General features: G+C 40.5%; 27 protein-coding genes and 1 long non-coding RNA gene across 100 annotated transcripts; 17 read left to right on the top strand and 11 right to left on the bottom strand.

The window, feature by feature from the left end:
* The first annotated feature begins 18,992 nt into the window (after positions 1 to 18,992).
* Positions 18,993 to 69,712, top strand: PAPLN (papilin, proteoglycan like sulfated glycoprotein). 11 transcript variants are annotated; one of them, XR_015701968.1, is made up of 29 exons: positions 19,804 to 19,892; positions 30,083 to 30,145; positions 41,645 to 41,760; positions 43,063 to 43,123; positions 43,410 to 43,512; positions 44,433 to 44,563; positions 44,909 to 45,032; positions 45,806 to 45,886; positions 47,116 to 47,288; positions 47,837 to 47,960; positions 49,068 to 49,194; positions 49,902 to 49,967; positions 52,059 to 52,266; positions 54,047 to 54,223; positions 55,537 to 55,693; positions 56,330 to 56,416; positions 56,945 to 57,248; positions 57,379 to 57,496; positions 58,188 to 58,317; positions 59,862 to 60,513; positions 61,270 to 61,407; positions 62,253 to 62,377; positions 63,307 to 63,445; positions 64,858 to 64,995; positions 65,660 to 65,787; positions 66,380 to 66,488; positions 67,840 to 68,075; positions 68,555 to 68,891; positions 68,976 to 69,712. XR_015701968.1 is itself a non-coding variant. In XM_087746362.1 (29 exons), the coding sequence occupies exons 1-28, from the start codon at positions 19,884 to 19,886 to the stop codon at positions 68,728 to 68,730; spliced, it is 4,200 nt and encodes a 1,399-aa protein (XP_087602488.1). In that variant the 5' UTR covers positions 19,804 to 19,883; the 3' UTR covers positions 68,731 to 68,761; positions 68,981 to 69,712. The 11 variants fall into 11 exon arrangements, 10 of the variants coding, with proteins under 10 accessions (XP_087602489.1, XP_087602488.1, XP_087602494.1 ...); XM_087746362.1 differs by having other exon boundaries at positions 68,555 to 68,761; positions 68,981 to 69,712; XM_087746363.1 differs by lacking the exon at positions 19,804 to 19,892 and adding an exon at positions 18,993 to 19,113 and having other exon boundaries at positions 68,555 to 69,712.
* A 2,685-nt stretch (positions 69,713 to 72,397) lies between these two features.
* Positions 72,398 to 172,552, bottom strand: NUMB (NUMB endocytic adaptor protein). 14 transcript variants are annotated; one of them, XM_087746371.1, is made up of 11 exons: positions 172,453 to 172,552; positions 110,706 to 110,849; positions 96,419 to 96,493; positions 91,029 to 91,106; positions 85,351 to 85,425; positions 83,378 to 83,518; positions 81,666 to 81,867; positions 79,088 to 79,390; positions 77,119 to 77,268; positions 76,120 to 76,263; positions 72,398 to 74,372 (listed from the first exon to the last, which is right to left on the bottom strand). In XM_087746371.1, exons 2-11 carry the CDS (start codon positions 110,829 to 110,831, stop codon positions 73,663 to 73,665), a joined length of 2,004 nt encoding a protein of 667 aa, XP_087602497.1. In that variant the 5' UTR covers positions 110,832 to 110,849; positions 172,453 to 172,552; the 3' UTR covers positions 72,398 to 73,662. The 14 variants fall into 14 exon arrangements, with proteins under 14 accessions (XP_087602497.1, XP_087602502.1, XP_087602503.1 ...); XM_087746376.1 differs by having other exon boundaries at positions 79,088 to 79,387; XM_087746377.1 differs by having other exon boundaries at positions 91,029 to 91,061.
* Positions 172,553 to 177,916: 5,364 nt separating this feature from the next.
* Positions 177,917 to 182,086, top strand: RIOX1 (ribosomal oxygenase 1). The gene has a single exon (XM_087746793.1). It carries the CDS (start codon positions 180,284 to 180,286, stop codon positions 182,048 to 182,050), a length of 1,767 nt encoding a protein of 588 aa, XP_087602919.1. The 5' UTR covers positions 177,917 to 180,283; the 3' UTR covers positions 182,051 to 182,086.
* A 10,064-nt stretch (positions 182,087 to 192,150) lies between these two features.
* LOC104020333 (acyl-coenzyme A thioesterase 1) lies at positions 192,151 to 198,451 on the top strand. The gene is made up of 3 exons (XM_087746359.1): positions 192,151 to 192,841; positions 194,523 to 194,725; positions 196,480 to 198,451. The coding sequence occupies exons 1-3, from the start codon at positions 192,229 to 192,231 to the stop codon at positions 197,083 to 197,085; spliced, it is 1,422 nt and encodes a 473-aa protein (XP_087602485.1). The 5' UTR covers positions 192,151 to 192,228; the 3' UTR covers positions 197,086 to 198,451.
* A 160-nt stretch (positions 198,452 to 198,611) lies between these two features.
* Positions 198,612 to 205,882, top strand: LOC104020431 (acyl-coenzyme A thioesterase 1-like). Its single transcript, XM_009473862.2, has 3 exons — positions 198,612 to 199,221; positions 202,121 to 202,323; positions 203,148 to 205,882. Exons 1-3 carry the CDS (start codon positions 198,678 to 198,680, stop codon positions 203,721 to 203,723), a joined length of 1,323 nt encoding a protein of 440 aa, XP_009472137.2. The 5' UTR covers positions 198,612 to 198,677; the 3' UTR covers positions 203,724 to 205,882.
* Positions 204,713 to 217,611, bottom strand: LOC148057142 (uncharacterized). Its single transcript, XR_015701967.1, has 2 exons — positions 217,480 to 217,611; positions 204,713 to 208,122 (listed from the first exon to the last, which is right to left on the bottom strand). It is a non-coding gene; the product is annotated as an uncharacterized LOC148057142 (long non-coding RNA).
* On the top strand, positions 206,557 to 234,467 carry DNAL1 (dynein axonemal light chain 1). Of its 6 annotated transcripts, XM_087746354.1 has the most exons (9): positions 206,738 to 206,875; positions 209,731 to 209,769; positions 212,640 to 212,745; positions 213,426 to 213,481; positions 216,234 to 216,289; positions 217,504 to 217,630; positions 218,031 to 218,177; positions 220,697 to 220,760; positions 234,339 to 234,467. In XM_087746354.1, exons 1-8 carry the CDS (start codon positions 206,818 to 206,820, stop codon positions 220,741 to 220,743), a joined length of 636 nt encoding a protein of 211 aa, XP_087602480.1. In that variant the 5' UTR covers positions 206,738 to 206,817; the 3' UTR covers positions 220,744 to 220,760; positions 234,339 to 234,467. The 6 variants fall into 6 exon arrangements, with proteins under 6 accessions (XP_087602484.1, XP_087602480.1, XP_087602483.1 ...); XM_087746358.1 differs by lacking the exon at positions 234,339 to 234,467 and having other exon boundaries at positions 206,557 to 206,761; positions 212,636 to 212,745; positions 220,697 to 224,733; XM_087746357.1 differs by lacking the exon at positions 234,339 to 234,467 and having other exon boundaries at positions 218,085 to 218,177; positions 220,697 to 224,733.
* Positions 234,468 to 236,222: 1,755 nt separating this feature from the next.
* Positions 236,223 to 303,180, bottom strand: MIDEAS (mitotic deacetylase associated SANT domain protein). 6 transcript variants are annotated; one of them, XM_087746348.1, is made up of 17 exons: positions 300,972 to 301,043; positions 299,478 to 299,532; positions 295,468 to 295,536; positions 293,231 to 293,350; positions 259,875 to 260,011; positions 257,617 to 259,303; positions 251,137 to 251,457; positions 249,809 to 250,154; positions 249,280 to 249,346; positions 243,844 to 243,986; positions 242,868 to 242,971; positions 241,411 to 241,486; positions 240,134 to 240,222; positions 238,837 to 238,986; positions 238,455 to 238,631; positions 237,859 to 238,058; positions 236,223 to 236,451 (listed from the first exon to the last, which is right to left on the bottom strand). In XM_087746348.1, exons 6-17 carry the CDS (start codon positions 259,066 to 259,068, stop codon positions 236,238 to 236,240), a joined length of 3,339 nt encoding a protein of 1,112 aa, XP_087602474.1. In that variant the 5' UTR covers positions 259,069 to 259,303; positions 259,875 to 260,011; positions 293,231 to 293,350; positions 295,468 to 295,536; positions 299,478 to 299,532; positions 300,972 to 301,043; the 3' UTR covers positions 236,223 to 236,237. The 6 variants fall into 6 exon arrangements, with proteins under 6 accessions (XP_087602474.1, XP_087602476.1, XP_087602475.1 ...); XM_087746350.1 differs by lacking the exons at positions 299,478 to 299,532; positions 300,972 to 301,043 and adding an exon at positions 303,140 to 303,180; XM_087746349.1 differs by lacking the exons at positions 259,875 to 260,011; positions 293,231 to 293,350; positions 295,468 to 295,536; positions 299,478 to 299,532; positions 300,972 to 301,043 and adding exons at positions 288,187 to 288,467; positions 289,777 to 289,792.
* Positions 303,181 to 306,841: 3,661 nt separating this feature from the next.
* PTGR2 (prostaglandin reductase 2) lies at positions 306,842 to 322,640 on the top strand. Its single transcript, XM_087746345.1, has 10 exons — positions 306,842 to 306,902; positions 312,649 to 312,717; positions 314,174 to 314,292; positions 315,527 to 315,718; positions 316,654 to 316,824; positions 317,959 to 318,168; positions 318,971 to 319,092; positions 320,321 to 320,408; positions 321,148 to 321,187; positions 322,395 to 322,640. The coding sequence occupies exons 2-10, from the start codon at positions 312,681 to 312,683 to the stop codon at positions 322,457 to 322,459; spliced, it is 1,044 nt and encodes a 347-aa protein (XP_087602471.1). The 5' UTR covers positions 306,842 to 306,902; positions 312,649 to 312,680; the 3' UTR covers positions 322,460 to 322,640.
* Positions 322,641 to 328,668: 6,028 nt separating this feature from the next.
* On the bottom strand, positions 328,669 to 352,871 carry TMEM62 (transmembrane protein 62). The gene is made up of 14 exons (XM_087746343.1): positions 352,569 to 352,871; positions 348,917 to 349,028; positions 347,646 to 347,783; positions 346,484 to 346,529; positions 342,765 to 342,906; positions 340,543 to 340,667; positions 340,272 to 340,394; positions 339,272 to 339,427; positions 337,594 to 337,753; positions 335,793 to 335,906; positions 334,741 to 334,825; positions 333,093 to 333,197; positions 332,090 to 332,208; positions 328,669 to 331,167 (listed from the first exon to the last, which is right to left on the bottom strand). The coding sequence occupies exons 1-14, from the start codon at positions 352,725 to 352,727 to the stop codon at positions 330,841 to 330,843; spliced, it is 1,911 nt and encodes a 636-aa protein (XP_087602469.1). The 5' UTR covers positions 352,728 to 352,871; the 3' UTR covers positions 328,669 to 330,840.
* A 2,998-nt stretch (positions 352,872 to 355,869) lies between these two features.
* Positions 355,870 to 431,167, top strand: UBR1 (ubiquitin protein ligase E3 component n-recognin 1). 5 transcript variants are annotated; one of them, XM_087746340.1, is made up of 47 exons: positions 355,870 to 356,060; positions 368,116 to 368,372; positions 370,516 to 370,594; positions 372,777 to 372,887; positions 378,583 to 378,713; positions 383,811 to 383,949; positions 385,565 to 385,627; positions 385,936 to 386,059; positions 388,449 to 388,556; positions 389,016 to 389,104; positions 389,900 to 389,998; positions 390,663 to 390,820; positions 391,429 to 391,528; positions 391,840 to 391,968; positions 392,805 to 392,985; positions 393,980 to 394,041; positions 394,272 to 394,382; positions 395,293 to 395,358; positions 395,526 to 395,627; positions 396,231 to 396,294; positions 396,712 to 396,836; positions 397,793 to 397,845; positions 398,872 to 398,974; positions 399,496 to 399,544; positions 401,633 to 401,787; positions 402,772 to 402,871; positions 404,614 to 404,723; positions 406,044 to 406,133; positions 407,761 to 407,942; positions 408,904 to 409,109; positions 412,435 to 412,528; positions 414,743 to 414,895; positions 415,291 to 415,388; positions 416,085 to 416,178; positions 417,502 to 417,650; positions 420,064 to 420,119; positions 420,419 to 420,515; positions 421,265 to 421,332; positions 422,242 to 422,392; positions 423,154 to 423,241; positions 424,831 to 424,964; positions 426,206 to 426,314; positions 428,112 to 428,168; positions 428,659 to 428,736; positions 429,385 to 429,555; positions 429,746 to 429,847; positions 430,334 to 431,167. In XM_087746340.1, the coding sequence occupies exons 1-47, from the start codon at positions 355,977 to 355,979 to the stop codon at positions 430,473 to 430,475; spliced, it is 5,271 nt and encodes a 1,756-aa protein (XP_087602466.1). In that variant the 5' UTR covers positions 355,870 to 355,976; the 3' UTR covers positions 430,476 to 431,167. The 5 variants fall into 5 exon arrangements, with proteins under 5 accessions (XP_087602466.1, XP_087602463.1, XP_087602464.1 ...); XM_087746337.1 differs by having other exon boundaries at positions 407,755 to 407,942; XM_087746338.1 differs by having other exon boundaries at positions 383,808 to 383,949.
* A 1,961-nt stretch (positions 431,168 to 433,128) lies between these two features.
* LOC104020338 (photoreceptor outer segment membrane glycoprotein 2) lies at positions 433,129 to 461,475 on the bottom strand. Its single transcript, XM_087746342.1, has 4 exons — positions 461,397 to 461,475; positions 446,427 to 447,095; positions 441,868 to 442,114; positions 433,129 to 440,412 (listed from the first exon to the last, which is right to left on the bottom strand). The coding sequence occupies exons 2-4, from the start codon at positions 447,005 to 447,007 to the stop codon at positions 440,146 to 440,148; spliced, it is 1,095 nt and encodes a 364-aa protein (XP_087602468.1). The 5' UTR covers positions 447,008 to 447,095; positions 461,397 to 461,475; the 3' UTR covers positions 433,129 to 440,145.
* Positions 461,476 to 461,709: 234 nt separating this feature from the next.
* On the top strand, positions 461,710 to 567,780 carry TTBK2 (tau tubulin kinase 2). Of its 3 annotated transcripts, XM_087746335.1 has the most exons (17): positions 461,710 to 462,044; positions 488,956 to 489,115; positions 494,195 to 494,342; positions 500,028 to 500,101; positions 501,149 to 501,289; positions 503,675 to 503,779; positions 505,294 to 505,368; positions 527,205 to 527,270; positions 527,853 to 527,945; positions 528,950 to 529,075; positions 532,150 to 532,307; positions 533,906 to 534,122; positions 535,492 to 535,703; positions 536,892 to 537,495; positions 542,607 to 542,855; positions 557,893 to 559,166; positions 560,205 to 567,780. In XM_087746335.1, exons 2-17 carry the CDS (start codon positions 489,047 to 489,049, stop codon positions 560,671 to 560,673), a joined length of 4,080 nt encoding a protein of 1,359 aa, XP_087602461.1. In that variant the 5' UTR covers positions 461,710 to 462,044; positions 488,956 to 489,046; the 3' UTR covers positions 560,674 to 567,780. The 3 variants fall into 3 exon arrangements, with proteins under 3 accessions (XP_087602461.1, XP_087602458.1, XP_087602460.1); XM_087746332.1 differs by lacking the exon at positions 505,294 to 505,368; XM_087746334.1 differs by lacking the exons at positions 505,294 to 505,368; positions 542,607 to 542,855.
* Positions 567,781 to 570,984: 3,204 nt separating this feature from the next.
* On the bottom strand, positions 570,985 to 573,995 carry LOC148057141 (uncharacterized). Its single transcript, XM_087746792.1, has 2 exons — positions 573,295 to 573,995; positions 570,985 to 572,425 (listed from the first exon to the last, which is right to left on the bottom strand). Exons 1-2 carry the CDS (start codon positions 573,767 to 573,769, stop codon positions 571,767 to 571,769), a joined length of 1,134 nt encoding a protein of 377 aa, XP_087602918.1. The 5' UTR covers positions 573,770 to 573,995; the 3' UTR covers positions 570,985 to 571,766.
* A 115-nt stretch (positions 573,996 to 574,110) lies between these two features.
* Positions 574,111 to 611,853, top strand: CDAN1 (codanin 1). 12 transcript variants are annotated; one of them, XR_015701959.1, is made up of 32 exons: positions 574,111 to 574,310; positions 577,124 to 577,824; positions 579,420 to 579,644; positions 581,945 to 582,138; positions 582,568 to 582,681; positions 583,596 to 583,674; positions 584,067 to 584,187; positions 585,230 to 585,339; positions 586,064 to 586,153; positions 587,194 to 587,269; positions 589,434 to 589,642; positions 590,432 to 590,546; positions 591,379 to 591,522; positions 592,181 to 592,347; positions 592,941 to 593,022; positions 593,713 to 593,802; positions 595,010 to 595,064; positions 596,071 to 596,204; positions 596,921 to 597,024; positions 598,545 to 598,694; positions 599,149 to 599,212; positions 599,704 to 599,782; positions 600,772 to 600,929; positions 602,495 to 602,602; positions 602,980 to 603,043; positions 604,278 to 604,480; positions 605,212 to 605,319; positions 606,072 to 606,174; positions 608,231 to 608,324; positions 609,872 to 610,070; positions 610,603 to 610,693; positions 611,723 to 611,853. XR_015701959.1 is itself a non-coding variant. In XM_087746330.1 (29 exons), exons 1-28 carry the CDS (start codon positions 574,215 to 574,217, stop codon positions 606,195 to 606,197), a joined length of 3,966 nt encoding a protein of 1,321 aa, XP_087602456.1. In that variant the 5' UTR covers positions 574,111 to 574,214; the 3' UTR covers positions 606,198 to 606,244; positions 608,231 to 608,324. The 12 variants fall into 12 exon arrangements, 4 of the variants coding, with proteins under 4 accessions (XP_087602456.1, XP_087602457.1, XP_087602455.1 ...); XR_015701958.1 differs by lacking the exon at positions 611,723 to 611,853 and having other exon boundaries at positions 610,603 to 610,738; XR_015701961.1 differs by lacking the exons at positions 610,603 to 610,693; positions 611,723 to 611,853 and adding an exon at positions 608,462 to 608,960 and having other exon boundaries at positions 609,872 to 609,942.
* Positions 611,721 to 725,270, bottom strand: STARD9 (StAR related lipid transfer domain containing 9). Its single transcript, XM_087746326.1, has 34 exons — positions 725,163 to 725,270; positions 709,480 to 709,549; positions 706,440 to 706,556; positions 671,940 to 672,056; positions 670,525 to 670,557; positions 670,378 to 670,439; positions 669,672 to 669,784; positions 664,162 to 664,231; positions 660,940 to 661,012; positions 659,965 to 660,032; positions 658,926 to 659,023; positions 658,508 to 658,708; positions 658,001 to 658,098; positions 655,841 to 655,918; positions 655,275 to 655,349; positions 654,383 to 654,562; positions 650,435 to 650,486; positions 649,370 to 649,507; positions 648,402 to 648,484; positions 647,297 to 647,400; positions 645,401 to 645,448; positions 636,910 to 637,100; positions 632,035 to 632,518; positions 619,940 to 631,156; positions 618,937 to 619,134; positions 617,957 to 618,140; positions 616,477 to 616,623; positions 615,721 to 615,826; positions 614,966 to 615,108; positions 614,265 to 614,329; positions 613,971 to 614,176; positions 613,478 to 613,557; positions 612,934 to 613,092; positions 611,721 to 611,856 (listed from the first exon to the last, which is right to left on the bottom strand). The coding sequence occupies exons 1-34, from the start codon at positions 725,207 to 725,209 to the stop codon at positions 611,755 to 611,757; spliced, it is 15,207 nt and encodes a 5,068-aa protein (XP_087602452.1). The 5' UTR covers positions 725,210 to 725,270; the 3' UTR covers positions 611,721 to 611,754.
* Positions 725,271 to 728,015: 2,745 nt separating this feature from the next.
* HAUS2 (HAUS augmin like complex subunit 2) lies at positions 728,016 to 733,032 on the bottom strand. 2 transcript variants are annotated; one of them, XM_087746322.1, is made up of 6 exons: positions 732,710 to 733,032; positions 731,830 to 731,922; positions 730,418 to 730,487; positions 729,482 to 729,614; positions 728,703 to 728,811; positions 728,016 to 728,611 (listed from the first exon to the last, which is right to left on the bottom strand). In XM_087746322.1, the coding sequence occupies exons 1-6, from the start codon at positions 732,998 to 733,000 to the stop codon at positions 728,465 to 728,467; spliced, it is 843 nt and encodes a 280-aa protein (XP_087602448.1). In that variant the 5' UTR covers positions 733,001 to 733,032; the 3' UTR covers positions 728,016 to 728,464. The 2 variants fall into 2 exon arrangements, with proteins under 2 accessions (XP_087602448.1, XP_087602447.1); XM_087746321.1 differs by having other exon boundaries at positions 728,016 to 728,565; positions 732,710 to 733,028.
* Positions 732,922 to 738,981, top strand: LRRC57 (leucine rich repeat containing 57). 3 transcript variants are annotated; one of them, XM_087746325.1, is made up of 6 exons: positions 732,922 to 733,055; positions 733,901 to 734,079; positions 735,314 to 735,449; positions 736,476 to 736,744; positions 737,227 to 737,412; positions 738,025 to 738,981. In XM_087746325.1, exons 2-6 carry the CDS (start codon positions 733,996 to 733,998, stop codon positions 738,064 to 738,066), a joined length of 717 nt encoding a protein of 238 aa, XP_087602451.1. In that variant the 5' UTR covers positions 732,922 to 733,055; positions 733,901 to 733,995; the 3' UTR covers positions 738,067 to 738,981. The 3 variants fall into 3 exon arrangements, with proteins under 3 accessions (XP_087602451.1, XP_087602450.1, XP_087602449.1); XM_087746324.1 differs by lacking the exon at positions 732,922 to 733,055 and adding an exon at positions 733,072 to 733,147; XM_087746323.1 differs by lacking the exon at positions 732,922 to 733,055 and adding an exon at positions 733,281 to 733,677.
* Positions 738,982 to 741,681: 2,700 nt separating this feature from the next.
* Positions 741,682 to 764,607, bottom strand: SNAP23 (synaptosome associated protein 23). 4 transcript variants are annotated; one of them, XM_087746318.1, is made up of 9 exons: positions 764,469 to 764,603; positions 759,693 to 759,772; positions 754,016 to 754,115; positions 753,400 to 753,441; positions 751,959 to 752,007; positions 751,341 to 751,458; positions 747,711 to 747,863; positions 746,985 to 747,129; positions 741,682 to 744,437 (listed from the first exon to the last, which is right to left on the bottom strand). In XM_087746318.1, the coding sequence occupies exons 3-9, from the start codon at positions 754,070 to 754,072 to the stop codon at positions 744,372 to 744,374; spliced, it is 630 nt and encodes a 209-aa protein (XP_087602444.1). In that variant the 5' UTR covers positions 754,073 to 754,115; positions 759,693 to 759,772; positions 764,469 to 764,603; the 3' UTR covers positions 741,682 to 744,371. The 4 variants fall into 4 exon arrangements, with proteins under 4 accessions (XP_087602444.1, XP_087602443.1, XP_087602446.1 ...); XM_087746317.1 differs by lacking the exon at positions 764,469 to 764,603 and adding an exon at positions 764,034 to 764,189; XM_087746320.1 differs by lacking the exon at positions 759,693 to 759,772 and having other exon boundaries at positions 764,469 to 764,607.
* A 288-nt stretch (positions 764,608 to 764,895) lies between these two features.
* On the top strand, positions 764,896 to 810,253 carry ZNF106 (zinc finger protein 106). Of its 3 annotated transcripts, none has more exons than XM_087746305.1 (22): positions 764,896 to 765,032; positions 773,859 to 773,944; positions 775,261 to 775,322; positions 780,841 to 781,038; positions 783,252 to 785,342; positions 786,160 to 786,784; positions 787,635 to 787,704; positions 789,313 to 789,467; positions 789,562 to 789,622; positions 789,951 to 790,292; positions 793,998 to 794,775; positions 795,151 to 795,206; positions 795,705 to 795,850; positions 796,157 to 796,291; positions 798,300 to 798,416; positions 799,259 to 799,450; positions 800,542 to 800,604; positions 801,607 to 801,726; positions 802,196 to 802,267; positions 803,787 to 803,858; positions 804,497 to 804,643; positions 805,702 to 810,253. In XM_087746305.1, the coding sequence occupies exons 2-22, from the start codon at positions 773,891 to 773,893 to the stop codon at positions 805,756 to 805,758; spliced, it is 5,613 nt and encodes a 1,870-aa protein (XP_087602431.1). In that variant the 5' UTR covers positions 764,896 to 765,032; positions 773,859 to 773,890; the 3' UTR covers positions 805,759 to 810,253. The 3 variants fall into 3 exon arrangements, with proteins under 3 accessions (XP_087602431.1, XP_087602432.1, XP_087602430.1); XM_087746304.1 differs by lacking the exon at positions 764,896 to 765,032 and adding an exon at positions 765,324 to 765,484; XM_087746306.1 differs by lacking the exons at positions 764,896 to 765,032; positions 800,542 to 800,604; positions 801,607 to 801,726; ... (2 more) ...; positions 804,497 to 804,643; positions 805,702 to 810,253 and adding an exon at positions 765,322 to 765,484 and having other exon boundaries at positions 799,237 to 799,409.
* CAPN3 (calpain 3) lies at positions 808,899 to 850,129 on the bottom strand. Of its 3 annotated transcripts, XM_009473760.2 has the most exons (25): positions 850,029 to 850,129; positions 843,916 to 844,257; positions 837,552 to 837,621; positions 835,585 to 835,703; positions 834,808 to 834,941; positions 834,193 to 834,361; positions 833,393 to 833,533; positions 830,740 to 830,823; positions 830,246 to 830,331; positions 829,423 to 829,500; positions 828,802 to 828,962; positions 828,084 to 828,253; positions 827,430 to 827,441; positions 825,431 to 825,639; positions 824,679 to 824,715; positions 823,678 to 823,695; positions 822,462 to 822,563; positions 820,631 to 820,708; positions 819,907 to 819,964; positions 819,233 to 819,297; positions 818,117 to 818,185; positions 817,465 to 817,543; positions 815,762 to 815,878; positions 815,362 to 815,420; positions 808,899 to 812,382 (listed from the first exon to the last, which is right to left on the bottom strand). In XM_009473760.2, exons 2-25 carry the CDS (start codon positions 844,207 to 844,209, stop codon positions 812,356 to 812,358), a joined length of 2,436 nt encoding a protein of 811 aa, XP_009472035.1. In that variant the 5' UTR covers positions 844,210 to 844,257; positions 850,029 to 850,129; the 3' UTR covers positions 808,899 to 812,355. The 3 variants fall into 3 exon arrangements, with proteins under 3 accessions (XP_009472035.1, XP_087602440.1, XP_087602441.1); XM_087746314.1 differs by lacking the exons at positions 822,462 to 822,563; positions 828,802 to 828,962; positions 829,423 to 829,500; ... (7 more) ...; positions 843,916 to 844,257; positions 850,029 to 850,129 and having other exon boundaries at positions 827,359 to 827,441; positions 828,084 to 828,139; XM_087746315.1 differs by lacking the exons at positions 822,462 to 822,563; positions 823,678 to 823,695; positions 828,802 to 828,962; ... (8 more) ...; positions 843,916 to 844,257; positions 850,029 to 850,129 and having other exon boundaries at positions 827,359 to 827,441; positions 828,084 to 828,139.
* On the bottom strand, positions 846,942 to 876,766 carry GANC (glucosidase alpha, neutral C). Of its 5 annotated transcripts, XM_087746307.1 has the most exons (24): positions 876,496 to 876,759; positions 875,262 to 875,324; positions 873,591 to 873,699; positions 871,924 to 872,051; positions 871,206 to 871,388; positions 870,285 to 870,330; positions 868,799 to 868,865; positions 867,301 to 867,397; positions 866,536 to 866,716; positions 865,494 to 865,647; positions 864,119 to 864,354; positions 862,838 to 862,964; positions 861,944 to 862,023; positions 860,909 to 861,052; positions 860,433 to 860,529; positions 859,953 to 860,054; positions 859,211 to 859,454; positions 857,456 to 857,520; positions 856,262 to 856,338; positions 854,944 to 855,018; positions 852,931 to 853,044; positions 851,707 to 851,819; positions 850,029 to 850,132; positions 846,942 to 849,139 (listed from the first exon to the last, which is right to left on the bottom strand). In XM_087746307.1, the coding sequence occupies exons 1-24, from the start codon at positions 876,522 to 876,524 to the stop codon at positions 849,030 to 849,032; spliced, it is 2,745 nt and encodes a 914-aa protein (XP_087602433.1). In that variant the 5' UTR covers positions 876,525 to 876,759; the 3' UTR covers positions 846,942 to 849,029. The 5 variants fall into 5 exon arrangements, 3 of the variants coding, with proteins under 3 accessions (XP_087602433.1, XP_087602434.1, XP_087602435.1); XR_015701956.1 differs by lacking the exon at positions 851,707 to 851,819 and having other exon boundaries at positions 849,095 to 849,139; positions 876,496 to 876,762; XR_015701957.1 differs by lacking the exons at positions 851,707 to 851,819; positions 854,944 to 855,018 and having other exon boundaries at positions 849,095 to 849,139; positions 876,496 to 876,765.
* A 59-nt stretch (positions 876,767 to 876,825) lies between these two features.
* On the top strand, positions 876,826 to 902,585 carry TMEM87A (transmembrane protein 87A). Of its 3 annotated transcripts, none has more exons than XM_087746312.1 (20): positions 876,829 to 877,022; positions 878,132 to 878,189; positions 882,400 to 882,497; positions 883,398 to 883,514; positions 885,193 to 885,246; positions 885,341 to 885,397; positions 887,056 to 887,200; positions 887,949 to 888,010; positions 889,920 to 890,103; positions 890,945 to 891,044; positions 891,809 to 891,902; positions 893,067 to 893,139; positions 894,205 to 894,309; positions 895,508 to 895,566; positions 895,828 to 895,931; positions 896,285 to 896,358; positions 897,683 to 897,744; positions 898,962 to 899,017; positions 900,303 to 900,333; positions 900,685 to 902,585. In XM_087746312.1, the coding sequence occupies exons 1-20, from the start codon at positions 876,891 to 876,893 to the stop codon at positions 900,724 to 900,726; spliced, it is 1,707 nt and encodes a 568-aa protein (XP_087602438.1). In that variant the 5' UTR covers positions 876,829 to 876,890; the 3' UTR covers positions 900,727 to 902,585. The 3 variants fall into 3 exon arrangements, with proteins under 3 accessions (XP_087602439.1, XP_087602438.1, XP_087602437.1); XM_087746311.1 differs by lacking the exon at positions 893,067 to 893,139 and adding an exon at positions 892,444 to 892,519; XM_087746313.1 differs by lacking the exons at positions 893,067 to 893,139; positions 900,303 to 900,333 and adding an exon at positions 892,444 to 892,519 and having other exon boundaries at positions 876,826 to 877,022.
* Positions 902,586 to 905,469: 2,884 nt separating this feature from the next.
* VPS39 (VPS39 subunit of HOPS complex) lies at positions 905,470 to 931,485 on the top strand. 3 transcript variants are annotated; one of them, XM_087746297.1, is made up of 26 exons: positions 905,470 to 905,739; positions 907,424 to 907,489; positions 908,815 to 908,879; positions 909,722 to 909,764; positions 910,335 to 910,385; positions 910,816 to 910,910; positions 912,142 to 912,240; positions 912,868 to 912,960; positions 914,523 to 914,706; positions 915,244 to 915,364; positions 915,736 to 915,856; positions 916,415 to 916,544; positions 917,704 to 917,846; positions 918,705 to 918,848; positions 919,417 to 919,558; positions 919,842 to 919,928; positions 923,263 to 923,336; positions 923,741 to 923,839; positions 924,098 to 924,215; positions 924,693 to 924,821; positions 925,295 to 925,397; positions 926,341 to 926,386; positions 926,999 to 927,148; positions 927,311 to 927,445; positions 928,053 to 928,144; positions 929,290 to 931,485. In XM_087746297.1, the coding sequence occupies exons 1-26, from the start codon at positions 905,667 to 905,669 to the stop codon at positions 929,363 to 929,365; spliced, it is 2,679 nt and encodes an 892-aa protein (XP_087602423.1). In that variant the 5' UTR covers positions 905,470 to 905,666; the 3' UTR covers positions 929,366 to 931,485. The 3 variants fall into 3 exon arrangements, with proteins under 3 accessions (XP_087602423.1, XP_087602424.1, XP_087602425.1); XM_087746298.1 differs by lacking the exon at positions 910,335 to 910,385 and adding an exon at positions 908,329 to 908,355; XM_087746299.1 differs by lacking the exon at positions 910,335 to 910,385.
* Positions 931,486 to 931,638: 153 nt separating this feature from the next.
* PLA2G4F (phospholipase A2 group IVF) lies at positions 931,639 to 962,042 on the top strand. 4 transcript variants are annotated; one of them, XM_087746303.1, is made up of 20 exons: positions 931,639 to 932,676; positions 938,357 to 938,429; positions 942,883 to 943,019; positions 944,378 to 944,506; positions 945,952 to 945,992; positions 946,602 to 946,644; positions 947,856 to 947,922; positions 948,222 to 948,391; positions 950,492 to 950,605; positions 951,136 to 951,173; positions 952,123 to 952,258; positions 952,993 to 953,129; positions 953,934 to 954,165; positions 954,753 to 954,867; positions 956,034 to 956,171; positions 956,659 to 956,766; positions 957,675 to 957,869; positions 958,203 to 958,369; positions 959,012 to 959,198; positions 960,467 to 962,042. In XM_087746303.1, the coding sequence occupies exons 4-20, from the start codon at positions 944,459 to 944,461 to the stop codon at positions 960,694 to 960,696; spliced, it is 2,166 nt and encodes a 721-aa protein (XP_087602429.1). In that variant the 5' UTR covers positions 931,639 to 932,676; positions 938,357 to 938,429; positions 942,883 to 943,019; positions 944,378 to 944,458; the 3' UTR covers positions 960,697 to 962,042. The 4 variants fall into 4 exon arrangements, with proteins under 4 accessions (XP_087602429.1, XP_009472145.1, XP_087602426.1 ...); XM_009473870.2 differs by lacking the exon at positions 931,639 to 932,676 and adding an exon at positions 933,817 to 934,245 and having other exon boundaries at positions 953,943 to 954,165; XM_087746300.1 differs by lacking the exon at positions 931,639 to 932,676 and adding an exon at positions 933,817 to 934,245.
* A 19,623-nt stretch (positions 962,043 to 981,665) lies between these two features.
* On the top strand, positions 981,666 to 1,001,644 carry LOC104020441 (cytosolic phospholipase A2 epsilon). The gene is made up of 20 exons (XM_087746791.1): positions 981,666 to 981,809; positions 982,392 to 982,464; positions 983,288 to 983,424; positions 984,691 to 984,822; positions 987,833 to 987,873; positions 988,321 to 988,363; positions 989,129 to 989,192; positions 989,771 to 989,937; positions 990,078 to 990,170; positions 990,539 to 990,576; positions 991,750 to 991,885; positions 993,355 to 993,491; positions 995,130 to 995,352; positions 996,025 to 996,139; positions 997,151 to 997,288; positions 997,768 to 997,875; positions 998,340 to 998,531; positions 999,065 to 999,231; positions 1,000,069 to 1,000,249; positions 1,001,406 to 1,001,644. The coding sequence occupies exons 1-20, from the start codon at positions 981,666 to 981,668 to the stop codon at positions 1,001,642 to 1,001,644; spliced, it is 2,568 nt and encodes an 855-aa protein (XP_087602917.1).
* A 7,669-nt stretch (positions 1,001,645 to 1,009,313) lies between these two features.
* Positions 1,009,314 to 1,042,412, top strand: LOC104020345 (cytosolic phospholipase A2 epsilon). Of its 2 annotated transcripts, none has more exons than XM_087746788.1 (21): positions 1,009,314 to 1,009,391; positions 1,009,846 to 1,009,881; positions 1,015,318 to 1,015,390; positions 1,019,655 to 1,019,791; positions 1,020,491 to 1,020,622; positions 1,021,242 to 1,021,282; positions 1,027,899 to 1,027,941; positions 1,028,553 to 1,028,616; positions 1,029,645 to 1,029,787; positions 1,029,944 to 1,030,033; positions 1,030,762 to 1,030,799; positions 1,032,513 to 1,032,648; positions 1,034,564 to 1,034,700; positions 1,035,931 to 1,036,153; positions 1,037,079 to 1,037,193; positions 1,037,947 to 1,038,084; positions 1,038,364 to 1,038,471; positions 1,039,286 to 1,039,477; positions 1,039,965 to 1,040,134; positions 1,041,151 to 1,041,337; positions 1,042,204 to 1,042,412. In XM_087746788.1, the coding sequence occupies exons 1-21, from the start codon at positions 1,009,365 to 1,009,367 to the stop codon at positions 1,042,410 to 1,042,412; spliced, it is 2,439 nt and encodes an 812-aa protein (XP_087602914.1). In that variant the 5' UTR covers positions 1,009,314 to 1,009,364. The 2 variants fall into 2 exon arrangements, with proteins under 2 accessions (XP_087602914.1, XP_087602915.1); XM_087746789.1 differs by having other exon boundaries at positions 1,028,553 to 1,028,621; positions 1,029,650 to 1,029,787.
* Positions 1,042,413 to 1,045,587: 3,175 nt separating this feature from the next.
* On the top strand, positions 1,045,588 to 1,071,633 carry LOC104020346 (cytosolic phospholipase A2 epsilon). Its single transcript, XM_009473762.2, has 20 exons — positions 1,045,588 to 1,045,614; positions 1,047,234 to 1,047,306; positions 1,055,737 to 1,055,873; positions 1,056,207 to 1,056,338; positions 1,057,555 to 1,057,595; positions 1,058,539 to 1,058,581; positions 1,059,180 to 1,059,243; positions 1,060,605 to 1,060,765; positions 1,060,975 to 1,061,067; positions 1,061,730 to 1,061,767; positions 1,062,445 to 1,062,601; positions 1,063,083 to 1,063,219; positions 1,063,723 to 1,063,945; positions 1,065,147 to 1,065,261; positions 1,065,884 to 1,066,021; positions 1,066,711 to 1,066,818; positions 1,067,959 to 1,068,150; positions 1,068,627 to 1,068,793; positions 1,070,341 to 1,070,524; positions 1,071,395 to 1,071,633. The coding sequence occupies exons 1-20, from the start codon at positions 1,045,588 to 1,045,590 to the stop codon at positions 1,071,631 to 1,071,633; spliced, it is 2,469 nt and encodes an 822-aa protein (XP_009472037.2).
* Positions 1,071,634 to 1,073,117: the final 1,484 nt, after the last annotated feature.

Raw genomic sequence — 1,073,117 nt, 5'->3', positions numbered from 1 at the left:
GGCTCAATACTGGGGTCAATACTGTTCAACTTCCTCATTAATGATCTGGATGATGGAACGGAGTGCACCCTCAGCAGGTTTGCAGATGATACAAAAATGGAAGGAGTGGCTGATAGACCAGAGGATTGTGCAGCCATTTAGAGGAACCTCAACAGGCTGGACAACTGGGCAGAAAGGAATGTCATTAAGTTTAACAAGGGGAAACACAAAGCCCTGCATCTGGGGAGGAGTCACCCCGGTACATGCTGGGGTCTGACCAGCTGGAAGGCAGCCCTTCAGAGAAGGACCTCAGGGTCCTGGTGGACAGCAAGCTGACCACGAGCCAGCAGTGCACCCTCACAGCAAAGGAGGCCAGCAGCATCCTGGGCTGCATCAGGAGGAGAGTTGCCAGCAGGTTAAGGGAGGTGGTCCTCCCTCTCTGCTCCACACTGGTTAGGCCACATCTGAAGTGCTGTCTTTAATTCTGGGCTCCCCAGTACAAGGAAAATGGGACTTACTGGAGCGAGTTCAGTGCAGGGCTACAAAACTGTGCCAGAATATATGGATTTCTTAATTCTGATCTAGTTCTGAGGTGTGATATGATGAAATGTTTCAGGAATAGAAATAGTTTTTGGAACTAGGAGCTAAAACCTCCTCTAAAAGCGAGACTTGGGACCTAATTTGGTTTCCATCTTAGTACTATTTTATCTTACTGAGGTTAAATACTGAACTTGGAGATATGATTCTAATATGCTAATTTAATTACCCATTTGTTTTCTTACTTCATTCTGGCTCCAATGTAATCTCTTGGGGATAGGTAGATAAGTTTCTTTTATTGACAGCATCAGCTCTCATGGAGAATTTGGCTTGGTCTGTAGCTGTCACTGCTAGGTATTTTTAAATTACCGAGAAATCTCGATTAAAGGTATGTTTAAGGCCAAATTCTGGTCTGCAAATGTCAGGAATTTGTGAAGTCTATAGAGAAAAGAACCAGCCTGCATTGACAGGAGCTAACAGAACTGGGGTTTGGGTAAGGAAACAATCAATTGCTTCCTGGGTTTTACACCCTGAATTTGGTTCTGTTCTTTTTAAAGCCCGATTTGCTGCAAGAAGGTGATTTCAGCTTGGCATCAGGAGACGCTGATGGGTAGTACCAGTGTAATTGGATTAGATTTGCTTTTTCTTTGTTTTGAAATGTGCTTTTAATCTAAACTGACTGGAGTAATGAATAGACTTCTGTGTTCATATTAATTTTCTGATTTCGGTAGTTTTAGATAAGGATTACCCGCTTTGATCTGGGTAGTGCTGCTGTCAGAATTAAGCGTTGTACTTCTTACTGGTTTTGTTGTACAAGTCAGCATGAACGTACTTGGAGAATGCCTCAGAGCACAGCTGGATGTTCATCAAATGTAGTAGCTTCATATTCAATTGAATCAGTTGTTTATTTAGCCATTCTCAACAATAAAGTACTAATCACTGATACAATAGCATACTCAAATGAAGAATGTCCTGCTACCATCTAGTTCTTGGCAGACTTAGGCCCTGGGCACAAACTTAACTGATACTCTTTGGTAATGAACTGTGTGACAAATTCTACTTCCAGTTGTTACTTATGAGGAACGAATTAATTCAGACTTTGATGCAACAGAATACCCGCGGGTGTCAAGGGGGAGATTTGGAAGACGGGAAATGGCTGGTGTCTGGCAGCACAGAGCAGCCAGAGGGCTGGTTAGTGCCCAGCGTGCCCCGTTGCGGCAAGGGGGCCGATTACTGTCTGGGGGCGAGAAACAAACGCTGCCTTGGAGCAGAAGTGAGAGCGCAGTGCCTGTCCTGGCGTCTGCAGCCAGCTCCCAGCAATAATCGCTTCTAAAACTGTAATCACAGCCACATGGCAGCACTGTGCCTTTTTTACTGCTTTCTGTTCTTAGTGCTCGTAACAAGGGATTAAAGGGCATGATAAAAATATACGCTGAAAAAAAGTAGACTGTTACAAAATATGATTTCCTTTTGAAGGGCTGTATTTAGTACATGATGAATCCTGTAGGGGAGGCATGTATGCATTTCCAGTCAGTGCTAAGGTTTCAAAACTATTTTAAGAACAGCAGAACCTGGCTGTCGTCATAGTAGCAATAAACCTTTTAATCCCGCTTCCTGTGGAGGTGAAGCTGTTGTGTACTTAATCTGCTTAAAGATCGTCAAGGCTGTTTATGTGACAGGGAACTAGGGGTACAGCACCAAGCAGATGCTACTTGTTGCCCCCAGAAAGTTTAGTGCTTTTTGTCTGCTTTGATAGTGTTTGACTGGGATTTGCCGAGAGACAGATTTTATGACAAGCTAGTAGGAGAACAGTCACCTGGGAAGCTAGCGTTGCATTTATACCAGAGTTTTGGCATTGACAACTTGTTGTCATGGTTAAATGAAACTGTTTCTAGGTAGTTCTGGGCAAGAGCTTGCCACTACCATGGATCTCCCGTAGTTTAAAAGCATCCTTTTTGAGGAAGTCCTTCCATCCTCAGTGCTTCCAGTCGTTGGAGTCTTTGAGCCTTCCCAAACAGCGTTGGGTTGTATTTATATATTGCTGTAAAGTCTGTAGTCCCCGAAAAGTTAACGCAATTAAAAATGCCTTGAAGTATTTGGATAATGCAGGGTGACTTATTCCTAAATGTACAATAGGTAGTCAAGAGAAATCCACAGAAAATGGATAGGCTCTTCAACTGTTTTTTGGAGATCAGATTAGCTGAGTAGGGAGAATTTTAAATGTCATGTCAAAATAATCATTATAATAGAATTTGGCTTCCTGAACCAAAAATGACATGAACATTTATTCATGTGTATCTAGAACTAAAAGAGACCTTCCTCCTCACCAGATCAGATTTCTCAGTAATTACTGACATCTGTGCCACTGCCAATTTGTTTGGTGTAGTCTGGTTACAGTACCGGATTACGTAACCTTATGTCCTGAAAATAAGCAAAATGCATCTTTTCTTTGAACCAGTATTTTGATTCATATGTACTGAATAATAGCAACAGTTTGGGGATTTTTATTTGTTTATTTTCCTGAAGTCTGCGTGTTCTGGCTGGATGGACACTCAGTCTTTAGGACAAATCACACGACAGAGTAAATGAAAGAATGTTTCCACGGTTAGTTATTTATTTGCAAGTTTAAAAAAAATATATATTTGATTTCCCCTCTCTAAAGTTTTGATCATGGGTAATGGGGTTTTTTTCCTCCTTCCCCTCCTTTCCAGCAGCCTTTAGTTCAACATGACATGGAAAGATTTGTTAGACAGACCGTTGACTATTATTCCTGTCCCTCTGTCTGTGGATGAGTTCCTGGTATTAGAGGGGAGCTGGCCGGTTACTGCAAAAATTCTGCAGCGCTCTCTTGACTGAAATGCCATAGCAGTTTTAGCAGTTTTGAATAACTAACTACCCCTTTAGTGACTTTTGTTTGATGCCTGGTGCTACCACTAAACATTTTCATCAGATCTAATTACACCTCAGGGTGCCTTGCTCACTGGGTGACCCGGACCATCATTTGAGTCCTGTGCATTTGATCTGCCCTTGCAGGCTTTGGAGATGCTGGCTGACCTCCATCCGCACTGAGGGATGGGGGAAGGTGATTTTCTTCCTCTTTCCCCTTGCTTTTCACAGTGTTGGCTTCAGGCACTGTGGGGAGGGAGCAGTGAACACCCCCGAGACAGGGCACAGGCCAAGGACCCCACTGTGGGGATGAAGTCCCCTCAGCCTGTCCCATGTGGTCCCCAGGAGGTGTCCTGTATAGGGTCCTTACCAGAAGACTGGTTAGGTGGGATGGAGGATGTCTTCCCAGCAGAACTGTTTGTGTTGCTGTTTGGAGGGGCTTTGGAAACTTTCCAATTTGACACTCTGAACAAAACAAAGTTATTATTTTAAAACAGCTTCTGTTTTGAAATATTCTTAACATTTAAAATTAGTAATTCAGATTTTTCAGTGTTTTGTTTAATCTGAAGGTTTCAACACTTTGCCCCACTTTGGAAGTTTTTTCACCACAAATCTTCTGTAATTTTATGGCATAAGAAGACAACTGTTTCTTTCCTCTTCTTAGATGGTAAAAATGCCAGTAGAAGAGTTTTATTCAGGTTTTTTGTATTTTTTAGCAAGAAATCAAACCAGTTTGGGGATAACTCTGTTAAAGGTATAAATTTTTATTTGCTGAGCTGTATTATACTAAATTAATTCTTAAATGTTTTGATTTGACTGGTGAGTAGATGGAGGCCGAACAGAAAAAAAGTACCTCTATATTCATTAATACCTCTGTAGACACTTACAATATTGAGGCATATTATTTTAATTTTTGTCAAGGATTTTGATCTTAATTTTAGGTGGGTATCCTTTCGGTGCAGTTTTTTAGATAAAACCCTGTACATCATGTAGTTTTACGTCCAGCTCAAGTTCTGCCAAATTGCCTAAGTTACGATTAATACTTAGAATAGTAGCTAAAATTAAATTTCATGTTTTAATAAGAAAGCAGATTTGATCAATAGTCTCTTAAGCTCTGCAGGGTGAGATCATCATTATGTCAATGTCTTACACAGTGCTGAGTATTTTGACACGCATAGTAATGGTGTTTTTCTTTTATTAGAAACAAATTGAACAGCTGGGTACAAACATCTCCCACTCTCTGTAACAGGAATGGTCAGTGCCTCCAGGTGCTGCTTGGTCTTCAGTGTTTGTTTTTTTTTTCCAAATGGTTTTACTATAATTATAGAGATGAGAGCTCTTTATGCTTAATCTTGTAATGAGTTTGTTTGTGTAATGCATTTACCCAAGTGGACTTCCGAGATGGTGAAGCACAGAGCTTGCGCAGGCTGCGCTGGCTGCTAGACATGCTGCTGGGGATAAACCTGGGATAAGTGAAAAGGCTTCGTGAGAACAGTGTGGAAAGCTCTAACTCTATCACTAGAGTTAGTGTCACACTGAATGTTTTAAAGAATAGTGTTAAAATAGTGACCATTGCTAGCTGGGGATGATAACCTTAAAGTAGCTGCTGTGAGACGGTAAAGTGCTGCCTCGCACTGCAGTTCTCTGAATGTTGCATTGGGTATTGGTGTCTGCGGCTGATAACACTAGAAATAGATATAGCATTGTAAACGCGTGCCTGAGAAGATGAGGTGTGTGTTTTGTAACTTTACTTCTTATTCCGCAGGGTTTATACTGAGTGGTTTGCTTTGTCAGCCTGAGCAGTTATTTAGAAGCCATTCTTGTTGGAGTTTGCAGTTTTTTCTTCCCATTTAAAAATCTAGGCTAGTGAATTGTCCCCATTGTGTTGCTGAGAAAAGCCCCGAGAAAGTGAGGTAGCTTACTGATTTATTCCACAAGTGTTCCCAGGACCGCTTTGAAATAAGCTAGAAACTGTAATGCCTGTGGTCTGCTTTCAAAGGGGTACTTAAAGGGTATGATTTTTGCGTCTCCTCCTCAGACTCTCAGAGGTAGGCACATGATAGGAAACCTGCATTTCTGGCTTGTGTGTGTCTCGGTGAGAGGAGCAGTTGATTCTCTTTGGCTCGGAGACCTGTGAAGAAGATATGTCTCACAAGAACCATCCTCAGCTTGGCAGCCTCATACTGTCATTTGCTTCTAGTGCTAAAACCAGCATAGTTGAGTATGGTATTGCAGTCAGGTGTGGTAGCTGCCAGCCGTAATGGGAAAGCACCAGAAGTTTCACTTCCACCTGTGCCACTTTCTACAATTTTCCTGCCATCCACAAAAGCAGGAGTGGGTGTTCCCAGTGTTCGCTCCCCTGTTTTGTCCTCAATTAGCTCTGCCTTTCCTGCTTTCATGTATCTCAAATCCATGTGCATGAGGGAAAGGTGGAACAGAGGAAGAACACACAGGAGGGGGCTGATAGATTTAGCAATGGTGTCTCTCAATGAAGTGTGTAGTGTAGTGAGAGGTTTAACACCAAGTTTTCCTGATTTAACATGGGTATGAAATGACCAGACAGGCACCATTTGGCTGAGTGCATAGAAATCACTGGTGTTTTCAAAATGACGATTGCACAGTCAGGCCCTTAATGATTACAGAACCATTCTTCCAGCTGAGCTTTCTTCCCTAGAATGTGCAGAGGACCTGGGCATGACTGCAAAACAGTCCGAGAAATATCTTGTCATGCAGTTTTCAATCCTTCTTCCTAAAACCAGTTGCTAGAGTCTGCATTTTTTGAAATCAGCATCTTCTCGGGACACTTGTCTAAGTTTCAAACTTTTTTTGGCCCCTTTATAACAGGATGTCCAGAATGAAACACTACATTTCACCTCCAGTGGGGTGGAGGGAGGGAGGGAGAAGCTGAAGGTACTTCATCCCCCCATGGTGCAATGCATCTATGTAATACAGTCTAGCAGTGCTTTATTATTTTCCCCTGCTATGTTGTGTCACAAATTTCTGTCTAACATGCTATTTCCCCAACACTCCTGTTTGCTGTGTGTCCTTGTGCACTGAATTCTTGTGGTTTGAATTGTTTTTCTCAGGTATGCTGTTCTGCATTTTTCCCAGATGAATTCACTCTTGTTGGTGTTTGCCTCTGCCTCTGCTTCTTCTGCAACAGTAGAGTCCAGCATTGAATAAAGGTAACAAACTACAGTTCACGTTAGAGCCTCATTGCTGTATTTCTCTAGCTCTAGTGATTTTTGCATCGTTCTTCCACGGCAATTTTCATGAGCATGTTTTTAATTCCTACTTCCTACTTCATCAAAGAATATTTTGAATCAAGCCAACCCTAGTAATGGTTCCCATCTTTCTTTGTTAGAAACTCCTCTCATGCTACTCCGTTTTCATTTTACATTGTTATTTCAGTAGTGTCTCTTACACAGTTTCTGTTGCCAAGATTCTGTCTGTATCCAAGGCAACTTAAATAATTTTGAGAGTAAGATAGTGAGAGGTGATGTATCAATTACTAATATCCAAGTGAATGACCTCTGTGGCACTCCCTTTATGCATCATTGTAACTCTGCTCAATTTAAAATGTTTGGGTGCCGTGTGTACAGTTGTGGAGACAGGGAAGATTCCTCACTAATGAAGACCTGCTGTTTTGTAATGCTGCAGCGTGTTCCAGCCTATTCCAGTGCCATGTGCATCACGTGGGATCTGGGCTGCCAGCCAGCGCAAATGTTTCTTCAAGGACTTTAGGACATATTCTAATTATGTTTAGATTCTCCCACTCTCTTTTCATCTGAAGGATGTCACTCTCTCTGCTCATTTCAAAGTGCGGTGCAAAGCGCTCCATCTGCCAGCATGCGAGGGGCCCACTGGTGCACTTGCGTGAGAGGCAGTAGGATGGCTGGCTTTGTGAGTGACTCTTTAACCTCCAGCTGTGAGAAGTCCCAGGCCTTTGAACACTGTCAGAGCTTGGCCAGTGTCCAGCAGTGTTTTCATCCAGTGCTGGAGGAGATGTAAAATTCCCTGGAAGAAAGAGCTTCATTTCTCTGAGCCTAGCAGGGGAAAAGGGAGAATGAGTTGTGGGATGAAGCATCTGAAACTCTCCATAGCTGAAAAAAAGCCATGTTTTGTGGAGGAAAATGGAGGAAAAATGTATTAGTGGGAGCTATGCATGTGAATACATCTATTCTCTCTCAACCTGGTATTGAATGTGTGTGATGGAACTACAGGATCTTACCTAGGTGTCTTTTTTAAGGGAACTGGAATTGCAAGACAGCGTGCAAGAATAAAGGCCATTACGCAACACTATGCACTGGAACGTAATTCTGTGAGGTGAATACAGTGTGGACATGTGATATATGGCAAATGAGAATGTGCATTTCTGTGGGTGTGTAGAACAGGGTGAGGGCTTTTGAAAAGGTGCAGACTCGGCCTGGAGGAAATGTTCCTGACGTGGGGAGGAAGGAGAGAGACACTCTTTTCTGTCCTTACTTAGCAAGTTATCTGAGGCTAGCCTGTATTCTTGTCTCTGCTGTGGTCTATGCACTCTGACCAGTTAATCAGTGCTAAATTGCATGGGTTTTTTTCCTGGAGAGCCACATGCAATAACACCTTCTTTTCAGCCAAATTAATTTCTCAAGGGCGATATTGTTACATCAGATCCCTGGCTAATTAATGATTCTTATTGTCTAGGCAAGTGCATTAATTAACTGGATACATAAGAAAGTCTGGGTCAAACTTCAGAAAGTCGGCCAGACTCTCTCAATCCCTCTGGCTGCTGGGATCATCCAGCTGCCTGGTGTGACCTGAGTAATCAGTGTACTGTCAGACTGGCATGTCTCAGTCCTGATTCTCACAGGTTCATGGTAGTGTTCAGCAGCAGTTCGAGACTCTGTTGTGGGTGGCATGTGTGTCCAGGAAGAAGTTTTTGTGTAACTTCTGGGGCCAATGTTACTGATAAAGCAGAAGTGACTTCAGGAGGGGAATGGGACCAGGGTTTAAAATCTCTAGCCTGCATTTCTCTAACAGAACACAAGCCACCTTCAAGTGGTACGTGGCCCAGTAACTGTGGTTGCCACTGATCGTTATAACCATTGTGAACGCCTTCAATAGAAGATGGGGTACAGACTGTTGTGGAGTTAGTTGTTGGATAGAGCTTCTCCTGAAAAAAAAAAGGAAGAGGTGTTCCTTCCATCTTGCCCAAACATAAGATTAGGGGAGAGGAAGAGAAACTGAGGCTAATTCTCCTCTTTGCCTATAGTTGACTTACATTGCTGTAAGCTTGATTACCTCAATATCTGTAAGCTGAAAGTGAGGCTGTGCTCTTGGGACCGGGTGCGCAAGACTAGGCGTCTGGCTTGAAGAGGTTTCTTTGTACTTTAATGGGCACTGCAAGGGGTTCCCAAGAGAATTCTTTGGATGAAAGCTGTTTTTCTCTGGGCAGGCTGCATAGAGTCTCATTATTGCTCTGGCTTTTGCTGCACAGCACATATGTTACTGCGGAGTTGTCAGCCCTTCAGTAGATTTCTACAGCGCAATAAAAATAAGTAGATTAACCAAGCAAAGAAGATTAGAGACACTTTGGGGAAGGAAAGGGAAGGGAGGAGGATGAGCAGGAGGGAGTATAAAAAGAGACCATAAGACTGTGAGTGCCAGGCTTCCTGGTGCATGTTACACAGGGTGGCTTTCTTTGTCCCTTTTGGGTTTGGGTTAGGCAGACTGAATAGAACTGATCCTGACGCCATGTCCAAAGAGAAACTGGAGTCACTGGTCAAGAACATGGAGATCATGCTCTCTGAGGTAGAGCAGCTGAAGATCCACTGCACCAAGCAGACGGAAGAGGTGAACCAGGTGGTACAGGAGCTGCGCCGAGAGAACAGGGAGCTGACAGAGAAGTACGAACACATCTGTCAGGACCTGAAGGAGGCCAAGGAGGCCATTGCCCAGCTGCAGGACACCAAGTTTGCCTTTGAGGCAAAGGAGCGACAAGCACAGAAGCTCAACCGGCAGCTGTGAAGCGGCGGGAAAGAAAAGCAAGAGATTTCTTAACCTGATCTAAGAGTAAACGGAAACCTTCAACTGCTGCAACCGAAAATCCCTGGATCGATATTTTAAAGCAACCCTTTCCCTTCCTTCTCAGATTAAACCTGTGTGCTGGAAAAAAAGGTCTCTTTGTGGAGGCAAGATCTCAGGCGCAGCTGGAATTCTGCCCCAGAAGGCTCCTTTGTTAATGACTAAATACCTCATTATGCTGGGAGGGAAATCTCATTCCAGAATCCCTGTCAGAGATCTGAGCCATAGGCATACAGCAACGGCTGCCAGGATCTGGGCACCTTCTCATGCCCTGTGGGGGCTGCACAAGGACAGAACCCGGGAAAAGAACTGTCTCTGCCTTGAGCTGCTGGAGAGAGCTGTGCCGCGAGAGTCTGCCGAGATGGAGAGAAGGACCATCGTCTTGACAGCCCCTGTTGCTCTGTTTCATTGCTAACTTTTCTCTGTTGCACAGCGAGGCTGTGATGCTGTCCTTAGTAGGGTGTCAGCATCCTTGCTGCCTGACGCTGGAAGACATCAGCAAGAGCTTACGTCGTGCCTCATGCTTCCAAGTACTTGCTATCAAGGGCATGTTGGTCCAGAGGATCTTTTAATGCTATTACAGTCGGTGTTGTCCTCTTCCAATTCCAAAGTGAAGCATAAGAACTGGAAAGGTTTCTGTCTCGATTTCCATTTCAATAGCATTAAACTGTAATGACTCCATGTTTAGTATGCTAGAGTTAAACCTCTGCTGAATATAACACTTTTTTAACCGGAGAGCTATGTTTTGGCACTGGATTTACTTTTCTTAAGCAGAAGTAATGTGTATAAATGGACCAGGAATTAGGAGGGATAAAAGTATGTGGGGCGTGGGGCTGAGAATTGCTTGTCAGAGGTTTTGCTTTCAAGTCTTCTCTCTTCTCCTGTCTCTCCTAAGCAGCATTTGGGGTAGTCAGTGCCAAGCCCAGCTAAGAGCAGGTGACTTTTGACTCCACAGTGAATAGCGGTAGATCTCTGGAGGGAGTATGGAGAGAGTGCCGAGAGAAAAATCCTGAATGTTTAAATGGAGAAAAAGCCTGAATGTTTAAATGGAGAATAGCTGGAATAGTTCCAGGAGGATCTTCATGTTGTCTGTGATGTAGCCAGCTTCCTTCTTCCCTCCCAAGCCTTGCTGTATTGTTATCTCTGCCCGGCAAGCTTCCCCTTCCCAGTGAGGGCTGACGTTTGGGAGAAGCAGGGAAGCTGTTTCCATCCCTGACGGGCTCGGGGTCTGTGTGGCACCAGGAGCCCAGGCACACTGTGTGGGGATGGAGGGGACTAACCACATGGAGAGCGGGGAGTCAGCCCAGGGGGAAAGGGAAACCTGGCTGCTTTGGTTTCCCCACAGAGATTCAGGCAGGGGCAGAACAGTTCAGCAAGACCTTCTCTTAGGACTCAGTCCAGCACTAGTGAAAATAATTGTAGTTTTGTCATTGATTATAAAAATACTGAGATCAGGCCTAGAATTAGCTAGTTATTGTTCCTTCTCTGCCCTCCCCTCTGCCACACCAGTCTAGGCCTGATCCAAAGCCTCTGGAAATTAAAATCTTCCCATTAATTTGACTGAGCTCTGGGACAGACCTTCTGAGCAGGGGGCTGCTGTTTGTGTGGCAAACAAAGCACTGGGACATCCATGGGGAACAGCTTTTTCTGTGAATCGCTCTAAGTGGGAGCTGTGACAACATGTTTTGTTAAATTTGTGTGATCTAAATTTTTATTTTTTGCTATTTTGGGTAGAGCAGATTGGAATATCTGGAAAACATTTGGGAGATCAGAGACTGTCCGTTATGTTTTCAAATGTAATCTGAATACTAATGACCAGCCTTGACCCTTTGCTCCTTGCTCACCAGTGACAGCTTGGGGAGCACAAAAATCAACATTAATCACTATATTTGTTTGTATAAAAACTAAAAATATTTTCTCTTGAAATTAATTCTCTAGCTCAAATCTGCTTACCACCTGTGATTTCTTCTACTTTTTATATATCACTAAAATGTAAAACCAACAATAAAAGAAAAACAAAGAGCTGAGTGAGTGTCTGCTGTGGATAAGGCATGTACATGTAATGCATGTACATGTTATTTTTTGAGTGTGTGTGTGTATGCTTGCCAAATATAATTATTCCTGTTTCAATCCTGTGCAGCAAGGAATGGACTAATTGAGACCCTCCAGATCTCTCTGTGTTCCCGGGTTAATCTCTCTAAATGAGATTCTCTGTGTGGCTGCCAAGTTTACCCTACGCAATATTTAAATCCATGATACAGAAAAAGAAAATGGGATTGCAGTGTCCTTATGATCAGTTTCTTAATAATTAGCAGGATTGAAAGTGTCTAATTTTAAGGAAAGCTGTGAGAATGATTTCGTGTAAATATCCTAAGATTTGGGGTGGGGCATTCAAAAAACTGGATGCGTTATCCAATGCTAGTGTACTGGGTTTGCATGGCAAGGTTTTGGCAGTGGGGGGCTACAGAGGAGGCTTCTGTGAGAAGCTGCTAGAAGCATCCCCTATGTCTGACAGAGCCAGTGCCAGCCAGCTCCAAGATGGACCCACCACTGGCCAAAGCCGAGCCCATCAGCGATGGTGGTAACACCTCTGGGATAACATATTTAAGAAGGGGGGAAAAAAACCTGTGCAACTGCAGCCAGAGAGAGGAGTGAGAATATGCGAGAGGAACAACTCTGCAGACACCAAGGTCAGTGAAGAAGGAGGGGAGGAGGTGCTCCAGGCACCGGAGCAGAGATTCCCCTGCAGCCCCTGGTGAAGACCATGGCGAGGCAGGCTGTCCCCCTGCAGCCCATGGAGGTTAATGGCGGAGCAGATACCCACCTGCAGCCCATGGAGGACCCCACGCTGGAGCAGGTGGATGCGCCTGAAGGAGGTTGTGACCCTGTGGGAAGCCCATGCTGGAGCAGACTCCTGGCAGGACCTGTGGACCCATGGAGACAGAGGAGCCCACGCTGGAGCAGGTTTCCTGGCAGGACGTGTGACCCCACGGGGGACCCACACTGGAGCAGTCTGTTCCTGAAGGACTGCACCCCGTGGAAGGGACCCACACTGGAGCAGTTCGCGAAGAACTGCAGCCCATGGGAAGGACTCACGTCGGAGAAGTTCGTGGAGGACTGTCTCCTGTGGGAGGGACCCCATGCTGGAGCAAGGGAAGAGTGTGAGGAGTCCTCGTCCTGAGGAGGAAGGAGGGGCAGAGACAACGTGTGATGAACTGACCACAACCCCCATTGACCGCAACCTCCATTCCCCGTCCCCCTGTGCTGCTCAGGGGGAAGAGGCAGAGAAATCGGGAATAAAGTTGAGCCCAGGAAGAAGGGGGTGGGGTGGGGGAAGTGTTTTTAAGATTTGGTTTTATTTCTCATTATCCTACTCTGATTTGATTGGTAATAAATTAAGCTAATTTCCCCAAGTCAAGTCTGTTTTGCCCATGATGGTAATTGGCGAGTGATCTCTCCCTGTCCTTATCTTGACCCATGAGCTTTTTATTATATTTTCTCTCCCCTGTCCTGCTGAGGAGGGGACTGACAGAGTGGTTTTGGTGGGCACCTGGCATCCAGCCAGGGTCAGACCACCACAGTTAGAAAAAAATGAGTAAAACACCCGTTCCCTTCCAATAGACTCAGTTGTGTCCTGGTTTTGCTTACACAGGTTAAACTTGGGAGTAGTTGGGCTTGTGTAAAATTGATGTGCATTCCATTACATGTAGGTCCTCTGTTTTCTGTATGCAAATCTTTGTGTATCCAAGTATAGTCTTACCAATAGATTAGTGCCTTCACTTGTATCCTGAGGTGCAGTGTCCTGGAGTGCCTTTCACAACAAAGTTTGCATGGAATTAGTCACAGCACTTTGAAGTTGGTTTTGCTTTTTGAACACTGACATTATCAGTGCATGCTGCTTTTCTTCTTTAAATGGCCTAAGGATGAAGAGCTGAAACTTGTGTGTAGTGTCATCAGCTTGTTCCGAAAGCTGGCCTGAATAAAAGTCTCGCCTGATTTGGGTGAGAATCAAAATAAATATGAAGTGATCGGCTTACCATTTTACTCATCTCGGAAAGGGATGAAGAGAGGTATCTAATTCTTTGAATACAAAAAGTCAATTTATTTGAAGGCTCTCTTGGAGAGCACAGCACAATTGGCTCAGTTGTCAAGAAGAGACTAAGAGAAGAGGACCCAGTTGGACCAAGTCCCTGTGAGTTGGTCTGTTCCTGGAGTAGATTATAGCAAAATACTGATGATTGCATTGGTTTTCACTGTTCTGGGCTGCATTATATGGAAGTGTGCAAGAAGGATGACTGGATGGGAATGAAGCTGATATCTCTCTTTCTCTGACATTCAGCAAGAATGTGCTTGGGTGAGGTGGGGGGAGAGGGGGAGGGAGTTTAATGATGCATATGAGCTGATGGATGGGCTAGTAGCTCGCAATGGACAAGAAACCATGTTGGTGAATCAGAAGTAGAAGATAGAGGTATCTTGGGATTCGTAAGGAGTGTAAGTGAAGAGAAGCACAAATTTGTTTGGGAGTACTCGCTCATTGAACAATCGAAAGTGGGCTGCTTCTCTGCAGCCAGGAAAACGTAAGGAAAACCTCCCCAAAGTGGACTAAAGATCCCCAAAACTTCATGAAAGCATGGCTCTAAGGCCCCTGCATGGAAGAGGTGAGAGAGCCCTATGTGATACTTATTTCATTACCTATCACTGCTCATGAAAACCTGCCTTTGGAAAGATCTCCAGATTTTAGAAATACAGTGTCTCCAGGAGAACTTGTGAATGGAGTTTGATCCTCTAGACTAAAAATCATGTGGAAATGTGAATACAATGTAGAAGGTGATTGTTTCAGAAGTCTGGTCTAGGTCTGTATGTGCCTAGTTCTCTATAGGGTAGTTTTGCAGTCCTCAAAGCCCTGGCTTAGGGCACCTTGAGTTATGTCCCAATAACCCTATCAATACTGGAGTCTGTTCTCCATATATCTTACTCCAGTTTGCTCTCTTGCATTGCTGAGTTCAGTGGCTGCATGCTAGCAAACCACAATAAAATTGTCTCTGCTAGCAGCAGGATCTGTGCAAAAGTTGTACAGGGTCAGCTCCTCTGCAACAGTCCTCAGCACTTGAAAGAGTTCCTGGGTGGTAAGGTCTCTGGAGCAGATATAGACCAGTGTAAGAGTTACTGCAAGAGGATAACACGCTCTGATGCAGTTAAGTTGTACAGCAGAGCTCATCGGTGTGTAATGTGCTTTCCACCTTTTCTCTAAGGACTTTGCAATGTCTCCTGGACATGAAATTGAGCTTCTTTTCCTGAAGGATTGGCAAGGGTTCATTCTATATAGTGAGAGGCTGTGATTCAGAGGGCTAAAGGACATGCCTATCCTATGATAGTGAGTGAGAGTCTGGGAAGAATGGAGTTATTGGTGCACTATTCAAGTTTGAAAAAAGGTCAGTTCAGATTGAATCAAATTTTACTTTTCTGCCTTTTTGTAAAAAATAAGACAAAATTCAGTATGTCAAAAGATGCATTCTTTTCTGAGTGAGCTGAAGCTTCCCATTTTCAGACCCTTGTGCAGCAGATGGAAGGAGTGATATGCTGTAGTGTCCCCAGTAGCAGTGGACTTGGTTTGACATCCCAGAGACCCTTATTTCTTCACCTTGTCATTCAGTCATCAGCACACTTACCTGGGATGTCAGATTACTGTTCAGTGTTATCCTGTGCTCAGAAGAACTTGAGCATATCCCCTGAATAAAATGCCCGAAGTAGTAAGCTAAAATATGTGAATGGCTGTCCTTTTCCCTTGATTAGGCTACTGCACGTATCTAAGAAACTGGATATTAATCTGAAAGCAAAGCAAGGCAAACATCCCATTTTTAAGCATGTGACCCAACCATAACCATAAAATCACAGATCCTTGCTCTTTGGCTGAATGACTAAGGGAGTGATCAAGAACACCAGTTTGTAATGTGTTTCTACACCATGGTTTCCTGATCACAATAATCTCCTGGGAGGTTCAGATGTCCTAAACAAACTGAACTCAGATCCTTCACTTCCTTAGGTGAATGCTCAAGCCACTGAGACCAGCTTCTCTTCTGGAGGCTTTGTGAGTCTTGTCTGAATTTCTTGGATGCCACTCAGGGGGAGGGGAGAGAAGGTAAAAGAGTTAGGAGTGAAGTTCCCCCGTGGGAAGAAGGAGGGGTGGGGAGAAGGTATTTTTAGTTTTGTTCTTATTTCTCACTAATTAATTTCCCTGAAGTCAAGTCTGTTTTGCCCATGACAGTAACTGGTGAGTGATCTCCCTGTCTTTGTCGCGACTGATAGGCTTTTCCATCATATTTTCTTCCTCTGTCCTGTTGAGGATGAGGAGTGATAGAGCAGCTTGGTGGGCATCTGGTGACCAGCCAAGGTCGACCCACCACAATGCTATAAGTGTTAGACAGCCATAACTAGTTAGACTGGAGCTGTGTCCAGTAAAGCATGCAAATCTTTAGACAGTCTTTGAAAACAGCCTCTGGCATTAAGAAATCCTGGTGGTTTGTTTCCATGAAAGGTACTTCTGGAGTATAAGAAAAGATAAAGCAGAAGTCTTACTACTGACCTCTGGCCATATAACTGTTGAAATCCCAGTATCACAGCTCCTATAGAGGTTGCTTCTTGCCAAAAGCACTTCACTGATGGGTTTAGAGGGGGTATCTTGTCCAGCAGTATCCATTTACTATGCATTCACCTCAACTGTTTCTTCTTGATGATCACATCTGTGACACACAGATGCCGTTGTCTCCAGGCTAGCCACTGGATAGAGCTAGTGGCAAGAGGCAAACGCCTGTGGTCCTGACTGTATTCACTCCATAGTGAACTGTGAATGTCTTATCAAGGGATGAGAATGGTCTTGAATCAGTGGATTATCTTACTTTCGCTAAATAGTAGATGTTGAAAACAATTTCAACACAGAGATCATGTCCTTTCTCCCAGAGAACACGTACACAGGCAAAACTTTCTGTGGAACTACAGGGCAAAGGTTTACTTCATATTTGCATTGTGTTTTTCATGGTAAGGACTGGCCTCGAGTTCAAATCCCACACTAATAGCCTCTGATTTTGTAATGTCTCTACTGGAACCAGGAAGAAGTATCAGCGGATTTTTCTTTCCTTGTGTTAATAAAAGGAGTGTCGTCAATGTTTCAGGTTGCTTAGTTGTGGTGAAAGTCTGATCACTTCTTGTTTTATTTCAGCATCTCAGGAGGTTATCCATTAAGTCTTTATGGGGTTAAAAATGAATCCAGATGTGTTTACGCAGTATCTGCTTTAATGCAGTAGGCACAGCTGTTTTTCGGATGTATCCTGGCTAGATTCCAACATGAGCAGTCACATTTTCCCTGTCTCTGACCTCCCTTGTAGTTTTAACTATCAACAAGAACAGAAGAACCACAAGAACATTACTAAGCTTGGTATTTCCAAAAAAAACATTCATTGAGAGTCCCGCTGCTGTGAGAAGAAATTTTAAGAATCAGGTATTTATAAACTCATCTGGAGTTGTGGTTTTTTTGCCTACTAGCTTTTGAACCTTTGGGATTGGATTTCGAGCCTTTTCTTGCCAATGATACAGGCTGAAAGCTTTAAACTGATCTGAAAGTGTGGTTTATTCATATAAGGCCAAGGGTTCAGGTTGTGGTTTGATCAAATATCATGAAGCTTAGGATGTAACTGTGACAGCTGGCAGGATGGCAGTAGCCAATGGCCAATTGAGACTACAGGGGGATAAAAAAAAAAGCATGTGCTGATGTAACTTCTTTCTGATGAAAAAGGAGGGCCCTCAGCTTGGCCCAAGGCTGGAATTTATTTTCTTAAAGGAAAATTTGAATCTAAAGGGGCAAGACCATAATCTCTATATTCTTAATTAGGCATTAACAATGTCCAATTGTGGTCTCTCCTGACAAGGGGAACGTAGGTAGCCATGCATCAGCACCACCATTAGATATTCTTCTGGGGTGTGTTCTATCTTTCAGCCTTTTGGGGTTCCCCTGCTTCTTGGTGGAGGTGTTGCCTTGTTTATTGTGGCAGAGTTAGCTTGGACAGAAAAGTACAGGATTGCTTTTGCATGTGGAAAAGATGTGACTTTTATTTGAACTCTGTCCTCTGTGGGATGTGTAATGGTAGGATTTGAGCATGTGTACCTTTCATGGCTAGTTGCTAGATGGGAATTGACCAGCGGGGATGAAAAGACCTGTAGCCCTAGAATAAAATTGCTTCTGTGTCACCTGGTGCATTTAGGAGGCTGCTAGAAACTTTCTTTTCCGTTTGGAGCTGTGTGTGTCTGGGCTTGTCAACAGTTGCCAAGGATATTGTCTCTATCATCTAAAGCAGTAACGTGGCCAAGAAGAGAGTAGTGATACCAGTTCTAGAGATTTCATTGCACATCTTGATGTCTTCCTTGGAAGATCCAGCACATGGAGTTACCTGAAGGCAGAAGCTTCATCTTTCCTTTTGAAAGCAAGGTTCTGTTTCTCATGGTTTCAGATGAACTACTGATAAAAAAGGACTCTAAAACTGGAAGGCAAACAAAAAGACCAACCCAAACTTAAGACTGTAAAGCTATTTTCATAATCTTTGAGACCTCGGTCATAATATTAAGTCGGGTTGAAGTACTGGTAGCTGTTATAATTGCTGGACCAGAATCTATTTTTATAGACTAGTGGTCTCTGTATTTCAATATTTATTTGTTTTATACTAAGCAGAGGACAAAATCAATGGGGGAGGAGGGAATTATCTGTTTTCAAGATAAAACAACAACAGCAACACATAAGTTGTTATGCAATGATTTCTCTAGTATCCAAGTGATTAACAGCACAAGTTTTTCCTTGTAATGCATCCAACTAGATTCCTTTTCCCTTAACAGTTTTTCTATTGCTAAATTGTTCCTTCATGGGATTTTTCAGAGCGCTTCTGAATTGCATGGCATTTGTTACAGGAAAAAATAGAGAAACCTGAGCTGCCATTGTCTTTGGTTAAATTCAGGTCTGTATCCAAAGTGCTGGTATTTTCAGACCTTAGGGATCTGCTTAACTCTGCCTAGAGCCAGATCTAGCTGTGAATTGCATTTAAGTTCAAACTTTCTTTGGTCAAAAGCATATTTGTGAACTGTGATTCAGGCTTTAGTTTTAAAGTAAATGTTAAGCTAAATAATTTTTTTTTTAGAGTTAGGAACTTACTGAAAATGAATACTGAAGGCATCTGTGGATAACTGTCTCTCTTTTGATATGCCGCCTACAGCTAAAATAAAACTAGTTACAAAGGGCCCCACCCCTGCAATAACTTAAGGCACAGTTTAGAGCTAATGTGTGTGCTCACACACAGACTACAGGAGCTGGAAACAATTCCAAAGCGTGCGTGCGTTCATGCTTACGACTCTGGCTTTCCCAAGCAAAAGCGAAAACTCTTGTGAAGAAACTTAGAGGCTGAAGGGGTTAAATGAAATACAACTCTCCTTTTCCTGTGCAGTAAGGATTAACCAAACAGTAACCAAACAGAAGCTGGAGAGTAGAGCACTTAAGAGCCACTGTTTGAACCAGAAAGATTAGGAAAGTGGTTTTTGGAGCTTGGCTGCAGAGTGGTGTAAGTGTCTCCAACTTTTGCACTGACCTTTCACAGGTACACACAGAAGGTAAGAGCTGACTTTGTGTTCTGGGCTGTCTCCTGATCCCTCTACCTGGATATCTATTTTCTATTAGTCTTTTCAGTGCTGTTTGTGCTTTTAAAACTGTTTTTTATTTCCCACCATTTTTTTCTTTCAATTAAAAGAGTACAGGGGAGAGGAGAGACCAGAGTCCTTATGACTGCAAAATTTTATTTCCTAGGAGGGAAGGAAGAAGACACTCTATGTGTTTGGTGAACATTAATGCCTTTCACTCGCAGTTAATTACACTGAGACTTAATGCAATCAAAACTGCTGTTCCTGATGGTGTGGTTGGGGGGAGCAGGGGAGTGGAAGGGGAAGGTACCAGTTTGATAGGATGCTGGATGAGCCTGCTGGGATCAGACTTATGTCCTCTGCCTGCCAGAAAGAATGCAGAAAGCGAGAGAAATTTAGCAGGGATATTGACTGGAGAAACATACTTTTTGCTGATAGGAATAAAAGCCTGCCTAGGTGCTAAGACTCTTGTACCCCCTAATTATCGCCCCTGGAGGGCTCAGCTGCTTCTGTTCATGTGCTAGCAGGTGCTGAGGGGAGGGAGTGTCTCCTAATCAGCCTTGCATTGCTTTCAGCTGTGTGAGACAGGATCCGTTTTGGAGGCTCTCCCCAGCCAAATGATGTTGTCAGAGTCAACGGACCTGTTTGTGCGAGGGGAGGTTCGCAGGACTGGATCTCTCATCCCTGAGGAAGTCTGATGTGTGGGGCAGGCCAAGAAGGCAGCTTCAGGGACCCGTCCTGGCATGGAGATGGTAATGGGCCAGTAGCAATGTGGCAGGGCGGTGGATTTGCCTGATGCCCTGGTGTTCCTTGTGGGTGGTCAGGTGGAGACAGAGGAGCAGTTGATTTAAAAATGGAGTTTCAAAGCTTTGATGAAGGTAATGTCAGCCTTGAATGGAGTTCCTAGGACTGGGAATAACTGGTGTTAGTACAGGAGGCTAGGGATATGGTATGTCTCTTTAGGTCTGTCTTTAGAGACCATAAAGAGGGTTTGTAAACACTTTTGCTTATTACTTTTGGAAGTATCTTCACAACACTTGGAGTTTGTTTTATTCCTTCTGCATTGCACTTATGAGGGCCCTTCAACAGCTTCTCTGTAAGCTGGCTTCTCACTTAAATATTTCTCTTCTGGCTTCTTAGAGATGTACCGCCCTCTGTAATGCCAGAGCATTTCCCAGTCTGTGTAGATAGAGCAGCTGTGAAAAACTATTCTTGCTGATGTGTAGCGTGTTGGTGAGCTGACATGCTACGCAGACACATGTGTGTTGGACAACCTCATTCTGGACTTTCAGGACAAATGCTCTGCTGCTACAGGGAGCAAAGGGAGGTGTTTGTGATGTGCAACACAGGTAGGTAGGACCATGTATCTTTGGCATGGCACTAGCTTAAACTAATATTTGTTAATGTTAGTAAATGCCAAGATTAATAAAGTGCAAAAAAAAAAAACCCAAACCATAGAGCAAATTTGCTGTCTCTGGAAGTTTTGCTTTTAGCATGTTTTCCTTTCTCACACTTTATCTCCAGTGCGAGATAATTGAGACTTCTTTTTCAAGCATATTTTCAGGTTCTCGCATGCTGTGGAGCATCCTGACACCTCAGAGGTGTTTGTTTTTAAAATATTTTGCCTCATGAGTGTAAATGCTTGATGGCTTCACAGAAATGCTGGAGTTGGGGTAGTCAGTGTAGTATTTGCATATTCCGAATCTGTCTACTAGTAAACAGTCCACTCATTTGAGAAAAGTCCACGCATTTGAGAAAAGGTGTGTGGCAAATGATTTGAGGTGATTTTCAAGCAAGGGCGTAGGTTTTTGTTTGCTGGTCTCTCTCTGCATATACATAAAAATAGTGTTATGTATAAAACAAACTAGGTTGTCTTAATTTCAAAGGGGAAGTAGTAATCGTTATGGTACTATAATGCTATAGAGAAGTTGGAGAATTGGTGATCTCAAATGTTGCTGTTTAGTAAGTGCAGTACTTTTTGATGCAGATCTGTATCTCTGTTTTTGGGTTGGGCTCTCTCTCAGATCCAGCTACTTACCTGCTTGGTAAAAGAGAATGCCGGTAAAGCTCATCTAATCTAGTTGCTTAAGGGATTACTTGCCTCACAAATTAGGCACCAAGATTCAGTTGGAGTCTGTGTGAACGGCTGTGCCCTAACTTGCTGAAAGGATTTAGGAAATGGGAAAGCAGTTATGTTGTTGCAACTGGTTTTCCTGGTGGTACTTGAGTTTGAGTTAAAAGAGCAAATTTTATTCTAAAGAAACACAGATGTTCTGTTAAAATGGGGAACCTGGGGAAAAAAACTCTCTGATCTTGACTGAGGGCTCCTTCTTCTGAATGCAATGTAAATAAGGCAAAATACTGTTCTGTGCCTCAGAACAGGTAGGGCTTAGGCTGCCAGAAGGCTTTCCCTTTGTTCAGAGGGGGGCTTTAAACATTAATAAAATGTTAACCATTTTATTGGATCATGTATGTACCTTGTGAGTCATCAACACACAGCAAACAAATAGCTTTTTTTATAAGAGGATAAGAGCTGTTGTTTTGTATAAGAACAGCACCTAGAATACATAAGATGCAATTACAGTAGTCCTCGCAATTCATGTTATAGGCTTGTCATTAACTGAGCGAAGGGGCAAATGTTATCGTAGTGGCATGTTGATGCTCAGTAAACTACAGAAGAAATAAGTTACTTCACTTTTAGGTCTGTGGGAAGGATTATACAAAACTCATGATAAACCCCTCGGTGTACCTAGCTACTGAGCCTGGACAGTGATGGATGATTGCTCTGATGCAGTACAGTCATTTGCAGTTATGCCCATGGTACGATGGACTTGTCAAAAGAACTTATTTCACTGGAAACGATACGCTGCTGGATACAGTTTCACTGTCTCGTTTTTTAACACTCTTGGATCTGAAATGTGATTTGTTGTGGTCCAGTCTTGTCTTGGACTATGAATAATAACCGTTACTAGATGTTTGAGAAGGGACTTTTATATTAAAGGATTTGAGTGGGTACCTACTCATATGCATAGTCTATGTACAAACCGCTTGTTTATGCTTTCTTGCACAGCAATAAGCTCGCCTTCTTGACATGCAGTCATGATGTATAGAAAACAAGTACCATCCACGGCTTGTTTATTTCTCTGCCTAGCCCTTAAAGCAGTAATTGGAGGCTCTGGTTTAGGCATCTGTGGGAGAAACCAGCTTCAGAGCAAAGAAACAATTTATTTTTAGATCACACTGTTGTCTTTTTGCTGTGATCACACAGTCGAGCATGTGCTTCCTTTGAGATCTCTCCAGGCACTGCAGTGCGATCACACCCTCCTAAGATCATTTTTATGAAGTTAATTTTTAGTGACAGATGAAAGATGCTAGGGCTGGTATCCTTAGAGACTGCAGCCCTAATTCCGCTAGCACATGTTCTGCCTCTTAAGTTTGTTAGTCAAAAGTTCTGTGTTTTGTTTTGGTTTTTCTCCCCCTTTTAATTTCTTTTAGTTCTCCTCATGTTAGTCATCTTTCCCTTGCAGAGTAATGTGAGTAAGCCCACTGACTTCTCTGGGGGAATTCCTGCTTCATACCACTGAAGGTATGTCTGCATCACAGTCAGTAAGGGTGATTCCTTAGGGAAGAGATGTACTCATGCAAGTGTGGCATGCTTGGCATGTTTATATATATATATATATATAGTTAAAACTGAGTTAGCTAAAAAAAAAAAAAAGTATCTTAGGTTCCAGAAACAACATAGAGGCAGCAGCAATCAAAACCCACATGAGGTTCAGGGTAAATACTCTCATGTTTTCCTGTCTATGTTGTTAGTCCCCAAGCAAATTTGTTTAAAGGTAACACAGGTGTTCCCTATGTATACTACAAGCATACTGTTGAATGTAGTGCTAACATCCTCTCGGTGAACAGAGATGTAGATCTTGCAAAGGGAGGCAGAAAACAATTTGCATCATTTTAAAATTTCCTTTTGAGATAACGCTCATTTTTTTTATTTTTATTTTTTAACCCCTTGCACAGCACAGAAGATTGCCATTTTTATATTTAGGATGGAATGAAGTTAAATAAAATTGGAAGTAATTTTCCAGCATTGAAATCCTTTATTTTCCTAAAGAATTCTCCAAAATTTGAATCGGAAGGAATTAGTCTCAGCTGGCTAACGCGCTTGTAAACAGCAACAGTGCTCAGTGTCGGGTAATATTTCAGATCAGGCTAAATAACTCATACAAGTGAAGCCTGAGCTGTGACAGGACAGTAGTAAATGTAAAAGGTTGTTAGCCATTCCTCTTCAATTATGTTAGTGTTTGGGATATTATATCCTTGTCATGTATTTTCCATAGGCAGCGTGTGGCTTCCTGTTGCAATGTTAACTGTCTAAATTAGTCTGTGTGCACTTGTTGTTATCCCTACATGCTCCCAGATTTAATTAACAGCTAAGCACAGTGAGACTACCAAAATAGAAAGCAGAATCCTATCTTTACTCCTTATAATAAATCTCTAGCTGCAAACCTAATAGTAGAAGGCTAGTTGCAGAAAATTGAATCTCAGCTAATATTAATAGGTAGACAGAAAGTTGTCCTCATGAAATACTGTATTAGCTCCTGTAAAGGGCTGGTATAGTGACCACGTTTACTTGGCAGATGCTGCTTCACTGACCTAAACCTTAGATACTTCATTGTGGATTGTGGAGAGTGGGAAAGAAGCAGATCTGCTTCTTCGCCTACCCCCCTTTAGGGTATGGCGTGAGGTCTTACTAGAACTTCTGTGTGCTTCATAGTCTGGTCTTGCTCTTGCACCTGATGATTTTTCAGCTACAGTTTTGTGTGATTTTGGCATTCAGATTAAAACTGTTTGACAGAGGCTGCTGTAGCTTCCCCAGGTGTTGCTGAACTTGGCATTGCTGTAGAAGTGTTCTGTAAAAACATTGTCAGTCTGAGTCAGCCACATTAAGCGATGGCCCGGTGCAGATTTATGTGCCTGTTACGAATCAGGCTGAAGGCTGAGATGAAAGCCTATTGATAGAGCAGTCTAGAAAATGCTTTACTATAGAAGATATGTTACCACTACTCAGTTCTCCAGCCAGCTGGTGCTCTGCTCTTCTCATTAGTGAGTTTTTGTAACTTTTTTTCATTTAACAAGGTGAATTTCAAAGTTATTCTAGCTGAAAGTTTATCTTTCATAATATGCATGATATGGCTGAAAGTATATCTCAGCAGGATTACTTTCTTGATGAGGATTCTTCAACTCCTAGCGTGTATTTAGAGTGAATTAATAAATCTGGATACCAATGGTAAAGATATCTCCATTAAAATTTTACTCGGACAACTTGTGTCTTGTTTTTCTTTATTCTTTCTCCTTTTCCACTAAGCCCTTTCAACCAGTCTTGTATTTAAACATGTTTATAAACATTTATCCCTTGCTTTGTATATAAACAGCTCTTTATGAATGTGGCTCATCGTGTGGTCAAGGCAAAGGAAATTCAGCATCCTCCTACTTTAACGTGCGCATGCACATTAATTGGCTTACCTACCCTAGCCCAGAGGGCATCAGGCCCAGGATTTTGTTTGGAAAAATGCCGAACAAAAGATGGTTTACTATAGTTGGGGAAGAAAACAGGCATATTAAGAAGTATGTTGAATGTGATACCCTCTGCCTAAAGGGATTGTTGGTTTCTTGGTTCCTCTGGACTGGGTGATGTGGTCCTCGTGCTCTCCCAGCTCTGCTCCCAGCCTAAGTAAAAGGAGCTTTTTCCCTACCCTTGATCCCTGCTCCAAGGAGCCTCTTTCTCTCCCCGCCTTCATCTCATCTTTTTGCTGTATGTGTATATTTTCCCTTTTTAACTCTTCCACCAAAAACTTAAAAGGTGCTTCTCAGTAGACAAGGCAAAAAAAAGCAAGCTGGAACCAAGGTATGCTAGATGTTTTGAGAGCAAAACAAAAATCATTGTCTTTAGAAAATGTAATGAGTCTAAAAGCTAAAAGACTTTGCTCTGAGTCAATGGCTAAAAAAATTTATGCCAGTGGATAATTGGGCAACAAATCATCATCCTTTCTGACTTCCCACCTCCTCAACCAAACTTCTAAAAGTATAACAACTGAGTGAGATATGATGTGTTAAAGGGGGGTGGAGTTGGGAGTGAAGGAAAGGGAAGGAAATTCTGAAAAGGCGCAAGTAGCAGGATCGCAGCAGCAACTTCTGCTTTAGTGCTGGATGTGCTAAACTTTACAATAACCAATTTCTATCTATATTGCAACAGGCAAATATTTATTGCAGGGGTGGCCAACCTGTGGCTCGCAAGCTGTGCAAAGGCAGCTTCTGTGTCAGGGCTACCTCAGATGGGAATAATAGGTCCACACAGGGTAATTCAAATCCCCAGCTGGGAGATGAAATGAGCTGCAAGGACCTGCTGAAGCTAGTATTGATGGGTGGCTTTGCCACTTACCTGCGTGCCCAGCTAAATCTTGTCTGGCAATAGAAAAGTGGGAACCCCAAACGGGACTTTTTATCTTCTGCTTATGAACCACTCACAGAACAGTCCCTGACCCATGTATGTGGTATGTGTCTTTGGCCAAAGGATGATTTAGAAATGTGGTTCACAGGCAAAAGAAGGCTGGTCTGTCTTATGTGCTAAACAGAGAAGAACCACGTAGTGCTGACTGTCCAATTAATTTCAAAATGAATAGAGAAGAACCCAGACCGATAAATCTGTGAGCAATGGAACTCATGAAACTTGTTTTATTCTGTGATCTGATTCTGTAGTGTCTAAACAGCTTAAGCTCTTGTTTAAGCAAGACTGAGTTACCTGTAACATCTCTTTCAAGTTTGGATTCCCTCCTGTTGAAAAGAAAAAGTCATCATCTAAATGGGTTAAAAGTCCAATATGTCTCTTCATCCCGGCCCAGTTTCCCTCAAACAAAAGATAACTTTATGCTTTTGAAACCCTGTAATTAGCCAGCTGATTCAAAGTTATTTTTACATATATATACAGGCAATGTAGGTCTTGTTTCCCTAGGAACATGGATGTTGAGAGGTTATTTGGAAAAGAGGCAAAGTTTAAGTAAGCAATCTTGAACCTTGTTTGTGCATTGGAAGGCAGCATTTGCACACAAAAAGTAAATATAGGAGTCATTAAAACTATCCTTGATTCTGAAACATACTACTGGTCTTAGTGAAGATTTGACTGATCTTGCTAAGCCTGTGTGACCCTGGATAAGAGTTTGTAACTAAATAAAATATTTTTACAGCGGTTCACTGCTGGCTCCACTATGGAGAAATCTCCAAGGCTGCCCATCTGTCTTTTCTAAACTTTCTATTTGTTAAGGCAAAAGCTTCTTTTCTGAGTGTGTTCAGTGTTAAGCCCTGAAATAAGGGTGCTTATCCTGCTTGCCAGTTGTACTGGAGCTCTTGCATTCTGTCCAGAGTTATGAAATTCCAGCCATCTCCTTTGTGGCCCTCTGACCCTCCTGTCCACAGTGCCAGGGAGAAGCAGGTGCTGTGGAGGCAGTTCAGAGAGGGCACCAGAACATCCTTTCAGAAGTTTCTGAAATTTCCACAAAATATTATTTGATCCATACTGTTTTGGAATAGAAGTAAGGGTCCTGAGCTGCTAAAGTCAAGTTTGAACTTCTCCAGTGTTCAGAGGAGCTTGGGTCAGCGTCTCTTAGAGAAAACAGTTTCATAGTTCAGGTCTGGACTGACTCTTTTTGATCAAGCTCACAGATGGCTGGAACTGGTCACCACTTCAACCCTTCTGTTCATCTAACCTGAGGAGTTAATGCCAGATGTGGTTGGGTAGACAATTTGAATCTCTTCTCATGTATGAAATGAAGGTTTTAGCTGGGTGTACCTCTAGTTCTGGTTGAAGATTCTGCTTGTTCCTTACTTACCATGAACTGATTCTTACAATCCTTCTCACTGAGATAACTTCATATTTTAGCACTATGGCAGGAATTCCTCCATGCGAGCTTTCCACCAGCTGTTCCATATCTTGAGCATAAAGTCGCTACTTCCCCTCAGGCCCTACTGCTGTTTTGGGGTGGAGAGGGCTGGAAATGCTGTTCTAGCACACAGTGAGAAAAGGGAGCTGGGGAGGGTTGAAGAGAACTGAAGAAGGGCAGGAGGCCCAGGGAGCAGCAGCTGGTGCTGTTACAAGTGAAAGCACCGCAAAACACTGTCCCTTTCGCTCCTTCCCCCGCGTACCCAGCCTTCAGTAAGAAGAATGGCAAACAAGTAGAATAAACATATGCTGCTGTATCCCAGGTCCTACAAAGAGTGAAAGAGCTGTTAAATATGGAAAGAGAACTTGACCTTTTTTCCAAGGTTTCAGACAGATTCCCCAGTCCCATCTGTGTTGTTTCTGGATGAAAATAAGGCAAAAGGGATCTATGCTGAATACTACATGAGGAAGCTTTTAAAAATAACAAGTTTGTTGAAGCTCAGAGAATCAGACACAAGCTTTGTTTTGCAGTGGGGGATTTAATAGGATACAGAAGGCCCTGTTCTTCCTTCTGACTATACTTCCTGGAATCTGTTGACTACTTTAATAGGGCTGGATGGTCTAAACTTTTTAATGCTAAATTTGGGACATACGACAGCGATTCCCATGCAAGTGCAATGGCACAAAAATACAAGCAAGCACCAGAGCTGTAACCTCTTGGTGCTTTGATGCATGGGATTTTCCTAAACATTGGGTGCTGTCTCTAGTTGTCTCCCCACAGTATCTTTTTATCTTATCTGACTAAAAACCTACAAGGTACTACCTGGGGAATGGGAGCACTGCTAGCCCTGGTCAGCTGCTTCTCTAGCCTCTTCTCCAGGAGCCTCGTGGTTTGGGCCCAGCTCCCTGTCTGCCTCTTGGCTCAGATGCCAGAAGGAGCTGAGCAGGCAGTCCATTAGCAGCAGAGCAAGGCTGCTGGAGCAAGGGATGTGACTTCCACAGCCATCTCTGTGAACCTGAGAGGTGCCTGGAATGGAAGATGTGAGAGAGGAGTGCTGGGGAAGAGAGATTTTTTTTTTCTCTGGGCAATAGGAGAGGAGCTGATCAATCTCAAAGATTTACCTCTGTTTGACACCAACACCATTCAAGGAAGATGCTGTTCTTACAGTGCCCTTTGCTAGTGCTGTGAGGACGTTATAAGCTGCTTCAGGAAGGCTTTGCTGTTTGTGTGCGTGGAACTTGTAGTGAAAGGGTCTCTCCTGGATGTCCTTCCCCTCTGAAAGGACTTGTCAGTTGGACAGGGTTGTGACACAGATCTAGCCTATGTTTTGGCTGTTGGCCTCTGCAGCATAGAGTGTACTTGACCTCTTGTGGAGGGCATCTCCAGGTTGTTTCTTCCTTGACTTGAATGGGAAGAGTAGTAGCATGTGTGGGTGATATAGGGTACATAGTCTTCCTTCAATTTCCTAAGAAGGACTAATCCAAAATTAATGAAAGTCTATTCATATAAAAAGCTCCTATAGCTTCATTTTCTTATGAATCATATGATTGGCACTCAGTGTATAGGGAGAGAAGCTTATGAGCGCTTGTTTTCCCAATTACGTTTTCCCTGTTCGTTGCTATTTTGCGCACAGAACTTCATGCAACTGGATTTTCGGCACTTTAGTAGTTTTTATATCCAAAAAGAAAAACATTAAAGAACAACTTTTTATCCCCAGCACTATGAGTGTTGGGAGTGTCAAAATCCATGGTATATATGGACTTACAGAGTTGTAATGAGCTGTGATTCAGTGAGGCCTAGCACTATGAGAAAAATGGTTGCCCATCATAAAGTAACCTGAAATATGCAAATGCTAGATCAAGCAGGTTTCATTCTGGGTATATTTTGTTTCTGATTTGATATTCTCATGCAACAATGATTTTATATCAATATCATAATTGTTAATGGTGATACATGTTCTATATTTTATCTGGATTTAATAGGTCACACTAAAGGAGCTATATATGAAGTTTTAATATTAAAACAGATGTTGTTACAATGACTGATGAGATAAACATTTCTTCCATGATGCTTTTATGCACTGTGAAAGGAAGATTTCTCTATCATTCCTTTTCCCTTTCCTTTCCCAAGTTAGAAAGAAGCTTAGACTAGATAAAACTATGGTAGGAATATCTAGTCCATCTCTTCTTTCTGGGCTCAGTCAACTGGTCATGAGGTCACGAGAAAATGGTCATGAGAAACAGGCAGTCTCTAGTGGCTGAAGTGTCTGTGGTCACAGCTGTAAACATTGGTGAGTGGTGATTGGCATGGGCTTGGTTGCTGCAACTCGAAAGAGGAAGGATAAAGTAGCAACAGGCAATGCACCAATGAAGTATTATGGTCCCAAATGTGCATAATGCCCTGATTTTCAGGAACTGTTGTATCCTGTTGTATGCTGCCATACCAGTCTGTGTGGCCTGATCTCCTTTCTAGCTCTGCAGAAGGGATATAAGTACTGATGGTTGAATCTAACTATAGCTGTCCATGATGAAGCGTTGGATTTTAAACAAGCAAGATCACACAAAGACAGACATGAAGCTTCACCAAGTCACACGGGATTAATATAGGGTACAGAAATGTTAACTGTGGAATTTCTTACCTTGGGTTGGTTGAAGTCATTGCAATCTTCAAGTATTTTATCATGCGTATATGTAAAAGGGTGGGAGGACAGACATGCAACAGCATGCATCTTCCACTGTGCCCGGGGATGATGTTCTCATAATACCAGAGGAAAGTTCAGGGAAATATTTGCACTCAGTAATTACATTCTGGCTTTCTGTGCAGGGTAATTTCAGTCTTTGCAGTTGCCTTCATGTATCCAGGGAGTGTAGTGATAAAACTCTTTTTCTTCTCTTACCTTGATTTTAGTTCCACCTCCATTTTTACTGTATAGTATCTTAGCTTTTCTGCCATACAAGCAGCAAAGAAGCAAACAATTCTGATCAATAATCTTTCTGTTCCCACAGGCAGAGATGAAGAACTTTTTACTTCTGCTCATGCTAGCAATGATGCCACCTTCTGCATTTTCAGTAAGTAAAAGCTTTTGTGAACACTGTTACGAGAAATGAAAGATATTTCTGTTAAGGACTGTCAAGATCTCTAACTCAAGTATTTCGCAGAAAGTATTCCTGAAAGAGCGAAGGGGTTCAGGTCGTCAGGCCTACTGTGGTACATGTTATGAAAAGTCTAACATGGCAATTAAATAACAAAATTCTGGTAGTGCCTTTGGCTCTAGGGGTGTTATCTGCAAAGCAGTAATTGCTATCTTCTACTTCAAAGCTACAGAGAGTTGTCATTTGAAGTAAAAAGAATGACCCTTTGGTTAGCTGGTCTTTCTCTTTTCTTTGGTTTTAGTGGTCTAAGCCATATGGTTTAGCTGTACTGGGGGAGGTAATCTTTATGTTAAGCCAATTTGATATTGTCAGAAAAAGAACACGGCCAGTAGGAACTGGGATTCCTCTTCCTTTCTGAGAGAGAAGTAGGATCTTTCTGAAGTAAATGCAGTTTGAGAACAGTTCCTCTGACTTTTACTTCAATTATATTAATGAGTTGGACATCTGAGGTAAAAGGTGACATGCTGAATAGAGTGGAAGCGTTAGCAAAGGAAGACGTAATATGTTTGTTAGGTGTAAAGGAACAGAGAGGGGGGAAAAAAGAGGTAATTAGCACCTGGAGTAAGTGTTTTGTGGCAGTAGTGAGGAATTATAAATATGCCATTAAAATTAATGAGTCCATAACTTTTAATCTTTAGTACAATTATGTATTTCTGTTCCCAAATTCAGTATTTGCAAATGCTTTCTAGGCCTTCTTTGAAGATCAGGGATGAGAGGCCAGAAATCAGGCAGAGTTTGTTAGTCGCCATAGATTTCCTATCTTACAGATGGAAATATGCTTAAAGGAAATCTTGCTATCTCACATCTAATAGAAGATGGTACTGTATGTTAAAAGAACCAGAATATACTATACTCAGTTCATCTATTCACCTGCCTATCTCCAGCCTGGTGATTTTTTGGAAGGGAAATGAATGAAACACCCTGAACTGTGAAGACTGACATTTCTCTGTAGCATTAGACTCTGTCCACCACATGCAATCAGTAGCTCCTCTTGAAGGCATGCTGAATGAAGGGAGAAGGTTTTGCTTGGCCACCACTTAATTTCAGTTTCCCTGACATGCTGGATCTGTCCAAGCCATGAGGAAGCAGGAAGATCCAGCAGCACTGAGGCACTCTGCTGTGGTAATTCTCCATTTTTTTTTCTGGGGTGGAAGAGAGAAATGGTGTTTGTTTCTGTCATGCTTTAACCTCAGCCGGCAACTAAGCACCACACAGCCACTTGCTTACTCCCCCCCAGTGGGGCAGGGAGAAGAATCAGAAGAGTAAAAGTGAGAAAACTCATGGGTTGAGACAAAGACAGTTTAATAGGTAAAGCAGAAGACACGCATGCAAGCAAAGCAAAACAAGGAATTCATTCACTGCTTCCCCTCAGCAGGCAGGTGTTCAGCCATCTCCAGGAAAGCAGAGCTCCATCACGTGTAACAGTTACTTGGGAAGACAAACGCCATCACTCCGAACGTCCCACCTTCCCTTCTTCTTCCCCCAGATTTATATGCTGAGCATGACGTCATATGGTATGGGATATCCCTTTGGTCAGTTGGGGTCAGCTGTCCCAGCCGTGTCCCCTCCCAGCTTCTTGTGCACCCCCAGCCTGCTCGCTGGTGGGGTGGGGTGAGGAGCAGAAAAGGCCTTGACTCTGTGTAAGCACTGCTCAGCAGTAACAAAAGCATCCCTGTATTATCAACACTGTTTTCAGCACAAATCCAAAACGTAGCCCCATACTAGCTACTACGAAGAAAATTAACTCTATCCCAGCCAAAACCAGCAAAGTTTCCTATGGGCTATTCCCTACCAGATGCTAATGCAAGTAGGCTGAACCATAGCAAGAGACGGTCAGCTTGTGAGAGCTGGAGCTGGCAGGGCTGATTGCAGTGATGGCAACTCAAGTCTGTGCTAGATCAGGCTATGCACCAAAAAGTAGTGGAGCTGCCTGAACTCCCACAGGTGGGACAGCTCTGGAAAAGCAGTGCCTGCATGCCTCTGTTTCCCTGCTGCAGAAGAGGAGTGGTAGCCCTGCTGGTATCAATGCAAATTTTGTACATATGTGGTGGGAGAAAGGAAGGGAAGGAGAGGGTGAGACTGAAAACTGAGGCAGGGAATACTGCATGGTGGGAAAGTAAGTTGGAGAATTGCTGACTGTTCTACACCATTCTCCAGTCCTTTAGGGCTTCACCTGAGATGACAGGCTTCTTGAAAAATAACTTTAATCCATGTCATATAGCATTGAAAAGGTCTCTTCCCTGTCCTGTTCTTTTGTAATTCCCAGTGGCAGAGGTATAAGAGATTGTCAGGTGGCACGGTGCGTTTCCCCACACTGAAGGAGAAACACTTCCTTTCATGAATGGTGGCATATTGCTAAGAAATTGAGGCTCTGTCACTTTAACTGTGCTAAATATTAGATCCAGAGCAGCCTTGCAGCTGAGACAGCAGCAATTGGTTTGATTTTGGTATCAAATGAGCTGTCAGTATAGCAGCACATGGGTAGAAAGGTGGGTCACCTCCAGCTATACAGTGAATAGTATACACCTGAGGAAGAAGAGGGTGGTGCTGGTAGAACTAAAAACAGCAAAAAAGGCACAGACTAGCACACGTGGGTTTTATTCCAGAAGGAACTGCTTACCTCTTAGATCCATCCTGTCCACTGATGCAAACAATGATTGGACACCTTTTGTCCCAGAAGCAGGAAAGCATGAACTTGAAAACACACAGACTGGTAGTGCTAATGGGAGTACAGCTATAAACGTGTGAACTGCAGGCTTACACAAGGATGGAGATGGGTCTACAGGGATTCATGTCTGCTTGTGATTAAAGGGTGTAGATTGATGCCTGCTGTTTTTCATCTCTTCTCCTACTTTTGAAGTGGAGTAGCTGAACTTGGTTTTACTGTATTGATTGTTACGCTAGGGAAAGCAGCAAGCAGAATAAGGGCAGAAACGTTGACCAGGCCGAGACTTTAAGAGCAGCTGAGAGTATTGCCTACATCTTCTCTCTGCTCGCAGTCTGAGAGCAGCTGGTTTATCTGCCAGACATGGCAGGCAGCATTAAGGAGCAAGAGAAGGAATCCTGCTTGTCAAAGCCACTGGCTGCTGAGAATTTCCTGCATCCCATCCTCGGTGGGACCCACTAGACTCTTCTTCCCTTCTTTCTTGCTAGAACATGGAGAGGGTCTTACCATGCAGCATCTGCGGTGTCTGTCCCTTTTCACCAGGCTTTGAAGGATCTGGAAAAGGAGGTCACCCATTACTTGCAGCTCCTTTATTGTTTGCACTGTGATAGTACTAGAAACTACAGCTGGATGATCAGGAGTTGTTGTGTTTAGGGGCTATACAAACAGAAAACAAAGATGTCTCTCCATCTTATGTATGGATGTCTCTCCATCTTATACCCTAGCTGTTAATGCAGAACTGAGACAGAAGAGTCTAGTGCAACTTCAGGCCATCCTGTCATTACTTCTAGGAAGGTGGTGAACAGTGGCAATAATAGAAAATGCCAGGTTCCAGTGGTTTTTTCATGATTCTTCCTGTGTTTTCAGGGAAGGATGAAATGATGTAAAACTGCCTGAGCCCTGTCCATTAGTGCTACTGCTGACAGAACGCGGCTTCTGGTGATTTAGAGAAAATAAAACCTGAAGGTTTTCCATGCGAATAACTTCTGTTATTGTTGCATGCATGTATTTGGCATGATTATGTGTATGTATTGTATGCTTTGGGGTTGCCTTATGTTTAGTAAACATGACATTGGTCAGATTTCTCTCTGCCTCAATTTCTCTTCTACAAGTGTGATTTCATGTTGGCCATTTTTTGCACTTGGAATTCCTTCTTTCCAAACTGGAAATGTCTTATCTGCCCATACCATGGGACAAGGAAAAGCTATTCATCAGGGGAAGAGTCTAACTTAATCTTTTATGATCTGTAGGCATTAGCTGATAGTTAGATCATATCCAATACTTATATTTGCTCCTAGATTGTACTGCAGGTGTGTTTAAAATGAAGGCTGGTCTGAGGCTTGGCTGAAAATCATATTCAAATACATTTCATCTGGACAGTATTGCTTTCTATGGGTCTGCATTTCTAGGTTAAAATGCTGGTTTTAATTTCTTCTAAAGAAATGAACATTGTTATTGTTGAAACACAATCTATTGACTAAACTTCTAAACCCCTTAACCAGATCTGACAGAAAGGGCAGAAGGTGCAGAAGGACCTCAAAGTTAAGGTCAGACAGAAACAGTGAAAATTACTGTGAGGAGGGAGAAAGAGAAGGAGATTTTATCAATGTTCCTTTTGAGGGAAAGGTAGAAAAAGTGCACAAGAATAACTGAACTGGGAAGGACCAGTTCATTTTGCCCTATATCCTTTCTCCAGCTATGTCACAAATGCATGTCTAGAAAAAAACTATAAAAAGATTGGTAAGTAAGTACAATTTCCCCCAATACACTTCCAGTCTCCAGTCATTTGTAGTTTATGAACCCTTTGAGCTGCAGACATCTCTGTTTCTCTTCCCTGAATTTGGTCAGCATCTCCTTGAAGGCATGTAGACTTCTAGCATCACAGCATTTCTATCATAACACCAAGATCCTGCTCTTGAGTGGTAAAGATCAGCTCATATGTCATAATTTTATTTGTTAGGATAGGATTTGTGTTTTCTCCTGTGCATCGCTTAAGTTACCTACATGAAATCTCAACTGTCATTTTAGTGACAAGTCACTTATGCTATAATGTCCTTCCATAGTTCTTTGCAGTCTTTCTCATTGGCTGCCTTCATTACTTTTTTGGTTTTGGTGTAGCTTATAAATGTGTTGAGCAGTTCAGGTTCCTTACAGAATTCTGCTGCAAATATCAGTTCTTGCAGCGGATGGAGATTTCACTCCTACCTTTGTTTTTGTCTTTGGGCCACCTGCTCATCATCCATGCAAGGACTTTCCTTCTGGCTGCTTAGCTTCTTTCAAAGCTTTAGGTGAAGGATTTTGTTGAAAGCTTTTCTGAAATCTGAGTGTATCTGACAGGTTACCCTTGTTGACATGTTTGTGAATCTCTCAAAGAACTGCAATAGTCTTAGAAGGATTTGCATTGTTGACTTTTTCCCAAATATACTGTATTTATGCAGGTGCCTGCTAATTCTGTTCTTTGTTGTCATTTCCATTAATTTATCAGTAGATGTCATTTTTACGCTATGTGGGTGTACAGTTCCTTAGGTTCCCCTGGGATCCTTTTGTAAACTGGTGTCAGATTTTCCACTTTCCAATAATCAGATGCCAAAGTGGTTTTAGCTGAGGGTTGTCTGCTAGTATGTAACAGTTTATCCATTTCAGCCTTGAGTTCCTGTTAGATCCCTTGGATAAACAACTTCTGGTGACTTCATACTGTGTGTTTTGTCCACTTTTCCAAATAAGTTTGGGGTCATAAAGTTTTCTCACAATCCCCCTCTTTGTGGAGTTTTCTGAATGTCCGCAGTTTCTTCCACAAGGATTCCAAGAATTCCATTGACTTCTCTGCAATGGCTGTATCTTTAGAGAGCTCTTTCTATACCCTAGTCAGCTCCAGGCCACCCAGCGTTTCTGGAAGGCTTTCCATTTCTGAAAAGTAACTTACCTGCTCTGCCCGCTAGGCAGCAAGCCAGCAGAGTCCCGTGGGGCGGCACGTACCTCGTTCTGCAGTAGGTGAGGCATGCACTGCGTCCTGCCCAGCTGACAGGAAAGCAGGGGATGTGGAAGGAGCGGGGTATATGGTGGGGCAGCCCATAAAGAGGCAGAAAAGTGAGGAGTGATGGGGGGAGGTGAACAAAGGGAACGTGGAAAAGAGTTGGGAACAACGGGTTAAGTGATGTAGGGAGAACCTGAAGTGTTTTGGGGAGCTGAAGATGTCAGGGAAATGATGGATTTTAGTGGGTTTGTTAGCCATGCTAACAAGCCATGGCTAGGGTGGTAGAGGGGAATGAAAGGAGATATAGACAGTGAGTGTAAAAACCACAAGCCATTAAAACTAATGAAGCCTTGGGTTTTTTTCTTGTCTTTGTGAAGCAGTTTGTCTTAATAAGATACTCTCCTCTTCTGCACCATTTTGTATTTCGCTTCCTGCTGTCACCATCTTGTTCACTTTCATTCTTGTTTTTCTAGTTTTGCTCAAATGCAATTCTTTGATTGCTTATTCATTATTCATAAAAATGGTACTCGGCATTCTTCACCTTCAAAGCTCTTTGCAAGCCTGCTGTGTCTCAGCCAAGATCAATGGTTAAGACAGAATTATAAAAAATGCTTTCCTGATGTGGGTCTGATTCATTCGCTTATTTTTTTGTTGCATTTTTGGCTAATAGCATAGCCGGTTGCAGATGGATTTATCTTGAAAATGCATCTATTGGAATAGTAGCATCTATCTACATTATAGATGTTTGAGATACACTGAATGTTTTCAACTCCCTTTCAATTAAGTGTGAGTGTTGAATGCCATATGTCTTGCAGGGCTTAGCTATATGGAAACATTATAGGTGATCATCATTGTAGTACTGGGTAGGTCTTCTGGATATAGAAAGGAGAAGGAAATGGTTCATGTCCTGAAAAGCACAGAGTCTAAGAATACACTCCACATGGGTTGTTTTTGTCAGGGTCCTGACAGCACTGCTAGGCTTTACTGGCCTTGACTGGCCTCACCCGACCATGCCCAAAGCTCAGGACCCCGTTGCAGCTGCCCCGGGGCCATCAGCCCCTGCCCCAGCGATGCTGCAGCAGGGCTGGTCTCCAGCTCCCCACAGCCCTGCCCGGCCTAGCCATGGGCCCTGAGGAGCCAGGCCCACCTGCAGTCCCATGTCCTGGCCTGGCTTTGGTCAGAGGTGCCCAATTCCCAGGGCTGGGGCTGTCGCCCAGCCTGCCCCGCTCCCTGGCTTTCCCTGTCACCCTGGAAGAGCCCCGTGCTACTGGCCCCCAGCCCACAGGGAGCAGCCAGCCCTCAGGGCACCTTGACAGTTTTCTTTTTTTTTCCCACTCCCTTATTAACTTTTCTCTAAGCAATTAACTTTTCTTAAGCAATTATAATTCAAACTTAGCAAAGCTGCATTTTTCACTGAAGACTTCTTACTTGCCAAGATTTTGGCAATGAAACCATTATGGAATAAATGACTGTGGTGATAAGTTTCTTCTGTAAAGTGTTTGGTTTTCACCCTTCTTTCATACATGTTTCATCAATGGGGCTACAGTTCAGGGGTGTGTCAAAATAAAAATTAACCTTATGTCAGAAACTGTAAACCCCAGAAAGCAGATATTTATCAAATAAAAGAAGGTAGTGTTATTTGAGAAATACTAAGAAAGAGAGAGTCTGATTTTTACTATAGTTTTAAGACATGAAAATGCTGCACAAAATAACAGTGACACCTGGGGAATCAACCTCACATTACTCATCATTGACAGCTATATCTATTTTTGGTGGGTAACAATTGTATAGGGCTTTGTAGTCAACTTCCAATGTCAAGGATTTCCCACCATGTCCTCAGTGTTGGCACCAAGATTTGTATCAGATCTGAATGGAGTCTAGTAACTATGTGATGCAGCTCAAGAAATCACAGTAAAAACTTTTCAGTGTCCAAAAAGATGCTTCAATTGCAGCTCAATGGACCAAAGCTATGTGACCTGCTGAGCTAAAAGCAAGCACTAGCATTGTCCAAAACCTCTCGGGCATAGCGTGGATATCAGTAACCATGTGCTTTGAGCAACGACTGTTGGAGTGGTGTAACATGACGTTTTGTTGCTGCTTGTCAGTCTGGAAAGGCAGCACAAAGAATCGCAGAATAATTCAGATTGACTATCCCTAGGCCCTCAAAGGTGCCCAAGAAGTAAGGGAAACCCTAGGGCTAAGAACTTGGCTGGCATTTAGGTTGTTTGGACCTGTGACTGCAGACCTTCACTGCTCACTTTGGACTGTATAGTAAATTGATGTTTGCTTTGATAGCTTGCTAGTATTTGAGTTGCATTTGAGTTGCAACAAGGCACTAGGAAATTATTCATGCTGAATTGCTAGTCCACATTTGGTTATATGAACTTGGTGGATCACTGCATGCCTGCAATGCATCTGTCTGGGAAGCACAATCCTCTTTCCATGCATAGTTTCCTATCCGTCTCATCAGACTGACTGAGAAGTCTTTCAAGGACCCTTTTTAAAGTGTTCCTACATATTGCCAACATTTTCTTTCTGAGTTGAGTCCCATTCATAACTACTTTTCCAGTGCATGTTTCATATATAAAAATAAATATTATATGGTATATATTACACTATCTAGGGCCCTTTTCCAGAATTCTTTAGTTTGTGTCTGCTGCGTACTGGAATTGTCTTTAAAGGCAAAGTCTGGAGCTCTAGTGACTCAGAGGCATAGCTTTTTTACTTGCCAATTATATCGGATACAGTTGGCCTGATAACGGCAGATGCTGCAGCTACATCAGCAATGCATCTGTCTAGGAATTGATGAAAGCAATGCAGTGTTCATAAAAATGAAATCACTGGCCTTCTAAACTTTCATACCACAGCAGCCTGTTTACTACTGAGCACTGAGAGCACGTGGTGCCAGGGTCACGTGCATCATCAATATCCCCAGAAGGTATGCACTTCTGTTGTCTTAACAGGCAATAAAACTAGACAGAGCAGTTAGGCATTAACTGACTGTCCATTCTGGAGTTTTTAGAAGACAAGATGGTTGTATGCGTTCTCTGGCTTTTCCTGAAATATTAAAATAGATACCTATTGCAGATAAAGGAACTGTGTTCTTGTATGTGTGCTAGGTTGAAGCAAGGGGGGAATGGAGCCGAATGAATTGGTAAGTGATGAAGTTTGTAGATTTTTAGTTCTGGGGTCCAGGAGGGACTGGGATTTAGTCGTCCTGGCTGACAACCGACAAAAGCCTTCCAGAGCCTGAAGAGAGCAGAAGGAGGCTTTTGGAACAGAAACTAGCTGATAGCATCTAAAAACATCTTGTTATCAGCTTATGTGATAATAGATTGCTTATTTGTTATAAATATGGAGCTTTATATTTGCCTGCGTACACATGCATGCAGTTACTGAAGTAACGAGGACTGTGCACAGATTTCTGAATGCTGGAGTTTGGCCCCTATTAAAATGTTTCTCTAACACTGTACAGCTTTGGGACGATTCTTCTGGCTGATGCTCCTTTTGGGGTATACATAAATGGAGTGATACTGAGAAAATGATTGTTCCTGCACTCTGCGGATGCATAAACCTTATGACAGAGTCCCTGCAGATTTTGCTCTCTATAGAAGGAATAAAGAATGCTACTTCTGTAGGAGGGATATTGGAATATTTATCAGGTTGGTGTGTGTGTCAGGGAAGGGCTTTCTATCCTAATTGCCTTCCAGTAATCTGACTTTCAGATGCTCTTCCTTTGGATTTTTATTGACATGTTTTCTCCCTTATGCTGACTGAAAGGTCCCTTGTTTCCAGGGTGAGCTAATCCTGTTCCTAAACCAGTTGGTTGATATAGAGGAATAAGACTGCAGAGAAACTGAGTGGTAGCATGTTTCATTCTTTTGAGAGTAAGGGAGGAAGGATTACAGGGAGAGGAATTAGGTGTCTGAAAGAAAAACTTGGGAAAATAAGATGCCTTGCTGGAAGCTAAAACTCTATTGATGGGATTACTCCCGGAAAGGCAAATGAGAATGCAGAAGACAAACACTGAGCTCAATATCTGGAATGAAAGAATGGGAAAAGGGTTTGGCAAGGGGTCAGGGAGATGTTGACTTGGCAGAGAGAAGGTATGTAGAAGTGGCTGTAACCTGGGTAGTGCCATTGAGTGAGCAGGGCGAAAGCAAACAGAGTTAGTCTGAACCAGGAAACCTGTCCTGAAGGAGTTTGCTTGCAGAGCTATTAGAAAGAGTTGCACAAAACTTGTGGGAAGAAATCAAATAGCATGGGCCAGGAAGAAGGTGTTTCACATTAGAGCAATATAGATAATAGGCAGGAAGAATTTGGGGTGACTCTGCAGCTAGATAGTTGTGGGTAATTTGGTAGTAAGTGCATAAATATGATCGGCTAATATCTCTGACTGTTGCTCTGCCAGCAGGGGTAGGGTAACCCTACTCTGCTGAGTAGGGTTAATATCCCTGCTATGGTGAAATTCTCTATTTCTAGGATGTTCCTCCACTCCAGCAGAAAACCCTTACCATGGCACTTAGTAACTGGGTGATCATCAGGGAGTAGCTTACACGAGGATGCAGGAGGAACAACAGGAAGGAATGGAAAGAGAGCACGAGCAGAGAAACGTGGAGGATGGGAACGTAGGGTGCTGTGTTCAAGTCAAAAGCGGCTGCGTGAAACTAGAGGATGAACTGGGACCCAGACCCAGGGGTTATGTAGATTTGGTGGGATACTGTGTGTGTTGAAAGGAATTAGATGACATCTCAATAATCTTTTACCTTTTGTTTCTCTGCCTGACCACTCTTCACTACCCCACATGTCTAAGTGCCCACATGGTACACATTACCTCCTCAGTTGTATAATATATACATGAACTGCCCTACAGGTGCAGCTGCAGAGCAAACCCTGTTTTTACAGCATCACTCTCTGTGTAACCCTGCATTTACCTTCTTTTCCCAAGCTGAATTAATCCTGTTGCATCTTGCAATTATTCTTTTTTCTCGAGATATTGCTGTTCCTTCTGCTAAACCCCCATGTCCTGCTGTGTGTGGATCCCATCAGCTGCAGTAGGCCCTTTTTTCCTGAAAATATGTTATTTCATGTGCTTCTAAGACAGTGTATTTTGTTTGGTTCCATTGGACTTGTAACTTCTTGTCTATATTATCATGCTTATTTCTCTTAATGTCAGTATCCATTCAGACTTTCTGAACACAATATTAATTAAGGTTGTAGCTAATGACGGCCCAGACCTTGACCTCATCACTGGACACAGTTGGGTAGGGGGGAAAAAAGGTCCATGTATGGAATTTTGTTGCAGTAAAAAGTGTGTTCCGAGGGTTTCCTTACTGCTTCCTTTATTTCTCTTAAGTATCTGGCTTGGAGCCAAGGATTTGGGATTAAGTGGCTCTGTTGATCTGGTGTGGAGTGACAGTGCTCATAGTCCCTGAAGTCCCTGATTTGCCTTTGCTGCCTTGCTGAGAGGGAGATGTTATCCTCTTTCAGATGGTTATTCAAAAGTGCTGAGATTCCGTGAATAGACAAACAATAACAGTTTAAGGGAGATTATAAAGCTGGATGTGCTATATGGCTTCAGGAAGCTAATACTCCTCGATATTAGAGGCTTGACATTTCTGATGTATTATTCTCTGCCACTTTTCATGCTAGGAATACAGCCCAGCAAGACAGTCTCTTTTGCAAGAGAACACATAGGAGCTCTGCTTCATTTTCATTGTTTTATTCCTGTGTTGCCATGTCCATTTGATATGTCTGTGGGGTTTTTTATTCACAGGGCCACCGGATGAAACGGCAGATTGATGTCTGGGGGAGCTGGGGTGAATGGGGCAAGTGCAGTCGGAGCTGTGGTGGCGGAGTCAGCTTTCGGCAACGGCGCTGCTATTCCCAAAGGTGAGGGCTAACCTCCTTTTTCTTCCTTTAAATGTACTTTCTGTTACTGAGCTCCTGCACTTATGTTCCAATATACATCCAGAACAAAAACAACCTAGTGTTTGATTCCAGGGGAATCAGTCACCTGAGTCCACTCTGAGATGATCCTCAGCCTCAGTCTCATCACTGCTGTTTTGAATAGCTCTCTCTTCAATACATCCTTGCTTTGGTTCCTTCGCTAGAGCACAGTGGTGTCTGTGAGATCTGAGGCTGTGCAATCAGGTGATTGGTATGGCAGCAACTGTTCAATCAGGTCTAGCGTGGCAGGCCTGGGGGAGAGGGAGAACAGTCCAGAGCCGTAGGTTTCTCTCCCGAGAGCCAGTGACTGTGCCAAGATTTTCTCAGGCTTGTGATTCCCGGGAAGGTAAATTGCCCCAGAAGAAACAGAAGAGTGGAGTTGGCTCAAGCAGCAATAGTGCTGTGCCATCTCATTTACATCTGGGTTAGATGCAGCGAGGGCGATGACAGGGACGGCACCTATTGGGAATGATGGACCTGAGAGATCCTGCTGTGGATAAAAACAAAGAAAAGGGAAAAAAAAGCCAGACTCTCAATAATATTCTGAAAAAAACCAGCCTCTTTACGTTTAGAGAAATGAGAGGGGTTTTTTTAATAGAAGAATCCAGAGTTATGGAGCACTGTTTCTTCCCACCCAGAATAAAGAAAGGCCTCTTTTGAAGGCTGCCCATTATGATATACACCTGTGTGTTATGGTAGACACCTGCCAGAATCCCTGGGTGCCTGTCTCTCCATTTTAGGAATGCTGAGATATTAGACATTTGACTGGAATGAGGGTGTTGCACACTTTCCATAGGCATGTTTAGCTCTTCCTGCTAATGGGCTTAGTGCGCACGTAAACAGCATGATAGATGATGTGCATACCTATTCTGAATTGGCCACTACCCTCCTGCTGCTCATAACGTGGTTCTGGTTCTGGTATGGACACCTCGACTGTTTGCTGGTGAACAAAGGACTAAAAGCTCTGCTTCCATTATTTAGTTGAAACATGACCCTGAAGAGCTATACTGCAATCATTCATGGTGTGTGTCACATTCATGCCAGAAGGCAAACCATAGGAGAAAATGGCACTAGAAGATGCCAGCTTGCTTTAGTGGAAAAGAAGTGCATTTTAGTTATTTTCCTGTTTCAGGAAACTGTGTGAGGGTGATATGCTCGATGTGAAGGTGATGTGTAATGTCTGCCATGAGATGATTTTTTGCGTGTGTATTCTTCAGAGCTTCATGTTGGTTTTCTGTCTTTCAGGACAGAAGGTACTTCCAGTTGTGTTGGACCAACTCGAAGCTATCGGTCATGCAACGTTCAGGTACAGTGCTCTGTTTGTTCTCCATTTTTTGTTTTTGCTTCCTTATTGCTCCTTTTCTCCAGACAAACATCTTTCTTGTTCAGAAGTAATATGTCATTATTAGTTTCTCTTTCTCTGGCATTACTGGTGAATGCGGTTCATCAACAGTACCCCTTCAAAACCATATTGAATTTATGCCCCTGATTTTATATGGGAGCAATAACAAATAAAAACCAATTTTTTGTTGTACACTTAATTTTCTTCCTTTTTATAATGGCCCAATACAAACATCTTCTCCTCCAAACAGAGCTGCCCAGAAGGCTCCCAGGATTTCCGGGCAGAGCAATGTGCAGAGTTCGATGGGACAGAATTCCAAGGAAAGAAATACAAGTGGCTTCCATATTATGGAGGTAATGATAACCATGTAGGGTTAGACTTCGTCCCTATCAACAGTATGTTTTGAAGTGACTGTAAGGTTTTTGACATCCTCGCAGGGTACTTCCTTAGCTGGAGTGGAGGGGCAGGGGGTGGCATAGAAAAAATATTTTTGCCAGCAGTATAGCATTGCTCTCATGAAGACAGTGGATGCATGGGCCAAGAGACAGCTGCCATTGCAGAAATACATAGTTGTCTCTTTTAACAGCCATTCTTTCTGAAACATTGCTCCAGAAAGCTGGAACTGGTTGCAGCTAGGTCCTAAAGTATTAGAGAAACAGAAGCTCTGCTGTGTTTTACAATATTGGCAAAAGAATATTAGCAGGGCACAGAAGAAACAAATGCATGTAATTAATGAGCGCTTCGGAAAATATGACATCTCTTTCACTTGGCCCATGCTTTCTTGAGGAACCAGCTCAGAAGGCAGGTGTAGGAACCAGATATCCTTGCTCTGAGCTTTGATATGTTATCATTCACAGTGGTTTAACAAATTACAAGGGATTTCAAGATGGATTTAAAGTTTTGTTTGTTGGCTGTTAAGATAACAGCTCCCCTGTGTTCTGTACCAGGACTTGTTCTCATTCTAGAAAGCCTTGTACTCCAAGGGTGCATAAGAACAGTCTTACTAAGGAATAACCAAATATCCACCTGGCCCAACGTCCCCCCTCTACCACTGGCCAGCCAAGGTACCTGAGGAAATGGTTGCGTGCAGTGAGGCTTTACCAGGGTATTTTCCCAGCCCCCAGCAGTCTGTTACCCAGAAATTTCTTCAATATCTGCTACTTATTATCAGTCCACCCCTCTGTTTCTGCTCCTGTGATCTAAAACCAGGCTTCTGATGCATTATCAAGCTATTAGCCATACTATATAATGTTCGTTTTTTCTCTCCTACCAGCACCTAATAAGTGTGAGTTAAACTGTATTCCCAAGGGAGAAAACTTCTACTACAGGCACAAGGAAGCAGTGGTAGATGGGACTACCTGTGAACCTGGCAAGCGGGACATCTGTGTAGAGGGAGCTTGTCAGGTTAGTCATCTTGTTGCTTCCTTCATTTACTATCATGACTGTCAGTCTTTCTGTTGCTTCCCTTTGTTCTACTTGGTCTGTCATAATAGCACCAGAAAAGGAGAGTCATTCAGTTTGCAAGGTGCTGAGGAGCACATGGACAGCATTTATCTCTCTGTCTCTGAATGTTAAATAGAAGATGCCAACTCTGTCTTTTCTCTGACAACTCCTTCCCTGCCCTGTCCTGACTTCCCAGACTCCCTAGATTCAGGCTTTCTCATTAGATGAGTCCAGCATTTGGCCATTGTTTCATTCTTTCCTCTGTCGTTATGGTTTATTCGTATCAATGCTCCTGTGCTCTGACAGGCCGTTGGCTGTGATAACATGCTGGAGTCTGCCAAGAAGGAGGACAAGTGCCTGCAGTGTGGAGGAGATGGCAGCACCTGCTATGGTGTGAAGGGCACTTTTGATGTGCGCGGCCTCCCCAAAGGTACAAATGATCTAGGTTGTTTGGGCAGGTGCGAAGGGGAGAGTTAAACCTAAACTCAAGCTCCTACAAGGGCTGGTGGAGACACCTGCTCACGTGATTGTTGTAGGCAGGCTTCGATGTTCACTTCAAATGTCTGTATGGCATGTGGCTCTTTAGCTGCTTTAGCATCAGAATATGTATTGTATCGATGGCCTTATCCTGGGAATCACTTCCTTAGTCTCAGTATAGACGGACGTACTTGGCATGCTGCTGGTCTTTTCCCTGCTCAGTCTCCAGCAGGTGCTGTAAATGTACCATACGAATGTAGTTATATACCTCCTTTATAAGACTGTGCCCTGTCCAGTGTCTTGACAGCCCCACTAGGATTGGTGCAAGGCTAGAAATGGGACTGCATCTTCTGCATTTGGCCAGTTCTGCGTCATTTCAAGATAACAACTGCACTTGTGGTCAAATCTCCCTGTGTTGAGCTCCAATATGATACTTGCTGAAATTCCAAAGATTTTAAAATTTAAAAAATGGACATTGCACTGACCCCCGTGCTTACTTTTCTGAGGTGTAGTTGGAACTCTTTACACACGGACTGACCTGTGGATGGTTTTGGGTGAAGCTATTCAGAATGCAGGTAAAGTGATGGCTGAAATGCTTCAAGCCGCCGTCAAAAAGCTCATCCAGTTGTTCAAGCACCAATAAAACCAGGAGCATCTTTGGCACAGAAGAGTGACCGTGTGGCACCCACAGACAGATATTGAATAATCCCCTTCCTTTTTTTTCAGGGTACAATCAAATCTTTATCATCCCCGTGGGAGCCACAAGCATCCGAATTAAGGAGGTTATGCCCAGCAGGAACTTTCTGGGTAAGACTGATGTCAGAACCTGTGTTTCAGTCCATTTGGGTTCCAGCCATTGCTTTAAAATTTGGTTTTCAGGTATGCTGGGCTTTGGGATGTTTACCTTGAGGGCATGATATGGCAGAGGGAAAAACTCTCTGAAAATCAGGATCTGAATATTGAGTATCCTTGAAGTGTTAGTGATGCTCAACTCTGGCCTTCAGGCTTGCCTCATTTTCTCTCCTGTGGTGATCTTGCTGTTGGGTGGGGAATAAAAAGATCCAAACCATGTTCAGACTTCCTTCCTGGAACTTACATGGAATTTAGTTGATATAGCAAAATTTGGCTATGAGTTCTGCTGTTTGCTTGGTGGATGTAAACCCTAACTCCTCCTGTCACCCGGAAGTTTGGGATGGGCTTCTTTTCCCCGTAGGTATCTTTTGGTTGTTTGTCTGTAGAACATCAAACTCTGGTCATGCTGCAGAGGGCAAAAAGGAGGAAATGTCCTCACCTAGCTTTCTGGGCAGGGCTGAGGAAATTCCAGTGGAGAAAGCAAATACTCTTCTGCTTTCTGACTCTTCCATTGCCCAATGCTTCGGACACATCAGTCTGATGGTTTTCCTTTGTAGAAAAGAGAATGCAGCACCAAAGTCTTTGTCTTCTGAATAGAATACCTGATGAACAGGATAGTGGTGTAGAGGCAATGGGGTGTTAATCCCACATCTTAACGGCAAGCGGGACATAGGCTGACGTAGGCTGTGCCTCAGTGACTAACAGTGGGGAATGCAGAGACAGGGCTGGAATATACTGGAGGCATTTGGTTGTGCAGCAAAAAAGTGCTTGGTCTGCTGCAAAGCTGGAAAGAAGCACTGTCTGAATGTGGAGCAGATTCTGGCAAGAGAGCATTACGGGGGGACAGCACTATTGGAGGATGATGGTCTCATTTTTTGCCACATCTGCGATGCAGCATTGTGTGGAAACAGGAGCATCCCTGTTGAGTTCTTACAGTCCTCTTTCGATGTGTGAATTTATGCCGTGTTGGTAGATGCTGCCATAATAGATTGTCACCACACTTAAAAGGTTACAATATTGATGTAAAGGAGCTGGGGTTCAAATGGTGGAGCTGAGAGCTCTGTGGATTGCCAATACCCTGAAAGTCTAGAGCAGGCCCTGTCTTGTGGTATCTGGACCCAGGTGTCAGGTTACAGGTGTGTTAATTTACTGCTTTTTCTTCTCTGGCGCATGGGTTTGTCCAGCTGTCAAGAACGTGCGAGGGGAGTACTATCTGAACGGGCATTGGACGATTGACTTCAGCCGAGCGCTGCATGTAGCTAGCACGGTTATGCACTACGACCGTGGCTCGGAGGGTGATCTGGCCCCAGAGCTGCTCCACGCCCGGGGCCCCACCACAGAACCCCTCGTCATTGAGGTAAGCGGCTCTGCCTGCCCCCCGCTGATGCTCTTGCTCTCTCATTTTGTGCAGCAGCCCTCGCTTTGTGCAGTGGGAACGCATTGGTGGGGACTACATGGGGAAGACTGGAGAAGTGACGGGTCCCACAGGGGGCTCTGGTTCTGTTGCCCAGAAAGGAGCAAGGCAAGGCTTGATGTTGCCTTCCTGCTTGTTCCCTTGGGCTCTGACTTTAAGGGAGAGTCGAGTCAGCACCAAATGGGGTTGGGGCAAGGACAGGCTCTAGGGCACTGCTTGTTATAGCGTGCTGCAGGCCAGGCAAGGGTACTTACTGGTATAGGAGCAGCTGGATCTTCTGTCTCTGAGAGGGATGAATGCACCCTTCTTTGAAAAATAATGCTCTCTAGAGTAGCATAGAAAGCAAGGAGAAAACACAGCATAGAGAATAAGTGCTTCTTGAACAGGAGGGAAGCAGGTCAGCTTGAACCCTCAGACATGGTGGGGAAATGCTGCAAAGGGGAGAAGTGCTGCTGTTGTTATTTCCCTGACTTTATCCCATGCTTTCACAGCTCATCAGCCAGGAGCCAAACCCAGGAGTACTGTATGAGTACTACCTGCCTGTCCAAGGACAGGCCTCGGGCTACAGCTGGAGCTATGGCTCCTGGAGTGAGTGCAGCGCTGAGTGTGGAGGAGGTAAGGGGACAGGACCTGGTGTCTGGGCTGGTGTGGGGTTTATATCCACACCCTGAAGACAGTGTGACTGTGTGCTGCCCTCTGCAGCTGCATCCCAGCAGTCTCCTGCTGGAAGGCAGCACAGGTATCTACAGGGGGCAGCTAAGGTTCTGTCGAGGGACCGTCACACATGGAGTCACAACAGGACTGTGTCCCATGCCTTGTCCTGTCTCGTTTTCCATGTCCTAGTCCTCAGACTTGTTACTAGGATCTGTTGAGGCTCTTCATAGGTAGCCTTTGTTTTATGTTGTTCTGCTTCAGTTTTTTATGTCCTTCTCAGGCCTTTTCAACCACTTGAGAGATCCTCTCCAAGCTGACCTGGCCTACATAACTGCGTTGCATCATTCCCCTCTACCATAGCCTGGAAGATTCCCTCTCTGCAGGGGGACTGTCAGATCTCCTGGGGTGTCACATCATATTCAGTTTACAAATTCTTCCATGAGCAAAGTTATGGTTTTTAAGCTAAAAAAAAAAACCAAAACAGAAAACCCCTATTAAATAAATAAAATCCTCCAGCTGATAGTATGTAGAATATCTATCAGCCTCTTCTGGTCTTCGGTGCTGATGGCCATTTCAATAGCTTTTGCCTTATTGTGTTGTTGGAGCTGATATTGTCTTTGCTGAGCACTCTTATCCTGCAGGAAGCATGAAGAGCTGCAAGTTTTTTCTCCAGTGCCCAGTCTTCACAAGACTGACCTTCTGGGTCTAACAGGAGGCCGCCAGCTCCGCTGCTGTATACTGCACACACCATGCAGGGTTCCTTGATGAGCAATATATGGATATGGCACTTCCCTTGTGAGTCACAGTCCACTCACATAACAGGAAAATGCCCCTCAGCTCCACGGGACTGTTCTGTGTCTCTTGCTCTTCCAGTGGACTCGTACTGTGGGGAGGCACCATTCACACATATAGTGACAGACCAAGAACTGCACTTGACTTTTCCAGCTTGGCTGGGGCAGGTGTGGATTCTGCATGACTTTAGAAACTTGTCTTGCCAACACCAGTGCATTTCAAACCTAGTCCTGGGTGGCTTGCATTGACCAAGATACTCTCTTGCTTCTCCTTTAGGTTTCCAATCCCGCTTGGTGTTTTGTACCATAGACAATGAAATTTATCCAGACTATCTGTGCAGGAATAAACCACAGCCAGACAATAATCGGACATGTGGCCATCAGGCTTGTCCCCAGACAAAACGGTAAGATTTCCTTTCCTCTTCTGGACTCTGACTTCTTCCTTAGGTGCTTTTGGAGCCAGGAAAAAGAATGACTCTCTCACTGCTCCTTTCTGCCAGCTTGATGCTCTCCAAGGAAATGTTTCACTTCTTAGAGAAAGCCCAAGACAAAGGATGGTGATAACACCGTGATGAGCATTTCTGTGTGCGCAAGGCTTTATATGTCCTATGTTCATTTTATAGACCAATTAAACTTGCTTTTCAGTATGTGATTGTGGAACATGGTCTTCTAGCCCATGTAGGAGATAGGAAACAGATTATTTGGGTTTTGTTCTCTTCAACTGGAGCCAGCAAAAACGGAGGAGTAGGTCAGAGCTGGTGTCAGTTTATGTCATTTCTGCATTCCCAGTGTCCTTGCTCTTAAAAAGGGCTGAATCCTGGAATCTTTTTGTTTTCCAGCATTTTCAAACCCCTTTACCCAGCCATTTTCACTCTGTCCCTTGCTGACATAGCCTTGCAGTTGGCTTCACTTGGCTTTTATGTGGGCATCCAGAGCTGTAACCAGAGCCTTAACTGTGTATCTCACTGTGTGTCTGGTGGGTGCAGTGGAGGCCTGTGAGAGTGCTGTTGTGAGTGAGAGGGCACTTGGAAACCTGTGAGTGTTTCTGAATACACGGTAGCCTGTAGCTACTTGCTTTAAGTTCTTTAAATCCTTTGTTCTGTGTATAAAGGACTTCTTACGTCTATCTGCCGCAAGCCTGGAGTCACAGTGGAGCACGGAGCTCTCAGACGAAGAGGTAATGAGGAGAAGGAGGTTACAGAAAGCACAGGAAGGCACCTGCTCTCTTCTGCTCTCCACCTAGTTGCCCACTGAAGTCTGTGGGGATGTGGGAGCTTTCCTCTTTGGTGCTGGTGGTAGCAGTGGGTGGTGCTTTGCTTTTGATTCTTGCCAATGAAAATGATGGTGGAGGGTGCTGGCTGGCAGCTTTGCTTAGGTGGTTGTGCATGCTTCTGGCGACTTGGCTCTTATGGGACTGAGAAGGGGACATGTTTTTTCATAGCTTTTGGCTGCTTATCGTGATAATTGTTTTTCCTCTGGAATCAGGGTAGAGAGGTGATGGTATGTTCTAGATTTTTGTTTGGTCTATCAAGATGAATAAAAGAACAGAAAGGAAAAGAAGCACGATGGATTGGGAGATTGAAACATTGGCCAGGATTGCCGAGTGCCATAGCAAAAGCCTCAGAGTTCCTCAAAAGATCTTCTTTCTTTGGCATGGGCCCTACAGCGGGCAGAAAAGTGCCTATGTACTGTGACGAGTACAAGGATGTGACAGATACAATACTTACACTGTACACTGAGGTATGAGAAGTAAAAAAGATCAAAACCAAAACAGTTGTCCTTCAGCAAACTGCCAACAGTTTAAGACTTGCAATGCTTTGCCGTCTGATGAGGATCCCAGCCTTATGGTTGACCTTTTCTTACACAGGAAATGAAACAAGTGTCAGGCAGGGTGTCTTGACTCACAATTGAAGGAGGCTGTAGGTGAGCCCATTCAGTTGATACAGCCTTTCTAGAACTGTACATTTGCTTTACAGTAAGCAGAATACAGTTTGGGTTTTTTTTTTTTTATCCCCACTGGAGCTTCTGAAAAATCTTGATGAAGGAATTTGTTTTGAACCCTGCAAACACATCGCTCTAAGTGGCTTCTACTTGCTGTAGTTGTTTCTTTTCCAAAGGGAACATCTTATTTTATAGCAAAGGCCATTTAGTTTTGGGCTGATATTTGTACCTTTAATAGGAAAGAAGGGTATCTTAAGGAGACGAACATGTCTTCTCTTGGCTGAGTCTGCTGTGGAGTTTCTGGTAGGGTGTGAATGTGAATTGGCCGGCTGAAACTCAGTTTAGGGGTGGTGAGGGCAGACCAGGGAAGCAGCTGGAAGGCTAAGGGAGAAAACATGAACTGCCTTCACGCCCTGGCTGGGGCTTACCTGACTGCAAGGGGAGGTAGCAGCTGGCAAGCAGATCACCATGATGCTCCCCCTGCACCATCAGTGCCATTAGACTGCACAGCATGCTGGAGTCAGGAATGAAACATCATGTTGCCCCTGAAGCCAGGCCATGTAGGCTGTGCTCCCAGCTACCTGGGCAGCTCTGAGACATGGGAGTGGACGAGGGCAGGGATTTTAGCATCCAAACAGTCAGGTTGTTTTGTGGACATTCCCCCTTCCATTAGCAAGGGTGTATCATTTCTGTGACAGCTTCAGCAACCAAACACAGGGCGAAATCTATTTAAAGTTTTTGGGGCTTTTTTGTGTGTGCTGCTGTTAGAGAATTTGGCCAAAGGGAGGAGGAAACCAGCTTTCTACTGGCTGTCAGCGAAAAGTTCACAAGCACTTCTGAGAGTGGCATGGTTTGCAGGCAGAGTGAGGTCTTGGCTTGGTTTTACTGTTTCTGATAATGGCTGGAGTGTAACGGGTGGTTAGGCTGGTGTGAGTTGCTTTTAGCTGATCTGGGTGGTTTTCTTTTTTTTCTTCTTTTTTTTTTTTTTCCTGTCTTTTTTTCCTTGGTGTTCCATTCAAGCATGACATTTTTGCAGACATCAAGAGACCAAAAGCCATGGAGAAAAATCTTCCCCCTCTGGGAGAGCCTCTGCACTTCCAGAGAAACAAGTGTTTTGTGGTTGGGGATTTGTCTCTGGAGTGGGACTCATGCGCATTGCCATTTAAGCTGGGCAGCACTTGGTCAAACGGGAACTCACCTCTGACTCTGTTCTGCAAAGGGACATTTTCCCTGTCTGATGACAACAGGCATGAGGCACTGACCTCCCCTGCACCTCTGGGCAGTTTAGCTGGGCTTACATGTGTTTGCTTGATTCTGTGACCTGCAGGTGGAAAACGGGGGAGTGGGGATCCTGCTCAGCTACCTGTGGTGGGGGCACCCAGACTCGCTCCGTTTACTGTGTTGCATTTGATGGTCAGAGCTCCCAAGGGGTGGTGGATAACGCTGAGTGCATGGCCTTCGCACAGCAGCCTCGCAGCAGTCAGCCCTGCAACATGAGACAGTGCGCGACCTGGAGCACAGGGCCCTGGTCAGAGGTGAGTTTGTGTGGGGGAGGCAATTGCCTCTTGGCACATATTGAAGAAGGATCTGCCAAAGCTTGGGGATAAAAAGCCAGGCTCCTTTTCAGGGACTGTAAAAGTTGTGTCCCTGGATAGGTGGCGTGCAGAGGTATAGGACTTGTCCCTGCAGTCCTCCAAACAAGTTCTCCACCTAGCTAGCAGCTATGCACTCCTATAAACACATCCCTGTTCCTCAAAACTGTGCGTGCCCCTGCACCCCTCCTCCTCTCATTGCATGTTCTCTCTTCTCTGGGCTCCCAGTCCTTTCCCCACTCCTGTATTTTTATCAGATCCGCCAGACCTGGCACTGGCTGAGTTTCTGAGTCAGGCCTGGTGAAGGCAGAGGGCAGGCATGAGAGCTGCTGTCCATCAGCTGATGATGTGCAGTAACACTCCCTCCTCTGCAAAACAGGAGCTCACAGCTCCGGCCTGTGCTGTTTATTTCCATGCATATTGCTGCCTCAGCGTTACTAGCCCTGGACAGCAGTACTAAAATTGCAACGGTCGGTAAGCAAGATACTCTTGAAACACTGGTGACATGCCGCTTGCTATGCGTCAGTGTAGGGCTTCTCTGAACACAGCTGTGTGGTGCATTTTTGATGCCCGTGTGCATTTATATCTCCAGGAGAGATATAACTGTTCAAACTGTATGTGCTCAGTGCTGCCAGCCAGGCATTTAGAAGGCATCTTACGTTCCAAGGGCTTAGAAAGTAAAGGTAGTGTCTACTCGGTCCCTAAAGCACAAGTGAATTTTCCTCTGTTAAAAGAAGTACATGCGTGCTTGCAACATTTGACTTACGATCTTGTGGTGGTACTTTGTCTGAGTGATGCGGCAGCGTAAAACGCAACTTTGAGGCATCATAACCTAGACTGTAAAGTCCACTTTTTTTTTTTCTTTTTTTTTTCCCCTCTTGTGAGATGTGAGGTGTGAATACTGAGATGACTTCAGGGTTGTGGAGTAAGAGCACTGTTTGGGGAAGGCACCAAGTGTCATGTTCTTACAAACTGATTCCTAAGTGATTCATTCCGGGGTTCTCAAAAGCGACTGTGTTTCATGTACTCTCAGAGATAAAAGGTCACTCTAGTAAATGAGTGGCTGAAACTCAGCTGGGAAGCTTATCTAAAGTAATTCAGACTGTCCCCAAGTTAATGCTCTCTGTAAGAGACCTTGGTAATTCACAGAGAAGCAGGCTGGATTCCAGGAAACACCACTGTGAATTTAAGAAGGCGTTGAAAATGTCACAAACCAGTTACTAGTATAGAAGTTGTGTCACAGCTCCACACCATAAAAATGGAGCACAAGGTCTTCAGGCAGAAGACATGAGCAATACAAGAACCTAATCTTTTTATCTTCCCTTGAATTCTTTACCTTGAGCTGATTTTAATCAGGAGTAAATAACGTGAGGTTCCAGGCATTTTCTGCCATTTATTGTCCCCAATGTATTCCGCAGTATTGATATTTTTCCAAAATCATTCTCCCTGTCTTCTTTGATAGAGATGAAGAGAAATGATATGACTAGGCCAAAATCATCCAGTGAGCTCCAGATCTCCCAGACCCTACCCACCATGCCTTATTGGCTCTTCTACAGCATAAACAACTTCTCTGCTAACTCCCATCCCAGAAGATTATTTTAATGATGGTTGGTTGTTTTAGGTAATCTCAAAATGGTGCTCTGCCCCAACGTTAGGGAGCACATCCTGGAACTGCAAGAGGAAACCAGGTGCTTCCTTGTAATTGTTGGCCCCCTTTCTGCAGTGCTCAGCCAGCTGTGGGGAAGGGGTCCAGACCCGGACCGTCACCTGCAGAACGCAGCAGGGCTCTCAGGCTCAGGACTTCGCATGCCTAATGGAGCCAAAGCCGTCGGCCACCCAGCCCTGCCTTAAGGAGAACTGCATCCAGGAAATTGGCTGGCATGTTGGAGACTGGGGCCTGGTGAGCATCACACTTTCATGGTTCAGAAAGAACTGATTATATTGCTGTGCTCCTCGCAGACAAGCTTTGATCCGTGCAGTCTGCACGTTGGCTGAGGCTGGGAGCATGTACTGCTTCATTTCCAGTCCCTTGGCTCACAGTTGTGTTGTAACTGGCACTAGTAATGCTCCAGTTAATCTGCTGCCTGCTTTGTATGCAGCTGCTACAAAAATAAATCCTTCTGAGGGGAGGATTATAGTTTCAGTGACAGTGGCGCAAAATGCAGCCAATAAGCTGAAACAATCCACTCTTGCTGCTTATTCCCAATTCTTCGCTCCATCTCTGTGAATAGCAAGAACAGCTCTCTGGCTGATTATGGCTTAGAGCTCCAGGCTTCAGGACTGGTCATTGCGTTTGGTGATATTGTTTAAAGTACATTTTTGTAATTGTTCAGATAAACTGTGCTTCAGCTGGATTAGTCTTGTCTTTGTGGAGAGAGCCAGACTGTGTTCAACCTGGGAAAAGTGCAGGGGGAAGGAGAGATAAGGATAGATCCAATGCCAGCTTGTGACTTCCAAACACGCTTTTTCCCTTCTGTGCTAGCCAGACCAGCATGTTCCCAGTTAAAACATGTTACATCTGGTTCTTTGTGAGATGTGGGCCAAGTTTTAGAAACAGCTAAAGAAGTTGCATACCTTAATCTGATCTTTCCTGGCCCCTGGCTTTCCGATATCAGAAGGGCTCCTACCTGCACCTGAATAAGAGAGAGAAATACTCTCTCCGTGTTTGTAGAGCTTGCCCCGAGCAGATGGGTTACACAGATACCTCATCCTCTCCCCTCCCTTGAGCTGCTGCTCATTGCTCCCTCTTCATCCACAGCTTCCAGTTAGAGGAACTCTAGTTAGCTGCTTACAAGAAAGCCACCAGTTTTCTTTCCTGTTGTAAACTGTTGTTCTTGAATGTGCAGTTCAAAACTGACCCTCACAGCTGGTGGATCCCCAGAGTATTGAGATGCCTTCGGGTCAGGCTGAAACAATTCACTCCAGCTCCCTGCCATGCCACTCTGGGTGACAGCAGCTCATCTGGATGTTGCAGGCTGAGCACGGCTCAGAGCCTAATGCTTCAGGGCTGGGTGCGACATTTGGTAAAATGGTTTAAAGTATGGTTTTCTAATTGTTCAGATGAATCCAGCTGAAGTATTGCTTGCTTTGTCTTGGTGGAGGAAGCTGTGCTCAGCCTGCAGCTAATCATGCAGCTGTTCCACACTTCTGGTCTGTGGGGTTTCTGCATTTGGCCTCTGCTGCCTGCTCACTTGCCTTGTCTCTGTGCCCAAGTGTTCGAAGAGCTGCAATTCAGGCATCCGGACGCGCCAAGTCATCTGCGCTGACGGCGACTCCAAATTCTACAGTCCTGAGACATGCAAGGCCATCCAGCCACAGAAACCAGCCACCCTGGGTAGCTGCAACATGCAGCCCTGCTACCTGCCACAGCGTGAGTGGTATTGCTGCACACGTAGCTTTTCCTAAAATGCTTTTGTTTAGGAGTAGAAATTCCCAGCCCTGCATCAGCTTATGTTCTCAGCTTCTTGCCAGCCTGTCTCCATCCTATGCGTTTATGTTTTGTGCACATAACGACGGCATCTTCAGAGTCCCAGTACCTGTGCTGTTTGAAATGTATGTAGCAGGCTTGAGAACAACATTGGTGTGTGTCCATTTTGAATTCAGTGTTCTGTGATGGCTCTGTCCCAGTGTGTGCTGCAGACTCACCCCAGGACTCCTAGTCAAGAAGGATGGCAACCCGGGCAGGCTCAGTAGCTAAAAACTATAGCCAACTCTCATCCCTCTGTGGACCAGCTATAAAGGAGGCACAACTGCTCAGAAGATTTTGCTTGCTGTCTGTGTCTAGTCTCCATGCCAGAGCTGAAATGCTGACTTTTGTCAGCCTTCCCATCGCAGGTCACTGTCCTAACAATCCAATCGAATCCAGTTGCTGCTCAGCAGCTGTTCCAAAAGAAGAGAAACATTTCCATCAACTTTACTCTCCTGTTGGCTCTTGGATGCATTTGCAATTATTAGAACATAGGAGCTGGACTAACTGCACTTATTTTGTGTATGTCTCTTTTTGCAGAGGTCCCCAGTATGCAGGACACTATGGGATACGACGTGACTCGCCAGTCCTCACTGACACGTTACAGCCCAAACAGCCCTGCCACAGGTTTGGAAGAATTTTGTTAGTTTGGGTTTTTGGTGATGGTGGACTTGAAACAGGGTGTGGTAAGCGAAAGGTTCCTCCTTTTCTTCATTTCTCTTGTTCATTTCATGGGCTTCTAGGGATCTGTGGAGCCAGGGACAAAGCGTAGATTCTTTTATATGAATAGCGAGCAGTGTCTGAATCTGTCCATGCAGAAGAGACTGTACAGTATATAGATCCCAGGCTCTGGCAGCATGACTTAAGTGCTGGCTGAGAGAAATGCTGCCCAAAACACATCATAGGAAGAAGAAAGGATCATGTGAGGGGACCACAGAAATGTGGCAGGTGGTTTCTCATGGGACAACAGGAAGAATGGTCAGGGCAGTGAGCAAAAGAACCTCAGGACAACCAAATCCAGAAGAGTAGGCCAGAAGACACATATTCAGGTGAAATCCTGGTATGGAAAAGCCTGCCGTGTAGCCTTGAGCAGGGGAAGGAGAGCAGAGATGAGGAAAACTGACCAGATTTTGAAGCTCACCTGCATGCTTTAAGGAGTTCTCTCCTCAGATTCTGGTGATGAAAGGATGCTCCCTGGGAGCTCCACGATCCATAGTACCTCTGGGAATCACCACGTCCTATCCACCAAGGACCATGGCATCAACTTGTTGCCTGTTCGCTGGGAACCCCAGTCACGCTCTTCAGGTTCCCATCAGCTCAGCTTCTCCCAGGACCCCACTGCAGGGACCAGCTCTCAGGACTGTCATCGGAGCCCACATGGCTGCTGTTCAGACGGGCACACCCCGGCTTCAGGCCCTTTGGGGAGAGGTTGCCCCTTCAGCACTTGTCACCGAAACAGGTAGCTGGAAGTAGATAGGCCTGAGCAGGGAGGCATTGCCTTTCCTGGGGGCTTACTGAAATTTACAGCCTGTGCCTGTTGAGCTGGGCCGTTCAGGTGTTGCTGCAGCCCTTCTGCCTTCTGCCTGTAGGTATGGATGCTGTCCTGATGGAGTATCAGCTGCCCAGGGTCCAAACAACATGGGATGCCCACAATATTCCCGTGATGTTCAAGTGAGCAGAAATCGGCCCACTGCGGTTGCTCCAACAGTAAGTACAAAACCCCTTTGCATTTTAGCTGTCCATCAGATACAAAGATTCAGATTTGACCCCGGGGACTCCGACTGTGAGTTTCTGTTGTGCTTCATCTCAGCCAGTAATGCTGGAGAACCAATACTCCAGGCATGGCATCAAGCCCTTTGGCCCACTTCGCTCCTGTTCATCATGGGGCATCCACCTGTGATCCCCTGTAAGCAGGGACAGAGTGGGTGGTTGGGAGATGTCCGAGAAATAGACGACCGTCTTGTGTAGAACTGATTGAATAATCGTGAGTAATCAAATTTCTGTTGGTCAGAAACTTGGCATCTAATTTCTAGGAGAAAAAATGGGAAGAACATGGCCACTAATAATTGCCTTTGTCAACTCTGCAGATTAACTGAGGGCGAAATAGTCAGGGAGGTAACTCCCCTCATAGCTTGGGGTGCTTGGTGGGGCCAGCTGAAAAAGATGGCCTGCTGCTGGGCTGGTTAGGTCTGTCTTGCAGAGAGGTGCAGCCCTGGCTCCATGGCTGACAGCCAAGTTTCCCACCTCATCCCAGCATGAAAGCCTCTAGGAGGCAAACAAATAGTGGTTCCTCTAACAGCTGGCCTTCTACAGCCAACAGCTTGGACACGGTGCCTTGCATGTGCTACTGTCCTCATGTATGCATGATAACTTTTGGCTTTCAATTCCTGTCTCTAAGGCAAGCCAAGCCTTGTCCCAGCAGCACCCCTTGGGCGAGTGCCGCAGTTCCGTGTACGGCTGCTGTTTTGACAATGTCGCTTCAGCTTCAGGTCCTCAAGGTGAAGGATGTCTCAATAGGCCCAACTACCGTAAGTGATGCTTTGGCTTCTTGGTTTAGAAACATAGGGAGAGTCCTACAGAATCCAGTAGCATATGGAAGCTTCCTGTGTAGAGGTTCTGCTCTCTGTAAAATGTAGTAAATTATCTCTTTGAAAAGAAATTCTGCCTGGTGGCTGGGGCAGGGGAAGCTTGGAGGCAGTGTAGAAGAGTAGCCAGATGGTTCAGTTCTGTCAGCCACTGCAGACATTCTTGTTGTCCTCTGCTGATAGTTGGACAGAAGTGTGTTTGTGTGATCTCTGTCAGTCTGTAGGATTTCTGGGGAGCTGTTTACCCCTGAGAAGACAATATGATGCAGCCTGGAGTGCTCCAAATTAATTACCTGGGTTTAGGAGAAGTAGGGCCTCTCTGAGGAATCAAGTCCATGCTCAGCATTCAGACAGCCTATGGACAGGGGTGGAATGAGACCTACAGCTGAGGATGGAGATGTTGCTCAGGGCTGCATGGATGTTTTCAGCCAGCAGAGTTCAATACAGTGCCTCCTGTACTATGAGGGCACTAGAGCTGTTGGGCAAAAGCATCTCTGTTCCTTTAGTTCCCAGCTGTATCCTCTACAGGCACATTGGACTTTTTACAAGGATATGTAGTGATAGGACAAGTGGTAATGGCTTTAAACTGAAAGAGGGTAGATTTAGATTAGATATAAGGAAGAAATCCTTCACTATGAGGGTGGTGAGGCAGTGGAACAGGCTGTCCAGAGAAGTTGTGGATGCCCTGTCCCTGGAAGTGTTCAAGGCCAGGCTGGGGCTTTGAGCAACCTGGTCGAGTGGAAGGTGTCCCTGCCCGTGGCAGGGGGGTTGGGACTAGATGACCTTTAAGGTCCCTTCCAGCCCAAACCATTGTATGTTTCTATGATTGCTGCTGCATTGCCTTTCCCTTTTGCCACAGCACAGAGATTGCTTGGTGGCGAGCCCTTTGGGGCTGCCCTGGGGAAAGGGAAAGCTCTCTGGATCCTCTCTGGTCAACCACAGCTTGGCAAAGGACCCCTCAGTCGGAGCCCTGCATCCAGTGTTTGTCAGCATGTGGCTGTGATACCTGTGACTCAGAGCACAGGGCTTGGTTTGTAGACACGTTGGGCTGTGCTCCTCTTTATATCAGTGTGTGAAGGGGTATTCTGTAATGCATGAGGCTTCACAACTGGGTCTAATCCACTTGCTTTGTGGGCTGGAAATGTGCAAACGACAGCCACATGCCCCTTGCAGGAGAGGAAGCCCCAGAGCCACCCTTGCAGCTGCACAATTCCTTGAGAAGGGCTGTTAAGCATCCATCTAGTATCTAGATTCAGAAATTTCTGAGGTTGATTCTCCTTCCACCAGTGGCAAAACTGGGGCAGAAAGAAACATGTGAGCAGCTGCCCAATTTCAAAGCAGAGCTGGGTGAAAAACTCAGGTGTCCTACTTTCCCACCTGCCCTCTGCCCACAAGACCCATCAGATCATCTAGATAGGTGGCTTGAAGCACCCGGACCTTTGTGCTTCATGCCCTCACATCTCCCTCTGTTCCGCTCTTTTTGGTAGCGTATCCTGTCATATGCCTGCTGCCCAGTGCCCACGGCCCCTGCACAAACTGGACCACTCGCTGGTACTTTGTGACTGTTGTTGGCAAGTGCAACCGGTTTTGGTATGGCGGCTGTCATGGCAATAAAAACAGCTTTGCCTCGGAGGAGGAGTGCATGAGAGCGTGCCACAACTCTGTGGGGGTCAGTCCTCTGGAGCACCAGCCCTCTTCTGGCACAGGAGCCCTGCAACGCCAGCATACTGGCTCCCGCTCTCGTACAGGGGATGCTCGGGGTCAGCAGCAGCCACCCCAGAGAGAGTCTGCAAGTCGCAGCCAAGAAGGAAGAGTCTATGGGGCTTCACACCCCACGCAAGGCAGCCACAGACAGGACAGCTGGAGAACTGAGGTGCTGCCAGAGTCTTTGCCAAGGACCGGTGTGCTGGAGAGCCAGCGCTGGGGCACCCAGCAAAGCAGATTGGACAGCCTGAGCCAGCTGCACTTGTGGGAGGCAGCAGAGCCTGGGCCCTCAGAGAGGCAGAGTAGCAGTGGCCAGCAGATGCTGCCTCATGAAGGCAAGCAGTGGCATAAGGCTTTCGGAGCAGATGTTTCCATGACGGAGGGATTTGGGCACCAGGTGTCTGCAGACTTGTTCCCAACGCGGGCTCTGCACAGGTGAGGAATTTTTTTTTTTTTTTTTCTGTTCTGCCAGCTCATAGTGAAGCATCAGTGCAGCTTCCCCTGGAGTGAAAGTGTTGCCCCAGCCGGGACCAGCTAACTGGGAATACTGCGCAATGGATTGGTCATACTTGTGGCCCTTTGGTAAATCAGGTTCTTCAGGCCCTGGAGTTATCTGCTGTCTCTTTCCTTGCACTGTCCCTGCTCTCTTACAGCACTGGAAGTATGGTGTGTGAAAAGACTGCAGGATCCTGGGGTCTTTGTCTGGGAGGCATTCTTACACTGTCAATGAAAATCCATAGGTGGTTTTCTTGTTCTGACCAACAAATTTAGCTGACTTTCTGACTTCAGAGCCTTTATGCCAGCACTGCGTGGAGCAGCAGTGGGTTGTTCTAGGGAAGACTTTTAAGCTGCAGAGTTTGGGTCAGGATCCAGACAGTGTCACCCTGAAAATCAGGAATGCATAGAGCTAGATCTAAATGTGTATGCACTGGATCTGTGTCTGTCTGCTGAGCTGAACCTAGTTCTTTCAGAAGAGAGGGGTTGCTACAATACCTCTCTCTTCCTGGAGGTATTGTAGCATTCAGTCTGTCCAGAGCACCCTTTGCCATGCAGGACAGGCCATCTGCTCAAGAGCTGAATGGGCAGCCGGTCCTACTTTGCCCTATGGTTGTGACTCATCCAGAGTCACATTAGAGGACCCAGAGGAGAGGAGGGCAGCAGAGATGCTAGTGGAATCGCTTTCTCTTTCAGAGCCATCTTGGAGGAAGCCAAGCCCTCCCTTCTGACAGCAGCTGTGGGACAAAACATCCAGCTGGTCTGCAGGACCGGCATGTCGTCCTTCTCCAGAGTGGAGTGGATGAAGGATGGCCGACCGGTCTCCTCTGACAGGTGAGCTCAGCTCCCTTCATTGTAGAGCAGATAGGCTCCTTGCTGGGCCGAGTGCCAAATGTGCTTGCCTGCTTTCTTTGTAATCTTACTGTTAACGTTCTTAAAAAAAAAAAAAAGGAGGATGAATAAATAAACGAGCCCAGGTATTGACCTAAGAGCATGAACTGTCCGCCTGGTCTGCGCACAGCAGAAACAGATACAGCCTGCAATAGTACTGAGGCATTGGCTGGTGTTATGGGGCAGAACAGGTGCTGTCCCGTAACAAGGCACTGGTGGAAGCTGACATGTGGGTAGTGATACAAAAAAATATTGTCTTTGTTGGATTCATCTTGGGGCAGCACTAAGTCAGTAGTCCAGGGTGAAGCTTGTAGCCAAATAACTCAGAGTTCCTCTGGCTGGAAGTTTCTGGCACTCCCATCTAAGATACGATTTTTTTAAAAACTACTTTTAAAGCCTGTTTGTCCTGGGAAGTCTGTTTCCAGCAGCAGTTTGGAGCCAGACAGTCACTTTGTGTTATGAAAATCACAGTTAAGAAAAGCCCGGTTCTGCTTTTCTGTTTGCAGATGACTGCTGGGGCTCAAGCTCCTGCCTGGAAGGGCAGTTTTGCCTCCTCGTGGGAGAGGGTTGCTGAAAGCCGTTCCCTGTTTTCCCATCTCGGTTTCCTCTCTTGACCTCCTTTCTGCTGCAGTTATTTCCCCTGCCTGTGACCCCTCTGTAGTCAACAGAGTTTTGTTTTTTTCTAAGCCGGGGAGGGTTTATGTAACGTCAGCACGACGGCCTGCTCTGCCTTGGCCAGTTGCTCTCCGTGGCCAGGCAGAGGCAGTTAATCCTTGCTCCTGTTGCAGGCACACCTACCAGTCTGACAGCTCCTTAGTGATCAGCCACGTCAAGCCGGAGGACACCGGGACTTACACATGCCTCATTTCTGACGGGAGGACAGAGAGCCGACAGATTCAGTTACAGATCATAGGTGACTTACCATCCACTTAAGACCAAAGAGGTAGATCCAGGCTCCTCATTAATGGTTATTGACAACAGGAGCAATAAAGCCAGCTGCAGGAGCAGACTTCCTCCGCTGCCGCACTGTGCTAGCAGCGTTGCCTTCACTCCATGGCAGCAGTGTCCCAAGAGCTAGTCAAAGCAGTTGGTCTCCTCCGCTGTAGGGGGTGCCAAGCAGGAGCGTGGAGGCAGCAAGCCTTCTTTTGGTGTTGCCTCATGATAAAGCCTTAGCCCAAAAGCGCTTCCTCCCCTGCAGTGCCACCCCATAACCGGAGTTGTGGCTTGCCTGTAACCTGCCCCATTTCCAGCACAGCGAGCATGTCTTCCTCCCTGAGAGCCATCAGCTGCCTCCTGATGCCAGAAAGGAGGCTCCAGAAGAGGGGTTTTCTGCAGCCTTGGGTCCTCCATCTCACACTATAATGTGAGCAGTCTGACATAACTGTCTGTGCTGGTGCATTTGTGTTTTGCCCAAACAGGTCCTGCTGGGTAACAAACGATTCCCTGTTCTGAAAAAATGTGCCTTATTTGAGAAACAAAAGCAAAAAAATGTGAAAGACTAGTCTCAAAAGATGGGCTAGCAAGGCACCCTGTAGCCTTCAAGCTCTGAAGTGTACTTTGTCACAGCAATGGCACGTGGGGCAGAAGGCATTGTGGCCTAAGGGATGCTGCAACACGTTCACTGACAGAGGAGAGAAAGGAATCTAAAATTGCCTGCCTGCAGGTCTGTGACTCCCATTAGTAGACAGTGCAGGCTTACTGCACTAGTCAGCCAGAAAACAGATGGCTGAAGGGCTCTCTGGCTCCAGTTCAGCAAGCTCTCCCAAGCTCATAGAAACCCTACGCAAGAGGTCACAGTAAGAAGGGTCCCTTTATTCACATATGGCATTTTATTTTGAATAGAGTACCAGAGCGCTGTTCTGGCAGAGGGTGAGAGAGGTCAGGTCCTTCACAAGGAAAATCAGCAGCATCGAGAGCTGTCCAGAAGCAGGAAGGTTGTACAGGCAGCCGGTTCCTCTGTGCATCAGCAATTCACATACAGGTAAGTTCACATACAGCAACAGTTTGTCCGCCCTGCCCAGCTGATGAACCATATGGCATCTCGTCATGTAGAAAAGCTGAAGATTGGAAAGGTCCTGGATCAGCTGTTCTGAGGCACGGTTGGGAAGCAAGCAGTACTGAACTGCTGACAACAGGGATGGGCGAAGATCCCAGGCACAAGCTGTCTTCTGTCCTCCCCGAGGGTCTCTTGAAAGAAGCGTATTCTGAGCAAAGACGCGCAGGGAGGCTGACAGCAAAGGAGCTAAGTTCAAATGAAAGTAGAAATATCAGGGGCAGCATCCTTAGCTGTTCAAGTTAGTGTAGGCAGAAAGAGAAACCTGTTCTGGAAAAAAGCAAAGCAAATAGGAACTGCTTAACTAGTGCAGAATAGACGTATTCATATTGAAGCTCCAGTTACTTTAGCCCCCACCCATTTATTTTAAATATTTTGTGAACTAACCAGTTTGTCTCAAAACTATCTCCTCACGTACTGGGTGGCATATTTTGTAGCTTCTTGCATATTTCTTCGGTGCTTCTAGGCCCCACAGAAATAAAAGGGTACAAATTATTTTTGCCTTAAATGCAGCATGTTGGGGCTCCAGCTGAAACAGGACCATGACCTGATCCCTCCCTTCTTTTGAGTTTACAACCTAAAACCCAGCCAATCTGCTGAACTCCCCAGCAACCTCCTTAGCTGCTTCTGCCTAAAAGCAAAAAGAAGAGATTCATTGAATTAAGAGCATTGAACTAAGGCTCTTTGGTTTTGTTTTTTGAGATCAAGAATTCAGGTCAGAGAATGGGGGTGGGGGAGATGTTGTTTTATTTGACTCTGGGAACATCATGGTTTAGTTCCCTTCTAAAATGGTGTTTAGCTGCAGTTATAAGAGAGCAAAGAGCACGAGGAGATGAGTGGTGTGAGAGCCTGACCTCAACCTTTCTGCCGCATGAAGCGGATGGGCAGCTCCTGGGCCTCGCGAGCAGTCAGGTGATTGCAATGGGCTCTTCACACCCAAAAAAAAAAAAATCTGCTCATTTTTGTGTGCCAGACAAGCACTTTGGGGGAAACTTGCTTGGTGCCCTGTTCAGGACTTTGTACCATTTGCCATGTGCTTATGTTGTTAACGCTTCCTAGGCTGTTATCCAGAGGCATGCCATAAGAAACAGGGTTGCTGTCTCTAACGGGTTAAGCTGGCTGGCAGCAGTGCAGCACCAAGTGTGCTGAACTGGAGCAGGATTGGATGGAGGGTGCTCTTTTCTGAATGTTTGAGTGAATGTTGGTAATGGGAGTGCAGAGACTGCCCTTTCCCATTGGAGGCAAAAAATAAGGCTTGTGGTTAAAAAAGCCTTGTGCTGAAGGTCAAATGCTGAACGAGGAATTTTCTGCATCTTTTGCTGTCCTTGTGGACTTTGCAGATTGAGAATGGATAAGAGCGAGCCCTCAGTAGTGGAGGCCAACGTCGGGGAGAGAGTCAGACTGCCCTGCACAGTGGAAGCATCGCCGGCTCTCACCGTTGAGTGGCAGAAAGATGGGCAGCCCCTCTCCTCTCCCAGGTGAGCTCCCAGGCAGCTCCACCATACCCACAGGCAGGTTCCTGTGGAGGTGAGCTTCTTCCTTGCCTTGCCATCCCTGTCTCCTCCCTGAGAGAATGGAGCTGCTGGCCATGCAGCTAGGGCCTGTCCCGCTTTATGCTGGCCAGCTTCTTCCATCAGGGCCAGACCGTACTGCCTGACTGCCCTAGCCTCACTCACAGATCAAAGTCTGAACATTGAACCCTCTAGTGAACAGCTATGACACAGGGTCTACAAGTGAGCTGAAGCTGAAATTTGTTCATCTACAAGATTAGCAGAAAGAGGACACATGGCAAGCAAATTTGCCAAAAAACAGCTGGTCTGTGAGCCAGGGCAGAGGTTCACAGCAAGAGAGAGATCAGTGTGCCTGCAGTGAACTTCCATAGCTACTAGTGCTGCTCTCCTGCAGCTCCCCTCACCCTCTGCTCCCAGAAGCCTGCTCGAGCAGTGAGCTTTTCCAGAGCCTACAGCGCTAGTGCTGGGATTTGAGGACCAGGGCTTGTGTTACAGGTTGAACTGAGCTGCTGCTAAGCCTTTGCTCAGTGTTACTACAGAGTTGTGCATGAGGCTCAGCTTCAACTCTGGTGGCTGGAGTCCCAACCTGATGCAAGCACAGGCTGAGGGGCTTTCTGGTTTTGTTCCTCAGACACAGACAACAGTCCGATGGGGCCCTGGTGATCAGCCGGGTCAGCTCTGAAGATGTCGGCTTCTTTACCTGCATTGCCTCGAATGGACGTGACCAGGACCAGCGCCAGGTCCTGTTCCGACCTCTAGGTACTAGATGGATGGAGGCATGCATGGCATGTCTGTACACACACGCGTGTGTGCACACAAGCGGGAAACGGGGACGGCTGGGCAGTGTGGGTTTCTTGGCTGGCCATGCCTCTTGACTTCACACCTGACGTTTAACAGGCAGCTTGAGGACAAGGGAAGAGTGAGTTGTTTTACCCAATGGTAATCTGCATGTGTCTAGTAGACCGTGGTGCTCCAGGCAGCTGGGAAGAAGGACTAATAGCACAGTAAGAGTGACACTCAAGGCCTTGTTTCTGGGACACTGGTGTGGAATGGGTATAGGAACAAGAGGAACTAAGGAGATGGTTCTTCTGTGCATGTGATGTGCTTGTGTCGAGCTGAGGGAAAAAGCTCTTCGAGGCCTCTGCTACTTGCCCTTGCTTGGGCCAAAGCCCTTAGGAAATCCACATTCCCCACAGCAACAGCATCATAGCTCCAAAGATGCTGTTTCAAGGCCTGGGGGCTCATAGCTCATCATAGCGTACGTTGGACTTTTCCCATGAGGGAATGCTCCTGATACCAGGGCAAGCATGGCATTGTATTCCTGCTAGTAATGATTTCCCTTCTGGTTTAGGAGAGCTGAGGATCACTGGTCTTCTGCCAAGCATCACGGTACCTGAGGGAGGGACTGCTCAGCTTCATTGTACAGTGACTGGCAACAATGTGAATATAAGATGGTCAAGGTGAGCAAAAATGAGACAGAACTTCCCTTTCCTTCTCTTCCTGAACCTCCTCGCTTACCCTCCAAATAACAATGCAGGATGCCTGCCAGGTAAAGAGAGAGACCCACAGTTCTCAGCCCCAGCTAGCATCACCTATGCTTTTCTAATCAATGCGCCTGTTACCCTAAAAATCCTGGGCAAGATCCCTGTGGGGTGTAGGGGTCACCAAGTTCATGTTTCAGCCAAATGAGGCAGAAAGCAGACTTTAAGCTAAGATTTCATGGAGTTCAGGAGGGCTTCATGCTGGAAAGCTAGTGACATTACAAGAGCAAAAACTAAAAGTGAGTAACCGGAGCAAGACCTTTAGTTGATCTTTATAAAACTTTCCCTAGCAAACATTTTAGCCCCTACAATAACGACGGCTCTTCTCCCAGCTTCCTGCTACGACAGTTCTCTCCCTCTGCTGTCAAGTGGGAGCAAAGGAGAATTTAAAGTGTTTTAATAAAGGTAAAGAAAAAGCTGTGTCCTCTTCTCGTGATGATTTATAGTGAAACTCTGAATTTGTGCAAGTCTTTGGTGGTGGTGTTTTTGTTTTTGTTTTTTCCTATTTGAAAATAATCAGTTCTGTTTTGGAGCCTTCTTGTAAAGGATCCAGAGAGATGGACTGGTAATTGTTTCAATCCCTCTACTCCAAGGGGTAGGACTGAAGCGGGCCATCTCACAAAGAGAGCTTTTCTTCCATATGTAAGTTTGGTATTTGAGTTAGCAAAATGATGCAAGTTTCAGAGTCTGAATGAAACCCTTTTCAGTGAAACAAATTTCATTTCCTTGGTAACTAGGAGTTCATAATTCAGGCAGTTTTCCTGTTAGGCACAGAGTATTCCAGGAGGAACAGAACAGACATAATCTTGCTGGTATTTTAAACATTTTTTTCAACAAACTTTCAAGGGAGAGGAAAGAGGGCGCATTGCTCACTACCCCATATGTTCCTCAAGCAATATGCGCTGCTATCAATGCCAGCCAAACAAGCGCTGCCAGACCACAACCTGGAGAGAGGGAACGGCACCCTGGATTTTCGCTTAGTTCCTCAAACCTCAAAACTGTGTAACAGCAGAAAGGGCAATGTCTTTCTACGGAGCACACAGCTAGCTACCTCCCACGCAGACAATGGGCTGGCGGATGCAGACTCGCTCGGGCTCCTGTTACTACCCAATTGCAGAGCCAAGGCATGGCAAAAGGAGATTTCTTCTTCCTTCCTGCTGAATTTGTAAAAAATGCCCCCCTTTCACAGAACATCAGTTCCTAGAGAGCACAGAGAGCTCCTTTAGCCCCCATGGGTGGGAATACTGACATAAACTGGTTTTTGCCACAGGAACGGGGTCCCCATGCGGGCAGATGGCCACCACATCCACCTCTCCCGGGATGGAAGCCTGATCATAAGCAACGTTCAAGAGGCTGATGAGGGATCCTACACATGCAGTGCCTACAGCAGCAGCAACTCCGTCAGTGCCAGCACGGAGGTGAAGGTGCTGAGGAGCCGGCCTAGCAGTGAGTACAACCTGTCCTCCCTGCCTCTCCCGGCACAGCACCTGCCTCTTGGCCACTATTGTAAGTCTGCCCATTGCACGTGCCCATCCACCACTGACTGGGCTTTGGGGAGCAGCAGGAGCCCCTGCGTTGTGCTACCTGAGGAGCCGTGCTTTCCCTGGGCAGAAAAGCAGGACTCACACCCACACCCACCCTCCAGGGCACTGGGAGCCTAATTAACTTCCCAAGGCCAAAATGCCATAGTTGGTTGACCAAATAGTTGGCTGTAAGATTCGGACACCATCCAGCTGGCTCTACACGGGTGTAGAATGGTGTCTCCTTAGGAGATTAGCCCCAGAAACTGCATTCTCCTCCTGTATCTCACCAGAGATACCAGTTTCTCTCTCATCCTTGATGTTGGACTATATTTAAAAACATCCCCTTAGAACTGGCAGGGTGGAGAAAGCAGGAAATTGCTGTGTCTTTTGGGAGGGAAACAAAAGCTGAGGATAAGCCCTGGCAGTGTATTTACAGCTGCTTCAACTTTTGCTTGGCTGCAGCTACTGTGAATCACGTCGTGGACCTGAGCAGAGAGTGCGTGGACCAGCCGCACCTCGCCAACTGCGACCTGATCCTGCAGGCCCAGCTCTGCAGTAACGAGTACTACTCCAGCTTCTGCTGCGCTAGCTGCTCTCGCTACCAGCCGCCGGCCAGCCCTCCCCGTCACCGCGGGTGACAGACGCCTCCACGGCCACGTGAAACTACAGGTGACCGATTACAAGGCTGGAAGTCTGAACTCTGTCCTTTTGCTGCATGAAACTGTTCCGGGAGCTCTGCCCTGCTGGAAAGCTCAAGAGGGTGAATTGAACAGAGTGTAGTGGGTGTAACTGCTCAAAGGTGGGAGACCCACCACCCTCGAGTTTATTGCAAACTTTTCTCCCCCGTATGCCTTGCTGTAGCTAATCCATCTCTTTGCTTAAGGGTAGTTGCTGTCATTCACGGAACAAGATGACACTGGGAACGTAAGGATGCTGTGACTTTAGAGAAGGCAGATAACCATCATGAAAGAGGGAGAGACCAATTCTTCATACAAGCATGAGAGAGAAGTGCTCTTAAAAAAAAAAAAATCTCTGAAGTGTTTGAAGATGGGCCTGAACTGGCTTAACCAAAGCACTAATAAGCGATGAACGTTTGTAATCCTGGGGAGCACTTTCCATCTAAATGCAAAGGACTCTGGCCGTGAGAAAGAGCTTGATGCATATAAAATCAGCGTTCAGGCCCTATGAGATTACTAGCTCTAGGGGTGCAGCTGTATCATGTCACGATACTGTAGCTGTTTTATTCCAGTAGACCTTAGACAAATTTCTGGCTGGGTCAGTTTGGTTTCTACTTGACTGTAATGAGCTTTGGAGTGAAATGCAGAAACAAGGCTTCATAGAAAGCTGAAGACAAAATACAAGGATACTTTTAGCCCTTCCTGAATGTTAGGGGTAATTTAGATTAATATACCAACACTGTTATCGGGTCTGAGATATCACTGGCTCTGGGAAGGCTCAGCAGATCATTGTATTTTTTCTTCTGAGCCAGAACCGTGCTGTTGAATTTATTGCAAAGCTGGGCTCTGTGGTAGCGTTGCGCTGTATACACATATAATACTACACACATAGAAATATGTGCAGGGGCATTTGACTTGCCGGAATAAACCTCCCAATGATCTACTCTAGTCTCAGTTAACTCCGGGAAAGCCTGGCTCTGCATGTGGCCTGGGCTGATTCCCGCTGCTACGGGCCAAGGGAGGCCTTCCAGATGCGGAGCAGCTATAGCTGAAAAGCATCCTTCAGTTCAAGACTAAGAGTGAGTGGCAGCGAGCGTGCATATGAGGCTCTAAAAGAGCAATGTTCAGGCATTAAGGGAGGTGGGAGGAGGTGAGATTATGTAATGATTAGTTAAACCTGGAAAGGGTCTCGGGTGTCTTCAGTATCTCAAAAAAACCCCAGAATTATAACTTCTGAGCAAAAGCATTTTTTTTACAGCCTCCACAGTATTGTTGTACCCTAGCATCAGCCCTAACAGCCCCCCCCCTTCCTCATTCCAAACTCCCTGCTGAGACTTGGACAGGTTAACCATATTGAGTAGCACCATCACCCACTGATTATTTGCATAGATGTAGCTATAAACTAGTAGGCTGGTGTGTAGAGTTGATGTTTTGGTTGGGGGGGTGGAGGAGGGGCTTCCCCCCCCCCCCCCTTCTGTTACTTTAAGGCTTCTAAAGCAGGCAGCTAATTCAGGACTGTGCTCATACCACTCTCCTCTCCGCTGGTCCAGACTCAGTACTCAGGGCAGCAGTAATACATAGGTGCAAATCCCCAGGCTTGACAGCCTAAAGCTGGTTTGGATTCTAAATCCAGTAAATCAGTTCAGCTGCACCTAAAAATAAGACTCTCTAACCTAATGGTTGCACTCTCTTCAGCACAGGTATGGCTTCAAGACTGGACACACTGCTTTAAGATGTGAACAAACTGAAAAGTCTAGAAGCAATCCAGTAAAGGAGTGAGAGGTGACAGTTACCAGCTATTTGGGGGTGGATCTTTCTGTGCTCTGATGGATTCTGCTTGCTAGAAAAGACAAAAATACTTATTTTTTGCCCTTAAGATGCTGTAATTCGATTAGGGAAAACTTCCTCTGCTGTCAGTCATGGTAGGCGTTACAGTGTAAGGTTTGAATGTTGACATCATTGGGGATTTAAGAACGATGAGATGGTCCTGAGAACTTCTCATTGTGTTTGTACGTGATTTTGCATTTAACAAACATCTCAGCCCAGCATCTTTTTTTTTGTGCGTGTGTATAGGATATTAGGATTTTAGTATACAGTATGACTTTGCCTTTTGAGACCAGGGACGAATCACAGACTGTGTAAATTCCAGCGTTAGTGAAGACCTCTCAGTTCACACGTAGCAGGCATAGCGGGTTGTCAAGATCTGTGGACCAGCTCAGAAGTACGGTAGAAGTTGATTGTGACTGTATCAGACCCTTTTGTTCCAGAATAAGCAGTCAGTTCTGTAATATCCCTTTCTCTAGGTCAGAGGCTCTATTTTTAGAATATTTAAATACTCTGTGTGGTCAGCTCTCATTTAAGCTGTGGGGTTATACAAGACGTGGCCAGGGAGCGCTTTCTCGAGCCTCACGAGGGCTGTAACAGCCACCTGTAGTCTGACGGGCAGGACTGCAGCACTGAAGGCGCTTCAGTTGGGCGAGGGTTTATTCGCCGACCTTCTTTCAGCTGCATAACCACGGTAGTAAGGGCGGTAGTTGAAGGCACGCAGCTCACTGCTTTAAATGTCATCGCTGCAATAGTTAACTAAAGGGTCTTTTTACATTTCTTCTGTTTGGCAAGCTGAGCTTTCCCCTCTATATAGTGCCACTTCGCTGCCGAACTGAATGTTAACTTTTTTTTTTGATTTGAGGATCAAGATGTTCGTTTTCTTCCCTAAACAACGGATTGCAGGAAGGCCATATCGCCTTTACTGGTATCTCCAGGGCAGGGGAAGGGTGTAGCTACACTGGGCTCTTTTCAGCTGATCTTAGGGCGCTGCTGTGAGAGATACAGAACTAACAGGAAAGCAAGCATGTATAGCTTATTCTAGTGTAAACGTCTACAACTATTTACTTACTTTTTGAAAGCTGAAAAAAGCATTGGTACCAACTCAAATAGCATAGGGAATGTTGGCCATTGCTATTCGTATCATACTGAAAACAGGTAAGAATCTGTAAAGAACAGCAGCCCCGGTTTTCTAGACCATATCACTGTGAGGCTGTACTTGCCTGGAAATGGAAACTGCTGGGAAATAGGGCCAAACAAAGGGAGCATTTCTTCCCATCCAGCTTACAGTCTGACTTTTCCTTATGTCTAAAACAATGTGGCGCACATAAGAATGCAGTAAAGAAACAGTCGTACTAACAGGGTAGGTATCAACTTACTGGGGGAACAGAAAAGGAGTGAAAATACAGTCTTATCATGTGGCTCTTAGGATCTTCACTCCTTTTAGTAGCAGGGGAAAGAAAACCAAAGTGAGCTTTCCTTTTCGAATGCTAGTGTCTTCATATTTGTCTGCATGTAAATATTCAATGTTAGAAAACAGTGATGCAAACCCAGAATCTGATGTTTTCAGTCAAGCCCTCCACTTGTTATGGGTCACAAGGAGATCTGCAAGTTCAGTCTTAAAGTTCAAGGTAACCTAACCTGGTGTACCAAATGCAAAGTGTTAAGATACCATTACAAAGCTTCTAGGTTGGCAAGCAGGGCTCACCCCCGTTCACCTAATAACACAGAAGACGATACCCAGAAGGGCAAATCCTGAAAACTGCACGGGGCGGAGGTGAAATAAAGTTTTCACAGACAGCACTTCTACCACCAACATTTATTTCTGTTAAAGCAGATTATAAATCATCAGTACAAATATATATAACTTACATTTGCTTGTAAGGCCAAAGTTTAAAAGTAAAGTTAAAATGAGATGGTTTTCACAAGTCACCAGAGGCAGAACCTGGACCAGCTGCAGCCTTAACCACAAGGTTTCACAAATCAGTGGAAAAAAATAAAACCAAAGTTAAAAACCTCTTAAGATCTATCGACAGACAAACATAAAATGGTTTCCCAGGTAGCCCCAGGATGTAGATATGATTACAGTAAGTTGTCACAGTAGTGTTAGAACCAATAGATTAAGACAAAGAAACTGCAGCAATACATGAAAGGAAAAAAACCCATACTATATATAATATGTAGCTTGATTCCAATAAAAAACAAAACAAAACAAAACAAACCCAAAAAAACCCAGTACATTTTCCCCATGGTTTTCAAACCATGACAATACTGTTCTTTAATTTTCTTTATTTAAAACTACAATATAATGACTTATTGGTTGTGATTGTTGTTGCAATATGCTACTTACAATGAACAGATACAAGAACAAGCTAGAGCCCCTTTTTCCACCCCCCCCCCCATATTACTTACAATAAGAATCAGAGATAAATCAATCTTATGTACAATTTCTTACATCCAACCCCCTTTTTTTTTAACCTTTGGCAAGATTACTTACAACTCATACAGCTTTTAATATCCAACTATTTAAAATATTCTAAATGCATAAAAATAAAGATTTTGGCTTTACTTTATTCTTTACATATAATATTCACTTTGTTACTCAAAATGGAAGCTCAACTTTTTCCACAGACCTAGCTTTTGTTAAGCAGGTGACAGTCTCCCGCCCATATCCACCCCCCACCCCATTTTTTTCCCTGAGGGGGAACGTCCAGGACTCGCAGGGCACCAGAAGGACACGGGTACAAAATCTGCCTTCCTTTCTGTGAGATAATTGATGTTTCTGCAGAACAGGCGTCGGGACTGGGTGCCTTTCTCTGCTCTGTTCAACTTCCAGCTTTCCAAGTGAGGAGGGAACGCAGACTGGGGTGGCTCCAGGATTCCTTTTAAGAACTGCACATTAAATTCTCTGTACGTTTATGTCCTCCCCATAATTGCTCCCTCTTTCTAACTCATTTTGGTTTGAAGGGACCTTTGGGATTATCAAAGCAAACTGATCAGAAACAGTCCCCTCTGCTCCCTTTATCCCTCTATTCTAATGTACAATTTATCCACCCCCCATGGGACTGCCTAAAGTTCAATCTCAAATGTCTTCTGTAAATCACTTGAGAAGGGGTTAGTTGGAGAGGGATTAGTGCGCTGCTTTGTCTTGCTCTCGAGTGCTGCCCACTGTGCTTCAAATGGGTCTACCTGCGGAGCAGCTGCGGGAGGCTGCGAATGCTTGTCCTCTGCAGTCCATTTGCCACCGTCAACTCCATTGAAAGCTGCAGAGCCGTTGTGCTGCGCGGGTGGACTGAAGAAAGGGCTGGTCGTAGCACTGTTGCTTTCATACTGAGGGAACGTCTGCTGTTTGACAAGACTGGGTGACTGATGCGGATGGGCTGCTGGAGTGTGGCTTGCGGTGCCAAAGACGTTGGCCACCATCTGGGAAGGTGTGATTCCAACCACAGGTACGCTTGGGGCTGCATAGGTCATCCCATTTGCTACAGCATAGGGCTGAGCTGGAATAAATGCTGGCTGCATGGACGGTACCACACCCACCGGCACAGGCTGAGGCGCAATGAAGGTGCTGACTGGGAAGGCTGGTGCTGACTGGGAAGCTGCTGGAGGAGGCTGTAGTAGTGGCTGTGGGGCTGGGGCTGGGGTTGGCTGCTGTTGGGCTCTGACAGTCTTTGAGACCTCTTCCAACCAGCGGTCTGCCTCTGAGGGAGTACGTCTGTGGTTTCCTTGGAAGAGACTTGGTGAGGCCGCACCTGAGGAGGTGCTGCTCCATTCAGTGCCTGGGAAGGAACGCATAGGGAAGTCATTAATATTTCCACTCCTCACCTTTTTATCAGTTAGAAAGGCTGGAGGATGTACACAAGAACAGACAGGCTGCCTCCCTCCACAGCTGAAAGACTGCTACCAACACTGGAAACATCTTTATGCATCCACTGTACTGCTCTGTTATAGGAAGACATTGGTCAAGAAGGGGTAGAGAAGAGTTTCTTCACTAAAATGCAGATTTCTTTCTTTGTTTTTCTTCATAGCAGACATCTGAGACTTTAGGGCATGCAGGAGAGCTGCTGCCTGCACTCATAACTTAGTGGCAATGATCTAGTCCATAACCACTAATTCCTCTGACTGGGGAGTATCAGTTTCCGAACATACAGCTCAGGACTGGTGGACAGTTAGAACACAAAGCTGTAAGAAACTGTTTTTAAGACTCATTTGCTGTTTCCTAAATTAAGGCCTTACCCTCTAAAGGACAGTAACGTAATGGTACTGGGAGGTCAAGACAACATTCATTTTTCTGTCCCATACACATTGAAGTGTGAGTACTCACTACAATATACATGAACATTTAAGGCAATATATCTAATTGAATTATTATATGATATGTAAACTGGACTTACTATGCCTCCTTTATATTCTTCCTCCATCTCCACTCACTCTTCCCTTACTCTTTTCATATATAATTCAGGCTGTTAACCTCTCAAACTCTTTTGCAATGTTCAACATTTAGCATTTTAGACTTTTCTACAAAACCAGCTCTGATTTTAACTCATTTATCTTCAATGATTGGGGGGCGGGGGGGGGGGGGAAATCACCTTCAATCATCTCCATTCCACCCACAGTTTCAGAACTATCTCCCACCAGCTGAATTCTGGTTTTCCTTCTCCCTACAGTTTCAAATTCTCTTTCCTCCCATAGGGCTTTGCCAGGTTTCCAATGTGATGAGAAAAGCAACCAGGAATGCCAGAGATAGCTCTGCGATTCATGTGTTATTTGGTGTTTTGGAGAAGTGGAAAGCCATTACTTCTCAGTAGTCTTCATTCAGCCTGATCTAGTTAAACACCGCCTAAAGATCAGTTTACTGGTGTTTTTACAGTGGGAACTGTTGGACACAGGGCTTAGGGACTCTCTCTTATGGGGGAAGACTTACTGAAAACAGGTCTGGTACTCTTACGAGGCCAAGTAGAACCTACTATTTCACTAGCAAAGTTTCTCTTTCTGAGCTGAGCTTACACCAGGAAATGATGTTAGTTTGATTGTAGCCTTCTCGCGTACATGCCCACATGGGTGACAGCCATTTGAAGTACCACCTTACTTTGTATGTAACTATAGACAAGGACTGAAGGGACAGACTAAACTCATTAAACAGAAGAAACGAACCTCTGAAGGCTTTAAGCAACCAACTTAATCTCTCCTTACGTACATCAGTGGGAAGAACGCCCAAAAATTATCTTGGCTACACATACAGATTCTTTCCCCTTCATCCCCAAACACACACTATTTCATTACTTCCTTTTTAAGCACTGGATTTTCTAAAATGCTGCTGAAACACAAATCAGTCCGGCTTATAGACCCAGAACCAGCGAGTTCATCGCTTCCCTCCATCCACTTCTGCAAAAGGCTACTACTTCCAGCTTTTGTTAGCGTTCCTTCCACTTGTCATTAAGCGGCATTGAGAATTGTCTCAAGGGCTCAATTATCCTTTTGATCCAAGTTCTCATAGCAATGTACCGGATCTACTTCCAATCTTACCAGCGACCATGGCTGCAGCTCCAGTATTAGCAGCAGGAGCATGAGCCCAAGGATTGGTTTCACGAACTGGCATAGCTGTGGACACTACAGCAGCTTGGGATGGTTTAGCAGCAAGCACACAGAAGGCAGAGGCAGTGCCATTAACTAAAATGGGAGCAGACAACATCAGTGCAATTAATTCATGCAAGGCATGCACGTGACTGGAATATTAGTGGGCCATGTCATACCTATCAACATACAACAACTTTAGACACTTCCACATGACAGCAGTTTGTGTAAGTTAGACAAATTGGACTGACAGTTGATAAAGCTAGTAAATTCCATTTCACCAAGCCAACGCTTGTTAACAGAACTGTGGGATGGTGGATTTTTATCTATTTGATGAGACCTTGAGTTCTGATGACCAACCGAAGTTAAATTTGTTGGTTTTATAGAGAAGAGATATGGCTCACCAGAAGTTACTGTATGATTAATTTTAGATTCAAAAGAAGGACAGATTTTAGATGCAAAGTAACAATAACTACATTTAACAAAGAGAGGTTCTTTTTTCACACAACTTTTATAAAAGCATATCAGGGAAACAAAGATTAGAGGCTGCTATGAGTTCTATAGTTGGCACCTCTCCACAACTTATCTAAGAGTTTGTGTGAAAAACAGTAATCGTGGTGGCACAAAATCTCTTCCGTTGTGGAATTTGGTTCCTGCGACACACAGTTGGTAAGGTTTTTGCAGTTCAGGAGGCAGAATGTTAGAATAGCCACTACCTCAAAGCCAGTCCCTTTTGCAGGTAACTATCGTGTGGTAGGTGCATGAACTTTTTGTTAAAAACAAAAACACAGAAAAACTAAACAGACAAGATGAATAAAGCAGGATGCATTCGCCCAAAATACTGATAACAGGACTTGCACAAGAAATTTAGACTGTGTGTTACTGGAAAGCAACATTATGTGCATTCAAGCCTCATCCAGCATGACTACAGCACGCAAAGAAATCACAAACCTTGAAAGGCAGGAGACTGTGGTGCGACTGCTGTCACTGGTTTTGTCATGGGGGCTGAAGAGAAAGGATCTTCTGATGGTGTGCTGAAAGCACTGGTGATCTGAGAGCACAGGGCACTAATGCTGTCCGTTTCCCCTTCTACCTCAGGGACTAAAATGTAAACAAAATTCATTAAATTGGAAGTTTAAAGGATACAGAAACAATCTACAAATACCAATGTGAAATTGAAATATATTTAGTTCCCTTATGTCCTAGATGTTCCTGCTACTGATTTGCATGACAGCTTTTTTTAAAATTAGTGTTGAAGACCTGACCTGAAATAGGACACCACATTAGTGTATTTTGTGACTAAGTCCAGAGGGTAAGGAGATCAGCATTCCAGATTTAAAGTCAGTTATTCCTGCTTCTCTGTGTTAACGCAAGAGGATGTTCATTTCAGAAAATAAAAGGGCTTTCTATAGCTTTAGTAGAGATCTAAATCTTTCAGTATTAAAGTGCTAAACCTATCAAGGATTTGGCACTAAGATCTGGCACTCTGTGAAATGAAAATACTTATGATAGATTTAAGTATTCCAACAACATACTTCCACAGTAACTAGATGAATTTTAAATGTGCTGACAGCAATGCACAGTGGCAAGTTAAGTCTAGAGTTAGAGTGTTGATTGCTCCAGTTCAGCAGTAGCTGAAATCCCTAGCTCCTGTGGCAGAATTATGAAAAGCAAAAGCTGAATGCTCAAATAAAATGGACACTCGGTTTATAACCAAGTATCAGCATAACGTGGATAATGTAACATCTGGAGTAAAACTGCCGACTTACCAGATGTTCTCATTATTACTAATTGCACTGCTTTTCAAAAGTACTGATCATCAGTCCTTCATTGCACAGAAGTGACATGAGCAGGCATAATTAAGCACACACAGTATAAAAAACATAAGAGGTCTGGACACAACATGCACCATATCTAAAATTCAGGGGGAGGCATGCCCAAAAATTGATTTTTTTGAGGGATATTCCAATACAGTGCATGTGGTGTGACAGTAAGCAGCACTGGCAGTGGCAGACATGGGAACATGCATCAGAAATGTTCTGAATGATGGAAAAACTCAGATTGTAGCGTGCTCAGTGAGTATCACTAGCCAGCAGTGCGCTATTACTGTAAAACTGATAAACTCAGTGCCGGTCTTAAAGCACAGGTCACCAAATAAGAATTATAAGAGAAGTCAGACTAGATATTTTTCTTGGGTTTTGCCTTTGCCACAGTGATTGTTACTTTAAAGCTTAGAACCCTAAAACTAGCTCTGTGGCCAAGTGAGAGTACAGCTGGCCTGCAGGATAACTTGGCTAAGGGGATTCTAGGACATTATGCAAGGTACTGAGCACCCCAGGTGTTTATGTTGGGATGACTCTAGAAAACCCCACTACCATCATTTGAAAACGGTACCATGCGTTACTGACACAGCCAGCTGTACCACCTAAACAGTAAAGTTTTTTTTAATGCAAGATGAAAAGACATTTCATTGCTCTCAAAAAGAAGAATTCAGACAGGCAGAAGGACAGACTGCAGAAAAGCATCACGTGATCCCATGACAACTGGTTAAGGCCTCGAAGGGATTTGTCTCTCAAGATGCCCTGGCATTAAGTGGAGGAACTGGTTCAGTGACTCAGGGGGAAGAGCCAGCACCTACTGTTTCACCAACACCCATTCCTGGAGCACTTCAAGCTGTGGTCCAATATTTCAGATAGTGATTAGAACTGTTTGTCTTCTGCATGGGAACACTGCATTTGAAATTCTTGCCTGTTCTCAAAGAAGAATTTTTCTGACGTGGTGATGTTTGTTCATGAGGAATGATCCACATGAGGCAGGAAGAAGGATTTACTAGAAAATAAGGAGTTATTTGAAGCCACAGAGAAGGAAAGGAGGAAGAGACGATTTAAGATAATGTTTCACTGGAACCATTTGTTTTTACCTGAGTTTTTCACGGGGAAATCGGTCTTCCTTTGCACTGTTGAAGGCAGCTCATTTATTCGTAAAGACAACTGGCGTTTAAAAGGAGACATCTTTTGGCTAAGGGCAGGGAAGCCCCTGAAAGACCCTTGCCTGGCAAGCTGTTCTATAGGGGCATGCCTCCGTGGAATAGCGTGGGGATTGCTCATTTCTTTATCCAGAGAGGCAGCAACTTCAGCAGTAGGAGAGGTTGGTGAGCCAGAAGAGGGGGCAGTATTGTTTGGTGCAGCACCTGGTGCTACTGTTTTCACTTCTGTTTCAACTGCTGGAGGAAATAGGGTGAGGTTAGAAGAGTAAAGCAAAGTAGCGTTCAACTGCCTGCCCCTATTCCCATTTGTTTTGAAAAGAGAAATTGTAGGAATCTGCATAACTAGTACTCTTCCAAACGAGTTTCTAATACCACAGCAGAAAAATAATTTCTGTATAGCTTCATTGTCTTCACTACGTCACTTTACATACATCCAGCCTCCAAAGCAAAGTGTACTAAGGCTAGCCATTTCATAGAAATGTTGGCCTGATATATGTATTCTTTCTAGCTATTCCTGAGACCCCAGCTCTAGAAATACTTGCAATTCATTTATGATTAAGACTGAGAAAGTGTGTTGCGTGTTTGAGACCTTTACTTTGCCTCACACAGAACTACGGCCAAAATATTACTACAAACTGTATTAAGTGACTTAGGGTGGCATAGCTCAGCAGCAGCAGGGAACAGAACCCAGCTCTAGGACTTTCTTTTAACAGCCACCCTTCTAGACCTGCAGAATCGGCAGCAGTAGCCAAACACACTGCACAAGCTTCAGCAGGCCAAAGGTAGCAGGAGCATTTAACAGGTTAGGCTGCATTCAGTGCTCAGGCTGCAGCTCCCCAGCTCCTCCTGGAAATACATTAGAGAGAGATGGGAGTGTGCTGCAAGGCAGATCCAGCCTCCAAGCCGACAGGCCTTGCTAACGCCCGGCACGTTGACAGTGAATTCCTGTGTCACTTCTTTAACTGAATGTAGCCGTAATGTTACCACCCAATCACTAGTTAGTTGCACTGGAAGCTCCTCCAACTTAAAGTCAGCTGCTTCATTGTGCAGGATTTTGCATAGCACCACAATGCTTCTGTCAACCAGGCCTAATGGTAGAAATATAGGATTAAGCCTAGTTTAAATCATGACACTTATGATTAGAATAGCAATGGGGATTTTTGCATCTCTAGGAAAACTCTCTCTCTCACGTGATCAGTGAATTGGCTTTGGGGGCAATAAACACAGCTCATCAACACAGCAGGAGAACGGGAAATCTCACTATCCTGGTGTGAATATTTTACCTATATTGCTTTCAAAATATTTTAGGAAAAACAATGACTTTTTTGTTGACACATCAACAGCATAACTAGAAGGCTGGTAGAGAGAGGAGTCACACTAGAGATTTCTGAGGAGCTGGAATGGTAGGAGGAACTAATTATGTTGTCTTGCAAGCTTCAGTACCCATGAGTTGCAGCTGCTCGTTCAAGTGAAACTTTTCTAATCAGTCTTTCTTGGAAAGGATTTCACACACCTTCATTGAGTCAAGACTTTGACTCATGCCCTCAAGTAACAAAGGCCTTGTGTTTAAGCTTCATTGAGCACATTCTAAAACTAACGTATGGGAACAAGCAGATGGATGATGAAAACTAAGATTAAAGTTTTGCAATCAAGTTGCAGCATAAAACTTGCTGTGGAACCCTCTGAAACAAAAGTTCAGCTCCACTGTAAAGGCGGCTATGAACAATATTTATAATACTTTTTTGTTGTTGTTAGCTGTAGAACTCCACTACTTGTAATAAAACCCAAGTAAGTTGTTCTACTTTCACTTGAATTTCAGAACACTTTAAATGGCCTTTTAAATGGCTAAAAAGTAAAAACTAAAACCCAACTCCTCTCAAATCAGTTAGCTACTAGTTTTTAATGTAATTAGCAGTGCAACGGTTGTGATTTATGAGGAGGGGGTTGTTCTTTTGGTTTTGGGTTTTTTTGGTTTTGTTTTGTTTTGTTTTTTAGAAAGCATGCTGTGATTGATCTGTTCTTCCCTCATGCAACATAACTCTATACATACACTTTGTAACCTGCCTTAAAAATAAAGATACATTATTTTCTAAGAAAAACGCATATTATTTTCTGTTCATTTACCATAAGCTTTAGACAACAAAAAGGACTACTTCATGTCTGGCAAATCTGTTCTATTTTTATAACATTTTTCTAACAAGGCCTTTTAGTATGGTACCTATGGTGTTCTTTGCCATAAAGCAGGCTGACAAAACAAAGCAGGAGCAGCTTTCACATATGAAGCCACTTGTACTTTTTCTAGAGAAGATGCAGGAAGATGTGTTACGAGCAAATCTGGGAGCACTTTTCATCTTGTGAAGTGACAAGTGTCTGGGAATATGATTTGTACATAATAAGGTTCAAGAGAGGGAATGGTGCAGGGACGTTAAGCCTCAATCCTTGCACAGGCTCCAATTCACCTCAGTGCTGCTTTTGCTCGTTGTGGATGATTGTTTAAAGTTGCAGCCCGTACCTTTAGCATCCGGCATCTGTCTCATAATTTCCTCTCTCTCCGCTTGTTCAGTAGCTGTAGTGACCCTGAATGACCCCTCTCTAGTGAATGTGGTTCTGCTGGCATCAAAGGTGGCAGTCACTCCACACTCCTTCTCTCGCTTCTGCTTTCGCTCCAGGCATGCTGCAAATGCACAGCCCACGGCATGACTCAACCTTTCCCCCTGCACAAGACAACATTGCATCATACAGTAACTGGAACAGAAACATACATGTGCTTCAAGCATCGCAAAGTGATAACCTGCCTTTACAAGAGGAATCTAATTAAGGTATTAAAGAGAACTACTGTAACTGGCCACCTTTTGTATGGCTCTAAAATTAAACCTGGTATATAAAGACTCCCAACTACTAATGCACAAGCTGCCTTCAAGAAGGCCACCCAGAAATGAAAGAGATTGTTGGATAATCTGTTTAGTTCAACTGCTGCTAAGATGCTAGTGCGATAACGTGCCTGTGCTGATCCCTTGCCTCTGGATACATTTGTGCACAAAGAAACTCTTGTGAAGCCATCTGAAGCAGGTGTAAGTCCTGAGGGACAGGTAAGTGCTATTCTCAGACGGAGAAAGTTTACAGAGGGCTCAGGGAGACACTACCATTGTATGTAAGCGTGAAAATTAAGTACAATGGTGACTACTTACACCTCTTAATGGCCCCAACCAAAAGCACAAGTTAGTATTAAGAGTGCCTTCTGAAAAGCACTTCCGTTATTAACCAGTGAGGTCAAAAGGATCCACTATCCAATAACTGCGATAAGGAAGGGAAATCCAAGCCAGAGGAAGCCCAACAGTCCAGCTGATATGGCGGCTGCAGCCGAGTCAGAGGCCCTATTACTACCAGTAGCTCAACTCATCTGTTATAATCAGTAAGTGAATTGACCTGTTATTCACAGAGGAAAATAGAAATGCTTCAGCTCTAACATAAGTTTAACTGGGAATTTCTAACTTTATTGTTTCTCTTTGAGGAAAAATGATAAATTGTCAAGTACAATTGCTTGTACATGCAGCTATGTGGAGCTCACGCAATGAATTTACATGAGGTTTCAAGCGCTTTGTATAATATAGGCAGGATTCAACAAAAAGCAGAAAGAGGAAAAAGCCAGATCAGGGAGTTAAATAACTTAAGTCTACACAGCAAGAAACTGATAGAGGTAACTTACTTTCAAACCTTCTACTGGAAAAATCTCCATCAGTTAGAAGCAAACAGGATGCTAATTTAATTCAGTTTAGCTCCATCCCTTAACATTCAGATGACTTTCCATTCACGATAACATTCGCATACAAGAGGCTGCATTCGTGACCAGTCTGTATTTACTCACTATGATTTTATCCTAGAAAAAACTGTCATTGCTGTTTTGGTTTTTGGCTGTGTACATTTGTAGATGAGAATATCTTCTGTCTATTTTTAGAAGAGTAGCTCCCTTCTGCTAGAGATATCTGATGCTGACTGCATTCCTTTTATACACATACTGGGCACCGTTTCTCTCCACAAGATGACACCACAGAGGGACGGCAAATAATTCAGATATAAAGAATTAGAACTAAAATAATTTTCAAGGACTAAGTACTATTTTAGCTGAAGTCAAAACACATTGCAGTATTCTAGGTAGTTAATTTTTCTGAGCATAACTTCCAGCTAGAAGCTGGAAGAGTTGGACACACACCATATTAAACTTACCGTGTCCTTTACAGCCATAAAGCAGTGGCATATCCAGCGTCTCGTCGTGCCATCTCGACAGATGTATGAGAACGCCCGGTCAAAGTTCCTGTCTGGTGCGCAGAAAGAAACCTTCTCTATTGTCTGATCAACTATAAGATCCTAGAGGGAAAAAAATCCCCCCCACAATAAAAGAAATGTGAGGAAATATGGAGAAACACTTGAACAAGTCATTTTCAGTGTTAACTGCAAGAAGAGGAGTGATACTAAAAAGAAGATAACCTGATGTGGCTACAATTCTGTCAATGAATCCACCATTCAGAATCTATTCCCAGTATGAAACAAAAAGGACAGATGACATTTTCCACCAGCCACCTTTGGCAGAAGTGTGCCAAGGCACCGTTTAAGAATTTAGGGACCCAAACAATTCCTAAGATTTCTCCTCTAGACTATGGAGCTCACATTTCTGTTTTATTTTATTTTTACAACAGCTCCGGTAGTCTTGCAATCAAAAAATCTTTAGTGTTATTAAAATACAATGCTGAAACTTATGAGAGAGGTCTGCAAGTGTGAAAAGGTCCAGCAGCTGCTACATGAAAAGCAAAAGCCAATCTGCCAATTAGCTAAGCAGGGATGCAATGGAAAAGCACCAGCAGCACTGGTAGTTTCAAACACCCCTGATTTGTTACCACAGATTGATGGGAGAAGTGTTTCATGGGAGAAGTGTTTCTAAAAAGGAGATAGTATAGTTTAAGAACTATGCCATCTTCATAAAAAAACCTTTTTTCAACATTTTTTTTCCAAAATTGTTTCTTTCGGTTGGTGGTTAGTACTTGGCACCTGTGCTAATGTATTCAACCACCAGGAGGCAATAGTATATTCTCTTTTTAAGTCCTATACTTTTAATCACCTCCAGGGTCTGCACAACTTATTAAAATTCAATTTTAAAAGACTAGGTATATGCAGTTACATTTCTAAAAATAATACGTGTATTATTATTTTTAAATGAGGCAATCAGTAGACTGAATTCACCTCCATCATTATGTTTGTATTAGAAACTGAATTCTTATGAGACAGTAACTTTAGTGCTGATGAACCATACCATAACAGCAGCCCTGGAGAAGTCTAGCCACAGAGCAGGTATTTGACAGGCAGTCATACTGCAGAGAGATATCAATTATCTCTACCTGCTTCTCAGTGTTGTCTTGCAGAAATCATCTTCTGGTTGAGACTAAAATTTTTCCGATAGCCATGCCATCTTTTAAAATACTAGTATGCTTATAGAGGCAAGCCTAAAGCTTTTATGTCTAATTGCCTACATCTAGATAAAACCAAGCTGTTACTTGCACACAGGCGCCTTGGTGGTACATACTGTGCTATTTCACAATTAAAAAAAAAAATAAAATAAAACAAGCTACATTAGTCTTCCATTTCAGACCAACAGCTTAGAATTAGAAATTATTGAATTTGATACTCAGTTACTATTTAGCTTGAGTCTGAATGCACAACCCCCCTATTTCATTTATTCTCTTCATTGCATTTTTAGAAGCTAGCTCTTGTTCATTCCGACCCATTCTAGGATTTGGATGCACTGAAAAATATTATTGATTAACATGACTTTGCTCATGTATTACTATAGCAGCCTTCTGCAGTCGTGCAGAACAAAGTCAAGGGACTCTGCAAGTTCACTGTCAACAGAACTTAATCAGGAAAAAAATCATTCTTCTGGTAAATGCAACAAAAGATAGTCCAAGCTTGTGCTACCTGCCACATTTTATGAAATGTGTCTTGAGAGTAGTGTGGAATTAACTGGGGGGGGGGGGGGGAAATAGCAGGCACACATATGTGTACAAAGCAAGAAATTATTAAACTAATTATACATTTCAGTCTTCCTTTCAAATACCAACATTTGCATTAAGATTGATGTCCATTTAAAGTTATAGCACATACGTTATTATAGAGAGATTTAAAATTTTTGTCCAGGGAAATCTAACCTTTGTTTTCTCATCTACAACTCTGAGTCCATCCGCCGAAACCCACAGGACTGCTTTAACGGCTTTCTTCCCAGACTTTCAAAGAAAAAAAAAAAAGAAAAAAAAAAAAGAAAGAAAAGAACCAGTTTTATGCCAACAGCATCAGACTGCCACCCGCTTCCCCTTTCCAAGAACCGTAACGTTAAGTGTAGATGAAGTCCACGGTCAGTAGGGTGCCCAAAGCCAGATATTCAATCCAAGTTGCAAAACATTCAGAGAACCAAGCCAAAGCCAGTATTTCCGAAACAGCACGTTGTGGGGATGGGGAGAGGGCACAGGACAGGTGGAGGCAAAAATAGGGTGTACGCCCACTGACAGTAAAGAATTCAAGACTGACCAAGTGGGTGAAGAATTCCACTAAAGAGTCAGAAAACACTAATTCATAAGGAGTTACACCACAGGTAGCTTCTTTAGCACAAGTTTAAACATAGGAAAAATCTTACCTGATATTTCCACCAGCCCCACCCTCTGCCCCAATAGTCGCATGGCAGAATCATGGCATCACCTTAAACCAGTGTTAAAAGCACCCAAAAATCATCAGTTACTGTGTTATGAGCTTAATGCTAAGATCAATCATCCAAACATGTTTCACTAATTTATTAAAAGCTAAATGTCACATGTCAGAAGAGGAGTAAAAAAAAAATATGATTTCTTAACCATTTGGTGTGTATCTTGACAAAGCAATGGTGTGTGGCAGGCTGACACAGCGGTGGAGCGGTCTGGCTTTTATCCAAGATCTGACTGTGGGAACTTTCAGCAGCTGCAAGCTGAGGGTAAGTAAAAGTGGGAAACACAGGAAGGCTTCAGAAGCCATTTAAACTACAGAATCTTTCTAGACTGTTTACTTTTTAAGGGAAAGTTACAGAAAACAGTATAAACACTTAACACAATATTCTTCTGAAACTAATTCACTGAACAGAAAATAGGTACGTCAAGATAATTTTACTGGTTGTTACAGAGAAGTACTACTAGAAAAATAATATTTATTTTTTCTTAAATATGTTACTTTAATTCACAAGCGCTATACTTTAAGCCAGCTAATAAACTATTCTCCCTATAACTTTTTTTGAAGCACTGGCTTTACATAGTTTGCGGCTGCTAATGGCACCCACCACAGACCACTGCAGGGATTGAAGAGAGCAACAACAACAAAAAAAAAGATGAGGGGGTATCAGCTACTGGCTTAATGCAAGAATTGAAAAAATTTTTTTAATAGTTCATTGCAGATGTATATAACTTATATTTATACGGCAAGTAATGGAGCAAGGACACATTTTGGCATAAGCTACCACATGTTCCAAGTCTGCAACACTGATTTTAACACTGTAAGGATGAAATATCTTGGAGTGAAAAGTCTCCTGTTAGATCACATTGGTTTAATTCTCAGAGAAAGCAGCAAGTCTGAAGAAAACAGACCTGGCAGGACTTCTGTTTGGCTTTAGGGAGGAACTATCTGTCCCAATTTCAGAAGCAGCAATGACAACCCAAGCATTTTCAAAAAGCTTGGTGAGAACAGAGAATGGCACTGACTTGTACAGAAGAGTGATTAAAAGAGAAAAGAGAGGAAAATAAGCACAGCATGAAAAGCAAGCTACGGAGAAGTGCTTGCAGAAGCAAGTTTCTAAACGTCCATCCAGCCTGCTGGATACCCCAGAGAAGGTTTAAAGTAAAACTGCCAGATTTTGGAATGCCTAATGGAAAGAGTATAATGTACTTAAATTTACTATCATAGTGTTAAAAAAAAAAAATATTGCAGCATTTAAAAGTCACTTCTAATATTTGGTCTTAAAAGGCAGTAAATATTGATACCCACAAAATATAGTCTATATTTGCAATGCTCAGCTAGCTTCCATAGCCTAAGAGTCCCTATTAATCCCCAAACCAAATGGTTTGTAGAGGTCTGTCTCCTTGAACTGTTTTAAGAAGGAGTACCCTTTTCTTATGAGCCGTTAATAGTCTTAAAATCTTTATTTCAAGCAAATGTGAATAATCAAGAGAAGACAATGCCTGAAGGTAAGGGTTTGGTTTAGATTACCATCATTAGAAACTGAGATACATGTCTTTCCCCAGCAAACAATAAAACCCTTGTTTCTGCAGAAGTAGCACACAGTTCCTGAAGTTTGTATTTAAAAAGTCAAGTTTAATTGAGCTGGGTACTTCATAAAGCAGTACTGATCTTCAGCAGAGCTACTCCTCACTTGCTATTTTACTCAATGAGGATTTAGAAATAGCTAGGACACGGAACTTCATGTTTCTCAGAATAAAATGAAAAGCCTAAAGGGCTGTCTAAGTCCTCCTCTCCCACTGGAAACATAAGGTTCCTCATGCAAGATAACCAAACATGGGTTTGCTACGCTAAGAGAAGAAAAACCACACTTTTATCTCCCAGTTCCTTCTTCTAGATTTATGGTGGATGCAGCACGTAGAAGGGGTAAGTCCTTACAGTCTGTATCCCAAACCCAAAGCTACTACTGTTGGGCAACATGATTTTCCCATCTACTGAATCCTCAGCTTATCTGGGCCTACAAGTAATGTATAAAGGAACATACTTCTCCAAATCAATTTATATTGGCTATACAAATCAAAGTACTACTCTATTATGGGTGGGATATTGCCAAATGTATCGTGATTAGAAAGTAGATATGAGCGTTTGCATTCCTGGCACACACTGGACAAAGATCAGACCAGATGCAAGATACTGCGTGGGAAGTGAACTCCAACACAGAATTGCACCCTGTGTAATAAACACTGAAAGGTACAGGTGACTCCAAACAAAAGTATTTAAAGCAAACGGCCAATACCCACTGGAACAGTGTGGTCTTAAATGCTGCTACCAAGGGACTCATCTAGACATCCATATCAGCAGCTTGTCTTCATATTCAAGAGCTTCTGGATGACAGCACTGCTGGAGAAGAGCCACACGTGGCACTGACTCCCAGGAGCCTGATTTGTCAGTGCTGAGTCAGCCCTGATAGAAACCTCGCCGCTCAACACTTCTTAGGAGGTCAGTAATCTGCTCCAATACAAGATTCGTTATCTGGACTAATTTCAGAGTCCTCAGAGGTCTCCAGGAGGGAGGGTGACACGTTCGTCCTAACAGATGATGAGGCCCGAAGACAAAGCAGGATCACTGCAGGCTGGGCACAAGGGAAACCTCTCCAACAGATTTGGGCATCCACCAAAAAAAAAAACCAAAAAAAAAAAAGTGGACTATGTCTTAAATGCACATTTCCTGATGAGCAGTGCTGGTCATGACAATTTAACTGTTAGAAGTGATAGGAATATGGAGATAAGTAGCAGCTATGTTGTAAGCTGGAAAATAAAGTTTTAAGGATACCAGAGCAGAATTCAAGTTGCCCCATAATGCATTTTTTAAATATTTCTAAATCGTTTCTAGTCTTTCTGCCTATTTTATTCTGTCCTGGCACTTACAAACAGCTGTAAGATATATCTGGAGCCTGAGGTATATAAAAAAAGAAATTTTTTCATTTCAGACTCCGTATAAAACATTGCATGATGAGAGATACACGCACTCAGTGGAAGCAAAACATGAGAAAGATCACTGAATCTGTACAACTATTTATTACAACAGAAAAGCTTTAGTTCTAAAATACAAAGAGCTGCCCCAAAAGGCAGTTGATTCGGTTATGTTGTGTATGCTACACAAAATAAAACTGTAGAAGCCTAACCTGGCGCTATCACCAGACACTCATTTTTATTTAAAGCTGAAAAGAGAGTATTTTTCAATACTAAACACTTGAACATTTCTGGACACAAATCCATCAGATTTACCTTTTAGGGGGAGAAAATATGGACAGGGAAAGAAGCAAACCTGTCTAGATTGACTTTTTAAAAGCTGGTAGGGCGTTTTAAGCAGCTCTGCAGTTTGGAATATTATATTAATCCCAATGCAAGGTATCTGCAGAGAATTTATAGACGAGACAGCCAAAAGATATTGAAGTTATTAGTATTTCTCAAATATTAATAAGAGAACAGCTGTCCCTTTTTTTGCAGTTTTCCCCCTAGATTTGGCCTACTGTTGCAGGCCAAAGCTGTAATAAAGGCACTGCCATATTGACACTGTGGGGATATCTAAACACTATGGATTTAAGTGGTTTCAGTGCTAACTAATGAACCTTCACAGGCTGAAGTAGAAGTAGATCCCTCTTTGGCAAAATATTATAATAAAAGGCAAAGCAAGTCTACAAGGCTGTGGCAAAGTACTGGACTTCATAAAAAAGCCACCAAGTTGTAATAGGGAAGCTGGCATATTTAATAGATAACTAAAAAAGTCAGAGATTTAAGTGCTATGCAAAGCTCTGTCCTTTTACATCTTTACTTTCTTATGTATCCTAACATAAGTTAATATCAGCAAGCAGAAAGAAATCTAACATATCTGATCAGGTTGAGGTGTGTGGGGGTTCTGTTTGTTTTAAACAAATTGTAAGCAGTAGTTTCGATTGTAAAGCAAACAGCATGTTTTCACTCCAGTCTTTGTAGATTCCAGCTCTTAAATTTTGTTAGCACGTAGAAGTGATCTGATTAATCTGACAGATCTCCTACCTATGGTATTTTGGGCCTTGACTATCACTACACTTTAGATGTGTGCTTTCCCAGATCATAGGAAGAAATCTGAATTGGGGAAACAGCTGTTCCTCTGTGACATGCATCGCTATCTGAGCAAAAGGTGAAAAAGGAGCAGCTGGAAAAAAAAAAAAAGCTTTATTTACTCCCTAAGCAAAGCCAAAACAAATTTGTTACCAGAGAATAATCTGCTCCAACCTATTTTTGTATGTATGGAAGTTACAAACCTGTTACTTTCTATTTGAGCCAAGATTCACTTTATAACAAGATACTTCAGAAGCCATATCTTAGATTAACTCCATATGAAAACTAAATTAAAATGTTTTTCAGGAATTTTAAACGCAGAGGTATGGAAGAGATGAGAGGTAAAAGAGAGAGAGCTCTTTCAGAGGTCTACAGGCACTGCTTTGCAGAGGTGTAGACAGCAGGAATAAAACCACCCAGCTGCCAGTACAGCACATTCTTAATAAGGACAAACAGTTGCTTCACTTCGCGCCTAAGACACTGTCCTCATGAAAACAAGAGCAATGATAGAAACAGTAAGTTTTTCAGTTATACAGTTGAGTTGCAAATAGAAAAACATAGTAGATAAATGCCTGGTCTCATCTTCACATACCTTTGAATTAGAACTGTGCCCAAAAAAGAAAAGTTTAAGAGATAGTATGCATAGGCACACTAGCATTTGGGTCAACTCATGGTGCCAGGCAGCCGATCACGAAGCACTTACAAGGCACAGACCCCACCTGCTCTGTAGATATTTGCCCAGGTGATGTAGGCCAGCACAAGTTTAAGTGTTTAAAAGGACAAATCACATTTTTTTCAGGAAGACCAAATCACTTCAGAACACTGGATTTCCGATACACTCCGCACAGATTTAAGTTTCAGATTGTTGATCAAACAACGAATATGGTTAAAAAAAGCATATTTCCAAGTCTGTTTTAGAAGCAAATATTCTGAAATGGATTAGTGGACTCTCAACACCCTGATTTTATGGCAGTGCTATACCAGGGATGTAACTCCTTATAGTGCAAGCACAAATGAGGCATTAAACTTACTTTTCCAAAGAAGCCTTTGAAGAACTTCCTTTCCTGGAGGAACAGGGGGGACAAGTCGAGCGCTATTACTGTAGGTAGCTAAAATGTCCCAGGGTTTCAAACCAACAAGCACACACAAGAATAGGGTTTGGAAGGAAAGGAAGGGGTTTTTAGAGTTATCCATGAGAAGGTGCGACAGGCAAATGTGAAAATAATCCCATGAAAACGCAGATCAAAGGGCACGCACACAATTCTAACAAGCTATTGCCCTGAAATTGGTGGAAAGAAGAGAACCTCAGCCCCAATTTCATGCAAAGTGGTTACTTTATTTTCACTCTCCCTTGTTTAGTCCCTTTTAGTTAGATTATAAATCAAACTTGGCAGCAGACATGGTGGTTAAACAACCAAAATACTGTGCAGGTTCTTGTGAAATGCAAAGTTCTGTCTTCAGAATTACAGTCAAGTTTGCTCTGTATTGATCACTCTTTCCCAAAGCAAATGCTTTGTAAGCTAGAGAAGCATGTGTGGCTGGTATAAAGCAGGGTTAAACACTGCTTCATTTTATTCCGTTTATTTGTTGCTTTGGTTTACATGCTACTCTTACACTTCACATCTTATGCAGTCTTCTCTGAAGAGTGAGGAATTTCATCTTACCTTGTGGTACAACTAAACCACAAATGACATCCCTTCCTCTTTCACTCTCTCTGAGGCCTTCCAAGGCTTTATACAATATTGACACAAATACTAGATATTCATTCTACAGCTCTGAATTGATAGGTTGAACAAGACCCCTTTAAAGTCATCTCAGACAGGGCTGGACAGTTAGGCAAGCGCAAAGATACCAAGAGCTGAAGTACAACTTCCTAAATTTCTTCAGCCTGGAAGCAATTACACTGATTGCCCAATTCACATTAAGAAAAAGGCAGCACATGATTTTAAGCATATTTGCGTGCAGTTTAGTTTACTGGCTGTATTTTGTTACCAGACTGTGAAAAGAAAACTGCAAGATCTGAACTGCTCTCCTGAGGGAACACTTCACCAGGCCTGGTGCTCTGTGAGCGCAGCCACATGCTGCTCCACAGTTGAGGGACACTGGCACGAAGCGTATCACTGTTCCTGCTATCTTTCCAAATTGTTTCGCTTGTAAGAAAAAAACCTGTGGTATAGCAGTAACGGGGAGGAGGTGGAGAATTGCAGATGAGACAGCGAGCATCTTTGTGACTGTCCCCGACCCCAAATTAACACTGTGCAATTCCAACATGTTGATCACAGATAACAATACTATATTAAAAATATTATTACAAATATCCTGAGGCAGTGTCTCAAGAATTGATTGATAAACAAGGTTGTATTTAAAACAAAGCTATGGTTCTGACGCAGGCCAACAAAAGCCAGGAAACACAAAGTTAAGAAGGGAGTGTCAATCTCGACTTTGCATTTCCTGATTTCTGCTGCTGTGCGCCTCCCTGCCCGACGTCCTTCCACAGAGCTTTTTACCGAGTATCTGTAACATATTTATGTCAACTCAGATGCTGTATAAAAGAACATCTCTAAGTTCAGTCAGCTGAAAAGCTTAACAATTTTTAGAGGCAGGAACGGTTATGTATTTGGACAGGATATGCTGAACACTAGGAGGGGAACTAATGGATTAATCACAGTGTTGTGTACATAATGAGAAGGGGTTGGATGCTGCTGCCAAGTTGAGCAATGACTATTGCATTACACTAAATAACAGCTTTTTAAAGATAGCAAAAGCTAAAGAGATTCACCAGAAGCTACCTCATTTTTAGGTGATGGTTAATTTTGCTCTCAGCAAAATGCTTGTTAAACAAGGTTATTTTTTTAACAAACTAGGAAAGGTTAATGGAAAAGGCATCATGCAAAACGGGTTTTAAACAACACTAAGTTAATGTAGTTTAGAAATAACTAATGCATGTTTTAAAATATTAAATTATGCCTCTTTACCTGCTAAAACAAGAACATATATTAAAACAAATGCATCATTTAAAACAAAAAGTGGCAAGTTAGAAACCAATACTACACGCTAAAGCTGATTTAAAATCAAAACATGACATGAGAGAGTATACTTTTGTCTTTATATGATATTCCCGTACGTGAATCAAATACACTTACAGGGCCCTTACAAAGTTTTTTCCAGTTTGCGCTAAATATTTTAGCTTCAGTGAAATGGTTCTGAAGAAGCCATTTAGTGCTTAGTGTCCAAATACAAGGATCCTACCAGATACAAAGTGTATACACAGTTAGTAATATATCCCTATTAAGGGAAAAAATGTAAGCTACATTGGTAATATCCTACTAAGGGAAAAATGCAAGCTCCATTGGTAATATAAACCCATGTTAATAATAGACTGATAGCTGAATACCTGGGTTTCTGATCTATTCATGAGACTGTGGTGCCATTTCATCAGACAGAAAACAGGGACATAACTCAAGTTTGTCTTCATTCATTCTAGACAATATTATAACCTGCACATTATAGCATTGTTGGTGTGCAATTTCAGAGCTATAAAGCTATAACAACAGAATACAGTATGGATGAGGGATTCTCTAGCTAAAAGTGGCTTCTTTTACTCAGTTGTCAATTAAACAATACCTGAATAAAATGCTCGCCATCATCTGGTTTCAAGTTCTGCAAGATGCAGAGCTCAAAAACAATTACGCCACATTAAACGAGCAGGTAATAAAAAAAACCCTGAAAGGTTATTTCCCACAATAAAGAGAAAGATTTGTTTGCATCTTTTCTTTTAAAAAGCAAAGCAGAAATTAAGCTATTCCTAAACCAAGATTAACACTGCTCTATATTCTTCTTGACAAATCCCATAAAGTGTTTTAAAATCCATTAGTCAACCCTAAAAAAGAACAGACTTCAGTTCCCCAAATGAATTGCCAACTGTTGGAGAACAAGAATTAAGAGAAGAAAAATATATCTACGAAAAATAAGGAAAGACAGACAGAACTTCATTTTTAGAAGCTACAAGATACAAGTATTCAACAATTCTGTCTAAGAGAACAGAACTATTATTTATTGACTGGATTTATAAAACCTACACATTACCTGCAAAGAAAACTGTAAAGATTAAAATAGGCCACATACATTTTGATGTGGTTTAACCATATGAAAAGTGAAGTCCCATTTCCCTTAAGCTAGTCTTTCAGTTTGAGCACTGCAGCTCAAACTTGTAATTCTTTCAAGATCAAGAGAAAGCCCATCAAAATAACCACGCACTGTGGAAGCAAGAGACTACCAAAAGAACAAACTGTTTTCTTATCATTCCTTGAATGCTGAAACATCATCCAGCAGTTTGGCTTTTGCTAATTAAGAGAGCATATTGTACAGAAAAGAGCTTTCAGTAACAGTAGAGTCCTAAAGCAATGCCCCCAGTTTAAAGCCTACAGGCTCGGGGTGGGGGGGCAGGGGTTGAATTGCAGTGAGCAGCTCCGAATGAACCTTGGATCTGATGGAGTCTATCAACTAAAGCCTACAAAGTACTTTCAGTAATCTGAATCTTTCTTTTGGGGCCCAATGAGAATTTCACCCCTGCTTCTCAACTTCCAACACTGACAAAGGAGACAATGCAAATAGCAATCTTAAGCGACATGTGCTTGTGTGTAATTTTTATATAGACGTCAAAAACTTCAAACAGCAGAAGAAATCAAAATTATCTGAAGAAAAATGTTGAATTTATGAGAACGGGTAAATTGATGCCGTTCACAATTTAGAACAATGACATAGCACAGAATAGAGAAATGAAATTATTTACTTCCAGAGAATGCATTGTAAAAGTTAGGTATCCAAGTCTGATATTTGAGTCAATAATTCAGGTGATCAAGAATCACAATCCCGGAATTATCCAGATTCCAGCAGAAACTGGGCACTGTGCTTTTACTGGGTCTCATTATTTATAAGCTTAGCTACACTTAACTGGCTTGTGGGCTTCAAGTTTATAAAAAAAACTAGAGAACAAATACTTCACAGCATAGCTCCCCAGAGAAGAGAATGAGAGAAGTTGCATAAAATAGATACTGCAAGGTTATTTGGTGTGCTAATAGAAAGTATTCTGATAGCACAAAAACCAGAACGAAACAAAAACGGATGCAATTCATTATGTGGTCAGTACTTGCACTTTTAGCTACGTAAACTAAATCCATAGAACAAAGAAACTCATTTATATTTTGTGTGGCCCTTTTTAATAAAAATCAATCACCAATCACTGTTGGACTGAACGGGAACAGATGGGATGCAGCTTTAACAGGTTGCTATACTGAGAGAGAAAAGAATGAAAAGACTTCATTTTAATCAGAGCGCTAAACCAATTCAGAAACTTTACAGCACAACAGAAGGAAGAAAGGTTAACCTATAATCCTCTGTTTGTGCTAGGAAGAAGGGAAGAACCGGTTTAGTTGCGAGCCATTTGAGCTCTCACATTTGGTGAGGAAAAAAACCTATGTCCAGTAGCAGATAACTTAAGTTAGCAAAGGTGCAGTAGAAGTGTTTGATGTACTTTCAGTAATTTTGTTGAGCTACAAGGATACAAGAGTTTCTTCCACTAGAGGCATCACTGAAGAATGTGTACAGCTAAAACACATAAAGAGAAGTGATGAAAAGGACTGCAGTTCTCTGTCTCCGTTCAGACTTCAAATTTAAATGTCCTTTCTCCTTCTGTTCTCTTCAATGCTGTTTTAGCCTCAGTTCCTTGACAGACTGATCACTGCCTTTCTGGAGTTTGCTATTTCCACAGGATTTTGTGATATTACTATTGCAGGAAAGAGAGGACAAGACCTCTTCAAATGAGCCACAGAAATAGAAAGAGCTTTGAACGAGTGCCATTTACAGGAGCAAACGTTCACAGAAGCCAAACTAAGAGCAGCCCACTTCATGACACATCAGAATTAGGCAGCCTTCAGGCCACTTTGAGCAGATGCAAGCCAGATTATTTCATGCGTGACTACAATGTTGCAGTGCATTAGAAAAAAGCAGCCTACATCAAGTAATATTTTGTATAATAATGGTGGATTAAGTCACTATTAAAGTGGCAGGCAACAGAGGGAGAGAGAGAGGGAGAGGAAAAGAGAGAGGGGAAAAGAACTGTTAAAAAACAATGGCTGAAGTCCCATGTGGGTACCAACTTAGTCTCAAGGGTCACAGAGGATTTTTACACATTTGTTTTGCAAATAGTTTCTGCAAGGAGAAAGAACAGTTGTAACTCTCTCCCTCTCATCATCAGATTAGCATGTCCCCCTAACCACAGCAGCGCTCTCAAACCGGCCAACTGTTCTCCTAGCATGGGTCAAAAGTTCAGTCTTTAGTTGGGGCACTGCTGCCGAATGGACATTTTCCAGTAATGCTCACAGCCCCAAAGCCAACTTTTTTATGAAACAAATATACGTACAGATTTCAGTCTCTTCACAGCATCTTCACAGATATGCATTCCTCTGGATTCATCCACTTCGACATGTCCCAAGTACTGCAGGAAAGAGAATACAGGGAGGAAAGCTTAATAGCTGCTCCTTAAAAGTCCCGAGGTTTAAAAAATCTGATCTCTGAATTCATCTCAGTACAGCTGAGATGACAGACAGTAAGAGCACTTTGCTAGCCTTCGTTTGAAACCTGTATTTGGAGGCTGGATTTTGTATTTATATGGGGCATCAGAATCAGTAGAAAAGCATAATACATCTAGAAATTTGGAGGGAAAGACAGACTTTCCTTACTCACGTGAAAAAAAGAAATTGAAAAGTAGAACTGTATTTCACTACTTATTCAGCATGAGCTTTAGTCACTTTTTTTTTACCAGCATAGCATGAAAACCTTAAGTCAATATAGAGATAACTGTAAATAAATTATTTTTGAATAATGATAAATATATTCAGGATCAAAAACTGAATTATACTACATAGTAAGATTACCAAATATATTTGAATGCTCATGTTCAAACCCAAGAAATTTCAATGTTGCAAACAGAAAACATCCTTCTTCCCCCCCCTCCCCCTTTTTTTCAAAATTGTAAACCGAAATTGTTTATCTTCATTACAACACCAGGCTCTTATGTGGACACTGAAATATTCATCATTCTCACAAAAAGTTTTTTAAATATATCAGTTTTCTGTATAGTCATCTGATCAAGCACTACTTAAAAAAAAAAAACAGCAAAACAACAGTGAATAGAAACTGCAAGTTTCAAAGCTTTTAAATTAATAACCCAGAATAATATTAGTCTATAGAGAAAGCAATTTCAAGAAATACACCGGAGTGTAGTGCTCGAGGTACTGTCGATAGATTCATTTTACATTTGGGGGGGAGGAAGTTCTAAGTTTTCCAATTTCTCCCTACCTTATCCAACAGCAGCTCTTTTTGATAGGGGAAGAAAATGTTCTCTCAGAAACTTTCATATCCTTATTCAAAGTACTTAACTCGAAGAAAACCATAGAAACTATTAAATAAAAGCTTTCTGAAGTTTTGTAATAAGAAGTATAGGTCAAAGAAACCCCAATTTACGTGGCATTGTAAGAATTGCATGCAATTCAGCATTTATATTCTAGACTAGCTAGAGAGTGAAGAAATGGTTTTAAAATATCAGAATCAATACTTGTGCCACTTAATGCAGTGGTAAACCTATAAACTCAATAGATTATTAAACCTATTTTCTCTATTGAGAAGTCCCACTCTATCACAAATATTCTGTCATGAGTTATCCGAAATCTCCCAGTTTTTGTTTCATTAATTAGGATACCACACTTAACTAGATGGACAAAAAGAGATTTCACTCCTTAGCACCATATTGAAGCGTTCTATCAGAATAACAATAGATTCAACTAAATGGACAAACTCAGACTGTTTTAAAGATTTAATAGAAATTTGAAAGTTGAGGGTTTTTTCATACAAGGCAAGATGCTCCAAAAGAGGAGACTCTACATATCACCCTACATATCATTAAACTGCTGAAAGATTTAAAAGATCTTAAGTGACAGAGGGCTTTAACATTAAATCTCACTATGTGGCATTTTTAAAACAGAGTAAATCTGGATGGAACAATTCTGCAAGAATTTCATTTAAACCAGCCCTCACAGCTGGAGAACAGCTTGAAAAATAAATTGCATAGAAACTACAAGGTAAATAAAAGAGATCTGACACTTTAGAGCTTTTCCAAAATGAGCTCTGTGAGGCTGAAGCCTCATAATTGAATGCTGGAGCTGCCAAAACAGCAACTGTACTCCCTCAGCTGGGCCTGCTGAACACTTGCGCAAGATCTTCATTTCTCCAGAACACACACTAACTAGAAAATTTTAATCCTAAAAATACACAAATAGTAACAACTAAAGATGCATTTACTATGTGTCTGGAAGTAAATATTTATATCAACAGCTACTGTAGATGGATCTTTGGTTCTACCATGACTCCTCTGGAAGTTCCAGAGGTGCAGAAATTCTGTGGTTGTTTATATTTGTCATAGGAAAGTTTTGGGTTTAGTAACTTAAGAAAGTTTGTCAACTTCTCTTTAAAAAGGGAGGGATACAGACAGGAACAAAGCTGAGGTTTATAGAGGACAGATAAAAAGATATATGCATGGAATGAGCCATCTAGTTTGCATGACCATTAAGTAAAGTAGTATACAAATAGAGGACAACTTTCGGATTTCCTGAGCTATCTGCACATCTCATTTACCCCAGTGTAGGCAAAATGTTTCCAACTGGAGATCCAAACCATTCAGTCCCTGTACTTGGCAACCTGCCTTTTGCTTGGAAAAGGGAGAAACAGAGCCGGGTAAATATTGCCTCATGTCACACTCCAAAACAGACAACCATTTTCCCCTGTGTTGCCAAACCTCTATTGAAGTTCCATGCTCCAACTTTCAGCAATCAGTCATGCCACTGCTGCTAGAGACAGCAAATTTAGCTGCAGTTTTCAATACGACTTCCACTCCAGTGAATGGGGACATTATTGCACATATCAAGTGCATCTACCCACACCGAAAGGGTACAATCCACAGACTTCATTGAGCATCAATCAATTCTGAATTATAAAAGAAATTACACTGCCACACAATACTTCTTTATGATATAGAGGACAAAAGGTGCTGTGTTTGCACTTACACTTTAAGCCCTTCATCAAAAAAAAAAAAACAACTTGTTCTTCCCATTGCACCATTTTTGCAGAAGCCAGCAGCTCGTTGCTATCAGTACCAATGGCCTTGTACATTTTACAGGCAGTTTCAAAACTCTTCCTGGGTTTTCTTCTGGGGTGGGGTGGTGGTGTGTTAACTCCTTATAGATACCAATATATTTTAAAGTTTCTTTCTTGTGAAACTAACTTTCAACTGTATAATCAGAATGCTGTAGTCCTCTTCTTTTTTTAGCCAAGTCTCCCTTAAGCAGCAGGTCCCCTTCCAAGTCTCCTGGCTTATTTCTAAAAAACTTTTTTCCCCACCAGGCTTAGAGTAGATGTACATGGCTCCTGTATTTAACCAGTGCTACAATAGCTGTCTGACTTTTAACGGGTAGTAATCAAAGACGTAAATATTTCTTCAGGAAACTTGGCAAACAGCTCTGCTGCAGACTGAAACCTTTTCTAGTAGCCTTACATTTTAACCAGAAGTGTTAAATTGTAATTATATCACTACCTAACCTCAAATTTGAAATATTAGCTTAACTTATTAGTGCAACAGCATTTTAATGAATGACATTTCAAAATTTAATAGGACAAAGAAAATACAGCTGCTAGTTAGAGTAAGACATGGTCTGCTCCTTACAGCCTGAAACGGAAGTCAAACAGCAGAATCCAGGACTTAACAAAAATAAACCATCACCGAACTCTGTTGTCCTGCCACAGGAAAGAGATTGCATGGAAACCACTTTAAAAAGCAGATACACAAATCCCACACTTCTATACACAACCTTTCAGGATCTCTGAAAGGAACTTCCCTTTCAAACTAAAGGAGAAGAAACATACTGTGAAGTGCCTGGGCAGTGACTTCTCCTATATAAGTAAAATCTCATGCAAATCCATCATGGCACATTACCACAATCAAGGACTGGACACATAATTACGGAGTGCACAAAATCGATGTGAACTGCATAAACCATACCAGGGTGCCTGATGACTTTGCACAACAGTAAGGAAGGGTGTACCCCGGACATACTTGCAAAGAGCACTCCTTGTCACAAGGATCACTGCAGCTAGCATTCCTGGAAAAAGCGAGCACTTTTCCATCATGAAAGTGCACATAGTAGGAATGCAGTATTAATATTGAATGCATTCCTACTTAATTTCCATAGCAACCAATGAATGATAGTCATGACATCAGCAATTCCCAACCATAAGGTGTTCTGTAAGAGATTTAATCCTTATACCAGAAATTAACCACCAATGCTTTTATAGAAAGCTAAAATCCTCGTGGGCAGAGTCCACATACAAAGTAACATAAAATAAAAGCTCTAATCCAAATAAAATACTTTCAGGAGCTTTTGGAGAACCCCTTAGCACAAACATTTTTAAATAGAAGTATTGCTTATATTAAAATTTTCAGAAAAAAAAAGATTATAGGATGGTACAGCAAGTAATAAAAAAAACCCAACAACTTTCCGTCTTCGCCTCTGGGCTTTATGTTCTCTTTCACAGATGACGGTGTTCAGTATCAACCTCAAGTCAAACAGAAAGCAATGAACACAGGAACAAGTTAAACTGGCACGTATCAAAACACCCTTAGAACTTGAAAAGTGCTTGAGAAACTTTATTCTTTTTCAACATTTTAAACTTTTTCCAACTTCATCTAAAAAGGAACAACTTAAGTTACATATCAAGTGTTTTTGGTGAAGCTCTCCTACTACCTTTCCCCAAATACAAGCTATTGCAATTGCTGCTAAAGCGAGGCCACACCTCGAGTGCTGTGTTCAGTTCTGGGCCCCTCACTACAAGAAGGACATCAAGGTGCTGGAGCGTGTCCAGAGAAGGGCAACAAAGCTGGTGAAGGGTCTAGAGCACAAGTCTTATGAGGAGCAGCTGAGGGAGCTGGGGTTGTTTAGCCTGGAGAAGAGGAGGCTGAGGGGAGACCTTATTGCTCTCTACAACTACCTGAAAGGAGGCTGTAGTGAGGTGGGGGTCGGTCTCTTCTGCTAAGTGACAAGCAATAGGACAAGAGGAAACGGCCTCAAGTTGCACCAGGGGAGGTTTAGGTTGGATATTAGGAAAAATTTCTTGACTGAGAGGGTGGTCAGGCACTGGAACAGGCTGCCCAGGGAAGTGGTAGAGTCCCCATCCCTGGAGGTATTTAAAAGAAGCGTAGATGTGGTGCTTATGGACATGGTTTAGTGGTGGACTTGGCAGTGCTAGGTTAACGCTTGGACTTGATGATCTTAAAGGTCTTTTCCAACCTAAACGATTCTATGATTCTATGATCAAGGGCTGATCTATCAGGTCAGAAACATTGCTGGTCAGAAACAAACCAGATCTACCATCTGTGTCCTAGTACAAAAAATACTGACCTGATCTTCTTTCTCTGTTTTCATTTCTTTCTTAAATATTTGGCTGACTCAGTTTCCAAAATTTCAAAGTTCGACAATAATAGCTGGCAAAAAGAAAGATCCTTCACCAGAACTCCTTCCACTGGGACAACTCACTCAGGCCAGTTTTGTTTGTTCAAGCCTGGTAATATGCTATTACAGACTTCCTTCCAAACAGGCAAAGCTACACAAATCATTGAAGTTCCCTCTGTATCAGCAGATGTCAGCCTCACCTCTGTGCCTGGGAAGGTCATGGAAGAGATCCTCCTAGAAGCTATGTGAAGGCATATGGAGGACAGGGAGGTGATCTGAGACAGCCAATATGGCTTCACCAAGGGCAAGTCCTGCCTGACCAACCCACTGGCCTTCTATGATGGAGTGACTGCATCAGTGGACAAGGGAAGAGCTATGGATGTTGTCTGTCTGGACTTGTGTAAGGCCTTCGACATGGTCCCTCACAACATCCTGCTCTCTAAATTGGAGAGATATGGATTTAATGGGTGGACTGTTCCGTGGATGAGGAATTGGTTGGATGATCGCATCCAGAGGGTAGCAGTTGACGGGTCAATGTCCGGATGGAGATTGGTGACGAGTGGTGTCCCTCAGGGGTCTGTACTGGGACCAGTGCTGTTTAATATCTTCATCAATGACAGACAGTGGGATCAAGTGCAGCCTTAGCAAGTTTGCAGATGACACCAAGCTGAGTGGTGCAGCTGACATGCCTGAGGGACAGGATGCCATCCAGAGGGACCTGAACAGGCTTGACAAGCAGGCCCATGTGAACCTCATGAGGTTCAACAAGGACAAGTGCAGGGTCCTGTACCTGGGTCAGGGCAACCCTGGGTATCAATACAGGGTGGGGGATGAAGGGATTGAGAGCAGCCCTGCCGAGGAGGACTTGGGGGTACTGGTGGATGAAAAGCTGGATGTGAGCCAGCAATGTGCACTCACAGCCCGGAAGGCCAACCATATCCTGGGCTGCATCAAAAGAAGCATGGCCAGCAGGCTGAGGGAGGCAACTCTGCCCCTCTACTCCGCTCTGGTGAGATCCCATCTGGAGTACTGCATTCAGCTCTGGAGCCCTCAAGCACAGGACAGACATGGACCTGTTGGAGAGGATCCAGAAGAGAGCCACAGAAATGATAAACAGGGATGGAACACCTCTCCTATGAGGAAAGGCTGAGAGAGTTGGGGTTATTCAGCTTAGAGAAGGCTCCAGGGAGACCTTACTGCGGCCTTTCAGTACTTAAAAGGGGGCTTATAAGAAAGATGGGGACAGACTTTTTAGTAGGACCTGTTGCAATAGGACAAGGGGTAACGGTTTTAAACTAAAAGAGGGTAGATTCAGACTAGATATAAGGAAGACATTTTTTACAATGTGGGTGGTGAAACACTGGAACAGGTTGCCCAGAGAGGCGGTAGATGCCCCATCCCTGGAAACATTCAAGGTCAGGCTGGACGGGGCTCTGAGCAACTTGACCTAGTTGAAGATGTCCCTGCTCATTGCAGGGAGGTTGGACTAGATGACCTTTAAAGGTCCCTTCCAACCCAAACTATTCTATGATTCTATGTTCACATGCACTGCTTTATTTGCAATAACAGATAGGTTTTTCAGATTACCTTTGAAACTAGACAGCTACAGGCAATGCGCTTACTGTAAGTCTTGGCCAAGGTGTCCCATGCTAGGGAACTAGTTGCCATAGAGAAAAGCACACCACCATTTCCTTGGTGTTTTTTGTAGAGGCAGCAACATTCCTCTTTCTTCCTCTGTGTCAGTGCTATTCTCTCTACAGCTGGGGTATTATTTGTAACAGTAAGACTGCTTGGCATCTGCATGTGTAGATATGCTTCTGGAATTAGTATTGCTCAAGAATTAAAGCCTGAGCTCCACAGTTTCACAGTGAAATGCTGTCTTGCAACTAGACATAAGCTTAAATCCAGAAAGCCTGGGTACATCTTAAAGCTGAGCTACTTTTCCACTGACTTGTGTAAGATTTACACCCCAGTGTTCAATACTTTATTTCTCTACTCTCACACCAATGCTCCTGCTTTTTTAATGTATCAGTTTGAAACAGATGTTTGCTTAGACAGATCTGTAGAAGCATAGACAACAGAAACTCCATGATTAAGCATCAAACAAACAAACTAAGCTTTATTCTGCTTAGTCAAAGCTACAGGTTAGTTATGACGCTACACATGTCCTTAGGGTCCAACGTCTCCCGCCTCCCTAAGTCACCAGAAATGAAAATGTCTCATCAACTTATTAAAGCCCCCAAAACAGAAGCTGTAACAGCCTATGACTGCTACATGTCTCTGAATAGCATGGGTCAAAAGAACCTAACTCTAAAAACAAAGCGGTATCTATACCAGTACTTCTCCATGTCCCTTCACATCACACCCACCTAAGAGGCATACTGTGCATTTCACTTACTGATTCTCCTATCATATTTATCAGTGTGAACAGAAACAACACTGTGAGGGAATAACAAACATTTCCAGTTAGGACTGGAAGAATGAAGTAGCAAAGCTCAATACAGGATACACAAATGCTATATTCTTCGTATTCTCACAAACCCCTAAAGCAAGGCAGAGAAGGAACTCAGGAGGTTATGTAGGACAGCACTTGCCTCAAGGCAGGATCTACTTCCACACCTACATCAGAGAAGTCAGCCTGGAAGTATTATGACATTTCTGTAACTGGAGATCAACAGGGTAGACCTTACAATCGGCAGCTTACATGCCTCACTGTTAGAAAGGGAGGTGGTTTTGCTGAGTTGTTGTTGTTAATGCCTATCCTAAATTTCCCTTGATGAGGCTTAAACCCACTATTTCTCCTAGCCCCTTTACAGCTTCACGTACGTACTGTCAGACTTAGGTTTTCAATTGTCCACTCTGATGCGCAATTCCTACTTTTCCAGGAGTTCAGTGTTAGTAAACAAATTTAAAATTTTCTTGAAAAAAGAAAAGAAAAACAAGTGTTGATAGCACAAAGTTTTATGAACACACTGCACAGGTGCACCTTTTCTTCAAGTCCTGCAAAAAATTCAGCTTCTATTTATAACACTGGAAATCCCCTAGTTTCAAAAAACAAAACACACAGAATTTAAAAGTATAACCCAATGAAAACCTTTTGATTTCCAACACCTAAATTACATTTAAAAGAAATATTTCAGCAAGGACATCCAAACTATTTTTATGGCTCTAAACATTAATAGTCATATCTTTAAAACAATTTGAAGTTTACTAAACAATTTAAGAATTTGACCTCGGCCAAAGACAGGAGGGTTTTAAAACTGAGTAAGAATCTTCATTTAAAGCTTCTTGTTTGCAATGTTATTCAAACAAAACTAAGGCTTGGACACACGTGCGAACAGTTTAAAGATTAGGGATTGCCTTACATTCCTTTTAATCGTGACAAAAATGTATTGGAATATATTGGAGGCAAGTCTCACACCTTCTGTTATAATTACCATTCTTTTATAATTAGCTGTCTTCAAGCTTTTTTTCCTGTGATCTTAAATGCTGCAGGATTTTAAAAATGTACCTTTCGTTGCTGCTGGGTTAGCATTCAATAGGAATGGTTATTTTTCATTGCTGACATCAGTTCATGCCTTAATAGGTAGGGATTTGTAGTGTTTAATGTGTAAGGCTGTGCATCATTTCAGAAATCAGCAGATTTGTCACATTAACTTCTTAAAAATACTTAACATAGTTTCCAAAGACTATTCAAGCATCTCAAGCTTTCACAGTCAAAAATATCATGCCTAACTTAAAGGCACTTCAGCATCAACATGCTGGTAAACGCTTTCACAGCTTCTATTATTTCCAACTAGAAGTGCATTTAAGACGTAAAAGCCACAGTTACCTGTGCTGAGTAGCAGTTTTTCTGATCTGGAGGAACAGAATGGCATTCAAGCTGTATTTATAAACTGATTAAAAATAAGAAGTTATTTTTAATATGAGATTTATAAATTTGACATGAAGCAATAAAGGTCAATACATCAATTCCAAAACTGAAGAGGACAACTGGGCCGATACTAGTGGTGCAAGAGCACACAGCAAAGTGACAGAAATGGTCTATTTCCTATTGATAGCGGTTTCAGCAGGGCCATGTATGGCCTAACGACATAACACGCTGCCGGGTCACAGGGACCGCAGGGATGAGAACTGACACTCACAGGTTCCACTGAGGATACTCTACAGGGCTCAGCCCTTTTCTTCTGTCTCTGCTTCAATACAGAGTGATACGGTGTCCTCCAAACATCTCCCACCAAAGCAAGGGCTAGATAGGAAACAGTTGTAGAGTATTTACTCTGAAAAGTCAATTCTTTTATGTGTGAATGTACAACTGTATCCATACAATTTTTATTTGTCAACACTAACACAGAAATCAAGATTCAGTGGAAAGGCTAACTCACATGATACCAGGCACTCAGCAGCAAATCCTGGACTTCAAATTCAAAAATACAAATGCAGTTTGTTGCTCTTCCACATGGACTTTCACTGATATCTTTTAGTCTCCCAGTTGGAATAAACAGAATAAAATACACAGGTACACTTGCAGGCTACAGGCAACAGTAGCCTTAGATGCATTAAGGTCAAAAGAGACTGACCACCAAAACCATGAAAGTAACAGAATAAAACTAATTTAATTAATCCAAGATAAATGTGACTGTTGCATCTTCTAGAATCACAGGTAGGAATCAGCTGTTAATATTCTGTTTAACACATCCGGTTGGTTAGAACCGCCAAAAACATACAAATGTTTGGTTTGTTTAGTTCTGTTAAGTAGAGGGAAATGACCTAATTTTTCCAATATAAGTTTCACAGGGCAGTTACTCTAAAGTGCATTTGTATGAATAAAAACTACTTACCCAGAGGGACATTCGAAAAGGCATTTCAGACAAAAGAAGCCCTAGTGTCAAATATTTTAGTCATTAAAACATAGAACAGCTGCATGTTCTCAGTGAGGTAGCGTCTGGAGCAAGAAAGCAAGTTTGAAAATGTGTATGTCAATGAACTTCATTTTTTGCAATTATGATGTATAAAGATTGTGTAAAGATAAATTATAGCACTGATAAGTGCGGCTGTAATGTCTGTTAGAATAATCTACTTCTGAATAGTTTTAAATACAATGTCTTCGTCTAAGTCTCTTACACATCACATGTATCTGGCACCGTTTTTCTCTCAGAGGGAGGATTCACTACTAAAACACGGTAGTTACTTTTTAGTCTGTTGATAATACACTTCTGCACAGATTTTCCAGCAGCTGTAACAGTGCCACATTTAATAACAGGGCAACTCTGAGTACATCTATAAAAGCTGCAATGTATCATGCCTCCACACCACAAAAGTTAGGAGAGCAATACCATTACGTCCCCAATGGAATAGCAAAAGTCTGCAAGTCACGCTTGTCTAAACACAAGTTTAACATCCTTTTCATACCTTTGCTGACAGACAGGCACCTGTCTCTCTGCTGATTCAGTAGGGTGCAAAAACAAACATTCAGTGGTACACTGCAGCATCCTGGCTCTTCTTGCAATACAACTTTAGCAGATTCACAGCAGTTTATGAAGAGGAGCACTGCAGGAAAGTCAGTAGCCATTCCAAGGCTCTATTTTGTATGTGTCAGATTACCACCTCAAGCGTGGTTAGATTTCCAACACAGTGAAGAGCTACCTGTAAATACATCCTACACACACTAAGATGACTGAGAAAATATGATCAGTAGCTGGTTACATATAACACAGCCACTCCATGTAGTGGCAAAACAGAGACTGTTAAACAAAAAACAAAAACAAAGTGTTATTGCCTAAAAGTAACAGTATGCACCCAGGATTATCACCACCTCCAAATTTATGAGCACAGCACTGGAGAGAACCAACTGTGCATCAAATCCACTTCCCTGAATTTTAAAGCAACAATGTAATAGGAATTTTGCCAATACTTTCCACAGAGCATCTTCTCTACCAAAATGAAGACAGTCCATAGATGCATCGGATTTGCTCAAAATCCAACAGCACCCTTATGGACTTCAACTAACAATAAGGATCAGCTGCAGATGTAGCACAGGAAGAGCTTCAAGAACTGTGCCAACGTAGAAAACCTTTCGATAACATTAAATCTGTTTGCAGTACAGCATCCTCAAAGCACAATGAATGAGCAGCTACTGGAGCCCCTGTCCAACACTAACAGAACGAAGCCTGGAGGCAGGATGAAATCCTATTTGCAACATGACTTTCAAAGTGCTTCCACATGTTCCGTAATATCTAAAAAAGGATAAATCTGAGCTAGCACTCTACAAACACCCCAACTCTGTGCACAATGCCCAACGGCAAGAAGTTAACACACACACAAACTTAACATTACTTTAAGAGAGTGACATATATCTTTCACTGATCAAACTTTCATGATCTTTCTCTTTTACAAGAGAAACCGTGAGCAAACGTTCCCTACTCTGCATTCGCACTAGTCTCCCCTCTCAAAAAAAAAAGAATGTTAGAGTCTTACCTAAATAAAATAGCAGGCATTAGAAGAAACAAAGCCCTCAACATGACTGCTACTACATTAGTTTCACGTATTTTACTTTCATACAGAAAACCTTAAAGACAGCCGTAGAGATATTTGTTAACAATTCTCAGGTCTTCACCTGCTATACAGGTAAAATCTTCATCATCCCTGCAAAAGCCAGACTCCAGTCTTTCTACTCAGCTATGCTTTGAGCTCCAAAGAACTACGGCTGATGACTTCTGGAGAGTGGGCAAGACAGACCATAAAGAATAAGAACAGACTAACATCCCCTCCCTCCCCCGCAACATATTAAACTGTGGTTGAGCAGCTCTACTACAGGCAACGGGCCACTCTGGAATTCCCATTTAGGAACTTTAAGAAAATGAAGATATTTTCACCATGTTTCAGACTTGAATGCATTCCTATTCACTAACCATTTTTTCCCCAAATATCTCAGTCTATTCTGCTCCACTGAGGAGCATCAAGAAGAAAAGTCACCTCATCAGATATTTAAGGACATCGGCGACAGCATACTTTTCCTGGAATGTATGAATTTCCGAATAATACCCAAGAACAACGTGACAGGATACTCTCCTTTAATAGCACAAAGTTCTATTCTTTTTGTGAGCAAAATAGAGTACCACCCACTAAACCGATGACTCTACATCTGGTTTATCTCGTTCAGTCACAATGGTATGCTTCCTGTCTGTATCTATTAAACACCAGTTAACACCCACTTTGCATCCCAAGCCTAATAAAAATTTCCACTACTGCCCATCTCAAGGCACAGTATTTTCTAATCGAGTAAGCTAAAACACCTCTTAATGTCACATTGTTCTGATTTTAAGTTTTCATCTAATTGCAAATCTTTAAAATATTAATAGTCTACCATTCTGACCAAATCAAGAAATGTATGTAAAGAAGCATTTACTTCAGAGTATTTTTTCCAGTGAACAAATTAAATTAATTCAGTGAATTCCAATATAAAGAGGGCAAATAAGGGTAAACAAGTGCCATTACAATAGCAGGATGCAAAGACTCATCCATTTCTATGCCTCTTCAGCACAGAATAGCCCAAAACGTTTTTTGACTTTGGGTACATGTGCCCAGAATAGATGAATGCTTCATTTAAATACAGGAAGCATTTGTCATTGTAAGTGCAAGTCCTGACTGAGAGTTAAAAAAAGTCAGTCTTTACACAGCAAGAAGTGGTTCACAGACTGTGTTCAGTAAAGGACTGAAAAAGTTGGGAGTAAAACTAAATGTCTAGAAATCGAACATTTTGCTTTTCGTCCTGTGTAATGACTAAATTATTAAAAAATAACAATCCTTAAACTAATAGCTCCGTTTTCTCCTAGACGGTGTTAAACCTTAATCTAAGTTTGAGCTTCCACAGAGCAGTTACTCACTTTCAAAGCTCTGGCAAAATACCATCTCAGTTTAGCATTGGATTACAGTTCCTTCCTTCTAAGTAGAAAACTAACACAAGACAAATAAGCAAGCAACCATAACAAACTAGAAACGTTATATACACTTGAGTATATGTAAAAGCACAGATAAGGAACTATAGCAGGGTAAAATAGTGCATGAACCTAGTGTGAAAGTTATCTCAAATTTATCGTATATCTGCACGTACCCACAGCATTACAAAAATACGTAACAGCCTGTTTCAAGAGTTCCACCTAGCAACATTGCATGTTTAACTATTGGACAGAATCACTTTAAGTATAATACAGATAAAAACTAATAAAACGGCCTTAGGTGTCGGAACCATAGACTGTTTTCCTTGCGCATAGATATTTAATTCCTTAGCTTTCCATAAGTGTCATCTGTTTACAATCTATTGTAGAGTTAGTATTAGTGTGCTTTGAGGAAGAAAGCTTTTGATTACAAGGCAGCATATGCAAGAAGACACCTTAAATTTTGCATTTATTTTTATTATTATATTTCTTAAGTGTTAATATTAAATATTATTCTAAAATATTAAAATAATAGTGTTTCTTAAATAAAGGGGAAGGAGAAATGGTGACACAAAAGAAAATACCTATTTATAATACTCTGATAATCTGGAATGAGTTCTCAGAATTCAAAAAGGTAATTTCAGTTTCACATGCATTAATAGTCTGTAATATACACACACACACAAAATTGTAGCACAGAAGACACTCTCAGAAGTTAGCAAGTGCTTATAACCTCAAGCACTGGAAGGAAAGCCAGGTGTTACTTTGCAATGTTTTCAATTATCAAAAGGGAGGAAGGATTCCTTTCCAAGCACAACCCATCACTTACCTTACAAGTCAAACTGTAACCGTAACTCCACTTTTAACAGAGAACACAGAGTACCTTTCCATGCAATCCAAGAGGTCTATCATTTCTGCTCTTCCAGAAAAATGACGACAGATATTGTATTACTCCTCTGCCTAGCTACATGATTTATTTCAACTAGATAATAATGTAGAATATCTCAGACAGTGATTTTCCAAGGCATTTGTTACATGAGTCATCTGGCTTTAAAAAAAAAAAGCCACATCCTTTGCAATGAGAGCTGACTGTAAAATAGGTCAGTGTATAATGAAGCATGCCGCTGGCTTATGCTTGCCAAAGAAAACCCCAAATAATAATTCATGGCAAGAGTACCTCATGGATATCCAAAAGAAAGGCAGAAACTCTTACCTTAACAGGAAAGCTGCACTTGCCAGTACGAACGCCTTCTTCATCAGTCTGCCATTGATGAGGCCTACTGGCCTCCGGCACATAGACATCTTTCTTTCTCCTAAAGCTTTGCCGTAATTTGTTCATTTCTCAGATTTTCACGTCCTAGAAGGAGAAAAAAAAGAATATTGCTAATAGGCACCAAACCACACATTTAGCCACTTTGGGTCAACCACTACCATGACAAATGCCCCCGTGAAACATCTGAGCTTCTGCAAATATGAATGGAGGTCCCTGCAAAAGGAAAAATAGTTTTGGACATAGATTCAGAGAAAGATAGATATTCACTTCAAAGTGGAAAACACAGATCCACTTTACTTCTTTAATATCTTTCCACAGCAACTGAAGCATTAGACCCAGGAATAACTATTACTCTGAGCATAAGGTTACCTAAAATAGCTGACAGAGAAGCTCCGAAGAGTGATGCGCATGAAATCCTGCCTCCACGAATTTAAACACCTACCTAGAGCAACCAAGCAGGACACCAGTAGCACAAGCTTCCAAGGCACCCATGCAAGGCAAGGATTCATAGCCCCAAGACTGCTCCTAAAATTAGGTGCTTGTGCTGTTCTTTAAGTCCAAGTGACAGGTTCATGCTTTTACTGAGAGGCAGAGTCCAGTCCTTGCTTAGTCTGCTGGTAGAAGTTCATACGTTTAAATGAGAAATGCACTGAATTGACTTCCACGTCCTGGGTAAATCTCTAAAAAATTACGTACTCTTACCTATTTGGAAGGGGAAGACAGTTCTGTAATTACACTTCCAAAGCCCATAATTAGATGCTTTTTATACACTATTCTCTTATGTATTGCTTTCTATATACTACCTAAACTGCTCTTTAGACATGCTCAGTTTTACTAGATTCAAACTGCAATTAGCCAAGAAGCTATTAGAGAAAGTACTGCTAATAAAAAGACTCAATATTCAGCTACAGAAGTAAAATAATATGGGATACAATGTTGGGAGTATAGAAAATATTCTGAAAGGCTTCTTGAGATATTGCTCCTCTTTCCTGAAAAAGAAACCTGCTTACAAACATGCCATCTCATTTTGATAGGAAAAAAAGACACTGGAGAATGCAAGACAATAAAATCTAACTGCATTATGTATGCTTATTTCCCATTAGATTAACAAAGCTACAGAATATGGATGTTTATGGGTGCCAACAGGCAGCCTTTGAATGAAAGCAGCTTTAAAAGCAGTTTGAACATTATTTTAAACCCTGAAAAACACCAGTGTTTTCCAGTTAAAACTATTTGACATAGGTGAGAAAAATCAACACATTCATGTTTGTGGTATCATTTAAGAAGCTTAAATTCAAAATGCAACCATTTCAAAGCTGAACAAAAGTCAGAAATCAAAAGCATTACAGAAAATCACTACCCACTACTACTTCTGATCAGCCAAATTAAAAATATTGGTTTATATCTCTTGATGCACTTTAGCCACTCCAAGTAACAAAAAGGTGTGAGTTTTGTTACCGACTCCCCAAACCCTCCTTCAACAACTGTTACTTTCCTCCTCAAGCTGTAAATCATTAGGTCCCACTGTATCTTATGGGCATGGCATTGGCTCATTTCTCTAGAATCTTCCATCGTTCCATAATCTATTAAAAGCAATACTGTAAAATAAGTAATAATTTACAGATATACCCATGGATAAAGAAAACACCACTATATCACTAGAACCGGGAAATTTAAGTGTGGTGATGTTAATACTTGTTGAAGTGCAAATAAGCATGCTATTCACGTGCACGAGTTCAGTGACAAACGAATGCAACGCTGCCTGGTCTTGTAGCATTGCAGGGCATTCTTTCAGCATAAGGGATAATTCCTCAAGTATTTCTATGTAAGCAAACAACCAGACCAACCTCCACTTTTGCAGCAAACACCTGCGCTCAGAGCTACTTGATGAGCATTTGAAAGCAATAAGGTGTGGCACTCCAAGCAATCCAAATCTCTCTTGCAAATTAAGTGAAGCGTTTAGATGTACAGCAAAGGCTAGATGACTGCCCCTGGGAGGGAGCGTGTACCTAGAATAGCCGTGAGCTCTAACAAATAGCATAAGAGCAGGCATAGGAAGTTGCTCTGGGATTCTCAGTCACAATTACCTAGTTATAAAGCAGTGTTAGCTTCATTCCTTCATAGCTGCAAAATGCCTGACATAACTAATAACATATTTTCCTGAATTACTTGGTAGGATTTAGAGATTAGAACACGTGCAAAATAAAAAGACATGCACATTTCTCACCACTAAACAAGCTGAAGTCGCTCCTCTGCACACAGTTTCTTTATTTTACAAGCTAAAAGCCATTTAAAAATCTTTGAATGTGCAAAAGCAATCCTGGAAGTTTTAAGAGGAAGTGCAAGGCTTCTATTCTCCATTAAGGCTTAGAGATGCATTAGAGAAGTATTAGTTATGTATTTTGCTTTACAAACTGCAGGTAGAGGAGCCTACACAATACTGAGTCTAAAGTAACTACAATTTCAAGGGGGGGCATTCAAGCACCTCGGACAGGTGATTTTTATTTTTTTTTTCTTTTGCTGTACTGCAGCAAACGGACACACAGCACCTCAGCTCACGAGGACAGACACCCACTCTTGTCCCTGCTGAAGACTGTCAGTGCCACAGCACAACGAGCAAAACCGCCGCTCCAGCTGCTTTGGTGCAAAGCTCAGGAGTCTGGTCAGCGCGTAGCTTGAAGCCCAGCTGCCCAACCTTGCAGTTGGGTGACTGAGAAATGGGCGCAGATACTCCATCCTACCAAAAAGGACAGCAGACTCAAACTGCTACAAATAGGTACAGTAAGGCTCACGTGCCAGTATTCCCAGTATGACCGATTAAAAAAGACTTTGTAGAAATTTCAAATCTACAAATGTGTAAAAGCAACCTGTGGAACACTTTTCAAGGTAACTCTGAATCCCAAAAGCTTCAGTAAGTAACAAAACAAGAACCGAGAACAGCACGCGGCCACTGTACCACTTGTGAAATCGCAGTCTAATTGCTTTATCCTAATATTTGCTTATGTGAGCATTTCCTTGGACTTCTCCCAGGAAGCATTGCTTTTGCCCATGAGACTGGTACCTTATCAGAGATTTATTCCAATCAGGAATCTCAATCCACAGGGGAGGATGATAATAAAAAGTTCCTCAACTACACTTCCTATGAGAAGCTGAAGTGGCATTTTGCCCAAAAGTACTTCTTTTTCACTGAAAACAAAACCCATTTTCCTACATGTTCTAATTTTAAGGTCATGTTAGCAACAAGCAGTTTAAAAATAGCTTATTCTACTTAATAGAAATGCTGACAAATAGCAAGATTAATTTCTGGTCAGGCAACCAGAGAGTTTTCTCCAACTGTCACACACGGATTTTCTGAGATGTCAGACTGTTTCAAGTAGGTTGCAAAATAGTTTGCCTTATAAACACCTAATTTGCTGGTAACATGCATGTCAGCCCAATATAACTAGAACTGGCATCTGATGGGAAAGCGTTAAGTAAAACAATTTACACAGGCTGCGTATTTGAGGATTCGAACGAGAAGTACATGAATTGCTGCAATTAAGTGCTGAAATTTCTACTAATTTTGTCTGGAGCTCAAAATCCCTGCGCAGGAGCTCTAGAGGAAAACAAGTGAGCATTTTCTACTTGGATTCTTTGCAGTGCACTTCAGATTTCCATACAAGCATAGCATGCCTGCCAACATGAGAGACACCAACCTAGGCTGCAACAAGCTAGCAGGGTATTTTCTACTAAACTGACAGCATCAATGATACTGTAAAGAGCTTTATACTCTGTCTTGGGATTATGTTGGCTGAAAGTTGTCTGTCCCTGATTTTTCTATATTTAGCAACTGATTTTTGTCCTGTAATTAAAAGTATTTTAAAAACTCCCAAGAAACAACAAACCAAACCACCAAAGACACTATTTCTGTTTCACTTTTTGAACCGCAAATTCAGCTTGGGCCCAGAGAGAGGACAAAGGAGAAACAGTATTTGAAGATAAACCTGGTGAAAAGCCAAGATAGGAAACTCAAAATCTAATTAATTCACAAAATACAGCGTTGTATCAGAGACAAACTGGTAACCAAGGCCGAAAGCACCAAGATCTTCTGTAGAAAAGAGGAAACAGGGCCACTTTGGGTTCTGTTATATTTCAAGGTTATCTCTATCAGAAAGCTAACTGCAGACAGCTCGACATCTGAATGGTCATGCCCACTGGAGAAAAAAAAAAAAAAAAGAAAAAAAAAAGCCAAAAAAACAAACCTCCACCACTTTTGCAATCCAAGAGATTACAACATTAGACTAAACATTAGACCAGTTCCCAAACCACCCAACAAGCATCTACAAAAGGCATGGAAAAGACAGAAGTTATTCATGTAGTGAGTTTATAAATTTATGTTGCCATTATTTTTATGCAAATTGATATATTTTGGATATTTTGAAAACACAGCTCCAAAGCCAATTTAAGGAGAGCTTTGGCACTGCTATTCTTCTGACCACCTGAAAAGGTATTGTTTTAACCCATATCAGTTCACTGACAACTGAGGGGCAGCAGAGACAGAAACAACGCTGTCATGGAGAAAAGTGCATGTTGAAGCACTCTTGTCTTCATTGCCTTATGCATCATCAGGTTATGGCTGCAGAACAAATTACTGCAAGATAAACTAGCATGTTAATTCATGTCGTGTTAGCTGCTCTGCTATAAGAATGTGTTCACTTTTACCCTTCAGCGAGCACAAGCCAGCAATTTATCCTTCAGTGAGAGACGGGTAAGCTTTCACATTAACTGAAGTTAGATGAGGTGGGAGCTGCTGCTGATGCAAATTTGGAGCTTAGCTTGCCTTGCAGGAGTTTACACATGCACCGATACCTTCGGATAAGCAGTTCATTTCCATGTGGCATAAGTGTTTCTTGCATAGCAGTTGCTGCTACAAGGTGATCCAAACCACAGAATCTGCAGGGCAGAAGGACAGTATTGGTACCTGAATCACCTTCACAAATTTAAGTGGTTAGATTTTAGGCTAGGGGTACTACAAATTTCACACTTCTAAGCAACAACTTACAGTTTCAACACTGAGGACAAAAAAAACAGCACAAACCCATTTTTGTCTTTCTTCTGAACTCTAGCCTTCACAAAGGTTATTTAATCTGCATTCAGTTATGTGGTATCTTTTTTGTTTTGAAAAGGATAAAAATTGATTTTAAGTCTTCAGTTCAGCCACTTTTTGAAAAACATTCAGAGGGATTGGGATTACTTTCTGTTGTCTCTCAGATTTGAATATGGGTTCCTACTTACTTTACCAATTTAGAAAAAAGAAAGTCATGGGTCAAGTAAGGGCAAAGTACTCTCTGCAGCCTGCAACAAATACAGAGCAGCCAGGGCACGGGGGGGGGCGGGAACACCCCCCGGCGCCATCCTCCTGCTTTGCAGCACAAGAACTCCTGCAAGCGTGAACCATCAGGAGTAGACCAAACTGACATATCAATAAAATTCCTAGAAGTATGCATTTCAAACAGCAGGGAAATCTAGGTTTATGAACAATGTGTTATAGGGATCATTCTAAGATTTACAAGCCTGCACATAAAACCAATTCAATTAAGATGTTACAACCAGACTAAGTAATTTTAAAAAAAAAAAAAAAAGTCTCATTCATACCTCTGTTGCCTGCTGGCCACACACAGGTGAGGTAGGAGCAGCTGCACAGCTATCAGCTCCTACGTGCTCTTTGCCAGTGAAATGCACCTAATATTGCTAATAAAAAAAGGACCAAGCCAAACAGAGCCCCAAACCCAGAGCAACAGGTTCATCCATCTTCAATATGTTTTTTTGCCTAAGAAATACCAGGCATTTCTTGACATCAAAGCTTTCTGAATAAGGATGTGTTTTTCCTGCCAAAGTTACCTGATACTTCAGACCTAAGAGGACATGCAAATTATCTTAATCTCATTGAAAAAAAAAAAAAAAAAATGTGTTTGCCTAACCTACTTACTAGGAAAACACTCCAGAAACATTCCTCGGCATGGCTGTGAAGATCAGTATTTTAAGTAGACTCCGTGGCTTTGAGTTCTTGTGCAATTACAACCTGGTCACACCTGTCCAAAGGCTCATGTCTAACAGCTATCTTTTTAGCGTTATCAAAACTTGAATTTTATTATGAAATCCACAAGGGTCCACACCAAGAAATGCAAACAGCCCGCACTTCCATATTTCAGAAGAGTATTCCACGGTTTTTCCTATAACACTCAGTTCACTGCTGACACTTCAACATTATTGTAAGTCTTGGCTATAACCAGGATACTAGGACATCAGTGAGGAAATATGCTTGTTTCAAGGCATTTTCTTGGGACGAGATTTGGTTTTGGCAGGCTTACCTGCAGTACAAGTGCAAATATAAAGAAGTGGTTCAAAACATTTAGATCGATTTTTGCTTTCTAATGCAGAGTTTGAATGTCTGAATTTAAGATGACAAGGTAAGAACACTTCATTTATAAGAAAGAGGCAAGCTAGGAAAGCAAGTTGATTGCCGCCAAGGTAAATAGTCCGTCCCTGTCTATTACGCAGCTGCCAGAATGGAGTTTTACTTCTCTGAAAAATCCTTATTGAGCATTGCTGCAAAACAAACCGTCTCGCCTCCTCTCCCACTTACACAGTACAAAACCATGTAATGCCCAATCTCTCCAAGCCTACCGTAAAGGTTAGCCAAAACTTGCTGCAATTGCCTTGCAACAGCTCCTCTGCAATTTTTCACCAGCACAAGAACAGAAAGTACCCTTATCTTCTAAGGAAGAAAAGGTCACCCCACGTATCAGATTTTGAATACAGAACTTTGAGCCTTTTTTTAAGTTTAGATCCCATAAAATCTAATTAAATCCAGCCCTGTCACACCGAAGCAAATGGAGGCATGTAACCATATGAGCATTCTCACTAAAAACGTTAACAGTCCTGCTTACGCAATACAGTATGACTAACCACATTATTCACCACATGGCTTTCCAACCCATTTACCCTTTCATTACCCAATTAAGATCTAATAATACAATACTACAAGTAAGCATTCTAAGACATCAAAATACACATAAAGGTGAAGCATGAGTTCATTTATTGAGCCAGTAAATACATTTTGTTGCTGTTATTATTTATAGAATTCAGATTAAGGGGATTTTCCTTGTCGCAATAAAGTGTTGGATATGTAATAAAAAGACTACTGAAACAAGCATATCAGCTGCAGAAAACTCACCTTCCAGCAGTGAAAGTAATATTTACATCATAATCTGAAAATACAGCAGAAATAGCAAGCTTAAACTCTTTGTGTAAGACTAAAGAGGTCAGAGCTGTAACGACAATATAAGTTTATCTGACAGCGTTCTTAGAAATTGTGATAAACTGTCATCATAAGATGTGAGGTACTAGCCATCCTCTCAAATCCGTCAGATTTCTTGCTGTCTCATACCTGAGCTAAGGTTGCTGATCATGTGAGCACTCCACGCTGTTTCCAGAGCACTTGACAATTCTATTTGTACCATGGATGAGAGTGGAAGAAGGGGGGGGGGGAAATGTTATGACAGCAACATCTAACAGAGTTAAACAAAAATTGCAGATAGCTTATGAAATATCAAGAAATGAAATAATGAAATGTACCTCCAATACACTGTTAACAATTGTGTGGCTAAAACATTCAGCTACCAGAAGCCCTGTCCAAAAGCTTAGAATTGTGTAAAATACACCAGACTCTTCAAACATAAATATCCCCAGACTGCAGCAATTAAATACAGTATTCAGTATTCCACAGTAGTACGTAACAGAAGTACCAGCACAGCAACCACACTCAGACTCTTAAACTGTCAGAAAAATAAAGTTTGATCATTGCAAGGCAGAAGTTATCCCTAAAGATATGCAATGCTCTTTCTAGCAGTCATAAGAGAAATCACTTGCCTCTCCCACACCTGTGAAGTTCAGCAAATAAAAGAAAGCAGGCCTCACTTTCTCCATCAATACCTACTCTAAAGCAAATGTCCGAATTCATCAGACTCCACAACGACTGCAAACTCTTGACTACAGTCCTATACAATATGCTAAAATGTTTAAGTGCAGAGATATAAGGCAGTAATTCCCTTGTTTTGTAGGCTCACTCTACAAATACCCTGCAATGACTGTCAGCCACTAGTGAAAAGCAGGTCTCCTAAACACTCGATGTGATACAAAGTGAGCTGAATTATACTACCTATAATAACTGAAAATAAGCAAAAGTTTTCTAAAGAAACACTAGCTGTGCCTTCTGGAAAGCAGTTCAAGCAATTCTGCTTTGCAGCTCATCTGCGCGCATGTGAAGAATTTTAACTAACCAAGTCATGACATTTCCAAGTGAATCATTTACATTTAGGGCAGCTAAATCTCGGACGACTAAACAGTTTTCAAATGTGAACACCTTGGGTTTAAAAGGTATCTTTACAAATACGTGCTGAATTTAGAAAAGAAATTAGGTATTAAAGAAAGAACAGAAAGGGCTCAAACAGTGGAAAAAGATTTCCTTTAATCACCCAAATCCAAGAACCAAAGTGTGAAGTTAAATGTCAAATCTCACAAAAATGAATGCATTTTCAAAATTAAAATAACAAGTAAAATAAGCATATTTTATCGGTAAATCAGTCACAAATCTAAGCTTTTTACACTGGAGTTACTTCAGTAGGACCTGTGAGTGTTTTATAACCAAATAATCAGTGTTTGAACAGACAAGGAATCGTATCCAGTACAGCAAACATCTGCTGCTTAGAAGTAGAAAAGGTCAAACATAAATCAATCAATGAATCATGCCTTTATGCTATTGACTTGATCATTACCTACTTACTCTGAGTTCAGACACATATGAACACACACTGTATTTTTGGTTCTAGATCTTAAGTGAGAGCAGAAACAGCAGACAAACAAGCTATGGATCTAGAGCACGCGTTTCAGGAACCAACATGCACTCTAAACCAGATTACTGGGAGGATCCGTTTCAGCAAGATTAAAAAAACGTATTCATAGTGAAGCTTTACACAGTGTTTCATATACGATGGTCAGGCTCAACACAAAAGTGAAAGCCATAGCATTTTGGACAACTAAGCCATCAACAGTGCTCTGCACCAGCACACAGCAGCCTTAAAAGTCCAGTCCACCAGCCCACGTGGCTCACGTCCTGGAAATATTTGGAACAACAAACTACAAATCTGTATCAGCTTTATGAGAAGTCTTCAGTGGGAATGGATAGTAGTGCTGCCAAGTCTGTCAGCAAGCAGGATTCAGGTACAGAGAAACTAGGTGAATCACACTGGGTAAATTCACAAGAACAACAGCATGCTCAGACACAGATCAGGGAGTTACACAGGGTTCTCCGCTGGAAACAACGATTTTTATTTTATTCATATATGCTCTCAAAAGCAAATAGTTAAGTGCCTGTTTACAGCTGATGCAAAGTGTTCTGGAGTAGATTAAATTAAACTGATTTTAGAGATACAAGAGGATCTCACAAGAAGAAATGATTCTGTGATAAAAACAGCAGAGAAAAGCACATGGAGGTATGATGAATATGAATTCAGCTACTACTATTGTTTAGGAAAGTTCATAACTCAGATGTTTAGTCCTCTAAAAATATAACTGTCAAATAAGCAAACAGTAGCAAGAATTATTATCAAAGCAGCCGAGCGAAACCAGTAAGATGCTACAACATAAGACTAGACTGCGCTCAGCTTCAATACCACATAGTTCTTGTAGTTAACATACCCTTTCTGAAATGAAAGGCAAGGGTGCAGAAGGGTAATAAGGATAATTAAGACTACATCACGGCTTCTGTTCAAGGACAGATTAGATACGTCAAAGGTCTTTACCTCAGGAAAGCAATTTGCTGGTGGGGAGAGCTACAGAAATTATAGTACCACAAGTGTCAAAAAATGAATACGAAATGATGATTTTCCAATTCTTACGTTGTAGAAATTGGGGAGAAACAATGGAATTCTCTAGCAGTCCAGCTTTCAAAATAAAAGAGTATTTCTCATATGATATGCAATCAACTTGCACAATTCCTTGCCCCGGGATATTCTGCAAACGAAAAATATAATTAAACTTCTTTTTTTATTTTATTTTTTATTTGATCAAAATTTCCAAAGGGCATTAGAAATTACAGTGGAGGTGCAGCCTCCCATTCAGGAAACCACCCAGTCCAATCTGACCAGCTGGGAAGGCCTATTTCATGTCTGCCTTAACCTTATGTTCTTCCCCGGGACTCAACACTGATCGTATCGGAGAGAATTACTGTGCCACGGAGCCCTTGCTGCGAACCAGCGTAACTCACAGGCTGGTCCCCCTTCACCACCAAGTCAGCTGGCCAAAACCCCATCTTACAGCCGTCACAGCAGAGTTGTGAGCACCCAGCTACACCAGGCTCGCTACATGTAGTAAGGATCTCCCTTTCCCAAGCACACAGCAGCAGAAGTTTCTATAGCTCAAGACATTTAAATGAAAACCAGCACATGGATTTGTATATTCCCGATAGCTGACAAAATTTGAATTACTGTGGCAACAAGCCATGTGTGCACTAGTCAATCTCAATTAGAAAATGAAAGTTAGCTTAAGCTGCCATAAAGTAAGTGTGAGGAAAAATTAGCTCATACATTCACAAGATAACAGATGACTCCTTGTTATACCATTACTGCAGTAGGCCCAAGCACTTCAGTCAGTCACTGCTTGGCAGCTGTTATGTGGCAGTTCAAGACACTTCACTCACTCCCATCCTCCAACAGTTAGATAAATGTAATTAAGGTCCTTTTATCTGTGCATTTTCTTCAGCTTGTTCACACTAAATCTGCCACACTTTTGACTGCAGCCAATGCAAAGAGTAGGGTGAGTGTCACAAAAGACATTTTTAATATTAGTTTATAACTCACAACGTGAAATTGTGAAGGCTTTGCATCAAGCTTTTCTGAAAATGGCAGGTTTTGATAGTGAAAATGAGCCTAGAGAAAAGATACAGTAACTTTTTCTGGCTGTCAGAATATCACAAAGTCATTTGATCATCCCTCAACAAGCCTAGGAACACAAAAAAGTTCACTTTCACATAAAAGATGGGCAGAATCTTCTGAGAGAACTCGCTCTGGTGTCCAGCATAGCAAATATGGTTGAATTCCAAGAATACAAATTTTTCTTCACAGAAATATTCTTATTTATTATATTAGGAATTAATGCTAAGATTTGTACACCTGTCCAGCGCAAGGTTTGAGCTGTTCCATAACTCTTTTCTCATAATAGCTCTATGCAAAACATTACCAGGAACTAACAGGATTAAGTCCCAAATCTTTTTGCTTTACATAAATGTAATCAAATCAGAAGCTAGCTTAACAAAGTCAGATACAAACTACAAACTCTTTTAAGCACACAGGATGCAATGTTTTCTGAATTCCCCCACCAGTTAAATACCTTTTAAAATACTCTGCATCCTCTCTAGTCTAATACAAGCCATATGTTTCATCACTCGCAGAAGAACTCACAAGATGTTTACGGAATCTGTCACCATAGTCCCTACGAGAGGTGTCTAAACAGGGTACTCGAACACAATTCCAGCTTTCTGGTACAATTTTGTATATACACAACTAGTATTCCTTATGATTACACAGCACATAAAGCCTCATTTTGTGCCTAACATTTCCCATGTCTGCTTACTGCGAAGCCTTAAGAAGATCCAAGCACAACTTCAGTGGCACGCTTACTCAGTGTTTTTTTCCTCAGGTTCTGGAATAGTACTTTTCTTAAAAATCCCTTACTTAAAATCCCTCTCTCTTGAAGCTATAACCTTGGCTCCGTGGATATACAAAAAAAAATATGGACCTATGGGCTAAAAAAAAAAAAAAAAAAAAAAAAAAGATTTCACCTGAGAACTTATGTCCTTTCCTCCCTGTAGCTCAAAAGCCAATGGATTTTTAGATTATTTCGAGTGCTTCTTTTAAAGAACAACCCCACAATCTGAAATCGTTACACCATTATACCAACTTGCCACAACTCCAGTCAAGGCTGGATTTTCCTTTGTTCATGGCAACAGACCCGAAGCTCCTCAGACCTATGCCAAAACCTTTTATCTTACTAATTTCAATGTTTGTATATTATCAGTTGGGGGTGACAGCAGGGAGGGTGAATCTCAATGGACTTGGGGAGGATTTGGGGTGGGGGATTTTTCTGGTCCAAAAAAATTAAGGGATAAAAAGACAAATCAATCAGACTGCATTTAAGGTTTGGGGTTTTTTTGGAAGAACTCCAAGTCAAGTTTTTCAGAGCAGCTCTTATAAACAGATGCATACTTCCCTCCCTACTCCCTCTTCCTATCGCTCAGCATTTAAAGCCTTTTGCTTGCAAGGATAGTAATGTTTGTCTTTATGGAGGCAGTAGATAGGAATTTAACTGCTATTGCTACAAAATCTCACAGGCCCTATTTTTTGAAATGCTGATAGTAATCTCTCAGACGTTTCCTTTCACAGAAGTTACCACGTTTCATCATGATCACTAAAATTAGTAACACAATATTGCTGATCAGCAATAATATACTATGAATCCACAATTACATGTTTAGTACAAATTATCACATACAATTTGAGATGTCTATAAATCCAGGGGCCCACATCCAAACTGGTTATTTACACTCCCATTAGACTCAGTGGAAAGAAAAAACAGTTCAGTTACACAAACCTACTTTAAGTATACCTAACAATGAAAACATATTTCTGTAAACAAATAACACGGACATCCAAACGGATGGTTTTCATCCTTTTTGCCTAATATCAAATTAATAATTACAAAATTCCTCCATGATAATGAAGATTTTTTTTTTAAGAAAACATTAGTCAAGAAAAAGCAGTATGTTCAATTCTCTAACAATATAGTCAAAATACGTGGTCTTTCCAGCACCACAATGAGATCTTAATTCCAGCCTGTAGGCAACATTTAAACCAGTTAGTCCAATATAACATCCTCTAGTATAGAGGGAAAAAAAAAAAAAAAAAAAAATCTCATTTCATTACCTGAGACAGACTGTTCCAAACTAGTAAAACTGCTTTACCTACTAACTGCACTGCAAGAACTCACATCAGCATTTCAGCTTCTAGTCAAAATTAAATCTATGGTAATGTAGCGCAAAAGCCACATCTTTGGCTTAGAATATAATGGATTCAGCCTTACTGTACCACCTTCCTGGTCATAAAATATTGGGATCTTAATTCAACTTTTTTCTGCTAGCTTTCTCTTCCCCATATTAATTCCAACTGTTATCATACAGGTTTTATTATCTCTTTCAAGATCAGCATGGACTTTCTACTACAATACAGACAAGTACTACAAACAAACATGCATTAAAAGCCAGAACAAGCCTTGGCATGTATGTTTTCTTACAAGTTGTACTCACATCTCAAAATGGATTTTAAGAGAAGGCCACAATGCGCATCCTAATACCAACAGTTTAAAATAACCTTCACATAATAATAAACAACCTCCACTGGAACTGTCTATAGAATCTAGAAATTAAGATCAAAAGTGTTCCCATGCTCTTAGTCCAGCAAGACACAGAACACTTGCTAGTAAGACAAAGTTTAACCAACACCAATTTAACAGTTGATCAATCATATATTCAAAAGACAAACTTAAAGATATGCATCTCAAAATGCTCGTGCTGCCTTTCAGGGTCCCAGTTTATCTATACAGGGAGCTAAGACTATCACCTTCTTCCATGAATACCGAAATCCCATAAATACTCACATTCATAAACCTCCTGTTTCGCCATTACTCATGAACAGCTCTCCCACCCAAGAGATTCTAAACTACTGTGTTTATTTTAGCCCTGATCTGCAAATAAATGGTCAATTTAAGAAAAACAGCAGAAGAGCATGAACAAGTGCCTTCTATTTCATCAAAAGCTTCAAATGAAAGGATAATTACAAGCAATATCTGCTGAATTAAGTCAGAAATATCTCAAGCCATCAGTAAAGCAGTTTTTGTCAGCTAGTCAGCTAGTCAGGTAAGAGCTACAGAAATATTGCATATTGTACTGCAATTAAGCATCTCTTAACTTCATTTAAAATAAGCTGCCAGCTGAGACATGAACAAAAAGACGAAGACATTCATTATTCGAACACATTGAACTCTTGGCTTGGTTGTTCAAATCCAGGAAGAAAGTCCAATATTAACATCACGCTGAACTGCAGAGGTAAGTACAGAGAATACAGATCCCTAAAGCTGTCCTCACATTAGTTATGTTACTGGTATAGACATCGCCTCCCTCACTCCTGCCATGACCTTAAACAAAATAGGATCCCGTTTATCATACATGGGATCACGCTTCCATCTCCTTCAGATGGTTAAATGGATCCCACAGCCACGTAGTAGGTTATGTTCTCCTAGAGGGAGATCAGGCCGCCTATGAGTCAGTACGGGAGTACGGGCAGGGTTGCCGGGAACAGTGACAATTCAGCAGCCCCGCTGATGCCAGCGGCCCTCACGAGCACACCAGTCTTGACTGAATGACCTCGGCCAGGCTGGAACAGTGAATTCCACAGATGTCTGTCACCTTTCTACATCAGCTGTTGTTCACTACGGCAAAGCAGCTACAACAAACTACTGCAACACAGAGTTCGGTGGCAGAGAGTGAAAAAAGCGCGTTGCCCAGAAGTAACACATGCTGGAAAACCACGTGGCTGCAGTAGCCTCTTACTCATGTACTAGCTGTCATCTTCCCAACTTAGAACTGCTTGGCAAAGGAACAAGAACAGTCAAACAGGAAACAACCAGGAAAACTGTCTTCATTCTCCCTGTTCATCAGAGCCATCAATGAAGCTTCAAGCTCAGCACAGACAGAAATATCACCCGACGACCCTGAAATCCTGCACACGCCAGCAGCCTTTCCACATCTGCAGCACAGCGCACTGCTACCAGTCACTCCTCAAAACCAGACACAGCACAGAGCAAGCGGCAGATCAAAGTAACCAAGTCATCACTTGCAGGAGTTTCCTCTGAATAACATATTCAGATTCTACCATTGCCATATTGTGCGTTGCCTGCCGATGGATGACCACAGTGGCAAGCAACAAATTTCACTCCTGGTATGAATGAGTTTGACATAGAAGCAGTATGAGCTCTACATCCTGGTCAAGTAGGAAATCATGCTATTGCTGCCGCCGCCCAGGCGGGTAGATGAAACGACGTGCTTTGTTCTCCGTACCAAGATGGCAACACATCACTTTACTTCCACAAAAGACAGCTGCTTCCTGGGGTGCCAACTGAGCTTGGAGGGAGAAGACAGGGTGAAGAGAAAAGCAGTCTAAAAATGCCTGCAATGTAACAGCTGGCATCTAGCAGCTGGGCAAGCATGATAGGGACTCGGTGCAAAGATTACCGCATATTGTGCTGCCAGATTCACACAACCATAAAAGTCACAACAGTGTTATCTTCACCAGTGACTAGTCACAGGGTCCACTGATTCAAGCAGCACCTTGAATAAACTCAGTTATTCTGGCAGGTGACTGTAGCGGAACTACTCCATTCATAGATCACCATTTTTAACAGTGCCCTCTGCCTTCCCTTTCTAAGTCCAGAAACCATTAAAAAAAAAAAATAGTCTATTCCCTACAGAATGTGCAGTTGTCCCTTATATAATAGGCAGTATATAGCACATTGATAATATGGATACCACCATTTAGAATGCCATTAAAATTATGCGGGAGACAACACCACCTTCCTTCACAGGGAGTCAATTATACATTCCTCAATTATCCTACAATTCCTCTGTGTACATTAAACTTCACCTTATTTACTACATTCACAGGAATGGAACTTATGACGCAAATAGTGTCTGTGACATAGGTACTGAATTGAGATAGAAAGCCAGCTTACTGCACTCTAGGAAAACCAGATCTCCTAAGAAGTTGGCATAATCCCTTCTTGCTGGCAAGTTCCACAAGAATGGATCTTGACCACAGCCCCTGGGGGACCAAGCACCATCTCACGTCCCTCTGAGATTACCAAAGCCACATGTTTCACTTGGCCAGAACACATTAGTGCACATGGCAGAACTTAGAAAGTCCACTCAAACTGCACTGTTGTTCCAACAGCCTTAGCAATCTTCACCCATGGTTAACTGATGGCGACTAGTGTCTTGCAAACATACATCAACAAAGCACTAACAAACCAAAGGGAGTCTACATCAGAATGGGTAGGGTCTCCCTCTGTGCGTTTTCTAGCTCTTGCTGGGTGCAAATACCTCACATTACTTCTTAAAGGACAGATTTCATTTCAAAGGCTGGTTGTCCATCATGTGCCACTTACCTATATTACAGTGCCATCCTTCTACTCTGCTTATGGTTTGTTCTGTATCTTCCCAGCTCAAACTACACCTCTCCTGAGATCATCTACACAGCAGCATCTTACCTGCAGCTTTCTGGAGCTGCACACATCACACCAAACAGCTACCACTATTAAAGGCAGTGGTCTCCTCCAGCAGTATTATTTTCTGGAAAAGGAAAGGGTTCTCAGACAAGAACTACAGAACTCCTCATCTATCTGTAAGAGGTTTCTTTTGACATTTGTAGCAGCCTAGCTTACCACTGTAGATAGAGATGCTGAAAGCATTTCTATAAAGCCTTCCCTTCTAAATACAAGCATTTTATCACACAGTTTTCCCAGCATTGAGATTTGAGAAGATGGATTCCTACTCAGAAAGAGCAGCACCACAGAACTTGTATAAATTAGGAGGAGAAAAAGCCAAGTAGCTATTACATATGTTTCTCTGGCCAATTTAGCCTCATGACAGTAAAATTATCTAAGTGTCTGCAGGCATTTGAATTACATGCCTCAAAAAGTACTGTTGAAAGCCACAAACCACCTTTCCTCAAATTTTACACCAAGCTATTTAAGAGTTATGCCAAATTGATTTTTTCCAGTGGTTAGGCTAAGTTGATAAACTCACAAATATTACCCAAAAAGATCAATCATCTATGCAATAACATGTTCTTCAGTTATTTACACTCAATGTTTTACATAAATAAGGCTTCTTCAATGAAATTTATGAAGTTGCAAAAGTAGTAACATAAGAATTTGCAAGGGCAGCCTAGTTTAGTCACTCAATCTTTCCTGTTAAGGAGAGCTGAAGTATTTAAATAAGTTCAGAGTTCTTAATGAGTTTTATATTCTTATCGTTCCCTCACTGTCTATGAGAAAACACTCTATAAAGAAAGAGGTCACATCTGCAAAAAATCAGGTTCTCCTTTACCACCTCTCTCTATTGTGAAATACAGCCACTGGAAGTTGACCTCCAGCACTGTTTATATAGGGATTATATGGAAACATTTCTATAAAGTACACAGTGTCTGACTATACAAATCGACAGAACTTTCTTGGCCTTTCCAACTCGAGTCCTGAGTTTGAGCCAACACTATTAAGTGATAACAGTTTCCAGTACACTCATATTCACGTTGCCTGTTGGGAGTTCCTTGTCACGAGAAGGGGCTGCAGTCCATGCATCATGTCTGACAGCTACTATGGGTTTTCTTTTATCGTGTTCAGGCCTCATTATCTTTCCTGTACTTAGTCCTTCTGTGTTCAACCTTAACTCACACCTGAGTCCTGTCTTGGTCAGTCAACCTGCATTTTAGAAGCTTCTCAAGATTAAACATCACAGTTATGTTGGCTGGAAGTAGATTTACTAGCATTACAAGATGAAGCCTCCTTAACCCTGAATCTATAGCAGAAAGAATAGGATGAAATTCAGCATACCCAGGATTCTAAACCCCAAAGCTGAAAAGCAACCACAACTACAGAAATTTTTATTCCCATGACTCACAATATTTTTTTTAAATGTGTTGAGTTTGTGAACTATATGAGGCCTTTCTTATTACTCATGTAACTTCTCTCTCCCTCAAATCTTACAAAATAAGAACTAAAGATGAAGGTGACAAAATAGCCGCACAGTCTGGAATGAAATGCTTTTCATAGCCTCTAACGTGAACCTCTGAACTGCGACAGGCTGCTGTAACAAAGCCAAGATAACCGAGGCTATCTTGGATTGTCCTACAACCACACCCAGGAATGCAACACATGCCAAAACTCAACAGTTGGTCACTGACATAGGCACAGGAGGAATCACAGTGTGCACTGAATCAGTTTCTCACCGCTGGAATAATACATTTAGGTGGGTTTGCTACAAATATCTGGTTCTGTAGATACAGGAGGGGATTGAAGCCATGTGTAAGAGACCCAAATACTAATTACACACTGAGTAAAGTTTCAGCAATATAAAACTAAGAGGAGGAGATTCAGGGAGGGGCCTACGGCCTGCACGCTCTGAACTCTCATGAGAACAGAGCAACCAAGACATAAGGCTGTGGAAGAAATCAGGGGTTTGGGCTACAGACAAATTCCCCTGTGTATTATATACTGATGCATACAATCCCGTTACCGCATTTACCTTTTCTAGGTAAAGCAAATAAAATTTGTGTGAAAAAAATGCATTAACTGGTAGCAGACTGCCTTGTAACACAAGACATAATGTTGAAGACAAAACACAAGTGTTTGACATACTGCTAGGCTAGGCTAAGGAGCATCGGCAGCCTCCCTGGAGGGCCAAGTTTTGTACTGCAAACCCAACTCTGCAACAAGAGGCATTTCCATGTTTTCTGTCTCAGAGCTGGGCAGTTGCTTGCAGTTGCTCCGCCTCATTCCTATCCTGCTTCTGTAGTGAAAAATCATAATACAGGTTACCAACTTGACAACGCGCTCAGACTGAACACATGTTTTATTAAAATGAACCTCTATAATTCCTGATCAAATAGTAATTTCCAGAATAATTAAGATTAATCTTCAAAAGTTTCAGTATTTCAAACAGCACGAGTTAAAACTTGGACACCAGTGCTGAGCAGATAAGCCAATTCCATCCATCCTTCCTTATTATCTAATAAGGCAAAAGACCCAGAAAGATTTGAATGACTAGGTAAATCAACTTCACAGAACATACCTAAAATCTGCCCATGCTTAAGATCATATTCATAGATGAACATACATATGATCTGCTCCAGTTTTTGCAGTTTAGTTGTTTTTACTCCAGGATTTGTTTGTTTAATTGTTGGGGGGGGGGGGGGGGGGGGGAAGTTGTTCTACTAAGAATATTTCTACTTTTCAAAATATTCTCTGTAATTAAGTGACTTTTCTTCTAAGAAGGATTTTTGTAAATCTTGTTACTGTTAAGGCCCTCTTCTGGAAGTCACCCTAGACTTACGAAACAATTAAAATCTGAATAGATTAAAAAAATAATCTTATATTTCACAACAGTCATAACATCTAAAGCAAACCTGTAAGTTTTTTTCCTGATTTCCCTGATGCTGGAAAGAAGGTTAGAAAGCATTCCTAAAATATTGGATAGCCTTGAGGTTCACAGTAGGAGGCTGTATTTCCTGCTGGATAATAATATTACGTTACACACAAACAGTTATGTTGGTAAAATTAAAATAGATACAACATATGAAGCTCTCAGTAGAGCTCCCCTGCTCTCTGAAGGGAGGCTCTGGAAAGGACTAAGGGAATTGCAAAACACCAGCAAGACAGATGACCGAACACCTCTGTAAAACGTAGGCATCCCAGGTTGATGCACAGGTTGATCCCAGGCTGATGTAAAGTTAATCCATGCTCACCCCGGTGCAAAATCAGAATCAACTCCTCTGGCTCTAATTCTCCTTCATACAATCGTTTTGGGAATGGGGAAGGAAAGAAACAATGTGCTTTTTGAAGACATAGTTACCCACAAATACGGGAGCAGGCAGTGTGTCCCCGTATTACTGACTATGCATTATGTCCTAAGCCTGAGGAGGAAAAAATTAAGGAAATAAGGACTAAAACATGAGTAAAAAAAAATTACTTCATCATTAGCACAGCTATTGCTAAGTGGCACCTTGTCTAGCTTTTTAAGGTGGCTAATATTGACAGCCATCACAGAAAAAAAAAATAGATTTTGAGTAGAAATCTGAATATTAATAGCATTATGGATCAGCTTACTGAGTATGACGTTTAAAAGCAAATCCAAGTAAGGCTCAAGTCTTGAAAGAGAGAAACATTCAAATTTATCTACTAAATACAAAGTAACCCCCCCCCAGTGTTTATTCAATACATTTCAAAGGTTCAAACTGTTTCAACATATGAGTAACTAGTAACTAATTTTCTGACTCTATTGTAAGTGGTTAAAGATGCCCACTATGAGTACAATCACAAATATTATTTAAAGATCTCACTAAATTTAAAGAGTTTGGTAGAGATGAGTTCAGAGAACTTGAAAAGCACTTCGACACAATGTTCTCAGCTATATTAGGATGCACATTTAAAAAAGGAATAAAATTCCTGAGGATGCCTCACAATTCATTTACAATCTTTCACAGAATCTCTCAAATTTTAAAACTCGCAAAAACTTAAGGTAAAAAGATGCGGTATTGAGTTTTTAAGAAATGAAGGGGAAGTTCACAAGCTTAGTTCAGGGAATAAACACATTACTCAAGTGGTCAAAGAAAGCAGAACTAACTGAGGGTACACTGTTGTACCTAATTCAATCAGAAGGGCTAACAAGTACCTCCTTTAATAATTTGAATCCAGCCCACCCAGGATTTGAAAAGAAAAGCCTCCTATGAAACACTCACTTTTACCTATAGAATTAAGTTGTTGGTTTCCATAGTACTCAACTTAGCATTTGAAGAAAAAAAAAAAAAGTCTGTTGTTTTAAGAAGTCCACCGATTACTACCCAACACAGACTTGGCCAGTTACACTACACATAAATAAATCCAGATGATATCATTCTCCAAAATTCAGAGCATGAAAAGGTAAAGCTCTGCAAGAGAGAGAGCGTAAGACAAGAACGCGGCTGTGACACAGGCTTCATGGGAGAGGCTGCCCCGAGACACTCCCTGCAAATTCTCTTCACCGCCCACGTCCCCTTGCGCTAGGTACGCGGACATGACACGCAACAGGAGGGGCCTGGGCAGCCTTCGTTCTGGGTCAGGTGCGCTGAAACGCTTCTGGGAAACCTAAACAAACTGGACATGGCCTTGGGTCAAAATAAAGGCTACATCCGAGGTGCCTAACTTGGATCTGTAAGACACTGCGGTGCACACAAGCCGAAGCCATCTTTAGCTGTCTGGTTTTGCACGGGTTTTGGTAGCACCCACATCAGTTCTGAGACACCACACTCCCAAGCAAACGTTTTGTAAGAAACTACTACAATCATAACACATTAGGACATCTCTATTAGAAGCAGTAGCTATATCCTGCTATAGGAACTAGCGCAGCTTACCGTGACTGCCATTTATTACATTCCATCAGAAGCAGCACCGACACTGTCTACTTGAAGTTAAAAATAAAATCTACTAAACTCCTTTTTTTTTGTTTGTTTTTTTTTTGTTTGTTTGTTTTTGTTCTGCAGTTAACGTGCTCATAAACTCCATCCTTCCATGACAGAGAATGGGAAACCAGTGGTTTTTAGCAGGCAATAACAGTCCTGTTCTTGGATGCTACAACGTAAGTGAGACCTTCGATGACACCAAAACTTTTCTGCAAAGCCTGAGCAGCTGCACCAGTGGGACAGGCCACTGCCGGTTCCTTGCTCTCTGCAGGAGATGCCTCATTTCCCTCTGCATCTTCAAGGCATGTGCAAGGCTTAGTCAGCTCCAGCTGTGCTCACTGATAACCTAAGAAAACTTGCAAAAACAACCGGCAAGGAGCAGGGTAACATCCAGAGTGGAACATTTTAAATCGCCTCTCGTGTAGGTAAACCACGTAGGATATTTAGTTCTATAAATTGAATTGAGTGTTATTTGTGAATCCTGCTTTCACCTGTGGTGTCCAAGCCTGTCATATGACTGATAGAGCTACTTTACTCTTCAGCGTGCTCCTATAAAAATAACTGTGCAGAAGAAAAGATCGCTAGGTGTACTAATAAGACAGTTACAAGCCTAGACAGCAGGAAGTTTCAGCCTATTTCAAAGGAGCGTAATACTTAATGGAAGCAGAGAGGCCTACAATTACACAGTTAAGTCCCAATATACATTTTTACAAGATTGCAGCTGGAAAAATTCACCTGTCCCAAGAAGGAAAGAAGCCAGGAGGCAGAAGAGATATTGAGGCAGTCATGAAAACGTTCTCAGAACTACTCACATCAGCCTTGAATTACAACAGTCACTGCCGGTTTTTGTGCCTCCTCAAAATATTCAGTCAACATGGTCTACCTAGACAGTAAAGACTGGAGCAAATATCTGGACTAAGTATCTCTGGAAAAGAGGTCTGCAAATACTTACAAATACTTTTTTTTTTTTAATGTCAGAAAACAAAAAACAATTTTTGGTTGTAACTACCAGCATTCTTTGATATTGGCATATGCCAGCCTCTGCATTTTTGTCCAGTTTTCTTAAATAAACTTACTTATTCCACCACGCTAGGTACAAACTAAGGCTTGTACACTGGATTAAAAAGCACAGTAGAACGCTGTATGAGCTGTTACTGGGTTTAGAGAGATCAAGTAATAAGATGCACATGTCCTAGAAGAGTAGGGACTGATTATCCATCTGAAAATTAGAGAGCACCCAGCTGCAAAGAGCCTGCTTCACCAAAGAGAGCAGAAGAGTGAGGATTCCCAGGCAGCAGCTCTGTTACTGTAGGAAGTAACACACTGCTGCCCTCCACAAAGATGCACCACCCTTACTGAAACATGTTGTTGCATGACAAAAAAGTTCACTATAATATACACACCGCTTTTTCTAGATATTTTCTGTAAAATATCCCGTCCCCTTCCAACTGCACGTGCAATTATTTCGTAAGAGCACTTCTCTGGATTACTACTTCTCTTCTCACATTAAGGCATTAAGCAGCCCCAAATCAGCAGAACAGTATAGCTATAACTGGAGAAGTGATTTTGCCTCGTAATTGTATCAAATCTAATCTTTTGTGAGAAGCTTTAAATTCAATACCTCAATCTTATTTTAAGATGAAGATTCAGAGTCCAATCTTAACATTGAACAATGAATTTTTGCCAACATATGTTTTGTTTGTCTTTTGGGGTTTTTTGTTTTGGTTGGTTGGTTGGTTGGTTTTTTTTTTTAAATGTAGCAAGATAAATGTTGAGCAGGATTTTTTTTGGTGTTTTTTGTTTGTTAGGTGGTTTTGGTTTTGTTTTGTTTTTTTTAAACTAGGAAAAGGATTTTACAGGTTCCAAATTCTGACTACCTAACCACAGAAGAGGAACATTGTGATGAATTTATACCCCCACACAAAAAACTGGGGAAGTGCTTTCAAATACCATTACATGAGGTGATAAATTACATCTGGAATTTCAGGCCCTTGAGAGAGCTCTCAATATTGAAAAAACAGCACAGAAAAAATGCACAAGCTATACAGTAGCAAAATACCATTTATTATGTAGGAGCTCATCAGCAATTTGCGGGTTGTTTTGGGGTTTGGTTTTGTTTTTGTTTTTGTTTTTTTACATCTCCAAAGCTATTAAGATCATTATGCACCATCTACCGTATACTCTGCATCTAGTTTATTTGACCAGTTCAGTTTACTGGCTGGTACAAAAGGCTTTATCATATCTGCACCCTTTTCTGCAAGGAGGAGGCACATCTTTATCTAAACCCAGCTAAGCAGGATGAATGAGATTAAAAAGGAAACATTACTCAGCTTTACTGGTATTTTATCTCTCAGTATCTCTTAAATACTGATCTGAAGTTTATCATGGCATCTGCTTAACCCTATGAAAAGACTGGTAATTCACCTTGAAAGAAAGTTTGATGAGCTACTGTGAAAATCCAACACAAGTCTGAAATGCTTTTTGCTGTAGTAGAAAAGAGTATAATAAGCAAAACAAGACCCTCCTTAAATATGTATAAAGGTTGTGGAGGCAGGGAAGGGGAGAGAATAAAATACCACTTTCCTCTGATATCAGCACTTTAACTTTCTGTCAATTGCATGGAAAAAGTACATACATGCACCAAGTCAATCTGTGAACTGAAGGACATAGGTTGATGTACACATCATTGGGGAATAAAACAATCTGTAAGACTCTTGAGGGAAAAGTGCTTCCTGAGGATTGACAAAATTATCACTCCCATTCAGAAAGTGGAAGGGAACCTGATCAACCTGAAAAGATGCAGTTTTAATCCCAAACTAAAGTATACTCTAAAACTTACATAGAATTGCAATTGTGGTTGCGGGGGAGGGCAGAAATAGCAAATATTATTTAATTTGAGAGTCCAAAAGTAATTCTTACAGTTACAGAGCTTGAGTCGAGTTGTAGACAACACCATCCGACCACTTCCCAAAAGCTGGGGCAGCAAAGGCAGTGACTCCAAGATGACATATTTATCAGCACACAGAACCCACGTACCACTACTTATTCTATAATTAAGCACCAAAACAAGATGCTATTATGAACACAATGTCTGTGACAATGTACCACATTCAGATGGAGACTGAAATATCTTTTAGATAACTGAACTTGATCTAATCTGGAGTTGGTATTTCCTGGCCAATGATGACTAACTCCTCTAAACCATCATTAAGTATCAGGAAATACCCACCCCCAACATCAATTACTATTTAAACATATACCAGTGTTAGGTTTTGAACACATTCACTCATAACAAAATATCCTGTAGGCAAATGTGAGGGGGAAAATAAGCTTTCCACCAGACTTGAGGTAACCAAAGTACAAAATCAAGTCCTAATATTAATAGCAAAAAGTAAATTAGGGCCAGACTTCCAGCTTGCTTAAATTTTAAAGTTTCGCTGCAGAATAATGCTGGGCTTTTACACAGTCTAATCTCATTCCCTTCATCCACACACAAAAGCGCTTCCTGAATTAAATCAATCCCAAGCATAGCAGTGATTTGGATTATGGGTTAAAGAAGAGCTTGGGCCAGTACTGTACGTACTTTGCACAGGAAGGACAAAGGTCTTCAGAGAGCCTGGCACCGCTCCACCGTGCCCTTCCGTCACAGCTTCCCAGGTGGACTGCCCCGCTGCCCCTACCGATTCCAATCCTCAGCAACCCACGCAAAGAAGAGAGACAGACGAAAGCGCCTCTGCAAACTCTGGCCTCAAGGAGAATTCGTGCCTTTTCATCTCCATTTTCCATTGCATTAAAAACAGCAGAGGAAAGAAAGCACTTCTCCGTTAAAAAAAGAAGAAAAAAAAAAAAAAAAAAAGAAAACCACACCACAAAAACTCACAAGCCACAGTATCAATCCAGTCAGTGAAAGGCAACATCACATTTATATTCAGGAAGGCTCAGGACTGGACAATTGTCCTCTTCATTTCTGTACAAACCAAAATTAAAGACTCTCAGTAGGAAAGTCACAGCTATAATCCCCTCTTCCCCATCTCCCTGAAGGTACTAATAGAAAGTTTTCATCACGGTAGCCAATACACCACTATGTTGTGCATATTAAATCTAATCCAAATAGCCTACCCACCCTGCCTCCCGTGGTTTCCTCTCCTATCCTTTTCCCATCTTTTTCTTCCCTTTAAAGGGGAAGAACTCATGCTTTACAGCTGCCACGAGTGCACCAAAATTATGTCTAGTTTACTTAGAATTACAAAATAATTACAATAATTATAATCCCTGATGAAATTTCTAGGTGCTATTAATTACTGTATCATTTTTCTATTAGAATTCTACATATTTAGCTTAAGTTGGCATGTGGCTTTCTGCAAGTCAGCGACTTCTTAATTAAATCCTAAATTCCTAGCAAGTATCAGTACTTAAAACTTCTACCTTGAAGCAAGTCTACAGCTTTGTATCAACAATGATTTTGTTTCAAAGGACATTCTGGTCAGTAAAGTCTACTACCTGAATAGAGTAGGAAAAAAATCAAACATCTTATGAAAATTCATATTCATTTCCAACCCTCCTCCCAAAAGAGCTAACCACTTACCAAACCATTGCATTAGATCTTCTGGCAGCTCTTTTAGTTGTAACCAGATTTATATTCGGATCTTGGGGAAAAAAAACAGTAACAACACAGCATGACACACATCCCCCTTCACAATTTCATTTTAATTTACAAAGACAGCTCCTTTGCACTCATCTGAAAGCGTGTTATATGTCATCAGTAAAATGGGATCCGGCTTTTTTGGAGAACACTTTCAGGACAAATTTTCTAGACCAGCACCCCCATAAGCAGAGTGCTACACCTGGGAAAACACATTAAACCGCTGGTTCAGAATTTAGTGTGCAGGCCAGTAAATAAACCCAAATCTTCATTAGCTGACATGATACCTCCTGCATTCCTTGTGTCAAGTAGTTTTTGCAATGTTACATCCATGCCACTGAAATTAAACCAGTGACACTCCTTCAAAATTGGGAAACCTACATAATGAGCAGCAGTAATCCAAGTAATCCTGAAGCAGCACTCGCCTAACAAAAACTCACAGCCCCATAAGGACAGAAGGGAGGTGGCTCCACAGAAGAAAGTTCACAAGGAAACTTCCAGTAGAAAACACAGCTTTAAAAACAAACCAAAAAAATCCCCACCAACCCAGCCCTCTAATTCTACTATAAAGTTGTTTACTAGTCAGTCTATATAGATGTCAAGGATGTAAATTAAGAGTCGGGGGGGGGAGAAAAAAGGAAAAAACCTAACAAACAAAAAACACCCAAAAAATCCTGCTCAACATTTATCTTGCTACATTTAAAACGGCTGTGTCACATGGAGTAAAACAACCTGCTAAACTATATCTACAAAGCAAGGGTAGAGTTCTAAACTGATCAGTACAAAGGTCTTCAAGAAATTCAGCTTTCATAAATTACAGCTTTGCACACACTCCAGTTTATAACATGGACTTTGTAAAGATTTGAGACTTGCGTAGTGACGTGTTTCTGAGCACACAACAATATGAGGAAGTGGTGTAGCTGATACCCCTCTTCTCTGCAGACAATCACATATCAAAGGTGCATCATTGTTTAAAATGGCTCCAGTTCTTAAGGATGAAGATCTATTCCCTGTCCTGCCTTGACCTCAAGGGAGGGACACGCTGTCCTCCAAAACATCCTGTCAGGAAAGCAGTAACAAGCGTGCAAATTTGGAGATTAGGATAATAAATACAGTTGTGCTAGTTACTTATTTCAGCTTCCAAAAAAATGATTGTCTAAGAACATCGAGGCTTTTCTAACCAAGTCTTGTCCACTTCAGAAATCCTGGTGAACATGTCCACTTCTGCAGCTGCAGGGAACTACGAACAACGTATTTGTTAAGCTCCGTATGTGGCGGTCTTGTGTGAAAGCTTTCATTTTTTACGTCCATTCTGTTTTGAAGTTACATGTTTCCTGAAATTGGTTTAGCGGAACAAAATATTTATTTGCTATTTCTTCCAATATAGAGATTTGGAATTTATCAAAATATAGTCCACGTCTGTTCACTAAGGAAACTGTGTTCATCTGTTTAGGAAAGATGGGATGTTTTCTGCTTTTGTGGCTTTTTCTGTATTTCCTTTTTTAGGACTACATCCCCAAACTTGCAAGGAGATGCTCATGACATAAGGAACAAGGTCAACAAGTATTTTGATAAGGCTCCTTTTCCCTGTTTCTTTGTACTGGCACCAAGTCCTTACAGAACAAGCTGTTTAGGTCAATAATAAACTGCAGGGCTCCTAAATGAACTGGTAATGTTTTACCAATTTCCCTCCTAAGTAAAATTACTGCTTTACTGGTCAAAAAGTCTTATCTGCTCAAGTAAACAACTAATAAAGAGACTGACCCAGACCATTTGAATGACTACTTCAAATGTGATTTTTACTGTGTTTTTAATATTAGACCTTTATATTCAGTTACCATTTCTCCCCAAGATGGAGCACTGGTCTCTGCATTTTTCTTGAAGTTTGTGCAAATAGAGAGCATTGAGCAAATAAGCAACAGTATTTCAATCTTTTTTTAGTAAAATGTCTACTGAAAACTACATAAAAGCTTCATTCAGTGAGGTTTGGTTTAGTGCTATAAACCCTTAAAAATGTTTCCTGGAGTGAGACAGTCGGATGGGCTTGCTCTCATAGTTAGTTCAGTTACCAAGTGTCAGCACTCAGTTTGCATTTCTGGATATTTACATTTGAAACTGAGGTGGGCAAGAAAAAAAGGTGGCAGATGAGATCTCAAACAGTATTTTTTTCCAGTTCAAGCTCTTAATATGCTAGATAAAAAGCATTACCTTAGTTTTTAATATCAGATTAAAATAACAGCTAAGAGTTTTTGAGGGACAGAATGTCATTTTATCAAATAGCAAAGAGAATTGCGCAAGCGACACATAGCAAAACACAGAGCCAAGTCACAGAGTCAAAATTTGAACTTGTGTATATTAAATCCTAGTTCAAACAGTGAAGCACACTGACATACTGTACTTTTTACACAACGACAAAACATACCGCATAATCCAGACTGAATAAACCAGATGTCAAGATTTACAGATTCCGGTTACATTCCTTACAATATATACACACCCTTTCCTATAAAGCAAAGCAAGATTGAGATCTCTGTTTTTCAGGAACTAAAAGTATTGCTAAATTCACAAATGTTATTTTAAATAGCGATAAATTATGTTAGTAGATAGAAAAGATTCATAAAGATAAATTTTTAGAAAGCACAGCTATATTATGAGCTGCTACTTGGGCTTTGCACAAACTTGCAGCAAAAAAAAAATTCACTTCTTCAAAGAGTTGTTACAAAACTGTTTTGCTTTCACTGTATTTTTAGGGTTCAGCTTAAATTGCACTGAGCAAGATCTAAGTGCAAAAGTTAGCTCTTGAGGTCCAATTTCAGATTGAGCAAAGTTTATCAAAAAACCTTGGCTGATTTTTTATCACCTCCTAGACTGCCTACTTGCTTGTAATGCTACGGTTCACATATTACACTGTGCCATAATTACTCCTCATTTAAATAAGAAACCACCTCCGTTAAAACACTTCTTAACTGTATTGCCACTTCAGAATCTTCAGCAAACTACATAGTAGTCACTCTACTGCACATATGGGGGAGCTGACTGACTACTACCCCTTTAAAAAGAAAATCAACCCCATTTAATTCCTGCTTGGATCTAGACATCTGGAATCAAGTATATACATGAGGAAGAACCATACAGCTGCAACTGTATAAATATTTTTCTTATCAATTCCTTGCCAAGAGCATCTCAAAATTCTAAGATCAATTTCATAGACAAGAAATAAACCTAAGGTCACACAGGCAGCCAGGCTTCTAGAATCTGCATACCCACATTTGGGGTAAGTGAGAGGTATTCCAGGGCCAACACACAGTCTCATCTCAGATCAAATCTTCCAGATTTTGTTTCCTATGAACTTCTGGGGTGGAGCTGGTGTCTGCTTAAATTGGCATAATGATTATCACCGATTTTATCATAAGAATTTCTGGCATCCACTTCAAATAACAATCCAGCAGACAACACACATTCCAGCTTGCATTATTAGGATTAAAACAGGAACCTTTTCCCATTGACATATCCCTTCCAACAAGGATTATCTAAGCAATTGACAAACTGATTGCAATTGATTGCAGTAGGACGATGCATAGGCACTTAGGTACATTTGTCAACAGAAAATGCTGCAGCAAATTTAAGTCTTCAGACCCATGAGTTTTCTCACTTTTACTCTTCCAATTCACTCCCCCATCCCACCGGGGGGGAGCGAGCGAGCGGCTGTGTGGTGCTTAGTTGCCGGCTGGGGTTAAACCACGACACCTACCTTCTCATACAAACTTGCGATACTTGCGCAACTTCATTATCTAAATGAATACACGTGGACATACATGTGTGCCTGGGAAGATCATGGAAGAGATCCTCCTGGAATCTATGCTAAGGCACATGGAGGACAAGGAAGTGATTCGGGACAGTCAGCACGGCTTCACCAAGGGCAAGTCCTGCCTGACCAACCCACTGGCCTTCTATGATGGAGTGACTGCATCGGTGGACAAGGGAAGAGCTATGGATGTTGTCTGTCTGGACTTCTGTAAGGCCTTTGACATGGTCCCCCACAATATCATCCTCTCTAAATTGGAAGGATACGGATTTGATGGGTGGACTGTTCGGTGGATAAGGAACTGGCTGGCTGGTCGCATCCAGAGGGTAATGGTCAATGGCTCGATGTCCAGATGGAGAACAGTGACGAGTGGTGTCCCTCAGGGATCTGTTCTAGGGCCAGTGCTGTTCAATATCTGCATCAATCACACAGACAGCGGGATCAAGTGCACCCTCAGCAAGTTTGCAGATGACACCAAGCTGAGTGGTGCAGCTGACGCGCCTGAGGGACGGGATGCCATCCAGAGGGACCTGAACAGGCTTGACAAGCAGGCCCATGTGAACCTCATGAGGGTCAACAAGGACAAGTGCAGGGTCCTGCACCTGGGTCGGGGTAATCCCTGGTATCAGTACAGGCTGGGGTATGAAGGGATTGTGTGCAGCCCTGCTGAGAAGGACTTGGGGGTACTGATAGACAAAAAGCTGGACATGAGCCAGCAATGTGCTCTCGCAGCCCAGAAGGCCAACCATATCCTGGGCTGCATCAAAAGAAGTGTGGCCAGCAGACCGAGGGAGGTGATTCTGCCCCTCTACTCTGCTCTGGTGAGACCCAACCTGGAGTACTGCATCCACCTCTGGAGTCCTCAGCACAGGAAAGACATCGACCTGTTGGAGAGGGTCCAGAGGAAGGCCACAAAAATGATCAGAGAGCTGGAACACCTCTGCTACAAGGAAAGGCTGAAAGAACTGGGGTTGTTCAGCCTGGAGAAGAGAAGGCTGTGGGGAGACCTTATTGTGGCCTTTCAGTACTTAAAAGGGGGATTGTAAGAAAGATGGGGACAGACTTTTTAGTAGGACCTGTTGCAATAGGACAAGGGGTAACGGTTTTAAACTAAAAGAGGGTAGATTCAGACTGGATATAAGGAAGAAAGTTTTTACAATGAGGGTAGTGAAACACTGGAACAGGTTGCCCAGAGAGGTGGTAGATACCACATCCTTGGAAACATTCAAGGCCAGGCTGGATGGGGCTCTGAGCAACCTGATCTAGTTGGAGATGTCCCTGCCAATTGCAGGGGGGATGGACTAGATGACCTTTAAAGGTCTCTTCCATCCCAAAGCATTCTATGATTCTGTGAACTATCACTGATGCACTAATAAAATCCACGCTTAGCTGTGCCAAATCTGCCAAGCCAACATTAGTAAAAAGATAACCACAGAAGCCCGTGAAGGCGTTGTGTATAAACATCTGAGTCAAGTATTAGTGGCACCAAGTTAAATTTTTTTCTTTGCATAATCACATTAATCAAGATATATTTTTTTTATTTTGGCTTAACTATGTTGATGAGAAACTCCATTCCAGAGATTACCTATAATTTAGAAGCTTGTGATGGCTTTTTCAGTCATACACCACCATTCATGAAGGAACAAAGCCATGGAAGGATGTCACAGTTTCAGACCATGATAAAAAATGTACTGCGACAGACCAGCACAAAACCCTAAATAACAAATTGATACACTGGGCTTTTTAGCAGGTAAGAGCATCATTTGTAGCATATAGCTATTCCAAGTTTTTCTCCTGAAGCTTGTGAACTATTACCTGCTTCTAAGATCAGATGCAGCACTGATGCTACAGAACTGTTGCTTCTCCCTCCCTCAAGCAACCGTAGTCACATTAGAATTTTGCTTTATAAGGTTTATGAAAACCGTCCAGAGTTCACACAACCTCTGCTTACTGTGCAAGTTTGGGCGTGACAACCAATCCAGGTCATCTTCAAGTCCTTCTTTTGGACTCCAATTTCTTGTATCAAATGCTTTGTATGGCTACATACAAGATGCTTAACATACACCCCAACAGTTCTATTAAAGCTATTTGGGGGTTACCCATAAACACAGACAACTTCAGGAGTCTGTTCCTAGCACTCTTCTTAGCCTTCATACTCAAAGGCTTTGTCTCTTCACAATCTACTTTTTGTGCGACCATTAACTCCAGCTAAAACAATTCTAAAGATGAGAACTGCAAGCCAAGACTATACAAACATCTGAAATCTTGAAAAAGATGTGCTTAAGGAAACAATAACATGAAGTGGCAGCACTAGTTCTGAGGACTTAAAGACAGCTGGACAAGATGTTGCACTTTCACGAAGAAATAACTTACAAACTGCATGCAACTTGTGGCAGCAGGGCTGACTGTACCAAGCATAACAGACCGTGGGTTCAGCAACACAGGGCTAGACAGCAGCGACCCTGTAAGTTTTCAAGGGGCAAATCATTACATAAGCTGTGATTAAAACCACTTTCACATTCCTTGCTTCATTGAACTCTGACATCAAATAACATTTAAATAATGGTCCAGAACTGTGAAAATCACCTCCTCGACGCTTCAAGTACCCTTAAAATAAATGTTTTAGTTTTGTTATCACATTCTTCTCCAGGACTTTGATAGCTCTCTCCAAACAGGTTTGCATATTTTTAGTCTAATCACCACACTTAAATGGCGGTATGCTGCCCAAGCCTGAGTACAAGCAGTCTGCCAACAGCTGGCAATGGTACAAACAGTGAAGTACAGGGATGACGATGCTGGAATGCAGACACCCTTCTAGCGGATTTGCTCGCTGAACGTTTTTGAACATGAGATTCCTGTCAGCCCATTTCTTCAGCTTGTCAAGGTCCCTCTGAATGGCAGCACAACCATCTGTTGTGTCATCCACTCCTCCCAATTTTGTATCATCTGCAAACTTGCTGAGAGTGCATTCTGTCCCATCATTCAGGTCATTAATGAAGATGTTAAACAGCCCAGGCCCTACTATCAACCCCTAGGGTTCACCACTAGTAATTGGCCTCCAGCTGGACTTTGTGCTACCGCTCACAACCCTTTGAGCCCAGCATTTCAGACAGTTTGCAATCCACCTCACTGTCTACTTATCCAGCCTGTGTGTCATCAGTTAGATTGTCAATGAGGGTGTTACGGAAGAAAAATGACAAAAGCACTGTTAAAGTCAAACAATATCAACTGCTCTTCTCTCATCCACCAACCTAGTCATTTCGTTACAGAAGGCTCCCAAGTTGGTCAAGCATGATTTCCTCTTCATGAATCCATGATGACTATTGCTAATCACCTTCTTGTCCTTCATATGTTTGGAAATGGCTTCACAGGAGAATTTGCTCCATTATCTTCCCAGGGATCAAGGTGAGGCGAATCAGTCTGTAAATCCCCAGACTCTCTTGCCCTTCTTGGAGGCAAGTGACATCTGCTTTCTTCCAGTCCTCAGGAATCTTCTTCTATTGTCATGGTCTTTCAAAAATAATTGAGAGTGGCTTTGCTACGACATCAGCTCCCTCAGTGCTCAAAGGTCCATTCTGTCTGCTACCATGGACTCCCTTATAGCAAATTTGTTTAAATGTTCCCTTACCTGGTCCTTCCCTATCAAGGCTAGGTCTTCATTGCTCCAGACTTTCCCACTAGTCTCCGAGGCCTAGGACTCCAGAAAGCAAATCTTACCAAAGACCAAGGCAAAAAAGGCATCAAGTACCTCAGCTTTTTCCATGTTTTCCCTAGTCTTCCTTTGGCTGCTGACATACTTGCAGAAGCCCTTCATGTCCCTGAACACTTACCTGAAAACTGAGGTCCAAAGCCACTCCCAGTTCTATCTTTTCTACATTCCATTACTGTCATTCCTGCCACACACACAAGCAGGAGGTGCAGTTAAGTTCAGATTCAAAAAAAAGCACAAAATAAGGGAAAAGGTACTTCTTGAAAAACTTCTTGTTGGGCGTACTCCAACTTAACCATTTTAACAGAATACAAACAAATCAAGAAAACCTTAACCAACTGGTTAGAATTCTCTCCAAATTGCCTCTCTACCCTGCCTAACCTTACAACACAAGTATCATGCTAATGATGGCTAAGTTTGCTCCTACAGTCAAAAATAGAGTGCCTGATTGACAGATGTGATATGCACTGTGATTAGGTAGGGAGACAGCTGTCCCCTCAACAGCAGCACAACTTCCCTGTTTATAATCGTGATGAAAGTGAATTGTTACTTTCAGGAAACTGAAATGATGTCTCCCCATGGTTATATATTCTGGTGTTTTAGAACATACAGCTCTTTCATCTTACGTGTCAACCCATACCTTACAGCCTGCCCTGCATTTCTAGGGCACAGCACTGTCATACATATGTCAAGAGGTGAAGCGTTAGAACAAATAATTTAAACCACTCACTAGGTCTGGATAGCATGCATTAAAGAGCTCTGACTGTACACAGCAAATGACTCGGCTACTAATATGCACATACTGAAGCCAGCTTTTATGCCGCAGGATAGTAAATGTTGCACTCACATTTAAAGGGTGCTAGGAGCAGTTCTGAGAATTAGTTACAAACAGTACTTTAGGGTGATAAGCTGGTTTAAACAAAATGTCCCAAACAAACAGCAGCAGTGAAAGCTCCAGAGAAGCATAGAATAGCTGATACTAAACAGCTTGACATCTGTCAAGACAGATGAAAATGAGATCATCTTTACGCTTATAAAAAACAATGTGTTCCCAAACTTTAGCCTGTCTCAAAATAATAAATTATTTCAAGCCTCCTAAGCGTGACAAACAAAAGCAAATTGTGTAGAAATCCAGATATACTTTAGCTGTCCATCAAAATTCTTGTCAACTACATTTAGCTGGGTTGTTTAAAGATGAAAAACGTTATGTGGATTTTCAAAAAGCATCTGACAGGGGCTGGTAAGAAGTGTTATTTATCAGAAACTAATTCTCAGGGTAACAAAAGCGGCTATAGGACTCCACACCAGCATCCTCCCTCCCTCAAGCTCACAAGTGATTAGCCTACACACAAGTGCGTACATGGCTTTCACTAATATAATACAGACTGAATGTTCCTTTCCTACCACTCCTCTTCCTCCTATACGTAGGTAACACGGCGTGCCACCCTGTTGCTGTTCTTTCAGAGAATCCTCTCCAGCTGGAGGCATCCCAGCCACCCTGCCACTGTGTGACATAAGGCACAAGGAGTCTGAACAACTGTAGAACCAGCAACAAAAAAAGAGAGAGAAACAACAGTACATCCGTAACCAGTTCCCTACAAATCAGTGCTCCCAAACTGATTTAACAGGTTTACCAAAAAAGCCTTTGAACAAAACTTTAATTAAGTCTATTCCAAAACAAGCACCCATTTTGGGTCAGTGCTCTAGGTAAAACTCCAGTGCATTTACAAGTATAATCAGTGCAGCGCAGTCCTCCCTCTTTCCAACATAAGTACTGCTATTTTTGTTTGACCCCAAACCACGCTAAAACTCAAACAGCCAGCTTGCAGCTGTTTCATCGACTTCTACTAATTTCCACAACCAGATCAACAAAAGTAGAATGAGAGATGAAGAAACATTGGGAGTGGTACCTTCAGAAACATGTTAGTGAGGGGTTTTTGTGTCTAAGTGAAAACAACGTTCTGCTTGAGCAAGTATTTTTACTAGTGAAAAATGCATCTCATCTGCACAAAACAATGGTTTTTTTAACCCATCAGATTCAAAACTCCATGGAACAGGTACCAAAATAAATGAATAAAGGAGAATAATAAAGTTCTACAAAAATTAGTATTGCTTATTTAAATTGTATTCATGTACTAGTTTACTGTTAAATTCCACGCATTCAAAAAGGAAAATTGTGTTAGTTCTCAATACAAAAGTTAAATCTGTGTATTAACGTGACAGCCGTGACCACTCAAGCCTCCCTAAAGGCCAGCACACCCAAAGCTGTGTCCACATCAACACAAACCTGACCAAGTGTTTGGAAACCCAACTTGAAACACCGCTATGGGTCACACCACTCAGCATTTCTTATATCTAAATTGGCATCTGAGCACGGAAAGCAGAGACTGCTTTGTACCTCTCCAAGTTCTTTCTGCACACATGCAAGGAAAAAGTGTGATCAACTAACAAGAAGCACTTTTATTAAAAAATTTTAAAAGAACCGTTTTTCTCCAGAAACTGGTAGCACTCAGTAATTAGCAGATACACAGCTCTACTAAAGTTGCAGTATTTAGTTTCTTAGCAAAACATGCACTCGGAAAAAGCATCAGCACAGTGCAGCAGGAAGTTCTTACTGGTGAACCACAGGTCAGACAGCTCATCAGACGACTCTTCTACCTGGTCTTTTACTACTTCGCCTTCTAAAGAAATGGAATTTAGTTTACAAAACAGAGAAACTTAAATTAAGTAGTATAAATGATCATTTCCATGCTGTAGACCATTTCATAGTATTACTTCTCTTTCCCAAAGAGAATTTCTGCGTTTGTTACTACATCTCACCCTAATTAATGGCCGCTGCTAACAATCATCAACCAAAACATAAAATCTGTTGTACCACATATCTGTTTATGCTACATGAGTCTGGAAGAAAAAAAAATTACGAAAAAAAAAAAAATCAAAGTACCTTTAGTATGGGGAATGGCTTTCCTGCTACTTGTTTTCTATTACAGCACACCTAAAACCCAAAATGGAACTCAACAGCTGAAAGCCCTAGCAATAGTTTCTTATTCTTATTTTATCTTACAGATTTCACTATATATAAGGAAAAGAAACATATCCTTAATAATGAGTTTCTTTCCAGGGCTAGAAATATCATAGATCAGTCTTCAATATGAAAGCTAGCAACAAGCTCATCACAGCTTTCCCGAGCACTAACTGGGAGCACTAGTAGTGAGCTCTGCTAGGCCAAATTTCTCAAAGGACTTGCTTACGGACACTCTGTTTTCAGAAACATCGATATGACCAGGACAATGCTACTAAATATTACAATTTAAGTCCCCACCAGGTCACCTGTCTGCATTAAATTGCACATAAGCATACTGTGACTTATGCACATAACTGACGAGTAAACAACCAGCAGAAGACATTCATAAAGAGGAAAAAACAAAAGGTCTTCAGGTGCTAAATAATGGAATTTTCTGCTAGCTTTCCTGAAGCATATTGCTGGTTTCATTGCAGTTTTACCGTTTGAAATGTCAAGATTGATACAAGCAGCACAGAAAAACTTAAAACAATCCCCCCAAAATACTAGATTACAAACGAAATGAAGAAACTACAACCCAAATACACATATTTTATATTACGCAGGTTACCACTGAACGAGAAAAACTGGTTTGCCCACATGGACAAAAGAAAAGTATTAGTCGTCCAACCAGTGTTTCCCCAACTCAACTTTACTAAAATGAACATGACATTTGGCCTATTATTGAGGAAAACCCAATGAGTGCATAGATTAAAATATTTCAAGTGGTCTACAGTTTCCCTTTCTGAATATGCGAAGGGCAGAAAATGGCAACAGTGGTTAGCCAGCGCAGACTAAGACGACAGATGAGAGAGGAAAAAAAACCGTAATGCCAGCATATCACTAAGGATTTGAACTTAACACAGCTGAAAGGCATGCAATAGTTGAATATCTGAAAACCTTTGACATCACCAACAGTTTTGAGAATAACAAGAGCTGTCAAGATGCAACACTTCACTAGTAAAGTTGAACCCCACCTTCTTAAGCCTCTCTGAACTTTCATGACAATCTGCTAGAGAAGATACTTAGATACTCCTCCTGCCTTTTTTTTTTTTTTTTTTTAAAAGTATCTGCCATCACTTGAAAACCTTTGTCTGGAAGTATCCAGGTGTCTTCCATCATCAAATTATTAGCGATTCTGCTTTTTCAGAAAATTTTGTAACTCAGGATAACAGTTATAACTGTAAAAGCATTATGGATGAGAATTTCTAGTGACTAAGAGAACAGTGACAGCCAGAAACCTTGTTCCAAGGAGATATATACGATCTATGGAATTAGAGATTTTTTTTTTTTAAACTCTGGGTTTTTGGGGGGTTTTTTGTTTGTTTTGTTTTTTCTTTTAAAGAAAAACAACCACCTAGTTTACTCAGTTTGAAAATAATTGTTTCTAAGATTCAATGCTACTCTGTACACATAGGCCCAAGACCTGCAGGATACTGTTACGGAACATTTTTCTATCCTCCCTTAAGACCACAGCACATTATAAAATTTGAGAAACTGCAACATTCAGAAAAGAACGAGCCACCTCTCCACGTTTCATGCAGAAGATTTTCAGTTTTCTCCTAACAAGGATTAGACCTACTTTCTGTTGTTAGTATTGCATACAATCTGAAGAGGACATAAAAAGGAAAATCAGTATTACTATTTATGCCCCATTTTTAGACATCCTTGGCTATGAAAATTCAACTTCCTCCCCCCCCCATTTCTCTGTTCTCAGGGACATAATTCTTCAGCCTTAGATATTAAACACCATAGGGAAATATCTTCAAAGTAAAATATTACTAGCTTTATAAAAACGCTTGCTTAAATATTAGTCCTAAACTATTTTAATACTAATTTAAAGGAGAACTTTACTTTTTACAGACTTTTTAAAATTAAAATAAAGAAAACGAATAAATAAAAAGCAGCCTGAAGATGAATCAAGCTTTTTTTTTTTTTTTAAAACTCATCTGTGTCTATATATAAACAGAGGGAGAGGGGAAGAGTTACTATCTGTTTGTTTTAGAAACAACCACACACGTAGCATTCCAAGGCTGTTCATAAAAGATCTGTGCGTGCAGCGCGTGGAGCCACCTTTGGACCTTGCTAACGCGGTTTTGCGTACAACAGGCTTAAAAGAATCCTCCAAAGCATCAGCTCATGGCACGTAACTATTTTCAGCTACATTACATGGGGCATCCAATAGGTTTGACAATGAAAATTTAAGTTCTTACCATACTAACAAACAAATTACAGGTTCTGCTGTTCTTCCACACAAACTCATCCAATAGAGACTAAGATTTCTGAGTAAGACCACGGACAAAGTTAATATTTGCTAAAAACAGAGCGTGACAATAGCTTGCATCATACTATCATACACTTCTTGTGTTGATACGACAAGTGTTGGTTTTTTCTTATATTTATTTAACTCACTGTCATCTCTCATAATAGCCTTCTCTCAATGGAGAAAAGATGATACACGAACATGTGGAACAGGCATGATTAACTCACACAGTAGATGCTTCTCAGCTCTGCCAAGTATTAGTTACAAAAGCCTGGGCAGTTAACTTCCTACTGCCCGATTCTACAGTTTAACTATGTTTAGTTTTACTTAAATAAGAGAACAGAGCTTTTTAATTTTGCGTATTTCTGTAGTCTGAATTTATGGTAACAATTTAGCTTTACGTCAAATCCAAACCCAAGTTACAGTTTCAGAGGTCTTTATGCACACCGCATTTCTCTCTTCAAAAAGCAGATGGAGAAAGACAAAAGCTCTTGAGTGGGAGGAAGCAACAGTGAAAGGGAGGAATGTACCAGCCTGCCAAAAATGTGCCACAGTCTCTACCGTACACTGCTAATAATTCTGCCTAATGCAAATGCAATAAAGGTCAGCATTTTATATCCAGAGTCAATCCCTTTTCCTATTACTGGACAAAAACCGCTATAGACTTTTTTTTTTTTTTTTTAGAATGACTCATTTTACTATTCCTTTAAATTGAAGGGTGCCATCTGAGGTTTCTAACAACATTTTTCATAAACTGCTTTCAGATGTATGGAATGAAATATTATTTTAAAGACTCTGGTTTGCTGTTTCTGGCTTTATTTCCAGAAGTTTGGACAACATTTTGCACTAAAAAAAGCAGTGAAGTAGAATAGGTTTTTCAACTTCTTTGGAAAAATGAACATAATGCAATGCTAAACTCCATCTTCCTGAGAGCCACTTTAAGGGAAGTTCATCTAAACAACTTAAAATAGACTAATTTGAAGCATATCCTATGTGCTATTTGGAGTACATATAAATCAGTTCATATCTGGTAGAGAGGAAAGGACAGGTTTTTGAATTGCACAATTCAGCCATAACCACACTGTAGAAATATTTCATTTTACACCCTGCTTTTTCGAATGTAAGATCTATTATGTTCAGAAAATAAAATACTTTTAGAAGGAACACTCCACAGATTCTAATGTTTGCTTCACATCTTGGGAGCTCTTGCAACAGCCATACCAGCTATTCAGCAAATAAAGGAAGTACTTCTAAGCTCATTTGTAATGCATCGTTTCTTACATTACTAATTTGAGAATGAATCAGATCATATTGTAATACAGTAATGAAATCTTTCTTTTCTCTCTACTCAGAAGTCTCCAGACCTCCATAATACAAATATTTAACAAATAAAGAATGAAGCGCAATCTCACTATTTCTCTCATAAGCGCCGAACTTCTGTCACAAGAATCGCCATAATCACGAACTAACCTCTATTATCATGATTTCACAGAGTTAAATAAAGGCATATAAACCCCATAAAATTTAGCTGCATAATCTTAAATTCAAGTGGGTTAAATGTTTACCTTTGTGATCAATTAAATCGGATTAACAGGTAAATAGGAGCCCACCAGGGAAAGGAAAAGAAGGTGCTTCTATTTGTGTCCAGCAGAGATTAGCGTTAGGCTTAATACTGCTTGTATTGTACTTATGCCTGGGAAGAAGAATATTTAACAGTAAAATCTGCCAATATCAGAAACTGACAAATTCAGAGGTAACAACAAAGGACTAGTTATGGTGACAGGTTCCTTCTCACAGTGAATTTATTCCAATATGGATTATGACAAGTCAAACATAAGATCATGTATACACAAAAAGTAATGTAAGACTAAATTTCCATCATAGGGACTATCCTGGATTCTAGTTATGCCAATAAGAAAGTGAGGGCTAGGTGAATACTTGATGCTGCAAGAGACAGCAGAAATTACCCCAGAACGCATAGGCAGGGGAAGTGCCACTGGCACTCCACTCACCATGTCTCCTTCATGTTTATCACTGAAGTATTGCCTACAGTTCAGGTGCCCACATTTTAAGAGAAGCTTTGTAATATCAGGTCCCCATCCCACACACACACATGAAAACTGAGTTCTTATACTCAGGTTAATTGACTTCTGAAATATCTAACAGAAAATTAAGCAACAACTAGATCATAATCTAAATGACAAAGACTTCAAACTTCTTTTCATCTTTTGCTTTTTCCTGCTAGATCAAGTAGCTGGCATTTGATACTAGACTAATATTTGTAGATTACTTTTAGCCACTGGAATAATTTGCCAAGGCATATGAGGAGTCTCCAACATCTGAAGTTTAAGAAAAGTACGGAGAGCGTGATTTACAGCATAAGATATAGTTCAAACAAAACAGGGCTTTGCTGCTTTAGGTCTACTTTGTTTTGCTTTTACCACAGATGGTCAACCAAAAGAAACCGTATTGCATCTAATTTCTAACTACAAAATAGGTTGACCTAGTAAAAGATTTGCAACTAGACTACATCGGTTTAGTTCAAAATGGTGCCCCTAGGAAGGGACACAAAATGAGGCAAAGACACACTCAACATAAGCCCTATCTAAACACTGAGAAACTAAATGTGGAGACAGGAGTGGATGTCTGCACGCCAGAGATGAGATCACTTGCATTTTAAAGCTGTCACTTTTCTCCCTTAAAAAAAAAAAAAAAAAAAAGAGCTGCTGGTGTGGTGAGGGCAAGGGGAGGCCCAGGCCCAGATACCAGGTGCCCAGTCCCTAACACCACTAGGCTGAATGAGCTCACCATTCCGCACGGTAAGCCTTTATATAAGCTAACACACATTGTCTAATTCTTTTCTTTTCTCTAAGCGCTTCTTAAGAAGCATCCTTCTCTTGAGACAAAAATTTCAGTACTACTACTGGCCAAGTTCATTAATGACATCTGCCCAAACACACCTGGACCTCCTGGATAAGCCCACATACTCAGTACGGTATCAGAGTCCTTAACCCAGACAAAGAGGGAACTCCATACCTTATTATGTTGATAGGGAATTTCATAAAGACCAACACTTGGGGGGTGCTCGGCAAACATGTAGCTAGCTCAATACCTGTATCCTAACCTGAATTACAAAACTATACGGGAAGGGGTCAGTTATATAAAATGTTGATACATTAGCACTCCAGATCCCACAAAACTTTCATTTAAACAGAACTTTGCCTGTGACTCAAACCCTGGACTAACACATACTTCACTAAAAGTCTAAGCATTTGTCTTTGCTGTTGTTTTGTTTTTAAAAAGTTTTAGTTACTCGGAGTATACTAGGAACAGAGCAGTTTACTTGTAGACATGGTAAAATACATATTCCACACCACGGAGCTTTATAGAGCTATGGGAATGAATGTTATGCTCTGCTGTTAAAGAAATATTACTCCTTTTAACTCTATCAGGATGAAGAAGAGATACCACAAGGCAAAGTTCGCTGTTGTTTTTTTTTTTTTTCTCCAGAGAGAGGGAAAAAAGTTATAGCAGCTGCATTATCCAAGAGTGGACAGCTCTCAACTTGGGACCCACTTTTGCACAGCACACTGTTTGCAGGCTGAATCAATACACAGAGACAGACTCTCCTTATCTAGGATAAAGGCAGGCTAAGCTATAGTGTACATATTGTCCCCTGCAACAAAGCCTGGGACCCACCCAAGCAGAGTCAGCCCAGGTCCGCTGCTCATAAAGCCAAGGAGCTACGGAGCTACCTTACCTCACAACCTCCATATTTCTTGGGGGAGCCAGCCCGGGTGTAGCACCAGCCCCATGCCGACTCCCCGCCACTGGAACCACCCTGGGAAACGCAGGGCTAGTAGGGGCCCAGCACAGCTCTCCCCTGGGCAGCCCCTCTCACTTCCCCTAACAACTGCAAAAGCAGATTGGGAAGCCCAGTGAAAAGGCACAGCCAGAGCAGCTCTACAAAAGGCAGCATCTCCGAGAAACACCCAGCACTGTGCAGCAGCTACAGAGGACCAGAGCAGTACTGTGGCACAGAGGTCTGCTCAGTACAGAACCAGCTGGTCGTGGAAATTGTAATTCTGCATAGAGCTTGAGAGAGCAGCAGCTGTGCTGCTTCCTCAGTCCAGCTGGGACCTGACAACACTGCTGGTTCGGATGCACAGTAATAAGCACTAGCCAATAAACCTTGCAGGATCTGAGTTGACTTTGCATCTACGCATCTATTACTCAGCAATCCAGAGAAAATCCCAAAACAAAAGCAAGTATTGACTATACTTAGGCATTACAAAAGGTCAGAAACAAAATAAAACAAACAAACAACAAAAAAAAAAATCAGTCTTAAAGGCTGGATTTGGACCCTAAGCTGACAGCAGGCTATCTTTGATACAGCCAGCAGGCTTTGAAGTATAGCAGCCACTAATAGCTCAACATATCAGGATTGAGCTAATAGCAACTTACAGTTGGTCTTTTCAGAAAGTACAGAGGATAACCTACAACCTGCAAGTTCAGGCTTTTACTCCATCTGCACCAACAACATCCCTGGTACTGTATAAAAAAAAAAAAAATCTGGGTTTTTGCAATTTTTCAGAGTTGAGAAAATCTGTTCCGCTTGGAACTTCATGGTTAACTATAATTAAGGCACTGTAACACAAAGCATTGAGAAGAGGTAAACTGCAATTTTGCCAATCCTAAGAATTGTTTCAGTAGACCTATATAAACTACCGGGAGTCAAATGTTAAGTACTAAATTAAGTCTGTCTTCACTTTTCTAGTTTCTGACTACTAACATCAATAGTATTTCCTAATACCGGTAGTTTTTCTACCAGGTAGACTTCACAGGCTAAATTTAAAAACACATTACACCGATTACTATAAACTGCATTTCACAATTTCTTTTGGACTTTGGCAACATTCCCCCCCAGTTATTAAAGCAAACCTTCGAAAGACCAACCATTATACTGAGAGTTCAAAGTAACTGATATCTGCCTTCATTAAGATAATTAAGGAAGAAAAGCAGAAAAGACTGCTTTAATATGGATTTAAGCAAATACTCGTATGTAACTGGAACTTCGTACTTTTTATTGTGTTATTAACAATTACTAGACCTTATCCTAGTCCTGCTTCATTTGAATACATTTCAAGAATGCCCAGCTTAAAGCAAAGGAAACCTGCAAGAAATTCAGCCTTTTCTGTTCTTGACACCTAAATTGCCTTCAAGTTTAAGAGCACAACAGAAGAGATGATGAATAAATACAAGTAGTTTTGCACCTTACCTGTGAAGTATGTCTCAGCTACTTTTACAGATTATCCTTCTGTGAAGAACAATCTGTCTCCACAACCAGTTACTCCAAAAGGAGATCCTCCACTGCAAGTCTGCATGTTTTAGACTCCAATTCTACTGATAAATTTACCTTTTGCAGAATTTCTTTTGCCAACAGTGCTAGATGTAAGGATAGCAAATACCAAACTGCTTCGGTACCAGCACATTACCCAATTTCCAGACATATATATTCTCTTCACTATTACTATTATTTTTAAGTTCTATTTTGTGACTGAAAACTGTACGAAGAATAGTACAGAAGACTAATACAAAGCTTATCTAGAGATGGAGACTTCATGTTTGTTTGGTAGCAGTATTAAGACAAATAATGATCTTTAAAATCATCTTACTCATCCAAAAAGCAAGCCCTTTTCCTAAAAGTCAACACTCTCAGTTGTTAACAAGTTAACTCTTTCTCAATGCTGCTAATACTCTTTTTTGGGAGTATCAGCTTGCATCCAGCCTTCTATAGTCAGAATTTAAAAATTACCACATACCTTTTGAGCATTGTAGATTGGCACTTGTGGTTAACACTGCCACAGTCCCCGTAGAGTTGAGACTCAGGAGAGAAACTGGAAATGGCCATTTTTCCATCTCTACTGCCACCAACCCACCCAAGATTCCCTTAGCAATAAGGCTGAAATTGCCTTTAGAGGAAGGATTCCTACAGACAAGGCTTCATATTTTAAGTCCTGTTAGTTGAAAAACATTAACTGTTTTTAGTCATTGTTATTTTCCAGCTTACCTAGCATTTAAGAATCACGTTGTCTGCTTCAGCGGATATATCTTCACTCTCAGCAAAGCCCATTACAGGGGATTTTTTGGTGTTTAAAGTCTATGCATTTTAACACAAATTTTAATTGTTAAATTGATCATGAACACTACTAAATTTATGACCCTGAAAAGCTTCAGTTGGCATAACTGAACTAATTGCAAAATGAAGTTACAGACTTGTGACTTATCATAATTGTGAGATCCTTCCCTAACTTCTGTATCCAGAATTGATTTTAAAAGCATTATGGTAGACCTTGTGGCTCCAGTATCCCTAAAGAAAAAAAGCACACAAGCTTTGCAAGTCACCTCTATTTAAATAGATAGTCCTCACTGTGTACTTACAACTTCTAATTACTTGATTTATTGTATTTTTTTTCCTCTCCTTGAAGTGTCTTTTGAACACACCCTTTTGTCTTCAGGAACTAATGTATTTTTTTAACCCCTGAAAACAAGAAAAAAAAAAAAAGATCAAACTTAAAGTAAGACCGTGGGAGGAAGAAGCTTGTCTTACACTTGCCTACTCCAGGATCACCGCTTACATTAACCTAGCGTGGGACCCAAGAGCCACAAGGTAGAAGATTTTTAAAGAACAGTTTTAAAGCAACACATTCCTCCACTCATGTTGCTCATACCTCTTTGGTGCAGACACCATTATCCCTGTGCTAATAAAACAAATCACTTCACTGGAAAACAACCACGCACCGAGTCCTCCAGTGCTTTTGCAGGAAGATTTTCACCTGCACAATTTAGTCAGAGGCCTCCAGAGCCTGTAGGTCAGCAATCGCTGTGAAACCAGCACCTGGTCTTTGACCTACAGCAGCGGCAGGCAGCAAGTCCTCCTGAAAGCACTTGTGGGATTGAAAGGAAGGGTCCTGATGTAAAGGGACAAGAGCTGGAAACCATATCCAGGTAAAAGCTTCCTCTTAAGCTTGCCTGTTCTGAGCAAGCATTCCTCACTGAGGAAGAAGCAGGACATGTTGTTTCATCTACTCAGTATGAAAACGGACCTTTCCAGGATAAGATCTGCCCTTTTAAGTCTTCTAAAAGTTTTAAGCTTTTAAGCTTTCTCACTTGGAGAAGAATGGAAAACTGGGTTTGACAAGAGGAAAATTAATTTTATTCATGATCAAGTTTTATGACACGAGGAGAAGAGAAGGAAAAAAAAAAAAAAAACCACTCTCAATATCAGCTTTAAAAAGGTGGACTTCATCCAGATTATTTCAGAATCAAACAAAAAAGGGCTCTCTCTCCAAAAGCCTCACACAATGTTTCTGCTAATACGCATTCTCACTTTGAAGACTCTCGGCTTTTTTCCTAGTTCAATTTCTATTAAACTCTTCCCTTTGAAACTAACCTGTTCACATTCATAGTGAAGAGCTTTTCTGAGAGAAGTCGCATCAGAACAGTTGCCAAGTCAGAATCTGAAATAACTGCTATGAGAATTAAACAAGTTGGATAAACCTAGCTGGACTGAAGGCAAGTCACCAAATTCATTCTCCCTATAATTTAAGAAAGTTAAATGAGTTACATAAGTAATCATTTCAGGAGGGAGGATGTCAGAAAATAACTTGGATTATCAATCGCTTTCGTTACCCTAACACCTCCTTTGCATTAAACAGTGCTCAAAGGCATCCATTTTTATAGCTTTCCCCAGGGTCAGACTTCTCTGCAGCTGTCTTAAGGTATAGCTGTAGGACTATCTCCATGCCTAAACACAAGTCTCACGCTTCACTTTGAGGCAGCCCATTCTGACACCCATCAGCAGAACCCCTGTGCCCATGTACAAGCTATTTCACAGGGATGAAGGCATCAAGGAATTAAAAAAAAAAAAAGTTTCACAAAACAATGCAAGAGTTACTTGCCAAATTCAGAAAGAATTTTGATCTTAGTCTCCAGCAAAACAGGGATGGGTTATCTGATATTGCTTTGCTTGGAATAGATAAAGCCTCTGACTTTAAAAATCTGAATGCCTGTCCATACATAGAGATTTAGAAATTACTAGAACAACTGGTAGATCTTTTCTAGAAACACCAGAACACCCACTTTTGAAGGCACCATCATAAGAATAACCCCTCATTACTTTAGGCATAAAAATAAGATTTACCCAACACACACATACAGCTTATTTGATCACCTTTACAACATTAACACACAGACCTGACAACTCCACTCAGCAAAAAGACCGAAATCACAGCTGTGCCACAGCAAATAAGCTCTCCATTTGGTGTCAACACATCAGAATGAGGTGGGTAGGGAGAAAAGTACACACTCATTTCTCAAAATTGACCACTCCTAGTAGAACTCAAGCCCAAATAACATCCTATCAGTGAATTACTAATACTAACAAATTTAGAGGCTTTTAAAGCAAAGAGTAGGAATAGATTACAGTGTTTAAATGGCAAAAGCACCTGGACTTTATAATGGCACACACAGTTCTGCATCCACAATAAAACTGAACCTACAACAGTTATACTGGGAAGTTTTGGGCAAAACCAGAGTCCTTTTAATAAAATCAAAGCATACACAATCCCATTCAGATTTTTCTAGATCAGCTGTCCTCATCACAGAGCTAAACAAACTGGGAAACCACCTATTTCAACTCTGCTGTTTACTGCCTATTTAAAGTCAGACTTGCACACAGCAATGGTCAATCACCACATTTTAAAGAAAAAGAGACTGCAAACTAACAGAGCCAGAAAATTCCAAAGAAATGTTAAGGATAAAAGTACTAAGGTATAGCTGAATAAACACAGCAAGCATCTTTACCAGGAAAACAGATCAAAGTCTACTTAATATTCAGTTTCTTCTCCCAAGTTATACGTAACACACAAGTTTACTTCAAAATAACTTTTAAAAACAGTGATTACTTGGCATTTAGCATCACAGGGTATTACAGAAAAGTTGGCTGGAGCAGACTGAAATTAAACACTCCCTCCTACCCAAATAAATTTTACTGAGTCTATAATCATACAGCATTTCTTTCATGGCTAAAATTCTTTAGCTCTTCCATAAATACAAGGTGTTTACCGCACTAATAACTGGTCCACGTGATGAATTTTCAAACTTAATTGAGCTCAGCTATACTTTAGCTTTCCTTGCACAGGCTGTTTAAAGTTAACAATGGTTTTTTGGTTTTTTTCCAGAAATTCTGTGCTCTTAGCAGACCTTGTTTAGGGACTACCAGGCTGATAATCAGCTACGTTACCAGTCCAGATTTGGGTAGCTGGTACTGCTACACCCTTTTGCTAGAAAGGTAAGTGGTAGTTAACATTAAAAGGTACTGACATGATGCTTCAGTAACACAGAACACAGTAAGAGACTGACCATGTCACAGCTATAGCATGTAACGGGTTAGATACAATGAAGCAATGGTTCCACATCTTTAACAAGCAAAATACAGACTTTTACAGATTGTACCGAACAGTTAGGGCAAGTGGCTGCACCTGCACATGCTGCTGCCTCAGGGTTTCAAGCAGAGAAATACAAATTCTGCTATGTTTGATGCAGCCTTTCTGAAAGCAAGAGCTGATTAAATGAAGAAATTTGAGAAACTAACATATAAATCCTTATTTCCATTACAGCATCTGTCTCAAAAAAAAAAGAAAAAAAAAAAATCAATGCTCACTGAGCTCTCTGTATTGTAAGAGGCAGCTCCTGAAATAAATAAGGTTTCCTAGGCAGACAAGAGGGCCGTCCTCCTCCTTCCCCCAAGAGGCAGGGAGAAGAGCAGTCAACAATGCCGTGAGATGAAAACGGACATTAAGGACCGACCCACAAGCAATAACCTCCTTCCTCTCACAGCCTAAGTTTTGCCATTGCTCAAGCTTTTGCGTAAGTGAAGTTCCCTAACGCACCTGTTCCCACGCGAGCCCAGCACTTGCTCCCTCTAGTCATGGCTACACAGCTCAGGCACCCGAGAGATCTCCTCAAAGCTGGTCCTCCCCCACCACCACCCACCTAACACTAACCTACCTGTCATAGGACCAAGGAGCCCTCATTCACGTACCAAGTAACAGTGTTACATGTTACATCCATACACTAAAGAGGGGAAAAAAAAAAAGCGCGCCCCACAGCCCCCAAGTCAGTCACCACAACTTCCACCGCCCTCTCCTCCCTCAGAAGGGGGCCCTGACAACTGGCCTTGAAGGTCATGCTTGCCCTTGGCCCACCTCTCCAGCCCAGTGCATCTTTTATTACTTTTTTTGGATTGAGGAACATCTTCAAAGTGATGACGTACAACACTTCCCCCTCAGAAAAAGCTGAAACACTACTTTTTCAAGAGCAACTCCTTTTTGTTTACTAGTTTGTGCAACTTCCCCCCACCCCCAAACGCACAACCTTCCTTTCTGCTCTCCTGCCTCCCCAAAAATCATCAGCATGCTACTTCCACATGGAAATCCAAGCTAGGTTTAACTAGCTGCAAATGACCTCTATTCCTTGCACTGGAGAACCTAAACTGATGTAAACGACGATCCCTTCACATTTAAGACCAGCTTGCAGGAGGTGGCTGTACCAATCCAACTGCCCACTGCTCCCCCTAGTTCCCTTTCTCCCTTACACCAGCATTTGCCAGACGACTCGGAGACAATCCAGCTCATCACAGCAGCAGAAAGTACTCACTTTTTGCTGGTTTCATTGAACAGCTATGGTTTATGAAGGAGTCAAACACAAAAGACGCAGCAGAAGCACACGATGGGCAACGAGACCACTTCTTCCAGTGGCAGCAAACAGTCAGGTTAAGAATTCACGAGGTACCCAGGGCTACCCTTAGACATCCTCAGCAGTGTCGTTGCCAGGATCAAAAATACTTGTTGGTGAACAGGACTTGCTTGGGAAATACATTTTTGAGCTTACAGCTCACACCCTGGGCTGTTTCTCTGAATGTCATAACACTGCCTAGAGGCACATCTACCACCTCCTTCAGTGGTATTTTAGAAGGAATGACCCATGAACCACAGAAATGTTTTAAACTTCAAAAGAGGTTTACAACTATAAACCCCAAGGGTTATAAGCATCTTGCAGCTTAGAGTGTGGCACCTTACCCCTAGGAAGTAAGAGGACTCGAGTCTCATCTCTGTGTTTTATTTGCTACGCTGAGCAGTAAATACTCTTTCTTTTCAATGACATTCTCACATTCCTAACTTTCCACTGTGCACCACACAGAAGAACCAAAATATGATTCACAGCCCTGAGTCTAGCACGTCAAGAACCTAAACGTTAAGGTTGCAAAATTGAAGTCTTCTGGATTTAACCCCAAATAACCGATTAGCAAATAGATCTGTAGAACAAAATTAAAATTAAGCCAGATCTCAAAAGTTTGTCTTTCACTAAAAGAATCTGCACCTTTCTCCTTGAAGTTTCTATGGGAGAAGGTTAAGGAAAATAAGAAGAAGGAGGAAAAAAAAAAAAAAAAAAAAAAAAAAAAGAGAGAGGATCCATCAACCAGCTTCCTCTTCAACAAACCTGTGCCACACTGTGGAACATTTTAGTTTGCAAAATCAGCAAAGAATTTGCAATTTTCGTCAACATCCTTTACTTTCTGTGTACCACAAGAATTCTATTTTGAATGAGTCCTACATATTGGATTTATTTCACTGACTGAACACAATTATACAATCTGCTACTGTCCTGCCTCTCCCCCTTCCTGTTAACCTGAATTTCTGATATTCAAATGTTCCATTAGTCACAGCTAAAGAAACGTTCTGCTACCTGCTTAAAGACCACTACACAATGATACCGACTTACTACAAAATAAAGGAGAATTTTAAGCACGTTAAACTATTCTGATCGCCTTTCAGATAAACTGTAAGCTATATTTCTATTCCCAGAAAGATGAGTAATAAAAACCTTAAATAGATGTGAAGAACTTCCCTAATTTTGCCTTGGACAAGACAGAGTAATAAAATATGTTACAATATAAACAGCAACCACCTCACACATTTTCCACGTGTCTGAACTTAAATGATCCCAACTCCATTAGGAAATTATAACTGTAAGAAAATAATATACATTAATGACAGTTCTCTTGGTTAAGTCCTTTACAAATGTTATTGGGACTAAAGACTTGTGAGAGGGGTATAAGGAACATGAATTCCTATCTTCAGGAAAATAAAAACAACTTCTAAAATGCATGAAAAGGAAGAATTAGCATTAAACCCCAGGAACTTCTGTAACCCAGTTCCAAACTTAAAACAGCAAATGAAGTCCCCAAAGCAAACATAAAATTATGCAATATCTAATTTAATAATGCGGCTTGCTTTAGCACCTAAGCATAAACGAGATTGATGTTCGTACGCTCCATACCAGGATTACCTGGGGAACATTACTTTTTTTTTTTTTTTAACAGCCTGTTGAAGCTAAATAAGTACTCATTAATGACACCTGACATGGCAACTACTATTTGTTTGTTTTTGAAAGATGAAAACACTTAATGTGGTGCTTCTGAGAAAAAAAAAACTAAACAAAAAAAAGTAAAAACCAGGACCATCCTTGCTATTTCCCTAAACTAATAATTGTCTTCAATCATTCTGACGTGCCTAAAAGAAGCAAGAGCTAAGAATTACCAGGATTCAACAAACTACTTTGCTTAGACCTTAAGAGCTATTAAGTTCTGAGTGGAAGGGCTATTCACAGTTCCCTGTAAACAGCCGTTGAGAGAAGCAATTCCCAGCTATTTCTTTGCATTGGCACCATTCCCCAGTTTCTGAAAACAGAATGTCCCAAGAATTAGGCCTGCAGCTTTAAGCCAGTATTGTTTAGAGCCCTGCCAGCTATACGTGCCTCAAAAATGCTGCACCACATGGTAAACCAAGAAAAGTGCAGTGTAAAAACACAATTTTCTGCCATGAACTGCTGGTAATATCCACAAATGCCACAAAGTGTATCTGAAGGCAAGTCCTGGAAAATGGAATTAATTCTAATCTGAATTTCAAAATACTACGGCTATAGCCATTTTACACCTACCACAGAATAGCAGTCCTCAGGATTTGAGGGTGATATGATGCAAGACTGGCAGATGCCAGTCCCTTTCCACAGAAGAAACTGGGACAGCAATTCACAGTAGATTGATCTAGCATCTCTGCACAGAACTAGACCGGACATAATGACATCTCAAATAGATGAGTCAACAAATCATTAGCTATTTCATGAAGGTACAGGCAAACGTAGTTGCAACTAATCAGTTTTTATACATCTGATATGTCTCTCAGCAGAAAGACGCATATGAGAAACTTAAAAGACCATCTTTGAAAGATGAAAGGAAGCTTATGCAGAATTTACCTAGACCAAACACTGAGGCAGTAAACTGAACAATAAGCAATCATTTATGTAAAATCCACATTAAGATGACTGGAGTAAGCATATTTGTACATTTTCAGATGTAACTGGAGCCAGAGACAATGTGTAAAAAGGAACAAAAAACCCAACCCCATAACCTAGCTCCACAAAAGTAGTAGTTTTCCAGTCTTTGTAGAAAATCTGAAGGAAGGAAGATTTTGGGACTACTTTTTTTTTTTTCCCCCCGTAGGGTAACATTATCATTAGCAAGATAAACTGTATCTTCACAATCACCTCATTAACCATTTTAGCATTTGCCTACATTTTGCCCACACCAGTTGATTCCATTTCCCACTTGATCTAATGCTGTAAAAAGCAAGACATCCATTCAATTACTACTATTTACCTGTGGTTAGGGGGCTGCGCAGCCTTTACTTGAAGAAACCCCTAGTTCTAGGGCTATTATGTGAAGGGACAGAACTAACTCTGGCCACTGGATTGTGATACCCTGTATGTGGAGCAAGGGCTAAGGCAACGAGCAGAACCCAGTTGGTTCATATAACATCTTGCCATCTACTAGAAGCAGACACCAAGACAATGTGGTCGTAGTGAGGACATCTACCCTCACTGATGGATTTGAGATGCGTTCTCGTCTCTGAAACCTACATCCTATGGCAAGACAATCAGCAGTTGGCTGCTCACACAGCCAGAGCTACAGATGCCTCTCTACTGAAGAGGCACGGAGCCATTGTTACCTGTGCCACGTTATTGGCGGCCTCTCTCCTATGCAGAGATCACTTATGCCTCTAGAAGAAACTCCAGGGAAAGAGCTCCTGAATGCATAATCTTCAGCTCAGGTGGGACCTTTTGAGGGCGAGGGAGGCAGGCAGGACCACTTCCAAAATGTACTAGCTCACAGTATCATTACCCACATGCACCGGATCCGTGTCACTTCCTTTGAGCAACAGCGCAGCCCCTCTGCTCTTTCTCCCCCACCCAAAGCTCCAGTGCTAGCGCTTGCACAAGTGGAAACAGGGAAATGGTCCTGTTGAAAACAAACTTGGAAAAAAGAAATCATTTTTATCATTTATTCATTTCAAGAAAGGAATATACAATCAAACAGTCCCGGGATGCTAACCTGCAATTCAGAAGTGCAAGAAGTTTACCCATCATCAGGCAAGCCTCGAGATAAGTCACGATCCAGCATCTCAGACGATTCCAGGATACATCACATTTCCAAAAAGTTTTACCTCTGAATATCTATTTTTTCAGAAATGCAGGAGATGAAAGAGAGTAATAACCTGTCAAATCAATCAAATTCCTGCAGGTGCAAGACAATATCCAAGAGGAGAAGGCAAGCCATTTTGTGGAAAACTGTTTTTTTCCAACCAAGTGACCATACTCATTCACAGCAAAGCACTGCAGTACATTAACAAGAAATTAAGACAGTAAATTGAGGAATAAGGAAATTAAGACAGACTCAGATAAATTTTCATCCTGGATTTCCTCAAAAAGAATTATTTTGATCAACTTCTTTATCATCCTTAGGACTTTCAAAACAAGTAGAACACCTCCACAATTCACAGGACCTCACTGTATTTGGTGTATCTATATTTCTACTTCAGCACTGCCTGCCTCAGAAGAAAGGAAGAACTAAATCTACAGTACTAGAACAGCAATTTAACAGTTGTTAAATTAGTATGTGTTAAGAGATTAATGCTTTTTTTTTTTTTTTCCACTTGAATGATGAATATTGTTTTCTCTGTAAGATTTGCAGAATTGGGTCCTTAGCTTAAAGTCAACAAATACTGTAGGCAGAAAAACCATGTTGACTTTTTCTAGTTCCCGTTATGTTCCCAGTTTGTGCAGGGGCCAAGATACTAAACACTCTGGATATGACTACCTTGAGAACAAACTCTTGCACACAAAGTAAATGCTGTCCAAAGTAAGAGTTAATTACACAGAAAATAACTGATTACAACTGAAAATAAAACTGAAGTACAGGACCATGTCTGAAATGTGAGGTAATGGACATGAAACTGTATTATGTCTGTATCACCAGCTAACTAAGATTGTGCATTTAAGCCATAAAGGGTCATTTCTGAGGCACAAATTCTGTACTTCTAAGAGTGAGGAAAACTTTCAGATAGTACTATGCATACACGTCTTTAAAGGGATGTGCCCTACTTTGCTAGACAGCAGAGAAATATTTATATATTTTGGCTGTTCAAGTTTGTGCCAAGTCAATCTTACAAGCTTTCTTTTAATGCCTTTGAACAATTATGAACATTTATATTGCAGTATTGAAGAAAAAAATAACAGTGACCTTATTTGGAGGATAACACTCACAGACACTGAGTACTCCTTATGAAAATCCAAGGCATGAAGTATCCAGGTTGGTAAAAGGCTAAGAGAAAACCTAAAAATTATCTTAATTAACTGTGCTATTCCTGGAGGCAGCACAGAAATTAGTTAACTTAGTTACCATCCCATTCATTATTCTGGTGGAGGAGTGTCTAGGCCATCTAAGCTAGCAGGTCAGAATTTGCCCAGACAAAATAAAACCTGAAGAAAAAAAAAAAATTCTGCCACATAATGCCATTACAGACATTTAAATGAAATGATAAACAATCCATATTCCAATAGTAGCATGACACACCTAACCATAACACAGCCAGAGAGTTCAACTGAGCATTCAGTGACTCTCTTCTATTTGCCAGTTGCACACAGTAAATCCAAGACACAGCTTAGATGAAAAAAATATATAATCAACTATGAAAAGGCTGTTACAAAAACAACTGTTTTATAGAATCTCTTGGTAAATATCCTGGCAAAAAGATACAGGCCGATTGAATCGCAGTCCTTCATTTCCTTGCACGAGGCTGGCTTTCTGCTACCGAGCTAAGAGAAATACACAGGGCTGCCAGTTGCTCAAAGACTGAGTGGCTTTTTACAGGCTACTTTCTTTACATATGAAAATCCATGCATGGTAGGGTTGAGAGGCACTTTGAACAAACAAATTGCCTCTGAAAAACGAATTCATGTCATTTAAAAAAGAGCAAGTAATCCTAATGTGTAAATAAATATGTATACAAATGTCATGACACTCTTTCAAAGCCACCCCATAGCAAATCCAGTTAAAGAAAGAGCACGTTACGTAAGAGATGTTTTTCACGTACACGCTGTAACCTATGTGGAAACACCAAAATTTATAGACACACACAAAATTGAACACTTAATATTAAATTAACCTCTGATAACGTTCAAGGCCTGTTAATACAAGAGTGTACAATTAATTCTAACTATTAACTAGACTACCGATAATTCACTGGGGGGGGGGGGAGTGGAAGGAAAGAAACCCCAAAATGCCATTATATCAGTAAATATCTGCTAAAATATGAAAAGCAAAACCAATATTACAACCACTGAATCCTATAAAGCCTGGTCTACGTAAGACCTTTAACCAGACACTCTAATTCTCATGTATGATATTTTTCAGGCTCGGTTAGGGAATTTGACACAAAGGTGATAAACGTTTCAACCTGAAAGGCAATGACTCGACATAAACACAGAGTCTGCATCAATCGGGACTAGAGGAAGAACCGGCACAGGAACCCTGGCCCAGCACAAAGCACTAAACCTTGACTAGTACCACCTTAAGGACAGGTAAATTCTTTCTCAGGCTTTTTACACCAGATTAAGCCTCACAGGCTTTTTGGAAATAGCATCACATCCCATTCCTGTAAATGAAAAATAGTCAGCAGAAAGATCACGTTAAGCAGACTTTGACAACAAAATAGCCAGCCTTAAAAAAAAAAAGTATATACTTTATAAAGGCATATTAGTAAAGCAGTGGAAAAAGCTGCAAAATTCATCTATCCCACTGCTGAGGCATGAGCCAGCCACAACTCCCAGAGCACAGCCAGTATGGCTCTGTAGCCCTGCAGTTACAGCGACCTATACAAATCAAATGAGTATCGACTGTCTTTTTATGAGAAGAGGTACCCACTGATTATCTTCCACAGAAATTAGGTTATTATTTTGAGTAAGAAACAAATATTAGAGCAAAAAGCCAAGCCAGGAATTAATTTTCTTGGGACTATGGTATTTGGCTATTTGCTTCACATAAACTGGTCTAGTGCTACCAAGATTTTTTTTTTTCCTAGAACTAAGAACAAAATTAGAAGATTACTTTTAAACACATTTAGAAGGAACATACTTGCTTTTCCTTCATAGTGTGCATATAAAGTAAAAATACAAATCCAACACTTTTACCATTAGTTACTAAACAAAAGTTAGACCCAGCCTATATCAATTGTGAACCAAGTTCCTATTTGTTTCATTCCTCCATACAGGGAACAAATTCCCTTGTCTCCACAGATTTTTACTTCAGCAGTTGATGAATTAATGCCTTTGAAAGCAGACTATCCTCACTCAAAAATCTTAAATCGACACACAAAGATACCAGCTAACTGAAGACCCAAGCATTCAACAGCCACTAAGCATTCACTTGCAAGGCAAACTGAGTAACTAGGAGAGTTCAGTGGTGCCCATCAGCAAACCTGCACAGCCTTGGAAAAGCCAAGGTATCTCCAGTCCTGGTGGATTACGGAAACGAGCTTCTTTAACAGTGTAAAATCAGTTCACTGCTGAGAGTGGAGCCTCGACACAGGCTTGAACTGCATTAATCAAGTTTAAACAACATTAAAAGTAGAAGGAAAGAGACCCTTATGGTTTGCAGTTTTTTCCCTACAAAAATAATTGATTAAAAGTGATCACATCCAGATTAAGAACAGTTAGCATACAGTAAGAGTGGTTCTGGCCAAGTGCACCAGTGTATGTTTTTTCTTAATAGCCTCAGTAGTACTTGTAGCTCCTAGATCTGTGCCCTGTGAAGAAGCCCAGGCCAATGATCAGAAAGCAGCTCTGATTAATAAACTCTCTTGGTATACATAAAGATTAAAGAGTACCATTTACAATCCAATTCACCAGGAAGTTCCACACTGTTGTTTCCTAGAAATGGAAAGGTAACCAGAAAAAATTCCAAATAGGTTGGTCCAAATCTTCATAGACTGTATTTGAAACCACTGTTTCACTTACAAGGCTAATAACTTTGGTTCTGGCTTCAGTATCAAAACCCACCAGCAAAATCTCATATATCTTACAGATTCAGCACTCAAAGAAGCCAAGAGCTTGTTTCTGACCCCCAAACTCTGAAATGAACAGCTTCGCATTTTCCTCAAGAGCACCTTTACATTTTGGCATCCATATTCCTCTTTCAGCCAATTTCTCACACACAAATCATTTGTCCTGACACACTTTCAGTCACAACTCTGCAGAAAGAGAAGACACATAAATTACCACCCAGAAACCTCTTTAAGCTATCACATCCAATAACTACAGAACACCAGGACTCTACAAAGAATTACTCTGTAAGGACAAATGCTGAACAAAGCAAATCAAGTTTTCACAGAGGTACCTCCTACAACACACTGAAAAGGATTCTGGATGAACGTGTAACTGCAGCTACACACGACACAATGCCATTTACACTTCTAGACTGATGGCAGCCTATTAATGCTTGTGAGTCTCGGTCAATAAAAATGACAAGGGAAAAAAAAAAAACCCACTGCCTCCTGCACAGTGGAATAGTCTTCCTGATCGTGCTTGTTATGAAGGTTTTCTTCTTTCTGATGCAACCTCTGCTTTAACTGTACACTGTATTCAAAATGGGTATTTGATGGATCCCACAATTAAGATGAGAACAAATCCTCTTCCAGACACAGCTGTGTCAGTCTGAGGTTACTGCGCTTAGCCCATCCCTAGCTCCTCATCCTCCACTCGCTGCAGTTACCACCCACATCAATGTGTCAGCTGAGACAAAACGGCAGAACACTCTCCAATTTACTTGAGGTTTTATCAGCCAAGCCAGCGTAAAACAGTTTGCTATAGGTCTTTGTTAACCCAGGTCACATTGACGGAAAGGTACGGTTCCAGAAAAGCTCAGGGAAATTTAAATCAGAGCTACTATGGCCGGATCTCCCACCCCCTATCTCATTCACTTCAACGGGAAGTCCCATTCCCACCCCCTGACCTGGATGGTCAGCCAGTTCAGAAACATGATCCAGCCAAAATCCAACAAAGCAAAAAAGCAATTCATTACCAGCCTGATTAACTCCCTGACTTTGCTTAACTCGCAGCCACAAAGGCTTCCATGACAGCAGGGGAAGATGCACAGTCGAGAAGGAAGCAGGACCACCACAGCCCCCGTTTAAGCTGCCAAGTTTCTTCACAAGCTTAGGCAAAACTAAAATAGAGCTGCTTCAGAAAAGAGTGGTCACAGCCTCCTCGTCCTCTTATGTGAGCAGTAACATTTGCATAGCCATGAAATCAGCCAGTTTAGGCAGTTGATCCAACTGAAGCTCAACATTTTTCTGTACTGCTGTTTTCAGCTGGATCAGCAAAGAAGGACTGACAGAAAAATAGCTCCTTTTGGTGAAAGCACTGCCAGAGAAATCAAAGCCGCTCTGGTGGTAATGGAGTAACATGACTGGAGAGAACACATTAAGTCGCAGCTTGATTAAGTTTACGCTTCGTATTCTGTAGAAAAAGCAAAGCAATATGCTCTAATGTCACTTATTAAAATTAAGACTCCTGGACTGTGCAAGTAATCTATAATTGTAATACATATTCACTAACGAACATAAACTCCAAAAGCAAGACTAAGGCCATGATTTCACGTTAGTTTAAAGCAAGCTTGCTTGATAAGCTGGCAAAATAAATAAGAATATAAATAACCTTTGACCCCTCCCCAAAAACAAGAACAAGGTCAGCAGAGTGGAATAGGTAGGATAGGACCCCGAAGTCAGCAATTACACCAGCTTAGGCTGCCATGAGAATCTCTCACCTGAGAGATTCTGGAAAACATCTTTTCTAGAGTGCAGAAGATTTACTTTTCTATACCATCAGGGCAATTTAATTTTTTTCCAATGTTACGCAGCTCCGCCAATGTTACTAGTGGAATGAAAACAGCTATAAGTGGAATTCAAGAATCCTGTACGGTGCCGTAACAAGCTCTTACCAACACGGGATAAAAACTCTACAACAGTATGTTTTCCTGATAGCCCCTGTTCCTGGGGAGGCAAGCACTTTTGCAAGGATTTCCAGTGTCATTTCAGAAAGTTTTTATCCCACCATGCTCATTATGGTAGGAAAGAAAAGTACTTACAGATCATTCTGACACCAAGCAGCTGTATCAAACTACAAAATGTAATAGTTAGAAGCCTTGCGAGTTTTAAGAGCCCAGTGTGCCTTGTTGGTTTGTTTTTTGTTTTGGGGCTTTTTTTGTGTGTGTTTTTGTTTGTTTGTTTTTCTGTCCTAAACACATAATGCTGTCAGCTACTAATACAAAATCAGAGGGTGTCACAATGCCAGGGTAAGAAGATAAACAAACTTGTCTACTGTCTAGTTTACATGCACCTTCAGTTTCCACACATTTAAGAGAAGTAATAAATGCATGAAAGTAACTCCCAGGCTGAAAAATAAATTTTCTGCTAATAAGGGTTTAAATAGCTGATTTGAATTGCATTTCATATGTATACTTTATGAAAAAAATTCTTTGATGTGTTATGTTTAGGGTTCTGCAAATCAGAGTTTTCACTAAGGCTTAAAACCAACACCTTATTCAATTACAGATTAAGAAGAGTTTACTGTAAGATAACTCAGGCTATCAAAAGAGTTTAAGAATCACAGGCAAGGATGAACACATCTCAAATTCATTTTTTTGGACTTTGCTCACATTATTTTTTATTTCTTCCGTAAGATTTTTGCTAAGGGGAAAAAAAAAAGCAGCATTTCCACAGAGAATTGCCAAGAGATGAAGAAATGGAAAACACACACTGATGAACAGAAAAACAATACTGTTTCTCTATGGTAACTATTAACTTCTGCATAATCATAAAGACCGTTTTAGCGGTAACCATAGATCAATAAGTCAAATAGAACTGATGAGTCAGAAATCCATTTAAATATTTACACTTTTTGCTACAAGCCATACCTCGAGTAAGACTGTAGCCAAACAGAATGACTGTGCCTTCCATTTTACCCACTCTCCTCATAAGGGAGCCTATCTGGAAAGGCAGGAAGATCAAAAATACAAAACAACAAGACAGCAAAGCAAAACAAAACCCCTTAGACGGTACAGACAGACGCTGTTAACAGTTACAAGCATCTCCTATGCCGGACAGCTGAATTAAGAAACACTGACAACCACCTTGAAAACACAGTAGCACGCAGAAACCAACCCCAAAAGCTCCCTTATCATTTCATAAGCCATTAAGGAGCAGGTTACATAAATCTACTGGACCCAAAGGGTCGCAGAGCGGAGCTGCTGCAAGGCATCAACTCTCCTCTGAGGGATGCATCATTTCGTTCTTGAAGACTGTGCACCTCCATAAGTGCAAAAAAAGGAGTTACGCGCATTCCAAACAGAAGCTGCGCTTTAACCCTTCATTACCCAGTGGAGACGGAGCGAGGCGATGCTCGCCGGTGGCCAGCGCTGGCCCGGGCACCCGGCAGCCCTCCGCCTAGCACGCTGTTGCTCATCAACCCCTCCTGCGCGTCGCGGGACGAGCTGAGCCCGGCCGCCCGGTCCTTTGTGCGGCCCGGCGGGCGGCGGCGCAGGCAGAAAGGCACCGGCGGAGCCACGGACCGGCTGAGACGCGGGGAGTTCCGCTGCCCGCGGGGGCCCGGTCCCCCGTAGCTCCCGCTGCGAGACCGGGTCGTCAGCGCCCCCGCCTCGGAGCCTCGTCCCGACGCCTCCCGAACTTCACAGCGCCCCAGCGCCGGCCGAGACGAGGCGCAGGATTCAGGGGAAGCCCAAACTTCCCGGAGCCCCGGCGCCTCCCGCTCGCTCCCGCGGCCGCAGGCAGGGGCGGGAGGCGATACAAAGCGCCGCGCACGGCGACAGCCGGCCCGGGAGCGGCCGCGCCGGAGGGACCCTCTGACGGAAACCTGGCCGGGATTCAAGGCCTAGGAGAGACCGCAGGCACCGGCGGCCCCAGGAGAGCGAGACCAGGAAGCGGCAGCGCCCCGGGGGTCGCTCCCCCGGGCCGGCGGCTCGGTGCTCCCGCAGGGCCTTCGCCCCCGCGGCCGCCCCCCGCCGGCTCCACCTGCGCCGGGCCCCCGCCCCGCCCCACCCCGGGGATCGCGCCGGGGCCCACCCCACCGCTCTCCCGGGGCGGGGACCGGAGGGCGCCCCTGCCTCTCCCCCGGCCCCCGCACGCACTTTCCCGGGGCACCACCGCCCCCCGCCCCCGCCGGCCCCCTCAGGCTTCCTCCGCCCCCCCCCGCGCCCGGACCACCCCGCGCCCCGCGGGTCTCGCACGCCCCCGCCACACCCGCCCAGGGCTCCGGCCCCCGCCTGCCGCGACGAAGGCCCTGCCCCGCACCGCCGCCCGGCCCGGCCGCGCTCACCTGCTGCCCGCAGCCTCCTCCCTCCAGCGCCTCCTCAGCCGCCCGTCGCCACCGAGCAGCGCCGCCGCCGCCGCTCCCCCCCCGCCCCACCGGCAAGTACTCCCGCCCCCGCCGCCCGCCACGCCCATCCCGGCGGCCCATTGGCCGCCCGCCCCATCGTCCGGCCTTTGGATTCCTGCGAGGAGCTGCTCGTCAAACCCCCGGCCCCGCCTCTCCCCGCCCACGGGTCCCGGGTGTTTTATTCACGCCGGGGCTTTGGCGCCCCCACTCTTTTGCTGCCGCTCCTGATTGGCTGAAGCGGTCGGAGCAGCGCGCTAGGATAGGTTGCCAGAGGTGCCAGCTGCGGCGATGGACCCGTCTCCCCACTCGGTGTTAGGCTGCGTTGGCGCGGCGAAGAGTTGGGTTGCGCGGCGGGAAGGCGGGCGGTCGCCGCCCCTCCCCAGGGGGTGAGGGCAGCATCGCGGCCGGCTCCCGGGGGCCCCCGGCCGGCCTCCCGCGGGGCGCTGAGCGGGATCTGCACAGCGGTTCACCGCCTGTCTCCGGTTCGGCTCTGCCGTGGGCCTCCTTCCCTCCCAGCAGGGTGGCGGCTTCTGGGCGGGCAGGGCCGCAGGGCAGAGCCACCCCGCTTCGGGGCTTCCATTCTCCGGAGCTCTGGAGCGCGGGGGGCTGGGCGGCCGGCCCCCTCCAGCAGAGCGGGCCGCGGGCCGCGGGCCCCGCGCCACGGCCTGCCCTGGGGAGAGCTCAGGGGCAGGCGCCTGCCCGAAACGTGTCGCCGTGGAGGCTTCTCCCCCAGCGGGGAGACCCCGTGGCAGCTCGGGGAGAGCCCCTCGCAGGAGGGGCAGCCGCCCCGGCGTGGGCTGGCGGCACTGGCCGTAGGAGGAGGAGGCGGCCGAGGAGCATGGCTCCGGCAGGCCCAGCCGCGGGGCCCAGCGCCACCTCGGCTTCCCCCCAATAAGCCGTGTGTGATAACCGTCGCCTTCCCCGGGGCTGCGGGGAAACGTGCTGCTGATGCCCGTTCTCCACAAATAGCGCACGTAACGTCCTCCATCAGCTAGAGGCTGGGTTTGCAGGGGAAACGTGAGCGGGCTCCTGCCTGCCGCGCGTTGCCCTCCATGACTGGGACTTTCGGAGATCCAAACTCTCGGGTTTCCTCCCTTCGGCCCAAGAAGCACAAGCGTGCCTCCATATCCCAAGCGGGGGCAGTACCCGGTGCTGGATTCAGCCCGGAGGCTGCGCTTCAGAGGGAAGTTACCCAGGGGAGTCCTCCCTGCGCAGCACCCGCCTGACGGCGTGAACGGGGCTTGGCCCCAGCGCCTTACCCACGACGCGTACTTCCAACAGCTGCCTCCTCTCACCAGACTTTCAAGCAGCTACTTCATCCAAAATGCAAGCCAGAACAGTTCCCAGAGCATTCAGCTGCAAAAAACAAAACAAAACCTCAGGAAATTGAAATGCAAAGATTACATGAGGTTTCTCTGCATCATTATCTTCTCCCTGCATGCACCATCCCCCTTATTCCTCTTTGTTTCTGAATCAAGCAAAGAAACAGAGCAACAAAGAACATGGGCCTTAATGTTAACTGGCAAACATCCAGAAAATAAAGCAACTGAAATCAGTGCGGATTTCAGAACATCGTGTGCAAAAATCATTCACCAAGTTCACATAGGAGGTGCTCAGGCAGAAGTATGAGCGTGACACTGACTGAGTTTCAGACTGATGCTCTGACTGCCAAATCATCCCTTGTTCACAAATTAAATTAAGAAGATACCTTCCCCCCCCCCCCCCCCTTACATCTTTTTGCATATCCCTCTGCTTGGAAAGCAAAACCAAAGCAGAGAGCTGCCTTCCCTCTCACAGTTGCTTCTCAATTACTTTCAGACTGCTGCTCTCAGCCAGCAGCACGACACAGCTATGTTTGAGCCAAACATGTTCCAAACCGACTAGACAGAGGAGACATTTCTACCAGTCCTGAGTTGTCTTCTGATTTTATGAAAACATTCCTGACCTGGCATAGCTCTTAAAATGTTGCATTCCCAGTAGCTTTGGGGTAACTCTTCATCTTATTCACAGTCTGTGGATTTCTGACACAAATTTTTATAAAACATGGTGCCCTAAACCTTACTTTCTAAGGAACAGTTCCCCTATTACATAGATGCTCTACTTCCAAATGAAAAGTATTTGAGGGCTGGCAAGGAAAAGGCTGGGACAGGCTATTGTAAATAAAGTTCTAATGTATGCTTCAGCTACATATACTTTTACAAATATTTATTACAGTTAAATTGATTTGTTGCCATTACTGGTTCTGCACTCGGCTGTTTGTATCTCTCCCTAACTTGACCTGCCCATACAGTCATTGGCGACCGAAGGGAAAGGGGGCTGTGGTGGGAAAGGAAAGGAAGATGACCCTAGAGGTCACCTAGCTGGACAAGCTGAGCATCTAAGGGAGCAACTGCACATTCGCAGTGCTGCGCTGCGGGTCCCAGTCACGTTCTGCGTAGTCAGTCCTCCCACAGAGAGTTTCCATGCGAGGGGGGAAGTTAATTCTCCAAGGCCCGATACTGGAAGGAAGGCTTCAAGGTGCTTTAATCCTTATGGATAACAAAGAATTGGGAGAGACTTCATAGCATTCCCAAGAAATCCAACCCAATTTCCTCTTTTCTTTAAGATTGAGAGCAGCCTTCTGTGGGTAATATGCAGGATTAATATGGACTTGGCTGTTCCTGGCATGCCCACTTACTGCTGTCAGCGGTGCCTTTCTAGCCGAGATCGCTCCCGGTCTCGGTGGGACGGCAGGGTAGTACGCTATCCCCTAAGGACCTGAGAGTATATTACACACACGCTCGTGATAATGCAAACTCCATATCCTCATTGCAGATACCCGGAGGCTTAACATCATTCTCCCCTATTGGCTATCTAAAACAATGTCAGTGATTAAATCTCCCTTCTCGAATCACACCGTAATATTATCCCTTCTAGGAACAAGCCATACCGGTATAAATACTACAACATAAGCATAACTGTGCTCGCCCAAGAGGAATTCCATCTTTTTGACAATATAGGTAAAAGAGTGGGAGCCTGTGTGTGTGGATGAGCACTGAAAATGTTCAAAAATACTTCTAGAAGGTGCCATATTGTCTAGTAGCAACACAAATCTGCCACAGGAAACAAATACCCAAGTACTACGTGGGCTTTCTCCTGCCATGCTCTGAGCAGACCTGAACAATATGGTTGCTAAACCCAGACATCCTGTTTGCACGATATTTCCATCTTGGTAGCGCTGCATCAGAGGTGAGCGAGCCATTTCAGAGTGCTTCAGAAAAACTTCAGTATAGGCAGCTTTTACGGGAAATGAAAGGTAAAGTCTTTTTGCAAGGCTTCTGAAAAGGAGAAACTTACAGAAGAAGCAAATGTTGAGCGGTGCTGCTCTATGTTAGCACGGCTGTTATGTTCATTTTGAAATAGTGGGCATAAATATATTTATTTATGTATATGCAAAGCTATGCAGTTGCCATCATTAATACAGAAAGGATGTGAATAGCAAGAATCCTTTCAAATCTTTCTTCCATGGAAAAGCATCACCCAAACAGCTTGTCAAGAGCCACGGTCTGGACAAAAGAATATTCTCTAGCACAAGATACGCGATGCGTGCAGGAAGAGCTTGACTATACCTTCTGTCTCGATTGTCTAGATGTGATTAATCCTACAGGGCAAATACTTCATTCAGGTTCTCTTTGCTTTCATTTTAGGATGGGGATTTTCCCCTCATGGCCATTCACTTCTCTCCTTCTGCTGAAAAGCAACAAAACCGGAGCCTTGGACTCTGCAGCTTTCTGTTTAGTCACTGCCTACGGAGTCACTGCAGATGGCATCTGCTCAATGCTACCAAATGCTAGATGGCATCTATTAAGAGCACAAAAACCCTCATAAAATTATTTCAAAATCCTTTCAAAGTATGCATGCCCCATCAAGGGGGTAAGCTCAGTCGAGGGTCCTACTCAAATACGTTATGTCAATTCAGCTTTAACTTACAAAGTATGTATTTTAGTGTCACACAGGACAAGAGAAAATGTCTGTGCTTCCAAATCCCTCCAAAAAGATAATTTAATAGGGAGGACTGGACCTTGTAATTATTATTTTTATAAGTTTGTTTTAATTGGACTGTTCCATGCCAGGGAAGGCTTCTTTTCTCAGTGGGGCTGTGTACGAGATAACCAGGATTAAAGACCACAACCAGCCACTGAATAAGAAAATCCCTGAGAAGAGAGAAACAGCTGGAGAGCGGCCAAAATCTCTGCCAAGAGATGCTTCAGTGAGTGAGTGCATTCACTCTGATGAGGGGGGCCAGCGGATAGCTCTTGAGAAACAGTTCCTGAATTAGCTTTTAGTCTTGTTATCTGGCAGTGCACTTTATGGCTTTCACAACGAGGAGCGGGCTTCACAATCCAGCCCAGTGTCCTTCCAGCGATGACATACTGGATGTCACTAGGCTGTATGAGATTGTCAGGGCTCTAGCTAAGGAAACCCGCTAGGGAAGGCTCGAAGTGCCCTTTTTCCTTACTGGGTATTGCTTTTGGCATGAGAACAAAACTGACAGTGCAAAAGGAAGGTTGCCAGCAAAGTAATAATGAGAAAAAGGATTAAACTGAGTTTAACTTTCTAAAAGTGACTGGTTTACATTAACGGTTTGCCGGGAACACAGAGAAAGTACTGGGCCGTTTGCATGGCGGTGAACAACTGAGTATCCAATACGCAGAGAATTGTGAAGGATTTTGTCCTTTCCACTCATTAGTGAAGACTGCTCATAGCTTTGCAGGATCAGGCCTTATCCAAACTGCTCTTTAAACTCGAGATTTCCATTATTTGCACAGGGAATGGCATAAGGTTAAAATATCAAATGAACTCTACATCTCTTTGACGTGCCGTTTACTTACTTCTTTTGAAGTCACTTGTGGCTCTTTAATAAGTTGTACTCACCACATTTTTTATGTCCTCTTAAATAAAATGTGTGTGGCTCTTGGCAATGCAGCTTATATGCTCATAAAATCTGAGTAACTTTGTGCTAAATTCTAATTAAGAAATTTAATTGAGCCTCCAGTTGCTACTCTGTCTATGTGAGCAGCAGCTGGGGACCACCTAATCATTCAGAGATCTGTGCTACTTTCCTTTTGTTTATTTAATAAGCTGTACGTGACACTGTTCTTTCTTCACGACAAATTCCCTTGAAATATTAGACAATGAATGAAAACAGCATGTAGACCTTGTGGCTATTCCTAGACAACCATCCGAGTACTCTGTAAGTGATACTGAAGCTCTCTCTTTTTGCCTTGGGTCAAAACCCTTTCTTGTGTCGCGCAGGAAAATAGCAACATTCTTTAATCTTGAAAGCATTTACTATTAGAAAGGCTAAATTGTCAAAAGAAACATTTTATTGTTACAGAGATTTCACCACCATTATTTTCCACCGTGTCCTTCACTCTGAGACTTTGTTATACATCAAAAAAAAAAAAAAATCCAGTGTCGATCCTGTGTCTCTCGGCTGTAGAAAGTGACATCCGTACAAAGATCAGAGCCCTCGAATGAGACTTTGAACCTGGCGTACCGGTAAACATCCAGGATACCTTTGCTGCAGTCATTACCGATATTCTGGTGTAACTCAGGTCAGGCTCTGCGTACAGTGCCCAGCTGCTTCTGAGAAGAATCAGTTGCACTCGGGTAAATTAAACAGTAGCACAAATAACAACCCAGACGACCAGGTTTTTCAAAGGTCTTTCCCCCCCAAGCCTATTTAGCCATGCTTATGTATAATTAAAGCATACAATAGCCTAACTTCTACCATATTTCAAAGCCCCTGCATCTCGTTTTTTTTAAGGGCCCAGTTCTGTTGAAACGGTTTCAGCTGATAAGATTATTCTGGTAAGCAGGGCTTAACCTTGGGAAAACAAAGAATGGCTTGAAATACAGAGTTCACCCTTTCCTTCTCTTCCAGTCTACACACGCAGGCACAGGCTGCTTGCCCTTCCTTCTCCTTTTAAACCCCATCCACGCCAGTCATCTTGCCAGGAAAACGCGGTAGGTCCCCTTCCACGCGTGTTTCCCAGCGCAGGGGTGCGGAGCGCTGGTCGGCCTCTGCCACCTGCTGGCAAAGCCGAAAACGTTCAAGGCCTTAAACCGGAGGCAAAAGGGGTGCCTACGCCCCCCTAAAATCCGGCTCCTTTAGCCAAAACCATCGTGGTACAAACAGGACGATTTTCTGCTGCTGCCGCTCTTCCCACAGCTTTGGCTGCAAAGGCTGTACCGGCAGAAGCCCATCAGCAAAACACCTCCAAAACAAAAATAGTTGTTATTGCATATGTACAAAATGGGTCTTGGCCGCTTACAGCACAGTGACGGGACGTGAGGCTGATTTGTGAGGTCTTTTTAAGGCAATCCAACGATTCTTAAACCTTTAGGATGCTGCATCTCTTCTAGAATTCAGACTTAACAGCTGACCTCATCCTCATTAGGCCTAACTAATGATTTCTGCTCCTGAATTCTGGCAAAATTGAAATGTAGATCTGGGTTGAAACCCTGGCAATGGGAAAGTTAAGAGAGGTTGAAATTCACTTTTCAGCTGTGTATCCTAGGCCTGGTGCGCTAAGTGCCCCACGCAACAGATCTGCACACGCCTTGTGGAGGTTAGCTGCTTGTTTAATGTCTTGTGTGAAGCCTGTACTCCTACCTGTGAGGGGCTGATAACACCCTTGTGAACCAGAGGGTGCCTGGCACCCTCGGGTAATTGCTCCAATTACATGCTTTAGACTCACAGCAGCCTCTGCAGATGAAATTCTCATGCAAAATCCATTCCCGTCAATTATCGGAGTCCATCAAAGATTTTTCTCACAGAAGTACTCCATAGTGCATTTCTTGTACTCAAGCTTGTTCTTGACCATTAAAACGTCAGCACGGCCTGATGATACAAACCCCTACAGGTCTTCACATTTGCCAGGAGCTGAGCCTTGCTGCTCTGTCCTCTCCCCTCCAGCAAAGCTTTCTGTGGGGAAGCTGCAGGCTCTGGAAGCGCAGAGCAGCCCTCGGGCTGCCCGGGTACCTGCAGCGCCACTGACGGCCTCCTCCTGGGAAGCTTCAGGCCGAGGAGGGAGACAGGGAGAGAACGCCGGCCTGCCCGCGTTATTCGGCAGTTGGTGGATTTGGCAAAAAACAAAACACCCACTACATGACATGACAGCCTTTTGGGTTTCGGGATCCTTCGAGAGGACACAGCCTTTCACCGGCCATCTCCGTCGGAAGCACAAGAAAGGGGAGGGATGGCACGCCAGAACTAGGCTCCGTCCCGCCTGGATTTCTATTCCTTGCGCAACGGAACCTTATGAAATAGGTCTCACCTCATCTCACCTCATTAGGCTGCACAGTAATTGCATGCCGTCCTTTTAAAAGCATGTCCTTACGGTACGCCTTCGGGAAAAAAATCTTTTCTGCAGGTGCTCGGGGCGCACTTGGAGCACGACGCCCTCCAGGCAGGGCGCAGACAGACCCGCATTCGCTCCTAGCGGGGCGGCCTCACCTCTCCTGTTGCGGGGCGGGGGACAGGCAGCAAGCCCGGTACACTGTAGGTGGGCACGATGACGAAGCGGGAGGCGCTCCGGCCTGCGCAGCACCACAAGCACACGTTTAACGCTTCCTCCCGCGGGCGGACGTGGGGGCTTTCCACCCGCGGCCCACCTCCCCGCGGACCCGGCGCCCGGGCCGCTCCCGGCTGCCCCCGCACGCCAAGGCCCCGGCGGAAGCGGCGCGGCGCGGCGCGGAGCGGCCCGGCGGGGCGGGGCGGGCGGCCATGGCGGCGGGCGGCGCGGAGGAGCAGCAGCGGCGGCGGCTGGGGCGGCTCTCGGCGCTCTCGGTGTACCGGCGGGCGGCGGGGGCCGGGCGGCTGGAGCGGCGCCGCCGGGGGACGCCGCTGCCGGCGGGAGGCAAGCGGGCCAGAGCGCGGCCGAGGCGCGGCGGGGCGGGAAGCGGCGGCCCGGAGCCGGAGGCCCCGCCGCCGCCGCCAAGCGCCGCCGCGACCCCCGGCCGCGTGGAGCGGGCCAAGGCGCCGGCCGGCGGCCCCGAAGCGAAGCGGCCCGGCGGCCCCGAAGCGAAGCGGCCCGTCGACCCCGAAGCGAAGAGGCCCGTCGACCCCGAAGAGAGGCCGGGCGGCCCGCGGCCGGCGGGAGAGGGCGGCGGCGGCGGCGTGGCGGGGCTGCTGCGGCGGCTGGGGCGGGTGGAGGACAGCCGGCAGCGGGCGGCCGAGCTGTTCCGCTGGCTGGTGGCGCCGGTGGCGCCGGGGGAGTTCCTGGGGCGGCACTGGGAGCGGGCCCCGCTGCTGGTGCGGCGGGGCGACCCCGGCTACTACGCGGGGCTCTTCTCCACCGCCGACTTCGACGCCGCCCTGCGAGGCGGCGAGGTGCACTTCGGGACCCACCTGGACGTGACCAGCTACGCCGAGGGCGTGCGGGAGACGCACAACCCATCCGGCCGGGCCCTGCCTGCCGTCGTCTGGGACTTCTACCAGAACGGCTGCTCCCTGCGGCTCCTCAGCCCCCAGGCCTTCTCCCCCACCGTCTGGCAGCTGCTCTCCATCCTGCAGGAGCACTTCGGCAGCATGGCGGGGGCCAACACGTACCTCACGCCACCTGGGACGCAGGGCTTCGCCCCCCACTACGATGACATCGAGGCCTTCGTGCTGCAGCTGGAGGGGAAGAAGCACTGGCGCGTCTACAGCCCCCGGACGGATGCCGAGGTGCTGCCCCAGTTCTCCAGTGCAAACCTCACGCAGGCTGAGCTCGGCGAGCCCGTGCTGGAGACGGTGCTGGAGGCCGGGGACCTGCTGTACTTCCCCCGCGGCTTTATCCACCAGGGCGACTGTCTCCCTGACGCGCACTCGCTCCACATCACGGTGTCTTCCTATCAGAGGAACTCCTGGGGGGACCTCCTGGAGAAGCTCCTCCCGGCTGCCCTGCAGATGGCCCTGGAGGAGGACGTGGAGTACCGGCAAGGGCTTCCCATGGACTACCTACAGTACATGGGGGTCGCCAACTCGGACGCAGTCGACGCTCGCCGAACGGCGTTTATGGAGAAGGTGCAGAGCCTGATAAGGAAACTTGTCAACTATGCACCCATTGATGCTGCTGTGGATCAGAGAGCCAAGTCGTTTCTTCATGACTGTCTCCCCCCAGTGCTTACGCAAAGTGAAAAGGCGCAGAGTATGTATGGCTTCCCGGCCCGGTGGCAAGATGGAGGCCCCCGCAACGTCGATATACTGATAACAAAAGACACAGAAGTACGTCTCCTCCGCCATGGCATCGTTAGATTGTGTAATGAAGAAGCAGGTGTGATGCTGTATTACACGACAGAAAACTCAAGAGTGTATCACAAGGAAGAACCCAAGTTCCTTGAGATAGATCCCGAGTATACAGACAGTATCGAATTTCTCCTGTCTTCCTATCCAAACCACGTCCGTGTGGATACCCTTCCATGTGAAACCCTGGAGGACAAGATTTCTCTAGCCACGCTCCTGTTTGAGAAGGGCATTCTGACTACGAAGAAGCCTCTGGTGCAAGTGTAACTCTTATTTTTGAAACAAAATAAACATACATTTGTTTAGAAAGTGTTCTGTCTTGTTCTCGCCTTAGCCCTGCTAGCTGTGAATCAGCAGTCCAGATCATGGTATCTCGTCTGGGGGCAGAAGGGCTTTGGAGTGGGTAGAGAAATCAAATGTTCTGATTAAAAAGGGTGTCCACTCTAGGAGCGATTCTGCATGGCTGAGTGACCAGAGAAAGGAAGTGCTTAATTTTTTATTTTTTCCTTTCACCAGCCATATTACTACACCCTAGGTAACTTCAGGAAGCTAGTGAACTTTCTTGCAGTCTGTAAATCATCTGTGTGTTCACACGGTTTTTAAAGCAGCCTGCCTTACTGTGGGAAGTCCCCTCACTACTCACAGGCAAATTTGGTGATGGTCAGCGTTCCTTGTGCTTGTGCTGTGCTGTGCTGCACATACCGCGTGGCCTTCAGGCCTGCGCTGTGCTGCACAGATGCCTTGGCCACAGGAAAAACTCAGCCAACCCTCCCTAACAGGGGAGCCCACGGGCAGCTCCCGCTCAGTGCCAGTGATTACGCCACCTGCATGGCCCTGGCCTTATCGAACAGCGCAGCAAGACGTTCTCATGCAAACGTGAGCTGCTGCATTTGAAATGCTTCAGGGTCTGTCTCTTTCAGTCTGATAATTGCAAGCTGTCTTAGTGATAGAATAACCTCCCCCACTGGTTTTCCCACAGCAGCCCCTAGCGAGGAAATTATTGGTCCTTTCATGGCAAACGGGGCACCCTGTAATACGGGCATTTTCATGCTGGGTGCAAAAAGTTCCATACCAACACCTAGCAACTCACCTGAATACACGCTCGGCCGTGTGGCCAGTTCCCGTAAATACTGACAAGCCTCAGATACCTTTGCCACAATGCGCCGTGGTCTTCTCTTCAGCATCGCTGCACTGACTTCCACTGAGAAAAACGGTGAGGTGCCTAAATGTGCTGGAGGATTTCAGACCTCGTGACAAACTGATCTCTCAGTTTCAGAATAAGAAAGCAATTTATCGGCTCCGTGCTTTGTTCCCTATATAAAAATAGGAATGCATTTTCCATACATGTTTGAATTTGTAATAATAATAATGGAATATGGAATGCATAATAATGCACTCGCAATAGCAATACTTCATCCTTCTCTAATGTCCTCCAGCACTGAAGATCTCTGTATTTCTTAAGTATCAATACTTTTCAGTTTGCAGCCCAAGGCAAGGTAAAAAACTATGATTGATTACCCTTATTTTACAGACAATGGCTAGCAAGGAAAACTATGTAGCTTGGCCAAAAGCAGATGGCATCTTTTGCAAAATTTAGAAAAGAAAGCCATTTGCATTAAATTAACGACACAGACATTGCTTTCATGGTCTCTGTAGTATGTGTGCAATCAAGTACAAAGAGATGGGTCAAAACTAAGTTCACCCAATTCCCTTGATTTCTGAGGTGTCTTAAATTAGAGTGCTTATATGGAGCATATATATTCTATGGCTTTTTATAATATTGGATCCAAAGGCACCCTTCTTGGGTACTGATGATTTTATAGTGCAATGGTGCTGATAAAGAGAAAACAGGCAATTGCTTGATTTCATAATGTTTCATAGCAGTCAGAATTTCCCATACCCACACACAGATCAGCAGCCTCCAAGCAGGGGCTTCTCCCATCGAACTCCTGAGGGTTGGTGTCCAGCCCATGTTGCTCCACCGTGCCAGAAGCACAAGCTACGATAGCCTTGAGCCTACTGATAACGTGTACACTTGTGAGAGGCCTCATTAAACCTTCTGATGTCACACATTATCACTGGGGATCTGGCATCGGAGAGGAAAACATGTTCGGACAACTGGCATTGTGATCTTCCCCATACTTCTGACATATGGAAGATCTCTCTGGGATATATTCACCAGGGGAAACAGAGGAGACTTTCATCACTCCCACAGCTGCCCTTTGTTTTCTGTTTCCCTGCTCTAGAGATGGCATCTCCATGTGACCTAAAGCGGTTCAGTCAGAAATGGGCTTCCAAAATGACCTCATGGTGGTGAAGAGGTTTGCAGAAGGTGAGTGGAACTATGAAGCTGTCGTGCCCACAGCAGGAAATGCTCTTTGCAAATTCACCTGGCATTCCAGCTGAAAACTTCTCATCCAAAGGCTAGCTAAAACTATTCTCAGGCCTTACTGTTGATATTCCTCCACTGGGAGGAAACAGGAAAAATGCAAGAAAACACTTGTATGACAATCTATCTGTGGGTGAGACAGCTCTGCTCCTTTAAGTGCTCATACATTATCTGCCACAGGGCACTTCCTCTGTGCAGTTTTCCTCTCATCACATATTGGACCTCACCCCTCATGATAACCCCACACAGCAATATCTGATAAATGGCATGAGGATGACTGCCAGAAGGAAAGGAATGGCTGATACATTGGAATCAGCGCTTGATCAAACAGTCCGTCTGTCAGAAACCTGGGTATACCCTCAGTACTCCTAGTGCTAAGCACTAGTACTTAGATCTACTAAGTGTCTGGACTCACAGTATTCACCACACGTAGGTGATCTCCAGTATATTTTTTTAAACACCTAAACTGTTGTTGCCAATTCCCCACATGTATGAATTCAGGGAAAGGGGCAACCTTTTCCCAAGGGAACCTGCAGCTTTGCCGAGTTCGGGAGAGAAGCCTGCGTACGGGGCTGTGGCTGCGCCTTCCCCTGGGTCCACTCCTGCAAGCGTAATCACCAGCAGGCCTGAGGGCAGATTGCTCCCAAGATCCTGCCCTGTGCTTGCACTTGCCATTTGGAAACTGCCCCTGTGGCAGCTGGCCTGACTCACCAAATAGCCAGAGCCTGTCTGCCCCATCAGGCAATGGGGTAGATATGAGGTGCTGTTGCCCCAGCTGCACCTGGCACAAGCCCTCTGTCAGCTCTGGTCTGATGGACCTGGGGAAGTATCTCATCCTCCAGAGGGCCACACCATGCCTACTGGAGGGGAATGCTCCACATACTGTAAGGCAAGGCAAGGCAAGGCTTGCTTGGGCTATATCCCTGGCATATATCCAGGGGATGCCTGCTACACGTGCCTGTTCCTCCAGGAGCACTTGTGCCTGAAGTGCTGGAGTGGAGCAATGCAGGACCGGAGGGACAGGGACGCGTATGGAGGTGGCCGAGAGGCTGTGGGTCCCTCTCTTTCCCTTTGAGGCCAGGAGAAGTCTAGATAACGGTCTGGATAGATGAGTAACTCTTAGAAGCTGAGGTTAGGCTTGTTGAGTCCCAACTTGGTAATGGCCCATCTGTATTTGCTATGCTGTGAGTGCACTGGGGACCATTATCTCTGGGATGGTGTGGTACGAACAGTAACAGAATCTGACAACATATTAGAAAATAAAGCTTTGTAGAGGTAGTAGGAAAGATGAGCAGCTATGCGCCCATATGACGACTCACTCAATCACTGATAGCAAACACAGGATCGTAAGCGATGCCATAGGTCTGGTGGACTGCCAGGGACATTTGGTGTCTGGGTCATCTGGCAGCAAGAGCCAATCGTGCAAATGCCTTTCGAATGCGGGTAAGAGTCGTGCCACCCCTTGGCTCCAGCAATGGCAGTCTGATTTGAGAGAATCATTCCTTACACTAATAACGTGGGCAGCATCCTGCCTATGCTGCCAGTGTTGGTCAGGGGGCAGGGTGTCAGACAGGACATGGGAGGTGGGGCATACCTGGAGCTAATGCAGCAGAAACCCTGGTGGCTGCCATCACCCCTATGTACTCTGTACCATCTCTCAGCATACCTGAATGTCCCCACCAGTTACCTTCAGCTGCAGCCCAGCTAAGAAGTTGTGCTGGCATTTTCCTTGGGTGATATTCAGTTGGGCATTAGTCGACTGACTGAGTCTTGAACATAGCCTTTGAAGTGTCGAGGAAACCTCTCTTCTTGACAGGCACTTCCTCTTCATCACTGGGCAGGCAGATCATTTCTGCAAAGGCAAGCGTTTTGTGAATCAAACCAGAAAAATGTTTGCAATCTCAAAGAAAGTAAATGCTAGACATGCTGTCCTCCCCTTTCGATCCTTCACCAAAAGCAAGGAGTCCATTTTGAACCAGCTGGCCATCTAAGATGGGGGACGAGGGAGCATAAGCCTCATTCAGAGGACCAGGATGATGCTTGGCAAGAAACCTAGGCTTTATTCTACCCCACCAGCAAGCATGCCCAGGTCTGAAGGACCTGAGCTGACAGATGCTTTTTCGTTTATTGAATTAATGTTGTTCACACCTGCACCAGTATAACCCTGATAACATGGTTTGATATACCGACAGCTGTGAGTAGAATTGGGTTCACATTTTCTGTCATTTCCCTGATCTTTTTTGATCAGGCATTGAGAAAAGGGATAGCATTTGAATTGATGTCGATTGAACAGATCATATGCAATATGCTTATTTATCTCGCTGGTGGCCTGTGAACTTTAAATAAATTTCTGTACTCTCCACATAACTGTGGTCTCCCCATGTGTATACCATCTTCGGCCCTTACTTTAAAGCAGCCTCCACCATATGCAGCTTTTGGTGCAGACATTTCACCACATGTACAGTGAACGTCTCATCACAAATGGAAACATCTCTGATTGCTGAACTGCAGAAACTGTACAATATGGGGCGTTAGGAAAAGTAGTGGCGCTGGTGTCTTTGGTTAAGAGCTCTCAGGCTGCTGTGAGAGAGATCTCTCTGGAAGAGCTGTGTCTTCTGTGCCTTGGGTTCACCTCTCCTCTAGAAGGACATGCTCTGGCTGGTAACTTCCACTTCTGGCCCCAGTATGATCTGGTCACCTGAGAAGCTGTTCTGCAATCTTCTCTCAAAGGATGTACACCTGCTGGATTGCAAAAATTTATATAAGAGATCAGAACTGATAAAAGAGAATTAGCAGCAAATGAAACTCCCAGGCCCTTCCCTACCCAGGATATTTTGTAATCCATGCTCCCAACCAGCCCAGCCAAAACCTGTGGGCCTGCCGTAGGGCGGGTAAGGCACTCTGGGCATGGGCAAGAGCAGGTGGCAGAGCAGGAGGGAGGGCGTGACGGGAGCCTTGGGGCAGCCTGTGGCCACACCAGGTGCCATCATTTGATGAGAAGTGCAAGACTGCAAAGTCCCAGGAGATGCGAGGAGAATGGCGCTGGGCTCACGGGACTGCCTCTCCCGAGATGCTCCCAGGCCGCGTCCCCATGCGCCCACCCCAGCACAGGGTGGCACCAGCCTCTCCTGGGATGCCCCCACTGCGTGAGGTGGGCTCCCAGCCCATATGAGCTTCTGCAGAACATCTTCCCCCTGGGAGAAGATGGGACTCAAGCCCCAAACATGCTCCCTCACTGGGCTTCTGGGGCAGGGGGGCCAGAAGGAGCTGGGGCAGAGGGGAGTGGAGAGGGGCTCTGTGCCATGCCGCCCCATGACTGTCCCCATGCCTGCAGCTGGCCCCACATGGAGCAAGTCGCAGGCCCCTAGGCTGGGGACAAGTGGGAGCTTCCCTTTGCTCCAGCACAGCACTGGCTCCATGATGGTGATGCCCTGCTGTATGTCAGATCATGTCCTCTGGGTGAGCTGTCTGAGCTGTCCAGGAGAATCAGTCCGTCCCAAAGTGCTCCCAGACTGTGTGGAAAATTCCCCCCAGGTCTGCATGCAGCAAAGGGGCAAGCCTTTCCAAAGGGAGCCTGCAGCCTGGGAGAGGGAAGGGAGAGTCTGTGAGAGAAGCCCAGATACAGGGAGGAGGGCTGCAGCTGTGCCTTCCCCTGGGTCCACTCCTGCAAGGGTAATCACCACCAGGCCTGAGGGCAGATTGCTCCCAAAATCCTGCCCTGTGCTTGCACTTGCCATTTGGAAACTGCCCCCGTGGCAGCTGGCCTGACAGCAGGCACAGCCTGCGCAGCCGTGGGGCAGCGGGGCCTGGGCACAGCTGCTGCCTTTGGAGATGCTCCTGTGGTGCCAGGGGCCTGGCTGTGCCGAGCCTGCCCTGCCTTTAGCACTGCCAGGGCTGCCTCGACGTCTCCTACCACATCATGTGCCACTACTGTATGACCTGTCCAGAACTGGGTTTTCATACCTATAAACAAGAGAAAAAAAGAGTTTCTTTCTTTGCTTAGTATCTTCAGCTCATATATTAAAACACCCCCTCAGAAATGCATATTTCAGTGTCGGGATTTCACCGGGTTTACCCTAAATGCCTCACCATAAACGGAAAAGTCATAAAGCTCATGGAGCTGCAGGAAGGATACGATATGGGATGTTATAACTGGGATGCCAGGGTCTCTGGCTGAGAGCTCTCAGGCTGCTGGGAACCAGTTCTTGCTGGATGAGGTGTTTGTCTTCTGTGCCTTGGGTTCGTCTCCCCTTCAAAAGGATGTGCTCTGACTGGGGGCTGCTTCTTTTTAACCAAGATGCCTTGGTCATCCTACAAGCTCTTCTGCTTGATGTATAGTCAGTACAATCTTCTTTCTGAAGAATGCAGTAGCTTTTTGCTTTGGAATTATGGGGAGAAAACGGGATCAGAATTCGTTGCAATTAGCTGAGTTTTTGTTGGGAGCAGGTATTTTTCTTTGGACCACACAAGGTGAAATTGCTATTTGAGGGAGGATGGATGCTGGACTGCACATATAAATCCCAGATAAGAAAGCACATGACACTTGCAGAGGGAGAGAAAAAGCCGTCTTCATGGGCAAGGAAAATCTGCTGAGAGTCTGCCCAATGCCTCTGACTTTGGTATTACAAAATAGGACCATGCTGAGAGTTCCCTCACGTGCTTCCAGGCAGTGCAGATACACAAATGTAGCTTCAGGGAGCACATCCACCAATTTTTCCCAGAGGAGCTGTGCAAGACAGGAGAGCTGTGAGAGATCAGGGCTTTATTTGCCCTCATTATCAGTTATGCCATCCTGGGTTCGGCTGAACTGAAACCCAGTTCAGCAGGGCGGTGGGGGACAGTGCCCATGAGGGAGGTGGGAGCCCTCCAGGACCACAGGAATGATGACCCCTGGCAGGGTGGAGGAGGACAAAGCAGTCGGGGGTGCTGGTGGGAGTTCGTCACACGTGAGTGACTTGGGCTGAGTGTGGCTGCTCTGCCGAGGTGGGGCAGGAGGCCCCCGGAGCCTTTCCACTCACAGGGTCCCTGCTCCACCCTGGGGTGAGAGGGTGGTCGAGATGCAAAGATCCCTGCTTTTAACCAAAGCACAGCAGATCACTCAATGGCTTTCAAATCTCCGTCTCTCTATTACAATTCTCACCCTAATAACAAAGCTGAAAAGGTTCCATCCACATCACGTGGGAGAACATCACAATGGCTGTACGTTCAGCAGAATGGCTTTTTGCACGCCGTCTTGGGGCCAGAAGTATCCACGAGCCAGAGCACTTCCTTCTGAAGGGAAGATGGAAAGAAGGCACAGAGGGCAAACAACCCTTCCCGAGGGTTAACCAGAGACACCCCGGCATCCCGGCTATAGCATCCATTCTTACACACTTCCAGCAGCACAGAGCTCAGAGGCATTCCCATTTGTGATGAGACATTCACCATGAGAGTGGTGAAATCCCTGCTGCAAAATTAGCATTTGAGAGGTGTTGCTTTAAAGTATGAGCAGTGAGGACAGCTTATGCATGTAGAGACTGCAGTGGTATGCAAAGTACCGCCAAGCATTAGAAGAACGGAAAGCGCCTGAGAAATGGAACTGCGCATTTTGCACGTGACCGGTTTTATCAAGGGCTAATGCAAATCTATTTGCCATTCCTTTTCTTGACACTTGAGCAAAAAAGTTCAGAGAAAACCAGAAAAGGCAAACCCAGTTCTTTTCTGAATTATGGATGTGCAAAGTCATGGGAGACACTGTAGCTGTACTGGTACAGCTTTGAACAGGGTTTGGCCTGATAAGTATGAAAACGTCTGTCAAGTTAGGTCATTTAAAGCTGTGTCTTTCTTGCACATTAGTTGTCATGTAAATATTTGCTGAAAAAAGCCTGGATCTGTGGCCAAGCATGAACCTGAGCTTTAGCATAGTCCTGAGCTCCCCACCCCAAATTGCCCAGTTGTGAAAAAAGAGATGCTTTCCTACAGGGTACAAAGGGAAAAAGGGAGGGTCAAGGCAGTGCCCGGTTCCAGGGTAAGACAGAATCTGAGCATTTTCCTTCCCTTGAGCCTGCAAATCCTTGCAGGCTTCAGTAGCATGCTACTCAGATTTAATAACGTGATCATCTTGTCCAACGATGAACAGTAACTGTGCCTCAGCTTTCTCTAGTGGGATTGGGCTTTGGTTGCCAGGGGCTTGAAAGGGGTCAGTACCAACGCCAGAACAGTCCAGAATATTGGAAGCTGTCCTCACTGCTCATACTTTAAAGCAACACCTCTCAAATGCTAATTTTGCAGCAGGGATTTCACCACTCTCATGGTGAATGTCTCATCACAAATGGGAATGCCTCTGAGCTCTGTGCTGCTGGAAGTGTGTAAGAATGGATGCTATAGCCGGGATGCCGGGGTGTCTCTGGTTAACCCTCGGGAAGGGTTGTTTGCCCTCTGTGCCTTCTTTCCATCTTCCCTTCAGAAGGAAGTGCTCTGGCTCGTGGATACTTCTGGCCCCAAGACGGCGTGCAAAAAGCCATTCTGCTGAACGTACAGCCATTGTGATGTTCTCCCACGTGATGTGGATGGAACCTTTTCAGCTTTGTTATTAGGGTGAGAATTGTAATAGAGAGACGGAGATTTGAAAGCCATTGAGTGATCTGCTGTGCTTTGGTTAAAAGCAGGGATCTTTGCATCTCGACCACCCTCTCACCCCAGGGTGGAACTTGCAGGAGCTTAGGAGCAAGGGCTGCCCAGGTGGGGAGAGGAGACCAGAGAATACTGACACGTAGCCCCATTACCTTCACTCTTCCACTGCTCTTGGGGCACCAAATGTGGAGAAGAAGTGTTGCTTTAGCCTTCAGGGCCCTTTCCCTTAGCATCTGCTCCAGCATATGGTCAACCTGGTGATCAAATCCAGCACTGCAAGCCAAGGACTGTTGTTCTCAACAACAGGAAAAGTTGCCACACATTGAGGGCTCGACACCAGGTAACATAGCCAAAGCACCTCACCTGCTTAGGAGAGACAGGGCAATCTCCACGGGGAACGAAAGACTGCTGAAACTGCCCAATACCTCTGACCACTTAGTACTTCAAAATAGGACAATGCTGAGGATTCCCTTAGTTGTTTCCACTTGTTTCACACCACTAAGTCAGACATGGGGAGCTCTGAGAGGCACCTGTACCTGCATCTCCCAGGAGGAGTCAGGGAGCCTGAGGAGAAGCTCTCGCTTTGCAGTTCCCTTTGGAGCAAAAGATCCAGCTCTGGGTAAGACAGATTGAATGTCCTTCTTTTTAAACCCTTGCACAATCCATTACTGGAAGAGCCAGGCGTTTCCTCACCTGCTTAAAGAGTCTGTGAAAGGACCCCTCCCTCCCTCATCCCTCCTGCACCCCTGACCACCCTGGCCATCCTTCCCGATTCATCTGGATGGGCAGGTGCCAGGGCTGGGCAGAGCCTGGTGGAGACATAACCCGCTTGCCCAGGCCTTGGGGTGACCAACACGGAGGAAGAGGTGGCAAGAAGACATGAAGCAATGCCGGGCTGGCGCCGGTTTGGCTTCTCCCCGCCTCGCCTGGGGCTGGGCCGCGCTCCCGTCCCTCGGCGGAGCTGCAGGCCCGGCACGGCCCCGCTCAGGGTCCATGGCGGGCGGGAGCCCCTGCGCCGCCCGGGCTGCCCCACCTCTGTGCGCTCGGTCGCACGCAGGCCCTTCCCTGTCCTGACAGTGAATCCCGACTACGATTCTGCTCAGTGGGTCGTCAACACCTCTGCCCGCCCTGCCCCGCACGTCCCCTCGCCCACAGCCACCGCCCGGCCCTGGGGAGCTCGGGGGGCAGCGAGGAGGAGACCCGGGGCCACGACGGCCCTCGGGCCGCAGAGCCCTTGGCAGAGACCCCTCCCGCAGCCGGGGAGGGGAGGGAAGGCAGGGGAGGAGGCGGGCAGGCGGGCGCGGGGAGGGACCTGCCGTGCCGCTCCTCCCCGCCGGGCCGTGCCGTGCCAGCGGCGCGGCCGGAATCTCCCGCCCGAGCCCGGCCCCAGTCCCGCGGGGACCTGGCCCGGAATCCGCCCCCGCGGCGGAAGCGATCCGGGCCCATGTGGCAGGTCGCTGCCCGCTCCCTGCGCCGGGCCGGCTCCCGCGGCTGGCGGAGGCGGCTGCTGTCCGGCCCCGGCCCCGCGCCTGCAGCCCCACAGCGCCGCAGCCCCGCGCCGAGCCCCGGGACGGCCTCTGCCCGCGGCCTCTCCTCCATGGCCGCCTCCGTCCGCCTCTCGCCCGCCGCCCGCAGCCTCTTCGATGAGCCGCTGGCCATCGCCGTGCAGGGCCTCGGCCCGCGGCAGCAGGTCACGCTGCGGACGTCCTTGCAGGACGAGACGGGCGAGCTCTTCCAGGCCTGCGCCCGCTACCAGGCGGGGGACGACGGGGAGCTGGACCTCGCCCGCTGCCCCGCGCTGCCGGGAGGCAGCTTCTCCGGCCTGGAGCCCATGGGGCTGCTCTGGGCTCTGCAGCCCCAGAAGCCCTTCAGGCGGCTGGTGAAGCGGGACGTGCAGAGCCCCTTCCTCCTGCAGCTGGAGGTGTTCGAGGGCCACGGGGACCCGCCCGGGCGGCTCCTGGCCCAGGCGCAGCACGAGCGGGCCTTCCTGCGGGACGGGGTGCGGAGAGTCCCGGTGCGAGAGGGGAGGATCCGGGCGACGCTCTTCCTGCCCCCCGGTGAGTACCGGCCGTGCCGGGCTCCTTCCCCCGCGGGTGCTGCCTCCGCTCTCGGCCCCGTGCTCCCGGGCCCAGAGCCAGGCCCCTCCGGACTCCCCTTGAGCCCGGTACCAGGCAGAGGACACGGAGGGGGAGCTGGACTCACCGGCTGGCGCTGGGCACTCTTCAGGGAGCGGCCTGATCAGCCTGACCAGCGCTGATCTGCTGGCCACACTCCTCATGTAGCGCAGCTACGTGGGCTAAAACACACGTGGGTGTGTTTTGTTGGCTAGTATTGGGCATGAAGGCATTGATCACGGTGCCCTTTTTGTTTCCAAATGCCGTGGGAGGTGGCGTCAGCCAGTCTTCAAAGTACCTTTCCTCTACTTGGCGGTTTTCCTCCAAGGGAATTCAGCTAGTAATTCTTTGAGTAAGCTGAAGGTTGCTCTCCAAAAGTCTCGAGTCCTAAGCCTGCTGCTTCCCTTCCCAGCCTCTCCACAGATCCTGAACTTGGTAATGTCGTAGTTGCTGCAGCCCACGCTGCCTTTTGCTGCCACATTTGTTCCCAGTTCTTCCCCGTTTGTGAGCAGAAGATCAAGCAGTAGGCAGGTTTGCCCTTACGGTATTTTTGTCGGAAAATAATCATTGGGAGGGTCTGTGAGGTTTTCAGATTGCCTGACAAATGCTGTGTTGTCTTCCCAGCAGCTGTCCACACGTCTGCTACTTGCCTGTAGGAAGCCTCATCTCTTGCCTCCTCTTGGTTGAGTGGTCTGTAGCAGCCACACCACCACCACATCCCACCTCTCCTTCCCCCTGTGACCCAGAGGCTTTCACCAAGCATGTCTCTGGAACCCCATGTTCTCAAGGAGCTCCTCTACGTAGCACGTGCCTTCCGCTCTCCCCCTTCTTCCCTGTCTCTCCCTGGTAACTCCTCCATGATAGCGCCAAAACCATACGTGCTGTCCCAGCCAGTGTCCCGCACTCTCATTGCGTCGTAGCCCTGTCGCCAGAGGTGAATTTCCAGTTCTTCTTGTTTGTTGCCCAAGTTCTTCGTGTTAGTCTGCAGACACCTGAGGGAAGCCTCACTCTCCTTTCTGAGCAGAAATGGGAGTCTCCCTCTTGGCCTCCTCCTTCCCGTACATTATCAGTTTGCAACCCCTCTCAGCTCTGGACTTCAGTCCCTGTCCCTGATGAACCTAATGTAAAGCTTCCTCCACCAGGTTAGCAAGGCTGGTTGCAAATACTTTCTTCTTTTAATCCCAGAATAAGTGGCTATAGTACATTTGCACTGAAACGGAGAAGCTGGAACCATCAGAAGGTGAGATTTTTTGGATCAGTCTTCTGAGAAATGCACTGGGGAGAGACCTCCTGGGTATTTTTGAAGCAGAGCTTGATACCTTTGCAGTGGATTTATAGGGTATAGAGAACTAGTTGTGACTGTCAAGGGATGCCTTCCCTTCCAGCTATGTGTTCCCTGATGTTATCCAAGAGATTAGCAGGCCTGCTATTTTATGCCATCTCGTTTAATCTTGAAGCAATGTAGCCATTTGCTGAAAACTGGCAGAGTAATTTAGGACCCTCAGTACCATTCTGTTGCTCTATGTTTTTTTCTTTTCTAAAAAGACAGATTCCCAGGCCTATGAATTTGGAATATAAATTAAAAATTGTGGGTTAATGTGCCCTGTTATGTGGTCTCTTGCAGGAAATGGCCCTTTTCCAGGAATTATTGACTTGTATGGAACGGGAGGAGGACTCCCTGAATACAGGGCATGCCTGCTGGCAAACTATGGCTTTGCTGTGCTGGCTCTGGCTTTCTATGGCTATGAAGATCTCCCCAAAGAGATGAAGGAATTCCACCTGGAATATTTTGAAGAAGCTGTAAACTATATGTTACAACACAGCCAGGTTGGTTTGTTCATTGACGCTCTCTCACTGGAGGGAGCACTCATTAGTCAGGTCCTGTCAGACTGCAGATGGGGCAGAGCTGCTGTACTTAAAATAGCATCTCCATTCAAGTTGGCTGCAATTAATTTGTTTTATACCTTTAACTCCTATTGCAATGGTTCTCTGGCAGGTTATTCCAGTTCTTCCTTTTGAACTGGCCGGGTGACACAGTGACACATAGGTCACATACTGGTAATTTCTGCTCCATTCAACCCAGTGTCATAACTAGGGTACTAGTTGCCTGGAGTCTTACTGAACTCCCAGCGGGGCTTTTAGGGTTATGCTCTGTAGAATGTCCTTCAGAACTAAATGCCCTTTTCAGCCATGGACGACATGATAATCTTCTGTGATGCAGGCCTCAAGGAAGTCCACCAGTACACATTTGTTGCTGTGTGTTGTGTAAGCTGTTAAAATCACTCCAAATGTTGGTATTTGGTGAGTATGGGTTTTAGTAGCTAGTTGTGAACTTGGGGATCCTTCTAAGTCGACACCTCTTGGAAGAGAAACCTGCTCAGTTCTGCATCTGCTTCGAAGTAGTTGTGCATGACAATAACTAGAATTGCACAAGGCAACACTTGGTTTCTCTGCAGAACTCAAAATAAATACCTTCCTCAACCTCAGAGAGATGAGTAGTTGTTAAAGGTCTTGGTTGCTTTTCAGTCGCCCTAACCCTAACTGCTCGTGACACCTCTCTGCCCCAAAACCTCTGAAAATGGCTTCTCCCCTGCCTTTTTTTCCCCTGCGAGCAGTACCATAGCCTCCCATTAACACCTCCACTGATACCCTCACCATGTTTTTAACATGTTGCGAAGTTTCAGCCATAGTTTCTAATTTCCCCCTTTCCATGCTTCAAAGTCAATGGGTTTTGAGCCTATTGCACTGGTGATAAGGTACAAAAGGTATTAAATTTTGATGCTGTCTCAGAGCCTTTTTACCCTGAGGGTCTTTGGATATTGGAGCAGTTGTGATATTAGCTGACCTTCTTCCAGTAACTGCAGAGGATTTCAGCACCCTGTAAGATCATTTAGCTTTCCTATTCTAGTTAATTTGCCCGTGTAACAGAAAATGAAGGTAACCTATTCTAGATTGACTCCAGAGGACTGTACAATTCGCTTAGAAAAATGGTTTTAATAGGTTATTTTTTTAAGAGTAAGCTACTTCAGAATACTTCCTTTTCACTGTGAGTTAGACACCAAGCATACTAGAGAAACGGGAGAGCAGCTAATGTGGAGTCTGCTACCCCATGTTAGCTTCTTAACAGGGGAATCGAAGACAGTGGTTGAATATAAGAAATACGTTATCATAACTGATGACAGTATCATAGTCGTTGCTGACTTTGAGCATTTTGCACTGAAAGGAAGCATTTGTAGAAGAGGCCTCCCCTGCCCCTTCCCTCTTCTTCCCTGAACTGCCTTATAAGCAAAGTGAATCTGGGGCTGCGCATCTGCATGCTTCTTGCGAGCACAGCTGTACCCGCTGCATGTGCTTCAGCACTGAGCCTTGTAGCTTTGTGAGGATGATGCAGGGCTTATGATCATAAATCAAGCACGGAAGGGTGCCCCAGGGTCGCTCAAACGTGGGCCCTGCACACAGGACCTTAGATGCCTGTGCCTGGGGTCCAGATTCGGGAGAGACACTGCTGCGAACACAGCAACATTTTAAAGAAGTGGTGTGCTATGGTTCATTGCTTGTGGTTTCTCTTCTCTCCCCTCCAGGTTAAAGGTCCGGGGATTGGTTTGCTTGGAATCTCAAAGGGGGGTGACCTGTGCATCTCCATGGCCTCCTTCCTAAAGGGCATCACGGCCACCGCCCTTATCAATGGCTCAGTGGCAAATGTGGGCGCAGTGCTCCGCTACAAGGACATCACCATTCCACCCCTTGGTGTCAATGCAAAACGCATCAAGGTCAACGAGTCCGGGATTGCTGATATTGTCGATGTACTGAACAACCCGCTAGAAGGGCCTGACCGCCAAAGCTTTATCCCTTTGGAGAAGGCCGAGTGTCACTTCTTGTTCATTGTGGGCCAAGATGATCGCAACTGGAAAAGCGAATTCTTTGCAGTTGAGGGGAGCAAACGTTTGCAAGCTCACGGGAAGGAAAAGCCTGAGGTATTCTGTTATCCTGGAGCAGGGCATTACATTGAACCCCCCTTTTTCCCGATGTGTGCAGCCTCAATGCACCTGCTAGTTGGCAAGCCTGTGGTGTGGGGAGGGGAGCCCAAGGCACACTGCGAGGCACAGATAGATGCTTGGCAGCAGATCCAAGCTTTCTTCCGCAAACACCTCACGGGCAAGCCGTCTGGAACATCCAATAAGCTGTGATATGAGTTAGGTTACTTTACAGATGAAGATGCTGGTGTTTGAAGTTTGTTTTGTTAAATGGCTCTGAATGAGAACAAAGAACATCAGAGAATAAGCTATTGGGTTTCTTGGAGGATGATAGTGGGCGAGAGCATGAGAGCTGCTTCCTTTTAACACCCTCCTCTAACCTCGGTTAGAGGTCTTGGCCTCCTGTTGTGTGTCGTATGGGATTACAAGCTGTGGAAGAATGATGGTGGTAAGGCTGGGTCTGCTTTCAATGTGAATTTAAGTGGAAGGTACCTCATCCAAGCTGAGAACTGGGATGACAGTTTGCCTTGGCTTTCTCCGAGGAAACACGTTGTATGCCATTGCCCTTACCAGAGCCAGCTTCGTGCTCTAGTTTTTCTGGAAGCAGCTGTTCTCTCTTCCTGCCTTCAGTAATCTTTCTGTTCTCCCTGTGCCCTTCCCTCTCCTTTGTTGCTCCTTCCTCTTCTCCCACATCACTGAAATGCATCTGCCTTAACACTTAATATCTAATACTTCACTTACCAAAAGCACCAACACTGTGCCTGCATCCTCAGATGACACATCTCCCATTTATAGACAACAACAGCCCGTAGCCTGACGTGACGTTCTGGGCACACGCAATAGAAATGAGACATTTGTATGGTTTTGGAAAGTTTGTAAGCATGGAGAAACAACAGAATTGGACCTGTTGGTAGTCATGCCTGGAACTGCTCATGGGCATCTCCTCAGCAGGGCTGGATATCCCTGTGTAGGTCCACAGCACTGTTGGAGGGCAGTTTCTCCCTGCATGTACGTTCCCTTAATGCCTCCACAGCTGCCTGCTTGGAAGCGCTGCTATTTTTAAATAGCAAGGCTGTGAAGCTGGCACGGCAGCTCCTTCAGGCATCTTTGCCTTGGCACCCAGTGCTATGCCGGCAGGTTTGTAGGAGCTGCCGTCGTGTGCGGGGAGGCAGGCTGGACGGGGCGGTGAGGGGCTAGCTTCGCTGTGGCGGGGACTGGTTTCTCTCCCGCCGGGCCCTGCAGCCTCCCGCCTCCCTTTCTGGTTCTCTCTGAGGAGCCGGGGCAGCAGGGTGCTCCCCCGCCCCGGGACTGTCAGTAACGGCTGGCGCCCAGGTACGGGTTTGAAAGGAAAAGCACTGGATATTGCTCGTGGGGCGCTGGGATGTATTGTATAAATGCAAAAATAGCGCATGCACTATTGTATAAAAATAAGTTTTCAACACGTCGGTGCCTTACAACCGCAAGCTGAGTGGATACAGTCTAAGTTGCTGTTCGTGTTTTATGTGCGTTCTGTTGGCGCGCTTATGCCTCTTGCGTTCGCTGTATGGTTTAATGGATTAAAACGAAACGTTAGCCTCTGCCAACGGCTCGCTGCTCCAGATGGTGCGGGGGCGGGCGGGGGAAGCGCGAGGCGGCGCCGAGGCGGGCGGCCTTTCCCGCCCGGGCCCTGCGCTGTCTCGGTAGCAACGCGCCGCCCGGGCCGGGGGAGCGGGGCTCTGGTATCGATTGGGGCTGCCTGGAGGGGGCGGCGGCCGCGCTACCGTTATTGCCGTTGGCGCAGCGGCTCTCGCCCATCTGTCGCCGTCATGTGGAGAGCGGTCGCCGCCGCCGCCTCGGCCCCGGCGCGGACCCTGTGCCGCGTCCCGCCGCCGCCGCGGCGGGCTGTAAGCGTGGCCGTGACCCCCCCCGCCGGCCTGGCGGACGAGCGGGTGGAGACGCGGGTGGCGGGGCTGGGCCCGGGGCAGCCGGTGACCCTGCGGGCGGTGGCGGCCGATGAGCGCGGCTGCCTCTTCCAGTCGTGCGCGCACTACCGGGCGGACGGCCGCGGCGAGCTGCACCTGGGCACGGACGCCTCGCACGGCGGGGACTACACCGGCGTGGAGCCCATGGGGCTCTTCTGGAGCCTCGCCCCCGCCGGCATGGAGAGGCCGTACCAGCGGCTCGTTCCCCGCAGCACCGGCACCCCGATGAAGGTGGAGATGTTGGTCCACCAGGGCCACAGCCAGTCCAGTGCCATCCCAGGGCCGGTGGTGGCCAAGGCCGAGGTGGAGAGGTGGTTCACGGCCCCGGGCGTGCGGAGGATCCGGCTGAAGGAGGGAGGCGTACGGGGCTCCCTCTTCCTGCCGCCGGGTGAGTGCCCCGGCCGGAGACCTTCGCCCTGGGGCTGGCGGGACCCCCCGGCTTCTCTGTCCAGAGCAAGGAAAGTCTCTTTTAAAAGAAAAACGTACAGGGGATATCACCCGGGAAATCCAGATTCCGTAACAGATCCGAACGCTGCCCTGCAGAGAGGTGGCAGGTTTTTTTTGCCTTGAAATCTTAGGGAGACCCTCCCAAAGGTTTGTCTGGACGTGGCCCCGCTTGTGCGTGGCCACACTGCCTGGTCCTTATCGGCAGCACCGGCCCGGGCAGCACGGGCAGGTGGCTCCTGCGAGACAGGCGGAAGCTAAATGAGGATAGCGGTGGTGGAGTTTACTGTGTTGCTGCTCTCAGCCTACGTTTTTTCAGTAGGTGTGGTGTTTGCTCTGGACTACCAGAATCTGTAACATTCAGAAAAGCTGATAAGCTTCATCATGTGAGCCTGTGCTAAATCTCCCAAGGATTTTACCCTGAGTAGGACTGAATCGAGAAGGCATTTTTCTTCCCTGTGAAACACATGCCAGTAAGCAGAGCAGCGGAAGGGATTCTAGAAAATACAGGTATTCCCCCTCTGCTACACCAGAGCCAAAGCTAAGTTAATAGTTGAGTTAGTTACTTCGGTTGTTCTATGGTGTAAAGGCAAAATAGATTTCTGAGCAAGTTCTGCCTGTTCTGCTTGTGGGATGATTGTGCTTTATGAGGTGTGCTATTCTGATGGACTGCTAGTGGCATTGGAAAATGAAACCTTACACCGATGATGGTGTTTCTACACTTGAGCCGTGATTTAAACTTCTTGTATTTCCCTGAGTGTTCTGCTACTAGAACTGCCCTCCATGTTACCTCTACTTTATAACAGCTCGGTTCAGCAAATCCTCTAAGTACCACTACAGTTATTAGGGATTTAAGTATTTTCAGTGAATGATTTCCAAACCAATAATTTTTTCATCCATTTAGATACGGATCCAAAGTCCACTGAAGAAAAAACAACAGAGATTGAACTTTGAATTTTGGATCAATTGTTTAGTCAGCATTCTGGATTTTCCATCCCTGAGACGTGGTTGTTGTTTTGATACATCCTGCCTTAGACGATGAGCTGGATTTCTGCTGAGCTTAGTGGGAATCCAGAGATCTTCAAGGTGGAACTACATCTTTCCCTTTAGAAAGTCTGGCATTGTAATAGTGTGGGAAAGTCTGGGATCACTGCTTAAATGATACTGGCATCCTTCTTGATGGAGGATCCAGTTACAGCATTGCTACCATACCTTTCTTTGCTCTAGGGATGGACAAATGTTAATATTAAGATAAAAATCTTAAATGTGAACTGTTCTTAGTAAAAGTGAGATGACAGGAGTGGGCTTACGCTGTAATTTTAATATGAAACAGATTTCTCAATTCAGGCGTAAGAGTTACAGGTGTGGGGTTTTTTTGATTGTTTTTAAGCAGTAATAAAGTTATCTAGCCCATTTTATCCTGCTTTTTAGTGAGCTATGCAGAAACTGTATACCTGGGCATATGTAGGCACCCAGGAAGGCAGTCCAGGATCCTTGCATAAGTTCAAGGTTGTCTTCATGAGAGAGAAACACATTCATGCTTGACTGTGTTCTGATCACATGCTCTTGCTAGGAAGCTTTCCAGGTAGGGGTGATAAATGAATGAATACTTTTTTTTTTTTTCTAGCCATCTAGGCTGACTCTTGTTAACTAAAGGCTACTGTTGATCAGGGCATTATGATAAATTTATCCAGACATATTTTCTCTCAAGGAGAATACTGAACTTCTATGAAAAATTTCACAACTGAAAGAAAAAGAACCTAAAAGCATGCTTCAGTCCTTTTCTGACTTCCTAATGCTTTAAGTTAGGAGGTTTCCACCATCTAGTATGTCTTGTCCAAAATTTCCTTTTCTCAAGCACCTTGAAATGCCAGAGGTCTTTTCTTTATCACATATAGGTAATGTCAGAGCATTAATGCACTCTTGCACAAGCAGGTACTTTTTCTGCTGAGATAGTTGTAGTGAGCTGGATCCCAATACACCAGTGGTGACATCTGGTGGCCAGGGAAAAAAAAAAAAAAGTCAAAAAAGAAACTGCCTGCCTGGGGTCTTTATAGTCCAAGAGGTAGTATCCTTAGCCCTTTAACCCAAGATCTGCTGGCATGGCGTACAGTAATATCACAACATGACCTTGGCTGCAAAAGCATGCTCGTTTAAAATTGTCGTTCTGATTATTTCTGTAGTTTTGTGGGACTGATTGTATACATGTACCTGCATGTTTATCTATAGATCAGTCACGCACACATAACCGCACCCATATAGCTCTCAATTATACCCTCTGTCTCTTCACATCTGCAGCAGCAGTTCTGCTGCCAAGTGTTACAGTGCTGATGTTGAGATAGAGCTAGTAAGTCCAGCTGATTTCATCTAGCAATGGGTGTCTCTTTGCTGTGCTTTGCTTAATGCATCTTATTCCAGAGTTTGCGTAAGTTTTCTAGAATTTACTTCCAGGGCTCAGTGCTCTTGCCTTATTAGGAATGAGCTTGCACTCTGCTAATTAAGGTATGACTTCTTTGTGCGGAAAATAGCTGATTTAGAGTATGATTATTCTGAGGGTGGGAGGCTAAGACCATTGAAAAATACATTTAGAACAGTATTTTTTTTAAAAAAAACACGTTTTAACTGTTCACATATTTTTACAGGACAGTAAGGACCTATTCTTAGTTTGAAATAGCTGAAGTGGGATACAGCGCTGGTTCTCTAATCTCTGCTGGGCAAATGGAAAAGTAATGAGTATTAATAGAAAATGTCATAAGCCATCTATATTCTGTTGTTCACTCTTCAGATAGTTTTTAGTGTCCTGTTTGATAACTTGTCCTCTGTACCTCTTCTTTTTGATATAGGGGATGGCCCTTTTCCAGGAGTGATTGACATGTACGGTGATGAAGGAGGTTTGATTGAATTTAGATCCAGTCTCCTGGCTACCCGTGGTTTTGCTGCACTTTCTCTGCCATATTTTGACTTTGAAGATCTGCCTAAGGTCATGAAAGAATTCAAACTCGAGTACTTTGAGGAGGCAGCTAGATTCCTACAGCGTCACCCGAAGGTGAGTGTAATGAGAGATCTCTCAGAACAAGGGAGGATTCGGCAGTTGTGCCCAAGTGGTGGTGGTGATTTTTTTGGAGTATCGGTTTCTGCTAGGCAGGTTTAGGCCCAATAACGGAAAAAGCACAGGTCCTGCATAGGCAGCTATGCATATGACTGTGGAGAGTGAATTTTTTCCAGCACAAGCTGTCTTTTAAATAAATTCATGCTGGAAAGTAGAAGATTCCTGATCATTAGAACAGTGAGGTGCTGGAATATCCTCCAAATAGGAGCAGTGGTGATAAAGATGAGGTTTTTTTTAAAAATGAAAGCAGTTAATTTAAGAGAGGATGATACAAAACTGCTCAGTAGTCAGCAAAGGAATGGATTAGATGGCTTGGGATGTTGCTTTCCATTTTACTTTCCAGGCTAGAAAAGGCCAAGACTAAATACTGCTTATCTAATCCTCCAAACGTCATTTGTGAGGTTACTTTATTTGCCTGAGACACATACAGCAATTGACTGTGCTTGAATTTCCTGCTACCTGTTTTAGGAAAAAGAGAAAATATTTGCATCAAAATATGCAGCAGAGACTAGATGAGGTCCAAGTGATGGTACTTCTTTGTTATTTTGCGGGGTTTGACAGCTCTCTGAAAAATAAGACACTAAACAGAGGGAGGAGCCTGGGTCCAGGCTGTAGCTTTCCAACAGGTCACATCAATAATTAACCTAACCTTTTTTTTTTAATAGCACAACTCCAAAGGCATTTAATGGCTAATCCCATTATAATGCATACTTCCTTTATTCCTTTCTTCCTCTCTTCCCCACCCCCTATCTTATCTGAAGGTGAAGGGACCAGGAGTTGGAGTGATTGGGACTGGGAAAGGGGCAGAATTAGCACTCTCCATGATCACCTTCCTGCCAGAAGTAGTGGCTGCTGTCAGTATCTCCGGCTGTAGTTCAAACACAGTAGCAGACCTCCATTATGGCGAGATGACTCTGCCTGGGCTGCGTTTTGATATGAATAAGGTCAGTGTTTCTGACGCTGGTGTATTTGACACTTTTGAAGCTCTGGATGACCCAACGAATCCTGCTAATTCTCCTTCCACGATCCCCATTGAAAAAGCAGAAGGTCACTTTCTCTTAGTGGTAGGGGAAGATGATCGTATGTGGAAGAGCTCCTTATATGCTGAGCTGGCAATCGGGCGTCTGCGCCAGCACGGGAAAGAAAACTTTGAACTCTTGAGTTACCCAGGAGCAGGTCACAGAATTGATCCTCCTTCTACTCCATTCTGTCAGGTAGCTATGGATCGTGTTCTGGGGGTGCCTGTTCTTGGGGGTGGAGAGAGCAAAGCACATGCCCATGCACAGGAACACTCCTGGGGAAAGATTCAGGAGTTTCTGCACTTGCATTTGGGATGAACACTTAAGCACCTGCAAGCTGTTGCAGAACTGCAGAGGACTGAGCTTGAGCCACCAAAATGACTGGTGAATTGGAGGGACCGACTGAGAAAAGCTTTGAAATATGAAATAACCAAATGACTACTTAGCTACAAGTATAAATCCAAAAAGAAAGGGGCTTAGTTGGACTAGCCTAAGTTATTTCAACTAGGAACACAGAGGAGAAGTGAAACAATGATAAGTAGGCTGCATTTGACAGCCTGAATTGGTCATGATATCAAGAAACAAGTATCTGAAGAGAGTAGTAGGTACCTTCTTGCTTGCAGTATTTATAACTCGGAGAATTTAACAGCTGGCCTGCACCCTCAGCAATGACAGACTGGATCGCACCTGGCGAATGATGGCAACCCATGGATGATAAACTTTGACATCAAAATGATGAATGATTCTGGCTTTGGGTCTTAAGTTACCTTAGCCCAGAACTCTCAGATTTACAGCCATATACACTTGGGAAATGTTTTCTATTTACATGAAGCTGGGGATATCTATTTGTAACAAGGCTCGTATACCTTGACCTTAGGTAGTGGTCACACTGGTGATGCAGTCTGTTTCTTTCCAACAAAAACTACCTGTAGAGTGGGAAAATGAAGAGTATTTCTCCTGTCACCCAGGGAGAATGGCTGCGCTAGCATTGTCTTGTGTTAGGGATGTAGCCATATGTTCCTATAATGTCTTGGATTGGCATTTGACACTCAGGGTATTAAAATTCTGTTGGATAGGTTAAAGCATGGTTAAATGCAGTTATGCTATGTGCAAGTCTTACTTCTCTCTTCATTGCTTGTTTTAAACTAATAACACCTGCCATTTAGTTAGGGATTAATGACTTGTGGAACTCTTTTGTAATGATGTCAACAGATGCTGACAGCTGTTCTTAGGGAGAAAGTGGAAAAGAAAACCTAGCCAGCAGAAGATTAAGACTGACTGTAGAAAGCTGTCACCTTATAGCGATGATTAACTTAGAATCATAATACTTAAAAAAAAAAAACCCACAACCCCCCCAAAAAAAACCAAACAAAAAAACCCCCCAAACACCTGCCACCCCCCCACCCAAAAAAAACCAACCCACAACCAAATCTAGGATATCTTTTCCATGACTGCCTGAGATTGTTGGGGTTTTTTTTCATCCTAATTAATTTTTGGCTAGTGCCTTATTTTTCTCTACCATTCAGGTAGAAAGAAACAACTTCTTCCCAAATGAGTTATCTCTCGAGAGGGTCATGCTGGAACGGTGCCTGTGGTGAAAGCCTGTTTAGCAAGAGCCTCTATCAGTACAATTTCTTGTTCCAAGGTCATTTTGTCAGACCAGTTTGAGAGCTGCCCAGGAGGATACAAAACCTTCGTTTATGGCACTCAATTGTGCTTTGCTCTCAGGGATCTCTTCTCTCCAGTTAACTGTCATTATGCTGCTGCTCAGGTCTCATTAGCCTTCTGCAGCTCTTATTACTCCTTATCATTTGATTGAAGTCACGTGTTCTCCACATGCCATCACTGCCAACTGAACAATTTATCCATCCACTCCTTACAAGAGAAGCTCCATCCTGCTCACTCCACGCCAAACGCCTTCACACCTGGTCTCTCTGAACTCCCTCACTGGCTGAAGAGGCCTTTGCAGAGTCGTATCTGGTGCTTTGAACCTCCACCAAAACCAGCAGCCCCAGAAGTCCAGGACCACAGCCTGCTGCGATGTGCATGTTGCTGTCACCCACGCTTAGTTTTTCCAAACTCACTCCAAGCTGCAACCATAGAGGAAAGGGTTGTCTGAAGGCTTCCGTTTGTTTTGTCTGCCTCATCATGTGCATCTTTAGAAGTTGGAGCTGTGTAGCTGCGGTAGAGCAGGGCCTCCCCTAACCCCGCTTGGTTACCCTCCCAGTACTGATCCCTGGGTCTCACGCTGCACTCCTACCTCAGCATATCCATTGCCATGCCAGATGGCAAGCTGGAGGTTCAGGAAGTAAATGTTAAGTTGTAAGTAAAACAAAAACCAGGTAGCTTAAAGTCCTCAGACTTCATTTCTAAAGCACAAGCCTTTAAAATAATTCAGTGTTACGTGTTGTCAGATACATGCAATTTTAAAGATAAGTAAAGCACTTCCTTTATTAAAAAGCAAGCCTGTATAAGAACTTGATGTTACATTTTTGTTTCTGAATAGTTCATTTGTTTGGAAAGCTGAATGATATTTTTAAGCGAAGAAAGGAGGAAAAAAGTCAAAATAATATAATTTTACTGTGATGATCCTTTTGTGAACAGGTCAGGGTATTCCTGGACAAAATAATTCACAGAAGGGCCTGTACAAAACCAGCCAACTTTTGCAATGGTATTTTGTATATTTACAATGCTACTTGGAGACCAAGGATACATTGCAGGCACTCCACAGATAACGTAGCCATGTCCTGAAGCGTACATTAAACCGAGTGCCCGATCGCGGCCTCAGCTCAAGCCGCGTTACTCCTATCGTTTCGCGTTCCTTACCTGGCCGAGCTCCCACAGCGCTTCACTGAGAGGGGTGCGGGGATGGCGGGCCTGGCCTCGCCAGCTGCATCGCGGGGGCCGGAGGCACAGCGAACCCCGGGCTCCCCGAGCACCCGCGCTGGGGTCTGGCACGGCCCGGGCGGCTGCTCCGGCGGCGTGGAGGCCCCGGCGGCGGGGAGGCCCCGCGCGGGCAAGGGGGCGGCGCGGGGAGCGGCTGTGGGCAGCAGCCGGCGGCCCCCCGTCACCTGAGGCGCCGCACCTTTGCGCGTCCGCTGCTGGCGCTGTCTGTGACTTGCAAATTGCTTTAACTTTTGTCACGGGTCGGCTTCAATAAAAGGTGTCCGGTGGCGCTCGCGGGCCGTCAGGCTGGTGTTCGTACCGTTACCGTCAGCGCCGGGCCGGGGGGGGTAGCGCCCCGCGGGAGGACCACCGCCACCCGCCGCCACGTCCCACAATGCGTCGCGGGCCGCCCCCTACGCGACTTCCGGGATGGGACTTTCTCCGTGGCCGCGCATCTCTATGATCGCCAGGTGCGGTTGCCTTCGTGCTCGCCCCCCCCCAGCCCGACGTGCCCGTGGCGCTGCGCATGCGCGGGAGGCGGCCGTGCCATAGCAACCGGAGCGTTAACGGTAGCAACGGCAATGGTGGGTGCCTTCGGTGCCGGCGCGGGCGCGCCGCGCCTGGCGGGGAGAGCGCTGGGCCTGCGGGGGTGGTGGCCGGCCTAGCGGCTGCTGCGGAGCCCGCCGGCTTGGCGAGAGGCTGAGCCGCGGCGTCCCCGGGAGCTGGCAGCGGCGGCGGCTGGGCGGGACACACGATGACGGGGGCCTGCTGCGGGATGAGGGGGGCCGGTGCCGCTCTCCTGGCGCGGTGGGGCGGAAGGGGCCGGGGGGCGGCGGTGTGAGCGGCGTCCCCTCAGGGCTGCCCCCGAGCGGTCCCCCGGGGCCGGCTGTGGCAGTGCCGCCGCCCCGGTGCTGCGTGAGCGGCAGCGCGGAGCCCAGCCCTTCGAGGCCGGGGCTCCTCCGGGCTGGTCTCTGGCGCCGAGCAGCCCGGGCACGGCGTAAGCTGGCCAGCAGGCAGCCCAGAGCTCGGGGCGTCGGCTAAGGCGGGGGAGTTGTGGCCTGTTACTGTGCCTTGGAAAAGGGGGATTTCAGGGATAGATCCAAGTAGTGGGGAGTCTGGGGTGCCATCCTATAAAAAACGGAGTTAGTACGTGTTTTTAAGGCAGCAGCCTCTGCCATTACTGCAGCGATTAGCCTGGTATCTGTTGCTGTGCAATTCTGATTTGCTCTATTTAACATGTAAATGTTTACAAATGAAGGCGAAGTGTCACTGTTTCGCTTTTTCTTGGGGGTCTGAATTTTGTAAATACTCTGTGTGCAACAGCCACGTCTTGGGGGAAAAGTATTTTCTTCTGTTACAACTTTTATATGTACAGGGATGGGGTTTTTTTTCCCCTTAGGGTATAATGTTTCTTGTTTCTGCCATGTTGATGATGACTCTTCAGGGTGACAATTTCAGCTACTGATCACTTGGCATTTTGAATATTTTAAGTAAGATGACTTCTCTTTAGTCTAAATACCCGCAGGAGGTTGTTCAATATGCAGGTAGAGGAACTCTGAAAATAGGCTTCTCGGAGGGAGGTTTCCCTTAAGTAACTTCCCTTGGCAGAAGATACTATGCTTTGTCTACAGAAACTTCAAGGGCACTTCAAAGAACAAAACGAAATCCCCGGTACGTGTTCTCTTGATAGCCCACTATGCTGATTTTCATATTTCCACCAGATCGGATATTACAACAGGAGAAACAAATCAGCAGAGGTCAGGGAAGAAGCTGCTCCTTGTGCTCACATGGCTCACTAGCTTCAAAGTCCAATCTGGTTTTAGGTGTGAGTCTGAAACAGAAGTAGGCACTGGTCATATAAATCTGTTTCTGTCTTTAGCATGAGTGACTGAGACCACGTACCCAAATACCGTAACGATTGGCTACCATAATTATGAAAAATGCAATGAAGTACCTGTCCAAAAAACTGATTAACTGGAAGCCAGTTGTTTTTGCTGGCACACTGGTAGCTGTTAATTGGGCTTCATGAGGCTGTTGGAGCGGGAGCTAGGGACGTGATCTTCTGAACAGCAGGAGGTCATGTGAGTGTTTATCTGCAGCAGACACCAAGGAGATACTGCCATGGCACAAGGCTGCCAGGTCATCTTCAATGGGACCCAGAGTAGCTGTCACATGGTATAGACAGGATTAAAATGAATGCCCGTCAGAGGGCAGAAGCACTGGAACATCTGAGGATGCTCAGTGATACATGTCTAAATGAAGGTATATATTGATAGTTGAGATGCGTGCTCAGGCTCCTTGGTATTGCTGGCTGTTCAGTGGCTGTAGCCGTTCCTTTATGTGCAGCTGCCTCAACTGTTGGCTTTCACCGTTGGGTCCAGAGTTTCCAGCGGTCTAGAGTAAAATACCCAACACTAAAGCTCTGTGACCAAGGTGGTTGCCTGTAAGAGTTTGGGTGGAAGTTAGTTTGTTGGGTTTAGCTTTTACAGTCCTTGTTTTGATAGTGGATTACCTAAAAGGCTGCTTCTATCCAGATAGGGTAGTGCTACACTGAAGAGCAACAGAGATGCCCAAACTAGAGTCCTCTTGTTCAACAGCCTCCTTTCTACAAAAACAGTTTTTGTGAAAGATTGGTCTCTGGAACCTTTTTAATCTGAAAGACATCTTGGAATATGTTTAATGTTTAGGATGTATCAGAGTTTCTCTATATACTACTGTTTTGGATATCATCATGTGGTTTTGATAAGACTCTGATGTGAGGCAGAAAAGTTGGAGTTAGTGACAACAGAAAGTTGGTCAGTGGGTGAGTCCTTAAAAAGCCTTGTACAGCAGCTCTCAGGTTTTTCCTAACTGAATAATACATGTTTTCACATCACATGATGTGACTCGACATAAAACAATTGGAGAAAAACAAATATAAACAATCCAGATTGCTCTTGATTTTTGGCAAGATGTACCTTATTTTCCTCGGTGAATCTTAAGAGGCGGTATCATTCTGTCTGCTCACAGGCTTGCTTTCAGACAGGAAGTTGCTAATGCACAATAACAGAAAGTGTGGGGTTTTAAGAGCATTAGACCACATTTTTCAGTGCAGTAACTTCTTATGTCTTTGAATTGAATTTCACCATCAAAGCTAACAAGCGGTGTCCCAAACCCGTGCTCCACGTGGGGCAGAGAGTAAGGTCAGGAAGATAACGTCCTCGCATGAAGCCCATTGGTTGCTTCTGAAAATGCTACCAAGTACCCCAGAAAATAAAATTGCAGGATGCTGAGGGGTTCCAGCTTCTTAGACTCAGCTGGAGGAAGATAGTAGAGGAAAGGGGTAGAAGGGAGTAGACAAGCAGGGTAGGGAGAGAGAAGGGAGGGAAGCTAGGTTTGCAGTGAACGAGCCAACTAAAAATTTGCAATGAATATTCATTTAAATTTGTTTCATTTTTAGGCAAAAGCAACAACTATCAAAGAAGCTCTAGCCAAATGGGTAAGTACTAGAACAGCATCTAGCTGCTTTGCAGTACTCCATGGCATGGGTTTAGACTGTATTCAGCTAAATTTCTTTTTCAAACTTATCCTAAGAAATATGTTGGCTTGAAACATCTGCTATAAGAAGTTTTACAAAGTAAAAATTTTGTTATTATTATTGAAGTGTAATGCGTTCTGTTGGACTTCCTGTGTGTTCTTGTTAAATTGATATGGCTGGTAAAGATGAGTCTGTTTAGCTCTCCTGCCTTGTTCTGCTGAATGTGCATTGATAGGCGGCCTGAAGCTACAGAGAGATTTAAAGTTGGGGATGTCTTATGTTTTAATTATTATTGTCCCTCATATTGTGCAAAGCTTAACTCAGAATGAGTTTCTTGCTTGTTTTTCTTCTTAAAGTACTGTGTTAATACAGAGAACCATTTGGGGCGGTGACTGACCTGGTCTTGGAGCCTTCTAGAAAGCTGTTTGTTGGCAAGGATGGAGATGTAATTTCAAATGATGTTATAGGATGCTCTGGGGTCCGGTGCACAGTCCAGTAAAACCAGTGAGAATCTTTCCCCAGTCTCAGTGAATTTTAGATTAGGACACAGATGTGCTGTTCAGTATACATGCACTCTCCTGCTAATTCTGGCCAGCTGCTAGAGCAAGAATTTATAACTGTTTTGGTCTCTAGAAGATCTGGATGTGAGGCAGTGTGGGCAGGTGTAGTTGAAAGCCAGAAGATCTGTACCGTCAGCTCAAGGTACTGGTCTGTAATTGAAGACTACTTCCTTTTTGAAATTTATCATTGTTTAGTACCTTCAGTATCTCAGGGATTTTTTCAGTTATGTTGGTATATCCCACAAACTTCACTCCTGCTCCTCTAATAAAAACTAGAATGCAACAATTTGCAGACATTAGCATTACCAGAAGTGTGAACTGAGTATTAAAAAATTTTGCTTTTCGTCCCTCATTCTTTCTGCCCTCCAAAACTGCAACTCCATGTTTCTTATTAAAGATTTATTTTCCATTTGCTCCTCTGTCACGTGTCCCTCAGAGATAATAGACCTGTGTCAGTGAGTTTCCATAAATGTTAGGCATGAAGTGCTGAATTTGCTTTTCTGTTCGTGTTATTGGGGGTGGGTCTAAATCTTCCCTTTAGTACTCCTAAGCTGGGTCCACGTGACTTGTAAAATTGGATCTGATGTTGTGTTGCATTCTGGATGTTTTTCTTCCTTTTGACATAAAGGTTTACCTATGCCCTATGGTCAGGGTAACATTAGTTAAATCAAAGCAACTTTAACTTAGGAAACGCGTAACCTGTTCTTAAAAAACGTGTCTGTCCTACCTGTGGTTTCTCTGTGGCTTATTGTGATCGTTCAGCTGACCTTTCTTCCAGAAGTGCGCAACAATCAGGATTAATTTTTTTCCTGCAAGTGCTCACTGCTGGCCACAGTCTGTATTGGAAGCTCTCTCTCTTTCATGTTTTTAAGAAAAAATGTATTTTTATTTGTTGGAATAAACGGATAGATTATAAGCTGAGTATAAATGCAAATAGATACAGTGTTGTTCTTAGAAAAGAAAATGGAAGTTTCACATTTATGTAGTGACTTAGTTTGAACACATTCACCATATTCTAGCAAAACATCTGACATGCTTATTTGCTAAATCGCTAATTATGAGTAGGAATATTATCACACTGAATTCGGACAGAAACTAGAATATAAGTAAATGCACAAAGCAACATGCTAATTTTTTATTAAATTAAGTTGCCTGAAGTATGTTGGGCACATAAGAGAGAAAATAATGTTATCAAAACCTGATCTTGTGCTGCGGAATTCTTAAAGACTTCTGGGATGCAATTCATTTCATTACAAAGTAGCCATATAAACCAGGCCACACCTCAGCTATCTCACTTTTCAGTAGCTGCATAAAAATGGGGGAGAAAACAAGAGTCCTTGTTTTGAAAGTGCCTGAGTAGATTTCTCCTTTGTTAATGGACCTCCAGTCCTCCCACTGAACACTGAGTGAATTGACAAAGTGCTTCCTTTGTGCTGTCAGGGAGGAGGCAGCTGTAAAAACTGGTGGTACTACCTAAATAGATGCTTGTTCCAAGTGTCTAGTCGATAACTGCCATCACTTCAGAATTTTAAAAGATTTAATAGACTACATTTTTTAATAAACCCAAATGCTGAAGTTATGACCATTTTTCTAAAGCTCTGAACTTTTAATCTTGAAGCATTTAATCTAGAAAATTATCAACCTAGACTGTAAATAGGAAATTTGTCTTTTGCTGTATTCTCTAAAGTGTGAAATCTTCCCACCGTTCTTTTTTAATGGCTAATTAGAAAGTTTGGGTGTTTTGTTTTGTTTTTTTTTTTAGATTCTTAACTCTGTGAATCTGTTGAGGTTCTCCCTCAAAGTGCAGTCCCCCGTGTTCAGTTTGTGTTGTGAGTTCTGAGTTTTCTGGGAGGAGCGGGAAGGAGATTTTTCTGTCAGAGCTTTTAAGAATCGGCTTCTGCTACAGACTGGCCCTAGTTGAGGCTCCTATATGTCAGTCTCCATGGAAGTACCTTCATTCCGAATTTTAAGCCTCCATTTATTCTCCATTTCTTTATGGCAGAGGACCCCTTAATTAAATTGATCAAGTGTAACACAACTTTTAAAAAAGCATATGTAATATATGAATTCTTTTAGTATCAAAATAAGCTAGCCTTCCCCTCTTTATGCTACACCAGCAGGAATCTTGATAAACAGTATTCAAAATGCTTTCTCTTTTCAGTAATATCCTTTTATATTGGAATTACTTCTATAGTAATTACTTTTATAGTAATTTTTAGTAATTGCATGTAGCAGTGGGCATCTTCTTCACCTTCTCTTTTCTTTAGGAAGAAAAAAATGGCCAGAAGGCTTCAGAGGCAAAGGAGGTGAAACTGTACGGTCAGATTCCTCCTGTAGAGAGGATGGATGAATCTCTTTCCACGCTTGTTAACTGCGAGTAAGTTCAGTTAAAAACAGATTGGAAACCAAACATTCTCTTCACTTTTTATTAATTTTCATTTTTTCTGCTGTCCACTGTGCAAATATGTATTTACTGTGTTTAAGTGTGCCCTTCAAAGCAGCAGCTTTCTCTTTTTCTCAGCTAAGCTTCTTTTTCCGCACACAGTTCCACTTTTTAATTCTAACATCCCTGTCACTTAACTGAGAAGATGTTAGGGTAGATTCTGTATTGATATTTGTCCCCAGAAAACTGGTATCTTGTTTATTGGTATGTAATTACAGGTCCATGTTTGGAGTCTATCAGCTAACTGGCACATTTATGATCCATTCCAAAATTTATGAAAAAAAAAAAAAAAAAAAGGAGACGTAAGCAGGACTTTCAGAAAATAATTCGAACCATTTCAGAAATAAATGTCCATGCATTTGTTAAGGCTAGGCGTGAAAAAGATAGTCCAATATGCCATGTAAGTAACTTGTGGTACTTTCCCAGAAGCTAAATAAAGTTGCAGAAGTCTTGATGGTTTGAGGATATTTTGAGTCTGTTTACACATCCAGTTAGTTTACCATCTAATGAGAGAAGAAAGACAATTATTTCTAATGCAATGGTGTTTGGACGTTGAACTCTTCTGATATAGTGATCCCTTGTATACTGTGAATTGATTATTCTTGCTTTTAAAGGAAACTGTCGCTGTCTACAAACTGCATTGAAAGAATCGCCAACTTGAACAGCCTAAGTAAGTGACAAGCCAGTGATTGATTATGTTTTTTTCTACTTGCTTGGATAGGACATACACCATAATGTTATATGTGTCCAGCTTTATACCTTTTCTTATCCTTTTTAATTCCTTCCTCTTAGAAAATTACAAGTGACCTTTAAAATTATCAGTCTTGCTGGAGAATGCATGTTTAGCAATAATGGTGTATTAAAGCATGTATTGCTGTGCACTGGCCTTTGCAGTTTTCTTACTGTGCAAGTTTAAAAAAAAAAAATCCATTCAGAAAGCACCTTTGTAACTTCCAGTGGGCCTGAGTTGCGATATTCAAAACCTAATCAGTTCTAGAGTGATTTCATGACCAATTTCTGTGCTCATGACGGAGACAGTCTGCAGTTAAACAACTCTGTAATTGTGGTATTGGTTGGAGTGAGGTTGGAGTGTTGTAGATCTGGATGGGAAAACAGCATTCCACTTTACAGAGGATTTGGATGTACTTGGTTTGATTTTGTTCTTACTTGAAAAGGGCATGCCATCTGTCTAGAAGTGGAACTGAACTTTTATTTCGTGGGCAGCTGCCTGACACCTTGAAGCTCATTGGCTTACTGACTTTAGGGCAGAAGTCTTAATGGTCTGTCCTCAAGACTTTGACTCTGTGGGATGGGGCTGGCAAAGAGCTGCAGGTTTTGGGCTGGAGCTTCCAGGCTTTTCTGTCCCCGTCAAATTGCCAGGTGGACAAACAAGGAACCTTGACTTCCATCCTCTCCAACTACACGGCAGTGGGGCTGTCAAGGAGCTTGATGAACTTACTTGTTTTCATAATATGCGCAGACTTCAACAAATTTGAAAATAGTAATCGGGGGAAAAATATTCCGGTAGTCTTTCCAAATAACTGTACTGTAGTATTTCAATTTGAGTAACTCTTACTATGAGCAAAAAATAATTAGGCAGTTGTATATAAAAGTGAAACCAATGAAATTTTTTAGTGGGATAAAACATTAAAAGCCTTTAAAGCATCTTAAATATTTACATTAATAAAATGTAGAATCAAAACATCTAATCTGTACCAAATGTTGGATCCTAAAGCCAGACAAACTAGAACTACATGATCTGTCTCTTAAAGGTACAGAATATGAGGAACTCACCATCTCTATTGACTTCTGCAAAAGAGAGAGAAACCAGTGCTTATAGCTATGAAAAACAAGCCAGTAATTATTACGTATTTGCTTTTGCCTGTTGCAGAGAGGAAGCTGAGAAATCTTTTTAAGCATGTACACTCTTTTCAGATGGAAAAGATTAGTATTAATGTATATACCTGATATTGTAGTTATGTCGAGTAGCTAATTCTGTGTAAAGGATCACACCCCTGTATCTGTACCTGTGAGGAAGATGTTTTAGATGACAGCAACAGGTGTTGGTTTTGTGTTTTAGAGAGTGTAAATGTTCCACGAGGGAGATCTTTCTTCCTTTAAAATACAGAATATCTCAGAACAAGAGTAATAAAAGACAGTAACAGCAGTTAGAAACAATGTTAAGGCATGGCTTTTTAAGCAATCTGTCATTTTTGTATTTGTAAGAAATGAAAGGATACTTACAAATTTCAAAAGTTACTGCAAACTTATGATTTATAAATGTGAGTTACAGAGAGAATACCTGGCTAGACCAAAAGGCCATCTCCCAGCGCTCTCCCCTGTGGATGGGGATCCTGAGGGATATTCTGGAGAACATTAGCTGTAGTAGGCTTTAGCCTTACTGATTATGATTCTTCATTTTTTGAGCATGGTCATGTATTAAGCTGTTGTGTTTGAAAAGAAAAAGAATTCTCATTGTACCTCAACTTTCTAATGAAGGCTAATCTTCCTGTTTTGGAATATTTGCCAGCTATGGTTTTATCAGGTGTGGTTTCATCCCTGCATTTCTTGAGACAGAACGTACAGCTACCTATTCTAGATCAGCCTTGAATCTTCATCCGTAGCAACCTCTAGCCACTACACGTGCTGTCTGTGGAGTATCTCTTGCTACTTGGCTGGAACTTTCATTGGTCTTGCCGTTAATTATTGTACCATGTATTTTCAATCATTATGCATACAAGAGCAAAACAAGATCATTAAGTATTTCATCCTTAAACATGTGTTAAAACATTCATGAAAGGTATAGATCCAAAGTTAACCCAGCTACATGCTGCAACTCAGTTTGCTTACTGACACCTGCAAGAAAGCTTGCCTGAAAAATGAAAATGAGTTAGACAAAAAGACTGCTATTTTGTTGTAGCTTTGAGTAACGCTAGTATTACACTAAACCCCAGCAAGAACAGCTCACTTGGAAAGGAGTTTCGTCTGGGTGCTAGACTAAGTTGAAATGTCTCTCATTAGACTTCTGTAAGGCAGCTTTATATGCTGCCTCTGTTATAGAAGTCAAATCTGCTACCTTAAAATAAGATTGGGAGCAAGTTAGCAGTTAGCGGTCAGGTGCAAGGTGAAATAATAATTTTTATTCAGTATTTATCTGCACTGAATTTCAACTAGGTAACCTACACTTGAGCAGCTTTGTATTCATGAGTGTGTTTCTGCGCTGTCCACTGCATCCATTCCTGACGATCTGTGTAAGTCAGGAGGTTTTGTTTCTGTTACATCATTCTTTAAGACAGCCTGTGCAGAGTGCAGTTTGTTTGTAAGTAGAATATGGTGTTTTACCTGACTTACAGCATCTTCTTATATTTAAAAACAAACAAACAAACTTTTATTAACAAGAAACTTTCTTTTATCTCTTACAGAAAATTTGAGGATTCTGTCTTTGGGAAGAAATAACATAAAGAACTTGAATGGATTGGTATGCGCTTCTTAGTATCAATTCTTTGCTAACAAAATGGAGTGCTGTCTGGAATGTGGGATAATTCCCCTATGTTCATAAAAGTCTTTGCTGAATTTATGTTATTGCCTAACTATTTATTTTCTCCTTTCACTATGATCTGTTCTCATTGCTTCTGAATTTTCAGATAGTCTTTCTTTCTTTAACACTCTTCATATTTGGAGATTCTTCAGGGCTAATTTACTATGTAAAAGGATTTTAGACAGAGGGATTTCACTGTCTTTGACAAAGATGAGCAGAACTTCTATTTGAAAACTGCTGTCTTTCTGTAAAGCCCTTTAAATTCCACTGGCTTTACATGAAAATAATTCCTACAGACTTTCTGCATGAGGAATTTTCTACCTGAAGATACTTAAGCTATGCTGCTTTACTACAAATATTGGCAGTCCTGTGAACACACACTTCATGAGAGTCTGTCCTTTTTATGTTAACTGGCACCCGCAGCAATATGGCTTTAGGGAAGAAGATGGTGGCAGGACTAAGTCTACCAGGTAGGGGAAAATTTGTTGAGGAAAAAATTGGATCAATTTTTTTACATTTGAATTAAGGGCAGAAGAACTTTTTTTTCTATCAGCTTTTTAAAATGAGTATAGAAATTCTTTTCTTCCTCAAGAGATACTGTACGTTTCTCCTGCAGAATATTTCTCTTCAAAGCTATTCCCACCTTCAGAGATGCCATATCTCTTAAGTATGAAATGCAGAGTCAGTGTGTAATGGCTGGTTTAAAAAATCCTCTCTCTTGAGAGAATTATGAAAGCAACTTGTGGCTGACAGATACAAACATACATGCACCTGAAATGAATCATTCCCTCATATTGTATAAACCCTCCTCGAAAGTAGTTGTTGAATTGCATTCACTTCATATATACTTGCAGTGCAGAAGCAGCCAAATTTGTCTCCTGTGCCCCTATGCCTTAAGAACAACTACTCCAGCCAGCTACTCCTTGTCTTATTCTAATATTGTGATTCCTGTCCTCCTAAATACATTTCAGATCCTTTGCTCTTAATTCCCCTGAGTATTTGTCATGTATAATTAGGGACCTGCTTAAAAGGAAACGAGGACCGATATACCTTAGTATTTTCTCACATGAGGTGACCTGTAGGGGGTGAAGAGAGAATCTGAAGAATAAGGAAGATATACTTCCGCTTACCTGAGTAGCCCTGTCATTTTCCAGGAGGCAGTTGCAGATACTTTAGAGGAGCTGTGGATCTCGTACAACTTCATTGAGAAACTGAGGGGTATCCGTGTAATGAAGAAGCTGAAGGTTCTTTATATGTCAAATAATTTGGTGAAGGACTGGGGTAAGCCATGCCTCTCTGTTGTGTAACTTCTCCTGTAGTATGGTGAATGCATGAGTTAAGTCACCAAGTCAAAAATAGTTCTGTGTGTTACAGGGGTTTAAGTCTCACTGATAAGCCTGCAGACATGTGCTGCATCCCTAAATATCCACTTACGCAAGAGAGTAAAAATAGTTAGAATATTGAATTCAACTTCTAAGCCCAATGGAGTTTTTGTTCTTCGAATCATCTTTCTCAGACTTCTTTTAAAATGCAAACCTGATACCAGTTCAAGCCCAAGCAATCACTGTCCTGTTGTATCCCATGCTATTTATGTTTGCACTGAGTTTGAAAGGAAGGTTTGGTGCAGATGTACTTTCCGTGTTCCACAATCTGGTTGGTGTTTTCACCTTTGTGGTTGCAGCAGAGTTTGTGAGACTGGCAGAGCTGCCATTACTAGAGGATCTGGTGTTTGTAGGCAATCCACTACAAGAGAAATACGCCTCTGATCAGAAGAACAATTGGATTGAAGAAGCAACCAAACGGGTACCCAAGCTGAAAAAGCTGGATGGTGAGTTTGCGGCATGAGGCAATTGGTGTGAGTTAACAGCTTAATACAAAGACAGCCACCGGGAAATGAATCACAACCTCAGAAATTCATCTGTGTGCCCATGTAATATTCCTCCCTCCTCTCTTTGGAGTTATTCAGAAGTAGGCTGACTTCTGGCAGCTGAATTTTGCAGCCCTGGCTGCAGGATCTTCTGAAAGTGATGGGTTTTGGAGCGTTAAGTGGTCTTGCAGCCCGCAGTTGGGCTTTACTCTTGAAGTTATCCAGTCGAATAGTTTTAGCACATAACTAATGGGGAACTGAAGCATACTGGTTTGAAGTTCTCTTGTGGAGTTCACATGTTGCCTTGTGTAACTATATAGTTAAGTGTTTAGCATTAAGTAAGTTACAAGGCTTTCATCTGCCACGTTGAATTACAGTTTTCCCAGCAGATTTGATTTACGGTTTTCCCCAACAAAAGAAGGTGACATGGGGGAATGGGGATAGACAGGGATATGTTCTGTTTTGCTTCTGGTGCAGGGGCAAGATTTCAGAACTTCATGCAAGTTTCCTAAATGCCTGAATATCCCCCTCTTGTCACCGCACTAAGCCCCAGTTTATAAGCTCTCCTCTCTTTTTTGTCACTGATATGAAAATATATTAAAGCATGTCCTGGTTAGTGACTGAAAGTGAGATAATTTTTAAATCTGTTTTTAAAGATGTTAACTTCTGTTAACGGAGGTGTTAGCTGTTCACTGTTACCTGCTGTTTACTAAAGCAATGAAGAGGAGAGCAGGACTGGTAACACTAATAAAGAGTCAGAGTAGCAGCAGGGAAGGTACGAGTGTAGGGATGGCGACAAGAGGCCAGCATCAGTACGGGGAGCAATGGATGGGAAATCAAAGCCAGATCAACTGAAGTAGTAAGAATTCTTGGGAAGGGGAAGCCTGGCGAGAGAAGCGTGCTGCTGTGAAGGATGGCCTGCAGTAGTCCATTTGTTGTTGTAGTAGAAAACATTTTGAGAGTGAAACAAAAAATGGAATAGGGCAAGTATCTACGGGCAAAGGGTAACCTTGTTAGTGTAAGATTAGACCCTTAGTTTCTTAAGCATTCCTGCAGCTGGGAGCAATGGACAGCTCTGAATTAGGCAGGTGCATTTCCTATGCAATGTAGAAAGAGAGGATGATATTTAAGAATGGAAACCACAAAAACTAGACTGTTGAGCAAGAGAGAAGTCAGAAATGCTGTGACTGGCCGTAAGGTTCTTGCTGTTACTGTCCCAGGGTCCTGTTATGCTTATGTAGTGTATGTGAGATGACTAATATAGGGACCTCAAAATTATTGAAATGCTTGAAGATCTTCTGGACAAAAATAAGCACTGAAGGTCTCTTTCAGCAGGTAGGTGTCTCCTTTCTGTTAGTTCCTGTGCCAAGAACCCTGCTCAGCAGTTAGGTGCCTAAAGCACAACAGAAACCAGGCTCTGGTGGTTTTATTTTTTGTTTCCTACCTGTGAAAAAAGAAACACAGCACCCCAATCTTAGAATAAGTAAAGGGCTCTCACCAAAAAGCCTCACAATAGTTGTCTCTGCCTCAAGCTGAGCAAAGCATCAGTATGACACAGTTCCCATTACCCAGGTGACAGCACAGGTGAATGAACTTATATCTTCACACCCTTGCTGTTCCTGTGCTAGTTATTTAGGCATGGATTTGATTGTGCTATTGCAGCATGCTGTGAGCTTACCTGTACTATTGGGTTTTGCTGCTGTGGGGCAAATGTGTAACTTGATAAATCTTTTTTTGGGCTATTAGCATTTCTGCTTATTTTAAATTCATGAACGCATCACTATGAGGTGGTGCGAACCCTGCAGACTGCCACAGTCTGAGGTGCCATTGCTCAACATGGCAGTTAGTTAAAAAGTGGTTGGTTTGTTTGTTCATTTGTGGTTTTTTTTCAGTACCCAAGGAGTGGGTATAGACTATCACTCTACTGTGCAATGCAGCTTTATTCCATGACATCCAAGTTATCCCTAAGGGATGTGACCCTATTGCTTCTTGGAGCCACATTAGTATACTTGTATTTTGTAGCCTGGACATCCAAGTTGGGTATCATTGAGGAGGTATCCTATACTAACTTGGTCATGTATGTCGTGGAAACGGCAGCACAAAGTAGGGGCCCAGCAAGAGAAGGGTGATATGCGAGTTGGTGGTTAGTTGAACCGACATGGTGCATCTCCCGGTGACCAAGTTAGGCTGATCTTTGCAGGTCCTGCTTTAGTACCTTTTTTATTCCCTGTTACCTAAGAAGTTGGAAAAACATCCAACAAAAGATCTCATCAGTCAGAGGCTTTTCTAGTTAAGAGCAGTCCAGGTATGTTCCTGTCGGTTAGAAGCAGTGGCAGGAAATATAACTCTTTCCTCTTTCTGCTAGTCTGACTCTTTCCCGCAGTCCAGACTAGCTTTCAGGTGTATCAGCATTAACTGTGTTTTTCTCTGCATAATCTATTTGTAAATCCTTGCAGATTTTTCTCTCTTTTTTCTCTTAGGTATCCTAGTTATTAAAGAAGAAGAAGATGAAGAAGGAGCAAACTGATGACACTTTCTTGTTGGGTATTTAATTATTTAAGTAACTCCAGATAGCTCAGCACATAGAACTTTTATAAAAAATGTTTGTTTTGAAGAAAATCTTTGGGCAATTTTTAAAAGACCAGCTTATTTCCACAGTCTGTCACCCAAAGAGTTAGTTACCAAAATTCAGGCACACCAATTTTGTCAAGCTTACGACACCTTCTCTACAGTGGAGCTGAGTTTATCTGCTGTTTGGCTAGCAAGAGATCTTTACCTAAACTAATGCATAGCTATTTTTAATCCCTGATTAGTGGTGCTTGTTATTCACTCTTAGGTTACAATAGAACCATCTGAGCTTCTTAGGTGCAGCTGGCCAACATTATCATTGGAAACACTGAGGCCAAAAGAACAGTGTTGTCATTTAGAGCCACGTTACAGGCTTTGTTGGGTTTCATTTTGTCATGGGAATCCCTCGATATTTTTAATATGTGAGTTTGCCTTTTCATCCCCTTAACTGTTATGCCAAACAGGCCCAGTAGTTGTGGACCTATGCAGAAAAAAGGTATTGATCTGATGATTGCTTGTTACTGGCCTGAAGTTTTGAATTGGGCTTCTCGCGTTGGAACTCGACTGCATTGCTTAGAAGGCCATGTATAACTTATATATTTATTTATTTTAAAGAGGCAATGGGAATTCTTTGCATGGTTTCAGTGAGACTAATATATCTGCTAGTGCTTTTTTTTTTTTTTTTTTTGTCTCTTAGCAAGAAATTATTTTCGCTTGGACTATGTGGCCTATTAACCTACAGCTGGTTCCTAGTTTTGGTTTGGGTCACTGGTGGACATAATCCTTTTCAGCTCTGGAATTGTCCTGTAACTAAGTAGGCTGACACTAATGCAGAAACAAACAGTGAACAAAAGACGTGGGTTTGAGGGCAGAAAATCTTGGGTTTGGGGATACTCATTTTTTTATGAAAGCACAGATGTAAGCAGTGAGAGAAAGCGTATGTAGTTAGTGGGGAAGGTGAGATGAGCTGGAAAGTGAGCATTGGAAAAAAAAAGTATTGAAGACGTACTAAATGTGCTATACTGCAGGGTAACCAGTTTTAGTAAAGCCCCCTTATATGACAGGTAGCTATTTTTAGTGAAAAGCGTTAAACAATGGTGAAGACATACCCGATTGCACTGTTGGATGCCAGTAGTGGTTTTTTTCTTCTTCTCTTGAGAGTAGATCAAGTCCCCTGAGTAGATTTTTCTGCAGCTTGCTTTTGTTAAAAGCTTTTCTTCTAATTCATGGTACCATCGTTGTTTAAATTAAAATGGCAACAAGCATACCTGCTGGTTCCAGACCAGGCATCGAAGGGCTGGAGGCACAACGCCACTCAATTATTTTGTTTGTGAAGGTGTGGCAGGAGTTGAAATCTTGGAAGTCATGGTCAGAGATAAAAAGGAGGTAGAATTGGCCCAGACAACAGTGCTATTGATCTCAACTCCAGGTGTAATTGTAGTAGAAGATAATTCTCTCTCTAATCAATTTCTAGGTGAACAGTGTGAAGTAGAAGATTACAAGACAATCGCAGTTTAGTTTCAATATATTGCTGGTTATTCTATGACTGTTAGAGGAATTCTTAAGCATTCCCATTTAAATTGGCAATTGCTGATAAGGCTTGAGTTTGATTTAGATTCATTACTTAAAATAAGGTCAAGAGAGCAATGGCAAAAACTGTGGACGTTATTCCCCTAGCACAAAGTGCTTCCAGGCAGCTGTTCTCTTGACCAGAAAGCAGTTTCTTAGTTACCTAGCTCACTGGATTTATCTTACAGACAACTTTATATTGGTATGTAATTTCTTTTTAGAATTATTCTCCTAGCTTTATCATCGGTAAAGGCACCCTTGACCAAGAAGCACAGTGGGAGAGAGGGTATACAGCCAACAGCCATTTCAGATTGGCTTCTTTTAAAACTAAGCCATTGAGTTCAGGTGGAGCCAGTGACTTTCGGCAAGTGGCTGTGCTTGGGCAGTGTGCAGCCTGCTGGCCCCATCTGCTGCGGTGGGGCAACAGGGGATTGCCTTCTGCCCTTGGCGACTGTAATTAAAGTGTGTTTAATGTGAGCGGGGCAAAACTTGACTTACGAATACTACCAACAAACAGAAATGCCTGTTTAATCTGTGTTTGGGGACATCTTCAGCATAGACCATGCAGTGCTCTTATAGCGCTTGGCCACACAGCAAAGCGAGCTTCTGCAGCTGGTCTCTCCTCGCACATCGTCTACAAGCGTGGTACGTATGGCTAAGTTAGCGCCTCCAATGGAAGGCAACAGGAGAGCGAGCGAGTGATGAGCACGCAGTCCCATGCCAAGTAATCCTGCTGGTTAACTTTTTTTTTTTAATATCTAAATATGGTCTAAGTCTACATTTCTGAAGGTTATGTTAGATACAGCAAATACTCTGGCTATTTTGAGACATTCTGAGAGCAGAATAGAAACTTAAGTGTTCTGACTGTGTGGTGACAGTTGGAACGAAACACAGCTCCATTCCATTGACAAGACGTGAGGGATAAGAGCAGTTCCTGGCTCTTGTCAGTGACCAGTACAGGCTGTATGTACGGGAATCAGTCCAAGACCTATTGCAGTTTTTGGTAGAGCTGCGTGTGTTGTGTGGCTCACTGTCATCAGCTCTTTTCACAGATTAACAGCACAAATTCTCCATCTCTTTTTTGGGGGCTGCATTGCAAACACCACCAAAAAAGAAAAAAAAAACATCATTGAAGGAACGGGGCATCCAGCCAGTCTCAGCACAATTATAACAGCAGCAAGGGACGCTCACAAGCTTTCCCTTGCCTTTCACCCTTCACGCTGTGATAAATTAGCATATACTTTAAAACCCTCCTGATAAGAACTGTATGTCAATCTCAATGAAACAATACAGTAAGAAAAGAATAACCTGTGGCTCTCATTTGTCAGGGGATGCTTCAGCTCAAAGCTGGGTGGAAGGTTCAGCTTAATGTTCCTTTGCCTGATCTATCATGATTACACTCAAGAACAAATCAACCCCCCAACCTTCTTCTCCTCTAAAATAAGTGAACTTTTCCTAAATTTTAAAATTTGCACTTTAAAAATACGCACTGGATGTGGTGGAAGACATACTATACAGGTGGTAGAATTAAAGCAGCTGATTTGCATATTGATGATGGTGCTACACCATGTCATGTATAAGCTAAGAGCAAAGCTCAGCCTGCACGCCCATAGGGAGCGGCTGAGTAAAAAAAGGCTTGTCTTTCTGCATTACTCTTTGCTCTTCCCTATCTCACCACATCCAATAACGTAGTAAGCACATTATTATTCATGGATGAAAAGAGCACCCATGTAAAACTTGCAAGCCATGTGGAATTCTGCTTTCCCCAGTGAAACTATGGAGGATTAGCATCCACTTTATTCCTTAGAGAAATATCCTAAAATTAAATTAGCGATAGGAAATAGCTAGGTTTTTTACTTGCTTGTTAGCACATTGACCTCTCTTCAAAGAGCTGATGTATGCAGTGATTATATTGAGAACTGCTGGAAAAATGTGAGAAGAGACCCGAGAACCAGCAGATTACTCAGGTTACACTAGAAGTAGACTCATCTAGAAGAATCTTCACACAAGAGAGCACTTTTAACATCCCCTTTGGCTATCTTTTGTATCCAGTAATTTTGTAGCATGACCAAACTGTTAAATTTGCTGTGTTTAAGTTATTTAGGCTTATGTTTATAAATGTTCTTCTGTGAAACTTGTTTAAAAATAATATAATGTTATTTTATACAAACGTCTTTGGCTGTTGTGTAACGAAATAGTTCAGAAATTAAATTTTGTTCTCATTAAACTTTCCTAGCTGCTCAGGGAGCAATGTATTTATATAGTATGTAAATGCTGTTCCTTATTGCCTCTATATTTTAGAATAGAATATGACTTAGACTTTAAAAATGCTGATATATTGTGATTTTTGTCATCTGATACATAAATATTTTTCAATCTTTTAAGACAGTGGTTGTCAGACTTTGTTCTTAGGTCTGAAGAGAGAAGTCTACTACTGCTATACGGGGAAAAAAAAAAATCCAAATAAGTCAATGGCTAGTCTTTCTTCCGTACAAAATTACTAATTCACTTTGAATTTAAGTCCTGTTAACAGCAATATACTATCAGTTCCATTAAACCAGGCCAAGAGAAGGTTAACTGATTAATGAACTTCTGTAATAGAAACTTTAGCCTTTAACAGACAGTGTCACTGAAATGTAATTTCAAAACTCCGATACAAAGAAGCAGCTCTCTGCCCCACAGTCCACAGCAGCTGGTCTCGATAATGACACAAATAGCATCCTGCAATGATGGCTGTAGTGCTGCTTAAAAAACATATAGGGAATTACTGCAGCATTCCTCGCACTACCACTAACTCAAAGTTGACTAATCACTGAAATGCTTTAGAAGGTCTCTTTCAGTAGTTCAAGTAATTTCCAGTAGCTTGGGCTTGGATCAACCCGTTAAAAAAAGATGAAAACCCAAATGCCCAAAACTTGTGACTTTTTTGATCAGCCAAAGTTTGTTTGCATGGCTTCCCAGTTTTAGTACAAAGTAGTCAACCTTTAGCACTTCTGCCAGTTGGCTTTGGCAGGGAGGCAAATACATTATTTAAAGCCTTAAACAAACTCGTGGTCTCCTATCTGAAGTGAAGGCTTCGGTGTTCCCTCTCTTTTGCCCACCAAGCAAAACGCCACTTACTTCTCCAAATGCTATTGCTGATCAACAGCCACGTCCACCGGAGTAAATTAAAGCAAGGGCTTCTACACTGAGCTGATAAAAAGAGCATTTTAATGTCTTGGGCTGAGTCTTTCTCCTGCCAGCTTTGCCAAGAATATTGAAAGAAAACTGGTGTGCCGCCTTAGATTCGAACTGAAACCTAGCAGGAGGCCAGTCAGACACCGATACACATTTCTACCATCTGCTTTCTGTAGTGAAACATCTGCAGCTTTTAAAGACTTCACACCCATCGGCGTGAGAAACAGTAGCCTAGTTAACTAAAACCAGTTAACTACCACAACAGAAGGAACCTTTGTTTTGAAGATGGATGGAAACTTATTAATATTTGAAATCCACAGCAAGAGATCCAGCTACTGCCAGGGGAAATTAGATTAGCGCTGTATAACAAAATATGTTTAAAAAACCCCTTAGATTCAGGTAACAGACAAGTGCCTTTAAGACTATTTACTAAAACTTTTTTTAAACTCTACCCTTGAAAAATACGATGCGATATGATTTACAGCTGGAGTCATCATTTCTACAGCCAGCAGATTCAACTACTAAACAGCAGGAAAACGTTAACTCTTTCCAGCAGCTCGAGATTTACTTCAGTCAGGTAGCGTCAGAATCCAGCTGGCCTTATTTACAGCGCAGAAGCAGACCTAGAACTATTCCCCCTGAATTTCTAACACATTATCAAGGTTGTTACTGGCGTTCTGAGAAGGTGCTTGGCTCGGAGCGGGAGACACGCACGCAATCAACACTTCCATAAAGCAATGGAGCTGCATCTGCCAGTTATTTTCTTGGATAGAAGACATAAAACACATCGCAGGCTGGTGTCTTCGGGGAGAAGTTTACATTGAGAAACAGCCTCGAGAATTGCTGTGGAAAAGAGAGAGGTGGGCACAATGAGAGACCAGACCAGCTAAAAGAGCTCACAACGGCGTCCTTCGCATGAACGCATCGCAGTCACTGCCACCCCGACCCCCGACTGCCACTCCCTCATACCATCAAAAAACTCGGCTATGGAACCTTTTTTAAACCTCATTTAATAAAAGGTTTTTTAGATATATAGAGGATATCAAGTAAATAAGTTACATAGTACATTACAATCACATCAGCAAGATTTCCTTTAGTGTATTAATATTTTATAAAAAAGCACACAAAAAATAAATTCAGTCCAGTCTATCACAACTGTACAGCAACAGGTAAATATATTTATATATGTACATTTTTAACATGTAACAGTCTTTTAAAAGGTGCCCTAGGCAGCAAACACACAAAAGGAAGTGTCTGCTCACTTGTTAAAATAAAAGTAATATACTTTATTATAAAGCATTTATACAGTAATTACAAAGGCTGACTGCTCCTGTACAGTACACCAAAGCTTTGACTACAAATTTAAAAACAGAACATAAAAAGAATGAACACAAAAAAGTTTATATCAAATCTGAACTACAAGGGGAAAAATACATGTGGAGAAGCTGCAGGAAACTGGTTTTTAAAATATACAATTACATTTCTAGAAAAATATATGTTGTCTTCTAATCTGGAGACGTTAGGGGTTTTTTTCAGGCTCAGCTGTCAGTGGAATCCTAGTCTTGGAAAGAAAAGTCCTTAGACAGCTGGGGATTCAGAGTTTGTGTCTTCCTAACATTTGACACAGGAGAGAATGAGGGCGAGTAAAGCAGCTGAACCCAAGTGACGAATTTACATAGAAACTCACCCCCACAAAAATCACACACGATTTGTAGACGCTGCTTCTCTGTCTCTTTAAAGCTTTATGAACTTTCAGACATACATCAGAAGATAAAACGGGAGAAAGTTTGTGTGGGAAAATGTCGTTTAGAACAAGGTTTCTGGCAGAGGTAATCATGGGACTAGAAGTGCCATTGTATGAAAGCAGACAAGACTTCTATGGCGACAGTCCTCCCTACTCCCATTTCTTTTAAAATAGGATAGGTATAGATAAGGACTTTCTAGTCCACTGCCTGAAAGAGAATTAAGAAGCGTGTAATTGCTGAGAGTGAGAAAGGTCACTCTTTGTGGTTTAGGAAACATTTTTTTTTAATGTTGATTTTAACCTAAGCTTGTTGCAATGGTAAAAATGACCGAAAGCCTCAGCCTGATAAATCAGAGGGTAGTTTTAGCTAATTTGGACTTCACATTACATCTTTAGTATGGGATTAATAGATGAGTTACCTCGAAGCTTTAGAATTTCTGTCTTTGCCCTGCCTTTAAACAGCTGTATTCCTACCTGCTCCTAGCTAGCAAAATGCCAAGGTCCTGCACAGCCGATTGAAATTCTCTAGGCCTTCACCTTACAGAGTTGAGTTCTCTCAGATACCGTTACCTGTATCAGTAAATGGAAAAACATCAAATAAATTAAAATGCAGAAGAGTTGTTCTTGCAGCTGGACTGCAAAACACCTGTAGCTATATCACATATGCATCACAAGGGCATGCATATATCTCGTAATTATATACACGCACAGAGTCTTACAAAACTGAGATGCTATCCCATGCAGATGACAAACCTGAAAGACTGAATCTAGCCGTAAAGGGCAAACACAGGCAGAAAGGCAGAAGTACGCGATCGGGGCAAAACGTGATCTATCGCTGCATCTCCGCAACGCCCAACGCTGGCATCAAGACTCAAATAGGTAATGGTTTTGAAATACAGCCACCCGACTACTGGGTACATGACCACCCGAAGCCTGATCTCGCACTGTAAAAGGCAAATCTATCAGTATCCATTCACAGAATCGCAGTCTGTAAATCTTGTTTTTGTTCCCATAGCAAAGACAGCTAAAGCAAAGAGACGCCTTGTTCAAACTCAAGTCAATGACTGAGCATATACTGCCTTTTTTCTGAATTATCAGCAAACCCTTATACTAATTGGGGATCAGTAAACAGGCCTTTAAACGATGGAAAATAATGAGCATAGGGTTGTAAAACAGACAGATCAACAGAACATAGAGAAGAGTTGTTTTTTTCTTTTTAATCATGACTGGAACACCACAGCCTTAAATTAACACTGTGCTGCAGTAGGGAGCCACTCAAATAATTTTTTCACCCCCTAAGAGAGTAACAGAATTCATTCCAGATTAGACCAGCTCAGTTCAAATGCTGTGTAATTCAGGGTTGGCTGGTTGGTTTGTTTTATTAAGATAATTCTCTGCCAACTTTTGCTAGTAGGCAGGATCTAATTCAGATGTAGGATCAATTCCAAACTGCTACCGTAAGCAAGTGGGCAGCAGGTTTGGTTTTGCTCATTTGTTTTTAAACAAACCACTCAGAGGAGCATTTTTACTCATTACCATGACAGAAAAGAGGTCTTCTGGTGGCTACTAGCAATATGTAAACATGCCGAGAAGCATTTCTGTTTGATGCCACTGACTTGGAACATTTACCTGATTTTGGTCAGCTCTGCTAACCCACAGTTGTTAGAGGTTATCCTCAGAAAAAGTCCTTTTCTGATTTTCTTCCAGTGACAGACCTCACTCTATCACATCTTCCTGTTCTCTTCTACTGCAGCAGGGCGTTGGAGAGAAACAACAGTACTGGATTCAGTGTGTAACACACCATTTTTGTGCAATTAAAGAAAATCTCTGATTTGTTCTTATCAGCACCTCAATGGCTTATCCCTGATAAGAGGAAAAATTAGTCTTATGTCAATTTCCTAAAATAGCAAGAATCAGTGAAAGATCTGGTCTTTGGAAGACTATAATAATGCTTTCATTCAAGCATCATCATATCTGAAAGATTAAATCGTTACTTAAAGCAATCCTACGATTTACTCCCTAAATCTTGTACTTCATTTCATCTGATCAGTTGTTTGTCACCATAATTTGCTATGCCATATCTAAAACTACTTCAAGCTTGAAAACTCCTGAGGGCCATAACTAAAGGTTTGCTCATTATCACCCAGGCATACTTCCAGACACCAAAAATACCAGAGTAAACGCAGGTGATACACAGAGCAGAAGAGTAAAAGGCAGAGAGATGTCCTGATGTTCTGCCCGTAAGGAGAACAGTACATTTCAGTACAAACCTCTGTGCAGATTTGCCTTACCTGAGAACACACGTAAGTTTAGTTTAGCATCCTATTTTCTAGCTAGAACTACACCCGCCGGTCCATGCTGTCCCTCGCTTTTTCCTAAGCATCTGCTCCTGATCACTGACAGAAACAAGACCTGGGGCTAGACAGAGCTTTGGTTTGTCCCAATATGAACAGCCTCTGTTTTTTCCTAAAGGACTGCATAACCGATTGGTTTTGCACTGTTTGAGCAAGGACAGTGAAAGCATTTTCCTAAGACAGTTTGATTAACCTCATTTCAGTTCTCAAGTTTAGTCAAGATCTCCTCTCCAATCTAAAAAAACCAACAAACCCACTTCATTTTTGCCATATTTCTCAATGTCTGCCAGTTCCACCTCTATCTCCCTTGCTTTGTTATGTGTTTCTAGGCCTTCCCAGTCTCTGTTAAGTAACCGTAGACTGTTCTGCTGCTGCGACACTGGTACTCCAGGCAAACGCATTCATTACAACAGTATCTACATTACTTTAAATCCCTTTTTAGATATACTCTTGAGCCCTGCTTGTTTCTGAACTGTTGCCCTGCCCTGCAGTTCTCAATATCTGGAAGCTATTGGCAACTTCCCAGAAACACACTTCAGAATTTTAAGTTTAATTGCATCATTGCTTTTTACTGGAGTTAATCCCAGTACTACAAGTGGACCATGACGTCCAGCTGCTTCACCTACTGTCTGTCCTGGCACAGTGCGCTAAAGCTTCTCTTCTCTCTGAGGGTCCTAGGATAATGGTAGACAAGTATTTTCTCTAATTTACAAAAGGAAAAAGATAACAATCAACACTGAAACTCTTAATAAGACTAATTTGCTTAAGCTTCTTTTTAAAGATTAGTAGCTTTTAGTTCTTTGCAGTTTTTGAATGATTTTAACAGTTCATGACATGCCATCTGCTTCCACAGCCTAGTTAGTCAAAAAGACCTGTGCTTATAGGGACACAGAACAGTCATCCAAATGTTGAAAGGAAGCCTAATTTTGTTAGGAACAAAAAATACAACCTTGGCAGAAAATTGAACACTTAAAGGCAAAAGTGTCAGCATTGAAAAAAGTGCAGTCCTTAATGATACTCCTACTTATTTTTTAAGAGCAGTAACTGTTTCTGCTATTCAGATACAGGATTCTATCCAAAGGCATATATATGTCAAAGCAAACATGGTACAATACCCAGCCTCCCAGACTTGGAGAGTGAAGCAATCATGGTTGCATAGCACCACGGGGCAGGAAGAGTTCGCCAGATGGCACGCCAGGATTAGAGCCGCTCACCCCTAGGGGCCACGGCCCCATCCTCACCACTGCCATCAACGCCTATCCTGGGTTCGAGTATCGCCCTGCCACCGGAGGGCACGCCAACGAAGGTCCCGGGCGAAAATCCATCGTGCCCACGTTGTGGGAACGGGATAGGAAAGACGTTGGGACTGACTGAACATCTGAAGAGAGCACATGGAAAGAGAAAGATCTTGTTTCAGTGTGCCCGCTGTGGGAAAAAGAACGTAAAACATCACAGTATTGCCTGCCATTTTCCAAAGTGCAAGGGGGGCTATGGAATCTGCCCCGGTGGAGGGCTTGAGCTGTGGGGAATGTGGAAGAGTATTCAAATCAAAAATCGGCCTGGGACAGCATAAACACTTGGCCCATCCAGCTGTCACAAATATTGAGCAGATCATCGCCTCCCACCCAAAAGAAAGTACTGAAAGAGGGGTACGTTGGCAGTGTTGGACGGAGGAAGAGGTGGAGTTATTGCACGAGTTGGATAAGCAGTACGAGGGGAGCAAGAACATCAATAAGTTGATTGCGGAATATATTCCATCGAAAACAACTAAGCAGATAAGCAATAAGAGAAGAGGGCTTAATAAAAGTCCTGGGAAAAGGGAAAGAGATCTGGAATGGAGGAAACATCTAGAAAAAGGAGAACATCCTGTGGACATTGGGTCGCGAGTAGAAGGGGGACTGAAGTCCCATTATCAGAGAGTGATTTCTGACTGGTTGACATCTGAGGAACTGCCCATTCTTCAGGGGACTTTTGAAAAGGTGATCGAAGGGAAGGAAGATCCATCAACACTGATTGATGATGCCATCGAGGACCAGTACTCATGCCTGTTTATGAAGTCCACCGGGTTGAAAGCAAGCCAACATCAGAAGCAACAATCAGCATGCAGGGCTGCTCCTTCTGAACTGACAAAGGAGTGGACGAGAAGAGGGCCTAGAAGCAGGGGCATCTCCTACAATTCCAGTGGCTGTTCTCCCTGGATTGAGGGAAACTGGCTGGTATCCTGGATGATGTGGGATCCCTGAGGTGCGGTATTCCCACTGGATGAAGTACACAAGGTGTTCAAGTTGAGACGGAAATCACTGGGAACATTCAAGGGCCTAGGTGCTGTCAGAACCGTTGGCCAGGCAGACAACTCGTCGAAAGAAATCTCGAAAAACATCAAGGAGATGAGTAAGAACGCGGCGCCAGGACCGGATGGGCTTAGTTTGAGAGAACTCGTTAAGATCGATCCTCACTATGCCCAGCTGACGGAACTTTTCAGTCTATGGCTGGTGTCAGGGATAATACCGGACGTGGTGAGAGAACGTAGGACTGTGCTAATATAAAAATTTGCCTCGCCAGAGCGCCAAAATGACATCAACAACTGGTGGCCAATCACCATCGGATCAACCATTCTCAGGTTGTTCTCAACGATTTTGATGGCAAGGCTGACGAGGGCATGACTCATTAATCCTTAACAAAGGGGGTTCATTAAGTCATTGGGGTGTGCAGAAAATCTTAAATTATTACAGCTATTAATCTGTAACGCTAAAAAGGAACATCGACCCCTGGGGGTAGTCTTTATCAATCTTGCAAAAGCCTCTGACACCATATTATCTCAGCTCTTACGCAAAAGGGCACGGACGATCATATAATCACCCTGATTAAAAAATCTGTATTATAACATCAATACATGTATTGACCTGAAGAATGACAGTCGGATCCTACTGGGATTCAGATTGGGGTTAAACAAGGTGATCCAATGTCCCCGGTCCTGTTTAACTTACCTGTGGACCCTCTGCTGTCTTAAGTTGGAAGAGGCAGGAAGTGGTTTCCAACACTGCTAGAAAAGTATAACAACTATGGCTTTTGCTGACAACCTGGTACTGTTCAGTGGATCATGGGATGGGATGCAGAAAAGCAATGGAATTTTGCAGGTCTTCTGTGATCTAACGGGCCTCAAAATGCAAGGCGAGAAGTGCCACGGCTTTTACATCCAACCGACAAAAGCCTCGTATATGATCAACAACTGTCCTCCATGGATGATCAACGGCACCCCCGTCAATACGATTGAACCCAGTAGTTCTGAAAAGTACCTGGGTCTATGTATCGATGCACGGACCGGTATATTGAAACCAGAACTACTGTTCCCTGATAGACAGATAACAGAACGGCTATATCGGATTGGAAAGCCTGCATTAGAGCTGCTTCAGAAGGTTGACATCTTGAAAGGGTATACCGTCCTGCGACTGATGTACTTGGCAGAACAGGCAGACGTGAAAGCTACATAGCTGGAAACCCTTGACTTGGCGATTCGAATGGCCGTCAAGGAGTGGTTACATGTCCCAGTAAGTACTTGTGATGCCATCCTGTATTCCAGCACTTGGGATGGTGGACTAGGTATTACCAGGCTCTCAGGTTTGATACCCAGCGTGCAAGCCTGAAGACTGCACAGAATTGCTCAGTCTTTGGATAAGACGAGAAGAGCCATCGTGTGAGAGGAAGGAATTGAAAAAGAATTTGAAAGACTACGGATTGCAGCTGGAGGGGATAAGGACAAGGTTCCATCTATTTGGGACCCAACAGCAGTTATGGTAGTATCAGAGGAACTTGGTAGCGAGGAACCAGTCTTGGAATGGGAGATGTCTGCGCCAAAAGTCATCTTTCCAAGACCCTGTAACTGGAGGAAACAAGAATTCATTAATTGGACCAAGCTAGTATCCCAGGGCTGTGGAATTTCCAACTTTTGAGATGGACAAGATCAGCAACAACTGGATAGAATTTTATAGGGGCATTCCCCACAGGAAGCTCATCACAGTGTTACAGCTGAGGGCAAACATCTACCCCATGAGGGAATTTCTAGCAAGGGGAAGACAGGAAACCCAAATTAAATCATTCCGACATTGCAGCGCAGAAAACGAGACCTCCTCACTTATTATTGGATACTGCCCAGCGGTGCAGGAGGGAAGGATTAAAAGACATAACCATCTGTGCGAATTATTGGCAAATGAGGCAAAAAAGAAGGACTGGGTAGTATTCCAGGAGCCACTGTTGAAAGACTATCATAATGAATTATACAAACCAAACCTAGTCTTCGTTAAAGGAGAGCAGGCTCTGGTGGTAGATATTACGGTCAGATACGAGAGTAAGTTAACATCTCTGGTAGATGTGGCTGCAGAGAAGATCAAGAAATATCAATACCTGAAAGAACAAATTCAAGAACTAACAAATGCTAACATCACTAAATTCATGGGGTTTCTGTTAGGTGCACGTGGAAAATGGTACCAAGGCAACTATGAACTGTTGAAAGAACTGGGACTCTCTGGTCCCTGACAGGAAAGCGTTGCCCTTCGTCTATCAAATCGGGCACTATTCTCATCTGTAGATATTGTGCATATTCTTACAAGTCAGGCACGGGCTATTGTAAGATCATAATGTATTAATGAATTGTAATTGTATTGATTGATTGACTGACTATTAATAAACTGATTTCTTCTCTCTCTATCGCAGCAGGAACTGGACCCTGAACTGGATACAGGCCTGTGGCAACAAAAGCTTGTGTGGAAGGGCAACTCAATAGTTAGGGTACAATAGTATGTAGGGATATATGGGGATTGGATCATGACACATTACCTAAATTCCTGTTTAAGACATTAATTTACCAGCCTTTGCCAAGGTGGATGGGCCACCTTTACTTAACCCAGAAAAGGAAAATGTATAATTTAGTATATGTTCGATAGATAACCTGGAATTTATCTAGCAGCTTGAAGGTCAAGATTTTAAAAAAATCAGCCAGTCAGGAACACTCTGTAGTTCACGTACAGCAACCCCGCCTTGGATCCCTGCTTGGGAACGCAGGAGCGATCAGCTCCTTTGGTATCGCACCACTGAAGCAGCACACACGCGATGCGACGCAGTGCCGGCACCCAGGAAGGTGAGGGACCAGCGCTGCTTCTGAGCGCTGGCTGGAGGGAGGCAGCTGGGGTACGGGGCTGGGACTGACTGCCCGTGAAGCACAAGGAAGTGATCCAATTCTTTACATCTTTATGAAATAATGATAAATGTGGTCTATAAAGATGTAAAGAACAATCCTGTGCAACTCTAACATCTGTGTCACTTGGACCGCTTTACTTTTTAACTCTCTTTCACCAGCAGGCTTTTGGTGGCTAGACTTTTTGGGCTATTAAGGCATGTGTCAGTTCTGAAGGAAGAGTTAGCCTTTCGGCAAAGAGCAAGGCTCACAGCAGGGCAACCCAGCATGCAGGGCTGTCCAGCCGCTGCTCTGGAAATAAGTGACAAGCTCCTCCTGCACGTACATACTGCCTGACGGGAAGTATTTGGGAAACTAGGGCCCCACCATACAAGCTCTTGATGATGGCAATTTCAAGGAATAAATGAGGGCTGCCACAAGAAAGAAATGGATGTGTTGAGAGGTAAAAGCCATTCACAGGGGGATTTAAGGAGAATGCTGGAGATGAGAGTCCATTCCTCCCATCTCTGAGGTGCACACAATCCAGCGCACGAGAACATCTTGGTTCATTTTCACTAAACAAACTTGCTCCCATTTATGCAAAGTCAAAACCAGCAGTTTTCATTTCAAATTGCACTTGTGAATCCCAGACTACTTTCCATTAAGTTAATCAAAGGCAGACTATTTTGTTTTCCAAGATGAGACAACCCGCAAGGCCTGTGGCTACTCTAATCCCTCAGGATATTTTTATATCCACTGCTGCATTCTTAATGGCATAAAAGAAACCACCTCAGGCTTCCTTTTGAAAAATAAAACCTCCTCTCAAAAGGAAGAAGAGTGTCTTGCTCATCCCACTTTTCATTTTTGTGAAGCAGAGGCCAAAAGTGCACACCATCTTTCCACAAAATTTGTTGGTTGCCTGAAGAAATGCTCAGAAAGAAAGGCAGGAAAGTGTAACAGGAAGGAGAACTTGCTGAGAAAGGAAACATCTAGAAATCACCAGTGTCACAGTAGCTGGATACACTTAGCTCAGAGCAGAGCATCATTTCCTTGCTCCGGTCTGGAAACCTTTATATCCAAGAGTCCTGTTATCATGATTCCTGACAAGCACAAAAAGAAAGGTCCGACTGACCCAAGAGAGAACTTGCTTCCACTGCAGGTGACATTGTTCTATTATGTACCTCAGGTATCATTATAAATAGAATAGAAATCTTATTTGTTTAAAAAAAAAAAAAATCCAAGTTGAAACAAATCTTTTCATCCACCATTCCGGCTTGGTCAGTACTGGCAAGGTGAAGTGGAATATGTGGCATGAGGAAACGGCAGCACTGAAACTGAGACCTGATGGTTCAGGTAAGAAAAGTGCAAGCAAAAAAAGTGAGACCACCAAGAGGGAGGTTGGGTCCAGCCTTGCTACTCCCTCCACTTCTGATCTGCTGCTATATTTCTCCATCTTCATCCGAGCTCACACCGCTGCTTCCACTGCTGCTGCTCCCGCTCTCACTGCTCTCTTCCTGCTGGGCCTGGCTGTGGGCTGCTGCTGCTGCCGCCGCTGCCGCCTCTCTCTCTTGCTGCTTCAGCGCAGCCGCCTTCTTTTCCTGCTCCGCGTGGCTTTTCATGTGAGCACTGCGGCTCTTCACCTTGTAGAACACCCTGAGGAAGCACACATGTATGTTAGCACTGGTCTCTCCTACAGGCTCCTTCATTAATTCTCCAAAAGAGCTTCTGCTGCTCCAGCCTCAAGTTTGTGAGTTTTGGCACAGGACCTCATGTTGGCATTGCAATACAGCATCTATAGCAAACACCGCTTCTGACTCGTTGTGTGCCAGCACTAGGTGAAGTGCTAGCAGGAGATCCTGAGCACCCTCAAACCATTAGCTTCATTTCTTAATACAACCATTTCCTCTTCTCTCTCATTCAGCTCTTAAATTTTCTAAATTCTGAGAGGTAGCACTGGTATCTGAAATACGCACGTGCTGCTTAACACAACAGGGCCCTGGTTTTTGGCAATCCCCCTATGCTGCAAAAATACAATAAACATGGAGGTGAACAACGGCCAAATGCCACTCTTGAGCCCTGTCCACACAGCTAGAAACACTTGAGCTATTTCCTCCTAACTTTGTACTTCTGCGATCTGTTCCTCCGTCTTTCGCCATTAACTATTTGGATTCGGCACCAAATGTCACAAGACAAGTTTAGACACCATTAAGGATCCTTGCCTGCTTCTCCTTTGTCAGTGGCCAGGATGAAATCCCAACTGCCTGACTTCGCACAGCACTGCTCTTTCCAATGCCCCATGCTCCCCGAGGGCACACACACAGGGCACCTTGGCAGGACCAGCTAGGTCCCAGCCACAACAGGAATCTGTCAACACCCCTGGTGATGTAACTAGACAGAGATCCCCCTTTTTTAAATAAAGGGATAACCACTGAACTCTCTATTGTTTTAAGGGTAAGCAATTTATGTAGGGAACTGAATTTTCTTGACATTTATGAATCTGCTGGCAACAAACCGAAAAAAATACTAGAACCGTGTGGGGAAAAGACAAATATATTTTAGACACAAAAGGTGGGTGCAGGTTTAACCAGATGAATTGTGTACCCACTGGCCTAATACCTGCTGCTATAACAATGGTAGTGTCTTGTATTTCTATACCACTGTTCATAAGTAAGTCTATGCCATGTTCTTAATATGTGACCCAGCTAACATATAGAAATCGCTTGTTACAAAAACGTAGGCAGTACAGAGGGGCAATACAGCAGCTGTTTGAAAGTGTAACTTAACACCAAATACTGCACACAGTTGAAATGCAGGTGGTGTCTCATTCCATTTGAGGAAAAACAGTCAGCAGCAGGTAATTATCCAAGTAGTAGTATCTTAATATCAATATATGTAAAAGCCCCTAATCGGCAAATATTAGTGGGGTAAATAAGTCATTAAAATGATTGCCAGTGTCTCTAGCCCAAATAGACAGAAGGAAAGCTCGTTAGAGAATAAGCTTCCACAGGAGATGCCCTACTGCAATTCTGTGACTATTGCTGGAAGCAGAGTTGCTCTTACCTGCCACATTTTTTACATGGAAATGTGTTTTCTGTGTTCTGAGTTTTACTGGTAGCATCTGATTTTATCTTTTGTTTCCGCCTCCTCCTCTGCACTGGAGTAGTAATCGGCTTTCGAGGCTTCACTGTTGTCTCCCTTGGCTTCCTTCCAATTCTGCCTGTGACAGTTGCTTCTTGACTCCTGATATTGGCATCATTGGCCTTTGGAGAGAGGGGAACAGTTAAAGCAAACTGAAACTTAAACCCACCATCAGAAAGAAAACAATGGTTGAGCTCCTGTGCCTCATTTATTCCAGATTAAGGTTTCATTTAACAGGAAAGTCTTCAGGATATTTTCAGGACATTTCTCACCATGGTCCTATGTGTGCACCAACCACAAAGAATTATACTGCATTTTTTTCCCCTTACTCATCCCAGTTCTCCCACCACATTACTGGTTGCTAGTAATACTCTAAGCTACCTCAGCCCAGTCTCTTGCTCTGGGAGAAGTTACAGGTGGGAACTTTTTACATCTGGAACTGTCCACCTAGTATTTTCTAAACTAGTTGCAGAGTGAAGGTGGCATACAAAGCACAACATGCACAATGCAGCACTTACTATTAGACCGTCTTGTAGTGTCTGTTCATCTTTGAGAGGAACTGTGCTCTTCTTTCTGTTATCCAATCCTTCCTCTGCCTCCTCTTCTTCCTCCTCTTCCTCCTCCTCCACATGCCCCTGTTCTTCACTGTAAATGTCCCTTCTGGGAGGAAGAACGCGTGCAAACCTATGGGAACTCTTCACCAGAAGATAAAGGAACTGTTAATTTTGGTGTCTGTAAGTAAATGTCATTATGTGACACAGGACACAAGTTTGTGAATCTGAACTCCTCCACACTGACCAGATTGCTTCTACTTTTGATTTTACCAGCAAATGAGACAACAGACAAAAATCAGACTTCACACCACAGCCCAAAAGAGGTGAGAGAAATTTAGGAAGTTACCTTGATGTCAACTTCAGCTTCATCTTTCATAGACTTCTCATTAGCAACATCAATGTCCCCAAAGATCAAGGTCCCATTCCGACCAATTTTCACCTGTTTCTTGTATGTGTAGTAGAATTCCACACACTGAGCCACTGTTTTGGTTTTTATCTGGTGTTTAAAAAACATGAAAGTCCAATGGATTACATGATTTTAAGAAGGCTTAAAAATAATTACTAAAGGTGTAATAAACACACACTTTGTATTTTTCTTTCCCCATTCCACAACAAGTGCTGTTAAAGCCTTCTTTTCTGTGTCATATTCACCTGTATGCCCTGTCCCGCAGCCCATCCCCTATTGCCACTGTTACTCACCGAGAACTACAGGACCAACTTTCCAAAGAAAAGCTGGTCAATGTAAAGGTGACAGAACCTGGCACTTTGTAAGCTTAATGCACCTCTTAGCCTCCAAAACAGTCTAACTGAGCTGTCAGGCTTGAGAGCAGCCTTTCAGTTTTATGGGGGAGCTTTATTTTCCAGCAGCACTTCAGAGAAGACCAGACCAGAATACCGATCCAAAAATGGAAAAGAAGGTTTGCGGCCCTTTCCCATTTTGGCCACATGCATTTCATCCACACATGGTGGTAGGCAATTATCAGTACAGACCTGTGATCGTACATATTCTCTATCAGTGATTTTCCTGGAAGTTTTGGAATATATTCTTAGCTTATAGGCTTTTGCAACTTAAATGCCTTTTGGGAATTTATTCAGGAAATACGCAGCTCCTGGTTTTGCACTCTTCTTCAGTGATTTCCCCCCCACTGAAGTGTCATACCTCATGAAGATAGGTGGGTATGATCATTTTTATTATCACTGTCAGAGAAAACTAGAAAGAGAGATCCTAAAGGATGCATCATTCACATATCCTTCTTTGGTCCTTTTAATCAGCAGCAAGGGTGTGTTTCTATTTAGTTTTATAAGCAAGCCGTTTAAGCCATACTGAAACATTACCAGCACTCTATAAATACACCCTGTAGAAGTGATATCTGCAGTGTGGACTAATGGAAGTAATGCAGTAAGTACAAGGGTTAAGTAAACAACAACAGCAAAACAAACACTATTGTTCTAGCTATCTAGTGAGATTTTATGCTGTGCTGGATGATAAAATTTCTCTGAAATCTTTTGAGTGCAGGACAATGCTGAATACTGAGGTTTCAGAAAAATCAAGATTGAGCTCTCTGTATTAAATGCTCAAACATGTAAGAATGTATCATTGCTGTCATTAAAAAAAAAAAAAAAAAAAAGAAAAAGTAACTTACAAGCTTTTGGACCAAGAAAAAGTCTTTCTTGTAGATTGCAATGCCTTTGTTGAAAAGTTTTTTTTCAGCAACTTTCCACTTGTCTGATCCTGTAGATAAAAAAAGTTGTAACTGAAACCCTTGCAATTTCAAATGTTTACTCTTCCATGTACGTTTTCTTCACATTCACCTTAAATAAGACCAATACACACATTTAACGGTGCAGCCTCACATTGCACCTAATCCAGCATAACTGCAGACTGCTGTTAAACCCTCCCCTACTGCTCCACTTCAGCCCTCCTCTCATCTCTTCCTTTGTGTTAGATCTAGTACTCATCACACCACAGGTTAACTCAGTTCAGCGTGCAAAAAACAGTCAATTAGGAGAACTAAGATGTTTTCCAACAAAACAGCAAGGTGAATTGACACTTTGTGGTGGCCCAGTCATTAAATTTTATACAAGGGAACTGGTGGGGCAGGAGAACAGGACCTTCTCTTTCAGCAGCAATCCACTGTACTTGAAGATTTATTACATCCCAAATATTCCTACTATCCTAACACCCTTGCCTCTAATAATAAACACATTTTGGAATCTCCTTCTGCCTTATAGATACTACTCAAGTAATATTTCCCAACCGTTATAGTAGGAGCGTGTAATAATGAAGAAATATAATTTCTATGCTTTGTGGCGCCAGCTATTAGATGTCTCTCTACCACCTTACATCAGGTCTTTCAGGTGGCTAGGGTCACTCTAGATCACTGAGGTTAGTGTCATACAGCTGACTATTTTCTAATTAGGTACAAGACTACAAAGGCAGTTTACGGTATTTAAATTTTGCAGAAACATTGACAGGCATCAATAGTTGGCTAAGCTTTCTTTGGCAAGCTTGAAAACTCTTCCCATAAAACCCCCTCTTAACTCCACCCTGGAAATTCATGCCAAAGAGGCTGTGGTTCTGAGGTTACCACGCTCTTTCTTGCATGTACTAGCTATCTTTCTGCATTCTCTGTGGCTTAGTGTAAGGGATCGTGTTCCGTCTTCCCCATAAAGGAAATCAGAACACACGGACATGCAGATACACACATGCACATATTCTGAGAGACACGGTGTTTCTTACATCGTAAGTGTCATAATTTGCACAGGCAAAATTCCCAACAAGCCAGCATTTGATTTACCAGAGATAAGAGTGGTCTTTTAATCTTATTGTAATGTTACAGAGTTCCTCAAAAGAGCAGGAAAGGACAGAAAAATTCCTTTATGATAGACAGGCAGCACAGAGTTATTCTGGTTAACGAACCTGTGTAGTGATAATCTGCCAAAGGGTGGGTAGGCGGTCGTAGTGGCCTCTTCAATAGCAGTTTGGTCAAAGCTCCCTAAGATAAACACAAATAAAATAACTAATTTAATGTTTGGCATATTTAAAATGAAGATCAGGCAATTGTTAATCCTCTCCTTTCTGGCAAGCTAACTGAAAAGAATCATAGCACAGTTTAACATTTGGGACAACTTTAAAATCACATTCTTGACTATCCACTGAGTCTTGGGTACCATAGGCAAGCAGCAAGCTCTCAGCACCTCTTCATGTCTCTGCGAATTGACACTTTCCAACACAACCACCACAGTATTGGGAGAGAGTTAATTCCATAGGCAGAGACCGTGCAGCAGTTTCCTCTCATTTACTGAAGGCCTAAGTTACATACTCACATCCAAAAACGCTGCCCTAAATGATGTCTGTCTTAAACATCCAAGTCATTGTGATCTTGCCTCATTTAACTATGCAATATTTCAAAATAAAACAGAGTAGTCATGTGACTGAAAGATTCCACACAAAAAAACACCCTCTCAAGCTGCTTTTTACTTTCCATTTAAACTGGAAGTGCTTTCAAAGTTAGCAAGGAGAATGGAGTCATGCTTTCATTAGCAGTTTAAACCACCTTAACAGTGAGCTCCTGCTGCCAGGGGCAGTCCTGCTCCTCCCTAATGCCAGCAACAGGATTCACAACAGTGGGCTGGTTCCGGGAACCTACCTAGCAGAAACCTAACACGTACACACAAAAACTACTTTTTATTTGTTCTCTTCTCCAATGCAGGTCAATACAGTCTCACAAGGTTCAGTGCTGGTGCACTACAGGGGATGGGAAACAAGCAGCCAGGCAAAAGTGTGGGATATTCCTGACCACAGGGCTGATTTATGCCAGGTTAAATCAATCATAGAACTATAAAAGGATGACAACCCTGTGCCGTATGCTCTGCTCTTAGATATTACCTCGCAGGGGTGTCAGAGGGCATTTATGAAAGTGTATCATGTCTTACAATACTGATATAAAATTAGCAGCACAGCCATTCTATAGACATGCTCAGAAAAGTTAAATGGATCTGCCAAAAGTAAGAGAAGCAAGATACAGTACTTTATGTCTCAGCTTCAGTCCCAGCCTCTGATTTTTCCTTCCAACATGGTCACCTTCCCAGGAGTACAACATTTAACATCCATTTAGCAATCTCAGCTCACTCACCCTGGTAGACTGTTTGTTATAAAGCCAAACATGTCAAAGTTGGAAATATGCAAGACAGTAAGCGAACATGGCACTGTACATCAGGCAGAACTCACTTTAGGGACATCCAAGGGACACTAAACAGTGGGAGACAGATGCATAGGAAGGAGTTTGCAAGGCTCTCCTCTCATCAAGTGACAGGTTACCTGGCCTTCATTAACATCCTTTGACCACATCAAGGTGAAAAGCTGGGAAGACTCACCAGAATGCTTCCCTTTGCTTCATGTAAGAAATGCAGCGCCAGCTCCTGGTTGGTTCCAGCCCCAGGAAAAATGCTTGAACAGGCAGCAGCTAGCAGGTTTTCCACTGTTTCCACAGAGGTACCAAAAAAATTCAGATAAGATTAAAATGGAGTTTCCTACAGGATTCGCATCATTAATTAGCTCTTTTGAAGCAGGGCTAGACATAACAGGAAGTAAAACTCTCAGAGAAGTTGAATGTCCTTGCAAATTTATCTGGATCAAATTTGGACACAAGAACTCCTTAGACAGCAAGGTCACACAACACTACTCTGCATGCAGCATTATTTACACATGGAGTTTCTTGAAAATCTCCTCCCTCCTATAATATCTTTCCATCTCACTTCACCTCAGAGATTTCCTGAATCCCCCCCTTATATGGTGAATTTCCATTTCACTGTACCCTTTTTTCTCTCTCATCAGAAAGATTTCTTCCAAGCCTGCCCACTTCCTCTTCCCTTCAGGATTTACACATGCCACAACCACCCATGTGCACCAACAGCAGACAGCTCCCCAAGTCTGCTACTAGCTGCCACAACTCTTGCTTCCTCATCCTGACTATTGTCTACAACGTGACTTTTCCAAAATACTATTATGTCTAGAACATCCCTTGAAAATGCAGAAGTTGAGGGCATGTGGCATACAAATGTTAACAAAGACAAGGAAGCTTCACTGAGCAAAATGCTGCTCTTTGCCTGACCAGTAACAAATGGTCCCATTTTATCTCAATGAAAAAAACCAATCCTATCAACCTCCCCCCTGCCACACACAAACTGATGAACCAAAGTTTTACTCCTAAGACTGTTTTCAAGACCACTCAAACATGTCACTTGACTGGCAACTTTGAGAGATTTTAAATTATGCCTACAGTAGATATGTGGTTATCCCTACTACAACCGTGACAATTCAGTCCCATTTACCAGCCTTCCACATTCTTACCATTCTCCTGGGTGACTTTGTTGGTTTCCAGGTCACCCCACGGCTGCCACACCAGCTCTGCTTTATGTTCATCAACTGCTGCCAGAGATCTGTCTTGGAGTGATGGGATTTCTGCTTGAAAGCGAGTTCCTACATTTATTCTCCTGCAGAAGAGGTAACAAGTAAACGTCAGGACCCCTTTACAATATCCAGGAAGTCTCTATCTCTGCTAAAAGCACTAATTATGAAGAAACTGAAATGCAGCAGGCTCCTGCATATAACCTGAACAGCTTTCAGGTGTTGTAGGTTACATTAATGACTCAAAAGGTGAGAGGTTTTACGTCCGTTACCAGTTTCCATTGTCTTATCAGCAATGGTTGAAATTGTACTTAAATTAGGATCCCCTAATAACTGCTCAAAGAACAGTTATTAGCTTTCAATAATCATCACTTTTTGAGAGGCTGTCACATGGACTTCTCTTCCGGCGAGCTTGCTTCTCATGCATAAGATAGGTGAGCCTTTTTTAGTATTAACGTTTTGCCAGCCATAACTACAGAATTACAGCATCATTTAGTCTCCAGAAGTCCTTTTCAACCTATCTGGTCCAACTCCCCATTCAAAGCAGGATCAAATTCAAAGCTTGGTCCTTTATGATCTTGACACAAGCTAGTATCTTCTAGAAACTATTTCTAACAACTGAAACCAAAAATAAAAAACAATGAAAGCTGTATTGCTCATTCTGTATCAAAAGCAAATCCCATTCTTTTAGCAACAATCCCATACTTTTAGATTCTGAATTGGCAGACAGATTTTTTTACAACATGCAATCCACAGAGAACTATACTTGCTTTAAGTCAAGTGACCATCCACAGAGATTCTACTCTGTACCAGCAAACAGGATTTTGTGCATGGAGATAGAGAAGAACCACCACTGAAAGACTGCTCTACCAGACTTGGAGGCCTAGAGGTCTACACCAATAGCACAGCAAGCAGCGAGAGCACGGATGTCCTTTGTCATTATTCTACATCTCTTACTCAGTGGCAAAATACACAGACAGACAGCAGTAGCTACACAAACTCAGTGTACAATATATTGGATAAGTCCAAGGACAACTTTCTAAGTAATATAGCAACTATATATGCAATTCAGAGGTCCAGAAGAGAGAACAAAAGAAATGTCCAAACTAAGCTAGCAAGAAGACCCTTCAGAAAACCTAGATATTAGAAAACCAAGATATTTGAGAACAGCTGCTGCTCAGACCACTCAGAATATAACGAAAATCTCTTATTCTGAAATAAGATAGCTATGCTTAATGCAAAAATGTTCCTCTTTCAGATGTCAGTCAACTAGCACCATACTGGTAGCTCCTGAAATAGTAAAGGATGGAGAAATAAGCTGAGAGAGAGAGAGAGAGAGAGAGAGAGAGAGAGAGAGAGAGAGAGAGAGAGAGAGAATAGATCAGACAGTGCCCACAAGTTGATTAAACTCGAGTTGCTTCATTAGAAAAAAAAAAAAAAAAAAGCAAAACTCCCTGCCCAGGGCAAGGTTTGCTATAATTCTCAAGTCTTGGCTTGGTTCCCCAGCACGAGGGGAAACACAGTTACCCGAGAAAAAAGGATCATCTAGTACAATAAGGAATAGTAACAAAAACATCTGAGAAATGTCAGCCTCCAGACTTATCTGGTCCTTTGCTGTTCTGAAATGACACATGCATGTCTATTAGGAAAGCAAGAGCCTGGAAAACGTGTGGGTAGGCCTTGAAACAACACATATAACCCATTAAAAAAACCCCAGACAGATAATAGCAAATGTTCGAATAGGATGTTTTGAAGTCCTAGAAGGCTATGGTGTCAAAGGGAAGGAAGAGGGTATCATTTTCTATTATGGAAAGGGAAGAAGGAAACACATTCATTCCCTTTTTTCTGCCTAATACATCACTTTGCTATTGTCAGTATCTGCATCATGAGATGTCATGAGTTGGAAAAGCCTGCATTCAAAACAAATAGCTGACTTCGAACACACATAAAAAGAGATTTTACAAACGATTTCTTTTGCATCTATAGCAGATCCAGATCTACTTCCTCACACTTGCGGGGAATGGTTTACAATTCATGTGTGTATAAACAAAGAGATGCAGAAGATAACTACCCTACACACTTGTTTCAACTTCAACCACTCATTCAGCAGCAGCTCAACACTGATGGGGTGGGATTCCTACATGGACAAGCAGAATCTGCTAGATGCACAGACTGATGCTAACTTCCTTCCAGTAGGTGATGACAAGACGACATCCAGCATGATAGATGTAGCAGGAAAGTTTTAGGCTGCCATATACTCATTTTCCCAAAAACACCGTCTCCAATACCTGTCGAAGGTAAAGCGACAGAGACATTGCATATCTCACACCGTGGCTGTGGGCAGGGGAGAACTAAGGCAGTTGAAAATGTCCCATCTCTGATGCTCATCATTGTAGCTGTTTCACGATCTGCTTCTCAAAAGTAATTCAATTTCAAATGCACACTAAAAATGGAGCCTGCATGGAGAATTAAGAACTCCAAGGAAACCTCAAAGTTTAAAGTGTTTTACAGGTACAGAAGCCTATTAAAACTATAACGCTATATAGTTTTCCATTTTTCCTTCACCTGTCTTGATTATCTTGGACAGAAACAGCACAATCCAGACCAAAAATAAAAAGCAAGAGATTTCACGCAAGATTGAGAAGACCTTGTTAAAAACAAACACCCTGATAAGTCCTCCTTTCAGCACATTGTGAGGGACTGAAGAATGATGTTAATGTGGAGTATTCTGCTCACTGTGATTAGTCTCGCTTATCATTACGGCATGCAGTTTCACAGTGGAGGAAACAGTAATGGATTCTGATCCACCCTAGAAGGGATGACTGACAGAAACTGACATTTTGCTGTCAACTGGCAACAGATAAAGCGGCTGTTACTCCATTGGAAAAATTAGGAGATTTTGTGTCCCAAGACAGACTCCTCAGCCTCACCTGTGAGAGGAAGAGAGGAAATTGGAAAAGCTGGAGGGAAAGAATGTGGGCTTGAAGGGCTATCAGAAGTTACTTTTAATCTTGAAACTAAACTTAGAATGTGGCATCCCTAGGCTAGAAAAGCCTAGGAATTAGACCTTGTACCTGCAATGTCTAACTAAAACCAGATTTCCACTGCAAGAGTTGACCTGAGTAACCTGATCTAATTTGGCCTGTTCTGAGCAAGGGCTTGGACCAGATGACCTCCAGAGGTCCATTCAAGCTACATTATACCATGATTCCTTTAGTGATGAAGCCTAGATTTCAGTACAGCAAAAGCTCTTGCCTGTAAGGACCGGCGGTGCTCCTGGGATGCCCCGCTATACAGCTGAGTGTGGTAACATCCAGAATTGAGGCTGTAAATTGGGAAGGCAATTCACAGCTGATGCACCACAGCTATACTTGAGGCTGGCTAGCTGAGGGGTGACTTTAAGACTTTGAAGCAACTGAACTGCAAAACCGATAGGACACAAAGATCGGTGACACCAGCTGCCTATTGAACTACTTCACATATAGAAGAATTAAGCTTCATTATCACATTTCCTATTCCAAATCTCTGCAATGAAATGACCTTTTGAGAAGCATTAGCAGAAGGTCTGGCAAAGCACAAGCAATTAAGAACACAGTATCAGGTAATCACAAGTTATAGTCAACTTCTGACTGAGTCAAGACTACCAAATCAAATTAAATATTTTTTTCTTAAAAAAAGTGCTTCCTATCGTATTTCCGTTATAGAAGATATGTCTACATAACTGACCACAACAGTGCTGCAAAACACTTCAGAGCAGCAAACTGATTACTTTGACAACACAGAATGACACCGGTTTGTTAATTTATCTTGGTTAAAAGTTAAACCTATCTACTTGCATAAGCATCTGTTCAGTAAGACTTAAGATGATAGCAAGACAACTCTTTGCACATAACTCCCTTTTGGCAACAGGAAACGAACTTGTATTACTAAGTTACTATGGTTTGAAATTGCCAGCAACAAATTTGAAAATTTTCACACACAACTAAAATTGCAGCTAACTTTATGTCATTAACTTCAGCAATTTAAACCAACAGACATAACAGCCAAAGACAATTGCATCATAGAGAGGCCAAAGATCAAGACCTGGAAGGAACCAAAAAATATCTGTCCAAGAAGAGGTTCCCCTGGATCAGTGTGCAATGAACCAACAAGAAAAAGATTAATTAAGGCATTTTCAAAACAGATTTAAAAAACACCAAATGTGGTTATTTCCATGAATGGGCTGAGCCTGGAAGGGATTTGCAAAGGTGACAAGAATAATCATGGTTCATTCACAATTGCAACATTTGCTCAGGATAGCCTGTTGCCAAAAGTGCAGAAAACTCAGCTTCAAACAGGAAGGCAGAATGGAAAAAGGGCAAGGAAAAAAAAAAATTGACAGCAAATGCTCCAGTTAATTTTTAAAATAGACGCCATTTTGGAAGAAAAAGTAAAAGCAGCTTGGTATTTATTTGGGAAGAGTTTGAGTTAAACATCTCAAACGTTACAGGATACGCTGCAGAGTTAGAGCCGAGATTCCTGACTGCACAGTCAGCAATGCAGTGCCACGTGGGTGTTTTTATGGCATACAGGTGTTTCCATGCCATGCACCCCCACGTTTAGATTTCGCAAGAGTTCATTAACCTAGGTATAATAATGAATTGGAACAACCTTGCACTGAACTCGAGCTGATAACTCTCCCAGAGGGTTTGCAAGGGCTGTGAGATACATTTGCTACTCTGCTTTTTTTGCTACTTTGCTCAGCTTTAGCACCAAGCCTAAGCTCCTAACTCCAGCTTCAGTATCTCCAAAACTGTGTTCCCTAGTGCTGCTGGGTCCACATATGTCTGAGCTTTCCCAGCACACAGCCAACTAAAAAGACTAATGAGGCTTATTAGCTCAACCGGCTGTAGTGCTTTCAGACTGAGCTAGCCCAGGTGGGAGTGAAGTCATGTTCACAGTTGCGCTGCAGCTAACCTGCAGTCTGACCAGTGCATGTGAGAGCTAACGACATTTTTCCATACTATGTTTTGGCCTTCCTCTAAAGGAGCATTATTTCCCCACTCTAAACCAAACATACAGCATACAAAGAAGTGTTTGTACAAAACAAAAAACAGGACAGATACACCTTTAGCTAACCAACAGTATTTCAGCATGGAAGCAGATGAGCAGTAACAGAAAGCAGTTAACCACCAGAATTGCAAGGTGCATTTGCCCAAACAAACATTATTTATCACATGGAGTAACTTTTAATAAAGACAATTTATGTTTTGAGTCACTAATAGGAATAGCTTTAATGTTTTTAAGAGAGACATCAACTGTACAGGGAGCAGCTTGAAGGCTTAGGAGGAAGAAAAGAAGCACATTTACTACCAGGCTAAGAATATACTGGGTACTTACGGTTCAATGCTGACCGGGGTGGCTTCCCCCACTACCGTAAGAACAGGAGGGGTAACTTCTGAACTATCTGCAAGGAAAAGAAATAACTGCTCAGACAGCTCATCTTTGCGTTTGAGATATATTCTTCACACAGCATCTATCAGAGCTATCCATCTCTCAAAAAAGGCACCCATATGCTAAAGGAGTTTAAGATGACCAAGAACTTACCTTCCAGTCACCATCTACATCTTAGTACTAACTATTTACTGTCCACTCCGTTCAAGATAATGACAATCTGTTAGAGGAAGAACTGACTTTTCCATTCCTAAGAATGTCAGTAGGGGGTGTTGCAGATTACTTGTGAATGTATCTTAACATGCATGCCCAGATGGAAGCAACATTGCATTTCCTTCATCCTAGCTCCCCAGACTATCGCGAAGAAGTCCCAGTTCCACATAACCACACCTCCTAAAGTAATGATCTTCCTCCTGTTACGCCACAGTTCCTAATCATAAATTAGCCAAGGAAGGAAGGATAAAGTGAAACTTACTTGATCTAAGCAGAGTTCTGTGAGCACTTTTAGGAGTCATTGGAGGTGGAACCGAATGGCCAGTTGAAGAGAGGATAGCATTAAAATATAGCCCAGAACCTTCTCTCACTGGACTAAGAATTGGCGGAGGAGTGTAAGGAGGTAGCTCAAAGTTCCTATCCGAAGGATGATCTGCCAGACGGACAGGTGACCGCAAGTGGCTCTGATATGGAGTAATGTTAGAATAAACAGGTGGTGCAATAAAGGTGCCAGCTTTTGGTGGTATAAAGAGTGGCTCAGGTCTTGGCCGCTGCTTTGGTTTCCGGGCAAAGCCCTCTGCTTCATCCTTTGGAACAGCATCTTCATGCTATTAGGGGAAGAAAAAAAAAAAAAAAATCACATACTTAATTTCATTTTAAAACCTCAGGTCATTTGAAAAACTTCAGTGAGATGACAACATTCTTTCATGGCAGCTCAAAATTTGCATAGGGCAGTTGGAGGGCGTCTCAACAATTAGCACAAAGGGAAAGAGGGAGGAAGATGGAGAATGGAATGGACACAGGGACTAGTAGGTATCAACACTAGCTCTGAGTGCTTATGAAGTTATACTTTACAAGAACTACACATATGGCTGGTCCAGCCTTTGGTTGGAAAGATAATGACCCCATGGTAACTTTAAAAGAGGGCATAAAAGTATAGCAGAACCTTGGTACAGATACATGGTGACACCAAACAGCGATAAGAGAACAGAAGACAATATAACAATAGCGTCTTAGATTGTCAAGCTTTTAAATGCAGAGAAACCTTCCTAGATGCCTGCGATTTCTGTGGTATCTGAGCATTCTACTGTACTTCTGAATAGAAGAGAAAAAAAATCAAACCCAAAACCCCACTGAACAGCACCACACTGAAGGAGAACACTCAAGTATCAGCCTTCAGTACCTCTGTAAGAGATTTCAGTTCCATGAGAATAAATCTTCACCTTGTCTTTTATTCATATACAAAGATATGTGCACTACTCATAATTTATTATTATCTACGTGCATATGGAGAAAGCATTCTTTACTCAGACTATTTATTCTAGTGTTATTGACCATCTGACTTTAGTCACTGTTTAGTAGTGCAGCTTTGCTTGGCTGTACTAGTATTAGCTGTAGGTCACGAAAAGCCAGTAATGCCCAAATATATGGCAATATTATGATGAAAAAAAATCCACAGTCCACAGAGTACATCCATTCTGAGCCCAAGCCTTGAGATCAAACTGCTTTAATGGAAAAGTTTATGGATAAAAACTATGTAATTAGATCGAACAGATTTGGCTCATCTTTGGTTTCTTAGTCTATCCATACCTGATTGGAGGTTTCCATGTTAGTATTACGATTAGATCGCCTCCGAGTCACTATCACAGAAGGCTTGCGTTCACAAGGAGCTCGATCATTTGTCTGGCCTCTCTGGAGCTTTCCATCCTCAGATTTTTCCTTTCCAAGGCTCTGCAAGTCAATTTTTCTCACTGGCACAGACACAGGAATGATAAGAGGCACGAGGCTGTTATCCTCCCGGGCTCTTTTCGGAGCTGGTGAAGAACTGGCGAATTCCACAACACTTTTTGCAGCTGTAGGTCCTGGAGCTGCTATCAGCACACTCTTCTTCTCTTCCGAAGTATCCAGTTCCTGAGAAGAAAACCAGATTCCTTAAAAGTTCTGCAGTACTTACCTAATAAATCAGATGATATCTCACTTTCAGTGTATATCAAGTTTCTCAATGAAATTTGCAAGCTGAAATGGATCTGGAAAAGTGTTACTGGAGGAAAAAGAATACTTCATAAAAGTGTTACCAAAATTTCTCAAAATTACTTGAGGATTGCCTGAAGTCTCATCTACTAGAATATTTGTATACATCATTCTTAAGTATCATTTCACTACCTACAGTGTGACATTTTATTTTCCAGATGAATTTGTGCCCTGCCATATAACTTCCAACAAAGGTTCTTCAGTTTTAGTAATGATCATAAGCTGCAGGTTATTAATTTCAAATATTGGACTTTTGTTCCAGGAAAGACTGAACAATGATAATCTTAATTAAATCTCTCATACAAAAAACAGAGCTAGCTTTTTGCTCCATTTTTTCTGAGTTACATGACAGAGACAACTAACTTTTTTATAACTGGAGCCTTTGAGGTTTGTTGTCTAACCAGGCTTGAGCCTGAAGGACTTTTACTCAGCAGAATCAACAAGGCATAACTGCAAGACGGCACTTTTTGCATTGGTATTACAGCTTCCATGTCTCTGCTTTCTTTTACTCATGGAAACCGTAGAAAATTGAGCTCCAAGGAGATGGGAATGGAGGATGAGTTACTGAATTAAACACACGGATACTGTAACACCAAATGGCTTCAGGTACTGTTGCATTTCTAGTCCTTCAAATGACTAGCCACATGTTCATTCCACTCTCAATTCAAAAGCAGTTGCCAGCTCACTTAGAAGCCAGATGTTAAAGTACAACTTTCAAAAACACCTCTCTTCAGGGATGTCAAAGGCCTTCTTTAGCTCTGATGAAGTGCAATCTAGAAGCTGTAGAAGATGCTCCTTTTGGCATTTCAGAACTTCTCTCTAACTTAGAGCTCTGTTTGGAAAGCCTTTGGATAGGACTAGGTATGCAAACTCGTCCTTCGTCAGAGCCACAATCTACTGAGGAATCTACCTGAACAGCTGTGTTTTGTAGGTGGAAACTAAGGCACGTTATCTCTCAGGTATGACAAGAGGTCTCCAACCTGGACTTCCAAAATTTTGCGGAGATTTACTGAAGTTCTCAAAAAGAATCTATTGCTTGCCATCAAGAATACATAATCCTGATTAAAGAGCTAGTATAAGCAGCTTCTGTCATAAGGATTCAGATGCCCCCCCAGTCATTTCATTGTGGTCACAGATCATGAAAGCCGGCTTCACTGATGAGCGAGAGAACATGCTCCAGCTGGCCCATGAAGAGTCAACCCACGATAGCTAGAAGGACACTAGACTGAAGTCCCACTTTGATACTATATTTATATTGAGGGAAGCGCAACTGTGTTGTCACAAGATGCATCAGTCAGAGCCTGGAGTTAGTGCTCTGGCCTCTCTCCAAATGAGAGTTCTGGTAATTTTTGTTGCTTTTAAGAGCAAACAAGTCCACTCTGAAACAGTAAGCCTTCAAAAAAAGCCAGGTGCCAAGCTTGAGCAAATAAAATCAATCATATCGGGAAGATTAGGACTGCCTCCCTCCAAGACCTTTTATTAGAGTAAGGCTAACTGTGCACAGAAGGGTTTATCCCACAAGTGACACTGCAGTTTAGAAGTCTGCCTGCTTCGTCAAGAGACTGGAGATATCTGCCCCCATCCCGCAATGATGAAACACACAACTGAAAAGTCACAACTGGCATCAGCTGCCCCAGGCTGCGCTGCAAGAGGAATTCATGAGCTCTGAGGTCCTCCCTTCACTCCAGGCTGGTGATATGCACCTGTACTTTCCCATAAGACCACCAACTTTGGATTTGGAGTGCATTCATCATGATGACAGATATGTCACTAGGGACCACTACCTCTAGATAGTAAGGAGCGCTTGTAAATTTTTGTAGTCTCTCTCCACTACTTCAGGAAAGAGAGACTAACAAAGATGCCTTTTTAAACATATAAACAGGTCATCTACTGGAAACAGATGCCTACTTCCACTAGTCCTGCCCATACCTGAAGAAGCAGCTCACATATGCATTCATGCTGCTATTCGTGGGCCTCCATTCATCAGGGAAATTTATGCTGTTATCACCTTATTACTGAAGCCTAGTTAAACATCTGGGGTCTTCTTCTGGCAGTGAGGATCCACAGTAGATAGTTTTGCACCACTGTTTAGAGCGGTGCATTCATACTACCTTCTTTAGCCTGCTGCCAAGAAAAGTCTTGGTTTTAATCAGATATTTTTTTTTTTCCCCTCCTGAGGTACCTGTTACTAGTGTAACACTCTAGCATACTTTCTGGGTACCTGAGAGAATAACAGCAATCAAACACGTCATGGTAACATGAATATGTGAACGAGCACCAATTCTGACCAATCTACAAACCTCAGATACTTCCTGTCTGCTACACAGATCTCTGTAGGTCAAGAGACATGAACTAATTTCCTGACTACAAGGAGGAAATTATGGCCGCTAGTCACACAAAAGATGTCACATTTCTTTGGCTGTATGATCAGTTAATCATGCTCCTTTTATTTTCAAGATTGGGAGGTAACCAGCAAAGGACTCTCTGCCTTGATGATGGGAGAGATGACCTCTTTGACAGAAAAGAGGAAGGAGGAGACCTGAACAGTAGTAGAGATAGAAAGAAGGCCCCACTGGCAACTTAATATAAACAGCTGAGACATCCTTAAAGATGCTCTGGTCCACACCAAGATCACACATATCTAAGGTTTACTAACAGGGGAGATGACTGATTTTGGAATCAAGCTATTTGTTTCAGATCCCTAAATAGTTTCTCAACTGTTTGATTATGCTCAGAGGTAAACAGAAAGGAGTCATTGAATAAGGGACAGGACCTTCACTTGTAGAACTGCTAGGGGATTTTCAGCTAGCTCAGCATCTCTGTTGCAAAATTTAGGGCAGGAAAGCTGCTGGATAATTCAAGCAAGTACAACTTGTTGCACTTCCATTTAGACTCTTGCATAAATATTGAGGGATGAGCTAGTGATCTAGAGTCCACCCACAGGAACCCATCAGTCATTTTGGCATTGATCCTGTCTATCCCTCAAATGCTTTCTAAAAAATACAGAATTCACAGACCAAACTTGATTGCGATAGCTGGAAGAACTGTTCCAAGGACACTGCTGAGATCAGACAAGACACCACACCAGCTTTTTAGAAACACCTGCTCGTACAGTGCTTTCTGCCATCATTCTGCATCATCTTGCTAACAGTAAAGGCAGCTTCTCTCTGTGGTCAAACTGAAGCTTCTCCATGAAGGAGGTGAGTCCGGAACTGCAATTCCACAAATGGATTTTTTTGTTTTGTATGTGACAGCTGGTGCCCTGCCCTGTGCCAGGGGAAAGAGGCCAGGTAACCAAAACCTCTGTCTCCCTTCCATAAAGGAATATTTAAATCCAGTCACCCTTAAGAAGACTATTTTGGATCTGAGAAAAGTTTTTTGCACTATTAAAGAAAACAAATTACATCGCCTTTTGGCATGTAACAGTTTTATGCTAAATGAAAACATAAAACTAAGAGTTGAGAATTTGCTGCAGCCTGTAAGGAGCAATAAGCTTGCACCACCTGAAAACGGCAGGCACAGTATGATGGGCAGCTCTGCTGCAAAGCACCAGTTTTGACACTACACGTAGACAGATATTGCTGTCCAAAATAATGTTTCTGTATAAGGTACACACACTTACATTGGAATGTTCAAACAACTGGTTCAAATTATGAATGTATCTTCTCTCATCAATAATTTAATCCTATGGCCTTGTTTCATGCTTTTCACAAAACCTATGCTAGAGAAGGCTTCTAGGTTGCTTAAAACAGAAAGACACTGATAAGAGGAGACCACTCTCCTCCCATAAACATTTTTTCTTTTTCTCCCTCACATGATATCCAGCCCCCTTAAAGATGTAAAATCCATCAGACCTCAGATAAGAATTTTAACGTCTTTCAAAACCTCATCCTGAAAGCCTGAAGAGATCTAAACATAAAGAGTTCTTCTGATAGTGCCATCATGGGAGCAAACAAGCTGCTTGCATAACTGCAAAGAACAAAAGAGCATATGTCAAAACACTTCTCTGTTCGGGCTTTACATTACGAATCAAGCTGCAAGCAGACATGCCTTCAAACAGTCAATTTCTCACTTCGCCTCTCAGGGCCTTTTCCTAGATGCTCTGTTAGCTTTTTTTGCCACTATGCTGGTGATCAGACTGCAATGTGAATTGTAGGCCTTTCTACAATATAAACATACAATGGCTGGGAGAGTATGAGCAAATAGCTCACGCTGCTAACTACTACTAGTTTTTTATCAAATCTGCTTGTTCAACTGGAGTTAGAGCAAAAAGGATTGAAAAACAGCATCAACAGTCACTGGTTCCTGTCAGCTGTGCAAGAGATGGAGTAGGCTATGGATATTTGCCTCATTGTTTATTAGTTCAGTTCTTTCACTCAAACAGCACATCCCTCCAAGGAAGACATTGGAAAAATGGCCACAGACAGACTAGGAAGAAAATGATGACGAGAACAAGAGAGGGAATAAAATTCCCTTCCCTTTGTTGTCTGACAGGGCAGCAACCCAAGTGGCAAAACTGTAGGTAAAAGTAGCTCATGCTCTAACGTCCGTATCTCATCAGCTTAGGGCAACAAAGCTCCCAAAGAAAAGTGTAGCTTTACTTCTCATGAGAGGCACTCAATGAAAGATTAGTCAAACCACAACTGAAAGAAAACCTCCAAAAAAAACCCTCAAAAAACCCCCACCCAACTCCAAAATCCCATCACTTGCCTCCTCTAGGCTAGTTAATTTTGAACCCTGTCATCTTGCCATATGGAATACATACTGTACAGTTTAGACTGATAGGACACCAAAAGGATAAGCGTAGTGAACTACCTCATCAGCCAACACTAAATTTCTTCCCCACCAAGCCCTACAGAAGGTCTACAGGCAGACTTTCTCCGCAGGTTATCCATTTCTAAACATCCACTGCAGGCCATTCTCAGAAACAGGATACTGCATCAGACAGATCTTTCTTATGCCTGGTATAAGTTCTTCATATAAGTGAGGCTTCCTCAGGCTTTTAATATTTGGGAAATATTGAACATGTAAATTGCATTAGGTCATTTTTAGATAGCACAATTTAGAAACAATTCAACTGCTAAAACTGAAAAACTGGCAGGTAAGCAGCAGTCTTTTAACATAAAAGGAAGAGGAATGTTAAACCAGTAAAAAGACACCAAGTGAACTGCTTATACTTGTCTCTCTAAACTCCTGATCAGCTTGAGGCCTAAGCTGAAAACATCCATATTTTGAAGCCCTGGGCTAAACTCACATTCAGTATTAGTGAAATAAAACTGTCCTTAGGTGGTTTCACTGCACTAGGAGACCTCTATTCTCCCGCATCTATGAATTACAGTAGCTGAACTTACGTGCCACCACTCCAGAGCTGCCCTTGCTGTACTACTGTCGGGGTTTAACCCCAGTCGGCAACTAAGCACCACACAGCCACTCGCTCACCCTCCCGGCCTCCAGTGGGATGGGGGAGAGAATCAGAAAAAAAGTAAAACCCGCGGATTGAGATAAAGACAGTTTAATAGGACAGCAAAGGAAGAAATAATAACAACAGAAGAATATACAAAGCAAGTGATGCACAATGCAATTGCTCACCACCTGCTGATGCATGGCCAGCCCGTCCCCGAGCAGCGATCACTGCCCTCTGGCCAACTCCCCCAGTTTATATACTGAGCAGGATGTCATACGGTATGGCATAGCCCTTTGGCCAGTCTGGGCCAGCTGTCCTGGCCGTGCCCCCTCCCAGCTTCTTGTGCACCGGGCAGAGCACGGGAAGCTGAAAAGTCCTTGACTAGTGTAAGCACTATGTAGTTACAACTAAAACATCACTGTGTTATCGAACATTATTCTCATACTAAATCCAAAATACAGCACCATACCAGCTACTAGGAAGAAAATTGACTCTATCCCAGCCAAAACCAGGACAACTACAACACTTCTTGCATCAAGATACCATCCTATCCTGCATATGTACATAAATTCCTTTCATTTCAGTCCTATTTTGTAGTCTAAAACATGCTATATTGGTTAGGATGTATACCTTACCTTTACATTCTGAAGAGAAGCCAGCTCAACAGCTTTTTGGGCCAAAGTTAGCAAATTGGCTTCTTGAGAAACACGCCGTCTCCGTCGTGTACTCTGGATTACACCACCTCTGACACCCTGAAAATCATTAGTTCTCTGAGTGTTTTCTTCAGCTGCTGCTGCCTGTTTCTCCCCTTCTCTACCATTCTGGGCTGCGGCTTGCCTGTCTGTTTCCATCTGGCACAGCTCACTATTGACCAGGACATCCTTCTGCCCCAGATCCATTCTCTTGGGGTGCGAATAGCTACTTTTGTTGTGGGCCAGCGATTCAGGCAGCTGCTGTAAGGGGACCTCTTGCTGATGCGTTTGCCAGTGATGCAGAAATAAATTGCTAGGTTGTTCTTCTGTCTGTTTGGAAGCCAACACTTCCCCTGCAGATGTCAGCACGGCACCTTCTTTGGAGAGTCTCCGTGACCTTCTTGGAAAGGGAATCTGGGTCTGAGGTAGCACAGTCTGTTGGTTCTGCTCTGTTAGAGCCTTGAATAGTTCCTGGTTCCTCTCTGTTTGCTGGAACTGGTGTGCCATCATGTGATGTTGAGGTGCTGCAGCCGCCACATGAGGCTGTGCTATGGAAGTAGTTTGCTGCAGACTGAAGGCTTGTGTGGCAGCCTGTTGCTGCTGCTGAGGATAGAAATTTTCAAACAGTTGTAGCTGGGGAAGAGCTTGCTGTTTTTGTTGAGCAGTAAATGCTGGACTGGAAGAAGCTGGGGCTTCTTGAAAGACATGTAACAATTCAGGAAGACCCTGCTTTTGGCCTTGGTGACCAAATGCAAGTTGGAAAGGCTGTAATGGCAGACTTTGATTCTGCTGCTGCTGTTTCTGCATCTGATGAAAAGAATTCATTTGAGCTTGCTGTCTAACCAGGGCTTGCTGTTCCAGCTGAGCCTTCTGGGACATCATCTGCTGGACAGCATCTCCATACAAGTCCAGCTGTGACACGAACACTCCTTTCTCTTGATTTCTTTTAAGGGCTTCGGGGTGGCCATAGAAGCCCGGGGCACCAGCATTGGGGTGGGGTCCTTTTGGGTTGCCCCCAAAAACCATACTGTGGTTCCACATCGAAGGTGGAGACTGCCAGTGGCTGTCACCCCTCTCTGGCAACCGGTTGCCCATCAGTGAATTCTGCCATTTGACAGCTGTTACCGTCTGGGACATCATCATTGATTCTCCCCTATCTTGATTGTAAACAGAGTTCATCAAAGCAACGTTGTTGGGGGCACTTGTTAATCCTCCTGTGTGAGAAATCTCCACAGTTTGGGAGACCGGTATATTCCCTCCATGACCATAGTACTGACCTTCCTTAAGCTGCTGCTGTGGTTCTTTTGATGACACAGCTACTTCCTGCTCATTAAAATAGGCAATTCGCTTCCCAGTCCTTTTGCTTGAAGACTTTTGCTGAGCCTGAAGGTTCATGGTTCAGTCTATTCTCCCAGCTGTACACACCGTATTTACAATCCACCCATCCCTGAGGCTGGGGGAGGAAAGGCACGGAAGTCTCTCTTTTCCATTCAGTTTTAGTAATAAAGGGCAGGAAAGAAGTCCCGATGAAAGTGCATCCACTTCCTTTTTCTTTGTGTGCTTCTCCCACTTCTTTTCACTCTTATCCTCTGTGGTTCAGAGGTCAGTAGAGTCCACTTAGTTACAGGTCCTGAAATAGAGAAGCAGTTGCAATGAATCATCAACAGACATAACTGGCATATAAACCCTCACACGATAAGCAACAACGTGTATGTCTGTCCCATATCCCACGGAAACGAAGATCAGGGTAATACGTGTAAGAAATAATAGATCTGACCTGCTAGAAGAACGTAAAACAAAACAACTTAATTTCACAAAACAGATATCACACTGTATTTGCATGATGCAACTCCCAATTGCACACAGACTTCTGACTAATCACTCAAGCTCATCCTGAAGGTTTTTCTCTTAAACTCCCTCTCATCTGGCCAATTACTTCTATGTCTTCCTGTAGCCAGAATAATCTGGTTTTAATCTGAACTCAAAAACACAAAACAAAAAAACCCTCATGACTCGCCAAAAGAAAAATAACATCAGGCGACATTTCCCAAAGGCATTTAAAACACACACATGTACACGAAGGTTGCAACCAAACACGCAGCAAGATGCTCAGTTTTGAAGGAAAGGATCAGGCGACAGCCCATCATTCACTGCCCCCCCCCCCCATCATTACAGTTGCTTTCCAGTGAAGAACTGCCCACCAAGCGTCCAAGCGCTGAAGACCGGGCCTGCTCAACCTGTTGCCCTCTCAGAAGCTTTCTCCAACAGCTGAAAGTAACTGCTCCTGCTCAGGTCACACTCACAGAAAAGTAGTTCAGGCAGATTGTTACAGCTGCTCCTGCACACCAGCAAATATGCGTTAGTGTAAAGCTATAAACATAATAGGAGAAAGCCTTTCTGGAACGTGCAGTCTAGGACAATTCTACCCTCCTCTTCCACAGAAAAAAGCTATCCACAAACTTAGGCTTTAAAAGCTTAGTTTGCAGGATTAAGGTCTAATGTGTTAACACGTACACCAGTATTTCTAGTAGGACACCTAAAACGTTTTAAGAAGTCTAGTTTTAAATTTAATTAAATTCTTAAACTACTAACACTCAAGTAATTAAGTGCAAGTCTCTGTTACTGTCTCTTTTCAGTATGCACTCTGTTCCACTTCAAATCACACTGCCAATATATTTCAGAAAGATTTTAATGAATTGTTAAAAACCTATTCTTATTGCATCCCTTCTGCTGTAAAATAAAGTCTCTCCCGAGTGGAGCAGATAAGACTAACACACACATCCCCTCCAGTGAAACCTGCAATCCATTTCTCTCTCTCTATAAAATGAAAAATAATAAAATATAAATAAGCATACAGCACACTGAAGTCCTGTAACTTGAGTTTACTCTAAATGGATATGGCTGCAGTGCAGATTTTAATACCGGGGTGGGGTTGGGAGCATGATGAGGAGGAAAAGACAAAGACTTTAAATTACCTTACGCAACTTCCACCTCGGAGGCCAAGCTTGGCTTCAATGCTACTGGAACCATGAGCCTGTGTTTCAGAGCGAAGTGACTCACTTCCTCAGGCTGTTACATAGCTGCTCCCCCCACGCTCCCTCCCGCTTCGCCCTGGCTACAAACCATGGACCTCTGCCACCCCGTATCACGGAGCCAGGGCGTTCCTCCCTCCTCTAAGCACAACGTCTCGGCTCGTTTTCCAGTCCTCTTTCAACAGGACAAAAATAACTCTAGGAGAAATTACGGACACGTGAGATGGAAAATTCTCTCTAAACTGCAACTAGTATACAAATGAGGATTTCATACAGTAAGTTTTTCCTATTTCAAAACTTCATTAGGAGAGGAAAAAACATCCTACAGCAGGAAACTGGATCCCTGGTAGCAAAAAAGTAGAGGTGGAAAGGTTGCTATATACCTCTCAGGAGCATTAATGTTATTCTCTCTCCTTGCTTTTTGCAGCACTGCTACAAATGTAACAGAGCTAACAGCTAAACCACAATACCTGAGGTAATACTCCTAAGTGGTTTCTGACACTATCTTACTTTCTGAAATCATAGCAAGCTATTTTTCTCTCCAAACTAGACAACCTTGTAAGAGTTTTCCTTCCACTGATGCTTCTGTGTGCTTTTGTATTGATCAGTCACATAATTCAGATAAAAAGAATGCAAGTTTTTCTGTATATCAGAAGACATTACCACTAGATCAAATTTAAACCTGCCGGACAACCTTTAGAAGCTCTGCTGCAGATTTTCTACACTTTGAGGAAGAACACAAAGATAACTGCCCAAAAGCTGGCATACAATTTCAAGGGTCCTTGTTTTTAACCCTTCGAAAAAAGAAAAAAAAAAAAAAAAAGAAAAGAAAAAAACTAAACAGCTGATGCTGTTCTTAATAGTGGTGGCTGGGATTTGCAACTAGCACACACACCCCAGTATCCAGAAGACCTTTAGAAAGAGGGCTCTCAGGTTCGTGAGAAAGCATTGCATTAGCACAGCTCTCCAAGCCTCCACTTGTGTGGACTTTGGCTCTGTTTTTTCCATTACTACACAAGAAGCCACCAGCATTGCAAAGCCTAACTCAGACCCGTTCAGAAATGTACCTATCTAGGAAAGAGATGAAACAAAAGTATTAAGATACAAAGTTTACAAAAAAAAAAAAAGTTCAGAGATAACTTAAAGGAGGGAAAGGAATATGTACTTCTGTGTTCCATAAAAGGAGTCCTAAAAAAATATTATATGCCTCTTAGGGAAGTTACCTTGTCACTTGAGAAGACCATAGTGATTGAAGAACAACTGAAGTTAAGATATCACAAAACCCAGGATAGTGAAAATGACATTACCAGGGAGGAAAGAGATTTAAGGTACTTTGAACAAAACGCGCTTATTGAACATCTCAGCTCTCCCAGCTGCATGCAAAAATAAATAAATCATAACTAAGAGATCACCAAGAAAAAAAGAGGATTTGGTGCATCCAGTATTAGATGGTAAAAGAAAACATCACAAAATTAGCTTTTTAGGATTTCTTTCTATATAGAAAAACTGCAGAAACCTTGTAGGTCATCCTAATAATAATAGTCCATAGTTTCAGATGTTCAAGCTGCAGCATGACTATGCTCCAGGAAAGCTCACGCTTGGCAGCTTCACTGGCTGAGCACTGCTGGCTCTATGACTAAGCAGGCTTCCCTCCCTGAGGCTGAGGGATGAGCTCACATTATCATCATCCAGCTTTGGGGTTTTTTTGTTTTGTTTTATTTTAATTTCAGCACAAGAGTCAGCCTGCAGTAGCGCAGTAAAATGGCAACACACTTCCAGGTGTGCTTTGCAGCAGTATGCCCCTGACCATTTCTTACCTTTGAATAAAGCACAGAGCCAGTTCTGACACCCTAATTCCCAGAAGATACTGTGTCTTGCCTCCAAATATACTGAAGTGTTATGATACCTTGCATTGCTTTTAGACTGCACGGAGAAAAAGCAGAACTCAGCATCAGTATATTTTGTTTTAATAACTCTAAGATTTGGCATGGAACATCATCAGTTATTTTCACTTCCAGGAACTTCTAGCATGCAAGAACATCTCTCGACCTTTCTTCAGATGAATATGAACTGTAAGTCACCACCTTTAATACTGTAAATATTTTCAGATTTCTAAGGAATTTTTCATGTTGCAAGGCTTTCTCTTCTAGACCTAAAAAGAATCTCAAATTAGATACACATATACCCAATGCGCACTTAAGCAGTATTTTCTGGAATAAAAAAAAAAACCCAAAACCAAACATACCCACAAGCAAAGTAACCTATGGCACCTTACTGAAAGAAGTTAGGGTTAGCATTTTTAGGTAAACCTTCTCCAGGGTATCTGCACTAGAGCATTAAAGAAAATCATAAACACATATAAAACACCATGTAGGCTAGATTTAGGCAAAGTCTCCTGAAGGATTTACTTAAGTATACAACAGGACTAAGGAGGAGTCTCTGCCTGCATCTAGGATGCTGTTCTCAAACTAATGAAGTCCTTTCAAAGCAGAGATATCTGAGGAATGCAGGGCACAGGCACTCAGAGCCACTCACTAGGCTGGTACCAGCCCTGAGAACCTCTTAGCAGATTTTACTCAACCCAAAGTAGGTTCTGCAAAATTCTTTAGACATCCCTATCTGTTGCAACCATCTTGTCCCAGTTTATCATCAGCCTGAAGGGTTTTCTATAAAACCTTTTTAATGTATTTTTTTAATTAAAGTTAAAAGGTTATTTGATTTAGAGAATAAATTAAAAACACTCCATTGCAATCATTTAATATAAAATATCTTTATCTCCCTTTAAAACTTTTTGCCTGTGTATTTAATAACCATCCACCATTTTCCATTTCTTTAAATATTCTCTTCACTAAGTACGCGCATTTTCGTACAATTTCACATATCAAGTTCATGACCTCACACACTGTAGTAACCTTAAACCCTACTCTTCAGCCCAGCTGTTGAGGGCTGTGCTGTCCTGTACTTTGCTGAGTTCGTTTGCTACACCACCTATATTTGGCATGATAAGCAAGTTTAAATCCTGCACATTCCTAATCTCCTTTGAGATCATTTGCACACAATTCTCTGACAGAATGCTGCAGAAATGACTCAGGAAAGACTCTGACTTCTCCTCAAACCTTCGCAAAATTAAGGATGCAGAAAATAATAACAAGGGGTCGCAGACCATCTTCTATTTCACCACTTTAATCTTAGCTTTTAAACACTTCTATTTTAGTTTTTTTCATGTGGGGAGAAAAAAAAAAAAGCGTACCTGGGTTCTAGCTAATGTACATTCTCAGCCTTGACTGCAACAATGCTGCCACAGGTCCTTACAGGAAATCTGTCAGAGCAGTGAGAGTCATTCTCACTAAATCCTCCTGCTGCCAGCAACTCAAATTACTGATCTCCCCTGTAAGAAGCTCAACCACTTTTAATGATGACGAACAGGTTCCAAGAACAATTTTTACATTTAAGTCAAACGCAGCAAGCTAGTCAGTGTCCTTCTGAGACAGAGCAATTGAGCCTTCCTTCTCCAATTTGCTCATTATTACGGTCAAATCCCACATTTATGAAACAGGTAAAGAATCATGACACACATTTTGCTAATGAGGAAAAAAACCAGAGGAACTACCTCACTTCTAAGATCACACAACAAACTGGGTAAAAAAAAAAATCAAGAACAGAATATAGGATACTAGCTACCACTTCCGCTTCAATCCTGCAAGAAAACATGGGGTTTAATCTGTGTGCAAAAGATAAAAATCGGGTACGCTATTTACGTATGGGCAGAAAGGGCAAAGAAAATTTAACTCCTCCAGTGCAACAGCAGGACAGAGGTAGTTCAATAGGTTAGGTTTTGTTTCTGGTTTTGGTGGTTTGTTTTTTTAAAATAACTGGAGACTTACAGGGCATCACAAACAAGAAACTTGTGCCAGCTAACAGAAATTTGCCCCTATGAAACCACCACCTATTGCAACAGCCTTGAGTAAGAACCAAGAAAGCAATGAAAACAGGGGACGGTTTTTGTGTTTGGTAGATTTGCAAAGCTTATTGCACAGCTTATCCATACCCTATTCTTACCCTGCTGTATATGAAAACAGCTTCAACCTCTCCCTCAAAAGCCTCTCCTGCACACTCACTTTGTCACATTTTCTTCCAGACAGTTAGCTACATCAAAATTCCTGCAGATTGTTTGCAACCTCCCACTCACCACCTTCAGACACCTTGAACAGGAAGGATAACAGCACAGCTTTCCTACATGTCGCCCCGGAAGGGAACAAGAAAAAACAGAAAACAGACCGTGTTTGTAAATTCTATACAGCAAAGCACAGCAATCTGTCTTCTGAAGAAAGGCAGGTGAAAGCTCAAAGCAACCAAGAAACACAACATTGGACAAGAAAGCCAAAAATGTAAATGGAGGATGATTGTTTTATGTCCCTGTCACCTTATCCCAAATGGTAGGGCATTTTCCACAGTTACCTAGAAAGCCTGTCTCTACAGTGAAAGGTGCATTTTCCAGGAGTCTAGCACCACAGAAGAGCAGCAACTGAAGTCCCAAGTGAACAACCAGAAACAACCAACTGAACAGTCCGCAGTTCAAAAGAAGCCCACTACAAAAGAATGTAAGTAGGTAACAATCATCCCCCCCAGCAACTCCAAGTAAGAAACTAACATAGGGAACCATATCAGATGAAAGTCCTAGAATCAGTAAAGCCTACGAAATGGGGAAGGCTTATTTGTTTGAGTAACATTGCATAGCAAAAAAGGAACTCTTTACAGCCCGCCCACAATCCGGGCAAAGAGATCGAAGGAAAGCTGCTTCGCAGACAGACAACAACAAAAGGGAACACACAGCATCCAGGAAGCCTGACAGCTTCCACTGTCGCCTGAAGGTGCCTGCCTGGGGCTAGCAAACGCACACCTAAACAAGCAGCACACATCGAAGACGTTTATGGCCTACCCAAATTTTCACCTGACTGGCCCATTTCTATTGCGGAGAAAGACTGAAGCTATGACTGACTCCAAGGGCGCCTCTGCCCTGAGGACAGCATGGTTAAAATTACTCTGCTACCACTTTCATTTTCCCATTTTCAGAGGATAGGAATTGATAAAGCTGTATTAAACCATTGTACTAACCAGAGATCCAAAAGTGAAATCCCTTAGCTCTATGATAGGAAGCAGGGGAGACAACGGTCATGCTGAAGGACTACGTGCCAGCAAAATCAGGTAGCTTGTATTGCACCACCAGATGTGACAGACTACTGCTCCATTCTAGACCATTCCTGACATTCAGCATCATGGTTGTCTTCCTCAATTCAAGCTGTAAACTCGGTACAAGTATTGGAGGTTCACTTTTCAAAATGCAGCTGGGATTTTCCACATAATTTTGCTTTAAAGGGATGAGAAAGACATAAAAAGTTGTTGCAAAGAAAATGCCCGCTAAGTGCTGATTAGTCTTGTCCTTACAAAAAACAAGCCAGGCAAAACCTGGCTTACACAAACAGCTCCACCAGAACAAAATCAGCATGGATGAGGAAGAAAAACTATTAAAAAGACAGACTGGAATTTTAAAACTTAGTAGATTATTAAACAAACAACAAAAGGAAAAAAAACCCACCACCCTGATTTATTTTTAAAGGAGCTGACAATGTTGTTTCTACCAGCTATTGAAAAGGTACCACAGCAAATACAGTTAGATCCTCAATTTAATTTATCCTCAAGCAAAACTTTGAGTGGTATTTCCAAAATAATTGAAATTTCGCCCAAACCTCATCTCATGAAAACAAAAGATTCACGATTTACACCAGACTCATCTTTCATCTTGCACAGCAACGACATGCAGTTCTTAGAGAGAACTATGAGAAAGAGACAGCTACGTAAACTGGACTTCTGTAAACAAATATGCAGGGAAGTCCATCTTTACAAATGGCTTTGCAACACGGTGCAGGCTTACCCTTTAACAAAATAGGTATGGAGTAAATTTCTTAAATTAGTTAATGTTTATAAACTGTACTGAAGTTAGGAATATTAGTTATTACAATCTGTCATCGTGATAAATACCATGATCTGAGAGGCTTGGGCAGCCTTAGAGCCCAGAAAGAGCACAGCAATTAAGGAGTACGAAACGCTGCTTTCAGGCTTTGTAAAGTTACCCTAACATACTATTCTTTCCCACTGGACACGGGTTAACAGTTCTTCTAATTGTAAGCACTTAGATAGCTATTTTAAGCTTTTTTGTTTGGAGGTGTCAGGGAAGGCAGTTGCTAGCAACAGAGAGACCAGTACTCCAACATGCAGGACTCGCAGCAGGCTCTAAAGTCAGAATGGCAAAGAGCAGGCCAAAAGCTCCTCCCTGCCCTCGCATTCACATAGCTGACATAACCACAACGTGTCCTTCGCTCCGAATGCCTCTCCCGCCACAAACACACCAGCTGCAGAATTGCACGGATACACCGCAGGGACAGACCAAATCTCTCTGCGCTTCAGCTCTGAGAAGAAAACACATCAGAATGCACTGAGCTGCAACAGGAAAGATTGCTGCAGGTTCAGGTGTTTCCATCTTGACCACCCCAGCACTCCATCACAAAACCAGACATACGTAGGTGTGCAGTGTATGGAATACCACAGTCTGAGCTCTTCACAGATTCCTTCAAGGTTTTGCAAGAGCTAATGGCCTACAAATAAGGGAAGAGAAAGGGAAAGGTTCATAGAGATTATGATACTTTCCATTCCCAGAGGTTTCTTCATGAGATACATAAATGTACGCAATACCTAGACCAGAGCTCTTGGCAGAGACACTGCTGACACCATCAAGCAGACAACATCACTCACCCAAGCCTGGCTGGAGAATAGCCGGGCCTAAAAGCACAGGCAGAACCTCAGAGGATCTGGGATGAATTTCCAGCTCTGCTACAGACATGCATCTTAAGCAAGCCACTTCAGATCAGTTCATAAAATGAGAATGATACCTGAAACCCAAAACACTGATATTCATGAAGTAGTTTGAGGTCATAAAAGCCATATTATCTTTAACAGTACCCACTAACAGGCTAGACAGGGATTCTTCCACAAAGAGCTTAAAAATCTAATTTGAGACATGATGCAACAGGGTAGCAATAACCAAAGAAGAGGGAGAGGGCCAAAAACCGAAGGAAAAAGGACACACAAATAATAACATAGTTGTTCTTTTGTCATATGCCTCTCTCTGCCTCACTCGACCCAGAAATATCTTTTTGTTTTTCAGCAGTTATATAAGCTGAAGCAGCGCTGATCTTGGTTTGCCCACATCCACACACTTGCAGCCAGACAGATGCCAGCACTGACTGAGCTAATCTATTATAAAACTACTCGAGTAGTCAGTCTTTAACAGCACTGACAGGACTTTAGTTCAAATTTCTAAAATTAAGTCTTTTGAGAAGTCTTGTGGTCACTGTTGAATGTAAAAGGGTCTTTTTATTGTGCTGGTCCGTTACAAGGTACAGTAAGCTCTTGGCCATGACTGGGGCTGTCAGACATTACAACAGTGCAGTTAAGCAAACGCACACTAGTTAATACTGGGGGTAGGAACACTGAAAGACATGGGCAAGCACAACCATCACACGGTGGAAACCAGCAAGGTTTAAAGAATCCAGGGGCCCAGAGAGCACTCCAATTTCTTAATCTTTAATTAAAGAATCAGAGCACTCTCCAGGCCCCTGGATTCAGACCTCCCTGCCAGTTACCTGCCAGACACCTGCCCAGTCTCCTCCTTTTAGCCATAGGGATTTCTGTGGAGGAAGGTAAGAGCAGTAAGGTTGGCACAAATACTGGATCAAATACAAAGCCAGCCTCTTCCATTTCTGTAGCGGCTTATCTGTATCCTTACTAACATTATAAAGCACTTCCACAGTTAGGCATAAGTGACATCAGACTCGCACTTATGAGAGCAAAGTCAGAAGCTTCCTAAAGATTCAGCTCAACAAGCCTACCTGAAACCAAACCAACCACCCATCCTGCACTTGATAACTAGAAAGGAAATATGTCATTCAGTAACAGCATGAGGAAAAGTGCCCTCTATTAAGAACCCTTACAAAGCTATTTTAAATTGAGCAAAAGACTCGGTAAAACACAAAAGTAAGGTCACAATGATCAAGTTCAATATTACAGAAAAACTAAAGTTTATGCATTAATCCACCTGCACATGGAATTTTGTGAGCGTTAAGCAAATCAGAAGCATAACATGCTTTTACATTTCCTCCTGCACTTACATAGTTTGCTCTGCAAGTCCTGGAACAATATAAATACATTCTAATTGAAATCATAACATTTTGGGTCAATAATCCCACATTACACTTTAAATAGCTGTATTTGCCAAAGATACAAACCACGTAATTGCTATTAACAGGAACAGTAAGTCCTTCCCAAGTGTGAAAAAACGGGCCATAAATAATTGGAAAGTCACACAGCAACTTACTAGAAAAGCCAGTAAGAGGATCAGTGCTAAACACTTGCCCATCTCCAAAAGAAATCACTAAGCATTAAAAAAATAAAATCCCTTACATAATATAGTTTTTGCTCTCAGAATGAAAGTCTAATGAACTAATCCCTTCAGGTGTATGGATTCCATTAACCTGACCCTCTCGCATCGAAGAAAATGAAATTCTGAGATTGATGCTCCTTTACAATCCGTAACACATTTAGTGGAGTCAAAGGGATTTTTCCACACCAGCTGGATAGCACTTTCTTATTTTGAATAGTTTACTGGTTCAACTTATGTCCCACAGCCTCTGATGACTTTACTATTTTCAACAAATCTCCAAACCGTAAGGACAAACGTCCAGTCTCCCATCAGGAGGCTGACATTCATTACACAATTCTCCCCCATTTGGCAGAGGTCTACAAATCAGGCAAGGCAGGAAAACATTCTACTAGTTGCTACACTGAAGACAAATTTTGTTTGGGGAAAGTAGTTGAAGGAACTTGCCCACAAACAAACTTGATGTTACTGGAATACTTAACATATATGTAACGCTTTGCAACAATTAAAGCAATACATTAACACCAATGCATCCAACCTCACAACATGTGTCATGTGCAACATTCTGTATTTTTAACAGGTAAATAAAGAGAGACAAAGCGGCCTGTTTGCACTAAAGAGCAAACAGGTAGCCAACAAGAGATTATTCCTCTGGAATTCCTTGACTTCAGTTTTATCCACTGTTCACTCCTTTATACTGTGCAGATACAGACTGCATTTGCAAGATGTCAGGTAAAGCATCTTCATTTTGAACAGATGCACTAAAATTCAGAAACTAGTATAGAACACTACTTAAAATACCCTGTAGAACTCCCCCCACCCTGATGTAAATGTTAAGGCTATTCTGATATAAAAATCACGTCTTCTACAGCACATAAAAGTTCACCCACCCATATCTGTAAAAGAGCTCTAACATTAATATATATATATATCAGTGTCATACTAGAGATCTCTAACCAATACTCCACAGACGCAGCGTTCTACAATGCCTTTGTATGGTCCATGAGCTCTGCCTGGAGCTGTGGGCTAAAGGGAAGGGCTCTTCCACTTGCAAGAACTGTACTGGTTGGGTTTTTTGTTTGTTTGGTTGGTTGGTTGGTTGTTTTTTTTAAGAAAATCACAACACTAGCCAGGCGTACTCCTCTTATTGTCCTCCTCTTGCACTGTAGTACAGAAACTGAATTACAGCAATTTCTATTTTACAGTTGCTACTATATACTCTTTAATGCACTTACTCTGGCAATGCCTCTTTAAGGAAGGGAACTACTGCTATTCCCTTTTTATGGAAGGGGACTAAGTCAGAGAGAGAGACGATGAAGTGACTTGCCTGAGGAGGTCTGTGACAGAGCAGGGAACCCAACTCAGTGTCAAGCTAGTGCCCTACCCTTGCAACCATCTTTAGTCTCTTACTGTGTTTGAAATCCCATCCTAAGGATGGCTGAAGTGCAAATGAAACCTCCCTGAAACATTTCTTCCTATTTCAGCCTGCCCATGAGACTGTACGCCATGCATAATAACAAACTCGAGATAAGCATACAGCAGTCAATGCAGGTTTATTGCGGATCTAAAAACATTTTTCTCGCTTTTATTAGAGTTGCCACCTATAAGGCATATATGCATAGTAACACACTAGCCTTGGCTGCACTAGTGTCCAGGGGACACCCAGAGCAATTCAGGAATACTAGACAGACCTATTCAGGTGCAAACATGACGTTGTTATTAATTTTGTCTAGGGATTAGGTAACAATGCTGAGTAACCTCATCAAATCCTTTCCCTGCGTGCAATTACAAATTCAAATGAAGAAAGAAGGGAAGCAATATACTAATTTATAGCTATACGTAGATTAGCTTTGACACATATTTTCATCTGTTTACATCACCTATGACCACCGTAAGCATAAAAGCATACTTTGGAATCAGAGAACAAAAAAAGGAAGGGGAGCTCTTAAATGCTGTAAGACAGTGTTTTTGGCAACTACTGTGACACGTATATTCCTCCCATCTTTGCAACCTCCTTCCCGACAACCGCTCCAAGGGAAAAGAATTTTTGTTCTTTTCCCACAACTGCAACATCTGAGGCGCCACAAATCAGAAACAGCTTTCAGGCCCACAAGAAACGGATGTGCCGGAGTCGTTCGTGTTCAGAGCCCACCCGTGCAGGGAGAAGCTTCCACCCCTTGAACCCTCTAACTGAATCTTCTGTTTAACTCTGTCTCCAGCCAAGTTAAGAGCAAAACTCGTACTGATTTTTTAGCAAGAACATGGCAGAGATCACAGCAGTCGGTCTGCAGGAACAAGGACTCTTTCAGTAGACCGCGGAAGGGGCTCTGCCACAGCCACCACTCGCCCTTTTGAGGCCCTGGAGGTGAGGGGGCACCATGGTCCTTGGCCCCGGTTTTGCCTCGGATTTCTGTCATTTAAGGGGGGAGAGGGGGAAGGGAGGGGCAGAATCATCACACATTTAGTTGTGAAATATAATAAAGTGTCATGGAAAAAATAAAATAGGAGCAGAGTTTTTTAAATGCAAATACTAGAGATGAAATTGCAAGTCTTGGTTTCCCCCTTGCCATAAAAAGCTATGTATTTATAGCAGCTGCTTACAAAAAAAAAAAAAAAGCCTTGAGAGTTATGCATGAGAAATGCTAAGTCACAGTATTACTTGGAAAGAAAGAACAAGTACTAATTTGCACAAAACTGTGATGAAATTCACCTATTACACCAGATGAAGTTAAGTCAATTCTGTTCCTAAATTTCCCACCACTTACATCTGTAGCTTTGTTCTCTCTGTTCCTTACTAAGAATCTTGACAACTCAGCACAAAAGGTTCCCTTGCAGACAAAATCTGCCAAATCAGAGTCACGAAAGTACTGTCAGAGCTGCAAAACTGAACAAAAAAGCAGAAGAAAATCCACACTCATTGCTACCTGCACATAAGACCATCAGGAAAAAAAGTTCAGCTAATAGAACTGCTTCTACACGTACATAGTTCCCACACGTAGCAAGCCAAGTTTGTATTATTGGAGTGTATTGGGTTTGCACAGCGAGGTGTTGGTAGTGGGGGGCTACAGGGGTGGCTTCTGTGAGAAGCTGCTAGAAGCTTTCCCTAAGTCCAATAGAGCCAATGCCAGCCAGCTCCAAAGACGGACCCGCCACTGGCCAAGGCTGAGCCCATCAGCGATAGTGGTCACACCTCTGGGATAACATATTTAAGAAGGGGAAAGAAAAAAACTGCACATTTTGCAGCTGGAGAGATGACTAAGAATATGCAAGAGGAACAACTTTGCAGGCACCAAGGTCAGTGAAGAAGGAGGGGGAGGAGGTGCTCCAGGCAATGGAGCAGGGATTCCCCTGCAGCCTGTGGGGAAGACCATGGTGAGGCAGGCTGTGCCCCTGCAGCCCATGGAGGACCCCCATGCCGGAGCAGATGGATGCCCGAAGGAGGTTGTGACCCTGTGGGAAGCCCATGCTGGAGCAGACTCCTGGCAGGACCTGTGAACCCGTGGAGAGAGGAGCCCACGCTGGAGCAGGTTTGCTGGCAGGACTTGTGACCCCACGGGGGACCCACACTGGAGCAGTCTGTTCCTGAAGAACTGCACCCCGTGGAAGGGACCAACGCTGGAGCAGTTTGTGAAGAACTGCAGCCCGTGGGAAGGACTCACATAGAAGTTCATGGAGGACTGTCTCCCATGGGAGGGACCCCATGCTGGAGCAAGGGAAGAGTGTGAGGAGTCCTCGTCCTGAGGAGGAAGGAGCGGCAGAGACAACGCGTGATGAACTGACCGCAACCCCCATTCCCCATCCCCCTGTGCTGCTCAGGGGTAGGAGGCAAAGAAATCAGGAATAAAGTTGAGCCCAGGAAGAAGGGAGGGGTGGGGGGAAGGCGTTTTAAGATTTCATTATTATTTTCTCATTAGCTTACTCTGATTTGATCAGTAATAAATTAATTTCCCCAAGTTGAGTCTGTTTTGCCCGTGACGTTAACTGGTGAGTGATCTCTCCCTGTCTTTATCTCAGCCCACGAGCCTTTCATTATATTTTCTCTCCCCTGTCCAGTCGAGGAAGGGGACTGGCAGAGCGGCTTTGGTGGGCACCTGGCATCCAGCCAGGGTCAACCCACCACATGTAGTCATTTCTAAACTTACAGCTTTGCTTAAGCAAGGTTTCCACATTCTTCAGGTATCTTCAGCCCACCTTCTGCAACATGTGTGACCCTGGTGTTGGCATAGAGCTTCACAGTAGCATCTGCACAGAGACGGGGATTCCCCCGCGCAGCAGTTTCAGAGGCCCAGAGCTGAAGAATTTACCACTTTCAATTTTAGATTGAGGTCAAGTACAATGGTTGGTTTCCATTCATGTTGCAACATGCAGGAAGCTAACATGTGAGAAAAAGGTGAGACGATGAAAAAACTAGCAGGAAGAAGAAAATACCTCCCTTCTGAAACCAGAAGTGTATCGGTCCCTGCAGATGCGCTTCCTCTTGCACCTACGTTCCCAGTACATTTTGTCAATTTTCTAGAACACGATGCCTTCCAGTTAAATATACTTAGTTCCACAAAGATAGCATGGCAGGACAAACTGTTTCAAAAGACATTAACTACCCATCCGATTAAGCAACTGTAATAACTTCTTAGTGTGCCCTTTTTATTTTTTTTTTAAAGTAGCTTCTCACAATTGGTAATTTCTTTAATATATTTTTTTTTACTTCTACCTTATCTGAAAGTAATAGGACAGATTTGGACATAAAAAAGCTACAACCGATAAAAAGCTGATTACCATTTTAGTTATGCTTCTCAGCTCCCTTCCTTGAAGAAATAAAAGGTTATCCCAAACATTTCACTTGTTAATATAAATATTTTTATTTTATGCACAGATATGTGCATGGTGAAGAGGAATTAACACTTCTTTTTTTGGATATGGAAAGAATATTGTGTGCCAAATTTCTCAATATCATTGGAGGAACTGCTGATAGTTTGAAAGATTGTGAATTCTCAAAAATCAATTGAAAAATTTCATACACATACCTTCCCCTAACATTCAGTAGACACTGGATTTAAGGGTTCAGGTTTTTAACGGCAGCAGTTGGAAAAAAACCCACCTGTCAGTTGCTCAACTCCCAGTATCACTTCACTAGCTCTCTAGTCAAATTCTAAAATAAGCAGATCTGCAAGCCTAATGTTAAAAAAGGAAATTGCTTACCACACTCCAACTTTTCAAGCTCTTTATACCTTAAGCAAGTAAAACGACGCTTCTAGTAGTCTTTGAATAAACAGTTTAAAATAAAGGCCATAGCAATAAAGATACTTTACTTGCCTAGCTGCAATAGTAAAAATTTCCTCAGCCGAATATGGATGCATTGTTTTCGGGTTCATTGTGGAGAACTAACTCTTCAGTAACAATATCCATATCATTCTGGGGAGGAGTGAGGGGAGATGTATACTTGTAAACGGTTAATGCTCTCCCCACTCTCCCTCCAAGGAAATTGCACACACAGGCAAAAAGGCAAGGGAAATAATTAACCTTCCAACTCCTTAATTTTGGCTTCAATTCCCTAAAGTAGCTTCATGCACAAAACTGACATGTGGAAAGAATAATCAGTGGTGACCAATTTGCTGAGGGTTGTGGAAAACTGGGCTGTGGAGCACAGCAAGCTCTCGTCAGAGAGACCTAAGCGAACGTGCACCGCAAAAGCAGCACCATGTCCTTCTCAGGCATTCTGGAAAACCTCAGTGTTTAAAAGCAATCACTGACCACCTCTTCCCTCTCACGCTAAAGCTTAACCACCTCTTTTCTTTTTTTTTAAAGGAAAAAAAGACAGACATCCAATTGCAAACGTATGCACTAAATTAAAGTAACTTTTTAGTCTTTAAGGCATGCAACTCCATCACATGGCCCTAAGGCCTCCTCTGGATACCGGCACCATTCCTGTCAGGAGATACAGTCCATTTAGACACAGAAGGGTGTTGTTTTAATCTACAAGTTTGCTTTCAGTTTGAAGCTGCCTTTTTAAAGCAAAATCCCTCTTCATTAAAGTATCTTAGTATTTGAAGATGAAGCGATGAACAATACTTCATTAAAGTCTTCATTAAAGAACTCTCTCATTCATTAAAGAAAAAAAAAATCCTGGAATGATCTTATGCCAAATCCACTATTTTAGCATCATTAATTCCTTCCTGAAGAAGCAGCAGCTCTCCTAAGTGCTGTCTGCATATAATTTTAGCTCTGTACTTTGCTCTACTTATTATCAAATATTTTAGGCAGTATATCTGTAATTACTAAATACCTTCCAATTTTGCATTCTTAAAAAAAACAAAACAAAAAAACAAAAAAAAAACCCTCTTATTTTTCTATCCAAAATGAAATCTGTATTTTGTAGATGGCAAGACACTGGGTTTCCCCCCCGCAGGGGAAGGCTATCCTCCCCTGCTCTCTTTGAGCATACTGACATCCAGTATGTTAGCACCTCTGGCACATGCACCTCTGTTATCCAGGTCCACTCACACTGCTGTAAAAGAACTGCTCCCAGATACTTTTGCAGGCATCTGGGGACCAATAAATTTTAATGTACATTGATGTTGTAGCTCATGGCCTGTGTCTCCCTAGCTCCTTTAGTTTTTCAAACTCCCTAAGATGCCTGCCTCCCTCCTCCTAGGCAGGAGTCGTGTTCTCCAATCGCTGCTGCAAGAAGCTAGTACAAGCACAAATTTCCATTTATAGCTCTCTACTAAAAAGTTTTTTTCTCTTGTTGAGGCAGACACTGGCCTCAGTATGATTACAATCCATCTGTGCATATATCTGGTAGAAAAGTTATTTCCTCTTACAGAGGGTTGTATTTATTTAGCCGTAGTACAGCTGCTCCAAAGCCACTTGGAGTCTAAAAGCGTGCTTTTCTGAGGCTGCATTTCCCAATGAAACGCATCAGCTGCTGAGCAAGAACCCAAGTGACAGCCTGAAGAAACAGTATCCCTCAAAGAGTTTGTGTCCACCCTGCAGCTGAGCTCACCGGTCTCAAGAGTCATGAAGCACAGGCTGCCCTCAGCCCCAGGCACCTGGCAGCTCCCGCCGCCCTGGCAGGCAGCCTGGCACGCTGCTCCATTAATTCAGGGCCCCCCCAGGCTCAGCCAGGCACTGAGCACCCCTGCAAAGACGGGTGAGGCGATAGGCATTTGCAGCACAAGCATGGAGTCCTGCACCCTGTCTAGCAGTGCACATAAAGGCATCCTGGAATACATTCATTTCATTTAGGTCTTGGATAAGGATTTTTTTTTTTTTTAAATATACAGCCTCTTCTGTTGTTTATACTACTTGTTCTGCATTTCCACAAGCAATGAATATTCACAGCTTCTTTTTCAACTTCTGCACTAGAAGGAAAGCAAGCCCCCTAAAATGATAAATTAGATTAAAAAGACCCTAGCTACACCAGCGTTCAGACTTCGCTAACAGGGAAGGGTTTTTTTTGTTTTGAATATTAGAAAACACACACCACTACCCATAACCCTCAAGAAAAACCCTAAAACAAAGTATCTCTCAATTACTTTAAGCCTCAACTTCCAAGAGATGCAATGCTGGCAATGAAATTAAGGCCTTAACATATTTGCAGCCTGGTCAAAGGTGGTGTTCTCCCTTATACTAGCATCCAATTTATATTTGGATATTTTGTTTGGCAAGAAGAGGAGAGGAATGCTACTTGCAATGCACATTTTGTTTGAAGTCACAACAATAAGCAACACCTGTGATCATTAATCAGCTGTATTCTATCTTGGCTATACATTATACCTATACCGTATGTATACGTGCATACATTTACATGACTACATACACTGCAGGTAAGAACCAATTTAAATGGAAGAAATTCTTCATAAGTAGTTTACTTAAATAATTTTTTCTTAAAATGATGCTTTATCCCCATAAACAAACAAGCACTACACAAACAATCTGATTAAATTATGAAGGCTCCAGCATATTAATAATGTCTTTGCAGTCATCCAGGAATTGTAAAAACACTCCCTTGTTTAAATTTTGAAATAAAAACAGTTATTTTGCTTTCAAGAACTTCTTGTAAGAGATGCACCAAGGACTTCAGAGTTTTTGCACCTCCAAAAATTCAATTTGTTTGAGAACCTTCTCAGTTATCAACAAACTACTAAGCAACATGAAAGTACAGCTATGTATTTTTTCATGTTTAACCAACAAGGTGTTTTTAATCATTAAACCTATATTTAAGGTGATCTACAAAGGGAAAGAAAAAAAAAAAAAAGGATTTTTCAGCTGGAAACATTTTAATTTTCAAAACTTACTGTGATGGAGGAAGCTTTTATTCTCAGAAGTAGGAACAGCTAATCTAAAATGCTAGACAAATGACCCAGTTATAGATTGATTAAAATGAAGTTGAAAATTAGCACTGAGGGTACTGAAAAGAAAAAAGAACTCATACTGTTTGAAACTAATATCTAATATACACTTCAGAAAAAAAAAAAAATCTTCAAAAATAAATTAACATCCCTGCCTTCAATTAAGATGTGAGACCCAAGACAACTTTTTCCAGCAATTGTATTTAATAATAGTAAGGGACTGTTACTGAACAGATAAGCTGACAGTTGACATTGTTCCAGACACATGAGTTTTCCAGATCTTCCTTATTAAAAAAAAAAAATCACTTCTATTTAAGAAAAAAAGGCATGGGGGGGGAGGTCACCTTTAAAGCAGAATGGTCTCCATGGTTCAGTCAGCATGCCAAGTATTAACCTTGGCTTTATTTCTTCATCTGTCGGCATTTTTTAAATTTTGTTTGTATAACACACAAAAATCAAATCAGTGGTTCTTTCCCTTCAAAGTGACCAGTAAGTCATGTGTTCTCAAAATTCAGCATTTGTAAGAAACCCTGCAATGCTAGTGTGAGACTACAAAGTGAATTGTGTGAATGAATAAAGGCACATGGAAAGATTAAGAGTAATGAACACAGCTTTAACTTTTCAGTAAGACAACTGCAAGTAACACCAAGTAAAATGCTTTGAAGTAACTTATTTCCAGCAATTAAATAGTTTTCAACTAAACTGACAACGCAGTTGAGAATTCCTGATGGTGTAAGCATACAGAATATTGAAAGCCAGAAGAAAAGCAACTTTCTTCCAGAATAAACTCCCCAGTTACTCCATGCAACCTTGCATCAGGCTCTCCAAACCAGGACTGTAGTAGTAGCTACAAAGAACACGCTACAAAAGAAAGCTTTCTTGTTCTTACTTTACTTTCTTATGCACTCTGCTAAGTGGTAATAGTTTTGTGTAAATCAGTCACATGCAGAAAACTTATAATAGGAAGGGGAAAGTTTCCCCAAGACTTTGCAGTTGTTACTGTCAGTTTTTGACCCTGTTTGCTGGGTCTGTCTACCCACATAGTGCAAAAGCAATACCAGTGTCATGTAAAATACAGCTGTGCTGCTGCGCATAAATACAACTTCTGTCAGCTCCTTACTTGTTCACCATCCAACACTACCTGTGTGCAAGACAGCTCTGTCTTTTCTACGTTGCAGCATTTTGTGCCCAGGACCAATTCTGAATTCAAGCTATAGCTATTCCAAATGAAGGGTATAACATTAAAAAGGGTTGTTTGTAATCTACGACCAATTTTCTTCCCCTTTTTCTAACAAGAAAACCTCATGCTCTTCAAATCCGTCGTATGATGCATGAAGCAATTTTGTGTTGACAGAGTAGTGCTGGATTTTCGTTAATATATATCAACACTATGCAAAAATGTTCAGTGGGAAAGCAAAGGGTTAAAATCACCATTATAGTCGCCGCAAAGAAATAGTAGCAAGTAACTTGACAAAATATTCACTAAGTTTCCTGCACTCAAAGTCATTACACTTTTCCCTTTCAGACAGGGTCACTGTGTCCTGCCAATTCATGAGCTCCCAAAAATAAACTAGTTGAGTAACTGAAGATGTCCATAGATTTTCACATTCCCTCCATGCACCCAAACTGTACGGCTCAGATGGTTACTTGTAAACAGCCAGGCATGCTACACTTGATCTAGAGCACTTTCCCAAGCAAATTCTCTCACTTACAGTAACTCAGTTATAGCTGTCACTAAACACTGAACACCCTTCCCCCTCCAAACTATACTTCTCTCTCATAAATCAAGTCACTCAGAAAGAACTGTCATCTTAAAATACTTTTTAGCACACAGCAAAATTGAGTAGTGCTGTTCATCTTCACAATAAAAAAAAACAAAGCACAGCAGCTGAGATATGTATAACCACCTGGGAAAAATGCCCTGGAACCATGCTCCAAGGGAGAAAGTTGATCTACCGCTTTGGTTTCTTCCATCTTCGACCTTTTCGATGACACTGCCAAAGTTACCCAACTGAGAAACAGTAAAGTATGAAATAACTCTGCCTAAGAGCCAGACTGAAATCACCTAAGTGCACAGAACCACGGAGACAATAATTCTGTTCACTGACAACCTGATTTAAAGCCAAGTAACCCGGGTAGGGAAACTCTACTCAATCCGCTCCATACAGCAATTGGTGCCTCATTTCTAGAATGCAAGCCAGAGGCCTCAGTTCCACATCTCAGGTTTCTAGAACAAACATGAAGAGATTAAGCATTTTGCAGAGAACCAAAAGTCAGCCTTTTAATCAGAATGTCCAGGAAAAAGCCAGTCAAAAGGGCCCATAGAGGATGCATCACATCGGCAAACAGGCATCTGCATCTGAATGAAAAGTTGCTATTCCACCTGAGGCTTAAGTGCCTCTATCTACTGGAGGTCCACCCCACGGGCTCTTCTTTTTAAAGAGGGTGCCAATAACTATTTCTGAACAACAAAGCCAGCTCCATCTCAAACACAGTAGGTGTGAGAGGGTGTGACCCCCTGTACAAAGCCTGCTGACAAAACACTCGCCCAGCCGTGGAGATGGGAGTTCAGACTCAGGTATCACACCTTCCCCTAAGCCCCATCAATCAGCTCCCCTGGGTGGGGCAAAGCCTCCATTCCTACTCTTGACTTTGTGCCACCACTTGGTAGATCAGGACGCTTCCTCCCTGTGCAGCGTTCTGTTGCCTTCTCTTTCAAGTCTGTCTGTCTTTCGGTCTTAGCTGCCCCACAGTTGTCTAACAGTTTGTAAATGTAAGTGTAGACTCATATATTAGATGCAGGAAATTCCGTGACTGGAAGACCTAATGGTCTGTGGGTCAGGGCACAGAGCAAGACTTCCTCTAAGCTCTAGGTACATGCTCCTTGTTGCTGACCATTTCAGTTTCAGTATAAGCAGCTTGTTGCGTCTACCTATGAATAAAAGGCTGAACGAAGTCATAAATACAAACGGTCCCCCCCTCCCCCCGAATATTAACACCAGTTAGCTCGGAGATAGAACACTAGAAGCACTTCAGGCTAATAAAAGAGATTAACAGCAAGATTTTACTTAAGATTTTTAAAGGCTAAAGAAAGCCATTGACCTCTTGGTAAGAGTATGGATGTGACTTCTTAAATATTTTAGCCCAACTAATATGTTAGAAAGCTCCCCCTAACTTCAGTTTCCAGGCTGTATTCCTGAAACAGACTTCCACAGGAACTGCTGGTACAGACCCAGTCACAGCACTGCAACCTCCACTAGCAAATCAGACCCTCAAATTTGCTTTTGACGGAAGGGACACCTGTCAATCACTTAGATGTCTAAGTGTAGCCTGCACCTTTGTTACATGTAATTCAAACTAAAATGGTAAAAACCTGCAGTAAAACCATATTGGCTCAGAATATGAAAGAAACAGAGTAAAACTGTAGACTTACCTATACCATGTAACCTGAGAATTACAGAGCGGGTGCAGTCTTTTTTATTAACGCTCATGATGTGAAGAGCAGAAGCAAACCATCTTACGTAGATTTGAATTATTCTCACAAACCCTCTTCAGTAGATTTCTGCTCAAATTTTTTACACGAGAACATAGAAAACTGCAATTTTTTTGTTCCTTGAGGAATTATCTTTCTGTATTAGACACCACAGAGTTGCTGCAAACATCAGTGCCATCTCTGCTCTTTAGCTGAGTAATGTGTGAACCAGTTCAAATACTGAGGTTTCTTGTTTGCTTTTTGTCATGCGTGAAGCATGCTATTATGGTAGTAGACAGACTGAAGCGAGTGTTTACAATTTGAGATCCAAATCCAAGTATAGTCTAAATAGCAATACCTTTCATGAAGGAAGCATTAAAAGCTTCTAAATCTAAGTATCTTCCTACCTTGGCACTTCTTTATTTTGTGTGTACATGAGAACGTTTGTTTGGGGATTGTCTTTTAAAAACAGTAAGTTTTGCCCTTTCATCTAAAACTCATTCTTCCACAAACATCAACAGTAGCTTTGCAGTACTGTAACAACGGAATATTGCTGGTCAGGATTAGAACAGATTATTGATTTAGATTTATCACCACTGGGGAACAAAAGCAAAACAAAACACTTTTGTTTAAAAAAAAGCAAAAGCCAAGTCAACGCCACCCAAGTATATAGTCAGCACAAAAGAAGCATCTTGCCAACACGGCTGTTTTAACATCAACTCCAAATCTCAAACGCACTGTCCCTTTAACTAAATATCCAAGTAAACGTGGTCAAGCAATTGTTGATATTGACAAGTATTTGGGCCACTGCCTTTGGTCTCATACTTGCCTAAAGATACCTCTGACAGGTGCCTTGTAGAGAAATCCATAAACTTGTTAAAAAGCAGCAGTGCAACCTGAAGTCCAGTGAAAGGTCTCTAACCTTGGTCTATCGCCTCTGTGTTGGAGAGATGCCTTGCTTCTTTATGACCAGTCTGCCCAAGTTTCTTCTGTCTCCTGTGCTTTACAATTTAGCAAATATATGCTTACGTCATTCTTAGACAAACAAAAACCTGCATCTTGGCTTACATGCGTGCACAGGCAGGCTAGCTCATTTTAAAATGCCAGGAGAGGTTACCTGAATGAGGAAACTGAATCTTCCAGTGTGCAATTTATATCAATAATAATTATTACTATTTAAGAGCTCTTCCAGCTGTAGAGAAAAACTTTACAAATCAAGGATTCAAATCTGCATTTTATTTCTTTTGCTAACAAAGCTCTCTGTATTTTGATTTCCTCTGTAAAAGCAAGGTACACTAGATTTATATTGCAAATGAAAAACCTCAAATAGCCTTTGTTCATTTTTTAAAGAAAAAATATCACCATTGACTTCAACAAAGCTTCTTGCAAGGCAGCCCATTATTCACCGTTAACAAGTGTAAAACCTAAGCACAATATTATGTATACCAAACTTCCTAGGCTTTTAATACCTCACTACTTCGAATGTTTATTCTTTGCATCTCAAATTCAAAATTAAAATGAATTGTTTATAAGGAGTTCCACATTCTTCTTTTCATATTCTTAGGCAATAAAAGAGCACTTTTATTACAGATCAAATTTTTCCACAGAAAAAGTGGTAGTACATTTTGTAGCAAAAGACGCGGTGGTAATAGCAAAATACGTCAGCTAGTACCATACCTGAAATATTTCACTTTTGTCAAAGAAAAGAAGAGCATTAAAACAAAAGAAAACCAAGGAGGAGCCAAAGTAATTCTCGTACTTCAATAGGAAAGAAGAAATGTCTTGAATATATTTTGCATTCTTCCATGTATTTAGAAAGTCATGGTAACAAAGCTTACTTCAATACTGAAATTATATCGGAAAAAATGAAGCCCATAATCATATGCAACATTGTGCACAATTATTTACTTGCAGCAACATCCTTTATGTGCAAAATATTTCCAAATACTTGAGGAGGGCAGCTTAAACTCTTAGTAAGAAGAATGCCCAATGGTACAGTAATAGCTTTTAATTCCTAGCTTTCATTTATAGTATATTCATTCACTTCTCCCCATGCATCTCAACATCACTTAAAACATCTTCATTTAAACAAATACTTTTGTAGAAAGACTACATGATTTACTCTTGATATATACTTGAAAAAATATTTATATTTTCTAAAAATTTGAAAAGATAATAGCTTTCCAATAAAAATGCAAATAAATTTATAATTTTAATTCAACACAGTAAAGATTATATTATAAATATTCCCAATATTTAGCATGTCTCACACAGGACAACATCTAGAGCTTGTCAAAAAAGATTTTAAGAGAATAATTCAACTGAGAATTTTCTAAGTCACAAAATCAAACTAAACCATGGGGCAGTCAGATTTCTCTGCCAGCTTCACATACATGAGTATTTGGCATCCTAAATTGTAATCACTGGAATCTCCTAAAGCAATCAGAACGCCTTACAGCTGTGGCTCTCTCGCCTCTCACCAGGAATTTGGCAGTGCTGGGATTTTGTTCTCAAATGGTATGAAACCAAATTCAAAATAGGAAAATACTTTGCTAAATTCTTCTCCACCCAAGTGTAGTAGTTTCCCACAAACACAGCAAACTCTCAGGAAGTGCTTGAAAGAATGAACAATACATTATGTAGGAACAAATGAAGCCTGAAAATAAGACAGTTTAATGGCAAACAATCCAGTAAAATCCCAAGCGTATTTTTAACGTACGGCACTTCGTTTGACTTTAGTTTTCAATGTGTCTAAAGTATCAAGAATCTGACCAGTTCAGGATATTATGAAACTGCAAGAATAGTTGACTTGCATTACTATAAAACTCTAAACAATAATGTAATTTATGACAGATTACTAAGAGATAGATGCCGGAGTTCAAAAGGAGATGCTCAAGGAATCATAAGAGTACGGACGTAGCAGATAAGGCGGCACCTAAGCATACATGATTAAGACGAGTTTGAAATCACGCAACATCCTCAAGCAACCTGGGATCCAAACAGAAATGCACTTTTACCTTCGGAAGTATACCATAACAAGGCAACCTGGAGATTATTCATAATTCTGGAACTAGTTTCAACTTCAGACTTTATTGCAATGCACACCACACACAAGGTGGCAAGCATTTCTGCAGACCTACTGCCCCACAACACGTAGCTTCAGAGAACAGATTCTATTTTACCCATGCTGAAGGGTTGCAGCTGATCTGGTAGCTGGAAATGAACCACACAGCACTGTACCACAACCAGACTGCAAAGCCAAACCAGTATTTCAACAAGTCTTCTCAGTTAAAAGCCCTTGATAAGAAAAAACAAGAACAATCCTTGCAGTCACAATTCATGCATGTTTTGGTCACTATAGCTCTAGAAATACCAAAAGCAACATTATTAAAAACAATAAATTAAGATAAAACCTAAAATCTAGCATGATATTCAAGCTTGAAATAATAGTACAAACAGGCAAACAAAGAAACTTGGAAAAGGTTTTTAAAAAATAAAAACTTCACAAACGGTACTCTAGCATCACAAGAAAAAGAAACATTTGTTCTCAGGGAAATTGAGTTATAATATGAGAAACTTAAAGGCATATAACAGAACGGTGTGTGTACACATACACACACATTTAATTTGTCTTCCCAAAATAAGAGACAAGAGGATATATCAATATATATTATTATACTATAACCTCTCCTATTAGTAAGCTGTAACAGGGAAAGCCAAGCAACTGAGAACCAATTTTCATGTGAGAAGATAATATACATCAAAGAAATAAAATTCGAATAATGACTTGATTCCACTTCCTATCTCTTTACATCCCAACACTGAACATGTCATGAATCAGTAACAAATTTAGTAAAAAACGATATCAGAACTGCTTCTCAGTTTACTACTTCAGTCATTAATAGCATTTAACTTGTTTCAATCTTTACCAATACTTAAGTCCAACTATACAGAACAACTTTAAAATTAACTTTCAAAAACTAAAGACTAAAAAAGAAAGCGTTATTCCCTGTTTTGCTGTAGGCTTTTCAAGATGCTCTTAAAAAAAAAAAAAGAAAAAACAAACAACCCCACTGAACACTTTGCCACCCCCTCCAAATCTAGCTTTTCCCAGTTTTTAATTTCTTGATCAACACCAGCTGTCAATGCAACAGAAGGCATTCATGTAATATACTTGTACATAAAAAGAACATTCATTTTTGAGAGATGTAAATTCCAAAGAATACCTGTATATCTTCCATACTACATACAGATTAATGAATTACATTAATTCAGGCCTGGTGATCAGGCGGCTGTCAGTTGCAGCAGACATGAGAAAAAGCATCAACACAGCCAGAAAAGCGAAGAATTAATTACCAAGATTTATCTCTGCATCCCCATTTGATCGTTTTCTCCTGAATACCTGAATTTGGCTGCATTCAAAACGCATACATTTATGTTTTTCCCAGTGTGAAGAGTATAGCTTTTTGTCATAACATTCTGCGTATTTTTCAGCCACTAGAGCTGATCAGCAGAGCACTCGAGAAGGGCTGCAGAAACAGAAGTTATGCAAAATGTTGTGAAGTGCGTATTGAGCAGCCTCATGCTGGAAACACATGCCATTTGTGCACTGGGAGCTGCTGTAGCTGCCAAGGAGCTTCCACGCGGAATGCAAGTTGCTGGCATGCAGCTACAAAAATTTAAATTATTACTTGAGCAACCACCTCCTTCAGGGACCTACGTATCACACGAGAAGGATTTCTTGGTTTCAATGCTCAAATCATACTAAAGGGAACATGCGATTCAAAGTACAAACAACTCCCGTCTCACAGATAGCTCTGTGCCACAGTATTCCAATTATTAGGGGAGGTCCTCACGATGATATTTCCTTGAATTAGCAATACATCTCTCCTATTTACAAATTGCTCAGTGACAAGTATTCCATTTGGAGCTGACTCATGAGCCTTGGCTTGCCTGTGCCAGAATGTGCTAGCTTTTTGGAGATGTGTTGCAAAACCTCACCACCAGAGCTCCTGCCTCCCTCCCCCCATTTTTTCATATGATGAACACTCAGAGAGAAGTGGTTTATTTCTCCCGTTCTGTCACTTAGAATATAACTAACTGCACTGGAGACAATATGCATATTTCCTACATGTCATTTTAGCATAAACTGTAATTTACTGCAACCAACACTAAAATTTTATGCAATGCCTCAGAAAAAGAATAAAAAAAAAAAATCAGGGTTTTTTTTTTGAGAAAAGGTGAAACAACAAAAACATATCAGCTCTTATCCCTAATAGAAGTCCCTTCAACATCCTCATTCCATTATTTGATCAGTAGGCTAAAATAGCAGCTGCTAAATGCTTACCCGAGCTCGAGGGAAAACTAGGTAAGTTTCTGGAGCAGAAGCTCCTCAAGAATTGCTAATCGTGTAGAAAACATATCCACCTTTGGAAACAGGACCTCGGGCTAGAGAGACTCCCATTCTGATTCATGGCAGTCACTCTTGTCTCCTTACATGCCTGAACAGGCACCCCCCCAACACACACACATACACGCTGCTGTCACCGAGGTGGCCATTTCCAAAGAAAGGCTGCGGGTCCTCCATCAGGGGCAACTGAAGGGACTGCCTGGCAGCTTGACAGAAGAGGGTCACGGGAGGGATGCCAAGCTTGGAAACGTCTGCAGTTCTGCAGCTACCACTGACGGGTGACAATAAGAGTGAAAATGCAAAAGCATAAATTAACCTCTGGAACGAGTATGCAGGCCCTCGAAAGGTTTGCACCCCGCTACAGCCCTCATCGGTTCGTACCACCCCTACGCTCACGCACCTGGATGGGTTACAGGCTAGCAAGGCTACGCCTCCCTTTTGCTAACATGCACACAAACGTACGTCTATGACTAATTCCACTGAGGAGCACAGGACAACTCACAGACATTAAAGTTACCGACTCCTTTGTATACAAGCCCGAAGAATCCTGGCCTAAAACATTTTCTCCCACCACGCAGGCTGTGAAAAGCAAAAGAGTTGGCATAAGGAATAACTATATTGTATCACTACCACAAATGATTCAAGGAATTTTAAGCACTGTTTCTGTTTTTCCCCAGAAGTAATTCTGACATTAAAACACCCAGTATAACATAGATTTACAAGTCAGTCAAGACATGAAGAACGATTCAAAGAAAAATCTACAAATAAAACATCCTAATAATGCACAGATTGATGCATCTTTGCTTATTTTGTATTAAAATAAAATGCTCCTTACAAAAGGATCACTATGAAAGTATGTTTGTCAAGTGACAGGCCTAGTGTTGTGGCTAATTAGCCACTTGCTAAAAACAAACAAACAAACGTAAACTTCTTCAGCACATCACTACATTCTTCATTAACAAAGCTATGTACATTTTACATGAAGCATTTAGTTGACAACCTGAGGAAACTACCAGTAATAAGATGATCAGTGTGTTCAACTAAAATAATATGTTCTAGTTGAACACCAAGAAATTTTAAAATCGCTTTCCATTTTTATAGTACTTTCCATCACAGTTCTCAAAACACTTTCCAAGCCTTCGCAGCATTTATTGAGACATGATCGATGACAGCTAAAGATAACATTTCTAGAAAATTGTCTCTAATCTTAAAAAGGCCAGTTTCTGAGTACCGGATCTGAAATCTTTTGGATCTGATATTTCATGAATTCCAAGTAATTCCGAAACTAAACTGGTAAAAATTACAGGTAAGCAGCATCCCTGAAAAACAAACCTTAGGTACCTTAAGTTGTATTTGGCATAATTCTGATGGTCTTTCAAAGTCTAAGTTAAAAGACTTGCTAATATATCATCAGCGGCACACTCTCAATTCCTTGTCCTATGCCTCAGCCAACACCGTCTGCAGGATCAGCGAGCAAGACGCAACGCTTCAGCTAAAGTTTAAACAGCGCGTTTAAACCGTATGTCTAATCCAGCATTCCTTTCAGCCCCTTATTTTTTGTTGCCTGACACAGAAACTCTCCCCAATGCTCTTCTCTCCAAGCAAGCTAGCTGAACCGCAGTTGCTTACTGTAACATAGGCGTTTTTCCCACCCAAGCAATTAAACCAGAGCAAGAATTACACCAAACCTGCAGGACTGTCAGCAAACCCGACTGATTTTCACCTGCTGCATGACCGCTTTGGAAACGTGAACTCACAGTTTCAACGAGCTTTCCGTTTCTTCTGTGATTTCAGAGACGACTGGTGGTGTTTCTGCTGAGTATTTCAGGTGTGTGACTTCCATGGTCAGCCTCGCTCCACTTCTCCCCCCCCCTTCTAATTCTTCGGTGAAGTCAAAGAGGAATGTAGCAGTTCAACGCAGAATACATTCTCTTTTTAGCATTTACAGTGCAAAACTAGGTTTTGTTCGGCACAGGAATGTTGCACAATAGCCTGTGTATACGTATTCGTTCCAACAACGCTGTCCTATGCAATCACTCTGTAATTACAAATAGTCATAAAGCTGCTGCTGTTGCTGCTTGGAACTGCAGTCTCGCCCTCTAGAACCACCTAATACCAGTCCCCGCAGTAGGACGTTTCTGTTCTCTCTTCCCCTCCCTTAACTGCTTACTGCTTGCTCCAGTAGAGACGGCCTTTACACTGCACTCAAAACACGTCGTCAGGATGAAATCGCATTATTTCGGGTATTACGAAAAAGAAGCTATCTGTTTTAAAGAGGATGCCAGGTAAATAGCTGTTGAGCAAAGAGAATTTTTCTTTAATTCTGCAGGCTGCAACCACCCAAGACTTTACCAACCAAAAATAAATCCTGCTTACGCCTGTTAAAAAAAAAAACGTATTATATAAGACTCTCACATACGCGCGTGGGTGTATTGTCAGCTTTTACTGGTAAACTGCAAAGAATCAGTCCTTTGCAGCTGCTGCCAGAGAAAGAGCCGCACATTTGAGAGCATGGGATCTTCAGAAATTATCTAATAAATTCCTCCCCGCCCCCCTCCACTGCGTAAATCCCAGCGGAGAAACCCAGCCCCCGCCAGCCGAGGCTCGCTGCGCGCTAAGGAGCGGCGGGAGCGCGGCGGGAGCGCGGCGGGAGCGCGGCGGGAGCGCGGCGGGAGCGCGGCGGGAGCGCGGCGGGAGCGCGGCGGGAGCGCGGCGGGAGCGCGGCGGGAGCGCGGCGGGAGCGCGGCGGGCTCCCCCGCAGCGCCCGGGGGCCGCGGCACCGGCGGAGCTGCCCCGGCACCAAGCAGCGAAAAGCAAAAAAAAAAAAAAAAAACACCAAAAAAAACCAAACAAACCAAAACCAAAAAATCGCAAAAGCAACAAACCCAAACCCAACCAACCCCCCCAAACACCATCCGCAGGCAGCTCACCCGCACGCAGACACATCCTTAACGCGCTGCTGCAGCCAGGCAGCGGCGGAGTAACCCCGCCGCAGCCCTCGCAACGATTCACGGAAAAGCAGGAGGAAATAGCTCAGCAGCCGAGCCTGGCCCCCCGCAGCAGGCGGGCCGGGAGAGCCGCTGCCCCGGCCCCGGCCCCGGCCCCGGCCCCGCAGGGCTGCGCGGCCCAGGCGCGGAGCCAGCCGCCCCCGTCACCTCCACAGGTACTTCTCATCCTGCACCCAGCACCCACAAACAAAGCACCCCCCCCCCAAAAAAAAAAAAGCCCCAGGAAAGACACCCCCTCTCCAAAATGGCAGGAAAACGGAAGCAAATCGTGCGGGAAAAAAAAAAAAAAATAAATAAACGCGCGGAAAACAGGAGAGGGAAGAAAACGTCCTTGCTCACCTGGGAAGCCAGGCACGGCTGCCGCGGCGGGCGCCCGCGGAGCGGCAATTAGCAAAGGGGGGCGGAAAGGAGAAGGAGGAGGAAAAAAAAAAAAAAACCACCCCAAACTTTGTTTCTTTCTCTCCGGGACTCAGGGAAAGCGTCACTTCCTAGTGCGGTAAGCGGGGAGGCTCCCGGGCCCGGGCTCCTCAACTCCTCCTCCTCCCGCCTTTCTCCTCCTCCTCCTCCCCCCGCCTCACCCGCAGCGGGCGGCCCCGCCGATCCTCGGCGTCTCCTCCTGGCACCGGCCTGGCCCCCCTGCCCTTCTTCGCAGATCTTGGCTTGACCTTCTATGCTTGGCTTTGGCTGCTGTTTGCAGGGAAGGAGGGGAAATCCCCAAGGAGTAAGGGGCGGGAAGAGAGTTTGCAGCACTGATTTGGAAGCCAAGCCCTGCAAAATACAGCCGCGTTCCACACCTGGCAAAACTCGCCCGTGTGATGCCCCGAGTTCAGCGCCAGCCTCTCGGGTGTGATCAGGCTTCGTGGCCCCTCTCTCTAAAGAAAACAAATTAAAAACAAAACTAAAAGCTTTTTGTTTTTAAGGGGCCACTTGTACCAGAGGAAAACATGGTTTTCCATTTTCCCCTTTTGGTCCCTTTTTTCACAGCTTTTTCTGAAGAAAAAGTGGAAAAACAGGGAAGGGAGAAAGGATTTGCATCTGATACAAATCCTCAGGTCATCTCTATACTGTTGGCTGGTTTACCAAACACCTGAAATTTACTTTCACAAGAAAACTGAAATTTACTTTCACAAGAAAACTGAAATTTACTTTCACAAGAACACATACTGCTGAGGTTTCTAAAAATGTTCAGCTCGTCTACTGGAATATGGCTTCCTCTGTTGCCTTGGTCTGAGAATAAGAAAACCCCAGCGTGCTGGCACATGCAGGCACGCTGCTCCTCTTAAGGCAGGAAATAAAGCAGCTGCTTCGTCATTGCTCCCCCTGTAGACTGCTCGGATACTCGAGTTCGTTCACCATCAACGAAACCTTCAGGATATAAAATAACATTTAGACAGCGTTCACAGATTAGACTCTCATGCAGTGAAACGTGGCAAGCAACACGAACATGCCAAACACTTCTCCCCAACGTGCACGTTGCCGTGCGTTTACCCGCATCCAGGCTTCGATCATTCAGTGCACGCGGGAGCACAGCTTCTTTTCAGACCAGCAGGGCAGCTTCCCTTCCAGCACGTGTTGCTTTATAGAGTGAAATATAGAAGTAATTTTTGCACTGCTCACTCTAGTTTGCACTTCTTTCACAATAGTTCCTGGCTTCTATGCAGAACTTTTTACCAGGGGAGCTCAAGATGCGTGGAAACAAGAGCCACTTACCCATGACTACAGAACATATCTGATGCATAACCAGGTTTCTCTGATGAGTCTCAGGTCAGTAGTCTAATTACCACACCCAATCTTTTCCTGTCATGGTGCAGAGAATAACAGAGACACACATGGAGGTGAAGAGCAAAATAGTAGCCACAGGTACTACTGGTAAAGTTTTTTTCGTTCCCAACCAAAGGTATCATTTGATGCAACACTGTCTCAATAGCGCATTAAAGGAAAACTCGTCTATACTACCATTAATACATTTGCTCTTCTAAACTCCTGAATAGACAGGAGCAATAGGTCAATAACTATGTAAATCAATACAGAAAGAATATTCACAGCCGTTCACAAATTAGCTAATATGTAAAGCAAACTTAAATAACTGAACATATAATGACTAAAACTGAAGTCAAAGGCATACAACCCATTAATTTGCCCTAATAAAGACTCAAAAGACAGATTCCATAAACGGGAGTTATTTCTTTCTCTGTTATAAGATGTTAGGCAATCAGTGCCTCCCATGAAGCACATCAGATATTGATAAGACTGAAATTGCTTATCTCAGCTTTCATTGCAAAGAAAAAACAAAACAAAACAAAACCAAAACCACACCACTCTTCTATGACTGTAAATCATGTTGTAACAGCTAAGTGTAGCTCTTCCTTCCAGCCAGAACAAACGTTGTACTTCACCTGTTTGGAGTTTAAGAAGCAAAATGATGAGCGGCGTCTCATGTTTCACAATACATAATCACGTAAAAGCAGCAGACAATGGCAGAAACGTCATCATCTGGCTACAGAAGCTAACATTGCGCAGACCGCAGAGTATGCTTTCTACTCTTGTCTAGGAGACATTTTAACATTGTTGGTTTTTGAGAGTTGCCTCCTAAATAATGTATAAGGTAGATAGGAATCCTTCTTTACTGAGCCAAAGACAACATAGTAACCACAAGGACAAAGCTGAAACACACTGTAAAGGTGGAAAATCTATAGGAAGGGATGGTACTTCTTCCTAAACATAGCAAATAGGATAAGAACAAAAACAGGCAAGCCTGTAGGTACAACAGCCAGTTTATAGATCTGAAATAGAAACAGCACACTTCAAAGACACCACGGCATGAGTGTTCATAGAGCCATAGCTACTGTTTATCTTACTGAGCAATAAACAGTTTTATGAAGTGTTTTGTAAAGATTTTGCCATTATGCACTCTTCAATTGTTTCTGTTCCTCATGTTATGCAGTCCTTACGTCTCCTCCAGAACCAGCCATCATAATTTTCTTCCTTGCAGTAGCAGCTTTTGCTATGCTTTTTGTAATTTTTTTTTGCTTTCTCCTTTTCTCAGCATATGCTGAGACTGCATGCAGGCTGCACTTGCCTCAGTTTTACAGTAACAAAATTTAATGCACATCTATTTCCTGTTATGTTGTTATTTTATTACTACATTGAAGAAGGAGGTTGGAACATTTCCTAGCTATCACCATATAAAAGCTTAGGTTTCTTTGGCTTGTACAGACACATCTTGTGCTGTAACAACACCGACTCATATCATTAATAAACTGGATTGCACTGAGTCAGAATTTGGATTAAAGACTATGCTTTGCATACTTAGGTTTGCAAAACTGGGACATACGCTCAGTAGGTGGCACTCTTTTCACCGAGTCAGAGCAGAGCCAATGCCCTGTCCTCTTTCCAGCCGTCACGAGTTGAACTAGTGCTCCAGCATTATGGGAGACAATATGGAGCTATTAGTTCTCCCTGAAATTAAGTATAAAATGAAGGTCTTAATCACTATAGCTAGTCAGAAAATAATTACACCCTTTGTAATAGAAGTTTCAGATTCCAATAAGCCTAAAACTTCCATCTCATAATCACACTGCAATCTCCTCTAAGATTTCCATTAGATGTGATATTTTCTTCAAAAATGAATGACAGCATAAAACGGTAATGAATAGCTGCAGTGTTTATCCCACAAATATATTCAACGCTTGAGGGCAGGGCTGCCTCTAGACAGGCTAGGGAATGGACTGGCAGGAACCATGTGAAGTTCAACACAGACTAATGCAAAGCCCTGCGCTTTGGCTCGACTAACCTTTTGCCATTGCACCGGCTGGGACCACCAGGCCACTCAGCACCACTGAATAAGATCCGGGGGCCCCGGTGGACAGCAGGGTAAACACCAGCCAGCAGTGAAGGCTAACGGCATCCTGGGCTGTATAAAGAAAAGCACAGCTAGGTCAAGGGAAATGATTATTCCTCTCTACTCATCATTTGTTAGTCTGCATCTGGAATACTGTGTCTGGCTTTGGGCACCCCAGTACAAGAAAAATGTTGATAAATCTGAGCCAGTAGAAAGCCAAGATGGTCAGGGGCTGGAACAGATGTCCTGCAAGAAGAGGCTGAGGGAAACTGGGCTTGTCTAGTGTGGAAAAGAGAACAGGTAGGAGAGACTTAATACCAGCCTTCCAGTAAATACAAGACTAGATTTTTACCTACAAGAGAAGGTAATGCCAGGCTCTTTACTGAGGTGCACAGTGGGAGAAAGACAATGGTCATAAATTGAAACAGTGGCTGTTCCAACCAGCTAGTGAGGATAGTGAAGCAATGCAACAGGTTGCCACAAGAGGCTGTGGAATTTCCTTTCTTGGAAGTTTCCAACAGCTGACTAAGAAAGCCCTGACTACCTGACAAAAAAAGCCCTGAGCAACGTGGTCCAAATTCAGTGTTGACCCTGCCTTGAGCAGGAGGCTGAACTGGTGACCTCCCAAAAGCCCCTCCAACCGGAGTGATTCCATAACTCAAGAAGCAAATCCCCTTATCTCACATAAGAGGAGGCTTATTTAAATGATAGTAAAATAGTTTGAAAAAATCTTGTAGGAAATACAAGTGATCGTATGTGTTTCAGGTTGGTTGGGCTTTAGTTTTGAGGTTATGAATTTAGAAGACCACCAGCATAAACACAAAGAAACCCATTCCCTTACAGCCATCAGTTTTTCAGCTGCATTATTACAGGAGAAAATGCTTATAAAAATGCTTTGTTCTCTTTTTATAGAAGATTAAGTACTCCTCACTACAGAGAAATTTAACTTCCCCCAATATCAATGTCTGTCTCCCATCTCTGTCAGAATTAAAATGAAACACTCAAGATGTTACATTTGAAGTATTATTCTAGGGTACAACTTCTCTTGGGAAACTTGATGCAGTCCGATAGAATGTTTGGAAAGAAGGAGCTTGCAATTTTAAAAAAGTTTGCAAAAAGAAAAAAAAAATCTTGCATATTTATTTTACTCTTTGTATCTGAGTTTAAAATTAAAACACTGAGTTTGCTTTACTAACTTAAGCAAGAATCAGCTTCTTTGATCAACTTTGGGAAAAATGCATGTGTTTGTTTATAGAGCATGCGTGTGTAAATACATATGTATACACACACACACACACAGTGTCATGAACTAGCTCCCTGAGAACCAGGATGAGACCTTGTTACATGAGGGAAAGGGCGGGACACTGTGGTTGAGAGAAGAAACCACATGTAAAGAAAAAGTTCTTCACATTGCTTAAACAATACTGAAAGAAGCTCAGACACCATGGTGAGAAAGACAGTGTAAGAATCTATGAAGTACTGAATTATATGGCATGCTGAAAACCAGGACTGCTGACACTTTCTTCCTAATTTTGCTAGGTTGTGTAGCCTTAAAAACACTTTGCAGTCCTTTCTGCATTTACTGTCACTTTTCCCAGAATCCCACATTCTTTCTTTCTTTGTTTTACAAACAATAGTCTGTGGTAACATTACTCACTGTTTACAGTTGAGAAAAAAACATTTGGAGAAGCTAAGTGGTGAGCTCAAGGCCACACGGAAATTCAATAGCTAAGCTTTGGTTAGCTCAAGTCCACATGTCAATTCATCTGTCACACTATACTTTCCCTGTATTTTAGGAGTTCAATCTACAGATTGTACTAAACTACAGTATGTCCGCTCATCTAAGTGTCACTAATCCACACATACAATTACAGGACATCAAAGGTTTCATGCTGCTCAATTGACTGAACAGTGGCACAAGTCCTTCTGAAAATTAGGTTCAAATTACCTTAAGCAGGATAATTAAAAAAAATAATTAAATAACACTTAAAATAAGACAATTTTCAAAAATCTGGCTGTAAACTGCCATTGATTATTTCTTAAATAGTACAGATGGTATTTTCTTATCTACTGTGTGAGAGGAACTGTTAGAAAAGGAACTAATGAATATATGTAGTATTCTATTTTAGGACTCTGAAAATGTAAAGCACTGTAAATTCATTAGCTCTATGAATTATTAATATACATACCTTGGAAAAAGTGCATAGACTAATAGCTCTCAACAAGATCAAGAAAACTTCAGATCAGCAGAAATACTCCTGAAAAACATGGTAGGCAAGAAGCATCAAGAACTGATGGGTGTATGCATGTTTTTAATTCTAATACATATTTTTAATGCTATAATCACTAAATAGTTTGATGGCCACATTTATAACAGATTTCAACAAACCCTCCTGGAATTTGCCTCTCATTATGCATTACAAGAGTACAACATCTTTAAAAGGAACACGCTCTACTACTGTGGGTGTGTATATATGTCATTTCCAAAACCTTGAAGTTTTGGAAGTTTGTAGACCTGCTTTCAGGAGCACTTATGTCAATTCCTGCACCATATTGGTTTCACAGTGAATGCTTTATAAAATATGAGAGTAGTTGTACAGTTTCTGTGAAATTCATATGTAAAACTGTCTAGAAATCCAATGGATGGATTTTCTTTTTGGTAATATATACTCTGATGACTGTCAGGGAGCACCAAGGGCTGGGGCTGCTCCCCAAGGGCGTGGGGTCAGGAGCCAAGGAGATTCTCAGGGTTGGCAGGGCAGGGTCTTCACCAGCTGGGGCTGGCCCCACTACCCGCAGTGAGGACGCAGGGCAGGCCAGGGAGGCAGCCCCAAACCCTGGGCATCAGGCACTCCCATGGGGATGAGGCAGGGCTGAAGTTAAGCTGGGAACACAGTTCACAGGTCATGGTCAGGATCAAGTGTTGGGCACGGGCACGGCTGCAATGTAGCTCAGGCAGGGCCACACGCAAGAGCCTCAGCTTAAAGCAGCTCCCAAGCAGATATGGCAGAAGCCCCCACTGAGGCTTGTTTTTTGCAGGTAACTTCCATCAAGGCTGCTTCTCTCTCTTCCCCCCCCGCCCCCCCAGGACAACCAGCTGTGCTTTCTTTAAGTTGGCTTTGAGCCCAGGCAGAGAAACCCCCTATAGAAGCACTCAGAGTCTCAACAACAAACCAACAAGAAACAGAAATATTGAGGGCATTTACTGCAGAGTAATATTCACAGCTTGATTGAATTTAGTGTAATAACAGAAATAAAGACTGGAATTCGAAATGATGACCTGGAATATTTTTCTGTCTTTATATAACATTAATGCTAATACTAGGAATTATTTTTACAGACGACAATCTAGGCTGTTCCTTTAATAGTCTGAGTAGACCACTTTCTTATTGAAGCAGAGAGTAGTTAATGAATTTGATCATTAGTCTATTTAATACCCTAAAGTGCTTTGGTTCAACTTGTATTTCGTTTTCACATATATTATATTCCTTACAGGTACACCAATACGAAGGCAATGCTCTCTCTTTCTCCTTTGTATGGAAAATACAGTCAACATGCAGCTCTAAAATTATTTATCCGGACTAAGGGATTCTCATTTATGCAGGAAGTCACAGGTTGTATACCACCTGAATAGTTCCTGCACTATCCAGCCCACTAACAGCAACTGTCAGATCAGAAGAAGAATGATTTAATATTTCCGTATGTCCTACTGTTTGTCCTGGCTACTGACTAGGACTAACGACAACTGGAATAAAACAGTAATCCTGAAGGTTCATGCTAAGAATATCTTTGCGCACATGCCTTCCCAGCAGCACTGAGTAGACAAAACAGAAATGCAGCTGAGTTTCAGGAGTCCTTAGTATCTCTGTTCTTTCAAATGTGTCATCTAAAATGTAATGCTTTTTCAAATTACACAACTGCTAATGCATTTGGAAATTTAAATTTTCAATGGTCTATGGTGGAAAAACAAAAGCTTTCAGTTCCTTACTGCATTTTTTTAAAAAGGCATTTCTGCTGTCAAGCATCATTAAAAATAGTATCCCTTGCTGAAAAATCTATTCAATCTATCCATTGCACACAACAAAAAATTCCCCAAATAATGAAGAAACTCAGGCAGAGATGATAATTTTCTAATAGGTTTACATAAATATAACAGTTCATGTCCACAAAAATAAGATTATTCGCCCTATTGATATCAAGACACTACTCATAACTAATGTTTCATGGTATATAAATATCTGGAGGATATGGAGCCTTGTTCAATATTTCTATTATGTATATTTTTATGTACAATTTGTATATATATCTATGTATATACGTACACATATAGAAGAGCATCCTTCGAGTCATCTCTTATGGAGAACATCAACTAGGAATCCCTTCTGAGCTTCAGTAGCCGATATATTACAAATAGCAATCTCAAAGTCCATTTCAAATCATTTGACACTGACAATCATTCAAGGAGCTTTCAGCCCAGAAAGGCTTTACTGACAATGACTCAGTACCATTGCAATTAAATTGAAACATACGCAGCATAAATCTGGGGGCAGGGGAGGAAGCAAAAAGCAAGCATTCGCTAACATCAGGCTCCACAGATAGCATATGGTACTCTGTGTCTCATGGGGACTCATTCCTATTCCATCCCATAAATAAATTATAGAAGGGGAGGGGGATAAAAATCAGCCACAATGGGAGACACCAACATGTATAAATAAGGTATATATGACAGGCACGTACCAAATACAAAGGACAATCTGGAACCACATAATTATGCACCTTGATGACCTCATCTGTACCTCTACTCCTTAATCCTTCTTTACTCTGACACTCCATGCTTGCCTGTGCTGGCAGTTTGCATTGCTGCAAACCAGGCTGTAGAGCTTTTTCTGTCATCACCATTACACTGCAGTGTAACTGGTGAATTGCTGTGCAGTTTTTATTCTTCTCGGATTCACGAGCAAGTTACATCATACTGATTTTCATGCCTGGACTCCAGAAGTATTTTGGCAGTCCTCCAAGCTGCCTTCCAGTGCCAATTTGTGTCCTATCCCAACCAGCTGGTCTGTTTATCTCTGTGATCTCTGAACGTTCCTTAATTCTGTTATAAAGTACATAGCATGCTCGATAATACAGAAAATTAATTCAGTTCCTCTCTGTATGTTTATCAGCACAAATCTCATTATGGAATTTCCCCTTCCTGTCCCCTTCTTTTTTTTTTTTTTTAGTAGAAATTTGGCAATTTTTTTTTCTCGTCAATGGGAACCTTAAAAAGGCTCACACTCAAAGTACAATGTACAACTAGAGCTATTTTGCAATATCTACATAGGGCACAAAATGCAATTTCAAAGCAATAGCCCTAGCTAGGATGTGGTATTCCAAGGCAGGAATGCTTCCCAAATATGGATGTGGTTATATTATTATATTGTCCCCTGAGCATTTGAATTACCAGAAATACGCTAATAATGCTCAACAGAAACACATACCTTCATGGCTGTCACACGATTGCTAGCCTGAAGAAAATGAGGATCAGCAATTCCAACAGGCAGCAATGATGTCTTTTATCAATGCAACTCAGACATTTTGCATGTACTCTTGAAACCCTTCCCTTCCTACAAACTAAGCAGGATCTTTCCTCCCTTGCAAACGCATGCTCCTCCCTTATCTCCCCCTCCCTGCTCCTGCAGAGTCTTCCATAGCTCCTTGAAGCCACAGTGGACCGAGAAAGCAAAGGAACTGAGCTGGAGGAGGCTAATGTAACTGAGACCTATAGCAGAACAGACACAGGAATACACGTGATCTGTGAAGGCAAGAACTGAAAAGGTATTCAAATACCAAGCAAGACCACTTACTCTACCGTTAGATATCTGCTGGATTTACCATAGCCTCTGTTTATAGGTACTTGTAAGTTAGTTTCTCTGCTCTCTCCTCACATGTATGAGAGGCATCCTCCAACATCACTGCTGCCTCACGCAATACAAAAGCAATCACTATCTTGGTCTCAGCAAGATCTCCTCCCCACAAGAAATGCTCTGAATATGCTTATGTTGTCTTCATGGTGCCACTCTAACAAGAAACAGCACAAATCCACCATACCCAAGGCAGGGAGTAGCAAATCCACTGTCCACTAGTAATCACTATGGAATCATGCCACTGGGTTTATAGATCAAAGTACATCAGAGAAAAGATGGAGAAAACTTACCACTTCTAGAGTCTCTCAAGAATGGGAAGTGGTTCAGGAAATTTGCACCCAAAAACTGCAGGGGGAAAACCAGCCCTATTAAAAAAAAAAAAACAACAACCAAACCAACAAACCAAACAAAACCAACCAAAACCAAACCAACAAACAACAAAACAAGACACAGACAACCCTCAAACCTCCTGTTATCACGAAACAAACTATGAAAGTAAGGAACAAGTTATCAAGATATAGTATAATCATTCTTAACATCTGCACTACTAAGAAAAAAAATGTTACTGCTGTTCAATATCAGGCAACTACAACAGTTATTTTTGGTTTTTTTTTCTCTTTTTGTGAAAGATTAGTGGAAGCTCTTGAAAGATGCAGATTGGCTAAGGAGCAGATGACATTATCAGAGGTTGAAAGCAACACAGAGGACAAGAAAGAGGACTTCCTAACAACAAAACACTGTCACAATTCACTGTGAAAGATCACTTCGTAACTGCAGGGTGGAGCTTTGCTGTGCTGAAGGCACACAGAGAAATCAACAGGGACATACAAAATTAGATAATGGAGTTAAACAGGAGCATATTTTTGGAGAGCATTTTCTGTAAAAATTGCAGCTCTCTCCTAGTGTATGCACTTCAGTCTTACAGTCATCAGCTGTGGTTCAAATATCACCAACAGACCCTCAGCCACAATTCATCCAGTCTGTTCCAGAGAACAGCATCCTGTGTTCATTTTTCTGACATCCAAACAAAACTCTGTCATGACATTTCAGCTTCCAAAAAGTGGTGCTGGGAACTGTGAGAAAAGACTAATTGTAGAAATTATGTAACACATTCACTTAGACAGCTCCTTGATTTGTAGACCTGATCTCTCAAATTAGTCATGTATTGCTAATAAAATTTATAATTAAAATATGCAACATGTTTGTCAGGACTGCGATATAGCCTATTTATTCCTGTTGTTCAGCATTCACCATTCTATTTAAAACTAACACAATTTGCAGCGTTTGCAAAGCCAGTACCCACTAAGTGACCTAGAGGACTATCCTGTTAGTACTATCTTGCACGGCACACCACAGAAAGCTGCACAAAGATCTAGGAAAGAATAGCATTCAAACAAGATCTCATTTCCTCAGTAGACGTACAAATGATCTCCTCAAAATGCCCTTAGAGGCTGTCATTTAGATAGCCTCATGTACAGCTCAGAAATGGCAGAAAGCCTCTTGACTACTGCCTACCAGCCACGTTGGGTAAACACAGTATGCAATTATAACCTGAAGCAGGTTTTGCTTAGTTGCCTCAGACTTTCCAGTTACCAATTGTTGATCAGCCTCTAAAAGACAACCCTTACTGTTATCCTGCAGTTGCTTAGCTGAGAGTCAAAACAGTTGTCATCCAAGTTTCATATGTCCAATAAAATACCTCATCACCCATACTAAAGGCAAGCACAGCCTCCTGGAATACAGTCACTGACACCATTAATTCCTTCCAGGCCAGCTGTGCTTACCCATCCCTCTTCTTTTCCTTAGAGGAAACAGGTGAAAGTCTTTGCAAATTCTCATTTCCAGGCCAGTGGAATACAACAGCTGATTTGCCGATACCAAAGTTGTTAATAATTGACTGATAACAACCAAGTGCTGTAAATCTCCAGAAGGGAATGTCCGCATGCTGAATAGATGAGAAGCATTCTACTAATATCCAGCAGCTCTGAAACAAGCCATGCACAGAGCTCCAAAAATATTCCTTTGGTTATCTTGAGACTTTGCAAGTCTACATAGTCCTCCTTCACAAACCAGTACTTGTTTTTCAGAAGCAGCACTGCATAAACATGATGCTAGCGCAAGAAAAGTGCCTTCTGAAGCAGCTTCCTTGTCATTCATTTTCCTCCTTGTTCACACTTGCCTTCATTCACTTTTTGTCAGCTTCCATCTTTCATCTACCTCCCAAATGTGTTCTTCCACAAACACGTAGGTTGAAACCCACAAGATGGGACTTCTTAATTCTATTTGATCAAGGATTAGCATACCAAGGAGTCTTACAAGGAAGCTATACTACGTATAACTTCACACAGTCCCAAATACAACCTGTTTCTCTTCATGCTTCTGTTTGCCATTAGCATTAGCTCTTCTAGCATTATGATGCGTAAATAAGAAAACAGGGCAGTTTTAAAATGCTTCTGAATTTCAAGTATGAAAAAGAAAAGAAACATGATGCAATATTCCATTAATATTAGGATTTCCCCATGCGGCACAGTCTATCACCCACTGCTGCCTCCTGCTCTGGTGCAGCAATTGGTAGCATTTTCAACAAATGGTGCTCATGTGTTTCCTGTTCTCAGTTCGGACAGAAACACTTGTCCTGACCATTTGCTGTCAGCAATTTTAAACCAAAGAAACATAACTTAGCATTACTGTAAGTATGATTGTGCAAAGATCATTTCACATTCTGAATAAGTAATTTGAGCCTTTGTGACCACATTTCTTCCTTCCGCCTATTTTTCAGGATGGTCTAATATCTTGGATACTCACATAATGCAGCTTAATTTACGATAGCCTCAGTTCTTTCTAAATTAAAAATTTTGTTTCCTTTTCGCTAAATGTTGCCAATTGCCATTCACACAAGCTGTGAAACAAGAAAAAATAAGGGATTGCTTACATTTAACAATTTTGATTCCAATCTCGCAGTATTTTTTTAGACAAAGTGGAGAAAATAGCAGTAAGAAGAAATACTTTCAAGGTTATCGGCATTCTTCATTTAAAAACTCTTCAATCTCTCCTGTTTTGAATTATAATTATGCATTACAAAGCACGTACAACAACTACAGGCCATGACAACAAAATTAAAATTTAAGCTTTTCAATCGTGTCTACAACAGATGAGGGGTGATGCTTTGTATTAAATTGGGAAAACTCAAGATATTTTTGTTCTGATACGGATACACATGACCGAATCTTGGAGTATGAAACATAACCCATACTTATGTTAGTACCTCACTGGTTGCAGATTTCTGAAGGAGTATCAATAGAACCATGTTTTTTTTTAATAACTCAAAGATATCATTAAATGGAAATGGCACACAGAGCAATACAGACAGACATTTCCTACACAGATGTGTATGCTTATCTAGCAGTGTGGTTCTAAAACAGAAGTTCCTCATTTCCTCGACTGTTCTGCAGTAAAAAATAAAAGATGTCATCCTGATATGATGCTGCATAGCAACAGGATAGTTTTCACCTACAATATGCTGAGGTCATTTATAAACATTAAATAAATAACTCTACCAAAATGTAACTTCACCACATTTAATAATATAAAAGTTACTAGAACATCACCTGACCCTTTTTGATTGGATTTAAGAAACCACCACTAACAAACTAAAGACAACAGGAAAACCAGTCTCTGCAGCGAGAACTTCAGTATTTCTTCTCTTAAGGATCAAAAAAAGGCACAGACAGAAAAGGAAGCAAAATTATGAGTAAAACTTTGTGATGATCAAACAGTAGTAAACACTATCAAATTAAAATGATAACATATTGTGCTCACTTTTCATGGATTTAAAAGGTTTTACAAAAGACTAAATTATGCAAAAGCCTTTTAACCCTGTCTTTTCCTTACAAAGTCAGATATCAAGGTGTTACTGACATATTTTACTTTACTAACAAAAAAAGGTTTTTACCTTAAAATGAACATGATTCTTCCAGATGTGCCCCACAGACAGTCTTCTGTGTGAACATATATCAAAACCAGTAGTTTTGACTAGCAAACTTTGTTTATAGAGCAAAGATTCCTTACCATCACAAAAATTGTAAGCGACAGAGCAAACCCAGATCCTACCCACACCCTTTGGCCAGTCAGAATCCAGATGAAAGTTTTAAAACAATGACAAAGAAAGGTAGGTCGGCACATTCCCAAGCATTAAACATAGGAAAAACAAGTTACCACAAAAGTAGCAATTGCTTCTTATCTGTATAGTTACCTGTACAGATGAAGCCCACTTTGTGATTAGCTAGCAATTAGCATCAGAAGGCATGAGTCTCATATGACAGCTAAGTGGCCACCTGCAAAACTTTCCCACAAATATCTTTGCCTCGAGCTAATGCTCAGTCCATCAGGGATACATTGTGGGGTTTGTTTCTTTTTACAAAACAGGACCCGCATGAATAAAAATTGCAAAAGCAGAGACAATTCAGAAGTGGATGGCATAACTTGAGTTGGGTGATAACTTGCTTACCCCAGCTGTCTACCCTTTCCAGCATTTGCAGCCAACAGGGAGCTGAACTGCTCACAAATCACCTTTAAATTGCACTCTACAGTGTGGTACAAGAACTCACTGAGTTCTTCCATAAGGCTGTTTTATCAATAGAGAAGGCACACCTTTGCTCAAGATGCCTTCAGCAAATATTTCATCGATTCTCTGAAGAATACTTCTAAAAGTGTTTCTCTAACTTTCTGTACCCTTAGAAAAATGCTTCCCCACAGCTGAAGATGACATCTTATTTTCCTATCATGTAAGAGACTCACTATATCAAAAAGAAAGACTTAAATCGTCTTGGATTTGAGTAATCTAATTGATCATTCCTATCCACAGAACCCATGAAGGATGTTTCTTGAGAGACCTCATAGACCGCTTTGTTCACTACACACACAGGCTAAAGAATCTGGTGTCCTTCAGAGCCCGTGCATACCCCAGAGGATTCTGATGGCCAAAACACAGCTGCACTTCAATTATGTAAGCAACATCTGTATTATTCATCTGTACAGATTTAAAAAGACTACTTATTATAGTGACATTAATTAAAAAATAACAAAGAAAGGGCACACATCTGCCAAGATTGTGAGTCACCTATGAACATGGAAATGTGTAAAAGCTGAATTATTATTACATACTCCCACCAATATGATCCATGAACCCAGCAAATCTTGGAAAATTAACAGGTTTACTTTGTACTTCAAAAACATTTAAGCCTCACAGTATAGACAGAATATATAAGGTTTATTGTTTTCATATTAAGGGTGGGTAAACAGGAACAAAAAGATGATTTGGAGTCAGCTAAACAGTCAATCTTAAAGCAAAAAAAAAAAAAGCAAGCCTCCAGAATTTGATTTTTGAGTTCTATTTTAACTATTGTTATTGGCTTCACTAAAATTGATGGCAATATGATTTTAACCACACTGAACCAGACAGCCGTTTCACTGTTACACTCAGTCCAGATTTACACATGATTCTGGGAGGTAATGACTTTGTATCCAAGATCCTCTTTTTTTTTTTTTTCTTTCTCTTTTTGTTCTAAAAAGATCATAGGGGACACAGTCATTTTAACCCCACCATGTGGCCAGAAATGTTTTTGCTTTCTCAAATTTGTCTGATGTTGGTCAGAGAAAGCTTTGAATTAGGGGGAGTACCTGTTCAGTGAAGCAAGGCCCAATTGAGTGGCAATCCCCATTTGGGTACACAGCAATGGCTTGTTGACAGCGACCACAACGATCTTCCAGCATAAACACTTCCCCCACTGCATCTCTGCCCTATCTCTGATTGACTTTAAAATGATGACACCCAGGTTGATTTAGCCTTGTTTATATGTGGTAACAACCCCTAATATCTGTTATGTAACAACTATTCCGCAATGGCCTGCTTGCGTGAACAGCTTTATTTCACATGAAGGGTGACTTTGTGTGGTTTAGCTTAGGCTAACGTGGATTAAGCTAAACCACAAAAAGGCATTCTTAGAGTAGAACATGTATCCACAAGGCAAGCCAGTGCAGAATAGCTACTGCATTTTAAATTCACACCTAAGTTTATTTCACAGTAGCTTCACTCAACAACAGAGACAATGGGGGGGGGCGTGTGAATATAAGGGTTAAAACACTAAACTGTAGATGATCCCTGTAACCACCTTGGAGGATAACCTTCTTTGTGGAAGAAACAAAGCCACCCTGTGGCAGGCAAGAGAAAGTGGGGTTGTACAGATTTGGAAAGCACATTTAATGTGTGGGTTTGGGGTTTTTTTGGTACTTCTATAAAATAACTGAAGTTGCATTGCCATTATATAATATACAGAAACAAAAATACACACACGTGCCCATATACAGCATATCTTTTCCCCACTTTTCTCTCAATTATTACTAGTCATTGAGATACACTACTTCTAAATGAACAGGGAGTTCTCCTTTAATACACTTCATAGTCTCTTCCTGTTTGCTCATATAATGAATATAATGACATGTAACATTAGTTTCTGAAATAATTATTTCTGTAATAATGGTGCTGCTCTTTTCTTGCACGAGCATGAGGCAAGTCAGTAGTCATTCATTTTAATGCAGGCCTTCTACATAAAAAATATACCCATTTGAAACTATGGAGACAACTTCAACCCTGAAGACTTACTTTCAGGGCATTACACTACTTTCATTAGATGAACTGATATGAGATGGGGAAAAAAAGTATGGAGGTATAAGTCTTCTTAAGATACTAATTTTTTTTTTTCCCCCCCTACACCATTCTGGTTCCAATTATGTTATTTCAACTAATGTGAAATGCAAAGTTTTGTATATTATGGTGGCACAAATATAAATCATTCACTTAGACCTATATTAAAGTGCTATGGGTAAAGCTACAATAGAAAGGCTTTGCCTGCCTTTATGTGAGAGGCAGAGTACAAAGTCATCAGGATCATTAGCCTGGAAGAGTTTTTCCAGTCTTTTAAGCGGTCAGTTTAAGCTCCGCAGTTTCCACCAACTCAGTGGCCACTTCACAGACCTGTTTGCCTTTCCAGCAGGGCGAGTACACAGAGCAATCAAGTCAGGCAGCACCAGCACCTCAGCCTCATCCCAGGAAAGCTCTGGCTCTTCAGTTACTCATCCTCCTACAGCCTGTTCTTTAAGTAAAGATGCCTCTTCATCCATATTCAAGCATGGCAAGCGTATGTGTACAGTAAATACAACATTACATTGTACACAACAGCAACTCTACTGGAATTTTATAATACAGCCTTATATCACATCAATGAATAAAATCTCATCTGCTGGAACACACAAGGAGCAAGCATCTCAAGGTCATCCTCCCTCTCAAAGAAAAACCCCTCACGGGCCGTAAGCGCCTTTCCCTAGCGCCTCAGGAGACCAGCCACCATCACCTCGCCCACGCAGGCGAGCCGGGCCCCAAGGCGGGAGACCCCGGCCCACAGAGAAATGGAGGGGAGCAAAATCGGGCACCTGCTGCCGACGGGAGGCCGCTGAGAGGCCGGGCCAGGGCCCGCCAGCCGCTGACCACCACAGCCCGTCGCAGCTCCCGAGAGCCAGGCCCGGGGCAGCACCGCTTTAAACACTGCGGCTCGGCCTTTCCCTCTTTAAGGCCTGTGCGCATGCGCACGGAGGGGCGGGGCGGGGCCGCCTCTCTCTCCCGTAGGGGAAGTGCCGGAGCGCTCGAGGCGCGCTTCAAGGTGAGTGCGAGCGCGAGTGCCTCGCGGTCGGTGCGCGGTGGTGTCACGGCGGCGGCACGCGGGGGGGCCCGGCCTCTAACCGTCCCCGCGCGGCCTCCCACGCGCGGGGGGCGTGGGGCGGGGAGGGGCGGCGGCGGCGCGGCCCTGACCGGGCAGAGCGGCGCGGCGGGGCCTCGGGGGTCTCAGGGGGCGGACCGGCGGCCGCCCGCTGTCCCCGTCGAGGTGAGCGTGCCCCGGTGCCCGGTGTAAAAGTGGCAGGGCCTGCGGCCTCGTTCCGCCTCGGGGGGAGCTTGGCAGCGCCCGCCGAGCCCTCCCTGACGGGGCAGGGCCGCTGCCCCCCTTCTCGGGAGTCGCTTCGTCAGGGGTTAGCGCCTCCGTGCAGGGTAGGTGGGGGCACAGGGTTGACGGTGGGAAGAGACCGTTGGGGTTGCGTGATCTCTGGAACAGGAGCGCGAATCTCGCTTTACTGAGCTCCCGGATCAAACCGTGGCCCGGGGCGGTGGAGGAATCCCAAAGGAAGAGTCCTCCTCGGCACCCAGATCAGGGCCACTGTGCAGCTTGGAAAACTGGACATCCTTCATTGCTTCTGACCTCTATCGGTTTCTCTCTCCTACGTTATTCTGTCTGCAGCTTCTGAAATGGATATTGAACCATCTGCAAGACAGTCTCCAGTGGCTCTTCCACCTTTGACAGCAGTGATTTCTAACTCGGTCGTTGTTCATACTTAGGAAAGTGAATAATCAGTACACTCTGGGATTGCTGTCATGTGGGAGCCTGCATACAGGCTTCTCAGAAAAACATCAGGTTGCTCCTGCCTTTCTGAGAGCAACTTGCATTCTTTTGTTAATTCTTGACTTGAAATTCTGCGATGAAAAAATAGACCTTGTTTGTTAGTATTTTTAAACAATTTTCAACAACTCCAATACAATGCAACTATTTATTAAAAAAAAATGCCCCAAATGTGGTACCTGACAGCTTTCAGCTTTTTTATCTGAAAAAGTAAAGTTTATACAATCCTGTTATGTGTAGGTATGAGTGTGTATACTTACTGGGACTTTTGCTCTGTATGTCAGTCAAATTTGATAAAAAGCTCAAAGATATTAGGTTTCTTGGAATATAAAAAAATGGATGGATCAAGATCTTACTATTATTGTAATTCTTTTTCACCAATTTCTTTCTTGAGGGAAAGACTGTAGCCTGCCCTCAACCCTTATAGTGTGTCAGAGAATCCACATGGAGAAAACACTGTGGGAGGAACTTAAGTCACACCAGAGAATTCAGTGATGAAGCGTTAGGAAATCGGTCTCTTTTCCCAGGTAACGAGATAGGACGAGAAGAAACGACCTCAAGTTGCGCCAGGGGAGGTTTAGATTGGATATTAGGAAAAACGTCTTTGCTGAAAAGGTAGTCAGGCGCTGGAACAGGGTGCCCAGGGCAGTGGTTGAGTCCCCGTCCCCAGAGGTATTTAAAAGACAGGTAGATGTGGTGCTTCGGGACATGGTTTAGTGGTGGCCTTGGCAGTGTTAGGTTTACGGTTGGACTCAATGATCTTAAAGGTCTTTTCCAACCTAAGTGATTCTATGAAATCTGGATTTATTAGTTCAGTTCATGAAAGTACTTATCTTTTTATGGCATGCGTTTTTCCCTGTTCATGACAGTCAGTATTGATTCTGGCTGCTACTTTTTGAAAACTTGAGTTTGCAATTAATTAAATTCTTTAAATGTAGAGCTCCTTCAGGGTGTGGTAGAGACTTTGGTGCCTAATCCATTACATTTGCTTTTCCATTTCCATTTTCCTCACCTTGCCAGTTACAGGTACCATTTTTTTATTTTTGCCCAGCCATTCCTGTCTCAGTTTCCTTGGTTCTGTCTCATTCATCGTTACCACTTTCTCCGGGTCTCTCTTCCCATTCTATTTCTCTCTTCCCTGCTTTACTGGCCTTCAAGTTGCTATTCTTGCCACGTTTCTCTGTTCTCACTGATTCCTAGTGCCAGTCCTTCCTGTCTTTCCTTCCTGCATGTTCCTCATTCAGAGTCATTCTTCCCTGAAATTCCTTTCTTTGAGTTTTCTCTGAGGATCCTTATTCCAGCCATTTTGACACCGCAGTTTCAGAAGACTTCCAGTCTTCCTTGTCCTCCATTTAGATTGACTGCCTTCATCCTCCATGCTGCCTGGGCTTGATAAAGGAGGGATAAACTGCCTGCTCTTCCTTTTTTCACTAGGCTGCACCTGGCATGGGCTCTAATAACTTGGAAGGAGGTGAATTGTTTTGGCAAAAGTATATGCAACTGAAAACAGTGCCTTATGGGCAATCTCAGAAACTGGAAGTTCTAGGAACCAAGCCCAGGACAAACTGGGGCATTTTAGTGCTGAGGAATTTATTTAACATTTTTAAAAGGAGTTGTCATGTGTCTCTGGAAAAGTGGGAAAAGAAAGGCAAGGGGAGAAGGGGATAAGAATAAAACTGGGCCAAAACATATCTGGGACTCCACTGATGGTACTGCTGTTGTGCTGCGTAATGCTCCGGTGGTACTCACAGGGTGGGTCAGGTGATCTTGGCATAGATGATGTTAAAACTTGAAATTAATTTTACTCCATTTGATTTAAAAAGTAAAACCAACTCAGATTATTTTTGTTTTGAGAAGCTAAAGTGGTAGTGCATCTTGCTTCCTGTTGGTCTTTTAAAAAAATAAAGAATCAAATATCCTTCACTTTGGCGTTACATGTATATTGAAAAGGATTATGTATACGATACAAGTCCATTTTATTTTGCTTTTAAAAAATCTGTTCTCTTTCTCCAAAAGCTTTCCTCAGTTTACAGTGCTAAAGGATCGTGCCTCTACTTCTTTTCTTTACTCACTTTCATAATGTTTGTAATGCAAGTAAAGTTTGATTGTTTCTTACTGTGTTACAATATTAGTGTGAAAGTTTGCTTGTGTAGTGGCATTATGGACTTCCACTGTAGAGTAAGTGAAGTCATATTTAGAAGTAAATGTCCATCTCCAGTGTTGTATTTGACTGTGACAGCTGTCGTGGAATGAGTGACAATTCAGTTGCCAGCCTCGCTTTCTGTGCACCCACTCACAGTATCTGGAAGATCTTCAGATTGAATCAGTACACAGGCTTCTCAACCAAAAGCTGTGAAAGTCACCTGGGAATCAGTAGCATTTTTGTTCCCTCAATATGTCAGGCATTCAAAGAAGTAATCTAAACTTACATTGTATACTTTTTCCAGTCTCATCGTTCTATGCTACTCTGTATTGCTTTTCCTTTCTTTTAATATGTTAATATCTGTGGCTTTTTTTTTTTAAACTGTATTTTTTCTTGGTACTGTAATAGAGAGCAGATATTTCAAGTATGCGTTAGGCACAATAAAAATGCTTTTCATCATCTCTTTTCTTGTTCAGATTGGTTTTTTGTGTTTGCATAATACAGGTATTTCTTATCAAGATTACAAAAATGGAGTCAGCAGTTTTGGCAGTGGGCCTTTCTGTAAGGCATGAGCTGCACAGCAATTCTGCCTACTCTGTGTGGTTTATAAACAGTGGATCAAACCCTTAACACCATGGATAGATTGGAACTGCATATGAATAGTATATAGAGCAATGATTTGCCCACATTTCATGTGAGCTGTCACTGTTGGTTTATATTCACTGCATTCTTCACTCATTATTTCTGCACAGAGCAGTTTCATTAGTGGTTGTAAACTTAAGCCAAGTTCTGCTAGAGTGTGGTTGTCCTTTTAAATTGCACTGGGCGCATCTGACAGTTGATGAAATACTCACTGAATTCACACAAATTCTCAGATGCTAAGACTATTGCTCTGGGGATAACAACTGTACCGCTTGAATGTAAGTTTGTTACGCAAACGTTATCAGCCAAGCTAGTGTAAAAGGATTCAGGTATTCAGCAATTCAAAATTCAAACATTTACACTCAAGTGCACTTAGGAATGACATGGAATATAAAGTTAAAATACGCAATTTGACGTTTTCATGCATTATAAAGACAGGAGAGGCCATTATGAGTATAGACCTGCTCGCTTCAAAGTTTTGAAGAGGAATTTGGAATTTTGTTTGGAGAAATATTTTATAAAAAAAAGTACAAAGTGACGTGCCCAAGATGACACAGGAATTCTGTAGCAGAGTACAATGCTGAACCCAAGATCTGCCAAAACTTATCTTAGGCCATCCTTCCTCTTAGGGTTTTACATGAGTATATTTATTCCAGAGATTGTCTCAGCTGTGTGGGAATAAAAATGGATTTTTATTTCTCTCTTTAACTGTAAACTCCTGTATTTTCAATGCTCGTGTTTTGTTTTTAAACAGTAACTAGTAACTTCATCAAAGTGTGGGCTTTTTTTCCTTTTGTTGTAGACTGATGTTCTACATTGTTCTGTCCAAAGAACTGTGCAGGTCACTTACTTTTCACTGATGGGATGCTGTAAAGACACATTTGAGATCCATTTCTTGTAGTTTTTCTTGTAGCACCCTTAGGTGTTGAAATACTGAAAAGAAACTAATTCTTGAACAATTTTTGCCTAATAAGTAGCTTTTCAAGTGCAGACACAATCAAATGTTAAACCTTTATCTGGTTTACGAACAAGGTATTTTTGGTTTGAGTCAGTTGTGGCTTTTAGAGGAGAGGGAAAGGCCAGGGGTATGCCCATTTTCTCTTGATAACTATTTTGTTGTTGTTATGTTTTTCAGCACTCCAAGCTGTAGTTCTTGATGGACTGTGAGTGCTGTAATGTAGGCACTGTAACAGTACAAACAGAACGTTCGGTGTTCTGCAGTGTTCAAAGAATAAAGATGTTGGATAAGTGGCGATGATGTACTCTTTCTAGGCTCATCTGTTTAGCTTCACTCCAATTTGCTGTTCTTGTCAGCAAAATAAAGATTATGACAAAGACATCAGCTATTATGCTTCATTCCTTAATGTCCTTGGTTCTTGTGGAGGTTGGTTATTTATGGCACTCAGCTGAGAATAGGAGTAAGAACATTTTTATTTTGTGTTATCTCTGAAAGCGTATGAGATCATGATTTTTCTCCTGTTAAATAGGGTTCGTTCCCTGTTAATCGCTTTGGCATCTCACGGTTGCAAGAACAAAAATTTACAGTCCTCTTTTAAACTGTTGAAATTTAAGGAGAAATTTTTCAGTAAAACAGATCAAATGGTGATCTAATTCTTTCTCATCTCTGGCCCAGACCGTTTCTTAGGAGAAAATGCCCTGCTAATAGGAAGACTTGCTATTTCATGTGAAACATCTGACACAACAATCTCCTTTTATCATATACTGCATAGTGCTATTACTGGTATGCGTACCTGCCTTTCATTGAGTTGCACCTGACTTACACATGCAAAGCTGCCCCAGTGTCTTTTAGGTGGGAACAGAGTGTTCTCGGTCAGCACAGGAAAGCAAACCAAACACGTCTCCTGCAGCCTCGTAGAGGGTGGTCATGATCCTACGAGGAGCATGGTACATTACAATTTTCAGTCTTTCCAGAAGGTGCTACTGTGACATTGCATAAAGTCATGGCTTTAACAAGGTAAACAGGGCAAGTCTTTACTCACATGCTTGTTTATTTTACATTTGAGCTTGTTTTATATGATTCCTGGGCATGGATGCTGAAGTTAGTGAGGCACGTATTTCATTCCCAGTTTCCAAGTTACTAACTACTTTGCCTCACATTATTTTTCAAGAAAATTTATGTTTCAGTCCTTCAAACAATGTTTTCCTTTGTAGGAATCCAGTGCGAAATTGCTGCAAAAGCAGGGATGATTATACAGAGGGTAGTGCTGAATTCACGCCCCGGTATGTATTTCTCTCCAATAAAGGAGCAATGTGTTTGTTATGGTTGCCTAATGCTCCAAAATGGTGAGGGTACAAACAGACACTAACTTAAGATATTGGCATTTATGTATCTTATATTGCATGCAGCAATAAATAAAGTTTATTGTGAAGTGTATTTATTTAGTCTGTATATACAGATTTCTAAACTCTTGGGTGAGAAAAAAAGGGTTAATGAATAATATATGAGAAAACCCAAAATATAGGGACTCAAAGTGAAGAAAGATTAGCAAGCATTGCTTTTTAGTTCTGACATTGGTTCTTTTTGCACTTTAGGAGATGACTAAAATAAAGTATTTTGTTACTGTTAATTTTTGTTTCCTTTTAGTAAATATTGAGTCTTTTCTTCCTCCCGTGTTTCAAAGTGTTTGTTTTTTAAATTTACGCTTCTGAGGATCTGTTTACTTCCTTGCTTACACATTTGCCTTGTTACGGATGTCAGCACAATTTTTTGAATAGTGAGTTTATAAATTTTCTGTTGTAGAAGACCCACATGTGCGCATTAAGTTTTTGGGGGGGGGGGGTATTGTATGCTGCTCGAGGCCAAAATAGTCCTAAGAAGTAAGAACTATTGTGTGACCTTCAAATAAGTCTTTTCTAATGCAAATCAAATGTTACAGCAGTAGCCTGCTGTAGTCACCCAGTCACTCTGACTTAAAACGTACATGGGGATCTGGCTCTCTCCTTTTGGTGCCGCTGGTTCCGGTTGTCAGTCTGATTGATCTGCTGCATGTGGTACCAACCTGAGGATGAAGCCTCCAGTTCTGGGGCTCTTGGCATACGTTTTATAGGTGTTTCTGCGAAGCTTTGATTTAAGGAGGTCTGTCTGTAGCTGCAAAGGGATGCTCTTTCAGCATACACATGCGCAGTGGCAATGGTCTGTGTTCCCCCAGTCTCACTGAGTCCACAGAGACTGAAAGGTGAGGGTTTAAAACTTCCCTGGTTAAAATTTATGGTTATTTGCTACTGGCAAAATAGTGCACTATGTTTTTGTTATGCGAGAGAAGTCCCAACGCATGTCTTGTTTTGAAAGTTCGGAGCTTTTCAGCACATAAGGTATATAGAACCATTTTTTGAGAATGGGAATAGCCCCTTTTTTTTTTAATTTGCTCTGATTGTTCATAAAAATTATGTGTAGCAAACATCGTGGAAATTGTCAGTCAGTGCAAGTGCCTGGTACTGGCCCAGGTGAGCGTAAGCTGACAGATCAGCAGGTCTTCACTTTGGATCGTGGCAGCGCCCCCATTTAAATCGTAGTCTGTGATACAAAATCTGAAAGTTGGTCGGTAGTTTTATACCTCGATAAAGCTACAGGCTAACTTATTTTAAAAAGGACTACCTTAAAAAAAGGCCTTCCCATATTGATTAAGGGAAGCTGTACATTGATTCATTTATTTATTTGATTTTAAAATAATTCTAGGTAAGAATGGAGTGCCAGTGGCCGAGAACTTCCGACTGGAACAAAGCACAATAGCAGATATGATCGAAGCAGGACAAGTGCGTGTTAGAACTCTTTATCTCTCTGTGGACCCTTACATGGTAGGTGATGGACCGAGAGCTAAGCCAGCATTTGTTTTTAAAATATCTTCATCTCTGTACCTGTCATGATGTCTAACGCCAAAGTTACCAATTACAGGACAAATATATCTCTAGTATAACTTAGTAATTCTATTCATTCTGATTGAGTTATATTGGGAAGGAACTTGGCATTAATGTGCCTGTGATATATGTAAGAATATGACTTTATAGGACCAGGAAGAGACTGTGAGCCCTGGTAAACCGTTACAGAATTGTTTGTATCTGCTTTTTCTGAACTTTGCCTTTTTTATATACATTTTTTAACTTTTTTTTTTGCCATGGAAGGAAGTAATAATTCAAGTAAATAGTTCAAGTTAAATGTTATTTAGCTATTATCAGTTTTGTTTACAAATGAAAGTCAGATTTTCTCCTTAAGTGGGGGATGGCAATAGAAAAATGTGTCAATACTTTGTAAACAATGGAAACAGAGAGAGGATTAGTGAATGAAGCCATAACCAGCACTTGCACCTAATTCTGCAAAACTGTAGAAATCATGTGGTTGGGAGAGTTGTGGGTTGAAATAGAAGTGAAGGTAGGAGGAGAACCAGACAGACCCAGTCTGCTAGTATGTAAAAGTTTGCTATAAAGAGAATTCTGATCATTTGTTCCCTACATAGATGGAGATAGTAGGAAAGAAACAGTCTTAATTTCAGGAAAGTACATTTAGCTTGGGAATTAAGGAAAAGTTTAAGAATCCTGTAGTACTAACTCAGGCTACAGGGGGAGATATAAAGGACAGACTTCAGATTTCAAGATGTTTCATTAAACAGATCTCTCTCAGGGATGGTCTAAATATACTTGACTGTTCTTCATGCATAGGCACGGACTAAATGACTTGTGGGTGTTTTTTTCAATCCTGCATTTCTATGATTCATCCAGTTAAGGAACAGCATTTATAGGATTCTCGTCAGATCCAAGCCACTCGTCTTTGGTTGCACGGCTGACTTTGAGGCAGCGTCTATAGAAGGTGTTGGTTTTAGTAACGCTGCTGGAGGAGACCAGAATGGTCCTTTTGTACTGAGCAAACAAGAGGGGAAAGAGGGATCTGAGAAAAGATGGTGAATATTTGGGGCTTATTGAGAGATTTTTGGGTAGCCCTTTGTGTTTGAAGTTTTAAACATACCTCATCCCAACTTGAGCTCATAAACAAACCATGTGTTCCACCAGGGCCTTTCATTAAAGCCTTGTCTTTCAGCGCTGCCGAATGAATGAGGATACTGGCTCAGATTACCTCCTGCCCTGGCAGCTGTCTGAAGTTGCTGACGGTGGGGGCATTGGGGTTGTGGAGGAGAGCAAGCACGATAACCTTGCTAAAGGGGACTTTGTAACATCCTTCAGTTGGCCCTGGCAGACAGTGGCCATTCTAGATGGAAGCTTGCTACAAAAGGTAATGTAAATGCAAGGCGCAGATTGTCGCTATTTTCTGTTCCTAAACCTTTTTTTTCTTTTTTTAAAATAGTGGCTAATGATACCATTTCTTAGTCAAAAACAAACCAATGTTATTGAAGCAACCAGTTCTCAAAAGGCAAATCAAAAAATCTGTATCAGTTTCTCTCTTTTCTTAATAAAGAAAAATAATGCTTTTTTTTGGTCACAGACATGCCAGTATTATTTCAATTGTTGGATTTTTAATAAATTTCCCTGAAGCTGCTTCTGTTAATTAATTCTGTTAATTATCCTAATTCTAGTTAGAAGTCCCAATCCATGAGAATGTAGTCATAAGACTTAAGTGTTTAGATATATTTAATTCAATATATTTCACTAACATGTCCTAGCAAAAGCTTGTACTTGAGATTTTACATCCACAGAAGAAAGGGTATTCAACATTAAGTTGAATGTGGAAAGGTAACAGTGCATTAGGTGTATTGTGTTCATCGTCCTCATGTAACACAGAAAATTATTGCAGTTTAAGAATGTACAATTTCAAATAAGCTTCTTCCTTTAGGACCCTTTGCCACTGATCTGCAATTGCAATATTTGATAAAACGGTGCTATTTTATCCTTTATGCTAACATAAGGATAGTTTACCATTGCTGGAAACTTCTTATCTCCCAACTGCTTTTTGACACTTCCATAATTAAAGCTCTTGCAAGTGACTTTGTGTAAAAACTTTTTCTAAAACTGTGGAAATATAATCTTTGTTTCATTTTCTATAAACTTGTTATTAAGGTAGACCTATTTTATAGCTAGCTTGTCCCTACCAGTTGTACCTTGCCTGGTAAATATCCTAAGTTAGTCTTCTACCCTCAGGCAATCAAATAGCAAACAGCAAAACCTCGCCTTAAAAAGAAATGAACACCACCACATGTTTCTGTTTTATAGCTTGTTCCACAACTTGTAAATGGACGCCTTTCCTACTTTCTCGGTGCAGCTGGCATCACAGGACTGACGGCTCTGTTAGGTGTAAAGGAGAAAGGACACGTGGCTGTGGGTGCAAATCAGACAATGGTGGTGAGCGGAGCAGCCGGTGCCTGCGGCTCTTTGGCCGGCCAGGTAGGCAGGCTTAAGACATACAAGCATACTCTGTTACCAAGTTTATCTTCTGAAACATGCTGGTTAGTAAACGTACAGATAAAATCATTGTAAATGTGAGCAGGTGTAACTCCATGGGAAGGGCCAGTTTCACAGATTTGGCTCACACTCTCACTGACAAAGATTTTAGGAGTGAAACTTAAATTTCCTGAAGCTGGGATAGGAGGTAAGCGGTCCGAGGTGATCACTTGTCACTAGCATAAATAAAATAGATGGTTTAAATACATGTTTTTACTATGTATTTATATAGTAGTCTGCCATTTGAACACAGTCTTTGAGTTAACTGGTGACTTTCATTTTTTAAATATTAAAAAATAGTCAGTAAAAAAAAAGTAGTAAACCCTTCTTTGTGTTGTGTTCCATGGCATCCTTTGTGTTTTGAGATTTACAACCCTTTTATCCCCCTCAGCTTTGCAGAACATGTTGTGGTGTGTTTGTGTGTGTGTATATGTGCTTATCTACAAATATACACACACACGTATATACACAAACACAAACAACAGTTATTAAGCAAGCTTAAGACTTACTGATAAAGAGGAGTTATGAGGAAACAATGCATAAGCAAATCTATGAATTATGTTCCAACCTTTTTGGCCTTTTATTAGCTATGTTACGGTACTTGGCAGATGGTGGTTTTATATTATATTTGGCTCTCCAGTACTGCCAGTCATTGGTGACTCCACCGACTAAACCTCCCGCTGTCAGTGAGTTTGGAAAGATGGCAGATTTTCATAGAATCATAGAATCTTTAAGGTTGGAAAAGACCCTTAAGATCGTCGAGTCCAACCGTTAAATAGACTTAATTTTAAAATTAAATTTTGGTTGTTAAATTTTGGTTGTACCTGCCCCTTCTCTATGTGTGAGGAGGGAATGACAAGAGGCAGTTGTGCCACGAGATGGGAGCGTGGGCTGAACTTTGCTGCCTGGCGTTTAGTGGGATGGGAGATAACTGTAACACCCCCTCAGGCCCCCTTCCTCCCCCTGGTATCTTTATGCCCTTCCTCCCCCTGGTATCTTTATGCAGATGAATGATCTAACTGCTCTTTATTGTTTGTTGTTCTGTTTTCTTTTTTTTTTTTAACTGTGCTCCTGCAGATTGGCCGTCTGGAGGGCTGCTCTAGAGTGGTGGGGATCGCTGGCACAGATGAAAAATGCTCCATTTTGGTCCAAGAAATGGGGTTTGATGCTGCTATCAATTACAAGAAGGGGAACGTGGCAGAGCAGCTACGTGAACTCTGCCCAGGCGGTGTGGATGTTTACTTTGACAATGTTGGTGGAGACATCAGTGATATAGTAATAAGTCAGGTGATTATACCAGCTGTTGGGTTTATTCTAGTCATTCTCCAATGTCTGCGTGCCCAGCTTTGAATTAATTCATACCAGAGACCAGCCTGCAATACAGCAGAGCAGGCTTTCCGCTTCATTGATCTAAACCACGAGCTGATCCTGGTCCTGAGGAGAAATCAGATATTTGAAATCGGTGTCTGTCATTTCGACTAGCCTGGCAGTATAGTAGTGGAAACACAATTTCCGCTTCTTGTTTCTCGCTTGTTTGGCCAGGAGACTTGGTAATATTCTAAAAACCTTGTCTGTCAGTGTTTTGTCAGCTTTGGTTTTCTGGCTTCAGAAAAGACCAGCTCTGCTAAGCCTCCATAAAGAGTCTTGACCAGCCCTCTTCATCGTTAATGTGAAACTACTCTGTCCCATGGCAGGGAGGCTTTGGTGGCAATGCCATCTTTGGGAGCTCTAAATCACAGCTGTATCCAACAGCTGTATCTAGCTTCTTGGTCCTATTACCCATCCTCCTGACAAAAAGGGCACATAGTAAGATAACCATTTCTTACATTCCTTGTATTTAATGCCTTTTAAAATTACACATAGGCCGTATAACATTTATTTTTCCACTATTGCCCTGTATTTATCTCTTTGAATACTGTCATAGGTTGAATGGAACTGCCGGCAATTCTCCCACTCTTTTGTAGAAAATGTGGCTCTAAATAAGGATACCCATGTGAAAATTTTGCAATGTAATCTATTGCATCTCTGGAAAATGCAGTTTCTGAGACCAAGAAATGTAATTTTTCTCACTTTGTGCTGTCCCAAACAGATGAATCAGAACAGCCATATCATCCTGTCTGGACAGATTTCTCAGTATAACAAAGATGTGCCTTATCCTCCTCCGCTGCCTCCTGACATAGAAAAAATACAAAAAGAAAGGAATATCACAAGGTACTTTTCTCCTCCAGAACTTGTGACCGGGTTCCAGGTAGATTGTACATGTGATGTTGTGACCCCGACGTTCGTAAGGTATTCTCTAGATCCACAGTAGGCACATGTAATTGGAACAGAACTTTGCCGTACTAAGCAAGGAAATTATAATCACAATGTCAGTAAATCCTTTCTCTTACATTTGTCTCTATCAGCATAAAAAATGGGAAAGGACGTTGTTACATGTTAACATGGTTGCTTGATTTAATCCTGGAGTCTCTGACAGATTCTTCAGTATGAGGGAAGGTGTTGCCATGGTTCTGTTCTCAGTTGTTTTGCAGAGTGCCTTCTCTCCAAGCGTAGTAGTTCAGGCAGAGAGAAAATAAAATATTTTTAAAGTAAGGATGCAGCTGATGCAGTGATGGTATTGAAATTACGTTTTTAGTATTTGGTTTTATTAAATAATGGGACTGTGGGTGTGACAGATATGTACAGGTAGAACAGTAATTTTTGTTATGACTCTGGGAATTGCTGAATCTCCTGTCAGGATTCAGGTGGAGCTAAGGCAGAGACTAGGAGCAAAGTCTTTGGAGATTTTCATTCATTGCATTGCAGAAAGTTGGGGAGGCTTTTGATTTCTGTGCAAACAGATTGACCTCTTCCAATTAAAATTCTTTTCTTGTCCCTGTTACTGTTGTCTGCACTTTTAAAAAATGGATAAAAATACTAAAATACACCATGCGTAATAGAAGGCAGTGGAAAATTTAGTCAGTACATTGCTACTAGTAATTACCGGTTTTGATGATCGTTTCAGTTTCTCTTGATTGCTATATGCAGCTGTGACAGCAGGATATGCAAAATTTTGGGGAGCCTGAAAGTTAATTTATACTCACCATCTAGTTGCAGGTCCTTTAATTATTCTCCCTACCACAAAAAAAAAAAGTAAAAAAGAATAGGAATTCACTCACATTTTATGGACATCTGCTTATTCTGGCGATACTACTTGATTTTTATTACTCTCTTCTCTGATACTTGAACAGAATTACTTGTCTAAGATGTATGTTACTGTCATGCTCCCACTGCAGGGAGCTGTCTCAACAAGCTGGCAAAGCTCTGAGCTGTGTCTCATTGTAATTAGTACTCATAATCCTTCAGTATCAATAATGCTGTTTCCTGAAAAGATTTGTAAAGATTTCAAAATATGCTTCCCAACCTTTCTTAAATCAAGGGTCATTCTTTTCTTTCACAGGGAAAGATTCTTAGTGTTGAACTACATGGACAAACAAGAAGCTAGTATATTACAACTCTGTCAGTGGATCCAAGAGGGTAAACTGAAGGTAGGAACTTTTAAATCTAATTTATGGCCTCTGATACTACCTCCTCAGATCATGGTCTGACTACAAGAAGTCCGATTTCTTTGTCTTTGGCTCTCTTACCATGCCTCAGAATTGAACAGATTTTCTTATGAATGTTGAAGTATACTTAAAAGCTTATTAGGTAGCACTGTTTCAGTAGATACCTGCTGAGGACGATGTGACTGTAGTACGACAAACTTCTCTAATTACATGCTGCTGATGTCTATATTTCTTTCAGTATAGAGTGCAAGTGCTTTTTTACTTGAGGGATCAGACCTTCAAAAATACTTACTTTCAAATTCCTGAGTAGTTAGTGGCCTGAATGCTTTAGGGGATCTTGTCTGAAATTTTGTTTCAAGCTTTATAATCACCATTTATTATTTTGTGATGGGTCGATGCTTTATCCATCCCTTCCCTGTAAGGTCTGTCAAAATTAGGTTTTGATTCTTCAGGTGATTTTCTCCTGGGAAAATCCCGAGACGTGAAATTTTGGCAGGGGCAGGGATGTTCCAGTTCTGATTGAAGCATTAAATTGCCTACAGGTTTATCAGAAAGTCTCCACTCCTCTCTTGATGAAAGAATCTGGCCCAAACAGAGCACTGTCCACCGTAGCAAGAGAATCCCTTAGATTTTGGTAGTTTCTGTGGCAGTTTCATGGCATATTTCTAAGAAATGTTAATCTTGTTTGAAGAAAGCTAAAAGGACTTGTTTGCATTGACAGGTCAGAGAGACCGTGGTAGAAGGCTTAGCAAACATTGGCGGTAAGATTTTTACACCATTTTCTAAGAATAATAGTCTCATTAAATACAATGACAGTAGAGGTTAACTACCTCCTTTGTTTCATTTGCCAAGTCAGATTTTTGTATTTTATCTGCAACATTTTTATGTTATAATAAAAAATATATTTTTTCACAAGGTATTAAAACGTTCTGTGAGATTATTTTATGTTAAAAAAACCCTATTGAATATAAATGTTGAGATTTTTTTTTGTTTGTTTTACTATTGGGGGGGGAATGAATTGTTGAACTGCTACCTTAGCAGCTGGTGGTAGTCACCCTGATCTTACAGATTTAAGGTGCTGCCCGTTTCTTAGAACTTGTGTGTAAGAAAATGGTATTTTGGAAACCTTGAACTTAGGCTTTAAAAAACCCAACCTCTAACAGTGCTTGTTATTGTATTTGCTAACAAATTGAGAAGTACACACAAGAAAGGGGAAAGCATATTAGAGAGTCCTAAACAAAGTAAAAAATAATTTCTTTTAAAGGAACAAAATAGCCTGTAGCCCGTTCAAAAAATCTGTAAGAAAATATAAAAATGAAGGGGGCCTTGTGACTCCAGTGAGACGAGAGCCAGGTGATTCAAGATGTGCTGTAAGAATGCTTCGCTTTCAAGTAAAAGGGAAGAGTATGATTTAGTCCATTTAGTCTTTAGTCCCACAACATTGGAAACCAGTAGAATTAAGCAATAGCCAAATCTTAGAGATTTAAATTTATTCTAGTCATTGCTACTTGCTGGTATACATATGTATTTTGAAGGAATTTGATCAAATATAGCAGTCATATTTCATACTTTGTTTACTCAAAGATTTATTTTGCACCAGCTTCTGGCATTTATTGCACTATGTAGAGTATTTATAAACTTTCTCCTTTCACAAAAGTTTGTGAAACCCACAGCATTTGTGGGCTCTCCCGTCCCGCCTTGTCTTTCTGTTTGGTATTTGTATGGCATATCACAAAAGCAGCAACTGTAATCATTAACTTGTATAGGCCTAAACAGTTGCTTACAAATCAGTTCGTTTAATTATTACACAAAACTGCCCTTAGCAGTTCATTACAGACTGGCTTTTTTTCCCCCTTCTTAATTTGGGGAGCTGTTTAATACATTTGCTTCTACCATTTTTTTTAATTTTTTGAAAGTTACGTGGCACATTTTGCTTGGCACTAACTTATTTCATCATTTCTCTTGAAGCTGCTTTCCAGTCCATGATGAATGGAGGCAATATTGGAAAACAGATCGTCTCAGTTTCTAAGTAAATGTTATTGCTTTGGGAAAAATAATTGGATTCTATCTCTAACAGTGAGCAAGTTTTTACATATACTAATTTCCATTTTCTTAAATAAACCATTACATTGTTCTGTTTGTACTGAAAGCAGAGATTCTGGGATGCTAAGGCAGAACCTATGCTAATAAACTAAATAGAACTGGAAACAGGAATGCAATCATTTATACTAGAAATGAGTAATACGTTCTTTGACATGATTTTGACGGTTGCCAGCTAGCACACTTGCATATATTTCATGGGTATGGTTTGGAAGTTAGAACATCCTAGGAACCATTTCCAATAAGCAATTTGTATGCAGCCACCTAGTTTTGGTTGTTAGAAGAATTTACTAGTGTTGATGTGCACCATTCCCATGCTAGTTTGTCTCAATGCCCCGGAACTTCTCTGGGAGTTTTTAGCTTACTAGTCTAAGTTTACCCTGACGGTCCAATCAATCTGGCTAATCGTTTTAGAATGCAACTGTTCTCATTTTTACAGATAATTGCAGTGAAAAATTCCATTTCTGGAATTCAAGGTCTCTAATAACAAAGGTATTTCCCCTTTGCCATCTGGAACAAATTTCGACGGATCTGTCTTGTGCCTTGCTCTGTATTGTATCATTATATCCCCTATTTTCAGAGCACTTGAAGCCTAATTCTTTTACAATTCCATCTGCATGCAGCCCGAGACTTTCGTCAGAGACAGGTTCAGGTGTAGGGTGAGCCTCCTGCTTAAGAGTTCATTTATTCGCTCTTCTCGATCTTTGCATTCCAGACTTAAGTGAAGTTTTCTTTCTAGAATTCCTTTTCTAAAATCGACTGTATCTTATTTTTATGACAATCTCCCCGATTTCACTAGTTTCTCTGGTTTGTACACCTCTCCAGGGTGACAGAGGATCTCAAAACATGCTGCCTGATGACAGAAGGTAACTTTGCAGACAATTGACCTTCTCTTCCCACAGTAACTTGTCTTGGCTCAGAATTTTTGGTCTAACAATGCTCTTTTACCATCTCAATGGGGAAACTTGAAAAAATGAGTCACCGTTTCCAAGTTTGACTAGCATAACCCCAAGCCAAATGAGACTGATGAGATTAAGTGTGTGTCTTCAAAAGCAAGAAACAGAAAAGGGAACAGATAATTATCTTAAAGACATTAGAATTCCACTACTGTGTACATTTAGAGACATTAACATGTGTTTATTTAGAGAATAGGATTGTTCATGACACATTCTGACTTACAGGCGATTGGTTTTGGTTTTAATTTGTTTGCCTTTAAGAGAAGTGCTTCCCAACAGCAGGGTCAGCTGAGCTGTCCAGAGAACGGATTCTCTAGGATCTGCCTGAGTCACTACCTAGGCTCAGACTAAATGGAATCCAAGGGCTAGGAAGGAAACACTATGCAAGAAATTTGGCATTATAAATCATTTTGCATGCTATGGAAAGTAAGACAATGGGTATCAAAATTGCCTGACATGGTTGTGAGCAATCTGAAAAACAGTCTTTTCATTTCCTAGTGCTGAAGCTAGCCCTGAAAGAAGGAAGCGTGCAGTGACAGATGCCATAAACTTTGAGGAAGAGAAAGACACCTGCAGTATAGCATTAGATGGTCTAACATCTTCCAGTAGGCACTTTTCAACTACAAAACTAGTGATTGGTTCACTTTCAGCTAGACTGTGAATCCAACATCAGCATAACCAACTCAAGCAGCATTAGAAACGGTGTCACACTGGGATAGAAGCCAAAATTGTTATGCAGTAAAATCAGTACGATCATAGTTGGCAAATGAAGACAGAAAGCAACAGGTGAGTGAAATTCTGTGAATTCCTGCGTATTGACTGTTTATAGATGGTAACTCACTTGTGAAGGTTAAGCAATGCAGGCTTGTAAGACTTGATAATTTGTGTGTATATTAAAACGAGAGGCAGGAGGAAATGCAGTGATCCTGAGCACTGTCTCTAGACTTTCTAGAATTGTCTCTAGAATTGTCTAGAATTGTCTCTAGACAATTGTCTCTAGAAATTGTCTCTAGACAAATTGTCTCTAGACAATTCCTGTCATGTCAGCTGGATTTAATGGGGAAGGAGCTGATGGGAATACAGCCTTTCTAAACAGCAGCTCTAATGAGTGTGCTGATGTGTCCATTGCCCCCTTTCCTTTCTTTCTTCCCTCCCACATGCCTATGCCTGATAGGAATATTCAGATTAAAACGGCATCACCATCACCCTATAGTTTTGTTACCCAATGTATTCTGCATTCTGCATTCAACTTCTGCCAGGCAGCAGGTTAGCCTTAATGCACTTTAACACACTTAATCTTTCTGAATAACCGTCCTCATCCTTACAGTTCATTCCTAAAGCAAACATCTAAACGCAAAGGAAAACAGCCCACTGCACACACACGACCAAGCTGATATTAACCTGAGACTCCATTGCTACTGCTCCTGAAAATTGTTATCGATGCAAGAGTATTTTTACAAATGAGAGTGTTAGTATTGCTGTTGCTGCTGAGTTGAAATAGTATCAGTTTTAATTAGGAACAGAAAGCCCTCCATTGAATTTGGGTTTTTTTTGTGTGTGTGTCTGTAATTGTACATAAATATATGGCACTTTTCGGGGCATGGCGTCACGATGGTGTTTTGTATTTTCTTCTACCCTTGAAGACTAAGCTCTTCCTACACACAAGTTTCAATGTACTGTAACTTGCATTCCCCTGTATTTGGCTTCCTCCAATCTATCAATTTTGTTTCAGTTTCAACAGCCTGTTTTAAGAAAAACGCCTTTTGTTCTTAAAGCTGAAGACCCTTCTGTTTTAATTCCAGCCTGCTTGGAAGGAAGTATATCTTAGGATAGTATCCAAAGCAAGCTAATACCCGGATATTTCAAAAGAGAGTTCACTGTGGTGAGTTTGTGTTGTATGAACGTAAGAAAGCAATCATAACAATAACCACTACTGAAAAGGCATGAAAATGTTTTCCTTTCCTATGTTATAGGTGAAGGCCTCAGTCTGACATATTTATGTTTCCAAAGTTACATTTGCTTGTCCAAAGTACAGATTTTGTACTTTTGAACAGCATTTGCTGAAGAGTTACTCCCGAGTGAGCTCATCTCTGGCACTGTGAGCTGACACACCTTCCAGGAATGACAGTCCTCTAGGAAGCTGTTTTTCACAACTGAAACAAAATACGATAAAATTATAAAATGCCCAGCACTATTATTTTTACAGCAATTGCTTAGTAATCCACAAAAGTCGTAAGAGCTGATGATATGAGGTATGATCCAGAGTGAGATCATGCTGAGATACTGATTCTTTACCGTACTAAAGGCAGCTTGATTGCAGCAGCATTCCTGTAGTGAGGTAAGCTCTCGAGGGCAATATAAGTTTTATCAGCATTGGTCAAATGGCTTTAGGGAAAAAAGAAAAAAAAAAAAGATGGGGACAGTTGAAGTCAACCTCATCCTGGTACCCCCAGTGTTTAGGGGGGGTACCCCCCTAAACCTTCCCGCAGTCCCTCCCTCTCTGCAAGAAGGAGCCTTCCTCACCCCAGCAGCCCCTGCTTGCTTTCTTTTGCCTCCCAGGCTGGGGAGTGTGGGAGGGGAAAGTAAAGGGCCAAGGAGCAGGCTCTGGTGGGGTGAATTCTGGACAGGAGCCAGCAGGGTTTAGGGGGGGTACCCCCTGAACGTCTCACAGAAGCATTTCTTTACTTGTGAATCCTGGCTCATGTTACCTCTTAAGAATAAATAAAAATCAAAGGGAGAAAATGCTTTAAACCAAGTGCCCACAGTTGTAAAAAATATTAATACATTTTTCACCTTGTCTTAATTTCTTAATTATTGTAATAGTGTGACTCTTCGGCAATCATATATTTTGCACTGTAGGAGAGGTCTCATTTAACAAAGGGTGACTAATAACTGGTAACAAAAATCCCAGACGCTTACGGTGTAGTAGATAGATAGTCACTGGCTGCAGAAGCCAGCATTCGTCCCATGAAGCTTTACCTTTACAAAGATGGTGAGTGATAGTTCTTAAGATCTTAAGCAAGGGCAAGCATGAATTCAGAGTAGGAGTTGCGTGACCACAGTAAGGTACTATAAGCTCAGCTATACAATCTTTATAAATAAGCATTGCTTGTTGCAAAGGGTAATAAATCTTAAACAGCATTGGGCAGAGAGACCTTTTTTTTTCCTTATTTTTCTTTGAGCCAATCTTCTGCTTGTTTGTATTGGTAAAGTTTTATGCACTCCCATTTCCATCCCTTCTCCCTTTGCACCTTGAACGATTGCTGTTGGCTGTCCTGTATTTCATTTTCTTCCCTTCTGCTTTCTTACTCTCCATTTTTTCCATTTTTTTCCCCCTTTTCCTTTTTTTTTTTTTTTTTTTAGTTCATCATGTTTCTTGTCCTCCTTGTTGTTGGCTTCTTCCTTGGTAACCAGAAAAACATGCTGTTTTTCATAGGAGCACTTATTAGTGGTTTAATGCTAGGCTGTGTAGTTTAGTGTCAGGATTTCATGGAAAACGTCAGTGATGCCATGAAAAGAGCTTGCCAGCCCTGACATAAACATCTTACTGCAGTTTATAGTAGCTGTTGTTACATAAGTGGAGAGAGCGAAGGCAGGTGCCTGTCAAATAGCTGCATCTCGTTTTATTCTATATGTTAATGCATTGATCGTGGAAGAAGCAGATGTAGGATTACTTACTTAGTCCTGTTGTTTGTAACATTGCTCTCCTCTCTTGCTACACTGCCTTTCTCTTTACTGGGTTGTCTTCACAGTGGGAAATGTTTATACAATCCATAAATAGACTGCCAGGGGATAAAAGAAGATCACAGGCAGATGGTATTATCCCTCAATAAGAAACAGTAACGGCAGCTGGAATAAGCTCCAAAACTAGAAAATATTTTGTGAGACACAGCTGGGAACTCTTTAGGAAAAGCGCAGAAAGAAGCAAAAATGAGTCAAGACTTTTCAACCACAGGAACACAGAAAAGATACCAGAAAGATACCTTGGATAGCAAAATTCAGTTTTGCTACAGCACTCTACTCTGGGTCGAGTGGTGGTGGTAAGAGGGTGGCTGAACAGGTCAGCAGTAGTGAAAGAAAACAAAGTATGAAGTAGCAAAGCAGTGTTCGTGCAAGAGAAGGGAGGTGCAGTTTATTTTTATAGGAGACTGAGGGCAAACAGTGAGAGAAGGCAGTAGGGTTTCATGGGGCTATGGGTCTGCCCTCCCCTGCTCCACCCTCTGCTTGGACTGGCTTCTCCTTATCTCCGAGACCTTCCCGCAGTCCCTTCCTCTCTGCAAGAAGGAGCCTTCCTCACCCCAGCAGCCCCTACTTGCTTTCTTTTGCCTCCCAGGCTGGGAAATGTGGGAAGGGAAAGTAAAGGGCCAAGGAGCAGGCTCTGGTGGGGTGAAGTCCGGACAGGAGCCAGCAAGGTTGGACTTTCTCCTGCTCCTGGGGCACCGGGGGGAGGGCAGGACGCTGTCTGCTGGTGCCTTTCCTGCTGGGATGGAGCTGCCTTTACATCTGACTCCCCCAGGGGAGTACCTACACCTCTCTCCGGGCAGTAACAATCCCAGTAGAAAGCTGCATGGGCAGCAAAGAGCATTTTAAACTGGCACAGCCTGTTGCGTGTCCTCGGGCCAGGCAGCCTGAGCGAGCCTCCCGAGCCCTGCAGGCAGCTGTCTCTCGCCTCTGCCTCAGCAGCTCCAGAAAGGGGTTCTTTCTCTCTGAACTTTTGGAACTGTTATGGGTGGGGTTTTTGTATTTTTATTTTGTTAGTATGCTGTAGAGATAGCGGGAAAAGCACATGGAAAAAGCCTCTTTCCCCCCCATCCTTGCATTTTCCACTACACTGAATGCCAAGATCTCTTTCTTGGGATCACTGGATTTGACAGGCCTTCACTGATGACAGTTATAGGAAATTATGCATGGCAATGGCATTCCCCTGGGAACTTCCCTCTGCAAGTTTTGCTCAGCCCGCAGTGCGCCGAGAGTAACGCACGTACAAGAATCTTCTCTCTTTTTCCGAGTTTATGTTACACATTTCACAGCATCTTGGATGTAATTCACCAATGAACACAAGAATTCCTTCATAAGCAAGTAGCAGCATGAAAAATTACACGTGCTTTTTCAGCCTGATGAGATACAAAGAATTAAAAAAAACTTTAAGAAGGCATTGGTAAATAAAGTCTTCCTGTGTTAAAATGTAGAGGTCAAGTAGGAAAGTTGATATTTTCCTCCTCGGGTTTTAGAATATTGGAAAACCGTTTAAGAAGGCGAAAATCTTAATTAATGTGAGACAAGGTAGGTTCTACTTGTCTGTTAGGCAACAAAAAGCTGCAAGAGCTGTGCCTGTGGAGCATGAGCTAAGAGGTGCTTCCTATGCAGGGAAGAGATCTAAGTTCCTACAGCGATACCAGGGCAGCAGGACAGTCCCTTTCTCTCAAAATTGATTACATCACTCCCACATACGTGTATAGTTCACACATCAGCCACGATTCAGAGCAGTGATTCTTATTTGAAGCCTTGGAGCCAGGGATAGCACATCTACAAATAACACATCTTTGCTGGCCACACTAAGAATAACGTTGAGAGATTCTGAACAGAATTCCATCCATCTACCGAACACATCCCATGGAGCCAAAAAGTAAATATTTGACAGACTGTAAGACACTTAAGTCCAGAGACATTTGATCACATTGCAATCAACTGCTACCACCACAACAAAAAATAAGTATCATTTCAGAACAGGGTCTTGATATGGAGTATTTTATTGCCACTTCTTTATGCTCCTTGATCACGTAGAAGTAATTTAATTCTGAAATGTCAATTTTATTATTAATTTTTCAGTAGTGTATCTCACAAGTAAATTTTGTGCCCTGCCTCTTTGATCTTCTAACAGCTTGGCAAAACAAACATATGTAGGAAGAAATGACATTCTGTATTCTCTTAACAGTGTATTTAAACTTACGCGAATGAGAGCTGCTGCTCTCTTTTTTCCTATTGTATCATCAATCATTGAGGAACAAGAATTAAGGAATAGGAAAACTGTCATCTTTTAGAAATAACAAAGTCTTAATTGTAATCAATATTTTCTTCCAATTAAATTTATTTTCCTGTATGTTCTACTACAGTCACTGCTGTTTTTTTCTAAAGTGCCATAAGTAAGTTACCCCTCCTTTTTCTTGAGGAGTCATAAATAAGTTACTGTAAAATTACCTAAAGTGTTTTAAATGTTCCACTCACAGCAGTCTTGTGAAGCAGGCCAGTGGCCTCCTTACTTTACAGATAAAGGCACCTCAGCTCTCTTGGCTCTGGATCATTACATTCCTCATAAAGGTAACTGTTCCATCATTTTTAGACTTAGAAAAACTGAAAACAAAGAAGTGAATTTTCCTCGGCCACTCTTTGGCACATTTGACTGAGACCCAGAAATACAGCCCTGACCCCCTCGCTTACAGAGCGAGATGGGCATCAGACCACACGATTCCTTCTGGCTCTCCCATCCTGAGGACACTGTCTCCATCCTTTGCTTTAAAGCTGAACTCCGACTACAGCTGGGAATTCCAGCAACAGCGATCATTCACTCTCCTTTCACTGGTCAAGTGTGGGAAAACTGACAACCTCAACGGTGGAAAACATAACTACTTCCTCCCAGAGAGAGAGCACGTTAATTAGCCAGCACTCCCAGGACAAGACCAATAGGCCATGGCTCAGGTAAACAGAAACACAAATACACATATACACCCCTAACAGCCTATAAACTGCTTGTATACAGCATTATGAGCTGAAAAAGTGTATAAGAACAGGACTCCTACTGTGAAGGCCACCACAGCACTTTTGCAATAACCATTACTTCATAAAGACATCTGGTCTGCTCTTGTAGTTAGTCTTGTAAAAAGATATGTAAACCTTGAAATAAAAAGCAAAGTTAAGCACAAATCCTGGAGCTCATTATCAAGATCTATGTTGATTTCTCCTAGCATGATAAAAATCGAGAATTTAATGAATTAAAAATATTTTTCCATTCACAGTAGTAATGAGCAAACGTTTCCATTTGTGATCCATACAGACATATCTATCTTCCGTACCACAAAAACCCCTATTATAGAGATTATTACACAGTTTACTGTATACTGTATTAATGTATAACTATTATATAACGTATTATACAGTATATTGTATATGTATAATACAATAAAAGTATATAGTAAATGTATAACAATATGTATTATTTAATACAGCTCTGTAGCTGTGCAGGTGCAGTTTCAGATCTTACCACCTAATGGCTGGGCTGTATGGAATTCCAGCATCACAGAATATATGTTGTGCCTTGACAGTTTTGAAGTCAAAAGAACGTTGAATACTTAGATTGTACTTCAGGAGCTCTGACAGTTTTTCATTTCTACTATGTAAGTTCTGAGCTCAGATGATTTCAGTGTCCAGGTTTTATAAATCAGAGCTGAGGTCAGCGCCACCAGCCACGTTCTCATCGGGGAGAGGAAGAAAGCCAAGGTCCCGTAGGTTCGCTGCAGGAAATAGCAGGAATAGACCTGCCAGGCCAGGAGGAGTGCCATTGCCAGGTGAACAAGCACAGCCACGAGGTGTCGGACATGATGGATGTGAGAATGGAAGCTGTGACCCTGGCATCGCAGAAACAGGCACCAGCACAGATAGGCCATTAATGGCAGGTTGAAAAACAACATCTGAAAAGAAGAGCAGAGAAAAATAAGACGATGAGCAAGCCAAGTGTTCTGGGTAACATACATGAGGGCACAGAAAGGTAAGAGCACATAAAACTGTCCCATTCTAAGGGCGCAGTACAATTCCCAGAGCTGGAACCTCAGAATGCACTTCCAAGACTCTGCAGCCAAGAGCTGTGGCTGCCTGTGCCTCAGCCCCAGGCCAAGCATTCCTGCCCACTCCCTTGCAGTGGGAGGCACTGACATGCATCTGACCTTCCTTGGAGCTGGTTCAGAGAGCTAGACTTGGCAAAACACTAGCACGGTAAAAAAGGAAGGTCCTTATGTCAGTTTAGCTCTCTGACCCAGCCCACTGCGGTGTCAGAGAAGTGTTAGCACTGGCATTAGGGAGGGACCATGAAGGAAGCAACAACTTGGTCTGGCTTAAGTCCCAAGGGACTACACCCTCTCTTTCAGACTAATGGCAGCTGGGAGAACCAGAGGGTACGCAGGGCAGACTGCTGGGAAAACTGGACTCCTGTACTTGGAGAGTGACACCTACTGATCTGAAGGTTATTCAGTGTGCAAGGGCTGCCCTGGCCATTCAGTTCCTTTTGCTTAATCACTGCAACCTGTGCATGAGCCAAGGACAAAACAAGAATTTAGAGTGGTAAATCTGTAGAGATGGCCCCGAATCCAGACATCCAGGGAGTCCAAAGCAACACCAAATAGAGGAAAAGAGAAGTTTGAGAAAATAATGCACAACCTCCTTCCTTTCTGCCCTTTAAATTTGCAGAAAGGTAAGAAAGAGCTGTTGTAGACAGGCATGGCCACTAATCTTCTCTGTCCTTCCAAGACTCCTTTCTTTATAAAACTATTTAAAAAAAATCAGAAAAAAATCCCAGAAGAAAGCAGTTTGTCAGCCTTAATTTTTATAAATATGTACCTGTAAAATCCCAACCACAAATGTCATGCCGCCCTGTAAGAAGGAACCACCAACGAACACCCCAAAGGAAAAACAGGCCCCCACCTGGCCATCTATCAGTTCACCTACAAACCAGGGTCCTGAAAGAGAGGAAACCAAACATACAGCACCATCAGAAAATACAATATAGACATGGCCCTTTTTCACATGGCCCTTTGTACTCCTGAGCACAGTGGTTAACTGGGGAAAATGACTTCTCTATTGCTTGTCTATAGTAATAAGCCTAATGTTTTCATCTTCAACGAACAGCAGTCTGATGAATGTTCCTGATGTGAAAGTACCATGGTAAACCAATGAGTTGTGGCATGCAATGAAAACGCTTTTGAGCTGGTTTCATCTCTGTGAAAGTTTTCACCACCACATATAACATTTTCCTTACGAGAGAAGTGAAAAGATGGATCCTTTCAAATGTTGGCCTTTTCCCAGAATTACAGTAAGACATATGAAAGACATGGTCGTAAACAATTCCAGCTTGGCTCAGCTTAGCAGTGAAAATGGGCAGGCTGCACTATGTTATGCATACTACACTGACTGTCAAGAAAGTAGCTATATTTTAGTAACGTTATCAGAGGAGAAATAAGCTAAAATTGTTAGCATCAGAGCAGAGATGTCTTCGTGACATGTCATGTGAAATGTACATCCCATATACTCATTTTACACCAAGGTACAACCAGATCCTACTCAAAGAATAAGTGAAAACCAAATAAAATTTAAAAACACTCACTTTGCTTTCAGAGTAATTTAATAATTTAAGTGTTTAATTAATTCTAGGCTTCTAAGTTAGGCTCTTACAAACAAGGCTTTAGTCTCTTTGGACATTAACTTTTCAAGTTCCACGTAGATTTTGTAACTTAACATAGATTTTCCCCGTTCTCCAAGATGTTAGAAATCTCATTTCTCATCAGGATCTGATGTGTAATTTATAAATACTAATTTATGTCCTCCAGTATTCTAGGTTACTTACCCAGAATGGTGTATAAATTCAGAACCAGAACTGAGTAATAGAAGGTGTTTGTTTTACTGAAGACATGAAGGGAATACGAGGTCAGAGTAAGTAATCCTGGCTTTTCTAAACAGAGACAACATTTAAGAAAAATACACCTGATCCAGGGTGCAACACACATGTACATATATATATATATATATAAAAAAATATTGGTCTTTCTGAAACAAATCTGCACATTATTTACTCATTCTATTAAATAAGAAATATAGAAATAATATTTGGTATGTCTACAGAACAAATGCAAGGGAATGCATTTCTACCATTACTGTGACAACTGGAAGTAAGGAACCGATAAATATAACAATCTATGTTAAAAACAGCAGAAGAAGCTACCGTTCTAAATGAGTACACTTGCTGTATGTAAATAAAACTGAATGACCATTCTATACCCAGAAAATGAAGTTAGCTAGAATGAAAAACATGGAGAAAGTTCATATTAAATGAAAAGTAAGAGACTCAAAACAGTAACTGTGCAAACCGAAACAGGCAAGTCAGCATGGACTAGATTAACTGGATTTTCTTCGATTAAATCTACTTAGTGAGATCTAATAGCAACTCAGATAAAATGAAGGCTAGGTGTTAAAATGGCAGCATTCTGACAAGTATGTGATGTTAGCAAAAAAAGGCAATATTCATTTTCTAACTGAAGCAGACAATTCATAGATTAAGATCAAGAGAGCTTTCCTATAAAAGCTAGCCTTTAGAGTTTCACCTATTACATGGCTGCCCTTCTCACAAAGCATTAACTCCCAGAGGACAAACTTGACCTTTGGAAATCAACAGCTCTAACAAATTTCTTCGCTAATTTGTAAAACACTTGTCACGGTCTACAGCTCTTTTCATTTTTAGCTGCTGAGTTCCATATAGGCAACTGAAAAATCTGTTCTTTTTCGGTGTAAGCAGTTGCTGTAGTTACCTCAGGATGCTACGTGATGATGAATATAAAGGAAGGGACATACACTGACATGAATAGGAAGGGAGGTGGCTTCCAGAAAAATCTCATTAGTAAGGTGTGGTTCAAACAATTGTTTAAGGGATAAACACCACGAGCTTAACAGTATTAATTTTCATTTACCCGATTTATCACAAGCAAAATACCAAGTTATGACAGAACTGATCTTAGTATTATTTTGAGAAAGACCCAAGCCTGTTCATGTTCTGTGCAAAGATTAACAGAAATTATTTTTGTAGATGGCAATCTGTTTCTCCACTCAGGTGACAGAGAATTCTGTGCCAGCTGTAGTGAAACAAGCACATACAGAACTAATACAAAATAAACACATTCCTTTCCCTATGCATTGGATTCTTCAGTGAGAAAATTAAAATGAAACCTTTAGACTTCAATTAATTGAATTTTCCTTTAAACAAAGATACCTGGTCAAGTTTTTAATTTACTTTATTTGATGTATCAGAGGTTTGCTGGGTCCCCTTAAAAGCAAAACAGCAGCCTCTGAGAACCCAATCAAACCCCACAGTACTAGATGCAAAATGCATACGGTGATTAACAGCGCAATTACTTATATACTGTTAGTATACAGATTAATAGTAAAAAAAGTTTACGGAAAATTAGATCCTCTAAAAACCACAGACAAACATTGGTTCATACCTTTGAGTGCTGGCTTTTGGAGGTATCGGAAAACAACAAGCAAGGCGATCTGAATCAGCACAATCAGTCCAAAGAGCACACGAGCCTGAAAAAAGAGTTTTAGCTCTAAGCCAGCCCTGGAGTAGTAGCTGCCTTTGAGCATGCCTTATGGGCACTGACAGAACGATACAGAGATTTCTAACTGAAACACACATTCAAAGCTTGATGGTGTCATTGAACTGAAGAGTAAAAAGAAACTTAAGAGTTTCTAAGTTATTGGACTTGCATCTTACAGACTTGAATTCAGCTGGATGGCTGAAAATGATATGCCTGAATCTTTCCAAAATGGGGTTTGTAAAACACATCCACTGAAAAAGTGTAAATACACTTCCTACGTAAAACATTTTCTGAGTGCTGTACTGAATAAACTGCAGTTCAAGACGTTGTAGAGAATATCGGTTCCTGATTAACAGAACTAATATAATAATTTTGAGCCAATTACAATACTATCTACGGTCACGTGGACTTCCCTGTGTTCTTCTATAAGTGCACCTTAACTATTATGACATGCCTTCTTCGCATGTACTGAGCTGTAACGCTTCTGCATATGACCTGGAACTTATTGAAGTCAATGGGAATTTTTCCTTCCTCTTTGCTAGAGCTCGCTATAATGTCAGCAGCTGATGCGAGACTTTTTCCAGCATTCTTGCTAGTACACATATTGCAACAGATCACAGTGAAGTTTTCTTTGATTTAATGTTTCCTTTTTCTGCTATCTCCAGCAGCTTCTTTTCTACTTCTTGCTTGCACAAAACGTGTGTATACCTATGCCCAAAAATTGACAATTGTAACTAAATCAAGGAAGTCAACACGTTTGCATGAACGATTGCTGCACATTCACGTTTGAAGCGTCCAACTTGAGAAAGGAAACTTGAAATATTTGTGAAATTCCAATGGAGTCATATCTGGAAAAAGCAAACTACATTCAAGTCTACCAGGGATTAGGGAAATGCCTCCTGCAGTCTCTGGGGAAACCAACATGGAATGACAGCTGTTTTGCTGAAAGTACTTACTAGAACATAGTGGTCAGCGAGAAGAATAACAGACGGCCAAAAGCCAAATCTAAGAGAGAGGTTTTCTTCCATAGCAAATATATGACCCCGCGTGCTAATTCTTCCTGAAGCATCCTAGATAGATATACAATAAGAGAGCAATTAGATACCAGTAGTGCACAAAATATCTAGTTAAAGTTGCTAATTATCATTGCAGCTTTTCTGGAAAGATCCAATTGACGCATGCATGTCTGGCATACTGCTGTATTAAATGCTTCTACCTACAAAGGATTACTTACTGTCAATTTTGTAGTTTCAAGTAAACTGGTGATTGTAAGATCATAATCTGAAAGTGCTACATTTGAAGGAAATCTTGTCAGAGATTCAGGAACTCGTGGAAGACAGTGACTATTTATTGGCCACCACCACCACTTGTTTTCTGAAAGCTCAATTCTAGATAATGATCCATCTTAAAATATTTTGAAGCTTTGTTGTGTTTCTTTTTTCTGGCGTATTTGCTAGAAACTGATATTGATAAACAATAACAGTGTTACATTTATTCAACAGTATGATATTTCTGCATGTGTAACACTAACACCTTATCTTCCAGTACCTAATAAATAGTTTATTTATAGTAAAGGATTCAGTATGTTTAGTGTGATTACAGCTGAGGCAATATTTGGACAGTCCCAGAAACAATGTACAGCATTTGAGTATTCCTATTTTCTCCAGGTACCTAACTCAAGTTAACGCTTCATCCTCCTCGCTTTCCCAAAACTATTCCATGGCTAGATGCAATAGTGATTTATGACTGGAGGGGAAAGGAAATCAATTGTTTAAAACTCCCCTTCAGTTATCTGATAACAAGCATGTATTTCCAAGCAAACTGTTGCTATGCAGGCCTGTATAACGCTCTTCAAATGTTACTCAGTTTTGTGCATATGTTTTCATCATCATTAAAAAAAAAGCAAAAACCAAACCACTTACAAAATGCAGCTTTCCCAAGTAAAGCATCACAGAAATCGGTTAACAACCGAGGAGGTAAACACTGGCAGTACAGAAAGGCCATTAAAAAAAAAAAAAAAAAAAAAAAAAAAAGCAGTATCACTCTTGTCCTGTGAGAAATGATGCCTAGCTGGATTCCACCAAGGAGGACAAAGCTGACTTTCCCGTTACTATTGTGGAAATGTGCAGAATGTTAGAACAGTCTGATCGAGTTCTTCAAAGGCCACTTGAAGGTACAAAGATAAAATATAGTTCCAAGAACAGAAGCATTCACTGAAAAAACATTTTTTTTCACCCAGTAATCTAATATCAGTTAAGTCTGATGTCCTGGGAAACAGAAATCGTACTCACTTGTCAGCCTGTAAGAGACCATGAAAAGAACTTCGAACAGATAATCAAAGACAGCATTCCAGTCTTCCAGATCCAGTTCCTTTGCCTTCCGAACTAACATGATGCTACTTCCTATTTTCCTTGATCAAGCCTGATTATTTTTTTCCCCAAGACAACCTTAAAAGTTAATTGTTGCGTTACTCAAAAAAATTTATTTTTGACCAATTACTTGCTCTTCTGTCATGTCTTACTACATTTTTCATGAAAAATAAGAATCCTTTCTTTTGTCCAGATTTTTTATGAATGTTTCAGTGCTCAGCATTCAGCGTTTTTCATTTAATAAATCCTTTGGTTTTTTGCAATCAGACAAATATGAACGGAAGTCTGTTATCATGTATTTTGTCCCTAGTTACGTGACGCAGAAGGGTGATGGAGCCAACAAGACAACATAAAAATTCAATACAAAGAATGCCAACAGGTACCTTACCTGGACAGCCACATCTATGTGATGGAACCCTTCGCTGTAGTTTTGCGGGCTCCACTTCAGTACATAGAGAGGGCCAGACACCTGACGTGCATTCCCTAAGTGAACTCCATCTATATAGACTTTGACGGCGATAATGACAGAAGGAGAGAAGGCCAGAATTCTAAGGAGTGAATAAACAGCAAAATAAACAGATTTGTTACGGGACTTGCAGATTTGTCATTACTTCCTGAAGAGAAGTCCCTAAAGATTATGCTACCTTGTACTTAAGAGTTCAAAAGAGTTAGAAATTAAAATGGTAACATGGTAGCTCTTTCCTACAGTTAAAAAGAGACGTTCTGTATGGTGTTGTGCAAAAGAATACGATAGAAAACTGAGCTGTGGAACAGATGAAAAAGTGGCAGAGATAAGGTCAGGTCAGAAATAATCAGGTCCTGGCAGAAATAATCTTGGAACTCTTGCTGTCAAAACATTTGCTAACACAAGTGGGATGCATCCTCCTGCACACATACAGACACAAAACCAAATACTTGTAGGCGTCTTCAATAAAAATTGCCAGTCTCTCTCTCTCTCTCTAATGTCCTTTGTTGTTGGGTGTGGGTGGTGGTGGTTTTGGGGGTTTTTGTGGTTTTGGGTTGGGCTCCCCCCCCCCCCCCCCTTTTTGCTAGTCAGAATATAACCTCTCAGTCTTTGTAATTAAATTTACGCGAAATAGAGTGGAATGCAAGACTGGTATTACAGATCTGAGATACCAACAAATGTAGCATCATTTGGCAGTGCTTATATTCAGAGAAACGGTGATACTAATATAGACTCAATATATTGCACATACAATTTCTTTCATTTCTGGTAATAAAAAAAGGCATTCCAGAGCATGTTTCAGTCAAATGAAGGAGTCTTATATAGTTATGCTGAACGATTCTACCGGTTCATATATTTAATATAATCATAAGAATGTTCAGCTAAGGTTCTAAATAGAAAAATGGAAAGTAGGTAGACTTAGTAGGATGCTTCTTCCTAACTGAAAAGTATGACAAACTTCTTTTGATTGTAATTCTGTGTATGCAGTATACCTATATATTTCATGCATATTGGTCTAACAGCAAACATAAGATGTTGGAAAGGGCTTAGAAATTTGAAATACAAATGAAAAAAATAAATAGAAAAGGTAGAAATGGAAAGATGGAGAGATTTAAAACAAATATGAAAATTGGCAAAGGCTTAAAATGTTTTAATATATAAGGGATGTAAAACTGAAAGCACAAGAGTCTAAGAAGTCCAAAGTGAATAGAGAAAACACTTAGAAAAATACATAGACAAAATCCTGAAATCAGCGGAGGCAATGTGAATATGTGAGATAGATTAATAACACTGATTATGTGTTAATCTAAGTCTACCAGCTTTGGTTACATAAGAAAGTTCAATTGACTTCAGGGGAAATAACTGCATAAATAAAACAAACATGAATTACTACTATATAATCTCCTTTTATCAGAGACACGATACCAAGCGAGCTCTCAGGAACAATCTTCCAGAGAAAAGTGAATTCTGAGAACAGTGGACACATGCATTTAAAAAAAAAAAGTTTTGTTATACAAATATAGGTGTACATGATAATCGAGAAAGACCGCAACTATTAAAATATAGTTAAATATTGTTCAACCAAGAGATTACAGGATACCTGATATGAGTGGAATAAAGAATTTTGACTAGTGGTTCATGAGCAGAACTGCTGTAAAGGAAGGATTTGGGATTGGTGATGAGAACTACAGGCCATTCTTCAAAGTTAAGATCTGCGAAGCTAAGGAGGTCATGATCAAACGCAAGGATCCGGTACCTATAATAAAAGGAAAAAAATTTTGTTGATACAAACTACTGCATGCACAGCTTCCCAAGTTTCTAAATGGAACTTGTTTGATTTATTTTCCATTTATTTTCTTCTGTAGTTGATGCTATATTAACCAACTCTGCTGTATTAACTGTACAGCTGGTTACCTCTGATCAGGTTCATTTTATTATAAATCACTGAAGCACCACTCAAAATTCCAAATGTCAAGATCTATTGAATTTTGCACATGAATCACATAGATGAACATTATGTTAAAGAATTAAAATATAATGTACATTACTACAGTGTCTGGGTAGGTAGTCTAGTTATGGACAAAGACCCCAGTGTGCTCTATTCCTGTACGCATACAAGTACCTTTCTTAGGATTACTGCAGAATAAAAGCTAATACACTACTAGACATTCCATGTAGCATTGGACTCTCTTTGATATGCTGCTAAAGTAACATTTCTCAGGTAGACTATTTTTGTCGCTAAAATTCTAACAGCTGGTGCAGAGCATGGATATTTTGAAGTAGTGATGCTGAATTTTATTACAATTTATTTTTCTACTTTGAATACTAAACACATACTAAATAGATATTTCAATGTCCTCTTTTAAATTTCTAAATATCAAGAATGAATTAAAAAATTACTTAATTTATCAGAACACTGTTGGTATAGGGAAAAAAAATCCAAAACTTGCAAACAGAGACATTTTTCAAAAGCATTAATAAATAGTAATAACCAGTCAAGCAGATCTAATGCTTCTTTAAAATTCTCCAACCAACATAAAAGGGAATCACAGTATAACCAGGTAGGCTCCATATAGTTTGCTCACGTAGGGTTTACTTACCTCCTATTATCCATCCAGTCTCCCAATTCAAGTTCCAGAGTGCCGCCACGGTGTTGACTGTGCAAGGCTGGCATCAGCCCACCCATTGTATGGAGATGTCCACATAAATAGGCTGTGGCAGAACTAATAAAAGAACATAAAAATTGTGATTATTTGGATGGGAAGGAAATACCACTGCAGAAAACTTGAAAAGAGACAGACAAGTATGTGAAAAGAGGCAAGAAATGTACTTCAGGCTGAACACATACAGGGAAAAAAAGAAAGATCTTACCTCATTAATGTTCGTATTCCTGGGGCTGGGGAGATGATTGTTGAGGTGGGAAAATGGCCAAACCAGATAGTATGATTGCTGTGCAGACTTTCCGTTGCCATCAAAGATAGCTCTTTCATTTGATTCTGAAACAGGCAGGTGTTTGAAAGACAACCAAACAAACCTGTTTAACATTCAGGCTATTTGGAAAGAATAGCAAAAGGAAAGCAGAAAGAAACTAATGAAGAACGCAATTCATCCTTTTTTTTTTTTAAAAACAAACAAACAAAAAAAAAAACCCAGAGAATACTCTCAGTTCCTCCTCAGGGACCTGTGCATGAACAAACCGTACTACTAGACATATCCCTAAAATCTGATGTTGGAAAAAGAAAGTGAATACAAGACACTCAACACCTTCCTTGCAACCAAACACAGGAAAAGTGCAATATAAACAAAGATTTTGGTAAACAATATTTCTATCCTTTCTACTGCTTATTTATATAGTCAAAGATGACACGCTTAAGTTGATTTTACAAACACCTTTACCTTACAATTATCATCCCTAATATCTCTTGAGTTGCTAGATGGCCTTTTATAGGCATGACAGACCACAGAAACTGTGCACCGTATGCTTCAGTCATTTAACTGGATGAACTATGATGCTGAATCTTGAAAATATTACTCAGCCATTGCTGTTAAAGTTAAGCAAAAGTAACACTTCACACAGCAGGTAAAATTTCTCTCCTTTACTTGTTTGACATCCAATATTAAAATCAACCACTTACTGTCCAGAGAGACTCCCAATACCAATAAGATCTCAAGGTCTAACAGAGGAGGCAGGAAAACTAAAACCAGAAAAGAACACAAATCCACTCTTTCACCATTTTGCAGATCATCTTTTAGGGTAACCCAGAGAATCACCAACATATTCTCTTCCCTCCTACCTGAAAAGAAACACTGAAGGGCGTGAATAAAGGAAACAGAAATAAAGGTATATTAAAAAAAGAATGGATTCAGTATACCATTCTGGGTTGATGTAATGGTCTTATTAAGTGAAATTATATTTCCTTTGCCTTTATGAATTTGGGCTTTAAGAATATTTTTACCTAAGCTATGCAATCAAATCACTGATACAAATCTAATTTTCTTTTTTCAAATTCCTGGCAGAGGTTTAATTGTTAGAAGTTACAGGTAGGTTTAATTGTTAGAAGTTACAGGTATCTACCTTTACTTTCAGTTTTGTGCAAAAATCCACAAACAATGCTCTCTGGACGCCTCCTGCTGGGTAATTAGCAAGCAAATGCTTGACTTACTGCAGCCAAAGACAGGAGCTCAACCGCATTTCTTAGCTCCTTGAGAGTTTGTCTGCAAATCTACTGCACCTACTATGGATTACAGTAAACAGTGAGAACAGTACTTGGCGCTCCTACATCACCTTTCATCTAAGTATCACCTAGCACTCTACGAACTCTTAATTAAATGTCGAGCCTCCTTTAGACAAGATTAGAGGGACAACGTTTTACTTTTCATTGAGACCGTTATCACAGGCAAAATATGACATCTGTTTACCAGAACCCAGTAACTCTCTGCCAACACTTCAGAAGAGTATCTCACAAACAATAGCATATCAACAAACTACAGAGAAAAATCAAAGGGAAGCAAAATGTTATCTAAACTGATATGTGATTTAAACACCAGGATTAATGTTATTCTTTCAAAACAATACCATGTAATTTTTATAGTCTCAGAAGATCAGACCTCACTTTCATAAGTGACACATTTCTTTATAGCATTATCTTTCACATTATTCCATTGATAAGTGCAACTCTCTCATCTGTAATATTAATATTAATTAAAAAAGGCATCTAACAAAGCAAAAAGGAGTAAAGTTAGAAAGTTTGGGTTTTGGTTTTTTAAAACTTTACAGCATATAAGGAAATAATTACTCAAGTCTAGCTAAATGCTAAGAAACTACTGACAGTGTCCTTAAAATGTCTAATTTGACATTTTTGTACTGGATTATTTCTTAAAGAGAGAAAACACAGATACAGTATATGTTAAGTGACACATTCATTTTTCTAAATAAATGTCCCACATGCATAATAACTTAAAAACATAAAGACTTTTTTAGATGAACACAAATCTTTCAGAGGATTCTTTTTTATAAAAACAAACAAAAACCCCAAACAAACTGCTATAGAAGTAAAACAGCCAGCAAAATGGAACACCAAGACATAAAATACCATGTTTAAAATTCCGAAGAAATTATAGGGTCTCTTAGGGCCTGGGCTGAGTGTGGCATCCACGCAGATGAATGAATAGTTCCCAAAAGAGGTGGTGTGGATGTAATGGAAAGAGCCATCTTTACGCCAGGCAGAGTATTTCCTGCCAAAATAAAATGGAAATATTGCTGTTAGGAAAGCTTGCAGCAATGACAAAAATGACCTGCGTAGTATAAATGCAAGATTTCTTGCATTAGATCTATCGCCATCTTGTTACTGGAGTAAAGTCTCTTCTTAAAAATCAATGGCATTGAAAAGTCTGTATTTCAAAGAAGATGCATTACATGGGTCACGTATTAAGCAGCAGGTTAGCACACAAACATTTAAAAAAAAAAAAGGTAGCATAAATACGCTTTCCCTGAACAACATGGTACTTTTTTATGGATAAAGGATAGGCCAGCAGCATAAACGATGCAAAACAAACAGGCAAGATAACAGGACAGCAGGATCTCGCACTACTTTAATTAAAGGAGATCTAAAAAGGATAAAGATTATTGCCTTGGGTTTATTGTTGGTACCTGAAAGAATTAAAAAAAAAAAAATTCCTTGCTTACCTAGAAATATCAGGGACATCAAGTCTTGTCTCCGCTATTTTGTTAGAGATCTCTTAAGTTACTCTGATGTAGAATGATCAGCTATTGGCTAATGGAATATGATTTTGAACCAAAGAAATACTGAACCTTTTCAGTTATTTTTCCAAAAGATCCAAACCAGAGACACTACGCTACATGAAATCTTATAAATAGCAAAGAAGGCAGCATTTCCTCTTGCTTATTACTCTTTTTTGTTTCTTACCAGTTCTCCTGTCACCTGTGGAATGTCATTAGAATTCTTCATTCAAAGAGTAAAAGGAGAGAGCAAAAAGGGTTTCTGCTCTTTTGCACGCTACCTGATGTTAATTGAGCTCTCGAATCTTAATCTTAAAATACTCTAAGATAAAACTGTAAACAGGGAAGGACTTAAGACATGTCAACTAATTCCACCTTTTTTTCCCCATGGTTTTATGCTAATAAAACTATATACAATAAATGCATGTAATAATGAATACATATGTTGCTTTCTCTTCTTCCATTAACAGATATTTTCAGTTTTTCTAACTTCTAAAATTGAAGTGCTTTTGATACTTTATGCTAGATGGTAATTGCACATATCTTCCACTGGCAAAGACATGTAACATTCCAACCAATCTACTAAATTGCTCAATTAAGATTAAATTCTGTAACTAAAATGATTGTGAGCAAATCTGAGATTAACTAAAGCTTGGGTTTAATTGCGGAGGGAATTTTTGTTTTCTTCTGAGTTTTTGGGTTGGTTTTGGTTTGTTTTTTAAACTCCCTGCATGATATGTGGAAGCTAAAACATCCCTGAGTTCAGATGATGAGTATAGTTTGAACACAGCCATCCAGAAAACAGTTCACATCACTATTCCTCCACCAATCGGAATAAACAATAGAATTGCCAGAAAGGTTGACCTGAACAGAATAAAAGCCAATATATTAAAAACAATTTTCAGATATAAATCAATACTTCCAATGTCATAAAGACCCTTTCACAATGTTTATTTTTTTGAAGTTAATGTTACCTTTATGAACATCACGAACTTCATTAAGAAAACTGGAAGCTCAGTATCATAATCCTAAGATTTCTGCCTTTAGTCCCACTTAAGAATGTGTGTGACAGTTGAGTCATCCTCTACTCATGCTGTGGACATAAAATAGGAACCCATGTTTTTGTGTAAAAATATTATTGTATTTCAAAAGAACTGCTGTTGCCTTTAATTTTAATACATAATGAACACCAGTGGTGTGGAATAACTGTTTTCCCTAGCCTCTGGTTTTATATCTGCAAGCTACAGCGCTCTAAGGTGTACAGCAAAGAATGAATTATTTGTTCAGGATCACATAAAGGCAAACACACGGTGCCTTACTGTAGCTCAGGAGAAGGTTAAAAAAAAAAAAAAAAAAAAAAAAAAGACATTGTCCTTTTGACTGTTTAACTTTACAGGGGTGGGGGAGAAGAAAAGGCTTCCACAAGACTCTGCTTCATTCCGCCATATCTTTTCTCTCTTCCTAGCGTGTGGCACATTTACTAAAAATTTTATTAATCTTTATATTTTATTAATGCATCAGATTAATAAAATTGTCCCTGTAAAGGTAGTCCTGCCTTTAGTGACACTTAATAGCTTTTGAGGACTCTTAGTGCCTTTCTTCAGTCTTAGAAAGTATGATACATCTCATTACAGTTTCTTTATTTTGCTATGATGACAGACTATAATGAAGCAAAAATCATTATGAGAACAGAGTTGTTTAGCAAGAGACTGTCAATTAATAAACAAAGACTTTTTCACCTGACTCAGAATTTCACTCAGAAATTCTTAAGTTGGTTAAATTGCTTTGAAATTTCACCCTAATCCTTTTCAATCCTTTTTGCTATCGGTGCATCTTCAGTGTGGACGAGAGGCAGGTCATCCATACATCTTTCCAAACAGTAAGCTTGTCCAGGCCAAACAACAATTCAGGGATGATACAGCAAATTCACTGGTGCTACACCTTCCCATGCGTGTCACTAGGACTTCTGATAGCAGCCTTAAACTAGAGTGGAAGACTGATACTAGATTGTCACGTAGCCACAACTGTGGCAAAAGATGTAGGCATATGCACTGCACTAGCACATCCAAAAGCCTTATTAGCACCACACATTCATCCCTTCGTGGTAAATCCACATGTGAATTCCATGTTCTCCTGCAAATGCAGCTGCTGTAGGATCCTATCCCACACAATTTATGGGAAAATGTATCTGCTCCTGCTAGGCCACACAGAACTGAAGCAAACTGAACTATCAGATGTTTAATATGTGTTCTTATTGCAAAGTGGATGGCTTAAGAGGCTAAATTAAAGTAGAATTTAGATTTCCAAGTCCTCCTCCAGTTCCAAAGAGTCAAAGCTGAAAGCACCACCAAAATTCTGAGACAAGATTTTGTGTTTAGATGTGAAGGGCAGGAGAAACTGAGAAGTTAAACACGAGTTACAACTGAGGCTACCTTTACAATGCACAAGCAAAATAACTAGCTGGAGAGGGGAAAGTTTCCTCGCCTATCTTCACATTTAAATTTCAAGCATGTTCCTCAAGAACATTTGTCCACCCATCATCATCTTCTGCCTTCTTGCTTCTCTACTTTCAGTTTTCTAAAATGCCTCAGATGTGAAGAAATGGCTCAGATAAAATTTAGACCCATATAACATGAAAAGCCCTTTTGGGCATGCAGAAAGAACATTTAAAAAGTGAAGTTTCCTCTTGCTTTCTTTTTCTTTTTTCTTCTATTTTAAGGAGGAAAAGCATTCTTTGGGAACGCTGGTTTTAGAGAAATATATCACATAACTGTTCTGAGGAAACTGAACACATACTGCACAGAACATTTCCTAGACACAGGCAGATTTACAATATATTCAATTACAAAACACAGAGGGGTAAGAGATAAGAAGTCTGTGCAAAGAATTCTCTATTTTCTCAATCTATTCTGCTCTACTAACTGGCAATAGAAAAGACAGCGGGAATAGCAAATATAATCGTGGACTATAGCAAAGTCAGTGAAAAAGCATATATGTGATAACTGAAAACAGAATATTGTTTAGTGAGTTTGACCTTGAATATAATGGCATCTGTATGGTAAATAAAAGTACCTGTAATAATTCTGAACGCTATCCAGGTATGGAATGTTGAATGAATCTGTAAGGGAGAGAAAAAGGAAATAAAGAAACTTTCAGATCAAACTGATCATTGACCTCTGTATTTTATTTCCTAATGTTGAGATAAAGCAGTCTCAGCAGGCACTGAAGAAGCTGTTTTTTTTTAAAATGCATCGTTGACAAGCAGACTGTCTAACTGTGCAGAAAAGACATTATATACTCGATGCAGTTGACATAAAAGTGGGAATAGTTTTCTCATTTAAGTTTCAATTCAAAGATAAAAGTTGTTGTGGGAGTGTAAATTGTCATTTAGTGGCTAAAAGCTAACCATGTGTCTCCACTTTGGCCATAAAGCTTTTCAGAAGCTTTTTGGATTGGGTGCATTCTCCATAAGTATGACCTAACTCATCCAAGGAAAATAAAGTAGCAATAGCATCAGAGAATAGCACGTGTAAAACAGACAGCAACTTGGGGACGCTTGTACTACAACTGGGGTCCACCTCTCCACTAAGGCTGGTAACAGAAGCCTAATAGGGAAATGGGACTAAAATGTCACATATGGGCTGCATTTGACAAAGCACGCACTTTTTTCCCCCAGCGCTAGGCTTTCTAGTTTTGTCCTTCCTGTAACAGCTGGCTTATATAGCCTACAAGATTGTTAGCTTGTGTTTGAATGCTTAGAATGTAGCGACAACTATGATGTGTACAAAATTCCATGAGTTCTTTCTATTCAAAAGAAACCCAATTTCCTTTAATTGCTGAATGTGTGATACTTTTTAAGTTAAACCTGTGGGGGGAGGTCCATGAAAAGTAAATTGAAACTATTCCTTCAGTTGGGTAAGGTTACAGTTTGCCCCTCCATTAAAAGATGGGGTATATAAACTAATGACCTGGAAACTAACATCTGAAGCGATGTTCTACCACTTGCCAGGCAAAAGCAATAAATGGAGACTCTTACTTCCCTGGTACTAAAACTCCAGCAAGTGCCTGTAAACAAAGCGTGCCCTCAGTAGAGCAGACATGTGGATGGCAAGCCCTTCTACTGACTCATAACCACCACTAACGTGCTAGTAAATACTAACACTTCACCTCTATAACTTGCCTAAGTCAGCTCTGTAATCACAGGAAAGAAAGAGATGTTTCGTTTCCTTCTTACCATGATTCCCTTTGATGTCTATCCACTTGGTTTTTTCCATGACCCTTGATCTCTTCAGGATTGACTGGTAAGTTTTCCATTCTGCTTCTACCTGCTCAGATCCCAGTTTATCTCTTGTCTTAGCATCTGTCAGGTCACCTGAAAGTGTACAAAGGTGAGATATAACTAGAGGCCTACACAGCTTACACAAATACTGTAACTAGGCAAGCATGCAATCCAAGGTTCCCAGTGTATGTGGCTGCAGGCCTCCTGTGTGCAATCTGGATGTTCCTGTCATTTGGTCCAAGAGGTTACTGTAAGGGTAAATGCCTTCTAAGGCAGATGCGGCAGCCTGTTCAAACATCTATCAACCACGTCACTGCAGCACTTTTACTAGTGCCATGCCAAAGTAAAGAAAATCGTTACGCATTCATTACACTTGAAGATTCTAGTCAGAGAAGCTTTGTTTAACTTCACACCTTCTGCAACCCCTCAAGCTCCAATTAAAGTTCGAACCATTCCCATTCCTGTTCATATAGTAATGCCTCCCTGCGTTGCTAGTTAAAAGATGAATGCTAACTATTTCTGAACTCTTAACTTAAAAAGCAAGCAGCAGATAAGTAACTCTCTGTAGAAACAAAAGTCCAGGTCTAGCATTAAGATTCTAAAGCCTTGCATATAATAACGGCTCAAAGTCTTTTCGAGTTGCTTGCCAAAACTTAATCCGTTTCAATAGCAATAGGAAGCTATCAAATGAAAGGACAAGGCTTATTTCACCTGTCTGGGTATGATATGTTCAAATGGAAACCAGCAATGAAATCTTACATCAGTTCACAGGTGAATTTCATACAAATGAGCAGGGATTGTTCTCAGAGAGAAACTGGCTCTTAATGACTAATCAGAGACACTGCTCACTTCTGTAATTTCAAATACAAAGAATGATGTAGAATCACTACCAGGAGGACAAGAAGAAAGGTAGCTGCTAGCAAGGACTAAGGTGTAGCGAGAAATATTGGGAAAACAATAGCTATATTGCATAATTATGTCTTTGTTATGTATAATACACACTAAACTCACCATCAGACTCAAGTCATTGAACAAAAACTAATTCTCTGGAGTTGAGAAGTTATTCTCTTCCGCTTCTAGCAGTCTATCTTCAGCTGCAGTTCCACTTCCATTGCTTAAGGTACCTTAAGGCTTTAAAGTTCTCTCTTGAGATCCTAGAATTTTGCTTATTTGCTCTTCCTTTGACAGCACACTCAACAGGGAATTCACACTTTTGAATTGCTTACCTGTTGCTAGAACAAGTGCTGGCTGAATTATGTCAATTGTTTCAGAACAGAATTTTTCAAAGTCAGGAGCTCGTCTGGGATCCCGAAATCTACTGATATGAATATCCGACACCTACAAAAGAGAAAAATGAAACACTGTCCCAAGCAGAGGGTTATTGCTGCCCAGGTTGTTCTGCAAAGCCAAGTACGTAACAATGCAACATAAGGGCAGTCATAGTGATTCATATCAGCGTAAGGGATACAGAAAGAGAAGTGGATGACTAGGGGAGAACAAAAGCAGAGCAAGCATATGATATTGCATCTCTAACCCCTAAAATCACATTTACATCAAGAAGATTTCCTTAAACCTAAGGGCATACAATAATATGGGGAAATACTTAGCTATCTACAGTAAGTTTTGATGGCTCTAAGTGGCCTGTTGACTTTCAAATTCTGTGACCTGGTGCAACACAGTGATCTTGCTGCAAGAGAGAATACTAAGTAGTTCTGCAAAGCAAGAATAGGTTAAAGTTACCTAGGACTTCAAGCATACTGATAACTAATTTGGTACCTGGTGTGACATTTCCAGTAGCTGGGTGGAAGGATTTCTAACATTCTACCCGTGCATTTTAATGGAGCTAATGAGTGTGTTTAGATCCCATTCCATGTGCCTTCATGAAGGCAAAGATTGCCCAAGAAATGATGATACCACTTGTACCTAACTGTAAAAGACGCAGTTCATTTCTGAACCAAACAGTCAAAGCCCTCCCATCAGAAGAGCCATATGGGGCAGGATGGGGAGAATAAGAAAAGTAAGATTTTTCTTTTTTTTAATATTGTGTCTTTTCAGGTCTGTCCAAAATAAATCTTGAGTGAATGCTTTCAATTCCACTTGCCATTCCACTTCAGTGGAATTAATAAATTATCCTCCTCAGTTTAGACAAATGGTATTTGACACTCAAAAAACAGTGAGCGTGTGCTCATGGCCATCTGACAATAACACTAACTGAGAATGAATGTAAAATTTAACGTTTTTCTATTCAATAAACCTGGCTCTTGTAAAGCTTTTTCCTTTTTGAAAAATCCAGATAAAATACCTTGGAGACAAAATACCTTAGCTTCTACTTATTCAGTCATTTGAACATGTAGAAAACATTGCCTGAATACAATATTTTAATTCTGCTTAGGAAAATTCCCCATTTGCTCACATGGCACTTTTGCCTAGATCAGAACTGGATGCTAAAAAAGGTAAACACTTTCAGACATAACCTTAACTTCATTTTTATTGATACACTCGAGCTAGTGTGAATCAAAGAGCAGAGTAAAACTACCTTGGTACATCAAACCTAAGGTAATCATTGACAAGGACACAACATCTTAACTTGCTTCTCCTCAGCCTGTGAATTCATCTATCTCAGCAAACAGAGAAAATAAAAACAACTATTTTTGCTGTCTCCAGATTCTTGAGCAAAAAGTCTTACAAGAAACCTTACTCCTGTTCTACCAAAAACTACTGAGAATGTAAATTTCCAACCTTTTAGCAGACAGTGGTTGGGAAGCCTGATTTTCCACAAGGATCTTCCCACTTTTTTCCCTACTATGATACGAGTTTAAGATTTACAAAAGGCTTTTCTTGCAAGTTCTAAGAGTTACGGTATTCTGAGACTTCTGAGAGCTGGGACTAAGTTTCTGTCATCACTAAAAGCCATGAAATATGAAGATCTTGGGAGTGGAGCTTCTCCCATTTTTTTTTTTTAATTAACTTCAAAAGATGTCCCAATAAAAGGGAAGTCAGTGGACAAGGGGAAAAGCTTACAATGCTCTTATTTAATTTCCCAAAATGTAGGTAAAAGCCCACTTGCTGCATTTCTCTCTTTCTCCTCCCTCTGACTGATATGGACACTTGGCCTCTCTCATTGCATCTTAGGCAGCAACTTCCATCAAAATGGGTTGGAAGAGTCTTAACGGTGAGGAGAAATCACCATCCACGCTCCTTATCTAGAGAAGATGTGGGTCAGGAAAGGCAGGCATTAACAAGGGAGAGTTACAAGGCCTACAGCAAAAGTAGAATGCATCCAGCTGACAGAAACAGTAGAAAAATCAGCTGTAAGCTTATCAAATATTGAACTAGAGTGCCTATTAGGCACTGGGTAAGAAAGGAAGTTCTGCTGTAAGAAAGGTGAAAGAGCCATTAATACAAGATTATAGTACAAAGATTGCAGTTTAGTTCAGTTTAAGAACAGACAGTCCTGTAGATGGGAGGAAAAACAAAGCAGGAACTGCTGGGGGCAGACCCGACCATCTTGAGCTCTATCCAGTGACCTATGCTAGACCTATGGAGTCACCAGGGAGCCTGAAGCCTGTTTCCCACAACATCATCAGGCACAATGCTACATTTAGTGCTGGATTTCCAAGTTAGGTCAATGATAAAGCAGCTGTTAAAGGGCACATCTGAAAGAGAACATAACCACTTGAAAGTAAAGCCAAGTCTCAAATTAGCTGTGCCATGACCTATCCTTGGGAGAACTCCACTGGAAGTAACACAACCAGAGACAACATGGCAAGAGAAGTATGGAGCTGTGCATGCTGCTTGTCAGTATAGCTCTGCAGCTGCTATATGCTGCTATAGTTGACTCTCTTCAAGATAGCAGCTCAAGATAGGGGCTTTATCTACATTAATTCAAGCATATCTCTCATCTGGAAATCTGTTCTGCCGTGGAGATAAGTCTTAAGTCACTCAAGGAAAAATTTCTGGAAAAACTGACTTTGAAAATACATAACAATTGGAGAGAACAAAAGCACTAATAATACGCCAGCTTATGCGCCAAGAGCACTGCCTACAGCTAATACATTCAGGCAAAGTGTCCTTGAATTTGAGAATAAAAGCAGCCTATTTGTTAGAAGGTTCGGCACGGCAACCCCCGTGACACCTCAGCCATCGATTACCTGCAAATATGTAAACAGCTCACGGTGAGTTATACACTAAGTGCTTCAGGAATGCTCTGGGGGGAAAGAGTCAGAAAAGAGGCCGCAGAAGCACCCAGACGTGACAGTTTACTCCCAAGACTACGCCAGGTTAATCTGGATTTTATGTTCAACCCAGAAGCAAAGCTGTGTACATTCAACCTAACGTACATCACTCGTGCTGGCCCAGTACCTTCTATTGCTAAAAGTTTGTGGAACTATTTTCTCAGCCATACAACTTTTCTGAGTTTTGGAAGGGGAAAGGGACAGGCAGAGCCTGCATTTCTCACTGGGATATTGGATAACACCATACCGGGTACTGATGCAATACATAGGATAGCATAATGATTAGGTGAGTTTTAATTACCCACTTCTACCACGCACACCTTATCTTTTGGGTGGTCTAGCAAACCGGCCAAACACCTGTAACTGAGGCTTGACTGCGAGCCTCCGGGACAGCGAAGGGGACGTTTACCGGGAGAAGGTGCCACAGCTGCCCACCCAGTGCGGGGGCACCGCCGCTGACGGCCCCTCGCTCGCCCCCCGCGCCCCGCCTCTCCACCTCCACCCAGCTCGGTGGGCTCGCACAGCGACCTCCGCCGCCACGGAGCCCCGAAAAGCGGGGGACGGCCGTACCTCAGCGCGGCGCCAACCGCCGCCGCTGGTGGCGGGCCGTTGCTCGGCCACGCCCCCGCCCCCCTCCACTCACCTGCACTACCCACAGCAGGTTGGCGGCCTCCGCCCCGGGAGCCGGCTGAGGGGCCCGCGGGCGCCGGCCCACCGGCAGCGGCGTCCCCGAAGGCGCGTAGCAATCCAACAGCAGGGCCACGGCGGCCGCTGTCAGCAGCCCCACAGCCAGCTTCAGCATCCTGCGCCGCGCTACCACCGTGCGCCCGCCCCGGGCGGCCCCCCGCCGCCGGGCAGCGCCGCTGGCTGCAGCACTTCCGCGTCGCGGCCCACCTCCTCGGCTGTCGGGCCGCCCCCGCCGCTCGCCTGTGGCTGGCTCGCAGGAGCGATACCAGCGCGGGCAGCGGGTGGGCGCGCCCCGCCTTTTGGCGGTTTTCTTTGGCGAGGGGTGGGATCCGCCCGAAGCTGCCCGGCCGCCCTCGCCCTGGCCAGGCAGCTGCCGGCGGCCCTGGGCCGCCCCCCTGCCCTGGGTTGTGAGCCCCAGCTGCAGGGGCGCCTGGAAACGCCGAGGCTGAAACGAACCAGGCCGAAACCTTGTCTGAAATCTGCCGTCGGCGTTGGTCCGTCAGCCGTTTTCGTGATCTGGGGGGGAGTGTGTACCGTAAGGAGGCCTCCGGCCATTTCTTCGGTCAACAACGGTCGGGACAAAAAAAGAGATCAGTGTCTCATCTTGCTTTCTTCCAAGTACGGCATATAAACATTCACTCTTTCAGTATTTATAATTCTACCTGCTCATAAATCTAGGTAATTGACTTTTTTTTTGCTCCTGACATACCTAAAAAGTCTTTTTATGGTCTTTTGAACATATTTTTTTTTCATATACACCACTTTAAACCTTACTATAGCAACTGTACAGTTTCATAATTGCTAAGTTATTTTTTGCTATCAACTCTCTGTGTTCCCAACTGCAGCCCACATTTACTGTTCAGGTTTTTTTCCTTACCATCTCAAGCATGAGTTTAGCTGAAAAAGCTCCTGTCACTTTACATCACTGTCTTCTTTGGTATTTAACGACGTATTCTCAAACAACTTTTCAGATAGTTAGACGTTTCTAATTCAATATTGCTTAATTGTCATTATCTTATATAATTTGTCATAGGACAAAGATTTAATTTTTAGCATTGATCAAGAAGACACTTTTCAGATCAGTTACACTTTATTACACCCTTTTTTCAGATGTTCTTGATAATTTACCTGTTCTTTTGTGGGACTTAAGGTGTGTTTGCTTCATTTTTTTCAGCTGCCTTCCATCTTGCTTCTCTGCTTCCTACTTGCCCCCAAAGAACCCCCCAAATAACTGCTTTTAAATCAACAGTTAGCAATCCGTAATCCTGGTAATCTTGGGGAGTAATCTTGAAAACTAGGGTTTGCTCAGTTTCTTCCTGGAGCTCTACCATTTTATTTAAGCACTAGCAGGACTGCCAAGCTTCAGCATTTTGTCTCTATTAAAATTTATCTGAATTCATTCTTCTTATTTCCTCTATTACTTTAGTATCCATGGATATCTTGGTGTTTTGTGCCATTTCTGCCTGGGTAGTGCTGCCAGCTTGTTTTTTCAGAGGTTTGCTGCCACTTGTTTTGCTGTCTCCGAGCATATGTGTGTTCCAAATCTTTCTTTTTTGTATTATTTTGTTTAATAAGTCTACAGTTTTGTTCAGCTAAAGCAGCTGGTTTACATTAGCATAACTTCTTCTAAAAGTCCTGCAGTAAAGTAAAACCATACTGATAGTTCAGCTAAAAGATACGGCCATGCAAGACACTCGTCTCACAGCAGAAGGGATTGCAGGCAGCCCTCCCGCTGCTTGAGCGCATTTGTTGCTGTCTTGGAATCACAGTCTTGCTTCTCTTGCTCGACTGCATCGGAGGCTGGATTATACAATTGCTACTGTTGATGCTAAAACATGAGGCGGACTCCAGTGATCACAGTCTAAACTTGGCTGTTGTGCAAACAACACTGCTGGCAAGTGGTCGGCCATGCTATCGAAAAGGATTGAGTACAGATTTGCAACACGTACAGGCAAAACTACATGAAGCTTCGAATTGATCGTTACGTGGCTCAGTGGCAAAATTCACTTTGTCTTTTTTTACGTCTCATGCCTAAACCTGTCTCAGTGACAATATCTACACAGTAATTTTAAGTGACAGATTTCAATAAGGTGAATAAGTCTGCAGTGACTTCTTAAAATGAAGATGAGTGGTGGCTACTACAGAAGAGCTACAGCCATATGTTCTGAAGACTTAAGAGAAGAACTTCGAGAGTACCTGTGGCCAGGTACAGTGAGAAAAATCTATTGAATATACCTGAAAAGGTCACCTGCAAACTTTATCCCATCCATACTGATAACTGAGGAACATGGAAAAGTTGCTTGGAGGCTTGAAACAGTAAACCTGCAATGCAAGGAGGCAGTCTTCTTCAAAACACAGACAGCAGACATTCGATAGGGGGTTACTATGTATGCCTGCAAGGTCCAAAGCTATGGCTATTTGCCTGTTTACCCAGCCCTAGAAAGGTACACACACAGGGAATTGCGCAACCGGACTGGTTTGCAACAATCTGGAAAACTTCCAGCAGCACTTAGGCCAGGTCTGTCACCCACCAGCCAAGTTCCTAAATGCCCTCATCTTCTGCGAGAATAGCAAACACAGAGTACCCAGAACAGTTATAATATGCTGTGGCAAGGAGGTGCGAAGGAAAAATTGTGACCTTGGAGACAGGCATGTCTTTAAAGCTACTGCTGCCTCCTACACGTGTACAAAGTCCATAAAATTTTGCCCTCTCTTAGACCAAATGGGAGACGTATGCCATGTCTGCTGAAGCAGTATCAATGTGCTACAGTGTATATGCAAATTACTTAAGCTACTGTTTTGCTATTAACGCAGGGCCCTCGGTGAACACCCACGCTGTGCAGTTTAAGAGCCCGCAGAGGACCTTCATCCATGTAACTCTGCAGGCAGGATCAACACAAGCTTCGCTTGCCGACCGTCCCGACAGATCCTGGGGAAGCGCTTTAGCTTCGGCCTCCCGTGGGGAGGCAGGAGGCGCTGCCGGACGGGTCCGGGCCTTCCCGGCGCCTCACAGCGCTCCTCAGCGGGCCTGGCCTGGCCGGGCCACGGCGATCGCGCTCGCCTCGCCGCGCCTCCCGGCCTTCAGCTGCCCGCCGTCTCCGGCCCTCAGCCATCAGCCTCCGCCGCCCCCAGGACAGGGCGCAGGGCCGGCGGCACCGCTGACCTCGGCCCGGCGCCCCTCAGCCCGGAGCGACCCGGCGGCACGGAGCATGCGCGCAGGGCGGGCGGCGCCTGCGCGGTGCAGCCGGGGCCGCGGCGGGGGGCGGGCTGCGGACGCGGCGCGGCGCAGCGGCCGGGTGACGACGGCGGCGGCGGCTCCTTCCGGGCGGTGGCGGCGTCGCCGGCCGCGTCCCTCGCTCTCAAAATGGCGGACGGAGCCGACAGAGGGCGTGGAGCGGCGGGAGCAGCGGGCGGCCGGGTCCCCGCGCAGCCCCAGGAGCGAGCCATGGTGAGGCTGCAGCCCGGCGCGGCGGCGCGGTTCCCCTGTCCCCGTTCGGGCGCAGACTGTGCCCTGACCGTGCTGCGACCCCGCCGCTCGGTCGAGCTTTTTCGGCCGCGGGGCGCCCCGCTGCCGGCCGCGGAGGGAGCCGGCGCCCCCCGCCCGAGGGGCGGCGCCGCGGGGGCTGCGTCCTCCGTGGCGGGGCTGCCGTGCGGCGCCGCGGAGGGGCGGGACGCGCCATTGTGCGCCCGCTGTCGCCGGCGGGTGGCGGCGGCACCTGCCGAGGCGCGACCGCGCAGCGGCCGCGGGCTGTGGGGCCGGAGCACGGGGCGAGCGGGGGAGGAGAGCGGGCGGCCCGCTGCCCCCCTGCGCCGCCGGCGGGGCGGGGGCGCCCACCCAGCCGCTGCCCGGCACGGCCCCGGCCCCCCGGCCTGGGCTGGCTGCGGCCCCGGCGGAGGCCGCCTCTGCCCCGAGGAGCCTGCCCTGGGCCCGGAGAGGCTCTGCCAGGCGGCCCAGAAGGGAGCGGTTTGTCGCCAGCTCCCCGCAGCATCTCCCACCCCCTGCCCCCTATCTTCATTTGACCTCTGCGTAATTAAATGAGATCAAACTTCAGAAAGCTTCAGAGACTATCCTGCATCCTTAAAACGTTGTAGCGTATACACGCGTCTTTTATCCTTTCTCTGACTTTACCTTTCTTAATTAAAGGTGACTTTACTGTGGAACAAAAAAGGCTGAGTAAGAGATTATTGTTCTGCAGAGTGTGAATGAAGCAACAAATAGTGAAGTTTAGATGTACATCTGTAGTGTAGATGGAGACATTTATTTGCTGAACAGCATTATCCTCTTTTTCTTTCCTGTGCATTACTTTAGTCGCCTGTGCATTTAATATTGCCTTACTGAACGCAACCTGGTGTTGAGTCTGTGTAGTGGTAGTAGGTAAGGGCCTTCTGTGCTTTCCTTCACAACCTTGTGAAGTGATTAGTGTGTTGCAAACACTTTTGCTAGAGGGGTTTAAAACCCAAAGGCTGTCGATTTAAGAAAGGGAGTCTGACTGTGTATCAGAAACCTTACATTTTATGTTACATTTTCCTGTAGCAAGCTGAATACATAATATGGTTTTGAAACTCTTGACTGTGGATGTTTAAAAGTGGGGCACTGGCAAGCCTGTAGAATAGCTACTTTTTACATGATGCTACACACCATTAATAAAATGAGGAAGATATAAATAGGGAGATGTTTATTCATGGAACTTCTTCTCTTGCAGGTGGCAGTGCTAAGCCAACAGCCATTATTCATTGTACCTTTCCTCTCAGAATTGTAAGGGTATCTGCAAATCATAAGGGTGCAGTCTGTGACTACAGAGCCGTTTTTAAAGTGAAGTATATTTCTGTGGTCATAACAGGCCTATGTGTGGATTTTTTTTTTCTGTATTGGTAACACTTTGATTTTAAACAAGTAAAAATGTAATTTGATTGCATTATAGCGTCAAAAAATGCAACCTGAATCAGGCAACTTCTCAAGCTTGAGGGCCATGTATACAGTAAGAGAGGTACTGAGGGTGATAGTTGCAATCAGCAGCAAAGCAATGCAATCAGCCTTTCATTATTCAGGGACATAAGAGGCTGAGTTAGCCCAGGCAACGTGTAAAACTGATAATACTGGTATTGTGGAAAACATGGGGAAAGATGTTGAAGAGATCCTCAGCTGCTAAAAGTCGATGCTGGTCCACTAAGTTGTCTTAATTTTTGTGTGGTTTCAGCCAATTGAGAGTCTCTGTGCCAGGATTACCATTATTCTAAGAGAGGTGGATGACCACCCAGGCTGTGTTGTCTGCCATATATCCAAGGAAACTGCAGGAATTTTGACAGGGAGTGTGGGGTGAGGTTATTATATTAAGGGAGAAGGGGAGCTAGGGATACGGACTTAGGTTGGGTCTGACAGTGTTCATGAAATTAGATTGCAAACCTGGCTATACTGATGCCGGAGACAGTTGTAATCTGGAAGCAATTTACACTCAATTTACTGCTGTACTAAAGATGGTACCAGTTAGGTGGAACTAATGTATCCTGACTGACTTGTGTTTTCCCTCTGCACAGCTGGTCTGAACGTCCTTTCACGGTGATGCTAGAATTGGGAAATTGAGGGAGGGTGAAGCAGAAACAACTGGCTGAATGGAGTGAGCTTCAGCCTTGTTGAACTTGTCAAATCTATCTCAATGTCAGCCCAGTCAGACTGACTCTTGCTCTCCTTTTTCACCTCTGGCTTTGGGTGGCACTGGTTGCAGTGCAGCACCACATCTGGCTGCATGACTAGTAAACCTTCCCAGAGCACTGGGTGCATGATGCAGGATTACCTGAGTGATTCTTCAGGAGCCAGCCTGATTCTGGAATGGATGGTGATGACTCAGGTAGTAAACTCTTCTGCACCCAGCCCTACTCGGTGGTTTCTCCTGTGCACTTAACTCCAACTCTTCGGGTTGGATGACTGTAGTTGGAAATACCTGAGTTGGCGTTTCATTGCATTAGTTGAAGTCAAGTCCCATCTCTGCCCTCTGCTTCTCTGTAGTGGCTGTATTGCTTCCTGAGCTGAGCTGCCCTGCCCTGAAAGAGAGGGCTGAATTTGGGCTGCGCTGGCACTGACCTAGTAGTAAACGCTGTCTTCCAAACTTAAGTTTCTTTTCTTTTCTTTCCCAATAGCATCCACAGTTTGCTTGGCTGACTGATGGGCTGGAATTGGCCTGTCTAGTAGTTGGCTAGCAGGCATTGCTGATGGCCTAATAAAAGCCTCCTTTGCAGGCTGGATCCAGCCCTTTGGTTGTTTGTCCATCTGTATTCTAAACAAATTCCAGTTTGACTCCTGCCTCCCTTGGCGGCTGCTATCTGGAATGTATGAGCATGGTTTAGATATTAAAATATTTCAAAGATTTTAATTTATACGAAATCTTCAAATTTTGATGTATGTGTACCTTCTCAGTAATATTTGTGAAGAAAAGGGATTTTTTTCAGAAGTCCCATCTTTTGTCATCAGTCAATACTCCTATACAAAAGTATAGATGTAAGTGAGGTAGTGGTGTACAAGAAGAGAAAAACTTTATTATTAGGATATTTCCTTTAAACACAGGAAAGTGACTGGATTTTGAATTTTAATTTCAGGAAGCAAAACATGATACAGGTACTTGTGCATTCTAAGTATTTCAGATCTTGTTTTATGTCATTCAATGCTATTATATAGTTGAGAAAATGCATATGAGGAGCCTTGCTTCTGTAGCTGTGTTGTGATCAAGTAGTAATGTGGAGGGGATAGTCATATGCAGGTTATTTCTTGAGATTAATGACATCTCAGTCGGGCGTCTTATTTTGGAATTGCAGTGACTTCTTCCAGTTTTAAATCTAACCTCTCCTAAGCTGAATTAACCAGCTTAGACCAGATGACATGTCCATATAATTTTACATCAGTTTACGTAAAGCTAAATTAGTTTAAATTTCATCTTTATGTAAACCAGCATATCCTTTTGTGTGAATAAGCCGTGAATTGCATATAGTCAAAGCTACTGTTTTTACAACAGTGCGGTGTATTAACGGAACAGTGTATACTGTACACTTGTATCGGTGTCCAAGAAGTAGAGTCCATGAAGTTGCAACAGGTAACTGGAGCACTGACAAGGTCCTGCATCCTTATACATTTAGTACTCTATTGGTGCTTTCATTTTGTTATGGCACTGAACAATGCTGTGGTTTTTCCTTCCTTGTCTGCTTTCATGTTTACTCGTACTTACTGGTAATTTTTATGGCTTTTGTTAGTGCAGGAGTGAACTGCGATTGTGAAGGTATCTGTCATCTTTCCCCAAATCCACATAAAGTGCACAAATTATGGTTGCTGTAATTCTGCAGTGATACTTGTGAGAGGTACGTGGCTCCAGGAGAACGTAGCTGCAAGTGGGTGTTCCTGATAGCATGCAACTGTTTAAGTGGCTTCTAGATCCCACAACAGTAGAGAAGCTAGGGGTAAACAGGTTGATTTTTGGTGTATAAGGGAAAGCATTTGGGAGATGCTGATGCTGGGTGAGTGCTAAACATAGATAGATTCACCTGATTTTTATTACACATTCATTCACTGCAGAATTAGACTACATACACAATGGATCTTAAAATTAATGATAATTGGAAAATTGGGTGGTTGTAAGGCAAGTTTGAGTACACAGGAATTAATACAAAAACCTAGCGAGTTATTTTGGGTTTTTTTTGTGTGGTTTCCCCCCACCCCCCCAACATAACTATACCAAATTAATTAATTACTACTTTATAAATATCCACTGTAGTTGACATTTTTGAAGTGCAGTCTGGTGCTAAAAAATTTGATAGATATTCTGTTCCTTCGAGGGTAAGAGACCATGGCATGGGTGTTAAGGATCAAACAAGGAAGGAATCAAAGTCTTTCCTCTGTTTCTCTAGAAACAAAATAAAAAGGATCTGTCAAATGAATAGCCAGAACTTAAAGAAAAAGCTTGATACTAAAGTCTCACAGAATACTACAAATAACTGTGCAAAGATAATAGTTTTGCTATTTTTCTAGGGAGAGTAACTTTTTTTCCTCAACATATGTATTTTGCACATTGTTTTGCTCTAATATATGATGCTGAATTTCTCTTTCCCCTAGCGTTGATGTGTTAATTGTACGTTGCTATCTACCTAATGTAGGTTTGACCAAAAAATTTGGAACATGAAAGGTTGTTTAGATTGCATGCCTCAAAGACTTGGGAGTTACTTCTAGAATTTCTGGCTACTTTGTTTTGCCTGTTGAACCTACTTAGTAGTATCCTGCTAATTTTGTAGCATATTTAAGTTAGAGTGTCCAGTTGGTAGGCAGTACGACAGAGATACCTACAGCGTGGCAGAGAGAGAACTGCAGGCCATGATTTCACTTCAGATGTCTCCTTGGGCACCCGTGTGCATTCAAGCGCTTACTCCGGTGAACGGAAGCTGCACTCTTGTGATTTTGGAGATGGGTATGATTTAAAGCTGACACCTGACCTGCACTTTCAAAGGGGTTGAACAGCCTGGATCTGTGCCTTCTTTACCCTGAAGATGACATTAGTTTCAGCTGTCCAGCAGCTGAACCAGTAACCAGTGGTGCTGGTGGTTACTTTTGCTTCTCTGGTTGTCACGGGTTTGCTCTGGTTCAGCTAAACGGGTAGTCATTGGGGACTACCAGAATCAAGGTAGATTCTACCACAGACAAAGCTTTAGTAGTCTATGCTGTTGTTACGAGTCTTATTCCCAGTGGGCAAACACCTGCATCATTAAAGCATCTTTTAACATTAATTGGCATCCTACTTTGGCTTAGGGGCCAAAGTTTAAATGAATATAGAGATCAAACAGTTCTTTTATGTCTTCAGTTCAGAGTTGGTGTTTTGTTAGGACAATGTTAGACAGTCTTGAATGTTACCCATGTTGTGCCAATAGAAGATAACTTTTGAAACCAAACTTGCTTCTTTCAGTGTAATTACTGATATCCAGAGCAGACCAAAGTTTGGCACCTGGCTGGTTCCCAGCTGTGTTATATAAAGGAGCCATGTGACTGATGTGTTAGAAGACAGGTATTTCATAACTGAGTTCTAAACACTCATTTTTTAAGCTTAGATTCTCTACTAAAACATTGGCTATGCTTTGTCAGAGAACGTGAAACACGTCATGAGCACAGTGCTTATGTGACAAAAAACTAGAGTAAGCTTCCATTTTAACTCCCTGAACTGTGCCCTTCATGAGCTAGTAGAATTTATGCTCCTAAAAAAATTCAGTTTGATTTAAGGCAGGGAAGAACAAATATGCTAATTAATTTCTAGTGCTTATTTTTGAAACCTTTTCTTTGGGGAATATATATTTTTGAGGTTGAAATAGATTGCCTTTTCTCCTTGTTGTTTTTATTAAAAATAGTGCCTAGGTGTTCTGTACTGCAGTTGGATCTTATTTTCACTGCATTAAAAACCTGATGATTTTAAACCAAAATAAACAGAAGGAAAAACTGAAGTAAAAATTTAAAAGCAGGACCTCATATGAAAATGTTAGTTCAAGAATCTTTTGAAGTTTGCTTCCTAAAGAAATTTTAAGTATTCTGCATACTTATCAAAGAACTTCTGCATGTTTATCCTTTTGAAATGTCTTTTATGGTTGCTCAGTTGGATAGATAATATCAGAACAAAAAGTTTTATGGGATCTGTTGTCCTGCTAATCTCTGTTTAACTAGTATCAACTGTTCTGCGCATTAAAGTAAAGCAGCCTTTTGCATTTGGTATTTATGTTGAATGTCACCTGCTTGAAATCAGTATGTCCCCAGCATTTTATATATTTACTTTTAAAATCCTGCTTCTACCAGCTGTTTTGACAGGCCATCTCATGCTTGACAGATTTATGTCATGCACAACCTAAGCTTTTTTTACTGCTCTTTTAAACCAGAATGTTGGACCAGGTACAGGTTTTAGTTTGTGCTGCTGGCAGTGTCTATTCTTTCATAATTTGTTATTTAATGTTTATAAATATTAATATACCTTCTTTTCACTGATTACATTAATGTATATACCTAAAAATATAGTCTTGATGTTTATGCAGTCACTTTTGCACTAAAAGATCAGTGTGTCAATCAGTGCAGTTAAAGTAGAGCTGCTTTTTGTAGTATTGCCTAATGCAAATTGTTAGTTTGAAAAGACTTTAGAATTCAAACAGAACTGTGCTTAGAATGTAAATCAAAAATTGTCATGGAAGTAATGGCTACTGAATTAATATATGTAATAAACCTCTTGCAATGAGAAAGAAATTCTGTCATAGTGGTGAGAAATCTCACATGATGCTTGATCTAGGGGTGAAAAGTGAATTGAGAGTTTAACTTTTTTCTCTTTTTCCTTGTATACTTACTTAGCTCTCATTCCTAATATTATTTTCAGTATTTACAAATGAATGCATTTGTGAATGACAAAATTGGATATGGTTATATTGGATATATCAATGACAGATATCTTTCTCTTTTTATAGCAATATTTGTAGGCAAATGTATTTCTTCATCCTCTGACCTTTTCTGACGTGATCCTTATTTTAAAGGGTTTGGGAAAAGCCTACAAACTGTCCTTTTAGATGTAGGAGAAATCGGCGTGTTTGGTTGGAATTGACTTCTGGGAAGATCTCTGTATGCTTACACATGGGAAGAAATATTAGTAGTCTGATCCCACAGAGGAGGACGTGTTTCCATGGAAGATAAGAGATTATCTCCTAACGATTCTTTCTCAAGTGGTATTCTGAGGTACTGCTTCTGTAGTCATATTCTTCTGAAGAGCCATTAAAGGCTACAGATTACTGCTTTTGTTATACAGAACAAATCAAATGTCGTGGACAAAATCGTTGCTGTTTCTGCTCTTTTGACAAAACTGCTTATGCTTGAGAAACATAGCTTTGCAACTCCTCCTGGTTCTCTTCGTCTCCCTTTTTCATGCAGTTTGAGAACGATTGTAATCTTAAAAAAGGAGAATGTGACAGGAGAGCGTGATTAAAGGAGGAAAAGAGATGGGGCTGGAGAAGGTTAGAGGTATAAAGTATAAAAGAAGAGATGGGAGACAACGCATGTCTTTGGCGCACGCTCTTCACTAGTGTCAGGTTCCCGAGTGTCACCTTTGCCTGCTGTTTTCAGTACCTGGGAATGCCCACCAGCATGGTGTGGATGTTACTGTCTCCGCAGGAAAGGTGGTGGTGTGCTGCTGCCGTGATTACTCCCTTAGCTTGTACTGGTCACTGTTTGTGGTGGTTTTATTTCTGGGCCATGCGTATGTCCGTATGGTCCATGTGATGGCATGGCTGTTTCTTCAGCTAACTTTTAATAAAAACGAGAAAATGACCAAAAAGCCCATCAAAAGAACTTTACTAAGGTTGCTAATAGATATTTAAAAGCTGAGGAATTTCATAATTAAAATTTGAGGTGAAGCCTTAATTTACGCCAAATGTACATGGAGGTGATTTTTTTTCTAAATTCAGTAATTTTCCCTTTGCAGCCCAAAAACAGTGGACAGTGGAACAGTGTCAACGGGAGTGGAGTGTATTCAGGCCTGCTTCCTCTGGGTTTTCCTCTGGTAGTTACAGACAGTGGGCCCCGGTGAGGAGGGTGTGAGTGCTGCAGGGCTGTGGAGAGCTGACCGATAGTGGTATTTTAGTTACATGATAATGTTTTTTTACCCTTATTGCATTATCTCATGACCTCTGCCTCTTTCAGTACACTATTTCAAATTTATTCTTGAGTAAAATTTGGAAAATAACTTTTCTGTAGGGCTTCCTTGTAGCAGAAATTGGAAGATTAATAGAGATTGAGAAAGAAATAAGATTTCTCCTGGTGAAGGCATTTGAATTACAGAATGGTTGAGGTTAGAAGGGACCTCTGGAGGTCATCCTGTCCGAACTCCCTGCTAAAGCAGGGTCACCTTGAACAGGTTGCCCAGGAACATGTCCAGCTGGCTTTTGAATATGTCCAAGAATGGCAACTGCACAACCCCTCAGGGCAGCCTGTGCCAGTGCTGGGCAGAAAGCTGCAGTGCAAGCCCCATCTCTGCTTGCAGCTGTCTTGCACAGGTCTTAGGCTTTTCTAGACTCCCAGCTCATCCTGTGTGTAGGATGGTTAGAACTTAATTGATGATGATACAGTATTTTTATTTCCTCTTCACTGGCCAGTATACGGTCAATAAAGAAAAACTAACTGTTTATTAATTTATATGGTTTTTGTAGCAACTGAGCACTTGACAGGTACGTGCTCAGGTAAAGGAATGAGCGAGCAGAAGGAAGGTGGGACTACTCAAAGCGTTGATCAAAGTATTCAAATCTGAATTTCAGTATGTGTGCACAAGGGGACCAAGCTAGCATTGGACAGTCAATCTTAACTTAGGAGTGTGCTTTATTTGGCAGCTTCTGTGTTTTTGATGGTTTTGTGTATAATTTTATACAGTTGAATATAGTACACTAAACAGATTTTGACACAAGGAATAAATTACTTCTCCTGGGAGACACAGAGGGTATGGGATAGGTTTGAAGTTTAGCCTCGTGCAGCTTTTAGAAATAAGAAAAAGAATATTCTTGTTTCTCTTGTGAATATAATGGGTATTTCCTGGGTTATGTATAGGTTGAGGGTATAATTTAGTGTGTTTACCAGAAGGCAGCCAGCCTGCTTAAGAGAGTTCTCTGTCTTCCCTTCTTCCCTCTCCTTCCCTACTTCCTATCCTCCCTTCTCTGGACAACATTTAAATAGAATTAAAAGCTTTGCACAGGAATGCTTGAAATGCTTGTGAGTTAGATTGTGTGAGAACCCATTCTATGCTTCTGGCAGATTTTCAGGAAAGCTCAGCCCTGTGTGAAGCTATGATGTGCTCTGTTCCAACAACACAGAAGCTAAACTTACACCATCTCTTGGGAACACAACTTATTAAGACAGAAGAGCTACAGGCTGGGATTCTCTTGTGCTTTGGAAAGAGAGCATGCCAAGGGGTCACATCCTGCCCCCCCACCCCCCCCTTTAAACAAATACAGTAGCCAAATTGGGAGGGGAACTTGCTAAAGCCATAGTGCAGTATAGGTAAGTTAAAACAAAAGCTAAAAACAAGTTACGGGAGGAAACATGCTTAAGGATGAACGTTGAATTATGGAGTTTAACTATGATAGGAATAACTTTCTTCCACTCATCTTAAATCAAACATATAAAAAATAGACATATGTGACCAAGGAATTCAGTTTTTCAGTTACCTTTTACAATTTGATATCTTTCTGAGAACCCCCAGCTAAGTGTGATATTTTTCTTTTTTAAGTGTTGTTATGCAAGTATTTGATAAATTTGGATTTAATTTTCAGTTGCTTTTTACAATTTGGTATCTTTATGCCCCAGGTAAGCATAATTTTTATTAAAAAAATTGTTGCTAGGTAGTTGAAAATTTTGAAGAACTTAATTAAAATAAAAGGACAGTCAGCTAATTTGTTTCCTTTTCCTTTTGTTCCTTAGCACTGTGAATATGTGAGAATAAATACGGACCTATATATTTGTGTGCATGTATGTATATGTATACAGAATGCATATGCATTACATATATGTGCATGCTAAAGTTTTTGTGACCGATAGGGTGATCACAGTGGTCCTTACTGCTCAAGTAATAAATATGTTCTTGATCTAGAATTTTTGTTAGAATTGGAATTTAAATAAGTGGTTCCCCTCATTTCATGGACGCATCTTCAGTTTCAGATATTTAAAGATGTGTTGAATGCTTTGCGATTCAAGAAGTCTGACTAGACTGGTCAACCTGTACTTATAAAATGAGGATATGACCCCCACTTGACCACGTTATCCATGGCTTCTCTTTTCCATCAGCGTCTGCCATGCATTTTCTTCCATAACTTTGAATTCATGGATCACCATGATAAATGAAGTAATTGACTACCTAAGGGTAATGCTAAGGAAGATTGATGGCCAAAATATCAGTAGAAGCCTCAAGTTAAAACTAAGCATATGAGAAGTATAGTGTGTCTTATTAAAGCCATAAAGCAAGTGTTTAGAGTGACTACAACATGGAACAAATCTCCTCTAACAGATTAGTTTTGGGTAATGGATGTTATTGTTAGTCTAGGCTGTTTCAACATGGTATCTCATTTCTATTTCTTCTGTTTGGATTTTGTATGTAGGCAGGTTTTTTTGTACTTGTCTGTATTAGGTAGACATACAGTTTTTCAGAAAACATGCAATTTTACATGATGTTTGCATATCTGGCTTTGAGTACTGGGATTGCAGCAATTCGGACTGCATGTGTTCTAGATTAATTTCTTTTTTCAGAGAACTGTTCTAATCTAGGTAGTAAACTAGGGAGGTGTAACCTTATAGATCTATTATTTAATCCCTTATCTCTGTCAATTTTGGGGGGCAATCTATTGATTTGGTTGATGTAGGTTTCATTTTAAGTCAGAAATCAAGATTATTTTTTTTTTTTTTTGCCTTTCACATAAGATGTTGTGCATTTTCATCCTTTAAAAAACTTGAATAGTCTACTTTTTTGAGCCTTCTCTCAATCCGAACTCTTTGGTAGTCGCTTTGCTCACTCTTTGCTTGCTGGCCTGGAGGAATCTCCCTTTAGAGCTATTGGTGAAGTTACTTTTTATTTTTGCAAGGAAAAAAAAAATTTTTTGGGCATAAATCAAGGTTGTGTATGAAAGGAGGTTGCCTTTAGGAGCCTTGATGGGTAAACTTGTTTTCTGATTTGCAATGGGGAAAAATGAAAGGTATTTCTAAATAATGGGAATAATGTGAAAGAATATTCAGACTTGAAGGACAGAAATAGAACAATTGGAGAGAACTGTTCAGAGAACTAGAGTAGTTGAAAGTAACATTAGGGACTTAAATCAAGAAAACCAAGAACCTCAAGTTAAAACACAAGTACTTTTATTAATTGTCTTATAAAAATGAAATTGCATTTTAGTTTGGTTTCCCAAGGACATTAAGCTCATATAATCAGTTGGGCTTCTTTCTCCCTCAGTAACTATTGAACCCTGATGACCAGTTTCAACAATATTTTATTGAAGAGTAACAATTTCAAAAACGATGGAGTTGCTGCACGTTTTATGACTATCAGCAGGCTAAGGAATGAATCCCAAACTTATTTCCCAGCTAAGACAGGGAAACCCGCTGCTGCTCTTTCCATTTGTCGGCAGCTGAACAGACATGAAGATTTGTGTATTGGCTGGCCTGTTGGCAAGCATGTAGTTGAAAATTAATTAGTGCATGGGTTGCCCTACAGTGGCATAGCACTTGCCAGCTCTTGCCTCAGAGTGTTTTAGTAGAAGACTTCAAGGTTCTTCAGGGTAACAGAGGTTACTGTGGTGGTTACTGAAAGGAAAATAGCAGAGAAATTCTTGGGAAACCATGGTTTCTTGGGTTTTATTGCTCGCAGAACTGACTTCTGATGTGGAAAAGAATTCTGGATTCACAGTAGAAGTGCTTAATCCTATTTTCTTTATATTTGTTTATTCATTTATGTTTATCCATGGGTGTACTTTTCTTGCAGTGGTGTGATGAAAGATTCAACTTCCAAGCTACCTTTTTACAGTGCTTGGCAAAACATGTGCCAAATATTTACTCAGCTGAAATGGACCCCTTGCTGGAGAAACAAGAAGAAATGGTCCAGGCAGCCATATTATACCCCCTGGAATGTTATTTGTTTGGGGAAGACCCAGATACATTCCTGGAGAAACTACAACAGAGTGGAACCTCCCAGCTCTGTGGGAAGGTGTTCAAAGGAGGGGAGACAACATACTCTTGCAGGTAAGAATGAAAGTATGTTATCATGAATGTTCCCATGTGACATAATGCAGCAAAGTGGTTTAATAAAATTAGTGGTGCTACTAACTAGTCATTGCTTGTGTCATGGTAGGTCTTTGCTTAACTGACGGTGGCATTTGCTTTGTATTTCAAACCACTTCAGAGTTAGGAAAATTGCATATGAAAAGCAGGCTCTGGCAGAGAAATGGGGAAGGAAATGGAAAGGATGCTAAAGGTACCGAAAGCCATTGGTTAAAAAGATTGGACGATAGGGTATGAGTGTGGGGTCTGTACCTGAATTGAGGGAGAACAGGCATAAAAATCTGTGCACTGTACAGTATTCACCCTTTCAAAGTCTGAAACAGAATCCAGCATTTCTGAGCATCATCAGTCCTTTGCTTAAGCAATAGCTGTGTGACCAATTGTCTCTTTTTAACCTTCTTTCTCATCCTGGAGTATATTAAAAATGGCACCCCATTGATTTGATGTAATTTATTTTATTAATTCATATTAATACACATTAATAAGAATAGTATGAATAATAATATATTAATATTAAAAAGCCAGAGGTCTTTGTGGTGGATGTAAAGATTGCAACTGTGCTGGCAATTCATTAGTATTAATATGATGCTATTGTCATAGTTTATTGTAGCTTTCAGTTTGTTTTTAAAAGCCTAGAAAATTTCATCAGAAATAGCAAAAGAATATTATTAAGGATGAAGTGTATTATTATGGCTAAAAAATCCAGCCCTTAGAATTTAGGAAATGTCAAAATGAAAGCTCGCTGTAAACTTTATGTTTATGAATCACACTGTAAGGTTTTAATCAATCACATGCTCTTCAGCTTTTTCTAGGAATAAGTTAGCGTTGTGTATGAAAGGAGAATGATCTTTGAAGAAGTTCTTCGGTGTTTGCTGGAAAGTGTATAGTGAATGCGACATTAGATTGTACGAAGGAAAAGGATGGTCAAGGCAGTTTAGTGCTGCTGTAACAGGAATAATTCTGTTCCTACCTCTGCAGAGTTCTTGTATGATAGCAGGCAAAAAAACAAAGCTATATTTCTCAGAGGTGGTCTATTTTTGTTATTTTTTTTGAGCTACTGTCTTGCAAATATGTGGTAGTATTTACGTAAAATATTGTACTTACTACTGCAACTGAAGCTAAATATACGCTATTTGCTTTAGGCGTCTAAAATGCTACAAATAATAGATACTCTGAAATATTAAAATCCGAATGTCTTGAATTGGGCATTCAAATCTAGCAGGAACTTCTGGCTTAATTTTTCTTTCTTTTAAATCACCTTGCAGTAGATTTATGGTAACAAATGTTAGTGAAGTATTAAATTATTGTACTGATGATTATCATCTAAAGGTTTGAAAGGAAATCCATTCTGTAACCAGAATTACCGTACTATTTTAGTTGTATTGTAAAGGAGGCTTGAATTAGATGTTGAACAATGGCATAAAATAAAAAACTTGGTATGTTGTCATTAAACACCTGTCATCCACATTTTGCACAGAATGAAACAGCATTTAAAGAAAAAAGAGTGATAATGTTTTAGGGAAAAAAGGCAATGTAAAAAAGGATATGTATGTAGAGCATAGAAAAAAATGGAAATAGATTGTCCATGAGTGTAATTCTGGATTTTCAGGTATTTTAGTGCATGACTGAAACTGTTGAAATTAGATTTCAAAATATATGTTCTTTGGCTCATGTCGTAAAGGAATTCTCTTTAGATTTTAGCTTCTAACTGTTTTAAAAGTTAGAAACATAACCTAGCAGAAGCATATCAAAAGTTTCATTAGCAAACTGGCCACAGTTGTTGGAAACAATAATAAAAGTTACTTCAGAGTCATCATAGTTTTTAAGCTATCCTTATCCTTAGCAAAAATGAAAATATGTTAGCAACAGGTTTTGAAAGTGGAAATCAGACATGTTTCTGATAGAATCTGATATAACATGTTTGAGTCCATGGTTCAAGCCTAAGAAGATTGGCTTTCATCTTCTTTCTGTGACGTGAAGTAGCCAGTGTTTTTATAATTTGAATCTGTTGTTAACCTCAGGTTTTTTTTTCAGAGCAGGATTTTCTTTTGTGCATGAAAATTCCATGTGTTTTAGAGTTTTCCCGTTACCATTTTTGTTGCAGAGACTGTGCAGTTGATCCAACTTGTGTACTCTGTATGGACTGCTTCCAGAACAGCATTCACAAGAACCACCGATATAAGGTGAAAAATTTTGTATTAAGAAATCGTACTTGTAGCTTTAGAGAAGATTTTTTGAGGATGTAATAAACTGCATATAAACCATTAGTAATTTTTATTTTAAAAAAACCCAAATCTGGCATTTACTAATTAGTTAATTATCTCTCTCTCATGTTTCTAACTATGTAAAGCCTCTTTTAAGAGCAGTAACGTTCTAATTCCAGAACCAAAGGGTAAGGGAATGTTTATGAATGCATACAATGTTATTCTCTTTGACAATGTCACAGAAATGTATGTCAGAGCAAAAAGCTGTGACTGAAAATGACAGTCTTGTCCTGAGTCCTAGTCAGTACTGTTTGGAAATTTAGAATGAGTGTGTGTATACAAGGGCCATTACTTCAGTGCTTATGTCACTGATGCAGTCTCTACATTTCCACTCTGTTCCTCCATTTAGATTTGCATTAAAGTGCTTTGTGCTTAGTGTAGACTGTGATAAGGTTAAAACATATGTGAAGCATCCATTTTTTATTGAGGAGATTGTTCTAGAACTGGATCATCTCTTTCTGATATCCTTTTGATTCTCTTTGCGCCAAATCTATATTATCTTTGAGAGATTCCTGTGTTTTAATTAAAAAAGGATCTTTTAAGTAATTCTTAGCTAATTCACTGCCTAAACTGTCACCTACTGTTTCCTTCCCAGGCCCACTTTTTTGTTTACCCTCTTTGGGGTAAAAAGAAATGGAAAACAAGTGTCATTTTTAAAGCTGGTCTAACTCTGCTGCAAGAGGCAAGAAAATGTACAGAAATGTTATGTATTCAATTTAATTATCTTTCATGACCAAAAAGTGGGCTAGATTTTTTTTTTTTTTTTTTTTTAGCTATTCCTTCTATTCATTGACATGACATCCATTGAAGAGATTTGTCTTAGTTGTATTATCAATTGGTCATAAATCAATTGGTATGTTTCAATGAGAGACAGTTTGGAAGAAGGTCCTAGCAATCTCAAAATTAACTGGGACTAAAATACAATATTCTGCTCCTCTGTGTAAGTCTCTGTATACTGATCTGAAAAGGTATTGTAAATATCGATTCAAAGATGTACAAAACTACTTAGATAATGCAAATATAACTTCCATATGTACACACACAGTTTACAGGGAGGTAAGATGAAAACCAGGGAAAATTAGACAATAGTGATTACAGAGCAATTTGGAATCACAGCTGGGCTGAGAAGCTGTTGTCCTTTCCCTGTTTTTCAGTAACTTTTTCAGGCAAAACACCAGCCAGGGAAGTAGGTAGTCAGATGGGAGCAGATTGGCTGCATTTCCATTTTAAAGATGCATTCTAAAGAATAAAGATTATCCTCTTTTAGATTCATAGAATAATTTAGGTTGGAAGGGACCTAAGGAGGTCACCTAGTCCAACCTTCTGCTTGAAGCACATCTAATTAGATCAGGTTATTTTAAAAAGTTTCAAGTAAATAACAAATTTTCTCATGTCTTTTTATTGGGTCATTTAGTGTTTTTATAATTTATTTTAGGATTGGGGATTTAGAGTAAGTGAAGGATAATTACTTTTGCCTGAGTTTTGTCTGAACTTTTTGCCAAAATGAAGGGTCAGAATCTGTACTTTTCTGAAAATGTATGCAAAGTTAAAGTTGCAAGAATTGTATTTAGATGCTGATTATATCTTATTTTCTTTTGGTTAGAAGCAGAGGTACTACTAAATGTCTGTTTAATATACACATATTCTTGTTTATATTATTTTCAAACTTTACCAAGTCACTTGTAAAGAAGACATTAAGCACCTTTGCTATAATTTTGCTAATAAAACCAAAAATTATTATTTTGCCATTTATGAAACTCTTATTCATCAGTCATAGGCTTTTTCACCTACTTTCTAGTTAAATTTAAGGCTTGCATACTTTTATACTTTTTTGCAGTGGCAGCTGTATTTCCTCCTTTATTTTCTGCTCAAAAAATTAACATTTTCGCCCCCCTGCTCCTCTGATAAGTCTCCTTTTATCTAAAAAAAAAAAAAAAAAAAAAAAAAAAAAAGGTTGTGGTAAGTCCATTGGTTATGCAGTGACTCCTGTATTTTGTAAGTAGGTATTTATACTTGTATTTGATTTAAATAATGCACATTTCTATTTTTCTCTTGCTTTTTATGTGCATATTTCATGATTGAAATACATGTTTTTTTACAGATGCATAGCTCCACTGGAGGCGGATTTTGTGACTGTGGGGATACAGAGGCGTGGAAGGCTGGACCGCTGTGTACTAAACATGAGCCTGGAGCATCAGGTTCTGCAAAAGAAGTAAGAATATTGCTTAAAGTGAAAGAATAAATATTGTAAATATTGCCTTTTTTTAAAAAAAAAGTGCTTATTCCTGTATATGAAAGTATGTATATTTTATAATTAATGTAGCAGGTCCAATCGAGTTGAATCAGGATTTCCTTAAGAAATAAGGTGAAGGTGCTTGTTGAGGTCAAATATATATTGGATGTCCTTTGTCTCCCAACAAAAGACAAAAATAACAGAAGTGTTTCATCTACCTGTCTTGTGCATTGCTGTCTTTGATTTGGAATTAAAATTGCAGTCTCTTGCTCTTTGCTATGTGTATTACTCGGTTCTTATTTATAAATAATTGGTTTCCCAGTGGTTAGTAGATGCTTAGATATAGTACTTGATTTTAATAATATTTTCTGTTTTCCACATTACTGCATTACTGAACAATTTTTTTTGTCAGTTACTTCTGCTGTGTGATCTGTCACTATGACTAAAATAAGTCCCTATGCTTTAAAACTAACCTCTTACGCTAGTATGTCTCCTGCTTATTGTACCTCATAAAGCAGCATATTAATGAGAAATATGTCATCTTATAAGTAGTTCTCAAAGAGAATGTAGGCAAACCAGTTGCTTCAGGTAAAATTGTTTTTCCAGAGTCCTACATTCTGAGATAATCAGGACAAAAAAACCTTAGCATTTGTCATTGCAAATAGACCCCTAATTCCTCCTGGTTTTGTTGCAAAAGTACTGTTCTTTATGATCTGGCAAAAAAATCAAATGGAAAAGGAATAAAGAGCACTCGGTGGTCTTACAGAAAAATGAGACAAAGTTTTTCCTTCACTTGTTCATCCTTCAAAAAATCATGAATCTTAATGGGTTTCAGAGACAAAAATAGTTGAAGCTCCAGGAAGGGGTCATCTAATTACCACTTAGAGCTTGTCACTGTAATGTTCACCTGCTTCTGTATCAGTAAAGCCTATTCTGCTCTACAGTATTTATCCCTGAGTACTGAGCCATCTGATATATGTGTGGCTGATACCTACATATTACTTATGAAAACCTATAATCAAAAGAGCCAAATTGTTTCCTCAAGGTTAGAATACCCAAAAGTAGCTACGGTATGGTTAATTTTACTGCTGTCAGCATTACTACATACGTGTTTAATACTTTTTTCCAGCACGTTCTAGAGGTGTTTCCAGAAAAAGAAACTAGCACAGCTTCTCTTTGGGAAGTGTTCATTTTTGTCCTTGTGTTCTTAAGGAAAATAGGATTTTTTTGCAATGCTAGATTCCTGGTACTGTTGATAAAGACATACAGGAAGGTAAAGAACTTGTGTCTACTGGCTTCAAAACCACCTTTGGATACTATGGAAAATTTATGTTACAAGATGCTCAGTATCAGATTTCTAGCTGATTGCTGAGAGGTCTTTGTCATACCACGAAGAGAATTTAGCAATGGTCTTAAGACAAAATGTTCAGGTCTCAGTTGAGAATTAAGTGTTCTTTCACTTCAAAATTAAGTGTTTCCAGCCAAAGCATCTCCATTGCTCCTAGATAAGTGATATTACTTATGCCTCAAGTGATCAGTTTGTCCAGTTTGTCTTACAGACAGTAGCTACCATAAATTATGGATTTCACCTGTGATGGCTCACAAAAAATCACACATACCTGGATGAATGTGGACCTGTGAGACACATTAAGAACTTGAGCAAAGAGATTCTAAACAAAATAGATTGTATCTCCCAGCTTTAAAATTTAGGTCTCTGTATGAGATCTTCTAACAGTTGGTTCAGCACTTTACTTTTGAGAATAATAGTATTTTTTTTTTGTTCCAATGACTCTGACGACAGTCCCTAAAATGGTTTACGAAATGTTTACTTCCTGCTGGGGAACCTGTTTCTCTGCAAGGTATAGATTTTGATCTTACAGATCTGGTATTTGCATCTGACAGCATATTCTGCTTTTTACCTCCCTTTCCTTTAGAACAGCTTTTTCATAACAATAAAATAATAAAAAAACTGTTAGGAAAAACACCAAAACCTTTATCAATTTTACCAAAAGGCTGTTTCACTCTTGTTAAAATCACTCTGTCCAAATTTTGTGGGCTTTTTTTCAAAACCATATTCAAACAAAGCTTGAGAGGAAACTGCATGCGTTCAGAGTCTGCAGCATTTTAATTCTGTTTGGATGAAGATAAGCTGCTCAGAATATTCTTCAGGCCATTTGTATCCAATGGAGATAAAGTTAAAGGATAGATCATATCAATAATGACAGCAGCTAACACAGTATCTCTTGGTTTTAAACTTTATTGAGAACTGTAGTCATACCTGTGATGATAAGGAAACAGGGAACCTCCCATGCTTCTTTGAGTAATATTTCTCTTCCAATCTCCAATAAGGTCTTTTGTTGGCTTGCAGTGAATTTGTTTGATCGTCACTTCTGTCTTGGAGTTGTGCAAGTCCAAAGCTGTGTTACAACTGCTGTCAAATAAACTGGAACATACTCCTACAGTGAGTGCTACCTGAGAGTTGTGAATGATAGAAAACATATAATTAGACAATTTGAAGCAGTAGAAAGTTACTTATAATAGTTCTTTATTGTCAATATATGTAGTTGTTATGCAGTCAGTATATGTAGACTCTCTAGTAAAAGGGCAGAAGTACAACCACTACAATAATGAAATGCATTGATATATTAATACATACTATATGTAACAATTTGATAGATGGCATTGCACGCCCATCTTCCTTTTTTAATAAAAGATTTGTCCGTCAGGGATATTTTATGATGAATAGGCTCGTGGATGTTTGGATTACCTCATAGTTTGTTCTCTGTTTTGAGAATCAAGGACATTCATAATGTAGGAATTTTCTTAGCATATAGTGCTTATTTAAAGAAATGAGTTGCAAAGCACATTTGGAACAGACATCTTGCATATTTCTTTTCCAGCATGTTTTCTGATAGTATAGAAGTTTATCACATGCTTGTCAAACAAAAAGCACTCTTTTCTGGACGATCCTGACCCGTATTCCTTTAATTACTCTAAGTGCAGAGGATATATCATGCTAGGGTGTTTATAAACTTACTCTGATCAGGTAGGAGCAAACAAGAAGAGAGATGTATTTGCAGTGTGTTTGTCTGCTATGCAGAATGTGGTAAAAACATGCTTGAGAACTGGCTGCTATTTTTAAAAGGTAGATTAAGTTTAGAGTTTCATCTACAGAATGACCTCCTTTTAAAAATGTGCCCTTAGTAGAGGCCAGGTTTCAATTTACAACATCAAAGCTACGCACCAGAGTTTTTAGTGTTTCTGAGACAATGAGGTGAGCATTGGTAAAATGCAGTATCCTTACAAAAGTCCTAATTAAACCTTAGTTTAAAACAAAAATAGTTTTACAATGAGGAGATATTTACAAAACTTGTTGGTATGTATGTAATATGAGAAAAGCAATCCTGCATTTTAGAATCACCGCTCCAGGCTTTTAGGAGTCATCTGTTCCCTATTGATTCCAAATTAATGTCTTCACTATGCCAGAAATATAAAAACTTTTTTGCTTTAATGTATCCTTAAAAACAGATAACTTTAAGAATTCATGTCTGCGGTAAGGTAAAAATACTTCCCAGGCACATTTGTTTAAAAAAAAAAAAAATTGCTTGTTAGTTATTTTTAAACTTTGATATCCGAATATACTTTGTTCTTTCTTCCACAATTTTGTTTTTTGAAGCTTTACCTGAAGCTTAAATAATTACACCTTTTTGGGCATAGTTCTGAGGCAATTTTATTTTTACCCTTTCAATTTACATTAGATGTATCTTAATTTCATTTTACTGTGACTTCTATTAATGTGGATAGCATTGGAGGTGGCATTGCATCATTTAACTTTTCACAATTTGTATGAGTGCAATCCCCACTTTTAATAGTTTATAAATCCTTTGATGTGATTTCCTTTGATTTCTTCTACAGACCAAAGGAGAGCAGCATGTCTTACTACAAGGTTCTTGTTTGCAGTATCTCTATGCACAGCTCTGTGTTTTCCTCCAGCTCTATCACTTTTGCTTAACATACGTTAATGCTTAAAAAGCCAAACTCTTAAGAAATGCTGGAAAAAAACGTAGTATATTTACAACTCAGTTCGATTAGATTATTCTTAGCACTATAGCTTTTTCATTCTGCTCCAAACTTTAAGGTGATGATAGCTCTGCTAGTCTGGGAAAAAAATAATTACCCCAGACATTTACCCTCTTAATTACCAAGACCTACCAGGAGCTTATCCAAAATTAAGTATGTACACACAGTGATATTTATAGACCATGATTTCATTGGCAGACATTTTAGATTGTATGTTTGACTCTAAATTATTCTTCTAATGCTTATCAGGTCAGAAAATTGTTGTTCAGAGCTTTGGAAGCAATTGGTTATGTTAACGCATTTTTGCTTCTCTTCCACTACATTTTTAGCTTTTCAGTCATATGGACAAAACATGATTTTACTTGTTTGTTTTTTAAAGCAATCTGCTTCATTTTTCCAACCTTAATGATTCATGATTCTATGTGACCATAGTTGATTTAAGAATTTTTCAAAAACATGATTCTTAGCTATATTAAACACATCGCTCTTTCTGTTCTTTTATATTTAACATATGTCAGATTGTATATTGCAGAGGTGAGTGTCCTTAGTACTTTGGGATTAAAAGTCACGTGTGAAAAGCTTTTATTCTTGGAAAGCATTTTTGTTTCTCATCTTTTCTTACTCTGGCAAACACATGCATACTCAGATTTTGTAGGCAGTTTGGGTGATCCTAAAATTATGGGAAACTGTGTAAATACTCTAGAAAATATCAGCCTCTGTTTCTGTGTCATATTTGTATGTGAAATTACTGGATTTGGCTGTGTTTAACATTAGTAACATTATATACCATTTATATATGCATATTCTGAAAGGAAGGTGGTGTGTGGAAAAGGTCATCAGGGCCTTTGGGTTAAAGGCCTCTTTTCACACAATGTTATTGCAGTGTGTCTATGTCTTGTACCTGAATATTGATTGCTTCATTCTTAAGTGCAGATTTGGTAATGATTTTCTTTGCTTATAACCTTGATTTCTCTCCTGCTTAAATGCTTATGGAAAGGATTAATAATGTTACATGATGTAGACAGTTCACTTAATGAGCGTTATCTGGGTGGATGGGAAATATGTCAGTTCATAGGGATATTTTGAATGATTTCTAGACCTGGGATGGGATATCTGAAAAGAACAGAGTTAGGTTTCCTTTCCTTCAAGGAGTATCATAAATGTTTGATAGAATACCCACACAGAAGAGCAAGCAATGCAGGGGAAGAATTTTGGTCTGGACTGCAAACTTCTAATATCTTCAGGTGTACAGAAAGCTGTTAACCAGCTTTTTTAAACTTAAGTTTAAACTTAAGTTTTAAACTTAAGTTTAAAAAAATTGAAGTTTCCCAACACATTTGGTGAGGCCTTTCGTAGTCTATTCCTAGATAAAAACTGGATGCATAAAAAAAGGCAGACGAAACTGTTGGAATACTACTGAGAGCCCTTGGGATGAAATAATTCTGAAGAGAAGAAGTTAGGTGAGATTAATTTGCTTGAAAATAACGAAAAGGCTAATTTCCTGAAACAAATACAGTAATAATGTATTCTACCAACCCTTTTTTCACTTTTTAAAAATTTCTTTTCCATACTAATGTTATTTCCTGTTTTACAGAATTCTGAGTGTCAGTTGAATGAAGAAATTATGGAGCACTCTAGGAGGGTGTTTCCCTCTGTGATAAAGTACATTGTAGATATGCTTATATGGGAAGAAGAGAAGGAACTGCCTCCGGAGCTCACAATTAGGTAGGGAGTATTTCCAACTTTTTCTTCAAGGCATTAGAAACTTTGATAATAATTTTGCCTGTGGTATTCTTACACTCATGCAAACATATTAGTGCCAAAATCCCTGTAAACAGCATTGTAGCATTTTTGACCTACAGTTATATAGAGAAAAGCTTTTGATACTTCATGGGAAAAGTAGCGCGTGACTGTGCTCCATCAGTTGCCAATGGGAGCTGCTCTGGAGCAGTCCTGATCCGCAGTGGAATGGCAGATCTTGGTGCGCAGTGGGTTTTCCTAAGGCAGGGAAACGCCAGGGCAGTGGAGAGACCCACCAGGAGCTGGCAGCTCTTGCAGGAGATGCTGATGAGGCCTGGGTGTTGCCAGAGCAACTGTGACCACTCCGTCGCCTATAAAAAGCAGCCTGGGAAGCGCTGGCCACCAGGAGTGCTGCCAGGAGAGCAGGCAGTGTGGCGTGTCATCTGGGGCATGGCGCGGCATTTTGTGTGGCAGGGCGTGCAGGAAGGGCGTAGTCACCCTGCGAGCTCAGGAGGTGAGTTCAGTTGGTGGTCATCACCCTCTCAGAAGGAGCTTAGCTGTGGTATCCACCTGGTGGAAAGCTGTGTTCTCTGCGCTTGCCAGAATGGATGTGGCAACCCAGGCAGAGCGCCCATGAAAACATGCAGCTGTCCAGGTTTCGGGCTGTAGAGAGTGCCAGAGCCTTTCACTGGTGATGGATGGCCGTAGGGAGAACAGCTGTGTGAGGTGTGACCAGGTAGATGATCTGCTCAGCCTGGTGGCAGAGCTACAAGAGGAAGTAGAAAGGTTAAGGAGCATCAAGGAGTCTGAGAAAGAGGGAGACTGGTGGAACCATGTGCTACCTTCCCTGAGACAGAAACAGGAATAGCTACCAGAAAAAAACCAAGATCAAGGGTCCTGCCCCTGCTAGACTGAAGGCAGTAGCTTAAAGGAAAAGAGTGAATGGAAGAAAGTCCACGCTCAGGGTGGCAGGTGGACCCCCCTCCTTGCCCACCTCGCCTTCCCAGGTGCCTCTGTACAATAGGTATGAGGCTCTGGATGTGGAAGGCCAGTCAATGGATCATATGGGTGACAGTCCATCTACACCAGAGGTGTTGCCAAGGTCAGAAACGCTTACCTCCTGTATCATGACCACCTCGATGAGGAAGAAAAGATGGGTTATAGTTGTAGGCAACCCTCTTCTGAGGGGAAGAGAGGGTCCAATATGCTGGACACACTCTCCTCTTAGGGAAGTTTGCTGCCTCTGTGAGGCCCAGGTTAAGGACATCACTAGGAAATGTCCTAGCCTGGTACAGTCCTCGGACTATTATCCATTACTGCTCTTCGATGTGGGTGGTGATGAAGCTGCAACATGTAGCCCAAGGGCGATCAAAAGAGACTTCAGGGCCTTGGGACAGTTGGTAAGGGAATCTGGAGCACAGGTATTTTTTTTTTTTCCTCTCTCCTTCCAGTTGTGGGCAGCAACATTGGATGAAACAGATGAGCCCAGTCTATTAATACACAGCTCCATGTCTGGTGTCACTGCCACAATTTTGGGTTTTTCGATAATGGGATGGCCTACACGGCACCAGGCTTGCTGGTGTCAGATGGGATTCACCTTTCTCAAAGGGGGAAGAGGATCTTTGTTCACGAGCTAGTAGGGCTCACTGTCAGAGCTTTAAACTAGACTTGAAGGGGGAGGGGGATAATATCAGGCTTGCCCATGACAAGCTGTGGGATGACACGCCAAAGTTAGAGGGATGGGGTGCTAGGGAGGACCCTCAGCCTGTTGCTCTGACATGTGCTGGCTACGCTGAAGCACACCTGAAGTCTTATGGAGGTGAGCCAAGGGCTCCTGAGGTAACAGGAGCCAACAGGGAAACACCAGTGAAATACCTCAAAGGAATTAAGGTGTGCTCCTCTAAGAAGGTGACACAGCCGACAGCCCAGCTGAAGTGCCTCTACAGCAGTGCACTTGGCATGGGCAACAAACAGGAGTTGGAAGCCACAGTGCTGCTAGGAAGCTATGACCTAGTTGCCATTGCTGAAACTTGGTGGGACAAATCCCATGACTGGAGTGTGGCTGTCGATGGCTACAGGCTGTTCAGAAGGAACAGGAGGGGCAGAGGCGTTGCCCTCTGCATCAAGAAATGGATAGAGCGTGAAGAGCTGTCTCTGAAGAATAACCACGAGCAGGTTGAAAGCTTATGGGTGAGAATCAGAGACCGAGGCAACAAAGGGAACCTTGTGGTTGGTGTCTACTACAGGCCACCTGACCAAGGGGAGCCTATTGGCGAAGTTGTCTTACTCCAGCTACAGGAGGCATCACACTCGCAGGCTGTCATCCTGCTGGGCAACGTCAACCACCCTGACATCTGCTGGAAAAGTAGTGTGGCGAGCTATAGGCAATCCAGGAGACTCCTGGAATGCATTGAGGATAACTTCTTAAGCCAGGTAATAGGCAGCCCTACCAGAGGGGATGCGATACTGGACCTGTTGGTCACCAACACAAGTGAGCTAATCAGTGATGTCAAGATTGGGGGCAGCCTGGGCTGCGGTGATCATGCACTGGTGGAGTTCACAGTCCTGAGGAATATGGGTCAGGCGAAGAGTAAAGTCAGGACCCTGAATTTTAGGAAAGTAACCTTCCGGCTCTTCAAGGAGTTAGTCAATAGGACCCCCTGCAAAACTGCACTTAGGGACAAGGGAGCAGAACAGAGCTGGCAGATCTTTAAGAACGCTTTCCATAAAGCGCAAGAGCTCTCAGTCCCCAGGTGTAAGAAATCAGGAAAGGAAGGCAAGAGACTGGTGTGGATGAGTCAAGACATGCTGGTCAAACTGAAAGGCAAGAAGGAAATGCACAGGCAGTGGAAACAGGGACAGGTATTCTGGGAAGAGTATAGGGACACTGCCTGGTTGTGTAGGGATGGGGTCAGGAAGGCCAAGGCACAGCTGCAGCTGAACTTGGCAAGGAATGCAAAGAATAGTAAGGGCTTCTACAGGTATGTCAGCCAGAAAAGGAAGGTCAAAGAAAGCATTACCCCCCTGACGAGCAAGACTGGCAAACTGGTAACAATGGATGAGGAGAAGGTTGAGGTACTCAACTTTTTTGCCTCAGTCTTGGCTGGCAGGCACTCTTTCTTCCCACACCTCCTGAGTGGATGGACCACAAGACAGGGACTGGGGGAGCAAAATCCCTCCCACTGTAAGAGAAGATCAGGTTCATGACCACCTGAGGAACTTGAACATACATAAGTCTATGGGACCTGATGAGATGCATCTCAGAGTCCTGAGGGAATTGGCTGATGTAGTTGCCAAGCCACTCTTAATGATACTTGAAAAGTCATGGCAGTCAGGTGAAGTCCCTCGTGACTGGAAAAAGGGAAACATTGCACCCATTTTTAAGAAGGGTAGAAAGGAGGACCCTGGGAACTACCGATTGTCAGGCTCGCCTCTGTGCCTGGGAAGATCATGGAAGAGATCCTCCTAGAAGCTATGCGAAGGCACGTGGAGGACAGGGAGGTGATTTGAGACAGCCAGCATGGCTTTACCAAGGGCAAATCCTGCCTGACCAACTCCTTCTGTGATGGAGTGACTGCACCAGTGGACAAGGGAAGAGCTATGGATGTTGTCTGTCTGGACTTGTGTAAGGCCTTCGGCAAGGTCCCCCACAACATCCTGCTCTCTGAATTGGAGAGATATGGATTTGATGGGTGGACTGTTCCGTGGATGAGGAATTGGTTGGATGGTCGCATCCAGAGGGTAGTGGTCAATGGCTCAATGTCCAGATGGAGATCGGTGACACATGGTGTCCCTCAGGGGTCTGTATTGGGACCAGTACTGCTTAATATCTTCATCAGTGACGTAGCGGGATCGAGTGCATCCTCAGCAAGTTTGCAGATGACACCAAGCCAAGTGGTGCAGTTGACATGCCTGAGGGACAGGATGCCATCCAGAGGGACCTGGATAAGTTCGACAAGTGGGCCCATGTGAACCTCATGAGGTTCAACAAGGCCAAGTGCAGGGTCCTGCACCTGGATTGGGGCAACCTCAGGTATCAATACAGGGTGGGAGATGAAGGGGTTGAGAGCAGCCCTGCCGAGGAGGACTTGGGGGTACTGGTGGATGAAAAGCTGGACGTGAGCCAGCAGTGTGTGCTCACAGCCCGGAAGGCCAACCGTATCCTGGGCTGCATCAAAACAAGTGTGGCCAGCAGGCTGAGGGAGGTGATTCTGCCCCTGTACTCTGCTCTGGTGAGACCCAACCTGGAGTACTGCGTTCAGCTCTGGAGCCCTCAGCACAGGAAAGACGTGGACCTGTTGGAGCGGATTCAGAGGAGAGCCACAGAAATGATAAACCGGGATGGAACACCTCTCCTATGAGGAAAGGCTGAGAGAGTTGGGGTTATTCAGCCTAGAGAAGAGAAGGCTTTGGGGAGACCTTACTGCAGCCTTTCAGTACTTAAAGGGGGCTTGTAAGAAAGATGGGGACAAACTTTTTAGTAGGACCTGTTGCAATAGGACAAGGGGTAATGGTTTGAAATTAAAAGAGGGTAGATTTAGACTAGGTATAAGGAAGAAATTTTTTTACAATGAGGGTAGTGAAACACTGGAATGGGTTGCCCAGGGAGGTGGTAGATGCCCCATCCTTGGAAACATTCCAGGTCAGGCTGGACGGGGCTCTGAGCAACCTGACCTAGTTGAAGATGTCCCTGCTCATTGTAGGGAAGTTGGACTAGATGACCTTTAAAGGTCCCTTCCAACCTAAACTATTCTATGATTCTATGAAAATGAAGAAGGACTCTTACATGTCATGTTAAAAAGACAAATGGGATCATAAAACAGCAGAGAGAGGAAATAATAATGGAATAATCAAATAACTTAAAATCTCTTTTGTACTTGGTACGTGGTTTCTGTGGCTTTTTCTGGTAGAGATGGTGGTGGGGTGTCTTTGACATGAAGAACATGCTTAATTTCTGTAATTTTTTTGTATTTGACATTTCTCTCAAGCTATCAAGTGAGCTGTTGCTTGTATTGAACAGGCCTCTATTTAGAATTTTATTTTTATTTGTATGATGATATGTTGTTTTTTTTTTTCTAGTAGAGAGAAGGTAGACAGCTACTACTGTGTCCTTTTCAATGATGAACATCATTCTTACGATCATGTCATCTATAGCCTGCAAAGGGCACTTGGCTGTGAACTTGGTGAAGCCCAGTTGCATACTACTGCCATAGATAAAGAGGTTAGTGCATTCTGGATATGGGAAAAAGTCACTTTTTAATCATTAAGAAGCGCTACTATAGTCTCTTGATTATAGAATCTTTGTTTCTTCGATGGTGGAGCTTGAGGAAAGAGAAAGGCATGTTGCAGAGTAAGTGTTAATCAGTACTTGCTTCAAGAAAGTTTTTAAACTGTACTAATTTTTTTCTTCAGGACAAAACCCCAGTTTCTTGAGAAAAGGAAGAGCTAACTTATCCAAATTTGCTCCTTTCATGTTTGGCATATTTTCTTACCTTTTTTTTTTTCTTCTCAGCCAAGATTAATGTATTATCTTAATAGTGTTTGTCTGAAAAATATGTAAGTCAGTAATATGCATATTCAGTTACATTTGATCAGAAATGTACCTTAGATTTTGCAAGAGTTAGTGCTTGTTCTGGCTCAAGCTTCATTTGAAAATCTTAAAATTAAGCAAATGAAACCAGGAAGAATCCATGAAGGAACGTGGATGAACCTGACAATTTTACTACTTCATTTTTCAAATTAGTGTCCTATGTAAAGACCTTACATTAGCGATGTAATTTTTTTTTTTCCACTGGGGAAGAAAAAAGCAAGTTCAGGGTTTGAATTATCTTAATTGCAACCATATTTTTTCCCCCCTCACAAAACCATGAAACCTACATGCTTGTACATGGAGAAACTTTGTCTATAGGTGTATATGTATTTGTTTTATATTTACAAATAAAACATTTTACTAATATTAAACCTCCCTTTTTAATCTGTAAAAACTGTGTTTTCTTTTTGTGTTTCTCTTTGTTCAGGTAATGAAAGTTTAGTAGTATTTAGTTAGTAGTGCCAGTCTTACGTAATTACAAGTCTTGTCCTGCAGTTGCAGGTTTTGTACAATATGTATATACATGCATGCTTATAGAGTAACTTTTAAAGGTTTCCATTATGAAGGTTCCTTTTGATTGAAACCTAAATTTTAGATCCACAGTTGATTGGACTTCTCATTTTACAAAGCACCTGCTATAGCACAGGGCTAGGTTATATTGTTTTAATTATAACGGTTCCACAACATACACCTACTTCCTCTCTTCTTGTGTGAAATTCTGCTATTTGGAGAACTTGTTTTGGAAGTCCGCACCCTGGATTTCCTTTGAGTGGAATTTGAGGTCTAAGCTGGACCTGTTCTTGGCTTTATTGAACAAGCTGTCAAACCCATGCCTGTAATACACCCTGCTATTTCATATACAAAAGTAAGAAATAGTAGGAGAGATTGTAGAAAAGCAATTCAAGATGAGTGTACTTCGTGCTAGGAAGAAAGTTGATGTGGTTCTTATTTAAAGTATTCTGCAGAAGTCCCTCTCGTCTGTTTTAATGTGTACGTGAATTTTCCTTATCTAATAATATTGAGACACCCAGACTTTACTGTGTTGTTCCATTGTTAATTTAATTAAAATAGCTTTTTTCTAAAGATAATTATGTTAATTTTGATTTGCTTCTAGATGTCTAAAAGCACCACGAGTCATGTTGGTCCCCATTTTTCTTTTACGTATAAAAAACATAGCAAGAATCAGGCTTGTGCCATTTTGGTTTTGTTTTATATTGGTCTCATGCTCAATATTTTCTTCAAACAGGGTCGTAGAGCTGTTAAGGCAGGACATTATGCCTCTTGTCAGGAAGCAAAAGAAGAAATCAAGGTAACTTCCTAAAATATTTTTCTCATTTAAAAAACAAACAAATCAACTTCATCATTATTAATACTGAAGACTTATTTGTCTCCTGTACAGTCTTTAACTTAGTACTTCCATGCTTTTATAACCTGCCTGTGAACTTTTTAAAATTGAATTTACGCCACCACATTTGGCATAGATAGATAGAGATCTTCAGAAATAAAACGTCAAACTGATTTCTTTTTTTGCTTGGGAGAGGTAATGGGTGGTGAAGACAAATATGAAAATTCATGTTAACTTTATTTTATGTCTACTAATATTTACCCGACTCCTAGAGGCATTCTGAAAACGTTTCTCAACGACCACTTCATGTGGAGGTTCTTCATGCTGATGTTATGGCTCACCAGAAGTTTGCCTTGCGCCTTGGTTCTTGGCTGAACAAACTCATGAGCTATTCAAGTAAGCATAATTGATTTTTGTTATGATAATGCCATGTCAGTATTTGAATGACCTAATTATCTCAAAAAATGTCTTTAGCAGTGTTATATATGATATTCCCTTATTAAAATACTTTCACATTCTTCCTAATTAGTAAATAAATAATACAGTAGTATGGGTGCTGATATACGTCAGTATGGTTATGAACAGCAGTGCTTTTCTGTTCCTTCTTGCTAGAATAAATGTCTTTCCCTGCTTGAGCTCTGTCTGTTCCTCTAGAATTTTTATTACCCTCAGTTTCAGCATCACATGCCCTATTTCTTTGCTTAAAAGCTGCTCTCCCCAGTGCTGGTGGAAAGCTTCAGAATGTCTCCATCAGTGAAAGCATACATCCTCTGGGGTTGTTGAGCCTGGAGGCGAGAAAGCTGCGGGGAGACCTTATTGCGGCCTTTCAGTACTTAAAGGGGGGGGTCTACAAGAAAGATGGGGATAGTCGTCTTAGCAAGGCCTGTTGCAACAGGACAAGGGGTAATGGTTTTAAACTAAAGGAGAGTAGATTTAGACTGAACACAAGGAAAAAAATTTTCACAATTAGGGTGGTGAAACACTGGAACAGGTTGCCCAGAGAGGTGGTAGATGCCCCACCCTTGGAAACATTCATGGTCAGGTTGGATGGGGCTCTGAGCAACCTGATCTAGTTGAAGATGTCTCTGCCCATTGCAGGGGGGTTGGACTAGGTGACCTTTAAAGGTCTGTTCCATCCCAAAGCATTCTATGATTCTCTGCTTGAATTAATTCCTGCTTCAGGTTTGATAGCTGTGATTAATTAGACAGTGTTAGTAAAAAAACCAACTAATCAAAGGTCTTAATTTAAAAATTTGTCCAGTAGTGGAAAGTCTATTTTAAGCTTTCAGACTTCGTTCTGGTGTTTGATGATGCTCATGGTTTTAAAGACTTCTGAATGAGTCTAATTTTGATTTCTGTTATTGGGTTTTGTCATACCTGTCTTTTGCTAAACTAAAGCTGTTATAAAATTTCTTTTCACTGTACAAACATGCACAGATTAATCTCCTTTCATTGCTTATGGTCCTTCTTGATAGGGTAAATCTGCTGGTCTGCTTTAGCCTCTTTTGTAAGCTTGAATAATAAAGTGAATTTCTTATCTTTTTTTCTGAACACTTACTTTCCAATCTTTCCCTTGAAATACATATATCAGAATTGTACCTTTTTGTAATTCTTTAAAATATTTTACAAATTTTAGCTTTCTGTTCTTTTCAACTTTATAGTTATTTCACTGATGGTATTTTCTTGCTGGTCTGAATGCCTCAGACAGTTTTAATCAGTACAAGTTTTGTACAATGTGGTTTATTTCAAGGGTTCTAGTGAAAGTTCAATTTTTATCCACATTTTTCTTCCTCGGTAGTTTTTCTTCTTATTTTCAATTTTATGAGATTGCTCTATTTAAAACACCAACTGACAGCTAATTATTCAGCTGTTACCATGTGAGTATAGACAAGTCAGTGTCAGTGCCCCAGCAAATCCCCAAAATTTTAGGTTTTTAAGCATTATGTTTTTAGCTAATAAGCTAAAACTAAAAAGGAGTCTCCCATGTTGGGTGTAGCATTTTGGGTTAGGAAATAGTTATAGGTTAACTGATATTTTAATATGTTTTATGAGAGTCTTCAAGCACAAAGACTGAAGTCTAACATTCCTGTCCTTGTCCTTCTGGATTATATACATAGAGCCTGATGTTCTGTACTCAGCTGGAACTTTTTGGTGGTCTGGTGGTTCCTGTTCTTTTCCTGGTTTTGCGTCAAGTGGTAGAACACAGATCAGGAAGCATTCAATGCTACTTATTTCCAGGTTGTGAGGAACTTGATTCATGACACTCTACTTTTCCTTTTGAAATTAGTAATGTAAGAGCTCATTTCTGAACATTAGTAATGCGTAGGTGACTCTGTCATGTTGATCCCCAAAACTGCTTCAGCAAGCACTGTATTTACTGATAGGTGCAAGAAAAAATAAAATTATGTTCTGAAATTCTACAAAAGACTGACTTTCGGGGCCCAAGGCAGGTATCAGTGTAGATTTGCCTAGCCTGTGCATTTCTGTGCTGACATAGTGAACTCTTCTTATGGATCTGCTTTGCAAAGCTGTCTAAATGCTTTTCAATTTAAAGTACTTTTCTGCATCACTGGATTTATTAAATAATGTAGTTAAGAATAATAGGAAGATTTAGTAAGGGGAGAGTATGTGGGAGTATGTTCACTGAGAAAAAACATTGTTAAAAAATAATCCATACTTAAGTGCCTTTTTTAAAAGAACAGAATTCTGTAATTTTCATTTTGTTGGCTCATATCATTTAATTATCAAAGCATTCTTGTACAAATGAATAGTTTTATCCCTATAGGTGACTTTCGCCAGATCTTTTGTCAAATATGTCTCAAAGAAGAAGCTGGATCTGAAAAGCCGTGCTTCATAAGCAAGTTGATGCTATGGGATGCAAAACTTCATAAAGGTTTGTGTATCTGTTGCTGTAAAGTGAAGAGGCAAATTAATTTTTCATGTGTGTAACAAATGTGTAAAAGTAAGTGCGTGCTATGCAGGTGGAGTTACATTTCTTTATAGTTTTTATGTTATGGTTTTTATACAGCCTTTATTTTTATGGCTGAGATAATTGATATTTTGGGTATATATTTGCCTCCTAAATTTTTCCTGCTTTATATATTTTGAAGAATCTTTTCACAAGATGTAGCCTGACTATGAGTGGCTTGATGCTTACCCCATGTTTTAAATATGTACCAATAAATGTTAAAAATGGAACAAAATATATTAATAACTTTGTTCATGTACTTTGTAAGCATTTCAAGGCTTTTAATGATTTTTTTAATTGTAATTCAACAATCTGTTGCTCTTTTCCACAAAAAGCTGCATCTTAGTCCAATAAAGTGACATGCATTGTGTTGGCTCTTCACAGGGGCAAGGAAGGTTCTTCATGAACTTATCTTCACGAGTTTTTTCATGGAAATGGAATACAAAAAACTTTTTGCTGTGGAATTTGTGAAGGTAAATGGTTATTTGGTTTTTATGCTATGAATTTTTACAAGCTTTGTTAAATTTCCCTCAAACCTGAAAATGGTTTCAATACTAAATTTTCAACAAGCAGAGCTTCAACAACTAGCTCAGCCTTTACAGAGTGTATAGAGCGACCAATGTAACTGATTTGTTCCTTATAATCATGTAGGTATATGTGCTCATTTTGAATGCAGTATTGTTAGCATCGTGCGTACTTTTTGAAATGGCAGATGAGCTCCAACTGAAACTGGTCTTTCTTTTTAAAAATTAGATACAATAGTTAAGAAATACACAAAACATAAGACTGAGAGTTTTTTGTTTTAGGGTGAGACTTTGTAATCCGGATAAAGGTGACTGACACTTCATGGTTTTCTCTGGACTGAAACAAAGCAAACAAAGACTTACATTACTACTTGCGCACATCTTTTATAGACAGCTATGGAATAACTATTCATGTAGTTCACTGCAGGAGGAAGACTTGTTTTATAATAAGTTTAATGTCTTTATTGATCCTTTAATTTCTTTTCTTGGGGAAGATTGTAGGAGAAAAAATATTTTTGGTTTCAATCTGGCAGAACAGTTAAATTTGTGCTTATCTTCAGTATTAAGGCAGTGGGGCACATATTTAATTGCTTTGGTGCATTGAGGACATTGTGCCGGTTTTGTTGTTTGAACTGCTTCAAGGAGGAAGGATATTGAGATGTAATTCTTGCAAATAAAAAAGTAAAACAAGTGTTAATCAAAAATGTTTATTTATTTAATTTCCCCAATATTCTCTTTTCCTAGTATTACAAGGCATTGCAAAAAGAATACATCAGTGATGATCATGACAGAGTTCTCTCTGTGACAGCGCTCTCAGTTCAGATGTTCACTGTACCTACTCTGGTATGTACAGCCTGTCTCCACTAGAAATGTAAAATAAATTTGAGAATTGCTAGCAATACCACCTTTGCAGACTGCTGTACTTGGCAGAGAGTCTTTATGCATTGCTGAGTTGAATGAGATTTGTTAAGGCCAATATGAAAGCAGAAGCTTGAGTTTAGGTGAAAATTCATTACAGAAGATAGAGGGAATGCAAATAAATAGAAGTTTTCGGCAGCGTCTTTCTCTGCATTAACTTTCTGTGTTCATTTACTGTTTACCTTCCTATGTAACTTTAAAAACTTGGGGGGAGGGGACAAAAAATGGTTATATGTCTTTTTGAGGGGGGTGAAATATGTTAAATCTTGTGGGGGTAAAAAGTATACCTGTAGGTTTTAAAGGTTATATGTTTCTTGCCTGAAATCCTAATGTAAAAGTCCTTTTCTATGTGATCTTTCTAGAAAAAATAGCATGTCTGTTACATTGAAGCTGTCAGAGTGAACAAACATGCAAAGTTGATAGAAATTGTGTTCATACATATTAAATACTATGAGAGTTTTGTAGCTTGGACCCTTTATAAATATTTAAAATAATTTCTAATCAAAAAGACTGGATTCAAATGAAAAATGATTTTGACAGTTCTCTTCAACAAAAATAGGAAGAAAAATTTTTAATTTTCTTCTTACAGGCCCGACATCTTATTGAAGAGCAAAATGTAATCACCACCATTACAGAGACGCTCCTAGAAGTGCTTCCAGAGTATCTAGACAAAAATGACAAGTTCAACTTCCAGGGTTACAGTCAGGACAAACTGAACCGGGTATATGCAGTAATATATGACCTCAGGTAAGTGTAAAGCTGAGAAGCTAGAGCAATTCTTAGAAAATTTGCATTAGGATGAGGTGTTTCAATTCAGGAATTTGATGATAAAACTGCTTTGAAAGCAAACCCAAACCCCTCAAAAACCATACATGAAACGGTAAAGTTTTATTTTTCAGTGGAAACTTAAAATTTTCAAATACCAAAATTATATTCTATAAAGACAATTTTTTATTATTTTCACATATATCATTCCATATAAGAATTGTGTTAATAAACAAAACATATCTACTGTAAAACAGTATGCAAAATTTGGCTTCTATTCATTATCATTCCGGGAAAGCTGCATAATCCTCATCTGCATACCATTTTCCACTCTTATATCTAATAAACTGAATAATGTAAAAGCAAACCACCCCAAATACCTTGGAATTAAAAGATCTGTTAATTTGAAATGATAGAGTTGCACCAAGCAACTCTAGTGTTTGGTGAAAATTTTAAGAGGAGATTGAGATGGGGAGAGTGATATAAAGTGATGATGCAGCTGATTATTTTAATACAAAGAACACCTTAAATACAAGCATAAGCAGAAGAGAAGTCTGAGCCAAAGGTGATAATGTTTTCTTTGGGGACAGGTATGTCTTAGTCAGCAAGCCTACAGTATGGACAGACCATCTGAGGGAGCGGTTTTTAGAAGGATTTGTTTCTTTCCTAAGGATTCTAACTTGCATGCAGGTACAACACATTTAAATAATTTCTTTCTAATATGCTGTTATAAAGATATTACAGCACTTTTTGTTTGCTCATCTCTTTGGCCATAGCAATATTGTGGATATAAACATGCAATTAAGATGGTAAATTCTTCAATCCCTGTCTTGGGTGGGTGAAAAAGTAGTATTTACTTTATAGAAGTAATATTCATCAATTTTAGCTACATGTATCTGAACAACCTGTATCTTGCCATTTGCTTATGGGATTTTGTGCTGTTTTTGTTCAGCCTGTGATCACTGATTTAGCTTGAGTATTTTGTGGCATCTCTGTTTCAGGGAATGGAGGAGATAAAAAGACAGATTGGTCAGCACATTGAGGTGGACCCTGACTGGGAAGCAGCTATTGCTATACAGATGCAGCTCAAGAACATTCTTTTGATGTTCCAGGAGTGGTGTGCCTGTGACGTAAGTATATCGGTTGTCCGGGATTCTTACATGCATGCCTTTTGTGAATATTCCTGAGTGCTTTTTAAAATAGCAGCTTTTTAAAAAAACTCACTATTGTTCAATACAGATCTCCACAAAAAATGAGTCTAAAAGAATTAATCTCTGGTGTGACAAAGAGAAGGGATCTCAGAAGAATATAATCTTCTAGCTGACAAAGCTGCACAGGGTGTCAGGCAAATCATAAAGAGAAAATACTTCTCATAATTCAAGATTTTTGAGAATTAGGTTCATGGTATCACTGTCAAGTTTTAAGGTTTTGAAGCACATGGTGTTCATTTTTAATTGCAAAAGTGGACTGCAGAAACTTTGTGCTAACTGTAAGTAGTCTTAATCAGTGCTGGAGCTCATCCCTTTGCTGGCAGAAGGGAGGAAATTGTACAATTCATTAACGTAAAGATATTTTGAAGTAGTGGTTTTTTTTTTTTTTGTGGTGGGGTGGGTATTTTTTTCTTTTCCCCACTAGGGAGAGAAAGGAGGACATTCAGCATTCAGGAACTTCTTGATCCAATTTGGGGTGTAAACTATGCAAAATATTAAAATATTGCAGCTTAAATAAGTGCACAGATTTTAAAGCATTCGACAGAGCAGCTTTTTTGAACAGAAACATATCCTCAGTTAGTTTTAGTGGATGCTCCACTACTCCAGTCCAGTACTTCTCAGTATTAAGAAACAGAGTAGTAATTATATTGTGGATTTTTATTAACTGTTTATGCCAACAGAAAAAACAAGTGAGGAATTTTAGTACATATATATGACTTTTAAATATAATGTTATGCATTTATTTTAAATTCTAGGAAGAACTGTTGCTCAGGGCCTACAGCGAATGTCATAAAGCTGTGATGAGGTGCAGCACAAATGGCCGCTCACGGGAAAAGACAGTGTTTCACTTGTGTGGCCATACTCTGGAGAGCAGACCTTACAGGGTGTCTGCAGATCCTGTCAGCATACACTTACCGCTGTCTAGGACTCTTGCTGGTAGGTGGTGTGTTTTGTTTTGAATGCTGTTTGAATTATATTTATCATCCATCTCTCTTTCTTTACTCTAGAAAGCATTTAGATTAAGTGTTTCACAGATCAGTTGCTCTCTGACTTTCTGACATTCTCGTGATCAGGCAACCCTGTTCCCCAGGTGTCCCACTAAGGGAAAGTTTTTCTCAAAAAAAAACAAAACAAAACAAAAAAAACCCACAAAACAAAACCCAAAACCATTTGCCATGAAGGTTGGGGTTGGAGGACTTTTTTTTTTAAACAGGGGAGAGATGAGAAAGTCAGGCGAGAAGGAAAAGTTTCATGTTTTAATGAGATCTTCAGTTTTCTCTGGACTATTTGAATTTATGTGGTTGTGTTTCTATTTCTACCTGTTTTGCCTGAATGAATGTTCGTTATTACTGTAGCTCAAATTTATTTTCCAGCCACATATATCTTAGGACTGTTTAAAATGCTCCTTCTAAAAGGCATGTTTGTAGCATGCCAGGAGAGGTTTCCAGTCAGAATACAAAGGACCACAGCAGTGGGTGATCACCACTTTCTCTAGAATACAAATGAAATCATATGCTATTATTAAGCTGTAGACTCTTTATCACATCATTTCATACCAAGACACCATCTGTTAAGCCTTGTAGTCTTGAAATTCAGTTATTAATGGCATATGATTTAAATGTGAAATTAAAATGTTGCTAATACTATTTAGCATCTCAATTTAAATGGTTTTAATGAATTAATTAAATGAATAGATTTATTAATAATGGATTATAAGATTAGTAAGAACTGTTGTGATAATGTAATAGATCTTCCATCTTAAAAAAAAAAAAAAGGGAAGAAAGTAACAAGTCTTTCCTCAATAAACTCGGACTTTTTTTCTGTAATTCTCTGAGTTGTAGATGATTTAGTTAACATTTAGAATGGGTTGGAGGAGAAACTTTACCAATTTTGATTTATTTTCTAATTTTTTTTCTTATTGGTTTTGTAGGTCTTCATGTACGATTAAGTAAGACTGGAGCCATCTCAAGATTGCATGAGTTTGTTCCTCCTGTAAGATTTTTATTCCCCCCCCCCCCCCCCCAAATGCTTCTTGTGATTTATACTCTGGGAAGGAAAAAGCCTAAAGTTATATCCTGTAACTTTCATGCTGCACACACAAGTTATTTTGCAGCTGTCAATGTATCTTTGTTCATTAGGACTTATGCTTTTAAAATCACTGACAGACTTATTCTTGCTTGATTTTTTTTTTCTTTTTTTTTTCTTCTTTTTTCAAATTCTAGGAAGAATTACAAGTGGAGCTGCTAGTAGAATATCCTTTGCGATGTCTTGTCTTGGTTGCTCAGGTTGCTGCAGAGATGTGGAGAAGGAATGGGCTCTCCCTGATAAGTCAGGTACTCCCTAGAATATTTAGTAGTGAGTTGGTCCTAATGGTGTATGCAAGTGTTTCTCACTAATGCTCCCCGTGGTGGTTTCATCCAGTGCAGAAAGATGTCATGGGGGTCATTCCTACACTAAATAGAAATGTTTCTAGGTGGGAATTTAGATGACTTGGTTTTATTTCCAGCTTGGAGTCAATGGCTTGCCTCCCTGTATTAGACAAATATTTTCATCTTTCTTAATACTATTTCACAGAGTCAGAAACAGTCATAATGTTACTGACGTCTACTGTAAACTACTTTCAGTTCTGATAAAGAAATCACTGTATAAATACTGTTAGTACTGTTGCTTATAAGTGTTAGAAGAATTTTAATCTCATACTAAACTTTTGAGGGCCATATAACTGGACATAACAAACATTTTATAATACTTGCGGGCTTTTTTGTTGCAAGAGTAAAGGTGAAAAGAAGAGTCTGCCCTTAAGTACTTGTGTTTTGCCTGGTTTGGCTTCACTTCCCCCCTCCCCCCCGACAACAGAAATTTTCTGTGTTTACCTTTTGCAGGACCCTTTGGTGAAATCAAAGTAAATATTGGTAGCCCCCTGTAGAATTGTCTGTCTGATAACTGGGGTAGGAGAAGGAGGATGTTTTGACTTTAATCAGTAGCAGCCATTAGAATTATGTTGTCTTGGAAGGGGGTATGAAGAAGTACAGCATAGACTTTCTCTGGATAGGTGAAAAAAAATTTTTCACTTCCATCAAAGTACGTTTGTTTCGAAGGAAACACGGGACTTTCCCTTACTCAGTAAAGGTGCTGTACAGTTTAAAAAAGCCTTAGACGTGAACTGGTGCGCATTTGATAGTGCATTACTTTGCATTACTTTACATTACTTCTCTACTTGAATTTTGTTTTCCTATTTCTCAGGTATTCTATTATCAAGATGTTAAATGCAGAGAAGAGATGTATGATAAAGACATCATCATGCTCCAGGTATAATGTTTTGAATCATTGTTTGCTTGACTTATAAAATTTTCATGGAATTTCTTTTAATTAAATTCATATGATTTTAAAACTTTTTCTTGGTAGAAGTATTTTTCATAATTAATGAAGACCTGTAATAGTAACTGATGTTCATATTAGCTTGGGTTTTTTGATAGATAGGTGCATCTCTTATGGATCCAAACCAGTTCCTCCTGCTGATACTGCAGAGATACGAGCTTGCTGATGCTTTCAAAAAGATCAAGCCCACCAAAGATCAGGTAGGTGGCAAGTATTTCTGTTGATTAATTTGTTTGCTTTGAGTTTATGGAACATGAATAAGAAAAACTAGCTACTGTTAATAACTGCATTTTTATGACCACACTAAAAGTCAGTCAACATAGGACCTAGTTGTTAAATAAATTATTTTGTATTTGGAATTTGTAGAGGCTTACTCAAAATCAACAAGCAGGTTTTGCCCTCTTTTACCTTTATTTCATAGGGCATCTACCAAAATCCACGTAAATGACTTCTCTATAGAGAACTTCTATGTCTTTTAAGCCATATTATGTGTTCTTATTTTGGCTGGAAGTTTCTTGGATTGTTGTGCCGCTTCTGGAGGCTTGAACTTTCATATAACCCTTCATTTGAGATACATTTTTAGCTGTTGTTTCTTGTCCTGCATGTGAATCTTGCACTTCAATTGCAGAATAACATTTCCTCTACAAGCGCAAGCATTTTTTCCAGCTTGTTAGATTGGAGGTTTCTTCTTACGGTACAGTGCTTCAGCGAAGCAGCGCATTTGAAGGCTGAGCTCAGTGTTATTTGACAGATTTTCCTGCCTTTTTTTTTTTTTTTTAAACTGCTTTCTCTAATTCTTGTAGGATTTGATCAAACAATGTAACGTGTTAATAGAAGAGATGCTACAGATTCTCATCTATATTGTGGGTAAGTTTCATTTCTGTCTGTTGTACTAATGAATTATTACAGTTTGACAAAACAGGCTTGATGACTTTCATAGATGGTATGGAGAGGATACTGGAGAATGCCTGTTTTAAATAGATGCTTCAGTAACACAAGTATTGTCAACTGGAAGCATTAGGGGTTGCATAGTGAAAAAAGCTGTTAGATAACTTCATAATTGGCTATTAAGTAGAATAGGAAGAGAAACTTTTATCTCAGCCCATTTTGTTAGGAAGCTAGGCTAAAAAACATTTTTCCTCTCAGACACTTGGGATAGGTTTCTGGCAAATGCAAACTTATCCTATGAAATATCCCAGCAGTAGCATCACCTATGTGCAAAATTCAGAATTGCTTTATAACTGTCATATTTGCCCTTCTTCTCCTTTTGATTCACTCTGGTAGGGGAAAGATACGTGCCTGGAGTGAGTAATGTGACAAAAGAAGATGTTATCATGAGAGAAATCATCCATCTGTTATGTATTGAACCAATGGCTCACAGTGCAATTACCAAGTCCTTGCCTGAAAATGTGAGTCCTGGTTTATTTACTTTTTTCCTTAATTTACCTTTTTCTTGTTTTATGTCTCTTTCTTCTTTAACTTCCATATCTTTATATGGAAGCATTTAATTTCTGATATAAAGCTCAAATGATGGTTTCAGAATTACAAAATAGCATGACAAAGGGACTTACAAACCTTACTGATGTAAAGGGTAAATGTCATGGGTTCAAGTATGGTCTAATCTGAAAAGGCTCATATGGGGATTGTGCTTTTTGATGAAGAGGTGGAATTTTTTAGAATATTCAGCTGTAGTTCTCCTAGATTCAAAAAGAAATGTTTTAAAATTATTTTTCTCTTTCGGCCCTGTAGGACCATGCAGCTGGATTCCATTTTGCCCTGTGTACTATCAATAAATTTGATCCTATAATTTTGATCACTTAAACCTGTGCAGATCCAGTGGAAGTCAAGTATTGTACAGGTCTATTCAAAAGCACGGATTTCCCTGCCATTTTATTCAAACTGTTGAAGAGTCAAGCAAAGGAGAGGGATGTGGATTAGATTTTATAGCCTATGCAAGTTTTCAGGGCTGGCACTCAATGCAAAAAAACTTCATTTTTATTGTAAATTAAATAGCATGGAATAGTATCAGAAACCAATAATGGGTGATCCGCAGTGACTATTTTAAGAGACTAAAACTCTGTTTTCTCCTCCATTGAGGTTGGGTAAGGCACTGCTCTGTTTCTGGAGATCAGCTCCATTACAAATAAAACTTTACATGATTAAATGAAAGTATTATTTGCCTTTGGTGCTTCCTCGTAACTTGTCAATTATGAGTATCTGCTTTCTGAATAACAGCGGGCAAAATATATTAATTCATGAATTAGGGAATTGATCTAAATCTGTATGTCTATTTTTGTTACACCTAGCCTAATACTGAAGATATTTGAATCATTATATATTTATCCCAAACTAAATTTTTTACCAGGAGAACAATGAAACTGGCTTGGAGAATGTAATTGATAAAGTGGCTACATTTAAGTAAGTTCTTAATATTGTTTTATAAGTAGCTTGAACGTGAAATAAGATCTCTTAGATTATATGGGTTAAACAAGCTGCACTGCACAGTCTCTGTTCAGCTAATATTTGGTGTCTTGAAATATATACACTTTCAAATATGCATAGGAAAGAAAAGTATATGGAATATCCGAAGCTGCCGCTTCTCTCCTTTTGGCCCCCTCTTTCTTCAAATTCAGTTTGAGAAGTCTCAGGAGTTTAGTAATCTCAAGTCTTAGTGGGAAAATCTTCAAAAGTTTTTATTTTATTTCAAAGATGGTTGGAAACCTTAACAACTCATTGTACCATTGACAATCACCACCTCATCATTGATTTAGATGTTATTTAGTTGCTAACTTCCTTTAACTTTGAGATGGGAGTTAACTTTTTTTAACATACATATATATATGTGTGTGTGTGTGCGCAAATATAGAACAATCAGTTGTAGAAGCTGAGAAAAACTAGCTCAAATGTCTGCTATTTTTGTCACAAAAATGTCTTGGAATTTTAATTATTTTAGTATACCTTATTTTAAATTTCATGTGGCTTGCTTGTTTATGTTTAATCAAGGGCAACTATAGGCGTACCTAGGAATTTTGCGTTGGGAATTATATAGGAGGTTCAAAAAATCTCACTGGCTAGAAAGTAGCTGTTTGTATTACTTGTTTTGTACCTTGGTTAAAGCAAGCGATGAATTTTATATAATAACATCCAATGTCTGAAATTCTAAACCATAAAGTTAAAACGAATTTACCTGTCAGAGGCTATATGGTGTGCTGTAGATGGTATAGACTAGAAATATTTTGCTGCTGGGTAGGATTTACAGTAGTAAACAGTCTTGAAAATTAAAGACTGATAACTGTACTCACTCTGTGCTCTTTACAAGTTAATGAAGCAACCATCACTATTCCACTTCTCATTAGCATTTCCTTAGAAAATAAATTGTGTTACTGGTTTGTTTACATTCAAAGATGTGTGTAATCTGTACGTCATGAAATATTTCTCTATAAGGAAACCGGGTGTGTCTGGCCATGGAGTTTATGAACTGAAAGATGAATGCTTGAAGGAGTTCAATATGTTCTTTTATCACTATACTAAGACACAGCACAGCAAGGTAAGCAGTGTAAGATTCACTCTCAAAGGTTAAAAAATAGTACATACTTATCGATGTCTAAAGAATTTTGCTGAATCAAAGGAATTAATGGAATCTGAAGAAACGGTTCAGTAAAGGGCATATGCAGCTAACTTAAAACCTAAACTTCTAATGAAGTTAAGATCGTTAATACAAATTGACATGGTATGATTTGCATTAGTATTTTCCCTGTGGCGACTTCTGTATTAGCTCTGTTAACTGTTTATGCTAAGAACAAAATATGATAAGAATTATCTTTGAACTGGAAAACCCCAAGCTTTGCTTTATAACTCTTACTGAGGAAGCAAGTATGTCCAATTATTTCTCTTTACTACAAATTGAAATGCAAAATACAATATTGTTAAACAGATTTCAGACAAGATTCTAGTTACATGACCAAGTATTGACTACGTATCTTGCCACATTTCTAGTTTAAGGTTTCTCATTGTTTCATTACGTGCTTCTGTAGAGATACTGATATAACAACACTGCTTTTTCTGTAGGCTGAACATACACAAAAGAAAAGAAGAAAACAAGAAAACAGAGATGAAGGTAAAAACTTGAAACTGAAGACTCAACAAATGTGATAATTCAGTAGTGTATGTAGTGCATATAAAATGAGCTTTGCGAGATGTCTTGTGACTTAATTGTGGATAGTTGAGTTCATATTAAATTTGTTGTGATTTGTAGTAATTGTAATTAACTAGCACCTGACGTTTCTTTTTGTTTTTTTCCTTTTTGTAACACAAAGGTAAGAGTTTTGGAATTGTTAGTTTAATTTCCATGTAGACAAATAAACATGGCATAGTACCCATTGACAAAATGAACAACTTAGAGTTTTTATGGCAGAGTAACTAGGAGACAAAAGGTTTTTTTGGTTTTGTTTTGGGGTTTTTGTTTTGGCTTTGTGAGTAGTTTATGTAGCACAACATTGAGACATAATAATGCTATGTAGAGAAGGCTGCCACGGGAACTAGTGCACATATCCGTTTTGTAAGGAGCTTGAGACTTAAGTTTTATAAATCAAAATTTTCTTCTTTACAAGCTGCAAATACATATAACAATAAAACCCCATGTTTCTATTGTAACACAAATGTTGTTATTTCCCTTTTGAGTTTACTTTTGCCCATTCAAGTCACGAGCATTAATTGAGTTGATTTGAGGAAGATTTTGTAAGCTGAACGAATAAGTACAATGAACAATTTAATACAATCAACTATCCACTTGCTTTTGTGAGTTGCAACAGATATAATTATTTTTCTCTTCCCAGATTGCCCTTCCAGTTGAATACCTTAATTGTTACTTCCTACTCGAAAGCATATTTTGATTTTTCTGTACAATCAGGGGCACTACAGCATTTCATACCTAAGATGGTTAAAATTCATTCTGAGTAGATTTTATTTGCTTTGGGTTCCTTTCAGTTGAAAAATTGTGGAACTGAAAAAGAGTACATTGGCATTGTCATTTAGGAGGGACACAGTTAAATTGGAAATCACATTCTCTTTGGAAAAAAAATGTGATTTCCTTCAGTTGCAAGTAGCTCAGAAGATTATGACAGCTGGAAAATAATGGGGAAAAAAAAAACTTTGGATTACTTTTGGTTTCTTCCTCCACCGCTTATTTTTTACAGTTGACAGACTTTCAATAGTACCTTCTTAATTTCTGCCACACGCACCCCTCCCCTCCCCCTCCCCATTTACTTTAGTAACTTAAAATGTTAGCAGGGACATTTATTTTGTAGAACTCTTTAAAAAAAATGCAGATATTTAGATGTAGTTGTCAGAAACTCACATTCATGTAATCGGACAATACAGTTCCAAAATACAAAGATAACTGTTCATGTTGATGTGTGTTCCCTTGAGGCTACCCATTTTGTTGTAAATACTTCATGCGTATGTTTTTATGTGGCTGTGTTGTCTGTTAGTAACTTTTTATAATTCATTCAGTCTAAATTGTCAAAAGATTGATGGTTTCAGAGACACTGCCTTCATAGAAGTGTTTTGAAAATAGGCATCCAGGTACCAAAGGAAGACTTAAGTCAATGCTTCCAGGTAGGGCAAGGCTGCAGTGTTAATTGAGCTGCTGTTAGTAGATGCCAAGATTCCAGGTGGCTTCTGGGTGAGACACCACATCACACAGTTTCAGTATCAGCTCAGAAAATGTATATAGCTAGAAATGATCAGAATGCCCCAGTAGCAGGAAGAATTTGGAGCGCCAGCCATATTAGGCATGGGACACTGTAATGGGAGACACCATACTCTGGGAGATCTGCTGCTCAATCTTGTTTAACTACTTGAAAACTTCATAGCTGATGCAAAACACAAACACTCTTATTAGTGATACCTAAATGATAAGGCAGTGCAAAGTATTAAAGATTTGCATTTATAGATACAACTAAGTACTTCTGATTGATTGTTTAGCTTAGTTTGCATGTGTTTTATGTAAGAACTTACTAAAAGTACTTAGTTTTGCTAAAGATAAAAGCTGACTTAAGTGAACAATTGTGTTTGAGAGTGGCTTTATTAATTTAAAGGTCCAGTTGTTCTTTCACTGGAATTACTATGTTTGCACTCTCTACTTTTTGCCTGCAATATTTGAGATGCCAGTTTGTTAATATATTTGCACATCTCCATTTTCTAGCATTACCACCACCTCCTCCTCCAGACTTCAGTCCTGCATTCAGCAATGTGGTGAGGATTCTGAACTGTGATGTTATGATGCACATACTGCGGACCATTCTTCAGAGAGCAGTAGAACTGGAAACCCACTTGTGGACTGAAGCTATGATCCAAATGGTATGGTTAGCTTTGGTCTTCTTCCTGTGGTCATTCCTGTGTTGACCATGTTAACTGCTTATTATAAGATCAAAATGTTTGAAGATAAACTTTATCTTTGAATGATAAGAATTTACTTTTTGTCCTCAAACCTGTTTTTATAAATCTTCCTGACAAAGAAAATATTTCTAATTATTTATCTCCACTGTAAAATAGGAATGTGAAACACAGTAGTATTAAATTGGGAATATTCTTCAGTTTTCTGGTTTGCTTTTCCCCCTGTGTTGCCTCATTACTGAAGCTGTTTCAATATGTAATTCTCCTTACCTCATCTTTTTCTTCAAACTTCATATGCAAATAAGTAACCCTTTGATCATCTTAATGAAATTGGAGTTGCTTCATCTTGTAAGCTGAAAGTCTCCAAATATGTAAATGTCTTTGGGGCCTCAGTCATGAAATAATATAATTTTGTAAGTATTTAAACATTTCATTTTACACAGTGACTTTATGCTTTTAAAAAAAGGAATTACTGACATTGTTGAAGGTTTGTTTTGTTTTGTTGTTTTTTTGCGTTTTTTGTGGTTTTGTTCTGTTTTAATATTTATATGATTAGGACCTCAATTTACAGACTGATTGATTTAATCAGTTTTGTTATTTAGAGTGCACAAATTATTTAATTGCCATGCCCTACCTGCTAATCTTTTGGATTATGGAATTAACCAAATATTCATAGACTTGGATCAGCAAAATGTCAAGATTCCTGTGTTACTAATGTAAAGTGTGTGCAAGTCTATTAATTTTAGTGCAAGTAATATGCAGGAAAACTATTTTATGCATTGTTATTTCACTTTCCCTGTATGATCTCTGCACTTTTTCTCATTTCGCTGTTTTATCATGGATATAATCAGCATATAGTACAGAACTGTATTAAACATCCTTATTTTATACGCCAGTTTTCCAGACCTCTAACAGTGGATGAGATTTACTATTTTTTTCTTTTTTTAGGTGCTTCATCTCCTTTCTTTAGGGTTACTAGAAGAGAGGCAGCAGTTACAGCAGTCTCCAGAAGAGGAAGTAACCTTTGATTTTTATCACAAAGCAACACGTATGTTTCATTTTCTTTAAAAGGGCAGAGTAAATTAGGCTAACTTTATTTTGTAAGGACAAAAATAAACTAGAAGAAAGTGTTCAGTGATTTCAGTCAGAAAGGATTTACTTTTTGCTATAGAATTAAAACCTGCTGAAATTTTTTTTGGTTTTTTTTTTTTACATAATCAAGAAATCAGATTTGGACTAGCTTCCTTTGTTCCCAGTTGCCAGATATGTTGAAGAGGAGATGTGCTTATCTTTCTGGGAAAGAAATGGAAAAGTAATACTAGCGTTAGATAACTGAAAATGGTTCATCCTTTGCAAGAACGTTATTGAAATGGAAACTAAGAACTCCTTAAAAAATTACAATGGATTTAAGTGAACTGTCTCCATCTTTTGTACTCCTGAGCTGTACAAATATTGATTTACCTGAAAGTTAAAGCCTTTTCCTAGTGATAATAGAAGCAAAACTTACTGGCTATGAAGTGCGCTTTTTTCTTTTTCTCTACTTTTCCAAATCTCTACAGAGCACTTCCTAATCTTACATTCAAGACTAGTGAATGGGAGTTGGAATCTACATTTTCTAAATAATCTTCCATCTTATCTAGAGTTTCTGCTTCACTGTGTAAGAATAAATTACAAAAAATTCTATTATCAAGCTAAACATAATTGTCACTTGAGAGATGACACAGAGATAAGAATTGTGAAGTAGAATCATAGAATCATTTACATTGGAAAAGACCTTTAAGATCATTGAGTCCAACTGTTAACCTAGCACTGCCAAGTCCACCACTAAACCATGTCCCTAAGCACCACATCTACACCTCTCGTAAATACCTCCTACATAAATAAATAATTACATACATAAAGCTACTGAACTGCCTTTATTTAGTTTTTAAAAAATATTGTGTAAAGAGGTGTTACTGAGTTTGAAAAAGAATTCCATTTCACTTTTTAAATTTTTTTTCTTATTGTTGAGCAAGAAGTATTATTACACTGAATGTATTTCTGTTTAAGAAGCTTCATGTCAACTACAAGAATACACTAAAAGTAATTACAATTGAGATGTTCGAGAATTCTTTGCCCGCTTTAGTTTTGCATAACCAGAAAAACTGACGCCCTATTTATACATAAGGGATGCAAAAATAATCCATGTTTTTGTAAGAAAACTCGTACTGAGAAGTGATTTTTTTTTTAAACAAATAAATAATTTTTCCCCCCTAATGTATTTGTCTCACTTCTAAAAATGTGCAAATTAATTTCAAATGGAAAGTGCTGCAAAAGAAATATAATCGAAGAGAATGTTGTCAATTTTAAAGCATGCTTTTGTTAGAGAGTGGCCTAGAATGGTATGAACTGTTACCAAGATGTGAGGAAGCAAATAATTATGGTAATTATAATAGTTTTTGTGATAGAAATAAACTTGTGCATATGGAGCTGTTAGCAAACTTAAGTAAGCTATAAGAGCTTTACTGCTTCTCCTTGAAGCGAAAGGCAATTCTGTTTTTGTCTGTACTTCTGCTCTTGGAAGTAGCAAAAATCATTGATCTACAAGGGGGAAAGATTATACTATGTTTAACTGGAATAAACAGATGAAATGAAAACAGAAATGTAACTACACAGGTTGTGTTCATGTGTGTGTGTTATTTAATTAGCAATATTTTAAGGTATGTCCATGGTTGTAAATACATTAAAATGTCGAGGGTGTGTTTTTCCCCGGAAGACCGATGCTTTTCTATTTTTCTCTCCTTTGTAAAGGAATGGGAAGCTCAGCCTTGAATGCTGTGAACGTGTTAATGCTTCTGGAAAAATTAAAGACAGTTCCTCAGTTAGAGTCACAGAAGGACACAGTCAATTGGATACTGCAGGTACACAAGGGGGAGAGAAGTATGATCTGATTTTAGTAATTTAGACAGCATTTATGAAAGATGTTATGATTCCTACGTGTAACCCAGTGTTTACAGCTGCAATGATTTCTTGAGAAGCTGTAATCTGTTTTAACATTTACTTCACTGCCCCAGATGAGATGGCTTCTTGAATACTGCGTTAACACAAGGCATTGTACTTGCTATTCCTACTTTGAAGTATTGGGTCAATTTTTGCTTAGCTAGTTCATTCCAGTAATGACACTTTTATACATCAACTTTATTCCTCATATTTCTGTTGCAAAATAACAGCAAGTGATAAGTAGAAGTTTATTAATGGGGAAATCATTTTAGAGGCTGCTTGTATTAAGACTTGAGTCATACAGATCTGACTAATGGCCACATTGTACATTTGACCTGTGGAATTTTTCCGTCCAACTCCCTGCCATTACCCAGTAAGAGATGGGAAAAACTTCTAGAGCTGTGACACCTTCTCTAACGTAGGAGGCTGCCGCTTCTGCTTAGCAGGAGTACTACTGTCCTGTTCCCTTTTGGGCTTCTTGATTTAGGTGGCCTCTTGGTTTAGGTGGCAAATGTAGAAGACAGTGCTTTTGGAAAAGAGGGTAAGAATCCATAGCAGGATTCCAAAACTATCCTCGGCTACTAAAATTGGACTATCCTGGTACACTATGGAGGCAAGTTTGAAAGATTTTTTTTGAGAAGTTATTCTTCTGAAATTCTAAAGGCAAAAGTAAAAATGTAATTTTAAAAGTATATTTAGCTTTTTAATGATACATATAGGAAATGTAGAATATTTAATATTATCAAAACTTCAAGATGCTTATTAAAGACAGCTGGAGAAAGTAGTAAATGAAAATTGAAAGCTCAGTTTTAACTGAGCATATGCTGGAAAGCTTTCTGTTCCAGATGTATAGGTTTTTGCATGGTTTTAGTGACTGTTTCCATGGGATGATCCACATCTCTCCTACTTGAAATAAGCTAGCAGTCTCTGTCCATTCTTCTGAAGTACAGATGCTTCAGCTGCTTAGCAGTATTAGTGCTAGAAGACTAGAAAATTTGGAAAAATTTTACTTCCCTTCTTACTAAGTAGTGCTCATCAGGTTTAGGATACAGACACAGGAGTGTTACAGGAGTGCACATACAGTCTCCATTAGATGTTTTTGTTATTGAGGAGTATGGCAGTTGGTTTCATATGAAAATCTGAAAATAACATGAAACTAAATATCAAGAGCTTTAATCCTGTCTGTATTGTAATAAGAGCCAAATCATGTTTTATTTTTAACATTTAATCTCTATTCCTAGATGTTTGACACAGTGAAAAGATTGAGAGAAAAATCTAGTTTGACAACAGTAGCAGCTACATCAGGCTCAGAAGCTACAAAAGGTGATGAGGTAATAATAATAAAAAATGTTCAATGGAAACCTTGTATTTAATGCTTTGAATGGCTGTTTTCAAAAAGGTGCCTAGATTTATCGTTACCTAAAATGATAATTTTTAAAATATTTCATTTCTGATATATTGCCTACAAAATAGGATTTAGGTTCCAAGATTAATATTTTTAATAAATGAAATTTATACCAAGCATGTTTCATGGAATTATCAGCAGCTAATGTGGTTTTGGTTGTACTTCCAAGTTAAGTGAAACAACCGAGGGGGGGGAAGAAGTAATTTGTGTTCATTTCTCCATTTCTTATCTTTATGATTTGACCACCTTTTCTATTATGTTGTCATTGTGCAATAATTAGAAATACAAATCCATTTAAAATGATGTCTTTTAATTTATGTGACCTACCAAGAGGTTAATCTGCTTTGCCTGGATTGTATAAAGACATCAGGCTTAGGTGATTATTCTGTCTGTGTATCAGTCTCTACCCCCTTTCCTCGAAATAACTTTTGAATCCAGTGGTCAAATGACACAGTGAAATGGAGATTTCAAAGATTACTGTGGTCCCATGAGCATTTTGTTTTGTTTTAAATTGGCAGTTGAATAGAAAAGAAGAATCCGATTACCCTTAGTGTGCAAAGACAGGCCAGTTTGCTCTTACACATTCTGTTTGGCAACAGCTTGCTGCCAAACAATCTCTTGGCTAGTCGTTGCATGCATAGCTCTAAACTTATCACAGCATATGCTGTGTTTCTTTTTTGAGAAAGCTGTTATATGATATCTGGTAAGGTAAAGGAACAAAATACAAAAGTCAGTAAGAAATGAGACTCTTACAGTTCCAGTACTTGTGGAGCAATTTGTTGTTATTGTTTCGTTTCCTCAGAAGTAATGGTATCGTGAATGGAAGCAATGTGTATAATGTTGAATTTGTGCCTTAATTAATTGAATAAGAGGAATTAGGTTCTATATGTTTTAAGTCTAGACGTGTTTTTTGAATTCTGCACTTCCAAAGCATACAAGTAGTTTGTTTATAGTTTTTGAAAACATGATAGGTGAGGAAATACTGGAAGAAGAATAGTTTTCCAGTCTACAATAAAGAAGAATAGGGGAAAAGACAATCCTCAGATGCATAAAATGCTGCTACAAAAATGTAGGAACTATCTGTTTGCTGTGTCGTCCATAGATAGTTCAAGATCAAATCTTCTTAAATTCCTGTAAGGTGGGTACTGAATACTCAGTAGAGGTTTCGTTTATGGGGAGAATAACAAAACACTGGAGGAGGCTTATGATGCTCACCTCAGTAAAGTTTCTTAAGAATAGACCGGCACCTAATTAAAATGGATCACATATTATTGATCCTGTCTTTGGACAAGGGATTGTACTAGTGACCTTTTGTGGACCCCTGAAAATCTCTTTCTTCTGACTAGGTTAATGAACCTAGTCAACATTTAAGATTTTAGTGTTACATTTTTCAGATCGCAGTTAACTTTTTTTTTTAATCATTAAAGTGTTGTCAGTTAAGGAATTTGATGTCAGTGGTTAGAATGCATATAGTTGGGGAAGGATTCTTCTCATTTTTTTTGATGTTCTCTGTTGCCTGTGATTTCTTTGTTCTATTTTATTGTAAGACACAGAGCACTCAGGATAAAGAGAAAGCTGAGCGGAAGAGAAAGGCAGAAGCAGCTAGGTTGCACCGTCAGAAGATAATGGCCCAGATGTCTGCACTGCAGAGGAATTTTATTGAAGCCCATAAGCTCCTGTATGAAAACACACTGGAGGCACAGGCAAAAGAAGATGCTATTATGGAGGAAGAAAGGTAAGAAAAAACAGACATCCAGAGTTCTGGTGGAAAGAGTTCATTACCTGCTACATAAGTTCATTATGCTACATAAAAATTTTGAAAGTACGTTCAAGGGACAGATTGCATCAAGCTGCTGAGTTGACAACGCTGTAATTTTGGAGGTGACTGTCTACCTTATATGAAAATTTAAGTATTTAATTTGGAAAGAATCTGAAAGCCAATATGCCTTAAGGTTAAGTTGCAATGAAGAAAATATGCTTCTTGTAGCTCAAGTCACTGATATTTCTGTTCATTAATTTTTAAAATCTAATTTCATACTGAAGATGTTTGGTTTATATTGGTTATAATTTTGTTGGTATGGATTGCTCCTGTTCTAGAGATGCTTCAAAAATATAGTATACCTAATACGACTCACGATTTTGGTCTAATAGGGGTTGCACAAAACTAATCAGGAAAATAGAGATATCTGCTGGAAAAAAGTGCACATCACTTCTGTATGCTTTGATCTTTAATAAATCATGTTCTATAAATCATTGTTGAACTCTGGAATAAGGAATATTTAAAAAAATATATGGAAGCTTATTGTGTCACAAAACATTGAATTAAGGTAGTGGCATTCATTTTCAGTATGTTTTCTTCAAGAATGCGAAACAATTTTAATGTGTGTGTAAGATTAAAATATATTTAATCCAATCTACATTGAATATAGCTTCCTGAATTTCCTGCTGTCTGAATCCATTTCATTGTGTTATTCTATGTTATCTGGCTTCCACTTTCTATTTTTAAAGAATACTGTATTTTAATGAGGATTGAGGTGTTTCTTCGTTGTTTGGTCATCTTTTGGTTTTGTAAAGCACTTTGGTATAAAACTAGAAATGTTAGCAATTTATGACATTTTTAGATGCCTAGAAGAATAAGTTTGTTTAGAAAAAGCCATCCGATTTATTTTATATCTGTATCACTTATGGTCTTACAGCATGTCCTCGGCAGTTGATTGCTCCAAAATTGCTTTGGGTCCCAAACGAGGTCCATCTGTTGCTGAAAAAGAAGTTCTGACCTGTATTCTTTGTCAGGAGGAACAGGAAGTAAAGTTGGAAAGTGCTGCCATGGTACTATCTGCCTGTGTCCAGAAATCAACTGCCTTAACTCAGAATAGGAGCAGAATTCTTGAACTCTCAGGGGGTATGTGATTTTTCTTCTTTTAGACTACAAGCAGTTCTGTACCTACAGCTCATAGCCTGTGAACCTAATGAAATCTGTATTCAGTCAGATTGCTAAAATGGCTTACCCTACTTAATAAAAAGACAGTAAAAATTAAGTTGTTCAAAAATCCATGCTTTAGAATTTAAAAATGAGAAGTGGATGAAGATTTTGATTTATCCCTGGAAAGTCAGAAGATGCTTTAATCTCACAAGATTTTAAAAACTTAGAGATTTAGTAGGAGTGGTCACGCTGAAAAAAATCAAGAATGTTAACAGTTCCTGTTTGTTCGAGTACAGCACCAAACTTTCCCAACATGGAGGAAATACGTGAACATTATCAGAGGCCAATATGGCAGCCTTAGGAGGGTTTGGTTTTTTTGGCATTTTGGTGTGTTGGTTTTTTGGTTGTTTGTTTTGTTTTTTTAATGTCCAGGAAGTAATAAACAGCAACATAAAAAAAAAAAGAGAAGTGTAAGCCAGGATCATATGATATCATCTGATGAATGGAAAAAAAAAATGAATGCAAGAGAGTAATACCAACACAAGAGTTAGAGTTGCATAATATCATATCGGTATCAGGAAACACAAAGACCAACCAGAATTTTTTGTAAGTGACAGTTGATTAAACATGAGGAAGGTTTTGCTCAGTTACTTAAGGGAAAGAAAGAAAATAAATAGAAGGAAAGGAAAAACTTAAGTACTCGCTGACTTTTTTTGCTCTCTTTGTGAAAAAGAAAAATAATAATAATTCAAGATCAGATGCCTGATGGCTCTTAATTTTAACAAAAGAGAAATACAGTCCAGAATAGGATAAGAAAAGTTGAAACAATATCTAGGTAACTTCAGTGTATTCACCTTGGCAATTATTAAAGTAATATTGAAAGTACTATCAGAACCATTGTCTTCAGTATAATTTTTAATTATTGTTTAAAATGCGTAGAAGATAGTTGAGATCTCAGAAGGCTAAGAAGGGTAAACAAGTATTTGTCTTTAAAAAAACACCGAAAAAAATGAAGTGAGAAGGTACTAAAAGTTTGAATATTCTAGCCAGCCTGGATGCCCAGAAATGTGTTGGATGATAGTAATTATTATGAGTTTATAAGACAATATAAAAAATAAAGACAGACAATAAAGCAGTAAGAAATGTCAAAAATGGATTTGTCAAGAAAGGAACTTAGTAGGCCACCCTAATTCTTTGACCAGGATGGCTAGTTTTGTGGGTAAGGAGAAGGTAACCTAATTTATTCTCATGTTTATTAGAATTTTTGGCTCTGTCCTGCTTGATATGCAACCTAGGCAAATGTTGTTTAGGTGAAATCACCCCAAGGTGAATATACATCTCACCATAAAACTACTAGTTTGATTCAAACACAATATAATATTAAATAATAATTAAAAGTGATAATTTTTTTCCCTGTAAATTGAACTACCTTTATTTTAACACAGAAAAAAATTAAATAGCTGTTATCTATTAAATTTTTATTAATCAATATACATTCTCTATGTATCTGCCCATATTTTATTATAAAGCTGAGTCAATCATTTTTTCAAATCCTGCTTACTCAAGCTAACTGAAATATAAGGAATAAGGATGCAGTGTTGAAAGATAATAAAATTTGAGGTCTGTAAGTGCTCTCAAGATGTTTTCTAGTTTGTTGCCTTTGCATAGCAAGGATGTTACAACTTGTAGTTTAAATTCCTACTTATTTTCAAATATGTGTTTTTCTGTTTTGTAACAGGGTATTGTTGATTTGTGGTCATCTCATAAAGCAAAATGAACCCTATGTCCTATTTTTTTAATGACACTACTGTCCAGCAAATAGATTTTAAATTCTGTGTTTGTGCAGTTCATTATTTCTGCTTTAGTTTAGAAGTACACTCTCGAATGTTATCAAAGAGAATTCTAAAGCAAAGGGAAGTTCAGCATTGTATCTTATTTCTCCAGGGTATTACCCTATTCTCTGTCACGCTTGCAAACCTTTACCAAGTTGATTTGCTTAATAAGATGTTTTGTGTTTCCTTCTCTGGGTCGTTAACAAATACTGAATAGTCCTAGACCCAGGACAGGCTCCTACAGTATCCTGTTTGATCCCTTTTTCTTTTTTAACAGCAAACTACTGAAAATGGCAATTTTGAGCCAGCTGTATAGAATTTTTATCTAGGCCATGTAATTGTGTTCATTTTTTTTTTTGCTCTCTTCTGTGGTACTCTGAAGTACAAATTAAGTCTTATGCTCCTGTAGTCAGATACACTTGTAAGCTTTCTGCAGTGGCATGTTGGGCTATTGAAACAATTGAAAAAAGAAGGGAATGAAGCTCCTTTTTCCTAAAGCCACTTCTGGTTATTATTTATAGCACTTACTCTGTACTACATGGTCCTCTGCAGCTCATCAGTTAGAAGTAGGCCTGTAAGAGCCGTTCTTTCTTTGAAGATCTAAATAAGTGGAAAAATGCTTTCTCCCACAGCAGAAGTGCAGATAGTGGCAAATCAGTGTTATACCAAGGTTCACTTTCATATTTCAGTTTCCATTTGATTTAGAGCAGCTTCAGCTGCTGTTGAATAGAATTATATTTTCAGTGCAATGTGGGTGCTAGGTTTTTTGTGGCGTTTTTGTCATTTCTTTTCTCTTTCATTTTGTCAAATTCAGGTGTATCCGTTCAAAATCATGAACAGTCTACCAGATAAGGTTTGGAGGACTGCGGTTGTTCAGTTCAGTATTATTCAGATATCTTTAAGGGAAAAATGGAATCTGCATATGCAGCACAAAGACACCATTACATTCTCATAACGTTTTTGGTGTTAAGGATTATGCAAGATTAGTAAAAGATAGACTTGACTTTGTTATTCAGCAGTGCCAGTGGTTTGAAAATATACGGGATTAGTTGGAGAAATGCCTAATCTTTCTTGTCCTTAGTAGTTTCATCTTTTTTCATTTAAAAATACAGTAACAAATACATTAAAAACTTCAGTGATAGCGAATCCAACCACAGAGCTATTCCAGTACTAAAGAACCCCTTTTTTTTTTTTTTTTTTTAACCAATTTCCTATTGCTTTTGGATTTTGTCATCTTTTTCTTCATAAGTAGTGGGAAGCCTTCAGTAGTTTAAGTGGGCTCTGTCTTGTGATTACTTTGCTGGTGTATTGGTCTGGCAAAGCTAGCCAAATGGGGTTGTAATGTGATTGTGAAGTGTGGGAAAATAGAATCTGAAGGCTTGTGTTCTGCGTATACTGTTGTTCGTTTCTGTTCATACTGATGGGAAGTTACGTTATTCTTTTAATAACTTCTTTCTGCTGTGTCTTTCTAGATACGCTAGATCCTCTCTTCATGCACCCTGACTTACCTTGTGGGACCCACACAGGGAGCTGTGGTCATGTGATGCATGCAGCCTGCTGGCAGAAGTAAGGATGTGTCTTTGCAGCCTTTTGATGTTTTTTTCTTATTAATCTATTTTCCAAAACATCTAAGTGCACACTGAAAACACAGTGCAGTAAGTGGATATTTAATTAAGGAGTCAAAATTATTTGTACTTATCTAAAAATGAAATATGGCACAAGAGAACTTTTGACCTGATGAAGAAAATCATCATCAAAAGTTTTTAGTGCCTTCTGTGACCCAAAGACGAATCTCTACGTAGTTACTAATTTATGCAAATAAAACCAATGGGGTAAAATTGGTCAAGAATAAGAAACCATATATAGTAGGTTTATTTTTAGCAATCCAATGAGAACCAGTAGGAATCTTCCAGGTGAGCGTTCTATAGCAACAGTGCTTTGACTCTGAAAGTCTGTCATCAGGTCAGTACTTAAAGGATGAAGCTGACTTATTTCAGTGAGTCTTTAGATGAGAATCTGGCATTTAGAATAGAATATGAATGGTTAAATCTACCAATATTTCTTCCCCACCCCTCCCCTATCGGTGAACAAACTCTTAATAAAAAGTAAGAGGGAAGAATTGATACAGTGCTTAAAAACTTTACTGGATTTCTGTTTTTTGGGGGAGCCTACAATTTAGACCAAGTGTGTTGGATTAGAATGCAACCTGAAATATTAAAAGACAATTTACTTAGCTTGCAGATTATAGTCATCCTGGTTGCAGCTACATTTGTAGGATTACAGGGAGCAAAACTAATGCTCTCTGCATTTGACTCCACATAGGTCTGGCAAGTCAAAACAAGATAAATAGTGTGAAGAAATAATAGAAGTAATCCCACTGAAGGATTATCAACAGATAAAGAGAGTCGGGTCATGCAATTGCAAGCTACTTTATATTGTTGTATGATATAAACAATCTCTTGAGGTTTGTTGTTTGTACTTGTGCCATTTTACTTTAAAAAATCTGAGTAAACTTCTAGTGCTTATCATTTACTCTTCTAGATGTGTGTGTGTGTGTATATATATATATATTTTTTTTTTTTTTTTTTACAATAAACCATTAGCACAGAATAAATAGGTGCACACACTTAAAATGATACGGAAGTATGTTCCTTGAGTATAATACATCTGCTCTTGGCAGATCCATCTACATCTGCGTAAATCTAAGTAGTGCAACACTGGAGCTCAGTTCCCTTGCTCTTTTTAAGAAAAGGTGACTTGCTGTATGGGTAAATGGGATTTAAATGGACAACAGGCTCTTCTCATACGGGATGGCACAGAAGGTTTGAGTATAGTCTTTTACTTATTACATAACAGACATTCTAACTTACTAATATTCCTCCAAACGATGCCTGCCACGCCTTTCTAGAGTATCTGTGCAGCCTAAAAATACTGCAAAATACTCTCTAAAACAGTATGAGTTCAAATGAATGGAATATCTTTGTAGTTGCCATGTATGAGAAAGGGGAGTTGCTTGCAAAAACATGTTTGAATGTGGGAAACTAAATGTATGTTTTTGTTGATTGACACAGAATACTTTCCTAAATATTCTGTAATCATTACAACTTCCGTAGATTGCCCCTGCACGCACATTTTCTCTTACTACAGAAATGGGATTTTATTTTCCCCCTTAAGATGTATGATTTAAAGCAAAAAAAAAAAAAAAAAAAAAAAAGCTGAAGTGCGATATTGTAATATAAATTGTCCTCTCTTCCTGTTAAAAGAAGGCTACAGTTTCATTGTCTAGTCATGAGTCTCAGTCATTGCTGTGAATAGCTGATTATTCATTCATGAAATGTTACCGGTAGTTTTTCCTAAAATTAAAGAAAGATATGTACAATCCCTGTTTCAGACTTACTGTAATAAGTTGCATGTGAGAGATATTAGATACAATGTTTCATTGCGTTGAAGATGTGAGAGAAGAGTAGAAAATTTAAGTACTGCTTGTCTGTAAAAATGTTAATGAAATTTAAAAGGATCTTAAAAGCAAGGAAAAGTTGCCGTCATTTTTGCAGGAGTGGTAGACCATGCATTTTTGCATGAGTTCATCTATGTGCTCAAAGGTTTTCTTTTATTTTCACATCCAAGCATGTGAGAGAGTTACAAATCAAAGGAAAAGACTTGTTTGTTGGATTGGATAGGTATTTGCTAGATAGTAACACTTTTAATTACTTGAACATTTGTTTTCATGTCATGTTTGAGCCTTTCCACTTTCTAGTAATTTCCTTTTCAATATTGTAGGTACTTTGAAGCCATGCAGCTGAACTTTCGACAGCGTCTACATGTTGAACAGATATTTGACTTGGAGAATGGAGAGTATCTTTGTCCACTTTGCAAATCTCTGTGCAATACTGTGATTCCTATTGTTCCATTGCAGGCTCAGAAAATAAACAGGTGAATTACCAGACTGCATAGCCTTTAATTAAAAAAAAAATAAAAAAAATAAAAAAATTACTTTGGGACTGGTTGGCTTTTCAAATTTTTGGAAGGAAAACTTAGGCTGACTTTCCTAGTCTGTATAAAAGACTGCATATCTCCTTATTGACTATTCAGCCAAATATGCTGCTTTTGGCAGTCAAATTTTTTTTTTTAAAAGCTGATGTCAGATGCTGATATCAAATGAGAAAGTACATAGATCTAGTATTTAGCCTAACGCTTCCTTTTGTACTGTTTGCTCAAAATTTACAAAGTCAGCAAAACTGTGCAAATCTCAGTGTGTCCTCTGTTTTTAAAGATAAGGTGAATCTTTGAGTCTTAAAATAAAACCTGCTTTCTATTCCTGTTTTCAGTGAGGATGCAGAGGCAGTAGCTCAAATTCTGTCCCTGGCTAGGTGGCTGGAGATTATCACAGTCAGGATATCAGGCTACAGTGTGAAAAACGCTAAAGGTTTGTTATCTTAATTTTGAAGCTATTCTGTGGGATATCTAATAATGCCACTACATGTTTTAACTAATACCAACAGAAAACTTCAAATAAAAAATACATTTTGCTATCGATCAAGACAGTATCAAATAAAGCTGGGGATAAAGTCATGGCCCTTTCTGAGCTGGTGTCTTGATTTCACAGTGCCCTCACCAATTTTCTGGTTTCTGTTAAATTCTTTCCATCCTCCCTGTAGGAGAAAATTATGTAGACTTGGAGAGGATATAGCCACCAACTAACACTCTGAGTTATTTAAACTTTTGTATTGACTGTGATGTAGTAAAAACGAGAGAAATTAAATTATAAAAGGACAAAATAAAAACATGTATGAGTGTGTAGAAAACAGAAGGTACAGAGAATCAACGTATTCCTTGCACTCTTACAATGCAGGACAGTTCTTTTTCCTTGCCAACAAAGCACTATTTTTAATCCTCATATTTCTGGGAATAGAGGAAAATGTTAATTAAGGAGGAGGGTTAGAAGACAGTCTGGCTGGTGAGGTCTGTTTAGAATTATTTTCAAACCAGTTTAAAATAAAAAGAAGTCTCACTTCTGTTAGACTGCTGTAAAAACTGTAACAACTCCTTTGGTTTTTAATGTGGATCTTTTCTTTTTTCTTTTTTTTTTTTTTTTTTTTTTTTTTTTTTTTTTTTCTGGAAGGAGAGAAACCAAATCTTCCAGCTTTTGCCAACAAGGGAATGGGGAACTCTGCTTTGGAATTCCATTCCATCCTTAGTTTTGGTGTTCAGTCCTCGTAAGTGTTACTGGAAGTGCTCTCTGCATTATGTTAATTCTCCCTAAAATAACCTAGGTATACTTGAGGATTTGTATTGAAGGAAAGGCATGTGATTTGTTTGGTCTGATTATGGGCTTACTTATACTTAAGCATTCACTGACTATCAGATCTATACAGAGCTAGATGGACCTCTTGGTCAAATCCAGTCTGCTAGTTATTATGTTCTTGGTACAAAGCTAGGAGTCTGGAATCTTCTAATCCATAATTCCAGTGATTTGGGTCACTTCCTGTGCTTCTAGGCAAGTTATTTAATGTCTGTCTGCCTTAATTTTCCTGCTATATGTCTGTTTCAGGGATAGATTTCACTTGGTTTTGCATGTGGTAATGTAATACAGATTACTCAAAGGAATAGGGCTGTGTTACCTGTTTCTATTCCAGTGGGCAGAAGTGCTCTCCCACTACAACAGAATGAATGGATAGATGCTTTTCAAGTGTACTCAGCTGTCTTGTCTTCTTTTTAGATCACACTATAAGTACTCTACTTCTGCTGCTTCTGACTGACATCATAGTTATGCAAAGTACTTATATGTATCTGCTATTTGTAAAAATGTCATCAGAGAGTTGAATCAAATTCTTTCTTGATAACTGATCTCCATGGGAAAGATTCTATGGTTTGGACTAAACAATGCGGTGTATAAGCCTGGCTAAACCCCAGACTTCATGGTACAATTGTTTTGGCTGTAGAGATTTGGAGAATTAATATGAATGTCATATATTTCTGTTACGAAATTCTGTGTATGACTCTGGAAAAAACACAAGCCATTAAAACTGTACATATTTTTGCCTAGGCACTTTTCTGCATATAACTGCATTTACATAAACTAACCCAATGTCAGTTGAAAGGCGCTTAAATGCTAAAAAATGTGTTCTAGAACACATTTGAAATGTCTTTCTTTCCATTTTTAGTGCCTTATGAGATGAGATACATTTTGACTCCAGCACTTATAATTACACTTGCTTACTCACATTTGTTTTTTTCATTGTATTTTAATTTGAATTAAATGTTTGCATTTTTTGAATGTGAATTATAATACAGTATACAGAAATAGACGCCTTCTAGCCTGGCAGCTCTTAATCTTTCAATTTATAGAGCCCGTTATGTCAAGGTACTTGTTCATGACTGGAAACTAGTAATATTTTTCTTCTCTGTACAAACAAAGGGCCTTTGTATTCAATAATTCTTTCATAAATAACTTAGACTTTGTTAGTGATTGATTTGACTGGTAAGTAATAAGCGCTATTAATAATCCAGACTGAAATTATCTTGGCTTGCTTTTGCAGAGCCAAATACTCAAGCAGTATCAAGGAGATGCTTATTCTCTTTGCCACCACCATTTATAGAGTCGGGCTAAAAGTTGCTCCAAATGAAGCTGATTACCGGATTCCTATGATGACCTGGAGCACATGTGCTTTTACCATCCAGTGTATAGGTAAAGCATAATTTGGGTTAATTCCTTCTCATGACTTGAAAATCTTAGTTGTTTGATTGTATAATTTTATACAATCTGATTGTATTAATAATAATAATAGTTCTACGTAAATAAGAGCAATATGTAACAGTATAACAATGTATATTATATGTAATTACATATATAATAATAGAATGATAATCTATAATCCAATATAAATAATAAGTTTTTGTTAGATGGTAGTTTATAAAATACGGTATGGAATGTCAACATTGAGTTTAATCTGAGAGAGCAGGGAGTGGTCATGTTCCGTGTTACTAACTGTAACATTAAGCATGTTCAATGAGTATCTTCAGGCTGCCAAAGGTCATTGACCTGCAGGCATCTTCTACACAGCTAAATATCCAACACCTATGAAATAGTACTCCCTCTCTCGTTATTTCTTTTTACCTCTATTCTTAAAGAATTCTCATGGAATTTGTAGAAGAAATACGGTCTTTTGTATTCTGAAATTGCTAAACAGATACCTGGTAGAAAAAAAACCCAAACAAACCAAAAAACCCCCAAACATTCTCTGGCATGAAGCTCTTTTTGAAGGCAAAATAATTACTGTAAAAATTATTGCCTTTTTTGGGATAATGTACCTGTTTAGCAGTCAGTCTCATTTCATTTCTGTACTATATACACAAAGAAGTTTGTGTTACAAACATGAAGGTGTAGATAAATCTGTAGTGGCTTCCAGGCAGGGAGAGAGGCAAGAGAAAAGTCTGAAATGCATGCTGAAGGGATTGAGAATGTAATTGTACATTTCCATAAATATGATTTGCCAAGTATGCTATTTTTTTCTTGATGAAGCTGTTGAGGTACAAGTGTAGTCTACCATAAATCTATGGTGGACTTGACCCAGCTGGAGTATCAAGAGTTCAAAAGGTTTTTAGGAGGATTGGGACTATTCTGATAAGGCAGGAATAGTCATGAGAACTGATTGCATCTTTTTAGTGTTGGATTTTATCAGAGTTTTCAAATGGGTTGAGAGGACTGGAAGCCACCCAGCTCTATTAACATTAATGCACTTAATGCTGAGCAGATTGTTTTCATTTGGTATCTAAAAAAAGACTTTGGTGGCTGTCAGGGATGAATTTGCCAGCAATAACTGTTATGCAATAACTGTTATCACAGATGTGTTATCGAAGGCATACGTCAGAAGTAGAAAATTCAGATTCCTTACCAGGCGAAGATTATAAAACCATAGGGACCGCTGTGACAGTCTGACCTACCCTAGGCCACGCCACTTGCTTGGGTTCATTTTTGTTTACAAATAGAGCAGGGTTCCGTGAAACTGTAAAGCAAAACTGCCTACATAGCTTCTAGTATGGTTTTGAATCTAGTCATAGGGCGCGTTATTAAAACCATTTAAAAGGCATGTAGCCAAGCTGGCTAGACAAGGAACCTTAGCTACTCGTATTAGTGGAGTCTCTAGAGGAGGTTCAAAGCATCATTGACCCAAGGGATGTGAATTGCTTTAATTGCATAAAGCCAGACACTTAAAAATACAAATCTGATTTTTCCCATGCTTCCTCAGCAACTCCACATGTTGTGTGTTAAACTGATGTACGAAAGTGCTAAGTTAAAACACTTTCATTTTTTGTTAGAGGTGCTTTAAAAAAAACCAAACAAACAAACAAACAAAAAACCCCAAAACCCCAACACCCCCCCAAAAAAACCCACAACCCCAAAAACTCCCAAAACCAGAACCATAACAACAAACAAAAACCTCCCAACCAAAAAACCCCCAACAAAAACAACAAAAAAAATTCCAAGATCTTGAAGTGTACTGATTCATCTCTGAAAAGTGACTAAAGCACAAAAGCATTTGAATTGATACCTTTTTACTCAATTGTGTTAATTTGGTTTCTTATTTTTGTTGGCTTGTTTTCTCTTTATTATCCCTTCAGAACCAATGCACTCAGGGAGGAAAGCTGAATTGTATTCCAGCTTGGGAATTTTGTTTTCAAAATATTTTTGTTAAACTACAGTCAAACGCGGTAGTGCAAATCTGAGGGTAAGATGGCAGTATAGCATCCCTGTAAACATACCTTGATGTTTTTGAGCATTGTATAAGGGTAATTGAAAATACAACTAAATCCATAGAATATCATCATTCATGTGAAACAGTGTTCCTTTAAATCCCTAGTTAGCAACATCTGAAAACCAAATGTTTTTAAAAAGCTTGTTACAACCGTTTCTCTGGGAAACATTCAGCACCATTTAAGATAGATTTTTCAAGAGAATTCTATCAGAATGAAGCTGAGCTTTAAAAAGAAGTGCATATACCAAGAATAAATTAATCTTGGACTAAGTGTATTCTAACAGAAATGTTATGTTAGTTCCTGTAGAACAAAGCAACTTAATTTTTTCTGTGTTTAATTTTAAGAAAACCTCTTGGAAACAGAGGGCAAGCCTTTATTTGGATCTCTACAAAATAGACAGGTATGGGCAAGTAAGATATGCAATACATTTTAACCAAAAAATTTTTATATATATAAATAACACACACATATATAAAAAACTGTTGAAATTGCTAACATCAAGATCATTCTCTGTTGAGGGATAGCTCCCAGTGTTTGGATTGATAACATAAAGAGCATTTTGGAATAATAATGTTTCTACTTTTACATGGAAGTTCATATTAAATTCGCTTATCAATGTGTTTGCTGTTTGTAGAAGTAGACATTTCACTATTATATCTTTCCTTTTTTCCTGTCCAACCATTTTCTCTTGCGCTCTAGCACAGTGGCCTTAAAGCATTAGTGCAGTTTGCAGCTGCTCAAAGAACAACGTCACCACAGGTCCTGATTCAGAAACATCTGATTCGTCTTCTAGGAGGTATTGTGTTCCTTTTCTTTAGTACCTTTTTGTGTTGCAGAAGTTTCTATTGCAAAATGTCACATGCATTAATACAGCATTGAAGCAAAGGTTAGACTACTGACAACAGTGCTAACTTCAGTTTCTCTAATATTGCCTGAAATCATGGAGTATTGCTTGAATTTAAGTAATCAATAATTCTGTTAACCCAGCCCTGTATCACTGAAGTACTTTTTAGTACTTTCAAAAGGCTGCTTGCCAGTCTACTGTAAGATACTTTGGTCTCAGGGAGAGCTAGTTTGAGACACATAGCTATCCTCCATGTTTCTTACTGATTAGGTTAACATGGTGGCCTTTGTGAATCCCACTCTGACTTGGGACTCTTAGGTGTGGTAGAGGCTTTTGTATTGGGCTAGGTTGTGAGGCATATAGTGTTGCAGTGCCTAAGTTCATTTGTGGACTTCATCCTTAACACTGTGTGTGCTTTGTTAGAGCTGGAGAAATAAAGATTATTATCTCAGAATTTTGAAGATATTGTCATTAAAATTGTGAGCTGGTTGGGCATGTGGACATAGCTAAACAGATGCACAATCGATTAAATAAGTGGCAAGCAGTTGACTAAATAGATGCTTCCTTAGTTTGGAGACTTGGACATTTTTTTTGATGAAAACACAAATGATAGAGGCTCTGAAATCAGATTCTGATATTGCAGTTCAATCCAAAAGAAGAAAATAAATATCAAATGCATAATTGATATCTTTCTTTTGTAGTTCTTCTACCGAACTTTAAAGTGGAGGACACTCCATCCCTCTTAGAAGTAGATATGTTCCACATTTTGGTAAGCAAGTTCATTTTATTCTTCATATTAATACTTTTTTTTTTTTTGAGCGTGGATTTTTGTGTACTTTACCATGTAGCTAGTCCTGCATTATCTGTTCACTAGCATGAGTCAAATGATTATACAGGAGCACTGCATACAAGCAAATGATTACATATGGTTGCTATATGTGACTATTTATTTTTAGTTTGGCTGTTCTAGCTTTCAAGTCTTTGCTCTCTCACTCTTATTAAAGTTCATTCTTGCAATCTCAATCATCTTTTTACCACCTCCGTTGCTACCAAACCTCAAAAAAACCCTGAGAAATGCACCCACTGAGCTTGTTTCCCTCACTTTCTCTTTGTCTCAACAGGTCTCTCAGGCCTTCTGATTCCTTTCCGTTCGCTCTCATTACTCTCTTTACTTTTCTTAGCCTCTTATTTCTGTTCTTAATACAAATCTGTATTATAGTTTCTTCTACTGTTAAAAAAACAAACAAACAAACAAACAAAAAACCACACAACCAAAAAGCCAACAAAACCCAAACAAACCCATGAAAATAACCCCTGTTTTGCCCTGGTTGGCTTTCTAACTAATGCTTGGTCTCGCTTCTCTCTTTTTTCATTGTGTTTTGTCTTAGAAATTGAGCTTTCTAGGAACTGGACAAGCTTTCTTGGTGTATCTTTACACTGACAATTACAATGGAACAATATCTGAATTTCGTACATGCTAGAGGGGCACAGATGGCTAATATTTTCCAATGAGTTTTTTCTACACTTTGTGAAATAAAACCAGCAAGACAAATAAACATATTTAAATTGACTACAGAAATAAAATATAAACATATAGTGAGAATATAATTTCTGTTACCTGTGTAGCTATTACCAAATTTCTGTTACTTTAATATTTGTTCCTTCCCTTTCACTGTAGGTGGGAGTTGTGTTATCCTTTCCATCTTTGTACTGGCAGGATGCTGTAGACTTGCAACCTTCATCAATTAGTTCAGCTTATAACCACCTCTACCTCTTCCATCTGACAACATTGGCACACATAACACAAATAGTCGTCTCTTCAGCAACAGGTAAAGTTGTATTTGGGTTGGATTACTCTGGCATTTTTACACAATTTCTTAAAAATAATGGATGGACATCATTAGTATCTTCAGGTATAAACTTCCTCATAATAAATGACACTTAGTGCTAGGTAGTAATAACTGTTTTCTGGTAAAAAATAAATAGCACAACATCATTTTCAGAGCATTTTATTATATCACTTCTGTGTGCTTAGCCTAAGAAAACAAAATAGTTATTGACATATCAGTACTTGCTCAAGTCAGTCATTATAGAGTGATAACTGACCCCTCTTCAGTTTTTGTAGGAGAAGCAAAGCTTTGTCCAGCAGCAGCACTCTGAGTTGCACAGTGACAGTTAGTATGGATTTGGGAAATAAACTTTTCTTTACCCTTCAACCTAGTAAATACCCAGAGCGGAAGTACAGAATCCTATAAACTGATAGGAGAGAATTTCACTTTTCTCTGTATTTCACGCTTCTGTTAAAAACTGTCAGTAACCTACAGGCTTCCTAGCTACTGCTTTCCTTTTTCTTCAGCATGATGGGAATTAAAAAAAAAAAAATCCTGTAGCTTAGTTGTAGGACAATAACTTAATTGTAGGACAATAACTTCAAATGTTTAAGGGAAGGAAGCGGTTTCTATGTGGGGATGAGCAATGAGGCAATAATCCTGATTCTTCCTAATAGCATGCAGTTTTCAGTATATGTAAGAAAGAGAATTGTGTCACAAATGAAGTGCATTTACAGTGGGATTCATCTTTGTGTGTGCAGAATCCCCTACTACTCGATCATCTGACAACAGTGAGGAGGCACTGTCTGCACAGTCTTTCTGTAGAGAGGTTTGCCGGTACACCAGTGGGTAAGTAGCAGTTCAGTTATAGCATTGTGTTTTCCTAGAAAGATGGCAATGCACAGAGGTTGACCTGAACAACGCAGAAAATGGGATGAGCCATTTTGTATGGGGAGTTAGCACAATGCCTTGTGCTTTATTCCCATACTCCTGAACGCTGAAAAAAAGGAAACTGGTGAAAGGAACACTTGTAGTTAAAATAGCTACTTTTTGTGGACAACAGAATAAATTCTTAGTCTAAGGATGAAAAAATGCCTATGTCCATACTGGAGAGAAATACAACCTCTAACTATAGTAGTTATTTTTTCTTTGCCTTGATTTTTTTTGAGATACCTCAATTATAGATGGAAGCCAGAAAGAAGGAAATGGTTCTTCTATAAAAGGGGGAGAGGTGTAAAGCTAAACACACTTGCTTATTTGTTTGAGCATTAGTGCCCATCTTTTCAGACTTTTTTGATAGGTATAGCTACAGACTCTTTAGTACTTCAGTATGTGTGTGTGAAATAAACTAGAAAATATGGATATACCCTCTACAAATTCTGCTTTGATTTACCTTCACTAAGGCTAGCTGCAAAGATGTGTTTCTGAAGGACTGACAACGCTACCCACTTGTCTGAAAGTTTTAAGTCTAAATTTCTAAATATTTAAAATTTGGTGTTTAAATAATAGGAGTAATTTTTCTGAGGCATGAGCTTAGAATCATAGGTGCTGTGTGTTTTGGAAAATCAGGTCACTGTGCTCAGATGCCTAGGTACAGAATTAAATGCCAAAGTTTAGGCAACCCAGCTCTGAAACTTTTAGTGTTTTAATTTCTGTGTATGCATTGTCATCTTCTAACTCTGTCCTATCTGTGCTTAAACAGCACAACCTGCATTGTAATTTTGCAATGGTCTATGATACAACACAGCTTTACAGGTTGTTCCTCAGCAGGTCCTGGTCAACGTTTATGTGAACATCCTCTTCACATAAATGTGAACTTAACTTAGAAAACAGTATTTTTTTGTCAAAAATGGGATTAGTATAGCTTTATTTTAAACAATCTGAGTGTTACTGTTGTGACTTCCATAATGAAGTATGAGGTATTAATTGTTTAATTCTGTTGGTTTTGCTGTTCCTGAAGAGTATTTATTGTTGTTTGGTTTTTTCCCTTATTTTGAATTGCATTCAAAACACCAACTGAATGAAAAAGCTATACCATTTCAAAAAAATTGCTGGCTTCCAGTAGTAAAAAACAACCAGTGTGAGAATCAGTTGCTCTATGTGTGATGCTGTATTGCACAGTTTAAATCAGGTTATCTTGAGTTACATCTGGAGATGGACAGCTGTGTATTGGCTATTTATTTTTTTATAATTCTGAAAAATATAAGTTGAGATAATTTGAAGGCTTAATGTAAGTGTTCTTCATAAACTCAGTACTCATTCCTTAGGCAAAGGGGAAGTTGGAAGTTAGGTGCTGGTAGCCGTGTTACACAGAATTTGGGGTACATCAATGTTGCTTCTACACAGCTGCCATTCTACCAACGTTAGTCAAAATGTGAAAGTGCTAGAAGGATTTGCACTGTGAACTACTGCAGCTATTTCTCATTTGTGTATTACAGTTGCTTTAGTCAGGATATTCCAGGCTGGCTTGTGTGGGATTGTGTTAAAAAAGGCATCATGCCTTACCTTCGTTCTGCTGCTTTGTTTTTTCATTATTTGCTGGGAGTTTCTCCACCTGAGGAACTACTACAAGGTAAATATGAGAAAGCAAATGTGTATATATATATTGACTTTGTTTACTGTTTTCTTGGAAGAATGGAATTTTTAAATGTTCACAATAACTTAGTAATAGTTAATACGTTAAAGTAAGACTTGGAAAGAAAAGGAAATACTATTATAGGACGGGGCAGGCACGAGAAGCTGAGTTGCCTCGGCTGCCTTTGCATGGAAGAGAGTTACTTCTGAGTATGTGCAAATATGTGAATTATCAATGATGTATTGATAGTAAGTATTTGTGGATACAAAGATTCTGTGATTTAAGGATAATTCTAGGGGCTTAGATTACATCACCAGAGAAATAGCCTGGAGTATATTTAAAAAACAAAACAAACCTTTTTGTACAGTTACCAATGTAAGTAAATGCTAAAGACATAGAGATTCAGCAAAACAGAGCCAAGTAGAAATAAAGCACATTATAAAACTTAAACCTCTTCGTTAAAGGATCCTAATGCACTACAGATGCTAAACCCAAAAATAAGTATTTTGTCTTCTGTCAAAATGCAGTGAAACACAGACTCATCAACTATTTGGAAAGGAGGACCAAAATTGCTATGAACAACTGAGACAAAATATAGCGTCTTAAATTGATTTCTATAAACTGTGAACTAAGTTTGAATTTAATTAGGATATACGAGTCAAAATCTCTACACTTTGGGCTACGCTATTGTCTTTACCATTAGTCAGGCACTATAGGTTCTATAGGCAGGAGTCTTCCTTGTGAATCAGCAATGCAGTTTTCTGCAGCAGAGCCAATAAATGACCACCCAGCAAACTATTAAATTAGCCCAACTTATGTAATTCGTTAGCACTGACTTGATCATAGCAAAATTTAATATCATTGCAGGCCAAAAGGATAGTGAAAAGCTAAAATGTTCTGAGTACAGAAGTCTGCTGCACTAATGTGTTACATATTATGCAGTGAAATGGAATTTAAGCAAGGAATTCTGTTATTACAGTGACTTATGCGTGTCTTAACAAATTTGACATATATTATTCCATAATTTAAACCTAAAGCAGATCCTCAGCTAAGGCAAATTATTATAGCTCTGATTAAGTCAGTGGAATTACATCCAGTTGTACTAGCTAGGAGCTATGCTGAAGCTTTAAGATACATGTTACTCAATGGAAAAGGGATCAGATTTCTAGTTCTGAGTGAACTATTCAGCAGAGCTGAAACACTTTAACAGTTGCTCATGTTTTCTTTTTCTTTCGCAGTTTCTGAAGAAGGGCAATTCAAGGCACTTTGTAGTTACCTCTCTCTACCTACCAATTTGTTCCTGCTCTTCCAGGAATATTGGGACACAGTAAATCCACTGCTTCAAAGGTACTAATGGGGACTCGACAGGCCACGTTTTTCTGTTGTGATGGCTCTATGGGAATTCTGGATCAAATTTGTTAATAAATGATTGAGCTCAAATTCATACTAGAGTTCTAAACATTTGTTTGATGTGCACAGGTATACTGAATCTCTGAAAGCACTTCAAAAACATAAAACATCTATATTTTATGGTAGTTCAGTCATTAAACAAATAGTTTACGGGACTAGTGCTTGCAGACCTACATGAAATGATTCATGCAGAAAGAAGTAATCATAAACCTTTGCTTGCATGGTATGCCACTTACTGTTCATTGGCCTATTTTTAATCTGTCTACAGCAAAAGTGCTGATTACACGAGCTATAAAACGAGAATATGGAAAATTAGGTTGCCAGCAGGGTGAGGCTTTGTACTATTTCTTCTCTGGATTTCCAAAATAGACTGATGAATGTCGAAGTTAGCTTAATGGTTAACAGGTACAATTTGAGTATTATGTACGTTGCAATCTATCAGTAAAGAAATAATTGGTAAAATTCTCCATTCAAAAACACAAGTTAAAAATAAACAGACAGCCCTCCTCCCAACTCTGAGAATAAGCCTGCTATATTCTGTTGGAGAATGTGTCCAAGTATTCAATGTGACCGTTTGAGCGCTTGGTTGCATTATTATTATTATTTCTGATTCTTGGCAGAATTCTCTGGCTCATGCTAGCTTTTTCTGTTGTTTGTTTTTTGTTTTGGTTTGGTGTTTTTGGTTGGTTGGTTGGTTTTGGGTTTTTTTTTTTAACCTCTGCTCTGTTTTGTTGTCTAGATTCCTTCAATTTAGGGACATTTTGAGCTGTTGACTCCAACTTACAGTCCATACAGCTGGCCTAAACAATTCCCTACATGCAATTTTACTATTATTAATTGCATTTGTAGTATATATAATTACTTATAAATAAGTTCGTCTTATATGTTCCTACATGTTCGCTCAAAGACATGAGTGCTTATAAGAAAAGACAGGGTAGGTGCTTGTGAACATTAGAAAACTGTTGTAGTGCTCCCAGTCAAAAACAGAGGTTTCAAGTAGGAGGCTACATATTTAATGTAATAGTAACAGTTGTCAAATCATCATGCAAGTTCCCATATGTTTTTTAAAGAATCTTATTTCAGAAGACTAAATTTGATGATTGTTGAGAAATGTGTTAAATGAAGCTTACTAGATTGACCATCTGCTACAATTCTCTCTCTTCTCCTCCTTTTTGTAGAAATAACTTAAAAGGTATCTTAGACATACCAATTCCTCTGTTTAGCAACTTGCCAATATCTACCATTGTTTTGGTGGACACATTTGGCGGTTCTAAGCAAGCATACAACACGCAATAAAGCATTCTAAAATAACCGTTGGGTGATGGTTATTAAATAAAAGCAATAAATATTTTCCTAGTAGAGTGTATGATATTTTCTTACACTGTGGCTTTCAGCAGATATATTCCAAAAGGAGCTGTGTATTGTAGCCCACTTCGAGAACTTGAATATGTCTGAAGACTGCTTGCATTTTTTTAATTCTGTGTTTTCATGTGCATTTTGATAATTTTAAGTGTTATTGTTTTTCACATAGGTTTTTCTCTTGTATACAAACTTAAATTCTTTTCCTGAAGCAAAACTGTAAAGAATAGCTGTTTCTCCTTGTGAAGTTGTAGCTAGAACTATCAATGCTTTATCTGTGCTCTGTGTTTGCCTATTGCTTTCTAGTTTAGTTTAGTGATCCTAAATGTTTATTATTATCAAACACTGTCATCTGCAAATGTTTGTTTGAAATAGGTGGTGTGCTGACCCGGTGGTGTTAAGTTGTTTGAAGGGGAAAAGCATTGCAATAAGGTAAATATGGTTTTGTTGTTATTGTTGTTTTTTCTTCTGTTTTTGACTTAAAACTGTTGAAAGACTGAAGTGCTTGTTGTGGGCAAATTAGAGTGCTTCTATTTTCTTCCTTCTCTACTACTAAAAATACACAACCATTTAAAGAGAAATGTATTATTCCTCATGCAGGACTCTTAACTTGTCTAACAACATCATACATTCTCAGTGATCTAGCTTACTCCAGGAAAAAACAAAAGCTAACTGAAATACGAAGTGTCTTCATACATGTAGGTTACATATGAAATTTAATTTCATCACCTTTGCTGGAATATAAAAATGCTGAAACTCCCATGTGGACCCCCTTACTTGGGCTTCTAGGACTGAAGAACTGCTCTAGAACTGCAGAAATTTACAGAAAGGACCGAAAGCTTAGCAGGAATTTATAGCTATCCATTCTGTTCTTTGCTGCGATCTTTATTATTCTGATAATAGTTCTTTTTCACTTACCCAGGTATCCTAGGAAAAGAAATAGTTTAATAGAGCTTCCTGAAGACTATAGCTGCCTTCTGAACCAAGCCTCTCAGTTTAGGTAAGATGTGACGTATTTAGTTGTCTTCCTAGGTGTTTTGTCACTTTTAGTCACTTTTATATCCTTGCAGTTACTGTGACTGGTGTTAAAACTATGTACAGAAATTATTTTGCAGAAGAGACACTGTTATGGTTATACTGGCCAATACCAGCACATGTTCATTTTAAATCTGAAACACAACAGCTCACTAAATGAAGTCACTTGTGTTTGATAGGATAGCATATAAGATTATTATAGCTTAATGTGCTGGTCATTTTTCCACAACTGCAATGTGCATTTGGTTTGGCCATAAGCTTGAAAATTATTTTTGCACTGTACACAACAAGCCCAGAAGGTTGGCACTGTTTTATGCCAGGAAGAGTGAATCATAGGATAATTCAGGTTAGAAGGGACTTCAGCAGATCATCTAGTCCAGCTTCCTGCTCAAAGCAGATATCTTGCAGATAAAATATTTTAAGCAATGTAAAAATATAGCAAAAGGAGGCAGATATGTGAAATATGATTAAGACATAGTATGTCTTTAGGTTTTTGTGGGTTGGGGGTTTGGGGGGGGGGGTTGTTGTTGTTTTTTAAGGTACATTATCCATAGTTAACGTTTCTTTTAAAGTTTTAATTCCGGCAGTAACGTCCTGGTTACGCTTCTTCCAGATGCCCACGGTCTTCTGATGATGAACAAAAACATCCAGTATTGTGTTTATTCTGTGGGGCTATGTTGTGTTCCCAGAATACTTGCTGTCAGGAACTGGTGAATGGGGAGGAGCTGGGAGCCTGTACTTCTCATGCTCTTCAATGTGGAGCTGGAGTCTGTATGTTTCTCAAGTAAGTAGCTAGCCAGAATTTAACGTGTTAGAGAGTAAAGGGAAATACTTGAACAACATTGTCAAAGCACTTGATTCTTTTTTGTCTGAGATGAAGAAACATTGCTTTGACCTAAAATATAGCTCACCAACAAGTTAAGAACCTGCTGGGAGTTGTCTTGTATTTTAAATGTAGCTATTTTTTCCTTAAGAATCAGGGAATGCAAAGTTGTCCTCATTGAAGGTAAAACCAGGGGCTGCTTATATCCTGCTCCTTACTTGGATGAATATGGAGAAACAGATCCAGGTTTGAAGTAAGTAAATGTTTGACTGACTTTCTTTCCACATTTCCATTTTGGTATCTATCTTTCTTACACCCATTAGACAACATGTTCTTCCTGTTAGCATGTATAGCACTGTAATATGTATCTTAGCCTGGTGAACTTGTTTAACTTCAAATCCCTGATGGCAGTTTCCAGTCGTCAATGGGTCATTCATAATGGAAAATACACTTTTTTGGTACTGTTAAACTTTTATTACTTTTCTGAAGAATACTTTGTATACTTTTCATCAGAAATGTGCAACAGCTGCCATTGCTGAAATGTCATCTTGGAAATGGCAGTCATTGCTTGGCTCACGTAGAATCTTTTTTCATTTCCAGTAGACTTGTTGGAATTCACACAACTATATAATATTTTCTGGCTATCATTAAGAGTGCTAATGCTAGACTATTAATGGAACAGTTTGTCAGTTGCTATTCTGATATGCTTATTGCTTATTCTCCTTTTTCTTCTATGAAGAAGAGGCAATCCCCTGCACTTATGTCGGGAGCGTTACCGGAAGCTCCATCTGCTATGGCAGCAGCACTGCATCATAGAGGAGATTGCCAGGAGCCAAGAAACGAATCAGATCTTCTTTGGATTCAACTGGCAACTGCTCTGAGTCTCTTGATTCTTAGTGAAAACTCTTACCTTTGGCAATGCTTTGGAAAAGGAAAGGAGGGTGGCAGTAAATAACCTACTTGCAAGTGGATTCTGTAGTTCAGACACAATTGATGGATTCTCGAAGTTGGTTGTATTACTGATACATTGAAACAGAATCTCACATCATATGTTTTGCTCTTTTTTTTTTTCCTCAAAAAGGAAAACCATATTACATAATTATTACTGAACATTCACGTCCAGAAATATTTCCACTTTTTTGAGAAGTTGTAATTGTTTCACATGTTTTGACGAGTACAGCTTCCCAAATGCTGTACTTTGGGGCATATACCACATTTCTGTCTCTTCCATGCCTTGAGAATATACCTAAATGGTGTTGCTATGGAAGAGCCTCCTTTACTTTTTCCTGGGTCCTTTTCCCAAGCTTAGTGAAGCTTTTACATAGGTCAAGATCTGTGGCATAATATTGGAGTGGAAGTGGTGCCAGGCCTTTAGTAATCTGTAGCAACAGGTACACCAAACATTAAGTTGTACAGAAAAAGCCTGCATTCAGCTATGTCCTGGTATTTAATGAAGAGTTTTCATTAATGAACTCTTTAAAGAAGTGTGGGATAGAAAGCGCACGGGAGAATTACCATCTTGCTTGTTGCATCAAAAAATAAAGTCCGTGCTTTTTGCATTGCCAGAACTGCACTTTATCTAATGCATTTGTCCTCTATTAATGCTGTATATCCTAAGAGGTCTAGGGCTACACCATTTGGCTAGGTTGTGGTTAGTTTTACTTCTTTTACAGTTTGTCTTCTGAGATTTTCCCTGAGAACCAAACATGAAAATACTGTTATGTAGTTGTAGTGTAGCGCTGCAAGTTACGCAAGAGCCAGAGACTTCAGTAAAGTAGAAGACATTCAAAGCTATCACTGGACTAAAATCAAGGCCCAAAAGCAGCAAGTTTTAGAATCAGAAAGAAGTTTGCCCATATTTGAGGAATTTTCCACTCTTCATTCTCTGTCACTATTGTTTGGAGCCCTGCCTGCATAAATGAAATTGTGTGGTTTGGGGGACATGTTCAGTGGCAGTTAGAGCAGAAAAGGGGAAAAAAAGGTGGCTAAATCTGTGTCTTTGGCCTTCAGTAGTTTATAGCACATCGTGATTGAACTCTCTCTCTCAATGATATGTGATTGTGCTTCAGGTCTAAATGTTTGTTGTTCCATTTTCTGAATTTCAACCATAATATACATGAGAGAATTTGTAATATGACGGGTAAAAATGCTTTGCCAGGAAATCCCATTTCTGTGTGAAAGTTTGAAGTTGTCAGTACGCTAAATTTCCCCGCCTCTTTGCTATTTGGATTCCTTTGTGTCATTTTAATAAGGCTTGCAAGGGGAGGTTTTCAAATTAATGTCTGAGAGTGTGGGTTTGTATGATTTATTTTTGGTGTTTTTTTGTTGTTTGCTTGTTTGTTTGTTTTTTCCATACTGATTGTATGAGAGATAGTAAAATCACAAATGATTTAGATTTAAATATCATTGTTCTCCCGGGTTTTTTTAAAGTTTTTAGAGTATGTATGAGTGCACTGAACAGCACCATAACTCACCTAAAAATGGAATACGAGTGAACCCAAATATTGTTCTGATTTCGAATACTTTTTTTATAACTTTTGCTATAATCCTTCCCTGGTGATATAAATAGTTGGCTTTGGTGTATTTTTCAGATATTCTGTTTCTTCCAATTAAGACCACTCTCCTTATTTTAATTCTTTAAAATTTTAAACCTGAATAAGAGACTCTTTAAAGACAAACATTAATTCTGGTCGTGTTTTCTAAAATGTATTTGAAATGCATACTGAATTTAGAAGAAGAGTTGTCATGAAAACTTGCATGCACTGGCGATTTCTAAGGTCATAAAAAAACTTCTTACCAACAAAAATATTGGATTAAGACTAGAAAATGCATTGATACCAAAACCGTATTCACTTACTGTGTCCTTCTGATATTTACCTATTCATTTATCAAAAACTTTCAGTTACCTTGCACTTCACTGATACAAAAATTCCGTTATCAAATATGCAGTGAGATCACTTTATTTCGTTTTCTGTCTGAACTGTAGTATATAAGGACAGGAGCCGGTCTGAGCAGGTGAGCTCATGTTTAAAGCTCTAGAAGTCTTTTTGTAGCTGAGGAAGTGGGAGAGGAAAGTTGCATCTTTCTGTACGTTTGCGCATACTAATTTAGCAAATGGGCTCCCATATCATTCACTGACTAGCGTGGTCATCTTTCATTTCATAAATTACTATGCAGTTTTGTTCACTGTGAGTATAATCTGTATTTAGTGATCGCAAGACGCTTATGCCACTGATCTCTGTTCCATCCAAGCTGACAGAAGAAGTTATTTGGTAATGCACATATTGGTATCTTTAATTGCAAAAATGTAAATTTGAAACTTGTATAATGTTCTTGTGCTTTTGAAATAAAATATCTTGTATATGTATATTTAAAAAAAGGAAATAAAGTAACTTCTCATAGATTATTCAGTTTTTATTTGGAGGCGCTTTGGCCCTTCACAGTTCGTTTTACAAGAGCATTATAGCAGCATCTGTCAGTATGGAAAAGGGGAAGAGTTAGTAAAAGGTTGGTAAACAAAACTAGTTACCCCTGTAGTCTGTATCATCATTGTACCAGTTAGTAATGGTGGCACGCTTTTTCTCATTTGAAGAAATATTCCGCTTGAAACTTGTCCTGGTGTTTTACAGATGCAAATTCCTGCAGTGCCTACCTCAATTTGCAAAAGCAGTCTTAAGTACAGAATTTAATATTTAGATGTCCTTAAACTGATTCGTTGAGTGATTCTGGTTTTGTAGCTTCTCAGAGAAGAACTGGCTGTACTGTCTGTCTGATGCTTCACCTCTAGGAAGGGAAAGCTTGCGGTGTTTGTCTAATGTTCTGTGTGATACGTATTAAAAAAAAAAAAAAGTGTTTTATTACAGAAATCATAGAAGCGGCCAGGACTTCTTGCCCCTTTTTGTGTCACAAGCTGCTGGCTGTCGTCACCTTCTCGCTGCTTTGGTGTAGCTTCGGGCACCATTAAGCTTACGGAGTTTGGGTGTTAATAGTGTTGCTCTCTGTGCTTATTCTTAGTAAAGCAAATGCTTTTTTTTAAGAACCAATTCCTGAAAAGGTAAAAGGGTAAAGGTAAAAAGATTAAAGTCTACTAGCAAATATGTTCTGAAGAACTTTGGAACAAGAAGCGCGTTCATTAGGGGCGGGGAGGAAAAAAGCCACAGCACCATTTCTCGTGTTGTAAGAATCTCGAGGTGCAATGTACAAAGTTATATAGAGGATGATTTTGGCCATCACTTGTTTTGCTTTATGGTTGAAATCCACTCTGTTTTCTAAACAATATCCTTGAATAATCTCCGCTGTAAACTAGTCGGATGCATGATACAGTATCTAAGTTTGTTACTCAGATTCTTTTAACCTGTTACTTGACAAGAGCTTCAAAGATACTTTCTTCAAAATGAAAGTTGTTTCATTTCTGTGGCACAATTTCTTTTATTTGTTTTTATCTGTGTTTTGCAGGTAGGCTAAATTTAGGGTTTGATACAGAAAACAAATGGATAAATAATGAAAATCCACTCCTATGCAAGTCTCTCAAACCCAGTTATTTCTTACCCTAGCTACATTTCTCTAAACTTCCATTCAGCATGGTTGAAAGCGTGCATGAAAGAGCAGCTGTGTAAAGGAAACGTGCGTTGAAGGAGAGCGAGCTGAAAATCAAAGGGATTATATGCATTATTTTGTGTAATGGTGAGTAAGAGCAAACCAGGTATAAAGTTAAACATGAAACATTAAAACTGGACCTGAGTTTTCTTCTTATTTCTGTGTGACTATTGTTCATGAGATCAGTGTCAAAAAAAAGGAGTATAGTTTGTGCCATTTAGTTACAGGTTGTCAAACAACTTGGAATCCATCAGACTTAATTTTAGGAGGTTTCCAGGCTTCATGCTTGAGGGAATGAGCCTCAGCAAAATGTTGTGAAGCAGGTAGCGGGACTGTGGATTTCATGATAGTTTCAAGTCCTTGCTGTATTCGTGAAGATCTGTGGCTAGTCTTTTTCAGCAGACTGCAGAACCTTCTGTCTCCTTCCTCTTAATAGTGGCTGAAAGATAGTATTAGCCTCTTTGGGTACAAGTATTGAGATACAGTCTAGCACTTGGAGAGAGGTCATCCGAACGTACCAGAGTTTCTGCTTGCAGGTTATGCTGAACGTACCATGGCAGCCTGAGGAGTAATCCACTCTAGATGACAAAAAACCTCCAATCTTCTTTCATTCCATTTTTCTTTCTGTGAATCATGCTGACCTTTACTAAAAGTGGCAAAACCAATGTATCTCAATGTCATGATACTGCAGAAGATGTAGGAATACTTATTTTCCCAGTTCAGAGTTATACAGAACTTCATTGAGCAAGTCGATTTACGTACTCCAGGCAGTCTGCCTCCGCTAACTGACAGAGGAGCAGGAGGAGATCACCCACGGAAGTGACGCTCTCCTCATCAGGACTCTGCCGGTGTCCCATGAGCGTCACACCTTGGTGGTCCTTTGCCAAGCGACAGAGGACCGCATGCAGACCCTGAAGTGCTCCCATAGTGGGACGCTGATACAAAGCACGTGTGTACCAAATGATGTGTAAGATTTTAAATATCATGACTCTTCTGTTGTAGAGAACTGTATGATTGTATGCGATTTAAAAAAAATGAGTTTGCAGAAGGGAGGTTTCTAGCTTCTAAGGAAATATGCTGTGTTCATTTTTTTAATATAAATGAAACTCTGAATGTGCTGTACTTGTATATTTCTTATTTATTATTTTTTCCTTATGGTCAATGTAGAGTAAGTGTTTTCAGTGGTAATCAGAAAGCTCTAAAGGAGGAGCATCGTAATTTCAATTTCTACAGGAACTGTCATAGTGCCTTCACCAGAAAGTGAACGTTAAAATGTTGTGTTTGTTTTGGTTTTGGTTTTTTTTTTTCGTGTTTTGTTTTGTTTTTTTAATGAAGAACTTCATAAAGAAGATAGTTTTATGCATAGGTGAGTTCCTTACTCTGGAAGTTGCTGTTGCACAAATGTATTGTTATTAATTCTGACTGGATTACGCATTAATAACAAATAGGATAAGAAGCGTCCCCCAAATCGTATTTATTTCTGTATCTGAGCAGATGCTCCGGCTTAAAGGCTTGGCTTGCTAATGCCATCTTTGTCTTTATAAATTACAGGGAATTAAAGATGGAGTCTGTTCTGCTACCTGAGTTCGTTTTCTTGATCCAGTGGCTGTAATGTTAAATACTCCAGGAACCCCAAACTAGCATGACAGGTGCTGTAAAGCAAGCTAGGTATGTAGGCTGCACTTCTGCTGTCTGAGGAAACTAATACATACAAAGCAAAGAAGAAAGCATTTATTTAAAAAAGTGAATTTTATCCTGATTACTGTGAAATGAGCTATCATCTTTTTGTAATATATCTGTATCGATGGGAACTCTGAATGCCTATCCAGGATAGAAATGAACAATCTAATGGCTAAGTAGTTACTGGTAATGGTCGAGGCAATGGCTGTTCCCTGTGAAATGTCTGCTGGTACTCGCTTGACTTCACAAGCGATCACATCGCTAGCCACTGCTGCCGTTTTGGGCGGCTGGCTGAGAGACAAAGGTTAGCTTGCCACATATTAACTAGTCCTTTATGGTAAAACGTGATCTCTTCATATGAAAGTAAATGAGCTGCGTGGGGGCCGGGGAAAACGTGTAGCTGGACAGTTATACCTCTGCTCTTAGTGCTAATATTTTATAGTAACTACTGCACGAAACTTCTGTGTCTTTACAGAGACGCTCAGGCTGGACGATCATTTTAGTTCACCTCTTTCTTGCAAATCTATTTTTCAGAGCAGATTCTTGACAAATCCATCATACAGGGACCTCGACTAGAGAGTTATCAAAAGAGTAAGCTCACGGCTATTGGAATTCTGCAAGCTAAATAGTTGACCTAGAGAGGTTTTTTAAATGGTGCAAAATGTCAGGTTTCCTCTGCTTCTACAGTTAAATGCATTTTGCCATTAGGAAATATTTCCTAAAATACAGAGTAAGATTTCCTTCTTTTTTTTTTTTTTTAATTATGCTCTTATTTCCTGTTTTACAACCATTTTCATCTTGCTGAACCATTCCTCACTTTTTTTAAAAGATTTTATTTTTTAAACTTTGCATATTCTTAGTCCTCTTGATTCAATTTTTCCTAATGAAACAAATCTTCAGAAATAATTTCTGGTTTTCTGATTATCTTACGCCTTTTGGTTACTGAGCAATCTCGAACTGTTTTTCCAGATGTAGATGGCCTCAATTGTGTGGAGGAAGGGATTGCTATTGACTGACGTACGTGGCACTTTGCATGCTCATCTGAAAAAAAATCGCGCTTTTAAAAATTGTATTCTGTTGCAAAGTCTGATTAATTTGCAGTACATGATTGTCGTTCTCCTCGATCTCTCGAGGTACTACAACTTTCTGTGTTCGTTCTTTTCCAGTGTGTATCAGCTAATTTTAGTGCCGCTGGTAAAGCTCGGGACGCTGTTGTGCTCAGTCTTCTGCACCACCACCACAACAGACTGTGATGCAGAAGGAGTATTTTTGACTCTCGGAAACGGTTGAAGGAATTACGTGCCAGTTAAGTTTAATTCCACACTGGACACCGTGATTGAAATGAAGAATAGAAGTAGGCACATAGGTAAATGCAGTGCAAAGGGAAGAGTTAATATAGTTCTTGTAAAGGGAAGTCTCGGCTTGCACATCTAATTCTTTGAAGGAGTTAATGAATATGATGAGGATGTTGAGCCAGTCAATAATAATGTAGATTTCAAAAAACTTTGAATAGTGTCCCCCAACTAACTCATAGAATTAGAAGAAGCTGTCATGAGATAAAAAGGAAGATCTGGTTCAGCAACAAAGTAACAGAATAAATGGTGTATTTTCACAATGGAAGAAGCTTAACAACTGAGATCCACAGAAATCTTTTTCTCAGCATTTTCAGAAGTGATCTGAAAAAGGGAATTATGAAGTGGCAAATTCTGCCAATGATACAAAGACACTCTGTAAAACTTACTTTGAATGTTTTCAGGAGGCTGTTACGAAACTGAGTGGCTGGATAATAACAGAATATTCAGTTTTGGTAAATGAAAATTTGTGTAGCTATGCAAAAACTAACATCTTGCACTAGACTAGACTATTTCAGTTGGAAGGGACCTACAACGATCATCTAGTCCAACTGGCCGACCAATTCAGGGCTGACCAAGTTAAAGCATGGTATTAAGGGTATTGTCCAAAGGCCTCTTAAACACGGACAGACTTGGGGCTTCGACCACCTCTCTAGGAAGCCTGTTCAGTGTTTGACCACCCTCTCAGGAAAGAAATGCTTCCTGATGTCCAGTCTAAACCTCTCCTGGCGCAGCTTTGAGCCATTCCCATGTGTCCTATCACTGGATCCCAGGGAGAAGGGATCAGCACCTCCCTCTCCATTTCCCCTCCTCAGGAACCTGTAGAGAGCAGCTGTTATGAGACCCATTGAGTTCATGATGTCTTCAGCTCTACGCAGTGTTGTTAATTTAAAAATAATAAATGGAGAAGAGTGATGAAAATTAGCAAAGGTGTGAAACAACTTCCATAGAAGAAAAGGTCAAATAGCAACTTCTTCAACTTGAAAAGATAGGATCCAGAGAGATTACAATAGAGGACTGTAAAATCAGGAATGACATGGAGGGGATAAATCAGCTACATCTTACAGCAAGAATTAGGGGATAGCTGATGAAGTTGTCAGGGAGTCAATAAGCAAAAAGAAGCGGTTTTTCAAACAATGCAGAATTGAATTGTGAGAAATTAAAATCTGAAGGTCGTTGTTGTGGTTTGGATATCAAGAACATGAACGGGTTTAAAAAAAAACACTATGCAAATTCATAGGAAAAAAAAGTCCACTGATATTTATTAAAACACAGTGATATAAATATCCTCTTTGTCATACCAAGTCCCAAACTGCCGTTTCCTGGAAGGTAGGAGGCTTTGTCAGGGAAAGAGCTATTTTCTAATGGTCTTGCCTCTTATGTGCCTTTTGCAAAACATCGGCTACAGGCTACTATTGCAGGCAGACCCCATCTGTCCATTTTTATTTTTGACATACGTAAGTATAGGCCTAAAATTTTAAGCAGTGAAGCAATTGCATTTGAAATGATGATCATGTATATAGCCTGCTTGAATTGCAGTACAGGTTTTTACATCACACACTTTATTTACAATATATTCTTACAGTATAATTCTTGCTTATTCTAGTGTTACAGAAAAAAACATTGTTTAGACAGGTAAAGGAATTTTTACTGTTACTTTTGCAGTTTCAAAAGCAGGAATAGTTCTGCTTTGAATATCCCCGTGATATAACTTCTTTTACTTACTATACACAAAGAATGCACGAGCTGTCCGATTTTTATATTCAAACAATGTATTATTCTCAACAGTAACAAGTAAAATATTTTATGTGGTCTTTTATCCTCTATTCTGTATGTTTTTCCTGCTTGCTGTTAATGATGAATTACAGTCAAAGGGCATCCTGTAACGACAGGCGTCTTGGGTGTAGGAGGTTTTCACTCCATGCATTGACAAAGTTCCTGAGCGCTGTACTAGGAACACGGTGGGAGATCTGTCAGTCTGTCTTTGCCTTCATTCGTTCCAAATAATCCCTTATCTTCCAGCCCCCGGATCTATGTAAGTACTGCTGAAATTAGGAGCTTTTAAACACCTAGGATCATCAGTATTTGTTTTATGGGAAGTATTTGCTTGTTTTTAAACTTGGGCTATCAGATGCTACTTGGAATTTTAAATATCCCGGCATGAGCTGCCAGTTAGTGTTCTTGAGCAGAGAACTCCTTTCAGCCGTACCCATTGGCTTTCAGGGCGGTGTGGCAGCTGGCTTCCTCTAAGCTATGGAGGGGGAAAAATGAAGAGCTACTTCAGACTATTTTTTGCGGGGGGAGTGAAATACATTATGCTAACTTTCATTGCCTTCAACTCCATTTCATCTAGCTAGTAGGTTCTTTTAGAAGGGCTGCAATATATGTGTAACTGGGCTAATATTTCCCTTGTCCTAACTTGGACTTACAGAGTTTTCATTTCACAGTTTTTTGTCTTAAAGAATCTTTTGATCTGGTGTAATAATTTATTTTGGGATTTCCCTGCTGCTGGGATTTCTATAGATGTAATGACAGTAATGACAAACTTTGTTGGTACCTAGTAGACCAATCTGTATGTTAGCAGATGTAGACCCATCCTACCTGGAACATTTGCTCGTGCATAATGATTGTTCTGACGTATTCAGGCCGTGACAGAAGTATGTAAGCAAGGGAGAGAAAGTGGGGAAAATTCCAAAAGTTTGTTTTGCGCAGTGTTGAAAATCAGGGATTTCACAAGAATGAGTAAAAATACACCCAGCCAAAGAAGTATCAGCATTTTTGGAGCTGTCACCAGTCCGTGGTTTGTTCAATTGTCCTATTAGTTTTCCTACCTTTTTATTCCCCCAACAGTGAAAAATCTGGTTAACCGTAAGACTGGAATATGTCAATCTACGCTTGTGATGTCATTTCTTTGAAGACTTGCCTAGCTGGCTGCTGGGATAGATTTTGTTGTAACATTGGTTTTGCCACAGTTTGTGTTTTGAACATTAATGTTGGGGTCGTTCATGCCTGAGACAGTGGAGATCTGATTGGCTTTGCCGAGGTTCTTGATAACGTTGATGTTGTATTTGGCAGTTTCCACAAAGCTGTTTTCTAGTAACCAACCATCTGATTCGCCCTCCAAATCTCCTAGCAGAAGGACATTCTTCATTGCTGTTTGTAGGTACCGAACACCAATAAGTACAGAGAGCTGTAAGAAACAGTTAATGGTTAAACAGAGAGTTTAAATTACAGCCTCAATCCTACCACTAAGTCAGCTTTCTGACTTGTGTATTTACAGGCCTAATAACGAATATTGAGTAAAGCAGACAAATTCTTTATCCCAGCAATATATCTAACCACTCTCCCAATTAATGACAGTTTTTAGAAAGAAAAATACCAGGGAGAGATTGATTGATTCTCCATTCTTCGGTCGCATTCCCACTTGCGTGTTATTGGCACATAAATACCTAGAATTACTTGGAAACACTGCAGCCTCAGAGACTACAACTAATTGACGTAGAAAGGATGATCAATTAATGGAACCATCAGTCACTGGGGCAAAAAAAATTAAATTGTAGTCTGTTAATTTCTGTGAATTTTTTTTCCACTGACTTTGATTAAATCGGCATTTCCTCTTAGGAGTTTAATCATTCATATGTAAGCCATGTGTCCCCTCCATGCCAGTGCATTAAAAGAAGGACTGCCTATAGCAGAGGCTCAAGTAAAAGTTTAGGAAAAAGCCCCACTTGCATCGTTCTGTTGGAATCGAGATCAGCGTGCCCAGCTTGTCAACGTTAAAGGGAGCACGGACAGCCGGCTCGCAGCTTTGTCATGTGCTGCCAAAGGCCTGCTGTTTCTGGCACCGCCACCCCATCTAGCACTGCCTGAGGACTAGTGTGAACTATTTTAATTATAGTGCTCATATTTACGCAACAGAGCAATAATCAGAAAACTGAAACTTATTAAAAAGGGAAGAAAACCATCTTTTAGCCTATGCCGTTGGGGGTCCTTTACCTGCCGATGACAACATCCAGACAACTTGTTTTACAGACACCAGCAGAAAGACTGCATCTTTGCAGGTGTCTATGCTTGCCTGTGATATGCTTATTTTGATTGCATAATAATCGACATCTGAAAAAGTATGCCATGTTTGCAAGTGCTGTCTAACTGGTGAAGCTAATGTAAAAAGGAGGCTTTGAGATATTAATACTTATGCTCAATTTTTACTATAAATAAAATTAATGTATTCAGCCAAAGGCCTGCTCACATTTTGTATATTCTTTGTTAAAACTGACTTAAAGCAATCCTCAGAGCTCACCTAATTTCCTTGCAGTTGTGTCACTGCATGTATCACCCTATATCTGATCCCATAAATGCTTCAGGGAAGGGAATATGCCATAGTCTATTGAAAAAGCTCTGTAAATATACAGAATTTTATATGTAATTTCTAATAGTTCTCGTCTTCAATGAGATTTGCTTCCGCTGTGGGGACTTTGAGAAAGTTGTCTGTGCTAAAGGAAGTCCTGCAACATTCTTGAAGTGCTTGTGGACTTTATATTAAATACTGAGGCACTTCTCGTACGTTAACACGGTAGTTGGCTCCCATCCTGGAGAGATGGAAGCCTCTGATTAATCTGACGCGGGCCATTTTTATCAGACTTACCTCAAACAACCAAATAAGCAATGCTGCAATACCAATGGATCTCATAATAGCTGTGTAGTAATCCAGCAGGGCCTCTCTGCACCCCTTCACCCAGATATTGAGCTCCTCCGTCAGAAAATCGTAGTTGTAGTGAGCACTGTTGTTTGTCAGCTGGTACTGGATGCAGGGCCGCGGGGAGCTTGGGTTGCAGCAGCTGAAGGGCACGCCGTCCACCAAGAACTTCCCATCGACGTTGCTCTTTAGACGGCTGCAACAGGACAGAAAGTTCGGGCATTACAAATCTGCTATCAGCAGCAGACAGTGCCTGTGATTTCTATCAAATGTTATAATGGAAGTCTGCTGCGATGTAGGCCTCTCCAATGTAACAAAAGGAAAATGGGAATATATTTCCAACTGGAAAAGTTGCTTCCTGCAGGAAAACTACATTTTTCATTTGCTGTATTTCTTAAGTGTGGTATCAGCGCAGTATCGCATGTGGTTCTTGGTACTGTGCGCACAAGATGTGGATTCAGTATTCTCGGAGACGTTGCCTTTTTAGGTATCTTTGTGTTGAAAATACTAAAGGCAATTTCTGAACTTGTTTATCTTGGTGGAACTCTAATGGAAGTTATGGCACTAGAAATCCTGTGTTTCACTGCTTTTGGATTGATTTTCAACACAAGAGAGAACCTAATACGAGAACAACTTTGCACGCCACAGGAACCACTGGAAATTGTCCGCCGGCATTTCATCATTGTACCCATATGCGATGGCTGGTTGGGCACGTGTTCTGAGACTAATTCACAAGGGAGTTTCTACTTTTGTAACTATACTTTTTGTAACTTTGGAAACCGTTTGTATTTATTGCTAAAAATTATTTCTTTACTTCCCTATAAGATCAGGAGAAAAACAAGTGGGAAAAGAAGAAAGATAAAGAAATAGGAGGGAGAAAAAAAAAATCATAGTATTTTTGACACAGTCTCAGATTAATCAAGAGTTTCTGGAACAGTTAAATGAATCCTTGACATCCATGTATTTTCCTTGTATTATCTGCTCTTCAGCTAGTGCGTCCTTGTGAGGACTTCTGTTCCCAAGCAGGTTCTGCGGAGAAATAGGTTTTCTAGAAATTGGAGAGTCTACAAGATGTTGAGATGCTCTCACACTTTGGGGAAGTAGCCTCTAAGCATGTAGCTATTTTCATGCTCATTGCAAAAGGCTGCTTTCCTGGGACAGCCCCACAGGTGAGAACCACAGCCTGTTTTAATGAAGCCCATGTCCCCTTTAGCCTTTGTTAGGGAGCCAGAATACATGAAAGACAACTTTCTCTTAGATACCCAGGTTTCACCATTTGCTAATAGTAGAATTTTTAATATTTTCCAAAACTTATCCTCATTTATTAACGTTTACAAATCGTATTTTCCTGTTCCACTACAGATGATCTAAATTAAAGGGAAGGAAGCCAGCACAAGAAGCTCATCAGGTGGACGGAAGCGGCAGAAACTCTGCCGTCCGCTGTTCTTCTGGCATTTGGGGACTAAATGTATCCTTCCCAAGAAACGTAAGCTGCTAGGAAGCTCAGTACGTGTGGCTGTGCTGGGATGGCAGAATAATGGCCTTCATGTTATTGCTGTGGGCCTGCTAAATACAACCTCCTTCCTTTTTTCTTTTTTTTTTTTTTTTTTTTTGGGGGGTGGTGATGGTGTGTTTTGTTTGTTTAACATTCTGTCAAAAATATCTTCCTCAAAGATCTTTCCAAGTAAGTCAGGAAGTTCATCTGCCATTTCCCACCTAGGAGTGGGTTAGGCATGAATTCCTCTCCATTTTAAAGTCTAGCTCTTCACTTTGTGGCCATCACGTTCCTGGTGATGGCAACAGCATGAAACCAATGCAAAAGAACCCAAATAATCCACTGAAACCAGACTTAAGTGTGCAAGCAGTGTAATGGGCACAGGCAAAACGGCTCGCTGGGAGGGAAACAAGGGAGAGAGCAGAGGGGTACCAAATGGAAGGCTCGAATGCGGGAGGAGAAAAGAAACCACACAGATGGAGGAGAGGAAGGCCGGCACATTGTGAACGGGAAGCTTTTACCCGGGCCAGCAAAATGCCCTGTATATTTCAGTGACAGGACCCAAATGTAGCACAGCATCTAAAATGGTTAAAATGCAATCTCTTAAACTAGGTCTTTAAGCTTTCCTTTTGATCCCAAGCATCAGTTTAATTACTTGTTTTCTTCCTGCCGCATGTTACAACAAAGAGGAATCTTCTTTCTACTACCAACAATAGCAGTTTCCAGACTTTGGGTTATGTCCCCCTGCCAACGCATCTCCTCTACTAGTGGCAAATTAAAGAATGGTTCGTCTTGGTACTGTCAGAAGGGAAGACCTCGGTATCAGAGCTGAGGGAGTGAGACATTCACTGCCATTTGTTGTTGCAATTCAAAGTTGCTGTGGTATCGTAAAGCAAAACTTGCTTTTGAGACTATAAAAAGATGATTTTTACCCAACCATAGCAATGATAGGATTGGACCACTGTAACCTGCCTCATCCTCCTGCCGTTCCCACTCTCCATTTCTTGTCCCATTGTGGTGTTCGCAATGGAGATACAGAAGAGAGGGGAGGGAAGAGGATTATGAAGGAAGGCGAGAAGTTCGCTTTTGCAACAGTATGTCGGTTCTCAACTGCTTTGCCTCTTAATCTATCAAGTACTAATTGGCGTACAGTACAAGATGAAACCAAGAAAAATACTTGGTTCCTTCTCCGTCCTTTCTGAACATTACCAGCTGGACTTTGCTTCTAATTATTTCATATTAGATGCTTCTCTACCAGATTTTTGGAAATCAGTATAATTTGGTTATACAGCACCAACTTGGATTCTAGCAATCACGATGGAATTATCTAACTTATATAGAGTAAAAGAAATTCTGCAGTGTAATTACTTCCCTCACACACACTTCACTGACATCTTCTGCCTACCTGGGGCAAAAATTAACTGTCAGTGTATTTTCAAAATAATGGCAGAGCACAGGTGACCCTGCAGAAGAAAACAGAGTTTAGCTAAGACCCTGGGTAAAACGTTATTGTTTCTGCATGTCTCACAGAGATAAAAGGCAGTATATTTTACTTTTGTCCTCACAATAAGATACTACTCTTAAGTTTCTGTGGACCATCTTTGTTGTCATGTCACTCTTCTGTGCAGAACCAGGATTTAAAACACCTCTTGGGTCAGTCTGCTTTGTGTCACTGTTGCTTTCCAACTTCTCGCTCGAGACCACTTGTTCTAAAGCTTGCTTTATTTCCACAGCCAACTGCCTGATGCATGCTGACGCCCTCGTGTCCTCTGGAGTATTTGCAGCTCTGTATATATGCTTTGCTATAATGGCAGTTTCAAGTTGCAAATTCTGTGAAAATAAGATCTTTGGCCTCCCTTCACCTGCCTTTATTGTCACTGATTTTTGAGTTCAGCAAAACAGAACACTTGACAAATGCCAGTCAAGCTTTTTGTGTTTGTCTTTCCCAGGAACGTATAACTACTTCGCTCTCATCAGTGAAGACTTTTTTTTCAGCTTTAGAAGAATTATTACATACTGGATTGTCTACTTTTTTTTTTATTATTGTTACCTTTTCTATTGTCTGTAAGAATTACCAGACTCTTCTTTTTGAGCATATAACTTCACAATTGCTACATCACATGAAGCACCAACAAAAAAAACCCAAACCAAAACAAACCAACAAATTTCAAGGGGTTTTCTCCTGCTGTTTTATGCAGCGTATGTGGTGTTGGCCGTTTCTTACATGTGAACATATAGATTTGAACCTGGATTTGCAAAGTCTAATATCTTGAAGCAGAAAGATCTTTCAATGTTTAGGATTGACTGTGCTATGTATTGACAGGACAATCCTTTTTTCTTTCCATCATTAGCTCACTATAACTGAAATCTTGAGGTAGCTAATTCACACATTAAAAAAAGGAAGATATGTATTTGCTTTGCTTAGCATCCCTAAAAAGTTAGCAAAAGACAACTGTGTGCATATAGTTAGCATATTTTGTGAGTAACGTGGTCATTCTACAGTTTTTTGATTGAGACAAAGGTCCAGTAGAAATTAGTATCTATTTGGCCTTATAAGGTGTATGCTGGAACCCCAGAATGATTAAATATAAACAGAAGGATGCTTTTTGGCTCGAGTACTTTAGTATTTTTGGTCTTAGAGGGAGCATATGGTCTAGACAAAGTGTTATTCCCACTATTATCCACTACATGTTACTACATTAGTTAAACTACGAGGGTATTTGTAAACATGCCTATGACCAAAGAAACGTTATCTCTTCTTGAGTTAGACCCATTACCAGAGTTATTTAGAATGATCTTTGAGAGAAGCCTTCTAGCCACAAGATGCTGAGGAAAAACACTGCCAGAATTTTTGGCCGATGGCAGAGAGCAAGCAGTTTTGCCGTACTCTCTTTAATGTCAATGCATCTCAAGATCTTTTGATACTAGTGGTACTTACTTTCTGTTCAATACAAATTCTTCTCGAATGAGGCTTTTTCCTAGGATTTTTTTATTATGACTAGTAAATACTTACTCCAGAACTTCCTTGGAAGCCATATTCAGATAACGAGCAGATACCCACTGAATTTCAAACCAGTCTCTAAAGCCATTGTTTCCACAGCATTGGAATCCAATTTGTAACATATCCACTGTTTTCTTTAAGAAACATCGTCCAGGTATGTCTGTGTCCTTATAGAACTTAATAGCATCCCTCAAACCCAGATAGAGAGACTCTTCCAGCTCATTCCTCATGGTATAGCACATGAGAGCACCCACCAGGATGCAGAAGGTAAAACAGAAGGTACATACGATGTATGGAAGCATAACTAGTTTCCATCGAGAGAACTTGTTGCCATCAGAGCAGTCATAGCAGATTTTGCCACCCAGAAAGTTGATGATACACGCTATGACTCCTACGGAGATCAGCATGTTGGGGACAGAGTTAATGTCCCCTTTAGCCATCACTTCATTGCGTTTCTTGATCTCTATTTTCAGAAAGAGGCCAAGACTGAAGAGAATGATCCCGCTCACTACAGAAACCCAGTTGAGGATCCATAAGATCTGAGCCAATTTGTCCCTCTTAGTTTTGGTGAATTTTACTTTGAGGACAGCCATAGTCAGACCAGCACTACGAAGAGAAGCGCAGGTCAAGGAAAGCTCGTAAGCTGATTAGGAACATGTATCCAAGGCATGCGGTAGACATCTGAAGAAGAGAGAGAGAGAGAGAGAGAGAGATTACTGTCTGACTGGATATTTATAGAGACTACAGAAAGCTCCCTGTACAGCCTGACGCACTCTGAGACCAGCCAAGGGAGTGCCCCAGTGAAATTTATTGCTTAAATTTCATACAATACGAATCGCTTAAGAAAATAATTCTAAGGACCGACTAGAGTAATTAAAAGCAAGCGAACAGTAGAACCAATGAACTCTGGATTCCTATGGGTTTTTGTCTTGAGAGCAATTTCCTGTGCAGATTTTCTGATGACTAGAAGTGAGCTGATCTGCTGTCTTTCCCTCCAGGAGACTCATGGCGCCCTTCCCTTCTACTCATTGCCCATAGTTTCTTCATGATTCTAGGAATTTATAATTCTTAGATTACTGTGTCATAGTCAGATTTGCATTCAAAAGTTGCTAAGTACGACAAACAAGCACATACATACAGCATAATCACATAAGCCTTTTTTCCATATGGAAAAAAACATGAAAATAGCACCAGAAACCAGAATCACCATTACTGTTGCAACGTCTGCCCCTGCAGCTAAAGTTGCTTGTTCTTTCCCTTGTCTTGAGAACTGTGACAGTCATGCCTTATTCCTGCCCTCCTACCACCTTTAGACTGGCTTACTTTCCGAGTCCCCCATATTCCAGTCAGAATCCTAAACTTCATTCCTGGTTGTTCTTTCTGCAATAACCTTGGCTTTTTCACTGCCCATTGGAACTGCTTCCATTCTCCCATCTGAAGAAGACTCTGCAGACCCAAGGGACACCACGATATTTTTTTTGAAGGTGAACTATTTGAAAAATGACAGGAAGCTACTCATGTGTTTAGTAATTTATATCTTGTATATTTTTAGCTTGTTTTTGATACATCTGCTCTTATGTTATTAACAGTCCTTTAATAACTTTCCCCTGTGATCTACAGACTTTTATTTTTCTCTCCAAAGATCACAATGATGAGTATAAAATATATTCAAGATACCACCCCCCCCCCAAGTTTCAAATCTGATATTTCAGAGTTCCACAGCTGAAGGAGGACTTCTGTGTTTCAAGGTCTGTCTTCTTTTCCCCAGCTATTAGTGGATCTAAGAAAAGATAGCATCTTTCCCAGCACTTTTAACCTTGCTTCTCTGCAACGCTACTAACTTCTCCTTTGCACCTCCCCAGTTATATCACAATCACAGACAGAAAGCAGATAATAACATCCAAGATCTAAAACCTGTTAGAGCTGGAGACAATGTGTTTTCTGTGTACGTGATGTGGATGTAGAACTATGCTGCAGTACCTCAGGACCAAACCATGAACTTTTACCCTTCTTCAGTGCTTCTGATGCTTTGTGATTGCCTTTCCTCAACATGTGCAAGATACATGGAGCTCTTCTTTCTTTCCTCTCCACAAAACCTGCTCTCAGCATGGTCTTCTACTAATTCAGTAATTTTCATTAGAGTGATTTTATACTATATAGCTATGTATTTATATGATTATACAATCATTAATTCCACTAATACAATGGCATTTATAAACAGTAAAATATAAATCTGTAAATTTGGGGAAATAGAGAAGTATAGGCAGCTTTATTCATGTATAATTGTTTTTAAGCTAGTGGGCTCTACTGCTTAACTTCGTCTGAATAAACCGGTATCAGCTAAAATAGCACGAAAACTACCTGCAGACAAGCTGTACAGAAGTAGGGCTACACCAACCCACTAAAGGATCCACAGCTGCAATGAAGCTTAACATCAGGTAAGCAGATTGTTGCAGAGTACAGTTTAAAAAGGTAATGGTATCCCAGCATCTTCATCTGTATGTGTCGGAAGGAATCGATTCTATTTGTACAAGCGAGGAATAGGTTCTTCCATTCATATTAGGATATGGTTTAGATATCTTCATGCATTTGAATAGTAAAACATTTTAATGCCTGTAGGATCTAATCCATTCGTGTTGCATTTATTTTCTCCTGCATTTAGAGAGGAAGCTAATTCCCCTCAAAAATATTCATCTCTGTGTCTTTTGTAGAATATGCAGACTAGTGTGCAAAATGCACGGTGTTTTTCCTTACTGGTCTTATTTCCAAAGGTGTTGAGGCCAGCAGCACTCTGACTTTAAAAACAGGGTCCTAATTTTAATGATGTTAAGGCTGATTATTAGTTATGGTTGAATATTGATTGCGATCATATTGTGATAATCATATCGATTATTGTGATGAAATACTGATTACTGGTAGACACCTCTGTACAAACAAGTCCAGAGAACAGTCATTTATAAAATGACAATGCTTCCTTCACACCATTTTTCTACGACACCTTTCAGACCTCATTTAAGAGGATCATGCTCTGCTGGCACAGAATTAAGCCTCCGTATGAATTCCACTGACAGCCTGTCTGCCAAGCCCGGAGACAGTATCTTTGATTGCTTCACCAGTTAAGCAGTTCACGACTTGAACTGAAATAGCTGTAGATGGCTGCTGCAAATAGGTTTACTTGCCCCCGATACTCGGGTCTCAGAGCTCACAGTAGAGAAAATCTGTTGTGAAATGTCCTAGCCGCTGATAAGCAATTCACATTCAATGGCCAGTGTATATGAATGCATCACTCACTGTTCATTTCTATGATATACGTGTATGTATTTGCAAAATGCCTCTAAATTGTTAGGCCCACATATAGTTACAGTGTCACTGAGAGCACCCAACTTGCCAAACATCTTTTGCTTTAACATTTGAACAAAGGTTGTAAACCGTTCTACCTTTACTTCAAATTTATCTTCTCAAGAGGCATTGTTGATTTTGGAAGATGTAAATTCATGACTTTCTGTCATATATGCCTGAAGTTAGAAAAAAAAGAAAAATTTATGTGCAACAGCAACTCTTCTAGTAAGTCCTTGCTCCCAGTAACTCTAATGTGGTATTTCTAGCTTCCTTGGTGCAATTTTAGTATTGTTATAAGACTAGATTTCATGAAATATTCACATTCATCTAACAGAGGTACCCCTGCCACAGTCCCCCAGCGGTATAAGATCTGCTATTTCCCGTGAGCCATACTGCCAGAGGAAAGGGGAGGAACGACTGCTTGGTGTAGTGCAGTGACCACTCGTTGACTGACCCTGGCTGTCACTGATATACCTGGGACTGCACAAAGGATCTTTGGGACAACTGTGCTCCTTGTGAAACTTTGAGCGCATCAAGTCTAGGACAGAAGAACAACTTACCTACTCTATTCCTCACAAATTAGTCTATGGGAAACACTAGGCATAAGGTCTAGTGTTCCCAGCTTCTACATGGGTATTTCTCTCGACACTATTTTTTCCTACGCTAACAGTTTACTGAATTTATTTTAGGTAACGAGAAGACCCTCTTCCTATCATAATGAATTTCGTAAATACACCATAACGTTATTCTTTCCCTAACTGTTCAATGAAGTATTGAATATATTTACTAGCGTAAGATGTATTGCAACATGCATACTGCCCTGTAGTAACATTTTTTGAGCGCCATGAAGAAATTTCTTCCAGCTGAAAGAACTGAAGCGCAGTTATGAGCTAAAAGTGTCATTGTCTTGCTCTGCAACATGTATCCTTTCTTCTCCAAGTTGTATTTGCCAGTGGGCTATTGTAAAACCACAAACGCTCCTAGTAGCTCAGTGGAACTAACACCTCTATCCAAGTTCTGAGAAACACACCTCACCATTGCACATGAGCCACTCCAGAGTTACGAAGCATATACGCACAGACATTTTTTCCCCAGCTATGGGAGAGGAAGCTGGATTTTATTCTGTAAAGGGAGAAATATTTCTTTCAGCAGAAGCAGTCCAATAAATGTGGAAATCTCTTCCATATTATCGACGCTGTTCTCAAGCTTTCCTTGTCTAACTCACTTCAAACACAACTTCCTTCAGCATACCATAGCTTTTTGCTTTCAAGGTGCCACTTACCTGTTCCTTTGTTATCAAATTCCCCTAAGTACATAGAACAAGACACGGCACAGCTATTTATTTGTTTATAAAATTTACTTATTAGATGCAAATTGTCCAAAGAAATTTGGCTTGCAATTTTGTCATAAACAAACCACATCTTATCTCACCAATTTCACTAAAATCTGCCATTTTAGCTAAACGCACATTCTTATCTGTGACTTATTGTAAAAGAAACCACTAACCTGCTTCAGAGGACTGTACAAGATCTCAAAACTGGTAACTTGCTGAGTACAGGGGAGAAAATACCTGGATCAGTCATCCTGAGGAAGAGTGAAGTACTGATTTCCTGATGTCTGTGTAGTTCTGTCTTTACACTGACTCACCAATGGAGATGGAGAAAAAGACTTCAACTCTCCTGCCCATGCTAATCTCTCTCTCATCTCTAATCGTAGCTAAGAGATTTATTTCAAGGTTCTTATGCCACCAGGTTAAATCCTGCAAAACAGGCCAATTAACTGAGTGTGAACTGAGATCTCACTGACAAAATGCATTTATAGTAACTTCTTTTACCTTTTTACCCCCCAGAGGTTTGGGCTAGTAAGCAACAGAGACTGTTCTTCAGTACCTGCTAATGTCTTCATTAGTTCTTAATTTGTTCTTAACAATGAATATGGGTCCAAGAGAGAGAAGAATGAGAATAATGAAACTTTGTGCTTCTGTGGGAAGGGAAAATCTATCTTAGGCAATCATCGTTTACATTCACTATTGTGTGCCTTACCCATCATTCCATATTTTGTTGCTTTGGATGGAATTGTCTGTCCTCTGTGTATTGACTGTGACTGTGTCCAAGAAAGGAATTCAAGTGACCAAGAGCAACTGGATCATCCTGTATGACTCACAGCAGATTTTGGTTTGGGAAGCTTTCCAGGTTCAAGAACAATCTAGTAGAAACCTCTGCCCTAGACTCTTAAAAGCTTTATCCCAAGCCAGAAGCAAAAGCATCCTGTCCGCTGGCATTTCTGAGCCCAGCATGTAGTGATTTGTGGGATGGACAAGGCTGGGTTGAACTGGCAACAAGCTGAGCCTGCAGCAATGCTTGATTGAGTTAGTGGTGATGCTAGCACCAGAACTGAATCACTAAGCCAGACCAGGTTTGGTCTATAGGGTCCGTAATACCGCAGCACAGCAGAGTTCAGTGAGCACACGTTACTGACTGCAAGGGACCCTGCACCAGGGATTGTAACGTGTATGAATATTCTCAGAAGCATAAATTGTGCTCGCCCAGCTAATGATGAGCAATAAACCGATACCGTGATGTTACTGTGATTCTAACTGTGTATTCTGGGAATACGCCTGCTCACCTCGTTTAAGGTCTCATGCTTTCATAAAGAGACACCCCTCTGCATGCATCGGTGTTATCGCACTTGCTATCAGGGAAAGGTGAAAGATGAGTTATCGGTGCAACACAGTCTATCAAAGTCTTGAGTAAAGCAGAGACTGGGATATCTAACTGCAATATTCCAAGAAGAAAAAACAATTAAGACTTGTTCACTTGCCAGAAGTCATTTCATACATTACTGCGTGGAAGAGGGAGGCTCATAATTGCCAGCGTCACTCTGTGCCTCCACGGGGTGAAAAATCCCAAGGACGTGTCCCAACAGGATAAAGTCATACAGTGAAATTCTCTCCCTTTTCAGTTTTTCTGATACAATCAAACTCATAACTAACACCTGTGCTGAAAGCTCAATCCAACAATGCATCGTCTAGTACTCTATGGCAAATTTATACAGAGCTGCTTCCTTGACATGTGGGGGGTCCCTGGAGTCATACAGGCCTAATGTGCCTTTTGCTGGCAACTTCAGTTTGGAAAAATAGAATTTACTGTACTTTCACCTTTATAAATAAAATATCTGAAGTAGGGCTTCCAGCTTTCTATCTTGCTTATGTGCTGATGTACAGCACATCCAGGAAACTTCAGATCAAGAGCATATGTGATATATCTGGGACCTGTTGGACCTACTGCATACGGACCACACAAATGCTTGCATATGATCAAATATACCCCAACTGCATCAAATTACTCCTATGCACATGGATCATTCATGCTGTACTCGTGCAGATAACAAGGAATATATTAGATTTGTTCAAACACGTACATTTGTGTATAGATCAACTCTATGGAGCATATTCAAGAGGTATAATATATTCCTTGTGGACAGCACAAGTCCACAAATGTACACATTTGCCTGGGATTTTTTGAGCTATTGCTCTGGCTGGGATGCGATATATTAGAAATCCTGAACAAATGTCTGAAGTCCTTTTCTATGCCCAGAAAAAGTTCATGTGTGAAATCCCCCCACATCTGTGGAACTCCAGACATATGTTATCCCTGAATATTAGAAAATGTTATTGCCTCAGATACCTACTAGTAGGAAAATGCACCTTCCCTGTTGTTGCTTTGCAGTATAAACCTAGTACTTGCATACACGAAAGAAAGCAAGCAGAAGATGGCAGTGCTGCCGTATGTAGATTTTCTCTACAATGCGAAGTAAGAAGCTTTCTTTTATTTGTGTTAGAGAGATCAGAGGTCACTCACGCAGCTAGCGGAAGCTCAGGAATGCATCATTGTAAGAAACAAATCCAATCTTAATGCAATTAGAGGTCAATGCTACCTGTATTTTTTGTTCCGTCTCATATTGGGAAATGGTTTCAGCTGCAAAGTTAATACTAAAAGTTGAATTATTCAGAAATTAGTTTTGTTTTATGGCAATCTGTAACTAAGCATGATGCACTTTCTTACAGACCTGCTGGGAAGCCTGGACACCAAGACCATAATGATAGAGTAGCGTTTTGTAACTCAGCAGGAGTGGCTGTATATGTGGGTCTGCCGTCTACCACCCAGTGGCGTAGAAAAAACCCACACACTTCCCTGCTAACGGTGGAGACTGCTGTGCTGTGGCTTTGGATCTGAAAGAGGTAAATTTAATAAATACTTGGCCAATTACTTATCTGTTTAGTACCATTCATGTATAAGTCCACAAGCAAGCACAGATGTGTTATGAATTAGCCTAATTAAATAGCTAGTTGGGATGACGCATGCTGCAAAATTTAAATTTACATCTAGTTTCCAAAAATTGTTTTATTTTTATATTTGGATGGCTTTCCATTTTGTCTTGCATTTAATGCAAATGATAACTAATAGTAAGAGATTTGGAGTAATGGACTAAAACTGGAGGCACGCAGTAAGTCGGACACAAGCAGGTCCTATATGACCTTTCTTTAACATGTCAGTGCTTCAGAGAGAGAGTCCATATTCAGGAAGAGATTCACTGATATGTGTTAATGGGGAGAGGGTATGAAAAAGGGAATTCAGACCATCTGCTTTTTTTGGCTTTTGTAAAGTTGTGAACCCCATGGTAGATACTGATGGGTGTAAGTTATTAGGCAAATAGAAGCAACGGGGTCTTTGCAGAATATTCATCTCTCAATTACGTTTTTGAACTTTTAGGAAGGAAGTATAGTGGCATCTAGATGATTATGGTTGTTTTAGTTATATGAAGATACCTAAGTTAAATCACAACATTTGAAAGTTTTATGGAATTGCAGAGTTGGCAGAGGGAATGTTAAAACTCAAAGGCAAGAGGTAACGGGGATAGACAGTAATTTAAAAGAACCCAGTTTGTACATTAGAATGCCACAAAGCTTATTGCAAACTAAGTCAATTATATGTTTTTACAGCTACAGTTATACACTGTACTACAGTTGTACCAGAAGACCTGCTGTACTATGTTCCATACAAAATACAAATACTGTAACTGTAGCTCATTTAATTGCCTGAAGAATGTCACAGATTAAATGAATCAGAAAAAGAAGTATTGTAATTCTAACTTTTCAGATGTTTAAAGGTTATAACAATATGGATGCTGGAGCCAGTCTCAGCCAAAAAGGAAATTACAGCAGACTTGCATGTACTGCACTGCACATGTACTGCTAGTCATCAGGGCTCCTGTATATTCCATGAAACACCATGCAGGTACCCATCAAGCCAGCTCTGATTTCAATCCATGGGAGCTGTACTGTCCGTAACTTCTGAGTCATCCACTCCTGACTCACGGTGAGTCATTACAAATGGAAAACTAAGGCACATAAATAGTGTATTCACCTTAAAATCAGACCAGCAGTCTATGGTAAAGCTGGAAAGTGAACCTGTATTTTAAATTGGTTGGTAACCTAAAACTTCCATCTTGTAACTTTTTTCTGAAGACTAGAAGCCGTTTTTGCAACCTTATTCATAATTAGACCATGCAGCAATCTTGCTTTTCACCTTCGTACCGTATTCACTATGGATCGTATCATCACAAGCCAGTCATCAGGAAGCTTTTTGCAGAATGGAATTATACACATATTATGAGGGCTCCCAACAAAATTCCCCTTACATAATGAGGTAAAATTTCCTGTTTCTATTCCATATCTCGTAGCATCAATACTTTGGTGCACTACACTGCCAACTGACCCTTCTTCCCCTAGCAAAGCAGTCAGACATACACTCTCACATTTCTCCTCAAAGAGACCTCCTACAGAGGAGGTCCTATACTAATCAGGAAGTCTCCCTGTTCTCACCTTATTCCAAACCTGATGTTGATGCTGTTTTTCACTCTCTAGACACCATTTGAACTGGACAATATGACTCAGGACATTTTGTAGGGAATCTGAGATTCTTTTAGAAAGAAAAAAGACAAAAAAAAAAAAAAAAAAAAAAAAGAGACTCACAAAGTTTCTGAAGCTGTCAAATAGCCAAAAACCAGCACTTAGACACAGTGCTCTTGGAGCTCTTATGAAAAAGATCCAAGATCCCTCTGTCCCTTCAGCGGTGACTTCAAGCTCATTGACACTCTGTGTCTAGAAATCGTGAAGAAAAAAGACTGAAGGAACTCTGTTTTCTTAGTGTAGAGAAGACTGAAGGTGAGAGGTGAAAATAGCGTTCAAGTAATTTTAAGGTAGTTGCACAGAGGAAGGGAATAAATTGCTTTGGTGATAGGAAGAGAAATAATGGGTGAAATCTTTCTTTTAGTGAAAATAGTGAAATGGCCCATGAAAAAGCTGCTTTCCATCAACAGAGTACTTTTACAAGAGTCCGACAAATACTGGCCAGGAATGTTGTAGGGACAGTTGGTCCTTCCTTGGAAAAAGGGCTGAACTAGATGTCTCAAGGTCTGTGATTTTTCATTTCCTATGAGCTGAATGCCTGTTTAAACATCTACAAAACTTTATAAGTGCTACCCCATCTTTGGTCAATACTTCTTTTGCCCATTGACTTTTGCCTGAAGTGTGAGCTTATAAAACACGTTTACCTTTCTACTCTTCAGTGAGAGCATTGTTTCCACCTCCGTTTATATATTCATTTTTAGTTAACAATTTTCAACAAATTTTAGGATTTGGTGGATGTTCATTTACTGACTAACCAAACCTATGAATTTTCCATCTCTTTGGGAATGAATACTTATGAAGTCTGTGCATCTTGCTATCTATCCCCCCCTTTATTTTTTCTTTCTCTTTTCTGACAACCATTTGATTCCTGACTCTCAAAAATATTTTCTGGAGCTCTGTCCCCTACTTCTCTGGTCAACTAAGCAGAAACAGTATTCAGAACTTCTGACTCATACAGAAATAAATAAATAAACCAAACGCCCTGATGTCTAGGCGAAGAAGTTCCAATGAAAGTATTTGAAACCAAGGAGTCTGTACTTCGCAGGATGAATCATCTCCTCCCATACACATTTATTTGAAGAAAATAACAGCAGAGTTCAGAAGGTCTTACACATTGTTAATCACGTCACCCTTCTCCATCAGCGGATATATGCATATGTTTGTGTATAGGTGTGGGTTTTAATTTTTAAAGATTCCTTGGCGAAACATTAGATTATTCCTTTCAGACAAAAACCACTGATGATAATTCTCACATCTCCCTTATCCCACAAGGAAGAAGATTTCCAGGAAAGCAAACTTATTTTTCCATGATTATCCATTATGAAGCCTATGAAAACAGAAGTTGAAGCACTAGAAAGTTGTGTTCCATCTATAGACAATCCTGGAAGTTCTGATCTAGTTCTCTGAACACAAAAGAAAGATATTGGGAGTTTATATGTGGGTATATTCTCATTCTCTGTTCTCTTTTAAATAAAAAATCATAAAAGCTAGAGCTGTGTCCAGGTGTGTCAAGGAACAGTTCGCTCTCACTTCGGCCTTTACGGGCTTGTTTCTATATTTTTAAATTCAGACCAGTTCTATTTATTGCCTCATTAGGTGATTTAATACTTAATATTAAATACCGAAGCTATATTAGACATGTAAGAACATATTTACAGGAGCGGGAATTATTTTTCCTACAGTCAAACTTATCAGCAAATTGTATTGCCATGCATATGCCATGCATATACCAGCACAACTAAATTTTTATCTCTTTTTTCATTCACAGCTTTCCATAGCAACTACTCAGTTATAATGAAGTTTGGTCAGGTAAGGCTTTTGAATTTGGAGTAATTTCTGGCAGTAATCCTCCTGCTCTCCAACTTCAGAGTTCCGGTCTGCAGTACTTTTCTTTTGCCTCCTTGCAGTCTACAGCCAAGTTAGACATTTAGGATTGAACTAAGACAAGACAGTCTTCTTTACTGATTTACTTTGCACCACCTGAGATATTTAAAAATCTTCAGAACAACTGCAGAGGTGTCCATTTGCAGTGGTTTACAGCTGTTGACTAACACTGCTAAGTAACTTCATTTTCGCTCTATTTTGGAAGTAACTAACAGACTAAAGTTTCTGCTGATATAATCATTCTGACTTCAGAAACATTAAACCAGAAGACAATTGTTTCCAGTACTTGTCCTTCTCCATCCCAAGGTGAAATTCACCTCTTGGCAAGATCTGAACCTTTGTCGATGCAAATAATGATTTTCCCCTTCCTGTGATTTTAATAATTTATTTATAAAGTTAACATTTTTGGTATAATATATAATAAAGATGTTTTAACTTAATTTCAGTGCAAGTGTTTCTGAGGAATAATGAAAGCAATGTAAGAGTTTTAAGAAGAAATATTTAGGTATACTGTTTACATGCACAGACAAGTAAAATGTACATACGAGAATTCACCTTCCAGAGAATATTCATAGTAGGAATAGCCTCAGAGATCTGCAAGAGATTGGAGTTAGAAGCTCCTCTTCTTTCCTCTTTTCTTTCTACATAAGTACTAGGAAACTAAAATGACTAGATTAATTCACAGCTGCATCAGAGTTAAATGTTTATCTGTGCTGGGCTACCACGTTTGAATATGCTTGCAAGAGCTTTCTGGTTTTACAGGAGGACCTAGGACGCTCATTATCATTCCACACACATTCAGAGGTGGCTCTTCACTCACATATGTTTGGCATATTGATTCAAAGGCTGCATGATAAACTCCCATACAAAAAATACAGTTACATCAGAACATACGAAATACGCTACAGGGTCAGACCAGTTATCCACCTGGCCCTCTAGCCCATCTCTAACAGCAGCAAGAGTAGATACTATTTAGAGGCACTTTTTACATTTAATCCCCCTCTTACTCTCCCTGCATCCAAAACTGTTGTTAATGGGATGTTCTGGAATACCAGATAATTACCACACAAAGCCAGATACAGCAACAGAATACAATTGGTTAAAAGATAAGAACAAGGTTATAGTTAGACTGCAACAAGAGGCACATTTTTACATTGAGATAGCCAATTAGAACTAATGATGTAAAACCTGAATGTAACTAACAATGTAAAACCTTTGGCTCAGGGTAACCTTTTCCAGGCCCAATCAACACTATACATCTAAGGTTAACTACCTGTACTACTGCAAAAAAGCTAGAGTAGCTTCATTCCATATTTACATAAAGACAGAGATTTTAATGTGTTGGGGTTTTTTTTGGTTTTGGTTGGGTTTTTTTTTTGTGGTGAAGATATTCTGCAAGTTTGCACTGACAGAGGAAACGCTGGTATCTGTTATATTTACCATCATCTTTGAACCAAAAATAGTAGAACAGAAAGCCTTGAAGAACCTCTTGGTATATTTCTGGAGCAGTGAATTAAAAAAGATTAGATCTTTTCTGTGAAGACGTCCTGCACTTAAGTGGAAAGAGATTTTCCGTTTGAGAAGACTCAGTTTATTTTTTTTCCCTGCTTGACTTTTATTTGAACCATGCAGGTTTTGTCTGCTTGGGAAGAGTCCATGGTAATTTGAAAACTAACAGATCACTATAACTTTAAAACTAACTAACTGATGATGAAGGGAAAGGCTATTTGGTCTTTTAAAGCTTGCAGTGGGCATGCTGACTTACAGTATGCTAAGATGACATGTACTCATGATGTGATTTCCATGATATTGTACATGACAATGTGGTTATGTTAGACAATGAATTTACTTGTGAAGTTACAAAGTGATGAGAGAAACTATGCCCCTTGGATTAGCAATGATAAACAGGTAAACAGACAAACCAGATAAACAAGTTTGTTAAGGCCTTTCCATTCTCTTTAATCAAATTGGAAAATTTTGCTGAAGAATTGTACACCTCAGGCAATATGTCGGTTATCTGGGGAACAATAAAGTACTCTTCACAGATGGATTCATATTCATAAGCTCCCCATTACACCTAGCACACAGCAAGTTTTGTTGGCATTACTTAAAATAAGAGGTGGTTAGGGCATTCATCTACCCTCAATTATAACTTGGGAAGAAAAGTACTGTCTACTTTAGAGTGAATGTGAAAAAATTATTTGTTTAGTGCATAAGAAGAGTAGGCATATGGAGCAGGCCTATCCTAGAATAATTGTCACCTTTGCAATGCCTTTAAGACAGGTTTGGAAGAATTTGCAGCTCCAGTAGAATATTTTCCATCTGAGAAATTGTAAATGTCTATCAAAGGTAAGCAAAACTCATAACTCCATTCTAAAATTGGGGAAAAGATATACTATTGGGGAAAGGAAAAAAAAAAAAAAAGGAAAAAAAAAAAAAGGAAAAAGAAAAAAGGAACCTTCCGCACCTATTTCAGACAAGGCTGGTTCATTGGTTCATTTCCATTCACAAAATGAACATTTCTTCATAGTATCAGCTTTCTTATTAACTGTTTCAGTTCTTAGTTAGGACACATTCTACACACACACATTCTCTCTGTGTAGAGGAACATATGCTTATCACCAGTGCTTATCCATACCACTACGACTGGTGGCCCCCTGCTTGAGGTAGTTCACTTTGTGAATGAAGAAGCATCTGGCTGAAGGTGACACCGAGCAAGTCAGAACTGTTTGGGCTCACTGTTAGGTTAGGTTCACAGCTCCCACTGCTGGGTAACTAATTTGTAAACTACAAGCATCTTCCTACTCATAAAGCAGAAGTAGGAGATATGGTTTTCTAACCTTATTCTTTGACTCTGATCGCCTTGTGACAAATGAAGAAAGGGCTTAAATTAGTCACACTATCATCTTATCTGCCTGACAGTAGGGAAATAAAAGCTTCCCCCCCCCCCCCCCCCAAGGAAACTTCACATGAGGGGAAGACTGCAGTGTGTTTACTCACTTCATACAAGCCGCTGCTCGCAGCGAATCTGTCCTTCCCCCTTCCCCCAGAACGGGTCTCTCCTAGCTGCCCGTCTGCCAGATAGATCCAGCCTCTGGGGCGACACCGTGGCCTACAAACGCGTCCTGTCGGCTGCTGTGCGATGGCACGCCGGCACCCACGGAGCAGCACCCGCTCCATTGCCTGACAAGGCTGGAGGGTCTTGCCTGCGGTAACGAGTCACCGGTGAGAGCCGATGCCTTCTCTTCGAAGGGCGTACTGGCCCACGCGTAGGATACATCACGCGTTTCCTAGTGCCACGGCGTGGAGCCCACGGGCGACAGCCCTGCCGTGTCACGGGGGCAGCGCTTGCCCCCGCAAGGGACAGAGGTCCCTGAGGCGACGCGAGGGGCCGCCCTTCCCCCGCCCGGTCACCCTCCTCCCCCGCCCAAGCCTCTCTTTCCTCACCCCTCTCGCCCCACCGCGGAGGCAGGGCAGCGGCCTGGGCCCAGGCAGGCCCCGGGCAGCCCCCCCAGACGCGGGCAGCTTCGCCGATGAGGCCCGGGCACGGCCGAGCCCGGGCTGCTGAGGCGGAGGCCGGTACCGCAGCGAGGACGCAGCTCCCCCCCGGACCAGAGCGGGCGCCGCAGCGGGGAGCGGCCCTGCGGCGGCGAGCGCCGTGGGCCAGCCCCCACCCCCGTCACGGGCGCTGCCCGCCGGCCCCTCAGAACCTCGGCGGGAAGCGGCTGGCGGCGGCCCCGGCCGGTCCGCCGCCACCGCGCCGCGGGACTACAGCGCCCAGCACCCACCTCGGCCCCGAGGCTGCGCGGGGGCGGTGGGGGCTGGTGGCCGGGCTCCGCCGCTCTCAACCAACCCCGCACACGGCGCCGTTTCCAGGTGCGCCCGCCTCCGGTAGCCTAATTGACCACGCTGACAACCAATCGCCCGCGAGGAATCTCCGCGGCTGCCCAATCACCGCCCCGGAAAAAGGGATGCGGGCGGCGCCCTGGAGGACAGCGGGCTCGGTGGCGCCGCGGCTGAGGAAGGGCGAGAGCGGGGGAGGCGGTGCGGGCGAGCGCGGCCGGGACTGCCGCAGGGATGGCGGCGGCGGCCGCGGCCGCGAGGGGGTTAACCCCCCTGGGGAGGGCCCTGGGCCCCTCCGTAACCCCCTGAGCCTGCCGGGCCCCTCCGTAACCCCCGAGCGTCCCTCCGCGCTGCGCGCAGCCGTTATCCCTCCCCGCGGGCGGGCCGGCGCCGTCCCGGCACTGCAGTCGCCATAGAGACCGCGCCGCACGCCATGGGGCGGAGGCTGGGCTGGGGGGCGCCGCTCTAGCCCCCGCCCCGCGCCGCGCCGACCATCCCCCGCGGCGGCCGGGGGCGCCGGGCTCCGCAGGGACTCGCCGTGCCGCGCGTCGCCCCGAGCAGCCGCCGCCGCCGCCGCCTCGGCCCCGTTCCAGGTGAGGAGACGCGGCGCTGCGCGGCGGCCGTCGCCGTTATCCCTAGGGGCGCGCCCGTGGGCGCGGGCCCGGCAGCCGGGCGGAGGTGTCCCCGGGGGGCCCGCCGGCCGCCTCAGCGGGGCGCGGCCCTTGGGCTCCGGCGGCGGTTGCTGCGTGGGAGCCGCGTCGCGGTTTCTCTCCCCGCGGGAGAGGGAGTTTACCGGGCGCGGGAGCTCCGGGGGGGCCCGGCCCGGCCCGGCCCGGCCCGGCCCGCCCCGAGAGGGGCTTGTTGCCGCGGGGGTGCGCGGGCAGGACGGGGCGATCCTTTCCGTGGAGTTAAGGTCAGCAGGTCTGGCGGGCTCCAGCAGCAGTCATCGCCGCCCCGGCCTCTACGGAGAATTCAAATTTATAGGCACGAGATTTTTTTTGTCCCTCCCACTTGCTGCAAGAAGGCAAACCGTACAGATATTTACGTGTTCTGGTGGCGAAACATCCCTGTTTTAAAATAGCTGCATCTATATTTCCAGTTCTTAATTGTGGCATGCGTGTAAGGGATGCATCCGTGGGCAAGGCTGGATGGGGGAATCAGTCTGTCTGTCGTCTAGCGCTTTAAGTGCTGGAGCCATTAACAGCAGTTGCATCAATATATGAATACAGATATGCCTGGCTAGGCCGCAGATGCACTCACTACGGTGATAATAGTAAACATATAAACTGCGTATGGAAGAAATTTAAAAAGCATTATTATACAGAGTTTTAGCTTCAAAAAAAAAGGAAATGGGGAAATACCTTGTTCCTAAGTCTACAGATGATCTCTGGAGCTGCAGCTGCATCCTTGTACTTCTCTTGTCGCTCTAGAGCAAAAGCAATGAGAGGACAAAGATCAGTACGAGGTTTCTAACCTCTGGTGTGAGACAGAGCACTTGGGAACAACTGCCAGTGTCAACGGGGATGGATTTGCAAATATTAATAATGTTAATGTATTATCCTGGGGGGGTGGCCACAAAGGCAAGACCCCTGACTATAGCACAGCCTTTTGAGAACCTTCTACCATATTTATAATTAAGCTGGAAAGGGCTATAGAAATATGAGTTATAAAATAGGTTGTAATGTCTTTCTTAGTTAGATTGTATGTGCAGAACCAGTTGAATTTCAGCTTAGATGTTCAGAATTAGTAAGCTGTATTGACAGGAAGGTTGAGAGTCCTAAAATAAAACATACTGTATTTATTTTAAAATCGTGTTAGCCTTAAAGTGAGTGATTACTTTCCATGTTGTGGTTCTGGAAAAAACGAGTAGAATTTTTATATATTCTGCGTAGTTAATGCCATGCCTCTGTTGAACACATGCTATGCTTCTGTTAGTTCATTTTAGCTGTTGTATCTGAGAAAACAAAAGATTAGAGCTTATTTTGCTGCTCTTGTTTGATTTTGGAAATTATTTTTTTTTTATCTTAATGTTGTAAACTCATGGTACAAAGATATCTGTGCAATTTAACACAGAATAAAAATGTTGGATATTACTTTATTGATGATGATTCCTTTGTTTTACAGTACAAATTACATTTAACAAAGTATTAAAACTTTCTTAACTTGTTAAACCAGAAGTATGCTTAATAACATTTGTTTGGCTTGTCAAAAAATTATACATAGGAAAGTTTGACTGCAGTAGTATGTATATTCGTTGGTCAAAAGTTATTTTGAAAACAGTGTATCAAGGTATCATAGTTTAAAAAATGTGAAGATGGAATCAATTATTTCTGACAAATAATTTGTTCTTCTCTGATATATTTCTGATGTACCATTATGCTCTTAACGTTCAGCATCTTTTTAAACTTTCTGTTTTGGAAATGATGGAGTTAGAATGAGAAGAGCAAATTGAGCGACTGGAATATCGTGATGTTGGTTAGGTTTAGTGTGTCACCGTACTGCTGCTGCATGCTGCAGGCTCTGTTACCGCTAACATCACGAATTCCAGAGAAGTTTTTCCAATGTGACTGGTTAAATGAAGAAAGATTTTTGAGTATGACAAAAGAGAAAGATGAGTGGAGTTTTCCCTGTTTGAAACTGATTTCTAAATGATCGGCTTCTACCGGTTCTAGATATATGAGTACAGAAGGTTAAACATTTGCTTAGCGTGTGAAGTTGCTCTCTGTGGTATATTAATATACTACTGTTTTCTGTGTTAGCTAAGACTTGTTTTTCTAGCGGGAATGAATTGATACTCTACATCAGGAGACTGACAGTTTCTATGTATTCCTGTGTGTTGCGTTGTCTCTTTCTCCTGCTCTGGGAAAGCACTACACAAAGCCTTTGTGTTTGGCTAGAGGGGAGGAGAAACAGCGGCCTTTTCAGTACAAGACACCAGGATTCGTAGTGGCCTCACAGGGATGTGTTGTTGCACATGGACCAGCCAGTGTCCTTTTTTCCTCATTCCAACTGTTAAAGCACTCTCTCCTCATGGCAGAGAAACCTGAGCTTTGTTTGATTGATCTCACGGAGCAGTGTGTTGTGCCACGGATCTAGCAGATGATCTGACGGGCCAGTTGTTACGGTATAGATGGGCAAGAATTAAAACATGCAAAATTGACTAAATGCAAGGTGTACATTAAGGAATCCAAGAGCTACAGGTCATGTTGTGTTTAAAAATTCCTTAGTATCAACTTGATTTCTTGTCCATGATTGGGATGAAAGAAACTTGTTCAAATGGTTAATCTTCTATTCATTTTTCTTCTGTTTAACAGTTTAGTATCTAGGCTACTTAAATGGGAATTGAACATGTTAACTTTAAGAAGAGGAAATAAAAATTATTTCAGTTGAATGAGAGAGTACAACTAAATGGAGCAGTTTAATTTTTCTGCTTTCCATGCACTAATAGAGTGCTTTAATGGTTGTACTGTATTCTGTGTCACACAGTGGAAGAATAAAAGTTAACTTCCCTCTCCTTCTTGGAAATATTGAATACTATATAACTTGGCTTTTAGTAACTGTATCATGTATGTTCTTTCAAAATTACTTCTTTGAAAATATCACCCAATCTTTTACTTATCCTTTACAACTTTGTTATATTTATTAAAATTTTAGAGCGGGAGTTTTTCTCCCTGCCCTCCCTCCGCCTTCAGTGCTAGATGCTAAGTAGTGTGCTTTTGAGGGAATTTGGTAACTGGGATTTTTTTTTAAGCTGCTTATGAAATTGAAGTGCCATTCTTGGCAGTTTAAATTTATAGTCTATTTTTTTTTTTTCTGTATTAGCTTATAGGTCACTAATCTTGAAACCTAACTAGTGGAAAATTAAAACAATAAAATCTGACCTTTTGATGCTTCACCTCTTGATCTGATCTGGTTGAGTATCTCTTTCCCATTTTTGAGATATTATGCAAGTCAAAACTTTCAATAACTTATTCTTCAAACTTGTTTTTCAATTAATGGAGACAAATCTTTGAAAACCTTGAGTTTTTGGGGGAGAAGGGAAAGATTGAATTTGAGAGGAGGGCAAACCGGGAAACTGAAGAAGTCTTTAGCATTTTTAACGAAACTCTGTCTTGTTAAGAATTCAAAAATGTGTTTGTTGTTATGTTCAGGCATGTTTTTCTGTGGTTCTTGTACTGCATGGTTGAGAACAGTTCTGTGATGGAAAGCATTGCTCAAATGCTATTTCATGCTGTTGCTTTGTCTCTGAAGAGATTAATCAATTATTGAGAATTAGGTTATTTGCACTGATGAGGAACTCCATCTGGTGATTCTTCCTTTTGGAGAAATCTGTGTATGTTGCTTAGCTTTGCATTTGAGTGCAGGAGATGCTTCTGAGTAGTTGGAAGAGTTGAAGGCTGGCTGGGTTTTCATGGATGAAGTTAACCAGCTCACTGATGGTATTGATGAGGAAAGTATTTTTTTCCAATACAAAGCTGTCTGATGTATAAAGAAAGGGTAAAATATGCTGAACTTGCTTTGCGAGCTTGTGAAAGATGTTATGTCGTTTTAATATGAGGCCATTTTTTATATCTGGATGTTGCATAGGGATTTGTTACTTGTTGCAGGGATAAGTTACTGTCTGGAGCTAACATGGGAAAAAACTGAAATGATCAAGGTTGGTGTCCTCCCAGTCTGTTTAAATGGAAATAATTTTATTACATTTTTGGTACACTTCACTCACAAGTGAAGTTACACAAAAATTGTGTCCTGTGTTAATGGCCTTGTTCCACTGGACTCATCCACAGTTAGGAAAGATCTTGACTGTTAAGAGTTGGTGTCCCTCCGTACTTGGGAATTGTCTCCAGTCAGCAGCTGCTTATTGATTCTGAAAGAGGGGGTTCGTTCTGCTCTCTGTCACTTCCCAGATAATTCTCAGATAATGTTTGTTGCTTCTGTCATGCAGTCTCTCAGGGTTTTGTGAGGGTTTTAGCAACACTTATTTGATACCGTGTTCTTCAGCAATGCAGTAAGAATGGGATTGCTTTGTTGCGTGGTGTATCAGCAGAATGTGTGTTAAGTTTACTGCTATAGTAATGCTTCAAATGCCACTCTTGGCAAGCAGTATGGCTTCTGAGCAAATTAAGTGTGTCTGTTTAGCTTCACAGTGTTGAAGTATTTAAAAAAAAGGGGGGGGGTATCTATAAATAGAGCATGCTTCTTTTCAGCATCAAACTGGTGACTTTTTAGAATGTATTTGTATTGTTATTTTGTTTTAAATAATGTTATGTTATTTACTGTCTTGAAATAATTAATTATTTTCTTGTCTTTCCATTTGTCAGCATCCTGAGTTAAATAGATCCAGAACAGGCATTATCAACTGATTGAAATTGTATTAGATGAGGAATGACTGTGCTACTCCTCGAGTTTCATTGAATGCCCTGCCTTCATATGTGACACTTCGATTTTCCGTTTCCAGTAGTCTATAAAATCAAAGTAAATTCCCTAAGCCGAGTCAGCCTAGAAGAAATTGGCATGTTGTACTCTGAGAGCCAAAGGAGTGGAATTGATATTGGACCATGATTCTTTTTCTTCATAAAGTTCATCTGCTGTTTTGTCAAGCTCTAGAGATTATTGTGATAATCATGATGATTTGGGTGAAACTATAGTTTTATAGTTTTACAGTCTTGAGCAAGATGGTGTTTCCAGTGGGGAAACCTGCTGAACAATTCATCCTGGATGGAGAGAAATCATGAAAGAATCACAAGATTGGTCAGTGTGAAGAAAGTATTTATTGGTCTTGTGGGAGAAATGAGATAGCTCACCCAGTCAGTTCTTGTCTTGGCTAAGCAAGAACTAGAAATTGATGCTGAAGCTGAGGAGCAAGCCGTGAGCCTCCCACAGTAGAGCAGATGCGTGCAGGAAAGAAGCTCTATTGTTGAGTGTCTGGTGCTGATTGTCATTTATTTATAGATATACATACATATAATCATATTTTTCACGTGTTAGCTCCTGCGGATGAAATTGCACATCATTGTTGAGCCAGTCTAACAGCCGGCTGCTGTTTATAAGTGGAAGGCGATGTCCTCTGCCTGTGCCTTTTCTAGTGCCCATTGATCTCTGAGCTGCGCTGATTCAAGTCGCTAACTTGACGGAGAGTGATTGTAAAAAGGGAGTATATTGCTTTTTTGCTGAGATAGGTTTATAAGTCTTGCTAGGTCGTGCTGTTATGTGCAACTTCACCCTGAATGTCTAGCTGAAATAGTAGTCGTGACCAGATCCTTTCTGTTACTGTAGCCTGGGTGCTCCACTGATAGGTCTTTCTGCCTGTTGGCAGCTTGGGGAGGAAGCAAGAGAAAGAGGAACTTCTTATCCGAAAGGCTGCTTTGAGGTGATGTTGCACTCCCTTCTCTGTTGATTAGAAGGAAGTTTGGGCTAGATGCTAAATTCAGGCTGGACATTTCTCCCTGTCATCCATATTCTTCGTACGTATTTCATTAGTTTTGAGCCTAGGATACCTCAGTCATGCGGCCGTACTTCTGTATGTATCTCCAAAGACTGTGCTAACCTTTCCTCAATGAGTCAATTTTCCCTTGACCTCCCTCTGCAATCAGGGAGCAACTGTACTTTGGCTGGCTTGTTGGTATTGGTAGGTAATACATCAATTCTATTGTGAGGACCTGCATTGACATGTAACAGCTCCCTGAAATATTGGGGGTTTTTTCCTGGAGTAAAGGTTTGGACAGAATTGATTTATGGTCTGAATCGGGACCAGGGCCTGCCATACAAGTAGCCCTGCAGTAGAGATTGCTCATACTTGGTGTTGACATATTATAATGTGCTCTTATATGCCTTGCTCTGAAAGAGGTAAAAGCTGGAATCTTGGTCTTAAGAGTAATAATAACTATATTCTTATTTATTACTTGTATTATTACTATTCTAGTTCCTCATATTAATAAAAAAAAATGTACACAGATTTCACCCCTATGATTGTTTCCTGTTTCTCAGTAGAATCTCTTAACCCTGCTTGCCATATGATTGCATATCCACCTTGTTCTCTTACTGAGTAGAAAGTAATTTTTGTTTAAATAATAATTTTGAAATGAAAAAGTATCTCACCACAGTTTATAATTGAATATCCTTAAAACAAATTTGATGACTGTTGGTGTATTTAAAAAAGAAAAAAAAAAGAAACAAAAAACTTAGAACTTCTGTTGATAGAATTATATTTCTTATAAGTAAATTCAAGAACCTATAGATTACTGTTATTATTTTCGGGTTATTTTACCATTATGGTGTCATGTGTTACTGTTCCCATATCTGCAAAATTAAATCTGCACTCAGTCAATCTGAAGTAAAACTTCTTCTAGTTTTAGACATTTTATTTGTATAGATCAAGTGTTTAAACATTCAGAATATATGAATATGGCAGGTTATAGGTCAACAGTACAGCCAGGATTGTTTTTAAAGCCCAAGCTTTAATTCCAAGGGATTTGGTATTGAATGTCTTTATTCACACACAGCCAATATTTCTTAAAACGTGATACCAATATGTAATACTTCTTATTATTTAAGTAAGGATGAAATGAAAGGCTGTAATGGTTTTTGGGAATCTTTGCTGTTGTGTTCTTAGGAATAGTTTTGCATTTGTTTGGCAGATAGTTAAAATCTGAGCTTGTACTGTTAGCTCTTCTGATGTGTAAGAAATTCATATAACTTTTGAGAGTTTCCTGATCCCGAAGCTTTATAATACATAAACTTACTGATTCTTATGCCTCATCATTCTGCCAAGCTTTTTTTTTTTTTTCGACTGACCCCTGGACTGTTGAAAAGTACTTTTGTGGACTTAGGACAGTCTCAGCATACTAAATTTGCCTGGGATAATTGTATTTTCATAATGAAATATACTCACATAGTTAATTTTCAAAGATAAAAAACTCTTCCTTATCTTGGCCTGGCTGTTTTAAGACCAAGGGAACTGTTGCGGTTATCGAAGCTGACTTCGTGCATAATACCAGCTTCCCTAGGACTTCTCTGAATTACGTGCGCTAACAGTAGCTGAATAAGAGCATATAATTTAGAAAGTCATTCTGTTGTCTTTAAGAACTGTCAGCGATGAGGAATCCGCTAAAATAATTCATGAAGTATTCCAATGGCAGAATATCTTTACTGACTAAATTTAAAGACCTTGGAGATCTTTATATTTGTAAGTAATCTAAAGGTTCAACTTTTTATTTTGTATGTCAGAATGAAGATCTCTTGTACTTTCTTAGACTAAAGCAATTTTATTAGATAATAATTTTGACACTCAGTACATATTCTCCTGTATTTTAATAATTTGGTTTTCTGCATCTTTTCTTGAAATATGAACACCAGAACTGGATATAATATTCCGGCAGCAATGCTACAATGAGCAGATAGAGAGGTATTGTGATCTCCCTTAGTATTTGTTTGCCTGCTCATCCATAGTTGTCATAGCCGTAATGCTGCAGCGGACGCATTTATCAGAAGTGACTGATTATCTGTATTGTGTTAGGTGATGTTTCCATTTGTTCTTTGCTCCTTGATGTATAACATCTTCTCTTATCCGAGTTGGAACATATGTAGTTTGATTGCAGTCCATGAAACAATTGATGCAGTTTGTTCTATGCCATGTCTTCATCTCAGTATCAACTACAAACTTTATCATTTTTTTTCCCATAGTAAAAAAATGTTTCAGTACAAAGTCAGAAATTGATTCTTATGGGACTAATCAGAGAAATATTAGTTCAGTTAACTTACAGTTCTATTTTGGGACCTATTATTTAGTGTGTGATCTATTGATTTTCTGCCATTTTAGTTTCTTAAAAACACACTGTGCTGTGTGGTACAAACTCAGATGTCTTACAGAAGTATAAGTGCCATAACAACTATTATCTTTATAGGCCAAACTCGTAATGTCGTTGTAAGAAGCTGGTTTGACAAGAAGGGGAACTTCAGTTGCGTGGCAGTAATTATACTGCCTTCCTTTAATTCTTTAATACTCAAGTCCTCTATTTTGCCTGGAATTGGTATCAAGCCGATGGCCCGTAGTTACTGAAGTAATTTTATTTATCCTTTCCAAACATTAACATTAACTGTCTTCTGGAGTTTTCTATGCTTTGGAAATCTGTTGGAATCTGCAACGATAAATCAGGAATCTGCTTGAAAATTCCTATTAAAAGTTGCTCCAGTGCGTTCTTCTCGGCCTGCCTAACGTAGTAGCGTCTGGCTAATGTTTACCGTGGCAGCAGAAGATGCGTCACGGCGGCGCTGCCGCTCCTGCCCGTTCCGAGCGGCTGGGCCGCCCCCGCCGCCGCCCCCGGCCGCCCCCGCCGCCGCCCGGCCCCGGCGGCGCGGAGCTAGCCAGGGTGCTGACCCGCCGCACCGCCCGAGCCCGGCGGCCGCTGCCGTCCGGCTCAGCCGCCCAGGCACCGGGCCGGGCGTTCGTTACTTCCTTACGAAAGGAAGGCCACCGCTGGCTGCAGCATCTCGTTTTCACATATCATTATATCCCGGGACTTGCACAGAAAATCTTTGTGCAGTTGCTACCTATACTGGAAGAAAACTCCACTGTGAAAGAAGTTTTCCCAGAACCACAGCTCCTGGCTTCTTAACAGCCCCAGTCATGCTAAACTCGTCATCAGAACCAGATTCCTTGTCATCCAAATTACACCGAATGTATGTGTACCATCCTCGAGCAAGAGAGAGAAATTTTTCCAATGCACTTCTATGAAGTTTCACTATAGAGTGAAACTTAAGTAATCACTGTGCATCACAGTGAACTCTCAGACAATATATAAAGGGCAAAAACATTAATCTGCCTGGAGCTTAACAATTTTCACAAAACACCTGTTTTGTCATCTCAGCTCTGGTCTCAAGAGAACCCTATAAAACAGGCTCCAAAGATGAACCTGGAAAATAACATCTATAAACAACTTCCAGCGTATTACAGATATTAATTTCATTTTTTTCCTCCATGGCCCACTAATTCCTGTGTTCTGTCTTCTTCCCCACACCACTCTTGTCTTTCTTATGTACTTTAAAGATGATGAGTGATAGCACCATTTTTAATTATTATTAAACATAAGCTGCCTTATTTTAGTAATTCACTTTTACTAAATGGGGTAAGGTACTTGTAAGCATTAGGACATATTCATTTGCATCTATATGTAGCTACATTGCCAAATTTTCTGTCATTTTTTGTAAGCAGTTATGGTTAAAGACATGCATCCTCATTGACACAATTCTGAAGTTCTGTATTCCCATAAAATAGATAATAGCGTAGATGTAATGTACACGTAATATATAACAATTATGTAAACACATGTGTATATGTAGTGTAAAATCCCATATATGTGTGATGTGCGTGTGTATATATGTCTATTAAAAAGTATGGTATGTAATATTCTTTATTACAAAGTATGTTAGTATAGCAGTATTATAAAGAATACTACATTTCTGATTCCCTGCCTTAATTTTTGCTTTGATGCAGATATACCTCAGTGTTGATGCAGAGCAGAAGCTACTAAGCTTTGGTAGCCTTGATGCAGAGCAGAAGCTACTGAGCTTTGGTGGCCTCATTAGCGATTATGAGGACATAGTAACAAGAACTGGGAGAGAAGAGGACAAAGGAGTGCCGCTGCACTAGAAGGTGTTTTGAACATCTGGCATCTTCCTCCTTCTCCCCTTTTCCCATCTAATTCCTTTTCCTCAGGCCGTTCCTGATGAGAGGTTTGGATGCCTTTCTGCTGTGAGGACTCCATGGCTCTCAGGCAAGAGCCTGAATTTCTTGAGGTGATTGCTATTCTGTGCAGTCCGAAGCAATACTGCTTTGAAAGAATCAGAAATAATAAGTAAAGGAACCTGAGGGAGGCAGGTATAGATGTATTTAAAAAAGGCAAAAAATAGAGGATTAGTTTATTTTTATTTAGTTGGGGGGGGGTGTGTGAATTGGATTGTATCGTCTCTAAACATGGTGATGGAAAATAATTTCTATGAATTTGTTTGTTTTAAATCCATGGCATATTTTGATAAGTTTTCTTCGTTTCTTATGTATCACCATATGCATGGCAATTTTATTTCACACTCACAAAAAAGTAATCTCTAGTTAGTTGATAGAACTACTTTCCTTTTTTGGGAGTATGACTATTGCTTTATCCATGGGTGCTTTTTTTCCTTAAAAGTAAGATGTAAGCCTCTCACATCCTTTTTTGATTTTTCCATTTTAAAATTGTTACTGAACAATTGTTAGTAGTTATTGAACTCTTATTACTAGCTACTGAAGTAAGGCTGCTGGACTGAAACAAACTAAAAACACTTTTTACACTTCAATACTGCAGCCCTCAACACTTAAGTAAAACTTCTGAAAATGCATCTGTGACTCAAATCTCTTCTCTTGTTATTCCCATCACCAGCTACCTCAGCTGAACAAGCTTTCCAGGGACAGAGTGTCCTTTTGTCAGACTTGACAACTGATAATGACCAACAAATGGATTAAAAAGCATACTTCTACCCTGTTTTTTTCCTATGCTGTAGGGTCTTGTAGGGTTTTAAATATTTAATAATGTGGTAAAAGCCTAGTCCTCTCGGGGGAGGAAGTTCTATGTCAGCAAAAGTGTGTGATCACTTCTCTAGCAAATGATGTAGAGGTCTTTGTATCATTCTTTCTTGTATGCAGGTAGTGCCAGACCACAAATAGGTGTATATGAGCTGAATGTAATCAGGAAAACAGAAAGTCTTAATTCAGTGGTAAGAGTTGAACAAAAAAGCCTGCATGGTATTGCATGTAATTGGGATTTGCCTCTCTAATGTGTTTCCTGTAGGAAAGGTAGCAAAGATTAGAATTTAGCTAAAACTCAGAGATTCCTTATGAAATTATATTGAGAAATATCCAACCAAAACCGTTTAGAAAAGTGAAAAGAATGTTAAGAGGCGTGAATATTGTATCAAGTGGCAACAGAATTGTAGGAATTCTTGTCCTTTTTTTCATCAGTTTTACATTGTAACTTGTTTGTGGAAGGACAGTCATATGTCTTCCTAGTTGTTTTACAGCAATTGTTTGTGGCTGTTCATGAGAGAATTTTTTTTTTTAATAGTTGTTTTTTTTAAAAAAATGAAATTAAACACAGTATTGAAAATACCCTGAAGTAACCTAAAGTAGATATGAAAATCACGGTTGTTGTGGCTGTTTATACCCTTGCTTCTCTTGATGCTCAGACCTTTAACAGCCCAAAATTTTTGTCCTGTTACCTATATAAAAATCATTGTCATATGTTTTGCTGCTGCCAGAGGTAACAACCAATTTTTAAATTAAAGTTTTCTTTGTATTCAAACTGTATATACGTTGCTATGCCTGACTGTCAGTGAGTTCAAGTGCATTCTGTGAATTTTTGTTGTTAAAAAGCTGATCCTGGATGCCTGCTCCAGCTTTATTAAGAGAAAGATAGCCTTGAGGTTAGGAGATGTGTATTAATGTGTTAGTTCTTTGCATCCAAGCTATAGAATTGTTTGAGTGTAATGATTAGAGGCATTTCCAAGTCTTTTCTGAAGCCAGATACAGGGAGGAAAACCCATCCCTTGTCTAATCAATATTTTTGATCAATCAGCTATATGATGTTTTTTATCATATGGAAGCTGTGTGACAAAGTGACATGGTAACATGATAGCAGCAGAAATAATGGAATTGTCTTTTTAGTGTTGGCACAGATGCACTTGGCATGACTTCTTTTCCATCTGTAGGATAAAGTAATGGAAAAATTATAAGTAATGTATGAGCTTATGGATAAGACAGATTTGCTCTTTCCACTTGACCAATGTGTGGAAGTCATCCATGATCCTTACAGCTCTGGAGGTTCATCTGCCCATGATCACCACTATTGAATCATGCCATGCTTTAAAGTTCTACTAGCTCAGTTCTGCACATGCATAAGACTCCCTATTGACTGAGGACTGTTTAGACCTATTGAGAAAAATCATTGGGTGGGTGAGAAGTAGGTGAGGCTTCAAAAAAAAAACAAACAAAAAAAGGACTTGATTATGATGTGGTGTTCCCCAGGGCTCAGTACTGGGCCAGTTCTATTTAATGTCTTTATCAATGATCTGGATGAGGGGATCGAGTGCACAATCAGTAAGTTTGCAGATGACGCTAAGTTGAGCGGGAGTGTTGATCTGCTGGAGGGTAGGAAGGCTCTACAGAGGGATCTGGACAGGCTGGATCAATGGGCCAAAGCCAACTGTATGAGATTCAGCAAGGCTCAGTGCCGGGTCCTGCACTTGGGTCACAACAACCCCATGCAATGCTACAGGCTTGGGGAGGAGTGGCTGGAGAGCTGCCTGGCAGAAAAGGACCTGGGGGTGTTGGTTGACAGCTGGCTGAACGTGAGCCGGCAGTGTGCCCAGGTGGCCAAGAAGGCCAATGGCATCCTGGCTTGTATCAGGAATAGTGTGGCCAGCAGGACCAGGGAAGTGATTGTCCCCCTGTACTCGGCACTGGTGAGGCTGCACCTTGAATACTGTGTCCAGTTTTGGGCCCCTCACTACAAGAAGGACATCGAGGTGCTGGAGCGTGTCCAGAGAAGGGCAATGAAGCTGGTGAAGGGTCTAGAGCACAAGTCCTATGAGGAGCGGCTGAGGGAACTGGGGTTGTTTAGTCTGGAGAAGAGGAGGCTGAGGGGAGACCTTATCGTTCTCTACAACTACCTGAAAGGAGGTTGTAGCGAGGTGGTGGTCGGTCTCTTCTCCCAAGCGACAAGCGATAGGACAAGAGGAAATGGCCTGAAGTTGTGCCAGGGGAAGTTTAGATTGGATATTGGGAAAAATTTCTTCACTGAAAGGGTTGTCAAGCATTGGAACAGGCTGCCTAGGGAAGTGGTGGAGTCCCCATCCCTGGAGGTACTTAAAAGACGGGTAGGCGTGGTGCTTAGGGACATGGTTTAGTGGTGGACTTGGCAGTGCTAGGTTAGCAGTTGGACCTGATGATCTTAAAGTTCTTTTCCAACCTAAACAATTCTATGATTCTGTGATGTGATTATGATTTAACAGAGGACTAAGCCTGTATGTTTTTAGTGTATTTTTGAATTAAAATTGTTGTGCTGATTCCACAAGTTTTTCTTGTTGTTAAGATGGTTCTAAATAATTGAATTAACAGTATTTTTGGCATAACTTCTGTCTCTGGGACAGAAAATTTATTAGGGTGCATTGCACAGAGAAAGGCTTTTAGCTAGGCTGGAGAAGAGAAAAATACATTATTGACAGTAGTAATGTCCAGCTAAGCTAATGTGAGCTATGCTTTACTGTACATATACACGTAGGTACTTTAAACTAGCACTGCCACCTTGAAAGCAATTCACCCTGTTCACCCTCTCTCCTGGTAGAAGGATTTGTATTACCACTTAGTGATTTAGATTAGGGAACTGACCTAGCTTAAAACTAAACTTTTCTGAAAGGGTTAGTATTATATGTTCCTTAGTCCAGTTCATTGTGTAGTCTGGAGTGTTAAGGACAAGTTTTTGATGTGCTGAATGAATTTACTTGGGGAAGTGCACTACTGGACCCGTTACTCAGGAATAAAGAAGAACTGGTCACCCATGTGAAGGCTGATGGCAGCCTTGGCTGCAGCGATCCTGAGACAGTGCAGTGAAGACCAAAGGGAAGTGAGGAAAGTGAGAAGCAGAATAGGGACATTAGACTTGAGAAGAGCAGACGTCGGCTTATTCAGAGAATGCATGGGTGAGATCCTGTGGCAGGCTGCTCTGAAGTTTACAAGAGCTGAGGATATTTTTCTACAATTCTGTTGGTAGAATAGAACTGGCAAAAAATCATGTGCTTCTATGGACTCTTAGTAATATCAGTCTATTTTGTGAAATAAATCTCCAGTTTTAGAAAAGTTTTAAAAAAAACCTACGTCTGCTGCCAAAGTTTGAATCAGAATCTCTCTGCCATGTGGCGTAAATTGCAAGTGCAACATAAATAGGAAAAAATTTAAAATGTACTTTCTAAACTGGTTCTGTTTTTTTATTAAGTGAAAGAGCTGTTGTAATTCAAGTAGCAGTACTTAGCTGTCATAGATTTGAGTATGATTGTATGATGTTAAGTGGTTTTGATAACACTGTACATCTTAATGTTTGAAAGCCTCTTACTGTAATAGCATATTCTATGAATAGCCTAACTTTTTTCCTATATATGTACAATTTAAAACTTTACGTTATTACCGCACAGGATTTTAGCAAAAGCAATATTATAAGAAACTATTTGATATTGAAAACTGAGATGTATTTAATGGCCTATGAATGGTTTGATCTCTGCTATAGTTAAAATTGCTTCAAATCCCACACTACACTGTGACTGCTCCAAGCCATGTTTCCTTTCATCTTTTTTATGTAAGTTAACATTTTGTAAAAGATAAATAGAAAGTCATTACTAAAAGGGTTATTATTCTGTATTTTTAAAAATACATATTGTAATAGATTTTGATGCTTCAGCTGAGGAGTATGTTTCTAATTTTACTGGTTGACAGGATCACAAACTTGCTCTGTGTAACGATACCAAATTTTAAAAGGAGTATTCTGCTTCAATCATAAGTGAAAAAAGATGAGCGAATATGGAAGATCATTGAAAGCAGCAGGCCTGTACTATAGCTGCAAGTTATTAAATCCACATAATTTCATTGCTGTTTGCAGAGTGGCTTGATGCACCTTTATCAGAGATAGAATTCAAGCTTATAATATTAGTGATTAGTATTAGTTTTTAATGTGCATGTGAAAATTTGTATTTGAATGAGAAGCCTGGTGCTGGAGGGAATAGGAAATAGGCCAGTTGATGGGAAGAGTATTCACATAGAGACACTGAGACTAGAGACTAAACCCAGCATAAAATGGAAGGGACAGCGTGTGGAAAATAGGAGTTGAAATAATGGAACAAATTGTACTTGGAGATCCTGAGTGTTTCTTGCATACAAGGGTTTATAATTTTTTTTTTTTTCCTCCAAAATAGCAACCTCTCAGAAGTGCCAGAAAAAAGAGTTTACTTGAGTTGAAATGGTTTGCTTTCTGTCATCATTCCCACAACAGTTAGTTAGTCAACAGTTAGTTTTAGGGTTGGAGCTCTTTTTAAGTAACTGACAAAAGATTATGCACTAGAATTTAACTCAAATCACAGCTCATCAATTCGGATGACTTGAATTTATGGTGTTACAGGGAGCAGAATTTCTCTGTCCTCTCTCCATCTTCCCAAACATGATGTATGAATGTAAAATTCTGGAGCAGACTAAAGCTCTGTATTCAACAGTGGTCATAAATGGATGCCTAAGGAAAAGCACATGAACAGAGAAAATATATATGATACTTTCCTCTAGTGCTTTTCCACTTTTTATTAAGGGACTTCCTGAGCTGAATATGCTTAATATGTATTTTCAGTAACCCGTGGTAGTTTTCCATGTAGTTGTCCAACGAACTCCTGAACCTTGTACCGTTGTAAACCTTTACCATTTGCAGTATCCACTGGCAAGAAGTTGCACAGGTTAGCTACTAATTAATGAAGAACTCCTTTCCCATGTTTGTTCTGAGCCTGGCTCAGATATTTTCATATTTTTTTAGTTCCTTTATTGAATGAGATCGTGAATAGTTGATTCCCAGCCAACCTCTCCATGCCCCTAATGATTTTGTAGACCTCTGTCAAATACCCCTCTCTACTTCCCATCATCTCTTGAAAAAATTGTCATTCATTACTTCATGTGGAAATTAGTCTGTATCTCTGATTATCTTGTTCTATTTTCTGTTCCTTTTCCTTTTTTTTTTTTGAGACAGGAAGGACTAGAATTGCATACAATATTCAAGGTGTCAGTGAACCGTGGACATACACATGACCTTCATGTTGTCATCTGCTTTGCCTGAATTCCTAACATTTGATTTTTTTTTTTTTTTGACTGCTATTTAGCATTGAGTTGCCATCTTTTGTAACTGTATATCATAATACCAAGATCTTATTCTTGATTGCTAATAGTTTCTCATATTTTTAATGAGAAGTTATGATTATTTTTCTGACGTCTATAATTTTACATTTACCTACACAGAACCTCACCTGCCATTTTATTGCCTGGTTATTCGGTACCATAAAGTCACCCAGCAGTTCCTCACACTTGTCCCTCATCTTTTCTTTATTTCTGTTTTTTAAAAACCAAGTCACATATTCTTGTCAGCCAACTTTTGTTACCTTAATTCTCACCCTATTTTCCTTGAACTGCACAGATCACATCCTGCTCCTTGCAGAACTCTACTTGTAGCCTCTTTCCACTGTGTGAAATGGCTGTTTAGTCCTCTGTTTCCTGCCTTCTGGCCAGTTACATTTTTGTGTAAAGGACTTGTCCTCTTATGCTATGTCTGTTTAGTTTCTTTAAAAAGACTTTGTCAAATACCTTTTAGGAATCCAAATAGACTTTATTTGGATCATTCCTACCCATGTGACTGTCTGTTTCTTTTAAGAACTCAAGAGATTTGGAAGGTGGCACTTTGTTGCCATATCTTCTCAACTATATCACTTTTATTCAAGCGTTCAGTAATTCTATTCATCATTACAGTTTCTACTAATTTGCTGGGTGCAAATATTGGATTTCCAGGCCTGAAGCTTATTGGATGTCCTGTGTAACCCTTTTTAAAAGTTGTCAATATATTTGCTACACTCCAATCCTTATGTGCCGGTGCAAGTATAAATGAGAGATTATGTACCGTCATAAATAGATTGGCTATTTAATTCTTCAGTTTCTTTTGAACCTAGCTAAATATCGTCTTACACTGGTGACATTACTTTTAGTTTTGTTTTGCTTATTCCCTATTCTTCAGTCACTTCAGTTTAAGGCAAATTTTCTGATGTGTTTCAAAAAGAAGTATGTGTTTCTGGATATTTTCTCATTTTTTTTCACTGTCAACACAGATGCAAAAAATTATTGAGCTTCTCTCTTGCAGTCTTATCTTCTTTGAATATGCCTCTTACACCCTGACCATTTATTGGCCCTACATATTCTCTGGCAAGCTTTCTATTCCTATTGTCTGAAGAAAGATTTATTATTAGTTTTAATGTATTTTCTTTTTATTCCTCAGTCTATTTTGCTTTGTCCCTGATGGGCTTTTGCACTTGCTGTAATTTGCCATTTCTTTTATTATTTGCTTTTTTCTGCTTAGAAATTCTCTTAACCTGCTGTTCATTGATGTTGGCTTTCTTTTGACCTTTTTCAAGTCTTTCTTAATTGATATTTTATGCTTTGCTTCTTAGTTGGTCTATATTGGAGAGACTGCTTGGTTTGCAAGACGAAAATAAAGCAGAAATGGGAGACATGGTCAGGCGGTATCTCTGAAAAATGTGACCATGAATTATGTCACATGCTGAATAATGATCTTTTGAAGCAGGATTGTGTTTAGATATCCAAGGAATCCATTCCAAATTTGAAAGCAGAGCCATTAATGATCCAGATGGAAGATCATGAGTCAGGTTTTCTATATGTGAATAATTTGTGCAAAAATATTTTTTTAATGGAATCTGAATTAAAAATGTAAATATTGAGCTTGATAAATGATAGCTCATCAGCCTAAAAAGTATAGCTCTCTGTGCTGTAGTGTGTATTCACAGATGATCTAGGAAAGATGCAAACACTGAAGTTACAAAGTCTGGTGATACAAGGGTGTTAAAATTAGTAACGATGAAGATAGACAGGGAAGAGCTGGAGAAGGACCTTGCAACTCTGAGGTAATGATAAATGAAAATGATCATAAAGCAATCCACGTAGGGAAAAATAATTTTAAACTTTACACAGTGATGAGCTTACTTCTCTGGAATGGGGTCTTGCAGCTTCTCTGAAAACAGCAGGTCAGTGCCTAATAACAATGCTGTCTCCACATCTCAGAGGGGGTGTAGCAGACTGGAAAAAGCACACAGATGGTTATCAAAATCAGTGAAAGACTAAACAGGTGAAGAGGTAAATGGGGGGGCATATGGTAGCAGTATATTCCCATGTAGGACTAAGAGGTGAACAGGGAGCAACTGTAAACTCTGCCTTCCAGTACCAGTGTTAGTGAACCTCAAACGTAACTAGCAGAAGACAAATTGGAAACAAAGATGTACTTCTTCCTGCAGCATGGAATTAAGTTACAATTTACTTGCAGTGGAGTGTTATGGATGCTAAAAGCTTTCATGGGTTCAGAAAAGATCTGATGAACTCAGAGATGAAAAATCTTAAATAGCATCTTTGGCTCAGAAAGTGTTTTGTGTCCCAGCTCACTATATCCTCAGAAAATATTCTGGGAAAGTGTGATTATGTGCTCTCTGTGTCCTTGTATTCTTCCCTAGATGTCTGCTGCTGGCAATAGTCAAGAGTCAGGAGATTGGGCTAGGTGGATCTTTGATCTAATGCAGCCTGTCTGCTCTTGTGATTAGCTGTCCATGCTATCTACTTTTCTACCGTCTAACCTAATTTTTTTCTGCTGCAAATTAAGTTGATATTTTTGGATTTGTCCCAACTTTAAATGCCTTTGCCAAAGTTCCATTTCGGTTTTTTAATACCTGTCTCCCATTTCAAACCTTGAAGGACTTCCGATTAGGAGCTCAAGTTTCAGTTGCTGTTGCTTGAAGCTGCCTTCAACTATGGCTACAAAGCAAGTGCATGATCTGGCCAAGTCATGTTGTTGACTCTAACCCCTGTACTTCGGAAGCTCCCAGCACAGGTGTTTTTTAGGGGCAGACTGGTTGGGGAGTCCTAGATGAGCTACCCATCTCCTTTGTTTTTGTGGATTGTGTTTCTAGATTCGATATTGCCTGTGCCCACGTGATCATTGTGGAATATCCTGTGAACAAGAGAGACTCCATGGCACTGTAGAGAGTTCCTCTGAAGCCAGCTCAAACTGAAGATAAAGTAATAGCTTGTGCTGTTCTGCTGGCAGTAGCTTGTTGTACGTTCATTTTAGCTGCCTTAGTGCCCCCGTCCTTCAGCACAGCCAAGCACCAAGCCATTTCCCACCTCTCCTATGTCATTTGGCAGTTCATAAGGGCCCACTTAACATGGCTGTCTCCTACCCACTGGTGCTAGGGATGTTGACATCAGTGCTGAGTTGGTCTTGGCATGAGGATCAGCACAGGATCTCTGTGGTTTTTCGTCTTCTCTTTGTGCCTGACTTCTCTAGCGCTGTTGACCTACTGCTGGAAAGTACAATCCTCCTTGAATATACTGAGGTGTCTCCTGCATAAACTATAATGTGATGGTGCGTCTTTCCTCCTTAACTCTTTCAGGGATTGCTGCATTGTGTGGCAGGATGGCTGTACATTCCCCTCATCGAGGAGGCCAAAGCCTGTCAGAGTTTGGTAGACCTCCTGCACTGCGTGGGCTCGCTCAGATTCCATCTTCCTGTCAGCTAGGCTCTTTTGGAGTCATCTTGCTTGGTGTAGCAGTTACTGACCTCATTTCACACATTGGCAAAAAGGAGAGCTACTGTCTTCAGGTATTTAAGGAGATGGAATACCTACGTGTGCATGGCCAGTGCCCTCTCTTTATCACAATAGTGCTGCAGATTTGGAGTTACGTGCCCTTAAGATGCTAAGAGATTAGACATTACGGATTAAAAAAAGATTATTCCTCTGTTTTTCTCCAGTTCTGCTTAGCAAACTGTCAGGCCTTTTCACCATGTTTTTGTGATGTGCTGTATCAACTGACGTATCAAGGGAATTCTCGGCTTTTGTTAGTGAGGTCCAGGTCACTTCACGCATGGTGCTGCAGCCTGGGCACGATACAGTGAGTACAGTCTTGTGGTCTGCCAGCTGGGCTGCTTGTCTGCCACTGGCAGCCCTCTTGATCACTTGAACACTGCCAGTGCAGACAGGATTTTGCTATTCGCATGCCATCTATCTGATCATCTCACCAAAGTTCCTCTGCCGATTTTTTTTTTTTTTTTGTATCTTCAAAAAAATTGTTATTCCCATTTATATTTAGAGTTTACCCTAAACTTTACTTGATTGGATTAAGCATTCAGAAGTTAATAGCAGTTAGTTGTATATATGCCCTTGCATCTTGTACGTATGCATTCTTGCACAGTCCTTAGCAGCAGCTCTTCTCTTTAAATTGCTGTGTATCTACTGCCAAAAGTTATATAGGCTCTGGAAAAAATTCTTCAGAACAGCGTATTGTTTGCCTTCTGGCCTTCTGTAGTTGTGTGTTGTACGCCTGGGTTGGGCATTTATGTTTTTTCTTACTAAGAAAATGGATTTGTGAAATAATAGATAGTACTAGTGGAAAGGGCAGTAGTTCAGAGTGTCTTAAAGGACCAATTTCTGTTACTCCTTGGTATATAAAGTTAGTGACACTGGTGGTAATCTACTAGTATTCTAAGTGTATCCTAAGAAGATAACTGACTATTCCAATATTTCAAAAAACTGGAAACAAAGATTTTTATTTTGCTGATAAATCCACACTATAAATAGTTTGATATTATATTACTATGTCACTATTTAAAATATCTTAATTGTTTGACTTCAAGCTGTCTTTGTATCAGTGTTCAAAAGCATACTTCACTATCACTTAACTCTTCTGCAATGAAAATTACACAAGGATCTTGAAAAATAATTTCCGTAACGCTGTATAATTTAGGTAATTGTAGAACTGACTTTCCATTTGCATGTTTAAAAATATTTTTCACTTCATGTAAGTGGTCAGAGAACTAGTTTCATTGAAGAAGACTTTTATGACAGGTAAAACAAATTCTTATAATAGCAAAAACCCTTTCTAGTTCCATTTAGGTTTGTTGTAAATACCACAACAGTTATAGTGAATCTAAGACGCAGAAATACAGCTTGCTTTTTTTAAAAAAACAAATTACACTTTTAGGGTTTTAAAATTAATTTTGGAGTAATTAATAAGATTTCACAAGCCTCTTTTTGATTTGGAGCTCACTCCGAGTTGTGGGGAAAAAAATGGTGACTAATCCAGTGTTACTTGGAATGAAGTTAACCTCTCCAAAGGGTTAGGTTTCTACATTAGTATTAAAGGCTCTGCACCTGAGGTGGTAGTTCAACAACTGGTTTGAGTTGAAAGCACCACAGTAGTCCAGCCTTTCCCTGTCTGCCGCAGCTAACTTCCATTCTTTCTCTTGTTCTGACATAAGTCTTCGTGCAATTGTGTGACAGATCAAACAAGGAAATTGACTCACTTGGCTGAAAAATACCATGGCAAAAATATCATGGATTAAATAGAGTTTTTGTTTTATGACTCATTCTAATTCCCCCTGACCAAAAATTTCTGATTTTCTGTAGGTAATAAACTACATGCTGTGTTTCTCATAGGAGCCACACCCCTATAGTCTCTCCCTGTCACCTCCTCACACACATACCCAGGTGCTTCCCTTTCTTTATGGCAAGGTATTGAGTACCTTTTATCTCAGTTGGTCTAATCAAGAAACATAATGAAGTTTACTTCAGTGCAATTGCTTTCAAGTTCAATTTAATTTTAAAGTTGCTCATTCTATTTTGGACTTGAAGAGGGGTTTGCGTGCCTAAAACTTGTAGGATTTTGCCACCTGTATCAGTTGCTTTAGTAAAAGATAATATGCTCCTTCCATAAACTTTGCCTTACTTAGGCTCTTGTAACATTTTGGTGCTGAATTCTCTTGCAAACTGGAAATAGGGTGGTAGCTTGAAATATGTGTTTTTAAAATAAGGCTGTTATCTTGAAACTAAATGTTATATTTTTAACTCTGTCTTCAAACTGAGAAAATATTGCCACTTTTGTAATAACAACATAGCTGTAAGTGCAGAAGTTGCCAGAAGGAAATCTAGACTCTTTGGCAATAGCACACAAGACAGTTGGGAGCTTTTCACACCTGGAATCTGCAAGTGGTGATGAATATTTTGGCATCCAAGAGCTTGAGATAGGAAAACCTAAAATGACATTGGTTATGTGTTGAATTTTTTAAAAGATTTTCTTCACAACCAGTACAGTTGGAAATTTAGGTCAAAGTCTTAAATTTAGTTTTCTCATTGACATGCTGAATGAGATTTTCAGGACCCCAGCTTCCAATGAATGTATTTAGAGAATATTCAGATTGTAAGTGTAGGATAGCTTTCTAGTTTGGATGTTCAAATAGACACACTTAAAACATTTCTGGCCTTAGAATTTACAATTTGAGGATGCTGCTTAGCCTGTCTATGAAAGCAGACTATACCGTAAATGTGGTGGAATTAGGACCTTTGAACATTTCCTGCCCTGATTTTCTCTTTGTGCTGACCTGTTAAACTTTTCTTTGTTCCTTTAAGAAGTTCTTCTGCTCAAAAGTAGAAAGTACAGAAGTAGAAAGCACAGAAGTAGAAAGCAACTTTGGTAGAGTCCAGTAAATTTACTAGTTTCTTAAATGAACTGAAGGCAGGCAGATAGAGCTTCTAAAAAGCATAGAGATTTCCTGGTAGCAAAAGGCTGATAATATTCCACAGGGGAGGCAACAGGACATATACTTTTCCTTTCTGTGGAACAGAAGTAATCTTCTGTCCTTACTTGCTTTGTCCTGCAACTTACAGTGTACCTCCATTCAGCCAAAATTGTCTGTGCTACTTTCTCAACCTTGGATCTGGATTTAAACATCTACAAAGGCTGGTAAGCAGAGATTGGCTTCAGTTTAGGGCCATCTCTAAAGAAATTATATATGTGCACACAAATGACATAAAACGATCGTCTTTGCTTGCTGAGCTAGAATCAGCTTTTACAGAATTGACTTGGGTTTTTTTTCTGGAAGTTTTGCACTGTTGTTTTGTAATAGCATATAATCTTTTAGTATACTTGCTTGGGGTAAATTAAAGAAGTCTTTTGCGGGGTTGATATGTAGTTAAAAGCAGTTAAGCGGATAGAAGAATTTTAAATAATGGATGCTGTTTGTACAATATTAAATTCTGGATATAAACACTAGCCCTCCTTTACCTGTTCTTATATTATACTGTGATCAGTTCCCAGGCAAAGGCTTGCGTTACGGAACAAAGTCTGTACTCATTGCATTGTCCTAGTTATTCCATGGCCTGTCACCTGGAAATAAATTTGGCAGAGGGCTAATTGCCTTTAATTGTGATAATTCTGTTATCTTACACATTTCCTCTGATCTGATAAACTGGTCTGATAAGGAAACTGATGAGTTAATGAATATAGAATTTTGTGAAATATATTGCAATTAAAATGGCTGTTACTTTTTTAGGAGAATTATAAAGACGTGCTTGTTTTGCAGAAAATAACCGTACTGGCACCTATAAAACTGCACTGCTAAAGGATTTATCTGTTGAATGAGTAAAGGAAAGCTTGCACCTTAACTGTATGTTGTTAACTATTCATCTGCTTCAGTGGGCTACAGAACATGCTGGAGCTTTCTTAAGCTTTCTTCAGCTATGCTGAAAGCAACATATGACTGTATTTCTGTAATACAAATGGGACTGTATATACTTTTATGAGTCTTTTATTCATCTGTGGAATTTAGAATGGGCCAAACAATCTGAATTCAAGTCCTTACAAATTCAGAGAAGTTTCAGTTTCAATTTTGTCCTGAGCACCACCTCCAAAGAATGCATATTGATGTCTGTCTGAAAGTCCTTAAATGTAGTCCTCTCCAATGATGTCCTCTTTTTCCACATGAATTTGGAGAATGTGATCGTAACCTAAATTGCACCTACCGGAGTACGCATTTTTGGTTATTAGGTAAAGAATATAAAGATACTTATCCACTGCAGTACATTATAACTGGAAATCTGTTAGTTATTACAGTGTTAAGGTCATTAGAGAACGCATCAGAGCAATGAAACCCAGTCTAGATCAGACTGTGAATAAAAGCGTTAAAGAAACCATATTCTCGCAGCAGTGCCTGAATATAAGCATGGAGGTGTATAAAGATCTGATAGAGTTGTGATTTAGCAAAAGTGTAAAACATCTTCAGACTTAAATTAGTGAAATAAGACTGCTATCACAAAGAAATAAATAATTCATCTTTTCTCCATATTAGGTATTGGGTGTAATTCAGTGTTGATATCTAACTCAATGTTGCTGCCCGTACCACAATAAGAATATGGAGCAAGGAGAGGATTTTCAAAGGAGGACCACATAAAAGACCCAGGGGATAGGAAGGAAGGCTTAAAGCTTAATTTATCAATTTGGAGGTCATTAAAAAATGTGTTTAGATGCTTAAGTGAGGTGAAATTACTGGGAATGGAATTTGGTTTCCAAAGCTATAACAAAGTCCTGTGGTAAGAAACTAAAATTAGACAGATTAAACCTTGAAACAAAGCAAGTGATGCTTACTGTGAGGGAACGGACGTACTGGAACATGTTACCAGTGAAGACAGGGGACTCTTCGTTGTTTGGTCTCTTACATATAGCGTGTGCTAATTCACTGAAGGGTGTGAAGTTATGTGGCCTGATCGGGTAAAAGTTCAGGCTAATTTCAGCCTTTCTGGCCTTGAAATTTGTGACTGAATCCTCCTGCTACTTTATTTGGGGTCTTGAAGAAAACAAGATTCTTCAGATTAAATGCAAACTCAACATGTTTGTAAAAATTGCATTTTTCAAGTAAAATAGTGCTTGCAGTTGATTATTAAGCTTCAGGAGGTGTTTAGCACCTTGCCTTCAGGGGCTCAGGAGGGAGCTTTTGCCTCCCGTGCATGACAGTTTAATGGGTCCTGGGGTTTTGGTGCTCTGAATACCAGTGGCTGATGATATAGAATAGATTTTATTGCTTTGTAATGATATAGGATGACAAGAGATGTAACAAGGAATTAGTGTATTGGAATAGGATTGAGGAATTGTGTATAAATGAAGAAGATTTTGTTACCCTGGCCATGCAGATGTTATCTACAGTAATATGGTACTTCTATGGTAATTCTTAAAGTATGGGATGGTTCTGTGGATATGCATGTTGTACCATTGCATTCTGGGCTCGTTACTGATGCTCTCTTAGTATGCTCAAGAATCCATGAAAGAATAGCTCTCAGAAATGTTTGTCGGAGCTGTGACTATAAATTGTAATTTGAAATGTATTTAGCAGTATGAAGAAAAACCTCTAAAACCGCTGTCGTCATATCTTTGCTTTAATAAAGCATCTACTTTTCCTACAGGTGATGAATTTTGCTCATGTTTGGAAGCTTTAGCAGAAATCATACTTGCCAATTTTAGATTTTGCTCCAGTGAGATGAATACTTTCTCCATTACTTTTTTTCTTAAGCAGGTGTCAGAAAAAAAAACAAAACCTTGAAGTCCCAATATAGGAGTAAACATATTACTTAGTGAAGACCACCAGCTACTTTGATGTAACTGGGGGGTGGTGGAAGGGGAAGCAAAGATTTGAGCAAATAGAAAAATCACTGTCCATGCTCTAAGCATGTAATTTTGGAAATAGACCTTTTCCCCTTCATTAGTGCCATTTCATTTTCTCTTTGACTTACTTAGTTCCTGACTGTGTTATGATAATTCTGTTAGAAAGGCCAGTAATTATGGTCCGTGGTTAGTAATGGTAAGGGTGTTCACATACATGCCTATAGTTCTCTTTAGAATTTTGACCTTATCTGCAGGGGAGAATTTACCAGCACTGGTAGAATTTAAATTGGTTTAGTTCAACTTGATTAAATTGCAGGGTGGATGCTGTTACTCAGAATACACAATCTTAATTTGTTTTCCCTTCATTTGTTTGAATTAAACCAATTCAGGCTATGTATTCTGAATGAACGCTCTTGCAGGGATGTAATCCACTCTAATTTGGTATAAATTTAGATCTTCAGCTAGTCCAGATTGATTTTTCTCCAGAGGAGTCTGTTTTGTTTGGAGTTAGTTTAAATGTCAGAATTTACAATTGAAGCAAGAAAGGCATAAATGAAAAAGCTAGAAAATTAAAAAATTAAACTGACAGAATTACCCAAGACAGATTTTTTTCCATTTAGCTATTTGTACCCTGACATAAACCAAAAAATTGTACTTTAGCCATATTTAATCATAAGCATTCCTAACTATGTGAAACACATTGTAAAATGTGGAATAGTCTGTATGCAGAGCAATAAATTAAATTACAATTCCAATTTAAGTATCTAATTATGTAATTTTTTGGTTAATATTACTTTAAACTTATTATTATATATTACTATGAATTACTTAACTAATTATTTAGTAAATTATTAAGTAGATTTTTAAAGTTGTTGTTATTAAAATTAAATTTAAATGTAATTATGATTTACAGCAATTGGAAGTTGCCTGCAGAATATAACACTGAAAATGTTTATATTCATTAGTACTATTTTGAGATAGGGCTTGGAGGTTTGAGAGAGAGCAGGTTAAAAAAATGAGGAAGATTATACTTGAATTTCTTTCTGTACTGGGAGTTGTTTGTCTAGAATTCTAACATAAGTCACTATGGGATACAAAAACTAGTTAAGGTGCTAGGTGAGAAACACAACTTTTGTTCTTTATTTCATGTTTTTCTGTTAATCGCTGAGATCCCATGTTCTGCTCTGTTTCTGCAGTCACTGGTTAAATGGAAGCCACTCCTGGGATCTGGATGGTTTCTACTGACATAGACTTCGCATAGCAGCTCCATCGTGTCAGGAGGTTGCAATGAGTGGAGGAGGGGAGCAGCCTGACATCCTCAGTGTGGGAATCTTGGTCAAAGAAAGATGGAAGGTGGTGAGTATGCCTTCCCGCAATTCTTTTTCTTTAAAACGTGTTTTTAAAAAGAAGTAGTTTGCGCTTGGAAATCTGTTTCAAAATTCTTGTGAGATGTATTTTGCTTAATACTTATGTTAAATGGTGAAAGGACTTTAAAACCACTTGTTTCTCTTATCCTACTTTAAAAAGAAGTTATATGGGTTTAAGGTGGGTTTTCTTCTGGTAAGGACCTAGGAAAGGCTTTAAATCCTGACTTAGTGCCTGTTCAGAACACAACTGGAAGAGTCCTGTTAGTATGTTGAATCCAATCAGCCAGTGATTATGTCAGTCCATTTTGGAAATCAGTCAGGCACCCTCTTGAAACTAGTCAGATTGTGAGATTTGTTACTTCTTTTATAGGCAGGTCTTTCAGGACCTTGCTGCTCTTCCAATTAGAAATTATTTTTGTTTGTTATATTTTGTAGCATAGATTTATTCCTGGCTGATTTATATCCATTTGATTGTGTACCAATATTGGCTTTACCATAAATAGCTCTGTTCCCTTTGTTTCCCTCTGTTCATATCCTTGATTTCCATCTAGTGGGAAATAGTATCCTTTTGAAACTATTTTTGCTGGGAAAAGCAGGCTGAGTTCTCATAGTTCCTTCTCCATTCCTCTGATCACTTTAGAATTCTTTTTGCTTGTGGATTTTTTTTGGTATTTAACAAAAAAAAAGAAAAAAAAAAAGCCGCTTCATAATAGCACATTTTGGGTATCTCTGTGTGTTTAGTAGGCAGTGAATGGATGCTGAATCACTATTTTTTGTACCATCTTTGCTTTATATTACTCCCGTATTTCAATATTTTAGTTAAAACTGTGAGGCTGATCATACAAGATACAGATTTATCATTCATTTCAAATTCATATAGAGAAAATAATTTCAACTATCTTGTGCCCTATCCTTCATTTAAAAATGCAGGAAGCTGAGACTAGCTTTGTGTAGGAAACCTTTAGATTTCCTTTTGTGTAAATAGAACCTAAACGGCTATCTCTGTAGTGTAAGTATTTGTAAAATACCTTCTTATATTGCATCTCAATATTGCAGTGAAGTAAAAACTGAAAGCATAGTCTTGAATCAGATCAAATAGAATAAAATAGCATTATAAATAGATAACAGTATACTAATATATCGCTATCCACAAAACTACTCAGTTGTCTGATATGTGTAACAGTAGTCCTGTTTTCTTCAGGTTTTTCTTTCCTATGTAATGAAGAATGATGATCAGATCAGTGTCTTTTGGAAAATTTTGAGAGTAGGCTGTTGTTCATCTCATGTGATTATGCATTTTAACTTGTATGTTTTCCAAATCAAGTATAGATATATGTTTTCCAAATCAAGGTAGATGAGTGCCAAATATTGTCTGTGGGTAACTCTTCAATTTCTTAATTTCTGTAGCAAACATTAAGGATTTCTTGATGGCATCTAAAGTGATGTATTTCTTTCTGAATTCAGGATTTCATAGGACAGTCTGCCAGTGGAAGAAAATAGCATGCAAATTTTAGAAATTCCTTAGTGCTTGACACATATGTATTAACATAATTAATACTATTCTGTTACGTTATGAAGTATTGAAGTTTTTTGCTGGTTTTCTTGAAGCAGTACTTAAAAATTCCTTGTGTAGAAAGATGTGGTGGTATAAACCAGTGGACTTTCAAGTTTTGGTGACGATGAGTACTGTCCCTAATTATCAGTTGTACTGATTGTTCCGTGTGGAACTCTCCCAATATCCTGCCGTTGAAGAATGGCAGCTCTATAGTATGATTGCATGAGATTATTTTGTTGTAACCAGTTTAAAAAAAAAGAGTACACATTCTGGAAGTTATGTAAAGATTTGCAGCTGAAATGCAGTTCTAGGACTTTTTGCTGTTCAGGAGCTTGGTCTTTGTAATCGTGAAAACATACCTGGAATTTGTGGATATGAGCATTTTGAAAAACTATTCTCAATTAAATTTAATTTTAACCTAGACGTTCTGTAGGGTGATTCTGTTTTGAAAAGTAAGCATAGAAAAGACCCTATAAAATATTTTTTCCTCAGTGACACCCTCCCTCTCTACTGGTCTCTGTATCTACTAGCACGTGCTTTTATCCTCTGTCGATGCCTTTTCTCATCCCTCTTTTTTGCCTTTGAAACATATATTACAATCCTGACTTGGAAAGACTTGATTGTAATGATAATTGGTTTTAGGTAGGTTTAAGAACGTCATTCAATATGCAGTGTAAGTGAAAGTACCAAGATAAAACATGCTGCAAATTGTATGCTTTAGACTTGAAGCATACAAAGAGATAGGAGTGGAAGAGAAAATGAGTTTGGGGTGTGAGATGCTGAATGCAAAGAAGAGAAGCAAGCTTGAAACTAATGTACAAAATGGGAGAATGTGGTGCAGGTATAAACGAGGGCAACATGGGCCTTGTTAAGGTAAAAATGCTGAGCAGATGCGGCAGGAGGCCAGTATGGTCGAATGGTCGGCTCCTGTCTGAACTCAAAAGCAAAACGCAGGCAAACAGAAGGTGGAAACAGGGATGGGCTGCCCAAGATTAACGTAGAGACATTGCCTCTGTGTGTTGGGATGAATATATAGGAAAGCCAGAGCTCAGCTGGCAGTTGAAACTGGTGAGGGATATGAAAAGCAACGAGAAAGAAAGGCTTTTACAGGGACACTGGCAGCAAAAAGAAGACCAAGGAAAATGTGGGCTCTGCTGAATGTGGTGTCTGACCCAGTGACAAAGGGCATGGAAAATATTTTTTTCTACAATCAAAGAGAGGTTCATTTGTGCCTAGAATTATTGACTGATGTCATTATTGGATGTATGTTAATGATTCTGGTGTACTTTATCTGAGGATAGAAATTGATCTGTTTATTTTATTAGTGCAGTGATGTGTTTGTTTTTGTTTTAGCTTTTTGTTTGTTTTTAAATTTTTTTTAAGTACACAAACAGAAAAAAAACCCTTTCAGAGGCAGTCTTTCTCAGTCTGGCCATTTCTCAAAGCTGGTAAACGAGGTTATGTGATAAACTGCTAGAAGTTTGCATAGGGGTGAGGATGGCTGTGTCACCTCTTTCCTTTTCCCCTCTCACCTTTTTCACCGCGCATTCTCACTGTCTCTGTTGTGCTTGTACCGTGCTGAAAATTTATGTGCTTATGCTGAAAACTATGGTCAAATCAATGTCTATGTTTAACTGTTGGAGCCCTGTTAATAGCTCAGAGCTCAGGCAAGATAATGGCTTTACCAGACCAAGATGTGGAACAGAAAAGTGTAGACTTAAAATGGCCAAATTAGTCATGAAACTACATCTTCAAGAATTGTACCTGGATACACATATACTTTTTTTTTTTAAAAATATATATACATATATATAATCCTGTTAAAACATGCTATTTTCCCCAATATTTAGACAACAGATCTCTTTCCTTTCTGTAAGGACTAACCCTCTGCATATATTAAATACATCTGAATGTAACCAAGTTATACTGAGTATTTCATCGGACTTGAAAGGTTTCTGTTTCTCATGGTTTGTCACTATTTCAGAGTTAACCCTAGATTCTTACCTGAGTAGTACCTTAAACAAGTCATGTCCGAAGACAGAAACTTCTTATTCAGGATTTGTGATACTGTGTACTTGAACATGTTAGGTTCTTCAGATGTGTAGTTTAAAGAGTAACAGGCTTAAGCCTGTGTTGGTATGCATGTTATGCTGCCTCAGACAAGGAATACAGCCTGCGGAGAAGAGGAGACGGCGTTTGCTAACAACTAGTGTGCTTGTTAGAAAGAAATGAACATGTGAATTTGCAGTCAACAGGTGTTGCACTGCAAACTGGAATATGACTGGAAAAATGCAAGTAAACAATACAAGTATTTTATCTGTTACCTTCTTCCTTATTCTTAGGGGCCTACACTATTTTAAAAATAGTTTTTCCTTCTCAGTCAGATGGCTGATTGTCTGGATTAGGAGACATTAGATTTATTTTCAGAATCTGAAGATAGGTCAGCATATTGCTGATCTCTAGATCCCTGGAACGCAGATGACATTTGATACAATGTAGTCATATAACCTTAGCACCTGTGTGTTTTCAAATGACGTTTAGGAAACCATGTCAGTTCTTTCAAGGTAAAATATAGTAAAAATACAACATTGCGTGATTCTTAGGGTAAGTTCTTTTTGTCTTCTTTTCTCTTCTGTCAGCTTTAGAATGGTAGCAACAGGGGAGATCACCATATGAAAGCATTACATGAAATAACATTGACTTTTTTGATACAGAAAACCAGACAAGTCTCTGTTCCCTGTGAACATTTAAAGCAGAGTGAAAACACAACTATTAATATTTGCTCTGAATGTAATGCAAACTAATTACTATGCCAGGAGCATTCTTTTTATTACTTTCTAACACAGATGAAACTTTCAGTGGTGCAAGTTTCTTTAGTATGTCTGGTAATACAAATGGTATTGGTGAACCATAAGTAAATGTGAGTAACATTTAAAATATATATTCAAAGATAATCTTAGCCATTTCTTATCATTTATGATTTAGCCATTATGTGTAAGTCACTGCATATAACAGAAAATGCTGTCTCTTTTCAGTAAGTCCAAGAACTTTTATAGCTTTAGTATTCAGTGTGTATATTTCTGAAAAAAGAAAAAGATGGCATATTATAAAAATGTCACTGTGCATTTGTATTTGAAGGTCTCTGGGTAGTATGTGACTATTTGAGGAAAGACTTTATTCAGCATGCTGACTTTGGTCAGACTCATGCTGGGAATGCTAGTGCACTCCTTTATTGTATTAAATACAAGAAATTTTAGTGCAGGTGGAGATCAGGTGTATTAACTTGTTTTCCTAGGATTGTCTTCCAAACAGTGGTTAACCATACCTTTGCAGATTATTCAGTAGCTCTTTTATGTACTGAAGGATATGATGATGTTATTTTAAAATCTATTAGTAATACAACAGCGTTTGTAGTATGGCAGGCAGTACAAAGAAGTATTGATGTTTTGTCTCCTTTCTTTTCTTCTCCCCTCTTTTAAATCTGTTTTTGTTCTTTCTTTTATTCCAATATAGTTGAGGAAAATAGGAGGTGGAGGATTTGGAGAAATTTACGATGCACTGGACTTGCTTACTCGGGAAAATGTTGCACTGAAGGTCGAATCAGCTCAGCAGCCAAAGCAAGTGCTGAAAATGGAAGTAGCTGTGTTGAAGAAATTGCAAGGTAGGGCTGTACCCTGGATATGAAAGAAGTAGAATGTCAGTGTATCTTCTTAAAAAATCATTATAATCTCTATTTAGTCATAGTTTGAATAAATATTCCCCATATTTTGCAGGTTATTGCTAAATGGTTATTAAAAGTGGAACAGAAGCTCTTTCAGCTTCTGAAAGTTTTGCTACAATGAACCTTTTCTTTCAAACAGGATGACATAAAAATAAAAAGAACAACAAAAAATTAAATTCCTGCAAAACCTATGCTCAACTATGTGGTTTATTCTGGATCTGTATCTTCTCCTTACCTTTTTTGCTCTAGACTTTGTTGTTGTTGTTAGCTTTTTATTTCCCCTTCTAAGATGGTCTTTTTTTTTTCTTTTTCTGTACTATCTAGCATTGAATATTTGCAGGTCCTTCACATAGCATCCAGGATAAGAATATTTGTATTTCTTTGCCTTTGCAAGTAATGCCAAGAATAATTCTAATGTTGAAATGAGAAATGTATTTCAAAAAACCCCATGCAAACAAACAAAAAAGCAACTCTAAAATACTGTAACTTGTAGAAAAAAATTATTGGCATGTAGAGTCCTGAAATACTTTTTAGGGTTCAGGTTCTTGACCATTCAGAATCACAGCTTTGAATAGTCACTTTTGGTGTACCTTTAGATACTTTAATGTCTGAGGCTATCAATGCAGAGAAATATGCAACGGCTTCTCTTAATTGCTTTTCACAACGTAAGATTATAAAAAGAAAGTTTTAAGCGTGACTTTTTTTCTTTAAAAAAAATTTTTGATTCTGGAAGATTTTGACTAATACATCTGTCCCTGTCAGCAGCCCGATTTTTCCAAACTCCTAGTTTAAATAAAACAAAATCTTCATGACATATGGTGCCGCCTAATCTGCTGTAAAGGTCACATTGTAGCAGAAATTGACAGCCTCTATAGATTTAAGAGGGCAAACATGTCACATATTATAGTGTTAACAAACTGTTCCTGTGTTTATATCTTTTTAAAGAATGTCACAAAAGCATCTAGCATTATATAGTTGAGCAAGGAGATTCAGAGACTGCATATTAGCTTACTTTGAATTTTAGAGTTTCTAGTCCAGGGATGAATAGTAAATTTCAATATTACCAATTGTAAATTTAGAAACCACTTGTCAGGGTTTTTGAAAGAAATGATCTTAAAGGTAGTGAGTTTTGAAGAAACAAATACTCTAACTCCTGGGTTTTTAAATGCTCAGAATTCATTTTTCAAGGTTTTTTTTCTATGTACATGAGTTTGATTTTGTTTGTAACAAACAGTCTTGAAAATGGTATCGCAGAAGCAGCTAAAGTAATAAGGAAAATAGTAATCACTGAAATAAAACGTTAGAATTTGGTAGTACTACAATGCCGATGTATTTGTAAAAACATAGCCTTATATATGATTGCATAACTGAAGTGCCTTATAACTTTCTACTGTGAATTTAAGTATTGTGAAGTTTGATTTAAGATGTTACAAAAATGCTTTTTTCTTAGTAAAAACTTTTTTACCTTTTGAAATATTTTTGAAAACCAAAAATGTTTGCTGAAATAATAAAAAATTGATTTGTGAATAATTGCCATAGGGCCTTACAGAAGTTATAATTTTCTTATCGGTCTTTCTTTGGGTGTATAATTCCTTTAACAACCCAGGTGTTCCTGCAGAAGAGTCTCTGGTTCTACTGAATCATGGGAAATGCTGTCTAGATGAAAAGAACAGAATAATGAAACACCTGAACAACAGATCCACTGAAGCAAATAATCCAAATAAAGATCTTTCATTTATTTATTTTCTCAATATTATTTCTCTGAGAAAAAAAGAAATAGAAGGTTTTATATAACTGAAACCCTGATTTTGTATGAGATCATTAGCAGGAGCTCTTTTGACAACCTTCCTTATTAGAAAATCTAAATATTATTCCTTAATTTTTATCTCTTATTATTCCCTTGCACAGGAAAAAAAAAAAAAAAAAAAGTCCATGATTCCATGATAGTAACACTAGGGGTGACCTTTAGTCATTGCTGTGCAAGTTCCACATTACAGTGTGTAACAGGTTTTAGATAGGGAACGTTGCAGATGATCAGGAAAGTGACTACAGTAAGAGATGGGTCAACAGTGAATCTTTTGCATATATTGAGATTTAGAGTTTGCACAGATACGTAACTTTATTTTTACATGCATATATTTTTATCCATACTTAAAGGATTTTTATTAAATAAGATTATGGTAGAGACCATTTTATGTTTTGCAAAAAATCTTGGCTTCTAGGAGCCATTTCCATTAATTTTTCTACCTTCCCAAGTTTTCAGTATGCAAAAGCTAAAAATTTGAAGCAGAGAGAAAATCAAGAAAAATGGACAAAAATGGAGAGTAGAAAACAACTTTATCATTGGTTCTTGAAGAATATTTTTTTAAATGCTTCATTTACCATGTAGAAATTTTTCTTATTTTTGACAAGATTTTTTTCATGCAGATTCAGAGCAGGTAAAATTGTAAACAGTTCTTTTAGGATATTTTTGTAACAACCTTCTAATAGCATACGTCCTCTGAGACCAACTTTTATCTTGTTCCTCTATCCCTTTTTGGCGTGTGTGTGTGTGTATATATATATATATGTGTATGTATATAATTACTATCCTTTTCTTAAAGGGCTTATGTTCTCTTACTTTCAAGGTGTTCTAGTTACCTTGGACATAAATCAAAGGAAGGAATGTAATTGTCGTGAAAATCCTTTTTCTTGCAAATATTTGGAAAGTTTGATCTATGAATAGTATGTAATGAAAGACAGTGAGCTGACAGTGTCATTCAGAATTCTCTTGATGTGTGGATCTGATTTAAAAAAATATTTATTATGTACAACTTCTGGGAAAACTATGAAACAGGCTTTTAGGAAAGAATTAAATAAACAGGTGTAATATGTCTCAATCCAGCAAAAGAGCTCTTCCAGTCTTTACTAGAGCTAGACATATGCTCAAGGTTATAAACATGCGTTCAGGTGTTTCTCAATTAGAACCTTATTTCACAGAAACTGTGAAACTGAAATGAGAATAGCAGTTGGCAGAAGTGCAGGGATATATTGGTTTTTATTATTTTTGCTTTCAGAAATTTTGAAAATTAAAACAGTGTGGTCATTCATTGCGGGGGTGAAATGAGTCATAACTTTGTAGGTGTGCAGTAGAGTGAATAATGGAAAACTTCAAAGAAGGTCTTTTAAGACCCTGATCTAGGAAAACATGGTTAGATATGTGAGTAGTTGTGCGACTTCTCTTTTAATTATGAAGGAGTATGTTCACTGATACAGCCGTTTATTACCGCTTAGTCATCAATTGCCTCTTCGATTTTTTTTTTTTTTCTCCTGCCAATGATGCTGTCCTCTAATTATTGTTGTCAGAATACTGTTTAACTCTTTAAGCTCTGTTTTTGTTTCTTTTTAAAAAAAGAAATCTGCTGCAACAGATGGTTGTTTTGTTTAATCATGTTGTTAGGCCATCTGTTCCCACAGTCAGATGGGAGAAGACAGATTTATCACATCTCACTCGGTGAGAGTGAGACTCACTCAGTTGGTTTCCGTCTCACACAACCTTACAGACTTCTCCCTCACTCATTTACAGCGCTCTAGCATAATTTAGTGATGGGTTGCATCTGGTGTAGGCTGAAAAGCTAGCTGTAGTGATACACTGCAGCCTGAGGAATGGCATGTAGGCTTCGTACCTTCCCTAGGAAGCTTTTCAAGGGCATAGTTGTTCACTGCAGCCTATTACCATCTTCTTCTCCCCCTGCTCCCCATCCGTGAGGCTCACTGGTGTGAGAAAATACTGTTTTCTCGCTGAGGAAAAAGGAACTCAAGGTATCTACAAAGATGTAGTAGGTGTGTATAGCCACACTGGAGTGGTGGAGGATCATGCTATTTGAATAAGGTGTACAGGCCCTACTTCTGTCCTTTCCCGTTTCCTCAGATTTTTATAAAAGTTAGCTTCCAGAGAATTTATCACACAACTGGAGTTGCTGCTCCAGTTAAAATGGGGTTTCTCTGACCAAACCGAGTGTTGGACATTTACTGAATTTGTCAGATGAAATCTGACTAATACATATTTCTCTGAAGATGTTCCTTCAGCGTACCCACAGTGGCTGTAAAATGAATCATAAATATTTGAGATGAGACTTCATTAACTGGAAACTGCAGCAATGAATATACAAAATTTCATCTTGACAAATTTGCTGCAAATCCTTTTTCTTAATAAAATTATACTGTCTGTAATATTGCCTGTCTTACTTAAACAAATGAGTGGAAGGAAAAAATGGAGGAAAAGCAGTGATACTTACAGCTTAGCACTTGCGTATTTGCAGAAGCTGTAGAGATTTCTTTTAAAATAATTCTTTTAAAACAAATTATTTTGATGAATCCTATACAGTTTTCTTTGTTTAAACAGGTCTTTTTTTAATTGCATGTGGCAGGGAGCTTCCTGAGGAAGCAATAAACAGGCAACCGCTCTTCTGTCAAGTGAAGTAAGAATATTCAGAAGCTGTAGGGCCAAGTTTTAGGGTTTTGATGGAGCTATGAGGGCAGCAGTAACAAAAAGTACCCCCAGATCTGTAGCTAGCAGTAATGGTGTTTTGAAAGCAGTAATGGTTTTTTAATTTTTACTTGCTTCTTTTTTTTTCTATTTATGACATTCTGGTAATCCTAAGGGTAAAGAAATTCATGAAAGAAAGCTTAGGTGACATAAATTTTACACAGCTTTAGCGGCCACTTGTGACGATCAGCTTTCTCTTGGCTGTAGCTTCCATGGTGTCAGAAAGGCAGGTAAATGGCCTGAGGGACTTAAACCCTACAGTTCCCTGTTCTGTCGCAGAGAGGGGTCATAAGGGGCCCCAGCTTCTCTCCAAGCTGATGAACACAGATACCGAAATTACAATAAGGTTGCATTCCCCTTCTGTTTCCATACTGCAGTCTTTGGCTTGCCTTTTTCTCTATTCACCTGGGGAATCTTATGCTTTGACTTACAACTGCAGGATAGTAAGGGGGTTATTTTTGACCAGCGCTCTTCTCCTCCACGGTTTGCTCCTTGGACAGCAGGAGGCTTTAAAGCAAATTGGCTTAAACCAAGCTGTGATTTTTTAGGTACTACAATTCTTCTATCTCCGCTTCAGTGTAACTGAGCTGAATTTGCCTTTTGTAGCTAAACAGCAAAGGTCATATTCTAGAAAAAGATATTCATAAATCAGATTAGTTGAATTGCATTTTCTACAACTTTTTAATAAAAAACACGACCCGCAGGTAACTACTAATGTTTTCTTTCATGGTGGCAGCTGCAGCTTGTAGAAAAAGAATGGTGGCTAGGAATATTGTCTATAACAAGCCATCGGCTTTGCAAGAAAACAAGCTTTTCCCAATCCAAAATGCCTCAGATTTGTAGACATTTAGGCATGTTGCCATGCATGTTTTCTTACGGAAGAGTGAAAGCTGTGATAGGGCTGCATATTTTATGGGAGAAAACTCTTATTTAATTGGGGGTAAAACTGACATCGTTTTTACAGCTGTTGAACTGGTTTTATTAAAGATCTCTAAAGAAATATACCTATCTATCTCTTCCAGTAATTTGCTAGGTATTTAAAGGAATAAACCACGGAATTTCATTATCATGGGCTAATTTGCTGCTTTTTTTCTCAGGAAAAGATCATGTCTGCAGATTCATTGGATGTGGAAGGAATGACAGATTTAACTATGTGGTCATGCAGTTGCAGGTTAGTGTATCAGAGCTCAAAGTTTGCTCGTGTGTTTTGGTTTATTAGGCAAGCATGTATGAAAATATCAGTAAAATTTTAGAGGATGACAAATTAAAAAAAAAAACAAACCCAAAGCTCATGAACACATCATAGTGAGCAAACTTAAATTGAGCATGTTCTTATATCTTTATCCTTTGATGTCCTTTCCATAATTCTCTCAGAAAGGAGAAAGTTTGGATCCTCAGAAAGACCTGACTATTGAAAGACTGAACTGTGATGTCTTCTGAGATAATTCACATTCCTTTGATGTCTTCACTTGAAGATAGTCTAAAATATATTATATTAGTCTGTGCATTTTGTTTACTTTTTTGATGAAAGTGAAAAAATACCCTTTGCAAGTAAAAGAAAACAATTAATTCACTTTACTGAAAGACTTGATCCTGTGAAAAGGGATAAAATGGGTGATTAGCATGTAAAGTTATGGGATGATTGTCCTTTATAATCTTGATGAATATGAATACTGGAAAAGGAAATGTGCTCTAGTTCATACTGTTGGTCATCTGTTATTTTGACAGACCAACAGTTCTGTGATGTCATGGGGATGCATTTCCTGCATAGTCTATTTTTCGTCTGTTTGGTTAAGTCATCTAAGATATACTGTGTAATTAAATAAATTACGTACTTTTCCTTAAAGAGGTGAGTGTAAAGAGGTCTTTGTGAGCCTTTTCTCAATGGCCTTTTTTCAAGTGTGACACAGATACAACATTAACTAATAGTGTATGTACTAGTCTTCTAATAGAGATTAGTTTGGTCTGTGTTATTTAGGAGTAGAAAGATACTAAGATTCATATTTTCAAAAAATAGATTCTAAATTCAATGTTGGAGATACTTGGGGTCATATACTCATTACATTTAGGTGAGATGTGTTATCCTTTAATAGGAAAATAGGTAATGAGAGTATTCTGTGGTTAACCATGAACAGCTAAAGAAGTAGGAAAACTTTACGCTATCTGTGAATCTTGGTATTAATATTTTTTTATGCAAACATCCTTTTAATTTGATCAGGGTCGGAACTTGGCAGACCTGCGTCGGAGCCAGTCTCGAGGAACATTCACCATTAGTACCACTCTGCGGCTTGGGAAGCAGATTTTAGAATCTATTGAAAGTATTCATTCTGTGGGATTCCTGCACAGGGACATAAAACCGGTAAGTCTGCCCATTAAATCAAAACAGGCAAGTAATATGTGGTCATTAGATGGCTGCATAAATAAGAATAGGTTCTATACTAGATGTTAAAATGAAAAAATGAGAAGGGTCAGAAAATTGAATGTTTATGCATCAGATAGAGCAGATTGTTTCTATTAATTAACGTTGGATTGCAACAACAACAACTTTGGTCTTTGTCATCATTGTCTCCAGTTACTTAGGCCTCCTTGCAATTTTCTGTAGTTAAAACTTCCAGCTCTTACCTGTAGCATCATGCAATCAAGAGTATTTGTCATGAGATATGGTATAATGAGTTTGGCTAATGGTAATTAATATCTTCACATAATAAATCTAAGAGAATAGATACTATCTGCAGGGTGTATTTTTAAGCACTTCAATAGCAATTTTTTTGTATTTAATATATTTATAACAAACAAGGAAAGAAAAGACAGACTGTAAGAGAAAACTATTGAATTGTTTTATTGTGCATCTTTATTCTAATAAAATGAACGTTGTCAAAATGTCATGAGGACAGTGCCTTCCTGATAGCATCGTGCTTTTGTTCATGGTATTTTTTTCTGTTTTTTCTTTGAATTTATTCCTGAAATTGCATCAGCTATTTTTAATATTGCTCTATATTAAAAATATCATTAGAACTCTGAACTTTCAAAATTTGTAAATGAGAAAAAATAAGCAGTTCTTGTGGTTTTTTTAATAGATACAAATATGGCTGGGTATATCTGGCATATATAGCTAAATTTCCTGTCAGCTGAATGATGTTTACATAAAACCTCTGATAAGTTTCTGTGCATTAGGGAATTTTCATTTTCATCACTTCTTCCTTGAAACTTTTATAAAACTTGTATTCTCCCTGACCCATCCCCAAGACTTCATTTAATAGGGAAAGGACACAGACGCAGTGAACGTCAAGTGAAATAGGTGAGAAGGAATTAGCTGGAGCGCAAGATTTTAATGATGAAAACAATTCAAGTTTTGAATGGGAAATGTGTTCCTTTATGGCTGACAGGATGGATTGGGGACATCTCGTTATCTAGCTGTATCTTGGAGTCTATGGGCTCAAATAGGATGGAAATGGAGAATGCTGTTAGGGGATGGAAAAACCCCAGAAAATTAAATTTTGAGCCAGGATAAACAGCAGCGTGAGGCAATATATTAGGTTCATAAAAGAAAAAAATTTTCATCGCCTGTAGGAGTTATGTTGTGACTTACACATGCAAAAGATGGCACGATTGCTTTCTAGCGTAGTTTTCCAGGCTTGAAAATACAAGTCCATTTTATCTTTTATTATGTATCTTCTAGATGGATTATACTAAAAGCAAGCTTTGTGCTGAGCTGAAATCTTGAAATCCTTGGCTGGTTATTTGCCTTGTGATGAATTAGTCAATGCTGAAATTCTGTTGCATTTAAAAATAATGTTGATCACACTCATTTCAGTTCATGGTTTTGACTGGTTTTTACCCTCAACCTTTGACACTGAAGGAGGTGTAAATTTCAGGTTTATTTAGAACAGCACTGCTGTTTCACTAAATGGAAGAAGAAAAGTAGTTTTTCTAGAGCTAATTGTGTTAAGCTTCCAGCTTGCTCAGATGTGTAGTTTCAATTCCATTTTGCAGAACTTGTTTTTAGCTTTATCTTTTTTTATATCATGTAATCCATTTTAAGGGGATTTGGTGGGGAGAGACTTGAACCAATTCAGCCAATATGTTCAAACATCATAAATTAACAGTGTTGAAGAATTTTTTTTTTAAAGGGCTAACATGGAATGTTAATCTATAGAGGCAAATAAGAATATTTACTGAAGCTTTTCAGAATGAATTACCTCCATAAGTCCTCACTGACTTTCCAGCTCTTGCTGTTTGGTTGTGTGTTGTTGGGGTTTTTTTTGTTTTTGTTTTTGTTTTTTTTTTAAACCTGGTTCTTCCCCCTCCCATGAAAAGGAAGAGGCAGTTTGCACCCCTTATTCTGTATTCCGTGTATATGATATTAGTGCATTTGTTTAGATTAACTTGTTAACCCCTAGGTTGGTAGTTTTTTGAAATGTCCAAATCAAAATATGTGAGTGGGTGACATGATTGGAAAATTCTTGCTAAAAATTAATATATTCTAAGCGACGAAGTAAGATGACAATCTCTTTGGACCATGTAGGCTGCTGTTCAGATATGCTAAGTTGGATGTCTGATTTTCTTAACAATGTTTTCTTCAAATTTAATGGGAGTTTAGTAAAACTGAAAATATGGAACGATGGATAGAGAAGTAGAATGTGGATTTTCTGATTGTGTTACTGCATTAATACATCCATGTATTGAAGTGTGTGTGTGTGTATCTATATCTATATATCTATCTGTATTTGTTTTTTCTTCCTAGTCTAACTTCGCAATGGGACGTTTTCCTAGCACCTGTAGGAAGTGTTATATGCTGGATTTTGGCTTGGCACGGCAATTTACCAACTCATGTGGGGATGTCAGACCAGTAAGATTTTTTCACAGTTGCCAATTTGATTAATTGAATGTGGTAATATGCTGTCTTTTTTTCTGGAGAAATATGGGAGTTGCATTGAACTGGTAACTGATCTAAACTTGATACACATCATCCCAGATCAGAAACGCCATGTGATTTATTGACTATATTAAAAGATTGGCAGTCAGGAATGAATCAGGTTTCTGATTGTTGGCCTGAGGCAGAGGTGTAGTCTATGATTTTTTTTTTGTCTGATAATCTGTCTTTTGGTTTGGAAAATCAAGTGATAAATAGGTTTTCATTAAATATCAGAGTAATACACCAGAGCTGAATTTCACTTGGTATTATATATTGCATTAAAAAAAAAAAAAAAATCTATGTAGGAGAAGAAAGTCGAACACTAAACTGAATATATAATCTTCTGAAAGAGAAAGTCTGAATAATTAAAACAGTGATAGGACACTAATTATAATATATAACAGGACATAGTTAAGTGTAGTTGCTGTATTCCCATGTGATGCAGTCTGAAGAAAACTGTAGATAAAAGTGTATCAATGAGGACATTACAATTGTAAGTACAGTAGAGCCTCCCTAATTCACTGGCGGGCAGTCCTTTTGTTAATTTTAAAGTTTGAAAATGAGCAAGTCAGTGCCATGGTACATGGTGATGCTTTAAAGAAACGTATTTTCTTTATTAAACTGGTTTAGTTTACATTTTGATGATAATACTGAATGATGCACTAGTCAATATTGTGTAGCATATTTATTAATGTGATGCGATTTAAGTGGTAGAAGCCATCTTTACAGGATTTTCAACTTTGTTTTGCCTAAGCAGTTGGGAAAGTGGCAAATTTTTGTGTGCAAATTATGAGGTATGTGAATTAGTAAGGTATATTAGCGGGGTTCTGCTGTACTCTATTCCTTCAGCCATAATGCTGGACACTGCAATGAAAGCAAAGAGCAGGGGAGACCAACAGAGTGGCTGCTGCTGTTGGAAAGGTGAGCTAAACATTTTAAGTAGTTTTTAAATTTTTTTTTTTTTATTTCTCAGTGTTCTTGTCGTGTTCTGTATGTTTGGCTGCTTATAATGTTTTTCTAACTGACCTGTAATTTTGGAGAGAAAACAATTCCCAAGATTCTGTAATTTCTATATATATATACACACCAATGGTAATATTTTCAGAAAAAACAGGTGATACCAACAGAAAACTTAATATTTCTGCTATTCCTTCTTTTGTAACAACTCAGCTCTTGCCTTTTGTTTTTCATTGCAGTGCCCTACAATGTAACTGAAGTAATTCTTCAATTTAATCTGTTTAGAATTTTCTGACAGTGTAATCCATATTAGTAGAGTGGCAGTGAAGGAAAAAAGACAGTAGTTTTATTTGTACTTAATAGTCAGAAATGGCTCTTGTATAGATAACACCCATACTGTTGGCCTTGCTTACTAATAAAATTATTTAATATTTTCATTAAATGTGCTATGTGCTTCTCCTTAAGGCTATCCTTCTTCTAAACTTCATTAGATTTCTTCAGCAGATACTGCAAATAACCTGGAACAATGTAAAAGCATGTTCTCCAAAAAACGTAGTACTCTATTGGTAAGAACCTGTTCCTTAGTTAAGGTTGATTATTAGATTTTTATGATAAGCCTAATTTTCTATATACCTGACTTCTGCAGAAAGCATCCAGTCCCACCAAGATTTTACATATCATCCCTGAGTCCTTGAATCTCCACAATGTGTTCTAAAAGAATCATAAGAGTTTTGGAACTTACAGTATCAGGTTTTAGTCCTTTGGCAGTTTTGTATTTTCCCCAACGTTAAGGAATTCCTGGTGGCCATAAATCTGTTTGTTCAACTTAAAAAGATGGAAGAGGCTTATATGGATACTGTTGAAAGCAGAAAAGTTTATGACAGGACTGTATTTCCCTCCAGAAATCATTGACCAGCATCACTGGCTGGCATATACATTCCAACAGGTGGAGATAGAAAATCAAGTTAGCTTCAAGACTGGTAGAGAAGAAAGGTGTTGTGTAGTTCTTTGACAAAATGCAACTTAGACTGGCAAGGGGGTTGAAACTAAAAGGCAATTACAAGAATAAATTAGCATCACTTTTGTAGTATAAATCGTCTTGTTAATATAGGTAGTATTCACTTGACTGAAGTTGAAACAAGAAGTTGAAAAGACGTCCTTATGGTGAGGAAGGCTGCTTTGTTTTGTGAAATCAGGTCAAGAAGCAAAGAGGAAATGAGAAATTTATTAAACCATTTAAGCTACCCAACATTAGACTCTTAGTTAATTCCAGTATGTTGTACCCAGACAGAGGAATGCAGCAGAGTTTCATACAACTTCAGTGTGAGGTGTTCTTGTTTCAGATCTGTTATAAAAAGAGGAATTCTAAGACTTGGGAATCCATGGTTTTATTCCAGTATTTGACTGAAGTATGTGCTGGTGGCTACTGATGTGTTCAACCATCCATTCGGACCCTTCTGCATTTCTGTTAAGCCTGTGCTTATTCTAGTCTGAATCGTTTCATTTGTTTCTCCTCTCTGGTTTCCTTTCTACATCCACCTCCTCATATGGCTTTGCTTCCAGTTAGACTAATTTTTCTTTGCAGTTTTGGTGCTCACTGGAATAGTACAATGCAACTAAGTGAAATTTTCTTTACTCTCAATTTCTTTTCTTTGCACCACAATGAAACCTGAAAGGATTCTGAAGGAGTGAGAGAAAAGAAATTCAGATGTTGCAGCTCTGGATTGAATTATGCCTCATGACAGAATATTTGAAGAATTTAGGTGCCTGATTCAAACAAGGCTGTATTGAGTTTGTGTGAAATTTAGTTTTTCAAAAGCTCAGGCATAATCAGTTTTGGATGGCAAGTAGAATATTCCTTGAGATCATCATGATACACTCTCAAATCCCTCCTTGTGTGTCTTCGTTCCAAGGCACGCTGGGGATATAGGCTTCCTACAAATTATTGTGGGGGTTAATAAACAAAACAAACATTTGTTTCAGCTGCATTCAAGAACAGTTTGAAACAATTTGCTGAATTAAAAGCAAGCAGCTACAAAACCAGTCATCTAACATGAAGAATTTCAGCTTAAATTGGTAATAAGCAGAAAGTTTCAAGCGGCTGAAAGCAGGATCTTATATGGAAAGTAGTGGCAAATATTTAAGTATAGATTTTACTACAGGTGCCATGTATGATATGTTAACAGTGAAGTTCACAAACAGGCAGCAGGGCTAATGAGTCTGGCGAAATTTTGGTGAAGTTCCAGCAATATTCCAATAGAAAACGTTTATGCTTTAAAGCAGAAATGAAGATACATTCAGGTTAGAGAACTTAAATATTTTTGGTACTATCTGTAGTAATTACTTTTTTATTTCACATTGTTATTACAGTAGTTACCAAACATACCTGTTTTCATTACAGAAAATGTGTTGATGACGCAGACACTTTCAGAGCATGGACTTGGTTCTTCCTCATCTTTTCTATGGTGTAATAGACCCATTCTGAACATCAGTTTCTTCCTGTGCGCTTACCTGTCTATAATACTCCAAATCATAGCCTATGGAATTAAGCATCCCACGCATCATATTAATTTAATTGCAGGGTTTTAATGAGTTATCATAGACATTTTTGGGGCGAATTTTACAGTAGCATTTGATCTATTTGTGTTCACTGTGGTCTGTTTTCCTGTCTTGCTGCCATGCATTTCTACCTTACCGAAATGGCTGCAGAATTAAGTTAAAAGCAGCTCTATCTTCCATGATAAATGAAATTATTCTCTAAAGTAAATAGATGTTATTACAGCAAAAATTGCTCCCAGGATTTTTGTGCACTATAGGCAAACAAAGCCTGTGTTTAAGTACAATTTGTATTTCAGTTCAACTTGACTGTAATCTATCTTTTTATCCTTTGTGGGAGCACTGATTTATTGCATTCTTATTTGGTTGTTGTTTATTGCTAGAGAGAAGTTTTAAACATTTAACACATTAACTAGAATAAGAATGTATTTTAATCTATGATTTACTATGAAATAAAATAAGGTTTATTTCACTGTTTTGTTTCTTCTGCTATTGTTTACCATAAGTAGTGTTTATGAGCATAATGTTGTGCAACAAAGTTCACAACAAATAAAGCTTCTCTGGTTCAGTCTGCCTTGAAAATAGTAGTGGCTCGTATATTAGTAAGTTGAAATTATTTTATTTGTTAAAAAATATGTATTAATTAAAGTAAGTTATCTAAGGGCCATAATATAACCAAGCTTGCAAAGAAAATTGCGTAGGTAGATTGGTCTACAATTGAAAGAAAATGTTTAGCTTGCCTTTACTGAGAGATGTTTGCTTCCAGAATTTTAAAATGTCTGTAGTTATGCTATCAGAACTAATTTATAGCTTCTCCCATGCCCATGTGATAACAACATACCGTCTATTGACATCTTCTTTTCCTGTGCTGGCTTTTCTTCTCAACATTACTAGCTTTCATCTTCTGTGATTCCTGTCAGCTTTCTCTCCTTTTCTCAGTCCATTAATACAAGTCTTAAACCTGCATCACATAGTTTCTGCTTCTTTATCTTTGGTGACAGTCTTCCTTTATCTGACTTTCCTCTGGCTTCAGCTTCCTTCACAATTTAATTTCAAGTTGTCTTTCTTCAGCATATCCCTCTCTGGTTTTATGTTCCCTCCTTTTCCCCTTTATCTTCAGATAGCCTCATTCATAAACACATTTTTTTATCTCTAGGCACATGATTCATGTTCATGATGTCCCAGTTCCAATACTGTTTCCTTCTGTTTAAACTAAAACTGTGTCATCTGTCTCTAGTATCTTTGTGAATATCTTATGATGAACTCAAACTCAACGTGCTCTTCGTCTCCTTTCTCCTGCGCCAGCCACTCAGCACTACTTCTGTTCCTAATCACTGCATGTGATACTATCTTCCTGTCACCAAGGCTTACTGGCAGTTTTGACTTTGTATGCCTTTACATCCAGTCTGTGTATATATCCTGATAGTGTTTTCTGTATAATACATGCATACATTCATATGTGTATATATGTATTCTTTTTTTTTTCTATTCACAAACCTGAAGTTCTTGTGTAGGCTTACCATCCCATGACCTGACTGTTACAGTATCCTTTTCCTGGTTTGATGAATACAAGGTTTTTGCCTTGACAAACACCAAAACTCAGGGTGCTACTACAGACACAATTTATGTCATTTGTTTTGATTATGTTACCCTTCCAAAGTGCATCAAACAAGCTACTTATTTTCATTTTTAAGGCTCTTAAGGATCTCTGCCCGCACAGCCTATTGTCTTTCATTCACAGTAAAGATAAGCAACAGTAAAGGTGGTGACCTGCCTCCATTACCTACTGCTGGATTTTTAAAGAAAGGAACTTCATTCTTTATTTCAGACGGTTCCTTATGTTGGAAGGAAGATTTCTGTAACCACCCAAAACCTCACTGTTTTCTTTTAAATCTCTGTTTGGAAATGAAGCTGGAAAAGTATCATTATTTTCTGTAGGAGTTGAAAATAATCTTTGTTTGACCCTTAAATCTTCAAATACAGTCTGTTATGACTGTAATCATTATTTAAGGTTTAAACAGAAGGCATGCTTAACAGCAAAAAAGCAGAATTTAGTGCCAGTCTGTATAGAACTACACAAAGATGGAGATAATACTGCATATGGAAAAGTTTATCTTCTAATACGAAAAAGCATACATGAATGACAGAAAGTCTTATTTATGTATGTGCTGTGTACATATTGCTGCCTTCTTATTTTGAACTACTGAAAAAAACTAGTTTCAACATTGCATTTTCGCTTTGGCTGTTATTAGTTGTTTCTTATAGACAGGTATGGAGGGAGGATTTTTTGTTGTCAATTTGTTATTTTCTTCCTGAGAAGTTATGGTGTCTCCTTAGACTTCTTACCTAAAAGAATGGTCAAGGCAGGGAGCTTAGAATGAGAAAGCCTTTCTTGAAGACCATCCCAACTGATTCCATGAAGGGTTCAAGCCATACTTCTGTATTAATTGATCCCCCAGAGTTTTGCCGTCGTGCTTGTCAGATCCTAAGACGTCTCAGTGTAATTTTCAGAGATGCTGTTCATTATCTTTGTACTGCCCATCTTAATGCCACACTCCATGGTGATTTAGCACCATTAAAACCATGCTACCAGGGAGTCCATTCAGCTGTAGCTGCTCCTATCTAAACACTGTTTTGAAAAATGCAAGTTTAATATAAAGAGCTTCTCAGAAAGTAATATTAAAGAACTGGAAGAGGAGTCCCAGGTGAGCAATTCGGTTGTTCAATGCTTGTAGTGCTTACTGTATTTTTCTTTGCATTTTGGAGCGTCACATGTGGACTGTCTGTTTACGGAATTGAGGAGCGAGGAGTTTTCATCCCATTTCACTGTTTTTTTTCCCCAGTGGGATTTGCAATAGCATGATTTTTCACCCTTGGATTAGATTTTCTAAAATGACCTTCATTTGGTTTGCAGCAGCCAGATGACAGTATGACTGATTTTGAAAGTAAAAAAATAAGACTTGAAGGAGATATATTGTAATTTATCCACCAAGAATATGATGGAATCTAAGAAATTGCTTCTGTAGGTATTAATGTCATCTTCATTCCCACATTTTTGTATCCATCAAACCCCCCTTTTCAAGAAAAGTGCAGAGCAGTCACAAAGCTTAAGCTTTTGAAGTCAGTAAGTAGCAGTTTTCATATGAACTACTGCTACAGGATGCCCTGATTTTTACATATCTGAAGGACACGCATGATTCACATGAATTATCTGTTTCTCTTCTTAATTACCAGTTAGGTTTTCCTCATATATTAACTCAGGGACCTAGGCAATGATGTGTTGTTTGGGTCATCCGTTCCATCTGACCCAAGCATTCAATACAAAGGATGACATGGAGTTAAAAAACAGAGGAGTTCCACCAGTTTTTGAAATTGGGAATAAATTGCTATAAACATAGAAGCATATGGTTTTTGTTTGTAAAAGCTAGTATCAAATTTCTTCCTTATTCTTCCTGGTTTTCCTTGTACTTCTGTCATTGCCTTTTTTGTTTTTTTACATAAGCTTCTTTTCCCACATTGCAGCTGAAATAGCCTTTTCTCCTCTAATTCTTTCTGCAAAACAATATAATTTCTTCCTCCAATGATATCAGAACTCTTTTTCAGAAAACAATTAAATAGTATATCTCAGGTGTATTTCCTAAAATATTATAGCTGTCACTGTCTTTATTCCCTTCCGTACAAAGTGAATGCAGAGTTTCTAAGTCTTTTTACACATCAACTGTGTAGGTAGTAATCTGTTGTAAAGTCGATAAAAAGGGATAGAATTAATTATAAGTGTAATACAGCAACTGTTAGAGAAGGAGTAATCTTTTCTGGTATTCCATAATCATTATCTGGACTGTAACTTTCATAGAATCTTAGAATGCTTTGGGATGGAACGGACCTTTAAAAGTCATCTAGTCCATCCTCCCTGCAATTGGCAGGGACATCTCCAACTAGATCAGGTTGCTCAGAGCCCCATCCAGCCTGGCCTTGAATGTTTCCAGGGATGAGACATCTACCACCTCTCTGGGCAACCCGTTCCAGTGTTTCACTACCCTCATTGTAAAAAATTTCTTCCTTATATCCAGTCTGAATCTACTCTCTTTTAGTTTAAAACCATTACCCCTTGTCCTATCGCTACTGGCCCTGCTAAAAAGTCTGTCCCCATCTTTCTTATAAGCCCCCTTTAAGTACTGAAAGGCCACAATAAGGTCTCCCCGCAGCCTTCTCTTCTCCAGGCTGAGCAACCCCAGTTCTTTCAGCCTTTCCTTGTAGCAGAGGTGTTCCATCCCACTGATCATTTATGTGGCCCTTCTCTGGGCCCTCTCCCACAGGTCCATGTCCTTCTTGTACTGAGGACCCCAGAGCTGGACACAGTACTCCAGGTGGACACAGTACTCCAGGTGGAGGTATTAAATTCAGCATTTTCCTTGTGGGAAAATATCACCTCTCTTTATAAAGAGGAGTAAGAGCTCATTTCAGGAAATTATGGGAAGGAGTATTTTGAGACATGATTTTATGTAATGAAAATGTTTGTGTTCAAGCTTTACTAGTCTGTCCCAGTGTCTGAATATCCTGGCAAAAGGAAATACCTTTATTGCTCATCTTAAGGACCCAGGGTTTTTAGATTCTCTTGGGTTATTCAGTCAGCAGAGACAGTCTCCCCCTTGTTCCAGGTATTAGCCTTAAAATGAAATAGTTGTAGTTGCAATTTTCTTATTATAGTATCATTTTACTACAGTGGGCAGGCTTTCAAAACTGAAAGAAAAATAGATTAACATAAAAATAAAAAGCAAAAAAAATGCTTTGCAAAATTTTTCATGCTACAAATAGTTCTCTCAGAAGAATTACTATAAAGTATTTTTTAACTGCTAATTTTGAAATTGATTCATTTTAGCAAAGTTGTCCTGTCTTGCAGCTGTCTGAATGACTATATTTGTGAGGAGCTAACTTCAAAGAGAGAGGGATATGTCCCTTGTATCTCAGTAATGAGATATTTGTAAAATGTATGAACATGTTGAAGAGAGTAGTGAAGGGCTGCAGTTCATTAAGTTGTATGATCTGACACTGTTACCTGCTTAGAACTTAAAAGTCAGAAACAAACATTTATTGCAGCTTGTAGGATCGTGAAGGATGTAGGAAAGGAAGTAATGACAAATGTGTATCGTAGTGTTGCTTGGGAGGGTGTGGAATAATTCACGCTTGTTTAAAAATGAGAGCTTATGTAATGTTATTTTATATTTTCTGTTCAATTTACTTAACCTTGTTTTATTAGCTAAAGAGCTTGAAGTCTGACTTAAATATATCATGAGAAAACGTAAAACTTTTCAGACGAGATCTTGAATGCAAATGCAAATGTAGGTAGTACTAGTGTTATGTGCCTTAGAGTACAGTGAACTGTACTTGTTCTGCCACTTACTCTGTCTATATATTGTATATTAACTTTAAGAGCAATAGGAAAAGGTAAAACTCTTGCAGGTAAGGTCTTTGGAAATGTATTCACTCTATTAACATTGTTCACTATTTACAGTGGGTACTTTTGATCTGTTTTGGTTTTTTTCTGTGCATGGATTCATGTGCATTGAAGATCTAGCACTATTTTATTAGAATGAAATTGTTCTGAATACTCAAATGCAGTATCTAAAAAGTAAAATATCAGTCTTTAGTATAGTCTGTTCTAAACTGTGAAAAACATACATAAACAAATGGCACATGAACAAATTTTTCTGCAACTAGGCTGCTATTTTCAGTGGTTTGAACCCTGGCTCTTCATCCATTTTGTTTTTGTTTGCTTGCAACATATTTTGACCACATATACTTTTGGGAAACCTTCAACAACTATTATGTGTGTAGCTGGGAACAGGATGAAGAGTATGGAAACTTGGGCAATAGTGTGTGTGTATAGGCTTCTGAAACTAAATTTTACATGTTGGGGATGGTACGAGGATGTGGGTATTTGGGGTAGATGTAGAACTAAATTCTAGAATGGAAGTTGATAAGGAAACACTCAGTGGTGGGAGGAGCCTTGTCCGGTGACAGAGCAGATTGGAAGAGAGAAAAATGTGTGTGGGAAGGAGAACAAAAACTGCTGGGGATGATGTAGGCTGTTAAAAGAAGGAAGGAGGAAACAAGGGCAGAGGAATAAATTGTTGGAGAGGGGAGGCCAATAACTGAATTAATGGTGTAGCTAAGAATTGATTACTGCAAAGCGGGGTAATTAGAATTTAATTGTGGGGAGACTCTCTCTAATCATCAGGCAAATACATTTAGCAGGATGCAAATTTAGTGTATTTATGAGATTCATAGTCTGCTGTTTTATTGCTTTTTGAGAGTGTTGTCAAAGGGTTATTTTACCTACCATTTTGTTTCCCACTGTCCTAGTGATAGCTGAAGTAAGTAGTACTAGCATCTGTTTTTTCTTGAGACAAAGAATAAATGATTCTTTTTGAATGTAAACCTGACTTCATAGAGCCTTCGGTTTACACGTCTCTATTTACATGGTGATAATGGAAAGTGAAGGTGTCAGCTGTGGTACAGAAATAGAAAACCTTGAGGGACAAAATCGGAAGGACATTTACATTCTTAACATCATCAGTACTACAGCTAGCTCTTGGGCAGTTGTCATCATCCCTGTTTTAAAGTGAGCGTTAACCACAACTGTTCTTTGAGGTACTATTAAATTTAATATAAAGAAAGCAAAATAAAAGAAGAAAGAAACTGCTAGTCTTTGCTTTTGAACAGATTAACTTTTAAAAATTAATTTGAGGTCATAATTCTTTAAAAATCCATAAATTCAACCATCATGTATTATCACAGGCCTGAGTTTTGCAGTCTTTTATTTATGTGGACTTTAAGTTACAAATAACTGAATTGTATTTGTTTTACAAGGAAGATAGCTTAGCTCGCTTACATGTTTTACTGACAAAGCTAGGGAAAAACACAATTGAAAAACTATCCATAAGAAGGTGGTGTTTAGATAAAACCTTTTTATCTGAAACATCTGTGGTTTTCTACTCAATATACAGGTCTCACTGACTGGCAGCCTAAAGAATTATTCAAATTAGCAGCCAGTCCCCTGAGTCCGGTGATTTGGACTCAGCAAAGATGAATGAAGGAGAAAACTCCTTTTTGCCCAATTTGTACTTAGTTTCGAACGTGGGCTTCCTCTTTGAGAGTATCCTACCTAGTGGGTTAAAAGGTATTCTGAGGAGACTCTGTTTTGTCTGTGGAACTGTAGTATATTTGATAAATAAAGCTTTTTAGGTCAAAGGGAGAGTTACCCTATGACTGCTTTCCCCCCTCTCCCCACCTTTCTCCTGCCCTTCCCAGTGACTAGATTTTAGGTCATTCTTCAGTTGCTATTTAAACAAAATGAAGAGCTTTGACAGAATTCTCACCCTCATAGGTTTGTTTAGCATGACCTTAATTTCAAGTGTCTAAAGTTTCCTGTATTTATTTGAAATAAGTAAAAATATCAAAATTACATTCTTTTAACATACATTAAGGAGGTTTGCAGTATTTTAGATCTAACTTGCTGGAGTTTTTTTTTTCCTGGAAATTTGAAATCTTAAACCTTACCAAGCTGGGAAGTCCTGATTTTAGAACAACTAGGATATGTAGTGCTGTTTTTTTCTGAGATGCTTTGCATTAAAGGAGTCACAAAACTCTTACTCTAAACACTAACAAAAGTATTCAAATCCAAAAGAGACAGAGTATCCACCAATATTTTCTGAAGAGTTACTTATGCTCTTTACTGTGACCTGTCAGTAACAAAATTGCCTCTGACTCCTACTAAGGCAGAAGATACCCCAGCTGCTGTACAGTCTGACCCTTAGAAAAATGCAGTGAAAGCATTTGTGAATGCAAATGTTCAGCTCTTTTTATTGTCTAGGGAAGCAGTTACAAACCTGTTCACATCAAACAACGAACATGTTATTCTGTTCGGGTCTTTATGTACAAAATCAGATAAGTGTCGCTTGCCTTTCTTCAGTGCCCTCAGGTTCTGAGGATTTTGCAGCAAATGAGTTTTTATCTTCAGGTTTCACTTTAGGATGACAGGTGGTGTCCTGGAAATATACTTTAAGAAGCTGAATGCTTTAAAAAAAAATCCCAATAAAAAGCCCAAACCAAAACAACCCCCCCAGAGAAACCCCTGCACAGAGTGCTGCACAGAAATGTGTTGTTAAATATCAGAGCAGAGTATTAAATACATTTTGAAAGCAGGGATGGAAGGTACGCGTTTCTTGTATATTCATTCTTTTATTTTGTTTTTTACTTCATGAAAATTTGGGAATGGTTATGCATTTGAATTGCATGGTGTTTCTTTCTTTTAAGATTCTGGATTATCTTGATTGCTGAGGACTAGAGAATACCTCCATCTTTTTCTACCTTACCTCCTGTCATCTTGGCAGAATTGCGGATTGTTTGTTTCTGTGTTTGGAAGAGAACATAGTTTTTATGGTAGTGAAAGAGTGGAAGCTATATCCATTAAATGCTTTTATGATGGGAAGAAAAGTGGGATAATTTTAAGAACTAAAGGAGCCATGGTGAAGCTACACTATTGTAAGAAAAAAGATCACTGCAAATCTTTTGTCCTCTCTGAAAGCAATTTGGACCCACAGACTGCTTAAAGATGGATTGCTCATATATGCTTCTCAACCTCCTTTTCAAGTAAATGCTCCTATAGCCTGGTCTGCAAACATTGATATTACTTTAAGAAAAAAGTCTCAGAAGTGGTCCACGGATAGTACTGACTAAAACTGGTGCAGTTTTCTTTATTTGCCCCAGTGCCACTGATGATTTAGAATTTGTGTCAGTAACTACTCCTGAATAATGCTTTGACTGCATGCGTTTATTATAAATTGAGTCTATATGCTAGATGTTGTTCAAAAATAGTTATTGAACATTGCATTCGGATTAAAATTTGGATTAAATTGAGACACCCTATTAAATTTAAATGATTGGCAGCACTTCCGTCAACTCCAGAAAATTGTGAAATTTATCAGTTTTGGTCTTATTTAAAGAGGAGAAAGATACATTGTATCTTCAGCAGTTCTTTGATACATTCTCTGCTTTGAGTGACACGCATTAAAGCAAAATCCAAGGACAACTAGGACATGTTTTATGGGTACAGTCTTAAATGGCAGTGAATTACATGAAAAATAATTAAATAGTACAAAAAAGTTCTAGGGAGCTATTTCAATTCATAGTGTTCCATGTTAAGCACATAATAAATAATTGGCTAAAATACGTTAACTGGTCTAAAAAGACCTCTCTTCCAAACCTGACTAAAACTGTTGAAAGCCAGATGCTGCAGGGTAATGGTCCATGTCATTTTGTTAAATGTACTGTTCAGTGGTTGTTTCATCCTGTTGAGAAGCATTTTGTTGCTGGCATTTAGCTTATGCTATCTTTTTCAGTAATATTCTCTCTCAGTCCCTAACAGTACATTACACAGGGATGTGATTAGTCGAGGATTGCATATTTGCACCTAAACAAGTAAAATCATATTTATTTTTCCTCTTGAAATCTTCTCATCTTCCTCAGCTATACTGCCTGTCTCATATTTAACATGTATTGTCACTTAAACTTGCAATACAACTTTTGAGCTCCTCTTCTTCATTTCATTTTTACCTTCAAGTTGTCACTAAATTGTATTATTTTCTCACTGAAACTTATGCAAACTTCTCTAAAATTTATCCACATGCCTTTTCTCTTCTGATAAAATTTTCATCAGTCCTTAGGTTATTTCCTTATCAGTTGTTGCAACAACTTCTTTTTAGCCTCCTCTTTTTACTGTCACTCTTGTGTGAGTAGAGTTTACTGGAGTCATGTCTCGCTAGTAATTGCACTGCTGTGTAGTTAGGCTGCTGTTGTCCAGGCTGCAAGTGGTCAATGTGACAAAGAAGTGTTTCTGCAGTTGTAGGTGCTATGGTACTATACATGATATGTTACAAGGAGGAATTTGAACCTTAAGATAATCCTGCTTCATCCTTCCCTTTTATGCTTTTCCTAACCTGTTTCTGAAAAACACAAGAACTTGAATAGGTCAGCATGCATTCTCAAGCTTAGCATGGAGGCACCCTGTGACATGGAGCGAGAGCTACGTAACTATTCAGGCATGGCACAAGAAGCGCTCAAGAGCCTTCCAGTGCTCCCATGGGGCTAATCTGCTCAGGCTCAGCAAAGGGCTCTCTTCATTACTGCTGTAGCAGACTAATAACACCATTACCCTCTCCTCTTTAGTATCATAGGAAGATTCAAATTATGGGAAGGATGGTTGAGAAAGCAAAACATGTTAATAATTTCCTATCTGTATAATAGTCCTTTGAGGCTTTTACACATTGATATACTTTAGAGTAGACCTTTCATAAGCTATCTCTTTGAGTGAACACACCGTTATCTTGCAACATAATTGTTTGGAGCAGGGAAGTGACAAAAAGTTACTTCTCCTCCTCAGCATTTGCATGAAAGCTATGCATGATGTAGTGGACACCTCAACGCTAATGGTTACAAAGCAAAGACCTGTGCATGGTGAAATTTGGCATGAGAAGTTCCCAAGATGAAATATCTATAACTGGGCAACCCTGAAACCAGAGTTCTTTTTATTAATCTCTACGTTGTTTGTCTAACAGACAGAAATTAATGTGAAGAAGGCACTGAACGCAGTGAAGTAATGTCAGGCATTAAAAGGGTATGGAACTTGCAGTGGTTCCTCCCTATCAAATTCTTTCAACCGATCTTTACCAAATCACTGTGGGTTTCACTTACTTAACTCCTCAGATTTTCCCTTATTCCTTCCCAGGTCTGTGATTAGATTTCATGAAATAAGGGAGAGGAATGGAGTGTATGAGGTATCAGAAAGTGCAAGGGAAAAACAGGAGGAGGAGAAGAGGGAAAAGGATGACTGCCCCATTCCCTCTCTGCTGCAGAAGTAAAGATAGCAAGTGCTGAAACAAAGAACAAGAAACATTTGATGGTAACCTCAAACGTGTCATGTGAATGCCTCAGTGAACTTTAAATCTGGAAATAGTTGAGCTGTATTAGTGTGAAGCTTTGTGTGGGCTATCTAGCCTGGGAAGACAACTATGCTCTGCCAGGACCACAGGTAGTATCTGTCTCTGTAGAGCATTGCACTGGGTCAGGTGCTTCTTGAAATACTTTCTAGAAATACTTGTTCTAATCTATATGAAGGGAGGAAGAAGACATGACAGGGAATTGGGGTGTGATGCAAATTACGTCCAATTTTGCATTGTTATCAGCTTGCTGAGGAGTTTGACGTGATGGAATAAGTTGGCAAGTTGCAGTTTTCGCTTGAACCATAGGACAGGTATCTTAATTATGTATTTTGAGATCAACCTCCGAACAGCCACCTCTCTTCACTTCTCTTCAGCACTTCTTGGGAATATTCAAGAGCTGTGACTGTAAAACATTAAAAATGAGTAATAGTTTTGTACCGAACTCTCTATAAATCAGCAGAAAGGCATAGAATGATCAAGAAATTATAAATAAAGGAATATTTTAAATCTTTAGTGTGTAAATATTGATTTATTTGAATAATGTTACACTGATTGTGTGTTTTACAGCAATTAACAAAATCAGTTCAGCTATTATGGTACAAATAAAAATAAAAGAAGGAGCAAGAGAGATGTATGTGATATAATTCAGCCGCCAAACAGAATGCAGTAAGCTTCTGAAAATAGAGTTGGAAACTATTTACTGTATGTTCTTTGTTTCTAAAATAAATATTTTTATTAATAAATAATGATTCAAAAATAACGTTGGAAGAGAGGATGGGGTAATTGTTTGGAAACCTGACTATTCCTTCCTGTTATAGCCCACTTCTGCCTCTCCATGTCTATAAAACTAAATTTTGTACATTTTGCTACTGTGGAACAAAGAAAATGTCTAAAGAACAAATTTTTAAAACTATGTTTTCAGCTTTTCTTCACCAAATCTGCATCAGTCAGACTACATTACATATATTTTTGGAAACAGATGAGGTTTGCAAGATTTCCTTCTAAATTCTGAGCTAAGCATTTGATAGTTGATAGCTTTTTAAAAAATGAACTACTTTAAAGAAAAAAAAGCTTTGTTGCAGTAAATGGAGTTCTGTTGAAGAGTCTAAGATGACTATATTTGACTATATCAGTTCTGTAGCAAAAGAATTATTATACAATATCAGAGCTGTTCAGTGCAAAATATAAACCTATAGCCTCATTCTTAAATAACCTGTACATACTCCTTAATCCTTTCCCTCATGTCATCTAAGTCAACAAACACTGGAGCCTAAGTCATCCTTATTTTTTTTTTTTTTTTCTTAAATCCAAGAAGAAACTGAAGAAGGTTTAGATTTTTATGTCAAAATGTCCTACATGGAAATGGTTATTTGCTGGAGAGACTAAGCCAAGAGCCCTCTGTTTTATTGGTTTTATAAGCAGGAATCTGCATGAGTTGAAGGAATTATGACATTAGTCATCTGAGTCTCCATTTCTGAATTGGTGATAACTTTATAGGGAAGACAAGGGAGTTAGTTTGGAGAGGTTTGTGCAGACATGATTTTTGAATAAAGAGACTAAAATAACTATTAAATTGTTAGGTTTCAAAAGTTTTTGAAGTAATGCATAGCTTTGATGTACCTACCAGTGATACACCTGTGCAGCCATAATGATATAGCTGTGTTATACCTACCAGTGTAACACTGCTTGTTATGTTTGTCTGCCATAACCTCCTTCAAGGACATAGAGGGAGATTATTTAAGGCACAGTCTTATAGTGTATATATGTAGCATTTTCAGCATCCACTGAACATGATCCTTGCAAGTTTGATTGTATTACTGACAAAGAAGAGATGAAGGAAATCAGTGTTATAGAGACAGACAGCTGGTGTCTCGTGTGCAATAGTACAAGGTGAAAAAGGCAGGTAGTGAGTTAATGTAAAACATGAAAAAAGAGCATTATGAATTGACTTAGAAGGTGATACAAGTAGAACGGATATATGAATTTCATGTGGTTTGATATTATTTTGTAACATCTCTATGGGATATTCTTGCAATAATTAAATGAAATGAAAAACTTAAGAAAATCATGTATGGCTATTTCTTTGAGAGGAAGATTCTTTGTGACCTGTTGTTTGGGGGTTTTGAGGGAAAAATAAAAAGAATACACAATCTATTAATATCCTGCCTGAAGGAACAGGCTGATAAATAGTTAAGATGTGAAGAAGATTTAATTCTCATAATATGATACTTTGTAATTGTTTGGTATATTGGTTTTTTTTTCTCCTTTCCTGTGATGTGCAGAACACTGATATCATATCCAAACAATCATTGAACAATTTAATTTAGAAATTCTGGTGTGCTGTATAGCTGTTCTATATTCTGATACAGCAGTTCCTTTATTTTCTATAGAACTGATAGATGTTCAGGGGAATGGGCTGTAACAGTCCTTTAAAAAAAAGAGAGAAGTAATTTTTCCACTGAGATTTGATATCATCTTTGAAAAAAATCAAATTATTCTACGAATGGTGAAACTTAGTGCTTTCCTATGGTTTTGTGTGCTGCTTCCCTTATGCCCTCCAAATTTCTTAGTATTTTCAGCTTCATACTACACCCTACCTTTCTGACCAGTACATAGTGACAGTTTTGGGACTAGGCACGTGCTTACTCGCCATCTAAAATGCATCCTGACTGAGCAGCTGATTGGTGTTTCTTAAGATGGATGTGAGCCATTTTAATTGAATTTTAACTGTCTGTCTCTGTGTCAAGGTACTAATTTGGGTTCTGTCTTTAATCACTAATTTTCATTAAACTTGCAGGAACTGAAAGTCTTTAAGAGCTGTCCTATTTGTTTGAAATGAAAAGCTGTTATAGTGGAAAGACAGATGGTTTGGTCCAGTAAAATTTGTTTGCTGGTGAAAACAGAAGTAAACCAAAATCAAAACAGAAACTTTAGTTTCTAATTCTTTCTGAGCTGTGGACTAAATTCTCTGCTGAGTTATGAAAAGTTATTTTGAATAGTTTAAAAAAAAAGAAGGAAAGTGTGTTATTTTATTTACATTAGCTTGCTTGAGACCTTTTGCTTCTCATCCTTAGTTGAAAATAAGTCTACTACTGGATTGATGCAACTCTTTAATGTATGGTATTATCGTTATAAATACTAAATATGATAAGTACAAAACAATTAAAAATGAAGGTCTCGGTTCTCCCATCTGCTAAGAGCACAGGACTTCCCATAATGCAAAACACCCATAAAATTTGTACTTACGGAGATAAGTAAAACAATATTCTGCTGACTGGAGAAATTCTCTGTGAGCGCATTAGCTGGCTTATGTAGGTAGTCTTCCTCTTACGGTAATCTCTGCTTCAGCTCCTGGTATAAGAGGAAGAAGAAAGATTGCACAGGGCAAAGCAAACATACACATGGCAGATTTATCCTGTGTGATTTTTCACTGCAGTAAGTTCAGGTTTGTGACAGACACTTAGTAGGTTGTTACTACCTCCAGCCCACCAGACTTTTTGTCTGCTCATGAGTCAGCTTTGGAACGATTGCCGTTTTCAGCTAGGGCATCACGTTGGCTAAGTAAATACTCCAGATTGAAAACTGAGTAGCTCGGAAGCTGGTTTGTGTATCAAATATTGCTGTCTTAGAGATGGTGATGCTCTTTATAGCACAGGCAGTTGGAGTTAAATTTTCATTTGTCACCACATGACTGTTAGAACCCACAATAGCAAAATTGAATTGTACTGTTAGATGTTAACTCGGCTTGTTATCCAGCTTCTGCTGGAACTAGGTGGCATAGGATCAGACAGCTGCAATCCATTTTTGGAAATCACAACTTCTGTTTAGGTAGATCTGAGTCCAAACAATGTATCATACTGACAGCTGGTAGGAGATGGGTCGATAAAGAGTTCTAAGTGCAAGTACTCGGTTATTACTGTCTTATGTGGTTTTTGTGTAAACCTAGAAGTGTGGCTTTGAAGAGCTGTACATACATTGAAAACTAACTGAGATGTATAATAAATTGTAATGGCAATTGTAGTTCAAGTGCTTGATCTTTCCCTACCCAGATGATCCCTGAATTTTTCATTTACTTTAAACTGGTACTAGCACATGCTAGGCATTAAATTAGATTGCAAAGCCTATATCCACAAAAAAGGGGGGATGGGAATGTGAATTGTTGAAGCCATTTGGTATGGAAAAAGGTTCCAAAGAATTGGAACTTTGTATAGTGCCAATCCTGGAAATATGTTCCTGTTGGATAAAAGAACTAGGAAATTGACTTTTTAAAGGGAAAAGATAAGAAAGGAGGATTCTGCCTTTAACAAAGGGAAATAGAGGTAATTTAGGTGGCTGCTTCTCTATCCACCCCTCTATGCGCTTTAAACTCGGCTTTAGAGGCAGCACTGAGACGGTGGGATTCACTGCTTCAGCTGGTTTCTCAGTCCAAAACCTAAAGACACTTAAGAATTCTCAGTCATTGCCTGACTGATAGGAAGAACCACGGTGTGTGTCAGATATAACGTAAAGAATCAGTATTGGTTTATTTTTTCATGTTTATTATCTAGTTTCCATGACTGCAGTAAAAAGTTAACTTTTTGCTCTGCATAACATTCCCAACATTGCCCAGAGCAATAAACCCAGAGCATTTATCTAGAGATACTGAACTGAGCTAAGGAGTGTGATTTGCCTCCTCCACAGCCCCTCCAAAGAAGCAACAGTCATAGACAGGTTTGTAAGCGTAGTGTCTCCCAGGAATCTGCAAAGCTGTGTGCTTAGAGGAAATACTTCATTTTTCTAGGAACTCCTAATCTCCTGCATGGAGATTATCTGAGACATTGTCATGTGATTCCAGGGCAGGGCCACCTCCAAAGAAAACTGATGTTACGTTAAGAAGTACCTTTATGTGTAGAAAAATTCTTCATCGTTATTGGATCTGCTTCATATGCGTATATCTTCAAAATAATTTATTTCAACTTACATTTGAAGAATTTAGTGATAGTAATCAAATCTGAGACAACTCTGACTTCCAGATCACTGCTTGAGCTAATTATATTAAACTTTTTTATGTAAACTCATCCAAAGAAGTTACAGTTTTGTAGAAGGTTTGCAAAGTATGTTTTGTATCAAATACAAGTATGGAAGAACTCTGGCCATCTTAGAAATTATATCCCTTATTCTAATAAGGGAACTAAATCATGTCATCTGTGTGGCCATTACCACTAATTTAATACCTGGGATTTAAGGCAAAGTTTTGTAGGAATTCTTTTTTTCTGCAGAAAGTATGACTCCAGAATCCAAGAACTCTTCCCTAATTTCCCATTTGTTCCTGTGCTAATTTGAGAGTTGTCTCTTTCAAAAGCTTTCTTACTCTGTCTGAAGGAAAAACATGATAACAACAGTTGCCATAAATAAATAGAAATGAATGCAAGCTAAATAAAGCTGTTAAAGATGGAAGAGCTGAAGAATGGAATCCACTGCTGAGTGAACTGTTAATGGGTCCCTGCAATTGAGACAGCGCTTGGATGTGGCGGTTGCTCCTCGCCTATGACTGAGAAGAAGAAAATCCCACTAAATTTCAAGTGGAAAACCAGGAGAATGTTGATTATGGCATTTGTCATGGAGAGGACCATAGATGAGATCCGTTTTAATCAGGGGTATCTGTGGAATTCACAGATGTATTCAAATGTAGGATTCACCGTCTCTTTAGTACAAATGCCCTTTACAGCTATGTGCTCCAAAAAGAATCCATAGATTCTGTTGGTTGTCTTAATAGGTCACCTATAAGGACTGAAAAAAAGGACCTATTAAGCTTTTCTTCTCAACAAGGAAATCTACTTTGCTTTAAGGAAGCTCAGTTGCTGTGGTAGCAGCTTTCTTAGGTAAGGCATCTGGAAGACAATACTATAAACAATGTTTCTGCAAGGCTTTTTTTTTTTTTTTACTTGTTGTCAGGTGAGCTCACATAGGAAAAATTTGGAGGTGTCTAAAAACAAATTAACATGATCAGTAATAGCAGAGGGGGATTTTATTTGAAAAAATGAGGTGAATCATTCAGGAAGTTGCTGTTATTGCCTGTAATATTTCTCTTTTACTACATGAGCTGTTGTGAGATCCATGAAGAGCTCTGAAACAGCTTCAGAAGTTTTGCAAATGCTCAGAAGTCTATAAATTCTGTTCTGCATTGGGCAAACTTGATTTGAGCTACTAGAGCCATCATTCATGCTGTTAGCGACACGATAGAATTAATTTATTGTTGTTGTGTGGCATTATAATACCACTATTAAATAGTGACCAGCTGCCTTACTAAAAGGTATTTCATTGTGTCTTAAAATATAACAGAGTTACATATGCTTTTCAGTCAGATTTATACAAACTACGCTTTAAGGCAAGAGATTGTAAAAGGCTTTAGATACCCTTGCTGGGGTAAAGAATTCAGAATTCATTTCTTAAGCTAATATATAGAAACGATATTCATGTGTTTCCCCACCCCAGCCAGGTGATTCTCAGATAACTGAAATCATGTTAGGGCAAATAATTTCATAGCAATGTCTAAGGATGGCAGTGACTTTAACATTCAAAAGCAACTGAGTTGGTACACAATGAAATTCCTCACACGGACTTTACTGCACCAGGACAGAACTGGAGTAGGTCAGATTGTTAGTTTATGTAAACTGGATGGGATAATTTAGATTCTATATGCCATTTCTTACTCTTTTTTTTATTTTTTATTTCCTTGTCAAGCAACTGGAATGTTTTTGTGCTAGTTATCAAGTAGAAACTGAAGTTGTTACCCTAGGAATAAAAGCCTCATTTCATCCTAGTTTTCATATTTTTCATTATTCTCAGAAGAATGGAAATATTTAACTTAGTAAAACTGCATATGGTCCTTCCTTTTTAACATTCAGACCAGAGGCTGAAGACAGTCTGTATGCATTTGGTTTCATCTTCTGAAACTTCATGCTCTTGGGATTTACTGACTTTGTATTTCCAGGTGGTTTAAAGTTAAGCTTTCAGTGCCCTTCTGAAGAAGTGCTATTCGTCAAACTGTATCTTTTTGGAAATTTACCTGTATTTTGATTGTCTTTGCAACAATGCTATATTATTCTTACTTAGATGGTTTGCCAATCTTCAGAACTACTAAGAAGAAGACTTAAGTCCTTTTTTCTGAAAAATGTAGTTTCTCCTGGAAGTTAGCAGTTTGAAAGCATTTTGAGCTATTCTTTTTATAATTGCATGGTAATGTGAAATTTCTGCAACTACAGTGTTATGCTTCACTTCAGGGTAATGTGAATGGAATATGATATACTTAGAAGATTTAAGATAGTAACCCAATTGTCTGTCCTGCCTGAACACAAAATGTGTTCTAGGCACCATTTAAACTTTACGATAACGTGCAAAACCTAAGATTTATGGTATATTGTCTGAGAACCTGTTCATGTGAAGAACATCCCAGAAAATATTCTCCACCTTAACTAACACTGGTTCAGCTCTCATCGTACCACTCTAGCAGACATTGATTATATAGGCTATTGAATCCTTTTTAGAGACGTTGCTGCATAATCCTGCTAGATTTAATTGATAGGGTTACTGACAGTAATGGCAGCTCCTGACGTACTTAAATGATAGCTCTGTGTAGTGTCTCTTGGTGGATAAGAAGAAATTATACCTTTATGTATATAGGTGGGGAGAGACTGAAGTGTTTTATCTTAATAGGGTAATAATTTTGTATTGTGGTTATCTTTGTGTGTATATCAAACCAGACTTTTCAACGTATTGTGCAAAATTTTTTAAAATCTTAAGAATTGTCATGAGTCTGGGGCAGGCAGACAGATCGCCAATACCCCTTTAAGTACAAGTCAGAGGTGAAGAAGATAATTCAAGTTTCTCACATTCACTGGTAGAGGAAACAAAAAGAATTATTGATTGGGAAAATAAAACTGTGTAAAAGAAAGCAAATTCAGCAGTTCTGGCAGTTCTCTCTATATAGAATGATTAATTAAAGGGGTTGCATGGATTGGATATCTGTCTTAGGCAGAGTAATAACACCACGGTTTGATTTTATTTTTTTTTTTAAATTGTAAATATGTAGTAATTATGACTTATCAATTATATAATTCTTTTTGTAACATTTTATTTGAAGGAAAGAAGGATGAGAAAATATGTTCTGTGATTATAAAGCACCAATTGACTTATGATAGTACAATATCTAGGGTGTCAGGGAGGAAATGCTGGTATTGAGAAAATAGAAAAGAAAGAAATATTTTTAATTGGTGCCTGTAGTGCAGCCCTTGCTAATTATTGCTCAGCCACAGCTTTGAGACTTACCTGTGGCTTTTCCTGCTTTCGGAATTTCTCAAAAAATTGATTGGTTTGCTAGTTCAGAAAATAATTTGTGAAAATGTTGCTAGCACATTTCAATAAATGACTGGTGGTCTGTTCATACCACATAATATTGGCGTATTTTAGCGAAGCGGAAGAAGCCATTATGGTTTAGATCCTGTCAGAATTTAAAAACTCAAACTTCTAATAGTTAAAACCAAGAAATAATTTCATTATTGGAGAAAAAAGAGGAATAGTTCTGCCATATAGCTTTTTCTGAGGGATGAGGTAAACAGGACTTGATGCCTGTGGAGAACAAAACCTGACATAAATAGAAGGTTTACAAAACTATGACGTATGTCACTTTGTGGTGCCTACTTGGATTTCCACTCAGAACTTGTAGAAACATGGTAAATTGAAATAAAACAAAAAGTCTCAAATGATATTTGTTGTGGCTCCATACTCACTTTGTAGATGCCAAGTTAAGTAGTCAGAGGGTTTACTTCTGACAATGAGAATCTTTTTCTTTTTCTATTCTTTGACAGCCACGAGCTGTCGCAGGTTTTCGAGGAACAGTACGATATGCATCAATCAACGCTCATAGAAACAGGGTGAGTATCAATCTATATCATACCCGTCTCATGTAGCTGAAAGCAGTCTTTAACATAGTTGCTATTGATTCTTTCTTTGTATTCTTATGTGAGTATTTATTATGTAGAAATTAATTTGGGGAAAGGATAATACACTTTCCAGTAGTCAAGGGTAAAAAAGTTCTTGTTGTAGAAATAATAGTGGTTTTAATAGTTACCTTTGGTGTTCAATTGTCTAGTAAGGTAATAAATTAAAAAGGTGATGTTACTGAGTTTTATAAAATACATAATGTCTGGTATGTCATCTTAACATCATACACTAAAGAAATCTGAATCAACAGCTCTTCCAGTATAGAGATTTGCAATGTTATTTTAGCACACTTCAACTTCTGTTTTGTTTCTCTGTATCTTCTGTGGAAATTTGCTTGTATGTTTCTACTTAAAATAGTTGCTGGATTTAATTATATTAACTTGTTTTGCAGCGTTGATTATATTAATTTTTATATATAATAATTTACGTCTCCAGAGCAGTAAAGAGTCTATCTTCACTTTTGTCTTATAGGTATTTGTAAGATGCATTAGAATAATATTTCTTTTTCACAGGAAATGGGTCGGCATGATGACCTCTGGTCCCTGTTCTATATGTTGGTGGAATTTGTGGTTGGGCAACTGCCTTGGAGGAAAATAAAAGATAAGGTAAACCTAGAAGTGAAACCAAAGAGCATGAGGGAGATTTACTTTTGGATTGCAAGCAAATGCTCTGATAAAGATCACTAAGAATCACTGGTTCATTAATTTTATCATTACATTTTCCAGTGTTTTCTAGTGTTAGTTCTCATTGCTAGTGTCATGGTATAAAAAGCAATCAAGTTTTATGAGCTGTTCTAGGCAGGAAGTGGATTGTGCTTCCAGTTCGCAAATATTTTTAAAGGCAAAAGTAAGTGTATATATGCATATTTTCCTGTTTTCACTTGAGTACTTTTTGATTTCACCTATCACACATTTAGAATTTCTTATCTATTTTGTTTATTTGTGAAAGGGGCATTTCTTATTTGCTGCTGAACAAAAGTGAATTGGTCAATATGCAGTAGTGCCTTTAGTCATATATCATAGGTGAGGTATGCAAAGAAACAACATCTGATTAGCCTATTATTACTTCTTTCAACTTCTTTTGAAATTAGATTGAAACAAGGTTACTCTCTGATGTGGTTTATGCATTGGTACATGACAATGTGATATATAGGTAGCGTCTCTTTTGATTTTGATTTACTCATCTTACACTAAACAGGATTTACTAATCTTATGTAATATACTGTGATGACCAAATATACACCAAAAAAGTGACTGAACTTCAGGTGATGCAACAGGATATTTAAATCTTTAAACCATGCTTTTTAGAAGGGTTGGAGTGTCTAATGACAGTCCTTGATATCAGGCAGCATTCAAACATAGCAGAAAATTAAGTGGCTTTTCTTATTGACTTTGAAGTTTGTACATTATTTTGCATGTGTACTGAGGGCAATGACGGAATCTCTTATGTTGCTCTCTGATGTAGAATGGCCTTCCACAATAGTATTCAGTGTAATGTACTTACCCATCTTTCTGGCCAGTAGTGTATTGAATGGCTGCAAGATACAAGGTGAATGTGTTGTAGCGGAGAATGAAGGCGTGTTAATGTTTGTTGTGTTATTTACTCCTAGGAGCAAGTGGGCTCCATTAAAGAAAGGTACGAGCACAGACTTATGTTGAAACATCTTCCTCAAGAATTCAACATCTTTCTGGATCACATTTCTAATTTAGATTACTTTACAAAGCCTGATTACCAGGTAAACATTTTTACTATTTTGTCTTTCTGATTTTTAAATAGCAGAATTTTATGCTGTTTCATCTTCAGTTTCCTTTGATTTCATTGTGTAGTCTGGGTAGTGATTATGGATTGTGCTAACACAAAGTTATTTTAATGATCATCTCGTGCCACGGGAACTTTGTGGTTCAAAGATGTAATTTTTTTTCCATTTAGGAAGAGAAGGTAGTTAAGTTTCTAAAAACAACCGAGAGTTGCTTTGCAGTTAGTATTCTGTTCGGACCAAGTGCTGTCCTACTCTTGTAGCTTCTAGTGGGTGCTCCTTAAGTTAAATCAATCAGATTGTTTTCTCAGTAATAGTCATTCTGGCAGTTTTCCAAAATCTGGAGCTCAGCACCTATAATATATACCGACAGAGAACAGCATGCAGCCATGGCGGGTTTTTAAGACTGAAGTATTGCCTACAGAGATCACCAGAAAACTAGTCATTCTTCTGTGTTTACGAGAGTATTGCCTGCTGAAATGGACAGCCGCAGCTCGATGATACAGTGATAGGTGCCGAGAGCATATGCTGTAGAATATCTGTCTTATTCACTCAGTGTTGACCCGTGATTTAACAACAAATAAAACTCAAAGATAAAACTTTCTTCTATACCAGTATGTGGAAAGCAGCAGAGGAGTGCTCAGGAAAAGCAGGGAAGGAGAGACTGAGAGTTTTTTCAGTCTCACAAACCGTGGGAGAAGTTGAACTGATCTAACATCACACAATGACAAGATGTCCCTGCGTGCCTTCCCTCTGGCCCCCAGAAACACACGTTCCTGTCAGCTTCCCACTTGCATTACCTGTCTGCCTCGGTGCATTTGTTCAACTCACTAACTCAGCAAAACCAGAAGAAATGGTTTTCTGCTGGTGTGCAAGCTGAACTGGTTCGACTGAATAAATAAATCATTCTGACTAATTCTGGAATTCTAACTTTGATAAGAATGATCCCTGTGCTCTACTTTGTAAGATTAACAGAGAAATCAAGACATATAAGATTCGAAATAAGAACTAAAAATCTCAAGGTATAACTAATTTCCTGTTAATAAGTGAATTTCTCTAGATGTACTGGTATGTTCTTCTGCACATTTGCAAAAAAAAATAATCAATTTTTGTGCAAAAATTTGAATGTAAAAAAAAAATCTTATTACAAATACAGAAAATGTTCAGCATTCCTGAAAAATAAATACCTTGATTTCTATTACAAATTTCCACGGAATTTATCCTATAGTTTACAATTAAGTGAGGAAAATTATTAAGAAAGTTTAGAGTGTTTTGTGTGCCTAGTTATAAAGATGAATCAGATTTACTTTTTTCTTCTATGGTAAAAATTACTGATTGCAGAAATTCTGATGTTGCGTAGAAGAACCTTGACTGTAGACTGATAAATATGTTTTATTTACATTATATATCCTGAATGATAAAACATATACACAGGGATATTTTTGCAAAACCCTTTTCTGTGGTCTACTTCTATGTAACAGAGCACATGCATTGAGGGATTAATGTGATACCAGGACAGAGTTTCTCCATGATAGAGACAGCCCAGTAATTTACAGTCCCCTGGTTGGTCATGGAACATTTGCAGTTGTGTAGCTGCAGCCTGAGCCTTCTGCCATGGTCCTGCTCGTGTACTTTAGACCAGAGCAGGGTGGTTTTATTTAGGGCGGTGAGAAAGTGCTTTACTTTCCATGGTCATTTAAGCTCTGGTCTCTCTTAATTAGTATTTGTTGTAGCAATGCTATTCATATCTTCAATATGTGTCATTCTTTGTCCGTATTTATGGTTAGGCACTGAACAAGAATGTACATGCTCAGGATTCCTGCTTTGAAGAGTTTACAGTCTAAAAAGTTCATGACATAGGCCCAGAATCCATGATTGATTTGGCAATGTCAGATATGTTTATTTTATTCAGGTATTTACGCACACATCGCCTCAGCCTCCCGACATCATTAAACGTTTGAGTTTTTATTTGCATTATAGCAGAAACTGTAGAAAAGATGTAAAGGAGAATGACCTTAAAAATTACTTCAGAGAGACTGCTTAAGGTTTCCAGGAGGAGGAGAATAACAGAGAGTACATATGGGACAGAGTGAACTACGGCTTTGTGCAGTCCCATAAGGTTTCAGAACTGACTGGGATAGATGGCATCCCGAAGGTTCTGGAGATTAAGGATAAAATGGATACGACCACTTTATACAAGAAAAATGATCCAAACTTCCCATTCGTTTTAAGTTGCCAAAGGGTATGTGTGTTTAAAGGAAGCCAGAGAAAAATTTTCAGCATCCTAGGTTGGAAGAAAGAATGAAAACTAGAGTTTTAGCTTTTAGGGGAAAAAATAAGATTAATTTTAGAAATGTTACAGAGTAAGAGATGATGTGATATGGACACAGCCTTCCCACCAGTGACTAGAATGAGACAAAGTTTTTTCACAGGGAGAGGAAAGTAGATGCAATTTCTTTTTCTGTCATGGACGCAAATTGTTCTAGATGCTTTTTCATAGCATAAAATGAGGGTGGGAAGCTTCCAGTGTGACATCTGTGGGATGAATGTCAGCATTAGATAAAGTAAATGATACATGGTTCTAAATGACAGAAATGTATGAGTTAGCAAATCGGTATCCTTCCCTACGTAATCCTCCTTCATTTCCTTGGTTTCTAATAGCGTTACCGAATGTATTCTTCTATATTCCTCTGCTGGAGAGCCATTGAATGCTATTCCGCAGCAATGTAGTGTGTTTGTGGCTGTCTGTCTGTCTGTCTGTCTCTCTGTCTTTTTATGGAAGCCAATGGTGTATCTTTGCCTCTCTGTACTGGTAAAAACACGGATATGTTGGTTTTGTTTTGTTTTTTTAAATAGAATTTTGCATATGTTGACTTTGAAACCTGGGAAAATGAGAAATGGTTAATATAAAGAACTGTGTCCTTTTTTTTTGAAAATCGTTGTCAGTCAAAATCTTAAAGAAGAGATGTTAAAAGTATTACAGGAGGATATTTCTTAATTGCTTGGTCTCTTAGACAAAAATGAAGCTTATTAACTTTCTTCTTCATTTTTAGCTTCTCATGTCTGTGTTTGACAACAGCATGAAAACGTTTGGGGTTATTGAAAGTGACCCTTTTGACTGGGAGAAGAGTGGAACTGACGGCTCTCTGACAACAACAACAACTTCAACCACACCTCAGTTACACACTCGTCTTACTCCGGCTGCAATTGGGTATGTACGCACATTGTGGTCACTTAAAAAGCAGCCGCAGAGTACCAAAGGGAAGTTATCTCCATAATTTAGGGTTTTTTCTGCAGGATGTTGAATAAATAGAGGAGTGGAGGTTTGGGAGCATTTGAAGTATTTCCCTTTTATACTATCCTGTTCCTGTTTATACTATCCTGAAAGATCAGCACTGCAGTCCTAAATTTATAGCAATAAAAAATAGTACCTCAGGAAATTGCATGTAAATTTAGTCCATCCTTTGCTAAATCCTGTTTTGTGAAACTAAATGATGCGTCCTGCGTTTAACTGCCTGGAAGTAAACCCATTGTTTTCTGTAAGCTTAGAATAAACTACTAGCTGCAATTTCCTTATAACTTTGAAAAATGAATGGATCTTTATAGGAAATTTGGAAATAGATTTTGGTCATGTTTAAAATCATATTTAATGTCGTCTTTGAGACCTTCTGTAATTAAGTAAGTTGGATGAGATGTGATGTTTAATAATACTCGTACTCATCTCAGGGGATTGGAGAATACAAGAGGTGTTTGTGGGTGAGGAGGAAGACTCTGTGCCTGTTCTAGACCTTGAGTAGATCAACTTTTTATCTAAGAGTCATGAAGGTTGTGATGTGAGAGTTTTGACAGTGTAGTGAGGCTGAAAAATGCCAGTATTTCAGGCAGAATGTTTTAAATGCCCAGTATTTCAAGGTGATTTAAAAAAAAGTGTTAAAATAAATGTCATTCAAGACATTAACTGCTGTTAATATTACACAGGTGTACGGTGTGCACTATTGAACACCGTGAAGTTGACAGGGATTTTGCATATGATTCAGTCCCATTATCACACTAAGCATCACACTGGAGTTATCGATAGTCTTGGCTGCAGTTAACAATTTTGGTGACTGTAAAGGAATGACTTTTATTTGACCTACTGACCATTCACTTTTTAGGAATAGCATTGCTTCATTTTCAGATACTGAGCTAAGCCTTAGCCCTATTTAGTGCCAAGTCAATGGGACTACAGAACTTTAATGAAAATGTAATGTCTTGTTAGAGTTATGCTTATGTTTTGATTATCAATAATTGGACCAAAATAGCACTTTGATAAGAATAGTGATTAAAACTGCGTTTCGTTTGCTGAGTGATCTCTCTTCCTCACACAGTATGTTTTGTTTTGGGGAAAAGGAAGCTATATCATGAAAGTTGCCATTAATTTTTTTTAATAGAAAAATATGTGTAGAAGAGTCAGGAGCAAAGTTGAGCCTGGGCATGATCTCTAACAAATTTTCTCAGAAGTTGCTTCAAAAACATTCAAAAAGACAACTTTTAAGTGATTGTTTTTTGATTTACACCGTTTGTTATGTGCCTAAATTAAAGAAACATAAACTGTGAAAACCAAGAAGTATGTTTTTTCATATTAAATAATTTACAAGATTTAGTTTTCTACAGAAGCATACTTTTGCTTGTAATTTTTTTGTTTGTTTCTTTCTTTTAATAGAGTAGAAAATATAGAGTAGAAAATAATTTCAAGGAACACATTAGAGTCTCAAAATCTTTATCTTATCTTTATCTTTCTGATTTTTTTTTTTAAAACTACTTTTGTAGAATTGCCAATGCCACTCCTATCCCAGGAGATCTGCTGCGAGAAAACACAGATGAAGTGTTTCCTGATGAACAGCTCAGTGATGGAGAGAATGGTATTCCAGTTGGTGTCTCACCAGAGAAACTACCTGGATCTCCTGGGCATCAGCGTCCTCAGGAAAAAGATGTTTGGGAAGAAATGGATGCAAACAGAAACAAAATAAAACTAGGGATCTGTAAGGTACTTTCAAATCTGCATTGTGAAGACCATCTTTGAACAGTTTCCTGTCCTCATAGTGCACATAAGATATAATTGATAGTGCAGTCTTACTAATATTGATTAGCCAGAATGGTCTAAGAAAACAAGATTCATGGTAGAGCTAACACGTTTTATTAGAGAGATTTACATACTGGAACAAGCAGACAAGCTTTTGGGCCTTGTGTCACTTTATCAGGTCTTTATGATGAATAGTAGATTGCTGATAATTTGAGATTATTTGTAGTTTATTCATATTCGTGTTCTTCAGACATGATTTTGATTCTTGCTCACTGAATGAAACCAAAGCAAATTTCCTGCATCTTGCATGTGTAGAAGTTAGATACTGAATGTACAAAAAAGTTCAATGTTATTCTTCAGTTGACAGATTGGCCGTGTTATTGGCAGTATCCATTCAATTCACTTGGCGTTTTTTGTCTTCATAAGATATGATACCTTTGTACAGATCCAAAGAGGTTTATGGGCTAGTCTTTGGAAGAGAATGCTGCTTAATTTTGAAAAGTGGTCTCTGAGAAGTGGTTCCTGTCTCCCTTGCTCACAATCACAACATTTCATACTCGGACAAATGTAGCTCTGTTTCTTGATGTAAAACTGTTTTGAACATGAAGAGGGATCTGCTACTGAAATGTTCTTTAGCTAGGAGCTGTCTAGTTTTGAGGCTGTTACTTCTTGTTTACTAGAAAAAAATGTATTGTGGGAAAGAATAAGGCATGGTGCCTCTTTTCAAAGGTGCTTGTTTGTTTGTTTGTTTTTTACCAAAGAGGGAGAAAGGAGATTGCTCTGGTTTAAACAAAGGCATTTGTACCTGTTGAAACTAAGGATGATCATGATTTCCCAGCTCTAAATCATATCCAGTTAGTATACAAGATGGAATGCAGTTGGACTAAAACATAGCTCTAAGTCGCAGAAATATCTACTAGATTTAGTGTGTAACAGTGTTATATGCTCCAGAGAATCATAAAGACAGCTTGGAAACTATCTTCTCTTTAATAAGAGCCTTTGACTGTAAAGCAGACTGAAGATGCTACCAAGTGCTGGGTTTCAGACTATCATTAAAGAAAATTTCAGAGATGGTTTTGAAATATCAGAGTAAATTTAAGTGTATTACTGGGTTTTTGAGATTCCTGTTCTCAGACCTACTCAGAACTAGTAAATGACTAGTATTTTGTCTGTTGTAGGTGTGTGCTGAAGAGCATATCTAAACTATCTTAACTATGGCATGAACTTAAGGACCACTGGGTAAAATCCTGGATGGTATTCACCATGTAGTACCTTGTCTTCCTCTATTTTGCCACTCCTAGTGAGTTACGTTTTTACCTTACTTTTTGCACAGGCTGCCACAGAGGAAGAAAACAGCCATGGGCCAGTGAATGGAATGCTTAATGCACCAAGTCTCGGTTCTCCAATTCGTGTTCGCTCAGAGACCACCCAGCTAGACAGAGATGTCCCACTGGTGCGAAAGTTACGTTCAATTCACAGCTTTGAACTGGAGAAGCGTCTGACGTTGGAGTCAAAGCCAGATGCTGATAAATTTCTTGAGACCTGGTAAAAACATTATTTTATTTTTATGCTTAGATCTCTTCAGGGTGTGTAGTTAAGATACTATCATCTTTCCTCTACTGTGTGAAAACCAGGAATGGAGCTGCTGAGGTATGCTTATGCAAGCTACAGCGAAGTATTTACTGTGTTCATAATATTGCTCAATTAACGGATTTCCCCACTTGGCAGCTTCTTTAAAAAAAGATTAGTGCTAGTATACAGTTAAAGTTGGACTTCCACACTTGAGAATTTTTTATTTCAAGACCTAGTGGTGTAATCCTGATGTTTATTACTTTTTTCTTCAGTGGGATACTCTTGACAGTCAGTGTAACTAATCCTACATAAGAATGATGACATCAGGTGCTCAATAGAGGTAACATGGGATTAGATTGTATGACATGAGGACAGATTACAAGAAGTGGAGCTATGAAGTAAAGTTAGAAATCTACCTGCATGCAGCAGGTTTAGTTATGCCCAAAGGTGTTGCACCAACAGAAAACACGATCTTGATAGAAGACAGAGGTCTTAAAATGTAATTTGAAGGTAGAGAAGAGACAGATGTATGAAAACAGATTCAAACAATTTGCCTATGTGTAGAAAGAATAAGAGGAGAAGGACACAGTGAAGTCTGACTGAAAGGCAGAGGCTGAGTGGGGACAGTAGAAGACAGCTGAGATGCTGACAGTGACAAAATCCTTCTAAATACATCATAGGGGGGTTAGGAATTTGATGAAGCAAGTTATGCAAAGCATAAATAAGGAATCAATCAAAACATTAACATTCTTATTGAAGGCATCTACTAACTGCTGCTGGAGACATCTGTTTCTTCTGTTCTGCTTTGAGTGTCTGCTTTGTAGCACTAATTAAGTACAGTGGACATCTGGTGGTAGCCTCACCACTGAGTTGGTATCCACTCACTATTCTTCCTTCTGGTAATTACATTTACAGTACAATACAATACATGACAATTACACTTACAATATGTGCAAATTTCTAATACCATCCACCCAATTTTACTTGACATCAGAGTTATTTGTCTCAAATTGTGGATCTTTCAACCATTGTAGATTGTTCTAAAATATGACAACAAATTTTTATATAAATCTAGTTTTCCTCTACTTAAAAAAACTCAAATGCAGTTTACATTATTTAATTAATTTTTAACTAATTCAGGTATTAACTTCTTTTCTTAAGTTTGGAGAAGATGCAGAAAGACTTGAATGCTGCGGCAGAGACTCCTGTTGCTGCTGTTCCTCCTCTTTCACAGAAAACACCTATTCCTGCTCCTGTGACTGCTCGCATGGACCATGTTTGGCACTATGATGAAGAATATCTTCCAGATGCTTCAAAGCCTGTGTCAGCTAGCTCTCCGGAACATGTTGATGGTGTTGTTAGCAATGGATTTGTAGCTGTCAACTTAAGCTCCTCCAGGCAGGAGGTTGATTCTAAGGAATGGGTGATAATAGATAAGGAACGGGACTTGCAGGACTTCAGGACAAATGAGGCTTTAGGGCACAAAATGACTGGAAGTCCCTCAGATGAAGAGCCAGAGGTACTACAAGTTCTAGAGGAGACCCCTCCAGAAGAGCAGCCCAGACAGGGTGGCTGGGCAGGAAACAGTGTCTATGCCAAGAACCAAACCTCAGGGGTGGAGTTTGTTCTAGCCATGGAGTGTCATCCTGCTCCTTCCGAACAGCTGACAGATAAATTGGAACTTCTGTCCGGAGCTGCTGGACAGCTTCTTGCAGCCACCCCTACAAGCCCTATGGAAGCTCAAGCAGAAGGAGCACTCACACCGGTAAGAGAAACGGTCGCTGTTTCATTGAACCTCTCTTTATTCAGAATTATATGAGATAGTTAGGGAAAAGGCAGTGACTAAAATACAATAGTGTAGCAGAAATTCCTAGTTTAATCAGATATGGGACTTGATTCTTGAGGAATGGACTTCCGTGTTCTGTTGTACGAGTGTTTACGTTCTCCCATGGAACTGGCTATTAGTTCTGCAGGTATGATCCACAGAACTGGCCTCAATAAAAAAACAATTATATATAAAGAAGCTCCTTATGCAGTGATTCCTAATCAGTGAGATGCACATGCAAATATATGTTTATTATATTTGCAGTACATAAACACAAAATTACAATGAATATGTAAAGTAGCGTGCTACAACGTTTCATGTGTTTCAGGAAAAGCCTAAATGGCTGAAATTATAGAAACAGAGTTACTTGCTCTCACCATCACTGGTGTAGTGTTTTTCTTTTGGAATTCCCTTTGTTCCTTCCTGTTTCTTCTGAAATTTCTAATGGTTCTTACATAAACAACTTGTTGGCTTTTATAAATTGTTGCTACTTCTCACTTCCAAGATAATTTTGCAACTACTGTTTTGCTCCCAAAGTTTTCTCTTCACTAAGACAGATTGCTTTGCTTCCATTGCATCCTCTTCTTTTTGTGTTTCTCTGTCTTTTCTAAAGAATTCTCATTTGCACAGGTTTTGAATATTTACTTTTTTCCTCCTCTGTCACTGATTCTAAACAAAGGCTTCTTTGGCTTTACTTAAGGAAGAAGTGAGATTAATGGTTAAATGACTGGGAATCAGCTCCTGGTCTTATTTCTCCCCTTTTCTCAGTAAATATTGTGTCATCTATGATATAAAGGACAATTCTTTCAAGCTCCTTTGAGCCAAGAAACCTGATTGTACTTCTCCCTCACTTATCACCACTTTTTATGAAAGTTACAGTGAGCTCATTAGAAAAAGAAACTTGTCACCAACCACTCAGTTGTTATAAGGTGTGGAATGTCCTTTACGGTGAAAACGAACTACTCAATGTAATTAACTATAGCTGTACAGTAAAATTTCAAATACACCTGGGTTCTCATGGAAAATGCAAGATCATATCTTTCATACAAGATTATATTTAGATATCATACTTTGTGAATTATGTAGTTTATAGAAGATTCATTTTGTGCGATTCAAAATACGGAACTGTGTTCAACAACAGAAAATTTTTGAGATTTAAGTTGAAATATTAGTTGCATGAAAGAGTTTTTGATGGGTTAGAAACTTGTAAAGGTGAAAAAATAATTTAAATTGCTCAGTTGTTTTCAGTTGTTCAATTTTTGTATTTTAATATTAGTTTTAGTAAAACAGACAAGAAAGAGCAACACTTAGTCCTGTACAAAATACTAATTATCAGGTGTTTTTATTTCAAAAGCCGTTAAAAAAGAGCTTGCAATTTTGTATGCAAATGCACTATCCCACTTTATACAAACTTGGCTCTTTTTGGGGAAATAGCTATTTTAATTAAAACTGAAAGTAGAGATGATATCATGTACTACAGTGCAAGTAATGGACAATATCTTTATCTGGAAAGGAAGAAGCTTCTGAGCAGGGGACCAGAAATAGTTATAAACAAGGTTAATTAATTATAAGATGTATTGGAAGAAATACTGGTTGAAGTAGACACTGGGGTGAGATTATATTTTAGTTTGGTTTTGCAAGCAGGTAAGGGATATTTGTCATGACCTCAAAAATGGGGGAAATGAATATGGTTTATATTATCCTGGAAGGGCAAGTAGTGCTGTGAGGGCAAGACGAATGGCAGGAAGGAACTTGCTGTTTTGAAGGTGAATCATGCAGAATTGAAAATATAAACTGAACTGGAAATAAAGAAAATAGAAATTATTTGGCTGATTTAGAAACTGGGAACAGAGTGTGCCTATGTAGTGTGTCTGTTCCAACTGTGATGGCAATTTGTGGTAGTCTTCCATCTACTTCATTAGCCCTTGAAAGCCAAACAAAGCCTGGGAGGATATTTGGGGTGAGCTGTTCTTTTTGTCCTTTGTTGATGGTATTCCACTTCATAAAAGATACTTAAATGTTCCTTGAGGTGGCTACTGGAACCTATCTGTTCTTATAGGTGAGTGTCCTAGTCACTTCACAGGGAGAGGGTATCTATACGCCTCTTCATACAGTAGTTCTCTCTATTCCAGAGTCCTGGTGACCTTAGGGAACTGTTTGGTAGAGTCCTTTTCCTTCTTCCGCAAAGCATTTACCCACCTGAAACCATTCTTTGAATGCGATCCTTGTTTGTAGAACAAATGTTTTTGATCTTTAGCAATTTTATTTAGGTAGCACCTTCCTGACAATACAAATAATGGGCAAAGGGTCGTATTTTACTTTTCTGCTGATTTAATTATGTTGCAGCAGTAACTAAGAGCAGGCTTGGATCCAAGAATGTAAGTTTAGGACCATATGACTGAAGTGTTACTAAAAGGGGTTAAAAATAGATGTTGAAATTATAGGAGTATAATAGCTTAATATAATTTCTGAAACAGTTTACTCATTTCAGATGGTTTGAAACTCTAGGACATGTCAGCATTCATGGTCATCATGCTTGTGAATATACCTCCCATATGAATTTCTTGTGACCTGCTTCACTATCTCTTAGAAGAATGTATGATGAGTTATGTTCTTTGAGCTTAGGTTTGTTAAATATGCAAGCAATTACTTCAATGGTGAATGAATAAAATAGTTTTCCTGTTTTATGTGTGTTTTTTATTTTTCATTTTTACTTTGATTCTTGTTTATTTTTTCTTTATTTCTTTCAGGGCTTTATTGCTCACTATTTAAGTAGTAAGTAGTAGCAAGGATGTTTCTGTATGAGAAACTAAAGGTTCATATACTCACCCATAATTTTGTTTCCTCCTGAAGAAAAGAAATTGCTGGTCTGCAGTCCTTCCATTTGTAGAGAAATGTTCTTCCTGAAATTGTGTGTGTACGTGCATTTGCTGTAATTGATGATAATATAATTTCTTACCTGTTTCACACAGCATCAGTATTCTAATAAGAATGTAAAGTTGTAGCAGTTCAGGAAGGAAACCTGAACTCAAAAAATAGAGAGAGAAAAATGTGTAACTTATTGGCTTGGGGATGAGCAAGTTTCAGGCATAAAAAAATTACAGCAAATTATGCTATCTATTATGAAAAAAACCTGCAGGTAAGAGAACTGATTTTCATGTTATCAGTCATGGTTTTCCAGTTGTAATACAGATTCTGTGTGCTACCAGCAAATACCAGTTTGACCTGGCTCAGTCATGGGCACATGGTCACATTTCTGTTGAACTATTCAGAGCATGCTAGTGTATATATGCTGACTTTATGCTTTCATAATGGCTTTATGTTGACTTTTGCTGCAGGAGAACAGACAGTAGCTGATTTGCTGTAATATCTGCTGGTATGAAGTTAATCTGTCAAAAGAATTTGAACTGATGTAGACTAATGGTGAATTTTTACCGGAGCAGCTCTTTGCATCATACAGCTCTATTTTTCTTTTCCTTGATCTGGTACTGAGCCTAAAGCTGGACTTGCTGTGTTGTTGGACCCTGGCCTCATTAATTTACTGTGCTTGTATTGAATTGCAGTAGACTCCCTACAGTGCATGCACAAAACTTTGCAACACATGTTTGTCAAGCAGATATTTCAGCAAAAAAGAAATAATGGAGTTAAAGTGATCCAATATGTAACAGCTCATTCCATTTTCATCTTCAGTTTAAATTAAACAACAGTTTGATCTGGTCACGCTTGGTTAACTACCTAATACCGTGTGTGTGTATATATATATGGTTATAGAAGAGGTTTAACTGTGTGAATCTACTTATTTTTATTATTTAGAAATATTGCTGAAATTAGCATTTTGTACATTGAGGTACTATTATGTTTTATCAAAAACCTGCTCTTAAATTTCCATTTATTTCTGAGTTGTAAGTCGTTTGTTTTTCATGTACCTTCTATCCTCAGTTGCTGCTTTTATGAGACACTGGGAATACTATTTTTTTTCCAGTTGAGAGACAGCTATGCATTCTGGGAACTGAAGCTTTAGGATTGACACAACTGAAAATACCTTTTCCTTGGAAACTGAAATGCTTGATAGGTGCTCTCTGTTTCCAAGGAATACAGATTAGAATTGCAAATACCGTGGTAGGAAACAGAAAATCACCTTCATGAAGCTTGCAAAAAGTTTCTATATCTCTGCTCTTTGTGGTTTTGTCTAAATATACTCGGAACAAAGATTTGCAAACTGTATATAGCAATCTCATTTACACGTATTTAGATGTGTCACCATCAGATATTTATTCAGCGCTGGAAAAGATCTTGCAAAGAATCAGCTGATTTTAGAGTTGTATGTCAAAGCTATAGGTTTATTAGGATCATCAATAACCAATTTGAAAATGTGCTTTCTCTAAAATTACTATTTTGGAACAGTTCCTGTTCCTTTTTTTTTTTTTTTTCTTCTCTTTTCTAAATGCTTGAGTGATGTAGTTAAAGATGAAGCAATTGTGCATGGATTCGCCAGGCCAGTGTGTCCTTCTAGTTAAATCCCATATTTGGGAAATTTCATCAAAATTGTTTAGTACTAATCTTACTGATTAATCCTGTCAGCTACGGTTCTTAATATACACTGCTATAGCTGTAGTTGTACAGTCACATTTGTAAAGCCTGCAATGGGTGTATATGCTAAAAATATAGTCCTCTCAGCATACAATGTTGTTGCACGGATGTGTTAAGCATTTGCAAGGACCAGTCAACAATCAACTAGTTTGTGTATGCAATGTCCTTGGAACAGACTGTGCTAGTTTGTTAAATTTGCCCTAGATTGTTACTGACTGACTGAAGGTAGGAGCCAGCTAGAGAAAGGATACTCACTTTTGATTTTGATACTGGGTTTTTAAAAATTGATGGAAAACGTGAAGATTAGACTTAAGATACCTCTTAAATGATCAGCTTTTAGCCTGTGAGGGGGTTATGAATATGGTCTTCTCTGAAAATGCATATAGGCAAGACATAAACAAGAATTATTAAAATATTGATTTTTAAACCTTATTTTCTTCCCCGCCATGTTGTTCTCACAGCTCAACTCATCTCATATGCTGCATTTCTCCACTCCAAGAATTTCAAGTCCCATCCTCCGCACCATGAGCCCTATAGCCTATCTATCCATCCACTCGGACCCTCTGAAAGAGGCTGGTTTACCAAGGAGTCAATCAGCTGAGAGCCACTCCTCTTCCTCCCGCTCAACTGGTCGTAGGCAGCTTCCTGTCATTCCCTGTGGCAACAAGTTCCCCCCTGTCATTCGCATCTCAAAAGCACAACTTCAGCAGGTGAATAAGCCTTGTCTTCATAAAAGTGACTGCATTGTAGCAGTCATCTGCAAAGTTTAACATTTTCAGTTGCTCTGCACAGTCCGGTAGAAGGCATATGCTAGTCATACTGCTATACACAACACCCTAAAAAATATTTTGAAAGATCAAGTTAGGGAGTAAGAATGGATCTTGTTCAGGAATAGAGTCAGGAATACTGTATGAGGAAGATATATTGTCCCACTTAGAAGAGGTAAAATTAGAGAGAGGAATATTTAAAGAGCAGTTATTCAGGTTATGGTCTGGAGCACCAAGCGTCTATGAATGTTCTGGAAGATAGATTCAATTCCTCCGAGGGGTTTTCTTTTGAAACAGGTAGGATTATAAAATCTAGAAAACAGATTTTTGCTTCTTTCAAAACAAAGATTAAAATCTCTCTTTTTTTAATGGGTTCCTATAATCAGTACCAGATTGATTTTGAATTGGGAACACATGTTAAAATTTGGACTACCTTAAATGGTTTTAATGTGAGAAGAATGGATCTAGGGATAGTCAAATTGCTACTTGGGGAATGAACAATTAATTAATTATTCCACTGCTTGCAGTATAGAAAGCAAAGATGGGATTATCGGGGGCGATAGCTAATGGAAAATGTCACTAGAGGAAGTGGACTTTTCATAGTTTTGTATTTCCAGTTTCATTACAATATGAAAAAGATGAAGGCTTAGAATCATAATTAAAGTTAACCATAATTTGTGTATTAGTCACAAAAATATTGAGATTTGCAAAACAGCGTGAGCTTGCATTGACTGGTAAAGCAGTATGACATAGCATTAATGCATAAGACCGTAACATGTCATCATCATTTTATCATTAATATTTCATTTCGATTATATTTTGTGTTGCCTTTTATTTCCAATGTATTTTTCAGTATAAATATTTCTATGTGAAAGGCTTTTTTTTTTTTTCAGTGAAGCATGCACAGGAGTATTGATATTAAAAGTAATCCACCAACATTAGCTTCTTTCAAACTTCCATAGGATCAGTGGTGAGTGATAACAAGGCAAACAAAGTAGCTAGTGTACTTATGTCAGCATTTTGTCTGTTAACCCAAAAGGAGTAATTTTTTTCCTGTAACTCCTGGCTGCTTTTTATCTGAATATAAAAAAATCGTTCTGTGCTCGATGTATGGAAACGGACAAACAGTAGCTCCTAAATGTTCATTATCATGAACTTGATGGGATACCAAAATACCACATTCTTCATGATGACTGATGTACTGACTAGGGAAAAGGACTTAGGAGAAATTAACTCATTAAAAGTTAAGCTTCAGTATTTTTCAGGATCAGTTTGTATCCCAGGATGTAAAATGACCTAATTTTTTTTTTTTGGCCTGTATATCTACGATTTAAATTTTCAAATCAGAGTGTATTGCAGGTGTAATTACCAAACTGATAACAATACTCAAAGAAAGTAGGTTGGCACAGAGGGTCTTCTCTGGCTTCCCTGCTACCCGACAAATGAATACAGCTGCAATATTAATAGGGGCTGCAAAGTGATACACTTTCTTGTCATGTGAAAAAGAATTGGTATTGTGCAACGTGCTGCTACTGAGTGGAGTGAGGATTATATGTAGTGTTCTCAGCCTCTTCTTTCTTTTTACCTGGTAAGTCCATGACTGCTATGTTCCCTTTCAAGCTGTGATTTTGAAAGTCCTGACTCTGTTGAGAATTTAACTTCCAGTTTTTCATTTGCTATGGAAACTACGAGCATGTGGTTCTTTAGTTCATTCCAACAATGAAGGCCTTGTGTACTTTATGGCTCACTGAAGAACTGAAATACTTTTGCAAGTCCTTCTCTTTTCTACAATGCAGTAATGTTAGGTACTTACCAAGCTAGAAGTTCCAGCAGTATGAAAGATGAATTTGCATGTTAATAACCTAAAGCTTTTCTCCAGTTAAATATTAAAAAGAATTTTAATGTCGTTCTATATTATTCTGTATAAATATTTGGTACTGGATATATTTTTGTATATTTCCTGCTGTTTACAATTTGATTCAGCATTCATAACTAATGAATTGCAGAAGTCAGGGATCTGTGCTGTTGAATTTATTTTCACATATTAAAAAAAAACAAAGATGATACATTTGTTCCTGAAATCAAGCAACAGGATTTTCTTTCCTGATTGTTGATGAGTGAGGGTTCAGGAACTGTAACCCACCTTCCTCTAGTTTGATATCAGATAGAGGAGGTCATGAAATTTCTGTATATTCTCTGCTCACTAATGCAGAGAGGGTATAGGATGTAGGTCTACCTTTATTTGTTCGATAAAGAGAACTCCTCTCTTGCTATACAGATATTATGGAAGAGGATTGGAGTATTTTGCTTCAACTCTCCTTAGTTATTCAACTTGCAGCATAAGAAAGAGTCTGGCAGCATTAGAGCTGACAAAAACCAGAATGAATTCTTTGACTGTACTTGAATCTGAAGAGTGGGGCCAGAGTGCTATTAGCATCCTTTTCCTCTCTAGCACGGTCAAATTGTACAGCAAATCCTCTTGAAACATAACCTTTTTCTTTCTTTCTGTGAATTTTTCGGCCAGATAAGTTCTTGGAACTCTGCTCATTAGAGAACTGCGTAGCGTGTTGTGTGAGGTCAATGGAAAAGGTGATGTGAGTGCAGCAACTACTGGCCAGGACTGTGTATGAAGAGATTGCTTAGTAGACGTGCTAAATGTGTAACTGTGTCTTGAGAAACAGTCAAAATCAGTGACCTCAGATTTTGATCTCTATGGTTTCTCAGCTCTAGTTCTTCAATAAGATAGTGAACGCCTCTTCCAGCCACAGCAGCCATCTAGAATACTTCTAAACTGGCTGCTATACAATAAGATTCAGCCCTCAACAAAGGTGGATTCCAGTTTTGTGTGTCATTCTGGTATAGTTTCATTTTTTGATGTGCTTAATGAGACATGTACAAGAGGGCTAATTTTAATTTAATGATTTTGTGCTTATTTGTTGTGTTAGGGAAGGATAATCTGTGTCTCTCAGGTTAAGCAAATGGAATTATTTGGCAGTTACACAAATATTTTCTCTTATGTCGTAATTTTCTCAATCTACCTTACTGCAACATTTTAAAAATTGTTTTATAGTTGTATTATTAGTTACAAAATGCTCTGAAATCTCCCCACACAAGATGCTATGGAAATGCAAACCATCATATTCATATTCATATCCAAGATGAGAAATAATATACTGATCTGAGTTGAAAAATTTACCTTAATTTTTAAGCATCTCACTGGAATTCAGGGACCTATGGAAGAATAAGGTAAGACTTCTTGACATGTTCAAGGGGTATTTAGAGAAAGAATGCATATCCCTTATAATTGTCATTTTATTTTGGATGTTTTAGGTTTATGAGCCAGGAGTGCACGTAAATGTTGTAAGTTTTGCCATTTTTTCTGAAGTAATTTTGGCAGGTTTCACTAGTCTGCAATAGCAAGAGATGAATGTTTACATTGTTTTTCACATTTAACAATCTCTCTTATAACCACAAATAAACAAACAAAACCCCAAAGATGCTCCTCTCTTGTTACAGTGTTCTTGTAAAATTATTTTTAATTTGTCAGTTAATTTGAAGTTGTCATGTGCATTAGAATTGCTTTAGAACTCAGCTAGTTAAAACTCTGGTTTAGCATTGTACCTCTCCATTAAAAATGTCAGGAATGGATATATTTGTCCAAAATCCTCTTCAGAATTTCAGTTCCAAGACGTAGTACATTGTCAAATAGATGCGTCCTGTAAGGAAAAGAGGGAAAAGCTTTTCTCTGTACAGTGAGTCTGTTTTTTTACTGCTGCCATGGTTAAAGTTGGCTGTAGCAAAAAGGGTTCTGATTTCAGGGTTTACAGAATTGTTATATCCCCTGTTGCCTATCCTGATAGAAACTATATCGAGTCAGCATGAGGTTTAAGGTAGGTTTTTCCCAAGAGGCTGCTAAATACCATTTACAGCATTGGGTTTAATCAAGGTAGACATTTCAAGGAGTTAGTTCAGTTCACAGCTACTGGAACTGTTTCATATACAGTAGATTTGATTTTGTTAAGTAGGGAAAATGTGTGTAAGTTATACCATCTCATTCATGACAGAGTAACTGTTAATAACTTAATTTTCCAATAAATTTTAGCCTGAAGATTAAGTTGCTGTGATGTTACAGCTTTCACTCATCATCAGTGAAAGTAAGTGTTTGATAATGCTTATGACCAGATTCCAAGGCAAGCTCAGATTCAGATTTCTTACTCTTTTCAGTTGTTACTGTTAGGTTCTTGAAAGGCATTCGACATATGATCACTGCTACAGTGTCATTATTTTCTTCACGAGTAACTTTCTCTGGAGTATGTAAATTTTTCATACAAAAACCACATAGGATGGGGAATATCAGGAAGCATTATTTCGGAAGAAAAAAGAAGATGTCTGGAAGACACACCTAAGATCACAGGTTACTCCGAGTCTTTTAAGCAACTGGATTTTATATTGATAATGATGTTTCTTGAACAATTGTCATCTACACACTCTCTAATGCAAACAAGTAAAAAGTTTTATTTGTTGCTTTTATCCAAGTGGCAGAGGCAATTGCTTTATACGTAGAAATCTAAATGCTGCCTCTGAGGCTTAGTAGGGTCTTTTTTCTGAAGGAGAGAAATTCTTCAAGCATGCTTTTTTCACATCTGCCTTTGGTGTAAAGAAGAATTAAAAGTTACAGTATGTTAGGTTAGCTGTGCTTTCAGTGGAAACTTTCCAAGCTGTAAATTAAGGAATTAACAGTTTAGGACAAGCAGTCAGTATGAACCTCTTAATTTTTTTCAAATAATGTGTTGCCTGTAGAGAGAACATCCATTTTTAGTGACAGAACTCTCTTGGCCATTCTCCCTCTGCAGGTTTCTCTATGAGAAGCAGCAGAAAAGTCATAGTGAAGGTCAGGACAATAAATTAGCTGTGGTAGTAGTGTCCACATACACTGATCGTGTAGGAAAAAACACTATAAAAAGTTATTAATTGTTTTTAATGTTCATGTTTTCTGGAATCCACAGTACTTTTAAGATTCCCAAAATTCATAACCACGTGGTTCATCTATTGTCTGTCCTTGAAGTGGTCAATTTTTTCTTTTTTAAATGCCAGTCTTATCCCAAGCATATGTGATTTAGTACATTTTTCTAGCATCCTAATTTCATTAGCATAGAATAAGTAAAGATGTTTCAGGAAAGCTAAATGGTCTGTGGGATTTCCCATGAAGAGCTGATCAACTCTGGTGTCACACAGTAATCTCCTTGAAATAAATGGGTGGTTACAATTCGCAGCACAATGCCTGAGGACTAATGATTATTTCTCGTGTAATTAAGGTATAATTGATCTAATTAATATAATAAATATTGTGTATATATATAATTGCAGATATTATCTATAATATCATCCATAAGATAATCCTTAATTAAGATATATTTCTGTCTTTTGTCTGCTATCGTTAAAATCGCATATGATACTAGTCCAACTAGAATTTCAGGAAGAAAATTCTTTATTTGGAGTTCGTGAATTTATCAGCATCTTAGCATTTTCTCCTGGTTAGATAGATCTGTCATATGGAAGGGAGAGAGAACTTTTTAAAATAGGGAAAATAGGGAAACCACTAAAATTAGGACAAACACTAAGTGGAGGTCTAGTATTTCTAAGCTACCACTACGTAATTTTTGAAAACTGGTTCAGTTTCAAATTATTATTAAAATTCCTAGTATTTGGCAATTCAACACTATTGCTCTACATGAACCACAGGTAGATGTGTTTACTCATTACCTAGCTACAAATGTATAGCTGCTCTGACTGCTTTCAGGCAGCTTCTAAACGCAGGACATGATATATCCAAAGAGCTCAGACATTGGCTAAAGTGACGCTAACTTATTAATGTATCCAACCTTAATAATACCAGGCTAGCAACCAAAACAGAATCAGAATAAACTGATAGTGCCCTTCTAAGTATTTGTAAGGAGCTTAAGCACCTTACTGGCAGCATGTATCATACTGTAAATCCCTGGAGTGCTTGGATGGAATCAGCTGTGTTGTAACTACTTCATGGAGCTGTGCTTTACATTTATCATCAATCCTCTTCACAGAGGCAAAACTATGTAACATAAGAGGCTGCCAAAAGTTTTAGGTATTTTGTTTTTAAAAGATAAGCTGGATTCTAATTGCATCTTTGTGTCTGCAAACCTTGCGACTATAAAACCTTGTGTGCAGAGGAGAGAATATATAGAAAAACACTATAAGAAAAGAGAAGGACCCTTAGTATAGATAAGGCTCCTATCTCTAGGTCTGTCTTCTCTAAAGGTTATCTATTATGCTTGCTTATAAGCAAACTGAAAGCAGCTAGTTCTTCATGTGAATTACGACTACTGTTGGTGGTAGTGCACTGTGGGCATAAGAAAACCCATAATGTTTTCAAACAGATCCTGAAAATTCTGAGGAGGGATTTAAAGAAAGTTTTAATCTGGATTTCAAGTTTGAAAATGAAATTTTATGTGTACAGTAATTTTAATCCTGCTGAAATTAGAATTTGTATTAAATTATTATATTTGCATAGTTTCATCAGTTCCTCTGGTATATTTGATTCATCCATAGAAATGTTAGCGTTCACAGATTCTCTCCCTTGTGAGCATAACAGAACTGTGGGCAACATGTTCAAATACAGTGCCAATCTTATAACTGGATAGAACTGGATTTAATTTATTACAACGTACAAATGGGTGGATTCACTGTCTGACTGGAGGATCAGAAGTCAGGAAGACTCAATTTTGTTTTGGTTTGGTTTGGGTTTTTTTTATGTGCTGTTGGAGGTTTTTTTTAGAGTGTTGCTGTTTGATTATGAAAGATACTTTTACCTTTACAAAAAATCAAAAATATAGTGTATATAGCAGAACTGAAGCATAAGTATAGCACAGCAGTAACCTAGAATTAGGCAGCAGCTCATAGGAACCAGCTACAAACAGGAAAAAATGACATATTTGAAATCTGTACATGTGTATTAAGGCAGATCTTATGTATGAATTACCTGATACTTCATGATGGCCCTTTATTGGAATTGATATATTGGAGAGGAATATTCAGAATTAATCTAAACAGTAGTAGCCAGACTCCACTGCTATTATGCATAAAAGCAGTTTTTATGCAACTGAGAGTCACCGTGTATGTCTTTTTTTCATGACAAAGAAAGACTATTTACTTGGCTTGAACTTGGGTTTAGAATAGAGCATTTCAAATGAATTTTGCAAAGAAGATACTATGTTTAAAAAAAAAAAAAAAGTACTGGTCCTTAATAACAAGGTATAATGTGGCTTTGAAAATGAGAGTTCAGGGGTTTCCTGAGGAAGTATTAGCTTGTGTCTTTATTGTTTCTGAAAATTGCAGGTATTGTCTCTGTAGGGACAGATATTAATATAGAGCTTAGCTTCAAAAAGGTCATTCAAAAGTAGTAAAAATTGTTTCTAAAGTAAGAAAAATATATACTAATGTATTTCTCACAGCTAGCTTTGCCGAAACAAAGCGTGGTTTGCTTGAAGATGCTTACATCATTATTAGCTATGATAATAATAGCTGTGAAAATATTTTAACTGCATTTTATATACCAAAAGTTGTTGCACCGTTAATTAAAAAATAAATGTCACTTTGTACTTAATGTGTCCTCTGTTAGAGGAGGAACCTTCTAATTTGTAGTGTTTTATTTTGCTTCTTAGCCAAGTACCTAAGTATATTTGAGCAGCGGAGTCCCTAAGTATACTTGAACATAACCTCTTGTGGAGAACTAATTAACCTCCTATTGAAGATTGTTAGATGTTTTATAAAATCTAGATTTTGAAATGCTGAATATATTGTGCTACTTAGTGTGATATGAACTCGCTGGCTTTGTTACTGAAACCACAATCCTCATGGAATCAGTAGTTTCCAACTTTCCAGAGGAAAAAGTCTCCAAGTGGTCAAGCTTCCGGCAATAGTCCTTAATCTCTAGGGTTTTTGTGACTTTAGAAGATAACTGTGGTAAGGTAGGAATTCAGTTTCTGTAAAGAAGAAAATAATAGCATGAGATGGGAAGGTAAAATAAGCTTCAGTTGCCATTTTTTCACATCTCCGAACTGTTTATTAAGGCAAATTCATGATTTCTTTGTTAGAAAAAGACTGTCTCTGTGGAACTCGAAAAATATTACAATACTGGCCCATTTTTAATAGGAGTATATGACAGGAGTATTGTGTGTGTGTTATGAAGTAATAGTCTGTAAGTGCCGCTGCTTCCCAGTTCTCCAACAATATAAGTAAATTCCAAGAATATTCTTCAATTGGTTTATGGGTTATATAGAAGAAGTTCCAAGTTAAATGAGTACTTGTTTTAGTCACGTTACCAAACTAATTAGCCGCTTATTACAATGACAGTCATTCTCTAAAAGCAATTAAAGATACTGCTTTTAGAGCAATCAATATTTGCCCTATTGGATGTTTGAGGATATGGGTTTATGTTAGAACAAAAAAATCTTCTTTTACTTGGTAAGTGGCATAGGAATAACTGAAAAGGGAGGATATTTAAAGAATACTGAAATTAAGCCATGATTAATAAGCCTTAAAGAAAGCCTATACACACAGCTCTAGATGTTCTTTATCCTCAAAAGATACCTTTCACATTAGAGAATATGAAAACACAGTTGTCTTGTACATTCCCAGCTCTGCATCTGTATTCCATCCTCTTCCCATTTTTTGCAACCTCCATATAAATCAATGCAAAAATTAGCATTATAGAATAACAGAAAGAATATATCTGAAGAGCTGTGGAGAGCAACATGCTCCTCTTTTCGGACAGATCTAAGTACGCCTTCATATGTTACTTCTCTTTAGTTTAGGATTAGGGCCTGTTGTGTGAATTTTTAACAGAAGGTAGTATCCTGGGGACCACCAGTTCCTACAAATGCCTGCAATGCTTGCAGTATCATATATATGGGACTGTTGAAAGGGGTTCAGTATCAAAACTTATAATCATCTCTGGTCTTATGTTCCATAACACCATGAATTACAGGCATATATTTCTCCTGTTTATCCCCATATTAGTCTATCTGTAGAAGTGGCCAATGTAGTTTAGTAAATCTGTAATTAGTTATATTCAACTTCTTCCTGGCTGTGAATTTAATCTGGGAAGGGAATGTAAGGGATACAAAGGATTAGACTCTAAAAAGTCAGTAGGAATGATAGTAGTAGGTAGGTAGGATTTTGAAAAGTAGGAGGGCTGTTCTGAGCAATAAACTAGGTGAGTTGTCTACAGAGATGTAAACATAGCAGTTGGTTTATTCATGTGAGAATAACACTAGCAGTAAATTACAGGACATACCCTTTACGCTTTCATACAAACTGCAGTTCAGATTTCTTTGCAGAGGCATATAGTTGTGCAAGGAAATAGGAATTATGTTACATAAGTAAAGAAAAAATCATGAAGTAAGAGGAAGCTGGTGAACTGGAAAGATTCAGGGAGGTTGTCTGGTATTGCAGAAGTTGCAGACTCGTACTAACATTGGTCATATTCCTGGTAGGTGACAGAGCTAGCGATAGATGAAAAAGAGAAGAAGGGAAAAGAGAAAAGATACATGAGGTTTGTTCTCATAGATGCACAAACTTTACTGAGGTAGGAAAGCAGCTCTGAGGAGTAAACTGATGAGGTAAAATGTCTTCAGAATGCCAAGTAATACGATAATGGCTTATTAATGTGCAAAGTTACAAATCATAACAGGATTAGCTGAACACCAGATCTGTACACCATGTTTCTAAGAGGCCTGAAGTCCTGACAGCACTTGACATGCTTGCGGAAGTAGCAGACAGCATGAGTGAAGAAGCTATTGCTAAGAGGTCAGATGTTTACCTGCTGGTATTGTACAATAATCCGTATTCACACCTTTAGATCTTTCAGACTTAGCAGCTTTGCAGACCAAAACTCAATATTTCACTCCTCTTCAATTTACTGTATATGTTCACAGAGGATTTCATCCAAGCATATCGCTTGCTATTGCAGCCTGTCAAAGGTTTAAAGGGAGGAAAGTTTGTCAGATGTCATAAAGGCTGTCCAAGAGATATTTATGTTGTTGGTGGTGTTTTGTTCTTTTTCCTTCTTAACATCCCACTCACCATCTTGTAAAGTTTCTTGAAGAAAATGCAGTCTAATTTCTTGTCTCTGTCAAGTGTTAATTTGAGAAATCAGAAAGGAATTAAGAAATTATTTAGGGAAGGCCAAAGGATTCAAGACCGTGGTGGTAATAATTTCATTCAAATATTTGAGTGAAAGGAGAACCTCAAATTCATTGTTCCATATATTATCTCAGCCATTTTCAGTAATTTGCTGTATCACATAACTTCTGTTGAAGTATGGGAATTGCGATAATGGGGTAGATAGTGTTATAAACTGATTATCATAGTGAGCTGAGAGGCAGCATTTAAAACTGTTCCTCACATTTTTCTTCTTAGCTGAATTGCCCATATCACATTGTAATCTTTCTTCCTCAGGTTCAGTGTTTTACAAAATCAACATGATTAGCCATGGAAATATCATAGGATAAGATCTTAATTAGTGGCAGAAGTAAAGAAAGTATGAGGATTATTTATGATTATGATGGGTTTTCTAAATTTTACATATTAGGCCATTTATTATTTGTTTTGTAACTAGATATGTATTGAGCAACCTTGAGATTTCTGTCTCCCTGAATTAGACTAAATGATAATTTAAATTGGTGTCTTTTGCATGTATCAGGATCAGCCCTTCTCAGACTCCTTGGTTATGACTTCTGTCTTGCAAGGTTTCACAAACAAGAGAGCGGGAAGACTACGGGATAATTAAGGCTACAGGATTATATATATGTTTTTTAATTGTTTTAAGGGATTCAAAACTTCCTCCAGTCTTTTTACTTAGGATTCTTCATAGTGTGAATCATGAAGTTATCTGCAGCGGCTTGTAAAGAAGCTGACGCTTTACCCAAAGAAATCTTAGAAGGAGCCTTAGGAGGATCGTCTACAAGCTTCTTCCATTTCTTCACTAATTGACTGTTACATCCAAGTTCTTCCAAATGAAAGCATTTGTATCCGTGCCCGTGGCAGGGGAGTTGGAACTCGGTGATCTTTAAGGTCCCTTCCAACCCAAACCATTCTATGATTTAACAGGGTTCAGTTCTATACAAGTTCTGTTTTCTCGTACACATTCCCAGATTTTTTAAAAATTGGCCTTGCTGTTTTGTTTCTCTCTTAAAGCTGCACCTGAAGTTGTAGCAACCCTTGAATAGAAGGCGCTTCTGCATGATTACCCATTTAAATTTCTTGCACATATAGGAGAAATGTCAAGCCCAACGGGGATATTATTTAATTCTTGTGCTTTGAGAAGAATAATAAGAGGTTTATTGACCATCTGAGAAAACAAACTTTTTTTTGTTAGTGAACACAAATCAAGATAGTGCTATATGCATTCAAAAAGCCATTTCTGAAACTGTGAACTACTCAGAAATACTGAGTCTTTGATGATGGTTAGTCATCCAGTATCCTTTTCTTTCCTCCACTTGTTCAATGTTTTTCTTTCACAAATAGCTCCTGCCTGTTCTGTTGTAGGTTGTTCAACAAGCTTACTCTTCTATTTCTTGGGTGTAAGGTTTAAATCTGGGTTGGCCAAGGTAGGCCTGAAAGACTAGGAAATTCTCTCTCCAGCTGTAGCAAAGGATATGAAGTCTATTGAAAAATGTAAAATGATTTCAGATCAGAGCTGGTTTCCCCTGACAAAGAATTGACATATGAGAGAGAGAGGTCACAAGGAAAAGACAGTTTCCATGTAAACATATTTGAGCAAAGGAGGATTTAAATGCAATTGCAGCCCTTCTGGAAATGTACCAAGAAGATAAATATCCTCCTAAAAGCAAATAACTAAGGTTGTCTTACCTCTGAAAATTGAGAGGACACCAGAACCATGCTATTCTAAGGGAAGCCATCTTTCTTCAGATATGTGGAAGACAACTCTGTTTTTTTGATTCCTGGGTTATTTGAATTGGCAACCAGACTAACTCATGAAGTGAAAAGTTTGGAAAAGGAAATATTTTACGAGATTTCCTTACTTTGGAGACTTCCATCTGCAGCCCTGGAGAACAAAGTATTGAAACAAGCTGGAGACAGAGCTGAGTGGACAGCAAATGCCCAAGTGATCTCTCAAAATGTGAAGCTGCTATTCCAAGGACAATATTGCATTAAAATTTCCTGAACCCACTTTTACCCAGCTTGTAGTTGAGAATTTCAAAGAGATCTGGTGATTTTTGTGTGACAGACCAAAATGTGTTCCTCTGTCATATGAAAGCAAGTCCTTCCGTGTATGATACCTGGAGATGTGTCACCTCAGAGCAACTTCCTAAAGATGTATAGAAACCTATGGAATAGCTGCCCTGTTTCCTGGACCTTTTTTCTTATATTTTTCTCCAGTTTTATCCCTTTTTCTTTCTGTGCAGAGTTCTCGCTAAACTATTTTTGTTTAATACTCAAGATTTAGGCATTAATTAATCTAATCATCGAAAGGTGCTTTTTAAAAAAATCTACTTACTCTGTTCTTTCTGTAGCTGAACTGATGTGCTTGGATTCTCTCACCAGAAAGCTTTTGAAGTAAGAAAGACTTCTCTAACTCAAAAGGGAAGTAGTGTTTCTTTCAGGGGAGAGAAGCCAGAGTGAGGCTAAGAGGAGATGAGGAGGACTGTTTTGCCAAAACTAAGTAACTTGAGTTTGTTTCTCAATGTACCATTTTAATTCAGCAAACACGAAGGGACTGTATTGGCCCAAACTTGAAAACAAATTATCAGGGAGACAAAAAGTAGCCTCTTGCTGCAGGTCTCAGTGGGTTTCTTTTTGGTTTGGGTTTTTCTTTTTTTTCCCCCCACTTCAATAAATCCCTACTTGGGGAAGATGCTACAGACAGCTTAGGTCTACTTGGGAAAACAAGAGTTCAATTATCTTACACTTCTGCTCTTCCCGCCCCCAGTGAAAAATACCACTTTCTGTAGCCTAACAGCTAATCCTACTTATAAAACTAAGAAAATCTTTTCTCCAAATGTAATTCCAAATTTCTCAAAAAATGTGATTCCACATTTTTAGGTTAAGGTCCAAAAACTGCATTAGGTACATTAAGAGAGGTTCAGAATACATTTTATAGTATATAAATAATTTCTTTAACATAAATAATTGTCCTCTTTTTAATTCAGCTTTATGCCTGTGATTTTTGTTTCATGTTTTGTTCTAGTGAACTGTTTATAGTGTCAGTTGAATGTTCGTGTTTCATGGAGGTAAATGTGAACCCATAACGATGGAAATTTTATTATACAGGCCTATGAAGAAAATGAAAAAAAAATCAGAAAGAATTTCAATGAAGCTATTATACTCTCATAGGAAATCTGAGTATATCTCCTTCGCTGTCAGTTCCCATTTCTTATTTTGGAGAGTTGTTCTGTATTTCTAAAGTTTGCATACACAGTATAAGTTGTTATGCGTCCTGATAAATGAGCTTGGTTTCTACCAGCCAGTAGTACCAATATACTAGCTCTTGCAAAAGCCCGTTAAGCTCAGCAGCGTGTACAATTTCTGCAACAAGGTCAAGTGAAATCTGTCTTGTAACATGGTAGAATCCTGGCAACGCTGGAAATAGGCTACCACTAGTTGTCTTTTCTACCATCAGTGCATCGAGAAAGTCTTTATGTCCAAACCCAGACTCCAGTTTCTGCTGAGTATTACAAACTCAAACTGTGTCAGATTCATGAGGCTAAAGAATACAAGGAAAAAAGGAGCTGAACTCTCTGTCCATGTAGAGGAAGACATAAGGGTAGCCCCTTGATTTCTTTACCGTTTAGTCATTTTACCAAATGACTCAATCCAATATGTGTAAACCAGAATCTGGGACTCCTCTTCACACAAGAGTGCATTCCTCCCTGGCCATAGAGGTAAAACTCCTCTCACTTTTGTGTGTGCTCTCTCACCCTCTGACCTCATGACTCTTGCATTTCTGTCTGTGCAGTGGCCTGACTTCAATGGGAAAGGTGAGAAGCAACTCCATTCTGGTTTCGTCCATACTTGATGGGAACTGGGGAAGTGGGTTTATGTCTCTCAGGTGGGGAGAGACATAAAAGCAGGTTTCCCATTTCCTGGACATGTGGTCTAACAATTAAGCTACGTACTAGAGGCAGCACTCGTCATAATCAACTGTTTTGCAAAGGAACTCTGACTCAATACTATATATAGGCTTTAGGAGTGCTTTAAGCGTACCTATTGGATTAGACCCATTAGGGGATTTAGATGTGTAAATATTTAGTTTGTGAATCTCTTAATGACCTTAGGTAAGATGTTCTAACCAGGTTGCGTAGTTAAAATGAGGCATGAGCTTCTATAGGGAAGGTAATAACTAAAATTTGGGCACTCAGGAAAGTTCTTCTGGACAAAAATGTAGGTATTATGGGTATGGATGTATTTAATTAGGTAAATAAAGATTTTTATTAATCGCGTTGTTAACAAAGTATCTAAATTCTGCCTAAACTGAAATTTAAGTCCATTCCTGAATCTGGACCTCACTGTGTTCTTTGTCTTCTGTACTTGTCTAAAAATATTGTTGTGTACTTGTTAAATATTTTACGTTCATATACAACTTATTCTAAGGGTATTCAAACTAATGTAAAATAAATAAAAAGCCTACCTGTTAGGCTGGATCTCATTTCCAGGAGGGTTACTTGGTAACCGCAGCATTTTCCACTGAGATTATATTTGTTTTTACCTGTGGCACATTTCTGTCTTGGGATGATAGAGTATTTTTTTTTCTAATTATCTAGATGTAAATTATGAAGTTAGGTATTATTTGAACATTGTGATTCATAGGAATCGTTATATAATGTATCTTCAAGACATGGAATAAAAAATGCTATTTAAAGAATGTTGTCTGTATAACATTCCTGAGTTTCTCACCTTTTCCTTCTCTAATTTTCCAATGCAGATAACAATACCCAGACCTTCAGTGGCATCCACGCAGTCTGCTTCGGAGAGCTTTCATTATGGCCACCAGCTAGAGAAGAGGGAGCAGGATGCTCAGTCTATGGAACACACCGTAGAACTTTCCTCTCCAAAGGAAAGCTTGCCAGGTTTGGTTGTGACAGAAGATGCACTTCCAGCTAGTGCCAGCAGACCAGATTTGGTACTTAATATCAGCCAAGAGGTGCTTGACACGGAAGGACTTGTCAAAGAATGTGTCAGTGTTCTGGACTGTGGCCAAAAGGACCTACCTGAACAACATAGTGGGACACAGGAAGAGAAAGAACTTGAAAATATTCCTGTAGAGGAGGCTGAGGAAGAAAAGCTTCCAGTGGTTTCTGAGGACGCCATTGAAATGCTAAGCAAAGAACAGAATTCTTCTTTGCCAGGAAACTCAAAATCTGCAGAGGAAGAACCTCAAATGAATGCTGAAGCTGCTGAAGAATCAAAGCCAAGGCCTGTCTGTTTGGTGCCAAATCAAGATGAGGTTCTGAAGTCAATAGCACCTAAAACATCAGAATTTTCTCCCTCAAGACTTACCAAACCACATGTTAATCAACAGGCAAGCAAAATAGCACCAGTTCAGGAAAATGGTTTTCATTCTAATAAGGAAGAAGTCCATATCCAAGACTTGAAATGCCACCAAGTGGCCCTTACTACTTTTTTGCACCAGGAGGACAAAAAAGAGAAAAATGCTCCCAGAAATGGAGAGTTATTCCACTGCATTTCAGAAAATGAGAATTCTCATCGATCTAAGAAGGACTTAGTTAAATCTCCTTTTGTATTCAGGCAGAGCCGAATCCCAGTTTTAGCACAAGAGATAGACTCAACATCAGAGTCCTCTTCTCCTGTTTCAGCAAAGGAAAAGCTTCTTCTAAAAAAGGCCCATCAGACAGACTTGGTCAGACTACTTATGGAAAAGAGACAGCTCAAATCTTTCCTTGGTGACCTCTCAAGTGCCTCTGATAAGTCACTGGAAGAAAAAATGGCTGCTACTCCAGTACCGTTTTCTGAGGATGATGTCTTATCCTCATTTTCTAGATTGACGGTGGACTCTCATTTCAGCAAGCAGATGGAGGACAGCTCTTTATCTCCAAGCAGCCCTCAGTCCAGAAAAAGCAAGATTCCAAGGCCAGTGTCCTGGGCAACCACTGATCAAGTCACCAGTTCAAGTTCAGCTCAGTTCTTTCCTCGGCCACCACCAGGAAAACCTCCTACTAGACCTGGGGTAGAAGCTAGGTAATGCAGAGAAAATAGAAATAGGTTTTCAGGTTGAAAATGGATTTGAGCTTGATTGCAGTTACTGTGGAGTATGCAATTCTGTAGAACTTCCATCCTTTAACTAATTTTTTAAAAATGCTGGGCTTCAATTCTCTGAGAAATCTTACATTGTTGGAGAATAAATGAGGAGAGGCTGTGTTACACAAGAATAAGCCTGCTTCACCATTAAACCTTATACATCAATAGATGTGTATTTAGTATTTTGAAACCTGTCAATCTATAACTAAATCTTTACACTTTTTTTTTTAAAGTGGGGTCACTTTTCTGGATCTGTTGGTTATTCACAAACCCAGAGAAATCAATAGGATTATTCACAAACCCAGAGAAATCAGTAGGATCTGTCATATCCAGCCCCTTTGAAAATTGAAGTGTTCCTATTGTAGACATTTTAAGTATTTGGGTTTGGAGATTCCACCCATCAGTACTGAGTTAGTTAGCAATGCTCAGATCATGGCTAAGTAAAACCAGCTAATTAAAGGAGGGCAGAGCGAATTCTAGAAGCCCCTCCTTTGCCAATTCTATATGCAGACAACCATGATCTAGTTTCTTCAGTGCCTACATTACCAGTATAAGGAGAATTTTGATACAGTAGGGCGAAATCCTCTGAATGAAGTTGTGTTGTGCCTTGTCATCCCTTAGAATTGTGTACAGGAGTGTATTGATGGTGTGCAGGAATGGATGTAACCCTCTGAAACAGAGGCAATAAGCACCGTTCTTCAGTGCGCTTCTTCCAATGCCACCAGGAAATTTCAGTTATCCTGTAAACACTTAGGCTGTTTATGTGAGTGAGTTTATGCAAATATAAATACTGTGTTGATTTGAACAACACAGAAGCCAGAGCCTAGATCCAAATACCTCTGCCTTATAGGGAAGTTCAGCTCCAGATGTCTGTTCTGCAATGTAAGCTCATCCCTAGTTTCCAGTGATACTGTGTTTCTGTATGAAATTTAGTGAATAGATGGGAACAGAAATAATCTTTCTTCGTTTCTTCTTAAGGTTACGCAGATACAGAGTCCTAGGGAGTAGCAGCTCGGATTCAGATCTTATCTCTCGTCTGGCTCAAATCCTACAGAATGGATCTCAAAGACCAAGGAGTTCTACCCAGTGTAAGAGTCCAGGATCTCCACATAGTCCAAAAACACCACCCAAAAGCCCTGTCATCCCCCGACGCAGTCCCAGTGCCTCCCCTAGGAGCTCTTCTTTACCCCGTACTGCCAGTTCTTCTCCGTCCCGGGCTGGGAGACCCCATCATGATCAGAGGAGTTCATCCCCACATCTTGGGAGGAGTAAATCACCTCCTAGCCATTCAGGCTCCTCATCTTCTAGGAGATCCTGCCAACAAGAGCACTGCTGCAACAAACCAAGCAAAAATGGTCTGAAAGGATCTGGCAGTTCCTTCCACCATTCCCCAAACACTAAGACTCCCACAGGAAAGAGCAAATCAACCACTAAGCTTAGCAGATAGGAACTGGGCCTTGACAGGTATAAAGCCTCCTCCTAAATTTGATGCATGTTGTTTCTGTGTAGTGTGTATTTAACAAAATAATGAAAAAAAGTATATTAAAAAACCGGCATTGAATCTGTGCTTTTTAAAGAAAGTAAGCATCATAAAGTATTCATGAGAAAGCATACTGTGTAAATAAGTGGCCAGGCATTGCCTAAGAGTAGGCAGCAAGCAGATCCGTGAGATGGGAAGTAGAGGCCAGGATAAAAACGACTAGGTAGTCAAAGAGGTGCAATGTATTTAGAGTAAAAAAAATATCTCAAAGGTGAGTGTTTTAAAAGGGTGTTTATTTCTATGGTTTTAGTTTACCTAGCTAGAAGATTTGGCCTAATTATTTCAGGCCTTACATACCCGAGGAGTATGTAAGAAAACCTGAAACGGTTATTCCCAAAATGACATCACCACTTGGGAGATAAGTACTGCTCAAGCATGTCTTTGTAGTTTTAAAAAAGCACACAATTTAGAAGATGATCCTATTTCTACCTTATAAGTCTCTCCCATTTTGAGCTGCACACATCTCTGAGTCACTCAGTGCTCATCTTGTCCGCTATCTACCATGGCACAGATTTTTTACCTAAGGAAGTGTCATATATGTTGCCCCTTCTTGACACTGATGACATTTTAGAAATTAATATTAACATGTGCCAAAATGTTTTTATAGCTATATTATTCTTTAGAAAATTGTTTAGTACTACTTAGGATCCAAGAAGCTAATTCTCAGTTCTGTGTTGTACATTTTGGGAGTCATAGTGGGGTTCTTCAAACCGCGTTCAGTAGAATTTGGAAAAGCGGTCCTATCTAGGAAATAAGAGAAAGGAGGAGATGTCTGCACTTCACTGAATGTTGCAGATTTACAATAAATTGCAGTGTATGTTAGAAAATAAGTTAGAAAACAGAAGTACCTTTTTTCCCTTAACTCAACTGCAAAAAGAACCTCTGCTATTGATGGCTTTTGTTTTTCCATTAGTTACGGATCACTTGAACCACTGATCTTACCATGCAGAGGTGATTACCAGCCAAGACTTGCTTTTTTGGTCATTTGTTTTATAAAAACGTGAAAGATGAAAGAGAGAAGGAAATTGTCTGCTTCGTGAACTTGGTAGGTTATAGGTGACAAAAATACACTTAACACCCTTACAAAATCCAGGTAAGAATATTAGTCATCAAAGCAAAATATACAGAAAGCGATCTGAGACATTTTTTATGTTGGATTCTTGTCATTCTTTTGCCCAAATCGTTTTTTGATAGCCAAGCTTCATTGTCTGTCAGTAAAGTCCATGGTGTCTAATTCCTTCAGCTTTGTTTGGTAGTTACTTAATAATCTCTTGTGCTCTACAGGATCTCTATAGGGCACATAACAGTACAGCACCTTTTCCTATATTCAGAAGAGAATAGTGGGTCAGAATAGTAACATAAAAGAACACAAGCCTGAGAAAGATGTAGCCAGCTCTCCCTAGATATTCCTGTTGTGGGGACGCTGGATGCATAGGAGACTTGTCAGTTACTGATCTGCTTGCTGTAGTCATATGCCTCTCCAGCCAGCATCTGTGCTTTTTTTATTTAACCTCTGCCAAATGAATCTTTGGATTAAAAAGGGAATATTTTGTCTCTGAGCTAACACATTCTAATGCTGCATTAAAGCTGCCCTAGAGCTGCACTGAATTTCACTTGCTTTGTCAGACTATGTTGACTTTTTTTTTTTTCTTTTCTTACTATGAATATGTATATTGTTTCCCATACGTAATGTAGCACAGTGTGGAACCTTAATTTCATTCAGGTTTCAAGCACTACAGATGAATGCAATAGGTAGGGTATACCTGCTTTTTCTGAAGAAACTGTACCATTGGAAAGTCCTATTCCTTTGTATTATATTGTATAATAGGTGCTATACCAATAATTGCATGTCCTCATGGTAAATTATATAATATAAATATTTATATATATATACATATATGTATATGCTTATATAAACTCATTCTTTCTCATTTTTCATTTGTAATTTATGGACCACAAATAATACAATTCCCTTTCTGTTAGTTCCTGAATACTTTTGGCATTGCATCTTCTATTTCCCCCAAAAAATTTCTGGAATGCACAAATTCTAATAACCTTTATACCTTGGTACGAGATTGAAGGACTGATGATTTCTCAACCAGCCAATGTTTTGTCTTGCAGCTTGCTTTTTTTCTTTATAATTTTGTGTGTGCATTTGCATATGGAACAAGAACAGAGACTCAAAGGCATTTTTATTTTTGATTACAAATAGGGCTTGTGGTTACTCATTTTTATTTCATAATGTGAGTTCTTAATTGTTATGAATGCTCGTCTTATAGGAGCAGTGACAGTCAATGAATACCTAACAGATGAATGTGACAACAACAAATTCCATCTTTTCCTTCCTGTTTTCCTCATGTTTCCTTACGGTATACCATAAAGAGAATTTGGTCCCATTGTGATAGTTTTGCCCTGGGCACTGCTGGAATTATTTGTTAAGGTGGTGTGGCAGCCTATGATTATTTTTCCTCTCCTCGCCCTTATTTCTGGAAAGCATTTGTTATGGTCTTGTAAGCTTATTCCGCCATTAACATGGTCAGTTTTAATAGGTACCAACTTCATTCATCCTTGCCTGAAATGCTGAAGTTGAGGTGTTTATATTTTCTCGCCAGTGTAGCAGGATCCAGGAACAGGTAATTGCTTTACAGGTGAGAAAGAATATAAGGCCTAAGGATTTTTTGTGCTGTCTTCAAAGTACAAACTCGTCCACTGTTACACACTACTATGTAAAATAAATCAATGCTGTAGAAATTCACTTGTACTTGAACTACTTGCCAATGTAAAAATAGTAAACTATGCCAAAATGGAGAAAGAGGTATCAGTCGTGATTGATGACCCAGGCTTCTCTCAGTGCAGAAAAAGATAAAAGGACTGTGTATCCCCAGTTGCTTTTTGCTGTGGATTCAACAGGATCTAGTGAGAAAATCATGAAGATATGAATGGAGGAGTGATTGTGAATAACTTCTCTTGAACTACCCGCTCTTCTGGAGTTTTTTATTGCTTGATACCCTCCCCCCAAAAGTTTACAGAATTGCTTGCTATAGTCTAATGTAGCAATCAGTTAATGTAGTTAGGTAATTGTCAGCTGATCAACTCATACATAAATATTAGCTTAATATTTCTAGAGGGCCTGTATAATCATCAAGAAATCTGTAAGCTTCAATATTTGAATATGCAACTGACTGCATAAAAACACCAATGTACATGTGTGCGGCCCTTGTGCAGAGCGCGAATGAACGGTTTATGGAGGGTTATCTGCAACAAATTTTCAGGGACGGGGAAGGTTTTTCTCCATTGTACAAACCAGTTACAGTTATTCTGCATAGCACGCAGCAGCTTACACAGGGATCTAAGCTGGGAAACAATATAATTCAAGGAGCTGTTGCTTTGTCCCCTTCAAGCCTCCGTTTCTTTGGAGGGCAGCGCAATGGAGCCATGACATGTAGCAGACACAGATGCTGCACACGCATTTCCTCTTTATGGTGTTTCCTGTGTTGTGGCCAGCACTTTGGAGCATTTTTTACAGAAATTGAGGCATGTAGCCTTTAAACTAAAATAGAACTTGAAAAGACTGAACATTTCTCACAGACTTTTGTGCTGCAATATTGCATGGTATAATGAACCGAAGTTGCAACCTCAAAAATCTATATTAATATTAATAAACCTCATTATTAACTACAAATGCCAATTACTACTTAAGTAAAACCCTGTTAAAAGTCATAGAAGGTGTGATACAGTAGAGCAACACTGGCAAGTTGTATGATGCTAGGCACCTATCTATTACTTGAGCAGGATTGGTAAGCATAGAAACTTTCACTGCTCAAAGGCAGGAGCAATATGAGGTCTTAACTGCTAGTTATATACAATTATCGAGGAGGCAAACCCCTGGGGAGTGACACGGGGCATTCATTAGAGCCACCAGCCACATCCTGTCTTGGGAAGTCTGGACATATTCTTGCCTTGAAGTCTGCATGTTTGAGATCAAGCTTTCTCGCATACCTCACTAAACAGTCTTGATGTAAAGGGGAAGATCTGGTCCTATATATTTAAAAATAGCTTGAAATATTTTTCATCTGAAAAAGACTTGCAAGAGCTCTATCATTTACAATATGATGTAGTGTTACAGTATTAACGATAGCTGGGAAAACACGCAATTTTGATTTTATATATATATAAATAGGCATTTGTACTTAAGTGTATCTATATATACACTTACATAGATACTGTATATGATATAGAAACATATATACATACATGCATATGTGTGTATATACATACAGATAGGAACAGTCTCAGCTATTGCATCCTGTTTACTGGAATTCATTTGCCAGAGTGAGCCGAGGCCTGTTTTGCTTCGATTTGCTCTGAGCTCCTCTTCACCTACTGTAATTTTGCTATGCCCTAATTCTGATTCTGTGTCTTTTCCATATTACAAGGCCTGATCCTATAGTCCTACTTGGGCAAAACTCCTGTAAGCCCTTCTTATTGCAGTAACATTTATGCAATGGTTGACTGTAATGCTTCTAAAAAATATTTTCTTTTTTGATGAGAATGTAGACAAAGCCAGACTTACAGTACAGACTCTTTCCTGTAAACAGAATTTTTTCCATAATGAATTGGACATTTTTGTTGAACACTAAGAAAGAGGCATAAATTCGGGGAGAAAGAAAGTGATTATTCCAATTTCTTAAAAGGGTCTAATGGCAAACTAGGGATATGTGCCTCCAATTTTTATACATATGTTAAATGAGAGAGGAATTTTCTGAAAAGGAATAGGAGAATAAAAGAGAGCTCAAAGTCAAACTGGTTTCTCTTTGTAGGCCTAGAATATATTGATGTTAATTTTTTCATGCAGGACTGATCCTGTGAGGTAACAAGAGCCATGTCTGTCTTGGCAATTCCAGCGAGCAAGGGGCCGCTTAGGTGACTTCGGTTAACACCATGATTCCCTATGCCGCATTCTCTGTATGCTTTTCCACTGTGAGGAGTGCTCAGAGAACTGACAGCTATATAAATAAAAGCCTTGACGGTTCTTAAACTGGCAAAAGCTTTGGATGCTCATTCCTATTTCTGAAACTTGTGGAACAGTGCATAATATGTTTATTCTACTTCTTTTAGCTAATCAAGTAGGCAGTGAACTGAAGGGTTTTGTTTGCTGTTTTGCTTTTGGCTTATGTCATTGGTTGCAATTACTGCAATTTTCAGTAACCGGTAACACTGGTAAAAAGAAGTGAGGTTCGGTGTTTTGACTACATGCAATACATAGGCATAGGTCATACGTTTCTTAGCTAATACATGCAAATCGCATAAACACACACCTCACGCAAGAATACCTCAGCTGTCTGCTTGAAGCCAGTCTTCCTTTTCCCCACATATAACATTTGTAAAAGAGAATCGATATAAAAGTCAGCCTGGATTGTGTAATAATTGTCTGGAATTACCGCAAGATACTGTCAAGCGCCAAAAAGTTTTATCACTCATTTTCCTGTGGTTTAAATAATCAGGCTTTTAGATGTTAACCTTTGAGTGTTGGTTTTTTAAGGAAAAATGCATAGGAGTGTATTGTTTTGAAGTCTAATGTATTCCCTTGGGAATTACTCTAGCCATCCAGGTTTAAACATGTAGGCTGATTTTACTCCATTGTGGCTAACACATTCTTTCTTAACAGTAATAGTGACAAACCCAAATGTTAGCATATGTCATTTATGCATTTTGCTTCTGTTTCTCCTCTACATGAAGAGCTTGGATCCTTGGGAATTCTTGCTGTTCTTGTGCAGGTGAAACTTTCATTAAAATCAGCATAGGGTTTTGTTTTGTTGAGGTTTTTTCCCCTGTTTAGGGACTGAAGGAATAAACTCTATAAATATCGTATTTGCAGCTGCTGTATTTTAAATTGGAAAATGCTTATTTTTTATTACTGTTATGACATGACATGCCTTTTGATCTCTACTTTTCTGTAAGAATTACTGCTGAGAGCCAGCTTTGGCCAAGAATACAAAGTGGTTTCTTCTAAAACAATACCACAAGTGGGCTACTCATATGAGGTCCTGATCATCCACAACTGTCTGTGGGAATTCAGCTGGAATTAATTTGAGTTACAGATGTTTGTTTCCTTTTGAGAACACTTGATCTTTGACCTAACTTTTATATAAAGGACCTATAATAACAGCAGACCAGCTTGCTCCAAAACATACAGTATAATTAGTTTGGTCTGCTTGGCTTCAAATCCTTTTAAACCCGTATCTGCTGCATGAGAGGCAAGGTCATAAATGTTCGACACAAGGTGAGGTGGGATTTTTTTTGGTTATTTCACATCTTTTTACTCTGACTAGAGGTCTGGATTGGTTGCCTAGCAGCCATCTCTGCACCCTCTTTACTTTCTTTGGCTAGAAAGCAAGATTTGAAATTCTTCCCCAATTTCTAACTTTCTCTAGAGCCAGCCCAGAGATGAGTTGCAGTGCTTGTGCTAACAGATGTCAATTTTCAAATGCTTTGCTATGAATACCCAAACTAGTAAATTAAGGAAATCACCAGCAATGCCTTCAGACAAGTACTGACTTTTTGAAGCTGCCAAGCAATGGCTGCCAATCTAAAATCTCTGGGCAATACCAAAAAGAATGAAATCTGTGTATTAAGTAAAAATACAATGTTGTCGCCTCATAAGAAATTAAGTACTCAATAGTAAAATCTGCAGCATGATTAAATGAAGTGGAAAGTAGTTCCAAGATTGTTTGTTACCATTGAGGAAGACAAATGTTGAGTCTCTCAAATTTTCTTCCTCAGTAATTGCAGTTCCCTTCCCCTCCTTGGAAATCTTCTAAGCCATTCTTTTCCTTTTAAGTTTGCTCAGGCACCCAAGAACATAAAGAGTTAATGCCCTTGTAATGGTCATTTGTACATAAAGTTGTAATTATTTATTTTCTCATTTGTACCATATCAAGGCTTTGTACAATGTTTTAAGTTTTGTTTTCAAATTATTTTGTATTTTATTTTTATAAACTGGTTCTAAATAAAATATTCATTCAGCATGCAAAACTTCAATTCTTGATTGTGTTTGTGTAATGATTTAATTATTTATAAAGCTTCAGCTGAATTTTTTTCAATGTTTTTTACTATCGTAACCCTATACTTTAAATGGAGAAAGTGCTTTGACAGTGTTTTTTTTTTTTTTCTGTTACAAGAAAGCAAAAAAGCGAGTGTCTCTTGCTACTACTGCAACATGAGTCAGATGTTCATGTTGCAAGTCGGAATGATTGGATCAATGGAAGTTTTACTGATTTAGTAGGTTCATGTGTTGTATATTAATAAGAACAGAAAAACTCAACCGGCCTCCTCAGAAACCTCCCTTTCTATTTCCTCATGCTCTTACCCATACTGTCTGTATTCAGCCAAACAAGAAATGATTACCACAGCCAGATCAGATCAATTTGAGTAACAGTATGGTGGATTCCAGCCTTGTCATTCTGAAAAGTCAGCTGCTACTTTTTTGTTGTTGTTGTTCCACCCCCCACCCCCCCCTTAGAATTTCTTATTTAGTCAGAGGCCACTGTAATTGATGTCTTTGGCGATGACCAGCTGTCTGGATATAGTCACTGGGCTTTTACAGCTTCTTGAGGAGACCTGTCTCATCCTCTGTGCAATACGCTTAAGCGGCGGATAGCAGAGAAATGAATGAATGGAAGTTGTTACTGCGTCTGAGCAGTTTATGCTATGTGGAAATGCAGTGTTAAACTACCAGTTGCTCTACTTTCCTCCAAGATCCTTTCTTTTCTGTTTCTAGTAAAACTAAGTAAAAGTAGACTATGGTATCATCACAATTTATATTTGTGGTTTACGTGCCTGCATGTCTTAGTCCTTGTATGCTGTGGAAAATACTGCCTGCTCTTTGCATGGCAGAACAAAGTTTTTAGGGAAGTCCAGAAGAATTGGAGAAAATTCTCTGGCTTGCTTTCTCAGCATTACCACTGTTATGCCTTGTATGTAAGGCAAATTAAAAGCCAGCTCTGCCCCTGTTCAAATCATTGGCAGTATTTTCATTAAGCTTCATGACCAGGTCATTAGCTCTTGTCATTCATATAAATAGCTCAAATTGCTTCACACGACAGGAAACAAATTGGGAATTCATTTACTCGGTAACATACCAAGAAAATGATGTTTCATCTTCTGTTAAGAGCAGCCAGAAATTTAATGGCATGCTTCTGGACGGCGTGTGCTTTTGGTGCTCCCAACAGAACCATCGTTTGATCACAGAAAGGACACAGAAAGAAATAGCAAGCCAGCTGTACTAATTTGAAGATGAAAATAACAAATTTGCACACTCTGTACTGGAGACAGGTAGCTCAGTATCTTTCATCGTTCAAAACATTACGTACATTTGGATCATACCAGAAATGGAAGAGTGGGTTTGATCTGGCTCCAGTATACAGTATAGGTTAGCGGTACAACTCACGGACTGTGGGAAAGAAGCAAGACTGGAACAAAGACACTGTGGCAGATCAGTGTTCAGGTCTGCTAGTTGTCTGACCACCAAAGTGTCTTTTAGCATTGCCTGGCTCGTCGTCTTCATTCATACAGGCGATCCACTCCGCCCACTCTGCTCTTAGGATCTTGCTGTGCTTCTCTGCACTTGGACTGTAGCTTCCTCTCATTTAAATTTGTACTCAAACATGAGAAAGCTATGTAGTGCACACAAGCCAGCTCTCCCTAGAAACGCTGCAGTAAGTGAAATTCAAGAATTAACAATTGGAGAAAGAATTGAAACATTTAAAGAATGCCGGACAGCTATTGCAACCTGGACGAGCTCAAACCGCTGCCCAGAAGGACCAGGTAAGCTTTAGATCACATTTTGCTCATCTACCTGGAATGTCACGGTAGCATTAATTGGCTTCTTTGTCCATGAGAACAAAATACAAATGAAGGGTATCTTCTTCAGTTACAGAAAACACTGCTCAAGAGCCCATCTGTACTAAAGGAGGAGAAATATAAATGCTTCCAACAGTTTAGTTTGGAAAGCTTTTAACGACATAGATTCAAAAATCAGATTTAGAAGGATTAGTTCTTTCTCCTTTTTAAAACCAGCAATTTAGAAATAAGGTCACCCACAGCATCTCCTTTCATAAGGTAAATATGAAAATGAGAACCTCCTCCTGTTCAAGGCATTAATCCCGATGAACAATGTGCCGTACCTGCGCGGGTTTTGTGAGATATTTGCATATTGTACTCCATCTGTGATGCTGAAGGGAAACACTTGCTAACAATGTGACTACCCTGTGTTCATGTTTTATTAGGCAGCAGCTGTTGGTTTTTGAGGCGTATGCGTGTGTGATCAGTACACCGTGATGGTACACAGGCAGAAGTAAAATACTTAAAAGCACATTTTCATTCGGTATAGTGCTCTGTCGAAGCTTACTGCAAAAACGTCATACCTTACCTTATGATTACATGTTCTTATGCTGCTAGGAGAGGGACGATGGGGTTGCCATTCTCTGCGTCACATGTCTTTGCTAAATTCTGTGGCAGGAATGCTTGTGCAAAGTGACTGGAAAACTAGAGGCAGCTAGTCATTGCTATAGGCCAAATTTATCTGTAGAACTTTAATATTGCTGATAAATGCTTAAGAGGAGGACCTGCATGATTTTTCAGGTCATTGGATTAAAATTGCAGCTGAGAGGGTTTTTATTTCCCCTCCAGTATGGACACGACATATGAATGCCACACTTGGGCTAATTTTAAATTGTGTGAAGTAGAGCAACTCTAACATATTAAGCCTTAAACACAGCTGCCTTAAACACATCTTAAGAATAGTGCCAGTGACAATAGTTTCCTCCTATCTAAATGTGAAAAAGAGATTTTTCTTTTTCACATTAGGATAAAATGATTCCTTCGTGCTTGTTTCAGAGTTGACACTTAACAGGTTACTTTTTGCTCCAACTCTTCCTTCTCTTTCTTCTTCCCTAAATATATAGTTAAGTGGAATGGAAGACTTTATTCATCCCTCTGAGAGGTGAAAATGAAAGCTTCATAAACTATACAGGAGCATTTGTTCTGTCTGGAGCGAAGTCAGCCCCTGCCTCCTGCAATTTGTTTAACAGCAAATCTAACTTTCGGTTCATGTAAAACGATACGGAAACTTCTTTGCTCTCTATTATGGCAAATGTTGTGGTATTGATTCCAGAAGGCTTGCAAAATCTGTTGAAGATACAGCCTGCTTATAAACCATACAGGGAAAAATTATTCCGTGTCAAAACCAGGCATCACTCATCAATTACTATTTTTTGCTGTATTTCTCTATTTTAATCATGTGACAAGAAAAAGCCTACCCTGCTAGTGCAATAAAACAAAATGCCTCTGAGGAGAAGGTGCACGTGACAAGCTAGGAACGAACAATAGCCAGGTGGAGCAATGCTGTATGAATTCTGAGGAGTACATTCATGAAACAACAGCTCAGTCCTAAACCATTCCTAGAGTTAAGCAGGTATGTCAAGCTCTTCCTGCGATGCCGTGCGCAGCTCGGACTTAAAACAACCAAGCAAACACCCCTGACGCTGTAACCATTAGAAAAAGCAAGTACTTAAATGCCAACTACTTCTGATGTTTCTTTAATCAAAAAACTAAGCAACTTGGGTAAGACAGCTCCTGCTGGTCAGTAACCATAATGTTACTTTTTTACCCCACTCTCATGCCTTTTATTTTTTAAAAGGTCACATTAAACAAAGGATGATACAGACAAGAGTCTTAGCCAAAATAAATCTGTTTTTTTGTTTGGTTGTTTTTTTTAAGAGGGTAAGAGGATAAAGAGAACAGAAGAAAATTATTAGCCAACTGCAACAGAGTTAACAAACAGGAGACTAGTAATTAGTGTTCAATGCCACCTATAGCGAAACGTTTCCCACTGGGAAAAATGTGGGAGGCAAGTCCACTTTGCTCCTTCGAAGTTACAAGCCGGAGCAGAACATACAACAGCACCTAACACCACAGTCACTTTACATATATTCAAGTTTTTACACATCTGCAAAGCAGAAGTAGTAGCAGCCATTTGGATGTTCTTTCTTAATGGTTCTCAGGGGGGGCCTGGGAAACTCGGAAGGACCTGGTTCTTGTGACATGGAGCTGGAGCTGCAGCTGCTGCTTCTGCTGCTGCTTCCAGCCACCTGCGCTCTGCCTCTGTCCTCAGAGGGGGAGACCTGGGGGGAGCCCGGGCTCAGGTACCCAGCTGTGGTCTGAGTAGAGGCGGTGGCATATGTGGTCGGGCCAGTGTTGTTTTTCACATAGACGTTTTTGATAGCAACAAGCGTATGCGCCATGATGCTGAGGCTGTTACTCAGATCTTGCATGCCTTGCTGCAGGAGTTGAAGATTGTGGTTGACACTGTCAAAGCCAGACTGGATCACCTGCATCTGGGTCTGCTGAATCTGCACTAGGTCCTCTTCAGTTACTTCAGTTTGGTCTGCCTGGGACCTGCCTTTTGTTTTGGCTTTTACTTTCCCAGAGGAACCACCGCCTGATGTCCCCAGAAAAGGTAGCTGTTCTTGGCTAGGTGGAACCACCGCCATGTCCTCAGAGCTTTCTTCTGGCTCTACCACCTTCACTACTATTTCTTCTTTAAGGTTCATCTTCTCAAGACTGGACTGATGAGATGGGCCAGGATTGTCATTAAACCCTAGAGGAGATGGGAGGAGAGGAAAAGCAAAGGAGAGTCAGTGAGAAGCTTCATGACTTCAGTGGTCAGTGAAATGTGTTCTCATCCACTAAGCAGTGACATTAGTCCTTGCAACAAGAGTCTACAATTTGCACTGCGTTATCTCTGATGCATAGAATACATATTACCTCGATAGTTAGGAAGAAAACCATAAAGACGCATTTACCAGTTAACCAGATATTTGCATACTACAGGTCCCTTACGGCCCCACCACGGAAACTGAGTTTGCAAGAGACAAAGTTCATCGCAAGCTCATTTCATGCTCTACCGTGCACGCGGTAACCAGTACCAGCATTGCCGAGACACTGCGATTGCAAGGAATCCCTTGGTACGGAAGGCGACCGTTCAGCGCACTAACGCGGCGCCTCTCCGGTACGTACGAAGCGACGTACGCGCGGTACTTGGCACTGCCCACCGCTGCGTGCCGGCACGGCTTCTTGCACTTGCAAGAGTAAGCGGTACGGAGGCGAACGCAGGCGGCCGGCTCTGCTGCCCCCCCGACGGGCACCTCTGCGAGCCGGGGCTGGCGCCGAGGCGCTGCTCCGGCACCGCCGACCTGCACCGCGACGCCGGCCAGCGCTGCGTGCGGGTGCGCGTACGCGCTCCGCGTTCCCAAGGGGAGGAGGCAGTGACCCGAACCCGGCGTTTTCAGGAGGGGCTGGTACCCGCCGCCCCGGGGCGCAGGCAGGGAGCCGGGGCGCAGGCCGCGGCAGCGGCTCAGCGCCGCTCCTCCCCCGCGGGCCGAGGGAGCGGCTGCCGGGGCTCCCGCCGCCGCGGCGGGGCGGGCGGAGGGTCCGGGGCAGCGCCGCGGGGGTCGGTCCGGCACTCACCCATCTCCCCCACGACGGCGCCGGGCAGCTCCAGCGTGTCGATGCCGCCCACGATGGGCAGGGCCTCGGCGGGCAGCAGGGAGCCGTAGGCGCGGTGGTGGTGGTGGTGGTGGAGGTGGCGGCGGCCGGGCGGCGCGGCGGCGGGCGGCATCTCCTCGGGGGCCAGGAGGAGGCCGAGGGCGGCGGCGGGCCCCGGCGGCCCGCAGCCCTGCGAGAGGCGGCAGAGCTTGCTGCGGTCGCGGCGCTTCAGGTCCCGCCAGCGCTTCTTCAGGTCCTCCACGTCGCGGGGGCAGGCGGCCACCGGGTTCACCTTGTGCCGGATCAGCTCCCACACCTTCCGCTTCTGGCCCGGGGAGGCGCGGCCCGGCCCCGCCGCGAACAGCAGCTGCTCGTGCTTCAGCACCTGCTCGATCAGCACCTCCGTCTCCGCCTCGTTGAAATTCGCCTTGCGCCGCTTGGGCGAGTCCTCGGCCATCCTCCGCCGCGGAGGAGCCGGGGCGGCCCCCGCCCGGCGCCGGCGGGCGGGCGCGGAGCCGCGGGGGGCGCCGCCGCCCCTGCCCCTTCCCCCGCCCCGGCCCGCGGGCGCCGCCGCCGCCGCTAGGCCGGGCCCCGAGCCCTGCTGGGGAAGCAAATACCGCGCATGAGAGGAAAAGACGCGCACGGGCCGGCGCAGGCGCCCCGTGCCCCGCGTGTTGACATGGGGAGGGGGCCCGGCCCCGGGCCCGGCCCGCGCCGGCCCCGCCCCCGCCCGCCTCCCCGGCGGGAATCCCCGCCGCCGCCCCGCCCCCGCGGGAGGCGGGGACACGCGGGCCCGCCCGGCCGCGCGTGGCGCGCTCGCCCGCCCGCAGCCGGCGCCGGCCCCGGCCCGCCCCGCCCCCGCCGCGGGTTGTGCGCGTGCTCGGCGGCGGCAGGGGCCGGGAATGGCGGCGGTTTTGGAGCTGCTGCTGCAGGAGGAGGTGGCAGTGGGCGCCGTGGTGCGGTGGCTCCGGCACGGCTCCGGCCACCGCCCAGCTGAGGTAACGCGCGGCGGGTGGCCCGCTCGCCCTCCCTCCCTCCCTCCCGCAGCGCCCTGGCCCCGGCGGGGCCGGGCCTGCCGCCGCGCCACCCCCCAGCTCCCTCCTCCTCCTCCTCCTCCGCCGCCGCCGCCGCCGCGGGCCGGGGCCGTGCGGGAAAGTTTGTCAGCCCCAGCGCTGGGGGCGGCCGCTCCGCGGCGCTGTGAGGGGCGAAGCCTGCGTGGGTCGAACCGCGGCCCCCGTGAGGGGCCCGTCTGCGGCCGGGAGCTGGGGCCGAGCTCCGTCTAACGGCCGGCGGCACCGCCCCCGCCGCGGGCGGGCTCTGAGCAGAGCGGCGGGAAGGCGAGGCCGCCGGCGGGGAGCTGCCACCGGGAGCTGCCGGGCGGGGGCAGCGCCGCTGGCGGCCGTGCGAAACCCGTTACAGTCGGCAGGGCTGAGCCCGCCGGGAGCTCGGCGCCGCCTGGGCCGGGCGGGCGGTGGCGGGGGACCGGGCGGCTGGGGGCCCTGCGGTCGCCGGCGCGGGAAGCGTGGCGCGAAGGCGGTGCCTGGGTCCGCTGGCCGTCGTGCGGCAGCGGAGACCGGAGGGAGGGGGCGGGCAGGGCAGGCGGTGACACGAAGGGGTGACGCTTCCGCGTCTTTGGCGGGGAAAGTAACGGCGAGAGACGGGCGGAGCCGTCACGCGCCCGCTGCCGGCGGCCGGCGCGGTCCGCCTGCAGCGCAGCCCGGCGCCCTGCGCCTGGGCCTGGCGCCCCGAGGCACGGCTCGGTCCCGAGCGCTCGGTGCGCGGCTCTGGGGAGACGCCGCCGCGTCTCCCGACTGGTCGCTCGTCCCGCCTGTACGTTGAGGAGGATCGGTCAGGGCTGGGAGCGGGTTCTTGCTGGGCTCGAGTAGGATGAGTTTTGTAACGGCTGGAGAATTTGGGTTCCTGTGGTAATAAAAGCATTTGTAACCATAGACGGACTACGAGCGTTTATATTTCACTGATAATGTAGAGGAACAATTTGTATTTAAAGCGTTTTCTGCCCGAGCCCCTCTGAGCATGTTACCCAGTATTAATTAAAATAAAAACTCACTGCTGTTGCCCACATGAGTTAGGCAAGTATCTCTGTCATCCTAAACTTGTGCGGGAAGAAGGGACCAGCGTTGTATGTTGTCCGCTGTTTCCTAAGCTGTGACTTGCAGAAGCAGACGTGTGGAGGTTATGAAGTCTGAGATGCGGGCAGCTCAGTTAGCACTGCGTGGGTGGAGGGTGCGGAGGCTCTGTTTACTAACCGAAAAGTTTGCCCTTGCAAGGGAGCTGCTAACTGCCTTTTGCTGCTGGGAGCAGTGTGAGTTGCTTCAGTGTGAGATAGCAAGTGGGAGGCTTGCATCTGGCAACTGTTGACAGGTTGCCATTGTCCGGCCGTGGAGGACCCAAACCTCTGTTAACTTGCACAGAGAAAGACGAGTGAAAGCAGGTTGTGCTCTGAAATGCTGGAGAAACTGCCTGACCTTGTGCATAGCACAGACTGTAATCTTGTCTTTGTGCCTGTACGCTAAACCCAGAGGGGCGCCTGAGGAGATGGTAGGCTACGTCTTGCTCTAGCTTTCATGGCAGTTTTGGACTGGAGTTAGTAAGAAGTTGGGTCTTCTGACACCTCACGGCGTTTGTGTCCTGACCTGTGTTTTTTCACTGAGTGTTAGAGTACTAAAGCAGTGAGCCTTGGCTGCTCGGCTTGTTATCCAGGCTGTGTTGGAGTCTCATGCTTCTCCAGGAAGCTGAACTGGTCTCACACTTTCAAGTATAAATTTCAGCATCGATGTAGAGGATTGTAGGAGTCCAGTTATGGCCATGCTTTCACTGCCTCCTTTCATACAAAAAAGTCCTTCAGAAATAGCGTTTGCTGTCTTGAGTTTTCATTTAGTGGAGGTGTGAATATAAATGAACAGGAACACGTGTGCAATGACTTTAATATGGGTAAGGAATAATTTGCTGCCTGTGAGAGCTGCTTCTGTTGTTGTTGCAGAAGTTGCTGAATCCCATTGAGAGGAAACAGAAACCTTGTGCAGTGTTAGGAACAAAATAAATTTTTCCCAGTATACAAACCTTTGAGCTATGCATGTAACATGAAGTCTTTTTTGTCTACTTTTACCCTTGTAAGATCACCACCACCTGTTTAGACTTTAAATGTGTTGAGTCTGTGGTGGGTTTTTTTGTTTAAGTTTCTTAAGTAAGTATAAGCTTCATGTACCTAAAGTTGCACAGTCTCTGTTTAGACCTCTGTGAGGTCTCAAGGGAGCAAAATTATTTAATTGACATGGAAGAGCAGCCTTGGTCTTGTGTTTGGCACTGCAGGACTCAGTGCTTAAACAGTTGTTGTTATAGCACCCCTCTGTGGAAGCAGGTGGCATTCAGGGACAAATAGGGGATGGAGACGTTGCAGATTTTAGATTTTCCTGTTATAATTAGCTGCTTCAGTATTGATGTCTTTGAAATGCTGGACTTAGGGGTGCCAGTTGCTCCAAATTCTCCCTGGCTGTAGCTTCAGTAAGTACTACTGATGTTTCCATGGAACAGTTCTACTGTTTCCCAGTTGGACACCAAAGTGAATGACTCCATCTGAAAACTTCTGCCAAAACGGCTTGTGTGGAGGCTGAGTTTCACATCTATGACCAGCACTAAGGTCGCTTGAATTTCAGTGACCTGCTTTGACAAGTCATGTTGTTTTTTATTGTGTATTGCGATCCCACAGTTAGTACTTAAATGAGTCTGGGTACATGGGAAGAAAGAATCAGGTAGCATCTTTATATTAATGCTTTGTCCTCTTTCATTGTAGGAGAACCACATCCACGACAAGCTGGTATCTCTTAGTTTGCTTCAGAAAGACTTTGTGCCTTTTCTGCTAAATTTTTTAAGGGAGCAAACCAGCCAGATCTTGACTAATGGACCCTCTACTCCTGCTAAAACTCCTAATTCCAAGGCCCACGGGAGCCAAAGGACAGGATCAGAAAGGAGGGCAGGCCATGCAACCAGCAGCCGAGTGCAGCTCTTCTCCCAAAGGACTTCGGTGACCAGCTGTACCACAGATACCAGCTTTGCTCCTGCTGCGACATCCAGCGGCTCCTCTTCCTTTTCTGGGTCAAACCTGTCTAGCCCTTGTGGTGACTTCCCTAGCATGGTCTCCAGTAGCAGCCCAAGCTTTGGGTACAGCCCTGTGCTTAACCACGGTGAGAAGCGGTCATCTCAGAAGGCCAGTTTGGGGAGCTTCCTTACAGCCACGCCTGAAGCCCTGCCAGCGAGACGAGGCCGAAGGAAAGGCAACAGCTCAGTCAGTGCCTCTGGCCGGCAGGTAGCTCGGGATCTGGGGCGTTCCCTTGCTGAAGAGGAAGAGGGAAAGAATGACAGCGTATCGTGGAGCGGAGGGAGAAGGAAGCGGAGTGAAGTGCCTCTTGTTTCTGCCAGATCCCCACCCAGCCAGCTAAATCTTAACAACTTGGAGGAGTTTCCGCCCATGAGTGCTGCCTCTGGCTGGACAAAGTAAGAGCAAGTCTGCCTCGTTGTCTCATTCGGATTGTGCTGCAGGTTGCTGTTCCTTGACTAGCTCATCCTGTTGTGCGTGTCCAGATACAGAAGATGCTGTAATAAACGATACCTGGGGGCTGGCCTCTGGGCTTCTTGGTCAGAACTGCTTTGTTACAGTTGCCACGTAGGGGAATATTGCTTCAATGGATAGTCAGGTTTCCACCCTGTGAACTCACCCAAGATGCCTCTTTAGCTTCTCACTTGTGACGCTGCCCGCAGCTTACCAGCGCACAGACCAGCTGATAGGAAGCTGAGCATATCTTTGTCCTTGCGTGTTCTAACAAGTCAGCATTATCTTGGCTCATTTCTCATTTAACACAATAGCAATTGCTAATGAAGAGCAGTCCTGGAAGGCTCTTCAGCTTTACTGATGCTAGCAAAAAAGCTTTCGGATTGACATTCTTTGGCCTCTGGGAACAGATGTTAGTGTGCAGCTTTGCTTGTGCCATGTGGTCACGGACAAAATAGCTAGCTGATGCCTGTATTTTCTTTGGTCTGCAGCAAGCCCTGGTCTCCCTGGTGACTTTGGCTTAGCTTCTGGGCAGCTGTTTGTGTTGTGGTTGCCTCAGTCCTTTTCTCTTTCTCTTTAAGATTTTACTCTTTAAAATCCTCGTTACCAAATATAAGGCTTTCATATCAGCCTGTTTGCTCCATATATCAGGCACTGGTCTCTGAAAGTGGGACTTTCTAGTTGGACATGTAAAATTCCAGCTGAAAACTGATAGGTCTGGGGGTCTGTACAGCAGATCCAGATGCTGGGTCTAGGTGATGCTTTGGCCAAGGGAGATAAGGTGTGTTTCCAGCATAGACAGTAAGGCGCTCTTCCTCAATTGCACTATGCCCAACTAGGAAAAAGAGTGAGGAAGGAGGTCACGCAGTGTTTGGAAGCCAACGCTATAGTGATTTTGAGAACACCATAGCAATGAATATGTATGTAGCAACCAGCATTTCCTTGAGAATCGTAATACTTTATGTTCCTGTATCTCATTTCCAGTATGTCTCTTACTGCATTACAGAGCCTCTTCCTGAAGGAAAAATCTAGGTAGTTTATGTAGGAAGGATGGGTTTCCCTAAGCTTAAAGGGTCTATGGTAATTTGGGAGCCTGGACTCTTACTGATAGACAATGGCAGCTTGATTGGTTTTGGTTTTGTTTTGTTGTTTTTTTTTTTTTCTCATGGTCATGCTGGAGACTGCCACTGAATTAGTTTCTTACTAAAATGAGGCATATCCTGTCCTCTCAAATTAGAAATGTTTGGAAGAGTCGTGTGGCACTGTGTTATCTGTTCTGTGGCTTGATGACTGATAATTAATTTTGCAGCAAGGGTCAGCAGGCTGTTTTTAGCAGTCTGTAGCTCCATGACTTTTTATTCAGTGACCAGAATAAAGTCAGCAACTATACGTACAGTTTAGGAATTTGGTATTCTGACTCCGTATCCATTTTGTTTTAGCATTAAGTTCTTCTGGAAGAGTTGCATGCATATCTGTCTTGAGACCTAATTTCTTTTGTTGTTTAGCTTGATATCAGTGGAATCACTTCTCACTTTTTCAGCAAAAGCAAACCATCAAGGCGAATCAACCCAACTCCTGTAAGTGCTGAGCGCCCCCTCTCAAAACCAAAGATGTGCTTCACTTCTACGCCTGTCAGCCAGTCTCCAGCTGCTCGGTTTTCCTCTGGGTCAAGCCTTGAGGCCTTTACTGCTGTCCAGGAAGGAAACCTTACATCTGTGATAAGCAACAGCCTTCAAGAGGAGAGGGAGATGCTGAAGAAAGAACGGTATAGTCCGAGCAGGGTGGTGATAAGCTTGTATTGATTCTTAATTCTCTTGTCTTAAGGTGGTACCAGTATCAGAGTGGAAATGACCAGAAGAATATCCAAAACAGATATTGGTGACTTTAAACTATAATTTGCCTGAAACCAAGTGTGACTCTGGTGTGACTTCAGGATATTAATGCAGCTGGCTCATGTTTGTCATTTTAGAGGTGTGCTAACTCTGAAACAATGACCCTCACTTTATCTTCAGAAGTTTAGTCGATCCTCACTGCTTTCATAAGATTGCCTCTTAATGGGCTTGTGCACGTGGCTATCTCCTGTGCAACTTTCCTTAGCTTGCACAGGTGAAGCGAGTGGGTTTGAGCTGGTGTAACTGGGCTGTGTTTGAAGATTGCGCCTGTGATGGAAGGTGTAGTCTGGTTTGAAGAAAATGAGAAAATGATGCAAATGTGGGGAAAGTGTTAATGCTTTTGCAAGGTAGGCAGACTAACACAAGCTTGCAGTCAGAGAAAACAGGACATGGGTAGCATGAGATTCTGTTTTAAAAGTTACTACTGCAGTTATCTATTGAAAATTTTTTGTGCTGGGAGATGAGGTGAATTCTAGCTTCTGATTTTGTCTCTGCTGTTCAGTTACTGTGTGACTTTTATCCTCTGTAAAATGATACCCCTGTTAGTCTGTGAGGACTGATACTTCAGAAAAAAAAGCAAAGCACAGTAGTAGAGAAACTATTGTTTATAACTGCTGACAAAACTGTTGTGGTTCTTTGTAGATTTTGTTCTTGGGGAAACTCCTCAGGATGTGGGTGGAATTCTTTTCCCGCTAAGCCTTGCCATTCACTTCAGTGGGTTGAGCACTGGCTGAAATAGATCCAGTAGAGTCTCATGAGTTACTGTTTGTACCGGACCTGTAACAGAACTGCTCAAGATTTAAACCTGCCTCTGTGTGCTTCCATGAAGCACCTATTCCAGTCTGAATTCTGCCTGAAATGTCCCACTAATCTGTATAAAATAAAGTAGGTGAAATAGCAGTATGTGGGCTGGATCTTGCCTATGAGGTGATCTCATCTGATCCATCATGCTTGAAACGGGCAGTGCTTGGCACTCAGAGCTGGGAGCTGTTGTTGTGTCCTCAGTAGTGGTGAAGAGAGGTACAAAACTAATGCAGCCTCCAGCCAACTGGGTCACTTCGAGCAAGGGCAAAAGGTGAAATTCATGCTGAGGTAGATGACAACACCGAGACAGAAGTGAAGCAGAGCCTAACTACGTTGTTGGAGTTTTACCTTGGTGGGTTTACAAAGTGCTTAATAAATAATTTTCTCAGTTCAATCAGTCGGGTGCTCATGTTCATTGCAAGGGAGATGTTATTAACTAACCTTTCTACTCCCATTTTGGGACTAATTTGTTCATCATCGCAGCAGTTCCCCTAGAAATAGGCCAATAGAAAAAGTACTTTGCTGCAGTTAAAAACGTTTCTGTCTTCCCCACAGCCTTTAAAGTGACTTTTAAAGTTTTTACTTTTGAGACAGTGCGGTAAGAGGTGGTATGATGTGCCAAGTGTAGATGTTCCACTGGGATCTTTAACAATCATTTGATATTGCTGTTAGTGGCTTTTTTCCTGCTTCTCATGTGTCTTACGTATGCCACTCTGCTGCTGCGTTTTGGATGACCTCTGTAGGTATATTTTTTTACAATACCTGTGTATTTAACTGAGTGATCATTGTTGATTTAGAATCCAGCAATTAAAGTAGCTTGTTCCTTCTGTCGCTTAACTTGCCAGTATGGGATTTCATCAGTTGTTGCGTTGCCTTTCCACTTAGTGATATTGGATCTTTTCAGTGCGTCATTAGCTTACAAATGTATTTGAAGGTATGGATATGAACCTTATTTTCATAGATTTTGTAAAGTGTCTAGCTGTCAGAAATTGTATGTGCAAAAATTTTTTTTTTAGGTCCTAATCTCTTAACAGGTTCTGTGCCCTTAACAAATATCAGTTTAGATAAGAAGCAATAACATAGGTTAGTTAGATAATTTGGTCAAAGTGCCACACTGTTTTAGCAGAGTTGAAATTTGAATGTGATTCTTTTGAGTCTTTTGATTGTTAGCCCCAAGATCCTTTCTCATTAACAGAAAGATGAGTTAAATTACTGTTGTGCTAAAAGCAGCTTTAGGCAGTGTAAATGACATGGTTAGTTATTGCAGGAATTTCTTCATCCTAGACTGCAAGGGAAAGACCTCTTCTGGCCGCATGGCTGCTATGTATCATCTTCAATCACATGGCATGTTGCTGCTCTTCAATTTCAGATGCAAATTGCTGCACCAGGCGTCTTCTCCTGCAGGGATATCTCTTGATCCTGGCACTCCTACTAAGCCTAGCTACACTCGCAGTGCTAGTCTTCCTGCTGAAAGCCATCTGGTGACCTGTGCAAATCCTGCTAAGGTTTCCTGCAAGAAACAGTTGGAGTGTCTGGCACAGCTCTATTCATCATGTATAGCAGGTGAAGACCCAGAAGATATGAGACTGACCCTTCTTTGAGCTTTGAACTTGCATGCATGAGGGGGAGGTAGATGAGAAGCGAAAGTTGTGGGACAGTTACAGTGTACGAACAAATAACATCTGGAAAAATAAACTCAGCCAACACAGCTATTAAAATAAATGGATACTATGTAAAAGTTTAGGGAAGGAGATGAACCTGATGCACTACTCTGAGCTGCAGTGGGCTGAAGTTATATGGTCCTGTCTGAAACCAGACCCTTCCCAAACACATCTTTTCTGTAATTCCCATATTGATTTACACTGTGACTGTGTGAGGCGGGAGTTGTTTGCTGACTGTGCCCTAGAACAGTTATCTATCTTTTTACCTTCGTTTATTAAAGCAGGGCAATACTGAATATCTACCTTTAGTATCTCATTTTCTCTTTTCCAGAAAACCTGGTACCAAATATTTTTCTGGAGCTCTTTTTTGTTCTGCAGCTGTTGACATCTAAAGGCACTTCTACTGCAGAAGATGGGGATAGTGATCTTGAAATCAATGAAAAAGGTAAAGGTAAACAACAGTATTAAGTGGAAAGAATGTTACTTCCATGGAATGATAATGTGATAATAGAGTAGTTGTCGTCAGCTTGGACAGTTAGTCTTAAATTCCATAAAAGCACATTATCAGCACTGTGGGACTCATCTGAGATGGTGACAAAAATCATGCATGTATGGGAAGTGCTTCTGCAATATCATAGAGCGGGGTTGCTAGATACCGTTTGAATCTAGTTTTCTGCTGTTGTGTGAGATTTGCTGTAGCTGCTTGCTTACACAGACTTTCAGAGAGAAGGACGGATAGGCTGAAGTCTCTCCTCCATTGGTCCTTCCAATTCAAAAGTGCTGTTGATCTACTGGGTGTTTCTTAAATTTAAGGTTGGGTTACAAGTACACAGGATCCATCCATATAGACATGTAATTGTTGCATATGTTTTTTGGCAAATTCAGACTTAAGCTTGATGCAGTTAGTACTTTGATATGGATATAAAAAACAAGAGTGGCTTTAAGATCAGACAGCCCCCCCCTCTAGATGCCCCTATTTGATTGACCTTTGTTTTGCCACTCACTGATTCTTACGGTTGAGATTAGGAACACGAAGTCTCCAGCTACGGGAACAGCAGCTAATGACTGCTTGCAGTTGGTCTACTTTTTGTCCTGGATCTGCTTACTGTTGGCCAGAAGGAATCTTTTCTTTCCCATACAGCATTAAACAATTCAGTTGCCTTTACTATAGGAAGGATAGGGATGGGAGGATTTGTCTATTCAGGTGGCAGGGACTGGGAACTTCTGGAAATTGGATACTTGTTGGGAAGACTATTTTTGGATATGGCAGTTCGTACTTTCCTTGAGAGCTAATTGTTGGTCTTTTAGTTTATAAATGGTGATAGGTGCTGTTGTCTCTTGTTTCTTTTTTTCCCTTAGATGCGTCAGGGAGACAGCATTTCCGAAGTGTGCACAATTGTGTTTATTTTGCTGTTCAAGTCTTGGATTATCAGTATGAGTGAGTTGAATATTATTTTCCTCTGCTTGTGCCTGCAGATGTGTGTGAGATGAAGCAAGTGTGCTTCAATTCTAGAGCTTTACCACTTACAGGCACGGAGTTGTTAATTTTCCCTCAAAACATACAACTTGGCCTGGATTTGGATGCCTGTGAGTTTTCCTTGCGCTGATCTGTCTACTGAACTTCAGTGTGATTATTGAAGAATGGGAAAGTCATGAGATGAGAGCAATAAAAAATCACCCCGCAGATGTCAGTAGGATTTGATGCTGGGTGCCTGGGGCTTAGAACTCTTTGCTTGGTAGCATCATAAAAAATGAGCATAAGAATTTCTTTAGGTCTAATCATGTGTTGTTTATGTCTGTCTGTGGATTTTATCCATGTTGTCTTGGCAGAATTATTTCCCATTTAGAAAAGGGGACACTGAAGCTCTTGGCTGAAAACGAACGGATTGCATCTTTTTCTCCCACCTTGCATGAGAGGCTCAGGCAGGCTTATGAAAGCAGCACAGCCAAGGTAAAAATTGGCAGACCTCAACTGACGTTGCCTCATACCTTTGTGTTGTTGCTCTTTTATTTGCGGTGGCTTTGATGTTTAATCTCATTCCTTCTGCTTTGAGTATCTTGTCATGTCGTCTTTGGCAAGTGTCTAAAAGCTACTTTTTTTCTTGTCAGCAGGTGAGTGAATTGCTAGGTCCAATGTTTGTTATCTGTGAATTACTGCTGGCTGGCCTTACATTGTGCTCCAGGCTTTAACCTCAGGCAGCAACTTTGACAGCGTCAAGTTGTGCTTTTGAGATTCTCATCTAATAAACATGGATCCCAGAAGAATGATTGGTTAGATGCAATATCAGAATGTAGTTTGGAAGAAGTGGATTTATTTCATAGCTACAGACTCCTTTTAGGCAAATGAAACTTCAGAGGAGACAAAGCAGCCTGTGAAAGCTGGTTTCCTGATCTAATCATCTGAGTTAGGGAACTAAAGCTGGATGGTAGGAATGCCTGCCTTAATGTATTTTGTGTCTTGTTTCATCTATCTTTTAAAAATGGAAATTGCCCTTGGCAAAGAAAGTGCGGTGTACCTTCTGAGACTAGGGCATGTCAATAGCTGAGCTTTTTAGTTAAAGCTGTAAATAAAGGTCTCTTGTTACTTGAAGACCTAGGCTTTTCAAATAGGAGAAAGAATAATAATACAGGAATTGCCAGCCACTATCCTGCATTCTGTGGAACCCTATATTGAAAGTACACTTCAGCTGTTTGCAGACCATTCTTTCCACACTGTATCAATACTGGTTGCAATCATTCTGCAGAGATCTGTTAGAGATGAAGTGCTTCCACACATAATGTTGAGTGATTATGCCTCTGTAGTGTAATGTAGGCTGTACAACTGTTGTTGTTTACTAGCAGTTAGCAGTTGGGAAACAGCTAGTGTCTGAACAACTCAACTAGTGATATTTGGTTTCCTTATCACATCTTTTCCCTGCTTTTTCTAGGTCTCAGATTGTTGGATAAATTAGAGACTTATATTAGTCTAATTGCTGCCTTTGTATTTTTAACAGGTGTCTCTCCTGCTGCCATGCTCTGTACAATCTGTTTCTTTCCAGCCAGAAACAGACAATCGCTCTAACTTTCCCAGTGACAGAGCATTTCACATATTTAAGAAACAAAGGTAAGGTTTTTTGTTTGGTTTTTTTTTTTTTTTTCCTACTGTTACTGTATAGCTCACAGGGTATAATCTTTCCATGATTGTGAATAAAGGATATTAAGAATGTCTCATGTATGCTACATGCTGTAGAGTGAAAAATCTCAAGATTTTTCTAATTTAAAAAAAAAAAAGTCTTTGTCCATATTGACTGCAGGAGCTAAATGTTTAATGTCTTTAGAGAAGAACAGCCCAATACTTCAGGAGTTATTGAGACTTCTGGTAAATGCCAGTACAGTGTGTCACCCTACTGGATTGCTTCTGCATATAAATCTGGTATGCTTTTATTCTTCCTGCCACCTCCCTCCATGCTTGCAGCAACAGGGTGAGGGGAGAATGGCAAGTTGTCTTGGTCCTTTTTTCTCTCCTCATAGGTATTATTTCATGTGGCTTATTCTTTCCTGCCTCTCAGTCTTCAGTATGTCTGGTAATGGGTGTTTTGGTCATTCCGTCAGAGCTTGGGCATAACAAGCTTAAGCACTTGCTGTCAAAGACATGGAAAACGGAAACTCGCTGAAGTACTGCTAACATTAATGAGTTTTGCAAAGGTATCTGAATGCTTAGAGGCTTGAGTTATTTAATCTGAGTTAGATTCTTGCTGGGGAACCTTAGGAGCACTAGAATATTCAGTTGTTGTTACTTCAGATTTTGAAGAGTAAGAATTTATACCCTTAAATATCTTGATTCACAGGGATATCTTTTATGAACTGCTGCGTGAATGGGAGGATAACCATGAAAAAACTGGCTGGGACTTTGAAAGAGTTCTAGGCAGCAAGATCAGGTAGGAGTCTTAAGCAACTTCAGCTAGCTCTTTAATGTAGCTGGTGCAGCATACTAGACTCGGCATCCTAATTTGCATGTTCTTCCTAATGGTCTCTTGCACTAATCTGTGGGGAGCTGTGCTTCTTGGAATATACTGTCTGTGTAAACTTGCTTCTATATTTAAAAGTATCAACTGTTATCTTAAAGAAACAAGCCGTAAGTGGCAAGGGCCTAATTTGATCAGTCTTGGTGTAGCTCTTTCCCTGTTCATAATCACAGAAAGAGCCACTCTCCCAACCTGCATGTTGTGGTCTGAACATTGTCATTGTATACACTTGTGCATGCATTTCATGTTTCCAATGCCCCGCTCCTCTTAAGTGCGAAGCGTGTTATATGTTCAGAAGCTCTTGGCTCTTCTAATTATTTCAGGGGGTTCTAGTGTATTTGCTCTGAAAACAAGACAACTATGGCTCTTTCTATGGAAAGCAAACTGTTTTATTCATACATTGCTTTATCAAAATAGAATATATATAAAGAAACTACTAGGGTTTTGAAAGCAGTTGCCTTGTGGGTTTCTGTGTTAATCTTAACCATCAGCCTACTCAAGTTGGTGACTTTTCACCACAGGAGCAAAACGAGGCTGAGATTTAAACTGAGAAATATTCCTTCTCTTTTTGCATCAGAACTACTGCTATTGCTGTTTTCTTACTTGCGTATGGGTGAACTCTCAACTCACTGCTTTGCACAGGGGAGAGTGGGAGCTGAATGAGTTAATTTTGTTCCTGAATAACAGCATTATTGCAGGAAAGGAAGGGAGTCTTTTTATCTCTAGACCTGTGTTTGCTCTGCAGGTGCTCAGGGAGAATTTTTGTTTCCATGGTCAGCAGATGGGGCTCATTGCTTGGGAAACCTGGTTATAAAGATGTTGCTTTTTGCTGTGGCCTTTGGAGATCGCTTTCTTAAAAGCAGTTATTTTATGCTTTTGGTATAGTTTGAGGTTAAAACACTTTTTTGTACCACAGAGACGCACTCAGCATTTTGTGATGTTTTCCTTCACAGGGCCATGATGGCTCACCTATCTGCAACCTGCAACCACAGCCATTTTGCCAGGCTCTTTCAGAAACAGCTTATCCAGGTAAATGACTTGGTTTTTTCATGAAGATATATATCAAAGCTGATCTGATCCTTCCTTGGCCTGAGAAAACAAACTGCGTCTTGCAAGTTTCTTTGAGATTTTCCTATTGAAACTTTTTTGGGAGAGCCAAGTCTTCAGGATGGGAATTTTCTTCCTTTTCCAGAAACATAAATCAGTGATAAATTACTGATGAGCTCTGTGTAAGTCAAGGATAAGGCACTCTGAGCGCATCATGAGCTGTAAGAGTTCATTCTTCATCGTTATTTACTTTGACCTTCTAATTTTAGAACAGCTATAATTTTTAGACGTTTTAAGGATGTATTTTGACATTTATCAAATGCAGAGGTTCCCAGCTATGTTCATTAGCAACATGAGTGTACTACTTTCAAAGAGTCTCTGGTTCTTCTGTGTAACACTGCAACAGCCTCTTTTTGATATAGTATTGCTGTGATAGTTTGCAGGGGTTTTTTTTGGCCAGTTTCAAGCATCATTTGACTTCACTGTAACTGAAGGAATGAAGAAAGAAAAGATGCTTCTGACTGGAGTATAGCTATTCACTGTGTTCTCTATAAAAGGCTGGCTTATCGGTGGGTTCCTTTTGGATAGCAGAACAGACAGAAGCCTCCCCCCTTGAGTATTAGCCCACACACATTGCCAGGAAGTTGCGAACGTTGAAAATTCCTCTAGTGTCCGGTCTGAATTTGCATCAATGTCCTGTGGGATGTGTGTGTGTTCAGGGAGATTGTGGAAAAGAGGTGAGATAAACTTTGTTGCATCAACAGGATTTAATTAGTCCTAGGTACTGTGTTTCTCCTTTATATCTGTGCCGCCTTAATGAAGACTTCAGGGTTTCACAAGGGTAACCAAAGATTTAAACTGATAACTAGGAATCTTCAACAAATCCAATGTGTCTGACCAGAAAGTGATTTGTGGAATCTTGTGTGAAACTATGATACTTATGCAGAGAAGAACCTAGACTGAGGATTTGTGTTGAGACCTGATGATTTAAGGGTTGGGAAGTGTAACAAGATGTTCTTTTGGGAGGGGAGGGTGCTCAGTTTGGAATAAATGGACCTAGTAATTGTTCGCTTGATATACATAGTTAAATGTTGCTTTTTAGCATGATCTCACTCATTAAAACTATCCTGGCTTAGATGTAGGAGTATGCAGTCATCTTTTGCCTTTACTCAGCATTGGTTAGGTTACCTCTGGAGTACCGTGTCCAGTTTTGGGCTCACCAGTACAAGAAAGATATAGACTTACTAGAGGGAGTCCAGCACAGGGCCACATAAATGATTAAGGGACTGGAGCATTTTTCTTATGAGGAGAAGCTGAGAGAGCTGGGAGTGTTCAGCCTGGAGAAGAGAAGGCTCCAGGTTATCTTAGCACTATGTACAAGTACCTGATGGGAGGGAATGAAGAAGACAGAGTCAGATTCTCTCAGTGAACACTACTGAGAAGGACATGAGGCAATGGACACAAATTGAGAAAAAGGAAATTTCATCTGAACACAAGAAGGCACTTCTTTACTGTGAGGTTGCCCAGAGGGGTTGTGAAGTTCCCGTCTGTGGAGACATTCAAAACCCAATTGGAGATGGTCCTGGACAAGCTGCTGTAGCTGACCCTGATTGAGCAAGAGGGTTGGATTAGATGATCCAAGAGGTCCCTTCCAACCTAAACAGTTCTGCAATTCTGTGATTCTTTGAGTCTTGAGTAGTATCTATGTGTTTGGGGGAGGGGGGCATTAATTTTTTAACTTCATTTAACTCTGGAAACTCCAGGAAAATCTGGTCTGGGAATGTATAGTGAAGTATTGCAGCCCTTGGAGACTGGGCTAAAGATCCTACTGAGTGGTTCATGGAGACCATGCAAGTGATAGGTGTTCTCTCCACACATCCAGATGTAGTCTGCTAGATGTGCCTGAGCTAGATGTGTAGGATTGGAATTCCATCTCTCAAGATCTCTGGCTGTTTATGGCCAAGGTGGGTAGCATGTTTTGGCATGAAGAGAAGAGAATTGTATGTGGGTCATCTGAAAAGGCCATGCTTGGATTACTCCTAAAACAAAGTCTTGTGAGGAAGGGAGAATATGTAGGGTGAGAGATGAAGTGAAATGATGCCTTATTACAAGTTTTCCACCTCACTACTCTTTCTGTCTCCTGAAGATGTGTAAAGGTCCTATTGGTGGTGGCGCAAGCTGGGGAGACACCCCAGACCAGGATGTCCTTAATATGCTGGGTTCTGATAATCTGAGCCGTCTGAAGAGGCTGCAGGAAAGATTTGTCGTTCCTCAGAGCATCAGAGGACCTTGTCCACCCCCTTCGTTCCCAGGGTGCCAGCAGTTCTTCAGGGACTTCATCCTCAGCGCAGGAAGGTTAGCTGCCTGTGGTTACTGTTGCCTTGGTGAAGTGTGGTGGGCAAGTGGGGAACACCAGCATGTTGCTCTTGCGGCCGGGAGTTGTCCGGAGAGCTTGGGGCATGGTGTAACCTAGGCAGAGCATATCAGAAATGTTTTTAAGATTCATAATACCACACTTAATATTCTTGGCTAACACGCACGGTGAACATGTTAATAAGCAGGTTCTGTCTGGAGTATAGAATGTGTTTGTGTGTATGTGTGCTACGTTAGGCTAGACCATATGGTAATAATTATCCTCCTATAAACCCATAATATCTTGTCACAGGCCATCAGCATTTCCCAGCGCCAAGGCGTGCAGTGCTGTGTAGCAAGGGCACTGGACTGGCCAAGCGTTTCTTGTATGGTAGTGCATGAAGCTAAGGAGTTAGAGGATGAAGCCAGGTTCATGATTCTGTTCAATGAGTTTTTCATAATCTACAGCATGGAGGAGTTGTGATCTATGGAAATTTGAATTTTAAGTTCAGTTACTTTACAGCTTCCTGCTTCAGCAGATCCATATTGTTATCCTTATGCTGCGACTTGCTAAATAGTATCTGTTCAAAAAAGTACAAAATAAAAGTGGAAAAGAAGGGGGTCAGCCAGTGCTAGTCTTATCCCTTGCTTGCTTGTCTTCAGTCTATTATGTTGGATGTCTGCTGATGCTTGGTACAACTCATGAGACAAGCTTGAAATTTTGCAGTGTGCTAGTTGAGGTTTTACTGCTGTTTTCAGCCCAGTCTGACTCATCATCATCTTTTGCTGAAGTTACCAGTTCAATCAGCACCTGATGGATAGTCTGTGCCTGAAGATACTCGAACTGGATGGCCTTACTCTGGTGGAGCATGAGCACAGTGATGGGGAAGCAGATATGGATGAACAGGTAAGCTTGTTTTTTGCAAACACATCTGGCAGGAATTTCCCTGAACTGTTCCTGTGCCCAAAGAATTACTGGCTTGATGATTGTGAGTTGCCTTGGAGCTTCCACTGCTGTATTTGCAGGATAAGAGCTTTTTCATGTGGTTTTGCCATAACTCTGCAATTGGTTATGGATGTCTGAGCGCCTTGCCATTTACTTGCACGCTTCAGGGTGCTTCGTAGAACTGTGTCATAAGGGATGATGCACAATAGTTTGAAAAGTGAGAGCCTCTTTTTAGGTTGTTAATACCCTGTGTTAGATCAGTGAAGTAACTGAGTCCCATTGTTGCACTCAGTTGCAATAGCTCTTTGTTACTTTCCCACGTAGAAAGATTTTAGTTAGAAAGAATTTGTAGTCATGCCTGTTCATGCCTGTTCAGATGTTTCTTCACTCATCTATACCTATCAGAGATGTCGTAGCTTATAGTCTTTTAGCAAAGTAGCAGCCAAAGGTTCATGAAAACTTGCAGAGCAGTAATGGTATAAAGGAGGCAACATGAGATCAGCTCTCCGGTGTCTCATTGACTCCGAAGTTGTTAATGTGAAGATGTGATTGAGCAGCTACTTGTTTTAGAAATCTCTTGAATTAATTTCTTCTGACTATAAGTGAAGCAGTGGAGGCAGACACAATTTAAAATGCTTGATAAACATGTATTTTGGAAACTTAGCTTTATTAAAAGCAGTGATGAAGCTATGTGGTCCTTTTACACGAATGCAGTGTTTAGTAGTAGTTTAGTGTAGGCATTGCTTTGCCAATTTAGGGTTGCATTGCACCAGCTTGCTTTTCTTCATTTCAGGATGAAAAGAAGCGTTTCACTGTGGTCCTGTTAAGCCTACGACTCCTTGCCAAGTTCCTGGGGTTTCTTGTTTTCTTACCATATCGCACCGTGGAGCAACCAACTAGAGACTTGCAAGACTCTGCAGTAGCGTTAAGAAACCAAGTAAGAAATCAAACTCTTCTAAGAAATCTAATGTGGCCTTTTGCTTGACAGGGAGGTTTTCTAATCCAAGGAGGGGATTATGAATAGTTACACCCTTTCAAAGTGAGCCAGTGGTTCATGGAATGATGTTATACTGTTCTGTGCCCCTACCTCATATTCTGAGGTTGGGAATAAAGGAAAGAAGAGTTTGTGTAAGCTAGAAAAGAGGGAGCAATTTACTGATGGTGATGTACTCAGTCTTCTGTTATTTCTGCTAATCTGGGGCTGTCATACCAGAACTCTGACCTAGCTAAGACGACTTGTATTTACAGTGTAAAATCCAGGTCCCAGGAATGTTTTTTTGCTAGTTTCGCACCCATCTCCTAGCAGTGTGTCATACTGAATGCAAGGAGGCAGGGGTTAGACCTTGACTCCACTTGAACATAGTCAGGCTTATAGCCTTATTTTTGAAAGTCCCAGTGGGACCTCTGGTTGCCATCATAGTGTGGTTTTTACCTCTGCTCCTGTGCAAAGGAATGTTTTCATTAGCCAGAAAGTCACCTCTTACTTGTACAGAAGATGAAATCCTAGAAAGAAAGGACATGATACAGATAAAGTTTTTCCTTAAGTATCAAAAGGTAACTTCAAGCTGCTGCTTTAACTTCTGTTGTCCATTAAGACCCTGCCTGTACTGGATGTATTGAAGCTTCTGAGACAGTCTATTCGGGATCAACGTTGTATCCTCACTATTCCTTGGATTGTGGAGTACCTTTCCCTTGTGGATCATATTGCTCCTTTCCTTGATTACTACAGGAAAGTATTTTGTCTCTTGCTGCACATATACAGGTAAGACCCTGGGAAAGGATATCTGTTAAGAACTTTTCTGTGAAGGCTTGCTTGCTCAGTTGAGGTGCCTGGTGTTTGAGAATGCATGCTGGCCCTAGTTTGAGTTTCTTATAAAAATACATTTTTTTTTCGTGCAAATCATGAGCACATAAGTCTGCAAAGGGAACACATCCTAAACTCAGATAAATATTTGATTTAAATATGTGGTTTTTCATTAAGTAAACAAAATTCTTTAAATCCCCACTTACTCATTCTACATCTGCAGCTGTGAATTTTAAACCTTGAATTTGAACCTTAAACCTACAAGGTCTCCCATGCCTAAATAATGCTCTAGGAAAATTTGAAGCGCATTCTAGAGAGTTATTTAACACTGGCTTTTCCAGTGTAAACTTAAAACAGCATGTTATTTAGATGCGTACGTACAAAAAAGTAGAGCTTGCTTTCCACTCTTTAGGCAGACAAGTAGGGAATGTATACATGGTGACAAATAGTATAATTAAAAAAAATGAGCGGTTTAGGATTTTTTTTTTTTGGTTAATGAAAATCAGGCTACTGAAATCTAACACTCTCTTGCTGCTTTTGCTACATGGCAGGTTAATGGTCCTTTCTGAAGAGAAGGAGATGAGTTTCCTGAACAAGCTTTTGATCCTTGCAGTTCTGGGTTGGCTTTTTCAGGTAGTCTTCTGTGTGCACGCAACTCTTCCCTGAAGAAAAAGCAGGGCACAGAATTCAATAGAAAATAGTATTGACATGAGTTAAAACACTGCAAAACAGTAGTAGTTTGTTGTTTTGTTGGGTTTTTTTAATACAGTAGCGTGGGGTTTAAAGAATCCTCTGTATTCTAATGGAGAATTATTTTCCTTTAGTGGAATTGTGTGAAGCAACATTTTTTTTTCCAATGGGAATTCTGATTCCTGCTGAAACACATTCTGTACTTCTTCTGCATCCTTGTAAGCAGATTGACAGCTGATTCCTGTTAGAACTGGAAGCTCTTGTCACAAAGATGGAATGCTAGCTGGGAGTCTTTAATTACTGGGGAATTTTTTGTCTGATAAAGTGATGCTGTGTGATGAACTTTTAAAATCCTTTTATGCCTTCAGTTGGAAGCAAAGTAACTGGTTAGCAGGAACCTGTTGGAAAGGTGAAAGATGCTGTATGGGGAGGGTAACGAAGGTGGCTTATGTTATTGTGATCAAACTAAATCTTTAATTTTATGGAAAGGTTTTCCTTCGGGCAGAGACGATCCTTAGTGTTAGGGTTTTTTTGTGGGTGGGAGGTTGGTGAGATTTTACTGTCCTCTTTCTCAGGAATGGTCTAAGTTACTGACTACTGTTTGGGTTGTAACTCCTAGGGTTTCTGTTTCAGGTTCCATCAGTCCCTGAAGAGTTGTTTTTTACCACTGATGTCAGGCAGGAGGGATTGATGATGGATACTGTGACATCTGCTCAGGCTTTGGTGAGTTAGTGCAGCAGCGTGTCCTCTGAATCTGTGGATAAGGGTGGACTTACAACGGCCTCAGGAGTTTAAGATTTTATCAGGAGCTTGGCTTCAGTGCAGCTGCACTGAGCATCTGTAGGCCAGTGGATGTGATGCCCTGGTTTGTCCAAGTGCCTCAATTGCATTGCATCCTGGATTGTAAACTGTGTATGTACAGCTCTGGGGCTTTTGTCAGGCAGTAGCCATCTCGCCTGCTGCAATGGCTTGCAGAATAGGTGCAAAGTTATGCTGGAGGATCAGATGCTGTTTTCCTACTCACTGATTATTGCAGTATGAGGTGAGCTGATAGAACTGTAGCTCTTTGCAGAAATAAGTAATACTAATGGTGAACTCAACAGAAAAAGTAAGATGGGACTATAAGAGCAAGGTTGCTGTCCTTGGAGTCACCTGTTTTCCAGGTGCATGATAAAGGGTAATTAAACTGAAAATAGTATGAGCAAACAGAAAAGGAGGTGAGTTTATGGCATGTGTGATGTTTCAGATAACTCCCAGAAGTGCAAGAGAATACACAGTATTCCTTGAAAAATGAGCAGTATGTTTGCTAAGATATATGTATATAGTGGAAAGTTCTGTTTTGCACTATCTCTTCAGTGGCAGAGAGAAGATGCAGAGATCAACTGACTTTTTTTCTTTTTTTTTTTTTTTTTTCCCAAATGAGTGTAGTATGCACTGCCTGTGTGGATGGGATCTGAAGTTGCTTTTCCTCCCATGCCTCTGGCTGTGCTGTGTGATACCGGGGTGACATTACTTCACAGTGTGGTGTTCCAGTGAGTCTGGGTGAAGACACCTGTGGAGGTGTAATGCATAGCAGATGTGCATCGTTTATTCTCCTCCATGGATAGATTTCTCTTTTATGAGTAGCAGCTGTGGCAACAGTCCTGGTTCCCTTCTGTAACCATCAGGTTTCAGCTGGGCTTTGACTAGCAGCAGTTAGCTACACTAACTAAATGTAGAGCAGCTCATTGTGTGTTACAGGGCTGGACTGAACACTTGGGGTGCAAAGTTCATAATTTTACTGTGGAATTGGAATTTGGTTATTTTTATTGCTTTCATGGAAAGACAGTTCTGAAACCTGCCTGTGACTATGCATATGGTATTTCTGACTTGCTGAAGACTCGTTCGTTCCTGCTGTGTCCTTTCAGCATTTCCTTCCTTTTCTCACCAGGACTCTGTACCCTTGGTGGATCAGCAGTTACTTTATACCTGCTGTCCCTATCTTGGTGAGTATTTTATTTATATTTGCTATATAAATAAAATATATTTGTATATATTTATTTATGGTTTTTATTTTTATTTATATTTGTCCTTTGGTACTGTGAGTCCTCGTATCATCTTTCTTACCCCTCCTCACAACTTCAGATCTCAGTTATGTATGAGTCAACCTTGATAAAAAGCTGTACTGCAGAAGCTCATGCAGCTGTGAATAGTATCTGGTGAAGCTGGGGGAAGGGAGGTTACACAGGATAGTTGATTTACAGAGCTTGAATACAGAGGGACAGGGGAACTCATCCTTCACAAACTGGAAGGAAGCATTATAAGGAGTAAGTGTACAACGCTTCCATCCTGGGTATAGGGAGAGGTGTTTATACTGTGAGGAATGCCTTGATCCTTGAGCATATTTCTGCTGCCAGGCAGAGGGGAAGAATCCTTTTGTGCCCTGGTGCTTTATCAGGCTGTTGTTTGAGATACCTTTTTCCTGACTGCCGTTGGTGAAATCACTCTCTGTAGACAATAGAGTCCCAAATGGTGGGATGGTGCTCTGCTTCTAGGGACTTAGCTGCTAGGAAAACTGTATGTTAAACCTGCATCATGAAAGCTTCTAGGGGTTGAACATGTCTTCAAGCTTTTCCCCTGGTATTTTCTCTGTTGGAATTTTGTGTAACTCTGCTTGCCTTGTTGACCTTGTAGACTTTATAGTTCCTACTTGCCATGCTAAAAAGGGATGCATAGAAATGACTGCTCCCTGATCCTTCTGAACGAGTCCTGTATGCCAGGGAGCTTTTTGGAAGCCTTCTCTTTTATCTTTGGAGCCTTGCCTGCTTTCCTATACCCTGCCAGTTAAATGGGTGGGATGCCCCTCTGCCCTTCTGAAACTTCAGCTTTCACAGAAGCTAAGGGAGTCTGCTCTGGAAACAGGACTGACAACACGAAAGTCTCTCTCTTGAGTTTTGATTTGTTCCTTTGCTTGTGGGGATGATGACTGCTTTTGCACGTTTTTCTGTACAGGTGAGCTGCGGAAACTACTTGCCTCTTTTGTGGCTGGTAGTGGAGCAAAAAATGGTGGCTTTATAAGGAAAATCACTCCAACGGCTGCAGAGTCCTTGGCACCCAAGGCTTCTGTCACACAGCGGAAACTGCAGGTAATGAAATTAGGGAGTCACAAGTGGAAGCAGGGCAGGAGAAATTGCTTGTGTGAGGGTAGGGTACACAGTGGTATCCTAATGCCAGGGAAAGAAAAGAATGGGCCTAGGCAGCGGGGAACGTTGTGTTTGACAGTTGAGTATCCTTACTCCTCATTCTTCTGTTATAGTCACGTGGCTGGGATACCATGTGGGTGTTGAAATCCAGATAACTTCAGTAAACATTCTTGCAATTGGAACAACTAGCCTGTTTCTCTGTCTGCCTCCTCTTTAACACAAAATGTTGGTATTTCTCATACTCTCTTTTGGTTAGATTGTAGCTACGCTTTCCACTGAAAGAACAAACTGTGTAGGAGCCTACAGGATTACCAGCCTGTAATTAAAAGAGAGGATCCTTTCTTTCCAAAAACAAACCCTATGTGGTGACTCACTACTAGTAGGTGCTGTCAGAACTCTCCCATTCTTCTCTCTACTGGGCATTTGCTTTTGTAGTTTCGTAAAACCTGATAATGAGCTTTGGGTTAAATGGTTAGAAGGAAATAGGGAACAAATATTTTACGGGGGTGCTGAATGCTACAGTAGCAGAAATTCTAGTGCCGGCAAATTGTGTGCCTTTTAGCACAATTACGGATGGTAGTTCTGTCCGTTCTTGTGTTGAGGAGAGGAGGATCTGGGTGGAATGCTCTCATCAATTGTAGCACTTTTCTCTTGAACAGGTAGAGTTGGAACAGGCCTTCTTCCACAACCAGCCTCCCTCCCTACGGAGAACAGTTGAATTTGTGGCAGAGAGGGTGGGATCCAACTGTGTTAAACACATCAAGTAAGTGCTGGTGATCTGTTCTGTGACTTAAGAAGTAACTTTACAATAATAAGGCAGAGTTGATCCTTTAAAATTGTGTGTATAGGGGAAGGAAGACTTCCCTCAGAGTATGCTGTATAGCAGGACACCAAGGCTATATAAGGCTATGACAGTGGGGTCCAGCAAGATCTGACTGCCATAATAGGGGGAATTTGTGAATGGATGCAAAAAGGAGGGTTATATGACTGTGGGACACTTGGAATATGAACATAGTGCAGCATTTTGAGACTTTACGTCCCTTTCAGAACATTCTTGCTAATAATAGGAGAATCTCAGGTCAGAAGGGACCTCTGGAGGTCATCTGATCCAAACTCCTGCTCAAAGCAGGGCCAGCTTTCAAGTTAGGTCAGGTTGCTTAGCACCTTTTCCAGCTGAGCTGTGAAAGTCTCTAAGGATGTGGATTCAGCAGCTTCTTAGTACCATGTTCCAGTGCTTAATTTTCCCAGGTTTTTTGAAAAATGCTTCCTTGTATCCTATCAAAATTTCCCTTGTTCCAGCTTGTACATGTTGCCTGTCAACCTTTAGCTGCATACTTCCTGGAAGAGTCTTGTTCTGTCTTTATAACCCTTCCTTCTCCTGTCACCTTCTATTCTCCAGGCTAAGTGAAACCGGCTCCCCCAGTCTCCTTGTAGGTTGTGTGCTCCAGCATCCCAGCTATCTTAGTGATGATTTTTTTTTTTTTCCTCCTGCAGTCACTCAGATTGTCAATGGCTTTCTTGTACTGGGGACCCAAAGCTGGACACAGTCCTCCAGATGCAGCCTCACAGGGGTGCGGGAAGCAGTAACTTCCCTTGACTCACTGGCTGCGTTGTTGCTCATGTCAGCCCAGTATAAGGCTGGCCTTCTTTGGACACTGCTAACTCGTTTAGCTTGTCTCCTGGGAACCCAGATCCTTTTCTGCAGAGCTGCTCCCTAGCCAGCAGACCCCCGCCTGTACAGGTGCACAGTCACCGCCCCATTGTCAGCCCACTTCTTCATCTTGTCACAGTCCTTCTGAATGGCAGCCCTGCCCTCCGGCATATCACTGATGAGCTTGCTGAGTGTTTTCACTGTCCTGTTGTCCAACTTGTTGAAGACATTAAAGAGTATCAGCCCACAAGGAATGCTGGTTGTAGTGGGCTGCTGTGACACCTTTGAACTTCTGTCCGCTATCCGTTGAGAGTATAAGGGTATTGCAGCCAGAAGAGATACCTGTAACCATGTATGTTTCTATTAAAACCTAAAGGCTTTTGACTCTTGAGTCTTAGTACTATTTTGATACCTTCATTGCTGCTTTCTCCCTTACAAAAAGACCAAGGAGATGGTACAGTACTAAACACAGTGTGATTAATTCTTTTTTAGCAGACTGGTTTATTGCATTTGTGCCTGAGAGGGATGGGTGTCCTCCTCCTAAATTGCAGAGAACAGCCGGTTACAGTTAGTGTGCCACTGTTTGTTGTATTGATTTCAGTCTGTCTGATTTTTCTTGGTTTTTTTTACAGGGCAACACTGGTAGCAGAGTTGGTTCAAAGAGCTGAAGTCATGTTGCAGGATAAAGTGAAGGAGGAGGGTGCTAATCATGACAAGCTGCTTGAAGAGGTGTGCGCTCATCTGTATGAGGAAGGGGCCCAGGCACTCATCAAAGGCAGAGAGTAAGGAGGAAAAGTTATTTAAACTTGTGCCTTCCCGTCTCTTCTTATTGTGGAATCTATAAACCTAATTTGGCTTGGCCTGTCATGCTCAGGTTCTGGTAATTATAAACCCTGACCTCTGCTCTTCTTAGGGTGACTGTCTGCTGCGCCTCCAGCCAGTTAATGCCGTATTTGTAGGAAGGAATAAAGGTGCTGTGTGTCCCTCTGCATCCAGCTCCAAACAGACATCCACTGCAGCTATTGTATTTCCCTGCTTTGGAAAACTGAGTATTGCAGCTTGGTGGCTTGTAATTGCTTTTTCCTTGTCTGTTCTTTTGGTCTGACATTTCACTGCAGTCTTCCAACTGGTTTTGACTGTAAGAGAGCGTGTGAAAGTTCCTACGGTAATGAACCTCTCAGTGTCGTCCAAGAACTTTGACTAATCCTGTGGCACATTTTCTTTCTTTTCTCGCAGATTTTGCAAAAAGAAAGGTCCTGAGGCGGTAAGGGTGTTATTGCCAGAAGAGACATCTGCAGCAGTATGTATTTTCAGTAAAACTTACTAAAGGCCTTGACTTTAAGTCTGGACCATTACCATTTTTCCATTGCTGCTTCACTTATCCCTTAATAGCTTAGGACAATGGAATCTATTGATGCCCTCATGTGAGGACTAATAGCTAAGGAAAGTCAGCTCTGCCAGGCTGCCTTGGATATTCTGGCTAAAGTGATACTCTAGCCAATAGCTAACTGTTGAGACTAGAATGGTATATAAATTGCATTCATCTTGCAAGGATAATGCTTTTGTTTTAGCATTAACTTCCCCAAGAGTTGATGGGGTTTGTATGGGGTTCATGAGGTTTGGGAAATCAAAATGGGTCAGCAGCAGTTCCCACAGAGGTGGTGGTGCTCTGTTTAAATGTTGCATGCTAAAATTAAGCCTTTTCCCTCTAAACTTCCTTATGACTTGTCACTGACTATAGTGCTGTGGCTGGTAGTAAACCTCCTATCACTTGTTATCCTCCCTGTAAAGGTTTTAAGTAGCGCAGAAGACATTGCAGTGGAACTGGCTACTGAGAAAGCCTGTGGCTGGCTTTCTGCCAACATTGCAGGTGAGTCTTCTTACCCTGAACTGGGGCTTCATTCCTGTATATTTTTTTCTGAGATCAAGGGATAGAATTTATTCCAGTGTTATAAGGTACTTGGTCCTACTCATTTTTCTTTTAGTGGGAAGCATGCAGTTGCTCTGTCCCTCCTTGTTTAGGAATAAGAGGAATGATTTCTAGCTCCAAGAACCTTCTTTAGGGATTTTTCAACCTTGGCCCATGTAAGTGATTTGTAGTTACGGAGGCTTCTAGGATGGTGAGAATGAATGCTATGGAAAGCTGCTTCTGAAAATGTCATCTAGGCTCAAGTTGTCTCAGCAATTCAAACGTATGATACAGGCAGCTGCTCTCTCAAGCCACCTTATGGTCCACATGTGCAGAGTGCTTCTGAAATCTTCTGTAAGGCAAACACCTCTTGGACTGGGTGTGTTTTCGGCAGGCTGAAGGCAACTGTAGTCCTTTTACTCTGTAGTGGTGCCCTGGCAAGTCTTCAGGATCTCTGAAAACCCGTTGTGCCAAGAATCTGGGGAGGAATATCCAGCACCATTTGCAGCAGCAGAAGTTTAGTGTTTTGGATGCTGGTCAAAACTTATTTTGGTAGAAAGCATATGGCTTTCGTGGGCACAGTGGTTGAACTGGTATGATCACGCTGATTCAGCTTTCTACTTTGGCATTGCTTCCTGGCTTAGCTACTGTGTTCATTAAACCCACTGAAATATTTTGATGAAAATGAGGTGAGTTGCCAGTGGTACCTGGTGGTAGTGGGTGGCTGCCTTTTAGAGCTGTGGGTTAACACACTCTCTGCACCTGTGCCTCTGCCCATTAAATATAATGAGAGCTCGGAGTGAGAAGGGTTTGAAAGTGTAAACTGTCCTTTCCGTATTCGCCACGGCCCTTGGAATGAGAGGCTGATTAGGGTAGTGTTCAGAAACAGTTCTCTGCCTTACTGGAGAGAAAAGCTGAAGTAGACAGAATTTGTTCCCTGTTCTTTGTAGCACTCATCAAAAGAGAAGTGAAGGCAACCTTCAACAGAATGCTGAAGGTCCCAGGACTTCCCTTGCCTGGCGAGGATGCTCTGGAGCTGAGAAGGGACTGCCCTCCAGGTTGTCAGCACTGCGCTCCATTTCCCTCCCAAATTATCAATGAAATTAAGGTACATAGTGTTCACTTCTTGCCTTGCCCTAACTCCCTTTTTATTTTTCACCTTGTTTTTTTTTTTGTTTTGTTTGGGGGGAGAGGGCATTTTTTGTTGTTGCTGTTTTTTAAAAGGAGGTGTACTGGCTCTAAGGAACTGGCTGTGAGGAGTGTTTAGGAAGCACAGTGGAAAAGTGTTATGTTTTCTTCACCCCCCTGCTTGCTGTCTGTGTATAGATCAGAGTTCCCTGGTCAGGAGTACTGTCTCAAATACAGGATTTCTGGTAGCATGGCAGTGGCCTTTTTGATATGAGTAGCATAGAAACCATAGTGTGGTGAGCGTTGTGTACAACTGTATGCTGAAGAGTCAGCATATCAAAATAGCTACTTGTTTGTAGACCTACTCTTTTTATGGAGAGTCTCCTGGTCTCCGTTGAGAGTGAGGGTTTCCTGTTGGTCCTTCCAGTTCTGTATAACTTGGTAGACTGTCCCATCTTATACACCAGGAATTCTACAGTGAATTAAGTGTCAGGTGAATCTGTACGAATGTATTGAAAGATTTTTTGCCAGTCTGCATCTGCACCTTCATTCAGCTATAATTAGGGAGAATCAAAATATCTTAAAAAGAAGGTGATGATATGGACTTAATTTCAGCCTTAGATCCAAGCAATTTTCTGTTCAAGCTGGTTCAAATGACATTTTGGTCTTTTCTCCCAGGTTTTTAAAAGGTCGCTGTTCTTGTTAAAATCATGCAGTTATATAACCTGTGTGAGTAACCCATGAGGAAAAGAAATATTCTAAAAACATCACTTTTTTACCATGATGTATTCTGCCTATTTTTTTTTGCTGCTTCTTGTCTGTTTGAGCAGTAATACTGGATCTCACTGTCATCTCATTCCCAGCAATTGTATAAGAATAAGTACACATCCTTTAATGCTTTCTTGCTTGAGATAAAATAAAAAGAGGAGGGTAAGGTATGTGAGAAAACCAGGGGCTTTTTCTGTAAAGTGTTGCTTTTTGAAGGTATTTTTCTATGACATCTTGAGATACAGCTTTTAAAATATTTTTTTATTCTTTTGATTTTCAGCCCGGGTTTCTGATACTGGGTGGTAAATCGCTGGCGTTGGAAAGTGCTACCATGCGTAAAATTCGCTAAACCAGTTTCCATGCCATAACCCTATTAGTGCTCTTCATACTCAGCTTTTATTGACACTGAAGCTACCTTGACAATATAAGAGGACTCTGGATTTCTGTAGCACTTCTACCCTGAACTTGCTGGCTGCGCTACCAGATTTATTGAGAGCTTTCAGAGCTGTTACTTTTAAGAACGATGAACAGGTTGCCCTCATGGACTTTGACTTCATAATATTAGTGAGAACTATGGTAGAAAATCAGACCTAGGTAAGGTTGTGAAAAATTCAGCTTTAATCTATCTTACGAAATGAGGAGGATACTAGCTTAATTTTTTTTTTATTTTATGAGGACCTGAGGACTATCTATGAACTGCTCTGTCATAGGTCCAAAGATCTGTTTGTAGAGGTGCAGGACACTAATAGGTGAATTACTGCTGTCTTTTTCGTCAAGGATGTGCTCTGTGTTGCTGTGGGCCCACGGGATGAGGATGAAGTGATTGACTATGTCTGGCTGGAGTGCTTGCTAGGAAGATTGAGTCAGACGCTTCGATGCAGAAAGGTAGAAGTAAAAAACCCACCGAAAAACCCTGGGACCGCTTTGAGCTGTCTTCGTACCTGTAAACTTGTTAGCTTGCCTTGCCTCACAGTTGAGTTCAGTTGAATGTTTCTTGTCTGAGCTCAGATGTGACAAAGTTGCACTGCATTTTTTTAATACTGTGTTAGATCTGCTTGTTACTTAAAATTAGCCTTTGTGGATCCCCTTTTCATATAGATGTTTTCTTGTCTTTCAGTCTTTAATGGTCTTCTGATTCCAGCTCTGTGCTTCTTGCTGTATATTGCCTGCTCTTCTCTGATATTTTTATCCCTTGCGAAGCCCTGTTTTGTCCAGTCTGCAGTATGGGGACAAAGATACAACTTTTTTTGTGTGTTTTCCAGTTCATGTGTCCCACATCAGAACAGCAGCTGGCAAAGTGCACAGTTGAGTTGGCTTCTTTGCTGGGTAAGTCAGTCATGATAAGCTATTTAAGACTGAAATCTGTTATTACAGTTCTCTTAAATGCTTGGGGTCAGAGACTTCACTATTTAGAGCTCATGGATGTTTGGTTCTCTTTGGTGTCATTGAGTCTGCAGATTTTTTTTCTGTCAATTTGGGTGACAATTTTCTGTCAACTTTCTGTCTTACTCCATTCCACCTTCTGCAAAACAGCATTATACTGTGACTAACCATCCTTCAGATCTGGTGTTCTATTCGCATCTCCATTTTTTTTTAATTTATTGATGCCTTCATTAAAATATGTGATACAATTTGCAGTATTTCTGCCTGTGAAAAGTTGCAGCTGAGTTGTTTTTTTTTTTTTTTTTCCCTAAAAGTAAGGGCCTGTTCCCTGAAATTATATTTTTATGGCTCTTTTTGGAGAGAATGAAAGTGACTTGTTTCCTGTGTATTGTGACTTCTGTGAGTGTTTTTGGTTGTGGGTTGTTCCCCCCCCCCCCCCCGCTCTAATGTGTTAAATACAATGTTTTTCTCAGCAGGAGCTAGTGATCTGGATGCAGGTGTTTTCTCCCTGGGCAACCTTCTAATCTCCTGGTTTTAGAACCTTCTTCAGATGTTTTGTACATGGCTTATTCTTTCAGAAAGCTGTTCAGTTCTGAATATTGTGAAATTTCATTGTGGAGGGCAGCAGTGTAAATCTGCCCCATTCCATTCGACTGTACCAAGGAAGATCTGGTATCTTCTCTCTGTGTGTGTTTAGCTGCAGTTAAACACTGTTCAGCTTTGCTTTCACTTGTATGAAGCTATGCAACTTTGCCTATAGTCAAAACTATAAACAACTATTTAATCTGTTTATGGATTTAAATGTTGTTGTACTGTGTTACTCTCCTCTTCTTTGGAGTAACACCTAGGTCCTCTTTTATTAAACATTAGGCTAACTTTTATTTAATCAGTTGTCTTTCAAGACTTGGGGCTATATTCCAACCGAATGGTATTCTTCATCTGAGTAGTATAAATCTCTTCCTATGTAATATTTGTTTGTACAGTTTCAAAGCTCATAATTTTGCCTGTTTCTAAACTCCAGTCCTCTTAGGTTCACTGGTTTACAGTTACGAAGTGTTTTTACTTCTGTGGTTGTTTAGATACCAGCTATGCAAATTGTGCTGTTGGACCAAGATGATGACTGTAAAAGGAAAATAATGCAGCTATAGAGGATTCTCCTTTCTTCCTGTTCTTACAGTTTCAGATCGCGTTCCTCTGAGTCTCAGGATCAAGTCCCCAGAGAAGAGCTCTGAGAGGCTGCGTGTAAAGAACAATCCCACCTATGGCCTTCTAAAACTGCTGCTTTCTGTCTGGAAGGAGGACTTCGGGACACCTGTTCCTGTGCAGCTGATCTTCAGCAAGAAGAACATCGGTTATCTTGCAGAAGTTAAGCACCGAGAGGTAAAGCTTATTCCCGTCTCTGGAGCTGCCAGTTATCCACTCTGGTCTCATGTACTCATGTAGGAGTTCTGCCTGCCCGCAGTGTGAACTGATTGCTTGCGTGAAGGAGGCCAGCAGGATTTGCTTTGCTGTTAGCTGGCGTTGTTTCTGCAGGGGTAGAGAAAAAGGGGACTACATCCTACTCGTCAGTGTTGGATACCTCTCTGGGGGGCTGTGTCAGGAAGGCACAGTTTAATTTAGGAACAAATGGCAAAATGGCCCATCTGGCTTGGGAGATTGAGAGGACTGAACACACGTGATTTTGTAATAGGTTGCATTTGTGTGTCTTGTATCAGCTTTCATTTTTGCATGCATATTGGTGTTATCTTACAAGATCCCCGACTATGAACCCTATTTAGTTGCAGGTTAAAGCCAGCTTATTTCGGAAGGTAAGAAAAGAATGTTTCAAGCTGTTCTTGAACACACAGGAATTAAATGCTTGGTGTGTTTGGAAGCTGAGGATTAGAAATTTTGAGACTTTATGGTAGGATACAATGTATGAACTAAAGGAATTTTGTTCACTCATTTTGGATGTTGCTCTTTGGTGTCCTTCATTTGCACACCTGGCTTTCTCCTTTCGCTCCTTCTCTCCGCATTCTGATCCAAGAAGAAAAACATGAGTTGTATAGGGATAAAGAAACGAACACAAAATCCATTTCTTCAAGTTGCTGATATTTTTTTCTCTTTTGCAGTGGGATTTGTTTCTTTTCGTGCTTCATGGTCTCGTAGAACATGAACTAATGAGAACTAGTGAAATAGAGAGTTGCTTGCATAGCCTTGAAGAGCACCCTTGGCCCTCAGTAAGTAATTAGATGTGTGTGAGCAATAAGTGAAATAAAAAAAATAAAGCTACATAAACAGTAAATCCTTGTAGTTCTATTTCGTGTAGATGAAGCCCATAACCTTCCCTATCGATAGTTCCCGCTTAATGCAGCGGAAGGACTGACGTCCAACAAGCTTGTTACTGTTACTAGTGTTTGGCTGAAATCTGTACTTGTGTGAATCCCAGGATTTCCCATGCAGTGGAAACATTTCCCAGAAAATGGTAAACCAGTTTGGAGACCATCTGCTCAGTTACCAGCTCTCAGTTCTAGCCTGAATGTGTTTGCCGTGCTCCAGCTGGGAATGACGTGTTGGGAAGGGTCCTAACTGACCAGACTTGCATTTAAACCTCTCTGCCTCCTACCACCAGAATGTGCGAGGAGTCAGCTATTCTAGCCCAAGTCAAAATGTAGGAAACCACCCCAGTCCCCTGCTAAAAAGTGGACAGTATTTCAAGGCTGGTGAGCGCTTGCATGTTGGAGACGTTTAACCATTTACACTGGTAGCGATCTTTTCTGAGAAGGGTGTGGGGGTTAGAGGGGAGACCGAACATGTCGACCTCCAGGCATTCATCCTTACAATCAATGTTGTAGCTTGTCTAGGTTTCTGCACTGGAAAACCATCAACAACGTATTTCACCTTGTAAAGTTCTTTACTAGAAAAATTAAGTAAGCCTCTTTGTTGACATTTGGTTAATAAGGGTTCTCTGGTTTGTGTCTGTTTGTTACAGGATTTCTTAAAAGAACTGGAAATGCTGTCCAGAGTATTTGTATCAGAACATCGTATAGAAGAGCCCAGGACTAACCCTTATGAGCTGACCAGGCAACCTCTAGGTACCGTGACAGCACAAAGTTAGTGGAGGTGGACTCGCTGTGGACAAAAATTACTAATGAAGATGCAAATGTAATTTTTCGTGTTTCTGAATGCATTGTGAGCTCTTTGCTGGGAGCATACTGCAGATAAGAGGTCACTTTGTGCAAAACCTGCACTGGTCTTTCTGTTAATGGACATTTTGCCGCGGTGACTATGCTGAAGGATTTACATCAGCAAGTGGATCTCCAAGTCAAAAGTCCTTTAAGCACCTTGATCGTGGCTCAGAGCAGCCGTTTTTTAGACTCAGACGCTTTTTGTATTTGCGCAGCAACAGGCTGTGACCAAACCCAGGAATCGATTCAAGGCGACAAGTTACTTTGTGGTCTGAGAGGTGGTTTCCTGGTGGCTGTCTCTTCTCTTACCTTAATGTGATTTCTCATGCTGTCTTTTAACAAAGGCTGTACTGTCAGGGGAGGGAAAAGGTGAACCTGTATGACACGGAGATGAGCCTATATTTATTTTTCATTGTAAGACCAATTTTGAAGGTTTGGTTTTAATTTTTTTAAGACTCATTTTAAAAGTTAAACCATATTAAATATATACACCAGACATTGATGGCATTATTCTTAAAGGATGTAAATGCTTAAGTGTTTTTTCCATCTCTTGTTGGAAACAGAACTTGCAATTTCCTAGGGTTTTTAACAGAAATAAGGGAGAAAATACCTGTTTATATTTTTTACTGAGGACAGATGACAGTATTTTTTAAGACACTTTTATAGTATGTGAACATAAATGGCATCTGGCTGCTATTCACTGTTTTTTAGGGTCCTTCTTGCCTTGAGTTTGGGTTTTAGCAGACAGGATGTGCTGCAGCAAGAACACTACCGCCTGGAAGAACAGACAAAAAAAGTAGTGACAAAGCACCATGACCTCCTCTGGAGAGCTGGGTTTGAAAGGAATCCTTCTCGTGGAGGACAGTGGGAGTTTTCTCATCACCACGGGTGTGACCTCCCATTCACCACCCCAAGTATTTCCTTAAACTGGGGTTTGGGGTAGGGACTGCTGGTGGGTAGCAGACTATGATTAGGTGTCATTAGCTGTCTCATGGGATTCCCCCCGCCCCCCCCCCCCCCGGCCCCTAGCAGTGAGGATATCATTTCCTTTTGTCTAGGAGTGTCCTATTTGTGCGGGTTTTTCCAGAAAGCAAATACTGTGTTATGTAAGAAAGAACAGCATCTGGACAAAGTGAAACCCGGGGCTTTTTTAGCTTGCTAATGAACTTACCTCTTCCTTGTATCAGGTGAGAAAAGGTAACATCTTGGAGTTGGTGATTTAAGAAAAAACAGAAACAGGACTAATTAGGTAGAACGGTGGCTTCTGTTAAAATATACAATGTGATACAGAGAGAGAAACCATAGAGGCACATCAGTGTCTGAACTGTACTGAGATTGTTCTTGACTTGGTTACTAAGCACTGTATTGAAAGATCCGGCATGTTCCATCTGCATGCCTCGCTGTAGGGGTTTTCTGACGTGACTGAACCAGAGGGTCGTAGCAGTTGGCGTGCCGTGTACGCAGCAAGGGCATGGTAATACGGATTGAAAGAGCAAGTACACCGTATCATACCATGCCTGTTCCCTGAGGCTATGATGTGACACTCTGCTGCAGATCTCATTTGAAGTTGTTGTTTGTCATAATAAACATGATAAAATGTCCTGGTTTGTGTTCAAGCTGTTGATACATAACCTCTTTGTACTGGGGCAAAGTACAGAAAAGGTGCCTTGCCACAAAGCATGGGGCAGAGAAAGTACAGTACTATCTCCTGTCCGGCCTGCTGCTGCTTTGCTTATCGTGAAATAGAACCTTATTTTGTTACATAAGGGGGCGGAGGTGGTGGAAGGGGGAAGAAGCTGGAATCCACAATGGTAAAAAAAGGTGCTCTGAGCTCTGGAACTGACTTTCTTTGGGTATTGTAGAACTGTTTGCATAGATGCCATGGCCACAGCTGTTTTATGAACTCAACAGACCTGAATTATCCTTCCCTAATACAACGTGCTTGGAAATTTTTATTTAAAAGGTGACCAAGCCCCGGGAGCAGTATACTACGTCCAGAGAGCACAGCTGTGGCCTGTGGGGCAGAAGGCAGGCAGTTCTTCAGTGGGAACCAGCAGGTAAGAAACAAACCCGCACCTCTCTTTCCATGCTCTTATGTCTTACTGCAGTTACTCTGGTTCCTGGGCATCCCATGCTACCCAGCCTTGGCTGCTCTGTAAAGCCAGACACCTGACTTTTTGTCACTAAACCTTAGAAAAATTGTATAGCATGCTGGTTTCTGCCTCGGCATAGCCAGCAGTGGGACCACTCGTGAGGGTGCGTGACTCTCTGCGGTCCTGCTGGGCTGGTAGACTCCTCTCGTGTGAGTGCTTCAAGCGTTCCTGTTCCCTGTGCGCTGCCTCCAGCTGTAGTGCGAGTGGTGCTGGACGGAGGAGAGCAGGAGGGAGAAGAGAGCTCACAGCAAGCTAGGTCAGAGCGTGTGGCCTTACCTTCTGTCAGTCCTTCCTGCTGCAAACTCGCAGCTCTCAAAGGAAAATGAGGAAAACCAGCATTATATTAACTTCCTTCTGGATGTTCAGGTCAGAGGAGCTGTGTAACTGGACTCGGGAAGAAGCTTCAGCCAGTGCCTCATTTCAAACCAAACCAAACCTTTCCTTGGACAAGGCACCGCGTCACAGAAACCAAATTTAAGCAGTGACTGGCTTCTTGACTCCTGTGCCACAAATTCATATTCCATGCACCTTCCTCAGCAGGTTAAGTAGGAGCCTTACATCTTTTATCCCAAGCTAGCCTTGACGTTATTTCTCCATGCAGCATAGTTCCATAGATGGGTATCTTAGCTAAAGCAAAATAACGTGGGGCATGTATTCTTGTGTAGAAAATACCATTTATTGTGGATATGAAAATAGCAATCTTGATTAAGAGCAGAGATGCAACAGTAGGTGGTACAATACGATTGGTTTGATCATCTACTGCTCAGCAGTAACTCACAGGAAGTTGGGGTTTGCCCGTTGTAGATTAACAAATTAGGTATCTGTCTGCTGGGTTTTTATTTCTTCCTTCCAAACAAACCAATGCCGTACATTAACAGGTACCATAAAATGTTATATTTGCAAAAGAAAACGTTCATATAAATAGGCTTTTTAGTATCAATTGAAGATTGTATTAAAAAAAAAAAGTTATATTAATTCAATACCGATAAAAATAAAACTTAGCTTTGATAGCATATAAAACCGCTTCAAAACAAGCATATATAAATAACTTAATTTGTAAACATAGAAAAAAATCTTATGTATATATAAAAATAAACATCTGATGCACTGTACAATAAGACATTATCCTTCGTAGGCACTGGCATCGTTGATCAACAGGAGTCCCCCTAGATGTTTTTCCTACAAAAACTGCTTTATCACTAGTGCCGTGTCCAAAATAAAAGGGAAAAAAAGCAAAGCACTGAGCAACTCTTTAGTGCATTGTATGAAGACCTCCCCTACCTCCTCTGGAAATCCATGGAAGCAGCACTGGGGACAGAGCTGCTGTTCCTGCTCGTTTTTTCTGGGGCTTTCATGTACTGCCTTGTTCGCTTTTCCTTTCTCAGTTTCCACCAAAAGCGGGGGGGACTGTATGACGGGTTGCAAATCTGGAAATTTGTCTTTTCGCTCAGTTGCAAAAAACTTTGTGATGGGTTGGCCCTTTTTCCTTGCGGGGCTATGGAAGATGCACGACACTTGAAGAAGCGAACCATGCCATGACTCAGTTTGGCAGGCTTTTAAGAAAAGGCTGAGCCTCACCAAAAGAGAACCGTAATATATTGGTATTGGGATTGTAACCATGACCATCTGAAGATAAAACAAAGCAAACTTGTAAGTGAAAAGTTTTGTTTTCCTACCTGGTATAGTTTAAGGGGGGGGAAAAAGCCTTGGGCTGGTATGTCTCAAAACTGCTATTTTCTTAAATATCAATTTAAAATAGCTATTATCTTTTCTTTTAAAACTTAATTTATTAATAACGGGATGTAACATAGAAGCTGAGGGCCAAAATTACACCTGTGCAAAGATAGATAGAGTAAAAGTAGATCTTGGCTCTTGAACTCAAAGGTGGAAAGTGCAGCTAACTTCACTGTATGCTGGGAAAATGCATTTTTTACTGAAAGTAACTGTGTTAAGGTAGCGGACGCTGACTCTGGTAAGGTGGATGCTTGACTACCTATCTCTCACTTGACAAATTCAAAGTGCAACAGCTTCTTGAACAATGTGGGCTTTTTTTGAGCTAAAGAAAGCATATCATAGCAGCTTTTATTGCTTAGATATCTAAAGTGATTCTTTACCCTTGTGCTGAAGAACCAAATGAAGTTATTCAGATATTTGAGTTGGTTGTGTTTTTGTTTAATTTTAGGAATGTGTGACCAAACTAAGGAGTGTGTTGAACAAACACGTAAAGCCTGACAGCAGGATTGTTGGACTAAGTTCAACAGAAATACCATGAGGTAACTGAACGGGCAGAGTCTGCGTTCACTGCAGTGAGACAGCTGGTCACGGTATGAGCAAAGTGCAGTAAGACTCTGACCAGGCTCGATTTTCAACTCTTAGTGCGTTCGGGTAAAAGTGTGGAAGGGCTGATGGAAAAAGCCATTGTGGAAAAATGCTGGAGCTACTCTTACTTGCAGGGTTTAAATTCTAGAAACAAGCTGATTACTCAGTACTACTACTCCCTATTAATGACGAAGTGTCACTGTTTACAACTGTCAGTTTGGTTTCTTTATTTCAAAGCACCTAATTCTGCAGTGCAGTAAAACTGTGTCCTGAGGTGTGGTGGTTTCCACTGATGCTGCATAGTGTAGTGGCAACCTGAAATACCTTATACTGGCTGTGACTAGTCAGCCAATTACATGAGAAAAACCTATCCAGGGTGTAGGATGACTAGTGGATATCGTGCTGTTTTAACTTCCCTTCTCAAGGGCAAGTATAGCCAGCTAGCTAAGTTAAATGATTTATCTACACTGCTAGCAATTCTGCATTTGATGCTTATATCAACATTAGAAAGTGGCTTTGCAGCTCTACTCAAGAGCTTGTAAAAGCATGTACTGTTTCCAGTTTGTAGTGCATTTCATTGCTTCCACTGCCTTTTTCTCACTGCTGCCTAAACTTTCTTAAAGAAAGAAGGTTGATCTTTGAAGCGCCTTGGAAACAGAAATTAACTAATACACTTCCGCATGTAAGATGCTGGCTGTTGCAAAGCAAAGTCTCTTCCTCTGCTCTTTATAGAGACAGTGCACCTCCCTGCTGTTCCGTGGAGGTTTTCCACAGCTATCTCCGGGACAGGTTCCCCATAAAACTTGCTGGGTTTCTTCTGAGCAGCGTTGGCTAAAACAAATGATCCTTTTTTTCTAACTATGCTTTTATATAGTCCAGCGGTAGCAGTGAGGCTCCTCAAGTGAGGCTTGATTGTGACCGTCTTACGAGCCAGCATTTTACATGACCCTTACAGATGCTTGTGTCTCTTTGTGAACTTTCAGCGGCTGCTAAGTGTCCGGTTTTGCACCGAACACTAACTAGCAAGGAAGTGTGCCAGTCGAGCAATCACCAGAGGCTGTCGCTTAGCAATGGAACTCAGGAGCCTTGCGGGGATAGCCGGGGCACCAAGATCCACCTGCAGGAATTAGAAGAAAGGCCGCATGTTGGGGTTTGTACCTGTTTTTTAACAAAACACTTCTCCAGCCTGGAATAGCTCTGATGTTGCAAGGATATGTTGAGCACAAAAGTAGTTTACAGCCAAATGCTATCATTACTGTGTGGTTTGTATCTTTTCCTTCCCAAAACTCCATAGACTTTCAAAGCTTTGCTGTTTGATGTTACTTTCGGCAGGTATGACCCACACTGCTTTTGAGTTTGAGCTTAGACTAAATATTGCTAGTTTGAAACAGTGTTACTGAAAATGTATACGTATATACTACAGTGCAATATAAAATGCATATAAAATTTTACACATACCCATTGTAAAATGCATATACCAATTACTATAATTTAAAGAGAATATTTCTTAAATTGTATCTTAAAAATATCTTTTATATAGATAAGTTTAAAGGACTAATGCCATTTAGCTGAGCTCTTTAAAATAAATTATACACATTATGGTATTCTCTTCTGGACATTTTTAAGTACTTGGTACCACTGTCTCAAAGGGAGCCTGCTTTTCAGATGAGTCTGTAATAAATGGATGGCAGGATTTTCTTATTTTTAACTGGAATCCTAATCTTGACTTCTCTTTTGTATCTATTAAGTGTGAAGAATTAATGACTTCAGTTAGAAAAAGTTAACAACAAGTATTTCCATTTGAAAATAGCGTAACCTGAGGTGGAATTCCTGTGTCCACAGCAAGATGAAAATGCAAGCAAGGCTCTCCATACTGGCTCACTGCGTGAGGACACAACATCTACTACAATTGTTAATAAACCTTCACAGAAGAGTCTTGGTATCCAAGGGAGCAGCTTGAGACGCTGTAAAAACTTGGCATCGTGGGCTTAAGCACAATCTTAATAAGATTCTCTCTGCATTGCTGTACATCATGCTAGAAAACAGTGTGAAGTGGAGCTGACTTTTATGGTCACTTCATAAACTTCATGGAGCGTAGCATGAGGATTATATTTTTTGTTACTTACCAGCTCTTAAGTGTTCTGATATGTAGCAGCTTTTTGCATTCACAGTTGGACATACAGCCAAATCTTACCTGTGCCATGTAAATCACTCTGGTGATATCTCTTCCATTCACTACATCAGGTTCCAGTATCCAAGCACTTGGCAAAATCTCCCCTCTCACCACTTCTTTACAAGGGTGAGGCATGGATGCATCATGGACAGACTGAATAGCCAAGACAGACAAGTTCTCCTGCATGTGACAAAGTGTAAAGATGACAATTTGAAAAAACCTTTATGCATATAGTAATGTTCTCTTTGTTTGCCATGAGGTGTATTTCTCATATTCCTTACTTAAAAGAGTTCTTTTAATAAGAAATAATATTTCTCATGTTATTTATTAAATAATTTTTTTGTCATAATCTTGCGTGTTTGTAACTAGAACACACTGTAACACTCGTGTTACTGCCTAATGGGGCTTGGTTGACGAGTGTCATTCACAAGAGGGTTTTATACATAATTCACTTGTGTCATATCAGCATGGCTTTTCTTCCTATTACACTGTCGCTTCCCTTGTCCCCGAACCACGCCTTCAGACCAATGACTCCTCTCTGCTTCAGAGAGAATGTTCACTTTACCTCTTTGGCTTCTACAGTAATGCAGCAGAAATCCCGGGGTTGCTTTAGGTAACATAGGGAGGTATCAGTCACTAAATATACTGTGAAAAAAACACCCAAAAACAAAAAAAGGGGAGTTAGACTTTGACAACATTAACTTGTCACAATTTCCCCCCCACCCCATAAATGCACAGGCATATTTTATTTTGACTTCTTGTTGCCTAAGAGCTGAGCTCTAGTTAAGACGCTATAATGTGTCATTAAGATGCTTTTTCAAGCCCCTTAAGATTTATTTTTACTTTCAAACCACTGTCTCTAGCTGTACGTCTGCAGTCAGATGTGTTTAATATTAATCCTTACTTTGGAAAAGTCTTGCAAAACTGAAGTTCCCATATTAAATAATGAAACTGTTCATTCGACCCTGAAGAAATGAAATAAGATGCCTCCAAATTTCTTCCTGGCTGAGAAAAGTACATAATGGTAATGGCGGCCAGTCGTTTGTGGTGATACTCACCCAGCTGAATGTGGCTGGTTACCTTCTTGTGTATTCGAGCTGTGTTGATAGTTCTGTCGTACAGATGCCTTTTGCCAGGATCTCTCACTAGGCCCCACACATAGGGAAGAGGTCTTTCTATCACTCCTGCTCCCAGAAACCCGTGCCTTGTTGCTGAAGGAAAGACTTTGTAGTAAATCAGCACCTCTTTTTCTGTACATTGATATCTGCCAAAGGCAAATGAAAGGTATTTGCACACAAGAGGGCCAAGTTCATAGAAAGGCTTCCCATTATAAAGACCTGCCATAAACTTACTTCCAACCAGCCGCTGCTTGGCATGTGTAGAGATTCCTCAGGTTATGAGAGCATGCTGCCATTACCTTGGAAAACAACGGCAAATGGGCAGGTAAGAGAAAGTTGTATAAACTATAAATTGTGTTCAGCTTTTACATGCCGCTGCACTATCTTACTACTAAGGTGGCTTTACCACAAATAGTTTTACAGTGCTAGTAATCCTTAGGGAGTATTAACAGCCAGACTGACTTGCCTGTCATATATTCTCCTTCAGCAGAGAATATATGCAAGCCTAGGCCTGTATAGTAACCTAAACTATTATAAGAAAACGGGAGATGGGGGGAGCATGTATCTCCAAATGATGTTGAAGTGATTCTACCTGATCTGAAATACGAAGTTGGTAGGCTTTCCTTCTAACTACACATTCGCATCTTGTCATACACAGATATGTAAAATCTGCGCTGTAGGAATTCTTGGACGCTAGAGGAGTTCAGCAGTTTCACCAGCTTCACTCAAACATTTCAGCTAACACGCAACCGTCTCTTCTGAACCCCACTGCTGCAGCCCGGCTCCCTTTCCCCCACCATTTACAACTGTGTGTCTCTCTAACGGACAGAGGTAACTGTTGGCAGTGCAGAACAGCAAGGCTTGTCCCACCCATTTTTGCTGCAACTTCCAGTAGGAGGGATAGGAATTAGTGAAAACTCTGCTTATTTACTTACCTCGGTGGTAGCATTAGCCAAGATATGTTTGGATAAATCTTGGTATCCTTTTGTCGAAGAGGAGCTGACGGAAACAGTTAATCCGTGAGTGAACCTACAACTGATGCTACTAGAAGGAAGGGGTGGCTGAATTCTGCTGGCTTCTGCAGAAAACAAAAAAGCCATAGGGGAATAAAAAAAAAAATAAAAAGGAAACCCACCACTATTCTGCAGTTGTAGGAACTTAAACCCTCCATTAGAGCACCCAATCCACCGGATCCTGATGTAGGACTTAGAACATCCCTTGTCTAGACAATCCGTGTATTGGTAATTACACTGCAGTTACACCTTGCATTACTCAAGTTTACCGGTGATTACCGCATATAAGCTAGTAAAATAACCTAAAGAAGAACAGGCAACATCAGTCTTGAGGGTAAAAATAAGAACTTGCATGTACAATCCGATACTCGTTGCAGCTTTAGCCCTCCCCATGCTTCCTTGGTTCCTTCAAAGCATTATCCTCATATCCCCCCAGAACACTGTACTTTGATGTTACTGCATCAAAAGACCAACTTCAGAAGGACCAAACCACTGTTTACTTTTTCAAGAAATTCTAAGCATGCTCTGGCTACTGGTTGACAGTATTTTTTGGAAGTCATGTAATGGTAGGGACCATCCTCAAAATACCTACAAATCAGATTTTGATTTGTGTAAACGACAAATCTCATTAGGCTTTGGGATACAATCAAACACAAGCAGACATATATTTTACTTACCAAATGTTGAATCCTTCTGTAGTTGCTCTAACACATAAAGCTGACTATTTCTAACAGCTGAACGACCTCGGGTATCTCTTGAAAGCACAGCATTTCCAGAAGAAACCTGATTTAAGAAAGGGTAGAAGTGGGAGCTTTTGGTGTGAACTGGGAAAAATAAATTTGGTTACATAGCAAGTGGAATATTTGTAGCAACTCCGCCTTACAAGGTTGGAAGCTTCTCTTTATCATAAGGTAACTCCTTTGCCTTTCCCCTGGTTATGAAATGATAGCTTGACTCAGGAAATTTAGCAAACCAAGTGTGAGGAGCCAGCACAGGTGCATACTCCAAAAAGTAACTTCAGGACAGTTCATGTTCACACACAAAAACTCTAAGTCAATGTATGCGTCATTGAGGGAGGCATACTTGAGAATATCAGATTCTGGTTTATCACAAGAAAAGGCTGCTTGTTTCTAAAACATTTGACAGATAGTGGCATTACTGACAATAGTAACACTATCTGCTTTTTACCTATGAGTTTAAAAAAACCAAACAAACCACTCGGAAAAATAAAAGTGTCGCTGTCCTTTGCAATTACATGGTAATGCTCCTTCCACCCCGTGTCACCCTCTGTGTACTGGTGACACAAACATGTCCTGCTTGATAGCTGTGACAGAATACGAACCATCTCAAAAAAGGCTTCTGGTCCTACGTGATGTCTCTGTTATTACTGAAGCAACAGGAGACAGCCGTCTCCCAGGCCAGTTGTCTCTCACCTGCCCTTCCTGGCTGCTGAGGTTACTTGCAGTGTACGTAGCAGTATTACTGCTATTGTAACCAGACGTTGGGCCAGAGGAGAGGCTGAGGCTGGAGTCTGTACATAAAGTGCTTGTACTCGCAAGAGTCTTCAGCCTTGCTTCTTCCTGTAATAGGTATCACAGTATTACAAACAAAAAACTACACAAAGCTGACCTTGCACAACAGCTAGTCAAATCAATGGTAACAGCACTGAAAGATGACAGAGGAATAATTAACGAAGTCCAGTTTCTTTCAAGGAGTGTTGACAGGACAAAAGCTGTTGCCGTACAGAAAGTACTGAATAAGGAGGCTCGTTTGAAAGACTTAAGATTATATAACCCATAGAGCAAACCACCCTGTGAAACCTGGCAGTCTGGGAAAAGGCACCTTCTGCTGTTGTTATTCTTCACATACGAGAGTCCAGGCTATCAAACCAATGCTAAGTTGTTTTTAAGGGGAAAAAGAAGTTCAGAAAAAGATCTCTTTTCTGTCCCATTTGTTGCTCTTTGCCTACTTCTTGAGTAGCCCCTGACTTAACCCGCTGGTCAAATGTAGTTGTTAAAGACTGAAGATTTTACTTTAACCAATGCAACTACTCAATGAAGATGAAATAAAAATTACATAAGAAGATGAAATAAAAATTACATAATAAGAAAATACTGAGACCTTCAAGATTATTTATACTTTCAAGGGCAGTTTAAGTTTCGTTTTCCAACTCAGGTGAAGTATGTCTACATTTCACAAGAAAAATACGGCAGCAGAAGTGCTAAGATCCAGTCATCCAGTGGAGATGCCTGAATTTGAGGTGCCTTAAAGGGTGCAGAGCAATGAGATGCGTGTTCACCACATTTCGCAGCACATACGCGCGTATGAGGAGAGGAGGTCTGCAGCCACAATTGAAGCTGTGCTGTCGGGCAGTGACAAAAGGTCACTGCCTGAAAGTATAGTCAGAAACTGGGCAGAACAGACACATCCTAGCGAGGTATTGTCCTTGCATCTGGGAGAAAAAAGCACACACTTGGACTGTGCAAGATGGGTAACAAGTGCAGAAGAAAAAAAAGTACAGGACAAATACACAGAAGACAATCTAAAAAGAGAAACAGAAAAAAGGCCTTTGTGTTTAAGTACATACTGAAATAAACTCGGTTTACCTTAGCAAAACTCTTCCACAGACTGGGCAGATGCCCCACAGGATGGCTGTGTAAGCTCGATTCCATGAGAAAACATTAGGAGTTTCTTGTACATAAAATGTGGCTTCAGGAAGATGCAGTTCAGAAGCATGAACAGTATCAGTTCGGTATTACTGAGATTTTTTTTAAGCACAAATTTGCATTTAATTCTTTGTTTTTTCTATGCTGGTGTGTATCAAACGGGAGAATTACTTAGCCATGGAAAAGTTTCTTTTAAAAGAATTCATTGATGTGAATAATGCATAATGGTTTCCTCTGTAATGCTCACCTTCTGTAACTGAGAAAATATTTGTTCCCGTATACGCCTTTTTTCTTGCTCAGCTCTCTCCCGAAGTTTGTCCCTAGCTCGTGCAATTTCAGTTTTGGTTTCCTCTCGTGCCCTCTGGTAGTCTCGGAGCAACAGTTCAATGTCTGAAGGATGCTGAATGCTTCTTCGTTTTGATTCTTGAACTCTGTAAGGACAGGTAAGTGGGGGAAAACACACATAATTACTGGAAATCGGGTCACCTGACAAAATACCATGAGAAAATCATCTTTCAACATGGAACAGGAAAATTTGCCAGGAAAGCAATTAAAACCCACCAGATTAGCCTCCAAAAAGCTTCTCTTTGCTCACTAAAGGCTGCATGGACATTAACCTTGGAAAATTATTCAGATTGCAAGTCCGGCTTACCACTGAGATTAGAAACCAGCACAATCGCTGGTTTCTAAGTCAGCTCTCCATATGATCTAAGGTTACCGCTTTGGCATATCACACGCAAAATAACTGTGTTGGAAAAATAACTGTCTCCTGACCTACCGCAAAGGAAGCAAAAGTCATTTAGGGGATATGGTGGGGGATGAGAAACTCAAATTCTAACTGGTGAAGTGTTGCAGAACTTTTTTTGATATTTAACATGAAACTTAACTATTTCATGTGGCTTTTGAGTTAGTGAAGGAGTAAGAAGACAGATGGGTCTATAATGATTCAACACTGAATACTTGGCTGTCCCCATACATCATACATGTAAAATAAATTAGGCACTTGTTAGGGACTGAAATAAACGAGACGGAAGATTTTAATGAGTGTTTTCTAAAATCAGGCACACGTTTTTCCTGAAAGCACTTTCTATCCCAAAGTTTAACACTTCTGCATTGAGAAGAATTCTGCCACAGAAGTCTCAGATGTCAGTAAGAGCCATTAATGTGCGCCCGTTGTGAACGCTGTTAATGGACATCAGACCAAAAGAGAGCTTTCTGATGCCTTACCTGGTATTTTCCACCACATCTCTTCTCAGTCGTTGCAGATATTCTCGGCGTCTGCTGGGGAGATCCAGATCCCTCTGACTTGCATCCAGCGTCTGCAACAGACTCAAATGCTTTTGAGGACTCAGACTTCGGCTTCTTTGGTATCTTTGCAGCCTTTTTTCTCTTTCCTTCCTCAGAGTTTCAATAGTCCTCATGTGTCTGTCAGGGAAACATGATTAGAGCGACAAAACACACCCTGCAAAGTTACGTTTTCTGCTTTTTTAAAACACTTCAATACTAGGTAGCTTTGTAATGTAAAATTTATAGGAATCGAATACCATACACTCCCCTTGCAAATACCCCCTTGGCCACATGCTGACAGGTGATGCAGAAATTCTAAAACTCCACTGCTTTTATAACAGTAGGAAATGCGTAAGAGGATCTCGATTACTGCTTGTAATGGCTGAGAGGCAAATTGAGGATGGAGACTAATGTAGCTACTCCGAAATTTTTTTAGCTACAACAGCTTCCGAAACTGAGTTCTATAATCCAATCGCAAGAATCTAGGATCTTGATTTTTTCATAATCTGTTTTGTATATTTATGTTTTTTTAAATTTGTTTTTGCATATTCATACAGCAGCATTTATTCACAGAAGCATGAATGAGATATTCCCATAAATAGGATGTATCAATTATTTTTACGTTGCAATAAACCAATGAAATATATTCCCATGATCACCAGGTACACACGATCACTCTCACAGCTGCTACAAATTTTAAGTGGGGTGACACTAGATTTTAATTACACCGACTCTTATACTTTTCCTTATTTTCTTGAAGTAACCCCAAAATTTTTTCTTAAATGCATTCCTTAACTGTATATAAAATAAGCTTAATACTCTATCTCTTCGCATATAGTTCACTCAGTGTCACTAAATGATTACGTGCTCATTACTAAATGTTATTTATGCTGCATGAAGTGTATTCAAAATACTTAATACGACACTACTTTAAGTAATTTACCTTTCATAAAGTTGCTGCTTCACTGGAATCGCCACCAGGTCATCAGCAGTTCCGCTCTGAAGGACCCTCAGCAGGGCGTCCGTTTCCCCGATGCCGTAATTGAGCTTTGCTTCGGTCAGTTCCACAGTGAGGGGATGCTGATGCAGATCCAGGTGAATGCCAGACATGATCTGAGCACGCTCTCTCTGAAGTCTCTCAATCTCTCTGCTCCTGCTGTCACAAAGCTGGGGTTTTCCTTCCATTTCTGATCCTCGTGTGCTTCTAGGTTTCTTTTCTGCCTGACTTTGTAAATCGGTCACACTTCCACTCAAGCTGAGTAACGAAGGAGGAGGGCTGCCCTTAACACCACACCAGTTGCTAAATTTATTATGTACGGGTAAGTCACGGAGACTGTAGCTCCGTGGCCTGTAAGGCTTTGCAAAAGCGGTATTTTTGTTGAGAGGGATTTCAGTGTCACATTCACTTTCAGTGACAGAATCTGTATTGTCGTCTTGGAAGGAAGTTTGTACATCGCTCACATCAGAAAGCGGGAGAGGGCAGCTGTTTTCATTTTTCCAGAAATCGTGAAATTGTAGAGAAGATGCTTCTACCAGAGGTTCTGAGGACGCACCAGCATTTGTCTTACTCAAACAAGTGGCACTAATTTTTTGATTAAAAAGTAAGTCAGCATTTGGAGGTGAGTAGTTATGAATCAAAGCAGTATCAGAATTACCAATATATTTTTCGTGTCCAATTCCAGCTGAAGAACCTCTTCCTCCCCTCGTGACGTACATACAACGAAGCGAACGTGCCAGTGGACTGCGGTCTCTGAGATCACCTGTTAAAAATTCCCTGCGGCCCGACACCTCCAACATACTACTAGAGTGATACAGTCGTTTTGCACAAATGGTAGTGTGGGTGTCAACCATGAGTCTATGCTGTTGTTCCAAGTCTTTTGAACCATCCTGTCCTAAAAGCTCTTTGGCTGCTTTCTCATCTGAGAAACTTCCAGATTTCTTTCTTATGCCCTTATGTTCTCTAGAAGTGCTAGATTCACTGTCTGTTTCTGTCTGTGAAAAACTGTCCACGTGAGGTTGCATGCTGGACTGTGGACCTGCCCTCTGCTTTCTCTGGCTGTGAAGGGGACTTGAAGCATCACTGGAATATCCGAGAGGTTCCTTAACAGGGCAGACAGACTTGCTAAAAGCAGTCTGGCTGCTCGGACTAGCACTAAGAGTAAGAATAGGGGAAGAGGCCCTATCAACTAGCAGGGTGTTCTTGTAACAAAATTTTCTTTCTGCTGGAACACCACTTCTTTTATCCTGAGCGTAAGATGCTGGAGATTGAGAGGTGCTATTAGTAGGGCTGCTAACTACAGTGCACGAAGAACCATCTTGCCCTGAACTCACTGAAGATGATGTGACAGATGAAACTCTGGTACTAGCAAAAGCAACATTCTGCTGTGTATTTAATGATGTTTTTTGAAAATCTAAGATAGGAGTGGAGGTTCTGGGTAAGAGAGGCAGACGCATAAAGGAGTCTTCCAAAATGCTGTCAAGACTGTCATGGAAGTCAGGATTGCCCAGATTTCTCATCCCTGTTCGTTCGTGTGTTCTTTCTTCAAGAGAGAGTGTTTCCTCTTTCCTTTTGGGAATCTTACCTACTGCATCTGCACCTATTCCTTTCCAATCAACATTTACTGCCTGAGCTGCCCTCAATTCGTTTGCCATTTTTGCCTCCACTTGTTTTTCTTCATGTTTGCTTTGAGGTTCTTCCAAAATCTCAGTTTGAGTGCCTACATCTGCTGTAGTCTGAGTGCAGCTATCTGATCTAGTAGCCTTTACAGCCTTTTCAGTCCCTCTTTGGTTGATTTTAGTATTCTGCTCATTATCTATAATACTCTGTTGGGAGAGGTTTCCCAACAGCTCAGAAGTGTTCTGAAGAAGCTGTGACAGATGCATGGACAGGTTCTGCATGCTTGTCCAAGAAGAAGGCCGATGAAATAAATCTCTGTGTGTTTCCTGCTTTCTTGCAGAAACATCCGTATAGCTTCTCTGATGTCTTCTCTGCCTTTTATACCTTCCTGTAGCTGCTGTTTGTGTTCCCTGCTCACATGTAATCCCTGGTAGTTTTCTGGAAGACCTTTCAGACTCAGAAGGATATAATAGTACAATTTCATCAACCTGCATTGAAGAGTTACCAGGTGGTGCAGAAGGATTCTCCAATTCAGCAGTGTTATTTTCTGCATTAGTTTCCAATGTTTCACTGGATACGTTGCTATAGTGCTTGGTACTGTCACTTGAGTATGCAGATTGAATGCCTTGTCTGACATTGTCCCATCCTTGAAGACCTTCAATGCTGCTTAAAGTGCTCGATAAAACTTTTGCTGTAGCATATGAACTGAGATGAGAATGAAAAGGAGAATTTTGAGAATTCAATCCATTGTCTACACTGGAACATCTCATAACTTTACGATTTTCCAGGTTTAAAGGAATTTGATTGCAAGAGACATCGCTTGCACTTCCAAAAACATACTGTTTCCAGCCAATCTTGCATGATCCATCTTGTTGCCATGGATGAATATATGGGTTGATATCACTCGAACTAAAATGCATTGTATCTTTATCGTCTTGCAAAAATAAATCTGTTTCTGGCTGGTATCCAGCTTCTTCAACTTTCCCTTCACTACACTGAGCTACAGAACTATTCTTTGAATGGACGTCAGCTTCTGCAGCCACAGAACTGTGAGCTGTGTGCAGTAAGGATGGTGGAGATTGCGTAGTACGGTCTTCTAAAGACTGGCTGCTTTGGGTTCTTGCTGCAAAATTTTGTAAATTTTTGGGATCACAGTTTGCAAGCTTCTTAGTTTGTGCCATTCTTTGCTGAAATCTGGTTTTAGATTTAACCTGTAGAAAGTTCTTTGATTCCTGCTGCTTTGAATATCTTTCAATTCCATGAAGATCATCTTCGGTTGGTGATGGAGGCTCTACACTCATATTTAAATCTTGTAGTGATTTAGATGCGGAATATAACAAAGGATCTGCCTTAGATGAAGCTTCCAAAGTATATTCTATATCAGAGAAGACAGCAATAGCTGGCGCTGATAGTCTGTGACTTTGTAAATAAGGTCTCTGTTCACTTTGTTTACAGCTCTTTGTAGTCCGTGTAGTAGAATATGATCTTTTGCTCCTGAATTGCACCAGCTTGGATTCTTGAGGAGGCAACTCGTGGTTTTCTGGTAAAAACTTTACGGAGGTGCTTTCATTATTCATTACAGAAAACTTTAGTCTTTCTGATTTCAGAGTCTTATTCCTCATTACAGCGTCTCCCGTTGTTGAACAATTGTCTGCATCAGCAGGGCTATCAACGCTTGAACCTGTATTATTTGTGCAAAGTAGAATCTCTTTTCTACCATCTGTATTTGTTCTATCTGGCACCTGTTCTACCTGTTCCCCTGTAGGTACATACTGACAACTATCTTGCAGATCTGCAGGTTTTTTCTCAAAAGCCAAGACAGTGTGATACAGTTGTCTGCGATCAGTGCGTCTGCCGTATGTGGGATATGTTGGACTAAATGAATTGCAGGTGTGTTCAGGATCCACATCAACATCTCCTGGATACAGATTTTCCAACATTGTAACTTCTGAGCCTATTAATTCATTTGCAGAATTTGAGGATACATTAGTTTGCTTTTCGACAGGTTCTCTACTTAATGTTTTTCTCTGCTCTGTCTTTACTGCAAAATGTTCAGCCTCAGTATTTGAATGCAGTTCTTCCTCATTTCTGTTAAGCATTTTTCCTATTTGTCCCTCTTTAACAAGAATTGCCCTTCCAGTATCCCAAAAAGGTAACGATGGTAATAAATGAGAATTATCATGTAGTACTTTCTCTGTGTGTCCTGTGCAAGCTTCTTGGTGCTGATCAACTTTTATACCATTGTCAAATTTTTTACGGTTACTTCCATATACAGGTTCCCCATCTACAGCAGAATTTTCATATGAAGTAGAGTCTGTGTCTGCTACTGGACAATGCCTGTTTTCTTTTGCAAGAGAAAGTAAAATACTTCCTGAAGCACGTATCGGCTCATCAAATACGACAGCCTTATCAGACTGAGTGTCTTGTATTTGCAAAACAGCAAATGGAGGATGCTTCATTATACTTGTATGTGAAATATCGTACGTGCCAGTTTCACCATGGCCTATATCTGCACTTAAAGAAGATTCTGAAAATGGTGTTAAGGATGGGTGACTGACACTTGCAAATGCTTGGGGAAAATCTTCTTTTACAGAGCACACATCTGCAGAACTGGAGGACACTTGCTCAGTCAAGAACATGTCTTGAAGTGAGTCCTCAAGCTGGCTAAATATTAGAGATTTTGAGTCATCAAGTGAACAAGAACTGTCAAAAGCACTGAAGTTCTTGGAGCTTTGAAACGGTGTATCAGTTGGAGTATCTTCTGCAAAGTAGGACTGAAAAGACTTTGATTCTTTACTGCCAGTCTGTCCTCGGCTCTGAAAAGTAAGTGAGCCCAATTCTGGTACCGTCACACTGGAAGTGTTACTGTAGTGTTCTGAGTACTCATGAATTTTATTTTCTTCCATGTCATTGCAATTCTGGAAAGAACCTTGAATTATTTTCTCCTTTTGATCTGTTCCCGCAACTTTTTCAGGGAGTTTATTATTCTGAGCATATGTGGCCTCTGCAACTGCAGAATTATTTTTCCTTTCATCTCCTTTTTGAGAGACATCAGGAAAAGTTACAGGTACATTTAAATCTGTTGATTCACTTTCAAAGTATTCTGTTTCTTCAGAGAGAACAGCATCATTTTTACCCTTGTCTCCGTTGCTGACAATCAAAACATCTGCAGATGATGCTGGATGATTCAGGAGACCAGGAGAATATTCAGAAGTGCCTAGGTTCCTACTATAATTTAGAAGCTCTTTACTATAATGTGGATTTTCCCACGGAGACTTGTTCAGGCCTTCTGAAAGGGTTGAAGCATTCTCAGAAACAGTGCTAGCCAGTTGGTCTAGGCAGCACTCTCCAGAAGTCCTGTGTCCCTGATCTTCTCTGGGCTCATGCTGATATCCAGCTACACCAGGAAACGTTGCATTTTCATTTTTACTGTTTGTTGTATTATAGCTTGTGCTTAAAAATTTCTCCTTCTCAGCATGCTGTGATAAATTCCCTGAGGGAAGTACTTTCTGGGTTGTATTAACATTGTGAAAATTTTTTTGCGAAGAGGTTTCTAGTAAAGAATGCATTTTTTCCCCCCCTGTATCTTCCATCACTTCTTTCTCTGAAGAAGAAAGCAGGTTTGAATTATCCAAGAGCAGTGAATCAGGCACAATGGTACCCTTGTCTTCTTCAGCTGTATCTTCTATGGAATTAAGGCAGTCTTTTGATAGCTTATTCACCATTAAATCCACACTGTGTTCTTCATGAGCATTGTTACCATCCTGAATTATATCTTTAGAAGAATCTAATTTTTCCAAGGAAAATGAGTTTACTTTGGGCCCTTGCTGAAGTACAAGTGTTTCAGACTCAGGACCGCCTGCACTGTAGGGAGTGGAAGAGCTGTTCTCATTGACAGGGTGCCCAGATAGGGCATAATCAGGTGCATTGCTAAATACAAAGGATTCTTCCTCCTGCCTGTCCTGTGTGGTCCTGGTTTGCAGAAAAGCTACATTCTTACTTTGCGTTTTATCAGAAAGATATTTGTCTTCTCCCATTTTGTTGACTGTAACAGGTGTACCAACACAGACCTCACTCTCCATTAATGTTTCATAGTAAGGCAGAACAGCTCCAGTTCCAACACTGCTGTCAGATGGTTTTGTATGTCCTTTCAATGCAGTGGGAACATCTTGAACAAGACGGGAATCATCACTTACTCCAAGATATAAAAGGTGATTTACAGGCTGGCATGGGAAGTCTTTAAGTGAACCTTCTTGGTTTTTTTCAGTAGACTTCAGTGTTGGTGGTGGATTTTGGTGCTTGCTGAGATCTTCATTATTTCTAGAAAAGCTGGTAGACACCCACTGGCTTTCTCTTAAGATTTCATTTAATCTGTTGTCATCATGTGTCATGTGGCAGCTGTCTTTGTTTTCAGGGAATAGTTCGTTCAGGTTCTGTAAAATGATCAGTTCTGCCTCCTCTGCGTTTTCTACAAACATCTGCTTTTCTTTGTCTGTTTTGGCCATTTGTAGTAGACTCATCAAATGCACTTTCTCCTCCTCAACTCTGGAGCCTACTGGATCCAATTCACAAATATCAGGTCTTTTTCTAATGATACTTACATTCAAGTTTTCTGAAGTGCCACGCTCAGGATATCGCACAGAGCAACTCATATACGTATGGCTGCCCTCTTTAATGTGGGGACTTTTAAATTCTTGTTCAATTCTATATTGGTCAATACCAGTACTATCATCAACTGAATATTCATATGCATCGATATCTTTCATGACTGCATTTCTTGTATCTGTAACAGAGTCCACTGAGCCACCATCTTCACTCATTTCAGTAGGATCATGGTATCTTGAATCATCTTCTAACAGTATATTCTGTTCTAGTCCTGAAGCTGTCAGGTACCTTTCAGGGATCTTAAATTGATTTGAAATTTCCTCTTTGTCATCTCTGTCACAATATATCTGATGTAGAGCTGGAGACTCTTCAGTAAATAAAACATTTTCATCTGTGTGTATGACTTCTTGCCTCATAATAATCAGCCCCTCAGTGTTTGTCATGATAATTTGTTCTTCACTCCCACTCTCTTCACATTCATTAACCTTGTCTTCCTGGGGCAAACAGTTTGGTACACAATGTTCAATTAAATTGCTAGAATGTACTTGTCCTTCATTTTCAGGTTTTGCTAAAATATTTCCTTGCCTACTTGTGATTAGTACTGTTGCAGCTACGTCCTCTGTATTAAACACATTTTCTATTGTTCTGTTCATCTGTAAAAGCCCCTCACAAGTATCAAGGAAGTCTGAAGCATTCTGAGTAGTACCTGTTGTGTGGGAACACACAGCTGAAGGAGTGTTTTTGGGAGCAACAAAAAACTCTGGCGAATACATACCTATTTCTGTTTTCTCACTTTTTTCTTTTTGGCAAAAGCTGCTTGTTTCAAGTTGGCTGCCAGAATGCACGAGTGCTTTTGATTCCTGAGTGTGTTCTACCCCGGTGCTGGCTACCTGCAGTTCATCTTTCTCCGCCTCTTCACGTGTCAGGCACAAATTTGTATAAAACTCAGGCTGAACTTCACAAGCTACAACATCAATAGGTTTCTTTGGATTCTGAGATAGACTAATGCCTTTAAAATCCTCTCCACTCCTGTCTTCAGTTACACTTTGGACTTTGGCTACTGAGTAGTCAGGTAAACTTTCAATCTGTCTGGATTTAATTTCCAATGCATTTTTTTCTAAGTCGATTGCACTATTGATTAATTTTGTTATTTCTTCATCAGTGTTTGTTTTTGTATTCTGATAAGGAACCATAGTTTCTTCTGGATCGGTTTCTGGGTTTCTTAAAAGCTTGGATTCTTTCTTTACACATGGACTCTCCTCTTGAGAAACAGTAGCTGATGTATTTCCGTTGTATTCAAATAGTCTTCCTGACTCCGAGTTTACATCATCTTCAACAAGCAAGATATCCTCTGGGCAATCACTTTCAAAAAAGGCTTCTTTCTCTTCTCTTGATTCAAGTAAAGATTTGTTCTGTGGTTCTGTTCCCAAGAGAATGGTTGCATCAAATTCCAGAGAAATGTCGGTCATCTTATGCGTCCTGTTTTTCTGCCCTGTTGATTTTGAAGAGCATGTTGTACACAGGCAGCCAGAATGTACATCAGAACAACTTTCTGCGGCACCGACTTCCACAGTAAGATTAGATGTAGCATTGCAATCTCCTTTCACTGTTGTGACATGCTCCAATAGTTTATCATAATTTTCAGTCTCAGATGCACTTTGGAAAAGATTAGCTTTTGTTGAAGCTTTGTAAAATATGCTTGAATTGGATTCTGGGAGAAAATCATTTGTACTCTCACAAATAGCAGCAGGGAAGGAGTCAGTGTCTTTGCCATTTACATCCACTATGAGATAACTTGCTTCATTTACCACTAAGTTTTCATATTGGGATGAAAATTCTTTCTGAACTACAGCCTGAGAATTCAAGACATTGTGTTCTTTGCTTTCACTGCTTTCTTCTCTTATATTATCAACACATAATGTAGAATTTTCTGAAATTTGTTGGGATAAGCAACTTGACTGACTGTCTCCTAGAGCACATTCATGGGAATATTTTTTTGAAACAGGTTTGCTTTTGAGTTCATAATGATTCAGTGAAGACAAGTCTTCATTCTTTGGTTCATATTCTTCATTATCTCTGAACGAAGGCACCTCTGGCACAATCTCTGCCAAGCTATCTGTGCTTGTTTCCATACAGATAATCTCTTTTTGAGACATCTCTATTGGTGTTGCAGATTGGTCGTAACTTGCACTGTGAGCAACAACTAAAGGGTTACGTTGATACGTTGTCTTCTGTGAGGAAAAATCTGTCTCTGTTGTTATTTCTTCTGCAGATATTTGTTCATAATCTGTTTCTTGCATTGTTTCCAAATTGCTCTCCCCAGATCTGAGGAGACCTACCATAACAGCTGATTCTGCTCCTTGTCCAGCCAAGGTCTGAAGCTCATAACTGCTTACTAGAGAGCAGTTCTTATTTGTTAAGTCACTGAGAAAGAAACCTTCATCGCAACATGTTGGTATTTCCCTTCTTGGAAAAAGCTGCCCATGGTTTCCAAATTGGACTGGTTTTACCTCAGATGTCTGTGTTGAGGTGATATCCTGAGCAAGTCCTGTAGAAGATTCAGCAGCAGGTGCAGTGACAGATGCACTTCCACTGCCTGAATCGGTCATACTTGATTTTATCATCAAGTTATTGTAGTCATCATCCAGGTCATCTTTTTCAAAAGTTCTGAAGAAATCATCTTCTAAATCTGCATCTACACAGCCATTTCTCTGCTCCAAAATGTGGATAGGCAACCCAGAAATAAAAGGTGTTTTTTTCAGATTGTGATCTTGTGGCAGCTCTGGATGAGTTGTGGGGAGAGAATCCTCCTCTTTCCTAGATACTAGTGACAAGCAGTTTGCGGTGGAGGCACCTTCCAAACAGGTGAATGTTTGTGTGCATTCAGTGGTAGACCTGTAAGTAGGTAACTCATTCAGTTGTTCTTGTTCAGGATAATTTGACCTTGAATGTCCATAATAATCATGCTTTGCTGAAATAGGAAGAAAAGAGGAGCTTGGTCCTACTGAGCTAACAAATGAGGACATTACATCTCGAGATTCCAAGGAAGAATTTTCATTAGAGTTTGTCCATCCCTTAAGAATCTTATTTAATGATCCACCCTCAGAAACTCTGCTTGCAGTTGTTATTGTTTCAGGTAAAGGTACTTCTGATGTGTCAGAGGAGAAAACTGTGTTTATTTCGTTTATACGATGTGATAAATGAGTAATGCTGTGTATCTGCTTAGAGCCAGAAACAAAAGAAACTTCAGCAGCTGACTGCTTTAGATCATCTTTCTTCAGCCAAAGCTCTGGTTTGCTCAAAGAGCACAGATGAGCTTCTTGAAATTCCACATTTTCATGGGAAGAAGGTGATGTTATTCTGGGGCTGCTGATGTCAACCTTTGAGTCACAGGAAGACCAAGCATCAGTAGTAAGCAAAGGATTTCCACTTGTGTAATACAGTCTTCTATCAAGAGACCTTTCTTGTTCTACAAAGGAGCCTTTTGTCCCCTTCAGCAACTGCTTGCAAGCATTACTGGAAGCAGGCTGTGGTTTAGTGTCCAAATAAAAGGAACTGCTCAGCTTCAGATCATAATTTGTCTCTTCTGTATCTCTGTCACAGGTCTTAGACTCATGGTCTTCCTCAGTCTGTACAGCTGGTGATCTAGGACTTTGTAACTTCCAAAAAATCTCTGCTGGCACTTCATCAGATGAATCAGATTTGGATTCTTCTACTGGATCTTCTCCTGGCATCTCTTCTCCATCAGCTAAGCTGTCCAGAGAAAAGCTTCTTTCAGGCTTTCCCAGTCTCCTATGAGATGTGTATGATGTCACCAAAGATGAAATATGGTGATCACTTCCGCTTTTGTAAAGCTTAGCTGGCTCATGATGGGCCTTTGACTTGTGAAATCGGCTTTTATTTTGCTTTTTGGCTTTATTTTCCTTTTCTACCAGAGAGTCTTGTGACATTTGACTGTCATCACTCTCAGAATCTTCTGGGTTGGCAAGACATTTATTTCTCTCAAAATCTTCTTGTTTCAGTTTCTCTGTGAAAGCTTTTGCATAAGCGCAGGAGAGAGAATCTACAGAATAGGAACTGTCGGTATCAGAAATCTCATTTTCATCATCCTCTTGCCAGTTCCCCAGTACATCTGTGGCTGTTTTGGACACTCCAGCACTTAGCATCTCAGCACTGTGCCACTTTTTTTCAACGTAGGAGAGTGGCGCCTGTGCATTCACCTTTGTGAGATTTCCTACTGATGTTGCCACCATCAGAAATTCTTGCTGTTCCACTGATGATTTCTCACGACTTGGCAAGGCTGAGTTTGGCTCTCTCTTCCAGTTCTTGGCTGTTTGGTTTAGATGTGCTGATGATGGGTTTCCATACACTATTTTCTTCATTTCTTTAGGAAAGTTTTCTGGAGAAGACCTGTTGCCTTTTCCATTGATATCCATTCTCGTCTTTTTATTGGATACCTGAGCTCTATTTTGTTCTCGATTGCTACTTGCAGGCTGACTTAAATCTCCTAGCACCTTTGCTTTTGTCATTCTTGTCCCTGTAATAAAGGTTTCAGGCTCATATTTCTCTTTAAAACGATCAGGAGAGGAGCCTTTAGAGATCTGGTTTTGAGATCCAGCTTGCCCTGGGTTGTCATCCAACTTTTCAATTTTTTGATCATTTTTATTGATATAAGCCATGATAGCTGAATCATTAGAGTCTTTTTCTGCTCCTTTTTTATTTCCAAATGAAAATGTTTTTTGTTTTTCAGTTAGCTGCCTCTGGACTGAAAAGGAGATCCCTTTTTCATCAGTAAGGTCATCAGTCCCAGAAACATTTTTACCTCTTCTGTAAAGATATTTCACAGATGACAACCTCCCTGTTGTACTGCCTTCACAGCATTGATCAATATTTGGTGAGGTAGATAATTTTGAGAGAGTCTCCCTCTTCAACACACAGCTGTGGAAATAAAGAAGAAATAAAGCCCAATCCTTGCTTGAATAATGTACTTAACAACGCTTCCACATCAGTAATGTCTTGTAGTTAAGAGTAACGATACATGAAGCAACAATCTCAATGCCTTTCAAAAGCAAATTCTAGCAGAGAATAAAAAAAAAAATAAAAAATATCTGTCAGTAACCATACAGTCCCCTAGATATCCTGAAGTATGTTCTGCAACACAAAGGAATAGCTCAATGCTATGTGGTATAGCTTGGTATTTAGTCTCTGTAGGCTTAAATAGCTGCAAACATTAGTTGAAAATAAAGGATGGTTCTAAGCCACAGAAATCCACTTAGCAGAGTTTAGCTATTTCCTGCCTCCAGGACCATGCTGTGACAGACACTGTAGCACCCCAACTTTTTAGCTTTGCGTAGAGGTGTTTATTAGCTTGAGAAAGGGTGGCCGACTTAAAAATCCAATCCGGAATCACCTCAGTGATACAAATATTCTGAAGGAAGAGCTTGACTCTAATCGAGATAAAACAATGCAGAAATTCATATTTACCAACAGTTTGAACAAGGTAAGAACAAGAGTTAAGCCAGTTCTGGAAAGCATTAATAAAGAGGTAAAAAGTGCAGAAAGGCTTGAGAGAGGAATGTAAAAAACAGTGAGAAAGACCACATCAAAGAGCTAAGCAGCGAATGCACTGTACAGATCCGAGGAAAAAGGACAAACAGCTCCAGTGTGACACACAGTATAGTACATTCACTGATATTGCAAGTTCTGGGATTGTTTCAATACATTGAAAGGCATTCTGGATTATAGGTAGTGACTGAAAATACCTTGAATTTAAATTACTTTTGAAAGTGCAGAGGAACAGGCAGATGTTAACTTACCTGGGGACCTGGGGCAGATGTGGGTTACAGAACAAATGCTGCCTGTGCTGCAAGGAACTTGAACCCAATGACTTCCTTCTTTTTTGCAACTGGTGATCTGAAGAGGACCGTACAGCAGTATTTTGATTTAGGACTTGGGATTGTTTCACACACTCTTCGTTGAGCCAGCAGCTAGCTTCCAGCTGCTCTAGGTTTTGCTTGGCTTCCAATAACTTCTGCTTCTTGACTATCCTTTCCAGCTGAAATTTGACCTTTTTCCGTCTTATGTTTCTTTCTGCCTTTTTTAAGGAGTATCTTCGCAAGAGCTCCAGCTGCACCAGTCTCTTCTTGTTCTGCTGTAGCAGAGAAGGGCAGATTTCCAGCCCAATGGTACTCTGCACCTCAGCTTCTGCATACAGCGTAGACTCTGTTTGCACTGCAGACTCCCTCTGCTGTTGCTGAAGGGCAGCCAGTCGTTTATTCTCATTGATAAGCCACTGCTGGTCTGTAAAAAAAAAGAATGATTGAAAGAAAGCAAAAATCGCAGGAAAAACATTGTTCGTTACTATCTTGTTTCTTAATTTAATCAGCCTTGAGAGCTCATTTGAGAACAGAATTTCTATGCATGTAGAGCAGAGTCTTGACAAACCATTTAGAGAAAAATGTATCATTGCTGCACTTTATTGATAACCAAAAGCCTCTCCACTGGGATAAGGTCTCGGGTAACAACTGCAAGATATAAGCACGGGCTTGGCTGATACAGCTAAGGAGACTGGTGGATAAGACCTTGTTTGTAAGCAAAAAGTAGAACACATTTCAATTTCTCAAAGATTACACTCAAATGTCACCTCAATTTTGTTGTTAAAATACAGTGGAAGCATTAAAAGACCTGAGTTCAATTCTGTGCACTTTTCAGACATCGGGTATATATTCACAGTAGTGAAGTATGACTTCATTAGCTTTTTACTGTGAAATATGTTACTACTTCTGCTTTAATTATGCTGAAGTCACACGTTAAACTTTGTATGTGTTACTCAGGGAATGAACGTATGTCCACTGAGAGCAGAGTTAACAAGGGAACTAGAAGAGGAAGTTGTACAGACCTAAACAGAGCCTCTGTGTTAATGCAGCAAGCGGAATTTCACGCACACACTGATGAGCCTTTGGCTAATAAATTCCTACATTTCGAGTGAAAAAATAAGCACTTGTGCAATCTTAAAATGTTACTGACTTCTCATCACAGCATTTGAGTGTTGTACAACTATTCTAAACCAAACATTTTTCTTTGTGCCTTTTGCTCCTATCCTTTCCTCCTTAACTTGGCTGAACCAAGAAAAATCACCTGTCAACTATTTTCTCTCCCTTACCTTGGCATGCGGAAAATGAGGGAGGCCATGAGGGAGGCCAGCGTCATACTAAGGAACTTAGCTTGGCACAGGAAATGGCAATTTTTGTTCTCACCCTTATCGGTGGCAAGTCCAGTAAGACTGAAGGCTAGACCTCTATGCCCCAGTTGGGATGTGCTTCATTTGTGGGGGCAGCTACCAGCTACCAGTCCTGTGGATGGGCATGCAACCTTCAAAGTGCGTTGAAGACAAGGTTACAAGGAAGCCACCGTATAGGTACCTGCCGGGCAGTTCTGCCAGCCTCTCTAAACCCATCAGGTGGAAACTTCCCAAGCAACACAAACCCTGTGTGGCACCTAGCTGAGGTAAAGCAACAACCACAAATATACTACCTGTTGCAATTATGGCTGCTCCAACAAGCACTTGCCAAAACAGGCTGACAGGAGCCCACATATCTTGTATATGAGCACTTCAGCATGTCATGTACTTGAAATAAATCAAAAACTCTCACGGCAAGGACGCAGGTGCAGCCAACACAACCTTTAGCTATAAGGACGAACATAATCCAAAAAGACAAGCTCATACCACCAGTCAATGCATATTTTTCATAAAATCACCACTCTACTCCACAAAGAGAGTTAGCTTCTCTGCTTTTGTTAATGTGTCCCATATTTCATAAATGCTAAATATGCTCACAAACCAACTGATTAACCTAATTTGATAATAAAACATGTTGCCTCTGCTCACCCACTTAGTCTTCTCTAAATATTCAGAACCTGATCTTTGCAGTCAATGGGGAAGCAGAAATAAGCACAGAACACCAGGATGATTTGTTTTTAACCCTGGATGCAAGACTACTTTATTCCATGCAGGGGATGTGCTTAGAGGTTTTCCAAAGTGCACTGGCTTCAATCTGAGCTATGATGAACTGTAACAATCGAAAGAAGGGATTATTGAGATTACCACTACCAGATTGTGTCTGATGGCTTGGACACGTTCTCTTAATTTGTTCATTTTTATGTTGCTATAAAAATATACATATTCAGCTGCACAAAGCAAACAAAAAAATATCCTTAGCTGAAAGAGCAATGTAAAAATCACAGGCCAGGTTCCTTGACAAATACAGCATTTCTCAAAGGACCAAAGCTTTTCAAAGCACTTCTGTCTTACTAGCAGCAACATTTTTTTGCCTGGGCTTAACTTCAATCTGCAACCTTTCGTTGCTTATTCAGTGGGTTACGAATTAAGAGGTGTTTAAGTCTGATGTGATGAATGAGAGCTACCTGCAGCTCTGCACAGCTGAGCTGCAAGAGAGGAATTTTGGGCTGTGGAAGTTTCCCTAATGTAGAAATCATTAGGGCACAGGCATTGTCAGCAGCACTTGCTTGGTGACTACTGATCTTGTTAAACGTACTTCATTAGTGATCCCTACCACGATGAGTCTCCTGTCCTGTTTATGTTGGCAGCTCTACACACAGCACGTGCACAGAAGTAGGAATTCTAACTCTATGGTTACTCTATGGAAAAAAAGGAAGCATTTTAGTTGTTTTTTAGTTAATTTTTCTTAATAACGTTTTTAACTTTCACATACAAAGCTTTTTTCTCAACTCTTTATTTCCAGATCTGTCCTCTTCAGCATGTTTCTAGCAAGCAGAATATTTGGCAGGTAAGAGTTTCCCTGCAACAGAGCTGCAAGCTCTAAGATCCTAATTAATCTCTGCTCACAAACTTGCCTCTGTCAGGAGCTGAGACACAGAGGGCGCAGAAAAGGTGGAGAACTTTGGTGGGTTGCCAAGTGAAGAATTGTATTTGGCTGGCAGAAACTACCTGCCTGGCTAAACTTTGCGCGAACACAGCAAAACCAGCAGAACTAGATGGAAGCAGAGAACAAGTCTACAGAGCCATGAAATAAAGGTATTTTGGGGGAACTCTCCTGGTTCTCTATGCTATCTACATATCCTAAGTCCATTTCTGCTACATCCCATCACCACAATTTCCTTTTAATCTCTTCATCATGGCTGGCATAATTAAAAGATAGGAGACTGCATAAGTTTGGGTTTGGGAAGCTTCCAAAAATTCTCATTAGTTTTCTTCCAGGAATCAACAGCAGGTTTTGCCAAGCGGGAACGGTGCCTTTGTAACAGGCATACTTTGCTCATCAAGAAACCTGGATCAAATAATTCATTAGAAGAGAAACTAGACAACACTATAACCACCCAATTTCAGTGGTCAAAAACATCTCAAGGTTTAAAATGTTCCCAAATCTTGTTTATAACTTGTTAAGGGGCGGCCCAACCCCACCAAGACATCTTGCTGAATATGTCTGCCTGCATACAAAGCAGCACCTCTGCAGGCCAGGAGCCACTGACGCCAAAAAATACCTTTCCAAATACGCTGTGGCTCCACCTTCTGACACAGCTATTTGCCATTCAAAATGTGATCGCTGATCTAGCCTGTAGTACTCTTGCATAACACTGTAGAACTTCCTAGAAATAACTCCTATTTGAACCAAAGCATGCCTCTCTTTTTTTAATCCTGTTTTGGTTTAAAACAAATTCAGCAGTGGAGAATGCAATACCACTAATTAATCATCTTCAGGGTAAATAAAACGCGCATGTTATTTTTTATCTTAATTTGTCACACTTCAGTTTCTACCACAGAATATCTTCATACATTTTTCTTCATACTATAAAAAGGCAGGGGTGTATGGGAAGACTGACTATATAAAGGCCCATGAAACTCTCTTTGCCTTCACTGGGGCTGGGATTTTAGCTCTGAACTTCAGTGTCCCACCTACTTCCCAGATGTGTTTTCTTTGTTTTCATTGTTTAAAACTCACATAGCAACCACAGAAAATTCAGTCTGAGCCGTGGTCTTATGCCATGGCCCTATTTTTCCTAATGAGTGAAATTCATTAAAAGCACATGAAAATGCTCTATATTGTTACAGGTGACGTCATCAATGAAATGCATAAAGAGAGTACCTCAACCGACACACGTCTTGGAAGTGCTGCTTGGTTCCTATCGCATCCTGTATTAGAGCAGTTTCCCCTGAAAGCTTATGGTAGGAACTACCACAGTCATCTCAGTTTCAATCTCCCAGAACAACTCATTGGATGAAGCACAGGTATATCACAAGAAAAATTTAAAACACAATAGCCGACTCGGGCTACATTGCAACATGGCAGAGTTGAGCATGAGCAGATATGAGCAGCGCAAAGCTGCAGGGAGGCGGGATGGGGAGCAGCTTGGGAGACAAGAGGCTCAGTGCCACAGGGGAGGATCACGCTGGTGCTGTCTCTCCCAGCAGTGACCTGCAGAGCTAATTAAAAACAGTGCTGCTGGTACACTGCGAAGGAAGCCTTTTAGTCCTGTTAATCAAAGCTTAACAACTGTTCGCAAGGGAAAGGCAATTATAAGAGAAAACTAGTAATAAGCCATAATAAAAGTTCCACCCATAACATATAGCATGACTAGGACAAAAACATCAAGAAGGTGAAAGGAAGCAGTAATGGAAGGGAAGTGAGAGAGGGGAAGAGGCAGGTACCCACTTTCTTGGATCTGCTGGTTGATTAGTGCTTGGTCATTTTCTAGTTCCTGCTCTGCTTTGATCTGTCCTCTCAGGATCTGCTGCTTTAAATCCTCAACATAGAGCTGCTGCCGCTGAATTTGTTTTCTGTGGAAAGCTTCCTGGTCTCTCAGTTTCTGCTTGTACTCTTCATGCACAGCATCTATTTCTCTGCTGTTAGAAATGTTGACAGCAAATTTAAACCAGAAACGAATACCAAACATTTTTAATAAAACAAGTCATCTTACTAAAGAAAGACAGACAACATTCAAGATATTGTTTTGTTCAATAAGTGTGCATTACGACAAAAACGTGTGATGGTAAATAGCTGTGTATATGCATGCCACAGCAGGCTACAATCCTCCAAGTGTCATAAATGCCAGCAAACATGGAAGCTCTCGTGGTGAAGCAGAAAATTCCATCACCAGAAAGATAATAGCAACAAGAATTTTAAAAATATTGTCACTTTCCGTTTTGCTGTAGATCTTCCAAAAACGAAACTGGGCGGGGGGGTTGCTTATATGTTATAAAATTTTATAACCACTACATAGGATATTTGTCATCCACGAACTTGAAAATGCTTCACAGAAATGACAAACATTCTTCTCTGTTTTCAGATCAAAAATCTCCAACCCAGAAAGGGTTATAGGCATTGTTGAGATTACACTGACAGTCTCTGGCAGTACCAAGGAAAGAACTTGATCACCCAATTCTCTGTTGGATGCAACAACTATATTAGGTTACTGCTTCTATATTTGGAGCAGAGCTGTGATCAGAAAAGTGACTAACCTGTGAAAAACTGCCTTACGGTCCCCTCCAAGATGTCTGGCTCCTGACCGTGTGCCAAAATTTTACACGCGCACACGCACAGACAGTAACAATCAAAATAGTATCTATTCTTAGCATGATCCATGATAATATTCAAAATACATTAACCCTCTGAAAGGAATATATATTCTACCTGTCCACACATTATCATCAGAAATTCTTAACTTTATGGTTATATATAAAGGTGATCCATGATCTTTGCCTGTCATTTTGTTTCTAAACACCACATTATTATACGTAACCTCAGAAAACCAAATCTTTAAGTCTTGAAAAAAAATTTTAATATATTTTGCTAATGAAGTAAATGATGTATTTATTATAGTGATGTATTTATTATACTTTTAAAGAGAGCAAAGTATCAAAACTCTAAAGAGTCCCTGAAGGTCAAAAGAAAACAAAAACATAATTTCAAAGGGAATGCTTTGGAAACATGTTGTTTGTAAAATCATTATCAATACAAGGTTACCTGTATGAAAAGAGCATTTGACCTGTGCTACATAGGAATTAATTTGATGTATCTATTTAGAACTGTAAGCATGTGTTCAAAGCAACCATTTCTACACAACAACTTTGATTCTGTGAGCAGACAAAATAGATGAAACAGTTAAGCAGCCAAAGTCTACAAAACCTCTGAAGTACCTTTACATGGAACATACATTTCACTTTCTTAAGAAGCAGTGGGAAAGCCTCGCTACATAAAAGCCTTAAGATTCTCAATAATCTACAATATTACTGTGACTCTCGCTCACCTGAGGAAAACAGAATTCAGATTGGTTTTAATGTTTACGTAAATGTAATGCTGGTGAGAATAACCGAAAAGGAACATCTTCTGTTCAATTGTCTGGCATGGTGCAAACAGTCAGAGTATGAACTTCGTTACTGTCATCTGCTAAATAGCTTGTGTCTGTTTGGGACCCACAGAAACAAATAATCACGGCTTGGATAAGTGCACTCTGCGCTGGGTCAAAAACTGGTTGGACGGCCGAGCCCAGAGAGTGGTGGTGAATGGAGCCGAATCCAGTTGGCGGCCGGTCACGAGTGGTGTTCCCCAGGGCTCGGTACTGGGGCCGGTCCTGTTCAATATCTTCGTTGATGATCTGGATGAGGGGATTGAGTGCACCCTCAGTAAGTTTGCAGATGACACCAAGTTGGGTGGAAGTGTTGATCTGCTGGAGGATAGGAAGGCCCTGCAGAGGGACCTGGACAGGCTGGATCATTGGGCCGGGGCCAACTGTATGAGGTTCAACAAGGCTAAGTGCTGGGTCCTGCACTTGGGTCACAACAACCCCATGCAACGCTACAGGCTGGGGGAGGAGTGGCTGGAGAGCTGCCTGGCAGAAAAGGACCTGGGGGTGTTGGCTGACAGATGCCTGAACATGAGCCAGCAGTGTGCTCAGGTGGCCAAGAGGGCCAATGGCATCCTGGCCTGTATCAAGAATAGTGTGGCCAGCAGGACCAGGGAGGTGATAGTGCCCCTGTACTCGGCACTGGTGAGGCCTCACCTCGAGTACTGTGTTCAGTTTTGGGCCCCTCACTACAAGAACGACATTGAGGTGCTGGAGCGTGTCCAGAGAAGGCCAACGAAGTTGGTGAAGGGTCTGGAGCACAAGTCTTATGAGGAGCAGCTGAGGGAGCTGGGGTTGTTTAGTCTGGAGAAGAGGAGGCTGAGGGGAGACCTTATTGCTCTCTACAACTGCCTGAAAGGAGGTTGTAGCGAGGTGGGGGTCGGTCTCTTCTCCCTAGTAACAAGTGACAGGACGAGAGGCAACGGCCTCAAGCTGTGCCAGGGGAAGTTTAGGTTGGATATTAGGAAAAACTTCTTCACCGAAAGGGTAGTCAGGCTCTGGAACAGGCTGCCCAGGGAAGTGGTTGAGTCTCGATCCCTGGAGGTACTTAAAAGACGGGTAGGCATGGTGCTTGAGGACATGGTTTAGTGGTGGACTTGGCAGTGCTAGGTTAACAGTTGGACTCGATGATCTTAAGGGTCTTTTCCAACCTTAACGATTCTATGATTCTATGAAATTGTAAGAATAGGCAGCTCCAAGATCTATTTGTCCTTGGCTTAACTACAAAGATGCTAAGAATCTGTGATTTGTAATTTCTTCCTCTCGGATAAACTTTAATTGATCCCCAGGAAATAGGAGTGGGATGCCTCATTTTTCACTCAGCTGAAGCAGGTTTGAATTGACACTTCACTGCAGCACTGAAATGCTCGCATGGCCATTACAAATCTCCAGCTGTTCAGGTGTTTGAAATGCCACCAACTACTCAGGGACAAACTCAGAGGTTAAAGTTGGACTGGTTAACTAAAGAAGAATTGGTTTTTGAACACAGTATTAAATCTGAAGGATCTCGTTTAGGAAAAGCTCCCACGGTTTTAATGATAACTCTGAGGGAGGCTTTCCCTGAATGCGGCTTCCAGGTTATCTTCCATATTTTCCAAGCGAAATGTAATGGAGCAGCCATACAATCTGGAGGTTAAAGTACTGATCTGAGACAAAACTCCTCTGATTTTGGAGCAGTTATATCACCTCTGTGCTTTCACATACTTAGGCTGCAAGGTCTTCAGGGCGAGGACTGCCTCTGGATGCCTATGCACTAAACCTAACAGAACCTTGATGTCAGCTGAAGCCTCTTCTTGCTGATACGTTAAAACTAATAAACCTTAATAGCAATTGTAAATGTTAAGTCTCCGCGCATACTCTGATGATGGGGTAGTCTTTAACCTATTTTGCTAACAACATATAAAAGCTCTGATTCCTATGGTGGTATGAAAGTTGAAAAATGTGAGTCTAAATTTGTTACTGGACAATTGTGTGACCTTCAGCAAGTCACTTACTCTGAGACACGTGTGAAAGAAGCAAAGTACATTCATCCAAAAGGAGTGATGAGGATACATTAACATTATCAAATATCAGAAAGCCAAGTATCAGAAGAGCTGAATTCTAGTCATTTATCATTATTAGCACCATTCTGTATGAGACTGAGGAAACTGAGTAAATCATTGCCAATAAGGCTGAAAAGCAGAGCATGGTAGTAAAACAGTAGACAGAGAATTCTTGTTCTGCAACTGTTTACTAAAACTAGGTAAAATAAAATTCCTCTTACAAAATGTCTCATATTCTTCCTGACCATGACTTTTAGCTCCCAGCCATCCTTTCCATAAAATCAACCTGTCAGAGTTCAAACTGTTTACAATTTGAAACCCAGAACATTTAAGTATATGAAACAACTCAGTGCTGCAAGACCTCACAATGCTCGCAGAGGTGGTTAGGTAACATCTGTTCACAGCAGGGAGAGGGTCACAAGCTCTTCCCATACTTTCCAACAACCCTGAAACCTCCCCACCCCACCCCCTAATATTATAAAGTATAAGAGAATAAGCAAAGCACACAATGCACATGGGAGCGTGTTGTTTGCTGTTCTCAGCAGCACTAGCATATTCCCTCATGTGTGTGGTAATGGCTTTTTGCTGAACTGACATGAAACTGTAAGATCCTTTCCAACAGGCATGTGTGTTTGCACGCAGAGCAGAACACAATGCGGGCCAAACTGATGTTATTAATCACAGCTCCACGCTACGACTACACCCCAAAAAGGCAGAGTACAGAGGCATACCCATACTTTACTTTAAACCTTGGAAAAACAAACATGGCACAGCAACCGTGACAGTATTATTACGGCTTTTGTTCTGGTGATGTAGCTACTTGGTACAATTCTCTCTCTCTCGGGTTAAAGTTTCTGTAATAAAATACTGTTGCTGAAGGTATATATATGAATTGCAGTTCTGCTGCTATTTCAGTGCCTCTTTGCTTCATCTCCTAATTTTTAATAGTACAAAACAAAAAACAGGCAGGGCAGTAAAGACAGTTCTGAACACAGAGACTGAACATTCAACACCTTTTTATGAAGTTGCTTCTTAAAGATGGTTTTCTCAAGCGGAACAAAAAGATAATGAAAATTCATGCAGAGCCACTTACATAATACAGGTACGCCAGAAGATGTTTTTCTTCTGGTTGTGAGACAACTGACTGTGAGAGCAAAATGACTGGCTGGTTTGGGTTTGGGATACAGATCTGTCTCTCACAGAAACTGCTGAAACCAAGAACATGAAGTAAGACGGCTCCCTTTCTACCTTCGAACATGCTATGTCACGTCAACACACTCCTGCTGGTTTGTGGAAATAGCATGATAAACTAAACTAAAAAATGAGGTGGCAATGGCCCAGAAAGAAAATAACAGATTCACACGCACTTCATAGCTAAATCACCTAATAGACAATTTAAAGAACAAGCAGTTTATGTAATACATGTTCGAATGATTAAACTCAAAACAAATATCAATCCACTTAACATAAGAATTTAGCCATATTCTGTAATAGGTAGATGAGATCACTTATTTCTTTCATCTAAAACATCTTAAATCACATGTACTGTTAAATTTAGACTTGAAATACGGGAATACTATGAGATACAGAAATCAAGCACAGACCAATTTCTGGTATTGCTTGTATTCCTGCCTTCCCACATAAGCAATCTGCACTCGGTATAGTTCTAGTAGGAAATAATATAACCTCAGGACAAACATAAGACAAACAGCTTCATTTATGTAGGTATCAAGACATGCAGAAAATCTTGGTTTCACGGGACCAGCATACTCTGGCATACAGCATATATAAAAAAAAGGAACCCTGCACAGAATTTCATAAAAGCATGCAGATTTCTAGGTGCACCAAATGCAGCAAGAAGTGTCAACAGTTACCCCTCCTCCAAGTAAACCTTTAAAAACAGCAAGTAAAATTACAACAACAGAAAGACACCAACCTTAAACTAAAGATAATCACAAATTACTGAGAAGATTTTCATATTATACCAATGCTGCCGGATTGTTTTTCCATCTCATTTTTCTCTCCACAAAGTTTGCATGATGCATGCTAAATGAACCATCTGTAAATCCACATCTTTTCCAGCCTGTTTTGTCGTCAGCTCTCCGGGATCCTATTGTGCAATTCTCCTCCCCTCTTCCCCAAACACTTCTACTGCTGATGCAGAGGCTGGCGGCTGCTACAGCATAATGCAGTTTTCAGTAACTATGGCAGCAATAGCTCTGTGGTGAGGCTGAATGCCTTCTGCAACAAAATCTCAAGGCTCAAATAGAGAAACTCAAGTGAAAATAATCACTGTTGCTAAAAGCTGAAATTTGCCAATTTTCCCAAAGAAAACATCAGTCAAGTTATCATCCCCATCCTTCTGTCTGCTTAGTGTTCAAGTCCCATTTTTCTTTTACAAATGATTTTTTCCAGGGGAAGAGGAGTTAATAATTAAAGCAGAAAAAAAAGATGTTGGCAAGGCATTTTGCACCCTTGCAAATCCCAGCACTGAGAGCAGTCACAAGCCAGGTTTACAAGCCTATCCACTGATATACATCTCCTCCGCTCCATCCTCCCCCTCCACCCGTGTCCAATCTGGGGCCCTTCCCGCAGGGCCTGAGAGCATCACACAGCAGCAGGCATCACGCAGCTGCACAGGTTTGTACATCTGCTTCTGCCTAGCACAGAGGCTCAAATCTCTCCCTTCTCCTCCCTAAAGCAAAGGGAAGAGCGATGAAGGAGATATGAAGACCTTGTATTATCACCTCCTCCAGCCTCCTGAAGCAATGCCACTCACACAATTCAAAGTAAAAGTTGGGGGGTGGGAGGCAGGAGGTGGGAACCAGAAATCAGCCAAAATGGCCAGCAGAGTCAGAAACCTTTAGAAATAAGGGACCTTTGGAAATGTTCACACAGGGTAATCCCCCTAGCCTTACCATCAGGTGAAGTATCACTTGGATTTCTGATTAGCTGGTTTGCTCACAGAAAAAGCACACCTGTGCAATTTTTTTTTTTATTCTTTTTTTAGTCTTTCCATGCAAAACCTCATTTTTTCCTTTGCCTAAGCCCCCAAAACAACAGGAAGGCAATGCCTTATTTAAGGCAACCCTTTAAATACACTTCTAAAACAGACCTCTTTTTGGCAAGGAGTCACAGGCACAAGACACAGCCACACACTCCAGTAAAGGTCACTGCTGCCTTGCTAAATTCCAGTTCAGTTGGAACTACAATCTATCACAGATTTTCCCCTTACGATTTCAGTTATATATAGAATCAGTTAGTTCCCCTGCTAACCCGCTATACGCGATCCTGCTGTAAGTTGTAGAGTTGCTGTAACTGACACAGTGCATTTCTCTGTGAAATGAAATATTTGAGGGATCTTTTAAGAGATGCAAAAGATTCCTTTAACTTGTATTTGCAGAGCACTGAAATTCTCAAATGAAAGCTGTTAGTAAGAACTCAGAGTATTACTTTTACAAACATTAGTTGGACATGTTAAGTATACCACATTAGAATAATTCTGTTGTGTTCTCCAGCATCAGATGCCACATCTATGGGCAGTTTCCTTTCCAGTTCAGTAGAATTTCACACATTCTTATAAGATGATTATTTTTTTCCCAGTTTAACAATGTTGGTATTTTCAAGGAAAGAGAGCTTAAACATGTTCCAAACAGCTAAAATTAATTCAGTGTGCTGCTATACCACTGGACTCTAATGGAACAACTCCTGTTTTTTTTTTTTTTCAAACCAGCAAGAGAACAAAATCAGGGTTTATATTTATATGCAGCACGGTATTAAGGCAGTGACAGGAGCAAGAACTTCATTATCTACTTATTTGTGGTGATGCTATCGTATGATGACTGATGCCAGTCACAAGCCTTCTGTGTCTTGGCTGGCTGACAACAAACATCAGAAGTTTGAAGGTCTGGGGCTCTCCTGAGTACGGTGTGCGAGCAAGCAACCAAGTAAAAGTACAGTGAATCACACCCCTTTTCAGGGAAAGTTTCAATACTCAGGTGGAATGGTAGAAATTTGTTTTCTCTCTCATTTCTCAGAATGTTTTAACATACTCTGATTACTAACTGGTAATTCAACCCATGAAAAGCAGATGAGAAAAATATCATCATACTGACAGCACGGGAGATAAGACTGTAAGAAATCATTGCCATAATATATATGTTCTGAAATAAAAAAATCCAGAAGAAAGCAAAATACCATCAGTTCCTCATTAAAGAGCACTTAAACCCATGGAAGCCCAACAATTTCTGAATGATTTTTGTGTGCAGCTGCTATGCTTCTTTGCATGAATGAACCATGTTCTATGCTAGGACTTCTTTTTTGGACTCTTCCATAAAGCCATTTTCTTCTCACCAGAAGGGAACCCAATTTGTCCAAGGAATTTTCAATATACTAATGAGTATTTACAGTACCCACTACTGACATAAAATTTAATATATTTTAGTGTTGTTATATATTGTAAATTGGTGGCAGCTTCAGTGTAAACCCCACTCTAGTCATGGCTTTAAAATACAGGTTACACATGCAACAAAGGTGCAAAACATTTGCACGAGATCGAGTATGAAGAAAGAATATGGTTGCAGAGACTTGCCTGTAACTCAGCTGCATGTACAGATTCTTGTTTCAATATGATAAAATCAAATTAAAGCTTGAAGCCTAGTTTGCATCTCTTCTTGAGGAAATCAGTGTAGCACAGGAGAAAGACAAAGCCAGAGGGGCCAAAAAATTCAGCATGATTTAGACACATTAATATTCTTACCTTTGTTCAGGAGAACATTTGTTTTCTTTACAGTTTCTACATTTTTGACTGTAAAAATAAAAATAGGATATCATAAAGTTGTTCAAAAAGAAGGCAAAAAAACTTCACTGAAGCCTATTATACACAGAGATGTTATTGTAATTTTCAGCAGAGGAAGACTCTAAGATGCAGATTGCTAGCAGCTAGGAGAGCATCAAGAAGTAGCAAGTGAGAGAGGGGAGAGAGAGACAGAAACACACATAGGTTGCCCTGTTCTTATATTTTCCTCTAAGCATCTCTTTCTGACAGAGACAAGACCCTGCACTAGGTGGACTTTTTACTGATGAGCAAACAAGCACTCCCTGTAGTCCACTTAGTCCTGGATTACTGTTTGCAAAGTACCTCAGACACACCTTTTAGAACTTGACATTGACTTTTCTTCACAAAAGCTGGACATTTGAGAGACTACATATATCTCGTTTTATTCCATATTATAGATCTTAGGCTAGATGTCTCAATCATAACCCCCTCCATGAGCAAAAACTACTCGTCTGGACAGAAACATCGGCTTACTGGTTACTGTAAAGGAAGGCAGAGTGGATCGATTCAATTTACCTTTGCCAGAAAACTATTCAAGAGGAAAAAAAGACTACTGGATTATATAAGGTGAAAGACAACTAATATTAGACATAGTTTATAGCTTATTCCTGTAACAGATGGACATTTATAAAAATCAAGTGAATGCAATACCATAGTGCTTTTCATTTTCACTGAAGTAAGCATTTGAAACACTCTAGGTAAGCATGAGGGTAATGTTAAAATGAAATACCATTTTGTATAGAACGGTATCGCTGCAGCAAATGAAAAGCAAATGCAGAGATTAGATACATTAAAGGGAACACACAGAAACACACTATCCAAGGTGGAAAGCAAGCCACTTGACTAGAAGTATGAAGAGATGTTCAAAACAGAGATAACATATTATGCTCATAAAACCAAGATGAGATACTTCCTCTAGAAAGAGATAAAAGATTCCCAGTATGTTACCACACCAAAAACACTCTAGCAAGAAGCAGAACTATCAACAGATATGAATGAGAAGATGGCTGTTTCTTGCCTTTAACAGGTCAATTGAATGTGCCAGGCTGAGAGGAATTAAAGAAAAGAAAGAACCCAATTACATTCAATTCTGTGATATTCTGTTTTCAATGTTATGAACTGAAACACAGGAGATACCTCAATTCATTTTCCTGATACATATTAATCACTGTCTTCATCACACCAATCTCTTCCCTTTCAGAAAGGCTCTGCCATGAAAAGCATACACTAAACACTGTGAGTATGAGCAGCTCTTCAACATTTCAGAAGCAGTCTATGCCTTATTTACTGCTCAGTTTCAAAAAAGAGAATCACAATAGCATTCTGAGATGAAAGGCTCAATGAGGACTTGAATTAAAGGGAATTTATGAGCAAACCAACCTTCTGATTTCCACAACAAATTAGCAGAGAAACCGAATTGGTAATAATTACCTTGGCTAAATCATGTCTAGAAAAGTCCATTCTGTGCACTGAAGTAAGAATATTGTAAAAATTATAGATTAGCTCGTAAATCAAAACAGCTATAATGCAGATGTGCAAGTGAACTGAATTAAGGCTGTCTGATGGTCTCATCCAAGGCATTTTCTTGATTGTGCATCAATATTCATCGTGCACCAATAATTAATTTTTAAGTTTTTTTGCTTAGATATCGTAACACTGTATATTAGTCAGTTGCCAATGCATGTTCTCAGACGTTTTTATCTGATCACTTGAAAACACGATGGGACCTATTCTTTATACAACTTAGTTTTGTCTGAACCAAGTCCAGGGTTCAGACATCATCTCACATGAGAAATTGTTTGGTTTTTTTAAACTTACTTGTCAAGCGAAGAAAGGATGTAGTGAGGAGAATGCGTGCAACTTCCATCCAAGTTGAGCCAGTCCAAAGCTCCACAACTCAGAATGGGTGGGGTTTCATTAATCTACAAAATACACAACATAAGAACACGAAGAAAAAATATCACAGCAACCCAGGAACTTCCAAGTTATCATGTGTGCAATGCTGCATAATACCTCCCATGTGAGTTTATAATCTCACACTTCTGCTTAGTCTTTGATAATTTGCAAAATTGCTAAGTATATGCTACTGAGTACACCTCTTCTTGTAGCTCTGTTTTAATGTACTGCATGTTCCATTAATCAAGAAATTAAGAATGAAAACAAATGGAAGTTAAGCCCCTTATCGCAACTACAGAAGTGAGTACAAAAGGACAGTTGAGTGGAAAGTATAAAACGTTACTATATGGAAATCCATTTGAAAAGGTAGATTCTTGCCAATATCAGTTGGTTATAACCTAACCCAGAAAATTTACATGCTTTAAGTTAGGGTTTTTTAGTTATATATGCCAGTCATTTTAAGAATTATCTATTTTTTTTGAAACATTATTGAACTAGCTGACCAAATAATATCTTGCAGTAGTTAGTTCCCAAGATTAACATACCAAGAAATATTTTATCTATTTCTGATGTATGTAACAATTAAGTGTTGTCAGAGTCAACAATACTCAAGCACTTAATCCCATAAATTTTCCATTTCTTCTAGTATACCTCATTCGGGATGGTGAAATGACAGAGAAAGAAGATAATTCAGAAAATTATCAAATGTGGAAAGATTCTTAACTGGTCTTTTCACTGCAGCATTCTGCCTTTCTGCTTCAATCCTACTGTAGTCATGACTAGAAATAGGAAACACTAAATTATTCAAGGGATCTGCATCATCTTTTGCTAAGCACATCTGAAAGAAGCACTAGTGTCTTCCCACAAAAAGCTTAGTGTCATTACATACCATTAGATGGAGGAAATGAAGCAAGTGAATACGATGATGAGAAGAAATATTATCTACATCAGGCTTGCTTTTAAGAGGGAAAATAATTAGGAAAATCAATGAAGAATTAGGAGAGAAAAACACAGTTTTAGAACTTACTGATCTTCTTTGTCTTAAGATAGCAGCTTCTGCTGGGTGATTGAATCTAAACTTATGAGACTTGCCGAGGACAACAAGGGCTCCTGTGAACAAAAATGAGTTAGAAATCTACAGAGACATAATTCATCAAACAGTTGGTCCCTAAAATGTTAGCAGTTTCTTAACTCCAGTATACAGACTACAGCATATACAAACTGCTACAGAATAGTATGTTAAAAATATTCTGACCAACAGCTTTCTGACCGTCACAGAGCAGAGAACTATTTTTAAAATTTGCCACTATGGAATAGCAGAGTTATCATTCTGTAATGACAGCATCCAAGCAAACTCAACATAACAGTAAATTCCCTGTTCATATTAAAGACCAGCATGACTTCATATCAAAAAACATAACCAACCCACTGCTGGAAACCTGTTTTTATACTATCTTTTTAAGAATCCAGATCACGGCAAGTTCCCAGAAACTGGACTAGTTTTTTTTTATTTTAAACAACCTGAAGATATGGGAGTCCGACCCATTTCATCTGAGCTCATTCACCAGAGCCTATGACTCAGTGGCTAATACCCTCCACCTAAACACACTGTGAAAAAGTTGGAGCTCATTTCAACCATATTACATAATTGCCAAAAAAAACCCACCAGTAGTCAGCTGGCTTAAAGCCAGCCTCCACTACTTTCCACAAAGTGCCTCTGACTACAGGTCTTCCCTTTTCAGAAGGCAACAGACTACTGCTGCCAAAAGGGGTCTTAATATTGTCACCTATGTCTTCATTTTACTTTTTGTGGGGTGCTTAATTTTTTTGTCCCAGTTGGAAAGCTCTAGCCAGGGATCAAACCTTGTGGTGCTAGGCAGCTGTAGGAGACAGAGATATATTTCTTAGATCTGCACGAGTTCCATAAATCCTTGTCTCTAAACTCCAGAGGTAAGTTGATTATAATGCAGCATTCACAGAAAAAGCAAGCCTTACCTTGTGACAGACGACATGATCCAGTGACTTCACATCCATTCACAGTGCAGTGTGCGCCCTGAACTGGTCGCAGTGTCACAATCCCACAGTTGTTGTCTATCATACAATGATCCCTTTCAATCCACCGTCCCTGCAAAACTACAATGTATAGATTTGTTTTATCTCACCTGTTGAAGGGATTGGGTTTGCACTATTTTCTTCAGAATGAAGAACTATGTATTGTTTGATGCTATGACTGCATACTTCATACCTCAGAGAACTATGTCATGTGCAGAACAAGGAGACTAAATTGTCATCTTTGATTGCTAGCCAAGTACCAATCACAGAAAAAACTTACTTAATTGAAAATAGTGAGATTGCTCTTTTAAAGAATTTCTAGTTGGAAAACTATACACTACTTTCTGATTTGTGAGCTGATGTGCAAATTCTTCTATTGTGCTGAATTTTGTTATTGCTATTATGGCATTTATTGTTTATATTTTACTTACCTACTGGTAGAAAATAATCGAACTTAACCAAACTTAGCAGAACTAACCAAAGCTGAGATTCCATAAAGTTTCCAATTTCAATATAAAGTTTCAACTCTCTATCATAATTTGTAGCTCTTGAGATTGACTGTTAAAATTAAGAGCAGAAATGAAATGAAATAAAAAAATGTTCTGAATCATTTGGATTTTATTTCTAAAATACTCTGCCCAAGTAGAGTTGAAAAGCATTTTCAATGTCTCATGACCACTTGTGCCACTAGTTTAGGATAGAACATACCAAGATTTGGATGTTGGATGAAGATACTTTTAAACTCCAGTGTAGCATTTCACAAGTGGGAAGAAAATTCTGAGGAGACCTCAATTAGGTCAAGACCATTGACTTTTTGACCTCTTAAAAAAACCCAAAAAATAACTGAAAGATTCTAGCCAGATTAAACAATTATTCTCTTCTACTTACCTTCTTCTATAAAGAAAGCTGACAAACAGAAACATCACCTGGCTATTACACATGACAAATGTAAACTTCTTGGTTTGACCTGACCATATCATAAAATAATTTCTAATATCATTCTCTTACCAATGTCTTGATCTTGGTCTGAATCACTTCTTCCAATTTTGGTTGTTCCTTCCTAAAACAAGAAAAGAACTAATTTAGAAGTCGGTTACTGAAAGCGGATTATATATAATAGTTAAAAAAGCTTTGGTACAACATCTTAGCAAATACCTGAAATAAATCACCTCTGAATGACTGCACTGTTTAGAACAATCTACTACTTTGTAATACTTCAGCCTGCTGTCCCCCATAGCGATGCAATTACTTCTGCAGCTATGTCAGCTTCTCCTATTATGACTCCAGTAGATGATTTTTGGACTGTGCTTGAGACAAATATTTTGAATATGAACACATGTTCTGATGCTTTGAACTTTTACAGTGAGACTTGTTGTTTGCAGAAATGACATAATTATTTTTATAAATATCCATGCAGGAAGAAAGAAGCTGCAAAACAATTATTCAATTAACTAGGCTTTTCAAATATAAAAGTAACAGAACTCCTATTTGGTAAGAGAACTTTGTCATAGATTATGAATTCTTCAAACTAGCTACTACAGGAGAACTTTTTTTCGAAACTTAAATGACATTTATAAAAAGCCTTCTTGGTGATTATGGTATATGGGCAAGTTCCCAAATTTGAAGATTCAATAAATTCAAAGAAAAGAACTGCCTAGGAACAAAAGTCTCCAGAACAAGCAGACTCAAACCATATTACGGGCCAGTGATGGAGAGAGACAGTATTCTTACGGTACAGTGCAAATATAATTAAAACAGTGCCATTTAATCAATACTATGTGGGAAAAAAAAAAAAACAAAACCGAAAAAAAGCAATGAATTTACCACCTGTCAAGTATGTTCCATTACTGGTTCTATCTTTTTCCTTAGGAAAACAAAGCAACATCATTTCCCAGCTCTGAAGAGGCACTATACTTGATTATTGTAAACTGATTAGTGAATGCACTCTAAATTGACTTTAGTGGCAACTCTTTCAGTCATATTAAAATTAATTATGGTCATTAAACTACTTGATTTTTGTATTCTAATTAGAATAAATTGAATATGCTTTCTGCTCCAAGCATTATTGTAACCTAGATTTAAAGATGAAGCAAGAAGTAGTAATCGGAAGTCTGAACAGTGGGAAGAGGGAAGCTGTGCATTACTGTAAGGTGATGCAGTTATGGGTAATTATGGGTAAATCACAGTGCTTTTGTGCATTGGAGGGAAAGGGAATGATTATCATTGAGTTCCTCACAGAGCTCAGCTATCTGACTAACAGAGCCCTCTGTCACAAGCCCTGCTGAGACTCCCTTGCTGGAGAGGCTGAAAGCTGGATTGTGCCCAGTGCCCCTGCTTTGGAGTAATTGTCAGGTTACATGTCAGCTTAACATTCAGTGGACTCAACCACAAAATGTCCACCTGGCTTGGCCACAACTTGTAGAAAACTTATTATCCATATAGCCTTTGACTCACCTTACACAATCAAGTGAGTTAGCAACGTATTTTATACAAAGAGAAGTAAACCAACTCCTAAAAGACCTCTTTATCAATTATCTTCTTGAATAAGCAAAGAAACAGTTATTGTAATTCCAAAATAAACTTTTTTCCCAATGTGCTGAAATAACTCTCTGGTAATACAATTTAATTCCGAAAAGTATATTACAGCAGTATTGGCTCATTAAATTCACAATAGTATCCCAGTTACTGGAGTGATTCTGGGTGAGTTTAAGTACAACTAAAAATTGCAGCCGAGAGCAAGGGTACAGGTACAATACAAGCAAACTAACTCAACTTAAGGAAGAAAACGAAACAAAAATAGCCATAACCCAGGCCAATGTCGATTTCATTTTTTCAAATGCTACTACTGCGCTAATAATTTAAATATTTATACTCCTTCCTAATTTAATACTGAGGATTCTACCTGAAAAAGTGAAAGACGGATGATTCAGATGAAATGATGGCACAACTTCACCTTAACATATCAAGGTACATCTTCGTATCTGTTGAAGTGCTTTTTACATTGTTGCCCTCTTCTGGCAGTGTTTCCTGACTAAGGGTAGAATTCCCAAGGCGCATTATAGAACCATAAAGAGTGAGATTGCTTTCCCCCTTCAGTTTTGGGAGTACTCCAACTTTCAAAAAAGTTTGTGAAGTACATCTTTTTCTAAAACAATATAAACAAAACCCATATTTTTAAGCTATGCAAAAAGGTCAGTTAAATTATAGGGAAAACACATATTTTTGTTAATGAAAGCCAGAAAAAAAGAACAGAACTTAAGAAAGAAAGGTTCTTTAAGCATAGGCACAGCATTGATTAGTGCAATTAATACTATGGAATACCAGGAGACTAAAAGAGTAACACAATGTTTATTTTACATGCTCTGAAAACTGCTGCCATGACCTTTCTCTAGAAGCACAATGTAAAGTGTGATTGTATGTTGAAGCCCTAATATGTAAGGAATCGCTAATGTTTTACCTTCTTGCTGTTCAGATGAAGGTAATAGACACCAGAGTCTAAAAGATGCAAAGCACAAAGAAAAGAAAAGGCAGCATCTAGGAGCAAAGAAAGAAGGGACAAAGATGTTAGTGTGACAGAGAGACACTAATGACTTCAGAAGGTGACCCTTCAAACCAGGTTCCTCCATTAAAATGAATGTCTTTAAATTACTTCAGGTGTCATCAAAATTAGCACGTGAAAATATTTGCTGTTTCCAAAATGGCACATAATGGAAAAACATTTAAGTAGTAACAATTACTTTTAATAAATATTTAATGTTAATGTAGGATTGAGTAGTTCAAGTTGTATGTTGATCAGCACTGGACATTATTACTTGGTCCCTAATTATTACCTGGTACAATTTCTTTATGCTGGCATGAGAAAAATTAGTAAGGTTTCTCTTTCAACATGATAACAACAGCATGATTTCTGTTTCAAATATTTGTTGCGGCTTTTTAACAGGGAAAAAAAAAATCCTGTGTCCCTAAACTATATTAAGTAGCACAAAACCTAGATTTCGATTAAGATATTTTATTAGTAGGCAGATACATGATTTTCAACCATATTTAACACATTTGTTGCTAATGAGTGCACCTCTGTAGAGATGCCCATCCATCATTCCTTTTACATTAAACAGCATCAATATTTCAGTAATTTCCATTCATTTAAACAACATTAATAAGTTAAAGTCCAACTTAGCACTGACTTATTAAAAAAAAATAAAAAAATCCCTAAAACTATTTGACCTAGCCATGCACATCATAAGCCACAACGTGGAGTACTATACATACAATGTTATGAAAGTTTCTTGGTGAAAACCTTGCCTTAAATAAGCAGCTACACAGCAAAACAATATCTATGAGGCCAAGATTTCTACCTGATTCTGTGGAAAATAGCCACTCAAGTGGGATCACAAGTAATTACCATTCAAGCTACATACCTGGAATCTACTTGTCAGGCCTGGTAGGGTTAAAAGGGGAATATATAGACGTCATTGCCAAAGTGAGCTTGCACTTGCTAAAGCTTACTTTTATCTCTGATATACTCGTATACAAGTATTCCAGTCTCAAGTATACAAGTACCTAGTAAAATCTGGACCAGCATGTCTGGTATACTTTAAGCACCATCCTTTATGTTTACACACACACGCATGCACACACACACACCTGTCCTTGTGCTTTGTGGACAAACTACTAATGCCTAATTTGAATGTTTTGCTTTGCTTATGATACATTATTAAATAGTTTGCACGTGCATTCATAGGAGGTCAGCTTATTATTCCATATATGAATTCTTCTCCTCCTCCATTTTCATGTATCTTTTTCTGCTTTTTTCACCCTGTTATCTGGGTCTTGTGGGCTGTAGCCTTTACTTTTTGATAGCTGTTGTTTTAATGCCACCTTAACCACTCTCCGTTTCCAAAGAAAACAAGTGTTTTCAAATTCAAGAGAAAAATAAGACAAGTGACAATATCTCACCCTGAGATGATACAGCACCACTCCTGTGCTGAGGATATCATCATCCATGGCCATGAGATGAGGTAAACTAGAATCTATTGTTACTCCAGCTTTGTCTTTGTTGATGTCCACACTGTATTCTTCCATGATGGCTTTCCTGTCTGTCCACTTACTTGTCCAGTCTTTGGTCAATTGCTCAATCTTAAAGAACAGGAGAGGAAACTGTTTCACTTACTAAGCAGGTTAATTTTTCTCCTACATAAATTTCTTCAGAAAGAACAGCATTTTTTTTCCAGTTACTGGATGCAAAATTCTTTCACCAATTGCAATGCAGATGTATTTCTAATTGCAGTACATTTCTGTGGCAACAAAAAAATCGGGTAAAAACTGTACTGCCACCTAGTGAAGCAGGTTTAATCTATTGAAGACTCATTCCCAAAATGTCAGAAAGATATATGATCATGCTAACTACTTATTTTGCCTGTCTTTAAGCAAAACTTAAAATTAAGATCTCCAAAACCTTTCCAGGTCACCAGTGATTAAATCTTCTTAGTAATTCGGTGACTGTACAATAATTTCCTTTGAATAAATTGGAGGAATTTAATCTTAGAAGCGAGAGGCTCTGTATGATGAATTATTGTGATATATTGAGACAGCTTTCAAACAAGGAGTAGATTGTGCAGACTTAGTGATATGCAATGGACAGTATCCCATTAAGGACACGAGACTTTCATCACAAATTGGTAAAGAGCACCCAACATGCATTAAGGATGGCAGTTTCCTGCATATTCAGAGCAAACAGGAAAGGATTAGGACAAAAACATCTTCACTGTGGTTTCAGAACTATGGCAGTGCTATCCCCCCAGCTCAGTGAAACTGGAGAGAGTTACAGCATCAAATAGACCATGCACACCTTCATTTCATTCTGAAGAACCAGCTCAGTCAGATTTCCATCCCTGTCATCACTCCAAGAAGGACTGGAATTCCTCTGTACAAAAAACAACCACCAAGATCTACATGTTAGTTTCCTTATTCACAACTCGCAGTCATGTTCTTTTACTCTGCAGGATTTCACGGAGATGAACTCAGAAGAAGGAAAGAAAATACACAGACATTTGATGCTGCCCTTCTACCATCCAGCCTACACCTCTTTAGCTATTGCATGCAAGTTTTTCTGAAGAACTGGTGAAGGAGCACTAACAGAGAGATACTTCTCTGTAAATGAATCCTGGACTGTAGTTCCAGTCTCTCCCAGCGAAACATGCTCTCCATGACAGGGAAAACCAAGACGCTACCATTATTCCAAAGGACAAAAACACAGTGTCAGCTGTATTGTGAGGGCTCACAGATGTTCACAAAGAGAACAGGTTAATTTCCCTCCAGTTACAATAAACATGGAAAGATACACAGATAAGACAAAAGCTACTGTAGCTACCTAAAGCACCATTAGAACTCCAGTTGGGAAGTGTTCCTACGTACCAGTTCAAAGCTCATCAGCATAGTTTTCAACCTATCAATTTCTTCTCGCAGTTCTCTGATCAGCTTCACATTTGCATCCTGAAACATTGAGACACAGATGTTGGAAAAACCATTCTTTAAAAAATTCTAGCTAAAGAAATCAATGCAGAGCTGTTCCAAGAGCCAGGAGGAGAGGAGAACAGGCACACTCACAGCAGTACTCCTTGCTCCACTCTGCCAGGTCCCTGCGATGTACTGCCTAGGGACAGGTGGTTCCCATCTTTGATAGGTTCTCTTTTCCCATAAACTTTGTTCCATCTCTTTTCTGAACACAGACCTACCATAGTATTTGTTCCCATCAGGTCAGAAAAATGCTGTTATTTCTGTCATGCAGACGAGAAAATCAGGCTACAGGAGACTAAGTCAGAATGCCACCAACCATGGTATTAAAAGCCCTTCCAGCTGATACAAAAAGCATTTCCTGCCTGCTTGTGTGGAAGCATTTATCTCATTTTCAGAGTAAGTATCCCTGCACAGGCAGTTTCTGGAAACCAGCTTTGTGCAGACAGTTCAGGGAAACTCTTGAGTCAAGAGTCAGCTTTCTCTGGGCTGACAGTGACACTTTGGCTCAGGTCAATTTGCAGTGAGGGGAAGTCTAGCATGGGCTGTGCAAGAGAGTGATGGGCACACAAGTTGGAAGGCTGAGAGGCTGTGCGTAACAAGAGGCTAACTCAGGAGGACTGTGTTTACTTGCCAGTGGCCTGTTGCAGGGTTGAGAACTGCTGCTGCCAAACCCAAACACGCTATTGCTGCCACTAGTGATGTCTAAAAACTAGTTATAGGCACTGGTAATACAGATGCAAATTAAATTGGGAAACCTTGGATTAGAAGGAGAAGATTTAACAGAGTATCATTAGGAAAGCAAACAGTACATCTCCAAGATTCTATCCTTTTATCTGTGGATAAAGTCTTGGTACACCCAGGCCAAATCACAAAAAAACACTAGTAAAGTTGTAAAGTCAACTGCTAAAAGATTAAGAAATGCTGGAATGAAGACTTTTTTTGAAACCTTAATTCAGTCCCCTTAAATGGATACACTGTGATTCAGTCCTTAAGTTGCATGATCACTGTAGTACAGCAGCCTCATGCAGAATGCCAGGTGAAGAATGCTCAGTTAAAGAGCAGCAGTTCAAAAGTTTTATATTTCTAGCATGTGTGATTGTAGATCTTGATTATTATGTGCTATTGAATTTTGCTGTTAAGACAGACAGAATTATGCATTTCCCCATGGATTTTTTTATGCCGGTTCTCATCACTATAGTGCCTAAAACCTCCACAACTGCTAATAATCTATTTTAACAGCAAGTCTTTGACTGGGAGAGTTTACGTTTTTCCCATTTGATAAATGTGGACTGGGGAAATGAGGAAAAAGCACACATTGAGAGTTTGCTTTAAGCACCTGGACTAGCATTGAACAAGAATGCTGTAGCAGGGGCAGCGACACAATCCAGTCCTCCAAGGCAGCATCAGACTCTTCCCTTAATACCCTGCCACCTTTTAACTTGTGCAGCCTGTGAAGGACCCCCGCACAATCGAACAGATGATTCTGCCACACAGTCAGAGTTCATACCTGGAACAGGCCTACTTTGTGCAATGAATGAAGCGGGGGTTGTGTGGCACAAATTGCTCCCATGTATTTAAAGGCTTCATCATTTTGTGTACTGAAAAGAAGACAAATTGAGACTACATAGGCTACCTTAGGCCTGGCATATTTATTTTTGAATTCTTGACTTGCAACCTTAACAGAGTTCATTTAACACGCCAAAAGGAAGGGTTGCAAGGGTCATGCACAGGTTAAATAGTAACAAGTAATCCTAACAGATCTGTAACTCTGCCAATATTTAGGATAAAGACATAGGGTAAACACATGTCATAACAATTCAAGGAGAAGGAGGATTGAAACTCAATGAAGATGAAAAATAGGTGTGGAATTCTAAATGGTTTAAGCTGCAGGGGATCAAGGAAATTATTTCTGTAATATCCAGGCTCCTATTTAGCTCTCATTAACATGGGAAAAAGAGGTATGAATTTTATTCAGAGAGCAGATATACTGAATAAACTTTAAATAATACACCCAACAAAATGTGTAACAAGAATGAAAAGCAGAACTCAAGGCCTCACCTCATTTACTCTGGGCTTGTTAATAATATTTTTAGCATTTGAAGCATATCTCAAGGTACTCATCGTCTCGTTGTAGCTGGAGCTGGCAGGAGAGATAGCTACAGACAGAAAACAAATAGAAAAGAAACACTATTTTAAAAAGTAATCAGTTTAACCCATCACTTTTCAAAAAGGTGAATTTTGTTAGTCTTGCTTCTTTAAAAAACAAAACCAAAAATATCCTTAGGGATATTTCATCAAGCTCACAGAGAATGTCTTCTCAAGGTTGTATTTATAATGGAGTAAATCACCTTAAATCAAAGCTATGACCTTGGAAAGGCTCTTAAGCTTAACTTCATGCACAATCAGCATGCCTTTTCATTTCCTTTAGTATCCTATGAAGTATTTATGAAAATCTTTACAAGGACAGATTCTAAGTGATACAGCTGTCTTCTCACTGCAGTAGAGATCTATTTTAAGGAGGTAATGTAGTGCAAAATGCTAACAATGAATAGAAACCAAACTCACTGGCAATCATAATGGTCTTGGAGTTTCCCCCCAGACTGTCCTTCAGAAGCCATGTGAGGATGGAGTCACGGTATGGGATGTAAGCCGGTCGCCTGGTCCCACTGATGCTGCCTGTGGAAGGACTGTCCACATGACTGCTCTCCCCTTCACTTGTTATGGTGTTTATGCTCTGGCAGCTGCTGAACATCTGTGAATTTTGTGCTGAAGGAGAAATACCACAGAGCTCAGGAAAGGGGTTATCTTTTTCTGTCATGGCTATTTAATTTTCTTAGATGTCATTACAGTTTATGAAGATGCCACACAGCTGTTCTGTTCAGCTTTTTGTTGCAAATATAGACAAACATTAAGACACAGCACATGGTGAGCGAGTCCTATGCTTTTATCACTACCCTTCAATATAAAGAACTATTGTGCTTACCTAAAGTGGAGATGACAATTCCAAGTGTAACTAATGACTTGTTAATATTGGCACCTTCGGTAATTCGATCTTTACAGTAACTGGGATCAGCTCTTTCACTGTAGCACACAAGCATGGAAAAGACAATGCAAACCAAACAAAAATGCTTAATGATTAACATACAAACAATATGAAAACATATTTTCCTGACATAAAAGAAAACAGAAATTGCAAGCTTTATAATTAAAAAACATATGCTTTGAATACTTTACATTGCTCTCTGGTTCAGAAAGTCCAAACAACCATGAGCAAAGGCCATTGGCGCAAACTACTGTTAAAGACCCATCAAAACATAAATTCAAGCCTGAACTGGGCAACGCAATCATAGTGGTTCTGAATTTAAAAAACAACAACATACATTTCACAACTCTGCAAGGGTAGACTGGTTCAGTACAAAAGTCTGTATATCCCCTCAATACTACTTTCTCTGCTCAGACATGCATAGCAATTTATATTCTTAAGAAAGAAAAATGTCCCGTTCTCCAGCTGTTCTATAACTCTTCAGCACAATTTCCACCTTTCTGTTCTCTGTCACATCCAGCATAACCACATGTTCCTCAATGAAATGCGTAGCTAAGATCAGAGACTTAGGAACTTTTGGAACATGAACAACATAAGCAACAAGATATGACTATATTTTCCCGCCCATGCTAGGCAGCTGTGAGGAATACATTTCTTTTTTTTCTCTTCAAGCTCAGATTTGGTAATTCCACCAATAGCTACTGGAAAAGCCACTTAATAAGAATACAGAATTGAATGGAATTACCTTAAATGTACACAACAGCACAGTATTGGATCTCAGGACCCAGGAATTTCCTTCCCCAATGAAATCCAATACCCAATACAGAAGAACAGATGACAAAGACAATATTACTTGTAACTGTATACAAAAGTCTGGCTTATTGTTAGTTTAATGAAGTTTTAAAATATTAAATTTCATCTTTTGAGGCAGTACTACCAGCATCTTCAGAGAAAATTTTTGCCCTCAGTATACTATTACCTGCCTGCGAGGTCCACTAAGTTGATCTTGCTTGCTATTTCAGAGGGGAGGTTGTTCTCCAGTATAGCCTGAAGAGAAAAATATAAATAAGGAAGGTTATTCCTCTTAATTAATTAATGGAAATAAAATAGATGTGCTCTTTTGTTTGAAACTGAGTTGTACATATGACTGTCTCACTGCCTTTCTTTGTGACCTTGACCCACTGACTATATTCAAACCATTAACTCAACAGCTTTCTCACCCGACAGAGAAATGACCCTCTTATGCCAATTTCCTCTTGAAAAAAACCTTTACTGCCTAGTGACTGTGAAAGGCCTTCTTGTAGATCTTGCAGAGTTATTTTCCACTAATGTATTCCAAAGGTCTTTTGTGAAACTACTGAAAAATATCCCAAAACGTTCTGTGATTACAGGATGTTAGAAGTGTGAGATAGAAAAGGTCTATTGGATCACCAAATGACTTCCCTGCCAGGGAAGGATATAATTCCTCTGGAGAAAGGGTGCATTGTCTTTGGGAGAGTACTGGATGCCAAATGCTAAAGAGATGAGCACATCTGAAAAGCTGGACAGATACAAAATTTTGGTAAGTGTTAAACTAATGCTATACTTCAATTAAGGATCCTAAACAAGTGTGACAAAACATAACTTCAAACATATTCACACGTAATTTTCACAGCATCCTAAAAGGGGTATTGTGTTTCAAAGGGCTGATTAAACATTTCTTTTTACAGTGAGTCTTTGGCATCACTTCTGACTATACGCTTGCATAAAGGAACAAGAATACTTCAGTAAACACTCAACACATCGGTGTACGAAGTGTAACGCATCTGCAGTGTGATCCAAAGGAAATAAGTAACAGCTTCCACTGAGATTATTACAAACAGCACAAAACAGTGACAAGTAAACAATGCACAACACATTGAACAATGCTCTTTGAGAGTGAAGAAAAAAGGAAATTGGGTTATTTTTAGCTAACCTGAGTGTAGTGGATGGTGAAGATAGCATGGGATCTGCTGCTGGCATTGTGAATATGTGTAGCTGCTGTGATTCTAGAAAGAAGAACAAACCATTCAATTACAAAGGCTTATTTCCCTGTATTCAGGAAAAGCAAAAATAATAAATACAGCAGATAAATGAAGATGAAGGAATGTGAAACTTGGAGAATACAGTAGGCTGTATTCTTGGATCTGATCACAGATGACCTGGAAGGGTGGAAACCAAGGGTCAGTTAGAGGTGTTTTTATCCACCAGCAGCACTCTGGAGAAATATCTTAAAGCAGCCTTACAGCACAGGCGTAAGGTGTTGCATAAGGGTAGAACACAGCAGAGAAGTACAGCCAGCAACAGCCTCGTACAGCTCACCCCCAACACCACTGCATGTACTGGCCCAGTACATTTTCTCCATATTGTCTCCATTTTTATTTCTTGGTACTTCAAAAGGTCCAAAAAGCTTCATACACCACTTCTGGGGCTCCCTTCTGTCACAGGGCCGATACAGTAGTTTTAGACTGTTAGAGGAGTCCAATGAGATTAGCCAGTCTACCCGTATGAGTACCAAATGAATACTGTAATTCACTCGTGTAGCAATTGCTTGGTTTTACCACATGGACAGACCAGTCATCTGGCTCTAGCCCTCTGGATAGCAGGTACCAGGCACAGGAGAAGGAGGAGCAGTGGCACTCTCCAACTGTCTCTGTAAGGCAAACTTTTGGAAATTCTACTTTCTTTGTTGTTGTTTTGATTAGACAAACCCAGAGAAAGCAGGGTTTTGCCCAGGGCAGAAGCCAGGTCACACGTCTTTTCCTTTGTCACTCTTGTAGCTTGCCTTGAATATCGGCTATATGTGCAGCCTTTAGCATCATTGTTGCCAAGCTTACCCTCAACAACAGCAGGCAATTTTAGGAGTGCAGACAAGGCCTGTGGAACCGTGTTTTTGTTACGAGCCCAGCTGTCAGAGTACTGCAGAGACCAGTTGCACTAGAGAGCAGAGAGCCGCAGCTGGGCTCCTGCCACAGGAGGCCAAAGCCAGGACTCTCCTCCCCATTGCTCTCTGCTTCCTACACCTCCACAGCCATGTGAGCAGGCACTGCCAGAAGCTACAGGCGGTCTAGTGCATCATGGTTTTAACTGAGCCTACGCTGAGGAAGCAGGAGAATGTGAACTAGTCTCCAGATGTTGAAGAAGGAAGACAAACAATTAGGTAAAGGGCAGAAGACAGAAAACAGCTCTACAGTAGGCAGAAAATATAAGGGAACAGCACTGAAGTTTGTAAAGGAAAAGACAAACACAAAGTGCCCCAGGATTTGGAGGAGGAAGTATTAGTACTTGCTTCTCACCTCTGACAATACATAGGGTAATTGGAGGGCAACTTCACATCTCAACTACTCACAACCCGTGTAAGCATTTTTATGGGAGATTGCATGTGTTAGTTTTTCATATATTCTATTTCATCATGGCATGTGGTGTACACTTTAGTATTTTTAACTGTTCTAACAATATCATCTAGATTCATTGGTTGTTTTACTTTACACAGCACCAGGGCTATGCTTTTGGAAATTCGGAAATTTGTATTTCCTGCATTTTAAAAATGTTATTCTTCAGCATTTGAGAGCGAGCCTTGCAAAGTGTCAAGAGAAAAAAAATAATAGCACTGAGAGTTACAACAAAAATAATTACTTCATGTTGAAAATCATATTTGTTTATTTTATAATGGACAGGTGCAGCCAGAGCAGGGCTGGAGATGGCCTGATAAAACCAACTGGTAGAAAAAATGCCTTCAGTAAACTCTGCTTGTTGTTAGTACAGGAGCTGCCCTCTCCCCCATAAAAGGCACCACCCATGTTCAAGGGGAGCTTCCCCTCCTATCTTTCCTGTATAGTCAGACCTGCAGCCGTCATGCCCCATCTGCTCCCCTCCTGCCTCCAGCCATATGGGGCAATCGTAACCTGTTCCCCACTTTCTTTATCCCTAAGGTCTTGCTGATGTTCATTTGGCATCATTTCCCAGACTGCAGATGTTTTATATTAGTTTGTTTGCATTTAAAATGTGCTAATAAATGTTCTGCAGAATATTTCATAAAAATAAAGACTATAGGTAAATAGGAGTTTCCTGTATATTCCAAATATGTTTTTGAAAATTTACCCACAAAAAGTTGTTGTTTCTTGGTTTCATACAAGTGACAAAGTTTGAAAGTTCAACATCACAAAAACTTACACACAAAATATTGAACCTCTGATTTTGTTTTTTCTACATCTTCTATTTCCTTAGCAATGAGACAACTGCAGGATTACACTAGTAGACAAACTGGAATTTTGTTGTTGTTCTGAAAAAGTCTCTTCTTCTTCAGAGTTGCATCTGTTGATTGGTACAAGCAGAAGCAGCAAAAATCAATCCTGCTGTATGTTCTATGTTTTTGTGATAATGCTGCTTAGTTTTTATTTACTTCTCAGCATCACTGATATTCTAAAATCTCGACCTCTCTTATGATAAGACTTAATATCAATTTTGGAACTGTGATTTGTATTTGGAGGATCCTTTCAAATATAACTCTTTTCCATCACTGTAATGGCAGTTGTATTGATATCCAAGGCTCCCTGTCAAAAACGTAAAAAAGTGTCTTGACTAATGAGAGCCAAATTCATTGGCTTCACTAGTGTGTCAATTCCCACAGTTCTCTCGTAGCAAACGTGCATGACTTGGGCTAAGAACTTAAAAAAAACACTTATAAAAATCAAAACAAATAATTATAAAACAAATACTTTTAGAAATTAAATAAAAATACACTATCTTTTCAGAGTTGCACTTAGTGATTACACTTACAGTTACACTAACAATTGAGTTGAAAGATATACAGTCTGAAGTGTCATGAGCAGAGGTGGAGGAGAAAAAACAGAAGTCCGTTTACAGCGAAGTGTTTTCCTGGCATGTATTTTTTATCCCAGACAGATGGTTGAATATTGTGGGTAAGTCAGCATGGGATCAGTTTTGAAGAAAACTTCATGAGTGCTTGTAGCTCTTATTGTGGATACTATGAGGATACGTAACATCTTATGTGTACGTCATGTGCAGGATCAGCAAATCTGACATCCTGTCATGACAAAACATTGGCAACACTGTCAGCAAAATAAACATCAATGAAATCAACATGTGGTGAAAGAATTGTTAAGTAAAGATGGAGCTGGTTTGTTTTATAAAATACCTTTTAGCTATTCCTTCTTCTAGAAGTTCTACAACTTGCTTGTAGTCTGTAACTAAATGTTGAGTCAATCCTGCCAAAGATTTAAAAAGAGTTAAATGCATATTCTTCTCAGGAAGTTTCAGTCAGTTTACCCAACAATTTACCCAACATCAGAAGCATAAGGATGTTCTGTTGGGATACCAGTCTGTTCTAAAAGTAGTCTCTCAACTAGAGTAACTATTTTATTTTTTAAAAAAACTATTTCATTTTTTAAACAGAAAATAAAAAATGGCAGTCCATCCTTCAGATACAGTGACATCAGTATAAAAAAATGCCTTGTACCTTCAAAGTACAGACCTTTTTCCAACTTGTCTGCAGAACAACGGTATTTAAAAAACAGTATAACTGAACTCTGTAAGAAATTTTCAGCTATGTCACTGCTACTGATTGGGTACAGATCCTGTAAAGAAGTTTTTTTGCCATTGCCTCTGGAAAATGGCTCTGCTCACGCAACTAACAGAATTAGGAACCAACCCCAGCGAATATTTACCATGTACTTAACTAGGCGTCAGCCTGCAACATTTCACACTCTTTTCTCCCCAGAGGGTACCCAAATAATGATACGAAACATCTGGCCTTTTCATATCTTCTGCTTTCAGTTTGTTTGTTTGTTTGTTTGCTTGTTTTTAAAATTTGATTTCATTTTAAGGGGGAAAAACCCCACTGAAAACAAATGAAAGAAACACTGCATTGCAGAGCCTGCTGTGTCAGAGAGGTGGCTGTGACTAACAGGGCCCCAGTGGAGGGCAGTGTGCTGCTGTGCTGTAGTGGCACTGCCAGCCCCTTGCAAAATGCAAATTCCAGCAGACACACAAAATTAGCCGCAACAGGCTTGTATTTCACATAAATCCAGTTTAATATGCCTCGTTTGCATTTTATGGTGATGATTAGTTATCATTTGTACTGCAGTGACTCCTAAAAAAACACCCGAGTTGTGAAGCAAGCTGTCATCATACAATATGTAGTAAAACACTCCTTTGCGGAATGTTTTATCTCAGAGCTGGAATCCAGGGCTACTTCCTCCCCCTGCACTGATTTAGGTTTGGTTTGTTTTATTGCAGGCCACAAAAGTATGGATGAAGGCAGACTACTGAAAAATGTGATTTATTTGGATCAAATAATTTATCTATTGCTAGAACGTAAGTCAACATGAATATAAAATTCAACAAGACTGAAATAAGTACTTCTGACATTGTTAGAGAGAGTCTATCCTTACATGATAACAGCTTGCTTAACTTTAAACGAAAGCTAAATCTAAGCCAAAGATGGGAATTTATTTTAGTCCTTTAACAACTGATAGACATAAAAAAAAAAAAAAAAAAGATTTTTGGATCACCCACACTTTTAAAAAAATCCTAACTATAGTGTGCATGCATGCACACTCACACACACAAAGCATAGGGCACTTTTCAAACAAAAGCATTTCTTCTGCTCTCTAGTGTCCCTTTACAATACATTAATTCCAGAAGTCATCACATTTTCCATTTGAGAAAGAGGCCCATTATTTTTCCAACAGCACTGGGATCTTCAAAGCTCAAAATATGGAAACTATCACATATTGTTTTCCCAGACCCTTTTTCAGGGTCTTATTGAACTGAATAAAAATCCAGTTACAAAATGGAGGCATGGAAGAAATTCTTACCTACCTACATCTCCATAAGTATGGGAATAGTGAATCTAGTACAGAGTTCAAAACATTTAGTTTTTCCATAAGGTAAATGAAATATTGTAAATATTGTTCGAAAAGAAATGACAAAGTGTTCTGTTGGCTGCTGGAAAAAGAAAGGTCATTTTCAAGTCCCATAGAAAGATCAAAAACCCTTGCTTGTCTAGAAATCTGCCTTGGAGTGAGAAAGGATCTCCCCCAGAAATCTGTCTCAGAGTAACAAAATAGATTGCATCATTTCCTGATTTAAGAGAGGCCGATTCCTTAACAGTGCAACCATCTGTGAGGGAGAAGTTTGAAACGATTCCAACCCAAAGCACTGAAACACTTTCAGCATTTCAAAGGCTACAATCTCACAGCCTTTACGTGGAAAAATGATGGGCTGGAAACTATTCAAAATAGTGTTCAGAGCTGGGACTTCCTGACTGGACTTGCAAATGGAAAATGCATTGCCCAGAGCATCTAAGCGTCCTTAAAGGGGTTAAGTTTTCCGATTTTCCTCTTTCTGTTCTTCATCCAGTGCTGACTGTACTCTGGATATCATTGACACCAAACACACAACTGACAAACTAACAGCGCACTGGGGAGCTCCTGCTCAAAGTCAGCGCACCTTAAAAATCGCTGATGGCTTGCAAGAAGTATGATGCAAATACAGACGCTAGTCCTTGACATACTGGATTTATGGGAAATAATGGAACATTTCTGAGCTTTGCTGATGTTCACCATTTTTCTCCCATACAGCAAATTGCCTGGAAGGGGAATACAAAACAGGCTCCCCTTCTAGCAAGCTTGCTGATAATTCTGATCTCAGCCATCTAGCTATTGGAAACAATATTCTTGCGCTCTGATCCTGCACAGGGAGACTACATATAAAACTGCCAAAGACTATTTCAGCACGTAGAAGGCCCTCATTACAGAGGTCAGCAATTGTTGATTGCAGCAATATATTACTGCAGTTGAGAAGGGCATTTTGTATCAGTGTTGTGAACTACTTCATTGTCTTGAATTTGATGTTATTAAAATCAAGCTGACTGTACTTCTCACCTGCATTCAAAAGACCTCTGGACTTTCCCACTGCTGCTTATTTTTGACGTGAGCTAATCAGTGCAGTTCCAAAAGGAGGTATATAATCATACCTTCTTTATTAGTCCCTCTCCCCAAAAGACGCCAGGATCGTTTCAAGTAAACTGTTACGGTTCTTAATTGCATAAACTGTACATAAGCATATTTATTTATTAATACATACTTATATACACATATCTAAAAAAAAAAAGAGCTATGTCATCTGACTGTTGCCCTGAGCCACTGACTCATCAGCCTGAAATCACTTCTGTTCACATGCCTTCACAACAGCATCTGATTACACCCTATGATGCCTTCAGCAGAGAAATTATTTTATTTTTCATGCGTGCGATCAGTTTTTCTAAAAATGCAAATCACATTTACCATTAAAACTTAAATTTTTCTTACAGGCATTAACACAATGATTTTTGGAGGCTGTCATAAGACACAGAGGGAGAGAATCTCCTAAAATAAAGTATTGCTACTGGATTTACAAACATGGCCAAAGCTGGCAAATATTATTTACGTTAACCTTTTTCCATTATCCTTTTGTCTTATTTTACAAAATCTAATCAGTGGGGAACTTTTATGGGATATTTCAGAACTTTAACATAAAATTGTTCACTTAAAATTTTTAGTTGTGCCTAAGTATAAAATCCTTATTCAAAAGGGGTAAGATTAAATTTAAAAAAAAAAAAAACAAAACCAAAACAGAACTGGAAAAGAAGTGACAGATTTGGCCTGGAAGGTTCCAGATGAAGACAAAATAGTGACAAAAGGCAAGCCAGCCCATTGGCAGAAGCTATAACTTCATTTTCTTTTAAAACAAGGAAACTCCATTATATGCAGCCAAGGAATCACTGGAGATATAAGGCCTGAGAAAAGGGATGGAAATTGCCAAGGAAGGAAGCAGTTTAAAGACCTTTTCTTGTGTGGTGAATGAGCAGTTGCTAAAAGAAAATAATTAGTATCTGTATTCCACCAACAATGAAGTTCTCCTATAACAAGCAGGTAGAAAGAGAATCTTGGAAAGACCTCAATAAAGGCCAAATGTCTATGAATCTGCTTTTCAAAGAATGGTAAGTTTGCCATACTAATGAGACCATTAATTCATCTATTTTCCAACTCTCCTTAAACAGGATGCTGATGTGCTGGGAAAGCACAGCTGAAATAACCAGAATGCCAGATAGTCCCTCGTGTATAGGACCATACAAGTTAAACACTTCCCAAGTGTTAGATTTTGAGAGGAGGAATTGGTAACAGCCATCAGTTGTTAGATGCACCGTGACTGATACTGCAGGTCCCCAGGGAATGAGAGCTGGGAATTCCAGGCTCCATTCCATCACAAGGTCAAGTCACCCTATCTGTTGTCACATCTTGGCTTAATCTCTGAAGTGGGGATAACAATCTGACACGTAATGCTGTGATAAAGAAAAAGAGAGGGAGAAAAGTGAACCAGGGAGAATGGATGGAATTTACAAGACAGAGATGAGAACTCTATTTAAAAGCCAGAACAAATCAGTATTTGATCTGATGTGACAGGACCAATAAAATTCAGTGTGATACGCATTTTGCATACTAAATGCATACCTCCCAGGTGTTACTACCCATTTGGTGGCCAGCCAAGCAGTTGCAGAGTCAGTGGTACCAGAAGCAACTTTGGAATTCTGCCCACTAGATACAAGGCACACTGAAAAGGCAATATATGCATTTAAATTCTAAACAAACTCACTGATTTTTGAAACCTGCATCAGTTTGGAAAAGACTCTTCCTTCTGATCTCCACTGTAAAGCTACTCTATATGATTTTGCACTGGTACACTGGTACACTGATTTTGAGGGACATGCCTTTTGTCAGTTGTTGGTCAGATAAAGGGCAATGTAGCAGGCAAACATCAGGAGCTGATCAAATTACAAAGTAACAATGGCCAAACTCCAATTTAAAGCTATCTAAGACCCTGAAGTGAAGGCACCAATCAAAAGCGGAAATGAACTGGAAGTACAAAAAAAACAATGAGAGAGAAGAGAAAAACTAAAACAGGAAAGACAACTGAAATGGAAAAAATACATGTGGGGGTTCTTTTCATCCATTCTCTGTCACCTGATTTGAAAGCTATGGTTCATTAGAAAACACAAAGCCACCAGAAAGGCTGCTGTTGCAAGTGTGAATTAAAAAGTGTGTGATGTTTTTAATCGTATAACGTACCTACATGACCCATCCTGTGCTTTTTCAGTTTAATGAAGGAAAATGAAGCTTATTGGGTTCTCACCTAGGTAATACAGATTTTAATTGCTTCTCATGGCCTGGCCTGCAACACCAAAACAGTTGAGTTTACCTACTTTTTTATTATTATTATTTTGTAAATATACTGCTGCCAAGGACTGAAACAGGTATGGAGGGACCTTAGGCTGGCCTGTACAATCCATTTAGAGCTGATGTTCATGGATTTCTTGATCAAGTTAAGATTTCTTTAAAACAAAAGAAAGCAAAACACTATGGCTCACACACAACCTATTCTTGGAAAGGCAAACAGAAAAGTGCAGGATATCCAGCCAGTGGGATAACAGAGGCAAAGCTTTCAGTATATTACACATGTTCATATTAACAAGCAAAATATTTGAGGAAAGTAACTCTTGAAGAGTAGAAGCAATTAGGATCACGCCAGGAACATATGAAAAGATACATACAGACCTGATATACATTTAATTGAAATTCTGATGCTAGTTGTGAAGCCTGCTCTCACCTTGAACATATGGTCCTGTTTCAGGGTGTTCTCGGACTCGAAGTGTGTAAGGTTTCTTGCGGTCTGATTGTTTTAACAAATCTCGGACACGCTCATTATAGATTTCAAGAAAACTGAAAAGAAAAAAAAAAAAAAAGGATTTTTAAAGGCACATGATTAAAAAAAAACCTACCTGACTCTTACATAGACCTTTCATGATAAAGTTAATGAATTCATTTTCATTATCTTTGTTACTGCCCCTTCCCGTGCAGTGCATGTAGAAAAAAACTCATAGTAGCAAATTTCCAAGAAGCAAGAGGCATTCGGTATTTTATTTAAAAATTCATAAAATATGCTTTTTTAACACTACTGAGTTCAAAACCCCAAATTTCCAAACAAGTGCTTCATTAGATCAATAGGAATGATGAATAAGAATCAAATGTAGGATTATGGCTCAAATTTAAGAGTTAAACAAACAGGAAGTAAATTTTTAATGCACTCATATTTCAGCTGTCTATACAAAAGTGAACAGACAGCATCCAAAGAACTATACTGAGATAGAACACTAAACCCAACACTTTCTCATCCTTCCTCTGTGTTCTCCTCCTTGTTCAAAAATGATTATCTTCGAAAACAGAAACAAAATAAACTAGTCTTTGCTTTGTTTGATTACAGGAATATATTGTTGAAAGCACCACAGCATTGCCCCCGACAGTGACACACTTACCTGACCTTTACTCTACAAGATGCTGTCTGATCTGAGTAATCATCCTTCCTTGAAAAGAGGCCCTGCACAAACCAGAAGTTTATGTAAATTTTAAATTCATCAAGAAAATCTAACCATACAAATGCAAGTGAAATAAAAAATAAATACCTCACATATACGAGGTGTCAGCCCAATGGATGCCTTCAAATAATAAACAAAAAAACAATTAAACGATATACTTGCTATCACTCTTGCAAAACTCTTTTTTAAATAAAACCCAAGTTATAAGAAAAGGACAGAATCATAGTGCAGCATTAAAGTAATGACTGCGTATGGCAGATTACAACAGTACAACACAAACCACTCTGGAGTGTAGTTCCGAACAGCATGGCAATGCTCTGCTACTCCAGCCGAAGCATCTTGCACGTGAAATACTGCAGGGACTCATGTGCTGTGTAATGTCAGCTGTCTTAGCTTCAGTGCAAACGCTATTTATAGCAAAAGTCATTTTAGAGCAACTCATACAGCACCGATTAGAAGTTTAGAGGCCTGGGTTAAATCCAAGAGCTGTTTGACATAAAGGTACTGGACATGCCTATGTCAGAGGTCGCAGTCTAGATGAAGCCAGGCCAACACTGAAACTAGTTGGATTGGTCACGAATATTTTGTTTTTCCTTATTCTACTTTTATTTCTTTATGCTATGGCATCACAGGGCTTGGAAGAGCTTTATGTTCTAGATTTATAAATCTGGTCTCTCAGAGCTAACACGATATGGGCTGCTAAGAGTACCCAAACTAGCCGATTTAAACTTTGCCCAAACAGCCTACACAGCACTGAAGTAATGGTGTGGTTTTGTGTGATGAACTGTTCTTCTGGCATGAGTGCTCACACTTTAGTGATCGCAGTGCCAACACATCCTGAGAAAGGCTCTCAGGCTTAGGTGGAACCTGCTTGCTGAATAGCATGAAAGGTTTTTACAAGGCACACTTGGAATGATGTTGGGGGCAGAAAGTCCAGGTTCACCAAGTGGACCACTGTGGACAAAAGTTCAGTTTATACCAAACACTTGTTTCTTCCTAGTATTGAACACTGTTTCACAGCGAATACATGTTATTAAAGACCAGATCAAAGCACGATTCCACTGGAGAAAGAAATCACTTTATAAGCCAGAAATCTCTTAGAAACACTACACCTGGAAATTTCCTTGGAAAGAAATAATGATTATTTCAAGATGTGGCCATTCTGAATTGCTAAGATATTTTCAAAATAATGTAATACAAATATCCTAGTTTGTCACCTATTAACCCCAATTTTAGCAATTCAGGCTATTATGGAGTTAAGCTCGATTTAGAATAAAAATAATCAGGAGAATCACGTCATGATTTAACAAAATCTTATTGCTGATGTCTATGGGGAAAAGAAAACTTTAAAAATCCAAACTCTTGTCAAAAGCACAAACCATGCCAGAACAGTCTTTTTCTTCATGGTTTGAAGCACTAAAATCACAGTTTAAAAATAAAGCAATGTTTCTGCTGGACATCCCACCCTCAACCCTAAGTATAAAATGAATGGTGTAACTCACAGGTGTTCCCATCATTGTATAAGTTTTTCCTGAACCTGTCTGTCCATATGCAAAGAGGCAGATGTTGTATCCTCTAAATGCCCCGGACAACACGGAAGTGCCAAGGTCCTGGAACACCTGGAAAGACCAAAAGAAACAACACAGTCCATGAATAATAGGCCTCACTATAAACACTCCACATTACTTGTGGATCTTGCAGCTTTAATAACTCCATGGGAACAAGGATCTTCACAGTATTTGCCTTTTTAGTTTATCAGACACAACGTTAAGTGTCCAGCACCCACTTGTTACATCTTCCTCCAGATGCTGGTATGCCAAGCACAGTGCTGACACAAAGCAGTAGTGTTTAGTTGTGCTTCCCTGCCATCTCTTATTTTATACTTGGACTGTATGAATTCTCGAGGATCTCCCCCACCCCAAGTTTTTACACTCCTCAGCATAAATCTGACAGAAAGGCATGATGAAGGCTCTTTGATGCAATGACATTAATAGGAGTATTAGGCATCAGAATTACAGATCAAAAGCAAAGCGAAGTCTAACCCGCAGCCTGCAAGCAGACCTCATCCAAGTAATACTTATATCTGACCCGTCTGGTCAGTAAGCAACACCACCAAAGACTAAATGCTCTTTTCTGTTCATGCTACATGCAGAGTGATGTGCTGCCTTCTGCTCATCGTAACACAGAGCCAGGAACTGTTACCACCAAATCAGTGTCAGCCTCTAATGGGCTTCCAAAGCTTGCACTGGTCCCACTGTGGCTACAAAAGCTGGACCATCACAGCCAGACTACCCATACAGCAAGATCTGAACATTCCTTCTGCTTTTCCCGCTCCTTTTTTGGAGACGCAGCTGCCCCAATTGTGACCATGTTCTCAGCACATCAAAGCCTTGCCATAGACCAGCTGAAAGGACACCTGGTAAGGTTTGCTAGGAAGTGCATGGTGGATCAAAAGGTTCCAGTAGGCAGGCTGCCAACCCCTTAGCACAGCTTTGGCCTTTCAAAAGGAATGTTACAAGTATTAATGGTTTTGCTATTCACATAGAAAACTAGCTAGTATATATAGAGACACGCATACAATTTCAGTGTTTCACTGCCGTGAAATCTCATCCACTGCCAGGTCATTTGCTTCTCCAATGGACAGATAAATGTACTAAACCTAATATAAAAATCAATAGTAAAACATATTTCATAGATATTACCGCTTTACCTAAACTGCCCAGAAAAGAGCTTAAAAATCCTCTCCTGAGACTTTTATTTTCAGATTATATTTGAACTCAAACTGAGACAAGATGCTAATTTCTAGCTGAAGAATCAATAATACTGTCATTCGGCAGAATTTAGCTACCCCTGCCTGTATTTGTAAGGGTATGGGGCATGTCAGAGCATCTGCTTCATTAGGATTATCAGATCAAGGAACTTTTCCATTTAAAGAGTAATAGTGAACAAAACACATAGATACAAATGTAATAGACAAGGGATAACAGAGACAGCGACAACCTCTCCAGTCACTACTAGACAAGCCATTAAGAAGCTGAAGCATAGCTCTGGAGAGGGCCAACCTGGACTTCATAACCCACAAGCTATGGGAAACAAGAGGAACAGGAGGATTTAGGATATCTGAGGGGGGCCTGCAGGGCTATGCAAAACTTATTAAGAAATGTTTAAAGTGAGTGGGTCAGGAAGGAGAGGGGACTATCAATGGGGCTGATCCCACGTAAGCAGCAGTAGATCAGTACACTTGTCTGACTGAGCCCTGTGCCTGATCACCACAGTCTGTCCTATTTTCTTATTAAATCCTTTCGTGATGATCTTTACATGTAAACACACTCTCTACCCCATGTGTGCGTGCTGTAAGGACTAGATGCCAGCAGCTGAAGAGACTGGAGTGAATATGGGGCCAGCAATGGAGTCAGAAGACCCGAGGTGATAGGGCCATCACAATCAGTGGTGCCAGCAAACGAAGCCAGTCAGAGTCTCAGTGCTGATAGACGGTGGGGCCATGGACCTAAGTAGCATGGGTCCAGGGTGCCAGCTACCGGGGAGACTGGGGGGAGTAAATTCAGGTCAGCAAGCTGGAGCAAGTAGGAGTCTAAGTGCCAGGAACCAGAGTGGGACTATGTGTCACAGGGTCTATGTCCCAGCTACTAGGGGGACTGGAGTGGCATGAGCGTCTCTGTCAGCAACTGGACAGGGGACCATGGGTCCCAGGGCCTGTGTTCCAGGTGCCAGCTACTGGGGTGGCTGAGGTGAAGCAAATGAGGGTCTCAGCATCAGCACCTGGAGAGGGGAAGCACAGCCCACAGGGGCTGCGTACCAGCTACCGGCATGGAGGGTGGGGGGTGGAGAGGGGGCTAGAGTGCTGATATGCATCAGCATGGGGGTGTGTAATTTGCTAGCAGACTTCAAACTGGATGAGCCAGTGAGCAGGAGGTCCAGAGTCCAGGCAGGAATATTAAACAGGAGTAGAGCCCATGCTGATAGTCAAGGGATTCAGGGCAGAGGTGCTTGTGAGCATACACACGTTTGCTATTGAACAGTGGGCTATCAGGCAAGTAGAAGACCTGTAGAGCAGTAAAGAGGGCTCAGGGTCCAGGCAATGGTTTTAGATAGGCAGAGGGCCCATGCTGGTATTTGAGGGATCTGCTTTCCAGACCTGGAGAGAAAGGGTGTATCTGTTTTCACTAGAAAACTTCAATCCTCATCAGTTGTATATGAAGAAGGGGACATGGTTGTCTGTGCTTATGTTTCATGTGTGTGCTGGCAGTGTTATATGTGGGTGCTGTTGAAGGCAGTGCCTTCTGGGGCCATCTGCATAGGCAGCTGCATCAGAGTCCTGCGTCCTCTGTCACACACCGAGACTCGCTATTGGTTGAACTTGCAAAGGGGAAAGCAGCTGCCCTGTCCACCAGTGTGGGATGGAGAGACCTCCAGGTGTCCAGGCACACAGGGCTGGCCTCCGGGGGCTGGGTAAGAGGAATCCCCAGGTCCTGGAGTCCACAGGAGGCAGTGGCCTTATACATACCTTAACTGTATCAAGTTTATTATGAGGAGCAACTTATCTATGGTCTTGAATAATTAGATCAAAGCCAAAAGTCCAGAATATACACTGAGAATAGTAGTTCGCTTGCAGCACATCTGGCTAGTAATTCCTCACCAAGGACAATATGCCATAAAAAGGTCAACTTTTATGGACAGGAAGTAACAAATAAAAGTAATACTATTGGCAAAATAAATCAATGGTGCACAGCTGATGAACGAATGAACAAATAGCTGACATATTAGCATGATGGTTAAAAGTTATGCTGAAGAGGCCAATCTACCACTTTTACCTAATAAATAAACATTGCCCAAATGAAAAAAAAAAATATTATCACACTACTTTTACAAATATCAGTACATATAGAGGCATGCATACACATTATTTGCCATCACAAAGGTTTAGAATCTGATTAAAGAATGCAGAAATGCACAAAAAGACAGAGAAGGTGCTTACGAAATGAATGGTAGAGAAGAAAGATACTGAGAAGCACTTGGAAATGTCAATTTTAAGGTGACACTATGAAGGAAAGTGCATAGATCAAGAGAAGAGGAGAAGATGGAAGTTTACCCCCAGAGATTTTAATAGCTTGAGTGTTAGCATCAAAGAGGGCTTAAAAAAGGGCTAGGCAAAAAACTGAAAGACAGCTAAGAAAGCTATACATTCAAAGCACCAGGCAAAAGAAAGACGAAAAAAACAGAGCAACAATTACAAAGCAGTTTCTGAACCTTGTAGGCAAGGAGGAAAAGTTGCATTTGATACGGTAAGGGGAAAAGGAAGTTTCTTCTTTCCAGCAGCAGAATGGGGTTACCACTAGAAACCTCTCTCAGAGCCGTTACAAAAGTGGTGCTTCTGTTATCCACTTCAGATACAAATGTTTCCCAATTCCACAACCAGAAGTGAGAGAAAATTGTTCTTTATGAATCAAGTACATACTGGAAAGTATAAGAAGAAGATCACAGGCAGAACTTTGTCTGTGAGACTTGCTTTCCCAGTTGTGGGAAAATGTAACTGGAGGGATTAGCCTGGGGGTTGGGTTTTCTTGGAGGTTGCTTGTAGCAGTGTTTCGACATCTGTTTTTATATCCCTTCATCTATGGGAGCCCCACTTAAAAATAATAATTGAATAAATGTACGAAACTGTGCAATTAGCCCTGTTGCTTTTACTTTACTTAATCAGTGGGATTCAGTGGGTCTGACTGCAATGGGATTTCTTACATGAAGAAGGTCTGCAAAAATTGGCCCTGAGTACACTCTCACGACATGTTCCGAGTCTTCCATTGCTCCTGATTTACTGTTTTTGTTTTAGTAATCTGATTGCATTTGGCCACATGTAGACAGTATGCAATGTATCCTTATACTGTCCCAGCATAGTTCCTCCTTCTGAACTGAGTCACTGTTTGCTCCAGTGATTCAGTGATAGTCATGTCAATCTTCTAACTAAAGAGGCAGCTACAGGTAACAGCCAGAGCTGAACAGCACACTACATTTGACCATAAGCACGCCACTGCTTTAGAGCACGGTAACAAACATAGAACAAGCTACGTGCTAAATATGATGATTCTGAAGTTTCTCTTTTCAGTAATACTGATGCACTCCCCCTAGTCTCAGTGAAGAAATAAGTTTTTTAATAACATTACTATAACAGATTAATCTGTTTTTCTCCAATAAAGATATTTGGGAAAGCATCTGAGCATTAACAGCAGCAACGCAAATCACCGTAACCGATTCTTGGCAGAAGTCAACAATCAACGCAGAATATAAGTCAAGTTCCTTGATGTTGTACAGCCCAAAGATCAGTCTCACGAGTTCAGAAATCTGTTTAACTAATCCCTTACAGCAAATCTGTACACTGGCCAAGCACAGGCCAGGAGCTCACAACTCAAATGAGCGTGCAGGCCAATAAAGACTCACCAGTTACACAGAACTGCTACTAGTGGTGTTATATGTAATCCCGACACTCTTGTGCCTCCTGCAAGTCTCTCACAGATACTTCAGCACCCACCAACCCTCCGCTCTTCCTTCCATCCTCTCATGTATCTTCACATCCACTCGCAGCCGTCCTTGGTCCAGAGCTGGGACACAAGGTGTACTGCTTTGGGGAAGAGGATATCACCGACCAGTCAGAACGCGGGACTGCCAACTGCTCCAGCAGCTACCAACTGCTCCAGCAGCTACCAACTACCAGTGGAGATGCATACAAGCCTTGCACCAGATACCACAGACTGATTCTCAGCTCTGGCAGGCCACAAGGAAATTCCCTGTAATGTAGATCTGTGCATGTCATACAGCCTTTTAAAAGATGGATGAATGGCACCCTCTTCCAAATGTCTTTTGTGGTACTTAACAGCCATTGTCTTTCTCCTGCCCATTCTGCCTGCTCCCTGCACCCCAACCTCCAGAATTCGCCTCCTCTCTGCGCTCCTGGCTTTTCTACTTCGCTCCTTACTATTCATTTAGATGTCAGAATCCCCCAAGACTGCAAAGCAAAATGATCATAATGTAATTCTTGAGCCACCTAACTTGTTTGCCTAAGGCCTTCCTCTTAAGGTTGTGCTCCCATGTAAATTCCCCAGTGAACACTGAACTTTCCCTCAGTAGAGGCACCATTAGGATCTCTTCCCTACCTGGTTGGCACACAAAACTTGTAGGAACCTAATATCAGAGACCTCTACCCCTCTTTCAAATTTGGCTCAACCTAGCCAGTTTGTTCAAGAATTATTGGGAAATGTGGGCCAAAACCAGACAGCCACTGTAAAATTGTATTTCTTCAGAAAATCAGGATAACAGATTGCAGTTACTACCTATTCAGTAGAGACTAAGACTTCACCAGCTAATTTTCCTGTAGATTCTGCCTGGTCTGGACATGCTTCGGCTCATGAGGTGAGGACTTTCACCCAGATTCCAAACTGGACTGCCATGGGCCAGGACATCTCTAAGACAGGACACTTAAATTCAGAGCAGAAGAAAGAGAAAGTTCCTCCTGTGTGAGTGGCTCCATGATTTTCAGTAGCTGAGAATGCGAACATAGGGAGGAGGAAAGAATCTGATCTAAATTCAAGATGGCAAGAGCCAGATCTGAAGATTGACAGAAGACTGGGGAACAACTGGGTAAAATAACCACCACTGAGAGCCAGTAATACTGGAAGGAAGGAATGAGAAGACAGTGGGACCAATAAGAGGCTCTGAATAAGAAGAGGGTGATGGAGTCAAACTGGACAGTTAAGGGAGGAAAGGAAGGACTGGTATCCATTTGGAACAATAAATCAGTGGGAAAAAGATTGAGTTTTGAAGCCAAAGTGCAGGAAACCATTGGGTTGGGTTGATACGGAGGACAAAGAACAGGGACAAGTGTGAAATGCAGACGTTCGTAGATCTGGAGTCCAGAGGGTAGGATTTTGGGGCAAACCGAATGGGATTGGAGTCAAGTAGTATAAAGAAAAGGACTGAGAAATGCGTTACCTTGAAGTAATAGGAGCAAGGCAAGTCTGTGACCACGTCCCTTCAAAGTATCAACATTGAATAAATTCAGGAATTTTGCATGGCTCACTGTACACAGAAGTGGCCTAAAACCAGGTTGTGTAGTCCGTATCAGTTTAGAAAGCTGTACTTCATGTGGTAGAACCTCTTACAATAGGGATAAATGCAGCCTAGAGAAGTATCTTGATTCTATGATAGTTTCCTCATTAAGAGCTCTCCTTCTTTCTGAAGGTTCATAATGGATCTTTGAGAGTTATTAATTGATCTAAGTATAATAAAACAAAATCTTCACAGAGTAGCAAGCCTTCAGGATAGCAATGCTAGCAATGTCATCTGGATATCGAAGTTGGAATTTTAGAACTGCATTTTACTTTTAGCTCTATTGTTGAAACTTTCGTATGACATTGTGCAACTCATTTAACATTTTAATGGATGAATTTTCCTACAGATAAAGTAGGAAATAACACTATCCATTAGTAGAAAATTCTGGGATGTTCTCACTAGTCTTCATAAAACTCCCTGCAATCTTGGCTTAAATTGCTCTGGATGTTCCAACCATGCAAATCATTGTGCTCGCTCTCTTTCCACATACATTGAACTCGCTAAAAGAAGAACATCTAACTCCAAAGTCCCAGTTAAGCAAAGCTTTGTTACATTTACTCTGTATTAAATACACATGGCTACTCAGACGCTTTAATTCAAATGTTTCAAATCAGTACTTTTTGAATTAGGCCTTAAGAGAAGATGTATTATTACAAACAAAATTGGATAACTCTGAAAACAATGCCATAACCCTATGATGATAATGAAGGAGAATTTCAAAAATTATTTACTGAAATCCTATTAAAAGCTGATTTGTACTGTTTTGTGTTTATTCTTTCTGGTAAATTACCCTCTCTCCTTTTGTGAAGATAAATTACAATTCATTTAATTGAATATAATCTCAATTTAGTCAGAAAAGCCTCTTTGTTTTCGTGTACTGCAGAAAAAAAATGAAGAAGTGAAGCACAGCAATGAATTTATGGCTTGTTTAAAAATAAAGGAGAGTAATTGAAATCAAAGCTTTTTCTAATATAAAAGGCATTAGTCCAAATACCCATCAGCATCAACAGCTGCAGATTATACAAAAAGTACTATGATTAATCATTCTGGACATATGTATTAGCATATTTCATAATATAGTGGATCAAATCATGGGTTTTGTTGATCATGAGGAAAAGAAAAAAAGAAAAAAAGAAAAAAAAAGGGGGATTCTTCTGGGGTTCTTCCAAGTCTCCCTTTTGAAATGAAGCTTCAGGAAGATAAGGCTTTTCAAAGAACATGAGTTGGATATGGCTTCCTGCAGAGAACACGCCACTTGGCCGAGACAACTGTGTCTTCCCTGCGTGGCTGCTCTACATGATTGGCACTGTTCAGTTTGTTCCATGCAAGAATGCTTCTTTCAACAAAGCCTTAACTGGCTTTGCTATTCCTTGTTCCTGCACTTGCCCAGCTGTATGTGGTCCCTATCCCATGGTGATCTGTGAAACGTTCTACAATTTATTACCTGTCAACTGTCCTAATAGTGGAAAAAACATGCCTTTCTGAAGAGGTTATGAGAGGACATTAAGACAACTATTATCATTCAAAGTACTTTGCTGGCATGCTCACTACAAAGTGGCCAGTTTCCAGCTCAAATCTAACAAATCCTGAACCGTACAAGTTAGTCCTCATTACAGGACTTTCAGTACCGATGAGAGAAAGGGAAAGGTTTGGTTTAAAATGTAGTTAACATGTCCTAATCATGCAGCTCGGGCATACCAAAATGCTGCCCGAGTTGTTGCAATATGAATATATTTGGGGTTGAAACTGCTTTATATAAGAATCATCTACTTCAAGTATAAAACCAGATCACTTAAACATTTCAAAACCTATTTCAATGCTCCATTAGAATATACAAGAAATAGTTCAGAGAGTCTAAATATTTGCAGAACAGGTAAGTTAAGCTGCTTATTATGAAACCTTACATAAGAAGTTGTACAGTTGTGTAACTATGTTAGAAGCATATAAAAAGATTGCAACAGGAATCCTGCCCTTAAGAAACCATAGTGGAACGTATAAAAAAAGACGACTGAAGCATATATTAAGGTACAAGGCTTACCAACTCTTAAGCAGCAACCTAAGTTTTATGACTCAGTCCTAACTCAGACAAAGAATCACAGAACTTAATTTCTAAAAATTACAGTATTAGTAATTTGCCCTTGTCCATGCTAGAAAATCAGACCATTTTAACCGAAACGTGTTTTTTAAAAATAATTTACGGTTTACAGATTTATGTGTCAGGAAGGCTACTTCTACTATCGTTCAGGTAAAAATATAATTATATTCAGTTTGATCTTAAATGTTTTCTTGATGATTTTTTGAAGCCATTTGCACAATTCATATGCTTATACCCTTTAAACACATATAAACTTTTTCATTCCTTTTTGGTTATACTACCAGACTGAAATATAAATTGCACTTGGGCACGTCAGATATGCAATTGCTACTCAGGTGAAGTTCAAAGCCTTGGGTGGTACAAGTACAAACTGCAACAGTTAATGCAGCAAACTTAGAAGATCCTGGCCCAGCAGTGTGGAAGGACCTTGTGGTCATCAACGGCTTGAACGGTTACACCATCTTTCTGAAGCAGAGAAACGATTTCCTAAATGCACAGCCAGTGCAATAGAGTACTGGTGACTTGCTCAACGTCTTTCTCCTCTTCCTGTCTTTCCCTCTCCCTCAATTAGCATCATTTCTCTTCAGATGAGTTGTTTCAACAAACGTCCAGTGCAAAATCTTGTAGTCTTACAAAATTCCACATCACCCAGGGAAAACTAGTATTCTAGTAAAGAATAACAGACTCAAATCAAATGCTCCGTAAGCCTGGGGTTGGTATTAACAGCCCTAACAAGTGCCTTTAAGTGTCTATTAGATGGTAGACTATTCAATCACAAAAAGTTAAATTCCTTGCCTCCCTCTTCAAATATATTAATTTTTCAAATTAAAAATTTTAAAAATAATTTTAGAATTCTATTCTCATTCAAAGCTGTTTTAAAGAAAAAAAAAAAAGTTACTCTTAAAAGCTTTTATGCATCTCAAGTCCAGCACCTTAAGTCTAGAATTACAAGGTCAAATTTACCATTGGCAATCATGCTGAAGTGAATGCTTCCACTTCTCATCAATTTATGCTGCTTTCCTTTTTCTCCTCTGATTTGCACACCAGCTCTTTTAATTTGGTCACTATGTATTACCTGTGAGCATCAACAGGATATTTTTAGTCAATTCTAATACATGCTCTTTAGACCTGGATTGTAGAACTTTGAAGATACAAACAGAAAATACTTCAGATGAAGTCTCACTACAGTGTGTGTTTTCCAAATATTTATGCGACTGACAGATTCTGAGGCCATCTAAACCCTAAAAATTCAGTTTCATACAACCAAATAAATATATCTAAGACAAAAGAATTTTCATATGGCATATAAGCAAAATATTAAGACGAGGACAAATTCAGGTTCTAATTGCTGTTATGTGGGGAAACTAAAAAAAAAGTAGTCATTTAATGCAGCCTAATTATCAGTATTGAGTTAATCCTATTTAAAATTAAAAGCTAGAAATGTTGACTATCTATTTTCTTTGGAATCGAAATGTATTAGAGGTCAAATGAATGTGCCACTCTGCAAACAACCTCTGAAACTCTATTGGAAGCAAAAATCATGAAGTGCAAACTGCGGTCAGCATGGAATACAAAGTAAAACCACACCAAAAACTTGCAGTCCGTATCAGGTTACCCTTGATAAGAAAGTCTGGATTTACTACCCATTTCAAAAGAAAATAAAAATTAGTAAAACAGAACAAAACTAAGACACGTTTTTCGGTTGCTTTTTCAAGAATACTTGACAATTTTAACCTTTCCACACAGACCATTTTTAAAATGACATATGAAGAATATTAATGGGAAATGTACCTTGCATTACTAAAAGATACAAAAATTGAAGGAGTCCAAGAGATTTCATTGAAAGCATACCATCTATCCAAAGAAACAGCAATAACTAAGTGACAGAAGACTTTTTTTCTCCCTGTTGAATGAACCTTTATAAAAACAATTTCACAACACTAAAACAGTAAAACTCTCCCTTTTTAGAAACTGGGAGTACACTTTGCAAATAGATTTGTGGGTAATAAGCAGAAGAACCTTTTTCACTACCAGAAGTTTTATAATAGGGAAGTAATATTCTATTCTGATCCTTTCCCATTTGGACGGCAGAATCAGAAATCTTCTGAAGCTAAAAATCTCAGCTCTCTCTTTTGCTGGCTTAAAAGTAAGAATTTATAGTGGCTTTTCTACATCTTTCTTAAATAATGAGTTTTCAAGATAATGAAAAATACCCTATTTATTAGCTTGATATTATATCACATTTTATCACGAGACCTGCATGCCTGTGTATAAATGCAGACAGATGACCGTATTTTTTTTTTTTTGAACGAAAACATATTTTTTTGTTCTAGTGCCAAGAAGAAATAGAATATGGCATGGAGCACATCCAGTCAGACACCGTAAGTGACAGACATTATTATTAACGGTAATGGTTTGGGACTTTGTTATTTTACATTGAAATCTTTGCTTGGATATTAAATTGTGAAGCTTTTTGTTTTTAAACTCTTCTTTTCAAGCCTTTTTTCTTCTTTTATATTCCTTGATCTCTATCAAACCAGTGGCCTGTGGACAACCCCTGTAATCTATAACCTTTCTATGCATCACACACAAAGAAAACAGAAGCGTGTTGGCTGTCAGTTTTTCTTTTAATCCTAACAAAAAGTTCGAGATAATTAAACTCTCCTTTTCTGCATATGATTCAAACTAATGCTATTGACTACTGTAACACAAGGCTCAGTTAATACTAGTACCTTTGACTTTTCATTAGATTACTGTGCATTGAATGGATATGCAACTAGGACAGTCGATGACAGCTAATATATATTTTACGTTATAGCTGCAATGGGCTCTCTATCTTGTGAGAATGTCCCTCTTATAGTAATAAATGCTTTAATTTCAAAGATAATGAGGGCATTCTATCAGAAACGAAGTTTTGGCAATATGGATTTCAAGGGTATAAAACTTCATTTTCTTAATCCAAACAATACTTGCATTTTGCCTAGACTACAATGCCCAGGCTAGGACCAACTCTGACTGACACAGAGATGAAGGGAGGAGAAAGAGGAAAGAGTAGAAGAGAGGGAGCTACAACTTTTAGGAGTAACAAGCTAATAGAATAGTTTATCAAGTCTTATTTGTACAGTAACTGTTTTCTTATTTGCCAGTGTCTGAAAAGGTCAATATTTAATACCATCATCAGGAAAGTAAACTAATCTTGGAAACTTCAGAAATTTCAAGGGAGTTTATTTGGTCAAGGCAAAAAAAAAACCCACAACAACAACTTATGGTAATTTTAAAAAAAGTTTTTGAATAAATAAAATCACTACTTGTTACAGGCATAGTCTGAAACCATCAACATCAACCAACAATTCACTAAAAGCAAACCACTTGTACTGTAAAACAGTAGACTAAAGTTAGAATACTAAGATGAATTCCCACAGGTTAATAACTGGGACCAAAACTAGACGAAAATCATCTTCTTGCACAGCACAATTTAAAAATAGCCTTTAAAATACCGCTGATTTAATGAAAGACGAAAAGACCGAACTTAAGTAAGACATACAATCAACAGCTGCTTTTCACCATAGAACCAACAAATGACTAAATGCTGAAAAAACTCAACAGCTCAATTTCCATTAAAGATTTGCCATGCAAACAAGAAAACAGAAAAATGCCTCAAAATGCCTCATAGAAAGCTTCAGAGCATCAAGACAATTGCAGCATATCCAGGTATAAAATGAACTTACTATAAAAAAAGGTGCTGTTATTTACTATACAAACAAAATTGCTCTCAATCCGTAGGTCAGGACAGCTGAAGCAACTGCATAAAACATAAAAGGCTCAGTCCTGCAGTATCTATTTGCCACCATCTCCACTATGAACTACAGGTACGCAGTATCTCATATTTGATGTGTTTTCCTTACGGAATCTTGCCCGCCTCAAGCAGTTACTGTGTGAGTTATGACCAAATTTTGCTTAATTAAATTGCTGCTACATCTCAGATATAGCATCCAAGACTTGGATTTGAGGTGAAAAAATATTTTGTGAAATAGTTATACAAAACTGAATGCTTCCTGCCAAAATAATGAAAGCCTTGGTTCCAAAACCTTCACAAAACCCCAAAGATTAATTTAAATAAAAAAGTCTTCTGCAAGGAAGATGCAAGAGGATGCAGGGAAGGAATATCTGAAAACAAATCTAGGGGTTTGTTCCAATAATGCAAGGCTTTTCCCACGTGTTTTTTCTTAAAGAATATTAAACAAATGTCAGCTGAAGGGCTTTCTGTACACGGCCAGAGAAAGCACAAGCAAAGGGAAGTGCATTATGCTGATCAGCTGCATAGAACCTTTTACTGTGACATTAGGATTACTTCAGCAACATTACTTTTTGGTCTGAATGGGATAAAGCGGGGGGGGGGGGGGGGAAGGCATTGGTTGGTTAGTTTGGGAACATTTCTCCTCTCTTGTTAAGAGGCCGCAGCTTCACAGCTAGGATTACTTCTTTTCCTTCTCTCTATCCAGCCTTTTCAGTTTCTTTCCCCAGCCAAACCGGAAGCAGGAGGTGAAAGGGACGGCTTCTCTCCAGCTCAAGAAGCTTGGCCCGTGGCAGAGGCATTTGCAGCAGGACGTGAGAGACAGTTCAATTCTTGGCTCTGCCAACAGACTTCCTGCGTGCCCTTAAATCCCTTTGTGCTTTAACTCTCCCTGTGAGAGACAACACTGATTTCTTTGTTCATCTTATCAGCTGTAATTTTTTTCCAGTGGAAAAACTGTCTGCTCTGTGTGATAATGTACGTTCACGCTGTTAAATATAGTGTGTGTAAGTTCAACCTTGATTAAGGTACTTAGGTGGAATTGTAAAATACTAGAAAAAGTCACAGATAATGTAAGACAAATATATACTGTTCCTCTGGGGGACAGGAGGGAGAATATGAGAAACACTGACTAGGCTGAGTGGTAGCTTTATCTTCCTGCCATTTTATTACTGAATATATACAATCATGAAAACACACCTTATCTGCTCATCAAAAATCTATCTCATTTTGAAAAAAGAAAAAAACTCCGTGCTTATCACAGCAATCTAATTTATAAATGTTCTGATAGAAATCCTGAACTTTTATAAGTGCTAAAGTGCTCCATCACCAAGGGCACAACTCCACCCTCGTTTTCTTTTTCTTTTTTCTTCTTTTCTTTTTATTAAATTGTTGGTATTCTACTGTAAACATCAGCCTGAAAGATCAGATACCCACTGCAAAAATACCACCTGGTATTTTCATCTACCTGTACAAAACCACATTCTTCTCGGATCCCTCTTTCCCTGACAGACGGGGATTCCTATTGTGTTATCACTGGATTATAGAAGAGCAATTTGAATGCAACAGCTACACAAGCCAAACCCCACAGCATTTGACACTGTATCAATATCTGACTTAGCTCAGTCCAGCTGTACTTATCATAATAAAGCTTTCTACACAGAAAAAAAATCGACATAATTTTTGGCTTTATTAATGAATACTTTAAGATTTACACATTATATTTTGTGTAATAAAAATTTGTGTTATTTTTTGTGTAATATATTTTGTGTAAATAAAACTTACGTTTTTTTCTAGTATTTCATCTGCCCATCAAATCAACATATCTATTAAGGACTGAATGAAAACCCTTTACTTTAGTGAACTGTGAAGTAGATGTCAGGCTTGGTAATTCTCTCCAGGAGAGCAGCAAGTATTTGTTAGGAGACACAGTGAAAACATCCTCCAGTTTTCCTCAAAAGCTAATTGTTACAAACCGTTACTATTTAAGATGAACTGCAGGAAAAGGACTGTTTGTCTTGGGGAGCTGCTTCTTTTTCCGATCTAAACCTGTGGATCACCTAGCAAAAGTCCAACTTCAGACTTGAATCCTCTTTCTGTACAGATATTCTGTAAAACAGAATTCTCACAGGTGCTCTATTTTTGCAAGAGCCCTGTTCAATTTATGTAAAACAGTCCTTACAGACAGTTGCTTGGACATATACAACTTCTCATGCATGTCAAAGGAAAATTCTGAGCAGTTGTATATAATCCCAGATCTCCTGCCTAGGCTTCAGGAATACATCCTGCTTACTTCCCAGCTAAAGAATGCTCCTTGTCTGTTTTTGAGCAATTCTTCCCTTGGTATGATAATATAAATGTTGTCATACCATCATTATTTGTCCCTGAATGTGTACCAAAAGAATAAAAGCAACCAAACAAAAAAAAGGGGCGGGGGGGGGGGCAGTTTTACTGATATCCTCTTAAAATGAGCAAAATAAATACTGTAAGAGCTGTTATTTTTTTTTTAATACGGAATTATCTCTCTCGCCATGAAAAGAGCAAGGAATAAATACTGGATTATAATGAAGTTATAAATATCCTGCATTTTCTCTAACCACTGCTAGCTCTTGGCTAGGATCCCAGGTCATTAGCGGATGTCTGTGATTCCATGTGAAAGGAAAGTAAAGAACAACAACATAAAATTAGTATGTTTTATTGTTTAAGGCAGCAGGGACTAATATCAATTCTCAGCTGTGTCTCTGAAAATAACTGCCCATTAATTTTGTGAGAAGACAGAGGATGAAGATGGAAAAAAGATTGTTCCTTGACTTTGTTATAAGGGGGTGGGAGGAAAAAGCAGTGATCCAAATTTTTCAGTAATTCAGTAAGGGCTAACAATCGTCTGTAATACTCAGACAACAGCCCAATGGCATTATCAAGATTAGATTTCTGCTTTCTTCCCTTCAGCTGGAAATGGGTATTCTCTTTTCATGTATCAGCTAATTCAAGTTGGTATCTTTGCTTAGTTGGTATCTTTGATTAGATCATCAGCTCTTAAAATTACTACACCGGAAAACAATTCTTAAGCCTATAAAATATACTTTCCTAGCAATAAGCTCTTTTCTCCACCTTCATACAAGAGACAGCATTGCCAGAAGAAAGTAAAAATGAAGCAAAAGAGATGACGAGACATTGAAATTAATAATTTATATCAACAATTCTTTCATAATACCAGCAGAAATTCTACAAGGCAGATTCCATTTGTAAAACTATCAGCAACAACTGAATTTCAACAGTACCCAAAACTGATAGGCTTCACTTCATGCTGCTGAAAGTAAATTTCATGTATTTCATAGAATCGTCAAGGTTGGAAAAGACCCTTAAGATCATCAAGTCCAACCGTTAACCTAGCACTGCCAAGTCCATCTATACCATGTCTTCAAGCACCACATCTATCCGTTCTTTAAATACCTCTAGGGATGGAGACTCAACCACTTCCCTGGGCAGCCTGTTCCAGTGCTTGACCACCCTTTCGGTGAAGAAGTTTTTCCTAATATCCAACTTAAACCTCCCTAGCACAGCTTGAGGCCATTTCCTCTCGTCCTGTCACTTGTTACTAGGGAGAAGAGACCGACCCCCACCTCGCTACAACCTCCTTTCAGGCAGTTGTAGAGAGCAATAAGGTCTCCCCTCAGCCTCCTCTTCTCCAGACTAAACAACCCCAGTTCCCTCAGCCGCTCCTCATAAGACTTGTGCTCCAGACCCTTCACCAACTTCGTTGGCCTTCTCTGGACACGCTCCAGCACCTCAATGTCCTTCTTGTAGTGAGGGGCCCAAAACTGAACACAGCACTCGAGGTGAGGCCTCACCAGTGCCGAGTACAGGGGCACTATCACCTCCCTGGTCCTGCTGGCCACACTATTCTTGATACAGGCCAGGATGCCATTGGCCTTCTTGGCCACCTGAGCACACTGCTGGCTCATGTTCAGGCGTCTGTCAACCAACACCCCCAGGTCCTTTTCTGCCAGGCAGCTCTCCAGCCACTCCTCCTCCCAGCCATTTGGCATTGTTTAATCTGGGTGAACCTTGCAAGCGCTCACAGAGTTCACCAGTGCTTGGTCTCAACTGCAGCTCAAATTTCAGGTTTTGACAATTACAATTATGACAGCTGTTGGAAAGACATACAGTAACTGTTTCAATAAAGTGTGTCTTGAGTTTCATCTACATAAATACTATAAGCTAATAAAAAGCCAAATCTTGAAAAACAGAAATCCCGGAAGTACTGATTTTAAGAGTTCCACTGGAAACTGACACATAAAAAAATTATTCCCTTTAGGCTTTAAAAGACTTTAAAAGGCACAAAAATGCAGCAGCAGATGTTACTTGAACACAGTTTCATTTTTGAACTGATTTTTCACTGTCCAAGCTCAGAACATTAAAAATCAACTCAAAAGCAACTACTATAAAATTTTCCACTTTACACTCAATTTTATTATTAGCAGCATGTGTAAAAAGGGGCTTCAGATTTATTGCAATAATTTGTTTCCCTTTAAGTTTACAAGTAAATGCAGTCTTACCTGCCAAAGTTGGGATTAAAGAATCTATATTTTGCATGCAGCAATCAGCAGCAGTTAAGCAAAGAAAGAAGTGGCTTACCATGTTCTCTTATTCTGGTGCACTGGTTGTCTCATCAAATTCAGCTAGTGAAAAACAAATCTTTTGGCTCAAGTTGTTACAGATGTATTAAGGGAAGACCCAACTTTTAACCTGATTCTACAATACAATATAAACATATATTTTGTTTATAATTTGGGATATTAAGCAAGCTGTAGCAGTATTTTTTTTTTTTTAATAAAGCAATTCAGGTCATCTATAAACAACTCAGCAACTCTTTTTATGATGCTACTATATGAACCAGAAGTGTTGCCACTTTAAGAAAGAAGTCTTTATATTTAAAAGAAATTATGGCTTCATAATTGGAGGGATAACAAGTTTTAAAGGACATTTATTAGTAATACACAGCAGTCACGTCTACTTTTGTCTTTCACAGGAAGGGAAAAAAAAATAAAGTAGATCAATTTATTCCTGGTAGTTTCAAGCAATAAACTTAGGACTAAATCTGCTTTAATCATTAGCGTTATTTTTTTCTGTTGCTTATTTCCTTAAAATAGACATAAAAGTACATGCCTTCTGATAGGAAAGTTTGGCCAGCTTTTAGAATATGTGCAGGGCTTATTGCTAAAAGAACAGCTTGAGAAACAGATACTCCATCAACCCTACTTGCATCATCCCACACTTAGAAGGGCCAACTGTCTCCATTAAGCACGGTTCGCAAGGGAGGGATCTGCTATCACTGTTCTCACAGGCAGAGAGACCTACAATAGTGACGTTTCCACTGGGTAAAGCCCTTTACAGCAATGGGACTATTTTTATGCCTGTGTTTTGAAACACATACCCAACTGCTCAAAGTACTAAGTGTGCCACTGACTTCCATGAAAAGGATTTGAAAGGAAAAAAAAAAAAAAAAAAATCTACACACTTGTATGAATTCAGATACCACTTCAATGTTTATTGAGAAGATCGAGAACCAGCAGTCAGACCCCCAAGCAAGTTTCTTGACTTTGGTTCAGCTCTTCAAAGATTCTTGCAGCATTAAAGTTTCATACAGATTTTTTATTGCATAAAAAAGAATGCTGTCTATAGTATGTTTCAGCTTTAAAAAAAAAAAATGGTTTGGAGCTATACAAGATCTTCAGGAAAAAAAGTCCTTTCTAAATTTATATGGTTTTAGCAGTTTCCGGGAGAATCCAAACAACAGGAGGTAATTTAAGGTCAATTATGAGTTCAGAGAGAGACCTCTTGGCATCTTATTCTCAACGACATAGTAACAACAAAGTTTGCCAGGACTAGTGGTTGAGTAAATTGTTAATTCCGCTCTTTTGCCGTATCAGCAGCCTCTGTTCATTTCCAGCTTACAAGTAGTGGGGGGCAGCGTATTAACATCCAAAGGTGCAATGAACAGTCACAGCTCACCTAATTAGAAATGTTACACTAAAAAAGCTTCAGGGACTATCAGTTTCTTCTATTTTTGCTCCCCTAGTGACAGAAGTTACTTAGGCTGGACATAACTACTTCTTTATACCATCCTTCTCTTCCCCACTCGCTTCATACCACATCAACCTCAAAAGTGGGCAAGGCATACTATGAAGATACCTCAGTGCTTCATACTACACTTCGCTAAAGTAGACAGAAAGCAAAAAGCAAGCTGGTTTGCAGCACCTGTAAAAGAGCTAAAAAGTAGTTGTAAAATATCTAAGAAATCAACCATCCCAATATTTCCCATAAAGCAAAAGGTAACACCATACATTTTCAAAAAGAAAAATGTGCAGGTCTGCTAAAGATCAGAGAACAAACAGGCACCAGAACCAGGGAACTCCTATGTCCCAATTAAGGTCACATATTTCTGAATCATTGCAAGCCCAGTAATAAACCAAATCTTTGGTATTACCAAGATGAACAAAGACCCTTTGGCAGACTGTCAAAAAAAACTTCTTCATAATATTATGACAAGATATTTCCTGTGAAGATAATACTGGAGTTTCCCTCTCAGACATAATGCCTTCTGGGACAAAAAAGAAAAAAAAAAAAGGCCCTAAAAATATTCAGAGGAACACATTTGATTGCCTAAGAAAAAAAGAATCATTTTACTTATGACTAATAAAAGACATGAATGTGGTTTTTTTTTTCCTTTTAAAAATGAGACAGCAGGAAGAAATGTCATCAGCATTTAAAGTTTTTTCCAAGTTGAAGACGCATTAAACTTTATTTCTTTACAAATTAGAATTTTGTGCTATGCAGCACACTAAAATGGGCAAGAAATGGGCAAGCAATGGGCAGAGAACTGGAAGTTCAAAATAAGTGATTTAAAAAGACTGAAATGCAAGACATTTATGTACTTATGCCAGGTTTAAGTAACTATCCAGCCTTCTACATAAACTTTCTGACACTTTATGATGAGGTATAAATTTTATCACTTATAGTTTGCAACTTGCATTCTCAGTTCTGTCCCAAAGTAAGTTTATTGTATTAAGCGTATGTTTAATTAATACACTTTAAATATATATCCCTTAACTCTTTTTTAATACAACTGTCTTACTACAATAAAGCGCTTCAGAAAAAGACAGGTTGACACACAACCTGAAGATGTACTGGAATATGACAACTTAATCATTTGTATTTCTACTTCCACTATTTTCTCTTTTAGATAGAGAACAGTTGCATCATTGACCTAACTAGAAACTCAGTTATTAAAGAATATTGTTTCTGTTTCAAAAGAGTATCGAATATAATGTCCACAAGCCAAAGCTGCTGGGTGATTTTCAGACAACCATGCTGTTGAAGATGACCATCTATCTCCAAGGGAATTCATTGCAGGCTTCTCTCTTTCCAATGTAATGACTTACAGCAGAAATATAGGGTGTTTCTTACATTCAACATCTGTATAGTCTGCTCTCCTCAAAAAGAAAAAGGCCCCAGCATCTGCAAATTCTTTGTTTTAAAACATGGCTGCCAGCTTTGATCAAAGCTGCACAAACAGGTCAAAGTAACACAGTGCTCTGTGCAGAGCATTTCACTTGTAACACTTCATTTTTTTTATTAGTCCCTCAATCATTTTTAAAAATAAGTCAAAGCCTGACTTGAAAAGGATTTTTAAAAGCATATTTTTTAAAAAATTATTATTCTATGTATATCATTGTTTCCTCCAGATATCCATTATCAAATAATTTCTCTTCTTGGGTCCTTTTCTTAATTTTTAGAAATTATCTTCTGTTAAGCTTGCTTTTATTCTAAGGTATGTAACAACAGAAAAAAAATAGTTAAGATTATGGCAAAGTATTTTTAAATTACATTATTTAATGTCATTATTTTAAATGTCATTAATAATTTCATTATTTCCAGATGCTTCCTTACTCACTAATTGCCATCTTCGAGTATATTGCATGTACAATTCTAGCAAATCAATAATACAGGTCTTCCCATTTAAAAACCCACCAAAAAGCTATATCAATTTTTATTGGAAAAAAAGCAATATACATGAACTGCATAGCTAATGGATTGTTGTTTAGGAAGTGTGGCACAGATAACTTTTTGTGTGCCACAAGTTTTAACCAAGTTTATATAATTTTAAACTCAACAGGAAAATACTTTACACAGAAATATTTCAGCCAGTTCTATTGAAAACACTCACCAGCTCCTATGTGGATTTTCTTGAAATAGAGGTGTATATCTCATGCTGCCTCATTAATAACATTATAGAGTTGCTAACTGCATTGCAAATTGAAAGCAAATTTTGTTGATGCTTTGCAAATAAAGGTATCAGTGCTTATGCTGCAGAGTGTAATAAATTTATGAAGTATAAAAACCTTTTGGTAGATCGTAACAATACTTTTTTATGTTAGAAGCAACTTACAACTCATCCCATTCCTTCTGGAAGGGAAAAAGGGGGGAGGGGTCAATTCTATGTGGAGCTACTTCAGCACTTTCTGTGTTCTCAAAAAAGGTTACAGAGATTACTTGCACGCTGTGCCTGTGATGGAAATGGTTGCAAGGACTTACCTTGCAGACTGAGTTTATGTAACATTTTCTTACAACAAAGGAGCTAATGAGTATTCTCTTTTCTTCAACTCACAAATTGTCTCTGTGTCCTGCCTAGCCTTTTAGTTCTTATTAATGTTTCTTAAACAAACATTTTAATTTTTGAATAGCAGCCATTTACTACCTCAAATGTGTTAATTATGTCCTATTTTTGTCTTATCTCTCTTCCCGTCTCCTATCCCCATTTTCTTGAGCAAAAAAGACAGTCTGAGAAATACTTCCATATCGACAACAGTAGTAAAAACAATCATCAGAAGGATGGAACAATACAGAAGGAAGGTAGAAAACACTATAGAAATTTTCAGAGATCTCTTACATTGTATAGATATGCTAAAGAGCGTGTCCTCATGTTCTGGGATGTGATGCAGGATCCACCACACGCTGGGTGCCCGAATCAGTACAAAACTGCAGAGCGCAGAAGGTGTCCTGTACACAACCAGCTCTAATGGTAAATCCATCTTTAAAACAAAAGCCGCAGGGACTCTCAAAGGCTGGCCTACAGACAAGAGGGGCTCCAGATTCTTTCCCAACTGCATCAGCCCCAGAGCAACATTACAGTGTGCATGCTGCTAAACATCTTGTGGGCAGCATATTAAAAAAAAAAAAAGCTCTTGATGCTTAGTATGAAGCATAGCCATTAAAACAAAAGTGCTAAACTGTATGCAACAAATTTCAGCCCCATAATTAACTCTCCCCACCTAAACCCTCTGCTGGGAACAGAGCTCTTCACCCAGCTCCCATCACAGCTTTAGGTCCACTGCTGGTTACGCACTGCAGGCTATCTTCTGCCCCACAAAGATGCAGTCAGTTATAATGCCAACATAAAATGTGATATTTTTGTCCCACAAAGCTGGGAAGACAGAGCCAGGGGCATACATGTGAAGAACATTCTCCCTTCTCCAAGCGATAACTTCTAGATGCTTGCAAAAGCACTTCAGTATCACTTCCCGAACAGCACTACAAGCACTCACTTCTGACAGGACCATGCAATTACAGCTGCAATGCCAGCAATTTAAACATGCCCAGCCCATACGGCACAGACCAGCCTATGTTCATACTATCAAGCACTCTCAGCCTCCAAAGCAAGGTGGCCACATGCAAACTGCCAGCTGGGAATGGGCACGGTCCCTGCCAGTTCCTGGACTGTGCCTAGAGACTCTCATGAGAAGTACCAGCTGTCCCAGCCCAAACAGTACCAGGAACTACTGTAACAATTTAGCAGTATAGATGACCGAGCTGCAGTGCTCAGGGAATATTCCCTTACATTAAATGAGGCCATTTTATTTATTTGTACAGATACAGTCTCAGTTTGCTACGAGGAAAAAAGCATCAACTCCAGGTTAATAAAATGACGAGCAAAAGACAACCTTCAAATCTCTTTTGCTCACTTTTTCAAACCTACATGCCAATGACATTCAGTTGTAGAAAGCTACTTACATTCATAATAAATGGAATAGAAAAAGATTACATTCCATATACTGTAATAAGCAATAAAATTATGCAAATGACATGCAGTAAGATGTGAGACACTAACAGCATTGTGTTGTACCAAGCAGAGTCAAACACACAGAAATGATGTAAAGGAGGACAATGTGAAGAGCTGGAAGCAAATTTCTACAGTCCTCTGAAATCTTTGTGTTTTCAGACTAAGCCTATCTTTAAGGCATTGACAGTTCTTTTGAGTTTCTGCTGAATGAGAGTTTAAGTTAAAAATATCAAAAGCTACTTAAGCCCAAGCTTTAAATTACCTCATTCTCCAAATATAGGAATCAAGAAGGTTGCTCATTTTCTGAGCATGACCTGAAAATTCAGTGTCAATTTCTTCGTTTAGAGTTATAAGTCACGTTAAAAATAACTAAAGGATATAACAATGTTAGCTGTCAAAAAATTAAAAAGGAACAAGTAACAGCCTCAGATTGCTGACTAGAACATTTCCCAATCGTTACAGAAGTGAGATGATTTTTGGCTTTAAAATGCTAACTAGCTCCACCAAACCCTTTCACTTGATTGAAATTTAAAAGTAAGTGCTGGAATATAAGAAAAACTCACTGCTTCAATGATAAATTCATATCAACTCTCTCTCTCTAGCTCTGTAACATAATTCCATCTTTTTTTCCTATTTCAAAGAAGCTATGAGAAATGCTCTCGGTTCTAATCAAGAATGAAAAAAAGAAAACCACAAAAAAAAGAAGATAATAGCCAAACAAAATGTGGAACCTACTTGCTTATGAAAAGGTCAGTGAATTCAGAAACCTATACATTTCAAAGCAAAACTTGTGTTCTATTAGTAAAGAGGTTTCAACATGCAGCAATAAGAAAAAAACCATATGTATGTCTTAGTCATTCATTAACTACTCTGGCTGTTACTTTCAGTCATTAAGAAACAGGACACAACTAAGAGCACCAAAATAAGATAGACTGGCAAAGAGAATAGCCTTAGAGCAGTGTCACTTATTAGGGCAGCATGATGACTACATGCACGATGCACCTGATGCAGGGTAACCTGAGTTATCCACCGTCACCATCAGCAGTAACATTGCCCATGTACAAGAAGGTCCTGGGGATGATGTGTTGGAGGGAGTGCAGAATTCCAAAGCCCAAGTGAGGCAAGCCCAAGCATGTGGGTCACAACGCCAACAGCTGAAGGACCGCTTTTCTGTTCTGCAGATGGAATTTGTAGATGCACCTCTCCTGTCCCAGAGGGATATGTGCTTTCAGGGCCCTATATGAGGAAGCTCTTTTGATCATACTTCCAAGCACTCAGGTTACATTTATTGGTCATGTGGCAAAATGATTATCATGGTGTTTACTGTGAAGGTCATAGACAGCTCTGGTAGGGCTTGCTTCAAAAAACTGGGAATCATTGCTCTGAGAGATTTTTGGCTTTTAAAATCCATCAGGAAACCTCATTCTTCCACAATGGAGATAACAAAAAGTATTACCCATGAAGCTTTCACCACTGTTGTTATAGCCAAAAAAAAAGTTTATCTATTCCTCAGTCTATGAGCAGCTACTCAAATCCATTTTCTGCTACCATAACAGAACACACTCAGCAAAACCTAACACAAGATAAGGCATGTCTCCTGTTCTGTTCTCCTTCAAAGCAATTGGTTCTTTTCCTGGATGTTGCTTTGCTGAAGCCCATTTTAAACATACCTTCAAAGATCTTTTACTAAAATTAACAGATCTAGGCAAAACTTGCAAAACATTTATGGTCTTGGAAAACTCAAGCTACCAAAACAAAAGGCATAAAGCAGTCTTGCATCAGTAATTTGAGCTCCTGTTCTTTTTAATCGTATTCCAAATAAAACAAAATCCTAGAAAGGTGGGCAGTTCTTTTTCAAAACCACATATGAAGTGCAAATACAACCTCCCTGAAAGTATGCCTACTTTAAATTAAATAAATAACCCCCTGCAATTTTCTATCTCTGTTCCTCTGATACTAACTAGAGAAGGCTTTCCTTACCCACTGATGTCAAGCTACGCACCTCTGTCTATGAAATAAAACAAACATACATATAAATGTAAAGAAAATTAGGTAGGCCAAATTAATTAATTCTGGTCTGGATCCTCACAGTTCTTTAGATTCATTTTTCAGACCTGATGTTTTATATGTAGGTCTGTCACATGGGATGAGGCACATACTCTTTAAAGACCGACTCTTCATAAGAAAATTTGCCAACAATACTGTAAAAGCACACGGTATCGATGATACAATCCATGTATATGCTTTTAAAGATGTATGTGTGTGCAGGAGAGGGGTGTCTGAAAATTCAGAATGGAAAACACTTGCAGTAACAGTAGAGCAGAACTCGAGACCTATGTTAAAGTTAATAGATGTAATTTGAAAGCAAGCTAATCCTTACAGGCACAAAAAAAGAAATTCCAGGAAAACATTCATTGCCATTCAGCGTCTCAGGAATATAACCTGTCCAGCAAGGATTGATTCAAATGGCCCATTCCAAAACTTATTAATCAACTATTTCATGTGACAGTGATATAGTTTGGTAAGACATACTTCAAAATACATTTGCCAATCTAAGACATAGAACATCTCCCCTGCTTCAGCTGAGAATGTCCTCACACTACAACACTGAAGTTATAAAGAGTGAGAACCTATCCATAATAGCATGTACATCTCGGGGTAAGGAACCCGAAACTGACATTCAGAATATTAATTTTGATGTGCTGAAGCTACAGTAAATGTTTCTAGACTGAAGTCATTTTATTCATTTTCACTCTTTCTTATGCAATTTAGGAACACTGCCAACAGAATCTACTTTAGCAGAAAAGCCACAACTGAACAGAGATGTTAATTTTGCTTTCTACATTAGTTCTCAAGGGCAGACTTTTTGTTGATTAAAAACAAAACAGAATTGGGAGTCAACACACAGGTGTTCAGATACAGCCAAAAGGATGATTCATTCAGTTTGTGTTCAAGGCCACACACACATCTCTCTGAGGCATATCATCTTAGTTAACAGAAAAATATAAGTTAGCTACTAGTGAAGATAAATAAATAAAGCAAGCACAAATCTATAAAAAAGGGAAGGGCTGTTTTTTTGCTATAATATAAAGGAACAAATGGTGTTCATTAATAAACAGTCATACAGGACACACGCATATTGTTTAGGTTTTTCAGGCTTTAGCTGCTTATGCATGCAAGTCCAATTTCATGGCTGCAACATGTCAGAGACATAGCACATTTTCAGAAATAAACAAAATGGCTGTGTTGAATTTGATCACAGCTGTTGCAATAAACATATCTCACTATTCAATGCTAGCACAGTCCTGTCCAACAAAATCTTTCATAAGCTAGCTGCCTGCTAAAACAAAATAAATCCCTCAAACCTGGCCCAGTCTCCTACTAAAAGTCTATCAGCATCCCTCCATCCAGTGACCACAGAACTTGCAGATCAATATGATCTTGGAGACTTAGTTGAAGTTCAGACAAATTTTTCAGCAATTTCACATCCCAAAAGACCAGTCTAACTGAAGTTATTCATACAACACAGCTAAGATTGGAGAAAAACCTCTCCAGGTTAAAAACTAATCTTGGATCAGTCTGCTACCTTGGAAGCACCATGAGTATAATCTTCTATTCTGTGTCCAGCCATGCAGTGGAAATACTTGCAGATGAACAAGGGAACCTATTTGCAAAGCAGAAAGAGTAGGGAACGGTCCTCATCTTAGATTAAAAGAAGAAAAAAATATCACTACTTCATGAGCATGGAGGAAAGACTGTGGTGTGATTACACAGAGGAATTTAAACTGTGAATGTTCATCTGCAAGTAAGGAAGAACAATCATCTGCATACAGCTTATCTATTTAACAGATTTCTTTTTTTAAATACATCTCCATCACTAGAAGTTGAAAATAATCATCCTTCCAAATAACCATATGCTGTCAAGTTACTTCAGAAAGTTTGCAGGTTACCAGTACCAAGTTTTTATTTTTACTTGTAAGACACGCAAAAATTACAAGGTTTCTAGAAGTAATGCAGATTGCAACTGTGCAGGTTCACTGCAACATGCATGACAACTGGCAACCCAAAGAACTTGTTATTCTCTTTTTCTTCTAAGTTGCTGAATGCAATTACAGATCGTTTCAATATTACATAGCAAATTATAGTGCCTGCCTATTGTAAAGAACGTGCTCTGTGTATCTAGTAAAAAATGGTCGATGCCTATCAGGGAAACAGAATGAGTGTGTATGAGCACTAGCAGATTGAACAGTCAGAAAACATCTCATTTCATTGTTTGTGAAACAGTTTATTGATTTCCCTCAACTTGTTACCAATATTCAGCTTAATCCTTTCTTGGGTACTCCTATTTAGGCTTCACATTTTAAATGTATCTGCATTAAATTATAGTTGCATATGAATGTATATGACTATATAATTATTTCCACCAACTCAATGCCTCAGTTATTTAAAACTAATTTCTCTCTCCTCAAAATACAATATTTTTAATGTTACACATGGTAAATTGAAAAATCAACTTGATTCTTTTTTGTCTTCCAATAAAGCCTGTTTTGAAGTTCGCAATTATTCATGGTAATTCCCAGAGAAGTTTTCTGCAAAGAAATCTTGGTATAGCCAGAAAGAATGACCTTATTCGATCATGAACTGAACGCAGCAGCTGTGTTGCTAGCAGAAGATATATAGCATGCAGTCATGGTGGTTTCCCTCCCTCCATCACAATCCATTATATACTGATCCAATCATTGCACAAAAAGCCTTTTTCTTATAGCACGCTCTCCTTTTCACTTCTCTCTTGCTCTGGGTTGGAGAAAAAATGTTGCAGATGGAATGCTTACTGCTTTTCAAATATTTCATGCAAAAATGCCATTTACACCCACAGCCACTGCTGCCTCCTCTTTCTCCCTCATTTTACACCAAGACAAGGGCGGGGGGGAATAGAGAGAAAGAGAGAACAAATGGAAGGATTTTTCAAGATACTTATATCAGAACTTTAGTATGTTATAATTTTTAGAATTAAGCACATATGCCAGATAACAGATTTTGAATTTGTCTTGAGATTAAAAACTTGAATCTCACAGGGAATGTATGGAGGCACGGAAGTGTCACAAACTCAGCTTAGAAAGGAAAGGTCTCTCAATTAAAGTTCTTCAGAAGCATGACTACGTTTGCATTTAAAAAAAAAAAGAAAAAGACACAGCAAGTACAGTGACTTAGTCTGAGGAAGGGTTGAAAAGTATGTTGCAATGTTTTGCCTCCAAACAATACTGTTGTGTAACTTTTCTAAACTTTTTCAATTAACATGTAAAACAAACAAACCCCTCCAAAACCAAACCAAAACAAACCTAGTGCCATATTGAAGATCTTGCATATTAAAACAAATATATATCTGTTTCTTCTTCTATTTGCTTTTCAGTTACACTCTGACAGGGAGGTAAGAAAATCATCTGCCTGTCTGCCCCTTTCCCCAACTACTTTTCTTAGCTGGAAGTAGTATATAACCCAACTATACTGGGAAGTCAAATGTGATGAAAAGCAACTACGGTACTTTAAAAACAAATAAGAAATGGAAAAAACTGTTTACAGGGGTCATGTGCATTCACTCACATGAGCCATCAGTAACCCCCATTTCTGCCTTCAGAGCACAGAATAAAATCCAGTCTTCCCAATGAATATATTTATAAACAGACAGAAATAATTAGATAATGTGTTTGAATGGAAAGGAGTTCTTCCTAGCACACATTTGCAATGGACAGACAGGCAAAGAGAACCTGTGTCACTTGTTATATAAAGTTCAGAAATAAACAACCTTTCATTTAATGCACTGTCTTGCTTTTGAACAGTCTTGTAAAACCTTCAGTGGTTCAAATCCACAGCAGAAATGCACCAAAAAAGAATCACAGTTATTCTTTCACTTACATTAGGTAAGCCAGTGCTGAAGCGTGGGGCTGGGGGTGCATGGGAAGGTCAAGAAATTAGGAGCACTTACTGACATTTGCAATAAGACTTGTTTTCATACCCTTGCTGCTTTCTCACTGTAAAAGCATCCTAGTTCGTTAAGATAATACTTTTCACATGTGATGCATCACAGTGCAACCTCCACATACAGGGAAATCCATATGAACTCTTGAACCTCTGTGCACTCTCATATTTCTTACATTTACCTCATAGACAGTCACCTTTTTGTTTGGTCATGGCCTTTTTGGTTGAGTGCTTTTATGATTGCATCTTAGAAGGTCCAATGAGGGTCACAGCATTACTGAAAATTATAATATTCAGAAAGACACTGAAGGATTATTCATACCTACATAAACCTAACACACTATGCCAAACCAAAATAAAATCCTTATTGAGTCAAGCCCAGAAGCGTGAAATTCCTTGACCAATATGAATATAATTTATTTCACTCTTTTGAAAGACTGAGGTAAAAATTCTAAAGTCTAAATTATGCTTTCCCTTATAAGCATCATCATCTCCATTGAACTGATGCCCTGAGGTACAAAAACTAAGCTTGAGATCTACAAAAAGTGTTTCAAGAAAACCCAGAGACTTGGATCCCGCTGAATCAGTGCAAGTTGGGCACTTAAGCACTGGTCTGGATTTCACCATCTCTACCATTCAAAGCCTATTAGTCATGGGATGTATTCCTCTTATCAAAAGGAACAGATTGCTACACATCAGCTATCTATGGCAACCGCTGCGTGTAAATACCTGCTCGTACATCCTGTGGGTCAGTCTGCCCACCGCGGTTACTGTGCACGCACAATAACCGGATGGGTAGGATGGCTGGAGGGAAGCTGAGGACCGAAGCTATAACAACCAGCTACAAGAATACTCGATGCTTGCATGTGTTCCTGTAGCCTTAAGAATACTCTTGTGCAGAATACTCTTAAGATTTTGTTTAACTGCGCTGGCATTAGGTCAAGCTGAATTTTTTTTTTTTTTTTCAGTAGGATTTGAATGGGCATTTACTTAAGTTTTGCAACTGTTCTGAGCATTTTCCTTTGCTTGGTGGAGCTAAAACAGACTTGAGGAAAGATTCATTAAGAGCTATTTTAGGTTTTACAAAGGAAATGCAGAAGATTGAAACAGACTGTTCTATGCCAGACAAAAATTTAAATTCAAATAAGTTTAAATTTAGATGTTTGTTTGTGGGACAACTATAAAGGTCTCAAAGCACTTTACATATTAACTATCATATTCAACTAGCAGAATGAATCAGCAAGCCTGAATGCCTATAAGAATAAAAATTATAACCCTAAATATCATTACACTATCATTATCACACATTATTTTTACTGCAAAATGGAAATATGCCATGAATCTCTATTAAAGGATAATCCCATGGCACACAATGGCCAAAGAGTGATGGATTTCCAACAGTCTTTGGAAAACAATCCTGAACTACACACAGCTTCCTGAAGACATCTCTAGAGGAAAGGGGTGGGCGGAGAAGGAAGCAGTAGTCAATTTTACCCAAAATGTCCCCCTTTACTAAAGAAGGTTTTGTATAGTACCAAACTCACCTCCCCCAAAAAAACTTAATACAAGAATGCAGGGAGACATGGTGAAACTAACCCATTGTATGCAAGCGGTAAAGCCCAGGTGCAGACATTCAGCATTCTCCCTCTGTGAGACTAAACTAATTCTGCAGCAACACAGTGCAGAAAAAATGGCAGGAAAAGGAACATCACCAGAAGTATTACAGTTTCTTGTCGTTTTTTTTTTGTTTGGTTAGTTTGGTTTTCTCTTTTGTGTTTGGGGTGGGGTTTTTTTGGTTGTTTGTTTTTTTTGTTTGTTTGTTGTTTTTTTTTTTTTTTTTTAAAGAGTGTAACTTATATCTTGACAGTGATGGTTTGGAAAACCATTCCCTCATTTATAACCATGGAAAATGCATGTAAAAAATTGCAGAGTTAAGATCAGAAAAGCCATGCATGACCTTTTTCTCTTAAATGCCTATAATCTTTTAGAATTTCCTTTTGTTTCTCATTTCATATTTTGCCCATCAAATGTTCTGTTCCTGTCCTGAATTAAAATTTATTTATTACCTGTTCTTTCTCTGGCCCCATGCAATTTTTTGATACGCAGTTTCTTTCTCTCTGCCATGTAGCCCTAGTACCTGGTTCCTCTCTGTACTTAGAAGGATTTAGCACATCTGTTTCCTTTCCTTCTTTCTTTAGTGGCTCGTAGCTCTGGTTGATTTAGCCAGTGACTCTTCAAGGATTTCTTTATTCCTCTATTCTGTTTATGCACTAACAAATCCAATTAGAAAAAAGAAAAAAAACTGTCTTTAAAAAGAGAAGGTAGACTCCCCTTTGGAAAGAATTGCACATCTGTGAAAGCAGATGAAAACTTCAGCTTAATATCAACGCAAAGTATTCAACTGCCCAGTAAGAAAACAAAAGCAACAGGCCCAAGGATCTCAAACAGGCCACCTAAAAAACAGAGGTCACTTTGTAAACTGTGGCATTCAGCTTATTTGGAAAATGAACATAATACTTGCGTAGCTGAACTATGTAAAAAATCTTACATTTTGTGAAGAGTTTATATAACTTCTAAAGGAAGACTAAGACCACTACTATTAGAGTTAAAAATTAAGCTTATAAATTACTAGATCATCATTAGAAACACTGTATAGCTTCATATTTCACCACGGTTAGAAGAGAAATAAAGAAAACAGAACTCTGGCTCATATCTAGTTCCTCAAATGTTTTAAATGAGAGAATAATCTTGAATAACAGTCAAAGACTATCCACTTGTACCTGAAACCATCAGTTGAAACCAACCACTATCCAACAAGTTATCCCTGCCTATTTCCCAGACACGAACAGTGATACGTTCTTCTTTCAGTAGTCAAAAATCAGTTTTGTTTTTAATTTAGAAAAAAACTTTCCTCTTTTCAGAGATATGAGGAGGCTTACATTATTTATGTAATGCCTATCAAGAAAGCTTGTATATATCATGAAGATAGAATTATTTTTTAAATTCACCCCTAAAAAATATGTAGACAATAACACTTCTTAAAAATAATTTATATTTTTGACTGTGCCAGCTTTTCCAAGGGAAAAGCACTTCCAGTTAAAGTGCTATTAAAAAAAAAAAAAAAAAAAAAAGAGTAAAGGCATATCATCTGTCACATGGGCATTGCAAATTTTACTAATTTGGTTCAGTTCCTCTTCAGTGTACTGTATCACAAGGTCTGCTCTCTCCAAATTAAAGTGAAAAAATACCTTCCCATCTTTTTTAAAATTAAAAAAAGGCAATAGAAGAAATATTAACATGAATGTATTAGGAAAAACAAACAAGGTGGGCCACATGTATTCCCATTTTGACAAATAGAAGTAGAATACAGGTTGCAGAGAAAGCACAATTTTTATAAACAGAACAATAAATCTGAACTTTTCATTCAAACATGTGAAAGTACTTACACGTGTGTGACTTAAGCCTGTCACAAGTACATGTGAAGTATATGATCAAACTATATAGGGAATAAAATGCATTATGTGTAATCATCACTGGAGTGCAAGGGACCAGAACTTGAAGTAAGCAATGTTAACATCCAGAAGAAACTGTAAAAATTATTCAGAGAAGCAGATTTGTATCTTTAAAATCATATTTTTACCTAAACACCATGATTTGCAGCCCTCTCATTGTTTTATTGACACACAATCCTTAAGAACTGAAGAAACTGTTAGGACTTCGTTTTCATATGTCCATCCAGAGGACAAATAAAAGGACGGTTTACTAAAAGACAGCATTCCACAAAAACGAACCTGAAGGCAGATACTTTAATCTACTTTTCATCCTCAACCAATACACCAATCACATATGATAACAGTTGGCAGGACAACTTCAAGAAAAAAGTAATCCAAGGTCAGGCCATGAAAGAAAGCTTTTACTGGATGACAGTGTTACCAAACCTCCTTTGGCTGCCGATAGCATCATTGCTGTAAGGAAGCTTAGAAACGTCAAGCTCAGCATTGAAGTAATGATTCAAAACATTGAATTAGCACAATAAACTTCATTCATACAGTGTAAGGGGGCAGGCAAATGCACAAAAGCATGGTAAGATAGCAGTAGTCCAGCAGCCCTCTTCTCAAGGACATTCAAAGTATGCTTTCCTGGTTCTACAATCACCAAGACAGGTAAAAAGCCCAAGGAATTCACTCATGACTCCAGGTGTTTCAAAGCACCAGTCCATCTTTAACCTTTTCTTAACTCATGAAAGGAAAGAGGTCTGTCAGAGGCTCAAGAACCCAATGGTTACATGAAGCAGCACTGGGCCTCCTTTCAGCCAGCATCGGGCACGAGTAAGAAAACTATGGCCCATTACTTAATTTTTCTATGGCCAGTGAGTTTGTGTTTCCCCTTCAGTGTTTTTATTGGATAAAACTGTATTGTATGATAACACAAAATTCGCCACAGTGTCTGAAATACCTACTCAGGCCCAGCAACAAAGCTGCACTCTTTATATTGCATTTTACATTCATTTTCAATTGCACTTGTATTTCATAACAACAAGAACTAAAAATTACACTTTGTAGCCAATATTTATATTTTCCATTTGGCAGTTCTGATAATTTTTCATACTGAGTAGAGATAAAGCTGACTTGGCAGACTGTATTTATCAACATTTCATCTGCTAAACCATTTCAGCTAGAACGCCAACCATATTGCCAACAGTTCTAAAAAGCATGCTTCTAAGTGTGTTATGAGAAAAACTCATGAAGAACATAAAATGCAAATAAGCAAGTAAGATAATATAAAAGGGGGCGGGGGCGGACCCAAAGCCCAAAAGTTCAACATTTAAAGATTTGTTATTTGTAATCCCTAAAATGGAAGCTTATCTAGTGCCAAGTACTTTAGAAAGACAACTTTCTTTTTTAAACACTAAATACACACTTCCCAAGTTCCCAAAATCTCTTCCACTCTACTGCACCAAGCAGGAAATGTAGCACAATCAAAAATTTGATCTATTGTTCTGATAATTGCCAAATTTGATAGTTTTTCAAATATTGACTCCCCAAAGTAAAATGATCATGTGCTCATCACCACCAGAAATACATATTTCACAGGACTATGTCAGTCTTAAGTGATACTTTCTGTGAAAAACAACACCATTATATAGGTTGGAATTTCAGGAACAAATAGGACAAAAATGAAATAAGATATAATTCTGAAGACAAAAGAGCAGTAAAAACTTACTTTAATGCTGACATGTGATTGTATGCATGCATAGAGAAATCTTTGGATAGCTTTGCCACAGATTATATTTATTTATTTGTAGTAGATTTAATAATTCCTTCTTCATTAACAAAAATTTGCAGTTGTACCCTATTTTAATACCGAGTCCTTCAACTTTCTTAATCAATCAAACCTTGGATCTTCAAACTAGGAGTCTCCATTAGTTATAAGAGATTTCTGATGCTCTAGCAAGAAAAAGTGCTCAGAATAATACACTATAAATAAAATTTACTACTGTTAAAGATGTGATTACTTCACCATTAATCCTTTCAGTGGCATTACCTCAACACTTTTACCTCAGAGCTTTCTCCCTCTAGAACCTGATTCCCCTCCCCCACTCCAAAATTCTCATTGCTAAGCCTAAGTCCCCAGATCATCACAATTAACGATCACTACCAAAGCTGACAGATCTAATGAAAGCGTGCATCAGTTGGCGAACAAGGGTAATGCAGTCCTACTGGTCCTACTTAAGACAAAAGGACTGAGTACTGTGGTATTACAAATAAGAAGAAGATGGGGGCAGAAAAGAAACTGAAATTTCATCTATCCTACATCTCAATTTGTTTCTGTAGATGTGAATATAAAGGACAAAACAGGATGGGAACACAGACACGAAGAACAGCATCACTTACCATTTCCTGAGATGCATACTTTGGATCTTCAGGATCAACTGACCAGTAGCAGTAATCAAAGCTGAAGGCCACAGTCTTTTCTCTCGAGTCCCAAGTGCCATCAAGCCTACTGTCAACCTGACAACAGAAAGAAAAAAAAGACAGAAAGACCAATTTACTTTGAAGCTGACCAAAACGTAAGTATTTAAAAACTAACAAGAACTTTATCTAGGATCTGTGCTGTGGAAAAGGAATGACAAATAGTTTATCCTCTTTATTCAATTTTCTTTGATGCTCAGAGTGAGGTGGAGACATCCATGACAGATCTGCTGAAGAATTTTTGCTGAAGGGCTCATTTACTACAGCTAAGGTCCACAAGGCCGTATACAACAAACATAATTTAGCGAACCTTCACAACATCTATATCAGCAGGAAAGGTCTATAGCCCTTTTTATATTTTTCTGTCATTTTTTTGGTTTCACTGAGAACTGCATCACAGAAATTATGCCCAAAGTGAGAAAACAAAATTAATTTTCTCACTGCATAGTTGAAAATGCAGGTCTCTTCCTCTGTTTCCCCTTTGCTTTGTAATGGCTGCAAGCTAATGCTTCTGTCACTGGGACTGCACACTAAAACCTAACCTTTATGGCTTCGTAATAACGACAGTGAAGCCTTTCTAGCATAATAGTCAGAAATGGTGACTGAAATATTAAGGGAATCGTATAAGTCCTTCTGTATGATCTTGCCCAAGTGATTTGTAATAAACCAGACAAGCTTATGAACAAGGAACTACATGTTGTTGTTCTACTCAAAGGAGAGTAATGACAAAACATTACGCAAAATTAACACCATCCACGTGTAATTTTGACCTAATCGGTAACTTTATTGTAACCTTGACATTTGCAATAACATAAGCAGAAAAAAAGGTTTGTTATAATTCCGTACCTAAACAAACCGCTTCACTAATGGCCACAAAAACTAGGGGTGACAGTGCTGCCTGCCAGATTATTGGATAAACGACACTGTAAGCACTGAACTCTGCCACTAGCTGTGAGGCTTACAGGGAAAATTAATTTACAGGCCTATCTGACAGGTTGGGATTTTTTTTTTTTTTTGTAAACCAAGAAAGAGCAAAGTGAAAGAGGACAGAAATAATTTAAAGTTATCTTTGAAGTAAAGAGGTTTCATGTATTTTAAACCCCACATGATTCTAAAAGTTGTCACATTGAATTAAGTGCAACCAAGGTTTCCATTAGGCAGAATCAACATCTTAACAAGCCTATTGATCATCTTCAATAATGACATTTTTGTCAGGTCGCGATTCAGAGATTTTTATGCAATTACCTTTTATTTTCTTAGGTTTTCTGCAGCTATAGGCAGAAGATAGCCTGGAGCACTGCCTTCCTATTGCAACGTGTAAAAATAAAAAATAAAAAAAATACCCCTCCACCACCTCAGGAAAAGCAGCCCCTGATCACAGAGGTGATTACCCTTCTGGTGAGAAGGGTTTTGTTTTGCACTACAAAGCGCACCAACCCCAGATACAACAATGTTAACGCTACTGTACAAATATTAATTTATACACTAACTTGGATTCATCAAAGCCTGTCTAAATTTAGTTTATGCATAAAGCAAACTCACTCCCTTTACAAAACTCACCAATTACGAAACCTCAAGAGAGAAAACATCCACAAGCCAGCCTTTGCATCTCCAAATAACCCTTCTCGGCCTGCTACGAGCAGTCTGCCCCGCTGCTGTGGTTTCCCCAGTCTCCCAAGGCAGCCCACAGCTCCTCTTTCAACAAATAAAATAAAAAACCCTCTAGGTCTAACAAGGCTCAGCTGGACACAATCGGGCAGCTGCACGACTGAGGCCTCCACCTGCCGAGGAGGGCTGCCAGCCTCCGAGGCCCAGATCCTCACAGCCCCATCACAGGGATCAAAGCCCTCCCTAGGACAACCACTGGGAACAGGCAGCGTCGTACCTGGAGAATAAGCATCTCTTCCAGAGCTTTATCACATGTATAAGGAATTGGGGACAACTACTTCAGAAAGTAATGAGTCTCAGACCCTGCAAATACAGCCTTTGAAAAGGAAGTATACAGAAAATAAGCAACATTTTACATCCTTGAGACGTCTCATACCACTAGTATTTTTCCCTCTTCTTTCTTTAAAAAAGAACACTTGTAGTCAATACAAAAATAAGAATAATGGAAACAAGATAAATAGTTCAAATCTTTTAATTCAATTTTTGCCACTGCTTCTCTTTAAAACCTAATAAACTCTTTCTCTTGAACCAACAATCCAGAATAACTGGGTTGCTTGCAGATATAAAGAAAAAGGAGATAAGAAATACAAAACGCATATCTCTTTTGGGATCCCCCACAGTAATCGCAGTTATCCCACAGTTCATTTATTTGCCTTTCAAGCAAAAACATGATTGACAACATAGAATTGATTTACTCCCATTCTATTAATTTAGTGAAGGACTGTGGCAGCTTTAAGTAGTTCAAGAGTCTAAACCAGAGGGTTGATTCCCATGAGCGCTGGCTCCACAGCTCTCACGGAGGACAACAGCTACATTCAGCTTATTCTTATAGCTCTTGGTCTTTTACCAAGGCCTGAAGTGTAACCGAACACATTTTGCTCCATTTCATGCAAGTCAGTTGCACTCTGAGTGCCAATATGAGAGGAATAGAGACACAGGGAAAGAAATTATCCAGATGTTAGTAATAGTAAGATAAGCACAAAATCCTAAACAATTTACTAACAGCTTTGAATGACAGTGTGCAGCCAGATTGCAGCAGCTTTGACAAATACAAAATATAGAAAATGCAGCTACATGTTCTATCCTGTCTAAAAAAACACCCCAAAAACCACACAACCCCAAATCAAAACAACACCCACCACACACACTTTTGCTGCAATTATTCTAGAGCTGTGCCAGTTTAAACTTCTCCCTTAATATTTCTATTAGAATGATACAATAGCCAAGCAAACATAGAAAAGCATCGGGATATCAGGATCCTTATATGAGAAAGGGAAGACGACAAAAAGCATACCTTTATATTTCTGACTTTTGCCACTTTGTCATCAACTTCTACAATCACTCTTCCTCCTTCTGCACTCTCTCTGGAAGCAGAACACATTCAAAAATCCATTTAAAATATGACGACACAGAAAGATGCATGTCAAATTCATAAACCCCAGAAATTTGCATTAACTTTAACAAATTGCAAATCAGAAAGAGCTATAAAACAGATTCCTGGCTGCAGATCTGCAAATGCTACTTCCTGTCACAGAGTATCTCAATAGTAAAGGAACACAACAGGACTACGGTCATTAAATAGTTTCAAAGTACTTGTCCTAAATACTTTGTTAGGATTTTATTTCAAATTAAGAGTTGTTGTTTTAAATTACATTTACAAGGAAGTAGAGTGGAGCATGGGTAGACTGGCTTGTGCTTTGTGGAGTACGGACCCATATCACAGACCCGTGAGCCACAAGTGTTGTCAAGTCATACTGTCCGATTTTTACCACATAATCCAAAGTGTTTATTGTAGTCCTCAAAAAGAAAAACAAAACTGTCCTGAAATGTAAATGGACAGGATTGTTCCACAAGTGCAAAAAACCACATGCTCATATATACTGTCTGTATAAAACTCCCATTGAACACAACTACGACTGGCTACTACAGCCAACTTCCACTTCCAAAGATGAGTCGTATTAGAAAAGAATGAAAAAAGCACGTGGCCAAAGCAAAAAACAAAACAAAACAAACCCAAAAAACAACCTAAAAAACCCAACCAACACCTTATTTCTGGGCTGACAGCCTGATAACTACTCGAAGTTAAGGAAGCTCTTATTTATAGGTGTGTTGATTCACATTGCTTACAATAATTATCATGAATTTTTTTATATATAGCAAGATAGAAATGAGGAAGATGAGGTCAGCGGCCTACTTATCTGACAGCAGAAAATAACTGAACACTTTGGTATTGAGAGGCTAAGAACAGCAGAAAGATGTTTTACCCTTTGTATTTCTTCTATATTTTCCTTCGCACTCTGATACTGACAAATCTTGTAAGCTGCAACTTTACCAGAAAGTTTTATTTTGATGAAGCCTAATGCCTTTGTAAAGCTGGAAGAATTTGGTTTAGAAATAAAATCAATTTTGTCCTTAGTGCAGTTTTGTCATGCTTTGTTTAAAGTCAAGCCAAAGGCACAGACATTGTCATTTGAGATTAGCTGTATGTATATCCCCTGATAATCAGCTGGATTGGTATCATCAGGTCAGTTAAAAACTAGATAAGATAAAGCAAGAGTTAGAAAATTCAAACCCAGTTGACCACTGTTCATTCACGGCCCCAGATCTGTCTTTAACAGATTTCCTTACATGTGTGCAGAAGTATTTACTCCCCCACTGATGACAATCTCCTTTCACTGACAGCTCTAACTTCCAGGCAGCACCCAGCACAACGTAGCCTGCCTCCTCTGGGGTCTCTCCTCTCTGCTTCTCAGTTTTTACCCCATGCTTTCTGTACCAAAACAACATTCAAAACAATGCCTTAGGACACTTAAGAGACAGTCACTATAGCATTTGAGCTTTATGAGCGTAAAGAAGTTTTAAACACATTTCTGAGCATAGGCTGTCCCTAAATAAAATAATGCTCTACCTTAAAGTCTCTGTGCTTCACTTTATTAATTTTAAGCACCTGCCTTGAGACAGACTGAACTTAGTACTTTCTGTAATACATACTTATATGTGGCACTTCACATAGAAAATACAAGCACAGCTCCCAGAGGTTTTAGTTAAGCTGTGAGTGTTCAGCAGTTCAACGCATCAGCCATCAGAGCCCCGAGTTAGACCCCAGGAGAAAGAGGAACACTCACAGGAGACAGAATTTTGATTATGTACAGCTGAGTATCAAATGGAGGCCCCATAAGGCTCCCTAAAGAAGAAATGAAGGACAAGTGCCTAAGGATGGAGGCTGTGAGTATCTAAGGTAGAAATTCGCAACTGATGCATTTAATCTGTACACGTGCAATTTCTTAGATGTTTTGAAAAGCAAGTGTTTTCCAACACAAGTAAGGTTGGGGACTTGCATATCCCCATGCAAACCTCTGCCAGGTGAGCTAATGGACAAAGCTGACTGTTATCCTCTACAGCAGAGCAGATCTAAGAGCAAATGGGACATTTTGACAGAGAATTTCGCAAGAAGTTAAGAACAGCAGAAGACAGAAAAAACTGGAGGGACCCTTTAGGAGGGAGCTCGCTTCAGTTACACATACTCTTTTCTCCATTGCCCCAGTATGATCTTGGCCCTATCCTGCCTCCTAATCCCATGAGCATTCCCTATTTTTCCATCCTACTGTTAACCCTCCAGCCTTATCACCCCAGTTACAGTTCACTGAGTTCCTATCCTCCTCCCCCTATGCACACACATCATCCCTTACAGGTAACTGCTATCTGTTCTCTCTGGCATCTTGTCCACAGGCCCCCATTCGATTTTAGTGTTTTCAACTGCTCTGCAAGTTTCGGCTCCCTTATCCTACTGCAGTGTAGCTGGTTTTAGGCTGATCTCTCTGCTCCAAAGGTACATGATCCTACTCTCCTTGTCAGCTCTTCCAGTCTCTATCCCAGGTTTACCTGTACACTCCACAACTGAATCAGTTTCTTCCTGGACACCAGGTGGGGTCAGCAAACAGATTATTGTGATTAAATGGGACGGAAGACCTTGCTCTGAGTTCCTATACCTGGGTTTCAACTGTGACTTGGACAACACTGAGCTCAGTTTATCAAGGCAGTGCTCAATTGATGAGTCTTTGACTTACGGGGATAGTGCAAGCACAATTTGGTCAACACTAGAGAATACAAGCTCAGATGCACTCAGAGAAAGCAGATCCCTTAAAACTTTTACCTGCTATGTCCTTACAAGTCTTCACTGACCATGTTAAAGAGTTTTAGTTGTTTAGAACTTGGGCAGAAATGGGTGGATTCAGATGGCGAATTCAAAAAATGCACACCAGATTTCCAATTTTAAATCAATTGGAAATTCAAATAAAGGTCACCCTAATATTTTGCTATTTTTTATATTTAATTATTTAGAATGTTTGAATATTTTAAAACCTACTTTTCCCTTAACCTCATCTTCTGTAACAGCTGAATTGATCTGGATGAAGCTTAAAAATAATTAAAAATTTCTAGCCTGAAGAAGGCATTCACACATGGAAGATTCCTACCCAAATGGTTGAAATCTGGCAAAGCTCTTAACAGCATTAAATGCTAGGGTATTCTAATTGCAGACGTGAGGCAGCCTCAACAGCAAGCAGTGCTCCCAACCCCACCTACAATAATTACATGAAACTCGCTGCCTCCGTCCACATGCACTACACACAACCCTATCAACAAATGACTTCATGCTGTGGGTTCTCACCACCTCATGTTCTCCCAGGCCACAGTCGTTACTCAAGATAAAGAAAAAATTCCAAACATAAAATCTTCCAAGTATGAAAATTGTTCATATATAAAAATTTATATACTCATATTTATATACTTATATTAAAATAAATACAAAACCAGTAAAATACAAACAACGCAAACTAAAATTACCACACCACCTTTTACCACAGGGGAACATGATTCCTCACTAGGCAGACAAAAAGCTCTGTGCAGCAGTCAAGTAACTTTGTTCAAGTCTCATGTGACAAAAAAGCCAGCAGCAAACAGGGATAGAACTAAAGCCTTCCCTTACTCCAGGTACAGGTTCACAGCGTACTTTATCTGTCTTAACTGCAGGCTGTTGCTGCATGGGGCAATTTCTCTTTTCTGTCCCAACATCCCACACGTGTTCCCACTTCTTTTCTTGCATCTGATCTAGCAATAACACACCCATGCAATGACTCAGATCAGCTGTGATCAGAAAACAAACACACCAAAATAAATAATTAAGGTGCCACAGGGCCAGCAAGCCCTTCCAGAACACTGAGCGCAGCGGTCGCACGGTTGCTAAGCCAAAGCAAGAGAAAGGGCAGGAGTACGCGGTTGTGAGAATAGAGACCCCTCCCTTCTGCAGCAGCTTACAGCCAGAGAGCATTCAGCATAAACAAAACTGGACCTGCTGCCATTCCCAGCTCTACAAACTGTACGTTCAGCCTCCCTGTAAACATGTGTTTATTTCATCCTTCTTTTAGGTACAAACCAGAGAATTTTGGGAAAGAAAGCACAGTTTAATATATAAAGCCCAGGAGGCAAAGCAGACTCACAGCTGCTCTACATGTTCTGACCTTAACTCCAGATTGCAAACACTACAAAAGCCGTCTCAGCAAATCTGTGTTTGTCCGTACAGTCTTACACACATGTGCACCACCATTCGTCTGATAAAACAATCTGTCATCCTTAGGAATAGCTGCTCTGCTCCACAGGTATGAAAGCTGTATTCCTTGTACCAATAAAATCAATTCCAAAGTACACTGAGCACATTTGACTTTTGCTGCTCAGAAGTCACAGTGATCTTAACATTTAGTTTCCCCATCCTCCCTTCTTCCCCACTCTTTGAAAAATTCATGCTATGTTTGGGAAGTGCCTCTCTTCTTCTAAATTACTTAGTACAGATAGCTCGTTTTCATGCAAAGATAGAGCTGTAGAAAGACCATTTACTGGCACGTGTCCCAGGAAAGACTTGGATCTTCTCAGACACACACAGTTTTAGAGAAAGCAGACCCAGCAACAGAACAGTGACCCAAGTACAGAATGCAGCAGCAGCAGGGCTGTAATGGGGAGCTACAAGACAGACCTGACAGAAGCAAAGCTGCTCTGGCAGTCCAAAAAACAGGGACAGCCCAAAGAAAAATCTCCTCATAACATTTGCTGTTCCTACGACAAATCACTTCTGCAGCCAACATGTAAAGCTAATGCAACCCCAGAGGGACAACACACGCTCTGCAAGACCTGGAAGAACGAGCCAGTGGAAAAGAATCACGGGAGGATCAAGACTCCCGAGAGGGACATTTCCACAGCTTCCTGGACCTCACTGGGACAAGTTCAGACAGCGAGTGCAGAAGTGCAAGTAGGTATACAGAGCTGGAGGAAGCAGTGGGTGGAAAGAAAGGGGGCAGTTGTTTATTTTAGACTTTATAAAATTTGCCCCACTTCTCCACTCTCTCAAATAACAGGCAGGCACTTGGAGAACAAAGGAGCTGACTTCTAAAAGTTGCTTGTTTATTTTAAAAACTTGCAAACGCAGTAAAGCAAAAATATTGGAGTCATTAGCAGTAGTCGTGTCATACAACAAAACAGCTTCTACAAATACAGACCACCAAATGCTCAGCAAAGTAATCAAACATACTAAAGCTAATATATACCACTCAAGTACATAAGAAATCTTAAATCATTTTTGAAAGAATTGAGTATGTGTCTACTCATACAAACTCTGAAAATAACCCTGCAATATAATCATTGCAAGTACTTAGGCTTTCCTACCAGTTCCCACCATCAGAATTAACTCCAAACCCCATCTCAACCTGTACTGGGACAGAGGACCTCAAAAGCAATAAGGCAACAGTATCAATCCCTCCCCTCCCACAAAGATTTCTCCTTATCTGGGCAATCATGTCAGTTCTGGTTTTTGGAACAATTCACTTTAATCTTTTTTCTAGACTTTTCTAGGAAAAAAGTAGCCTTCTGTGGCCTACCACAATGGACATTTTCACGCTCTGCTTACAAACACAACCAAAAGCACACCTGTAGCAAGCTCGGCAGGATGCGCACCAGCAGTCACTGCTGCTGTCTCTGGGACTCTGTCACTTCCCAGGATGTGACCCATAGTCATGACAGCCTGTAAGTAAGGTACAACATTAACCAAATTACCTCCACTTGTACCTTGGACACTTTGTGCCACCTGATGGTACCCCTATGCAGTCACCATGCCAGCAGCTGCAGTATAATCCTGAGGCAAATCTAACCCAAGCTTCTTCTTGGTCATAAAGTCTTTTAGACTAGGTTTTATGGGGAAACTTTCAGGGAGTATTCAGATTTATCTTTTCCTTCCCATTAACAGTGTAGTGTAAATTGTCTCTACCTCCTGTTTATTGGTGGCCTTGGCAGAGGTATCTTTGAGAAGCTGCCATTTTTGCACCTCCTGAGTGACTGACCTTGGCCCCAGAAACAAAGAAACAAACAATGCAGGGTGTATTTTCTAAGTTATGCTAGTCTTCAGAGAACACTGCCCCAGAAAAAATGGGTTGAGGACACATCTGTTGAGAGACCAAGGGTGCAATGAGAAGAGCACTAAGACTCCATGCTGGTCCCATCAGAAATTCTAGAGAGTAATGTCAAAGCCTTCAGACATTAGAGCTTCTGCTCTCTACTGACAAGTTAAGGTACCTACAACCACAACTTTCCCTGAACACAGCATCCCTCCACGACACCAATATAATCTGTATCCTTATCCCTACTGCTGTAAGCTGTGAAAATCAAGAGCTGTTAACAGTATGAACATCCTCACTTTGGCTAATGCAGATTTAAAAACAAACAAACAAACAAACAAACAAAAAACAACACAATAATCAATAAATTTACCTAAAGTTTGTTTTCAGTGTTTTTCATTATTTAGTACTACCCAATACTATTTTGGATATTTCTCTTTAAGTCATAATTGTTTTACTGTGTCTTGCAAAAGAGGAGCGCACACCCAGTCAGCAATCCTCCTACCAAATTCAGAACAGATGTTTATAAATAATTTAAAAATCTATATTGAAGCCAAGTACACAGAGTTCACCAAGACAGCACGTTGCTATACTAGACATGCTGCTCAAGTTATCTTTCGAGGCTACTCCAAGCTGCACAGAGCTTTCACTGTCTCTGATAACGGCTAACACAATCTGATAGTCAAAAATCACCATTCCTACTGATCACCATCATCCCCATGTGGTTTCCCCCTATTCTTCTTTGCAAATATTATATAGCAACAAAAATAGTATTTGGCGCAGAGATCAACATGAGGCATTGTCAGTGCTCTTTTCAGCTACATGCCTGCTCAAACAGTTAAAGTCTTCTTAATCTTACCAAACTTTTGATATATATATTCATGAGCTAGGAGAGGAAGCACAGGATGGCCTCCTCCGGTCACAGTAAGCTCTGCAATCCTGCCGGTGGGAACGGCACGGTACAAGAAGAGTGTTCCTGTCTGTGCCATCTCTGAAGCCTTGTACTGCTAGAACAAGAGCGTCAGGCATCTTCCTTGAGCAATCCAAGTCAGAAATACTTCTGATGATCCATCAGTGCTGTGGAATAACGATGCTTTCTCTTTCACACAGAGGCATTGAGGGGAGGAGGGAAGAGGAAAGGAAAAAGTCTTTTCATGTGTCATTCCACCAGAATTTAAGGAAGCATGAAATAAGAAGGACTTAAAACAAAGCTGCAGTCCAGTCAGTCCAGTTTTATCCACCCTTGATTTCCCAACTGTTTACTGAGTAATGAGATAGATAGTATAATTAATGGATTTCTGCATCAAAGAAATTCTGTGCAAATGCCATGATTTCCACGCAAGCTAGAATTTGGATACAGTGGTCAGTTTCCATTCCACCAGGACAGAACTTCAATCTGTGATCGTAGTGACTGTGACACTGAGTGCTGCTATGCACTGTCTCATCTCTCCTGCTTAGGTACCTCTTTCATTGTATTAAAAGCAGCTACTACAGTAAACCCTTGAATTCTAAAAACAGAGGTGCAAAACTCCATTCTTTTGTTTAAAATCTATGCTACAGATAGGAAGATGTCAGGAAAATTTTAGGAGTGCACTGCTTTTTAAAGTTCACATAAAGCATTGGACTAAAGAAAAGGGAACTGGGGAAATCCTACCCAAAATTTGCATAAATTCTCTATGCACAGTGGTGGTGTCTCGCCATGTACTGCACAAATGTTCCACAAGACCAGCATCCAGCCTGTGCACCATTGCCCAGGGGAGATGCTCAGCGATCTCTATGCATGCAGTCACGTCACCTTACATTACTACAACTTCTCTCAGATAGAGTATGTGGTCTTAGAGAATGGAACTGCCCAGCACAGTCATGGCTCAGGTTATTTAATGACATCGTGCCCCATTTTTCTTTGCTGCATACAAAAAATCTGATCCTTGCTCCAAAACATTCTGACACTCAAAGTGTTCTTAGGACTTGGGAGGAAAACTGTTCTATGAAAATGCAAAATATTAGTTAGAAGGCTTCCAAAAGCTGGTTCTGCTGTTGTTGTTTTAGGATGTTGCTGTAGCTGCTTTTGCACAGGCAACAAGGGAAATGAAAGAAGATGAGACAGTCAGCTTCTTACTCTGGGAAGTAAACCGCCAGTAGCTAGTGCCTTGGGCTCCTGGCTTAAATGAGTACAGGCACAGTATTGTCACCTAAAATCAGCAGAAGCATCATCTTCTGTGGAATGGGCGGTAGCAGCCACTCAGGACATGCAGAGTCCTGCCCTTTTAAAGAGCTAGGAAGTCTGCCCTTTACCAAAGTTAGACAACTTGCTTCATGCAACTGCAAGAAGAATACATCTGGGAAAGGCTGCTGATGCAGTACCCTTATAAAACCACAGATGTGTCTTATGAAAACCACCTGCTAGCACCAAGTACAGATACTATAAGAAAAGAGCAGCCACCTCAATGATAGTTTACATGAAACTTTAAATAATAGACTAGGCAAAGCAAAATAACTAATTTGAGAGAGAGAGGAAAAGATGTCAAGATAACCTTAACAATAGGTTAGGTTACAAAACAGGATACACAAATGTTAAAATGCACTTGTTTGGGAGAGGGACCTCCTCTCTGTAAACATAAAATTAGAATCTCAGCTTTTCTTTTAAAAATACCAGCTCTTCTGTGGGAAAAAAGCTTGTAATCATGAGCAATGCATAACCAATGCAGTTTGAACACATTTTCAGACAGCAACTCTTGGGGGCCTGAGACAGCTCTTTCCCACCACAACGTACCAACCTCAAAACCCACGGCTTTTGGGACAGAGCTCAGCTACCACCACCTGAAGAAAGGGACTGTCATGTAACAGAGGGACACAGAGGAAAAACACTTACTCAGCTATCACAGTAGATAAAAGTAGATAAAAGCCTGCCATTTGTCTAGGTGCGAGAGGACGAGAGCACCAAGATAGCAAGGAACATACATACTAAAATATACGATTGAGAAGGCTAAGGAAGCAACGTCAGGGTAGCAGAAAGACACTTCGCTATACTGTGTTCAATGGCCTAAACCTTGAAATAGCATGAGAAGTATCTCACAGTCCTAAGCAAGCTAAAAGGTGTTTTCTACTCTTGCCTGTTACCTGTTTCTTCCTATATTTATACCTTTTCTTCTCACAGGTACATTCTGGTCCCTTTGAAATGAAAGACAATTCTGTCATTTTCTTCAAAGAAAGCAGTATTTTGTCTTGTATTTGAAAATTATGTCCATGTGGAACATATTGGTGAATATGTATGAAACAAAATTACACTACATCCATTTTCCAGAGAATTTTTGACTGCAGGGTATGTCTTGTGCTAATATAAAATATATACAGATTTCTAAGGAACTTATTTTGATTTACATCCAGTAAACTAGTTAATAGAGATTATGGCAATATTCCATTAACAGAGAGCTAATTTATCCGACACACACTTGGGTCACAGACAAAGTTTAAGCCAGCTCAAGAAAAGTACCAAAAAGAAGAAAAAAAATCCTACCATCTACCTTCAGAAATATAAAAGAAAACAAATGTTGTCTCCTTGCAAACACTGTTTTTTCAAGAAAGATAAATACAAACACTTTTTAAACACTATCCAAAAAGCACAGAAAAGCTAACTTAAGCAGAAGTTGAAGTAGTAAACAAAAATAACCTGTATAAGTACTAATGATGCCAGTATCTTGTGTCATTATATACTTGCATCAAATACATTTGATCTTGTGTCATTATACACTTGCATCAAATACATTTGAAGTAGTGTATCACAACAGTTTGAATAAAGTAGGGTCATGGGTTTTTTTGTTTGGTTTTTTAAATATAATTGGAAAAGCTTTTGAAATGTTAACCTAAACATCTATGGCTATCTTTCCTTAGAATACATTCCTCTTACCACTGGCATTATGAAGTTTTAAGACAGATACACAACAATCTGAACAGGGCTGGTTCAAAAAGCGCTTAAAAAGGGCAGCACTGAGCAACTAGTAAAAAATAAACATTTTAAAAAGAATATGCTTGAATAAGTAAAACAATCACATTTCCTTTGGTGGGGGTAAAAGGGAGAACAACAATAACCTCCAACCTCTGCTGTTGCTTTGATTTTATTTTGATATAGCATTTAACATCAGTTATGCATAAGATTCAAGCAATGTTTTCTACAAAAGTTGCTACAAGTTATCACTCTTCTCAGCAGCGGGCAATATTGCTCTACCTAAGTTCTTGTGGTTATACAGAAGCGTGTAAATTAGCTAATAGCACAGTCGATAAAACAGCAAAAAGCCTTGCTTACAGAGACTAATTAACGAAGCTGATCCTGCAGCAGATTAATGAAGGCATACCCAGCACAAACCAGCAGTTATTCACTTTGCATCATTTCCAGAATGATGTTTAAAGTCATTTTATTTTTCCATATAACTTTCCTTTTGAATAGAAATGAATTTTACACGTTTACATCACAACGCACCGATCAGCTGAGCGCCTCTCTCACCTGTTCACTGCAGCTTCGCTCAATGCGCTGCTCAGGCTCGCCTGGCACACCGAGCGCGTTTCTGGAAATTGTAAGAAACTTTCCCTGCTACGCGAGACAATTCCCTCCCAGCCTTGGGCTTGCTCACACCTGTCAACTGTGTTCTCAGGAGCTCAAACTTAACTCCTCCACCCCTATCCCACCCCCAAGCCTTATCGCCTGCTGCATCCCAGGAAGGTGATTAGAGGACTATGCCATACAGAGCAGCAGGAACGAGGAAAACTGCTGCTGCAGCTCAGACTCTGATAGTAAGCACCCGCACAGCTGGAAGTGCAGTTCAGCTTTGCCGCTTGGGGCTACCCTGACATTTCATCGATGCTATCATTTGCCAGTGTGTGTAGGACAAGCTCAGGAACTCCTGAGGGGATTGGGAAACAAACAGCTGGCCAGGAGGCTTCAAGTTACAGCTTGGAAACAATGCAAAGCAGAGAAAGGCAAAGGGCAGCTTTCAGGTTAATTAATCTGTTCAGCAACTCTTTCAGGTGACATGTCTGTGAGGTTCACAGAAGATGGGAGAGTTCATTTGTGAGTTATTAAAGAGACAACGAAAGACCCTTTCAAATAAGAGCTCCTTGCCAGTCTCTCCATTGCCAGGCCACAGAGACAGCTGAAACGTGGAGAAGGTATTTTCAACAGCAGAATATGTCTTCTGTTTTGCTGGGTCCTGCACAAGTAGCTCCCAAACTTCAGGGCCCAGCAAGGTACTTTAAACTCTCCAAAAGTGTCACAGGGCAACTTGCATGCCCTAGCATCAAGTTTTTAACTTAGCACCACTATAATTTTACAATTCAATTAAACAAACTTGCTGTGAATTATTTTACCCAGGCCTCAATGCACAATCCGTGAAGGAATGCAATGTCTTCTAGTCACTGGTGCATGCTGAAAAGGGAATCCTATAGTAATGCATGAGGCTTTTCATTGTGGTATAGAGCACTGTTTTTTAAAACCCTTCTTTCCCATCTTTAAGACTGCTTACATAGCAGTTCTCAAACTACACTGAGAGAAGGGAATACAAGTGTGCACAAGTGAACTGAGACCAGCTGGACGCAGAACAGAAGACGCAGAGGACATGGATCTCAGAGGAAAAGGTGTGAGGCAGCTGTGCTCCGTTCTGGTCCCCACGAGACTGTCCTGGACACATGGACCGCTCCCCTCCCAGAGGGCCTCCCACGCACAAACACAGCCCTCCCTTCCTCCTCTCGTGTAACACAGGGCCGAGGGCTGCCGTAAGAGCAATCAGCAGCCACAGCCAGGTACTGGAATTGTGATGGGATACCACAGGGACAAACATTTTTTTAAACTAGCAGCACATAAAAAACTAGCATTGGTTGCTGCTGGCCTACATAGATAGTCAAAGGGCATGTCTAACGCTGCAGATGTTACTGGAGCCTACAAATAACCCAACACAGCTTTAAGTGAGCTACCCAGGCACGAGGGTACTGAACTGCACTGAAATACTTGACGGGTAATGTACCCTCTTTCTCAGCCAGTCACACCGTTTCCAGGTCTGGAGGGTCAGATCTGGTATCACAGCACCACACTGCAGACCGTCGTGTTGGCGTACTCCACAGCAGAAATCAAGAAAGAAAAAGAAACAACATTCCTAGTTCACATAGTTACGTGCTAGCATTGAACGTGTTTCCATCAACAGCTTCTGACTGACAGCCAAAAATAACATCATGCTTTTCTTACAAAAGTTTAATATCTAATAGGCCAAGCATTAAGACGTCCAGAAGTAAACCATAAAGGGATTTCATCAGCTCTCAGCCCCTACTTAATGTCTGATTATTACCTATTGCTATAGTCAATTTATAGCGCCCGTTCAAGCTTCCCTATTTCATTCTGAGGGGGAAATGTATTTACACAGAACAAGTATCCATGTAACAACAAAGTAATAAATCTTTTTTAGTATGTAGAATAGTAAATGTATAATAAAGACTTTTTTAAAGCAATGTCACTCCAGGGAACACATTTGAGGGAATTTACTCCCAGGACAACATTTTGGTGATAAAAAAATCATTTAGTCTGTTACAGAATGACTGATGGCATTATGAAGAACATTGGCTCCAAGCTATTTAAAGTTTAGGCAAAGGAAAAACTTCTGCATTCTGTATGACTGTACTCACTTTATGACTATCGGGGATTATTTGCGCACAGGAGCTCTCTGTCAAAGAATGCATTGTGATGGGCGCCGTGCAGGCACAGAACAAAAAGACCACTCTTGCCTTATGCTAAATAACAAGTTGCAGATGTGATTAATATGGTTTATAAAAAATGGAAACTTTAAACAGAAAGGAGGATTTTATGAACTCCCATATTAACATCTGAACATTCTGTAAATTTTAAGATGCAAAACCAACGTTCATCTGCCATTGTAAATTAAATGAAAAGAAGCAATGAGCAAGTAAGTTTGTACGATAGTCTAGAAAAAAAAACAACTAATGCTCTAGTTCTAACCTTTGCCCACAGCTTTTCAACTTTTGGGACTCTTAAAAAAAAAAAAGTTTGATATTTTTGGCTGGAACTGCAATTGTACACATTGCAGTACTTCAACCCAGCCGAGTTGAAATTTTTCTGCAGGAAGTTTTTCTTTTTAAAGCACCTAAGAGACCCTAGGAGCTCTGGCAACGTGGGTACCTGCTAGAGGCAATCACGGTGTGTGTATGTATGCAGAGGGTGAGAGGCTTCTGTGACCACAGTATGGAAGTGGTATAAGAAGCTGGAAAAGAAAGAGCAGGCCCTTATCCCCACTGAGAGCTTTAGTCCTTTCAGTCTCTCTCAAGGTTACTTTAAGCCTTCACATCTTTGGTATTTGCCTCGAAGTCATTACATTTGGACAATTTTGGTCAAGGCTAGAAAGCAAGTTCTCATGTCAGAGCCTTCATAAAGAGTCTTTTATAAAATATAAAAATCCATCTTGAAACGCTTTTGCTGACCTCAGCTGTGGCAACACAGTACAAGGAATAAATGGCCTATTCCCTTTGGGGTTAAATACCACAAGACTGGTCTCTGCCTCCCCATCCCATCAGTTACACTGCCACAGGTTGAGTAGATGGAATTACTTAACAGTCTCTTCTCATGTTACCTCCCGGGTTTCCACTCTCACCTTCGTACAAACATTTCCATTTCAGCGCTAGATCGGTCTCTCCCACGTGCAGGAGGCTGTCCGCTTTCCTGATCCCACCCTCCTCTCCAAGATACACTCCCGACCAAACGCCTGGCCCATGCTGACTGTGTTGCAGGTTTTCCTGTTTATCACACCTTATCTGACAGAGTCATAGGCGCTGTTCAATGCTATAATGATATACAGACTGTTATGCCCTGCTTAACGCTACCCAGCAGGGAAGAAACATTAAGACAGACATGGTGCAACGTTCCTCACCAAGGAGGATCTGGTGAGAGGGAAGATTACACCCCTGCCAATTCAGTCTTTGGCCTCTCTTCCCCAACTGCTAAGAAACACTTATTTTAACTTATGTCTACAGGAGACAGTACTAAGTCCACTACATGATTGCAAACAGGCAGCAAATGCTATTGTGGAAGAAACAAATGTGTCATTGACTGCACAATGAAATACATCACCGAGTTGGACTTTTAAATACTTTCAATCTCCACTAAACTCCGCAAGACTGAACCAAAATGGTCCTATGGTCTGGATAACTTAATATCGTTCCCAAATTGTCATTTAATGTTAATACTTCGCAATTGTATGCTTATTTTAATTTCTAGAGAGCATAATGGCAATTTATTTAATTAATAGTAAATACTAAGAATGACTAACAATAAAAGAAAAGAAAAATCAAAGGATGGCTCCAGCACTAAAGCAACAAAAGGCTAAACCTAGCTTACTTCTGTGCCGCAACTCTTCTTACAATATGCCAGTATCTATTAAAATCTGTGCCATTGACAGCTGTGCAATAAATCAGAACAATATTAACCAGTCTGGTTTTTAATGGAATTATGGACAAAATATTTTTTAAATCAATTAGTTCTGAGTTAAAGGTAAAATATATTGCAAACCTGTAAATTACTTTCTACCTTTCCCTTTTTATATTTAAGAGTAGCAGGTTTGTTTTTTTAATTTTATTCAACAGCCTCTGGTATCTTGTCTTGCAAAACATCCATAGACAAATAAGAATTTAAAAGTGCAAAATATGCTACTGTGTGGCCGGCTAAACGACTAGGCTCCTTTTCAGGCTGGGCAACTCTTCAAGAATCATTTTCTCTCCTACATGAAGGAGATAAATTTATCACAGAAGTCAACGCAGTCAGAAGACAAGATGAGGGACTCATGCTAAAAAGAAAGGCAGCATCAAATCAAAGCCTGGCCCTCAGAGCTCAATCCACATTTCAAACCATTTCTGCCTCAAGTGCTAGAGCATTTCTCTGACAGGAGGAGTGAACTACCAGCCACTGAAATTCCGGCTGCTTGCTTTTTCTCTTTTTTCCCCTCCCCGAATTTCCAAAGTCTGCAAGGTTTTAATTACGTATTATAGCCGAACAACACCAGAGCGCTGTGCTACGGCATCTTCTTGTTTGGGGGAGTTGTCTTCAAGCTTTTGGGATTTCTATTGGAGCCGAGCAAGCCGGGGAGGGAGCCCCGCCGAGCGGCAATGGGAATATCCGGCTCTGCCTCCCGCTGGAAAAAACAGCAGCAACAAAAGGGGCAGGGAAGATTCCCTTACACGGGATGACAATTGTCCTATTTTGGGGAGCTCAGGAAGCGGGAAGTCAGCCCGACAGCTCCCGTGGGTGACTTTTCCAAGACAACTTTCCAGGCTCTTTAGTGACCCGGAGAGGAGCGTCCTACCCCTCCTCCTACCTTACCGTTAAGCTCCCCAGCGCCCGCTGTCCCTCCCTCAGCCCCAGCTAAGCCACCCCACAGCGGCGATCCCGTCCCCGGTGACAGGACCGGCGGCGTCCCGCCGCCCCCTCCCAGCCGCCCCGCCGCCGCGGCGACCGGGACCTCCCCGTGCCCCCCCGCGCGCCCCGCCGCACCTTTTGCTCAGAGGCCGGACCCGCACGGCCACCTTGACGTTGGCCATGGCTCGGCTCACGCCCGGCAGCCCCGGCCGCCCGCGCCCCGGCCCCGCATCCCGCCCCCGGCGCGGCGCCCCGGCGCCCGGGGAGGAGCGGAGCCTCCCGCCCCGCCCCGCCCCGCCCCGCCGCGGAGGGGAGGGAGGGGAGGCCGGGCCGGGCCCGGCCCAGGCAGCCCCCGCGGGGACGGAGAGGAGGGGGCTCGGGAAAACTCCCCCCCGAGCAGCCCCGCGGCAGCCTCCCCGGCGCCCAAACCGGGTCTTTCCGCCCGGGAAAGCGGGAGCTCCAGGCCGAGAGACGGCGGCTTCACGCTTAACGTGGCCAGGGAGACCCCGGCTCCCACGGCAGCGCCACCCCGTTCTCATCTGCAGCAGCAAAACAGCCCGGGTTTTACTTCAGAGTTTAATGCCGACAGTCCGATTAGATGGGTGCTGCCATGAAGATACTCCCTAGCGACTACCCCAGCGAAACCAACTGGCTTCAGGAGTAAAAAGCCGTCCGTCTGATCCCACGTACGCTTGATCACATTGCTTTTCCTAGTAACGTGCAGGCAATCGGAAAACCAGCACTGTTTGAAGTGCAAAGCACTCCACATTCCATTAATTTGACAGGAATTTAAGGAAGGTAAGTATCCCTTCCTTACCAGTGCTAAAGGAAAGCGCTCCACTGTTTTCAATCCCTTTGAAAACCTCCAGTCTTTATGTGGGTTGTATTTATTGTGTACGATAACATCTCGAAACTTCCAAAGAACTATAATCGAAATCAACGTCACAGTGTTGCATCGATAAAGGTTTTGCACTTAGAGTGACATAAAAACCACCAAAAGTTTAAAAAAAATTGCTTTTAGAATATTGTCCCTGTCAGCTACCGACATTACTGTAAAGATGCGAGAGCAAGCAGCACTGGCTGCATGCGTAAACAAGATGCCAGGCTCAATAGACAATTCCTGTTTGGGTTTTTTTTGCCAATGTCGTTTACTAATTTTTAACTGGACTTTTCCTGGTTTTGCATTTCAAAATATGAGAAACCGAGCTACATCTGGATATCATATGGGAGTGTTTTACAGTTCATTTAAACAACTTCTGTTTAAATTGCCTTTTAACTGTACTATTTGTTTGTACTTTAAGTATAGTTCTCCTCATGAGACAATTTGCCTTAAACTCCAGAAACCTTAAATATAAAGGAAGAAGATACCACAATACAGAAACCTTCCAGAGCGAAGTACAGGATGGATCCTCTGGACCCAACACTTTTCCCAATTCATGACCTACTACAGAGATGCTAAAATGAATACCTACAAGCTGTGAATCACTGATCACTTCAATAGATTTATTCCTTTAATCATACCAAAGAATGAATTGGTATGTCAATGACAAATGGTATTAACTAAACTCTACCATCTCCACAGTCAACTCTCCAGTAGTGGACACAGTAAAAGAAGAAAATATACTCGACTCTTTGGGATATGGCAAAAACACATATTTGTCTTCATTTCAAGGAATTATAACGAACAAACTAACTAGAAATGTTTTCATCCTATTTCTGGAAGCATTAAATTACAACAGCTTTCATTTGCCTGACCTAAATCATCACCGTAAGAAAATGAGAGAGAGGCTAAGCCTGTGACAGATGCACAGGATGCTGATTCCAGAAGTCTGGATTCTGTTTCTTCCCGTTTCACAGACTGTGCAAAACATTTTCAGTAAAAACACCAGCTCTTCGTCTGCAATTGTGTGACGACCTTCGTTTCCACACCTGAAGTGCCAGTGATGTGGGACTTTGGACCCAAATCCTGCAATGACCTATAGCAAGTGTTCACACAAAGATCCCATTCCAGTTTATGGGACTCAAATGCCAGTTTATATTCTCAGATCCAACCTTTTGACATTCTGCTTGACTCAATCCAAATTGTTTCTATCCTCTTAACTTTTCTCAACAGCAGCAGAGAAGAACATCAGCTACACTCACACAGTATACTAGAGAATTGTTAAGCTATACTCCTTGACATCACACCCAGCAGAATGATGTAGCCTACAAAGATTAAAATGGGATTCCCGGAAAATGTAAAACATAGAGTAGACCAACTACAAGTAAGTCAGACCAGAGTGTGCTCAACAAAGAACCACAGATTTCTTTCTTAATTCTACTTTTAAGTTTTCATGCAATAGTCAGATAAACTACAGTGAAATTTGTGTGGTACTGAGCCACCTAGTGGTTACTTTCAAAAAATAAAGGACTTATTTCCAGAAACAGAAATCAACAGGTTGGATGTATGAAGAATTCAGTAACATAAATGATCCAACGGTAGAAAGGAATACACCTGCACCACTTCCAGTTCACTCTGTATCCTGAATACAGAACGGGACACCCTCCAAAGACAACCAACTGTCCTGGTTTTAGATGTCCTGCCAGTGACATTTTATCAACAAGTCTTTTCATGACATAAAAGTCACTAAGGTTGCAAACTGGAACAATCAATGCTTTTGCTCAATTGTCAGTCATACTCATGGAACAAGAGTTTCATTCTAAGGGGGGCACTGAAGACAGGGCAAGCAACAGAAAAAAGAGAGACTGAAGAACGTGTTTTTCACTATCATAGAAATGTGGTTTGCAAATAAGTAGACCTGCCATATATCCCCGAGTCCATTTCTTGCTTTCCCACACAACTACATCATAGCCATAATAAACTGTAACTTAAAACTAGTTTAATTTCTTGGTTGGGACTCCTATAGGAGCATAAGCTGGGACCCAAGACTTTGCACTGTTCTTTTAATTATAGGACTTCACAACAAAATAAAACCCAAGAAACCGAGCTCTTGAAATCTAGTGCTTTTATTGAAGTTTTATAGTGACACACAAAACAATTTTTTATCAAAATTCTTATAAAAATTAATACAGACACTCTAGCAAGTGCATAAGAAATATCAAAACAAATTTGCATTGACAATACAGGCTCCAAGGGAATCCTGTCCAACTATTTCAAAAAGGAACTCCTTAACAGTCTTCTCAGTAGTCTGTCTTCCTATGAGCTACAGCTCATTGTCCTTGTTGGGTTTTTTTTTTTTAAATAGTTGGAGAACTGTTACATAAGAACAGAAATATAACTACCTACAAAGTCCCGGTTGGATTAAAGCACAACTATGTTGTAATGTTCACCTGAGAGGGTAAAAAGGTAGTTCTTTGAATAACCATCCTGTTTGAGGAAAATTATTTGTTAGGTTAAAGATAAACCAAAGTCCAATTCAGCAGTATTGCAGATGCTGTCAGAATACACTTCTTTTTGCAGTTCTCTCCATTTCAATATTTGTTCTGCCAGCTCCTCTAAGTCCATCACGAGCAACTCTGTTTTTGTCAAAGCAGTGTCCTGAAGCAGAAAAGAGTTGGATTTCATCTCTATACATCCTGTCAATCTAGCAGGACACAAAAATAACCTAAACAACCGAACAACATTGAATTCTTAATGCTGAAGGAGACAGAAGGCTCAGTTCTTTTGCTACTCACCATATCCTTCATGATGTTCGGTATCTGAGGGATGCTTCTTACAGTCTGCAAATGGCTTTCAAGCTTCTCAATGAAAGTCACAGCCTCAGCCAACAACTCTACTACATACCTGCAACCAAGAATGAGCCCCCTACTCAAAAGTTGTGCAAAACAATGAGGATTTCATACTTGCAAGCTCTTATTTCTTTCCCCTGTGGGTCTTCTTAGTCCTCTTCTCCAGTTCTATGCAAGTTCCTAACCATCTAATTAATTTCTCTGCAATTACACTTCTTTTATGACTTTCTGCAACAAGTAGGGCAGGAATTGCAGAAGTGAATACGCGCTTCTTCAGTAACTGGACTAAATTTTTAGACCATCAGAAGAAGGACTATATTTTTAAAACATGTACTATGCGTGTCTGTGAATCATTCACACACTTACTCTGAGCAAGTCACAGTGGAAGGAAGACACCAAATGCTAAAGTAACAATTCCTACCTATGGAGAAGCATAATAAATCAAGCATTTAACACGTCTGTTTAAAACAATACATCACAAATTGCTGTGTAATCCTCAGAAGACAAGACCAATAACCTAAGCAAATATTCATTAAAATACGTATCACTACCTTTCTATGAATTTAGCAATGAGTTAACTACTAGCTTTTAACTGAGGTTCTGCTGCCACTTTTTATTCCTGTTCTTCTCAATGGAAAAGTGAATGAAAGCACGAGATTTTTACTGCCTGTTAGTTCAAATTAATTTGGACTCATGCAGACAACAATTATTTTCTATATGCCTACTTGTGGAAAGTAGCCTCAATAGGCAGACTCTCTTGACATCTGGGCTTTATCAACCTCTTCCTAAGAGCCCTCTTCTGTTTCAGTATGGCTTCCAAGTGTCCGTTCATGTCTTGCAAAATCTCACATTTTTTGCCTACAAAATAAAATTGCAAAGTTGAAACTATTGTCCTGGTAAAACAAGGGCAAAATTTCTTCTGGAGAAAGACAGAAAGAAAAAGTCTGATCTATTGCACTGGACAGTTTACACTCAAGAAAGATAACATTAATCAGAATGACTTTTACTGGAGCGTATAGGACAATATCAGCATGCAGCTCAAAGTCATAATACCTACTTTTCAGAGATATAGCTTTGTTAGTTGTTTTACATTATGTATAGTTTCAAGTAAACAGTCTTTGAGATGAAACCAACTTCTTAAACTATACTATAGCATTGAAGTATTACAATATACTTCACTAGCCTAACGCAGTAGTAGCAAGCTAGAATGTGTTTAAGCATCCATCAAATCGTAGCGGGGAAAGTGCAAAATAATAAAGAAATTAATACATACTCCCAAAATACTAAAACGAAAATCCAAGTAATTTTAGGGGCATACAGATGCAGCAATTACTGGAAAAGCAGAAGAGTAGCACACAGGCCAAGGGAAGCAAATCGGGTTACTGATGATGCTCCACGGACCCTGGGGAGCTGACCACACACACGTGCGCACACGCACACACCCCTTTTTTGGAGAATGAGTTATGCACAGAGCTTCTACAGAGACAGCAGAGGGTGCAAGTTCAAATAAGGGGCTAATAAAACACCTGCCACCTCTAACAAGCTATCCAGTGGAGAAAGCTGCAAAAAATTCTAGAGGCATCATGTACTCAGATGAAACATTAATGTGCTGATGAAGTCATTTAACACTCCTGGTTTTTCTAAGGTACAACTGCACTTACCTAAGTAGAAAGGGTGAGCAATGTCTGCTGTCTCCTTCTCCAACTGCAAAATTTCAGTTTTCAGGTTTTTCTACAACAATAAAAATGTGTTTTCATTTGATGTTGTTAACACATTTATCCAGATATTGTTCACTCTCTTGGGGTGGGAGAAGAAGCAGAAAGGGAGACAGCAGGAGCATGGGGGAGGGCACGTGTGTGAAAGAGAATGAGCATTTGCACGAGAGCATGTTACCATGCTCTCTGGAGTGTCTCCACTACTAGGTGGGGCTTTTTTGGTCAATAGGAAAAGACTGTTTTAAAAAAAAAAAAAACAAACAATTTGATAATTTATTGGGAATTTGTGCTGGAAAAGACAGATCCTGCAATTCTTTCCTGAAACACAGAAACTTAGATCTCCTACAAAGCAGTTTCATAGTCTATATTCTACTAAAGAACCTCTCACAGCCCCAAGTTTCCTCCTTCTGGCAAAGACTGTTTTGTGTTCTGTTGGGTTTTTTTAAGCTTTTTTAAACTCCTAGCTTTAATTCTTTCCAATGATAACACAGCACAAGAGCAGCAGATACATTCCCGTGGCTGAAAGTTGTGGTCATTTTGGTTAGACAAGAGAAGACTGAGGAAGTATAGAAGAGGAAGACGTATCAGTCTCTCAGGACACACAGAGAACTGTTGCGTTGCTTTTCTTGATCACTGAGGAGAGGACAAAAATAAACCTGCTTCACTCATAGCATATTGAACATTTGTCAGAGTACTTTGTATGTGAAACCTTCCAGCAAAGGAGGCTAAGTAGCCACCTTACTGGGAGCTGGAAACTGTTCGCTCCTTCTGCCCATCAGTACAGGATGATGCCAGCTGTTTAACTCATTCTCCAAAAAAGTAAATGCTGAATTTGTCACACTGCTTTGCAGTAAGGCTTTGTAGCTGCTGGAGCCCACATTGTGTAACTTAATAAACACAGGTTTTGTACCAGTCAGCAAATGCTCAGAAAACATCATTATAAAATACAAGCCAACAGCCAATTCAGGCAGTAGGAAGTGACTGAGGTTACCTCTTGCTAACCAACAAAATGGTCTAGTTGCGTATAAAGAAACACATTTTTGTGAATTGAAGTCAACTACAAATTCTTATTTGTTCTTCAGTTTCTTCACAAAACTTCAGGTCACACTTCAGTCAAAGATGCAGGCTGCTACATCTTTCCAGTTATACTGAAACCTTTTGTTTCATAATTTTGTTTTTTTCTTCATGACAACTCAGTCCACTAGGGAAAAATTGCCAACTGTTAAACAGCCGAACTGTTAAAAAAAACCCCAAACATGAAACAATAGCACATGGCAGTCCGATACTTCATCAGGTGCCATGTATTATCTCTAAGTATTGAAGTGTTGAGTGTACACTGACAACAGTAAAGGCTGTACCTCGTTAATTTCAGCTTGAATGTTTGCCATTTTTTCCATCTCTGAGAATTTCACAAAGCATGGGGCTTTTATACAGGTTAGATCCAACGTCTCCTGTGAAAGGAAAACAATAGGAAAAAATGCAGTCAGTATCTACAGGTTAAATCCAATGTCTCCTGTGAAAGGAAAACAATGGGAAAAAATGCAGTCAGTAGCAAGAACATATCAGGCGAATTCTCAAGATTGGCTTTTAATAGTCTAAAGTTACTGTTAATCTCTTGCACTATGCAATACAGTAAATTTAATCTGAACAACTCATAAAATACATGCACTATTTGGGGAAAACGCACACGAGTGAAAATAAAATTTCATAAAAGGCAGCATGAGGGCACTCTCAACGACAGCGGCTTGCATGCTGCTGGAACGCACTAGAGGGCATCAAAAAAACCTCACGTCTGTGCTCCACAAAAATACACACCAGAAGGTACGGTTATTGCTCGTAAGGGAAGCTACCATCAGCCAAAAACATAACAGAACCCACAATAAAAGGAAAAACTTCTCTGCCTTTCAAATTAACAAGCAATTACGCAAACAATAACCCGGCTGAGCACTTTCATCTTATTTCAAGGCGCGCGGCCAGCACGGCAGCGGGTAAGGCACTGAAGCACAGGCCTGTCAAGCGGAAGGCTGAGCGTGAGGCGCCGCACCCGCGGCCCGGGCACACCTACACCTACTTGAAGGACGGGCAGAGAGGGAAGAGGAGAGCTGCGGCACGGCACCCGAGCCACGGCTCCTCCAGCCCTTTACCACAGCTACTTTCTGTTACGCCACGACTTTCCCCGCTGCCGCCCGCTCGCACGGCCGCTCTAGCGCGGCCCCCTGCAGGCCCCCGGCCCGTTACCTGGCTGACGACGCCCGCCGCCAGGCACCGCGCCAGCAGGGCGGCCGCCGCCGTGGGCTGCCCCGCCTCCCAACGGCCGCGGGCGGCCGCCGCGCCGCTCCGCTCCTCACCGCCCTCCGCGCCTGGCCGCCGGCTCAGCTCCGGCGTCATGAGCGCAGGGCTGGCCCCCGCGCTGGGCACGGGTCTGGCGTCCGCCGGCGCTGCGGCAGCGGGGCGGGGACGCTCGGCCGCGCTGGGCGGCCCGGAAGGCCAGGCTGACGGCTGCATCCCTGCCCGGTGGGCGGCCGCCATGTTGGGCGTGACAGGGAAGGGGAGGGGCGAGCCGCGTCCGGTTCCGGGGGAGCCGGTAAGTGCTTTTGCAGCGTCCGTTCTCGAAGGGCGGGGGAGGGTGCGGGGGGCTCTGCCGCCGCGGAGCCTCGGCGTGTGGCGCCTGTACAGGTGGGCCGGGGCGGGCCGGGCCGGGCACGGCTGCCCCCGCCGGAGCTCCCTGCGGTGGCGGGGCCAGGGCGAGGGCCGAGCGGCCCCGGTGGGGCCGGGGCAGCCGGGGCGGGGGTGAGGCGGAGGGACCGGGGCCTGCAGCGGGTCATTGCGGGCTTTGCCCCGTGCCGAGGCTCCTGCTGACCCGCTCCTGGCCGTCGCGGCAGGGAGTGCTGCTTCCCTTGGGCTCCTCGTCCCGGCTGTTTACGTGCTGGGTTAGGCTGGATACAGACCGGACGCTAATCCTTCGGCCTGTAACCTGCCGTGGGGATTAAACCCTGCTGGAGTTACGGGGATGGATGTCCTGTGTCTGCGGCTAGAGTCACAAGAAAGGAGTCAAGTCTCTGAATGAAAAAAATGTTTCCAAAAAAGCAGAAAGAACTCTGGTGTTGAACGCAGGCCAGTGCTGGTAGATGCCACTTAAATCACGGCCAGTCACCGTGGAGGATCTCCTTACGCTAATGGGCCCTGAAAGAGGCGAAATGTGGAAAGTATGCAATTTTTCCACTTAGTTTTAACTACATTTGTTGCATCATTTCAATGTCGAAACTGCTATAATGAAGGCACCTTAAGCTAGGTCAGGTGCCTTTAACTTCTAGGTTTTAGTTATGAGGGAGATGAAAATGCAGCCGTGAAATGGTTCAGTATGTTGAGACGTTGGTAGTGTTGAAGGCAGTACACATAAAACTACTTTTTAAATTTGCTTTATCACAGAGACTTTGGATTGCAGTTCTCCAGTGCAGAATAACTGAGAGAAACTCGCAGAGACTATCACTCGAACTCTGTATGCTTGACAAACAGCTGCTAGGATGGGAAATAGTGCGTTAAAAGCTCACCTGGAGACAGCACAGAAAACTGGTGTGTTTCAGCTAACGGGAAAAGGACTTACAGAGGTAATGTAACTGTAGTGAAAACGTGGCTGTTTGTGTGTATGACTGACAATTTTGGAAAGAAATTCCCACCTCATTATCATAATGCGCTGTGTACATGTATTTCTCATAAATAGTGATAGATAATAATTTTCAAGATTTTTTTTTTTTCCTTTTTGCAGAGCAGATTTTTGTTACTTGCACTGTCTTCTGATTGAGGATTTGTCTGTCAGGACACTTGCATGCTTCTGATCTTATGCTTTTTAGTGCATGTATGTTCAAGAAGTACTAGTTATGATGTCATTGTGCTTTTTAAAGAAGGGCTGTAAACTTGGGGGGAAAAAGGAAATTTTATAACTGTATTGTTCCCTAGAAAGATACTCCCCAATTTGTCACATTTAGATACTTATGCTGTATTTAATTTTAGTCATAAGGATAGTCTGTACAGGCTGTTTACTGGGCTGGAAGCATCTTGGAAGTTTATTATATCGGAAATTGTCTTGACTTTGGCTCAGCTGCAGAAAAACACAGAATGTCTTGGAACCATAAGTCTAGTAACAATTCATAGGATAGCCAAGATAACTATATTGCAGTAATTTTCCATGACTTCTCTAAAGTATCTTCTTCCACTGTCCTACCTACCTTCTCTCTTCCTTTTTCCTCTGCCAAACCAAAGGAGAAACAAAACCACTGGTCTATTGACCAGGACTCACTGATGGTGATTTGTCAGGTTTTTCTTTTTTTCGGCTCAGTGCCAAGTGCAGATTAAAGTGGTACAGGATGTAAATAAGAATAAGGAAAATTGTTTACATAATTATTTAAAAAGGAAAGCAAGAGAAAAATTTCCCAATCCTACTCTGCTAAAATATAGAGTTGTTAACTATCTGTAGAATACTTTTAAATGACAGGCATGTTTAAGAGAAACACATGAGAGGACTAAAACATAAACAAGCTTGTGTCACGGTGTACTTCCTTCTCCCTTTTTAATTTGAATTCTTTGGCTTAAAAACTACTCTTCCTAGATGTTAGACTGTCTCCTTTACATCCCTTTTCTTTTCCTCACGTGAAAAAATATTTTTAAAACTACGTATTAAGCAGATTTGCCAACTTAGTTGCACACTGTGGTGATTGGACATTGTGACACATATGACAGCATGTAATAGGGATACAAATTTCAATTAAAAATTTCAGCTGTGTAACTTGAACATTTGAAGTTGTATCAACTATTTAAATGCCGTATTTCTGTTCTCCCCCATAGTTTCCTGAAGATCTACAGAAGCTAACAAGCAACTTAAGGACAATAGACTTGTCAAACAACAAAATAGAGCTCTTGCCACCACTCATCGGAAAATTTTCCTTTTTGAAGAGCCTTGTTCTAAACAACAACAAACTGAGTATGCCTGCTAATTAATGTCGCCACAGATTTTTAAAATAATAACTTGACTTCTCTGATCAGAAACTAAATTTAATGATTTAACTCTCATGGGATGTAAATGGGGAGTTTAGTCACCTAAACTGAAATTGTTGGAATTCATGTACAGGGAAAAAAAAACAAACCAAAACTAGTTGCCAACTTAGTTGTGTTACCAGTTTTATGATGACATGTAAGTACTTAAAACCATAAAACATTTCTGTGCTGTGACTTGTCTGATCTGAAGGTTTAACAGTGTCAGATGGTTTAGTACTTGCATAGAGAACAGGTAATGAAGATGATCTGTAGAAAATGTTGCTGGCCATTCAATGGTTGTTACAGTTTCTGTTGGACAAACGTCCAGCTTTATGGAAAAATTAGGATGAGGTGAAGAAACTAACTTTTTTATGCATTAATTGTGTATGATCTGCCTTTTTGAAAAACATGTAATTTACAAACCTCTTTGACTCTGTAGTGGAACTCAAGGAGTGCTACAGGTTATACACATGTGTAGGTAGAATGAGGGATGAATGAATGCCAGCAGAGCTTCCCTGGTGAGGCTTATATGCTGGTATGATACGATATGAATTATCTGAGAACTTAGGTTTGAGTGAGTTGGGTAATACCTTTAAAGGGCTGCAGCAGACCTGAAGCTGTGAATTGTGTGGTACTTCAAATGTCATCGAATACATTGGCAAAGTGGTTAGTAAAGAGTATAACCGATAGTCTAAAATCCTCTGAGTAGTGTTTTCAGCCTGTGAAAAAGGCAAGGTCTGCCTTATCTGCAGATTATTTTTAAGATATTTATGGAAGATGGTTAAAAAGCGTGTGTTGTCAGTGGGCTTAAGTTTCTGTGCAGGATCTGTGCCTTCATTGGAAAATGGGGAGGAATCCTGTGAAAAATTACTGTAATATAGCACCACTTCCCATGCAGAAGCTTACTTGAATTACATGGATATGAATGTTTACTGCTTTTTGGTCATCTCTGTGTTCTGTCATTTATTTCTAGCTGCTTTACCTGAGGAGCTGTGTAAACTGAAAAAACTGGAAACACTACACTTGAATGGCAATCACTTGAGGCAGCTACCGGCTGCATTTGGACAACTTTCGGCTCTCAAAACCCTGAGCCTTTCTGGAAACCAGCTTCGGACTGTGCCTACGCAACTCTGCGGTCTTCGCCACTTGGATGTGGTAGATCTTTCCAAAAACCAGATCCAAAACGTACCTGACACTGTGGGAGAACTGCAGGCTATTGAGCTCAATTTGAATCAGAATCAGGTCTGGTAACTGAGATATTATGGGCATGTAGATTTAGGACATGGTATATCTTGGACTTAGTACATCCACAGAACATAAGCTGAGACTATCAGAACTCTATAGGTAAAAGACGTCTCCTGGACACAACAGAAATGAGGGATCATAACTAGAATTTGTGTACCGATACGTCCAACTGCCTGATTTGACTAACTAACAAATCCTGAATTTAATCATACAAAAAATTATTTGAACAGTTCTTGAGTAGGAATCTGATACACAGATGTGTAGGTTGCCTGTCATCATGGAAGAAAAAAGAGTGACTTGGATTCTTTTGACCATTATTATTGTTGCTTACGCGTTGTTGTTAAGTAGTTACTGTTAACGTAGTTTATATTTACAACATGATAATTGTTTCACGTTAGTCTGAAACACAAATCACTTTAAGTAATCATGGATCACTAACATTTTAATCCCATTTCTCTTTGTTCTTCTATTTCTACCAGATTTCCCAGATCTCAGTGCAGATCTCCCACTGTCCACGCCTCAAAGTCTTGCGTTTAGAAGAAAACTGTCTAGAACTCAGCATGCTTCCTCAAAGTATTCTCAGTGATTCCCAGATCTCACTGCTTGCAGTAGAAGGTAACCTCTTCGAAATCAAGAAACTCAGAGAACTGGAAGGTTATGACAAGGTTTGTGTCTTTCTTTTTTTTTTTTTTGGTCTTTTTTTTAATGAAGTTTCTGGTGAAGTCCTTACCCAGTACCTCCTCACAATACTAAGCTTTTATGCTCATGAATAAAAGCACAGTCTACTGGTATTGTCACTGGTACTAGATTCGTAACTAACCTCTGAAAAGAATTTCAAGAGTTCTTTAAAGATTAACTTTCTCATAGGATTCAGGGTTAGTGTTCTTTCATCAGCATCTTTTGAAGGGTAGCTAATGATGACAGATGGGTGAAGGAGTAAGTCTTCACTTTCATGGGACAAAAAATAATGGGTGCTTCCTACTATGCAGCATTCTTAACCGTTGAATGTTAGTTCATCCTTAACACTTGAGATCTGACTGTTCACAGCACTGTGAGGACTTCCTTTCTAGAATATTAATCTGAATTACAGCAAATCGCAGAAAGTTTTTTGTTTGTTTGCTTGTTTTTTAAATTAAAGTTCTAATGGTCGTGTCTGGGAAATGCAGGTATGCTTTAGATGCAGAGTGCTTTTGAGTCTGAGAGCAGAAGCTTAGCTGCTTTCAGTAATGAATCTTGTATTAATTTCTGAATCTTAGATTTTTTTGTTTTCTTTGTAGTACATGGAACGATTTACAGCTACAAAGAAGAAGTTTGCGTGATCGTTATTCTGACCCTGTATATTCCCAGTAAGAAGAGTTAGTGACTGAAGCACCTGCTTCGCTGACTTAAACCAAGACTGATGAAGGAGATGATCAGAGAGTACTCCTCCTCTAGTAGTCTCATGGTCTATTAAGGCCACATTGAATAAACTTGAACTAGAGAACATGGGTATTGAACTGATGAACCTTCCCAGGGGCCAGTTTTGATTTTTGTGCCACTAGAGCTTTTAACACAATACAGGTTCTCCTTTGTCAGGGCTTGTTCTTTAACAGAGAAAGGGAATGAGCGTTTCAAAGTTGCCAGTTCCCTTTTGGCAGGAAGCTGGCTGTTGATTTGTATGAGGATTATTTCTCCTGGAAACATTTTTCCATGATAGCACATGGAAATTCTACCACCAAAGCAGATCTGAAACATTGTATGTCATGCAGTAAGCACTAATCTACAGAGAAGAACTTTTACAGATGAGGTTTTAGTTTATAACCTGTATAAGTTGTTTTTTTTTTTTTTTATGAAGCACAAATACTTGTGGCTAAGTGTTTTATTAACCACTTCCAGTAAACAAATCATGGTTTGAGCATCCTTCATTCATATTTTACTGTACAGGCTTTCTTTTCCCATAAGCAAGAATTGCACTACAGTCCACTTCTGCTTGAGCTGTATCAAATAAAAATGAGGTTCACCTTCAATGTATTCAGTAAAAACGTGTATTGCTGGAAAATATTATATTCTTGCACTGACTCCTTGTGTACAGAGCAATGCTGAAAGTTTTAGTTATCAGCCTACTGCTGCTGCCTTATTACCAGAAGCACCTAGAAAGAGGTAAAAATGTATGCAATTATGTAACTTATACTGAAAAGGAAAATGTACTTGTTTATTTTAGTAAATAATTAAAAAAAAAAATCAGTTCAAGTTTATTTGGTGTAACTGCTACTGTTACCTCTTGTTAAAGCGACACTAAGCTATCACTGAAAGCTGTCACTTAGGTACTTGGTTCCAGCAGTTGTTGGTAACAGCTATACTTCAACTGCTTTGAGAATGCAGAGGATTTGAATATTTCAACACTTTGGTAGCAATTCAGTTAATATGTATTGCATGCTCAAACAGTGAAGTAGGAGCTGTACTAAGTACACTTCTTGGCAAGATATGCATGGAAGCATCTGTTCCTCATGAGACTACAGTTAACCATACATTAACTAGTTTTATACTTCAGCTTTCCTACATGAGACAAGAAAGGCATTTAGACAGCAAACTCATTAAAGTTGCTGGTGTAATCATCAAGTGTATTCCATGTCTTATGCCATCTGCAACTAGGAAAAATGAAGTGACCTCTGTGCCAGTCTTTTTACTCAACATAATAACTATAATTAAGATTAGCAATAAGCAGTTCTTTTCCAAGATGCTCAGAAGAGGTATCTAGTTCCCCGACCCTGTTGATGTCTTATTTCAATTCTTACATAGCAATACCCACTCTAAGAGTGTTTTAGGGAACATCAGCTCCTTATTCAAAGGATGGATGAGATCCATCATTAAACAGGGAACCAGTTTTACTTAAAAACCCCCATTCCAGGTGTTACTTTATGGAAAAACTATTTTCCTGTAAGAAGTAGCTGACAGCAGACAATGTTTACCAGGGTACTTTGTTTTGCAAGACATAACTAGGGGAGTGCTTTAAGAACACAACCTGTACGTTACCATAATGCAAGGCCCTGTATAGTCAGAAATCTATTCAGCTTCATACTAATGCACTCCACAGATTGACATGTAAAAATTCAGCAGTGAGTAGCTTAAAGCCCCAGGCTTGTTTTAAGTTCAGCTTCTTCCATTTAATACTTAAATCCGATTTGAAGTGTTAGCTTTTTTTCCTAGAGATGTGACATACAAGAGACACCCACCGAACAAAACCCCTCAGTTAGCAGATTCTCCCTTTGCATGAGAAAGGAGCAACTCAACTCTGGCAGCTACAAAAGAGTGGTCTATCATCAGTACGTACACACTTGGCAATGTTGTGCTGTGGTTGGTTGGTTTGTTTGGGTTTTTTTGTGTTTGTTTGTTTAACTGGAAATATTCTGTGCTCAGACATGTTGTTTCATGTTAACATTTGTTTATCAGGACTCTTCTGTCTGTTCAACAAAGAAGAGAGAGTAGATTAGAACATTTAAAAATTATGAAGTTAGCATTGCTATTAAAAAAATTCTTACTGCTGTTGGAAGTATTTGAGATAGTAAGTCAACATTTCTGTTGTTTATCTATACATTTATAAACCTTTCACTTACTCCATTAGGCTCCGTTGCTACCTTAGAGTTACGACAAAAATTTTGTCAAGCAAGAGGGAGAAAACACCATGCAAAATACTGAATGGTGCTGAGTTAGTCCTGGACAAGCCAAATTTGTTTCAGAACAGAGGAGTATTTCTGTTTCAAAAAAAAAAAAAAAAAAAAAAAAGCTGGCTGACACCCTTACCTGTCTTCGGTCATAGCAATAAGTAACTGTTACTAAGTCACCTAGCAGAACGCTGTTCTCTACATTCCAGCACTACACAATGTATTAGTACTTTTATATTGTGCGTTTCTCAGTTTTTCCTTCTCACCACACCCCCTCTACAAGTGACACTATAAAACAATTGTATTTCCATGCACAATTATACTTGCAGCTTTTTAGTTTTGGAATTATCAAGACAGAAAATATTACCCTAGTTAACAGTATAAAAAAAAACATTCATGTATTTTGTGTCAGACCTACTTAACTTGCTCTCTAATCTTCCATTGGAGTAAGATACGCTTCACAGAGGAGAGAGTTGTGCAAGTTACTGCACAAGCAGCGTGGGCTGCTGTTCATACTATAGCTACCCCTGTGTTGAGAGGCTTAACTCATCGCTCAAGGAGTAGGCTAGCTTGAATTTACCAAACTATCATGGTTTAAGTGGACCTATGAGACATGCTGCATGCTCAGAATGGTTACACAAGCAGGCTGTCCCTAATTTTTTTTCCCCTAGTTAGTGGTAGAAGTATGCTAGGCAGCCCCACAGTAGCAGAAGTACTGCTTCCAAGCCATTCCCAGATGTGCTGTTCTCCTACAGCTCAAAACTGCTGCAAGTCACCACAAATCTGTATTTCCCCCCCCACCTCCTCCCCTCAAAGAGCACTCTGGGAATCTGAGGCTCGAGCATCAGAGAAAATACAATTCTAAATTGCTTCGCAAGTGAATTTGCAGTGGCAGTAGGTTAAATCACTAGATTTCACCTATTGGACTAGGTATTTGCTAGGCATTTGTTACCAATACTTCACAGGAGAGTTTTATTCTGCTTAGTTCCTTTATCATCCTGAAGTATAGTCCCATGCTAAATTGCAGTCTTTCTTTCAAAGATATGGACACATTTCATAGTTTGAAGTTAGGTGATGTTGATTATGCAAAGATGAGAACTAGAGTGTTAAAAAAAAATCAAAATATTCCTCTCTTCCAAACTACACCCATTCCATTGTTAACATTTGGATTTCTGCGAAATAAAAATAGAAGGGAGACTTCCTAGTTGCATAGTAGCAACTAGTTCTGCCAAGTTTTTCAAGGACAGGAAACTAAACAAAGACATTTCCAAGAGAAAATAGTTTTAAAACACATTCAGTTATAAAAGTATGTATTTTTTGTGTACAATATATAGTTTAACAATCAAAAGCAGAAACTGTAAACCTTCATTCTTAATAGCATTCAGAAATAGAAAGATGTACAAGTGCTGATTCCATCCCACAGACATGGAAATTAAGCATCTATTCTATAGACCATCCAAGAAGCAGCCTGCATTGTTCACGAAGATAAAGGCACCAACTCCCTCACGGATTTGGCTCTTCCTGCATCAGAAAATAGTATTGATATCCTGCTAATACTCAAGCTTAGAGTCTCAGAAATTATTCCCTTGTGTGATATTCATTGCAATGTTACAATTCTGATATACCAATCACAGCATTCTCTCAGCCAACATGCTAATTTGTTGTTGCAGCTCAGGGAAGCCAAGAACAGGACTGGTAATGGCAAGGAAGGAAAACATTCCTATGTTTGGAATGCCCAGATGCTACAGAGCAGGTTTGCACTGTTGTAAGAAGAATAAGGTAACTGCTTTAGTCTGCTGTTTCAGGAGACAATCATAATTAAATAATGTATGCTTTGCTTTCACAACCAGCAGCAAATACTCCTCCAGCTAACCTGAAGTTTGAAAGAAGGAAAAAAAAAAAAGCACACAAATCCCCTATGCCTTCCCATGTTAGAAATTAACTATGCAATGTTCTTAGAAGTATTTCTTTGCTACTTGTGTTTTTAAGCACATAATTTTTGTTACTAATGGGGTAGATAATGAACTTTTAAAATTCATTAGCCTTCCAACAATTACTGGAAGCCAGACAGAAGCCAACATGCTCTACTGAAGTATCCAGTCCCCTAAAAAGGGCTTTCCCTAAAAAGGGCTTTACCTTATTCACATAAGACAGTCTACCACTGGCCTATTTATTACATGCAGCAGCTCCATCCTTTGGTCTTTTTTTTGGGGGGGTGGGAGGTGGCCATGTTTGTGGGTTTTGCATTTTTTTGGGTTGTTCCCCCCCCCCCCCCCTTCTTTAAATATCAAGTTGTCCTGTGGGTGAACTGAGAATACACCAGTAATACTAATTGTATTTCTACTGAAAAGAACAAACAAAACAAAACACTGAACACTTCGTCTTACATTTCAGCAGATTAGTGTCACCTCTCTAGCTCTGGGATTTATTTTAAATGGCTACAGGATACTTGACTGTCCTTCCAAAAAAACACCCCATAATGCTTTAATGTTTTAATTATTCCTCCAACCAATTTGGTTTGAAAATTTTTGCCATCCAACATTGAGTATCACAAATTAGTCCAAAGCATCATTTCCACCTTTAAAACATGCATAATCCATTGCTGGGTGGAGTTAAAATTATACAAGTCACTTGCAATTTACTTGCCAAAAAAAATTCAAGAAAATCCTGGCAATAAATCTGATTTTATTACAGTAAAACTAAAATGTTTTTCCTCTTCATAGGAAGAGAGCTTTACCTCACCTGGTCAGAAACTCCTCTATTCCGCAACAGAACACGAACAAGCAACTTGGACATGTAATAGTTCCAATTGCCAGTCCCAAAGTCTGCAATAATAAACCAGTCAGGAATCTATTTAGAACTAGTTTATTTAGAACTAGCATACAGTTCTTAAAGAGGTACTGCTTCTTCCAGACTTGCGACAAAGAAGTTTCATAATAAGCTTCTCTGTTTTCAGTAGTTTTAAGAAGCTCCCCCAAAAGTCACTGCTGAGAACAAACTCTGTACCAGATCAGTCATTATTTTGCACTGGAAAAAGGCATAAACTGAACTCCAGTGAAAACTGGCCAGAATAGAATCTGATATGGGATGCAAGAAAGCTGCGTGCTTTTCTACCCAGTTTCTTCCAGTTAAGATGCATCATTCAAACACATAAAAGTTAACTTTCAAATGAGGGGTGTAAAATTTTCCATCAAATAAATACTTTAGGGAGATAGTTTATTTTCTTCCACTCACATGTGCATGGAGTTTAGATCAGGTATATATACACAGACAACAAATATTATCAGAACCATGCAGCATAATTTCCTAGTCATGACCACCAGACCAATGTCAATTTATAGTAAAGAAATGGAAACCTGTATACCCCTCCAGTTACCTTTACATTAAAGTTCGTGTGTTTAGAAAGTGTTTTAAAGCCCTCAACCCATAAGTAGTGGGCCTCTTCAATTCTGTAATCCAGAAACTCAACCCCAAACCAATCACATGGTTTGGATTGCAAAACTATGGTTAGCCTGCTAGCAATACAAGTCAGACAATATTCACCAAGTCCCTATTTTAGTGAAGACACTCATGAGGTATTTCAAACAGTGCAAAGTGCCCTCTCCAACTTTCCACAACTGTGAATTCAGGTTACCCTGCTTGTTCAACTTCAGTAAAGGAGTGTATTTTGGGTGCAGGAAAAAAAGACTGGGAGGGGGAATAAAACATGCAAGAAGATTCTCAAAGCCATAACACTTTTAGCCCTGAGCAGTTTAAAGAAAGTGAAGGCAGATGAGTAGGAGGAAGTTATGTTGGCTGCTTTCTTGGAGTCAAGGCCACGTTTACATGAAGCAATAAAAAAATAAAAGAAAATTAATCCCTATAGAAAGGGTACTGCTTCATTTTTCCCAGCCCCTCTTATTTCAGAATAGAAGTTTCACAGATCCATGAATACGGTGGCTTGCAGCTGGAGAGACAGTGTCATTGAACAATGACAGCAGGCTTTAATTGTCAATTAGTTTCTTGGCTCTGATGTTGGCTTGCTCAATGCGTTCCCTGTTTGTATCAGCCTGAAAGAGACAAATTCATAGGTCATTTGCAGACTTCATGCAAAACAATTTAAAAATTCAAACTGACATGAACTTCTGAATTGCAGGGTATTACCATTGTGGTAGACAGAAAGGGAGCAACTTTTATAAGCTAGAAGTAAAATATTTTTTTTCAGCAGGCATAGTAGGCTGTCAATTTTGGCAGAAACAGAATCAGGAGAAATAGTTTTTAGCTGACCCTCAAAACACACAGCAGCTTGCTTCAGCAAGTCAGGAAGAACAGTAACAGAACAAGGGGATAAAAATTCCCTCTCTCCAAGCATTTAGACATCTTAAGGACCTCTAAGAGCAACTTTGTTGCTATGGACTAGAAGTAATAATCAAAACTGGAAGTGACCTATGGGCATAAAGTCCGAATTATTTAGCTTCGTGCAAATCCCTGGTTTTCATCCACACACCCTCCAGTGTCCTAGTGTCATAATAGTATGGTATCTGCAAGAAAAGCACTTTATTTTTTTTATAATTGTTGTACTATTATAAAGCATCAAAAACCAGCTACAGCATATAGGCTGAACAAGTGTCAAAATAGTTTTACTGAAAGCTATGATAAGGAGCTTTGAAATAATTCCCTATTATCCAGCCTGCAGTGGAGAATGAGCAGGAGGGGTAATAAGCACAAAACTAGCCTCTGCCCTCACCGTGAGGAATGGAACTCCTGAGAAGCTCTACCTGTGCCAAATATTAGCCATTTCACACCTTCATGCTGCAATGGGCTGGGAAGAGGACATTGACAATTCAAGCCCTTCCTTCCTGTTCTTTCCTTCCTGCCCTTCGGGTCAAGGGTTGGGGAGGGTCAGGAATCTTCTATAGAAAAGTGAGAATCTAAGCTGTTAACAGCACTTTGGAAACACATCGATCTAGCTACCATACCATCTTCTAAGAAAAAGCCAGTAACATAAGCTTTTATTAGGGGTTTATTCAGACTAGGAGTCCTGCATAACGCTGCAGGCTACCAAAAGTCACCCAGTCAAGCCTAGATATTTCCCAGGACAGTTGGAAAAAAAATATAAAAATATATATATAAAAATATATATATAAAGTCTATTCTGAAGTTAAGCTTAATACTGCTCTTTGTTTCTTTATATGGTTCTGTCCTTTGGAGATTTACCCTCAACATTTTGATTTGGTTTCCACACTGTTCACTAACAGTTATCAGCAGAAAAGGATCAATTTAAATATCCTCAGACACATTGCCAGTCTCAAAGCCAGGAATCGCACTTTCATTTTTATTGCTGTTTTGTAAAGCAATTCTAACTTGTTTACATCATATTTCAATAGTTAGTAAGAATTGATCAGCAAGATTTATTCAGACCACTGAAATGAAAGAGCATCAGGCCAAAACAGGTGCTTGAAACTACCAGAAACACTACTGCTAAAAACAGTAATTCCCACTTGCGGTTAATTTGACCAGGCAATTTTCAGTCCACTTTATAAGCTGTAAGAATTTCACACCTCGTTTTAAACTACAATTAACTTTTCTAGTGTTCTTTAAAACATTCGAGTTCTTTTACTTGATAATCACCTCAGCTCTGCAGTTTCAGGGAACAGTGAAAGACGATTAAGGCATTCTCCATAAGATCATGGTGACGTAGGTACAGCCAGCATTTATGTCAGACTAGCTCTGTATATTTGAGAAAATTCCACTCCTCCTGCTTTTAACCGTAACTGGGCATTTCAGCGATATCTTTAACTTCCCTTTTTCTCTTAATTTTAGAATTTTACAGCAATTGTGTCCACTTCTGCTTTTTAAAAATCTTTAATAGACACTATTCATTAAAGCTTTAATTTCCATTTTTTAACCAGGATGCCTGTAAAAGAACTTCTATTCATTTCAGAATATGGGGATTTCTAAATTATTACTAACTTCCTCATAAGTTGCCGTCTGAAAGAAACACCCCCAAACATATGATTAATCTGTTTTGCGAAGTTAATCTTTAAAGAAAAAAAGGAAAAGATACTACTGGCTATGACTAACTTCACATGCAGATGAGGGCAGACCATGTCCCCATGCACCCACAAAAACCTATTATTCCAAAGTCTCTCCAGCCCCAATATTAACCTGTCCACAAGAATTAGGGCAATGAACTACTTGTGGTTTATTTTATACTCAACAATTATAGTGACTTTTTAGGAATTCCAAAAGAATCTTGCTATTGTTAAAAATACCTGTTCCCTACCAGATACAAGATTCCCTGTGAGCAACAATCCCCCAGTTATACCTCCAGTAAATGTTTGCCCTTTTGATCCAATCCAATTTAGTTGTTTTCAGAGTAAGCAGTGACCTGTGCTGTATTTTTACATTTCCTGACACTCTGAAGCATTTGAATTTTCAGCTAAATACCCAAACACCAAGATATCTCTCTTGTTCAAATCACTGCAACCTAGAGGATGATATAACCTTAATGCACATTTACTGCAAATACAGGTAGATAGGATAGTGAGCCCATCCCTTACAACTTCTCAGTAAGAATCTTTAAGCTGAAGGCAGAGAACACCTTTGGCACTTACCTTTACATTTATGCGGTCTATTTGTTTATTCTGGGCATCAATCTCATTGCCCATATCCAAAGCCATGTTTTTCAAATTCCCAAGAATGTTTCCCACTTGAGCAAGATTTTCATCCATTTCATCTTCTCTGGCATCATTTGTTATCCTGTTCAAATAATTAAGACAGTGTTTCCAAGAATCAAGAACTTGCTCTTCCCTACCCTAAATTTACTTCAACAGAAAGTGTTTGTTGCCTGTCAGATAACTGTGCAATGTATTCAAGCCAAGGTATGTTCTTCCCCTTTTAAAACCCCATGTATTCCAAGCAAGCAGCCCACCAAAAAAGGGTGCTAAGCTAGCTGCTATTACAAACATAGCCTTAGAATTTAAAATAATAGCTACCAGAGGAAGTTTAAGACATGAATTTGTCTCAAATATACTTTATGACAATAGAAGTCCTTGATATTTTTAAGTCCCCTCAATAACTGAGCACTAAGCTCTATCAGTCTGTTTCTGGATGTGAGGACTATAATACCACCACTATGAAAAAAATGAAAGCGTAAGATCAGCACTACAATACTGAAAGCATAGGTGTCTGCTATCTCCTCTCCAAGCAGTAACAATTCCTCCAAGCAGTAGTAAAAAATCTACTATTTAGCAACTTCACCGAAAATGCATCTGAAAGAAGCTGACAACTGGTAACTTAGGATTTCTGCATTTGTGATTAAGAAACATGAAGAAGCAAACCTTGTAATATATCCGCCACTTGGTCCTCCAGAAGTCGGAGGCTGCCGCTGATTTATACTTCTTGGTTGCATGGATATCACATGATCTGCCGAGTTCTCCGTTCCATCTCCCCAGGTTGCTCTGTATGCCTTGCTAGCCTCGAAGTTCTTCGTCCTACTCCGTAAAAATAAGAAATCTGAACTGCTACGTCAGAAATACGGCTTCCTGACTGAAGTTCTGTATTAATCTAGGATTTTCAGAAACATTTGTCTTGTGCCTGAAAGATTAGATTTTTGTATAGACAGAGCCTTGTCTATACGATAAAATTTCTTATTTTGGGATAGTACAAACATAACTGGGTTACTCTAAGGACAGTGATTGATGTGGTCTTAAGCTTTAATACAAACACAGTAATTTCCTTAAATATACTTTACCAGAAGAGGGGAAGCTTATGACAGTAACAGGAAAGCTTACACTGTCGTAAGATAAAGTTGCGTTTGCAACAGGAGTTAGTCTAGAGTCAGGATCAGTTACTTTTCCGGGAAGAAATGGGGATGAAGGAAAAAACTCCCTCAAATACAAGTAGCTACACTATGCAAGAAAACCATTAATCTCTACTGTTTTTTGTCAAACATCTTCTGTTGCCAAGTCATTAGTTTTAAAGTTAATGTTTCTCAGGTTAATTTTGATTATGAAATAACAGTAATCATGTTTAAACAACTCCTTCATTCTGCAATTCAATTGTATTAACTCCATTAAAGCAACAAACCAACTTGCCATGACACTATTACTGCATAATTCAGAAGAGGAAAAAAAAAAATTAAAGAAAGCACACTGGCATGAAGCAATCTCAAGGATCACAGACCCACAAAAGCAAGAGGGGAAGAAGATATAACAGAAAAATAACTGATCTGAATTGGCATCAGTTCTCGTGAACCCTAAAGAATATATGTTGAGAAGAATATTCTCATGTTCACCGTGTTTGCTGGCATTTTCAGGTTTAAGCTAGATAATCCAGACTCCACTGCCACTTTTCTGCTTCTTTAAAAGCCTGTGAAGGGAAATCTGTACTGTCTTTCAGTACATCTAACTTTACAGTTACAGGTGATCAATTTCTTTATCTTTAGTGCCTTTCAGTAGCCCAGATGTTTCACATTGGAAGAGGTGTGAAATTAGCTGTAATGAAGAAATATTCCCCTCCTTCTTCTGGCATTTATGTAATTGAAATGAGAAATTGGATGTCATGGGTCAGATCCTATGAAAAGTAATCTAGTATGAATACATCAAGGGGAAGAAATGAAATAATATTTCCATTCATAACCGAACTGTTCCATCCAGCAGAACCCTAAAGAAACCTAAACTAGTCAATTCTAGCTCCTTGTGCATACACAGGCTTAAAGATCTAAGCGTACCGCAACTAGATTGAGCATTATATTTTAATCTCATTCATACTAAAGCTGCAACAGCAGGAGAGCTTTGTATGCTTGGCTTCTGGAATAGCAAAGTCTTAAGTGCCAGAGGTAACGGTGAGGAATTTATTGAACAAAAACAAGTGGCCCGAAAACTACTTGCACATCTGAAGCAGACAGCTAGAAACAGAATTATTGCTCAAACTAAGCACAGTTAAGAACAAAGCTTCTCACCACCTAATTTTAAGAGATATTTTTCAAATGACTATACATTCACTTTTCTCATGTTTCATTTCTGTAAGAGCAAGGCAATTCATACAACCTGTCAAACCAGCAAGGGCTCAAGCAGTTGTTCACATTTCCACAGCTAATACACTCTATAGTAATTGACATTTTCTATTCACATGAATATTACAGCACACCACAGTCACAAGGAGACCTGCATGCAGACATCATGCAGTGCAAGCACAAACGCAATAGAAGCATCACTTCAGACAGCTGGTTAAATGTACATCTTCACTAATAAGACTGACCTTGTCCTAAAATCCGCTTTCACCAGTTAAGTGAATACAGCTTCTTATCCTAGTCTTCATTTTTAGAAAGCAAGCATCAGTGTTAGGAGAAAATGGAGAAGAAAGAATAGTAAAGACCAAACAACAGGTAAATTGTTATTAGTACACAGATTTTATTAGAGTACTGCCAGTATTTTGTGTTTTCACAAAGCTGTTATAAATAATCTAAGCCTAGGAGAAATGAGAAAAGCAATATTTAATTCAGCAAGTGTTCTGATTTAACTTTATGAAAAAAAATGAAAAGCTTTGGAGATAACTGGTTTACAAATAACTCACATTGACAGAAAAATTGATGTACAATAGATATATGAAAGTCATTCACAGCTTCTTCATTGCCCTCTACTTATCTAGTAGATTTTTCTGCACATTACTACCCATTTTGGTACACAACTCATTAATTGGTACACAACTCATTATTTCTTTGTTATCTGTGTATTTGGAGTGCCACAGGAGTTCACAAATTCTGAGCTTGCTCAGTGTCAATAAGCTGCTTAGCTTTGGTGAAATAAGACTGTCAACTATGGAAAACAAAGACTGAGTGTGGCAAAATGCTCAAAGCCCATCAGCTTGGTAAAACTAATAAAAAGCAGTAAGCACACCTATCCAGAAATCAGGACAGAACTATCTGCCTCTTCAAGGTACTAAAACTCTAAGACTTTCAGCCTTAGAAGCCACGTTCATATCTATCCTAAATGATCCTCAAAGTATTAGTCTGTTGGATAAGCAGACTCAGCTACTCCAAGGAATTTTTACCTGTATTTCTGCTACCTCTCAGTTGAATGAGGTTTTTTTTTTTGCTCATGCTAAACAACTAAAAGTGAACAAACACACAGTGTTCGCTTCAGTGGTCACACACTTAAAATAACTTACTTCTTCACTTGGAAGAACTATGATCACATCCAATTCACACAAACCAATTTGATACTTTGCTGCTTAAAGCTAAAGCTAGCACACCTCCAAAAAATACATATTGTTTTCCTTATAATACTGATTTCTGATCATTGTTTAGGCTATTTAGGTGTTTAGAAGTACAAATTAAGTGCCATACAAAAGATGAGGTTACTCTTGACTGACTTGGAGATAGTAGCCATAACACTGATGTTATAAAGGTACTGTGAAGCAGGTCTGCGAGAATTTATGTAGTCACTAGTGAAATATTAAAGCTTTAACACCAATGTCTGTTCTCCTACTCTCTTCCTCCCTAAAGCATGAACATTTTTTAAATGCCTAGAGTGCCAATATTACTTTCCCTCTCCAAAACAGAAGTTTTCTTGCCTTTAAGTTAGTACAAAAGTACTTCTGTGGAAAAAAATATTTTTGGAGTCAAATTTCTAACAGACAGGCACTTACATATAGCTATTTGCAGTCCAATTTGTTCTCATCTGTATGGACATTGATAGTATTCTACTAAATACAAGCTTTAAGGAGATTAGAGCACAATTGTGCAGGATGTTATACAGTGAAAAGGGCACAATATGTGGTTAGATGCATTAGTAGGCCTTAGCTACTCTCATACAATTTTAAAAGGGTGCACCTCTACAAACCAAGACAGTCGACTTTCCTAGAGATTCAGCATTTTTTATTTAGCTCTTTTATTAGAGACCATCTCCCAGTACAGTAGCCATTGGGAATATTCTAGAACTTCAGACCCAAGTACCAATTTAACTGACCTGTTACAAGGACAGACACAGAGCCCGCAACATTTGTTGAGCTCTGTCAGTGTCTTCTCAGCTTCTCTCATATCCTTATTTATCTGGTCCATGCCTTCTTCTATGCGATTTAGTTGTTCTAGAAGAGAAACAAGTAACCTGAATAAACATGGATTGGGGGAAGGTGGGAGTGGGATATTAACATTTTTTTCAAGCAGGAACTTAAAAGTTTCAGTTCTATCTTTATACCAAGACTAATGCCTTTTTTCTTTCCTGCTTTCTGGGATTTTTTTTTTTTTTAATTTTAAGATAGATAAAAGTTTTGTTTACTACATTAAAAATATTTTCCCTATCCTTAGAGCAGCACTTCTGTTGCTGCTTTTAGAATTCATGCTATGGTGGAAAGGAACAGCTTCTGTAGCAGAGGCTGTATTACAGTGTAACCTAGATGGTCTCTCCACTACTTTAAAACATCTTTTAAATACTACAAACACAAGGGAATAACCAATTAGCAAATCTCATTTTCACATAAGTAGTCTTTAATAAGCTTTTAGTTTCAGCAACAATTCTTGAATGATAATCCTTTTTCTTACAGTCATAAAATTGATTTTTAGTGTTAGAGAAGGAAGAAGAACTCACCTCCCTGTTCATCCAGCATGGTGATAGTTTTGATGCCGACATCCTGGGACTGCAGAAGGAATTTTATTTGCAGATATAACAACAGATTTCAACACAGCAGTGCAAAATCAGAAGGTCTCTATAGTAAATTTGATAAGCCAATCAAGTTCATAATAAAACACTGTGCTAGGAATAACTTCTGTAGTAAAGCTATGCTAAATTTCAAACTAGATCCCATGTTAGGCTGATAATAATCTCACCTGTTACACTATCTCAATTAGTGGGTTTTTTGTGAGTTTTTTTTACATTACAACAGGATGATAAAATTCATTGTAATACTCAGATTATACTGTGACAATGTCAAGCTAAAAAAAGTAAACCTAGTTGTGCATTGTTTTGAAAAATGGCATTTAGTTCATTCTTTATCCTCACACTCTTCAATAGGGTTGACAGTTCCACAGCAGCCTGCTACTGTCTGGACAGTGAATATAGGCTCTAAAGCAGTAGTGACACTTTAGGGTCCTTATTCGTTGGATTATTTTTTAGTGTTCTCACACTGACAAATTGTCTCAAGCTTTCAGCACTAAAAGTCTGGGCATTAGCTTTGAAAGGCATTACTGCTTAGTCTCTGGATTCCCATTTGTCTATGGCATACCCAAGTACTAGCAAAAGTGTCTTGCTGAACCAGTTAAGCTTTGTTAAGTCTGCCAGAGCTGACTATCAGCCATCTTATCTTACTCCCTACCAACAGGATGCTCTATATTTTTTTTGAAACTACAGTATCAAAAGTAATTTTTCAGCCATTTTTTTACAATGGGGCATGCAAGCGTAACAGTGTAGAGGAACAGATCCCTCATATAATGTCACCTAGATAAACCCAAAATTTGTTTCAAGTCATGTACAAGGGTGTTAAGAGTTTCATCATACTTAACTACCTTTAAAGTTAAAACTGATGAACAGATTGTAAGAACGTGTATGTAGAACTACTTTTGTTTAGAACCCAAAGCAGCCCTACCCTCTACTACCCCACCCAACTGAGCCCTACCCTCCTCTTCAAAGCAAGACATTTTCACACTATTCACAGGCAAAGTGAGCTAAAAGACAAACAGAAGATGTTAAGAAGCAAGTAATGCAGCAGCCAAAGCCATAACTGACCATCACAGAAGACTTTTTATAACTGATCTGTAGCATTTGGAGATTAGGCCTTTTTGCTTAAGAGGAAGACGGGTAAAAAGGATATTGATCCTTCTGTGATCTGAATTTACATAATGTGAAAAACATTAGGTTTAAGTCATTCCAACTCTACTACTGAATTAAAGCAGTAACTTCTAATAATGAAGCATGTCTCAAAAAAAGTTTGAGAAAGACACAAAAGCGATTAAGATCACTTTGTGATAGTTAACATGCTGCTGCTTATACTTAAATTAGTAAGTCCCCAAGGAATTCAAAAGCTTTTCCTTACCTCAATGGCCAAGCCAAGAATCCTCCTTGTGCTTTCCAATGACTAGAAAGAAAATTTTAAGATGAGTGCGTTAACATTATATATCAGTGTTTGAAAGTCGTCTTTACCACTTCATTGCAGTAAGGCAACTAGTACACATAGGTTCATCAGCCTGTCTATATGTAATACACACTACAACACATAGTGGCAGCATACTGGAGTTTTTTTCAGTAGCTAGTAAACTCCTGGGTTTTAGTACTTGCTATACTTTGCTTATCCCATTGGAAAGTCATTACAAAAGAAAATATATTCAAATGAATTTTAGTTAAATAAAAAGAGTCATGAAGTATCATCATGATTAAGATTAGTATAGGTACCCAGCCTGCATTGTCTCAGTAATCAGGACTGGGTGATCAGTACTCAGTCAAGTAGGTAGGGCTTTACAATTCAGAAGTTTAAATTCATTCTTACTTGTAGGACTAGTCTTCATTCCAATATTTCCCATGTAAAGTGAGAGCTTGAAACATTCATCTAGAACCTTGCAGAATCACTACCCTAGACTGTCTTTATTTTTAAAAGATATTGTAATCTTGGCAGATAAGTACTGTAATCCCAGATGGCTTCCTATAATATTTACCTCATCAGTGACCTGGTTGGCCCTCAGCTGAATTTCTTCAGGTGATAGTTCAGCCATGATGAGGAACTATTACTTGTAAGTAATCACGTTAAAAGAGAATCTGTAATAAGAGATATCAGTTAAGCATCGGAATTATCCTTTTTCAGTATTTTGAGCTGAAACTAGAAGATAGTTCAAAGAATGAAAGCCTACCAATTTTATTCTGCTTAGTACAATGCCTGGTTAGGACTAGAAGGAACTAAAAGAATTATTCAGCTGATATAACACAACTGAGGAGCTAAGTGAAATGCAGGAACAATTAGCATGTGAAATAGTTTCCTTTCCAGGACTTGGCTTCCTAAAAATTTTTGGAAAATTCTATCTATTGTTAGTTTAAGGTAAAAATCAGGAAACAAAGTCTTAAATGAAAAGCTTCTCCATGTTGGAAAAGCACATTGGTTTACCCAGTAATCCAAAAAGAAATTCATTAAGGCATTTAAGTTACTAGCATAAGCTTTAAGTGTTCTTCCCCTTCTCTTTGAGGGATTTCAACAGACAGTCAGAAGAAGGGGAAACACTTTCACAGACCACGCACCACCTAAAATGATTCCAGTAACACTCTAGAAATAGCTGTTCTTATCGTATGGCGAATCCCTCAAATGCAAAAGGATCTGCAAAAGTTTTAAATGGTATGTCTGCAACTTTAGCAAAGATTTTCAAATCCACCTTTCTCATAATAAAGATAGGATCAACATTTTCATAACTGAAGTCCTCCCAACACACTGTGATTTAACTTTTGCTGTAAACAGGAGATATATTTTTGCATGAAGAGACAAGAGGAAAAAGCAAGCCCATCAATGAATGTATCCTTATCAGAGCCAGGTTTTTCAGAGCTAAGAATCTGCATTTTTGTTGGAGGAATGGTAATAAACCTGGCACTCCTAGCAATGGGAAAACAGAGCTCCCAGGCTACATGAGAATTTAATGAAATAGTACATAAGCTGAACAATAAGAGGATTTTTTTTAATGCATTTCCCCCTTAACTTTAGATTAATCCTTGCTCTTTCACATGAGTAGCTTCCAATTAAGTTCACATTATCTATTGAGATGACCCCAAATGTCCTGCTTGACTAACAAACTACATTCCATTTTTCCCTACAAGATCAGTATTTTAGAAGACATAACATTAGTAACTGCTCCTAGAAGGGCAAATTCACACAGATTCACCCAGCTGTTAGCTAGAGAATGGACGCTGTTCACAGCTCTGCAGGAAGTGTGCATACCTCTGAGGGCAAGTTGAAATCAAGACACCTAATCATTACAGCTGAAGTACTTCAGGATTTAGGGAATGCTTCAGCAGGTCTGGTCTTTAGCACCTAACATACCTCCTCAGCGTAAGACTATGGCTCTAGGAGGTTTTTATACATAACTGTCAACACAAGCTAGTTTTTGCCATGATTTAAAAAAAAAAAAATATCAGACATTCTTATACAAGGCCTCTAATAGCTCAGTTTGCAGTAGTCCAATTTGACTATATAATCAGTGACTTATCTTTTCATTCACAGGCTTAAGCTCCTTTCACGACATTTCTTTAGGACAGCTCAGTCCCAACTTTGAATTTGGGAACGCCCTTCAAGCTGGTTTGCACAGCTAAGGACCACTAAAGCAAGGGCAGTGAGGAAAGGACCTATTTTCACCCAATTAGCTTAAGCAGAGGAAAATGACATCAAGCTGGTTCTTTGGGTGAAGATCTTGCATTTACTTAATACTCAGAAACAGGATGAAATTTCAATTATGTAGTTGCACTGAACAAGCAGTATCTGGATTACTGTAATTGTTGCAGGCTTGGCCAGCCTTTCCCTACTCCGGGTGCCACAGGGTCAGGTACTTCTGCAGCTTGCAGCCATAAAACACACATCTCATCTTGGACAGCAAAAGGGATATCATATCCCCACCCTGTGAATACAACAGCTTCCCAAGAATCCCATTGTAATTGCAGAACAGGGCCGGAAACGCAGCTGTATTCCCAGAGCAACCTGGAGACTTCTTTTTCAGCAGCCCTTGTGTCCTGCTTCCCTTTGCAGCTGTGGGTTCATGCTACCCGGGAGTTCACATTCCAGCATAAGCACAACTGCTAGCCATATGATGTAACCCTAGCTCAGAAACTGTATTTGAGTTACCCAAGAGCCATACTGCAGCCAACACTACACAATACAATAACAGTTTCTTTGCTTTTGACGGTATTGCACAACAATAATATTCTCAAACATGCATAAAAAGGATTTGTTTATAAAATAAGTCTTTAATTGGTAATAAGACTCTTATCTTCGAACAGATGTTTGTAAATACATTATACCACTACCTTCATGTCAAGAAAGGACACAAAATCTGAAGAAAGGGTGTATGCTTTATCAGGCCAGATACTGAGTTTCATGTTTTATTCAATACTGCCAGAGTGTTGTCCTGTGCTACTAGAACCACAAGTTCATGGAGAAGCCACTGAAAAACAAACCAGCGGTGGGACTGAAAAAGGAAAAGGAAGGACACAGTCAGCACTTCCAGCTCCCAAGCTAGTAATTCTTGGTGGCACAGTTTGGAAGGTAACATATTACTGGAAGTTGACCGTCATGAATTAGCTTCAGGACTGAAGCTCACGTACACTGTACTAAATTCACCCCGAGCTTGACAACCACGATGCTAATAAAGTCCTATGAAAGATAATGCCATGTTGAAATCTGATAGTAATTACATGAAGAGCTACTTAATATACTACTAGCTATCAAACTCTTCCCCCCAACTTTGTCCTATATGTTAGCTCACTAAGGAATAGCAATCCATTATTTGACACAAGTAATTACTAACACACAAAACCAGACAATGTCTGAAGTTGCATCTGACACCAGACAATGGCTTGAAAATACTAGCACTTGCCACTGAATCTGCCAGTTTTAAGAGCTGACAGACAAGCTTTGCCTTCTCCTAACTTGCTCACAGCTTCCTGAACAAGTCTACCACCAGACAGGAAAAAGTTCTATGGAAATCCACAGCATTCCTCCCACTTTCCCCTAAATCAATGGTATTTGGTCTTGAAACTGTTTATGAGTTGACCTAACACTGAAGAAATCCAGCAGCAAGATACAAAGGAAAAAACCCTTCTACATAGCGGACACCCATAATACTGAGCAAAATAGTTACTTCCAGGATTCCTCAAAGCTGAGGTACGCATGTGCTTATCTTCTGATGCTCATATCTGGACACCTGTACTGTTTTGCCTCTTGTGAGACGAAAACATAATCTAAAGTGATAGTTCATGTGCTCAGTTTACAATTGCTAGGATAACTGACCTGTGTGGGAGGAAGCTAAATAAAACCACTCAAAACACTTGGTTAAGAGACAAATGTTCTGACAATCGTTTATCACAGATAATAAGGTACAGCTACTTGCTGGTCTTTTCTGATCATTTCTTGAGGTCTTATGTCACTGTGTCCTGGTTTCAGCTGGGATAGAGTTAATTTTCTTCCTAGTAGCTGGTATAGCACTGTGTTTTGGATTTAGTATGAGAATAATGTTGATAATAACACTGATGTTTTGGTTGTTGCTATGCAGTGCTTACACTAAGTCAAGGACTTTTCAGCTTCTCATACTGCCCTGCCAGCAAGGAGGCTGGGAGTGGGCAAGAAGCTGGGAGGGGACACAGCCGGGACAGCTGGCCAAAGGGCTATTCCACACCATATGATGCCATGCTCAGCATATAAAGCTGGGGGAAGAAGGAAGAGGGAGACGTTCAGAGTTAGAGCGTTTGTCTTCCCAAGCAACATGGTAGAGCCCTGCTTTCCTGGAGACAGCTGAACACCTGCCTGCTGATGGGAAGTAGCAAATGAATTCCTTGTTTTGCTTTGATTGTGCAGCTTTTGCTTTACCTATTAAACTGTCTTTATCTCAACCCACCAGTTTTCTCATTTTTACTCTTCCAATTCTCTTCCCCCATCCCACCAGGGAAGAGTGAGTGAGTAGTGGTGTGATGCTAAGTTGCTGGCTGGGGTTAAACCACAACACTGAAAACAGGTGACAGAACCTTTCTTTCTCTGGACTTCCCAACAAGCTTACCCACCTTCACTTTTCAGCCACTGCCATTAGAGCTATGTAAAACAAGACAGCATTTCCTTCTTAAGATAGGATTAAGAAAGCATGCATTTTCAATTGGTTTGATTATAACATCTGTTTAAAGCTGAATATCCAAAACTGATGCATTAGACTCCAAAAACCCATAGTTTTATTCCTGTTAGTTTGTACAACTGAGTTAGCCAGCATTGCTTTTGTAAACACACACCCCCCTGCCTGCACAGTAGCTCTGCAGACGAAGTTAGTGCCATGAGACAGCATAGAAAGAGACATTCCCTAGGCAGTAACAAAAAGACTTCTCACCACACATCAGTTTATAACATCCAAAAAAAGCACACAGGAATAATTGAGAAGAAACAAAACATTTCCAGAAAAGCCTGTTTCCAAAGATAGAGATACACGCTTGATAGCTGCATGTGTAACTGGAATAGCTGGAACATAGCAGGTGCCTTTATTGCAAGATATCTCTAAAGAAGAAGTTAGAACACCCACGACGAGGTCGTTTGTATTGAAAGAATAGCTCAGCTATTCCAACAGAACACAGTATACATACATAAAGAAAGGATACTCATTCCCCATCTTTCTGCCTAGGAATCATGAAGCACCCATTGACGTATCCAGCTCTTAATTGTATATGACAATATGATTTTATATCCAAGACATTAAGATTCCTCAATAAAGACAAAATATTCAGGAAGAAAATACTTGATCTGGCTAAAGTATCCCTGGCATGTATTTTTATTATAATATAAGATTTGCTAAGGCAAGCATTTATTTTAATATCAATGCTCAATGCCTATTTTCTTTGCTTTCCCTCTCCTAACATTTTAAAATCCTAGCCACAAAGTAACCAAAGAAAAGAAGACAGCCTACAAAGAGACTTCATAATTATATTACAACAACATTCTGCTATTTTAGTTTATTTTCTCTCTAGAGTGGTAAGTTTTAAACAAGACACTAATGTGCCTAATACAAAGCAGAACTCCTTTATAAGAAGGATGTAATGGCAGCTGTATTTACTTTCTGTTATCAAAAAGTACTCTGCAGTATTTACTCAGTTACCAGACTGCAAGGTTTAAAGTTAAACACATTTCAGTGCAACTTCCCCTCTACCCCTTGCACAGGAAAACGTGGCACCTACAGACTATGCAGAACTAAGCTTTCTACAAAATTACATTTTCTTGAAGTAATTGGCCTCCTGAAACTTTTCTACCTGGAAACTTAGAAGACTACAACACATTCATCATCTTAACTATAACTGTCTTATAAAAAGGAAGACTCATTACAAAACAAGAGCATCAAGGAAACAAATGCAGGGCTGGCAAATCATAAGACTCTGCCTTTTCTGCCATGTTTTTATTTTGGAAATTGGGGGAGCAGAAGTTCTTTGAAAGTCCAATTACGACCACAAGCTTTAGATAAATTGTAATCTCTTCACAAGACTACTCATATTGTGCTAAGCCATCCTATAAGCTAGACGGATTAGACTTAAGTTACTTCTGTCCCTTGGACAAGGGCAACAATGAGGTAAGGGAAATAAATTTATGCCTGTACAGACTTTCCCCCCCCCACTTACCATGCATTTAGTTGTGGCTCCAAAAACCCTGAAAAACCTTCAATTCACTCTCCTATGTGAAGTTGTTAGGTTGGAGAAGGCTGAGGAAAAGACACAGCAAAGGTGATTTTACAGAACTCTAAAAACTCAAGGTATTTCCAGCAAAAGAGTAAGGGACACGACAGGCACTTTTGGGCTGATTTTAGCATGGTGCCAGACCCATTCATAGCATCATTGGCTTAGAGATCTTCATTTGATTAATCAACACACCCATATAGCAGCTGAGGCATTTTAATAATTTCAAGTTTTAACTTGAAAAAACCTGGAAGGTGACACAGATTGATGCGAGCTATGGCTATGTCTATATTAGCAGTAGGGTGATCCTGTGAGAGTACAGTGCAAATTTTCATTTGGGGAAAGTGCTACTCACATTACCACATTTCAGGTGGATCAGTCACAAGCATTTAATCAGATTTCTGCCCCAACCCCAGCTACTGAATTGAGAGCTAGCACCTGCCAAGCCATATCTTTCATAAGACTGAGTGCAATAGGAGCAAATTCAGTGTTAGTAATATCCACAGTGACCTACTGTCTGCATGTATATGTCTCCAAGTTTAAATCACCTGCTTGTGATCAGAAAGCTAAGACAGTATAATTTTACCCAACAGCAGCTCTCTGGCTAGGATTCCCTTACAACAGGCACATTAAAAACTTTGGGGAAAAAAGAAAGCATTTGAATTGGCAGAGCCTCAAGATCAAAGTACCATTTTATGCAGCCAACAACAACACAGACATCTTTGCCACCCACCTTCCCAGAGCACACAGTAAAAAACTAACATGAAATCTTTCTTCGTTGTCTCTGTCATTGGTCTAAGATACTCCTCTGCACCACTAATGGCTTTTCTTACAAGCCGTTTCTTTTTCATTCAGAATTACTTGTAAACTGGATGCCAGCTATTTATGCGAACACTCAGTTTCCAAGGTAAACAAGTTTCAAAAGCCATTACAACAGTGGGGTTGCACAGTCTTTTCAAGGGTTTTTCAACCCCAATAATCTTCTGAAGCTTATAAGACACTTCCAAGGTAACAAAAGCTATAGTCGGCAACTTACATGCTGTTTGAATATGCTTTTCTTCAGCACTAGCTGAGAAGCAATTCTAAGGCTTATTAGCTCAAGAAAAAAAAGAAAATTTACTTCCTTGTTTTACAACAGTCATGGCATATTCAGGCTGTGCTATCCACAGCACTCAAAACACAAATTTTCCGTCTTCCCGATCTTCGTAAATTTAAAACGACTGCAGGGCACCACAAGGCCTAATAAAGTGCTTGCTCAACTGCAATTACACAGTCCGCATCTGGAAAGGACTGCAGGCAGGGAGAAGCTACCAAAAGTGACAAGTTTTCTTAAACCAGACAGGTCCTCTTGCACCATACCAATAAATTGTTCTGATTGCTTGCACTTTCACAAACCCGCCTTGAACAATAATAAGATTTTTGTCCTGCGTCTATGGCTGACATGCAGCAGTTTCGTGCCTCTGATAGACTGAATGCCTTTCAGAAATTTGTCATGCACCCATCACATTTGCTAAATAGTATAAATTAATTCCTTACCATCTGGGGGCCCTCTATTTGGACCTAGCTCCATCTCTATCAAGTTATGCTTCTAAACAATGTCACAATCTTTTCTTCCTCCTTCACTGATAACTCTAAACAAGAAATTAAGCAGAAACATTTCCTTTTTTCTGTTAAAAATATTTTGATAACATTGATAACAGAGCAGGCTGTGCCTTGGTACCTGGTTCCATAAATGGAGAATAAGTAAGAGGTCCACAATTTCCTTGCAAGTAAGAAGCAAAGTGAGAGAAGAAGCAACCAGCATAATACTTTTGGCCATGGAAGACAATAGCTGTTAGAACTGAAAGCTGGTATAACATTATGTCTTTAATGCCAAAACCTTAAGGTTTATTAAGTTTGCCTTCTAGAATAATTTCTTTCTCTCTCTCAAAAGAGCTATTTCCAAGCTGTGAATGAAAGCCGCATAACTCCTACAAAGTGTTCTAGCAAGGCTCCATGGCTCCATGCTTACGTCCTCATGTTGTTTTCCTCTTCAAAATCTAGTGGAAGTTTTTGGCAGTCAGGAACTAAACGTAGCAGAGTTGAGTGGAAAACTTTCATACACATACGTCCAGGTTACTCATTTTTATAAAGTCATGATATGAAAGAATCCTACCCTTTCTATTTCCAAATATCTATATTTGACTACCTTTTCAGATAAATCAGAAAGTAATCCTTATACTTTATCCTTTTAACATAATCCACTAGTAAGAATACCAAAGTATTAAGCCCTAAAATCCTACAATTACCAGTTTACTACTTCTTTCCTTGGACGTTTCATATACATATCAGGGAAGAAATTTTAAATAGCTGCTAATCAATACATCTAAAAGTATGATTGAGAAATGCAGCCTAGGCCTCCTTTTGGGTAATCTTACCACAAAGGTAGGAACTAGGAGATGACACAACCCTGCTGTTGCAGTGACTGACTGAAAGCCAATATCTCACAAGCTATACTTTTAATCATCAGCGAATTGGTACAGCCTCAGGTGATCATGGATGCTCTCTCAGTTCCTTCTGTTGTAGAGTGAGCTGTTGCCTTCCCCAAGAGATTGAAAAATTCATGAAACAATATTCTTAGAAAAATGTGAACATTAATTATGAAATTCCCATGCATTCTTGCAAAGACTAAAAATTAGACGGTTTATAAATTAGATGGCTTTGTACTAAGGGGTTTTTTTTTGTTGTTGTTCTTTCAAATTCTTCATATCACTAATGTAAAAGGAGTTGGTTTTTTTTCAAACTTTTCCTTAACACAAACAGTTATCCTACTTGCTAGTCAGCTGAAATTCAGCCCAGCTGATGCAGGGTGGTACAAGGTATCAGTACCAGAATGTACTCCTCCACATGATTATGCCTACAAGATAAATGAATAAAGCATCTGTGCCACTGGGGGAAGAGGCCAGGACCCAAGAACAAGACACTAGTCTGCATGCTTCCTGCTTTCTCTTATCAGTTTCCTGAACACACTGCACAGAGGCGATAGCACAAAGAATAGGCGCTAGTAACGCCACCTCCTCTGTGCAGTGTGTTCGGTTCTATACTCATCTCAACAATCCATTTTTGTCCCTGGAAAAGCCTCGTGATACCTCCAAATTAGTTACTGGCCAGCACAACACAAATTAACAATCAACCCTAGATCCACGTACAGGCAGTAACAGATTCCATTTCTGAAAAATATTGTATATTTTTATATATAGCACACAAACTGTGCTATACAATAAGCTACTTCAAAAACTGCAGAGCAGGCATATAGATTGGTGACTAGACTGTCAGTAAGCAATTAATCGCTCAAGTCAATAATTCAAGCAATTGACATCACAGGAAGCTCATCTTTTGTCCCTAACCACCTTCTACATCGCTGTGCCCTCCCTCTGCAGCACAGAATCAGATTTGTTTATGAAGGAGAAGTAATGCAACACCCAGCTGCTTAGTTCTGAACACTGAGCGTCTACTGCCCTTTTTAAGGGAGTGAAAAAGGGGAAGGTAAGTAGCTAGAGAAGTTGCACAAATAAATTTCCAAAGTTTCTCTAGCTCATTTGCTCAGGTTGTCAAATCACGTGTGTGGATTTGATAACCTTCATCCTGTGAAACAGAAATGAAAGTGAAAAAGGAAAAAAAAAGTGAAAAACAAAGCTGACCGTTCATTGGCTTCCCAAAAGCGTCAAGGGCATCAAGACGCACAATTAAGAGAAGCACAAAAGCACAGGTTACTTTTGATCCTTATTGTTTACTACGTACCACAACAGCATCTTACCGATTAGTCTAAAGGCAGTAGGACATAATGCAAGCTTAGGAAGGCGTAGCAAGAGGAGGGTTTCCTCCTCTATCCTACTAACAGCTCAATGCAAGGGCTCTCACCGAGCAAGCAAAAACCGCCTGGAAACGGCACCGACGCCCCTCGCAGGGGAGGGCCGGGCGAGGCCTCCAGCACACGAGGGGACGGGCGCAGGCAGCGGCTGACCCGGGGGCTCGGAGGGCCCTCCCGGACCCGCGGCAGGCCGCGTCCCGGCCGCCCCGTTACCCCGCGCGGACTGGCGGGCCCGGCAGCCCAGGCAGGGCGGCACCCGCTAGGCCAGCGCGGCCGGAACCGCCCCGGCCCGCGGAGGCCCCCGCCACCCCAGCCGAGCCGAGCCCGCCCCACACGGGGCGCTACGCGGCAGGGAGGCGGCCACGGACCGGCTCCCCCAGCCAGCTGCCCCGCCCGCGGCGCGGAGAGCTGGCAAGCCCAGGCCGCCGTACACCTACCGGCACCGCCGCCGCTCCCTCACTCCGCACAGCCGCCACCGCCCTGGAGCTGAGCTGAGCCGCGCCGAGTCGAGCCGAGCCGAGCCGAGCCGAGCCGCCCCTTTAGGAGCCCATATCCCGCCCCTCCCCGGTGCTGAGCACCGACCCGCCAGCGCGTCACTGCCCGCCCCCGGAAGCGGGGACCAGCACCGCCCATCCACCGCCGCGCGCCACTCCCAACATGGCGGGAAAAAGCAGACACGCCCCCCCCCCCCGCCCCGCAGCAGGGAGGCGGCCGCCGCGCGCAGCCCGCGTACACCCAACATGGCCCCAGGCGAGCGCTTGTGCGCACGCGTCGGCGTCCCGGTGTTCGCCGCCGCGGCGGCGGCGCGGTGCGGGCAGCGAGGTGTAGCTGCGTTAGCAAATAGCGTAGCACAGAAATAGCACTGCTCGTACCGGTGGGGTTTTCCTCCGCGTAAATTACTCTTTAGTAGGAGGCAGCGCGTCAGCCCCTCTTCTGTTACCAGAGGAGAGAACGAGGGCAGAAAAGGAAAGCTGCCGTGCGGAATCACGGGCCTTGTCTTTTGTAGCTGAACCGGGTAGCCTTCCCTGAGACGTATGCCTTCTCGGGTGTGCGTAACTTCCTCCCTGTTGAGGCTGCTGTCAGCATCCTGTGCCTGCTGTAAGGCTGCTAACTCGGAGCGGTGCCGGGAGCTCTCGCAGCATCGAGGCCCGCAGCAGCTTCCGTGGCTCCTTGAGCCTGTTTCTTCTTCCAGTGAAACCTCTCTTGATTTCACAACCGGGCCTTGGTTTCCCTTCTCTCCCTCAGCGTGCTCCAAGCCCCCTTGGGCTTCTTAGAGAGTCCTGGTGGACTGCGGCTTATTGCACGCTGCGCAGCCCAGGCACAAGCGCACACGCTTGGCCTTCTGTCTTTCAAATCGCTCCTGGGATGGATTTTCCAGGCACAGCTGCCCTGCCCGGGCTGGCCCAGCACGACGTCCGTGGCTTCTCGCTGCTGAGGTACCTGTGGTGTTCAGTACCTGCTTTTTAGAGTGGTAGCATGTGGCGCTGTGTGAGTTTATAGCGCTATATTTACAGATAATAATAACGTTTATTATCGTTATCGGTTGGTAAATGCCCCCACCTGACAGCAAGTGCCGCCGCCCTCGCCATGAGGCTCGTCGGTACGCCCCTGCGCAGGTGCGCCGCCACCAGGACTACATTTCCCGGTGGGCACCACGGCGGCCCAGGAGCGCCTCCCGGCGTGCAGCGCGGCCGCCTTCCTGCCCCCGCATTGGCTGTGCCGAGCGGTTGCCCCGCCCCGCCCCGCCGTGCGCCGCGGGTCTCTGTGGGGTCGGCCCGGCGCGGGTGCTGTGAGGGCGGCGGGCCCCGGGGCAGGCGGCGGCTGGGCCTGCTCGGTCCTGGCAAGGGGATGGGTTTCCGGGCCGCTGCCCTGGCGAGGGGTGCAATGTGTGAGTACTGGGGCTGGGTGGAGCAGGGGGCTGGGGGAGCTCTGTGGCGGCAGCGGGGGTGGTGGTGGACTGCTCCGGCTCTGGCGGAGGGGGCGGCCTGTGGAGGGGAGCGGGGCAGGCCCAGCCTAGAGGGGCTGCAGCGGACATCTTGCCTTGGGGCGGGCGTACGTTTTGCTTTGCGTTGTGAGCATCCCTTATTGCTGCAGTGATCCCTGAACTTTGTTATCCTGTTAAATACAAGCTTTGTTAGAGCAGGTTCTCTGTTACAGATGTGTAGCTATCATGCTGTCTCTTCATACCTGCCAGAAGCGTTTCCAGGGTTGCAATGTGGCTTTGGGTGCAGAGTTGCTTAGTTACCTTCCTCATAACATCTGGCTAAAAATGTGTCGTAGTAAAAGCGTGTATGAATGTGGTGATAAATGTCTGGTAACCTAAAAGGAGTGGGACTGATAGTGTGAAACCAGTCTTAATAGTACAATGAAATATGAGGTATGAGTAATCATTCATCATTGCAAGCAGAGTAGTTCACATGCAAACTTAAATTATATTAAGAACTGTTCAGGAGTGCTTACAAACTTCAACTTGGAAAAGTTTATGAACATTGGATAGAAGTGGCATTGATGATTAAAGTTTATACTTCAATATACGTTACTGATAGTGGTTTGATAACAATGGTCTCATGCAAGTAAGAAATTTTCCTTTCACCTTTCCTACGCCTTCTGAAATGCAGCTTTAAAGAGCTTTGTAGAACAGATGAGTTCTGAGGAGTGCCCTGAGAGAGGATTGAGTTTTGATGGACTTTGTTTTCAGCATAAGTTCCTGGGGCTGCATTTCCTATATGTCTGCTTGTTATTTTTGTTCTTTTGTCATTTGCTGCTTATTTCAGTCAAGCCTCAATTATTATATTAAACTAATAGACTGTTCTGCTGAACTGAGAGATCCTAGCCTAAAACAATCACTTAAGCCTTCCAAAAATTTCATTAATGGTTTTGCAGAAGTTTGAAAGTATCTCCCCATTAGGACTGCAATATTTGGGATGAATATTGCAGGTTCTAAGGGCCAATGCGGTGTGGCTTTGTAACTTCTTACCTTGGAAAATAGATTCCTATCATGAAGTCTCTTCTGTTAAAGGCACCTATATTATCTTTTTTTCAGTCCTTGCTTGGCTTCAGCTGAATTGGCAGTACAGGGCAACTGCATTTGCACCACCACGTATGTTCCACTATTGACTGATTTTTTTATGTAAAGTGTGTTAAATAGGCACGGTGTTCTAGTGTTTTCAGTTTGGAACAAGTCATTGGTTTTAGCCAAACTATGTTAGTCTGTTACCTGAGTCAGTTTGGCTGCTGTGACCAAACTTCAGGTAACTTCTAGCCCATATGTCCAAAAATGCCACATGTTTGAAGAGATGTCAGCTAAATGCATCTTCATTTATGCAGGGCTGTGATATCCAGTGATCATCTTCTGTGAACTCTGCCACCAGATGGTGTCATAAGATTTGAGATGTTATCTGCCTCAAGCCAATTATAGGAAAATAAGAGGATACTATGCATTGCAAAGAACTTTTTTTTGTTTTTATAAAAATGTTTTTCATATTTGTGGTGTAAGGGATTTTTCTCGTCTAGTTCTAGGCTATTTTACATTTCAATCCCAAATTGGCAGAGCCGCTAGTATTCATCCCTGGGACAAACTGCACTACAGAGATGTAAGAATTCAGATAGACCCCTGTATTTCTATTGCCTGGTCATTAATGTCTGCTGTCTTAATGTTAGGGATCCTTAACTTGATTTTACTTGGCACCAAAGCTCCATATACTGAAGAGTGACCTGACTACCTTGGTTTGAGTGCCTCAGGTCACTCTCCAGTGGTTCTTCATACTCTGTAGTGACTGCATAAATAGAAAAAGCCCAATGACTGACTGAATGCTCTCCTACATACTCTCTTGTGGCTATGTAGATCTTTCTTAGAGAGTCTGAGTTATTTTGCCAAGGCCAGGTACCTGCTTCTGTGGAACTGCAATAGATGGGATGTATAGAGTAGTCTGTTTTAATTGGGCCTCTGAGGCCCTGTTCTTAACTTCTAATTGGTGAAAGAGACATAGTATGCATACCTGTGAAGGGTATTGTGAGCTTAAATACCCTAGGAAGGAAAAAAAAATACAGCTAAATGTTACAGAAATAAGTGTAAAATTAAGTGGCAGGTATTTCTGTCATTCTTATGAGGGTCTGTTTGTTGAAGACTTTTTATAAAGTGACACAAGGTTATCAGAATAAGCTGATGCAAATTCTTTCGTGAGTCACAGAAATATCTAAATCAGTTAGCTTATTTGTCCTGCATCTTGTGGATCAATATGTTGCTTCTTATTAAGACTTTGTCTCAATCATTATCAATTATGTTTGAGGCTGTAATGGTAGTAGGGGTAAAAAGACAATTCCCTTCTCCAAAGGGTGCTAACAGGGGTCATAGTTGGAGTACTATGTCCAGTTTTGGACATTTCTTCGAGAGTGTTGTGGGCAATTTGGAAAGAGGAACAGCAGTTTTAATAGGCTAAGGAAATGTGGCGTTTGAGGTAAACACCTGAATAAAAAGAGTTTGCATATGTCTAAAAACGAAGTGGGAGTATAGGGGAAAACAGAAGCTTTCTAGGTGTGTGGATTTTAGGTGTCCTAAGTGACAGCATACAGCAATGATGCTGAACAGTTCTCCATTCCAATTAGGACAGTGTATATGCCTGAATCTTCCGCTGCCTCAAAAGCTGTCACAAATAAGATAGCAATAAGGCATTTACTTTAACTAGGGAGTAATTATCATCTTAGTTTACAGCAAGGAAAATTTAGTTTGGATATTAGGAAATTACTAGCATTGCTTATATATAGGGAATTAGAAAGATGCAGTTTGATTGTAACTTAAGGTGTATATATTCTTCTGGTCTGTACCCCATTCTTAGATTTACTTGAAATAAAAATATACATCAGTGAAAACGCTGTGTTCATGCCAGGTGTTCCTGTGCCAGTCTGTTTATGGTATTTCTCCACAGTCTCCTTATCTCCAGCATATCTTCCCTGTGTATTGTAAAAAGCCAGCGGTACTCATGGGATAGCATGCAAACAGTTTCTTCTAGATGTCTTCTAGGCTAGTTAGTGGAGTCAACTTTATTGCTCTTAACAGGAACTTAAAGAGCTTTGATCTGTGAAATAACTCTTCTCTCCTTCTGGCTCAATGTCAAAACAGTTGAGCACTTGGCCACCCAGTTATAACATCTGCTGTGCAGCAGTGCTGCTTCAGTGCTGAGGGGTCTAGAGTACTCTCTGTCTGTCACGAGGGTGAAGTTAAATCTTGGAAAGCAGGGAGGAGTTTACTTTAAAAGTCTTGCTTCTGGTACAAGTATTTTAACTATTGGACTGTAATATAGTTGTCTCGTTTGCCACATTAAAAAAAACCCCTGTGACTACAAAGTAGTTTGTACTGTGCATGATAGTGTGCTAGAGGAGAATAATGCTGTTAGTTGTGACTAAACTTCAGTAAATCCTTAAGTTTCTGGCTGTTGATCAGGTTAGGTTGCACAGATCAGCATCTCAGAAGGAAGGTTAAAGTGCCTCCCACATATGCCTCGAAGTAATGGTAGGGTAATTAGCAGAAGTTACGGTCTAGCAAGGGGATGCGTAGTGAATTCAGATGCCTCAAGAGCAATGACTCTGGAAAGGAAAGATAGCCTTTGAATGTTAGTGCTTTATTCTGCGTAAATTCTGCTTGAGGTGTTGAAATTTGAGCGTAGGCCTCTGTCTCGTTATGATGAATTACTTGTTTCTGTACAGCATTCTCACAGCGGCACAGGGCTTTGATGTTTGGAGCAGCATGTAATACAGGGAAATTGTTTTCTAGTCATAAAACTTTTCCTTAAGAAAATCTGTCTCTATTACTAGGCTTTAATAAATCATTATTTAGTTAGATTAGCAATCCTTGTTGCTTTGTAGCGTTTGTTTATCACAATAGGTGGTTGAATACAGCATTCAAAGGCCTATGTGGGGTTCTCCAGGTTTTCCGGTGGAAAGACCAGGCTTCTTGGCAGATTAGCAAAATAAGTTGTGCTGATAATCAAACTATATATGATCTAGCCTAGCAATGGTTGTTTAAGTGCTTTCCAGGGCATACACACACTTCCATTCCTGATTCTTCTGAGCAAGAGGCTTCTCTCCAAGTAAAAATGACCTTCTGTCCACCACTTCCTTCCATCAAACAACTAAAGATTTCATGAATGCAGTTTGTAGTGAGTTGCTGCTGCTTCTCCCCTCTCCTTTCCCATGTCTGTGGCAGCTGTATTACTGTTCTGCAGCTGAACTAGGACATGTACAATTAGTCACTGCAGGAGAGAAGTCACTAAAGCAAAACGAACGACATCCCTGTGAGGAGCTGAGGAGCGTGTTGCTGCAGAGCATTCTGCCATGGTGAACTTCTAGGCTCCCGTTCTTGTCAAGTGTAGAGTTTCCACAGCTATCTGTAGGGACATGCAGCATTTAGACAGGCCAGCGCTGCTGATCTCTTTGAGGCCTCCTGAGGATTTCTAGGCAGCTGGAATGCCGGGCTGCCCGCCCCACTCCGTGGCACTTGTGGCTTTATATAGTCAGAGTGTTCAGCTACTGATCTGTAGCAGATTTAACCTTGATGTACATTTTTAATATATGTTATCCGGTAAGGTTGAATAACAGGGGACAAATGGATGTTGTAGCAGGAAGTAGTCTAATGCCTTATTTTCTTTGTAGACTATTTCTACTTGTGAGAAGTGTTCTTCAAAATCTCTGTAGCAGACTTGCTTAAGTTAATTAAAACTGTGTGGTGTTTCCAAGCTCTGGGCAGGTGCAGGCTATGGGCAAGTTGCATTTACATCACATAGTTGTAAAATGCATCCCTTCCCTTTAAAACAAACAAATAAAAAAAATCACCCACTGAACAGTTACAGTCTCTCAAAATAGAAAGTTGTTGTAACATCTCATTTGTTTTGAAGGCTTTACATTTTGTTGTTGACATATGTTTCTCTTGTGTGGTGGTGGGGTCTTTTTGACAAAACCTTATTTTTGCTTGCAGTTTGCTTATTTTTTAGAGTAGCTCACTTTCCCATTGACATCCCGTGGGAGGTAATTCCCTATGCTATGCAGCAAGTTGGTGATTTCAAAAGCACAAACGGTTAAATCTCCTACAAGCTCAAAGGTTATTCAGTGTTTTAAGGTATGGGATTTTTTTTTTTAAGAATTCCTGCATAAATGTGCCTGCATTTATGTAGAGAAAGCTCTGTTTCTGAAGTTTTTCAGTATGAAAGTTTTATGATTGAACAGACCAGTGTATGATGAGATGAAATGCCATCACTGACTACATGGCTCGAAAGCTGTCTGATTCTTGTCACTGTTGCATAGTGAATGAGGGAATACCTTGAATTTACGATGTTTTTCAAAGTACTTAATGAAAGCTCTTTTACAGTGAAATTGAAGTACTTCATTAAAGCGAGCCTTGGGATTTATAACAGGATTTGGGAGAAAGCTAAGGATGAAGGGAAGTGATTTATCTCTATGTAGACAGCAAGTCAAGAGGTGGTCTGGAAATAGAACATGGGTCTGTCTTCTCCCAGTCCCTGTAGCATCTACTGAATCTCTATACTTCTAAGTCCTTGCCTCTCAGGGCTTCTCTCTGTGGAGGTGAAAGTTTCACTTTTCATAGTGACATCCAATAGCATTTGCATTCCATTAGTATTTTTAGTACTCTGTCATAAGCAATGCCCAGTTGATTGGGCAGTTAGCCTAAAACTCTTCCTGTAATCGTGTATAGTTACTATATGTTTTAATTAGCCAAAACAGGTGTAATGTTAGCTTTACTTGTGAAAGCTCTTTAATGTTATGTGCTAACTGGTGTCAGCAAGTCACCATACTTTACTGGCCTGCTTTTCCTGATCTAGGTCCCATGCTGCTGTTTCACCCTTGTGCAGAATGAATTCTGTACATACTTGAGTAATCTTGAACAAGATCCTGAACACATGTAGGGAATTATTCTGCTAAACTACAAAGTACTGCTAGCGAAGAATGTTGGGGGAGTAGGGAGTATTTTAATGCAAAAGGAAGTATCTCAAACTGGTGCAAGGGTTAGCACCCTTGCTTTTCAGGAGTAACTTCATATTAATCACATTAAAACAGCTCTCTTATATTGGGGAGGCATCCAAACCTTTGTCACTTGTGTGTAATCATAAATAATTCTCTTAGATCTGTTGTGTTGCAGCTGCACAGATCTGTGTATAAACAGTATGTTGTTGATGTGCTGCTATACTCACCTAATAACCTACTGGAAAACCAGGAAGCTGAACTGTCTGATTTTCTATCTCTACTCATATTAGCTTAAATTTTCCTTATCTGCTGTCTCAGCTTAAATATGTTTTAAATCAAGTTATACTCTTTATATATGGTTTCAAATGATTGCAAAATACTTTCTTCCAAAACTTCTGTGTTCTGACCTTCCATGAAGGCAGATGCTTTTGCATGTACATCACTGATATCATATGAATTTATATGTATGCTCTATATGACCTAGGCTGGTGCAAAGTTCTGAATGATCTTGTACCTTTGTTGGGGGTGATTTGTCAAAATAAATAGCTGTTACTAATGATTCAAGTACATCAGGTGCCCATGTGATAAAGCTAAAGAATGCATATTTAAACACTACTGGGTATTTCAATGAGATCAAGAATGGCACCCTAGGAATGCTGGATAGGGCACATAAGAAGGTGATTGAATCTCCTGTTGTGTTTTAAGTGTGTTTGTTTTGGTATGATGATGTGGATTTTTTTAGGGAGGAAACTGCTTTCTCTGTTTAAAGGTGAAAGGGCTATTGCAACTCTCAGTTCCTTCCCCTTTAAGCTGGACAGATGCTGGTGCATCCGTTAACCGTAAATGGACATGCAGATCTGGAGGAAAAGAGTTATTTGTCAAAGAACCACATTTTGGAATTAGAGTGGGTGTGGTTTTACTTGCTTATTGTTTGTTTACAGTTGGACAGTACCACTGAATGTCAGAGCTGCTTTAACTCCAGGTAATCTGGATTTGGTAAAAATCCAGTTCTTGCCCTTTGCTCACAGCTTCTAGTCGGTATCAGATTCAGAGGGTTTGATGCCCTTGATACAGAAGGTTGGTGGTAAATAACTAGAATTAACTTTGTAGGGTAAGCTGTTGAAGAAGGCTCTTGTAGGTTGAGTTTGATGGTATTAGCTAAGTTAGTTCTGAAGTTGACTAATGTAAGATAGAAAAGCTTGGAAGGGTATGTCTTTTTGTGTGGAAATATAAAAACGCCTAGTAGTAAAAAGATACGTTTCTTTCCACTTTAGGGTGAGGAACTGCCTCTGCCAAGTCAATAAAAAAATTACTATAATGCTTGATCATTTTGCATTTTAGTGTCTTTTAAGAGAAAGAAAAGGGCAAAGATTATACCCTGTTACTTATGCAGATGTGTCCGTCTTTATGTACCTCTCTAATTTAATTGCTCTCCTTATGAATTAAACATTATGATAAAATACATATGGCATTTAATTTGACCTGCCGCTTTCATTTGTGTACATGCAAGTCTTAAGTACATCAGTGTTAAAATGTGTAATATTCTGGTGCAAAGTTTTGAATAATCTTGTGCCATTGGGAATATTTAATGAAAATCAGTAGCTTTTATTAATGATTCAAATACAAAAGGTGCCCATGTAGAGCATGGTGTTACAGAATGTATCTTAAAATGCTGTCTAAATTAAGTATTTCAGTACATGCATATGTGTAGTTCTTATGGAGGTTAATGAGAAAAATACTGAATTTAAATCACTTTAGGTTTTATTTTATGGTGAATAAATGGACTGATAAACCTTGAAGACTGACAGTCTTCGATGTCATGAATGGCCTTTGTTTCATTTTCCTAGGGCCTTAAATATCATACTTGAGCTGCCCTGTGTACCAAAGTAAAGATCTGAGTTTGCCCTGCTTGGTTTCCCCAATTTCTTATCTCCCTCTCATCATCCTACTTGAAAAGTGTTTTGTTAATCCGATTTGAGTAGCTGAGAGGATTCCTACAGATCTCTGTTTGCTTGTAGAATGAGTGCCATGTCTTGGAGGACAAGGAACAAAATGAAAGAAAGGGAAAGCTGCTTTTTATTATAGCTCTTGACTATTCAAAACTACCTTATCTTTTTTTTTTTGAAGAATATTGACTACGCACAAGAGGTACATATTCTCGTAAAGAAGCTCAGCACAAGTGTTTTCATGAATAGTAACTTATTTTTGCTTTCCTTACTAAAACAGATTAATGGAAGGAAAAAAGTAATCCTGAATGTTGGTTCTTTTGAAATTATTTTTATTTGCAGGTATGGGATAAGCTCTTTCCAGAGTAATAAGCATGGTTCGAGAACGAAAATGCATATTATGTCACATTGTGTACAACTCAAAAAAGGTAAATCAATGCTTTACATCTCTCGGTAGATACTAATATGAAATGTGTCTAAGAAATGCTTCCATTTTAAAATTGTGCGAAGTATGAGGGTTTTTCCCTCTAACAGGAATATTATTGATCTAGGTCTATCACAAACCAAGTAATATATTTGCATGTGCTTCAGAGTATCCTTGAAATGAACTGTGCAGTGTGCTTGATTCTGAATGTTAAAAATATTGGGGTCTTTGAGTTTTTTATATTGTTGTATGACGATTATAAAGTGAAAAGCACTCAAACTCATTTGGCTCTAAATTGTGCTATGTTAAGAATACTGTAATACGCATTTTTTTATTTCTTTTGGGAGGTCTGTATTTCCATATGGAAGGAGAATGTGGAATTACACAGCACAGCATGTGTTTTCATTAATGCATCAATTTGGTGTGTATCTTCTGTGTACTGCATATCATGTAAAGCCTGCACTGAAATTGAGTGTTTCTTAATGGACCTTCATATGTTGCTTAGCCACATGGCATATGGATATCTTGCAAATGCCAATGTATTAATTCACACAACTCTTCAAGGTTGAAGATGTTGCTTTCCTTTTGCAGGTGGGATTTCAAGGACTAAAGAGGATAGTGTTTAGTATCTGTTCTTTGAAGATTTCCAAACATTTTGGCTCAAACACCAAGAGAAAGTTAAATTGTCTGAATTGCTTCCTTTTGCTGAATTATGAACATTCTTTCTCTTCCAGCAGCTTGCTTTCAATAGTGATAAATTATACCACCACTGCAGTTCACGGATCAAGGTTGCTGTAAACAACAAACTGACATGTTATTTACATCTCAGTTTCTGAAGTGCATCTAGCAGAGTAAAATAGTATGTGATGGTGAAATTACAGCTGTGTCGTAATACAAATACAGAGAGACTGCTCAGATTGCACAGGAAAACAATGTCTTAAGCACCGTGATTCTGGAGAGTAGTATCAGTAAGACTTCTAATAAAAATGATAATCAACAGTACTTTGTCAAAAATCAGTCTAATAGGCTTTGCTACATGCACTCCTGTTTGTCTTTCTTCTGGAATTCTGCTCCCCTTCTGTTGAATTCTAATGACTCCTGTGTGTCCTTCCTCAGGAAAGGTAACACTATATGACTTCCTGACAGTGTGACTACTTGCACTTTCGTGGTCATAGAAATGGGAATGGCAACTGCTACAGCCCTACAGGAGTAGACTACACGTTCCTGCAAGGCAGGAGAGTTCTCAACAGTGAGCTTTTCAAATATGATACACCACTTTGTTTTGTTTTGACCAATTTTACTTTTTTCTCCATGTTGAAGGAGATGGAAGAACACATGAGAAGCATGCTTCACCACAGAGAACTCGAAAACCTGAAGGGAAGGTATGAGAACAATTTTGCATCCTTCTTCTCTGTGCAGTTTGCATGTCACTCTCTGGAAGAACTCATGTCCTATTTCCCATACAAGCTGAATTGCACTGTTTATTTTTATGCATCACTTAGTTGCATGCCTCGTGATAAAGCTGGCAACAAACATGTTCTCTTAATGTCAAACTCAGGAGGCAAACAGTGATGTGGAAGAAAGCTCTCCTGTATTTCTTGGACAGCAGTAAAATAAAATTTAAAAACATGTTTTTTAGGTCTTGGCAGTTTCATGCTTGGTTTCTTGGAAGCACTAGAATTCTTCCTTTTAGCAGAACTACGAACACTGGTGTTTTCCTTTTTAAAATGTTTTTTCAAAGTTTTCAATGATGTAGAAGCAATTGTTGATCTTTTAAACCACTGTGAGAAGACTGATACTTTGGATATAAAGGCTACATCTGTTTGAGTGACTGCCTTGTCCTCTGCCACCCTGGTCCAGTTGTTTGGTTAAGGGACCTAACCACGTTGGATGGTGTCTTTCTTCTGGTTTCCTTGGTTTTATTTGCAGCCTTTGGAAAGAGGGATGAAGGAGCTAAGGGGTATTCCAATATCACCCTGATAATATGGAATCAGGGTGTAACCAGAGTGCACTTAAAAGTGCTTTCAGGTGTATGGGTTTTGAGGTAGCCAGAGAGATCAGATAGTCTGCACTTAAGTATTTGATCTACAGACTAATTTTTAATCATCTTGCAGCACAAACTTTATATGGAAATGGCAAATCTCTTTTAAACACCTTTTAAAGGACTAAGAAGTAATCTTCTTTCAACTCTTAAAGGTGTGGGAGATCTGTTTTGTCAGAACATGTGTCTTATATCCAGGAAAGAAAAATTGTAGACTACTTCTGTTTGCATGCTAGTTTTTTGTTCATGTAGCTTTTATTCTGTTGTTTTGTGTAAAGTGAGAGCACCTGTTAGGGCTCCAGGCCCCTTTTTTAAAGAGTTAACTATTCAAGAAAGGCTGGGTGAAATTAAGAATCTGATCTATAATATGATAGATACTAATGCCATGTACTTAAGTTGTGCTAGGTTGAATTCTAGTAAAACTCTTAAACTGTTTTGTTTTATAATGTTTCAAAACTAGAGGAAGTTTGCAATTTATTTCTCTTCAGTAACTCTTTATATGCAAAGCATACATGTAGCTGCAGAAAAGTGTCCATGTTAGGAGTACAAGATTATATTACATATGCGCCACAGCTGAAGACATTTGTTTGAGACAGCTGTATAGTATTTTATACTACTCTTGTGTATAATTGCTAAGTATTGCTGTAGTTCGTCTAACTCGGCAACCTAATATGTTTTTAGGTTAAGGCTTGCAGAAAATCTGTAGCATATGTGTATACCCACTTATATCTGTCTCTCTAAAACAGAAAATAACCCTTATTGCAGGACAATAAGTAAAAAGATACTGCTTACCTTGAGGTGCATATTAACTGTCAGTAAATAACCTCTGTTGTCTGATTTTCTACTTCATTTAATATTTGATTAACTTCTCTGGGGCTTCACAACAGGTTAGTAAACTGGGAAAACTTTGGTCTTCAGAATCTCTGTCATCAGCCTGTCTTTAGGCAGGGCCTGTGTGGACTATCAAAGTGTTAAAATATGTTGGAAAGAAAATTATTTGATCTTTCCCTCTTGAAATGAAATTTGTTTTAGTTGGATTCAGAAAATCTTCAACTTGTCCAGATTAACAAAGTTGTTATTGTGTCACATTGAGAAAATGCATGAAAACAACTTCTTGGAAGCTATTTCATTTTTTCAAATAAAAATTGCTTTGTAGTAAAGATGGAGGGCATAAAAAAAGATGAATTTCTCATATTCCCCACCCTCCTCCTTTTTCCCCCTGCCATTGCCATCCCTTTCTCAGCCCTCCATTTCTTGTGGTGTGTTGTTTTTTGTTTTTTTTTTTTTTTTTTGTTCTGAATTCAGCTACTTACTTAAAAGAGAACAAAACAAAACCAAAAACCCCAAATAACTTTGTTTTCGTCTCTGCAGTACCCCACACAACTGGGTCTGGGAGCTAGGAACATTCTGAAAATGTGCTTGATTCCAAGCTGTTCAGTATCTGTCCTGTTGGGTATGAAAAGGATTTGTTCTGTTACTGAACAGCTGGGAAGGGGTAGCTCAGAAACCAGAGCGTCCTCAGCACTAGATGCTGATTTAGGGCTTCTGGTCAGCTAACTTGTAGAGCATTTCTAGTCCGGACTTTCTTCTTCTGACAGTGATTCTGAGATCCTTACCACAGCTTAAAATTTCACATATTTTGGCATCTTATTTCTGGCCTTCTAAGTTAATTTTTTTTTAGCTTATGACTCTTGAAGGTAATAGCAATTTCTAGAAGTTATATATTGTGTCCACAGTGGCTTGGAAGTGATCTGACAATTCTTGTTTTTCTGTTTGCATAAGAATGAAATGAAATTAAATTTGTTTCATCAGCATTACATTTTCTGTATTATTAAGGTAACTGTCTTCATTACTTCTTTCAGAAGTATGCATGGAAGATGTTTGTTCTCAAAATTAATAAGGAATTTAATTTTTCACTGTGCAGCAGCAGCCTTATTCTCTTCCCCTGTGCCTCTCCTTCCTCCCATTTAAGTTTAGTAGAAGTCTTTTAGAAGTCTTAACAGCCTTGCAAAGCAAAACGTGCTCCAAGTAGAAAACGTGAAGCACGAGCAACTGCCTCGTGAGTATGGTTGGGTTGTGTAACAGAGGATAATACCATTAAAGGGTGTAGTATCAGCATTTTACTACCTTGAAATTTAACATCCAACTAGAAGTCACTTCTTAGACTTCCTGTAGGGAAGAGGTAAAGGAAAGGCACACATTGGTTCACACTTTTTTCCTTTTAAAGTTAATTTGATCTCAAGGGCTAGAATAAGTTTCTGAAACATTTTAAGGCTCTTGTCTTCTTTAAGTCTTATTCCATGTGATATATAAGGAGAATTGGATGTCAAGTACATCCATTGTGTTTTTTGTTTTGTTTTTTTGTTCTTTTTTTTAAATTGAAAGTGAAATAATGCTCTTGTACAAGGGACATTGAGTCTGCCATCTGAAGTACCCATCCAGTAAATAAAGCTCTTGGATGTTTTCAGACTGAGAATGCTTTTGTCATGTTTATTTCAAACTGCTTTTAGCCTTCTTGTTGAACAACTAAGACTGTGTGGTGTTCCTGTATGGTAAGGAAATGCATAGACATGATCAGTGTGTGTTGTGGAGCGTGCCCACTTCTGGCTGATATTAATGGGGATAGGGGAAGGAAAGAACTGAAGGAAATCTAAATTCCCTGAAGTGTTACTATCTGAACTCCTAGCCAATTCATCTTCAATTAAAGCAGTTGTTCATATAGGAAAAAATAGTGTTGTTTTTTCTTTAGGTTTGTATAGATTAAAAGCAGGACAGAGAAGTCTAGTCACTACCCACTTGAGTCTTTTCATTTCAGACTATCAGTTGATACAAGAACCATAGCTTTGTAATTAGTAACTCACAAGTTAGAAGTGATAGAAACAGGTTCTTTGTCCTTAGGCCAGCTACTAACTCACTGGCTTTGTCCAAAGTTAGTGAAACTTTGCGTTTATTTAGTTAGTCTATAAGTGAGGATGATGGAAGTTTTATGAAAGAATTGAAACATGGGTCTTATGAAGGATTTGGATTGTTCTCTAAAACCTAATTAGTACCACTGAGGTATGTTTCTCCTTGAAGTGTCCTTACGATTGAAGTGGAACGTTATGTAAGAAGAGCACCTTTTTCAGCAAGAAGCCAGCTTTCTATTTGGAGTTTGCCTTGTGTGATGACCTAAGTTAAAAATAAGTCTTATTAGCAATGCATAGCGGTGCCATTTATGAGTGCGGAAAGGATTCTTCCAGTGGCGTTAGTAAAATTTACTGATTGTATTTGGTTATCTTCATCGGGTTAATGACATAGCCCGAAGTACAATATATAGTATCTGGGCTTTCAGTATTTATTAGTGGGTGTGAAGTGTGCAAAATGAAGTAGACCCCTCTCTGGAAAATACAGACTACATTTATAAGCTACTGACTTGTAAATGAAATTTATCCAAATGTTTCATCTGAAATTAGTTAGGCTGCAACCTACGAAATAATTAAATGTAAAAAGTGTAATTTTTACAAATTAGTCTATTTAAAAGAAAACCCTCTCTAGCTGTGCCTGAATGAGTGCATTGGTTAAATATCTCAACTATGTTAGTAGGAAAAGCACAGATTTCAAGGATAAATAAAATATAGCTGCTGACACTCTGTTAACCACTCCGATAAGGATGTTGGCTTAATATCTTGAGTGAAGGTGCTCTTTTGATCTTTTTGTCATTTTAACTTTTCTCTAAATAAACAAGATTTGTGTTTGTCTTTTTCCTTTATGGATCTTGGTTTTTTTGACCCCAGTCATGATCTGTGGTGGTATTATAATGCTACTATTATAAGACCTTGGTCTCAAGTGCACCACGGGGATATGCAAATCTGCTTTTATGAATTAAATGGCAGAACTGAAGAAAGCATTGAGGAGGAAGGCAGTGAGTCCTAACTTGGTTCTGCGGAGTTATTTGCAGTGAAGTATGCTCTCATTAAGTTTTTTCTGACTTTTTTAAACTGGTGAACATATTTTCCTTGTTTAGGTTTATTATTAACAGTGTATTTCCTTAACAGCGGAGTATTGAAAGGATTTGTCAGGAGAACAAATAAGGTATTTTTAGAAATCTGAATTTCTTTAAAAAAAAAAAAAAAAAGGAAAAAACCGTTGTAACCTTAATCCAGTATTCACTGAAACATGAGTAAAGCCATTTGTCTGACACAGCTGTCAACTTCCTCCAGCTGAAATAATTTCTGTATTTTTTAAGATAAGTCCTCTAAAGTAGAAAGCAAACCTCATGCACACTTGAACCAAATAAAGTACAGTGAACTGAAGACACCCTCCCATCACTCGCTGTGCCGTGGAGTCTTTGGATTCCAGGCAGCAGTCTCAGCTGTCCCGGTTTAGGTTATGTTGTATCATGATTGGCTGTATCCATGTACTGCCTCCTCCCTTTTCTAAATTTCACTGGGGGAAGGCTCAAGGCAAGGATTAAATGTAGAAGCTGTCACCAGGCTTCCCCAGTGCAGCTGGCACCATGGATGGGCTTCAGAGCAGCTCCTGCTAGCTCTGTAAGCCTTCCACTCTGCCTCCTCGCTCACTATGTTTCCTCTGAAAAGATTTTGAGTACAACAATTCAAGAAGAATTCCTCCTCCCACTTAATGCAGCTTTATTACCAAGTCTCTTACCTCTTGATTGTTGGAAAAAAATCTTCTAAAAACTGACCATCAAAAAACTAGACCTTGAAAGAAAAAGCCAAAGAATTCAAGTAACTTAAATATACTGAGCAAAACCTAGTTGCCTTGAACGCAAGCACATTCAGAGGAAACAAAGTAAGACCAGAGATACCTGCCATGCCTGTTGGCAGAGTTGAAAGCCCACCCTCTGCCTCTCTTCCTAGGGACAGCAACCATGAATGCCGGGTGTGCAGGGTGACACTGGTGGGTTTGTCAGCATATGCCAAGCACATCTCCAGCCAGCTGCACAAAGACAATGTTGATGCCCATGACAGAAAAGAGGAAGAGAAAGAAGAGGCAGAAGAAGAATACCTTGACAAAGAACTCATTCAACTAATCAAGCAAAAGAAGGAACGGAACCGGTGAGTTTTCCTTTCTCCTCTTAGAATTGCTTTTAACACAGTTGGGATATGCTCCTAAGGTTTAGGTGCTCATGAAACTGCCTGTAGCCAGTGTATTTGTTGTGAGAACAATCCAATAGACCTATGTGGATATTGTAGTTTCAATATGTAAACGTGACTCTGCTGAATGTTCTGTTGATCTAGTACTGGTAAGGAATACAGCTATTCTCCATTATGGATAAAACCAGTCCCCAGTGTGCAATCTTGTGTTTTGAGAGCACTAATGTTTTTATTTTAATATTTGGTACCCATTTAACTGAAAGGCTTAATAAATGTGACAGTGGTGCTAATACTGTCTGGGGCAGGGGGTGTCTATAGGAACCTGGCCTTTTAGAAACTGTTGCTTAACATGCTTTGTTATAAAACTTTAATCTGTCTGTTTTTAAAATGTATTGGGTTGTTCTGTCAATGTCACACTGAAATCCCATAAACCTTGAATGAGTTTTCTTACCTGTTTTATCTTACTGCTTACCATTAGCTAAACATAATTCTAGTGGCTCACTATGAAATAAAAGGCTGCAGAGAGTAAAGTATTGCCTTTTATCTTCCATGTGACTCTGCAAGTGTGCATTGCTAATCTGATGTTCCAGTTGGGGAATATATTGTTTGAATAGATTTACAGCATGGCGATGGTATTAAAGGGGCATATGATTTTGGAAAGAAGCTCTTGCTTGCTGTGGCTAGAAATTTTAATTAGCGTCTCCCAGTGCAAAAATCTGTGGAGATTATTTGGTTTTGATGTCATTCTCTCATGCTAGGGTGTTCCTGTACTTCATGATGGTCATGTTTTCATATTGGTCAATGTAGGTAGCAACAATCTCACTTTTCCTGGTTTTATGGTAAAGGAGTAATGCTATCAGTACAGTGGTATTCTGAGGCAACCAAAGTCTTAGAAAATCTCTCTACTGGATGCCGGTTTGGAGGGGGGATAAAAGAAAGTACATGGATTAAGTTCCTAATACAGCAAAATTGTTTCCATTAGATCATAATCTAGTTGAGTCAGCTCCTAAAACTTACGGCATCACTTAGACATCATTTCTTTGAATTCTTGTCTTAGAGCTCACTTTATCTTATGCAGTAGGCCATTTCCCATTAGAGAGTAATTATTTATTCATCTTCTAGCAAAACTGAAATGTGTTGAAAACTTAAAAGCTGGTACAATATGAATTTTCAGTTTACTCAAATCAATTGTTTTTGAGCAGTAGTGTGAAAGTTTCCTGTCTTGCTTGTCCAGGGATCTAGAATGAATGTATTCCTGTAGTGTCAGAAAGCAGCATTTCTGTAGTCAGTTTTTGGAAAAACTGTTAAGAAAAACTCCTCATTTGGCAGAATAAATACTTAGAGCATTTAGACTGCTGACCCTGGGAATAGCTGTTGGTGCTGTAGCATTTATCTTTAAATGTACATGTGATAATTTACCACGTGTTCATGATAAGCTGCCAAGCACAAGTACTATCCAAAGGGCAGTAGATAGTGCTTCTGGGAGGCTCATACAGACTCAGCATTTGCATGCTGTGGGTTGTTGGAGTCTCTTGGTTCAAACAAGACAAAATATTTTTGTATCTGAGGTATAACTTCTGTGGATATTTTACATCTGTGTTTTAACTTAAGCTTTATAATCTTAGTTGTTCTCTCCAGTAAGTAGAGTAACTACTTTTCTCAGCCTAACTATCCTTCTAGTTTGTATCAATTCACTCTAGTTACGCCATCTAAAACCAACAGAATAGTATTCAGAAAAAATAATTATCTCACTACTAATGAATTTTTCATCTATCAAGATTACTCAAATTACAAAGATTATACAACAGAATGAAGCTTTCTTGTTTCTTTGTTATTAGTCCAATAACTAGTAAATAGAAAGGGATATTCTCTTCTGAGTTAAACAGAAATATTTAAGAATTAGTCTGTTGAACTGTCCCTGCACCAAATCAGTTGTTCTTATAAGAACAACTTTGAAATATCATATTTAAGTAAAGGTACAACATTAGTTTTGAAAGTCAAACGCTACAGAAGCTTGAACAGTAAAACAGCTAAATAAGCTATCTCTGTTCCATTTTATTAAAAAAAAAAAATAAAGTCTTCTTCCCAGTGCAAATAAAATGCATGAGGCTTGTGTGCTGTTGTATTTCAGTGGAATGGCATCAGAATTTAGATTGTTCTCAATTGTTTTGTAGGCAAGCTGAACCAAACTGTGCAAACCAAGAATTAGAATGTGATGATAGGAGATCACAGAGAAGGCGAGAAGAAAGAGCTACTTACAAAGAAAGAGAAGCTTATGATCAGTCATCATGGCATCATCATAATGCATCACAAAGGGACTGGAAGTGGGAAAAGGATGATTATATTAGTCCTAGACAAGGCAAATTTTCACACTCTCAGAGGAACCTTAATATAAACAGACATTCAAGTGGCCCAAGGGGACGCTCTGGGTGGCACCAAAATGTTTCAGGAAGCTCTTCAAATAGGCATAACTATGGGAATTCTGGAAATGTTTGGCATCCAAGTGGGCGAGGAGGAGGAACATCAAACTGGCATCACAGTGCTAGGGAGAGAAATTCTACTTGGCACTCGGAAGGAACAGGTCATTTTTCTAGCTGGAATTCCAAGAGTTATGGAGGAAACTGGAAATCTAGTCCTCATGGTGCAAATGGCTGGAATTTTGGCAGCTCAGGAGATACATATTCGGTAGAGCCAATTAAATATAATAAGGAAAGATATGCATGGCAGCGGCAGGAGAAAGACATTGATGTTCCGCCATACAGAGATCGAAAAAATAGGAGCGACTTGCTTGATTTTACTAGTGATAAACTTGCTTCTGAGGGGGCATTGGATTTTGGTACGCCAAAACAACCAGAAAGCAAAACTTCAAGAGCCACTGGAAAAAGTGGCAGTCCTTCCAGAGATAAAATGTATCGCTGGAGTCCCTACCCATCCCAGAAAGCTGCAGAGCAGCAGCCACGGTCTGAAGATAATGTTTCTAAAACTCCAGATAAAATGGATCCTGTATTTATGCCTCTTACTGATTCATCAATGAAAGGAAAAACTTGTGAAGCCAATGTTAGCCTTTCAAAACTTAAAAAACGGGAAGCATCTTCCCCTTCTAATGTAACCTCAGATGACCTTGATTCTTGCAAGGTAATGAAAGACTGTTCCAGTGGTGAAAAGCCTGACAAAGATGATGGCAGAAGTAATAGGATGCCGTCACTGAAATCCCCTCTTCTTAATATCACAGATATGAAGTTATCTTCCCCAAAGCAAGACAGAAACAGTCTCTTAAAAAATGTCAAGCTTCTGTTATCCTCAGCTAGTGGCGAAGAGCAGAATCATTTGAATACACTGAACTTGGAAGCCAACAGTTTCTCATCGAAGCTGCATGGTGCATGTGCTGGTAACTTACAAGACAACAAAGATGTGCTTGGTAGCAATCTTGGAGAGCCTGTTAATAACTTAAGTGAAGCAGAACAAAACCCCAAAGATGTTCAGTCCAGCCATTCCTTGCAAAATGCTCCCCTAAGCTCTTGCAAGGATACAAGTGACCAGAAGAGGGAAGAAACTGGGAAAGCATTGCCAAAGAACGAGTTCAGACTAGATTCATTAGAAGATGTGAGCGATGATGATTTAATGGGAAGTGAGAAGTCAGAAGCAAGAGTTGAAAAGCTGGGTTCTTCTGTTAGTTCTTGTTTACCCTGTGACACTCCAGAAGGTAAACCTGCCACCTCTGAAAAGGAAGATGATGAAAAGCCAGCTGCTTCAAGTATTCCTCCTGCTGATCTAAAAGATTCTACGTTTCAGATGGAATCCACGGTTTCTCCATCAAGTGGTCAGGACCATTTGCATGTGGATTTGAAAACCTCCTCACAGGATGGAGAAGGGGATGAAGAGCGTGTCAAGTCACATGATCACTTTGAAATGGAAGGTTTTGAAAATCCTTCGGATCATGAGCTGCAAAAAGGAGGAAGCCAGTCACTAGGCCTCCTTCTTCCTGATTTAAGTAAACTTGGCCTCCCTGCCTCTCTGCAAAGAGACCTGACACGACATATTAGTCTGAAGAGCAAAGTCGGGACACATCTTCCAGAGCCCAATCTCAATAACGCACGGCGCATTCGGAATGTGAGTGGCCATCGGAGAAGTGAGACTGAGAAGGAGTCCGGGCTTAAACCCACCCTCAGGCAGATTCTTAGTGCTTCCCGGCGAAATGTAAACTGGGATCAAGTCATCCAGCAGGTAACCAAGAAGAAACAGGAACTTGGCAAAGGTTTACCAAGGTTGGTAGCTTTCAGATCTAACCATTCCTCTGTGTGTGTGTTGAGGGGGGAGGGTTGTTTTTCTCCAAATCTTAAATGAATTCCAGAATCCTAAAACTAAGACTCCAGAAGGAAGCTTGCTATACCACGATCTTTTGCATATACAAGTAATCTTGAGTTTTTATGGTTGCTTGCTGCTGTGGATGTCTGTCCATAGGTAAGCAGTAGCAGTCTGCTGCTCAGAAAAGATTCTGATCAGTTCATAATCATTGCTTAATATCTGAATATGGACACTAGCAATGTATTTGCTTTTCAAGTTCTAGTAAGTGGAAGAATGTGAAAATGCATTCAGGATGTGAACAATGCTGTAACAGTTGCTTATTTCTTCATTTATTCAGGAGTACAAGAAATGCTTGCATTGCTGCAGGCAGAATAAATGTTCCCTCTTCATTTGGTAATATTTTAATCTGATAGGCAGTTTGGTGTTGTGTTTAGAGAAAGTGATTATACAATACTTCACTTTTGAAACTTTCTTTAAACCTGAAGTTTTTGAAGCGTGTTGAAAAGATGTCATATTTTCTTATTCCAAACTTGGTTTGGAACAGTTATAACAACATGATTTCTGACTTGGAAATCATGCTGTCAGTTCTTAGCCACTAAATCTAATTTTGTGATACACAAAAGATATTCCATTGCCAGATGATACAGAAAGCGCAGAGTATCAGTGTAATGAGTTGCCAGATCTCTTAAAGCAGTAATGTGCATTTGGGGAAGAGGGAGGCTTTTTTCTAGATTTAACTGGCTTGTTACATGTGTATTTATTTTTCTTTTGTTAAAGGTTTGGCATAGAAATGGTGCCTCTTGTTCAAAATGAGCAAGAGGGTCTAGAACTCGGTGAAGAATCTGATCTGCCTACTCTGGAAGGATTCCAGTGGGAAGGGATTTCCTTAGCAGTGCCTGGCTCAGCCAGAAAACGTAGCTTTTCTGAAAGCAGTGTCATTGCAGACAGAAATCCTTCTGCTTATAGCTTCTTCAGTGAACAAGCCAAAATAAAAGAAAGTGGGCAAAGGCAAATAATTGCAGCCAGCCACTCACATCACATAACATCTGGGTATGAGGCAAGCGCTGACATTGAGGCTGACTTGCAACGGGAGACATCGTCTCTTCCTTTGTCACCATTTCTGTCTGAAAGAACTGAGACTAGTGGAAGGAGACACAGCCTACAGGCCACCTCTGAGGTCACAGGCCTCACAAAACAAGACCAGGAGAGCCCAGAGAAGAGAACACCTCTTCTTGAAAAACAAAATGTACTAGAAATCTCAGAAGAAAATCGACCAGCTTCAAATAATGCTTCACTTCTTGCAGCATCTAATAACATAGATGCAGCTACAGACAGTAGCTGCACGTCTGGTACTGAGCAGAATGACAGCCAAGGAATTGGAAAGAAACGAAGAGCAACTGGAGTAAGTGTTCAATTTTGTCCAGCTTTGGTGCGCAAAGGAGGACTTTCTCCATTTGATTGTCTTGTACATTGATAGCCTCAAACTAATTTGCTTGTTTGACTTAATTTTCTTTAAGAATATTTTCCATTTCTGCTTTCCTAGTGCAGGACTTCTGCTTAATCTTCTGCTTAATCTTAATTAATAGAAATGGCAAATGCTCTTTAATTTTGATTTGGTAATTAGCATGCTATGCTGGTAAATGAGAGCTATTAAAATACTTCCATGGAACTACTTGGTGTTGTAGCAAGGATCTTGTTGTTTCAAACTTAAATGGAAGCTAGGCTGTAGTAGAAATTTGTTTTCCTTAGATGTTCCTGGCTTTATGGTCAAGCAAGGAAAGAAACCCCTTTTTACAAAATTATGTACTTAAAATTATATCCCTAAATCTGAATTTGTTTCAGTGTCCTGTCTTGGACTTACCCAAAGGAAAAAAAGTGTTTCTGATCAAAGTCCTCAAGATGGTTTTGTTATATGCAAAAGTGATAATTCCTCACTGATTTCATCCTCTAGACCTTCAATTAAAACAGTAGAGCAGAAAATCTGACCCAAGTGTGGTCTTAAACATCTGAGCAAGTAGAAGGCTGTCAGCTTATGTAATATTTCTTCCTTAGCTGAGATGAAAACATGGCACTCACTTTGTTGCCCTCTTTTAAGGGCAGAGGCAAGGATGAGTTCTACAAGAATGTGCAAAATTAATTGTATATTCTTCTCTGTGGTACAAGTAATGGTCGAAAAGATGGCAGATGTTTGACTTTTTGATTTAGGCAAAATTTCTCTTGTAACTTTTGTTAATAAATGATTTTACTTGCAGGAGGGATCTTCTCCTGAAATCCCTAGTCTAGAGAGAAAGAATAAGAGAAGAAAAATCAAAGGGAAAAAAGGTGAGTGAATATCATACATATGTGCATCTGGCATAGAGGTTGTAAATACCTAGTAGTATTTTGACTTGGCTAAAATGGTAGTTGCTTAATGTTACTTTGGTGCTTCTTGGACTCTTGCTGAAGATCACAGAGTGGACTACTCTCAGGTCTGCAACACATTCTGCTCTGAAGAGTCCCGTCTTAATTTGTCAGATGTTATTTCTAAGAGAAGGCTTTGTGCTTCCTTTCTGCCTGCTGTTCATGTTCCTGGTTGCACAGATGGGACGTTTGCTTTGCCCTGCTCAGGGAAGAGACGTTTGTTGCCTCTTTGGATGCAAGTTCTGAAGGGAGAAGCACCCAGCACTTCATTCTAATTCAGCCATGCAGCTTTCCCTTTCTACTTCTGAGTGGTCTCACGAGAAAACTTGTACTCTGCATAACTTGGGCTGTGTTCTGGTTTTGACATTTCTGGCAATACTTCTTATTTTTTGGCTCCTTCTTCCCTGTGGAAATGAATGTGAAATGCCTCACTCCTTCCTGCTCCTGACCAAAGAAAACTCTAATTCTGGCATTAGACAGGTCTTTCTGAAACGTGCTTAACACATCCACATCATCGTGTATCAAAATTAACCACCTGTGGTTTAGGGAGAATGATTTCTTTGGGAACTAAATCATTGCATCACCATCTGGGAGCCTTGGGGTCCAGAAGATAGGTTTCAAATGTTCCAGTTCTTTTTTTAAAATTATTTATTTATATTAAGAGTTGTTTGGAATGCAGGGCAATTAATAGGAATCTTCTTGTGGGAACTAATATTTCACTGCTTGAAAAGGTGGGGGGTTTTATCAGCCTCTGTCTTCAATGACTAGTGTCTGTTATGGAGACTAATTACACATTCGACTTAGTAAAATCTCTTTTTCCCATTACTTTGCTTCAGCATCATCGTTATTGTAGTAAATCTACTAAAGGAAACTATAATCTGAATGAAACTAAGCAGTGCACAAACTGTAACTTAATTTGCTTGAAGAATCTCTGTAATGCCAGAAGACTCTAGAAAGGAGTATAGGAGGATCTTTTTATCGAGTACAGTGCTCAGAGACTCTCAAGAGATTGCAAACGTGAATCTCAGGGCCCAAAATCATCCTGGATAGTAAATGATTTTTTTATCATTTGGTTCTTTCTCTCTTAAGCTGCCTTTCCTTGGCCTCTGGATTAACTCAATAATTTAAATCTTGTTTAGCTTAAATTTGCCTTTGCCTTTTTGATTACATTAATGGAAAGTGTGTATTTGTACTTTACGTACACGTGTACTTCAACAGAAGATCTTTGTGGAAGAGAATGACTTTGTTCAACTAAATTAGTGCTGGCAAAGCTATGATGGAAATAAAGTTACTAGAGTCAAGGTTGAGATTCTGTAAAGAGGAATACTTGACTTAGCTCTTCTGTCATGTAGATGTGACTGTTCCTGTGCATAGATACTCCTTTTCAGCTTCTTGCACGACTATTGATGCTTGACCTTATTTATGTGATTTTTACATTCTGAGGTGGTAGTATTTATTGAGATATCAACTGTAATGTATTTTAATGTTTTGTCAAGTACAGTTATGCTCTACATTTTGTTTCTTTTTCAGAACGTTCTCAGGTAGACCAGTTGTTGGCTATTTCGCTGAGGGAAGAAGAGTTAAGCAAGTCCCTGCATAGTGTGGACAGCAGTCTCTTGCAGGCTAGGGCTGCCCTGCAGGCTGCATATGTTGAGGTTCAACGGTTCCTTGTATTAAAGCAACAGGTAACAGCAGGCTTTTGGGACTGTCTGAACTAGAAGTTAGCAGCTTGAAAATCTGCCTTAAGTAGGACTGATGTAAACCACAACTGTTTTGCAGATAACCATGGAAATGAGTACATTAAGAAGTCAGAGAATCCAGATCTTGCAGGGGCTACAAGGTACGAGATACCATAAAACTACAACAGTGGAATGCTGACTCTCATATTCTTTGAACTCAGCATCTTGTAAAAATTGCATTTAACTTGAATTCACTCATTTAAAATGTGGTTTAAAATTGCAGGCTTTCAATATTGAAGTCTTTATTCAAGTGTGAGCTGTTGTCTTTAGTAGTGCCATCTAGTGGCTTTTTTACAAAATTTTCTCTTCCTTGTCTCTGTGTCCGCAAGAAATGAGCTCTTGGCACCACTAAATTTTATTGTAAAATGGGAACATTTTTGTTCTGTTCTTTTTTTTTTTTTTTTTTTCTCTCTCCTCTTTTACCATTAGAAACATATGAACCTTCAGAACTGTCAGAGCAACTTTCCTGCAGTGTCTTAAGTGAGAGAAGAAATAGCAAATCTCAGATGGCAGGTGACTTAATTCCTGCAGGCTCCTTCCTGCCCCTTTTGGACACTTTATCGTCTTCTGTACCTCCACTGGGAGCTTCTGTTCATGTAAACATGCCGTCACCATTCCAGTCTCCTGGCATCACACCCACCGCTCCTCCTGACTCCTCAGTACAAGTTAAACGAGAACCTCTGTCTCCAAAAGGCTCAGAAGAAAATGTGAATTCTGTACACCAGAGCTCTCCTTGTGCTTCACAAGCAGAAGAGGTGGAGCAGAAGGATGGTATGTGTGGCTTCTCTTTGTTTTAAGAGAACTAGCTTTAAGAAAATAAGGAAAATATTTTTTTCTCAGAAGAATGTAAGTTGGGTCTCAAACCTGCAGCCTGTTGTGCAGGGGTGAACTCCCATTAACTTGTGTAGGACTTTGTCAACTTACTGGTCTTAGAAACGAGGACCTTCTTTACAACACATCCAAATGGAATCCACGTTTTTGAAATTGTTAAGCACATGCAAATTGTGGTCGTATGCACTTACAGGTTTCTAGCTTTACTTCAAAAAAAGAACAAACATGAATTTGAAGGTTACATCCTCTCAGAATAATTTAGTTAATAAAAAGAAAACCCAAACCTTTAAACCTCCCCTGTAATTTTTGTCTTCTGCTCTGCCTCATTTAATGAGCATTGGTAGCTGAAAATCTGCCTACAAAGGAAAAATGCATGCCTGAAGATCTTTTTTAAAAAATTATGACCAACTACATTAAGTGTGTTCTGTGTTCTTCTTGGGCCCTGCTGGATAAGCACAAAGAGTATAATTTGTGATATTAAAAATAACAATCCATGTTCTCTCCCTCTCCATCTCTCTAAATCCCACTGGTCTGGAGATGCTCATACAAAGTTCACGCGATCTTATTTGTGATTTCAGTAAACAATTTGCTGTAGGAAGGATGTTAGGCACTGTTCACTCATGGGAGGGGAGTGGGAGTGAGTAGGGGAGAGCTACCAATGAAGGTATGTGTTCACTTTTTGTCTGGAGGAGAAACCGCTGAATTAACTGAACTACTAATGTGAGAACTACTGGTTCAGAAAAATGAGATCTTAATGGCTAGAGCTGAAATTGCTAACTATTTAGACAGTTGAAAACCCCTAAAACTCATGTACTGTAGTCTGTGGTCAGAGGCTTAAATGCTGTTGGTACTTTCCACTGCAACTTGCTACTGTGACTGAAGGGACAAAAATTAAAAGCTCAATCATCCTTTACTTTCCTAAGAGCCTGTAAAGTCAAGCAGGGTGACTCTAATAACAGTTGTTTGTCTGCCATACCAATGTCACTTCCCCAAAGCCTTGGCTTAGATAATTTGAGATAAAGATTCATAAGTAAGATGCTTGTTAAAGATCAATATAGCCAACAATTTTTTTTTCCTTCAACTGAAGTGGAAAATACTATTGGAAAAAGCCATGCTGTTCTACTTTTCTAAGTGTATTTTTTCTCAAGCACAAGATAAGTGTTCGCTGAACTGAAGCTTAGACTTCTGTAAATACAAGAATTTGAAGGGTTTTTTTACCTTTTTGCAGTTTGCTTCAGATGTAGAATTCTGTATAAATAGTGCTCTTTGTGCTTTTTTTATTCACCATTGCATTTCCTGTATTCCATTGTGTTACGTTACATTAATGTAGTATTGTGAATTTTGCTTCATCTCTTTTTGGAGGATTTGACAGGGATTATGAAGCTCTAGGGGTGTGCACTAAAGTAAACTGGAGGAAGGGGCAGAATCAGCTTTTGCATTTGTTTGCATTGTTAACACTTAGCTTGTAGAAAGCCACTACCTTTCCTTTGCTTTCCCATCTTTATTGGCATGTGCCATTCTGTTATGCTTAAACATCAATGAAGAGAGGTGTCATTTTTCTTTAATGTTGCTAGCTGCAGCGGCATAAAGCGTCTTGCTTGCAGAATCTTCGGATTTCATTGCTGTCTGTGCAGGCACAGCAGAAGTTGAAGAGGCATTTTAGTTTTTTCTCATAAAGATGAACCTTCAATATATAGCTGTATTTGTTAGTTAAATAATTACTTTAAAAATGTCTTAATCACATTTAGCATATTTGTCAGTTTCCTACAAACTTATTTTTGACATATTAAAAGCAAGAATGTTCTTTTGATATTTGTTTGTCAAATTAATGTGGGTTTGGTATTGATCAACACCTATATGTGCTACATTTAAAATGAGCATCTGTCATCAAATGAATTTGGTAATTTGGGGGGAAAGTAAGCATTTACTATCAAGTAAACTCTGTAATTTGAGGGAGAGGAATTCTGTCTGAGGGCAGACTATCTGCTTTCTGGGGGTTGAACATCTGCTGACATGGCTTGTCAGCTTCCCTCGGAGGTCAGCTCAGCCTTGCTTTGAAGGAGCTGATTGCACTTGGTTTCCCCTAACCACCAGCAATCTCTCCCACCTGCAGATCTAAGTGATTCTGTTCTCTTGCATGACCATGGTGATTTCCTGCTTCCTTTTCTAACACCTGCAGTAGTCCAAGTGCTGAGAATTAATAACTTTTGGGTTTAGAAATTTCAGTTTAAGTTGCAGGTTAGTCTTATTTTACTGTTTATTTTGTTTTTAAGTGACCAAGCTCCTTCCCTCCCCCTTCCTGTGGGAAATGAGGGACCCACGATGTTAGAAGTCTATTCAGAATTTAAGGGTTTGTGTGCCTTCTTCCCAGTGTAATTCTATACAGCAACCATTTAAACCTCGTCTAAGCACTCATTTCCTCTGTATAGAGGGTTTTCTAGCAGGTTGCAACTGTGTATGACAGTTATGGGTCAGGGCAAAACCAGCTTTCCATTGATTTACTTTAAATACGATACACCCTACACTGTCAGCAAGTTCTAGTTTTATCTTGGAAATTCCCATCTGAGGAAGGTGTGGGGCATGATGTTCACATTTAAGCTGTCTCTAGTTGGATGTGTAATTCTAAAGCATCAAATTTGTACTGTGATGTGTTAAACGGTCCAACAGCTTTGTCTAAGTATTGCTGTAAGTTTAGTTTGCTGGTTTCTTAAGAGACTGAAGCAGGGAAGTGTTTCAAATACTGCCAGCTTCCCATTCACATTGAATTATTTATATAATTTATTTAATTATATAAATTGTTATTATAAAAATATTATAAATTATTTATATAATTTATTCACCCAATAAGTGCACTGCAATAAATGAACTTAAAACATCCTGTTCTGGATTGTAGTTATTGCAAGTGCAACTGGGGAATTTTAGGGTGTGGGAAACAGCTGTGAGATGCTACCTGTGCTCTTAGCCTGTCTCAGTTGAAAGGTTGGATTCATTTGTTCGTATTAACTTCAAATTAAAATGACAGGGAGAGTATGTTTGCCCCATCGCTTAGTCCACCAAAGATGAACTAAAAAGCTTACCCTGATGGCTTACAGCACTGCCAGTCCCAGGATAGAAGGTATGATGCTGCAGAGTGGGTTGTGCATGACTCATCCACCTTGAGTTCGGTCCAAGTAACTTGGTAGAAATAACTAATGCAGATGAGTTAAGCACAAGGTCTTCAAAGTATGTCACAAAGCAGCTGAGACGTATTAGGCATGCATTGGTTAATACCAGTCCTACGGCAGTGGTGACAGCTGGTAAGGGAGCACACAGTGAAGGGTGGTAGCATCTTAAGCTGACCATGTAGGATTCACCAAAGGTTGTTTGTCAGAACTTTAAAAGCATAGTCAGCCAGCAGCTTGAATGATGTGCCTCTTTCCTTTGCTTCTGGGTACACAGATAAACATTTTATTCCCCAGCTATGTTTTTTAAAGGTTGGATAGCTGACTGAAATAGCAGATCTGCATGTGCATATAGCTTTCAACACGTAGGCATAGGTACTTTACATGCACAACTAAGTATAAACAAAAAAATGCAGGGAAAGCAATTTTGTGTAAATATTTGTTGCTGTACAGATTGAATATAACACTAGTCTCTTTTCTTCAGAGGAGACCAACCAGAAAACTTCAGTGTATCCAGTTATCTCTGCAACCATATCCCTATCAGAGCTAGCAGCTTGTTTCCAACACGCTAATCAAGATGTTCACAAGCCTGCTGCGGACAGGGGGAAGGCTGGACTTCCTGAGAACCCTTCTCATTCTCTGTCTGTTTTCAGCAAGAGAGAAGCAAATGATACAGTGACTGAAAGCTTTTTACTGGATCAGTGTAGCACATCTCTTCCAAAGCATTCAGTCCTTCTAGAAATGCCAATGGATAAAACTCCCAAATTGTCATCAGAACCGTCCGAGCAACAGACAGCAACCACTGTAGTCCCAGCAGAAAAAGGGAACAGGAGGAGGAGAAAGTTAAGGAAGAAGAAAACTCTGAGGGCAGCCCACGTGCCAGAGAACAGCGATACAGAACAGGATATAATTGACTCTAAGCCTGTCCGGAAGGTCAAGGGTGGAAGGGTTCCTAAAGGAGAAAAAGTTACGACATCCACTCCTCCAAGACAGGAGGATGGAGCTACTGCTCAAACAGCAAGAAACAAAGATGAGAATGACAGTGATGCTTCTCTGGAACTAGTGGAAGTTCCAGCAGCCCAGTGTGAGGTGGTTGATGTTGGTTCATCAGAGTCAGGAGACGAGAAACCAGACAGTCCATCAAAGAGGGATTCACGCAGCTCTGTGGATCAAGCAGTCATAGAGGCGTCTTGCTCTGGTTATGATGAAGTGAGCTCTACCAGTGAGATTGGCACAAATTATAAGGATGATGGGAAAAGAAGGTGAGATTGTTGTAGGTCTCTCAAAAGTAAAGCATTAAACAATATTAATAAGAGGCTTCTCTCCCCCCCCGCCCCTTCAGAAAGTCTTACAACATCAGTAACTTTTAGTTCCATTCAGGAGTGAAATAAGAGGGAAAATGAAAATTGAGTTTGCTTTTTTGGTCCAATAAATGAATGTGTCCTGTTACCTACTAATTTCTGTGATACAAGAACAAGGCAGCCCTCCACGGAAAGTTTGTTTTTGAGCTTATCTGTTACAGCTTCTTTTCAACTAAGTGCAGAGTCTTGTATTCTGGAGTATTACTTACACCAATATTTTGTCTGACAATGAACATGCAAAGTCCCATCTCGCTACTCTTTATTTCTGTGTTACAGTGTGGCTGAGACGCAGACTTCCATATCATCACTTAGAGGATCAAAGAACTCATCAGGTATATCTTTTAAGCTTTTCTTCTGGTACTTTGTGTATAATATCTTGCAGGACTTCGAGTTAAGTCTCAATCAGGCTGCTTTCAGAGGGGAATTTTGCCCTGAAGATAAAAACCTGCACTAAAAACTGAAGTGGGAAGTGATGCATACTCACTTATGTCATCCCTCATTGAATGCTTTGTGCCTTGACCCCTCCACATCCCCCTGCCCCCTCCCCCATGAATACTTCTGCTCCAGTCTCCGCAGAGCTGTAGGACAAACAATAATACAATCTTTTTGCTGTTTTAAAGATCTTTCTGGACTTAACATCACAAAAAGGTCTTCCTGGCATTTTATATTGCCTTCTGCCACTTACAGGCTCCAGCTGGGACCCACAATGAAATCTGACTTTAAGGTGCTGAGCCCATGAAATAGTTCTGCTGTTTGGTAATGCGAACTACAGTAGTGTGTTTGCTTGCATGTGTTCACATAATGAAAGTACATATGTTTCTGTCCTACAGAAGTGTCTTCGGAGCCAGGTGAGGATGAAGAACCTACAGAGGGAAACTTTGAGGGACACCTGGCTGCAGTGAATGCTATTCAGATTTTTGGGAATTTGTTATATACCTGCTCAGCAGACAAAACTGTTTGTGCCTACAATTTGGTTGTAAGTAAGGTTGTGGAAATGGTGCTACATTAATTGTAGTCGCAAGGTTGCAATTCTGTTTTTGTAAAGCCTTACTGTGTCGTTAAGGAAGCAGCTGGTTTTTCAAGCGCTTTATTTTTTTTATTCTATTCTTCAAACCTCTCTTCTCCTCCTCCCCAACCCCTTCTCCCTATGAGAGGGGTAAGGGGAGATGGATTGCTGCATGTGTCCTGCTTTTGTTAGCTGTCCTACTCTACTCTGTCAGGTGCAGATCCCGAGAGGCATTATGGGCCTTTATGTTGACAGACCCTATGCTTTCCTTTTCAGAGCAGGAAGTGTGTGGCCATCTTTGAAGGACATACTTCAAAAGTGAACTGCCTCCTGGTCACTCAGACAAATGGGAAGAATGCTGCACTCTACACTGGCTCAAGCGACCACACTATCAACTGTTACAATATCAAGGTACTCCAACTCTGTTGATGAACATGTACTGCTTTTTTATGCAAGTGTTTCTTTGCAAATATAAATGAAAAAAGCCTTGTAAACCCATATAAGCTGGACATGAGCCCCACTTCATACCTCATTAGATTGGAGCAGAAAAAAACAAAAAAATAAACAGCAAACCATGAAGTGATTTACTACCCTAATCTTTTGGCTAGCTTGTCAGCAGAGTTTTTGCCAAAACAGCGTGATGAGTTCCCGAATTTTGGGAACAACAAAGTGCAGGATGGTTGTCTGGCCATGAATATCGTATTTGTCTCGCTGTATTTCTAACTCCATTGCTTATGGAAGGCACTGCTCTCTTTGTAGAGCAGCTATAGAGAGAACAGAAATCTACTATTCTGAGGACAGGTGGAAGAGCAGACTGAGACTTTCTGAAGCTGGATTTTTAATGATAAATGATAGGAAGGCTCGTCCAATCTGTGGCTTGAAGGACTAGAAAGCAAATACCAGCAAATGCTGGGTTAAAAACTGGCTGGACGGCTGAGCCCAGAGAGTGGTGGTGAATGGAGCCGAATCCAGTTGGCGGCCGGTCACGAGTGGTGTTCCCCAGGGCTCAGTACTGGGGCCAGTCCTGTTCAATATCTTCATTGATGATCTGGATGAGGGGATTGAGTGCACGCTCAGTAAGTTTGCAGATGACACCAAGTTGGGTGGAAGTGTCAATCTGCTGGAGGGCAGGAAGGCCCTGCAGAGGGACCTGGACAGGCTGGATCGTTGGGCCGGGGCCAACTGTATGAGGTTCAACAAGGCTAAGTGCTGGGTCCTGCACTTGGGTCACAACAACCCCATGCAATGCTACAGGCTGGGGGAGGAGTGGCTGGAGAGCTGCCTGGCGGAAAAGGACCTGGGGGTGTTGGTTGACAGCCACCTGAACATGAGGAAGCAGTGTGCCCAGGTGGCCAAGAGGGCCAATGGCATCCTGGCCTGTATCAAGAATAGTGTGGCCAGCAGGACCAGGGAGGTGATAGTGCCCCTGTACTCGGCACTGGTGAGGCCGCACCTCGAGTACTGTGTTCAGTTTTGGGCCCCTCACTACAAGAAGGACATCGAGGTGCTGGAGTGTGTCCAGAGGAGGGCAATGAAGTTGGTGAAGGGTCTGGAGCACAAGTCTTATGAGGAGCGGCTGAGGGAGCTGGGGTTGTTTAGTCTGGAGAAGAGGAGGCTGAGGGGAGACGTTATCGCTCTCTACAACTGCCTGAAAGGAGGTTGTAGCGAGGTGGGGGTCGGTCTCTTCTCCCAAGTAACAAGTGATAGGATGAGAGGCAACGGCCTCAAGCTGCGCCAGGGGAGGTTTAAGTTGGATATTAGGAAAAACTTCTTCACCGAGAGGGTGGTCAAGCATTGGAACAGGCTGCCCAGGGAAGTGGTTGAGTCTCCATCCCTAGAGGTATTTAAAGAACGGATAGATGTGGTGCTAGAAGACATGGTATAGATGGACTTGGCAGTGATAGGTTGACGGTTGGACTCGATGATCTTAAGGGTCTTTTCCAACCTTGACGATTCTATGATTCTGTGAAATATCTGCTTCAGGGGGCAAACTGCTGGAGGTTTTTGACTCTTAAGCTGATGATTCATGGCCCTTCCCTGTGGAAGACTTCATGGGGATTCCTCAAACCCAAGCATGTAACAGGGTATTTTTCATATATATATAGATAGATAGTCTGTAGGCTAGACTTCTATGTACATTAGCAGTTGTGACTAGAATAAAGCTTTTAGGGTTATAACTGGTTATTGAAGTACAGGCAAGTCTCCAAGATGGGAGTGAGCTGATTAAAACCAGGATTGAGTGATCTGATTAAAACCAGGATCAAAGTGCCATGTGATGCCAGATTTTTACATGTTTTTCTCCAGCTCTGTTGGTTCAAAAAATGCAGCTTGTAGGTGAAAGTTGTCATTCACTTCAGGCTTTTTTCCCTGAATTGTTTTCAGTTAATGAAAAGCTTTAAATATTTCTTTTTGTTGCCAGACCAGAGAGTGCATGGAACAGTTTAAACTGGAAGATCGAGTGCTCTGTTTACACAGTAGATGGCGGATCCTTTATGCAGGCCTTGCAAATGGCAGTGTGGTTACTTTCAGCATAAAGGTTAGCTTGTTTAAATATTGGCGCCTAAAAGCCTGTTGCAGTGCTGTTTCTCTCCACTTTGTGTTTGTTTCCATTCTTTCTCTTGAGTAGTAAGCATATTTGTAATTAAAGTATTTTGGTATAAATGGTCACTGTGAGCCCCTTTTGATCCTTTATTTTGTCAGTGCATGAAGCTGTCCCATCTCCCCTTCCCTCCAGTTACCTCTCTCTTAACCACTGTGTTGTCACGTTTTTCCTTAAGGTTCCACCTGGCCTACCAGTCATGTGCCATGAGACTTTTCTGACACAGTTGATTATTTGTGAATTCTCCTTTCTTGCCCATCAAAGTAGTGTGAGACACTTTAATGTGTTGCTGGTTTTGCCTGCTCCCTTTGCAGTTATAGAAGAGATTCATTCACTTTCTGGCAAAGAGGTTTAATCAACAGTTCCCATGATAAAAGTGAATACAAATCATTATTTAAATAAATTATTTTTCTGATTATTCTTTTCATGGATCCTAGACTAACTTCTTAAACTTATCCTTACAAATTTATTCTGTTTTGCGTTTTTCTCATAACACTATTTCCTGTTGTTGTTCTAACTCAGAAGGAGGATTGGCTGGACCTTTGCTAAATAATGAAATATTTTTTTAAAAGACAGAAAATCGAAGCCCAACATAAGGAGTTATTTCCTTGATTTGGAAACTTACTTGTTAAGATGCATCTCTACTACTGCTGAAATGGTGTGTTACTAAACTGAAATCGGATGCTATAACAAGTACAACGCAAAAAGGACTCAGTCGTCTAGTCAGTGTCATAGCAAAGTTTTAATTCTTAAACAGCATTTTTCTCCTTCTGCAACAGAACAACAAACAGGTTGATACCTTTGAATGCCATGGCCCTAGAGCAGTGAGCTGTCTCGCCACAGCTCAGGAAGGAGCACGCAAGTTGTTGGTAGTGGGCTCCTACGACTGCACCATCAGCGTGCGAGATGCACGGAACGGGCTGCTTCTCAGGACCCTGGAAGGTCACAGCAAGACTATACTCTGCATGAAGGCAGGTGTCTCTGAAAATACGTTTTTGACAAAGAATGCTTAAAATTATGTGTTTCTTCTTTTTCTTCCTCATCTAGTAGTGAGCAGATTGTGGTAGGAAATACAAGATTTCTCTATTTTAAATTATAAAGACTGAGTAATTTGATAGGAAAATTGTCTCTGGCTGGCTGCCATGTCTCATGTTCCCAGCAAAACTGTTGGGGGTGTGTATGTAGGAAGCACGTTTATTTCATCTTGTTAGAAGATTCAGGGAACCTTGAAATGTGAGTTTGCCAACAGAGGAAAAGTTGGGGAAAAGATGAAGCTAGTTTTCACATACCCTGATTGTACAAACCTCAGAGGAAACTGGAAAAAAATGTAACTCTGGAGAAGGATTCTTTTTTAATAGAAGAATCACTATCACTTATTTACAGGTTTCTGGCTCCTGAGATTACAAGCTGGAACATTGCTTGTCTGACTGCTTTGCTGTGACCACTGCCATGTAACAGATAGGGGATGACTTCCATAAATTGTATTTGTCATGTTAGATATTATGGTGCAGTGGCACAGCCTTTTTTGCCCTGTGGACTATCCTAGTCCTGTTTGCGTGGCAGAATACTGTGGTCCCTTCTTGATCGATGATGGATCTATTAAGCTTCCTTTCTAGATTGTCAGGAGCACAGTCTTACGTGACCAGAATATAAGTGCACAGCACATCCAATATTTTCAGGAAACAATGGACTTTACTGTACACGTGCAGAGCAGCATTCTGCATTCAGTTTGCTTGGTCCCTGATCTGCTGTTGAGCTGTCCCTGGGAATAGTCTATAGGTAGGACAAGTTAGCCTGGTGGGCTGCAAGTTAACAGCTTCTAATGTCAATTGTGAAGCGTCAAAAGTCATTATGATAGCATAGTGCATTTTCTAGCTCTTATGTAAAGAACTTGGTGCATGGGGTTTTTTTTCCTCATACTTTCTGTTGATTTTAAGACTGTCAAATTTAGGAAATATTACAGTGTAACTTTAAACTGAACAGCATCTTAAATGTTTTGCTTGCCCATTTCCATATTTGTTACAAAAATAACACTATTCTCTTCCTCCCCCCCCCCGCCCAGGTTGTGAATGATCTGGTATTCAGTGGCTCCAGTGATCAGTCTGTCCATGCCCACAACATTCATGTAAGTCTCATATATAAAGCTGGAATGACTTTTGCTATTAAGGCAATGAATTCCTGTGCTATAAAGTCAGCATTTCCAGAATTTTTGACTGGCTGGTGGGGCAGAATAGCTTCCAGAAAAGGAAGTCATATGATTTGTCAATGTGACTACTCACTATAGCTAACTAAGGAGGGATGCAGAGGATAAAACACCTTGGGAAACATAATCATGCTGACTCTTGTAATATGATATGCAATGCCTTTTTATCTGGGCATCTTGCTTTTGCAAATATTACTACAAACGTGCTGATAATGTGGAAAGGGTTCAGAGCAAAGCCATGTGAGAGATTCTGGTGGGGGAAGAGTTTCTTTATTACAGGAAAAACTTGAGGAACACAAACAGCGTTCCAAACTAGCTGGTTCAAAAGCTGTTATTCTGTTGTGAATGCTTTCTCTCTAGCCTTGCTGCTCTCTTCCTCTTTTACACCATCTTTCCCCTGTGCTAGCAGAAGCATTCATGTAGCTATGCAGTAAGTTAGATTAAGAAACTTATCAGAGTTAAATTTTAATTGACAAAAAAATTGTTTATTTCTGTGTATTTAACTAAATTTGCTCGCTGATCCTTGTGGCTACATAAATACTGCTAGTACTAATAGCACAGTACTAGTTGCAGGATAGGTGGGAACATGTAACTAATGATGGAAAGAGAAGTAGACACTTTTCATAGTGGCAGGCATTTCTGTTGTACTGGAATGGCTCTTTGTTAACTTGGGCAAAGAAAAGGATAAGTTGTATTTGATCATAATCTAGAAGTGCCTTCACAGGAAGTGGAAGTCTAATAAAGGGTGTTTCCATTTTTTGAGTAGTGAGCATTGAAGCTAGCTACCCTATCTAGGTTAGGTAAAACTCTCTTGTTTTGTTGTTTTTTAAAAAAAACAAAAAACCAAAAAAACCCAAAAAAACCCAAACCAAACACACAACAAAAATAATCACACCTATTTGCCTTTGTTTTTTCTTGATGCAGACTGGAGAGCTGGTGCGGATCTATAAAGGCCATAACCATGCAGTAACGGTTGTGAACATTCTTGGGAAAGTGATGGTGACAGCATGTCTGGATAAATTTGTTCGTGTTTATGAATTACAGGTAAGAAAATAGATGGTTGCTAATGACATTTACCTAATATGTGTTAATTAACGATTTTGAAGTCAAATAGAAGTGATCTTTGTACTTACTGGTCTCTGGCCCATCCCTCTCTTTCCTGTCACTCAAAATGTGTAGTTGTCTCACTAGCCAAAATACATGGGTTTTAAAGAATATAACTTAAACCATTTTCTTTAAAACCTGAGTTATGCTAACATAATGACAGCTCAGAAAAGTGGGGACATGTCAGTTTTGTCTGCTTGAAAGACCAAGTGCTTAGTTGGACAAAAAGACTCACAGGAGTAATGTCAGCAAAAGTGAGTTTTCATGGTGGCTATGAAGTTTGGAATCCACCAGGGGAGTTTAGTTGCTACCCAGGAAACTGCTTTTGGAAGCACTGTCATTTACATGTCTGTGAAAAATGGCTATTAACTGTCACGCTATTAAAATGTCTGTCTCTCTCTCTTTCAAGTCACACGACCGCTTGCAAGTCTATGGAGGCCACACAGATATGATCATGTGTATGACCATCCATAAGAGCATGGTAACTTCCTTCTTTTCACTGGTCTCAAAGAGAAAGTTGTAATTTCCACAAGTATATACAAGATAGTTTAAATTTTTTAGATAATGAAATCAACCTGCTGTCTGACTAAGACAGAGGAACTTATATCAGCCAAAAAATCAAGTTGCTACAAAACTTTGTTGTATTTGTGTAATATTATTGTCTGGGGAAAAAATACATTCTAGCTTACTGTAGTCTTAAAACAAGAGTTCTGTTTACAGGGATGATTGCAATGAAGAGGCTAGAAATAGTAAAATATTCCCTCTTTTCAAGCATCAATCCTTTTTGACTTTTACTCGAGAGTTACACAGATGCTGGAGAAAAACTTCACCCACAGTCAAACCTCTAGTAACCTTTGATAAAACCTAAGCAACAGTATGTAATCAATTTAGCTGCACAGATTTCTTCATGCATTTGCACTGTCAGATATGTTTCAAAAGCACTTGTGGATAAATAACTTACTTAAAATAGTCATTAAAAGCACTTATTTGCCTGCATGTGTAGGAATTAGTTTCTTTCAGATTGTAAAATAAGAGGTATAGTAATGCTCTGTAATAACAGAAGAATCAAGTCTTAACAGAACGGATCTCCTACTAATTGGAATACATACTGCCCAAGCTTCACGTCTCATGTGAGTGAGAGAGCGAGCTAAGTGCACTCAGGCTTTGTGCTTACAGTCCGAGACTTGAACTGTCCCCCAGCAATAGTCTGGTCTGGGCATTCTCAAATCCAAGAAGTGTTCAGATGAGAAGCTTAGTGATGAGTGAAAGATTATAATTTTCTGTAGTAGTCTTTAATAGTAACGTGTAGTCTCTTACGAACAGCAGATTGGCTGTTATATCCTAGTGATGAATTTCTAAGAGACAAAAGGACTTGAACAAAAATAACAAATGAAATCTTCAGCTTGCAGAGTTTTCTGTACTATGTGAGGACTTTTTTTAATGATGAATGTTCTTTATGGGATTACGAGCATCTGACATCCTTTACTTTCCAAAGGACAATTTTGTGTAGAGCATTGGCCTAACAAAAGTGGTTTTTAAGACGTCATTTTGCCTGCCTTTTCAGGACCTGTATCAGGCTTCTCTTTCTGAAATTCTGATGTTCTTCCTCACCCTTTCTCTCCATCCCTTTTTGATATACATGTAACTGGTTAAGTCCTGGAAATATATTGAACTTGACGTTTACACCTAAAATTTTTTTCACTTCAGTGGATAATAACATTACATTTTAAAGTTTTCTGACCTTCTATCACTGATAGTGTCATGTGTGTAAAAGTTATGGAAACATTTCTTATTCGTTAGTAGGTTTTTGTAAACTATGAATGCAAATCCCAAAAGAATTAGGTTAGACCCATTTTTTAAATTTAGAAGCCTTGCATGTTGATATTTTATTGTTGTTCACCTAATATACTCTACACTGAAGCCTCCTTCAAAATTTTACTTCTTTTTTTTTTTTTTTCTGTTATTCCCAGCTTGCTTATCCATAAACGTTTCTTTTACAGATCTACACTGGATGCTATGATGGCAGTGTCAGAGCTGTGAGGCTTAATCTGATGCAGAATTATCGTTGCTGGGTAATGAACAAAATGTTTTTAGCCTTCCTTTGTTATAGTTCTTAGACTAATTTTCTGGGGGTGGTCACTACTCAGTCTTGGATAGCTTGACCTTTAATTTATTATAATTCAATAATATTTTTAGAATGTGTATATACATTTTAAATGTAAGTATATATCACTAGTTCCATTTTACGTGGTCTTTAGTATGTCTGTATGCTTTGGGGAAAGTTGGTAGCAGCATCTTAAATTATTTTTCTTTTGTGGCAATTTTTAGATAGTGACATGTAACTGTTTAAAACCAAAAACTTCAGCTGAGTGACACAGAAAAGCTGATTTACTCTGCTAAATAAGTTTAATTAAATTCCCAATGACTCTGTCTCAGGTAAGCTTAAATCCTGTAAAGACTTAGTTCCTTTCTTCCTCCTGCCATTCTTGCTTATGGTCTAGGCTGGGCTAGAGGCAGGAAGAATCTCTGTAAAGCTGTAATTAAAGGAATAGAGACCATTGAGAAGGGAAATGGAATAACAAGATTAAACAGTTACAGGAGGTGGCATGTGTGTGAACAGTCTCGGTAGAATATTGTCAAGTGGCAAGAAGAAGAGCATTTGCTAAAATTCTTTTCCCCTGGCTTATTCTGGCATGGTTTTTTCTACCAGTGGCACGGATGTTCATTGATCTTTGGAGTTGTGGACCATCTGAAACAACACTTGCTAACTGACCACACCAACCCAAATTTTCAGACCCTAAAATGTCGTTGGAAGAACTGTGATGCTTTCTTTACTTCCAGGAAAGGTTCCAAGCAGGTATGTGGTTGAACTGACATGGTTGTATTTCGTAGTATAAAGTACTTTGTATCACCACAACTGTGGGACTTGATCCTATTTCTCTTAAAAAGGGTTAAATTCTTCTAGTCTTAACAGGGTTAACTGCACACAGTACGGTCATACAAGGCTAATAGGGTTCAATTCAACCTGTGACAGACGACGAGTGCAGCTAAGTATGATAACTTGAGATACAGTCAATTTAAAACAGTTTGATCCTAAAATATTACATGAAAATGGTAAAATTCTTGAAATATTAGAAGAAATTTTAGTAACTATACTCAAGATGTTAAATTTTTTTGTAGGAAAAATTTATTTTTAAGATGAACAACCATCAGTCTCGAAACAGATTTTTATCCTCTTAATTTTTATCCATCACTGCCCCCCTTCATTGTTGTGGATGCTGATGCTGTTTATTTTTCACACAGGATTGGTTTTGCTAACAATCTTTAAAAAAAGTACAATGCATAAATTTCTGAGTAAATGTTAGTACAGATGGAGAAAAAAGAAATGAAGAAGGAATAAGAGTTGGATGCCAGTTGGATTAAGTGATGTGGAAAGGGTTGGGGGTGGATGGAAGGAGGGTTGTTACCTGTAGACTGATTGGTAGAATCCACATTTTACTCCTTGGCAATATAAACTAGCTTCCTGTTGAATGCTTTTCAAAATACACAATGGAAGGAGGTTTCTTTGAGAACAAAGAAACAGAAGCCTTAATTTCTCTTTAAGCACTGGCTTTGGATATGATGTGTTTATTCGATATGCCCTTCTAATCGGAAAGGAAGCTGTTTTTTATTTGCCTTGAATCATGTGGTATGTGAGATACTTTATATATGTGATTTAATAGCTTGGCATTGGTTTTTTTTTAAATGTTTTTTTTTAGATGCTTTAAGCCAAAAAATATATATTATCCAGAATGTCACTTTCACTGAGGCTTCAAGAATCTTTTGTGAAGTTTTTTGTGGGTTTTTTTGTTATTTTATTATTATTATCATCATTATTATTATTGTTATTAACGGACTTCTCTGGTTCTTTCCTAGGATGCTGTAGGACACATTGAAAGACATGCTGAGGATGACAGCAGGATTGACTCATGAAGCTTTTCACCTCCCACATTGGGAAGTAATTTTATATGTCAGAATTATTCCAAATAACACCAGTTTCTTACTCCAGTCTTTCCTTTCTTTTCCCACGTGGAATGCAGAAATGGAGTGGGGCTGAAATGCCTTGCTACAGAGACTGCAGGTTGTGTTGCACTCTGTAGAAATAAGGCTGGTCAGTTAAGACTTAGCCCAAATGGAAGATTCTTGCAAGTTTTTAATTCACTGACAGATAAGAATATTCCCTCCTCTTGTCTGCCTTGTTTTTTTGTTGTTTGTTTTTTCTGTTGTTCTTTTTTTTTTTTTTAAGAAGCGTAGTCTGAGAGTCTTTGGGAAGTCCAGAGGGGTGTTGAGAACTTAGATTACAATAGGTGCTGGTGTTTGCAAACTCAACTTGAAGCCTGTTAAGTGTCTAAGACATGTCTGTTTTTATGTTGTATCCAATTTTTTTAGCCAATTTTAATAAAATTCTGCAAACCAGAATATCACAAATTCTAACAGTGTAGCCTGAATATCCAGTGTACATTTTGACTTTCTTCATAAAAAGAAAAGGTATTTTATGGAGAACTGGAATAAATTAATTTTTTTAATGTTAATTGTAACTTATTTTTTATTCCTTGTGTAAAAATTGCTATAACTGGCACAATATATACAGTGACAGACTGCCCTAAATACTATACCTCCTGAGGTATTTTGTTTATTTGGAGGAAAGCAGTTATTTCTTGAGAGGTATGCCAGTAGCAACAAAACAGCCAGAACAGTGGCTCCACTCACATGCTTTGCAATCTTAGTCTTTTTAAATATAGGTCCTTATGTACAGGAAAAAAGTAAGTGCTGTCGGCTTTTGTTATAGCTAAATACCAGCATAACCACGGCTATTTTGATACAACACCATAATTGGATTCCTGATTTTATTTGGAATCTTAGTGACTGAGCTTTGCAGTCCTGTTTCTTCATGGCATAGCAAACCAAGAGAAATGGAAAGACACTGCCTGTCTAAGTGCATCCACTTAGGTAGTGTTTTGTTTCTGTTGTGAACTGGCTTAATTGGCTTGGGCTAGATCAAGTTCATAAAAACTCAACTGGAAAGAATGGAGCAGGATTTTAAAGTCTAAAGTTCTCAAGCAGAAGCTGAGGATACAAAATGCATATCGTGTGTAAAAGTCTTATTTCTACTAATGCACAGAAGGCACCACAGAGAAGCCAGCGCAGAGGGGAAGACTGTTTCTACTTGTCAGGATTCCTCTGCAGGTGTCCCTCGGGGTGGCAAACATTACCCGTTAAATTCAGTGAAATGTACTTCTTGCATTTGCGATCCTCTCTCCCATAGCGACACTTACTTAGCAAAGAGCTCTGTTAAACAGTGAGACTAATCTAGCAAGGAGCTTTATGTTCACTTTTGCTGAACTTGCTGCTCAGCATAAATAAAGCAGAGGTTTCCTTAAACTGTAACAGAAGGTAAAGACAGCCCAGTGTTGAAACTGAGCTGCTTATAAATGAATCCAGCGCTGTTCAAAAAAACTGCGTGTACTATTTTTACTGGGCATCTCTTTCACCACTACTTTGAGGCTTGGTATGCCAACCATAGACCACGTAAGTTTTATAGCCTCATTCTTTGACTATAAAGAAGCCTTTTTAGGCCAAGAAACTGATTGAGGGAAGCCCATGGATGTTCCATTCTGCCATCAAATCAAGGAACTTCAGGGCCTTCTCTGAAGCACACCATTTTTGTATTGTTTTAGCGGACAAGCATAATTTCACTGTAATTCCTTGACATGGATGATTTTTTTGTGAGGCAGGTGTAAAATAGGAATGAGATGCAGTAGCATCCTACTTCAGAGACATGGAAGTCTCTGAGGTTCCAGTGTTTTTGTGGTGATTTGTTTGGGTTTTTTATTAAGCTGTTTGTGGACAGGAAAAAACCCCAGTATGTGGCTCAGACCCCAGGCTGTTTTGAGGGTGTTTTTGTTTTAGTTTTTGGGGTGTGTGTTTGTGGGTTTGGTTTTCTTTTTTCCCCCCCTTTCTTTCTGTGGTCTGTGGATGAAGCAATTCAAGAGAGAATCAAGTTCAGGGAAATCTCTGAGGAGTGTAAATGTTTTCTGATGCAGGCTGTCTTGCTCTAGAGTCTCCGAGAGTATTTGGTTTTTTCATGACCTAAAAGCAGAAGACTGTGTAATAATACTTAAACCATTTCCAAAATTATTGATGTTCAAGAGTTTTTCTGGTTTTTTTTGAACCACAATGAGGGAGCATGTAAAAGTGTGGCATAAACAATGTGAATGTCTCAAGCTGTCCTTTGTGGGCTATGCTTGAAGTGAAGCTCTGGAGGTGTGTGTCCTGAGGACAAGCATGTGGAGTGATTGTAGCTTTCTGAAAAATGGCGTGTGAGAGTAGGTTTTGTTACTTCTTCCTTGTGATTCTTCACGTTCCTTCAGCTGTTTTCAGGAACGTATAGAGATCTTTCTCACTAGGTGTTGCAACAAACACAGTTATTACACTTTATTTGCATTCCTGATTGCTTGTTGGGTTTATATTTTCTAGTTGGTGGAAGCAGACTTCCTTTTCTTGTAGTCCATGACATTTCCTTATCTGTCCTTGAAAACAGTCCTTCTGAAAAGTCTGGACTTCTGAAATCCAGCTTTAGCTTTAGCAATGGTGTCTTTTGCTACTTTGTAGGTCATTTCAGATATACTGTAAGAATCTTAAAATGGATAAGAGGCAGGAAAATAGCAGAGCTGCATGAGTGTGTATAATATTTTGTTTCATAAATTAAAAACAATTCTAAAAGTTGCTCAGGGGTTCAGAAGAAAATGCTGTGCTGCTTTGTCCTGAGAATATCTTAAAAGGATTTGCTATGAATTTGTGCAGCTGTGGAAATCCCTAGGCTTCCCTGGAGTTCTGTGGGGAAGTTTCCTGCCTGTTCAGCTGGAATTCAGTGCAGCTTTCACTAATGGCTGTTCACTTCTTCCGGAGGCAGTAGCAGAAGAGAGGTGGTAAACTAATATATTGGCTTGGTAGCCATTAATGAGATCCTCTCTGGTCTTGCAGCTTAGGGTTTTGACTCCTGATATACCTCCAGTCGAAGAGTGTAATAACTTTGGGAAGGCAGAATATTTGTGACATTTAACAGAATAATATTTGCCTGAAAAAGCAGTACGGCACCTCTGAAGCCAGTTGCAGGACTATTTTTGTTTTCAGTTTGTTTTTTTATGCAAGTAAAAAGTTGTGGGTGGAAGAGTTAATAGAGCGAGGGCTTATTTTGTGGTTAGCTGTGTTTATTTTATTAGTCACATGTTAAATAATGAGCTCTGGACTTGGTATACAGCTGACTAAATATGGCGGGCCCTTTGAGGGGCAAGCCGCCATTTTCCTCTTAGCAGGAGTGTCAGTGGGCTTATTAAGGTATGAGACTCCTCAATGGACAGAAAGTGCTTAGAGGTATTATGGTCTTTTATGATACAACGAATGGGCCAGGCGCTACTAAACCCACTTATATCATTCTTTTCAAAATCCTGAGAACTTGTTGCGCCATAGGCGTGCCAAGTCCTGCCCAAGCTCCAAAAGGAGGGCGTGAGTAGCATAAAATGATCACTTAAAGTTCACATGTGCTGCAAAGCTTAACCTTTCCCAACAGCCTCGCGTGTGTTGAATGATAAGACAATGCTAGGATTGGTCTAGATTCATTGCTCCTTTTTTCCTTCAAATCACAGGGAAAAATAAGTTAACTGACAGTGCAAAATACTTCATGGCCTAACGCTGCTGCTTCTGTGTGTGGAAGGGGCCAGAGGGAAAACTGCTGCATCCGTTGGTACAAAGATGTATTAAATATCCCAGCTTCTGCTTGCCTTGTGTCACTTCTGTGTGGATTGCAGACTTTAGACGTATTATCAGCGCATGAGCTGACTTCTGCAAAATAGCAGGAGTTTGGCTGTGCAGTGTGTTTGAAATAGTGCCGTTCTTGATGCACACATTAGGTAAACGATAACTGAAAACTTGCAATAAACTGCAGGTTCCCAGAAACAAAAATGTGGTGTTGAGAAAATATTTTTCCCTTCTTTTGAATTAAAACACAGGTACAGATGAATCTTGGTTTTCAAGCTTGTACGGTACTATTATTCAAACAGTCTAAGTTGTCCAGAGTTGCAGAACATGTGAGGAAGGGTAAGGAAATGGTTTCAGCTACTGTTTGTAAAATATTTAATAGTGAAAGTAAAGAGCAGACTGTGTAGGTATATATTCTGTTATATGCGCCTGCCAGCTTCTCAAATTTCATTTTGCTGTAAGTGTTAAACAGCCTTTTTGAAGAATGGAAGTGGAATAAAACGATATAATTGAATATTTAATAATTCAGGCTGTGTAGAACATGTGCACAGATTGACCTTGGTTTTCTTCTTTCACTTTGGTACAAAGTTGTGAGCGTACTAGCGAAACTTTACACAGCAAAGGAAGAAGGAAAAAAAAAAAAGAAAAATAAAAGTTCTTTATATTGTTATGGTTTGTCAGTCTGATTCTTCTTTGTTTTGAGTAGAACGATTCTTCACAGGATTTGATGGAACTTGACTTTGTTCTGGATTTTTTTCCTTTTTGAAGAGGACTGGATAAAATCAGGCCACTTTGAAGCTCCAGCAGTGGCAGGAATGTGGGAAGTTTTTGCTCCTGATGTGCAGGAATCTCAGACCTAGTCGTTTGGCAGGGAAGATGGAAACTGTCCACCCAGCTGGTGCTGCCAAGATGACGTACTGACTGCCTTGCTTCATGGCCCATTGCAAAGGGAAGTTCTCTAGAGCTGTTGATGGTTCACTCAGCAGGACTTTAAGGACCAGTTTTGAGTTGCCAATCAAAAATCCTGATTTTGATCTTTTGGCTTTTTTTGTTTTTCTCTGAACACCCTAACCAAGAGCATCTCTGCCATATTTTTGTATGGAAAACAATAGCTTAGTGGAGAGAACACATGGCTGGAACCCAGGGCTCCTACTGTTCCAGTCATCTTAAAAACTTGATTTGTGTTGAAACAACAGTTGAATTTAAAGGAGGAAAAACTCTTCTTTAGATAAACTGTAGGATTTTCTTACTCTTTCAGAGTAAGTTACAGTGCAGGACAACATTAAGAACTTCATAGTCAAAAGGTTTTCTGTTTCTTAATGACATTTCAGTTAAATGTGCTCCTTACCAGAATAACTTTGAGTGGATGCTAGGATTTGTTTTTACAATTTTGCTTTACAGTAGTGGATTGCTTTGTTACTGTTCACCAGTAGAGAACTAAGTAGAAGGTTCTCCTGACAAAGTCTGGTCTCTTCACACCTCTTCTTGCACATTTTGTTCTTCCTTCCATTTTTGTATCGATCAACGATTCACCAGTTCTGAAAGCCTGTAATCCTTAAAGCTGGTAAGGATGGAGCTCTCAAGCTCAGGTGCTTTTTTATTTGTAATGCATTCAAGGAGCAAACTGGCAAGTCTTTGAGATATGAAACTGATTTCAGGCTTGCCATAAAACTCCAAAAGCTGCTGTATATTCAGGAGAATGACAGAAGAGTGCTCAATGTTTCGTCCTCCTCTGTTCTTTCAAAATAAAAACAAAAGACAACCCTAAAGATTAGGCCAAAATCCAGTTGATTTTATTATTTTTTTTTTCAATTAAACTAATTGTACTTACACATTCTCATAATCTTCCCAAAGTGGTCATGCTAACATAGTGTCTGATTCTGCTACAAGTCACCTCTTACAATAAAGAAATACAGCATACTGTCAGGAAATAGGACCGTGGGTAGGGAGCGTGTGTGTGTAGAGAGAGATATTTGTATGTATAAGAGGTTTTCTGTCTCGAATGGCAAACAACTTTCTCAATGTTACAGAGAAAGCTGTTACAATAAAAAAACATTTTAAATGTCCAATGTGTAATTAAGATACTGTAGGAGGTACTAAAAGTGAGAGTGAATTGCTCAGTTCTGATACTTTTGCTGAGGCGCTAGACCAAGAAGTACCTAGGTATTGCAGCCTGTTGTGCCTTACTGCCACGTTTCTAGCATAGCAGAGAAACAACCTCCACAGCCACATCTGTAACAATGTAAGTGATTGGGATGCATAATATTAATGCAATCTAGCACAATCTCATGAAATATTCAGTCCACGTTATGAAGAGGCTGAAATGATAGTATCAAAAGCAGGACAAAGAGTTAATGCCTAATTACAAGGTGGTAGTAAACACCTCTGACTTTCACAGTTCAAGTACAGTCCCAGTTTTGCCTGACTTGAAGGAAGGCTTTTCCAGCTGTCAGCAGAAGCAGAATAACGATGCAGGCTCCATCTCTTTACCATGCAGAAAAAGCTTAATTCAGTCATAAATAAATTACTCCTTGTTGCCCGAAGGAAAATGTCAGGAAGTTAAAAAGTAGTTACAGAATGTGCGCGCTGGTCTGCCTACTGGAGTGCGGTTGTCTGTTTTTCTAAGGAATTCTTCCCACGCACTGTTTATCTCGGCGAGTGAAGCAGGTAATTAGGAAATGCTCTTGTTTGCGCTTGGGGATGAATGGAGCTGGTTACTCAAAACAGAAGTCTCGAGCATTTTCTTGATGAAGTTGGGCACTGGCTCCGGTGTTACGCATACATCGTGAGCTGCAGCCACTGAAAGAAGAGTTAGAATTAAAGGATGAAAGACCTGCTGGCATCCTCCAACAAATTGTATTGAGGCACCACTGTCTCTGTAGCTGGAAGGCAGCTGCCTGCTGATACTTAGTATGATGCATACTGGCAGTGGGGAACTTTGTCTTAGGCTTCTTGCTCCTGTTCCTTCTTCCCTTCCAAAAAGTGAAGGGGGTTTTTTGTGGTCTTCCTAGCAGAAGGCATGCTTTTAAGTTGCAACTTTCTATGTCGTCTTAATAAGATTTAAAAAAAGGTAAAGAACTGTTAAACCCCATTATCAGTTAATACGTTTAAACTAAAGTATGTTTGATTTAAATTGCCTTGTTTAAAAAAAAAAAAAACATCTGCTGTGCCTGTCACCGAGGTTTGAGTAGCTGCAATGCCTGTTGTCGGGGTTGGAGTAGCCGCAGTGCCTGTAGCAATGCTATTCTTAAATAGTTGTTCAACCCTAAACAAGACTTGAACCACGTTCAGGAGACATAGCAACAAGAACATGCTGGTTTGAACATGCCAAGGATATTCAAAATTCTCAAGAGCTGTTGTAACTAGCGTGAAGGAGAAAAATGGCCACTACTTTATACTGACTCATGGGTGGTGGCAAACACCTTGTGGGGGTGGTTGCAGCAATGGAGGCAGAACAACTGGCAGTGCAGAGGTAAACCTATCTGGGCTGCTGCATTATGGCAAGATGTTGCTGCCTGCTTAGAGAACCTGGTTGTTAAAGTACGTCACGTAGATGCTCACGTACCCAAGAGCTGGGCCACTGAAGAACATCAGAACAACCAGCAGGTGGGTCAGGCTGCGAAGACTGAAATGCTCAGGTGGATCTGGACTGGCAACATAAGGGTGAATTATTTCTAACTCAGTGGGCCTGTGACACCTCAGGCCATGAAGGAAGAGATGCAATATATAGATAGGCTCGTGATCAAGGGGTGGACTTGACCATGGACACTATTGCACAGGTTATCCATGAATGTGAAACATGCGCTGCAATCAAGCGAGCCAAGCGGTTCAAGCCTCTCTGGTATGGAGGAGGATGGTTGAAATATAAATATGGGGAGGCCTGGCAGATTGATTATATCAGACTCCCACAAAGCTGCCAAGGCAAGTGCCGTGTGCTCACCATGGTGGAAACAACCACAGGATGGCTGGAAACATAGCCCGTGCCACTGCCCAGAAGACTATCCTGGGCCTTGAAAAGCAAGTCCTGTGGCGACATGGCACCCCAGGAAGAACTGAGTCAGACAATGGGACTTATTTCCGAAACAACCTCATAGACACCTGAGCCAAGGAGCATGGCACTGAGTGGGTACATCACATCCCCTATCCTGCACCAGCCTCCGAGAAAATTGAAGGACACAATGGACTGTTAAAGACTACACTGAGAGCCATGGGTGCTGGGGCATTCAAACGTTGGGATACACATTTAGCAAAAGCCACCTGGTTGGTCAACACTAGGGGATCTGCCAGTCGAGCTGGCCCTGCCCAATCAAAACTCTTATGTACTGTAGAAGGGGATAAAGTTCCTGTAGTGCATGTGAAAAACAAGCTGGGGAAGACAGCCTGCGTTATTCTTGCCTCGGGCAAAGGCAAACCCATCCATGGGATTGCTTTTGCTCAAGGACCTGGGTGCGCTTGGTAGGTGATGTTGAAGGATGGGGAAGTCTGATGTGTACATCAAAGGGATTTGATTTTGGGTGAGAACAGCCAATGAATTAAATTGTATTATGTTAATTGCTATATAATACTGTATGTCATCACTTCTATGGTGCCTATATGCCATATCAACGGTATTACAGTAAGAATCACCTAGGTTAATGAAGAATGAACTTTGATGAAACTGAGCGAAGTGCAGCAATAATGGAACCAGAACTGGCTTCAGCGTGCAACAATCCAACACCACACACCATCTCTCCTGCCCTGAAGGACTGTTATGACAGATGGAGCCCAAAGTCATGGACTAAATGAACTCAATGGACATTTTATTGGGATGGCCAATAGACTAAGGGAATATCTGCGTGTATATATCAAAAGACAGGAAAAGTGGTGGTGATTAATTGGAATGTATTGGGAAGTGTGGGACCTGGGCATGACGTAGATGGTATAGAGTAAGGGGTGGATAGTGTCCTGTTTCCGGCTGGGATAGAGTTAATTTTCTTTCTAATAGCTAGTATAGTGCTGTGGTTTGGATGTAGTATGAGAATCATGTTGCTAACATACTGATGTTTCAGTTGTTGCTAAGTAGTTCTTAATACTAAGTCAAGGGCTTTTCAGCTTCTCATGCCCTGCCAGCGAGAAGCTGGGAGGGGGCACAGCCAGGCCAGCTGACCCACGCTGGCCAAAGGGCTGTTCCATACCATGTGATGTCATGCTCGGTATATAAACTGGGGGGTAGGAACCTCTGCTTGGGAACGGGCTGGTTGCATAACCAGCATAACCACCGGTTGGTGGGTGGTGAGCAATTGCATTGTGCACCACTTATTTTGTATATTCTTTTATCATTATTATTTTATTATCTTCCCTTCCTTCTCTGTCCTATTAAACTGTCTTTATCTCAACCTGTGAATTTTACTTTTTTCTCCCGATTCTCTCCCCCATCCCACTGGGGCAGGGGGGAGCGAGCAAACGGTTGTGTGGTGTTTAGCTGCCTGCTGGGTTAAACCACAACAACCTGAAAGGTTTTTTGAAGCACTTTAAAGATGGTTTGAAGAGTCCGCAGCTGTGCCCTTCAGCACCAACTGGAGTCTTACAGAGCAGCTGGTGCTGGCAGATCACAGATACAAGTGTTTTCTGTGTAAAAGAGGTAGCAAAATTTTTAGGAGGTTTTGTGGACTCTTACCACGTGGATGATAATTTCAGACCAACTCTCATAGGCTACCTTGAGAATGCGTGCAATGAATAATACAAATAAAATTTAGTATTTTGACTTTGTGTTAGAAATATTGGCGTAAACCAGCTTACCTCCAGGACGTTGAGCTTAATGATGCCATCTCCATCTTTATCAAAGGCGTGGAATGCCCCTAAAGCAAGGAAACAAAAGTAGAGTAGATTAAATTACTGTGTGTGTAAAGATGATCCCAGATAGCAACCCAAATTGTGCTCCTGCTGTGTTGTGCAAACTTGTGCAGATATTTACTCACATGGTCAGCAAGTATTTCTGCTATGTTTTTCCTTAGCTAATACAAAGAGAAATGCAATGGCTTATTTTCTTTTGTGTTTGTATGGGGCGGCTGTAATATTTTAGATTCCCTAAGCACATAAATTATTAAAACTATATGGAGGCAGTAGTGCTTTGAGTACAACAGTGTGTTTTGGGGGCCAGGAGGGGAGGAAGCACAGCAAAACTGGGGCAGCCACTCACTGAACATGGCATCCAGGCGCACGAAGCAGCAGATGAAGCTGTCAAAGTCAATGTTCATGTTCTTGTCAGCGTAGCGCATGGTGATGATGTCGTAGAGCTGGTTGTTCAGCCGAAACCCTGCAGAGGACCAGAAACGGGGCACAGCTGTGCCGCGGCTGGGGAGAAGCACTGGTGCTGGCCAGGCCTCCAGGAGAGATTTGGCCATAGGCGCTTCCCCGGCCCAGCCGAGGCTCAGGCTGGAGGGTACTGCTGCAGCCACTGAATAAAATGAAGTAAAGCTATGAGAAGCTTCCCTGTGTCCAGCTGCTTTCTTAAAACAGAAGTAGCACTTTGAAATTACGATTTGGGAGGGCCAATAGCACGCGAGTTACCTCATGCTGTAAATATGAAGAGGAGGGGTCTCCACCAAAGAGTTTGCAGCTTAGCTGAGCCTGGTAAGAGCAAAGCAACAAAAACTGGGCGACAGAAACATAGGAGAAAGTTGCTATGAAAACACAATTACATGATGGTCAAAAAATAGATAAGGAGGTAACTCCTTGGCGTAGCGTTACCAAGCTGTGGCACTGGCTGCTGCAGCGTGCAACCACACTTTGTAAAGGGTCTGTCGTGATTTGGGTACTGCTGGTTGTTGGCTAAGTGCGAGGTCATGCACAGACATGCATGTCTGAGAAAGTCTCAAAACTGAGAAATTTTTATTGCAAAATGTGTTTTTTTTTTTTTAAAGAAGTTTTGAAGTCAGGGTAGGAGGTATTTAAGTAATTTTTTTTACATTGACAACCTTCCTGGTGAGAATGGAAGATAAAAATGACCCGTATTTCTACTGCAGCAGAAGTCCAAATCCAGGTGTAGTTTTGTCCTTAGCAAAGGATCGAATCACTGATGTTTTGTAAAGTACAAGATAGCCATCTGTTTATATTCCTTGATGAACTGGTAACCGATGTGCCAAAATACTACTGAAGATAAAGTGTCACTGAAATCATCACGTTTAGGTTTATAGCGATGCTACCAGTTTTCTGATTAAAGAAGCCATCTTGCTCCCTTGGAGAAACAGCAGCTGGGGGAGGCCTACTGTCCAGGGAAAGCAGCACACCGATGTGCTCGAGACAAGATGCAAGAAAAGTCAAAAGCCTCTCTTTGCAGGATGAATTTAATTAACTACAACTTTTGCAAAATACTTTCTTTTTACTACACAGGTAGAAGAGGAGACTGAGCCCGCAGTGGCTTAGCGCCACTAAGAAACATGAGCAGGACTCAAGAAACATCCATCCAGTTGCCTCTGATGCAAACTTGGACATTGGCCTGCTCTGCCTCAGTTTCAGTGCCTGTACACTTGGGTTGAAGGTTTTCTGCTGTTCTTTGATTGTTACTTACACAAACATAAAGAATCTACAGCTTAAATGAAATCAAGTATCTTCAGGGCTTGCTGGTCCCCCTGAACAGCAGGACCCCAAGCGGGAGATCCTTAAGACAGCAGAGCATCATTCATTGGAAAGTTGAAAGGGCTGAAGAGATCTCTTTGGTTGGCAAGACATACAAGACTTGCCATTTGGATATTTGAGAAGCTCTGTTGGGGAAAAAAGGATTTTTGAATTTCTGTAGGGTCTCTTTTTAAAAGCCTGCACTGTGTTCCTGATTTCACCCTGTGACAGATCAACCATAATAAGGTTTCTTTGGCTGTTGGGCATTGAACACAGGGGAAGTACCTGCATCATTGACTGCATTGCGCATCTCGTAGCTGTTAATCGTTCCTGAATGATCCGTGTCATAACGCTTGAAAATTTTCTGCAAAAAGAACAAAATAAATACACAACAGAAATGAAAAGCTTGTACTTCTGTTGAATGTACCCACTGAGTGGGTATGGGATGTGTGCCACAGGCACTTGGAGGCTTTGCCATTTGCTGCTTCTGGGCAGTCTGGGTTGTCAGCACAGAGCTCCTCTCAGTCACAAGGTAAAATAATTTAGATCCATGCTGTGAGAAGCAAAAAGCTCTCCCCTAGAGACTCTCCTTGTTTGACTTGAGTTTATGCTGTTAATCCTCTCTCTTGATTGCCCTAATTAAGCAATTTGCAAGGCCTGATTCTAGTTCTCATCACCCCTCTCCTCCAATTTGTATGCCTCCGTGCTGTTCTCATGGGGGAAGTTTTTACATGAGTGCTGGAGCTTCAGAGATTCAGGCTATTTGCTTAGGCTGTGAGTAGGACGAGGAGAGACGTTACTTTTATTTTTAGAAGCTAATTTGCAATTTTTTTAGCTTTTCTTTTTGTTGTAGTCTATGTAGAGAGGTCTGGTTTTCCTACACGAGCTTTTGCGCTGCAGAAGGTGTGAAGAACAGTACTGTGGATACCAGCAATACCTGCCAGCTTTTAATCTTGTCCCAGAGATGTCGAAACTCATCAAAGTTTATCTTCCCTGAGCCGTCTGTCTGTGATGCAAGCATTCAGGTAAAAACCCCACATTTTAAAGGGAAAATTAATTAAGTGTGCAGCTACTGGTGAAGTGAATGCGAAACTGAGTTCAGAATCTCCTCAGCACTAAGAGCTGGCTGAACTGCGCAATAAAATATTTGTGAACATTTTGGTTATTGTGCATAGTATTTTGTTTCAGGAGCATGAAGCACTATTTGTACTTTGTGTAAAAGCAAACGTCTGGTACAGGAGAGAGGCTTGCTCCTGGAACTATTATAAAGTACGCGAGCAGGATGTTTTAGAGGGCTCTTTCCAAATACCTCCAAATGTGAAGCTTACCCAATGTTTTTCTGACAACTGAACTTTATCCTAGAGTGAAGCTCTTTCTGCCTTGCTTAAAATGAAGTGAGGACTAAGCAAAACATTGACTAAAGCCATTTACAGAAACGTGTTTAGGCTCCAACCATTATGGCTCTGGGTTGTAGTTACAATTTTGTTCTGGTTATGTTTGAATGTGCTTGTGTTCTCTCAAAATCACGCATTAAGTCAAATAGGAAAACTGAGTGATGTTGTATCAGAGGTAACCCCATATGGCATCTTGTAGTGTGTTTTATTATACTTGATCTGAGACAATTTCTGTATGCGTTGCATGCTAAGCACACAGTGGACTGTATAATACCTTATAAACTTAAAGATAAGAGAGAAATATAGTAAGTTTGTTGGCAAGAGCGGTAGTTATGTTGAGTTGGTTTAAAAAAAATTTTTTTTTAAGTCATGCTTTAGTACACAAGCTGGCCAGTTGCTGATACCTAAGGGAGGGTATCATACTGACTAACTTATTCTGTAGTTTTCTGTTTTGGGATATTTTCATCTGCCAACTACGCTAATGTTGAGATGACTGGAATTAACATGTGCCAAACCAGGAATGCTGTGTTATCTGACTGCAGGCTATAATGTAATGTTCTGCTTCCCTGGCTTACTAAGTTGTGTGTGTAGTGGTGGAAAATACAATCCAAGTGGATGAGTGTGGTATCAAGCACTCCTCTTTCACCAGAAAAGGATACATCCATCAAAGCAATCATGCTGCGGCAGGATTCCAGTTCAAATCCTTCTGTCTTTAGGTCCTTATCTGAAATAAATGATCCAAGGTGAAAACAGATCATGCAAGTCAGCAAGCACTTCTTCCTGTTAGGTGTAACTCTACTCGAGGTAGAAACCAAATTTTCTTCCTTCATCCAATAAGAAATGAGTGGTAGAGAAATCTGAAAAGAGCCTAAGTAATGTTATTGCTTGTGAATTAGAGATTACTTTTCTTGACCTGTTATATACAATAAAAATCTCTGGAAAACTCTAAACTAACTTCCAGGTAACTAAGTAAACCCAGGGTCTGTAGGCTTAAGTTTGCTAAACAGGGAGAAAGGTCTGCCTCTCCATTAGAATTTTTTTTTTTTTCCAAAGGGCATTTGCAGACTGCTAGAAACGCTATATTATCCTGTGTGGTGCTTCCAATGAACATTTGCTCATTTCTGCGTTATCAGTACTTGATCTCTTGTAGAGAGCATCTCTGTGAAAAGTTCAGCTTGCTGAAGTCTCAGATGCAAAGTCCATGGAAGTATAACTAGGAAATTTGTGAATTTGAAACCGTAAATAATTTTTAGAGTGCAACTCAGGGGTGGAGGGTTATGTTATATCACAGATTTCTTTGTCCAGCGTTACTGAAAAACATGCTCAAACTCACGTTTTTTTACGACGTTATTGAGAACATTCCTGAGTTCTTCAGCATTGATCTCCATGTCCTGGTGGAAAATGTGGTGAGAATATCATTAATTACAATGTTCCTTATTAAGCAGATCATTTTATGGATGGATATGCTAAAAGTATGAAATTTTTGGTCACTTTTCAGTATGGCATATACATGTTTCAAACTAGAGAGCATTCTAATTTATATAAATACTAGTCCAAATCTTTCTTGAGGCTGCAGTACAAGGTAGGTCCTAAGTTACCATATAGTGCTTATTAAACTACAACTAGAAGAACAATCAGTAATTTCAAGCCACTGTATAAGCCAAAAATCCCTGTAACCCATTTGCAGCCTCTTGATTTATGCAGTTCTTTGATCTGTTTTTACTTTTAACTTCCCTCATTAAGCATGTACTGGATGGCATTGTATTTTTAACTTGTTTATCCATGCTACGCAAAATAGCATCTTGTAGTAAAGTAAAAGCCTAAATTTAAATAAGGCTCCCTTGTACACAATGGGAATAGCTTATATGTACATATGAGGATAGCTGTATACTTAATTGGATTTTTATTTGATTTTGCTTAGCTTCAGATCTCAAATGAAATTTGGTACAAGGAAGTTCAAAGGAAATTTTAAAATTCAGTGTTTTGAACCTGCGACGCAGGTGCTGTTGTGGCTAGGCTGCTTTGATGGCAGTGACAGGGATCAGTTGCATACTCACATCCCCTGCAATCTGTCGGAAAATATTCCTAAACTGTTCTTCCTCTTCAGTCCTCTCACGAGCTTTTGCTGAAGGACGCTGAAAAGAGACAAGGAAAAAAGAGGTACAACCTTAGCCCAGCAGGGAAGGGAAAGGGCCTGGGGGGCTCACTTGCCCTTGTGTGAAGGAGCCTCTTAGTGAATCTGGAGCTCTTTGGAGGAACGGGTCATCCTCCTGCTCCTTTCCCCTGGTTTTTGGGTTAAATGTGTTCCTTGGCAAAACTGCTAGGTGTTTAACTTCATCCCACTGCTTTCCTTCCTCTTGGAAGGAGCCTAAAGGATTACTTTCACTGACGGATGTTTATCTTCTAATTTTTTGTTTCAAAACATTGCAAAGGAGAAGTTTGGAGCAGAAGAGGCATATCTGCTCCATAGCTGCCTTGTAGGCTATGAGTTGACCAGAGGGACTCGGGCTTGAGAGCTCTTCTAATGTGGGAGCCCCCTTGCTGGAGACAAGTGGCACGTGAGACAGAGGAAAACCATGAAAGTGAAGCTTTCTCAGACATGTGCAAAGAGCAAGCCTGAATTCTGAGGCTGATACTGAAAAAAGGAAACTCTATTTTATTTTTCCCTCCACAATATTAAATTACAGGAATTATGTGTAACAAAGTAAAGTGAATTTTCAGGGTCTAGAGAACAATTCTTACGGGGAGCAGCTGAGGGAAGAGGGGTTGTTTAGTCTGGAGAAGAGGAGGCTGAGGGGAGATCTTATCGCTCTCTACAACTGCCTGAAAGGAGGTTGTAGCGAGGTGGGGGTCAGTCTCTTCTGCCTAGTAACAAGCGATAGGATGAGAGGAAACAGCCTCAAGCTGCGCCAGGGGAGGTTTAGGTTGGATATTAGAAAGAACTTATTCACCGAAAGGGTAGTCAGGCACTGGAACAGGCTGCCCAGGGAAGTGGTGGAGTCTCCATCCCTGGAGGTATTTAAAAGAAGGGTAGACGTGGTGCTCAAGGACATGTTTTAGTGGTGGACTTGGCAGTGATAGGTTAACAGTTGGACTTGATGATCTTAAGGGTCTTTTCCAACCTTAATGATTCTATGAATTTCTTGGCTTAGTTCTTATTTTTGTTTTTGTAAATGCAGAGGAAACTTAAGATCAGTTCCCACTTTGCCACCTGCATGCTCTGGCAGTTGTGCAGCAGAACAGCACGCTCCCTGTAAGCAGACATTCAAGCCGTGCCTCCGGACGCCACCAGCCTGGGTGCAGGATCTGGCTGGTGCATTTCGTGTCCCTCAGCCACCTGCAGGCAGAAACTCTGAATTTGCTACCCTGTTTTCCTCCTCTCCGGTAGTGAGAGAAGAGGACGAGTGCAGGAGCTCCTGAGTTTACTCAGGCATTTTTTCTGTGGCCAATGGGGACTGGTGTAGGGCTGTGTAATTTGTAGTGGGGAGAGGCTGCGATCATTGGCAGGAGCTCCTGAAGCCCCTTGGGTGCGATTTGCCTGTGTGCCCTGTATAAAGTGGGTACCACTTTAGGGGGCTGAGCAAGAGTGGATTGAACCGCGCTGCTCATGGAAAGGATCTCTCACAGCTGGGATCCTTGTGTGAGAGAGCAATCAGATATTTTTCAAGCAACTACATCCTCCAGCACAGGTGTTAAGTAACCGAAGGGATAGTCTCTGTTCGCTCATGCTCACCAGATCCACAAAAACCAGATGCAAGTTATGGTAAGATTTGATGAAAAGCTGTGAAGTATCTAAGGATGTTTCCCCATTCCTGTGCTCTCCCCAGCCACTCTTTCATGCTAGCCAGACCAAACCCTATTTCCCCCCTTGCCACTTGCTGCAGAAACCTTTTTTTCATCTGCGTGGGTTTTTTCACCATCTTTGCCAGCATCTTCATCTGCTGTCAGCTCCTTATTACTGTTCGCTCTGTCGGAAACAAAGATGATAGGCTAGAAGAAGAAGGAAGAGAGCAGAAGAGGAGTGGAAATTACACAAAAAATAGTGGAAGGGAAAGTATTTGGCAACACCCGTTCTGTGGTAAAGCGCATGCAGCAACAGCTCCTGCCCCAAGAGAGTGCCTGGAGAAGCCAGAGCTGGGAATGAAAGAAAACAAAGAAAAGAAAAGGTGGAGGAATTTCTGAAGTTACTGCTCTCCTCATGCTAGAAAAGCTGCAAAAGTCTTTTTGCAAAATAGTGCAGTCTCTGGCTTCTAGCTTTCCTTTTCAGAAAGCCAGAAACCATTTAAATGTAACTTTTTTTTTTTTTTTTTTAAAGCAAAATAAGCCTCCCAGATTCTTGATTCTCAGTTAAACTGATGAACTTGCCCCTGTCTGTGAAGGACAGTAGCACTGAAAGCAAACAGAATCTGAATCCCACACAGAAAGTGAGTATTTGTGTAGGAGCTTGTTAATTATGCAAAGCTTATGTTCCTTCTCTGTATTAATTCTTGAAGCATTCAGCTGTAAGCAGCCACGTGCAATTGTTCTGTTTTAGTGCATTTAAAACAAGGAAAGCTGCTACAAGATGCAAATGTGTTTCCCTAGAGTATTAATTGCAATCAGCCTGTCTTGAGATTAAAATGCCTGGTTACATTTTCAGGGTCCTAAGTGTGTTCTGTAGAATCGAAAGGAGAATCCTGGACTCTAGTGAGCAGAAACGTCAGGAAAGAGGAGTAGCTGGATTAGGCAATGGAAAGCAAATGTGAGGCATGTGTCTGGAGGAGGGGTGACTTCCATTAGAAAGGGGTGTTTGGATGCCTGTGGAGGGGCAGGAAAGAAGGGTAGTTGAGCAACCCAGAGGACCAAGCTTGTAAAGCTGAAAAGTTTCTGTCACCCTTTTTCGTGAGAAGGGTATATGATGCTATAGCTATTTCATTAGATTTTAGTGTAGTAAGACAAAATCTTTGCTGCTTGAAAATGGCCTCTTATCCAGTGCCCTTCATTAATGGGACCCGTTTCCAGATGCAGAGAAATCACTAATGATGCCAGGGAACTGTGCTCCTGCTGCATGCATTGCACATGCTCTTTGTCTTGCTAGCATTCAGCACGTTGCACGAGTACCCACCTTGCCCTTTTTCTTCTTCTGTACAAAAAGAGACAATTTAAAAAAAAAAAAAGTGTTTTTAAACAGATTTGTAGATTTTATGCATATTATGCAGAGCTGATGGTAAAATTTAATTTTTTTCTTTCCCTTTCTCACATTTTTATTTCCTATTCTTATATTCATACACTTTTCAAATCTCAAAAAATAAGGGAAAATGCACCCACCAAGAAATTGCATACTGAAGGACAGAAATTGCAGAAACCATAGCAAAACAGTGTCCCGTCTCATCTGAGGCTTTGTCTGCTTGAATAAAATCTCTCTTGTACCTTTAGCTCTGACTATTCCTTTTCTTTCTCGTAGCCTGTCAGCGCAGTGGAGATTGGACGTCTGTGCCCACAGATCAATGTTATCTGAAGTGGCAATTAAATGCCACCAGATTTGGACAGCTATTTTGTTATCATGACAGCAAACAAAAGGGGAACGCTTCTGAGCAAGGTTTGATGGCGCTCTGTTCTGGGCAGGAGCATTTCCTCTGATCTTTTTTCAAGACTAATTGTATTGTTAGCTCTAGTGTTTTCCCATAGAGATGTGTAAAACCCCAGGCTGAAGAGTTAGAGCTTGTCATGGGTGCTAGTTTGAATCAGAATATCAGTAAGATCCTTTTCCAGAAAGCATGTACTTCAAAATAAGGTACTTTTTTCTTTATTAGATGAGATACCAATTTCACAGACAAATCTCGGCACAGAACTAGGCCTCCCCCAGTAAATGAATATTCTCAATCGATGGAGGCAAAGACAATGCTTAGCATCCAGCTTCTTTATGCCAGGAATAGACTTCAAATCTGGCAAAAGATTTTGGTCTGTCCAAATTAGAAAGTAGTGTATATAAAGCAAGTGTTAATAAAAGTATCTTGCTGAGAAATGTGGCCACAAATGGTTTCCTGCTGTAGGTTTCCCTAGATGCGATGCTCCTCCCCTCCCTACTTCTATTCACATACAAAAGAGGCCCAGGACAGTACTTACTGATGGACGCTCTGCCTCAATCATGTTTTCAACCTCCCTAGAAGAAAGCAGAAAGTAAATAAATCAGGGAAGTGGCTGTTCCCAACGTTGCTTGTTTCTGTAGCTGGTTTATAAGCAGCCACTTGAACTTTCCAAACAGGCAGTGATGTGAGCTGGCTTTCAAGCATTACAGCTGCAGGCTCTAGACGTAGCTTTTCCCAGTTTGAGCTGAGCATCCCAAGTAGCACTTCCAGGAGCACTGCTGCTTGGTTTACTCATCTAAAGAGCCTTGATTACACTGAACTTTGACAGCTGGGAGTAAAACAGAAGCTGTTTGGCCTAAGCAAAGTGACACTGGCTGCAATTTGCTGAGCTCTGGGAAACTAGTTGAAGAGCAGGATGGAAAATAAATAACTACCTCTTTCTGTGTTTCATTCGTGACTGAAATTAGATCTGGTTCAATGTTCTATCTGGCCAAAACTTCAGCCAGTGGCATACAGCAATAAAATCAGACAGGTTCATTTTCATTATTAAAAATGGCTAATGGTGTATTTACAAAGGATATCCTGCAAGTAGTAAGCTTCTCCAAAGACAATTCAAAGTAGACTCTTGCTAGACTATAAGGGAAGCTTGGGGAAATGAGTTTGCAGCTTGGAGTTTGTAATGAAGTTAAGAAAATTAAAAGCAGGGTGTAGCAAACTGGGAACATGACTATAACAGACTAGCAAGCTCACCTCCACCTTTATGGTCAGATAAATGGATCTGCAACTTACTCTGAAAGACTTCTTTTCTCTGAGAAGACCCTCAGGATGAATTCTCCCTCCTGGTGGGGGTCGTATGTCGATGGGATGATGACGTACTCGCTGGGTGGTAGCCGGAAGCGCTCAGAGATTTCTCGCATGTTTATATAGGTCTTACTTCTAGCTTTGGAGGCATTGTAGAGGAAAAAATCCTTTTGCAAGTGGTGCTTAGTACCATGCATCTGCAGAACAAATGAGTCCATTTGTCTTCAAGGAAGTCTTACCCATTCCCCAGGTGGCTTGTCATGCAGGCAGGACGTGGTTGGGACAGAAAACACAAATGAAGCAGCAGCTTAGCAAGCAGGGAGCTGATGAGGGTTGCTAGCTGGGAACAGATATGGAGTCTGTCACCTTTAGGTTGCTAGTGGCTGGGTCTAGTTGGCTTCTGAGGGCTGCTCCAGGGCCCACCTGCAGAGCGCTGGCTGACTTCTACTGTGTAGGCACTTTTAACTGACTGTTTTCATAGAATCATAGAATGCTTTGGGATGGAAGGGACCTTTAAAGGCCATCTAGTCCATCCCCCCTGCAATTGGCAGGGACATCTACCACTAGATCAGGTTGCTCAGAGCCCCATCCAGCCTGGCCTTGAATGTTTCCAAGGATGGGGCATCTACCACCTCTCTGGGCAACTTGTTCCAGTGTTTCACCACGCTCATAGTGAAGAATTTTTTCCTTATATCCAGTCTGAATCTACCCTCTTTTAGTTCAAAACCATTACCCCTTGTCCTATCACTACTGGCCCTGCTAAAAAGTCTGTCCCCATCTTTCTTACAAGCCCCCTTTAAGTACTGAAAGGCTGCAATAAGGTCTCCCCGCAGCCTTCTCTTCTCCAGGCTGAACAACCCCAGCTCTTTCAGCCTTTCCTCATAAGAGAGGTGCTCCATCACTCTCATCATTTATGTGGCCCTTCTCTGGACCCTCTCCAACAGGTCCATGTCCTTCTTGTGCCGAGGGCCCCAGAGCTGGACGCAGTACTCCAGGTTGGGTCTCACCAGAGCAGAGTAGAGGGGCAGAATCACCTCCCTCAACCTGCTGGCCACACTTCTTTTGATGCAGCCCAGGATACGGTTGGCCTTCTGGGCTGCGAGAGCACATTGCTGGCTCATGTCATGTTTTGTTGGATACTAAGTAATGTGTAACCAAAGTTCAGCTACTTTCCTTGGAGGGTGGCATGGCAAGGAATGGTATATGCAAACTCCTACAAGCAGTGTGGTAAGGTGAAGGTGCTTTCAGTGGAAACATGTCCTTGCCTGGACAAAACATGAATCTGCTAAAGAAACATGATACTCAAAGTTGCATTGGTTCAAATATGAAAATTAAGTCAAGAATTGTGGGCTAAAAACTCTTGTAAGCTGTTTGCTGCAGAAATGACCACCTGTAAAATAGTCAGCAAAGACAACATTTAGACTGTTGTCTTCATGTTTTCCAGGTAACGTAGCCTTCAGGTGAGCTTGTTCGCAAAACTTGTGGTGCCAACAATTCAGCTACTGGCAGGCTCAGAAAAACTTAGCCTGTGTACTTTCAATATGTTTTCTTCAATGGCTGAAAATACGTTTTGTTTTCCAAACAAATCCTGAGACTATGGAGAAAATGCTGTGGCTGCAGGATACAGGCCATTGGAATTATTCGCAGGAGGAAATGGAAGTAGTTTAGGGTGCTTCTGCATGGGATGCAATGGCAAAGTGCTCGCTGACCGACCATGCAAGACACGGCCAGGTTGCATATGAATAGAAAAGAAAGACTAAGGAAAAGGTGCAGGTGGAAACAGGGTGTGAGTGAGAAGGAATTAAAAATTACTTGCAAAATGTTACTAATAAACATTCAAAGCAGAAAGGTTAGCAGTTTCGCTTTTGTTACATCCCTGAAAACAAACTTGACTGGACAGTATCCTGCTGACTTACAGACAGGCAAAACAGTAACACTAGCTGTGAGCATACACCAAGATGTCAATCTGCCTCCATTCTGCTCATACCTCTTTGGGCACCTTAGGGAGAAACAAAGAGAAGAAACAGTCAGAGCTGCTAGGTGAGTCCACTTGTTTATAGATCATACAGAAGGGTGTTCACATAGATTTCTGGGGACACAGCCAGTAGATAGAATGCCCCAAGTTATATAATTATTCTAAGCAATTTCTTTCTTCCTTAGATTTCTTGGGATCTGCACGAGATCCAGTAAGATCTGAACTAAATATGTTTGTGCAAGGGACTGAGTAAATTGACTTCTTCATGAAGCTGATAGCAGGGACAGAGGTTAATTGCTACGTATGTGTCTTGGATGTCTGTTTCCAGTTTTACACTATTCTGTTAATGAAATGTTTAGTTTCAGCAAGGATGAAAGGGAGATTGAAGGATATATGAGAAATAATATGTTGAAATCTAGCATTAAGTCACTATAAAAGCCTAAAAAGTGTGTTACTTATAGATGGGGTAAACCCTGATGTTACTACAGGCTGAATGGTTAAAAAGCCTTGAATTTCCTTCCTCTCTTCCAGGTTTCCCCTGAGTTCCTTGCAAAGTAAAAATTGCAATTCCTGTAGTCAGGCTGAATGATTCAGTGTCTCTCTTGGTAAATGCATACTGTCAGGATTTGCGACCACAGTGCTAAGAACAAAGTCTAGAGCTGGTACCTCGTAGATGGCAAAGCCAATGGTGTAGAGGTTGGCTCCCAGCTTGCGTTCTTTCCTCCTATTTTTCTGCATCAGTGCGACGAGGAAGCTGCAGACAACCTCTTCATCCTCAGGATCATCATCTTCCTCCAGGAGCTTCAAGCGATACTGGGGATTGGTCCAAAATGTATCTGTGAAATCCCCCCAACAACCCAAAGCAAACATGTAAAGCTTCAGTTTTCTAATGATACTCATGATCAAAGAGAACTTTTCCCTGCCTGTGGCTCCTGAGGGAAACATTAAAATTGGGATAATACATATATATTTTTTTTATGCGTTATGGGTTTTACATATTTCTAACAAAACTGCACAGCAAAGGAGGATATAAAATGAAGAACTGGCATCTGACAAACTTCCAAAGCACCTAAAGCTATCAGAAAGTGGATTTACCAAGTGAAATCCAACTGTTTAAAATGAAATTGATCTCTCTTATTTTACTTGGGGCACTGTGAAGTATTTGAACAATGATTTATCTTTGCCAGGCCTGCCTTTTGGGCTTACGAGGTGCTGTCACAAACCTAGTGACGGATTTCCAGCTACAAAATCGCATGCCTTGTCCACTGAGGAAGCAAAGCTTTTCCTACAGCCAAGCACTGATCAGACTGTGGTATGACTTAGCCTGTGGGATCTAATACAGTCCCCATCAGAGAGGCCTTATCTCTTTTAAACTATTGCTCACCTGGATAATTGCGGCAACCTCCAGCTGAGCAGCCTCTCACCCAGCGCCCTTCATTGACTGACACAGTCCAGGTCTGGAGTTTATCGGCTTCCAGAGTATCAGGTGTGAGGTTACAGATCTCAAGTTTCGTAAAGTGTCTCATGAAATCTTCAAATGATATCCTGGAGGAATTGAGGGGAAACTGAACCCAAATGGATTTACACAGTGGGTGGTTGTCTGAAAGATCCTGGTGAGGTGGAGGAGGGTGACCCATGTTACTGCCACTATTAGGGCAAGTTTGCAGTGGGAGTGCCATGATTTCCTAATGCATTTGGTCTGCTTGTTGGTCAGTTTACTCAGGTACAGCTCCAAACTGGGGGATGCTGGGCTGAGAGGATGGTACATGGGAAGGGTGATGGAGAGCTTGTGGCAGTGTGGCATAATTAGAAGGACTGTGCTGGTGGCACTTGATAAACCCTGGTGGGAGAATGAGGTGATCACAGAGCAGGGCTTATTGGGAACATGAAGGCAAACAGGGATTACTGCAATGGTTTTAGCAGATTTAAGTAGTTCAGTGTGATTCATTTTTGCTATAGTTGCATATCTCCTAGAGAAACACAGGTTTTTGACTGATATTCTCACCAGAACTCCCCATCCTCTATGATCTTGTGCTGCAAGCGGATTTTCTCTGCTTCATTAATGAAGTTCCACTCCTCTGACCTTCAAAAGTGTACACAAGTTAGATTATGATTCGCAATACAGTTTTCATTAAAATTTCTACTCTTTACTGTAAACCTCGTAGAACGGAAAGTCAAGAGTCATCTTGCTACATCCATATAATTTTTCCTTTGTGAGCTTTGCAACCATTTGTTCTCAATGCTACCTTCCTCTCCACATGCCCAAATAAATAAGCAATTGCCTACTCCTCTCTGCCTTCCCTTCAGCCTGCCTCTTAGCAGCTCTCAAAAATCTGCTGAACTGTGTTCATTTTGTTTAACCTGAAGACAAAAGTGTTTGCAGACTCTCATTGCTGGAGTAGCTATTGAAATTCCTTTTAGTAAAACCTAATGAGAAGTCTTATCCAAACTTGCTCAGGTACTGACATCTTCCTTCATCCAGTTCTTCCGTAACTCAAAAGATTTTTCTACTGTCACATCTTGTTTTGAAAGTGGACATTGCTGAACTTGCTAGACAGTAAGACCAGATTGACTGGGCTCTCTCTTCATTTCCAGTGATTAAAGCCCCTCTTAACATCATTTTAGGTACTCTCTTCTTTTTATAGCTTCAGCTAAGCACTCAATTATGATCAACTTCAAAGTGCACGTGTCAAAATGACAGCAAAGACAATTCAGATGATACCTCATCATTACATGCTAGGGTCATGCACAAACTACATAAGGGCAAATAAGCTGCAGGGTTGGTTTTTTTTTTTTTTTCAAATCACGTGAAGCTCCATTTTACTCACTTGTCACTCCAAGGTCCGTTCCATTCCACCTGCCCCCAGGGGTTTCTCAGCCTTACCAGACGTATTTTTTCCCCTTTAAATGTTGTCTAATTGAAAAAGAATGCAACAAGAATAGACTGAGGGTAGGTTGAAAAGGAAATGTTCTGCCTGTCAAACAGCTGATACCAGCTCCTCCAGTGATGGTGCTTTCTTGGGCCATTGTTCAGTCTGACCTGCTTCAGGTGAGTGCAGGAAGACTGTAAGACTAGGAGGTGGCTGGCTGTGGACACCTTTGCCCAAGCAGACCATGGTGGAATATCCATTTCCCCGGAAAGCCAAAACTTGGACAGGTTTATTTCTCCACAAGGCTTTCATTTATTTAAATATAAATTTTGTTTCCTTAGCTCATAATTTGTTTTGCTTTTTCCCCCCCCTCATGGCTTTGCTGCCGTGCATGGTTCTAGGTCAGTGTAGAACACAGCTCGCCATAGCTGGAGGAAAGGGACTGTACGTACCTCTTCCACGGCCGTGACAGAGTAGGCATGACCTTTGACAAGTCCACAAGACATCCGGGTTTCATACTGCATTGGCACTATGGTCTGTTAGACACAAGATAAGAACTTATAAGAGTCAAGCAAAGCTCAGCCGGCTGCTCTAAGGCAGCTATTGCCAGCCAGGGCTTTTGGAGGGAGGATGACACCGTTCAGGTGACAGGGGTTTTTGTCTTGTTCTCTTCTTTGCATTTGCCAAGTTGGCCAAGCTTAGTGCCCACAGAATTAACATTCTTGATTAGAAAGGAGTGAAGCATGAACTATAAAAGCAAAAAGTTAATAATATAAATTGGAATGGACATTTTGTGATTTACTTTTTCCCTTTGTGTAGGTTACTGCTTTTTGCACTCGGAACATGCTAGTATATAGCACGCTTAATCAAAATAATTAGATTTTCTATTAGTAGAACTATTCAGCCCTTTCTGGGATAGAATGTTCCTGTATGGCTCAGTAAGGTTATTACATATTAACTGGAAACATCAGAGCAGATCAACACCTAGAAGAATACTTTCATCTTCACACATGGCTGCAACCTTATCACAATGACATCAAAACACCCTATTTAATACACTGTTCCTACTAACTTTTACATTATTTTTTAAAAAATTAATTTCCTATGGCGATGTACATTTTATTCCGTAATTGTTAAAATCCTCATGATTGAAATTTTTTCCAGCTGACATTCAGGAGGAGCATAGCTTTCTTCAGCAATGTGTTGCTCAGGTATAAATACATTTGCTGTCTTGGTAATCAACTGTTAGTGTGTCTGATATATCTTTATTTGCAAATCTCAGAATGCTGTTTATCTGGGAGATAAAGAATTGAAAGGAAGATGGCAGGTGCGCACAATCTGCTGTGTTTCTAGGAGAGATCACTGAGACAGTGGGAAGGGAAGGCTCCACTACGCACATGTGGACCATGTGCGAAATTTCCCCGCCTCCGTTATGTCTGTCACTCAGAGATGACTGCAAGGCCCTGCCAGTAACTCTGCCATCCCTTCTTGACATGTTGGAGGGCATGAGAAAGGCAGAGCTGGAAATGGAGAATTAGTAAGGTCACACAAATACATTCGCAGCTTGCACAGGGAGCATCTCATACAAATATTTCCTGGCTGTTGCAATTATTTTCCATTATTTTCCTTCTGCTCCTGTTTGGTTTTTTTTTCCTTTCTCCTGTGTCCATACTTTTTTATGCCTATAACCCATATCTATTTCCTTTCCATTTCTACTCATGTTATCGCCATCATTACTTATCAGAACTCCTTTCTTTTCTGTTTAAGAATATTAACTTCTGCTGGTGCCCTGGGCCACTTCTGTAAAGTGCTTCTGAAGTCTGCACTATCTGCCTCTTTCCATCAGGAGTCATGATTCCCCCCCTCTGGTGATGGCTCAGGGGTGTATAATAGCCACCAGTAAAACAGCTGCCAGGGCAGCAACTATAGAGAGTTTTCCAACCTTTGAGTAGGCAGTCACTGGGGAGGAAGTTCCCCCCAAAACATGGGTGATTTGGGCAGCCATGCTTGCATAACAAGACAGTCATACTGGGCTTTCCTGAAGAATTACACCATTTCAGTATTTTAGGGCGACTAAATATAGTTGTCAAAAGAGGAAAAATGAGCTATTTCTGCTGGAAATGCAGAAGACAGTTTGCACAGCCAAAAGTTTTAGATGATGTAATTGGGGTGGGTGGTTGTTTTTTTTTTGTTTTTTTTTTAATCTCTCTGTAAAGGGAGAGATGTAATTTCATTGTCATGGAAATGCAGCTCCCTAAAGGGCAAGGTATGACAGCTGCCTGACAGAGAGAAGGAGAAAGTAACGTGTTCCTCTACAGATTTGGAAGCTTTTAAGTTTCCCAGTATAGGATTTTCCTTTAACAGTTTTAACACTCCTCTCTCTATTTTGCTAGACACTTAGGTATGCTGGAGTTACTTTGTATTTTATCACACATGTAAAACTTGACACATCTTTCATTTTTCTTGTTATGCATTTTAAATGAGGATCTTAAAGGCAGTAATCTAAAAGGAGCATCCCAAGAGCAGACTCCCCTCCTGTTGGTGGGCAGAGCTCCATAGCACTCTCTTTCTCAAAATAAGCTCACCAAGAGCTTTTGTGCCTGGAGTGAGAGCCATGCAGAGCTTGCTTTTTCTTTCTTTCACCACCACCCCCCGCCCCCCTCCACACTCAGGGATCTTGTTCCATTCTAGTATTTTAATTTTCTGGCTCTCTCCATCCGTTGCAAGCAAGGGACTTTATAAAATCCACTAATCATGTCCAGTTCCCGAATACAATAACCAATGTGCCACTTTGAGATATTTGATGTGATTTTGCTCTCCATTTCTACCATACAGGTAAGCTCTGGAAATTATAAGACTTTGGCACAAGCCAACAGCCCTTTGCCTCAGTATTAGCAAAGCCCTCTAGTATCAGTCACTGTGTTTGAAGGGACTGAAATCCTCTAATACGTATGTCAAATAACGTCCATAAGAACAGATCTTCAGTATTGGGACAACTCAGTGAAGACAAATAAGGATTTAAAAGCATGGATGATATGTTTCTCTAACTGTTCTATCTGTAAATAAAAGCCCTGTGAAGTCAACCGCTTCTGGAAACATACGAACCCAGGCTGGCCTTTCGTCTGTCCCCTGGTAGTCTACAGTGGAGTGAGTCATCTGCGCGTTTTCTAGATTCTTCACCATTCGAGTAATCAGTTTCCCAATGTCACTCCGAGGAGCTGATCCGTAGGAAAAGCCGAGGTTATCCTGGTACAAATAATAGGAGAAAAGTATCATGCAGAAAGATGAGGCAGGGAGAGAGAAGAGAAATGATACAAGAAAGATGAGTGGTAAAAGATAGCCTAGATAAACCTCTCTCTCGTTACGTGCTAGGTGGTCCATACTTAACTACAGTGGTTGATAGCACTGGTTGTTCTTCTGCCTTCACTGCAACTTCGTACTCTATAATGGTTATTGAAGCTAGGTTTTTTTACTTTCACTTTTAAATTAACCACAGTAAATGAAGACAATTTAAGACTATATGTTGGCAACTGAAGGTTTGATTTCCCAAGCATTTGCACACTTAGCATCTTTGACATGAAGATTTGTGTCGTAATAGATTGCGGCAACCCCCTACTAACCTAGTTTTATTGGGCAAGGGCACTGAGGGTGGGTGGTGCTGGTTTTGCTGATCGCACCCCTTCTCCTCACCTCCATGTTCTGCTCCTGTTCATTTCCCTTTTGGCACTTGCTATTTGCTAATGGGTGGTGTCTAGTGGAGACTACTCCATCTCCTAGAAATGGATGTTTGCTATGTGGACTAAATCGAGCAGTTCCAAAAGGTGGCATATATTTGATTATGGATAGAGAGGGCCCTCTCCTCTACCATTTCTTATGGCTCATCTGCAAAGTTCATATGGACTCACATCAATGGAGCTGGCCATGAGGGATCCTCTGTCAATGGCGTGTTTCATGATTTTATAGATATCTTTAGGGGCATCCTTTATCTCGTAGAACTCCGTGACTCCTCCGGTGAAGTCCTCCATGGCTTCAGTGGTGTTGCCTCCTTTCAAAGCTTCATATGACCCATGGAGTCTTGGAAAGAGAAAAGAAAAATAAGATTCTCTTTTACACAGATGAGGATACCTACCTATATTTTTTTTTTATACGTAATATATATTTATCATGTGTGTGTGTATAAATAAAGATATGTAAACACACATACTAAAAAAACCCACAAACCATCTGTTTGGTAACCCTCAAGTTAGAAGTTTTAAAATGTGCCACCTCCACACATTAAAAAAAAAAAAAAAAAGAGATGTTGAGAATCAAATGTAGACATCTGAATGAGTAGCAAAACCCCCTAGAAAATATGTTTTACCCCATCGTCAACTCTGAGGCATGAGAATCTATGGGAAAAGGCACTGGTATTTTCAGAGCCTCTCTATGTGCTCATTGTAGGTTCTGTATGCAGTGGTTTAACCATCTCCCCAGACAAAGACTCGGTGGAGACCCCAGCACGGTCCAGCGGGTTGTTTTACTTTGCATAGGCCTTTTCCAGGAGGGCGCTCCAGAACTCGTTGCGCTGGGAGGACTTGGTAAAGACCAGCTGGTTGTTGTACGTGGGTAAGCAGTCATCAATGACGACGTCCACCCAGTCTCCATAGCGCCAGAACTGGATAAAAGCAAGCAGAAAAAAACCTCAGGGTTGACTTGGTGCAGGGAGGGGGAGGCTGGCTGAAAAGCCAGGCTGAGAGAGGAGAAATGTAGATATTAACTGCTTCATAATGTGCCAAGAAGTGATGGCCGTTGGGAGGTAGGCAGCTGGATTGAATTCCCCCAGGCAACGCGTGCAGGACAGTGAGAAGTCCCTTAGGAGAGTCAAAGGAAATATGGAAAGCAGTCAATCTTTTCTGGATAAGCGGTTCTTCAATAACTTGTTTTTGACAGACCAGCTGCTTGTGGGCCTAAAAATAGATGCTTTTGCCAGTGAACAGCGTGTCTGTGCTGGCTGTAGCGCCGCATCTGAGCAGCAAGGCAGGACTGGGCACCTGTTGCTAACCCTTAAGCGCAGGACACAGCGATCTGCAAATGCTTCCTTGGTGGGTTAATGCTCCCTAATTGCCTGTATGGGCTGGCCCTTCTGTGACTGCCCTGTTGAAAGAGTTTAGGGTGATGAATTCAATCCCTCTTCCTTCCCTGCTGTCAGTCATGCTTCCAAAGGGTGGAGAAGGGAGAGGGAAGAGCACGCCCGAGAGCTGAGCTCTCTCTTGGGTAAATACAGTTATATCTTCTTCCTGCTAGATGAAGGGACTCACCTGGAAGTGAAAGATGCCAGCATAGTTTTGTATAAAGGACTGGTCATGAGGTATGACTCTGCAGAGTAGTTTTTTATTCAGTGTCAGGCAAGCAATGGCAGCCAGGAACCAGCAGTCACCTGTAAACAAGCAGAAGCAGCAGACAAAATGAGGGGACGGAGCAACTAGAACCAAAGGGAAAACGTGAGATACTGCAAAAAGTGACACATTAATTCTCAGTAGAGCATGCCATCGCCTTCTCCATGTGTTCTGCAGTACTTTAGCACTTTATTTATTTGTGCTCTGGAAATGCTCATTGGCATCATTCATGGCTGTTAGATAGATGATGTTCCCTGTAATTTAGAAAAAGCCTAAAATCTGATGAGTACTGTTACCTGTGTTAAGATTTCCCTCTCCCATATGAATGCCTATCTGACTTCCTGTGTTAGTTCTCCTTCCAAGTTTAGGACAGAGACCAGCTGAGAGATAACTCTCTCCAGGTGGAGCTCTGTACAACTGAAGTTCAGTCTCTCATTTTCATTTTCTGCTCTCAAGATAGCCCACTGTCTCAGCCATTGTTCTGTGGGGCCTCTTTCCTGCTTCATTGCTCTGACACGCTTTCCTCTTTTTGAATCTGTGTCTGCACTGTTGTAAATACTGTCCCCTTTAGTGCCTTTCAGGTCTTCCTTCAGACTCTTGCGCAGGTTTGCTGCCTCTGTGGGAGCTCTGGAAAAGTCACTTTCTTCCGTAGTACTTCTGTGTTCAGCAAAGGATGCCTCAACCCTTAATTAAAACCTCCTAGCTGCTCCTGTAAGAGAGGTTATAGGGTAAGCTTGCCTGAGCAGTGTGAATTAGTGGGGTGAGAGAATTATATGAGGCAGTGAAAACTAAACCTAATTGCAGGGAGCTGTAAAAGAAATTTATGAAACTGGTGGAGGGATAAAACATACAGAAATACATATATGTATATATTTTGGAAAGCGAACTCTATACATATAGCAGTACATTCTAAGTTACCTATTTCCCCTTAGGAAGGATGTGGGGTCCACTGTGAACAGGAGTTTTCTAAACTGTCCAATGTTCAGCAGCAGTCAGAAAGGTAAACAATGCTATGTGTAGTTGGGGAAGGAATGGAAGACAAAACAGAGAACGTATTATGCATGTAAATTCATTTGCATCCCCACCTTGGCAACTGTGAAGTTCTGGTCACCTCAAAAAGAAAGGCAGTTTTAAATAAATTTAAAAAAAGAAAAAGTACTGGGAAGGTGATGAGGACAGTCACAAGCACAGAACAACACTTAAATGAAAAGATTAACACGCATTAGGATGTATTAGCTTAGGAAAAAGATCACAGAAGTTATAAAACCATGAAAGACATGGGAAAGCCGAGTGGGGAATGACTTTATAAAGCAGTGCAGGTGAGTGCCACGTGGACGACTGGTGCAGATGCATCACTTGTACCTAAGTAGCAGCTCTATATATCAAAGTATCTTTGAGCATCTGAGCTTAAGGTCTTCAATATAGGGGTTGTCCTTGAGTACAAGGCACACTTAGCTGGAGGCCTTCAGAAGATCCTGTGTAGAAATAACAGGACTAAATACCTGAAAAAATACAACAGTAGCTGATTAAATTTTTCTCTCAGTCAAATAAGTCCTTCTCTTTATCTGTTATTCTTGTCCTAACTAATTTTGTCCCTCCTCAAAGCCTGAAAGAAAGACCAAATGGTGCTTTGTAACACATTTATGATACCAAGTCATGAAAAGCAAAACACCCTGCAAAGCATCTTTCACTTAAAGTTCTTTCCTAGATTGCTACTAGGCAGATATCAACGATTTGCTACAGAGAGAAGGAATCAGTAGATGTGTAGTGATGATGATGATCAGTAGATGTATACTGAGGCAAAGGATTTCAAATATCACCTTGGAATCAAAAGAAAATTAAGTGATGCAGACTTTTAAAAGTGCAGAGTTGAAGTAAGAATTTCATACCTAATTCTCCTTGGCAGATATCTGTTCTGTTGGCTCCACCGATAATAAACCGTGGATTCTCACAGATTTCCTGCAAAATATAAACAGATGGGTGAGCAGGAAAAGCACGTATTATGATGCCTGTTTGCCACAGAAATAAAGGCTGTTTCAGGACAACGTTTTCCTGTAGGATAGTTTGTAGATATCAAAATGTCTTGGAGATTTTTCAGCTGCAGAGTTTCACTATGAAAATGTTTTGGAATCTGCGTGTTCCAGAATTTGGCCAGAGTTTTCTCCGTGTATCTACAGGGTCTAATAGCTAGCCTGGGGGGCTTCCTCTGTACAGGGTTCAAACACGTTAAAATGGGAAGAATAGGGAAAAATATTTTTCTACACAATAATGGAAAAAAAAAAAAACAACAAACAAAAAACACCGGAAGAGACAGGAGAGCAGGTAGGCGGAAAGTGCATCAGGGGACCAGATTAAATTCTTTAAAAATGACTGCAGGTTTAAGGTGTCCAATTTACAGTAACTAATATGCTGGGGCATTAATAAGGTGGAAGAATGCATTTCATCAGGAATGAAGCCCAGTAATACTCCTCCTTAAAATTTGCCCAGGATCAGATGTTTAATTGTCAGGAATAATCAATTGCTGGTTAAGAGATTTTATTCTTTTCCTCATGTTGCAGTATTTAATTGCCAATGCTGCCTTCAGAAATGTATACAGACATCATCTGTCTCTGAGGACAGGAAGCTCTTCTTTTGTCCTGCACTTAGGACAATGTATTGGGTTTCTTAGTATTTATGGGCACAAGATGCTGTACAGGCATAAATAATTAAGGAATTGCTGTAGGGAGGGAAGGACTATGTAGGAACTACCAGCAAATGAGGTGGGACTATTGCAGGGTTACACAGAACCTTTTCTATATGGGACAAAGAACCGCAGGGTATAGGAAAGCCAAGGGAAGAAATAGGTACAACCTGTCCTACAGAGAAAAAAAAGTCCCTGCTTTATCCCACCTCTCATAGTCAAATACTTGGTATGGGGAAGAAAAAGAAGACACTTAACTTTTGGACCCATCTCTTGTGAGGGTAAGGAAAGAAAGATATTGCAACCTGAGGACCACTTCCCTGAGCTGCTGCAAATGGGGAAGAAGACAAAGCATAGTCCAAGAACCCAAGCTGCTGGAATATGGCAGGGCTGGAGTGGGAAGGGGAAAGAAGAAACAACTGACAATTGCTTGTGTGGCAGTACAGACAGCTGATGCTACCTCTGCGGTCTAGAGCTTTTTTCCCATGTCATCAGGGTAGCCCTGGATTTTCCCAGACTCGTGCTTCAGGTCTAGTAGTTTCACTTGGCTTGAGCCCACTTTTTTGCTCCTTTGCAGTAATCAGCAGAGTTGCTTCGATGTAAATATTTGGATTAGTCATATAGCCAGATAGAGAGACCAGCTTCCGGCTCCCCGCAGCAGTCACCTTGTTGTCCTCGAGGGAGGGATTGTCCTGTTATTTTGGGCCTCGGTCAGCTGTCCCAGGGTCCAGTTCTGTCAAGGCAGCTGTTTGAGATGCCTTCATGCTTTTCTCCACCCACCTGCTTTGTTGAAAATATTCTTCCGCATGCTACTGTGGTGCTCTCTTGAAAACTAGCTGTGAGATGCCAGGTTTTTGGATTGCATATTTTCAACCTCTATTACTGCATTTTAGCTTGATCCTGCTCCTGTTGAAGTAACAAGCTCTGAAATCCAGCTTGCTGTGTTTTAGCTGAAGGTAGTTAGATGGTGCCCAAGTGTTTCCAAATATTAAATGTACAGCGATGATTGTTCATCAGTGCAATTTATTGCGTTTTGGGCTCGTTTGCTTTGGAGGATGGTTGGTAAAGGAATGCAAAGAAGGGAATCATACAATTGTCATATGGACTGATTTAGCTATGACAGAAATGCTTTTCTTGCATTTCTTTATGGTGGCCAGGTGTGTTTAGTACAGTGTGGATATGCTTTTAATATTGTATTACTCTAGTTCATCTCCAGTTGTGCTAGTTGTGCTGAGTATAGCCGAAGTCACAAGGAAGGGTTTCAAGGTCTTCCAAGGCTGATGAAAAGTACTCAGTCAGCAGAGCGAGACGACCTGGTGTTCAAGATGCAGGTGGCAGGTCTGTCCTTCCAGTCTTTCTGGCTGAGCGAGGGATTGCTCTTCATCTCTTAGGTCAAGTTATCACTGAGAATCCCAATAGGCTGCACGTCATTGATGCAATGATTCATCTAGAAAGAGTCTCCTCTGATCTGAGTGCCTCAGACTGCCTTGGTACTATCCAAAGGACCTTTGTGTTCACTGGGTTGATTCAGTTCAAACTGTAATTTCATTACAAAGAGTCAAAGTTACAGCAAGGGAGACAGAATCCTAGGAAAAAACCATTAGTAGTGCATGCTGCTTTCTGGGCAGAGGGTAGTTATGAGTCAGTTGGAAGGGAGCACTGGAAAATGCAAAGGCAGCATGCAACTAAAAATGGCATTTGACCTTTGTTGTATTTTCATTAGCTTCTCTTCTCTGTCAGGAAAAATCCTCCAGTCAGCTTATACTGTTGCAGCAAAAGGCATTCATTCCTTTAAAACCTTCTGTTAATAAACTATGGCATTCTAAGTAAATGCCCTAAACTGATCCTATCAAGTAGAGGAAGCATCTTCCTTGGCCTGCCTAAGACAATTTGTAGCCTCCTGCTTCTCCCTTGGCCTGTCATGATCTAGACCATGCTACTAAAGGGCTGTGCTGCAGACTTCAAGGCAGAGCTTGATGCTGTCAGACGCCAAGTTGGTTTTAGAGTTTCAGAGTTGGATTACCCTCATCTGAAAGTCCTGCCTTGGTGGCACTAAACGCTGTCTTTGCTTTGTGGTACTGCCTGCAGAGGCGCACATTTTGTGACTACTAAATTCAAACAGCTTCACACCTGTGCAGCAGATGATCTGACTGATTCATTTTCATTCTGAGCAAAATCCACTAGTCTGCTGACTTCATTTTATTTGTATTCGTTATGAAAAGAAAGCTTCTCCTGCTGATTTTCTTGGCTACGGAGAGGATCACCATAGGGAAGTCACTGAATCCGGCAGTTAATGCTGTGACCTCCTGGCTGTGAGCAAGGAGAATGACAATGGTGCATGTGAAAGCAAAGTGTCACGGCAGAGCCTTCCTATTAGTGTCCTAGTGTCATTAGATCCAAACAGGACTGCAGCAGGACCTCTCGATACTCTGCATTATGTTATAATATAGACTTTTTCTCAACTCTTAAAGATCAGTGACCTCGCCCCTGCTCTCATCCGAGAGAAGCTCCCGCAGGCAGCATAGGTGTGGAAGGCTGAGGCTGTTAAGAAAGCTGAGCACAGCCCATCACTGAGCTGGATGTAACCTGGTGCAGGTGAGAACAGCTCTTTGGGCTTCTCTTACATTCCATGGGTGAAGGAATGATTTAATAGTATGCATTAACTGAGGGGGATTTTATTTCCCCTCTCCGTACCTAAACCGTGCTCATGTATACTCTGAACAGAAACACTGGATGGATCCTGCAGTCTTTACTCAGGGAAACTTTCAGGGCTGTCACTTGGCTTTTGCCCACATACTGAGTATTAAGAGGTCTGCTCTGTGTGTTCATGCCGTAGCATGGCAGTCACTAGATGGGTAGAATTACAGGGGCCTTCTCGCCGCTCCCCATGCCAAGGCTCACAGCTGCCCTGCGTGGCAGCTGTCCTTCTGACGGTAAGGCACAAGACCAGGCCTCATGCTCCCGCTGCCCTCGCAGCAGCAGAGGGCAATAATTTTGGGAAGAGCCGGAGGAGGACTTGACCTCCGGGTAGCACCGACTGCAAAGAGAAGAGCCTGTAGAGCCAGACGCACGAGAGCAAGGGGTAGCTCTGGGGCTGGGATGCTGGACACCTCTCACCACCTCAGTAACGACTTGCAGGAGCCCCGAGGAGAAGGTGGAGTCACAGCACAGCCATGGCCAGGGGAAGCGGAGAGAGCCCAGCTCCTGGCAGCCCACACGCAGGAGGGGGAGTTGCCCATGCTGGGCTCAGCAAGTGCCTCAGCTCAAAGGCTGATTCAATTCAAGTTTGACCTAAATTTGAAAGCCATTAAAAATTACCACTTTATAAGACTATAGTTTATAAGCTAGTTGCTTTCTTTGCCAAAAAAATGCCATCGCAATTTAGTAAGATGTTGTCCATATCTTTACAGACTATTACAAAACATGGCTTGCACAGTCAAATCTTTACATTTGGTGCTTCAATGATTGCTTTAATCTCTTAGCAAAATACTCTTCAGCCCAGTATTACTACTTCATATTCATTTGACTTTATGATGTTCTGTTAACGCGTCTATTGTGGCTATTCACGTATATAATATTATCAGACAAGTCCTCCTACCAGTGCTATATAACATACAGTTTCAAAGTCCAGTGAAGCAAAGTCCTGGGTCAATCTGAGATCAGCACCAATAGATACAGGTTGTTTGCACCAGCACCCAAGAGAAGTCTCACTTTGCAGTTGTGGTATGGATGACAAGGTAGGGGACACATTATGAAAGGAGAAAGTGTTATATGTGAGTCTCTTCTCTTTGGAGACCTACTGGGTACAGCAATGACCTGAATTACAGGGTTTGTTTTAAAACAAACATATTTGCAACAGAAGGCACAGGCACCTCTACAAATCAGGCCTGGTGTGTCCCCAGCAGGACAGCCATCTCTACCCGTGATCCCACAGCACGCCAGTACTCGGCAGGCGCAGACTGCAGCTCTCTGGATCCCCTGCCTCTGCCCTACCTGCAGCTGGCACCACAGATACATCAGGTGCCTGAACACTTGTGTCAAAAGAACACGGATAGCTTTGGTTTTGATGTTTGGGTTGTATTTTGAGTCTTATACAGTCCCCAGCTTGTTGTTTCTACATGAAAGATAAGTATAGAGCTTCCAAACTTATTTGTTAATGAGTGGCTTAAAGAAATATCTTTGGGACAGAGACCCTGAAGTCTGAACCTTCCCAAAAACAAAGGCTTGATCTGTGCATACTCAAGGCAAGTCTGAGGCTACATTGTGGGGGTTTTTATGTTTTGATGCTTTCTTATATGCACACTTGCAGTCTGTCTGCCCCAGGGTGCTGGCACTCACCCACTGTACTGCTGTATCGCTTTCCTCTTTGTAGAAATAGGGGAAATCCCATCCCTTTAAGATGATTGACTTGTGGCTGTGTTTAACTCATTCACGCACATTTCCAGGAGCTGATGCAGCCATGGTGATGATGAAGGAGTGACAGAGCACGTACGCACAGGGCACGGCAGATGGGGGAGTCATGTTGCTCCCCCCACGTTGCTCACGTTGTTGTTGTGACAGCGGCACGTGGCCTTCCTCTGCGTCTGTAACAGCTACCTGCAAGAGCTCCTGGTCTTTTACTATTTAGTTACGTGCCTGTGCTTAGTTTTGTCTATCACCACTGACTCTGCCATTGAAGCACAGATCTGGGTGTTGGGGAAGTATGGCAAATCTAGAAGAGGTGGCCAAAAACTGCCAGAGAGAGGGAGCTGGGGAAGCTCCTCAGAACCACGTCCTTGCTGCTGGTCAGGGGGCAGCGGGGGCTGAGGCAGCATCTTGGGGGCTGCCTCGCTGGAGGGGAGCAGCTGCCCAGCAGGGATGACAGGGAAAGAGGATAACTCCTCCTGCAGTAGGATGGGGAATCAATTGGGAACTGAGGAATTAGTCCTCTGCCTGTGAGAGGGTGGGAAAGAAGAGGAAGGCTGGCTGGGGAATGCCCACGAGATAGGAAAAATAAATGGGATTAGTAGGCAGGAGTGGGTCCTCATAGTGATTACAACACCCATAAGTGGATAATAGGCTAAACAACCTTTGCAAGTTGGCTAAGCAATGTTGGGAACAAACAACTGAATAAAAAGCATGTTTCAGACCATAACCTGTCCTTTTATTTTCACAGACTAGGAAACCAGCAGAATACTAAAGTTGTAAGTGAAATAAGGTAGTGTTTAAAAATTGAGCCTCAGCAAACCCAATAACTTGTTGCAGAATAAGGAGAATTTTTCTTTGGTAGTTTCAGACAAGAAAATCCCTAGTAAATCATGCAAGAAGGAAATTAAATTCCATATTTCTTTTTCTACATGTTTCATTCCATCTCTTTTTTTTGTTTCATTTTGGTTTATTGTATTTTACTCACTATATGCACACTCTCTGAGCTTCCACAGCCCTAGCTAGTTATCTTCCAGGAAAGCTCTAAGGAAATATACTTCCAGCTTATTCCCCGCCTCCCCAGTACACACTTTCTGCAAAAATGTAAGCTCAGGGTAAACACTTCAATTTGTAGAAAGTAAGAGGCACTCAGCAAATACATTACTTACACGTGGTCTTTTCCATTCGAACTTGATGGGGATTTTCTGGCTGTAGAAGAGGGAGGACTCATTTGGTGGGAAATCAGGGTCTTCATAGAGAATGTTTTTCTCCAGGCACTTCTTGTGAAGCTCTTCATAGGTCTTCTCCTTCACGCTGATAATGGGCTGGTTGCGACTTATAATGGCAGAATAAATCCCCCCTGTGCCCCCACCTGCACCTTCAGTTGTAGTGCTAATAGTAGCGCTGGGAAGTGACCCAGCAGCTGTCTGCTGAGCCACTGCTGCATTTATGGCGGACGGCATGGGAATCAGGCTTAAACCAAATGTTGAAAGAAAACAAGATCTTGCAAACTGGAAGGAAATTCAAGAAAAGAGGAAGTTGCTGTGTAAACTGCTTTTTCTATCCGTTGAAAGTCTCCTAGTCAAATTTTCAAGCAAAAAAATTCCATGTGGTTGAGCACATTGTACATCCTCTCAAAGGGCGGTATTTTGTCATAAGAAATCAGAATTTATTCCTTAATGTGGAACAAGATAGACTATCTCCCATGCCCGAGTTGTAGTATCTACAGCATGTGTGTGTTCCTGCCCTGCGCATATAAGTGTCCAGAAGGGACAAGCTTTAACCTATGAAATCTAAAAATAACTACAGGCAAAGAGTGAGAGGGAGGGAGTTAGTGAGATGGTGTCAGTCTTCTGCGCAGCTTATGCTGAGGCCAGGCGTGTTCCTGGGACAGGCTCTGTGTGCAGGCTGACTCCTGGTGCAAGGAGCTCATCTTTTCCTTAAGTAGAGAGAACAGTAAAATGGGAAACTAAACTCCTGCTGGTCTGGGAACATACTTATGAAGTACTGCCAGCCAATAAATTAGTCCTGACATTCCCAAAGAAATTGTTGTACTCCACTTGTTTTTTCTGCCCTTTGCTGCAGAAAAGAGATGTTTACTAGTAGAGAGGATTATCTGAAGACATGCTCCTAATGGTGAAAAAGGTAATTATTCGATGCTACTGAGGTCAGGTCAATACCTTCCAGCTGGGTTTGGCTCCTCTAGAGAGCAGCTTGCCAGCACTAAGATTCACCTGGTGATAGCCACCTCCCACGTAAAAGGCACCTTTTCATATAGGAGCAGGAAAGTTTATAAGGGGCCGAGTGTGGAAACCGGGCCATTCTGTGTGTGTTAGGATACACCAATCCTAGAGGAGACTCCTGACTTTGCACATTTATTTTGTCACACAACAGTGGGATAAGGGACAAATTCACAGTCTCCGTGAAAGGAAAATCTAAACACATGTTGCTCTTCTCTATAACCCAGTTCTTTAAAAGGTGACATTGTTTATGTGTCAAGAAAAGCCCACTAACACCTTGATTTTTCTTTGATTGGGAAGTCTTAAATCACACCATGACATCAGTGTTATTTTCGCCTAATGACACTAGTCTTTGGACTCTGGCTCATATACACATTGCTGACCTTCTGCCCTAGTACTATAGTGTTTTCCAAAGTACTGACTTTTTTTTTTTCTTTCTCAGCCATTTGCTTGGTTTACACATTTAAAATCAACAGTACAATGGACAATCTCCACAGCCCAAGAAAAAAAACTTGACTAGGGGAACTTTTAAAGAAGGTAATATAGTTGGCAAGCTTGACTAACCTCTAGGAATATTAATCCTCAGGCTTCTAATGATGGCCTAAATCCTTTTCTTTTTATCATGAATGCAAGCCTTCTTGCACCAACAGGGCAATCGGAAAGGACAGATTCCAGTGTTCAGGGAAACAGCAATGTGATTGCTTCAGGGTGGGTTGTCCAGATGCAGAATAAATGACTTCCTCATTACATTCAGATGCAAGGATTGCAGGTCTCGTATTTGACATTACTTTGCAGGACAGCTTGGCAGAGCCACGTGTCACACTTTCCAGGATATTTCAAGAGCAATGCAAATAGTGAGATGCAAGGGCCTCTCACTGCACAGCTTCAGCAAAAATGCTCATTTTGGAGCCTGTGTATATGTTTTCTTTCATATTCTCCCTTCTTGCCCAGTACAAAAATTCATCTATCTATCTCGTACACAGAGCTCTGTTTTGGGAAGAATGCCAGTAGCACAGGTGCAATATTTGACAAACTCCTTGTGGGCTGCTGGGGAGGATCAAGTGAAGGATTAGCAGGTGGTTTTATTTTATTTTTTTTTTTTCCTTGGGATGGTCAGCAAGTGTCAGGGTATGACCTACTGCTACAGCTAACAGGTCAGCTAGTGCCTGCAGAGGGAATGGCAGGTGGACATGCACTTCTCACTTCTAACCCAATGTTGCTCTTTACGGATGTTCAGGAATATTTTGTGGCTATACCTGTTCAAAAAATAGTTTCTCCTTTTCTTATTTTTTTTTATGGGACAGATGGTTTTGTTATGTAGGTCTTTTTTTGTGAGAAACAGCAGTTGCTAGTAAAAGACAAATGGTATCTTTAAAGACACACAATTTACCATAGAGAAGAATGGAGTGCTGTCTGCTACAAACAGCAAAATAACCCCTTTGTCTATTAGGAATTAAACCACCTTTTGCGATGGAATTTCTTGCAAGCAGAAGTACCCCAATAGCTGACCTGTTCAGACAGAGCAAAAGTGAACTACATGGATGATAATCTTTCTACTTAATTTTTATGCAGTTTTATACGCAGTTGTTTTCACTAATTGAATTCAATTACTTTTTTTGTAAAGGTATACTATACATTTATTTCTTCATTTATGGCATAAGTATGTGGAAAAGTATGTGAGTTGCTACAAATATCAATGTAAATGATATTCTTTGAAATTTACTTCCTCAGATCTAAAGACGCAACTGCTAAGATTTTCAGCAACTAATTCCTATCAAAATCCATAGAAGTTAGGCACTTCATACCACTGAAAACTTGACTCATGAGTACTTACAGTAGTGTAGAGGGCCAGAGTATAAAAGCTAGTCATTCACTTCAACCAGGTACCCTTGGAAGAATACTTAGTAGTGATTCTCAACAGTAGAAAGAAGGTTGGAAGGAATAAGGCATGTAACTCACTTCATTGTTACTTTATTTCACTTTCCAACTTCAGAAATACCAGTTAAAACTTTCATTAAAATGCTCCAGACAATAATTATATCCTGTCAGAAGCACTGCTATGCTGAAACGTAAGAAGCAACTGTCAATTAAAGCTTAGAAGCCGATAGAAAAATAGGGTCTGCCTCAAAAATAGGGTCTGTCTCTCTTCTCACAGATGTAAAAGATCTATTTGCTACTGTTCTACCTGGATTAACTCGTCTGCACTAAGCACAGCAGTATTTAGGCTGCCAGTTCCTGCAGTGGAGGCTCATGCTGTCTGCTAGAAGGGGCTGACAAACAGCTCTGCAGAATAAAAAAGAAGGAACCTAAAGGTCTGGTGGGGAACAAACCGTGCTTGGTAGTCAAGAGCGGAATAGTCACAGTTTGCTCTCACACTTGCTATTCCCAGAAATCTGCCCTGCAGAGGACATACAGCAGCAGGTGGGAATGACTGACCAAGTACAGGGAGGACTTAGTAAGAGGAGTAGGGAACAACGTACAAATGGACTGCTATGTTACCCTTAGTTGGCAAAAATGGTGACCATCCTTCTCTGTTTCCTAAGAGTTAATTTACTGATGTTTTTAGAAAATACTTCCTTACCTTTCTAAAAGAAATTAAGTAAATTTTGCCCTTTTATGTCCACAAAACCCAACTGATGGCATGTTCAGGTTTGACTCGAAGCAGAACTGGTTTTAAAATAATATAGTTAACAAGTGTAGCAAATGGAAAGGGCAAACAACTTGAGCTGTGGAGCAGTGGTATCCTGTGAAAAGAAATGCCTGGTATGGAAAGGGCTGTGGGAATAGGCAGGATGTAGGGGATGTGGGACTCAGGATGTCTCCTAGTTTTGAAAGGGAAGAAAGCATCAGGACACGCCAGTTCTGTTTGCAGAGATGGTGGGAAAAGGAGCCAAGGGAACATTAGGGTGGGTTGTAAGAGAATGGGGGAATAAGCGTGAAGTGGGATGGCTACATGCCGAATGAATCCCATTAAAATTAAGAATTTGCTTCATAAATACCAAGCTCAAATGTCAGCCAGATACTAAAAACTGACCAAGAAATTACTAAAATATGTGCTAAGGAAGCCAAACCTTGGCAAGAGTTGGAAGATGTGGAGAAGCAGAGCTCTCCAAGAGCAGAGTTGCTTCACTGGGCTGGCTTTAACCAATCACATTCAATCGTCCAAAAATGCCAATTCTTTCCTAATAAAAGACTTCTTTTTTTTTTCTTTTTTTTTAAAGTAGTACTTGCAGAGAGAGGGGAGCAATAACATGGAAAATGTTTCTGTGTGAGTCTAGCTGCTACCTTAAGCCAGTATTGCACTTACATAGACCTGTGCCTTTTCAAAATCCAAATACCAGTTTCAAAGCCAGCTATTGGAGAGACTTCTGCACTCCCACATTACTGTCTTTTACTATCACACAACTGACTGGTACAACCAACTCAAACCTTACCTTCAGTAACTGAACTGTTTTGGCTAGCCTGCTGTTTACTTTCCTGTACAGACCGCCTAATTTTGCATTGTCATAAGGACTGGAAAGGGGAAGTGTCTATAATCACACTGGGAGGCTCCTTCTGTGTTTTCACAAGGCAGCTTGCAGGCAGAACTCTGATGATAACCTCTGTTTCTGGCATATCTGCTGATGCTGCTTGTCGAACTGGCCCAGATCTGCTATTCTCAAGTACTCCAGTCTCTGCATAGTGGGATTTCTAAATACTTACATCAAACCCCGTGGCAACGATCCACAATCTCATCCCATCAGTTTACGATTTTTTGGTGCAAGTGAAGGCAGAACTCAATCTTAATGCCTAACTGAAGCAGACAGTATTTACCTTTTTTCCCCCAAAGATACAATCCTAGTGCTATTACATTTACTGAAGAGAAGAGCTATCCAAGTTTAAATTTGTGCTTTAAAAGAAAAATTGTTGGAAATATTAGTTTGGGGGTGTGGGTGGGGAAATATGTTCCTTGATTTGATTGGCTTCAAGTGAACATCTTAAGTCCTCCCAACTTATTTCCCCTCAACCTCTCAATGAATTCTCTGAAGAAGTTGCATCTCCTTTCAGTTGATGCAAATCTCCCAGTCAGCATCAACACTCAGGGCTAAATTTTCCAGTGTCAGCGCAGAGGTCTTCGTATCGTATGTGAAAATGACTTCTTTTTCTTTGCCATCTGAACAGGACAAGAGAGTTTACTATATGATTTAAGAAGAACCCTTCTTAAACACAGTTACACATGACTCCCTCCAGTTTTTAATTCAGACTGTCCCTGCCACTGGTGGAGAGGATTGATTAAAAAAGAAATAGTAGTCAAATCTGCCCAGTATACACATAAGAATGTAGCAAAATTGGAAAAATGATTTCTTTTTTTTCTGACCTTTCAAGCTATGGTACTATGGAACTATTCAACGATTTTTCTGAAAACAAAACAAACCTTGTTTCAGCATAGGTTTTCCTCTAAGTACCCTAAAAGTCCTCAAAATTGACAGGTGGAGGCAGAAAGTCCATGTCCACACAATTCCCAAAGTGAAGGGACGTGCTTGGAAAGCAGCCACAAATGACAAGCCCTTTCTGTAGATGCTACTGCCTGTCCATATGGGATCCCTCACAACTTCTAGAGATCCCCACATAGTCACAAACTCCAGACACTTTTGAATGAGCAAGAGAACAGAAAAGTAATCCTGGTTTTGTCTACAAGTTTCCTGTTCTAGACTAGGCAGGCTTACAGATCTGAGCAAATGGTCCTTCATTTGAAATGCTATCTCTGGTCATATTCTGTGCAGGACAAAGTTATCTGAACTTGTTAATTCTGAACCACTTTTACTGATGTACCTATTGCCTTACAAAGCAACTGTTCTTCAGTTCTGCATGTAATATTAGTGGTGAGTGGCTGCTGGCTCCTTTCACTAAATCACTTGATATCAAAAAAGTAGCAAATAAAACTAAATAAAGAGGCTCACTGTGCCGTAACACTTCCTTTATAGAGCTGTCAGTGACTAGTGAATGGCAGCAGAGCAACAGTATTTAAAAAAATTGTAGTAAAATAGAAGTCAGTTCATTACCCTTGGAACAAGCTGTCACAAAAGCAGGTTGCTGTCCAAATCCCAGAACTATCACCCGTTCAACCACACACGTAGTGTGGTATTGTCCACTTTCATCTGTGCAGCTGAAACAAGAAAATTATTTCATATACATTAGTTTTTGTCCATCAGTCGAAGTTTGGCATCATACAGAGAAAGTACTACTTCAGTCTCACCCTGAAAGTTCCCTATACTGGTTTCCTTTCCTCTATTTACCTTTCTCCTGAAACAAGTAAAACTTTCTCCCATATCAGCTAATTTTTCACTGCATAGCAGATTTCACAAAGTTAGAAGAAAAAAGTTTGAGAAGATATTTTGTGGCAAAAAAACATGGCTTTGACAATCAGAACAGTTCTGGATTTTTGCAAAATGGTAGTAAAAACTCCTAAGTATAAATGTAAAGCTAATTTTAACATTTTTAAAGTAAGATGTTTCAATCTGAGGCACAATTATCTTTCATTTTGTAACTAATTTAATTTTTATTAAAAAGTTCTAAAAAAAACTCAAATCAAAATGAAACTTTCCAGAGTAAACAGAATGTTGTATCATTCATCTCAAAATTACTTTTTTCCAACTTCTGTCTTTGCTAGCAATTTAGCAACATTTTTCTCCTCCATCCTGAATTTTTAAGCTTTTCAGATTTCGTATCCCAGAGAAAGAGATTTGAAGCATACTTTTAACTACATTAGCCAAACTAGTCTACAGTTTTGCTCTGTGTTAAATTTTGTAGTTTTAGGACCACCTACTCCATATTTTTGAATCCTGAAGGAATAAAGAAACGCCTGTAAAATCACCATTTACACACTGTGCAGCCCCATGGGCAACATACCTCAACAGTGAAAGTGTCATACTGACATATTTAACATCTCATTCCTTACAAGCAGCTATGGGTATTTTTGGCTTTTACGTTGTGTCACTCAACCCTTGCAGGTTGTGTCCCCTCATGCTTCCTTTCAAGTCCTTTTCTTGTATATTTTTACCACGCTAATATATATGGTGCATTTGTTGATGACTTTTGGAGACTACATGTAATGGTGTCTGTTTGTGGTTCTGTCATGAATGGGTTCCCACATAGAATCATAGAATATTTCAAGTTGGAAGGGACCCATAAGGATCATTGAGTCCAACTGCCTGCTCCTCACAGGACTAGCTAAAACTAAATCATATGACTAAGAAAGAGCATCATCCAGATGCTCCTTGAACTCTGACAGGCTTGATGCCTTGACCACTTCCCTGGGCAGCATGTTCCAGTGACCAACCACCCTCTCAGTGAAGAAGATCTTAGAAAAATACATCTTAGAAAATACAAACACTCCAGGTGTTGCCTATTTGCAACTCTCCCAGTTCATCTTCTTTTGTCTCTCTGATAGGCTTTACTCTAGCTGATGACTTTCTTTGTATTTGAGTAAATCTGTAGAACCTGTAGATTTGACTAGACTGAAACAATATGAGACAACTCAGTATTTCATGTGTTGTTGCCCTTAGACTTATGCAGAACACTGTTTACCTCTGCAGTTTTATGGCAGATTCTGCATGCTCTGGGACTTCATTAAGCAATAGATAAGACTAATACTTCTACATTTGTAAGAAGGCCTCATGAACTAGAGAAGGCATTTCCAATGACAGTATGTTGGTGGCTTTTGTCCGTAATTGCTGTTACCTGGAAGAGAGAATGTTCTTGTGGAAAGTGAACTTCCGATACAGGAACTGCTTCTTGTGGAGATATTGAAATGAATGCCCATCATCTAGGTAAAGCTCACCTATTGCACATGCCTGTGAAACGCACCAGATGATAGAGTACAAATTAACAGCAGCTTCTAGTGCTGGACAGTTGTCCTGGTTTTGGCTCAGATAGAGTTAATTTTCTTGCTAGTAGCTGGTATAGTGCTGTGTTTTGGATTTAGTATGAGAATAATGTTGATAACACACTGATGTTTTAGTTGTTGCTAAGAAGTGCTTATACTACTCAAGGACTTTTCAGCTTCCCATGCTCTGCCAGCAATGAGGTGCACAAGAAGCTGGGAGGGGGCACAGCCAGGACAGCTGGCCCAGACTGGCCAAAGGGATCTTCCATACCATATGATGTCATGCTCAGTATATAAACTGGGGGGAGTTGCCCGGGGAGTGGCAATTGCTGCTCAGGGATGGGCTGGGCATCAGTGAGCAGGTGGTGAGCAATTGCATTGTGCATCACTTGTTTTATATATTCTTTTATAATTAATATTATTTTCTCTTCCTTTGCTGTCCTATTAAACTGTCTTTATCTCAACCCACAGGTTTTGCTTTTTTTTTCCCCTGACTCTTTCCCCCGTCCCACTGGGGCTGGTGGGGGGAGGGTAAGCAAGTGGCTGTGTGGTACTTAGTTGCCGACTGGGGTTAAACCACAACAACAATGAAACCAAAAATGTCTCACTATATGTTATGCTTCATAGTGAAGGGTGTGTGTTTATTTTTCTTCAGCGACTTGTATCCCCAGAAGGCTCAGGGAGTCCAGCTCTGAGAGTGCCTGAAGACTTGGACGTCCTGGTTTTGTAAATTGATGTGGGTGCCAGGTGTCACCTCATTTATTAGAAAAGACAGTTGTGGGAAGTTCTCTGTTTGTGTCCAAAAGGAAGTTTGTGGCCTGCTTGTTCTCTGCTCCTTTCTCCAAGGGACTACAGGAGGGCTGAGAAAGGTCAGAAAAATGTTCTGCCTCTGCTATACTCAGATAGTCTCACTTTGAGGGAACAGTGGGAGGGAGGTGGGAGCCCCCACAAATAGGAGAAGTGCAGGAGAGCCATTGGGCATACAGATACCATTGTGCTGACAGAACAGGCAGCAAGGCCCTAAAAAGGTCAGATGGAGTAAAAGACAACTTTGTAAAGGGAACATCATCTCAGAGTACCTCTGTGTCCAGGGCCACGTGGAGTTCGTAAGAAATATCTGTCATCCATTCAGTGGACTTTCCAGCCGTGGTCTTCAGAGCTATCACAGTACCCCCCCGCTGGAATACGGGAATCTGCAAAATACAAAGCCAGGGTAGAAAGGTTCATATACTCCGATCAGATGATTTTAACTTGGAACAGGGATAACTGAAGCTCGCTCTTATCAAAGCTCAGAAATGAACTTCTACCACAAGTTGTGGCGGTGTGCTCCCCCGCCATCTAAAGGATATATAATCCTTTAGACATAAACTGTTGACCAAGACTGGGACTAGGATTGGATCCAGCCGCACCTAGACGCCTCTCTGAGAAGTTTAGAAAGCAAGGGGGTCCTTTCTGAACCTCGTGACTCAACGGGAGGGTGTCCCTGACAGTTTTGTCTGATCCTGTCCTCTATGCAGTAAATAATCAAGTGTACTTTGCCATCAAATCTTGTTAAACCACTGTCGCGTTTACCATTGAACTTTGTTAACTCAGTGTTTTATATCAATAAAGTGTATTTTTGCTTCTCTCTTACGAGTGAAGTGCACTCTCACTCTATCCGTGACAGGATGGCAAGTAGCATCACTGATTATTTATGGAGGCATGAAGTGAATCCAAGTCCCAAATTCTCAGAAGAATGGCCTTGTGACAATTGGCACAATCGGGAAGCCATTGAAGAGCACCTAAAGGTATGGAGGAATGTGTTAGCCCTAGGCATTCCCAGAGCCTCGATTCAAGGTCAGCCTACTGGCATTATTTTGAGTCTGACTGAAGCATTCCAGAAACAGGATAACAGTGAAAGAAAGAAGCATATTTCAACTCCTCCCCCTCCAGCACCAGTCCCCAGAAAGAGAGATAACCCCTTCCTCCCCCTTAGGGAGGGACTGCAGGATATGAAGCCAAAAAATGAGTGATGTCCAGAAGGTAATTGGGCTTGCCTGTTGGGAAAGTGGAAGCTTATCAGTGATGATGACCCATCCATTTTAATTCCAGTTTGTCCTCAAGGACAACTGGTGAAGTTTTTAATAGTTATAGGAGCACAAATTTCAATATGAACACAAGATGCCGAGAAGCTGGGTGTGTGATCTGGATGGCAAAGAGTTGAGATTACCAGTGTGAATGGAGCAAGTATTGTGCGCCAAACTGCCAAGGTCAATTTATGGCTACTGGGAGAGAAGTGCATGTCAACTACTCGCTGTGCAATTAAAGATCATAATCAAAATATCTCAGGTTTTGATGTTTTAAACAGATGAACGTGGCGCCTGCTGAATGGCAGTGTGTGGTCCTTCGGCTCAGACATTGATCCCAATCCTGCTAGAAATTGGGAGGCTTCAGTGCAGGCACTTTGCGCAGTCCCTGCCCTCCCCAAGTCAAAAATTACTAACGTACTGCAATATCCGATTTCTGCTGCGGCACTAAATGGAATTTCTGAAGTCAAAGCTGATTTGGAGAAATGACAAATTACCTCCAGAACCTACTCCCCATATAACTCGCCTGCCTGGCCAGTTCGGAAACCAGCCAGGAGGTGGCATTTGACAATTGATTATCGGCACCTAAATGCTAATACAGCCCTGCTAACAGCTGCCGTACCAAACATTGCAAACTTAACAGGTACTTTGCAAGTGGCTGCACACCCATGAATGGCAGCACTACATCTAAAAGTTATGTTCTTTATGGTTCCCTTGGTGGAGGAGGATAAAGAAAAGTTTGCTTTCACTTGGGAGGCAATACAATATCTTTAACAGACTCCCACAGGGGGGATAAACATTCACTCACAATTGCTCATGCCGCACTTGCTGAACTTTAGAACTTTAGTTCCATCTAACAACAAAGGAGATGGGACTTTTCTTCTCTGCAAAAGCTATTTCAGATTACATGCCTACAAGGAAATTGAAATGTCACTTTTCTGATTTTTAATGTTGACAAAACAAAAGCCTATTTGTTTGGGGTTTTTTTCTGCTTAATGGAAGTACTATTTTAAAACAAAAACATACATTCTCCAGTGTTACTGAGATCTTCAGAGTGCCTGAATCTTCCATTCGTTTCAATTTTCTGAAATCATACCAAATCTAGGAGAAATGAAAAAAGAATGAGCATGACCTATATGGCAAGATCTGTTCCCTCTGCAGATGCACTTACTCTTCTGCTTAACCTTACTGTCACTATTCCTATTAACCTATATGATGTGCAAGAAACAGCATTTACTTTTAAAATCAAATGACCTTCTGGATGGAAAGAATAAATTCTCATTCCTGAAGCACAAAAATAAGCTGATCTTTACAGTTTGCATAACATCTTGTATGTCTTAAAGCATCTGGAAGTGTAAAACAATGCATTACCTTTCTTTTTATCTAGAAATGCTGAGTTCCAGAATAAGCATATTTATATTGAAGTGAAAATTAATAATAAGGTTGGTAATAACAGGTCACAAAAAAGAGCTACATCTGAAGCTTCCCATGCACCACACTTGGCAGCAGTTTTAACTGCTTTAAGTGTGCCAGGCAGTCAATGCCCACAGATATCTTGATAAAAATATTTTTCTTAATTTGTTTGGAGAGCCTAGTCTGGTTTTCTCCTTATATTGAGAAGAATTCTAAGTGTCCTCAGGTGCATTAGTGGAGTCACAAGGCTCTGCATAGTCTCACACACTCCCCTTTGCTGCTGTCTTTCCTCTCATTCCTCACTAGAGTCTCAGGCTTTCCCTTAGGAACCATTTTGCCCAAATTCCTTCCCTTCCTCCACCTCTCAGCTTCTGCAGCCAAACGCTCCATGTAGGAGTGGATCACAGTGCCATCCTGTGGATAAATTACTTCAGAGAGGAACTGATCACTAACATGTCAAAGTCTTTGCTACACTTGTCCCAGGCTACTGAGGCTTGTATTTCCTTGTTATAATTTTCCCTCCCGCAGCTTCCCTCTGATTTCCTTATGACCTTTCTTCAAAGATCCCTTTTCTTCCACATAAAAAGAGAAGTTTAACCCAAAGAGAAATACATGAAAAAAAGGGAATTGACAATTTAGTGAAGCTGTTTTTTGGTGCTCCATAAGAACTAGCAAGCCTTGAGGGGAGATTTAAATTATAGGAGACCTGAGATTTGTACAGCGGCTCTTGGAAAGGCAAGAAAGTAAATTTGCTGTGAGCCAAGCATGTGAGGTATCAAGATGGAAGCAAGGTTCAGAGTGGCACAGAATTGCCAGCCAGCACTTGGCCACAGCAGCAGTGCTCAGTGGCTATGAGAAGGGGAGCCGAAAGGTTGCTGTATAAAGTACTTCTTTGGGCTGAACAGCTGAGCGGCTTCATATTCATCCTCACCTCCTCTGACCCTGGAAGCAGAACACTCACTGCCTTGGCCTCTTGCTCCGTGACTGGATGCACCAACAAAGCATTTCCTGGAGGAAAACATAAACATGGCTGTAGTCCTCAAGGCTGCATCTCATCGGAGCAGCAGCTGTGTGCTCTGGGGTTGTCAGCCTCCTGTAGCCATTTTAGGGGCTTGCTTGGGCATGCCATGTGCTTAGGTTCACTTTCTACTGGAAAAAAAAGGCATGTGTAAGGAGCTGATGGCTGCTTGGGTCTTGTTCTGTTATGGCGCTGGGATGCAGCTTGGCTGCATTGTATACCCTCCAGCTTGGAGGCACTTCTGGGTCCCTCATAGTCTAAGAGATGACTGCCTGTTTGCTCTTTGGTTGAACAAAAAATTACGTTTTTCTAATCAAAAGAGTGGAAGACAGGAATGTCCTTGTAAAAAAAAAAAAAAAATCTGCTTAAGCTTATTGCACTGCAGATGGTTCTTCTTTACTCCTAAAAGAAATACATTAATGTATATAGACTGTACAGTTTGCTAAGCTTCTTCCCTCCTTGCCCACTGGTGATGCAAGCTGGAATCCCAGAGTCCTCTGAAATGCTCTGCTTCACCACACTTAGCTTTGCTGCCGGGTCCTGCCTACCTTGGTCAGGTTTCTGCATGAGAAGTGAATGTCCCTTCATTTGAAAGCCATTAGTAGGCACCCTTGAGCCCAGAGGTAAAAAAAAAATAATGAAATGCAATATTCCCCTCCCATTCTCCACTCTTGTATAGGCTGAATATGCTTTACACAAACACACTCATCTCTTAAGCTTAATTTCTGAGAAAACTGACTTTAGCAGCCAGCCATATCAGAGTAAAAAAGCAATGAGCTTTGGATGGTAGTTGTTTGCTACTGTCATTTCTGAAGCAGATTGTGGTCTTAGCTGCTACAGTGAACTTCCATGCTTCAGGTCAAAACAGACCATATTTTTTCAAAGTGACTAGTGAGATTAAACTCCGTTTTTGCATCTCATATGACCCCTATTTTCAAAGTGCTGTTAAAACTGGGTCCCTTAAAGAGGTCTCAAGTTCTTTATTCAGTTACAATGTAATTTTTAAAAGTCTTGGGCACAGCTTTCATGTTTTCTTTTTGTCATGTGATACTATCAGCTCAAAAATATTTAACTCAAATTTCAGAGAATGAGAAGACACCTGCTTACCCAGCATGTACTCATTTTCCACGCCAAAAGTTTCTATTTTCCCTGGAAACTCTACCCAGAGAGGCCTGTAGAAAGAAAGATAGCGGGATTCAGTTAGTTTCTCCTCTCCCACCAGCCTGTTCAAGGCCTTCTGGCATTTTCAGGCTCCACCTTCTCCCTCTCTTTACAAGGTACAGCTATCAAGAACTGAAGATAGGGCAAGGTCCTCGTCTGTGCCTTAAAGTACCCCTTTTAAGTCACTGATGAGAGTTCCCAGTACAACATGGGTTAAGACACTCCAATATACGTATGGTTTGGCCTCCTGCAGCCTCACCTTCTTCCCTTCTGCCTTCTTTCTTACAAGCTTGCACTGCACTACATATACCTTCCTTCCAGCGAAGGAGAGATGGATGAGCCTTTCTGCCACAGTCTACCAGCAATGCTGACACCTGACGAGCTAGTCCCTGCAGCCCAGTCCTTCCTGCTCTCAGCAGCTCACTACTGCTTTTATAGCATGTCTCCTCCTGGTCACGACTGAAAAACTTGCACCAGAGGTTAATTTTCAGTCTTTCTCAAAAAAGGGTAGTGCAATAACCATCTGGTTACAGAACAGGAGTTGTATATTTAAGGTTTGACAGATTATGACAAGAATAGCTCATTCAAAGACAGTGTCTGGGTTTCCTTACTCAAAAAGCCTGGTTCGCCTGCTCACTCATAGGCATCCACTTGTTCACTGCAGCCGTGCTGTTCATGTGCTGGCTAATGAGACATGTTTTCCACTCTGCTCGTCTCAGTGAGAAAAATACCATGCTTCCCCTCTAATTCTGTACCGGCTGCAGCAATTTTAACATAATCAAAGTTTTATTTAATATTGTGTGCAGTGCGCGTGTCAACATAACCTTCATTTCAAGACAGAAATCCACTGTCTATGTCAGTGCATAGAACAGGGGCATCTATGCCTATACATGTGCAGACAGATGCTCACGCTATGTCTGTAATGCAAATCACATTCAAAACTCAAACCACTCAACCCTTTTCAAAAAGTCCTTTACGTTTTTAAAACGTCGGAGATGTACTGTATTTGCATAATAGTAAGATAGATGTCCAAAATAGTAAGATAAATGTCCAAAAGTACAGTTCTAGGGCAACCTCAAAGACACAGCAAAACCAGGGAGATTAATGACATTAATCTCTTACTGAAAGGACTGTTGCATTCAGTTCCATTGAAACACTTTCTTAGAGGTTAGAGAGCAACAGAACAAAAGTTTATTTTCTAATTTCGTTTCTGTTCTAGATTATTAGATTCTCTACTAAAAGAAAAATTGTAAGAAATATTGCAGAGATAAATAATCAAATTATCAATATGAAATAAGCTTTTATAACTGTAACAGTTCAGCAGTAACAAGTATTTTTATGAGGGGCCTTTATGTTTTTATGTCAGCAAGCTCAGAGTCCATAAGCACTGTTTTAAGTGTGGGCTGGAATACTATATAGTGTTCTTTATCATGAAGAGAAGTTTGGAGTCCACAGTACTTTAAAAACATCTTTAAAGACTGTGCAGTGTTTATTGAATTAGTGTGTCCCAGGCGTCATTTGGAAAAAAACCTAAAACATATAATTTTCCTCTGAGAATCCTACCAAACCTTGCAGAATGCATGAAAACAGAATTTAGTAATTTTTGTGTGTTTTTTCTTTTTACTATTTAAATAAATAAACACAAAAGTAAGAGATGGTAATTTAACTTCCCTCCTTAAACCTCCTGACTTATGCTCTTACCTCATAACCGGTTCAGCCGCTGTGTGTGCCCGATAGAACAGTGTGTATAAGTATGGCAGGAGGACGTAGCGCTCTCTAATGGCTTCCCTGATGATCTGGGTGTTCTTCTCCCCAAAGAGCCACGGTTCTCGCCGTTTGCTCTCCATGTTAGAATGACCTCTGAAGAAGGGCTGGTAGGCTCCAGCCTGATACCAGCGAACAAGTAATTCTGGTTCTGGATCTCCAATAAACCCTCCCACATCAGCTAGATATTGCGCAGACAAATAAAAATACACATTCTTTGAAATTATTCTGAAAAATGTGAAGTTCTCCTCTAACAAACATTCCAAGTGTATAAATCCATGCATTTCACAGCGTGCTTGCAGTTCTGCTGTTGGGCAGCTGCTTGTCCAAATAAAAGTGGAAAATTTGTGTAACAAGTTATCCTTTAACAAAAATCTCAAGAGAGTTTTTGGAGGCTGAGTGCCTTCCCCAGTGACAGAGGACTGTCACAGTGATGCCACAGAACACCACCTGAGGATTGCTGCTCCAGATGGAATGCAAACACTACATAAGAGTTAGTGGAGAAATGATGGTGAGAGCCAGGTTATTGGCTTCTGGAACCAGACTAATCTGTGAAACTGCGTGGAAATGCACTGGACTGTTGAGCTTTCCAGCATCTGTGCTGAAGTCTGTCTTGGGATACAAGCTCAGTGGCACCTGTGATTTATGCATAGTGAGCAACTCCAGCCAAACACCTTACCTCCACAGAATGAAATCCCTGCCATGCTGATGGTGAGAAGCATTGGAATGGATATTTTCAAGTAACCCCACTCTGCTGTGTTGTCTCCAGTCCACACTGCCCCTGGAAATACCCAGTTTCAGCATTACATGGGAAAGTTGGGTGTACGCTTCAGCTTATGCTTGCAGTTAAGGAAAGAAGACAAGAATTGTCATGAACTACTGGTGAACTGCTGTTCATTGCAACTTTTCTTCTTTATACGCACATGCTCCTGAAATATGCAATAAAAGCAAGTAGTGGTTCGTCACAGGACACAGGTGTTATTCTGCCTTTAACTTGTACACACTTTGCCAGCCTCTCCTGATTTTTTTAATCACTTGCACTCTTACGAGCTCACCATGTCAGTATTTCTAAGATAGCTTCTGTCCTCTCTAGACTTAACTACTACACACCAAACTTAATGAACAAAGCAGCATGGAAGGCATCCAGCTCCTTACTTACCATACTTCTGTGATCCAGCAAAGAAAGATCGTGTGAGGACAAATGGTCTCTCTTTTCCTGAAGAACGTCTGATGAGTCCTTCTGCAGTTGCCATTTGCTGAAAATCATTAATATAAAAGTCAGGAAGACAAACTTTATAATTAGGATATTTGCTACACTGCCTTTTTAGCCCTTCCAAGGCAGGAAAATTAAAAAATCTGTACCCACAAATAATACCTATTATTAAAGCAACACTTTCTTACGATTAATATTGTGTAGTCACATCCAATGTCATTTACATTTTTATGGTAGAGAGGCACAGATGTTGTCACATTTTCTTGTGACCAATCACAGAGTTTATTTCAAATACAGCAATATCCAGCACAGCAGAGTTTCAGTCCTTGATGGAGGTTACAGAACACCTACTACTGTGTAAATTACCACATTAGACATACTCCATGAGAATAACTGCTGGTTTGTGTCTCCAGATACTGCACCTGGTAGAATCCATAGAGGTTGTGCACTTCCCGATGTTCCCAGTTGTTGTAGTGCACAGCATCTTTCTGCATTGTTAGTTCTGCCCCTTTGAAGACTGAAGGCTCATTCATGTCATTCCATACAAAGAGGATATTAGTGGATCCCTATGACACAGGGTTGCAATTAGGACATAACAGAGCCATTGCTGTGACTTAGTGTGTTTATTTCTAGTGGGTCTCAGACCAGTCTGGGGTATGAGTAGAAACAGCAGCAGCAAAGCAAGACATGGTAATTATACTCCTGTGGTCCCTTGAAAGCTGCCAGTCATTCATCTCATCTCTCTTGGTGGCCCTTCCGGTCAGGGTGGCAGCCTACAAGCCCCCTTGATTTTTGCAATTCTTACAAAACTCAGTAGGCACTTGCTATTCCTGCCTTCTGGTGAGAAAGACAGAGGCAGGGAAAAGACGAGTATTAAATAGCCACGAGGAAAAAATCAGAGAAGGCCAGAAGAGAGAGAGGAAAAGCAGCATGGCAAATGTCTGCTATGCATGTCTACTAGGGGAATGGTTTCAACAACCCTACTGCAAAGCAGAAGTTCAGGGCAGGGAGGCGGAACTGGAGGTGTCCAGCATTGTTCACACAAGACACTTTCAGCACTAGGCAGGAGTGCTGGAAGGAAGGTCAGGGTGAAGTAACTGTAAGCTATGAGAGAACACTCCCACATAGCTCCTTGTGTGCTATCATGGTAGTAAAAGCTGTAATAGCAGCAGCTGCGTTCGATTACAGGTTGCTAAAATGCCTGCAGTTTGTCCATCCTACTGCTGCAACTAAGTGAGCAGCTTCACTGGCGGCATATGGATTTCAGCTTTCTTAGTGTAGACAAGTCCACGCAGAAAATTCTTCAGTGGTACTTCAGCTTATCAAGATATTTTCCTCTACATTATGATAATATAGCTACAAAGGCCATCAACTTGCTTAGCCAGTAGTTTATCTTCTCTCTTTTCCCCATTTTCAGGCTTTCTGGGATATGTAGAACAGAGCAAATAAATACACACCTTGTATGTTTTGAAGGCAAATTGATCGGCATACCATCTTCGCACTTCAGGATTGGTGAAATCCAGGTAACAAGAGGAACCTGTGGATGTGGGAGATCCCAATTATTTAGCTGATTTTAAGAGCATGCATGCATTGTCTTTGCACCTAAATACAGCGGTCTAAAGCTAGGATGCTTTCCACAATAGGCAGCAATAATGTGGTTGCTATTGTTTCTGAGATAAAAATTCCAGGTTGACTTGGAACTCAGTACATCCCTTGCCATTTTCTGCAGGCCAACACATGTAGATTCTGGAGGTCCGAAGCTCAGCACCATTTAAGGATGACTGCTAGCAGTCTGAAATATGTTCAGATGTGAACAGGAAGTCAGGGGGAGACAGCATCCCTGGTATTTTGAGCTCAAACAGGAAAGCGTCACTGAGAAGCTGAATAACTACGTCCTGCCATGCTACTATAAGTTGTAATACGTGCTTGATTTTTCCCATATTCATTCCTTTGCCAGGATTGTGGGCTTTGTGTCTTCAAAGAAGGGGGACAACCTCCTTTGCCTCCCCGCAATGAGATCTTCTCATGAAAAATAACATGTCAAATCACTATATTATGATTGAATCAAAGTCTTCAGTATCAGGGTTCACTTAATTTCATCCAGTGTACATAAGCTGTGCTCACTGCAACAGACCAGACTGCATTTTTATTACCCAAGAGAAGCTGGGAAGAGGGAGGCAATCAGAATGTGACTGTATCAAAGAAACTACAAAGTATTTGAAATTATGAATATTTACAAAAAATGCAAGGAATGTAAGAATTTAATTCCACTTCCATGGGTCCCAATTAAACTATTCTGCAAGATTTTTAAAATAAACAGCTTGAAATGTAGAGACAGAATGGTTTTTTACCTGGCCAACAGATGCCCTCAAGATCTTGTCCATTTCTGTCTTTCACAAAATATCCCTTGTCTTTTGCCTGTGAATACAGGGTGTACGTGGGATCAACCTTAATGTGGGGATCTACAATGACAACAAGCTGCCAGGATAAGAAAATAAAATGCATCATTAGCATCAACTGTACTGAATAAAACAGTAAGGTTCACTTTTGATAAAAGGCAGATAATGATTTCACTTCAGGTAAAGAAGGTAGCTGTGTCACTAATTTTAGAAAGCAGTTACCAGTTCTTGTATATACTGTGCTAGACTTATGTATAATAGCTGAATTTACAAGGAGGGCATGAATTCATGCTTACCCCTCTGAAATAAGGGCCCAAATCCATTGTTTCAGATAAAAGCAAGTACCCCAACCCCTAAAAACACTGTGTTTAATTCACTACTGTATTCTGTGAATGGGAAAATATCTGACTTCCATGTTCATGTCCCACTTAAAATCATTTGCCTTAAGACATTTAAGTCTATCTTAGTCTGTACAGCACACAACAGCAACAGAAGTTTCTAATTTTTTTAAACATCCACATATTGTATTTTGCAGTTACCTTCTGCTGCCATTAACTGCCTTCCTGTAAAGCTGAGAAAGTACTATAGCTCCAACTAAGAGATTATAAAACTTGAATGCTATTTCAACAGTCCCCCGTTCATTGACTTTTGGCAAAGATCAAGTATTAAGCAATTCTACAACTTTTAGATGTTAACTGTGTACATTTTAATACCTCTATAATTCCAAGGAAAATATTTTAGCTGTAAAAGCAGAAATAAAGACTAACTAAGCCAACAGACTGCACGTCATACCAGGACTTGACCAGAAGGAAAAAACATTTAGTTTATGGTAAGTAATCATATCAACATAAAGGGCAAATCTCAGTTAGTATAAGCAGAAAATAAAAAGTATTATCAATACAAAGAAAAGCTGAAGTGAGGATAGCAACTACCAATGGTGAAAGCTCATGTTAAATAAAAAAATTTTCTACTGTGCCCATCAAGGACAGCACTGGGCTGCTTCTGTAAGATGGAGCGGCACGTGGGTCAAGCTTAGCCTGATGGTCTGGGTACAGAAGAAACTATGAAATAATAAAACAGCATGAGGAACTGAATTAAACAAGACAGCTGGTGCACTGGAAGCATTACCAGACTGCAACACAGTCTAATTTACTCTGTTGTAGTTAAACTGTTTCCAGTATCTGAAGTACCTTGGCTAAAGCTAGATTGGGTAGCTTGATGCTGCAAATTTACCTTGCGTTTTTTCTTCCTGAGATGTTCTTGCATCTTTCTGGGGTTCTGGAATTTCTTTTTGTCCCAAGTAAAATACCTCTTGCCATCTGTGTGCTCTATGTCCAGCCATATCACATCATAAGGAATGTCATGTTCATCAAAGCCAGCATCCACTGCCTTGACATCTTGCTCATCCTCATAATTCCAGCGGCACTGATGGTAGCCCAGAGAAAAAAGGGGGGGCAGGGCTTGAGTGCCTAGGAAGAGTATACGAATGAAGATAACACTGTTAATGCCCTTCAGGATTTTGTCTAGAGACTCTAGAAAAGTTAACATGATTAATATGTATCTGTCTGGAGCTAGAGAATGCTGACCTAAGATGAGTCTAGAGCATGTTCTTCATACCAAAGTGACTGAACACTTGAAATGACAAACATTACAATGGGCTCAACAGCCAGAAAGAGCAGAGGACTATAATGATAATACAAGAGTGAGAAAGAACTTGCTGTTCCATGATGCTGAAGTGTTATTCCAGTAACAAATACAAATTTATTCTTTAAAAATATTCTAGATTAGCTTAACTGTCATTAATGCAAACAATTAAATAGATTTTAATCAGTAGAACGCAATTCCTCCGACTGCTTGAACCTGAGTAGTGTAAACAGGCCCACAGGTGCTGCAGTACAAGGAGAACCATGGAACTGTAATTGTTGGGAATTTTTAAAATTAGAAAACATGTATGTATGTACACATATGGCAAAAGGGAGCTGGGAAACTTTCCCAAGTGTGCACTTCCACTTGGCGAGATCCTGTTGCGATCTGGCTACTTTCCTATTCCTGTTCAGCTGAACCACATTCTCTCCATAACATCTGTGCAGCAAACAATCATTGCTAACACACTAAAGAACTACCAGGGATGTTTCTGTGCTTTTAATTCTCTTTAGCACATAAAGAATTTTGCTTTCGTAAAATGTTAGTCCTCTTGCCTCCATTTTTTCAGTCTCTTCCTGAGCCTCTTGCTTCTTTCCCTTCCCATATCTGCATGCCATCTCTGCTCCCTTCCCTAATAGACACACTGGACAGTTACCGATCTTCTTTCTCTACTCTCCAGGATACATTACTCCGTAACAACAGTCTTTTCTCATTATAAGGCAGTCTGTCTTGATGGTGACTGGCAGTTCTAGCCCCCTGTGTCTCCTCTCTTCACCTAAGGGAGCAGTTTCAGACAGCAGTAACTATGCTGGCTTCTGTGCTTTACAAACTGCAGGTTGGGAACAACTGGCCTCCTGCACACGATGGGCTAGGTAAATATTAACCCACTCTTGGGTACAGCATGTTCCTCAGAGAATGTCCCAGGTGAATGTGCCATACTGACTCCAATTGTGTGAGTTAGTACCTGTCAGTTGTGCAAACTGCTTGAAGATACCAAATGCAGTGGGTCCCATCAGCAGGAAAACATCAATGATCCCACTTTCTGACATCCAGCGCACATCAGTTAGAGGCACTGCTCTCTGCTTAGCAGTCTCGGCAGCAGATTCGGATGGCATGTGCTTTGAAGGAAACCATGGTAAAACTGAGTGTATCTCTCTACCAAACTTTTGTTCAATGAAGGAGCAAAGATGGAAAACCACAAAACGCACTTACACATACCTGGCAGGTATTAGGAATACACATTGAACGTTTCTTATATATCCTTCACATATCCTTTACCTTGCATACTACTTATACAAAATACAGAGTAATAGTTAATGAGGAAAAATGGGTAATGAGGGGCAAAGTGATTAAAGCTTTTCTGTAATTAAAGACTATGCATTTTCTGCAGGATCTTTTGAGTAATATCTATAACTATGCCATGAGTAATAAAGAAAATTAATAATTTTAACCAAGTAATGAAGTGCTGGAGTAAAGCAAGATATTTTTGTCACTATTTCAATTTTAACAGAATTCATATGTTTGTGTTTCAGGAGTTGAATGAGTTTGTTTCCTGAACATTTTATGTTTCTTGAAAGTCAATTACATTCCACAGAGGAATGAGCCTGCTAAGCAGAAATGTGTGGCAATTCCAAGAATTTAAAAACTCAGAAAAATTCCTCAAATCCAAGAGATTGTCAAGATTTTTGTCCACCCTTTTTCCTGCCTGCTACATCTACCTGTGTAGATTTCTTCTGCTCCAACATTACGTATTTCCTCTCTGCCTTCTCCTGTAGACCTGTTAAGATACAAGTTCTGTAACTTGACTCTTGAAAGGAGTCATCTTCTTGTTCTTTTCAGTGGTTTAATACAACAAATTTAGCAGTAGGAAGGACAGGAGGAAGATACTGACAATTCTTCATTAGGGAGCAAAAGATAAATCTCCAGTAATGCTGTCATGTTCTTGTTGGTCCTGCCCTGGACTGTTTTCTTTCATTATTAAATTATGAAGAAAGTGAGCAACTCACCTCAGCTACTGCCTTTGTACTAATATCCACCAGCGTTTCTGAAGAGTTCAGCCAGAAAATCCCTGAAGTTCTGTTAGGCTTGTGTGCTAAAAGAAGGGGCACTGAACCATAAATGCCTATTTTATCATGTATCTTGTGGCCAAAGACATCCAAATTATAAAGCCGGTAGGCATCACCATCACTAGGACAAACAAACAGGTGTGTTTGTTATATGTAAGCATCCTGCACTAGGCCATTTTAGCTCTATTGCCATCTCACCAAACTCAGTGAACGCTGAGTGAACGCTCTGTACTATGGTCTTTTGTTTAGCATCCAGAGCTGAAATGTGGACAGCCTAGATTAGTGCTTCTTTGCTTTGGTCCTAGATATCTGGATCAAACAACATTTTTGCTGCCAGTGAGATTACTGCTCATTTGCTCTAAGTCCTAAAATATGAATTCTGAACTCTCCCATCCTCCCATGGAGTTGTTCTTTTAAGCGTTCTGCTTAAACATGACCAATCCTAAAATTCTGAAAAAAACTGCATGGAAAATTGAGAGAGAACAGAAGGGGTCATTCATGAAATTGCAGACTGGAAAGGGAAAGCAGAACAATTTACTCCATGTGGACAGGGGCTATGATTCAGCTTGCTGTATCATTAAACTAAAATATACACTATATAATATGCATATCTCAAGCTGTTGTCTGCATTAAGTTATTAAGACGATGTTATAGCTCTCCTCTACAAAAACAATACTGCTTTCACTAGCAGTCTGCCACCTTTACCTGGTGTTTTTGAGAAGAAGTGCTTCTGCATGTTGTGGTATTCCATAAACATGGTCAAATCCATGTAAAGAGAAGTCCATGCCTACAGAACTAGGACCTGTGGGAATAACGTTAAAAGAGAAGACCACAGAGTTCTATTCTCAGGCTTAGCTGAAAGCAACAGAGCAGAGCAACCTAACTGAAAAAAAAAAATTAAAAAGCAGGTTTTAATAATTAGCTCTTTCATACTTGCTTTCAGCTTCACTTTCATTATTACTTATGTACTATAGAGGTAATGTTTTAAACAGATTTTACTGTATTTATTCTGATTTTGATCTGCTTAAGAGGATGAAATTAATCAATTCAACAGAAAAAAATACATGTAATAATGGGTCACTTCTTTATTCTGTAGTGAAACTCGTTAAAATTATGTCCTGTTACTATCCCAGTACCTACAAGCCAAGCTTTGCAGCACAGTGGTACAGCAGAATAGACTTTAGAGTCAGAGTTGCCTGTTTTCTACTGCTCTTCTCTTCAGCCTCAGCCAGGGGAGTAGCATGCACAAGAGCCTCTGCCAGTGATATCATCTTGGCACATTACCAAATCCAGGGCAACTTTTGGCAGGTGACCAGAGATCCTGTAGACTGACAAGCAGTGGCTTCAGGATCAGAACCTGACCATATGGACTTTACTCTTCCAACAGAGAGAAACAGAAAAAAAACATGATGCTGGCCTAATACATCAGATACAGCATGAACAACAAGGGCAACAGCTTCCTGCCCCTCTATGTCTTGACCATGAACGGAAGAAGCCCCTGTCACCAAAAAGAAGCTCTTTCAGACTTCCCTCTCCCTACTGCAGCTGCTGGATAGTGCTGGTTGGTATGAAAGTGTGCTGATAGTGGTAATGCACAAAGCTAACCAACTCAATTAATGCAGAATACAACTGGACAGACAGCAGATGGTCATAAATTTTGGTAATTAATAATTTAAATTGTATTGGAGCTACTGACCTACAGATTTCTATAATCTTCTTCTTATCCCTTAAGACTGCTCAGTATTTCCTTCTGTAGTCCCCCAGTTAAAAAGAGTTTTTCTGTGACAATTACTAATGCTTAGATATCATGATTTCTGATACGTCATGAGAATAAACTACAAGTGAAATCAATGTTATGTGCTGATACTAAAAGAGAAAAAAAAGAAAATGAAAAGGAAACAATGCATTATATACCAGTCAGCCAACGCAGATAGGGTTATGCTGTGTCAGAACTGGTACACAGTGAGCTGATGAAACGGGTCACATTTGATGTGTTCCCTCCTGAACAGAAATCTAATTAATATTTCCAGTACTTTTGTCAAATTTTTTACCCATCACTGATATCTGATAGGCAAGTTAAAAGAACGACCACGTGAGACACTGATAAACATTAAACAGCTAAACAGAAAGCAGACAGAAATATGAATGAACACAGGTATATACAAAGCAGTAAAGCTGTTTTCAGAACTAAACTGAGACTTACCATGGGCTTTGATGTCTAGGAAGCTGCCAAATTTCTCTTGCCAGAGACCTAGATCCTCTTGTTTCTCCTGAATAAACAGAAATAGCTAAGCCTAGCAAATGCAACTGCTCACACAATGTATTTCTAAGAAAAATATGTTTATTCACATGAGATTTGTACATTGTTAACTGGGTTTTTTTGCCAAATATGGTTAATATAAATAAATCCAAACCACAATTCAGATCCTGCTGCAGGAATTTACACTGAAGAACTGATGTGCTAGTGAAGCACACATCCATGCTGCTACAGCATAAAAGTAATACCTGAGGTCTTGGATAGAATCATAGAATGACAGAATAGCCCAGGTTGGAAGGGACCTCAAAAGATCATCTGGTCCAACCTTTTGTGGGAAAGGGAGCCTAGATGAGATTACCCAGCACCCCATCTAATTGCATCTTGAAAACCTCCAGCAATGGGGACTCTATCACATCCCTGGGGAGGTTGTTCCAGTGAACGATTGTTCTCAGTGTAAAAAATGTCTTTCTTCTAGATGTTGAACATTATCACGAAATGCAAAGATTGTATGGATGGAACCAAACAGGAAAACCTATACAAACAGAAACCAACCCACTCCCCTAAACGGTAAGGGTCAGACAACAAAAAAACTCTCCAGACTCTCCAGAGTCTTGTGCATGTAACTCATAGTTTTAGCCTCCTTCAAATTTTGAGCCTTGTGCCCTACCAATCATTGTTCTAGAACTTCCAAGTTTTGCAGCATCTTTCCTGGTTTCCTTTTCTACATTCATCCTGGAATAAGCAGATGTGGCGTCTTGCAGCTGTGTGACTCCCCCAAAGCAAGCACGCTCCCTGGCAGAACCCAGAGTTCAGACACAAGTATGCTGAAGGCAGCATATCTCCTGCCATTTATAACAGGGTGGTGGAGTAAGCAGCCATCTGCTCTACAGGAAGCTAAAATTATATCATGGACATAACTCAGCCTCCTGACAAAACTGGTAAGTGCACTGCCAGGACCTGGTCTTTTTTGAGAGAGAATCTTACTTCTGTATTAAGCATGAATGTATGTGGAGGCATATTTTTGGACTGTTTCAAAACAGGTCTTGTTCTTTTGAAATTCTCTTTGCAATGAACAGGCAATTTGACCAAATATGACCACAAAACTCCCTTTTACACGCCTACTCCAAATCAAATGAGAAAACAGAAGAGAAAGAAATTCTAAATAAAAAGGCCATGGAAAAAATGTTTTTGAGCCAGATCTACCTGACTGATGCCTTCTACAGCCCTGGTACAACACATAAGCCTTTATTCAACTATGAATTTGCAAAGTATCTCAATATGAAATACCAGGTCCTTTTTGAATTGCACTGGAAAATGGCTAGGCTATGTTTGTAAACATAGTACCAGAAGAAATCATGAACATGTGATTCTAATTAATCAGTTCTCTTTTCTACAAAATATTCATGCTGGAATTAGAGTAAGCATGGGTTACCTTAGAGGAATCACTTGCTGCCTCCTCGTTTTCTGCTGTAGGTTTTCTAGTGAAAACAAATACATAGAAATAATCAGTTTACTATTAACATAAGGAAGGATTTCAAACAGAAAATTCATATAGTATTATGCATTGCTTTATATATTATATAGAAGTTCTGGTGCTTACCTATTCTGAAAATTGATGTCATAGTGGAGAGCTCTAACTGGCAAATAATTTTAATATTCAATGTCTTAAAATAACCTTCACTCCATATTTGAGTTAGGTTGACTCCTTGGCCTTTCACATTTATTTCTATCTGTACCAGTGTTTTACCTGCCCAGAAGATCCTCACTTCTTTGTTATTCTCTGTTAAGGGCTCCCTGTTAATTACAATTTTTGAAATAATGCTCTCTAGGAGAGATGCTTGCTATGCTCTTTTCCTAGTCATTACATGTCCTGCACTGTGGTTTCTCACCCTTTCAGCACTTTGCAGTGGGACTGACCTGTAAAACCTTGCAGCTATATGGCACATTGTAACTTGAACAAAACTTACTTCAAGAGCTTATATGGTGAATAAAACTTACCTAAAGAGTAAGTTTAGTCATAAAAGGAGACAAAACTAATAACCTCATCATACCACCATCACTCATTCCGAAGAAAGACAAGGGGTACCACGATACTTTACTGTTTTACAGAATTGGCCATTAAATGAGGTTAGCATTTTGCACATGGCTGCTGCAAGGGATTAAAACAGTCTGCAGTTAATTGATCTAGAATTTGTTAAAACTTCACCTTTGTACTTACTGGTATGAAGTAAAAGAGAAGACAGATTTCACTGCATAAGAGCTTCTATCACAGAAATTGCAATTCCATAGAATTGTTTATCTTCAGCTACAGCACAATCAGTACATACTACAATGCGATAGACAGATACTGTACCTATCACTAGGAGGTGGTTGTAGGTGCTCAAAATATAACAACCCATTGGAATTCATGCTCAGAACAGTCTCACCCTTGGACTGCAGCTCAATCTGGAAGGGGTTTGCTACGACTTGAAGTTTGTAGTCCTCATTAACACTTGACAGCACCAAAATACCTGCCTCCTTCTGGGATATAAAGAGTCTGGCAAATGAAAAGCAACAACAGCTTTATATCAATCAGCAGCACGCAAAATCCACTGTAACTAAATAACGATTTGAAACAAAAGATGGACTGAGAATATCTGCATACATTATAAAAACCTCAATGCTAATGTTGAGGCAAAGCACCCCAGAAATATGTGCTGTGTTCACGGTTCACTGCACAGTGCAACAGGTGGCTATAGAACTGCCATGAAAAACTATCCAGGGTTTGCATTCCTTTCACATTAATAAGTGATGCCTTAGGTAAAAATGATGCATCATAACAAGTAGGCTATTTTCTGATTGGGTCAAACAGCCTCACGTTTCTTATGCATATGACAAAACTTTCTCCTATGAATATAACATGAATTTTTGAAAGTAAAGTAACCACATGTGTTTCTATTTTCTCTTCCTGTAACAACTTAGTATTGTAGAGAGACAACTGTAGTGTAGCACAAATGACGGAGAAGGGAAAACACTCTTGGAAATGAAGCTGTATAAGTCACTAAGGTGCTAAATCATCTTCCCATACTTACCTCTGGGTGGTAGGTTCCTTTATAAGAACATCAGGAACTTTGTATCTTTCTCTGAGAGGAGCTGCCTCATCAATTTTAAGCCTGAAAATATTGCCTTCTATTTCACAAATTTCTACTTGTAGAAGAACCTGGGAGCAAACAAACAGATAAACTGGTAGTGATAACAAATGCCAATTTGCTTTCCAAGTCAACATCACCAAACACTCACTGTCTCGAAAAAAACAGGCTTTCTGACTTAATGTTCTTTAGCATTGCTGAGCAACAATCATCATCCATCTGAATTTACACCAGCTAACTCTACTTCTCCGCTTTGAAGAAGCAACTCTTTTAAGTGGACTCTTTATCTTCAAGTCTCTCATGTCTAGCATTTTGCATCTCTCCCCACAAGCAGCATGGAAAACAGGGGTAGAATACACTAATCTCAAAGTCTGGACAATTTCACTACTCTGCTGTCAATGTAAGACTGGGATACTACTGAGATGTGGGCTTTTTGCAAAAACGTCAGTGCTCTGTATTCACAGCGGTGCTGACACTGAAAAACTGTGTCAGAAAGACACCTAAAGAAAATGCGTAACACTGCCCTACCCACTGTAACTTGCTATTTTACAGTTCAGGGAACTGGGAAGTCACTCTGTTCTAGCTCATACAAAATGACTCATTTTTCTTCCATGGAGGATCCCTACACTGTGAGTCAGATTTTTTTTCTGTTTCTTCGTTTCATAATCTCTCCTCCTGTGAGACACAAAACCGGCTGAAGAATTTTGGCCTGATATCTTTTCCTTCTACCTGGAAGCTAATCAGCTCTGCTTTCTTCAAAAGCATGAAAGAATGAAAGAGCCGTAAGACCAGAGAGTATGCAAGAGAGAAAAGATTCATTTGGAGTTCCAGATCCTGCTTCCCAGGAAATATTTTACATTATGCCACCTTTGTATAAACCCCCAAATAGTCTAGGAAGCCGCAGAGCCTTCGGTCTTCATTCTACCTTAAAATCTAGACAAAAAAATGGGCTCCTTTTTCTGTGCTGACTGCAAAGAAGGTCAGGATTAACAAGAAAGGCAGAAAATACATTTATGCAGAGCATCTACATCGTGTGATGCGTAGAGCACAGAAGAGAGCTGTAGGTCCAAACTCCCATAATCTGAGGACAGGTTAGGTTGCCGATTCCCTGAGTGAATGTGCTAGCTGCTACGATGTTAAATTAGAGAAATGGAAGACCCCTCTCTTCCTGGCTGTCTTCTTAAATGTGAAGATGACTTCTTTTTCCCAAAAAACTGCCTTCGAGCAAACACAGGAATAGAAAGGTATGGTTAGGAGGTGCTGGAACATAGGTCTTCTTATTCAATTACAGAAAAAGAATTTATTATGTTGGAATAGTGGAGAAAACTCTGAATTAGAAACATTTTTTTCAGCTAAAAAGAGTTCTATTTGGATTTTTCATAAAGTTGTTACAGATTTTTTTTAAGTTCCTTAAAATATCTGTTCTCCTTGCACAGTGTCAAGTTGTCAAATAAATACTGACCAGTAAGGACATCTTTAGGCTGATTCTTTGCATCATATCTTAAATATATATCACTGAAGAATCTCAAAACCTGCAAATATTATCAGACTTGTTGATAATATTCACTGCTCTTTCTGTAAGCACCCTCTTATGCTAGGTGGGATCTCACCTTATTCTCCACATGAATAATTCGGAATTTGACACTCTCATCACTTAATGTGACTGAATCCAACAACGCTCGATACAAGGATTTGCCAGGATGTAGAAGTTTCTGACGCCTGTCAAGACAGAAAATTATTTTTGGTCTCCTTAATTGTTGTGGCTTATGTTACAAAGAGGGACATAATATTGTTAGAAGTATTTACTTAATAATTTTGTCTTTAATTTTTTCAAATACATTTATTATCAGTGCTTCAAGTCAAGGAGAAAAAAGAAGAAATATAGTTCTGAGCACGCATACATGTTTATGAATGAGATGTTAGAGGGGTTTGGTCACCAATCACCACCCTATAGGTTTTTTTTAAATAATATTAGTCTTAATTCAAGTGGCCAACTAAATTCTCAGTTGTCCAGTTAACATTTTTCTTCCTTCCATGACCCCAGAAATTTCAGCTGAATAATCTGCTTTTCATTTTCTGTCATATACCCCTGCTTGGTCTGCAACCCCACGGTGAACAGCTTCTACATTCTGTAGTGATGAAGCAGTATATGTTTGTAATTTGTAACCTCCTGAATACACACTGAGGAAATTGTTTTTCAACAAGCCTGCTGACTACAGAGTTTTGACTACAGCTTTTGGCCCTGATGATGTTTTTAGGACAGAGAACCTGAAATAGAGGCTCTTTTAACTGTTTGTAGAATGCTCCTTGCTGAGCCCAGATTTTATGAACTATTTGAAGATAAGTGTCTTGGAGGCTACCTTAAAAGGAAGCTTCTTCATTAGTAAACTGACTTTGTTTCCTTGCAAACGGATATTGCACAAATGCAAGCAATCAGATAAAGGTTTGCTTTTAAAAGCATAGCAAAGACAGGGTCTGATGCTTGCCCATGCGTGGCAACCTCCTGCTGAGAAATCAGATGTGTTAAGTTAAAACGGCAAGTGGCTGGAAAGGGCTGGTGTGAAAAGAGGGAGGAGTCCTGCTCCCGCTGGCAAAATGTTATTTGGGGTTTTCTGAACATAATTTCCTGCAGAACAGAAATGAGTATCTGAAACTGTAACCCAGTATGTCAGTGGCTAATTGGTATAATAACACTGGGCAATCATTCCTTTCACCCAGGCAGCACTGGACAGAAGACAATGCAGGATGGGAGGAATAAAAGATAGAGGAGAGGTATCTCAGTTAGAAATGGGATAGGAAGGATCACTTAGTTTAAGATAAACTTTAAGAGACTAATGAGCTAGAATTTAGATTTGATGCTGAATTCTGGCCATGGTACTTGTTCAACAGGACTGTAATCATTTATGCTATTGTCACAGGCTAATGGTTTCTATGGAGAATTCTGTTGTTTTGGACTACAGATATTCAAGAAACATCCACATCAAGAAAACAACCTGTGCCTGAGTGTACCCATAGTTAAAACACTGCTGGGGCTTTGTCAGATGAGAGGACTGACTCTTTTGAATTTTAACAGAAGAGGTTTTGTATGTAAGATTCCACCTTTTAAAATATGCTGATTATTGCTTGCTGACAGGTGAGTAGAACGCTCACTTTGAAAGATAAATCCTGAGAGTAGCAGACTTGCTGTGATTAAAAATCAATGTGTAACTATTTCCTGTATCTTTTAATAGTACTACTTTTAAAAAAAAACAAAAACCCTACGCTACAATTCTTCTCTTTACCTGTAAAAAGCAATCTGGTTGCATTCCTTAAAGGTGCTTTTGTCCACAGCCTCATCTTGGACACTAGAAAGAGCAGATAAAGAAAATGGTTAAATGTGTTCACCAAACACCTGCTGAATGATCAGATGATGGGGGTCCTCCTCAAGAGGGGTAAGGATTAAAGAGAGTGCAGACAACCGTGGTGACATAAAATGTGTTGGACTTTGAACTACTGTGTTTGGATACGGGAAGAATTTCTTACACATTTAGTTCCATGCTAAACCACCTCCTTTTAAACTTTGATAATTTTGGCAAACAATTGAATCTGTGACTAACAGAGCTGAATTTCAGCACGAGTGAATTCTTGGGGCTTTGGATTTCGAAGCCACATCTCTTTCTGCAGTCCTTACAGTCAAATACTATGTTCCAGTAATAAGAATGGAGAAAGAGGCAGGATTGGCAGCAAAGGAGAAACCCTGCACCCTTCTCTTCTACCTGCAGTGGGACCAATGAGGGAAGGAGGCTTCTGATGGCCCTGCTGATAGCTCTATGTTATCTTTAGGCTTGAGGTAACTTTTAGATCTATTAGATAACAGTAAATTTTTGGCTTGCCTGAAAAAATGGACTGCCAGTAGCATCTATCATCAAAATACTTCCCACAACATGCTGAGTTCAGACACACATGGAAGAGAATAAGGTATTAGTACTGGCAGACAAAGAGCTGATGCTTACAAAATACTTATTAATTATATACATGCAACATACATAATGCAGATGGCAGCCATGAAGACTCAGTCACAATTACTGTGAACTAAATATTAATAGACCTGGATTATTATTAGAGATCTCACAGTAACCATACATTTAGGCAATGTAATCCTTCCCATTTTTGCCTGAAGATACCCATGCACTTTCGGGTTTTTGCACCAGGTCTGTGGGACTCTATTGCCGTATTTAACAACCGGACTACCTTCCAGCGGTGGAGCCTGCGGCCGAACTAACCTGCACGAACCAGCCTGCTCTCTGGCCTCCCCTCCGCGGCCAGGTACGCAGGAAGGTCTTCCCCTGGCTGGGGCGGCGGGGACAGCACCGCCACCGACCCCGCACGCCTGCCCCCCCACCCCCGGTCGGCTCCGGGCCCTTGCTGGGGCCGGGCCCGTACCCCGCCGCGCCCCGTGGAAAGCTGTGGAGCCACCCCGGCAACACGGGGAGCGAGAAGAGGGCCGGCCAGGGAACCGCTACCGGACAGCGTTACCTGACTTCCCCCGGCGTGACCGCCTCCATGGCGGGGCTGCCCCGAGCGGCCGCCGGCGGGGAGAAGGGGCGGCCGCCCGCCGGCGGCGGCAGGGCCCGGGGGCCTCCCCCGAGGGAGGGGCGGCAGCCGGGGGAGCGGGGCCGCTTCTCCCGTAACGGCCTCGCCTCGCTCGCGGCAGGTGCCGGAGACCCCGGCGCGCGCTCTGCCACCGGGGCAGCCGGCGGGCTCCGAGAGCGGCCGGGCCGGCGACTGGCACCCGCGGGCGGTGACAGCCCGGGCCCAGCCGGGGAGCGGCTCCGCCCCCCGCGCCGCTCGCGCTGGCCCACGGCAGCCGCGTCCCCCCGTGGAGAGCGGAAGAGGCGCGGCCAGCGCGGCGGCGGCCTCCGTGCGGCGGGATGGCGGTGGTGCCGTGTTCCGGGGGGTGGCGGCGGCCTGAGGCCGTCCTGCTGCGGCTGCTGGCGGTGCTGCTGCTGGCGGGCGCGGCGGGCGCCGGGCAGCGTTCCAAATGGCGGCTCCCAGTGCTCATGGTGAGTGTGGGGAGGGCGGCCGGGGCGCCGCGCTGGGGGCTCTCGGCCCCGCAGCCGCCGGGCCAGCTGGTTGTGGCGGCGGCCGCAGCGTACGTGTGCGTGGCGGGGGTGGGAGGCCGCTGCTGCTCTGCTCGTCCTACTTGGCGGGGGGGAACGCCGCGGGGGTCCGCGGGAAGGCTGCGGCCTGTCCCGCCCCGCTGTTCTGCTGTCCGTCCGGGGGCAGCCCTGTCCGGGCCGCCCCTCTGTGGGGCCTTATCGCACCCGGGGCTGGTGCGAGGGCGCGGGGCGGCGGCTCGCCTCCTGCCCCGCTGCCGGGGCCCTCTGCCAGGCTTGGGCCGCCTCTGGCGGTTCGGCGATGGCCACAGGAGAGAGAAGGCTCTGCGGGAAATAGTCTCGATGAGCGGCGGGGGGAGCGTGGCCGCTGTGGGGTCTGTGGGGAGGGAGGTCGCCTCCCCGGCTGAGGCCCGGCCTCGGTGGGGCCTGTGTGGGGAGAGGGCGCCCCGCGCCCCCCGTGCGGCCTGGCTGCCGGCCCCCACCGTCGGGCTGCGCAGGGGCCTGGCGTCGGGAAAGCTGGGCCCCTGAAACGCTGAACCGAGAGAGATGTGGGCCTCTGAGAAGGTGAAGGTGTTTCCAGCACCTCTGTTATACCGTGCGCGTTTGAAGTTGTGTGGAGAAAAGCTATTTTGCCTCACGTTAAACCTGCCTTTACCAGGCTGTGGAAGGGAGTAACGTACATTTTCTATGAGGCTCTTGAGCTTCAGGAACAAAATTAAAGGATCACAGTGAACACTCCTGTTGATTCTTAGAACAAAATATTTTTTTGTTGGATAGTCCAGACCTTCTCATCAGCAAGAAAATGCTAAGCATTTCTGCAAGTAGTGATGAAATAGATTCAGTTTTGCAGAACAAAAAGCCCCAAGCCTCTCAAGCCACTTTTGAGAGTTAAAGGGGTGGTGAAGCATGACTGGAAAATCTAGTAAGGCTGGCTCCTGATTTGACATTCACTTTCATTGCTCTGTTGACTTAAAACTCGGAGTGGAAGACGATGTTTACTTAAGCTTAGTGACATTAAGACCACTGATATCTTTTCCTTTTTCGTGCCTTTGCAGGGGAAGAAGTTTAACTTTGGGAAGATTCTCTTCAGCAACACCACCATTTTCCTGAGATGTAAGTGGTTACAAGAGGTTAACCTGCTCTCTCTGCTGTTTGACACCCCCCTACTTTAACATTTAGGACTCAAAACACTGTGAAGTGTTTAACTGCACTGGTTGCAGTGACAGCTAATCTCCTAGTACTGGATGAAAGCTGTAGCTCTGATATGGTTGGGTGTGTTAACACCTTGAAGCTTCCCAGTTGCGATCTGTTTAGGCTGTAGCAGAAATGAATGGTTCTGTTCAGGCCCTCTGCGGAGAGGGCAAGATGGGCAATAGGAGCACCACTTCATTTCAGGTAGCGGGTAATCAGGCATGGGATGTGCTGAGCCCTACTGTGAGGTGTCCTTTCCCCAATTAAGAGATGCTGAATTCCTCCAGCTGGCAGATATGGTGCTGACTGGGAGAGGGGCTGTTTGTATTGCAGGGTGACTGATGCCAGTGTGCAGGAGGCAGTGCTTTTTGAGGCCCTGTTCCTTTTTAGCTGGGCGCTTCTGGGAGTGATAAGGGAATGTTGTTGCACACTATGGCAGAACTCTCTTGAGAGCTGTTTTCTCCGCCTGATCACAGTGTGTGATTGCGCTTCAGAGCAAACATGTTTGCAGCCTTCATGTTTGTTTTTTCTGTTTATTGCTCTTTGCTGATCTGGCCAGGGCTATGGGATATGGGAGAGTTTCTATAAAATACCCTCTTATCTAAATGCTGTCCTCGTGTTCACAGATAGCAACTAGGTGATGTAGGCGACTTGTGGAAGTGACTAGCTGATTTAGAAAGGCTTGAAATCTTTCCCCTGCACTTTGAGCACTTTAAGGGGTTGTTTGTACCTCCTCTTACCATGGGGGGACAGGGGGGAAACTGTTTGATCTCCAGCTGCTAATTGGGTAGTTATACAGTTACAGTGCCCGTGAGTGCCTTTCTGCACTTGTGTCAAACAAGGAAATAAAAGTCACTTTAGAGACAATTAGTGGGATCTGTGCCTTTGTCACTTCAAGACTTAGTTGCTGTAGTGATTGTGCTCTTTTTTTAACTGAGAAAATTAAGGTATCATGAGGATTAGCTGATGCTTCTTGATGAAATTGCATATTGCTGTGCTTTATTATGTTTAGTAGTTACTGATTTTCAGGTTTAATTTCAGATACATGTTCTTCTTGGGATGGTGTTTCAAAGGGAGTTTGTTAAAGTGCCTCCATTAATTCCACATGAATCTGAAATAGGAGGCTAGTATTAAAGTGGTTATTAGTGAAGGTCCACCATGTCAGGGTTAAGGTTTTTGCACTTGTCAAGCATAGCTCAAATGCTGAGTTTCACAGCAGCTTGCAGCAAGACAATTGCCAGGTGTGCAGCTGCAGGATCAAAATGTAGAAATCTGATGCTTGGGGAAAAGGAGGAGGGGTTTGAAAGGGCATTTGGAGTTTTGGTAGGTATTAGGCTTTCTTGTCTAAAGTTTCATAGAAATAGTGTACTCATACTAACGTGGCATTTAAGATGTGGGTCCCCACAGTAAAGTGTGTGGTAAGTCTAATCATGAGGTGTACAGCTGAAATAACCAAGAGAAGGAAGGAACTGAAGCATGGAGAAAATAAAATTTGTTTGTTACAAGGTAGGTTTGTGGCAGATCTGGCATTAAGAATTCGATCTCCTGGCTCCTGATGTGGACTTCAACTACACTGTGCTGTCAGCCTTTAAACAGGCGTTAAGCCTTAAAATTCTTTAGTGAAGACACCTGTTTTACATAGCAGTGTGATTAAAAGATTTACATGAATTTAGATAATGAATCACTGAAAGAGGAAGAAACAAAGGCTAGGAACTTAATTTCAGTTTCTCAGCCTAGATGATACTTCAACTGCATCTGATACTGGGAAGCTTCAACTTTGCATATTGTTTCTTTTCTGCCTGTGTCTGTGTGGAAACTGGTCTGTCTTCTTCTGTTTGCTGTCTGTTGCCTCTTCCATCTGCTCTGTGGTGTTTGTGTGGACAATATGACCCTTCTTGCCAAATATGATTGCTCATGGGTTGTTCATGTTTTTCATGAGCACCTACATCTGCTCTTCCACCTCCTCCTCCTTTTTCTTTCCCCTTCTTGATTTTTGATTTTTTTTTTTTGTGCATGTGGTGTATTGGTGTCTGATGCTTTCTGCTTTTGACTGGGTAGACTGCCACTGGTGTTTAGTATTGACAATAATTAATTTATCTACTACTTTTCTTAAGGGCTATTCTAGAAGGCATCTGGTTTCCTGTCTAGGATCACGGTAGAAATCCTGCTGTCTGTAAATGAGTACAAAGACTGCACTTGAATTGAATGTGTTCAGTTTTGGGCCCCTCACTCCAAGAAGGACATTGAGGTGCCTGGAGCATGTCCGAAGAAGGGCAACAAAGCTGGTGAAGGGTCTGGAGCACATGTCTTGTGAGGAGCGTCTGAGGGAGCTGGGGTTGTTTGGTTTGGAGAAGAGGAGGCTGAGGGGAGACCTTATTGCTCTCTACAACTACCTGAAAGGAGGCTGTAGTGAGGTGGAGGTCAGTCTATTCTGCCAAGTAACAAGCGATAGGACAAGAGGAAATGGCCTCAAGTTGTGCCGGGGAGGTTTAGATTGGATATTAGGAAAAACTTCTTCACAGAGAGAGTGGTTAGGTATTGTAACAGACTGCCCAGGGAAGTGGTACAATCACAGTCCCTGGAAGTATTCAAAAAACGTGTGGATGTGGTGCTTAGGGACATGGTTTAGAGGTGGACCAGGCAGTTAGATTAACAGGTTGGGCTTGATGATCTCAGAGGTCCTTTCCAACCTTAACGATTCTGTGATTCTATGATTCTATGATTCTGTGATTTTGTTTGAAGGCTAAGGAACTTAGATTTCCATGTTGCTGAATTCAATAAATGCCATGGATGCCTTTTCTGTCTTTTAGAGTACTTCCTTTTGAAGGTTTCTGTAATTTTGATGTTTGCAGATATTGGCAGATTGTTCTAGTCACGGTCTGTTTTACCTTTAGTTGGTGTTACTGCTGAACATAGAGTTTTAATAATCTTATTTATTTTTAATAGGTAAAAAGATATTTAAAAGGTATTTTTGAATCCCTCCTAGTTTTTGGTAGCACTTTCTTGAGAGCTTCCTCATTTGATCAATTTTATCAGAAGAGCCTTTGTCTTCCAAGAGTTTGCCATCTACCCGTGTCACTGCAGCACTTGTGTTGCCTCTTTAGTTTCTTTGCTGTGCGCTCTGCAAGATCTAGGGCTATGTGGAGAACGTATGCCTTGTTTTCATACTTACCAGAAGGCGTCATAAGGAAACTTATTTTTCAATAATTGCATTCCAATTTTTTTTTTTTTAATCTTTGGTATTAGAGACTCCGTTGTTGAGTTGTTAGCTCTACCTATACTTCCTTTAGTAGTCATGTGATTTAAAGTGGCATTAGTCAGTTAAGACTCCATGGCAGGGTCTTTTTTCTAATTGCATTTTTTTACCTGCAGTGGCCAGTATGGAAACATTCATTGAAAGCTCTGTACATGTAACAAATTTGTGCATGTCTGGTCTGAGAGGAATGCTGCCTGTGAAGGTGTGGGGACTTGTTAGCTGCTAGAAACATGCTGTCAACTCGAAAGGGTTTTGCCATCTGTTGACTGGCAAAACCCAAACATAATCATCTAAATGGCTCTTCCAAGTCTGAATAATCACTGCTCATTTTGTTTACAGGTGAAGCTTACCTTCTTAATGTCAACTTTTCTTAATCAGGCTTTAGTTTCAGAATGAGATTTGTGTGATTTTTTTTTTTTTTTTTTTTTTGTGTTTCAATCTTTCCTGAGGCAGTGGAGTCTTGTGTTTTCATGCATGTTGTTCTCTAATAAGTCAAAGCGGAAAGTTGTCTTATTGCTGTTTTAGGTAGCATTGCAGCTTTGACAGAGTGAGCTAGTGTGTAGATGGCTTGTTTGTCTTTTAGGAGTGAGGGGATGGCTGTTGACTTGCAAAATTTTACGTTTTTATTTATTTTCGTGGTGATGTTATTGGTATATTTAAATTTTCTGTGCAAATTACACTTAGAAAATTCTGTTTTCCACATGCTTCTTTCTTTCACTGAACAGTAATGGATTACTTGAGGAAAATGTTTTTCTATTGTTTTGCTTTCAGTTTCCTGTTTAAATATAAGTATGGTAGTTTGGCATAGAATGGGAGGAGAAGCATGGCAGGTGGAGGGTGTCTTACATGTTCTTTTTTTTTTTTTTTTTTTTTTAGTTGAAGGGGATGAAAAAGCTTGTGATCCCTCCCAAAGTTACAATGTTACTTGGTACTTAAGATATTCTGACTGCTACAATGAAGTCTTCAACTTTGGGGTAAGAATTGTGTGGAAAAACATGGGTTATGGTTTTTAGGGGTAAGCTAAGCAGATCTGGGTGTGAGGGGATTGGAGATGTCTCACTTGCATGCTCGTTGCTCTTTGGGCCTAAAAGACACACTCCTGCATTGGAAGATAACAAATTTCTGGATCACTGTGGAAAGGAATTGATCCATAGCTTGCTGGAATTACTGACTTTTCTGGGTTTTGGGTAAAGTGGAAGTGTTTGTCAGAATTCTTCTAAACCCAGAAGCTTAAATAAGTGCATTGACTCTGAACTGAAGTGTGTGAGTTTATGGTAGATGAAAATATTATTTACAACAATGCTTAATGACAGCAAATAGAAAAAATTGAGTATTTTCATGTTTAGTCTAAATTCTGTTCTTTATGGATTCACATTGCAAGTGTTAGCGATTTATACAAAATATATAGTGTTTTTATCAAATGTGGTAGAACACAACTGTGGTTTATACTGTGTAACACCTTTTCCATGTTTACTTAAAATATTAATTATGACAGTTGTGACTACTAACCTAACACAATACTGAGGTCTTTAATATTTAATATAGTAATGTAGAGTTTGTTTGTGTAGACTGAAGTTTATGCTGGCTGCTGCACCTTCGCTGCAGGAATACTGGGATTTTTTTTTTTTAATTAGGTACTAATTCTTATTCAAAGCCTGTATGGGTTTTTTGGCCTTTTTTTCTTTTCTTTTTTTTTTTTTTTTGTTTGAGGAAGAATAGTCTTGTGTGGTCTTGATGGCCTTTATTCTATTAAATTCTGTTCAAGAGTGTGGGCAGAGGGAAGTTATGGTGCTCTCCAGGTCTTGCAGCTGCCTACTGAGATAAACCATTTGATATATTGGATGCTAACGGAAGTTCTGTTCTATGTTTGGCAGGATGAACAGGCAGACTACTATTTTGGGGCTACATCTGAAGAGCATCCAGGTTGGTCAGGATACTATGCCACGGCTTCTCTCCTCTTTCCAAATTGCTCTGAGCTCTTCAGGCCTCAGGTATGGGTAGAAACTTTGCAGTTTGCTCTATTTTCTCATACAATATACAGAGAAGGTGGTAGTTCCTGTTAGATGTGTTAGCATCCTGTGTAAGTATCACTGTAGTTTGGGAGGTACTTGTTTTTATCTGTTTACGACAACCAAACTGCAGAGGTGATTTCTTAATTTTGCTTTACTTTTGACTTGCTATTCAACATCTGGCCCACCATGGGGGAAGGTGGGGGAACACCACTGTAAAGTTCAGTGCTTCTTTTTGTTTGTGGTTCTGTGTTCTGAATTTCTTTTGCTTACAGAAGACTAATGCTACTTGAGTAGAAGTGTGAATCTCTGGCAGCAGAGATTCACTGCCACATTTAATGGGATTTTGGTTGATAAAGGACTGGCATTTTTTGCTCAGATAATTTTCATTTATAATAATGGAAATGGAAGTGTGTTGAGAAATGGGTTACTTCAGCACTGATAGGTTAAAAACGAAAAATAAGTCATGCTAAAACGTGTTTGAAAGAAATCAAATGGAAGAGAGATGACAATGCAAAACAGCATAGCGAAGTAATGTGCAAACATAGGCTTTACACCAGCTGTATATCACCAGGTGAAGCAGTGTAATCATACTAACGATAATATTAATCTAACATGCTGTCTTTCTTTAATGGTGTACTTAGGTAAGAATTCAAGGCAAATTGTGCAGTGTTGCGTCTGTATTCAGCCATTTCCAATTTAGACAAAGGGTTGTGGATAGAGGATACTGGGAAATGTCTCGTAACTATTGAACCTAGTGTTGTGGGTTTTTTGTTTGTTGTTTATTTTTTAAGAAAAGGCACATGCCTAAAGGTGACTTGAAAAGGGTTTTTAATAATCTGTTTACATGCCTCTAATGCCTTTGATATGCAAAGATGGCTTGAAAGGTTTTTAAAAATAACCTGTATGCTGCCTGCTTTTTATGTCTAATAATGTGAGAAATGTCAGTTCTACTTTTACTTGGTTTTATAGAAGAGATCTTGTGGGTTTAGCTGTGTAATATGAACTCGAGCATCTTAACTGAGTGTTCAGGTTGGTGAAACTGGGGTTTTATGTCTTTAAGTGACTTTTCCTCCAATTCCTTTGAAAAGTCTACTGAATTTTTAACAAAAGATACTCCTCTCGGATATTAATTTCTGAAGTTTCACAGAAATTTGTCCTTTTGGTTGTTTATCTTTTTTCTTGTGGTATAGCAGTTTCACTAGATTTCAAGTCACCGTAGTTCAGGAGAGTTGGCAAAATCTGGATCCTAATAGGCACCCACTCATCTAGGGACCTTTTTTGCATATAATAAACCAGAAATCTCCAAATCCTGTTTCTGTCTGTGTAGACTTCATCTACTAATGGAGATGGCTAACAGATTCATATTTGGAAAACAAAATTAACTTCACTACTGTCATGTCTGTGGGTCCAGTTCTAAAAATAGACACTTGTTGTCTGAGGGGGTGGGGGGAAAGCCACTCTCAAATGACAAAATACTAATTAAGTATTCAAGACTCCCTCTACAAATGGACAGTTGTTTGATTTAGAAAAATGGAAGCTCTCTAATAGACCTGTTCAGAGAATCCTTCCTTATAATCAAGTTTACTGGAAGCTGTTCTGGTAATGTCATGTTAATATAAAGTGCCTATAAATGCTGTACCTTTCTTATATCTTGCAGATGTTCTATAAAGAATTTGTTCATCCAGAGCCTCTCTCACCTGAGAAACAAGAGGTAAATTCTTTTTTTTCTTCCTCATGAGTGAGTGTAGGCATGGAAGAGAGAGTTTTGGCATGTTAATTTATCCACTTTTCTGTTTCTCTTTAAGGGCTTAAAAGATAAGAAGGAGAGCGGAGGCAATCACACAATGGTGGCAGATAAAATTGTATGTATATTGAATTTAAACATGACTTGGAATCCAGCAGTCTTAATTTGTTTTGTTGTTTCAGGTTGTTTGGGTTTTTTTTGGGTTTTTTTTGTTAATTTCTATTTCTTTTTATAAGACATTACTGGTAGCATTTACAGGCGTGGTGCAATTCTCTGTTTTTTTGACACTTTGGATTTTTTGTTTTTAGCTTGAAACTAGGTAGCACTGTGTGGAAAACCAGAAAACTGAGTAACAGAAACAGAGTAACTGTTTCTTCTATATGTGAAATATAGAACTCATACCATTCAAACTGATGGTATAAATTAAAGAATAAATTTTTTTTCATAATAGTTTAAAGTAATCATTGATATGATCTGTTTTAGGTGGTGATTAATACTTAGAGATTACATTTGGTTTCATCTTTAACTAGTCAATCTTTTAAAACATTGTCCGTAACAAGTTGAGTGATTACTTTTGATTTTCAGATCTGTTAGTATTTTTATTATATATTATGTTCAGGCCTTAACCAGGAACAATTGTCAAAATAACTTCAAATTGAATGTCCTGGATCACAACAAATAAAATGTATTTAACTCCCCGTGTACTTACAGAGCCATTTACCTTAAAGCTAAAACACAAATAGTTTGTGTGCAATTGTGAAGTAAGGAATCAATGCAGATGGAGGTATTTTAAAGGCAAAATTGGTGTATAAAAATATATCCATTTTCTTGTAAGTTTACTGTGTTTTTAACCAAGTCTCTTAATTTCAGTCAATATCAGCGTAAACTTTTTTGATACATAAAATTCTGTTGGCTTTAGGTCTTGTAGTCAGGAAGTGTCTTAAAAGAAATGCATGCTCTTAATACTGAAATTCTCTTGGAGAGGCCGATATAAAAAAAAGTCTTTGTGGTAGTTCTGCAGTGGTCATGTGAGTGACATACATGTAGATAGTCTTAGTTTTAACCTTAAAGCTCTTGGTAAATATTGCAGTTTCTGAGTTGGCTAGAACTTCTTCAGTTGTGGAATTAACGGTTTTGTATGCTGGAACTCAAATATCTGATTTGTTTTATGGTGCAAATATTTATCTGGGCAAGCTTCCTCTAGTTCATTGGCAGGGTTTGAGTCTTACAGGTGTGAGAGCTGTTGCAGGGGCAGTAGTAGTTTCCACAGGAAATGACTACTATGGAAATTTTTTTACTTCTCAGCTACCTCTTCTATGTTACACTACAAAATTCAGCCTTCACCAGGGAGTTGAGTTATATGTAGCTGTGCTGTTGCCAAACAATTGATTTCGGGAGGAAAGAAGTATCTCTGTGACAGTCATAATGTTTCTAGACTGAAAACAAGGAATAGGATGCTTTGCTGAATTCTTTGTAGCTTTTGCAGTACCTTTGAGATGACTCTTGCAGTAAGCCAGTTTTAAGTTTGCAAATAAGCCCTGATCACATCCCGGGTCTTTGAGGATTCTTCTGGATTCAAACAACTAAATTTTAAGTCTTATGTCTAATAAATAGATTTTAAATTTACGCATCAGATATTTATTAACAAGTTTTAGGCCTGGGAAGAGATGAACGTTATTTTTACATGGAAGATATCACCCATATATGGTGAGTTTACTTCTGTCTTTTGTGTCGTCTTGACTATGCACTGTCTACATGTAGACATTTTATTTTCAGGCAATGAATGCTGTTATCAAAACTTGGCGAGACGGGCCGTATATATTTATTGTGCAAATTGGAATTACAGCTGTGAAGGATTCTACTACCAGATTTAGAAGAACAGAGAAAACACCTTCCTCATATCAAAATAAGCCCTTTACAAGTAAGATAGCTGTTTATACAGTAAGCTAAAAATACTAGTGTCATTTTTTTATGTATACCAGTCTGAGTGTATTCTAAGGTACTTCTAACGTATACTGTATGGTTCATTTTCATGAGACATTATCTTTCACTTCACATAGATGTAAGTATTACTTACTACAGCTCTTCCTTATTATAAGAAAATAGGTGATTGTTAGTGTCGTGAAGATCCTAAGGTTGTTGGTTTGTCAGTTTAATGATGGAAGTAAAGAAGAATCCCAAGCAGTTCAATTTTGAGACTTGATGTTGTGTTTCAAAAATATCCAGCCCAACACAGTGATTTATATTAATAATCTGAAATCATGTAGAATACAAAGATCACAATTGTCACCTTGAAATTATGTTATAATATATCTAACAGTTCATTGATAACCTATCCAAACTTTAGAGAAGTTTGAAAATCCCCTTAAAACGTTAACTTATGTGTGTTTCTGAACCTTCCTGTTACGCATGAATCTCCAGCACAAATTACTTTTACTTTAAGTACTGCGATGAGTTACTCGGTAATGGAGCGTGTAATTTTAATTGCATGCTTTTAGCTGAGTGTGTTACGAGTCTTAACTTTCTTTGATTGAAGTGCAAGTTAGATTTAAAAGCTATGTGAAGATTTGGAATTTCTTTACACTTGAGTAAAAATCAGTTAAGTATTTTATCCTGGCTTCCTCCTTTTGCTTCTTGTTCAATTTGGTTATTGGATTGTCTTTTGACAGTGACAGTAGAACTGAAGGGGCCATATGAGTATCTCTCACTTGCAGACTATCCTCTGATGATTGTAAGTAAACCAGCTTTTCTTTGACCTATAAAGTTGTCAATTGATTTAAATCTCAATTAAATGCTCTCCTGCCATACTTTAGGAAACACAAAGCCAGTGTCTCAGAAAAAATAATGTAGCAGAGGGTGTTTTTTAGTTTGGTGGGCTTTTTTGGTGTGGTGGTTTTGGGGTTTTTTTGTTTTTTGTTTAGTAAATACAGGGTAGGGAAAACAGACATAGATTTCAGATGTTTGCATGTGCCACTAATATTGTCCTTCTCTGGATTGTTTGACTTGATGCCTGTCAATTTGTACTTCCAGAAGTTATCAGTATCATTAGCTTTAAACTGAGCAGTTTTACTGATGCTGTTTTTCTCCTTAGCTCATATCTTACAAAATTTGCTATTCTATGCTTTTATTTACAGCTACCCTTTCATTTGTCACTGCTTGCTTTGTTCTTTTACAGCTTAATCTTCCTTCCTCCACCAGCTGTCTTACACCCCATGAGGAGGTCCTTAATACTGCCTAACAGTGAAAGCACAACTGAACTACAGAGAGCTTTTTATTCAATGGAGTTGTTAACTTGGTTGCTAGTTGCCTCTGTCCAGGAGGCTGAGAAAATAAAAGAACTTAAATATTTATGTAGTGTAGACAGACTTTAGCTGGGGATCAGTAACAAGTAAGGTCTCTAGCCTGACTGTATTGGCAAGACTGGCCTGTAAATAGGAGAGCCTGACTGAAGTAAAAAGCCTCCAGCAGCTCTGTTGACATGTAATTCACTAGTGTGAATATCCCCATGTGGCAGGTCCAGAAAAAGGTCTCTGTCTAAGTGTTTCTGTAATGGAGCATCTGAATGTGAACTAGCATGCCTAGGTCCTCACTATTTGAACTGCATGGATTAGTCAGACGTGAAAATCTGTAAGGATCAGTAAACTGTTCTCCTAAGGAAGGTGTTTTCAGTTTGTGAAAGCTTCAGTGGATTGTGCAGCTAACTTCAATGCTTGCTTGGTTTAAAAAAAAAAAAAATCTACCTTCTGCAAGAGGAGGCTGCTTGATTATTACTGTCTTATACTTTGGCTAAGTACTTCCTGCTAATCATTTAATGTCTTACTCTCTCCTTCTTATCCCTATTCTTAATCTCAGTCTCCTTTTTGAAAACTTAACTTGCTCTGGTATGGTGCTGTCATTTAGAAAACTCAGCACTGAGTAGTATTGTCAAGCTTATTGTTTGCTGTAGGAGACGTACCCTTAAAGTTCTTCTAAAGCAAGTAACGCTGGACTGAAGAAAAAAAAAAAAAAGCAAAATGGTAATATTTGAACATATATCTGGGTTTCTTTTTTGATTCCAGATTTTTGGCTGGCCTAAAGCTTGGTCAAAAACTGAGTTTTCTGGAAATTAACTTTGAGAGAAGTTGTCAAATTATTTGAACAGAGGGATTACAACCGTCAGTTGCTTATCTGTGTTCTGTGGAATGATGTGTAAAGGTGACTTGTAAGCTTATTTGCAGAGTACTGTAAATGTACAATGAAGTTAGTAATAGAATAATATGTGAGAAGGGGCAGAGTTTCTAGTACTTGATGGTTTGCCTGAGCTCTTATCTGAGTTTTTGAAAGCTAGTAGCACTTGATATCTTCCTTAGAAAAATTGTCTGTGAATAAATTGGCAAACTGCTCTTCAAGAGAGAAATTGCTCGGAAATTCAATTACTCTGTTTCTCTTTGTTGGCAGTGAGAAATTAGGCTGTGACTCTAAAAGAATCCAGAGAAAACAAATGAAGCAATGCTTGTTTCTAGTCACTTTTGTATATAAAAACTTCAGAAGCTGCTATACTCAGGGAGAAAATAGAGCTGTCTTACAGCTGTGGAATGGAAACAAGAAAACGATTTTTCTGGGTCTAAAGTTCCTATTTCTTGCTTCTTTTTGTGTAATAGTTTTTCATGGTGATGTGTATTGTGTACGTATTCTTCGGGGTTCTATGGCTTGCGTGGTCAGCCTGTTACTGGCGGGATCTCCTGAGGATCCAGTTCTGGATTGGTGCTGTTATCTTCCTGGGAATGCTCGAGAAAGCAGTTTTCTATGCAGAGTTCCAGAATATCCGCTACACAGGGGAATCTGGTAGGTAGCAATTGCAGCTTGCAGTTTAATTGATGGGGCATAGCACTAATGGCTTATGCTAAATTGGGGTGATGGATATTAAGTATATGATTACTTAAGGATTGTTTCAAAACAAAGAACAGGGAACCAGAGTTTCTGCATTTTTTTATATATTGTAAGTATGATACATGTGCTCTTACAAAGCTAAAATGTTGTGACTTTCTCTGACTCTTGAGTGTAGTGTGTCTTAGGGATGTAAAATGCTAGATTCTGGAGAGTAATCACTGTAGTGCTGACTTGAAGTTTAAAGTAGGACTTCCTAAGTGTAGCTTGTAATTAATTTCTGACAATTGGTATTGGCCTTGGAAACTCCTTGTTCAACATGACAGCATTGCAGATGACTTTTGTTATTCAGCCCATAGCCTGATGATCCATCTTAAGTGATTCTCTCCACATAAAACTTTGGGACTCTCGTTTTGAGTTTTTAGGATGGCTGCATACAAATGACACTCTGCAAGTAAAACTTCATTATGACTTTGTTCATTGGCCACACCCATGGTACAGAAGGTTTTGTTGGTTGACTTGGAAGATCATCCAGGCTGCTCTTATGGATAAACATTTTATGGATCGTTTACTCTCCCCTTTCTATGGATGTAAAATTTTTCAGTAGCTTTTTTTATGCTAAGTGACATATCTTTTATGAAAGCTTACTCCAGATGTAGGTAATAAAAAGATTATACACTTTAATAGCCTACTTTCTGACAATAATTATGTCTACTCTCATACTACAATTGCATGCAGTAGTTAATAAAACAGAAATTATATTTTAATAACCTAGCTTCCTTCTCTTTGCTTTTGGTAGTTCAAGGAGCAGTAATACTGGCAGAACTGCTTTCCGCTGTGAAGCGTTCATTGGCTCGAACTCTGGTCATCATAGTCAGCCTGGGATATGGGATAGTCAAGTGAGTAATTCTGTTTTGGGTTTTTGTGTTCTATTAAAAGGCTTTTCACTGTTGGTTTTTAAGAACTGAGGGCGGTATTCATCTCCCTGTACTTCGCTACTTAAAAGGTAGGTGCTTTAGTTAAGTGCTGTAAAGGTCTAGACTTCTTCACTAGTCAACAGACATACAATTCCATATGGTGATTACTCTTCTTCCCATTCCCTTCTGTGTACCACTGTTGGGTAGGTTTCTGAGTCACTGTTGAGATACTCCACTGACTGGAATGGGAGCTTTATATGCCTGCCTTCTGGGCAAGGAGGAGCTTCTAGAAGTGGGGGAGGTCAAGAATCACTGACAGGGGAGGGGACCTGCTTTAGGAGGATTCTGCTGTCAAGATTGCTGCTCATCTGTCTGTCCCCCTGCTGTATTCAATGGTAAAACAACATGCCGTGTGGTAGTGGAAGCTTCTAGCAAGTGTGGGTGTGCAGGGGGAACTGATGAAGAAGAGGTGGGCTGAGACTTCTTGAAATGTTTGTAAAAAGCTAAACAGGTTAACTAGGAAACAGGACTATTACCAGTCTCTTCCTTAGTCACGTCATACCATAAGACAGAACGAATAGTAAGCTTTGCATACCATAATAAAATTGTTTCTGGATCTAGAAGTGACTTGTCAAAAGAATCTTTTATTCCTGTGCTTCATACCTTATGTTAGACTCAAGTTGACATGACTTCACTTCCCCCCCCCCCCCCCACTTAACCTAAATTTCACTTTTGTTTTCCTACAGGCCTCGCCTTGGAGTTACTCTTCACAAAGTAGTTATGGCTGGAGCCCTTTATCTATTATTTTCTGGCATGGAAGGTGTTCTTAGAGTCACAGGGGTCAGTAATAACTGCTTGAATGTTCCCATATGCCACAGATCCTACTGGCTTTATTTACTTACATGCTGGAGAATCCCAGGGCTATGCTGAAAGAAAGTAACAGAGACAGTGAAGTGGTTAATCTCGGAGACTGTGGATATGGATTATTGACAGTTATTTCAAGTTTGATGTCTTCTCTATTTATCAGGATGTAATTCTGTGTATTTTGAAATAATTCTAATAGCTTTCTGATTAGTCAGGTTTCAGACACTATATTCTGCCTGGACCCTTGTGTCTAATACTTTGGGTTAGGTAGGGCTAGTTGCAGCCACAAACGTACAGCTTGGGTCACCTAGCCATAAGTCTGGAAGAAAAAACCCAAAACAAAACCAAAAAACCACTACCACGCCAATTTTGGAGGCTGTACCTGGGGGAGTACCTGTGAGTGGTGCTGCTACTTGCTTCATTAAGAAGTGCATCTCAGGATGTAGATTTCTGTTGTTCTGGTTTTGGTATTTTGGAATAAGGTATTTAACATGTCGTATATTTGATACTTTTTCAGTTTTTCTATGACACTGTGGCTCTGATAGCAAACTTGGCCCTGTCCATGATTGATGCCTGTATTATTTTGTGGATATCCTTTCATAAACTGCAGAATGTTACAAGCTTATTCACAGCTTATTAATTCTGTCTTAAAAGGAATAAAAGGTGATTTGCTTATTTCGGTTGGGACTTTGATAGTTTTTGATGTACACACAAAGGCAATTTTTGCCACTTTCAGTCAAACTCATGGTTACCCGTGGAGCATTCAGTTTGTCTGTGGCTAGTGAAAAGATTTAATTACTACATTTCTAACAAGCTGATTGCTAGTTTTCTGTAATAGAAGTGGCCAGAGCACACCGTCACAGCAATCGCCTCAGCAGAGTCTCCTTTTACCAGTGCTAGATTGACTTAATCTGGAAAACTGCTTGCTAGTGGAGAACTGAGAACTGACAATGTGGTACTGTCAGTTCCCCTCTGCATTGGGCTAAACTCTTGGTTCAAACCTTGTGCTTCTGTGGTAAAACTCAGAAGCATTGTGACGGAGTGTTTGTGGTTTCTCATAAAATAGCCTGACCTTCCTCACTTCTTCTGTACCTTGTTTCCTTTTCAGTTTGTTCTTATTGGCTCTCTCTTTGTCTCTAGGCCCAGAATGATCTTGCCTCCTTGGCTTTTATTCCCCTGGCTTTCCTAGATACTGCCCTGTGCTGGTGGATATCCTTCGCTATTTTACTTGGTGGGGTGTGTTTTCTTTCAAATTTGTTTTTTTTTTGGGAGTCTTTTTGGCTGAACTTTTTTTTAAAATCAGCTTCAAGTGTATGTTCTTTCTACTTCCGGTGAAGTTAATAGAACCTCTGTAATTGAGGGTTCAGGTAAGCTTCTGCTACAGCCAGCACAAGAAAGACTAGGTAACCGGTAGATACCTGTGTTAGGGCAGCTCCTAAATGTAGACTAGTTAAATCTGCCTGGTATCAGTCTCTGACTGTTGAAGTATGAAATTAATTTGTTCTAGCTGTAACAATGCCTTAGTAGTAGCCTTTGGAGAACAAACTCAGTTTATGTTTTGGGCAGAAGGTTTCTTAGCAACATCAAACCTAGAATTCTTTCTGTAAAATTTGAACTCATCTTGACGTAGTTGGGTGACAAAACGGATCGGTGTTAACTTTTTGGTGTCTTGACATATTATATCCAAGCAACCATAATCTTGTGTGACTTTAGCAACTGCTGTCAAACGCCGAACTCAAAGCCATGTATAGCAAAATCCCTATAAAGTGTTTTTAGTGAAAGTCAGTCACAAAACTCTAAAATGTGAATAGCTTGCTGCCCAGCCATGACAACCCCAATTCTCTCCTACCATGATGTCTCTCCTAAGCACTTGCTTTGTCACTATGGGAATAAAACTGTAGGCAAAAGGGTGAAGACACGTGTATGCACTGTCTAATTGGATTTTAACTCACTTCTAGTTCAGACTGGATTTTCCACTTATCAGAAATACATCTGACACTTTTCTGGAGGAATAGGCCGTAGTCCAAAATAGATGCTTGGATATACCATCTTTGTGTGACAAGAGTTCTAGGTTTAGATGACTAAATAACATGAAAGGGATGGATCCTGCTCTTTGGCACCTTTGCTGTAGGATGAACTTTTCTTCTGCTGAGTCTGGTCTACCTTTTTAGAGGGCTAAGTGTGTGGATGGGAGAGCTGTTGATCGTAAGATCTGTGTCCTCCTAAGTCTGTGACCAGCTTGTCCCTTCAGAGGCTTTCCTTGACTTTCCGTACATATTCATCAGCTTAACTCAAACAATGAAACTGCTAAAACTTCGAAGAAATGTTGTGAAACTCTCTTTGTATCGGCACTTCACGAACACACTCATCTTGGCAGTAGCAGGTAAGCAGAAAATTACGTTAATCCAATAAAAGCACTTGCCATTTCCATATATGGCTTGATTTGATCACTAAAGTAGACTTTGGAGTTTGGTGACCTTTCTGTAAATGCAATCAAAGTACTCGGTATTTCTAACACTTGACCCGTTTCTAATAGTGGGTCTATGCTAAGTGTTATGTTGATATTTCAGAGGCAGTGGATTATTAATCCTAATGTTAATAAGATCAGTAGTTCTATGCAGCTCCTCTAACAGAGCACTTCTGTCCCTTTTAAAGCTGCCAGGGACAAAAGATTATTATCCTATGCTGTTAACTTCACAGAGGTAGTTTTTGCCAAAATCACAGTATCACTGTGTACCATGGCATTTTTAAGATGTCTGAAGACCAGATAGCTGAAGACCAGAGTGATTCTTGGAAAAATGGTATTCTTAGTATTGTAACATAATGCCCTCTATATTCTGGAAGAATATAGATTCAGATTCTCTTTCCATTTGTAGCAGTGATGAAGTGAACTTCAAGAATAAATCCATTGGTGCTTCCAGGTGCTCAGCTCCTCATCTATTTGGAAATGCTATCCATACAATGAGGAGAAAACTTCGAAGCACTGTGCTTTTTCATTTAAACAAACAAAAAGGTGCATTCCTTTTAATTAACAGCTCTGATTAAATTCCTTGCAGCATCTGGTTCTTAGTCATCATAGAACACCTTAGTCTTATCTTCTAAAACTGTGGTGAGAGCATAGTTTGAGCATTGGAACTCTTACGGGTCAAGATCTGAATGCTTACGCATTCACGCAGATCAGATGGTTCATTTACTTCAAGGTAGGCTTTATTTGTCAATTGATAATGAAACCATGGTTTGGAAACTAGATGGAAGTAATATAAGAATAGTGAATAGGGATGAGGAGTTTGGCTAAATACTTAATGCTTGATTTATGCCTTGTGTCTCTGAAGAACCAAGAACAAGTTTAGGTCTTGGTTTAGGTCTTGAAGAACCAAGAACCTAGTTTAGGCCTGTGCCTAAACTACTGTATAAGGTCAGTGCAATAAATCAATCTCTTGTTTTCCAAAACTAATGAATTGGATTCCAAGAATTCACTATTTAGGTCTTTGCCCTTTGTCTGGGAAACAGTCCTGTTAGTAGTATATTTGGATTGTCATATTTTTGTAGTAATAAGCCGCTTGTTTGTTTTAATCTTGCAGCATCTATTGTATTTATCATCTGGACTACCATGAAGTTCAGGCTGGTGGACTGTCAGTCGGTGAGTTTATATTGAATGCTTTATGCAATTGCTGCCTCTTGATAAGTTTGCATTTGGCAGTGTAAGAGGTGAGATTGCGCATTCTGGAACACATTTTTTTTCTGTGGATTGTGTCTAGAGTAATATGCCACGTGCTAAAATTCTCGCTGTTGTGGGACACGAACTTCTTTGTCAGATGCCTATAGTTCACCCTTAGAAAGAGCTGAGGACATGGAGTCTCTTCACAACTTTTCCTATTTGTGCTGCTGTTTTCCTTGACAGGACTGGCAGGAGCTATGGGTGGATGATGCCATCTGGCGTTTATTGTTTTCAATGATCCTTTTTGTCATCATGATTCTGTGGAGACCATCTGCTAATAACCAAAGGTTCGGCTTTTCTTACCTCTTTCTAAAAATACTCGGTTTTGGGAATGCTTGTTTATCCAAAGAAGTACTGGTGGGTGATTTTTAGTTGCTGTATACTGATCCATAAGCAGTGTGTGTAGGGGCTCGAGGAAAAATAAGTGTAGAAAGCCACATAGATAAAATTCAATCTGTTCCTGGTGGTGAACTAATTTAAAAAGAAATTACTTAAACTTTTGATTATGTAGTTCAGCATACATCTTAAAAACAATGAACTACACAGAATAATCAACTCATGTGAATGTCGGGGTAATGAATCTCTTGGGTGGCAAGAGATAATAGTCTAAGATAGCTTTCATTCTTTCCCTCTTAAAAAGGTTTGCTTTCTCACCACTGTCTGAAGAGGAGGATGATGATGAGCAGAAAGAGCCAATGTTAAAGGAAAGCTTTGGTAAGAGAAAAACTTTTTTCCCCACCTAATTTCAGTGTTGAAGAGACCTTCTGTGGAGGGAGGTCTCTTGTTCTCTGGCTAAAAGTTCATTACTGCTGTGAAAGCAGAGTCAATGCCTCCCTGTTGCCATTGATTTATGCAGTTGTAGAGGAAACATTGGCTTAAACATATTTAGTGTTTACATTGCCTCTTTAATTCTGCGGTTTTCAGATGACACTGAACACACTGCTGCTGTTGTGGTGGCTTTACCGTGTCCACTGGACTTTGTTTTATTAAATATGTCAAGTCTTAGATTTGGATCCAGTCATGATGATGGATATCCAAGGATCTCTCGGATATTGTTGCTAGGCAGTGGTTTAGTTCACAGTTCTCCTTTTAAAATCCAGTTTAAGGATTTTCATTTATTATCTGTTCTCTGAACTCTGCAATCTTAATCATTTTCCATCTTAGGGCCTAGTATAGGAATGTCCAGTGTAAACATATGGATGAATATGTTTACATATTTATGAAATTACATATGAATGAAAGAGTCCTGCTTTATAACACTAGGTTGCATCTTTCCACTCACTCCTCTCCTACTGTAAAACCCTCTCTCTTCCCTGCTTCCCATCTCCCTACTATGTCTATTGTCCTTGTAACAGTATTGTTTATAAGTTGTGTAAAAGGTAGGATGACATACCCACTGCTGCTGTCTGTCCAGAGATCAGTTCTGCTGGGATGTATCAGTGCTGTTTCACTTTTTTAGGAGCTGAGGAGGAGTGTGTAATCCCTTAAGTGCATTTGCCAAATCAGCTATATCTGGCTGTCTGCCAGGCTGGGAGATGCATGTTGCCTCTCTGCTCTTAAGTCAACCAAGTGGCTGGTCAGTAGGTAAAATAAATTTTGGGAGTTGCCTGTGTCTCAGAATGGTTGAGGTTGGAAGGCACCTCTGGTGGTCATCCTGTCCAAACACCCTGCTCGAGCAGGGTCACCTAGAACAGGTTGCCCGGGACCACGTCTAGACAAGGATAGAGATTCCACAGCCTCTCTGGGCAACTGTGTCTTTAAGTTCTATGCTACTTATGTCTGGCTTAAAGAAAAGGACTAGAAACTGCTACTTCCTAGGTAAAATTGCAAAAAACAGGAAAAACTAGGTATTCCACTTGTCAAGAAAAATACAAGCCTTTCAAAGGGAAAGCATTGTCTTAATGAATAACTTGTCTGTCTTACTCTGTCTCTTTGGATTTGATGAAATATTCTGAATGAACACTCAACACTTTCACTTACAGTCTGTGAACAATTATAGTTTGGTTATCCCAATCTTTTTTCCTTCTTTTGTCTTCAGAGGGAATGAAAATGAGAAGTACAAAGCAAGAACCAAATGGGAATGTAAAAGCAAACAAAGCTGTGAGTATGCCCTCCCTACCTCAAAGGATATAGATACATCTGTTCTTTTGATTGGCCCCCAGTAGTAGCTCACAAATATGCAAAGTGTTCAACCTGTAAATGTGTCTGTCCTGCTTTCCTTCAGAGTGGGAGCGAGCCAAAGTATCATGTTTACAGTATTTCTGAAAAGAAAGTAAATACAGGTTTTTCATCTAATTTCCTGTAAGCGCAATGGAAGCTTTAGAGTTCAGTCTGTTCTTCAGGAATGTTCGCACAATCCAGTATAGATAGAACTGCATAATACTACATTCTGATAATGAATAATATATTATTTCAACAAGTTTGTCAGGCTGAGAGGGAGGCTGAGACATATTTTAAATTAATTGCTCTGCTAATTTTGAGCTGTGAGATTCATTACTCAAATGGGGTGGTGTGTATATTATTATGTAGCTACCTAAATAGCTTGGGTGGAACATTTTTAGTATTTCTGCATTTTTTCCATGTGGCTTATAAGCAGAGGTGGTTTCACATTCAGCTAGGGGGTGGAAAATATGTCTCAATCTTTTCATGGAATTAATGCATAAATTTAAAAATGGAAAGAACCTGTAGGAATTCATGATAATAGCAGTAATATTTTTGTCGTTAACATTGTGTTTCTTAAAGGTTGGTTGCAACTGTGTACTACTTATCTGACGATAACATGAAAATCAAACTTTTCTATTTTGGGGACGGGGGGGTGGATCAGAAAGGGTCAGATCTCCAACTTCAAAACAAGCGCACTTGTGTTGTGAGTTAGAGAGTGTTCATCAGATAGAAATGAGAAATCCTGACAATACAGTTTAACTTACCTTTGCAAAATCTAGCTTGTGCTTTTTATAATAATTTTTCATCTGTAACATCTTCTAAAGATAATGTTCTTTTGTGGGAGACTAAATTAGACTATGTAAATAACGAAAGTGTCCTGAGGGCCTGCTTTTCCTAGTCACCATTAGACTATTACAGAGTTAACAGTAAGTTATAGGTGGGTTTTTGTTTTTTTTTTTTTTTTTCTTGGAATGTGTTTTCTGTAATCCAGAAATCAAGTTGAAAGTGGTTTTTTTGGGTTTTGGGGTTTTTTTTTGAACTGACATTATAAATACATTGGTTTTTGTCAAATAGGCTGAGAAGAAAAAGGCTTGCATGTGACAGCATTTTGGGAAAACTGACTTTTGTTTGCTATTTAATTTCTGTACTTGTAGCAGGAGGATGACCTGAAGTGGGTAGAGGAGAATGTTCCTTCGTCAGTGACAGACGTGTGAGTATTTTTACAGTCACAATAAAAGCAGGTTCCTTGGACACAGGAACACAAATATGTTGGAATGCCTTGTATGCTGCACTTACATGAGCAGATACTGAGTTCAGCCTGGAATTGGCCTCTGACCTCTTAGCATGCTTCCACTTGGCTTTATGCAGTCTGTCTTACAGACTTACAGTTCATGCCACTTGAACACATGCTGACTCAAGGAACGCTGTCTCGGACTGTGAAATCACAGACTGATTTGTTTGCACTTCACTGAAGTTAAAACTAAATAAATAAATCCAGAAAACAAAGAACAAACAAACCCTCTCTTTTCTGCTTAGTGCTCTGAAAAGTCCTTTGAGTATCTTGCCGAATGTAAACCACTGAATAATGTTAATTAGTTCTCAACTTTATTTGGAATGCCTGTTGAGTCATTTTTATGCTTCTGGCAATATAGTCAGCTATGTAGGCAGTCCATATCTATTCTGCTTTTAATAACTTGTACATCCTAAAAATGTCGGTGTCTGTGTCTAAATTTCTCATAGCAAAACAGAAGTTCACAGATCACTTATGTTCGCAATAGCTAATTTTGGCAGAGGCTCTGGATTTAAGTACAAAACTCTGCTTGAAGTTAGTTAAAGACAAGAAATCAGGTGAAGCTTCAAGACGATGAAGAAGTGCATTTTCTCAATTGAATTTGTTTTTCCCAGTTCTAGTACTTATTTTTTGAAGAATGGTAGGATTCCTTAAGAAAACAAGGACTAGACTGATATAAGCTAGGAAGGGGCACTTTGAGGTAGTCTGTGGCAGAGTTTTCTGTTCTTGAAAGTATGTTGATCACGGTTGTGAAGAGGTGAGATCCCAATAAATAGATGAAAGATCTATTGTAGCTGAAAAGGCTATGGTACCAGTGTAACTTGTTTGATTTCTGGGATGTGTTTTTACAATATGGCCCCATATTGTAGTGTCTTCAGTGTAGTTCAGCAGTGTTCCCATATGAATGATGCAGCTTATTTCATGGCTACTTGGAAATTGTTCAGATGGTAATGAGAAGCTTAGAAAAAAAGAATTTTAAAACTGTGAAGGTCATTGAGGATACTCCCTGGGCTCTTCCTCTTTTGTGTGTCTTTCTCTAGTTTCTGTCTGTTTAATTGAAAGGTCTATCTTCATTATTGCTCTCCTGTGCCCTAAAAAGCTTAAGGTGAAACATAAGGCTGAAAATGGTTGTCAATAATATGCTCTCAGTAGATGCTCTAATTCTCTTAACTAATTTTTTTTTTTGCCCCCCCCCACCCCGCAGTGCTCTTCCAGCTCTTCTGGATTCAGATGAGGTCAGTAAACAAATCTTCAGTTCAAATTAGTCTTCTGAGATGCCAAAGGAGTCATGAGTCAGCTGTTAAGGACTTGGCTTATTAGAGCTGGACTCTCTGATCTTGCCAATGCAGCAATAAAATACTACAAGCGGGGGAAGGATAGTAGGGACAACCATGATACAACTTCTTAGAATACAAATGTGTATTCTAAAGGTGTATTCTAAAAGAAGTGGTATATCTGCTGTGTAAGTTGGACTCGTGACTTAAAATGCATACAAGTGTGCATTTGTTGTGAATGTGAACCACCTTATTTCTGAATAATGTAAACCTATTGGGGGAAATTACAACATTGGGTATTTTATTTTCCAGGAAAGAATGATTACACACTTTGAAAGGTCCAAAATGGAATGAAGGAGTAGCTTTTTGCTATTGGAAGTGGAGTCGCCTCTTTTAAAGTTGCTTGGTGGAGCAAGTGCATCCTGCTGATTTGTTTCTTGATCTCAGCCTTGGAAGTTTGATGCTTTATTGTCATGAGGGCGTCTTGCTGTGGAAGAAGTTCACAAGGACATTATAAACCTTTTGGAAATTTGAATTTACAAAGTTGCTGCAAGTTTGGATTTTTAAGCAATTTAAATGTGTACTATTCCAGCACCTTCTGTAACTTTTCAAATATTTAATCTGTGAAACTAAAATTCCTAATGTCTGCTTGAGGAGTTTATATTCCAGTGTTAAAATTGACAGTTAGAGGTGAACTGCCTGTACCGTTTTGGGGGGGGGGGGGTGTGTGGGGACAGATACAAATAAGCACTGAAGCAACAAGAGACCCGTTTTCTGGTAGATAATGCCTTACCGCTGTGTATGTCACGTGTCCAATGTGAATGAGAGGTTTTTAGAGAGAAGCTCCTGTTAATGAAGAAAATTAAGATGCCAGAAAGGAAATATTTGGAAAAGTTACAGTGATATGAGTTTTTAACAAAATCAAGTGCAATTTTATTCATAACACTGTGTAAGAAAGATTTTCTATTTTAAATGCCATTGACCTATAGGTAACAGCTGCATAGAGGTAACACTTGCTGTTGTGGCACATCTCATTGCCGGCAATGTGGTGGATGCCTGGAAAAATGATTTGCCCCTACCTTCCATGTGTTGCATGATTTAATTTAAAAAAAACAAAACAAAAAACAAAAACAAAACAAAAAAACCAACCAAACATCACCAAACCCACTCCTGCAGTGCTCCTCCAGAAATGCTTGACTACTCATGTTAAGCAGATATTAACTAGACATTTCGGCAGAACTCTTCTGCCTGCACGTGTAACATCTCCCACTGAGAAGTCGGCACTCTTCCATGAGAAGATGGCGTTGCTTTCTAGAGGGTGCAAACACTGCTTACCTTACTTGAAAGAGGCTTTGATGGGAGTACACAGTGCTGGGATAGTTCTGTTCCCAGTATCTGTTTAGAATTGCCTCCCATGTAAGTGATTTGATGATGGGCTTTCCTGTCCCAGTTGGTCCCTGTGGCCAAGAGGTACTCTGATGAGATCACTGTGTTTCAGTCGAAGTTGCAGATTTCTATTCTATATAATTGCTTTTTGTTTTCCCTTTTCAAATGAAAAAGAGCTTTTGGACAGTGTTCTGTTTTTATTCTATGCTTGGCTGTAGAGGCTTCACTTGCAATAACTTACACATGGAAACCCATTGTGGGCTGTATGACAAAAGCTCTAATTTGGGTTCACAAGCTTTACAACTGATAATTACCAGGCAAGCAGCAGCACAACTGGACTTCTAGGGAGCTGATGCGGCTGCTGCTGGAATGGCATAGGGAGTCAGCTTTTCTGGTTCTTCACTCATAGCTATGTCAGCAGAAGTGAACATGTGCCTGTACTTCATTCATTCCACTGTAAGGTCTGGTAGCTTAGCTCTAGTTCACCTCTGTCAGCAACTTATGCTGAAACATGGCACTTTACAGTAGAGTAGCTGAGGCACAAGTGCATCGTATCTTCTGCTAGCTGTGCCGTGGGGGCAGCAAACCCTAGCAGGTGGGCAGAGGAAAAAAAAGCTGTGGCTGTTAACACCTCAGTCTGCCTCTGCAAGAGTTGCTGGAGCTCTTCTGCCATCCCCTGCAGGCCACAGGTAGAATCTTTAATTAGAAAACACTTTGACTTCTAATTTGCTATGCTTAATTGATATAGATGAAACAAACGTTACCTCCGTGTCCTTTTGGGGAGAGGAAATTTTGTGAAATAAAGCTATGTGAAACTCGCTATTTAATTTTTGTTTTGTTTTTTTTTTAAGTCCTATTGTTTTGGGTTGTTTGGGTTTTTTTGAGACAAATAGGGGAAAAATGTTTTCTACTGAAAGCACAAAAGAAGTTTGTATGTACTATTTAATAAAAGCTAGGCAAAGAGTAGAAAGGCTTACATTGTGTCCTTCCACTTTCTTACTACCTGTTCTCTCACATGAGAAAGTGTTAACCTCTCCACAAAGCTGCCTCACTTTTCTTTAACTCTTTATGGCATGGTATTTGTAATGCAGTTATTACTGATTACCTCTTTTTTTTCTTGTTAAGCTTGACAAGAGAGTGGAAGTCTGTGATTTGAAAAGCTAATATAGATAGGGTAAATCATAAATTTCTGAACAAAAGTGAAAGATCTAAACAGTTTCCCTAATTGCATTCATAGTTCAATAATTTAAAGACTAAAATAAATGTAGTAGCAATGTGGTGCTTTCAGCCTGCAACTACAGTGGGTTTGAGCAGTTCTCTCTGCCTTCTACCTTTCCACCCCTGTAGTAACTTCTGTCAGTATTTGAAGTTGTCCTGAATTCCACAGGGGGCTTGTGCTCCCTTAGTTAGCCGTTCTTGTTTTTCCACTCGTTTGGCAGAGTTTCTCTATCCTTGGAAGGTAGCATCTGCTGCCTAGCATGCAGCAGGCGCATACCGTGGCTTCCTTCTTTGTGGTCTTATGGAGAACTTGTGTCAGAGCCCGTTTCCCACAGTATCGTGCAGGCTATGGCACATGCACAACTACTGCCGCAATTGCAGAAGAGGTGGCTAAAAGCAGCAGATGAGATGTGGGTGAGGAGTGAAGGGTATGCGTGCAAGGGAGTTGCAGCAATGTGGCCTCTCCCTTGACAGCATGTTCGGTCAGATGTGTTGGTTCTACTAAGGGGATCTTTGCCTCTCCTGATGCCTGGTTTTGCTCCTAAAGACGTGTGGGCTCCATGACTTGTCAGGAAAGCTTTGTTGGCAAGCTAGGTTGCTAGAATGCACGAAACCAGAAATCCTGCTGGATTTTTACCTTTAATTATGTAGACAGGAAAGACTTAATGCAAATTTATACCCATTCTTTCAAAATGGGTATTGTAATTTTGAAACAAACCGTACAGACTACTCTGAAGACTTGGTGACCAGGAGATCTGCAGAAGCTTTTAGTGACTAGAATGTAGAAGCTGAATTTTCTTGAGGAAATTTGGCTGCTGACTTAAAGCATCTTCAACAAGCTGTTCCTAATTGAGATAATGCTCTACTTGCAGCACAAATAAATATCTGCCAGGAATTCAAATACAGAGGGAGTTTTTGTGCCTGATTAGTTCTCTGTGTGTGGATTTGTTTATTTGTGAGAACTAGCTGTGATATTACTGATGCAATTGTTGTAGCATGTGCGTGCCATGCAGAAAACGGAAAACAAAGTAATAGTGAAGAAGATGGTGTTGTTGACCAGCTTTTCATTAGGGTGACAAGATGTTCCTGCTAGGAGCTCCGAAGGAGGGACTGAATAGTAAGAGACCACATAGCATGGTAAAGAAATGCAACAGGCTTGATAGGCACAGAGTGAGTCAGGATCATAAGACCTAGGGTAGGGAAGGGTATGTTTATTTTATTCTGCAGATGTAGGGTGTGTGAGTTTGTGGGCTTTTTTTTAATCCTTCTGTTCACTTTATATGGCATTTTATGTTGTATGCTAAAGTATGCTGCTTTTTAAAACGTGAAGAGGCCAATGCCTCACATGTAATTTGCACTCTGGTAAAAAAGGATTACAGCAATTTGCATGTGAAGTCATTATTACCCAGCGTTACTGAAACTTACATTTCCTTTCACTAAGTTGGTGCTATGTTCCTTTTCCTTTTGCAGGAATCCTAGGTCAAGGAGACCAGATACACACCTGAGCCATAACTCCCTTGGCAATTTGCAGTTCTGGTATCTGCGAAGGGGATGTGACTTAGCCTGGTTTCATGCTTTAGCAAGGTTTCATTCCTCAGCAGGGAAGAAGTTGGATGCAAGAGTACCACGCTTGTTCTCACGTTCCTGTGCTTCCATCTCCCAGCACGAAGCGTCCTCAGTCCCTCTTTTCTGAAGCAGTGGTCTCCGTTGGTGAAGATGCTCAGGAAGCTTAGCACCATATGCTTATTTAGTTTGGTTTAGGTCAGTGGTGGTGAATATTGCACCTCTCCACAGCCAATGTAAATGCAACCATGGCCTGTTCTGGAAGGGACAAGGCAACAACTGGAGATTGAACTTCACTGGCCAAGTTCACAGGATAAGTTCACCAAAGTAAAACTTAAGACCTCCAAAACCAGACATTTGCTTGCAAGAGATGTTTTGCTGTCCTCATCTGGTTTCCTTAGGTTACGCAGGTCAATTTTTGTCTTTGTACATAGGGTGACTTTCCTACCTGCCACGGTTTACGTTAGCAAATGGCAACCTGACGGCTCTGATACTAACGTTGTTGTGGGAAGACAAAATGAGTGTCTCACAGTCTATCCCCTTTTCGGGTTGTACGAAGACGCACAAGGGCTACGTCGGGGCAAGGAGAGCCCCCTCAGGGGCAGGGAGCGCGTCCCCTGCGACCGCTGGCGCCGGCCCTGCCGACCCGCGTTTCCCGAGCCCCCGGCAGCTGGGGCGGGCTGCTCGATGTCGGCGAGGAAGGTGCTTCGTTTGCGAGTTGCCGGCGCGGGGGCTGCGCTGGGGCGCGGGTGCGCTGTGCCTGGCGCGGAGCCGCCGCGGGCCGGGCCACGGCCCCCGCGGGGTCGGCGGCCGGCACGGCCCCGCCCGCCCCGGGGCGCTGAGGGGGCGAGGCGAGGGCGGGAACAGCGCGGGGGGGGCGGAGCCTTGGCGCGGAAGCGGCGGCGGGGCGGGCGCGGGGACTGCCGGGAAGGGCGGGGAGCTGTGGGACGGCGGCCGGACAGCGGCCGGGCGGCGGCGCTTCTGACCGGCGCTTCTGACCGGGCTCGTCCCCCGCGCCGCCCCGCCGCCCCTGCCGCTGCCGCCGCGCAGGTGGTGAGCCTCCCGCGGCGCCTGCCTCTCCCCGGTCGGCGGCCGCTGTGGCAGCCGGGCCCGGAGGAGCCGCCGCCATGCACGACGCCTTCGAGCATGTACCGATCCTGGAGAAGCTGCCGCTGCAGATCGACTGCCTGGCGGCCTGGGGTGAGCCGGGGACCGCGGCGCTGCCGCCCCGCGCCGCAGCCCGGGCCGCTCCCCTCCCTTATGCCGGGCGGCCGGGACGCCCTGTCAGCTGTTCTTGCGGCCTGCCGCGCCCTGCCCTGCGGTGGGCCGGGGGTGGCCGCGGCGCTCGGCCCCCGGCCGGCTGTACCCCGCGGTGGCCCGGCCGCCTCGCAGGCCTGGGCGTGCGGGGAGCGTTTCCCCGTGTTTTCGGTCGTTGCGTTGGCTTCGGCGCCTGCAGCAGGGGGGTGCCGGCGGTCGCCCGGCGGCAGCCCTGCTGTGGGGGAGGCTGCCGTGAATCCCAGGGCTGGAACCGTGGGTCGGCTAGTTTCTTGCTAAAAACTGTTCCCTGTGTTTTGGCTAAAATTTATCTTTGAAAGCCGGTGGTATGTTCAAGTCTTAAGTTTAGAGTCTGTTTGCGTGCATTAATGGTATATAAATGTAAGTTACGTTTTTGGGCATACTTGACAGTCAAGATTTTGGTCAGGTGATTGCACCAGCTGTCATAATGATAAGGCTTGATAAAGCTTTTCAAACTGCTTGAGCAGTTTCCATCAGATGTACTGCCATAGCACAAAATTGGTAATTAAAAAAACTTCAGACACTGTGGATCTTTGACCCCTTTAATCTGTCTTAAGAACAAAATTATAGCCTGAATTAATTAATGCCACGTTTAAACATGGGTTGTTTATGCTAGAGTTATATAGTAGAGAAGATGTGAAGATAATTTATTCCTGCGTTGAGGCTTTTATCTTTTACCTCTTTGAAAGCATGCATTTTGCTGAAGTAGAAAAAAGCCCAAACCCACAGGCATGTGACAGTATGGTTGTGTAAAAAGAGGTGTAATTCTGTCTCTACAACTTTTCCACTGGTGGAAAAAAGGTCTTGCAGGAAACAAGATTTTATTAAAATACCTGGATCTTCGATAATGAGGGAGTACTAGATGTAGAAAGAAATACTTGTGTATGCTTCTTTCCTATATGATTTTCAGCAAGGAGGAAGAATTTCAGTCATATTTCATGACCCAACAAAGATTCTGTACCTTTTGTATGCTATGAATGCTGTAAATAGGAAGAGTCTGAAACTCTGCCACAGAGTTTGTGTATAAAAAGGTTCTCTCTTGTAAATCTTAAATGACTGTTGGTTGTCCAAGCAATTCAAATGCCATTTAAGCAAAGCTTCCACTGTCCTTCCCAGCATAGCTGACTATTTCAGAAAGTTCTTATAAAAACTTGCCTATTTAAAAAAAAAAACAACAAACTCAAACCCACATAGAACTCCTTGTTTTTCTTCCTGCCAGTTCTTCCCATTTTGTAGCACTGTTCCTTTCTGGGAGATAGTAATGTCTGAAGTATAGTTTATTGCGTCTTTTGATTGCACAGAAGATGCAATGGTTTGCTTCTTTACCTTTGTATAAACAAGTGGGATGTGATGTCTAGGCTGTACTCTCTGTTTTACTGCTTGATCTTTGACCATCCTCTCCTGAGAATGAAAGCTACTTCCGAGCACTTCCACCAGAGAGGTGATAGGAGACATGCGTGTAGTTGGCACAGAAAGTCGTCTTTGGCATTTGAAACAAGTTCCCAAGTGTTCTGATAAATGCATCTTGGCTGGGAAGGGCAGTCTTCGTTGAAACTAATTAGACTTTTTTTCTCCCCTGTCTCTGTAGAGGAGTGGCTCCTTGTTGGTACCAAACAAGGGCATCTTCTGCTTTACAGGATCAAGAAAGACATAGGTAAGTTGATTTTAAGAATGACACAAAAAGTTGATTACATTATTTTTATTTCCTGTGCTTTAAGAGGTTGTAGTGATGTTAACACAAGAATGTTTAATTGCTGATTTTTTCCCTATGTAGTTTAATGAATATTTGTGGGGGATCTTTGGTGAAAGTGTACATACCATTTATCAGGTGTGCAAGAAAGATAGCAAGTAGTATCAGCCTTTTTTCTGTTTTAAAGTATGTTTTGTATCAGGTCTCCATATGTTTGAATTTATAGCAAGTTGGTGTAATTTTTGTGAATACAGTGTGCACAGCGGTGCAATGTACTAGTTGCCAGATGTTCGATGTTTGTCTTCTGTTAATGAAGGACTGGATTAGTGAAAGAGCAACTTTATTCAGTGCATCCATGAGCATCAAGGGATGGGGAAGATGGATTCCTCCTAACTAGTTCTGTCATGTATTTACTCTTCTTCCTGCCTCTTTGACAGTCATAAGTGTTCATAGTCTATTCTGGAGATGCCACAAATAGAACTATTCTATTTTTGGTTTAGTTAAAATCGATTTTCACTAAACAGATTTGTATTTTGCATTATCTTCTATTATGTAGAAACTGATGTTATTGAACACAGTAATGTAGTGTGGGACAGGAAAGAAAAAAACCAAACATCTGTTTCTAAGTTCATCAGCTCTTGGAAAGATGTTCATTTGTAGCTACTTGGATTCTAGAGACTGAATTCAGCTTGCTTTTTCTGAAACTTGTAGACCGTCTATTCCAATCAGAACATGCTAGTCTCAAGTTGCTAGTGTCTTATCTCACGTGGTAAATTTCTCCCCCTTTTTTGCATCAATGCCAGGAGAGGTTATGTCATCAGAAAGTGTCTGTAAGTCTTTATCCCTAAAACTCCTTTTAAACCCTTGTGGTGTAGTGTTTATTCCTTGTCTACTTTGCAGTGATGTACTCCCTAGCCATTTAAGTTGCTGATATTTGATTGGTGTGGATAAAGTCTTTATGGGTATCTCTGTATGTCTGGGTTTCAAAATACTTAAATATAATTCTTGTAACCTAAAATTCCAGCAAGGCAAAAATGTAACTATTGATGAAGTCCTCAGATGGGCACAAGAAGTGTAATTTAAATTTTCACTTGACTATGTAGAAGACCTTCTGATGCATTTAGCTATTAAGTAAAAGATAGCACAGGTATGCTAGAAAGTCATTCTTCTAGTGTTAAGTGGCCAAGTTTGCTTTCATAATTATTTGTAATCTATTTAGAGTAAGATATATTCAGCCATAAATTTAAGGGCAACTTCAGTTTACATACTCTCTCAAATCTTTTTGGTAGGTTGCAATAGGTTTGAAGTGACACTAGAGAAATCCAACAAGAACTTCTCAAAAAAGATTCAGCAGGTAGGAAGTACCATTTAATGGATGGGACAGTTTTCCAGTGTTTTCAGCCAAGAAATGAATATCAAATGTACTTCTGGAATCTCTGCTAAGCTTAACAAAAAAGTTTCCTCAAAACTATAGATTCTTCTAGAGGCGGCACAGCCTGGTGGTTTTGCCTACTCTTCCCATAACAGGAATAAGCTTGGTTTGGTTAAAAGCAGAAAGTAAAGAATTGGAACTTACAGGTTTATTTTTGGCTTTTACGGAAATGCTGTTGTTCACAGTAAATCTTCAGCTGCTCTGAAAATGTTTGTAAAAATGGTGGTAAAACACTAACAGACTGCAATATATAATTTGATTCTGATAAAATGCTATAGGAACATGAATGTAATTCCTCTTATTTGGAATTTAGAACTAAACTAACTGATTATCAATGCCAGTCTTACTACTGTTTTTTGGATTTTGGGTTTTTTTTTTGTTTGATTTTTTTTGGGGTTTTTTTTGAGAACTTTGGCTCATTGCTTTCCTGAGCATCAATATAAGCACTTACCTCAAAGATTATGTAGCCTCTTTGAGCAACACACTCTATATCCTTTAGAAGTACTTCTATACTAGTCACATACCACTTATTATAACTTTTTTTTTACCAGGTTGGGTTGCAAACTGTATGTGCTAACTTGTAAAAACTGGGTGTAAGTGAAAGGGGTTGCAATAGCTGGAGGAAGGTTGTGCATAGATAGCTGCCTTGCTGTTTTCATTATTTTGAGAGTATCTAAGATGCATTTTCTTTTACTATCTATAATCGAGCCTTGTTCAGAGGTTTAGTTTATGAATGGAGTCACTAATAGAATTCTTTCTTTCAGATTCATGTTGTTTCTCAGTTTAAAATTCTGGTCAGTCTATTAGGTAAGTGAAGAAAATGTTTTAATATTTAATGAGCTCTTCTTGATGCAGTTACTTGGCTGAATGTGGCACCCTGTCCACGCACCTGCATAGTAGTCTAGTTGTTGAAAAGTCATTGTGTAAGATTTAGGCTTTTTCACTTTGCAGAGGAAGCATTATGCAGCATAGATTGAGAAGCAGCTTTGCTTGTCGTAAGCCAGCTTGGAGAACAAAGTATTACCGCTAAGTTTTGTGATTAAAAATGAAAAAATACATATGTGCACTGAAGTGTGTGTGTGTGTATATATATATATACAGTTTGTCTGTATTGGCACGTGTATATACAGATACACTCATACATGCGTGTGTATGAGTGTGCACTGTATGATAGGGGCTAAAACTTCTGTCCAAACTTATTTGATGTATGAAACTTACTGTTGATGTGTTACACCAAATTCAGTTTATATGCAGATGGTGATCTTTTACCATCTTGTGGAAGATCTAAGTTTGCTTGTCTCTGGCTGTATTGGTTTAACCTTATGATCTTCCTATGTCTTTTTTGCTTATGTTGCTACTCACTTTATGATCTCCAAGTCCCGGCTCTTCCGACTCCAGCATGCATAGATTTCTGCTGCCTGCGTCCTCGTGCGTACAAAAACTTGGCCACAGCACCCTCCATTTGCAACCGTTCACTTTCCGCTAATTTCAGGAGCCAGTTCAAAATGGTCTATGTTCATACAGTCTTCCATTGTGAACTTGCTCTGCTCTGGCCTGCTTGCTGTCCCTTATACTCCCACTTCCTCCGTTTGGTTAGGAACTGTTGTTCTCAGTTCCTTCATGTAATTTTACCAACACTGGTGGTGTCATCTTTTCTGCATTTATTGTCTTCTATTGGTATATGCCTTAGCACTTACTTTTCAGCTTTTGGGAAAATATTCTTTTTCCTTTCTTGCAGCTCTTAGTTTCACAGGTTCTTCTTTTTATGTAAACATAAAATGAGATAGCTTATTTGAATTAGCAATGAGCTCTACATGTATTAAATATTGAATAATAATTGGAATTTTGTTTAAAACAGAAAATAACATTTATGTCCATGACCTGTTGACATTTCAACAAATCACCACGGTTTCCAAGGCAAAAGGTGCATCTCTCTTCACTTGTGATCTTCAGGTAAGAGGAGGAACAGAATGGCACAGGTGTCCTTACTGTTTGTAATAAGGTTAACTTTTTTTATGTTGCTGTATAGATTAGCTTTGTTAATTTTGTGTTACATGCAAGTTGCTTGGGTTCTAGTGCTTTTTAAAATTAGTACCTACTGGATGTTGAAGCTTTGCTTAAGGCAACAAATTTTAATGTAGTCACCTTATTTTTCTTCCTGTGCTTTGTAAGATATCTTCCTGTGCCTGTTGTGATTGTAGCCTTTAACCTCCTGATACAAAACTTCAAGGCACTTTTATCCTGTATTAACTTTGACTGTCCTTTTTTTGAAAGGTCCTCTACAAAAGCTATTCCCTTTGCTTAAAATGCCAGGGTACTAGCTCATAGTGGTTCCCTTCACCAAGCATTTCCGTCACTGTTTTTGTCACATTTTTGTTGCTGTTAAACTGTATTGACCCAAGGAGTTTCATGGCAGTTGTGGTAGATTCAGGCCATAAAATGGCTCCATAAGGTACAGCAATCCTCTCTTCATATGCTGTGGTTTATTAAGTGACTTATTTCTATCCAAGTGAGTTTCTCAGCCTGCCCACATCATTCAGAAACCTTATTCATAACCAGAAGAGATGGCTTAGTGCTCTTGATCACTTTTTATCTCTTCACCCCATGGGAGCTTAGTATTAAATATTTTCTAGTAAGTACTTAGGGTTTTTTGGGTGTTAAAACTAGTGATGTCTTTCAAAGCGCCTTTAAATCTGGTCATTCCAAAGTGCCTTATTGTTTTGTGTGTACAGGCACTTGCTTTGCTAGTATTTCTTGTCAGGAAACTTTTACAATAGGCTAGAATATTAAACAGCTATTAATGTTTTTATCTGTCAGTATAACACACTTTTTTGCATTGTTCCATTTCCTCCCCTCTCCTATACTGCATTGAGTTCAAGCTATTTATCCTAGTCTTCAGGGCTACGCTGATAGCTCTCTACTTATCTTCTGTTTGTGTGTGTGTGTCTTTGGTGCTCTTTTTTATTTCCTTGGTGTCACAATCCCTGCCAAAGTTCATTTTTAAGTATCCCGCCCCCCTTCTGTCTGTGCTTCCTTGTTTAGGGAATGCCCTTCTGGCATGGAGAACAAAGCTGCTCCTCAGCTGACAGCTTTGCTTCAGGCTGAGGATTCTTTTCGCCTTGTATTATCTTACTTGCCTCTTAGTTTATGAGTGCCTATGAGTTAGGCCTGTCTATTTTCACAGCAGTCAGATACAGGAGAAGAGGTGCTGAGAATGTGCGTGGCAGTGCGGAAGAAGCTACAACTTTATTTTTGGAAGGACAGAGAGTTCCATGAACTACAGGTGAGTTCTGTTGTTTCTGTAGTCTAGTGTGCCGTGGCAGGGAGTGTAGTTGCTCTTTACTGCTTGCTATGCAGTCCCTATTACTCAGAGGCACTCCTGACTTTCAGAGCACTGACTCCTGTTGGTTCTGCAGTGATTTAACAATGAAGGAGCAAATAAAAGTGAAAATGCATGGTTGAAATCACAATTAGTGGCATTAATACAGTTTCATAAATGAAATCAAAGGCTGTGTTCTATATTTTAATATTCTGGTTGTAGTACACTTGTAAGTCAGTGAAATGTATTAGCGTGCAGCCTCTATAAATGTATACCTAACAATAACACTATGGAAGTTGGTCCACTTCTACCCAAAGTTTTGCAGGTATGTTGTTAAGTCAGAACGTAGTTACTGACAACAACCACAGAGAACTGCACTTGTGAATACCAGAATGGTAAAAATAACCAATGGAAATGGGTAGAGAATTTTTCAGCTAGGCTGCTCTTCTAGGAAGTTACCAGCTAATTCAGAGCACACCTCTTTACTGTGCATGAATGTAGCCGTTTACAGGACTGCCTGTTATACTCTGTGTTGCCAGCTTGGACTTCTGCTTTTCTCTTGTAACAGCTGTTTTAACCTGTTTTCCTCAGGGGGACTTCAGTGTACCCGATGTACCCAAGTCCATGGCCTGGTGTGAAAACTCCATCTGTGTAGGCTTCAAGAGGGACTATTACCTGATACGCGTAAGACTGGGGTTTGGAATACAGTGTTTAAGAAGATTTGGGGTAGCAGTAGACATTATGGAGCTTGCTTCTGTGCTCAGGGATTTAACTAACAAACGTTTATGAAAAACAGCATCTGGTACTCTTGCTATATGTGGTTTTGGAAAGGGCAGTCTAAGTCTGTCCTTTTAAACTGGTGTTTTGTCAGGAAGTGATCATCTGTTTATTGCTGTTGAAACCAGTGTTTGAAACTCTTGCAGAAAAAAGACATCAGAAAAAATATGGTTTTGTTTGGCAGCAGTCTATGTAAACTCAGTTTGCATTTTATTTAACGTATTAAGAAAGGAGATAGCTCTAAAAGGGGAAAAAAGACCAAGAATATATTCTTATCTAGCAGACAGTGGAGCTTAACCATTTTTTCTTTTTTTGATTCTACTGTAGTCATTTCAATTTGAAAGTCTCTAAACTTACTGTTGCTAATTTAGTATTACAGTGTCCACTTACGCTTCATTTGACAGCTATGTTTGATTCTCTTTTTTCCCTGTACAATTGGCTTCTGCTGATATTACAGGAAAATGAAGTGAAGAAGAGGTGCACCACACGTACGTATGTGTACGTACGTGGGTGGTAACAGTGATCTGTAGTGCACAGGAAAACTGCACAGTAATTTTTACAGTCACTTCAAACTGACACTGCTCAGAAAAGAAGTGATGCCTTTTTGCAGCCCTCTCCTAAGTGTTGATTCCTGCCCTTCTAGTGATATGAGTAGTTGTGCAGTTGCTCAAGCAGAGTGGGGACTTGCTGTCCAAGTGTCTGCTTTGGGTTGACTCTGATGCTTGACAGACCCATCCTTGAATGGCTTCATTTCACTAAATAGGCAGAAAAAATGCACATGTTTTTATGGTATTGTTTTTTGCTGGCTAGCTGTTGATTTATAAGAATGCTTGAGCTGTAACGCAAGGGAAGCAGCAGGAACATGTAGCTGGAGTTGAAGGTTTCTCTGTTTTGGTGGCAGTGAGTTGTGAGATCAGGTCATGAAACAGCTCTTTGGTGGATTTTTTTTTTTTTTTTTTGGCGGGGTGGGTTCAGTTCTCTGGACAGCATGTGGCCACAAGAATGAGTGGCTACGGCAGGGAAAAAGGCTAGGCAGGTTGCTTGGCTTCTAGTTTGTTTTTTATGTGGCAATGCTCACTGATGCCAGAATAAAACTGTGTTAAAGTTTTGGCCTAAATGAAATCCTCTGGTTACACTAAGAAGTGTTTGGACACTTTAACTGATATTGCTACTGTGCTATGCGTTTTATAAACCGGTATGAACTATTTGCTCAGCTGCTGTTATAGTAACAGGAATACATCATCTCCAACACAAAAGTATTAATTCTTTATTTCCAAATGATGTATAAGCAAGATAAATGATGATATGCAGAAAATGTTATTGCTACTCTTTAAAATTGCACTTGTCCTGTTAGTGATTAGCCTGGGTTGTAAATTCCTCAAGGGGGTTTTTGGCTTTGGTCTTATGCAACTTTGAAATTAAGGTTATTTTGAAAAACATATTTTTTTAAATTTTCTTTATTATCCTAGGTGGATGGAAAAGGATCCATCAAAGAACTGTTTCCCACAGGGAAGCAGCTGGAACCATTGGTAGCTCCTGTAGCAGATGGAAAAGTTGCGGTTGGCCAAGATGATCTAACGGTTGTGCTCAATGAAGAAGGGATCTGTACTCAGAAATGTGCCTTGAATTGGACAGATATTCCTATAGCCATGGGTGAGAATTAGCAGTAATTTTTAAAAATTTGCTTTTTTTACTCCTTTGTATATGACAAAGTCGTTATGTTCTCGGTATTTAGAAACTAGCTGGATTTGGAGTGTGACAGTTTCTAAAGTATTTCAAGTTGTACTCTGAGTGTGGAAGGTTTCATGTGTTTATTTTTGTTTCTTCCTCGTTTTTGCTTCTAGTCTGTATGCCTGTCTCCTCCTCAGAAAATAGGCATATTGCATATCTTTTATAAAAGGACAAGATTTGAAATGGAATGTAGTGTGTTAAAGCACTGTAGTTCTTCTGGGCACCTGAGTGCCACAGAAATTCCTTATGTTGAAAGATGAACAAAAAGCCTGGTAGTAGCCTATTAGAAAATTGCTGTCAGTGTTGGGCGTTGAGTTTTGTTTTTAATAAGCAAAAAAGGGACACATTTCAAGGTGGGGTCGGGGGTGGGAATTGAAGAGAAGCCTTACTTTAAGTCATGGCTTGTTTCGAGGCATACTTGAGAACAATCAACTTATTTTTCACTTGTGTCACTAATAGAACACCAGCCTCCCTATATCATTGCTGTTCTGCCAAGGTATGTGGAGATCCGCACTTTTGAACCCCGGCTGCTGGTACAGAGTATCGAGCTGCAGAGACCACGCTTCATCACGTCTGGAGGGTATTGAGTATAACTGATTATTACTTTTGTTGGCCTGTCTGAGTGTATGGTAGCACTCTGAAAAACTGGGAGAGGAAGAGCTTTTCTAACTCGCTCAGCTTAAAAAGTAGCATTGAAGCAGTCCATTGTTTTTTATGAACAGGCGGGTGGAGGCCATACCTTGAGGAGTAAATGACAGAGTTGAGTATCTTTGGGAATTTCTGATCACTGGAAATAAATTCTTCTTCTTTCTGCTTTGCAATATTGCTTAAGTTACCCTTGTATTTGATTGATCCATGTGTGTATTAACCGGGACTGGTTTTTTTTGGTTAGGGTATTGCTCCTTCCTCAGTGCTGGAACTTAGTAACTGACCTTTTTGTCTTGTTTACAGCACAAATATTATATATGTGGCAAGTAATCACTTTGTTTGGCGGCTCATTCCGGTGTCCATAGCCACACAGATCCAGCAGCTTCTGCAGGACAAGCAGTTTGAGTTGGCTTTGCAGTTGGCAGTAAGTACTCAGAAACCTTTGGGTTTGCAGCGGATGTCTGACTTCAGACTGCTTGTAAACAGTTTTGCTTGGAGTTGTGTGTTTTGTTCTGTCAGATGACCAGGATTTTTTTTGTAATGGCCCTCCGTATTCCTCCTGAAACATAGTAATTTCTTAGAGATGCTGAAGCAGTACGTTTAGTTATATTGCTATTACTGTTTTAGGATTTTCTGGCTTCTGGAAACTTCCCTGGAACTACATTAAAATGAATTAATTGCATTTTGTATTGCTCACTTGAAAAAAATTTTTGAAAAGGCAAATGAGTGAAGAGAGAGTTGCTGTGATAAAGCAAGTATATAGATAACCAGAGGTAGCTTTCAAACCCTCCAGGTTATCTCAGTGACACAATAAGCATAGGATCTAAGAATCACCATCAGTGGTGTTCACTTTGGAAGATTATCCTTTTTCTTCTTCTTACTCTCTCCAAAGCATAATACTCCTGTTATTTCTGTAGGGTGTTTTATTATCATTTATGAGGCCCAAGAGTTTTTAAATGTTCGTTAATTTATATGTGTGTAGGAAATGAAAGATGATTCAGATAGTGAGAAGCGACAACAAATTCACCACATAAAGAACCTCTTTGCCTTCAACCTCTTCTGCCAGAAGCGCTTTGATGAATCCATGCAAGTTTTTGCCAAGCTTGGTACAGGTAAATGCTTGGGTTGGCATTGAGGTGCCTGGGTTAGGAGGAATGAAGTGAAGCTCATGGACTATTGTGTGGGAGTTTTTTTGTTCTCTGTTTTGTTTTTGTTTTAAAACGGGTGTCTTGTGCTGACCGGTCCCTGTAAATGGCAAATAGCCTAGACATCTCCTTAGGGTTTTTTTTTTGGTGAAACTGGCTATAGTACTTAATTCAGTCAGTGAGTTAAATCATGAATTTGCCCTTTGTGCAGAATATATTTGTATTGTAGGCTATTTTACAGTGTGCATAGCGTGTACACAGACCCTTAAAGTTGAGGGTTTCAGCAACTGCCAAAAGTGCACTGCTAGCTTGGAATGAAAAATAAGGAACACCTGTAGATTTGCTAAATCCTTGGACTCTGACCAAACTGAGGACCTTTAACCCTGTTTCCTGTTTAATGGACCAAGCTACTGAAGCCAGGAAACTTCTGTGGTTTTGGAAGTCAGAATAGCCTCTGATGCTATTCCTCTGGTTTGTACTAGGATTAGTGGAAGAACACCTGACTGTATCATAGAATAGTGCTTAAGGCTGAGATTCTTTTATTGGTGACAGCACATCCCTTGTGCATTTAAACCTAGAACTTGTTTTGATGACACTTAACTTCATATTTACTTTGGAAAACTACAATGAAAGAAAACGACTGAGAACTCAAAATACTTTGAACTTAAATTGGAGGGCGGTCATTTTGAATTTGCTTAAGCTCCATGAAAACAGGTGCTCATTAGTTACAGATGGTGCTATTCACTTCTTGTTTTAAAAGCACAGTAAATCTTCTCTTAGAACATTGCTTGTTCCTAGAAATCTTGTCCTACTGTCAGAGTTAATGCTGGGATTCTGCAAGAAGAGCAGTAAGAGGATTATAATAATGGCTTGTCCTCCAGGTGTGCCAAGCGCACAGGTTGGAACTTGTTGTGCTTGGACATTGAAACAGTCTTTCTCTTGTTTCTTTTGCCTTGTTTTAGCTTCTTTTGTGTAATAAACAAATTCTGTTACCTGGAACCCTGTGGACATACAAGTTGACTACAACAGTTCTTTTGGAAAGGGGTTGCTCAAAGGTTACATATATTTAAGAGTTTGCAAAAATAATGTTATGAATGGTTACTAATACTAGTTATTTTTTGCTTAGATCCCACTCACGTGATGGGTCTGTATCCTGACCTCCTGCCCACAGATTACAGGAAACAGCTACAGTATCCCAACCCCCTGCCAGGGCTCTCTGGGGCAGAGCTGGAGAAGGCACATTTAGCTCTGATAGACTACCTAACTCAAGTGAGTGCTCCTATATCTGTTTTTAGAGCAGGGTTATTCAGTTTTAGCATATTCTGTAGGTTAACTGTGATGTGCAGGAAGCAGTATGCCTACTCCAGCTCTGTTATGCTAGCGTTAATGGGCTGTCTTCATGGTTGGAAACTATGAGAAAGCAGGGGAACTGGAAGATGTGAGGTGCCCCACAGATATGTGGGAGGCATCACATGTGACTTTTGTGAGGACTGTACAAAACTTACTCATGGACCAGATCTGAACCATGAGTCCAGTATTTTATTTCGAGTAGCCTTCTGAAGAGGGCTTGAGCTCTTGATCTTTTGCTTTTGTTTCATGACTATTGTGGAGGGCACTCTATCCAGGAGACGCATCAAAAGCATGCATTAGAAGGTTGAACAGGAGGTAATGGGTAGTGTAACTTCCTGTCTTCTTTATTTTGTTGTAACTGGAATCTGAATTGTTCTGTTGCCATTCTTACTAGATTAAAAGGAAGCTTGTGTCTGAAGGAGGATAAATTTTTTTTGTGCCTAGTAGTTCAAAACCTTCTCCAAATGTTTTAAATGTCTCCTGACTTCTAAAATGTCTCTGTTCAGGTTAACTGAGTTTCCTTCTGACTATTTTCTCAAGACTCTGGACATCTTGCAAAACTATAAATTTGCAAAACAAATGTATGCACCTGAATGTGGTTCGAAAGGTGATGTGTTGAATAGTTAGTAACAATAAAAATTCTTTAGGAAACAGTTGATAAAATGAGTTATTAAATTGGTTTAATTTAGTCTTTTTACTTGGTGGGTTATGTTTTCTGAGGTGGGATGGAGAAATCCATGGCCTTTTCCTGTTAAAATTTCATTTAATGTCCTGCAGAAAAGAAGTCAGCTGGTGAAGAAGCTAAATGATTCTGACCATCAGTCCAGTACCTCACCACTCATGGAAGGAACACCCACAATCAAATCCAAAAAGAAGCTGCTACAAATCATTGATACCACCCTGTTAAAGTGTTACCTCCATGTGAGTTTCTGCCTAACCTAGAGGCCTTTCTTCTACCGTGCAAGCTCTGCTGGAATTTCAGGCTGAAATGTTTGAGAAGGAGGATAAGGAGCTACTTCAGAAATTCTCACACAACTGTCTGTCTTTGGTCTAAAAATGATCTGTGAAACTTCAGTGTTAGCTAGTTTGCTCACTGGTCAGGAAGTAGCTTCATGGGAAAAAGCAGATGTGTCTGTTTCTGGTCGCTGCCTCTGTCAAAAGAATATGGCCTTGCCTGTGTATATTGAAGTTCTAATGAATGCTTCTCGTGTTGCCTTGTACTGTTAAATGCAGGCGAGTACGATCTTTGCTGTCAATGATGTTTTTGAAAGCTGACCTCTATTCTGGAAGGGCGGGAATAAATCTGATATACTGTTTTCTTTCTGTCCCAACAAATTAGGGAGATGAAGATGGGCCTTGATCTCAGATGTTAAACTGTCACTTCTTATGCTCTAAGACTTTTTTTTTTTTCCTCCTCTGTACCAACTCATGTTTTGTACTATAAGCTTAGGAGGTGCATGTGTTTAAGGTGCTCCCTTTTCGCTTACAGACAAATGTAGCACTGGTGGCACCATTGCTACGTCTGGAGAACAATCACTGCCATATTGAGGAGAGCGAGCATGTACTAAAGAAGGCACACAAATATAGTGAGCTGATAATACTGTATGAGAAGAAAGGTCTGCATGAGAAAGGTAGGTGTGAGGTTGGGGTGGGGAGAGGAGAAGGGATAGGAGCATGTATTCCTAGTATTGAGTTTTAACTTGTCTTCAGTGAGCAGGCAATATTCTGAGAGTTTCTGGGTCTGTCTTGTGATTAAATCGGTCTTTGTTCCTGTTACCCGTTTGGCCTGTGTGTTTAAAACAAAACTTTGTTTTGCCTCCAGTAGCAGAACAGGAGAAAATGCACTTTTTTGTGGCTCAAGTTGGAGTGGTATTTGTGGTTACAAAGGAATGAACCTTTTTGTTTTTCTGAAAGCATTACAGGTACTGGTGGATCAGTCAAAGAAAGCCAACTCACCTTTGAAGGGTCACGAGAGGACAGTGCAATATCTGCAGCATTTGGGTGAGTGTGAAGGAGAGCGTTGTTTTTGTGAAGGTGTTACTCTTGTTGGGCTTAGCGGTTATTCTACTGTTCAGCAACTTGCTAGAGACTTACCAGGCTAAAGGGTATCTTTGTCATCTTGTCTGGTTTCTTGCATAATGCAAACTTTGAGGATTAGTTCATGAACATCTTGTTGAAACTTGACTATCTTATTGGAAAACATTCCTTATTTCTGATAAAAATTTCCATTGGTAGAAAATATGCCATAGTATTTTGAATTTTCTTCCAGTGATGATTTACCATAACTGACAAAATGGGAGTCTAACTTCTGGGTTAGGCTTTTCAGCTGAAAGTCTAAAATCCAGTTTCTGGGTCTTGTAGCATCTTTCCCGAGATGAAGAATCCTAGATTAAGTTTTTGTTTTCTGTGTATAGGTAGATCTAGGTTATGACCTAACAGTTGCAGGTGCTGGTCACAGCATCATGGTAGAAACTTGCTTGGTTGGCTGTTCGTTGTGAACTCCCAAGTCCTTTTTTGGTTTTTCTACTTTTGAGAATAGTCCTCTCCCATCCAGTAATATTATTTATTTCTAAATGCACAACTCTTTTTAAATGTATCACACTACTATTTTGGTAGTGAGTAGTTTATAAGGGCAATACCTTTGTTCATCTCCTAGTCTTACACTGTTGTCAAAGTTTGATACTTTTTTCCTATAATTACTTCTTTTAAGAACTCCTGCTGGCTTCTGTTAGCAACATGTTTGTTCAACGATAATCCATTGCTTACAATGACATTGAGACCTTTCCTGTTTGTGCGATGTCTCTCTTACACTTATTCATTGGTGTCATCTGGTAATGCCACTCATCTTAGAGAAGTGTAGGTATGTTATATTCAGCATACAGCTTTACAAAACAAACTTCTAATCTTATTTAAAAAATAGTTCTGTTATCTTGATAAATTAATCTCGATTGACCTATGTCAGCTGTTCATTTGTTTTACCTGGGATTGATGATGTTTAAGACCTATAATTATCCAAGTTGTCTAGAATACTTTTCTAAAATCTTGGCAGCTTGCTAAATTTCTTTTAGTCTTCTGGAGCTTCTCTGGTGTTTCAGGTCCTCCTGAGAATCAGTTTTCCTGTATGCTTCTTGCACAGCTCTTTAAAACCGATAAAGAATATTTGGGTCTCTTCACTTCAGAGTAATGAAATACAGTGGAAACAATCTAGAAAGTTAGCTATTGCTAATAAATGGAATGTTTTAGGATAGGGTCACTTGCAGCTTTCCCACCCCCTCCAGTAAACAGCAGAAATGTAATACTCTGTGTGTGTGTTTTTAACTGCACTACCGCTTCTGCCTTGATTAATTGGTAAGTGTCATTTCTGGGAGTCCCTTAAGTAAGATGATAAAAGCATTTCAGACTATGGGGTTTCTACAGATATTTCCCTCTGCTGCCCCTTTGGTGAGGCTTCTGTAGTTATGAACTTCTAATCTAAGTAATAATTGATTTTTTTTAATTATTTTTTTAAATTTTAATTATGTGGGATGTATTTTTAGTTGCTTTCACTTACATTCTGAGTGAAGTAGAAACTCTTCTTTGGTCATCTCTTGTCTATAGGTTTTTGGGCATTTAATGCAATGTTCTTAAATAGTTCTCAGGTAATTATAGAAAACTTTTTCCAGGCTTGTAGGTGCAGTCTGAAGTCATCAAGTATGTATTGCTAATTTGGGTTTGATACTTGCCATGTATCAACAGAGTAAGCATTTATTGTTTACTGTATCACAGCAAATATTAATTGTTAATTCTGTGATTGGCCATGCCCATCAAAAATAGGCTTTATCTGTGCAGAGTTAGCCACAGGAGAATGATGTATTTGGGTGGTAGATAGTGTTCTGTATTACAGTATTCCTTATCTGTTAAAATAGTGTTATGCAGAACTTCTTCCTGTTAAGGCTCATCTTTAAATTAGGGATTTGTTGCTGAGAAAGTTTAGAAATTCAGTGTCTGCTTTAATTCTAGCAGCACAAAACATCCTTGCCTGTGATCTTCAGTGTAAATCCCCGTGCAGCTGAATGTGATGTGCTGAGGGAGCCAGTTGTTTTGTTTTGTTGTGTGATGTGTGGCCTTTTAGCATTCTGATCTATAGGCTTTGGTAGTTGCTCGATGAGTTCCTCCTCTTCTTCTGCCATCTTGAATGTTTTGAGTAGGTTGTAACTTCATGTTTGATTTGGTCATGATTTCAGCAAAGGCAACTTGATCGGTGCTTTGGAAAGGAGCTATTTGATTAATTATCTCATACTTGTTCATAAGGAGTTAGACTTTCTCTTCTCTGTCTCTTGTTCTACAGGAGAACTTAATCCCATGATTTGTCCTGTCCTATATTTAAATTTTCTCAGTGATGCTAGCAAACCCATTACCATACAATGCCCTGTTAATTCAGAAAGTTAATTGAAGTTCAGCAAAATTCAGACCCGTGACCTTAGTGCCATTTAGCAAGTCACTGTTTTGTTTCTGAAACTTGGAAATTGGCTGTATTTTAATTGTTTTATTTCATAGCACTCATCTTCTGGTTTTGAAAATACTGCTACTGTGAAGATGCTGCTTGTTTTAAATATTTAAAAAGTAACTTACTCCTGATGATGTTGTGGGATGAAGAAAAGCAAACAATGGCTGCCTTTTTTTAGGGTTGGTGTAGGTTTCTGTTTCTTGTATAGTTGTGTTGTTGCGTTGTTTGGGCAGTGAATGCCTCAGTGGGTTCTCATCAGGAAGGTGTGGGGGGAGTCATGTTTTCTTAACATGTTTTGTAAACTTCATGAACTTTGTCAACTGAAAGTATTCTTTTAAAGAGTCAGGTCCTGAATTTTCCTAAAAGCTGAAGTTATTACCTGTCATGTAGTTTCTATGCCAATTACTTCAGGACTATGATGCTTTACTACTTGTTATGAAGTATTTGACCCTTTGCTATAGAAGTCGTTAGACTGGCAGGCTGGAAATGGACTGAAGGAAATTACACAAGTGAAAGTACAGTCTTTTTCTACCCTAATAAAAACAAATTGTAAGGGAAGACTTTTGGAATGTGATTAAGACAACCAAGTTTGGTTTTGGTCTGAATTGTTTACGTTTGGTGGCACTTAGTATTTGAGTTTATTCTTGTTCTTTTTTAAAATCATGTTTGCAAAGTACAGAAATTGTGGCTTTAGCCTGGAATGTGTGATTTCCTTAAGCAGGGGGGAAAAACCAAACTGGATTCTTCCTGTAAATTAAGTTTTGCTGGCTCTGAAAGCATCTGCTTGTGTTGTGAGCAGATAGATCTTTAGGATTTTAACATTGAGCACTGCTACTTTTTGTATTCCAGGCACAGAGAACTTGCACTTGGTGTTTTCCTACTCTGTCTGGGTGCTAAGAGATTTTCCTGAAGATGGACTCAAGGTAAGTGTGGTTGAAACAGGCACCTTGACATTGACATTCTTAGTGCAGTGTATGGAATTGGGAGAACTCAATGTAAGAAGCTGTGTATTAATGCTAAATCCAATTAAATACATAATTTATATTTTCTGTGTTCAGCGCTGTGGTAAGATTAGCAGTAGATAGAGCAGGACAGCCTTTCAGTTTTTCTCATGCTTTTCCATTCCTGGAATACCTTATCTTGTAATAAGTAGCTAGGAACCTTTGATACAACATTTAATGTTATTGATGTCATGCTTTTTGCAGAAGAGCCTGATTGAATATTTAAATATCAAATGTTAATTTGCCTTTCTTATCCCGCCCCCCCCCCCCCCCCGCCAAAAAAAAAAAAAAAAGCACCATTCTGTGAATAAAATTTTGTTTAACAGATATTTACAGAAGACCTCCCTGAAGTGGAAGCTTTGCCACGAGACAAAGTGCTCAGTTTCTTGATAGAAAATTTTAAAAGCTTGACTATTCCTTATCTGGTAAGAACTCAATCTGTACTAGTGCATTACGTTCAATACAACATGTTACATGTAAGGCTTTAGTTCTCCAGGCTTTGGAGCCTGATGCTGTCTCAGAGAATGCTAGTTTTGCCATAAGTTGTGCAAAGAAAAAATAATTAAAATATATGAAATCCTGAAGTCAAGCTTGGTAAAGGCAAGCGTGGAACTGTTGCTTGTTTATAACAAATTACGTCCCAGAGGAGGTTTCTATAACTGAACCTGAACATGTATTTACAGGAACACATCATTCATGTCTGGGAAGAAACTGGTGCAGACTTTCACAACTGTCTGATCCAGCTATACTGTGAGAAAGTGCAGGGCTTAATGAAAGAATATCTCAATTCTTTCCCTGCAGGTATGTTTATTTTTTTCTGGTGGGAAGACCAGGGGCATGGGACAGCACAGGGGAGCCTTCATAGTGTATTGCTGTAAGACTTCCCTCTTCATATCCAGAAGATATCCCAAGTGATGAAGGAACTGGAACAATAAAAGTTGTGGGTTTGTAGGGAAGTCTAGTTTATTGCCTCCCTAGAGATCGTAAGGGACCAAGTGACATTTTGTTCATGATTAAGTGTAATGGCAGCTACTGCTCTCTGAATTCTACACATTAAGGGTAGGGAAGGGTCTTGAATAACTGAGTCTATTGTTCAGCCACCCACTTGATGTGTTTTAGGGAGCTGAAGTAATTTGGCAGGTGCACCAGAATCCCAGCCCATATAACAGTTTCATCAGCATTTGGTTCCTCCTCATAATGATTTGTTTATCTTCTTCTGTGTACTAGTGTAGTGAAATAGTTGTCTTACTGTAGCTTATGTTGTTTTCTTCCATATAGATAAAACTCCAGTGCCTGCTGGGGAGGAAGGAGGAGACTTGGGGGATTACCGGAAAAAGCTTCTACTTTTTTTGGAGAAGTCTAGCTGGTATGAACCTAGTCGACTAATTAGTGACTTCCCCTTTGATGGTGAGTTCAGTTTCCATAGGTTAACTAAACCCTAGCTTATGGCATTGTACAGCAAAACCTCCTCACTTATTGTAGAATCATGGTAACTAGAGACAAACAATGGCTGTATCTGTAACTGTAGGCCACTGGTGTGTATACTAACTCTGCTTTTGCTGGTACAGTTGGGTTTACCAGTCTCTGCAGGATTCCTGTCACTGTTGGCCTAAGACCTTGTGGCATCTCCCATCACTTAAATATTTAGCCTAACTTTTCCATGAGCCTGAATTGGTCAACAGATCTGAAGTTTTTTATATCTTAAGGTTACTTAAGAATTCATAAAATGTTACTGAGACTAGTGTAAAGTAGACTTACAGTCTCAGTGTAACTTTAACCTGTGTTCAGACTATAATTCCTTCTGTTAGTCTGGTCACTAATGGAGCTTATGCTGTCATTTCTCTGTGTAGCTATTGAGTAATCCTTCATGCTATCACTAGGTCTCCTAGAAGAACGTGCTCTGCTCTTGGGTCGTATGGGGAAGCATGAGCAAGCTCTGTTTATTTATGTTCATATTTTGAAGGACACCAATATGGCTGAAAAGTAAGAATTTTTTCTTTTTTTTTTTTTCTTTTACTCACTGCCCTGTGGATAGGATGTGTGGTGAAATGTTGCTGTATGTGGACCGTGAATGCTATAAGCTTTCAAGATATTCTGGGTTTCCATGTTTTCTTGACTTTTAGGCTCTTCCAGGTATCTGTTCATTACAGATGGTGATGCCAAACCCTTGAGGCTTACCTTTTCATGCTCTTCTGTCATTGCTCTTTAGAGCAATATGAGTCATCAATGAGTTCTTTGTTTCCACCTGTCCTTAGTTTGTGAACTTCTGTATGTTGTTTTGCTTCCTTTCTCTTTTGAGACACTCACTAGCCCAGATGCAAAGTTAAGCTCCTTCAGTTAGCAAAGTCCTCTCTAGTAAAGCTATGGCATTTTGCTAGACGTATCATGTCAGGGAACCTTCTGAGTGAATCTAAACTACTTAGGTGAAAATAGAATTAACTGATACTGGCAGGTATATCTGAACATTGAGGCTTGTTCAACATAGGTTCTTTTAAAGCTAGTTTCAGTAAATGCCTGTTAGAGGACATTCAACCCTGGTATGCAGTGTACACTAATAAACACCTTCTCTTTGTGATTCAGATACAGTAATTAGATAGGTCTGCACATACATTTTTATGCTATGATGTGTTGATTGGAGCCATCTTTTTTTCCTTTTTTTACACAGCTGAATTAAATTTAGTTTCTGCATGAAAGCTTTTTAAGTTGATTGGAAGTGGGAGACTTGCACAAAACCTCCCTTTTTCTCAGCATTGTAATGCAGAGTAAATGGTGTAATTTTGTTGTGCAACTTGATTAATTGATCGGAATTGGATGTACGGTCACCTAATTTGGATGGATTCAGTAATCAAAGCTTTTAAATGTTAATTTCTCATTCTCTGGATTCCAAAACTGTCCCTGCATTTCACTTCATTCTTCTCTATTCTAGCTACTGCCATAAACATTATGACAGAAACAAAGATGGCAACAAAGATGTAAGTAGCTTCATCTTTGCAGTCTTTCTTTTCAGCAGATGTATTAGACTATTCATACCATGTTAGGGAGTTTAAAGTTTTTGCTCTGTATAGACTTTTTCAGAGTTTGTGTAGGTGGACAGGAACCTAGGTATAAGCTCTTGCAATTTAGGAATTACTAGATGATTGATTTTTTTTTTTTTAATTTGCTTTTTGTTGAGAATGTTACTGTATCACTGGAGTTGAGCATATGTTCTGTAGCTAAAGTTGTAATGGAATTCAGAAGACAAAATACTGTGTGCATATTCCACGTACCTCTACAGAAAAGTTAATGTTAAAAAACAGTGAAATGTTGGTTTCTAAAGATTATGAATGAGTTATATAAGATGAGGGAGCCATGATTAAAACTACTTTTATAGAAAATCTTTAGTATAGAATGCAAGTCTTTAAAGGCCTTGAACATCATTGATACCTTTCAGTTTTTGTTGTTTTAAGATAAGAGCTGTTTAAATGAGCACTTCAGAATTTTGAATGGCATGGGTACAACTTACTAGTACCATTGCTGGGTTCTACCAGCACCGTCAATTGTGGATGCATGCAGTGGTTTCAGAATTTTCCTTTTGTGTGCAACAGGTCTATCTGTCACTGCTCCGGATGTATCTGTCCCCACCTAGTGTTCATTGCCTGGGACCAATCAAGATGGAAGTGCTGGAGCCTCAAGCCAACCTGCAGGCTGCTCTGCAGGTTTTGGAACTACATCACAGCAAACTGGATACTACCAAGGTAAGAAAGACTTCCAAGTACTTAGTTTGTACTGTTGGCAGAAGGTACTGGAGTAGGCAAGTGAGCAGACTGTAACAGTGTCAAGCTAAATGTGTCAATTTCTATTCTATTTTGTTCTTTATTCCTTTTTAACTTTTCCTAACTAAGTATATTTTGCTCCAGGCAATAAACCTACTCCCAGCAAATACACAGATTAGTGAGATTCGGATCTTCTTAGAGAAAGTCCTTGAAGAAAATGCCCAGAAGAAAAGATTTAATCAAGTACTCAAGAATCTTCTCCATGCTGAGTTTCTGAGGGTAAGTACCCATCACCGGTCATTTATGGGAATGGTGTTTTAAAATGGATGTTCACTATTTAAATTAACTGTTCCTTATATGGAATGTGTGTTCTCTAGATGGTGCTGTAGTGCACCTGAAATTAGTAGGTGTGCATCAAGTAGATTGAATGTCCCTTTATTGGGAGATGGCAAGTACATTCATTTTAGTTTGGATGACGTGTGTGCTTTTGGTGTGAGTCTCTGGACTCACTGTGCTCAGGTGTGCATTGCAGGATGATCTCAAAGAGCATGGACTGGATTTCTTTCAAATAAACTAAACCAGATGATGCACTTCAGTAGTTCACCTGAACATCCCTTAGTGGTTAGAATGCCTCAGTCTGTGGACCAGACCAGTTGAAAGTAAAATCCTGCAAGTCGTATAGTGTGGGTGTTGGGCATTCAATACCACCTGCTCTGCTCTACAGACCTGCTTCTTTTGTGCTGTACAACTTGCTAATGTGGATATAGCCACTGAAAACTAAACATTGTGACAGGTTTCCGTTTTACCAGACCAGAAGGGAACTGTGGTGTGGCATTGCTTTTTGAGCAAGTTTGTTTTGTTTTTTTTTTTTTTAATTCTTCTGTAGGTCCAGGAGGAGCGGATCTTGCATCAGCAAGTGAAATGCATTATTACAGAGGAGAAGGTGTGCACTGTATGTAAAAAGAAGATAGGTAACAGGTGAGAGAGCATGTGTCTTAAAGCTTGGGAAACTGAAGCAAATATGAATCTTGTACACTTACAACTAAGAACGTTGCAAAACTTGGAATATGTCACAGAACAGCAGTATGAGGGTGACATTTGAAGAGTGTTTGAATTGGAAATTACATCACTCAAGTGGGTGGCTGGGAAAACATCAAAGCTTTAGTCAGTGAATTTTATTGCAAGAGTTTTTAAACCTGCTTTCAACAAAGGAGAATTAAAAATCCCTTCAGAAACTCATAAGACTTCTTACTTCACAACTCTAGAAGGCAGAAAATAACTTACACTGAATTTGGAAAATTTTCTAAGAGCACTGCATACTACCTGCTTCGTAACTAGAATTAAGAAGGATGATAGAAAGAATCTGAAACTAAGATACATGTGTAATAGTTTTCTATATCTGATGGCTTTGTGGTTCCCTGGCTGGTTTACATTTTGTAGCCTAATTATCTTAGGATGTCTGAAAGCAGAGCTAATTCACTTGATACCTGGATGCCAATAACTTCTCTTCTACTATTCCTAGTAGGTAATTATGGGTTAGTATAGAACGCAAATTTTATTTGCACTTTTTCCTCTCTGAACTCCAGTGAAATGCCACGTGACTAGCTTGTTCATTGTTTCTTTTGTTGATGTGAACCCTTCTGAGATATTGGGAGCATTCGCAATGATAGGGAAAAGTTCTTTTTCCAAAATATTTTAATGAACGTAGGTCTAAATATACTTACTGCTGTGCATATTCAGTTCTTTGCTGTTAATGTGTTAAATTTGCATATGCAGTGTTGTTTTAGTTGTCTAGGATTTTTCCAATGCTGTTAAGTTCAACAAGGTTTTGAAGGTCAGTCATGTCAGTACATCACCCAGTCTTTAATTTGTTACCAGTGACTTCCAAGTAGTGTGCCTATAGAAATGAAAATAGAAAATATTTTTTTAAATGATACTCTTACAAAATCCATAGACTTCTTTTGTCTGGTTTTCTCAAGAATATATTCAGGCTGTAATTTAAACAGCAAAGTGTAATTTTCATGTAAGCATCTTTTTCTGATTCTGACACAACTTGGATGTTCTTGTTTCAATAGGGAAAACTGTTTGTATTGATAGTTGATTTTTGTGTTCTCTCTTTACAGTGCATTTGCTCGATACCCTAATGCAATAGTTGTGCATTATTTCTGCTCCAAAGAAGTCAACACATTGGACACCTGACCTTGTCATGGTCAATAATCCCAACATTCATATGAAATTCAGAACTGACGACTTAAGAAGTTGATGGCTCTGAGATTTTTGAGGCGTGTTGCTAGGTTCTCTTATACTGGGTAGAAGTCAATTGTAACTGTGGACTGACTGTACCTCTCTGGCAATATTGATTTACTAGAAAATGACTTTAACCATATTATTATAGTGCTGGCAACTACACTGAACCTCTCAGTACTCAGATGAAGAATAGACACTGATTTTTGTAGTGAGTTTTGTATTGCACTCCAACCTTGCAAATGAGTTGTTAGACAACTGTTTGGCATTTACCACAAGTCAAGTTTTACTATAAAACTTACCTCCATAGAGTGACAACATTGTGATTTGGCCTTGTATGTAAATAGTTCTTTCAAAAAAGATAACTCCTTTAAAGTCTTTGCAGCTATATCAGTGTTGCATGGAGATCACCACGTGTTTGGCGTAGAGGAGGCTTCTGTGCCTATTTCTAGACCTAGAAAATATAATTTTACTTTCATCTCGGTAATGGGAATGTTTAAACGCTGGCCAAAGGAATCCTTTTCTTGATATTCAGTGTTATTACCTGACCTTCTGATAAGCAGAAGTTCCACAGGAGGTAGTCAATCAAACAGTAGATACCACTAGTAAGCATTTTTTTTTCTTTTTACTTTAGTTTGAGAGCTGTAAATTGAATTAATTTGTGTGTTGTTTGCACTGAATATGTTCACTCTCAGCATGAATGGAAGCTCAGAGACTATGGTAAGAAGTTCACATCTGCACTCATACCAAAAAACAAAGAACACTCTGTAAAGCAGCTTCTGAAGGGAAGTGAACTATAGTTATTGCTTGAGCTTCTAGTCTACACTTGAGATTTCTGTATATAAAGTTCTTTGGTCTCTGGTTCACTTCCCAGCATCAAAGTAAAATCCGGACTATTTCAACGTCTCTCTATTTTAAATGGTCTAGAACTGTGTTCTGCTCAGGCTGGTACTGTTCTTAAGTTACTCTTGGGCCAGAAGTCTTAACTACAAAAACTAGATTGTACCATACTCCTTGTAGGCTGTAATATTTTTGTCTAACTTATTTTTCCACAAACTTTAATCTATAGCAGATTGGTATGAGGGATATTAAAAGGTTTGATCGGTGCAGAAAGAATCTGTGCAGTGGTAATGAAAAGGCAGCAGTAGCAAATAACCCAGTAGTAGGAAATCTGGCTCCCAACATCCTGGTCTAGTAGTACTTACAAATGTATTAAACAGTATGGCATATAACTACCAGATATCGCCTCTTAACGAACAAGTAGACGAATAAAGCCTGTCTGCCTAAGGTGTAATTGGATCTCACTTAACATTATAGCTTTACTTAAGCCATTATGTGAGTGTTTTTTAGGAACACATCTGCTGTAGGCTGATGAGTCCTAATTCACTTTCATTTGCCAGTGTTCATAGTTTCCCTTGATAACTGTTTGTTTTTCCCTTTCTGCACGTGTTTGTATTTCTTGTTTGTATGCCATGCATTCTTAGGGATTTCTTGGTCCAGTGTTTTGCTACTTCTGTACTTGGATGTTTTGGCTGATACTGCTACTGATGTCTTTCTGCAGAGGCTGGGTAGAGGGAATCTGTGGTGTTAAAGTTTTTAACTTTGTATTTCTTCTATTTGAAGAAGAGACCCTAAAAATACTTATTGGATTTGCACATTCTGTATAGATCTTTATATACTAGTTCAGGTACAGAGGGAAGATGGTTTGGGAGAGTTGCGTTTACAGGTCATTGAGAATGAAAGAAGGGTATTTAAAAAGGCCCTATATTCTTTGTATACAGATATAACAATATTGCTCTGATTTTTACCTAGCTTATGTTTAATACTGTTAGTCTGACTTTTATTTACCTTCATTATCTGCTACCAGGAGAGCTGTATTTACATATGAGGATCTTCATTGTGCTCTTACTTTCACGGCTAAGGTTGTGCCTCCGTTCACCTCCATTGCATACCGTTTACGAAGACGTGGTTTGTGATGTAATTTTTTTTGTTGGTTCTTATAACGTGGTTTGGGTTTACTAACCATACAGCAGGTTTATCTAAAGCAATAGATTGTAATAAATATCGTGAACCAGTGTGTGTTTCAGTCATTGTGCAGTTAAGCTTCTCTGGGCTGCTGTAAATGTTTTTACATATTACTTCTCACTTTCTCCTGGAAGTCAGACCCAGTGCAGGGGCTCCCAGTATCACTCCTGCTTTAATATGCACAACTCAAATGAGGCTATGTCATGTGAGAGCTGTCATCACTTCTCAACTTTAGTTTTTAGATCTACAGGTTTATAGTATGCTTGTGAATGTTCTCAATACCCTCCTAAAACCACTTTTGTATTCTCTCTTTGAAGAATGTTTTTGAAAGTCTTATACCATTAAATATGTACTTAATAGAGAACACTAAAATTACTGACAATTTTTTTTGAGTGGTGATACGCTGTTTCCAGGTGGGGAGGGATGTTGAGCTCTGTGTGACCAAATCAGGAAATGTTTATGTTCACAGGTTTGCAGTTGCTTGAGTTGTAGGTCATAGACTAGTCTAGTGTTGGAAGTAGAATATGGATCCTCAGTTTTCCCATGCTATAGAAATGGAAGATGCCAGCACTGAAGGAGAGTCTTGTGTCCATGTCAGACAACTGGGTATATTGGTATTTCTGGAGAAAACCAACGCACCAAAAAAAACCCCAAACCAAAACCTTGATAGCATCCTTTGGAATCTTCATCTCTTCTCGTTATCCAGCTGCAAGTCACTGCATCTCAGCTCTTCTGTCAGTGCTGCTAATGGGAGCAAAAGGGGTCCCTTGCAATGCCTGTGCACATTTTAAGTACTACATAGTATAGTTGGTGATGGTGTCATTTGTTCATGCTTGCTTACATAAAAATAACTGGATGAAATGTAGATAACACATCTACCTTTATCAGTATGAGGATGCTAATCCAAGCAGAAGTAAAGTTATCATGTGTGAGGTCATCTTTGTTGCCTCATGTTTTGATGCCGTTTTGCTTGCTCATTTTCTTAATCTGCTAGGAAATGACAAAAGCAAGTTACTTCTCTTTGGATATTGAGTTGGCTGTCAACAGTGTCTGTAGATAGCTAAAACTGCACACAAACACTTTGCTAATGGATGATCTGTTGACTATGAAACAATGCTTAAGCAGATGTTCTAAAGAGCTTTCACTTTTTCTTGAGAGAAAAATTCAAGAGAAACTCTATAAACATGAGATCCTTGTGCTGAGAGTTCATTGGAAGAGGACAGAACTTCAGGAGAAGACAGGTAAGCCTGATTTTAAGTGCAATTGAGCACTCACAAGATAAAATACAGGTTTTATATACTGCCTGTAATAAACTGTTGAGAATAATTATGATTTCTCCATGTTACCTTATTGTGTGAGGCCGCCTCAATTTTCATGTAATTTATGGTCATAAGCTATATTAGATTAAATAGATCACACTTATGGTTCTGTAATTTTTCTAAGATAAATAAAACCTAATATGACACTCCTTCACTTTGAGTGCAGTGGTATGTAGAAATGCAAAGAAAGTGCTTTTTCAGCCCAGTGTCTATCCGTACCATACCACTTAGTACCACATGAGAGCTTTACAGCAGTTGCTGGCTGTTCTTCAATGGTATTGCATTTGCTTTTTGCCTGTGCCTTGACTGTAAGCCTGTGAATTCACTAACTAGTACTGACTTGTGTTGTAAATGTCAGCGTCTGTGCTTTTACTAGTTTTCTTAAATTCTGATCTAGTGACTGACACTAATGACAGGAAATGATTAATGAATGGGACCTTGCTGAGAATGTGTCACATTCTCATGTTTGCATGGAGCCGGTGACATGCTGCATTACTGGCTTTCGTACATGCTCTGCCACTTTCTAATTGTTGAAACACTTAAGTTTGTTTTTTGGTCTGCTGCATCAGTTTAAGCTCTTTAATAAAAAGCTTCAGACAAGGCAACTGTCAGCAGCTGTTAACAAACTAATCACTTCCAGTAAACAATTTCCTTTACTACTAAAATATTTTTTCAAAGCACAGTAGATTCAAAAAAATCTGCTGTATCTGTTGTACAATTTTTCAAGAACCTTTGGTGGAAGAATCAAGACTATGCTACATGGAAATGAGAATAAAGGGGGGCCTTGTGCAGGCCGCTCACGTAGCAGGAGGTTAGATGTGGTGGTAAATTAATGTTCTCCGAGACATCCTAGTGCAGATCAAATTGTGGTGTCTCTGCTCAGACGTCCCTGAAACTTCTCTGAACAGCTACAGTAAGTCACAAATTCGGTGTTGCTTCAGGCTTGTAAGGTGGGAATACCTTTCTATTTAAAAATATTCTTTTAGGGTATACTGAAACTCTGAAAGGGTTTGAAACAGCCAAAGTCCTAGACCAGGTTGCTGGAACTCTGAAAGAAAATCCGTACTGGGCATTTTGAGGTTGTGGCTTAATCACGGCACGGTGCTTCCTCCTACCCAGGGCTTCCCTGTTTGGTGCTGCTTTGCTGCCCTTATCTTTTACCAGGATTCGAATAACCTGCCAGCAAGGTTTTGAACTGGATTGTTTGGCAAGTGCAGGCCACACCTCTGCTTCTCGCAGCTGGAGCGCAGCCCAGTCCTGCGCAAAACTTCAGAGCGAGCCTGTAGCAAGCAGCCCTTCGCAGCCAGCCCTCTGGGGACTCTCTTTATTTGCTGCATTTCCCTGTCAGGTTTTCCACAGAGACGACAGGACTTTTTTCCCATGTTCCGTGAGGTGCTGCGGGGCCCACTTCCACCCAGAGCACTGCCTTTTCTGGCAGCTGTGCTTTTCCAAAGGAAGGAGAGGAAAGAGACTGGGTTTTATCACTGGCGGGTAAGAAAAATCGTAGCGCTGTCTTTGAGGCGGCATTCTTTAGCCGATGTGTTTGGCAGCGACTTCCTGTTACTGCACGTGTGGAAAACCAGTCCCGCACTTCTGCAGGAATTAATCAAAAAGTTCATCATTAGGGGAAAATCTTGGATAACAATGCTAATGTAGATTCCAGGCTTTTACTGAATTTGGGGTCTGTGTGAGGCAACGCAGAGCAGGTCTCTGTTTCTTTAGGTTTTGGGGAACAGAATTAAACTGATGCCAAGTACTTTTGGGGGGGAAACTCCAGCGTACTGGGCTTCTCATCAGTAGAGACAAAATGGTGCTTATATGTTTTCTTGCAAAATATCCTTGATTACCATTCCCTTCCTTTCTGCGCTCTGCCTTATCCCACAGGGTTTAATGATCTAAAGATTAATGACTTCACCCTCTGTTCATAATGCAGTGCAACCACATTAGATAAAGGTGGTTTCAGTGTGTTTGTTCTTTAAATGGTTTATAATTATTCCATTGCATAAGACGGTCTGGCCAATAACCTCAATTTTGAATTGCACTAAACAGTTTGTGAATGAGCCCTTGCATAGGAGGTCCGATATGTTATCTGATTACCTGTCTCCCCCCCTAAATCTACAGCTTAAAATTGAGGTGACCGTTAAATGTCACAAGATGGCTTGCTGCCTGTATGCCTCTCCACACTCCTGCTTGCTGTGTGATAAAATTTATCTTGTTGACCTTTTTTTTTTATTTGTTTGTTTTTGTGGTGGTGTTTAGTACTTGGGAAATCAGGGTAGAAGAGACTAGTAGCCTGCTGTGATTTCAGTAAACCACTGGATGTGATGTTTCCCCTCAGGTGCTTGCTATATAAATAAACAAAAAAATCAGACACTACTTAGTGAAGTTGTGCTGGCTGGTAGGGAGAGATTTTGTATTGACTAGTTAATAGCAGTTGAGCAAGGAGAGGGCAGCAGATCACTCTTTTGACTTTGTAGGTGTCTTTAACTTTCCAAAGTTTTTAGCCTTAGTTTGACACATCTAAAGACAAACAGCATAAACTGAGAGCAAGCCCAGTGTTTGCCACTGCTGTTGTGATACTGAGCTGCTTGCACTCCTCATATCTGGTTATAAATCTTGCCCTCCAGAAGACCATGGTTCTTAGGGCTGGGTCTGGTCTCCTTTTGTGCCTGTGGGTGCACACATCTGGAGGAGGAGGGAGAATGCAAGGGGTGCCTAGGAAAACCAGGAGTTTGCTTTTGGGTTTAAAAGCAAACTTGTGGCACAGTGGCTGAAATTAGGAGGAAGGGAATTATGGGCAGCTGTGTTTACTTGGGAGCAGGAACAGGATGGGGGGGGGGAAGTGCTCCCTTGGTAAGCTAGACATTTCTTTGATTACCTGATTTGCCTGGTAGCAGTCAACAAAAAGGAAAATATTACTTAGAAGTTACATTTTTATTTGCTATTGACAATATTTCTGTAATGAAACTGGCATGCTTATTGTGAGTCCTCTGCATCCACTCAGATGTGAAGCAGATCCCAGCACTTACTGTATAAAGGCAGGTGTTCTGGGCTATATGAGAGTAAAGACTGCTGGGTCCTGTGGCTGGAATAACCTGTTTTGCAGTTGCTCGCTGCTGCATCAGCACCTTCAGTTTAGATGAAAGATACAGACAGTTCTTTGCAGGGTTGAGTGTTTGAGAATTCAGTCTTGTACCCTCATTTAAGGATTTCGAGGGCTTTCTGCTTCAGATGCACTTTCCCGAGCGCTGGAAAAGGGATGATTCTGAAAAATCATTAAGCTGCAAACTAGAAATCGGTTGTTTGCATCTGTCACGTACATTGGTATGTTGTCACGTATGCTGGTGTGGGCAGAACTGGCATTATTTGTTGTTCATTTCCCATACAGATTTCTTGCCTGACTTTTCCCTGATGTGTTCAGATAGAGCATATCTGATACTCTTATGCTTCATTACTCTGCAAGCTCACCTTCAAACGTGTTATGACCTTGCTGTCCCTTGGCTAAAAGATAAGTAGAAAAGGCACACGGGAAGGTTTTGGCATAATTGATAGCACAGGCTTGGACACACAGTGAAATGTCTGTTGGATTATATGCCCTAAAATTATGACGTGGGTGTGGAAAATTTATCTTCAGCTATGTAATGACTGACTGCAAATCAATGGTTGTTAGAGACCTTTGGAAAGGACTTTCTTTTGAACATGTAACTATATGTTGACAGATGGTGTGCAGTAAAAGAGGGATACGCTGTCTTCAGGGTGTTCTGCGCTTCCTCTGCTGAATTCCTCTGTGTCTGAGTTCCAGGGGATAGTCAGGCTAGATAAGATTGCTTTGCAGCAGTGGGGGTGTGATCATGTAGCTTCATTTCTCAACAACCTGAAGAGTTGCAGCACCTTTAGGAAGTCAGTGAGAATAACCTGTGCAATCTTGAATTTCTCTCTGTAGTCCGTTCGCCAACTTGACAAGATATAAAGGAGGTCAGGCTTTGGCTGCGAAACTAGTGTCAGTGATGGAACAAAATAGAGATGATTAGGAAAGGTTTAAAAAGGAATTAAAACTAGCATCTGAAAGATAGAGCTCATGGTGAAATTAGATGTGAAGGCATGTCTTGTTCCCAGAAACAAATGAGAGGAGTGTCTTCAACATGTTGACGCTGCAAATAAGAGCCCTTCAAGAGTAATAATAGTATAATTGGAGTTTATTTGCACAAATTTAATTTGGCACCTGTGTGTGAGATATCTTAGACTGTGTGTGATTTTTACCCTTCACTTATTGGTCAGGGTGGATGGCACTCACTTAGTACAAAGATGCTCAGTATACTATGCGTGTCTTGGTATTACTGTGTTGTTCAAACCCTGTTTTGCAAAAGCTGACAAGTATCTTAAAGTGATAAGAAATAAGGGAAACTTCACAAGTATGTGACTGTTTAACAAACATAGTACGGTTCCATTTATGAGATAAGGAATATTCAAGAAGAGTTTGACAGTTCCAGGTTCATTGGAACTAGTTCATTACTAGTTAGTAATATGTAGGGCCTACATTTTTATATAATATTTGGCACTCTGCACCATTATTTTGTAAGTGAAGATCCCGTTGAATTCAGTTGTAGATTAATACTTAGCGTATCTGAAATTAAACTTTGGTGTCAAGCCAACTGTGTAGAAAATAATGAATGTGAAGTAGCGACCACTTTTGAAAAGCATTTTGAAATGGGATTTAAGAATAGAAAAGGTTCTTAGCCAGGATTCATAACTGATGGAAATGAGGCAGAATCCCATTCTGTTCATGAGCCTTACACAATTACTTCTGTCCAGTTGCTGCAGTAAATCCCTTCAAGCTGTTTTCTCTTGTGTTCCTTGTTATTCACGATCATCTAGGATTCAGTCAGGCTTTTCTTTCCTCTTCACAGCCGGGCATTTAGATACTAATATTACTTTCCAAAAATAGCCTCCCAGAAGCTTTCAAGGGCAAGGATTACATTTTGTTCTATGCTGGTAAAGTGGCATGCACGCTAGAGTGCTGATACCAGTAACAGTTCAGAATGAACAGAGGTTTAAGGTTTGTCTTTTCTTGCTCAAACTGCCATGAAGTATGTGCTCCTATATGAAAGTGGTTTTTTTCTCATTGTAAACAGTATATGCTTTCTATGTCTTTAGACCATGCTGTTAAGATTCTTGCCATGTCTGCTGTTACTCAAGCATGCATGTGCCCTTGACAAGTACTCTTAAATTACCCAGGTCGTGATTAAAATTATTTGAGCAGCTTCAGTATCTGTTTATCCTTCAGCAGGAATGAACTAATGAAGCAATTAAAAAATTGATCTATAATTAGAGGAAACCTTAAATAAGGGACTTATTTTCTGAACTCCATGAGGAGTTACCCTAAGACATCACTCATTACTGTGCTGAAAGGGAACTGAGTTTCCTTCTAGATTCCTTTAGTCTTCCTCCAGGACACTGAAAGCACTGTATATGTTCCAAAATTGACTCATTAATTGTTTATTTGGGGCTGACTGGTGTGATCCATTTCTCTGGACTGATACTAGTGTGGTTATAGAACAGGCATTGCAGTTGTTGCATGCTGAGCTTGTTCCTCTCTTTTCAGCGGGAGAAGCACCCTTACTACAACCTAACAGTAAAAGTCCTCCGAGCCAGAAACATCAAGGGTACAGATCTGTGTAAGTATTTAGTCAAGGTATTATGAAAACAGATGGTTTGTTCAGTGTGTACTTGTAACACATGTAGCATTGTTATGGGAACTTCTTACCTACACATACTGTATTGGCTTTATGTCTGAACAAAGGCTTCTCTTGTAAAGCATTATATACATTTTAAAGGCTTGATGTGAGGCCAAGCTGCAGATTAACCCTGCTACTTTGCAGAACAAGATCAGCTAAGTCCTGATAACCTTTTACTTCCCTGCTCCTTTATATGTCCTACTGTGGCTCGTTCTGTATTCCTTTGTTTGGATTCAGCCCTCTGTTCATGGCAAATTTCACCCTTGCTGCTGCTGAACAGTCTTCTCGCACCTGGAAGTAGCACTCTTCAATTCTACCTTCCAAATGTTTGTTTTTCTCAGTTGTAGTAGTGCTTTCTTTCCTCTGTCTGCTATTTTGCTTATGTCATTGAAGCTTTTTAAGGAGGTAGATGGTTGACCGATTCCACGACCAACTGCTTTTTACCTGTTCCTGTTTTTTTATCGCATGGTATGTATTCCCTTCCTCTTATGCATCCATGTTGAGTAAAGCTCTCAGGAGTGTCTGGGGCATTTGGATCTTTAAAACTCATTTGAGATTTAATTCCTTCAGATTTAATGCAGTAAGGTAGTCTGCCTGCCTTAAGTTTATATCTGGCATCCAATATCAAACTACTGGAATGCTAAATAACTGTCCAGGGAATGGAAAACCCTCCTGAAAGGCTGAGGGCTAGAATCGCACTGTGAAGGGAAGTTCTTTTTATGGCCTTTCTGTTCAACTGGAGTGAAGGATGGTTCCCATACTTGCGTTGTTAAAGGGGCCTTAACTGGAAGAAGGGAGGACTCTGAAACAATCGATTATTTTCAGGGAATGGAAACAGAAATCTCAGTTCCTGGCCAGACTAGATGAGGGTATAGCAGTGGGGGTGGATATTGTCTACTTGGACTTTAGTAAGGCTTTTGACAGTCTCCCATAAGATTCTATAAACTATAGTTATAAACTATTCAGAAGGCTATAAACTCTTCAGAAGGGACAGGCAAAGAGGGAGAGGCTGTGGGGTAGCCCTGTATGTTAGGGAATGTATTGATTGTCTAGAGCTTAACGATGGTGACAGTAGGGTTGAGTGTTTATGGGTAAGAATCAGGGGGAAGGCCAACAAGGCAAATATCACGGTGGGAGTCTGTTATAGACGACCCAACCAGGACGAAGAGGGAGGCGAAGTATTCTATAAGCAGCTGGGAGAAGTCTCACGATTGCTAGCCCTTGCTCTCATGGGGACTTCGACTTACCAGATGTCTGCTGGAAATAGAATACAGCAGAGAGGAAACAGTCTAGGAGGTTCCTGGAGTGTGTGGAAGATAACTTCCTGGCACAGCTGGTGAGGGAGCCAACCAGGGAAGGTGCTCTGCTGGACCTCTTGTTTGCAAACAGAGAAGGACTTGTGCGTGATGTGACGATTGGAGGCCATCTGGGGCATAGCAATCATGAAATGATAGAGTTTTTGATTCTTGGAGAAGTAAGGAGAGGGTTCAGCAGAACTGCTACCTTGGGCTTCCGGAGGGCAGACTTTGGCCTGTTTAGGAGCCTGGCTGACAGAGTCCCTTGGGAGGCAGTCCTGAGGGGCAGAGGAGTCCAGAAAGCCTGGGCATTCTTCAAGAAGGAAGTCTTAAAGGTGCAGGAGCAAAAAAAAAAAGGAGGGTTTATGACCTTTGGAAGAAGGGGCAGGCAACTCAGGAGGACTACAAGGAGGTTGTGAGGTTATGCAGGGAGAAAATCAGAAGGGCCAAAGGCCAGCTGGAACTTAATCTGGCTACTGGTGTAAAAGACAACAAAAAATGTTTCTACAAATCCATTAGCAACAAAAGGAGGGGTAAGGAGAATCTCCATCCTTTATTGGATGCAGGGGGAAACATAGTGACAGAGGACGAGGAAAAGGCTGAGGTACTTAGTGTCTTATTTGCCTCAGTCTTTAACAGTCAGAACAGTTGTTCTTGGGGTACCCAGCCTCCTGAGCTGGGAGACAGGGACAGACAGCAGAATGAAGCCCCCATAATCCAAGAGGAAATGGTTAGCGACCTGCTACACCACACAGACATGCACAAGTCTATGAGGCTGGATGGGGTCCACCTGAGGGTACTGAGGGAGCTGGTGGAAGTGCTCACCAAGCCACTTTCCATCCTCTCTCAGCAGTCCTGGCTAACCAGGGAGGTCCCAGTCGACTGGAGATTAGCAAATGGATGAGCATACTCTTCACTGGGTAAAAAACTGGCTGGATGGCTGGGCCCAAAGAGTGGTGGTGAATGGAGTTAAATCCAGTTGGCGGTCGGTAACAAGTGGTGTTCCCCAGGGCTCAGTACTGGGGACAGTTCCGTTTAATCTCTTTCTCAATGACCTGGACGAGGGGATTGAGTGCACCCTCAGTAAGTTTGCAGATGACACCAAGTTGGATGGGAGTGTTGATCTGCTTGAGGGTAGAAAGGCTCTACAGAGGGATCTGGACAGGCTGGATTGATGGGCCAAGGCCAACTGTATGAGGTTCAACAAGGCCCAGTGCTGGGTCCTGCACTTGGGTCACAACAACCCAATGCAACGCTACAGGCTTGGGGAAGAGTGGCTGGAGAGCTGCCTGGTGGAAAAGGACCTGGGGGTGCTGGTTGACAGCTGGCTGAATATGAGCCGGCAGTGTGCCCAGGTGGCCAAGAAGGCCCATAGCATCCTGGCTTGTATCAGGAATAGTGTGGCCAGCAGGATCAGGGAGGTGATCGTCCCCATGTACTTGGGCCTGGTGAGGCCATGCCTCGAATACTGTGTCCAGTTTTGGGCCCCTCACTACAAGAAGGACATTGAGGTGCTGGAGCGTGTCCAAAGAAGGACAATGAAGCTGGTGAAGGGTCTAGAGCACAAGTCTTATGAGGAGCAGCTGAGGGAACTGGGGTTGTTTAGCCTGGAGAAAAGGAGGCTCAGGGGAGACCTTATTGCTCTCTGCAACTACCTGAAAGGAGGTTGTAGTGAGGTGGGGGTCGGTCTCTTCTCCCTAGTAACAAGTGATAAGACAAGAGGAAACGGCCTCAAGTTGTGCCAGGGGAGGTTTAGATTGGATATTAGGAAAAATTTCTTCACTGAAAGGGTAGTCAGGCACTGGAACAGGCTGCCCAGGGAAGTGGTGGAGTCCCCATCCCTGGAGGTATTTAAAAGATGTGTAGATGTGGTGCTTAGGGACACGGTTTAGTGGTGGACTTGGCAGTGATAGGTTAATGGTTGGACTTGATGATCTTAAACATCTCTTCCAACCTAGATGATTCTCTGATTCTCATAGAGAGGCTGATGAAGTATGGGCTGGATGAGCAGACAGGGAGTTGGATTGAAAACTGGCTGAATGGCAGAGCTCAGAGGGTGGTGATCAGTGGTACAAAGTCTAGTCCGAAGCCAGTAATTAGCTGTGTAACCTAGGGATCAAATCTGGGTCCCATATTGTTCAGTGTCTTCATTAATGGTCTGGATGATGGGGCAGAGTGTACCCTCAGCAAGTGGGAGGAGTGACTGGTACACCAAAGAGTCACACTGCTATCCAGAGGGACCTTGACAGGCTGGAAAAGTGGGTTGACAGGAACCTCATGCAGTTCAACAAAAAGAAGTGGAAGTTCTGGGGAGGAACAACCCTGTGCACCAGTGTATGATGGGTGCTAATAGGCTGGAAAACAGCTTTGCAAAAAAGGACCTGGGGGTCCTGGTGGACAGCAAGCTGACCATAACCCAGCAATATGCCCTTGCTGCAAGGAAGGCTAACGATATCCTGGGCTGTATTAGGAGAAGCACTGCGAACAGGATGAGCGAGGTGATCCTTCCCCCTCTACTCAGCCCTGTTGAGGCGGCATATGGAGTACTGTGTCTAGTTCTGGGCTCTCCACTACAAGAGATATTGGAGCTACTGAAGAGAGTCTAGTTTACAGCTAAGGCTGTAAACAGGCTGGAGCATCTCTCATATGAGGAAAAGCTGAGAGATCTGGGACTGCTTAGCCTGCAGAAAAGAAGGTTTAAGGGGATCTTATCAATGTATACAAGTATCTGAAAGGAGGGTGTTAAGATGATGGAGCCAAGCTCTTTCAGTAGTGCCCTGTGACAGGACAAGAGACAATGGGCCCAATATCAGCAGTAATCTTTTTTGAAAAGTTGCTCTTCCTCATTTTGAATAGTAGTCTCTTTTATGAAGGGCTTTATGGTTTGGATGAACAAGAAAAAAGAAATATAGGTACCTAATGTTCAATTTGCTGCTGTGTAAAGATGTGTACTTCATTAATGGCTTTTGCTTTACAAGTCCAGCCTTTAATTTACATGTTTCTGTGATGCAGTGAGATTTAGAAAATGAGGAGCTCATGGGAAAGAGTATGTTTGATTAAAATTGTTCTGATGTCTGTCTCTACACTCTCTGCTCTAGTGTCCAAGGCAGACTGCTACGTGGAACTAAAGCTGCCCACTGCGTCTCCCATAGTCTCCCGAACTCAGGTTGTTGACAATTCTGAACACCCAGAATGGAATGAAACTTTCCATTATCGAATCCATAGTGCTGTCAAGGTAAGGAGTGCACTTCGTGGAGCTGGTTGGACTACCTGCATTTGTGTACTGGCTTACTTTTGATACTTCATTCAAAACCAAGGGATCTTTATTACCCTCAAAACCAGTGTGGCTTGTAAGGTGCCAGTCATCTTCAGTGGTACAGAAAGCTGTACTATGCATGTCCAGTGATAACCACAGCAGTTTGCAACTGCACTCTCGTGTAAATTGAAGCTAGAATTTTCCATAAACATCCTTGTGATGCAACTCAGGAAAGGGAAGTTATGGCACTACCTGGTAGAGTTCAAGGAAATCCCTTGATAAAGCAAGTTTCTATTTGAGGATTGCTTCTACTTTCACAGAGTAGCTGTTGCCTTCTTGTAGCTCTACTTGCCTTACACAGCCAAGTGGCTGAGTGAGGATAATGGGAACTAAATTTCAAATCACTTTGCCACTTAGTTCATTCAGTTGAATTTTGACATCAGTTCCTATGATCAAAAAAAGCAAAATTCAAACTCTTAGAGACAGTACATCTGTCTGCTGTCTGAGCAGGACCCAACAGAGCATTGACCAAAGTCTTCAGATTGTCAGCATTCATTGTCAAAGCAGACACTAATGGTACAGGGAAGGAAATTGTACTTTAAAAGATTAATTTTAGTATGGCACTATTGCTTTGAATAGCATCCTAGGCTTTGGAATAAGGTGCTTATTAACAAGAAACGATCCCCCTCACTGGAGTACCTGTCCATAACGGTTGGTGATAAAGGTGGAATGGTAATTGACTTAAATGGTAAGAAAATTGCAAACTAAGTTTTAGAGTGTGTGAGCTTTTTCTTCCCCTGCAGGCTCATGAGGCCTCAGTCTGGTTCCTGCTGCGAGGCTATGCCAGCACAATTCTGAGTTCAGTCTTGTCTCCTTGAAAACTAGTTGCTGCAAGGGCATTTTTTGGGTGCCACATGTACTCATTGTGTCTATTCCAATTAGATTCTGCTGGACTTACTGCTCTGAGACAGGGCTGAGCAGGAAGCGATAAGTGCCTATAACATCCTGGACTGAATCATGCTGAAAGAGTGGAAATTGCTATTGCTTCCTCAGGCAAATCTGTGCCTGAAGCTGGTGGAGAGTACTGCCATGTGCGTTCAGTTGGGACCTCTCTCTAGCTGGGAAGCTCAGAAAATCTCTTAGCTAACCACTGTCAACTAGAAGCTTTTTGCTTAACTATGCTCTAAGTCCTGCTGGAAATAGTGAATTCTCTTCAGGAGTGGGAAAGGGGAAGGGTATTGATTAATGCGTAAAGTGTCTATTGTATACAGCTGCTCAGGTTTGTGGAAGTGTTTCTTTCTCTTCATCTGAGGCTGCTTGTTTCTGTTTGGTTTTAGAACATTCTGGAATTGACACTCTATGATAAGGATGTCCTCGTCAGTGATGAGCTCACTTCTATCTTCTTCGATGTAGGGGGCATGAAGCTGGGTCAGCCCCTGCTGCGCACTTTCAGGCTGAACCCTGAGGTTAGTCCCTGGCTTCTTCCCAGGTCAACTGTGAATAGCTGCAGCTCATCATTATAGAAATCTGGCAGTACATGCTAGTTTATCTATGTTGTAGAAGCCAGAAGGGGAAAAGGCATCAGCAGGTGATGACAGCATATATGGTTTTACTGTCATCTGAGATGTTTCTAAAATCCCTAGAGATTTTTTTGTGTGTGTGTTCCACAGTTTTTGGGATGCCATGCTAAATGAAACTCAGGATGACTGCTGTTTTTTCAGAAGATGCTAAAACACCTTTAAAGGGAGTTGATTTTTCAGGAGACTAGAGGGGCATAAACTGGGCTTAAAACGAAAGGTATTTGCAGTCAGCAGTCATTTTGGGGACTGCAGACTGTCTTATTTAGTTGATGATCATCAGTTTGCAGTGAAGAATTTTATTGCTGCAAAGGTTACCTCTGTATTTAATAAGACAAAAGCCTAAGAAAAGCTTATTTTACCTGAGATATGTTCAGTTAACCTCTGCTTCATGTGGGTGACATTGGTGCGTATCAGCTGCCCTCAGTCCCTGCGTGCCTGCTTATGGACTTGCAACAAGACAGCTTGTTTTATGTAGCTAAAGCCGTATCACCAGTCTGATCTGTTTTGTAGCTACCTCAAATGCATTGCTACAATAGGTCTGGATTAAAGGTGAGCTAATGATGTGTTTTCTTGAGAAATGGGGCTTCAGTGCTGTTGGTGTGGTCAGAAGCAGACTAACTGCTATGCAGTTAACAGGGAGGTGTTGGTCAGTGTCACAGGCACTCTGAATGATTTGTGATCACAGAAAGAGGCTTAGTAGCTCCCTTGTTCCCGCTAACTCTGTCTTGTTTGCTGAATGCTTAAGTCATCTTGATCAGTAATTATGGAACTGGAAACTTCAACTTCAGTAAAGAGAATTGCCGAAATTGGCTTCTACTTGGTTATTTTAAAAGCTGTGTTTAGGTCTGGTATCAAGCATTTACTGTACACCATGGCAGGGGAAAAGACGACTGGATCAAAGTCTGTACAAGACAAAGAGAGCAATGAGCTAAGAATATTATCTGCTGAAATAATAAATGGGAGGAAGCCCAAGCCTCATGTAGAAGCTGTTTGCAGAGATGGCGCTGCAGTGGTACTTAAGATAGAAGAGCGTGGTTTTTTGTCATTAGCAGAGTAATGGATCGGAGAGCCAACTCTCACTTGTGTGCACTTGTCTCCTCAAACACAGATGTGTCTGGTCATATAGGATATGCCTAGAAGGAGAGGAATTTTTGAAGAACAACAGCAACAAAAGGCATGAATTTAAACCTTCCAGAATTTAACTGGAGCTTTTGTAAAAGCAACAAAAATAGTATAGTTTGTAACAGGAAGAAAGCTTAATTTCTTGGAAAAACTTATCATAATTATATTCAAGATCAAGGGTCACCTATGTCCAACTTTTATTTTCAAAGGCTAATGAAGAGCTGGATGTAGAGTTTTACTTGGAGAAATGGTGAGTCTTACGTGAACAGCTGAATGAACTTGTGCTCTGCAGATGTGCTGTCTTTAGTTGCTTTTTCTGTGCAGGGACAGTCTTGCTCATAAAAAGGCTAATGCCTTACAGTTCTCTGTGGTGTTTGAGTTGATTCACCAATGGCTGATCACAAATATCCTTAAAGCTTCAGTCACCAAAATTTTTGGGGTACCAAAAAAGAAACAAAATTTTGCTGGACTTCATGGGAATGATAGTGCTGCAAAGGAAATGAACATTTTGTGAATGAGTTACTTGGGAGGTGGAAAGCTTACAGTTAACCTTGTAATATAAACAACTGAATCCTTTATCTGTCTGGTAGTCTATCTAACCTGTTTCTCTAGGTTATCAAAATAACTGAGGTACGGAGACCTTATAGCACATGCTTATAGTTGCAGAGGAATTTTTTCTTCCGTATTTTTTCCCCCATTGTTCTGTGAGGGAAATATAGTTGGTGTCAGTCTAGTTTGCATAGATCTCTCACCCTGAGGACCTTTCTCCCCCACCTCTTATCCAGGCAGTTAGTTTGTAAAGTAGGATGAAGCAAATTAAAAACAGAACTCATTTGCATTAAATCTTTTCCTTTCACAGCTCAGATCCCCCTACAGAGGTATTGACCAATGGAGTCCTTGTGGTGAGTACATGGAAGTCAATTACATATATGTTGGGATTTACTCCTGAAGGTAGGTTTTTAGTAGTGAGAGGGCAAGGACTGTTGAGAATTCAATGCCTGCATCCAAATAGGTCCTTTTCTCTCCAGCATGTGCCTCTCTCTTAATTTCCTGTTTCAAAAAGCTTACTCAATTTTTAAAACTTTATACCAACTCACAGAAAGGGTATTTTTTTTTTTTCCAGTGGGGCTGTTTTAAAAGATGTAAACAAAAAATGTCTTTAGGAGGCTGGTGTCTTGCTGATTATACTGAGTTTTCTAGCCTAGATGCTGGCCAGGTATAGTCCCCCTTCTTAACACCTATTATTTCTAAGCTTTTATCAGTGCCATTAATAAGTAGGTGGTAACTCTTGAGTCTGAGAGTGGGAGGCCTCATCTTGAGGGATTTGTCTATTCTCTTGGGACAGTAAGTCTAAAAAAATCTGTGTCATACATTAAAAATACAGGTGTTACCACCTATTTTCTCCCCCCACAGTAAAGACACTGGAGTGATAGTTTTTAATAAGGCGAAAAGGATGGGAAAGAGCTCATCATTGTTGAAATGTAGAGTTTTAACATTATTTCGGGAAAAATTGGTGGCATTTAACAGCACAGTTCTGCGAACTATTTCACAGGAGAGTCTTTTGTGTTCCTATTTCCCTTAGCAAATCAGTCTTGCATTCAAGCAGTGGAGTAGTTTCTTATCTTTGAGAGCAATTATGGCCAATTAAGTATCTCATCTGCTGTCCTAGAAGGGAAGCTGATGATTGAATGGTGTGAGAGACTAAATTTCACGAGGACATGGACAATCCGAGGACTGAAAGTCATGGCAGAATTTATGAAGTTCTTGCTTGGATCTGAACAGGTTCTGAATAGGTACTCACACATGCATTAAAAAAAGGTAAAACAACAGAAAAACCCCAGGTGTTGAGAACTTGTAACTATGAAGTACTGGTTGCAAAAAAAAAAAAAAAAAATTAATAACTGGAATAGGAAAGATGGTTTTGATTTTGAAATGAGCAGATAATGCCTTCCTGCTGAAACAAAACTTGCTCTTTATTTGAAAGATCAAAATAATCCTTAATGTTTTTTGACAGCTTTCAACTGTAAATCTAAACTTACTATAGTAGGTGGATTAAGCTTCAACAAAGAAGTGACCTTAAAACCTCATAACCAGAGCTGTTTTCTTTTCATAGGTTCATCCTTGTTTGTCTCTGCAAGGCACTGTCAACAAAGAGGAAAAAACAAAAGTGAGACAGCAAGGTAGGGCTGCCTGCAGAGTTTAAGTCGGATCTACTTTTCACCATGTTTATTCCTTGCGTGAGAGGGGAGACTTGATTCCCTGCCTATATAGTGCATTTTTATTTACTGACTACAAAATTGACTCTTTCAGTTAAGTTTCCTTTTATTTTGAATACTAAATAATATTGGGTCACTTCCACTGGGTACCACACAGGAGAGTCTTTGCTTGTATTTTCATAGTTGCAGCTACACTTAAGAAGTATCTGATTTTCAACATTTAAATGGTTCCTGTGGCCTAAACTTCTTACTCTAATGCACAGGGAGCTGTGAGGTCAAGCTGTCTGTTCCAGGGGCATATCAGAAGCAGTTGTGTATTCCTTGGAGACCAGACCATGAGAAGGATTATGAAACCTCATTTGTCTTTCATGTGGATAAAGAAATGTGTCCAGAACTGCAAGTGGAGCTGCAGCAAACGGTATCTGTCCTACAGGTAAGCATCTGTGCTGACTGCTGTGAAGTTTACAGCCCACTTTTGAATAAATCCGCTCTGAAACCAGTGCCTTTGGTCCATGAAAGTGTCTTTAAACATAAATTGAACGGCCTTAATTTGATCATAAGAAGGCCGAAGACTTCTTTAGATGTTCTGAGATGTCAGTTTGGGGTATCTTATTCAGGTATGTGTGGATGTCAAAAGCCTGCATTGGAAGCAAGTTTCTTGTGGAGTACTGTATATATGTGGTGCTAGGGACCATCTGTTATTGAGGTTACTCATCACTTCCAGATACACCTTTTTGATCAAACTTAACTCTGTAATGTTGTAACTGCTCAGGTCAAAATTTTCTAGGCTAGAAGCCTGTCTTGAATGGATTTTTCTGGTTGTGTATTAGCAATTTATGGGCAGAGGGAGAAGTTTTTCTCTATCATTGCTTTTTACATGCTACTATTTTTTTTATTTTAAAAATTGAATAAAAATATCAGACTTTTGGATCTTTGACATTGGGTAAGGAGGTGAATTTGTCTTAAAATTATACCCTCCCCAACACTTTAAAACCTATTCAAACTTGGGGATTAAACAATGCGAATCTGCACATGCTTGCTACATGAAGACATCTTTACTTTCAGCTGTTGAGATACTCTATAGCAAGTCTTTTCTATTAGAAACTTGCAGAGCATGTGCCACTTCCAGAGGCTTATTTAGCTTTGTCTATCACTTCACAGTTTCTACAGGTACCCATGCAGTTTGTGTATCCCATAGGAGTGACTAAATATTCATTGTGATGACTACTCCCAGTATAGCCAGACACCAAAAAGTGAGAGCAAGGAAACTATTCTGTGATGTTATTCATCCCCACAAGCAGTTGGGCAGCATGAATGCAGATGGTGATCTTGACTACTCTAGAGGCAGCTGCAGGAAGAGAACACAAGAAGGAATATGGAACAATGGCTTTGCAATGGGGTTGGTTGGGCAGCAAACATGAGCTGAAGAGAGAGACTCGAACTTAAGTAGTCAAAAATTCAGAGCCAGGCAAGAAAACACATGCTAGAAGTCAACCATGGAGATCGGCCCAGGTGGTAAACCTCAACCAAACCACCCCCAATAGCTAGCAGAACATACTCCTTCAAGAGCTGACAGAGCACAAAGCTATCCATTCTGACCTTTCCTCTCTTATCGGAGGTAGGATAGTGCCAGGAATGTATAAATGTTGCTTGCCCTGTACCTAAATGCATGTTATTTGCCCCTGTGAAGTGGAGGACAGTGAGCTTAGAGGGACTTTTCACTCAGGACAGCTGTTTTTGGTCAGAAGACATCTGTGAAATCTATGGGTAGTTCCTTATCTGTTGTCAGTTCTTGTGAGAAAGGTGCCAACCTGTTGTTTCTTTAAGGTGCTGCCTTCTCCCAAGGGTGGAGGCCTGTGGTGGGTGTAAAGGCTCCACCCCACCTGGTAGGCTGCATAGGTTTAAGTGTGGCCCTGTGATATGAGGGGGTTTTTAATATACCTCTCTTAAATTTAGGAATCTGCACACAGCTCTGTATTAAGAGAGCTTGCTACTTCCTAATCCAACATGGGAGAAAATGCAAAGATTTCCTAGCAAACTTTAATTTGCTCTGCTTGTAAAGATGATTATGTTTTTTTAATTACATGTTCCCATTTGTCCCTAAGGCTATTATCTTATTTCCTATTTTGTGGTATTTTTTCTGTATGTCTAATGCTGTTGCCTTGTTGGTATCTTTTCCAAATCCTACTTTGAAGACAGAATGCAAGTTTGCTTGTGAGCTTTTTGACACTTGTCAGAACATAACTATTTTGGGGGGAAATTTTATATTTGGAGATGAAGGTTTTTTGCTTGTGGCAGACAGCTATATTAAAAAAAAGAAAAAAAAAAAAAAAAAAAAGGAAGCTATTTGACAGAAATAATCCATCCCAGCAAAGATCTGTCAAGAAGAGAGCAGGATGATCTTGAAAAGCCTTAGACTTTTGGGAAAGACTTAGTTATAATTATCTTAAGAATTGTTTGCTGTTTTGACATATGAAAGTCATATCTTTAACTTTTGTCTGGAGAGCTCAAATAACATTTTTGTTTTTATTAGGATGGTATGAACCCTGATATCGAAAAGCATACTACTGTTCTGGGACTGGGGACTCTACCAGTTAATTCCCTTCCTATTGGACAAAAAGTTGATAGAATCGTTTCTCTGGGAGAGGTAATGTCAACATTTTGCATTTGTTTTAACATGCTTGGGATAACTTTCTTCCCCATTGCCTTTAGGCATTTGGAAAGTTAAGCTGCATACGATTCTTAGTCGTGCTGTTTTCTTGGATATCTAAAATGAAATACTGAGAATACTCAGTGCAATTCTTCTAAAAACGTTTTCATGGTTGGGTCTTGGAAAATAAGTATAAACTTCATCACTTCCCAAAGCAAAAAGTCTGTTAGGGTGTGAAAGAAAAATATCAGAGGAGGAGGAAAGCAAGAAGCTTGCAAAAGAAATAATTCCCCTCCCTTCTCCTCCCCCAGCCCCCTTTTCTCTCTGAGTACATGTTTTTATTCTCTGTGGAGACTATTGAAAATGTCTGAAACATGAACAAGGGAAAGACGTTCCAGAGATGTAGTTTTGTGGGTGAGAGTGCTGTTCTGGTTAGTATCTAGTGACCGTGTTGATGTCATAACCTCTAGTTAGTAGTTCCACCTATGTAGTTGCTATCAATTGCAAGATGTGTTCTCTCTTCACAGGGACAAAGTTTGGATATGAGTTTGAAAACTGAAGAGAGGTGAGTGGGAACCTCACAGACCTCTAAAAATTAGGCAAAGCCTTTATTCTCATAGTGAAGCAGCTGAATGACTCTCCCTGCTGTTCTGGGGAGGTCTGTTGTCTCCATTGATCTCTTGGGATAGATTAACGAAGAATACCTTTGGTTATTTTTCTTCCACAGGCTGTGACTTTTCACTTTGCAGATCCTATCTATTGGATTGGTGTCAATCCTGCTGAAATCTGAACAAATTTTGTATTCCTAATGCTTAAATGTAAAATAGCTGATGGTGTAAATATTAAGTAGCTTTGTTAGGTATAGATGGTTCCCAGAATATGTGCAGTGCTGTACTGACAAATAGGAAAGGACATCCGAGTGTGTGAAGAGCTTGAACTATAAAATAGAGGACGGGTGCAAGAAAGGAGTGATAAGGAAAGAATAACGCATAAAACCGAGCAGTTGGATAGTAAGTTGATGGGGTCATTGGGTATATAGTCGTTAAGTGAAGATCCTGCTCCGCTTTTACAAAGTCACAGCAAGTTCATTGATATCCACTTGTCCCCTTCTGCCTCTGAAGTTCAGAAACTTCTGTTTTAAAATCACTCTTTCCCTCATTTCTCCATCCATGTCAATACAGTAATCTCAGTTGCTCCTCATACAGTTTTCTTTACCTACTGAGAATCTTTTCTTCCTTTGTGAAATTCCTGAAGCTTAATCTGAATACTGTTTGACACAAGCTTTCATTTAGACATTAGGGGAGAAATACAATAGGGAGAAGTTTCATTTTTAATTCCAAAAGCTGTTTTTACAAAATAGCTGGTGTATAGACATACACTAAAACTTCATTTAAGAGTTTGATCCAGTGATTCAGATCAGCACCTAGATTACGTGTGTTCACAGGAATTGTTTTTCCCTTGTAATTACAAATCCTCTAAAATTTTGGGTATTTTTGTCCTAACTTCTATTTCAGCACTTCAGATCTTGATATACGTCTGGGTTTTGACCTCTGTAAAGAGGAGAGAGAATTTTTGGACAAAAGGAAGAAAATAGTTTCTGAGGCACTGAGGAAGACTCTTCACTTAAAAGAATCCCCTCCAAAAGATGAGGTATTGAGCACAGTGTTGTAGTGAGATTCATAAAATCCTTTGTGCTTGGCTGATAATTAGGTATTGTAAGATTCTTTGCCTGTAACCAACAGAAAACATGGTTCGCATTCACCGTGGCATGAGATAGATCCCTGTGACATTTCAGTTTTGAAGTCTCAAATGTTGTTGTATTTCTAAAATTGAGAGATATGTGTATGCATTTTGGAACACAAAAAATTGAAATTTCAGAATGTATGTACTTTCTTCAGTTGAACTCTTGTATCTTGGGCTTTGAGCTCTGAATTGTGATAGGAAAGTCTGTTTCAGAATGGTTAATTGAAGCTCGGACCACAGAAGCAGCTTCCTAATTGCTGATTTGAGGACACTGTTATATTTAGATAGCCTGATACCTTGCTCTGTTATCTTTGGGTGCTGTTATAAGAATGATTGCTTTGTTTGTTCTTATGTGCATATTGTATGGCATGCAAGTAAATTGGTGATAATATACATAACAATTTCAGTAAGTGACTGGCCCAAAGATGACTCTGCTATGTTTTATGGTAAACAATATATTTCAATTACAAAGTAGCGAAAGGAGTTCCGGTTTAAATCAAACCTGAAATTACTTGAAATGAAAATAAGAGAAAAATCTCTATTTCTGTTTATATAAGAATGAGACTTAAATGGGATTAGTTCTGTAATTTATTGGCAATTCAAAAGTCTGTGATTGTGACTCCTGAGTTTGCTGCCTGCAGGTTCCAGTTGTAGCGGTACTGGGGTCTGGAGGTGGGATGAGAGCCCTGACATCGTTTTATGGCAGTCTTGCTGGGCTTCAGCAGCTGGGCCTTTTGGATGCTGCAACATATCTGTGTGGCATTTCTGGCTCTACTTGGTAAGTTACATGCAGTGTTGATTCCAGAAACTTATAGGTGAATATGGTAGTGTCGATGCAAAATAAGGCCAAAACTGCATTTGTGCCATCTGTAGACAGACAATGAAGTAAAATATTTTATCAGTTCTCACCTGTGAGTTCTGATGGGGATCCTAAAGAGAGTCTGAGAGATTCATTATCACTTCTAACCCATACAGCTACTGGCTAAATTTATGAAACTGTTGCTTTTGCAAGCCTGGCAGTTGAATATCAGAACACATTACATGAATAAAACTGCTATGTGTTCCCTCAGAGCCTTGACTGCAAAAACTTTCCGTGTTTCCTTGCTCTTGCCAAGAAGGCAACTGAGGTGGTGCAAGTCACTGGAAACACATCCACACGGACCACTATGCCACTACCTTCCGAAATGGCGCATGCATGTTTGTGTGGATAGCCAATAGCCCAAACTAGTTTCTCGTTTAATGAAGCCTGTGTTCTGGTGAAGGCTATGGCCTCTATTGCTGTATGCAGTAGTACCCTTGCTGTCAGCCAGTCTCTCAGGGTTGTTAGGGCCTGGAGTTAACTCATATTCATGAACTGGTTCATGTGTGCTAGCATACGATGTTTGGAACATCCTTGAAAGGTAGGTTAGCAATCAGGATCAAGTTGTCCTGTTGGTGTCAGCGTTTTCAGCATGTTTTAGAGTTCAGAGATCCATTATTATGGTCTCTTCTTGTCTTTTAGTACAGTGCTGCAGCACTAATTATAACTAGCTAAAATTATTGTTTACATGAGGGTCATTATTACTGATGATGTTAATACAAGCATTTTCAGGTGTTTATCGACATTGTATCAAGACCCTGACTGGTCGCAGAAAGACCTTCAAGATGCAATTAGAAGAGCTCAGGGTACCGTGTCCAGCAGCAAAGCAGGGGCATTTTCCCCAGAACGACTGAAATACTATTTCCAGGAGCTGAATGCAATGGAGATTAGTGGACGGAAAGTTTCCTTTACAGATTTGTGGGGCCTTATTGTGGAATATTTCCTACAACAGAAGGTAAAAGAGTTCATGTTTGGATGTGTACTGCTGTTTGTCTTCCAAGTGGGAGCTCTGCCCACCGACGTTGTGTGTCAAGAAACCAATTACTCTCTGCCTTTGTGAGCTGTTCTGGAAGAGATGGTATTGTAGAACAAACATAGGGAGTTCTCATCTATTTCTGCCCCAGGTTTCCCAGCACCCTTCTTTAGTAAAGAATTTTGAAGTTATGTAGATCAGTGCTATAGAAAAATGGAGTGTTTATTTGGAATGACTGTTATTAAACTAGTAGCTTTTGTATTGGGCAGGTTAAGCCTGAGAGAATGATGTTGGTTTTGCAAAATGGTGTTACTGTGCAGTATTTGCTGTGCTAATTGAAATCAGAAATCAGAGGGGTAACTAGTTCATTAATAACACCAGTAGCTCTAAATATGGAGCTACAGAAATATTCCGGCAAAATCTAACCATATGCATGGACAGCGGAAGGAAAAAGGACTTTGAATTCATAGTATTGTTAGTCAGAAATGCTAAGGAACAGCTTCAAATTATCAAAGTATCGGCACAGAATTTATCTGACTAAAGCGTATTTCTTCCTTGCTTGTGACCAGGAAGATCCATCAAAGCTGTCTGATCAACAAGAAGCAGTGAAATGGGCCCAGAACCCCTATCCTATCTATGCAGCTGTCAATGTGAGACCCAATATTAGCAGTGGTGACTTTGCAGGTATGAACATGGCAAATTTATTGTTGTTTGCTAAAATCTGTAAATTCCTTTCACCTATCCAGTTCATTGGGTAGTGAGTAGCTGACAACAGGAAACCTGGCTCAAGCAGCAGTTGGTAGTGCAAGAGACAATAGGATACTGATTGGCAGAGTGTTATCATCGTGATTGCAAATGCCTTGATCATGGCTATAACAGAGAAATGAGATTCAACTCTGCTGGCCACTTCACATGTTTTTCTAGAAAGTGCCTGAAATTTTCAGGAGCTGAGAGGGAAGACTGTTATAATGCACGAGTTTGTGTCTGAGTTGGAGAATTGAAGTCCTTGGTAATTAGGTGACCTACTTTCTTTTATAGTCTCAGATAATCAATTTGTGTAGGATTGATGTAAAATGATGGATTGGCAACCTTGTAGCACGCAAAATCAAAATTGTGGTATTTAGCAGCCTGTGTTCTTGCTGGTTATACAATTACTTTAAAAAAATGAAAGCCAGTCCTATTCCAGGTCACTTGAAACTTCAAATATGATGCAAGAAGTGAGGATAAATCACTGAGACAGGAACACAAATGCTTGTGTCCATCTGTGTACCACTAGGGGACTTTTTTGTTTGTTTGTTTTGTTCTGGAGGAGTGTGTGTGTATGACAATGAATTTGATTTGTAAACATTTGTGGAAGCTTTCAAGCATGAGGGGGACACATTGATAAGCAGACAATGAAGTCTGACACAGTGGGTCAATTGAGTTTTCAAGTCAGTACTGTAACAGGTGCTGAGAGATGGTAAGTAGTGCGAAGAAAGGCTGAGAAAAGTGAAATAGCTTCCATTCGTGATGAAAAAGGGAGCCATCAGAATGGTTTAAAGTAGAAGTAAAATAGACAGGTTGTTATTGCAGTAACAAAGTCAAGATGGATCAAGATGGGATTTTTTTTTTTTTTTCCCACTAAAGCCAGGAAGAAAGGAGGTTGTATTTAGTCAATGAAAGCCTGTACAAGAGTTTTTATTAGTCATGCATAAGATAGAGGCTCACTGAGAAGAGTGGCAGGGAAATACATAGTGATGTGAAAGTAGTGGAGGGAGACTCCCTTCTGTCTCCCTGTGTGAACAGAAATCAAATGAGTATTTTCACGTGTGTTTACTCTGAGATGAGTAAATATCCTGTTGGCTTCTTAGAATGGTGCGAGTTCACTCCCTATGAAGTTGGATTTCGCAAATATGGAGCTTTTGTCCGAACAGAGGACTTCGACAGTGAGTTCTTCATGGGACGGCTCATCCAGAAGCGTCCAGAGCCTAGGATTTGTTTTTTACAAGGTATGGTCTTAGAGTAACGAATAAAACGGGGAGATGAAAAGGAGCTACACTGCTTTTGGGACTCATCAACTTAAACCCATGCTTTTTTGTCCCTTCCTAAAGAATTTGAAGAAGGGAAAAATGTAAAATCTTTCTCTAAAGGTTTAGGTGTAGGTTCATAGTATTACAGTCTGATGTCCTGAGTCTGCAAGAAGACTCTGTTATGAGCTACCTGTCAAAAACTTCTGCTTTAGGTCTTCCTGTTTTCTTGCCATCTTTCCCTTGCTGATAGAAAAGCTTTTCTCTTGGAGAAGTTTCTGCATTATATTATTAGATCAGGATTTGTCACATGATTAACTCAAAGGTTTAAACTCAAGCATCACCTGTTAGACTAGTAAGGGTCAAGTGACAGCCCCCTCCCATGGCAAATGGCAACTGAATTATAGGCCTTTTGGTTGCATTGTGAAAAGCCTTTTGAATATTAAATTCTTCCATATTTCTCCTGCAGGAATGTGGGGCAGTGCCTTTGCTGCAAGCTTGGATGATATCTGCCTGAAGGTGGTTGGTATAGGACTGGGCTTTCTAGATTCTTTCAAAGATGTTATCAAAGTTGTAGGTAAGAACATACATTAAAATAGTAGGATTTCTTGAAAGATTCCTGGTTTTGGAATGATCCTACAAATAATATGATTCAAAAATGTGCTGTGTGTAGTTTTCAAGACTAGCATAAAGGATGGATTTGGGCAAATCTCTCTTGTGCTGTGTATTATTCCCTTCCATCACACATATAGTGAAGAGAGAAATTATAGTTTTTTCAGGACGCTTTCTCCTTTTTAAAAATTTTGTATCTGACTGTAAATTTGGGCTAGTTCTGGGAGCTGTTTTAAATGCATATTACAGTGCAGGGGTCTTAATCATGAGAAGAGGAAGAATAGAAGCTGGACTGCTAAGCAGGAGGTGGAAAATGGGTTTTCAGTTCCCTCCTTGGCCTGATTTTTGTAATCTTGGATAAGGTGGTTATATGCTTATGTGTTGTTCTCCATTTGTACAATGCCTCCCTAGCAGTGAAAAGGAAGTGTACTAAAGGCTGACAGTTGCTCATGTGCATAGTTATAGCCTTATAGTAAGTAGTGGGGGGAGAGATTTTTTTCTTTTCTGCTTTTGCAGCCCTAGTTTTTCATCCCACACTTTTATTGTAACTATAAATGCTGCTGTGTGGGGATGACTGTTGTTGTCTTATGAGACTGAAGTGGTCATCACGTGGTAACAAGGGTTTTTTTTGTGGGGGTTTGAAATGAATATGGACAATGATTTATGAGTAATGCTATTCCCTTTAAACAGGGCAGGTAAATTATTCAACTATAGAATATGCAGCTCATCTAAATTTCATTACAATATTTTTTATTAGAGGACAAATTCAGCCTTAGGACAACTGGTTAAATATTGTAGAAAAAAGTCTGATTGAAACGTTGGAGCTGGGCAAGCATTTTCTATGTGTTCTGCATCCTTCTGTGGCTTCTGCAGATGACTGCCGAAGATTCCATTTCCGAGATCCAACACGACTGAAGACTCGCTTGGTTATACCTGGGGGCCCCCTGTTACAAATTTTTCAGGATTTCTTCAAGTCCCGGGTCACATGTGGAGAAACCTTCAACTTCATGCAGGGATTGTATCTTCATAAAGATTATGTTAAGATCAAGAAATTTGTGGCTTGGAGAGGTAAATGAGTCTCTCTATACCTGGGATATAAAACAGTGTGTTAATATTCTGTAACAGTCAATGTTACAGAACTAAGTGAGCTTGACTTTGTTCCACTGAAAGCAGGGAATTTACCCCTTCTTACACCGTAGCAAAAAATTTGATCCACTATGTATGTTCTGTCATATAAGGCAAGCTCATCATCAGAATTTACAGGTCAGTTTCAGATGAATGTGCATGTTGGAATGTCTTTTTTTCTTCTTATAGCCCCAGCATAAGCCTTGTTTGTTGCTTGTACTGGGAGGTGTGTAATGAATCATTATAGTTACTTCTGTTACTTGGAGTGTCTTCCAGGCACTCATCTGGATGCATTTCCCAACAAGCTGACCCCCATGGAAGAGAGCTTGTATTTAGTGGATGGCGGCTTTTCTATCAACTCTCCCTTTCCTTTGGTACTTCAGCCAGAGAGGGATGTGGATATTATCTTGTCATTCAATTTTTCCTGGGAAGCTCCATTTGAGGTGAGGAATGTAGCTGAGCATTATTACATGAAGATAAAAGCAGAGAATCACATTCCCGATTGCAGCAGATCAATTGATGTTGAATATAAACACTAATGAAAGAGTGCATTAGAATAAATCTTTACCTCTTTCAAACGTTATTGTACTATGTTTTTTACTGTGAATGTCATGAGGAGATAGAAAGTGAAAACTGTAATGAGATTCAAAACTTTTCAGAAGTCTAAATAGATTGGTATCTAAAATAAAAGTATTTGCCTAGCTCATATGATCCTTGTTACTTAGATGTACACTTCTAATGGAAAAGTGGCTATTGGTGATTTTGTTCATGCAAACAAGTTATTTCCTATATATACAAGTGTTTATTTTTTAAGTGCAGAAAAGTCAAGGTGAATATATTTAGAGTAACAAAACATAAAAAGTTTCAACTGCAAACTGTTGATGCTTGGTAGCAGTTCTCAGTTCTGTTCTTCATTCTTCTTCTGTATCACCAGCCAGAGAAATTGTTTCTGCCAGTTTGAAGTTGGATTTTTGTCTTTTTTTTTTTTTTTTGTGAAAGTGTCTCTCCCTTCAAGGATTGTAGTTAGATGATCTTAGAGGTGTTGCTGGTATTCTATCAAAATTATTTTTGTTCTTTGACAACAGGTTTTAGAGCTGACTCAGAAATACTGTGAAGAGCAGGAAATTCCTTTTCCAAAAATTAAATTGAGTGAGGAAGATGAAAAGAAGCCAAAAGAGTGTTACATGTTTGTGGATGATGATAATCCAAAGGCTCCAATTGTGCTCCATTTCCCCTTGGTGAATGACACCTTCCAGAAATACAAAGCTCCAGGTAAGGGAGCTGTATCTTAAAGAGCTATTTTTACAATCCTTTGGGTGTGTTGATGGGGAAAATTCAGTGGGTTTAGTGTCCCTCCTTTCATTCTTCTTAGTATTACCCTGTAATTATTAAACTGTTACTTTCATTTAAGGTGGAATCAGCTTCCACTAGTTTTTTTGGAAGGAAGACAGGGACAAGAGGCTGACAATTTAAAAAAAAAAAAAAAAAAAATCTGAAGTCTGGAAGAATCAAAATTAGGCAATATTTTTCTATAAATCAGATTAAATAATAAGTTCATTGTTTATTGGATATGAATAAACCACTAAGCAGCAAAGTGTTGGGGACCAATCTGTATGTCAGATCATGTAACTCAATGCTAAGTGTCCTGTGCCCTTGTAGTGTAAGGTCAAGTGATAAATGATCCTTGCTTCATTTAATGTGATTAATATAGGCTGTAAGGCCCACCTCAGTCTATCAAGCAAGAGCACTGGGATGAAACATAGAGCTATACCTTTAAGAGGAGACAGACAAAATTCAAAGTCCTATTTTTCCCATGCTGGGAGGAAACAGCATCTTGAAGAAAACCTTTGGAATATATAGAAAAGAATGTGCAGGACTGATGCTGGCAAGTGAGATCTAAGGCACTCTGTTAATGCTATCTGTATTAATACTATAATGGTTGTCAGGCCCTGGCTGCATTTCCTCATCAACAATGAAGAGTTTCAAAGTGTTGGGCTTGAATATGGCTCAAGACTGCTATTTCTGTAATAGCAACAAGCAGAAGTGTTTTTAGCAAATTACTTTAATGTTCATCTTTCAAGATTGGTATTTAAGTGGTAGGGTGCTAAAAATACGAGTTACCATATGTTGAAGAGTATATACTAACCTCCTAAGGTCAGTTGAACTCAGGGTGTTGGTGTCTTTTATTTTAGTGTAGAACAGCATTTCCAGGAAGAATTGAGCTTTGTATTTCCTATTTTGAGCATGATAATCATGGATTCACTAAACAATTTGTCATAATAAAAAAAGTATTTTAGTCCTGTATTTTGGAGTCTAGTGGAAGTAGAAAGGGTAATAATACTTTACCTTCAGCTTCGAAGCATTTTGGATCCTGAAGGAGCTGAAATCTCTGAGGAGGAGCTTTGGGGAAAAAGTTAAGGTTCAACGGTTATCTGTGATATCCCCCTTGCAGAATCCAACTAAAATGAGTCTATCACAGCTGGGTTTTTGTGGTGGTGGTGTTTTTTTTTTTTTTTTCTTTTTTTCTTCCCTTGCTGCAGGAGTTAAACGTGAATCAGAAGAAGAGAAATCCTTTGGCAATTTCATCATTGAGACAAAAGATTCTCCTTACCGTACACTAAATTTCACCTTTGAGCCATACGATTTCAGCAGGTTAGTGGAAGTGAATCGCTACAATGTTCTGAACAGCAAGGACAGTCTCTACAAAACCCTAAACTTGGCTCTGCAAAGAAGAAAGTTGAAGAAAGTCATCAATACATCCAATATATGAGCAGCTTCCATAGCTGAGGATGCAGACAGGCTGCAGTGTATGAAAGCCATGTGGTTCAAGACAGAATACTGAACACTAATGGCTGGAAACTGTCTTCTTGGGAAGGGAGTAGCACACGTGACACTGAAAATTCATTCCAGATAACAGACGCTCTTATGAAAACCCAAGGGATGTACAGTACAACATGGATGTTGCTTTGTTGTGTGGGGGAAGAGTAGGGAATTATCTAGCCCAGTATCTCATCTTGCAGTGGCTGATACCAGATGACCAGGGAGGTCTATTCAAACAGTTCAAGCATCTGGAGAATAATCTTCCAAACTCCACTGAGTGAAGCACCTCTCTTTGTCAAAGGTGCAGAGGTGTTCGAGGAAACACTGATTTCTTCTATACCTTTCTCTCTCTTGCTTTTTGAACTTCCCTCCATGAACTTTCACAATTTACATCAGCTGGCAAGGAACTCCACAGATGGTAACTATGCACTGAGAGAGGAAATGTGTTCTTTTGCTTTCAGCTTGCTACTGGCTGATGCCCGTGTCCTTTCAAGACTGAACAGTCACTATCTGTTTTCCATTTTTGCCATTCATGGTTTCAAAGATCTCTGTGATATTTCCTTCCTACCCTTCTCAAGGATTATAATGTTTTTTAGACTCCCAGAAGTTCAATATAGAGTATCTTACTTTGGTAACCATTTGTTTTTGAGGAAATAATAGTTCCTTTTTGATATTTAACTATTAAAGACACATCATGGGATTGTGTTGCTTCTTCCTACCGTTTGATCATCATGAACTGATGAAACTTTAAAAATGCTAGAAGTCTTATCTTTCTCTTTCTGTGTAAGAGGAAGGAAGGCTCCTTTGAAGAGTCTGAATTAGACATTTTTTTCTTATACTTGGGCTTGCAATTCAGCCAGACCTTTGTTCAAGGAATTCCTTTGTGTGTGTGTCTATATATTTTAGAAACATCAATATTCAAGGTAGGCACACGTGATGAATGTGAACGAATAAAATAATGTCATGCTGCTATGCTGTGGGGTGAAATTCACCTCACTTTGCAGAAAGCTCAGAGAAAAGTACTGAATTATGTAGTTGGAAAATATCTAATACAAAAGGGTGGCAAACAAACACTATTTACTTTTGTGGCTTTTACATTGAGTTGAATGTACTGATTCTGTATTTGAAAACTGGAGACAGGAAATTTGTCTTTTCTGAAATGATGTAAAGGCTTATAAATGGGTATGATTCTTGATGTATTTTTTACTGTGTTTCTCTTTTTAATAAATATTAGTTTTGCTAATGTGCTTTTCACAAGTTTTCTTATGAACACTTGTCTTGGTATATTTTTCCTTATTCCAATAAAAAGTAAGCAAAGAAGTCAATGTAATACTATATTGCATAGTTTCTTTTATTACATCAGGATATCTGAGATTGGGAAAGTGACTTACCAAGTCCATCTCGGACTGGTGCTGCGCAGCAGTAGAAAGTAATCTCTTCATTGTGAGACTTCTTTTTGAGTAGGCATGGCTCAAAACTGAATTTTTTAGATGTATTTCAAACAGTGACTTCATCTGGGTGATTAAGCTTCCTTGATATCTGGAAGGGCGTATCCTTTATGTCCTTAGCATTTATTTCCTTAAACCGAAATAAGGGAAACAGCAACTTAATGTTATTATTGTACTTTATAATTGGTGCTGCACAGCTACCTGCTTTGTAGGATTTGGATATCTGCCGTATTTGCTGAGTGACTTTTGTATATTTTTCCACACAAGATTTTAAAGTATTCTTGTCTCAGCTGCCTTTCAGCCTGCCACCATGCCATGCCTTTGAATGTTTGTTTGTAGTAGGATGGGAGTTTCCTTTGTTCCTCCTGAGTTCTTCCTTTTTCTTTTTTCTTTTTTTTTTTTTGTTTTTTTCCTGATGTGAATCTGAGTTGAACTGCATGGTTTGATTTACTTCTGCTTTCTTGTTTTTGACGTCCTTTTCTCATTGGAGATGCTTGGACACTGTGGAGATATAGGTATTTAGATACCAGCATATAGATGGGAAGGTGGAATGTTTTTCTCCAAAAACTGTATCTACTCAAATTTGCTAGGCATATACAACGGAACCTTTTAAGGCACAGCTTCTCCCTAAGTTCTTCCACAGTGGTAAGGCGGTTTTGTTGGAACAAGATATGGGGCCCTAATTGTTAATTTTAATTTCCTGAACTGGTCTGTAAGTAGCCACCTCATTTGAAACTCCATGTTATGGCAGGAGAGTCATCCACAGACAAGTCTGTGCACTCACTGTACGGAATGTGTTCTTCAGTCTTGTTAAAATGCTTCTTGTCTTGTAGAAGGAATGCATCTTTTGTCCTGGCATTTAAATTCAAGCCTAGTTATTAAGGAGAAATCAGCCTGGCATCCCAAGTCAAAGGAACATTCAGGACAAACGGGAAGCAGGTACATTTGGGGTTGACAGTGGGGGGTTTTTTTGGTGTTTTTTTTTTTTTTTTTTTTTTCCTTCCTGAGTCCCAGGGTTAGAGCGCTCTCACAAAGGAGTGCCAAAGGGGAAAGGAGCCCTGAAAATGGGAGGAATGCACCAGTGTTTTTTGTCCTAGGAAGAACTCGTGTGGGTGCCTAAGTCTTGCTCTTGCCATACGTTTACAAGAGTAAGTATGCATGCAGGCTGCATGTTAGTCTGTAAACAAGATGCGTACAAAAATAGTCTGCAGGCTAACCTGTCTTTCTTAATATCTTATCTTTATTCCAAGGAAGGCCTGGTTGGTAAAAATTAATTGTTCTAAGACAGAGTGCACTGAGCTAATCATATACTTCTCATAATTCGTACCCTTTCATAATCCAAACGAGCCATGCAGTGTTTTTCCTGGTATCAAACATTTGCTTATTTGCTGAGAATGCTTAACAACTCATCATATTAGTGTTCAAAAGAGAATTTCTCAACACATGAAGTTTTTTGGTCACCGTCCTACGGTGTCCTGCAGGACATGAACTACTTTGGAGCATCATGGAATTTTACTTGCTGAATTTCCTTCTCTTGCCAGAATGTAGAACATGAAGTGGTGTCCTTGATGCAGTCTTTGCTATGTTGCAATTGTGGCTTTTGATTTGAGACAGGCAAAATCTATCATGAGTTTCTGGGAAATGTTTTGTGACCCTACTTGGTGGTGGTTTAGGGAAAGGGAAGTTCATGTAACCTTTGTTGATTATTCTGTCACTGTCTGCACCTAATGGATTTCATAACTCATGTATCCCTTTCAGTCTTTTTTATATATAATGCAGGGTCTATTGAAACACTTTTTTATGAATGAAGTCTTTCATAAAAAGCATATCATAGAAGAATTTCTGTATTCCACAGTTAAATGTGTTTATATATGTACACAGACATATACACTGGAAGATTGCTGGATAATGGAGAAAAAAAAACCACAACAAATATTTTACTGACTCTGTGTTCTTGGTGAAGGGAACTTGAACCATTTAAGCAACCTTATCTTCAGGTTAATCCTGTGAAATAATTAAAAATATTTCATATTCTACTTTGAAGAGAGAGTATGCAGAGACTTGGAACTGCTGTTACCAACTGTTATCCCAAAAGTGCTACCATGCGTCTCAGTTTCTCTTATCCTTCCCCTTCTCTGTGTTTCAGATTGTCCAAAAGAAAAAATTTTGCGTGTAGCACTTGAGGGCCATATATGGCTGATGTTGGTGCTGCAGCAATGCTAATACTGAATAGTATTAAAAATTTAATTGACTTATTTTAATTTATATGGTAATACCGTTGTAAAAATGGGCATAGTATCCTGATCCTGACTGTTCCATCTTTCTATGAGCAGCTGTTCACTTAGCTGCTCTTTTTGTCTTGTCTTTCCTTTCTTTCAAATGTATTGCTCAAAATCTCTGTCTAAACCACACTGGAGGAAAAATAGAAATCCTACAACTTTCAGTGAGCCTGGGTGATTGCATGTAGCTCCTAGTACACCTTGATGCCAGATGCAAGGCGGTTGTCCTTGCCCTGAGCCTTTGTGGGTAGCCCTGGCTCTCACTGATGCTTCTGGTTGTTGGCTTTGGGCTCCCAGAAGCTACTGGGGCGGCTTCTAACAGAAAACTAAACAAATTCAGTGCTCTAAAACTTGGCTGGATTATGACACTTGCTGCTATTTGTGCTGTGGGCTTGAGGTCCAGCTGAGCAAGGCTCTAGTGCAGGCAAGGTCTGAGCCACGCGTGGCTTATGTTTGCACACAAAAGGTGTCTGTGAATGCGACAGCATCAGTTGTCGGAGCAGCAAGTAGAGATGAGATTTGAACCATCATACAGTTGTCAAAGAGGTACTGACTGCATTCTGGGAATCAACTGAAGATGTCAAAGGAAGTGGAGAAACTGGGTCCTAAGTAACAGAACCTTTTTTTTTTTTTTTTTTTTTTTTACAGCACTTTTGTATTTGCCCCGTGGCAGGATAACTTGAGTTATTCTAGTTCTTCATAAATGTTTGGAGTGAATGATCTGTATAAGTGACAAGCATTTGAAGTAACTTAGATTTACACACCAAAGTAGCTTAATTTATGTGCAAGAAGTAACAGTTCTTCAGGATTGCTTTTTCCTCTGTTACAGGTAAAAGACGTTTTTGTAGCCTTCCATAAAATAATTAATTTTTAGAGTACGGATAACCAGGAAAGAACAAGGAAATACAGTTTTTATTTTTATATAAATATATATATATGCATGTGTGTACTATACATAAAGCCATGATAAACCTAGCAAAATATGGCAGGAAGTTAGTACTTAAAGAAGGGTGGAGTACTAAACTATTGCTTATTCTGTAGAAAGCCACATGTGATGATTTGCAGAAAAATGAGGCTTGTCAGCCATTCCTAGGGTAATGAGTTTCCAAAGGGTAAGGGAGGAACAAAGGGATGATCCAGGTGGAAATACCATGGGTTAGTATATATAGTTCATGGAATTTCTTCATACAGTCCTTAAACATATAAAAAATTGATTGATTGCACAAAGCTAGCTTTGAAAAATAGCGATGACAAGGTTGAGAGCTTGTGGGTGAAAATTAGAGGCTGAGCCAACAAAGGAAACCTCATAGTTGGTGTTTACTACAGGCCACCTGATCAAGGGGAGGATGAGCAAGATAATACCAGAGTTACTTCCTAAAGAGCCTTAAAAATGTGGAAAACCCACTGAGAAATTGAAAGTGACAAAATTGTCGAGGTGAAGAACTGTGGTTTTGATTATGTTAGTATGAATTGGAAGTTATGCCAGTAAATTAAATTGACTCACACTTAAATCACGATCACTTCGCCTTGCTGTCCCTACAGCAGAATCACTTTAAAAACAGTTTAAAAAAAACTTTGGGTTTTGATTTGAACTAAGTGAATTAACCTGATACTTCAGACTCTAACCACCTGATCTTTCAACTATGATCACCCTTAAAAAAAAAGCATACTGCCTACACCTGCAAGACCACCTATTCATATAAACAGATATTACAGATAAGGTAGCCTTCCTTTTGTGGGGTTGCTAGATTGCCGTGGACAAGGACCTGTTTGCATTCACAAAAACGTGAGTTTCTTTTCCCCCACAAATGATGACCAAGTTATGTTCTAAGTAGCTGAGAAGCTCCTCTAGCTGAAGCTTCTTTTCAGCTATGGTGCTTGGCAACTAAGATTTTGTGATTAATTGCACTTGGTGTTGGTGCTACTGTATAAGTAACCAATGAATTCTTATGTTTTTTAAATAAAATACTTTGGAAGATTTTTATAATAAAAATTGTGTTGTGGATTTTTGAAGCCTGAAGTAGTGAAGAAACAACATAAAATGATTAATGGGATATCATATGCTATTAAGATAACAGTGGCTTCATATGAAAGTAACTGCTTGTTTGTCTTCCCTTCCAGTGTCAAAGGCAAACTGCTGTGTGGCAGCAGGTCTTCTGACTGCATCTCCAGTCACTTCCCAAACACAGGTCTTATTGTAACTGCAGTGATTCAAAGTGTAATGAAAATTAAAATGCAAGCACCACAATGCCATGAAGGTAAAATTTATGCTTCTTCGTTAGTTTGCTCAGGGCAGCACCAGCTCAACATCAGATCCAGGGCAAAGGAGGGAGCAGAATCTTGTGATAAGGGGTAGCAGAGAGGGCAGACCACTGGTGGCCTGCTGTTGTGCGTGTTTAAGCCAGCTCTGTAGAGCAGAAGTGTTAGTAAAGGGCTCCGTGTCCTAGGAAAAGCATTGCCTGGCAAAATGCTGGAGCAGGGAAGGGCAGGTATTGTTCTCTTAAGGGTGCTGTATTTTGGAGCAGGATGGTTGAAGAAATTTTTTGATTTTTTTCCAAGGAATTTATTTACAAGCAAAACAATGTTATTTATGTTGAACTTTACCTCTTTATAATGCTGTGCAAAATCTTTACAGTATTATTAACACTAGTAGATGACAAATATGTCTGGAATCACACCCAAAAATCTTAAACTGAGGCAGAAATGGTACTATCTCTATTGCTTTTGATGAGGCAAAAATTACATCAGGCCAGACTTTTAATCACACATTTGTGTCTCAGTTGCCAGACGAGACACTTTACTCAACACCTCAAAAGGGAAAAAGACAAGTATAGGAAGCAACATCTAATCAGAACATGATATTGATATGACATGGCTTTGAAAAAGGCAATGAGATCCAGAGGTGTTGGAGGTTGAAACATTTTCAGTGGAAAGAGGGAAATACTAATACCATTGAACAAAATTCTGGTAACGTCTCTTGTAGAACAGTGCATGTTGACTGGTCACCTGTGTTTGAGGAAAATGAACTCATAACAGATGCATGGATGAGGAAGTATGGGAAAGGGAAAGCCTGCCATTTGAGAGGACACGAGATGATTGTAGGTTAATTTGCTTGTCACAGCAACAATTGAGAATGTACCCGTCTGCTCTTTATGAAAGCAATCTAGAGAAGGGAGATAAAGCTAGAAGGCCAATGTCGGTGTGAGGCAACTTATTGGTGGATATCTAAAGTAGAAGCTTGATGAATCGATATAACAAATGATTTATAGAAAGGTATGCCAACATTATTAGGCTGTGTTCCATTGTTGCGTATCTTCTGGGTTTGTGATCAGAGCCCAACAACTGGTAGGAAGAGAAATGCTGATATCTCCCTAGACTATATACAAGTAAAGGGAGCCTGCATTGTTTTCTCCTTAAAATAAAAACTACTGCAGGAGCTGAAGTAAGATACAATTGCCCAACATGACTTTTCAGGGAAAAAGTACTTTTATTGCTTTAAAAAGTAAACACCATGCTCAGTGGCTATAGATGTCCAGGGACTTGGAGGATGAGATTTTACTCAGACCAGTCTTAAGCCTTCCTATATAATATTGTACTTTTAGGAAATGAGATGTTTAACCATGCCAGTTTCTTTATAGTCTTCCCTCTCAGCAGTGTACATACTAGGGTTTTTAGCTTCCATTGGGAGAGGTGGGCTGTGAAATGAAGTCAATGGAAGCCTGAACATTGGCTCAGGCATCTGCAGCTACAACGGCCTTCAAACATAAATCCCTCACGCTGGTAGAGATAATGATGTTTTACTTTAGGGCAAGTCTCCACTTGCTGCAGGGTTTGTTTGGGAATTAAAATAAATGTTTATTTCACTACTTCAGTTGCGCTGTAACACAGAAGTTTAGTCACAAACCTTGTTGCTCCTGCTTCATTTGGCTGCATGCTGATATGGCGAGTAGGACACTACAGGCTTTCTGGAAGTTTGAAGACACTACTTGCTCTGCTTCCAGTCTCCTCCAGCTTAGTCCTGTTTAAGAATCATAGCCATGATAATTTGGTGTATATACTCCTCCTGCAGCACAGTGAGCCCTGAGAGAATCCATGCTGCATGTGAAGCATTAGATGAGGGTAACCTCAGGAGTGCTGTCTTTACAGATTGGCTGGGTGTGGTTTTTTGGTATAAGTATCGTGTTCTGAATGAATGTGAGGAAACAGACTACTACCTTTTCACCTAGTAATTTTCCAGGGCAGTTTCATTTTCATTTCTGCTCCCTCTCTTGTAGGTAAGATACTCTTGATGGCAAGATGTCGAGACATGGTGGGAACTAAGACATGGAGGTAAATCAAATGCCATCTGTGTCAGAAGTGGGGCTTCACCTACAGATGGCCAGACCCAATGTAAAGACATGTTTGAGCAGTTACTGTCTGAAAAATCCAATGGTCCCTGAGGTTATGAACTATGTATTCAGGTGACCTATGTATGTCTCTGAAGGGAAAGGAAAAGAAATGAAAGAGTTGGATGTAGAATTTTTCTTGGGAGAGAGGTGAGGAGCTTGCCAAGTGCTGTTGAATGTAAATTTCTTTATGACCTAGTTTTTTGCAATTTGTGATGGTGTTACTAAGCTTGCTTGCTATCCAAAGGAATGTGATCATGCATGTCCTTGTGTGCCTCCCTCCTAAGCGTAAAGATATAATTAAAGCACTGCTGTGAGGAATTGTGGTTCTTGTGGTCTAAGGAGCAGATTAGTGCACTTGAAAATGTCTCTTTACCTATTCCAGTATTTATATAGAATATATCTAATAATTCTTCTTCCACTTCTGACTTCCCTGGTGAAACAGTAGCAGAGCTCAGTAAAGTTGCACAAAAGCATGAGATTGCTCCTCTAAGCCATGAAAACATTCTTTATTGCATAAAGGAATATTGGTAACTCTCTTTTCTGTGAGACTATAGTTTCTGACTGTGGATTTCCCAAATATCAAACTGGGAGAAGGGCGAAGATCATAGCAATGCTATCATACCTCACTTCTATTGACTCTTCATTTTCACAGCAGAGATGCTCCCCACTAAGGCCATCACCACTGGTGTTTTGGTGGTGATGAGTGAAACTTTGTCCTGAAAGTGACTGGACTGTACAGTCTGTGCTTTAGCACTGACACACATACCTGCATGCTCTTTCATACCCATCAAATTTTTCAAATGCATTAAAGGGAGATGGTGCCCTCTTACATGACACTGCAATGACTCTCCACCCACTCCGCAACAGGGCATCACCTGCTGTATTTATAATCTTAAAATATCATAAGACAAGACCTTGAGCTACAGGAACAGTAACTTCATTAGCCTGTTGCAAGAGTAGGCTGCTGTATTTAGTGGGCATGCCATAAAATGATATTTATTACTATCCTATTTCCTGCAAATGTCTGAGCAAATCTCTCTGAAATGAACTGTATCTGACAGAAGGACCTTTCAATTTCAGGGCAAAATATGTCAGTTAGAACTGGGGTTAGTAATACAGGAGAGACCTGGGAAACATTCTGTTACTAACTATAAGCTTTGCAAATTACTAACTACAAGCTTTGTTGTGTAATCCATCTTCCCTGCTATAGTTTTGTGGGTGTGTAATCATGCCTATGATTTTGACTATTGCACTTTTATCCACAATTGCAGTTAAGCTCAGCAGTGCTGTTGGTGTGTATGGTTTTTTGTTTGTTTGTTTTGTGAACTGGTGATTGGGTTGCTGACCATCACAGTTAAGTCAGTTCAGGTCTGTTCAGAGTTGTATAGTGTCCTACAAACCACAAATTGTGATGAGAATTCCACAGAGACTATGATTCATGCTTCATGTAGTTTCAGCCAAGGGTGTTGATGTAAATATTGGGCTGAGTTTACCTTACGGGTAAACACGTAGAGCTGCAAAGCTCGATTAATTAGGTGCGATAACTTGGAGGAGAATAAAAGCTGCTCAGAAAATTATGGATGAAAATTCAAATCCTTTTCTCTTAAAAAAAGGAAGTCATGCAATATCATGGGTAATTAAATTTTACATGCAACCTTCAGCTTTAAAACAAACAAACAAACAATATAATTACATAACCCCAATGGCGGGGGGGTGGGAGAATCTTTACAAAAGGCTAATTATGGTTACTGGCCCTGTCAAACCTGACTGCCACAAACATTTCCTTCTGCTTTGTAACAAGTGGAAATTAAAGTAGGTTTCTACAATATTGCTGTGAGGTTAACCAGTCCCTGTATGTTTGCAATACATTCTTTTCCATCTCCAGTGCTAAGGGTTCCTATTGCAAAGCAGCTATACGCATCTAAACCTAAACTGTAATGCAGCCATTGTACAACCGTAGCATTGTTATGCCCTCGTCAGAGTTAGTAGACTAATTGCGGGCATATCTATGTTTTAAATGTAGGGTGTGGGGATATTTTTCCTTTAGCATTCCACCATACAGCCAGTCACTAACACTGTAGAGCAATGGAGCTCCCCTGCTGTTAAGATTATTTCCCAACTCACCAGGGATTTTTTTTTTTTTTTTTTTTTTTCCTCCTGCTAACAAATCAGGAAAGTTGAAAAGCAGAGCTGGAAATGAGAAGCTTGGCAGGAGAGTAGCTTCAAAGTGGATGGGACTATATTTTACAAGTGCTTCACGAATGCTTTGTCTGCAAAAGTTAGCCTGTGTTTTGTAATGAGGAGTTCTAGAAAATGACATGTGGACAGCTGCATTCATTACTCCATTGTGAAACACATCAAGTTTAAGCATGTTTTATCTGTGAATTTCACCTTGGCCTTTACTATGGATCCATTACTGGAATCTGCATAACGAGGCGTATGATGCTTTAAGGAAAATATTACACCATAGGTTCATTCAAACTGTGTGAATAGCATTAAAGCAGTGTGTCAGGAAGAAATGAAGGGGGAAAAAAAATCAGAAAAACATGTATTCTGGTTGAACTGATGCCAGATGGCATATACCTGGGGTTACATGCAGAGGTCCCTGTCCTGTAGGGCTCACAGTACACGTCAGGAAATGGAAGTCAGCTCCATTCAATTAGTAACTAATTCAGGTTTTCTCTTACAGTTTGCTGTCCATTCGCTATCTGACTGTCGTGGGATGTTTATTCTTTAGTTAGGTGTTGGGGGCAAAATCCCCTACCTCTCTGCTTAACTGTCAGAGAACCAGGTGTCTGCTGTTGATTGAAATGTAATTACTCTAGAGGCATAATTCTGTTCTTCTTTCATAGATGTGCTGAATGCAAAGGGTGTGTGTTTTCAATGATGGGAGGACTGCTTTGATATTTTTATTTTTGTATCCACTTGTGTCAGTACTCATGTTTAGCAGAAGCACTGGGAAGTCCAATTATCCTTTATAAGGTGCATTCTTTAGCAAACCGTGCAATTTTTAAGGTGTTTCTCGTGGTGCTGGAAAGACATGGAAATGCTAGGAGAAATAAGTATTGGGCTGTCAACAGAAATAACAATAGCTGTCTTTTTCTTTCCTACATTACCGTGTTTCTGGAAATATGCACAGGTAGCGTAGGAAGTCAAAAGTATTTATGGATCCTGCTCTGTTCTGAGTGGGACAAAAGTACATATGCTTAATGTACTTATTAGTCAGCTGTACGCTTACCCTCTGCCTTTAACCTTAATATCTGATTTCTGCCCCTTGCTTTATACTGTTGACCCTGACTTGGAGGTCAATGCAAAATCCCCAAGCTGTGTTGTGCCAGTATCCCAAGAAGCCTTATTATGTGGACCCTGTTTCCCTTAGGAATATAGATAGTATTAATTTGAAAGAAATTCCCAAGAAACTGTAATTTTTTTTTTTCTCTCTCTTTTTTTCCCTGGCTTTTTTTAAGGCATCAAGACTTACGAGATCATGTTCCCTGTGCATGTGTATTCTACTCTAATATTTTTTTTTTTTTTTTAACCTGTGGATGATCCCAACTGAATTTGACTTGTTTATCAAAGACAAATCCTTAGAAGTCCTGTGAAAATAGATAGCTGGGTAGAGGACTGAGATTTTTATTAATGCCCCTCTAGCTGATGATGACCCAAGGAGAACACTACGGTATGTCTTTGCGGTGTTCTGAAATACTGGTGAATCCACTGGTTTTTATTTTTTTGAGCCCAATGTCATGAAATTCTTTCATTCATAAGTAATTCAGTGGGATTTCTGAGGCCCACTAAAATGCTTATTGTTTCTGTGTGCTCTTTCTCTCCTAGAAGAGTGCCCTTAGGTGGCACTCTTTCAGAGGAGAGTATGGCAGTTGTGTATCTACACCTGATCTTCACTTTCAACACCACACCAGAGATGCTGCTTTCTGTATGGAGGTCTGACACCTGACACTTCTGCTTGTCCAGAGCATCTAATCCAGATGCTCCTCTTATGGCAAACAGTGTTCGTATTCTCCTTCAGTTCTGTTAAGCTGAAGTGTTTGCGAATCAAAGAGTGGAGGTGTGCATCTCCCAGGAATTCTTAAAAAAAAAAAAAAAATTGAGATATTACGCTGTGACTTCATTAAGCAAATTCTGGTTGAGCTGGGGCTGAAGTGTGGTAATCTTTTAATAAATGAATAAAACAGGCACTTTTGAAATTGGATGAGCTCATTAGTCTAATGTACCGCTCTATAAACTACATGGAAAAGGCAAAATGTCATTATCTGTTATGATCCCATAGGAATTTATGAATATACTAAACGCTAATTATTGCTTAGTGGAATCATGGAAAAAAACTCTGTGGCATTTTGAAAATTCTCCATGGCTTTTGCTTTTTTTGCAAGGGAGAATTGCAGGACCACCTGAGTTTATCTGAATATCTGAATTTTTTTCCTTAAGTCCTCCTTTTATGGCATCTATTCCACTGTGGTAAAATTTAAATTGCTCTAATAAATCATAGTCTCTCTTTTACTCTAAGGAATTATTCTAGGATGGGGTAAAGGGACAGTGATGGAGACAGCCGTCCATGACTCCTTGTATCTGGAGGGCTGAATCTCTTGATCCCTTTGCACAATGAAGATAGGTACAGACCAACTGTCTGAATACTGTGCTAGTGGCTTTCTGCTTTCCTGACTGGCAGCTGGACTTGCTCCCTGATCAACTGACACCACCAGAAGACAAACTCTGCCTTGTTGATGCTGTATATTTCATCAACAGCCATCATCCACTGCTCCTGAAGGAGGAGAGAAGCATGAGCATCATCTTGTCCTTTTGATGATTCCTTGAGCACAGCTTTTGAGGTTATTGTTTTTAAAATATCTTTTCAACTAAGGAGCCATTTTATAAAGCACTGCCTGTAACAGTCACAAGCAGAGGTGCTGTCAAGACTGATGCCAGCTATACAACCACTGAAACTCTGCAGTCTGAAACTTTGCTAACAGAACTGTTTTCTTCTCCCTTTTGTAGGAGTGGAGCACGGTTCTGCAGGTGTGGGTAGAAGGAGTGGTAGCTCTCACTGGCTGCTGCTCTCTATGTAAGTAGGTGAATATGATGCACTGTAAGGATGATTTTGAAAAACTGCTTGTTATAAGTAACTACAATATCCAGAATAACAGACCAGATTCTGCAGGCTTTTTGCACGGCCTTTGAATAGAACAAATGTAGCAATAACTGAAATCATTACTGGAAGACTTGAATCTTCCCGAGTGATGTATTTTCTTTATTCTGACCCTAAAGCAGAAGGGTTTGGGGGATGTGATGTATCATTTCACTCCAGATGTGAATAAAAAACTTCTCCGATTTAAAACTGTATTTTTCTCTATTTTACATTGGCTGTGTAAGGTTGGATGTTGGGCCAAAACATTATTGATGCTTATTATTTCAGAGCAGTTGTCTTTTCATTAGATATCTTACGTAGATCTTATCTGGATTACTCTAACTGTTGTCACCTGGAGAAATCTTCAGTGCTAGCATCCGTTCTCAAGTCAAACGGATAACCTGACTCTTCAAGTGTGTCAATTTAAGACACTGTCTGGTCTTGAGGTCTGTCTTTGCTTGAGAGTGAAGTATTCCAACGTAGCTGTTGCTTTGAGACTGGCTGGGCATCGCTCTGCTTGTGGGAGATGGTGAGTGATTGCCTTTGCATCAGTTGTTTCTTTTCCCCTTTCCTTCACTTATTAAACTGTTTTTATTTCAACCCAAGTGTTTTCTTGATCTTGCTCTTTGTATTCTCTCACCTGTACTACTGCTGGGGGAGAGTGAGTGAGCAGTCGCATGGATGCTTAGCTGCTGGCTGGAGTCAGTTTTATAGTTATGTTGAGGTATCCCTTTTACTTCATATTTTTGTAAGTCAGATAAGAGCAACAAATCCATAGACTGCAGGGTAGGCTTTAGTTTATGCTTAATTTTCTTTGGGATTTATCTATAGCAGTCTAAATGTTCCAAGCCCTAATTCCCTCTGCATGAGACACTATGGTGCTTCCTTTATATCCATGGTGGATTTCAAGTGTCAGGCCTGCCTGAGTATTGCTGCTAGACTTAAAGTCTTGCTTGCAAGGTCAGCTGACAGAAGACCCCAACCAGTCTTACATCCATAGAATCATTTAGGTTGGAAAAGACCTTTAAGATCATCAAGTCCAACTGTTAACCTAGCACTGCCAAGTCCACCACTAAACCATGTCCCTAAGCACCATGTCTACCCATCTTTTAAATATTTCCAGGGATGGTGACTCAACCACTTCGGTGGGCAGCCTGTTCCAATGCCTGACAACCCTTCCGGTGAAGAAATTTTTCCTAATATCCAATCTAAACCTCCCCTGGCACAACTTGAGGCCGTTTCCTCTAGTCCTATCGCTTGTTACGTGGGAGAAGAGACCGACCCCCACCTCGCTACAACCTCCTTTCAGGTAGTTGCAGAGAGCGATAAGGTCTCCCCTGAGCCTCCTTTTCTCCAGGCTAAACAACCCCAGTTCCCTCAGCTGCTCCTCATAAGACCTGTGCTCTAGACCCTTCACCAGCTTCATTGTCCTTCTTTGGACACGCTCCAGCACCTCAATGTCCTTCTTGTAGTGAGGGGCCCAAAACTGAACACAGTATTTGAGGCACAGCCTCACCAGTGCCGAGTGCAGGGGGATGATCACTTTCCTGATCCTGCTGGCCACACTATTCCTGATACAAGCCAGGATGCCATTGGCCTTCGTGGCTGCCTAGGCACGCTGCTGGCCATGCATAAATAAGTGTCCAGATAAAGTATGTGAATAGTTAGGTCACTGTTAGTGGGCTTTTTTAAATACTTCATAGATGCTGCTGCTGCACAGCTACTAGCTGCCCTTCTTTGCTGTACTGTGTACAAATGCTTTCCAAAATAAAAATGGGGGAGGGAAGCAAGCTTCTAGCTGTAGGTAAGTAACTAAAGTGTCAGAGTGGTGTAGGATGATAATCATTGTCACTGGAGAGAGTTGGGCACTTCCAAAGAGCAGTTCAGCCCTTAGGTGCTACCAGAGAACATTTTAGCCTATTTCTTTTCATTAACTAGTGATGGTGACTCAGATGCAATTACAAACTCATGCTCAATACTTACCTCTGTCCTCCCATGTCTTTGTAGGAAAAGCCCGCGGCTGTAATCAAAAAAGTAATAAAAGTGGGTGTCAATAAAGAACAAGCACTGAAGATGTCTTGAGGGCTCTTCTTTTGCTTTAGGAGCATGATAAATTCCATTGCCCAGAGGATGTCAGCCCACGCACGCAATCACGTGCTTGACTGGTGGTGTAGATCCCACCTTAGAGCCTCTAGTGTGGGACCACCCTGTCTCCTATGAGTTAGTAATAAAGAAGTGTTATCTTCTGGTCTGAGCGGAAGATGCAGGTGGATTCTGGGTGCTGTGACTTAGCATTCCCCAGCAGTGAACAGGGTGACTCCAGTAGTGCTGTTTGAGAGGTCGGTGCTCTTGAGTAAGTCAGTCCTTGGGAGCTGTCTCCGCAGCAATAACACAAAGCAGCTTGTGCATTTGTTGTCGTTGTCACTTGTGTCAGCTCACCTCAGATTGTGTTCGAGTACTTATAAAAGAACCTGAGAAATTGACTCAACTAATTTGTAAATAAGGCGTAAATTGGCAATGTGAATATTTTTTTCTGGTCATAGTGAATCATGTATTAGAACAAAACTTTAATTCTAACAGGATATGAACACAGTTGTGCAACTTATGTGCAACAGACAATATTAAGTCAAAGAGGTTATTTATTATTGTCCCACAATAAAGATGCTTCCTGTAGCCTTCTCTGTATTATCAAAGCAGGAAATGCAGCTTAATGTCTCTTGTTCTTCATCTTACCCAAATGCTTTAAGCGGATCCTCTGAAAATTGCACGAAGACTTAATTTCTTATGGATTTCAATTACCGTCACTTCAGATGTTGTCAGAATCTAGGTCAAAAAGGGATTATGAGTGATTCAGTTTTGGGATGTTTCATTTGGGTCATGTAAATGCAGTCTGATATTTAGAGATGGTGCCCGACAGCTTTTGTTTAGGGGGTTATGAAGAACAAAATCATTAGTATTTTTAGAAATAAAATCGGACCCTGTAGCTGCATTGGTGTATCAGAGCTCAGATCAAGGGGTCTCTTTGGCTCTTTGTCACAGCACCTTTCTATCAGAAGTTAACAGTCTTGCAAGGCTTATGAGCCAGACTCTGAGGGCTTTTCCCCCTTTGCCTTATATTAAATAGCTATAGAAACTCTGTGAGAATTTGGAGATATCGCTGATTATCAGTCTCAAATTTATGTGAGAGGAAAATGACTCTGAGGCTGTGTCAAAATTGGGATCTCGGTGGCAAATGGGGGTCTCCAGCCCTCGCAGCTGCCTCTCAAGAGGCTGCAAGTCTGTGCTGGTCCTGCTGCAAGCGGTCTGCTCCTTGGCCACCCCAGGCACCTGTGCTGCAAGTTATGTGGCCCAGTTTAAGTGTCTGTGTGACTCCAGCCCTCATATTGCCATGCAACTCGTACTGCTGAAGGCTTCTGTTGTTATAATGGTATTGGTGAAATACTATCTTGTTGTCTGGCCTGCAGCTTTCTGACTTCTGACTCACCTGCGCCCCTGTTTATGATGCACAATATCACGTTATCAAGTAACTTCCCACTATTGCTGGGCTATGTCTGCTTTTGTATGGGAGAGCTGTTTAGGTGGATTTCTTCTTTCTAATGATGTGCAGGTCAAGCACGTATAGTATAGCAACATAGCCACTTGAGCAGTTAATGTTGCTTGATCTAATTTATGAAATTCACAAAAGGCCCAAATGTGGAGATTGTGGAAAGGGTGGGGAGCATGGCATATTATCTAACTGGATGGGTAACTTTTATTCTTGAAGAGCTGGGGAGAATCTGCTGTCATCAAACTGAGCCATAAAATGACTTCAGAGCCTGAGCTAAGCGATGCGACGGCTGTCATGTTCAGCCTCTTCTAACAGCATCAGCTGGATCTCTTGTTTCAAATCAAGGAGCATTACTTCAAAAGCATTACCATATAATCAGAGTGAAATAGAGCTCTATTGTAATAAGACTGCTCCACAGAATAAAAAACCAACACAACAAAAAACCTGTAGTTGGGAACTCATCACAATTTTTTGCATAAATGTTAGTACAACCTAAAGCAGGGACTTTTAGGCATTCGATGTCTGAGTCTATGAAAGAGCAGACTAATTATAATGATCATTTGAAACTTTATCTAAGGCAGCTCTCTTCTACAGGACAGTTTGAATAGTCAGATACGTTTATTAGAAATGGTTGACAGTCAGATTTTTTTTTTCGTAAGAAGTCCTGCTGCTTCGAAAAGGGGTTTTCTGCCTGACTTAGAAACTTGGGAATTCTGAAAAATAAAATAAACAGTTTTAAAAAAATTATTTCAACTGCAATTTCTCACTATTGAATAACAGCTGATTTTAGCGATTTTAAAAATGTTTAACGTGATAGCTGGCTTCTGTCATATTTTAGTAATGGTACTAGGTACTTTTGTTATTATGTATTGAGCGCTATTACAGAAAAATAATGTGAAATTATTCTAAAATGAAAAAGAAATGAGACTTGACAGTTTTAACGTGAATGTTTAAATATTTTGGAAAAAAAGTCATACGCAGTTATTTGTGTTAAAGCTTACATGGGTTTCTAACATAATTTAATTGAAAGCAGCACTTCTGCTAAAAATCGTTTCAATAACAAAAGCTCTCCTGCTGGCTCTGCTTACCCCATAACATCCCTTATGTAACAGAAATAAGAGAGAAGAAAAGCTACAAACTGTTTTCTTTAACTATTTGCCACTGTCCATGAAAGCCATGTTGTGGCTGTAATTTGTAGTGAACTTCGCGAAAACCTGTGCAGTTGTGTATCTGGCTGGAGGAGCCAGTGAGAGCTGGAATGCTGCTGTTTGGATGTTCAGATTACTCCATTTGGTGCTGCCAAAGTGCAGGTATGGATTTTAGGACTAGAGAAAGTTACAGTAGATATCAGTAGTTGCAATGTTCTGTTAGGTTTTCTCTAGTTTGTGAGGGTTGCAACTGCCCCAGGATATCCCTCTGTATGTGGTTATTCAGACCTTACGGTGGTAGACAACTATTTTATTTTGGGATTAGCCTACGATAAAATGTTTGACCCATCTCTTCCTTTCCCCTAAATAACTGTGGTATTAAAAAAAAAAAAAAAAGGAAAAAAAATCTTCATGAACAAGTTCATAATTTGTGCTTTTGAAATCAGTGGGAGGTGGAGCTATGAGTCAATCTGTACAGCTCTTCTTCCCTGCCTCAGTTGGCTGGAAAATAGCGTGGTCCAGGAGCACCTGCTACCTGTGAGACATGCAGACTGGACCATTATAGTGTTGCCTTTTATGAAACAGAGATACTAATGGGATCATCAGCCTATTCATCTTTGGTAAGAGAAAATCAGTGGTGGGGCAGGAGGATCTGTTTGGCTATCTTGGTTGAGATGCATCAAAAGAAAATGCTTGGGGAATTTTCATCCTTAAAAGTCGAATGGGTCTGCGGTGGGCAGATTTATTAGTAAGAGCAGCAGATAGCTGGTCTTGGTGAGATGGAGATGTATTCCATCATGAGGAGGAGAAATGGTAGGGCCCCCTGCTATTGCCATGGTGAATCTGAGTAGAAACTGAAAACTAGGAATTGTTGGCTGCTGGGTTTCATCACTGGCCCCTCTCTTGCCTTCTTGTCCCCAGGATCGCTTCATCCGAGCAAACCCGCACAGGAAGATTGGAATCAGAAGGAGGAATCATGAAAGACCGCACAGCGCTGAAGACGAGGTACTGTGTGGAGGGCAGCTTCCGGGTTGCAGGGAGAGGGCTGCGGGGTATGAATAATGGCCGTGCTACCTGCAGTCTTCCATCAGCCTTTCCTATCTCTCCCTAAGTTTAACTGTTATTATGAGAGGTGATATTTTTTAACGGTTAGTTAAGGGAATATTTGTTTCTTCTGTGAGTGTGCTCTCTAGAGTGGAAAACATTCGCTATGACTTACGGGTTCGGAAGGTGAGGAAGGTAATGAACTTGTGGTTTAGATGCTGGGCAAGGAACTGGGAGGGCTGGATTTTAGTCTTGATTTTACTGTGACATCACTATATGACAGTCGTCATACCTCATGACACCCAAGGTTCTATCTTCAAATAATTTTTCCTTTGCTTTATGGAGGCAGATCAGCAGATAAAATGGATTATTCAGTGTCTGCCACTTAAAATAATTCTGAATGCTAATTTTTATGAAACTGAACTGGTAAAAGGTGTTGGAAGGTACTGAACATGGTGCATACTGGATATGTAACAAATTATTCCCTTTTCTGAGTACTGGCTGGTTGAAATTATATTAAATAACAACTTTAAAAAAAATCAAAAATTATATGATGTGGTTTTTTCCCCCCTGCATTTCCTGAATCTGTTCCCTAGCTGTATTCAGAGCAGAAATACGAGGCTAAATCTTTGCTAGATCTGGGAGAGCAGCAAACTCACTACCTGCTATCACTATGTAATAATAATTGATTTTGTGTCTGCATGTTTTCTTAGTACTTCAGCCATCTCATGAATAAGTTTTCTCCAGACTTCTGGATATGGATGGTACTAAAGCTGAGGATGAAAAATTAATCCTCTGTATTTGGGATGAAAAGTTGAGCTTTCAGTAATTTGGATCATCATCTCCTGTCATTCTCTCTATCTCCAGAAACATTGCTGCCAAAAATTCTGCTGAGGTTGATGGGTTTCTTCCAAACCCACTGGTTTTGTTCAAATGGCACTTTCTGAGAGAAAACTATTGGGTTGAGAATTTTTCCAATGGGCTGTAAATAGCATCTAGCCTGGTGACTTACTGCTTTTTAGATGGTTAATCTGCCCTGTCAGGACACTGGCATATCAAAATAAGAGGTACACAAGGAGGTCCTAAGGAGACAGTTTCTCAGAAATCATGATGCTTTGAAGATTTAATTGCTCCTTTCAATTTAATTAATAGAGCTACTGCTTCTGTATGTAGTATTTTACTTACGATGTTCTTTAAGATTGTCTTGTTTTTCCTGTAGCCAAGTACAGAGTTATGTGTAGCTGTGATGGGGAGTGGAGGGAGAAAACAAAAAATGGAGAGGGTTGTGGAGCCTCAAGCTGTTCCCCTGTAGAGCCCTGCACTATGGGGTGTCGATGTATTGCTATACCTCAGTGCTTCTCCTTATTAAATCAATCAGGTCAGCCTAGTGTTTTTCCATGTGGACATATTTTTAAAATAATTTATTATGGAAAAGTCCTGAATAAGCCAGGGCATTCTGAATCACCTATTTGTGCTTTTTTTTTTTTTTTTTTTTTTGGTGTGTGTGTGTGTATGTGCATTCATATGCAATTATAACTTTTAATCTTGCTTCTTTGTGTTTAATTGCATAATCTAACACACTGACAATTTTACTCTTATCCTATCAAATCTGTAATTCGGTTTGTGTTTGCAACTTTCCATTTTCTTACATTGTTTAGAGATTTTGTGATTCATGCTTTCTTCAGTTCTGGTTTTTCTCTAGCTCCTGGTTTATGTACATATATCAGTTCTGCATGTTGTGGTAATGTGGTTTCATTTTGATTAACGTAGACCTTATCTATGGATGACAGGTTATCTTTACTCAGTGTCACACAGAGCCAAAAAAAACCCCAAAAACAAACCAGCTGCTTCTGCCTTCGGTCATGTCAAATTTGCACTGAAATACTAGAGCTGCCTTATAAGGAGCTAGACCTACATGTGAAATGGAAGAATGCTTACCCCAAGCCTCTGATTTCAGCCTTCCTCCTGCTGGTGTAACTGAAGAGCTCTGGAGTCCCATACTGGGCTGTTCACTTCTAGAACCATTCTCTCCCTCTTTTAGTCATTTATTTCCTTTTAAGGGTCAGGTATTTTGGTATGGTAAAGGATTTTACGGTGTTACATATCCCACTGCCAGATTGGCCAGTAGCAGTGATATCTTGACCGGGGCATTACAAAATGGAGGGTATCTGTTCTGCAGTAATGTTATGTAGCAGATGGGCAGCAGTCCCTGCCGGAGGAAGGAGGGTATCCCATGGTCCCCAAGCTGGCACACCGGGAAGTGCTGTGCTGTAACCTGTTGCACTCAGCCTGAAATTTAAGGAGCAAACCCTGTAGTTTGAAGGTAGCTGGATTTTACAGGGGCAATTATGTAATGATTTTTTTGTGAAAACTCTCTTGTGATATTTCTTACTACTCCCTGCATTAAAACTTACCCTCCAAAACCTAAACCTTTAGAAAACTTAAACACCACTGGTTAGTAAACACAGCTGGAATCTGACATTATATGGTGTCAAATCACAAGAAAGAATTTCCTCTCAGAAATTGTCTCAAATAATTAAAATGAAAACATATTCACTGCATTAATGACAGAATAGCCTTTGCTATGCTGAGTTACTTATGTCTGAGTTATTTGCTATAATCAAGATATTTTTCTCATTGTTCTGCAGCCAGAAGTACCTCGGTTGTGCTGGCTTACTGTAAAAATTATAAGCATGAGAAATCTCCGCAAAGCAGATCTGTGTGAGTATCACTGACGGCATGTTTATAGGTTAGCAAGAAAATCACTGTCACCTGAATTTAATGCTCTGGTACACCTGTTGCTTGGATTACAGTAATGTCTCATGTTTTTTGGCTGAAGAAGTTGCATCTTTTTTCATTTTTGTTTAGACAATTAAAATAATTTAGAAAACCGTTAACAATAGAAATTAAATAGAATAGGAATTCTATGTTGGGAAAGAAGTTATCCTTCCTTTCCCCAGCTGCTCTGTGATATTTCCCTTCCCCTAATTCTTCAGTGGCCCTTTATCCACAGGTTGCCCATTTCCCTTCTGAAAGGGGCACCTTTGTGATAGACACAGGAAAAAGGAGTAGTTGTGTTGGGTGCTGTTGTGTTCATGTCCTCATTGCTATATCACTGTGGATGACTTGTGCATTACAATTAGAACCAGGGCAAAAAATCCCCAGAACTAAATTCTTCATTTTTTTTGAAAAAAATGTATTTTCAGGAAGTGAAGTCATATATGAATTTGCTTGAAGCCTGGCAAATATTTGAAAATAGAAGTAAAAAATCAGAAAAGCCAGAATACTTCAGTTTAGTACTGTTGAAATTGCATATTTTGGCTTTTGTTATCAGATAGAATTAGTGGTTTAAAATTGATTTTTGTCTGGAATTGACATAAATGTAGATAAAAAAGTTATATAACTCTAAACCCAGAATGTTTTCCTTTGGGTCTAATGAAATATTTAGGACTCCTCAGAGGTTAATCTTTTTTTCCCCTGACTGGGCAAAAGAAATAATAAAAAAATACTGCTGTACTAATTATGCGTATCTTTGTTAACACAGTGAGCCAAACTGATTGCTACATCAAGCTGTGGCTGCCAACAGCTTCATGTCGGGAAGCCCGGACAAGAACTGTACGCAACTGCAGAAACCCTGTGTGGAATGAAACTTTCCACTTCATGATACAAAGCGAAGTAAAGGTAGGATCTGCACCTGTGACAGTGAGCAGATGTTTTCTAAAGGGGACATCTTCACCTGCTGCATGCAGACTTTTTATGAGAGCCTTGAGGCTCACATAGAGGCTTGAACTCAGTTATGCTGAGGAATCAGATGGTAACGGAAAGGTACAGAAATTGTCAGAGACAGCATGAGAGATGCTGTTCCTACCAGCAAGTAAATATGCAAGCTTTCATCTGGATTCTCTGGTGCTCTGACTGGTCTTTGCCATCTTCTAAGCACTAGAACCCTATGAACTGGATGGGAGGTTTTATGAACTCTTTAGAGGATTAGTTATGTTTTCTTATATGCAACTGTGAAGACATTTTTGCTGTATGTTGCCTTGAGTTTGCAATACCTGCTTTATACTGTAACAGTGATGCCGTTTGTAAGTTTTAAGAGGTGCCGTAACTTAATGCTGTTTTTTAAAAATTTTAAAATATCTTTTAATACTAACCATTCCATCATTAAACAGGCGTATTTTCAAAAGTCTAATAGGCTATAAGAAAGCAAACCGTGCTTCTGACTTATGGAGTTACAATAGAGTCATGCCTATCCTATGCTTTGAATTAGTGTAAGCTCAGAGGGTTATGGATCATTTGGAATAAAGTTGAATGCTTCTTTCTGTCCCACAGCAGTTGTAAAAAACTGTTGAAATGTTTGTAGAGTTAGCAGCAATAGATTAGCAGTCAGAGTGCGAGTGATACAATGTCTAGACGTGGGGTCAGCTTCCTATGTCTTGATAGTGCTGCATCTTCTCATGCTGCTATGGGTAATCTGAGCCCTGAGGAATTGCAAGGGGAATCACTAGAATTTAAATTTTGTTAAAAGAGTTTTTTAATGTGCATTGCCTTCCACTTGTAAAGGGCTAGGGGTTTGCCCTCTATTATTATTTTCTGCTGATATGCCAAAATTTCTCAAGATAGGAATTTTGAATCCACAAAGGATCTGATGAACAGCGTGTGTAATCTCTACTCTGTCCAGTGCCTATTACCATCATGCATGTCACTCATGCTGCCTTTCTTGTGAGCTCTTGTTCATTGCCAAATCTGATGATTTGCCTCTTCTAGGGTTTGTTCCTGACTTTGCAGTCTGAGTCACAGGGACTGTGAACCGAATTCCACGTTGTTGCAGGAGTCCGTCTGCATTGAACAACGTGAGGGCTGCATGCTGACTCTTGCTAGACCTTCCTTTTGGGCTCAGTAGCCCCAGAATATGGCATTTACATCCTTCTCTGCCTCTCTCCTCAGAACATCCTGGAGCTGACAGTCTGCGATGAGGATACTTTTACACCAGATGACCAGCTTTTGACTGTTCGCTTTGATGTAGCTAAAATCCAACCTGGAGAAAAAGTTCACCTGAATTTTGAGTTGAATCCAGAGGTGAGGAATGAAAAGGCGAGTGAAATTAAATGGATAGATAAAATAATACTCCTGATCAGAATTTTGTCTCAAGTTATAACCTATATTAGAGTTGTTCTCGCATACAAAGACTTTGTTAAAAGGACCTTATTAAAGAACAAAGTTAAATGCTCAGGGTTTAAGAGGGGTCAGAAACAGTCACCCCTCTGTTGTGATTGCAATTAGATGCAAAATGGCTTTCCTATTCTGCATTTTTTTTGAGATTTCAAAAACGTCTTTTGAAAAAAGCAGAGAGAGCAAGAGTCAAAAATGAAGAAGCTGATGGTTAGAGATGTCGTTGCTGTTGTAGGATACTGACAGAGCAGGGATGTGAACAAACCCTTTCTGGGCAGCTGCCCTGACCCTTTGGCCAGTAGCTCATGAGGGGTACCTCCTTTCAGCTTCACCGGGGTTTTTGTTCTGTGCTTTCAGGCAATATGCTTGGTAAATGATTACATATTCTCATTAAAATCTCTCAGGCTTTTTTCATCCTTCTGATAAACAACAATTTAAAAAAAAAAAAAAAATTCTCAGCAAGTCTGTTTATGATCTTTTTTTCCAGGGTTACAAATTTCTTTTACGGGGACTAAGCCAGCACAGAATGGGTAGGGCTTGAAGAATGAGAATCTCCTCAGTGTTTTATTCTTTTCTTCTATGTCAGTGTGTGACCTAGGAGGTTTTTTTGCTGCGTATGCCTCAAAGAATATTGTGTTTGGTTGTATTAAAGAGGGGATAAAGAGTTTCTTATAAAATGTTTGGTGGGTGAAGTTGCTGAGAGGACACGTGGAGAAATCACATCCATCTTTTAAGAGAGCAAAATATGTACTCAGACTACTTTTCACAAAATATAACACCTTCTCTGTTTGGAGGCTGTGTAGTAACAAGACTTCAGGGCTTTTTCACACTTTTGACAAGGGCTTGAGTTTACAGTTCCTAGGAACTGTGTGTGCTCTTTTTATTTCTAAACCACTGTGTCAGACAGGCTGTTGGGAAAACACTCTTGCCTGTTTTTTATATTATTATTGCTTTGGAGAGTGTTTATTAACTACTCTTCTAGAAAGCCAATCCTTACCAAGGATTTCAATATACCTACTCCAGCTGGCTACAGCCTTCCTTAGAAAAAGCCTCATGTGACTGAGATCATCTGAGGTGTGATTCAAGCCATGAAATTGCTCTGAGGCATGTGCAGAGTTGGCTTAACCGATCGGCTTAGCAAGGTGGAAGTTGGGATGATAAGACAAGGTGAGCTGTATCTCAGGAATGTCTTGGTCAAGCCGTCCTTATTCGGATCACGAGTCCTACTCAGGCACCTATGAGGCATCACAGATTATGGTCTGTACATGGATTTTTAGAACACTTAGGGTTAATTTTTTTTTTTTTTTTAAAGTGACTTAGTAGTGGAACATGCTGGGCAACCTTAATTATAGGCAGTACTGCCACCTCTGCCCATAAAGATTTCTTTCATCTACCAAGGTATCTCCAAAGGAGGGCCAAGGAGGCCGGATGGGTAATGTCAGAGGATCAGGGTTCTTCCTGCTGTACCTCTTGCTCACTGTGCGGTCTAACAAGTCTTTCCATTGCTTTGCTCCCGGTTTTTCACCCACAAAAATGTGAATGGGACTTAATAAAAATATAATTTGTGTAAGTGTGTGTACAACAGCATAAGAAGGATGGGAACATAAGGCAGGCACAAGTAGGCAAATGTTATGAGCCAGGGTCTCCTGAACATTGTTTCTGCTCTTCTTTGGACAAAGTTGGGACAGACAGACAGTGAGTTTGGATAGTACAGACTGGTCACAATCTGATGCTTGATAAAGTCTGTCTTGCATCTCTGTAAGGTGACTGCTTTCTAAAATCTATCCCTCAGCCTTCTGTTACAAACTGTTGCAACCACCCTAATTCTCATGAAATGGAGACTTTGGGAGAAAGAAGCCAGCAGAACCACCTGCTGCTGGCTTACATGCCACAGATCCAGCTCTCAGAGAAGCCACCTGAGATGTCTCATTTACTGACATGAAGTAGTGAATACAAAAGTACTCACTTTTCACCTTTACTGTAGTGATGATTTTATCTTGGCAGCTACATTACCAGACTTTGCATGGTCTCTTCACAAAGTTAAAGTATGCCGTGCAGCCAGACAGAAGAGATATTTGGCAGTAAAGTTTAGTTCTTCTGAATATGAATGAAAAATTTTACCATCACTTGTCAGAAAGAGATTCATATCTTCTACTAATTAGTGTTTTCCTCCCTGTGGGTGATATAAAAGATCTCTGATATATGTTTTTGTGTGGTATTTCCTGGATTGGCTGTGTCCCACACAGACTGATCCAGCAAATGGCTGCAGTAAAGTAATACAGTTATTCAGTCCCTCTTATGTTGTTGATATGTTACTCTCCTCTGTTGCTGTTCCCTGCTCTTACACTCTTCCCTCTTTTTCATCTTGATTTGGCCCTCGTGAACTCTGTCCTTCATTCCCCTTTACAGCTTCAGTCTTCCCTCTTCTCTCTTCTTCCCTTCACCCTGGCAATTCTCTTTTTCCAAGTTGGTCTCTTCTCCCACCTTTTGTTTATGTTTAGTCACTATACTCTGTGAATTCTTTTGTTTTAACCCAGACATACTCACCACCTAGAGCCATTTATTCTCAAGTATGTTCTCCCACATCATTCACCTGTTATACCTCCCTTCCTCGGTATTGATTGACCCATGTCTCGTCCTGCTAATAAATGAAAAATGGGACCTTCACCTCCTATTCTATGATACTTACTCTCCTCTTCTCCTTGGGGTGACAATTGGTTTGTAAACAGTAGAGCGGTGGAGAGAGACATGAAATTAAAGGGTGGCCAAAGAAGGCTCCATCCATTTACATTATGATGCAGAGGGTGTGGGAGTAGCAAAACCTTGCAAGGGAGGGTTATACAAAATCATCAGAGTTCTATCAAAGAAAAAAGTTTTTGTTCATTTTCCTTAAATGAAAAATAAATCTTGTTTTCAGAATCAGGAAGAACTAGAAGTGGAATTTCTACTGGAAAACATGTGAGTAAAGCCTAAATGTTACAGAATTCGTCATCAGAAAACTTCACGTTTTAGAGAGTGATAATGCAGCATTGGGGAAGTGGCTCCATGCACCTGTGCTCAGACATCCCATCTTGGCATCTTCCCCATGGTTGATTTTCTCTCCTGAATCTGGTGAAACCCCTTCTTGAGTAACAATCTCACTTACTATTTATAGCTAAGGGTGGGTGTTCATTTTGTAATTCAGCCTAAGGAGAGATGATGCTGATAAGCGGAGGTAAGAAAGAGGGAGTGTCCCTAGGAGCTATGGGACTGTGACCTGGCAGTGAGCACAAGACAGAGGTGAAAGACAGAAGTGCTGATGGGACTTGGCAGCTAGAAAAACTGAGCTCAGAGAACTATTTGCATTTAAAAGATTATTGCTCATATACCCACTCTTAAATAAACCTTTTCATTTTTTCTTTTCAGTCCAGGTGTATCTGAGAACATCATTACTAATGGCGTACTAGTGGTAATTGTTTTATTTTTTTATGCTTATGTTCTTATGGTAGGACAGAACTGAAGGATGTATTGGAAGGATGTATGGAAGTTGGAAGAACTATGCCTTTAGGCATAGCCTTTACTCTTTTTCAGATGAGACACAGGTGTGGTGGTAAAGTTTTGAATTTGGTCATGCTTGTAGTGTGTTCTGTGTTGGGAGAGGCTTGGACCAGCACTTTGCCACAATGCCAGTGAGCTGCTCGCTGATGAAATGGCAGTAAACAAGGGAAGCTGGGAAGGGAGTGAATCCAGTGTCACTGCAGAGTTTGTTACTGAATGTCTACCTTGGAGCTGAAGGCTCTTTTCACACCATACCCAAAGTACTGTGCAATGCTCCTGTGCTGCTACTTCCTCCTATGCAGCACTCTCTTGGGAAGTTTCAGCTTCATCCCAAAGGTAATAAAGTACAGACCCATCTGTCCAGTTGTAAGTATTCTTCAGCTCACTCTTCTGTAGACAAAAGTTAAAGTGTGGCCTAGGTGGGGAGAAAAATTTCTTGTGTTAACTGTTGGGGATTGAATGGTATTTGAATGTAAAGGGACAGATCCCCAGTTATCTTAACTTCCTTGACCACAGTATTGCTTGCATGATTTATACAAGAGAATTAGCCTCTGCAATGTCTTCGTGTTCACAGGACATCATGGCCAAGCCTGGTGTTTCTACAGGACCTCTAGATCCTCAGTGAGGATCCTGAATTATTTCTGTGACCGGTGATTTTATTGCTTATCTCTTCCAGTCTCGTGAAGTTTCCTGTTTGGAAGTACATGTGAAGGAAACAAAAATGAAGAGCCCTTACAAAAGTGAGGCTATTGATTTAAATCGTTTGTCACTGAGTTTTGTGGTATGGGAGATACAGCTGAATCTAGACAAATATTTGATCTGTTTTAGTCTCTGTTTGTATCAGGGCTGCTTGGGGATTGAGGTGTTTCCTGAATTATCTACTTGCTAATAGTGAGAATCCTCTGGGGATGGCATGGCTGTGTAGCTTAAGGGAAACCATGGAGGTGGCTGGGAGACTCAGAAACATCACTGCAGTGTGATGGAACTGAAATACCTGTGATGAGAACAGAAAGCAAAAGAGGGGAGGCACAACTATCGGGGTGGAAACTCAGGGGGTGTGGATGCTGCTAGTGGCATCCACTGGTCTAACACATGCTCTCTGTTGCTTGGCAGGGGAGAAGTTGCAATGCTGCACCGGCCTTTTGTTGCTTACTCAGTCTGGTCCTTGTTCACACTGATTATGGGGGAGGAAAAATATTGTGGCCCAAATTAATGTTGACTGCACTAAGGCTGAAACTTTACTTGGGGCATTTTTATTGTTATTTTTTCAGGGCTAGATGCAGTTAACATTTCTCTGTGGTTTGCTGCTTGTTCTTAGGGAGAGATTTCACATTTACAATGAAAGGATCCTACGAAGAAACCCAGGATGTTTCCATAGGTCCTCGCTGCACACAGGGAGGCAGTGAAACCACCATGTTCCACTACATCAAGCAAAGTCAACCCAGACTGCACATGAGGCTGCCAAAGGAGCGTTTTTTTTGTGGTGTATGTTTTGCTTGCGATAACGGCTAAAGTCACTTTTGGGAGAAGCATCATGAATTAGCCCTTCTCTGGTAGATTTGTACCTATGGGTTGTAAATAATTTTCTCCTTATAACTTTTTTTTTTTTCTCCACTTTAATTCAGCATAGCTCAGCTAGGAGGGAAATGGATGTAAGTAGTCCCCTGGCTGTGCCTCTCCATTCTCTGGACTTGGGAAAGAAAGTGACAGTGATGAGAGTGAGTAACCTTTGACAGTGTTTGGAATTATTTCAACAAGTGTAAGCTATATCTCTGTGATACCTGGTTCATTATTAATTTTGTTATTAAAAACATACTGGCAGAGTTATATGTATGCTCAGCTCTGCATACAGTTGAAAGTATAGCTATTATTCAGGGGAAAAGTAGCATATTCAGAATTGCTGATTGCTTTAAAAGTATTTTAAAAGCAGGATCCTAGTGATGATTGTGTGCAGAAGGCCTGAGAAGAGACCAAACATTTGTCATTTCAGACTATATATCTGAATAATTGCTAATACTGTAAAACTTGCTTTTCCAAACTTTCAGTCCTATTTAAAATTTATGGTGTTTTCATTCTTGATTCTTAGGGTGAATCTTATGAGGTGTCTGTGAAGAAAGAAGATGGGTAAATCTTTTATTTCTTTTGAATGATTACTTAGGCCATCTCCTATACTTTCATAGTATCATCTTTAGATGAAAGGAAGCTACAGCTTAAACTAGCTCATTTCAAAACCAGGAATAAATATTGTAATTGGTTAAAGAAGACTAAAATATGGGGAAGGGTTAATAAAATGACACATGCTTTTAAATTGGTTGGTAGGAGTTCAGCATAGAATAGGTGGTAGGTAGTCATGGGACATAACCAGTCCCAATGTTTTCCATAATGTTGATGCTTCCTAATTTTGATACTTAAGAACCCCTCTGTCTTGTAACCTTTATCTATAATACATACACGTTTATGTGTAACACGTTTCTAAGATGCTTCCAGCACCATTATGCATTTACTAGTCCTCTGCAGGTCGTTTTTCAATGAAACAAGCTGACAGTAATTAATTTATGACAGGCTTGCAGTGATTTTCCGAAGGGCGACATTGCCCCCTACTGATGAGTAAGCTACATTGCAAGCACTAATTGCAGACAGATCAGAGGTTTTTACTGAATATTAATTATGAGCCACAGAAGGGACAAAATAACCTTTTGGCTGAAAAACACGTGAAACAGTAGCCCTGTAAAAATAGAAGTTACAGAATTAATGATGCATATGATGTTCATAATCATGTACAGATATGAAGGGATACACTTAAGAGTCATTTCTAACTCAAGTATTTACAGCACAAGTTCTTAGTAGAGATAAGCCTAACATGGGATTAGGGTCATTTTGCCTAAAGCGTATTAAGTTTAGGTAACTGCTTAGGCCCTCTCTGCTCTTCAGGAAACACATACATAGCAAGAGAATGTGAAGAGGTGTCCAAATTTCAGAGCTCAATGTGAAACAGCTTTAATTCAGTTATGTTCCTCATTTTATATCGGCAGAGAATTTGTTTCATTTAATTTCCTCATGATTGCATGAAATAGTTCAGGACAGATTCTGGTCTAAAAATCTCCATAGGAAGGCAGAAATACAGGGCCTGTGATATCCATATACCTGCTTTCATTTGCATAGGGGAACCTTCATGTGCATGGAAGTAGCCTTTCTTTAAATTGGTTTATTGTTGTTGCTTATTTTGCTTGATGTGTCAAGGAGTAGCTCTAGAAATGGCTTCCAGGTAAAGTGTCTTGTTCTGTTCTTATGCTCTAGTTGTAAGAATTTAGATTTGCGGTTGGGGTTTGATCTATGCACAGAGGAGAAGGATTTCATCCTTAAAAGGAAGAAGGTGGTAGCTGCTGCTCTGAAAGATGTTCTTCATCTAGATGAAGACCTGCAGGAGGATGAGGTATGGGGACAGCATCTTGGGAACTTAAAGTATTCTGTCCCACTTTGAATGAAGCGAATGTGATATACTTGCATGATTACCCATATAGCTCTTCCACATCTTCTAGACCAAAATGTATAGGCCAGATTGTCACTTGCACCTAAGACCGTATCCAAGAATTTTTGGCACAGAGGATGAAAGAGGAAGTATCAAGAAGTCAGTTATGGCTCCTTTATTCTCTGCCAGCTTCCATCCTCACTCAGGGGCACCCAAAGAACCTATTTGCTGAGATGAACATATGTACAACCAAGCTTGGTGAAATTTTGTTGTTTGGACTGAGACCATTTCTCCTCAGTTTGGCACCTCTCCCCTTCTCTGCTGCTACACAAGGCTCACAGAGGAAGGCTGTGGCTCTCCCTTAGCACACCGGTACAGCAGCATCTGTCTTGTGTGTTTTTCAGTGCATTACCTGTTGCTTTCTCCTGTCCTGGGGAATCCCTGGACTCAGAGGTAGCTACTCTGTTATTGGAGGACAGTAATCTGTTATGGGGCTGTGGCGCTTGGAGCAAGAGTCAGGGAGACACTCTTCTGCAACTGGGAGAATGTGCCTGTGTGGGATTTCCTCCACTGCTCTGCTCGGCTCCCAGCATGCCCATCCCTTGATGCTGTGTGCAGGACAGCATTTGTCAACCAAGTCAACGTGCTCATGACCTTAAATAACAAGCAGAATAGGACTTGTTATTATTATATAAGAATAAAGGGTTATTAAGTCATATTATTTAACAAACAAAAAACAAAACCCCCAAGTAGATGGTAAAACACAATGAAGACGAGATTAAAGATAATGGCAAGATATGTTCCTAAAACTGAATAAATATGTTGTCTCAGTTTTCAAGTTCTACCTTTGGGGCAGAGGGAGGCTGGCTAACAGAATTGCTGCATCCCTGAGGAAAGTAAGACCAAATTACATATAGCATTGATGTCAGGGAAGGGGGAGGTAATCTGGGTAACAAAGAGGATGTTAAAATAAATCTATAAAGCTTGGCACCATCTGCCGGGAGAATAGCAAATGTTGCATATAAACTTAGAGGAAGAAAAAATTATGCAGGCAGCTCTTGCTCTTCTCCTCTGACCTCAGTTATACTTAGGATTTTAAAATGTGTTTGAGGGCAAGATGTGAGGAAAAATGAAAAACATCCAGAAAAGATTCTTTGCAAATCTGAAAATAGATAAGGCCATACAAGAGCCATGCTTAGAGCTTCTGACTTACCAAAGCATCACCGATCTTTCATGAAAGTGATGCTTTCAGCATACGCTAAGTCCCACCAAAGTTTACACAACCCAAACACACACCTAAGTGCTGCCATGAAGAGGGTGAATTGAATCCAAATGTATCTGAATCAGGGTCTTGCTGCTACTTTTTCTGTATGCCCACCACTTCTCTATTTCATCTGGTGATGAACGACTCTGTGCCTTTGTGTGTTGAGCAGGTGCCAGTGGTGGCAGTCATGACCACAGCAGGGGGAGTGCGGTCCATGACAGCTATGTTTGGCAGTCTACTGGGTCTCCAGGAGTTAGGTGTTTTGGACTGTGTCTCATACATCAGTGGTTTATCTGCCACAACATGGTAAGGAGAGTTGGGTTTGTGCTTGCTGTTTGTGTTGGCAGAGTGATAACCTGGTAAAGCATATTGCCTTGCTGACGAATTTTACCCAGCGTGATGCTGGGACTTGGCTTCCTTTTGGTGCTCACTCATTTCATGGGACCAGTCAGTGCTGTGGCCCTTATTTCTTCTAGCTACAAGAAATAAATTGAGTGAGAACTACTGTATTTCTATAATCGCACTGAATTATTTACAGAAACTAAAAGAAAAGAGCACAAGCCAGGATGGTTCACCTGTATCCCCCTGCAGTTCAGTGTAGGTGACAAACCCACCCACAGCTGTTCTGTGGCTCAGATGCGTGCCTTTCTGTCATGCCATACATTATGAGTTCTCTTGGTGGCTGGACTTGTTTCTGTCATAAACTCAGTGCCTGGTGCAGAGAATGAGTGGGAAACGTGGTTATTTTTTGATGAAAATTCTGTATGCCTCAGATCCATTTCTCATTTCCCAGTTACCTGGCAGAAAAGGTTCCTGTGTTAAGATGGAGGGTAGAGGTGTCTTAGTGTTTCACTTTGAATGAAAAGTGGTTATTTATGGCTATCAACAAGGGACTGAATAGGGCTTGGTAGGCCGAAAAGCTGGCGTTTTCTTGGGAATGTAAGAAATGGCGATTGCTTTCTGGGGGAAAAGTAAACCTTTTGATTGCCAGCGCAGACAAATCAGATGTTAATCATGAGTCAGAGACGATGCTGCAGATGTGCAAGCAAAGCAATGCAGCTGGAGTCCTGGGGACTTGAATCTCTGAAAGGACACAGACCTGATCCCCAAGCATGCTTGAGAGCAATGAGGAAATAAAAGCAGGGAAATATTGTTTTCCCTTCCTTTGTGTATCTCTTGGGTCATCTAGTTGCATGTAACACTTCAGAAATCCTCCTGTAATATTTGTCTGGCTCAACTCTTACATGGCTCTGAAAAGGAGAATTTAAAAGAAAAGCCCTGAGAAACATGGACTGTCATGCACTCAATGTTGACTGCCTTGCATGACTAGCAGGGCTAGTCTAGGGCTTTAAAATGTTTTGCCTCTGGAGGGCTGCTCTAAAAAGATACATGAGACAGAACTAGAACAAGTGGGGTGGGGATGAGAAGGAATGACTAGAATCTGCCTGAGCTCTGGGAACTGAAGTCTCAAGCAGACTGGCCCTGTCCTTGCCAAGAGTCTGAGGTGACCCACCTGCTGCATGCCCAAGGAGGGGAGCTCTTGCACTTGTCCAGGCCAATGTTTGCTGCTAAACTCCTGCTTAACGTTTCACTCAGTGCCTGAACCAGCTGAGGGAACTGGCCTCAGACAGAAGCTGTGGCTTGAACCTGGACAAGCAAAGGGTAATTCTAGTAAAAGCTTGGGAATAAAAGTTAGGTTATGGTTGTTGCTTTATTACTCTCTCGATTCTGAGAAGAAACAAGCTAGGATGATTTTGAATGTATTCCTGCAGCAAAAATATTGTTGTATAGTCTAAATTCTGCCTGGGCTTTGAACAGCTCTTCCAAGGTAAAAGTTGGAGGGTGAGCGCCTTGTGTATCCTGAAACAAAACTCTTATGTGTGGTATAAGCCCATGAATTGTCACGTACCCAGTGATGAACCACATTATGTTTCTTTTCACCAGGACCATGGCAAAGTTATATGAAGATGCAAATTGGTCACAGAAGGATCTCAGAGGGCCCATTGGTGATATCAGGAAACATGTGATCACAAGCAAGCTGCACTGTTTCTCGTTGGATCACATGAAATACTATGAAAAAGAGCTTTGTAAAAGAAAGCAAGAGGGGCACAAGCTGTCCTTTACAGACTTATGGGGACTCTTCATTGATTGTATGCTACATCATCAGGTATTATAGATCCATCCCTTATTCCAGAGGATTTCTAACTTTTTGTGTCTAAAGTTCTGGATTCAGTTATAGGAAAGGCTCTCAAAACTTCTGAGGGGTCTTTCTTTGGCTTTTTAGAAGAAAAATAACACAGTAAACCTAAAAGGTAAGCATCTAGGGGAAATGTCTGAGCACGTAAAAATTCAAGGTGTTAATGAAACTGGTTTTCCATCTTTACTTTCAGATCAAATGAGCATTCTAGTAATATACAGAGGAGAGGTGGCTCTGACAGAGCTAAGGTCAGGCATAGCAATATATAGCCATACCAGCAAACAAAGCTGTATTGAATGAAATGGGCCCTGGTTGACTTTTATCTGCAGCACCTCCAAGGTAGATAAATATCTTTATCTTTCCTTTAAAGCAAGTCATATCCTAGTGACTGTGTAGACAAGTTGCTCACATTTTTGCTCTATGCCCCATTCCAAAATTCCTGGAAGCATCAGTGATAATGCTTTGGCGAAGGTGGTTGACAGATAACACATGAACACATTTGTGTGGTCAAAAAACTGAAGTACACAGAACAAAATCTGCTGAGGTTTAGGAGACGTTTCATTGATAGTCCATGCTTAGGTACCATATTAAGTCCATGCATAATGTTCATCTTTTACAATGACTTCTGTTCTTTATAAACAGGAAAGTACTCACAAACTCTCTGATCAGCAATTGGCAATAAATCAGGGACAGAATCCACTGCCCATATACCTGTCCCTCAATGTCAAGGATGACTTTAGCACTCTGGATTTTAAAGGTAATGATTATTATACACACTTCTATAAATCTAAGGAGTTTCTTTTTAATGCTGGCTGAATGCCAAAAGCTTTTACTGTAAGTCCAAGCTAATAAATCTTTTAAATAATTTCTTTTTCCCCTGTATTCACATCTGGGTTCTGACTTGGATGAAAAATATGCATCCTAATACCATGGTAGGGAGATACCTGTGCAAAGACACTGCCCTGTGAGGGGCAGATACGCCTTTTGCTGGCAGCCTTGAGAGCCACCACTGCTGCTCTTTCTCCCTCTGGTCCCCACATACTCCTCACAGCCTCTTTCAGCTGCTGGTGTTCCTGCCAAGGCAGCAGTAGTCCAAGAGAGCTGTGAAGAGTTGGGAGAGGAAGGCAAGGAATGGAGAAGGGAAGATGTGGAGGGGGGGTGAGAGTGGGAGGCAGCTCCCAGCAGCCAGAGAGGGATCATGCTCTGTGCCCTGATCAGTGATGCTGATCACTATTTCCACGGCGTTTTCTGGCCCAAACGAAGCAGGAGGTCCTGCAACTGAACCTGATCATCTGCTGCTAGGCACAATCTGCAGTCCCAGTGTGTTCAGCCAAGGTTTGGGTGGGTTTTGGTCAGAGGTTTTTTTAGCTTCACAAGGCAGTGATTATCAGAGTCTAAGAATGAGCAGTAGCTGGTGTCACTGCTGACTCAGAAGAACTAAACACGCCACATCTTGCGCAGGGCCTTAGCCATCAGTGGACTTTCAGCCCCAATTTTTGCTTCCTAGTACAGAAATGGACCTGAACCCCAAGCTGAATGGATTTTTCACAGTGTTAGTGGAGGAGGTGAATTTAGCTTTTGCATCACCAATCTAACACGCAATATACTGAAAGGTGCCTGCTTGTTTCAAAACATGGTGGTTTGAACTGTCTGTCACCAACATGCTGAAGCTACAGGTCTTGTTCTTCCAGCTTTTGATTCTCTAAGCTGTTATTTTTACATGTGTTCAGGTGGCTACACTAAGTTCTTCTTGATGCCTTATTTGCAGAGTGGGTGGAGTTCACACCTTACGAGGTGGGTTTCCTGAAATACGGGGCCTTTGTTCGTTCAGAGGATTTCGGTAGTGAGTTCTTCATGGGTCACCTGATGAAGAAGATCCCAGAGTCCCACATCTGCTTCTTGGAAGGTGATTTACTATCTCAGAAAAACATCACCTTTATAACCACATAGTTGGCTACACAGAGTTGGTCTGCAAGTAGCAATACTGGTACACCAGATAATGTATCTGATGCAATTTAAATCTCAAATGAACCAGCCAAAAGTGACAAAAGAGGAAGCAAATTCTTGAGACAAATGCAATTAATTTGCTGAACTTCTTATGTTAGACCAAAACAGAACACACACATTAGAACTGATCTTTTGAAGTATTTAAAATCACAGTCTGACTTTTATAACAGCCAGGTTTCTAAAATGGCCTAGTCATAAGCCAAACATTATGTGTAATGGCATGGCATTTGATGTTCATACTAAATTTCATAATATTTCATAGCTAAAACAGTGCTAGTTTAAACAACCACAGTGACTGAATCCAAGTAGGTTGCCATAGCTGTGCTCTAAAAATTCAAAGTAGTATTAAGTATGGCTTCTTTTTTTTAAACTTTCAAGGCACGTGGAGTAATATATTTTCCCAGAATTTCATGGATGCTGTCTACCTCTTGGGTCATTCAGAGGACTTCTGGCACAGATGGACCCGAGGCACTGAGCATGACATTGGTTAGTTATTTGGATTACTTTTCACTTGAATCTGTTATCTTTATACCTCTCTGAAATGTGAAACCTGACATATGGTGAAGAGTTTGGTTTTGTGTTCTGTTTCTGAGTTAGGGGACACCAAGCCTTTGGGAATGAAGGAAAAACAGGAGAGAAACAGTTGTGCTGGAAAACAGGAAAAAACATTGCGCTGTTCACTGTGCAACATCCCTGGGGAGTTTTGTTAGTCACGAGAGCGTTACCATGAGTCTTTGGGGAGGGATAGGCCAGACGGGGAACAACAAAGTGATGCTGTGACACTGAAACCCACCTCTGCCCAGAACAGGCCGCATGTTGGTGCGTGCACTCCATCACAGATGGGTCTGTGGTGGTTTGGCTGCCCAGCCCCTCTTTCTTTGTTGTTATTTGTATGAGAGAAACGCTCTAAACAAATGCAGACATATACCCTCTTCTCATTCCACGTACAGAGGAACACCCTGCTCTGCCCAGGAAGCCTCATGAACAGACAACTTCCTTATCCATTCCCAAAGGTTGCCTTTCCAATACACTTCGAGAAATGATGACCGGACGGCCAGTGGTTTCAACTTACCACAATTTCCTCAAGGGTTTGCAGCTACATAACAAGTATTTAGAGAATGAGAGCTTTTGCATGTGGAAAGGTAATAGTAATTTTTTTTAGATACATCTTTGAAGGTGATTTGAGTGCTGATACTTGCTGAGGACAAATATTTGATAAGTTTTGGCATAAAGGCAAATTTTGATTAATATTATTTAATTAATATGTCTGTGGAATTGGTTTTGCCGAGCCCCAGATGATTTACTGCTGGTCGTCTTTCTGTCTTGGAGGAGCCACAGCAGGCTTGTTTGAATTCTGTCCTTCCTAGGAAAAGCCGCAAAAGAATGACTTACAGCTTCCACTGAAGAGAATAGCCACAAATTTACACCAGTTGAAACAACAGCTTAATATAACACTTTGGATGAAGCTGAGTCTCAGAACTGCTCCCCCTTGCTGATCTCAGAGTTGAGCTATAGATGCTAAAATTGTGTCGAAGACAAGTATTTAACAGTGGGCTTTGTGTCAAAGACTAATATAAGTGTGGGCTGTCCTTTCTTTCCTTGTTATGCTGATTTGGAAAAAAAATGGACTTGCTCCTGCGGGAATTAATTGATAATACAAGTTTTTGACTTTCAGACACAGTGCTGGATTCTTCTCCCAACCAGTTAAATGAAACGGGTGACTGTCTCAAGCTGGTAGACACAGCTTTCTTCATCAACACCAGCTGCCCGCCCATTCTGAGGCCGGAGAGGGAAGTGGATGTCATTTTGCATTTAAATTACAGCGGAGGATCACAGACTCTGGTAATGTTTTGAAGTAGTGTTTCTTTATCTGTATGACTCCAGCAGCTGAATTACCACATTTCTCTCTCAGAAAATGGTCTGGTTGTTAGTAAGTTAAAGATCATATCAGTGATACTATTCAACACTGTGACCATAATGTCACTGTCTTTATCAGGGCTATTTTCAGTAGCTGTCTGGGACACACACATGGACACAGACACATAGAAGATTACCTATTCTGTGTATCTGTTCAGATTTGTCATTGTGGTACCAAGTTCCTCAATAGTTAGTTAAATAGCTTTTACAATGTAATTACTTAATACATAATTTTGCTATTTTTGAATGAAAATTTGGAGTTTTTCTTTTATGTTTGACTTTTGTTATTTGCATAAGTTTCAGTCAGGTTTTTGTTTTGCTGTGTTTGAAGAAACATTGAGGGGCGTATATGTTTGAAATTAATGTAATTTATTTGTAGGAGTTCATGAAGATATTGATTGTTAGATGCACTGAATGCAAACACTCAAGAGATACTCTGAGATACCAAGTGTAATCAAACTTTCCTGATCCAAATCCTTGACTGTGCCCACTAAATCACAAAAAAGATCAGAATTTCATATAAATTTCAGAAAACAGTAAGCTTGCTTTAAAAATGTTTAGTGTTAGCAAATCAACCAAACTTCTATTACCCGGGATATAGTAAAATCAAGAGGGTATGCTTGTTCCAGTGCATAGTTAGCCTTATTTGTAAACATATAAATCAACCACAGACTGCCTAGGGCAGCAAAGTATTGTTTATGGGGCTTGGTAGCCTTATTTCAACCTCTCTTTGTGTTGCAAATCTCCTCTTTGTTGAACCAGCCGCTGGACCTATTCTCAGAGTACTGTTTGGAGCATGGGATCCCATTCCCCAGCACGGAGCTGAGCCAGGAAGACCGGGTACACCTGAAGGAGTGCTATGTGTTTGAGGACAACTTAGAGGCACCAATCTTGGCCTATTTCCCACTGGTGTGTGATACCTTCCAAAAATACAAGGCACCAAGTAAGTTAACAGCATTAATCATTTTTTGAGGTTGCCATATCCAGTTTATCCATTGAATTTGTTCCTCTTCTAAAACAAGAGACTGGTAAGCTTCTCAATTGGCTAAGTTATCACATTCCCAGTCCTGTTGTGATGGATATAGTGTTGGCCAACTAATCAGGGATTGAACTGAAGAGTTTCAAAATTAAAAGCATGAATAGCTGTAGCTTGAGGCAAACCCCCTTATCTGGCATCTGGGACAATTTATGTTCCTTTGATAATAAAGGACAGGAGGCAGCTACTAAGTAATATCCACTGGTAGCTAACACTGTCACTTAACTGTCTTGTAATGAGATACTACATTTACTTTGTTAACAAAGCTAGAATCCTCTCATTACTTTGTTTACATGAAAAAAAATTGAGAATAGAAAGTGCTGAAAACACGTAATGAAGCAAAGGATTTGCTAGGGTAAGAAGCTGCTTTGATATCTGTCATTTTTGAAAAGTTGCTGGATTATTTTCTTTCGTTCAGCAACAGAATAAATGATGATTTGTTTGTTTCACCAGAAAAACTACTTGGCAAATTCAGTTTCAGTTTACAAATACTTTTGCATGCATCAACTCCAATTTTCTTGTTGCTAATTTAGTGTGATTCAGGAAACTTTACTCAAAAACTGACCAAAAATCCATATAGCAGCTTATTGGAAAAGACCTCATGTAGTTCATCATCTTATTTGTCCTGCTGCATGGGCTTAAAATCTCAGTCACCTGAGAGGGGGAATTCCCAAACCAGGAGCTTCTTGGTGTCATTTTCTACCAGCTGGTAGATAAGGAGCTCTCATCTCAGTACCCAATGGAAAGGTTAAAAATACAAAATTCCAAATCTGCAAAAGTGAAATATTCTGATGGAAAACTTTAATTTAGAGAGGAAAGCATTTTACATGGAAAAGTTGTTCTGCCAGTCAGTTCTGGATCAGCTGTAGTGGTAGTCAAGCAGCAAAGGAGTGGATTTTATTAGTGCAGCAGATGTAGTGTCTATACAGTAATTAAATCTTGAACCATTTTCCTGAGAGAATTCAGTTTCTTCTGGCTGTTACTGTGTATTTTGCATTGCCTAGTAGAAGTCTTCCACCTCAATAACATTGCTGTGTTCAACTTTGTTATGTTCTTACTTCAGATGTGGAGCGCAGTCCCACAGAGATGGAGCAGGGAAGAGTAGATGTGTCCAACTCTATTGCTCCCTATGGCACTGGTCTGCTTACGTATACTGAAGAGAATTTCAACAAGTTGCTGAACCTGTGCAGCTACAACATCCTGAATAATAAAGATTTAATTCTTCAGGCTTTGCGAACTGCAGTGGAACGAAAGAAGCAACTTAAAAACTATTCACCACCTCAGTTGTCTAAACACTCTTAAAGTATATTTTGATGAATCTTATCAGAAGGAGATATACAGATGTTTTGGTAATAGACTAATAAATATTCAGGGACATGAACCAACAGAATAAGCATCCATGTTATCTTGTTAAAAAAGGCAATTGTGTATTTTATTCAGTACTGTGTGCGAGGACTAATGCTGGTTCTGGCATTAAAGTCATTAGCAAATCATGATTACTTTTAAAAATTCTCTTCACTGTTTTAGGGAATGAAAAGGCAGTTGTAGAGCTATAGGGTCCCATTTGGATATATAACCATATAAGAATGAGATTTCAACCTCACAAAAGCGTGTGCCAGACTTGGATGCAAATCTTGGTGGCATGTGGTCTTTGAACCAGAGACCAATGCAAAGATCAAGCAAAGCTTTGCCTTGTTCACAGATGTCTGCTTGTGACAGTGAGGAGTAAACCAGATACCAAAAATGTTTGCACCAGGAAAAGGAAGGCTGATAATTGAAGAATGGAACTGCACGAGATATCTTCTATTTTCTCAGTGTCCATCTGTTAGGCAGAAGTCTAACCTTCAGTGAATTTACCTGCTTGGCTGTCATTGCACTGACTCTACATTTTTTGATGGACTACCCCAGAGTGATCAACACATAACAGTGTGATTTTTTTTCTGCCAACTGTTTGATAAAAATCATCTGACTGCATCCATTTTTGTTGACCTTCTCTCTGAACCATTGCCTACCAAGTAGATTTTGAAGTAGAGGATAGCAGTTAAGGTTTCAAATCCTACACTTAGTGGGTTTGGAAAAACAGTTTTAACAGCCTAGCCTTTGGCCATAACCATGTCTTCATTCATTAATCTGCTGTGAGCTTACAGATGTTCGTGATGGCAACAAAATTTGTGATACCAAATCTGTTGACTTCTGCAACGTTATAATGGTCAGTGTGTAGCTGCTGCTACAGCTTTATTCCCACTGCCATCCACAACACAGACAGGGGAGTGTTCATGAGCTTTTCATACTCATTTTAGATAAATGCTTGTTTAAGAAAATATATTTAACTGGTCATTCTTAGATCTTATTTTCTCTTTTATATGTCAATACACGTACAGTGTAATAGCTACCATTCACATACTAAGCACCCATGCATAATCTTATTAAAAATAAGAGTCTTATAGATGCAATCATTGGAGTATGGTTTTTTTATTAAGTTCTATGGACTCAGCTTGGCTAGTGAGTTGATCTGGGAAAAAATGCTGCTTTCTTCTGATACCAAGAAATCAAATATTGAAGAAACAAAGGCATCCATGAACTTTGCTAATGACCTTTGAGGAAGGACGAGAGAAAAGCTGCCGCTTCAACAGTGGAAGATGAAAATTGGAAGGAAACTCTGCTTTTAAGAGTGCGGATGACTGGGGTGATAATGAGAGGTTTGAAAGTCCAAATGCTGGTATTTGCAAACACCAAGGTATTTATTCAGTAACACAGAGTGCAGCACTTGGCTAGCACTGTATATGAGTCTATATTTTCATCAGTCTTTTCTGTTCCCCTTTGCAGTCATCTCATTCATTACACTGGTGCGAGTATAAAAAAAAAAAAGTACATCCATCTGTATGCCAGCAGTATGCCTGCATTACCCTGGGAGTGAGGCATCTTTTGTCTCCCTCTCATGTGCCATGGTCAGAAGCTAATGGACTCTGTCATCCAGTCTTACAGATCTCTGTTTATGAAGTAGGAGATAACATCATGCTTTGTTACCTCTAAGACAGTCCTTTTTCTGTGGATCAGTTCAATTAACAGGAGATAACGCTAGCAGATAACTCCTGTCAAGCTTTGCTGCAATATCAATCAAACCAATGAAGTCTCCCTTCACAAGAGGAAACTGTTGGCAGTAACCTTTGCATCTCCTTTTCACGGATCTAAGGTGGTCAAGTCCAACAACCCTTTTCTTTTTCTCAGTTACTGATAAATCTTTCTTTTTGAACTCTACCCTCTTAACCAGAAATACAGTTTTTCATGTTCTTTTCTTGCCCTTGGTTAGGATAATTTGATGTTATATCTCACCAGTAAGATGGCAATAGTTTTCTGTGAGCAAAGAAGAAAAAAAAGATGTCACTCTGACAGCTCAGTTGTGTTCATAAGTTTATGTTTAAACAATAATGAAATGGGGTTTTAAAAATTTGATTAAATTTTTTTTGCTAAGTATCTTTTAAATATTTTAAAGATTTTCAAGATTCATTTTTACAGCTCCAGGAAGATGTAACAGAGGCAGTGAAGTTTGTGCCTGGTGTGTTCCACCGATGACTGGTTTTTGGTGGTTGCAACACTTGGCACAGGGCCTTCAGCTTTACTCACCCAAGGTGTGGTGATGATGTGTGTTTTTGGCAGCAGATCCAGAAAATTAGGATGGCTTAGAATGAGCTGAGGAAAGGGAGTCCATTTTAAGAAATCTGGGCCTGTTGAGCAACCCACTGAAAAATCTTAGGCTGCCCAAATTGTCTAGCTTAGCAGCTTGATATTTTGACTTGAAGGAAAGTGTTCGCGTTGGGACCTGGCTCCAAGGATCTAACACTGCACGAAGCTAATACTTTCCCCGGTCTTGCCAAGCTCGGTGGTCTTGTCTTGGTGGCTTGTGAGTTTTCACTACAATGGACTCATTTGGTTTCTTGTCTGGGGAAGGAAAGGCTTCTTTTTCTGTCATATTAAAACCTGTTCATGTTGTTCGCATTGCAGTAATACCTCAGAATCCTGCTTGTGATGTGATGGTGAAAGGCGGTGTAAAAGGATGGGGAAGAGATGTTTGTTTGACTGTCTTGCCAGCTATTAATCAAAAATAACGAGAGAGAGATGTTCGGTATTACTAGTGCTGTTTTTTAGGGCAGGAGCTGAGGCTCAGTGACATATTAGCTGGATTTTTCAAAGTGATTCAGCATTAGCATAACTGTTCTATTTAAGATCCAGGTAGGTCAACAACAACTTCTTTTTCTGAAAACACGTGTTTGTGACCTGTCACACAAGCTCTGCTAAATATAATGGCACAATCCTGTAAGCAATTAGCTGTGAATACAGTCTCTGTTAGGACTCCGACATCTCTCAGGCTGACTGTAGATGAAGTTACCCCCTTAATTAGCTGGTGACATGAGGTGACGTCCTGATATTCTGAGAATTGGTTCAGGCTCAAATTGGCTCTAGATTTCCCTGTAAAGGTCCTGGGCTATGTGTCTTGCCACATTTATGCCAAAAGAATTACTAGCTAATTAGCTGACACAGGCTCATGATGGTATTCCTCACGCCTGCAGTCTGATGGGGTTAGCAAAGAGAAAAAGCTGCTTCAACAGCGTCTGAAGTGTTGAATGAACCTGGAAAGCTCAGAAGATGTCAGATTGTTCCTGCAAAGGTGAAGAGAGATGCTGCTGGATGCTCAGATCTACAGAGCACAGGGAGAGGCAGAGATAAGGGTTGTGAGCTACTGCTTTTTGAGATAAGGATTGGATTTGAAATTCTGTTGCAACCATACTGAAGGCAGGATTGCGTATATTGGGAGCAGCTGGGCCAATGCTTTACTGATGATTTTTGGATGCTAAAACTGCCCAATTGCTTCAGGTGGGTGAGTAGGAGGAGTGAGATTTTATCTCTCCAAAACATATCAAAGGCATGTGGAATCGTTTTAATCAAGTTTCCCAATATTCTTTTGAAGACAGAAGTCCTCCTTCATATATGTCATAATCAAAATAGTGCCTTAAGTAAAAATATAATCCCCCCCGCCCTGATCAGCTAGTGTGATCTCTCTATGCAGTGACTGATTTTGCATCTTTCATTCTCAGGAATTTAAATTCAGACTAAGATTGAAGGTCTCTCCTGCTTACAAATGGATGATACAAAAATTTTCGGATATTATTTTTCTCTAACCTGTGCCCCCTGTCACCTTCTCCAAGAATGCTTTCTCCTTTTTTGCATCTTATGTGATTTTTTTTTTTTTTTGACCTTATATGATACAAAACTTCAAGGATATTGCAGAGTATTGAAAGACAGGTATAATGAAGATATTGTATGTATAAATATGGAAATAAAATTCCAACATATTAATGTGAAAGTTAGATATATATTTTTTTTTAATGCCAGACAGTTACTTTAAATTAGTGGCAGGCCAAAAAGTATCTAGTCAAAGCTGAGTTTTTCAGAGACTGTAATCTGATACCATGGGGAAGGAAGTGACACTTTTCATCCACGGTAAATCTTCTTGTGTGCAGAGATTATTGAGCTTAAGTCCATCGTATAACTGGAATTTGACTTGGATTGCTTGCTCTCTTGTTTGATTGGCTGGATGAGATCTGTGTAGGTTTTGTACCTTAGAGAATTGTTTTTAAAGGAAAAAAGAAAAGAAAAAGGAAAACAAACTGAAAGGCTAGAGTCAGGGAAAATCTTCAACTATAGATCTGACACTATATTTGTTTATTTTTTAATTTGCTTTATTTGTTAATTCTGAGTATTTCTTTTCTAATGTGACATCTGGCTATCATTTTGTAACACCTCTAGCATGTTTTTGGATGTTTACCCTTCTTGTTACGTTTAAGGTGTTTAAATGATGACCAGTTCCCATTGTCATCCCAAAGGTGGTACAAGGATACTTTTCTCTTGCAATAATATGAAATCCCCCATTAGTCATACATTTCTGTAGTACTGGATTGTCAGAAGGTGACAAAGTGGTATATTGTGGGATATTGGATGCAGCTGTTGTTGCTACCTGCAACCTATTGCACTTAGATACACAATTATCTGAATATCATATTGGGGAAACTGGTGCTTGCAGCAGGGTCGTTTAGATGAATTTTGACTGCCTCAGATCAGCAAGATATTTCTATTTGCTCCACTTTGCCTTAATTAAGACATACAAAATCACGCGCATGTAAACGCACGCTACAAAGTAGATGGAGAGCAAAGTAAAATTCTGTCTTCCATTTTACTTTCCTTGTTATTGCTCAGAGCAATACCACAGAGACTACTCTGTGTTCCCTCATCAGTAGCACAGTCCCTCTAGTCTTTAAAAAGCAAAGTAAGAGTGTAAGTAGTATGTATATGAAGATCACTACCGGTTTTAAATTATTTACTCTGGAAATCTGATTGTTAAAAAGAGCCAATATATGGCTCTTTAGACTTTGGGTAGCTTCACTCATGAATTTACTTACTGCATGCTTGATGGTTGTCTTTGAAATTCTCCTTGAATTGTGGAAGAACTAAGGAAAAATGCAAAAACCCCAACATGATACTTAACCTTTGAAGTAGTAATCTTTTTGAAATCATAATCCTAGGGACACATTTCTACCTCTAAAATGCCAGTGGGACAAACTACAAAATCATGATTTATTTTGAAGCGATTGTGTTGTCCTTATAGACACCGGTGAGTAAGCCATCAACAGTTAAAATTTTCTCAGTGATTACAAGGACTTACTGTTATGGGTATTATGAGCATTCAGCGCTTAGCTCTAATATGAACTTACTGCATGAATAAAAAACTGTTGAGATGGTAATTCTTGACTTGCACAAAGCTTTTAAAGATATTATATTCCAAAGCCTTCTTGTGTGGCTTGGACAAGCAGTGGTTAAGGGAAGATAATGTCAGGTACAAAACTTGGTGGTGGTCATGAGCAGGAGGAGAAGAATTATTTAGGAACATGTTTTGGGTATGGCAATGACGATGTTATTTTGAGAAACACAAAACATCTGAACATCAGGAAACCATTCAGTGGGCAAGATGCACTGACTCTGGAGTAATGTTCTGAATTGTGAAGTGGTATCTCATTTATGTATCTTAAAAGCAATGTGGGTAAGACAACGTAATGTCAGGGAGTCTTGTATTGGCTGTGAAACAGCCGGGAGGGTATAAATATATATAGGTGTATATATATATCTGCTGGGACAACTCGGGGAAGTTGAGCTGGATAATCTACTCTCTTTCCTTTGATAGAGGATGTTTTAAAGACATTTTTAATGAAAGAAGATTCCCAGTTTTATTTTTAATACTGGAATTTTTCCAGGGAAACATTCTTCTTTCAAAAGCTGGAAAGACTAGTTTTGTGAGAGTGCAAGTAAGTGATTCTCAGCTGTGACTGCTCCACCTAAATTCATTCATAAGTATTTAACACAGATATAAAGTAATAAAGACAGAAGTTAAGGGAGATATTTTGTCTTTGGGGTAGAGATGCTCATGTCCATTGAAAATATCTTTTGCTCATTCTTTCAAGGAGCATTTCAGATGCTGAAGGTTCATATTTATGAGCCATTTTCCTTTGGTTCCGTATCTATTGAGAAGGCTGTGCAAAGTGTGACTATGGAGCAAGCAGCAGGCTATTAAATGCTTTAGATGGAAACCACCAGATAGTACCACTGCACATTTTGGATAAGACCTTCTGAACAGTCATCACGTGTGCATCACACAGACATCAACATAGAAGGGAGCGACTTGTGTGTAAAAAGAGGATTTTACTCTAGTGATGTTCCTTGGTCAATACCTCTCTTTCTCTGCGCAGAATTGCGTTGATACTGGCCTCCATGGCACAGGGGAGGGCATTTAGGTGGCATTCACTGCAGTTTGCAAGGTTACTTTTTTACCTGCATGAAGTGAATTATTCATCAATATGAATGAGATTGATTTAAAAATAATCATTTGGATCTCATGATGCAAGAGTGAGTACTAGTTGCCTCCTGTCATCAAGCAGAGAGGCCCGAAAGAGTGTGGCAGAGCCGGAGTCTGGTCTTGCACACCCCAAAATCTCCCAGCCTGCACATATATACTAATTTAGGGCTACTATAATACACTGCTTTTACAGGCAATGAGTCACTGCACACCAGAGTGAAGAGGAACCAGGGAGCGTTTTGTGCCCCAATGTTACCCGTAGGGTGTCTGCTGGGCCCGCTGTGAGAGCGAGCAGACAGAAGATGCCTTTGAAGTAAGCTCTGAGGATGGACGAGCTGCTGCGCTCCCTGGGCCCATGCAGAAGAGCACAACCCTCTCTCCTGCTTCACCCTTCCATCCCCAAGTTTCACCTACTGCTTATAGCTCCTCCCTTCCCTCTCGTTGCATTTAAAATCAAACTACAAGATTTCTGGACATGGATTCACTTTTTTCCAGATATACGCTAAATACCCAGGCAAAGAATACTGAGCGTGTGGCGAGGTCACCGAGTGTAGCACAGAGATGCCTAGAGTAGCTTCAGGGAAGCATGGGTACTGCAGTCAGTTGTGGCACTGCAATGGTGTTGCTTACCTTGCTGAACTGCATGCTGCTACGGGAAGACTGCTACAGGATCATGGTTTGGAAAGAAGCTGTCGAGATCTCTCTCCAATACCCTGCAGTATGGCGGTGGCAGTGTAGACATACTCTGAGAGCTGTGATTTAACTAGTCACAAGCACTTTGCTTGGGGGTTAGAGTTGTTGCACAAATGCAAAACTTATTAGCAGTAGTATTTTCAAGAAAGCAATCACTGGGCAGAAAGGGGCTTCAGTGTCCCCCCCAAACATCGCAGTAGGTAGAAAAGGAATTTCTCTTTGTTCTGCTGACTCAATTGAGGTGCTCTAATAGGCTGCAGGAAGCAGGGAGGGGACTGCCTAATGACTAGAAATAATAAAGGGGTGGGGCGGGAGAGCCTTGTCATAAAATCCCTATTCCTCCACCCCTAATCTGCATGAGGAGTTCCTGCCAGCTGCACGACTTGGTATCTTTTAATATTGGACTTACATGCAACTGGGGCTGCAATGGGATCAAATTTAAGTTCAAATGAGGTAAGTAAAAGAGCCGATAGCAAGCATGAAGTAGGTAAAATTGCCTAATATTCCAGTTAAGTTGATCACAGAGGAGAACAAGCTGTTTGAGAGGTACGGGCAATCCATGGAAAGTGAGTTTGCTGTTCCTCAGATCTTGTGGTTGCAAGGATGGTTTTCCTAGTCTAGCCTTTTACAGAACCTTGTGGCATGTCTGTGTTTTCAAGCTATGTTCTAGGGCTAACAACATTACTTATTGTGCTTCCTTAAAAAAAAAAGCTTCATGTCAAGGAAATAAGAGGCTGGCAGAGAGTTGTGATGGGTCTGGTGGTCGGTAAAGCACCTAATGAGTGTCATTAATGAGCATAGCTCTAAGTATGGCTTTGAATGTGAGATGTTTTTAAATGTCAGCCTAAAATAAGAATTTAACACGTAGCTTAGTTTTCTTAACTTTGCCTTGTGTTGTTTTTCCTAGACTTTTACGGGCACCTCAGCAACAGCGGTGAGAACGGTAGGTAGTAATTAGCTGGCCTTTCATTAAATGCTGTCCAGTGCTGAATGTAGATCACCAGAAAAAATGTTAGGAATTCAATGGCTCGGGGGAAAACTGTACTGCAATGTTTACTGAACACTTAAAAGCTGAGCTGCGACTTCAGCTCTGTAGATGAAATATTGCCTTGGCTTTCAGTAAACTCTGAATAGTCTGGCTTCTGTTGGTGTCTAATGCTTATGATGCTGTGAGTAGGTGTTGTGCTGTATCTGGGCCGGTTTGTACTTCACCTATATTAATTTTTTAATTCCTCTCTTTTTTTGTGTTTTGATTTCTTTGGATGAAACACCTACTTGTCTTATACATTATTCCTTCATAAGAAGGCTCTGTTTAAATGAGTCTTTCAGTTGTTCTTAGTGCTCTAGTAGTCCTTGTAGTCTTTCTTTGCACTGTAATGACCCGTCGTAGAGCTTGCAATTCTCTGTGTAACCTGGTGTTTAAAAACACAGCGTCAGAACAGATAAAACTGTGGAATAAATGTGTTATGTTCGGCCTCCTGACAAGCCCAATCTCATCAGCCTCGTATGAGTGGAACAGTGCCCAAACTTCTCTGAACGTGAAAAAAGAGCGAAAATGTGTTTTGTAAAAGCTGAACTGAGGATGAATTCTTTGCACAGGCAAATGAAAACTCCCTGGGTAATTAGCAGATGTTCATGTTAACAGGTATTAGCATAAAGGAAAATATATCAGATAAGCTGCTATGAGCCAGCGAATGGGAACAGCAGCAGTGGCAACAGGATGGGGCGCTCTTCAGACGCTTGCAATGGGTTTGGGGCTGCCAATATCAGTTGCAACTCTCTGGGGATCTGTAGTCGGAAAGATGGGCTCTTGCCCCTGTGTCAGTGACGTGGGGGTTTCCCAGCCTAGTTTGATTTGGGCTTTGGTTCCATGTGGGGGATTGCAGTGATAAAGAGATTCTCCCGAATGGTGGTAAATTTGGTCTGCCCCATGGAGGTCTGATGTTATTGATAGTATCTGATGCCTGATTGTGCCCGAGAGCCACTTGCCTTCTCTGTTCAAAATGAAATGCTGTGGTAAAGCAAAAACTTTGCAGAGTTTCTTCAAAAAGTAGCATTTAAAATGATGTTTAGGCCTCTGTGTCTAGTCTCGCAGCCCTAAGGAAGTATGCTAGGATCAAAAAATTTGTTATTTTTAGTCCTGTAAACTTAGCCTGTGTTTAGAGGATCAAGCTGGCTTTTTTATCCTTAGTGCTTTTTATGTTGTTATTAGGTCTCTAGGTGTGAGACTTGTACAGTTCAGTGGCTTTAGATTGTGCCTCTTGTCTTTAGGATATTTAGGGTGGCAGAACTGACCTGAATACAGTACATACAATTTAGAGTAGGACCCAGAGCCCCTTCTTTCCCTGCCCTGACTCTTTGTGGCTCACAGAGGCAAAAATCAGGAAGGATCTGAGCTTTTTTTTTTTTTTTCCTTCCATGAAAGTTGGTATTTATGATGATAAATATATAAGCATAGTATATCTGAGTTGTTTTTTGTTATGCAATGGCTCAGTTAAGGAAAACAGCTTTCATTATCAGAGTCAGTTTCAAGGCAACCCATGGGATGTGTGTGACTGAAACTTGAATGGCCATTTAAATTAAAGGGAATATGTAAAATATTTGGTGAGAAAATGTGGGTAATGCCCTTAAGTTGACAGGCAAAAAAGTAATAGTTTTTAGATTACTCAAATTACTGTATCATATTAAAATAATATAGGCTAGCGTGGTCTTGAGAAAAAGCCATGCTGAACTGTAGAAATTCTTGACTTGGTTTCTCTTCTAAGATTTGGATTTATTCTAACATGCAAGTCCAGCTATGGAGCTGCAAACAGGAAGAGAAGAAAAATCATAGGAAAATGGCAGTCTGAAGCCACACAAGTTTTACACAGCTCTTGGAAAGAAACAGGCCTTGAGTCACTGCTGCTCCATTTGTTTTTATTCTGGAACAACCCCAGTGACTTCTACTGACTTAATAAAACCCTGCTATGGGATATGTTAAAATGGATGAAATAAATATAAAATACATACAAAGTACAAGGAAAAGTGTTTCTTATGCATTTGACCTTGCCTGAGGTGGTAGACATCATAACATTATGAAACCCTGCCTGCCCTTGAGGCTTCAAAACTCTTTGAAGTTAAAAGGTGCCACATACCTGACCCAGGTCAGAAGCAAGGCAATGATCTGTGTTTTAAAGTCCTGCCACTCTTTCTGACAGGGCTGAGTGTTTTCTTTGTTGGTCTTCATAGTTTTTAAAGTAGTGGTGAGATTTCTATTCCTTTTTGAAGAGAAAGCTAAGGGAAGAGTGCTTTGTTCCAAATAGATCTGACACATTGTTTTACTTTGATAATTGCCTTTTCTCTTGATGTAACTTCAGAATGTTGTACGCGTTTCATGCCTCAAGAAAAAAAATTCTATAAAAGACTTCTGTAGAAATTTAAGCTTGGAATTTTACTGAAACAGAGCAGTTTTAGAGCCCAGTTACGTAACTCTTATTCATATGAATGAGCACTCCCATTGTACCTGAACACTCCCATTGACTTCCCTGGGACTAGATATGTAAGGATTGCACAGGTGTGCCACAGGATTTAATTGAACTTTTATCTGACGTAGGATAGTGTGACCAAGTCCTGCGTTTGCAATCTCATATATTTAAGTAGTTTCAACAGTGATTATTAAAATGCCTGGCTTGTGTTTCCGGTTTATGAGGCAACAATCATGTCTCAGACGAAATAAATACAGAAGCTGAAAGTTGAAGTGTGCGTAATAGCTGACCTCGGAGGCTTCTGACCTCAGAACTTACCCAGCCTTGCGATATGGTCATCATAACATTAAAGGGAAAGATGTGGAAGTCATTGCCTATTACTAGCAGATTATCCACTTTAAAATATGCCTCTCAGTAGTTTTTCTGTGTGACTTTTGAGTAAGTTGCTGACAGCTTAACTTGACAAAGCATTTGGGCACCTAAAAGTTACAAGCTATAAGGTCTGACTTCCAAGTCATTAATATGGGAACGGACTCTACAACCCAGAGTAAAGCACTGAGGATTGATTCGATGTGTTTGGAGAGTTAGATGCACCAGAATGGGAATTGTAACAGCTGAGCAGGGAACTGCATAAATAGGTATATCCAGCTAACATGGACAGCTGAGCACAGAAACACCCTTCTTAGATCCTATCTTTGTGTGCCACTTCGGGCTGCAGGGAGATACCACTGTCTGCTTGAGATGCACAAAGTAGAGGTCTAGATGCTTGTTTTCAAAGAACTGAGCAAAGGTTATTCCTTCAAAATAGTGTCCAGCCTAGGGGTTATAGCACTTCCCTGGGATGGGGAACTCCTGCTCAAGTCCATTCTTCTGTATTCAAGGGATGCAAGCCGCATCCTTCCTGGGTAAAGATACGCTCCACCTCTTCTGCCAAAATAGCACTGCTGAGGACGAAAGCATGTAGGATTTGTCAGGTGGGAAAGCAGGGACCAAGCATAAATGTAGCAAACACGTCAGTAGATTTGACAAGGATAGACAAGCCTTGGCTGTTCGTCCTCGTGCCTAGGAATGCTTCTGTGTTTTACCCAGTTCTATTTCTGCATATGGAAAAGCAGTTCTGGCAGTTCAACTATATAGTCTGGACATGATGTCTTTTGGTTGCTTTTGATGGGAAACTATAATCTTTTTTCCCCAAAAAAGAACTAGTTTTTTTCTTTCAAGGTGTGTCTGTCCAAGTTCTCCTTTGTGGCCATGTTTGGGATAATGAAGCAGGTAAAGGTGTGATATACTGTTTGAGACAGCTGAAATGTCCCACAGCTGACAATTCAAGTGTTTGCAAACTGTGCACCATAAAACTGTGCCCTGTGCTAGAGTCTGGACAGCTTAAGATAATGTAGAACAAATGTGCCCATATCAGTGACTCCTCCGACCCTCCTGCTGCTGTCTCACTGACCTTCAACTCTGCATCTTTGGGCCCCTTGCTGACCCGAAGGGAAGTGCAAGAAGATATGCCAGGGATTACCTAGGCTGTTTCTTCTTGGACGCTGTTATTCATCTCTGCTGCACCTCTGCAGAGGTGCTGAGGTTTTCGTTGGTGAGGACCAGGATGTGCTTCATTACATTGTGTTAGTGTTCAGTGTCATGGCATGGTCCCAGTTGCTTAACACTTTGTCAAAACATTGTGAAACACTTCAGGATAAGCCTTGTGCTACAGCTGGAAAGACAAATCGTTGGGCAAAATGTATAGCATGTATGAAGAAAATAGTAGCAAGGTACATTTTATTAGTTAACATCAGTACATCGTTTTTACTTTCGCTGCTTGTGATTATTACAGGCACTTCAGATGCAAAGTAATAAAACCTATGTGTTTGTGTTAGGACACTGTATTAACTTTACTAGGGTATAGTATGTCTATGAATGCAGGAGTGAGAGGGTTTATGGGTAGAGTTAGTATCTGTTCTTACAAAATGGTATAGACAAGTTTTTGGGCACAAAACACCTGTTTCTGTTCTAAAACAGAATGAGTAGACTCAAAGCTAAATATCAATTTTAAACAAATGTTGAGAGAAATGATATCTGTACATACATTGGTTTTAAAAGGAAAGATGGTACCTATAAAACAGAAGAGATGTTAGTGTGGGAGAGGAGAGAAAGACATTAAGTAGTTATCTCCAAGGTAAAACAGGGAAAGAGTTAATTTATAGCCTGAGGAATATGAAGACATATTAGTATGAGCCATGGAAGTTATGAGGTATTATAGAATTAATATCTCTGAGCCCAAGGTGTCTGATATCTAGTGGAGTTGTGAGTTAATTCCCAAGATCATCTCTGGAAAGAGTTTTGTAGCTTTCTGCTGGGGATCAGGGCTGAAGATCAGAGATGGATGAGAGTCTTCATGAGAAGTATCTCGTCGCTGCTAGCTGCATTTCTGGCCTTTTAGGCTGCGCGTGGGAGCTTGTGCTGTTGCAGGAGCTTTTGCTGGTGCGTGGTTGTCACTTAGCTCTACTTGCACAGCTACTGTGACAGTGTTTGGTGTCCCAGAGAGAGTCTGTTCTGTTGCAGGTAGTGGTGTGTAAGAGGCGAGAACACCCATGCATGTGCTGTAAGGGTGTTTATCGTGATAATAATGGAGCGGTGTTAGAAAGAGGTTATCTTTATCAGATCAAACTCTCAGCACCTATTCTCGACTCATATGTGGTTTTGAAATCTGCTGCTTCTATTTCAGAGGGTTCTGTGCCAAAAATTTGTACATTTTTTCCAAGTGCTCCAGTTGGTTTGATAAATGATATTGGCTCAACCTTAAAAACCTTGTTTTATCTACATCCTTAGAACTTTAGGGTTACAGTAGTCTGTGACTATAGACTATAATATTAATCTCTGTGTCATCTTTTTTCTTTTTTTGAATTGTCGTGCAGAGACCAGTATCTCCTTTCAACTTGCTCACTGTAAAAATACTACGAGTGAGGAATGTCCGGAAGGCAGACTTGCGTGAGTACTTCTACAGTTGTGGATGTTTCTTATAATTCCTTTAAGTAAAGAAAATATTTGGTCAATGTTATTGTTCTTAAATTGTGTAGGAAGAAAAAGATATGTTGCTGCAAGTTTGCAAGAATTATTTTTATTGTGATACTGAAGCATTGCTTTCTGTTGTTAAGTGTAAAGAGGCTAACTCAAGCAAGGTGATGCATTTGATCTCTTGATTTCGTACCTCACTGTATGAGATGTATTTCCTACCTTTGTGATGTTAGACTTAGCTGCTGATCAGAGGGCTGCTCTTTAAATGATGAAAATTCTTGTACTTTTGAGTAAGAAACCTGAGTATTCCCTATAGAATTTCTGGACAGAAGAAAGGAGAGGACTGGTGATGCAAATCTAAAATCAGCAGTAGTAGGAAAGCCTATAAAAATAACAGAAGTACAAGCAAAACTATTCTATTACTTCTGCAGAATTTATAAATATGCAAGAACAGATGATAAAATCCAGTGTGTCTGGGAATTTATTTAACCTAGAGAATGGAGCAATTTAAAAGTCAGAAAAAATTAAACAGAGCACTGCTGTGAGAGTATTAAAGGAGTTTAAGTGAGGGATAGTGAGGGGAAGTGAGAAAAGGATATCTAGGATAGAAACTACAAGGGAAAAATGTCATAGCCAGCTAGATCACAGAACAAGAGTTAATAGTGAGAAGAGACCAAGATAGAAGTTTCTGCAGTAGGGAAGTCTACAGAGTCTAGTGATAGCTAATTGTGGAAGCCCTGTAATGATTCACCTTCTCTGCCTCTGCAGACTAGTGGGCATCAGCTTGTTGAACCAGTGTGGCAGCAAAGATAAAATGAAAAGCCTCAGTGAAAGAATGAGACTTGCAATAGATGGAAAGAACAGTTTGTCCACTGTCCAGATGTGACACCGACTCAGCCAGGGGAGGGACTGGCTTAATTCTGAATTTTAAAGTTTCCAATTCATTGAGGAGCTTCCTCACAGCTTCTGTTCCGCAGATGTGGGTCCTCAGTAGCCCACTTTCTTGGGTGCGCTGGGTGCGTTTCAAAATGCCGTTATGCCACGGAGTCACTTTATGGGGAAATTTGAATGGTGAAATGTCTGTGTAAAGAGGTTGGAAAGGCATGAAAAAAAAAAGGCAAAATAAAGACAAAGAGAATAAAAAATTAAAATTGAAAGATCACGAGAATAAATTGGAAAGATGTAAAACAAAGAGGAAAAGTCCACAATGTGTTCACCAAAATCTTGCTGAACATTGCTCAAAATTGAATTTCTTTTGGCACACTCAGAATTTCATGCAGCACATCATAGTTTCTAAGGAAACCAGCTGTAAATTTTAGTTAATCTGCTATATATTTTGAGATTTCAACTAATATAATGGGTCAAGAGTAGAGGGAAAACTCTGTCTTCTTATCTGTTGGATTTGCTGGTTTCTGGCAGGAAGAATGTGGTTGGAACACGTGGATGTTGTGCTTAACAACAGTATTTTTGAATGAATGATTGCTATCAGGGAACAAATCTCTGCTGCACTCACTTGTGGTATTGTGGGTTACTCCTGCATCTTCCGCAATGTAATACTACTGTGCTTATTGATCTTTTTCCTTTTATTTTTCAGCTTTAAAAAATCTGCTATGATTTACTGAATGCTTTCTTTACTGTTTATGTCTTAACATTTTTTACTCTAGAAATGAGACATGATCAAACTACTTTGTGATATTTACTGTGTTATTTTGAAAAATGAATTTGATTCGTTAGACAAAGTGAGAGCACCCAATAAGATGTAAAGTTCTGGGTTTCTTAGAGATTGAAGACCTATTTTAATCTGCAGAACCACACACTTTGTGGGCTTATAGTTGTATGCGCTTTTTGTTTAACAAAACTCGGATCTTCAAATGACTAAGTGGTGATTTGCATCAACTAAATATGTGATCTGACCAGGCAGTCACTGCAATTGCATCTGCAAACCTGCATGCACAATGCCACCTGCATTTGTGTACTCCAGCAAGTTGCCTCCTTGTGCTTCAATTCATTGTGCCTGTCCTTCTCAGGAACAAATTGCTCACAGTTGCTCCTTACCACAGTGAATCGTACAGTCTTTCTTCATGAAGCCTGTTGGCAAGTCTGCCACATCATATTGCCTTACTTCCTTGTGTTCTGAAGAACACAAGAACAGATGAATATCATTACCCCCTTGAGATGCCCTGAATTCAGAACTTGGGCTTCCCAAGGCTTTGTTTAAAGTGTATCTGGCAGAGAGATTTGAAAACTTTTCATCAAGAGTATTTTCTCAGCAGAAAATTTGTTTGCTGAGGAAACTCAGATTATTGTGGAAAAAAAAATCCATTTTTTGTCTGTAGTGGGAAGGATATGTCAGGCAGGCTTTACCTTTTCTGAGGCATTAAAAAGGCATTTGAGAATCCAAACATTTCAGTTAGTTTTCTTCGAAACCTTGGTATTTTCAGCTATGGGAAAGTATTCTTTTTCTACCTGTTTGTAATGGTAACAGTATGCTTCTTGTTATAATTCCGAGTTAGCATTTATTCCCTCCACTTTAGCTTTCCTGTTTTTCTGGTTAAACCTTGGTGTTTCCCATTTCAATGGTATTTTTTCTATTTACTTATTACTGAAATGTTTGTGCTTAATTTATTGAAGTGAATCTTTCTTCTTGGTCTTTGATTCTCACATTCCTATTTACCAGTGGAAAATAAATATGTTTTAAAAGTCTTTCTCCCTGCTGTTGTTCCAGAGCAAGATAATTTTAATAGATTTGGGTATAGGCCTGGAAAGCTAGACTCTGTTTTGGACTCTGACACTGCGTTATGGGATCTTGGGCAAGTCATTCAAGTTTTGTCAATGTACTTTTTTGTTTAATCCTTACATTGCCACTGTGAAGTAATTAATCAGTGTGTCTCAAGCTCTTTGAAAATGGAAGCTCTAGCATTAATCACCATTAACCATTTACATTTTCATCTGCCTACACTTGTGCCTCTGCTGAATGTCTGACCAGTCGTGCTCTTCTGATCAGGTTTGGCTAAGGGAACTTTCTGGAAACACTTTCCTTCCCACAGTCATTATCAAGGTTTTGCTGACAGGGATAGCATGGTTAACTACATGATAAAAGCACAACTTGGGAGAAATACAGTCGGTTGGTAGAAAAATCTAAACCTGTAGTTGTTACTGAAAGTTAAAGAGGAAATACATGAAGAAAATTGTATTTAATATGGTGTAATAACACTGTTAAAGGTTTTAAGCATGATGCAGGGATTGACTATGGGTTGAATTATTTGACCTCTTCTGACTCACAAGATTGCTGTAAGAACCAGATGACTCGTTGAGCATTGCTACTGTGAAACAGGGAGGGTATGCATTGCATTATAGGTATGAGAGAAAGGCCATTGGTGCCTGTGTCAAGCTTCTGCAAGTCTCACTTCCTGATGGTTCTCCCTCCAAACATGAAGGGTCAGAATATGGAAGGAGCTGATGTCTTTGGTGGCACTTATGGCTTCCTTCCCCAGACTTGAGTGACGGCAAGATTTTTCTAGTTTGCAGATAGAGTGGTAGGAAGGAATAGGATGAATTGTAACTTAACCCTGGTGTTGAGACTGGTTTTGTTTTCCAAAAGCCTTGCCGAAAAAGGCAGAACTTCTAAAAATTTAATCAAATATATGAATGAACATGAAATTGGCACATTCTGATTTGTGATTAGGAAATCAAACTTTCAGCTTTGAAGGGGGAACACTTTACCTTTTGGCAAAAAAAAATCTGTCACTCTTCATTTAAGCCAGCACTTTGATAAAGGCTTTCAACTAGTTAAGGTACCAAATCTGGGGATGAAATGCTAGAAAACAAGTCTCTCTGCAGCCCAGATTGAAGGTTGTGAGGTGTGTTGCCTGAGCGACAGAAGAGCCATCCTAGAGCTGATGTGAGTGCACGTGGCAGAGGGCACATACTGGTAGATATTCTCATGTTTTGGCAACGTTACCCTGCCCCAGTCATTTGGATAGTCATGAATATAAAGCTAAATGCAGCATGCATAGGTGTACTTGTACTGCATGTGGAGTACAGTGCTATTTCAAATAAAACTTTATATTAGGAATGAGCATGGCAAATGTATGAGGATGTTTCTGTTTTCCTGTGAGTGCTTCATTGTATTATTTACTCCTCCGTGTTGTCTTTGTCTTATTAGGGTTAAAAGTGCACAGTGCAGTAATTCTTTCTCTGGATACGTTATCACTCTGCTCATCTTTTCGTTATACAGTCACCCTTTCAGATTGTTACGTGACACTGTGGCTGCCTACTGCCTCAACTGAGAAGGTTCGGACCAGAACCATCAGGAACAGCAAAAACCCCGTCTGGAATGAAGCTTTCTGCTATAAGATCGACCGCCGAGTCAAGGTAGTGAAAATAGTTTTCACCATTCACTGTCTGCAGATAGTCAGCAGGTTATGCAAAACTACAATAAACCAATAATTATATAGCTAGTTTCCAAACACTGGAGGTGTTAAAGATTCCTCAGAAAAAACTATTGCTTACATCCTCCTCGGTATTGTTATGTTCCAGCTATTTGTTACTTAAACATCTACTATACTGAAGCAGTGAGAAGCAATTAAATACCCTGCAGAATATGGCCTTACTATCCTATTCCTGATCTTGACATATACAAGTGAACCCCAAGATAAAGATCACGTAGAAATAACAGTAAGATCAGTTAGTTCTAGGTAGGGTGGAAAGGAAATCCTTTAAACATTCTTTATGTACCTGTGCCTGTTTTATACATTTAGAGCCAAATGCCATAAAATAAATGTAGAAATACTTAATACAGTTATTTATCACAAATTCATGAATGTTCTGCATGACCTGCCTGTGTTGTTTCATTTCCCCAGGCAGATGAGCCTGCTTCTTTGTGTATGTACAGTTATCAGTAATATGAAGTCTACTACTCCCAAGTGTCTTTCCCTTTTCTGTTTCTTTCTCCTTTTTCCTTCTTCCCCTAAAACTGGAGGGAGGGAGGAAAACCTAGTCTTGAGATTTTCCTGCCTTATGGAGCACTTACATATAGAAATAACCCAGGATATTCTTAACCTCTTTTTGCAGAATGTGCTGGAGCTAAAGGTCTGTGATGAAGACACCGTCACCAGGGATGACGAACTCTGTACAGTTCTCTTTGACATAGATAAACTCACTGTAGGACGTACTGTTCGAGTGAAGTTTCAGCTGAATCCACAGGTGAGCAATGGAATTATTAAGAACAAAAGCAAATTCTTTCCTTCCATCTAAACATATCCTTCTGCAGTGTTTCATTATAGGACAAATCTACTTAAACTCTATTTTACTGCTATTATAAGAAAGACTTAAAATCCCTGTATTGAGTGCTCCATGCTAGTTTTTGTTAAGAACAAATCTCTGTGCTAAAAATCTAGGATGGAACCAGGTAGAACTAATTAGCCAGTGCCTTAAGTCTGAATATTTCTGGCATGTTGGTTCTTGGTATGAGTTCTGAATTTTCAGCCACTTTAAACTGTAATAATATTAAAGCAGCTGATTCTTTTTGTGTTGGGAATTAAAAACTGAAAAATGGCTGTTTTAGCAGAACAGCAGTTCCTACGTCTCCATGCTTATATGGCATGTAGATTTCAAAAAAACTAGTTTTAGCAACTGCTTTTTCAGTATCTTAAAATTCAATATCTTCAGCTGGCACCATGGTTTTTTTTTGCAAATTATTCTTATGTTCTAGGAATTTTCTTAAGTGCTATTCTAAATGTATATTTTACAAATTATATGTAACTGGTATGATGAAAACTGAAGAAAAATAAGTAATATACCTTTCTTTTTCCTCTCTCTTCAGACACGTGAGGAGCTGGAGGTGGAGTTCACATTGCAGAACACGTGAGTAGAGTCCTAAATTCTATATAAATTGTTGTATTCGGTATAAAAATAGTCTGGAAAGCTGGTTCTTATGCGACAGTGCTTCTTAAACCTACAGTCTCTGAAAGCAATACCTAGATGTTTTCATTCAAGTCTAGTAAACTGGAATTTCAGAATACGTATTTTTAGATTTTAAATATCTGAAAATGTCATTTTTGCCCTGTTTGACTGCTACTTCCTGGGCACCAACTTCCTCCTGTTCTCTTTGTTGTTGGATCAATACACAAGGAACTATGAGGACAACTACAATATTGAGGAAGTTTTGACCCTTAGAAGAAGGAATGCCAAGCCTAAATGTCTTATGTTGCCCTTTTTTGGGGAATCTGTTTTTTTAAATCCACAGCATTATAAAATACTCTCCTGTAAGTTGATCTATTTATCTCATCTGGCAACACATGGGGAGCTGTGGTAGGCTTGAGTATCAGTTCCACCAGGGAGAGAAACTAAATATTTTGCATAAAAAAAGGAGCAAAGATCACTGTGGGAGGCTGCGGACTGAGGAACCAGGAAAACTGGAGGAGCAGCACTAGCTTCATTTGGTAGGCTTGGAGCTGTTGGTAGAGTTTGACTGTTTAGGGGATGTGTTTGCTTCAGGTAATTCATGCTGTGGTGAAATCTGGGAGCATGTCGCTCTAACTGGAGAGGGAATATGATGCAGGATCACAGGTATTGTAGTTGTCTCCGTAATATGCTTTATGACTCTGAGGAAGTTACTTAAAAGGATTTTTGTTACCAATTTGATTGATGTCATTGGACTGAAAGTGTTGTTAAAACAACCTTAGAGAAGGGATGGTACTGCTGGAACCTTCTCAAGGCATTTGGGGCACTTAGGAGGCCTAGCGGGACAGTATGTTGGTGGAGAGTTTGAATAACATGTTTATTCCTGACACAAGGGGAAATTGGGACTTGCTGGAGAAGGGGCAGTAGCTCAGTGTCATGAATGGAGAAGGAATCTCTCGGTGTTCACAAGCAAAAAAGCCATCAGAGATAAAGCAGTCCTAAAATCTCCTATTACAACCCATGCAAACTCATCAGGGTGGATTGTTGTTTACTGTGCACCAAAACTGGCAGAAGGCCCAGCAACAGCAAGACAAATGGTGCCTATCACAGCTTAGGAGTGTCGTGAAATCAGTAACAGCAATGGGGAAGGGAACTCCAGTAGATGTCCCAAATGACCTGTCTACAGTCTTCCTTCCTCTGCAAGTTAGAGGGTGACTTGTGGAGTTGGTACGTAGAATCATACTCTAGATAATCCTGTCTTTTGATGAGGGAGATCCAGGCCAGTTGTCTGGCTTGGATATTGTGCATGAGTGGGTTTGTGTATGGGGATGGAGGCTGGAATTTGTCTCGGAGCATGTGCACACTGGCTCTGTGTCAAAGTCTTCTCTTGGACCTTGCAGCTAGTTGCCTTTTCCTGGAGACATGTTCAATAGATAAAGTAAAAAATTTAGCAATTTCTGCAGGTGCTGTCTGAGTAGGAATTCTACGGGTTGGAAAGAGATGGTTGGGACTGTACAAATAAAAAGGAACCTGGGCAGTGCCAAGGAAGAAGTTTTTAAAAGGAATCATAATCATGGCTCAGTTGCTACACCAAGAACACATCTGATCCACTTTTTTCATTCAGTAATGTAATAGAAGTATGCCCAAAGAATGCCACATGTAAAAGTAAGAAATTGCTGCATCATAAGTCAGTCGCAGGGGAATGCCCCTGTGAGGTCCCAGAAGGCCCGAGAAAAGGGAATACACTTCTCTGGGAAAATGGACTTCTTGTCAGAAGGCGGATAAACATTTCCCCTACTATCCCTCATTTGCATTTCTTGCATATGTATGGCAGTCAATACTGTTCTGCCCATCAGTCAAGCTTGGAATAAATGTGTAAGCACATCTGAATTGATTAAATATTGTGACCTTGGTAGGATATTGAGAGGGTTTTTTTTCCCCTCAACATAGAAAAGTGTGATATCGGGAGTAATTAATGAAAGGGTTTGTGCACTAAAATTGGACACAATGGATCACATTACCTGTGATAAACGGAAGAGCCCTGAAAAGGTCTGAAAGACTGAATGGAAGCAGCTGAGATATGGGTCACTGGAAAGCTATGGACCAAACCAACCTCTCCTGTGTTGAACAAGTTCAGCAGGTTTTGGGAAGGGTTTTTGGCATTGCTGGATGGGAGAAGTGCTGACAGAGATTAGAGATAATTTTCAGAGGAGGAGGAGAAACAACCATAGTGTTAACAAGAAGTACAGCTAATCATGTGGGACAGTTTCTGCAAATCTGGTATTGTGATGGGAACTATGAGAACATACTTTTTTGGGGTAAATATGGCAGTTTTTCTCTGAAATTGATAATGATTCCCACCAGCACATTTTGTCTGACACTATTTACCTGAAGTAGTTTTTCATTCCTTCCCCATCTTCATTCCAGACTTTACCAACTGCAAGATTTACTATATTAGCCTGTTCTTTCTTTCCAGCGTTTCAGATGAATAATCTCACATGAAGTGTAACTCCAGGCCAACAAAGTTTCCTGGGTTGCATCTACAATAGTGGCTTTGTCGCTCCTATTTTTGTTTGCCTATTGACATCACTGCAAAAATTATTTGTGTTACTTTTACCAAAGAGAGAACACTGTAAAAATTCCCTCACGATACACTGATGGGCTGTATGAAATTGATTCCTGCATACATTCCCATTATCTTATATTTAAAATGGAAGAAAACCTTCATTTTGGTACCTTGGTTTCCACAACTGCAAGACGAATACCCTCTCTAGTTTTGCCTCACTCTTATACCACTCCTGCAGTACCTGCAAATGCTCACCTCTCTGCTGCCAATACCCGTGGCAGGCACTGAGAGCCAAACATTTGATCCTAACGACACAGAGAGGAAGGCATACTCCTTCCTCCAAGTGCCTTTTCACCAGCAACCAAGCCAAGGGATTGCAAATGCCCGCCCAATGTTTTATGGGCCCATAACACGAGCCCAGCTGGCGTGAGAGCTGCTGCCCTCAAGCAGCAGTGACAGAAAAGGTAAGGTCGTTGTACACAGGTTGCTGATTTGCATACTTTAGTGCTTTTTGTGTTATTTTCTGGTGATTATCAATGTTAATGTGGGCTTTCTCCCTTGTATTTCCAATGGTAGGGTCCAGCATCAGCATGAGCCTCTACGAGTTGCCACAGGGACGGGGTCCCGCTGGACTAGGTGGCTTCGCTCGCTCAACATCCCCCTCCCCTCCGACTTCTACTGAAGCCCACACCTGATATTGAGGGGCCACAAAGAGACTTCTGATGAACTAAAAGGTACTTTGCGTTTCCAAGGAGAGGTCTGAGGGCCCCAGGGTATTTGCTGGATCTGCTGATCTTCTTTTTGGCCTCTTTCTATCTTTCAGATGTCCCAAGTTCAGGAGGTGCATCTCAAACAACTCTTAGAAGAATGAAGGACCACTCTTACACAACCTTTCATCTCAGTTCCCCCCCTTTCTTTTTTTTTCAAATGTGAAAGACAATGTTTAAAGCAAAGCCCACTTAACACAAATAAATGTAAATAGGTGTACAAAAAGTTGTATAAAAGTTAAATATTAATTATTGAAATATGGCAAAAACATGATTTTTAGAAAATAAAAATCTTTTTTTCTTTCTGTAGTTCTGCTATGTTACTTTGAGAAATTTCCCCCACGTGTGGGGGGACCAGCAGATCGTGCTAGCCGTTTGGTTTGGGCACTGCTGAGGAAACTCTCAGAGTAGGCTGAGCCTCCATCCATTGGGGGCCAAATGTACTGTTAGTATTTGTGTTCGTGGCAGAAAGTCACAGGGCTTCAAGGAGCACCGAAGGCAAAAGTTTTAAGCTGAGAAAGATGACAACCAAAGAATCTTTGACGTGAATACAGTTTTCTTTATTGAAATAGTACCATCCCCCATGCTTCTCTTGGGTCGTCAGAAAGCTCAGAAAAGTAGCCTGCACTATGTGGAAGCTACTAAAAGAAGTGGAAGCTGGATCTGACATGAAAGAATTAAAATTTGGTACATAAGTATCAAAAAATCCAGATTCTCTGGTGAAGTGGAGCACAGTAGTCTACTCTAAATGCAAACTGGAATATGAGAATCTGTGTGACTGTAACTTCGCGTACAATACTGCCTGTTTCATTTTAAGTCAGGCATGATCTAAAAAAGGACAAGGCAGCAGTTTGATGTGTACCAGGTGCTGGAAAGTGATCCCCAGGCTCAGAGTCCACTGCAGTCTTACGCAACCCTTCAAGAGGCATTTAGTGGAGAAGGAAGCCCAGGGTCTCTGTTCCTGGCTTTCCCTGCCACAGACCATAATATGCTCCCAATTCTCACAGTAAAATTGAGGTCTGCATTAAAAAAGGCCACAAATCACAAACTGTGGTGGAGGAGAAGACAGGAGTGTTAGTATATGTAATGAGGGCTGTCTAATAGCAGGTTGTTTGTTTGTTAGGGAAATTACCAGCTAATCCTGAGAAGTGGACATTATTCAGTGCCCCAAAATTGTGGCAAAATATCAGCTGTGTTTCTAGCCACAGCTGATCTCCAAAGCTTCAGAGAAAGGTGTGTGCCTTTGCTGCTCTTAAAACAAGTGTATGGATCACCAGGTTAAAACAAACAAACAAAAAAAATTAAAAACATCTATCTTCTGCTGTGACCAGCAGAATCCTTGAAATTTGGGATATAAAAGTTGGAAGTGCAGTGTGGAGAGTAACCAACAAGTGACAGCAGCTGGGCTTCCTTACAGCAGTGACCACAGAGGTGATACCCCAAGAGGGACATCTCAGCTGTTGGTGCTTAATGCCTGTGTTGTCCTGGTTCTTCCAGGAGCCTTCCAAGCCATTCTGTCCAACAGTGCAGGTTCTTCCACCCTGTTTGAAGGTCATGCCTTGGACCTCCTAACTATCATACTATCAGCCGAACTTTATACTTTGCTGGTACCAATACCTCAAATAATACTACACTCTACTGGATATTTACCTCCATGAAGAGACATCTTTTCCTGCCTTTCCACCTTCATTTCACCAGGCTATGCAGGCTGAGACCTTTTAATACCCACCATGCTGTTTCTCTGTGTTCCTTAATTTTTTTAAATGAAGTATTTGAGGATAGTGACACCATGTCATGTAATGTTACAACTATTTGACTACAAAATAGTAATTAAGTGCAAAAGTTTGTCTGAAACAAAATTTGAGTGTGGTATTTAAACCCATTTCCCTGCATGCAGGTAGAAACACTGAGTATTTTTTTTGCCCATTCTTGACCAATGTTCTTTGAACTCTTTTAAAATACACTTTCAAAAAGAGATCTTGCAAAATTCTTAAGCAAAATTCTTTTTTCCAGTGTATGACTGGTGTGTTTTGTTTTTTTTTTTTTTTTTTTTGAGGGTGGTTGGGACTTTTTGTTGTTGGTGGTGTTTTGTGGTTTTTTTGTTTGGTTGTTTGTTTTTTTTACTGGAAAGTTTTTCCTGAGTGTTCTGCACTGTATTTATCCTATTTATATTCTTCTCTTAAAGGAAAATATTGATTTGGAAATGAAACTTTAAACTGTTTATGAGCTTTGAAATTTTGGGAGAATTCTTTGTCATGGGAAATTTTATAAAGCTATTTTCATATGCGTTTATACTGAAATGTAATATTTGTGATAAACCTTCTCTTAAAATGGATAATAACAATGATGTCATTCATCTGATTTTAAAGGAAGTGTATCGCCTGGTTTCAACTGAGATGAAATATCTCTCTGAACTATATAACTATGTGAGACTACAGAATATATAATCCGTAGCTTGTAAAGTCTGAATAAACAGATCATACTTTCTGCAGCAGGTTGAGGTGTTAGTGCTCAGTCCTTATAATTTTATGTGTGCATTCATTCCCTTTGGACTAATCCGGGTTATTGAGATACTGTATGAATTTACATCTGCAATTTAATAAAATGGTAAATTATAAGATATTGTTAATGAAACATTGCCTGATTTTTCTGAGGGAAAAATATTTAAGAATATAAAAATTACCGTCTGCAGTATATGAACCCCCTTCTGCCCCTAGATGGATATGTGGAAACATATCTACCCATATAGTGATTTATTAAAATCTCATGTGAGTTTTGTAAATCACTTTATAGAGGTCAGTACAATTTCTTCTGCTGTTATGGTAATTTTTTGAAAATTGTGGAAATCTAGACAAATGTATTAGTTTTTCAAGTACAAAACCTTGGGTCAAACTGTGTAATAATGATCAAAACAATCAAGATGGATGTAACAGCCTCCAGCTCTCCTCAAACTCAGTATGTCACGTATCAGAATTCATTACATGGTTTACTAAAGCAAGCATGAAAAACCACAGGAGTAAAAGCCCAGCTTCATATTCTACCAAGGGTGGATGGAAAAACTTGCAACTCAGCTCATCATCTAGAACTACGCTTGATAAAAGCTTTAAAGTATTTTTGAGTGAGAATGTTAAAGTCAGAAATGTCAAAGTTGGTGGGGGGAAAATGAGTAATGTGTTAACTCATAGACTTAAATATTTCTGAATTGTCCAACCCATGACATTATATTTTCCATTTTATTTTTCAGTCTGGACTATCCTGATGGCATTATTACTAATGGAGTACTAGTGGTAATGTATACTTCTTACAATCTTTCCTGTGCCTGCATAACAAGCGTTCATATTTTTAACTCTGGAAACTTTGAGTTGTGTCCCAAAGCCAGTACTATCAATCAGCCACACTGCCTTACTGAGAAAAAGGATCTGTTGTTGGCACTGAGGATCACTGTTTTCCCATCACTCCAGTACAGTGCCACCTTCTGCAAAGGCATGCTGTGAGGCTGCTGTCAGCATGCATGTGCCACCTACTTTCTTGTGTAAACTTGAATTTCCTACCCATTACTCCCACATTACACCCAGAACTATCAGGGGTTAATGAAGAAAGTGATAAAATGCTCATAAGAAGAGTCCCATATCTCAATACACCTATTATTTTGAATAGGTCTTATCTTCTTTAATTAACTGTCTCTCCAAGTTCAAGCAGCTCATGAGCTGTTCCTCTTTACTTTCAAACTTAGAAAAAATACCACGTCACTGTTGCCCTCATGTTGTCTGAAGACATAGTAATAGATAATAATTGTGTTGCTCATTGATCAGCTAGAGGGATTGGTTGAGAACAGTATGAATCACTCGCAATGACATTTACACTTCTCTCAATTGTCATTTATCCTCTCTTGCTACAGGCACGTGAGGTTTCCCGTTTGGAGGTTAGAGTGGATACAGGGAAGCTGAAGCAGCAATCCACAAGTGAGGTTATTGCTTCATTAACCTATTGTTTTTGTGTTGTGATTCAGTTGTTATAACAGATGTTGAAAAATTAATAATCTGTTGTGCATGTTACTCTAGCTGTGTCACATAATACTTAGTTTCGCCATGCCCCACCTTGCAGAAAGATTGTATCTGTCAAAATTCAAGTTAGTCAAGTATTTAGTTCCAAGGCAAATCTTAAATTGATGCAAAAATAGAGGCATAAATACTAGAATTAAAAACTTGTAAAAAAATCATATTAGCTCTCTTTGTTTATTGCTTGTTCAAAATGAAAATTTTTAACTAAGTTGGATCTTCTTTTAAAATTATCTTATAATTTAATTAATATGTAGAAATCGTATTCTGTATGTTAATTTGGGTTTGAGCATGTACAAAGTTTCTGCACATTCAGGGTTCTGGGGCATGAAAGGTTAGTGACCAAAAATTATAAGCCTCTTGGCCCTGATCTTGCAAGAGAACAGCATACGATCTCTCTGTAAACGTAAAGGCTTTTCCATACAAGGAACACAGCCTTTGAGCTGGCAGGTTGTTTCAGTTTTGGTGACATGAGGGCACATGTCAATTAGTCTGCTTGATTTTTTGGGTTTGAATCATCTGAGTATTGTAGCAGACACAACATACAAGAAAATGTGCATGATGAACCAGAACAGACTGACATCAAATAAATGACTCTCTTATTCAATGTGAATAATCCAAAAATCCCTTTAAACTGATACTCCTTTAAATCTCAATCTTGGTTTTATTTATTCATGGAAAACACCTACCAAATACTATGCTCCAGTACTTCAAAAATATGTGATTTCTGTATATTAATGATTTATACAGATCTACCAACATGTTTTATACCAGTTTTGATTCTGTTTCGGCCACCCAAAGTCTATTTAATCATCATGGTGTAAGGAAAATCAGACAAAAAGTGTGCAGAGTAGAAGCGGATTTTATTTATTAGTTATGTGTGTTTGCTTGGAATAGTTAAAATTCTCTTTGTTCCCTGCCTCTGTGTTTAGACCAGGAGCTTACATTTACAGTGAAAGGATCCCATGAAGGAAGCCAAAAGATTTCACTGGATTCTGACCCCAGCCTTAGGATCATCGTATTTCACTGCGTCATAAATGACCAGACAAGACTGGATATCATATTACCAGAAGAGGTACGTTCCCCTTCTGTATGTTATCATTAACCTCGATGAAATTAGATGAAGAAATTAATGTAACCAGTGAACTGAACTAGCCCTCTTAGTAGCAGAAGTTCTAGAGATGATAAACCTTTCATGTGCGCATCCCTGCCACTTTTTACGTTGTTTCAGATGGCAGATAAAAATGAAACAGAGAAATCTGGGGTCCTTTCTTTCCCTCTGAATTCACTCCCTTTGCAGAAGGAAATAATAGTAGACGAGGTGAGTGCTTTGAACCTTTTGAAATGAATATTTTCAAAATGTGCTTAATATTGTCCTCCTACAAATGAAGTTACCAAGTAAACAAAATCACTGTGTAAAATTATACAGCTATTTATTGAAAATGTAAAAAAAGATTAAGACTGTCATAATCACTTTTAGGGAAGCAGGTGTTAATAATGATAATAATATGAAAATTATTGCAAACCTGCATCCCAAAATTAGAATTAAGTGGTTTCAAGAAACAAAAATGACCTTCATATGCACATGTATTCCAAAATTTCTTTTTGGGTATTGGGGTAATTCCAGAATGGCTAGTAATTAAAAAAAAAATAAAAAATCCAGAATACGAGCTTAATTCAGATCTTAACTTGTCTAAATATTGATATTGAGAGTGCTTTTGTATGTAATTTTTTTTCTTTTTTTTTAAATAAGGTAACTTGTCTCTTTCTTGTTGCTTCTTCTAAGTGTGCACACTGTGAGCTGGTGTGGCGTAACATGCAAGCTCGTGGCACACTAACTGCCCCGAACGGACAGGCTTATTAGATAAGAGAGAATTTTATTCCAGAGCAGGGAGTGAGACTTTGGTTCATTGTACCAAAATAATGTCCTTAGCCATATGAATTATTATTTGAGAACCTCCTCTTTTACTGAATGAGCCTTGCCTGAGCTTGAAAGAAAGAAATGTTTTAAAATTTGATGGTAACTAGCTTTATTTTCTGTATTTCTAGGATCATTCCTTTCACTTGTGCCTGACAGCAAGAAAATGGTAAGATAGCCTCTTTTTATCCTGTCATCCAGGATTACTGTAAACTAGTTATCTAGGGTTTTTTCTATGGTAGATGGAGAGATCAATACATGCCGTGTGAGTGCCTTGTCCTGTACTCACATGGTGCCTGAGGTAAGTGCAAGTCTGCTGCAGCTACAGGATCATGCAGATTAATGTGAGTTTATGAGCCTTGGTAGGTTTCTTCAGAGTAAATTAGCCTATTTTATGACTACTGTTCTTAGACATGAGTAAAACTGCACTACTCACATTAATTTTACTGCCAATTTCTGCCAATAGTCAAATCTGCATAATGACGGAAAGAAACTCCATTCCTCTTTAACTTTACAAAGTCACACAAAAAAAACGCAACCTCCCCCCCAAAAAAACCAAAAACCCCCAAAACAGGTCAGCCTGGCTTCTGCTCTTTCTCCTGCTTCACTGAGCAGAATGAGAGCTTGAGACCTGATCAGCTGCACCTCTGCCCAGCCCACTCACGGGGACAGAATTGCACCAGTGCTAGGTAAAATTGAAGACAATGAGGTTTTATGGTACAGCTGAAAACTTCATATGGTTCACAGCATCCTTACTATTGGGTGATACGCAGAAGGGAAGAAAGGTGCATTTTTCAGACCATGGGAGCGGTTTATGTAGATGAAATCCAGAGCATAGGAAGAAGAGCTACCTGCTCAGTCTCAGCCCATAACAAAACATATTAAAATGTAAATCTTTCAGATACAGATTTATAGAGAGAGCAAGTGAGCAAGAGAAATTTTAATCTACCACTAAAAAAGTTGTTTGCTTTTATAAGTTCAATCAGTTGACCTTATTCTGTTTTCAAAATTAAATTGTGATATACCAAATTTGCTGGAGAACAGAGGTTACTAACATTAACCCTTGAGACATTCATGTTTGTGAAATATTGGTGAAAGTCATGTTCAGGATAGAGTTTGCAGCCACCAGGGGATGATGTGACCCAGAAGATTTGGTCAATATTGAGTGCTCTTCTCGGTAACAAGTATATTTGTGGTGTTGAAGGCACAAAACATTACTTGCCATTTGTTTGGTTTTGTACCTTTTTTCTACAATTTTTTTGGCTTGTGCTTCACATTTCTCAAGGGAGAAAATTCAGTGTGGCTGCCCACGTGGAAAAAATTATGGATATTCTCATATATTTGCAGGATGAAGCTTGCAAATGCTTATCTAGAAATCTGTTCAGCGCACAGGTGAAGGGCTGAATTTCACGGGACAGAAGCTGAGCAAGGGGTGATGCTGCAGGACTTGTTTTGCAGTTCAAGTTCCATCACACAACTCATTAGGACCTTCACTTTAAATACTGGTAGTGAGCTGTCAAAACCTGAGAACGTGTGATGGTGGCATCACTTGAGTTTTCCAGGATGTCACGGTAGCAAAAAGGAATGGATACAGAAAAAAATCACCCCTGAAATCACCCCTTTTGGTGATCTTTCCCTGACGTGTGTGTCTTGCCTTTGTGCCTGTGTTCACAAGAAGTCTAAAGCACCTTGAAAACTCCTCTTCACTACTACTCCTGCTGGCAACAGAAATTCTCCTTTCTGCTGTTCCTTGATCAATATGCAGACTTGGAAATAGCTTGTTTTACAGATGATTTGTGGAGTTTACTGACTACCTGCCCTACAAGTCTTGAAGTCAGGTATAAATGACATGTGCATTGATTTGTCCCATTGTCTATTCCAGCTCAGGAGACCTGGATGTGCGCTTGGGGTTTAGCCTGTGCACAGAAGAGCAGGACTTCATGCGGAAAAGGAAGAAATATGTTGCTGCTGCCCTGAAAAAGATTCTTCATTTGGAGGAGGATCTGAAAGAGCATGAGGCAAGCCAATACAGTCCCTGGTAGTGGCTCCTATCCAGTGATCGGGGCCTGGCTCACAAATTGAAACCACAAACAAAAAAAAACAGCTTAATGAATCCTGCTGTTCTGGGGCAGGCCTGGCCAACAAGGGCAAGAGATGAGCAAGAGAAGCAGTAGCTGGTTCATGCAGCAGAGTGAGGAAGGCAGGATAATGCCTTTACAGCCCCCAAAACTTCTCAACAGCTCCTCAATTCAACCTATTCCTGTTTATTCTTGATATTGCTCATGGGTCTCAGGAAGAAAATTTATAGTGGGCAGACATGGAAGAGCTGGGAGATGCTGCCTGGGAAATAGTGTGCCTTAGCTCAGTAACAGAGGCAAGATGGTGGTCATGGCATTTGTAAAGGATTCTGAGGGGAGGAAGCAAAAATTTTCACACAGACGTCTGAATAAAAGTACTTTGGGTGGTTTCTGCAGCAGAAAAGGTGTATTGTTGGGAAAACTGACTACTAGAATAAAACTGTCAAGCTGGAAAGGAAGAGTGAATCTTACAGCATCGTTGAGTTATATAGATGAAATAGCTGATTAAAAGTGTAGCTTTATCACTGTAGCCCCTGCTCCTGCCTCCATAATTCAGTCATAAGTTTTGTAATTGCTTGTGCCTAGTTGGGTTCTTGAAAATCAGAAAAGTACAAACATACCAACAGCAGGAATCCTCTTTAGCTGACAGTTAAAGAAACAATGCTGTGGATAAGGTACAGATTTTTAAAAAATCGTATGTTGGATTTCAGAGCAGAGAATAATATAGGAAATAAGGTTTTCAAGAAAGATGGAAAGAACATTTTTACATAGCTGTCTAAGAGTTTCCTGACACATAGAAAAGTGGTTGAGGTGGTAAGACCAAAGCTGTTTTTTGAAAAGGTCTTATTACTCTGGCTCTCCTATTCATGTACTTCACTTCAAAATTGTAGAAAATAATCCCCTCTACCTTAAATGACTTACATTTGAACTGAAAAAAAAATTACCATTACAATTTTAATTCGTAATGAAAGGTTAGAAAATGTAAAAGCCAAAATATAACTTTTTGAAATTATTCTAATTTTAGTTGAGATGATAATATTTTTCCTCATTATTATTTTATAAAATTTCCTAGTTTTTATTTTCTTATTGAGTTTAGGGTAGGAAGAACATCTATTTTGTTTTTTTAAATTTTATAGGATGGGAGAAATATTTTCTTCAAGCTCTATTCATTGACTTTAGAACAGCAGATCACTTGATGAAATTAGAGGCTAATACTTAAAAGGTATAAATAAACATTTTCCATAGGGCATGTAGGCATCCATGCAACACAAGATACTAAGGGAAGTAAAGGGTGTACTTCATCAGGAAAAGATTAAGAGAAGAATAGTCTGTCTCTTCAGTTACACTTGGACCTTGGAGGTGGGAAGCCCTATCGATGGTTGTGCTTCAGGACATAAAGTAATTAGTGGCCTGAGGCCAGGAAGGCTTCGGCTATTGTGTGGTCTGGCTGATTACAGGGTGCTGTGCGTTCTTCCGAGACACTGGTCATTGTTAGAGGCAGAATCACGGATCCCTAATCTGCTCCGGCATGGTAAATCCTGTATTTTCTATGACAGCTTCTAATAATACACTTTGAGAAGAATTCCAGGGTGATGAGGTTGATTTCCAATTATATATTAAGTAAACAGCCTCTCACCCACCCGATCTGAGTGGGTAAGATAAAAACCTTCTCTCTCCCATCAGTCAGGTGGTGGCAATAGAAGCCTTTTGCAACAATCACATCCTTTTTGCATGAAATAACATCACTGCTTGTATCAATGCCTGTAACCTGTTATCTGATTTCTGCAGTAAGAAGGATTGCTTGTCTCTAATACATGCACGCCTTTCACTCTTTCTGCCTTTCTGTGTTGAGCAGGTTCCGGTGGTGGCCATCACAACAACTGGGGGAGGGACAAGATCGCTGACAGCCATGTATGGCAGCCTGCTGGGTCTCCAGAAACTCAATCTGTTAGACTGCATTTCCTACATCGGTGGTTTATCGGGTACCACATGGTGAGAATGACCCAAGCAAGGTTTATGTTTGCACTGTCTTTGTTTGATACTGTTGACTATTTGTACAGCACCATTGGCTTATATGGCACTTAGTAAATCAAAAGCATTTCCATTTTCCCCACAACCTCCTCTGTGTCCATGTAGAGCAAAGAAACAAAACCTGCTGAATAAGAGATCAATTGTCATGTTCATCAGCTACTTTTGTCACCACACTGACACAGTCTATGCCTGATATTTTCATGTAAATGCTCTATTACCTTTTCATATTTTATCAATTATACCTTAGACTGAATTCAACGAATTTGTCTTTAGACTGGAAATTGAAGAAAGATGGGAAGAAGGATTTATGCCTGCCATTTGCTGATTATTCTCACTTCCATTTTGGATTTAGAGTGCATCTCCCTCCGGTAAAAGGTGTATTCGGGGCTAGTGGAGTTAACACCATTGCAGACAGTCTAACAAATGATTCCGAGTTACTGACCTTGGAGAGGTTGCAGCTATGGTCGCTCATTACAAAGTGCTCTATTCTCCCAGTGGGCATACAGCAGATGATGTCATATTTAAAATAACTTAAGTATTTAATCATGTGGGTTCCACGTAGCTCTACTCCTCTACACCTGTTTGGAAGTGGAGATAGTTTTTTTTGCACTGAATTGTGTGTCAGTCCTTTATTTAAGTCCAAACCTTAATGGCAGGTTTCCCTAAGTATTTGCCGAAATTCTTTTAAGTTCTCTGTATGGATGTGGAGGTCTGTGTGTACCTGTCTGTTATGATTTCAAGGAGACAAGTAAGAATGGTCATACTAGGACATACCCAAGACCCAAGAACTTGCACGGTTCTCTTGCTGGTAGGAGTCCGTAGCAGATACTGGCAACAAATATGAGACTAGGGCAAACTAGTAGTGGCTGCTCCTTAGAATACTTCCCACCTTCCGAGAAATGGATTTTCTGAGGACTTGTGGAGTCTTTGTGTTTAATAGCCTTGGGCAGATTCGTTTTCTCTCTTGAATTTCTCAGATCATTTTTGAGCTCACATAAACTTTTATCATCAAAACCAGGAAAGCTTGGAGGTTTTGTTTGCTCTTGAAATGAGAGTATTTCAGGTGTGTTTAATTTTCAGTTGTGAACCCCATATGAATTGAGAAACAGGCAAACAGGTTGCACAAAAGTTCTCTGAAGCCAAACCACAGCATTAGTTCTCTTTCATTATTTTCTTCTAATGTTTCTTCAGGACAATGGCAAACTTATATGAAGATGCTAATTGGTCACAAAAATATCTGGAGGATGCAATCAAGGAAGCTCGCAAGCAAGTAACCAAATGCAAGATCCACTGTTTTTCTTTGGATTGTCTTAAGTACTATTATAATGACCTGATGGAGCGGACTAAAGAAGGACATAACACTTCTTTCATAGACCTTTGGGGGCTTGTCATTGAATCCATGCTACATGATAAGGTATTATTCCTTTTTTCCAGAAACCTAATGAACTTCTATAGCTATAAAGGAGAAAAAAATAAATCCTGGGATGCCATTCAGTACTACTAATGCAAATAATTAGTTTAGTGGTTGATTAAATTCTGTATATTCAGATCCATTATTAAAACAGTACTCTTGCTTTAAAGTGACGTTGATCTTGAACTGAAGGAGCCATGGAATTGTAGTCAAAGGTGTTCTTTCTTCTTAAAGAAAGAAAGATCCTGAGAAAAAATTAGTTTGAAATGTAAACTAATCACTTTGGACATGAAATATTCTGGCTAGAAGAGGCACTTAAAAATTAGAAATAATTTACTTCACTAGCATAAATGAATATACGCATTTATCAAGTGACTTAGTTATAGACTGCATATGGAGATGATTCAAATAGCGGGAAAGACCATTCTGTAAATATGTTATCAAGTTTTAAGAAAGAGTGATAGAAATTTTGGTACTTCAAAAATAGTATAACAAGTCATTTCCTTCTGGTTTATGTTTATACAAGGAAGTTTTAAATTGTCATGTGCAATAGAATATATTCTTGCATATAAATATACTTTCAAAATACATTAAAATATAATAAACTCTGTTCCTTGAGATCCAGCCAAGGAAAGTACCTTACCTTTCACTTAGCCACATATTTCTTCCTGGGAGTGTTTTTTTTCCCTTGCTGAATCTACAGTCAACTTCTCTGAATATCTCAAAATCTGAGAACCCATATAGGGTGTAGCTGCTGCTTATGGGATGCTTGCCAAGTTTGGAATATCCCATGGCAGATATTTCTGTACAAACCAGTGAGCTGAGAATGGGAAGGAGAAACTGGATAAAGCTTGTAATTCACGCTATATTATTTCAAGTGCAAGCTGTTTTTCACTTCATTCCATTAACCTTTTTTAATCAAAACCAGAAAGATGAACACAGACTCTCGGACCAACGGCAGGCCGTGGATAACGGTCAGAACCCACTGCCCATTTATGTGGCCATCAACCTCAAGTCCAGCTATAGTGCTCAGGCATTCAGAGGTAATGGTTATGATCCAGATTTCTTAACAACTTTATAATTTAAGTAATCTGAGCTAAGACTAAATGCATGTAATCAGCTTTAATAATACAACAATCCTTTCATTTTAATAGCAAAAAAAACTTTTAAAATTTTCACATAATAGTGACTAACACTTAAAAATAAAAAATAACCAAACATTTTTAGTCTTTAGAATTAGAGTTCTCTATGTTGCCAGAAGCAAAAATATATTTGTACCACAGAAGATGCCAAACTCACAATTTAGCCTGGTCACAAAAAACTTGTAACTAAATTAATTCTTATGATGGTTCCACGTGGTCTTATTTTGAACTATTAAAGGGAAAACTTTGAATTTTTGGGTCCAGTGGCAGCAAAATCACTATTTTCTCTAGTATTAATTTTCATAGTGTTTGTTTAATATGAGCAGCTGCATACATGACACCAGGTGAATACTAAGCTCTCTGTCACTGGTGCCCTTAAGGGAACAAGTTATAACTGAGTAATTCACGCTTTTGGGTAAGATTATCTGTACAGAATGCTTATGCTTTCATTCAGACCAGGGCTCTTCTGCTGGAGATTGCTGTGTCAAAAGATGTATATTCTTTCAGGGCAATAGTACTGCTATAGCTGGTGAACAGTATATTATGAACTAGCCAGTGTCTTTCTCATGATTTGTTTCTGCTCTCTAGTACTCTTCTGTTTAGCAACAGTTAACACATTATTGCCTTTTCATGGTCTGGCTGCTGTCGCCATAGAGTGGCTGGAGTTCACTCCTTATGAAGTCGGTCTCCTGAAATATGGAGCATCTATTCGTGCAGAACATTTTGGAAGTGAATTCTTTATGGGAAGGCTGATGAAGAGGCTCTCAGAGACTCGGATCTGCTACATGCAAGGTGACTATTGCCTAGAGGGAAAGGTAGCCTACTCGAGAGACAGCTAGCACGAGCGAGCACATGGTCGTCTGTGGCGGACAGCCCTGGGAAGACACCAGCAAACAGGCTGAGCAGGTGTGAGTTTGCATTAGCAAGGACATACTTAGGAAGTATGCCCACAAAGCTATCCATCCAGACAGAAAGGAAGTATCCAAGGGGAAGGACTGAAGGTATGTATCAATTAAAATTCTTCCAGGACTACTCCATCAATCAGTTTCCATTCTCTTTTTCACATTACAGGCATGTGGAGTAGTATATTTTCCATAGATGTGATGTATGTCTGGAATTTGGCTACTGATTCAGAGGACTTCTGGTGTAGATGGACCAGAGACAGAGTAAAAGATATTGGTGAGATGTTTTTGTGGTTTTATTTTACCGACAGTATATATTGGTTATATTCTCTGCAGAGATCTAATGCCTAAAGAGATGCTGTTGAAGTCAGGGAGAGAGACATGAGGAAAGCAAAGCAGAGGTGTCAGCTAAGAACTTTTTCTGCCTGATTTAGGAGAACTAAACTGTTCTTCTTTGGCAAAGCTTTGGCAAAGATGTGCCTTTTTCTAAAGGTCATACAGACACAAAAATAGTCTCCAGCAGACATGTACAAATAATGTTGTATTAAGAACACATCTTAAGATTGTTAAGTTAGGATATGGTCCTCCTTGGCTACTAATACTGTCAGTAGAGAAAACGCCTCTTGCAGAGGGCTGTTTTCTCCACTAAACTGCCCATGGAGAAAGCTCGCTCTTGCTGTTAATTGCACAGGGAGCCTGGAGTGACTGGCCTCCTAACTTCGCTAATGTTTGTAGCTGGGTGATATTCACATGCTTTCTGAAGGTGTCCTGTTCAAAGGCCAATGCTGTGTTCCTGTATGTTTTGGGTCTTGGCTCTCCCCACACCACATGCTGCAATAGAGGTGGGTATCATTCGAGGAAGCCTGGAGTGGGAGGTGGTGCTTACTACCTGCAGGTAGCTGTCATTTAATTCACTGTCTAATGCTGAGTTTTATTTGGTAGCATAGACCTTAAAGGCTTATAACTATGTTCGATATACCTTTGGGGTGGGGGATGGTGACAACTGTGTTTATTATTTACTCCATTTTTTAAAACAGTGATCATTTCAGAAAACTGTCCAAAACTCAGAACTTCTTCTTTCCTTCTTGCAGAGGAAGAACCCTTTCTGTCCATGAATCCCTATGAGGTAGACACATGTCTATTCACTCCCTCAAGCGCCCTCTCCTCTGCTCTGCGAGATGTTTTAACAGGACGCCCAACCATTGCACAGTATCCCAATTTTATCAGAGGCTTCCAGATGCATAGCAAGTACCTGGAGAGTGAAGGATTTTCTACCTGGAAAGGCACAGTAACACAGCATGTTTTTCAGTAACATTCTGAGGAGGTTTAGGTTTGGGAATTCATTTAGGATTTCCAGTGAGGAGGAAGAGACAAGGCTGACTTCTGAAATTCTACTTCTCCCTTCCACAAATGGAGGACATGGAAGCCAGATTTGAATAGCATTTCTTTTTTTTTTTTTTTTTTTTGGGGGGGGGTGGGGGGTTGGAGAGTGAAATTGAATTTGGTTGTCCGGGGATTGTGTTCCAGTGGACAAGGTGAGCTCAGCTTGAGGACGGAGGAGGGATCTCCACTTTAGGGCCAAAGCTTCTTGAGGTGTCCAGGAAGGAAGGAAGGAAAAAGCTGTAGGGTGTCACTTACTCCTGTAAATCAGTGCTGATAGTGAGTCAAAGGAAGGCAGGGAAAATTCCCATTCTTCCCTCTTTAACTCTCTGCAGAGGAGCAGTCAATCTTGGTTTTTATTTGTTGTAATGAGAAATGTTTGTATTTCAGACACAGTGATAGACTCCTTCCCAAATAAACTGATGGAAACAGCAGACGATGAGCTCTCCCTGGTTGATACTGGTTTTTTCATCAATACCAGCTACCCGCCACTTTTGAGATCGAAGAGGGAGGTGGATGTCATCCTGCATTTAAATTACAGTGGAGGGTCTCAGACACTGGTAAGAAAAGCCATGGTATCTGAGATGTTTTTTTCATGGTCTTTTGGTCTCTAGCACTCATCAGTTAAACCAACTAACTTTCCAGTACTGGAATGGGAATTAGATGATTATTATCTGATTTGTTATTTAGATTATTAGGCGATTTATTTCTCAGTAACTAAGAAGGATATCAGAAGACAGTGATGGATATAGGCATTTTAAAATCATCAAGGTCTTCACTGAAGTGGATCCAAGAGTTTTTGAAGAGCTGACTGAGGAGCGTTCTGGAGCTCTGATACTGATTTTGGTTGTCCTTGAACTGAGCAAGTTACAGAGGCAGTGGAAAGTCCTGACAGTATTTTAACAGATTAAATTGGAAAACCTATGTGTCTCTGAGCCTGTTTATCTCATATCAGTCTTAGGGAAATGTACTGGCTGATGCTGGACTTGATTAATAATGAAAAATAATATAATTAGTGTTGCATATATAATGAGAATAATATAAAAATAAACATAGGCTTATAGTAAATATAGCTGTTAAAGGTTTTTTTTTATGAGGTCATAAGGTATGTTGATAAATGTATTTGTTAACAGGGAGTCATTATCAAACAATCACAAACTGTCCAGAGGACAGAAAGATTGGAAAAGCGGTAAATAATGAAGAAGCCAAGACAATGATGTAGAATAATTTGGACTGATGTGTTCCTTCTCCATTCTTGCACTTTCTTTGCCTTCCCCTTCTGAACCTGTTTCATTGGAATTATGAAGTCAGTCCTGTGGCTTTTGGCTCCATTTGCAAGCTCAAAGAAAGTGACTGTTTTCTTGTTTTTCCTAAAGCAACACGGAAAATAAGATAAGCTGCAATGTCTGGTGTGGTTATGGCTGTTTCTGTCGGAAACTTAACATCTTCCCAGAGGAAGACTCAAGCCTTAGAATATTCATGTTAGCTGCTGGAGTTTAAAAAATCCGGGTCTCTGGATCTTTTCTGAGTTTTGATTTTTTTGTATTAATTTTATTTATTTTATTCATTCATCCAGCCTCTAGATCAGATTGCAAAGTACTTCTCGGGGCAAGGAATTCCATTTCCCAAAATTGAGATAAGTGAGGAAGACAGGGAAAACTTGAAGGAATGCTATGTGTTTGAAGATGCTGACAGTCCACAAGCTCCAACAGTGCTTTTTTTTCCCCTAGTAAATGACACCTTCAAGAAATATAAAGCTCCTGGTGAGTCATCATCTGTGGATAGCAATTTTAATAGAAAATCACTTGCCTAGTGTGTCCTCTCCATTTCATATCTAGCCTCTCACTGTCATCTCTGACCTTCTTTGCAATACCAGCATTATCAGTCTCGTCACAGACAAAAAAACTGATCTGTGTCAGTACACCTGAAGTGTGAGAACTCCAGAAGCTTTCCTAACACATTTGAGATGAAAATAGGCACTTACTCCACAGGACTTACTAGAGATAGTATGAAGGTAAAACTCCCAAAACACATACAGCATGGGTGGTAGGTCCTCAACACAAGCCGTTTTGCTCTACAGACATGTTTTGCACCACTGCTTGCAAACAAAGATGGAGGCAAAGCCTTCTGGAGGTTTAGGTGGTAGCACATTCATCTGGGGTTTGTTCTCATATTTAAAAGTAATCTCCCAGATTGAGGACTGAGTGGACAGAGGTCTTCGTTTTCAATATAAACTATGTCCTCTGTCTGAATGCCATCATTTCTCCCGAACTTTCAGTGAGAGGGTTGTTACTTCATCCAGTACAAGTATCTTGTTTTCCTTTTGCTCGCATTTTTCTAGTTTGGGTAACAAAGACTTTATATTGTCCAAGGAGTGGTTTACAAGCACTGCTGCTGATAATCAATGTTGTTCTCATTCCTAGCTGTTTGGGTTTCCATAATTTTGGGACAGAGGCTTGATCCAGAGGATGAAGAATGCGGTGCTACTAGACTACTTTTATGCCCCTCTGGCAAATCACATCTTTCCCTCCAAATCTCCCTTTTCTACCTATAATTACTTAAATGACTGATATGAGCCACATACTGCAATAAAACCTTATTGGTGCGTCTCCTGTGGTTTGTCCCTCAGGTGTGGAAAGGAGTCCTGAAGAGATGGCTGAAGGCAAAGTTGATGTCTCCAGCATTCTCTCCCCATTTACAACAAGGGAGGTGTGTTTCAGTGAAGAGAATTTTGACAAACTGGTGAAACTGACTGATTACAATATCCTGAATAATGAGAAGTTGATTATTCGGGCCTTGCGCTTGGCAGTGGCACGGAGGAAGCAGCGGAATTATTAGCCACCACCCACTAGCTTCAACCTTCCACATACTGTTTCTTGGGTTGTCTATTATCTGGTGAGATCAAGATGTTTGATGCTTGCCAGTGATACTTGCAGTAGAAATCGCATCATCCTGAGGTCGTACTGGACTCCAATTCATCCTATTTACACAGTTGTTCAAACGAACAGATTGGAATTTACCAGTGGTTTAATTCAAAGCACACTTCAAAACAGCAGATTTGTGTTTAGTTTTGTTACCTTGTTACTTTACCAGTTGATATGTATATTCCATATAGATTAATACAATGTTGTGTAAGATAATAATGAAATATGCAGCACATTAAAATGTGAATCAAAACAGTATTTATATGTTTTTTTTCTGTCTGGCAGAACAGCAATCCCTTAAACTGGAATTCGTCTGATGAATAGCTAATCCATTTTGTTGGTCTTGTTTATCTTAACTATTGAAGGTTGTCATCTCTGATTTGATTGTCTGTCCACTATGGGGTTTTTATTTAACTGGCTTTCTTCACTAATCTTTGAAAATAAGTTTCTTAAGTTACTATCAGTGTTGGAAAAATCCATACAGTTTTAACCATCAATAAAAAATACCCCTGAATTAGGTCATCTTTGTTTCAGGTGATCTGAGCTGCTGTTCACAGAATCACCTATATTCAGCCTAAGTAGTACTCATGTTGCCCAACTTTCCTTTCATTTTCTCTTGGAGTTGCTGCTGACTGTCCTGTCTCACTCATCTTCACTTGCCTTGACTATTCCTGAAAGACGGCCTTGTAGTTTCTCCCAGTGTTTCGTAAGATGGGAAGTGGCTGCTAGCTGTTTGCATAGAATAGGGCAATGCAAGAGGGCCTTTTGAGATCCTTTACAGACATATATTTTGCAACTGTTCAACACTTTCCTGCAAATGGCCTTTTGCAGGCATTGTCCTGAGAAAGTGTTTCCTCCTCATCAAAAAATCCTAGAGGTCTTCTGGGAGAATGTATCTGCCAAAGACTCCTCTCTTCTTGCAGCTCTGCAACAGGCAGATCACAAGCTCAGTCTTTCCCAGTAACAGCCCTGCACTGTGGAGCTGTGATACATGAAGAGGCTGGTCACAGCAGCTCAGGTGATGCTTGGGATTATCTTCCTTTTGATAATAAAAGGCTCCCACTGTTGCAATGAATTTCAGACTGGGTCACCAGAAGAGAATTGGTGTTGAGATCAGAGTCTTGATTATGCTCAGAAGTGACAAATTTGTTTGTATGGAACAAAGTTCTAGGAAATGGATGGGAGAAAAAGATTTCTCTCCTATGGAAAAAACAGATGGTGGTACATCTTAGAGCAATTTATTAGCCCTCCAAGTGTGAAGCAGGTGTAATTGTGGTTCAGCTCTGGAACAGTAGAATATCAGCTCATGGGATCCCTCTGGGTCTTTTCTGGAGATACCTTTGGGTTTACTCCCGTGGTTTCTAGACCTTTTTGCTAGAAATGAAACAGAGCAGGATGGAAGCTGTTTCAGTCTGTTTTACAGGGGAAACTCACTCAACAACAGGATGGAAAAAAGCCAGATAGGTGCATGACACAGCCTGAGCCTGATTAACCCTGCTTTTCATCAGGGCTAATTAGCCCATCTTCTAACCATGACTAATTACTGTACTGACATAGCTTTGCTGCATCCCAAGTCAGTATCAGGGTATCTCTGCATTGTGTCCTACTGGCTGATATGAAACCTGCCTTTCCCTCTCCGAGGGAGTTCCTCCTACTCCCAGATCACTCTGTGGCTCTTTCATTCAGCTTCCCCACGATTTCAATATCCTCTGTTTGAAACAGGATGACAATAGTGATTTTTTTTTTTTTTAAATTTCCAGATCATTGGTAAAAAATGCAGTAGGCTTAAAACTGAGCTGTTTGCAATCTCTCTAGGAATATTTCCCTCTGAGAGTACCTTCCTTTGACTACGGCTTTTTGTGATCTATTTGTTATCCATCCTTAATCTGTTTAATGTCTGGATGACATTTGTTGCATCTAGTTCGTAAGTTAGAGTGCCAGATATTTTATGAAATTCAAATTATATCATGTCTGTGCAGTTATCTTTATCAATCAGTTCTTGACTCATTGCAAAGTGAAATGAGATTTTGAGTTTTATTTTTCTGTTAGATTTCGTAATATCAAGGATGATGTTTTTTAAAAAAATCTTCCTTTTTATTACCTCTTGTGTACTCACTTTGTGTACTCCCTCATTGAGACCAGGACCACCTCACATGATGCTAGCAGTGCCCTGCACAGTGAAGCCTTATAAATGTGAGGACATAAAGAATAATTAACATTAATTTCAACATTAATTTCACCCTCCCAAATATATCCTTTTTGAGATTATTCACTTAAGGACCTTAATTCAGATGCACGAAGAAAAAAAGTTTTGAAAAAGTGAGTGAGCTTTTAAAGCTTTGCCTTTACAGGGGAAACTCTCTTACAGTTTCAACAGGTGATTGGGGAATTGTTTCATGCAGTAATTGTCCTGCAATAACTGCTTGGCTGAAAGACAGCTTACTGCCTGAGTTGAGCAAAATGGAAGGTGAGATGGAGATAAAAAGTTCTTTCCAATGTGTCTTTAAGCAAAGACCCACCTTCTCCCTATAGGAAATAAAAGGCTACAAAAAGTTTTTTCTATGCACAATGGTTTGTTTGGATGTCCTTGGCCAAAGAAGTCCTTGTTGCCCACTCCTGGGCAGCCAGATGGACCCTGGCTGGTGCCAGTCACCTCCACACAAGGGGCTGCAGTCTGACGGCCCTCCAAGTGTGCAAAAGCACTGTGGCATCCTCAAGAATGGATGGGGATGATTAAAAGTATAAAACATTTGCTCAGTGTCTATAACTGTGAAGGGATGATCCTTTTTGGGTCCCTCTGTCCCTCTAACTACAGCTGCAAAGACCACTGTTCTGTGTTGCCAAAGCCTGGGTGTCTGCTCCTTGGAGCAGGTGTGCAGCACACGCTCACCTCCAGGGCAGCGAGGAGGAGGAGGAGTTGGGGATTGCTCAAGTGGTGGTGGTGGGGTGAGGCGGCACTGAGTCAGGCACTAACACACCTGCCTGCCTGCTCCCGGCAGCTTAAAGCACGAGAAGCTGCCTGGCCGAGACTCCTCCGTACCCATCCGCTGTCACATTTCGCACCTGGCTCGGACGCGGAAAAGACCACGATGGGGCTGTTCTACAGTAAAAGCCAGGTAAGAAAAGGAAAGAAGAGGCTCTGTGATGAGCTGTGCAGGCAGCCCTGTGGCGGCAGAGGGGACCTGCTGTGGGAGGTGGTGTTCCTCCTCCTGTATCTTCAGCTCTGGGATTTCTTCTTCAGCACCAAGGATGAGAGCAAAGCGAGGCTTCTGCCTCGGTTTTGTGCCTGCTTTGTGTTTTGGCCTTCAGGAAGGCAAGGACTTTAATGCCGCAGTAATGTAATTATTTTGAAAATCTTCAATTAAAAAAAAAAAAAAAAGAAGAGATCTTTTTGTATATTGCTGTTGTACTTTGCTTCGCTTCCATCCAATTGGGCTAGGCAAAACAAGCCACTGAGGAAAAATAAGGAGGTATCACTAATGTCAATGAGTGCATGGGGAAAATGAGGAAGCTAATATTATGTGAGGTGTTAAATATAGCTCTCTTAAAAATTGTGGGAGTTTTTGGGCATAAGGGAATGAATGGTGACACATTATTATATATTGGTCTATGTATTTGTTGCAGTGATATTCCCTGCTCTGTAGGTAGTGTGCATGAACTGTCTCTTGCATGTGTTTGTTGCATCACTACATAGTTTTGCTCTTTCTTTTTTGCTCCTCTTGGCTGTTGGGTTTTTTTTTTGTTTGTGGTTTTCAGGGTTTTTGAGGGTTTTTTTGTTGTTTTTGTGTGTTTTCTTTTTTTTTGTCATTTAGAGCAGTAAATGACAAAAAAACTGAACCTCAGTTCAGTTTTTCCTCCTTTTATCCCTTTAAAAAAGACAATTATCTAGGGAAAAAAGTACCTCACCTTCAGCCCCCATACTTTTGATTAAGTACCATGTTTGTCTGATCCTTGCTTAGGATGAGAGAGGATGACAAAATCAAACCAGTTTCCTGGCAGGTTTGTTAAACGTCTTTTGATAACCACTTAGATTCAGGTGGTTTCCCAAGATTTCTATTGGTACTTTCCTGTGACTTTGCTTAAAGGAAGATTGGATGAGCTGAATTATTCAGAGAGAAATAATTACATTGTTGTTGCTTTCACTCCCCCCTTCTGAGAAGTTTGCAATAGGTCTCTGGAAGACACTTTTCAGGTCCTCATTGTCTGAGAGCCAGCACTGCTCTACGTCAAACATAACAATGGAGTTATATGGCTATAAACAAGCTGACGAGCAGCATCGTAACACAATGATATTGTTACTAATTCCCGCCCTGCTAGATTGTCTGCTGTTTGTTGTGAAATATAGTGGATATATGTGACATCCCTTGAATTTGCGCAGACCAAGATGTGTCAGCTGTATTAATAACACAGCAAGGCTCGCTATCATACATTTCTCTGTGATTGGGTTGTAAGAGTCAGACACCTCAAGTTGAGGGTTACCACATGTTTCCTCAGAATGGAAAATGGAGGACATCAGAGTTTTGGTCTGTGATTGAATGTACATTTTGGGTCTCTGGCCACACCTGGCTGCAAACTTTCTGGGAAGCAGGAGAAGACAATGCACAAGGAAGAACCTTGGTTCAGAAATGTTTTGGATGGTTGGAATTGAAAAACTTAATTCAATGCTATCTCTGACGGTGCTTCTGTTCTTTCCCTCTGCATGCTCATCCCACGCATTTTGTATGCTGTTCAACAGACAGAACCCTCTCCATGCAACTTGCTCACTGTAAAAATCATAAGGATGAAAAATGCCAGGAAATCAGACTTGTGTGAGTATCTTTGCTATAGCCCTGGAGAATCCACATAATTGTAAAGCTACTTGGAATATAACAAAGCGTCACAAACACTACAGAGTATTTATAAAAGGAGAGAGAGAAAAGATGTGTGACTGTGGTATGCTGAAGATGAGGTAGCATAGTTAGAAGATATTCTTTATTCTTACATCTTTGCCAGTGTAACGCTGAAGTCTAGCCATCAGTTGTAGTTCAGAAGATGTTTGCACAGAATGCATAAAATGTTTCACATCTGAATCTACAAAGAAAGGTTTTTTATTCACAGGGAAGGCTGCAATAAGAAGTTTAGATGGGGCACTTCTTTCTATGGTTCTTTCTTACAGTAATGTCCACCCTGTGCATCCGTGGGACTATCACAGAATATTTTATGTGAGCTCAGGACTGCATACTTGACATCTCTCATGGACTGTCATATTTGATTCAACCATAGGAAAAGCCATGTTTCAAAACTTAGTTGAGGGCTCACACTGTTAGCTTTTTCTAAATTATTTTTACAAAATCCCCAGGAACGATAGTTACGTAAAAGTTTATTAATGCTCCATATATATCTGAACTGCAAAGCACTAGGAAAAAAGGTATGAATGACAACCACCTCCAATCTGAGGAGGTGGCTGGTTGTCTCACATTTATTCATTTATACAAATAAGAAGGTCTGAATCCAGAAAGTTTCTATAGGGACCAGACCAAGCTATGTTTGTTTAGTTAAAATGATACAAGACAAAACACTTGTTTGGGACTTTCCAGAGTTGTTTGCTTTGAGTTCTACTACAGTTTCTCTAGAGACCAAAGGTATATGAAGAAGAGTTTCTCACTCCAACTTTTATTGAAGAGAAGTAAGATGCTTTGTTGTTGCTGAATGTATGGGGAAGAGTCTGTAGGAACCTTCCCACTGGACTACTAAAGTAGAGAAAGGAGATTTGAAGCTCAGTTATAGGCTGGAGAGAAATCCCTTACTATAGCTAAAACCTATTTGAAGGTACAAACCTGTGCTCTGAACTGAAAGGAAGAGGTGTGGAAAACTACAGCCCTTAGATATCTTCCCACGTAATCATGTTCTATTAAACCATCTGCATGATAATGAGTTTACCAAACTTCCTATCCACCTTTTTCTCATCTAGATCAATGCTCTTTATTTTTGTCTTGAAACTATTTTTATTCTGAAGGGAGTTTCCTGTATTTTGATGCTGTCCTTCCCACTACTAGAAAGTTTCTAGGGCAAGGGATAGGTACTGAAATGCTCAGGCATTCCTGCTTCCCAGTCCAAGACACATCCCACCAGCCCGTAAAGCTGCTTAAAGGAGCAGTTTGAATGACAGCAGTGCTTTCGGAGTGCAGCACAGGGTCTGGAGCAGCAGTAAAGCCACAGCACGGGCTTTCCAGGCTGAGGGTGTTCTGTCTTGCACTGTGAAGCATATACAGGATGTTGCCTGCAAAACAGAACAACAGACTTTCAGCACCAATGTTGCCAAGCTATCATCTGTTTAAAATGGTAATATCAGTCAGAATACGGAGGGAAAAAAATTTGTACAAACAAAACAAAAACAATACTTGCAAAAAGTGAATGCTTTGCTTGTTGGGTACTTCCATCATGTAGGAAAAGAAAATCATACCAGTCATGGCACTGCCTTGCTTACGCTTAATTGTTCAATGCGGTTTTGATTGACAGCTGCTTAATTCCAGTAATATTTGGTTTTGCTGAGCGTAAAATCTGTCAGTTGCATTTATCAGAAAAAATCTGTTTTTAAACCATTTCAGGACATAGTTTTCTATGCAGCCAGACTTGTAGAAGTCGCATATTTCAATGACACAATCTTTATCATATAAAATAAACCTACATTTCAAATGTTTTAATAAACTAATTTAACCTCTGGTTAAACTCACTGGCAATGTAAAAGCTAAAGCAAATTGCATATCGGTAACTGTGACTTTCACTGAGAAGCAGCAAAATGGGAGGCTTAAAATAAAAAATGTACCACTTGTACAAAATTTTGCTGGTTTGTGTATACAACTGGGGGAATATTGCCGAGTTGTTTCAGTCATCCTTACAATTCCCTAGAGACTAACTTGACACAGCCTTAGGAAACCCAGAAGCATGTGGACCTCCATCACCAGCAATGTAGACTTCTTTACAGTACCATTTTCTTAATACTGATTTTTTTTTTTCCTCATTCTACCTTTTCCCAACTCTGTTTTTATCACTTTCCTTTTCCTGCAAACTTTTCTAGATAGAACAAGTTGGCAAGTGTCACCTATTTCTCAGTCATCTTATAGATTTTTAACATTTTAAATCAGCTCCTTCTGTCTCTTGCCAATTGTGCTCATTCTTTTGTTTCCAAAGTTAATTCCATTGTGTTATTTTCTCCTCTCAAGATCCCTTCTTGCACTAGGTTCCTGTGGAGTTTTTGGATCACTTTGTTTAATGCTCATTTAGCGTTGAGAAGATCTCTGAACCTGGTGCCACAGGTTAACTTCATTATTAATCTATCTATCTGGTCCATTTCCCAGGTAATGGAGATGGGAAAATTAATCCATAACAATCGACTCTCAAAACCTCACTAACATCTCCCATGGAATAGATAATAAAAGATCTTTAATGGAAGTTCAGTGCAGAAGAGAGTATTTTTATCTAAGACAATTTAAATTGTTTCATTCTGCCTTTTAAATCCTGAATCTTTTTAATGCACCCTTGTGCTATTCTGTCTCTTCTTCCCACTGATCCATCAGTGTGTAAATTATAACACTAATTTCCACTTCTTTATTGATGCATAGCTCATATCATTGATACCACCTGTGATTTTAGTGCCTTGTTTGTGTTCTCCACATTATCCCTTCCCACTGAGCACACCCACGTCCCCATCAGGCTCACTGGGGCTCTTGATGTTCCTGGACCTGTGAACACTTGCCAGTTCCCAGATTTGGGTGTGTGTCCCATCTGCATCCTGACTCCCTAATGGGGTGATACTTGGATGTGCACAAATCAAACCTACCCTTAAAAACAGCACTTTCTCTGCAGAGAATTTCAGATTTCAAGCTCAGCCTCTCACAGCCTTTGGGCAACAGCCGTAGCTCCAGAACAAACAGAAGGACATGTGTTTTTGCAGCATGTGGTTTAGCTTGGGAACTCCCCATGGCAGGAGATTACAGATGCCAAAAGTTTAGGTGGGCTCCTGGCAGAGACTGGACAAATTCATAGAAGAAAAATCCAGTGAAGGTTGTCTTAGGAAGACTCTGAATCTTAAATTGCGAGGGCTGAGAGAGCATTATATCATACTTGCCCTCTTATACTCTTCCTTAGACACCCACCACTAAATGTGGGGCATATTCTCCTCTGGCACTGATGTCCATCCCTAACAAGATGAAAGATCCTTCCCAAAAAAAGACAAAGGGGCTAAAGAAAAAGATACTGGGGAGAAAAAAAATCATTAAGTGTAATTAACAAATGAAAAAGAAAACAAAAGAGAGTGTTAAGGGTTAAACAAAAAGGTATAAATAGACAACTGGATGGGGACACTGAGCTGAGCAATTTTAAGCCATCATTCTCTGCTTCCTGAAAACATCCAAGTGCCCTCAGCAGACACTGCCTGTGGGCCCTGGGCTAAATGGACCTTGACTCGTGTAGAGTTAAAAATATTCTTCAGCATTTTCTTAGTAAGAAAATTATATTTTTTGATGCTTTTATGGTTTGTGTGTTTGTTTTTTTTTTTTTTAAATTAGACTTTTTAATTTTGGAAACTTCCAAGTTTTGGACTTTTTTTATATAAGGCCTATATTATTTTGGGTAGGGTACGTTTTTTTATAAAATTATTAAGTATGTTTTACATTTTTATCTAAGAACATACTTTACAGCATTGCAGTAGGAGTTCTGCCATATATGAGATCAATTAATGGAAAAACCATGGAAGCCCTGAAAAGAAATATAGCCAGTGAAATACATTATTGTTTGAGGAACTACGGTCTAATGTGATACTTATTGCAGGAACCCACAGACTTCCTTTGGTGTTTTGTTCTTGCACTGTTGTTATTGTTTCATTGTTATTTATGACTTACTTCACCGTTTAAGCGGTTGCAATCACGTGGCAACAGCCTATTGTTCTAGGTGCTGCTTGAAATCTCATTATAAAACAAGAGGATGTGGACTGATAAAGCCCAACAAGGGAGAAAACGGGGGAAAAAAAAGTAAGGTTATTTAGCAACATCTCAGCAAAAGGATGTTTTAAGGAGGGATGTAAATGAGACTAGTGATACTGTTTTAGGGATATTTGTAGGGTGCCCCACCTAATGTGAAGGGCAGGGTGGGAGAAAGTGTGAAAGCTTTTTATTGAAGTTTAGCTATCAGGCGATTAGCGCTGAATGCTCCCTGGAGGGAGGAACTGATCTCCCAGGATTGAATGAACTCTGGTAGTCTGACTGTGAAGGGCCTTGAGAAGGAAGATGCTTACTTTCACAGAAGTAACCCAGATTCTTGTTTAAAGAAGAATATAAGAAGTTCCAATGATCTAAATTATCTAATATTCTACACTCTAGAAAACAGCAATGCCTGCCTGTCCACCCACCCTCAGCCAGATCTCTGCTCAGCTCCACATTGTGGGAGGAAGAAGAAAAATGCTCTTCTGAGCTGGTGGTGATAGTTCATATTTCATGACATGGATGGGTCCAAGTGAGGTCAGACATGATCAAGGATATGATCTGGGAGATCTGCGGTTCTCTTTTCCCTGGTGACCAATGATAGAACCTGAGGCAACGGCAGGAAGATATGCCAGGAGAGGTTTAGGTTGGACATTAGGAAAAGGTTCTTCACCCAGAGGGTGGTGGAGCACTGGAACAGGCTCCCCCGGGAGGCAGTCATGGCGCCAAGCCTGACAATATTCAAGAAGCATTTGGACAACACCCTCAGACATATGGTGTGAATTTTGGGGTTGTCCTATGCAGGGACAGGAGTTGGACTCGATGATCCTTGTGGGTCTCTTCCAACTCAGGACATTCTATGATTGTCTGATTCTTTGATTGGGCAAAGAGTGTTTGAGACTACATTTTTGGTTCAGATCCTTCAGCGCAATAAGAAAAATTATACCCTAACAGTAATGAAAAAATCTACCCCCTAGAAACAGCCTCAATGTGAGCACTTAAAGGCAGTCCAAGAGGAGGAGGATGTCCAGGTTTCTGCCCAGGTTACATGTGGGCTGGAGATTGCATCTGTTAGTATCAAAAAAGGAGATGATAGAATTAAAATTAAAATATTTTGGTTTAGCCCTGTTTGAATTTGAGCTGTCTATGAGACAGGTGATATTTTCAGCTTAAGCCAGAACAGCTGGTGCCCTGCTCTTGTCTGGGATGCAGCGTGGTGCTGGGGCTATGGTGTTTCTGAGCATGGGTCATGTTGCTGTGATGCCTTCTAATGGTAAAGCACAATTAAGATCCAGTCCTGCTGCTATCCTGGAAGATAATTAGAAACTTAGTGTAATAACTGGACAAAGAGACCATGCTGTCATAAACACCTGCTGCCATACCTGCTTTTGGCAGGATATTGCCCCATAGGGATACCACAGCTGCCACCCCAAGCACCTTTGATGGCTGCTCACGTGTTGTGGTCTGTGCACGGACACAACAGGTCGCCGCTGTGAAGTTCTGCTGTGTATACCATGTGTGAGCGTAATCGCCGCAGTTAGGTGGTGGTTAGGCTTACATACCGGAGTAATGATGATTTGTTTGCACATGGCTGGCAATGGGAGCCTTGTACATATATGTGAAGAGGCACCTGATACAAGGCAATGGGATATTGCAGTGTGGCCAACCAGCTTGGGCACAAGACACGCTGTGGAGTTCCAGTTCTCGCATCTGCTTGTGCCTGGAGCTGATTGGGCAGAATATGGGCCTGAGATATCCAGGATGTGTAAAAAAGGATGTTGTAAGTGCTTCTTATAACACCTGGAAAATACTTCATGAACAAGAGGCCATTAGACTTCAGAGGACACCTCTGAAGTACAAAAGGCATCACCAAACACGTTTTGCAGATGTGAAGAGGGAGGCATGCTTGCTTAGTGGCTGTGTCAGAAGTCTCCTAGAGAAAGTCAGGGATCTGAAATGAGAAGTCATAGCTCTGCTGTCTGACAAGTAGTTATTTCTTAAAGGCATACAATATAGTGCAGTAGCAGACAGTGATCACTTGCAGAAAAGAAAAAAATTGGTGGACTTTCAAAATAATACTTTGTTCTTTGCAACATACCTAGCCAGAGCATGTATTGTTATTTGGGAAATATCAATGAAATAAACTTTGGATTGCTCAAAAATTTATGGACTCAGGTCCTTCTGATCATCCTCCTAGTGGGGACAAGAGCTGACAGCAGTCTGTGCTAATATCAAACTGGACTTCCCAAGAGCCAAAAAAGTATTTTCATATGGACATTTCCTGTATACACACAAATATTTGGGAGCGATGAGGACTGTTAGAAACTCAGGTGATTTCTATGTGTTTTGATTTTGTTTTTTTAGAATTTATATACCTTTTTATATGCTACAACTACCTTCATCAGTCAAAGTTACTCTTTTTTTTTGTTCAGAGTCACTCAAGCAAAGATGACTTAAGTCTCAGGGGAGTCAGAAAAAAAAAAAAAAAAGGCTGGCTTTGTTCATTCTTCAGTAACACAGAGTGTGATAAAGGGCCGAGTCAATTATTCTGTTTCCCAAAGTCCCACTAAGTGGGAAAAGACAAAGTCTAGTCAGATGAAGGTGTGTCTGCTATGCAATGGCAGGAATGCTCGAGTAGGTGGTGTTACAAATAGAGGAAATATAATGCTAATGATGGGATTAGCATTTATGGGCAATACTCCCCCATGCTATCTTTGGCACTTGTGTGGGTTGTTGTCCCTAACTAACAGACTGTATTCTGTAGGGTATCATTCCTGACTTTTGAGAGTGAGTCCACAGGACTGTTAATCTCATGATTCATGTTTGCCTTTTATTTCTTAATAACTATGACAAAATGTATTTGCAGGCAGATTATTCTGACCTTAGAATGCAAGTGCTTGTGGATGATGTAAGCACTGCAGACTGCTGCTAACCACTGTTTCATACTGAAGCTTTGGTCCTGAACATCCCTCACCTATGATGGAGCTCAGGTGGGAAGCCAAACTTTACAACTGGCCTCTTCATCTGGGAAAGGAAAATGAAAATACTAAAGCTGCCCTTGCTACAGCTGGAAACATTAAAATTCATAGGTGAACTCTATGACCTGAACACACCTCTAATTGAAATGGCAAAGCAATGCAATGCAATCTTGTGCAAAGAAGTAATACCACCTTGCTATGTGCTGGGAAGCACAGACAAGCTTCCACCTGCCCGTGAAGTGTTGCAAATACCCTTATCCCTCTCTGGCTGAGGCACAGAGATGCAGGTGAAAATAGTGGCATTAAGCAATATTTTTTATACAGCTTTACTGGTGAAAACTCTCCCTCAGGACAGCTGCTTCTCAAACCAAATGTTACACCATCAGACTGTTCAACATTTAAACACTTTTCTTATATATGCTTATTTTAATCCACTTCACAGAGGATTAAATGCAATTAATCTTCTCCATAGATGATTAAGTTATTTTTATTGAAAATTTTTTTCTTTTTTTTTTTTTTTGCTTGAAAAGCTCTGTTTTGGGGCTTTATGGTGTATGTGTGTGTTCCTTTCTTTAACTTTCCAAAAGGGAAGAAGACATATTGAGATCAAATGCCTTGGTGGAAGACCTGCCTTCTATGACAGCAATGGGGCTTCATGGGAACCTTCAGTGAAATGAGCTCCTGTTGCCACTGCATTGGCAGCCAGATGTGTTAGAGAAAAGAAAGAATGCTCCAAAAAGTAGACAAGACTGAACTTACAGCCAGAGCTACCTCAGAAATATTAAGGCATGTCCATGCCTACCTGTGGAAGCCCACTATGTATAAGCTGGGCGCCGTCTGTCCAGCGGCCCCCATCACAGGTGTAAATGTTATCTGCTCCTTGTTCCTGACAGGCAGCTGAACGGTGCCCAGCCCTGTGAGTCTCTCGTGTGTGTCTGTGCCCCTGTGTGTATGGATGGCTCATCAGTGTGAAAACCTTTGAAGTCTGATATACATATAGATAGTCTGGCTATGTATCTCTTTGAAAAGGAATGCAATGTAACTGCATATTTTGAATGTTTATTGGTTTTCCAGCAATTAAAAGAAATAGCTCTCAAGAAGAGCAAACTGCCAGGCTTTCACAAAGAGTAAAGCAAGCTGGTTGTCTAACACTGGCTTGATGGCATCTTAGCCAGTATCCTGGCCTGTGTTCTGTATATTGCCCTGTGTACAGAGCTTAAAAATTCATACAGTGCAACACCTTATGGGGTACTAGATGTGTTTCATTGGTCTGTTGCTTTCATGCTTTCGCTGCTTTCACCAGTAACCCAGTCGGACTGCTACGTGAGCCTAAGCCTGCCAACGGCTTCAGTGCAGCACTTCCGCACCAAAACGGTCCAGAACAGCAAGAACCCGACGTGGAATGAAACCTTCCACTTCACAATTCAGAGCCAGGTTAAGGTAGGAATGGCAGCTATCCCCAACAGGTATTCTTACCAGATATCAAACCTACCATATAGCCCTTTTACGCTGCGGGTCTCTCCGAGTTCCCTTACGAAGTATTCACACTCTCTTACTGTAGTTATTTAGCTTTCAATGGTTGGATAAGACTGTATCTTCCTGAATTGTCAATTGTCTGTAGAGTCCAACTGCAAAATTTCTATTTTACTGTTGCCTTTGCTTTCATTCTCCAACTTCTTTCCCAAATTCCTTTAGCTAAAACAAAATATCCATGGCATCTTATGTTTGTTAAACCTTATACAATCTTTTTTTTTTTTTTTTTTTTGATTCCAGAACATTCTGGAGCTGAAAGTTTGTGATGAGGACAACGTAACTCAAGATGACCATCTCCTCACTGTATTCTTTGATGTCTCCAAAATCCAGCTTGGAGAAAATATTCAGTTGTGTTTCCAGCTGAATCCACAGGTATGGATAAAATTCAAGGACAAAGCTAAGGGGATGTGGTCAAGTGAGAATGTGGTTATCTCATCTTTCCTCTCATGTGTGGCATATACATGCCTTTCTTACTGCCCATTTAGCCACCTGAGTATGTTCATCTGTTTCAGGGGTTGATATCCAGTGTTGCTTCTGTAATTACTGCAAATTTTGTGTGCTGCTTCTACAGACGGAGTGGGCCAACATTATTGGACTTGATTGTCTGGTTGCTGTCCTTGATGTCAAAATATTGAGAGCTTACTCCAACAGTTTTGGGTGTCCCTTTGCAGTTAGAGCTGGTGGTTCTGAGCTGTGCATTATGTTCTGTTAATATAAAAGTAGCGATCTGCAATCATAAGCTGCAAACCCAGTTTTCCTAAGTGAGTTTTTCAGCAGGTCTTGATTTCATAAAGTTGAGACAACTTTATACTGAAGTTTTAAGGACAGTGTTTAGGCCTAGAAATACTTCAGTGAGTGCTGATTTGATTTGATACCTGTTTCAAAGGCTGGCTCTCTGTGCTGTGTTTTCCTTAGTGCTCACAGTACGGGCCAACAAGATAATGGGGGTTGCACCAAAACTTGCGAAGGAGGAAAGAAATCTCGGGGGAAGGGAATTACAAAAGACAAAGATGAAGACTGAGCATGCAATGAGTCTACGTGTGCAGACTCCACCAAACCAAAGTACACCCTCCAAAACACCCTGGGCTTCATATGCCCAAGTGTGCCACCATATTAATGTGCCACCAGGCCCATCTGCACAGGCTGTGGGTGAGGGCTGGGAGAGGGGCAGGGTGATTTGGATGCACCAGAGAAATCCAGCCTCACTCGTGCTGAGGCTCAGGGGGGAGTGCTGAGAGCTTGCAGGAGAGGAAGGGAAAGGGGAATTGCAGGTGCCCTGTGAAACAGTGAGGGGTGAACCTATGACTGCAAAAAGGGGGAGAAACCAGCAAGGAGCCCTGCAGTATGTATTCCATTTGGCCTGCTAGGTCTAAAGTAGGAGTCTGCTAAAAGAATGGATATGATGCTAGAAGTATGTGGCACTAGAAGTATAGTGGATAGGACATGAAGAAAATCAAATCTGTTGCATGTGCAGGAATAAAAAGTGGACACTGGCTTATAGAGTCCCCTGAAGAGCACAGGTTTCTGTAGGGTATCTCTCTTCACAGGAGAATCAACGTGCAGTGACTGCCTTCATTTTCTTTCACAGGGAAAAGAGGAGCTGGAGGTTGAATTCACAATGGAGAGCAGGTGTGTAAGGTCAAATAGATGATCAATAGAAATGTAAGCCAGAGAAAAAATGTCACTGACACAAAATATCAGTTTACACTTGCAGCCCCCTAACACTGTCACCATTGGAATAAAGCAGAGGGGAACTTTGGGTGTTCAGGAAATGCTTGTGTAGGGCATTTAACAGAGAGGGGGTGCATGACAGTGCATGATGTGCATGCCATCTACACTGGGCATCCAGACACACGGAGAAGCTAGCACAGATGCTGATAGGAGCACAGAGATGTCCCTGATGGCTGCTGCTCACCAGGCTGCAAGGGGCATTCTGCACAGGAGGAAGTTTTAAGTTTCAAACCCCTCTTGCTCCTTACTGTGGGGTCCCAGATATCTGCTTGGTCATAAGAATGTGGGAAAATGATACTTTGCTTGAGTTGTGGGAATAGATTAAAAAAAATTATTTTTACTGTGTTTCTATGCTGACTGCACAGTTAATGGAGAGAATGGGCATGTAAATCAGTGCTAGTGCTGCTAGTTGATTTTTAAGGTAAATTATAATATTTTTTCCGTTTTTGTTATGGCATGCTGGATGAATTCATCAGCTTTTCAGCTCTGATCCCCCAGGTTTGAACTAAGCAATATAGGACAATAGTGTAATTATGCCGTCCCTGTGTAAATTTGCTTCAGTGTGTCAGAAAACGATCCTGTCTGATACAGTGAGGTGCTCCTCTGTTCAGCCGATCTCCATAAATAAAGTTCAGATTCAAGCCTGTGAGAGGCAAATTGGATTGAATGTCCAGTTAGAATTCTGATGCTGTTTGCTCAAGCTGCCTGTCCAAAGATGGACTTTTCAAGATAATGAAATAATTATTAACGAAGAATTAAACAAAGAAACAAACAAAAAAAAAACAAACAGAAAAAGGAGAGTGCTGGTTTTGAACTGATTGTTTCCCATTTTGTCTTTTAGTCCGGATCCTCCTGAAAACATTGTTACTAATGGAGTTTTAGTGGTAATTTTTATTTCATAATCCCTTCCCTGCCATATAGTATGCTAATAGCAAAGCTAGTATTAAAGGTACCGGGCAATTGCTCTGTATGGTGGCATGAAGGCATCAGCTGTGACTAAAGGCAGGCTAAAGCTGGTGTCAGCATTGGCTTTCCCAGGCGGTCCCCGGTAGTGACTCACGCTGGTAGAGGCTGCAGCTGTGAAAGCTGTGAGCTATCGCCAGCGCTCGGCCTTTGCCCAAACTGAGCTGGGATCAGGCGGATGACATCCTTCTTTCTGCCCAGGGAGAGCAGGACTGAGCATCCTGCCCTGCACCCCTTCCCCTGCGGCCAGTCCTCCCCCATGCCCTTGCGGGACTGCTTCTCCAGGGAAGAGGGAGCAGATCCCTTCTCTTTCCTCGTCTCTACCTGATCTGTTATTTCTGATGTCGAAACCCGATGCCACCTCCCTAGACCTGGTAGGGGGTTTATAGGCTGGCACCATCTCTCCGTGGAGGTGCACACCCCGAGCCCCTGCACCCCACATGTGCCCGAGGGACTGGCTGAGGAAAAGCTCTGCTGACAGAGAACACCTTTTTCTCCTTCCCCGGTTGTCTTTTACAGTCCCGCGAGGTTTCGTGTTTGGAGGTGCAGGTGAATGGCGGGAGGCTGAGGAAGGACAGTACAGGTGAGCCTTTCACTGACTTATGGAGCAAATCTCGATGCCACTTTATGGCAAAAGCACTCAGTGTTTTGCGCTTGAATGCCATATTTAAGATGCAAGACAAAATCCCACGGATGTCAGTGGCCTCTAGAGGGGGCTGTAGTTGGTCAAAAAATATACAAATTATTACAGAATGTGATGAGCATGTGGTCTGTTGTCCCCACAAAATACTTTCCTTTCTAATAACAACTTGTCAGATGCTTGTAACTTTTGAAAATATTTGTCCATGGAATTGAAATTTTTTGAGTCTTAAACTGAAGCAAATTCCTGTTGTTTCCGGATTCAGAGATAAAGAAAACGGGCAGGATGGGGACTGGGCCTCTTTTATCAATTTAACTTCTTAAATTTTTTTTTAGGAGTAACAATAGAAAATCACTAGGTGAAACACAAAACATAGAGTATATTACCAAAGACATTTGTTGCACGTTTTAAGCAGTGCCTCACTACTGTGTTGAGTCCATACTTGCGGACCTGTGTATCTCCTATGCAATTTTTAAAACATCACACTCTGACACCTCTGATGGCCCCAGTCCAGCAAACTGCTTTAGCACATGGATGATCCAGTTGAACTCAATTGTCACAATGAAGAAGTTTGCTAGATGGGACTGAAAATGCTTGAGTGGGATAATTCTTTTGAAGGCTGACTATATACCTTTGAGTTTGGATTTACAAAGTGTATTTCACCTTGAACCCAGGTTGATACTATTCTATATAAAGACCATTTTCCAAATTACTTGAGGAGGCATATCTGGGGCTTATTACATGAAGGCCAAAAAACATCAGACATTATTTTTGTGTTAGAAATTATTTCAAAAGAAATATTACAGGTTGAAGTAAAGGGAAAAATGACAGAGATTTTGCTGGTTCCAAAGAGAACTGTGCTCTGCTACCAAAAAAAGTCTTTCTCCCAAAAGTCTGAAATTTCCAAAATACCCTATTATTATACCAGAATAATATTTTAGTACCACATACTGTCCTATTGCTGAGGTACTTTGAAACTTTCAAACTTTCAGGAGAGAGCACTTTTTTTCCCCAAACATGTTATCAGCTGTGAATCATTATCTAATGAATAGAGCAGTAGTCTCCGTAATCACAGTATATGTGGAAGTGCAGTGGTACTATAGCAACAGTTACTATACGGCATGTTCCATACAAGAGCTCTAAAGCTGAAATCCAAAGGCTCAGATAAGTGAGTCTATTTATTTATTCTATAATTTGGGTATAAAAATGAAGTCATTACTTAAGAAAAACATATATTACATTACTGCGCAAAGAAACAAACCACATTTTCTGAAGAACTTCAGTTTGAAACTCCTTTGCTTCAGAGAGAAAGTTTGCATTAACTGTGGACGGGTCATACGAAGGAACCCAGACTCACACACTGAGCTCCTGCATCTGCCCGACCTCCCCGGCCAGGTTCCACTACATCAAGTATAATCAGTCGGCGCTCACTGTGGCTCTACCGCAGCGGAGGCGGCTCAGCAGGGTACGTGACTGCTGCTAATGCATAGCTGGCTCTTTGCTGCATATTTCTTTGGGGACCTCTAAGACCTGAGTGTGTGTGCAGGTCTGTGTATGCAGGGAATTTGTAAGTGCATGTATGGGAGTCAGACAGGGGGGAGACTGCTTTTACCTCTTGTTTTCCCTTTTCTGTATAATAGTTAACTGTCATTATTTTTTTTACCCTTTTTCTAGTCTATATCAAGTCAAAATGAAAGGGATATGAATGAGTCTGTGACTCTAGCTCTGAACTCGCTTCCTATACAAGAGAAAATAACAATAGCAGAGGTGAGAACAAGTCTTTCTTAATAAAAAACAGCCCAACATACATTTAGTTTGGTGGGTGATGGGAGACTTACAGTTCAGTGCTTCGGTTCCTGTCAGATGTGATGCATGCTACAGTATAAGGTGTGAATTACAGTCACTCTGCAACTATGCAATACTTATTTTTTTTTTCTTTTGTTCTGCATGTTGTTCCAGGCATGCCATTCAACCCTGTTCTGAGTTTAAACTAATCTCCTCAGGAGATATCTATTATGTTCATCCACATAGTATGCAAACTAATAGTAATGGATATGACAGTTAAGATTTATATTTGCAAAGGGAAAGCCTGAAGCAGAAGATGAAACAGAACGTCTGTGTATGCCTGTGGTTCAGATGCCCAGCTTTCAATGACCTTCCCAGAAAATGAAGGTTAAACTAGGTGTTCAGCTATGAAAAACTGAGGGGCCTTAAGCCCACCTGGCTTGGGTGAACGGCCCACTTCTATTCAAGCCAGACTGTACTGGAGCTCATTATATCTCTCAGAACGCAGACCATTGCTGGACAGATTCTGCAGCTGCGTTGCTGACTGCAAAGACAGTGAAACTCAGCCCGTAGATGGAGTGGGGGAGGAAGGTGCAGGATTAATGACCTGAGCATGCTTACACTGTTTGTATTGCGATTTTCAGGACAGGACAATTGACTTGTACACAAAGGCAAATGAATGGTAAGTGAGCCTCCAGCAAGACCTGATCCTGTAACTGGGAGACATTTGTACCTACGCAAAGCTCATTTGAAATCAGCAGGGGTCCACACAGGCTCAGTTGTAAGCAGAGATGAGTTCATCTTTGGGTTGCAGGCTTTTGTTTCCCAGGTTCTCCTTTTTCAGTGATGGAGAATTAAATCATGGGTCCCCTGTCCTCCAAGTTTCCAAGCTGTTAGTGCAGCTCACTAAGTAGATCTCAATTTGTGTGCACTATTATGCCCACAGATGGAGAGAGAAGCTCCACAAATTAAAAATATTTCTGTGTTATATAAACAAATAAAGGCATGGTAGCTCTTTCCCTAATCAACTGCAGTGCCTGTTCACAGAGGTTATCTAGTTACAGGCACATATGGCAGACACTACTGAAACTTGAAAAATGAATTATATGAGCAAATAAAACCAGAAGTCTGTTGTAGGAACCTGGTTACCATACCAGGACAGTATGTCATGATCTGCTCTGCCTTCCCATTTGCATTCTTGTTAGCAGCTATAGCAATTAGCTGAGGCCTGTCTGTGATGTTGCTCTTTCTCATTTGTTACATTATACTGCCCACAAACTGGACTGTAAACATGCACAAGCATAGCTGGAGTTGACCATGGCGAATAATAATACAATAATATTTGTGCCCTGGTCTCAGGACTCAGGGTCTGTGTTTCAGGCCAAGAAACCTAGATGCCCGCCTGGGGTTTGACCTGTGCACTGAGGAACAGGATTTCCTACAAAACCGGAGGAAGGTGGTTGCTGCTGCACTGAAGGATGTTCTTCATCTGGAGGAAGATTTGCAAGAGCATGAGGTAACCAGGAAAGGCACTGCTGGGGAATTTTTCTCTCTCTTTTCCCTCAAGCCTGGATATGAGGAGTGATTTCTTGTCTCCATACAGATGAGGAGCGAGGATGTCTGTCAGCAGCTCCTGCTCCAGGGCGTTGTTTGCAGCCAGGGTGATCTCAGTTGGAGAGCTCAACAGTCTGTCTGGATGAGCAAAGTCTCAGTTTCCACTTGGCTTTCAAGTGAATAATTTGGAGATACTTCAAACCAAGGAGTTCTGTGTTTCTTAAATCCTTCCTAAAGTGCCAAAATCTTTTAGTATATCCCACAGGGATGTCCAGTAACTTGTATTATTTATAACTCATAGAGCAATGTTGCTTTATCTTTAATCTACATGTTTATTTCACCATTGTCTGGATGTTGCTTTTGCATGGCTGTCTTCTTTTGACATGATGTGCCTTAATGCTACTTTTCCACCTATACTTGCTGCCCTTTTTTGTGTTGAACAGGTGCCTATAGTGGCTGTGACCACAGCAGGATGTGGGATAAGAGCACTTACTGCCATGTACGGCAGCATTCTGGGTCTTCAAAAGTTGCGTGTCCTGGATTGTGTTTCATACATCAGTGGCTCGTCTGGCACAACATGGTGAGGAGTCATTTTGATACTGTTATTTGGATCTTGTTACGCAAAACCCATTCTTTGTCTAGGGTTTTAGATCTCAGCGAGGGTGAAAGGGGTCTACTGAGTTACTGCTTCCATCTTTGGTCTATGAATGCCAGGGTCACCCACAAAAGGCCTATTGTGCATCATACATTTGGTGTCACTGAAGTAATTTATCCCTAACCAAAAGAGGAGACTATATTGGAAGCGCAAGCGTCCTTAATCCTATGCAAAATGCTCCTTTATGGTTATTTACTGTTGGACAGAAACAGCATAGACAGTTGGTGTAGCTGCTTGTGTTTGATCCAGACCAAGTGATCTTTGATTGATTGCCTTTAGGCTTGCATTTCTGCTCAAAGTAAGCTCAAAGAGGAGAGTAACCTAAAGATACAACAATAAGTGCCCAAAGTTCTGCAAAGTATATCCTCTGAGTTTCAAAAGCATCATCTTCATTTCTTTTCACTTTCCACTATGTTTCCTGCCTACAGGACCATGACAAAACTGTATGAAGATGCTGATTGGTCACGTAAGGATCTTGGAGAAATAATTATTGAAGCTCGGAAGCAAGCAGCCAAGTGCAAGATGGGGGCTTTTTGCTTGAGAAGTCTGAGGAATTATTACAGAGAGCTGAGCCAAAGGACCCAAGCAGGACATAAGACATCTTTTATTGATCTGTGGGGGCTCATGATTGAATCCATGTTAAATGATGGGGTAATGTCTATACATCTTTCTTCTCATAAAGTTGGTGACTTGATCTTTATGACCATTACAAGAAATTAAGACCCTAGGAAGAGACACCTGGCCAATAACAACATACTTGGTACGTAGGCAGAACACCACTTACATACATTAATAACTTGGAGACATAGCTTATGTCTACACTGGAGCCTAGAGTATGATTGAATGTAACATAGAAATGCTCAGACTAGCTCTAAAGTAACCAGCATGCTAATGAACATTGTAGCTGTCCAAGACATTTTTGAGATTCTTAGGTGTTTTTTATGGCCTCATGCTTTTATGTCTCCACTGCTGCAATATTTACAGAAGCTGCATTCATACCTTGAACGTACTGCAGATGTATCCCATATGTAGTTACTGCACTTTCTGATTTAGTGATGAGAAAGTATGCAGATCCAGAGCTCCTGAGATATCTTAGCTATAGAAACTGTGATTTTGCAAGTGCCTTTCAGGTACTTTGGATATGATCCCTCAGGACCTCATGTTCCTAATTTTGCTGTAATGACACAAGCAAAACTTTCCATGGAAACTAGAAGACTGATGATAGCTGGAGAAAAAGCTATTTTATTTTAAAATCCTGTAAACATGGTTTATATTTTGTCTAGGTGAAACAGCTAAAATGAAATACTTTCATTTCATATCATATTTCACATGTATTTCTGGCCTCAGTGCTACATAGCAAAATTTGCTAGAATTTAATTTGGCTGAAGTACACTCAAAATCTCCATTTCATGTATAAGATAAGGTGTTAGTATTGGACAGCTCAGGGTTTTTCCTCTGTGGATGTTATCTTCCAATATGGTTTTAAAAAAAAATCTTGACTAGAAGGGTCATGCTGCCTTGAAGAACTCTTATGCTTAACAGATGAAGTATGTGGTAACAGCTGAATTACCCAGATCTGCCCTATTTTTTCACTTACATTTAGCAACGCAAAGTTAGAATAGCATGTGAAGCAACTCATTACTGTCATTGTATACTGAATGCAGAACATGGCTGGTTATCTTAACAACAATTATTCCTGTTCCCATAATTTTCTTGCTCTCTGTTATTCAAGCACGTGCAAGTAAATTTAGGAGGAAATTCAGGAAAATGATAACCTATATTGAGACTTTATAAGCCGATGTCTTGAAAGGAACTGATTATCAGTTAACCATTTTTTTTTTTCCAAATCCAGAAATGCCACCACAGACTTTCTGATCAACGTCGAGCAGTGAATCAGGGTCAGAACCCGCTGCCCATCTACCTTGCCCTCAATGTCAAGGACAAAGTTGCCACCAAAGATTTTAGAGGTAATGTTTCAATTCTGGAAAAAGAGCTATGTCTTTGTCTTGGGAAATACACCATGGGAATACTGTAAATAATGATGAATTGTTCTAAATTCTCACTCCAAGCCAGGAGAACTCCTGTTAGACAGAGTAACTGGGCAGCCACAGGATAGACAGCAACAGTTTAGTATTTTGTAAGATCTCCTGGCATGTAAGCATGCATATTCAGACATTAACTTCAGACTAATAACACAACATAGATATGTGACAATGTCTCAGAAACGCTATGAATTCTTAAAGCAAGTGATTCATAGGAGCTTTAAGTTTGCTTAATATATGTTTTTCATGGTTGGTTAAAGGCAATAAAAGCGATAGAAGTCAATCTGTGTTCTAGTCCACCTCCCACGAGAAAACTTCCCACTTGCTAGATAAAAAGAAAGAGGAATTTAAATTTTCCCTTGGCCCTGCCATTGCGATAGCTGATTCAGAGGCAGCTGTCAACAGGGTTTGCTCAGGGCACACGCTAAGCCGGCAGACGCTAAGCCAGCTCACCTATGAGGGCTGACACCTAAGAGGTTTATTCCATGCCTGGCAACTTGACCGTTTTTAGCAGCAGAGCTAATGTTGTTGGTGTGTGTTTTGGCAGAGTGGGTGGAGTTCACGCCGTACGAGGTAGGCTTCCTGAAGTATGGTGCCTTCATTCGCGCCGAGGATTTTGGCAGTGAATTCTTCATGGGTCGCCTGATGAAGAAGCTCCCCGAGTCCCGGATCTGCTTCATGCAAGGTGACTCACCTGCCTGGGGGAGTGACAAGAATTTAATACAAACACTAATGAGTCTGGAAATTAGTCCCCAGCAACCTGTTCTGCATGTGGCACCAAGGGTAGTGGTTCAGTATCTCAGCCAGCTGAAATTCAGCATGTCTCCTGAGACTAACTCAACTGCCCAGCTAGCAGAGGTGGTTTTACTATTTGGACTAAGATAAAATGAAACTAAAGTGACAAATAAGTTATGTATCTTTGCGAGTGCTTTTGAAGCATCATCATTTCCCGTAGCTTGCAAAACATTTTGAAAGTTGGAAATCTATGAGACTTTGTGGAAGCTGAAGGAAATGTTGAGAAGAACTAAACAGGGCAAGAAAGAGGGAAATCAAGGAAGGAGGTGGCTGAAAATATTTCCCTATCAAAGGAAAAAGGAAATGAAATTAGGAAAATGACAATGTAAAATTTCTAAAAAAAAAAATGTTGTTCCAGGTAAAACATGGTGGAAGGAAAAATAATTTGAAATTTCTTCTGAAATAAGTTTGCCTTCTAACTCAACTCTACCACTGAAATAGGTGTCTGGGCTTATGCAAAAATTGGATAGAAATGTGAAAAAGTTAGAGAAGAGCTGTGGAAGGAAGAGAAGGCAGTTTTTAAAACAACTTCCTTGTGTTTACCTCAGTACTACTTATTATACCTTTCCCACTTCCTAGGAATGTGGAGTAGTATCTTCTCCAAAAACCTCTTGGATGCCTGGCATGCGGCTGACAATTCAGAGGACTTCTGGCACAGGTGGACCCAAGACAAAGTGACTGAAATAGGTAAATCTCAAGTACCCTTTGACTTACGGTCTCCTTCCTCCAGGTCCCTCTAATACGGTAGGTATGCTCACATTTCTCATGTTTTGAGTTTTTCTGTCAGCCTGGTGCTGTCAGGCACTGGGAAAATGAAGTGATTTGATATAAGCAAAGCACTGGCTGTTCAGTAAAATAGTGAGATTGTTACTAGAAGGAAAGACACTATCAGACAGATCTTGATGGAAAGGAGATAGGGATGAATATATAAGATGGTCCCTAAAGCGTTGTGTTAAAACACTTGGAAAGAAGAACTTCTGTCAAAGCGTCACGTCAACTATTTGTTAGCCAGAGAGAAACTTGAGCACTTCTTTTTCCAGTATCTGTTTGTCCTGCATAGCGCATCCTTCCCTCAAAATCTGACTGAACTGAAAGATTTAGTGGAGGTTAAAGGAAGGTAATGGAGTGGAGCTCTATTGCACCAGCAGAGAGGCAGCTCTGTACTGAAAGATCATTCCTTGAAAATACTCATGAGCATCTTCATGTTAAAATTCAAGCAAAGCCAGTGATTTCATAGTGAACAGACTTGGGTTAGGATTCTGTAGACTATGTTTTTGGAAAAAAAACTCCAACCCTTATGTTTGGGGTTATATAAATAATTTGCAAGTTTGTGTTGAATTCAGCTGGCCAAACCCAAACCAAATTGAACAAATTGTTTTTTAAAAGTAAAAATATTTAATTTAAAAAGAATACATACAATTTTTTCTTTTCATTTTATAAATAAGCTCTGTATTTTGGATTTAACCTACATGGAATCTAAAAGCAGTAATCCCCTCAAATATATAAATAAAATTATTTTCCTTGTTTTTGTTTGCTTAGAAAAGTGAATTTAATGTGTACCAAGATCATGTTGTTTTATGAGAAAAATGCTCCTTTAGTCAGACATGACCAAGCAGAGTTTAGAAAACAAAAGTAATTTCATATTTCGTCAAGAGATTGACCAGAACTCACTGCAGACCAGAGAGAAAAAGAATGCAATGCTGAGAGTTGTGAATACATGATTACTGTTGGTACAGAAGAGTTGCTGACCCTTTCTCCACTTCCTGCCCAGACTCCTCTCAATTGTGGTTATAATTCAATTGCATGTCATTTATGCCATATCTCTAGAGGAACAACCGGACTTGCCCGAGAAGCCATATGAGTTGGCTACATGCATGTTCACTCCTACGAGTGGCCTCTCCACGGCTCTCCGGGATATCCTGACGGACCGCCCTGCGGTCTCCAAGTACCACAACTTCCTGAGGGGCTTCCAGATGCACAACGAATACATCCAGCAGGAGCATTTTGCAAAATGGAAAGGTGTGGACAGCACTTCTGTCTATGTGCCTCAGCTGTCATTGGGGCAGGCACGGGGGCTGGGATATAACAAGGGGCATTTGTACATCCTGAAGAGAACTGAGTGGGTTTTGTGGTTAGTTGTTAGTGCTTGCTGAGAGGAGAGGAGGGAGAATGAATCTTTCACTTCCAGTAACACAACTGTTCAATTTTTGGGTCGTTTGGTACTGGAAGTCCTCACTGGGATGAAAATCACTGGGGTGGGACTCTGCACATATGGAAAACCTGCCACGGGTTTGGTACAGTTCATGGGTTTGGAAAGACCAACAAAACCTGAGTGGAGAGGCTGAAAGGAGTTTTAGGATTGCTGCATGCTATCCCAAAGCAAAGGGAAAATCCCGGATGGGAGGAGATCTTGCCTTCCTTTTGCCTTCTGACTTGACAGATGTCTTTCTGCAGTTTGCTAATCTACAGTTTGCTCTGAATCTTCTTCTCTTTAGATACTTCGCTAGACACCTCTCCTAATGACCTGAGATGCAACTCGGAGCACCTGGAGTTGGTGGATGCAGCTTTCTTCTTTGAAACCAGCTGCCCGCCACTTATGAGACCAGAGAGGAAAGTGGACGTCATTATACACTTAAATTACACAGGTGGATCACAGACCTTGGTGAGAAGTCTCAAAACTGTCTTTGTTTAGTAATGGCTTTTCCTTTGCTTCCATAACTTTCAGACAGGTTTCTGTAAAATGTGAAACTTAGTGAAATTTAGTAACATGGAGTTTCCAAACCTTAGAGGTAGAATGGAAATTCCCAAAGGGGAAAATATCTCTATTTTTCTCAAACCATTTTTGAAATAATAGTCCTAAGTGACTAAAAAAATGAAATACAGAGCGGCACAGGGAAGTTATGATGGTTGAGTTGAAACTTCCATTCCAATTATATGTGAGATTTTATAGCACAAATATAGTTGGAAAAAAACTTTGTCTGTCACTCAGATGCTGGATTTAATCTGCATTTTCCTTAAACATATAAAATTTTATTTGTTTTTGGTTTTGTTTTTTTTTTTTTTATTTTAACATGTGATTTTCTAACTGTCCAAGAACAACCTAGCAAGTGAAGAATTTCTTCATCTTTATTTTTATCTCCTTTAGTAAATACAATGTTTCTCCTTATATAGTGGGCTTGAAGCAAGATATCAAATGCATTTACTATGTTTGCAGAAATCTCATTTGGTTAAAATGGTTATATTGATTTTGAAAGTGGTTTTCACCATGTAAAAAGACAGATTTAGACTTCCGAATATATACATGTAATTGTAAACCTGTCCCTGAAGGGCACCACAGAAAACACAAAGTTCACTGGTTAAGGCTCTGTCATTTTCTCAAGTGGAAGATACTTTAATGCTGTTCTTACATTGTGACGCCACGTGAAAAAAAAAATTGTTTCTGTACTGTAGCTGAAAAAGAGCATCTGTACTGACTTGCACTACATTTCTTTCTTGTAATCTGAAGTCTTTTAGAGATATTTAATTCAAACAAACTGAGGTGGTACTTCAATGTTAGATAATTTAACAAAAAGTTGATCATCACATATGAGCTTTCTGATGAATACTTTTGTGCTATATTTTGAGACCTAAAATATGTTAGCTTGAAATCTCATATTATTTCTAAAATTCTAAGTTATAGAAAGGGCTAAGTTTGTCTCAAAACCCTGCTAAAGTCTATTGAGGTCAATTCACAAGTTTTACTGCTATATAACCTTGATACAGTTATACTGCTATATAAACTGCTATAACTTGATTGTGCATCTTACTGTCTGGGGCTGCAAATTTAGTTTTGTTTAAATCTAAATTTTTCTGATTTATTTCTCCTTTAATTAATGATGCTTTGTAACACTCTTTGAATTAATCTGTTCTGTTCCTAAATCATATTCCCATTTTAGAGATGTGCCTTGGTACATATTTAAACCCTCTTTACCATCTTGATATTAGGTGCTGTAAGACTATTTTCAAATAATAATAGCTGTAAGACTATTTTCAAATAGCTCCTCAGGCAACAGAACAGTCCCTGGGGCTGCAGGTGCTCACATTATTGACAGACATCCAGCGCTATCAGTCTATTTTGTGCAACTTGGCGGGAATTTCTGGGCTTCGGCAGCAGCCTGATCTTGGGTATCTTTTCCATTTCTTATGCTGCTGCTGTTGGGCCATGACCAGCCCCTGGAGCAGGCTTGCAGATACTTCTCAGAGCAGGGAATTCCATTTCCCAGCAGCGGGCTGAAGGATGACGAGAAGAACCTGAAAGAGTGCTACATGTTTGATGGTGCAGACACCCCGGGAGCTCCTCTGCTGCTTTATTTTCCTCTGGTGAATGACACCTTCCAAAGATATGTAGCACCTGGTAAGTTAACAGTACCCAGTTAATTTTATTGGCCAATGAACTTTCTTATTCCCTAGGTGTTTTTTGCTCATCCCAAAACAAAAATCCTTTGTCTTCTTGTTTCTACTAGCAAATACATTTCAAAATGGTATGATGCAAACTATTTGCAAAGACAGGTGAAATCTTGTGCATAATTTTAGTTCGAGTCTTGGTGCAATTCAGTGAAAGAGGAAACATGTTTCTGAAGTAGAGGAATGGGAACTAATTTCTTCTTGTGATCTCCAAAAGCTCACTTTAGGGTGTAGAACAAAGCATATTTTTCAGATTATGTATTTTTATGACAGTCAGATCTAGGGGAGAATTACCTGTACAGTATAGAACGGTTCTGTGGAGGGCCACTGTGCTTTCTATTTGGACTGTTTAATGTGTTGGTTGTATATGCTGGAAAAAAAAAGCAATAGTACATAAACTAATAGAGTCACAGTGTCCTTTTGGATCAGTATTTGAGATGCAGGCTTTGTTTTTATGATGATTTCCAAGGCTATTAATATTCTGCTTCCTCCCATCCAATACATCTCTTTATTCCTTTTACCATTAGTATACATTCTACTCAAGAACCTGCAGGGTAAGACGAGCACATGTGACCACATAAAAAGATGTGCCATGAGCTGGCCAGTAGAAGGAGCTGGTTGCAATGGAATGATGTTTAGTGACACTTTTTTTTAATTCCAGTAGGCTTTGTTCAGAAGTAGATTTTTCAGAGATCATAGCACTACATTTGTCTTCATAGCAATCACATCTGTGACATCTCCAAATTATTCGTGACATAGTCTGTCAGAGTACTGTAATTCCCTGGGACTATACAAACACCTTCTTCTTTTCCCTTCACAGGCATGTCACGTGGTGCTGCCGAAATGGAACAGGGCAAGGTTGATATCTCCAGTTTCTGCTCTCCATACTCAACGAGGGAGGTCTCGCTGAAAGCAGAAGATTTCAACAAGCTCCTGAAGCTGACTAATTACAACATCATGAACAATGAAAACATGATTCTTCAGGCCTTGCGCATGGCTGTGGCACGAAAGAAACAAGCTCCGAGCCAGCCAGCATCACAAGCACAGTCCTCTGCTTGAACAGCTTTTTCCTCTCTCTTACTAAGTATTTATCATGCCAGCACAGAATTATATATCAAATGCAATAGCTACTTCACTGTTCTTGGCAGGTGCAACCTCCTTCTAACTAAGTAGCCTTCTTAAAAAAGAAAACTTGAAGGATTTTTTTCAAAGCCACATGGTTTGGTTTACCAAGCAGTAGCTGCTTTTTGATCAGGAGTGATATCAGACATAGCAGTCTCTGTTGTTAACACCATCTCACAGTGATGCTCAAGAGGCAAAGCTGTGTGTGATAGGGAAATCGTTTTAGCTCTCTGCAATCTCTTATTGTCTTGGTGGCTAGTCACTAGTATATTTTCATCTACAAAATACTCTGGCATTTCATTGGGACCATTGGTAGCAAATCCATAAAGGCCTCTTCAGACACAGAAGGTGGTAACCATGCAGTATCATTTTACTTGGTTTTAATAACTTAAATTAAATGGTGTTCTACCTTTTAAGAGTTTTGTTTCCCACGTGCTTTTTTGTCATGAACTGTCATGAAATATATGTATCTTATGAAGGATTTATTTAATTTTTCAAACTTGTGTTGGATGACAGATGCATGGATGATGATCTTTTAGGTCTTTGATGACATCTATTCTTATAAATTGAATCAAACTTATGAATTTGTTTTGAAGGACCATTGCCATTTCCTCTCACAACCAACTGTGTTCTGTCTCTGATCACGTGCGTGTGCTTCAGTTGCCTCCCTGAAATCCAATTTTGCTTCAGCATCATCTGTAGCTTATTCAATGTAGTGAATTGAAATATTACTGAAACAGCATGTGAGGGGGATTGCAGGATGTGTGGTAACTGCACACAGAGAATCACACTGGAGAAATGGAGTAAGATACCAATATTCTGTTCACTGCATCACAGTTATTAAACAACCATAAAATGTAAAATACAGCTGCTAGGTATGCCAATACAAATTAAGATTATATGATTGCCACAGTCTAACTAGTTATTTGACAAGTACATTGAAGTGCAGTGGCTGAGGGGAAAAAGCTGATTTATACACACATAGCACAAAAGCATAACAGCTCTCAAACATCAGTGTGGTTGCCAAAGAACAGAAGAAGAAATGCCCATCCTGGGCATGCACTAAATGATGTGTGCACTCATCTGATAAGGAATGATGAGCAACCCATTAACAAAAAGCAGCACTCCTCTTCAAGCTGGACAGGAGACCAGTTTGTAACGCTGGAAACAATTGTGTCATTCCCAAGAAGCAAGAGTCTTGTCCACTAAAGCATGGATGTTGATCGACCATCATTGCATACCTGAATGTGGATATATAGCAGAATAAATAGCTTACATTTCTTCTTCTTCAGCTAATGAGACATTTCATAAGTAAATCCTTTGCCCCTTTGGACAGTTTTTCAGATGTTATGAAAAAATATGAACTGTCTGGATTTAAGAAAGCCCTGGTGTTTTGAGGAGAAGGGAATCTACTTAAAAAC

Source organism: Nipponia nippon, unplaced genomic scaffold (assembly GCF_047370975.1).
Source record: "Nipponia nippon isolate SJK-2023a ecotype South Korea unplaced genomic scaffold, ASM4737097v1 scaffold_10, whole genome shotgun sequence".
NCBI classification, from domain to species: domain Eukaryota; kingdom Metazoa; phylum Chordata; class Aves; order Pelecaniformes; family Threskiornithidae; genus Nipponia; species Nipponia nippon.
This window is presented reverse-complemented; position numbering and strand designations above follow the sequence as displayed.

Bases quoted from the DNA above. Each gene is read 5' to 3' on its own strand.
- PAPLN (XM_087746362.1), top strand. The intron at 57,497-58,187 runs GTAAGTACAAAA...CCTGTCTCTAAG, and splicing joins CCACTGCGGTTGCTCCAACA to GCAAGCCAAGCCTTGTCCCA. The intron at 64,996-65,659 runs GTGAGCTCCCAG...TTTGTTCCTCAG, and splicing joins CAGCCCCTCTCCTCTCCCAG to ACACAGACAACAGTCCGATG.
- NUMB (XM_087746371.1), bottom strand. From the start codon at position 110,831: ATGAACAAATTACGGCAAAGCTTTAGGAGAAAGAAAGATGTCTATGTG. The intron at 96,494-110,705 runs GTAAGAGTTTCT...TCTTTCCTGCAG, and splicing joins AGTGCAGCTTTCCTGTTAAG to TACTTGGGACATGTCGAAGT. The intron at 81,868-83,377 runs GTAAGTTTAATA...TGTCTTGTGCAG, and splicing joins TTATGGCTGTAAAGGACACG to GGGGAAAGGTTGAGTCATGC.
- RIOX1 (XM_087746793.1), top strand. From the start codon at position 180,284: ATGGCGGCGGGCGGCGCGGAGGAGCAGCAGCGGCGGCGGCTGGGGCGG.
- LOC104020333 (XM_087746359.1), top strand. From the start codon at position 192,229: ATGTGGCAGGTCGCTGCCCGCTCCCTGCGCCGGGCCGGCTCCCGCGGC. The intron at 192,842-194,522 runs GTGAGTACCGGC...GGTCTCTTGCAG, and splicing joins GACGCTCTTCCTGCCCCCCG to GAAATGGCCCTTTTCCAGGA. The intron at 194,726-196,479 runs GTTGGTTTGTTC...TCTCCCCTCCAG, and splicing joins ATATGTTACAACACAGCCAG to GTTAAAGGTCCGGGGATTGG.
- LOC104020431 (XM_009473862.2), top strand. From the start codon at position 198,678: ATGTGGAGAGCGGTCGCCGCCGCCGCCTCGGCCCCGGCGCGGACCCTG. The intron at 199,222-202,120 runs GTGAGTGCCCCG...TTTTTGATATAG, and splicing joins CTCCCTCTTCCTGCCGCCGG to GGGATGGCCCTTTTCCAGGA. The intron at 202,324-203,147 runs GTGAGTGTAATG...TCTTATCTGAAG, and splicing joins TCCTACAGCGTCACCCGAAG to GTGAAGGGACCAGGAGTTGG.
- DNAL1 (XM_087746354.1), top strand. From the start codon at position 206,818: ATGCGCGGGAGGCGGCCGTGCCATAGCAACCGGAGCGTTAACGGTAGC. The intron at 212,746-213,425 runs GTAAGTTCAGTT...TTGCTTTTAAAG, and splicing joins TCCACGCTTGTTAACTGCGA to GAAACTGTCGCTGTCTACAA. The intron at 213,482-216,233 runs GTAAGTGACAAG...TATCTCTTACAG, and splicing joins CGCCAACTTGAACAGCCTAA to AAAATTTGAGGATTCTGTCT.
- MIDEAS (XM_087746350.1), bottom strand. From the start codon at position 259,068: ATGAACCTTCAGGCTCAGCAAAAGTCTTCAAGCAAAAGGACTGGGAAG. The intron at 238,987-240,133 runs GTAAGTTACTTT...TTTAAACACCAG, and splicing joins TTTTCTTGGTCCAAAAGCTT to ATAAAAACCAAAACAGTGGC. The intron at 238,632-238,836 runs GTAACTTCCTAA...CTTCTGGTGAAG, and splicing joins AAGCTGAAGTTGACATCAAG to AGTTCCCATAGGTTTGCACG.
- PTGR2 (XM_087746345.1), top strand. From the start codon at position 312,681: ATGATTATACAGAGGGTAGTGCTGAATTCACGCCCCG. The intron at 314,293-315,526 runs GTAGGTGATGGA...CTTGTCTTTCAG, and splicing joins TCTCTGTGGACCCTTACATG to CGCTGCCGAATGAATGAGGA. The intron at 319,093-320,320 runs GTACTTTTCTCC...TTTCTTTCACAG, and splicing joins AAAGAAAGGAATATCACAAG to GGAAAGATTCTTAGTGTTGA.
- TMEM62 (XM_087746343.1), bottom strand. From the start codon at position 352,727: ATGCTGAAGCTGGCTGTGGGGCTGCTGACAGCGGCCGCCGTGGCCCTG. The intron at 347,784-348,916 runs GTAAGCAATTCA...GTACACTTTCAG, and splicing joins AGCACTTGTTCTAGCAACAG to GTGACCTGACAGATGCTAAG. The intron at 339,428-340,271 runs GTAAGTAAACCC...CTTTTATTATAG, and splicing joins GACTGGATGGATAATAGGAG to GTACCGGATCCTTGCGTTTG.
- UBR1 (XM_087746336.1), top strand. From the start codon at position 355,977: ATGGCGGACGGAGCCGACAGAGGGCGTGGAGCGGCGGGAGCAGCGGGC. The intron at 391,969-392,804 runs GTAAGTATATCG...TTTAAATTCTAG, and splicing joins AGGAGTGGTGTGCCTGTGAC to GAAGAACTGTTGCTCAGGGC. The intron at 420,516-421,264 runs GTATTGTGTTCC...TTTCTTTTGTAG, and splicing joins TCTGATTCGTCTTCTAGGAG to TTCTTCTACCGAACTTTAAA.
- LOC104020338 (XM_087746342.1), bottom strand. From the start codon at position 447,007: ATGGCTGTCCTCAAAGTAAAATTCACCAAAACTAAGAGGGACAAATTG. The intron at 442,115-446,426 runs GTAAGTATTTAC...GTCCTGTTGCAG, and splicing joins GCTTCCAAGGAAGTTCTGGA to CCGTCTAAAGAGCAACGTCG. The intron at 440,413-441,867 runs GTAAGTCTGATA...TGTTTCTTACAG, and splicing joins TGCTTATTTGGTTGTTTGAG to CTCTCTGTACTTATTGGTGT.
- TTBK2 (XM_087746335.1), top strand. From the start codon at position 489,047: ATGAGTGGAGGAGGGGAGCAGCCTGACATCCTCAGTGTGGGAATCTTG. The intron at 501,290-503,674 runs GTAAGTCTGCCC...TTTTCTTCCTAG, and splicing joins TGCACAGGGACATAAAACCG to TCTAACTTCGCAATGGGACG. The intron at 527,271-527,852 runs GTGAGTATCAAT...TCTTTTTCACAG, and splicing joins TCAACGCTCATAGAAACAGG to GAAATGGGTCGGCATGATGA.
- LOC148057141 (XM_087746792.1), bottom strand. From the start codon at position 573,769: ATGGCCGAGGACTCGCCCAAGCGGCGCAAGGCGAATTTCAACGAGGCG. The intron at 572,426-573,294 runs GTGAGTGCCGGA...CATCTCCTCTAG, and splicing joins CGCCGTCGTGGGGGAGATGG to GGTTTAATGACAATCCTGGC.
- CDAN1 (XM_087746330.1), top strand. From the start codon at position 574,215: ATGGCGGCGGTTTTGGAGCTGCTGCTGCAGGAGGAGGTGGCAGTGGGC. The intron at 583,675-584,066 runs GTGAGTTGAATA...TTGTCTTGGCAG, and splicing joins GTCTTGGATTATCAGTATGA to AATTATTTCCCATTTAGAAA. The intron at 603,044-604,277 runs GTAAGTCAGTCA...CTGTTCTTACAG, and splicing joins TGAGTTGGCTTCTTTGCTGG to TTTCAGATCGCGTTCCTCTG.
- STARD9 (XM_087746326.1), bottom strand. From the start codon at position 725,209: ATGGCCAACGTCAAGGTGGCCGTGCGGGTCCGGCCTCTGAGCAAAAG. The intron at 660,033-660,939 runs GTTAGCTAAAAA...TTTTCTCTTCAG, and splicing joins TCACCATCCACTACACTCAG to GCTATACTGGAGAACAACCT. The intron at 647,401-648,401 runs GTAAGTTCTAAA...TGTATTTTGTAG, and splicing joins TCTTAAGACAAAGAAGATCA to ATTAATGAAACCCCACCCAT.
- HAUS2 (XM_087746321.1), bottom strand. From the start codon at position 733,000: ATGGCGGCCGCCCACCGGGCAGGGATGCAGCCGTCAGCCTGGCCTTCC. The intron at 729,615-730,417 runs GTAAGTGCAGTT...TTTATTTTGTAG, and splicing joins TGCTCACCCTTTCTACTTAG to GCAAAAAATGTGAGATTTTG. The intron at 728,812-729,481 runs GTAGGCATATAG...TCTTGGTTGCAG, and splicing joins ATTGAGGCTACTTTCCACAA to GTATGTAGTAGAGTTGTTGG.
- LRRC57 (XM_087746325.1), top strand. From the start codon at position 733,996: ATGGGAAATAGTGCGTTAAAAGCTCACCTGGAGACAGCACAGAAAACT. The intron at 734,080-735,313 runs GTAATGTAACTG...TCTCCCCCATAG, and splicing joins CGGGAAAAGGACTTACAGAG to TTTCCTGAAGATCTACAGAA. The intron at 736,745-737,226 runs GTCTGGTAACTG...TATTTCTACCAG, and splicing joins TCAATTTGAATCAGAATCAG to ATTTCCCAGATCTCAGTGCA.
- SNAP23 (XM_087746320.1), bottom strand. From the start codon at position 754,072: ATGGCTGAACTATCACCTGAAGAAATTCAGCTGAGGGCCAACCAGGTC. The intron at 753,442-754,015 runs GTAAATATTATA...TTTTCTTTCTAG, and splicing joins CCAACCAGGTCACTGATGAG to TCATTGGAAAGCACAAGGAG. The intron at 744,438-746,984 runs GTAAGTGCCAAA...TGTCTCTTTCAG, and splicing joins TAGACCGCATAAATGTAAAG to GCTGATACAAACAGGGAACG.
- ZNF106 (XM_087746305.1), top strand. From the start codon at position 773,891: ATGGTTCGAGAACGAAAATGCATATTATGTCACATTGTGTACAACTCA. The intron at 796,292-798,299 runs GTACTCCAACTC...TTTTGTTGCCAG, and splicing joins TCAACTGTTACAATATCAAG to ACCAGAGAGTGCATGGAACA. The intron at 804,644-805,701 runs GTATGTGGTTGA...GTTCTTTCCTAG, and splicing joins CCAGGAAAGGTTCCAAGCAG to GATGCTGTAGGACACATTGA.
- CAPN3 (XM_009473760.2), bottom strand. From the start codon at position 844,209: ATGCCGTCCGCCATAAATGCAGCAGTGGCTCAGCAGACAGCTGCTGGG. The intron at 837,622-843,915 runs GTAAGTAATGTA...TATATTTTGCAG, and splicing joins TCGAATGGAAAAGACCACGT to GAAATCTGTGAGAATCCACG. The intron at 815,879-817,464 runs GTACTTCCCCTG...GGTCCTCTGCAG, and splicing joins CAATGCAGTCAATGATGCAG to GGTTTCGGCTGAACAACCAG.
- GANC (XM_087746307.1), bottom strand. From the start codon at position 876,524: ATGGAGGCGGTCACGCCGGGGGAAGTCAG. The intron at 866,717-867,300 runs GTAAAGGTGGCA...TGTTTGTCCTAG, and splicing joins CTTCTTCTCAAAAACACCAG to TGATGGTGATGCCTACCGGC. The intron at 862,965-864,118 runs GTAAATTTGCAG...TTATCCTGGCAG, and splicing joins TCAGGAAGAAAAAACGCAAG to CTTGTTGTCATTGTAGATCC.
- TMEM87A (XM_087746311.1), top strand. From the start codon at position 876,891: ATGGCGGTGGTGCCGTGTTCCGGGGGGTGGCGGCGGCCTGAGGCCGTC. The intron at 888,011-889,919 runs GTAAGTAAACCA...TTTGTGTAATAG, and splicing joins CAGACTATCCTCTGATGATT to TTTTTCATGGTGATGTGTAT. The intron at 892,520-894,204 runs CCTTTCATAAAC...TTCCGTACATAT, and splicing joins CTGTATTATTTTGTGGATAT to TCATCAGCTTAACTCAAACA.
- VPS39 (XM_087746297.1), top strand. From the start codon at position 905,667: ATGCACGACGCCTTCGAGCATGTACCGATCCTGGAGAAGCTGCCGCTG. The intron at 910,911-912,141 runs GTAAGAGGAGGA...CTATTTTCACAG, and splicing joins TCTTCACTTGTGATCTTCAG to CAGTCAGATACAGGAGAAGA. The intron at 926,387-926,998 runs GTAAGTAGCTTC...TGTGTGCAACAG, and splicing joins ACAAAGATGGCAACAAAGAT to GTCTATCTGTCACTGCTCCG.
- PLA2G4F (XM_087746300.1), top strand. From the start codon at position 934,135: ATGTTCCGTGAGGTGCTGCGGGGCCCACTTCCACCCAGAGCACTGCCT. The intron at 953,130-953,933 runs GTAAGTTACATG...TGTTAATACAAG, and splicing joins GGCATTTCTGGCTCTACTTG to CATTTTCAGGTGTTTATCGA. The intron at 956,767-957,674 runs GTAAGAACATAC...TGGCTTCTGCAG, and splicing joins AGATGTTATCAAAGTTGTAG to ATGACTGCCGAAGATTCCAT.
- LOC104020441 (XM_087746791.1), top strand. From the start codon at position 981,666: ATGGAAGAATGCTTACCCCAAGCCTCTGATTTCAGCCTTCCTCCTGCT. The intron at 997,876-998,339 runs GTTAGTTATTTG...TTCCACGTACAG, and splicing joins AGGCACTGAGCATGACATTG to AGGAACACCCTGCTCTGCCC. The intron at 999,232-1,000,068 runs GTAATGTTTTGA...TTGTTGAACCAG, and splicing joins GCGGAGGATCACAGACTCTG to CCGCTGGACCTATTCTCAGA.
- LOC104020345 (XM_087746788.1), top strand. From the start codon at position 1,009,365: ATGGGATCAAATTTAAGTTCAAATGAG. The intron at 1,009,392-1,009,845 runs GTAAGTAAAAGA...TGTTTTTCCTAG, and splicing joins CAAATTTAAGTTCAAATGAG to ACTTTTACGGGCACCTCAGC. The intron at 1,021,283-1,027,898 runs GTGAGTAGAGTC...TTTATTTTTCAG, and splicing joins GAGTTCACATTGCAGAACAC to TCTGGACTATCCTGATGGCA.
- LOC104020346 (XM_009473762.2), top strand. From the start codon at position 1,045,588: ATGGGGCTGTTCTACAGTAAAAGCCAG. The intron at 1,066,022-1,066,710 runs GTGACTCACCTG...CCCACTTCCTAG, and splicing joins CCGGATCTGCTTCATGCAAG to GAATGTGGAGTAGTATCTTC. The intron at 1,070,525-1,071,394 runs GTAAGTTAACAG...TTCCCTTCACAG, and splicing joins CCAAAGATATGTAGCACCTG to GCATGTCACGTGGTGCTGCC.